Genomic DNA, 1153433 nt, shown 5'->3' on the forward strand with positions numbered 1-1153433 from the left:
AAGCAACGTGACAGGAGTCTGCTGCTGGCAGCAGGGTGGGGCCTCCCTGCACTCACCGCTTCCTGGCATTGCTTCCCACTGGCACCAGGCTTCTCAGTTATCCCCTGGGCTCTATCAGTGGGCTACAGTAGTGTGCTGATTGGGCCGCAAGCAGCCCATACTGGGCCGTAAGCAGCCCATAAGCCACAGGTTGAGAACCACTGTTATAAGTAGTTAGCACATATTCTATCTGTTCAAGGTTATATTTAGCTGTCGTGCTCTTCTTGAAGAAGTCTGTGAAAATCAAATCCTTGTGTGTCTCACCACTAAAATGTAATCCAAAAAAAAGATTACATCACCCAGCTTTTCTCTTTAATATCCGGGGATCGACCATTCTTATTATATATACATATATTTTAGCAATAACTGTTTTAATTCTGAGTATTCACGTTGGTCTTACAACTGTCGTAGACCCTTTTTGAATTAGGGATGTAAGCGAGTAATCAACTACTCGACTACGATAAACATAAACGTATCCAATAGTCAAGTGGAGTACTCATAGACTTTAAGGTCAGAAGGGACTATTATGATCATTTAGTCTGACCCCCTGCACAGTGCAGGCCACAGAATCTCACCCACCCCTCCTAGAATAATCCTCACACCTATATCTCAGATATTGAAGCCTTCAAATACTTTGAAGACCCCAAGATGCAGAGAATCTTTCAGCTGTGATCTGTACCCCATGCTACAGAGGAAGGCGAAAAACCTCCAGGGCCTCTGCCAATCTACCCTGGACGAAAATTCCTTCCCAACCCCAAATATGGCGATCAGCTAAACCCTGAGCATATGGGCAAGACTCATCAGCCAGACACCAAGAAAGTTCTCTAAAGTAACTCCTATCATCCCTCCATTGACCTATTTCCCACTAATAATGAACGGTCAATTAGTTCCCAAGATCATGTTATCTCATCAAACCATCCCCTTCATAAACCCATCTAGTTTAATCTTGAAACCAGATCGATCTTTTGCCCCCACTACTTCCCTTGGAAGGCCGTTCCAGAACCTCACTCCTCTAATGGTTAGAAACCTTCGTCTAATCTCAAGTCTAAACTTCCTACTAGCCAGTTTATATCCATTTGTTCTTGCGTCCACATTGGTATTAAGCTTAAATAATTCCTCTCCCTCCCTAGTATTGATCCCTCTAATATATTTAAAGAGAGCAATCATGTCACCCCTCAGCCTTCTTTTGGTTAAGGTAAACAAGCCAAGCTCCTTGAGTCTCCTTTCATAAGACAGGTTTTCCATTCCTCGGATCAACCTAGTGGCCCTTCTTTGTACCTGTTCCAGTTTGAATTCATCCTTCTTAAACATGGGAGACCAGAACTGCACACTGTATTCCAAATGGGGTCTCACCAATGCCTTGTATAATGGCACTTAACACCTCCTTATCCCTACTGGAAATACCTCGCCTAATACATCCCAAGACCGTATTAGCCTTTTCACAGCCATGTCACAATGGCGGTTCAAGTGGAGTACTCGACTACTCACTCTCCCTCCCCATTGCCTTGGTATGAGAGGCAGGAAGTGGAGGGCAGAGCCCAGTGCTGCCTCTCGGGATGGGAGGCAAAGGAGGCTGCTCTGGCCTCTCTGCAAACAGGAACTGCTGCTACAGAGCAATGCCTGTTCACAGCAGCCAGGCTGGCTGTGGGGAGGGGCTGCATCAGCATCAGTCCCTGTTTGTGCCCAGCTCCAGGCACCACAAAGAGGGGCTGCCAGGCCCGGCATGAACTGGGACTGAGCAGTTCCCGCTCATATGGGTGCAGGACCACTGTGCCTCTGCATTTTAAATGTAGTAAGAGCCGCCAAGCTCTTATTACCTTTAAAATGTAGAGGTGCAGTGGTCACAGAGAATGCCTCCCCTTATCGACTAATCGTGTATCCAATTGTATTGACTCCACACTTAGCAAACACCTGTTCCTTAACATCCTTATTTTGAATCTTGCTGATTTTCTGGCAACTCAGCAACTTCCTGTGGCATTGAATTCCATAGTCTAGTTGCATGTTGTGTGCAATAGTATTTCCTTTTATTTATTTTAAATAGGTAGCCTTTTAATGCCTGTCTCTTTGTTCCTGTACTATGAGATCGGGAGAGCAGAAGTGCCTGCTCTGCCTTTTTGCGCCCATTCATTATTCTATATACTTTTATTCTCTCCACTCTTATTCATCTCCTTTCTAAGGTAAATAATCCCAGTCTTTTCAATCTGTCTTCGCACGTGAGTTTTTCCATATTTCTAATCATTGTTGTATGCAGTGGTGTTGCAGCTGTATCAATCCCAGGATTATTAGAGAAACAAGATAGGTGAGGTAATATCTTTTACTGGGACTACTTCTCAAAATCTTGACTTTCTCACCAACAGATGTTGGTCCAGTAAAAGATATCGTCTAAGCCACTTTGCTCCCTAATCATTCTTGTCATCCTTCTTGCAACAAGATCAATTGCCAGGTTCTCATTCTTCTCATATCCTCTTTGGTATGGAGTGACCAGCAATACACACAGTATTCCAGGTGAGGTCACACTATTAAGGCATTATAATATTGTCTGTCTCATTCCCTATGTATCCTAACATCTTGTTTGGTGTTTTACTTCAACAGCATATTGATTATCTCCCCTAAGATGTCCACAATGATGGCCAAGTCCCCTTCCTGAGTTGATATACGCTATATGAGGTTCTAAATTAACTAAACAGTCTACATTTTTCTTCCACTATCTAGTACTTTTCAGTTATTGACATTGAATATCCTTTGTCATCATGTTGTCCATGCAACTTGCTTTTTTATACCTTTCTGAAATTCTCAGTTCCTGCTGGTCTTGACTAATCTAAATAACTTTGGATCATCAGCAACTTTTGCCATGTCACTACTCACTCACCCACAATAGAGGAACAAAGGGACAGGCATTAACAGGCTGTACATTCAAAATGAATAAAAGGAAATATTATTACACTCAGTGTGTAATTAGACTATGGAACTCATTGCCATTAGAATATCTTTTATTGAACCAATTTCAGTTGGCAAGAGAGAAACAGGGGAAGAAGTGATTAAGTTACAGCTACAAAGCATTTAGAGTTTTTTTTCTATCTACCAGCTTGATTTTTTTTTCCATGACAGAACTTTGCCTCTTGTTCCTTGATTACTTAGCTTCTAAAGTAGCCTCTTGATGAGCCATCCTGTCAGAGACCCTTTGAAAGTCTAAATTATCAGCCCGTTTCTCTTTTATACTCTACTTTATTGACACAAATAATTCTAATAAATTAATAGATCGGTGAAAAACAATTTTCTTTTGCACAAGCCACACTGGTTAGATCTTATCTCCCAGGTTTTTTTTAATTCTAATTTTAATGAGCATTTCAACTAATGAATAGACAACCTAAGTGTCTTGACAAGAGAAGGGATTGTTTCCCTCCTATGGGACATCTGTCAATAGCTATTATCTTTTAACCTTAATGACTTTCTGATTACATAGTCACTTCTTCTTGCAAAAGAAGGCATTTTGCAAGACCTGTTCAACTGCAGAGGTGGATCCACTACATGCATCCGGTGTTTACTACTCATGTTTTCGTCATTATTCAGTGAGTAGGTCACTTCTGTTTTTGTACAAGTCATGTCAGGAGTACATTGTGGCCATCTTCAAGAGAGAGAGTCAGTACTCTTCTTTGTTATCATTAGACATCTTTTATTTCTTGTGTCAGATTGACCCTCTGAATAGTTGTGATGTATGACCTTAATGTTGATGGTATAGCTCTTACACTGGTAAATCACCAGCCGGTTTCTGTTTGGAGTCTAATATCTCCCCTTTGCAACTGCACACTGTTTTTTTTTAATGTCCCATCTGTTCCAGCTTCCTGCTGCATACCTCTTGAAACTACTAAAGAGTTAATTGTCTTTGCCTCAAGAGTTTTGATGCTGGCACTAAAAAAATTATCCCACTGTGAATATGTTGCTGAAGTGGTGATTTCAATTCAAAAGCACTGTGAGCATATTATGATACTTTAATAATGCTAAATATGGATCTCTGGAATCTATCTGGATATTTTCCATCCCAACTCTTCACTAATTGATACGACTTTTCTGAAAACCTGTTTGCCCACATGTTGAAAAAAATGCCGAAGTGAGTCACTTATGATTTATGGGCCATCGTCAGTTATTAACTTTGTGGAATCTAATAGGGAGCAAATTGCAATTTACAATGTTACTATAGTGCTACTCACGTGTAGTGCAACAGTTCTATTTTTATAAAAGTGAGTAATCCCTTAATAAAAGATTTTTGTTTAACTAACAATATACCCGTGCCAACTTTAGATCAAGGGAAAATCAGGAATCTTACATGGTTTCAATAATTCTTTTGCATTCTGCTTCTTATATTTATTTTAGATTTCCACATGAAAACTTTATCTTCATTTACAGCATGTATGCCTGGTCTGAATAGAACAGACATCCTGGGCTCTGTTTACACATTTAATACCCAGATGGGCACTGTGTTTTATACTAAGCATTACAAACCTCCTGGTGTACAGCACTATGGTATGTGCTTTATGCAGAATCCCACTATATGCAGCAACTTAATCTTTATTGGCCTATTTTCATGTTTGGAAATACTTAGTCGGCTTTTCTGTTGGCCATTCAATTAGAATTACTCATTGACATAAGGGTGGATTATAATGCATTACCTATTTCAGTTTGTCAAATTTTGTTTTGGAAATAGGTAATAATACTTGAGTCATAGTCACTTCAAATCTCTTTTCCTACAGCTTGTTGCTGTCACAATACATGGGCATTCATAAAAGCATATATGCCATAGGTAGTTCTTTACTAGGCTTCACATTTCTATTTCAGAACAAGTATTTTTGCAAGTTCACAGTCCGAAGCATACGCTTTGCACAATAACAGAAAGACATTGTTAGGAACTCACTGAACTAGACCTGTAAGCAAAAGCTTTCATTCTGCATCATCTGGTCTAGTATGCAAGTGTCCTATTCTGACTAAAATGTCAACACAGGCACAGAAATTAAACGCCTAGGAAATATAAATAAAAAGTATTTTCATGAGAGAAAAATATGGGGGAGTAGGATAAAACCTGATTGGCGTGTACTGGCTTATCCATCTTGTGAAAGCAGAAAAATCAAGCTATAATGATTAGAATAATTGTTGCCAACTGGAAGGTCATGATGCATTTGTGAGTCACTTTTGAAGTGCTAGATGGGTTGCAAGCAAGTTGACATGTCTTAAAGTCTGTGCTATATAATGTAAGAAATACAATTTTATTTAATCCCGAGTCTAGTTTTAAAATGGATTGTAGTGTGTGGGAGGGAGAAATGGAAATGGCTACAGTCTCCTAAATGGAGGACTGATCAGGACATTAGGAATTAAGAGAACCTAAGTGCAGAGAGATCCTGTGGAGTGAGGGTGAGGAACGGGAAAAGGGAAGTGAAAGAAGTAAGAAAAAAGTCCAGAGAAACTATTAGCATAAATATACTACTCTTCTTTTTCTTTTTCTTCTTTGTCTTGGAAAGGAGAAGACACAGGAGACATGATAGCGGTTTTCAGGTATCTAAAAGGGTGTCACAAGGAGGAGGGAGAAAAATTGTTCTCCTTGGCCTCTGAGGATAGGACAAGAAGCAAGGGGGCTTAAACTGCAGCAAGGGAGGTTTAGGTTGGACATTAGGAAAAACTTCCTAACTGCCAAGGTGGCTAAACACTGGAATAAGTTGCCTAGGGAGATAGTGGAATCTCCATCTCTGGAGATATTTAAGAGCAGGTTAGACAGACACCTGTCAGGGATGGTCTGGAACAGTATTTCTTAAACTTTTTAAGACTGAGGAACACCGAACAATTTTTTTATGGGGAACACCAAACATTTTTGTTGAGCCAAAAAAAAAGTAAGCGTGCCATTTGAACTCTGTTCTCTCTGCATATGGTGACCATATTTTTGGAAACAAAATTAAGGACACATTATCTACATCCCCGACCTCTGTTTACTATGCCCCTGACTCTCAGGATCAAGATGGACACATGACCAGAAGTAAAAGTAACCCCCTCTAAGAACTTTTCCCACCATCCTCTCACCCATAGGGGATGAGTTTGGCCCCCACCTAACTCTCTCTCCTCTGGTGCTGGTCTCTCCCCTGAAGGTGTCTGCCCTTCTGCTTCACCCCTCAGAATCCTCTGGTACCTGCACCTTCCCTTACCACTGCACCCTCATGGTGCTTCCTCCTTCCCTCACTGCCCCTGCCCCCTTGCCCTCTTTCTCCCTGCTGCCCATCCCCTCACCACCTTCTGCCCCAGTTCCTCTAATGCCCCTCTGTGTCCTTACACATGACTTGTTCCATCCCCACCTTCCTCATGCCCACCCCTCCTTTCAACCCTTCTCCCAGCACCTTTCCCTCCCCTTCTTCCCTCTTGCCCCCAATGCTCCTCCCCTCCTCTCTCCCAGCATCACTCTGTCCCTTCCACCCTCTCTCCTCCTGCCCTTTTCCTCATTGTCTCCACTTGTCCCCCTGGCATTTGTCTCTCCTCCACCTTGTCACTTGGTGCCTTCCCCTTTCTTCTCCTGTCTTGCCCCCTCCCCTCAGCACAAGCCCCTTCCTCTCCCAACCTCCTTCCCCCTAGTTCTCTTCAAGTCCCTCCCCCACCTTTTGCCTTCCAGGGTATGTCTACACTACCCTCCTAATTCGAACTAGGAGGGTAATGTAGGCATACCGCACTTGCAAATGAAGCCCGGGATTTGAATTTCCCGGGCTTCATTTGCATGAAGCCGGCTGGCGCCATTTTTAAATGCCGGCAGTTCGAACCCCGTGCCGTGTGTAGCCGAGTTTTTGCATACCCTCAGTTTGCAAGGCTGGAGTCTATGGTTGGGACCCAGAAGTCCCCGCAGCCCTGGCCCCAGCTGCTTCCAAGGCAGGACTGCTTTCTGGTCCTGGAGCTGGGCCGCCTGCGGTGCTAATGTTAGTGCTGCATTCCAGTCCCCGCACCAGCATTGGCTCCCATTAGGACGAGGACGGGGGGAAGAGGGAGGGGAAGAGGAAAAAGCCCCCACCCTCCAGATCTGTTTGTGGAGCATGGCAGTGAGAGCGGGTCCGTGCACTGCCGCTCCCCCAGCGCATTGGGAAGGGGTGGGTAGACAAAGAGCCGTGCAGAGAGTGCACCAGCAGAGCCCAAATATTCCCTGCTCTGCAGCGCTCCAGCTGGGTTATGCGCGGTCTCTGTCGGGACTCCGGCAGCAGCTCCCAGGAGCAGCTCACTGGCTGCAGCCAGTGCCCCTTCCCCTCCGGCAGCGTTGGCGGCCGCCTCTGGATGGAGGAGGCCGGGCTGGAGGCGCACAGCAGAGGCAGTCCTGCAGCGGGAGGGAAGGACCACGCAGTGGGGGGAGGGGCTTGCTGGACAGCGGCGCTTGCTGCATGGGAGCTCTGAGCTCTGGACACTGTGCACCACCAGCAGCGGCCCTGGCTATCCACGTAAAACACCAAGGGAGCCACTTACATGCTGAGTGGAGGCGGGAAGTTGCTGTTGCGCCATGCTAGCACTGGGAGTCTTTAAATCCGGGACTGTCCCGGAAAAAAAGGGACGTATGAACACTATATCTCTGCAGCACACAGTCACGACACAGTTGGAGGTGTGCCGTGGAGCACAGTTTAAGAAATGCTGGTCTGGAAGGTACTGGGTCCTGCCGTGAGGGCAGGGGACTGGATTTGATGACCTCTTGAGGTCCCTTCCAGTTCTAGTGTTCTATGATTCTCCAGTGCACATATTTTCCCTACCACCCTCTGCTTTAGCAATCTGTCTCTAATGACACAGTGGAAGAGTTCCAGTACAATTTCTACCATCAGAGGGTCACAGAACTGAAAATATTGGGAACCATTGTACCAAAGGGCACCACTGTCCATGGGCCATTGGTGAAGGTAGTGCTGGGGAAGGCAACTCACCTGCCCTACTGCTTCTGCTGAGGCCTTTCCCCCATGGGGAGGCAGGGCAGTATGCATAACCACAGGGAAGGGAGCGGGTGGGTGCAAGCTCACCCCAGCCTCCCCAGCATGGGAGTACCAGGGAAGGAAGCAGGGCATGCTGCACAGCCCCAGCCTCCCCAGTCCTGGAGCACCAGGGGAGGGAGCAGGGCGTGCGGCATGACCTCAGCCCCAGAGCACCAGGAAGGAAGGAGGGTGCGCCACGAAGCCCTGGCTGCAGAGCACTGGGGAGGGAGGAGGGCACACACCTCACCAGCACCAGGCAGGTTAGGAGGGCACCTGGCTCCAGCCTCCCCACCCCAGAGCATGGGAAGGGTGGGTGCTGGGGGCAGCAACACTCTGCCCCCAGAACACCTACAGCAGGTGTTCTGGGGGTGGAGTGTGGGCAGAGCCATGCCTGGCGGTTTGGAAAGGCAAAGCCTTCCCCTGCCTAGGCTATTGGATGCCCATGACTGATGCTAGTCAAGCAGCCTAGAAAAGAAATTTACACATGTTCTTTTAAGCACACATCAGACTTCCTGTCACAGTCTGGACTGTGGTTTTCTGTCTAGTCTATTGTTCAGACGTCTGCCCATCACGACAGACATAAATGTGATAGTGCCTAACATGAGTTCGAGTCCTCCCATAGCATCTTGGTTTACAAGCTACTGAAACAAAGAGGCTGCATCTAGACTGGCAGCTGCTTTTGCGGAAAAACTTGCCAGCTGTCTACACTGGCCACTTGAATTTCTGCAAGAACACTGACGATCTCATGTAAGATTGTCAGTGTTCTTGCGGAAATACTATGCTGCTCCCTTTCGGGCAAAAGCCCTCTTGCTCAAATGCTTTTGCACAAGAGGGCCATTGTAGACAACGCGGTATTGTTTTGCGCAAAAAAGCCCCGATCGCGAAAATGGCTATCGGGGCTTTCTTGCGCAAAACTGCATCTAGATTGGCACGGACGCCTTTCCGCAAAAAGTGCTTTTGCAGAAAAGCATCCGTGCCAATCTAGACGCTCTTTTCCGCAAATGCTTTTAACGGAAAATCTTTTCCATTAAAAGCATTTGCGGAAAATCATGCCAGTCTAGATGTAGCCAGAATGTTTTAGAACACTGGCAAACTTCTATCCTCAGTTCCTGGAAAATAAAGTTACATGAATCCTTTTGGAAATCACTCTTGGTGGTTCCTACATGAAGAGTAAAGCGAGTAAAGGTAGTAAATGAAATATATAAGAACTGGTAAATAAGGACCAATTTATCAATTGTCTGTCTTAAGAAAACTCAGGATAAATGTAATTTCTGTAAAAACTGGTGCATTACAGCACCTATCTGGAAAAGAATAGGGGTATGTCTACACTACAACGTTAATTCGAACTAACTTAGTTCGAATTAGTTAATTCGAACTAAGCTAATTCGAACTAACGGATCTAGACTAAAAAACTAGTTCGAATTAGCGTTTTGCTAATTCGAACTAGCATGTCCACATTAAGTGGACCCTGAACCTGGCTTAAGGATGGCCGGAAACAGTGCTGGCAGGACATCAGAGGAGGACTTAGAGCGTGGAGATGCTGTCTCAGGCTAGCCGAGGGCTGCGCTTAAAGGGACCCGACCCCCACCCCGGACAGACAGTTCTCAGGGGTGCCCCACTTGCAAAGCAGTCCTGGCTTGGAGTGCCCGGAGTACCCACACTGGGCACATCACAGCACTCGGCCATCAGACCGGCTGCACTTGCCGCAGGCTGCCATCTGGGGAGAGGGGGCAATAGGGGGGCTGCAGGAGAGCTTCCACCCCCAGAAGCCCGCAGAGCCAGCCCAGTCCTCCCCATCAGGGAAGCATACCCCATTCCTCCCTCACCTCCTTCCACTTACCCCTCCCTAGCCCCTTTTCTTGATGTACAAAATAAAGGACAATTGTGTTCAAAAATGGAATCTGTCTGTATTGAACAAAACTGGGGGAGACTGGGAAAAGGAGGTGGGAGAGGGGAGGGCAACTAAAATGATCAGGGGTTGGGAACAGGTCCCATATGAAGAGAGGCTAAAGAGACTGGGACTTCTCAGCTTAGAAAAGAGGAGATGGAGGGGGGACAGGATAGAGGTCTCTAAAAGCAGGAGTTGGGTGGAGAGGGTGCATACAGAAAAGTTCTTCATTAGTTCCCATAAAGAAGGACTAGAGGACACCAAAGGAAAGGAATGGGTAGCAGGCTTCAAACTAGTAACAGAAAGTTGTTCTTCACAAAGCAAAGAGTCAACCTGTGGAACTCCTTGCTGCAGGAGGCTGTGAAGGCTAGAACTAGAACAGAGTTTAAAGGGAAGTGAGATCAAGTCATGGAGGCTGGGTCCATGGAGTGGTATTAGCCAGGGGGTAGGAGTGGTGTCCCTGCCCAAGGTTTGTGGAAGGCTGGAGAGGGATGGCACGAGACAAATGGCTTGGTCACTGTCTTCAGTCCATCCCCTCCAGGGTCCCTAGGGTTGGCCGCTGTCGGCAGACAGGCTACTGGGCTAGATGGACCTTTGGTCTGACCCAGTACGGCCATTGTAAGCTCAGGGCTCAGGGTCGGGGATCTCAGTGGACCACCTTGATTTTCATGCACACCTGTTCCTGGGTGGCCAGGCTGGCAGCTCCCCTGCCCTACACGGCCACTTTCCTGTGCCTAGTGCGGAGGTCGTGGACGAGGTCCACGATGTCCGCACTAGCCCAGGCGGGTGCCCACCTCTTGCGGTCCCGAGCAAGCTCCCGGGAGCCGCCAGCCTGGTCCCGGGAAGAGGGGGAGGGCTGGGGGGCATCAGGTGGGTGGCTCGATCCGTGCCAGGTGCAGGGTCTGCTGGCTAGGTGCTGGCAGGCTTGCACCTTGCATGGGCACCGTAGCCAGCCCGTGCCCCTTTAAGGGGTCCGGGGCCGGGAGGGGGGCAGACGAGTTTCCCTAGGGTTGGCCAGAGTGGTCACCAGGGAAACCTGGGGAGGGCTAGCCTCCCACTAGTTCGAATTAAGGGTCTACACAGCCGTTAATTCGAACTAGTAAATTCGAACTAGGCTTAATCCTCGTGGAATGAGGATTACCTAGTTTGAACTAAGCGCTCCGTTAGTTCGAATTAAATTCGAACTAACGGAGTGCTAGTGTAGCGCCTATGAAAGTTAGTTCGAACTAACGTCCGTTAGTTCGAACTAACTTTGTAGTATAGACATACCCTAGGTGATTTACTAGATTTTCAGAAGGTTGGGAGAATTATCTTTCAGTATTATTACATGGTTATTCTACACATTAAGTCTTGGATACAAGATATGCCCTTCTGAGGGCTCAGGAGAGGTCAGATGAAGAGCTGACAGTTTCAAGTTAACCACAAGGGAGACTTGGTAATTGAATGGGTTGAAGGCTCAGATCTCTAAAGGTACTTAAGCACTAACTTCCACTGATTGCAGAAGAAGTTAGGAGCCTAAATACCTTTGTGGGTCTGAGCCTAAGTGTTCAAGTTGTTTTTGAGATTTTACTGATGCTGAAAATATACTTTTTTAAAAAGCTGGAGGTAGCAAGATTTAGGGCTGCAGGCTTCCATAAATGTGCATCATGCTGACCCACTTCTTAAAAGCTAAATTAAAGTTTTTGGCAAAGATCCTGTACTTGCTACAAGTGATGTTATGAACCCAAGAATGTTGACGTGTCCAATTATTACCCTAATTCTTGTTATTGTTTTTATGAGAAGTAGGAAGACCCTGAGGGAAAGGAGGACTAGGAAGTGGGATGAGTAAGGCTAAAGAAATTGTTAGCTGCACATACATAGAGGGTTCATCATGGGTTTTTTTTCCTTTTACTGACCTGACTAGTATATAATTGATGTTTTATAAGAACAGGTTTTTTCTTCTTTCTATGTCTAGCAAACTTAAGAATGTATATATACCAGTCTCAGTGTAGAAATGGAATTTTAAAAAGAGATACTGAACTTGAAATCAAGCCAGTTGAAAAATAGTTCAAATAATTTTGAGGTAATACAGCTGCCTCCAAGTCTTATTGCTAATGTTTGTTGTACTACCAACAGCACATTCTCTTCCTTTCCCACTGCCCCTTCATATACCTTCTTGCTACGTGAGATAAACACTCCAAAAATCAGGAGGAAAACAACAGTGAAATCATGAAAAATGATTATACAGAAAGAGATCCAAAATAGTCTTCTGACCTTCAGGGACTGCTGCAAAATACACCAGCTTAGAAGAGCTGCTGAATTAATGAATATTGGTTGGAGCACTGTTTAGAGGAAAACACAGAATTTTTATATTATTATTATTTATTATTGTTTAGAATATTTTTACCCCACCTCTCTATTTTAAATATTCGAAGTGGCTTACAAAATTTCTAAAACTATATATATATATATATATATATATATAGAGAGAGAGAGAGAGAGAGAGAGAGAGAGAGAGAGTTATACACCCATGCATCATACATACACATACGTGTATATATATATATATATATATATATATATATATATATATATATATATATATATATATAAAAAAACCCAAAGGGGGGATGGGACGGACATAAAACCTGTTATTTAATACAATAATTAAATAACAAATAAATAGCTTATTATTTGTAATACTAAATAACCAGGAAGTATATTAAGAGATACCAGAAGGTACAGATAACCACCTCTTCTAGATGTATTTTGAGAGAGCTTGTGTGTCTGTGAGTCTCTTTGTTCAAGAACTCCTAAATGATAAGTGCTAGGCCTACCAAATGTAGTATGCAGCTTCCTCTTATAACTTAAAGCAAGATAAGGATTTAGTTTTGCCAGGACAATGGAATGTGCCTGGAATATGGCTGTTTCTCAGAAAATAGAAAGAGAGGAGTCTACTAGTAGGGACAGTTATACTGTACAATGACCACAGAGGACTAAGAAGAGGTCAAAGATGGGATCTGGGACAGCTAGAACTCCACTGGGGCAGCAGGGGGAAGAGATGGAGAAAAGGACAGCTATCTACTATATTTTTCAGAGAGTTTATGTGTCTGTCTATTTTCCAGCCAAGGGATAAGCACTCCTTCTCTGGCTGTGCCTGCTACAGTGACCGTGGAGAGGTGCTTCTCACCTGGCCTCCAGCTGCTCTGGTAACAGAGAGCTGGGGTTGTCCTCTCTCCCTGGGACAGCCTGCATATTAAACCTCTCCTCCCCAGCCCCACCCCAGAACAATTATTTAAATGAAGAAAAACAATAAAAAATTCAGTTCAAGGACCCGAGCAATGCTGGGTAATCCTCTAACTAAAAAAAGTAGAAATATGTTTCATAATCTCAATTATAATCTTAGGTAATACTTGCAACACCAGTAAACAAAAAAATCAAACAGAAGAATTATTTTGAAGGTAGTTTTTAAGATTAACTCCTTGGATCATATAATTTGATGAGTGTTCTAGCATGGAGAAAATAAGCAGTTTGGTCTGCCAGGTTACACCTACATTAACACTCACTGTTCAATCAGAGACCCAGTAGTAAAACTGTCTGAATGTTAGTCACACTACAGCTTTCATAATTGCTACCACCAGTGAAGTTGTATCAGTGACACCTTATGGGTAGAGTTCATTGTTGAAGACAAGACCTTCAGGCTCATGTTGACCTCCATTATGCTAAAGTTACATAGTACTGTCCTCCCATTTTTGAACTGAACATTTACAAAATATGGATTTTTATTCTACTGAAGGGCATTATCTTATGTTAAATACTGTACATCTTGAGGACTGAATTAGGGATGTTAAATTGTGGGTAACTGACTAATCGAATAGTCAATGCATTTTGCATCAACTATTTGACTAGTCGATAGGATGCCTCTGCCTTTGAAGTATAGAAACAGCCATAGGGCTACACTCCCCGCTGACCCTGGGCTCCATGCAGCGCTGCTGCTTTGAAGTGCTGGGGGAGCCCGCTTTCAGCGTTTCAAAGCAGCATCATGAGGTGGAACCCAGGATCAGCTAGGGAGTCCCTAGCTGATCCCAGGCTCCCTGAGGTGCTGCCGCTTTGAAACGCTACTGTAGGAGCCTAGCATCAGGCTCTTCCTGGGCCTCCTAGGCGCGGCTCCTGGGCTTCGTGGCTTTGGCCCCCTCCGGGGAAGGAGGCTTTTCTGGGGCCTCCTCAGGCCCCACACGGCAGCCGAGCACTGGGGAAAAGGGAGGAAGGGAGGATGCAGAGTGACGTCATGATGTTACACTGTCATCTTGCAGGAAAACCTTTTTTTTATTAGAGAGAAAAGCTGAGATTCTGACAATTACCTAACAGAAGGAGCTTTAAGAAAAATATGACATAGTATTCTCAAAATAAGATTACAAGAGTCAGCAACACTGAATTTGACCTGATAGTACCCTAATATCCACTAATTCATAAAGATTGCAAGTTGTGAGCAAGAGCCAATTTTTGACTGTGTTAAAATTATTTCCTTAAATTTTGTATTCTCAGTATTCTGTGAGAAAGGAAAAGTACAACTGTAAATCTTCTCACTCGGAAAGCATATGTATGTAATTTCAGTGTGCACTTTTAATTTTGGAGTTACCATATAATGATGACAGATACTGCAATCACATGCAATATCTTTGAGGACCATATTGTATTACAGTTGTGAATGATTTATAGCAGAGATAGGGAACCTTTTCTGGGTCGGGGGCCACTGACCAACAGAAAAATCAACTGGAGACCACACGCAAAAAAACCCCTCACTGAACATGGCCCCCAACTGAGAAGGAGAAAGACTCTCCCCACATTCCCCTTGCACACCAGAGCCTGGGGGAGCCCAGACTTGTGGATTTTGTGTGCTTCAGCCCTGCAGAGAAATGGCAGTGGGGCTAGAGCAGTGTTTCTCAACCTTTTTTTTATAAAGTATCCCTTAAAAAATTATAAGTACCCCCAGAGCCATGCACCCACAGTTCCCCCACTCTAACCCAATGCACCCAGCCCGCCCTGAGAGCCATGCACCCCAGCCCCTCCCCCCCGCTCTAACCCAGTGCCCTCCCCTCTCCCAGAGCCAGGCACTGAACGCATGGTAGCCTTTGAAGTGCCCGCTCCCACCTCCAAGCCCTGCCTGGGTGGCTTGACTTCAGGGAACAAGTGGCCCGCCAGCGCCAGGCTTGCCGCATGGGCTGTGCGCTCCCACCCCAGCCCGGCGCTGCCCTAGCATGGCACCCAGAGGCAACTATCCCGCTCCCCCCCACCATGGTACACCACTGATGCCGGGGTGTCCTTTGGAGCAAAGCATATTGTGCCACTTCACTATCTTTTAGCTCTTCTCCGCAGCGCAATGGGGAAGGGGCGATGGGGATGCATTGTACTGAGCTGCTGGCGGGGGCAGGGGGGGAATGAGTTTCTCCAGGTTCAGTCGCCTGCCCCACTGGAGCACCCTGGGGAGGGTGACGAAATGAACTAGGAGAGTCGGCTGTGGAAGTGATTTTTTTTCTCCCCGCCCAAACCCACCCCCCAACTTGGAACTGCCCTGGGTCTCACACGAACCGCCACAACCGGGTGAGGCGCATGCGCAGGTTGGCTGTTAATGTCTGGGCACACACCTCTGAACGTTCAATTTGACAGGCATATGCTGCCGCCCCCTCCCCAACCCCCTCTGCAGGGAAAAATCACTGACATTTTTTTCCAAATTTCACTTGCATTGAGGTGCACTCCAGACTTCTCTTGCATACCCCATAGGTACTCATACCCCTGGTTGAGAAACACTGGGCTAGAGCATGAGCACAAGCTCTCCAGTACTGGGGCCGGGGGAGCACTGAGTCTCGGGGGCTGGATCCAGGCAAGCTGGGGGCCACATCCAGCCCCCAGGCCTTACATTCCCCACCCCTGATTTAGAATCAGAAATGTTGGACTAGAAGGAATCTGGATCAGTCATCTAGTCCACTGCACTGGAGGTAGGACAAAAAATTGCCTAGACCATTCCTGACAGGTGTCTTGTCTAAATTGTTCTTAAAACTTCTGATGATGGAGATTCCACAGCCTTCTTAGCTAATTTATTCCTTTGCTTAACTACCCTTGCAGTTAGGAAGGGCTCACGCTAATCTCTATCCTAAATCTCCTTTGCTGCAATGTAAGACCATTATTTCTTGTCCTGTCCTCAGTGAACAAGGAGAATTTGTCACTCGTCTCTATATAGCAACCTTTTATGTATTTGAAAATTGTTTTCATATCCCCCTCCCACCTTCTCTTGTCCAGATTGAAAAACATTGATTTGTTTAATCTTACTTCATAGGTAATGTGTTCTAGACCTGCAGTCATTTTTGTTGCTCACCTCTGGATTCTCTCCAGTTTGTCCATAATTTTCCTGAAGCGTGTTGTCCAGAACTGGACACAGGACTCTAGTTGTAGCTTTATCAGCACTGAATAGAGTGGATGAATTACTCCTCGTGTCTTGCTTACCACACTGCTGCTAATATATCCCAGAATTATGTTTGCCTGGAGTTAGGGTTTTACATTGTTTACTCGTATTTAGTTAGTGACCCATCATAATCTCCAGATCCTCTTTTTCCTTCCTAGTTAGTCATTTGCCAGTTTGTATTTGTGCAGGCCTGCTGACATGGAAGGGCAAACAGGGCAACTTCCCCAGAGCCTGGTGATTCAAAAAAGCTCAGGGGGGTTTGGACGCTGCCACCACCGCAGTAGCAGTAGTAGCCAGGAGCCCCAGACCCTTTAAATTACCGTTGGAGCACTGTGCGGTGCTCCAGACAGTTCTGAGGGCTGCCTGGGGGGAGGCCATGATGTGGCTGGCTCCAGGCAGCACTGAGGGCTGACTGTCCTCAGTCCTGTCCCTTGCATTTGAGGCATCAACCCCTTCCGGGAGCATTGAGCCACCTCCCTCATCTTTCCCAGGGGACCATCAAGGCTTTGCATTTATCATTATTGAATTTCATAATACAAACTTTAAACCATTTCTCCAGTTTGTCAAGATCATTTTGAATTCTATCTTGTCCTTCAAAGTCCCCCCCCCCCCCGCCCTCAACTTGGTATCACCCACAATCTTTATAATTGTCTTTCTATGCCATTATTCAGATACTTTATAAAAATACTGAATGGAACCAGACCCAGGAAAGATCCCTGCAAGACTCTACATGACATCATAATCTAACTTGCCTGTGAACCATTCATTGACAGCTCCTTTGAACATGGTTTTCCAACCTGTTATGCACTTACCTTATAGTAGGTCCATCTAGGGCCTAGGCTATAATTCACGATTATGTGAGACAGTATCAGAAGCCTTACCAAAGTAGAAATATATTACATCTAGATCTGCCCTCTATCCACAAGGCTTGTTATCTGTCGAAGAAGGATATTAATTTTGTTTGACATTATTTGTTTTTGGCAAATCTACATTGAACTTATTTATCACCTCATTATCTTCTAGATAATGCAAATTGATTGTTTTAATCATGTGCTCCACTATTTTTTGGGTAACAAGCTAACTAGTATGCGGTTCTCCAGGTTGTCATTAATTTCCTTTTTATAAATAGGTACTATATTTGCCTTTTTTCCAGTCTCCTTGGATCTCTCCCATTTCTAAGAGTTCTCAAAGATAACTGCTAATGGTTCAGATCTCTTCAGCCAATTTCTTAAGTATTTTGGGCTTGATTTCATCAGGTCCTGCCAAATTGAAGACATTTAACTTGTCTAAGCAATTCTTATTTTTTCCCCATATTTTATCCTCAAATCCTAGCCTATTTACACTGATGTTCACTATATTAGTCATCCAATCTGCTAACTTTTTGATGAAAGCAGAAACAAAAATGACATTTATGACTTCAGTCATTGCTGCATTTTCTGTTATTGTCTTTTACTCCTTGGTGAGTAATGGTCATCATACCCTATCCTTGGTCTTCCTCTTGCTCCCAATGTATTTGTAAAAATGTGTCTTTGTTACCCTTTACAAGCCTACCTAGTTTAATCTTGTTTTGTGCCTTGACCTTTCTAATTTTGTCCCAACTTGCTTGTTCTATTTTTTTTAATGTTCATCTTTTGTAATTTGCTCTGGTTTCCACTTTATGTATGACTCTTTTTGGAGTTTCAGGTCACTGAAGATCTCCTGGCTAAGCCAGGGTGGGTCCTTACAATGTTTCCTATCTTTCCTATCCATTGGAATAGTTTGTTCTTGTGCCCTTTTAATGCCTCTCGTAAAAGCTGCCAAACTCTCCTGAACTCTTTTTTCCCCCTTAACCTTGTTTCCCATGGAGTCTTACCTACCAATTCTCTGAGTTTGCTGAAGTCTACCTTCTTGAAGACCACTGTCTTTGTTCTGTTTTCCCTCCTACCATATCTTAGAATCATGAACTCTATCATTTTGTGATTTTCACCCAATCTGTCTTCCACCTTCAAATTCTCAACCAGTTCCTTCTCATTCATCAAATATCAGATCTAGAACAGCCTCTCCACTAGTTGTTTTCTCTACTTTCTACAATACTTAAGGGATAACTTTTTATGATTGTGTTCTGATCCCATGGGAAGGTTGCCACCATGCTTCCAGGAACTAATGAACTTGGAGGGTGGGGGAAGAGGGTGACTAAGGTGAATCACAGACTAAACAGCTCTAGAGACATTCCATCTCCTGGGGAGATTTGCATGTACTGGACTGGTTCAGGGTAAGTTTTCCAGAGACTAGATAGAAGACAAATAAAGGGCTTTTAGTATAAAAAGATGATCCTGAACTGACACAAGCATTCTTTCTGATTCAGCAAACAGACGGGACTTTTGTCCAAAGATCTTTCCAACCCTTCCACATGTGTTCCCCCCATTGTCTGTTAAGGCTCCAAAAAACTACTGGGTTACTCCTGGCAAGCTTTTAGCATACATGTAGGAATTTTGGATTTTTAAAAATGTTTCCAATAATGTTTTTTTCTTTAATAAATATACTTGCTTAGAAAGAGCTGTGTGGTAACTTGTAACTGCTGGCATATGTTCTTCATAGCACTTATGGTATGTCTACACTACCACCCTAGTTCGAACTAGGGTGGTTAATGTAGGCAACTGAAGTTGCAAATGAAGCCTGGGATTTAACTATCCCGGGCTTCATTTGCATCTTACCGGGCGCCGCCATTTTTAAAGCCCCGGTAGTTCGGACTCCATGCCCGTGGCTACACGCGACACGGAGTAGGTAGTTCGGATTAGGCTCTCTAATCCGAACTACGGTTACTCCTCGTTCCACAGACACGGAGTCCGAACTACCAGGGCTTTAAAAATGGTGGCACCCGGTAAGATGCAAATGAAGCCCGGGATATTTAAATCCCGGGCTTTATTTGCAACTTTGGTTGCCTACATTAACCACCCTAGTTGGAACTAGGGTGGTAGTGTAGACATACCCTTAGGGAGGGAGCAAAGCACAGGCCTTTCGATAGACTGGCTTGCGGGGGATATCACAACATAAGGCAAGGAGCTATGCAGCCTTAAAACTCCCTAATCAGAAGGGAGTAGGGCAAGGGCCCCAGCCCAGACAGGTAACATAAGGAGACCTGATAGAGAACTCTGGGAGTGGACCACAGAAGAGCAATACAGGTGTAATGTCGCAGTTTCAGGTTAACTATTAGTATTTTTACTAATGGGTGTTTCATACCTAATTCCGCCATTTGACATTTTAGGCCCATGTTTCTTAAAGCTTTAATAAACAAGATTTTGTTTTTAAACTGAAGAGTACAAATAGTATATGTCCAAAACCCAACTTATTTAACAATTTAATATTGTCACTGATTTGTCACACTCAGTTTTTGGAAATTAATGGGCTTTTCTGATAAACTGTTTGTTTACTTAATCTTGGCAGTCTATTTAAAGTTAGGTATCTGAATATAAATTTACATGGGAGCCTGTCACTATTTGTTCTGGTGTACCTGCTATGTCATTGGGACATTTTTAAAAGGTATCAATGTCTCAAAAAGGTTTAGCAACTTTGCAGAAATCCTGTGACTATACATTCCTCTTTCACAGAATCTTCTAGCAACATGTATGTTCAGAGTAAATTCTAGAAAGTTGCAGCAGTTGAATATTTATTAAAATGTTAACTTTATTTTACATACTTTGTGGCATGGATTCCAGGATGTGTAGTTTATAAGGGTTTAAAAAAAACAAAACAATGTACGATACAATTTTATGTTCAAGGATATATAATGTATTTTTAGATGTAATTGTAACCCGGGTTACATAATCATTCAATATTGAGGGCCACTTTGCAATGTAAATCCAATTATTCACATCGTCTAAGGTATTTATATCATCTCATTTTTCATTTAAGGACAAAGATTTTTTTAAAGTCAGCTGGTTCTGCCTTCATTCAGTGCAGATTATGCCAACACAATCTGCCTGGATTCTTTGATCCAGTTCCATGCTTAAGTAATATAGATTTGGTTATTTAAAACGACAAAGGACAGACAGTAACTAAGTCATCTAAGTAGTGACTGATACAGTATAGATCTGTAGGAGGAAGGACTGCCTGCAGGAGACATTGGGATTTTGCTGGTGGAGGTGGCCTTTTTTAAAGCAAATCTAATCCAAACAATAAAGCCTGAATACCAAAGTGCTCCTAATGGTGTGGATACATGTTGGGTTACAAGCATGTTGTTGATAAAAGACAACATGATTACCATGCCACATTTCTGTGGAAAGCTTTTAAGCAAGAAGCAAAGTCTCCTTAGAATGGCAGGACTGGTGTCTGAATGCCAAGTTCTTTACCTGGGAAAGTAAGTTCAAAACCATCTAATTCTCATTTTTCAAAAAAGTGACTTTGGGCATTTAAAAAGCAAAAGTTCTATGGACTTTTATTGGGCTTCTAAATGACCACATAACTTCTGCAAATAGAATTTAGACTCAAACATTTTTCAAAATTTTATCTTCAGACAGAATGGTACTCAGGAAGGTCTGCAATTCTTATTTTTAGAAAAAGAAAATACTTCTATCTCTCCTTCATTATCCCATTCAGCCATTTCCAGTCTATAAAGTGCTACCAGACCATTTGTTGATTTTAAGTTTATTCCGGAATAGTTATTCCAAAATACCTGATTTTGAAATAGAATATCTATACTGCAGGGAAGCCTCAAACTTAGTTTGAGGCAGGCTTCCCTAATGTAGATGTGCTATCTTGATTTAAAGCCTCAGGAGACACTGGAGAGGAATAACTTAGAATGGCCCTGGCTATTTCAAAAAAGCAGCAGTGAATGTCTACACAAGCCTTATTTCAAAATAGCTATTTCGGACTAGGCATTATCCCCCAGAATGAGGTTTACAGATTTCAGAATAAGCTGTCTGTTATACTGAAATTATTTTGAAATAATGGAATGGCTGAGTAGATGCTCACATTGTTATTTCGAAAAAAACGCTAGTTATCTCAAAATAATGTTGCAGTGTAGATGCACCCCGAGATAGAGACGGGGAGATAAGATTGGGACAAAGAGAATGGTACTAAAATAAGGAGGAATGGTGGGGAATAGATAGCACTGAGACAAGAACAGGCTAGATTGGGGTGAATCTTTTTTAGGTTGGGGTTGAAAAGCAAAAAAAATAAAATCTTCACTGATGTGGCCCCCGATTGAGACGAAGAAAGACTCTCCCACATTCCCCTCAGATGCCAGAGCCTGGGGGGTCCAGGCTAGTAAACTCTGTGTGCCCCAGCCCTGTGGAGGAAGGCAGGGGAGCTGGGACACACAGGCTCAGGCTTCTTAATGATGCGTGGGAGCCTTGGGGACTAGATCCAGGCAAGCCAGGAACTGCACCCGGACCCTGGGCCTTAAGTCCCTCACCCCTGGGCTAGATGGACAAGTTAGAAGGGGGTCAAGCTAGGGTAGAAATGTCAGAAAAGTCTGTACTCACTAGGGATCTTTTCCCTCCAGAACCTGATTCCTACCTATCACCATTCCACTGATGTCAGCAAATATTTGTGAACCTGTATAGCAAAGACCCCCTTTAGAACTGCTCCATATAAAGGAAGATAATTTACTGCAGTTATCAGTTACTCAGAGGCTTGTGTGGGTATATAAAGGTTCCAATCCTGCTGCTGATCTGATGCCACAATATGATGGCACAGGATGGAATTTCTATTTTTTCAAGTTTCTTTTTTAAAAACCTAGGAAATTGTTCAAATTGCTCCTCTTCCTTTCGAGAGAGGAATGCAAATGCAGACAAACAAAATTGCAAATGAAGCATGCATTTGAATTTCCCACGCTTCATTTGCATAATCGCGGCCGGCTGCTTTTTCAAAATACCCTATTTCGAGATTAAAAAACACTGTTTAGATGTGGTTATTTCGAGAAATAACCCTTCTTTCGAAATAACCCTTAAACCTCATTTTATAAGAAGTAAGGGTTATTTTGAAAGAAGGGGTTTTTCTCTAAATAACTGTCTAAACAGTGTTTTTTATCTTGAAATAGGGTATTTCAAAAAAGCGGCCGGCCGCGATTATGCAAATGAAGCGCGGGAAATTCAAATCCGCGTTTCATTTGCAATTTTACTCGCCTGCATTTGCATTCCTCTCTCGAAAGAGGAATGCAGTGTAGACATAGCCTTAAAGAACATTATGGATGCAAAAAATAATCCCTCAATGATTAGTGAAGTGACAGAATTGTTTCCTGTGCCATACATTTAATAGCTACTTTATCAAAAAAAACCCACAGAATTGTCATCTGTATCTCAATGGTTGGCATTTTGCCAAATACCTCTCTTAAAAATAGGTTAATATAATGGCTGCTATATAAGATACAAAACATTTGTCTAGTTCTGTGAGATTTTATGAACAGATCATACTAGGATAGCAATACTTCAGATATCACTGAAGACCTACCATTTCCGTGAAGTATTATATCTATAAATGCTATGCCCCACTCCATGCACTTCTATAACATGTAATGTAGTGCTTTGTACCCTTTCATGTGAAATAAAAGCTTCTTGTAGGCAGGGATGCTTTGTTCGGCATATTTTACACACAGTACAGTTTCATGTACATCTGTGGAGTTATATAAAGAATGAACACTATTAATAGCAGAGGAGACAGCAACTAAGTGTTTATAATTCACCATGATGTATGTACCAGTTCAAGTGTTCCCCTTTGCTCCTCCTGCTACGCACCTTGAATGTCAATTCCTGTAAAAGGAAGTTTTTGCTTAAGTGGTAAATTGTTTCCTCCAGTATATCATTTCAAAATAGTATGGTCTTACATAAAGCAAAAATACTGTACAGTGTTTTCTGAAAAATGCAAGGAAAATGTAGTAAAATCAGACTTATAACTCAAAGAATATAGACATGATCACCAGAATTTTTCAACTTCTCATTGACTGCATACCCCCCTTATGTAGCAAATCAAAGACATAAACTCCGAGCCTCTCTGCAAAACAGAACCGATTCCAACAGAAAACAAAAAGCACGATTATTATTTGGGCAGTAATGCAGTAGCACTTGCAAGAAGAGCTATATATTAGTTACGTGTAATACCGAGTGTGTGAAGTTAGTTGATTTAAAACAGTAAGAGGCTGACCAATGCTTATTTGTTCTAACACTTATGTGTTACAGTTTGTTAATTAAATGATCCTGATTATCCAGAAATGTTCTCTTCCAGTTGTCTAAAATGTGATCAAAGATTCTTTAAAGAAAGATGCCAATTTGTTTGTAAGGCTTCCATAGGAGGAAACAAATGATGACATTGTTTAAAAGTGGGATTAGCCCTGCATTTTAAAAGTTGAGAATTTTGCAGGATGTTAATAATTGGAAAAACAAAAACAAAAAACAGAAAAAGGAAGTGTGGTACAATTAAAATATGGTAGCAAAATTTCCATCCAGTCAAGTGCTACAGGAGTCCCCTTTTATAGCCAAGTATTGCGTTTAGAGAGATGTTTTCAAGTCTAAGACCTTACATTTTGATTTTTTTAAAAGTGAGGTAACATTCCACATTCTTCAGGAGGCCTTTAATGCAATATACCATGTTTGAGTCCTCACCAGACCCACTAATGGGGGGAGGGAATGGTGCAAGTGCCCCAGGCCCCAGTAATTCAAAAGAGCCTAGGGCTCCTGGTTGCCATCGCCACTGCAGTACTGTAACAATGGCACCTAGAGCCCTGGGCCCTTTAAATTGCCACTGGAACACTGTGCAACATGCTTCAGGCAGAGCTGAGGTCTGGATGGGATGCACAGTGGTCTGGGCAGTGCTGAGGGCTGGCTGCTTCTGGCCCCACCCCTTCAAGGAGAGCAGAATCCACACATACACCTTGCCCAGAGGCCTGGTGAGGCTGTTGGCTCCCTTGGTTCATACCTTAAAGATATTTTAAGGATATTCTCTAAGGATGCATATATACTGGGCAAGTTGGCGGCAGCTCCATCAGAGCTTTCAACAGGAAAGGCTTCAGTGCAGTTAGGATGCATGTGTTTTTACTGCAGAAAAGGCAAAACCCTCGTTGGGACCCATGAGTGCATGAAGGCATGGGCAGCGAGTTATATGGGCTTGTGGTGCCCAGGCTCCAGCAATATTTAGAGCCGGGGGCCGTGCTCCACCAATATTTGGAGCTGGGTCTCTCCCCTGGCTCTGAATATTGCTCCCCTCCTCCCCCCCAGCCGCAGAGCATCTCCAGAGGAGAAAAGGATGCCTGCAGCCCCAATGTGATGGAGCACAGAGGCTCTGCCACTGGTCACGCCACAGCAAGCTGTTGCAGCAGGCTGGCTCCGCCCCCGTGCCCTTGTGGCGTATGCGCAGACTGCACACCAGACGGGGTGCCAGGATGCGGAGGCCTCGCCCCTGGGCGGTCACTGCAGCAAGTGGGCTTGGCGGGCCAACCCCGCCCCCCCGCACCCTTGCAGCGCATGCTCACGCCACGCCGGGTATTTTAAATGCTGGCAGCGTGGCAGGCAAGGGGGAGGGAGTCCACCCAGGCCCAGACCTGGTCCAGGGGCAGTGGGGTGAGGTCAGGGAGGTGCCCACTCTCCTGTGGCAGCCGGGACCCGGCAGGCAACCCCGCGGGGCGGACGCTCAGACTTCACAGCCCCAGAAGGAATGGGCAGCGGATGCCAGAGCAGCCTATGTTCCCTCGACGGACAGCGGGGTGGCAGGGCCTGATCGCAGACTCCAGCCCCGCTGCCCCACAAACTGGAAGGCAGAAGGGAGGGGAGAGGGAATAATAGGGGGAAGAGGTGGGAGAGGAAGGGGTTTGTGCTGAGGGGAGGGGGATAGGTCAGGAGAAGAAAGGGGAAGGCACCAAGAGACAGTGTGGAGAAGAGACAAATGCCAGGGGGCCAAGTGCAGACAATGAGGAAAAGGGCAGGAGTGGAGGTATCAGTGGAAGGGGGACAGGGTGATACTGGGAGAGGAGAAGGTAAGGATATTGGGGGCTAGAAGGGGGAGAGGGAGATGCTGGGAGAAGGTTTGAAAGAGGGGGTGGGCATGAAGAAGGGGAGGATGGAGCAAGTCATATACGGGGGCAGAGGTTGGTGAGGGGGTGGGCATCATGGAAAAATAGGACAAAGGGGGCAGGAGCAGTGAGGGAAGGGGGATGCACCAGAAGGGTGCAGGTGCCAGGGGATTCTGGGGGTGAAGCAGAAGGGCAGACACCTGCAGGGGAGGAACCAGCACCAGAGGAGAGAGGCAGGGCAGGTGTGTAGAGGGAGGTGTTAGGAGAGGGGATGAGGAGGGGTAGCTCACATGATCAGAGTGGGGCTACTGGAAGAGAGGGCACAGGGGGCAGAGAAGGGCTGATGGAGGGGGGCAGGTCTCAGGAGGGCTGAGGGCAGTGAGAAGGGAAGGAGACAGGACAGCACAGGAGGGTGATGGGTTGGGAGGGGGGCAGCAGGCACCAAGGGAGCTGATGGAACAAGGGGAGGAGACAGGGCAGCAGAGAGAAAAGGTAAAGGTTTAAAAATATGTATTAATAACTTGGATGCCACAGTGGCACATCCAAACAAGGTACATGAACTCAGTTCTGGTGCACAACACAAAATCCATTCTGTTCATGGGAGGAAACTCTTAGGCTATGTCTACACTGGCGGTTTCTTGCACAAGAACATCTTGCACAAGAACCCTTGTGCAAGAAGTCTTGCGCAAGAACATGTCCACACAGCCATGTGCGAGCTGTGTTTTTGCACAAGAGTATCCATGGCAGTGTGGATGCTCTCTTGCCCAAGAAAGCTCTGATGTCCATTTTAGCCATAGGGGTTTCTTGCGCAAGAAATCCCTGCTGACCGTCCACACTGCCCTTTTGCACAAGAGAGCTTACACCCGTTAGAAAAGAGCGTAGCTCTTGCGCAAGACGCCCTCTCTTACCATGTCGTACTGTAAATTTCCTTGCGCAAGAGCAGGCGGGCAGTGTGGTGTGAATGCTCTGTGGGTTCTTGCAAAAGAACGGCTGTACTTACACAAGAAGCCGCGAGTGTAGACATAGCCTCAGAGGGAACACTTCCCCCAGCCTCTCTGCCCCCAAGTTAATATCACACACATTGGGTTAATGCAACTGTAGGATAGTTGCATGCAGGGGGTTTGGAGGATGATGGGAAAAGCCCTTCGAGAGGGGTGACATGACACCTTTTACTTCTGGTCATCTGTTTATCTTGCCCTGAGCATGTTACCTCAGGAGGCGTGGCTAATGGGGCACCACCAAAAATTATACAAACCTGCCACCCATGCATGAAGGTGCTTTTCTAAGTACAGTAACTCCTGTTTGAATCTTCTTTTAGTATGCTTTTGGCTTCAAGCAAGAATTGCATACATTACTGAGAGGACCTTTCCAGTTCACTTACAATTTTTCTTTCAGCAGCTCTGAAATAGTAATTAAAACTTAGTGAGGCCTGATTCCATCAGCTATATTTTTCTTAAAATGGTTGAAAATTCTTAAGGTGGAAGAAAAATTCTTGAATTCACAATGGAAAAACAGTATACCTGAAAAGCCAAAATATGGAACACTGCCATTTAACTCCTATTCACATGGTATGTGGACAAAGAATAAGCCACTCCATAGGCCTAAAATGCTGCAAAAGAAAGCTTGACATAATCTTCAATAACACTGCTCTACAGCCAAAATGCTTCTGAAATAAATGTAGTCAAACTTTACTAATTCTGGGTCACTGAGAACGAAAATAATGCTTAAAATTGTTGATTGGCTCTAGTTTTCAAGATATGCTATTGGGTCAGTATATACAACCCTTGACTTGTGAATGGCGGAGGATAAGTGAGTTATAAAGGGAAGGGATCTCAATCTAAACCAGAAATGACTAAAATACATCTTTGACTGGATCTATGAATAAATCTATGACTGGGTTTGGACAGTACTTGCTTTTTAGGCAAAACAATGAATGATGCAATCTGAAGCTGGTATTGCGTCATACATGATATGAATTACATCATGTTATTCCTAGAAGTCATGGATGTTTTGCTGCATAATGGCAATGTTTTGCCATCAATTCCAGTTGGTCATACAGTCCATATGAAGGAAACCTATGACAACATGAAACAACTTTTGAGGTGCATAAACTATGACCAACATCAGTGGCAGCTTTGTGGCGATTTGAAGGTTGTTGCTCTCTTGCTTGGTCTGCAGACTGGATACACAAAGTACTGCTGTTTTCTCTGCGAATGGGATAGTCGTGCAAGAGATTCCCACTACATCAAGATAGATTGGCCACTCCGACAGTCATTGGAGCCTGGGAGGAAAAGTGTTCAGCATCCACCACTTGCTGAATCAAGGAAAATTTTGTTACCACCCTTACACATCAAACTGGGTCTGATGAAGAACTTTGTCAAGGCCATGGACAAAACACAAGCAGCTTTCAGGTACCTCCATGGAAAATTTCCAAGGTTAAATGAAGCTAAGATAAAAGAAGGTGTCTGTTGGACCTCAGATTCGTGAACTTCTTCAAGATGATGCATTTCATCATGCACTGCGTGGCAAGGAAAAGACAGCATGGAAAGCCTTCCAGTTAGTGGCAATAAATTTTCTCGGAAACAAGGCAGACAACTACAGGTTGTTGGTGGAAAACCTCCTCAAGGCATACGAAAGCCTTGGTTGCAACATGTCACTAAAGATACATTTTTTGCACTCTCATCTAGATTTTTTTTCCACCGAACTGCGGAGCAGTGAGCGACGAGCACGGCGAGCGATTTCACCAGGACATTGCAACAATGGAGAAACGCTATCAGGGCAAATGGAGCCCATCAATGCTTGCAGACTATTGCTGGATAGTGACAAGAGATGCTCCATTTAATGAATACAAGAGACAAGCCAAGAAGCGCCGAGTAGACACTGAATAGGACTAAACTATGTACATAATAGTTTTTTGCCTTTTGTTTCATAATAAATTTTATTTATATAACCCTTTTGCTGATTTTTAAAGTGTTACATAAACAGGACAGGTGAAATATTATCATGTAAAGCAACCATAAACACATGAAAAGACCTAGGTTTACAATTTATGATTAAAACTCTACTATCTACACAATATACATAGACGTAAAATGTAAAAACTTAAATATCTTGGAAACAATAGCCAATCAGTTGTTTTAATTGTCATATTTGAATTCAGCACATCAAAATACATAATAAATAGCACATTTTATCTCTGAAGCAGACGACTTCTAAAAAATTGTAGACCAGTGTAATTATTTGGTACTGTCTCCCTGCTTTGATCCTCATCCCTCTTACTAGTCACTTGACCAACAGACTCAATTATAAGAGACAAGAATACTGCAGAAACCAATCTGAATTTCTACCAAGAGTCACTAAAAACTACTGCTGTGTACAGACAGCACAGGGCACCATTCAAATGCTGGTATGATGAACTTCCCTGTATGTCAAGAATAGTTTTATTAGTCCTCAGCCTAATCTAGGTTATTTTCTTATCACATAATTTTTAAAACCTCAGAGAAGCATTTTACAAATACACTGCCTCTTACTATTTGTATGTCTTTTATTGGATTTCACCATGTATTACCACATTGTGGAAGGATGAATATCAAATCATCTTTCCTACAATTTACCTCTCTATTAAGCAAACATTGGCCTTTTTGGCCCACTCCCGAGTGAATGAACTGTGTGTTTTTAATTTTGTGTTCATATCTGCATCATGGATTAAGAGTAGCCTACTTCTAGAAATATTTTCTAGCAGAAGGAGCACAAAAGCATATAAAATCTGCACTTGGTGAGTTCCAACAAAAGGTTTTTCATAATTCTCTCTGTAACAGATTGGTGATAAGCAATTCAGCCCTATTGACTAAGACTTTATTGCACTCCATTATTTTTCAGTGCTGCCCAGAGATCCCAGTCAGAGCAGGGGATTCATTGGGCTAAGCACTGCATGGACACATAAGAGAATTCATGTCTCAAAGAGCTTATTGTTAACATAGACAAGCTGAAGCAAGTGGTTGTAAAAGCAGAGGAATGGGGAAGACAGAGAAGGGTCATTGTTTGGTCTCAAGGAAGAACTGGAAGATGTGGTTTCCTGCTTTACAGATCAGATTGGTTTGGGAAGAGCATCATGGAAGGAAGCACAAAGGTACTTTTGGGAGAGCTAGAAGCACTGCCAATGAGAACTATCCATACAGACAAGACAAAAAAAAAGTATCTACATCCCATAATCTCCTTAACTATCTAAATGAGGTTATTCTACCCAACCCACATGGAGTACTTTGAGCAAGCCAATCCATATTTAACTCATTCCACGTAGAGTTTCATATCAAGGACTCATATCAGTAATCCACAGCATGCATTACTCTACACCATTGCCATGGCAATAAAGAAAAGAGGGACTTGTTTTTAAGATGGACCTCAATTCATTCTCCAGCACTGTAAGTGCAAGTCATTGCACTTGCAATCACATCAATTTAGAAACCTAATTTAGGTGTACAAACAGGTGGTCAGCCTCCCACATGTGTGCAATGTGGTGGAAGCTTTTAGAAAAGTTTATTGGAATCTCCAGGCTTTAATAACAAGTTTTACTGAAGCTAGGCTTGCCACTTATCTGTCTTAAGAGCAGTTCTGTTGCTTTGTTTTAATGGTAAGAACTTTGAAGCTAAACAGAGGCAGAGTTCAATATTTACTTATAAATAAACTGTCTGTTATTAAAGTGGGTGCTTGGTAATTCTTGCCATTGTTAAAATAGTAAAAGACTTGATTCAACTATAACTCTTTTCATACACTGATTACTTTCTGAAAGTCATGCTACTCCCTTCCACATCTACTCCTACTGTGAAGCCTTCAAAAAGTTAGTCATCTAATAATTGCTAGATTGAGAGGCAGGCAGGGATAGCAAGAAATAGAAAATATTTTCTGAATAATGTAAGCTGGTTCTCTTCAGCTGAAAGAGGCAGGCGATGGAAACTTAACATGTAACTGGCATCCTTGTTTGGTTTGAAAAAAAAATAGTTTGGATATTATTATAAAAATCACTGATAGAAGCCTGTGCACTAAGCAAGTGCAACAGAAAGTTTCCTTATTTAGATTACAGTAGTGTATAGAAACCACAGTCAAGGAACATAGCCCAATTATGCTAGATAGTGGATGGAGGAGAGAGACACCCTGCCTCATGGAACACACAGCCTAGGATTATGATTAAATAATACAAGAGGTGGACAAGAGACATGAGGAGAAGAGGTCACAGGCACATGTTAACACAGAGCAATGTAAGTGTAAATAAAATCCATCCTCTTAAAATTCAAAACAAGGCATATACAAATGATTTAAGGTAAAAGGCTACAAAAGAAATGGAAGAAAATGGCAATAGAAAGGGAAACACTGGACCAAATTAAATGATCTACAACACATTAAATACAGGATTTTTTTAGACTGCAAATTTCTTGGGACAAGGACTCTGTTTTGTGCATGTCCCTTACACAGGGCCTGGCACACGATTGACACACAAAATAATCATCCATAGATTTTAAGACCGGAAGATATCTTTTATGATCTTTTTTTGGTTCAATGTCCTCTTTAACCCAAACCATAAATGGAATCTGTATGTTGTGACCGAGCTCAAGTAAATTATTTAGAAAGTCATTGAATCTTGATTTCAAGACTTCAAGTGACAGAGAGGTCATCACATCTTTTGGTAAGTCATTCCAGTGTTTGTTATCCTAAATAAAAGGTACAGACCATACCTCTAGCATCAGCTTCCAGCTACTGAATCCTATAAGACCTTTTGTTGACATGAGTCACAAATCTTCTCTCCATTAGATAACTTGTAATCAAGTCAGCTCTTAACCTTCTCTTTGATAAAATAAACAGATTGATCATCCTAAGTCTTTTACTATAGGGCAGATTTTTCATACCTAAATATGATTCTTGTGGCTCTTTCCCAGACACTTGCTTTGGACTTGTCTATGATACATGCTACATCAACAGAACTCATGTCACTCAAGGGTATAAACAAACCACACACTCTGCCCCCGAAGTGATGTTAGATACACTCAGGGAGCTGACAGCATTGCCAGGTCCTGGGCAATGTGAGGTGGGCACCAGCTCTTTGCTCCCGTAAGGGGCGAGGCCTTGGGTAGAAGGGGTGGGGATGGGACAGCCTGGCCCAAGTGCCCTCTTCCTGGTCCTCAGAGCCAGCTGGAGCACATGACACAGAACTCTGCAGTGTACCATGTGGCACTTCCACAGTGATTCTAAAGTGCCTGGGGCTCTAGCTGTTGCAGTAGTAGCAACAGCAGCTGGGAGCCCTGAGTCCTTTAGGACATCTGAGCAATTGTCCCTTTACTCCCGTCAGCACATCTGGATATATTAATGTAAGCACCAGTGTGGATACTACTGTATCTGTGGGAGAGCTTGTCCTACCGACATAGCTACTGCCTCATGGGGATCTGGTTTTATTATGCCGATGGGAAATCTCCATCCTGTTGGCAGAGAGCAACTTCACCAGACATGCTACAGCAGCACAGCTTCATTGGTGCAGGTGCACCGCTGCAGCATTTCTAGTAACACTATTTTGTCAACATCCTCTGAAGTACAGGCAGTTCCCGGGTTACGTACAAGATAGGGACTGTAGGTTTGTTCTTAAGTTGAATCTGTATGTAAGTCGGAACTGGCGTCAGCTGCTGCTGAAATTGATCAGTTTCAACCGCGGCTGAATCTGGATGCCAGTTCTGACTTACATACACACTCAACTTAAGAAACCCAGGCGTCCCCAAGTCAGCTGCTGCTGAAACTGATCAGCGGCTGATTCCAGGAAGCCTGGGGCAGAGCAACTCTGCCTCGGGCTTCCTGTAGTCAGCCCCTGGTCAGTTTCAGCAGCGGCTGACTTGGGGACGCCTGGGGCAGAGCAGCTGGGGTGCTGCTGGGTTGCTCCAGTAGCGCGGCTCCTAGGCGCTACTGGAGCAACCCAGCAGCACCCCAGCTGCTCTGCCACAGGCGTCCTGATTCAGCCACTGCTGAAACTGACCAGCAGCGGCTGAATCAGGACGCCAGGGGCAGAGCAGCTGGGTTGCTGCCGGGTTGGTCCGGAGCGGCGCTGCAGGACCAACCCGGCAGCCCCCAGCTGCTCTACCCCAGGGGTAGGCAAGAAAAACCTGGTCTGCTGGGGGGAGGGAGGCACTAGCTGCACCCCCCCCCCCCAGCAGACCAGGGGGACAGGAGCAAAGCCGCGGAGCACGCCAGCAGCGGGACAGCCCAAGCGCGCCTGGGCTGTCCCGCTGTGGGCGTGCTCCAAGGCTTTGCTCCCCGTCTCCCTGCAGACCGTCTCCCTTTGCTCCCCGTCTCCCTGCTGTCCCGCTGCGGGCGTGCTCCGCGGCTTTGCTCCTGTCCCCCTAGTCTGCTGGGGGGGGTCCAGCAAAGCCGCTGGACCCCCCCAGCAGACCAGGGACACCAGAGCAAAGCCACCGCCTGGGCGACTTTGCTCGTTTGCCCGGGAGCAAAGCCGCCCAGGCGGCGGCTTTGCTTGGGTGTCCCTGGTCTGCTGGGGGGGTCCAGCGGCTTTGCTGGACCCCCCCAGCAGACCAGGGGGACAGGAGCAAAGCCGCTCAGGTGGTGGGAGTCCCGCTGCCTGGGCGGCTTTGCTCCGGGGCAAATGAGCAAAGCCGCCCAGGCAGCGGGCCTCCCACCGTCTGGGCGGCTTTGCTCGGGTGTCCCTGGTCTGCTGGGGGGGTCCAGCGGCTTTGCTGGACCCCCCCCCAGCAGACCAGGGAGACCGGGAGAAGCTTTTCTCGCTCCGGAGGACACGGGTGGTGACTCGCCGCCCGTGAGCTCCAGGGCGAGAAAAGCCCCGTTCGTAAGTGCGGATCCGACGTAAGTCGGATCCACGTAAGTCGGGGACTGCCTGTACTGACATCAGAAATTGACATCATATCCCAGTGATAGTATCATCTGTGCCATACCGCCCAACTCCTAATAAATATTCCTTGCTTATAGGTCCAAGAATTGCACTCACAGCTTTAGTCACAGCATCACACTGGGAGCTCATGTTCAGTTGATTATCCCCCAGCAGATCTGTTCTCTCTCTGATTCATGTGATCCTATGATTCATCCAAAATTGTTTGCATCATTGCACCATTACAGGCATCAGTAGGCGAGGGAGAGAAATGAAGAAACAGCAAGTTAATCTTTAGTGGTAATGGTTAAGGCTCCTTGACTGCATCAATATGATGCCCAGTTAAGTGTTTGTTTAAGACCAAAAACATAACTTCTAAGAAAACTATGCACACACTTTTCTAGTCAAAAGAAAACCTTTTCCCAAGTGCACTGTATTGTCACTCTAAGTTTCATGTTAGTCTGAAACATCCAATTAACGTTACTGCAAAAGCTTATCTGCTTCAAGCTTTTATTTTGAATCAAGCATAGGAGGGGATAGGGTTGTTTTGTGCAGTTTATAGATATACAAATCTCTGCATGAATTAATAGAGTTTTTATGAATAGTATCTGTTAAACGGGGGAGGAGGGAAGGTTTCCCTAGCAACATTAATATACATGTTTTCAGCACTGTTTAAGTACAGCTACTCTTCCAAATATCGTTACTCTGTCATTTAAAGAAAGAAAAAACAAAACCAAAATAATGAAGAGATAGTCTTGTTGCATATGCTCCAGGCATTGTAGCACAATATCATACATAATTCAACTTAATGGAAAGTGTTTACTATTTGACAGGTTAGTTTCTAGTCTCTATAGTTCATGACAGTAGTTCTGTTCCTATTTTAACTTCCTTTGATGTTCCATTAAATGTCTTAACTCAAAAATATATTTGCAAGAGGCTAGACCATATAATCCTGACCTATTTTTTGTTTTTCTTGCATATACTGAGGTTGTGAGGGCAGGGTCCACAAACAAGATGAAAGGGCAGTGTTTAAAGACAGCAGGTTATTCAGTCCTGTGAGCAGACTGTTCAGATTTGGATTTAGCTGTTCTGCCAACAGAGAAAGCAGAAAAGAAACAGAACAGGGGAGGAATACAGAAAGGTTATGCTAAATAGGTGTAATGTCTTTGCAATCTGAAATGCAAAGAGCCAGAAGCCTTCTTTTGGCAAGCTCTGAAATCTAATATCCAAGATATACACTGGGCCCAACTTTTCTTTCTATCACATTGGTGAAAATTGAGCAAATCAGAGTTCGGAAGAGTTACTCCAGATTTACACTAGCATAAATGAGTGCAAAATTTGGCCTGGTATATATATATCTACGTACATGTCAATGATGAGAAAAAGCGGTATTGCCTAGGAATGAGCAAGGGGTATATCCTGTATCAGTATTACTCCAAATACAAAATAGAGAGAAATAAAGGTTAAATAATTCTCTCAGTCTCTCTTTCCCATTGTACTATCATCAGAAACCACTGCATTTACCTTGAGACTATTACATGCACACTGGTCAGTTTCCATCTGTGCCATCATTCCCTAACTATGTGCTTTATCATTTTTCTTCTAATAATCCATATGCATGTTTCTCAACTAAAATGGCATTTTACTTGTTTCAGTTTTCAAAGAATTCACCTACTTTCTTAAAGAAAAAACTGATTTCCAGTTGCCAACGTTAAGTTTTCCAGTTAAGAAATCATTTATCTATATGGTAGATTGTGCCTGCTGAGCTGAGCCATAGTAATAACCCAAAATGCAAATAATGGGCATGCCTCTCCTGACCCCAGCTTTGAAAGCTGCTTTTCCTTTCCCTGCTTTGCAGGCCAGACAAAGGGAAGACAGACAGTTGCTTAGAAGTCAGCAGGAAGGACTGGAACAATACACCTGCTTGTCTGCCAAGTGACCTGGATCCTCTATTTCATCCCACAAATATTAAGTGCTGCAGAGACAGAGAATCTGGCAAATCAATCCCAGGAGAGATTATGTCTGATGCCAATTAGTTTAATTAGAGTGTTCCACATTCTTTTCTCCCTGACTCTCCCTATTTCCCCCCAGCATCCTTTTTGCTCTCTCTCCCTTCCATCATCCCTGTCAGAGAAACAGCTTTCACATCTAAAGATTTGCTGCCAGCAGATTTTCAAACATGGGATCTCCAGTATACTTCAGAACAGCCAAATTTATTCTCAGAATAGAAAGAATGTTCAAAATATCTTTCCTACCCCTTGCTGGCAAACTCTCTCTTTTCTTCTCTGTGCAAAATTATCACTCTTCGGAAAAATCTGTTTAAGGTCTACCCTAACCTCCCGTCTTCCCTAGTGACTAACACTAGGTTTTCCCACTTGTTCCCCTCCATTAACAGCTCCACCAGCACCAGTGGCTCCATCTCTTCCTGGATGCTTGCCCCTAGTCTCATTCACTTCTTAGCCAGTCTTTCTTGGTTACTTGTTCCTCTGAGTACAAGAAGGCTCTAGTTTCTTCATTCTTGACCTACCCAATTGTCCAACTGCTGCTCTAACTCAAACATGACATTTACTTCTACTGACCCACAATTTATTTCCTGCTGTTCCCTAGATTCCTGTCAATCTGGTGTCTCTCCAGCAACACTGACAGGTGGGGGGCAAGTGTCCTGGAGTCTGCGATTTGGCAGTGGTGGCGGCCAGAGCCCCAAGCCCTTTAAATCACTGCAGGAGCCCCACACTGCATGCTATGTGCAGCTCTGAGGGCTGGGGGAGGAACACCATGCTCTGGGTGTTGAATAGGGCTGGCTGCCCTTGGCCTTGCCTCTTCCACTCAAAGCCTCACCCTCCCACCTTGTCCAGGGTCCTGAATAGGCTGTCAATTCCCCCGGATTCCAATCACCCCCTCTCTGAAGTACTGAAATTGCTCTCAGTTTCTAGTGACCTTTTCTTGGGCCTGTCATACATTCTTATCCTTCTTGGACACTCCTTCTGATTTTGGTACAGTAGGTCATGTTCCTTCTGAAAATCTCTTCCCTTAGCTTTCACAACTGCATCCTCACCTGGTTTTCCTCCTACCCTTTCAGTCATTCCTTCACTGTATTGGTGGGTCATCCTCTTCCTCTCTTTCAGTCACCTTGGGAGTCTCACAGTTCTTAATTGTCCCTTTCCTCTTCTCTGTCTACACATACTGGATGAAAATTTTTTACAGTCATCTGGCTCCAGCCTACTATTTCTATGTAGATGATTTGCCAATTTACCTCGAACTATTGGCCATCCAATGCCACATCTCCTGTAACTAACATCTCCTCAGGGATGTTCCACAGCAAATTTAAAACCAAACTCCTCATCCGTCCTACACCAAGCCCACTCCACACTTGAGAAACATGAGCTACAGGCTGTCACTCAAGCCTCTAACATGAAGGAGTCAAAGATTACCTGGATGTGCTGGGCAAGATAGATTTGGGAGGGGAGGAAGATCATGTCCAAATCTTGCAACTTCTTCCTCCATAATATCTACAATCTGACCTTTCTCCCTCATTCTCATTCAACACACAGTGGCATCATTGATTACTGCAGTCTCCTCTTTGGCTTCCCCAGTAACTACAATCCTGCCCTTAGCTGTCCCTTTTACCACATTAAGCTCAAGTTTTTTGTCTTATCTATCTCCTTCATAAACCTGTCCTCCTCTTCTGACATTCTTGCCTCTTATGTCACCTCCTGGCCTTCTTAGAGAATGACAGAGGCCCAAGCCACTTTGAGTTTAGAGGCCGCTGCCCAGCTCTAGCCCTAGACCTCCAATGTATCTAACTTCCCATCCACAGGGTCATACTAAAACCAAAAGAATATATGAAAATGAACACTTGAGACATTTATTTATTAACAAGTACATCATTATACCAATAGCATGTATACTAAAAATGTAACTTTAATTGAGAGTTTCCACTGTAAGCAAAACTCTTCATTTTAGAAATGCTTTTCTGGCTTTGTTGTATGCAAACTCGTTTATAATTAAAGAAAATCTAATTTATGTGCAACATCACTGTTAATATTAAGCATTGCGAGCCCATTCAAACGTTCTTATCCCATTGTAGAACGATGATGGTTCTTTACTTGTTTAACTTGTTGAATGTGCATTCACTTGAAGTCACTGATGCAGGGAGACTGACAAAAATACGTAATGCAGTTGTGATACTAGGAAATACAGTTGACAGGCTGAGATCAAATATTTCTTCAAGCAGTTCTTTTGGCTTGCAATCTGATTTAAAGTTGGTGGTATGTATACAATCTCGTCATAGAGATCTCTTGAAATTTCATTGTTATACCTTTGTTGAAACTGTTCGGCTGCAGAATATAGATCTCCATCACTTAGTTCTCTGAACTCCCAAAGGAATCCAAAAAGGGTACAAATTTGTCACAGTGACTCAAATCAAATGTTTAAGACCAGATTTGATGGAGTCAATAATAACAAAAAACCACATTGACTCGATAGTGCCTTTCTGCATCAGAATGAAATGTTAGGCTGCGATTGGTGGAAAACTCACATGAAATGTGAATTCCACTGTTGTTACACTGTGTCCTGTGCTAGTCATAAGCTCTTGTTCTTGCTGCACAGCATCTCCAAGGTCCTCATTTTCTGACAGCAGAGTCTCTAAATCAAGTGAATATACAATTAAAATTTTGTATAACCAATAGCCTTTAATGAATTGATTTATAGTGTGTTACTGTGTTTTAAAAGAACCCCTTTATAAAAATGAAGTGAAGATTTGAAAGTGGTACAAGTAAGAAATGGCGAAAGCAACACAGCGAAGCAGCAGTTAAGAGTTTAAAGACAATAACATCATTTTTCATAGAAAAGATGCCTCAGTCATTAGACAGGGACCATACTGACAGTGATCTTCCAATTTTGATGATGAAAATTTTGTACCCACAAATGTCATTTCAATGCCACTGCCTCAAAATGAGGAGGTCATTAAGACACAGAAATGCCAATACTGTAGTAGCAATAGATGCACTGCTTTTGTAGTTGGCTAGCCATTCACAGTCTTTGTTTAATCCTAAACTGATGGTGTCAAATTTGCAGATGAACTGAAGCTCAGCAGTTTCTCTTTGAAGTCTGGTCTTGAAGTTTTTTTGCTGCAGGATGGCTATCTTTAAATCTGCTACTGTGTATCCAGGGAGTTTGAAATGTTCTCCTACAGGCAGGAGCGGCTCGAGGAGAGCTGCCGGCAACTGGCGCCCCCGCCTCCATAGCCCTCAATGGTGTGACGTTATCATTGGGCGCCGCGTTAAACGCAGCACCCTAGGCAACTGCCAAGGTTGCCTACATCCACATGACCCAAAGACTAAATATGGTTACCTCCTTAGCACCCATAGGCCCTATTGCTTCAGAGGAAGAGATACCTGAATCCAGATGAAAAAGGGTTGTAAGGGAAACATGGCTACCTTCTCAATCATTTAAATGATGGTGATGTTATATTGATGGCTTTAGTAAACATTTCTAATGAGAACAAATATATATACTGACATTATATACAAAGGTAATTGGAAATACAACCAGAACAGTAATTTCTATATACTTCCACTACAACAGGATTGAAAAAAAAAGCGTATACTGTGTTATGTTAGATACACAATGGAAAGAGCCCAAAGAAATATATATGTCCTGGAGATCAGAACCATTGTCTATCAAGACTGGAATCCTCCTGGCAGTGGCCTCTGCCAGTTCTTTAGAGCAATATGAAAAATTCTCATTTTTCTTCCCATTGAAGAGGTAATGAGCGTTTAGCCATATTTGTCATTTCCTCTAGTTATATAGTTGATGAATAATTTCATTGAGCTGGACCATATGGTGGTTTGAAAAACAAGTGAAGAGACTACAAACAAATTAAGCCTCTTGGGATAGGATTCAAGTGCCACTGACGGAATGACTATCCAAGCGGGCTAGGGCTTGCCTATGATTGGCACACCATTCCTTGTTTTTATGTAGCCTAGGATCTGACGGAGGAAGATCCTTCAGCACCTACTATCAGAACAGAGGACTGAAGGGCCATATGCCATTCAATAGAGGCCCCATGTTGAGCTCCTCCATGTCTCTTGTACAGAACCTTCTGTGTAACCCACACACAGACAGACCTGTGCTGAGGTGGCAGGACTCTCTCTCCCACTCCATCCACTGCCCTGGTGGGGCTCATTTCTCCCTATATTCAGGCAGGCTGGAGTCTGCACTGGGAGGAGGCAGAATTTGGGCACTTACCACGCTGGTAGAGTGGGGACAGATCAAAGAGCACCTTTCAGCTTTGTACAGCTGGGCTTCCCAAACACTAAACTCAGCATGGGTGGAACTGGAAGGACTGTCTGATGGGTGTGGGGACACAGCAAAACAAGCAGCCTTTCCTCCTTACTCCCAGCTTTGGGTGGAGTAGAAACTACTGCAGCTCCTCCTTTTTATAAAGCAAACGCTTCACTCAGTAGGAAGCTCCTTGCTCTTTTCAGACTCTGTGATGCCGTAACAATGATCTCACTGGGTTATGTGATACCTGAGCTTAGGGTCCCAGGCACTTAATCCAGCCCAGCCATTATTTTATGCAGGCCAAAACTGCATTGCAAACTCTCATCTAATTTGCTGCTTGTTCCCTGTCACTCCTAGGTCTCCTAGCATTACTGATTGCTAGTTTTTCTCATCTCATTTGAATTTTTACCCTTCATGTCAGTTTGCACGGTTCTATGAAGAATCTAATTTTGTTATTTTCTGCTCGCATATCTAATCTCTCTTCATGGGTACTTGCAACTCTTAGTGATTTACTCTCTTTGGTGAGTTTCACCCCCATATTGCTTATTCCTAATACATCATTTATGATGATTAAGCACACCTCCCTTTCAGATATTGAGAGTTCATACAAAAAGTATAGTTTAGAGAGTCAATGCCTAAACACCTTACAATGCAATATGGAATGTACGATTTTAAAATAACAGAATTGGACAATTTTATAGTCCACCCAGAAAATAACCCATAGTTAACAAAACAAAATGGATGTTTAACAATTTCTGACAAACTATTGCCCTACTTAAAAAAGGAGTGGGCAGCCAGATGCAGTTCAAATGCATTTGTTAAAGTGTAGCTCTTTTTACTACTGCATGCCTTCAGGCTTATTCAAAGGGCAACCAGGGACACTGCATGCCACCACTCTCATACATGGACTCTGGATAAAACACACATAGCATTTTCCTCCACTTGCTACTATCTATGTAATCTAAACAAGTTGTTTAGAACTCACACAACATCATGGCTTTTTAAACACCCTTTAATGCTTTTCTCTCTCTATATATGTATGTCTATCCATATCTATGTTCTTGTCTTACTCAAATACTAGAGTGCATATAGCGTCTTGCTATTTTGGTGCACATTAATGTTTTAACCTTACATAACCTGCTGCTTGAAAGCTAGTTTAGTACAAAATCTCAAATGGATACCAGTCAGGAGATTGTAAAAGTTTCATCATCACACATCTATTCTATTGACTTGAGAGTTTAAGGATTTGTAAGACAGTGCCCCTGCATTAAAATCTTTTGTATTAAAATTACTTTGCTTGATCTTAAAAAAAATCTTAAAATGAAAGAAATTGCAACTTTCCCGGTGTTACCAATTCTCAGGTTTTCACTGTTTCAGTATAGATGGTGTTTTTCTTCATGTCACTCCTGAATTCCTGGGAATAGGTAACAATCTCATCTTTCATTTTTTAAAATATGTGGAGAAAAGCTTAAATATGAACCTTAAAAGTTCAAAAATCTAAAAAGAAATTAAAAGAACCCAAAAGATAGTAACGTCTTATGTTTTTGAGCTTGCTCATGATTTTATAATGCTTTCACAAGGTCAGCATTATTATACTTGAGGTCAGCATTATTATACTTTACACTGTATTGAATAAGATTACGGAAGTGCAGTTTTATTTTTTTTTTGTTCCTGTTGGAAAAATGTTTTATTCATAAATAAATATTGGCATGCATGAGAAAAGAGGTAGAGTCCTATGAGCATTTATCCCTCACAGACTGCATGCCTTTGCTTTGGCAGATGGCTATTGCCCAAGTTTTCTATATCAAACTAAATTAACTTCATTGAAAAAATAAAAATACATAACCACTGAGAACATCTTGTTATCCCAACCAAGTGTATAACTCTAAATATACTTAAGTATCTGCCAGTAGGTTAGGAAAAACCTAGTTGTCCAGCACCCCAGGGCAAAAACACACTTGATTTGATCAAGTGAAATTTATCTGCTTACTGCCTGCTGTTCACAGTTTAAAAAAAAACAACTACATGTGGACTGAGTGGTTAAAAGGCAAACATGAAGTGTACAACGGCTCCCCTTTGCCCCAAAGCCACCTTTCAAGATGTGTGACCATAACCACAGGCTCACTCAAATCTGAGCTGGAAAGAAACCAAGCAACAGCTTGGGTAATGTGCCACATATTGTACAGTAGAGATTAATTACACTGGAAGATATTACAACTTGATTTATTGTAAGAAATGTTTTCATTGGACAATAACAGCTTTATGGCTCTGACTGCAATACAGATGCAGTGTTTTAGAATAATACCGATGGGATGTCAGGATACTGCAAGGAATATTAACATAATTACGTGTTCTCTCTCAAAAATACAAAAGATGATTGAATAAGAGACAGTCTAATTACAAGCAAATTAGACACAACTTTTTATAAACACACTGGCTGTGTCTAGACTGGCAAGTTTTTCCGCAAAAGCAAGTGCTTTTGCGGAAAAACTTGCCAGCTGTCTACACTGGCCGCTTGAATTTCCGCAAGAACACTGACTTCCTACTGTCTGAAATCACTGCTTCTTGCGGAAATACTATGCTGCTCCCGTTCGGGCAAAAGTCCCTTTTGCGCAAAGCTTTTGTGCAAAAGGGCCAGTGTAGACAGCTCAGATTTGTTTTGCGTAAAAGCGCGTCTAGATTGGCACGGATGCTTTTCTGCAAAAAGTGCTTTTGCGGAAAAGTGTCTGTGCCAATGTAGATGCTCTTTTCCGCAAATGCTTTTAACGGAAAACTTTTCTGTTAAAAGCATTTGCGGAAAATCATGCCAGTCTAGACGTAGCCACAGACTTTCTCTTTCATATCTAGGCCCTGCACTCCAACCTCACCATTCCCCTCAGGGTTATGAAACCAAAGGCATGCTAGGGGCATGCACCCCCTGCTTGGTACACTCACCAACCCCCCCTCTTGTTTGGGGAGGGCCCAGACTGAAACTTCCCCAGCTGAGGCCACCCTGACTCTCCCTCCCTCGCCCCCAGCTGCTGGAGAGGCCCTGGCTCTTCCCCACCTCCATGGTCTCAGCTCTTGTCCCCCCCACCCCGGTTGGCCACTGCTCTTTGCCTCCCCCACTCCCACTGTCAGGCAGGGCCAGGGCCAGGACCACACTGACCTCGGCTCTCTCCCCCCCCGCCACCAGTCACCGGGAGAGGGACCGTGCCCAGGCCATGTCAGTCCCCATCCCTCTCTCTGGCTGCCAAGAGAGGGGCTGGGCCAACCCCAGTCTCTCTCCCTCTGGTCTCCTTCGCCACCAGGGAGGGCCAGGCTAAGGTCGCGGCAGCTTCGGCTCTTCTCCGCCCCCAGCCGCTGGGAAGGGCAGGGGAGGGCCAAGGCCACAGAAAGCCCCAGCTTCCAGCCTGCATGGGGGCCCCAGGAGGACCAGGCTGGGAGTAGGTGGGACTTGGCTCCTGTGGACATCCCAGAGGAAATTTTAAAAAAATATATAGAGAAAGATATCCAGCTGCAGGCCAAGCTAGGACTTGGCTTCTAAAGTGTGAAACGCATACAGGGATATTCTACACGTGCAGCTAAAATAGCTTTAAAGCCATGAAAACAAGTCTAAATTTGAGCTAGCAAGGGAAGTTCTTTTCAAGGCTGTGAATTGTACCTGTTTATCTATGACCACATGCTCTTTTGGTTTCCAGGCAAACCCCAGGCTTGAGTAGGGTGCTAGAAGTCTAGAATTTGAGGCAGCTCCCTAAACTCTGTCTAGGAAGGAATTCCATGTACAGTAGCAGTTTAGAAGGTCCCTCAGGCCCATGAGAGGTAGCCTTGACCAACAGTCTTTTTATAATCAAGCATAGAAAAACAAATAGCAGCTTTGGCCAACCCTACCTGCCTGCCTACCTCCCCGGGGCTCTGGCAGTCAGCAGTGTGTGTAGAGATCCTGGGTTCATCCTTTCCCTCAAAGAATGACACATAACAGAACCATTCTTCTGCCTAAAGATGCTCACTTCATGCACCTTTCCCAACTATCCCATGTTGATGTTGGTGAAATGACTCTTGTGAGCCACCACCATCTGCAACACCACTGAGAAGTGCTCCTGATTGTTTGTCAGGGGTGGGGAACCTTTTTAGTTCGGGGGTGGCTGACAGACAGAAAATGAGTCAGGGGCCGCACACAAGTGAGAAGCAACCCCCCCCCCAAAACAAAGTGGCCTCCAAATGAGAAAGACTCCCCATTTTCCCCTTGCACACCAGAGCCTAGAGAGCTCATTCTAGCAGATTTTGTGTGCTCTAGCACTGTGGTGAAGCAGCTGGGGGAGGAAGGGTTGAAACAACCAGCACGGGCTTCCCAATACTGGGGGAGCCCCTGAGCCTTGGGGGCCAGATCCAGGCAAGCCAGGGGCTGCATCCAGACCCTGGGCCTGAGATTCTTTGGCAAGGTGGTCTGGCACCAAGACAGGGATCTGTTCCATCTATCACCTCACCATAGCTAGGGGAGACTTTGCATAACTGGGTTCCCTATGTCCTCCAGAGTCACTATCCTTCCTAGCAGAAGGATACTGATTGCCCCGGATGCTTGAATCACATGGCAGCCCCCACTGTGGACTTACCCACTCTGCACTGATTCCTGACTGACCAGTAGCTGTCTGGCATAGCAAGCTATCATATGGCTATTGCCTCTCACTTCTCAACTGTCAGAAAAGGTCTAATTTTGGTATTGCTGCAATTCAGGGTGGGGGAAAACCAATTCACACAGTTCCATGAAAGTGGCATTACACATGTGTAAGTTTTGCATCATCTCATGGCTGCATAACTATGCAGTCCCATCACTCTTTGCTTGTTTCCCAGGACCAGAATCGGCATTCCATTATGCCAACATACCTCACGGGCGTCAGCATACAGTATAACAATTGCTCCATTCAGTATGTTCCTGCACATCTGGGAGTGTGGCTTCCTGGCTAGGCTTTGCACAAATCCCAGGATAATGTTTAAAATACTTGCCACAGCATTTTGCAGCTGAGCAGGGTCCATGCCCACTTGCTATGGCATCTGCACAGATAACCAGGAAAAAAGGAGGGCATGAAACGATTGCCATTGTCTTCAACCAAGATGGAGAGAGGAGGTAAGTGTATTATTGAAGGCTGACACATACCCAGAAACACCCACAACAATGTTTTTGTCTTATTAGGCATAGAGAGCTTAACCCAGAATTCAAATGGGCGGCAGGATCTGTGGGATGGCTACTCACATTGCATTGCTGTAAGAGTCGATGTTAGCTGTGGTAGTGGGAATGCTCTCCATTGACCATATATATATATATATGTGCTTAGTAAGGACACGTGCCTTCAACTTTATAAAATCTGATGCTAAAAGTCAACCTCAATAAATTTAACCTAATTTCATAGGGTATGTCTACACTGCCACCCTAGTTCAAACTAGGGTGGCTAATGTAGGCATTCGAAGTTGCAAATGAAGCCCGGGATTTAAATATCCCAGGCTTCATTTGCATCTTGCCGGGTGCCACCATTTTTAAATCCCCGTTAGTGCGGACTCCGTGCCCGCGGCTACACGCGGCACGGAGTAGGTAGTTCGAATTAGGCTCTCTAATTCGAACTACCAGTACACCTCGTTCCACGAGGAGTAACGGTAGTTCGAATTAGAGAGCCTAATTCGAACTACCTACTCCGTACCGCGTGTAGCTGCGGGCACGGAGTCCGCACTAACGGGGATTTAAAAATGGCGACGCCCGGCAAGATGCAAATGAAGCCCGGGATATTTAAATCCCGGGCTTCATTTGCAACTTCGAATGCCTACATTAGCCACCCTAGTTCGAACTAGGGTGGCAGTGTAGACATACCCATAGTGTAGACATAGCCCAACCTCAGACCAAACTTCCCATTTTCTCTAAAGCAGTAGCAGAGAACAATTAATAAAGACTACTGTAGACACACAGAAATCTGAATGCCCTATAGGGAATAAGACAACAATTATTTTTTAAAAAACTTCTGCTCAGGAACATAAAAGTCTTTTAAGTGGTACAGAAGCCATGTTACAAAAAATGGTAAATGTGATAAATGCTGCTAAAAAGTCTACACTAGTTTGGTGCTAAGAAGAATAAAATTCTCAATTATATTAGCTTTGATCAAATAGAAAAGTCATTTTGCCAGCATATATGTTTTTATTTTAGATTGCAATAAACATCAAATATTCCACATTTCATTGCAAAGGTCAGTTTTCTATTTATGCACTTAACATGAAAAGTTGATAATGTAATAGTTGCTCAAATGTAATGCACCTTTTGAATCTGTAAAAATATAAATTCAATAGCTGTACAGCTAAAAACATGATAAACACATTATGAAACCAACAAGTAATCAAGAAATACATTTATTTTTCAAATACAATTCCTGTTCCAGTATATTTATAAAAAGAAATCAGCGAATCTATTTTAAGAACTTTTTATTTATAATGCAGTTATATCACGATAGTGACTATATGTATTGTGCTGTTTCATGTTCAGTGTTTTCAAATAGAATTTGTTTAGTTTAGAAGTAAAAAGGATCCCTGTATTTGAGCCCTGAAAACTTCCACAGGATGTAAAAAGGTGAAATCCTGGCTCCACTGAAGTCAATAAAGGATTTTGCCATTGACTTCAGTCACCCAATGGATACGTATGTTAAATGAGAAAATGCTATTATTTATTGGTCATAATCACACTTTAAAACTTTGAATATACTAAAAAGATACTAAAACTTTTAGGGTGATATAATCCTGGTTATAATGATCATTCTAATATTTTGGTCAAATAGCAAGATCCAGGACAGTTATAACAGAAGCAAACAGTTGAAGAGACAAATAAAGTGTTAGTGACAAGACTGTGATGGCAGAGACGGAGGAATAGGTAATCTATATTTTTTCCTATGCCAGTGTATATAAAAATGGATGAAGAAAGAACAACATTCACCAATTACATCAGAGGAATGAAGGTATAAGTAGGTAAAAGCATGAGATTGCTTCTGGGGTGCTGTAGACAGATACACAGTACATGAAGGTAGATTGTATGCATAGAAAAATCAAACATTTCTAGTTAATGCAAAGAAAATATGTAGGTTTAATCAACTCCTCTTTCTCCGCTCATGATTTTAGCACATAAACCCTTAACACCAGTAATGTAGCTGTAAAGAAACAGAAACAGATACTTACTAAGGAAAGAGACCTTTTTTTGGTTACAGATTTTAATTAAAAAACAAAAATGTAAGCAAAATAAAAAACATGTAAGAACCCCAGTTTCAGTTTCTTTTCCTACTAGTATATTTACACGTAAAGTTTGTTTTGTGAGAGGTTCTCCATGATTCACATTTGCTCCCCAGAGCCCCAAGGTTTATTAATAGGATCAACCTGTATCTCTGGCAGAGGAAGACTGCAATACTCCTTCCCTAATCATACCCCCACCGCAAAAAACAACCTACCCCCTCATGATACCCTCTTGCAGAAGTCCAGGCTGGCCTAAAAGTCCTCAGAATCTGAACTCCCATATCTTGCCTAGCAGCATATTATGCTATTGACAGAAAGGTTGGCTGCCTCAAAAATGTCAAGATTGCAGTGACTGTTTTATAGAAAGACAAAAGCCTACCTAGCTACATCATACAATCACACCTAAACAGAGGTCTGCCAATACAAAGGTAAAATCTTGATATTTGATACAGAAATACATTTCAAAACCTGATGCGAAATAGGCTATAATACTAATGACATTATGCAGAATGGGCACAAAAAAGCAGCTTTTAGAGAAATTAATGAATGGAAAACGAATGACAGTAGAGTTGAGTTTCCCAGTTGATACCTGTAGTTAGCATTTGCTCTTCAGATCAAATCTTAAGTTCCAAAAACTAGTTTGTGTGTAAGGTGATATGTTTGCTCCTCATCTGAATCAGTAAGCTGGCTTTTGATTTTAAGGATCATATTGGAAGGGATTTATTTGAGCTTTTCAAACATAGGAGATTTTGCACTTTTAAAATTCCCAATGCAGGTAAATATTACATCTTGCATAAGTATGTCAGAAACCATGAAAACTGATCTGAAAAGGCTTTTAAATGCATAGCAAAAATGTATCATGTTCTTGATCAATGAAGGCTTTGCATCTATTCACACATCTGATTTAGAAAAATAATGGCCTTGAACACCATACCTGGAGTCTTTACAGGCTTGGAATACTGAATGTTTCCTATTATTTATGTTGCCTTTTTTCTGGATGCCACGTTAACTTTATTAATCTCAGTCTACTGCAAACATTGAGTGTGCTGTTTTTCCTTCAAGATCCATTTCTGGAGAAAAAAATAATATAATTTTGCTGCTTTATTTCACTGCTAAAGTCTCAGATTCCTTTAATAGAAGAATGTCACTTTTCAGAAGAATTCACTGTAAATTTGAAATTAAATATGAAAATTAAATTTGAAATTCACTAACATTTTAGTATTATGACATTTCATCAACTGCGTAGGCATCCAGATGATCAGAGATATTCTTGTTACATTAGACTGTACAGTTCCCACTATTTGCTTTTATACATAAAAGACTGAAGTATACATTGATCATCAGAAAGACCAATCGATTCTTTTTATCGAGTGATTAAAGTCAGATTATTATCAGTGTTACATTTTAATGATTATCCATTAGCCCTGTTGTGTACAACCAGTTCTGAGGAAGTAGCCACTATAGAGGTTACTGCTACAGTGAACTAGCCACTCTCAACTGGTCAAATAGCCACATGTGGCTAGCAGGCTAAACAACAGGGCATTAGTCTTTAGATCCAGGCTAGTCCTAACTTTTGCAAGATCCTTCTACCTCCATCTTGTCTAATCTCTGCCTTCATATAACAAATGATAGCCCCAACAGCTAAGAAAATTAAATTGCTAGTGGGACATATATACACAAGTTAGCCAGCCAACCAGGGAGCACAAGAATGGTACCCTGAAAGGGGAGAGGGAGAGGGAGAAAAAGAGAAAGACAAAACCTTAGGCTAATGAGGGTGATCAGACCTAGTAGCTGTCTGGTGATTGGCGCTGGGACACACTGGTCCTGTTTCCCTATAACCCGCCCCCCCCCACCTCCTGATTGGTGCCCTAGAAAAGGGCATTGATATTTTAACAACCATTTCATATGACCTTGTTCTGAACAAATTTAAACACACTTGTAGCTAGTCTATATTAGTGTTCCTACCATTGCTTCCATTAAAACAGCTGTACCATTTGTAGAACCAGTGGGAAACTTTTGGGGAAATGGTTAGTGTAGACATTCCCTTTTGATCATCACCCTAAGGCTGTCATGCTAGCAAGTCATGGCCAATTGCTTTTTCTTCCCTACAAGAGAAGTAATCAGCTTTAATTCTCCCCTCCAGAGTAGAAGATGCAATTCTCTTCTATCAATCAAACACTGACAGGGAAGTTTGTATCTCTACATGGGCTCACAGAGATATAATATAAGCTATTTGATCTCACTGCTCTTGAAACTTGTTTCAGCTTTAGTACAAACTTTACAATTAGCATATGCAATAAGTTTCAGAACTTTATCCATTCTTAATGTGAGTTCTTAACATGCTATGTAAAAAAACACAAGAAGGTCACAGAAATACTTTCATCATACTACTCTTTCATGAAACAGAAAAATGCTTGGTTGGACGGTAGTTTGGAAACCAAACCATGATGGAAACATTTTAAAAATTAGCATAAGAGATAGAAAAATATTTCTTTACAATATATGAACACATTTTATTAACAAAGAGGAAGTGTGTGGGATGTGCATTAATCCAGTAGTGTTTTTCTCCAAAGTTTAGGTCCAAAATTGCACTTAAGGTCACAAATTAAATATATTTGGAGATTTTAATTTTACAACCAAATTGTGTTCTGATACATACAACTGTTACTGCACATGCGCATCATAGCAGACTTTGGCATGTAACACTTAGTGGATTCTTTGCCACAACATACAGTCACTACACAATTTGGTACAACTGGCTGTCTGCTTAAATGAGGTGCTAAAACTACAATAGCAAATGGATGCTGCAGGTCAAGCCTTGAGGGGAATTGGCAGAGGTGTGTAGACAACCTCTGGCACAGACCAGGCATTATCTTCTCCCTATACTAAGATACATGAACTTACTCCCAGACACATTTTGGTTACATTCTCAATACAGAATTATTTTTAAAAAGAAATATAAATAAAATAGTATTGACTTGCTTTAAAGTGAAGACTGAATTCTTGAAGCTAGGAGAAAACATTCTTGATTTTCATAAGGCAAGAGAGCACAAGTCCTTTTATATACATACTTTATTACATCCACAGACGATAAAATCCCAGTGCTACAGTAAGACATGTAAATACTGAACCTGAAAGGAAAAACAAGAGTTAGTGGGGAAAATGAGAAAAGGTGAGAGTACATTGTTAGTTTTTTTATCACTCCCTCAGGAAGTAATATTCCAACAGTTAACTACAAATATAATTAACTGTTTCAAGTTATGGCTATATTACTTATTTTATATTTAAGAAAACAAGCTATTCATCTCCATAGTAAAAAGATAACTTCAAATGGGGGGGGGGGGGGGAGGGACCACAAAATGACAAGAGATGAAAGGAAGGAAAGAGGGAGTGAAGGGGAAAGCAGTCAGTAATACTGAATAATCCTATCATTGCTTACCATTCCAAATAAGTAAGAGCAACATAGCAAGTTATGGTTATGAAATGAGGAAATAAAGACAATATGAATATTAGCAGCAAAGTCCAATAACCGGCAAACACTATAGTTTTTAAATCTCAGTCAAAAAATAGATACGATCAGTTTAATTGGTTGAAAAGTTTATACTTTAACAAGTTTGCAATTCTATTTTTATGAGCCCTCACCTCTTTTTTTCCAAAAAGAAAAGATGGTTTTACTTTGACTTAATAAGAGCAGTTATGTAGTGCTAAATGATCTAGGGATGCAAAGAGTAGTCAAATAGTCGACTACCTGATAAGCCTAGTCTACTACTTGCATCGCCACCTCCACTTGTTGCCTCTATTTTATAGGTAGCAAGGGGGAGGGGAGGAGGAGCTGGTGCTGGGGGGACCCGGCTTAAAAGCAAGTCCCCCCCAACACAGTCTCTGCAGTGCAGAGGTGGAGTAGGTGAGGCAGAGAGGCACAGCAGCGCTGCGGCTCTGCCTTTTAAATGTAGTAAGAACCACCCCAACTAAATGTAGGAAGAGCCACCCCACCCCAGTGGGGCTCTTACTACATTTAAAAGGCAGAGCCTCAGCGGGATTAGCTCCCGGAGCAAACTGGAGCTGCTTAGTCCCAGCTCATGCCACCTCCGGGAGCTAACTCCACTGTGGCTCTGTAGTTTAAATGTAGAAATGTTCACCTGATTCCTACTACAGTTAAACTACAGAGCTGTAGCAGGGGTAGCGAGCATTCTCCCCCGCTCCCCATAGACTAATTGAGAAGCTGATGGAAATTCCATTAGCTACACTATTAGCTAATTAATTGCAATTTAACATCCCTAAAATGATCCTACAAACATAAAAACGACCAATGGTTCATCTAGCTAAGTATTCTTTCTTCAGGGACTGTTGCCAATTCCAAATGCTTTAGGAATTAACAGAACAGGGCAAATATCAAGTGAGCCATCCCTTATGGTCCAGCTTCTGACAGACAGAGGCTTTGGAATAAGTTCATTTCTCTTTTAATAGAGTAAATGTAAGCATTATTTAACAAATAAGCATGTGCCTAATTTTAAGCATATAAATATTCCCACTAAAGTTAATGAGTGTGCTTAAGTATCTTGCTGAATCAGGGCTTTTAACAAGAGAGTCAAATTCAACTCTAAAATGAGTGCATATTATTGCCAGGATTCCTTACCTGCTAAGTATTTAATATTATCAAGTTTGTGCGATTCCATCATTGTTTTCAGTCCTGCAACTTCTGTGTCTATTTTTCTATCTGTTTGAGTTAGAGCTCGGTCTTGTTTTGCATGCTAGAAACAAAGCAGAATATGAAGTTATTTGAACACAATTTAACTTTAAAATTGAATGGTTAAACACTAAATCTATTTCCTTTTTGAATTACTCTTTTGTGTGTCTCATTTCACTTTTGCAAATTCAGTACTAACAATGTATTAAAGAAGCTTCAGGGGGTTGCAGAGTTAGTCTGTACAGAAAAAAACAACAAATCGTCTGATAACACTTAATAGACTAACAAAACATGTAGATGGTATCATGAGCTTTTGTGGGCACAGCCCACTTCTTCAGATGACCGGAGTTCGCATTAAAGATTAAGGATAAGCCTTTCTTTGGAGTTATACTCCTTCCTTTAAGAAGCATCAAGTAATGTTATATTTCTTAAGAGGCCAGAAGTTTCCTTTACAGTACTGACAATTCATATTGCCACATTTAGGTGACCACAAGTATAAAAAAAGGACTGCTCCACTGCAGTGTTTTTTAAAAATGCTTATAAAAACATATATATTTCCTGATGGATTTATTACAGTTAGCTGCAGATTCCATCATAAAATCCTCATCAAAAGGATTGTAGTCTGTCTTTAAAAATTAATTATGACTATACTTTATCTACAGCTTTTGTTCCTGATCCTACAATCCTTACTCAAGCAAATTTCCAATAAAGTAAAACAGGAGTTTTACCAGAAGAAATGTAAGATCTGGCCTCATTTTTAATCTCACTCATCTGTACACTTCCTTATACCAGCACTACATTACAGTTAAGGATGCACCAATCATATTCCTTTCTTTTGTTGTTGGTGATGTGTAGCACAATTTGAAGAGGTTCAGATGTCCAAAGTGCTGAGAAACTGGCAATATAAATGAATGGTAGACATACTGAATGTGTATCAGTCTAGGAAAACAAAGGTGCCTGGGCTAGTATGGGATGATCTGGCTTTACTGAGGCTTGATCCAGTCTGATCACCTTGTTTATGAGGAGAAAAGGCATGCTCCTGGAAGCTCAGTCAGAGAAATGAGATGGTGTCCATTCTCCAGGCCTATATGGAGGCTAAATGTGAAGAACAAAATTCATTACTCCTGTTGTTTTAGTTTGTAAACATATCTATCATGGTAAAACCACCTTGATATAATCTAATCAGGTTTTTGTTTGGGTAGCTCCTACTGTTCTACCATTCAATTAAGACAACTGAACAAATCGATAATATTTGCTACAGATGTATGTGGCTCTGATGGACATAACCAGGTGAGACAATTATGGAAGAATTTTCTGGCCTCACTTTTTAGACTTTTACTTTCCGTCCAATCTTGTCAGTTGATATGAGCCTAGTAGTTCTGCTGTCACCTTCCAAGTGAATAGTTGCAGTTATCAGAAGGAGCTTTGGGAGGAAGCTGACTATTGTATTTCCTGCTTCCTACAGCTCCAAGAGGTTGATGCTGAGCTGGGATTCCTGGGGAGATATACCCAAAGTAGTCACTACAGAAAGGACTGGACATCTGAAGGGACTATTATCACATGGTCCATATCCTGAACCAGGTACTTCCATGCTGGATTGAAAAATTCTGAAGGAGATGAAAGTTGGAGGCACTTTTTCCTTCCTCACTGGTCTTTATCATATGGATCAGCTGAATGCACTCATGTATTAAGGAACTGCAGCTTGTATTAGGTCAAATTTCTCTTATTATGGTACTGCAAGACACAGGTTGTTTTAGAATTCCTAAGCTGGCATAAGTGAGCTCTTCTGGTGATTCACTCTGAATCTATTATGATCCAGGAATTAGACCATTTGGTGAACATGGCAAGCTCATGACTGCACCTTTGCTAACAGATCATCCAGAAAGTGATATAACCAGATGCCGTTTTATCTCAGAATAATACGCTTTGTGAACACCCCATGGCTGTTTAACAGACTGAAGTGCACTGTTTAAATATAATTTATTTCTGAACGTAAAATATAGGAGCCACCAGTGGCAGCAATGTATTGGAATGTGATTATTCTTGAGATCTGTGAAGCATAAAATAGAATTATTTCTTAAATCACAAGACTGCAAATCTTTAAATCTCCATCCTGAAGAGATGTTGAAGGAGGACAGAATTTAATTTAATTTCAGGAAGGGAAACTACACAAAAGTTAGGAGATTAGTTAAACAAAAATTAAAAAGTACAGGGTCAAAAGTAAAATCCCTGTAAACAACATGGAAACTTTTCAGATACAATAATAGAGGCTCAACATAAATGCAACTTAAACAATCAGTTTCTTGCATAAAAAATGAGTAGTGACTGTCTAGGAAAGAGAGCTGCAGAAAGGGATCTAGGCTTCACAGTGGATCACAAGCTAAATATAAGTCAGTATGATACTATTGCAAAAAAGCAAACATAGTTCTGGAATGCATTAATAGGAGTGTTGTGAGTAAGAAACAATAACTAATTCTTCTCCTCTACTCTGTGCTGAATAGGCCTCAACTGGAGTATTATGTCCCGTTTTGGGCACCATATTCCAGGAAAGATGTGGAGATATTGGAGAAGGTCCAGAGAAGAGTAACAAAAAATTATTCAAAGTCTAGAAAACATGACTTAGCAGGGAAGACTGAAAGAACTGTGGGGTTTTTTTTTTGGTTTGAAAAAGAGAAAACCGAGGGATGACATGATAGCAGCTTTTGAACATTTAGGAAACCTGAGACATATACATTTAAATAATATGCATGTTAAAATTGTCTGTGTCTGTTTAAAATATGCAAATACAATAAGCCTTATTTTATTACTCAACAATCTGTTCTTAAATTCTAAATTCTTACCATTGCTACTATTTCTGTCCTTATTTCCAGCAGTTTTCTTTCATTAACTGAATACTGAAGAAAAAAAGCAAACAAAAAAAGCATTACCCTCTCTTCTGAACTTCTTTCCAGCTAGAACTTTTTCTGAGTTTCCAACATCATTGTTATAATTCCTAAGATGGAATTCCATATTCTTCTGTGTTTGCCTACAATATTTAGAGTTACCATTGTCGAACAGATGTTGCTCTTTGTAAGAAAGCAGAGCTCAAAGCCAAATGTTTTAGCAAAACTTAGAGCTATAAGGGCAGCAGAGTCTGTTCTTTAATTATGGCAATGTTTGTTGACTGGCAATAGGGAAGGATTGCAGATTTCTATTTAAAAACACACCCAGATTTCAATTAACATTAGTTCCATAACTGAGGATAGATTTATATTCTGTTAGGGATGTTAGAATTAACAGGCTAATTGTTTTATCAGTAAGCTAATGCTTAACGGTTAATAGTGTACATTACCCTCAGACAGCTCCTACAGAGGATGCTTCACCACAGCAGCGAAGCTACCTCCCTGCAAACCGGGCGGGCAAGGGCTGGTGGCCCCACTCCTGGGGAGGCTTTGCTGTGGGCTCTGCAGTATAAAGCTTAAATAAAATTTATCCTGCAGAGTCCAGAGCATGTAACCGTGCTACTGGTGACATTTTTGGCTACACGGTTACTTATTTAATAAGTTACATAGCTACCTATTTAACAACTTTTAACATTCCTATAGTCTGTGTTTTCTTATGCATGATGTAAAGAGGACAAGGTCATCCTTTAGCCACTTTGCTCATCGTTCCTCCACATATGAAGTTTTAAAAGATAAATGCAGATTCTATTGTCATCTATAATTGTTTAATTAGGATTTGATTTGTTCTCTACTTTCTTTGAAACTTTGGAGTCAAGGGAAAGGGAAAGGGAAAGGGAAAGGGAAAGGGAAAGGGAAAGGGAAAGGGAAAAGAAAAGAAAAGAAAAGTAGCCCTTCTTTAAATCTGAAATTAACACTATTCAAATTATTGTGTTTTTCAAATATAAACCAGAATTCTGGGGGGGGGGGGGGGGGGGGGGGGGGGGGGGAGGAGACACGGGACAGTGCAATGTAAGTGGGGGCAGGAGTATGGTGCACAGCCCCAGCTGGGCTGGAGATGGGGAGGTCAGAGGGGGGTCACAGGTTCCATGACTTCTCGAGTGGCCCATGCAGCAGGCCTGGGGGCACCCTGAGCAATTCAGGCAACCCCCAGGCCAAGTACACTGGCTATTCCTGGGGCAGTGTCAGCCACCTCAGCACTAGGAGTTTGGGTGCAGGGTGGGAGGGGAGCACGGGTGGGTTGAGGGCTAGAGGCTGAGATGCAGGGCAGTGCTTACCTCCGAGCTCCATGTGCTGCCTCTGCCTGTAGACAATAAGAGCTGCAGAACCATGGTTTTGGGCAGAGTAGCAGCAGCATGTAGAGCTAGAAGCTGGGGTTGCCGTTTCCCAGGAGCTGGGTAGGGAGCCTGCCCCAGCCACACCAACCTTCCCCCACAGTCCTTCAGGGCCACCCCTACGAGTCTCCCTCCCCAAGTTTTAGTTAGGGGTATATAGTAAAAGTGATTTTTTGTTTGCTGCCTGATACCTATCCATGACTTTTACTCAAAATACCTGTGACTAAGTTTTAGCCTTATTTAACAGTAATTTCTCTTAAGGGCACATCTACCAGTTTTGAAAGAAAAAAGATGAACAGTATTTAAAGAAAATAAAGCTTACTTCCCAGAGTAACTGTTAATATTATTCCCTCACTACACATCTAGGAAATATAAATGTGAAATGTGATGGGTGACTAAGGAAAATAAAATCTGTAGAAAAAATGTCATTCAAAAAAGGCTGTTCAAGTCAGGCAATATAATTTTCTTTGACATGCTGAAATACATTTTGGTAAAAGCATTTACATATAATACTCTTAAACAGAGCAAAACCTTGCCAATTTACTGTAACCTCTATTATTTTAGCTTAAGCTCAAAGATAATTTAACAAAGCATTTAAACATAATTTGACTAGATAAATTTAGAAAAAAATTATTCTACCTACCTTCCTTATTAATCTTGATATTCAAAACCATGTCAAAATATACTAAAATATTAAAAATGAATGGTGTCACATTATACTACACCACCACTAAGATGAATAATTATGGTTCATTCCAGAAGATGGAGTGAACTACAATTACATTCTAGACTAAATAATTCCAAATGGTGTAGTAAGATGAGGGCCTGAAATAAAGGTCGATGTAGCACATGCCTGGTTTGAGGCCTGAGGCCTAGTTAACAATGGACAAAACTTATCTAATATAAAGCAAAGCTAAGCTGGGAGCAGGAAGCAGGCCTCTGCTCGCAGAACATGGCATGAACAGGGCAGAGAGTGCAAAACACGAATTGGTAACAGACCCATGTGTAGAACAGTAATTGGTACTGGTCATAAATTGAAAGCACATTCCAAAAGGATGGTATCACAAGCTTGTTAAAAAGACCTTGGTACCCACACTCCCCATCGATACCGACCCAGGTTCAGGAAAGGGTCTAAAATGACAGCATGATGGACAGAGGAGTTCTAACTGAACCATGAGGTGCAGAGTGATGGGTGGTATCTAAGTTGCATCAAAGGCAACCTGACACATCACGAGTGATGTGTAACTTATTTGTACCTGTATACAAAATGGTGTCTTGGAGGGGCTGTCTTTGTCCAGCCAAGGGGGCAGTGGGACCTCCTACTGACGGAGCTGACTCCATTGTTACAGGGTACACATGTGTAGTGGTTCGGTACAGTCTAGTGACAGCTATTACTGTACTTAGCTTAACAATAAATTTGGCTGTGCACTGCACTTTCAATCCTTAACTGATCTGTGGTCTTTGAGGGCTCTCTTAGAGTATGCTGTGTTAACTAATTGCACAAGTCAACACAACACACAACTGAGCACACACACAAGTAGCCTTCTGGTTATCATCACTGATGGAGGAGGAGACCTGCCAGGACATCACGACAGTAAATCCTGACCTATTACAAATGGTATTCATATTTTACACACTTTTAGAAGAAATTCATAAGACATACCAGCTCTTTTGCTCTGCTCTTTTCTAGATTGAAGTCTAATTTGTTATCTGCACGAACTTTGGTAACTTCATCCTAGAAAAAAATTATGCAAAACGAATCAAGAAACTGAAAAAGGAAAATGCTGTGTTTTTTAAAGTCACAAACAAAGTAACGGAACAAATATATTGTGCCTTCCAACTGAAAACCTCAATAAAAGGACTTTTCTCCTGATAGGCTACATCAGTTTCACAGCATGGACCTGTTTTGGCCCTTCAATCAATGGAAGGTACTCATGACCTATGGGATGAACAGGATTCCTGAGAGCTATGACAACTAGCAGCCGCTTTTGAGACTAAAACTCTGACACAGCAGATCCAGGACAATGCAACATGTCCATCCACAGAAGTGGAGAACATTTAATCTCCCAGGTACTATTAACTTAGATGTTTAGAGGCAAGGTCTAGGTATGTGTAAAATTTGATGTCTCAAACATACTACTTCTCTAATCCTCTCAAGACAGCATATAAAAATATGCTTGCAAAGATTACACTAGTGTGGTAATGGTCATCTCTCTAATAACTGTTTGCTTACAAGAAAAACTACAGATAACATGAGAGGTCAAGGAATATTTATTGGAAGTTATATAATAGACCTCTTGCATTTTTAAAACATTATGGAGTTATTTATCAGTGTTTTGATTGTACAATAGCAGTAAATGTTGCTTCTCAATGGCAGCTACCATTTTACTGCAATTTCCCAGAGGAATTCCAATCACCTGACTCTGGGTCATAGAGCAAGTTGTTAACCAAAATAATAAACAGGATAACAGTGAATGCTGATGAATGTTTCAGGAAATTCTACTATGTATCAGAGAATGCAAGCATTTTTCATAAAACATTATTAAGCTAATATAATTGCTTAATTATTGTATTATAAACACCACTTACAGACTGATTTCTGTTTTAGTACTTTTAATTCTGCTTAATAACAACTTTAAAATTAGTGACAGATATTTTACAATTATCAAATCTTAACTATAAAACGTTAAGTTACAATTTTAACAAACCTATCCCAAATACTGTTCATTTCTATTTGTTTTATTTAAGAATATATTATTCTAAACTTGATATACTATGACAAAGGAAAACTTTAACGAATTATGGTTACATTAAATCCCTATAAAACCAACTAATGAAAAGTACCAGTTTTAGGGAAAAAAATTTGGGATAGAGATATTAACATCTGTACAAAGGAAAAATATTAAATTAAACTAATTATGATAGAAAATTAGGGATTAATTAGAATAATTTTAAAACTATAGAGTTTTCAAAAGTGTACAATACAAATACAGAATATAACACTTATTTTAGACATGATGTAATATTATGGAAACCAAGACAACAGGAAGCGGATGGGGTGGTGAAGGACAATATTTACAAGATCATAGTCTAGGCATGTCAACATCTTGATAGTTCAGTGCAGCAGCATTAGGAGATCAACAACCTGAGAGTGGAAGGGTGTGCCCTCTCTCCAGATGAGAGGAGAAAAGTAGGGTGTGGAGTGGTAAACAGAAACTCCTACGGGACGTTTGGCTTCATTAACACTGGGAACAATGAGAAGTGGTATCCATTTTGAAAGAGACCACTTTAAGGACATCCTATAGCTTACTCCCATTGAAAATTGGAGATGGCAATCATTTGAAAGAAAGCAGGTAATAACTGAATTATCTAAAGGAAAAAAATGTTCATAGCATCTTCTAAAGCAGAAGATTTCAGTTAGGAATAGCACTAAAATGACAAATCCTAAAAAACCCTTTTAATGCAGTCAGTAAACTCCATTTCAGTAAAATTAAATATACGGGAAGTTTGAAGAGAGTTTTCATTTTTGTGCTATTACAATCATTTTTGGGGAAAAAACAGCACATGGGGCTAAATTTTGTACAGAACCCATTTTTAAATTAATTGCAACTCAAAAAATGTATTAGCAGATTCTTACAAAACCAATCCTGTGCCCAAAGATACAGTGCTGTAATTTTGGGGATGATACCACGCATTTTCATAGGAACTGTACCTGCATGACATGTGCATCACTGTTGACTACTCTGGCAGAGGGGAGGCATGTAGGATTTGGAATGGACATGAGCAACACATTCCAAAGAACAGCTCCAAGAGGCAGGTAACCATTTTTTCTTGAAGTGATTGCTCATGTCCATTCCATTTAGGTGACTACCAAGCTGAATGACTGGAGGAAGGGTTGGAAAGTATGTGGTTATGGACTGCAACATTATGCTACTGACGGCAGTGTCAGCCCTAGACTGCTGGGAGATTGCATGATGAGAGGTGAACTTATGATACAGGACCAGGTGTCTGTCCTACATATGTCCTGGATGGGCATTTACATCAGTCCTTGACTGCTATCTTCTTTTTACACAGCACTGGTGACTGACTACGGTGCTGCACATTAGCACTAGGCCTCGGTGTCTGATGGAGCTCTTTGAGAGTCCTTCTTTGGCACAGAGGCATCCCTGTAACTATGTTGGAGCACTGCTCACTAGAGATATGAATGAGTAGTTGACTAGCTGATTAACCGATTAACCATTAACCCTAGGCTTATCTAGTCGACTGCTCGTATTCCCTCCCCCGCTTGCTGCCTCGATATCAAAAGCAGCAGGTGGGGTGGGGTGGGGGCGTGGAGGGAGAGCAGGATCCGATGATGGGAGGAGCCAGCTTAAAAGCCAGTTCCCTCCAGTACCAGCTCTGCGGTGCTGCCTGCACACCCAGGCCTGCGCTTCTGCCTTTATCAGAGTCAGCAGCGTCAGGGAAGGGGGCTAGGACCAGCATCACCAAGGGGCTGGGACTGGCACCGCCACGACACCAGCAGAGGACTGGGACTGTCACCGTTGCAGACAGAGACTACTTTGCGGCAGCAGCCCCTGTCTGTGGCCAGCCTGGGCCGCCGCAGACAGAGGCTGCTTTGGAGAAGCCTCCCCTGACCCTTCCCCTCTAGCATCCTCTGTCCGTGGGGAGCACCAACCCCCTGTGGACAGGGGACTGTACCATGCCACGCTGCTACCTCTGTGTCAGAGGCAGCAGTGCAGGACGGCAGACAGCTGATCCACGAGGTGAACTGGTTTTTAAATTGGCTATTCTCACGGAGGCAGCAGTGAGGGCTGGCAGGGGGCTCCTTGGGATGGAGCTGGATTGCACTGGCTGCCAGCTCCACCTCCACGACTACAGGATAGTCAACTAACTGCTGAGAATTCATGCAGTTAGTTGACTATTCAATTAACTGATAGCTAACATCAAAGCTGAGCACGGAACTGCCAGAGCTGACTCCAATGTTACCTGTAGGCGAAGTACTGCCTCCATTAGGAGTTTCAGGCAAGAGTTCCTCTCTGTCTTCATCCCAGAGGTTTGAAGCCTCTGCAGATTTTACACTTGACTGCTTGATGACCCTTTCCAAGCCGCTTGAGGCAGGAGTCACGCAGGTCACCATGTGGCAGAGACTTCAGGTTCTTGTTGTAGGGCTTAAAGCCTGGGACTGAGGCATGCCCCACATATGAGGAAATGGGAATGGGGGAATCCTCCAGCTATAACACAGTAATAACTAGAGGAACTATATAAAAAGCTATGAAAAAAACTGCTAGGAAAGGCGTTTGCAAAACAAGGCCAAGATGGTCCAACAACCACCACTGGCACTAAGAAGGAACTGAGGGGGCAGCAAGAACCTATATACACGCCATCATGGAGGCACCATTCTAGGGGCTTCACAGCTGACCCGACAGATATTGCTAGGGGAAAAATCTTCCAACAATTGTGCACAATAGAATGGACATGAGCAATAACTTGAATAAATCTTATTTAAAAATTGATTTTTAGGTTTTAATCTTTTGAAGAATACCTATATGAAGCTGCCTTAGCTACAATGTCCAGTAGGAATTTAAAAGTTTAACCAGTTAACCAATAAGCTGATGCTTAATCATTTACCAAAACTGACATTGCAATGGGCTCCCAGAAGGCTTTGGGGGCCAGAGAAGCTGGGAGCCAAGGCCAAAGGGGAGTTTAACTATGTAACAGATTTAAATTGCAACCAGTTACACAGTTTATGGCTTTAGAAGTTATTTACAGTGATAGTTTCCAGGGAATTTTATTCCCCCATACCATGGTACCTGCAGAACAACAACTAAGTGCTTTGTGGCAGAGAAGTAAAAACCTTTGAAAAGTGAACAAGACAGATGCTGAAAATAGCTTTCTAAATTCTTCATGATCATTATAATCATTTTGCATCTAAGGAGTAATATAAACCATGTATCTTACCATTACTTGCTTCTTTAGCAGCAGGAATTCAAGTTTCAGTTTCTTAAAAAAAAAAAAAAAGTAGAAGGACATATGAATGTTCTAAGAGTGCTGGTGAGTCTGCATTACAGCTACTAGCACTGTACTATTGAGCAATAAACCATACATTAGGGATGCTAGCAAATATTTATTTTTGTAAATATGTAACCGGAGAAAGGGGCAGGTGGGAGCTGGCTCCTGCCTAACGCCCCTCACTGCTGCCTCTGTGGGAGAAAGCAAAGGGAGGGCGGGGGGGAGACAGGCCGCTCCGCGGGAGCCGGCATGTGCAGAGAGACAATTTTAAGAAGTCAGCTCCCTCTGCATATTGGCTCTCGTCTGCACCTCAGCACTGCTGCCTGTGATAGTCTGATAGCTGGCTTCTTACATGTACAGGCTCCTGCCTGATGCCCTCAACCCCAGTGCAGCTGCCTGTCTATCTAAGCCAGCTCCCGTCTCCCACCCTGCATTACTGCCTGTGGGAGGCAGCAGGGGAGAGGATGACTGCGAGAGCCAGTACACATCAGTACAGAGGCAGCAAGGGAGGAGTGCGTAGCCATTAGGATTGACTGCTGTGCCCATGGTTAATTGTGTAAACAATTACACACTAATATCCATTCTCTATACATATCTAGAAGCCTTGCATTTGATAGATTGTTTAGTCCTGAGTGGTATAATGTTTTCAAATAATAGCAGAAGTGAGACAGGTTACAGTATCAATTACAGGCAGTCCCCGGGTTACGTACAAGATAGGGACTGTAGGTTTGTTCTTAAGTTGAATCTGTATGTAAGTCGGAACTGGCGTCCAGATTCAGACACTGCTGAAACTGACCGCCAGTTCTGATTTACATACAGAATCAACTTAAGAACCCCAGGCGTCCCCAAGTCAGCTGCTGCTGAAACTGATCAGCAGCTGATTCCAGGAAGCCCGGGGCAGAGCAACTCTGCCTGGGGCTTCCTGTAGTCAGCGCTGGTCAGTTTCAGCAGAAGCTGACTTGGGGACGCCTGGGGCAGAGCAGCTGGGGTGCTGCTGGGTTGCTCCAGTAGCGCCGCTCCTGGGTGCTACTGGACCAACCTAGCAGCACCCCATCTGCTCTGCCCCAGGCGTCCTGATTCAGCCGCTGCTGAAACTGACCAGCAGCGGCTGAATCAGGACCTGGGGCAGAGCAGCTGGGGTGCTGCCGGGTTGGTCCAGTAGTGCCCAGAGCGGGCGCTGCAGGACCAATCGGCAGCGCCCCAGCTGCTCTGCCCCAGAGTCCAAAACAAAAGCCTGGTCTGCTGGGGGGGGGGGGGAAGCACACTAGCTGCCCCCCCCCCCAGCAGACCAGGGACACGGGGAGCAGAGCCTCTGAGGCTTTGCTCTAGCAAAGCCTCAGAGGCGAGGGACCCCGCCGCAGCTGCGGCTTCAGTCCGGGAGCCTGTGGTCTGCTGGGGACGGTCCCCAGCAGACCACAGGCTCCCGGACTGAAGCCGCAGCCGCGGGGGGGTCCCGCGCCTCTGAGGCTTTGCCAGAGCAAAGCCTCAGAGGCGCGGGGAACCGCCGCTGCTGCCGCTTCAATCTGGGTGCCTGTGGTCTGCTGGGGACCGTCCCCAGCAGACCACAGGCTCCCGGACTGAAGCCGCAGCCGCGGGGGGGTCCCGCGCCTCTGAGGCTTTGCCAGAGCAAAGAAATAACTACAGAAATAACTACAGGCAGTCTCCGACTTACGCGGATCCGACTTATGTCGGATCCGCACTTACGAACGGGGCTTTCTCGCCCCGGAAGTCGGGGCGCGAAAGCCCCGTTCGTAAGCTGCTCCGGTGCCCCTGGTCTGCTGGAGACCGTCTCCAGCAGACCAGGGGCACTGGGCGGGTTCCCGCGCTTCTGAGGCTTTGCCAGAGCAAAGCCTCAGAGGCGCGGGACCCCCCCCCCCCGCGGCTGCGGCTTCAGTCCGGGAGCCTGTGGTCTGCTGGGGACCGTCCCCAGCAGACCACAGGCACCCAGATTGAAGCGGCAGCAGCGGCGGTTCCCCGCGCCTCTGAGGCTTTGCTCTGGCAAAGCCTCAGAAGCGCGGGAACCCGCCCGGTGCCCCTGGTCTTCTGAAGACGGTCTCCAGCAGACCAGGGGCACCGGAGCAGCTTACGAACGGGGCTTTCTCGCCCCGACTTCCGGGGCGAGAAAGCCCCGTTCGTAAGTGCGGATCCGACATAAGTCGGATCCGCGTAAGTCGGGGACTGCCTGTAGTTATTTCTGCAAAAAACACTTTTTTAGAAGCATGTCTATCTACAGCTTCTTTCTGCTATTAAAATATTCCAGAATTTTTAAGGGTTCCGTTTTAATAAACCCAGGTCCCTGTATAGCAAAAGGATACCCTCAGCCTCTAGGAAGAGGAGCAATGACCATCTGACATGTGAGGGAGTGTTTTAATTCTGTTCCCAAACGAGCCTAAATCTTATAAGACATGGATTCAGCTATGGATTATATAACTACTACTGCATCAAGCTGTTTAATTATTAATTCTATTACATTACTACTTCTTCAGGTTATTGGGAGTTCTGCAAGGGGATTCCCCTACGTTTGGTTTTCCCTTGCCTCCTCCCAATACAGAGAAATTTTAAACCCAATAGTGAAGCTTGATTCATGGATTTCCTCTCTTTTATGTGTTCTCAAAATGGGGCTCATGATCACTGTCCCTTGCTTTGAGATTTTCCTCCCAGCTAGCCATAAAGTATTTTTCTGTTGCATCATGAAGCCATGGTATGCAAAAAGTTGCAAACCATTTCTCTATACTGTATACAAAAAATCTCCAGTGATGCAGTAGTTTGCATGTGGGTTTTTTACCTCATTTTCAGCTCGGAGTGCTGAAAATTCACTCTTTTCTAAAATAATCATATCCTTTTTCACACCACCAATGAGAGACATTATTTGCTGAAGAGTGATTTCCTTTGAAAGAAGAAAGAAAGACTCAGCTCATACAATAACAATTGCAACATCCTAAAAATTTCTCACGTGTACAAATACAGTTATTTGAAACACTATTATTTGAGTATCTGTGTCACTAAGAGACTTGGAATCCAACCATCTTAGACTGATCGATTTTCATCCTAGATATGGAACATGCATTTTTAAATGAATGTTGTAACAATTGACTAACTGAAGCTGAAAAGCTACCTAAATTAACCTAGAATACAAACAAGAACATGCAACTGTAGTTTTCCTCTGACAACACAAAGTAGTTCAAAAAAAGATGTTGCACAGAACAGCATATAAAGACAGCACTTCAGTAAAATGTTCTTGCCTGAACTAGGAAAGATGAAGATACCAGCTACAGGAATGCTTACTTAAATACGCAAAAAAATGTAATTTGAGAGTTGTAACTATTCAGAAGAACTCAACAGGTCCATTAGACACACCAATACAAAGCAATGCTAACTTGTGTTTTTATTTTTTTATTATTACAGCCAATAATGACTGTCAACTGTCTTTGGTTATGAAGACATGCCAATAGCAGTATTACTTCAAAGTTTAATCTAAATGAAATATTGAACAATGCTTAAATTCTGGTGTCTTCCCTGTGTTATTTTTAAATAAGCAGTATTAGCTTATACATGTTGAACTCCTCTAGTCTGGCACCCTTGGGACCTGACTGGTGCTACACTAGAGAATTTACCAGATCACAAGAGGTCAATACTGTCTAGCAGCACTACCAACAATTCCACTGCTTACTGGGCTCTTAGAAGACATTTGGGGTAAATTAGAGCTAAACAACAGCACAAAACACAGAGCCACAACTGGTAGCTGTAAACAAACTTTATGGCACCATGTGAAACTTAGCCACACCCATGGTAAGTGCACATCCAGCTACCTAAATCATGCCAGACCATGGATGTTGCCAGATCAAAATGTGGCAGGCTAGAGAGAGTTCAACCTGCATTATATTTTCAATTTTATGGAGGACAGCAAAGAGGGCAGAGAACACAAAGTGGAGAAAAATGTCTTGCCCCCACCTGTTTTACTCTATCTTTTGTCCTCTCCAGATCTCATCTGTGGCTTTCCCCTAGATCCATGTCTCTCAAACTGTGGGTTCCGACCCCCTGGGGGTCATGAGCAACTTAGAGGGGGGTCGCGAGCAACTCAGAGGGTGGTCGCAGTATCACAAAGTTTGAGAACCCCTGCCCTAGACAGTACCCCTTTCCATTGATACTCTGATGGCTGAACCCAATGGAAATGTCTAGTGCAGAAGATATAACACCGACAGTGACAGAGTGGGCACCCAGTGCCAGGCAAGCCTCTTGAACTGTGCAAACGACTGCACTGAAAGAATTAGCAATTCTCTTGCAACCTCAAATGCCTCAAGATGGCACAAGGAAGACATTCTACAGTACCGTGGTGCAATGAGATGCCAATGAAGATGCTTTGGGAACTGATATCTGCAGACTCATAATGGGCTTTGGAGTCAATAAACTCCTCTGTTTTAAAGGAATGCTCTAAGGAGATATCTAAGGATACTAAATATCGACTAATTGAGTAATCGAATAGCCAATGCATTTTGCATCAACTATTCGATTAGTCAATAGGGCGCCTCCGCCTTTGAAGTGGACTGTTGCTATACTTCAAAGGTGAAAGCATCGTGTGGAGTCTGTGGTCAGTGGGGGAACTCCCCCGCTGACCCCAGGCTTTGTGCAGTGCTGCCATTTTGAAACACTGTGGGGGGTTCCTCACGAGCGTTGGGTTCCTCACAGCATTTCAAAGTGGCAGTGCCACGTGGAGCCCGGGGATCAGCTAACTAACCCCGGACTCCATGCGGCGCTGCTGCTTTGAATCGCTGTGTTCAGCCTGACACCGGGCTCCCCGCGGTGTTTCAAAGCAACAGCGCCACACGGAGCCCAGAGTCAGCGGGGAGTCCTCAGCTGATCTCGGGCTCCCCACAGTGTTTCAAAGCAGCAGTGCTACATGGAGCCTGAGGTCAGTGGGGGAGTCCTCAGCTGATCTCGGGCTCCCCGCAGCGTTTCAAAGCGGCAGTGCTGCATGGAGCCTGGGGTCAGTGGGGGAGTCCTCAGCTGATCCCAGGCTCCATGCGGCACTACCACTTTGAAACATCATGTGCAGTCTGGGAACACCCCAGCTGGTTCCAGGCTGCACACAGAGTTTCCAAGTGGCAGCGCCATGTGGAGCGCAGGGTCTGGCAGGCTCCATGCAGCACTGCCACTTGGAAGTAAAGCAAGGGGGGTGGGGGAGAATGACTAGTCCACTAGCCTGTCGACCGTCGATAAGCATTTGGAGCTTCAGGGGGTAGCCGAGTTAGTCTGTTACAGAAAAAAACAACAAATGGCCTGGTAGCACTTTATAGACTAATGAAACATGTAGATGGTATCATGAGCTTTCATGGGCACAGCCCACTTCTTCAGATGACCGAGTTATGAGTTGGGAATATGAAAACTCAAAATAAACAGGAGAGGGGAAGAGGTGGTGGAAGACAGAGCATCATTAAGTATCTGGAGAATGGGTACTTAAACCTAAGCAGATAAAAATCAAAGTCAATAGATAGATTCCTAAAACAGGAAGGATACCACCCAGGGAGCTGTTAGCACCTTCAGTGGTTATTAAGTAGGTAGAATCCCCACCAGCCCATATAAAAATTGAGTCCATTAGCATGTGAATTGAATTTGTGGATGAACTGGGATTTCAGGGCTTCTCTGTGTATTTGGCTTATAGACCTGGTTTGTGACAAGACAGCTACTTGCAGGTCTGTCGGACTGTGGTTAGGCAAGCTGAAATGATCACTAACAGGCTTCTGTATATTCCCTTTACGTATATGCGATTTTTATCCATTGATTCTTTCCCGCTGAGACCGTCCAGTTTGTCAAATATACATAGCAGTGGGGCACTGCTGGCATTTGATGGCATAGATCAAATTACTGGATGTACAGTCAAACAACCCTTTGATTTTGTGGCTTATGTTGTTTGCTCCAGTGATGAATTCACCAGTGTAGATATATGGGCAGAGTTGGCATTTTTTTTGGTTGCAGGGCTGGGTTCCTGGAGGTTTATGATGTGGTTGTGCAGCATGGATATCAGAAAGAATACGTTTCAGGTTAGGGGATTGTCTGTAAGCAAGAATAGGTTTTTCTCCTAAGGACTCTGAGAGTGAGGGATCATTTTTCAAGATGGTTTGTAGATTGTGTATAATGAGTTGGAAGGGTCTGAGTTGTGAACTGTAAGTAACAACAAGAGGAGTTCAGTTATTTTCTCTTTTGGGTCTGTCTTGAAGTAGTTCATGTCTAGGTATTTTTTTGGCTCTGTCAATTTGTTTTTTCACTTCCCCAGGTGGGTATTTCAGTTTTAGGAATGCTCTGTAAAGATCCTGTAGGTGACTGTCTCTGTCTGTGAGGTTGGAGCAAATCCAGTTGTATTGTAGGGCTTGGCTGTATACAATCGACTGAAAAATATGTCTGGGATGGAAGCTGGAAGCATAAAGGTAAGTGTAGCCGTCAGTAGGTTTCCGATATAGGGTGGTGGAAATTTGTCCATTATTTAAGTGTACTGTAGTGTCCAGGAAATGGATTTCCCTTGTGGACTGGTCAGGCTGAGGTTGATAGGGTGGTCCTTCACATCTCTAACACAGCCCTGTCTTTAGAAGAGCTCGACCTCCTCACATCTTTCAAGGATTCTGGCATAGCATCTGATTTTTGAATGCCTCTTCCTCAGTACTTAGCACTGGTGTGCCAGAGGTGTGCTACTGACCAACAACAAGGCGCTTAATACTTGCACTGAATTAGACAGCTCAGATGTAGGATACAGGCAAATTCAAACAGCAAATATTTTAGTCTGGATGCCCTGCCTTTTTTAGAACGGAGCTTAAAGACTTGCACTATTCACTATACCTCATGTGACAGTCAATTTGTGTGTAAGGACAAATGGCTCACTTGTCACGGATGTGTGTTTCTCCCAAGTACGTAGGGAGGTTGGGATAAGTCTCACATTAGGCACTGCCTCATAATAAGAGTGGCAGGGCTTGAAACCCAGAGAACACGATATATCTCTGGTACCAAGGCAGGTAGCAAAACTGGGTATCAGAACTGCAAAAACAATTTTTTTTAAACTAATGACTACCTATTAAACTATACTAACTTCACAATGGGTTTTACAGGACATCTTCACTGTAATGCTCTTTATAATAACCTATCTGGTCCCTGAATCCCACCTCCATCCCAGCTGCAGGGTTGGAGGAGCTATCAGGTGCCCCACTCTCATTGGTGCTCTTTGCTTTAATGAACCTCTGGCTATAATAATGGCTTGAATCCTGACGGGTTTGTTATAGAGGGGATACTGTATTTAGGATTTGACTAAAACTTGAAGAAGCAAGGACAGGTAGTTCTAATAACCATTATGGACTTAGGAAGGTACTGAGCAGGAGGTCAGTGGAAACTTGACCTTTTTTGCCTGTGAAGCAACAGACCGGACTTGTGATACTGCAATGGATACCACTAAGGGAAAAATCTCTGACATCAGTGCACTTAAGTGCACGAATACCTACAGTGGACAAGTACAATCACTCAAAGAACTGAGGAAACTTTTCCTCTCCTGTGACAGAAAACAGGTTTGATCCTTTTGGAAAGACTTGCACTATTCACTATATCTCATGTGACAGTCAATTTGCATGTGTCATATACGTGATTTATTTCAGTCTCTTACCTAAAAATTCTTTAGTCGATTACCCTCATTTTTGGTTTGAAATTACACTAGAGCTTGGAACACCAGGATCTGGGCTGTGCACTGAATCACAACAGTTGAAATTCAAAATCCATAGCAACACTTGTTTGTGCATTTGAGTATAAGGGAAAAAAATCAGGCCTCAAAACTAAATATAATGCAAGTATCCAATTTGAAAACATGCAGAAGATATATAGCGATGCTTGATTGTATTTTTTAAATCAGAATGTCTTTGCTTTTGAAAATTTAAGGTATATCCCTTACTTCATTCCTTAAGCAACACGTTGTATGTTTTACTAGTAGAAACATTATCTTTTAAAAATCCAACACCTTCTTGTATCTAACCTGCTGCACTTTGGTGACCATGTCCTTGTAAATCACATCCATGTTGGTGTTCAGAATTTTCACTAACACAGATACAATGATCTCTGACTGCTGAGTTGTGAACCCTGAGCAAAACAAAATATAGCAAAACAACAAAATTATATCTGAACAATGTCTCTTTCAAATACTATTCACAAAGATTATTAATAAATTCAGGTCATGGCATAGGCTACATACTTATTCCTCCCCATATTCAGAACTAATAATAAAACACAATGTTATTGTCAAAGAATTAAAAAAACCATGAATATTCCATGTTCAACTGCAGTCTAGCTAATGGCAACTTCTACTGTTCAGAACTATCCCTCAATATAGGATGCTGGGATTTAATTTATTTATTAAATCAGATATGGGTACACATGGGAATGTTATATTCTCTCTCTCAAGTCTGTTTAGTTCTTTGTGAACAAGCAGGCTACTGAAAGTTATAACCTTGAACTACAAGAGCAGGAACACAATTTTAGTATTTTGCTTGTTCAGAAAAATGTAAAAGATATGAACAAGTCAATAAATAAGAACAAATCTAGTTGGCCTGTTTTAGATCTACCAGCCTTTGAAATTCTGTAAAATATAACTATGTAAAATTAAGTGTATTATGATTTAAGTCATTATTGCTGATTCCTGTAACAGTTGCAACATTCTACAAAGATACTTTGCAAAACAATACCCCAATACAAATACTTTCAACTTCTGCAGGTTCATAACAAAGAGAGTGATACCATATTATGAAACAGAATTAAAAATACAAAAGTAAAGGAAATACAAGGTATGCAAAAATTAATTCAGTGTTATACAGCAGACAGAGATGTTAACTAGCATGTAATTGTGCAAACGTGTAACCACTGAACATTTTAGCAGTTACATATTTAAATGCAGGGGAGGCAGGCAGCAAAGTTGATGCTTGTGGGGGGCTGGTTAAAAGCTCCCACATGCCTCTGATAAAGAGGCAACAGCAGATTGGGCAGGTGGCTCCCTGGGAGCCAATATGCATGGGAAGCTGGCTTGAAAGCCGCTTCACATGTGTACTGGCTCCCCCCAGAACGCTGGCTCCCTCCTGCCTGTCCCCCATCCCCGGGCTCTCATGTGTATGGCGGGGGAAGGGGAACAGGCTTAAAAGCTGGCTTCCTTTGCGTACTGCCTCCCATCTGCCCTCCCCTACACTGCTTCCTCTGTGGGAGGCAGCAGCGCAGGGAGCAGGCAGCTCCATGGGAGCCAGTGCTCGTGGGGAGCCCAAACTCTTATCTCCCCTCTCTAATACAGCAGCAGCAAGGGGGAAGGAGAATGCAGTCGTTAAGCCCACACTTAACGGGTTACTTGTAAACAACCACACACTGACATCCCTAATAGCAGGCCTAGCCGGTTTCTGGCCTCAGTTTCACCAATGTAAATCCAAAATAATAAAGACCAAATTTTGATCTTAATATCCTTTTAAAGTAAAAGAAGTCTCAGCAGATTTTTAAGGACCCTTTATAAAAGATTCCTCACTAAGAATAACACCTTTATTCTAAAATTAAGTGACACGAAGAAACAACTGAACAAGTTTAGTATTCTGAAATAATGAAATCATACAGCAGAAGTAAGTTCTACATCATTCTACACATTTGAATAAGTTGTAATACAAAACTTACCATTTTCTTCCAACAGGCACACTAGAGCATGGGTGTCAAAGAATAGCTTTCTACTCCCTGATAAGGAAAACTTCCCCTTGACACTATGAGTTTGTAAAGATGATACAGAAATGCTTAACTCTACAAAAAATACATACAAGGAATTGTGTCAATATGAAACTAAAGTACATTCTCAAAGACATTTTTATTCCTGTAAGAAGTTCACTACATGTTTCTAATAATCAAGAATTGGCATTAATGTACTATAATATTCAGTAATTGTCCCCAACATACATTATTGCAACATGCTCAGGATTCTCGAGTTAACTGGTTGCAAAGTAGGTGCTTTGCGCTCCCTTCAGTTGAGCTTTTTACAGAGCAGTGGTTCCCAACCTTTTCAAGCATTCAGACCCGTTTTCAATCTATTAAAATTTCACCCACTCCCGCCTTCAGAGGGGAGAAAAAAAAAAGAAAGAAAAAGAAAGGATTGAAACTTTCCATATTGTCACGGACAACCGGGAGTCTGAGGACTACAGGTTGGGAATCATTGTTACAGAGGAACCACCACATAGTATCTGAATACTTTTTAGTAGTATATTACCTTAGAGAAAGAGTAATCTCACTGAACTCAGTGGAACTACTCATGCATAAAGCTACACTACAAGTGTAGTGTAGACATTTACTACAATAGAGAACATACCCCCTCAAGATGCAGGAGCTAATGGAAGAATTCTTCCATGGACCTAACTGTGTGTACAGTGGGGCTTAGGTCAGCTTAACACAGTGGTGAGCAATCTGCGGCTCATGAACTACATGAGGCCCATTAGAGTACTATGTGTGCCTTGAGAGAAATGTTGTTTACCATTGTCCATGCTCAGGGCTACCAGATTCCACTAGTTTTTAATCTGTTTAGGCTTTTCCTAAGAGCGTTACTAAAGTGACACACGTGTAAAGCAAGGGTACGTGAAGTAGGATATATTGCACACAACAATGTCTGTGAAAGTTGGGCATTCCCTCTGAATCCAATCAAAGTGCTGCTATGGTTCAATTGGCACACCCTGTAAAATAAAAATTCACCAGCACAGTTAGCAAAACTACCCTATCCTGGGAGACAGTCTTGGTTACAACAGTTTTGTGGTCCACAGAGATGAAGGAGGGCTACTCATGCAGTCCATTCACGAGCCTAGGTTGCCCATCACTAGCTTAATTACATCTCTCACGGAGTGTGATTTTTTCACACTCTTAAGCGACAAAGTTAAGTCAATCTAAATTTTAGGTGCAGTAGAGGACTCATACATACAGATGTTTGCTGGATTAGGGTTTAAATAGTGATCTCGGCACTTACTCAAGTCAGTGGAAGGTGAAGGCACTCCGTATTTGAGGACTAGGTCCATAATCTTAAGCCAAATCTGAACTTTAAACTTGCATTGGTACCTGTCATTTGAAGAAGTGGGTTGTGCCCATGAAAGCTCATACCACCATCTACATGTTTTGTTAAACTAGTAGCACCTTAAAGACTATTTGTTGTTTTTAAAGTTTTGCCTGGTATAGCTATGTCACTAGAGGGTATAAAAAAATCCACATCCTTGAGCGACATAATTATATCCACCAAACCCATATGTAGACCAGCGCTATGCTAATGAGAGCACTTCTCCAGTCAACATAGCCACCACGTCTTACAGAGGTGATTATGCTGATGACAGACATTCTTCTATCAGCATAGCAGCATCTTCACTGAGGCTCTAGAATGGCACCATTGCACTGGTAGTTACATCACTGCAGTGCTTTAAGCATGGATCTGCCCATACTCCATTAGCAGTTACTTTCTAATATTTGATGAATTATTGTAGAACCTGAATTATGAACTGACATGTAAACCATACATCTCATTTGAAACTGTAAGTATGCAATCTGACAGCAGCTGGGGGAAGGAGAGGGAGAGAAAGGGAGAAGCAAATACCATACAGTACTGTGTTAAACAAACTACTAACATAAAGAGAGAGTTTAAGAACTGTGCTTGTGCACTTGTTTCATTTAAATAAATATGGTCAAAAGAAACATTTTGCATCTGTATCATGAATGGTAAAGATGAATTAATTTAATATTCAGTTGTAGACTTTTGAATGAACCATATTTTCCTCAGAATTACAAACACTTCAGAGTTATGCACAACTGTCATACCTAACTAACTGGGCTACCCCTCTGAAGCTTCATTCCTGAGATGATCATAACTCTGAAGTTCAACTGTACTTACTGATCCCCTTTAAACAGAAAATACTTATTCACAATATATTTACAATTGTAAAGAAAACATTTAAACACACACACACAAATGAGATGACAAGAAGTCCTTAAAGGCTAACAGGACTCATGGTTGGTTTTGCATGAACAGCCAAAGGTTAGGTCTACACTAAAGGGGAAGGTCAAATTAAGAGATGCAACTCCAGCTATGTTAATTACATAGCTGGAGGTGACATACCTTAATTTGAGTTCCCTCTATGTCACCACAGTGGAAGGCCAACAGGAGCAACAGCTTCCCTTACTCCTCACAGAAGCAGGAGTACCAGCTGCCAACAGGGGCACCCTAGAGTTCTATTTAGCAGGTCTTTACTAGACCCTCTAAATTGAACTCTGGGAGACCGATCATGGCAGTGTCAATCTTCCCAGGAATGAAGACATGGCCTCACCCATCTATCCCTCTGAGACCAGGTCTATATTAGCGGGCAATGTCAAACTAAGGTCTGCAACTCCAGCTACATGATTAGTATATTTGGAGTCAACATAATTCAAACTACAGTATTAAGGCATCTCTACTGCGGGGACGTTAATGGGAGAAACTCTCCTGTTTACGCCCCTTACTCTTCTCAAGCTGAGTACCAAAGGGAGTGTGATCAGTGGGTCTTTACAACAGCTGCTAAATCGAACCCCCAAGATATCAATCCCTATAGTGCGGATCCCCTGATAAGTGTAGACAAGATGTGAGAGATATGCTAGGAGGAGGATGAACACTACCATCAGGTATTATTGTGATTTGCTTTTTCTGAAGGGAGCGTGAGGAGACGGGATTGTTCTGGGATTATTTTTATAACCTTGTCCCTCCAAGATCAGGCATTACAGCAACCACCAGGTCAGCATTTATTAAGACCATCCCCTAGGTTGGTGGGTGGAAGGAAGGGGAGATAAGGTAGCCACAGCACTAACCTAAGAGTTATGATGTTGACTTGTGACAAAGCCCACACCAATTTTATTATATGCAACAACTCCCACCAAAGCCAGAGAAGATTAGTTATGTTCCATGTCAATCTCCCTTAGAAGTTTAATAGTGTTAATTAGCTGAATTAAAGAGAATTGAAGAAAAAAAACCCAAACACAACCCTTATTTCTTCAACTAGTAGAAAAGTACATTTCCCGTAAGAGGGTGCAACATCCGAAACCCTACAGACCAGGGCTGCGTCTATACGGGCATGATTTTCCGGAAATGCTTTTAACGGAAAGGTTTTCCATTAAAAGCATTTTCGGAACAGTGTGTCTAGATTGGCACAGACGCTTTTCCGCAAAAGCACTTTTGGCGGAAAAGCCTCCGTGCCAATCTAGACGTGCTTTTCCGCAAAAAAGCCCCGATTGCCATTTTGGCAATCGGGGCTTTTTTGCAGAAAACAAATCTGAGCTGTCTACACTGGCCCCTTTGCGCAAAAGGGACTTTTGCCTGAACGGGAGCAGAATAGTATTTCCGCAAGAAACACTGATTTCATACAGGAGGAAGTCAGTGCTTTTGTGGAAATTCAAGCAGCCAGTGTAGACAGCTGGCAAGTTTTTCCAGAAAAGCGGCTGATTTTCCAGAAAAACTGGCCAGTCTAGACACAGCGGAGGGCTCTGAAACCCGGCTTGTCACGACATGACCGGCAGGAGGAAGGCGCCTGCACAGCTGCCCTGTGGTGGGAAACAAGCAGAACTCCGGCTCCTGTCACAGGCCTCCCTCGCTAGAGCAGGGGCGGGCGCGCCAGGGCCACGCTGCCTGCGCGCGAGTGGGGAAGCCCCGGCTGCTGTCAGGGCGGCGGGCGGAACCGGCCGCAGGGGCCACTGGCAGAGTCGGGGCTGCGCGGGGCGACCCCTGCCCAGCCGGACCCCGCCCCCAGCTCTCACCCCGCTTCCCGCGCGGGCGGCGAGGACGCAGGCGGCCGGTTCCCGCGGCGGCGGCGGCGGCGGCGGCGCTGAGGCCTTTACTCCAGCGCATGGCGCCAGGGGCCCGCATCCCCGGCGTGCGCGCGCGGGCCGGAAGGACTCGTGAGAGGCAGCGGCGCGAGGAAGCCCGGCGGCAGCTAGTCTCCAGGGCGACGGAGGGGGCGGGAATGTCACGTGAGGCGGCTAGGCGCGGAAGCCTGGCCTTTGACCGGAGGGCATTGCATGCAGCGTCAGATGACGTCATGGGCGTAGGCGTGGCGGACTTCTGGGCCGTGGCTGGCCGGTGGCCAATGGGGAGGGTTGCAGGCGGAGGGCGGGCATGGAAGCGCTCGTGCCCGTGCTGCATTGGCTCAGCAGCCAAAGGGCGACGCGCGTGGCGCGGCCCTTTATGAGCTAATAGTCGGGGTGGGGGCGTTTTGGAGTAAGGGCAGTGGGCGTGCTCGGAGGAGCCAGCGTTAGCGCTTTGGCGCGGGCAGAAAGCTGGCCACAGACGTGGGGTGTCACCACGCACGCGTGCCGGTGAAGGCAGTTTAGTAACACTGTGACCAAGCACTCCGGGACGGGGGGGGGGGGGGGGGTGCTGAGAGCCATTGAACTAAACTGTGAAGCTTAAATGAGCTGGAAGCCTTTCCAAGGCAAGAGGGGCTACTGCACCATTCGTGCCTCCAGCACCAAAGCTGAGGGAAGGTTAACTGCGTTGAAGTAAGATGCATCTGATCCTGTGGCTTTCATAGATCTGTCTGTAGCTATGGTTCTCCCAGCTTTACCCCAGCATGGCAGGAAAGGGTTAAGGCTCTATATACACCATGCTGCCACCTGTTTTTTACTTAGATGGTTTCAGGAGTGGTGACTAGGGAGCTCTGCTAGGCTACGTCTATGCTATATAGGCTACGTCTACGCTGGCAGCTTCTTGTTCAAGAACAGGCGTTCTTGAGCAAAAACTTGCTTGCTGTCTACACTGCATGAGCGTTCTTGTGCAAGTAAATTTACAGTATAGTGTTGTAAAACAGGGCTTCTTCCAGAAGAAGCAAAATGCAGGACAATGTAGCAGTTTAAAGACTAACAAGATGGTTTATTAGATGATGAGCTTTCGTGGGCCAGACCCACTTCCTCAGATCAAATAGTGGAAGAAAGTAGTCACAACCATATATACCAAAGGATACAATTAAAAAAATGAACAAATATGAAAAGGACAAATCACATTATTCCTTTCCCCACTAGGAATGAGCCCTCTTACGCAAGAGTTCTTCCACAAGAGGGCAGTGTAGACAGGCAACATGAATTTCTTGCACAAGAAGCCACTATGACTAAAATGACCATCAGAGCTTTCTTGTGCAAGAGAGCATCCACACTGCCATGGATGCTCTTGCACAAAAGCACATCTGTTGCGCAAAAGGACATAGTAGTGTAGACACTGTCTTGTGGAAGAGTTTTTGCACAAGAACTCTTCAACAAAAGAGTTCTTGTGCAAGAAGCTGCCAGTGTAGACGTAGCCATTATGAGTTTTCTCACAGGTGTTTAACTGAGGTATAGACATGCCCATAATGATTCAGAAGTTTTATAAAAATAAGATTTGACAAAACGTAAGCTAAGTATAAGGGTAGCCAATGATAGCATGGATTCTAAAGAAAATGTATTTTAAACATTTCCCTGCAGTTTGTAACTTAAGCATTAGATACTAACATTGTGTGAAGGCATAAAAGTTGTATTGGCTGTAGCAAGTCTAACTGGCTTGTCCATCCATTTCACCATTGAAGCTGAAGACAGATACAAAAAGTAATCAAATAGGATGCAATGTATTTTTCACTATATTGACTGACCCAAAGTTATACAGCAAGATGATGGCAGAGCTGGGAATTGAATGCTGGTTTCTTGACCCCTCATCTAGTGCCCTGTACAATTGCAGCTTGGCTCAAAGATGATTATTTCCTTAGATCAATTAAAGCAGTGGCACAGACAAGTAGAGCTGATTAAGACTTTTTCCTGTGAATATTTTTCTGATGAAAAAATACCTCTTTTGCCAAACACATTTTCTTGCAGAAAATTTCAATTCTGCCCCAAAAAATGGCAAATGGAAAAAAAATCAAACTGATGACCTTTCTCTGGAAACCTCTTGTCCATTTCATTTTCTGCAAGTTTTCCTGGAGGTAGAAACCCTAGGCAGTCTGCATGTCCACAGCTGACGAGCCGAAGTACAGGAGTACTTTGCTTACTCCACAGCTCTGGGAGTTTTCAAGAATGTGGATTCATCCTGATTCTAAGCAAAATGCAGTTCTTAAATTGCAAAATTTCCAGCAAATCAGAAACCTCATATTTCAGCCAGCTCTATGGACATGCACTAGAAGAAATTAGTCTAAAAAACCTACCCTCGAAAGAGAGGATGCGTATTCTTAGGTTGAACGGACACCCCCTCCATCTCCTACATTTCCATACAATATACAGTTAAGGGACCAAATTTATCCCCTGTATAACTAATTACTGTAAGTCAATGAGAAATTAATTACCTAGTATTTTTAAAAGGGTATATTTTGCTAATTCTCCTTTGAATCCAAGTATCTTTTCTAGAATATCTTCATTGTTCCAATGCTGGGTGAGGACAGTTTTCTGAAAGATAAATTTATATTCTAAAGCAGCAGAATTGTCTGCTCCATTATGAGACTGACACAGACTTAGGGTGCGTCTACACTGCACCCTGAGCTCGAAATAAGCTACGCAATTTGAGCTATGCAAATTGCTTAGCTTCTTTTGAGTTAATTTAGAAATAGCTTATTTCATAATTTGGCGCTGTCTACACCACACCAGATTTTGAAATAAACCACTATTCTGAAACATCTCTTAATCCTTGTGGAATTAAGTTTACAGGGACATTGGAATAGCGAGCCCATTATATTTCAAAATAATGGGCTTATTTCAAAGACGTGGAATAGCTGTTTTGGGATACCAGAAGTATCCTGAAATAGTGCCACTATCTAGACCAGCGTTTCCTAAACTGTTTTGTGCCACGAGGCAGTCGAAGGTGTGCCATGGAGAAGATAGTCACCTTAAAAGGGGAATCCCCTTTTGTTCTTCTGTTCTGCCCTGCCGGATTTGTGCATGAGACACTCAGTACAGCCTGCAGCAACCGCGCGAGACTCCTCCCACTTATAGCCACCCAGCCCCGCCTCTGGGGTGTGCGCTCACCTCCTGCCTACCTCCTCCTCCCCCAGCAACTCTCTGTACCTTTGGGATGCACGCACTTCGCTGCATAGGCAGCCCGCATTGGTCCGGAGGCTCAAGGGGCGTGCCCAAAGGACCCGGAAAAATTAAAAAAAAAAAAAAAAGTGGGAGCTGTCCCTTGGCATTGGACCGCTCAGGTTTAAAATGAAAGCTGGGGCTAAGTTTGTGATTGGGGGAGGGTGGGGAAAGCACGAGGAGTGACGTCATTAACCCTGCCCCAGGCTGCTGTGAGTGATGCTAGCCCAGCCCCTGCCTGGGGAGAAGGTGGAAAAACTTGGGCCTCGCTTCAGAAGCTTCCACGATGGGGGCGGAGAGCCCTATGGCAGCCAGAGACTGTCCAGCCCTTTGCAAGGGATCCTGACTAGCAATGCGAGGCTGCATTGATCAGGAGGCTTTATCTTTTCTGCATTCTCTGCAGCTCCTACCCTCTTGCACAGACAAGGCCCTTCCCTTCAGTAACCTATGTCAAAAATAACAGAGCAAGGGGCCAGAATGATTGAAGGACAAAACATTAAGCAGCAAGGGACCCGCTCTGAATGGAGGGGAAAAGGCCCTCAGTGTCCCTAACGTTGGCTTGGCTGCTATGGCTGCTGTCAGTCAGCTGCTTGACATTATCCCACGCTTGATAATGTACTGAATTTATCATTTCCACCAATATGAGTAAAAAGAGAAAATTACATTTCCCTATAAAAAAGGCAGAAGTGAATAAAAATAGTACTGCTGAGGAACCAGTACCATCAACGAGTGAAATACACTAAACATTTCCATCTGTCAATGTAGCACATCTTCCCCAGAACCAAAAAGGAAGAAAACAGTATGTCAAAAATATAATCCTGCATACCTAGCGTTTGGATTCACATATAAAAACGATTGCCCCCAATACGTTATTTGCTTGGAGATTTTGGGTAATAGCATGATGGTTCCATCTAAACGTAAGAGCCATTTGGAAACAAAACACCAGCAATATCAGAACATGCCAATCAATTTTTTTAAAAGAAAGGAGAGCAATTTGAAAGCTCAGAAGAAACTGATTTGAATTATGGGAACTGGAAATGAAACTGCCCGTAAAGCATTTTTATATCACTTCGCATTACAAAATCAAGAAAAATTTCACAGTAGGGGAAGACTTAATTATGCCTTGATTTTTGGATACAAACCGTGCAATTTTGAGAGATGAAGTTACCAAAAAACTGAAAACAATTCCTTTTTCTAACAATACCGTTTCAAATTGCATAATTATGGTGAGCGAAAACGTTCATCGACAACTTTAAAAAAAATGTCAAAGATGTGTGCTGTTCACCTGGAAAAGTCGACTGATATTGTTGACAAAGTTATGCTACTTATCTGTGTGCGATATTTGGGCTGGGATGAAGAAGAAATTAAAAAAGAATTCATGAACAGCTTGGAAATGAAAAAACATACTACTGGCACTGAAATATTTTCAGCATTGTCAGATTATTTCTTAAGTACTGATTTAAGAATGTCACTTTCAATTGTGTTTCAATTTGTACTGATGGTGCACCTAATATGAGTGGTAGGCATGCAGGGTTAGTTGCAAAAATGAAACAAGTAGCGCCAAATATACAAGGCACACATTATACATCGAGAAATGTTAGCAAGTAAAAGTATAAGTGCCAAATTAAATCAAGTGCTAACAACAGCTGTCAAAACAGTCAATTTCATAAAATCCAGTGCTCTTAATTCACAACTGTTTGCAATCTTATGTGATGAAATGGGATCCACACATAGAACTTTATTACAGCATACGGACATTCACTGGCTATCGAGAGGCCGGATATTAAAAGAGACTGTGTGAACTTAAAGAAGAAATAATCATATTTCTCTCAAGTGAAAACTGTGACCTTGTTCAGTACTTCAAAGACATAGATTGGAATATGAAATTGTGTTATCTTGCAGACATATTCCAGCTTCTGAATGAGTTAAACTTGTCTCTTCAGGGACCACATGAAACTATTTGTAACACCTGTAATAAAATTGAAGGGCAAAAGAAAAAAAATAAACTGTGGCTCAAAGAATTGAAAACAACTGTTTTGATATATTTAGTGCCTTAAAGGATCTTATGAACGAGGCAAAAGAGAAGAATGAAGATTACAATTTTTCTCAGTTTAATCTGATTATTGTTAATCACTTGAAAATCACTTGTCACTCCAATTCAAGAAGTATTTCCCTTCAAACCAAGATCCAAGGGAAGATTTTTTTGTGGATTTTGGATCCATTCAATTTCACTAGCCAAACAAACACCCTATCTATGAATAAAAAGGAGATGTTGGCAGATCTATCCTCAGACATCATGTTGAAAAACTTGAAAAACAATTCATCGCTTGAAAAGTTTTTGACAAAAGTCCACAGCAAATACAACCTGTTAAGTGAAAAGGCATTGAGGGTCCTACTTCCTTTTCCTTCAACGTACCTTTGTGAAAGTGGATTTTCAGCAGTCACTGCAATCAAGACCAAATATCAAAATAGGTTAACTGTTACACCTACATTAAAACTTTCTTTATCAAATCTCATTCCAAACATGGATGAAATATGCCATCACATGCAAGCTCATCCATCCCATTAAGATTCATAATTACTGATGTATATGGTTAACAAATATTATTATAGTGTTTATTAAACTAAACTAAAATTATTGGCATAAAGTTTTGGTGTAATATACTAAATGTGTTATGTTATAAGATAATTGCTTTGTATAATTGCTATCTCTGCTCTTTATGTTTTTTTGTTGTTACACTTCCTTGATATAGTATATATTTGATGTTATTAAAACCAGATACAATGTTACTTCTTTGTTTTTGTTTTTCTGACAACTTTTTTTTATTGCCAGGTTTTGTTTGTGTATTTGTGTGTGTATTTGTTTATAGTGTCATCTGGTCAGGGTTCTTGGGGTTATGTGAAAGTGACAAGCCTTTTTTTTCTTTTTCTTTGCTCAACAAAAAACCCTTGGCATTCTTCATTAAAAAATATTATTTAGTGTTCTTCGATCTTAAAAAGTTTAAGAAACACTGGTCTAGACCTAGGTTATGTCTAGACTGGGAGGATGAGGGGCTTCGGGATACCAGAAGTATTCCCAAAAAAACTCTGCCACGTCCAGGGAATGTGTTTGCTCTTCTGCTTTTTCTTTCCAGAAGACCAGATGTGTTCTTTTGGAAGCCCTATCTTCCTCGTTCCACAAGAAAGAAAGGATCTTCTGAAAGAAGGGTTTTTTCCAAAATTTGGCCCAGTGTAGATGGGCCAAATTTCAGAATAGCCTCTTCTTTTAAAAAAAAAAAAAGGCAGAAAAATATACACAAAATGCGGAGTGCATTTTGTGTACCTTTTTCTGAAAAAAAAGGTGTAGTCTAGACATACCCATACCGTTAGTTACTAAAGGAAACAGGGAGTCACAACTATAACAGTTCTAATCTGGTAAACAGTATATCACTTGCAAACTTGGGTTGGGAATATACATCTCATTCTATTTTTAAATGTTCTGTTTTAAACATCAATGTAGTTATATATACAGAGAGAGCAAGAAATACAATCTGAGGGAACCTGTTAAATCCAGTGACATTTCATTGCTGCTGGCATTGTGTGTTTTATAATAGTCTTTTCAGTTGTACATATTTACACAGAAAAAAAGGTATTCAGCATCCTCTTAAAACTTCCAATTTTTATTAGCATTAACTAGTTGCAGTGTTTCCCAAATGGTGCTCCGCGGAACCCTGGGGTTCCGCGAAATGAACGTAAGGGTTCCGCGAGAACCCGAACGCTCCCCTCCCCCCGCCCATAAAGAGACAGAGGAGCCCGGCGCGCAAAGATGCTGGCTCCTTTCCCGCTCCCCTTTCAGACATCTCCCGCGTCCCCCGCTGCCGCTCTGCTTTTACCACCGGACCTAGCAGCAGCAACAGCTGCTTGTCCCGCTTCTGCCCGATCAACCCAAGATCCCTCTCCCGCGTCCCCCACTGCCGCTCTGCTTTTACCACCAACATAGGCCATGAATAAAAGATGAATCCCAAGTAGGTTGGGCAATGTCCTTTTCCCTTCAGGGTCTTAAGTCAAGCAACCCAAAAGTTCCCTTTACGTGGCCAAACTTCTTCTCCACTCCATGCACAGTTGCTGCCCTTGGTCAGTGCAGATCCAGAGTTCAAAGGTGCATCTACAGAGTTCACCTAGGGTGGTAAAGAGACATCTTACTTATCCCACTGGCCACTCATTGTGCCTCTCTGCATCACCCCACTGGCCGCTCATCACACCTCTCTGTCACCTCCTTGCTGGCTCTCAGCCACCGTCTCCTGCTACTCATTTCTCATGTCTGCACATCAGTCTCTTGTCTACACTGCCACCCTAGGACTAACTAGGGTGGCTAATGTAGGCAATCAAAGTTGCAAATGAAGCCCAGGATTTAAATATCCCAGGCTTCATTTGCATCTTGCCGGGCGCCGCCATTTTTAAATCCCCCTTAGTGCGGACTCCGTGCCCACGGCTACACGTGGCACGGAGTAGGTAGTTCAAATTAGGCTAATTCGAACTACCGTTACACCTCGTTCCATGAGGAGTAACGGTAGTTCGAATTAGAAAGCCTAATTTGAACTACCTACTCTGTGCCGCGTGTAGCCGCGGGCACGGAGTCCACACTAACAGGGATTTAAAAATGGTGGCGCCCGGCAAGATGCAAATGAAGCCCGGGATATTTAAATCCTGTGCTTCATTTGCAACGTCAATTGCCTACATTAGCCACCCTAGTTCGAACTAGGGTGGCAGTGTAGACATACCCCTCAGTAATTGTCAGGTATTATGCAGGCTGGACAGAAACACTGCCCTGTCTCAAGTGATGTCAGCTCGTAGGGTATGTCTACACTACAGCACTAATTTGAGCTAACTTATTTCGAATTAGTTAATTCGAATTAGTTAATTCGAAATAAGCTAATTCGAAATAACGCATGTAGACCCAAGAACTAATTCGAATTAGTGTTTTGCTAATTTTAAATAGCACGCCCACACTGATTGGATGCTGGGTCGCATTTAAGGGCAGCTGAAACCGGTTCCGGCAGAGCATCAGGTCAATAGTTGCTTTGTGTGGCTGCTGTCTGAGGCTCGTGCTTAAAGGGATCCCCCTGGACAACCGTTTCTCAGCTTTTTCACTTGCTTGCCTACCTCACTGAGGGACAGTAAAGCGTTTTCCTCTCCTCCTGCCTGTGTCAGTGGTACCCATTGGGGACGCCGCTGCAGTTGGCACCATGGAGCCAGAGCTCGCCCTTGACATGCTGCTCCAGTTTTTGGACTTGCTGCTGCAAGCCTGTCAGCAATGACTGGAGGCTGCCTGGCACCATCTGGGGGCCATGGAGGAGCCGTAGCAGCACCCGGATGCCAGCGTGCCCCACTGCATCTGGCGTCTAGACACCAGCAGCAACTGGTGGGCCCGCATTGTCCTGGAGCACTGGGGAGACCAACAGTGGACCCAGAACTTAAGGATGAAGAAGGACACCTTCCTGGAGCTCTGCGAGTGGCTCACCCCTGCTCTGCAGCAGCAGGACATTCGCATGAGGCCCGCCATCCCCCTCCAGAAGCGGGTGGCCATCGCCCTGTGGAAGCTCTCCACGCCGGACAGCTACCGATCCGTCGGGAACCAGTTCGGCGTGGGGAGATCCACCGTTGGAGCAGTGCTCATGCATGTACGGCACTCATCTGCCGCTGGGCCGGGGGGGAAGGGGGCTGCAAGGAGAGAATGGGCCGCCCCAGGCAATATGGGGGGGGGGGAGGAGGCGAAAGTGCCCCGCACGGGAGGATTCAGTCTGTCCCGGCTATACTACACGCCGCCCGTGGGGGTTGCTTCCAGGAGTGGGGCGCGGGGCAGTGCCAAGGAATGAACACTCCCAGCCACCCGGGCGCCCCAGTGATTCGCGGTTTGGTGTGTCTTTCTGCAGGTGGTCAAGGCCATCAACCGGGTGCTGCTCCACAGGGTGGTCCATCTCGCCGACCCAGACACGGTCATCCAGGGGTTCAGCGCCCTCGGCTTCCCCAACTGCAGAGGGGCCATCAACGGGACGCACATCCCCATTCGTGCCCCGGAACAGCAGGCCTCCCTCTACATTAACTGCAAGGGTTACTTCTCAGTGATCCTGCAGGCCGTGTCTGACCACCGGGGCCAGTTCACGGACATAAATTTGGGCTGGTCCGGCAAGGCACATGACGCCAGGGTGTTCCGCAGCTCCTCCATGTGCCAGAGGCTGCACGCCAGGATCTTCTTCCCTGACTGCCGGTGCGCAGCACATGTGCGGCCCCGCCCCCGCGAATTGGGCCCCACACTTGCTAAAGCCGGTCCTGCCCACATGAGGGTGCTTGAGTGACTAAAAAGGTGATAGAATAAGGGAGCTAACACCAAGTTATCATAAGCAAGCTGCCCCCATGCCTGAAGCAGAGGGAACCAGGTGACACATGGTTCTCTGGGTGCCCAGAACTGTCAACTTCCACCTTCCTCAAAAGAGCTATTTAGATAAAAATGTTGCCAGGAACCACAGAGAGGAAATGCAGGTGCAATATGCTAAAGTGTGATATTTTGCATTGTTCTCCCCTTCCTTTTTCATTGGAGAAACAGAAGTCAGCTCTTCCAATGTCTATTTTCCTATCATATTTATGTATGTATGATGTGGGTGTTTCTTGAATGAATAAATGCTGGGACATTTCTTAACAAAAAAAGGGTTTATTAGAGGGACAAGGTGGCTGAGATAATATCATTCATTGGACAATTTCTGTTAGAGAACCACAAGCTTTCAAGCCACACCAAGCTCTTCTTCAGGTAAAAGTACTCTGACATCACAGCTAAATACAAAGTGGGACAGATTGTTTAGAATAAGTAGTTAGCACCTCCCACAAGGGATCAGTCAAAGTAGTGTAGCCCCGTAACACCTCTGTAGTTATAAAATAAAGCGTTAGTGGGTTATAGATTGTTGTAACCCATAAATGCACTGTCACTGTTCAGTCCATGATTTATTTTAGTGTCTAGCACAGGAATGAATTTAAGCTCCCAGGCTTTTGAAAGCAGGTTTTGTTTGAAGATGAGGACTGATAGGACCATTCAAGGTAGAGTGGCCCCTTAGAATATTTGTTTAATATAGTAGTTAGTAATCTGTCTCCCCATCTTGCATTTGATGTGATACTCTTTCCCAGACCTGAAAAAGAGCTCGCCCATCTTGTCTCCCTGATGACTGGGGCAACAAGGCTACAACTATACTGCATACAGTTTTATGTAATTCTACCTGTAGATGGTAGTAACTGCTAATAGTGCTGAATATTTCTGCCATTTCAGTACAAGAACAGTCCTAATAGTCCATAAGGCCTTTTCAAAACAATAAGCCTGTTCCTTCAAGAGGCTAACAGCCCTCTGCTGGGCACCCAGGCTGTGTCTAGACTGGCCAGTTGTTCTGGAAAATCAGCCACTTTTCCAGAAAAACTTGCCAGCTGTCTACACTGGCCACTTGAATTTCCTACTGTATGAAATCAGTGTTTCTTGCGGAAATACTATTCTGCTCCCGTTCAGGCAAAAGTCCCTTTTGTGCAAAGCTTTTGCGCAAAAGGGCCAGTGTAGACAGCTCAGTTTTGTTTTCCGCAAAAGAGCTCCGATTGCGAAAATGGTGATCAGCGCTTTTTTGTGGAAAAGTGCGTCTAGATTGGCACGGACGCTTTTCCGCAAAAAGTGCTTTTGTGGAAAAGCATCCATGCCAATCTAGACGCTGTGTTCCAAAAATGCTTTTAACAGAAAACTTTTCCGTTTAAAGCATTTCCGGAAAATCATGCCAATCTAGACGCAGCCCCAGTGTGAGCCAGGGTGGTCAGCAACTTTCAGGAGCCAACCCGATGTTCGAGGAGGAAAAAATAATGCTAAACACAATAGACTGAATCAGTGGATGCTGTTTCAATCAAGCATTACCATTGCTATTTTCTACCCACCCCCCATATGTTTTGAGATTATAATGCAAGGCTATTTTAGGAGGGAGATTACAATATTGACATCTTTCTTCTTGCAGTGTTTTTAGAGCAGCTGTCGGCTGGAAACCATGCTCTGTAGGGGACATGCTGCCAAAAGTAAGGGTGGCAATACCATACCCATTTGTTGTATAGGTAAAAAAATTCCAGTCACCTCCCCCCTCTCAGGACACAAAAGGGCCTCTAGTGTGTTCTGGTTACCCTTTCGGATGCCACAACATAACATGGAGCCAGAGCTGCTGCAAAGCAGTGCCAGGCTCACAGGCTTCGTGCTGTGCCTCATGGTGCAGTACTTCCAAACTGCGTAATGTTCATTCAAGAGCTACAGTTAGATGGTAGATAAAGGAGAATACACGTTTTTGTTAGATTTTGATTGGTGACTGGAATTTTTTACCTATACAACAAATGGGTATGGTCTAACTTAGAGAGTCTCATCTCAAGACAAACATCCACACCGACTGACACCTTGCAAGACTTTTGTTCCACCAGACAAGAAATCTACTATACACACTTCTATTCCCTACAACAAAGAAAAGACAATAAACTTTCTAAACTGCTCCACACCACAGGCTACAACAGTAACTACCTCAACCCACCGGATAGTATTGTTAACCTCTCCAGCTACAAACTCAATCCAGCAGAAGAGTCTGTCTTGTCCCGGGGTCTCTCTTTCTGCCCCACATCCCCACAAACTGGATACAATTTTGTGGTGACCCTGAAGCTTTTTTACATTGAATAACTCTTCTGCACTTTAGTTATGTTGGAGAGTTACATAACTTCAAAATAACAACATCAAAAGTAAGTGTATAGAAAACAGAGTGCATTGTAGACACCCTTTTGTGCATATGAATCCAAATAAAGTTTTCCTTCCACATGAGATGTCAAAAACAAAGTCAAGAAAAAAGTCAGCTTAGCAGGATTTTTATAAGCAGCTCTATGAACTGCAAGCATTTCTGAGTTTAAGAAGAACAACAAATTCCTTCAACATTCCGTACCTTTAAACCAAATACGGATTAGTCAGATATGAAGAGCTAACTCTAATATTGAGAGGAGCCAATCAGCTCAGGTCTTTAATTTTGAATTCCTGACTATTCATCTTGTGTAAATATTTGTGATCATGCTTGACTGTGTAGAACCATTTGAAATTTCACATAGCTGCAGACCAAACATCTGCATACAGCTGGATGAAAGATTTAGAAAACAATACTAAGCTTGTTGCAAAATTGTGTTTTTGTTCCAGTGTTTGAGATCTCAGAAAAATCAAATAAAAATTATATTAAGTTAACAATATCAGTCTGTGTCTTCAATTAATACCAGTCGTGTGGCCATCTGCTGTTATAAACTCTTGCCGATTACTAAAGACTTAGCCTGGTCTACACTAAGGAGTTATTTCGAAATAATAAGTGGAACATCCACACTACCAAGCCCATTATTTTGAAATATTTTGAAATAGTTATTTGTGTGGATGCTCAGCTTCAGCTATTTTGAAATAACTACTCCCCAAAGTAGTTTGAAGTAATTATTCCCCAGGGCATCATGGTGCTGTAATTCAAGGTGGCGAGTTCACAATAATGAAACCTGCCTTGGAGGCTTCCCTGTAGTGTGGACAAGCTATTTCAACTTTGTTATTTCAGGAGTTATTTCAAATTTAGTTATTACAAAATAATTTCCTAATGTAGATATATGTCTTTACAGTCTTAGTATTGGGCTGATGGTAGCACGCTGATGGTATAAGGGAATAACATTATGCTCTACAAGGCAGCGGAACAGCTATGTCTTTACTGTTGCAGGTTCAGAACTTTAGGTTGCTGTGGCCCTCTTCAGGGGAGAAGCAGTTGGCCAGTGGAGCCACACAGTCATGTAATCACTAGCCGTACCAAATACTCCAAAACCCACCAAGTGTAGGGCAAAGAGAGACTCCATGAGCACAGTTCTGTGCTAAGCAAGGAAATATAGTTTCCTACTCAGGTTTGCACGTCTTCTCCAACCTATAGTTTCAATGGGTTCCTTTGGAAGAGAGGTAGGATTTGCATTGTATGAATATCCTTTTGCAACTGTAGTTCTTTTCTAACATCCATAAGCTCAATATAAAAGCACCACCATCGTGCTGCATCCTGTGATGAGTGCTGGGCTTGCCAGCGGTACCGCCTACGGATTAGTTCACTGAGTCCCAGCTCTCTCCAGTCTCTAGCATCCCTCACCAATCATCTAATCACTCCAACACTGTGACAGACCTTTAAATAGACAGCAATTCAGGCGTCCACCATTCATCTTTCCCCTGCTGAGTCACTTTTAGTTTTGCCATCTTCTGGGGTAATATAAATCAAACAACATATACAGGCAGTCCCCGGGTTACATACAAGATAGGGACTGTAGGTTTGTTCTTAAGTTGAATTTGTATGTAAGTCGGAACTGGTACATATTGTAGGGGAAACTCTAGCCAAACATTTCTCCAGAGCTCAGTTTTATTCTCCCACACCTCACTTCCCTCAGTCCTTTATTCTCAAGCTGAGATGTCTGCTGAGAGAAGCTGCTCCGCATCTCACAGGTCTGCTGGGGGGAGTGCTAGCTTCACGTCTCCCTGGTTTGCTGGGGGGGAAGCAGCTAGTGCGGGGTTGCCTCACCCCGTTTGTAAGTAGGGATCCGATGTAAGTCGGATCCATGTAACCCGGGGATTGCCTGTACACACTTCAGTGTTCCCACTGAAGAAAGGGTCATCAGACCTCTTCCAGGCCCCTGGAGGTGGGATGCCCTTGACTCAAGGACTTACAGTGGCTTTATCCTCTCATCTTCAAGAAGGAAGCTCAGGGGAAGAGGGATTTATGCCCCTTTCATAAGGAGAGTGGCTAGGAAGGGAGTTGGGCCCTTCTTCTCCACTGGACTTCAGCCCAGGATCCTACAAGAGTTCATGATAGCAAGCACCCTTGACTGCTGCGGCATCCTTGGATCTCTTCCTACTACTTGCTTCCCACAAGGTTTCAACGGCCTCCACTTAAAGTTTAACAAAAATATAAAAAACAACTGAATCTTCAGTGTAGCTGGTCTCAGGTGATAAGATACTTTTTTTGCAGGCTGGATTTAGGGGCAGGAGACCTAGGTGGCTGCCTGGAGATACTGGGCTTGGGGCCACTGAATTTGGGGTGCTGGTATTGTTAACAACAAAAGGAAAAATAGAATGTTTCATATAAACATGTTTCAGGTATTCTGTATGTGGATTCATTTTTCACTAACCTATTAGAATGTTCTAGACCTTTGTGGAATCACACAGAACTTTCCAGACTTTCTTAGAACTACCTTTTGCTCAAACCTCCTAGAATGTTGTCAGCCATCCCCTCGTAGGTATAAGAGGTGGAACATTGCCAGTCAGCCAGTGAGATATAAATACAGATTTACAGATCCTACCATGCACATTAACTCTATGACAGGGATAAACCGGGTATGCAAATCATGCTTCAGTCATTACATGGGCTACAAATGCAATACAAAATAAGGTATACAAAAGTTTAACTAACGAAGGAGGGATGCCGAAGATGCTCCTCACCTGGGCACCATTTGGCCTAGGGCTGGACCTGGCCTCAGCTACACATTGGGGCAAGTTTCTGGGCTGAATGACTCTTCCCCTGAACCTGGAGGATTTTATACACTCCCTTTATCCAGCATTAAAGGAAGGCTGCAGTCCTTAATCAGCCCCCTCCATCCACAATGAGGCTCAGGACTCAGCCTCCCAGGCTTTTCTCAGCCAAATTAAAAAAGCTCCTAGTTGCCTCTCACCTGGGTCTCCTTGCTGGATCTTCTTTTAAGGCCTAGGACAGCTGCTCCTTGCAGGCCCCTCCCATGCAATAAGCGCTTTTGCTGTGCTTTTACTCAGGGTCTCTCAGGATAGGTCAGTTCCCCCATCCTGTCTGCCTCTTTCTGAACTGCCTGGCTCCCTTTTAAGCTCCTCCTCTGGATGATGCAGGCTCTAAAGTTGCAATTGGGCAGAGTCACCAACCTGAGCCCAGAACTGCTTTGTAATCCTTTCTATTCCAAAGGCGAGGGGGCTTATATACCTCCTCACACACCTACACAAACAACACAAGTTCATTCTTAAATGGATGAACCTTCACTTTTGTAAACAGTTGTTTTTCCAAATATGATCAAAACCCATATTTGATTAGTGACCTTGTATTTTTTGCTCTGCCACAACTGCAATCTTTGAAGCATAACTATAAAGCCAAATTAAAAGGAACTAAATCTCAGATCAATGTGATGGATGCTCCCACTGGGAAGGCTCCATAGAAATAAAACTCAGTGAAACTTTGCTAATAGTCTTCTTCTTTTGTCAAATTCTCTGACACTTTCTGGTTTGCAAACAAACACCCAGAAGACATCATTATTGGATATTAATGATAACAGAAGGTTCGCTTATCCCATGAGGATTCTGGACGGGCATATCTGACATCACAGAAGGATGCACCTGAGGACATATTTGCCAAGTCAGAAAGTGCCTGGGAATTTTACAGAAAACACAGGGTTTTTTTTAAGCAAAATGTAGCTAGATCTTGCTTTTGTGATGACTGCTTCCCACAGCCTATTTAGTGATGAAACTACCTGAGCTATAATTCAGTGTCCAGCTGGAATATATCCAAGGCAGTGCTGGATCCACATTCCAATGTCTGTTACCATTACTTGCCAAATGACAGAGTACTTCCCATAAAAATGATTTCACAAAACTATTTTTCATATATATAGAAAATATACAATAATTATATTCTGCTGTTATAGACTTTTAAGGCCAGAAGGCACCATGAGATCATCCCAGTCTGACCTGCCATATATCACAGGCCATTCAATTGTGTCCGAATAGCCCTGTATTGGGCCCAGTACCTTGCATTTGTCTGAAGTATTTATTTCAGGAAGGCATCTAGTCTTGATTTGAAGTCACCACTTTCCTTGATAAGTTTAACCACTAGAATAATCACGCTCACTGTTCAGAATTTGTTACCTATTTCTAATTTGAATGTAGAATAATAAAATACTGGAACTAGACAGGACTTTGACAGGTCAGCAAGTCCAATTCTCTGCCCTCACAACAAGCCCAAACACCATCTAAAAAAATCATCCAATTTGTTTGGTTTCCGCTTCCAGTCAGTAGCTCTTGATTAGAAAGCCTCTTTGCACCTGTTTTTTTCTCCCAGTGAAGGTACATATCAAGTCATTCATCATTCTTCTTTGTGATAAACAAAACAGAATAAGCTCTTTGAGTTTCACATTTTACAGTACTTGTCTTAGCATTCAAATGGTTTTTGTGGAAGTTTTCTGCATCTTCTCCAGTTTTTCAAAACCCTTTCAAAATTTGCACATAAGTACTATACACAGTTTTCCAATATTGATCTCACTAAGGCTATATGCAGAAGTAATCATCTGCCTATTCCTGTTTGCTGCTTCCTTGTTTATACACCCAAGGATCTGTGTATTAGTCCTATTTGCCACAGCACTGGGAGCTCATGATGAGTTGCTTGTTCACAGTGGCCTCTAAACCTTTTTTAGAGTCACTGCTTTCCCTTATCCTGTATGTCTGCACTACATTCATTTTTAGTAGATATATGACCTTGCAGTTGATTGTGTTAAATCACATTGTTTGAATGGGCTGACTTTATCAAGCAACCCAGACCACATTGTATGACTGGTCTTTCCTCATGATTTATCAGTTTGGCAATCTTTGTGTCATCCACAAATTTTATCAGCAGTGATTTGTTATTTATTTCCAGCTGACCAATAAAAATGTTGAATATTATTGAACCAAAACACAGTGCCTATAGAACTCCACTAGAAAATCCCGAATAGGATGATGATTCTCCAGTGACAACTACTTTGTAAAATCTCTCAGTTAGCCAGTTCTTAAGCCATTTAATTTATGCTTTATTAAAAAGATATAATGCTAATTTTAAAATCAAAATGTTGTGTTGTGCTATGTTTTACTTCTTACAAAAGTCTAAGCATATTACATCTCTGCAGTTTCCTTTATTACCAAATATGAACTCTCATTAAAGAATAAAATCAGGTTAATTTGACTTATTTTCCATAAAAGTATGTTGACTGGGTTTAAATAGCCTTATTCTTTAATTCTTTATTAATTGAATCCATTTCAGCTTTTCCCTTATTTTGTCCAGCACTGATCCAGGCTAACCAGCCAGTAGTTACCCAAGTTATCCTATTTGTCATTTTGGCATAGTGGCACAACATTAGCAATCTTCCATTTTCCTGGAATGTCACTGGATTTAATCAGAGGTTTATTAAAAGTTAATACCAGCAGAACTTTTGGGTGCAACTGATTCTCTGGGCCTGCTGATTTAAAAAAATTTATCCCTATTTGATGGTCTTTAACATCCTTCTTAGTTACTAATGAGCTGGAAAGAACTTCACCATGCTTCCTCTTTTCAAATACAGAACAAAATATGTATGGAACACTTCTGCCTTTTCTGCATCACTATTAACTGTTAGTTATGAACCTTGAACATTGATAGGATTTCTTTTGTTACTAATATACATTTAAAATTGCTTTACTATTGCCATATTATTTTTAACTTTTTATTCATGTGAAATTGCATTACTCCCTGAATCTTACCTTATAGCAAAAGAAAAAAAGGTTTACTTGCACATGCTTAGAAGGGAGAACAGGCACTTTTTAATAATATATTGCATTAGACAAATGCACTATAAACCGTATACCTTTGCAAAAAGGAAAACACGCTCAAAGATTCTAAATACAGTAGCCTTTCTATTCCATAGAAAACTCCATGAGCACTGCTCCCTACATCCCCCTACATAACATGCAGCAACATAGTGTGAACCCTCACTGCTGTCTACCCCCATGCTGGGGCAAACTATAGCTGCACATGCATCGGCCTGTGAGAACTGCAAGATCAGACACAACTGACTACCCAGTAGTAAGAGAGTGTTCACTGTTTACTTTGTTACAGTGGTGCTAAACTGTTTTTACCTTCAGGGGGTTGCCGAGTTAGTCTGTACAGGATATATGAAGTGCTACCAGACCATTTGTTGTTTTTACCTTGTGTGTTTGTTTGGTCCTTGTTTTGTTGCCTATTTTTGTATACCATAACGTTCTATTTTTGGAAATTCAGAATATCTTTATTGATTTACACCAACCATTACAGAACTCGTAAATGGAGGCAATAACCCACCCACAGACACTATCTCATAATAGCTCCAAACAATAATAGTGTGTCTGACTATTATAATGGTCTTTTGAGGCCTCCCTGGGCCACATAGCTCCATGATTGGTTCTTCTCATAGACTCATACACTGAAAGGTCATAAGGGAACATCATGATCATTTAGTTTGACTTCCTGCATGTTGCAGGCAACAGAACCTCACCCTGCTATAGACCTATAACTTCTGGTTGAGTTACTGTAATCCTCAAATCATGAGTTAAAAATTTCAAGTTACAGAGAATCCACCATTTACACTAGTGTAAACCAGCAAGTGACTCCTGCATCATGCTGCAGAGGAAGGTGAAAAATCCATAAAATCTCTGACAAGATGGCCTGGGGGAAAATTTCTACCTGACCCTTAGTATGTGCAGGATCAACACAATAGGGGAAAACCCAGCCCCACTGATGTCAATGAAAGTTTGGCCATTGATTAGATGGGGTCTAGATTTCATCCAATGTCTGAGTGGACACACAGAAAATCCTTATGGGAGTGTTGGAAGAACAGGGCATTATTTCTAAATTATATTCAATTTGACAAGATGTACAATATTTTAAAAATGTTAATCATGTTGGCTTTTGTCAAAGACTTAAACTGAGACCTTGCAAAGAAAGAATGGGATAATATTGAGAAAATAATAAAGCCTACCTTACTATCCTATATCTATGGCAATTCAAGGTTAACTTCAGTATAGCAGCCTAGTGGTTGGAGCACCTGACTTTTAGCCCCTTGCCTCTCAGGCAGGGTGGTAGAGATGACTGTTCCTAATCTTAAAACAGATTTTCACCAACATCTGAATCCATGCCCCACAAATGGTGTGGTAGGAAGAAGTGGGCCCTCCTCCATGGGGGTCTCAGCCCACAGCCCTGCTCAAAACAGTTGGGGCTACCTCCTCTCTATAGATCCCTTCAGTTTAGAGCAGTGGTCTCCTACCTTTTTACACCCAAGATCACTTTTTAAATGTCAGGACAAGCCAAGATCTACCCCATTCCTTCCCCAAAACCCCACCCCTTCCTTGAGGCCCCACCCTCTCTGTTCCCCTTCTCTCTATCACTTGCTAGCCCCCACCCTTATACACTCTCAGGGTACGGCTACACTGCTGCTTGTTTTCGAACCTTCTGTTGGAAGAGAGTTTTCTGACATTTGGCCCATCTAGACTAGGCCAAATGTTGGGAAAACCCCTTCTTTTGGAAGCCCCCTTATTCCTTGTGGAACGAGGAATACAGGGGCTGCCAAAAAAGCGTGTTTGCCAGATAAACTCCTGTAGTCTAGCCATACCCTCCTTGGGTTGAGACAGGAGGTACGGGCTCTGGGGTGGGAATGAGGGATTTGAGTGTGGGAAAGGGTGAGAAGTGCAAGCTCTGGAAGGGAATTTGGATGCAGGATGATGTGGAGAAGGGGATGCTGGCTCAGGGAGGGGGCTCCAGGCTGGGGAGTGTTGGGCTCAGGTGGAGAGTTGGGGTGCTGAGCAAGACACAGGCTTGTGAATGTGAGGGTGCAGGAGTTTGGGTTGTAGTGTGTGAGGGGCTCAGGGCAGGGAGGTTGGGAGTATGATGGGCTCAGGACACAGATTTGCAGTGTGTGGATGGTGCAAGAGTGTTGTGGCAGAAGACTGAGGATGTGGGGGTGAGAGGCTCAGGGGGTGCAGGAGTTTGGGGGTGAGAGGCTCAGGACAGGGGGTTCCAGTGTTTGATAGGCTCAGATTTGGGGTCGGGTGGGGGGGTACAGAAGTGTTATGATGCTGTGGCCAGATGATGACTTGGCTCCAATTGGGGGCTTGTTGGCCAGGCTTCATTTTTAAATAAAATATTATGTCAAATACAAAAGGTTTCAGCATTGTCTTTATTTATGAGAGGGGCAGGGAACCTGTTTTCAGTCAGGGGTAACTGACCCACAGAAAAGTCAGTTGGGGCCACAGATGTGATACAAAAACACAACCCCGCAAGCCTCACTAATGAGGCCCCAACTGTGCTGGTGGGGTCAGAGGCCAGGGTGCTGTGGCAGGGAACAGGATGCCTGTGGGTGCTGGGGTAGGCGAGGAGCCCGAAAGCCTCATGATTGACTGGTCAAGCCCCCAGGATTGACCAGTCGGTGACCATGGGTTTAGAGCATGGTCCCTCTACTCCAATGGTGAGTCTCCTCACATCCCAAATAGTCCAAAGGAGCAGAACCCTTCTGGACCTTCAAGTTCTCAAAAGGGGAGAAGGTGGTTAAAGAAGGCTCTGCTAGGGGGCCTTCTCTGCTCTTAGGCAAACTGTGTTTTATTTGAATTACCACGAGGAGTACAGGTAATTCGGAATAGGAAGCCTAGTCCGAACTACCTAGTTCGTGCCGCGTGTAGCCGCGGGGCACGGAGTCCGAACTAGCGGACATTTAAAAATGGCGGCGCCCGGCAACATGCAAATGAAGCCCGGGAAATTCAAATCCTGGGCTTCATTTGCAACTCCGGTTGACTACATTACCACCCTAGTTTGAACTAGGGTGGTAGTGTAGACATACCCCTATAGAGCAGCATCCAAACCTATCCTACCTGCCAATGTCTGGTAATGTTAGAAAGTTCTGGAATGCTACACACAACTTTGTAAGAGGAAAATTTAGCACAATGTGTTCATGTTATCTTGCTTGCTATTTTATCATATATGTTTTACTGATTGTGCTATTCTTTCATTCACATTAGAGTCCAAAGTTTACTCTTATTTACTTACTAGGGATGTAAAAGTGCAGTCGATTAACCGATAAGCAAAAGCTTGTAGGTTAATGCTATAGACTACATGCATTTTCCTCCTGTCCCTCACTTGCCAGTAATGTTTTTAGCAGGCTGGCCCAGCTCAGTCCTGGCTTATGATGCATTTGGGACCTACCCCTGCTGTAGCTCTGCATTTAAAGTGTATTAGGAGCAGGGTGGGCAGACAGCCCAGTTCAGTTCTGGCTCACGCTGGGTCTGAGAGCTCACACCACCCCGTAGACAGGGGCTGCTGCCACTCTGTGCCACTGCCAATTTATCAGAGGCAGCAGCACAGGGCAAGAGGCAGCGGTCCACAAAGGGAACTGGTTTTTTAACTCCTTGTGGGCCAGCTCCCACCTGGCACCCCACACTACTTCCTCTGATATAGAGGCAGCAGTGCAGAGTGACAAGGGTCTTTTTGGGAGTGAAGCTGGAGTGCACTGGCTGGTGGCCCTGCCTGGGAACTATGGAATAGTCGAATAACTGATAAGAATTCATGAGATTACTTGACATTTAATTAACCGATATTTAACATCCCTATTACTTACTCTATTTTAGATTAAAAAAAAAAACCCCGCTACTGAACCGCAAACTGCAAACTGTCCTTAATCAAATAACTAGAGAATCCTATACTTGTGGCCTGACCAAAACCATTTTTTAAAGTAAATTCCACTCAGAGTTGTTGAGATAAAGAAAATAGAATGAGTCAAGAAACATCTGAAAAAAGTCTCTTAAAAAAATCAAACTAACAAAATGGTGGAACATTGATCAGCTAAATAGCCTTTTAGAATTTCCATGTTCTTTTAGGTATTCTTTTTCCCTCGCTCTTCATTTCTTAATGATCTATCATTTTGCATCTCCAAGAATAAGAAAAAAGACTTTTAAAAAGTTTAGATCTAAAAAGATCTCCTATCCTTTAAGCCCTATAATAACAAGCAAGCTATAATCCATCCATCTTTCTGGACAGATGAGAATCTAGACAGCCATCTTTTGTTCTGATCCTCACGTTCCATTAGTTGCAATCCATGTACCCAGACATATAAAAATTGATGTCACTGAAATCTATTAGAGTTGAATTAGACAATGCCAAGTGCTTTAGAAGTACCTGTATCTATCTTTAAAGGTCTTCACAGTGAACATTGGTGTATCAATGTGTTACAACTCTTCCCTTTTTCATCATCTGCATTAATAATGGACTGTGAGCGTATCTCCAGTTCTTGTCAAAAGCTTTTTGTTTCTACACATTCCACATAGCATTTGATGATGAAAAGTAAAAGTTAAATGAACTACAGCATAAACAGATGAGTTTGTTTTATTGGAACATTTTGACAGCTTACTTTATTCATTTATTTGTTGTTCTGTGAGGATTATATTGCTCTGTTACAGTCACGCAGCATAAGGCTGCTGCATGACAGTATTTAACACCTGTGAACTGTAGCTGTGCTTTGTATTGCTGATGTATTTAAAAGAAAAAGAAAAGTAAAGGAGATGATCTAAGAAAATCCCCTAAAGACTCATTAAGAAGCTTACTGTCTGCACATTTGTGTATTGTGCTAAATATATTTACTGATTTTGATGTCAACAGCAACTAACGCGTATGAAAAGCTTATGCAACAATAGCGAGGGTAGTAAAATAAAATAAAAACATTCAGTTTAAAGTGCTAGGTCAAACTAAACTATAATATACATTTCATCATTACAGACAGTTCCAAAGGCAACGAGGCAGTGACTGTGTTATGTACAGACACACCAATAATAAAGGCTCTAAAATAAGTGTCCTATTCTGGGGTGTAATCCAGGCCAGTGTGGTGTTGTGTCACTGCCTCTCCTGTAGCTAAGAGCCTTAACTGCTCTGCTGCTGTGACTCTTAGGCCTTGTTTACACTAAACTCCCCCATTGATCTAACCTATGAAACTTAGCTATGCAAATAGCATAGCTGAAGTCGATGTACTTACCAAGGTGTCTTCTGTGAGCAGGGAGCTGCTTTCTCATTGACTCTGGCTACTCTTCTCGTCCTTGTGGAATACCACAGTTGACAGGACAGCGCTCAGAGATTGATTGATTTCTTTTAATCAGATACAATAAATTGACCGCCGGTGGATGGATCGCTGCAGCATCGAGCTACCACATAGTGAAGACAAGCCCATAGCCTGGGCACAAGCAGCTAGCAGACAAACATGCAGGCCACACTCTGAGTGTCTGCATGCTATACATCACTGGATCAGAACTCTGATTTCTGTAGCCTGCCTACAGCACAACAGCCCCACCCCAGCTTCCGCTAGCCTTGGTTACTTCTTGCACTGTGACCGCTACATCTGAATTTCCCCATAACCATATGCCCTGAACTATCTAGCCTTCTCTTAGACAACTCAGAGAAATAACAAGGTTTGTTTGTTCCTTAAAGAGACAAAAGTACAGCCGCTCCCTGAGTTGCGAACAGTCGACTTACGACCGTTCACACTTACGACCAAAGCTCCCATGGAGCGGTCGTAAAGGCAGTCCCCGAGTTATGAACATGACCCGCGCTTACAAACAGCATGGTCGCGTGTAACTCAATGGGGTCTGAGTTACGAACAGTTCGAGTTACGGACCAAGTGTTGGTCCGTAACTTGTTCATAACTTGGAGAGTGGCTGTACACTGTAACTTCTTAACTGGGATAAATACACCTGGCCCTTCAAACACAGCATTGAGCTGGTTAATAGTAAAATAAAGTATGTTTATTAACAGTGGGACATAGATTACTTGATTTCAAGTAAAAGGCATAAAGGTAGAAAGGGTTACAAAGAAATTCATGTGAAAATGCATCTAAAAGTCTAAGATCTATTCGAGCAAGGTACAGACTTTGTTCCGGAAGGTTTCCCTCACCAATCATTCTTCTTCCTAATCCTGGCTGTCTTTCTTTCAATCTGGGCCTTCCGCAGAATTACAGGATTCTGGCTTCCTTGGCCTTCCTAATTGAAAGGTCTTTGCCTAAGCAATTTTTTTCACTTATTTTCAATTCCTAGAGGCATCAAGCCCTCCTATGTTTAAGCACTGACCCATATTTCTCAGCTTTTAAGAGCTCTGTCTCCTTGTGTCTGCCAAGGGATGTGTCTGCCAGATGGCTTCTCCTCCTTTTTTATATCCTCTCAAACTCACTATTTGTCCCAGACTCAGGATGACTTCCTGCTCTTTTCTCCTTTTTGTGGACTTCCCATCTCCACCAAGTATGCAAAATGGAGCTTCCATTATTTTTGGTCTACATCTTGCTTAATTTCATTGGAGACAGGTAGATAGCTGTGACAGTCCCTCCTGTGTGAGAGGGAACATGTTTCTCTCTATGAGTACATCTACACAGCAGTGTTATTTTGGAATCACTGGCATTATTTCGAAATAACAAAATGCGTGTCTACACAACAAACCATTATTTCCCAATAATGTCAGGCTGGAGGATGTCTTACTCAAATTCCTGTAACCCTCATTTTACAAGGAATAAGAAAAGTCAAAGGAAGAGTGTTCTTCCTTCAACTTCCTGATGTGTAGACAGCGCCAAAAGCCGAATTAAGTTATTTTGACTTCAGCTACACAATTGACATAGCTGAAGTTGTGTATCTTAATTTGACTTTTGCCCTGCTGTGTAGATGTACCCTATGTTTGGTCACAGACATTGAAGTCTAATATCACTGTTTCCATATTTCCTCCTATAGCATTAATACATACATTTCACAATGATAGTCATCATCAGTGTGTCATCTGCTTTCAGAAAAGACCTTACCTGATACACTTTTATAATACAGTAATATACTGTTGTGTACAATCAGTTGATTCAATTACTTATGAACTGCGGGTCAGACTCTTTATTTATATAGCAAAGAGTAAGTTTCTCTCTCCTGATGCAGCGCAGACATCATGCAGTCTTCTCTGCTGTCTGATGTATTTGTTTACCCAAATATGTAAACCGGGCCTGCACAACATAGGGCCTGAGGGCCGCATGGGCCCACATGGGCTCACTGTGCAGCCCGTGACAACTACAGGTGGCGCGGCCCCATCGGATCCACTGGTGTGCGAGCTAGAAGGTGGGCATGAGCCAGAGGGCGGGACGCCAGCAGACACCAGGACGCTGGCATGACATCGTGACATCACGGCCAGTGACCGCCGGATTCAAAAAGGCAGGAGCCAGGTAGGGGAGGGGAAGGGGCTTGTGCTGAAGGGAGGGGGCAGCTCAGGAGTAAGGGGAAGACACCAAGGGGCAGGGTAAAGGAGAGACAAATGCCAGGGGGCCAAGTGGAGACACGTGGTGGTTTTTTTTTTTCTCAACAAACATTTTTAGCCGTGTGTTTGGTATTTTTTGGGAGAGCATCCTTTGCAGCCCACAGCTGTTTTCCTTGGCCCTCGTCGCTTTCCGAGTTGTGCAGGCCTGATGTAAACAGACCTTTGTTCTCTCTACCTGATCACCAGCCTGGTCAGACAGCAAATATTCATTCTTTTGTTTAGGGTGGAGTGGGTTTATGGATTACTTGCCAAACACCTTTTAAGAATATAATTCTAGCACCTATCCATAACTGTTTGTACAAACCATGTACATACAGCATACACGAATATTAATGGTCAGTGAGTCATTGGTTTTCCAATGATATCTTACATGCCACCCTTTAGATACAGATCACGACAACAGTGTTTTGAGTATGCAAGCCTTGAGAAGAGATGCTGGCACAGAAAGGTGAAACACAAATGGGCCAACAGTTCACAAATAAGAACTGTTGGGCTGTGTCTAGACTGGCCACTTTTTCCGGAAAAGCAGCCGCTTTTCCAGAAAAACTTGCCAGCTGTCTACACTGGCTGCTTGAATTTCTGCAAAAGCACTGACGATCTCATGTAAGATTGTCAGTGTTTTTGCGGAAATACTATGCTGCTCCCGTTCGGGCAAAAGTCTTTTTCCGAAAAACTTTTGCGCAAAAGGACTAGTGTTGACAGCAGAGATTTGTTTTCCGCAAAAAAGCTCCGATCGCGAAAATGGCGATTGGGGCTTTTTTGCGGAAAAGTGCGTCTAGATTGGCCATGGACGCTTTTCCGCAAAAAGTGCTTCTGCAGAAAAGCATCCTGCCAATCTAGACGCTCTTTTCCGAAAATGCTTTTAATGGAAAACTTTTCCGTTAAAAGCATTTCCGGAAAATCATGCCAGTCTAGACGTAGCCTTGATGTGTATGTATATCTTTTCTATGGGTGGTTAAAAATACTTAAATAAACCTTCATGTAAAGGGCAAAGCAGGCTAAATTAATATTATCCACAAAGGCTCTGATCTAGGAAGGCACTTAAGTAGGTACTTATACCCATTACTGTCCAGGAAAGCATGAAAACATATCCTTAACTTTAGCATATGTTTAAGTCCCATTGACTTCAATGGGTTGTGAGTAGAGCTGGGTGAAATTTTTCAGTAGACTTTTTTTTCTTTGGCCACAAAATGCAGATTGGTGCTGATGAACATTTTGTATATTCTTATCAAATTTACAACTCTCCCCATCCCAGCTACTTCAGTTTGGCTTGCAGAATCCAGCAAAAGCAGAGGCAGAGGGGCATTTTGGCTGCCTGTTATTTCTCCACCATAGTAACCCTCATGTTCAGGCCGAGAAACTGCATGGAATTCCAGCAGCCTTGAGAATGTGTGATTTTCCAGCTGGGCTGCCAGGAGGTGTGATGAGGTTGCCAACTGTGTGAGTGACATGCAAGAAGCCTGATACTGTGACTTGTGTGAGCATTATAATTACAGATGAGTGAAAGTGCATTTATTTTCCCTTGTGAATAGTCATTCACAGTTAAAAATGAATCTACTTTGACCAGTTTGACCATACACTTATCATGTGTGCTGAAAGTAGATTCATTTTTAACTGTAAATGAATATTCACAATATTCTGTCACAGTAAGAACTAATGAACCTGTATGTAATGGGGAAAGCAGGGTAAATTAACATTATCCACAAAGCAGCTTCCACTATGCGTTATAAGGTCATTACTGATTCAGCCCAATCTCCAACACCATCTATATTGACAGTGATAATTGATGTTGATAATGAGGAACCTGAGGTACTGCAAGATCCTGAAGTGCTTTCTGAATCATCACAGAAAGATTAAATTATGTTCAGTAGGGTTTTAGTGTTAAGTGTATTTTTAGTGATCTGAGTGTATGCCGTACGCTGCCCATGGTGGTATGTAGTGTCATAAGCTAACCTACTGTACAGAAAAGTTTACCCATAGACACCTACATGTTCAAGAAACCACTCTGCAGTGCACTACTGCTCCTGGGTTGGTGAATAACTGTATACTATTTTATACTCTATTCACTTTATTGTGTCCTAATTCTTTGAAAAATTGGTATTCCATTGGTAAAGTATGACTCTCAGGGCATGTCTACACTAGGAAATTATTTCGAAATAACTAAATTTGACATCATAACGCTGGATTTAACAAAATCAAAATAGTGTGTCCCCACTATGAGGAAGCATCAAAATTAGTCAGAAGTATTTTGAAATAGCACGTCCACACTGATTGGAACCTGCCTCAGATTTAGAGCCCTAGAATCACTTTGGGGAGGGCACCAGGAGGGCAGAAACTTCCTGTGGCTGCTTGGTCAGGCAAGCTATAACGCATGCTTTCAACGGCTCCTCTCTATGGCCGCGTTTCACACGCCACTCCTCTGCTACCTCCTCCCTCACAGTACACAAAAGGGCCTCTAGTGTGTTCAGGTTACCCTTGCGGATGCCACAACATAACATGGAGCCAGAGCTGCTGCAAAGCAGTGCCAGGCTCACAGGCTTTGTGCTGTGCCTCATGGTGTAGTACTTCCAAACTGCTCGCATGCTGTTCCAGCAGGACGAGGACCAGCCTGGACTGCAGGCTCTGATCACCCAGGTCCTGGTGCTCTTGCTGCTGCACAAGACCCTCAAACCTCTAGAAACTGTGGAACACCACTTCTGGCGTTGGAAGACCAGTTTGGACTGGTGGGATTGCATTGTCCTGCAGCGATCGGATGACCAGCAGTGGCTGCAGAACTTCCGCATGTGAAAGGCCGCCTTCCTTGAACTCCGAGGACACAGGACACTTGCATGAGACTCACCGCCCTCCGGCGACAGGACACCTGCATGAGACTCACCATTCCCATGAAAAAGTGCGTCAGCATTGCACTCTGGAAGCTCCCCACACCGGACAGCTACCGCTACATCAGGAACCACTTTGGTGTGGGAAAATCCACAGTCGGGGCCGTGATCCAATCACGTGTTGCTATGGAGGATCATCAGTCTGGAGAATGTGGACACCAGCATTGATGGCTTTGCCACCATGAGCTTCCCCAAATGTGGTGGGGGGACAGGACATAGATGGCACATACATCCCCATCTTAGCCACTGTGTCTCAGACTACATAAACAGGAAGAGGTACTTCTCCAGGGTGCTGCAGGCTTTTGTGGGATACGTCACTGACATCAACATTGACTGGTTGAGGAAGGTGCATGATGCCCACATCTTTGAACTCCTGCCTCTTCTGAAAGCACTTTTTCCCCTGAGTGTACCATCAGAGTTGGACATGTCCATCATCATCCTGGACAATGCAGCCTACCCCTTGCTCCGTTGGCTTATGAAGCCTTAAGTGGGCAGCCTGCACCCCACCAAAGAGCACTTCAATGCCAGGCTCAGCAGGTGCCACATAGTTGTGGAGCATGCGTTCAGGCGTTTAAAGGGGAGTGTAAGCGGGTTGCGCTTGGGGAGGGGTGGTTCCCCCTCGTGGTCAGTGGGCATCCAGTCCGACCCACTACGTGTTACACTGTCAGTAGGGGAATTAGCGGTGGTTGAGGGCCCAAGCGTAGGTCCTCCCACCGGGTGAGCGACAGTCCAGAATCCAGAACCCAGCATTAGTCTATGGTGGGCAGCCACAAAAGTGTTCAATAGCCCAGCCTTGGTTTGGGATGTATCAGAGTAAATAGTTCAAACTCCTGGCCTCAGTTCAGGGCGTGGCGGCAGTTAACAGACAAACAATTCAGAGCTGAACCCTGGTTCAGGGCATGGCAGTAGGCAAATAAACAGCAGTTCAAGGCCATGTCCTTGCTCAGGGCATGGTGGTAGCAGTGGGGGTCGGCTGCAGTTCCAACACAACCAAGGTGGGGGGGGGGGAGTCTGCCATCCAAGAGTGGGTTGCAGGGGGGACGCAGGTCCACCCACTCCACTGTGTCCCAGCCCAGGGCCCTGGTAGCAGCAGAGCAGTCTGCTGCTGGGTCAGCGGGGATCCGCTCTGCAGCTCTGCCCTAGCTCTTTTTCAGCTAACGGGTAGTCATCTTTCCCTGGGCTACTTCCCGACCTCCCCTGAGACTGTACCTGGATTCCAGGCCAGTTCTTGAGGTCCCAGCGTGTCGGCAGCTCTGGCCAAGTAGCAAGTCTGTCCTGGTCATCTGGGAGCAGTAGGCCCGGTAGCTCAGGCCAGCTCTCTGCTTCCTGTGGAGGCATCTGGCCCTTTCCACCACCGAGCCCTCTCTGGCCTTCGTGGCAGGCCTTTTATCTCTCTGGCTCCTCCTCCTGATTGCTGGTCTGGTACTTTATCAGAGCCAGCTTATGCCCAGCGGGGAGCGGCAGCTCCCACTCATGGTCAATGGGCGTCCACTCTGACCCACTACAGGGAGGTTCAGGACTCTCCTCACCCACCTGGACCTCAGCAAACACAACATCCCTTCGTGGTGGTGGCCTGCTGTGCGCTCCACAATCTTTGTGAGAACAAGGGGGAGACTTTTCTGTCAGGGTTGAGGGCAGAGGCTGATCAGCTGGCCAGAGAATATGAACAACCAGATACCAGCAACATCAGGAGAGCCATCAACAGGCTGTGCTCATCACAGAGGCCTTAAAAGAGAATTTCATCCAAGGCAAGCTGTGAGACTCTCCCCCATGGCTCTCCAGAAGGGTCCCCTGCATTCCCTCTGTGTGCCTTTTCTCCCCCACCCCGTCCTTCCCCTATCCTTCCTTTCTACCTCCCACCTCTCCCCTGCAGAGCAAATAATAAAACCTTCTTTTTTGAAACAAGACTGCTTATTGGGGGGATATACAACAGGGAAGGCACTGGGTAAAGAATCTGGAATGTGGGAGGGAGAGGAGGGGGCAGGGGGCTCAGGTATGGGGCTGGGACTGGTGCCTGCCTCTGGTTAGTTGGGAGGTTTCAACTGCCTGAGAGATCCTACCACCATGTGTTCTGGGGTCCTGGCAACCTCTGGAGGTTTAGGGGGGAAGACATGGGGGCAGGGAGGTGGCTAGTAGCCTGCTCCACATACAAGGCCACGCGTTCCATCACCGAGATGTGCTGGCAGGCCAGTTGGTCCCAGGCGGCATTCCTCTGCTCCCAGTCAGTGGCCCGCTCCTGGCGCTCCTCCTTGAGCCCCCTGATGAGAGACTGCAGGCAGGCCATCTGATCCTTCATCAGGTCCTCACGGGTTCTCTTCTCCCTATGGATCCTGTGGAATTGGGTAGATGGTGTGGGAAGTGGAGGATGTGCCAATCTCATAGCTAGCCCAGCTATGAAAAAAGTTACAAGGGTAGTCATTTCTGTAGACACTGTGTATGAAGTCTAGCCCTAATCTCTGAGCTGACACCGAAGGTCTCGGTTCCAATGATGGCGACATGCTTCGAGCAAGGCCATCTGTTGCCTAGACAGCGGGCACTTTCCAGCAGGGATACAGATATCCCAGGAGAGCATTGCCACACCCATGGCCCGGGGACAAGCAGGCAGGAGGGGTAGAGGGGGAATCTCGACTCCTACTGTGTCCCACACACTCTGGGTCTGGCACTGGCAGTGTCCCACGGAGAGAGAATTTCTATCCCTGCCTGCTGCAGGAGGGAGCGGTGTGTTGGGGGAGGTGTGTGTGAATGGCAGACACCACTTGCCAGAGAGAGTGCTAATGGGTTCCTCTCCTCTTCCTTTCCCCTACAGGTTCCCATGCATGGGATCGGTCTGCACTGAATTCTTGATTGGGAGCAAATGCTGCCTGTGCTGTGTGCAGCAATGCTGTGTGGTTCCATGACCTCAGAATACTTAGTGATGATGTGTCATGGGAAGGTGATCCCATGACAGAGGCTGGAATAAGACAGGCCTCTCCAGGAACCTTGTGAGAAGGAGTGAGGGGTTCCTGTGTGAGAGCATCATGGGGCTGAATGCTCCAGACTGGCACTCCATGTGCACCCACATGCACAGGCTGTTGTGTGACCCCCAGGCTGAGTAGGCCAGGCAAGGAGTGCACAATCCCTCACAGCCCATCACCTGCCCCCATGTGTAGATAGGAAAGTTATAGACCTCACCTGAAGTGCCTTCCCCAGGTTCATCTGAAGCTTGGGAGACATCCTGGGAGTGGGGGACTTGCTCCAGGGTGAGTAGCAGGTCTTGGTTGGAGAGCATGGTTGCCTGGCTGGCCTCTTCCTCCTCCTCCTCATCTGCAACTCTGCCCTCCTGGAGGCTGACGCCAGGTATGTCCTGGCTAGACTCCATGATGACGATGAGGGAGATGGTGTGGGAGTGGCCCCGTCCTCCCAGGGTGGCATCCAGCTGGTCAAAGTAATGATGCCACCCCAGATCATCTGCTCTGCTTCCTGGACTTGTGGCACGCCTGCTGGAGCTCCTTAACTTTCATGCGGAGCCAGTCCAAGGTCCAGATATGACCTTTGTCAGCCAGGCTGGCAGCGATCCGGTCGTAGACATCCACGTTTTACTTTCTGGTGCAGATTCTAGAGGTTGATCTCCCTCCAGACCTCTACGAGGTCCAGGATTTCCGCACCAGTCCAGGCTGGAGCTCTCCTGTGTCCCTGGCCAGTGGTAGCCGCAGGAGCAACAGGATGAGATAGCACATCTACATTAGGAAAGCCTGCTTCAGACTAATTTTGAGCCTTCCCTGTAGTGTAGACATGCTATTTCGAAATAAGCTATTTCAGAATAACTATTCCAGAATAGCTTATTCTGAAAAAAACTGTGCAGTATAGACGTAGCCAAAGGGTTTCCACCATATGCAAAACTATATTTAATCTGGTGTTCTTCACTCCCCATATAAGAAGATTCCTGGAAACACCCTGGAAAAATACTGAAGTGGGAGAAGAGCTGGGCCCAGCCTAAAGTGATTTTTTACCTGTAAATGGAATACCTGGGGATTCCAAACTTCAAATAGGTGCGGTGTGTCCCTTAAAAATCTGGAGTATTCTTGTATCATCTCTTAGGGTATGTCTACACTAGCTCCCTAGTTCGAACTAGGGAGGTTAATGAGGGCGACCAAAACTGCAAATGAAGCACGGGAGTTAAATATCCCGTACTTCATTAGCATGTTCCTGGGCGGTCGCCATTTTGGAAATTGACTAGTCCGGAAGAACTGCCCGCATCTACACGTGGCAGAGAAGGGCGATTCCAAAATAAACCCCTTACTTTGAATTACCAGTTAAACCTCATTCCATGAAGTAAGGGGTTTATTTCGGAATCACCCTTCTCTGTTCTTCCGGGATAGTCAATTTCCAAAAATGGCAACCGCCCGGGATAATGCTAATGAATCGTGGGATATTTAAATCCTGCGCTTCATTTGCAATTTTGGTCGCCCTCATTAGCCTCCCTAGTTCAAACTAGGGGGCTAGTGTAGACATACCCTTAAGGATGAGAATCTGCTATCATATCCAATATATTTAGTACAATACATTTAGTTTGCATTTTTAATGTATTTGCTAGATAATCTACTTTGATCTGTTTACTATCATTTATAATCACTTAAAATCTATCTTTTGTAGTTAATAAACTTGTTTATGTTTTATCTAAATGAGTATGCAGGAATCATAACTCAGGGGCAAAAGACTATTGCATATTCCTCTCTGCATTAAGGGAGGGAGCAAATTTTATGAGCTAATGCTATACAATTCCCCATGCCATGCAAGACAGTGTAATTTGGGGTTTACACTCCAGGGGTATGTCTACACTACAGCGCTAATTCGAACTAACTTAATTCAAATTAGTTAATTTGAACTAAGCTAATTCGAACTAACGGATCCAGACTAAAAAACTAGTTCGAATTAGCGTTTTGGTAATTCGAACTAGCATGTCCACATTAAGTGGACCCTGAACCGGGGTAAGGATGGCTGGAAGCAGTGCCGGCAGGGCATCAGATGAGGACTTAGAGCGTGGAGCTGCTGCCTCAAGCTAGCCGAGGGCTGTGCTTAAAGGGACCCGACCCCCACCCCGGACAGACAGTTCTCAGGGGTTCCCCGCTTGCAAAGCAGTCCTGGCTTGGAGTGCCCTGAGTGCCCACACTAGGCACATCACAGCACTCAGCCATCAGAAGCCCACAGAGCCAGCCCAGTCCTCCCCATCGGGGACTCGTACCCCATTCCTCCCTCACCTCCTTCCACTTACCCTTCCCTAGCCCCGCTTCCTGATGTACAAAATAAAGAAAACATGTGGTCAAAAATAGAATCTCTCTTTATTGAACAAAACTCGGGGAGACCGGGAAAAGGAGGTGGCAGAGGGGAAGAGAGAGGGTGGGAGAGGGGAGGGCAACTAAAATGATCAGAGGTTTGGAACAGGTCCCATATGAAGAGAGGCTAAAGAGACTGGGACTTTTCTGTTTAGAAAAGAGGAGACTGAGGGGGGATAGGATATAGGTCTCTAAAAGCATGAGTGGGGTGGAGAGGGTGCATCAAGAAAAGTTCTTCATTAGTTCCCATAATAGAAGGACTAGAGGACACCAAAGGAAAGGAATGGGTAGCAGGCTTCAAACTAGTAACAGAAAGTTGTTCTTCACAAAGCAAAGAGTCAACCTGTGGAACTCCTTGCTGCAGGAGGCTGTGAAGGCTAGAACTAGAACAGAGTTTAAAGAGAAGTGAGATAAAGTGATGGAGGTTGGGTCCATGGAGTGCTATTAGCCAGGGGGTAGGAGTGGTGTCCCTGCCCAAAGTTTGTGGAAGGCTGGAGAGGGATGGCACGAGACAAATGGCTTGGTCACTGTCTTCGGTCCATCCCCTCCAGGGTCCCTAGTGTTGGCCGCTGTCAGCAGACAGGCTACTGGGCTAGATGGACCTTTGGTCTGACCCAGTACGGCCATTGTAAGCTCAGGGCTCAGGGTCGGGGGTCTCAGTGGACCACCTTGATTTTCATGCACACCTGCTCCTGGGTGGCCAGGCTGGCAGCTCTCCTGCCCGAGCCGGCCACTTTCCTGTGCCTAGTGCGGAGGTCGTAGACGAGGTCCACGATGTCCGCACTAGCCCAGGCGGGTGCCCGCCTCTTGCGGTCCCGGGCAAGCTCCCGGGAGCCGCCAGCCTGGTCCCGGGAAGAGGGGGAGGGCTGGGGGGCATCGGGTGGCTGGCTCGAGCCGTGCCAGATGCAGGGTCTGCTAGCTGGGTGCTGGCAGGCTTGCACCTGGCACAGGCACCGTAGCCAGCCCGTGCCCCTTTAAGGGGTCCGGGGCCGGGAGGGGGGCATAGAGTTTCCCTGGTGTTGGCCAGAATGGCCACCAGGGAAAGCTGGGGAGGGCTAGCCTCCCACTAGTTCTAATTAAGGGGCTACACACCCCTTAATTCGAACTAGTAAGTTCGAACTAGGCTTAGTCCTCGTACAATGAGGTTTACCTAGTTCGAACTAAGCGCTCCGCTTGTTCGAATTAAGTTTGAACTAGCGGAGCGCTAGTGTAGCGCCTATCAAAGTTCATTCGAACTAACATCCGTTAGTTCGAATTAACTTTGTAGTGTAGACATACCCCAGAGCAGGTGCAGGCCTAAGGAGCTGGGAGGCGTCCTAACTGTAGCCTTCCTATGCTGGGGCTCGTCAGAGAGCCTGCATATAACTGCAACTGGGTATGACCTTACCTGTGTATATGCTGGCAAAAGTGCAGGCTGGAGCTGGAGGGCTTGGCATCTTGTCACAGCAGCACAGTGTGAGAGGGAGCTCAGGCTGGTGCGTGGGGGCACCCTGAGGGAAACCCATCACACAGTGTCCATTCAGTTAGTGTGCAGCAGGCTAGTATGAGGTATATTTACACCCCAGCTTGCCACGAACAAATAGTTCCTCTGAAAAATAGCAAAGCGGAGTGGGAGCAGGAGATCAAAGAGAGACTGGAGGAGGGGAGATTCCAGTATCAGGACTCTCTTGTGTGTTTAGGTAGATGGTTGGAAAGGGCTGATGCTGAGTGCAGTTCTGTGTTGTCCTGAAGAATTTTTGTATCATTGTGATAGCTGTAACTAATGGAGTGAAGGAACACTGGTACCAGTGGGTACTGGAAACAGGAGAGAACCTCTGAACCATTGTAAGATTGTGCTCAGGTTTGGTTCTGCAGTTTCAAATATGCCATGTTGGGGTAATTAATTTCCTTGTTCTCTTGGCTCAGATTTCTGAACAGTAACCCATATCTCCTAACAATGCTAATTCTGAATTTACTCCCTGTAATTTATTTGCCTTCATGTTAGATACTTAGTATCCTCTGGACAGACTGGGTACTGGGTGGAATGACAATGAATTCTCCTCAGGCCACAAAGTGCATGCATTTCTTCGCAGGTGCTAAAGCAGCTCAGTGAATGGACATGCATCTCTAGCCCCTTATGTATTCCCCTAATGGGATGGAAGATGCTACAAGCTGCATAGCAGCAATGTATTATTACCCAGCCCATTTTACCCACTTCATTGCTACCTAATGGGATAAAACACATCTCCAGTCACACTCCATTGTATACAAGTAGAGCACAGATGCTTTCAGTCATGCTGTCAAATAATACTGCAGCACAAAAGAGACTATGAGAGAAAGACATAAGGAAATTTGTTTTGTATTTAATGGGCCAAATTATCTGTTGGCACAACTCCATTGTCTTCAATGAAAATTCACTGGTAGAACATTTGGAGCACTAACAGTAAGTGTTTCACCATGGAGAATGCATAATGCAATATAAAGTTACTGAAGATAGGGTAAATGCTCAGTGCAGTATGCCAGGAACACTGTTCCCATGAACATTAATTAAATAGGAACACAGGATTAATTCCCTAAGGGCATGTCTTCACTACCCTCAGGGATGGGCATTGATCGATCCAGTGGGGCTCAAATTATTGTGTCTAGTATAGGTGCAATAAATTGACTGCCAAGTGTTCTTCCATCGACTCCAGTATGTCACCAGAATGAGAAGAGTAAGAGGAATCAATGGAAGAGCACCAGCTGTTGATTTACTGTAGTGAAGATACCACAGTAAGTAGATCTAAGTATGTTGACTTCAGCTATGTTATTCATGTAGCTGAAGTTGCATAACTTAGATTGACAGCTTGCAGTAGTGAAGATTAGGCTTGAGCATTGTGCTGAAATCAGACTCCATAATGTCCATGCTGCTGTTCTACTTAAGTCATTAGAAGTTCTTCACACTTCTGGATTCAGCTTGCAAATAAACGTATTTTCTTAGGTAGGAAGATTAGTGTTTTGCTAGTGTTTTGCACCAAATGCATCAAATAGAACTCATTTGTCTGGGAAACAGCAATTTTTTACATTTGATATAAACACCTATAGCTGGCAGGTAGCATCTCTCTCAAAGTATTTCTAAGGGTATGTCTACACTACCAAGTTTTATCAACAAAACTTATGTTGATACCCAAAAGTCGACAAAACAAAAATCAACAGAAGGTGTTCACACTTGCTCCCTCTGTCAAGAGATCATGTCCACACTGGGGACATCATCATCATCATCCACAGTGAAAGCAATGCATGAGTAGCGCTTTGAGCTCTCCCTGCTGAGGAATGTCAAAGCAGCACAGTAGCCTGTCCCCGCCCTCCCTGCAGCAGCAGTCTGTCTGCTGCTGTGTTCCTAGTGCAGGGCAGAACAGGAGTAGACGAATGATTTCCTCTTTGTTTCTTCCCCAAACGGAGCTGCTCTCTCAGCTGTCAGGTAGCTTCCAGAGCTTTGAAAGGAGAGAGGCACATGCCTGCAGGCAGTAGAAATCAAAGCTGAGCAGAGTCATCAGGGCAGGCAGTATGTGATACTGGTGGAAACCAGATCTCTCCACAAAACAAACAGCAATGTCTACACTGGCTCTTTGGCTATGACTAGAGTACAACTTTTTTCAGAAAAAGGTATGCAAAATGTGCTCAAATTCCCACTCTTCTCAACCCTGGTGAGACCTCAGCTGGAGGACTGCATCCAATTCTGGGCACCACACTTTAGGAAAGATGTGAATAAATTGAGAAAGAGTCCAGAGGAGCGCAACAATAATGATGAAAGGTTTAGAAAACCTGACCTATGAGGAAAGGTTAAAAAAACTAAACATGTTTAATCTTGAGGAAGGATGACAAAGTGGGGGGTCTGGTATGTTAAGAGCTGTTATAAAGGCAACAGTGAGCAATTGTTCTCCAAGTCCATTGAAGGTAGGACAAGATGTTATGTGCTTAAGTTGTAGCAACTGAGATTTAGGTCAGCTATAAGAGAAAACCTTTCCAAGTATGAGGGTAGTTAAGCTCAGAAATAGACTTCCCAGGGAGATTGCTTAGGAAGAGGTTGGGTTTAGGTTGACTTGGTCCTGCCTCAGTATAGAGGCTGAACTTGATGACTTTTCAAGGCCCCTTCCAGACCTACATTGCTATAATGCATGGTATCTTTGATACCATAATCCTGACTCTCTCCATTGGTCCATAGGTTCTTTCAAGTTTTGCTTGCACACCAGAAAGAAGCAAAGAGGTCACAAATCCAGCCATCTTTTTTTTAGGTGAGGTCACTTATAAAGAGATAAAAGTCTGAACCAAAACTCTGGATCAAATACAGAGTATTTGGGATCAGGCTGTGATTTAGGGGAAAAAAATAGGACTGGGATTTTTGCTTTAAAAATAAGGGCACTACTATGCACATTATGTACACACACTTTGTTACATGAAGTAAAGCATTTACTGCTTTAAGATTGAAACTGCATCAATAGCCAAATTCTGGCCGATGCTGGAAAAGCCATGTTCTCACCCATTACCAAAGGGACACATATCAACTGCAAAAGCTGTGTTTATACACAATCCATATTCAGTCTGAAGCCAGCTGTATACACAATGCTCTCTCCTATCCAATTCCTGCTAGGAGATGCAATGATTTATGCTGAGGGACTGTACATAGGGACCATTGCCTCATTCAGGCAGCTGCATTTACCTATGTGCACATGCGTGTGTGGCTCACAACCACTTCCCCTGTGACATTGCACCGTCACTGCCCTCAGTCCCAGCAGACCTGCACATACTCTTCAAACTGTTTTCTGCAACTTTCTAAAGGAGGTAAAAATCAGTGGTATCAGCTTTCAGCGTGTTCTCCACATAATTTTACCACTAGCCTGTTTTTAGTTCCATGTTTTTAACTCTGCCATAAAAGATTAAATCCAGAACATGCAGTGCACATTTCCAGTACCTTGGATAAATCTCATATGCTCTGACTCGCATTTTGCTTCTCATGCTTCTTATATGTTTAAAATGTGAGGCTGTCTAATTCACATAAGAGGAGGTTTGTATACACTTCAGTTTTGTGTCCACGTAAATACACACAACATACTGTATATACTCATGTACTAAGAGCACCTATTTTGAGGCTTTTGGGATTAAGGTGGCTATCATAAGCAGCCTCTCAGGACTGAAATGTTTTGGTTTTACTATCCAATAAGCCCACAAATTTTATGGAGCTAATTTCTATATCCTCTATATTGTAGTTTAATAGTCCCAGGCAATATTCCCTCTATTTTGAGTCCATCCATATGTGGAATACATTTTGTTATGTGCAGCATGTCATGGGAGGATGTGTACCATCAGAAATACATACTGCCAGCTGTGCACAGATGTGGCACGGCAGTCAGAAGTTAATCCGAACTAAATCCTTAGTTTGGATTAACTGTTGCACCTCATTGCAGGAGGAGTAACAGTTGATCCGAACTAAGGACTTAGTTTGGATTAATTTCTGACTGCCGCGGGCAGTCAGTTCGAACTAAGGGGATTTAAAAATGGCGCCCGCCCGGGAACATGCATATGAAGGCCGGGATATTTAAATCCCGGGCTTCATTTGCAACTTCGAATGCCTACATTAGCCTCCCTAGTTCGAACTAGGGAGTAGTGTAGACATACCCTGAGTTACTGCTGATATGCGCTTATACCACTTCAAAAATAACTGGCTAATGAGTGGAGATCAGTACAGTCAATCTGAACTTTCCTCAGCCACTTTCTTCGGTCTTGTAATTTGAAATACACAAAGGATTATTCAGTGAATCATAATTACTTTGTCAATATATTATGTCCATTGAATCAGAGTTTTTACACATATCGGCATAAGCCATTGTACAGTGAAAGGTAATTCATTTGAGTTTTATTTCTTGTAGCGGTAAGAGACTTGCCAAGTGTGATCCATGTTTATTTATGGCTTGACTTATCAACAAAATTTGATTTCTATGCATTTCTATTAAAGTGACCCATTTTAAAATTATATCTTGGCAGTGTATTCAACATCTACTGGAGGCTCAAGAATATTGCCATGTAGGCCCTTGTGATGGCCTATCCCTTTCAGAATCACTTGGAATTTTTCACTTGTTAATCAGGACATGAGTGTCAGCAATGACTGGCAAATCCATTAATACACAGCAAAATTTCTCAAATATTAGCCTTGTACCAATAGTATTTCAATAACACAAATATACGAACTATTCAATCCCAATATGAAAAAGATAAATATGTCATATAAACACAGATTTCTTACAAGTTAAAAGGGTGTTCCAAGGGGATATAAACAGAATATAGGGATTGAATGAGCAAAGGAAAATATAGGCTGAGTATAAGGTAAAAAAATTTCCTAGCAACCATGTCTGTTAGACAGTGGAACAAGGGAAGGGGTGGAGGCCACATTGCTTGAATTATGTAAAACTAGACTAGATAAAGCACTCTCTGTATGCTGGAAGAAACAATGCTGAAGTGGCACAGGAAAGGGACAAAAGAGCCAAATAGGCTTTCTCCATATCTAATTTCTCTGATTCAATGGATTTTTATACAAACCAATTTGTATAATTTATGGAAGATGTTTAAATACAATAAATGGATTTCAGCTGTTGTGTTGCAAAACACAATATAGCATCATTTGAATTTCATACCAAATTAAATTTGTGCTAGCACTTCATACTGTGACATGATTTCCCTTTGTTTAAGGAATAATATCTAATGCTTTGTAGTACAGGATACATCAGTACAGAAAAGTCTGCTAAGATTGATTATTGGGTGAAATCATTGTTGTGCAATTGTTGTTGAAATATAAAAATTCAGCCACTAGAAAAATCCCACTGTTTATTCATTAAACTAAACAGCTGTACTTTCATGTATTGGCTAATATTTGACTGATTGAAACCCACAGCAAGTCTATTCTCTGTGCTACCATTTCTTAAACTGTGAGGCTCCAACTTTTTAATCAGAAAGCTGATGTAAAACCCCAGGGAAAATGGTATCAGGCAGAGAATAAAAGGAATATGTATGGTTTTTCTTACCGTTTGACAGAACAGAATCTTCAGTAATGAGTACTTACTAGTAGTACTTGAAAGATAATGCCTAATTTGCACATCTAAAAGTGGAAATGAAGAAAAAAATACAACAGGCTGCCTTATCTACTTTAGGTGTTTTAAAAATATAATTCCAAAATGTCCAATCCCCCCTTCCATTTCTCCAGTGAAATGCTATGTTCTACCCTCCACATTTAAAATAAATTACATGGAGGGGATCAAAGTATATTTTTGTAATAGGAGGGAAAATGCCTGTGACAAAATGTGAGAAACTCTGATATAGGCCAGTCTAAATGTATCTTTTAAATGGTAGTGCGTACCTGTCATTCATCTGCACCAACTCCATCCAAATGGAATGTTTAAACCTTCACCTCTCAAATAGAAATCAAGATATATTAGAAATAGAAATCAAGATATATATTAGAACAGAACTGTCACACAGCTTTGATTGATTTATATCTTATCACAGAGCGGTAGTCTATGGAAGATTTTGCATTCCAGGATGAACACCCTCCCACTGCCCATGCATACATATCCTCAGAGAAATTAGAGAAAGACTTACTTGCTTTGCGTGTCTTTGGGCTATCCGGAATGCTCTTCATCACCTGAAGAAAGTAAATATTAAGAGTCTTTTGAACCACTATAAACAATGGCTTGGTGCCCGGAAAGCAAGTGAAACAGAGATCCGTTCCTAAGAGACCACCAACTTTCCTTTCTCATGTCTCTTCTCAAATCATGGTCTTTGATCAGTCTTCTGGCTAAGAGTTGCACATCATCCTATATTTGCCTGTGTGATATTTGTCTGCTATGTTCTATATTGTTCTTGACTCATTTGTGCCTTTCAAGGATTATGATCTCTCAGCACAAGGACTCTGCTTTTTGTTGGAGACACTGAAATCTTGACTTCATTGAACTCAATGGCAAAACTCCCATTGCCATCAATGGAACCTAGATTTCTCCCATCATATCTATTTAACAGTAGCACACACACTTATTGATAAGACAGACTTGGACAGCTGCTATGTCAAAGACATCACTTTTCATTTTGGTCAATACTGTGGAAAGGTCTCTGTAATGCAACTGAGGCAATATTTTTAAAATATTAAAAATCTGATAGGAAATTAGTCTGAGCCTAAATATTTATTTTAATTTTACAATCAATTGCTTTATCATTAAGAAGTAAAAATAAAAAATAGTAGTGGCAGGGCCTGATCCTCCACTGCCTTGAACTTCATGTAGTTATTTTACACCAGTGCAAAGTGGGTGCAAAGAATTATCAAATCAGATTTCTCCATACATCTACTGGCAGCATCTTATAATCAAATTGCATAGCTACAAAAACTATGTAAGATGCAAGTCAGCAAACAATAAAGTCCACAACATTTGGGCAATCTAAAAGGACAGAGCAATATGGTAAACTGCATTGCTGGATGTGCTTTGACAATTAAGTATGTTTAATAACAGAACTGTATCGACAAATACAAAGACAAGTACGTGAACAAAAAAAACGCATTAACTTCAGCTCCTGCAGAAATTATTGTTCATGGAAAGTTTAATGTTCATGAAGTGAGATAAAATTGGGAGGTAAGGCTTGATTCTGTTCTCATTTACATTGATTTCACACCGATGTAACACTATTGACATCAATAGGGTTTCTTTTGCTTTACTCTAGTGTTTTCGGTTTTTAATAGTTCTCAGTCATTAAAATAGTATTTTAAATAATGGAGATTTAAATAATGAAAGTAAATTAAACAGATGGTATTTTTTTTAACTTTGATAACAGAGCAAGTAACTTCTCTCATTTTCTCAAAAAATAATTGAGCATTAGAACCTCCTAACAATTCTGACTGGGTACATTACAAGTCTTATGAGACCTCAGATATAATAATATGCTCCAACTGCATCTCAGTATATCTATTTAATCAGTTTCTGTGTACAGGCAGTCCCCGAGTTACGTGGATCCGACTTATGTCGGATCCCTACATATGAACGGGGCTTTTCTCGCCGCGGAGGACGCGGGCGGCAGGACCGCCCAGATGTGCTGTGGTCCCGCCACCCGTGTCCTCTGCAGCGAGAAAAGCCGCTCCGTCTCTCCCTGGTCTGCTGAGGGAGAGCCCCCAGCAGACTAGGGAGACACGGAGCAAAGCCGTGGAGGACGTGGGCGGCGGGACCGCGGCGCATCTTGGTGGTCCCGCCGCCCGCGTCTCCCTGGTCTGCTGGGGGGGGCGCAGCTAGTGCGCACCCCCAGCAGACTAGGCTTTTCTCGCTGCGGAGGACGCGGGTGGCAGGACCGCGGCACGTCTGGGCGGTCCCGCCGCCCGCATCCTTGGCGGCGAGAAAAGCTGCTCCGCGTCTCCCTGCTCTGCTGGGAGACACGGAGCAAAGCCACACAGGTAGTGTGCCCCCCCCAGCAGACCAGGCTTTTCTCGCCGACGCCTGGGGTAGAGCATCTGGGGCGCTGCCAGGTTGGTCCCTTAGCGCCGCACCTCGGCACTACTGGTCCAACCCGGCAACACCCCAGCTGCTCTGCCCCAGGCGTCCCCAAGTCAGCCGCTGCTGAAACTGACCAGCGGCTGACTACAGGAAGCCCGAGGCAGAGCTGCTCTGCCTCGGGCTTCCTGTAGTCAGCCGCTGGTCAGTTTCAGCAGTTGCTGACTTGGGAACACCTGGGGTAGAGCAGCTGGGTTGCTGCCGGGTTGGACCAGTAGTGCCGAGGTGCGGCGCTAAGGGACCAACCTGGCAGCGCCCCAGATGCTCTGTCCCAGGCGTCCAGATTCAGCCGCTGTTGAAACTGATCAGCGGCTGATTCCAGGAAGCCCGGGGCAGAGCTGCTCTGCTTCCGGCTTCCTGTAGTCAGCTGCTGGTCAGTTTCAACAGCGGCTGAATCTGGACGCCAGTTCCGAATTACATACAAATTCAACTTAAGAACAAACCTACAGTCCCTATCTTGTACGTAACCCGGGGACTGCCTGTATTCACACTTTTTTGAGTAGCCTAATATTAAAGAGTGATCTAGGATATTACTGTACCTTTAATTGGATGTCAGAGAAATCAAACCTGTAGATTCGTCAGAAATACAATTTAATTGCCATGCCATACTCTTTGTCACTGTTTGCAATATTACAGTCAGTGTATTTTTTGTTACTTGTAGAGCAGTAAGCAAAAGGTATTGTCATCTTCCATTTTATATTAAGTTATGCTTTAAACCCAAATAATAAAATATGGTGCTGGAGCTAAGATAACTCAAGAGTAACATTAAAACATTTAAAAATAAAAGACAGGGAAAGACACAAGATAGCACAGCAAAAACCTTGTATAGTAATACATACATACATGGCACACATCTGCAGAAATTTCTTCCTGAGTCAGCCATCTATTTATTAGAAATATTACACTCAGACAAATTGAACAGAAACTCTTATAAATATGTAAATCCCTGACACAGACACACACATTTTCCAAACATTATGTATATTCTAAAAAACATATTCTTTTTTTGGGGGTCAGGGGTTGCACATTTCTCACATTTGCTCTGTTTGGATTCTGAAGTTTATGGATTACTTATACCATGTGATTTACCTATGCTGAAGATGCCAGCTCATCTGACTACACATGCTTTACCACAAGCATTAAAAGTAGTAACTTAGTAATATCCCTTTCTAAGAAGTATGAAAATATTTTAATGCTAATTATTAGCAATGGATTACTGAAAAGACTAAAACATTTCCTTTAACCATTGAGTACATCGCTCTGTAATCTCATATATTTGAAAACTATACTCTGCTACATTTTTCTTCTTGTACATATGTATTATACACTTCCTTGGGATGAAGAAAAGTGGTAAAATTGTCACCTTTTTCTGTCTTTAATAGGAATGTAATGGTAGAAGTGATTTGAACCTTCTTCACAAACTGGGCTAATCCAATTTCAAATCACCTAGGGTGGCAACAAATCCACTTTATGCTTTCTTTGTTCTATCTCCATCTTGCATTATATGGATTTGCTTTGAGACCCTTGTTAGGCAGTGCATTCGGGCTTTGCATTACTTGCATCTTTCCCCTTTATACTGCACTAACCTTGCATGTAATCTCAAAACTATGCTTGTACTGATATATATCTTCTTTTCATTTTTGGCTCTGCTGTGCATAGGGGAACAGAGCCTTAGATATATTCTCATCTAGCATTATTTATACACTTGAACATTAACCATTCTTTTTTATTTTTATGACCTTCCATGAGTTTGAAAAACCAACCCAATATTATAGGGCCTGATTGGGTTTGCAGTTATGCTGGTAAATTATTTGTAACTACCAAAGGTAATGGAGTTCCAGTGCGTGGCAGAGCCTGAGACTTTGCGTTCCAGATTGCAGTCAACTTTATGTGAAATCATTGGAAGCTCAGCATTTTGAAGGATTGAGCTCTAAATGAAATTATTTATCAGGCCCACAGGATTTTCTGACAGTATTCATACTGTGAGTTTGGGAACCAGAAAGCAGATACACATATCAATCCTTGTTCTTGCATTTGAATCATTTATAAATTAGATGGCAGGTCTCTCAATGGAAGAGAAAGAAGGTCTGTCTTGTAGCTAAAGAAATTAAGAGGGGTTCTCTTGTGTATCTATCAGAAGCTGAGAATCCATAATGTTTATCAGGTGTCTTACTGGGGAGACTCATGGGCTTAAAATGTTTTAGAGGTGGAAATGCACATTCCACCTGTGGGCGAAGGATTAATGGAGCATGGTTAGAGCAGTTCACAGGAGAACTTGGAATCGATGAAGGGAAGTCCAAAGGGGTTGCGCCTCTCAGTAAGGTGTGAACATCTCAGCAAGCTGCTCATGAGGGCGTGTCTTAGGCTGGAGTCTCAAGGGGAGCTGCAAACACAAGGAGAAGTGCATACATGGTGGGAGTTTGAGGCGGGGTGGAGGAACATACAGAAGAAATTTTTCTACTAAGACAAGAAGATACCTTCCTCTCCTCGCTCCAGGATGCTACTGTCTTTTAAGTGGAGAAATGGAAGGCAGCAGCCAATTATCTCCCACAAAGTTTTCTGCTATAGACTGGTGGAACTTACAGTATCTTATCTGGTTCTTATGATAAACAACAAGAGACTGTCAGATAAAACACATGTGACAGAACAGAACATAATATGGGCTTTGCCTAATATGCCTAATAGTCTTCCAATGTCTTCCCAGATCCTGATCCTGCTGCTCTGACTCATGTGACCAACCCAGTTGAAAATAAGTGCTACTTATCTGAATAAGGGCAGCAGCATCAGGTCAGGCAATTTTGCTTTCCCCCCTATAGCTTAACCTTTAAAAATTGACATATAAATTGTATTTCTATTGGTTAGTATAATGAACAAGGAGAACAAAGCACAATGAATATCAAAGCAAAATTTACAAACTAAATACATGGACCATAAAACTGTGGCCACTGCTTCTGTTTAGTGTGATGAATAATAATAAAAATAAATAAAAATAGAGAGAAGTAATTATGCCAGAAACATGGCAGTGTCTTATTTCTTATTTCACTGTATTTGTTATCAAGAAGACATGCAGTCCAGAAATTCATGGCATACACACTGGCAAAAGCCATAAACCATGAGAATAACAAGGCTCGAAGGAACAAGGCTGACGAAGACGACCCCCAGGGTGACTTTCTTAGATACCAGTAAGTAGATCCCTAAAGGCAAGGAACTGAAGTACAGCAAACCTAGCAACCAAACTAGCACTCGAATTGAGGTCTGGAAGAGCAAGGATGTACAGTTCCACACTGTCCAGTTATGGGGTACAGTAGCAACAGAGTCAAAACTTGTGGGTCTGTAGAATTCCACCACCGGGGTGGAGTTCAGGATCTGGGGGCTCTCTCTCTGCACTTCCATGATGGTTATAACAAGGCAGTTGGAGGAAGCATGGGAAGGGCTAACAAGAGACGCCAACCTTTTGGGAGTTAGCAACAGTTCTGTAGGATTATCTGGTAGGCACTTCTTCCCCTTTCCCCCACAGGCCAAATTCACAAGGATGTTGTTGTCATCAGGAAGACTATTAACCTCATCATCAGGTAGGCATGTCTCAAACCTACAGAATGGGCACACTATGACTCCCTGAGGAGAATCCCCAAAGTCTATGATCTTGCAAAGGCATTTGGCACATACTCTGTGACAACACTCCAGCACTTTGGGTTTCCTCTGTTTCAGGTTATAGCGGTTGTAACAGATCTTGCACTCCAGCTCATCTAAGCCCTGGGGCTCAGCAGGATCTTCTGGGAGTTGACTGGTCATTTCTTCTAATGGTTTGTAGACTTGTGATGATGGGAGTCAAAAACAAATGCTTCAGTAAGGATGCTGTTAAGGCTCCTTTCTGACTACCACATCACCCATATCAGTCAGGGAAAAAAAGAGAGGAAAATGTCACAAGTACAAGTACCAGTGATCTTCATTCATTTTCAGCTTCTGTCAATGGCTTTGTACCATGTGTTCTTCACTCTGTGCCATGTATCCATGTAGGATGACAACTCAGAGTTTCTGTAGAGGAAAAAAAAGAGAGTCTAGCATTGTTAGCACTGAACTGGCAAGTGTTGTATAGCTTCATCTTCCCAATAACATTTATAAATCTCTCTAAAAGCATGCTTATAATAGTTTTTCTATGTCAGACAGAGACAGAAACATTGCTGATTTAAAAAATGTATACCACTCCAGATATTTATGTATCCTTAGTTTCACGTGTAGTCCCATTGCCTCTCTAAACCCATTAAATCCTCATTGGATCCTAGTTCTACAAGACGTGTTTCCAAATCTATAGGGCCCTACCAGCTTCTTGGCCACAAAAAAGTGTCACGGCCCATGAAATCTGGCTTCCCTAGTGAAATCTGGTCTTGTGTGTGCTTTTACTCTATAATATACAGTGTCATGTGGAAGACCAGTTTTTCTCAAATTGGTGGGTTTTGACCCAAAAGTGCAGCTGCGGAGGAGAGCGGGGGTGTCTAAAGGTTATTTTAGGGGCATTGTGATACTGCCACCCTAACTTCTGTGCTCCTGCAGGTGGTAATGCTGCTTTCAGAACTGGGTGATGGGAAAGTGGCAGCTGTTGGGCAGGTGCCCAGCTCTGAAGGCCGCACCACATCAACAGCATTGCAGAAGTAAGGGTGGCAATACCAAACCATGGCACCCTTACTTCTGCTCTGATGCTGATGGCAGCTCTCCCTTCAGAGCTGCGCGCCCAGCCAACAGCTGCTACTTTCTAGCTGCTCAGCTCTGAAGGAAGTGCTGCCACTTGCATCAATGCAGAAGTAAGGGCAGCAGTACCCCAACCCTCCCTACAATCGCCTTGTGAAATCCCCACACCCCAGACACAATTCCTTTTTGGGCAATGACTCCTACAATTGCACCATCATGAAATTTCAGATTTAAATAGCTGTAATAATGCAATTTGTGATTTTTAAAATCCTAGGAGGGTGAAATTGACCAAGACGGACCATAAATTTGGTAGGGCCCTAATTATCTAGGTCTCTTTTTTCTCCTCGCTCTTTACATAGTTGTCAGAGCACCTCTTTTTCATTATGTCTCAAAGCAAAACACCCAAGACAATGAGGTGTGGGCTTTTACTATCCAGTCAGTCCCACTTAAAAATATGTGTTGAGCCCAACCAGTACATCTCCCACGTGACCTTTCCCTTTTTCCTGGGGCTTCTGAAATTCTGTGCTGTGATGACTGGTTCTAGACTCCTCACTAGGAAGAGGTTTATAGGAAGCTTGCACTGCTGCACCCTCTGTACTGGTGGGATGTCTGCCATCAGGACCTGCAGCTAGAGTTGGGCTGGCATAAAAGTCCTGTTATGTAACAGATCTTGTGCTCGGAAGCCATAATATACGCATTACAGATATAAAAAACACAACATCAACCAATGCTGCTTACATGTCGTAACAATTCTTGTCAACCTCTATAAAGCAGTGCAATGTGCTAGAGGGCAAAAAAACCTTTCCATAATATTACTCCAAATTCATTCACATTTCTGGCCAAAAAGCTATGTTCCACAATGTGCTTTGAGACCCATCAAATTCCTGCTCAGGTAGAATACCAACGGCAGCATGTTCACAGCGAGCTTCTTGCCACTGGAAACACCCTGGGCCCCAATACTCAGATCTAGCTGAACGGTGCTCGGCAAATGACAGGGAGAAGGGTGGAAGTGCACAAAATGGTGTAATATCAATTTTACAGCTCCCCAGTTTGGAGCTGGACAGGGGTTATTTTGCCCCTTAGTGCCACTTAAAGCAGCTTAAAAGCTCTCTAAGTTGGGCCCAGCTGCCTATGGTTCCAAGCTCAGACTCAGGGGAATGGGCAGGCTTGTACTTGGGTGGTTAGCCTGGGCCGCTGCCTGAGCCACAATGGCAACACTGCTGTTTCCAGCACACTAGCTCAAGCAGAGCTAGCACATGTCTGGCTACTCAGGTTGGAAGACACATTTCCAGCTGCAGTGTGGCAATATCCTGACTGAAGGGGCTGTTCCGGCAGCTGGGAATTGCCAGAGTGAAGAATGCTCTGGCCATGCTCCCTTTTTCCCAACCATACCCTTGTGCTAAGGGGGGGAATAATGAGGAATAGAGCCATTACACCATGTCTACATCCCCTAGAGATTCTCCTTAACCTTGGAGGATCCTTAGTCACGCTGGTTTTATAACCCTTTTGAAATACTGGGGCAGTACAGATGGGCACTAGTGGAATCAAGGATCTGGCCCCCAACTCCAGTCCTGAGGAGTTTGTATTGTATTGGAATTGCCTTTTCTGTCATCAGGAAATTTCATTACATTGTTACTTCTGCTATTTGCAGGTAAAGTATACAGGGGCGGCTCTAGACTAGCTGCCAGCAACTGGTGCCCTAGGCGAACCATGCAATCGGCGCCCCCACCTCCAAACCCCTCAATGATATTGCACCACCATTTAGCGCCCCATTTAACTTGGCACCCTAGGCGACTGCCTAGTTCACCTATATGGACGGGCCACCCTTGAAAGTATACCAAACCTATTCTAACATTGATTCTTGCTGCACTCAGCAAGTCACCTTCCTTCATCCAAAACTTTTTGCAATCATGAGTTCCTTCTGTCTTTGTTATCCAGTTAAAGAATACTGTATCTACTTACTGAACAGAGAAGTTGTTTTGCCATTACTATATCAGAGGCTTTCCAGTGGTACAGTAGATAATATCCATGGCTTTACCAACTCACTTCATAACTTCTTCAATAAAATCTATTTTGTTCTCCTGTTATTGAACTATACCTGTCTAGTACTAATCAAAACTTAGATCTCTACATATATTTGCTATCTGTCCCTGATTAATGTTTCCAGTATAAGTTCCTGTATTTGTCTATCAATCTTCAATCTTTAATTTCTTGACCATTATTTTTTACAAGATCCTGATTTTTTGCCTCGGGAAATTTATGCATTCATCTTCCACTGAGAACACAGAGGCAGAAAATTCTCTCTTTTTAGCTTCTTCTGTCAATTAATTATACCAGTCATCCTTTCAGGTGCCCAAAAGTCTCCCTCATGTATCTCTTAGTCCTAATGTACTTGCATTTTGTATTATTTATCTTAACTTCCTGTGCAGTTTGGGTTCTATTCTCCAGTTCTTGGTTTTTAATATTGACTTTCAAAATGTTTACACAAGATAGAACCCTTTGAATGATATAGCAATGGAAAACAAGTGACAACAGTACAAACAAACATAATATACTCTTGTAAGAATTCATACCATGGATCCCGTCATTCATTTTCTTAACTTATTTTTACATCATCTCACTTCATTCTCTAATCATTACAAATATCCTTCACACCTTATCAACAAGTTGATTGTTATTTGTATTGTATTAGCATTGGAAGCATCATATTAGGTATTGTAAACACATAAAACAAACATCCTGTCTCTGCTGCCATCTTAACTATAAAAAGAGAGACAGAACTTACCATCTTAACTATAAAAAGAGAGACAACAGGTCATGTGACATATAAAATATCTCATCTATTATTTACCCCTGCTTGCTTTTTGCACTTCTTTATTCATGCACACTAGTTTTTTGGTTTTATTCTTAGTACTATCTCTAGATGACCTGTAGTTATATGTAAATGCCATGAGATGCTAATCCACCATGAATTTGGGAAAGCTACAAAATGGGCTCAACGAGGTGAAATTCCAGCTTTCAGGGCTCTCAAGACCCATAGAAAAAGCTTAAAAACTAGGGCTGTCAATTGATATGTGATTAACGCAGTCCAGGATTAACATGTTAAATTTTTTAATGTGTTAATGCTACCCTGCCCCTTTGAAGTGCTACTGCGGCACTTCAAAGGGGCAGCACAGCGTGGAGCCCGGGATCAGTTGGGGACTCCCCAGCTCCACTGCCCCTTTGAAATGCGCAGAGGTGGTGTTTCAAAGGGGCAGCCGCCTCACAGCTGAGCCTGTGCGGCGGCCGTCCCTTAGAAACACCACCTCCACATCTTTCAAAGGGGCAGTGGAGCCTGGGATTAGCTGGGGAATCACCAGCTGAACCCAGGCTCCGTGCGGCATTTCCCCAGAACCCAGGATCAGCTGGGGAGTCCCCAGTTGACCCTGGGTTCCATTGCTGTGCAGAGCCCAAGATCAGCTGGGCAGTCCCTAGCTGACCCCAGTCTCCATGGCAGCTGACCCTTTAAAACACCAGAGGCGGCATTTTAAAGGGGCTGCTGTGGACCCCAGGTTCAGCTGGGAACTCCCCAGCTGATCCCGAGCTCTGCACAGCATTTCCACAGAACCTGGGGTCAGCTGGGGAGCCCCCAGCTGACCTGGCTTCCACTGCTGTGTGGAGCCTAGGATAAGCTGGGAGCTCCCAGCTGACCCCAGGTTCTGGGGAAATGCCGTGCAGATGCCAGGATCAGCTGGGGAGTCCCCAGCTGATCCTGGGCTCCACAGCTGCCCCTTTGAAACACCACCTTGGGGTTTCAAAGTGGCAGCGCTGCACAGCTGTGCGGCACTGCCACTTTGAAATACTCCTCCCCCCTTTTGCTGCCTCTATTTAATAGAGGCAGCAAAGGAGGTGGGGGAGAGGGGAGAAATCGACTAGTCCACTAGTCGACTAATTATCCAATAAGCATTTGCTTGTCATATAGTCGACTAGTCTTTAACTTCCCTACTGGGGATCAGCTGGAGTGCCCAGCTGATCCCCGGCTCCGCGTTGTGCTGCCCCTTTGAAGAGCCACTCCGACACTTCAAAGGAGCAGCACATCATGGAGCCAGGGATCAGATGGGGACTCCAGCTGATCCTGGGGTCCGTGTTGCGCTGCCCCTTTGATGCACCCTCGTGGCGCTTCAAAGGGGCAATTCTGCATGGAGCCCGGGGTCAACTGGGGATTCTAGCTGATCCTGGGATCCATGCCGCACTGCCCCATTGAAACACCGCCGCGGTGTTTCAAAGAGGAGGTTCATGTGATTAATTGCGTGATTAATCGTAATTAAATTTTTTAATCGCATGATTAATCATGATTATATATTTTAATCGCTTGACAGCCCTATTAAAAAACAAACAAAATCCTGGGCCTTGGACTTATAAATCCTTAATTTTGTCTAATTTTTTGTACTGGGTGTGAAATAGCTAAAGGCTCAGATACCTCCTTTATCAGCTCCTTGAGTATCCTGGGATGCATTTCATCAGGACCTGGTGACTTGCTGACATCTAACTTTCCTAAGTGATTTTTAACTTGTTCTTTGTGTATCCTATCTTGTAAACTTACCCTCTTATATTTGCTTGTATACCATAAATATGTCTTGTATCCTAAAAATATCTGTGTAACAAAACTACTTTGTATTTTGTTCAGTTTTATTCCTTTTATTTGGCCAGATTCAGTACTACTATAAGAAATTAAAATTCCACTGAAGAACCGCATATTAAAGTACTAAACTTCACTCAATATGTTAGATTTCCTAAACCCCCTCTTTTGGCCTTCACATTACCCCCTCAGCTCATCATCAGAAACTAGCTCCCCACAGGCTAGGACTCACCAACTCAAAGCAGCCTCTACAACTTGCCAGAAAAAAAAACACAAAACCTGTAGACGTATCTCCACTGCATAGTACACACCTTTCATGATTCATGGGTCCAACAACTGCCTATTGCAACATGTGGTGTACCTCATCCAGCATACAAATGCCCCTTCTTACCAACCACCACAGGACATACCACACTAATACCAACCCTGGTACCTTCCCTTGCAACAAACCCCGTTGCCAGCTTTGTCCACATATTCATTCTGCTGATACCATTATTGGACCTAACCAAGTGAGTTATAAGATCAAGAACACATATTCCTGCGCATCCAGAAATATAATCTATGCTATCATGTGCCGAAAGTGTCCGTCTGCTATGTACATTGGCCAAACATCTCAGACACTTCGCCAAAGGATTAATGCCCACAAAACAGATATCAGACAAGATCACAAAGAAAAAACAGTTTCTTGCCACTTTAACCAGAAAGGACACTCTCTAAATGACTTAGCCACCTGCATTCTGCTACAAAGACCTTTTACATCTGCACTTGAAAGGGAATCCTCTGAACTGTCATTCATGTTAAAATTCGACACTTGCCAACAAGGACTTAACAAGAATTTGAACTATCTCACCCATTACCAAGACAGTTTCCCCAATTATCACCTGTAATACCATTAACTCACAAACATCCCACTCTCCCTACCTTTAATATCATCAATTCACAGACACTTACCTTCCTTCCTCCCCCTCCCCCCCCCGCATCCCCCTTCTGTTCTGCAATGTGATTTGTCCTTTTCATATTTGTTCATTTTTTTAATTGTATCCTTTGGTATATATGGTTGTGACTACTTTCTTCCACTATTTGATCTGAGGAAGTGGGTCTGGCCCACGAAAGCTCATCATCTAATAAACCATCTTGTTAGTCTTTAAAGTGCTACATTGTCCTGCATTTTGCTTCAACTACCCCAGACTAACACGGCTACATTTCTATCACTTTCCAACAAATATGTGGGTGAAACCACACAGCAAAACCAAACCAAACCAAAAAAAGGACAAATACACTGCATCACTTGAGAGTGAACACATGATCTTAGCCAAAAGGCCGAGAAGCGATTATCATAACGCAGTCATTCTGTATCTGACCTATCAGTTCTCATTGCAACAGAAATATACACAATGCATTCAAGATGAGTCTGGGAGCTTAAATTCATAACTTTGCTAGACACTAAAATTCATGATCTTAATAGAAATACTGGATTTATGGTTTGTTACAATAATGTGTAACCCACTGAATCCTCTTCTTGTCCTCAAAGCACCTCACCTTGATTGGTCCCTTAGACTAGGTGCCAACTACTTATGCTAAACTGTCTGCTCAACCCTGTATTGAGTTGTGAGATTTTTGCAGCATTTCTCAGAAGAGCTCTGTATAGCTCAAAAACTTTTCTCTCACACAAACAGAAGTTGTTCCAATAAGAGGTATTACTTCACCCACCTTTTCTCTCTAATAATCTGTGACCCACACAGCTACACCACTGCATTCAAAAAAAAGAGAGTCAGCCAGGAAGTTGAGGGTAGGTTTGTTTAGCAGCACCGATTCTTGTGTTTTTAGGAATAGTCTAGGCTAGGGCCATACACAAGCATAGCTGAAGAGAATGTCTGCTGTGTAGATAAACACAGGTTTCCATTCATCAGGGCTATCCAGCCAATGCTTTTCACATTTGTGTGTGTGTGAAAGTTTATTGTTATAGGCACATTATTTGCAAATAGTTGCATTAGCACAGCCCTTAATTTGCATAAAATATCACCTAAAGGTGTGCAAATCTTGGTAATTATAAAAAAAGGACACTGCAAGAGAATAACTAGACAAGGAGCAGGGAAAAGAGGTGCTAATTTGCTGTATGGAACCCATTTGAAGGAATTTTACTCCCCTTACTTGAACTTGCTTGCTTAATATAGACCCGCAGTGTTCATTTGAAAGCTGCTATTCTGCTGCACCCATTTGCTTGGAGGAGGTCTTGGTTGCTTGCAAGGGAGGCATTATGGTGATCATGAGGGGAAAGCAGGGTGATGCCAGGTGCTTAAACTAACTGGTTGAATCTCTTTCTGTGTCTCCAAGCTGTTATGAAGCAAAATGGGAGGCAGCCAAGTTGCTAGCTTCAGGAGCAGGTGGCCTGATGTTTCCCGGAGGGCTGGTAATCACCAGAGAAACCTCTGGTGTTTGGGACTATGCCACAAGAGCCACTGCACTCCACTGAACATGGAACAAATCTCTCTCTCTCTCTTTTTTAAATTTGTTTTGAGTTTAGAAGTGGGTGGTGAAGTCCTTTCATATTCCTTGATGGGACTGCAATACTGATAAGACTGGGAATCTATTGCTACTTTAGCAGACATCAAGCTTTCCCAAACTGCTTCCTTGAAGATCTTCTTTATTCCAACTGAAAAGCAAACAGGAGGGAACAGGAGAAAATGAACAGGGGGAATGGTAATAATTTTAATTCCCAGGGAAAGAATCCCATACAAAAGCTCACTTGTAAGGTGCAGAGGAAACATCTGCTCTCTTCCATGGTGCCAAGGCAAAATGTTTCAGCAATATGCCAGCAGGAGGAGCTTTCAGTTTAAAATAAAAAAGAAAAGAGGAAAATGGCATCATTTCACTGGTTTGGATGGAAATACTCTGATGTTATCGCTATAGTCAAGAGCAGTGCATCCATATTAGAGAAATCCTATTTACAAGAACGATTTAGGCTTCACTACAAAGGTCACACTATATACCATCCATATCAATATTATATATCAACAGCTCCTCCAGAAAAAGCTCTTTACAAACAACAATCCAGTCCAAAATTACAGAGATGAAACAGCTAAAGGCACACTACCCTTCAAAGGAAGACTTTAAAGATATCAAAATACTTTCCTTTAGCAGTCTCAGAGAAGCTCTTTGATCATGTCTAGCTTGCCCAACAAATTGCAACCTCTTCTTTGGTATTAATTGAAAACCATATCTCCTATAGACCAGTGCATTCATATTCATCCAGTTCCAACTGTATACTGTCTCACAGCAAGTGCTCATATCACTGGATTTTTCCAGCTTGTGCTACGCAATTCACTAAAATAAAAAAAAAAACCTGCTGTACTAATCCTAACATTTGTATACACTATATTCAGTGCTGTGACAGCTGTGGAGTGTTCAACCAGTATCATGCCACATTTTTGCTAGCATTGGACAGTTTTTAACAATGAGCATTTGCCTGTCAGCTCTAATCAATGTGTCACTTTGCATTAGTTACAGGATGTGGCTTATCGATCAGTTCTTAGTTTATAGTCAACTGTGTAACTACATTGAAAAGTGCCTCAGTGCATTCTTTACATGATAAAATGATTCTAAGGAGGCAAGGGAAGGGAAGTGTTCTTTTTTAAAATAAGACTTTCAAAGAAAACCCAGGAAATACTTTGCATGGAAAAGAAAATTTACATCATGTGCATGTTAAAGGTTTATTTTATTACTATTTTATAAGTATCTAATAACATATACAATCATTCTGAGTTAGGGAGTGTCTTTTTCCCAAAGGTTAGCAGAGCACTTAGCACAGTGCTAACTTATTCCCTGATTCAGGTCTCTAAGTATTGCTGTGACAAAAATAAAAACACTAAAATACAAAATATAGAAAACTGACATTCTGGTACCACACGGACGAAGCAAGTGAATAGCATATACAATTGTGTTATAGTTACAAAGAATATAAACACATGTTAAACTGTCACAAACCATGTGTCATTCTTCCTTGTACCAATAATATAGCTAAGATTTTTAGGATCCTCTTCTCCTTTAGCTCCAGACAGAGGCAGACAATGCAGATATAAATCGTGAAACAGACTATGACATAGACTGCTCCATCAGTGAGGTACATAGAAACTAGCTTTTCCAGAGAAAGATTTTATTTCTCATATATAATTATTAAAACATTTATACAGCAATATGCTGGTGGAATATTTTTATGGAAAATTTAAGTTATGCTTTATTTTATTTTAAGAATAAAATCAATAAAAGACAACAGGCCAGATTCTTCAAAGGACACCTTAGTGGATTAGTGCTAATTTACAACATTTAAAGATCTGGCCCCAAATTTGTGTTTGAAAGGGTTAAAAAAAATTGTAAAAAAATTATTCAACACTTCATTTTTTTTAAAAGCCACTTTTAATTACTTCATTTTCTGTTTACTTGGGCTTCCACTTCTTTTCTGTATTGGACAAACTGTTCGGTTACTTTTTCCTGCAACACCTTTCAACAGCAGATGGCTTTCCCTTTGTGACTCTGAAATCAAGAGAAATACCCTATGATAATATGAATACATACTGAAAATTGAAATCATATCCTTAAAAATATAATCATTATGCTATACAAAGAGATAATTACTTCATAGAGCAGGCACAGCAAAGATATATCACTCTCTTCCCTGGTAATATTTTTTTGTACTGGTTTGCTCAGTTAAGTAGATAATCTGGGGATCAGTTTTCCTTCTCCAGATTTTGTGTCCTTCAGAAACTCTGGGAATTACTGTACTTTCTGTAAGATACTGATTCTAGATGATTAATTGAAAAGCTATAAAATGAAAATAAATAACTAGATACATAAAAAGCTTTCTTATATTTCATTTTGTTGATTAATATTTAATTATGTGATCACAGATATGTAAACCATTTATCTTTATGCCTGGCATTAATAAAAAGCCAACATGTTATACTGGGTTTCAGAATGCCTGCCAATTAAAGATGATAACGTTGTGGAAGTTTGCCAGGCAGTTTGCTTGATACAATATACTTAAGTGTAACACATTAAAGTAAGTTAAGAAACATGGTTACAGAGGCTTTTTTGGATTTGGTTTTCCATTTTTAAAAGATTTATTGTCATACTAGAAAGTGTTGGTCAATACTTACAAAATTACACATCACTAAAATACTTCAGAATTGTTTCCCTTGGGACATTTTTTTTCTTTGAGTGTGGGACCAGATGAGAACAAATCACAGTTACTCAGGATTTCTTCAGTCAGGTGAAATTAGCATCTGTGCCAAGGGAACAAAAATGGCCTATGTACTGTAAATCCCACTTAAAGGTTTGAAATAGAGTTTAAATAGAAATTAAACCATGCATAGGCTTTGCATAGGTCTTCTGGACTAGAACTATAAATAATTATAGCACGGAGTCCAAGGGAAGTTGTAATTCTTCCTTTTTCTATTGCTATTATAACACAGCTTCCCTAACACTTCAACGCTGTACTTGGTACAGCTTGCCAATTAGCCAGTGAACTTCTTTATATGGAAAAGATACGTGTGAAAAAGCAGCCTCTCCATCCGGAAATGCTGCAATTTCAGGAAATTCAGGTCTGGTTCTACATTCAAACTCCACAGTCTGTGCCTTCCTCTAATATGTAAATTAAAGATGGGTTAAAATCAGGAAGTTTGGATACTTGGCAGTTTAGCTCTTTGAATTGTGATTCAGTCTGAGCACATGAAGTGAAATCCTAATGCCATTAAAGTCAATGAGATTTCTGCCACTGATTTTAATTGAGTCAAGATTTCACCCAGGAGATTTCCAATCCTCTTGTAAAACTTTCAGTATTTCCTGGTAGTCAGGCTGACAAATCCATAAAATCAGCCCATGTCCTGAGTGAAACCAGGAAGTCTAGAGCCATATGAAAATTAGAAAATGAACTACAGGCAGTCCCCGAGTTACGCAGATCCGACTTATGTCGGATCCGTACTTACGAATGGGGTTTTTCTCGCCCCGGAGGATGCGGGCGGTGGGACCGCCCAGACACGCTGCGGTCCCGCCGCCCGCATCCTCCGGGGTGAGAAAAGCTGCTCCGCGTCTCCCTGGTCTGCTGGGGGGGGGGCCCCCAGCAGACCAGGGAGACACGGAGCAAAGCTGCGGAGGACGCAGGTGACGGGACCGCCCAGACGCGCCGCAGTCCCGCCGCCCGCATCCTCCATGGTGAGAAAAGCCGCTCTGCGTCTCCCTGGTCTGCTGGGGGGGGGGGCAGCAGACCAGGGAGATGCGGAGCAAAGCCGCGGAGGATTTGGGTGGCGGGACTGCGGCGCATCTCAGCAGTCCCACCGCCCACGTCTCCCTGCACTAGCTGCGCCCCCCCCCCAAGCAGACCAGGCTTTTCTCGCCAACGCCTGTGGTAGAGCAGCAGGGGCGCTGCCGGGTTGGTCCCGCAGCGCCGCTCCTCGGTGCTACTGGACCAACCCGGCAGCATCCCAGCTGCTCTACCCCAGGTGTCCCCAAGTCAGCTGCTGCTGAAACTGATCAGCGGCTGATTCCAGGAAGCCCGGGGCAGAGCAGCTGGGGTGCTGCTGGGTTGGTCCAGTAGCGCCGAGGAGCGGTGCTACTGGACCAACCCAGCAGCACCCCTGCTGCTCTGCCCCAGGCGTCCCCAAGTCAGCTGCTGCTGAAACTGACCAGCGGCTGACTACAGGAAGCCCAAGGCAGAGTTGCTCTGCCCCGGGCTTCCTGGAATCAGCTGCTGATCAGTTTCAGCAGCAACTGACTTGGGGACACCTGGGGTAGAGCAGCTGGGGTGCTGCCAGATTGGTCCCCGCAGCACCGAGGTGCGGCGCTGCGGGGACCTACCCGGCAGCGTCCCAGCTGCTCTGTCCCAGGCGTCCAGATTCAGCCACTGTTGAAACTGATCAGCGGCTGATTCCAGGAAGCCCAGGGCAGAGAAACTCTGCCTCGGGCTTCCTGTAGTCAGCCGCTGGTCAGTTTCAGCAGTGGCTGAATCTGGATGCCAGTTCCGACTTACCTACAAATTCAACTTAAGAACAAACCTACAGTCCCTATCTTGTACATAACCCGGGGACTGCCTGTATGTTTTTTTAATCTCAGAAAAAAATCAATTCTAATTGGTTCAAATTTTAAGCAATGGGCTGTATAAAAATTCTCTCATGTTCTTATTGTATCTGAACAAATTGGCACAGCCACAATATAAAAGGAAAAAAAAACCCACATGAATTATATGTGATGCAGTGTTTATACTGAAGTTTACTTATATTTTGTATGTAAGTTTTATGTTTTATTCAGAATTGATATTCTGAATAAATAGAATAGAAAAGAAAGTGTATTCATAATGGCAGAACAACCTACTTCGCAGATGAACTTTCACACAAGAAGCAGCTCTCTCAATCCTTAACCTTCCATCAACAAGTCCTTCTGGAGAAAATCTGAACCAAACTCCATTCTGAATGACTGATATGCTAGGCAGTCACAATAGCTTTAGGAGTCACCTGAAGAACATATCACCAAACCCTGTCAGTATATTAACATGTGCGATCCAAACTTCAGTTTATTTGGAAAACATTTTTAAATAAGTGTTTCTGGGATTATATTATACAGGCAGTCCCCGGGTTACGTACAAGATAGGGACTGTAGGTTTGTTCTTAAGTTGAATTTGTATGTAAGTCGGAACTAGTACATATTGTAGGGGAAACTCTAGCCAAACATTTCTCCAGAGCTCAGTTTTATTCTCCCATACCTCACTTCCCTCAGTCCTTTATTCTCAAGCTGAGGTGTCTGCTGAGAAAAGCCGCTCTGCGTCTCCCTGGTCTGCTGGGGGGGGGGGGGGGGCGCTAGCTTCGCGTCTCCCTGGTCTGCTGGGGGGAAGCAGCTAGTGCGGGGTTGCCTCACCCCGTTTGTAAGTAGGGATCCGATGTAAGTCGGATCCATGTAACCCGGGGACTGCCTGTATATAGAAGATTTATCCAGATATACTAGAAGATTTATCCAGCATTGCTCAGGTCCTAACACAATCAATTGTTGTTTTTCTTCATTTAAATCATTACTCTGGGGCAGGGCAGGGCATGAGGGGCTCAGTATGCAGGCTGTCCCAGGAAGTGAGGACTACCCCAGCCCTTTCTCCCCACAGCACCTTAGGGACAAATAAGAAGCACCTCTCCCTGGCTACTACAGCTCCAGCAGGCACAGCCAAGGGAGGGTGGTGCATATCCCCTGGCTAGGGCAGGTCCAGGTTAGGCTGGGTGGCGGCCACAGAAGGACCACCTATCCCTTAGCAGTGGCAGTTCTGGGGCAGTTCTAGGTTGGGTGCCATGGCCTTGCCCCACCACAGAGTTGCCATGTCTGAGGGAGTGAGGCACCCCCTCCTATGGTTCCAGCACAGAGCTACCTCAGCTGGGGGGGGGGGGGGAGGCAAAGCCCCCCACCAGCCCAAAATGGAGCTGCTGCAGCAGCTGTGTGCTGAGGCCAGTGGGTAGAAGTGACACTCTATGTGCCCACTCTGAACCCCTGCCTTCCCTGAGCCTACCCTGAGTGCTCTTTCAGCATTTCCTCAATTATGTCAAGTTTGAGGAGTGTACTTGATTTGGTGATTCTGTCTCTTTTCTGTTTGGTTTTATGAAAAGTAATCCCATTCCAGGCACATCCTGTTTTCCTGGCACAACCAAACCCTGACCTTGCTTTAAATCAGAGTTTCTCAAAGCAGGCCATAGGAAAGCCACTAGTGAGCCCGCGCTGCTTTGTTTACTTATAGGCTGTGTCTACATTGACACCCTTTTCCGGAAAAGGGATGCTAATGAGACCAGTCGGAATTGCAAATGCCGCGGGGGATTTAAATATCCCCCGCGGCATTTGCATGAACATGGCTGCCGCTTTTTTCCGGCTCAGGGCTTTGCCGGAGAAAAGCGCCGGTCTAGACGGGATCTTTCAGAAAATAAAGCCTTTTCCGGAAGATCCTTTATTCCTGATTTTAAGAGGAATAAGGGATCTTCCGGAAAAGGCTTTATTTTCCGAAAGATCCCGTCTAGACTGGCGTTTTTCTCCAGCAAAGCCCCGAAAAAAGCAGCAGCCATGTTCATGCAAATGCCGCGTGGGATATTTAAATCCCCCGCGGCATTTGCAATTCCGACTTGTCTCATTAGCATCCCTTTTCTGGAAAAGGGTGCCAATGTAGACACAGCCATAGGGTATGTAGGCCAGAGCCTCGTGGCTCTCCTTGGCTGGGACAGTACACCCAGGACCCACCTTGAAGAATGCTGCATTAAATTATGATAAGAGGAAGCTGTATACCACATTTGATGGTCCTAGTTCTTACTGCTTAGGTGTTCTTGGACAGACATACAAACAGACTCTCTTAAATATATAGTAGATTTGTATAATATGCCAATATTTGGTTTACCAAAACTGTGGCATTCCCTTCTCGGGTAATTTTTCTGCACATGGGATTTTATTGATGGAACTAAAAGAGGGATCTGGTTTATAATTCTCACAAAAATGCTAAAAAGAACCCTGATAAATTAAAAATCCAAATGTTGATAAAAATAAAACATCATGCAATTCTGCTACTTACTGACCATGGGATGAAGCTAAGATGCGTGTCTCCATTGTGGTTCTTCTTGTGAGATCACCCAAACACCAGATGTAAAAACAGTGAAGAGGCACTAAGTTGGCCTATGAGGCTATGTCTAGACTGCAGGCTTCTTTCAGAAGAAACTTTTCTGGAAGAGATCTTCCAAAAAAGTTTCTTCTGAAAGACAGCATCCACACTGCCAAAGCACATTGAAAAAGTGATTTGCTTTTTCGAAAGATAGCGTCCACACTGATTGGATGCTGTCTCGCATATAAGGCCACCTGGAACCAGTTCAGGAAGGGCTTTAGGTCACCAGTTGCTTCCAAGCGCTGGTGCCGAAGCCTAGCTGAGACACGCGCTTGAAGGGACCCACCTGGACAGCCGTTTCTCTGCTTCTGCTGCATGCTTGCCTACCTCTTCAAGGGACAGCAAAGCTCTTGCAGCATCTTCTTTGGTTGCCCAGCTTTTATCTTTGTGCCATGGAGCCAGAGCTGCCCCACATGGCCATACTGCAGTCTCTGCAGCAGTTTGTGCAGGCTGCCTTTCTGGCCCTCCAAGAGCTCGAGTCTGAGCTCATTTTTTAGATCCTCTCCCTATGTGCGGGAGCAAGACCGGTACAACCACACACCACAGTGGAGAGGCAATTCTAGAGGCTGGACACCAATTCCGACTGGTGGGACTGGCTGGTCATGGAGCAATGGGACGACCAGCAGTGGTTCCAAAACTTCCGCATGCAGAAGGCCATCTTTTTGGAGCTGTGTGCCTGGCTCGCCCCTGCCCTCCAATGATGTGACACCAACCTGCGGCAAGCTATCTCCTGGAAAAGCGGGTCGCAATTGCCATCTGGAAGCTCGCTACCCCCAACAGTTACCAGTTGGTGGGCAATCAGTTTGGCATGGGGAAGACCACTGTCAGGGTCCTCCTCATGGAGGCAAGACACTCTTGGGTTGCAGTCCCTGCAGCAGGGGGGAATCATGGAAAAGGGGGACCCTCAGGAAATAGAGTATTAGAGGGTGGGGGAGCCTGAGGATGGGGGGAAGCCATCCCACCCTCACACAGCCATCCCACCCTCACACAGCCCACATAGGGGTGGCTTCTGGGGTGTTGGGGGAAGGGGAGGGAGGGGGGACCTCTCAAGGGCACAGGCACGCTCTCTCATTCTCTGTTCTGTGTGTTTTTTGGTCTCTTTCTGCAGGTTGTGAGGGCCATCAACTCCATCCTGCTGCTCAGGGTCATCCCCCTGGGAGACATGGACCCTATCATGGCAGGATTTGCTGCCCTGGGGTTCCCAAACTGTGGTGGAGCCATAGATGGGACCCACACCCTGATTCGAGCACCTCAACATCGAGTGGCCCAGTATCAACTGCAAGGGCTATTTTTCAATGGTGCTGCAGGCCCTGGTCGACCACTGTGGACATTTTACTGACATTTTTATCGGGGGGTTGGGCAGGGCACACGATGCCCGTATCTTTCGTAACTCGAGCCTCTGTGGCAAGCTGGAGGTGAGCACATTCTTACCCTGCTGTGATTTTGTGGTGGGGCTGTGCAGATGTCACTGTGCATTGTGGAGGACATGGACTACCCCCGGGTGCTGTAGCTGATGAAGCTGTACACCGGCCACTTGGACCCTAGCAAGGACCAGTTTAACACCCACCTCAGCTGGGCAAGGATTCAGGTGGAGTGCACCTTCAGTTACCTCAAGGCACATTTCAGGTGCCTCCTAACCTGCCTCAACGTTGGGGATCACAACATCCCTGAGATCGTTTCGTCATATTGTGTTCTCCACAACATTGTGCAGAGGAAGGGGGAGGCCTTCCTCCCGGGGTGAGGAGCAGAGGCTGGCCACGAGGGGAGACCCTTTTAGTAGCTGCAGAGAGCTGCTATCCGCCAGGCCCATCAGGCTGCAATGTGCTTCCAGGAGGCCCTGAGGAAGAGTTTCTCTCAAGGACCCCAGTAACTCTCCCCAGGGCCTCCTCACTAGGGGCCTCTGGCTTGTTCCACTATTCATTTCCCACCACAACCCCTCCCTTCCCCGACCTCGGAATAAACACACCTTTTTTGTATGGAAAAGGGCAAATATTGTGCCCATCTATAAAAAGGGGAATAAGAACAACCCAGGAAACTACAGACTTGTCAGTTTAACGTCTGTCCCAGGGAAGATAATGGAGCAGGTAATTAAGGAAATCATATGCAAACACTTGGAAGGTAATAAAGTGATAGGGAATAGCCAGCATGGGTTTGTGAAGAACAAGTCATGCCAAACTAATCTGATAGCTTTCTTTGATAAGATAACGAGCCTTGTGGATAAGGGAGAAGTGGTGGATGTCATATACCTAGACTTTAGTAAGGCATTTGATACGGTCTCGCATGATATTCTTATTGATAAACTAGGCAAATATAACTTAGATAGGGCCACGATAAGGTGGGTGCATAATTGGCTGGATAACCGTAGTCAGAGAGTTGTTGATAACGGTTCTAAATCCTGCTGGAAAGGGATAACAAGTGGAGTTCCTCAAGGGTCTGTTTTGGGACCCGTACTGTTCAATATCTTCATCAATGATGTGGATATTGGGATAGAGAGTACGCTTATTAAGTTTGCAGATGATACCAAACGGGGTGGGGTTGCAACTTCTTTGGAGGATAGGGACATAATTCAAAATGACCTTAGCAAGTTAGAGAAATGGTCAGAGGTAAACAGGATGAGGTTTAATAAAGAGAAATGCAAAGTGCTCCACTTAGGAAGGAACAATCAGTTCCATACATACAAGATGGGAAGCGACTGTCTAGGAAGGAGCATGGCGGAAAGGGATCTAGGGGTCATAGTGGACCACAAGTTGAATATGAGTCAACAGTGTGATGCTGTTGCAAAAAAAGCAAATATGATTCTTGGTTGTATCAACAGGTGTGTTGTAAGCAAAACTCGTGAAGTCATTCTGCCGCTCTACTCTGCACTAGTTAGGCCTCAGCTGGAGTACTGTGTCCAGTTCTGGGCGCCACATTTCAAGAAAGATGTGGAGAAATTGGAAAGGGTGCAGAGAAGAGCGACAAGAATGATTAAAGGTTTAGAGAACATGACCTATGAAGCCAGGCTTCATTAACTGGGCTTGTTTAGTTTGGAAAAAAGAAGATTAAGGGGGGACATGATAGCGGTTTTCAAATATCTAAAAGGGTGTCACAAGGAGGAAGGAGAAAATTTGTTCCTCTTGGTTTCTGAGGACAGGACAAGGAGTAATGGGCTTAAAGTGCAGCAGAGGAGGTTTATATTGGACATTAGGAAAAAATTCCTAACTGTCAGGGTGGTCAAATATTGGAATAAATTGCCAAGGGAGGTGGTGGAATCTCCCTCTCTGGAGATATTTAAGAACAGGTTAGATAGACATCTGTCAGGGATGGTGTAGACGGAGCTTGGTCCTGCCTTGAGGGCGGGGGGCTGGACTCGATGACCTCTCGAGGTCCCTTCCAGTCCTATGATTCTATGATTCTATGATTTTTTGATTTCAACACAACAAACTTGGTATTTGTCTTTAAAAAAAAACTGGGGGGGGGGAGGGAGAAGGAGGCTTATAACCTGGAGGAGGAGGGGAGCCCAGGGCTGGGAGTGGCACGGTGGATGGCTGGATGTTCCACCTCGGGTGCGGGGACCTTGTTGATCTTGGGGTTGGATGGTCCTAGGACCACAGGGGGATGGGCAGGAGAGATTTGGAGTGGGGTCAGGGATGGCAGGGGGGCATGGGGAGGAGGCATGGGTATCACTCGGGGAGGAAGCAAAGGCATCACTTGAGGGCCTGGGGGGGGGGAAATGGGCATAGCGGGGGGCAGGAGGGTGGGAGGCAAGAGCAAGGACAGCAGTCAGGTGTGCCATCATTTTCCGCATGATGGCACACATGTTATTGCCCTGATGCATGAGCTGGTCCCACATGTGGGTCCACCAGTCTACGTCCTTCCGGACCTTCTGCGCCAGGATCTGCTGCATGTTGTGCAGGATGCCCACATGCTGCCTCATCAGATCTTCCTGGACCCTGGAGTGCTTTCAGATCTCCCGGGGTCGAGCAGATGGCTCAGGTGGCGTGGCTTGCCCCTCAGTCCCGGCTAGTCCGGCTGTGGAGAATAAAGAGGGAGAGGTGGTCAGTCATCCATGCGGACACTGTCCCTGAGGCAACCAACAGTCCTTGAGCCAGAGGAGGGGGATGTCCCAGGATCAAGGCTTTGTGTGTCTTGCACAATAGGCCCTGCCTCACAGGGGTCCCGAGGTGCCCAGGGAACCATGCTGCTCGCTTCTCTGCCCCCCCATGGACAAGCAGACCTTCCCATGGAAAAGGGAAGTGTCTGGCCACAGTGGGATCCCATGGGTGGCAGAGGAACCAGGAGCAGCCTGGCCCTCCCTGGGGCCTGCACACACACCTGCACCTCGCAGCGCTGTCCGCTGGAGCGCGTGGTGCCTTGCACATGCAAGCTTGCCCGTGTGCTGTGTGCGGCACTCCTTGGTGCATATGGAGTTGTACCTGCGCCCTTGTGGCTAGCCTGCTTCCAGCTGTGGCAGTTGGTGGGAGGACATCCCCCTCCCCAGGGCCAGATGTGTGTGTGGCTTCCCCTGAGCCTGGGAGCAGGAGCCTGGGAGGGCTCAGGGGCTGCCTGCTGTGTCCGCACGGCACACAATAAAGCTGTACGTGGTTCCATGTGCATGGACTGCAGCGCAATGTCCAGCCTGAGCAGGCCAAGTGACGCTTGCACCCAACCCCTCTGCGCCCGCCTCCCCTATCCTGTGTGTGAGACAAACGGAGAGAACTCACCTGAAGATCTCTCCCTGACATCAGACAATGCTGGGGACATGTCCAGGCTCATGGTGACCGGCTCCAGGGACAGCATCAGAGTGGCCATGTTGTCCTCCTCCTCCTCCTGCCCCTGCTGTCCATCGTACTCCTCCTCTTCTGTGACATCCGGCTGGGTGACGACAGGCGTCTCCAGTCCGAAGTCCATGACAATGGATGGGGAAAGGGTTTCCCTATGCCCCAGAATCTGGTGCAGCTCTGCATAATAGGGGCAGGTGTGGGGTCCTGCCCTGGAGCACGAGCTGCACTCTCTGGCCCTTGTATATTCCTGGCAGAGCTCCTTCACCTTACTCCAGACCTGTTCTGAGGTCTGGGGCAGGTGTTTCCTCTCCGCCAGAGTCTTGGCCATCTGGCCATAAATGTCCATATTGCAGTGTTTGGAGTGGAGATCCTGTAGGGCCGTGGTCCCCAACACGGTGCCCGCGGGCGCCATGGCGCCCGTGGGGGCATTTCCATGCGCCCGCCAGGTGCTCGGGGCTGGCCTGGCACCGGGCGCATGGCAGGGGGAGCGCCGGCCCTGGGCGCGCGGCGCTGGGCAGGGGAAGCGCCGGCCCCGGGCGCGCGGCACATGGCGGGGGGAGCGCTGGCCCCGGGCATGCAGCTATGGGGGGGTCCGCCCCGGGCATGCGGCTATGGGGGGGGCCGCCCCCGGGGCGAAAGTGTCCCCGCCCCCTGGCGCCCGGCGGGCGAACGGCCACGCCCCCTGGCGCCCGGCAACCTTGACAGGTTGGGGACCACTGCTGTAGGGTCTCCTCCTCCCCCCACACTCGAGGAGGGACAGGATCTCCGCTCCAACCCACAAGGGTGCCCGCTGCTTGGTGTCCTTTGGTGGGTCCTGGGAGCTTGGTCGTGCTCCCTGTGAGGGACAGGGAGATCTTGGGGGGCTTGTGGCTGTGCCATGGATCAGCAGGCCTATGGCAGGGAGAGCTGCGCCATCAAGGTGCTGCTCCAGAGCCGGCTTCCTGCCACAAGGCTTGTTCAGGGTGCCTGCAGCTTTAAGCGGGGCCAAGAGACAGGAACTATAGAGTTGTGATTACTTTGGACAGAGTGGCCACCAGGGCACCAGTGTTATTTCCTGGAGGCCTCTTTTTTTAAAAACAAACCCTCTTCCCCATCCACACATGCCTTCTTCTGAAAGTGCTCTTTCGGAAAAGGCATTCTTCCTCATAGAAACAGATTTACCGCTGTTGGAAAAACCCCTCTGTTCTTTTGATTTTTTTTGAAAGAACGTAATTGCAGTGTGGACATAACTGACATCTTTTTGGAAAAATGGCTGTTTTTCTGAAAAAACTCTGCAGCGTAGACATACCCTAAGACAGCCATTGTGCAGATGTTTGGATTCCTATGGGAATGATTCATTTACCATGGTTTGTACACAATAGGAGGATAGCAAACACAGTAACAATCCAGTATGTTTGCTTTAATCTTCAAGTTTTTTTGATGGTCACTTAATTTGTGAGAGCAACAACAAGCTTCATTTTCCTCTGATTTTCAAAGGCGTATTTCCTTTGCCTTGACAAGTAATGAAATGGAAACATTCTGGATGTATTTTTACATAAAAGACGAGCTCATGAGAACCTGCGTCCTTCCTTAAACTAGGTGAATACTACAAGAAAGTACTTGTGAACATTCATTTGAATGTTTATTTATTTGAGCCTTTCATGACTGAACATAGACTACAAGGAGTACCATAGTGATTCCTGCTCTTTCTAGCAGTACTCCAGTTTTATAAACAGAGATCCAAATTGTTTCCACCAGCATCTGCCCATAGAGGGATCCTCCATGTGCAGACCTCTCTTTTTCTGCACAGAAGGGGCTCTATGGCCTTTCAGAAGCACTGTTTCCTACACTCCCCACCTTATCCCAGACCTTGCAGGACACTCTCTGCACAGTCTGGGATCCACACAAGAAAAGGGAGTGAACAGGGGAAATAAAGGGCTTGGGTAGGATGCTCATGCAGCTCTATGGAACTTGCATGGCAAAATTAATAAACCTCTAGGCTGCCTTAATATTTCCACAGTTTCCAACAGGGAGCCTGGATGCAGCTAGGGCCAGAGAGAATCTCTGCCAGTGCAGTTCCAATAGGAGCTGGGCTGGGGGCACTGGCCATTAAGGACCACAATCACTGTATGGGTACAAGGCTTTCACCATGAATAGGAGTGGCTTTTCCGAAACAGAAAAGACAACCAACTTCCCCATAGCAGGACAATGGGGGATAATTTCTGTGAAGGATTTCTTTTAGATTCTCCAATAAAACGTCCCCTACAATGGCTTTTCACACAGGTCCATAAGGAATAAAGTGAAGGGACATCATGCTCCATTTGTACAGAGCCTTGCACAATGGGGTCCTGGTCCATAACTAGGACTCCTAGGCCTTACAACAATACAAATAAACATAAATACCATAATAGCTAGCCAAGAATTCCACATACATGAAAAATGTTGTGATAATTTCTCAATTTAGATGCTAACTTTTCTACTGGTAAAACTTCTGAAGTCCACTCCTTTCATTCACTCATGTCCTGTAGGGACCTTTTCTGATTTCCATTGCTGGGCAATATAGAAATTTTAATTTTTCAGTGAATTTACATTAGTGGAGCTCATTCCCTTCATTTGTTTTATGTGAATACTGTAGTGTATGAGTTATTGGCAGGAATTATCACAGAAAATACAAATTTTAGGTGAATATTACAGAGTATTCACAGAAAGGGAAATGATAACATTAATAATAGAAACCTGTTTCTAAGAGGTTAATCCAGTCCTGGAACAGAAACATGTCATATGCTCTATGTTTTCAATCAAAACCACTTGGATTTCAGATACCAAATAAATCACTTGCAAACAAGCTACCGAAGACAAAATATTTGCAGAAATTATTCTATGAATAATTTTGAACAACAGATAAAGGAGACAAAACTGCAATCTGTTTGTAGAAATTAAAAAAAAAATGGTAAAAACCAGTTGAATATATTACATGGTATAAATGATTTTCCCGGCTGCAGTCTGTGCTTACCTCAAATATGCAATGGAATCTATCGCAATGGGACTTTTATATTGTAATGTGACTGGGAACTAAATGCAGGTTCCTTTTAGACTATAGGAATGTTAGGATTAGAAAAGCAGTTTTGGGACTTCCTTGTAACTGATACACGTTAATATGAAGCTGTCAAAGTGCTATAAAGTGCTGCATCACCAGTCCCAGTTCTGCAAGAATGTTGCTATGACTTGCTTAAATCAAATAAATGCCACAATAGTCTTGTCGGTTTTCAAGAAGACTGAAATTGCATTACTCACGATTAATATGGTACTTAGCAGTGAAATGTGCTGCTGTTGTCCCAGGAGCAAATTGTCAATGAAAGAGAATATTGTATTGACAGCAACTGGAAACAATCCTTTAACTTAAGCAGTAGAGTTATTAGAGTTATGATCTCTAGTGCAAGTGAAGGAGAGAACTGAAATTGTATGATAGTATTACATAGGCTACACATGATGGTGGGCTAAAAGACTTTCATACCATGTCAGAACATATAAATATACCGACTCTTTCCAGTTTATTACAAGTGGAATCAAGACTTTAGTGCTGCGGATGTTTAGATTCGGACTGGGCATGTGATATTCCTGTGAGAGTATTTAATTCTAGGGCTTCCCTGGCACTAGATGGGGGATGATCAAACTACGGATGGATCCTGGAAACCCTTATTCACCTAGGCTACGTCTATTCTGTAGCCTTTTTGCGGAAAAGCATATTCAAATGAAGCACGGCGTGGAATATTGCCAAGTTTTATTTGCATAAGCAATGAGCAGCCGTTTTTGAGCAAGAGGCTTTTGTACAAAAACAAGCAGTGTAGATGGCTCCTTTTTGCACAAAAACCCCCTCTTACTCAAGAGCCGTTCTTCCTCTGTGGTGGCTTCCCTTTGCTTCACCATCAGAAAATAATTTTTGTGTAGGAAAGCAAATAAATATTCAGGGGATATAAATACTGTGCAGGTACTGTGGCACAGAATCCACCCCACCCCCAAGTAAGATCTAAAATAGCTATGAAGAGACAATCAGTTGATTAATCTAGTGCAATCTATGTTCCAGGGTGAGATTAAAAATAGTTTAAAAGGACTATAATAGTGTTAAAATTGTTCACTCTTCTCAGTAACCTGGCTCAAATGAGGAAGATTAGAAATATGCTAGTAGTTGGCAACATTGATATAAAATGATGGCTTCTTAAAAAATGAACCTAACACTCATTTGTGAAAAAGTGGATCGTTGGCAAAGATTTCTTTCTGGAGGGAGGTGGTTCTCCCACAATGACAGAAAACCTTCTTCCATCACTGTGGGCAGTCCCTGCATCTATACTATAGCGTCACATCAGCATTGCTATGCTGCTATAGTTCTTGTAGCATAGACATGGCCTTAGGGAATATAAGTGGCTAAGAATTCCCCCAGGAGTAAGTTCTAAAATAGCCACGATGAGACCTGGGTCTGTTCGGAGGCAAGAGCTATATTCTGGGTGTGGGGGGGAGGAGGCTCTTGGGTTCCCTAGATTGTTATTAACCCAAAATAGTTCTACTAGTCAAGACTTTGTGTACTCTATGGAGTAGGTCTGAAAGTTTTCTTTGCCTTCACAGCCATAGTCCTTTTCCATCATTTGCATACTATTATACCTGAAATGGTAAACTATTTTTAAATATTTAAAGTGAATTTTACCACTTAAACATATTTAAAAACACAAAAGTCCCTGTCTCAGAAATTTCTCCATATGGCCTGCCTAGCAGTCTAACTAGAGAGTTTAGATATCGGGAACATAAAACAGTAATATAAAAGGATAGAAAGCAGGATCATATAAGAGATCTTACACTTGCTTACTTATCTGTTCTACCAGCTATTGTTTGAGACCTGTTATACTATTTGTCACATAGTACACCAGGTTTTAGTTAAATGTCTGGTTAATTGAATTCATGGTCAGACACTAAACAATGCAAGAAGACTATGAATTAGAACCATCACAAATTCTAGATATCACTCTAATATGGAATAAATCTCTTGAACAACATATTATTTTCTTAATAAGTTGTCCCAATAATGTCACTTTTCCTTTCACTGTGTCACAAAAGAACAGTTTGGTGGAGAAGTAAAGAATGAAACAGGATAATGCTTGCCTGGTCCAAGTCAGTTTGGCAGGGAAAGAAACATTTAAGATCATATGAACAGTATAATTAATATTTCTTTTACAATAATAAAACAAAACTACCTCTACTCTTGCTGCTCTGAGCTGTTAGATGGAATAGTCTGCTGAACACACCACTGCGTATGTTATCTTTTCCAAAAAGTGATGTGCGAATGATCAGCCAGCTAAGTGACTTGACTGACTAAACATTCCGGGATGATTTATATATTTCTTAATACACTCTCTTTCAATGTGCTGAATGCTTGCAATTTGCTATATTTGTAAGGTAAAATTAACCTCTCTGCAGTGTCAGGATGTTGATACACAGGGGTGCATTTCATCCATTATAAATCCATGCTTTCTTCACACATTTCCAGAACCTTGTGCACACAAGTTGTAGTGTATTAAAAGATATCCTTTTCCTGGGGTTTCATTGTATTGACAAAAGGAGCTCACAACAAAATAACATAAAATCCAGCTCAAGCTCTCTTTCTAGACTTGACTGCTTACAGTGAGGCTAATACAGGGCTTTTAAGCTGATACCCCCAACATTCCCTCTCAGAACAGCCACTTCCAGCTCTCTTCTATTTGGGTGGTTTTATGAGTCACTTGCTACAGAGAGAGGTTCAGCAAAAGTTATTTAACATTTTCCAGCAGATCATTACTGGCTTGCAAGCTGAGGTTTTGCTACAACCACTGCCAATGAGTTACACTTGTATTTTGCCTGTTTAGCACCAGATCTATAAGTAGTCTATGGTGTTACATGAGCCATGCAGAATTACAAAAGGGTGCTTTTTGAAAGCTGATAGAAGATACCTTAGAAGACAGTAGAAGTTTTATCTTTCACTCTACAAGTTTCCAAACCCGGATATGTCTCAAATTGACCTGGATGGCTCAGAGGATGAGTAATAATGTAAAATTGATACTGTCATCTCCAGAATCCATATATTCCAAAAGGTGAGGCAGTGACACTACATAGTAAATACAGCTTCATAACACAAGACAATTCAGATCTTTGCCCAAATGTTTATTCTCTTAGGTCCATATCTTCTACCGTGCAACATTGTGTCCCTCTCTGAAGACCCCTCTAGGGGTACATCTACACAGCAGTGTTATTTCAGAATAACTGAAGTTATTTCAAAATAACATAGTGCATGTCTACACAGCAAGCTGTTATTTCGAGATGGAGGACTTCTTACTCTGACTCCTGTAACCCTCATTTCACTAGGGCTACGTCTACACTGGCCCCTTTTCCGGAAGGGGCATGTAAATTTCACTAGTCGTCGTAGGGAAATCCGCAGGGGATTTAAATATCCCCCGCGGCATTTAAATAAAAATGTCCGCCGCTTTTTTCCGGCTTTTAAAAAAGCCGGAAAAGAGCGTCTAGACTGGCCCCGATCCTCCGGAAAAAGTGCCCTTTTCCGGAGGCTCTTATTCCTACTTCAAAGGGCACTTTTTCCGGAGGATCGGGGCCAGTCTAGATGCTCTTTTCCGGCTTTTTTAAAAGCCGGAAAAAAGCGGCGGACATTTTTATTTAAATGCCGCAGGGGATATTTAAATCCCCCGCGGATTTCCCTACGACGACTAGTGAAATTTACATGCCCCTTCCGGAAAAGGGGCCAGTGTAGACGTAGCCTAGGAGTAAGAGAAGTCGAAGGAAGAGTGTTCTTCCTTTGACTTCCTGCTGTGTAGATTGCGCCAAAAGCTGAATTAAGCTATTTCAACTTCAGCTACTCAATTCGACTTTTGCCCTGCTGTGTAGACATGCCCTAATAGAGGTAACAAAGTCTGCAAGCGGAAACTTCCAGTAATATTAACTTCCATTAATTTTTAACATTATTTCAGTCTCTTGCCCACTGCTGCATAAATGGGATGGAGATGGGACACAGGGGAGCTAAGGGAATGAGGAAGTACATGCAGCATCAGTGGATTTTATGTTATGTACAGTTACCAGCCATTGCTCCCTCCAGAGAAGCCTCCAGAGAGCAGTGGCCACAGTTTCCACCCACCAAATCAAAATACATGTGATCAGACAGGTGACTTTAATGAACACATGTTAACTCTTTTCTTCAATAAGGTTATCTTTTTAGAAAGTTTCCATAGTAAGGGGGATATCAAACAGATTTTTCTGGAGAAAAGACTCTTGTTGAAAATGCAAATAGTGCTATCTTTATGCAAAAACTGACTTACTGACACATTTCCAAGATTAAACTGTGTGTCAAATAGGATCTTAGCTCACGCATCCAGATGTGCAATGGCTACTCCTGTAATTCTCACTCAGGCAAAAGTCCCACTGGATCAAACAGGAAGTAGTCTGAGATCATCCACCTGGTGACATTCCTTCTCAATGACGATACCGGTTGAATTTTCAGACTTATTTGATTGAGTCTGTCCGAATGGAACCCATTTAATGAGGCATTCCTTCTCTATATCAAGAAGTGATTAGGTTTTAGCCAGAAGATATAATGCCACCTGGGACCAAACCTCTAGCTTCCAATTATCCCTGTCAAGTGGCACAAAATAAAAACAGCACTGAACACCACTTTTAGTGATGCAATTTATGGTATAATACATCTGTAAGTAATTCTTATATTACTGGGTAAAAAGGTGAAGTGGTTAAAAGAACTTAGAAATGGTTAGAAGTAGTAAAAATGGAACTGGGGCATAATGCAATGTCAACAGAACTGCTAGATATTGCAAGCCAGACCCTGGTCTCAGTTAGAAAAATGTAAATCCAGAATAATTCAGTTGAAACCAATGTAACTTTAATAAATGTCATGTTAGCAAACTTGCCTATTTTTGTCTCTAATAAACAGAATACCAGTAGTGCCATTAAAGTAAATAAATGTTATAATAATGTTGGAGTATCATGTTAATGGGTTTTTGTTGCCAGTCTCATAGATAGTTTGCATTTAAACAAGGTCTACTGGTTCCATTCTGTTGCTTTCATGATATTATTATATATTTCTAAAGGTATGTTAACAAATCTCATATTTAGGCATTCATAACATAGTTAATTTCATTTACATTCATTTGGAATGTGGCAAGAGAATGTTAATGTATGTGTATTTTCATTTTTTCAAAGGGCCCTTTCTGCTGATCATATTGAAGTAAACTCCACATTTACTTCCTGGGCAAGAGGGTCAGTGCCTTAAAGCCTGCAGGTTCAAACTCTAAGAAATACTGTAAACTTTTTTGTTTGTAGGAGAAAAGATATATTTTTGTAGTTTTAAAACTCCTGTTGGCTCATGTATTCAAAGCTGCAAAAGCCAAACCCGTAGGCCTCACTATGGGTATGTCTACACTAGAAAGTTAGTTCGAACTAACGGACGTTAGTTCGAACTAACTTTCCTATGCGCTACACTAGCGCTCCGCTAGTTCGAATTTGAATCGAACTAGCGGAGCGCTTAGTTCGAACTAGGTAAACCTCATTTTACGAGGACTAACGCCTAGTTCGAACTAGCTAGTTCGAACTAAGGGCTGTGTAGCCCTTTAGTTCGAACTAGTGGGAGGCTAGCCCTCCCCAGGTTTCCCTGGTGGCCACTCTGGCCAACACCAGGGAAACTCTATGCCCCCCTCCCGGCCCCGGACCCCTTAAAGGGGCACGGGCTGGCTACGGTGCCCGTGCCAGGTGCAAGCCTGCCAGCACCCAGCTAGCAGACCCTGCACCTGGCACGGCACAGAGCCACCCACCCGATGCCCCCCAGCCCACCCCCTCTTGCCGGGACCAGGCTGGCGGCTCCCGGGAGCTTGCCCTGGACCGCAAGAGGCGGGCACCTTCCTGGGCTAGTGCGGACATCGTGGACCTCGTCCACGATCTCCGCACTAGGCACAGGAAAGTGGCCGTCTAGGGCAGGAGAGCTGCCAGCCTGGCCACCCAGGACCAGGTGTGCATGAAAATCAAGGGGGTCCACTGAGACCCCCGACACTGAGCCCTGAGCTTACAATGGCCGTACTGGGTCAGACCAAAGGTCCATCTAGCCCAGTAGCCTGTCTGCCAACAGCGGCCAACCCTAGGGACCCTGGAGGGGATGGACCGAAGACAATGACCAAGCCATTTGTCTCGTGCCATCCCTCTCCAGCCTTCCACAAACTTTGGGCAGGGATACCACTCCTACCCTCTGGCTAATAGGACTCCATGGACCCAACCTCCATCACTTTATCTCACTTCCCTTTCAACTCTGTTCTAGTTCTAGCCTTCACAGCCTCCTGCAGCAAGGAGTTCCACAGGTTAACTATTTGCTTTGTCAACAACAACAACAACTTTCTCTTACTAGTTTCAAGCCTGCTACCCATTCCTTTCCTTTGGTGTCCTCTAGTCCTTCTTGATGGGAACTCAGGAAGAACTTTTCTGAATGCACCCTCTCCACCCAACCCCTGCTTTTAGAGACCTCTATCCTGTCCCCCCTCCGTCTCCTCTTTTCTAAGCTGAACAGTCCCAGTCTCTGTAGCCTCTCTTCATCTGGGACCTGTTCCCAACCCCTGATCATGTTAGTTGCCCTCCCCTCTCCCAGCCTTTCTCTTCCCCTCTCCCACCTCCTTTTCCCAGTCTCCCCCAGTTTTGTTCAATAAAGACAGAGTCAATGTTGGAAGAAACGTTATCTTTATTTTGTACATCAATAAGAAGGGGGGCTAGGGAAGGGCAAGTGGAAGGAGGTGAGGGAGGAATGGGGTACGAGCCCCCGATGGGGAGGACTGGGCTGGCTCTGCGGGCTTCTGGGGGTGGAAGCTCTCCTGCAGCCCCCCAATTACTCCCTCTCCCCAGATGGCAGCCTGCGGCAAGTGCAGCCGGGCTGATGGCCGAGTGGTGTGATGTGCCCAGTGTGGGCACTCAGGGCACTCCAAGCCAGAACTTCTTTGCAAGCGGGGCACCCCTTAGAACTGTGTGTCCGGGGTGGGGGTCGGGACCCTTTAAGCGCAGCCCTCGGCTAGCCTGAGACAGCATCTCCATGCTCTAAGTCCTCCTTTTATGCCCTGCCGGCACTGCTTCCGGCCATCATTAAGCCCTGTTCAGAGTCCACTCAATGTGGACTTACTAGTTCGAACTAGCAAAACGCTAGTTCGAACTAGTTTTTAGTTCTAGATGCGTTAGTTCGAACTAGCTTAGTTCGAATTAACTAATTCGAACTAAGTTAGTTCGAACTAGCGCTGTAGTGTAGACGTACCCTCATACAAATGTTGTTCTGGACTAAATGGGAGGCAATCAGAAAAACAAAGTAAAAAAATAAATCTTTTAACACATTTTTGCAATCTGTGGGGAATGATGCTCTGTTATTGAAATCCATTTTAAAATGGTCAAGTTATTAAAACTGGGCAGCAGGTGTCCTTGTATCTATATTCACTCTGTGAACATCATCATTAAGAAATGGCATATTAGTTATTACCCCATCATACAATGCTGCATGTACTTGCATGCCCAAAATGATACACTTGTTTTAATACCAGAAGAGACGCAAAAGGGGCAGACAGGATATCCATGGAAAGTGTTTATGAATGCATGAATTGTGGCAGATCTGTTGGCAGAGGATCAAGTCTAAAGGACTTACTGATTCAAGATGTGAATGAAGCATTTGATATTCTCACATTGACATTGTATCCTGTCCAAAAGAGCCATTATAGTATCAGTAGAAGTGTCTCATATATTCTATGAATGTATCATGTAAAATCCACAATAATATAATTGCTCTGTCGAATCTGACAGAGACCTAAGTACAAGGCAAGAGCAGGTTTTAAACATATTAGTTGATAATCTTTTGATTCAACTATTTAGAAAATGAAAATTAATACAATAAATGATTAAAACAAAATCAAATGAGAATTTTTTTTACTGGAAAAAAAATCAAGAGAATTCATAGCAAATGTTTTCAATCCATTTGCAATATCCTGTGGCAAATTCAGTCCTCAGTGGCACTCATTCAAGGCCACTTGAGCTCAGTCTCATTGAGTTGAATGAGCAGCATGCATGTAACCACAGACATTTTGTAAGATTCCCTTCTGAGACCCCTATAGTGTCTCAGCTAATAGTGGTATCATAGGCTGAAGTAAAAGCCTTATATATAAGTTTCTTTGTGTTTGTCAGCTTTAGTTATCGTACTAGTATTATTTTAGCTTACTTTTGTATTTCTCACACACTTTTTGGATCAGCATAAAAAAACCTAATTAACTTTACCCTCATTTTGGTGCACAATATTTCAACAGGCTTGGTAAACACAGACTACAGCTATATTTTTGTACATGATTATTATTAAGTTTTATGATGATGATGATGATGATGATGATTTGCTTTAGAGTGCCCAAAATATACTTAGACATTTACAAAAATATGTAAAAGGACAAAGCCCCTGCAAGTCTGATATTAAAGCTGGTGTAAGGAAAAGAGGACAAACAGGAGAGGATGTGGGGGAAGGAGGACAAGAGTTACAATTATGTGGTGGCTCAGTTTGGGCATATGTATACCTCAGGATTGTTTAATGAGTAATATGATTTTTTGAAAAGAACTCACTCATATGTTGAAGGTGCTGGCATAGAAATGACTTTGAAGGAGTGAGGCAAAGGATGAGAGTTTGGTGGATGGAATGAGGTTACAAATACGTGTTGGGGGAGTGATATGGAAGAAAGTACAGTAACTCCTCACTCAATGTTGCAGTTGTATTTCTGAAAAATGGTACTTTAAGCAAAACGATATTAAGTAAATCCAGTTTCCCCCCAAAATTAATGTAAAATGGAGGAAGGGAGTTCCAGGGAAATGTTTTTCGCCAGACAAAAGATATCATATACATACACTGTGTAAGTTTTAAATAATTTTAAATACTGATGATGATTGTGAAGCTTGGTTGAGACAGGGAGGCAGCAGGGTTGGGGTGCAGGGATTTGCCCCGGTCCTCCTGCCGCCTCGCCTATCTGGCATGCCGGGAGAGTAGGGTTGGGAGCTTGCCTGTTCACCGGCTGGAATGCCAGGCAGAGTGAGCTAAGAGCCCACACCCCAACTCTACTCCCCAGCTGGAATACCAGACAGGCAGAGCAGGGTGAGCCAAAGAACCTTATAATGGAACATTGTGTGATGTTAAATGAGTATGTTCTCTAATAGAACCACAACCTAATAACAAAACATGAACCAGGATGAGAGTTACTGTGTAGACATGGGTGTGGAAGAAGGAAATTGAGGGAAAGAAGCTTCAAGGCTGGTATTATTTGCAGAGTGGAGGGACTGGAGGCAGGATGAATTCAGTAGGAGACTGTCAAAGAAAGGGACAGATATAAGACCTTGAATATAAAAAAAAATAGTCTGACCTTTTGTGGAAGCCAGTCTATAGAATGAATGAAAGATGGAGGAGTGATGACAAGGTCTGTAAAATGGCTAAGGAAGATGTCAGGGTTTTGGAAGAAAGCAATGTGGATATCAAATCAGCAGGTGAGAAGTGTGTTACTAGATAAAAGGTGGATGGGAGTATAAAAGCATAGACAAAAGATGGAGACTGGACAGATAGGAAGCTGGTGAATTTTAGATATTCTGTGAAGGGAAAAAAAAGGAAGGATTTTATCTCAGCCTAGATGTAAGGAGAAAAGGAAAAGGAAACAAATATCCTTATGTTGCAGACATAAGTAAAAGGAATGACTTTGTTGTTGACAATAATAGAGAATGGTTGAGCAGAAGATGTTTTAGGAGGGAAAATTATGAGATGATTTTGGACAAGTCATAGAATCATAGAGCTGGAAGAGACTTGGGAGGTCATTGAGTCCAGCCCCCTGCCCACAGCATGACCAGCCCAATTAAATCATCCTAGCCAGGACTTTGTCAAGCCAGGACTTAAAAACCTCTAGGGATGGAGATTCTACCACCTACCTAGGTAATCCATTCCAGTGCTTCACCACCCTCCTAGTGACATAGTTTTCCCTCCTATCCAACCTAGACCTCCCCCACTGCAACTTGGGACCATGGCTTCTTGTTCTGTCTTCTGTCACTACTGAGACCAGCCTCTCTCCATCCTCTTTGGAACCTCCCTTCAGATAGCCAAAGGCTGCTATCAAACCCCCTCCCCCTCACTCTTCTATAATCATTTTGGTTGCCCTCCGTTGGACCCTCTCCAATGCGTCCACAACCTTTCTGTAGTGGGGAGCCCAGAACTGGACACAATACTCCAGATGTGACCTCACCAGTGCTGAATAAAGGGGAATTATAACTTTTCTAGAGCTGCTGGAAATGCTCCTTCTAATGCACCCTAATGTGCCATTAGCCTTCTTGGCTACAAGGGCACACTGTTCACTCATATCTAGCTTCTCATCCACTGTAATCCTCAGGTCCTTTTCTGCCGACTGCTACTTACAGTCGGCCCCCAGCCTGTAACAGTGCTTGGGATTCTTCCATCCCAAGTGCAGGATTCTGCACTTGTCCTTGTTGAACCTTATGAGATTTCTTTTGGCCCAATCCTCCAATTTGTCTAGGTCACTCTGGACCCTATCCTTAGCCTCCAACATATCTACCTCTCGCCCCCGCCTAGCTTAGTGTCATCTGCAAACTTGCTGGGGGTGCAATCCATCCCCTCATCCAGGTCATTAATAAAGATGTTGAATAAAACCAGCCCTAGAACCAATCTTTTAGGCACCCCGCTAGAAACCAACCACTAATCAGACATTGAGCCATTGATCACTACCTGTTGAGCCTGACAATCTAGCCAGATTTCTATCCACCTTACAGTCCATTTGTCCAATCCATATTTCCTTAACTTGCTGGCAAGAATTATTTGGGAGATTGTATCAAAAGCTTTGCTAAAGTCAAGGTATATCACATCCATTGACTTTCCCATATCCACAGAGCTTCTTTAAAATACTGCCAGCTGTCTTGGACTCCTTTCTCCCTCGTGTTAGATCTCAGGGGATGCTGCCATCATTTCTCTGAGGAAGTCAAAGTCTCTTTTCTGAAGTCCAGGGTGTGTATTTTGCTGCTCTCTTTTCTTCCTTTCATCAGTATCCTGAAATCAACCATCTCATGATCACTCCTTCCCTGGTTGCCACCCGCATCTACTAGTTCCTCCCTGTTTGTGAGAAACAGATCAAGCTGCGCATGGCCCCTGGTTGGTTCCTGTACCAAGAAGTTATCACCAACATTCTCTAAAAACTTCCTGGATTGTCTGTGTACTGCTGTATTGGTCTCCCAACAGATGTCAGGGTGATTGAAGTCCCCCATGAGAACCAGGGCCTGTGATCTGTAGGCTTCTCTTAATTGTCTGAAGAAAGCCTCATCTACCTCATCCACCTGATCTGGTGGCCTATAGGAGACACCAACCACAACGTCACCTTTGTTGCTCCCGCCTCTAAGCTAAACCCAAAGACTCTCAACAGGCTTTTCTCCCTCTATATACTGAAGCTTTAAGCAATCGTGCTGCTCTCTTCCATATAGTACAACTCCTCCACCTTTTCTCCCCCACCTGTTCATTCTAAGCAGTTTATACCCTTCCATGACAGTGCTCCAATCATGCGAGTCATCCCACCAACTCTCCGTTATTCCAATCAAATCATAGTTCTTTGACTGTGCCAGGACTTCTAATCTTTCTTGCTTGATCCCCAGGTTTCCTGTGTTCGCGTACAGACACCTTAGATAACTAGCTGCTTGCCCTACATTCTCCATAGGGAATCAGGGGTCCTTCTCTGTTGCACCTTCCTCCTTGTGTTTCTTCCCGGTATCCCACTTCCCTACTTACCTCAGGTCTTAGGTCACCGTCCCCCAACAAACCTAGTTTAAAGCCCTTCTCACTAGCTTTGCAAGTCTGCCCACAAAGATGTTCTACCCGCTCTTTGTTTTAGCTGGATCCCATCTCTTCCTAGCAATCCTTGTGCCCTGAACAGCATCCCATAGTAGAAGAAATCAAAGCCTTTTCTCTGACACCACCTGAGCAAGCATGCATTTACTTCCAAAATTTAACCATCCCTGCCTGGACCTTTTCCTTCAATAGGGAGTCAGTGAACCATCCTAGATCAGGGTTCCTTCTAATTTTCTCCATCCATGGATGGAATCAATTTTGACATGTGCACTGAGGCATGTGTGGATGTGCACCACCAGCTGAAACATATAATGCCAGCTGTAAGTGCTGTGGGTGATCTGCTAATCAGCTGGGCAATACCCGCATCTCTCCTGGGCACCTGTCCAATCGCTCAGCTTACAGGGAATACTGGCCTACATGAAATATTAATGAATGTAGGACAAAGAAGGTAATTCTCTTTCCTCTCACTAGCAAGAGGGTTCAATTTCCTGGCATACTTAATGGCACCTATGAAAACAAATGAGATGTTTTAGGTACATGAGGTCATTCCCTTAGGTTATAGACCACCAAACTGACAAATGGCTTGGTTCCTCTCATAGAAAATACAGAAAACAAAAAATGGATAGCCATGGATATGATTTATGGCAACACCTTTAACATTTGTGAGGAAATCATATTTCCTCAAACAAAACTCATTGGGTTTGTAGTGGAATTGACAGGCATTGCATGATTTAGAGATATGATTTGATTCTGTGTATGGCTGGATTACTACAGCCTTGAATAAAAGATACTGTGTGTGGCTCCAACCCCACAGGGTTAGTCTAATACAGCTTTCCCCACTCTCCCTAGGTGACTCTCACAACATAGGAGCTGTTTTCTAACAGGGAGAATGGAGATGAGGCAGAGCAGACCCTTAGACTGCTGCACCAGGGGCTGTAAATTGCAGTTCATCAGGGCATCACTTCTGCACACCTGAGAATCACAAGAGGCATTTCGGATCACATCCTGTGCTCAGCTAAGGCTGCTTTGTGCTGCTCTGGAGAAATGCCAACAATCCCTCACTACCAGGAACTCCTTGGAGCCACAGATGGTTGACTTAACAGAAAGCAACCCAGAAACTGCTCTGATTTACCCTGGGATTTGGAGAGATGTAAAGCTGGCTTTATGACACCTCCTCAGCTGTACTGAATATACCTCGGTCACAGCTCAGAAACCAGGAGGCCCCTGTTTTTCTAAGGCAAACTACCTCCTGGTGCTCCCTCAGGAAGGGCACTACTCTCCACTATCCCCAACATAGGACCATTCCTACAAGATACAAGTGAGCTCTACATTTTTTTAAACACATCACTGTGCAGTATTTGTATATGCCAGTAGTTATCCTGGGAGCCAGGGGCCATATGTGGCCCAATTAGCTCTCACTGCAGCCCAGCTGTGTGCTAACATATGTACCACCCTGCGCAGCTGGGACTGGAGTTCGCTTTGTGGAGAGATCTCTGGGTGGAACTGGGTAGATGGATCTGTGGGGGGACTTAGGGAACACTGTGGTTCTCTATCTGCAGCCCACAATGATAAATAGGTTGAGAACCACTGGTATATGCCTACCTTCAGCCATGGTCTTTATTTCCATAGGTATTCCTACAATCATATTATAACAAATGTATTTGGGGCAGAGAAACTCATCTCCTACTATCTTCAATGGGAGTTGATATTGGAGACATTTATTTCCTTAGGCAACAGACTTGCACACCTTGTTGGAACTTTTTCAGGGTATGTCTACACTACCCCGCTAGTTCGAACTAGCGGGGTAATGTATGCATACCGCACTTGCTAATGAAGCCCGGGGTTTGAATTTCCCGGGCTTCATTAGCATAAGCGGGGAGCCGCCATTTTTAAATCCCCGCTGCTTCGAACCCCGTGCAGCGCGGCTACACGGGGCTCCAACTAGGTAGTTCGGACTAGGTTCCTATTCCGAACTACCGTTACTCCTCGTGAAATGAGGTGTACCGGTAGTTCGGAATAGGCACCCTAGTCCGAACTACCTAGTTCGAGCCCCGTGTAGCTGCGCTGCACGGGGTTCGAAACAGCGGGGATTTAAAAATGGCGGCTCCCCGCTTATGCTAATGAAGCCCGGGAAATTCAAATCCCAGGCTTCATTAGCAAGTGCGGTATGCATACATTACCCCGCTAGTTCGAACTAGCGGGGTAGTGTAGACATACCCTCAGATATAAAAATGTGATACTTCATAGTAGAAGCTGAAATTATGATCTCACATTGAAAGAGGGCACTGGAAAAGAAGATTTTATCTTGTAAGGTATATTCCTATAAAGGAAAGAAAAAAATAATCTTGACCTCAGATACTGTTGTCCAACCAAGATGGAGCATCTAATATATTTGATGCTGCTCTTAGGAAAGCATACTGGAGAAGCAGTGAGAACCATGATGAATTTATCTGACTATCATGTTGATAAGTTTAACTAGGTTTTAGTCTATGAGTAGTGTGTGCCTACAATACTACTGGCTATTGCATTTCACATGATATATTGGGAACCATTTTCTCATGTTTATTCCACAATCAATATCCCAAAGGAGAAAAACTCCCCTTGTCACCTGCAAGAAAAACCATCGCATTCAGAGGAGACTGAATGTCTACACATTAAGATTAGGACACATGATGCTAAAAGCAGAAAAAAATCTCATTTAATGTAATGTCATCTCCTTGCAACTTGCCCCAAGAATGATGGCAATACAGGCTTAGATCTCCCACCGTTTGTTCTTGGGGGAGGGAGAGAGCAAAAGTGGCTTTAAATCATTTGAATGGTCCCCTAATCTTTGAATCAGTTGAGAATGGGTCTGGTCTCTGTGTAAGTTAAGTTAGAGCAGCCCTAACCTATATCTGCCTGTTCAGGGGATCCATTCTAGCAGCTAGGCATTAGAATGTTCCAGCAACACCTTTTACTCCTGGAAACTCTCCTTATAATGGGGTGGCATAAGAGCTGTAACAGTGTCTCTATGCCACCCAAGGATTTCTTCACTGCAGAAATCAGCTATGTCAGCGGGGTTCCAAACACGATGCTTGTGTGAAAGCAGGAGTGGCAAAAACAGACATCTGGAATAGAATCTAGGAACCAACGCAGGGTATACTGGCACAGATCCCTGCTCATTTCCTTACCAGTTCAGTTACTGGAGAAATTATTCCCATATTGGAAGGCAGTAGTGGTAGGATGGTTACTGTTTGCTGCATGGCTCATCTAGTTTCCTGTTACCTACGGGTGTATGGCCATGCATATTTCTCGCATTCATATTGTTGGAGACGTGCCAGGAGATTTGTAGGACAGTTGCTTACTACATGTGGCCTGTATATACATGGCCTAATGTGTCAGCATGGATGAGCGATGCTTTGGATGAACTTAAAAAACAACAAATGGTCTGGTAAGCACTTTATAGACTAACAAACATGTAGATGGTATCATAAGCTTTCATGGGCACAGCAGACTTATAATTCCTTCTCCTGAAAACAATATGATCTTGGAGCATGTGGGTTCCTTTTGAGTTCACATGCATGTCTTTCAGGCCTAGCCCAATACCTGGGATTGCATGTTCCCCCTCAGTCATTTCCTGTGCACCAGATCCTGTGCTGTCAGTCCTTTGCCTCTCCCATGTATTCTACAGAAAATTGGACCCATGTACCACAGAGTGTACAATTAGCTCCAAGCCAACACTTTTGAAGACTATCCTGTACAGTGAATGTCCTCCTATTTTGCATTGTGTCTTTTGTATAGCACCAAGCCCATGTCTGGCATGTAAATAATAAACACCAATAAGCCTGATCTACCAACTAAACACAAATATCTAGACAATCCATAGGCCAGAATTGAAGGAGTAGGCACGTATTAAAAAGGACTTACCATTTTGAACAATATTTTTTTGCCCAGGAGCAAACTTCTCTTTTAGCATTATGTCATGTTTCCTTTTGTTCTTCATCACCACTCTGATTAAAATTGCTAATCTGTGAACAACAGTGTAAAACTTGCTGGAATTTTGATTAGTGAAGTACCTTTTAAAAATCAGTATGCTAGTAATTTTCAAAGTCCTACAGTCATATGGAAGAGATCACAAGTGGAAAGAGACACCACAAGAACAGGTTACAGAGGGCAGAGAGATTCAGCATGGAGGTACAGAATGCAGCTGGAGAAGAGACAGCACAGAAGAGGGCTAGAAACATATATTGTATATTGGTTCATTGTTTGTTATAGTTTATGATTTCATGGTGAGGTAGTGGAAGTATTTTTATTTTTGATTTCTGTATTTAAATTAGTGGTTCTCCACTTATTTACCATTGTGGGTCACATATGCAGCTCTTGTGTTATATGGGCCACATCCACACACTATATATACTACCTGCATAGTCCTGAGGATGTCACATGTGCCATAGCTGTGTGATGATTGGGTGGCGGATTGAAAACCACTGATTGAAATACACTTATTACATTACTTTCTTATTAACTGAAGTTACCTGTCTGCCTGGAGTGATAATAGGCATTTAAAAGGTGAAAAGGATTAATTGATTTAGCAGGTGTGTGCATATTTCTGATTGTAAATTTTACTTCCAGTCTGCCTGATAAATAGATACATTTTTATTTAAAATACCATAACTGTCTTGAGAAAGTCTTGTAGACTTTGTGCAAACTAAAAATCTCTTGCTATATATAGTATTGTAATGATTATATTAATTATATTATATTATAATCATAATTATATTAATATGATTATTTGTATTTATAAGGGTATAGAGCATATACTATTATCAATTCCTAACATGAATAATTTGAATGTATTATGATTGAAATGAAAAATGTACAAAAAAGGACTAATTTGAAACATGATCTGAAGATTTAAAGGCCCTCCTCAAACACACAGACCAGCTTTTTAACAAGAATGAAAAAAAGCAATTCAACAAGTCTCTTTATATGCATTACTGTAAAACAAAAAAAGTTGAATATAATTTTAATTTTAAAGGAGTACAATATTAATGCATATTAATAGAAACCACAATTTTAATTCTGACAAATTGCCCTCAGTTCTCAAACACACATTTCAACTTGAAATAACTGCGTTTGGTTGTATTACTGTAAATCTCCTAAAAAGAGATGCTATGATGAAAATGTGGTCAGATTCTTAACCACAGAAAAATACAAAGGGATAAATTCTGTTTGCAGTTTACATATACCCAATACCATTGAGCTCAATGGGCTCCCATACCATTACTCATAACTAGAGCCCTGCATGGATACAAAATGTTGCATCTACCTCTGTATCTGCAAAAGTGAGCCGCAGATCTGCGGCTATCTGCATTCACTTGCGCGGATGTGGATACCTGTGGATAAAAAGCTGATATCCATGCATTTCTGGGGCTCTACTTAAAACATATTTTAATTTATCAGCAGGACTTATGAATGGTGGACAGTCACTTTAAGGCAGGTTCATTCATGCCTTTTGAAGAGATTTCAGAGTATTTCAACAGGCAATTGTTCTACCTATCTGAGAATTTTCACTTAGGAGTCTCACAGGGGTTAATCTTGTCAATTCTCTTTTTCAATGTATACATGTTGTAAAGCCACTAGGCTAGTGTGCCATCCATACTCTGATGAGTCTCACTTATGTCTCCCTCTTACAGTCTGGAGAGAGTTGTTTCCATCATCCCCTTCCAGACATTAAATAAGCACATTCTTAATTTTAAGTGCATGTTTAAATCCCCCTGATATTAAGCATAACTACACTCACGTTGTCTGAAAAAGATGGTTTATATATCAGTACTTATTTGGTTTATGTTTAGTCCAGAAAACACAAATGTGATGATTGGGAAAGTATTCATGAGCGCTTCTAGGGACACCTATCTGTCAACTGTCAAACCGGTTTACAACGTTGGGCTCTATTTATCCATCCATCCATTCCAATAGCATGTGAGTGACTGTTATGAAAATAAATAGATTCATTGTTGATATGTTCTCTCTCTCCCTCAGCTCCCACCCCTTTGTCTTGTAGTGATGAGGATAATTTATCAGCGATTAAGGTGTTTATGTTTTACACTGAGGAAAAGTTAGAGCATCAAGATTAGTTACTTCATCTTCTTGGAGTCATACGAGCTCCTAGATAGAAGAGTTGGTTGGAAAGAATAAAAATAATAATACCTAGCTCTTATATAGCATGTTTCATTAGTAGATCTCAAAGTGCTTAACAAATGTTATAATCCCCATATTACATAGTCAATCTTCATTTTGGCAATTCCTACCTTTTGAGTAGCTGACTTTTCAGCCTAAACATTTTTAATGCAATTTTGGGTAGGTAATTTCTTAGGTGTTTAAAACAGCATACTAGGGGAAGAAAATAGACATCTCATCATGTGGGGACCATACTGACTTATCAACATAGTTAGGACATTTAATGATATCCACAGCACAGACCTCTGCCACTGGAACAATCAGAGTAGTTAATGTGGGCCAACCAGTTACAGGAAACAAAGCACACATTTTCCATCTGGGTTGCACAAATAGCTGGTGAACAATAGCCCAGAAATATTGAAACTCAGGTTCCAGTCTAAATTCTTAGGGAAGTACATTCCAGTGATTACAGACCCTTCTGTCCCTAGCTCCTCCAGCCTATTCTTTTCTAAGTCTTTTCCCTCCACCCCTTTGTCTCATTGTCCCAACACGTCCCTCTTCAGCTCTTCAGCTCAGTCTCTTCTCCTCTCCCTTTGCCTCAATTTTCCTCCTCTCTACCCTCTAGGACCAGCTCTTTGCATTTTGCTCCTCTGCCTTCTCCTCCTCCTCATTGCCTGGGTGCCAGTTGGGCCTGAGGGGACTGAGAAAATGGAGAAACAGTCTTCCTGCTCTTGGTTCCTGTGCATGGCACCTCAGCTGTCCCTGGCTGCCATGAGGAGCAATTGCAGTGAAAGTCATGCTCAACTCCACAGCTCTGATATGAAGCATGCTCAGCAGGGATGGAATCTTCAGAGAATTTAGTTACAAATCAAGCCTTTACTGAGCCCTAGTGTGAATAAACTGAGATTTACAGAACCTTATAAGTGGGCCAAATTTGGGCAGAATTTCATGATACAGTCCCCGACACAGGTGATCATCCTAAATTTCAAGTCCCTCCCAGAAGCATGGAAGCACTAGAGCATCTCAACAAAATGGCTGTAAGCATTTTTTTTTAACCTGGAGGAAAACAATCTCATTTCCCCTAACCTTGTTCTGAGAAATTACTGGATAGTTTTTGTTGAATTTTCAAAATAGTCAGTCTGAGGCAGAAATCTGTTATGGAAAATTGAAGCCCAAATGGTTAAAATTTGGTAAAGATATAAGCGACTGAAAATGGGATCTTACAATGGAAAATGTTGAGCAGCTACTATGGATAGGCACATTCAAACTTTACCTCCATTTTAGCATTTTTTGGTCTATGAATTAATAGGTGGAAAACTGAGCCAATTTCCCTATAATAAATAAGAGATATATTTTCTTTTTTGGGGGAGGGTGCAGAAAATTAGTGAAAAAGGTACAGATGCATAATTATCATATTTTTATTGTGCCTAAGTTGCTGTGTCTCATGCCATCCAATCTGTGGGAAAAACAAGTTATAAGAAAACATACATACAGGATGTGGCTTTGAAAAGCCAATTTAGTGGTTTAAAAGCCATAGTTTATGTGCTAGAGAAGATGCATAGAATTATACATTTTTATGTGTGCCTGCAAATGGAACTAAAGTTCAAGGTATGTGGAGTATAACATGAAGCTACGCAATCTACCATTTTCAAGTTGCTTTTTTACGCTTGGAAATCCACTGTCATGTTTATTGTATATTATGCCACACTATGCTGCAGAGGTCTGCCAATAGCATGTTATTTCTGGAACATTAATTTACAATGTGTAGGTACAGCAACACTTCAGTAACTGTGTAAAGGCCACATGAGAATTTCCTGAACCTCCTACACAGTTAGATCCCACAGCACTCCATAGCAACAATACTGGGAGGGCTGAAATCACAATCTCCAGGGTGCAAAAGCTATGTACTGTATGTCTCTGTATGTGTGAAACTGCTGCTGGTATGTACCAACACCTATGGAGACCCTGCCTCACTACTAGCAGTTCCTTGTAATGGCTTCCTGCATGACTTCTTGAGCCCTGTCCCTGCTCCCTCACATAGTATTTGGAATAAAATGGCTTACTCTAGAAGGTCCTGATGTGGTAAAACTTCTACATCTGCACCTATTTACATAGCAGGTTATGCTACACCCATATTCTCTGTGGTGAATTACTTTGTTCTTTCAGGGGACAATGTTGTACTTTGGCTTTTCTCTTCTGCCCACTTTCACATGTCATCTAACACCATTCCCATTTTTGGACTTCGCAGATATTCTGCAAGGAACCATTTCTGTAATGTAATTTGATAGGCAACATAACCAATAAGAGATTTGGGGCTTCACTTGTGCTTTTAAGGTAGGATTTGTGTTAAGTTCCAATGTTTTTCTCGCCCTGTGCCATGCAAGTAAAGGGAGAAGAAACTCCCTTGTCTTTAATGTACATATCTGACCTTTTACTACCTGATAGTAGGTGCATTCACTTTCATATAGCCTGGAGGAAGGTCTAGAAATGCCATTTCCCTTTGTGCTAACTAACCTCAGGTTGCTATTCCTATGCATTTATTAAATGTAGATTGGCTTTTTGATGTTCTGTAAAAGCAAAGGGCATTGAGAAGGATTTGTCTTTTTCAACACATGGACATTTAAGAAAGGCAAACACCTTTTGTTAGTATTGAGTAAACCTTTGCATATAGACTATGTAAGCTAGTCTAGTGAGACTTTGGGGTTTCTTTACTTGATATTTCTAAGGTCTATTCATGCAAGGTTTAAGTGAAGAATACTATAGTGATCTACACCTTAGAAATGTTTCAGATATTTAAAATTATCAGGTAGTTTGTTCCTTACAAAAGATGAAAATTGCAGCTTTATACAAAGCCTCTGCTGCTTTTGCTCACTGCTGCTAAAAAAGTTGCACCTTGAGGTCACCATTTCTTCTTTATATTTCCTAGCACAATAATCTCAAGACTCTATCAGTGAAATGAAATTGGTAGGTTAATTGTTTAATTTAAAAATAAAAATGCCTATCTCCACCTCACAGACTCATCAGAGGGTAGGCTACAATTAGCTAATGAGGGTATTGAAATACCCCAAAATGAATATTATATTTTTTTCTGTGTCTTAAATCTTCATACTATAATTGTACTCAGAATATCCCATACCACTTTAAGATCCCATCTTTAACTGCCAATCAGTATCTCTACTGCCACATCTTCCTCTGAATATGGTTCTTTCATACACAATCTGCCATCTATTTCTGTTCACATCAAGACCACGTTTTGAGTACTTGAGAAACAGCACACATGTACTGCTATAATTTCACTCTACAATATAACACTGCTAGTGAATTACTTAGGACCTGATCCTGCAAGATCAGTCTGTAATCATTGGGAGTTGTTTTCATTTAGAGAGGTCTTCTAGTAAAATACATTTACTTACAAAGCAAATAGGTGGCAGTGCTGAAAAAATAACACTATTTTGAACTCACTACAAATAGAATATAGGTGGTCAACTGTATTGCAAACTTCTACAGACTGCCTTGTCAATGACCTTCCTATTGCTCCTGTTTGGCACTAATTCACTTTTTACTATTCCAACTCTCCTAGCTGCTCACTCTGAACTAAACTTGGTTGCTATAGTTAACCACATTTCTGCTAGAGGTTACAAAAAAAAATCACTTTCTAGTAATGGTTGAATTTGAGAGCAACAAACTCATTTCACCTATAACCAAGCCAGAACTTACTCCCAAGAGTGTGCAGCAATCTCTTAATTGATTAATCCTAGCCCCAATGCTTTAACATTTTTTGTTTTTCTCAAGCAATACATTTCAAAATCATCATACGCAGGCTTTTCATAAAAACGAGAATCAGAATATAGTAAGACGTAATAGAACTCCAAAGGGAATTTTTTCTTTTGCTCATTGATGAGCAAGCAAATTATTTTAAATATATAAATACCATCCCCACTAGAAATGAAATACCAAGTCCACCAGTTGCAGATCAGGGAATTAAAATGGAATGAAACTTGAAAGTATCATTTCTCTGTAAGCTTATCTTTCAAGTTGTTGCCAGGACAGTAAGTCAACCTGTCAGACTAACAGAAGAAAGTGACCTCAACAAGCACCATCAACTCTGGAGCTGCACAATTAAATTGAACCATTTTTATTCCTCCCACATTGGAGGCAAAGTCATAAAACTGTCTGTTTTTCACTAAGCCTTTTGTCCCTCTTCCTTTCAGAGGAGTCTTCAGCACTGACACTGAGTTTCTAGTGCACTTCAGAAAAATGAAGCAAAAATAAGGGATTTGACAAAAATCTCAACTTCCCTTCTTTTGCCTTTTATCACAATATCTACGTATCTGCTATTCTCCCCTCACTATATCAATGTGTGTGTATTAATCTTCCCTTTCCCCTCTTTTATTCTTTAATGTGTTTTTCTTCACAATGGCAGAGTTTAGCTCCCTGACTCCCTCCATCACACCCCTTTCCTCATCCCCTCCCCAAATAATCCTGAGAGAGGGCAGGGGCGTGCAGGGGGCTTTGCGTCAGACTCTTTGGTGAATGAGCTGCCTCAGGCGGGGCTGCTGCTCGCTCCTTCAAGGGGAGAAACTGGTGCAGTAATAAACTGTCAGCAAGTCATTAAATCCCACTGATGCTTTGTGAGCCCCAATCCCACAATGCCACCCAGAGACATAGTCAGCCCCCCAGTGCAGGGGATGGGGAACGGGGTGAGGGGTACAGTGAAGGGTGAGGTGGTTGTAGATAGAACTGGATGTCTCTCTGTACCTGTTTTGAGTGCTGCAGGCAGGGTTTCTTCAACAGACGGTGCCCTCCTCCTCCCTCAGCCTCAGCAGCAGCGAGTGTCTGAGAGCAGGGAACTGGCTTTGTTACTACTCTGGAGCCCTGGATCAGTGCCGTCGCTATAGAAACTGGCTGCAGCCTGAAGTGACACTGACAAGTGGCAGGGGGACTGAGCTGTTCATTCAGAATATCCTGGTCTCCTCCTACTGCAGCCAAGCCCAGGGAGGGAAAGGGTCTGACACCCCCTCCCCCAGTTACACTTTGCCTCTAGGGGGCCCAACCCAAAGATGCTTCTCCCCATTCTCCCTCCTCTTCTAGGGGGCAGTCAAGCACAGAGCATTACTCCCCTCCCACATCCCTTCCTCATGTCTGATGTGCTGGAGGGCACAGTTTGAGGGGAGAGTCCTTTGTTCACTTTTTGCTATCAAACTGAAGGGAAAGTTGGAATTCTCTCTGTGCTACAGAGGAACTCACTCCTTTCTGTGTGCTGCCAGAGACAGCTGATCTTGGGGGGGCTCACAAAAGAGAAAATGTTGGACTTGTAGAAGGAACAGGGTGCACAAAATGGTGGGTATTTACTAATACTCCTCAGAGGTGAAACACCTTAAAATCCAGCAATGCATTTTAAACCCTTACCCCTTCATATTATTCAGGGTGAACAAGGCACTATACTATCCATTGGTTACAGGGTTTTTCAGAACCACAGTATAAAGATGTCCAACACAGGCTGTGTTAGCTAATTGGGAGGCCTTAAGCAGGAATATTTTGGGCCCTCCCACTCAACACAATAAAAAAGCAAGTAGGGGATTTCCTTGAGCTGCTCAGGACCCTAAGCAATTGCTTAGTCTTCTTATGCCTAGCACCAGCTCTGATTTCCAGCAGCAGCAATTAATACAAGTGGATATATTTTTGCTTAAATGGCCTAATGAATCATTCACCCATCCCTTCACCTCTCCTGGAGGCAAGTGTGAGCAGATATGGATGGACACACACAGTACATGAGGTTTGTCACATTGTGGGGAATTCTTTTGTGGGAGTAGATCTTTATTCTCGAGGGGAGCCCAGCAAAGGGTATCACTCATTTGTTATTTTTAATAATAATCATGTTCATTAGGATAATGACTAAGGACTAACCAAGAAGTGGGCCCCATTGTGCTAGATGCTGAACAAACATAGACTAGTAAATGCTCCCTGCCTCAAAGTGCTTACAATCTAAATAGCTCAGGCAGACAGAATAGAGAAAGCACAGACCAGCTGCAGAGTGAACTATGTGATGGCAGCAAGTGTTGTATTAGTTCCACTATTTATATTTTTAGGAGAAGGGTTTTTAGTATCAGTAAGGAGGCTAGGTTAAATGGAAAGGGGGTAAGGAAGCTGGTGTGGAGTGAAGCTGAGTTGAAGAGACTGAGGGAGGAGGAGGTTTGGAACATACAGCCAATCAGCGTTGGGCAGAGAAAGTTCAGTCAAAACTGGAAAGTTCTCTGAATATCCAAAGATCCCTGCTCTGGCTGTTTAGGCAGTTGCTGCTACTGGCTGGGGTCTTTGGCTGGTTCCTTCCAGCAGTTTTGACTTCAAGGCCCTATGGGTGTATCTCTCAACATTACAGGTGGCTGCAGAGGAGTTTCCCAATGTCAGCAGAGCAGTTCCTCAGCATAGAGGCTGCTGAGTCTAGCCCAGGGGCAGCTGGGAAAATCCCAGGCATCACTGCCAATCAGGGGTGGCCCAAGATGAGCTGCTGGCAACTGATGCCCCAGGCAGAATGTGCGATCAGCACCCCCGACTCCAAGACAAGCTGCCGGCAACTGGAGCCCTAGGCAGAATGCGTGATCGGCGCCCCCGCATCGAAAGCCCTCAATGGCAGTACGTCATCATTGGGCGCCCCGTTTAATTCGGCGCCCTAGGCAACTGCCAAGTCTGTCTGTATGCACGGTCCACTCCTGCTGCCAATCCCTGCAGAATCATCAAGGATGCAGTGACTGGATCTAGTGGCTGTCCTGTTGGGTCTATTCTGCCATGCTCAGCCCCTGCCTTCAATTCAGGCAGTATCACTCTCCATCCCTGATCTCCATTAAAGCCACTGAGCTGCCTAGGGGAGTTGAGCATTTCCAGGAACAGTTGAAGCCCGGGCCCTCCCTCGCCACCAATATTACACACTGCATGTGAGGTGTGTAAGGCTGTGTGTGTCACAGAATCTGGGAAATATTCTGTGTCAACCAGGCCAGAGGGTTTGGGGAGTCACAGTAAGATAGTGCTGTATAACCTGGGACTAGAGGTGGAAGTATGAATGGGGGTGGTGTATGCAGGGGAGGCACTATCTATACCCTAGTGCCTTCAAAGTGGATGGGGATCTCCCCTGCACAGTTCTGCGGCTAGAGATGTGATCTGAGGGAGAAGTAGCTCCAGTTACTCTCTTCCCTTCCCAGTTCAGCAGTTGCCTTGCTGCATGTTGGTGGTATTAGATGCTTCCATCACATGTTTGGTGATAGCAATGCCCAGTAATCTCTCCTTCCTGCCAAACTTCTGGCTGACTCCTATCTGCTCTTCCCACACCTCCCCAAGATCACAATGTGGGAAAGGCCCTACCTGGGTCCTACTGTCCCCAAAATGAGGAATGCCTCTTCACCCTTTTGGGTCTGGTGTGTTCACATGTGTATGCCCGGGGCAGAGGGTTACATTTCCATGGGAGCCTACAGTCTATGTGAGGGGTCACTCACCACCACAGAGCAGTGCAATGAGAGCCAAAGGGAAGTCAAGGGAAATTCCTATTCTTCCTCCTGTGCATCCTCCTCCTCTTCCTCCACAAATCATTCAATCCAGTCCTGACTCCAGTTTATGGAGCATGCTCTCTCCTTTTATTTTCCCCTTTGAAAAGATCTTTTCTTCTCTCCCTCTTCTCCCAAGCAAATGGAAGTTGATAATCATCCTTCTTGAATGAAAGATGGACTTTCTTTTCTCTTTTCTCTTTCCTTAGTTTATATTGATTAACTGCTCTCCTAAGTTTGCCAAATATAAGAAACCTAACACACAAGATACAACTCTCAAGCTATATTATCAATCTTAGCTGCTGTCACTGCTAAACTACTGGTGATGACTACTAAGTATCAGCCTTGCAAGTCACTGTGAGTGGATGACTCTGTGCCAAGAGGTGCCTGCTCATTTCAGCCCATGCTCCTCAGAAAAAGTTTGGCAAAGACAAGAAAGCTCTTCCTCTCCCTCATGACTTCCTCACAAAACATGGGGCAAAGCAGAACTTCTGACAGATTATAAAACAATAACAGCAGGAGGAAAGAAGGAGAGTGGGGCAGAGTTGCTATGAAGGATTGGGGTTGCCATCTACCTACCTACCTAGTATGCCTTTTGAATACAAACCTAGAGTGAGACAAATTCATCTGATCAGAGGCTGAATGGAGTTGCTTTTTTACATTAAAGAACTACTCTGAACTGAAGTTCAAAGTATAAGGTAAGAAAATGAGGGGCATGTTGATCCTCACAGCATAGGTGATATTTTGCTTATTAATTCCCCATTTGCTGCAGTATTTTTACATACATTTTGGTCATTTGCAATTTAACTATATTTTTTAATTAGAAAGTTAAAATGCAATTCGTTTCAGATTAACACAGTAAAATGTTAAGAATGTGAATATTGGTTTGTAATAACCAGGTCAATTAGTCTAAAGGAAGAAACTTGATATCAGAAATAGGATACCTGTTCATTTCAGTTGTAAAAGAACCTGCCAAACAGTCTACAGCCACTCTCCAAGTTACGAACAAGTTATGGACCAACACTTGGTCCGTAACTCAAACTGTTTGTAACTTGGACCCCATTGAGTTACACGCGACGGTGCTGTTCGTAAGCACGTGTCGCGTTCGTAACTCGGGGGCCGCCTTTACGACCACTCCATGGGAGCTTTGGTCGTAAGTGTGAATGGTCGTAACTCGACCGTTTGCAACTCGGGGAGCGGCTGTATTGGGAATGTGATTGTATCTAATGATTTTAACCCATATGATTTTCTCCATTTGCCCATAGGAGTTAGAATTTGTTAACCATTGCCACATTTCCCTCTTTTACATATGAACAGGAAGGGCTAGAAAAAATTATAGAAAAGAGAACACCCTTGAATCCAATACAGTATTTGGGCACCGATAACACCTCAAAAGTAGCATTTTCAATCTTAAATCTTTACTTTAAAAAGACCGGGTCTGTTCAGCTTGGAAAAGATAAGGGGTGATATGTTAGAGGTCTATAAAATCATGAATAAGGTGGAGAAAGTGAATAAGGAAATGCTATTTACATATCCTTCACATAACATATGAACCACGGCCACCTAATTAAATTAATAGGCAGCAAGGTTATAACATACAAAAGGAAGTACTTCACACAATGCACAGTCAACCTATGGAACTCACTGTCAGGGGATGTTGTGAAGGCCAGATCTATAACTGGATTAAAAGAAAAAAATTAGATAGGCTCATGGAAGATAGCCATGCATGGACCCTATTAGCCAAGATGTAAGGGATGCAACTGCATTCTCTGGGAATCTCTAGGGGCTTGTCTCCACTACCGGTGGGATTGACGTACAATGATCGACTCTCCAGGAGTTGATTTAGTGGGCCTACTGAAGACTCACTAAATTGACTGATGATTGCTCTTCCATCAACTCCAGTACTCCGTTGCATTGAGAAGAGTAATGGAGTCGATGGGAGAGTTTCTCCCATTGACCCAGCACCGTGTGAACCTGACAGTAAGCTAAGCTGTGTTGACTAGACTTATGCTACTAATGTAATTCAAATTGCTTAGATTAGATCATCTTTTCCCTGTAATGCAGACCAGTGTTCCCTGTAAACTATGTGCTTGAGCAGCCAGCCAGGAGTGATTCAAATGCTGCCCAGTTCATTAGCAGAGCACCCCAGAACTCACAGCTGGGAGAATGTGTTTCTACTGGTGTTACACATCTGCACATGCCTTGGTGCACATAACAAAATGTATTCTCCACATGGATGGAAAAAATAGAAGGAATGTTGGTGCAAGCCTGCTCTTAAAGGCCTGCTCTGACTGCCAGATGAAAGGTATAGATAACAAAGAAAGATCAGTTGATGATCGTCTTCCTCTCTTTATTCCCTTTGAAGCATCTGGCACTGGCCACACACAGAAGACAGGATACTGGGGTAGATGTATTATTGGTCTGACCCAGCGTGATAGTCTATATGATCACCATTTTTGCAGAATATAAGTAATGTCACACTCAGTGCAGCCATTCTTATGTTCTAAATGTTAACTATTTAATTTGTTGTCACCCAATGAGGTAAATTTGCATATAGGGAAACTGAGGAACAGCACTTAGGTGACTTATCAAATAGCACAGGAGTCATCCAAATCAAGATTAAAACTCAGATGCTTCTCATCCTCAGTAGTTTGCATATTTCTTCAAAGCTAGGATGTTGTTTTATGAGAAAGGGGGTTCAACCCATGTGTATATACATCACCTGGGTCTTAACTATTTGGCTCTTCTGGTTCATATACACATGTTCCATTTTTAAGCTTTTATTTTAACTGTATTTAATTTTAGCTATCTAAGTGTCATTTAGAGTCTTTTTACTTCTACCATCTATAACAGTGTTAGGAGGCAATTCACTTTAATCCCTAACATGCCAAGTTGATTGCACACTGTTTGAAATTGCTGGTGTTGAAATGCTGACATTTCAGTTATGTAATTTTTAATATTGGTCTCAAAGTTTGCAGCATTTTAAGAACCCAGTTATTTTATTATTTTTGTTCTGCAACATCCTCCCCTTCTAACTCTGCAGAAACCTTTCCAGATGTAAGGGGATCATACTTTTAAAATCAAGAGCTGCCTCAGTTATGGTAGCATTGTTTAGGCTCACAAAATATTCAGTCAAAAAATGAAGAACATTTAAAAAATAAAAGTATTCTGGGGTTCCCATTGCCATATTCTGACTAAGCAACATATGTGTGTATTTCTTGGTGTAAAGGATTTTTCTCAAGTAACTTAGCGTTCTCAGTGACTTCATTATCAAACATTGAACAAGTGTAGTTAACATTCTATTTGAGCAAAACAGCAGTTTTGAAAGTGTTCACATTCTTCCGATTTTTGTCCCCACTCCAAATACTATTATTCACAACAAACACTTATTCAACTGATTGCTTGTTCCTGGCAAACACAGAACAAATCTTAGTACAGCAATACATCTTAAACATTTTGCATTTAAAAAAATAACCAAATCAAACAATTTGACTACAGAAATGAAAAATTCTGATATTTTCAGGAATCCTGAAAGAAATTCTCATGCTACCATGTACAAAACTGGTGCTGCCCTGATATTCATTATCTTGATTTGGACTGCAGTATGCCTACAGTCTGCATTCTAATTGTGCTAGGCACTGCACACACACAACAAAAACAGTCTCCCCCAAAGAACTTACATTTTTAAATAAGCAGCTTTTTAATGTGGTAACTGTTATTTGCTATATACTTGTACAGTGCCTAGGTTAGTGTGTACTTAAGGTGCTACCACACTATAAATGATCAATAGTAATAACTGTATAGACTCTTTATTCAGGTGGATTGGGTCTTGCCAGTTTTATGGGGACAGAACTGAAACAAGTGCCTATCACTATGTTGTACCTATTTTTAAAAAAGATGCTTGCAGTAATCCTGGGAATTAGGGATTAGTCAGCCTTATTTCCATACCAGGAATATTGATTAAAAATGACAAGAAAGAAAGCACCTACATAATAGAATAGGGGCAAACAAACACAGCTTCTGTAAAGGAAACGTGCCTTTCCATTCTACTTCAATTATTTGAGTTTATTAACACAATAGTGGATAAAGAAGATCAGATAGATATAATGTATTTGGTATTTCAGTGAGCCATTTAACAAAGTCATTCACAAAAGTCTATTAAGGAAATTAAATAGTTTTGGGGCAATAGTGTCGGTTCACTGTGTTATCTGTTTTATTATAGCGGCGTATCCCATACAAGTCTGGGACAATTTGAACAGAGGTCCTGGTCGAGAAATCCCTTCCAGGTCCTGCCGTGGTCGCCAATTATGTTACCAGCAAAGGCGCACTAGTAAACTAATTTAGACTGGCTCTGCTAACTAGATGGTAAATGCCTTTGTCCCAGCAGGAGATCCGGCCTGGAACCTTCTGTATCTATCACCAGCGGATTTCTCAGATGGAAATAAACACAGACTCTGATTTCAGATTTAAAAGATGTAAAAGTGTATTGAATACAACAGGTAACCAATAAACTTGAATAAACACAACACAACACTGTAAAACCAACCCTACACCATTTTAAAATAATGAGGTGTTATGCGGTGTGTAAAGGAAATTATACTCAGTCTGTCCGGAGATGGTAACCGACAGCCGAGGCTCAGGACCTGTAACCCTTTAGCTCCGATAGCCTCGGGGGAGGAACACTGAGGAGTCCTTGTTGTTGTTATTCTGTCGATGGTGTGACAGACAGTTGGTAAGTGGCACACACAATATGGTCTTCCCAGCTCCGGAGTAGAGGGCATTCACCACAGCAATCGGAGTTGGGCAGTGTGTCCGGTTCATCAGGACAGGTAGCTAGAGTCCACTAGCACTGGGCTTTCGCCACAGTGGTGGGCTGAAGCACCCTGCTAGATGCTGGTCTGTTATCAGGATAGGTCCCGGCCTTCACCACGGTCCTGAAGATAGCAAGCTAGGTGACCGACGAACTCACGAGAAATCAGGAACTCGGGAATCCAGGAACCCAAGAACCCGAACTCTCTCAGGGTCCAAGCTTATAAATGCCTCTGGGCAGGAAAGCAGCTGGAGTGCCAAGTGCAGAGAATGGTGCTACGTGCAGACAGACTGGTGCGGTATGCCTGGACACGTGCCGTGTGCAGAGGGTGTTTTTGGCGGCAAAAGTCCTTTCACTCTGTTGGGTTCCATGTTAAAATCCCATCATGCACCACAACTCCATCTTGGATTGTCCCTTTAGTTACGGACTCAATTTTGGTTTCAGTGCATTTCTATTAACAATAGATTCCTACTAACAAGAGATTAAGTGTTATGGATTAAAAACTGGCTAAGAGGAAAGCAAAGAGCAGGAATGAATTTTCAATTTTCAACATGGCAAAAGGCTATCGGTTGGGCATCCCAAGGGTCTGTATTGGGATTGGCATATATTTATAATTGAGGAAAATGAGGTAGCAAAATGTGAGATGACACAGTATTGTTTAGTGAACAAACACTAGTAAGAGCTAGGAATATCTCAACTAAGTGTGGTGAGTGGACAACACAATGGCCAATGAAATTCAGTGATGAAAAAACGAAGGCAATACACACTGAAAAGAATAAATTAAACTGCTGGGTTCTAACTTAAATGTAACCATCCAGGAAGAAGATACAAACATCATTCAACCCACAATCGCAGTCAAAAAGCAGACCAGATGACAGGATGGCCAAGAATGGGATAGAAAAATTATAGTGAAAATATTATAATCTTTTATAAATCAACTAACTACTTTCATCTGGAATACTTTATTTAGTTCTGACAATGCCACTTCAAAAAAGAAAGGTGATAGAATGATTAGAGGTTTGGAGAGAGAGTTCTGTTTGTAGAGAGACTGAAAAAGATTAGGGCTGTCTACAGAAGCGATGAATAAGAGAGGACATGACAGAGGCTTATAAGTAATTCATGGCATTGAGAAAATAAATCCTGTGTTCCTAGTCAGCATTTTTCATAACACAAGAACAAGGGGACTTCCAGTGAAGTTGAAAGGGAACAAATTTAAAAGTGATAAAAGGGAATATTGAAATGAGAGAATATGGTTATATTAGATAGGGTTGAAAGCAGTGATACTCATAAAGATGCTCAAGAGCCACAAGTGGCTCCTTAATGTGTCTCTTGCGGCTCTTTGCAGCACATGATATTAAAACTGTGTGATTTAATTATTAACTGGTTTGTGTTATTAACCAATCAGAATGCTTTTCGTTAGTTATTAACAAATTGCAGAATATTTGGTCTGTCAGAAAATGAATTTAAATGAAACAATTCAAATGCACCACTGTTCGTCTTTTGGGTAATGTTGTTTGCTAATTTAGTTCCTGAAACACTGAATTCCAAGGATCACTTAAAAAAAGGATTAGATGACATAAAACATTTGTAGAAGCGTATAAACCCTGATATTATGGAGCATACTCCAACCACTATCAGATGATCATGGTGGTTATAGAGAAGAAACTGCCCTGTGGGCAGGTGTGATGGCGCACAACACTCATTGCTAGCTTGGCACCCCCATTGGTCATTCTGTGAATTAGGCACTCAAGGTCAACACATGGTTGCATGCCATCAGACCATTTGTCTCCCAGGTCTGCAGCTCCTCTCTCGTCCAGAAATCAGTGTCCTCTTTGTGACTCAGACCTCTTGCCAGGTCACTCAGCATTTCCCTCCTTCTAGGGTACAGTCCTTCGATTTCCCGTGAGTCCCACACTGACTCAAGCAGTCTTCCAGTTCACTGGCCTGCCTCAGAGGCTGCAGGGGGACTCAGAGGCTGCAGGGGGATTCAGGCCTGCCCTGTACTCTGGGTTCCAGTCTAGAATACCTCAGCCCAATAGTTCTGGGCTTTCCTCTCACTGCTCCCTCCCTGGACTGCTTCCTACAACTCCAGGTGGCCATCTTTGCCCTGTGTATACTAGCTTCAAATCCTCCTCTCTCATCTCAGGGAGTTGCTGCCCTATCCTAGCAGCAGTTTTTGTCAGTTGCCTGCATCCTGGCTTTAGGGGCACAGCTGAACCTGCTTGCAATCAATTCCCTGTCCCTGGCTCTCCCTCCAGGTGGAGTTAGTAGGCCTTCCAGGCCACCTTAACCCCTTCCAGTTCTGTGCAGGTGAACACAAACCACAGAAGGTGATTTCATAATGGAATTTTCTCCACCTGCTTCTGAAGCATTTGGTATTGATCATTCCTGCAGAAAAGAGGGGACTGGACAGCCACTGGTGTGATCTTGTATGGAAATTTCTCCCTTCCTCAGATGTATGAATACCCACTCGGATATCCGTGAATGATGTCTGAAGCAGGATTAACTCATACTCCCGACCCATAACTCCCTTGAGAATATTTTGTGTGTAAGACAAGATGTTTGACCAATGGTGTGGAGGTGGGGAGGGGACGAGGAGAACAGAACAAAGTGCCAGCTTCTCACCAGAATATTTTCCATTCCCATAGAGCACCAAGACCAGCAGGCCATTCCCCATTCCTTTTTATGGGTCCCCAATGCACTTCCCTCTGAGGCAGAGAAATCCCACAAAGGCCCCCCGCTCCTCCTTATCCCCACTGGAGATTTTGGCCTGTATTCTTCATTCATATAAATACTTGAGGTAGGTTACAGACAGGCTGTAAATGTGACGAGCATTTCAGATTGTTAAAGGGCTGACAGACCAACTTTTTCTGGGGCATTGTAGCACTCAGTCATGGGCAGCTGGTGAAGGTAGGGCTGGAGCCCTTCCACTGAGGCCTCGCCCCCATGGGAGCCAAGCCGCCTCCTGCCCTCCACTGGGAGGCAGGGCAGCATGCCACAAACCACACGAAGGTCGGAGAGTGGGTGGGTATGTGCACCGCTGCCTTCCTGACCCCGGAGCACGACAAGGGCAGGTGTTGGGTTCAGCAACACTCTGCCCCCAGAATGCCTACAGTGGGTGTTCTGGGGGTGGAGTGTGGGCGGAGCCAGGCTGGTGGTTTCAGAAGGTAGAGCCTAGGCTACCGGATGCCCATGCATTCAGTCTTTGGCCGCATGTCTGACAACAATCAAAGGCATTTAGGTTTCTGAGACTAAACCTATACCATCAGGAGTTATTGCTGTTCCAAATGCCACTTTAAAAACACCAAGTACAGATTGAAATTTAATATACTACTGGGAAAACATTCATGAAAATACAAAGTAGAATATATACACTTTCTTTAAAACCATAAATTCCAATACTAATTTGAATAAAAACAAAAACAAAAATATTTGACCAAGAGTTGAACATTCAGAAGTGCCTAAGGAAACTAATGACCCTAAGTCACGTAGGCTACATTTACACCTAAACATCACAGTGGTACAGCTGTAGCGCTTCTATGTAGCCACTCACTTCAGCAGCGGGAGGGGTTCTCTTGTCACTGTAGTCAATTCTCTTCTCTTACAGTGATAACTAGAGCTGTCTCCACTGGAGGTTAGCTCAGTGTAACTATGTCATCCAGGGATATGGACTTTTTGCACCTCGTGAGTGACATAACTGGGTCAACTCAACTTCTTAGACCCTCAAAGGTATTTAGGTGCCTAACTCCCACTGAAATTTCACCTCAAAATTCTCTAATCCTTCCTCGGGCAAAATCCTTACTGAAGCCTATACATTTTTGATGGGATGAGATTCAGCATAAGAAGACAGTAACTTTAGGTTGCACAAGAAAGCAGGAGCTCTGTATAGCTTGGGAAAAAGATGTTAGTATAGCAAGATGACATATTTGAAGATACTCAGTAGAAAAATTACCCTCCCACAGTCATTACTATATATAAATTTGTGTTATACTTTAAATGTAATGTCAAATAACAGTACTTTCACTTTATACTATTGCATATATCACTTTCATAATATAGTACAAGTTACATGAACCAAACTAGTCCTGATGCGATTATCTCTGGTCAGTGCACAAGGATCATAATTTTTTCCATGTTATTTGTACTTAAAAAAAAATCCCTGAGATTTTAGAGGATATTGAACCAATCTGTCCTGCCCTTTGAGAGATACAAATGTGCCCATCTTTTTAGATATAAAATCCAATTACTGGCTCACAGCTGGGGTCTGTTGAGTACTTCAGTACCAGCCGTCACTGTTTTGTGTTCCCCTCCCACATCAAAAAAAGATGATGGCACAGCAACAACAGCAATGAAAAAAGAAAAGTGTAACAAACCCACCCTGTGAATCCCTTGCTGTCACCATTGCACACCATCTGGTATAATGTTTGGGTCAATATTTTTCTTAAAAGCACAAACCCAGATTGATTTCAGTAAAAATGTGCATGCATCTTTTAAAAACAGGGAAAAATATGAAAATGTATATAGTTTAAATAGCAGCTCAGCATTTCTCAGGATCTGACCCCATATTTATCAGTGATGTCAAAACTGGTAGAATTCACATTACACTTTATTATATTGCCTTTCTTTAGGTATTCTGGTTCCCAGTGGGATATGTGTATGTGATGCAGAGGGATTGCTAGGGTAATATTAATTATTCATTGTTAATGAATAACAAGAAAATAAAATGAACTTTCTTTCTATAACTACTGTTGTTATTTTATTTTTTGCATTTAAATAGAGGTTCTCGCTTTTATTGTTCTGCTTCCTCTTATTTCTTTTCTTGGTCATTGACTAGGTACATGAGATGCTAGCTCATTGCATACAGGAAGACAGCCTTTGCAAACAGAGTGAATGTCCCTGCTTTAGAGTGATCAGAATATACGGGATAGTAATTCCTCTGTCTGAACTGATAGCACTCGCTGACTCCAGCAGTTAACAATTACAGTTCTAAGAACAGCATTGTAATATAATACTTTGAATTTTTATATGGTGTTTGTTTTACGAAATACCACAAAATGTCTTATAGAACAAATCTGTCAGAGGGCTACAGTGAAAAAGGAAGGGGATTCAGACAAGCTTTTAAAGAGAGGAAATGATTCAGTGGTTTGAGGAGAAGTTGGGGGTGGGAAGAAAGTATGTCAGATCGATGGATCAGAAAAATGAAAAGGCAACTCTGAAGGTGGGTTTTAGATGAGGCTGACGTCATGTATTTTAGATTTAATATTGACCTTTGATTTATTTTTGTATTAAGTATATGATGATTTACTAGATAAGCACAGAACATAAAGTCACACCTTTCCACATGACTAATAAGAAGCCATTTAAAGTTTTAGGTGGGTGTTTCCGCGTCTTCCCACAATTAATTGGTAGCGTATGTATATAGCCAATGACTATCAGTGATTCTCAAAATTCATTGCACCGTGACCTCCTTCTGATAAAAATTACTACACAATCCCCAGAGGGGGGGACCAAACCTCTGAGCCCTCCTGTGCCATGCAGCCCTGGGCGTACGGGGTGGGGGCAAAGATGTAGCCCAAAGGCTTTAATCCTGGGCAAGAACCTTTAATCTGAACCTTGCTGCCCAAAGCTGAAGCTGAAGACTGAGGCTAGACTATGGGGATTTTTACTCTTCAGCTCATCTTTAAGAGCCAGAGTTGGGTTTAGCTAATTAATCAATCTGACAACCTATGTGTATTTCTCTCAGTTTTTGTTTCAGTTGCTGACGTCAGAAGTTGAAGAGTTTTTTGTGACTAGTACCAGATACTCCTGTGGATCAATAAATACTGAACAAAAAGGCAAGTGTTACAGAAGTTATTTTCTTGTAATGGATGATTGATGTGTCATAGATACTTTTTAAACTAACTGTCATTTTGAAATAAATAAGACTTTGGCTATTGGATGACTGATAATCAATGGTCCCTGAAGGATTTTCTTTCTTTTTTTTCGCTTTTCCCCTCTGAGGAAGACACAGCCTATTCATCTGCAGCTAGTGGGAGTAAGGGTATGTCTACACTACCCCGCTAGTTCGAACTAGCGGGGTAGTGCAGACATACCCTAAGAGTCTTTATAAAGCTCAGAGATTACTTAACAATTAATTGAACTCTTTCCGTATTTACACTACAAGTGCTACCATAGCATTAGCTGCAGCACCTTAGCTATGCAGCTACAGGCTTGCAGGGGTTGAAGGGGGGTGGGGGCGGAAGCACAAAGGGGACAACTGTCCTGGGGCCTGGTGATCCAAAAGAACCTACAGTTCCCAGATGCTATTGCTGCTGCTGCTGAGGCAGTGGCCAAAGCTCTGAGTCCTTAAAATCACTGCCAAAGCATTGTGCTCCAGGTAACTCTGAGGGCTTCCAGAGGAGAGAGAGGGCACAGCATGTTCTAGGCAGTACCGAGGGCTGGCTGACCCAGCCCCTCCCCTTCCACCCAAGACCCTCCCCCATGCTCTATCACAATAGTGTAGCTACAGACTACAGCAACAACAGGAGGTGTTCCTATAGCAACAGAAAAACATCTCCCTAACAGCTGATAGCTAGCTAGGCTAAAGGAAAAATGCTTCCATTAACCTAGCTACATCTACACCCTGGACACCGTGACTATGTTGACCTTGTAACTGTTGACCAGGCTGTAGTCAAATAAATTGATGGAGAGTTAACTTATTTAAACAAAAGCAGGAAGTGACCATTACCCATATGTGACAGGTTTGCTCACCTCCATGTTGCCTCCTGCTAGTCAATCCAGGAGCTAGCTCTTCCAGAGGGTATCTTGCCTGCTGTTGCCTGTCTTTTTCTCAGCTCTCAACCATGTCATATCAGGCCACACATTCCGCCAAAACTACGGTGCCTCCCACCCAATTATTACCCCACAGCAGTGCCCACACTCTTGGGTGCTGCCCTCCCAGGGAACCTCGTTACCCCAAGCCACTATTTGCCTCAGTGACCCATTGCTGTTAATCATCTAATCCCTTCCCTCAGAGGCAAACTGCAGTCTGAACTGGCCACTTCAAACTCTGTCCCCCCAGGACCTTCCTGAGCCACTGTTGCTGAGTCTGAACACAGGGTTTATTCAGACTTGAGCTCCCCTAGCTCACCCTGACTTTCCCTGGCACTGCTGTGTCCAAAGTACTTCTGATTACAGTTACCTAGGTCCATCTCCCTCCAAAGCAGGAGTAAGACCAAGTTTCCTCTACTCTTGCAGCCCTTTTTATAGGACCTGGCCTACCCCTGATTGGCTTTCTCATGCCCTCTCTGGATTAGTCCTCGAGATAGCCCTCTCTCAGGGTTGTTTTAACACTTTATGTAACAGTGCAGGGCAACCACCTCGTTAAACTACCTAAAGGACCAGGAGCACAGCTGGCAGCATGGGAAAAAGAGATGCAAGTTAAATGCAACTCAATGGCATTTTTCTCTTTGGCTGTAACTCGATAACATCTGAATGACACATGTGACCAGTTCCAAAATGTCATGCAACATTCTGACATCAGTGGGGAGAGTCTTACCAGTTTTGATGAAAACTAGGAAAAACGGGAGATCCTGAGAGCCAGAAGTAGTGAAAGTGCCTTAAAATAATTGGGACCACTGGTCCCCGAGCCATGGCCCTGCCCCTGCCCCCTATGCTGCTGTTTCCTTTGAAGACCTTCCCTTGGGGCACTCCTCCACCCCAGCCCCAAGCTCCTCCCCAAACCCATGACACGACTTCTCCGTGAGGCCCTGTGCTCATGCTGCCCTTTCTCCCTAAACCCTTCTCCTTGCATTCCTGTACTGCCTTCACCCATTCCTGTCTGCTCACTTACCTCTGTTGCTGGCCTTTATGACTGATAAAAAGTGATGGGGTCATGACCCCCTGACCACCATCCCACCATTACGGTGCCCCATATAGAGCCCTAGCATCTGGTTAACAGAACCAACAATTTCAGTTACATTTGTAGCTCTCTTTAGATCAAAGAACTGACTGATAGCAGAAAATAACACATTCCAGAAGAACATTAGTTTTCATCATAGTCCTGCCAATGTCCCAACTGAGTTTAAAATGTTAATATTCTGAATAAAAAGACAGGAACTAGTAGAAAAATTTTGGAACTTTATGGGTTACTGAATTCTGTTACCTGGTCTAAAAATGATTCTAAGCCCCATGGGAGTTTTATTGTGAGATATTTTTCAAGAACGCTTGGATTCTCCAAAAGCTTTTGGGTACCATAGCCAGTTTCTGATGACCCCCCTATTCTCTTGGACAGACATCTGAGCACTGATCCACATATCTGTGACTTCCACATTTGATTACTACAGCAAATTTTATCTAGAAAATAATCCACACACAGAGTGCTGCAGCTGCTAGTCTGGCCAGCAGGAAGTGCTACTACCAACCACAGGAAGTATCAAGAGTGTTGGAGATGCTGTAAATATATGATGTAATTAGGCTTACAAACTGGAAAAAAAAAAGCCTTTTATATCCAAAAACTGCAATATGATGGCTTCTTTACATCAATGAAAAGTAAAAAAATTGACATCTTTTTCTTTTTAATCTTTCAAGGCTTTGTTTTGAACACATCAATGAAGATTCAAATATTGTATTGAAAGTCAGTGCAATTGATTTATGAAAAAATGTCAGAATCCCTCCATAAAAATGACTTTATATGCCTTCTAAGGGTTCATTTTTCTACTTCCAAACCTAATGTGCTGTATAGAAAATAGTTCACGAGAGAGAGAATATGGTATTACCTTAGAAAACTTGTTGCAAATTGAACACCATATTACCAGATTACAATTTATTTCAACTGTTTATTCTCTGTTTCCAATTACTTACCCATCAGAGGTCCATTGGTGACAGACCCGGCCGAGTCTGGGCACCGCTGAGGGTATCAGCTCAGGTCGAATTGCTCAAAACCAGGGCTACTTACAGCCCTCAACTGCAGACCTATCCCAAATAGGCCACAAACCAGTCACACAGAGCGCTTCAGCTGCCAGTCTGCCTAGCAGGAAGCCTCACAAGCAAAACCCCTCAGACATCCCAGTTCTCCCTGTGCCACAATCAGCCCCGGACCTTACACACAGGTGAGAGGTTATAAAACCCGATCTCACCAACTCTGAAAAGATCCTACCGATCCCAAAGAACCCGCCACATTCCTAGGCCAATTTACACTTTAGATCTGACCCACAAGAGCACTCTGGGACAATCCTTTAGCATCTAAAATCTAAAGGTTTATTAATAAAAGAAAGAAAAGTTTGAGAGTAAGGTTGTTAAGGAGAATACATTACATACATCAATCACCAATTTCTTGATGCAGGCTTTTAGCAGAGATGTTATAAACTGCTAGCTTAAAAGTTTCTGGTGTACATCCTGTACCAGGATGGGTCAGCAGTCCTTCCCGGATCTCTGTCCCTAGCAAGATGCATCTGGAATCAGGAGCAAGATTAAAGACAAGATGGAGACGGCCTCATGGGATTTTTATATTCCTGATGTCTCCTAAACTGGAGCTGCATGTGAAACCTGTCTGTGTTTCACATGCAAGTAGCCATGAGGCATGGGCTGGTTTGCAGACTTCCAGATGAATTCCTCAGGTGTATATTGGCCACTCTGAGAGCCATTGTCCATGGAGCAGTGCTAATTAACACAGCCATTCACTGAACAATCCTTTCTCACAATAGGCAGTCCAGGCCCATTTCTCTCTCCCAGACAAAGAATGTTTACAGTACAAGAACAGAGCCCATATTCATAACTTCAACACCCCCCCTCCCCCTCCATGGGTGCAACAGTCATCTGTCTGCTCACTTTAAAATCCAATAACGTGACACCATCCCATTCAGGACAGCTTACTTTGCTTAAGAGTCTTTCGTGAATGACCTTGTGAAAGTCCAAGTACATAGCTGGATCGCCCTTATATCCATTTGTTGACCCATGGCCGTCCTTACAATTTATGGAGCCCAATGTTATATTATTAAACTGGGGCCCACTATGCCCAATGGCAGCTGGGAGGAGAAGGATTTTTTAGTGATGAGATTTTATAATCTTCAGCAACATACTAATGAAATATTTTTAAAACAAATTTTAAACCAAGGTTCTGTACACTAATATAGTATTTACTTATTCCTACAATATAAGAACTAGAGGTCGCCAAATGAAATTAATAGGCAGCAGGTTTAAAACAAATAAAAGGATTTTTTTCTTCACTCAGCACACAGTCAACCTCTGGAACTCCTTGCCAGATGATGTTATGAAGATCGGGACTTTAACAGGATTAAAAAAAGAGCTAGATAAATTCATGGAGGTTAGGTCCATCAATCGCTATTAGCCAGGATGTGTAGGAATGGTGTCCCTAGCCTCTGTTTCTCTGGAGGTGGGTGACAGGGGAGGGATCATGTGAAGATTGCCTGTTGCGTTCCCTCACTCTGGGGCATCTGGTATTGGCAGACAGTATACTGGGCTGGATGGACCGTTGGTCTGACCTAGTTTGGCCATTCTTATGTTCTTATAGTAAATTCAGGAACTGAAAGAATATGCCTGGGGTTGGCAAATGCCTGTTAAATGGCTTTGTAACCATTTGAATGGCTCTTTTACAGTTTCCATGTTCTGTTAATAGGCCTGGCAGGCTTTTTCACTTTTAAGTTAATTAGATCCTCTCCAGAGGAAGCAGAGGCACAGAATAGGGATAGGACATTATCCAGCTGTGCCCCAAATTTTTGGGTGCTATACACAGCTAAATATTCTGCATATGGGTAAGGATTGCTCTGTGTTGACACTCTCAAAGAATTCTAATAGATAAGTGAGGCATAATTTCACTTTACAAAAGCAGTGTTGACTCGCCCCTAACATGCCATGTTCATATATATCTCTGATAATTCTGTTCTTTACTAGAGTTGCAACCAATTTGACTGTAACTGAAATTAGGCTTATTATTCTGTAATTGCCAGAATTGCCTCTGGAGTCCTTCAAAAAATTGCGTTGTATTAGCTATTTTCCAGTCATCTGGTACAGAAACTGATTTAAAGGATAAATAACTTATCAGCTTATAGTTTTACAATTTCATATTTAAGTTCCTTCAGAATTCTTGGTCGCATTAACTGTTCTTTTAGTTGGCTGGGTTATACATTGGCTTAAACATTGAGGCTGTGTCTACACTGGGCCACTTATTCCGGAAAATCAGCCGCTTTTCCGGAATAAGCTGTGAGCTGTCTACACTGGCCCTTGAATTTCCGGAAAAGCAACAACGCTCTACTGTACAAAATCAGCTGCTATTCCGGAAAAACTATTCTGCTCCTGCTCGGGCATAAGTCCTTATTCCAGAACACTGTTCCGGAAAAGGGCCAGTGTAGACAGCCCAGTAGTCTTTTCCAGAAAAAAGCCCCGATCGCGAAGATGGCAATCGGGGCTCTTTTCCGGAAAAGCGTGTCTACATTGGCCACAGACGCTTTTCCGGAAAAAGGGCTTTTCCGGAAAAGCAGCCTGCCAATGTAGACGCTCCTTTTCCGGAAAAACTGAAAACTGAATAGTATTCCATTTTAAGCAGTTCCGGAAATTCATGCCAGTGTAGACACAGCCCGAGGCTATGTCCACATTGGCACCCTTTTCCGGAAAAGGGAAGCTAATGAGACCAGTCGGAATTGCAAATGCCGCAGGGGATTTAAATATCCCCCGAGGCATTTGCATGAACATGGCTGCCGCTTTTTTCCGGATCAGGGTTTTGCCGGAGAAAAGCGCCAGTCTAGACGGGATCTTGCGGAAAATAAACCCTTTTCCGGGTTGAAGTAGGAATAAGGGATCTTCCGGAAAAGGGTTTATTTTCCGCAAGATCCTGTCTAGACTGGCGCTTTTCTCCGGTAAAACCCCGAGCCGGAAAAAAGTGGCAGCCATGTTCATGCAAATGCCGCGGGGGATATTTAAATCCCCTGCGGCATTTGCAATTCCGACTGGTCTCATTAGCATCCCTTTTCCGGAAAAGGGTGCCAATGTAGACACAGCCTGTGAGAATGATTCAGAAACACTGCAGCATGGAACTGCACACATTCACAGGCACAATTTGAGCAATTACTATTATCATTTATGCAGTTATTATGATCGCATACACAACTTAGGTAGTTATGTGTGCAAATCCTCATTACAGCATTTGGCTATTTTTTGTTTGCTCCGCGTCAAGGATTGTGCATGCAAATGAAACACATAAGTGTGTATCTAAACTGTTTGATAATCAAGCATTTTATGGATTATCTTTTCAATGTACGGTATCAGAGGACACTAACAATCTAGGAGTGAATCTTGCCCTGAATGCTTTTGGCAGCTTGTGGCTGGTTAGAGCACCTGGAAAATTTGCTTGGAGCATTACCCAAAATTATGTTATTTTTTGCCTATGTATATGCAATATTAAACATCATTTTTCCATGTTCTACCCAGATTATGGTCAGATAGTGTACTGATGCCATCTAGAGTTGGCTTGTCAAAACATATTTTTGTTAAGTGAAAATAACTATACTAATCCTTCAGCTTCCTTAGCTTGTTGTCACTTACTGTCCACTCCTACTGGACAAAACATAACATTAAGTAAGGAGAAAGTCAGATCTTCTCAGTATGTGGAAGAAAGTTAAATCAGCATTTGTAAAATATTGTGCAATACAAGACAGCAGAAGAAATTTAATAGAAAACCAAACCCCTGCCAAAATATGAGTTTGTGGATGGTAAGGCAACTCGTGATGCTATGAATTTCCTGTAGCTAATTATTCCTTCCATATTAAAGTTGGGATTTTGCTAGAAAAGTATTTCCTACCATACCACTGCTTTTTGACATGTATTGACTTACCATTCAAAGTAATGTAGCATCATTGATATCTGGGTATACCAACCAAAGTATGAAGGTACTGCTTTAACAGTCAGCAACTAAAATTTTGTTGCTCCTGCAAAATCTGAAAGTATGGCTATGTCTACACTGCAGAGCTTTTTCTGGGATACCGGTGTGTAGACAGGCCAAATTTCAGAAAAGCCTCTTTTTCTGGAAAAAAAAGCGGAAAAAGATATTCAAATTGGGGTTCACAATTTGCGTATCTTTTTCTGATATAACCCTCAGTCTAGATGTAGCCTGTGTCGAGTATATTGCTCTGTACTATAATGGTTATGATTTTTTTCTACATTCTGTACTTTTAAATGCCTAGTATCAGCTGCTTACTGAAGCCAGTGCCATTTTGTTAGGCAGAGTTGGTGCAGCATGTTACAGAAGGCATACACTATAGTCTCTCATGGTGATTTGATTATTTCCCCTTGATTTGTTGTTTTCTATCACCTAAAATAAGTAATTCACAAAGAAAGCATATAGAAAACAACAATATGATGAACCTGGTATTCTTAGAGGAATATTACCTTTCTCCCTTCATCCTTCAAAAATAGCTTGGTTCTTTCCCATGATGAGCAAAAGATAAATTCAGAGTCTGAGCTATAGACTTTAAAACATTGAGCTATAGACTTTAAAACATTGCCCTAAACCAAAGCTCAAAAGACAAATGTCATGTTCTACCTCATTTGTATGGCTTTGACGTTTTGCGCTCAGATTCATGTGACTCCAGTTTCTCTTCTGCTTTAGTTATACGTGGGCTAAATGACACGGCTAATAATACCATATTCAGGGAGATTTCTACAGGGGATTTCTCATCCAACAAAAACCACAGTTGGATGAGATTCTACAGGATCTACAGTTTTGCTTACTAGCCACAAATGGAAAGGAAAGGCCACAGATTTTTCCTGCCCACCATGTTCTCGCCACTCTGCATGGGGGCCAGACTGAGGATAATTGGGAAAATTGGGGGAAGATTCTTTGGGACATACTCCAAGTTAACTAACCCAAGAACAGATACCATATGTGTTTGCGGTCACCCAGCCTCCTACTGAAGAACTGGAGTGTACCAGTATTTGTGCATAAGTGCCATTATTCTGAGGGTATGTCTACACTAGCCCCCTAGATCGATCTAGGGAGGCTAATGAGGGTGACCAGAATTGCAAATAAAGCCCGGGATTTAAATATCCCGCGCTTGATTTGCATGTTCCCAGCCAGTTGCCATTTTAAAAATTGACTAGCCTGAAGTAACTGCCCGTGTCTACACGCGGCAGTGAAACAGGATTCTGATTTAAAGCCCCTAATTTGAATTAGCTGGTAAACCTCATTGCAGAAGGAATACCAGCTAATTCGAGTTAGGACTCTAAATCGGAATCCCGTTTCACTGCTGCATGTAGATGCGGGCAGTTACTTCGGGCTAGTCAATTTCTAAAATGGCGATCGGCTGGGAACATGAAAATCAAGTGCGGCATATTTAAATCCCAGGCTTGATTTGAAATTCCGGTCACCCTCATTAGCCTCCCTAGATCTATCTAGGGGGCTAGTGTAAACGTACCCTAAGATCAATGGGACTACCATTTGTGAAGTAAGGTACTGTGCAATGTTAAGAAAGGAAACAGATGTAGAGTCAGCCATTTCAGAGTTTAATTTAGAAGAAGTTTAAAATCACATAAATACAACTTTCAGAAAAGGAAATGTTCTTGTTATTGATATTGGAGACCACTCAAATATTAACTGTTTTTATTGGAAATACTTGACTATTTTCCAAAATAAATTTTAAATACTACTCTCTGTAGGAATCAAGATGTTTAGCTGCTGCACACAGTTGAAGCAAAGCATTCCCAAAGAGCTATATAAAGGTTTCATAAAAGTTTAAGCCGAAATCAAAAACAGGTTTCCAACAGTCAGGCTCTTTGACCTTCATGACCTACAATGTTAGAAGAGATAGAGAAATGATAAAAGAATTTATAAGTAGCTGGTCTGACCAGAGAGGATGACCTTTGGATCAAGATACTCTCCAGATTTTACTTAACCCATGTCATATGAAATGTGCAAGAAGCATCTGTTCTTTTCCAAGTAGAGACACACAAGTCCAACCAAACATGTAGATCCTCTTGTATTTTAAACAGGAGCAACTGAAAAGAGTAATATGTGATCTATTATTTGTGATACAGGAGGGCTGGCAGACTTGCCATGGAAAAGGTGAGGGGTGTGTGGCTCTGTGCTCCCAGAAGGGGTGGGGACTCAGGCAGAAGGGGTGGGGCTGGGGCAGTGAGTCCTCAGCACTGCCTGGAACACACCATGCCCTCCTCCCCCCGCCCCAACCAGCCCTTAGCACTGTCTAGAGCAGTGGTTCCCAAACTTTTTGGCATCATGCCCCCCCTTTTTGATTTTTGAAAAACCCTCATGCCCCCCCCTCAAAATAGCAGCAAAACTTGTTGAGCAAAAAAAAAAAAAAAAAAAAAGGAAAAAAGGAACTGAATAGGGCAGCAAAACTGGATGGGGAGGTAGGCTGGGTCGTTTTGCACCCCCCCCCCCGGAATTTCTTCACTCCCCCCAGGGGGGCATGCCCCCCAGTTTGGGAACCCATGGTCTAGAGCATGATGAGCAGCACTCCAGCAGGGATTTAAAGGCAACTGCCCCCTTTGTCCCATAAAGTTCAATATTTACCATGGAGCCTAATATATATCCTCTACAGCAAGTTAGTACCATTATTTATTTATTGTTAGGGTTACTTTCTCTTTTTTTAAAAATGTAATGTAGTCCCTGCATTTTATACAATCTAGAAATGTTACCCTTAGATTAACTGTGTCTGTCAGTAACCCTAGCCAAAGCTTTCCATTTTTCATTTCTCCATTTTTTACTGCTGAGCCGCCCACCACCTGTTTCCTTCACCTCCCACTCAAAAATCAGTGCTTCCTCTTTCCAGCTGTCATTTGCATCACAGAATTTTTCTGATGCTACCACAGACTGAGCCAGTCCAAGGTGGGGAGGGAGGCTGCACGGTGAAGTGAGCCCCTAAATTATGGGTCCATTCCAGGAAGTGGGGGGGACGACACGTACAGATGCTCTATTTACTTTTGTAGTTGCTCCTTATGGTGCTCCGTTCTCAGTGAAGTTAGGGCCTTGTTATAAACAACCCCCGGAAAGGGGAAGATGCTTCAGTTGAATCTTATCTGGAGAAGTCCACTGTAGGGCTAGGGGTCCCATAGTCTTGGGCTAAAGGGTTTGATTCATTAGAGAAGCTGGGTGTTTTCTCCCTCTATCATTGGATACCCCAGATGTTGCTATCTTCCCAGGAAAGTTTAGCACCATTATAGGATACTTACTGGGGAGTGGGGGTATTCCAGCCCCATGTGGTCTGGAGAAAGTCACTGAGGGGTCAGGTTCCCCATAGTCGTTGGGAGACCTTGTTGCTCTCTGCACTGTCATTGTCTTCTCATACTACTTTGAACCTTGTTACATTCCCCATTTGGGAAGCTGGCTGCAGGGCTTTTTGTCTTATTTGACTTGAGAGGCAGTGGGAAAAGGGGAAAGTTATCAGTATATTAAAATAATGTAAAAGCTAAAAACAACAAACAAAAAAACCCAACCCTCAACAGTCCTTTGAGGTGAGATTGTTCTGCTCTTTCACGTCTATAGAAGTGATGGGTATCCAGAGTACTAGAAAGGCAACTTTCCATAAAATATTATTCTGTCTTGGTAAGAATAATCCAAAATAAACATGAAAAGGAATCCACACTTTCTCTTTCTTACTTGGCAGAATGTGAATTCAAATTACAGTTTCCATTCGCATTATTAATCTTGTGGTTTTCTCTCTCAGTTTAGGTAAGCCGTTCAACAAATATAGAAAAAGAAAGACAAAGTATTACTGTGACGAAAGTAGGAGGTGCAAATGGCCAGCAACATGGACTCTGTAGCTAAACAGGGTGATATAGATAGAGCCGGGCCTACTTGTGCTCCTGCTCTTGTTGAAGTCAGAGGCTACACTCTTAGAATAACATTTTCAAAAGTGGTCTTCAATTATGGGTACCTCAATTTTGGAATAACACCTTGAGTCAAATTTTCAGAGATGCTGTACAAATACAGTTTAAGTCAATCAACACTTTTGAAAATCAGGCAAAACGTGTCTCAAGATGGGCTCTAAAAAAAGTAGGCATCACAAATCAGTGGTCAATTAAAAAAAAACCACTTTGGTATAGTTGACTTCATTAGTAATAGATACACATTATTATGGCAAACTTTTCTCCAAGCCACATGGTAGATTTTAATTCCAGTGTTCTATTCTTTCAACATGCACAGATTCCTACAGATTTAATAGGCTATCCAGGCATGTGAGAAAAGCAGAATATAAATCAGCATTTGCCATACACGCATAGAGAAAAGTTTGCCCTTAAACTTGTGCAGACCTAGATTATTACTAGCTGGGCAGATTTCAATTTTAATTGTTTTATAGTTTCATTGGATAAAGTTACTCTTTGCATTAAGCATTTTATTTAAAAATCAATTTAAATGTTTGCAGTGATGCAAAATTATGGGTTATAAGCTTTTTCAAATTGTATTTATTTAAAATTTTCAGCTGTGTCGGACAAAGAGGGTCAGACAATTATTTAATGGCAGTGTGAAAGATGAAAACAGTTAAAGCTTTACAACCATTAAGAGACACGTTTTTGACATAGCATGTCAAAATGTACAGTGTAACTATAGTTAAATCAAATCTAAAGCATTTTTCTTACTTTCCCTATGTGTACATTTTGATGATAATCGATGGAAGTATTCATTAGTTTGACTACAAATTGGAAAATCAACATTTACTGATATTTACTCTCAAACATTTAATCCGTTCAAGACTAATTATGAGTAATCTATATGCACTGTGTTAGTTACAGCCTGGCAACCTTCACTGACCTATAGGTGTTGGTATGGCTTGCCTCAGGGGCCTTCTGTGATTAAATGGAAGCCCAGTGACTCTAACTTTGGAAATTCCCAGAAAATACAGCAAAACTGTTCATCTTAGCTGTTGTGGATTTCTGTAACTTGTTAGAGACATTCATTTAACTGACAAATGCAAGTGCTGGTGTGCTTTATCACTTAACATAATAAATTTTAAAGAAGCAGTCACTTATTGCAACATAACAAAAACCTAGAGGGACAACACGGAGCTGTTCCTTTAGAAACAGCTTCTCTTTCCTGTTCAAGGGTTTTATAATTATCCATACTCTCCTACAGCAGACAAAGAGACTATGGATAAAACTACTGTCTAAACTGCTTCATTTCTAATCCCAGCACAGAGTACAGCAGCATGGTGTATTTGTCAAGATGTATTTACTAAGGATAGAAACTGGAGCTACTTCAGGGATCCTAAAATATGAATAAAAAGAGAAGGGTGCCAAGATAAGAACACAATATTGTAAAAACTTAAACAACAACAAATAGTCTAGTAGCACCTTAAAGACTAACAAAAACACCTTTGGATATGCCCGTGCAGCTCCTACAGGGTACGTCTACACTACAGCGCTAATTCGAACTAACTTAGTTCGAATTAGTTAATTCGAACTAAGCTAATTCGAACTAACGCGTCTAGAACTAAAAACTAGTTCGAATTAGCGTTTTGCTAATTCGAACTAGCATGTCCACATTGAGTGGACCCTGAAGTGGGGTTAAGGATGGCCGGAAGCAGTGCCGGCAGGGCATCAGAGGAGGACTTAGAGCGTGCAGATGCTGTCTCAGGCTAGCCGAGGGCTGTGCTTAAAGGGACCCGACCCCCACCCCGGACAAACAGTTCTCAGGGGTGCCCCGCTTGCAAAGCAGTCCTGGCTTGGAGTGCCCGGAGTACCCACACTGGGCACATCACACCACTCGGCCATCAGCCCGGCTGCACTTGCTGCAGGCTGCCATCTGGGGAGAGGGGGCAATTGGGGGGCTGCAGGAGAGCTTCCACACCCAGAAGCCCGCAAAGCCAGCCCAGTCCTCCCCATCAGGGGCTCGTGCCCCATTCCTCCCTCACCTCCTTCCACTTACCCCTCCCTAGCCCCTCTTCCTGATGTACAAAATAAAGGACAATTGTGTTCAAAAATGGAATCTGTCTTTATTGAACAAAACTGGGGGAGACTGGGAAAAGGAGGTGGGAGAGGGGAAGAGAGAGGGTGGGAGAGGGGAGGGCAACTACAATGATCAGGGGTTGGGAACAGGTCCCATATGAAGAGAGGCTAAAGAAACTGGGACTTTTCAGCTTAGAAAAGAGGAGACGGAGGGGGGACAGGATAGAGGTCTCTAAAAGCAGGAGTTGGGTGGAGAGGGTGCATACAGAAAAGTTCTTCATTAGTTCCCATAAAGAAGGACTAGAGGACACCAAAGGAAAGGAATGGGTAGCAGGCTTCAAACTAGTAACAGAAAGTTGTTCTTCACAAAGCAAAGAGTCAACCTGTGGAACTCCTTGCTGCAGGAGGCTGTGAAGGCTAGAACTAGAACAGAGTTTAAAGAGAAGTGAGATAAAGTGATGGAGGTTGGGTCCATGGAGTGGTATTAGCCAGGGAGTAGGAGTGGTGTCCCTGCCCAAAGTTTGTGGAAGGCTGGAGAGGGATGGCACGAGACAAATGGCTTGGTCACTGTCTTCGGTCCATCCCCTCCAGGGTCCCTAGGGTTGGCTGCTGTCAGCAGACAGGCTACTGGGCTAGATGGACCTTTGGTCTGACCCAGTACGGCCATTGTAAGCTCAGGGCTCAGGGTCGGGGGTCTCAGTGGACCCCCTTGATTTTCATACACACCTGCTCCTGGGTGGCCAGGCTGGCAGCTCTCCTGCCCAAGCCGTCCACTTTCCTGTGCCTAGTGCGGAGGTCGTGGACGAGGTCCACGATGTCCGCACTAGACCAGGCGGGTGCCCGCCTCTTGCGGTCCCGGGCCAGCTCCCGGGAGCCGCCAGCCTGGTCCTGGGAAGAGGGGGAGGGCTGGGGGGCATCGGGTGGGTGCTGGCAGGCTTGCACCTGGCACGGGCACCGTAGCCAGCCCATGCCCTTTTAAGGGGTCCGGGGCCAGGAGGGGGGCAGATGAGTTTCCCTGGTGTTGGCCAGAGTGGCCACCAGGGAAACCTGGGGAGGGCTAGCCTCCCACTAGTTCGAATTAAGGGTCTACACAGCCCTTAATTCGAACTAGTAAATTTGAACTAGGCTTAATCCTCGTGGAATGAGGATTACCTAGTTTGAACTAAGCGCTCCGTTAGTTCAAATTAAGTTCAAACTAGCGGAGCGCTAGTGTAGCGCCTATGAAAGTTAGTTCGAACTAACATCCGTTAGTTCGAACTAACTTTGTAGTGTAGACATACCCACAGTTAGTTAGAGCCCTGCAAAGATGTGGATTTACTTCTCTCACAGATTGATAAAAGTAATAATTTTCACTAATTTCCCACCTAAACTAGTCCAACTAAGCTCTAGCAAAATGCAGGACAATGTAGCACTTTAAAGACTAACAAGATGGTCTTTAAAGTGCTACATTGTCCTGCATTTTGCTTCAGCTACCCCAGACTAACACGGCTACATTTCTACAACTAAGCTCTGTTTGCTTTCTCTGTACCTATGTGGAAATGAAACTCATAAGGATTAGAGTGATAAAGAATCACTAATCACAAACATAAAAGAGAGTGCCCAGGACTGGAAAGTACAGTCAGATTCAAAGTTTCCCCAAGGGAAAATCCCAGCAAGGGAAATTTTAGAAGCAGAATGCTCGAGTCTTCCACAGTCAAAGCAAAGAAAATTTCACTTTCTTTTTCCATATTTTGCTTGGCTGCTATCATGGCCCCTACAGGCTTTCTGTATATTTTTTTGGTGTGAGAATGACAGACAGTTGAATTTACAAATATTTGTGGAAGAAAATGAGAGAAGGATTATTTTGTCTGAGACTATAGCTATTGTAGGGAAATATCATATTTTAAAATGGGTTAACTAGCTAGCTATTAAACATAAATTAACAACTTAGTCTAGCTAGGACTAAGTCATGTTTTAAAACATTTTAACTAATGTTTTTTAAATGACAGACCCAGGCTGTGTCCAGACTCCATGCCTCCGTCGACGGAGGCATGTAGATTAGCCAGATCGGAAGAGGGAAATGAAGCCGCGATTAAAATAATCGCGGCTTCATTTAAATTTAAATGGCTGCCCCGATCTGCCGATCAGCTGTTTGTCGGCAGATCGGGAGAGTCTGGACGCGATGCCCCGACAAAGAAGCCTTTCTTCATCGACACAGGTAAGCCTCGTGAAACCAGGTTTACCTGTGTCGATGAAGAAAGGCTTCTTTGTCGGGGCATCGCGTCCAGACTCTCCCGATCTGCCGACAAACAGCTGATCGGCAGATCGGGGCAGCCATTTAAATTTAAATGAAGCCGCGATTATTTTAATCGCGGCTTCATTTCCCTCTTCCGATCTGGCTAATCTACATGCCTCCGTCGACGGAGGCATGGAGTCTGGACACAGCCCCAGTGTATACTAAGGGAAAGTCTTGCTTAATGTGATGTTAGTTAAAATGTGTTAATTAAAACATTTCCAAATGTAATGTTTTTCCTCATATAGACAAGAGCTAAGTGGGAAACTTTTTTTTCCAGCAGTAGCGACAAGGAACGCTCTGATACATTTATATCAACTCTTCTGCCTTTAGCAAGGATGTTATGATTATTTACAGAAACATCTCAAAGAAAAGTTATAAATACATTCCCAGATAAAAACTGTGTTAAGAAAAAGGATTTGAACATATTTCGCTGTCAGACACTGTTAATAGCAATTATAATTTAAACTTAATAACAACTATTGCTTTTCATCCATGTATCTCCAAGTATAGGGTGACCAGATATCCTGTTTTTAAATGAACGGTCCTGTATTTAAGCCCTCCTGCAGGTGTCTCTACTTTGCCTTACAAATACAGGACAACTGGCAAATTGTCCTGTATTTTCTGTCTCACTGTCAGTACTGGTGGGTCCTACTGCTGGCCAGATTCTTTCTCACCAGCCACCCAGCCACCAGTGGTGGGTGGTGGGAGTACAGTGGCTGATGATGGGTATGCATTTGCAAGGGTGGTGGTTGGGGAAAGATGCAGTGTGTTGGACTGGCCACTCCCCTTTCTAGTCCACTTGTGCGTCGCCTCTGCTGCCCACCCATCGGCCCATTATATGACCCCCTCTCACTGTCCTCTCTCTGCTGTGCACCTTCACTCCCTTTGCCCCGCTGCTCCTCCATACCTTCCTCTCACATTTCCAGCACTGTAGAGAAGCATCTGGTTGGATCATTCAGCTAAATAACAGCCTGGATGGCAGGCTCCTTCATTCCCCCACTGTCTCCAGCTGGGCTGGCAGCCATGGAATGCTGAAGATCCCGTGGCCCGGGGATGCTGGCCAGGAGGAGCCAAGCCCCGCATGTGCCAAAGCCCCACACAGTGCTGGCACAGGGAAGCATCTCCACCCCTCACTTCAGCTCTGGAGCGGTGGGGAGCCTATTCACACCCCATTCCTGCAGGCTCCACAGCAACCCCTTGAGTGGGGGTATTTAGCACCTTCTTCATACATGCTCCCCCACCCTAGGTCCTGCCCCCAGGAAGTGTGGGGCTGCTCTGTCTCTTAGGCACCCTCTCCTGGAGAGCCACCTGTATGGCCACATTTGCTGTGGCTGCTGCAGTCAGGTTCCCTGGGCCCTGGTGCACAAGGCATCCTTATGGCTTAACTCCTTTGCTGCCCATGCTGTAGCCAGGGGACAAGAGGTGTCTGGGTTATGTTGGTAGGAACAAGTTGCTTCTAGCCCAGAGGTGGGCAATAATTTTTGAAGTGGTCATGAGCAGCCCCGGAAGGGGCGGAGCCTTTAAATAGCAGGAACTGAAAGGGCTCACGCCTCCCCTGTTATTCCCAGGGCCTGTCTACATTTTACTGGAATAATGGGAATTATTCTGGAAAATAAAAACAATACTAGCGTCCACACAGAAATTTTCAAAAGAAAATCAAAATAACGGAGGGCTTTTTCTGAGGAATAATGCCTCTTCTGAAAAAGCTCTTCCAGAAGAGGATGTGTGTGGATGCTCTACTGCTTTTATGTCGAAATAGCTCCTCACCAGGGCCAATCTAAGGTTATTCCTTCTCAGTACCTGGTGCTCTAAATCGAGCGCATCCACATAAGATATCTTCCAGAATAGTGTTTTCCTAAATAAGCTTGCAGTGTAGATGTATCCCTAGGAATGATGTTAGCTGGAGACAGGAGCTGCCAACCCTTTTAATTCCTGCTATTTAAAGGGCTTGCTGGTCCCAGCCTCACTGCTAGTGTGTTGCCTGGGAGCCAGGCACACAGGATCCCTTTCAAGTGCTTCTATTTAAAGGGCTCGTGCCTTCCCTGAGGCTGTTGCCTGCCAGCTACGGGGAAGGAGTGAGCGCTTTCAACAGAAGCAGTTGAAAGGGCTCACGAGTCCCTGGCTCTCAGGCAACAGGCTAGCGTTGCTCTTTTAGCTGCTTCTAAAATGCTTGCACCTGACAGGTGGCTGCCAGGCAACGCAGCCACCCAGAAGATGCGAGCCATTAAAATAGAAACAGTTAAAAGGGCTCGCAGCTCCAGCACTGCTAGCGCATTGCTTGGGAGCCAGAGATGCACTAGCTCTTTCAACTGCTTCTATTGGGTGCCTGACAGGCACGGAGGAGGTATGAGCCCTTTAAATAGAAGCAGTTGAAAGGGCTTGAGTGGCAACTGCTTCCAGGCAATGCTCTAGGGGGCAGGGTCTGGAACAGCTGCGTGGACTGGATGAAAGACTTGGCAAGTCAGATCTGGCCCACTGAGTGGCTTTTGCCCACCCCTGTTCTAGCCACAGAGAAGAAGGGGTGGGGGAGTGGGTGGAAAGGGGGAAGAGATGACCTCTGCAAAGACACAGGCCACGTCATCTCTGCTTCCCACCTCCACCCCCCTGTGGCTGGAAGCCTTTCCCTCCTGCACAGTTTTGAAAGGTTGCTGCTGGCCTATGACCATGCCCCCCACATACTGCCTCAAAAAGATGCAGCTTCAAGTATTAGGAGAGGCAAGTCCAGCCTGGGGGCCCAGCCAGGCATGGAGTGCACTAGGCAGGGAGAGTTGGGACAGATTGGTCAGTCACCCCCCACCTTTATATGAGAGAGGAGTGTGTGTGTGTCACATATCCCTGTGTCACCCCCCCCACACACACACACTTCTCTCAAAGTACCCTAAGGGTACTCGTACCACTGGTTGAGAAACACTGCTCTATACAAGTATAATGCAAAGGTGATTAGGAATCATGATCTCCATTATTCATTTAAAAATAAAAGCTCAGGTAATGTACAGTAAAGTTTATAATATTACTAGACATCTTGCAGAAATGATAATGCACAGAGATTAAAAATATCTATCTATCTATCTATCTATCTATCTATCTATCTATCTTATTCAACTAAGTAAAAACATGGTAAAATAGCCCTAGCAGGGCTCGCTTCCCCAGTACTAAATATACAAAATCATAAGCTGCTTTTGAAAATCTTGGCCTCAGTGCATAAAACAATTATGAAGGTTTTTCGGTAAATCCCTTGAGTTCTGAGTGGACAAAAAGAACCTGAACCATTTTCAGAAAGATAATTGTCAGCATCTTTTAAAGCATTATGATTCATAAATATTTTGTGATTAATCTCAGACTTCCCCAAAAAGTCTTCCCTGAGAAGGGGTTATACAATTTGTAAGGAAATAACTTAGCCAGAAGGTTCGAGGGGAGTATTAGAACGGGGCTTATGACAGAAACCATCTTAGCGTGTCTATGTGGGGAAATTTACGGGGAAAAGTTTCCTGGTATAATTATCTTGCTGTAGTTGTAATGCCGCATGTGAATACTCATTTTCTGGAATAGGAGTGACATTTTCTAGTTTATGTTGCAAAGCAACAAAAACTAAACAAGAAAAACAGGCATATAAGTGTCCGCATGGTGAATTTTACCAGTACCACCACAGCAATCTAATTATACTACTCTCATTTATGCCAGTAAATTTCCCCATATAGACATGCACTTAAAGCCAGAACTATGGAGTCACTCTGCTATTGCAATCTGAGGATTTAATTATGGTTTCTGAAAAGGCTTGTCCTTGGCTTCACTTGCACTTTACCATATGCAGCACCTGTTGCTGACACCTACTGTCATCAGTGAGTAATTTTATTTTCCTGTTCAGTTCAGTTAAGGAGAGGGACAGTACAGCATACGTCATCAGCAAAGACAATATGAGGAAGTGGGGCAACCCTAGCAGAGTTAACAGAGGAGGAGCCTTCACACTCCCACTCAGGGATTTTCCCTGTGTCTAGGGGACTTCAAACAAACTCAAACTATTTTTCTGGGCACACCACTAGAGCTATTTGTCGAGGGCTGGAAACAACAACTGCTTCATCTCTGTTCACACAGCTCCTCTGCAATTCAAGGCAGCAGCAAGCCATGCTTTTGACATACTACACTCGGCTTGTCATCCTGAGCAATGGTAAACATGACACTTTCATTTTTAATTTTACCACACTTGTTTCTGTGGGTGTGTTTTGTCAGTAAGTCTTCTGCTGGCAGGAACATTTAGGCTTCTCTTTATAAACATGTTTTGTGTGTACCTGTGCCTTGCAGTATGGTGTTTCCTTCGTGGGACTTCTGTGGCCATTCGAGAGGTTGCAGTGAGGTGTACAGAAGAAGCGCTGCTGCCCTGTGAAGCTCCTCAGGATCCACAAGTCATCTATGAGGCAGTGTCCTGGTATAAAGTAAGGAAATGTTACTGTGTTTTGTAGAAACTGTGTTTTTTTGTTTTGCTTCCCCACCTGCTTCTAACTTTCCTCATAGGAAATGCTTGGGTGGTTTATGAAGAAGCATCTTTGTGTCAGAGTAGTGGAGGCATGGATGTAGCCTAGGAATTGCCTGGCATGACTTGAGTCACATGCCATAGGCTATTTACGCACTGTTCTACGTAGACTTGAGCATGAATCTTAGGTGTCCCTTGCCTGTTTTCAGACATCACCAGCCTCCACTGTGCCAGAGTTCTGAGGATGCCCACGGGGGTCTTCTAGAGAAGGCTGCATCTGTAATGTTGCCCTAGCAACCAATGTTCAATCCATGCATTTACATAGGCCACCTCATCTCAGCGCCTCCCCCTCATACACACATCAGAAAAAACCAAGCCCCCAATCTGAGTGGTGTTGCAACCCTAAGCACCACTTCGCTACCCCACTCATTCCTGTTTGGCCCAGCTGCTTCTTCCATGACAAAAGAAAGTCTGGGCCAAACCTGAGAAGTGCAGGGCCATGTGAGTTTAGGGTGAGTGATTGGGAGCAAACAGTTTGGTGGCTGGGACTGGGAGGAGCCACTGTTCCAGGAGAAGAACAGTGGGTGAGTGTCACTGGTGAATGGCCAGGAATGGGGAGAAAGGGAGATGGGCTGGGGACAAGTTGTGAGGGGCTATGCAGTGAATGGGTAGTGTTGGGGAGCTGTGTGGTGAGGGACTGGGATATGGGGGGCTGTGACCAATGGCGCTAAGGAGGAGGTATTTCAGGATGCCTGAGAGGTTGGTGGGGGCTGGTGGAGGGTTGTTGGGATACATGTACCGTGGAAGGGGCATTGTGGGAGCTGTGGGGCTTTAAGAAATGCGGGGGAGGCCATTTCTCCATTTTCTGTACTCCTTTATAGGACAAAATGTGATGTTGTGACTTCCGAACACAGTGACGTTGCATCACATTTGATTCCAAAAATAGGGACTGGCACTTTTTTTCTTAAAAGTCTAAATTAGCTATTGCTGTCCTTTTAAAAAAAATTCCGAGAGGAGTGGAGAACACAGTGGAGAGCATGAAGCTGGGAAGATATGAGTGATCCCCCTGTCATCTTGTAAAAGGCAAATATTAGCCTCCCTGTTTCAGTATTTCCAGCTGTAAAATAGGAGGGCTACTGCTTGCCAGCCTACTTTCAGAAGTGCTGTGAGGAATGTATGTAAAGCACCTTGAAAATGAAATTGTTACAGAAAGAGAGGCAATATTGGTCAGGGGCTTCTCATGCAACTGTTTGACATTTCTTTGGGCCTGGTTTCCTTATCAAGTAAGCAGGGAATACAGTACTGCCAATTTCTCAGTTCTGTTAAGCATTTGGTGATGATCCTCTCATGAAAAATATAGAGCTATATAAAGTCTGGTATTATTTAAGTGCTATTGTATTAGGTTCTCTGTCCTGCTTCTAATTTAGATCCCACCCATAACAAAGAGATGCCTACATTAGTCAGAATTGTTCAGAGTTGCTCTACTTGTCCATCAATAAATCTAAAGCTTTTCTAACTTCACTTTCACCCCTGAGAGGCTGGGTTGAGTAGAAATGAGTGCTCAGAAGGGAATGTCTTCAACTTGATGGGTTTGGAGAGTTTCAGTTATGGAGAAAGGGGCAACTTGACCCTTTGTTGCTATCTGCTTTTAAACACCAAATAAGCCTATATTTTATGTATAAATATTTACTAAGCAATTAATACCCCATGTTCTATCTGTCTCTATGCACTGGGAGCCTGTACAATGGGGAAAATCCAACTATGTGATCTGCTTCCCTTGATTCCCACCCTGGAGACAAATCTCCACAAGGCTTGATCTTGTTCAGGTTTGTGGGCCTGAAGAAAATGGACAGAGGCAGGCTAAGGGTGGAAGAGAATGGGTGGAGAGACTGGCTCCCAAATCTGCATAGGAAAATCAACGGAAGTGAAAAGAGACTGAACTCTACTTGGTATTGCAGCTTCTCACATGGACAGGAACCCACCTATACCGGGTGAAGATCAGGAAATCAGCTATAGTCAGTGGAGCACATGGAAGCACAAATATTGCCTGAGCTGTGCTTTCCAGAGCAGTGGCTGGTAGAGCCACACAATAGAACAAAGTTGAGAGCCATCTCTGTGAGAGAAGAATTCTTGAGGAAAATTTGTAGGACTGATTCACTGTTTCCTATGGCTCTTATACCTTTCTGGTGGCACTAAGTAAAATCTGGTTCTTGATGAATATTGCTGTATGCTTTCCTTTGGTTAACTGAGTGTTACTCTCACCATCCAGACCACTTTATGGAGAACAAATGGCAAAGTGCAGCTAGGCAACCACATGTAGAATTAATCAGTTGTTTAAAAAACAGCTACCAAAGGATTAATCAATGAACAACACATACAGCCCCCAAAGGGCTAATTAAAAAGTAATTCCAATAAACAGTATGAAATTTCAGACTGTAGAGTTCAAACAGCTGTTAGGCTAAATCTTTTGTACGAGGTCACTTTGAACTGAGCTGAAACTGTGAGCAATTAATCTTTGGCTTCGGCTGTTTTTTTAAAAATGATGTTGATGCTGATAATGTGCCTCTTCCGTTTGTGCTGCCATTTGTGGGGAATTAATGATTAGATAACACACCTCCTAGGACATCATTGCCTTTTCTTAACAATTATTGGAGCACTTTTAGATCTTTTCTGTATGATGCTTTAAAGAAGATATTTTGGAATGTCAGGGTTTTCAAATGTTATCTTAATAAACCCATATTTAAAAAGTGGTGTAAGAAAAGGTTGAACTTTTCTAGTCTGGCACTCTCTGGTCTGAGTACGTCCTTGGTCCAGCATGATTTTGGTTAGCTGGATGTCCACTTATCAAGGATATGGGCAAGTTTCCCACGGTCCCACAAAGTTTATTTATAGCCACCAGTCCTGGCTCTCAGTACTCTGTGTTTTTATTTAGTTCTCATTTACTCCTAAATGTCTTCTAAGAGCCCAGTAAGCGGTGGAAGTGTTGGTAATGCTGCTAGACAATATTGACCTCCCATGGTCTGGCAAATTCTCTGGTTTGGCCCTGGTCAGGTCCCAAGGATGCCAGACTAGAGAGGTTCAATCTTTAAAGTCAATAGAACTACTCATGTGCACAAAGTTATACATGTGTGTAAGTGTTCATAAGCTCACGGTATAAGTGAGTTAACTCAAGTGCAAAGGTTTTTATTAAAAAATACAGTAATGAAGCCTAGTGGATCAGGCACTAGGTAGAGTCCTTGATGTTATTCCTGGCACTGACACAGATTTATTAGGTGGTGTTGGGTAAATTACTGAGACTATGCTTGTCATAAATGGGGAGCCCTAAAAAGGGGCTTGCATAAGGGTGATCTGATTTTCCTGGGATACTGAGCACCTACAAAAGCATTCAAGTCCCTACGATGGAAGATATGGGTGGTCAGCATCTGAACAATCAGGGTATTTTGATTTAAATGCCTCAAACTTTAGGGGACCAAGAATGGAAATTTTGCTTTTGATCTCTCAGTGTCTCATCTATAAAACAATAGTGTGGATAATAAAACGTTATTTACCTACCCTGTAAGGGTTCTGGGAGGCTCTTGTTTGTATAGAAATTTGAAAATGTGAAGTATTTTGTAATGGCTAAGAGACATTCTTTTACTTTCAGTTAATTTTAAACAGGACATGAAGGTATGCTAATTGAAATCCAGTAGATATTTGTCTATTTTATTTGTGCTTTCATTAGAAAAAACCTGATCTAAAAACAAGTTTTGGTAAAGGGGAAATGCTTTTATTTAGCTATGAGAAACAATCTTATGACGCATCTCTTTCTTGGAAAATGTCAAAAGGAAGTAAATTGCTTGGATGAGTATCCAAAATACATATCTGATAACATATTTAAATTAATTTTGTCTGATGATTTTAAATAAACACAAAGTCAGCAGTTATCCCCACTGATGGCCCAATTAGAGCCGAGCAAAAAATTTCTATCACAATCTTGGGAAAATGCTTTTTTGATTACAAGAAGTGGTTTTTTTTCTTGAAAAAAGGGTTTTCCTGGAAAAATTCTGAAAGAACATATTCAAACTCTTTCAAAGAATTTAATTGCAGTGGGAAAAAACACACACACACTTTATTTAAAAAAAATATGTCCCACTGGATAAAGGAGAAAAAAAGGGTAAGAGAAAATGTTTTTTTCCCTCCCAATAAAAGGAAATATTTCAAAATGTCAAAAAATATAAAAGATTTAATAGCAAATTTCAAATTAAATACAAATTTTTGTTTTAGAACGGAGTTAAAGTTTCACAAAATAGACTTAGCTTTTTGGATGAGGTCACGATTCAGTTGTGCCATGTGGGCATGACCATGCATTGGAGGAGGGGCGATGGAGAAGAGTACAGTGAAAGCAGTGGGGGGCATGTGCAAAGAGTAACTTACCTTCTCCACATCCAGGCAATGTGTGTGGATGGGCAAGAACAATGGTTCCATCTCATCCCAGTGCCTTTTATGTGCTTTGAACATAGGGATGGAGAAATCCTTGTGTTTCCGAAAGATGTGGGGGATGATTCCATTCTTTTCATCCTCACTCCACATACACACTGAGCACCATCGCAAGGCCTTGTCATGCTAGGTAAAGATAGTAAATTCAGAGTCCTACACAATAGTTCTCTTCACTAAGAATTAAATTATGCAAGGGGCAAGGAGCAGAATTCTCCAATGTATTTTAAAGTACTTTCATGGATTGGGTCCAGAGTACACAGCACCTTACAGAATAAAGTTTCATGGGCCAGAATCTGTGAGCAATGCTCGTGCTGAATTATATTTCAAAATCGTGGGGAAATAAATTCCTCCTCATAATTTTTATATTACAATCAACAGTTTATTTTAACTTCCCAAAAGTCAAGTTTGTCTGTTATTCATAATGAATTTTTAAGGGAAACCATTGTCTCAAATCATCCCACCTTCAGAAAAATATTAAGTTAAGAGTAATATATCCACCTTCATTATGACATAACTCTTGAAGCCATTCCATTTTGCATGTAATAAAAAGCTGTTTTTATGAGGAAAGGGGATTATATTGTCAAATTAATGTAGCGAGGAGCCAAGGTATCACCTAACTTAGGGAGAGTGCTATGAAAGAAAGCCATTTGATGAGTCCGGAGTGTGTATGTTACTTGAATAGCCATTTTCTTTCAAACATACTAGATAAAAATAAGTTTAGTTGATTATTTTTGCCAAAGTACAAGGAGTTGAGTGTAGATATTTTACACTGGATGAGCTTCACTCATGGTTAGTGTCAATGAAGAGTTTGTTTTCTAAAGAACAGCTAAAAAAACCCCTATTTTTTCAATGTGATCTAAAGAACAATTCTTGTCCCACACTGAGCTTGTTTGCTTTGCTGAAAGAAGGTCCATTACAAAATATTTGCTGAAAGTTAATTTAAAATTTAGAATCACAATTATTTTCCCCTGATTTCAAGAATTACATTCATCCAGTCAGAGAACAGAAACACATTATGTAACCTATATGTGCAAACAAGACTGACAAATGTTGGATATCAAATATTCACAAACAAGCCCCCGTAAACAAGTTACAGATCAAGAGCTATTTGTACAAATTATTTGTATACCCCAATTTAATAGTGTATACATTCGAGAATATGGACATCTGTATGGAAGATTCACTGATAGAAAAAAGACAACATTTATTTAGCAAATTATGCATTACAAATTATTTACCCAGATCTATTAATCAGGGGCGAAAGTAACTTAATTTTTTTACAAGTACTGTTGTATTGCCTTTTGTTGGGTGGGTGGGGCTCAGGACAGGGGGTTGGAGGGTGCAATACAGCAGTACCTGCAAGGGCAGGGTGTGTGTGTGTGTCTGCGCGTGCGCGCAGGCGCTTAGGACACGAAGTAGAGATGTGGGAAGTGCAGAAGTCAGGGCTGTATGTGGGGGATGTATGAGTCAGGGTTTGGGGTGTGAAGAGAAGCTCAGGGTAGGGGATGGGGATAGCGCAGGAGTCAGGGTTGGGATGTTTGAAGAGAAAATCAGGACAAGAGGCTAGGAGTGGTGCAGGAGTCAGGGTTGAAGGGTGAGGAAGGACTCAGGGAAGAGAGCTGAGGTGTGTGTGGAACAGTACAGAAATCGGGGCTAGAGGTATGGGGGAGTCAGGGCAGAGGGTTGGGGTGTGTGTGGGGTGCAGGAATGGGGGGCAAGGACACCCTTTAGAGAGGATGGAGGGCTGAAGCCCCCTTCCCCATTCCTAATGACACTGCCTGTTGCTTGCTCTTCTCTTTCCATTTCTCTCAGGAGTGAGAGGAAAGCACCCATGGTGGGTCACTCCCTCCTCTGACCTCACCAGTCAGGAGGGATAGGAATGCAGGGTTGCTGTGTGCTTTCCTCTCGCTCCCTGACAATGATGGCAGGGGAACTGCAAGCAACAAGAAGCATTGGTAAGAACTGGAGAAGGGAGGGGGGCTTCTCCAGGGAGGCATTGGGGCTTGGGCAGTTCCAAACCAGCGTAGCACAGCAGCCTACAGGAAAGCCCTGGGAGCTCAGCTGAGAGCACGTCACCTCCTCCTGTAGCCGAGTATCCCACCTAGCTCTTACTGGAGGAGCACACTTGGGTACGCCAACGTTCACCTCTGCTATTAACTACAAATTACAGTAAGGGCCTAATTTTTGGAGAAAAGTACTCTTTAGCTTATGATTTCTTTTCTTGCCTATCTCCAGAGAAAATAAATGTTCTCAAATTTTTCTTTCGGTTAAACTGGTGTAACTCCTGAATAATTCCACCAACATAATGGAATTAGTAAGGATTTACACCAGTGTAAGAGAGTAAATATTTGCCCTAGAGAATTATTTTAAAGAGGTAAGAAGTTGCAGCTCTTAGGCACTATGCCAGCTTCCCAGTTATGTTTAAGAACAGTTTTAAATTCAGTTCTTATTAAACAGTGCTTAAACATAGTATAAATGGTGCCAAGATATATGATAAACCATTTGAAAAAAACCTGATCTAGTTTAGAACATCTAAAGATGGTTTTAAGAGCATTCAAACATAACAGTAGACAACCTAATAGACCCAGTACAGAGAGAGGCCCAAATCCAATGCACTGGAGTACCAATAACCTAATTCTAAAATGACTGCAGAAACAAAATTAAAGTCAATAAAGTTTGATATGTGCATTGGGGAAAGAACATTCTTTCCTTTTCATAAGTCATTGATTTATATTTATGTGCTGATTCAAGTTGTAATTGGGTTGATTTAGCAGTATTTGCTATTTCTCCACTTGAAAAAAAGTTATATTTTGTTAGGACTAAAATTTGGAATAAATGCACCCAGCTTCATGGGTGAAGCCCCATGTATTGATTGCCTCTTGTTTTGGCATTTAGAGCAGTGCATTTTTCTTCATCACCATGAAGGAGATGAAAAACCACAAAGAGAAAGCTGTCCGGATAACTCTGAAAAGTTGGAAGCCTGTCAGAAATGTTGCCCACAGGCCAAAGTAAACATGACAATAAAAATAAACTCAAAATTCTTTTGTTGTTTAATTTTTAATGGGTTATTTCATGCAGATAGGCAAAAGAACACTCCAGCAGGGCCCTGTTTCCCAGCAAAATTCTTGCCTCAGTAATTCTCAGCAGTCAGCCTGCAAATGAGTCAATTTTTATGTAAATACGCTCAACATTATATATTTCTACAGGTTCCTGCACAATTCATAATGTGCCTTTTGAAACCCAGTAAAGGAAATAAAAGTGGTGTAGGTAAAGCCTAACTCCCTTTCATGACCCTAAGGATTTATGAAGAACATTCAATGAAATGTAGCTCTAGCGCTATCTCTACAACATGGTAATTGAAAAATAAACCTTGGCAGAAAACATTTTGAGGGTGATAAAGGAAAAAAGAACAGGATGGTTTGTAAGTATGTAGACTGCAGCCAAACTGACCTCATGTCAAATTAATTAGCTAAACCCTATGTCATCCACCTTATGCTGTGCAGTTGTAGCATCACCTGGAGGAAATTTGGCATGAATTAACATTGGATTATCATGGGAACCTGATACGTTAAATATTCTGTTTGGCAAAAGTCTGCTAAGCAGTATTCTCTGTAAGCTGTGTGTGTGGGTGGCCACCCAGGTGTCACCCAGCTGATTAATAGAGCACCTACAGTAATAGCATGTGTTTCTACTGGTGGTGCACCTCATCACATGCCTCGATGCACGTAAAGTTTATTCTGCACATGGATGGAAAAATTAGAGGGAACATTGCTTCTGAGTATCATTGGAGGAGGCAAAAGATAACTTCAGTTATGTTTAGGAAAATAAGTTAGTGATATCATAGACATAGCACAATTGCTGCATTCACTCTGAATATTTTGCTGACTTGAGTTCTACAGTCATTTTTAAAGACTGTAGGCTACACAGAGAGCCTATGCAAATATTTACATTCCTTCGGATGTTTTTCTGCTAATCTTACAATTAAAGAGGTTTTTAACATATACATAAAATAAAGACTGCAAGGAGAAACAATTCAGTTAAAGCATCAAAGGAAAACAAAAATTGCTGATGAAATCTATGGATGAATGTGGTGTCTTTTTATGCAAAGGCCTTAAAACTACCACCAGATGTCCCTGTAGCCTAAAACATGCAGTGATGCTGCTATCATGTACAATCAAATGTGAGTGACACCGAGAATTGTATTTTCCAGTATTGAAAAGGAGATCTCATGGAAATAAAGGAAATACAAACTTAATAAGTATAATGTAGAGATGGGCCCAAACTGGAAACATTTATGTGAATATTTCTTTCTCCCAAAATTTAGAGATTTGGATAAAACAAGACCTGGATCCAAATCACTATCAGAGTTTCCACAAATGAGGGAAGAACTGTAGGTGGTTAAGCTACCTGTTTTTGTTTTTTTAAGTATATTATGTATGTACAGACCATACATAGGGTATATCTTCACTGCAAACTAAACCTGCATCTATGAGACTGATTTTGTAGATCTGTCTGGTGTTTCCAAACCTGTGCTTGAGCATCCACACGTTTTGTTAGTGTTTAAGGCGCTGCTAGACGATTCATTGTTTTTATGTTTTTCCAGTTACAGACTAAGTCGGCTACCCATCTGAAGCTTCTGAGCTTATAGTTGCTGAACCAGGTTTCACAGTTGTGCTAATGCAGCCATACTGCTTTATGCAGATCTTCTGATATGGGTCTGCGGCTTCACCTGCATCCACACGGCAAAATAATGAGGCTTGGAGCCAGGTGACAGCAGGACTTGGACTCTGACTCACCTCCTTAGGACATGGGTTCCAGAAACCTGCTGAAGGCTTGCTGACCCAACTCAGACTTATTTGTGTACAGATGGAAGAGAGATTTGGCCTAAATCTAAGTCAGGGCTCAGGTTTAGTGTACAGTGTAGACATACTCCATGTGCTTCGGTAGATGTAAATGGAAGCTCTCTCTCTCCTGCTCGCTCTAGTGATAATTCTATTGTTTTTGAGTTCTACAGTCATGTCTTACACCTGACCATCTCAAAGACCGTTAGAGCCAAAAGTAAATTCCACCTCATGCTGTGAAGCAGAAAACATGATTATCAACATTTTATAGAGAGGAGGAGAGAGACATGGCAAAATCATTGGCTTAAGGTCATACTGAAATTTAGTGTCAGGTCAAGACTAGAACTCATGGGCCTTGCTTAGTTCTCATTTGCACCAGCTTTTGGTTAGCATAATTCCACTGACTTCAGTGACAGTACCCCTAATTGACACCAGCATGGGAAAAGAATCAAGCATTGTATCTCCTGGTTCCTCGTCCTGTGCCTTAATCACGAGACTTTCCAATCTTTCCATTCACTGTCGACTGTCAGAGAATTCACCAATTTACAACATGTCATATGGAAGCCTAGATAATGATCTGTAACTTAAATGTAAAATTTTAAAAGGAGTATCCTGGCTGGGTTTCTGAGATTCTGTGAGAATAGGACTTTTATTTTAGGGCAGAGATTGTCAGCTCGAGCGACTTTCTGTATTGCATTATGGATAATTTTGCATTTCATTAGAGAGCAAAGACCAAATGCAGACTTGATGGAAACCTGCCAATTCCATTTATTATACTGAAGTTGACCCACTCCCACCAGATCTGTATTTATTTCTGTACTAGAAGTATAGACCCCGATTCTCATATACTCCTCTCTGGCAGTAATAAAAGGCCTTAAAATACTTACGCTCGTGTAACATGGTGAAGAGCCTATAGCCTGTAAGGGTATGTCTACACTACCACCCTAGTTCGAACTAGGGTGGTTAATGTAGGCAAATGGAGTTGCAAATGAAGCCCGGGATTTGAATTTCATTCCACGAGGAGTAACGATAGTTCGGAATAGGAAGCCTAATTCGAACTACCTATTCTGTGCCGCGTGTAGCTGTGGGCAGGGAGTCCGAACTAGCGGACATTTAAAAATGGTGGCGCCCGGCAATATGCAAATGAAGCCCGGGAAATTCAAATCCCGGGCTTCATTTGCAACTCTGGTTGCCTACATTAACCACCCTAGTTCGAACTAGGGTGGTAGTGTAGACATACCCTAAAAGATTAGTTGGTCCTCCTTTTCTTAGAACTGCTTGGGTGGAGTGTAACAGGAAGGGGAAGATGAGTCAAAGGAGAATTAGGGAGAAGGGGGTGCCTTCTTCCCTACTGCTGTTCAAATGGGGAAGCCCTTAGGAATTTTTGAAGAGTATTTTTCAGATGATTTCCTCTTTCATTTGTGGAAAATAAACTCTGAAGAAGGGGACTTAAAAGGACTGAGGTTTAGAGCTATTTCCATTCCCTGGTTGGTGAAGCTGTTCACAAACTGACAGCCCACTTAAGGTTCATTTACATCACCAGTGTATTGTAAAGGGACTATAAGTGTAAGTGAGGATCTCACCTATAGTCTTCTATGAATGTATGCAAAGCTCCCATATGTAAATGCATCCAAGGAAGACTAGATCCCTGTAGTCCCAGTATCATCATATTAATTTAATTTTAATAACCCAGAGTGTAATCCTGATGTTGCAGCATTAAATATAAAAATAAGCATCAATGCGTAATCCAGAAAGTGCCAGTTAGAAAAGTCATGGTTTAGATTAGTCATAGGTAGCAGGACTGAAAATCTGAGTTTTGAACTGAGCTCTGAAGGCTAATAAACTTTGGTTCTGACAGAGCCCACAGTGATTGATTTTCTTAACCAGGTTTCTTCATTGAGTACAACCTGCCTCCAGTCCCAAAAAGTGAACATCAAAGAAACAAATAACATAGTAGCTAATACAAGCCTTACATAATATTTCAGACTACATTAGCAATTGTCTGTCTTGCAGTTCCAAACCAATTTGCCATTGTCAATGAATTTTAGTTCACCCTATTGGCAGACTGCAAACTGGTTCTGGAATGCACAACATTCCTCAGGAAGGCTCTCAAACAATAGTGCTGTGTACATCTAACAAATGCAGCATTAATTAGGCTGTCAAAGTGCAACAAAATCTGCTTTTGACCTTCATGCAACCAAATCCAAAGACGTCAAATTGATTTTTGTATGTTAGTCACTACAATGAGTCGGGAGGAAAACACGTCTCTCAAGAGAAAAGAGAGTGTTGAAGGGTGAATATCACTGAAACTGGCACAAGGAGGTATACATTCCATCTCAGTGCCAGCAAGGTCCTCTCTGCTTGAAGGCGATTTCATGGCAATGGAGATCAATTTTTGTTGCCACCACTAATATTCCTCTTGTTGTCTGCATGAGAGGGCAGCTTTAATGTCCACCAGAGACTCCCAGAAATTCTGCTATTAGGAATCACTTTGGAAGGTACGAAATCTACTCAATGGCTATGCCTCCTTCTTGGCCAGTGTCACACTCCTGGTTGGAGAACTCCTACAACTCCCAAACACAAGGAAGTCTAGCTGCCACAGGCCTCCCCTCCCTCAATGAAGGACCTCTATTAAATCTCTATTAGCTTTATAGAGGGTGAATTTATCCCACAGCTTTCTCATACTGTAATTCCACTGGATATATGTCCAGATCAAGCAGATTAAGAAATCATGTTAAATAGTTGCATGTTTGTGTATATGCATGCACACATATTCTTAACCACTGGAAATACAGTTAAAACTCAGGTTGGGCAGGATCACTTCATTTGCAGGCAGAAAAAGATGATATATCATCTTCCTGGATTTTTTTCCCCTTCAAATATATTGTGCCTTTTATAAACAAAGCTTGTGTATGTATAAAACATGATTCCCCTAAAACTGAGGAGAACCAACAGACTATGTTCAGTGTAGCCCTATCAGTAAAATATGTTGGTGTCTTTCAGATTGTTGGAAATGGTGAAGAACTGGCAGAAATGGTACGGAAGAACCCTGAGAATGGTGTGGAATATTTCTATTCCAAAGAATTTAATGGATCCTTGCAGCTCTCCAGTGATACCTCCTATTCCTTGAGAATCACAAACACTACTAGGCACAACAGTGGGACATACAGCTGTAACTTGTGGGCACAAGATGGAAAATACAACCAAAGTGGCACAATCATATTAAAAGTAACAGGTACAGTAGGACCATTTGACCTTTTCATGTTTCCTATAGTAATTGAGGGTTACGGGGTTCGCACTAGCCAGCTTTTAAAAATGGCGGCGCCGGCTTTATGCTAATGAAGCCCGGGAAATTCAAATCCCGGGCTTCATTAGCAAGTTCGGGATGCATACATTACCCCCCTAGTTCGAACTAGAGGGGTAGTGTAGACATACCCTTAGAGATTAAACATGTGTTTTACTTTGAGATGAAGGGAGGTACCAATATATCTTTAAAACACTTGATTTATTTTATATTTCAGGTTGCACTGAACAATTAGATGAAAAAATTAAAAAATACAGAGCAGAACTTTTACTACTATCCTGCCTTGGGATCTTTTATTTGCTACTCATCTTTTTTACTTGTGTAAGTAATGTTTTCTACATGTTTGTCTTTGCCTTAAAAAAAATTCACTTACCAATAGAAGCTGATTTTCATATCTAATTTATGGCCAAATTCTGAACTACTTGGATATTCAAAACTTCTGTCAAAGTCACTGAGAGATTTAGTTGCACAAAGAATGTAGGATTGAATCCCTGATAGATAAAATATTTATTCACTCCATATACCTGTTTTACTCACTACATATTGTCCTTCTGCTACACCAAAGCTCTTATTTCTGTTCCCTGTTATGCCAAGTATCCATTCAGAGGCACATACCTACAGGATATCTGCACATTAAAATTCTGATACTTCCTCACTGAAATCCTTGAGATTTTTGCCTCGGTTTCCTTATCTGTAACATGGAGATAATACTTCAGAGGGATGCTGTGAGTCTTAACAGTTGCCATTATATATGTCTATAAAGCATTTTGAGATCATTGGATGTGAAGAAAAATAGAATATCACATACCAAACATAACAAAATCAGTGGTTTGCAACTGACCATGATTTACAATAATTTGAAAGCAAAATATAAATCCCTAGTCTTTGACCTGGCTATATACAAGACTACCACATGTAATCCCAACCCCAGACGAAAAAAACAAAAACAAAAAACTTGCACCAAAACCGCCCAAACCTGAAAAAACACAAGAATACTATGCAATGTAATTTTGGTCCTTTCTATTAGGAGTGAAGAGTGAGAGTGAAATATATTTTTCTCTGAACACTTAACTTTGAGATGGTTATTGGAAATGGAGAGAGAAGGCATGTAAGAAGCTGTTAAACAGGAATAGGACGAAACCTTATTTATGATACCAGTGAAGTCATTCCCTATGGCAGAAAAAACAGGAAGTCCATAGTTCATCACTTTAAGTTGGCAAGTGCCTCATGTTTTAAATGCTAATTGGATTTTTCAATAAGGGTTCCATATCCCCTACCCGCTTTGGGACTCTTTCGTGAGAGCTTTGGTGTGTTTTACTGAAACCCCTAAACCCTCCACCATTCACTTTTAAAGTTTTCTTAGTTAAATTTTATTGGTGTTACTGTCATGTTCAATGACACAAATCATAAATGCTATCTGATTGGAGAATTAGTGGCAACTAAAAGTAGCTTTTTATATATCTTCAGGGAGCAATTAAACTCATCTCTCTCTGTTTTTTTTAGATTGACAATCTCTGCCAGTAATTTGTGCCATTCAGAATAAATTTTGACAAGATAAATCTTGTAGAAATTTGCTAAGATGAAAGTATGAAACCAATTATATCATCATTAAAAAAAGGTGCCCCCATTCTGTTCAGTGTCTCAAATGTGACTCATGCAATAGTAGGGAGCTTTGCCTCCCCACATATAATAACTGTAAATTCTATTTGCAGTTGAAGTGGAGGGGGACCATCTTGATGAAAAATTACATGTGACACTCCTCTAGTATGGGAACCCAATCTCAGAGACACTAAATCAGCTTTTCTCAATGCCTTAATCTCAGCAAAGAACTTTACTATTTAATATGTCTGTTAAATTCTTATAAGCCTCATTATTCCTGTGCACATAATATCCATTGACCTCAATGGCAATTTTGTGTGTGGATCGATGGCAGGATGGGGACTTTTATAAGCTTTATAGTTGACGAGTTGAAGAAGATATTTCAGAGTTTAACTGGTATACAAGTTAGGTGAGAACAAGTTGTGATCTAGCACTAGACTGTCACTTTTCAAGAAGACCATCTACTTGAGGCCCATTTTAATCAAACTGGCATATTTAAAATAAGGTTCTATATTTCCCTATGGTAGCTAGGTCTTACTACTATGTACTGCTTTAGATGAGTGGGTAAAGCAAGATGGTTGAAAACTTTCCTTTTATTGGAGAGCCACAATTGGGTGAGAATGAACAAAAAAGGTGTTCCAATTAATTGTGGTTAACAATGAGCATGTATAAACTCTTCAGAGTAATTTTAATGTATAACCCTTACTTAGTTTGGGTTTTTTTTAAATACATTTTAACTCAAATGATCTTTGTCTTTGCTTTTTTTAGACATGTCTAAACAAAGAGAACAATATTTCAGATTACCATAAGCACAGAAGAGAACAAAAACTCACACTTATCCTTGACAATGTGCAAGAAAAGAAGATTTTCCAGTATTTAGGCAGCAACAGCACTTGCAAAAATGGACCTAATTTGAGTTCTGGCCAAGCTGATATAGTTTAAGAAACCATGAGCACATTAATAAATATGTCATGATCATGGATGGTTGGGCAGAACAAAGAAGAAATTCAAGCTAACATACTGCCTCTTCAGAGTAGCTGGATAGCTTGGGTAATCTGTCAAATACCTGCTTGCGCTAGACAAGTCTTCAAAGAACATCTTCATACACTACAATAATTGTTGGATTTAAAGTGACTAACAAACACCAGTGCCACCAGTGCTTTGTTGCAAGGCTACTATAATGTCGGCATGTGCTCCATTTTAATCCATTATACTTTAATCCATTATTCCGAGAGAGGCTAACTATCTCTACCATCTGAGTACTATGTTACAGAGAGAATTTGACAGTGTTAATTTAGGGGATTAAGTTATCGACTGAACTAATATCTCAGTTCTTTTAACCACCATGCACGACTGCTATTGCAGTATAGTTTTCCAGAAAGCTAAGCATGTGTTCTGGCCAAGCTGAGACTGAGAGCTCTGGACTGATTTTTGATAGCATTCTCCGCCATGATCGAGAAGAATGGCTACATGATATCTTGGAGATTCACCAAATCTGGCTAAATTCGTTTGTTTGTTTGTTTGTTTAATCTCAGTGTGATTGATGGACAGGGGTGTAAGAGAGCTAGACACTATCCTGGAAATCTTTCCCTAGTGTGCAGTCCCTCCCAATACTGCCAAAGAAGCGGGAGTGCAGAGGAATAAGTGGCCTGTCAGTGATTTCCCAAGAGCCTCTTTACTTCAAGGAACATTTATATATATATACTGCTAGAAAATTATTATGCTTTTTATACATACCACATCCGTGGAGAAGCATGTGCTAGTCAAAAGACTTTTCAACAGATGGATTTTTTTCCTATGGTTTTATAAAACACATAAGAGCAAATTTGTCTCTGGTTTAAATCAGTGGAGTTACACTAGGCAAATAGGGCCCATGGCTTATGAAATCAGTTATTTGTGTGTGCAGGAGGGGAGGGGGGGTTAACCTGTCTTTGGCATATACTGAGAAAGCCAAGAGACATGAACGGTGGAATAACTGAGCACCTGCTTTTGGCTGTTCATGGTATATACTGAGTATAGAAAATGAGGGTATGAGGAAAGCTAAGTTCAGGTTTCTTTAGGGCAAGAAGACATGTCACCTTGAACCAAAGGGAGCAAGGGACGTTCCAGACCTTGGATTACAGAATCTAAGCTAAAAGGGTTTCCCTCAATAGCTTGCCTGCATGCAAGTTCGAGTCAGAAGACAGTTTAGAGGGACTTTAGAGGTTTGTGCTAGAGATTAAAATCCATGACAAGAGAAGCATATCAGGGTAGATTTGCAATTGGTTAACAATACCATGACAATAATTTTATACAAACTGGATTGAATAATTTAAAAGCTAAGTGATTAAGTTTTTTAAAAAGGAGTTGTAATTCTAAACTGTGTAAAGACTTTCTTTTGACTGCATTGGAGGCTTGATGGGAAGAAAACACTTTGCATCACTCATCAATGTGCCTTTTGACCAATTAAAGCTCTGTACCAATAAAGTTTTAAGGGAATTCTGTCCAGATGTTGGCCAGAAAGACAGCAGGGGTGCAGGACTGAATGCGTTATTTATTTGGTACATGCTAGATTACTACCACAGGTTTGCTTTTTGGCATTCAATTTTACATATAAATGTATGTACTGTAAGTGAAATTAAATTAAGAGGTAACCTACGTACCTGTATTCCTGTGTACCATGTACTAGAAATAAAACTAGAAATTCTCCATAACAGTTGTGTCTTATTCTACATCTGAACAATTAACACATTTAGATGCCTGACCTAGTCTTTTGGGTATGTGTATGTGACTGATTATTTTGTGTATTTCTAAGTGGTTACAATGATTTGTTGTCTCTCAAAGTTCAATTTTAGATACATGAAATCTGTTCTATTGTATTCCCCCTATTTTTACTCTACCAGTGCCCACTTTTAAAACACAGGGCACCAGTAAAAGTGATGTGAATGTGTAGGAGATAGAGTGGATTGGACATGAATACATACAGATAAAAGAAACTGTTTAAACTTTCACTCTATTACCATTCCAGCTGGGGCTAGTTGCAAGCAGACCATGATATCAAATAAAGCCTCTTTACTGACCTTTCTAATTGCCTCAGGTTCCATACTTGGTGAACAAGAATGGTGACCAGAAGAGACCCAATGAGATATCCTTTAGGGTGGAACAGCAATTGCCCCACTGGACCTCTGAGAAAAAAAGAAAGCGTTATTCCATCTCTCCTGGCAAGGGCCAGCACACATGTCAACAAAACTCCACATTTCAAAGACACATGGTAGATCTAAAAGAATCAGTATGGACAATTGATCATCATCCCTCCTCAAGAATCAATAATAAATCAGCCCAGTTGATCATACTCTTCTTGAAATCTTGTCCACCTTTGGCTTCCATGTCTCTGTTCTCTCTTAGTTTCCCTCCTACATTTCTAATTGTTCCTTCAGCATGTCTTTGGAGGAGCCTCCTCATTCACCCTTCAACTTTCTGGGGCAGTTCAACAAGGCTCTGGCTGTGTCTACTTTGGCAAGATTTTGTACAAAAACTACCGCTTTTGCACAAAATCTTGCCACCTGTCTACACTGGCCACGAGTATTTGCGCAAGAACACTGACATTGTAATGTACAAAATCAGTGCTTCTTGCGCAAATACTTTGATGCTCCCGCTCAGGGATAAGTCCTCTTGTGCAAGTGTTTGTGTGGAAGAAGCCAGTGTAGACGGGTAACATCAATTTCTTGCGCAAGGAAGCCCGATGGCTAAAATGGCCATTGGAGCTTTCTTGCACAAGAGAGCGTCTACACTGTCACGGATGCTTTTGCACAAAGGCACATGCCAGTATAGACGCTCTCTTGCGCAAATACTTTTAACAGAAAAACTCTTCCGTTAAAAGTATTTGCACAAAATCATGCCAGTGTAGACGCAGTCTCTATGTTTAGTCTCCTTCTTTTCTCTCTCTACCCATTTGTGACGGGGTGGAGCAACCCCGCCACTCGGGCGAGACAGACGGGGCCGCCGCGGAGCCGGCAATCAGCGCGGCAGGCCCGAGTGGGGGCAGAGGGACGCGTCATCACGCGGCGCCGGGGCACGCCAGTGATGACGTCGGGGGAGCGACGCCAGGGACGGCAAGGGGAGGGGGGATAAAAGGAGCCGGGGAGGCCAGGGTAAAGGGGGCGGAACCGGCGGGACGGGCGGGACCGGTGGGACCAGCGGACCCGGCTGGGCCAGGAGGACCGGAGCCAGCGGCGGCGGGGCAGGAGCCGGCGGCGGCGGGACCAGGGACGCCAGAGTCAGCGGTGCTGAGACCAGCGGCAGCCGAGCCAACCGGAGCAGGGGCCCAGGCGAGGGAGGAACGAGCCGCGGGAGCCAGGCAAGGAGGCAGCGAAGGCGGCGGGGAGCCCGCAGAGACCAGCGGGTAACCAACACAGTGAGGGCCGGCGGAGTGGAGCGAGACCCAGGGCGGGCTGTGGAACCCGAGAGCGGGGGTGTTTTGGGGTACCAGCCCCCCCCCGCTACCACTGAGAGGGTGCCTCTCAGTGTCAGGGCCCTGGGTCGGGGTCCGGAGAGAGGGCGGGCCCGGACCCCCCACTCCGCCCGGCAGTCCAGAATCAAGGGGTACCTTGAGCGCGGCCTAGGGGCAAACAGGAGAGGCGGCGGCCCGGACGGGCGGCCTCATGACACCATTACATTTGGGTAACCTCACCTACAAACACAAATTCAGCCTAATATAAGCACTAATAATACCTACAATCTCAATGCTGATGTCTCATAGATTTACTTCTCTGCCTCTAAAATCTCAGCTTGTCTTTCTGGCATCTCTTCATGGATGTCTAATCATCAGCTCAAGCTAAATGTGGCTAACCTACAACTCTTAATCCCCTCTCCCCTGCCCTCTCCTCCCCTTCCCCACCCCCTGCCTTCTCTGGCTACTTTCTTTCCTGATCACTGTCTACAATGCAACCATCCTGTTTACCAGTCAGTTTGTAAGTTGGGCATCAGACCTCTCTCTAGAGCCTCACATCCAGGCCATATTTAATTATGCTGATTCTTTTTACATAATATTGCTAAGAAATAGCTATTCTCAGCCGTCCACAGATCTAAAGCTCTCAGGTTCTCAGCATCTCACATCTCTTTACTGACACATATCTTTCCTCTGGACTTGACAAATGCTATCATACCCTGCTTGTGTCCATTCAGAATGCGACTGCAAGGCTCATTCTTTGAGTTTTTTTGCTTTGCCCATGTCATCCCTCTCTTTGAATCCTTCCACTGTATGGGTAAGTCTGCACTACAGCATTAATTCGAGTTAACTTAATTCGAAATAGTTAATTCGAATTAAGCTAATTCGAAATAACACATCTATACACAAATTAGGGTCTACAAACTTTGAAATAGCATGTCTACACGGAGTGGATCGTGAACCAAAGTTAAGGCTGGCCAGAACCAGTGCCGGAAGAGCATCAGATTAGGACTTAGTGTGTGGGGCTACTGCCTGAGGCTATCTGAGCTCCGTGCTTAAAGGGACCCTACCCCCACCCCGGCCAGACAGTTCTCAGGGTTCCCCGCTTGCTTGTCTACCTTGATGAGGGACAGCAAAGCAGTCCTGTCTTGGAGTGCCCTGAGTGCCCGCACTTGGGACACCACAGCACTCGGCCACATGGAGCCAGAACTGCCCCTGGGCACACCTGTGCATCTTGTGGGGTCGTTGCCATCAGCCCGGTTGCACTTGCCGCAGGCTGCCATCCGGAAGGTCCATTGGGGGGCTGTCAGGATCCAGGAGACCCTGCGGGAGAGCATCCACCCCAAGGAGCCCTCAGAGCCACCCCGGCCCTCCCCACCAGGGGCTTGTGCCCCATTCCTCCCTCACATCCTTCCACTTACCTCACCCTAACCCACCCTTCCTGATGTCAAACAAAAGACACGTATGTTCAAAAATAGAAACTGCATTTATTGAACCAAACTGGGGGGGATGAACTTCTGGGGAGACTGGGAAAAGGAGGTGGGAAAGGGGAGGGGGAAACCTGGGAGGAGGGAGCTGGAAGGAGGAAGCAAGGGGAAGAAGGGGGAGGGGAAGCTCAGGGCCCAGGGTTGGGGGTCTTGCCGGACCAACAGCTTCTGGGTTCACATGTGGCCTTTGGTGGCCAGGCTGGCAGCTATCCTGCCATAGACGGCCATGTTCCTCTATCTAGTACGGAGATCGTGGATGTTGGGGGCATCCCCCCAAACCTGAATAAGGTCCATGATCTCCACCCTGGACCAGGAAGCCACTCACCTTCTCCAGCCCCTGTCAGGCTCCTGGGAGCTGGCAGACTGTGCCTGGGGAGTGGTGAAGGGCTGGCTGCCAGTGGCTTGCTGGCTCATGTTTTGGAGCCGCTGGGTCAGGGGCCTCAGGGGCCACTGCTGGCTCTGGGCTGGCAGGCTTGGAACTGGCACAGGCACTGTGGCCAGGGTCTACCCCTTTAATGGCTCCGGGACTGGGGGAGAGGAAAGTAAGTTTTCCTGGTTGTGCTCAGAGTGGCCACCAGGGCTCCCTGGGAAGGGCTGAAGGCCCCCTATTTCGAATTAAGTGTCTACACAGCACTTAATTCGAAATAGGTATTTCGAATTTGGCGTTTCTCCTCATAGAATGAGGTTTACCAAATTCGAAATAAGGGCTCCGCTATTTTGAATTAAATTCGAAATAGCGGTTTGCATGTATAGATGCTATTAAAGTTAATTCGAAATAACGGCTGTTATTTCAAATTAACTTTGCAGTGTAGACATACCCTATCAAACTAAGCTGCTTGTGTTCATGGTAAAGGTCACTGCCCTCTCCCAACATGTATCTCTCCTTCACTATTGTCTCCTGCCACCAATCAGCCCATGAGGCCAGCCTGAATCATCCACTTGATACATTTTCAAACAAGCATTTCTGTACTTTTTCTCAGGCTCCTCTTGACACTTGGGGGGTGCGGCCCTTAAACAGCGCAAAGGTGCTTCATCACCCTCAAATTCCTCCTCAAAACTCTCCTTTCCAATAATACCTACAAGAAACTTGACAGCACTTAGGTTGCTGGTGTGCAGAGGCCACTGCCCAGCATGCTGACCAATTGTTTCCTTGTTGTCTCTTGTGAACTTAGATTGTAAACTCTTAGAGGCAGAGACTGTCTTTATGATCTGTGTTTGTACCAAGTATGATGAAATCCTGGCACATGACTGGGGCTCCTACCCCCAAAATGACACTGTAAAAACTACTTAGCCCATTTTCTTTATTTTCTGGAGCAGCTTGTTTGGCATAGAAAAGTTTAGATCAGAGACAGTATTTGAGGCAAATCACATTTCAAACTCAACTTCAAGTCTGGTTGATTCTGGCGTTTTGGTTCAAGCCCTACTATAGTTTATGAGACATTATTTTCCAAAAGCCCTCTCATGTTTTTGCAGAGTTTAGAAGAGGCAAGGGGGGGGGGGGGAGGAGGGAGAAAACTTTATGCTAAAATATTTGATTGTCTGAAAGACCCACAAAGCAGGTAATACATTAGTAACAATTTGAAACTGAATGAATGTACCAGTGCATCCAAGACATATACATGCACGCATGTATCTGAAAGGATAAAACAACAATAAAGGAGATCACAGCATAGGAGCCTAAAACTTGTCAAGCTACTAAGACTGAGGGCCAGGCAGACTCACAACCAAAACATATGAACAAAGATGGCAACGAGACTCAGAAAGATATTTTAAGGTCTCATCCGAAAGCCCCTCTTCCAGTTATCTACATAGTATTTGGTGTATGAATTTCAGAAGATTAAAGAACTGCGATCATTCTGCCGCAATTTGCAACTATGGCTTGAAAGGGGACAGTTATTTCAAACCAATGACAAGATCACTAATTCAGACAGTTGTGTGTATGTGTAAAAGAGGAATTTAACATATATAGCCTAGATGGTTGTGTGTTTTAGCATTGCATAGTCTCATAAGTGTACTTGTTTTGTGGGAACAGTTACTCAGTTGGGTATATTTTTTCCTCCTTTCCCCCAGGCTTCTTGGTTTGGATTATTTTAGCCCTGTGAGATAACAGTGGAGACATAGGAGTGTATGTATATAGCTACACTGCACTTATTATGCCTTTCACCAGAAGATTTCAAAGTATTTTACAAATATTAATGCATTTAATCTCAACACCCATGTGAAGTAGGGAAATAATATAATCCCCACTCTACAGATAGGAAACTGGACCACATGGAGATTAAGTAACTTGCCCTAATTACTAAGAAATCTGTGTCAGAACCAGGAAGAGAGCCCATAATACATGACTCTTCCATGTCTGCCTTTACCACAAGCACATCCTTGTTAATATTTTTAAATAGTGGTCTTTATTTTTCCATTGTGTTGTCCGAGTGTGAAATGGGTGCATCCAATGATGACAATTGTATTTTTTTCCCATTTCACATATAGGTATATATGTAGATGGAGCTTGTTCATCTTTGATCAAAATCATAGTACAGGAAAACACTGTCCCACACACAGAAATGTCTCTAGCAAGAAATTTCCATAATCATATGCTCACTGAAACTAAATGAATATGCAAAATTGCAAGCAGAGGAAGCTAAAAGAAATAATCTCTGAAATGCTGAGTGTATGAATTATAGCCCTTAGCTAAGCCTGATTTGGGTAACCAGCATTTATGCAGCAGATAACCCAGGCTGACAACGACCCTTGGCATTATTGCCACATTAATATTTTCAGTAAAAGGCTGAACTATTCTTGACCAGTTTCTCCTGAGTAATAGCTATAAACATGCTTGTATTCAACATAATGCACCAAATTCAGCCCTGATGTAACTATGAATGATAGTGGGGAAGAATTTGGCTGCACTGACATGGATTGTTTTCCTTTTTTCTATCCCCTATCTTTTACAATATCTGAGCACTATGGACAATGTGTGAAATGCCATTCTTTCACTTGTGTATGAGTCCTCGTAGATCCCTCTTACAGGAGAGCAGAGACAGGCTCTTTTCCCAAGTCCATTTCACAACTGCTAGAATTTAATGTCCTTCTGCACCAATAAGTCTGCCCTTTCGGGAGTTGAAATTGATTTTCCTTACCTCTGTACATGAGGACAACACCTTTACAGCGTGTTATAGATGCTGAGGGCTGCTATGCATTTCAATATGCTCTGAAGCACATTTTTTTCTTTTGTACATACGAAAAGCTATGCAAGATGTCTAGGTATTAACAGAGTGTATGTGGAGATTTAAAGAGTTACAGGCAGTCCCCAGGTTACGTACAAGATAGGGACTGTAGATTTGTTCTTAAGTTGAATCTGTATGTAAGTCGGAACTGGCGTCCAGATTCAGCCGCTGCTGAAACTGATCAGTTTCAACAGCGGCTGAATCTGGACGCCAGTTCCGACTTACATACAGATTCAACTTAAGAACCCCAAGCATCCCCAAGTCAGCTGCTGCTGAAACTGATCAGTGGCTGATTCCAGGAAGCCCGGGGCAGGGGCTTCCTGTAGTCAGCCACTGGTCAGTTTCAGCAGTGGCTGACTTGGGATGCCTGGGGCAGAGCAGCTGGGGTGCTGCCGGGTTGGTCCAGTAGTGCCCAGAGCGGCGCTACGGGACCAACCGGCAGCGCCCCAGCTGCTGTACCACAGGCGTCCAGAGCAAAGCCGCGGAGCACGGGGGCAGCGGGACAGCCCAGATGCGCCATGGCTGTCCTGCTGCCCTCGGGCTCCGCGGCTTTGCTCTGCTTTGCTCCCCTTCTCCCTGGCCTGCAGACCAGGGAGACGGGGAGCAAAGCAGAGCAAAGCCATGGAGCACGCGGGCAGCAGACAGCCCAGACGCATCTGGGCTGTCCGCTGCCCGCGTGTTCCGCCGCTTTGCTCCCCGTCCCCCTGGTCTGCAAACCAGGGAGATGGGGAGCAAAGCAGAGCAAAGCCAAGGAGCACGCGGGCAGCAGACAGCCCAGATGCTCCACCGCTTTGCTTCCTCTCCCTGGTCTGCTGGAGACCAGGGAGACGGGCCTCGTTCGTAACTGCGGATCCGACATAAGTCGGATCCGCGTAACTCGGGGACTGCCTGTACAAACAAATACACTGCAAAACAAAATTGCCAGGGCCTTTACTTAGCTACCAAGTTGTGGGCAGCAGTGGGAGGAGGCTGTGTCTCCTACCCGGCCCTTCAGTTAACCTTTTACATCCTTCTTTCAAACCAGCACCTTGGACTCAGCCAGGAAACTTTTTAAAAGTCAGCCTGAACATTTGTGTTAGTCACTTTCTGCGTGACATACCACGCAGCAAGTAGGTAGCTGCATTAGTTTGCATTTCCAAGCTCTCCGGGCAGTGTCCTCACCCAACCCAGAGCACACTACAGCAGCACAGGACAAATGTGTGCATGACAGCACAACAGCCCACACGAGAGAGAAAATGTTACACTCTTCCGGGCAGACATAAGTGCAGAAATTGCGCTTGTCAATTCTTCTGGTTTCTTTCGCCCACTCTTCCTCACTACTTTGATCTTCCCTAATTATGACTCAGCCAGTTCATGCTCATTCTCTGGCTTCACAATGACATCATGTTGCTCATATTCATTTTACTGCACCATATGAATCTGTATGTCACCAGCTTGCTAACTACACTGCTGTTCACTAACTCTCCTGGTGGCTTTAGATATGTATTGAATCTAAGAGTGGCATAACTGACCTCATGATGGAAGAGCAATTGCTCAAAACCACCCTTTGAGACATCTCACATAAGAATGAATAGAGCTACTTGGGAACCATCGGCCCTCAGCCAGTAATGAACAAATTTGTGTCACCAATATCTTGTGGACAATGGCATCAAAGACAAATGACAGATGTTAATGAAATCAACATGAAAACTTAATCCTTGTCCATTGCAAAGAAAAGATCATTAAACAATACAGTCTAGTTTACAGCAAACCTGACTACTCCCTTCCTATTGGACTGATCTCTTAGCCAGATGATTCATACTGCATGACACCATCACAACTACCTCTCCTAGCTTTTCATCATATTTAGCCTTTCTGTTAGTTGCCAAATATACCCATAGACTGGAACATTCTTGTTTCCGTGTTTCTGAAATACTTGTATCACACCATTTAATAAAGGTACTGCTTTGCATGTATGTATCCATAGATCTGAAAGCACGTTACACTGAAATGTTTGTGGACAAAGGTCCAGACCCTCAAAAGTATTTAGGTTCCTAACACCCATTGAATTCAATATGAGTTAGGCACCTAACTACCTTTGAGGATCTGCCCCAAAGTAACTTGCCCAAATGCATGCTTGTTTTCTACAGCCATTTTGCACTCACTGTGAGATACTTGTCTTTAAGTGGCTAGGGTTAATGTACTTGAAGTGCAACATTATGAAAAGAGTCATCACGGTTGTGAATAAGTCAATGATGGTTGTCCCACACTGGGAGAAACTACTTGGCCTTTGTCCATACAGCTCCTATACTCCAGAACTGAATTGTTGCCTTACCAAACATTTTAACGGCAGTGATATTCTTTATCAACTTTTCTAGGCTTCTACATAGCAGAGGTGTCTGTATGTATCAGTAGGTATAAATCACGCTGGAGTACAAATTAATAGACTTAATTTCCAGAAACTAATAGAGACATTTAGCAAGGTTCTACAGAATTTCATTTAATGACCTGACAGAATTTAACACAAAACAAAATATTTTCTATAAATTTTGTACTCATCTATAAAATTCTATAGCTAGAATATTGTTTTCGGTTAAATGCTACAGGATGATTGGAAAAGTCTGCAGAAAGGCCATTGCCTGCTATTAAACGCTACAAGAGGGACTCTCATTGGATACTCCCAATCCACTTTATCTCTGTATCACGTCAGGTTCTTCTTCTCTTCCAGGGGTGGGCAAGAGGGCCTCCGCAGGCCAGATTTGGCCCATCAATTGGGTAGAGCTAGACTGCAGCCACCTTGCTGCTCCCCCGCCCCTCGGCCAATTAGGGCCTGGGGAGCACGTGAAGTCTCCTCCATTGCCAGGGGCATTTGGTTCTTAGAGGGAACTGCCAGCTGTTCTGAACAGCTGGCGGTTCCCTCTGGCGTGGGCAAAGACTTCACGCGCTTCCCCACCCCAGGCCACACAGGATCTGTGGGCAGGGGAGCATGAAAGTGTCCTGGTCCTGCCCTTTTCATCTGAGGCCCTGCCCCTTCTAGGGTGGCCCAGGGCCACTTCAAAAATTTGTGAAGTGGCTCCCCCAAATTATTGCCCACCCCTGTTCTATTAACCAGGCCTGACCCCAGGGCAAGGTGAGCAAGGAAGTTGCCTTGGGCCCCATGCCTTCAGGGTCCCACGCTGCCTGGCACCCACCCAGCTGCTTGCTCACTGCCCTGGCTAGGAGTTGCCCAGCTGCACAGAGCAGCCAACCACAGCGTGCTGCTTTTGGCCCCCACAAAGTCTTTGGCTTGGTTTGCTCTTAGCCCTTTCTTGACACGCCACACATACTTCTCTTGGCCTGTGAGCTTCTCATTTCCACTCATCATATAGGATTTGTCCTTACACAGCTTCCTTACAGATGGTCCACATGATTTAAAATGGAAACTAAGTGCATCATGTACTACATTTCATAAGCTGCTAACTACTGGCTCCTCTTCCATTGCCAAAACCAAACACGAGCCACATGATGGTTAAAGTCCTGATGCATCAATGAGCCCTACACAAGAAGGGCCCTGTATGGATCCCACTGATTTCAAATGCTTCACAGAGAACCAGGTTTCCTGCTCATTGCACGACACAGTTAGCATTATGTGTTAGAAGTTTCCCATTAGGGGCCTACACTGACCAGTATTTAAAGGGATAGCACAGATTTAAATTTTAAAAATTCAGATTTAAATTAAAAATGTATAACTGTTCATACCACCAATGTTATGAGACAATTTGTGAAATAATTTACCTGTCAGTGTTTTAAGGATTTATATTAACTGTGAATTTCCCAAGGTGAAACAGTGATATTAGACTCATCAATTTTATTTGCTGATTCTGAAGCACTAGCAAAATGTTAGTGTTTGCTTTTCCAGCAATGCCCGTGAATGTTTCGTAATTCTTTAAAACTATAACTCTTTTTCAGTTAATTTCTGTATACATTTTATAACGTATTTGTGTTTATATTTAGAGTCATAAATTAAATCTAAATTAGTGACAAAACCTATGGTTTGGGCCTCAGGCATATGACAATACTCAATTTGAGATAGTGTTAGTATGGAAGGTGCAGCATAAAAATAAATTCTATTATGCTGTAATTAGATTTTAAAAGGAAATGTAGTGCCTTTACCCAAAGATATTGTGAGTAATTGCATACATACAAAGCTTTATTTGGCATTAGAGAAGTCATTACTCACGAATTTCAATGGCATTATATCATAGCTTTATCTGACAACCAAGATGTTGAACAGAAATAAAACCTATGTAATCACATACAATTCTATGTTAAACTGCAGAGTATATCTTAAAACAATTTGGGGACTGGTGCACATAGCAGGATGCACACATTGCAAGCTGTAAGCAGGGGCAAAAATCTCCACCCCACTCCCAACTCTGTTTGCCATCAATCCCCCAGAGGGATAGGAACTGGAAGGGCATAGAATCATAGGATCAAAGAACTGGAAGTGATCTCAAGAGGTCATCTAGTCCAGTCCCCTGCACTCAGGACCAAGCACCATCTAGATCATCCCTGACAGGTGTCTGTCTAACCTGCTCTTAAAATCTCCAATGATGGAGATTCTTCAGTCTCCCTAGGCAATTTATTCCGGTGCTTAACTACCCTGACAGTTAGGAAGGTTTTTCCTAATGTCCAACCTCAATCACACACGTTGTAAGTTAAGCCCAGTGCTTCTTGTCCTATAATTAAAGGTTAAGGAGAACAATTTTTCTCTTTCATCTTTGTAGCAACCTTTATTGTACTTGAAAACTGTCCTCTCTCAGTCTTCTCTTCTCCAGACGAAACAACCCTATTTATTTTTTCAATCTTCTCTCACAGGTCATGTTTTCTAGACCTTTAATCATTCTAGCTGCACTTCCCTGGGCTTTCTCCAATTTGTCCACATCTTTCTTGAAATGTGGTGCCCAAAACTGGATACAATACCACAGCAGAGGCCTAATCAGTGTGGAATAGAGCAGAAAATTTGCTGTGTGTGTCTCATTTACATCACTACTGCTGATACAGCCCAGAACGATGTTTGCTTTTTTTTGTTTTGCAATAATGTTACAATGTTCGCTCATATTTTGCTTGTGATCCACTATAACACCCCAAATCCCTTTCCACAGTTCTTCTTCCTGAGCATTCTTGTGTAGGGACCAGGAATTGTGATCTTATGTTTTAGGTTAATCTGTACCACGTGACCAGATAATTCCTTTCAGGAAGAATATGCATGTGGTGGGCATGTAGCTCTGGAGAGCCACACTACAGGTTCAGAAAAGAATGGTTCAGTGGTTATGGTGCTTGCCTACAGGGGGACGGACAGACTTGCCAGGCCCCAGCGCAAAGCGGGCGCTCCATGCTCCCAGAAGGGGTGGGGCTGGGGGCTAGCATCTCCATGCTAGGTGTTCAGTGATGCCTGTGGCTCCAGCAATGATTTAAAGGGCCCAGGCTCTTGTCACTGCCTCAGTAGTGGCAGTCAGGAGCCCTGGCCCATTTTGCTCAGGAAAGCCAGGTTCAGTTCCCTGCCCTATCACAGACTTTCTGTCTGACCTATGGCAAGTCAGAGGTGTGATTCCCAACTCATAGGCACAGCTGTGTGAGCTCTCATTTGAGCTAGTATTCTAAAAACAGTAGGGTAGCTGCAATGGCAGAGGCTAGTTGCCCTGAGTACAAACTTGCCTACAACCTGTGGGTATGCACTCGGGGCTGCTAGCACAAGGCTGTGCTGCCTTTTTTTTTTTTTTAATTGTGCTACTTCAAACGAAAGCTGGCAAGAGTATGTGAGCTAGAAATGACACCCCGAGCTCACCATGCAGACAAACGTTTAGTCTCTCTGGGCCCACTTTCCCATTTGTGAATTGAGAGTAATAGTACTTTCTTAATCTCACCAGGGTGTTGCGAGGATAAATGCATTAGGCATATATGTATGATGGATGGAGGCAGCTTGGTGCCATGGCAGAACTGAAAGCTTTGAATACTATATTATTCGTAAACAATTATCTTGGAGCAGCACCTACAAGGCAAACTAGGTTGAGACCCCATTGTGCTAGACTCTGAGCCAGCATACAGTCTGGTGAAGCCTAAGACTGGTTCTTAGCAGCTAAAAAGCTTCTTCTCTAAAACGTTCTTGCAACATTTCCTGGACTTTCTAAACAAAATTATTTGGTAAAAACCTCAACAGACCCAGAACAAGCAATGCCAAACTTTAAAAATATATCTCCTGTCACCTACACCGGTATCAAACCTCCCGAGTTTGTCATCTCACAATTTCTTTCCATTATACTCCATCTTAACAGCTGTAAATGACTTTGACAAATTGTGCTTGTACGTTCCCACTAACATTAGCAAAAATTATGTCAACTGCACTGACAACAAATTGTCGGCATACAAAGATCCTAATCTTTATACAGCATAAAGAACACAAGTCTGCACTACTTCTTCAGTGCATATCATACTGGTATTTCTACAACGCCCCTCCTCTGTTCTCAACTGCCCCTTCTCCAATCAATCAGCTTAATGCAAAACAATTCTATTCTTACATTAATATGTGCACATCACTGTATTCCCTGTCTTCCCAATTTGTGTGGGAAGCAGTGAACCATTTCCCTTCCTACAAACCCCTTAGCAAATAAATTTAGCTTGGTTTGCTGCCATCCTATACTGCCTAGGTGTTGCCTTTATGAGTGGCTGGGGAGTGCTCAACCCAAGGCCTCCCCCACTCCATACCAAATCCTCACCCCCTCCTCTTCTTTCTCTTTCCCATTCCTCGCCTCCCCAGAGTGTGCCCCACGTTCGCCCTTCCCTTCCTCCCCCCCAGCATGCTATTGAACAGCTGACCCATTGAGGTGCTGCAAGGGAGAGGGGATGAACACACTGGGGGGCTACTGGTGGATGCTGAGCACCCACTATTGTTTTCTGTGTGCATGCCAGCCCCGGAGCACCCACAAAGTCAGCCCCTATGCCACACTGAATGTCCTAGGTAACACAAAATAGTGTTGCATTCTATTTGCAGAAATACTGACATTCATGTGAACACAGACAAGCTGTCTTGACTGGAAGTACTCTTGGGTATGTCCGAAGGCACTGAAACTTAATCAATATTAAACACTAACACACTTGAACACACAGGAGGCCTCACTCAATGTATACTTTTCATCATATCTAATGTCGTTGAAAGTGTTAAATCTTTCTCTCTCTGTGTATATATATATCTATATATTAAATTAGCACATTTAAAACGATTTCACTTGGGAGCAATTTTGGTAATTTTTTACAAAATGTATTATAAAACTCCCATAGGAAAGCAGTTTTTTATGATCAGTCACACTGGAAAAAAAAATGCATCAACACGTGGCAAAATTGCTTCATCCATAAATGTAAACATTCCTGCAATGCAGCTGGATTTTTCTTTTACAAAAGAGCATATGGAGGCAATTACCTGAATGTAAATGTGATAAAGAATGGATGAAATGTGAACTAAATGATGCCGTGTTACTTAATATAAAGAGACTGGTCTGTGAGATCAAAGTTCTATAACACAGAATATAATGGACACAACTAGAGAGAAATGTTGCTGAACTTTTGGTTTAAAACATGGCTACATTTTGATGAAATATTATGTAGACAAAACTGGGACGTGCTTAAGAGCTAGCCAGAACCAAACCTGATATGCATTAATATCTAAGCCCCACACCCAGAAGAGCAATTTCCAGATGCAGAGGGTTAGTAACAAGAAACTTCTCTCTGAGCAGAGATCCAGAAATCATGGCTACAGGATGGGAACACACTTTACTCTCACCTTTAAGAGAATGTCAGAAGTAATGTCTATTTTTCCCACTCTAAATCCATTAATCTATACTGTGCAACTTTTGCATCCTGTCATGCAGATTGTGAGAATTCTGGGGTAGGGCCTGGCTGTCATCTTTGATACATGTCTGTAAAGAACCTAGCACTTGATCAATGTACTGGGTGTTACTATAATTCAAATCAACAAACAAGAATCTCTGTAAAAGAGAGTGACTCAATGTCAGAGTAGCAAGCACTATTTTATTAAAAAAAATGTATTAAGAAAAGAAAATTGGGTCTTGAGTTCCTGAAAGGATTTTTAAAAGATCTGCTTTTTAAAAGATCACACTGAGAATTAATTTTGTGTACTTTCTACAGCACTGTCTTCTTGATGGGAATATCAATATGCAAAACTCCTCATTTCAGTTTTTGTTTTTTCATTCTTTTATTTTTCAATTACATTTGATAATATGGAACATTTTTTAAATTAGTCTGAATCTGATGTCTGTGGCAGAACACTTGAATGAATAAGATACATCAGCCTGTAATGAAAACAAAAAAAAGGGAGGGAGGGGAGAAAACTTCCTAAACAAATACAATAAAACAAGACACAATACCTTCATCACCAGCAAAAAATTAAGTATAATTTACTGAAATTACATTTTTATGTATTATTTATGCAATGTGCAAAGTGTTCTATATGGCTAACAGAGTCCCATCCCTGATTGTTTAGGAAGATTCTGATCCTGCAGACACGTACTATTTGGTTTCAAGGGGATTATTCCCTCTTCTGACACCTTGTGTCTGGTCCTTCAAGGATAAACCATGCCTCAGCTACATCTAATCCACTGTTTGATGATCGCTCATGGCCCTGTTTGGACAACTCCTTTAAAGAATCTTAATGTTACTTCCAGATGGCCAACTTCATGGGCACGAACAAGCTTCAAACATCACCCAGTGCCTATCTCATGACAAATCCAGTTGACCATTCCCTTGGTTTTGACCTTCTGTGCCATCTGTGGGCAATGCTCCATTATTTCAGATGTAGAGTGACTAGATAAATGCAAATAACTACAAGTGGAGCCTACGTGACTCTCTCTTTTCCCCACTATAGCCCATTAAAAGATGTAGATCATATACTTGCCAGCTCTATCCATCAGCAAGAGCTTCCTGGTTCCCCCAGGGCTTTGTGCAATTCCTTTCCCTCAGCTATTGAGCGGTTAAGACATTTAGATTAACACGCTTGACTTGAACATCTATGCAAATGCAATAAAAAATAAAATGGAATATTCCCAGAAGCAGATGCTAGCATGACATTAAGTGACCAGACAACAACCTCAGACACAAACATTACAAGTTATAAGGCAAAAAGGGTGTGTGGGGAAGAGATGGGATTCGAAGAATAAGGGTAGTAAAGATGATGCCGTTTTCTTAGGTTAGTTCCATACTCATTCTGCATGCTGGTTTCCCTTGCTCTGATTTCCTTTCCCCTCCATCTTCCTTCCGTCTTCTGCCCCCCTTGCCTGGCAACGTTAAAGAGGGCAAAGACAGGGCTGTATGCAAAGGGGGTGCAAAGGATGCAAACGCATCCTCTCATTGCCCCCAAGTAAGCATGAGGGGGCTCCATTAGGGCAGTGGATCTGCAGCTTGAACTCAGCACCCCCCCCTTTCCTTATGCAGCAAGGAGCCCATGCTGGTGCTCCAGCCTTGTCCCCCTTCCTGCCCATGAGATGGGAGCGACAACTTTGGCTTCTTGCTTGTGGGGGCGGAGAAAGTCACAAACCTTGCTGCACAATCTGGCTTGCACGGAAGAAGCCCTCTCCCTCCCACTCCCCCAGCTGGGGGAACAGTAGCACACAGGCATCCTGCCTGGTGGTTTTCCCTGCTTCTCCCATTGGCCAGAATCAGGGCAATGGGAGCAGTGCGAGGCAGTGCCTGGGTCCAGCGCAGGACACAAAGGCAAATAAGTGCCCCCTATCTCCTTGTGCCCAGACCCCCACACTCCCAGGCCCCTCAAACACACCTGGTGAGACCATGCACTCCCAACCTGCTCTTGTACCATCCTCTCTGGCCAGACACCTACCCCCACCCTGCTCCTGGATCCTCCTTTGCTCCTGCACCCTCCCTCCTGGACACACACTGCACCTTCCCTTACTCTTGCCCCCTCCCACTGGCCAGACACTCTACCCCCAGCTAGGACTGGCCTGAGCCATTCTTGCGCCCCGGGCAGTGTGTGCGCGGCATATGCATGGCCCTGCCCCGGGCGCGCAGCACCTGATTGACAACTGCTGCTGCTATAAATGAAGAAGCTGGCTCCAGCCTTTACTCCAAGGTTGGATAAAGGATGATTTGCAGACTGGATCCGGCCACAAAAGCCTCAGACAGCTCCCTGCCTGCCCTGCACCTGGTCAGCACTCCAGAGAGCTGGGTGCAGGGTCATATGTGTTTTTGTGAAAGCTGAGAGCCTGGAGGGAGGGGGCAAGAGGCTTCACATGCTCTCCCACCCCTAGTAGCTCCCATTGGCTGATTTTGGCCAATAGCAACTACCTGATTGCAGGACAGGCAGCATCTGAAGTGCCCCTCCTCTCTCAGGTTCATAGCTTTCAATTCAGAGCAGTAAACATGGCTCCTGCAACTCCCTGAGCACATACAGGGCTGGAAGGCAGAGACTCTGGCTAATGAACCTGCTCAGCTGATGACTGGGAGCCACGTAAGATCTCCTAGCCAGAGCCTCTCTCCAGCACCCCAGCCCTGCCCTCCCTCTGCCCCCCCACCCCATGCATCCCAAACCTTGTACACCCTTGGTCCAGCCCCACTGCATCCTACACCTCTCTTTGGGTCACAACCCCCTCTCAGACCTTGCATCCCAATCCACTATGCCTGGTCACGGCCCAAATACCTGTCACCCCCTCCTGCACTACTCCAGGTCACAACCCACTCCCAGGCCCTGCATCCCTTCTCACCCCAGTCTGTTGCCCCAGGTCATAATCCCCTACTTCTCCCAAACTCCCTCCTAAATCCCACACCCCAACCCCTTACCCCAAGCTCCATTCTGCATCCAAACTCCATCCCAGACCTCTGCATCTCCTCCATTAATATAATAGAAAAGAGTGGCCCTTGACCACTTACCAAATTCTTGGAGTGGCCCCCCCACCAGAAATTATTGCCTACTCCTTGTTAATGGTTTATGGTAAGAAAGAAAAAGATTCCTTTAACAGAATTTTTTTGTGTTGCAGATATCTTAAATTCTGATCTTAATGATTTTTTTAAAATCCCGTGTTACTAATTAATACATGGCAAACTGTACTGCATTAAGGCCAGATCTTTGCTATGTGTTAGAGTTCTGGCTCTTATGAGTCAGAAATAGCAAGTACTAGGTGTGATGTTAGATGTTTTGTAGGGTGAAACCTTATTTGCAAGATCTTTGAAACATGCATTTGTCTCTTAGGAAGGATGATGATACATGTACTCCAAGGTCTCAGGGGGTAGCTGTGTTAGTCTGTAACTAAAAAAATCTTAAAAGACAACAATGGTCCTATAGCACATTAGGCTAACAAAAATATATACAGCCACTCCCCGAGTTGCAAACGGTCGAGTTACGACCGTTCGCACTTATGACCAGAGCTCCCATGGAGTGGTCGTAAAGGCGGTCCCCGAGTTACGAACGCGACCCGCGCTTACGAACAGCACCGTCACGTGTAACTCAATGGGGTCCAAGTTACGAACAGATCGAGTTACGGCCAAGTGTTTGGTCCATTACTCATTCGTAACTCAGAGAAAGGCTGCAAATAGTATCATGAGCTTTCATGGGGGCAGCCCACTTCTTTAGCCAAGTGTAGCGTTAATTTTCTTTTTATTTGATTTCATATTAAATAATCATAAGCATTGCTCCTTGTTAATTATCTCTTATTTTAATATATTTTCTTCCATACCTACAGACTATTTAAAATATATATATATCTATGGGTTTTGTCTGTATGATGGGTGTACATCTGCACACAACCTCAATATTGGTGTTGCACATAAGAAATTTCAACCTGCCCAAATAAAAATTCAACCTGGCCAAGGATGGAAAATTCTAGAGGGAACACTGATGGGAGGGGCTGGTAGCAGTATGGCAGAGTCAAGGGAATGGTGCCCCCCTGCTCCATGAGGAGCAACCTGGACCCAGCACCGCTGGCTGGTAACGCTGCATGCACTCTCCCAGCACTGGCCTCACTGAGCAGGTAGAGCAGCAGCAGGTAGAGGTGTCTGGGGGGGGAGAAAGGGGCCCTGGTGGCCACGCTGCCCACCATAATCCCAGAAGGTAATTTCTATAAAACCTTTAATACTGTATAAATGTTTAGTATGTTACAACAACGTCATTTTACCAATCACTGTTTCCACTCACATTTTTCATTAACGTCTCTTATGCGCACTCATTGCAGGACTATTTTGAATTCCTTTTTATTTAAAAAAATTGCAGTCCACATTTATAAACAAAGCACCTCTCCCTCCTTCTCCTCCCCCTCCCCAAATTCCTGTGTATGGGCCTGAAAGAGGAGGAGGATGAAGGCCAGGAGCATGGGTAAATTGGCAACAGAAATGGAACAATCAATGGTAATGGCAATGCAAGAGGAGCAACTGCCAATAGCAACATCCCTTTGTATAAGCTGTAGCTCAGAGTTTGAAACTTGTGACCTTTATATTTCCATCGGATCATTTTTAATGTTCGCTATCAAATTCAGCTCAAAAACTGAACAAATGAAGGGTTAGAGACTTCTCCCATTGAAGTTAATAGGCATTTTGCCATTCTCTTTAATGGGGGCTGTTTCAGGCCTTAAACTTCCTACTTACAATAACTCTCATCATCTTCATTTGCTCACATGCCAGGGCTAATGGTCAGGTCAAAATAACTAGATGTCATGTGGGTCAGATCATTTGGTGCTCATTGTGTGCACCCCAGTGGACTGTCAGTTTAATACTTCATCAAGTGCTATCTCTTTAGAAAGCAACTTTAAATAATCACCGCCATCCTTGAGCTAACTTTAAAAAGCTATGTCACATTCACAAGGTATCATGAGATCAGCCCCATGTTATTGTGGAACCAATCTATTTCTACACTGTAGCTCTATTTAGAGAGCGAGAGTGTTTTCAATGAGGCGTCTGTCTTGGGAGCTTTCACGAGGTGTTGATCTCTCAGAATCTGAGGCTGTTAAGTTGCAGTTTGCTCTGCACAGTTTATCTGTTCTTTCAGGACTTTTCTGGGGGAGGGCTAGAAGGGAGCCATTAGTGGATGGAGGGAAGGGTTTGAGATTATTCTGTGTAGAAAGGTTTTGAGCCATGGCTGGAATACATTATGGATTTTTATTAATATAGATGACATGTACACACAGAGTCTGAGGCCAGTCTTGCAGGCAAAATTTCCACTAGCTTCTCAGTGGCACCAATGTATCTTTTTTCCAAGATTAACTCACCGCTTTGAGCTCATAGAGCCAGTTTGGGCTCTGTTATACATTTGTAAATCCAAGTAAAAATTCTGACTTCCCCCAAGTGTAACTATGAGCAGACTCTCACGCTCATCTTTGAATTTCAGCAGGATTGTCAGTAACCATCAATATCAAACTGGAGAAAAATTGAATTAAGCACACATCTGCCACATATGTGCTTTAGATAATATGTTAATCAATCAACTAAAAGATTTAGGCCTAAACTGTAAACATGTGTAATGATCCCAGTTGCCTCCATTTTTGTTGCCTAACTTCAGACATCTTCACGCATCTGAGGTTTAAAAGTGGATTATTCTGAATGTTCAGAAAAAAACAGATCCCTAATTGTCTATTTTACACTGCAATAGTGCTTAGAAACACTGAGGGGATGGGGGCCCGGTGTTCTAGGTACTATATGCACATACATACACAAAAAAGATGATCCCTGCCTCCAAAGAACTCATGATGTAAGTAAAATTTAAGCGGTCTTAATTGGCAATGCCTTAATTTAAGCATCCAAAATTATTAGTCACGTTTGAAAATATGGGACTTCAAGTACAGCTGTACATTGAAAAATGATTAGTAAATATAACACAGCAGAGGTGTTCATATGTGTTTCATAGTGTCTCAGTGACTCCAGACCAGCTTTTAATCTTAAAAGAGCATGCATATTCCTCCTTGCTCTGCTAGCAAAATTCTTCCCTTCTCCTCCCGGTCCATTCTCCACCCAGCTGCAGATGTTCAGCCCCGGAGGGTACTGTCTCTGGTGCAGCCCAACCAGGGGACAGCAACTCAATTGATTGCAAATGGGTAAAATTTCCATGGGGCAGCTTCTTTCTACTGGAAATTTGTAGGGGGTGGGGTATGGGAGACAAACAATTTGTTACTATACTATTAGTTAGCAATTCAGTTGATTGTATGTGAACCAAAATAGATTCAATCTCTTGTAGTGTCTGTATTGTCTCTGCAGGGCTAGCAGGAGTGAAAATCAGTAAACACTTTGGTCAGTAAAATAAATAGCTAGGACTATCAATGCACACAGGGAATAGAGTAGCCAAGTTAGAAGATACCCCATACAGAGACACATTTTCAGAGCAGAATCACACTTCAGAATGTCTAAGTGTATTATACGAGTTAATTAGCACTCAAGGTGCCTGCTGTGTTCTTACTGGCTAGATGTTGTGGGAACAGCTCAGAGAGGATACTAATGGACTAGTCAACACCCATGCTTAATTAGTTTGCCTAGAATCAGAGCAGGGCTGACTGGAATGCATGCTGGCTTCTAAACTAGTTAGATTGTCACATTGCTCTGTAGAAAGGCTTTGGTTTTTCCTTTCTTTCTGTTCTGTGTTAAATAAAAGTAAAGCAATAGTCTCTTAAGGCTATCCCAGAAAATGCCTTGTGTGCCTTTGTTACACAATACTTATTTTCAGTTACTCTTAGCTTCTTCACGAAAAGGGCCCACATATTAGAGCCAATGGTCAAGACAAAATAATTGAACGTAGAGTTAAGATCTGAAACTCAATGAAGTACATGCCATGAGGGTATTTATCCTTTCACATAACACAAAACCATGGGGGTTAACCAATGAAATGAATAAGCAGTAGGTTTAAAATAAACAGAAGGAAGTACTTCTTCACACAGTACAGAGTCAACCTGCAGAACTCACTGCATGGGGATGTTGTGACGGTCAAAGTATAACTGGGTTCAACACAAAAGTAGGTAAATTCATAGAGAATAGGTCTATCAGGAGCTATTAACCAAAATGATCAGGGATTCAATCCCACGGTCTGGGTGTGCTTAAGCCTCTGATTGTCAAATGTTGGGACTGGACGACAGAGAATGGATCATTTGAGAATTGCCCTGCTCTGTTCTTTCTTTCTGAAGCAGCTAACACCAGCCATTGTCAGACGACAGGATATAGAACTAGATGGACCACTGGTCTACCAGTATGGCTATTCTTATGTTCTTACTGTAATATCATTCCTCTCTAGGATTAGAAGTGAAATTAGAAAAAAAAAAGCCCTCCCTCTCCTTTTCAAGCATTGCTTCATGCAGAGTTAATCCTTATTCACTCGGAAAGTCACAATTTTATCTCTTTCTGAATTGATTCTAAGTGCTAGTTTCTTTGGAAATAAAATAAATCAGCAAATATTTGATTTTGAGAGGAAAACAAATACCCCAGAGAAATGTGAGCTAACAGTCTGAGTGCAAGCCAGAGAGCCAGGAGCTCACATGTTCTTTCTTTGGCTCTAGCATTGGCCTGTTCTGTGGCCTACACAAAGAAAAAATTGCCACCTACATTTTCCATATGTTTTTAATTCTTTTTAATACTCATGATTTATATATAAGCACTTTTCATCTTGAAGGATCTCTCAGTGCTTAACAAAACAGTATAAATAATAAAATAAAGTAGAAAATACCTGCACTGTAAAACACAGTCATGACAATTACATACAACACATACTGCTAACCTACTGAATTACTCAAAGATCCTATTATCCTGATTCACTTTTATTGCTCAATTTTATGACCAAGTTATTTGGGCATAAGTAGAGGTTTTCCCTTTTTTAAGCAGCTCCCTACTGCCTAATTCATTCAGTGATGGCATAACCTTGTGTTTGTGACATTGTGGTCATTTCCATGATGAATTGGATTTGTCAGACCCTGGACTGTGGTCTCATAATGTGCCATATCAGTGCATTTGTTTGCATTAAGGCTCCAGTTAACTGAATAACCTCCTTGTATTTTATTGGAAAGAGTCCACAGCTTTATTAAGTTACATAATTTACAGCCAATAGTATAATCAATACAATTTTAACAAACATGTAACCTTAGACAAACCTTGTATATTGATTTATTTAAATATCGTAGAAGGTCTGCCTCTAGCTTGAAATATAGTCCCAGCAACAGCAGCTAATCTCAAAGACACACAGTGTAGGATAGAAAAAAAAAATCTATTTGGGGACACCTCAACCATCCTTTAAATTCCTCAGCTGTATGCCTAATTGTCATCTCCTAGAACTTCAAAGGTCCAAATAGTAATTAAAGTTTTCTGCTCTCCCCAAACCTAATTTCAATGTACACCTCCTAATTTCATCACTCCCACAAATTTCAGAGACTCTCCCTGACTTTCTTTTTCTATCTTTGAGGATGGGAATATCTGGGATTCCAAGGACACATAAGGAAATTCATTTTAGTTCAAGTGTAGCCTTTGACTTTGGAAAAGGTCTGATGCTCTCACCCTGGCCTTTTCTCCACTGGGAAAATAGATTGTAAGAGAAAACGTATTAACTAACATGAAATTAAATATGCATTTACTCTTAGCATGCACAAGGGACAGTCATATTTCAAAATGTGTTAGCTGGTCATGATTAATTCTGAGGGCAAGAGGGTTAGACTCTAGACTTAATTAAAATCAGCTAACACATTTTAAAACAAGACTTGTCTCTGTCTCTACCAAGCCACGCTGTATTACCCCACCAGGCAACCTTGGGTGCCTTGCTGCAATAGTTTTCCCCTGGGCCACTCTCAGACAGACTTCCAGCATGGAAGCCACACCTGGAGTGCCTGGTGTAACTTCAATCTGACAGCCACACTTGGGTTACACTCTGACTTTTACCAGCCAGGTTTACATCTGCAGGGTGACATCAACATACTCCCAAGCCTGGACTACCCTCTCCCCGCAAAGATATGTTGTGTTCTACCTATCTCTCTCAAGCAATCCTAATATATTGAATCCATTGTTCCTTTAAGGGAATTATATACACTGACTTATCACCTTAAATAGAATTATGCAGAGACAATGTGGGTGAGGTAGTATCTTTTATTGGACCAACGTCTGTTGATAAGTGTGACCAACTTCCGATCCTCACAGAGCTTTTTTTTTTAAATCTGGGAAAGGTACATCTCGCATCACAGCAAAATGCTATAATTGCACTTTACACATAGGATTACCCAGACACTTTAACTCAAATAATAAACAATAACACAAGATCATTAATTACAAAGAGATCAATAGTATAGTAGCACTTTAAAGACTAACAAAACGTAGATGGTCTCATGAACTTTCGTGGGCACAGTCCACTTCTTCAGATGACCGGCTGTGCCCATGAAAGCTCATGAGACCATCTACATGTTTTGTTAGTCTTTTAAATGCTACCAGACTATTTATTGTTTTTTAAGTTTTTACTGTTACAGACTAACTTGGCTACCCCTCTGAAACAAAGCTACATCTATACTGCACCTCTCTTGTGCAAAAGCTTATGCAAATGAAGCACAGATTAGCATACTGCCATGCTTCATTTGCATAATTAATTACGGGCCGCTTTTGCTCAAGAGGCTTTGGCGCAAAAACCCCCTCTTGTGCAAAAACTGTTCTTCCTCATTTTTTCAGGAAGAACAGCTCTTGCACAAGAGGGGGTTTCTGCGCAAAAAGGAGCCGTCTACAAAGCTTTTGCGCAAAAGCGGCCCCTAATTAATTATGCAAATGAAGTGCAGCAATCTGCTCATCCGCACTTTATTTACATAAGGTTTTGTGCAAGAGAGATAGCTGTTAAGGGAAAACAAGCAATGAGGCATAAGAGTAAGAAACAGATACAAGAAAAATAAAGATAAAATGCTTTCTGGTGCCTAATATAACAAAATTTGAAGCAATGTTTCTCGCCCCATGCTTCCAACAGGACTACTGACAAACCTCTAGGTCAAGATCCCTCCTCCAGAGTCTAGGAGCTGCTTCTTTTGTCTTAAGTGCAAAGAGTCAGATTTATAGGGAGAAATAAGAGGGGTGTCTGAGGTAAATGCCCCTCCTTTTTTATAGCTCCTTTCCTCCTCTTAAAAACCTTTCCAGCAGAGAATCAGCAGAAAAAGGATCTGTGTGGAAAGATGTTCCTTTTTCAAATTTTTCACGTGTGTATGCTCACATGCAGGTTTCCTTTTGTTTCTTCTCTTTCCCCTTCCTTCTTGAGGACTCTGTTTACTGATTAAATGCAAATTAAAGCAAACACACACTCCTTTCTTCAAGACAGGTTTGTTTGACCAGTTTGGTGCTATGTGAGGCTGACCATGCATTTTTAACATCTTACAGGATAAATTTAATATATAATTCTGCTACACACATTGTACCATGATATTACCAATGGGCAAATTATGAGTTTTGATATACCTCACAAGTCATATCTTCTACAGAGATTATTACAATAGCATGTAGGGGATGAAAACAGGGATGTTTTCCATCAGAGCAGGTAAGACTTTTCTAACATGATGTATCATATTCAATTTATTTTCCCAGGATACAAAAGGCCTCTGCTGTCCTGTGACACGAGTTTAGTGGATGGTATCTGTATGAATGCAGTTATGGAATTGATACAACGTAGAAAGCTAGTATTTTATTATCTCTAATTCCAAGTTTATGAAAAACCCCAATAGATAGTGTCTTCTAGGGAATCTACCTACATGATAGCAAGAGAGTGCTGTGTCAATGAGAATTTCACAAGTAATTTATATCTGGATAAGCCAGAGCACTAGAGAAAGCAATCTACATCCCACACTAGCATTATGCAGAGTAGATTATTTTATAAGTCTTTTCCTACTTCAATCTGAGTGGTTCTGTGAGTATTACTTGGGTGACATAAAATATTAGGAATCATTAAGATGAAGATGATTAATGTTGTTGGAAGCCATATAATATTTTATAACCATTTATTTAAAAAACTGATATAGAGTTTCCTTATAGAATATCACATTCATTGCTAAATGCTTTGAAAGGATTCATTTTCAGAAGAGATGCATGAGAGATGCTGGACCACAGCTTCCCAGGAAATGTTGGGGGTTAGTGTTCAAAGTTCCCATGGACCCTTTGTAGACTATTGTTCAATGGCCAAAACTACTACTTATTAGATCAGTATAAGACAAGTGCTTGGAGGGAGTCAGAAATGAATTGAATTCTTTAGATGTAAATGATTGTGTGGGACCATTTTGGTTTAATAGATACCCTGGAGAGGTATCCTAGTGGAACATGGGAACTTTATTATAAGAATAATTGTTTAGCTAGAGATTTTTATCTCGTTAAATTAATGATTCACTAGGGGCTTATGCTGGAAAACAAAGGGAAATTTTAGATTATTAGATAAAATGTTTTAATGGAGCCATGTACTGAGATGGTCAACAAAGATTTATAGGCTAGGGAGGTTAAATTGTTTAATATGAAAATTGCCATTGCTCTTTAGAGACAGGGCTGCCAGCAAGCTCAGAATCAGACCCCTTGAGTATCTCAATACTGCAGCTGGGAGTGAGCAGACCAGCCTAGGTAGACAGACTCACACTAGCTCAAATTGAGCTGGCTAAAAATAGCAGTGTGGACATGGGCAGAAACTCAGATTCGCAAGCTCACCTGACCCACTACTTTTAAGCTCAGGTGGCTAGTCCGAGCCTCTGCTGGAGCCACAATGTCCACCAAGCTCCTTGTAGCCTGCTAGATGGAGTGAAGCTAGCGCATATCAGTCTACCTGGGCTGGGAAGGCACATTCCCAGCTGCAATGCACTGCTACATGTCCTGCTGTTCAGCACTGTCTCCAATATGTACTTAAATGCAAATCACACTGTAACACTGAGAGTTTAGAGGCTGCACCCAGCTTTACACTGAAGAATATCCCTAGAGACAGATAATTCATATAATAGTGAATTGCAAGGAAAATATGAAAGTTATTAAATTTGGTAATATAGGCTAAATTCAATAGGCAGGCTCATTTTTTGCACTTTGTTAACAAGTATGTATCTCTTTTCCTTTTACAGAAGTCTCTTATCACATTGGTCAGCACCACTTTTCCTTACAAAATATCCCAGAATGCATCATTTTTGTGACCCTACACATACCATGGACTCTGCTAGTCCATGGAGCCAGCATAGTGAGGATCTGTTACCTCTTGGATTTCTTTTAGAGCTGTTGATTAATCGCAGTTAACTCAGATGATCAGATCATAAAAATTAATCACGATTAACCACAGCGTTAATTGCACTGTTAAACAATAAACTATCAATTGATTACAAATATTTGCACTGTAAAATTAGAAACAAAACAAACAGTATTTTTCAGTTCACCTCATACAAGTATTCTAGTGAAATGTCTTTATTGTGAAACTCACAAATGTGGATTTTTCTTGTTACATAATTGCACTGAAAAATACAACAACGTAAAACTGTAGAGTCTAAAAGTCCACTTAGTTCTGCTTCTTGTTTAGCTGATCACTAAGACAAACAAGATTATTTACATTTATGGGAAATAATCCTGCCCACTTCTTACTTACAATGACAACAGAAAGTGAGAACAGGTGTTCACCTAGGACTTTTATAGTTGACATTGCAAAATATAATTGACATTGGATGGAATTGTTGTGTATAAAACTGGCCCTGTTTTTTCCTTAGGTTGTGGAACATACACACCCAAGGTTTTTAGGGTTGCACAAGAATCTTTTAACATTTGCAACAATGTGTCAGTGCTCTCAGCAAAAGGTTTTAGGCCCTCAAAAGGTAAATCTTCAACAGTATTTTATATTTCCTTAGGGAACCCTGAGATCTGGAGCCAGGATGTTTGGTGCATAACAACAGCCATTGCCAATAATCAAACTGCTGTATTTGTGAGTCAAGTGAAGCTTGTAACACTGTCTTGGCTAAGAGGGAGCCCTTTACCACACTGGATTTTATTTTTCTCTCATGTCTGGCATTTGTTCAACATATGATGACATTTTATCAAACAAGTTGTAGGTGTATTTTGCCTGGAGTGCAGAGTACAGGTTGCACTCTAGAAACTGGAACTCTCTGGTCTGGATCCATGGTCCAGAAGGACCACAGATGTTCCATGCTCAGAGACTCCTGGCATGCTGTGGGAAAGGGAGGGGGTTGGGAGCCTGACATTATGTGGGAGAGGGGGGACTCATGACCCAGCTGGGCTGTGGTGAGGGAGGCGAGAGCTAGTGTACAGCTCAGCTGTGGGAAGGAGGGAGGGGGCAATGAAGTCCATGGGAGGGAGCAGAGTGGGGGGAGCTGGCAGTAGGGGGGGCAGAAATGACCTCCCCTGGTTCAGAAAAATCCCTTATCCGGGACCAGTCAGGTCCCTAGGATGCCAGACTAGGGAGATCCAACCTGTAGTTCACATTGTGGAATTGTAATGAGGCTGACGAGTACTCTCCAGGCAAATTTTCCAAACTTTTCCAGTCTTTACTATACAAAGTAGCTTTATACTAGGTCTGCTTTCCCTGATAATCTAATGTCTCCTCTAGTAAAGAGTTTGGCATTGGCTGTGCGATTAGGAACTCTGCTCCTTTGGCCAAGACAGAATACTTTCTCTCTGAGCATTTGCATGACGGTAGAATAGTGGTCTAGTAACTACCCTATTACTTTAGTCATGTCCATGGCAGTAGAATTGATTGGTAGGGTGATTTTGGCCAAGGGGGATGCCTGCAGTGTGTCAGTTTATGCTGAGTCTCTGGTAATTCTGCTAGAGAGATATTCAAAGAGTCTGCCACCCTCTTAAATAGGTCCTGAATGGACTTAAAGTTGTCACCCGGGGAGGCTGGTGGTGGTATGATCATCTAATCTGGAAATGATGATGAGTGTGGGTATTAGAGTGTCACCCACCTCAGCCTCTCCAAGTTCCTCTAACTCATCCTGTTGAGTTTCAGACAGCAGTGGAACAGGGTGAAGGAGGGAGGCTGTGTATCTGTATGGGCCACTGGAATTTTGAAGAGCATCATGTTTTGGCCTCAGTAGAGTGTCCAGGGATCTCAACATGGTACATAGGAAGCTCTGCCATTGGGGGTAGCATCCGAGGATTGCCAGATGTGTGCCAGTACTGATGGTGGTTGCTAAGGGTGTTTTAGTTTCGGAGAGGAATGACAAGGGGTTGTCAGCCGACGGTCAGGGCAGTGAGTCCCTTATGACCGGCTGAAGTTCTTTAAATTGTGCTTGGTTCTGTTACAGCAACTGAAGGAGTCAGGTTAAAGCTTAAACAGTTACTATTTATTGTTACAGGGTAAACTTAGTTGTTAAATGCTACTACTGTGTTACAGATAACACAGACACTACAAAGGACAGGACAGAAATTACACTAATAAGTCACTTACAGGTACCATGAAACCCTTTTGGTTCTCTGAGCTCTTATTAAATGCATGCAAAATAGACACATAGCAGGTATATATTCTCACCCCTGCGTTCCAGACTTGGCGTGGCCAGCGTCTTTCTCTCAATCCCTCGGGAAGAAGTAGGGCGAGGTTGGGCGTCCCACAGACCTCGGGAGACAATCAATACCTGCCAGCAGGTATAGATGATTGGAGCTCAAATAGGGTGGGCTGCTGAACCTCTTTTATACCCCTTGGGTCATGTAGGCTTCTTCCTGGGCTCAAGTGGCCATTAAGGAAAAATGGCTTTGAATGCCAAGTTTCCCATGAAGGGTGCAAAGCATAATTCACACCTGGGAAAATGCAGACAATGGGCACCTCTGGTATGTGATGGGCGAAGATTCCTCTCTGGGACAGTGCAGGCGTGTCAATTACTGGTACTAGCCATCAGGGCGACGGGAGGCCCCGGGTCGTCAGCTAGCCCATTTACTGTCTGGTTTCTGTTTATGGTAGAGTCAGGGACAGGCAGCAAACCTGTGTTCCCAGGGCATCAAAGGCTGACTGCCTTTCTCTTGCTCTCTGGGGGGGGGGGGGGGAAACAAGATGGGGCTCGTGGAAAAACAAGATGGGGTTTTGTGTCTGGCTACATTCCACCCCCTTGACACGCCTCACTATGTCCCAGAACGCAAGATGGCGGTGATGCCAGCACCCTTTGCCCTCCTTGGAGGAAGCTAAAATCGCCCTATCAGCAGGGTCTGATCAGATAATTTGGATCAAGGGATTGATTAGGATCGCTTCCCAACGCCATATACCAGATTTGTGCAGAGGAGGTAGTAGTGTACACAAAATGCCTAACAATACATAGAAGCATGCAGCAAGCAATTACAACAAGTAAAATGGTTAATATAGTATTTACAATAGAGTGAAGGAAGGGAGTTAACGAAGGCCTAGGTGTTGGGCTAGACAATCTAGCCATGAGGCTTTACATTTTTAGTTACAGCATGTCTTATCCCATACCGTTTGTTGCCACTTCCCTTGCCTCCCCCCTTGACCTCCCCCCAGAGTTATTTAGAGGATTGCGGTAGTCGCTGTCATTGAACCATACCGGTCCCCATCTGAAGATGTCACTTTGTTTCACCAGTCATTTGGGCTGAGAGGGACAAACTCGATTCCCAGTCCAGTGGAGGAGTCAAGTAAGGTGTTCTGGTACAGCAGTAGCAGTTGGGATGAGGAAGAAGACCATGGCGAGTTGGAGTGCCATGTCTCATTTCAATAGTCTGTAACTAACAACAGTGGTTGCAAGCGCTACAACAGCAAGCGGTATATATATACAAAAGTTCATGGTGGTTTCCCGGATCCACACCAGCACTGGGAGGGATCCATCCCACTAGAGCACTGTTCAGGGCTATTGCCTCAGTTTCCTGTAATAAAACATAAGGTTTGCTGGTCTTGGATACAAAATCCAAGCCTCAGTAATGGTTATTGGTGTTAGCCCAGCATCTGCAGTTGTTCAGACTCCTTTTCCCTTATAGGAGTGCAGTACGTGGGTTTGTGTTCCCAAACTGGGGTGTTGGGACAAGGGCTATTAAGTGGTTTAGTCCCATGATCGTAGACAACCCTGTTGTCCATCGGGTTGGGTAAGCAAAACCAATTTTTGAAACAATTTTTACTCCAGTTAAAACGTACTCCCACCCTTGCTTACTGCTGGGCGGTGGACCAATATACTCTACTTGCCAGGTTGCCTATAGCATTTTTCCATCTCTTAGCCTGGCAAATCATTGCCTTTCTGTTATATGTTTCTGATTTCAGCACATAGGGTGCAAGCTTGTACCAGAGCTCTGGCTTGTTTGTGGGTGATAGGCCACCCCCTGGCATGTGCCTGCCGCACCAGCTTATCACTAGTGTAGATGGTACTGGCCCCTGCCTCACAAGCTAATTGATTGCTGCCAGCTCTGCAAGCTGAGCTGTTCCTTCTATGTTTGTGGACAGGGGTGCAGTGGATGTGTCTGCTGAAACAGCAACAGCCTTCCCTGTCCACTTTCCTTTGAAATAACCAGGCAGCCTGTATTCACATATAATGTTGAATTTAAAAGCAAGCCAAAAGTGTTATCAACTCAGCCTTGAAAGAGACAGTTAAGTTTTAAAGCTTGAGTTTTTAAACTAATAAGTTGGTTTCTAGAAAGTTAAATGTCCTTAAAAGTTGAATGCCCAACACAAGCACTAACTAATTTGTGCCTTGTCTGTTTGCAATTTTAAGCAAGAGGACATTATCCAAAACAAAATAAAACTAGTTCATTTGAAACCCACAAAATAGGGTTACAATATATAGAGCTCATTCTTTATGCAGTTAACCAATTAAGTTTCAGTAGAATCCTTAATTTTCCTTTGCAGATTTAACAAAGGTGTCCATAGACAAAATGTTTACATTTGATTGTTTCTTTGCCTACATGATTTGCACAGTGCTTAAGGAAGAGGCTGCAAAGAAACAAGGTGTCATTTTAAAACAAGATTTCCCTTTACATATTACAACCACCACTTAGTTCCTTCCACACTCCCATGGAGTCCACCTTTATCTTCACATTCCCTCAAATCACTTGCTTTGTCCTTTCAAAGAAAATGTTTCTCATTCCTAGTAACTTTCCAATGTTTGCTCTACTTTCCTTATTCCTTCAACTATGCCCATAGGGCTCCAAACTTTTTGCTTTCCCCTTCTTATGGTCCATCCTAATTCCTGCTAAATGACTTTTTACAATGACACATGTTTGTCTACTATTAATTTGGTAAGGAGGGTGAGCTTGTTTACTAAGCCTCATACCTCCTGGTCCTTTTCTTAAACATATTCCTGAGGGAAGAAAAAAAAATAAATCTGAGAGTTGCTTTAACTCTCAGCACCCATCCTTAAGGGAATCTAGCTCTGTCTGGGTACTGAGAGACATGCATTTCTACCTCTCCACTTCTGCAGCAGAGGGTTTTTACATTTTTGCAGTTTTTACTCATTCTATAGTGTACATGGCATGTTACAGGAAAGTGTGCAATCTTTGTTTACAACACTACTTAGCCACATTAAACTTTGCATAGAGTGTAACTCTTTCTTTATGCTTACAGTTTTTTTGTACCTTCATTAAACAACTTGGACTAAAATGGTCTTACTGAAAATAAACCAAACCAATTTGTTTTAAACCTACAAACAAACAAGATTACTGGACCTTAAAACTTCATTTATTTACACTATATATATATATATATATATATATCTACACAGTTACACATACATTCTCTCTGAACCTTTCTTACACTACTTCTACATAGCTGTACAACAATTACATTCCCTTTTTATTCATTGGGGTAGTTCAGTTCCAATAGAACCCCCTCCCTTTAGAGTTCTTTTAGCAGTCTCTCTAATCAAATGTTCAGATTTGAGTCAAATTTGCCTGGGTTATTTACAGACATTCCTTTGGAAAAAGGGCCCATTTTTCCTTCAGAATGACTGTAAAGAAACCACAGTTTTCTATCTACACCATTTTAGCATTTGCACAACTGCTCAATTCTCTCCATTCTCTGCAGAGTTTAAATTTTCTGTTTCTCTTTTCTTAAAACACTTTCTTATCTCTAAAATAAAAACTGGCCTTGTTTCAGATATTACACTTGTAAGTATGTTTTAAGGATTTAGATTTCCAGTACTTACAGCCTTTTTCTCAGTTCTCCACAAGGCTTTCAATCTTATCTGTTACCTGCCTGCTTGTCTGGGCCTGATCCTGTTTTCCTTTTCTGCCTGCTTGCCTGGGCCTGATCCTGTTTTCCATTTCTGCCTGCTTGTCTGGGCCTGATCCTGTTTTTCTTGCTAAATGGAAAGTGGCTCCTTTCCACAGACTCAGGCTTTGTCCCATTCTTTAGCTTGCAGGCAGTTCTATACTTACAGAACTGCACCCACAACTCCTCAGAATTTCCCCAATCCTCTTCTAACATTTCTCTATCCCATTTTGGGTTGCCCCAACCTTCCTGGGCAAACCCTTTCTCTATACCACTAAAATCCATGTTTATCATGACAGGCTTCATGTTGCTGTATGTGAACCAGTAGCACAATCCTGCCGACTACGCCAATTCTGTCAGCCGACGGTCAGGGCAGTGAGTCCCTTATGACCGGCTGAAGTTCTTTAAATTGTGCTTGGTTCTGTTACAGCAACTGAAGGAGTCAGGTTAAAGCTTAAACAGTTACTATTTATTGTTACAGGGTAAACTTAGTTGTTAAATGCTACTACTGTGTTACAGATAACACAGACACTACAAAGGACAGGACAGAAATTACACTAATAAGTCACTTACAGGTACCATGAAACCCTTTTGGTTCTCTGAGCTCTTATTAAATGCATGCAAAATAGACACATAGCAGGTATATATTCTCACCCCTGCGTTCCAGACTTGGCGTGGCCAGCGTCTTTCTCTCAATCCCTCGGGAAGAAGTAGGGCGAGGTTGGGCGTCCCACAGACCTCGGGAGACAATCAATACCTGCCAGCAGGTATAGATGATTGGAGCTCAAATAGGGTGGGCTGCTGAACCTCTTTTATACCCCTTGGGTCATGTAGGCTTCTTCCTGGGCTCAAGTGGCCATTAAGGAAAAATGGCTTTGAATGCCAAGTTTCCCATGAAGGGTGCAAAGCATAATTCACACCTGGGAAAATGCAGACAATGGGCACCTCTGGTATGTGATGGGCGAAGATTCCTCTCTGGGACAGTGCAGGCGTGTCAATTACTGGTACTAGCCATCAGGGCGACGGGAGGCCCCGGGTCGTCAGCTAGCCCATTTACTGTCTGGTTTCTGTTTATGGTAGAGTCAGGGACAGGCAGCAAACCTGTGTTCCCAGGGCATCAAAGGCTGACTGCCTTTCTCTTGCTCTCTGGGGGGGGGGGGGGGGAAACAAGATGGGGCTCGTGGAAAAACAAGATGGGGTTTTGTGTCTGGCTACAGGGGTATAGAAACTCACGTCCTCCCCTTCCTCCTCATCACTGGATAGTGGTGATGCTGAGCTCGCCGGAGTGGCTAACTGACTCAGCACTAAACAGCGGAGTTCCTCGTAGGGACAAAAGAGCTAGGTCCACACAAGTGGTAAGTTGCTGTGGTAACAGGAAGCTTGGTGCTGTGATGAGGCAATGTTTAAAGCCGGGGGAACCCAGCATTTTGATGGGTTTCAGTCCTGAGATGAGGAGGCTGAAGTAGAATAAAAATTAATAGATTATTTTTAAATGGAAGGGAAATAAAACTGGCCCAATTACAGATGGGGTAGAGGAAAAAGAAGTTTAGGTAAGGAAAAATATGCTTATCTATTGATGAAAGGAAGATACGGGCACTGCTGTTCATTCTGAGCTAACTGTAAGGCAGTAGAGAAGAAACTAAGGGATGGTTGGTGGTGTGCACCAGGTAACTGCTCAGAGTGGTGCAAGACAGCTGCCATGCATGTGCTGCCAGCCAATGCTACCACAAATCTCCAACTATAGGTGCAAGGCACCAAGATACCTAAAGCAGAGCAGCCATAGGGACACTCCTAGAAGAAGTATCTGAATCACCATCCAAAATTTGAGAGGGACGAGGGGTGGAGCAAACTTTCAGAAATCTTAAAAGAGCAACACTCTGATGTGGAAACTATAAAACCCAAACCACCAAAAGAGAAAAATCAATCTTCAGCTGTTGGCATCTGACTCAGATGCTGAAAATGAACGTGTGTCAGTCTGCTTTGCATTGGCTTATTATTGAGCAGAGCGAGCCCACCATCAGTGTGGACACATGTCCTTTGGAATAGTGGTTGAAGCATGAAGGGACATAATCACCTGACAGCCCTAATATCCTTCAAAGTGTTTCTACATTTTTGCCATTTATTAAGTTACCATAGGCCAAAAAATCCTTCCATTTACCTGAGTATGTGCACATCACAAACAAGTTCAGGCCATCATTTTTAATGGTAAGAGAATAATCTAGCAGAATACAATGTAGCGCATTAGATGAATGCAAAAATAAGGATGAACTCATTTTACAAGCATCTAGATTAGCATTTTTTGGCACAAATGAAAGTCAACACCAACTGAAAGTCAACAGACAGTGTGTGGCCCTCATGCCCCTCTGTGCCTTTGACAATCTCCCCTTAGAAGTGTAAAGTAAGTAAAAGACAGGATGCAAACACAGACTTCTTCACTTGGGGTGTGTCTAAACTACACCCCTCTGCTGACATGGGGATGTAGATTAGGCACATTGCTATTGCAAATGAAGCGGGGATTTAAATATCCCATGCGTTATTTGAATAGAAATGGCCGCCACTTTTTGCCGATGTGGCACTTTCCTGGCAAAAAGCGGCAGTCTAGACGGGGATCGGTCGACAAGGAAAGCCTTTTACGACCGATCCCTTATGCCTCATGCAATGAGGTTTAAATCCCCACTTCACTTGCTATAGCCATGTGCCTAATCTACATCCCTCTGTCAGCAGAGGGCTGTAGTTTAGACACACCCTCGGATAGCAAGGTGCTACATCTCTTATTAGGCTTTGAAGATAACTTACCGGCAGAACGTGGCAGGACAAAGAAAAATATTTAAGGTTGTATTAAGAGTCCTAGTGCTCAAGCTATACTGGAGGGGGTGGGAGATCTCACTCCTCTGCTGCCTGGCTGTAGCTGCAGAGATGCTTGTAGAAGTTAGGAGCAGGCAAAAAAGCATCCAGGCATTCTATGCTGACTTGCTTGCTAACACTCTCCCTTTGTAAAGGTGCAGGATGTATTCTGGTCTCTCTGATGCTGGTCTCTCCAGTGCTCCTAGCAGAATTAATGTCGGTCAATTCCTTGCTTTCAGGATTTTATAGGCAGCCAAATAATGGATATTTCAATGGAATAAAAGGGTATCTCCTGTGTTTTCTTCTTCCTTTGCACACCTGTATTGAGGCAGACATCATTTGGTACTAGGCTTTAAAGGAATCTAGTCTGTTTTATTGTGAATGAGATGATCAGGCTAAATATCATGTCCCGCTATTGTACAGCTTCTACAATCAGCGTAATTAATCCACGTCCATGAGATAGAATGTAATGTAATGAATGCTCCTGTTGACATGGTGCTATCTACACCTGCAGTTAGGTTGGCCTAACTGCACCATGCACGGGTATGGATATTTCATATCCCTCAGTGAGGTAGTTATTATTCGGTAGGGTAGACCTGGCCTAAGAGATGGTATCTGCAATGCCTATTTTGGTCTGAATGGAAACTGAAGGTGCTCCGTATCTCTTGGGATCAGGCCTATTGTAAGTGACAGATAAACTGGATCAAACTCCAGCTCAGATCCTATGAAGACGTAAAAAGCTCATTGCGAGGAGTACAATACACACTTCACTTACTTTAGCTTCAGAAATAATGTCAGAAGAAGCAAATTTAAATTCCTCTAAATGCAATTAGAGTTGACAAGATTTCTCATGGTGAGAGACTGGGTTAAAACAAAAGCTAAAAGTTCCCATCCAGTTCATAAAGCCTTAGGTAGCTATTGGCAATATGAATTAAATTAATCAAAATGGGTAAAAGCTAATGATCCACTTGGGAACAAAATTAGCTCCTTAATGAAAGAAATGGAGTTAAGAAATTATAATAGAATATTAACAGATGTGCCCCTTGGAAATTATAAATTTGCAAAATCCCTTTATGTATATATTAGTTTGAGTCAAATTATCACTAAATCTGACCCTGGAGATGTGATATGAATTTATGCATTAGAATCTGTTCAGAGGAATGTGAATAACCTCCCTCAGGTGTTTTGACTGAAATAGGAAGGGTGTCAAAGAACATTTTCCTGAGTGAGAGTCTGAATATGGTTAAAAATATCTAACTTGTAATTGTATTTTGCCAAATTCTTTTAAATGATCCTTGATCTCTTCTTGTTGGATCCTTCAGAGTAATATTCCTACAATTCAAGCAGTTCAGATTTGAGCAAACCATAGAAGGCCGATCCTACTTCAAGTTTATGGAATCTTGCTGTTGATTTTAGCAGGATCTTATCTCCAGAAACTGAAGTGTAAAGATAATTTATCTATATGGATTAATTTAGTGAGGAACTACAGATTCCTCACAGATTAGAGAAATGTCATTGTTAATTATGATGAAAAATGCAATAAGATTCCTCAAGTTGTGTGAGTACAAAGAATTTATTTAAAAAATGTTATTGTTTCCAGACAAGAACTTTTCTCAGTCATTTATGGAAAACACAAAAGCCACTGGGAATTGCATGGGATAAGAATTAGATCCAAGACCTGCTTACACATGCTGCTCACATCAGTATACAGCTGTTTTTTGGCATTATGAGTCTGTGAAACTTTTAAGCCATTTATATATAACAGCATGTGATTTGTATGAAAAATAGCAAAGAATTTATTTTTATTTAAAAAAGTTACTTTTGCATACAGGCATCCAAAGGCCAAACTGGATATCTACATGCTTATTAGAGAAACAAAACGGGCGAGGCCATATCTTTTATTAGACTGACTTCTGTTGGTGAGAGACAAGCTTTTCAGCTTACACAGCACTCTTCTTTAGGTCTGGGAAACGTACTCTGGGGTATGCTTACTTTGCACTTAGATACCTGCAGCTGGCTTGCAAGGCTCAGGCTACAGAGCTGTTTAACTGAAGTACAGACGTTTGTTTCTGGGCCGCAGCCTGAGTTCTGGGACCCACCCACCTCACAGGATCCTACAGCCTGGCTCCAGCCTAAGCCCAAACATGTACAACCCCAAACAGCCCTTTAGCACGAGTGAGGTGGCATAGGCCTGCCATGGGTTTTTAATGGTAGTGAAGACACAGGCCAGGTCTCCAATATGTCAGTATAATTACATCTACATGAAAAATCCACACCCCTGAGTGTCACCGTTCTACTGACCTAGCCCACATAAGATAGTGCTATGTTGGCAGAGAGCCATCTCCCCAGATTTTGGGGAGGCGGATTAACTGTGCGGATAGGTGAAGCTCCATCAGTGTAGCTGTGCTGCTGAAGCTCTGTACAAGTAGCCAAGCCCACATCCTGAGTGTCACAGCGAATAACTAATGAACATATTTTGAGGGACCATTCATGGTAAAGTCATAGGGAGGAAAGAAAGGGAGGGAGCAGGAAAGGCAGCCGAAGGGTGTGTGTGTGAGAGGCGGGGGGAGGGGAGAGTGGTTATTGGGTTACAGATTGTTGTAATAAGTTATAAAGCCAGTATCTCTAATAAGTCCATGATTTTCAGTTTCTAGTAAAGTTATAAATCCAAGCTCCCAGGCTTGTCTTTTGGAAGTGTTGTGAAGGTTTCCTTTGAAGATGAGAACTGAGAGATCAGATACAGAATAATTGCTTTGTGAAAAGTATTTGCTTATGGCTTTTTAGGCTTTTATCATTGCCCGGTGTTAGTTCATTCGAGAGCATAGCGATTGTCTGGTTTCACTCACACAGCTATTACTTGGGTATTTAGTACACTGCATGAGGTATACCACATGTTGTGATAGGTATGTGTAGGACCCATGGATTTTGAAAGGTGTTTTGGGGGGCGAGGGGTTGATGATCAATGGAGTAGTGGGGATGTGTCTGCAGATTTGCAACTGGTGTGGTGGCAGGGTGTGACTCTCCTTTGAGATGGTATATCCTGGTCTGCGGAGAGCTTGCTTCTGATGATGAGCTTAGAGAAGTTGATGGGTTGGTTTTTCAAAGGGCAGAAGTGGAGGTTCAGGAAAGATTTCTGTCAGGATGTGGCCCCCATTGAGTATGGGTTGTAACTGTTTGACTCCAGCATGAGGTAGTAGGTGACAACTAAGGGTGTGCAGTCAGAGAGGTTTTTATCTCTGTATTGAAGCAGGTTCTCGAGGGGTATTGGGGCAGCTTGTACCATGATGGGATCTACTTTTCTGGTTGAGTGCCCTCATTTCTCCTTAGAACAGTCTGTGGTACAAGAGTACCTTGCTGTAGATAACAGGTTTCTTGGTGTGTTTAAGGTGAATATTGGCATGCCAATAGCTTGTGATATTTCACAGAAGTCCTGATGCTTAGAAGCAAGCCAAAAGAGAAATTCAGTCCAGTGTAGAAGTATTATGCATACTACATCCCCCCCCCCCCCCCACAAGACACACATTTTGAGACTAAATGTTACATAGCCCAGCAAATGAGGCTTTTCTTCCATGTATGAGCTGTAGTCACGGCACAGGTCAGAGCACTGCAAGCTTCCTCACACTGCCTTGCCAGTGTACTTCATCCTTGTTAGACCTGCGAGAAGTCTCCAAACAACATTCAACAGACCGCCAACCATTATACAAGGATTTGATACAAGGAAAATTTGCCTTCAGGGCAAATGATTTCACTTCATACCAATTTGCATGAATCAAAAACAACGAACATAAGCTGAATAAATACAAACGGGAGGAGATAAAGCATGTCAAAGATAAACCGAGCAAAATAAAAAGGCCTCCCTTTGCACCTTAAAAACAGTGGAACTTCTCTGGGAAAGAGATATGATGACATCAAAGGCTGGCCAGGGACTGAGATACTGTAATAATGGGCAGTATATGATCTACTTGTCCAGGGAGGGTAGCCCTGGCTCCGCCCCTTCCGTCTCAGGCCCTGTCTGTCTCTCACCCCTTCCACTCCCTCTTCCCTGCTAGAGCCCTGAGCCCCTCAATGTAGCCAGAGGAGCCCATCCCAGCTGCCCCAGATTGGCTGCCCAGAGTGCCCCCCAGCCCCAGGCTGGCCAGCTGGAATGCCCCTCACCCGTGGGTGGCCCCAGCACCAACCTTCCCACCCCAAAGCGGCAGGTGGCCTGAGATCCAGGTGACTCCAACTACCCCGAGTCCGAGTCCCACCCTAGCTCCACCCCCAGAATGCTTCAGGGAAAGAGGAGCTGCCTAGGCTGGAGTCATGGGGGGGAAGAGGGGACCCTGGAGTGGTGCATGGGTGGGACCACCTTGCTTTTGGGGAGGCTACAGTACTCCCTGCCCATGATGACCATAATCTTAGAATTAATATACAGTAATTAGTGCTTTTTGTAGATAGATCTCACAGATCTTTATAAACATGACTCAATATTATAATCCTCATGTTATAGATGGGGAGACTCGGGCACAGAGTGGTAAAGAGACTAGTCCAAAGTCACAGAACAATTCAGCAAGAAAGCCAGGATTAGTGGTGCTTGGGGACTGGAAATTCTGTTTTGCAAAGGATTTTTGAAATTTGGATTCATTCTGAACCAGAAAGAAAACTGAAAATGTAGAAAGTCTTCAAAAAGGATAATTCTGAAAAGATTTAGCTTCAGGTTGACTGAAACATTGCTTGACATATTCAAAATGGTTCATTTCATTTTGACTCTTTAAACATGTTATATATGAATTATAATATGAAATAAAAAAATTCAAAATAAACAATTGTTTCAAAATTTAAAACAAATCAAAATGGTACTTGTCAATATTGTCTGAAATTTCCCCTACTTTTCTGTCAAAATTTAATTCCAGTGAAGTCAACTTGATTTCATAAAGCCTTTTTGATTTTCAAGGAATCATATATTCCAATGTCATATGATTCATTCTTAATTTCTCTGACCAGCTCTATCAGGAATATGACTGAGTGAATGTGGATTAAAAAGTATGGTAATATATTTCTGAGTGACAGCTGCCTTAGATATATAGAAATATACAAAGAAGTTCATTTTCATGCCATCACTAAACTATAATTGTCCAATTCATGGTTACCTCCAATATTAAAATGTACTGAATTATAAATACAGGATCTGATTATTTAAATTTAATACCTGGATTATTTTAGCCTAATTTTGTAACAGGTACATCTGCAACAAGCCATAGAGTTAATAATTGCAGTTAAATTTTTCTGTCATTTATTGAAATAATTATTCTGTCTTCATGAAATGAGAAGGGATACATGCACCATTACTTTATTAACTCATACTTTATTCTCTTCATTCTTAATATGGAACTACCTTCTAGTCCTTATGTGTAAAATAAGAATGATAGTACTTTCCTACTTCATAGGTGTGTTTAAGAACGGATACATTAATATTTTTGAGGCATTCAGATACTAATGTGATGTGCACCATATCATTAAGTACCTATAGTAGAGAAAGAGTTTTTCTGAATTTGACTGCTACAAGGCATGTGTTTTCTTTGGCATTCTTCTTATCACAAAAATCCTCATTTGTTTATTGAATATGGAGCCTATTCACTCAAATGTAAGGACTAATATACTTATGAAAATAGATTTAGAACTATTACTAAAGTATTTCCACTCAATAATGAAACTCAGCATTCAAGACAAATTCATGCATAGCAGGGCGGAGTGAGCCTCATGGTATACTGTACAATGTTTTATTATTCTTACAAACTGCCTTTAGGGAATGTTAGAGTTTACAAAACTTAGTTTGAATTTTAGGTTTTACATAATGGTGTCCCTGCCATTTAAATACATGGAGTTGTGATTGAGGTGTACACAGATCAGAAGAGCTAGCTACACACACAGTTTAAGGCAGCAGTCCCCAAATTTTTTGAGGTTCATTCCTCCCCTTAACTGTCTGCACTCCCTGCTTTCCCTAAAGCCAGGGCTGGGCTGTGGCTTGGGGGAAGAGTGGGGAAGACATGGACAAGAATAAGGGGGCCAAAGCTGGAGGTGTGTCCGGGGCTGGGAGCAAGAATGCTGTCAGGGGCTGAGGCTGGGGGTGGAACCCAGTGTTCTCTATAAGCAGCCAGAAGAGGTTCAGGAGCTATCCAGATGACTGGCAGAGTGTCCACAGGTGGCAGTATGTGTTTCTACTGATGGTGCCCATCTGCATATAACTCAGTGCACATAAAATTTATTTTGCACACAGATGGGAAATAAATGTTGAGACTACTCATGGGGGTCATGAACGGGGGTTCTGCTCCTGGCCTTGCCCCCAGCTGTGGCCCACGACAGGAATGGAGCTGCAGCCAGCAGTTAAGTTTGGGGATGGGACAGGACCATAACTTCAGTACTTACAAGTGTCACTTGCTCTAAGGAGCACTAATGGTCTGTTATAAGCACTGAGTCCACTAGCACTTAAGGTCTGACATTGAGTTGCAAGGCCACCTGGGGGCTGTTTTCCCCAGCATCCTTTGTGAGGGGGACCCCAAAACCTAGTGACATCGTAATCTGGCCTTCTCTCAGTGTTTATACCCCTAGGTTCATGATTTCTCAGGGTATTCTCAAACTTTCAGTCTTCAACTTTTGTTAGAAAGGAGAGGGAGGGCTCAGTTTCAGAATTTGCCCCAGGTCCCCAAAGACCTCCATGCCACACTACTGGGCAGGACAAAGACAGTTAGAAAAACTCATTTGGATTGGGAAACATGTTGTTGTCTGTTCTCATTAAAACAATCTTTTTTTTTCGGGGGGGGGGGGAGGTTAAAAGGGCAGATAACTTACAGATGCACAAAAGATAATCCATTCATGCCATTCTGTTCATTTGGGTACCCTCTGGGCAAAAAGAATCAAGGATAACAAGCACATTAAATACTAATTGGCACAATCTTAAAAAGTGACATGCATGATTAAAATATTTTTCAAAGCACTTTTTACATTTTATTAATAAAAGTCTCCTTATGAATACCAAAAGGCTATTTTTCATATAAAAAGGCAAAAATAAATGACATCTTGGCCTTATTTCTGGTGACCATGTGAGAGTTCTAACACCTGACCTCTATCTTTTAAATGCTAGTGATATATTTCAATGATTTTGACAAGAATATCAAATGTAAAATATCAGCATTAGCTGATAGTACCAGAATTGGAGAGAGACAGAATAACGAGCAACTAATGTAACTGGATATAGAGTGATGTGGATCTTTTAAGGAACTGGGCCAGTCAATAGAAAATGTAATTTAAATAAGGCAAATGTTACATAATAAATCTAGAAGCAATGAACCAAGACAGAGAGAGTACATTTTAAGTGGAACAGTAATTCAGAATGAGTTGACCAGAATAAGAATTTACTCTCGGGGTTATTTTAGTAAAAACCCTTCAAGTCATTAGGCCAGCAAATGGCTCAAGCACAAAAGGCAAATGGAATACTGGGGTGAATCAGGGAATAGAATATAAATCAAAAGAAGTGATATTATTATTGCACAAGGCACTGCACTTCATTTGGAACCCTGTGTTCAGTCATCTTTTCAAATGAAAAGAGCATTGTTACCCTGGGGTGGGTGTAACCTAGGACAACCAGAATGACTGCAGGTTTGGGGAAGATTTCCTATTAGGGAAAGAAACTACAAATGTGGAACTTATTCTCCAGAGGAGAAGAATAAGGCTGTTCCTACTAATACACAAACTATGCAGCTGCAAAGAGCACTATAAAATTTGGGACACCAAATTGCCCTAAATTCTATGGTGCCCTAGGCACATGCTTACCTTGTATGGGGTGATGCTGGGTCTGGCAGCCAGTCCCAACCCCACCTCGCCCCGCTGCTGGCTGCACCCACCAGCACTGTCCTTAGAGGAGTGTGGAGCCTGGGACACTCCCCCAGCTCCACCAGCCCTGCACCTAAGTTCCTGTCTCTGCTTTGACCCTTCCCACAAGTCCCCTCCCTGGAGTGACATGTCCCAGACCCAGAGAATTACAGTGGTTCTACTGCTGGCAGCAGGGCTTGGGCCCAGTTAGGGTTGCTAGATGGTTTCAACAAACATAGCAGACACACTTGATAAAAATTTGTCGACCAAAAAATATATATACATGATATGGGAAGTTTATTGATGACAATCTACATTACATCTTATATTTTATATTAGATTATGCGGCTTTTATCAATTTTTCAAAAACTCATCATTTGCTTCCAAACAAGCGAAAGGTATATTAAAAAACTCACAAAGTTGACTTCTTACTGATTCAACACTCAATCTGTTGCGTTCATCGGTCCATAGATTACCCATGACACTAAAAATTCTTTCCACACCGGCATTTGACACAGGAATTGAAACAAAATACTGAACCTGTTTTAATAAATTTGGAGCAGCAGGTTCTTTGCTGAAAAAATATTTCCACTTATCAAGAGATGTTGTTCCCTCAAGGGAAGTGAACATCATGTCCAAGGCACCAGCTTCCTCATAAAGAGAATTTGGAGGGAGCTCTTTTTACTACAGTGACAACATCCAGATTTGAATTACTTCATCCAAAGAATAAGATTTCTCATGATTAGCCAAACTCAGAGCATGATAAGGTGAATTTTCAAAAGGAAACGACTTCTCCAGATATTTGAGGGCTCTTGTGTACACATTCAGTGCTTCAGAGGTAAATTTATTGACTATATGAACTGGTAAATAGTCCTTTCGCAATGCTGCAGTCTTGAGCAAGAAAAGAAATGTGATGCCTCACTCCATGGTAAATGTGAGTCAACTCAGCAACAGTTACGTGTTCACTTTGTGAACTGTCTTTGATGACGAAGAAAGAGCTCATTCTCTGGGAAGCAGCAGCAGCTTGCAGTTTTCACATGTTTACAAGAGTCAGTGTGTTGTGTTAATGCAATCATATGCTAAAAGAAAGGATGCATTGCATTTTTTACATCTGGCTTTAGCTTTATCGTTGTGATCCATGACAACCCAAGAAAATTGGTTTTCCCAGTTTGAATTGTACTGGCATATTCTTCTTCTTTTCTTAGGTGTTGCACTTGAGGTTGAAGGTGTTGGTGTCTCGTTTATTTTCCTGTTGATTCTTGATTTAAGGCAGCCAGACTTTTTTGATAAAGATAACAAATATTCCTTACCTTAAAAGAGCACTGCGAGATATGAGAAAGATGAAAGCTAGACAAAGGACAACACTGTCACAAATCGTACATTTATAAAAGGGCAATATTCAGCACTACTGCATAGTTGCATACTGCCTGGCTGGTAGACACGCTCACGCTTACTACGTACTGATACTCGTATCCAAGCGGCAAATTGACATAGTAGTGCATAGGCACAGGTCTAGAGAGTGAGCGAGGATGCTCACACACAAGTCACGTCATAACATGATAATAATAAAACTTAATTAGAAAATACCGGACATATAAATTGGGAAAATAACAAATTTTCTCAATTTGTTTCCTGGACAGAAAGCTCAAATACCGGACTGTCCGGTTCAAAACTGGACACCTGACAACCCTAGGCCGAGCCCTGCACTCACCGTTGGCAATGGGAAGCGGACCCAGGCTACTCCGTTCCACCAGCTCCCAGCTGTGATGCTCCACTTTCTGCCATTGGTGAATTCAGAGGGCTATTCCATCCCTTCCACAAGCCCTCCCCCCCAGGCAATGCTGGGAGCCAGGGAAGTGGACTGAACTGGCGTTGGGTTGCTCCAGTTCTCCTTACCCCCCAGTGAGTGGAGGGGTTGGACCGGACCCCTACTGCCTCCCTGCAGCTCTGGGCCTGCCCCCCACAGCTCCTGCCCCTGCAGTCCTCCCCTACAAAGTGCCAAAACTTCAAGGGGCAGCTTAAGAAACCTCAGCTTGCTCCCATTGTCAAAAGCATTTTCTGCATGGGGTTACAGAAGGCTACCAACATCCTACCCCATAAGCAGATTTAAAATGGGGGAAAGTCCCTCATTTTGTGATAATCTCTCCTTATTGTACTACCTTAGGTGTGGTGGGATCAAAACTTCAGAGTTTTTTAAAGATTTTGTTAATACATTTAATATAAACATCTGAGAAACCCTTGGGAGAAAAGAGGCCTTTGTTAAAGAACCAATATATTCAGTTAAGAGCTGAAATTGCTCACAACTCACATCTGAGATCTCTAACAAGTCCAGGCAATGTAAAGAAATCTTTAAAAAGAAATCAAACTAGCCTCAGGCCCAGGCCTTCTTTATACTTGATGAAGAGGCATAAATCAATGTTTTCCTTTACCGGTCACCTTTAACTTTGCGTGTTGTACAATGTTGACACCTAACAACAATACAAGTGTTATGCGTTCCACTCGCCTACTTTCAGTGAAACAGCAATGGAATTATAATCAGAGAACTAATTAAGATTTTAGGACATACCCACCAGTTTCTCAGACTCTTCTTCCCTGAAGTACATTAGTGTGAGAGTCACAAAGACCAAGGATTTATATTAGACCGTGGCCACACTAGGAAATGAGGGTGGAATAATTATGTTGCTCAGGATGTGAAAAATCCACCCCTCCTCCTCCCCTGAATAATGCTGTTAGACCTAACCTCTGAGGGGTATAGACAGTGCTAAGTTGACAGGAGAATTCTCCTATTGACCAAACTACTACCTCCCAGGTAGATGGATTTAGTATACTGTAGCCCATTGTGGGGGCTCATGGAGGGGTTCCTCCCACTCTGAATCAGTGGTCAGCCCCTCCACCCATGTCCACAGCGCCCGTGAGTCCTAGGCCCCAGGCCAACAGTCTGTTTGGACCGGTGCTTGAGTCCCAAGCCTTAACTCAGGTTGGAACGGCAAGCAAATAGAAAGTCTCTATTTAAGCAATCTCTGACCCAGCCTTGGGGGTAGGCAGGCTGTAGGCAACTAAGCAGTCTCTGACCCAGCCTTGGAATGGGGGTGGCGGGGAGAGAGAGGGGACAGCAGGTAAATAACCAGTCTCTGGCCCAGCCTTACTGCAGGGAGGGGAAGTAGTCAAAGCTGCCGGACCTTCACAAGTAAGTACTGGCAACGGGGGGAGGTCTCCTTGTTCAGGCAGCTCTCCTGAGGTGAGATTGAGAGGGTGGCTGCCACCCCCTAGGCAAGGGCCCATCCTACTCTACCACTCCCTAGCCCAGGGCCCTAACCTCAGCAGTGCAATCCGCTGCTGAGCCAGCAGGGATCCCTACTGTTACACACTGGCCTCTAGCCGAGCTTCCCCTACACTGGGGCCACTTCCATCTCCCCCTTTCAGTCTATGTGGGGAGCTTATGTCAACTTAAATATATCTTTGGGGCATGGATTTTTCAGACCTCTGACTGACACAGATGCATCAGTCCCATTTTCTAGTATAGAGCAACCCTGAGTATGAGAGGATCTAGCAAGCTCTTTATAGCTGCTAGTGCTACCCACCCCAAGCAGAACATGGTGGGGAAGTTAGAACTGGTCACAAGACTTGATTCTAATCCTTCTAATTCACTGGCTTGCAGAGTTGGGCCGTGGGGAAAGTCGGGCAGTAAATAACTACAACCTGGAGCAAGAAGGGGAAAAGGGAAGGAACTATGGGTACGTCTAGACTACATGCCTCTGTCGCGAGAGGCATGTAGATTAGGCTACCAGACATAGGAAAATGAAGCGGCGATTTAAATAATCGCCGCTTCATTTAAATTCACATGGCTGCCGCACTGAACCGACAAACAGCTGATCAGCTGTTTGTCGGCTCAGCGCGATAGTCTGGACGCGCAGGTGGCGACATCAAAGGTATTTGTCGACCACCCAGGGATACCTCATCCCAGGAGGCATACCTGGGTGGTCGACAAATACCTTTGATGTCGACACCCGCGCGTCCAGACTATCGCGCTGAGCCGACAAACAGCTGATCAGCTGTTTGTCGGCTCAGCGCGGCAGCCATGTAAATTTAAATGAAGCGGCAATTATTTAAATCGCCGCTTCATTTTCCTATGTCTGGTAGCCTAATCTACATGCCTCTGGTGACAGAGGCATGTAGTCTAGACGTACCCAAGACTCAGACTGTTCCTTTCCAGCAATCCAAATGGGAACATGTTGCTTCATGCCTCCCCATATTCAGTGATAATCGTAAGCTCTTGATCTAACCCTTTGTTTTTTTCAACATTAGTTACCCTTATGGACAAGTCCTATAGGATATAACAACATATAACCATTCAATGGGTTTTAATAGAGAATTCTGTCTTTGTTGAAGAATTCTTTTGGATGCTTCCAGTAACATATAGACATATTCTAATATCTATTAATGTCTATAGGTTTTAAAAGAACTCTGTTGATTCATTCTCTGAGGTTTTGCAAGAAAACCCAATTTATTCTGAGGGTGCACACAGCTTGGTCATTTAACCTTTTTCCCTCAAAATAATACTGGCTAATCTGGACTCCACAACTTTATTATTTATTAATATTATGTACTTTTAAATTAATATTGATTAATTATTATTCATTTTTCCTTTCTTCCTTTCCACCAAAGTGACTGTCCCTAATTCAGGATTCTGACACAAAAAAAATACAAAGCACCATGATGCTGTTAGTATGGGCTAGAAGCCAAAACATTTTGTGCAGGTTAGCTCTCTTCCTAGGCAGAGGACATATGCAGTTCAGACATATGTTTTAACAGACAGCTACCTTGCCTTTCCCTTCCCAGTTTCCCTCCCCCACGATTCCTCCCACTCAAGCCTTCATGATCAGTCCAACTTGATTAAAATGTTTCTGTCATTTAAAAAAAGTCTCTTTCCTCACAGCAGCTTCCTCTGTCAGATGGCCAATTGTTTTTATACTGTTCCTGATAGGAAGCAGCAGTACTTTCTGGCTTTTCTTTAGTCTCTTCTGTTAAGAGCGCCTACACAGAGATGTTTCCACTCCATAGCTCTTCAGGAAAAATGTCCTCAAGCATGCTCTGTGCGAGTCCCTGACAACATCTTTTCTAACTGGCTGCTGCCTGTTGCTAACACACGTGACCCATTTTCAGAGCACATGATCTTACTGAGTTCCTGTTGTTACTAGCCTGCAAGTTTCTAGGCTCTTAGGCAGACTCAAACAGAGGGAAGTCAGACATTTGTTTCAATTATAAATCAGATTTGGTTCATCCCTACAAAATTACACTGCCGTGAAGTAGCTATACTACTGGCAGACACAAGATGGCAATGTAATTCTGTTTGTTTATTACAAAGGCCAAGCACACACAATACTCTAATCTCTCTCATACTTATCTGAAGAAGAGCTCTTTGAACTGTAGCTTGAAAGCTTGTCTTTCACCAATAAAAGTTGGTCCAACAGATATTACTTCACCCACCTTGTCTCTAATATCCTGAGGCCAATATGCCTGCAACAACATTATAAACACATTTTTCTGATTAGTTTAGAAATAGGCATGAATGAACATTGCAAGTCAGAACGCCCATGAACTTTGAGAGTTTGTTTGAAATTTGAACGTGAATTAAAATGTGAAATACAGCTGGCATCTATCCCTAAAAGAGGTCCTACTCCTAAACCTTGACCCACACACTTCTGAACTTTGGGGGAGAGGGAAAGATCGAAATTCTACAGCTTAAGCCATCTGTATTTAAATTATAATGAACCCAAGTAAGTGATTCAGTTCATTGTCTTTTAGATTGATAATTCATTATTTGGTAACAACTCATATGTCAACCATCTAAACTCAGACAGGGGCTTCTATTTGATTAAGGCATGCAAAATATTGCATATTTATAAAAGATATAATTTTTTCCTACCAAGAAGAAAAAACAAACCAATGAAAGATTTGGGTTACCTTATCCAGGAAGCAGACATTGATTTTGGTTGCCTCAGAGACAATGGCACTGACCTCTTTTGAAAGTGTTGTTGTTGCTGCCCAAGGTCCTGTCTCTACTACAAAAGAATTATGTTTAACAACAATACTGACTCACAGCTTACATTTCACTTAGGTCCTGCTTGCACTTCAATAATAACTGAATGAGAGGATCTGCTAAGCTCTAAGGCCATGTCTACACTACAAAATTATATTGACCTATCTTATGTCAGCACACAGCCACCACAGTTGCTTGTATACATGTGCCAGGCCAGATTAAGAAAGGGGTTTTAGGAGGTACAGCACTGGGGCCCAGACTGAGGGGGTTCCGCAAAAAGATCTCTGGGACACCAAAAGTCACAATCCTTTTGTGAGGTTCCCTTAGTTTAGGGCCCTGGTCTGTAGGCACTAAAGCCCCTATTCATTATTCAGCCCTACTTGGCTGGGAGGACATAGAAAAAAGTGACTCCACTCTCTGCCATTCCTCTTCTACCCCAGGCTAGAATTGCTTCACTGTGAGCATCAGGGGGAGGCTCTGTTTGGTCCTGCCCTCACCTGCGAGCTCCAGCACTGCAGTTCCCATTGGCCAGGAATTGTGGCCAATAGGAGCTACCGGGGTGGGCAGAGAGGGGCAGTGCCTGTAGGCGAGCTCAGGGCAGCTTAGCCCATGTGTGGCTCAGTGACCTGCACCCCAACCCCCTGCCCAAGCCTTGATCCCCCTGCTGTGCTTCAGAAGAGTTAATTGAGCCCCGTGCATGCAAACTTGACTCTTCCTGTCAGCAGTGTGCATCCTCACCAGGAAACTTGTATTGATTATATTGACAATGTGGACCATTGTGTGACGGCTCCTGAAAGCCAGTAACAGTTGACATAAACAATGCAATATCTACACTGACACTGGATTGACCTAATTACATAAACTATGACTATATGCCCCTCGGAGAGGTGATGTTGCTAAATCAGCATACAGAGGCACTTATATTGGTGGGAGTCATATTTAAGTGAAGACACTGCCACAGCTAGGTAAACTCAAGGCAGTTTACATTGATTTGTGTTGAGTAAATCAAGCCTAAGTCATCAAATTCTCCCGCCATTGTAATATAAATGGAGCCTTAAATAACAGCACCAGGCTCTCTGAACATAAGTCAACTCTCTTTCCTTCAACTCTACACATAGAAAAGATGTGTCTACACAGCAGGGCTTAACTCGAAATAACCTACACAAACTGAGCTACATCAATTGCGTAGCTTATTTTGAAATAGCTATTTAGAAATTGGGAGTGTCTACACAGCACTTATTTCGAAATAGAGCACTCTTCCTCCGACTTTCCTTACTCCTTGTACAATGAGGGTTACAGGAGTTGGAGTAAGAAGTCCTCCAGTTTGACAGTATTTTAAAATAACTGCCTGCTGTGTAGGCGTGGGCAAGTTACTTTGAAATAATGTTGCTGTGTAGATGTACCCTAAAGCAGGTATCAATGTAATCTCTGTTTCCTATTAGTGGATGATCACATTCTTGAATGCAGTTGCAGCATAGTTCTGAGCCTGGATAGACAGGACATATGCATGCTCTTTCTCACCATCTCTTTATTATTTGTGTCTCAGCCCTTTCTGACTTTTATCCCTCTAAACTTCAAGGACCTGGTCTCCCTGACTATATTGGACAGAGTTACTTAGGAATTTTGTAAGACAGAGAATCCCAGTTATATCCCAACACATGTTTAACAACAAGTTTAGGAGCAATTATTGCAGTATTGCTAGTATTATTGTAGCATATATGACCTACATTTTAAATGATTAGCAGTTTTGTTTGCCTGGTTTAAGAAACCCTAAATGGGGCCAGATTTTCAGTGACTGGGTGCTTTTTACTTTTTGAGGAATCCAGCTGCATGTAAGGTTTAGGCTACCAAAAAAATGGAGTCACTTAAAACCACTACAGACATTTGAAAATTTAGGTTAAAGGATTCTGTAGATTAGAAAGGACAGATTACAAAAGAATTGAGTCACTGAAGCCATCTTAACCAAAATAAAATCTTGAATTTTACTTTATTAATCTACTTAACTAAATACCCATTCTAGCGCTATTTAAATCATGTGCAGAGCTGGTCAAAATTTGGGATGTTTGTTCCCTTGGCAAAATGTAACATTTCAAAATTTGTTTTTGTTCCAAATGAAAATAACAAACAAATCAAAAACAAACTAAAAACTGAATATTCCTATGAAACAATTCCAAACAAAATATTTAACTTTGGGTCTATTGAAATGTTGTGTCTTGATGAAAGCAATATGTTTGAGTCCAATTTTGACTTTAAACATTTCAAAACAAAAAGTATCAAAGCATTCAATTGTGTTTATTTGAAGAGGAACATTTGAACACCATTTAAGCACTTTTCCTCCATTGGGTTTTTTTTTTCCCCCAAAATAAATTTAGTCAAACTCTACACAGCCTCACAAAACATTTGGGCTACGTCTACACTGGCCCCTTTTCCGGAAGGGGCATGTAAATTTCACTAGTCGTCGTAGGGAAATCCGCGGGGGATTTAAATATCCCCCGCGGCATTTAAATAAAAATGTCCGCCGCTTTTTTCCGGCTTTTAAAAAAGCCGGAAAAGAGCGTCTAGACTGGCCCCGATCCTCCGGAAAAAGTGCCCTTTTCCGGAGGCTCTTATTCTTCAAAGTAAGAATAAGAGCCTCCGGAAAAGTAAGAATAAGAGCCTCCGGAAAAGGGCACTTTTTCCGGAGGATCGGGGCCAGTCTAGACGCTCTTTTCCGGCTTTTTTAAAAGCCGGAAAAAAGCGGCGGACATTTTTATTTAAATGCCGCGGGGGATATTTAAATCCCCCGCGGATTTCCCTACGACGACTAGTGAAATTTACATGCCCCTTCCGGAAAAGGGGCCAGTGTAGACGTAGCCTTGGATTTTGAAGAAATGGCATTTTCTGGTGGAAAATTAATTCCATCTGAAAATTTGTGACCAGCTCTAATTATATACACCTGGGTTAGGGAAAGAACACATGTATCCAAGCTGACAGATAGATGGCCAAACTTCATGCTACTAAGACAGTGGTCACCAACCAATAGATTGGGATCTCAGGGCTGGCCTTACCATGAGGCGGCCGCCTGAGGTGTCAGACTGGGGAGAGGGGGCGCCACTAGAACCCAGAGAATTGAGACCTTTCAAAGTTTTGGCCCAAACGAGGGGGCATAGGGGCATCATTTGAACTCCCTGCCTCAGGTGCCACATTGTTGTGGTCCGGCCCCGTGGGATCTACTGATAGATCTTGGAGCCTTTGCCAGGTGGATCCTGACAGGTTTGACCGGGAGGCTGTCAAGTGCTGGCACTTTATCAGCACTGTTGTGCTGCTCCTGCCCTCTGCCTTGGAGCTGCTCCCCACCCCAGGAGCACAGGAAGAAGAGGGAGGGGTGCTGATGTCAGTGTGCCCCTCCTCTCACCCTGTACCCCATCTCCACAGAGCAGGGGGGGGGGGCAGAAGGGCAGGGATGGAGAGAGTTTGCTGGCTGCTTTTGGGAGTGGTGCAAGGCTAGCATAGGGATAAGCCTGCCTTAGTCCCCTCCACCACTACCCAGAAGCCACCTGTGCCCAGCTGGAGCCCACATTCCAAACCCTGGCCCCAGACCTGAACCCTTCTACACCGCAAAGCCCTGCCCTAGCCCTGAGTCGCCCTGCACCCAACCTCCCTCCCAGAGCCTGCACTCTGAACCTACACCTCAACTCTCTGCCCCAGGCTCAGCTCAGCTCAGAACCCCTCCCACAGCTAAATTCTTTAGCCCAAGAGCAGAGTCTGCCTCTCCCTCCCTGTCCCCCGCATCCTAGCTCTCTGTCCCCAGCCTGATAAACGTGAGTGAGGATGAGGGTGGGAGGGAGGATGGAGTGAGCAGGGCAGGACCTCAGAAAAGGGGTGGAAAGGAGGCAAGGCAAGAGTGTTTGGGTATGAGGTAGATCCTGGATTGCATTTAAATTTAAAAAGTGATTTCATGCTTAGAAAGGTTGGAAACCACCATACTAGGATATAAAATGATTGATATATGACCTCCTGGAAAAGGGCGAATGGAAATACCAACTGACCCATTTCAGTGACACAGTGATGCTAGAATTACAGAAATTAATACCGATTAGAGGATGGATTTGTTCAAAGAATATTTGCATTGCACACTAATCTCTGGATATCCTGTGCGGGAAATCCTTTGACTCCAGTACCTAATCAATAAATCTGGCAAATGAAAAAACACTCCACAAACCTATTATTGAAATGTTATGCACCTGTTAAGAGAATACTGCTGTGCATTAGCTTGTGTGGTGCCATATCCTTTTTAAACTGATATTTGATATTGAAGTGAGCAAACCTGATACAGGAAACATGCAGCCTTCTTTATGTTACTTTGAGTGTGGTGTGACAATCTGTGACTTCCTATGAACCTTGATTCTTAACAGATTCTGAACATGTTGGGCCTGATTCACCACTGTGTTACTCTAGTTTTATGTCACCAAAACTTTAGTTCCTTTTAACTGCTCTGGGAGGCAAAGTAGTTTCACCCACTGCCTTCTGGATACACAGTCATTCTGAGACTTTTACTTACACCAAATTTTCCCTAGTGTAACTCCACTAACTTCAGTGAAGTTACTTTAGATTATATCAGTAGAAGAATAGAATTTGAAACAAGGTATGGAACTAGATGATTATGCAGGTGCCACTTGTTAGAATGTAAATCAAATAACCTGAATCAGTGTGGTCTAGAGGATCAGCCATCAATCTGCTCTATGACTTTGGGTAAGGCACTTCCCTACCCATCTCTAGAAAATAAGGGGGGATAAAAATATTGTATTGATTATATTGACAATGTGGACCATTGTGTGACGGCTCCTGAAAGCCGGTAACAGTTGACATAAACAATGCTCTTTGAGATCTACCAATTAAAAGTACTGTATGAGAATTAGGTATTATTATCACCAATAAAGCAAGACAAGAAAGTTCACTGGAAGGAGCTACTTCTATGTGAACCGTAGAGAATATTAATGGAAACGGAACATGGTTTGTAAAATGGAATGTGTGCCCTGGAAATGTAAATCTAAGAGTAATTTGTGTAATCAAGAAAGAATACCAAATTTAAAAAAAAGATCTCAAATTTCAAACTGCTTGTGAACAATCTACAGACCAAGAATTAGTCAAAGTACATTCTTTTCACCAAGTAACAAATGAATAAAAGAAAATCATAAACTGCTCATGGGCATCTCTTAAAAGAGAGGTCAAATTCATTGAATAAATTATTTAATATAAATCATTCACTCTGCTCCAATTAACAAGCATTATGTACTCAGCTTATCTGCAGCATCTTAACAATCTGCCCCTGAGGGTCAGTGTCCCTGAGAAATCCATCCTTTTACAGTAAACTTCCAATAATACGGCACCTTTAGGACCCAGAGGGTGTTGGATTATCAGATATGCCGGACTATCAGAAGGGGGGGCTATGAGGGGTCTGGAGTGGGGTGGGGGAATGTCACCCCAAACCCCTCATAGCCCCCCCTTCCAATAGTCCGGCTCTGCCCCAGGCATCCCTGATTCAGCTGCTGCTGGTCAGTTTCAGCAGCGGCTGAATCAAGGACGCCTGCGGCAGAGCAGCTGGGGTGCTGCCGGGTTGGTCTGGTAGTGCTGCTCCTCGGCGCTGTGAGACCAACCCGGCAGCACCCCAGCTGCTCTTGGGGACACCTGGGACAGAGCAGCCGGGGTGCTGCCGGGTTGGTCCTGCAGCGCCGAGGGGCGGCGCTACGGGACCAACCCACCAGCACCCTAGCTGCTCTGCCACAGGTGCCCCTATTCAGCCGCTGCTGAAACTGACCAGCGGCTGATTCGGGGAAGCCTGGAGCAGACCAACCCGGCAGCACTCTGGCTGCTCTGCTCCAGGCGTCTGTCCCCAAGAGCAGCTGGGGTGCTGCCGGGTTGGTCCTGTAGCTCCAAGGGGCGGCACTACGGGACCAACCCAGCAGCACCCCAGCTTCTCTGCCCCCGGCTTCCCCGATTCAGCTGCTGGTCAGTTTCAGCAGCAGCTGAATCGGGGAAGCCAGGCGCAGAGCAGCTCCAATTGTCTGGCTGCCTCGAGCACTTCCAGGTTCCTGATGGTGCGTAAGAGGAATAAGGGTTATTTCGAGAGAAGGGTTTTGTCTCAAAATAACCATGTCTTAACAGCATCTGTTATTTTGAAATAGCGCCATAATGTGAATATGCAAATGAGGCACAGGATATTTAAATCCCAGCTTCATTTGCTATTTCGAATGTCTTCATTTACATCCCTCTCTTGAAAGAGAGTGCAAGTGTAGACATACCCTAAGGGAGTGAGGGGAAAGTGCTTGCATTCTATGCATGCGTTTTACACCTGGCTGGTGTGTGAGAGGCATGCACAGAATGCAAGCACTTTCCCCTCACTCCCTTAGCATCCGGGGAATGGAATGAAAAGCTAGCCACGTCCTGAAGCTCACAGCTGCTGCCTCTTCTATCCTCCCAAAATTCCACCCTTGTGCCATATCTTCTATGGATGGGCAGGGGACGGAGAGGGTGGAGCTGAGGAAGCAGTGTGGGCCAAGGGATCAATTAACATGCTGGAATTTTGACTTTTCTAAATCATGTTTGTCCATCCTTATGGGAATCCCTATGGCATTTCTCAATTCATTGTTGTTAATTATTTGTATTATAGCAGTGCCTACAGGTCATAACCACATCTCAAAGTCCCATTGTGCTGGGCATACAGTAAGAGACTGAATAGTTTGCAAACTAATTAGACAAGACAGGCAAAAGGTTGGCGAAACAGATAGCCAAGGTCACAGAAGATCAGTGGTAGAACCAGGAACAGACAACTTGTGTCTCTTCACTTCAGGTCCCATGCTCTATCCATTGTATCTATTAGATCACTCTGTCCATATTTTCAGCAATGTTTAGATGCATATACATTAGCATACGTAGCTACCCAACCATCATTTAATTCTCTGTACAAATAGGCACTGTGATTGTACATGCATTTCTCTCTCTCTCTTTTTTTCACCGTGAAGGTGGACAGTTGTATTCTTTGACCTCTTTGCCTGCAGCTTGATAATACACTCACAGGTTCTCTCTTTCTTGTGCCATTTTTAACGTGGTGGAATTTCTTTCATTTTCATTGACCAAAGAGAGTGAGAAAGTCTGGCTGAGATTTAATAAAAGTTCATACAGCTAGATCATTTTCTCCTATACAATTACTCTGGAAACTAAATAAATGTCAGAATCTATTGGACAGAATAAAAAAAAACATTTGAAAGAATATTCTCTGAGAAAAAGGCACCCTTCTACACAGTAGTCAAGCTAAGGTCAAAACTATTCACATTAAAGTGACCATGTAATAGGATGTATAGAATCCAGTTAGATACAGATATCATTATACAAATACTTTCAGGTGAGGCACACAAAATTGTAGCTATGTAATTCTGCACTAGTGTCCCTGCTAATATATATGATTAACTCATCTGGACGAGTATAAAGTATAAGTATCAAATCTTTTTGCCCTCTTACACCAGGGTAATTCTATTTACTATAGTGACATTATTGGGCAGTCACACCAGTATGAAAAGAGAATCAGGCCATACATTATGCAATTTATAGATCTACACAAACTCATATTTTATATGTAATTATTATTATTTAGTATTTATACTGCAATCATACCCAATGACCCGTGTCAGGACCATTGTGCTGAGTGCAATACATACATTTAAAATGACATGCTGACTGTCCAAAGGGTTTTATCATTTAATTTGAGTATGTTGTCATAAATAAATGGATAGAGGGAGTCAGTGGGGCATGCAAAATTTCCTCCTTTCAGGTGGACTGAAAGGCTGATTTTTTTTCTGTTACCGATGTGAAAGATAACGTGGGAAGAAAGATGTAGTCCGGGCCAAAATTGTCCCTGATTCAACCTTGCTGAAGGTACAAACCTAATCACAAGGATGATTTTAGCCCTATCATTTGTAAATGTGATCTTATTCCCATCTTGACAGCTCACTATATAGTCAGTTTTTCAATTTCCCCCATACAAGCTAAAGCTGATACTGTAGCTTGTATTCACATGAGTAATCCCAATGTAGCTGAAGAGACGGCTCAGTCATTGATAGACTCACACAAAGAGGCATGACTGGGCCCTGCATCTGTCAAAGATGTTACCTAAAATTTTGGATGTATATTTTCTTGTGAAACTGAAGCGGAGGGATTGCCAAAATCATGTAGTATCTGGACATATTCCTAGCTTGTGTTACAAGTGACACTTTAAGAGAGATTTGTTAGCAATGGAGAATTGTTCAGAAGGGAGGAGGGTTGAATCTTTTAAGTGACAAGCTTATTGGAGGTGGGTTGTCTTTAACTGTATTGCCACACTTAGGATATATTTTAAGTGATAAAAAGGGCACGTAGAATATAGGGACTGATGTGCCTTCCCTTTAACATGTCTATAAAATGAACTCGCTAATTAAATAAAAATTACTAAGACAAAGAATTTTATAAACTTTTCATTATTTTTGGTATTTGGTTACTTTTGCATTTCATGGTGTAAATTTGACTGGCTTGTGTTTCTTACTGCCCATTTTCTCTTCTTGTGGTTCTCATGTGCTAATAAATATACTATGGTATACACATACCTACCACTTTCCAACCTCTGTATAGTACTCAAGTTAAATATAAAATTCATGTAAACATTTTTAATTCACATTAGGCTTTGGAAAATTCACATTAGCTCTTTATTAAATTTTACTAATATATACTAATGGCTTAATCCAGAAGATCATCCCTATTTAGGAACTCATTTAAGCTGGTGCTAAAAATTAAGCAGCATGCTCAAGTGCCTTCCTGAAGGAATGGACTTAAGTATGTGCTTAAGTGTTTTCTTAGGACCCATGTGTATTAAAATGAGGATGATGACATCCTTCCTATTTTTAAAAAGCATCTCTTCACTGCTTTCTTCAGACTGGGAAATGGCAGTTCTTTCCTGAAGAAAAATTCTATTTTGTTCAGATCTAGAATGCCTATTTTTGAGTTTAGTCGTTAACTGTTTTCCAGTCCAAAGAAAGAAAGGAGTACAGATCAGTGATAGTACCAGAAGAGCTGGAATGCCATTCCAGCTTCCAAAAACATTTTAGAACAGCATTCCAGAGTGTTCTGGCAGGACTTGAACCATAGCTGTCAAATTCAAATGGGAGGGCTTCATTGCTTGTTCACAAACTTTAATGATTACTCTTGACATTCTAAAGAAAGAACTTCACAATATTAGGTATAGATAATTTGGAGAGTTCAAGTCATGACTTCTGTACATGTATTAATATGAATCTCCTTACCTTTTATTTCATCAGCTTGTTAAATATGTGGCCTTCATTATTCTATGTGATTTTGCATTCAGGCATATATGTTTTTAATATTGGCCACATTATAAAAAACTACAGTGTTAATAAAATTGTCTGGAAATAGACTCTACTCAAACTTTCATCTCAAATTCATAGGCGGAGGCAAATCTGCCCCTCCCCCTAGGGAATATTATCCAAAGTTAACACAGCTCAGTGACTGCTCAACAATTTCACTGCCCTTCTTTATATCATGATACTTGCCACAAATAAACATCCATTTATTGTTAGGCATCAAGATTATTAACTTGACTCTCAAAATAATAACACATGATTTTTAAAAAAATCAATTGTTCAGCTATGAACAATTTTTTTTTTTAAATCTTCTTGACAAGATGGTCCATTTGGATAAGAAAATGAAACTACAGAGTTGTATAATCTAGTTTTGTATGTTTTGGCCCAGAGTCAATCCCACGCTGAGATCTGCTCTATGTAATGGCAGGAAAAGAGACATCAGGGAACCAGTTTAGGCTCCCCTGATGCTGACCATTGCGAAGGTTAGATCAGTCGTGGGTGTAGCCTGGGGGTGAAGAATAATATAATTTATATGTGTATGACACACCAGTCTGACTAGAAGGTTCCAGGTCAGTCCTCCTACTTTAGGTCACAGAAGTTATGGGCTATAAAGCTCTATTTCTGGAGGTACATCTGGGGGCCCACAATAGCAGTCACGCTTACAATGAGAATATTACCAAATTAAAACACTTTTTATTATGACTGGTATTAAGATGGCGAACAAATACAAAACACATAGCATGTTTGTGTTTCAAAGTGGCAGCACTGCACAGCTGCGGCGCTGCCACTTTGAAGTACCCCTTTCTCCCTTATAGAGGCAGTGGTGGTGGTGGGGGGAGGGAAATCGACTAGTCGACTAGTCAAAAGACTGTCTGATAAGCAAATGCTTATTGGATAGTCGACTAGTCTTTAACATCCCTAGTCTATACTGTGCTGTTTCAACGGGAAATGCTCTCCTATGGACTTACCTTACTCTTCTCATACCAGTATAATATCAGAATCAGCTGAGAATGCTCTGCCATCAATTTAATGGGTCTTCACTAGATCCATCAAATTGCAGTAGTGTAGACATGGTCATAGAGTGGCCACATGGGAGACCTTACAGCAGTGCAGCTGCATCAGTACAGTTGTGTTGCTGTAAGATATCTAGTGTAGATATAGCTTTAGGTAATAAAATCTGTCGCAGTATGTTCTCAGCTTTATAGAACCAATCCTGCTTTTAGTTTCATGAAAAACAAAATGTGAAGAAAATATGTGTCAAAAACATCAGCATGAATTCCTTAAGACATGGTTAATTTGGTATTTTGAAAAAATTATTTAAGAAAAGTTGCCAGAAAGACTGCGGACAATTATTTGAAATTGTATAAACTGTTACACAGATTTACAATTACTGTTACTTTTTACTAGAAATGCAGACATTTTTGCACTGCTCTCAGTCATATCCTGCAGTAGACAATTACAAAATTACAATTACAAAATATGGTCAACATATATGAAACCATCTACTTGTTTTTGCTTTGTTTTGCTTAAAAAATCACATTAATATTGTACCTGTATACCTCAACACTGGAAGAGAAAATAATGGGACCCTGCAATATAGTGACTAGCACACAGGACACAGCAAAGCTGGTAAAATGGAGAGTTGTGCCCTCCGGTGGAAATCTCACAGCTTGTAAAGAAAACATCTGTAATCTCTACTCTATAGATGTAGTCTATATTTATAAAACAGATCTGCCCTTAATGTGTAATGCATCTAGTTCTGAAGAAATGCTGACATTCAGAGTATGATGGCAATGAAAAGTGGATAGATTGCTGTTTATTTAAAACTGCAGTTTCTATATAAACTTAATGAGAAGTGGATATGATGAAGTGGAATGGATCATAGCTGGTATTCTTCACTGTGAAATTCACCAAGCCTGAACAAAAGGGCTTTGTATGGAGATCTACAGGGTGGAACAGTAATCACAGCCTGTCTGCACCCCTACATTGTTATTTCTGGCTTCTAGATCCTCAGAGATGCCCACCTCATTGAATCCACTCTGAGTCAAGCTATTCAAAACCTGAGGCTCTGCTTTGGAACTTAAGTGGCCCCAATGGCTTTAAAATGGACCCTCTCTGTTTGAGTTTCACCCCTTGCAAGCAAGTAAGCTTTTTACAGTGATGCATTTCGCCATCCTAACTGCTCTAAATTCTTGTGATGGAACCCTGACTTTTCTATACAGAAAAGCAAGCTGTAATGTACAACTCCCAATTAATTTTCTCCTGCTTCTGTGGAACGTTTACATTGAAACTAAAGCTGAATAATTAATTTTCCTTTGTATTCTTGCATATTGCTCAGACCTGGTGCAACAAGTAAACCATAAGACCGTCTTCCATCAAGTCGCCAACGTAGTGTCGACATAGTGGCAATGTGCTGCTATTTTTCTCCACCTTCCCCTTTGCAATCCACTTTTCTGTTTAATCTGTCCTCGTATTATGGCAATTTATGTGAAACTGTGAAAGATGATTGCATTGTGAATCTTAGCTGCTAAAACTCTTCTGGATCTGAAACAAGAACTGATTCTTGTTGATTTGCTGAATGTTCTAACAAGCAGCAAATACTCGAAAGGGGGAGTTGTGATTGCAAAATATGAAATGGTGAATCTAATACATGTTGGCACTAAGCAAAATTAAAAGGGGGAATTACTGCTGATAAACATAAAATTGAGGCTGTGCACAGATGGCCTACAGTTCAGGCATTCACAAATGTGCAGAGTTTTCTAGGACTCTGCAGCTGTTGCAGAAGGTTTTTTATATGACAAAACCACTGCGTAAGTTGGGAGAGAAAAGGAAAATGTGTCAGTGGTCAGCAAAGCGTAATTTAGCACTTTCAGACTTGAAAAAGGCTCTTGTGACTGCTCCTGTCTTGGCCTATCTACTTCTAACCCCTTCTATACTGAACACAGGCGCTAATAAAAGAAGAAAAGTCTAGCAGCACGTTAAAGACTAACAAAACATGTGGATGGTATCATGACCTTTTGTGGGTACAACCCACTTCTTCAGATAAATGGAACATTAAAAGTCCAGCTCCAAGAATAAATAAGGGAAGGGGGAGGAAGGGAGAAGAAGAAAAAGTGAATTAGAGTGTTCAAGTTACAAGAAACTGATAAGAACAATTTGCACTTTGTCTAAGTACCCAGTGTTTAGTTGGTTAAGTCATTAGGATGTGGAAGATAGTGTGCTAGCCAGCCAATGTCTTTATTCAGGTGAAGCAAAATACAGGACTATGTAGCACTTTAAAGACTAACAAGATGGTTTATTAGATGATTAGCTTTCCTGGGCCAGACCCACTTCCTCAGGTGCTAATGTTTAGCATTTTGGGGACAGAATTTCACCTTGGCTATGGTGAGAATGTAGCTATAAAGTTGAGGTGTTACACAGGTGAATTCCCTAAGTTAACAAACTAGGCAGGGCCCGCCTCAATCAGCTGATACCTGAGACATTTTTAAGGGTTGCTTGAAAGGGACCCCTCCTGTGCTGATTAAAAGTCCATCAAAGGGTGGAAAAACCCAGTCTTGGATGGGACTAAAAGTCAATTTGGGTTGGTTATGTGTAAACATCTTGACAGAAGGACACTGTACATTTGCAGATAGCTGACACTCTTTCTTTTTATGTTATTACTTTTTTCTGTTTGGGTTGGGTTATGGGGATGAGGAGCAACCCTAAGTTGGAGTGATGTGCTAGGTTAAACTTTGTTATGGTTTAAATTCATAGATCTTTATGATTGATGGGTGTGAATGCACCCTTTAATTAACATAACTGTAAGGATAAATTATTGACAAGCCCCCACTTTAGTCAAAAGGGGTATATGAAGCTGTCCAGGAGTTCTGAACCTACTCTGTGGGTGAACTTTTTTTTTTTTTGTTCATTTGGGGTTTTTTTGGCACTGAATATAGTTTTTGGAAAGAGGGGGAGGGAGAAAAGGAGAACACATGGAACATGACAGACATGGGAGAAAAACTGAAAAAACCCAAGCAAGCATGGTATGTCCCCAGAAGGCGCTAAAGACAGACCTTTTGGATCTTCTGCTGGCTAAGGAGGGTTAGGGCTGTAAGCTAAGAAATCACTTTTTCCCCCTTTTGGTTCTTCCTATGTTTTCAGAAGCAGAACTTGGTACATTCCCTGTAAAAAAAACCAGACTCCACCACAAATTTCTGCTCCCATCTAGAACATCTCCAGGGCTTCCCACTTTTGACTAGCCATTTGGGACAAAAGAGGCAACAATGATTCATGAAAGTAGTGGTCCCAGTTGTGGGACATTGAGATACACAACCTTTCCCACCTCCCCTGGTGAAGCCTGTATTACTTAAACTCATTTGAAGCCCATGTTTTTGCAGTAAATTTTCCCGAAGTGTCTATGTTTCCATCTCTGGGAGTGAGCACTTCTCTCTCACTCCAGGCTTATAGACACTTTCTTCCAGCCTAAGCCCCAGAGTGATTCACCTTCATTCTTAAACAGAAAGTAAGTTTCTAGCCCTCATGCAGGGGGGCCAACAGCTACACCGGGGCCCTCGAGCAAGGGAGGGACTCTATATGTTCCCCAAAAGGGTGGGACCTTTGGCAGAAGGGGTGAGACAGCAAGCCACCCCACGCCACCCTCCCCCCAGCTCTCAGCACCACGCAGAGCATGGCACATCCCCCAGTGCTTAGAGATGGATCTCTGGGCTTTTTAGAATCACCAAGCCCCGAAGCAATTGCACCCTTTACCTTCCCCCCATCAGCATCCTTGTGGCTATGAGAAAAGCTTCAAGTATGACCCCAGTGGACCCTAAAGGATCAAAAATCAGAAGACAAAGAAGAAGAACACACAATCTATTATTTTATATAGTCTCATGATCTGAAAGCCAAACTCATTATTTGGGGTGAGCCTGACATGTATTTTGATGACCATACTGCACCTCTCAAGAGAGTGGGCGCTAACTATTGAGCTGTGGGATAGTCTGCTCTGTACCTAAACTAGAGGGCTCCCTGAGTAGCATCCTGGCTTTTTGTGAATTAGAGTCTAAGGGACCTCTCTTCAGAGAATAGGGAGCCAAAGTACCTAAGTCAGGTTTGGTGAATTGCAGTGATTTTCTAGGTGCCTAAAAGTTAGATGCAGTGACACTCAGCTTCACAATGCCTAATTCGTTTATGGGTCCAGGCTTTTGATACTAAAGGAGTTGGGGCCATATGAGTGCCTAAGAGAGAAAACTCATTCCTTATATACAATCATATGGATTATTAGCCATTCTGATAGCCCTGGCAGCCTATTGACAGCTAAAACACAGCATAGACATTACCAGATTCACGTCCAATAGCAGCTGGATGTTAGCAGTGCACTGCAGGGCTGGATGGCTGATGGTAACAAGGTGATCCCTCAGAGTTATTAGTCAATGATTAAAGCAACCAACAGGAAAGACAGATAATGAAACAGGGATTTGAAATATGCAGTTGCTGGCTGCAGGCACTTTACCTCATAATGCGGTCAATTGATGCTGGAAACATTCTAAATTGACAGAGTGAACTTGTGTCCGTTGGAAGTATTCTATTTTGGGCTGCTTACCGTGATGGTGGGAATTGGCTTTAAAGCTCAGGTAATCAGTCACGAAATTGGGAAAGTAACCGAAATACTTCTCTGATGGACTGTTTTTATTGAGAGACAACCAATCCTACACACTCAATTACTGAGGGACAATTTACACTCATTTCTTTATTTGCTTTGTATAACTAACTCTCTGTATAGCTTTTCATGAATGATGTACCTGAATATTTGGATGCTAGTATCTAAGCTGTATTGTTCAATTTATTAATCTAAATTTAGGTTATTGCTGATTATATATTATATCTATTGTATGACTTTTCAATCAACCTTTGCCCTTTTGGATAATTTAACACTATACCTACATGTGCAGACCCTACCTCCTTAACCTGTTTATAATGTTAACATTAGCTTTAATACAGTTTGTTACTATATTTTTGTCAGTGTGCACCCACCAACTCAAAGTAGGTTACAAAGGTAACCCGAGGTTACCGCTAAAAATAACACGCTATTAACTTGTGGCAGAGGCTAAAGGAAGTAGCATTATCCCCTCTTGAGTACCAACCACATATACTGGTTGTATGTGTATGAATTTTGATGGCAGTCATGACAGTTTGCATAAGATACATCACACACAATTCTATACAATTGTACTGGATTGTGTAAGAATGAGAGAAGGCCAGAGTGTTACATAGCAAATTATACCTGCCAGATGTTTTCTTGTAATATTTAAGAAAAGTATCGTGGCCAGTTGGTTGCATGCTGTTCTTCCCTGAAAGGCAGAGAAAAATGCCATAAATCAAAAACAATAAAGTTGATTATAAAAACAAAACAAACCACTCAAAACCAACAATCCCCTCGCCCAACCAAAACTTTCTCACATCAGCTCTGAAACAAGATGTTTCCAATCATGTAATGTCATCAACACACATGTACATAAGTCATTTAGTTAACTGTATGATATATGATATAAACCAGGGGTAGTCTCAGCTGGTGGGCTCCAAACCAAATCTGGACCACCAGATGCTTTTGAATGGCCCGCGAAACCTTTTTCTTTACTTATCATTACTATTATTTTTTTATTTTCTTTGAAGTCTAGCCCTTGACTATACCTTGAGAAAAAATAATTGACTGCCCCTGAAGTAAACTTTCCAAGCATTGTCTGCAGAGGCATCCATCTTACAATGACACAGACATTTCTTGCTACTTTCAATACAGACAAAGCTATTGAAGCTTCAGTTTGAAAATGGGGAAATGGGAAAAGATGCTTTTTGGCATAAAGTTTATTTAAAGTGTTTATGTTATAACAAATGAAGCCCAAGACATTTCCAAAGATTAATGACCAGCTGAGAGTTGATGATTCTAAGTAACCCTAAGCAGTCACTAATTCTTCTAAGTACCTCTGGAGGGAAAGATTAAAGGGGGAGAGGGAGCTTTGAAAGTATCTTTTCTCTGGCCATATGCTGTATTTTGCTAGATGTGCATGACTTGTGTGGTTTGACTTTCCCATTTCTGAAGAATTACCGCACAGTCTACTGGCCAATCATGTCTGGTGGATGCATTTCTAAACATTCCAGTTAACTTGTAACCTTATTTATTGCAGTTTGGAAACAGTAAAAGTTCCTACTAATGTATTTTCAGTAATGTAAATGCTATTTTGTGAAAAGCCAATTTTTGATATTTTTGGATAAGCTGCTAATAGAGTTAGAAGAAAACTGCACTGCTTTCTAACAAACAGTTGAAGTAGTGTTTATAGTGGAGATATGCTCAAGTGGACAGTATACTGGTCTGGCAGCCAGAATATCTGGATTATATTTTCAGCTCCACCACCAACCTATGTTATGACCTTGGACATGTAACTTTAAATGACTCTGTTTCCCCATCTATAAAATAGGAATAAAGATATATACACACCTTTACAAACCCCTGAGATTTATAAATGAAAGGCACTAAATATGTGCATGGTATTCTAATTTATATAAACATATAGATTAAAATATTTTTGTCAAAACAGCTTTTCGATACATATCACAGCTTCTAATTGTTCATAATTGTTAATGGTGCTAGTATCACTTAGGGGTTGCCTGCACTACAGTATTTTGTCAGCAAAAGTCAGCTTTCACCAACAAACCAGTGTTCCATCCTCTAACAAAATTTACTGGCTTGCCAACAAAAGAAAGCCACCTTAAGGAGAGGGGCACAGTGGTCTTTGAGGTAAAGTTATATTGACAAAGTGTCAGCGAAGACACTGCGCTTGTTATGTCATGCTGAATAGCTTCCAGAATGTGCCCCATAATAAACCTCATGACTGCTTTGGTCAGTCAAACTCCTCTGATCTTCACCCCATTACAAAGGCTTCTGCCCCCTCTCTCCTTTTTAAAGGCATGGGAATCATTGAAATTCTATTTCAGATTTGCTCCGTGTGGAGATCTCACATCACATCTTCCCAGGTGACCATGACGGCTCCATGCAACAAATGGTCTCCCACTTTGAGAATCCCTGAGTTATTAGATCTGCTGGCACTGTGGAGAAAGGAGACTGTGCAATTCCAGCTTTTAAAGGAATCCTCCAGAGACATCTCTAGACAATTTCCTGGAGGTACTCGCCAATCTTCTGCAGTAGGATTCTTTGTTCCTTTCCCCATTGTAGGAAACTTTCCTGCACCAATTGGCATCACTTATTTCAAGTTTATGGATAGTGGTGGCAGAGTCAAATACAGATGGGGAAAAATGCACGTCTGGCCATCAGTGCTATGTGGAAACCCAGGAGCACCCCCAGACTACAAATGTCTGACAAAAAGTGATGCAACCATTCAAATAGAGTGAGCTGAAATAATCCCCAACACAAACTCCAGATGCTTTCTTCAGCCTCCCTGAATCACTTCTATCTTGTTTGGATTTTGCTTTCATAACCCATTACTGTGTCGTGGCCATATAATAGGAAAGCTGAAAGACTGCACCATCCATAAGTGAGACAAAGAATCAGAGAGGAACATATTTGCAAATGAATGACTCCATAGAATTATTTATTTCAGTCTTGAGCGAGAAGGCTCATATATAGCCCATGTTGTCTAGGAAGAAAGACTGAACTGCACCTTGCATGAGACACTGCTTATGAGCTTAAATGACTCAACAGCACTATTTGCAGACTCTGTGATAGCCAATACTATCCTGCCCACCCAAGCCAAAGTCTTCTGACAAGTCAGGAAAAATCCATATTTAATAGATTCAAATACAGCTGAATAAAGGAATCAGCATGTAACCAGTGTTCACTGTAAGCTGAGCACTTGGGCCGCCACCCAGAAAAGAGTCAAATGCTGCCCAGCTGATTAGCAGAGTGCCAACAGCTCACAGAACCGGCAGCTTCTACAGGTGGTGCACAGAGCAAAATTTATTCTGAACATGGATGGAAAAAATTAGAGAAAACTCTGCATGTAGCCAGCCAATGTAGGGTAATTTTCACTGTGTACCAAAATCTAAATTCCAGATTTAAAGGAATCAGAGTGGTGCCAAAGTTGCTTCACCACAAACTTCTCAATGACCTTTCCCAAAAAATGAAGGTAAATGAAAAAACAACTGTTGGTGGCATTGTTGACAGAAGGAGATGATTTATTGAGTTTGGGCCTCACTCTATAGGGATGATGAGAGGGGAAAGTAAGCCAGTGCACTGTGGTTCGGCACTCCGGCAAGAAGCCAGCCAGCTGGGGCAGTTGGCTGCAGTGGGAGAGGCGGCACACTCCCAGCCTGGCTCCCGGGCTTCCTGCAGGTTTCTGTGCTAATCAGCAGGCAGCCAACCAAGTTAAAGGGGCTGGTTGGGGGTGTACCCCTCGCCATTGGATACTGTCCCAGCCCCAAGCCTCCCACCCTCTAGGAGCCCTTTAGGGAAAGTGTGTGTGTGGGAAGGGTGCTGCAGCTGAGCATGCTGTGAACTTTTCCCTCACTCCCTGATAGGGAAGGGGGAAGAAGAGCAACAGCAACCCAGTATGTGCAGATGCAGCCCCCACTCCCAAAATGGCATCTTGCGCTCCCCCCACTCACCCTACATACATGCAGCCCCCTGTCCTGACTTCTGAATCCCCCAATTGCCACTCTTTCCTTGACTCCTCAAACCTTCTGTCCTGAGCCCCCCTCACATCCCCAACCCTGACTGCACTCCACATCCCCCATCCCTCTGTCCTGACTCAAATTTGTTTACTATATTATTATAAATATGGGTCACTTTATATTAAGCCTTTGCAATTACAGAGTTAATATTTTATTTGTCAATTGTTATGGACTATTGTAGAGTCTAATGGGTCCAAAAAGCATGGCTTATAACCATCTAAGGGTATGTCTACACTACCCTCCTAGTTCGAACTAGCGGGGTAATGTAGGCATACCGCACTTGCAAATGAAGCCCGGGATTTGAATTTCCTGGGCTTCATTCGCATAAGCGGGGAGCCGCCATTTTTAAAACCCCGCTGGTTCGAACCCCGTGCAGCGCGGCTACACGGGGCTCGAACTAGGTAGTTCGGACTAGGATTCCTATTCCGAACTACCGGTACACCTCATTCCACGTTCCACGAGGTGTACCGGTAGTTCGGAATAGGAATCCTAGTCCGAACTACCTAGTTCGAGCCCCGTGTAGCCGCGCTGCACGGGGTTTGAACCAGCGGGGTTTTAAAAATGGCGGCTCCCCGCTTATGCAAATGAAGCCCGGGAAATTCAAATCCCGGGCTTCATTTGCAAGTGCGGTATGCCTACATTACCCCGCTAGTTCGAACTAGGAGGGTAGTGTAGACATACCCTATGATACCTACGTAGGTCTGCAATATGATTATGTATAGCCATTAATCATTTACTAACTCTTTCTAAACGTAACCTCAGGATAAAGTGTGCCTCAAATAGTAACAACAGTAAGGGGGAGAGAGACAGACTATGAGAAGGGTCCCCATCTCACACAGATGTGTTGATAACATAATCAGAAATGTCACATGATGGAAAGGGCTTTGGAATGTTTAAAACAAGTTGAAATTGCCTGATATACTAATAGTGGTGTCTTATGCTAATTTAGAAACCCAGGAGAGAAAAGGATGATGATCTTTTCTAAGTATTTCTTACAATGTCTATTTTACAGGAACACCCTGACACACTATGGGGATATTATTATGTTAGTTGAATACTGGAAGTCACTCTGACTTCAGACTTGTTCTTTATAACATTCTTTAGGCAACAACTATTGTCCTTTAGAGGGCTTGAGCTCTGCACCACTGTAAAATACAAGAGTGGTTTGGTTTTCTTTAAGAGTAACTTAAATTCATATGAAGTTTATTTTAATTTTACCTTTAAAACTAACAATCTGCACGGGCCCCATGCCATAACATATTAATTTTAAAATACTACTACAGCAGTTACCCCAAATGCTGCAGTTACATTATTGTATTGCTGAAAACTGGTGTAAAACAAAACTATGCCTCCTTAATCATCCATAGAAAAAGCTAATCGGTGCTACACAAGGTGTCCTGTTCTTGCCAAGGAACACAAGCAGAAAACCCCACATCAAACTGACATCTCCCATTTTGCAGCACAGACCATTACTAATAAGCTGGCTCCAGAAGTTTACATTTTAAAATTAATTTTCTTCTCCCCAGGAGGTGCCACCAGTCTTAATGAGCTGCTCTTTTGTGTATTTAATTCAGACCATGGTAACTATAAAACATGCATAGGACATACCTAAGTAACTGCAAATGTGTACTTGTAACCCCTCCCGGTCCCCTCCTTTTCACCTCCTTCTTATTAGTTTCCCTCAGTTGATGCTTAAGGAGGTTGTGGAATCTCCATCATTTGAGATTTTTAAAAGCAGGTTGGACAAACACCTGTCAGGGATGGTATAGGTGAACATAAGAATGGCTGTACTGGGTCAGACCAAAGGTCCATCTAGCCCAATAGCTTATCTGCCGACAGTGCCCAGTACCAGGTGCCCCAGAGAGGGTAAACCAAAGACAATGATCAAGCGATTTGTCTCCTGCCATCCTTCTCCAGCCTCTGACGAACAGAGGCCAGGGACACCATTTCTATCCCCTGGCTATTAGCCTTTTATGGACCTAACCTCCATGAAATTATCTAGCTTCTCTTTAAACTCTGTTATAGTCCTAGCCTCCTCTGGCAAGGAGTTCCTCAGGTTGACTACACGCTGTGTGAAGAAGAACTTTCTTTTATTAGTTTTAAACCTGCTACCCATTAATTTCATTTGGTGTCCTCTAGTCTTTCTATTATGGGAACTAATAAATAACTTTGCTTTATCTGCCCTCTCCATACCACTCTATCATATCCCCCCTCAGTCTCCTCTTTTCTAAACTGAAAAGTCCCAGTCACTTTAACCTCTCTTTATATGGGACCCGTTCCAAACCCCTAATCATTTTAGTTGCCCTTTTCTGAACCCTTTCCAAAGCCAAAATATCTTTTTTGAGGTGAGGAGACCACATCTGTACACAGTATTCAAGATGTGGGCGTACCATAGTTTTATACAGGGGCAGTAAGATATTCTGGGTCTTATTTTCTATCCCTTTCTTAATAATTCCTAGCATCCTATTTGCCTTTTTGACCGCCGCTGCACACCGTGGAAGTTTTCAGAGAACTATCCACTATAACTCCAAGATCTCTTTCCTGATTTGTCGTAGCCAAATTAGCCCCCATCATACTGTACGTATAGTTGGGGTTATTTTTCCCGATGTGCATTACTTTACACTTATCCACATTAAATTTCTTTTGCCATTTTGTTGCCCAATCACTCAGTTTGGTGAGATCTTGTTGGAGTCCCTCACAGTCTGCTTCTGTCTTGACGATCCTAAACAGTTTGGTATCATCCGCAAACTTTACCACCTCACTGCTTACCCCTTTCTCCAGATCATTTATGAATAAGTTGAAAAGGATTGGTCCCAGGACTGACCCTTGGGGGACACCATTAGGTGGTGCTTGGTCCTGCCATGAATACAAGCTATTGGACTCGATGACCTCTCAAGCTCCCTTCCAGTTCTAGTATTCTATGATGCTATGATATTTCTTCTCTTATATTTAGATCAAAAGTTCTTATGGGTAGGAAACAGGTTTATTCTGTCTGTGAAACACCAACTACAATTTTGGAGGGCTCCAAACAATAAATAACAACACAGTACTACTTCTGCTACATCATAATAATGGAGATTAATCCTCCTGTAGCCAGGCAGAACAGGACATGGCTGTCTTTGGAGCCACACAACACTACTTCTGAGCAGTTAAAAGGAGGGAAGGTGTAATGTAGTGATCAATGTGAGATACCCCTACCTCCTAGATCTAGTAGAATAGTAATAGAGATGTAGCTGTGTTAGTCTGGTATTGCTGAAACAAAAGAGAAGATTATGCAGCACTTTAACCATCTTGTTAGTCTTTAATTAGGTGATGAGCTTTCGTGGGCCAGACCCACTTCCTCAGATCAAATTATGGAAGAAAATTGTCATGCCAATTTTCTGCCACAATTTGATCTGAGGAAGTGGGTCTGGCCCACGAAAGCTCATCACCTAATAAACCATCTTGTTAGTCTTTAAAGTGCTGCATAGTCCCGTCTTTTGTTCCTAGATCTAGTTGTTGTACTTGTCACTATAGTGGCCAGGATGGTGACACCTTGGTTTGGTTCCCGATCTGGAAACATCGATTAGCTGAGAAGTTCATGGACAAGTGGTGGGAGGCAGAAGATCAGGCAAAATTCTCAACTGATCCATTTCAGATTAAATTTTCATTGTGAGTTTAGGGCTCCTTAGAACATGCTGTGTCCTTGTCAGTCACCCCGCCTGCACTCCCATCCATCAGTGACAGAAAGCCTGGTGCCCTAACTCAATGCTGTACAGTAATTGACAGCTGACCTACCAGTGACCTCTCCTATCTTTAATGGTGTCTCTTTGGTATCTTTGAGAAAGCAACCTGTCTGGAGGAAACTGGAACACAATGCAACCTGAGAATTTAAATCCTTTCAGTCTTACAAAAATCTGCATTAAGTACTGTCAGGGCAGTTGTTAATCGGAAGGATATTAATACTATCATTATTCATAAAACTATAACCTGACTATATAACTACAACTATATCAAAGCTAGACTTGACTGTATGTAAAATACAATTCTCAAGTCAATTTATATTTTAAAAAACCCCAAATCCTATTATAGGAATGTCTGCAAGACAAAATCTCAAATGATTTTTTAGTGGTAGACATAACCCTACAATGAGGAATATCTTTTCAGTGCCAGGAATTTGTAGAAAGAAGACTATACCAGTGATAGGGAAATCTTTCAAGGACACACACCTACCTCTTACCCCCAGTATTATTTTTCTTCAATGAGCTTTCACGTTCTTATTTAAAAAATAATGTAGCTGTAGGCGGGCCTGGAGTTTTATGGCCTAGAAATATACATGAAAAGTCAAGAAAGTTTTCTCGTCTCACAGCTACATGATCTGAATCCAACCTCCCAGAACCAAACTGTTAGAAAACTACAACCAACTCGTGAAAGTGACAACATGATTTGCATACTCTTATTTGAGAACTGGTATTGGTATTAGTGTGCTACCAGTTGAATCTTAAGTATTTGTTGATTTTTCTATAGTGACAATCTGTATCCATGTGTCAATTTTCTCTGCAGACAGAGCCAATTATTTTAAATAATATACTTAACACTCTCTGTTCACTCCTGAATAATCTCATACATTTAATTTTATCTCATGCTTTTTTAAATTGCCACTGATAAGAATATTTTTGGCAACTGTGTTGTCAGGCCTCATGCTAAGACTTCAGAAAAGTAATGGATGCTGCAGTTTGACAAAATGAGGCACAATAGCTTTAACTAGGCCTTGCAAATGAAGAAACACAGAGCTTTTTTAAAGTTCCATGACAGAATGATGAAAACACAGGTGATGGCCTGTTCTGAATCACATGTCACTCAGCAGACTTAACTATATAACAACTGCCAGAGAAGCCCTTAAAGATGGCCTCCCTTCTCAGAAACTCTGCTCTAGCTCCTCTCACAACTGTTTCCTTCTTCCTAAGAGGCTTCTATGTGTACATAGACAAATTTCTGAAGCCTTCCCCATCTCACATTACCATTTAGTTCTCAGTTTTGTGACAGAAGATTTCCTCAGATTTTAAGTGTCAGCAATCCATTTCCCAAAGTACACCAGTGCATTTATTTAGCTACCAAAAATAGGACCAGAGAAAGTGACATTTCTTAAACTCAGTTCAAAACAATAATGCATAGCAGTGGCTTTCAACCAGGGGTATGCATAGATCTTCCAGCAGGTACCGCTACTCATTTATATATTTGCCTCATTTTACAACAGGCTACATAAAAAGCATTACCCAAGTCAGTACAAACTAAAATTTCATACAATGACTTGTTTATACTGCTCTGTACACTGCAAATTATTTTATAATTATATGGTAAAAAAGAGAAAGTAAGTGATTTTTCATTAATAGTATGTTGTGACACTTTTATGTTTTTATGTCTGATTTTGTAAGCAAATAGTTTTTAAAGTTAGATGAAGCTTGGAGGGTACTCAAGACAAATCAGATGCCTGAAAATGGTACAGTAGTCTGGAAAGGGTAAGAATCACTGATATATAGTAATGAGAAATTCTACTCACCACTCCTGTTTTTCTATTGTTTTGAAGGCCTATTTTGTTGCCCGTTGTTCTTCAAACTGCTCATACTTCATTAACCTTAACCTTCTATAGCTTCAACAATGTCTATATCAATATAATTGTAAGAATGTATTTCATGTTTAGACTTTATGAAATGCTTGTACTACACTGATTAATCTTACTTATAACATCTGTATCCCATGTTATAAGGCAATATTAAGTGTTTTCTCTACTCTAAATCTGTTAAACTCCTATAACCAGGAAAGCAGCATTACCAAGTACCAGCTAACCATAAGAGTGCATAGAGGTGCAGGAAAATAAGACCTAGAAACCAGACAAATCATTGTGGAATATCAGTGAACAAAAGTCGTTGATTGTTTTCTCTACACCCATGACGTAGGATGTCCACAAACACTTGTCTCATCACAACTTGAACCCTCAGGGAAGGGAATAAAAATTCCTGCCAAGAAGAAATTGTCATTGCCATGTTGCTTGCAATTTGTAGGGGGGGCATAGTTCTAAGCACAAGGTAGGGGGTTTACCTTGGGTTAACTCTAAAGAACATACAGCATTTGCACATGACAGCAGCATCCCCTGTTCCCTCTAAGCTGTGTGCTTAGACAGCCTCCCAGGAGAGATTCAGATGCCACCCAGCTGATTAGCAGAGTGTCCACAGCTGCCCACAGCCCTCAGCATGTGTTGCTATTGGTGGTGCACATGTGCACATGCCTCAGTGCATATTACAAAATTTATTCTGCACATAGATGGAAACAATTAGAGGGAACATTAGCAGCTTCTATTACTTTTTGAAATCTAAGGCTTTGTCTACGCTGCCAGTTGAGTGACAAAACTTTTGTCATTTACAGGTGCTTAAAAAAGCCTTCCCTTTCCTCCCTCCTCCCGCTATAAAGAGAAAAAGTTCCATTAGGGGCAAGTGGCTGTACGAATGGCTCTGTTAGCAGGAGCACTCTCCTGTTGACAACATAAATCCCACTCATACATGGTGGAAGTATTTTGCCGACAAACAGAGATCATACTGTCAAGACTTTAGTGAGACAGACATGTTGACGAGGAATGTAAATAGCCAACAAAATAGTTAACTGCTTAAACGATTAAAATTATATTGTTTAACTAAGTAGCTATTGGTGGGCACTGGGGAATTAGGGTTATGGGTCTTACTGGGCTTTGGTGGGGCCATGTCTGAAGCTGTTACAGCACAACTGGGGCCACTGCAGCATGACTGGGTCCCATTGGGGCCACTGCAGCATGGCCAGGGCCACCCGGGGCATAGCCAGTGTCCTGTCTGCCTTGCTGCAGCATGGCCGGTGGCTGGGTCCCTACCGGGCTGTCACAGCGTGGCTAGGGTTCCCTCCCATGTATTTTACTTAACACAGTTGCCAACCTCTCTGAGCTTGGAAAGAGTTAATTTTGTTTAACTAAGGGAAAAGGGAGAGAAACAAAAGAGATCACTGAGTGGAGCAGAACTCCAAGCACTAAAGCAGTTAAGATCAATAATACCGTTTACATTCAGTTCATTAAAAAAACAACAACAACAGATCTTCCAAGTATTTTCCATGGCCTTGTCTAATCTGAGCAAGGTGCTCTTGTGTTTGGTCACACTTGTATAAAAAGGGAGAGCTAGAGAGCAAGCAGGAACCTCACCCTGAAAAGGATTACAGCACGTGTAGCTTTATTTCATGGTCTGCCAAATGCTCCTTGCTGTGTCTCTGAATGGAAAATAGGATAGAAGAATGAACTGGAATTTACAGCGCTTTTGAATAGCAACTGGTGTCAGCATGTGCTCCAAATACGCCAAGTACTTCTTTCAATAGGGGGAGGCCTCTTCTGGCTTTTACAAGCCACATGACATTAGGCAGAAGACAACAAATATTATGCTGCCGTGACCCCTGCAGAGAGAGACAGAAATCTTCCCACATTCCACCTTCATTTCAAACTGCGGTAAAAATGATAATGGGTATGTTTGTATAATATGTGTGTATGTGTCACAGCAATGTTTTGGAATCCATCTCTTTTGTATTTTCTAAGACGCCTATTAAATTAAAAAATAATAATACAATTTGGGCTCTTTCCCTTTGCCTGTTGTTTTCTTAAGGTGCATGTGGGTTGTAAGGGACTATTAGCCCCATCAACACTGGCAGGAGCTGGCAACATTGCTGCTATTGATTACAACACGGTCAGGTTATGAGCTATATGGAGACTGACTTCAATTGGATTACACAGATGGAACTGAGGGTACAATTTGCCTGAGAGGCTTTAAAGCAGTGAACAGTTAAACATAAACAACATACAGTTCCCAGTGGAATACAAAAATTAATTCAATCAAAATGTCGAACTGTGATATCAGGAAGCTGTTGTGTGGCTGATGAACAGCAATGGAATTTGGATTGAATTATGCCTGATGAATTCATGGTGGGTCTGTACATAGTTACTCCTCCTCTGTACAATCTTTTTATAATTTTTGAATTATGATAATGAGAACAAAAATTTGAATTTAAAAAACAACTGGATATAGAAAGAAAATGTGCTAATGAAAGATTTGTGCTAATATGAAATAGATCGCTGGAAAACACAAATATCTATTACTGATGGCCTGATCCTGGAAGCTCTTGTGTAACTTTACTCATATGAATAGTTCCATGACTTTAATAAATAGTTCCATGACTTTAAGCATAGGCTTACAAGGATTAGATATTTATCAGTAAACATTGATTTCACCATATACAGAAACCAACAAAAATATTTTTATCAATATTAACAGAAAATTACAGATCAGCAAGAAAAATGTACCTTGAGAAGTTAGTTTGATTTAAGGATATTTACTGTGTATGTTCTGGCACTGAAGTTTACAGTTTGTGTTTTAGCAGTTGTAAAGTTTTAACTTTTTTAATCTTAACTTCTGTTGCCACTAATTATTATTTGAACACCTGCATATAATGACCCATATCTGTGAAAATTCAAAATGATAAAAAGAAAAAGGAAATGCTTAAATTCCATAACTTTGCCTACTTGTGAAAATTTAAATAAGAAAGAAAGAAAGAAAGAAAGAAAATTTAAAAACATTGATGTTATTTGTCAAAACTACAGAAAAAATGAATTCCATCAAATGTGCATATATGGTGAATGCCCTGAAACTGAGATTAGTTACTGTAGTTTTAAAAAATTGTGAATGTACAATTTCTTTAATTTTTGGTATTGACACTTACACCATCAGTATTGCACTAATTTGTGTGCTTGAAAGGTATGTGCGTGCTTTAAAAAGGGCCAGGGGGGGGGGGGGGGGGATAACAAGAAAAATCCTAGTTGTAGCCTATGAAGTTGTAGCCCTGTGTGTTTTTACAAGATATTATATAATTATGCATTTTCTGTGGTTCTTCAATTATAAATAGGGTTGGCAGAATTCAATTTTTTAAAAATAATGTTAATGGTTAGTTCAGATTTTTTTCTGTTTTTATAGATTTAAATTTTTACTGTTGCAGGAAAATAGAGGATTTAGACAATTATTTAAAGACATGAGATGTTGAAATTCAAACCATTAAAACAAAACTTGTCAGGATCACATGTCAAAATATGACAAGCAACTGTCTTAAATCAAACTCTAATAAGTTCTTAAGAAGCATTTTACTTATTTCATCTATGTTAGGCCCCACATATTCAAAATTTAGGTTTGTGGAGGGTCCTGAGAGTCATCACACTCCAATCCATCATCTGGCAGCTTCCAGTCAAGACCCTGACTCATGAAGCTAAACTGTGGTACAAATCCCACCCCTATACTATAATTGGGAAAGCTTCAAGGCTCCTGATTGCACTGCTGCCTCTATGTAAATCAGAGGGCCAGACAAGACCTTGTCTGAATAACAGCCATGGACTGCTTGGACTTCTCTGGTGTTACCTGTTCCTGCCTTCTGATCCTGACCTCTGACTCAGCCTGACTCTTGGTAACTGCCTCCTAGCTCCTGTTCCCTTTAAACAGTTGCCTGCTTGTGACCTCCTGGTAACCTGCCTCTGCCTGCCTCCTGACATTTGTTTCTAACCCTGCAGCCTGGCCAGCTAAACTCTGGCCCTGATAGTTTGGATGACTGCAGCCTGCAGGAGTGGGTTCAATATCAGAAAAATGAGCTCACAACGTAGACACTGCCACCAGGAGCACTGGAGTTCCCCAAACGGGCCACCCACTTTCAGGCAACAGCTCAAACCCTCAGGATCGGGCCACACAGCTGGCCACAGGGAGCCAGCTACTTCGGAGATGAGTAAACCAGCTGCATGAAGATAATGGCAAAGTCATTTCAGCCATGACTTACACTGCCCTGCCCTAATCAGGGGCATATGACTCCTCCGATGAAACATTTTCATAAGCCCTGCCAGTGGTTTACAGGACTTATGTAAAGCTTGCCAGGGCTTTACAAACCAGTGTTGCCATCTGTTCCTGACATGCCCCAGATCTATGCCTCAGATCAGTCCAAAGTGAGCACCATAGTCAGACTGCTAATAGGAGATGCCTAAGCCTGAGGCTCCCCCCTGCTGAAGGACAATAGCCTGGTACAGTTGAATTGGAAAACTTTCCTCTGGTCTGTTTCAGATGACCTGCACCAGTCTTGAACAGCTGAAGCTGCTTTGAGAAGACTGTAGCCCAGGCTGACTGTAGCGGCTACCTAAATACCAAGTATTTAGAGTTCTAGCATGCGCACGGGGCTCTTTTTCATTTGATTGTTTCTCTTTAATTTCTACCTGTCCCCTATCAACTTCTGTACTCTCGTCTTTACTAGGATATAGATAATCCCTGTTAATAGATCCTCCCTCTACAAGTGTCTCTGTCCAAATTGTGTGCTCTTCTGCACCTTTTGGCCTCCCCTCAGCCTACAGTTTAAAAATCTATGCCAAACTAGAGAAGTGTGCATTTGGCCTGTCTTCTACAGAACTTCTGGGTTTTATCCTGACCCTCCAAGGAATCCAGATGAACCCCAGGCTGTCCATCGCTGGTCAATCCACCACACGATCTCTCAGCAATGCTTCTTAGGATTTGCCAATTTTATGTCAGCAGATCCTTCTACATTTCTCCAAACACGTTGAACCCTTACCTCTGCTCTCAAAAAAATGCTGGCTCTCTGAAAACCAGGTCTCATTCGATAAGCTGAAACTTACCTTTACCTTGGCACCCGTACAGACCCACCCATATGCCATGCAAACCTTGCTTGTAGAAGCCAATGCATCCAGCATGGCAATCAGGGCTGTATTCTCCCAGCAACATGGTCCTGAACAAAGACTACTCCTGTCAACTTATTATTCATGAAAGCTTACCCCCACTGAAAAGAACTGTGGGTATGTCTACACTACTGTGGAACGAGGTATACAGGTAGTTCGGAATAGGAAGCCTAGTCCGAACTACCTAGTTCGAGCCCCGTGTAGCCGCGCTGCACGGGGTTCGAACCAGCGGGGTTTTAAAAATGGCAGCTCCCCGCTTATGCAAATGAAGCCCGGGAAATTCAAATCCCGGGCTTCATTTGCAAGTGCGGTATGCCTACATTACCCCGCTAGTTCGAACTAGGAGGGTAGTGTAGACATACCCTCAGATATCCTGGATCAGGGACTCCTCACTATTAATGAGTCCTTTTGAAGAGTGATGACGTTATTTGGAAGTGGCACACCATCTGGTACCAGTATAACCTGACCACCACGATTTGGAGAACCTGCACAGGGCAAAGTTGTTAAAGCAACAGCAGCTTCACTAGACTCTCTTTATGGTGATTCAATTTCACTAGCACATATTGGCCTGGAACCAGAAACAGACAAGATGAGACCTTGTCCTATAGCCTTTTTACTGAACCCCACAGCCAGGAAATCACAACCTCAAGCCTCACAACGTCCTGAATGCTGGTCTTCACCGGGATCTATTTGTACTGATCTGTTCCATCTCTGCCTCAGAAATTCTGCCCCATGAACTAGCTGTCATTGATAAGGAATCGTACAACATTCAGGAGGGGATCAGATTTGGGAAAAACCATATTTGTGTTTCCTCAGATAAGGTGATTATGGCAGCCATGAATCCCCACTGGCAGGACATATGAAGACTTAGCAACTGATGTCCCGTCTTCTCTGGTGGCCCCAAATGCTCCACCTCCTAGCATCCCTTCCTAGCATCTTGTGATGTGTGTACTCAAGCCAAGCCACCATGCCATCAACCCTATGGACTGCTTCAACCTTTAGACATTGTCTTGGGCCACTATTGAATTATACTTTATTATGGAACTCCTAGGAGTCCAATGGATTTATGGTGATCATCACAGAGACAGACCACTTTAACAAAATGGCTTACTTTAATCCCCAAACTGGTCTACTCTTTCCTGAAGAAACAACAAATATTTCTGCAGCACTTTAGAGACTAACAAAAATGTATGTGGCACCAGGGGCGGCCCGTGAGCCTAGGCGAACTAGGTAGTTGCCTACAGCGCCGCTGGCCCGGGTGCCCAATGATGAAGTCACGGGGTGCCAGGGCGCCCTGTGATGACGTCACCACCATTGATGGCTGTGCGGGGAGGCGGGGGGGCCAATTGCGCTGCCCGCCTGGGGCGCCAGCTGCCACAGCTGGCCTCGGGCCACTCCTGGATTTCACAACCCACTTCTTCAGATGAATGGAGTAAGGGGTTCAGGGTACCAATAGCAGAGAAAGAGAGGAGATGGGGAGGGAAAGAAAAGGAAAAAATAGGAAAAAAACCACTGTCAATTAGAGTGTCTGTGCTAAATGAGGCTAATAGAGTGAACTGTAAGTACCCGGTGCTTAGCTTTTGATATCATTAGGGTGTGGAATGTAGCAGTCCATCTTTGTTCAAACCTTGATTCAAACTTTGTTCAAACACCTGTTCAAACAGGTGTCAGACTTGTAAATGAAACCAAGTTCTGCAGCTTCTCTATACAGCTGGTTTTTAAAATTGCTTTGTAATAGTATAGTCACTTTTAGATCCATTAGTGAGTACTGGGCCATGTTAAAATGTTTTTCAGTGTTACCATTTTGAATACCTGATTTGTGTCCATTAGTCCTTTGTTGTAGAGACTATCTAGTTTGGCCAATACACATGGCAGAGATTTTGCTGAAGAGACAGCTCAGCTATGAATACTTTCCCATATTACTCAGTCCTATATCTCCTTTGTCCTATGACGGCAGAGGTGTTAACAGCCCACTTTTTCACCTTGGTTTGTTGCAGCATGTGTTAACCCCTTCTGTTTAACAATCTGTTCCACCTTGTATTTAGCTGTGACACTGTGGTTACCTTTCCTAGACCTATATTAAAAAAAGCTCTGTGGAACTTGGAAGCTTGTCTCTTTCACCAACAGAGGTTGTTCCAATAAAAGATATTACATTACTCATCTAGCCTCTCTTCTAATTTTCTATGATTTATATTATTAAAATTACATTGTAAGTTCTCAAAAAATAACCCTTTTTCTGTCAGATTCACATCTGGGCTTAAAAGCTCTGCCTTACTGAGAGGTGTTCTGTAGTATGGAATTGATGCAGTAGCCATGTTGTTATAACCGGTGGCATAGCAAGAACGTGCAGGGGGGCGGTTGCCCCCTGGTGCCACGTTAGGCTGGCACCAACTTAGCTGCCAAAAGTTATGTTGTTAACTTTTTTATGATTATTTCCTATTTTGTATATATTCCAACAGTAGACTGTGAAAAGGTTTCAGCGAAACCTTCAAACAGTAAATAGGAAGTAGTTATGTTATACTGAAAGCGCTGGGGGGCCCGCAAATTTTGCCTTTTCCCCTCAGGCGCATAACACCCTCGCTACGCCACTGATTATAACTAGAAATAAATAAGACTAAAAATGGAGCTAAAGGGGATCACATTTCACTTGGAAAATCTTTTAACTGTAAAGAAATTTGAAACTGCATAAATGTGCCAGGGTTATAATGTAAAGGATAGTGTGAAAGTGCAGAAAAGATAGATTCTTTGAAACAATTATAGCAAATCTTTGAAAATAACATGTCCTAACTACAACGATTCTTATTCCTGAAGCATCTCTATATGCCTGAACATATTACATATCAAAACGTATCTAATATAATATCTCTCTCACGCTATATAAAACATTTTTTGAAAACATGAGATCCATTCATATGTGTATAATTGCTATGACAAAATATCAATATTAATACATCATTTCTTTGAAATATGGAATGTAAGCAGACAACATTTCAAATAAACACAAATGAGAGAGAGGAGGGGGGCACTCAAATCTAGACTTCTGCAGACAAATACTGCAAAACCTTTCGAACTTTAAGTCTCTTATATTCCATGGTTGCTATCTAACGTTTACATAAACTCATCCACATTTATATCTAGCTTGAGTAGCACATGTCATAGTGTGTGTATTTATCTATCTATTACTACATATTCTTCAGAGATATTCCTAAACACTCACTCACATATATCCTATTACATGTTAATTGTACACATTATTTCCATAATTTGCTATTCTATAAAGTAAAACTCAAGGAAATGCCAATAACATGATGGTGCAATCCCTAAGAGAAATATATTTCCTCTTGCAGACAAGCTTTTGCTCTTTTCTTAATTAATCCTTAAAACTTTCAGGCCTTAAAGAGAATAATTAGATCTGACAGTTCTGAGCTTAGCGTATGGCTACAAACAACAAAATCTGTGTTCAGTTTATATGCTTCCTAGAGCCTGTTGAAAGACTAGTCTAATGTTATTTACAACAGTTTCTGTTAGGGTCCGGAAGCAAGGCTTGGACTTTAAATGTGTCTGAAGTTCCCCAAGGACAGCACTTCCATGCAGTGTGTTACTATAGTCCCTCCTTTGTGACTTTTGCTCCTTAACAAGCCATGGTCTAGACAGGACTAGGCTAGAAATTCCCATATTACCACTTCAGCCAGACTACATTTATCATCACCTTGAATGCATCGCTAGCTTGAAACCTCCAGGACTCTGAGTTTCAAATAATAAATTGAGGCAGCTAAACCTCTATTGAGAGCCTGCTGCACTTCAGTCAGTGTATGTCAGCTTCTGGAAAGACCTCATTTTATAGAATAGAATTCATTGGTCAACAGAGAAATAAAGTTTAAACTTTAAGCTGCATCAGGCAGGGCTCTTGAGGGGGGATGCTGAGCACTGTGTAGGAGCCTAGGTGACATATGTACACCCTCCCTCCCCCCCCCCCCGGCTTCAGGGAGGCTAGTCTCCCAGCCCTGCCCCTTTCACCCAACAGTCCCCCTTCTGCTCCAGTGGGAAGAGACTCAGCCAAGTTGTCCCAAACACCAGCAGTACTGCCAGCAGCCCAGCCTACCTGTACCTGCCAGTAGAACCCCCTGGGCTGGCCCAAGCCACTGGCCAGCTGAGCTCTGAGCTCCAGGTCACTGGCCTGAGCTGAGGCCCAATCACCTTCAGGGCAGAAGAGGAGCACAAGTGAGGAATCAGATCACAATGTGGGTGGAGTCACAGCAGGGGTTTAGCCTCCCTTGTTCTATTATATCCACCATCCTTGTGTAAGATGAATCCCTACCTTTAGCTGAATATGGCTTGATTCTTATCCCTTTTGTTATGATCTTATAGCTACCAATCTAACGTGGGAGCATGCACATTTCACATCAGTTGATTATGCATTCTTGCGAGGGCACATCTTAAATGGGAAAGAAATAAAAAGCAGATTAGCCTAATTTATGTACAAAATGGCTAATATCATTTGTAGAAGCACCAGCTCTTCTTCAGAAAACAGGATTTCCTTTCCTCCTAAAGGATTGTGTTTCTTGTATTCATCAGAAAAGTGCTGACCAGCTCAGTCACTTCATCCATAAGAAGCACATTCACATACTCCAGGCTAAGAATAGTGTTTTACCATCCCGGGGGAACTATTCTGACTTGAAAACCTCTGCTGAAAGACAAAATTTTGACCAGCTTGATATAACAAGTGGGAGTCCAAATGATGGGCATTTTCTTCTATTCACTTTTCTTTGTGGAGACTTCCAAAATACAGCAATTACTGTATAATTCTGTGAGGCTCTGATATACAATAATTGTGATAATGCTAGCTTGTATTAAGCATTGACACCTCCTTAGTGACCAGGCCACACTGAGGCTGCAGAATAGAAGCAAAACAGTAAATCCAATAAACAGTTTAGGTTTTTATCAGCTTCATAAGTATTCCCCATAAACCTAAAGTCTCTCTTGGCACTAAAATAAGGCCTCATTATGTGAAGCCTGGAAGTCAATGGGAGCTGAGGGTATTTAGCATCTTACTCTATTGGACTCCTCTGGTAAAATCCTGACCTTCCTGTAGTTAGCTGGGGCTTTGCTATTAACTTTAGTAGTGTTCAGATTTCACCCCTAATCTCCATCACAGTCAGAGGCAGAACCTGGTGACGTTAGATTGCATTTGGAAATAAACCAAAACTCAGAATGCATTATCCTTCACAAATCAAAGGGAGAAAGAGGAAAAACAAAATAAAACAAAACTAGAAAACAGGAACCCTGGCCTCTTTAACGGCAGCAGAACACAGTATTTTTGTTTTAAAATTTCAATCAAGTACTTAAAATAGACTTCAAAGGGCATTTAAGATGACAGTTTTATTTTCTCAGTGAGCAGGACGAAAGATGGATAGCGCAAAGCCAGATCATTCTCAAGATAATTGCATCCTTGACATATCTAAATTTATTTGAAAAAAATACAGTGGCAGTGGATCTTATTAATTAGAGATGTACCAGAATTGTAATATTCTGTTATTCATAGGCTGCCTGCAGCTACTAAAATAAAATTAACCACTTCTCCAGGAAACCAGAATTTACTTCCCCAACCCTCTCTTAAAAAAATAAAATACTGTGTTTGCTTTTGGGGGGAAGAGGGAAGGAGGACAGGTAAGAGCTCTGTTTGTTTCATTTTTTTAAAAGTCTTCTGTGTGTTTTTCCCTTTTCTGTTTCACTGAGTTTGATAGATTGCACTGCCTCCTATAGAACAGGTTCATGTTACAAATGAATAAAAAAACAAGTATCTTGAAAAAAATATGTTTTGTAACATTATTTGTTAGTCCTTATGATTTTATTAGTGACAAGAAAAGGGAAATGGCAGTAGGTACTGGTTAGAGTTTCAATGCTTGTTTTTCCTTTTCCCCCTTCAGATCACATTTCCTTTATTATTATTATTAAGGGTCCTCTGTGCTAAGCACTCTACAAACTCATAATGACAGAAGGAATTTACAATCCAAATAGACAAGAGAGAGAAAGAGTGGGAGAGGAAACAGTGGCACCGTGTTGACTTGCCGATGCCCAAGGTCATCCAGTAAATCAGTGGCAGGGTCACTGACTGCCATGGCAGTGATCTACCCACTGGCCCTTGCCAGTAATTAATCTTTAAATGGAAGACAGTGATTGTTGATAAGTGCAGTTCTGTTCAGCAGGGGCAACATTTGGGTTGGCTGAATTTAAGCTTTATATGCATCTTCCTAGGCAAGCCCACTATCTTCTCACATCTTTAGATTTCCCAAGAGACCAAGTGAAAGTACTACATTAAGATCAAAATCATCAAGCGGCCATCAGATTTGAGTGATCAATGTGAACATGGCCAGTTGCCTGGTTTTTCACTGGAAAGTCCAGTCAAAAAGGAGACCTGACAGCGTCCAGTCAGATCTACTAACTGGACACCCAATGTCTGGTTACTACAGATGGGGAGGTGCCGGATCACTGGCTCCAGCTTATGTCTGCAATACCAGTGTACAAAGGTATTGTTTATTTAGGAAGGGCAGGCAAGATAAAAACGGAGGAGGTGTATTATACATCAAGAATATATACACTTGTTCTCAGGTCCAGAAGAAAGTGAGACAAGTTAAAGTCTCTGAGTAAAGATAAGAGGTACAAATAGGGGTAATGTCATGGTAGAAGCCTATTATAAATCACCAAATCTAGATGAGGGTGTGGATGAGGCATTTCTAATACAAATAACAGAAATATCTAAAACACGAGACATGGTAGTAATATAGGGGATTTTAATTCCCCAGACACATGGTGACAAAGTATTATGGCAAAACTCAAAATATCCAGTAAGTTATTGGACTGTACAAGGGACAACTGTTTCAGAAAATGGAGGGAGTGGGGGTTAGGAAAGGCGCAGCCATTTTAACTTTGATTCTGACCAACAGAGAGGAATTGGTAGGAAAGCTGAAGGACTGATGTGATCACAAAATGATATATTTCATAATTCTATAGAAAGGAAGGAGTGGGAGCAGCAGAATAAGGACAACAGACAAATAGATGTTAACAAACTCCAAGAACTTGTAGCAGCGGTCCCATGGGAAGAAACGTCTTAGGAATAAAGGAGTTTAGGAGAGCTGGCAGATTCTCAATAAGACAATATTACAGGCATATGTGCAGACTATCTTAATGCAATGGAAAGTGAGAAAGAATAGTAAGAAGCCAGTATGGCTACATCAGGAACTCTTTCATGACCTGAAAATCAAAAACAGTCTCCAAAAAGTAGAAACATGGATAAATTGCTATGAAAGAGTACAAAAGAATAGAGAAAGTATATGGGGATATAACCAGAAAGACACAAAGTCGGTTACACTTAGCAAGCCACAAAAAGATCCTCTAGTTCAATGGTTCCCAACTTTTCCAGATGGGGATCCATTCTGACAGTTTAGGAAGACTTGATGACCCAAGGCAATTCAAAAACAGGGGGAGGGGGGAGGAGACAGGAGGGGCAGAGCCATCTGGGGAGACACTTGGCGACCTTTTTGAAGTGTAATGGCGACCCATATTTGGGTCCCGACCCATAAGTTGGGAAACCCTGCTCTAGTTATTGCCTTTTAAATAGCTTAGGAGTAAGAGAAAGACAAGCAAAGAAGGAAAGTCAAATAACGGGTGGCATTAAGGAGGCTAACTTGTTCAATGCCTATTTTGCATCTTTTGCCCACACAATGTAGGTTGATGCCTTTGCACATCATTTTTGGGCAGAGGGATAAGAATTCTAGCAGCTTGATGTTGAACTGCAGTCCAAGGAAAGTTCTGAAAGAGCTTTGTTTTTGATTTACATTAAATAGGTAAAATTAACTACCTCTTTCAAATGTACTGAACCCATCACATTATCTCACACTCCTAAGTAACAAAAATTTGAATCAGGCACCTATGTATCTTCTTTTTCCTGCACAAGTTTTCTACGTTTCATCTTTAATACCCAAATTGTAACTTATTTGTGACCTTTTCTGTTTGGTTAAATGGTCAGCATAAATTTGCTGGTAAGAGCTTATCTAGCCATTTGTTGACTTTCTCTGTATCCTCCCTAAAATTCCCCAGAACCTGGGTGCCTCTCCTTTACAACCTCGGTGGTTATCACTCTTGGTAGGGACATTCCTGAGGTGGGGATGCTTTATCAACAGCAGAGCATTCACTTTTGTTTATTTCAGTTTTACTGGTTAACTCCCTGAGTTTCACCCTGAGGCTGGTTTAATATATGGAGAGAGGTGATCAGTCCCAGGCCTGCACATCACTTCTCTGAAAAGGTTAATGATGAATAGACACTCAATACACTTAATATTAACAAGGGAGGGAAGGAACACAAGCAAAAATAGGGAAAGACTAGGTTAATGAATATTTGGGTATGTTAGATGTATTCACAGGAGCAGGGCCTGATGAAATTCATCCTATGGTACTTAAGGAACTAGGTAAAGCAATCTTGGAACCATTAACAATTATTTACAAGAACCCATAGAGGACAGATGAGGTCTCAAAGCTTCTGATCTGGCCTGTCACAATCCTCTGGGCCACCAACATAGCGGGGCCCAACAGGACCCTCAGGTCGGCTCCTTGCCTGCTGTGCCCTGCCTGCCATTCAAAGCAGCGCTGTTTCTGTGCCATGTGCCCAGAAACTAGCCAATGGGAACTGCCTGAGCCATGCTTGCAAAGCAAGGCAGTGCATGGAATCCTCACGCCCCAACTAGGGACATGCAGCACAGAAACGCACATAGCCCCAGCACTTGAGCCTGGGAATTATAGCCCAGCAAGCCTAACTTCAATACCTGGAAAGATACTGTAATATATTATTAAACAATCATTTAATAGGCACCAGACAATAAAAGACGTATAAGGAATAGCGAGCATGGATTTTTCAGCAACAAATTATGCCAAAGCAATTTCACTTTCTTCTTTGACAGAGTTACTGGCCTAGTGGGCGGGGAGAAATAGTTGACATGATAGATCTTGATTTTAGTAACACTATTGACACAATGTCCCATGAAATTCAAATAAGCAAACCAGAAAAATGTGGTCTAGATGAAATTATTATAAAGTGCATGCACAACTGGTTGAAAGGCTGTATTCAAAAAGTGGTTATCAATGGAAAGTAAATGTTAAACTGGGAGCGAGTATCTAGCAGGTTTCCTCAGAGGTCAATCATGGGTCTGGGTCTAGTCAATATTTTCATTAATGATTTGGATAATAGAGTGGAGTATGTGTGTGAAAGTTATGGAGGACACCAACCTGGGAGTGGATGCAAGCATTTTGAACATCTTTGAGATATTGGATAAATGTCTGGATCTATCAAGAAGAAGTACTATAATAAGTGGAAATTATTTCATTTAAGAAGGAAAAGTCAAATGTTCTACAAAATAGGGAATAACTGGCTAAGTGGTAGCACTGTTACAGGGATCAGAAATGTTATAGTGAATTATAGATTTAATATGGGTAAACAATTTGATGCAGTTGTAAAAAAACCCCTCACATTCTGATGTGTGTTTTCAGGAAAACTGCAGGTAAATTATAGGAGATAACTGCATCATTCTACATGGAACTTGTGAGGCCTCAACTGGAGTAGTTTGTCTAATGCTGGGTGTTGTGCTTTAGGAAAGATGTGGACAAACTGGAGAGAGTCCAGAGGAGAGCAACAAAAATAAAAGAAGATTTAGAAAACTTCATCTATGAGGAAAGAAAAAACTGGGTGCATTTTGTTTTGATAAAAGAAGACTGAGTAACAAACTGATAGTACATTAAGGGCTGTTTTAAAGAGGAGAGTGATTAATTGTTCCCCATGTCCACTAAAGGTAGGACAAGAAGAAATGGGCTTAATCTGCAGCAAAGGAGATGTAGTTTAGATATTAGAAAAACTTTCTAATTATAAGGAGAGTTAAGCTCTGGGAATAGGCCCCCAAAGGCAGTGATGGAAACACATCACAGGTGGCTTTTAAGAAGAGCTGGGACAAACATCTGTCCTGAATAGTTTAGGTTTTTACTAGGTCCTTCCTCAGTGCTGGGGGCTGAGCTCAATGACTTCTCGGGATCCTTTCCAGCCTTACACTTCTGTGATAACGCAGTCCTTCACCCATGATTAATGGCTAATAATACAGGGACCAAAGGGGAAAAAAAAGGTATGTAGGGAGTGACATAAGATTCCATCCCCTTTGTGAAAACATGCTTATGATATGAATATGACACAAATGAAATAGGCTTTATGCAAGATTTTTCATGTAAGGTATCATTAGAAGGGTAATGACTTATTGAATATGATTATCCCATTTGGATGCATGTATCATTTTTGTATTTGAAGTTGGGACTCTCTATGTATCTGTATTTCATATCTGCTATTTTGGGTGATTCCCACTGCTGATACTTTAAGAACCACAATGGAAAAGCCACAGAGGACTAATGGCCCATCAGCAAGGATAATGGAGCTTGGCCTTCTAATGGTTGCTCCATGCTGTTACTGACTCATAGATACTACAGAGTCAGGTGACCCAGTCACCTGGTACTAACCACCACCTTGGTCTGTTGCACTTCTCCACCGAGGCGTGGAGGTATCAAACAAAGGGTTCCACCTCATACAAGGGCAGGGGAGGAAAACAATGATTGTCTTCAGTTTGTTTCACCTCTGTCTCCCCACCCAGAGAAATACGTGAAAATAGATGGAAATGAAAGGACTGTAACTGAAGGGAGGCAGGAGCGAGAGGGAGATAGAACTGCTGGACACAAGCTAGAAGAACACTTCTAGCCTGTGCAGGACTATCTAAAACAATATCTAGGATGAGGAATTATTATTTGTAACTGGTTTCTTTAGTGAATCTAGCTTAATTTGCATGTTTTGTGTTATTTTCTTAGTAATCTGTTTTGTTGTGTTTGCTACCCCTTAAGCCACTTAAAATACACGTTTAGTAGCTAATAACACAGTGGATATAATTTCTAAATTGGGGGGAGAGCTGTGCATATCCTTGTCCACAACAAGGGAGGAGACAAATTTCATATACTTTTGGATTTGCACTCAAAAGGTGGTGATCACCTGGGTGTGACAAATCTACTTCCCCATGGCTTCTGCCACCATGGGAAACGGGGGGGCCCAACTGTTGCTGCCATGCCAGGCCCCCCGGTAATCTCTGAGGCTGCGTCTCTCAAGGAACAGGGTACTATTGGGCCAGAGAAGAGCAAGGCAGGGAGAGGTGGTGGGAAGGGAAGGGAAGAAAAGGGGCAGGTTGAGGCTTGGGGGCTGAGAATGGAGATGGCCTGAGGTCCAGGAGTGAGACCCTGATCTACTGTTTGGCTTCACACATTTATATAGGTTTTGCAAAAGGTGGGAATTCTTTGTCTTCGTTTAAGCTTTTTTCTCACTTTCAGTGGAAAAACACAGCATCCGAGACAAATTCCAGAATCAGGTGACATGGTCACATGTAGAACCCACCCTAGCTCCATAGCCCCTCCTCCCAGGTTTACAGGAAAAACAAGTCTTTTGTCCTGATATAGTGAGGTGGCTGCTCTTCTCTGGCTGGAAGGGGTTAAAGCAGGCTGGAGGGAGCCTGTGCAGAGCCCTGGGGAATCAGAGAGAGACTTATAAGTAGCCAATGAGAAGGCGGCTTGCTGAAGTGGCCCTGCTATAAGGAGCTACTCAGCAGAGCAGCGGGCAGTTGGGTCCTGACCAGCGAGGGTGAAGGACTGGCTCCCAGGTAAGGAGAAGCACCTTGGACAGAGGAGTGCTGGGCAAGCTTAGGGGAGATAGAGAGAAGCTCCAGCCTGATACACCTCTGGCTGTGGCCTTGATACACAGGCTAAGAAGGTGAAGTGGCCCAAAGAACAACAAGAGACAGTTAAAGGGGAGTGAAGGAGGGCAGGACAAGGCTGCCACCAGAAAGTCCCTGGGTTGGGATCCAGAGTAGTGAGAAGGCTTGGGTCTCCCCATTTCCCCAGCACTGCACCTAGCCACACTGCTGACTGACCTTTATAGACTGTGGCTTACCCTTGAGGTGAGAGGCTAGACACTGGCTGCAGTTGGCCACAGTGGCAGGCAGAAGACTAAGGACTGCTGATACCCCTGGAAGGGGGCAAGAGATCAGAGTGGTGGGCACTGTTGAAGGACAGTGTCCTGAAGAGGTTGCCAGGTCCAGAGCTAGAGTGTGGGGAAAGTGCAGAGCAATGATGGGTGAGACACACCAGCCAGAAGTGGGTGCCTTGCTGAGGACTGAGCTAACTCCCAGAGTGACCAGTAGGAGTTGCTGTAGCATTGAGTTAAACCCCGCTTCACCTGAGTATTGGGCCATTAAGTTCCTTGTGTATTACTAATGGCCCTCACTTAGCAAGACTACACTAACAACACAGATTTATACTTCATATTTCTAACTTTAAGTAAAGGAATGCACATGCATACAAATGGGATTATTATATTCAGTAAATTACAACCTTTCCAATGATCTCACATGCAGTATCTCACATAAAGCATAGTCCAGTCATGTCATATTCATCGGCATAGTCCCATAAAGAATATGGAATGCCCGGTCTCTGTGGGGCTGAGGCAAATCACATAAATAGAGTCTTCCCGGATCTGATCTCAAGTGTCTATATCATTCTGCAGCAGGGATGTTGCCCTGTCTGTGAGCTGGGCTGGAAGAGGCTTGTGAGCCTGGCCCAGTAAGATCGGGTAGGGGGGACCTAGATTGGCAGAGTAGGCTGACTCAGTGGTTTCTCAGCTCAACAGGTGGCATCCCAGGAGGTCTAACCAGTCACATCAGGGTTGTTTTGGTTTTGATAAGCATGCAATCATTCTTTCCTTTGGAGCACAGACCGAAAACACTAGAGTACAGATTACACACTTTAGCAGCTAAGGTGAGAATTCAGGTTTCCTTCTTTTTCTAGAAGTCGGGCAGCAGGAAACTAACTGTTCTAGCCATCAGATGACATATGTCAGCAAGACAGAGAATAAACAGATAGGGCAAAGTGCAAATCCTTTGAGAAAGAAGGTGCACATTTAAGATTGAGGTACTTCTCTTTGCAAGTAGCACAAGAACTTTTCATCTGAATTTGTATTTGTTAGTCTCTAAGGTGCTACAGGACTACACTTTTTTTAAAGTTACAGACTAAAACAACTACCCCTCTGAGAACAGAATAGGAAATAGCTAATGGTCTGTGTATTGGGATTGGGGTTATCTTCGCTTTATTGAAATATTTAGGATTAGAGCTGTTACAAAACACTCCTTATGAACAAACTCACATTGTTTTCTATTTCAATTTGATTTTTAATGAAAAAGGTAACTCTGAAGCTCAAATGCTATCAAGCACCAGCTCTCCTGGATTTTGCAGTAGCCTTGTACTGTTGGCCTGATCTATCAGGAATTTAGCATGGGCCTATTAAAGGAAAAAGACAAAACATCAAAACCATCAACCCTCTTCAAGAGCAAGCTGGCTTTTTCCTAGTTCTGTTGAGTTGGGTCCTAAAAAGGCTCCCAAAATGGGGTCAGAGATCGTAGAATCATAGAGCTGGAAGAGACCTCAAAAGGTCATCAAGTCCAGCCCCCTGCTCTAGGCGGGACCAATCCCAACTAAATCAACCCGGCCAGGGCTTTGTCAAGTTGAGACTTAAACACCTCTAGGGATGGAGACTCCACTACTTCTCTAGGTAACCCATTCCAGTGCTTCACTACCCCCCTAGTGAAATAGTTTTTCCTAATATCCAACCTGGACCTCTCCCACCACAACTTGAGACCATTGCTCCTTGTTCTGCCATCTGTCACTACTGAGAACAGCCTCTCTCCATCCTCTTTGGAACCTCCCTTCAGAAAGTTGAAGGCTGCTATCAAATCCCCCCTAATCATTTTGGTTGCCCTCTGCTGGACCCTCTCCAATGCATCCACATCCTTTTTGTAGTGGGGGGCCCAGAATTGGACACAATACTCCAGATGTGGCCTCACCAAAGCCGAATAAAGGGGAATAATGACATCTCTGGATCTGCTGGCAATGCTCCTCTTAATGCAACCTAATATGCCATTAGCCTTCTTGGCTACAAGGGCACACTGTTGATTCATATCCAGCTTCTCATCCACTGTAACCCCCAGGTCCTTTTCTGCAGAACTACTACTTAACTGGTTGGTCCCCAGCTTGTAACTATGCTTGGGATTCTTCTGTCCCAAGTACAGGTCTCTGCACTTGTCCTTGTTGAACCTCATCAGATTTCTTGTGGCCCAATCCTCCAATTTGTCTAAGTCACTCTGGACCCTTTCTCCGCCCTCAAGCGTATCTACCTCTCCCCTTAGCTTAGTGTCATCCGCAAACTTGCTGAGGGTGCAATCCCTCCCCTCATCCAGGTCATTAATAAAGATATTGAACAAAACTGGTCCTAGAACCAAACCTTGGGGCACTCTGCTAGAAACTGACCATTGATCACTACTCGCTGGGCCCGGCCACAGAGCCAGTTACCTAATAGAAGCTAATCAGATTGGTGAGATGTATGTTTACTTTTCTAGTAAAAAGCACCACAAACCTCAGAGAATGTTGTAGTTGAAGAAGATCTTTTGAAGAGAAAATCCAGCCTGTTTTCTCTTCGGGCTAAGGGAGCAATGGACTCCATCAGATATGCTGGTGATGTTTTTGCTGGAAACAACAGTATAGTATCTTCTCCTGGTGCTTTTAACAGTATTGTTTCTGTGATTACAGTAACAGAGGTCATTTGGTATGTGCAAGTCTAGCTTTCCCATCAGGACCAGGAAAATCCAAACATGGCTCATAGAAGTAACAAGACAAGAGGTCAACTTTGTTGCACAATGACACTGCTTTCTGTTGCATTCCCTCCCTCAGTTTATTTGCATGTTGTCACTATAGGCCATAATTCAGGTAAACATTGAAGCATGTACTTAAATCCATCCATGTAAGAATGTGCTTGGGAGCCAGGACCTTAGACTATAAGCTCTTTAAGATCATGTTATTCTTGTCTGTACAGGTTGAAATTCTGAAATCTGGTACTCTGGTCCGGGAACATCCGTGGTCCGGCAGGTATTGCTGGACCAGAGAGCCCAGCTGGGAGTGAGGATGGCTAGAGTCAGAAGCACAACCTAGCCTGGAAGCAGAGGGGCTGGCAGCAAGGAGTACAACCTCGGCCAGGACCAGGAGCGGGACTGCTGGCTAGGAGGGGAGCTTTGACCTCCCCTGGTCCAAAATACTCCATGGTTCAGGACTACTCAGGTTTCCAGGGTTCTGGACCAGGGAGGTCCAACCTGCAAAAGTGCCTAGCTGAATTTTAGCACTCTATAAACACTTGATTTCAGGTAATGCCACTGAGCTATATAATGCAATTCCACATAATGACAATTTGTCCTTTTTCTGATTTTGTTCAAATAATGCAATAAAAGGCTCATATAAACAAACAGCAGAGTCATCTTCCAAATCAGTCACTGCTAACATGGCTTCATTTCAAGATTCGTTTGATCTCTGAAGCCACGCTTACTTACAGCTTTTATATATTGTATTTGTTTGGGGGGGGAACTAAAATTAAAACAAAAAATTGATTTGCCCATGTAAAAAAAAAGATGAACTGATAACCTCTTCCTCCCTGCAGAACTTTTCTGCCATAAAAATTCTGCTGAAAAGTATTGCATGGGGCTTTAAAAATTATGTTAATTGTGTGTGACCTACTGCACCTGTAAGGTCTAGAATGTTCTGTGCAGCAGTGTTCAAAAGACCTGTCTGGAATTGCCTTGAGGACTGAAGTCAAGAATGAAATGATGAATAATATAGCCTGGAAACAGGGACCTACTAGTGTTTTTCCCCTGGTATCATATGAAGGTGCGGTTTTGCTATGATACCGAATCTCCAAATAAGTAGATCAACCATGATGGGTCTGATTTTGGAAATGCTGAGAACCTCACACAATGATCTGAATGCATTCTCCGTGTTCATTGACATCAATGGGAGTGGAAGTCACACAATATTTCACAAGAGGTGCTTGACACCTTGCACAGTTAGATCCAATAAGGCCCATTTGCACAGTCCTGTTGTCTGGTGCAACAGCAAGAACAGATGTTATGGTGCAGTTTATATTCATTTGCGATTTACATTCAGAAATATCTTGTTATCTCATGAGTGAACCAGGATTCAAGCTCATATTCTATCACTGTTGAAGTGAGTGATGGTAATGCCATTCTGAAGCTATTCAGATAAAAGGTCAACAGTGAAATAGGATCTGTGGGTATTAACATACTTGTCAAGTCCTTCTTCATCAGTCACAATGAAGAGCTTCAGAATCAAAACTGTTCCCCCTCCCTTCCCTTCTCCTTTACTGACATAATTGAGCTACATCCCACTAAGGAAAGCTGGCTTACATCAGAAATTAAAAACATTAAACTTGAAGGATGTGCTCATTGTAAAGGAACCTCCAAGCCTTTCTAGAGTGCAACCTGTTCATTGAGGATATCACAAGACCAATGTCTCCTTGGCAATAGAATCAGTCACCATGGTAACTTCAAGATTGCCTACATCAACAGATTTTAAAATGTTGACAGTTTAGAAAGTGACTATTTAGGAATTTAAATTAGGGTCGATATTTACACATTGAAAGATACCAAACAGTTTAAAATAATCTAACACAGTGACTTTAAGCAATGCAAGAGTAGAAACTGAGCCCTAAATATAGAGGCCTGTTTAAAAAAATGGCATCAAAATGTCAGACAAAAGGGCAATTAATAATACTGAAACCCTATTTTTAAAAAGGAACTAATTCCCATACCATCATCCAATAAATTATACAAGCTTTCAATGGAATCATGAAGGGGGGTCAGATTATGGCAGATGTACTAGTCAGAAAAACATAAGCAAGACCCACATACTAAACAGTAAGATGGACCTAAATCCTTATGGATTCTGTGGTAATTTAAGATGTATTAAAAATGTAGGTTGTTAATTAAATATGAAATTAAATACAAGCATTTCAGTGGCTTCTGTAATTTTTTTGTTATTAAATACAATATGCCACAGATTTTCAATAAGCCATAAATATTGGTAGTGACACTGCACTACTGCATTAGAAATTGCCAGGGGAAAGATGGAGAATTTTGACAGCTAAGTACTAGCAGTTGGGGGTTTTATCACCTGGGGTGACATGGGAAGCCATTTGGGAGTGTGGAACAAACATACTAGCTGGAGTAGTCTGCAAATGGAATAGATAACAAAAAGCTGACATTCAAATGCTATCTCTAGGTTTTCAGATTTAACAATCCATTGAGCTGAATGAGGCAGTTTATACCTCGCAGAATTATAGTTTCAGGCTGTCTGAAGTCTCAGGAAGATAATACTGTCTCTTTACACTTAATTCAAGTTTTCAAGGTTTTTAGTTGCAATCATAAGAGCTAGAAATATATAATAGAAAGCCTGGCTGACTACCACCCAACTTCTCCCTCCTCCATGGAAGCTTGGCTCCTGGAGCACACTTTTGTTACAAATGTTGAATTTTGTGGCAAATTCTGTGCCTGTTAGTACATGTGGGCTCTTCCCGTAAGTAGGAAAATGAATAGGCACATGCACACTTGTTGCAAATATTATAAAAAAATTGTAACACATTCAAATGTAAACAAATCATATCAATGAGATCCTAAACACTGAACCAGGTGAACAACACCACTCAAAAAACAAAGTGAAAAGGCTAAAGGTCGTGGTTAATTTGGAGGCCTTGTCTTCCTTAGAAGAGAAACCCATGGTTTATAGAAATTTCACCACAGAACCAAGATGTACTCTAGTTTTCTCTTTTCAATAAGAATGTCTGAAGGACTGAAAAACATGCCTTATAGTGATAGACTCAAGGAGCACCATCAGTGTTGAAGGTTCGGGGTGACTTGATCACAGTCTATAAATATTTGCATGGGTCACATATTTCATAACAGAGGTTTCTTCAATCTAGTGAACACAGGTGTAACAAAATCCAATGACTGGAAGGTGAAGCTAGACAAATTCAAATGGGAAATAAAGTGTATATTTTTAATGATAAAGGTAATTAATGCTGGGAACAATCTATGAAGGGTTCTGGTTGATTCTCCATCATTGCTAATTTTGAACACTAATACTGGAATTTTTTTATTTTATTTTTTTAAAGATAGGTACTAATGCAAAAAGTTTTATTGCCATGTTACACAGGAGAGCAGACTAGATTATCACAATGCTCTCTTATGGATTTGGAATTATGGGGGACTCTGGATAAACTTGGAAATAAGATAATCCCAATGCAAAGTTCACTCTACTGTGCTTGAGAACTGTCATACTACAGCTGTACAGTCTGCTTATTCAAGGCAGCAGTCTTTACTCTTTATTCCAAGCACCACTTACTCACTGCTTGCCATTGTCAATAGGATTAAACAGAAAATAAATCATACACTGAAAGCTTGACTTGTACTTATGCACATGGCTATCAGCAAGATTGGAAGACACATTTACAGCCAAGTGAACCTAGTGTTTACACTACATACTTAACAGCATGAACACATTAGAAACACTTCAAATCTATGCTTTTTAATCACAGACATATTGCCCCATCTTTTATTCAGCTAACGTCAATCAGATTCAGCTACAAGCAAATCAGGGACACAAAACAGAGAAACCTTTCTGAAAACCTGCAAAAAATTGTCCTCTCAATTAACAATTACACAGCCTTTAGAATACAAGGCTATTCTGTGTTCCAAGAAAAAGAAACACAATGAAAAGTGAGTGCCTTTATCTACACACAGTACTCCATTCATTGGTCAGGAGAGCTCACTACAAAAGTAAATGGTCAACAAACTACTTATTAGTCAATTAAACAACCCTTGCCAATGAATCATGACGCATGCAAATTTGTAGAGGTCTTCTTAAGCACTAACCTCTCATTTATTACACATCATTTTATTAGGCATCTCTTTATAGCATCTCTGAAAAGAATATCTTATTTCTATGCATATATATACAGTTCTTACACATTTCCCCATGGACACATCATGAAAATACCTTTAGTGTCTTGTGCAGTAAGACCATGTTTGCAGAATATTTTAGAAATGTCCCGTGCAATTTCCAAAACCTTGACAACCTTATGTCTGCTGGTGAAGTTGGAAAATTGTATCGGCAACTATATCTAATGTTTCAACTAGGATACATTTTAACAAGAAAACATATTAGGTGATAGTAGACATGGTAAATTGTATTGTAACGTGTTAGCTAATTGAAGGGAATTATAGGACTTATGATGTCCATATATGCCCACGCCAACCCGCATACACACACAAACACCCCCTCAAACTTTCCAGAACTGTCATAGTGGTTTGGCTCAGGAGAAAGCTCATGTTCCAAAAATCAGTCTCTCTTGACCATCACAGCTACTACCATTATTCCCATCTCCACATACTCCTATCAGTGTTCCATCCAGTCCCAAGCCAGTACTGTCTCCATTTCCCATATTTTACCCCCGAAATCCTTCACTTATTGTCATCTTTATTTGCTTATTTGAATGTTGCCATACCTTTGTTTGACCTCCCCACACAACTCCCATTGACACCGATGGAAAGCATATAGCTCATGCGGTATGCTTCTTCCTAAAATTAATTCAATTATCCAGTGACTGTAATAATAGGAAAGAGATCCATTCTTAGCTAAGAATATCAGCTTCTTATTTCAAGCACAGATGCGTAGTAACTGCCATACTGAATCAACCTTTTGGTCTCTCTATTTAGGAACCTATCTCTGACAATGGCTAGAATCAGATTCTTTAAACACTTAGGCTACGTCTAGATTGCAAGCTTCATTTGAAAGAGGCTTTTTTGAAAGATAATTTTGAAAAAGCCAGGCAGTCTGGATGCTCTGTTTCGAAAAAGCACAGTTTGCATTACATAGCGCCTTTTTTCAAAAAAAGGTATTATTCCTCGTAAAATGAGGTTTTCCACGATCAAAAAAACTGCCACATTCTTTCCATTTACTTTTGAAAGAACGTGGCAGCAGTCTAGACGCAGGGGAAGTTTTTTCGAAAAAAGGCCACTTTTTTCGAAAAAACTCTGTAGCCTAAACTACACCCCTCGGTCGGCAGAGGGATGGAAATAAGATGTATTGAAAGTGCAAATTAAGCTGGGATTTAAATATCCCATGCTTCATTTGCATAATGGCGGCCGCCGCTTTTTTTCAAAACAGTGATTTTTGAAAAAACCCAGCAGTTTAGATGTGGCATTTTCAACAGAAATGCCCCATTTTGAAAGATCCTGTACTCCTAAAATAATGAGGAGCACAGGATCTTTCAATGGGGCATTTCTGTCGAAAATGCCCCATCTAAACTGCTGGGTTTTTTTAAAAGCCCCGTTTCGAAAAAAAGCAGCGGTCGCCAATATGCAAATGAAGTGCGGGATATTTAAATCCCAGCTTCATTTGTACTTTCGATGTGTTTAATTTCCATCCCTCTGATGTAGCCATATTCAAGGATCCCCCCACAATAGGGTCAATTGGCATACTTGTAGTTTGAGATTGGTTTGAAACCCTAAAATAAGGTTTTATAGTCCCTTCCAAAAATTTTGTTCACATTTTACGCTGGATAGCTTTCTTATCCATACAAATATGCAATCCCTCTTTGCCTCTTGCTAAATTCTTGACTTTAGCAAGTTCCTGTGGCAATGAGTTCCACCGTCTAATTACATGTTTTTGACAAAATTATTTCCTTTTCTCCATTTTTTATTTTCCACCTTTCAATTTCATTGAACATTGTATTATGAGACAGGGAGAACTGAAGCTACCAATCTACCTTCCCTACACTCTTATTTTACATATACATTATATATATATACACACACACACACACACACACACACACAGGCCTCAACAAATAATGTAATCTACTTGCCCATGGTGAGGAGTAGATTACAACCCGGAAGAGCCAGTGCAGAGTGATCTGCACATGCGCAGAGCGCAGAACTGCACAGCTGGTGAGCAGGGCTCGCCAACAATTGGCGAGCCGTGTGTGTGTGTGTATATAAGTGTGTGTGTCTGTTTGTGAATCCATTTAATCAAAAACTCCTCCTAAACTGTAAGATCTAGGGCCACCAAATTTGGTAGGCAGCTTCCTCTTACCCTAACTTAAAGCAAGGCTGGGGTTTGTTTGTGTCAAGAGAACCGGAAACCCTGGGAAAAGGACAGTTTTCCATAACATGAAAAGGGAGGGGCTGCTATTCGGAGGGACATGATATTAGTGGCCACTGGGGCAGTGAGCCCTCTGGGGATAACTATACTGCACAGTGTCCACTGGGAGCAGCCGTATCACAATGCGCAAGCCCCTTACCCCAGGTCAGGGGCAAAAAGATGAGCTGGGCCGGGGAGAGAATGAGCCCTGGACTAGTGGCCCTTGGGGACAAGCTGGCAGGTGGGGAGTGACGTCTCCATTGCCCTGATCATCCCCAAGGAAAAAACAGTGGCCACTCCTACCACCTATCCTGAGCCTCTCCTCACTCCCTGCCCTGATCCCTGCACCCCCATCCCTTGCCCTGAGCCCCTCCTCATCCGCCCCAGCCATCACTCTTGCACCCTCCCATGCCCCTGGCCTCCTACCCTGAGCTCCCCATATCCCCAAAACCCTGCCCTGACTCCTGCACCTCCCGTACCACCAAGACCCTGCACTGAAGTCTTCTCTAGGACTTTTAGAAACTGCCCTTTTATTCTAAAGTACACATTTCCAATCTATCATCAATTCAAGCACTTATTGTTATGACATACAACGTAATATGATTAGCATCATAACACCAGATACCTAAGAGATACTCTGGATGAAATAATATCTTTTCTTGGACTATCTTCTGTTGGTGAAAGAGACAAGCTTTTGAGATTACACAGAATAATATCCTAGGACCAATAGAACTATAACAACACTGCATCCAGATACTTGGCACACAGGAAATATGAAAAAGAACCCTGATTTTGAGCTCACAGCTTGCATTATCTGCCATAAATTGTAAGAAGTCAATTAAAAAGTTCTTTAGCTGGTATCAGTAATGTGTAATGGGAGCATTTAACTGATTGATAATGGCTGGGTTTACATGATGTCTCACAGCATCAGTTGTGAGGTTTGGAAGCAGCACAACATGAGGATCATGATTATCACTATAAATTAAATTTATGTTGATATAATTAGCAGTTACAAACTAATATAATATTTTTATTGACAGTAGTAAAATCAATGCCATACGAATGAAAACATACTCCGAAAGTTTATACAATGGCTCTGTAAAGTGATTCCAGATGTTTCCATGTCCCCAAACAATTCTCCTCTCTCCTGTAAAAACAAGCAAACAAAATTCCAAAACACCCAACAGTTAAGATTAGGCTATGGGGTTTTAGAGGAATAAAATCTGTTTTCTTGTATGAAATATCTTTGTGTGTTCCTGACAAAGGTTTTGGGAATAAATGAAGAACAGCAATCTTTATGAAGAATCATCCTGGTTTTACACAACAGAGGTGCAAGTGTTGGAACATAATATTTGTGTTTGTGGAGTTCTTTTCTGATGCATGCTTTTAGTCCTAGGTAATTATCTCTTAGTCTATTGTACATGGATTAATTAGACCCCCAGGAGAGCCTGTTATGTTCTCATTGGCTAGAAGTGTTTGGGGATAGGGAAAAGATGGCACACACTGTTGCAGCTAGCTTGCACCTGTGTTTAATTAATTTTCTCACCAGAGGGCTGTTTCCTGAAAAAGGATAGTTTGAGCTTTTATTGCTATAACTCCTGGAAAACATTTTCTGTAATAAAGCTTAAGTATTTTTAAGGCAATCCAAATGGGTGATTTGTTATTCTCCAAAACACAGTTAGACATTCACTATCTTTACTAATATTGGCAGGGCTGTACACTAAGTCTTGGTTTAATTACAGGATGAAATATTATTAATTAACATGTATATCTTCGGGGTTCCTTGAGGTCCCCATCAAGTCAGTGCCCCATTGTTTCCAGATCTGTACACACATTGGGCAAATGACAGTCCCAGCATCATAAAGCTTACTATCTAAAATGCTAGTTATCTGGCATACAAAACTTCACATGCCTGCACTAGGGATGTTAGAGGTCTCAAGTTAAATTTTTATCAGTCTCTGCCCAACAGACGTCTGATGCCTGGTGAGTAGCTGCTGTGCTCATAAAGCCTCCCAACAGAGTGTGTAAGAGTGGATGGAACAAAGTGCTCTTGCAAGAACCAGCTATAGGGTTGTGCTGTTGGCTCACATCCTCAGAGGTACCAAAGTCTCTCTGAAATCCTTCTGGGGATCTGTGTCCTTATACTTCTAATAGGCAGAGTACACCCATGCTGCATTACAGTATGCCCCAGCAACAGATCATTAAATCACCTGACTACCAGCACTAATTCCATCACTTACAGATGCAAACATTCTAATTTACAACTGACTAACCTAGGTGAGGGTTTGCAGCAGTATAAGATTTGTCATCTCCTTGTTAGAAATAGCATGCCATGCACCCCCACAATCCCTCCACACACATTATACATTATATTAAAAAATAATGCAATATTAATCAATTATATTAAAGCAATCACAATCGGGAGAAGAAGGCCTGAGTAACACCTAAAAACCAGGGAGCTAAATTTTCTGCTGGCATAAATCCATAGGGGTCAATGTTATTCCAAGAGAGGATTTGGCTAAGGATCTCCAAACAGCAAAAGCAACAGTTCTTTACCTAAGTGAAAGCACAGCTATCTCGCTTATACACACCATTATTCCAGCTTCAGACCCTTCCTCTAGGTGAGCCCAAGTCCTCTCAAGAATTCACGACAACCCTAAATATCGGTGTTAATCTCTGATTCCTCAATCGATCAAATTAACGGGGCCAGCAAAGGAAATGGCATGCAACCAGAAAATAATTCAGTGAAAGAGAGTGTAGTCTCATTATTATATATGTAGCCCTTCTGCCGGATAGGCCTGGCAGGAACCAGGGCTGGGTTCAATATCTTGGGGTCAATCTCACAAAGAACCGGCTCGAGCCCCCACCCAGTGATCTGGGAAATTCACGCACCCCTGGGCGCCTCTGAGAGGCAATGCTTCCCCACTCGCAAGCACTGAGTCTGAGTGTAGGAAAAGAACATTTAATGAAACAGAGGAAGAATTGATACGGCATTAGCTTGGGGGAAAACACCACAAACAGAGTTCATAACCCAAACATGAGCCCCCACCCCGGCCAAGATTCGCTCGAAGTCCACCGACTCCCCAAAAGTCTCTGTCCCCACAAGTCTCTGTGCCACCCAGAGTCCCAAAGTTCACCCACAGGGTTTCACCTCCCAACCTGGGTAGAAATGGGGGTGGGGAGATAGGTAGGGGGCACCTTATACGAAACTCCGCTACGCTTCACCAGCTGTCTCGTCCCACACCTCTGGACGCTCCGCTGGGCACCTGTCGCCGCTTCTCGCCTGCTGCCGCTCCACGCCACGCCACTGGTCGCCGCTCCTCACCTGCCACCGCTCCATGCCACGCCGCTAATGGCCGCTCCTCGCCTGCCGCCGCTCCACGCCACGCTGCTAATGGCCCTCCTCGCCTGCCGCCGCTCCACGCCACGCCGCTGATGGCCGCTCCTCACCTGCCGCCGCTCCACGCCATGCCGCTAGTCGCCGCTCCTTGCCTGCTGCCACTCTACTGGCTGCAGTAGGTCTGGCTTTCAGCTTAGTGATTTCAACTCTCAGCCAAACCAGTGATTTCAGCTCTCAAATGAATCCAGCTTTCACTGGACTAGCAAACAAAAAGACTCCTCAGGGAGTCTGCTTTAGGTCTGTCCTTAAAACAAAGGGGGAAAGGTGCAGGCTGGGCCAGTCTTATAGCTCACACCTGGTAGGTGTGAAGCAGGCTGACTCAAGTCCTTTAACCCTTTCCCCCAGCTCTGACGACTCAACTCTGGAAGGGGGGAGGCTTGTTCTTCCGAGACCTCTTACCATGATGGTGGTGTCTCTCCTGCAAGCACTGGTGGCATGTTTGACAGTTCCCACATTTAGGGGTAGCATGATTAGTGACCCCCACAACAGTCCCAAATTATATACAATTCTCCACATTCCATTCCAACACTGACCCTCCATCAGCCCTGGCTGAATGGGATTTACATAGCCACACCTTGGATTCTCTCCTGAGCAGTATTTACATGTCAACAGTTAACAGTTAACAACCTTGTAGAGCTAAACAACTGTAGTGGGCACACCCACCCCTCCTTTCAGCTGGCTGACAGCAAGCAGCAGTTCAGCCCCTGCTTACATCCTCCCCCCAGTCAAAAATTTGCCGTCCCGGCAAAATATGTTCCTGATTATACCAGCAACGTGAGTTCTCTTCAAAGGGTCTAAGGAACCCCACTATGGCCTCTACCAGCCTGTGTGCCAGGTGTATCACATCCTCACTAACCACTCCTGGTGCATTGTAAGTTAGCCTGTTCACTGGTTTTATAACCCTGTCACGTACTTTAAGAAGTCTCTCTTCATGCTCTTCCAAGGTCCTTCCAAATACAATCAGATCATCCAAATAGACCAAGACTTGCAGTAAGTTCATATCCCCTACAACTTTCTCCATGAGGCGCTGGAATGTGGCGGGGGCCCCAGAGATCCCTTGAGGCATGCGTTCAAACTGATAAAACCCCAATGGGCAGATGAAGGCGGTCTTCTCCTTGTCCTCTGCTCCCAAGGGGATCTGGTAGTATCCACTTCGAAGATCCAATACTGAGAACCACTGGCTTCCCAATAAACAATCTAATGCATCTTCTACTCGGGGCATTGTGTACTGGTCAACCACAGTACGGCGGTTCAGGGTGCGGTAGTCAATACACATCCGAATTTTCCCATTCTTTTTTCGGACTACCACAATGGGTGAAGCATAGGGGCTGTGGGACTCGGAAATGATGCCAGTTGCAGCCAGTTCCTGAAGGTGATGTCGCACATCATCCATCTCTGAAAGTGCAATTTTTCTAGATCTCTCCCTGAAAGGTCGGGGATCATGTAGTCTGATGTTATGCTCAACCCCTTTGGCACACCCCACATCCCACTCATGCAGTGAGAATACCTTGGGTCTTTCAGAGAGCTTCTTCCTCAGGCGATCCTTCCACTCTTCGTCCAAGGGTGAATCTCCAAAGTCAAACCTTGATGGATCTATAGTCTGAACGTGCGGTTCACACTGGGGACTCACAATCGATTCAGTCTCGAAAAGATCTGCTATCTTTTGCCCTTGATTCACAATAATATCACGACTTGTTTCATTCGCAATCAGTACTGTGACTGTGTCCTGGGATGCTGCTGGTAAAGTTATAACTCCACAGGGGACCAGGACCCCATCAGGAAGCTCTCCCTCAGTTGGTTGTTCTACCATGGCGAACACTCGTTTATTGCCTTTCAGCCAGGTGCTCATGACGAGCACTTCCTGCTCTGTCCTTGCAGGCACTACTAAAGGGTTTGCGCCTGCATACCTTAGAGTACCCATTGGTAGCTCAGACATCTCCTGTTTAGCATCTTCAATCTTCCTATAGGCTTCAGCACAAAGGGTATGGATCATCAGGGTATCCAGATATTGGTCCCCAGCCCGTCGTCTGCAGTATTCTGCGAGCACCTTGAAGAGACTGGAGTTGGTCCCTATCAGTACTGACACATCAGGGACCCCTTTAGGGTCAGGGCATATCAAGGCTACTGTGTCCACCTCTTCTCTTACCCCTGCCACCTCCTCAGGGAATTCCAAATGCACTATGACATACCCTTTGTAGGGATATTCGTTCATGCTGAGACCACACAGGCCAAGGCCAGTCAATGGCTGGATAGGCAGGTGCCTGAGCACCTGTTGGTAGAATGACTGGAATATAATTGTCACCTGAGATCCGGTATCAAGCACTGCTTTGCACTCCACCCCTTCAATCCTTACAGTGACCTCTGCTCGAGGCCCTATCAGTCCTGAAGGGATCCTAGCTGAGTGGTCTTTTCTGGGGAATCCGTCAAATCCTGGGGGCCTGGGTGGTCCCTGTCCCCCGACCGTCTCATGACTGATTCTCAGCTTTCCATAAACTAAACTGGGGTTTTCCTCATTTGGGCAATGTGCAGCCCTGTGCCCATCTTGACCACACCGGTAGCAGAAGAATGAACCTCTCCTCTTTTGGCTGGGTGGGATGGCAGCTCCAGGCGCTGACTTATCCATCAACACAGCCTGAGGTTCCTCATCCCTGCAAATCCGCGCTTGGTCAATGGCTCTCTGCAACTCAGCAATCCGTTCTGTCAGGACCTGAACTTGCTGGGCAATGTCTCCTCTGGTGTTCACCATGAGCACACCGGCTGTTTGTCGGGGTGCAGCGCTGGTTGGCTTAGGCCTCTGGGCCTCCCAAAGCCCACTGGTAGCCTGCCTTTCTTCCTCCTCTCTGACCTCCTTTATCAGTTGGGAGTACGCAGGGGGGTGTTCCAGTCGTTCTCTTAGCCGGAGGTGTAGTAGAATCGGGCTGTAATATGGAGTTCCTCTTACAATTTGAGCCAATCTGGTCTGGTCCATCTGCTCAGCAGTCACGGCTCCCCTAATGACAGCTCTCTGCAGCAACTTCTCCAACCTCTGTACATAGGCTGAGAGCTTCTCTCCTCGGTGCTGCTTAGCATTGAGAAAGTTACAAAAACTGTCTTCAGGACCCTCCATGCTCCCAAAGGTGTGTGTGAGGGCCTCTAGGCAGTCCTTTACACTGACCTCAGGGTTAGTGAGCTTCAAGGTGCGAATCACATCTAAAGCTGGGCCCCGGAGACTGTCTACTAAACATCTTCGTTTTTCTCTGTCTGGCACAGCCCAATGCTCTAGCATTTCAGTGGTGTGTTCCAGCCAGGGTTCAAACTCCTCTTCCCCAGGGAATAATCTTAACTTACAATAGGAACTTGCCATAGCATGGGATAGCACACATTTCTCCAAGATTTGCCCCAGGGCTTTTGCCCAATCATCTGCTGAGGTTGCTGCCTCTGAGCTAGAGGCTTCTGGGCCAGGGCCCAACAAACCTGACAGACAAGCCATGATACAAACAGTAATGCCCTCAAATACAAATCACAATTATTTCCCACAACAGCAACTCACTCAACATGTGCTTGCGAGGGGTACTGACCCAGTAAATCCCGGACGAGCCCCCAAAATGTAGCCCTTCTGCCGGATAGGCCTGGCAGGAACCAGGGCTGGGTTCAATATCTTGGGGTCAATCTCACAAAGAACCGGCTCGAGCCCCCACCCAGTGATCTGGGAAATTCACGCACCCCTGGGCGCCTCTGAGAGGCAATGCTTCCCCACTCGCAAGCACTGAGTCTGAGTGTAGGAAAAGAACATTTAATGAAACAGAGGAAGAATTGATACGGCATTAGCTTGGGGGAAAACACCACAAACAGAGTTCATAACCCAAACATGAGCCCCCACCCCGGCCAAGATTCGCTCGAAGTCCACCGACTCCCCAAAAGTCTCTGTCCCCACAAGTCTCTGTGCCACCCAGAGTCCCAAAGTTCACCCACAGGGTTTCACCTCCCAACCTGGGTAGAAATGGGGGTGGGGAGATAGGTAGGGGGCACCTTATACGAAACTCCGCTACGCTTCACCAGCTGTCTCGTCCCACACCTCTGGACGCTCCGCTGGGCACCTGTCGCCGCTTCTCGCCTGCTGCCGCTCCACGCCACGCCACTGGTCGCCGCTCCTCACCTGCCACCGCTCCATGCCACGCCGCTAATGGCCGCTCCTCGCCTGCCGCCGCTCCACGCCACGCTGCTAATGGCCCTCCTCGCCTGCCGCCGCTCCACGCCACGCCGCTGATGGCCGCTCCTCACCTGCCGCCGCTCCACGCCATGCCGCTAGTCGCCGCTCCTTGCCTGCTGCCACTCTACTGGCTGCAGTAGGTCTGGCTTTCAGCTTAGTGATTTCAACTCTCAGCCAAACCAGTGATTTCAGCTCTCAAATGAATCCAGCTTTCACTGGACTAGCAAACAAAAAGACTCCTCAGGGAGTCTGCTTTAGGTCTGTCCTTAAAACAAAGGGGGAAAGGTGCAGGCTGGGCCAGTCTTATAGCTCACACCTGGTAGGTGTGAAGCAGGCTGACTCAAGTCCTTTAACCCTTTCCCCCAGCTCTGTTGACTCAACTCTGGAAGGGGGGAGGCTTGTTCTTCCGAGACCTCTTACCATGATGGTGGTGTCTCTCCTGCAAGCACTGGTGGCATGTTTGACAGTTCCCACATTTAGGGGTAGCATGATTAGTGACCCCCACAACAGTCCCAAATTATATACAATTCTCCACATTCCATTCCAACACTGACCCTCCATCAGCCCTGGCTGAATGGGATTTACATAGCCACACCTTGGATTCTCTCCTGAGCAGTATTTACATGTCAACAGTTAACAGTTAACAACCTTGTAGAGCTAAACAACTGTAGTGGGCACACCCACCCCTCCTTTCAGCTGGCTGACAGCAAGCAGCAGTTCAGCCCCTGCTTACATATATACAAAAACACTGACATTACAGGGCCATACAACCTTTCCATCTGTCACTATTATATGAATAGCTGAAAGGGAATGGTATGGATTAATGGATATCTTCCACATTTGCTTATTTCCAGAACAATCACATTTTCCATTAGAATCTAATCCTTCACAAAAAGTGTAATAAAAATAATTTCCATGTTCCAAATTGCATTACACAATCTATACAATGAAGGATTTTTGCATGCATCTGCTTTTTCTCATGGGTAATAAATCTATTGTTTTTCTGTTATATTGCATTTTGGAGAGTTCTGGTTTTGTTCAGGTGTTTGGGGCTGTGCTGAGTATAGCATAACTGTTTTATGGGTTGGAACTGTTGTCGTTAATGGATGTGACCATTAAAAACATGCCTGTTTTGTGCAGCACCCCCTTACACTGTGCTTTGCTAATTTAAGATGATAAAAAGCAGTAAGGTATAATTTTCAATGCATGGACCTGAGAGCCAGGAGAGCGTCTATTCCCTACTCTGCCAACAACTAGCCATGTGACCATAACAAAGTTACTTAACCTTTCCAGGGTAGACTGAGTGGGTGAGAAGAAGGGGCCTCAAACCAAGGGTCTTATAGCTCCTTCTACTTACTCACTCACAGTCTGTTGCATGTAACTCATGCCAGGGCCTGTCACAGCTCAGCCCCTGAGCTCAGGCAAGTGCAGGGTTTGCTTGTCTACACTGCAATCACAGCATAACTGCTGTTTGGGATAGGCATATCCCCCACACTAGCTTTAATCTAGCTAGTACGGCTAAAAATAGCAGTGAAAAGACAGCTTGGGCAGCAGCACAAACTGACAAAAGTGCGAACTATCTAGTGTTCCAGACTGGCTTGTGCAGCCCATGGTGGGATCCAGGCCGACTCATCTTCACTGCTACTTTCAGCCATGCTATCTAAATTAAAGATTGGGTACCCAAATTGTATTCACGCCTCTTATTGAAGTGCAACATGCACTGCGGCTATGGCTATGCTAGAGAAATTACAGTGGGACAGGGAGCAACAGAAGCTATGTTGGCAGGAGAAGCTCTCTCACTGACATGGTGCTGTGCACCCCAGTGCTTAGGTCGGTGTAACTTACGTCACTCAGTGGGGGGACTTATTCACACCCCTGAGCAACTTAAATTATACTGTCATAAGTAGTGGTTTAGACACAGCCTCATGGAAAAGAAGAATGGCTGTAGTCCCACCCCTCCACCTAACCTCCTTCTCCTCCATGGAACAGGCCAACTGTCACCCTGTGCAGAGTCGCTACGGGAAAACAGTTGTATTTGTGGTCAGCATGCTAATTATATTCCCAGACTTTTCAAAACAACTAGCGTGTTAATAATATTAGGAATTTACTGGTTCATGATCCAGAGCATTTTACTTTTGCTCTTACAATGTAATCAGAGGAGCAATTCTGAGGCCTGTTAATCAGAAGGGGCCTTGTAAAGTGTCATGCTGTCAATAGGCAGCGGTGTGTCAGTGGAGTACTGTCAATATACAACTTTACCAAATTGTATTCCAAATGTCAGCTTAAGCCAGCTAACACACTGAACAATATTTTAAGCACAGTTTGGATTTTTTCCTCATTAGTGGAAGTGAGATAAATAACTCATGGCTGTCAAAGCTCAGGGTATCATTTTAGAAGAACTGGGGGAGGAAGGGTGTGGCAAAGTTGTAAGTTTTTAGAACATTAGATGGGATTATACTGTACTAGAAGATGTTGCTTGGGTCCTTAACAAAATAGTTTTTATTTTTCTTTAATTGAATCATTGCTCAGAGCACACTGAGAGGCGCACCCACACCTCTCCAGGCAGCTGTACACACTGCCTGGAGTGCACCACATAGTGCTTTGGTGGCCTTTTAAAGGGTTCTGGGCACCTTTGAATCACCAGACCCCTGGGCAATTGCCCCCTTTTCCCCTCTGTTGGCAGGCCTGGCTGCCCACCAGAGAAGGCTTGTCTGTCTACCTGTGTGTTCTCTCCTGTGCCCAGCTCATTTTGACTGGATGTCCCCTCTCTCAGGGCTGGATTACCCAATAGGCAGACTAAGCACATGCTTAGGGCACCAGCAAAGCAGGGGCACAAAAAAAAAAGAGAGATTTTTTTGGGGGAGGGGGGGAATTTGATATTTCAAAAAAAGCATCAAAGTAATCATCATGGGAAAAATCAGAACTCCGCAGAACACTCTTTTTTTCAGCTGAAAAGAATAAAACCCCCTCAGAGAACAACAATGTGTCAGTACAGACTTGATTCACTTTCCCTATTGTGTATGGAAGTGGACGTGCTTCGTCGAGTCAGCTTCGATGAACTTATCCAGAATGTTGCAATCAGAACATCTAGAAAGAAGCTATTTTAATTTCAGCAGACATGTAAGTTTTGTGACATTTCGAAAAATAAAATTTTCTTTACAGTATACAGGCAGTCCCCGGGTTACATGGATCCGACTTACATCGGATCCCTACTTACAAATGGGGTGAGGTAACCCCGCACTAGCTGCTTCCCCCCAGCAGTCCAGGGAGACGCGAAGCTAGCGCCCCCCCTCAGCAGACCAGGGAGACGTGGAGCGGCTTTTCTCAGCAGACACCTCAGCTTGAGAATAAAGGACTGAGGGAAGTGAGGTGTGGGAGAATAAAACTGAGCTCTGGAGAAATGTTTGGCTAGAGTTTCCCCTGCAATATGTACCAGTTCCGACTTACATACAAATTCAACTTAAGAACAAACCTACAGTCCCTATCTTGTACGTAACCCGGGGACTGCCTGTAGTATTCTTTTTATTTTGAATTACATATGGGGGGCACCATAATCTTTTCAGTGCTGAGGGCCTCTAAAGGTCTTAATCCGGCCCTGCCTCTGGTCCTCTTCTGCCCTTCGCCCCGACCCTTCTGGGAGCACTGAGCCACCTCCCAGACCTTGCCCAGGGGCCCAGTTTGACTGTCAGCTCTCCTGTGTGCAGCAATGCAGCGGGAGGATTGCCAGAAGCAGAATAGTTCATTTTGAATGGTAATGTGTCCACATTTACATTGAGCATATTCACTTCTAAAGTGGATTGATTAATGCCGATTGAGAGGCAAAATAATACAAAGAAAAAGAAACCCTTGTGGATGCAGATGTTTATCCCTCCAAAATGAAAGTTAATTCAAAAATGTTTCAAGCACAAACAAGCCTTTAGACACTTTCACAAAAGGTCTTTGCACAGAAACACACCACTGATGATTCAGAGAATCAACCACCATGTGACTCAGCAGGTAGCCAGTTTTTGCTGTGGGCTGTAGTCTGCAGCACTCACTGCTCCCCATTTTTAAATGACACTTTGAACAGCTTGTTCCCACCCTCTGCTTATAACCAGAAAAGTACCATGACATCATGTATCATCTTTCAGAATATGGAACAGGACTAGTCATCATTATATCACATACAACTCCCCTCCTGTCTCTCGTATCTAGTAGCTACAGATACAGAGATCTGAACTGTGTATCTTAATTTACTGGATGAAGCCGCAAGTAATAAGATTAATATGACTGTCCTGACATATGGTGCATCATGTGTACATTTTTATATTATGACTATAATATTTAGTCATATTACTGAAGGTATGTCTACACTACAGCACTATTTCGAATTAACTTATTTCGAATTAATGCGAAATAAGCTAATTCGAAATAACACATCTAGACACAAAAACTAATTCAAAATAGCATTTTTCTAATTCGAAATAGTGCATCCACATTGAGTAGACCCCGAATCAAAGGTAAGGCTGGCCGGAACCAGTGCCAAAGGGGCATCAGGATCGGACTTAGTGTGTGGGGCTGCTGCCTCAGGCTAGCCGAGGGCTGTGCTTAAAGGGTCCCGACTCCCATCCCGGACAGACAGTTCTCAGGTTTTTCTGCTTGCTGGTCCACCTCGCTGAGGGACAGCAAAGCATTTGTGTCTCGGATGCTCTGGTTGCCCTCACTCGGGACACCACGGTACTCTGCAACATGGAACCAGACCTGCCCCATGGGACTCCGCTGCATCTCGTGGACACATTGCCAGCAGCAGCTATAGAGAAAGAAAAGAAGTGGTCAGTTGTCCCTGGGGACACAGTGGATGATGCCCAGCCCCAGTCCCCCCCCCCACCACCACTCCCCCTTGCACAGAGGCCATGGTCAGGATGTCTGGCTCTCTCCAGGACTGGGAGCTGCCCCAAGACCGCACCCATGCCCCTGTGCCGTCTATAGTGTGGCCGGGGCGGGGAGGAGATGTCCCCTGCCTCTGTGTAGAGGGGGCGTGTGAAGGGAGAGCATCCTGCTGGGTCCCACCCCAGGATCGGGAGCATGTCAGGTCTCTTCACACATGCATGTGCCTATTGGGCCACGGCCCCTGGGTGTCACGCAGCTGGAGCCACCTGCCCAAGGGTGGCACGGCATGTGCTCGCACGTGCACAGGTGGCTACGTGATCCATGGGAGGCGTGGCCCACGTGCACAGTCCCTGGTCTCCCTCTCCGCCTCCCCCCTGGGTAGGGGACAGTGCTGGCACTTACCTGGTATGGCCTCCCTGGACGAACCTGCCGATTCCGGTGCTGGGACAGCTGGCAGTGGCCCCTCTTGTGTGCCCAGGTCAGGGCTCTCCAGTCCTGGCTCGCTGCCTCCTGGGCTGGTGTGGACCACCCCGCCCCCCAGGAGTCGGTCAAGGGCGGGGAAGTAGGGACAGGTGTCAGCCTCTGCTGCGGCTCCACCCTTGGTGGCCCTGGCGTTTGCCTGCCGCAGCTCTTTCACCTTCAGGTGCACCTGCTCTTGGGTGTGCCTGTGGCCTTTCCTGGCCATGGTGGCCGCTATGCGGCCGTAGACGGCCACGTTCCTCCACCTAGTGCGGAGATCATGGAAGTTGGGGGCCTCCTCCCAAACCTCAATGAGGTCCATGATCTCCGCACTACTGCATGAGGGTGCACGCCGTCTACCGCCACTGGCTGGCCCCTGGGTGCTGGGGGACTGGGTGGGGGAGAGCTGGCTTGTACTGGCTGCCTGGCTCATCCTGGGGCCACTGGGTCAGGGGCAGAGACTGCTGACAGGCCTGGCTCTGGCAAGTGCCATCTGGCCAGAGTCTACCCCTTTAAGGGGCCTGGGGCTGGGGGAGAGGAGAGGAGTTTTCCTGGTTTGGCCCAGAGTGGGAAGGGCTGGAGGCCCCCTAATTCGAAATAAGTGTCTACACAGCACTTATTTCAAATTAGCTATTTCGAATTAGGTGTTATTCCTCGTAGAATGAGGTTTACCTAATTTGAAATAAGGGCTCCACTATTTCGAATTTATTTCTAAATAGCGGTTTGTATGTGTAGACAGCTATTAAAGTTAATTCAAAATAACATCTGTTTTTTCGAATTAACTCTGTAGTGTAGACATACCCTAAATTAGTAAGAAAAAGCTGTAATGAACCCTGTTGCCCTTATATAACATCTGTAATACCCTTTCTATAGATTTCTGTCACGTTTGTGAAACTGCCCACGCTCCCTCTGACGGCTAATTCAATACTAAGCAGTCTGGTTTACTTTGGCATCAAGGAGCCGAGAACAGTGGTTCTCAACCTTTCCAAACTGCTGTACCCCTTTCAGGAGTCTGATTCATCTTGCATACCCCCAAGCTAAGTTGTTTTTCTCACTTAAAATCTTGCTTGCAAAAATCAGACATAAAATTGCATTAGGACTGAAAAATTGCCAACTTTCTCACTTTTTATCATATAAATATACAATAAATCATTTGGAATATAAACATTGTATTTGCATTTCCGTACATAATATATAGGTGGGGAAACTATTTTGGATTGGGGGTTGCTGACCCACAGAAAGATCAGTCAGGGGGCCACGCACAAGTGAGAAGTAAAGCAAGAAGCCCCTGACTGAGAAGGAGAAAGACAGTCCCCACATTACCCTTGCACACCAGAGCCCACGGGGGCCCAGGCTAGTAGCTTTTGTGTGCACCAGCCCCACAGGTGTGTGGCGGGGGGCCACCGCAGGCTCCCCATTGCTGAGCCTTGGGGGCTGGATCCAGGCAAGCTGGGGGCCACATCCAGCCCCCAGGCCTGAGGTTCCCCACCCCTGATATATACAGCAGTATAAACAAGTCACAGTATGAAATTTGTAATCTGTACTGACTTTTCTAATGGTTCTTATGTAGCCTGTTGTAAAACTAGGCAATAACTAGACAGAGTTGATATTCCTGCTGAAAGAGTTGTGTGCCCCCAGGTACAAACATACTTCCGGCTAAGCACTGCTGCCTTAGAAACTCAGGAAAGTGACAGTAATACAGCAGACCTTGGGACTGATTCTTTTCTATTGCTATTGTGTTGCACTCTCTTCAGTGGGCCAGATTCTCAGCTGTCGTAAATCAGCATAACTTCACTGAAGTCACTGGATTTATATCAGCTCAAAACCCAGCTGACTATATTCAAGTACAGTATTAATATCTGGTTATGTCATAAATTCTAGTCAGTTATTTTTTTCTTAAACCAATCTAGTGTTATCTAATCCAGAACAGTTAACACACAGAAAAAGCTAAATTGGAGGGTAGGGAGGGGAGGAAGTTTACAGGTGTGATATGTACAACAAGAGCCAAGTCAGAAAAGTGTTAACCATTAAAATAGCCAAGTTAAACATGCCACAATTAAAGCAACAGCTTCCCTATAATCTCCCCAGGAGTTCCAAGAAATCTCAGGGGACCAAGTTAGCCCTAATTGTGTCTTGTTTAACTTGGCCAATTAAACAACAGACTCTTTTCTCAATTGGCTCTTTTTGCACATATCACACCTTGCTTACAGCTGACTCTTATTCACCTTTTGGCACCCATACAGCATATATTTTTATTAGACCTAGGGACATTTTTTTTAAAATCCCATTGGTCAATACTGATCACCTTCACATGAATAGTTTTTTAATGTCTGCTTCCCCCTTGCAACTGCAGTGACTAGCACATGGAGTTGTGATATCCTCATGCACAGACCATTTGAGGAGATGGCATTGACTGCTTTGGCAACAGGAGAGAGTCACACCTCTGAAAGGAGACAGCATCTGCAACAGTGGCTAGAACTGGCTCTGCGGCAGAAGGGAGATACTGGGAAGTGATGGGAAGAGAGACAAAACAGGCACTGCAGAGTGGCAAGGGCTAGCACCAAGGGGAGAAAGGCTAGAGCTTCAAGTTCCTCTGGAAGTGGGAGTGGGGGGGAGGCAATAAGGAAGGTGATACAGCTGTTTAGCCTGATAGATCAGCTGGAGCATTGAAAGGAGGGGATTTAAGGAAAAGTTTGTGTTTTAAATAATTGACGTTACATAAAAATCCCACTGATATCATTTTTCTCCTTGATTGTGGGGTGCTATTTTCAGACTTGCCCCTTGGATGATGAACTAAAGTCTCAGAAATTAGTTTTTCTTTCACTCAAAATTTTGCTACTGTTTCCCCCCTACCCCGCAACTAAAAATCACCCAGTAGATAAGGGGCAGAGCCACGAACAGAAAACAGCTCTTTTGTGTCCCACTCAATTGCTATCTCCACTGGATAATATTCCCATTTCAGGGCCCCTTTCTGCCACCAGAGCACTAGACACAGTGATATCCACACAGGGCCGCAATCAGAATGCAGTGCAGTCTGATGGAATAAGCCCGGAAATGGGACTCAGGGCAGCCTGAGTTTTCTCCCAGCTGTGCTCCAGACTTAGGGCCAACTCTACGCTACAAACTTACATCAGTATAATTTCATTACTGGGAGGTGAGAAAATCCACACCCTGAGTGACACAGTTATACCCACCTAGCCCCACTGTAGACAGCACTGTGTCAGTGGGAAGCCTTCTCTTGTAGACTTCACTATGCCAACGGATGGAAGTTTCTCTCATGGGCAAAGTAGTATGTTCACTAAAGTGCTACAGCAGCACCATTGCAGCTTTTAAGTGTAGACTTAGTGTTACTGACAAGCCACTTCGCATCTTTGTGTCAGTTCTCCGTCAGTACATGGGGATAATAATATTTCTTTAACTTGTAGGGGAATATTGGGATGAACATTTGTATCGAACTTTGAATAAATCAGATGTTATGCAACTTTTTTTGAGTTATTACTGGATAATAAAAGCAGACAAGTTAGTTTCGTTTTCAGTTCTCATGAACAGCTGAGAGCCCTCAACCCAATGCCCAGCACTGGTAGGATCAGAGCCACAATGAATTATGATGGATTAAGAAGCTCTCTCTTAGCAATGGCTTGCTCTCCATTTCCTAAAAAGCAGATAGAGTGATAGGCTTGTTTGTGAGAATATTTAGAAAATGTTTTGATCCCTATTTGTTAAAATCTCCCTTTGTATTAAAGTGCTAAAGAGTTCAAATGCCAAACAGAACAAGATGTATATAATTTAAGTCACCTTGATCTATCGATCCTTCTACCCTCATATAGTTTGCACTGATTACAACACATCTTTCATTCTTCTTATATCCTAGCCTTCCTTCTCTATGTACAGCCATGCCTTTTTGCAATAAAAGCTTCCCATCCCTTTGGAGGTCGGCTGAGTGGTCATTTCAGTTCTTGTGGGTGACAGCTGTAATCTGTTGATTGTCAGTGAGACTTACATTTTACAGTATCTGCTTTCAGCAACAACGTCCTGCATTCTACTCTGCTGTCTGGTTACTTCACTGGAGATTTAATTGTGGACTGAAATTCCTAGAGTTTTCTTTCCATTGCCCTCTCCATGACAGACAGTTGTTGCTCCTCTATCTTTGTGACTGCTTTACTAAATTGCTGTCTTACTAAATTGCCAGCAATGCTGTTGAACTGAATAGATTGGCACGTGTTGCCTTTTTTCCCCCATTGGAGGACATTTTGATAGAATTAAATGCATGCATGCCAAACCAGATCTGCACAATCCTACCTCAATGCCTCAAAGCAATGCAGAGATGACCCAGGCTTCTCTGGCAGCGATGGAAGCAGAATGTATTCTCCAGTAGGTCCTACCATGCTATGAAGGTATAAGACTGCCAACCAAGGGAAGGGACAGTTATCCTCCAGTTTGAGGTTGGGTAATAACTAAATTGAGAAGGTATACATGTCACTGATAGCATAGACCAGTGGTGCTCAACTTTTCATTTTTGTTGAGCAAAAAAATAATCCTCATCCAGGAAAAAAAAATGTGCCGAATTTGCATATCTTCTTTCGGAAGCTGCGTGTTGTCTAGATGTGCCCTGTGTAACCACTTGATCAACAATCTAATGGAGGAGAAGATAGGGACATCCTTGTTCATGGCACAATATGACAAAGAAAGGAGATGGAAGCAAAAATGGAGAGATGGAAGCACCATCATGCTGAGAAAAGAAGGTATGAGAACTGTTGGAGGATTTTATCATCATCAAGGAATGGTCTTCAAAAATTATGTCCTGCAAGTTCAAGTCATCACACTTTGCAGTGCTGCACCTTCAATCAAACAAGACTAGCATCCTCAAGATTATCCAGATCGTTGCTTCTACAAGTGCAAGATGAAAGAATTCTATCAGGAACATGAAGAAACTCTTGCTCAAAAATCCACATATATGCTTGAAATAGGAGACTTCAACACCAAGGTTGAAGAAGAGGGAAAGAAAGCTAAAAATTCATTTGAAGGTATGGCATCAGCACATAGAATTCACAAGGAGAGCGACTGGTGACATTGACTGAGGCAAAAGAAATATTCATCGGTAACACCTGGTTTAAGAAAAAGGCCATAAAAATGTAAACAAGAACAAGAATGAGATCAACTCTATTCTGGTCGATAGTTGGTGCACTGTACAATACATCTCAGTAATGCCGTCATTCAAATAGTTTAAATAACCAAAAATTAAATACTCTCTAACACAATGCTAAGTAAAATAATAATGTGTACTTCTATATTTCCTAAAGAAATATATATTTTGGGGGGCGAGGGGGTTCACCAGGTACTTCCATTACACATAATTTTCAATTTTTTTCTTAGCATACAAGCATTGTTCAATTTTTTGAAGAAATGCAGCATTGATAGTTTTGTGACACAGTTGTTTTTTGGGGAAGCTGTATCAAGCAGCTGGAGCGTTTGCTCTATGCCTTAACCTAACTAGAGTCAGTCCTTTGGGATGAACCAGTCCTTAGAAACCAAGCTCTGGTGTTCTGGCAAAGGATATTTTGAATGAGAGAACTGCCTATCGGCTGTTTGACCATCTCTGCACAATCAACATTAAATAAGTACTCAGACTCCCAAGTCACTGAATAACTCTTCAACAAAAACTGACTTGCAAGCCCTCCATATCGGCTATTTAGGGTTGCCAACTCCATTTGCATCTATTTCCAGGATGTTTCATCTCCTGATATAATGGCATTGATGACTGACCTATTATTCTCTAAATCTCATTCACTACAGAGCCATTATTTTGCCTTAGGTGGAAATAATGAGAATCAGATGAATCACCATTTCACATTTTAAGCACATTGCACAAGTAAATAATATTGCAAAATCTCCACTTGTAATGTGAATCTTATCTTTAAATAGCAAGTACAGGTTTAGGTTACTTTGCTTGTTAATTCACGTTTAAATGTCTGTGTGTCTGTTTGTAATTAATTCCATTATTTGAAAATACAGAAAATAAAATAGCATACTATTAGAAAAGGACAGATACAGCAAAAGCTCGTTGATTAGACTTATTGAGTGGAAAATGCTGGACAACACAAAATGCATTCTGCTGTAAAATCACTGACTTTGCAAAGCCATTTTTAGTGTCAAGGGTCTTTACACATTCATCATTGTAATAACAAAAGTACTGTTTTCCTTTTTATGATACCTTTGGAGCCGCTATGCTTTGAAGAGCCCTTCTAGTGTGTGGTGTTTTGTTTTGTTTTTTAAGTTCAAGGCAGTTGCTGTGTAGCATTTACTAAAGGGACAACACTAAGGTGCCTGTGCGTGCATGTATATCAGTTATGATTCAAAGACTTTACATCATGGCAAAGTTGCAGCCACATAACGTAAAAGGATGCATGCACAGTGTGCAACTGGTGGGCAGGCAAATGCACATTACCATGGCAGTTTAAATACTGGCTGGAGGGACTACTGTATAAATTGGATTCAACATTCAATATTCATTTTCAGCATGCCCAATAATTTATCTCCCAAGCTGCTCTCAGCACACTCCTGGAAATTTATATTTAATTCCTGGAGACTCAAGGGCAATCTTGGAGGGTTGGCAACCCTGCTGCTACTACCTGCAGTGAGGTGATATATCTATTTATCCATCTATACTAAAAATGGGATGAACTGAGGCACAGAGACTTTTCCAAAGTCATGCAATGAATCAGCTGCAGAGTAAAGGCAATGTGAGGAATAGAAACCAGGAGATTCTCTAACAAATAACAAAAGTATCTTATTCCCATCTCAGCTGTTAACACCTACATATTCTAATAATAAATTACTCATTTTTTGAGTGAGAGCTCCAACTATGATTTATAATCACAGTTCCAGTAAATATAAAAGAGCTGCCAAATCTGCCTATATAATTGGCAATGATCCCATATTTTGTAATCAGATGTTTTAGAAAAAAAATAGAGGTCTCTTTTTTTATGCCTTGCTAATGTGGCATATTAGCAAAATGCTCTATTTTGAATTCTGCTGGAAGAGCAAGCATTTCAGACTCACATGTCTAACTAACCGTAATTAATATCAATGAAGAATTAAAGGAGATTTATAGAGAAAAAATATGTACACATCTGGAATTAAACAACAATTTGGCCTTATTACAATAGGCTTTTGCTTACTACTAATTTTATTCTTGGTTGCAAAGGTCAGCATTTGTTTGAACAAAGACGAAAAAGTAGCTGTTAACATAGTGCAAACGAGAGCGCAAATTGGAAGGACAATTATGTTAATGAGTATTTGAATGTTGCATAGTACCCAAATGCAATGAAAAAATACTATTGAAGACCTAATGATTATTTGGCAAGCAAATTAAGGCCCTGGTTCTGCAATCTGCTTTGCATTGTAGGGTTGTTTGCAGGATTGGGGCCTATGTAAGAACACTTTTTATACAGAATGTCATGCGCCTCACCCTGCCCTACCTGGACAAAACCAGGTCATTTCTATAAATCAAAGTTCTCTGAAAATCCTTTTCAAGTACCCAGTATTAAGCCAATGAAGCTTGAGTGTCCTACTTTCCCACTACCAAGTGCTTGGTCTCATAAGAGGAGAGAGAAGTTTTGTCCCCATGACAGTGAATTAAAGAGCCAAAAAAATTTTCTTCTGGGATCTATCCTTTAGAATAAAAAACTCCTAAATGGGACATGCAGCAGTAAGATGAACTATAAAGAGCTACTACACATAGGAAGCCATTTGCCATGTACAGCAGCAGATGTTATTGTTCCTACAAGAACTAGGAACTCTTTTACATGTTCTTGAGTTCTGTCCACTGACACAGTCTATATCTATGAAAACAATTAATAGAGATATAGATATAGATGTAGATATAGTTATAGACATTCTCATAACTAGGAGCAGCTCAGTCCTCTAGATTTCAGTGGTGCATGACAAGGAAAGTGGCTATCAATAAAGAAAATATGAAAGATCAATTTGCAGATAATGGATTAAATTCACAAAGCTGGTGAAGGAAAAAATTATGCAGATGTTAAAAGTTGCCCTAGGCACCTCTGTTACATAATACAATCAAAACAAACTAAAACAGTAAAAAAAACAACCACCCACCCCTCGTCAGCCTCCATAAAACAAAGGAGGGAGAAGGGCACAAGGAAAAATCTGTGATAACATCAGTCCAATTTATATTAAACACATAAGAGAGAATAGCAATGTCTATATCAGCTAAAATAGAGAAACAAGTCTCAAATATCTGGTCTATCTGGCTGCAGTGGAGTGTGCCCAAAATACTTACCTGATACAGAACAGGAAACCCAAACTCTCCGGTACCCAATAAAGGTAGGTTTACATTATATACACCTCAGATACAGGCTTTGAGCAAGGGTGCAGCTCTGTGGGCGGAATGCTATAATGCAGGGCTATTCAACATGCGACCCGCAGCCTGCTTGTTTGCGGCCCGCGGTGCAGTTTGAGTTTACACAAGGCTAACATGCGGCCCGCAGATGGGAGCCAAAACAAAAAAATAGTCAATATAATGGTCTTCTGTTGATATGTGTTTTAGTAGTTAAATTCCTGAACTGTCATTGCTCATTGCAAGTGCTGTCACATGGGTGGAAATCGGGTAGTTATTGCATTTTATTAATATCAGCAGAAATTATTTAAATGGGTCCTGTGTGTTGTGTAGTTTTGCCTTAATCTTTGTATTCATGCCCACCAGTGTGAAAAAAGCTATTTGTATATATTTGCATATATATTTGCATGTATAAGCAACCACACTTAAGTTGCAGCCCTCGGCATGTGCTGTGAGTATCATTGAGTGGCCCCCAGAGCTTCCAAAGTTGAGTAGCCCTGGTATAATGGAAACTGGTGGAAGCTTTAGCTTAATCAAAAGCCAAACATGTGAAAGGTCCCTTGGATTTGGTGTGTCTCAATCTGGGCGCACAAAAATTGAGGCATGCCAAAATCAGAGCACTTATGAAAATTCAGATAATGATGTTTTGGAAGCCATTTAAGTTCATTTAGGGCACGTCTACACCTCAAGCTGGACATGTAAAATTCCAGCTGGAGGAGTTAATCTCATGCTAGTTCTGATGGAAGTAACACACTAAAAATAGAGTATAGTTGTGATGGTGTGATGAATGGTAGGGACTAGCCATCCTGAGTACATCCCAAGTTGAGATACTATTGAGTGTGTAATCAGGGCAACTAATCTCTTCTGCCACGTGGACCATTGAAACCATCCTCTATTTTTTAGCACACTAACATGATCAGAGCTACTACAGGTAAGACTGCGTCTAGACAGCATCCAAGGAACGCATCCGCTTTTCCGAAAAAAATGTCGGGAAAGCAGACACTTTTTTCGGCATCCCTGTAAACCTTGTTTTCCAAGGAAGAGAGGATGCTTCGAAAGAGGGTTTTTTTCTGAAATTTGGCCCTATGTAGACAGGCCAAATTTCAGAAAAGCCTCTTTTGGAAGTAAATTGGAAAAAGATACACAATTTGCGTACTGCACATTGCATTTCTTTTTCCAATTTATCATTGTAGTCTAGACATAGCCTAAGTCCCTGAGTGCTGGAATTTACAGCACCAGCTCAAAGTGTAGATGTTCCCTCAGATTCTGACCAAACTGGGATCAGAATCATAGAAGCCACATTGAAACACAAGGGCAACTTCTGTAGGCATTAACTGTACTAACTTCAATCTAACCAGCTTAGGTACCAGAGAAGCAACGCTGTTCCAGCACATGCTTCAACACAGGTGGTCCAAGGCTGTCGGCACCTCTGGGAAATTACTCACATGGATGAAGCATGCAGTGGCACTCAAACTAGTTAGAGTAAAGTTAGCTCAAGTACGTCTACAGATGCTGTAACCACCCCTGTCATTGCAGCATCGACACATCTAGCTTTACCTTCTAGTACAGATGCAACTGAACTGTATTTTAACCCTGTTCCAAAGTGTAGCAAAATTTGAATTCAAGTCTTGAAGAGAGAATAGGACAAAGCTAACAATGCCATGTGGAAGCAAGTCACTCTGGGATATAAGTGAGAGCTCTAATTCAATACTAACTAAGCTTTGTACCCACCGAGCCATGCATTCCTTCGCATTCCTGCAGATGAGTTTATTTGTATGCTTAGTTTACATGTTTCTATTTCTGTCAAATTGCCAATAAAATGTTCTTGTTTTTGCAACACGCTCAATTGGGAACGGATTGGTTAGAGGGGACAGTCTCTGACACCTGCTTAGGGGAGAGAAACAGAACTCTGAGCTGTAGGAGGCAGAGACAGGAGCAGCTAAAAGCTTGGATTCCGGGTCTGAAATGTTGAAGTCCCTGACTGCACTGCAGGGATAACACATGCATGTTTACGCCCACCCGCTGCAGCCTACACAGGGCTGCTTTCCGTGTCCTCCCCAAATTCCTCCCACACATTCTTTGCATCTTCCTGGGCTGTCACAGTCCCACCATTTGCTGCCCCCTCTCCCCTTTTCACAGCTTACAAAATGATAGTGGGAGTTAAATACAGCTACGAAGTCTCCTTCACGAGACTACCCTTTTCACCAAGTGTTTTCTGTGTGGTGTTAATTGGTATTTAATAAAAACACACACTCTGAAAGATAATCAATCTTTATTTGTCTCTTACACATGGTGGTTGCTGCCAGAGTTAATATACAGTGGCAACTGGAACATTTGCGGGCTACAAATCACAGTCAGGAAGCAATCCTCAAAATTTTCATGCAAGGTGGCAAGTTAACAAAACATGCCAGAGTGATTTATAGAAAGACATATTAATGGTGCTCATTGTCAAAATGGTGCTTCAAATCCTTCCTGATTTAATCCCCTACCCCTGTTGTGCGCTGGGTACCTGTCTACTCAAAATCAGCTGCCAGATGATCCACCTCCCATGCTCCACTCCAACTTCTTACCTTTAGCCTCACAAATATATGCTATAACCATGGGAGTATTTTCCTCAGTTAGGACTAACCTGCCATAAAAGCAGTGCCAACATGCTTGTAATCTGCCACAGGCACATTTTACAGTCATTCTGTGCCTGCTCAGCCTATTGTTGAAGTGCTTCTTGCTGCTACCCACGTTTCTCGGGTAGGGCTTCATGAGCCATGGGAGTAGGGGCACGTTGGTCTCCCAGCATCACTATAGGCATTTCAATATTCCCCCACAGGAATCTTCTGGTCCGTAAGAAAATCCCTGCTGGCTGCTTTCTGTACAGGCTAGTGTTCCTGAAGATGTAGTCGTCATGCATCTTCCCTGAGCACCCTACTTTCATGTCAGTGAAACAACCACGGTGAACTACAACCACCTGCAAAACCATAGAGAAATATCCCCTTTTATCGGAATACTCCATCACAAGATGGTCCGGGACAAAAATTGGAATGTGCACGCCATCTATTGCCCTGCCATAGGTAGGGAATCCCATTCCTGCAAAGCAATCCACTATTTCACACACGTTGCCAAGAGCCACAATCTTTCATAGCAAGATGCAATGAACAGCCCTGTATTAACGCAACCCAACAACGGACTTCCTGACTCCAAACTGTTTTGTGACTGACCAGTAGCAGTCTTGTGTTGTCAGCTTCCACTTCTTCTCCAAGAAGGCATCTCTCATTTTGGTGTCCTTGTGCTGCAGTGCTCAGGCCAGCTCCACATACACTTCCTGGAAGGTCACTTTTCACATCTGACATTTCTGAAGCCACTGCTCATCATCAAAACCCTGCATAACAATGTGATCCCACCATTCAATGCTTGTTTAACGAGCTCACCAGCTATTCCGTGAATGCCAAAAGTGATCTACTGTTGTTTCTTTCCATGGCAGACAACAGATCTGGCACCTCTAATTCCTGTTCAGATTGGGAGTTCATGATACACTGCATGACCAACCACAATGTGTTAGTAACAGTGGCCACAGTAGCAGAGAGCAGTGCGAGACCATCCTTTCACACAGAGGTGACAGGTGCATAGTAGAGAGGGTAAAATGCATTTGGACACCTTGGAATGATGGAACAGAAAAAATGGATCTTGGGATGTTGCGCCCTCCGCCGTGATGCAGAGATCGATTCTACCTTTTCCACATCTCCTAGCTGCAGAAGGTGGTGTGCAGCCCAGTGGGATAGCTACACACAGTGCACTGCTCTCACTGCCAGTGCTAGAGCAGTATTTCTTAAAGTGTTCCATGGAATCACTCTCAGAAACCCATTAACTGGCCTCCGCGGAGCCAATGGAAGCCGTGAGGCGCCGTGGCCATGGTGCCAGTAAATAAATAAACCGGGGCGGCCAGTTAATGTGCTTCTGAGAGTGATTCTGTGGAACACTTTGAGAAACACAGTGCTAGAGCACCAACTGGGGACATACTCTGCTGTCAGAAGGAGCACTGTGAACATGCAGAAGCGATGTCATTATAGTGTTTTTACTGTCGGTGTAGCTTGCTATAGTAAAGTCAAGACATTCATTTCTCAGCAGTTCTGTCCATGTAGCACAAAGAGTACAGCCTTTTCAGGTGATGTGCAAAGGGAAAAGGTAACCATGTCGCTGTGCTAAGTACCATGTATAAATCAGGATGCATAGGACTGTAAAGGTGTTTTAACTCACCTTTAAAATCACTTCTCTCTCTTCTCTGTGATATTATCATTAACTATTTGTATTCCTGAGAGGCCCCAGACAAGATCAAAACCATATTGTGCTAAGTTTTGTACAAAAAAACATTAGCAGCCATGATCTCTGCCCTGAATATCCTGCAGTCTAAAACCACCCAAGAAGGAAGAAAAGAGCAGAAAGAGGTAGAACAGAAACCAGAATGATGCTAGCCATGCATCTTATACATTCCATTTTTTTGTAGTAAGCCAACTGTCTCCAACTTCTGCTCAGCAAAGTTATGGCTAGTTTTATTATAATTTTCCTAAAGATTAACTATTACTCCAACTTAAATTGCAGTGGGACTTCTGATATATGTGATGTCTCAGTCACTGAACTAGGAAGGACCAAGAGGATTCTACAGAAGAATATGAAAATAAATAAATAAAATGGTTTTCCAAAAGCCAGTACAAATTTATTGCTATGCTCAATACTTTATCTGAAGCTCATCAGAAGAAGTGGGTTTTGCCCACGAAAGCTCACGATACTATATAATTGTTAGCCTCTAAGCTGCCACAGAACTACTTGTTTTTAAAGTTACAGACTAACACAACTACCCCTCTGAGACTCTCTCAGAGAGATTTGCAGCGTTGGATATTCATAATAGAAATCTAGGTTTAACTTCAGTTTTGCTCTGTAGTTCATCTTTGACAGTCGTTAGATGTCAACACATGAATCGTTCTTAGAGCTGAATCAGTACAAATGTCTCATAAGCAGAATGTAAGTCCCACATTAGGCTCATTGGGAAGCAACCATAGTATCAGTTGTGCAATTTTATGAAAGGGCAAGTCGGGCTACTTACAAAGTTTATATGAAATTATCAAGGAAGTAAACAAAAGGAAAGAGGGATGATAACATTCTCTTCAGATGTGCTTTCTTATAAAAGCTTATAGGAGACATCCTCAACATGTATTTATTTACTTATTTGGCTTAAAATATTTATACTTTTTCACAAGCAATTTAACAACAGATGAGATTCCCTTTTTAACATTTGCATGTCAGGCAGGCTTTAGCTTTATTTCCAGATGACAGGCTAGGTCTGGCCAGGGGCCAAATCAGAAGTAATGCAACATTGTTAGTGTTACTAAATTGTCCCAAGGAAAGTTTGAGTAGGTTTGTCTTTAAAGTATTAATTTCTAATAACTTGGCAACAAATCTTATTCGTGTCCTTGACTGCCTGCTCCCCTTGCTTCCTGTTAACCTCACTTGTTACAGGCTCCCTGTTGATTTACAACAGAACTTTGACATTTGATCTGTTACTTAATAAGGTCTTAGGCCCTTGCTCGTCTGAGAAAAAGGGGACTACAATTATGTGGACTAAAATAATATAGCTCTGTTAGAGTGGAGAGAGCAGAAACGCATTTCAAAGTCCAACAAGAAAAATGACACCATCAGAAGACTCTTTGTATTCAACAGGCATAAATCTCCTTTCTGTGATTCCTTATACCACTTCTAATTATTGGAAGCCCATGTATCATATGAACTTCAAAATGTTAGAACCAAAGCAAAGAAATACAGAAGAGGTGAGGAAGAAAAGGAGGGGCTTATCACAATAGTACGAAAGGAGCGCACATGCTGCGGGTCATTCCGCTGATCCTTTTAAAGCAGAGCGCTTATATTTAGTTATCCTTGTATAGCTGTTTCCGCCCTACATAAATCCTATAGTCCATGGTACAGCAAATCCTTTAGCTTTGTATTACAATTGCACCCATGTCCTTGAATAGTGAATCAGAAATGTGAAGTTAAAAAAAATGCACTCAAGAAAGAGAATCCAAAATGAAATAAATATTTCTCCACATCAGACTTACAATTCTCCCTGAAGCCCCAATGCAGAACATAAACCAACCTAAACTCTATATTCCCCAAATGAGAAGTGGGTAAACTCCATTTACTCATGTCTGCCCTTGACTACTATGTTTATGTCTCACTGAAATTAAGGGGAATAAATATGAGCTGAAGCACTTTCCTGAATGAGATGGTTATAAGCACACACTTAAGTGCATTGCTGCACTGGGACCTTAGGAATGTAATGGCTGAAAATATTTGTAGAAACTTTCCTAAGGGGCCAAATTCTGCTCTGATGGACAACCCATTGTCTTCAGTAGGATAGGAGGTATTTACAAGTATAGGCAGAATATAGTCCTTGGTTTTCATTTTGGGTTGTATTCTATTCACCTAATGAGTTATTTTTAAAGCAAGAATCAACATAATATCCAGGCAGTAATTCTTTCACTCCCTTTATGCTCTGTTACTTTCTTTTTTCCTCTGCATTCCCTATAATATATTAAAACAAGTGTGCCTCTCTGATTTAGCAGAGTTTTTTAATTGTGTCAACAAATAATGGCTAAAGAAGAATAGGATAAGTCTTTATTTAGACTTTCAAAATTCCTTTGACTTTAAACAAAAGTTCTTCCCAAAAGACTGTTAAGGAAAATAAGTCTTCAGGGTGGAGGGGAAAGAAATGTCATGGATTTCTTAAACACTGACCAAGAAACAAAAAACACAGAGTGCGAATAAATGTCCCATTTTCTACCTGGCAAATGTTAACAGAGGGGCTATGTCTACACTGCAGGGCTTTTCCAGGATACTGGAGGTATTCCAAAAAAGCACTGCTGCATCCAAGGAATGCATCTGCTTTTCAAAAAAAAAATCAGAAAAGCAGACGTGTTTTTTCGGCATCCCTGTATATCTCATTCTACAAGGAAAAAGGGATGTTCCGAAAGAGAGGTTTTTTCTGACATTTGGCCCCGTGTAGACAGGCCAAATGTCGGAAAAGCCTCTTTCGGAAGAAAAGTGGAAAAAGATACGCAAATTGCGGTTTGCAATTTGCGTATCTTTTTCCAACTTTTCCCTGCGGCGTAGACATAGCCTAGGTGACTAGGACCAGTTTAATCTAATAAACTAATCTATGATCTGGAAAGGGGGATGAACAGTGAGTTGGTAAAACTAGCAGACGACCACGTGTTATTTAGGTCTAATCAAAGGCTGGAGAAGATAATAAGGAACTTGATGGGGGCTGCCAAACTTGGGAAGGCCAACAGGAAACAGGGCTGGTCGTGGGGGGGGGGGGGGGTCAGGTGGAACGGGGCTGGCCGCGGGATATCGGGGGGGGTTCAGGGCTGGCCGGGAGGGCAGGAAGCACAGTGGGGATTTTGGGGCCGCAAGGGTGGCCAGAAGGAGGTGGGGCAGCAAGCAGAGCTGGCGGGGGGGCAGCTGCGCTGGTTGGGGAGATCAGGAAGAGGAATGGCCCACGAAGGTGGCCGGGAGGAAGGGGGAGCAGGAAGCACAGCTGCCGGGGGAGAGGAGTGCGGCGCAGCGGCGCAGGCCGGAAGGAAGAGGGGGCTGGAAGCAGAGCTGGTGAGAGTGGGGAGAGGTGCAGCAGTGCTGGCCAGGGAGACAAGGAAGAGGAACGGGCCAGCAGGAAGCAGAGCTGGGGGGTGGTGCAGAGGGTCTGGCCAGGGAAAATCAGGAGTGGAAGTGGGGGAGAACTGGATGGCCAGGAAGGGGGGGAGTGAGCAAATTGGCCGGCGGGGAACAGGACTGACCTGGCACTTGCTGCCTGTCCCGTGCAGGCTCCCGGCGATGCAGGAGCAAGGAGGAGGCTTCCCCTCCTCACACTCAACCGACTGAGGGCTCCTGCAGCAATTGCAGCCCCGCCTCCCAGCTGGGACTCCCAGCCGCTCCCCCCACAGATGACAGGCTTCCGTCCAGTGCGCAGCCGGAAAAATCAGAAAATACCGGACATTGCACATGTCCAGTATTTTCTGATATTTTTTTTTACCGGACAGAGCGTGCAAATACCGGACTGTCCAGTACAATGCCAGACACCAGGCAACCCTACCCACTCCTCCTCCCCCGCGGTGGCCCGGCTGAGCGCGCAACACTAAGCCAAGTTGCCACGGAGGGAGGGGAAGGGGGCAGGGTGGTGATGTACATGGCCAGGGGTGGGGCTATGTACATCACCGCCCCCCCTTCTCCTCTGCTGTGGCGCTCAGCTAAGTGCTGGCCCCTCAGCCGGGCCGCCGTGGGGGAGCATCAGCACAAGGGGCCATTTGGGCTCCCACGCGGTGGGAGGGGAAGGGGGGATTGGGCGGTGACGTACATGGCCTCGCCCCCTGGCCGTGTACATCAGCACCCCTCCCCTCTCCCTAGTGGTGGCCCGGCTGAGCAGGCAGCACTCAGCCGAGCGCCATGGCGGGAGAGGAAGGGGAAGGGGGAGTGGGGAGAGACTGAGGGGAGGGAGAGGCAGGAGGAGGAGGAGAAGAGAAAGGGAGAGTGAGAGGCAGGAGGGAGAGCAAAGAAAGAAAGAGACAGCGAGAGGGGCATAAGGCGAGAGAGGCAGGAGGCGGAGGAGAGCTGAGAGAGAGAGGGGAGGCAGTAGGAGGACAGAGAGAGAGAGAGAGACGGCGCGAGAGACCGGAGGCTTAGGAGAGAAGACCAAAGTGGAGGAGAGACCTGAAAATCCCGTCTTATGACGGGCTAATTGGCTAGTTTGAAATAATGGCGAGCTGCTGGAAGACTTCTTACTCCAACTCCTGTAACCCTCATTTCACGAGGAGTAAGGGAAGCCAAAGGAAGAGTGTTCTTCCTTCAACCTCCTGCTGTGTAGATAGTACCAAAAGTCGAATGAAGCTATTTCAACTTAAGCTGTGCAATTGACATAGCTGAAGTTGCGTAGCTTAATTCGACTTCAGCCCTGCCGTGTAGACATGCAGTGAAAATCTCTCCTTAATGTGTAGTATCAGCAAGAAAGAAAAAACAAACAAAAATGGTCAGTTGTATAAGACAGGAATGGTGATGAATATAGAAAAATACTATAGAGCTCTATTATATAAATCAATGATACACTCTCACAGCAGAGCTCCAGGCTGTACATTTCCTTGAGACCCTCTCAGCATTTTGATCTCTCCTCCCTCCCACCCCATTTTTAAGGTTCCCAGGTTCACTCCTTTCCCCCACTCTAGCTTCAGCTTCTATCTTCTGTCCCCAGCCTCCCTCTCCACTTCCCTGAGCTCTCTTTGCTCCTTTCCATCCTAGCACCATGAAATGACCTGTGAGCTAAAAATAATACTTCATGGAATAGGCCAGTCTGGCTAGGCTCTTACAAGAGACACTGTGGTCTTGCATCTGGGGATTAAAAATGTCACGTTTTATAAAAAGTTTCTCACGACTAATTTCAACAGCAAGCCATAGGGTCTCTTCACTTTTACACTTATAATTAAATGGCCATTTTTTCCCTTTAAACTACCTGGGTCCCAACAAAAGCAACAAAGGAAATCACAGCTCTTCGGCTACAAAACAGCTCGTTAAAGAAAAGCACAGAGTTATGCAATTAACCCCACAAAACCAGGAATTTCACAGTTATGTCTAGCACTCTGGTTGACAAGGACTGGCTTTAAATTGCACTTCTGTTTATTGGCCCATCAGTATCAGTTAAGGTCAGGGTGTCACACCAGATTTAAGCCATAACCTTCTATTTCCTTGTTTTTGTGAGCTGAAAGTCGGCTCCGTATTGTGATTTAAATTGGTCCATTGGGTGCTTTGGGATGCAAGTTCCATTAAGCTGAAACAAAGAATATGATTGCTTTCAAGCGCAAATGTCTGCATATTTCCCTCTGTATTGTAAGTAATTCTGCAAGAGCTTTCAATAATGTTCTGCTGAATGTGCTATTGACACATGCATTTTATAGCTTCATTTGAAGTTCTCATATGCCAATGGCTCTTTTATTCTTGCATTGCAAATGATAGCTGCATGTTCACTCAAGACTTTTTCTTCTGATGAGGTTCTCTTACTTTGCTTTACTTTGCTTTGCATGTTGTACCAGAAATATCTGCCATGTTTATGGAATTTTGCAATATAATTCCAGCAAGTCCAGCACATAAAACAAAATTTCTTACAGCGAATGTAGTGCTAATCTAGACCAGAGCTGACATTAACAATTTCCACTCCCCCCTCCCCCCCACACACACAAAGTGGATGAGCAGGGTGCTTGCAACACCACTCTTCTCCAAGTCCTTGAATTACCAAGGATTTTTAGCACAAGTAGTCTTATTTAAGTAAAGGTCATAGGAAAGTGTAATTAGGAGGAATCCAGAGAGAGGGCATTTTCAGGCATATGCCTTGTTCCAGTGAACTTAACATGGGTATGTATTCACTGCAGAGTTCTTTATTTAGGCCAGGGCTACACTATAAACTTACATCGGCATAACAAGGTCATTCAGGGGTGTAATATCCTAACCACGCCTCGAAGCAATGTAGTTATACTAAACCTAACCACATATAGATGCATAGTGCTATGTTGAACGGGAAGGTTTCTCCTGTCAACCCAGGTACTGAAGTACCACCAACCAGAGAGGATTTAGGGCCTCCTGTTGCCATAGTTAGTGTCTTCACTGAAGTATTACAGAGGATCTAAGTGCCCTTTTACACTCAAATTGCTCCTCTCAGGTTAGCACAGCTCAAGCGAGAGGGGCCAGATTATCAAATAACACTTATGCTACTCTGTTTACACAGGTGCCACCGTGCACTCACTCAGGAGTGACCTAAGATTCTTGGGGCTACAACCCATGGCTATTTGTGCTGCAATCAGATGAAACACCCCTATTCTTTCCCAGTAAATTCTGGAAGAATGTAGCTGTCCTTTCTGTGCACGCAGGAGGAATTGTGGGAAGGACTTGGGGGACATTTGGCACCTGAGTGATGTAAACCTATGTTCACACTACAAAGTGGCTGTGTTAGCCGCTGAAAAATTGTGCTCACGTGGGTTGTAGCCTAAAGGCTATAGCCCCGATGGGACAGCCAACTTGATTTACAAGCACACCACATTCAAGTGGTAGGGTTTTATGTGAAGATGGGACTTTGAATTGGGGCAACACCACAGCTATAAGTTGAGTTATTTCTGCAGGGAAGACAAACCCTGAGATTTCATAGCTAGACACCTACTCATTCACTTTTATTTGGCCATCAGTATCCCTGACGCTTTCTGAGGACAGTCTGCTGGCAGGGCTCTCTAATCAGCAAATGGATCCTCTCCAAATAGTTGGGGGAAGCCAGCCATAGAATGAGGGACAGGGCAGTGTAGAAATTTAGTAGTAGATGCTCCCCAGTGCTTGTCTAAGTAATACATTCCATGCATTGATTGGGTTCTCTGAAGTAGCAGATGCTTCACAGGGAAAATGATATTTTAACACCCCTAATTCTGGCAAGGGATTGGACAGAACTGTAATGTAATTGCACAAAATGATACAGAACACAATTTCTAAAACTTGATCACCTAGCTGAGGGTGCCTATTTTTACATTTGAGCACTCAGATTGGCACTTACGTGCTTAAAATGGGCATTCAAGTGCCTAACTGCCTATTTGAGCATTCAAATTTAGAACTGGGTGCCTTACTTCAGGCAATCAAGTTTGAAAACTGGACTGAAAAATGACCTAGGTGTCTATCATTTAGAGTACAGGTTTCCGAGGAATATTTCTGTTGCTTACCAAATTGCTTTACAATTGAAAACCAGACAATGACCAGAATTTTAAAGGTGGAAGAAAACTATATGGTGCAGGACAATTTTCTTGATAAGATGAGCCACTAGGTGATAATTTGCATAATAATATTGTGGATTGAACATGTGCATGCTGTTTTTTAATTTTCTGTCTTTGGAATGCTTAATATTTATCTGTACCTTTGGGCTGATGCCAGGAAGCTCATCATCCATTAAGCTAACGAGGGGCTTCCTAAATTATTGTTATCTGCAGACCAGGGGGACGGGGAGCAAAGCGGCAGAACACGCGGGCAGCGGGACAGCCCAGACGCGCCGTGGCTATCCTGCTGCCCTCGGGCTCCACGGCTCTGCTCTGCTCTGCTCCCCCTCCCCCTGGTCTGTAGACCAGGGGGAGGGGGAGCAGAGCAGAGCAGAGCAAAGCGGCGGAACACGCGGCCAGCTGACAGCCCAGATGCGTCTGGGCTGTCCGCTGCCCGCGTGTTCCGCCGCTTTGCTTCCTCTCCCTGGTCTGCTGGAGACCAGGAAGAGGAAGGGCCCCGTTCGTAACTGCGGATCCGACATAAGTCGGATCCGCGTAACTCGGGGACTGCCTGTACATGGCAGAAAAGCATGGACAAAAAGTAGTGGATGGGTCCCCTCCAGGGAGGGAAACTGGAGTTTTTCTTACTCCTCCAAAATAGTGAAGTAAATATTTTAGACTTATACTCGCTAAAACACAGGAACATCTCTGATAGGGAAAAAGCAATAAGGAATCTCTGTGGCTTTCAAACCATGAAGAGCCAGGCAGTCTGTTCTCCATGAGACGGAGCTATGGCAACGTGAAGGGAAGAGGCACAGATGGGTCATGGCATTATGAACTATTAATAACTGTAGAGCCCAAGTTGCCAGTGCACTTTTGCTTTCAAATCTGTGTTGTCATAATGGGGGACACACACAGCTACCATTAGCAGCATTAATTTCCTCGCTTTTTATTAGGTTCAGTCATTCAGTCAAAGGGGGAGCTAGCAATGCAAATGGCTGTTGTTACCTGTTTCTGACTCTCTTTTTCACCTTTCCCCAGACCCATCAAGCTCCCAATCAGAGAACAAGTGCATGAAGGAACAGATTGTTGGTGTGGGGTGAGCATGCCACACACTGGCTCTGCTTCTCCCTAAGTCCAGGCCACGTATATGGAGAGAAGCCTACCTTAAGCATTAAATAGGAGACAGTGGCCAGAGAGCTCCTTCAGGTAATCCACATAGATTACTTCTGAGCACTGCAGAAGCAATGCTGCTCACTCTTATGATTTGTCAGGACTCATGATAATTATTGTTATCCTTAAAGCCCCAGCTCCTGGAGTCAAGTGGATGTGTGGTGATTTCTATCTTCGTTCTTAAAGAAAAAATGAATTTCTAGCCCTTGTGACTGAGGGAGAAACACAATGTGACCCCAGTGCACTCTAAGGGTATGTCTACACTAGCTCGGTAGTTCGAGCTAGGTAGGCAAATGAGGGCAACCGGAGTTGCAAATGAAGCCCGGGATTTAAATATCCCGGGCTTCATTTGCATCTTCCTGGGCACCGCCATTTTTAAATCCCCCTTAGTCCAAACTCTGTGCCTGCGGCTACACACGGCACGGAGTAGGTAGTTCGAATTAGGATCTCTAATTCGAACTACCATTACTCCTCGTGGAACTCCTCGTGGAACGGAGTTCAGACTAAGGGGGATTTAAAAATGGTGGTGCCTGGGAAGATGCAAATGAAGCCCGGAATATTTAAATCCCGGGCTTCATTTGCAACTCCGGTTGCCCTCATTTGCCTACCTAGCTCGAACTACCGAGCTAGTGTAGACATACCCTAAAGGATCAAAATTGAGAAAGCAAATAAAAGAATGCTCAATGTATTATTTTTCATAATCTCATTATTTGAAAGCCAGTCTCATGATTTCTGGCAAGCCCATCTTTTGGTTTTTGAACTTGTGGGGTTGGCAATACTGCAGCAGTCACTACTCTAAGGGCAAGGTGAGCAGCATTTCTTTTGTAATGGCTCCCATTTGGTGGAATGTCTAATTCAGTTATGCTAAAAGAAATCTCACTTGTCTTAAATGTGGAATACAGGAAAGTCACAGTCACAGAATTGACATTGCTACAAAAATTGGACTGACCGTTTTTAAAGGCATACCATGGAATTCAGTTTATGTAGCATTCATATATATCAATACAGCTCAAAACACATTTGATTTAAGCAGCTACAACGGTCATTAATAGTCCATAATATAAAAGATAATATAATTACTGCGCACCATGATGGAAATGTACTCAAGAATACAGTAAGTGTGCACGGGTACTTAAAGTTAGGTGAAATTGATTTAGCAAGTAGACTTGTAAATGGGCCCCAAAGCACCTGCGTATCTACTTTCACATCTAAATATGATTTTAGGAATCCAACTCTGTGCTCCCAGCTTTGAAAATCGATCTTTCCCAATTAGTTGAGAAATAGAAAGCAATGTGTTAATACATTCATCTTTCTATTCTAAAGATCCGGGTTGAATTCTGACCTCAGTCACACACACACAAGATCAAGTAGTCCTGGGGCACGTTAGAGACGAACAAAAATATAGATAGTATCATGAGCTTTGATGGGTAAAATCCACTTCATCAGATGAGCTGGACATAGAAAGAGATGAGTGGCCTGATCCTACTTTCTTGTGGCCAAAAACTTCACACACAAACCGCTATTCACTTTAGAACAGCTGGAGGCTTTCAGGAGATCTCTATAGCCATCAAAAGGGAGCTGCAGGTCAGGAATGAGGTGAATTGGCAGACCTTTGCACAAAATAATAGAAATTAGTGGCTAGTGCAAAGACAAATCAGGCACATGTCTTCCATGTAAAATTTTCACCAGAAAACTGAAATAACTGAGTCATATTTTTCATTGAATCAATTCTAACACTTTGATCTTCATATTGATTGTCTCCTGCATCCTCGGGTCCTTCTATGAAGGACACTTTATAAATGTAAATTTGATGGATGGGTGGGTACATTTATATTCATGAGAACTTAGCAGGAGCTAAGCAGGTTAGTGTTAGTTTACACTCCAGTTTTGTCAATAATAATCAGTAAGAGGAGGGATTAATCAGAAACAGGCAAATAGATGCGGTGTTATAATCTAATCATATACATGCTGTCCACTAACTCAGACAACATGGAATACATACTTTAAGACAGAGCCACAGCTGTAATATTTTTTTCAAATCCACAGCTAGCGTTTTGGTGATGTTTCCTGTGCATACATTCTTCACCTAGGTTTTGCCACACACATCTTTAAATAAAGCAGCACACATGTTTTTAGTTTAAAGGGGACAATGGAACTAAAACATTTGCATTGATCTTGTTGATTTGAACAAAAAAATAAACAAACTAGCTATGTGAAACAATAGTCCCTGATTTTGTATTACAGCAGAGATTTTCTTCTTCCATGGATGAATGATAAACTTTCTTACAATAGACACAAGTAAAATCAGAGAACAAACTGTAATGAATCCGGGCATAGGTACATTGTGGACATTACAGTGGGACAGGTATGACTACGGTAACCATATTTTCTGAACCAAAAATGAGGACATATTGGCCACGCCTACTTACCCCATTAACCATGCCGCAGACTCCTTATGCCACATCAACCTGCCACAGGAAACCCCACTGCTGGGAGTAGTACTTCTGGGGTCAAAATGGACCTTGATTGGACATTAAGAGTGTCATGTGATCCCTCTAATTGCTCCTCTCACCATCCTCTACCAATAGGAATGGATTTGGACCCCATAGGACCCTCCCCCATGCAACCATACTGCAATTACATTATCTCAGGCCCCAGACCTAGGGTCCCATGATAGTGTAGCACGAGGAGTCCAACCTTGATTCAAGATAAGATCCAGGATCCAAGACCTATTACTTTGCAGTGTAGATGCAGTGCTCTTTGATTCAGGGTTTGGGAGTCATCCAGAATTATCCCACAATTACATGGGACAATTTCCTTAGTCCTCTTAATGGATGATGCTTACCAGTTCCAATTAACTGGTAATCAGAGGGGGCTGGAGCAGCTCCTCACCTGCTGTGAGCAGTGGGCTGTTCCAGCTCAGCAAAGGGCACGCTGCAGAAAGGGGTTGGTCTCGTCTGGAGCAGTCCCCACTTCTGTGGGAACCTGGGGACTGCACCAGTGTCTGGAGCAGCCTCTCTCGGTGGGGGGTCCAGCTTGCTGTGGACACGGCCTGCTCCAGAGGGGGCTGGGAGCCAGAGGCAGCCCCAGTGTGACCTAACATTAACCACTTAACTGATGAATGGGAATTTACATCCCTAATGAGATGGACTGCAACTGCATTTTTTGAAGTTACTGCAAAACTATCCAGTGGCCTCAGTTTGCACAAGCCAGAATGACAATACTGAATTAACGATGACCATTACAGGATGGAAAAGACAATGTCACTGACCCTTACCAGCACTGCTTGAAAGGTACATTTCCCATGGAGGTCAATGGGGTTCAGTAAAGTTACTGAAAAATGCATATCTCAATTCCATGATGGCAATGCTTTTATTATGTAAATAATAGCTAATAATAATTGCCAAATGAGACCACTTCCCAGCCTGCTTACAAAGGCCTGATCCAATTTAAACTTTAAGCTAGGATTGAGCTCAGGGCAATCTGTTGACATTATTAAAAAAGATCCAGTTAACATTTAGTCACCCTTCAAAAATATCAGGGACCAATGAGTAAAAGCCCCAGTGCCCAATAGAAGCGATCTTTGAAGAAAATTGGAGAGTCTTTGAATTAACTTATTCTGACAGCAGCAGTTTCTCTCACTGGTCTTGGGATCCTTGGCACAGGTTTCACTTTGTGTATGAAAATAACTCAGAAATGCGTTTCCACAGCTAACTCCATTCAGATCTAGGCAATATGCAGTCCAAAGACAAAAAGACAAATCCCTTTAAACTGGAAGTAAGAACATCTCACCTCTTCACAGAGCTTACAAAAGGCTTGTTTACACATAAGTCATGACAACCTTCTCTGGAAAGAGATGACACCCTGCCTTTCTGTGGCTGCGCCAAGTGTTTTCACATGGCATTTTATCATGCTGTTTTAATCTCAACTGATTTGTTGAAGAAGACTCACAAAAAGTCTGTCCATTATCCACACCGGAGAGGCACAGTGATTTTACCACCGTGGTAACAGACCCAGTCTCTCTCTGGGCTGTTGTGGAGCAGAGAGGAGCCTAGGGCAGTCTCTAAGCTGGGGGGAGGGAGGGCTTCTGTTTCAGTGGTTCTCAAACTTTTTAACCCATGGACCACCAGGCTCAATGTAAACCTTTCTGCGGACCACCAGTTGCTAATGAAAACTCACTATTAATTACACAATTACGCCCAAGCCATTTTGCTAGTGCTGCGGCGAGGGAGAATGGTTAAATTTAAATTATTAAACAGATTAAACATTTTAACTTTCTCCTGTTAGTTTATCAAACTTTAAGTAAAGTAAAGTATTAATGTATGTCCAACACAAAAAGGTTTCAATGTTTTCTTTATTTATGGCAGGGGTGGGCAACCTTTTTTGGATCAGGGGCCACTGATCCACAGAAAAATCAGTTGGGGACCACACAAGTAAGAAACAAAAAAACTCCTCCCCAAACCTCTGACCCTCACTGACGTGGCCCCCAACGGAAACACCTCACTCATCTGGCACTCCACAGGGCAAGCGGAAGGGTCAAGGAGGACTGAGGTTAACGTCTTCCTAATGGCCAGATTTGCTTTTCTGGTGGATTTTATGGACCCTCTCAGGTTCTGGGGTGGGGACAAAAATGAGGGGTTCAGTGTGTGGGACAGGATGGGAGGGAGATGGGGTGCAGAAGGGGGAGAGGTTGAGAGGGCTGGGTGGGAAGTAGGGTGCAGAAGCAGGCTGGGAGTAGGGCTGGGTGGGAGGTAGGGTGCAGAAGCAGGCTGGGAGTAGGGCTGGGTGGGAGGTAGGGTGTCGGGCCAGGGGGAGGGAGCAGGAGTAAGGAAGGGTGCAGTGTGCGACCAGGAGGGAGGGTGCAGGAACAATGGTGGATGCAGGAGCAGGATGAGGGTAAGGTGTCTGGCCAAGGGGGAGGGTGCAAGAGCAGACTTGGCAGAGGAGTTGAATCTCCCTGGTTCAGCACCCTCGGGACCTGATTGGTCCTGAATGAGGGATTTTTCCAGACCAGAGGAGATCATTTCAGTCCCCCTGCTGCCGCCCCCTACCCCACAGCCCAGCTGAGCCACGCATCAATTCCCTGTGCCCTCTCCCTCCCCCGCCCCTGCAAGCCAGCTGAGCTGCACATCTGTTTCCTCACCTCCCCTGCAGCCCAGCGTAAGTACCTCTCTCTCAAGTGTGAAGTTGCATGATGCAGTCCAACTTAAGTTTTAGGCATAGACCAGGCCTCAGTTTGTACATGAAGTTAGATTCACTGAGTAATAACTGTAGAGAAAGAACCCCAGATTGAACAGTTTAACTGATTTCACACATTGACCACAAGGTTCAGTGTTTTTGGAATGACAAGTATCACAGTGGCTGGATCTGCCCTAAACTTTGCTGGAAAACCTTCCACAAGCCATGGCCACTATTACTTCTCCACTGGTGATAACACCCTTACGAGTATAGAGTAAGCAAGTACACTGACGTTTTCATCACCTAGTTGTCTAACCTTGCTTAGCACAAGTCTAAAGAATGTGGCGACAATTAGGTGATTGCTGTAACAGTAGAAGAGATCTCAAATAAGTCTAGTCTAGGCAAAGTTATTGGAGCATTGTAAATGACAATCCAGTTTTCAGGCAATTTACTCTCCTCCGCACAGATGTTTATCCATCCAACACGTTTATTTTCAAAATTAATTTGGAGCCTAATTCTACACTTGCCTTCAGACAATGGCAGAAATGCCATTAGCTTAACTGGCAGTAGAACGGGCCCCTTTGTTTTAAAAATAGCTTTAATCCTGTTCTTGTTTGATCTCTGCAGGCCTCTCATTGTGAAGATTTAATCAAGTTCTTGCTGTCGGAAACCAGCAAACTGATTCATAAAGTAACCCCCCTCCAAAGACTGGGCATTAACTTTCTACTATGGTTTAGCCGCTTTCTTTTATTTGCAAGGAAATATTACAGCCATGGTGCTAGCCTTGCAAAGAAAAGTGTGGGCCCGTTTTGTGAGGATTCCAGATTTGCTTCACTCACAAGCAAAAGGCAAAAATGGTAATGCCCTGTTTTCACAAGCACTCCCATAGTTACTACCACTCATGGAGACAGACCACAGGCAGTGGAATGAAGGGAAAATTAAAAATAGCTCTAGTGCAGATACAACCTAAAGTGACCTTAGCAAGCACGGTCTGTGACACAATCATCCTTGTACAGTTGCAGCTGTTCTGAACTGTTATATGCTGTGAAGGCAGACATAATTTTCCAGCAACACTCAAGCTAAATGAGCGGCTACCGTACTACATTAGCATTCCCAGATGCCCTGCCTTAGCTCAAGAAGCCTGGGGGTAAAAAGACAAGAAGCTCTGGGATGCTCTTAGGTTTCTGAGAACCACAGTGCAAATCACCCTAATTGTTTGTTAGATGAACAATAATCACTCTAACCTTCTAACTGACATTGTTAAAATTTGTTAAAAGGAAATTTAACAATATCTTAATTAGAAAGAATTTCTAATTTGTGATGTAGACTATGGTAAACAAACAAGATACCATTCTCCCTTTGTTTTTCAGCTCTGCAACCAGAAAGACTACATGATATGGTAGAACATATTCTGCATTTGCCATTTATCATTCTACATCCTTTACACACTTGTGCTGTATAATTAGTGCCTTAGCTAATTTTACCTGTTATTGTTTGCCCTGTAATTTGGAGAGAAGAGGCAATGTTGATGCTATGTGATTTAGTCTGGGGCGATCAGCTGGCTCTTTGCCATAGAACTGCTGCATACATGTGACTGCAATGAAGTATATTCACTGTAAAATAAAGAGAACCATTCAGTGTCTTAATGTAGTTAATTATATGCTATGAGATTAGCAGCTTTCTTCAATTATTTTTTCCTAAATACAATACATGGGCATCTATCCCTTTCAGGGTTCTGTTCTACTTCAAAGCCATTGTACATCAGTGGAAAGAAAACCACCCTCCCATTATCTATTACTTAATTATTAAAAAGTGTCTACTCTGTTTTTATAAATTATCTATGTATCCCAGTTGTTGGCATATGAGAGAGAGAGAGAGGGAAAGACCCAGACTTAGGAAGGTTACAAAGCCAATTATTCCAGACTGGAGAAAAAAAATCAAGAGTCTAAAGGGATCTAAAAAATAGTCTACAAGAATCATTTAAAAAAATAGTATTGGGAGTTTCATTATGAAAGGTCTTTAAAAGTAACACAGTGAAATCAGCACACTTGTCATTGTTGGCATTTTGCCTAGCAGAAGATTCCAAGCAACCTTTGAATAGAGCATATTTATATCATATTGCAAAAGCATATTTACTAGAGAGCAACATGAGATACTGATTACAAAGGGCTGTACCGATCTTTTTGGTGGCACTGACCTCTGTGCATTGATGGTTCCACACCAGGTCATGTGCCTTGATTATAATGAAATATGCCATCTTCCAATTTAAACTCTTATTTTATGCATATGAGTTTAAAGATTACCTGCTTTTGGTTTAGTCAGCATATAACTGGTCAAGTATCACATTTAAGATGTTGTATCGAGATTGCCCTACTGGATAAGGAATGACCTACTCTTTGCCTCTGATTCAAGTCCCTCTCAGACCTTTTCATCACACAACTATCTTGGGACTCCATTATATACCACCTTTTAGTCCTGACCATTTTATTCTTCTATAGAATCCCAAGAAAGAATCCAGTGTCTTTTCAATATAATTTTCTGTTTCAATGTTATTTCTAACCTTTCCTTCTTTATTTCTGGAGTAGGGGACTTCAAACCCCTCCTCGTTCTACCCCATCCCAACAATCTTAGTTTTGACTATCTTTTTTTCTCCACTTATCTCCTTTTCCCATATGTCCCACTGCTACATCTCTCAGTCTCATATACAACATCCACGATTGCCATGGACTGGAGAAGAAGCTAATATTCATATTTGGATGGTATTTATATTCAAGGGCAAAGTCAAACCCCTCTCCTCCATATTGCATATAGCAAAATTTTTGACCTGATATTCACCAGAAAAGTCAGGGAATGAGAGAGAAACTACCCCTCTCAGTTTACCTGCATGGACACTGTCTACCACATTTAGCTTCATGAGGGGCTTGGCAAGATAGGGTCTGACACTTCACAAAACCCCAGAAAAGTTTTTCAAAGAAACAGATGTCCCTCCCCTACTATCCTGCACATCCTTGCAGCAGTGATACCGAATACTCCTGTCTGGGAAGCCTATAATCTTTAAATCCACCTACATTGCAGGGGAAGTTTTTCAGTTGTTCATTCCCCAGACAGGCCATGCTGCCATTTTGGATTGCCTCAGGTAGCTGTTTGAATCCATATCAGCTCTTCTTCTTTATTCACGTTTTGGCGCCTTTTTCATGCAGTGGCAGGAACAAGTTAGTCACATAATAGACTAACCAGCAAACAAGACTATTTAAGGCCTCCTCCCCAGTCACTCAGGGCTGTCTGATCTAGAAGCAACAGTGAAGCCTGTCCATCCCTGCCCACACAGGGGTAGCTGCTCCCTGACAATCTTGTGGAGGCTGTGGAGGCTGTGAAGGCTAGGACTATAATAGAGTTTAAAGAGAAGCTAGATAATTTCATGGAGGTTAGGTCCATAAAAGGCTATTAGCCAGGGGATAAAATGGTGTCCTTGGCCTCTGTTTGTCAGAGGCTGGAGAGGGATGGCAGGAGACAAATCGCTTGATCATTGTCTTCGGTCCACCCTCTCTGGGGCACCTGGTGCTGGCCACTGTCGGTAGACAGGATACTGGGCTAGATGGACCTTTGGTCTGACCCAGTATGGCCGTTCTTATGTTCTTATGTGCTTAAAGTTGTGCATCTCAGCTGCACATTAATGGGAGGTGTATCTTACTCACATGCATGGGATAGCAGCCCCTTGGCTATCCATCCCTGCTCAGACTTGCAGTCAAGATTACAAAGGAAGGAAGAGAAAAAGAAAAACAATTTACCTGAGAAGTTATCAATCCAGGATCCAGCCCTTTACCTGCCTGTCTGTGTTTGGCCTTGCCAAAGAGGTGCTTCATACCTGCCAATGGGAGATGGTATGGTGAGAATCCATCACACTTAATTTTTACCTAGCTTACTATCTGAGGGCCTGGGCTTCTGGCCCCCAAATTACTTAGTAGCCAAAGTATTTCTCCCCTCTTGTTCACTGGTATAGGGTGTTGTAAATTTATCTTTTGCTTTGTCAATAAATGTTAATCTGTTAGCCACATTCAATTTGTATGTGTTTTATTCAGGGTATTAAATCCCAATGGTACATGTGGGTTGAAGGGGAAACAGAGTCCCCTGTAAGATTACGACATAGGTTGGAGGCTTAACAATATGAAAACGATAATCTGTTTTGTCTTCCTGATGATTTTACCAGCAGTTAGTTAAAATATCTGGCCATGGAAAGAATAGAAAAAGGTGGAGTCCCCTGACCTTAATTTTCTCAGCAACAGGAGAGCACGTAAGAGATGTAATCACGTCCTTCACGGCTCTTTCACCACTCTGAGGTGCTGAAGCAACAGCTTAATTGCAACCCCTTCAGGCAGCTTTGCATACAGTAAATGGCTTTGCATAAAATACATTCCATTCGGTCTAGATCTGTCAAGCTCTGCGAGCCAGTTTTTTGCTCTAGTCCCCCGGAAGACCTGGAGATGCTATTGCAATGGACACCTGGTGTGGCACTCTAATTGCAGTTATGATGGAACACAACAAACAAACAAAAAATCAAAAGGAGGAGGGTGAAACAAAGACTGAGTACAAAGAAAGGAATCTATGGCAAAAGTGAAAAGACAGTTCTGACTCCTGTTAATCTGAGTGTAGCAGAGTGCTCACCTCACTCAGGGGAAATAAGGATTAAAAACCCAGGAAGAGGGTTGGGACTGTGGGCAAATCAGAAAAGGGCTAGAGACAGCCAATCAGAGCCTGGCTAGCCCTATAAGAAGGGCTTCTAGGAGGAAGAACCAGGGGAGTTGACAGTATTGCCTGGCACCTGGGTAACGTGTGTGTGGGGCGCCTCCACACTCCCAGAAGGGGTGGGGCCTTGAGCAGAAGGGGCAGGGCTAGGCATCCAGCCTCTAGTGCTCCCCAGACAACCCACTCCCACCAGCCCAAGATCATGGTGTGGGGCTCTGGTGCACCAGGTGCGCCAGTGGCTATTCTGAAAGGTCTGATGCTGCTGTTGCAATAGCAGCAATGATGACTGTGAGCCCTCAGCCCTTTAGAATCACCAGGCCCTGGTGATTGCCCCACCCCCATCAGTGGGCCTGGGGGGAATACACACACACTTGCTCCAGCTGTGGAGCCAGAAGGACTTGGCTGCCTGTGAAGCTAGAGAGGCTACTTGAGGCAGGGCAGTGCTGAGGAAGAGCAGGCAGTTCTGTGGAGCTCTAACTGGGCAAAATCCAAGGTTGAGGCCTTGCTTACAAGGCCTGAGGGGTACTAGGGCTGCAGGAAGGCAGCCAGAGCAAGAGAAGGCACAACAGGTTTACACCCCATTGCCAATGAAGAATGGCCATTTCAGACTGCAGTTTGCCTCTGAGGCAGGAGCTAGATGATGACTGGCAATAGGTCACTGAGACAAGGTAATATAGGAAATTGGAGTTCCCTGGGAGGAGAGAACTCCAGAATGTGGAGGAACTGCTGAAGGGCAGTTCCCTGAGGGAAGAGTGCCGGGGTATGGAAGGGACACAGGGCCTAACGAGTGGTATAGACATTAACAGAAGACAGGTAAATGAGGATCAGACCCCAGCCAACAAGGCTGGAAGAGCTAATTCCTGGATAAACCAGCAGGAGGTGCGATGACCCCTTACACCAGGGGTGGGCAACAATTTTGGAAGGGGGGCCATTTCACAAATTTTGGAAGTGGCTGCGAGCCACCTAGAAGGGGTGTGGTCTTGGGTGGAAGGGATGGGGCCTCAGGTGGAAGAGGTGGGATTGAGAACGACCCTGCTGGGTACAGTGACCTTAGTTTCTGAACCAGCCTCAGCGAGTCAGAATGGTTTAGTTATGAAACAGATGAAGCGTTTTAACTTTCTCATGTTAGTTTATCAAACTTCATTTAAATAAAGTAAAATATTATGTCCAACACAAAAGGTTTCAGTGTTTTCTTTATTTATGGCAGGTGTGGGGCCAGGGGTCACTCATCCACAAAAAAATCAGTTGGGTACCACATAAGTGAGAAGCAAAAAAACTCCTCCAAACCTCCCCAATGCTCACTGATGTTGCCTCAATTGAGACACCTCACCCCTCTGGTGCCTCAGCCTCACAAAGTGAGGAGTGAAAAAGGGGGGGGGGGGACTGAGGTTTAAGGCTTCCTATAGATCAGATTTACTTTTCTGGGGTTCATGCGTTAGTGGATTTCCTTAGGTTCTGGAGTAGGGACAAAAATGAGGGGTACAGTGCATGAGACAGGGCTGCCAGCAAGTAAGATAGGGATGGGGTGCAGGATCTGGGAGGGAGCTGGGGTGCAGAAGCAGGCTGGGAGTAGGGTGTCTGGACAGGTGGAGGGAGCAGGAACAAGGGAGGGTGTCGTTTGTGGCCAGGAGAGAGCGTGCAAGAAGTAGTGAGGGTGTCAGAGCAAACTGGGAATGCCAGATCTTGGGAGGAAGGGAAGTGAGGGGATTGGGGGGGGGGTGCCATGAGAGGGAACCTTAATTGGCTTTGTGCCCCCTTCCAGCAACAGCTGCAGACATGCTGTCCCAGCTGCCCCAGAGGGAGGCCCTGCTGTTATAGGAGCCATGCAGTCCAGGGATGGCCCCAATGTTCAGAGGCACTGCAGGCCAGGCAACCCCAGAGGCACCACTGCCGCAGTCACGCAGCTGTGGGTCAGCCCCGGAGGCGCCACAGCTACAGCCACACAACCTAGGACCAGAGGTGCCACTGCCATGGCCATGCGGCCCCAGGCGGCCCTGGAGGCCGGGAGACACCTGCTGCTGTGACCACATATCCCCGGGCCAGTCCTAGATGCTGGAGATGTCGCTGCCATGACCATGCGGCCCTGTCCTGTCCTCAGAAGCCAGATATGCCACTGCCACAGCCACGTGGTCCCAGGTCAGCCCCTCAGTCCAGAGATGATGCTGCTACAGCCATGTGGTCTGGGGCTGGCCCTAGAGCTGCCACTACCATGGCCACAGGCTGCCCTGGAGGACGGAGGCGCTGCTGCCACAGCCACGTGGCCTGGTGTCGGTCCCAACAGCCCCAGGCTGCCCCAGAGGCTGGAGGCACTGAGGCCTGGGGCTGGCCCTGGAGGTGCCGCTGCCATGGCCACACAGCCTGGGGCTGGCCCCGGAGGCACCACGGCCACACAGCCCCAGGCTGCCCTAGAGACCTGAGGTGCCACGAGCCAGGGCAGGGCCCAGAAGCAGCACTGCCATGGCCACACAGCCTGGGGCCAGCCTCCAGGACTGGCCCCAGACCACGTGGCTGCGGAGGCACCACTGATATGGCTATGCAACCTGGAGCTGGCCCCGGAGGCGCCACCCCAGAGACTGGAGGGGCTGTGACCCAGGGCCGGCACTGGAGGCACCTCTGCTATAGCCACGCGGCCTGGGGCTGGCCCCGGACCACATGGCCACAGTAGCGGCACCACCAGCCTCCAGGCGGCTGCGTGAGGGGAGGAGTGGCGGGGATGAGCTCCTTCTCCCACGGCACATGTGCCACACGTTGCACATGCCCTTTGGGGGGCAGGGCCTGGAACCGCCTCATGGGCCAGATCCGGCACCCTGAGAGGCTTTTGCCCACCCCTGCCTTACACTGAGGGTAACATTTCTCTGAAACAAAGAACAAGCTCTTTAGAGTTCACCAGCAGTATGAGCCACCCTTTCTCTTAAGCTATATAGGGATAATAAGAGCGCATACATGTAATATAAGCTACTATCATTCGGCATTTTGGTAACAAGTAAGTTTCCACTGAAGTAAATGAGAGCTATTCCTGAACATCTTCTATGTAGATCAAGTTTAGTCAACTGAAACTGATTTCTAAATGATGGGAAGAAGTGAGCGTTGAAAGACAGAAGTCCTTGAGGTTTGGTGAAGTATTTATGGCTACCTAACCCCTCAAAAGTACTTCCAAAATAATCATTTTCTAAAGATGCAGGAACATTTTCACAGGCAATAATATATAGGCGCTGTTTCAGAAAAAAATACCCAACATCATCAAAATGTGGAAGAAATATTACTTAGAAAAATAATACATACTGTGCAGTTTACATATTGAAAAGGTTCGACTGTAAATCCCATTTTTGACATTCATCCCAGAGCTACTTTAAAGGCAATACACAGACTCAACAGGGAGACAGTAAATACTAAATCATAATTACCTTATAAAAGGGGAGCCTGTTTCTCTGACTGCTTGAGATCTGGGTTTGTTGCTCAAAAATATCATATATCTACCAGATTCTCTCTTGTTTTATTTAAAGCCAATTAGTGTTTGTATTTTAAAACTAAATTAAACCAAAAAAAATTCCTTTCAAAGTTTGTCTTTAGTATAGTTCTGAAACACTGATTTGTCTGCTCTCATTAGAGTTGTTCATTAGAGGACAGCACGTACTGTGAACCCGAAGTCTTATATTTAACAGCGAATTATGGAAAATCTCTCCCATTTGGCAGCTTTTGCATTAACATTTCTTCAGCAATGGGATTTCTATTTAATGCTGTCTAGTGCTCCACACGTTACTGTGCAGTAAAAGAAAATATTTTTCAACACCATCTCAACTTGGTTTTAATATCCCACAGGGTGACATCTGACACTACACTGAGAGGAATAACGCCTCTCTGGGTAATCTTTCCAACAGAGCCTGAAAATGAACAGTCTGTGCCATTAATATGGCCAGTGTAATTAGCAGGAACAATATGACTGATGTTTAAAAAAAATACACCCACACTTCCTGAAGCTATTTCTGCAACCCAAGTTACTCTAACCATTGCAGTCAGCAAAAGCTACACTTACTAGTGAGCCCAAATGGGTCACAGATTTGAAACACAGGTTGACAGTGTCAAAGATATTACAGACACACAAAAATGGGTGAGATAATATCCTTTTCTGGACCAGCTTTTGAGCTATGCCGAAGTCTTCTTCAGGTCTGGGGCCAACATGGCTACAACATTGCAAACATCAAAAGGTATAACAATGTCTGTCTGCCTTGGACACTGTTTCTGATTAAAGCTTTATTTTTTATCCAATAATAAAGGAGATTTGTAAAAGTACTACTTATGTTAAAAAGAGGCTTCCCAGTGATATCAGAGTGAAGGTTGCAATTAATTGTATAATATGTGGCCTGCATAGGAGTTCTTTGAAAGTCCCATGGGTGCAAGGATGAGAAGAAAAAAATTATCAGATAGCTAAAAGGCAAGATAGTCACATGGGTGCTCAATTTAGCACCAAGTATGCAGCTAGGTTCCGGAATTAAAGCACAAGAAAACAAATTCCTAAGATTATCATCCATCTATCTTCTGTACATTAAAGTGGCCTTAAGTCATTTGTCTAGTCTCTAAATGCCATTTTAGATGTCCAAACACAGATAAACATACACTTTTAAAATCTATCAAAACACACACATATAGCTCAAGTAAAAATTATAGGTTCTAAAATATTTTGCAAAGAAAAATGGCCTTTTTGAATGAAAACCAAGAAATGAAAATAATTGGCTTTTTTAATTAAAAAAGCAAGTTCTAGGACAAAATGAAAGCATTTTGTTACTTTCTATGTTCATGTAAAATATTTACCATTTTATGATCAGCTCCAACATGCACACACACTTGATATATTTGTCCTGCTATAATCAAGGTAACCAATTATATGAGTCGGAGACTTTTTTGTGTATTTAAAATTTTCATCAGCACGTCTGGGGACACAGGTCACTTTACATTCAAAATGTAGCCAGTTTCTCCTGCTAAAATAGCCGAACTTTCCATTGTAAGGCATAAACGGAAAGTTCATGAAAAAGGAATGTTGTTATATTAATTGTCCTCTAATAGAACAATACCCCCAGATGCACATAAACACCTGTGAAAACAAAAAGGAGTGCCAGGAAATAATAAGATGGAGGGTCTGACATGGGAATATGTGCAAAGTTTATGTGGATATATCTGGCCTATGACGGGATTTCTTGGCAACATGAGAGTGAGTTCATTACCCAGTACTGAAAAGCAATCAGATTATGATGCTGAGTGCCAGCAGGTGATGAGGTGTATGTGCATGCTGCCTGGTCTACCCTGCTAGGATCAAAAAGAATAGGAACACTCTACTCTGAATCAGGCAGAGCAGACACTTAAACTTGGGTGTCCCCCACCCCAGTTCAATACCCTAACCACCTGCCGACACACACCAATTTTATCCCAAAACAGTCACTATGATATGATTCTGTTTTGGGGGAAACAACTGAAAGAAAGGTTTTGTCTTCCTTCTAGTGTGGGGGAAAACAACAATTTTGAAACCTCGAAAGATGCCACAAAATAGAATTGTCCTCCAGTTTGCTCTCATATTTGCTAGTCTGTGGGCCAATGGGCATCTCATAGTATCTTTTGTTAGGTACTCACAACACAATGTTGGCATGCTCTTTCACTCGCTCACATTTGGTACGTTAATTTAGTAGCACAAGAGAGTCAAGATTCCTGGCATGATGCCCACTGATAGCAATGAACAGATTAAAGTCTTCAGCCTCCAGGAGTTCACAATCAATAGGCTGTCAGTCTTATTAAGGGGGAGATGTTTGGATTTGGACAGGTTTTAGGTGGTGGGGTAGATGAGTGAACAGTAGAAGAATTTGCTCTATGCCTAGGTCTCTGATTAGAGTAGTTTCTTGAGACAGAATATCTCCCTGGGAACAGGGTACTGGACAGAGATTTCCTAAATAAGGGATTGTCTAAAAAAATATGCTATTTGACCATCATGTTTCAGGAATGGTGCATATACATAAAGAGAGCAGGTTATACTTGAAACACGTCAAAGCCCATGTCACTGATTTCTCCTTCAACAGAAATCATCCAGCAATGCCCAAGAATTCTGCTATCACTAGGCAGAGAGACAACACTGGTGTCGGAGAAGGGGCAACACTGCTCACTTTCCTCACAGTTATAAATCTTCAGTTAATGTTTGTAACATACTTTGAGAATGAAAAGTACAGCCACATACTCAAATCACTAACATGTGAGAATGTGTAAAAGATACATGAATTGGATAACTTTTTATCTATATAATTTCTTTATGGAACAATATCAGTATATTAGGAAGTACTATTCGTAAATTTGCTATGTAAGGGGAAAAAGCGATGCACAAATACGGATTCAGTACTTGGCCAGAAAAATTTATCAAGCCAATTATGTGCTCTCTTCTACTCATTGATCTATGGAGATAACTGAATGATGAAAAATGTGTTAGCAAATTAGTTGTTCAATAAAAATACCAAAACTCTTAACAAATTCACCTTTAATTTGACCTGTTCTACCCACTATGATATAATTGTCAGTAATACAAGGCTCTGCATACAAGCAGGTGTTCAATACCTACCACAAAATGAAATGCACAGGGGAAAATATTCACAACATTAGCTAATGGGCATAGAGCAGTAGCAGTTTTCAGGTAGATTTAAGTTGATTACTTAGAATGTAAATCCTTGGGGAAGAAACCATCTTTTTTGTCTTGGGTTTGCACATCACCCAGCACAATGGTGTCCTGTCCACAATGAGGGCTCCTGGACAGAAACTGCTCCACACAAAAAATTAACAAAGTAATTAATTAGTTGCAGGAGCAAGTCCTTATCTTGTTAGCAGATGGTTCTTGAAATGACCATTTTCATTCATATTTAACTGTGAATTTTGACAGTGAACATTGGAGCTTAATGGCCAGAAAAAAAGTTTCCATTGTCTTTCTGAGGATGTAAACTTAGAAGAGTTTCATCTTTCAAATATAATGTACCTGCCAGGCTGCTTTCCTGGGTCAGAATTAAAATGAGAAACAATAGCTCTAGCCCTCTGAACTGCCCTCACTTGATTTCACTGAGGCATAAATTCTGAAGCATAGTTACAATTCAGTTGCCCAGATTTTTAGTTATTTCACTGCTGATCATTTCAGCAAAAACATCCAGCTAATATGCTTATCCATTCTGGCTGAATATCATGGGAACTAAAGCTGGAAAAGAACTACTAGTTCATCTACATCATATTTTCCAGAGTTTTGTCCAGTCCAGTTGTAGAGTATTTCAGTGATTGAGCTTTACACTACTTCCCATAGGAGACCATTCCAGAGTCTGACCAATTATTATGTATTTTGTGTTAGTACCTCAGTGAGGACTGCAGCAGGGATCCTCCATTGATGGCATTACTTAGCTATGCTGCTAGTGAGTCTTAAGTTTTGAGCATCCTCCCTTCCAAACTATTATTTCTCTTTGCATAGACTCCTCATCCACCCTTAGCCACACTACATACACAAAGGCATCTGAAACAAGCGTGGCTACATACTGAGCACAGCTAAGCTGTGCCTCCCCTGCTGCTACTGCAGTAACCCGCTGCTGCTTATACTCACACTAGCTCAATGAGAGCTAGCACAAGCACGTGTATGCAAGCAAAGAAATCACACTCTTAGTTCATGCTATCGATGTAACCGAAGATAGCATGATTCTTTTACAACATGGAACCTAGCTCTAGAAGTAGCTTGTGCCCACGAAAGCTCATGAAAGCTACCTCTATTTTTTGTTAGTCTCTAAGGCTATGTCTAGACTGCAGGCTTCTTTCGAAAGAGCCTCTTTCGAAAGATCGCGTCTAGACTGCAGGCGGATCTTTCGAAAGAGCAATCCGCTTTTTCGAAAGAGAGCACCCAGCAAGTCTGGATGCTCTCTTTTGAAGAAGCCCTATTTACATTGAAGAACGCCTTCTTTCGAAAGAGGAACTTTCGAAAGAAGGCGTTCTTCCTCGTGAAATGAGGTTTACCGCCATCGAAAGAAAAGCCGCATTCTTTCAAAATAATTTTGAAAGAACGCGGCTTGAGTCTGGACGCAGGGGAAGTTTTTTCGGGAAAAGGCTACTTTTCCCGAAAAAAACCCTGAGTCTGGACACAGCCTAAGGTGCTACAGGACCATTCATTGTTTTTTAGGAGAAGAGGGGTTGTTACAGACTAACATGGCTACCCCTTTGAGACTGTTTAAGGACAGGTATTGTACAACTACAGGAAAGTTGCAGCTGGGGGAAGTCTGACAACTATCCCAATGTTCTTTCAGATCAGGAGAAAACCATTACCATAGTTTTGACAGATGTCTGGCACTCACTAGGGAGGTGAGAGAGAGAGAACAAGAGGAAACTGAATGCATGTCATACCTATTCAAACACAGGATTTTTTTTTTTTAAGTCAGGAAATTCAGGTGGGGAAAATATTTTATACTGACATAACATTTATCAAAATATACTTTTCACTTTAACCTCGGCTATATTTCCCTCTCTCTGCCTCACACCATGTTTCCATTATTGTCGGCAGAATGAGCTTCATGCATGCCAATCAGGTCATTCATAAATATAGAACTAACGTCTGTCATGACAGATTTACTACTCTGACCACAGCATATCCCTTCTGTCTGTAAAAGCTTGATCCATTAGCGGGTGAGCTCCCAGAGTGCTAGGCCTTTACCTTAGCAGATTGGAGGTACAAAGCACAAACCTTTGTGTGTGTTCAATATTTATGGTATGATTTGCACTATGAAAGTGCAGGATTTGTCAGTCAATTCTCCTATAAAACTCAACTTTCTTAGGTACAAATGTGAAGGAAAAGGAAAACTTGGTGAACTTCTACTACAGTTCTGTGTAAGTAGAATTACTGCACCCAGGAGCACTTTGCCTTTGGTTCTCAATCCTGCACTTTAGTCACTGGATCATCCCTTACCTCAAAGCTGTCACACTATCAGCTTACTATTTTAGATCAGTGTTTCTCAACCAGTGGTACGAGTACCCTTAGGGGTACTCAAGAGATATCTGGGAGGGAGTATGTCAATACAACTGAAATTTGAAGAAAACTGAATTTTTGTTTTAAATTTTACAGCACTTTATTATTTTTGTTTTTTTTACACCCAAAAATTTCATTGCCCGCCTGACTACAATTAAGTTGTTTAAACAAATGTACTGCAATGGTATGAGAGTGAAAAATGATCTAAAAAAAAAAAGGGTGAGAAACATTGTTTTAGATCATTCTTCACTCTCATTGTTGAACTTCAAAACAGCTTCATCTGTTTAGATGGAGTTGTACAGAGTGTTGTTCCAAAATACAGGATTGTAAAACACCAGCATTACTGGATCGCTCAGTTTAAAGCATAACCTCAGTGCTTCAAATAACTGATTTGAATACAATACCAAAGTGACAGTCAAGTATGACTTAAATCCTTGTGAGAAAATGAACACTGCCATTTTTCTCAGTAGTGCACAGGACCTGAACTCTACAGGCAAAAGGCAGTAGTGCCTTGACCCTTGGAACTTAATTCCGTGTGCGTGAATTTCAACCCTCCCCAGTTCCACAGTGTTTCTGTGTGGAACTATGCTGAGGAGTCAGTATGCAGCCCATCTGCCTAGTGCATACCTGTCAATCTTAGAGACCCGCATGGCAGTCTCCCTTTCCCTCTTATCGTTGTATTTAACCACTTTACACTCTTTAAAAGATATTTTATCGTCACAACACCCCTTTGAAGTAAAAACATTGCCATCCCCATTTATACATAGGAATATGAGGTGCAGAGAGATTAAGTGATGGGCCCCAGATTACACAGGAAGCCTATGGCAGACCAAATGCCCTAGCCTAGAGTGTGCCCTAACTATTAGACAATTCTCCCATTCTGCACACACCTCTCCTTGCTGTAGTGCTGTGGCATGGAGTACTGGCTTTATGTTTTCGTGCACAACTGATTACTGTAACATCACATACAAAAAGATTATTTTAGCAGGTGCTCTAATTAGAGAGAAATGTCTGGCTAAAGTGTAGGGAAAGTCTTGTTTTATCAAAGAAAAAAAGAACAGGAAGAAAATGAAATCTGATTTGCATGAAAATCTGTATTCCTGCACTAGAGAACACATTTTGAGCTCCATTATTTTAACTTGCAATTCCCAAAAGGCTTGTTTGCCACCATGGAGAGCAATGCAGACTCTCCAGGGGACAAAACCAATAGCCTTAGATTGTCACAAATGCAATTAGCTGTAATGTTTACAGCACCGTGGAGATAAAGCATCTGGGTTATATATTCAGGGTATCAAGGTCAAACCTTTGTGGGGTTTCACTTATTTGAGATATTTAAGGGTTTTATCATTTGAAAACTACATAAAGCCCAGCTGAAGTGTGTGACGTGATGATGCTGAGCCAGATTATACTCAAGACACAAAACTAGGACAAACCCTGCCACAAAACATTTGTGATCTAAGACTATGCCTACTCTTGCAGAGTTTTTGTGCTGCCAGTTTCACTGCTGGTTCGTGTTCTTACTTCCATTGGCATCAGAACGATGCAGGTTCACATTTGCAGTACTTCCATCACTGACGAAAGCAGTGCCCTGAATACAGCGTAACACTTCTATTTTGAGGATAAGTTGGGAGGGAGTAATTGTGAGGCATCCTGGGTCCCTGCACAATCCCCTTGTCCCAAACACTGCTCGGCTCCAGTAGCTCAACATTGCTTCAAGCAGGGGATGGTTCAAGCATTGTCACCTGGCCAGATAAGTGAGCACTTGCCAAGAAAACAGGAATGGGAGTTTCAGAGTTCCCAGGGCTTTATAGTGAGATGGGCAGACATCTTTTTACCTGGCACAAGAGCAGCAGAGCTTCTGACCAGAGTAGTCACTAGACACTTTGGGATATTGTCCAGACGCTAAAAGCTGTGTCTTCACTTGCACATCAGTGCAAAAGCATCACTGGTAAGAACTTGATTGCCTCTCATGGCAGTAGTTTTCTGTTTGTGGTGAAACTTGTGAGTTTCACTGCAAAAAGTCATTGGCAAGTGCAGACAGTCCTATGGTTTTTGCCCAAAAAAATGGACATTTTGCGCTCTGAACGGCAAGTATAGACATACCCTAATAGGCAGCAGGGGTGGAGAAAACACCATCCTGAAGTGTCTAGAAGACTCGGTCTAGGAGGATTTGATTATTTTCTTGTGGAAATGCCAGAAGCAGTACACTCTTCAATATGACTGTGAAAGAAGGAAGGATAATGGCTTGGCAAAGTGGGAGGGAGAAAATAGCCCATGGGGAGAGGGTGGTATGGAAAAAAGCATGGAGACAGCCTCTCTAGTGACCTGATAGCAGAAACAAATACTATGATGCACGGCATAGCCTGAAGAACAGACTTGATTTTCTTACTCCCCTTTAGTTCCTAGATGTTAGGAATTGCAGTCTGTATTGTGCTGTGGTCAATGGGAAGACATCCCTTGGCACTAAGATCTCCATAGTCAGCCAATTCACAGAGCAGCAGTTAGAGTTACATGATAGCAAACTGTTAGTATGGCCTCACAGATTCTATACCACAGTTATGTCCATCAAGGATGGCGCTTCATGGGAGTTTATCTTCTACTTGTGTCCTTTCACCCCCATCATAGGATTCTCTAGCATGGGGCGCATAACATGGCCGACTCTGTAGCCCTGCTGAGCTCATGCATGGTTCCTCCAAGAGGCAGCAGATGATCCATGGTTTGTGTTCCACCACAATCACATCTGTTTGGGTTGTGGGAATAGACCCATTGGCTATGTCTACACTGGCCCCTTTTCCGGAAGGGGCATGTAAATTTCAGCAGTCGTCGTAGGGAAATCCGCGGGGGATTTAAATATCCCCCGCGGCATTTAAATAAAAATGTCCGCCGCTTTTTTCCGGCTTTTAAAAAAGCCGGAAAAGAGCGTCTAGACTGGCCCCGATCCTCTGGAAAAAGCGCCCTTTTCCGGAGGCTCTTCAAAGTACTTTGAAGTAGGAATAAGAGCCTCCGGAAAAGGGCGCTTTTTCCAGAGGATCGGGGCCAGTCTAGACGCTCTTTTCCGGCTTTTTTAAAAGCCGGAAAAAAGCGGCGGACATTTTTATTTAAATGCCGCGGGGGATATTTAAATCCCCCGCGGATTTCCCTACGACGACTGCTGAAATTTACATGCCCCTTCCGGAAAAGGGGCCAGTGTAGACGAGCCCATTTTGCATATTGACTTTTGACAGCAAATTTTTGTTTAGAGACAATTTAAATATCAAGTTGTCTCTGCTCCATAGTATGAACAGTCACGTCGTGGCCTCCGTCAGATTCTAAGGATCTGTGAACTCTACTGACTACCTATCACTACAATGTAACAATTTAGATGGAGTTAAATGCTTAGTTTTCTGTGAGAATGGAGGGGGAAGTTGAGAACAGGTCTCATCTGGATGTATTGGCCTCAAGGTGAACTAGCATCCTGGCTGCCAGGGAAGGAGGAGGGGTGAGAAATACCATTACTACAAAGGCCTCCAGGAAATGAAACACAAAATAACTATTTAAAAATAGCAAAGATATGCAATGAGCCAACCAAAGCTGAGCAAATCAAAGGCTACTCTCAGTGTTTCAAAAGGAGAGAAGAAGGAGTGAAGGACAGAATCTTTCAATGCCATAACATTATCTGTGAATGTTTTGAAAATTATGTAACCTTTTTATGTTCATTTGTTATCAGCATTCCTCCTTTGAAGTATACTAAACACCACTCAGAAGAAAGTTTAATTAAATGAGCTCATTTTTACCTTTCTAGGACTGGTATATATTTAGGATCCTGGATGGATCTGATGGTTACAGGATTGACTATAGCAGAGGGTTCCAGGCTGTGGTCTGTGGACCTCCAGGGTTCCGTGGACTATTTTTAAGAGGTCCATGAAAGACTTAAACTGAAAAAAGACTGAAAAGAATTCAAAACTGTAGATAGCCAGATTTCGAAAGGGAGCTGAACCTCTATTTGAAAAATTTTAGGTGTTTGCAAATGAAAACCATTAGACTATGGAATTTATTTCACCAAGACAGAATTGGATACTGCCATGAATTGATGTCCCAGTGAAGTATCTTGGCTCAGATAACTCTGGAGCAGTATAGGACCATCTCACGATTATGACACCCTCGGGCCCTGCTGATGGGGAGGGGAGGCAATTACCCCAGAGCCTGGTGATTCAAAAGGGCTCAGGACTCTTGGCCCTTTAAATCACTGCTGGAGCCCTACACAGTGTGCTCCAGGCTGTGCTGACAGCTGTTGTGTCTGCGGGGGGGAGGGCAGGGAGAGATGGACATGGCGTGGTCCAGGCAGCACTGAGAATTGGCTGCCCCTGCCCCTTCCGGAAGCATGAAACCCCCCTCCCCCCCACACACATACTTTACGTAGCAAGACTGTCAAGCCCCCCTGCCAACCATTGTACTAGATAACATCTGGAGTCTTATGGAAGACAGATTCTTACAACCAGGGCTTGACAAACGGCGGTGAAAGCTGCTCGGCAGCCCCGCACTGCGCATGCACAAGAGCCTCATTGCGCATGCACGCGCCGCCAGTAAACGGGGCGCACGGCTGAAGTCTACTTGTCATGGGCGAGTAGATTCTATAGTTTGTCGAGCCCTGCTTATAACCATAGTCTGATTCAGCTGAATCTTTTTGTCACAAATAATCATTGTTATCTAACTTTGTATTCTGATTTAAAGGGATTTCCATTTCAGAGATAGCCATGATGGTCTGTTTCAGCAAAAAAACAACAAAGAGTCTGATGGTACCTCAGTGCTACATTTCCTTCTTATTCAGGATAACGAAAAATCCTAAGATCCACATCTAAAAAGAAAGAAAACAAAGTGTGAAAAATTACACAAAAGCCTCATTTTGGACACCTGTGTTATTTAATGGCAGACACTTATGCCTATGTACATCTCTAGTCTAGCTAGATCTGCCATCCTTTGCTGCATCCCACAGTAATGCATTTCTGTTTCATGTTTTAAACATTTTGATAGCAACTTTGGCTCTGGCAAAAGGCATGAAGTGAGAAGGGGGCAGCCTTCTGAAAACACAAGGCCTCCATGTAGCCACACTGTCCCACCAATGTGCCTCACTGTTGCAACCTGCCTGACCATGTCTAGGAGTGAGAGAGAAGTTTCCTGTTAAGTGCTCCACTAGGGTGCCATTTAAAGACAGCTGAGATCTTTTTTATGATGTGGGAACATTTGCCCAGAAGGAATTGGAGTGAGAATTACCAACTAATTTCAGATGCTAATGACTTTCAGCCAGCCTCAGCCACTATTAGCCTAGGTCAGAGATGAGCCTCTGACCTTGAGGTAAAAGACTGTTACCCATTTTCAATCCCCTGAGCCTTTTAATCCCCTGTCATTTCTGAAACAGCTCCAATGGAGCATAACAGGCAGTAGAATGGACAGAAGTTATCAAATGCTAATGGTTCTATGGCTAGCAGGCCTCTCCATGTCTTAGCAATGGTAAGGGTCTAATAATACTTGCATCCAACCCCTGCATCCTGAAAGAACATACATTCAGCTAAATGTGTAAATATGCATATGTACACACATGTCTATTCAATGTGGGAGAAAAGGCTTAATGTTCTCAAGATTTCTGAGACAATTAATTTATACCTTTGTTGCAAGAGTGCTACTAACTAATGGGTTTGTTTGAACTTGATTCTAGCTGGAATTAAAAACAAGAAAAAGAAAATTGTGGTAAGCAGCCGGATGAGGCTCCACGAGAGAATTCAAGCCTGACAGATTTATGGAAACCTTGTTTCCATATGTATCAGTTTGTCTCCAGAGCTCTAGTCACAGCAATCAGTGAAAACAATGCTAGCTCCAGCCGATATCTGAATGTTTTAAAAAATGTTTTTCTATAGAGGCTAAATAAATATAAGAACAGAACTCCAGTGGATTCTTTGCTTGCCTGCCACTACAGACATCCCACTCTAGGGTATACAAGACTCAGATGTACAGCTGCACTAGTGGACGGCATAATGATCTGATTTAGAAGTGACATACTGGCATGAATTAGTGGTGATCTGGAAAAGACATGCATGAAATAGAAGAGATCATTTGAAAGAAACTGATTTACATCATAATTTCAGTAAAATGGATTACACAGAGGGTTGGGGGAACTCTTGTCATTCCATTGTATAACTATGTAGCAGCCTGTAGGGGCAGCCTATTCAAACACCTGGTAGCAATTGAAGTCATTAAAACACACTCCTGTCTCTGTTACAGTCAGTGTGTGTGTGTGTGTGTGTGTGTGTATTATTGATCTTCAGCAAATGTAAACCATGATGGAACAAAATTCAGCTGTGGTGTAAAGTCTACTGAAGTCAATGACATTACACTATGGATGAAGCCTATTTGAAAAGAAGATCTGTTTTGTTCTTCTGTGCTGTACATATTGGACAAATTACAGACAAAAATGGGCATGGCTGCATCCCTCACCCTCTGCTAAACATTTGACCTCATCTGAATCCAGCAGCTGCAAGCTTCAGAGGGGAAGGAAATTGCATTTCGATTGGCTAAGCTTCCAAGTAAGAAGGGAAATCTGCAACAGAAGCAGAGTATTTTTAAAAGGGTAGACGTGAGCTTTACCACATCACAACTGAGCATAAGGAAATCAAATTGAGGGAAAATGTACAACTTATATTGGGAAAAGATCTCAGCTGACAGAGAGAGGTGCACCCTTCCGCCTATATATAGCTGTATGATCAGGTTCCCCTCCCTACTCTTGGCATGTGCTCATGTCTTGTATAAACAGAAGTGCTGGGTCTTCCAATAACACTTCTTCCTTCTGATAAATTCAGTAAATTAACATGGCCCGCCACTTTCCTTTGAGAGTGTCTCACACAAGAGCTGTTGAGCCAGACTCTCTTTTGTACAAACAGTGACCCCCAAAGCTTTTCAACACAATGTTGTGGTAGAACACTCCTACATTGGGTCTGGCAAGCTGGGGAATCTGTAAATAAGAAAAGCAAAAGAAATAGTGTTCATAATGTATTGTAATTCCAGAGATATAATATATCGTGGATACACACAAGCTTACATTAATGTTATATAGTGCTATGAAGATGTAAAGAACTATATACTACAAATACTAACTAGTTATTACAGGTGGTTAGGAAATTATTTTTGCTCCTACAACACATTTAGACAAAAAAAATTGTTTTCATTCAAATTTTTCAGGTTTTCCTGGAAAAAACCCAAATGGAGACTTTTTGGTTATTAAGTTTGAATTCTTGAAGGAACTCCCCAAAATTACTTTAAAATGGACATTTTTAAAAAGGGTATTGTTTTGTTGAACAAATAAGCAAAATGTTTCAATCACCTAATTATATTTTCCTGATCTTCACACTCCGTGTTTTTACTCAAATCTGTGGAGAAGTGGGAACTCATGACTGATCTCTTGCCCCATACCAGTGCCCCACACTCAATAGGTAAGAGGGTCATAGTGAAAGAGTGACATTAACTGGCATCCTTTCTGGTAGCCCTATTCTCTTATTACAGAAGACAAATAACTTCCAGTATCTACGATAGGAATTACTTGGATCCTACAGAGGGGAGACAGCCTAAAGCTAACTTGACATCCAGTGTATGATTTGCTACAATTGAAGTAAGTCTAAACCATTTTATACAAGTCTCTGGATCAATTCTGTTTGGCAGTGAGAAGAAGGACAGTGAGTTCAATGGTTAGAGGCACTGGCTTGGAGACAGTTGGGTTCAGTCTCTTGGATGAGGGACAAGCCACATAGTCTCTCTATGTCTCAGGTCTCCATCTGTAAAATGGGGATCAGAGCATTATCTTATATCACACAGCATTATAGCGAGGACAAAATGAACTGAAGGACTGCGAGGTGCTCCGATGCTGCAGGGCCAGATAAGTACCAAAGACAGACAGGATGCAAACCAGTGTTATTTCTTTTACTCGAATATATTTGATCCATGAGGGGCTATGAGCATGAATAACTTAAGAACTCTCCACTGTCACGTTACACAAAAAGGAAATCATGCAGTATGCTTTTCCCACTGTAACTTATCTGAATTCAGTCTTCATCTTCAATACATGCCTCTCATATACTGTTATGGGGTCAATGCCGTTCCCATCGTCACACAGAATCCTGCTTGTTTTACTGCCACAAGTGATCTCAGTGAAAGCAAAGAAACTAGGCATATGCAGCTGCTTAGGCAGGGATGAAAGTAGATGCTGGGATTTAATGATGCTTCCTCACTGGGCCTAGTGTCCTTAGCAAGGGGGGGCAGGACTCCCCACCAATTCTTCGTGATTGGCCATCAGGAGCCCCAGTGCTGCAGAGGTGAAAGCTGGGAACCCCTGTGGTGATTTGAAGGGGCCAAGCTCACCCAGCTGTTGCCACTCGGGCCTGCAGTTCATGCTGCTTCCTGCCTGGCACCTCTCACCTGCTCCCCCCTCCAGCCTCCCTCCCCTGTTCCTGCCTCAACAGCACTGGGTCTACCCTACACAGATACTGCCCCAATGACCTCTGCCTGCCCCTCTTTCCCCCCCACTCCAGGATGTGTGTGCAGGTGCTCAGGGCAACAGGAATCATAGGGCCAGCCCTGCCAAAAGAATCTTTGTTAAAAGTAAGATTTGTTCTGTATTTGGGAGAATATTACCAAAGTGATCTGAGTCAACCATATCACAATAAAAGATGGGATGAGACCAATATCTCAGCTCCGAACTTTGTGGAAGTTGGAAACCAGCTCTTAATGTTACACATTGGTGCCCACCCTAATCAGAATATTATTGGCACTTTAAAGGAACAGAGCCAATTGGAGAAACTTTAATGGAATCATATTTCATCAGAATATGCAGTTTCATTGAAATTGAAATACTTTGTGAAATGGTATCAATTTTACTGGAACTTCATGTCAGAAGAAAACCGTGAAAAATGGTTCAACATTATCAGGCTGGTTCAACATTTTCCTATTGAAACATGCAATATTTTGTTTTAAAATTCCTTTTAATTTTGAAAGTTTTGAAAGTTGCTAGTATCTAACAACATAATACAAAATTAAAAATCAAAACTGAAACCAGATATTTCGATTGACCTTAATGGACTTCTTTTCAGAATGTTCTTTCACAAAGAATTTCAAAATAGTCAGGTTTTGTTCTGATTTGGATGGAAGTCAAATTTTAAATCTCAAAATTCTGTCAGATTGAACTTCTATCCTATACATAACTCTAAAATCAAAATAAAAAAGCTTCACAACAATTTGTACATATGTCCTATGTGAGTGCGCATGAGTATCTACACCTACATCTATATCTAGCTCAAAAATCATTTTCAAAAGTTTCTGGGACACAAAGTAAAAGATAAAACCAGCTTATGATGAAATCTCGTTAGATCTGAATGCAGAATGTTTGTACTTCTCTGAAGAAAGTAAGAAGTTTCATGTAGTTTTGTACACTGCACCGGCCCATCCACTCCAACTGCCCCAAGTACTGATCTGCTGGCTGGCCAGCCTACCTCCACTAATTCCCACTGATTTCAAGGGAGAAGTGAAGAAAAATCAGGAAGGGGAGTAGTGTATGAAGGGCGGGATATGGGAGTAGGGCCTCAGGAGTGGAATGCAGGAAGAGCCACAACCTGGCTGTTTTGAGAAGGTTTGGCCTCTACTGTCCAACTATATCAACCACCTTGAGAATTGTACTCAAATGTTATATCATATGCTCATTAAACAGAACGTATGTTAAATTTAAGGCAGAGGTAATTGGGCTTCTTAAGGCAATATTCAGAATATCAGTGTGGTATTCCAGATATCCCCTTCTATTTACTCTTCATAACCCAGTATGATTAAATGCGGTATATCACAGCATATTAGGATACTTTCAGTATAGGTCACAGAATACATGCAGAACCTGTTCAGCATAGAATCATAGAACACTAGAACTGGAAGGGATCTTGAGAGGTCAAGTCCAGTCCCCTGCCCTCATGGCAGGACCAAGCACCATCTAGATCATCCCTGATAGATGTCTATACAACCTGCTCTTAAATATCTCCAGTGGTGGAGATTCCACACCCTCCTTAGGCAATTTAGTCGAGTTTTTAAGCTGCAATTTAAGCCCATTGTTTCTTGTCCTATCATCAGAGGCCAAGGAGAACAAGTTCTCTCCATCCTCCTTGTAAAACCCTTTTAAATATTTGAAAACTGCTATCATGTGTCCCCTCAGTCTTCTCTTTTCTAAACTCTACAAGCCCAGTTCTTTCAATCTTCCCTCATAGGTCATGTTTATTAGATCGTTAATCATTTTTGTTGCTCTTCTCTGGACTTTCTCCAATTTCTCCACATCTTTCTGGAAATGTGGTGCCCAGAACTGGACATAGTACTCCAATCTGAGGCCTAATCAGTGCAAAGTAGAGCAGAAAAATTCACTCTTGTGTATACATGAGAAAAGCTAGTTTGTGAATGAATGAACACACTCTAACACAGACCCTCATCTGATGTGAAATGGAATCACTGCATTTTACTTCCCCAAAGCTACACCAGATTAAAAGATTCAGAGATTTTAAGACACACCAGTAGGAATAAAGTTCACAAGAGCAAATGTGAGTGAGTTCTCAAGGCTGCATAATGGGGAGCTGATTCTAATTTATATTGGAGGAGTTGAATAAAAATTGGTAAGTTTAATCAACCTTGTAAAATTCCATTCACCTCCCTGCCTGGGGCAAATTAAAAGCTTCTGCAGAAGCAAAGTTTTCATTTAAAACAAATTAAGGGCTTACTCTACTCTAACTCACTCTAACTCCTTATTGGCTGAAATAGAGCTCCACAGAATCAGAGTCAATGCAGGCATTGCCCTTAGGTTTGTAGCTCTTAAAACTATGAAGATCATCTTCAAAACACAAACCAAGTCTAAGAGATGTTACAACTGCTGGGCAATATGAGAACTAAGCTGAGGCTGCAACATTGGCTGGCTTTTAAAAGGAGCTCCACTTAGAGCTCACCAGCAGAGCAGCTACAACGGCATCTGATCAATTCGTTGGGTGTCCACTGCTTGGATACCTACCACACTCAGTTTCAGGGGTGTCAGTAGTGAAGATCAGCATCTCCCTCTCTCTGAGGCCAGGTCTGTTCCATTTTCAACCCCCTGCGGGCTGAGCTTATGTTTAGGACACTGCTGACTTTTGTGACCCTAAAGCCTCCTGCCATGGTTCACCCCAACAGTTTTCTCCAGGCCTAACACAGCTCCTCAGGCTGGGACCAAAGAGTCTAACAGGTTTGAATGTCAGAAGGTAGAGCAGAACTACAGGGAGTGGAAAAGAGGAAATACAAGTGGAGAAACCAGTAGAAAAGTTGAGGTGCCTTCCACAACGGGAACACTTGAGGTCTGATTGTGGGATAGATACTGATGTGGTCAGAGCTGCGGGGGTGAGAACAAAAATGACTGGTGAAGACTTGGAAACCTGCCTTCTCATCACAGTGATAGATCTGATTGGGCACAGAAAAGAAAGGATATATTTTGGAAGTGGGGAGTAAAGGGGTGGGAGACAAAGAGAGTGGAGAAATTTGGTGCAGTGCAGAGAGAATTGATGAATTAGGAATATGACCAGTTCATATTTGGAAGAGTGATAAGATAGAGAGCTGCAGGGAGTGGGCGCTAAGGAGCAAGTTAATGACAGAGAAATTTGTGAGAGAGAGTCTGGAGGGGAGGCAGGCAGGCAAAGAACATGTGCTGAGGTGTGTGTGGCTGCGAGGGAGTGTGGACCTGTGTGGGAGTGTATCTGTGGAGAGGAGTTGTGTGTATGCATGATTATGATAAAGGAGAGCTAATAACTTTATTGAGAATTTTGCAAGACTGTTTCAGCCTTATTGTGTGTGATGGAATTTCTCAGTGATAGAAGAATTCTGGCGACAAATACCATTATTCTAATGTATTTTACGCCCAAAAGCATCACTGGCACTAACTCTGCTGGAAACTGTCAACATCTTGGACACACACTTTTTGATTCCTTTACACCATTTACCTTCAGCATTCCTATTCATCTTCTTGTCAACTACGTGGTGATTACCTCAGAGTGGAAACCACAGAACATCATTGTGACTGATAAATCGTGTGTCATATGACATAAGACTTTGAACACAGTTACACTGGTGTAAGACCAGAGTATAACCATAGGTTCCTAGATACCATATGATTAGCATACTTGAGAGCAAATAAATTAAATTACAGACTTCAGCGTAATTAGTTCTAATTTGTACGTTTTAATGAAATCAGAATTTGGCCTATGGTCTATGGAAAAATGTATCTAATAAAGGAAAATGTATATACATGGAAATATATCTATTCTTAATTAAGTACATGGAAAATAAATTAGCCAGTTTCTCTCCATAGTAGCATCTCTGATGCATAAAACCTGTAACATTGTTCAAGAATCACTAGTATCACTGAATCTGTGCAGTGTCTTGGAAAAATCTCTAAGATTATTTTTTTCCCCTTTCCTGCATTAATAAAAAGGACAGCTTCATCCAAGTTGCTTACCAAGTGAAAATAACGGCTGTCAACAACAGTCGAATATGGTTTCATTACAAACCAGCGACAAACGTCACTCCTTACATTTATCTGCACAGTAGCTTGATGAATGAAATTCTGAGTAGCAGACCATTGATGGCTGTGAATACCCATGGATTCCACAGCTATTGTGAGATTTGGCCTGGAATGTGAAGATAACAAAAATATTTTGCTCTGCCTTTTAATCACACGTGAGTACCTGATCATGAAATACAGAGGTAAGAAAGCAGACAGAATCACAATGCTTGCTCCTGCGTTGGCAGAGAAATGAAACAGATGGATTGAAAATATCTTTACCATTCCCTCACTCCTGTGATTCTCTGCTCAGCTGCAGCTGGCCTTTAATGTCCATGAGGCATGGTCATGCACCCCTCTTTATTTAGAGGATCTCAAATGTCCAGGCCCCTTTTTAGCTTTCTTTTTAAACAAACATGTTTTCAGCCTTTTCCTTTTTGGACACAACCTTGAGAGCACATGTACTATAATGAAAAGTTTGTCATCATGATTTTTACCAAAGGTTATAGGATATCTTGCGGGAACACTCTAACTCCCATATTCCTCATCTGTTTATGTGATACTGCAAATAAAGCATGCCATGTGAGGTATCAGGGAAAGCTTATGATCTGCTGAAAGTAATTTCTCTATCCATATATGTTTATCATTAACACATATGAAGTTATGAGAATTAAGTTGTATGGTTGACACAAAATTGGCAACAGAGACAACAGCAAGGAAAGTAACAACACAGGGGTGGAGTGTAAAAGAACCCATCAATAGTCATTGTCCAGCGAGGGAGTTACAATTCGGTGACTCACCTGCATGTGGCCACATGAGGGGAATTGCTTAGCCTGCCCTGGAGAGCAAGGCCCCCAAACATGCCAGGCCTTGCGCTCCCCAAGCACATGGGAGTAAAATCAAACACAATGGCCACATGCTGGACCTTTCTCCTTCATCTACCTACACTGCATGCAGCCAAACACAGAGAAGGCTGAAGATTCCAACTGAGGGAGACTATCACAGATTTCAATGGGAAAAATCAGTGGCTACGTCTAGACTGTCATGATTTTCCAGAAATGCTTTTAACGGAAAAGTTTTCCGTTAAAAGCATTTTCGGAAAAGAGCATCTAGATTGGCACGGACACTTTTCCGCAAAAGCACTTTTTACGGAAAAGCGTCCGTGGCCAATCTAGACGCACTTTTGCGCAAAAAAGCCCCGATCGCCATTTTCGCGATCAAGGCTTTTTTGAGGAAAACAAATCTCAGCTGTCTACACTAGCCCTTTTGCGCAAAAGCGGCTGATTTTCCGGAAAAACTGGCCAGTCTAGACACAGCCAGTGTGTATGGACTGCAATAGTCAGTGGGGTGAGAAAAATTGCTTGGTCTCATTGCTAAACAGTCTAATAGGGTTGAGAGTTTTGGCTGTGTTTATGTTTTATTTTCTTTTGGTAACTACTCTGACTTTTTGCCTATCACTTCATAGCACTTAAAATCCATCTTTTAGTGTCAATAAACTTGTTTTACAGTTTATCTTTACCAGTAAATTTGCCTGAAGTGTTTGGAAAATCAGCTCAGGTTTCTCAAGGGATGTCTATGTCCACTTTTCATTGATAAAGTGGTGAATCAATTAATAAATGAGATGGTATATTCTTGAGGTACAATGCTGGGATCTGGAGGGATTTGGCTGGTGCCTTTCTCTGTGTGATTCATGAGTGGCTCTGGGTACATTCATGCAATCTAGCTGGTTGTGGTCGCCACATGCCCTTATACTGAGTGGCAACAGCACCTGGAGGGCTTGCTGCTGGTCACTAGCAAGGCTTGTGAGAGACCAGCCCAGGCTGGAGACAGCTCAGGGTGTATAGTCGTCCCATAGTGCACCCCACGGGTATCCCATCACTGAGGCTGTGTCTACACTGGATCACTTATTCCGGAAAAGCAGCCGCTTTTCTGGAATAAGCTACGAGCTGTCTACACTGGCCCCTTGAATTTCCGGAAAAGCAGTGACGATTTACTGTAAGAAATCAGCTGCTTTTCCGGAAAAACTATGCTGCTCCCACTCAGGCAAAAGTCCTTTTTCCGGAAAACTGTTCCGGAAAAGGGCCAGTGTAGACAGCACAGTAGTCTTTTCCGGAAAAAAGCCCCGATCGCAAAAATGACGATCGGGGCTTTTTTCCGGAAAAGCGCGTCTACATTGACCACAGACGCTTTTCCGGGAAAAGGGCTTTTCTGGAAAAGCATCCTGCCAATGTAGACGCTCTTTTTCTGGAAATACTTATAACGGAAAACTGTTCCGTTTTAAGCATTTCCAGAAAAAGGTGCAAGTGTAGACACAGCCTGAGTGTTTCTTTCTATAAACTGAGTTTGAGGATGTGGATAGGTACAGTCTGTCAGCAAGGGTTATTGCTGACAGACTGTACCTCAAAGCAGCACTCTGCAATCTCCATAGTCACCACTATTCTATGAGTATGATGGGGTTTGTATAAAGCATGCTTTGAGAAGTGTCATTTAAGAAGTCTTGATTTGTTGAACCGTAATAGCCTCTTGAATTGTATGAACTATAGTTGTATATCAAGTCAGGACCTTTTGTTTACGTGTGTTACTGAAATACGTTGTGCAGTTGGGAAATGCCCACAGCCAGCCTTTCCGTTGCAACAAAGGACAGCCAGCCATCTCTGATAGTCCCCCAAAAAGAATCCACTATCCCAGAGGCTTCTCAGAGAACTAAAGGCATATATGCTGGGGAGGGAGGGTGTCAGCTAACCTACATCACAGCAAGGATTTTTCTAGCAGCTGGAAGAAGATATAAAGAGAAAGACAGTAACATCATCACCCCTCTTCTCCCAAACACACACCTCGACACCTGGAAGATCAACTGGAACACAAAGACTGAGACAAAATGCAGGACAATGTAGCACTTTAAAGACTAACAAGATGGTTTATTAGATGATGAGCTTTCGTGGGCCAGACCCACTTCCTCAGATCAAATAGTGGAAGAAAGTAGTCACAACCATATATACCAAAGGATACAATTAAAAAAATGAACAAATATGAAAAGGACAAATCACATCTTGTATAAAATACTTATCAGGTGGTTTCTTAAGAGCGTTCAGGCTATGAACAGAAGAAATGTATTCTGTCTGTACCATCTGTTAGGGTGGAACTCTTTGATTCAAATGTGGCTTACTCAGAGTTAGATTTCAGAATGTGAATTTATTTTTATTTCTAATGTAACCCACTTTGATCTCTCTGCCTGATACTTATAATTACTTACAATCTATCTTTCTATAGTTAATCAATCTGTTTTATATTTTACCTAACACAGTGCGGCTTTGTTTGAAGTGCTTGAAGAATCTCAACTCAAATTACAAAGGCTGCTGCATGTTCACTTTTCTATGAAGGAATGACAAACTTATTAATGAGTTTAGAGTGTCCAAGGGGATCATGAGCAGTATCAGGCAGTATATTTCTGGGGTGCAAGATTGGGAAGCTGGTGAAAATTAGTTGAAGTCTCTTTATTGATGGTTCATGAGCAGCTTGGAGACCATTCATGTAATTCAATTAGGCATGTCCCTGCCTGTGGATGGCTGTGTAAGTGCAGTGTCTGACAGAGGCCTGTAGCTTGACATAAGCATCAAAATGAGAGGGACAGCTCAGGTTGGCTAAGTCTGGAGTATTCAACCATCCCACAATACAGATGGCACCCTAGGGACCCTCTCACACCTTCTACATGACAAATAGCAGGGATATTCTCTTTTGAAACTCATTGTGAGGATGCTGATATGATTTGGAAGGGTTATTGCAGTGACTAGGTTGCATTAAACTCTGGCTATGGCAATGGTGGGGATCATTTTATGATGTCTGTCTTTTTGTTCTACAGTCTTAGTCTGGCTTCTGTGAAAGTCCCGTCCCCTGCAGATGTGAGTCTTCTGTTTGTCAATTGCTTAATTTTTCCAGTGGAATGAAGCTGTCATGTGAGGTCACCATTGCAGAAGGAGAGGCAATCTCTCAGGTGACTATGGCCAATACCACTCAGGGTTAGACAGACAATCATCTGTTCATCTTGTCTCATCTGGGATCTAATCTCAGGAGTAGAAGGCACTAAGTTAGCCTAGACATGGTCTTTCAGTTCATGTTACTTAATGCAAGGTCAGTGGGGCATAACATTGCTATCATCCATGTTTTAATTATAGATGAACCGCCCAGATTCGCATATAAGCACATTGTGGCTGAATGAGGCAGCTGGTCCTTTGTTTGTTCAGCTCTCCCCAGATGGGTATGTGGCAAGGCATAAGGCAAAAAAACCCAAACAACAACAACAACAAAACAGAAATCTTAGCTGTTTGCACATAATTTTAAATGTAGAAAACTCTCTTCCCCATACTCAGATGTATGGGTGCATTCAGCTTGCATTTGAGTTAATGCTGGGAATAGCTGTCATACACAAGTTGTATCCCTGAATTTCTAGCTAAGCTGATTGAGGTGTATTGTCTGTCCAGGCATTGAGGTTACCAGTGTTTATTGTTCTGAGTATCTAATGCCCAATGAGACAAGATCTCTTCTGGGGCAACTTTGGAGCTCCAAAATTGGCTTATTGCAAGCGGGTACAGGTATGCATGAGATCTGGAACAGAGTCAGATTGGTGATTGGCTATAAGTGACTTTATGCTGGTCACACCAGTTCCTCCTACGATTTGGCGACACGCATGCTTTGCTTAAGGTGGTGAACCTACGTAATGGTTCCCCCAAGAAGACTGATGTATCTAAGTGGGTTTCAGAATTCTCCCAGGGAAAACATGCTGCATGCATCCCATAACTGACATTGCTCCCGACCCTGGATGCATTAACCACTAAGAACTCAGCCAAGCACATGTGCTCACAGCTCTCCTTAGTGCAGAGATAACATCAGGAAAAAAAATTGCTCCTATTGACACTATGGCTACCATGTTAAAGGACCATATCAAAATACTATCCATGGATGCAATTAACACACAGTTTATTCTTTCTGTGCACACTGCAGTGTACCATGTTTTATCCATACATCCAGACCATACTGACTTTGGCAGATCTCTGCCATGGACCAGGAATACATTTAAAATCTGGTTTGGTCTTGTGCTACTGTGTAACACCAAACTACATTTTAACCGTGTCATAGAAATACCATGTTTCAAACTAGTCACCATACATCAGGGGTGGGCAATAATTTTCATAGGGGAGCCACTTCATGAATTTTGGTCATGGGCTGGCTCCAGGTCCCTTGGAAGGGGTGGAGCCTGAGGCAGAAGCAGTGGGGCAGAGGCACTACGGAGAGAAATAAAGTGTGTGTAAGTGTGAAAGTAAAACACTGTGTGAGAGACAAACTTTGTGACACATACTGAGTGTGTCTGGTGCAGAGACTGGGAAAGTGTGTGTGACAATGTGTGTGTGACGCAAAGAGTGTGTGTGCTGGTTGCTGCTGGCTAAGTTTCTGAGAGAAGCCATGTGCTGTCTCTAAGGCAGGGAAAGCTGTCCTGCTCTGTTGTCTCCCCCGTTCCCTGCTCTGCAGAGATGACATATGGTTGGTGTGTGTGTGTGTGTGTGTGTGTGTGTGTGTGTGTGTGTGTGTGTGTGTGTGTGTGTGTGTGTGTGTTCAAGAGAGAGAGAGAGAGAGAGAGAGAGAGCAGGAGCACTGAAATCTTGAAAACAGTGCACTGCCTATCAAGACAGGCTCTCCTATGAGAGCCACTTCCCATCCATGCTTCAGATTGGAGCAGCTACTCTCTGCAGAGGTGGGGACAGGAGCAGGGTGACACCCTGACTTCAGCACTCTGCTTTCCCCTCCCCTCTGTACAGTTAGCAGAAGAATCCTGGGAACAGCTCAGCTGCAGGATGAAATAAGGTTGTGGAGGGACAGCTGAAGACACCTGAAAGTATGCACCCTCTGCTAACCAGCTGGGCAGGCCAGAGACAAATGCTCAGCGGGCTGGATCCAACCCTCAGGCCTGATTTTACCCACCCCTGCCATACATGTTTTTTTCATGGTTATTTATGCAGTGTAGGTGGAAACTCAGAACATGGTAGTGAGAATGGGCTAATAATACGCAACCAATCCAATAGCTGTATTATTTCATCCAAAAGACCAAACATTGCAAATAATTCCATCATAAGATCTGCCTCGTTAATCACATGTTACAAACTACCATAATTAGCTCAGATGTCCAGGACTTGTAGCACAATGAAGCTTTGGAAAAATATAGTGGTGAGATCCCAATTCAAGTCACTTAAAACTAAAATGGAGGGGGAAAAACTGGAAAATACACTTCACTGGCAGGGGATGGACAAGATGCCCTTAAACAATATGGCTCTCTATTGCAATTTCCATGAAGGTAATTTACATCTGTGAAACATGTGTGAACAGTTTCAGTTTTCAATTCACAGGCAATCTCATCTGGAGAAACCAAATAAGAGGTAGTATCTACTACTACCAAATAGGTAATCCAAATGTAGTTGCCTGGTGCTTGGCTATTTATTTCATTAGGATGTGGAATGTAGCGGGTAATCCTGTTCTGGTCTTTGTATAAAGCTCTATTGCAGTTATCAAACTTGTAAAAGAAATTAAGCTCTGCAGCTTCCCTTTCAAGCTGTTTTTTTAAATTGGCTTGTAATAATATGGTAAATTTGAAATCCAATAATGAGTGCCTGGGCATCTTAAAATGTTCCCCAGAAGGTTTCTATGTGTTGCCTTTTCGGATATCTGATTTGTGTCCATTAATTAATTAACCGGGTACTTAGAACCCACTCTATCAACTTCATTTAGCATGAACATTCTTCCTCATAACCTCCCACCCTCCTTCTCCCACCCCCAAGCTTCAGCAATAGAAGCACATCTGACAACTATTGGATAAATGGTAAGATGGCTAGTCAGTATAAAGTGTAAACTCAGGTTGCCCACTTACTGCTTTTGCTGGGAAATGTCAAGCTTCTGTTCAGAGAGAATTGACCTCTTCTGTCCTCTGATATAAAAGGGATAAAAATCCTCAAAGGAGTAGCCATTTTATATATCTATACACACATACCAGCTTCTCTCTCTCTCTCTCTCTCTCTCTCTCTCTCATTCACTCACTCTCACACTCTTTTTGTGGCCAAAACAGCTCGTCTGAAGAAGTGGATTTTGGCCTGCATCTCTGTAAACAATGTTAAGCGCAGAATAGTGAAAGTATATTGAGCCATTTAATAAAAGGATGTTTACAATAATAAAACAAAAAAATCTCCATTTGCACAGGAAACAGCTAATTGTACTCAGGAAAATAACCATCCAGTCTGGTTCTCACTAGAAAATTAATGGCGGATAAATTTAGATCAAATAAGAGGAAATAGTAACTTTAGCACAGCATGTGGTTAACCTGTGAAATTCAGCATCTCAGAGAGAAGTGCAGGCACCGTTTCATTACAGTGAGTTTCAGATACATTTGAATAGTCTTTTGTTTCTTTCCTTTAAAGAGACAGGCCTGGGCTGTGAAGTCTGCATCTGTACCTGGATTTAATCAAGCTCTTCACTCAGTCACCCAAAGTTTGGGGTGTCTAGATTGAGGCTTTCACTTTGGAACATCAGAAAATGGGGCCAGCTGTAAAATTCAGAGCTGTGTCTAGATTCTGAATCTTCCCAAAGTTTTGGTGAGGGGATTTATGACTGTATGACTTATAACTGAAAATGACCCACTGGGAAAAAAACTCATTTTGTATTTCTTTCTTCGTGTTGTTATAGATTGCTTAAATTCAAGGCAAAAGACAGGATTATTATTTAAAGGGCCTAGTTTCGGAAAATATTAATTGATGTTCCTCAGTGCGAGTTTTCCTGATTAAGGCATAGTAAATTACGGCTTTAATATACAAGTGTATATGTTGCATTTATTTATATTTTGTATTACATCAAAAGTCTTTCACTCCAGCATTTATTTAAAAACAAATTTGAAATATTGCACTTGGAATTCAGAAGGTCAAAAATAAGATTCTATGTGGGACAATGAGGCTGAACAATTTTTAAGCTTATCAACTTTGATGGGATTCTTTTCAGACAGGAAAATGGTCAGTCAGGGTCCAATCCTTCTGGCCTTCCCTGCCTGTTCTAATCTAGCTAATCTGCGTGAACAATCAACCACTCATTCATCCGAAGAAGTGGGTTGTACCCACCAAAGCTCATGATACCATCTTACATGTTTTGTTAGCCTTTAAGGTGCTGCTAGAGTGGGCAGGCAAAAGCCTCTGGGCAAGCCGGATCCGGCCCACCTAGGTTTATGAGCTGGCCAGCAAGGCAGTTCCAGGCCCCGCCCCCTAGGGCAGGGATGGACAACTTTTGGCAAATGTGCCACGTGTACTGATTTTCAGGAGTGTGGAGGAGGGCGCTCAGCCCCACCCCTCCTCCCCCCGCCTCAGCTGCCGGAGAGCGCTTCCTCCTCCCTGCAACAAGTTAGGCTGCAGTAGGAGGTGGCACAGCGCTGGGGCTGAGGCTCCTCAGCAGCGCCTCGGCAGGGACCAGGGCGCTGCAGTCACACGGTCTGGGGCCACATGCTGTCCTCTGGGTTCAGCCCAGGACCACATGGCTGCAGCAGCAGTGCCTCCAGCTCTGGGGCTGGCTCCAGGGCTGCGTGGCTGCCATGGCAGCGGGGCCTCCCTTTGGGGCAGCTAGAACAGTGTGGCTTGCAGCCTTTGCTACAAGGGGACATGAAGCCAGGTAAGGTCTCCCTTCATGCCCAGACATCCCCGCACACACCCAAATCCCTTCATTTCCCTCCCCCCCATGACTAGGGTTGCCAGGTGTCCAGTATTGTACCGGAGAGTTGGGTATTTGCACTCCGTCTGGTAAAAAAAATTCGGAAAACACCGAACATGTTCAATGTCCAGTATTTTCTGATTTTTCTGGCTGCGCACCGGATGGAAGCCTGGCGTGGGTGGGGAGAGCGGCTGGGAGTCCCAGCTGGGAGGTGGGGCCGCGATTGCTGATGGAAGCATTAAATTGGTTGAGTGTGAGGAGGAAGGGAAGCCTCTTTGCTCATGCATTGCTGGGAGCCTGCGCGGGACAGGCAGCAAGTGCCCAGGTCAGTCCCGCTCTCCGCCGGCCTATTTGCTCACCCCCCGCTTCCCGGCCAGCCGGTTCTCCCCCACTTCCCCTCCTGATCTTCCCTGGCCAGACCCTCTGCACTGCCCCCCAGCTCTGCTTCCCGCCAGCCCGTTCCTCTTCCTGATCTCCCCTGGCCAGCATCGCTGCACCTCTCCCTGCCCCCACCAGCTCTGCTTCCCATCCCCCCTTACTCCCGGCTAGCCCTGCCCCCTTCTGGCCGGTCCCCCCTCCACCGATATCCCGTGGCCAGCCCTGTTCCACCCGACCCCCCCCCACGACCAACCCTGCTTCCCGTTGCACCCCCATCTACCCCAGCCAGCCTCATTGCTGCCCCCCCCCGTTAGCTGTTTCCAGCCCCCCCCCTTCCCTGCCAGCACCGCTCCCTTCCTGGCCGGGCTCCTCCCCCACCCCTCCAAAGAAGCGTGTTCGGGGTGGTGTGTGGGTTTGTCTTTTTGTTTTGTTTTTTAAATGATTACCTGGTAACCACTAGCAGTGATCCAGTTTCTCGGAGGTTGTTGTTTGTTTTTTGTTTGTTTTTTTTTCCTCAACAACTTTGGTCCCCCCCCCCCCTTTTTTTCCCTTCAACAAAATTTTTTCCCGGTGTTTTTTTATGCAGGGGGGAGGCGGGAGGGGATGTTCGGTATTTTTCTTTCAGCCATCTGGCAACCCTACCCATGACCTGGCACCCCCAGCTAGCTCTGACACCCTCCCTTATTCCTGCACCCTCTCTCCTGGCCAGACACTGCGCAATCCCTTGGCCCTGCTCCCTCCACCTGGCCAGATACCCTAATCCCAGCCTGCTTCTGCACCCTACTTCCCTCCTAGATCCTGCACCTCACACCATCTTACTTGCTGGCAGCCCTGTCTTGTGCACTATACCCCTCATTTTTGTCCCTACCCCAGAGCCTAAGGAGGTCCATAAAATCCACTAACTCTGGAACTCCAGAAAAGTAAATCTGGTCTATGGGAAGACCTGAACCTTAGTCTCCCCTTCCCTTCCCCTTACCCCGTGTGGCTGAGGCACCAGAGGAGTGAGGTATCTTAGGCTATGTCTAGACTGCAGGCTTCTTTCAGAAGAACCTTTTTTCGGAAGAGATCTTCTGAAAAAACTTCTTCTGAAAGAGAACATCCACACACAAAGGCACATAGAAAAAGTGATCTGCTTTTTTGAAAGACAGTGTCCACACTGAATGGATGCTATCTCACATTTAAGTTGTGATTACTATGGATGGAGTGGCCATTGGGGCACCTGTGCTTTTTCCTCTTTCCTCGTCTTCTGAAAGAACTTCCTCTTCCCCATCCACACACGCCTATTTCTGAAAGAGCTCTTTGGGAAAAAGGCTTCTTCCTCATAGAAAGAGGCTTGCCAATGCCAGAAAACCTCCTCTGTTCTTTAGATTTTTTTTTTCCAAAAGAACGTGATTGCAGTGTGGACGTAATTGAAGGGTTTTTTTTTGGAAAAATGGCTGTTTTTCCAAAAAATTTCTATAGCATAGACAAACCCTCCATTGGGGCCATATCAGTGAGCACTGAGGTTTTTTGGAGGAGTTTTTTGCTTCTAACTTGTGTGGTCCCCAACTGACTTTTCTGTGGGTCAGCGGCCCCCAACCCAAAAAGGGGTCCCCATTCCTGCCAAAAATAAAGAAAACATTGAAACTTTTTGTGTTGGACATACTGTTTTACTTTATTTAAAATGAAGTTTGATAAACTAACATGAGAAAGATAAAATGCTTAATCTGTTTCATAATTTAAATCTGCCTCCTCTCCCCACTTCTTCCCCTGGCACATGGATCCGCAATTACATTAAATCTAAGAACACCACTTCTGAGAGGTTGCTGGCCCCTGCACTGAAAGGTAAGATCTGCATCTTAATTTATTTATTAATGAAGCTGCTGTAAGGAGGACTATTATTGACTTTAAAAAGTATCACTGGCACTCAGACCCATAAATAGAAGCTAATAAGTCAAATCTTGGCACTCCACCTCTGAAAGGTGCTGGCCGCTGCCCTAAAGCGTTGCCTGGGAGCTGGAGACACGCGAGCGCTTTCAACGGTTTCTATTTAAAGGGCTTATGCTTGCTGGGAGGCTGTGTTGCCTGGCAGCTGCCTGGCACATGCAAGCTCTTTAAACAGAAGCAATTGAAAGGGCTCGCAGCTCTCGGTCCCACCGGCCCGTGGCCTGGGAGCTGCCTGGGAGGCGCGAGTCCTTTCAACTGCTTCTATTCAAAGGGCTTGTGCCTGCCGGGTGGCTGCCAGGCAACAGGTTAGCAGCGGGGCCCGGAGCTGCCAGCCATGTTATGTGAATTCTAAGCCTCCACTCCGGACAACTCTGGGAGGAGGCACCCTCCCCTCTGCCCCAGGTCCCTTCCATTGGCCAGAAGTGAGGGGGCAGGGACCTCAGGCCAAGCAAAGCTACCGACGGGGTAGTTCTCAACCTCGCCCCCTTCCGCCTGGGGCCCTGCCCTTACGGGTTGGCCCACGGCCACTTCCGAAATTTGTGAAGTAGCCCCCTTCCAAAATGATTGCCCAACTCTGTGCTAGACTATCTGTTGTTTTTGACGTTTTACCTCAGATGGAGTAAATCAGCAAGCTCAATTGACTTCAAAGGAATAATGCCAATTCCCAGCTATGAATCTGACTCTTTATCTAACACACATACAAGATAGAGTGATGCCAATTTACAGCAATACAAATCTGACTATTTAACACACATACACAGGCTGACACTGGGACCATGATTCTTTAGCTCCAAAATACAAGTCTCTTCCACTAGAGTAAAAGGGGAACTTCTCTTGCCTAGCAATAGAGTGGGTTCTCTACTCTGCAGAGCACACATAAAGGGCAATTTATGCACACACACCAAGCCAGCACATTACAGTGAAATCAATGGGAGTCTTCAGTGTGCAATTATTGCAAGACTGAGTCCTTACTGAGAACAACAATGTATATAAAATAGCATAGCTAATTCACTATTTTTTTAAGTCAGCACTTTGCCACTTTTCTTTTTCTTCTTCCTTTTTCTAAAAACAGTGGAATTTCAATACTGGAGGAGAAGCTGAATATGAGGCTTCCTGGCACCCAAGCTACTCACAAGCAGCATGAAAAGGCAGGTGCACACTTGTTCCAAATGTAGTTTGTATAGGACATTTAGAATGAAAGATCTGTTGCTAGCAGCAAAACCTTCAAAAGTCTGTGATTTGGCATGCCTGGAGCTGTGAAGTAGACGTGATGCAGGCAAAAAAGCTGCAGAAGTTATGGGGAAGGAAAATGAAGGGTGCTAATTGCCATCTGCCAATGCCTGGAAATAAGTCTTTGTGATAGACTTTCAGTATGGGAAAATATAACAACAGCAACAAAGTATTTGGAAGAACACCACATTTAACAAAGTAAAGAATATTGAGATTTAAGAGACACTTGGCAGTGGGAAAAAATGTTTCTATACTTTAAATCCACCATCAAGGCGTCTGTTCTCATGTGCTGTTACTTTTTATTCTTGGGAATCTGGTGATTAGAGGCTCCCTTTCTGAAACAAGACTGGTGATATAATAAAAGGGTAGGCTGCATATAACATATTTCCCATTCTTCTATCATTTACTTTAAAACAGCATTTTCAGCAAGTAAACAGATCTAACATAAGAATGGCTATATTGGGTCAGACCAAAGGTCCATCTATCCCACAATTCTGGCTTCTGACAGTGGCCAAAACCAGGTGTCCCAGAGGGAATGAATAGAACCGGTAATCATCAACTGATCCATCCCCTGTCGCCCATTCACAGCTTCTGACAAACAGAGTCTAGGGACACCATTCCTGCCCATTCTGGCTAATAGCCATTGATGGACCTAACCTCCATGAATTTATCTAGTTCTTTTTTTAACCCTGTTATAGTGCTGTCCTTCACGATGTTCTCTGGTGAGGAATTCAAGAAGTTGACTAACTGTTGTGTAAAGAAGTACAGGTCCTTCCTGCTGTTTGTTTTAAACCTGCTACATATTAATTGAATTTGGTGACTCCTAGTTCTTGTGCTCTGGGACAGAGTAAATAATTATTTATTCACTTTCTCCACACCAATCATAATTTTATAGGCCTCTATTATATTCCCCCCTTTGTTGTCTTTTTTCCAAGATGAAAACTCCAAGTCTTATTAATCTCTCCTCATATGGCAGCTGTTCCATATTCCTAATCATTTTTGTTGCCCTTTTCTGAATTTTTTCCAATGCCAAGATATCTTTTTTGAAATGAAGTGACCACATCTATACACAGTATTCAAATGGGTGTATCGTGGATTTATACAGAGGCAATAAGATATCCTCGATCCCTTTCTTAATGATTCCCAACACGTATCCATTTATCCACATTAAAATTCATCTGCCATTTTGTTGCCCAGTCACCTACTTTTGTGAGATCCTTATGAAGCTATTCTCATTACGCTTTGGGTTTAACCATCTTGAGCAGTTTTGTGTCAACTGCAAATTTTGCCACTTCACTGTTTACCCCTTTCTCCACATCATTTATGGATATGCTGACTAGGATTGTCCCCCATATAAGCTTCTGTGTGTCATCACCTATCTCCATTTTGAAAACTGACCATTACACCTACTCTTGTTTCCCCACTTTTAACTAGCTATCAGTCCACGAGAGGACCTTCCCTCTTATCCTACAACAACTTTGCTTACAAGCCTTTGGTCAGAGACCTTGTGAAAGGCTTTCTGGACATCTAATTATACTATATCCACTGGATCCCCCTTGCCCACATGCTTGTTGACTGCCTCAAATGAATCTAGAAGATCAGTGAGGTGTGATTTCCCTTTACAAAACCCATGTTGACTCTTCCCCAATCAATTAAGTTCATTTATGTGTCTGACAATTTGTTCTTTACTGCAGAATGCCACCTGGCCCTAGTGGGTTATTACTGTTTAGTTTATCAGTTTGTTCCAAAACCTCCTCTAATGACAATTCAATCAGGGACAGTTCCTCAGAATTGTCACCAAAAGGAATGGCTCAGGTTTGAGAATCTCCCTCCCATCCTCAGCCATGAAGACTGATGCAAAGAATTCATTTAGTTTCTCCCCATTTACCTTATCATCCTTGAGTGCTCATTTAGCATCTTGATTGTCCAGTGGCCCCACTGGCTACTTAGCAGGCTTCCTGCTTCTGATGTACTTTAAAAAATTGCCATTACTTTTTGAGCTTTTGACTATCTGTTCTTCAAATTCTTTTTTGGCCTTCCTAATTATATTTTTATACTTCATTTGCCAGAATTTATGTTCCCTTTCTTTACTAGGTTTTAACTTCCACTTTTTAAACAATGCCTTTTTATCTCACTGATTCTTTTACTTGGTTGTTAAACCATTGTGGCACTTTTTTTTTGTTCTCTTGCTAAGTTTTTTTTTTTTTTATTTGGGGTATACGTTTTAGTTGAAAATCTATTATTGTGTCTTTGAAAAGTTTCTATGCAACTTTCAGGGATCTCATGTTAGCACTGTACCTTTTAATTTCTGTTTAACTAACCTCCTCATTTTTGTGTAGTTCCCCTTTCTGAAAGTAAATGCCACAGTGTTAGGCTGCTCCGGTGCTTTTTCTGCCACCGGGATGCTTAATTTAATTATATTAAGGTCATTCTTTCCAAGTGGTCCAGCTCTATTCAACTCTTGCATCACAGAGTGAGTCATACACACAATATGTATGGCATAGTCCAGTTCTGATACTGTACTATAATGAACTGGCTCGGGTGCATGTGAACCACTGACCTTACAGGTTGGAATCAGAACTGCTGACCTGTGCGTCATAGGCCCCCTGCTTCTGCTAACAATGATTTGTCTTTAATACAGGTGGAAAAGATTGTGCGTTTGGAGCAAGAGGCTCCAAGGGATTTCTGTGCATAACAAACCTGCATCCATATAGTTACAGATATTGCTGGGTTAATGCTGCTATAGAACTTCAACTCAAAAAGTACATGACCCTGCTTTGAGTGTCAGATAAGTATAATTGCTGGGACCAGACACTAGAGGAAGACATTACCTCATGCACTAAATTAGTGTTATACAGAAACTCATCTTGTTTTTATAAAGTTCTCTCAAATAGCCGAGGTCTACAGGAGTTGAAGCCCTTTCCCAAGTGCCTTTCACTAACAAAGAAAAACATATGGCTACATACGTATGGACTCATGCAGAATCAAAACTACGACTTCCATCATCAACAGCACAAGCCTAAAGCCTCTACCAATGGAGCATCTGTCCAGGCCAGCCACTAGAGGGAGACATGATCACACACTTCTTGTCAATGGAGGCCACAATATGTTTACAGGAGGCCACAGTATGCAGTAGAGTATATGCATGAAGTCTTAGCTGGACATAAATTTGTTTCTGTATGGATAAGAATTTGCCAGTGTAGCAGCCCCAAGAAGGAATATGTTACACAGTCTAGTCTACTACTATACCACTCACAGGGATAACCTGTGTAATGTAAGAACTTGTCCAAATGAACCGGGTGACACAAACAGATGCTTTTTTCCTGGACCCAGCCAAGAGAGTATCTTTCATAGTCAAGCTGCAGGACAGGCTGATTACATTGGGATTATCTGGCAAAGCCGGATTTGTCTGTCTTATCTAGTGTTCATTCCAGGTTTTCTTGGTTGAGGGAATGGGACACAGGGGGCAAGAGAGGAAAAAAGCTGTTGAGATGCTCAGATGTGCATGGTATAAGAGCTCAGATAAATCAGATAAGATAAAATAGGGCAGATCAGAAAGCCACCGAAGAAGAGAGAGGAGCTGAACAAAGACTGGGAAATTAAATTCTTACCTTGGTTAAAGGAAAACAGCAATGTAATATATCTACACAGAAGACTAAGTCACTATGAAAAAATGCAAGTATCTTAAATATGTGAAAGAGTAGTAATTTACAGTCAAACCGGAACAAATCTTGGCAGTCTAAAGGAAATGCACCCAGCACCTGCATGCTTAAGACTTTAAAATCTGATGTAAATCAAAAACGGCCCAAGCTAAAGCCTGCCATTCAAACATTCCCAGCCCCCTCTTGAACTCTGAGTGAATTCTGATACAGAACCAACTTTCATGGTCGGTATATGGGACCTATGCTACTAATGGGATGAACTGGCGATTCTCCCCAGAATGATACAAACAATTGCCACTGTGATAACTGAGCTTCTGAAAGTTGGAAAAATTCATATCTGGAGCCAGACTACATGGTTTTGGCCCATCTTGAGTTATAAAGTCAATTCTATGTTTTAAAATATCAGAGAGGGGCCAAAGATTGAGTATCAGAGGGTACGTCTATACTGCATGCTTATTCTGAAATAAGCTATTCTGGAATAGTTATTCTGAAATAGTTTATTTTGAAATAGCACGACTACACTAGAGGGAAGCCTCAAAACTGGCCTGAGGCAGGCTTCCCTAATGTGGATGTGCTACCTCAATTTAGAACCCCAGGAGGCACTGGGGAGGAATAACTTAGTCCCTCACCAGGACCATTCTATTTCAAAATAGTAGCAGTGGAGCGTCTATACACGCCTTATTTCAAAATAGCTATTTCGGAATAGGCATTATTCCTTGTAGAATGAGGTTTACAGATTTCGGAATTAGCCAGCTGTTATTTTGAAATTATTTCGAAGTAACAGAATGGCTGTGTAGACGCTCGCATTATTTCAAGATAACGCTAGTTATCTCAAAATAACGGTGCAGTGTAGACACACCCTAAGGTCCTAAGAAGACTGAACTGCCTTCTCTTCCTCCATTTCAGAAACCAATTGTATTAGTCAATCTACTTCTCGTGGTGAGCAACAACATGCACATAATTGCAGATTCCTTTACATCTACCAGTGGTCTGTGAGAACATTGTCCACAATGTTTGGTGTGGAATATCTATAGCCCCTACAAGGTCCATTTTACTTTGGAGTAGCTTCCCCTATTTTTTTTTTCCTGAAAGACTCACAGATTTTGAGGCAAGAGGAAACATTAGATCCTCTAGTCTGAACTCTTTTGTAATAAAAGCAAAAGAATTTCACCCAGTTACCCCTGTACTGAGCTAATAACTTGTTTTGACTAAAGCACATCTTCTGGAAAGGCATCCAGTCTTGATCTGAAGATCAGAGGGAAGAGCTAAGCAATTGCTTATCTCCCCCAGGGGCTCTCTGAATTGGGATGCGCAAGATTTTTGACATCCTCCTGTTCCGTGGTAGGCTGTTAGGAAGGATTAGTGAGAGGACATAGATTGCACTCCTGCAGTCAAGAGACACTTGAATTAAAGCCCACTGAAAGTAGAAGAAATAATCAGCTTAACTTGAAGCAAGGGAGATTTGGCTTGGATATTAGGAAAAACTTTCTATCTACAAGGGTAGTTAAGCAGTGAAATAGGCTTCCCAGGGGAATTGTGGTGTCCCCATTACTGGAGATTTCTAAGAACAGGTTGAGGTCTTGCATTGGTGCAGTAGGCTGGACTAGATGCCCTCTTGATGTCCCTTGCAGTCCAACATTTCTATGACTCTAGGGCCTGAGCTTACAAACTAAAACAGGAATGGCAGACCAAAGGTAGAACGGACAGATGCCTTGTTATCTTTGCTTTACCGAGGAGAAACTGAAGCAGAGAGAATAAATGGCACTAACATATTTTGTAAAATTCCAGAGATTGGCACTGCTGTCATCACCACATAAATTTGCAAAGCAGAAGCTGGAGCTTTCCCTCACCTTCCGCTCTGCACATCCATTTGGAACCTTCTCCACAATCAATTTGAGGCTGAACTTACTGCTGCTTCGTTAACTCAAATAATATAGAAGCAGATTTCTTTTACATTTGATCTGCTTTTCTGTCCATTTGTTATACTTAAACCATTAAGCACATTTGTTAACTTGACTGGCATTTTAAAAATCACAATCCCATCAATGAAATGAGTTATCCCATACATTAGTTGCTCGTCAATCATTTAATTGGAACGTCTTTCTTTGTCTCCACCCAGATGTTGCCTTTTGGCTGATACTATTGTGTTTTAAAACTTTGGATAATTATAGTCCTGTAAATGCAGAGTGCAAGATTTGTTGGCTGCTGCCAGCTCCTCCCTCTGTATGTAATGGCTTTATTGTCTAGTAATTGTCTATCCATAATGGGAAGGGGAAGGGATCCATGTCCAATGGGACATTGATTCAATGTCATACCCCTCTGCTATGTAAACAACAGTGGAAGTATTGCTGATAACAAAGCCACGCAAGGTTACTGAACTGTGCAGCTAAATTTAACTTTGCTTTCCCTTCTTCCTCCTTCTCCCAAACGGGCCATATGAAACAGGAAGCAAGGTACCGAGGCTGTAAGCTTGTTCTCTAAACTGATTTATAGCATGGTTAAATCCTGTCTACACTGGACAGGAATACTTTGTCAGCAGTCTTTTAATAAAAACAGTGTTATCTGGGGACTTGCCTACACTGGCAAAAACAGAACCTGCAATTTCACCTCTCTTACACTCTATACAGGGTAGCACTGGTGAAAAATGCAGTGTAGATGGAAATTGGGCATTTTTACCACAATCCCACTCAGATCAGCTGGCTTCTCCTCTCCACTGTCCCATCATCATTAACTCTGTACTATGCAGCCCAAGCCTTGCTCACAGGAACTAGAACAGGTCTGTTGTATTTAGGCTTTTCTGCTCTCATCAGATGGTCAGCAGGTGTCAGCACCTTGCCCTTAGAGCTGTTTCACTTGGCAGCATACAGAGTCTTCATCCCCTCTCATGCAGCATAGCTGTAAAAACTCTGAAGTACAAAATCTAATGTTAAACTGAAAAATTCGCCTCTGCTGAATTTGACAGAGCCAGTGAAAAGTACTGAGACATCATATGATCACTTAAAATCAGAGAGTTCATGCACACAAGTTAAACTATTTCTATTTAGATTTCTCAGCACCTTAAGAATTGACAGAGCACCCCAAGTAGTTTATCTTTAAGCCTTTAATTGCTTAAGGATATCTCAGTTAAAGGGAACCTATAAAGAAAAAAATTGTCTTTCTCATTGCATTAAAAAAATACATCTATAACTATTAACTTGAAAAATTAAAAATTAAAAAGTTACTTGGGGGTTTGTGTCTTTATTGCCTCTTAGTTTTCTGAAGAATTTCAAAAAGATTTTTTATGATATTAGTAATTCACATGTTGTTTCCTGATTTCCTGGAAGAGTCTATAGATGACTGGAGAAATGGTTGTTGACATCAGCTATACCATGCAAGTGAAATGAGAAGTGATTTTTATTCAGATTCTTAGTTTTTGTTAACTATTTAACATAAACACTAAATTCTTCAGAGAAATGACATCCATGTTAATGATTTAATGCTGCCATTGCACTTTCAGATATGGAATGAGAAACATCACAATTAACCATTAAGACCTCCAAGTAAATACTAAAGAAGATCTGAATTGACATTCATGGTATCTCTAAGGTTAAAAAAAATGGAAACACCCTATAAACCACCTCCCTTTTATTTTGTCTTTTGAAAAACAAAACTTACAGGCCATGTTCAGACCTTACAAATAATGTTACAAAAACACAACTCGGTTTTTCCTTTGCTTCTTAAAATAGAGATGCCTCAGTAAAGGGCTGGTTTAGATGCTTTGGCTATACAGTTGCCAACTTTGTAATATTTAAAAACCAAACATTTCAGTAGAAGTGCCAGAACTTGCCCTGCCTCCTCCCCCCAAGACCTCCAACCCTGTTTGCTCCTCTTCCCCTTCCCCTCTCTCCACCACCCGTCACTTGCTACTATTCCTGTTTATCTCCTGCAGAGGTTGGGAGGGACTTGCCTGTAGAGCTGGAGCTGGGACCTGTGGCCAGCAGACACAGGAAGGAGGCAGCCCAGGCTGAGTAGAGGCTCACATGGGTTGAAAACTGGCCACCAGACCACCTAATAGTGTAATCTAAATTGCTTTATACCGGTGCTGAAGCACTATCACTGTTCAGCAGCATTTTTTTTCTTTAACAAAGAAAATTGAGTATGAAAAATAACTGCTAGGGCAACTGTCAGTTTTAGACAGTCAGCACAAGTCATGAGATTCAAAAATTAAGCCACTGATCCACAAAGACTTAAACGTGTAACTTTACAGAGATGAGTAGCCCCATTAAAATCAGTAGGACTACTCATGCATGTAAAGTAATGGAGGTGATTAAGGCTTTGCAGAATCAAAGCTTTTTTAAGGAGTCTTCAACCTAACTTGCACAAACCTACTTTGCATAGCTTGTGCTCACAACTCATGGCAGTAGGTCATACTGGCTATCCTGCCTTGGATCAATTCAAACACCAAGCAAAACCTTGACTTCTGAATGTGGGGATTTGAGTGTGCTGTTCTGTTCAGGTTCATATATCACTCTCATCAGCATATATCTAAACGCCATCCAGTAGTGCATTAAGCAAGATGACTAACATCTGTCACATGTTTGTTCTCTCTTCTTCTCCCCAAGGGAAGAAGCATGTGCACTGGAGTGTTTTGTTTCAGATTATATATATAAACATACACCCTGCTATATGTTTATTAGAGAAGGCAAAGTCAAAGAAATGTGCCTCAACTCTGAGCAAAATGTGATGAGATTTTTGATTTCTCAACTTTAATGTTGTTTTTGTATGAGTTTTTGCCTTTAGTGTGTATGTGTATATATATATTTTTTTTCTATCAATCATTTTTTATATATTTTGTACTGTATTTTTATTCTGGATCTGTATTAATTATTTATACCTACAGTAGAAGAAAGAGAGAAAGAGAGAAAATGAGAGCAAGAGATCTTCGTTCATTGCTCCTGATTAAATCATTTGTTTGCATAATATGGAAGAACTGTAACAAAATCACTTACAGGGAAAATCCAAGCTGCTCCAAAACTGGAATAATTGCCTTTCAACTTAATCTCAGGAACTGCATTTAATTTAGTTGATTTAAATGGATTTACTTTGCCAGGAGTAATGTAGTGGATCATGTTCATGGCACATTTAGATAAAAGCACAAATGGGTTCCCTGTAGAAATAAAAAAAAATTGTTTATCTAAAAACAGTGCTTTATTATTGTTGCTTGATTAGTTTAAACAGCAACACAAATGAGTTAAATACAGTAACCTAACAACATTACACATTGCTTGCTACTTCTAAAATGTTAAAGTTTGTACGAACAAATGAATAAAATCAAAAGCTCCATGTTCTCTCAATAATCACCAATATACACAGGGCATTCTCTCTTAATGACTGAATTGTTCTATAACCAATTTAAATGTTATTATATTTTGAACATAGTAATGCTAGAATAATAATGTCAGTAATTAACAGCAGCAATCCAGGGCATTGGAAGCTGCAATAAAATTATAAATACATTTTTAATACATCAGGGTTTTTTTTTAAATAAAAAGCCATCTTATGTTTTATTTAACCTAATTTTTGACTGGGTTATGTTGCCCATTGAAAGTACAAAAAAAATTAATTGAGGTTATCATACACCATCATTTCTAGGTTTAAAGTACAGTCATAGACTGCCATTTCTCACACACCACTAAAACATGGGGCTTATTTCCTGCAGGATGAGATGTTTCTTCTTTGGTTATAATTATTTTAAAGGGATATAGTTCTTACACTGTATCTGATTGGGAATCAAAGCAAAACAAGATGATCCCAAGATACCAGTGCAGGAAACATCTCCGAAATGAAAGAGAAGATAATTTGCAGCCTCTAGCAAATGTGTGATTTTCCAGAGCAAACAAACAAGCTATAATATCCTTAATTAATAAGCAACTGTTTATTATCTAGAAGGAGAGGGATGGGGATTGCTGTTTCTTATCACCATTCCCAATGTGACGAACTCAGCACCATATAGGTTCATTATTTTGCGCAGAGCCGTCCCGTCCTTAGGACAATTTGGAGTGGTCACACCAACCCCATGCTTCTGGGGCCCCCCACGGAGGTTGTTCAACTGTCCTATGGGTAGGAGGGAGCCTGGCACTGCAGCAGCAGGGGTTCCCCCCACTCATCCTGTAGGCGGTGGGAGCTGCAGAAGACCAGCAGCCTGCTCCATCCCGCCACGCTGCCCTCTTGTAGCCTGCTGTGCTCAGCTTCTCTGCGGCCGTGGGAAGCAGAGTCCCCAGAGTGGTCTGCTTCCTGCTGCCATGGAGAAGCTGGGTGCAGCAGGCCGGGAGAGGGTGGTGCAAGGGGGTGTAGGGTTGCCAGATGGTTTCAGAAAAAATACCGAACCAAAACAAAAAACAAACAAACAAAAAAAAAAGACCCCAAGAGTTGTTAAGCAAAAAAGACCCCAAACAAACAAAAACAAAAAAAAACCCATTGTGGCCCCTTTAAGAAATGCGTGGTGAGGATTTTTGGCCCTAAAAGGCTGCCGGTAGCCGCCCACCATCTTGCCTCCCATTGCTGGGCTGGACAGCTCCGCTGCAGAACCCCCTGAGCACTAGGGTTGCCAGGCTGCCTCCGTATTGAGCCGGACAGCCCAGGATTTTGCCTCCTGGCCAGGAAAAAAATCAGGAAGTACCCAACATTTTAGGTGTCTGGTATTTTCTGAATTTTTTTTTACCCGACAAGAGACAAAAATACCGATATGTCCAGTTCAATACCAGACACCTGGAAACCCTAGGGGGGCAGAGTAGGTGGCTGGGCTGTTCTGGCTCCCTCCACTCATGTAGTAAGGGGGGTCCCTGCCGTTGCTATGACAGAACCCTCATAATCTCCCAGGCTGAATTTCTCATCGGAGGGGGCCTGGCCCACCAATGGGGGGGAGGAGCAAAGGTGGCAATTGCACTGGGGCCTGATGTTTCAAAGGGGCCAGGAGCTCCCAGTCACCACTGCTGCTACTGCCAATCTAATCTAGCACACAGACACAATGCCTCCTAGCTGCATTGCTCAGGTGCTTCCTTACTGTTGCTTCCATCTGCCCCAATACAGCTCATCCCCACAGGAGACATAACTGCTTCCTAATAATCAATGCCATAGAAATGAACAAACCTCAGAAAGTCTAGATGCTGTTTAGATAAGTCCCAAGGGCCCAGAAGTTCAGAAACTGGCCCAGAAATACATGAAGAACAGGTTTTCTTAGGAGATTTCCAATGCATCTTCGGTGGGGCAGGGTTGTAAACTATTCAAAAATAGCCCCAGTTCCCCCTTTGTGCTGTGTGTTTCCCATCCAGTCTAAAACGGAGAGTGTCACGGAAATGAAACAAACAAACAAAAATACACACACAGGCCTGTTTCTCTACTCTCTCACACCTCATGTGGTCACTTATACCTGCTGGGCAAAGCAGGTATAAAATACTACCAAGTTACAGTTTCCCACTCATGCAGATGGCAGCACATTACACCCATCACGCTTGGGTCAAAGAGTTACAAAATACGAAGCACAAAGAATCAGGCCCAATATTTTTTGCGGTTCAGATTTTGAATGTAAGCTTCATTTAAACTGATTCGTATCTTACTCAAACTGTCCATTTTGAGTATGTCTCCACTATGCAGTTTTTAGAGGCAAGGCTGTGTCAACACAGCTCTGTCACTAAAACTCAGTGTTTGTGAATGTCATTTGTCGGCATTTTTGCAGACTAGATACTTTTACTCCCAATGAGCTGGTTTCACTTTGTTGGCAGGAGAGGGCTCCTGCTGACAAAGCAGCATTCACACATCCTGCCACTAAATTGGTTGTTGGCAGGAGTGAGGGGGAGGGGGAAGCTGGGGCTAAGCATCAGTGAATGACAAAACTTTTGTGGAGCAAGTGCAAGTGTAGACACAGCCCTTAGCTCTGCATTTGGAACATCTCCTTCCCCTGCAGTTCAGTGGTGTGTGTGTCACAGTCCCACAGCAAACTGCCCCTTCTGAGATCCTTTTCCAATACTCTAAATGCACCTTTTTTGAGTAGCAGGCCTGTGCTACTACATCTTTTCAGGGGTGATCCTGAAATCCAACCTTTCTCTGAGGCTTATACTAGTAGCTGCTGTTTTTCTAATGCTGAATCCGGTAAGTAGGTTGACTGAAGAGTTCTTCCACGAACCCCGTGATATCCAGGCCCACAACTGGGGAGCACGTGGGGGGGAGGGGAATAGAAGGGGGCAAAGAGGGCACTTGCCCAGAGGCCCAGCTATTTGATCAGTGTCACTGTTTAATCCATCGTTCGTTGTTTAACAACCCCTCTTTATAGGCCCCTTTGGGAATGGACCCAGGAGACCAAGTCATGCATAATATTCTTCAGAAATAATACAGACATTTTCCCAATTTGTCACAGTCTTGATCCGGGGTTTGAGTTGACTCATCTCTAATATTTACTGATAGTGTTCTGGCTGAGACACCATGCTTCTCTCTTTGGGCAGACCCACATTTAAAAGGCTTCTTAAGCGCAGCTGTAAGAAAGGCAGTAGCTATATCAATGGAAGAAGCCCACCCATCAATACAGTGCTGTCTCCATTAGGCCAGTGTAATTTTCAGAGGTGTGGATTTCACACCCCTAAGCGACATACTTACACCAATAAGTCTGCAGTATTGACCTGGCCTTATATTGTTAAGGGCAGATTTCCAACTCTCTCCTATCATCCCCATGAAGTACTAGCTCTTTATTAGCGACATGGGAAATGAAACAAGACCTGTCTGATATCAGATTTCTTTGCATACCCCCACATTCCAGAGTTGCTGAGGGCTGCGAACCTCATTGTGATCTCGGGCCACGTTGCCCGCAGGACAATTTATGGTTTTGGATGGAAATCATGCACAACTCAGTGCATTTGGCAGAGCTTTGCTGGGAGTTTTGAGTTCACTTGAACGCAAAGCCTGGGAAGTATGAACCCTGGTGAACTGATAAGAGGGAACATGCACGATCCCATTAATGAGAACCATGGCAGTTTCCACTGCCATAGCCACGATTCCAGCTGTGCAATAATAAATATAAAGGGATAGCGACAACTTGCAAAAGACTGATGGCTGAGGCTTCAGGGAAACCTGAGCCAGAACTTTGCCTTGATGTAAGTTGCCATAGGCCAGAACTTTGCCATAGGTCTGGTGGCTTCTGAGATTTATGCCAGGCATCGATGTGCACAGATTTCTCAACCCTATTTTTTTTTCTATTTTTCAAAACATCCAGAACTTTTAGACCTTGTTTACATTGTGATCTGTTTAACGTCAGCAACCCCTCAAGGTCAAGGATGCTCTCTTTCACAAAAGGGGGGATAGCAGCCTTTTGCCCATATCCCCACCCTCTCAGACCCCCCCTCTCCTGCCCAGGACAGGTGGAAGGATCCAGGCTCACTGCTGGTACCCACACGGCTCTCCCTGACCCAGCTCTGGCAAGAGTGCAGGGGCTCAGTGCCATAGGCCAGCCATGGTGGTAACTACACGGGAAGCCACGTGTGGCACAGGACCTCCTCCTACACACAGTGGGGGATGGGATGCTGAGAACAGCCTCTAGCTCATGTTCCTGCACCCTAGGCCTTCTTACGAGGGCACATGGAGGGTCCATGGGACCCCACAGCTACCCACAGCACATCTCTTTATCATGACCAAGCTGAGGCTCCACCCTCTTTTTCAGGCTTTTTCAGAGCAAGGTCAGGCACAGAAGCTCCACCTGCCTTCGGATGGGTGAAGAGCCCAGGGTGCTCTCAGCTCCCCTGCACAGCTCCCACAACTGCAGGGCCTCAGAGGAAAGAGGAGAGGAAGGAGGTGGGGTGGTCTGCCTCAGTGAAGAGCGGACAAGCCAGGCCAGTTTATTTTTAAAAAGTGGGAGGGCCGTGGCCCACCCTTGGTTCCAGCATCATTGCCAGGAGCCACTGGCTTGTTGCAGGTGGTGTTGGAAGTCCGGGTTGGGCTGTGATTGCCGTGTAACGGGTGTCTTTCCGTTCTTTTATGGCATTTTTCTGCAACCAGGGCAAGGTGGATGTTCCCACCTGGCAAGCTACTGTCTTCCAGGATGTGGTGCTGATGCCACATCTCTTGATGTTTATCCTGAGTATGTCTTTAAAGCGCTGGTTATAACAGAGCCTCAAACAGTGTGTGACGATATTCCCTGAGCCAGGGCTGGCTACAGACTTAGCCAAGTGCTGGGCAATGTGGGGGAGGGTTAGGGTCAGGCCCCCTGGAAGGGGCAGGGCATCAGGCATAAGGGGCAGGGCTAGGAACACCCATCCCTCAGCACCACACAGACTGCATTATGCCCCGCCCCCCGTGCCCCGCACGCCTCTTGTGCCACCTGGAGCTTGCTGTGCAATGCTCCAATGGCATTTTAAAGGGCCCACAGCTCCAGCCATTGCTGTGGTAGTGGCAGCTATGGCCTAGAGCCTTGGGCCCTTTTAAATCGCTGGACTCCAGGGCAACTTCCCCCTTTGCCCTCTCCTGTCAGCAGTCCTACCCTGAGCATGTTAAAGCCTTGGATTTAACACAACTCCAGGTCAGATTCAGGAATGCAGTTATCATGCAGCTTGGTTCTGCCCACACAGCGAGAGAGACTGGTGTTTTGAGTAAGTCAAAGAGTCCTTTTCATAATCACACCCCCATCCTGCTAATGTTGATATTTTTATTCAATGAATTTACTATCTCCTTATCCCCACCTAACACCACAAACCTTGAAAGGGTCTTACAAAACTATATGTGAAATGATAAAATGTCGCTTGCAATGGGGTTGGGTAGTTCTTATGTAGGAAAACACTCCCCCATTCTAATCTATTACACCCTTTCCACAGAGGAAATCAGTCAGCATCTCTGCTTCACAGACGTACTCCGTTATTCTCAAGTTCACATAAAAGGCAACCACAAGCAAGTTTTCAGTTCATATGCCCATTCTCAGCTCTGCTAGTCCTTGTACTGAATTGAAAAACTTGGGCTAAAGCTATTAGCTTTCGGTTTTGTCTGGCAAGTCATTTTATTTGTTTCCTCCAGTGACATTTGAGTGGTTTGCATGTGTACATATGTGCATGTGCCTCTGCTGCAGTTTGCCAGGAAACAGAGCTGATGTTCACATTCACAAGGTGTCATCTCCTCTGGGGCTGCTAGCTCCCCACAAGAAGTGGCTCACTACTTTCATCAGCCCATGCATCAGGAGAAACCTCCTTTGTAACAACAGGCAGAGATCCTAATCTCATTTCACAAGCAGCCTCTAGAAGACTATTTCTCTGAAAGCGAGCACTCAAGTTTAGAGATGTTGTCAAGAAGAACTTGTGGTGAAGTTATTTATAGTTACAGTAGCTTTTGTTATAGTAACTAGAAGAAGTGGCAACATGAAACCAAGCTAAGCAAAATTATTTTTCATTGACAAGTACAAGCCAGCTTTATTGTATTATAGAAAACGAAAGGACTTTGACAAGAAGCTCAAGAAGTGGTCGGTTTTAAAACTAGATAATCTCTGGCTAGAATGCCTACATCTACTTTTGGCACTTAAATAAAAGTGGCCTGATTTCCCAAGATACTTTATGTCTCTGTTCCCATAATCAAGTGAGAATATCCGAGACACCTCAGAATTTGGAAGTGGTTGGGTCAAAATCCAGATGTAAGTCCAAATGTTGCCATTAGACCCTCTCTCTAAAATGTGTGAAATTCTAGCCCTGAACATGGCCATCCCTGGATGATGGAGATTTCAAAATGTTGTGAGACAGTCCTTTCTCTGATATTGTAGAGATTGGACTGGTATGAACATATGCCATTGCTTTCCAGTGGGTGCACTTAATATTTTCAATGGCATGTCATAGGTGCTCTACTGCTAACGAGTCAAGGAGATTGTTTAGCTCATGCAGCAGTGATCTGTTCTTTTGGAGCAGACTGACTGCAGTTCCAGTCCAGCTGCCTCCACAATATCATCAAAAAACAACAAACAATTCAAAATGCTCAGCTTTTTATTTATGGAGTATGGCTTGTTTTACTTTCCTGCCACATGCTAATGGCAGTTAGCAACAACAAAACATAGGAAATGTAGCTACATTTTGCAAAGATGGCTGACAAATTCATAAAAACTGTATATTTGTTCAAACTGATTTTAAGCTAGTGGGGCTACAAACATAAGATTGCAGGCTGTTAGCATCAGCTAATACATTATTAAACATCATTGTCTTGGCATTTAATAATTGATCATTTAAAGATGTTAACTCATATGTTTAAAGCAATGCACATTTTCCCAATCAAGACAAAGCTTTGAAAAGTTTTCTTCGCCACCACAAGGACTAGAAGCATACTTTTAAACGGAAGCATAGATTCTGCACTGTCTAAATGCACCCTACAGACCACAAATATAGAGCATGACCACCAGCCACAGTAGGTTATAGAGTGTAGTTGACACCCTTATTCCAGAGTGTTTTCTAGTGTAATTCACTGAGAGAAAGTGAAGAACATAATTAGTAGATATTTAGTTCTGAAAATGGTGAAGTACAAAATCATTCTTCTCGCTTATGAATTATTTTCATAGTTTAGGCCAGGTTTACATTAGAGGAGGTTTTTGCTAGGATAGTTTATACCATTTCCGTGAATGAAATAAGCTATCCCTACAAAAGACTTCTTTGCCCAGAAAACTGCACTTACCCTAGGAGTTTTGCCAGTATAAAGATATCTTTAAAAAAACTCACACCACTAACAGACATCATTAAACTGGCAAAAATTTCCAGTGTACACCTGACCTAAGTCCAGATCTGGAGATAATTCTCTCTTTTATACTTTAAGGCCAGCAGGGTCTATAGACTCACCAGGCCCCTGGACAGGCAGCAGGTTCGGGAGGGGTGGGGGAGAATCTGCTCCGCACCCCCAGAAGGGGTGGGTCCTCAGGCAGAAGGGACAAGGTTAGTGCTAGGCAGCAATTAGCACTGCACAGAGAGCACATGCTGTGCTTGGGCAGCGATGTAAAGGGCCTGGGGCTCTGGCTGGGACTGTGGCTGGGAACTTAGGCCCTTTTGTATTGCCGGGTCCCAGGGCAACTGCTTCCTTTGCCCTGCCCCCTTTGGTGCACCTGTTTAAGGCTTCCCCCATTCATTCAACAGCCATTGAAGCAATAGTTCACCTCAGGGAGGGAGGGAAGGAAGTGTCCCATGTAATACAACAAACAATCCCTCTAGCTGAGTAAGCAGTGGACATCTCCCCTCCCCTCCCTGGGAAATGTTGGACATTATGTAATGATGGGGATTCGACAATGAGAAAGCTCAGAAAACTAGGAGGCTCTTTGGGGATCCAATATGGAACCCATGCTTGGGATGGAACAGGGTCAATGCAACTGAACAATGGCTATTCAAGGACTCCCTTCTGCAGTGGGAGAAAGGATCTTAGAGGAAGAGGGAGGTTTCAGAGTGATGATAGTACAAAGAGATCCAGCAAAAAGAGACAGAATGAGAGTCTGGCACACTGGGCTCTTACTCCTGACTCTGCCACTGACCTGGGGTGTGACCGCGAATAATCAACTTCTTTTTTTAACCTCTAGTTCCTCTTCCAAAAGATAAGGCTAATGACATTTATCTGTCTTTGAAGAGTTCTTTGACATCTATGACCAGGTTATATTTGAAAGGGCTCACTATGCCTAAATGTAAGGGATATAACATTTAGGACCAAATTACGTTTTTTTCTGTCTCCACATCAAGACCACATTATGGGAACCGTGTTCTACACCTGTACACTTTATTGAATTGGGTGGAATGTTTCCCCAGTACTTGCCATCTTCTCAGCCTCACTCACACCCTCCTCCAGCCCTAAGAGCAGTCCTTCACAACTCCTGAAAGGAAACAGAGACTGAGAGCTTGCCCATAAGAGGAAAATGTAAGTACAGAATTTAAGAAGACTTCTGGGCTATTCAGTTAATATATTTTCATATTATGTCATGTGCTCTGAGGTGAACAAATATACACCGGGGAAGAGAGCTACTAACAAGAACCCCAGGAACAGTGTCAATCTCCTTGGCTAATTTCAGCAGCAGAGATTATGATCATGTAATGGGTCCTCATAAATGCATTTGTTCCCTTCTTTGCCTTTACCCTTCCCTTGGGTAAGTCTTCACTGTATAGTGAATTAGCCTTGAGACTAGGAACCAGGGCTGAGCACCTAGACCAACCTACCTAAGGCCTGAACAGTCACACTGTAAAACACAATCCAAGAGACCTTGTTCTCAGAGCTGCTCTACTCAACTGCGTGTATTGGTAGAACTTCTGGGGCATATCCCATGGTTCCTTGTGCTGCAGTAATCTGAGCAGCTCTACAATTGATTCACAGTGAGTAGTGGGAAAACATCTCCTTCTGGACACACAAGGGAACCATGGGAAGGCATTGGAGGACAATCAGAGTTCAAGTGGTTTAAACCAGTAGTTTTCAAACTTTTTTTTCTCATTACCTAGTTGAAGGAAATTGTTGATGCCCACAACCCAACATAATTTGACTAGAGTGTGGGCTCTGGGGTGGAGCTGAGGATGAGAGTTTTGGAGAATAGGAGGGGGCGCTTCCTTCAGTGGATATTGGGGGGGCAGGAGGAGCTTACCTTGAGTGGCTTGCAGTCAGCGGTGCCGTAGAGATACTAAGGGAGCCTTCCTGCCTCTCCTGGCACCACAGACCAGAGGCCGCGCAGGCTGCTGGATACACCGCAGGCTGCTTCTGTGGCACAGTGCAGCCTGTGGTGCCAGGACAGGTAGGTAGCCTGCCTTTGCACCCCCACTGGTCACCTGATACCCCTGCAGCAATGAGACCCAGTGCCTGACCCTCTACGAAACAGTATGAGTTGCCACCTGGAGTCTGAAAACCACAGGTTTAAACTGCATCATCAGAGCAAAGCGGGTGGGTAACCAGCTTGAGTAAAGCAGAACTGGCTCTAATCCATACCTTCAGCCATGTAAACTAAAAGATTACAGATCATCTTTTTGAAAGTGTCAGGTGATTGACTGGTAATTGTGGACCTTTCTGGGTTTGGGAGGTTTTAATGAGACCCAATTCATAGGAAGTGCGTTTATCTACCCTTTAAAAAAAATCAGACTTCTTGAAGGGATCTCAGGTTGGACAACCAAAAACTGAAACACCCAAAGTAACATGAAATTTTTTCAACTTTGTTGTTTGCAACAACTTTGTTGTTTTAATCAGAACACCATCCTTCCTCCTAAAGGTCCAAGGGGGTAGGAAGAACATGGACCATGACATGGTCAGGACCAAGCATAAGCAAATCCTCAATGAATCAGTAATAAATCATCCACAGCAGTCCATCATCTAATATGAAGACATGGGAAATAATATTTGGAATTGTGGGTCCTCTGCCTTCTCCAAAAATACAGGCTTCTACCACTTTAGTTATAGGAAAATGTCTATTAATTGCAACCACTTTTAAAGGTTTTTCTGTTTTTTTCAATCAGCTGCCCAGAGGGTGAGAGAGTCACAAAAGTTCATGCAGTTTGATTTCATCCAGGGGGAGGCAATGGTACAGAGCTACAGTCACCGGTGCATTGCAGTGTCCCAGGTTCTCTGGTAGTCTAGGGCAGTGTTTCTCAGCCAGTAGTATGAGTACCCTTAGGGGTACTCGAGAGAAGTCTGGGAGGTACGTCAACACAATTGAAATTTGGAGAAAACTGAATTTTTGTTTTAAGTTTTACAGCACTTTATTATTTTTGTACTTTTTACACCCAAAAATTTCATCGCCCGCCCGGCTATGATTAAGTTGTTTAAAGAAATGTGTTGCAATGGTAGAAAAAAAAATTGTGTATCTGAAAACTGTAAGTAGTGGGGGTACTTATAATTTTTTTTAAAGGGGGTACTTTATAAAAAAAAAAGGTTGAGAAACACTGGTCTAGGGGAGCTGGCTGATCACATTGTGCAATCTACTCCCTATTTCCTGATGCTAATTTGCATTCAACAATTAGAATCATTTTCTAAGGTTACCTTTCCATGAAAGTGATTATTGCAGTTGTTACAGGAATATTGTATAATAAAATGGAGAGGTGGTCTGGGAAACAATCTTAAAAGGTTTGTGAATCTCTAATCAACAACATTTATTATCTATCACACATCCTGTGAAAATGGTGAATTCTGATGGGAGAAATCCCTTTAAGTAGAAAATGTAACTATTTCCTGTTTAGATAGCTATGAAACAACTTCTCCCACTATAAAATTATCCTCCTTTTCTGCAGTTCTAGTAGCTTTCATTTATTAAATCACATTTGTCCTCCAAGCAGCTGTGTTTTCACAGCAGGTAAGAAGTTTGTTTGAATTACTGATTTGCACTTCCATCAAACATCTAGCATAGTGAGTACAGTTTATGGTCTCATGAACTGAACTATGGTTGATGATGGAGTACCCACCACTGGAAGCATATTGGAGCTCATTCTAGGTTTTTTCTAGATGATGAGTCATAATGGATTATGTAAAAAGAGATGTGGGTTACAATGAAGCAACATAGAAATTGTTACATCTCTTGACTAGAAAAAATGTTATACATCACTGTTATAATCGGCTGTCCCATTAATCTTGCAAGTTTGTGTTCTTCACAGACGGGCATAGGAGACCCTTGGGATCACTTTAGAATCCCAAGTTCCTTCATCCTTGGGTTATGACAGATGAGGTGAGCTGTAAAAGCAGCCCCTTGAATGGGCCTCTGCAGTGACTGCTTTGGCTGATGTAAGAGCAGCTTAAATGACCCCTGAATAATGCTGGGTGGGAAAAGATTTTCCTGGCTCCTGAGACTTATCACAATTGTAATTAGTGTTCCTGTCCTGAAGCAAGACAAAAAGTCAAAGTCTCAAATACTATTGCAAATGGAAAATCCCCTCAAATATTTCAGACCAGGGTTCATACTGTTGTGTTCCAATTTTTTACTTTAAACAACATTTCAACATGATAACTGGTTCCAAACCAACTCACGGTACTTTTTGGTTCTGAAAATGTGGAAACGGAGTATTCCGACAATTCTGAAACTGTATTCAAAAAATGTTAATACTGGAAATTTTTTTAAACCAACTCTTCCTGCAAGCAGTTTCGGTCTCAGTGAATCAGCATTTTCCGATAAAAAACATTGTGTCAAAAAATTTCCAGCCAACTCTACCTCTGAACAGACCCAATGTAATGCTCTGTCTGAAGATGCATGTGATGTTGTCATTTAACGGCTGGTCTGCAGAGAGCCTATGGCAATCTACCATTGTTAGCTAAAGTTCTGTTTGTTTCTTTGGCAGAGGTTTGTGTTTTTAGAAATGAAGGACACCAAGGGTCCAGTCTGAATTTTCCAGCTGTATGAAAAGTTTATACCGTACATACAACAAAGTTTGGCCACTTCCTACACGTTTTAGTTACTGAATAATTCCAGTACTTACTTGTATGAGTAAGGAAAACAGGACAGGACCAATTATCTGTTGTCTGCCCATGAATTCATTACACAACAGCCAGCTCATCTCTGCGTAAGGATGGTTTCTACGATGTGGGGAGGCTTAATGAGAGGACAGCATAAGATAAGGAAAGGATATTTTGGCTGGGGAATCCCTTATTCCCAGCCAAATACTCTCTATTATTATTTGAATTGTGGTAGCACATAGAGGGCCCTGCCTCTGTGACTCAGCTTTTTGCAGCAGTCATCCAACCTAAAAATTGTTATAATCAGGTGGGAAATGTTCTCTAGCTTGTGCTTATCAGTTTAAATCAATATAATTGATATTTTTATGGAAACCTCTACAATCCTGCCTGCTTTCACATTAGCAGCAGCAGCAAATTTACAAGTACTAATCCCAGAGCTGTGAACATGTTACTGTGAACACCATCAATAATTTACAAGGAATTAAACAAAAAGCAGCCCATGAGCCCAAGCAGGTTGGCCTTGGACACAAAAGCACAAGATAAAACATACATGTTTGCTCAGTGTGTGTGTGTGTGTGTGTGTGTGTGTGTGTGTGTGTGTGTGTGTGTTGGGGGGGAGCAGACAAAAAAGTGACCATGTGAAACTGTAAATTTTACATGGATTTTCATAAATCATCCCTTGCTCACTCAAAAGGTTCATGATCCTTCTTATCAAACCTTTCAGTGAACTATGTCTGAGTTTTGAGTTTGTAAAGAAATCTGAAATGAAGCAAGTTTCAAGTAATCTCATGTTTTGCTGTGAACATTTTGCTTAGCTCTGGTCAGTTTGCTCAGGAGTTTAGGCAAGTATGACCAAGTATGCAAAAATCTTTTACAAATCAAATATACTATAAAAGAATAAAATTACAAATGGTCTTTCCCTGAATCTGTACTGACCTCCTGCTTTGTGTCTATTATATCATATTTGCAGTACCAAGAGTTATAGTTAAGGTTATAATTCAATTTTCATTTAAACACTTTTATCTGCTCATGATTTTCTCACTCTGGGATCTTTCTATGCTTGCTTTCAATACAAATATGAATTTTAAGTGAGTGCAATGATTTCAGCCATTTATAAAGACAGGCAAATGTAGGGGAAAACTTAAATTTTCCCATTACAAAAAATATTGAAGATTTTCTTAGCATTTGGAGAACTGAAATTGCCTTATTGTTTCCTTGTGCTCCCCAATCTTTCTGTGTCCACCTATTCTCTCTTGGTTTATACTTAGATTGTAATCTCCTTAGGGCGAGGATGGTATGCTTGTCCCGTGTTTGTACAATGCCTAACATGGTATCTTAATCCGTGCCTAGGACTCCTAAGCACTATGACAATAGAGATTAAAAAGAAAACAAAAACCAACCATCCACATTTGAACTTTCATGGGACACCACTCCGTCAATCTAAGCTAAAATAAGAGCTAAATTTTCAAAAGTGTTTTTGGTCACCTGATTTCAGGTGCCTTAAATGGAACTGATTTTGATACATGAGTTCGGAAAGCCAAAACAACAAGAAGTCCTGTGGCACCTTAGGAATGTAGTCTAGACGCACCTGTTAGAGAAAAGAAACTGCCCCCCAGTAAAAAAGTTTGGCCAGGCCGCTCTTGAGTCCTTGAGAGAAACCGGCCGCACTCTTCCTGCATACCATTGCCTTTAGAAAAGGGGAAGGTGTGAAAAGGGGAAAATAGCCTGACTCTCCTACCCGTCACCTTGGCATGAGAACTGGGGGGCTTACCTGGTTGCATGAAACCTGCACAGTTTCGGCCCTACCCCTGGGATACAGACCCCCCCACTTGGTGACCATTGGGCCATATATGGTAATATGCAAGCGCGGGAAAGCGATGTGCAGATTTGGGGATAAATACCCATCGCACAGTTCGCTCTAGGAGGTCTTCGCAACACACGTACCACCGTGCATGTGCCTTCTCGTATACTTCAAAGTGCTGCTGGCCTGATCAACCGACCAGCCACCTCCCCCAACTCTCGGGCGTAACCAAGGCCTTCGCAACCGAACCGATATCTGTGAAATGTTCCGTGTGCTGTGTAAGTTGGTATGTATGATTTGATTTTTTCTTGTTGTATAAGCTTAGTGTTGTAGTTGTTTTGGGTAGTACATACAGTTTGTAGTTATCACTGTTATTTAATTAGTGTAGCTGGATATTTTAAGATTAGAGACTATTCCCCTTGCCATTCCCATCCTTATATCTGACATGTTTAACTAGAAATCATAGAATAAATATTATAAATACTGTAAATTCATTATTAACACGGTCTATTAAAAATCTTAGAATAAATACTATAAATTCACCACTGTCATAAATAAATATTTTTTATTTGATAAAACTGTCCACCTGGTTCTGTCCTTCCCCCCTTGGGTATTCATTATCGGACCTGTGATTCTCGCGACAGCACCTTTAGAGACTAACAGATTTATTAGGATATATGTTTTTGTGGGTGAGGCTTATGCTGTAATAAATCTGTTAGTCTCTAAGGGTATATCTACATAGCAGAGTTATTTCGAAATAACAAAATGCGCATTTACACAGCAAGCCATTATTTCGAAATAATGTCAAGCTGGAGGACTACTTACTCCAACTCCTGTAACCCTAATTTCATGAGGAGTAAGGGAAGTTGGAGGAAGAGTGTTCTTCCTTCAACATCCTGCTGTGTAGGCAGCGCCAAAAGCCAAATTAAATGATTTCGACTTCAGCGACGCAATTTATGTAGCTGAAGTTGTGTAGCTTAATTCGACTTTTGCCCTGCTGTATAGACGTGCCCTAAGGTGCCACAGGACTCCTCATTATTGCATATGCAGACTAACATGGCTATCAGACTATCTGAATGCCTGGTCTCTTTACGATGTCTGAAGTTGGGCCCCCCAAGATAACACGTTGTTTTGTATGAGGTAGGCTTTACGTAGTACAAAATTCCATGTTTTTTAAGAAGAATTTTAAAGGTAGCAATGTATTTTAAAAATCTTTGGGAATTTGCCTGAATAGGATCTGTATAAAACCTGAGTAAGAACCTCAGGATTTGCTTTCTTAGGATTAAATACACACACACATACAAAAGCCTATGTTAATGCAGCATTATGGTTAGACATTTAACCAACAGAGTGAGGGAGATTCAGAAGTTATGCTTCTAACAGCAATATTCCAAGTCTAGATTTCAATGACCACATTGTACATGCTACATATACATTTTACCAGCACATGCACATACTTACAGTATCAATTATGTGCCTCAGTTAATATGGCTGATGAAATTTAAACAGTCACTTCCTGAATTTTTGCTCTGTTTATGTATCAATTGCCTTAACATTGCACTAGTGTACACTATGTTTTTTGCATATATTATTGGCAAGTGCCCCCTAAATGCTTCTTTCTGAAATTTTAATGTGTTTTCACAAGCTACTGGAGTGGCATCAACTACATTAAAATCACAGTGCCCCTTGGAATTCCCAAACACTTTATAGTTCCAGAAACGGGATGGCCGGGAAGACCTGAACAACATTCTGTATCAATAAAGAAGTAAAACCATGAGATGCTTTGGAGTTCAACCTAGCCCAGGAAAGGGTTATACCACCATGTGCACTACAACTCTATGCGTCTTAAAGGCTCTATTGCTGTTGCTCAGAGCTGACACCAACAGCCAGCAGACAAACATGCCAGTCATTCACTGGCTGCTACGGCCCAATGACTTTTTACAGAATGATCCCAACACCCTCCCAGTCCTGAATTTCCCCAATACCATCTGCCAATGTGACAATGCCATGAGGTTCCCAGAATTGTGTTACCCTCCTCAGAGTCAGCAAGTGAGAGTTTTGCTGCTGCTAGGTTGTTTGACTGCTCCTTGACTTACTAACTTGTCTGCCTATTCCAGCAAACCCTTCAGGACTCTGACAGTCCAAACCTCATCTTATAGGTACCAAACAATGAAGCCTACCTCTGAGCTCCCCAGAGACATCTCCCTGTCTCGCCCAGCCTTCTCCTGGAATGCTCACAGAAGTTATTGGTTGTTGCTCCTTTAAACAGACAATTCACAACAGCTCATACACTTTACTAGGGTTTGACCAACTCTTATTCTAGTCACAGCACTGAATTTGTTTTCAATAAAAGTAAAACAAGTTTATTAATCAAAAAGTCACAGGTCTGAGTGCTCCAAAGTGTAAGGAATAAAGATAGAAAAAGTTATAAACAAAAATAAATAAATAAAACACATTTCTAAAATTGAAACTTAATTTCAGCAATTTACAGTCATTGCCTAAGCAGCCTTCATCACCCGTGTTCCATTCCCAGAGGCACCAATCCCTCTGGCGGAAGGACCCAATGTTCTGGAGTTTCAAGAGCTCTGGCTCCTTGACTCCCTCATGTAATGGACAACTGAGGGGTGTTCTCCCCTTTCATTTTATGGTCCAGTAACCCTTTGTAATGTATTCTTTGAAAACTAACACCAAAGCTTCACTCTCCGGCTGGAGTGCAGATGCCAGGCTGCCTTCCTAAAATTCACTGACCATGTTTCAAGGGGCAGGATGCCTTCCTGCTGTTCTTCCTGCTGAATTCCTATTCCCCTCATAATTCGTATGTAAATAGGGCTTCCATCATTCGATTCTATAATGCTGAATTTACATTGGAGATAGTTAAATAGCTCCCTTTCCCCTGTCTGGGAGAAAATTGGTTTCTCTCTGGCCTCAGACTTTAAAGCGGCCAATCTCAAATGGTAAGTTGGGACTCCAAAGAGGCGAGTTTTAATGGGGTCACCGGTGTTGTCTTAGACTTGCTGGGGCGGGGCCAGAGTCGAAGGCTGAACACCTCCTCTTGGGGCCAAAGCCCAAGGGCTTCCACCCTGGGCTATACTACTAAGGTTACAAGCTCTTTGCTATGGCTCCATCCCTTGGGCTTTGTCTTCTGGCCCCCCTGCGTAGGACAGTAGGACTTGGACTCTACTCCCCACCAGCCAAGGTTGGGGAGCCCAAGCTTTGGTCACACAATAACTTTTGTTGCCAGAAGGGGGTTGCAGTGCAATGAAGTTTGAGAACCCCTGTTTTAAAGCATACGAACAGTAAGCATCCCTCACTCCTCAGGTAGTGGTAATGCCCACATATATTAGTGATGTTAATCGCTATAGTGTCTCAGATGTTCATAAAAGACCTTACTTAATACACTTGTATAGTACAGTCATATTGCATACCATCAATTCATTTCCATTACTTATCATTTGAACTTTAGCTCTCCTATCTTTAAAGTTAAAATAGAGTCACGCATAGATATCAACCAGAGTTAGCAACCTTTGGCTCTTGGCATATCAGGGTAATCTGCTGACAGGTTATGGGCCATTTTGCTAATGTGGACTATCCATAGGCATGGCTCCCTGCAGCTCCCAGTGGCCATGGTTCATTGTTCCTACAAAGAACCTGAGCCACTAGGAGCTGTCAGGGGTCATGCCAACCCCAGATGAGCGGCTACCAGGGGCCACAGGGAGCTGCGGGGAGCCATGCCAATCCTGGATGTAAAGCAACTGCCTACAAGGTGATATTTTAGAGGAGCAGTCTTTTGGGAACTTTCCACTAAACCCTACCTGGCTCCCTGTTGAGGCTCAGAAATAGTCAAAACAATGTGAGTAAGTATGTGGATTTAAGAGCAATTAGAAGAACTGTCTGTTAAACAATGAGCAAGACACATCCTCAACTTTAGCGAAGCTGGTAGTCTCCAATAATATTGAGTTGCAAAATCAGATATCTGCAGTGCACAAGAGGTTGCATTGGTTCTGCAAGGCCAAGGATATGCTGCATTTTCTTGAGTGACACCTTCTGGCACCTTACCCGTTTAACTACATATATTCAGACAGATTTCTCCTACAATAGATACTGAGTCCTGCTATTTAACAGAAATATAATCTTTTATAACCCTGTCTGATTTCATGTGCCTGGGGCCAGAAATAAACAACAGGCTCTTACCCGCATTCCTGTGTGCGCTACCACACCTATAACACACTGCTGGAATCAGAACATGAAAATTCAACAGGAAAAAAATAATTTATCTATTGCAAAAAAGAAAAAAAAAAGAAAAAGTGGTGGGGGAATTCTTAGGGGAGGAGGAAGTGTTTAAACTATTCATGTGTCCTCTGCTGCAGTCTGCACATTAGGGTTCATAACTTGACAATTATCTATAATAATCTCTTCAACCCTTTTACTGCAGTGGCAAGGATTTTTGTAATAGAATACTATAGTAATTGAAAAATATTCTTCTTTGACAGTGCAAAAATACCTTTTTTGAGGTAAATATCAAATTCCAAAGCTTAGGGGTCCTATGAAATGGGGAAAGGATGCCAAAGAAGAAGCTGCATCATTTGTTAAAGCAAAGTAAAAGTATAGGTGATTGAAGTGGGGGGAGGGAGACAACTGGAAAGAAGTCTTCTGTTAGTCATTCACCAGTTAAACCTACCAGCACTAATTAATTCTTTTCCTTTCCCTTCTTCCCCACGTATATAGTCCTCCTCTCTCACATATCACATCCCTTCAAATTAGAAACCATTCCCTATACCTAGGGCAAGAAAAGTGACAACTACCCAGTTGAAAGTTCAGCCTCTTTGCTCCTGTATGATTCAATGATATCACACATTCTTCTGTTCATTTCCTACCACTCAGCAATAAACTTCTAGCAGGATTCTGTTCCTCTAATGGCTGAAGTGGTAACATTTGCAACATGCCAAACTGTAGCTGTTTTAGCTGACCTCCCCTCCTGATATAAATCAAGTTTTTCAGTATTTATAAAGAAGAGAAACTCAGTGGATTTGAATAGGCTGCCTACAGGTACCATAACAAAAGGGGATGAAACAAAAAACAGGACTATGCAGCACTTTAAAGACTAACAAGATGGTTTATTAGGTGATGAGCTTTCATGGGCCAGACCCACATCCTCAGATCAAACAGTGGAAGAAAATTGTCACAACCATATGTACCAAAGGATACAATTAAAAAAATGAACACATATGAAAAGGACAAATCAAGAGGGGATGGAGAGAGAGAGTGGGGAGAAACAGGCAGAAGAAGTTGGAGAAATCTTCTGAAAACATTTTTGACAACACTGAAAATGATCCTCTGTCCATCCATCCATCTTTCAATATCTCCGCCAAGATAACACTCGAAGATGCTATGTGCAATGTTGGGTAAGTTTACCCACATCTCCTTGTATGTTAAGTTTGCAGAACTTCTTTCTTAGTTCAGAATATAAAAGCAGAATTTGAAAGCAGAAGCCAAGTCTGTACGGTGAGATAAAGGCAAGAGAGTTTGACAAAGTGGGAGAATGGAGGAGAAGAGGCAAAGAGGTAGAAGGGGAAAGGAAAGAAGCTCACAGACAACCTTCTGCTGGTACAGGTCATAAAAGAAAGATGCAAACAAGATCAAGAAACCATTTCCAAATGTTTTAAGACTGAATTTGCTATATGCTGCGCACCAACTGCAGAACAGAGTATAATAGCACACTCCCAAGGAGCATTACATTATATGGAGGAAAAAAGCTAGAAGATGAACTCAGACTATATTTTTACTATGAAGTAAAAATATTTTACATGATATCTAGCCAACCCCAAGTGGAGGACCCTGTCATTAAAGAATTTAAAAGTCCCCATGATTGCCACATTTTCTACTCCTATTTCCCACACGGTCACCTTTGCCTACATAGAAAGCGCAGAGATTCTGCCATCATCCACTCTCCTAGAGCCCTGCTAGCTGCCAATCTCAGACTCAGATGTCACACAACATAGTGAGAAATGCTGCAAAACAACAAGCCAAACACCTGGCAGATTTGAAAACCGGGATCTCTCTCTCCATCCTTAAAAATAAACTTTCCACAAGCCCGAGTAATAACACTTTAATTTATCCACACAAACGGCCTGATTCTCATTTTACAATTTACACAAAGACCCATTTACACTACCAAAGAAGCAAAGTGGCTGAAAACTTAATTTATTCCCATTTATTGCTAGAGATGAGATGGGAATTCAGTTTCCATGCTCAATCAATCCTTGACCTGACCTCCCTGCTGCAACTCCTGATAAGCATGCCACTTCGTATCAGTGATGGTGCCAGTTTTTATGAATTTGATGTGGGCACCTGCCAGCGATGAACAGGATTGAGACCTCCAGATTATAACAATTTTCATACACTACTATCATAGGCATTGATTTGACCATGCAACCTGGATGCACAACAGGTCAACTTACTAGCCAGCCAGCTAAATTAAGGAGGGGAGGGAGGTTTGCTGGCAAACAATCTCCTATATATGGTACCCCTTCGCTGCTTTAGCCCTGACATATTACAATACTGTGTCAGTTTTCTCCAGGGATCTGCTAAAAGCAGATGAAATATTGGGGACTGGAATGAGGCCGACTGGCCCATTGGGTCTCTTTTTTTCTAATACCTTCATTCTATCAAAATTACACCTAATCACATTTTGGAACTATTGTTTCTAAATAAACGTACATCACTTCTCCCTTAGCAACTCCATCTGGTCAGTAACATTCTTCATACTGACTGCACTTGGGATAAAAACATGCCCACGGGGGCCTATTTTGAATTATTGTTCTTATTTCCTCCAAGCCCATGCTCAGCTCTGTAGCATCCCTGACTGGTCAGAAAAAATTAAAGCCCTCTCACCCTACCACTCTACTAATTTCCCTGAGGTACCTAGACATATCTATTTATTTCAGGATTTCCCAACCTACAGGTTGGGACCCAAATATGGGTCGCCATTACATTTCAAAAGGGTCACCAAGTGTCTCCCCAGGTGGCTCTGCCACCCTTCCTGCCCCCGTTTTTTAATTGCCTTGGGTCACCAAGTCTTCCTGAATTGTCAAAATGGGTCCCTATCTGGAAAAGGTTGGGAACCGCTGCTTTATTTTAGATTTTTAAATCTTACATTCTAGGAATACCCAGTCTCACATTCCCAATATCCCTTCCAATCACTAAAACAATTGATTATTAAGTTGCAATGAACCACAGAAATCCACTACTAACCACCCATATAATCACTGTACATCCCCACTCTAAATTGTTTGATATGGTTAAGTAATATATTAACACACCCTCTAATTCCACCCCTCAAATGGCTGCCAAAATAAACCAGCCTTATAGGGTGCCCTGAAGATTAAATCACCAGATCACAAGGAGCACGTTCAAGGTTAAGGTGCTCTAACTTTGCCAGTAGCCACTTCTCTTCTATAGCAAAGGAGTCCAGCTTAAGTACCTCCACTGGTCAAGACTAGCAGTATGGTTTGAGGAAAGAGGCATTCTCAGGCAATATGGATCCAAATAATTTCATCCTAAATCCTGGAGTGAAAAAAAGCATGCCCCCTATCACCTTTTGGGTTCTCCCATTAAAATAAAACCAGAGAAGCCACTTCAAAATGGTTCCCCTATTCATTTCTCCTAGAGACACAGGCAAGTTAATGGCAGCTTCTGGTCAAAGACACCTGAGGAAGTTGTTCTCATCAAAATCCGGGAATGACACTCAAGCAAGGCTACTGGCACAGTCAACAGTCCCATATCCAATACTACTGTAAAGGCTGAGGCCAGCTAAGATGTTGGCTTCACAGTGGGGCACAAAGCGATCTGCATGTTTAGGGCCTAAAATGAAAACCCTCCTATCCTGGAGAAGTTGAGAGAAAGTGTGTTCATGGAAATAAGCTCCTAACCTCCCATGCTCTCTTGTCCTATAACCTTTCCCCTTCTCTTTCCTTGGCCATTGCCAGTGGAAGTCCCGATATGCCCAGAAGGTGAAAGATACAATTCTTTCTTGGATCCCAACAAGGGAGTAGGATCACCTCATAACTACAAATCTTGACCTCTAGGGAAAAGCTACCAACAATATCCATACACTTTTTTTTAAATTATTTTTAATTACCCTTTATGCTCTCTCCCCCAGGCAAATGTAGATTTTTAACAACAGTTAAATTGCTTGGAAAACTGCAGCTCTTAAGCCATTTTTGCTTTGCCCAACTTGTGTTTCTTTGTGTGTACCTGTCAATATTTACAGGCACCACCATTTCTTGGGTTATTTCTTTTCCCTGGCCTATTTCACTGACTGAATAATTTCTCTAGCATGAGAGCTGACAGTTTGTTGCTGATATCAGTCTTCATTAAGTTCACTGCTGAAAATATATAAGATGATGCTCGAATATGGGGAGAAAATACTCCTAGAATAGCTTGTTGTTTTCAGTGTCACTTTTTTATGGATTTTACTGACAGTCACTTTTCACTATTTTTTTTAAACACTAACAGTCAGTAAATTTACTAACAGTTGGCAACAGAGCTCCTGCCCCTGACACCAGGGAAGCAGCCCTACCCCTCTCCTTTCTGTTCACTCTTCTGTTCAGGACTGTGACAGGGAGGACTTTGGCCTAGAGGATTCCCTCGTCTTGTTCCTGGCTGATTTCCAAAACAGAGATGTCTGACTGGCTGCAGCAATGTCTCTGAGCCTCTTTTAAAGGTAACCAGCAAAGGGAAACAATTATTTCTTCTTTAGAAAAAAATGCTAGTGAGAATTTAAATTTTCAACATTGTTAACTACAGGTTGAAACTCTCAAATCTGGGACTGTCTGATCCAGCAACATCCGTGGTCCGGAAGGAAGCACGAGCTAGCTCGGAGTCCCATGGGTACTGGGGAACCCCAGCTGGGCTGGCAGGGGCTGGTCCTGTGGTTGCTGGGGAATCCAGCTCTGGGGAGCCCTTATGGCAGCTGAAAGGAATCCCCAGCTCCAGCCGAGAGGAATCCCCAGCCCTGGATAGGAATCCAGGCACCAGCTGAGCCAGCGGCAGGTGTAGGGAATCCCCAGACAGGATCCCCAGTGGGAGCAGGCTGGTGGTGGCCAGAAGGAATCCCCAGCTTGGAACCCTAGTGCCAGCGGAGACACTGGGAGGCCCCAGCCCAGCAAGGAACCCCAGCGGAGAGGATCCAGCAGTGGCTGGGGGGAATCTCAGCCCAAGGAGTCTGACCCTGAGAGCCCCGGCATGGGGCCAGCAGCAGGGAGGGAAACCAAGGCTCTGGGGATGCCCATAGCTCAGAGAGGAGCCTTGACCTCCCCAGTCCAGCAAACTCCATGGTTTGGGACCACTCAAGTCCCGAGGGTGCTGGACCAGGGAGGTCCAACCTGTACTGCATTCATGAAAAAGACGGATGATTATATTATGAAGGGCTATTCATACTCATTTAAGCAAGGTAACTTTTTGGTGTCGTGTGTACCAGACCAAATCAAACCTCACCTCATCTAACTCCTGGACTGGAGAACTAGGCATATGCCAAAATTGCCAGGCATACGACATGTGATTTATCAAGAGGGGAACAAATTACTGTTCTCTGTTTCAGATAGTGACATGCTGCTAACAAAGGGCATCCTCAAAACTTTGCCATCTCAGTCAGTGATGCCTGCAACATAACCTGGGAAAAAAATCTTCTTTTTCTGCCTTCCCAAAAGTATTCATGAAGTGCTAAGTTCTTTTGCTCTCCTCAACCTATCGGTTTTGCTGCTCCTCAACATCTTGGCGCACACTATACTTCCCATTAGGAGGCATTCCTAACTTGCTCACAAGCCATGTCTCTATGACCTCCAACTAGAGGTCCAGCAAAACTAAGAAAGCTCAGAGTTCATAGCCTTACTATTTCTAAGATAAGAAAAGCAGCGAAAACACACCTTTAAAAACACCATTCATTGATAGATCACTGGTCAGAAAAAAGGACGCTTTCCCATCCCGCTCCCCACTCCCTTTTGCAGTTCACCTTTCTTTCCTTATTGGACAGTGTTTGATCCTTGATCACAAACCCTCATTTGCCGTATGTGACTCTGGTTATTGTGACCATTAGAGAACATCCTTTCATAGTCTCTCTGTTCACTGACAGCTGTAGATCAGATGCTCTATCAGTTTATGTGTTACTCCTCCTTAACAGTGTCAATGAGTACTATGAGAGCAGGGGGGCCTACAGACTTGCTGGGCCCCTGGGCAAGGTGGGGGCCAGAAGCCAGGCTCTGTGCTCCCAGAAGAGGGGTGCCTCAATCTGAAGGGGTTAGACTGGGGGCCAACCAGCCCTCAGCACCACCTGCAGTGCACTGTGCCTGAGCTCCTCAGGCAGCCCTGGGAGCCACACAGAGCACACGGTGTGGCTCTCCAGTAGTGATTTAAAGGGTCCGGAGATCAAGCTGAAACTTTCTCCCACCTCCCCCGTCAGTAGGCCTCTATGGGTACATCTACACAGCAATACTATTAGTCCGCGTCCACAAAGCAGGCAGTTATTTCAAAATAATGTTGAAATACTGTCAAGCAGGATGACTTCTTACTCTGAATCCTGTAACCCTCATTGTAAGAGAAGTAAGGGAAGGCAGGGGAGGAGCCCTCTACTGCGAAATACGTGCTGTGTCAATGCTCCCTATTTTGAAATAAGCTACGCAATTGACATATCTCAATTTGCATAGTTTATTTCGAGTTAAGCCCTACCGTGTAGATGTACCCTATGGGAGTCTGAAAGCTGGTGGGCCTGCCCTGGCTTCCTTTTTTTGAAGCCCTGTAGTCACAATACAACTTGTTTGTTTCCAGTTTGGTACACTCTCAATCCAAAGTTATTTCCAAATTTTCTCTCTAGCCACATCTGCCGGCCTTAGATTAATTTTGTCTGGAGCAGAAGATTTGTTGCCTTTGAATCACTTGGGTTCATTTATCTTCTCTGCTTATTGAACTCTAGTTCAGATGGTATTTAGCTAACATCTACTTTTCAGTGCACTTGAGAGCATTCAGATAGGTCTCACTATCACATCAGCATCTATATAATTTGCTTCTAAATTAAATGTCAAGGCCAAATCATAACTTGTTATTTATCAGCTGAGCACTTTCTGAGGCCAAATTCTTTCTAGTCATATACTGGATTATCACTGTGTAATCTGAGTTCCCAACCCCCAAATCGATTTGGTTCTATCAATGTAAAAGAGTTTGTTGTAACTTCGTTGTATCTTTTCTGTCACACATTTTTTTCTGTTACTGGAGACAGAAAAAAAAACCTACAGCCCAATATCTTGAGCAAAATTTTTTAAAAAGAGTAAGAAGTAGGGGGAGCCAACAGATTTTAAGTACTTTCATGGACACAAGGAGAAGAAATATTGTCCTGTGTCAAGAGGACTCTTTGGCAATGTTGGAAGAGTTGACAAAACCCAGGAAACTAATAATAATAAGAAAAAAAAGAGAACAATGACGAGAACACCCTGATCTCTCAATTTTTCTATTTCCTTTGCACAAAATCATTTGGGGTTACAGAGAAAATAAGCAAAGAGAAAAAGAAAAGAAACGAAAAGAAAAGAAAAAGCAAGCACGTAATTCTAGATTTTACAACCCTCTAAATCAAAAGAGACTGTGAAATTCCAGCTGGACATGCTAACAGTGAGATTAAGTGGATTAGTCTACTGTACAGGAATCCAAGGAATGCAGTCCGCATGTGCTTTGTTGTGGATTACTCAGCAGCAACATTATGATTTAACATCTCCCAGAAACATATGGGCATCTGTACTTATGCGAACCAACAAGAAACAACAGTTCGCTGTCATGTCTGATTTCAGCAGATACAGGATACTGTGTTTTCAGAGAGAGCACATGCATAGCTAAATACTATTGCCATATCTGTTAAAAATAAAATGGTAAAATTATTCATGAGAACTACACACACACACATACACATATATATATATGGATGTGCTTAATTTCCACCTGATCATCAACTATCCACCTTGGGTTGACAAACCCAAACCAAAATTCCTGCATCAGACAGCCCAAAACTTTTGGGAAGTTTGGATTCTGATCTGAATTTTGCAGCTGAGACCCAGAGAGAGAGAGAGAGAACACAGATTATACACACAATAAATAACACAATAAATCTATGGAGAAAAAACAACCCAAAGCAGACCAAGAAAATAAACCAGTGACTGGTAGATAAACAAACAATTACTAGCAAGAGTTAACAGTTTGTATTAGAAGCCAGGAATAAATAATATAGTGCAGGACATATAAAGTCACTGACATGATTTGTCTTGTTTGGCTCTAAATGGAACTCTAGATAACCTACTTTGAACAGTAATGTGTTCACAGTATGGGGGAATTAACTGCTCAATATAATAAGTACTATTGAATTTCACATCTCTGTACAGATAAAGGGCAACTGCCACCAAAATACAAAGTAATAACAGTAACTCAATGACAAAAAAAGCACACAAACCTGTTTTTCATTACATCCTTAAAATATTATAGGTTAAAGTAATCTTAAAGGGCTTAAAAAACAGCAATTAAGTCTTTCCATTTCAGTTTTCCAAGACTGCAGCTGAGAAAACGAAAGAGGCCTAAGTGCCACACCATGCTAGCCTTGCTAATAACTCTCTGTGAAAAATCTCATTAATTCAGTCTGGCTCTTCAGATCAGCCGCTAAGACCTTGTATTGTCAGTCATCCTCTGGCCTTTTCAGGATTTCCATAGCCTAACTAGCAGTGTCTCCATGGAAACCAAGCAGTCATGCTTTGCACATCCCCTGAACTTTTTGTTCCTGACAAAGCTTGAAAAATCACATGCAGCAAGGAGAGTTTAACATAGTGAACTAAATCCTGACCCACGCTTATAAATGATAAACCCCAGCAAACCAGCTTTATTATAAATTATTTCCTTACAAGATACTTAACCATGCCAGCAAAATGCTGAACCAGACAACTTACTGGAAACACAGCTCTAAAAAGGGAAAATAAATAAATCAGACAAAGCTGAGATGCAGTTTCAGACTATCTCAGCATCCGTCAAAAGCACTAAAAATATGGAAAAAAATACACCTGAGCAGGCATATGTTTAAAGTCTCATTTCCCTGAAAGTGTCATCACTTTATCCCTCTAAAGTGAGTTTAGTCATCTCTCCTGGATCGTACATCATGCTGGCACCAAGTTAGTTCTCTGGAACAGAGGCTGCTAACATACCGCCAGGACTGGCGGGAAAGAAAATTAAAGTGAACACAGGACTGGGAGCCAGGATTTCCCATGTTACTGCCTCTGACATTGAGATCTTAGGTGGTTAACTGAAAGATGTGATTTTAACCTAGTTTAGTTTTAAGCTGGTGCAAAAGGCTGCATGGATACTTATTTCAGTTTAAATTGGGCAACTTCCATTCAGCTTATTTCTATGTAAGTTAAACTATCTGAGTGGCCACTCCTATTTTGGCTGATTTTGGTTTAACTAAACAGTGAAAATGAGTGTACTGACGCACAGGGGTGATTTGGGCACATGATTGATCCATCTCTCTGACTTAAAGTATCTCCATCTTTAGAAGGCTCATAAGAAATAGTTACGCACTTCAAACAGCTCTTAGGAGAATAAGTTGTTGGCAGGTTGTTTCAAGAAAAGAACACCACTGTCTGAGACTGAGCAGCCCTGAGCACACACATCCCCTTGAAGTCAATGGAAGTTACAGGTGCTCAGCAAAGAGTTCACACTAGTCAGAGATTAGTGTCTATAGAAAGCAACGTATTACCGTATTTTCCGGCATATAAGGCGACTGGGCGTATAAGACGACCCCCTAATTTTCTAGTTAAAAGATAGGTTTTCATCTTATACTCGCCATATAAGACTACCTCCACTTAAGAGGCCAACCGGCAGCGCCCCAGCACCCCTCCGCCTCCCCGGCCTTGCTCCCGGTGTCCCTGGTCTGCTGGAGACGGTCCCCAGCAGACCAGAGGCACCAGGAGCAAAGCTGCAGCCATGGCGGGGTCCCGCGCCTCTGAGGCTTTGCCAGAGCAAAGCCTCAGAAGCGCAGCACCCCGCTGCCACTTCGACTTTGCTCCCGGTGCCTCTGGTCTGCTGGGGACCGTCTCCAGCAGACCAGGGACACCAGGAGCAAAGCCTCTGAGGACGCCGGCAGCGGGGCAGTCCAGGCGCGCCTGGGCTGCCCCGCTGCCAGAGCCCCGACGTGGAGCAGCTTTTCTCGCCCCGGAGTACACGGGCGGTGGGACTGCGAGGTCCCGCAGTCTGTGTCCTCCAGGGCGAGAAAAGCCCCGGCATATAAGACGACCCCCGATTTTTGGGGGATGTTTTTTAGCATAAAAAGTTGTCTTATACGCCGGAAAATAGGGTATTCTAAATGAGGAACTCTACTTACTGGCTGTTAAACACATGTGGAGAATAGGGTAATAGTCATGTGTGCAGTCAGTGGTGGAAGACCCTTGGAGATCACCAACAGTTTGTAAGGAGTTGTGAATGAAACCTGTTCCTCCTGGAGATTGTATTGCTGTGACCAGATACCACAGCCAGTAGTAAACATGCCTCCCTGCTACTTTTCCAAGAAACCAAAACTCTTGGTAAATCACTGAACAGCATTGCCCACTCAACCCTTGAAGGTTATGATCAGCTCTAAAAGAGAGTGAGCCACCGGCTGTTGCCCTTATTGTTGGATGCAGCTAACATGTACATTGCAGACACATATCCCTTTGGATAGCTTGCAGATCTATGGAAACTACAGCAATGATTTTTGGAGAGGGGTGAAATGAAAAGCTTAGCTTAGAACATCCAGACATTTGGGAACTGGCAAAGTAAGTGTAAAAATATCTACTTCTACCCCCTAAGACTGCATTCCCACCTCCCACCCACTCTTCTCTATCTCTCCCCATCACTCACCCTTACAGGCAGTAACAGGTGGGGCAGGAGGACATGTTCCCTCAGCTTCTCAATTCCATCACCCCCGCCTCATAGCACTGAAAACTCTCTGGGCTAATCCGGTGTTGCATTGACACAGGTTGGAGAGATCACCATCCTTTTGGCTGAAGAAAGGTAGATCATGAAGTGAATTGAGAGAACTGAGGAAAAAATGGGTGGGGGGATGGAAGAGAAGGAAGAATTCATTCCTCGGGGCTGGGGCGGGGGAGAAATAGAAAGGAAGTGTGTTCTCATAGCACACCAGAAAGCAGGTTTCTTGTGTAATTCAACACTCCGCTACGTCTAACAATGAAACAGACATGCAGGTTCCTGCATACCAAAACATAGCTGGAAGATCTAATTTTAGATCTAATCTCAGTCATGTTAGAGTCCCTATAACAAGGGAGGGTGTTGGGATTTTCAAATTTACACTCCAGCATACCCTGCAGTTTCTGTAGAGAGTTGCTCCTGTAATTAGGGCAAGGTGCCACCAAGTGTGCCTGGCATCCTAAAATAGGGTACTCAGATCAATACAGGATCACAGGGCTGGTCTTAGGATAAGTCTGCACTATTAAACTATGTCGACCTAAGAACATTGACATACAACCATTGCAGTAATGGAATCGCTTATTCATTCCTTGTGTCAGCATGGCGTGACCTCATCAGGAGTGTGAGGCAGCGTGGGACAGCTTCTGAAAGCCAGCAGTCCTCAATGTAAGACACACAGTCTCTACACTGACACTGCATCCACCTCACATTAACCTAAGCACTACAGCTCTTGCGGTGGTGGTGGAGATTGTAAGCTGACATAGCTGGTGAGTTACATGGGTTGGAGTGACATTCTGGTGTAGATGCTTACAGAGCTCGGTTAACCTAACTCCGTGGTGTACACCAAGGCTTAGTCACAACATAGTTCTCATATTTATAATCTCATGACACATCTTGCACACAATAGCTATTCCTCAGCAGCTCCTCAAAATAGAGTGGTGGGGGGGAAATCAGCATGCAGCTGCTGAGTTTGAAAAGGTTTTTATGGATTACTTACAGCAACATCATGACAAAGTTTCTCTTACCTAGCTCTAGGTGAGATTTCGGGAACCAAAGAGTTAAGTGTGTGTCTATATGTAGGGCTTGAATTCAGAGAAGTGCAGTAACCTTGTTAAACTAAATGTAGCGTGTTTAAGATACAAGAGAAGAGTTAGAAGGGGAAAGATGTTTTTCCTTGTTAGAATAAAAATTTGCCAGTCAGACTCTATTTGTACTACGGTCTTGCAGCTGGGCGGAGGTGGTTTTGCAAATCCAAAACCAGGAGTGATTTGGATTTGGGTTCCATTTTAAATGACCTAAAAAAAATTGAGCAAGTCAGGGCGGGTTTCTGCCAAAGCTGTTGGTTTGGCCTGATGTTTATATTGAGCAAACTGGACTAGGTTCTCTCGTTCTGGGTTTGCAAAACCTCCTGGCAACTAGAATCACCATGGGAGGAATGGAATGATAATTATTTTATGTGACCCAAAAGTTCATATGGGTGGGGAAAGTGATTGAGGTAACAGGCTCCAGTTTTTGCCGCTCTCTAATTTGCATATTTATGAAATTTCCTGCTCCTGCCACTTTTTCCTTTATTTTCCATTTGTGGTCCTGATTCTTAATTATGTCTCCAGGATACTGCAGCCCTTGGAATTCTGGGTCCTGTCCAGGTTCTCCAGCCCATTGGCAAAATTTAGACCTGTTTTAAGTTACAGGTTCACTGGATGGCCATCTGTCAGCTGATCTAGTTCAGAGTAACCAGGCTAGAATGCACTCCAGCTAGAATCCAGCGTGCTCTGAGCCTCTACTCTATACTGAGAGGGGCTATACCAATGTATTGCCTTGCATAAAGGCAGTGAGCCAAATTCTGCTCCTGCTCTTGTCCATCAGGAGTCACTCCACTACAGTCAGTAGAGTTACAGCAGCATGACACTGCTGAGATATAAGCATTAGACTGAACAACACACCAACCAGCAATGACTAAGAACACTGAACATTATACAGCCGAGGTGGATAAAACACTGTTCCAAGATTGTCTTTGCGCAGTACATATTAAGGACAGAGACTTGAAAGGATTGATTTTTGTCCTGAATGATTCATCTGCATATTGTGGAAACAGGATAAAGAGAAGGCTTGATGTATAGCTGCATCACTAAGTCCAGCTCAGGGTTGTTTTAAAATGCATGCATCAGACACTTCTCTAGTCTGTTCTCACTCTGCTAGGTACTAACTTGCTTGACTCTAAAGATCATCTCAAATATCTCATTCCTTCTCTTTTTATTTTCCAGAGGCATCTATCCCATCCTTTACGTAAGAAACCGACTGGATAATTTATGGAAACAAAAATAGTCTGCAACACTGACATAAAACACTTCAATAGATGGTATCAGGAATGAATGAAATAAAGTCTGTCATTACAGAGACATTCTCTAAAATTTTACAAAGCTTGTGTGTACATTCAGAGCAAACAGAAACATGAATGCCACAAGATAACAACAAATAATAAAAAAACACCCTGAGATTTGCCATATACTCCTGGGAGGCTGCAAGATCAAGCAACGTCTTCATCCTGTACAATGTAACATTTCCTAATTCAGTTCTAATAAACAGGAGCCTTCACGTAACAGTCTGTGTCTGCAGGTTAAATAATTCTTAAAATAGTCTGCAGGATGTGCTTTAATAAAAGCTGTATTTCAGCTCTGTTTTCAGCAAACTTTTTTTTTTAAGTTGAGGAATGATTTAATGCTGCTTTTTAGCAGCTGGGATCATCAATCTCACAATTTTCCAGATATAGCAGCAAACATTGAAAAGTATCTTATTCTTTCCATCTCCCCTGAGGAGCAATCTTCCGTATTTGAGCCAGCTTGCAAGTTTAGAAGTTCAAAGGGAGTGCCAAGACAGGCGTGTGTGAGGATCTTTTTCTATTAATGAGCTGTTCACTAACTGCTCTTCAAGTCAAACTGATTTTAAGGCTTATAAATATTTTAAATTGAGAGTTTAAACCAATCCAAGCTACTGTGACCTTTCTGAGCATCATGGTCTAGCCATAATAGAACCACAAAACAGATTGTTAACAAATTGTGTGGAATAAGGACGTCTGAATCAGTTTAAAACAAAGCCAGGTCCCATATTCAGATACAGATTTTGAGCACCCAAAGTCTGAGGTGTTACGATCAAACCCATTGTAAATATAGGGGTCCCAAATAAGGATCCATGTTTTGATTTTGGCAAGCTTCAGTGTGAGGATACTGAGCATAATATCCAGTGAGGATATTAAGCAAAACTCCAGTCATTTGACGAAGTGGGCTGTGGTCACAAAAGCTCATGATCCCATCTACATGTTTTGTTAGTCTATAAAGTGCTACCAGGCCCTTTGTTGTTTTTTAAGTTTATAATTATACAAGTATGTCAGCTTTGTCTAAAAGACAGGCACACCAGACAGACATAGTCACTATTGTGAACTGGGCCCATTGCAGAAATACTCCTTTAAAATGCCTGCCTTTGGCAGGATTGTTCATTTCTGGGCATAAGCAAAGTCTATCTTTATTCAGGCTGTAGAACACTTAAGGAAATTTTCTCATTAACTTCCATGGAACTACTCACTCAAGCAAATGTGCAGCAACAGAAGTTAAAATTTACACCAGCAGCCCTGAATGAGTAACTTTCAGAACACAATTGTAACCCTTCTGCCAGGTAGGCCTGGCAGTAACCAGGGTTCAATATCTTGGGGTCCATCTCACACAGAACCAGCTTGAGCCCCCACCCACTAATCTGGGAAATTCACACACCCCTGGGTGATTCTGAGAGGCAATGCTTCCCCACTCACAAGCACTGAGTTTGAGTGTAGGAAAGAAACATTTAATGAAACAGAGAGAGAAGTCATACGGCATTAACTTGGGGAAAACACAAACAGAGTTCATAACCCAAACATGAGCTAAGCCCCGCCCCCAGTCAAGAATTGCCTGAAGTCCAAAGAGTCCAACACCCCAAAAGTCTCTGTCCCTGATCTGTGCCACCCAAAGTCTCAAAGTTCACCTGCCAGGTTTCACCTCCCAACCTGGGTAGAAATGGGGGTGGGAGGATAGATAGGGGGCACCTTACGACACTCCGCCATGCTCCACCAGCTGTCTCATCCCACACCACCGGACACTCCACTATTCGCCTGCCATCGCTGGTTGCCCTCCTCGCCTGCCACCACTGGTCACCGCTCCTACCAGCCACATTATTCCACCAGCCAGTGATTCCCACCAGCCACTCTGCTGGTCGCTGCCACTTTACTGGCTGCAATGGGTTTGGCTCTCAGCCAAACCAGTGATTTCAGCTCTCAGTGATTTCAACTCTTTAGCCACCAGCTTCCACTGAGCTAGCAAAAGAAGAGACTCCTCAGGGAGTCTGCTTTAGGTCTGTCCTTAAAACAAAGGGGGCAGGTTGGGCCAGACCTACAGCTCACACCTGGCAGGTGTGAAGCAGGCTGACTCAAACCCTTTAACCCTCTCCCCCCCCCCAGCTCAGTTCACTCAACTCTGGAAGGGGGGAGGCTTGTTCCTCCGAGACCTCTTACCATGACGGTGGTGTCTCTCCTGCAAGCACTGGTGGCATGTTTTACAGTTCCCACATTTAGGGGTAGCATGCTTAGTGACCCCCACAACAGTCCCAAATTATTTACAATATACCACATTCCATTCCAACACTGACCCTCCATCAGCCCTGGCTGAATGGGATTTACATAGCCACACCTTATATTCTCTCCTGAGCTGTATTTACATATCAATAATTAACAGTTAATTACCTTGCAAAGCTAAGCAATTGTAGTGGGCACACCCACCCCTTCTTTTAGCTGACTGATAGCAAGCAGCAGTTCAGCCCCATCTTACACAACATTAATGCAAACATTTTAATGTTACTGGCTAACAGATCAAAATCTCTCAGGGAGGACAAGGATATCCAGAGCCTTATGCATTCCATGATTTTGCCACAAAAAATCCACCCTTAGCAGCAGAATTGTGCCCCACTTTCATGTTATGTTTATAAAATAAATCTTTCAAATATGAACTGAGTGTAAACTCATGAGTGATTTGCACCCAATATTCTTCATGGATATATGCTTATGAATGTGTCATACCTTGAAGATGTTTTATGCAAAATGCTTCATGTAGTGTATCATTAAACAAGTTATAATATGCTGAATTATAATTTCTGTCCATATCGTTCACATATTTGAAGTTAGAAATATGAAGCAGAAACCTGTTTTACTACTCTAGACATGCTAAGTGAGGGCCATTAGCAGCACTCAAGGAAATTAATGGCCCAGTACTCGGGATAAAGATCTGTGAATAGTCTGGCTTTTCCTGTAAACCTGGACTATGGTTGGTCTTGCTAAGACATGTGGCCAGCTCACCTGATGCTGGAACCCATTTTGGATGCTGTACTTTTCCACTGGAAGTATGAAAAGTTTAAACTTAACACAAAGGATTCCTGTACTTGGCAAAAGAGATATAAAGATGGGAAACCAAACAATAGGGGCTGCAGCTAGACTCCAGGGCACCTCTGTTTATCATCTAGGATGTCTGCTGCAAATAACTGGAACTGTCAGAGTTGCCAGGTGTTCTACTGGACAGTCCGGTTTTTTGCGCCCTCTGTCCTATAACAAAAATTCAGAAAATACCAGACATGGATGTAAGCATGAATGAACTGCTGCTTGCTATCAACTAGCTAAAAGGAGAGAGCTGCCCTGGGCGTGGATGTGCCCACTACAATTGTTTAGCTCTGCAAGATAATTAACTGTTAACTGTTGATATGTAAATACAGCTCATGCCAGGAGGAGGAAGGGAATCCGAGGTGTGTCTATGTAAATCCAAATCAGCCAGGGCTGATGGAGGATCAGTGTTGGAATGGAATGTGGTGAATTGTAAATAATTTGGGGCTGTTGTGGGTGTCATGGTTGAGTGAACTGAGCTGGGGTGAGGGGAAGGTTAAAGGGCTTGAGTCAGCCTGCTTCACACCTGCCAGGTGAGAGCTGTAAGACTGGCCCAACCTGCCCCCTTTTCTCCCTTTGTTTTAAAGACAGACCTAAAGCTGACTCCATGAGGAGTCTTTTTGCTAGTCCAGTGGAAGCTGGAATTCTTTGCCAGTCTAGGTGGTGGCTAAAGAGTTGAAATCACTAAGAGCTGAAATCACTGGTTTGGCTGGGAGCCAGACCCGTTGCAGTCAGTGAAGTGGCGGCAGCAGGCGAGGAGTGGCAACCAGCGGTGTGGCGCAGCTGGTAGGAGCGGTGGCAGGTGAGGAGCAGTGGCAGGCAACCAGTGGTACGGCGCGGCTGGTAGGAGTGGCAGCAGGTGACCAGCGGAGCGTCCGGTGGAGTGGAACGAGACAGCTGGTGGAGCGTGGGGGAGTGGCTTTTGTTAAAGACTGCAGCAGCACCCTACGGAGAGGTGACCACGTAAGGTGCCCCTAGCTATCCCCTCGCTCCCATTTCTACCAAGGTTGGGAGGTAAAACCCTGCAGGTGAACTTTTGGACTCTCGGCAGCACTTTTGGGGTGTTGGACTTTGGGACTTCGGGTGATTTTTGGCTGGGGGGTGGGGAGCTTAGCTCATGTTTGGGCTACGAACTCTGTTTGTGGTATTTTCCCAAATTAATGCCGTATGACTTCTCTCTCTGTTTCATTAAATGTTTCTTTCCTACACTGAGAGGCTGTGTCTAGACTGGCCAGTTTTTCTGGAAAATCAGATGCTTTTCCGGAAAAATTTGCCAGCTGTCTACACTGGCCGCTTGAATTTCTGCAAAAGCACTGACGATCTCATGTAAGATTGTCAATGTTCTTGTGGAATTACTATGCTGCTCCCGTTCGTACAAAAGTCCTTTTGCGCAAAACTTTTGCGCAAAAGGGCCAGTGTAGACAGCTCAGATTTGTTTTCCGCAAAAAAGCCCCGATCGCGAAAATGGCGATCGGGGCTTTTTTGCGGAAAAGCATGTCTAGATTGGCACGGACGCTCTTCTGCAAAAAGTGCTTTTGCGGAAAAGCGTCCATGCCAATCTAGATGCTCTTTTCCGAAAATGCTTTTAACGGAAAACTTTTCCGTTAAAAGCATTTCCGGAAAATCATGTCAGTCTAGACGTAGCCAGACTCAGTGCTTGCGAGTGGGGAAGCATTGCCTCTCAAAGGCACCTAGTAGTCTGTGAATTTCCCAGGTTACTGGGTGGGGGCTCAAACCGGTTCTGTGTGAGATGGACCCCTAGATATTGAACCGGGCCCTGGTTGCTGCCAGGCCTACCCAGCAGAAAGGTTACATGTGCAATGTCTGGTATTTTCTGTTTTTCCAGCTGAGTGCCAGACGGAAGCCTGGCAGGGGCGTGAGGAGTGGCTGGGAGGCGGGGGCCATGATCGGCAGTGGGAGCCTCTGGTTGTGTGCAGAAGCCAGGTTGGATGGGGGTGAGTGGCTGGGAGGCGGGCGCAATCAGTGCTGGGAGCCCTCAGCTGATTGCATCTGAGGAGGAGGGACGCCTTGGGGAGGAGGAGAAGCCCTGTCCCTGAGCGCTGTTCAAGCGCATTGTGGCACCAGGAGAGAAGCCTGCAGGTGCTTTGTAGTTGTGTTTAGGCGCCTTCCATGGGCTCTCAGCCAAAACTGACTGGGGTGGAATTTCTGCTTTTTCCCACTGGGACACCGGAAGACCTGGCTATGGGGGAGTCACCTTCCTACCCATGGTCACCTCCTCTTCCCTGCCCCGCCATTGTGTTGCCCCGGGGTCTGCCTCTCTCTGCTTTAGGTAGCAGGCGGCTGCTTTGCCGAGCAGGCTCTGCTGCCTCCCCCTTTGTTCCCAGCTTGGTGGCTCCTGCTAGTAGCCACACAGGATGTGTGTTTGGTGTGGGTGGTTTGTGTTTTTTCGTTTGTTTTTTTTGCTCAACAAATTTCTAGCCCGTGTGTTCGATATTTTTCGGGAGGCCATCTGGCAACCCTAGGAACTGAACATTAAGAAGGATTGAGCCCAGACTGGGAAGGCTACACATTCTGTGAAATAAACTGATTAGAAGAACTTGAGGGTGATATTTTATATGTAATTAATTTCTTAGTATATTAAAGCTTAGTTGGCATGGTCTGTTTCATTTTGCTTAGTAACTTACTTTGATGTCTGCTATTACTTGTGACCATTTAAATCCTACTTTTTGCACTTAATGAAATCACTTTAGTTTATTGATAAACCCAGTGTAAACAAGAGGGAAACAGCTGTGCATAGCTCTCTTTCATTGATAAAGGAGGTAACAGATTTTATGAGTTTGCGCTGTGTAAAACTTTAAAAAGAGTAAGATGGATTTATCTGGGGTTCTGGTCCCATTGGATCTGTGGACCTAGGTGCTATGTCAGGCCCCTGTGATTGAGCCTTCCTAGACCTGAGTTGCTCTCAGAGTCTGTATTACTCTTCTGTAGGCTGTGACCCTAACTCTATGCCAATACTGGAGGAGATTGGAGGGTCTCATTCAGCAGGACAGGGTAGTGCAGCGTCCCAAAGGGCAGGCAGGCAGGCAGGCAGGCTCAGTGGTATTTCCAGCACATTAAGTGACAGTCCCAAGGGGAGCTCTGTGACCAAACCCGTCACACCATGAAAAATCTGCCTGAGTCTTCAAACAGCCTAAAACAATAGACATATGACCTATTCCATTCATATCAATAGGGTTTCAGCTTTGGAGCCTGGTGACAATCATTTAAATTTCAACACTGTAAACTAATTCACCAGTGATCATTTAAGCAGAAATATCCAGCTTGTATGTCATCACAAAGTCCCAAATCATTTCTTCTAGGTACTAGACATCTCAGCAGTAGCCTTCCCAACTGCCAAAATCTCTCACTTCACATGGGGCTCTCCTACATTGCTGTTATCTATTTGCAATTAAAAGTCTGCAACACAATGAAAATTTAAAATTTTAAAGTAGCATAAAACTTATGTCAAATAAACCAACAAAGAAAACCTGCATTGATTATATTATTCACTTCCATGTTAATTCAGTAAAACCCGCCTTTTAAGAGCATGGACAGATTTTACAACTTATTTTGCTAGGTATGCCACGGCATGCAGGCTGCCACAGTGCATGCAGAGTCTTTTAGCCTAGAGAGATCAGTGTGGGGGAGAGAGGAGGAGGAAGATTTTGGACATGTCAATAGGATTTCTCTCCCAAATCAGTATTTTCTCTAAATAAAATTTCCTATCCTGCTTTCCTGGGTAACGGTTCCAATCTTTTTTATAACTCATAGAAAACATACATCAAATATTTATTTTCTTATTAAATCAAACTAGCTTTGTTTCTGTTGGATCAAATGTTATAGAACGTCCTTGAAACCATGGGACCTGGACTGTAGCAAAATTTGCAGCTGATGGCAATGTAAACATTATGCCATCATTTTTGTAAAGGCCAATAGCAAATGCATCCACTTCTTATTAAAAAATATGATTGAATTACTGAGTATTTATATCAATTTAAATTTTGCAGTCTTATACTTAAGCACAAGAATGGAACATCAGACAGCTATAGATAAACCACGCCAAAATGGATAAGTACATTAGTCAGATGTTCTTAGTACAATGGTCAGCAATGAAGTGGTTAATAGTGACGGGAAATAAATGTTCATAGATAGGTATTAAAGTTAAAAACCCATTACTGCAAACAGAGGAAGTTCATAATTTTCTTGGTACTGTTCCATGTCCACTTATGAACTCAAAGGAGGAAAAAAGTGCTTTCTATCAAGTTAGGATAGTAAAGGTGTTAAACTGTGGCTATGCTAGGAGCTTAAGAGATGTTGACTTAACCCAATTTTAAAAAGCACCCATTTTCCAAGTCTTGATAAGGCCAGAAAGATAGCACTTATATATAAGGTATAATCCTAGGAAGAAAGACTTATTTTCAGTATTATATTCTGGAGAACATAGCAAAAACATCAGGAAGTCAGTGCATACAGATATGAAACCAAAGGAATTCTGGGAGTTGAACATAAGAAGAAAATGGTTCAAGCTGCAAAATTTGGGTCTAGATTTTTGGACACCTTGCTTTGTTTGGGGAAAGGAGTGGCTGGATCCAGATTTTTGGTTCAGCCTAATGTAAACCATGTGCAAAATTTGAATTTGCTTAAACACTTCTGATATGTATGCCTCATGGAATTTGGGAGACATAAGATCCAACGTTTGAGTTCAGACTCATCTCTAGCATGAAAGTACTTTGCAAAGGGGTAGAAAATTTGTGTTTGAAACTTTTGGGTTTCTTATGATCAGCACAAATAGTGGAGAGAAATAAGTTTGTTTTCTCTGATTTGCTTTTTACATTAAAAAAAATCAGGTCAAATGTTTCCTGGTTTCACTGGCGGTGCCCTTGGATAAGTATTGGACTGGTTGACAGTTGTGTGTCAAACCTATTCTTTGATGGAAAAATTAGGTTTTCTGTTGAACAGAAGTTTAATAGAAACCTAAGCATTTTTACTTGGAAATGCTGCCATGGTGCTTCATGAGAGTTGTAGTTCAGTTACCCTGTTCAACTGGACTACAGCTACCATAATGCGACATGTCCAGCGACTCCCTGATAGAATCTCTGCTCCTCAAGTGGGGAAGAGTATTAAGCATCGTAAAAGATGTGGCCTGTGGTAAGAGCCAATAATAGAACAAGTGCATGAAGCAGCATGCAGCATTTCTGAATGAAATTTTTTCTGTATTTTGGCTGAATTTTTTTTCTATTTTTGAATTTCCTCTGGGAAAAAAAATGCAAATTTTCCCCAGGAAAAAAAAATCCTTTTACCAGCTCCCTAGGCTGCCCCGGTAGTCACCTTGACTAGCTCACACACAGAAAAGCTACAATCGGCCTTGTCCACATAAGATTTCACATTGTGTTACATGAAAATAGTCCCAAACCCGCCATGCTATCCCACCGTTGGGGCCTCCTCATCCTGCGACCTATGCTGCTTACACGAGCTGCCTTTCCTGCTAGCTGTTCTGACCTACAGGCCAGAAAGCAGCAGGAGGGAGGAAAGAAGGTCACAGTGGAAGCTCAGATTGTGGTTTGAAGATTCATTTGGAGATGAAAGTAGGCAAATAGATCAGATGGCAGGGAAAGAGTAGGGAGGAGAAGGGGATCCGCTCCAGGGGAGAGAATGCACTCCTTTGTTGTGGGAAGGACAGGACGGACTTGAAGCTTATGTGTTGAAAGAAAAAGGGACAGCAATGGGATGGAAGTCTGAAGGGGTCACTCTTAGGAGAAGGGAGAGGAGAGGATTGTGCCGACAGTTCCTGAGTGTGGAAGACAGGGGACATGTTGGTACACCTCTTGTAAGAGGTAATACAGCTATCAAAAGACAACACTTCATGTTGTAAAAGCTACTATGAACAAAACATCAAGAGCACACACCAGTGCTAGCATGAACTCCAAAGAATGGGAGGAATAATATATTGTAAAGTATAAAATGATTAGGGTTGATGATCTACAGCTTCCATATTTTTCACACTTTTAAGTTGTTTATATAACAGGCTATTCCTGAGAGACAACTCTGAAACACAAGGAGTTTTCCGCCAACTCAAGAGGCTGAAGGTAATGGATGCAATGAGAGCAGGAAGTGAAATTAGAGCAAACACTAGGCAGTCTACTATTACAACTGTCTGCATTTCTATTGATCTGAAGGTTTAGTCTGCATTCTGGCTTTATCTGCCAGTAGTATCATAACTGCCATCTATTCTCTCTCATCCTCCTAGCCTGGAAAGAACTTCTGAAGTCACTGAGAGACAGTTATCAAAGATCCAATGCCTAAAAAAAGAACAACATGCCTCAGACGAAACAGCTGCCTGGCACCTTTGAAGAAAGTTTCCTGACATTTTTTTTTCTATTTAATTAAAAAAAAAAAAAACCAAACCTCAGAGTGTGCAGGATGTTTTCCCTTACAGAGCATTTCAGAACTGTTTCTGACAGTGGCGGATTATAATGAATCTCTTATCAAGATGTTAACAGCACAAGACAGACAATGTGTGTGCATATGCACATGTGGGCACGCGCACAGACTCCAGTCTTGTTAACATCAGAGACTGAAAGGGACGTGTGGGAAGATTTATTTCAGGGAATTATCCAGACGTAAAAAACAACACAAAAACAGTTGGAAATAGCCACCATGGAAAGGATTCAAATTGGCTTATAAACCCGAAGTACTGACCCAATTTGGTGGTGGTGGGGGAGGATAACACCTGCAAAGATCTCTTTACCTTTTGCATCTTTTCAATTGATTATTTGTTTTGTATAGTCATTTTACAGCAGCAGCAACAACAAAAGGCACCATCAACAGTACCACAGGGTATGTCTACACTACCCTCCTAATTCGAAGTAGGAGGGTAATGTAGGCATACCGCACTTGCAAATGAAGCCCGGGATTTGAATTTCCCAGGCTTCATTTGCATAAAGCCGTCCGGTGCCATTTTTAAATGCCGGCAGTTCGAACCCCGTGCCGCGTGGCTACACGGCGGCTAGTTCGGATTAGGCTTCCAAACTTAACTCCTCTCAGGATGTCATAAATTCAAGCTATGAAGTCCTAACGACCAAAAGATTCTTTTGCCCTTCAGGGCTTTTCTTTAGCCAACCCTCTGGTGCCTGTTCCTAGCCCATAGACCAGGACCCATTCTCTGTGGTTTCTCTCCACTCTGGTATAGAGCACTAGTTCCCCAAACTGGATTCCCCTAGACTATCTAGTCTCCTGAAATGCTAGTTAGTTCAAGGCCTTCCACAGGAATCGACCTGATCCCTGGGGTTCCAACACCAAACTGATCTCACTCTCTCATCCACTTTATAAAGTCCAGCTGTTTACTAATCTATCACCTGATTCACCTTATCTCCCTGCCCCCACCCAAGGCTGGAAAATATCTAAGTATTACATCTTCCCTCAGAGAGGCTAGTCACCCTGTGATACCTGCGCCAGAGCTTAAATTCCACCAGAGCTGCCAGGAGCAGATCTCCGGTAAATATTTTCAAACCCAAGAAGCCCAGAGTCTCTGGGCAGAAGCCCCAAGCCCTGGGGATCCGGGGAATACTCTGTGAGAATTGTAAGCCATGCCTGTGTCCCACCACTGCTCTGCTGGGCAGACCTGGCTAACTGTATTGCACATAGCAGCTTGAGAACAGCCGCCTCATGACTCACAGTACATATCTATAGCAACATGTTACCCACATGTACATCTGTTTTAAAAATGGATAAATAACCATCAAAATAGAAAAAACACAAAAACTGAATTGAAACAAATTTATATTAGCTATATGAAGCCTTAAAATGTATTACTCCAAGCAAAATTTGAATTATGGCAGGAGACCTAGAAAGGACCTAAAAATGCTGGGCAAGGAGTAAAGTTCAAGTATTTATAAATACAAACACAAATCACACTCAATTGAGTGGCTCCTATAAACACGAATGGCACAACTTACCATTATCTGAACTAACTCACTCAAGCAGGATTTGGTGCACATGAAAAATGCCTTTGTGTACAAATACTGGAATATTTCACATCTCTCACATTCTTCTGTCTAAGGTTCCTCTGTTGGACTCTATGAGGTGTATGAGCTACATAGCTTTTGCACAGACCTTTATATGCTCAAAATGCTTTCCAAATATTATTGAGTTCATCCTCGCACCACTTCTGAAGTGGAGAAATTTCATATTCTCCATATTTACGGCACAGGAAACTAAGCAGATTGTTTCTCAACCTCTTCCCAGATAGTGCCAGAGCTGGGATCAGAATTCAGGAGAAGACTAGGGGGGGACATGAGAACAGCTTTCAAGTACGTAAAAGGGTGTTACAGGAAAGAGGAAGAAAAATTGTTCTCCTTAACCACTGAGGATAGGACAAGAAGCAATGGGCTTAAACTGCAGCAAGGGAAACTTAGTTGGACATTGGGAAACAATTCCTGTCTGGGTGATTAGGCTCTGGAATAAATTGTCTAGCAAGGTTATGGAATCTCCATCACTGGAATTTTTAATAGCAGGTTAGACAAACACCTGTCAGGGATAGTCTAGAATAGATATACTTGGTCCTGCCATGAGGGCAGGGGACTGCACTTAATGACCTCTAGAGGTTTCTTTCAGTTCTAGTATTCAATGATCCTGAGGTTTACAGGTTTGCTCTGAACTACCAGTTTATAATCAGCATAACTACATCACTCAGAATCCTCACCCTGAGAAACACAATTATATCAACCTAACCTCTGATGTAGACTGCACTATGTCCACAGGAGGGCTTCTCCTATAGACATAGCTACTGCCTCTTGGGGAGATGGAGTATGTATGAAGGAGCTGTCCTATCAGCATAGGTAGCATCTTTACTAAATTTTTCTAGCAGCACATCTGACCTGGTACTCCACTTTACAAGATCATCCAGATCTCCTTGTATGATATTCCAGTCCTCCACCATATTGGCTATACCTCCCAACTATATGTCATCTGCAAATTTTATTAACACACACTGACTTTATATGCCAAAGTAAGTAATAAAAATGTCAAAAAAGATTGGTCCCAAGACCATTTCCTGAGGAGTTCCAATAGTAAACTCTCTCAAACTTGGCACTTCTCTCTCCATTCAGTATGACTTGTAATCTCACTTTTGACCCGTTCATATTAACCCTCATCTTCTCCAATCTAATAATTTCCCATGTGAAAACATATCACATGCCTTACTTGCACCCAAGTACTGTATATTTACTGCATTTCTTTTATATAAAAAAATTAAAAATTATATAAAAATTATATAAAAAAGATTAGGTTGCTCTGGCACAAACTACCTTTTGTATTGTATTTTGTTGTATTTTATCCAAATTATCATTCACCTCTATGTCCTTAGCTACTCTCTCTTTCAAAATCTGTTCCAAGACCTTGTAATACAATTGAGGTCAAACTAACAGGCCTGTAATTTTCCAGATCAGTTTTTCCCCTTTTTAAAATATTGGAAATATATTAGCAATTTTCCAGCCATAGGTAGACCCCTGTGTGGATACAAAATTTGTATCCTCATCCACATTCATATCCTCAAAAATGAGTTGCAGATATCTGTATCCATATCTGCGTATGCAGATATCCACAGATATAAAGCAGATATCTGCATATTTGCAGAGCAATAGTCATAGGGTATAACCACCATGTTTAGAAACTCATTAGAAATCCTTGCTATTGGGTTTCCAATGTCACATGTCAGTTCTTTTAATATTCTTGAATGGAAATTATCTGAGACTCCTGATTTAGTCCTATCAAACTGTTTAAATTTGACTTGCACCTTGTCTGTGCTAATTTCTACCTCCATATCCTTGTTGCCATTAGCCTTCTTGACATTACCCCCTCTCCCACCTCTTCACTAGCCTTCTTAAAAACTGAGGCAAAGTACTTGTTTAGATATTGGGTCATGCCAGGATAATCTTTAATCTCTTCCCCAACCTCAGGGGTCCTACTGCTTGTCTTATTTTTGTTTATATGGCTATAGAACCTTTTATTACTGGTTCTAATTCCCTTTGCAAGATCCAACTCTGCTTGTCTTTTGACAGTTCTCACCTTGTGCCTACCCTTTCTGGCTTCCAAGAGGTAGTTTTCTTTGTTGATCCATCCCATTTCCCATTCCTTGTAGGCTCTCTGCTTTCTCCTAATCACATGTTTGAGATACTTTCTCATCCAGCTTTGTCAGCAGACTGCAACCCTTCCCTAAGTTCCCTCCATTTTGTTACCCAGGCTCCTTGCATCTGTGCTTAATTGTTGCTGCTGGTCTTAGCCCACATTCCTGATCCAAGTGGGTACAGTGATTCTACTGCCAATATTGCCTCACTGTTTAGCTTCAATGGTATCAATATTATTTTCCCTCTTAATGTTCCTTCTCCTGCCCATTGCTGGTTCTTTCTCTGTTGCTGGGTCTTCTCTCATTTGATTGTCCCTTTTCCAAATGTTAGCCGCCTTGAATATTTTAAATAGAAAGGTGGGGTAAAAATATTTAAATAAATAAATTAAATAAAATCAGGCACAGAGATTACATGAATATCTCCCAACTATTTCCCGAGTTCCTCCTTTAAAGTTAATTTGATCAGTTGTACCAAATTTTGATCCCAGAAATCTATTGCCCTCCTTACTCAGGGTAGTGGATAAATGTGTTTCTTCTCATCAGTGAACATGGAGGCTGCATTTTTCTGTATGTTGACTATTGACACTAAGATAATCACACATAAGTGGGTGGCTTCTCCTTTGGGTGGGGAAAAATCAGAAAGTAGGCCAAAAACAAAGTGATTTATATATTAATTTAAAATCTCTTCTATTTTTTGATGTCTGATCCATGATTTTTGATGCATGAGGTAGGCGATGTTGCTTCTATTAAAGGATCTCAAAACCTCTTACAAAGATTAATTAAATTAGTATCATAACACTTTATGAGGTAAACAATATTACATTCACATTACATTTGGGGAACCGAGGCGAGGGAAAGAGAAGTCAAGTGACTTGCTCAAGATTACACTGGATTTCTGTTGAAAAGATGATTAATATTTGAACAATATCTCCCACATTAGGGATCTCTATTTTGAATCTGGGTCAGTGAGGGCTTGTTTGCTAGTGTGTGCCTTCTCTCTCCCCTCCCTGCCCCTCAAATCCCCCCCCCCCCCCCATTCACTTTTGGCTCTCAATTAATCATGAGAGATACCTGGGCTTGAAAGAGTCGCTGAGAAACAAATCACTGACTGTCCTTTAGCACGATGGGGGAGAGGGCATGAGTATTGTGGCAGATTCAAAGGAACAGCTTGAAAGCAGCTGGAGAGCTTGCAAAAAAACCCACGGAGAGCAGCTGCATGGAGAATGCTATGCACAATATTAATTATACCCATGTTATGGAGGGAAAATATTAAACATTGCTCATGCAAAGAGTACAGTTTGGGGACAGTCAGTGACACTATTTCACACTCCTCAACATACCTCCACTAGGGTGAGATTTCACCTAAGATTTCAGGGCTGTCAAACTGTGACAGCTTGAATAAGTGAGATTTGAAATCTGTCACTGAAACACACACTACAAAATCCTTTGTCACAAGCAAGGGAGACTTTAAAAAAGCTGCATTACGAAATGAATAATAAAATTAAGGGAGTGTCCCTAAAATAAATGAAACAAAATACAGGACTATGTTGCACTTTAAAGACAAGTCCTGCTACATAGTCCTGTATTTTGTTTCAGCTACACCAGACTAACACGGCTACATTTCTATCCCTAAAATAAATGAAATTTGGGAGGCTCTGATTCCATGGGAAATTCATTTTCCCCACCTCTTCTGAGTGAGATTCCTCAGCCATTGCCACTCTTACTGATCTTGCTGAGCAGATAGCCAATCTGTGTTTCATTTACATTATTCTTTCTGGTCTCTGAACTATCACTTTTTAAAAATAGCATTTCAGTTGAGACTGTAGTGAAATGACATTCATTTTACATATTTAAATGAAAAAGCAAAAATAAGACAGAAGGTAGATAGCAAGGGTCAAATTTGCTACATTATATATATATATATATATATATATATATATATATATATATATATATATATATATATATATATATATATATACACACACACACACACACACACACACACACACACCCCCACACACCCCTAAGTGGAACATTTAATACTCATTTTGCTTTGTGGCTTGTTTCTAGATTTTTTTCCTAAACTACACCAGATTTAATCAGAAACTGTATGCATCATGTACCTTTTTGGGGCAAGGCATGCTGGCATTGCTTCAGGTTGTATTGGTCAATATCTCCTATATATTCTTAAGGCAGAGGACTAATGACTTGTGCTCTGTCATTGGTCTTCTGTGTGACTTTGGCCATCTTTCCATGCCTTGGTTTATTCATCTAAAAACCAGATATTTATAAAGGAATTAAGCTTCATTTTTCATATCTAGCATTTCAAACATACCAAAGTGTTAAAAGGCTGGATCTGGTCATTTGGTTCAGCTCATTATAGAAAGAGGGTAGTTTTATGAATATCCAGATCAGATCAATTTTTGAGTGGAGCTGAAAGAGAAATTTTTGTAAGTATTCAAACCAATACTACCAATTTTTGTAAGTATTCAAGCCTGATATTTTCATTTCATTTCATTCTCAGGTGATATATGCATACTTTACAAAGGCAGTCTGTCCATTTTAATTGTTTGTATTATGCTTAGAGATTCTTCGATGACAGAAGTAAAAAGTGTTGTTGTTTAAATGTACCCTCTTATAATTCAATGCAACTCACATCAGACCAAGGAGATAAGGACTGGGAGCTGACTATTTTAAGCGATTGATTTTACTGTGCAAACATCAATAAAGCAAGTGCACAGGGAGCATGGACATTCACAATTGTAACTGTGTTCAGCTGGTGCAAAATAAAAAGTATGTCTTCATATGCATTAAGAAAAGCCATACCTTTGTTATACAAATCAGCATAATGCACCTAAAAAGCCATCACTGAAAAAATTAATACCATGGGTTCCTGATTCTCTGTTGCCTTGCCCTACACATGTTGCTCTTTACCCATCTGACACAGCTACGGAACACTGCCATTCTTATCGGGTAGTGTTTTATGTTCACTTGGCAAAAGTATAAGTGATTAGAGATGATGTGCAGTTGTGGAGCATCCAGCCCTAAGATAAAGATAAGCCTGTGCAATCAAAAAATGTACTCCGATGTGCCAGCCAGTTACTTAGCAAGGACTCCAAGAGTCACATGTGCTGCCCAATTTTCATAAAGACTCCCTAGCATACCTTTAATATCAATGTTGCATTAAATACCATACACCAACTAGGTATTGGACTCTAGGCAGATCAACAGGCTAACCGATCAAAAAAGCACAACATAGCTTTTAGCACAGGTATCAGGAAGCCTTTCACAACAGTAAACTTGCGGCTAGCTTTCACCCATCACCATTCTCTCTTTTTTTAAAGCCCCTACACACTGTTGTTGCCTTATGGTGATTATTTTTGTTGCCAGCAGAGCCCTTTGCATATTAGCAGCCATTAATCCCATTGCATCAGATGGCTTAATTGGACTAGGCGGCTCTGATTCCCAACCTCTGTTTCTTTTTCCCTACCCCCTCTCCGTGATGTTTAAGGGATATACCAAATCTATAGTGTTTCTATATTTGAATGGAGCACATAAAGGCTACTTGGTCAGGTTTGGTTAATTGGGGAGACTCATGGTTTAGAGGTAAGGAACAGGCCTAATCAGGGATAGAGAAGGAAGCTGGGGAGGGAGGGGGGTGAGGACCCTTTTTTAATGAAAAAGTGGACCTCCCCACAGTAATTCCCCTTCAGCTGCTGCCTCACAGATGGACCTTTTAATTGAATTTTCTTACAGGCCTGAGGGAGGGAGTTCATTTCAGGTCAGGTGAGGCAATTGAATTGAATCTAATGGCTGTCATTTCTTTTCACTGGAAGCACAGAGAAGTGTGGTTTTGTTTTTTTCTCTTTCAGCTCCACTAAAAAGTTTCAATTAAAAACTGAAACACACATGGCGATTTCCAAGGGTTTGTTGTCTTCATTTCACCGCAAGCAGCAGCCAGGTCAGCAGAGGGAGAGATTTGAATCAGTTTGTATCCTGTTTTGGTGGTGTTCCCGTAGTAGTAAGGATGCAGCAAACACTATGTGCAATTAAATGTTTAAGTGAACGTAGGTGAAGCAGGACCCTAGGAATTTTTTTTTTTATAACTCTTCAAACCTGTTCATTTTGGATTACGAGTTATGCATATCTGTAGTATTCTAGTTATTACTTTTACAGCATTATAGATATGCATGGCATTTTACAGGCCCAGAGACAAATCCTCATCCTGAATACAGTACCAGCCTACATCCAAGGGTTTTGAGCATCCCATGTGAACTATGACTTTTGGCACCCTTCCCTCGCCCCCACATTCAATATGAAGAAAAATGAGAGTCTAGAATGAGTTTTTACATTTATTTACTTGGTATTCAAGATAATATAAAAATAATTATTTTATTGATTTGTTCCACTTTTCATTAATCCTAACACAATTACAGTGTATAGAGTAAACTGCCCAGTAGCTAACGCTTTACAGTTTTAACCGTTTTGAGGTGTACACAGTCTTTCTGGTCAGTGCTATAAAGAGCTGCATTTTAAGTTGCAACTATCTTCCTTCCAAAGAAACTGATTTTGGGGAAGCTACAAAAATCTTTAGTCCTTGATACTGAATTAAGTCTGTTTCAGATGGTTTCTTTTTATCTGACATGGTGTTAATTTTCTGAAAAATCTGCAGCAATTGCTTCAACTAAATTATCAAAATAGAGAATAAGGATAGTGAAGTAGAATACTATTTACATTACACTAAAATATAAATTAATCAACGTTAGTAAGAATGATCAAATGTGGAGTAAGTAACACAGGGAAAGAAAAAAATGATGAATTTGAAATGCCACAGGACCATAGAGCATGTAGCTTCCAGAATGAAGCCCCACAGGAGAGGAAGATCCTGCATGGGTCTGAAAGGAAACATTCATATCTTGTGAGCATTTGGGCTGAGACAAGCATAGATTAAAGCTACACTGTACAAGGCAGATACACCCACTTCCATCCTTCTCCTCACACATTTATGAAGAACCATTTCGAGTCTTTTTCTGGGGAAATGACGCTTGGCATTTTGCTGTTTTACTGGTTCATCCTGCACCATCCTCCCTTCAAGTGCTGTGTTATTTCCAAGCCCTGTCTATGGAACAACCCAGCACTAAAACACCTGACAACCACACAACAGAAGCCTTATTATTATTAACTTTACACAACCCTATTTCAGGGCCCCAAATGGAAACAAGCCAAGAGAGCAAAGCCAGCAGCATCCTGCTGTGAGCAGAGAGAAGAGGACCATGGGGCGGGCAGAGGATAGATGCAATCATCCATGTCACAGCCGAGTGCGAGGGGCTAAAAGCACTGGTTTAGGGCCAGATGCTGTCCTCAGGAAGAAAGGGAGATAAATGTGCCTGAGATGAGAATTTCAGCTGCATTCTGTGCTATAAGCACAGCAGAGTTTAGGCCAGATCCTCGCCTTTCAAAAGCACACAGCAGGGGTGTGTGGCTATGGGAATAGAACTGAAGAGCCACACTAGAAGGAGGCAGGCAGTGTTCAACTTTAGAGCCCTCTATCTGGGGCTAGCTTTAATTGTTTCTTTTGTTCTTATCCGATGCCTCATTGTGATTTCAAAACATACAGCAGGCTTCCTGATAATTTCCTTGTCTTCAGGTACACTGACTGTGGCCCTAAGTGGGACTGCTCTTGTATAAAACATACTTAATATTCAACCTAAAAAACACAGGATTGAATGGATAACCAGAAAGATTTTTACCACAAAATAGTTTGTCCTGAAAAGCCTTCCATGAATCTGTCTCATACAACAGTGCAGGTGCAAGATATGCGCACAGTGCTCTGCACCAAGCAGCCTAATATTCTTGTAACATTAATAGCAATATATTTTAGGATGCTTTAACATTACACCAAATGTGATATGCCAGCAGTATATGCAAGGAGTATATTTATTTCTACAGTATTATTTTTATCTGCACCATTCACCAATACGATATGTGCTTATTCAAAGGTTACAAACACAATTCAAATATACCACCTTTGTCTTCAACACATTTTTCCCCTGCTAAAATCTGTAGCTTGATCCTAATTCTTATGCATGCAAATAACTTTACTCAAGCATACGATGGATATGCACACTTCAGAGAGTAATATACTCATTTTGTTCATTTGAGAAGTTTTAAAAGCTTATGCCTAATTTACTGTCATTGTTTCTTTTCCTTGCAGCAATGCTGTTTATAGATACAAAGAATTATAGGAAACATTGCTGACAATTAGGGAAATGTTGTTTATGAAAGCTTGTAAAATGTTTAACTTGAACACCAGGACCTACACATGCAACTTATAGTTATGCATGACAGAATACTGTAATTGTACCTGCGGCGCAACAACAGCATCAGCTCACAAGTGTGGTAAAGCAATCAGGAAGGAAGGGGAACATCCCAAGCTCGTTGTTTATAGCAAACTGATTTCAAGTGAACATCCATGGTCCAGCCATGAGAAAATAGTGGACTATTAAAGTTAATAGAGAAACACTGAAACAACTTGACACTGAAAAAAACCTCACCTTGGAAAATTAGGAAAGGAGCACATTCTCCTTACTTGAATAACCGAGGCCATATCTATACTAGTGAGCTTAGAGCTACACAGCTATACCGCTGTGCCTCTGTAATATCGCTCTTGTAGAAGCTCTGTGCTGATGGGAGAGAATTCTCCCATAGATATAATTAAACCACCCCCAACAAGCAGTGGTCACTACGGCAGCAAGGACTGTTGGTGTCATCCTGCAAGGGGTAGGAGGCTGGTAGTAGCCAAGATGAGACATTCATACTTTTCAGTTAGCTACTGATGTCAGAGTGTGACATGGTAGGTTATGCCCTGACACCCCTTGCTGGAGGCTTGAAGGCCTTGCCACACCCTGCCCCAGGAAAGAGTGATAGAGAAGTCTTCCAAGCTCCATGGAGTGACTGTGGAAGAAGCAGCCAATCAGAGGAGAGCAAGCTAGCATAAAGAAAGATGCTGGGCTAGAGCCAGTTCAGTTTCTTGCTGGAGCTATAAGAGTGTGGCTAGCTGGCTGGCAGAGTCTCAGACCGGGCAATACTAAAAGAAGTCGGTCAAAGTGAGGAGAGAGCCCTGAGCTGGTTGCTCGGACTCCATTTGGACGAGGCCCTGAGGTAAGCATGAAGATGGTGCAGGGCTATGGGGAAGTGGCCCAAGGAATTAAAGCAGCAGTAGAACTTAAATGAATGGACAAAGCAGACAGCTGCTGCTATCTACAGGGTCCCTGGGCTGAGACCCAGAGTAATGGACAGGTTTGAATCCCTCTCCCCCACCCCCATTAGCCACATGTAGGGAAGTGGCCTGGACTTGGTGGCACTCCAGAAGACAAACCGAATTATAGCATCCCAGCTGGAGAGCTGTGGTTAGAAAGGTCCTTAGAGGGCAAAGACATTGCCATTGCTTCCAGGGAAGGAGCCCTGGGGCACTGCTATATTCCAGGGACAAACTGAGACAGTAGAGGGCACTAAAAAAGACCCCTGTTGGACTTGTACCCCAGAAGCGACTTGCTTTAGCTTTCCTCACAGACAGACTCAGCCAGAGCTGAGAGAGAGAATATGAGTGTGACCCAGTTACACATAGCATTAAAGTACCTAAGAATACTGGGATGGTGGTGACAGAACACCTTACTGGTCTGAGCAATCTCAAACCATCACATTAATATTCACAAAAATCACTTAAGATTCAAAATCATTAATAAAGTAGAAAACAGGAATCTACAAGACTGAAATTTCAGCAGGAAAGAATCCCCTACTGCAAGAGATTCAGAGTTGTGGGTTGAGAAAAATGGGTAGCAGTTTCCCTTTACATGACAAGAACAATAATAGAGCAGGATTATATGTCATCTGTGAAAATAGTGTATTTATATCTCATTGTAATCCAGTCACTGGTTTATGGATCTGAAGTCTCCCGGGAGCATCACAAATCCACATAATGTCACTGAGTGCTGGATTTTGCATTAAGATCTTTGACGTAGCTGACAAATGTATAAAATCACATGCAACCAGATGAGTCCCTAAAGGCAGTAGATGCTAAAGAGAGAAAGTTATTCCACAGCTCAGGTAAGAGAAGTCCAAGTATTAGTTCACACCCAAAGTTTGTCTTCCATAATCTTTACCTATTTATGATGGCATAAATACTATTAAACAGAGTTCTGCTGGTTACACAGACCTTTGAGGAAAACATCCTATTTTAGAACCCCTTCTAGTGCAAAAGTGATGACACATAGATCTGAAAGTCCATCCTGTTAGACAGATAGGAGCTGATGCTTATCTGGGAAAACCTCCAAAACTCAGTCACGTCCCTCCTACTTGTACATAATGCAATCACCTAAAATTAAGTAACAATTTTAAATGTCATAACCAGGTTTATTTACACTTGGATATTCATTTCTCAGTATCTACATGTATACATGTACGTTTTAGGGTTTCCTTGAAATCTTTCTATAGTAATTATTTGGCTAGCTGATCATCTATCTTAGCTGATCATCAATCTGTTCCATCTAAGCAGCTTGAAATCTATAGTTTGCTTATATCCTCAACAACCCTGTGAGGTACTGAAGTGCTATTTTTCCTGTTTTTGTGGTGGAGAACTAGAGATTAAGTGACTTGCCTAGGGTCATACTGAGCATGAAATTGAACTTGGCTAGTAAAAGTTCCCAGCAAGCATCCTAACCACTGGACCATCCTTCTTGTCTTCAAACACAGATGTGCACTACTGCCTACCTGGGGCATGGAGAGAGGCATCTCTCCCCACTGCAGCTCTGATCCCCTGCACAGAGCTTAATAAGCAGCTGTGCACTGCACTGAGCACCATGTTAAGTACAAGGCATGCTACTCAACAGGACAATATAGAAAGACAAACACTCACCGTGTTGTGAAGATCTAACACTGTAAGCCAGCAAACAGAGCAAATAGACACAAAGGGTATTGCAAGAGATGAACAGACGAAAGCACAGTGAGGAGGAAACAGCACAGCATTTTTCTTCAACTGACACCGCTCGTGGTAAAGGTGCTGCACCTTGGCCTGCCCTTCTAAAGGCAATTCCTTTTGAGGCTAATAATGGAGGTAGTCCCCTCTACAGCCTGGGTCCTCTGTCTAAACTAAAGACCACTTCTGGCTAGAAGCATTCAGCTTAAGTGGGGGATTAAAGGAGGAAAGAACTAAGGTGGGTAGAGGACAGGGAAATGTCCTCAAAGTTAAACAGAAGAATAGCAAGATCCCAAGGGGGCATTGCCAATGAGATAAATAACAATTACATTAGGTAACTAAACAATAAATGGTCTGGTAGCACTTTACAGACTAACAAATCATGTTTTGTTAGTATATAAAGTGCTACCAGACCATTTGTTGTGTTCTTCTGTAAGCATATGTCTACACTACAATGTTATTTCAAAATATCTTATTTCGAAATGACGCGTCTACACACAAAATGCATTTCAAAATAGCTTTTTGCTATTTCGAAATAGTGCATCCACACTGAGTGGACGTTCAATCACATTTAAGGCTGGCTGGAACCAGGTCCGGCAGGGCATCAGGTCAGGAGTTACTTTGTGTGGCTGCTGCCTGAGGCTATCTGAGGCCTGTGCTTAAAGGGACCCCCCCCCCCCACACCCCTGGACAGCCAGTTCTCAGGTTTCCCTGCTTGCTTGCCCACCTTGATGAGGGACAGCAAAGCATTTTGTCTCTGTATGCTCTGGTTGCCCTCACTTGGGACACCACAGCACTCTGCAACATGGAACCAGAGCTGCCCCTGGGCACTCTGGTGCTTCTCATGGACATGTTGCTGCGAGCCTGGCTGCACTTTCTGCAGGCTACCATCTGGCAAGTCCATCAGGGGGGCTGTCAGTATCCAGGAGGCCCTGTGGGAGAGCTTCCACCCTGAGGAGCACTAAGAGCCTCCCTGGTCTGCCCCACTGGGGGCTTGTGCCTCATTCCTCTCTCACATCCTTCCACTTACTCCTCCTTAACCCGCCTTCCTGATGTCAAATAAAATATATGTATTTTCATTAACACAAACTCTATTTATCAAAACTGGGAGGGTGGAATGAAAATCTGGTGAGACTGGGGAAAGGAGGAGGGAGAGAGGAACGGAGAACCTGGGAGGAGGGAGCTGGAAGGGGGAAGCAAGGGGAAGAAGGGGGAGGGGAAGCTCAGGGCTCAGGGTTGGGGGTCTCGCTGGACCAACTTGATTTTCATGCAAACCTGCTCCTGGGTTCACATGTGGCCTTTGGTGGCCAGGCTGACGGCCGCATTCCTCCATCTAGTGCAGAGATCATGGACGTTGGGGGCATCCCCCCCAAACCTGAAAAAGGTCCATGATCTCCACCCTGGACCAGGAAGGCACCCGCCTTCTCCTGGCCCTGGCAGGCTCCTGGGAGCTGGCAGACTGCTCCTGGGGAGCGGTGGAGGGCTGGCTGCCAGTGGCTTGCTGGATCATGTTTTGGAGCCACTGGGTTGGGGCAGTGACTGCTGGCTCTGGGCTGGCAGGCTTGGAGCTGGCGCTGGCACAGGCACTGTGGCCAGAGTCTACCTTTCTAAGGGCTCCAGGGAGGGGGGAGGGAGAGGAGTGTTCTTGGTTGAGGCTGGAGTGGCCACCAGGGCATCCTGGGAAAGTTGGAGGCCCCCTATTTCAATATAAGTGTCTAGAGAGCACTTATTTCAAAATAGCTATTTTAAATTTGGTGTTATTCCTCGTGGAATGAGGTTTACCAAATTCGAAATAAGTGCTCCACTATTTCGAATTAATTTTGAAATAGCGGTTTGGCTGTGTAGACGCTAGTAAAGTTATTTCAAAATAACAGCTGTTATTTCGAAATAACTTTGCTGTGTAGACATATCCTAACAGACTAACTCGGCTACCCCCTGAAGATTTAGTAACTAGTCTCCTAAAATAGTTTTTTTCTGAGATTGAGGTGTTAAACCAGAAGTTTTTGAGTAAAAACTCAGGAACTATCCAAAGACAATATTTGTCTGCTATTGCCCTTAGACATAGCCAGGAATGCATTCAGGTACTGTAAAAGCAGAGATGTCGTCTACATGGCATCTCAATGACGCCCCACTCTCCACTTTAGTTTGGAGTTATCTGCACCAAAAAGATATCTGGTTGCTTCTGATTCGTAGTGTGGAGTTTTGTGCTAGAAATCACACTGGGAGTGTGTTTGGTTGCCCTGACTAACAGGGTTGAATTTGGATTTGAGAAGTGTAATGCTCTCTAAGCAGTGTTTGCTGCTCATAATTGCAATATGAGCAACAGTACATAAAAGAGAGAAGGAAGCAGGCTAGCATGACTGACCTCCTAATTAGGGAGATAACCTCAGCCCTGATCACGACATGCAAGAAAAAAAAGGTTATTTGGTGTCAGTGTAGTGTATTATATTTTCTCCTGATAGTGAAACCACGTACTCCCTAGTCACAGTCAAACATAGGCAGTGCAAAAGTCAGCAATAACATTGCATAATCACTTAGTGAACTGTCTCTAACAACCTACAGAAAGCAGACACTGAAGCAGAAATGTATCTATCTGTGACTAGTCACACTATCTGGATATATAATCCAAACACATATCACAAAGTAAAAGTTGCCATTACATTTGCCTTCCCCAACAAAGAAATAATCTACAAATGGCATAGCCACGTGTAAGTTAGTCATCTTTTTCCCTGTGAAGTAGTCCCACCAGACCTAGATCATCAAATTCTGTGTAAAATTAAGGGTGGCTAGGGATTAAGGGACCAGACTGAACCCAGAGATTTCAACTCCTGACCTTGCCACAGAATTTCTCTGTGGCCTCGGAAGAGTCATATAATCACATTGCGGCTGGGTTCCCCATCTGTAAAATGGAGACAAGCACTTCCCCCTTCTTCCATCCTAGTTTATTAGTTTGTAAGCCACTAAGGACTGGGACATTCTTTCTCTGTGTGCCTAGCAGAGTGGGGTCCCCTAGTTCTATTATAACTATGAATCCCATTTTTTCCATCTGTAAAATGGGGATAATAAAGCTCAACTCATTTGAAGAGACTTTACGTTCTGCTGACGAAGAGGAACTGTTATTAATAAATACTAATGGGACATAGTTCATCACCGTCATTGTGTACAGAATGCCAACATGTGACAACCATTTGCAGGAGCACAGCATTCTGTGATGAGCACATTATGTGAGGACTTTGTAAAAAGGTTGCCCCAGTAAATGATTAACTAGAGTTATAAAGAGATGAAGGAAGTTGTTCAGGTTGCATTACAGAGCCTTTAACCCTCTGAAGCTCATGGGAGTCTTACCCTCCCCGCCTCCCCCAGGTTCCCATATTTTGAAAATAGTTTGTCACATTACCTAAAAGACACAATTAAAGTGAAGTTGTTGGGAACTGATCTCCGAAGGGCAATTGTAGGAAAGTAATTAAATACTTCTTTCACTCTGTGTGTGTAGATACTTGATTAGTCAATATAAACACTGCAGTAACAAACGCTATTGGCTGTAATTTATTATACAGCCAGCAGCATGAGCCTATCATGTTAAAAATCACATTACCTTTATTGTGCTGTAACTGAATGGACTCAAATGAAAAACAACAAGACAAAACCAAATACAATCTGTGATGCTGAAGAGATCATGCCTGCAGCATGCTTTTTTGGTCAAAAGTAAAATAAACCTCTCTACTATGATAAAGTAAAGCAACCCATACAATTGTTGGTATTTCTACTACCCATTTTTGTTCAGAAACAGCAAATCTCTGTCCGTGCAGCCCAACTAGGAATAACTCGCTGTGCAGATTGATAGATGAAGCATTTGACTTTTACCTTGGGATTAAGATTCAACTCTGCTATCATATCCCAAAGGCCCGAAGGGCAATGTGCTTTCAGCTCATTGTCCAGTTATTTACATCACAAAACTAGCATAGCCCCAGGCCTGGTCTATACTATCAGGGGCCACTGATCTAAGTCAGAAGTGGGAAAAATACAGCCATACCACTGGATCTGGCCCTCCAAAGTCCTGTGGCCCAGCAGGAGCTTCAGGCAGGCTCCCTAACTGTCACAGCCCCACACACCACTCAAAGCAGTTGGCTACAGGGGTCATGTGCATCTCTGCATGTCACATGCCGGGGGGAGAGGGGAAAGGAGATCTTTGCATGCTGCCCTGCCTCCAACACAATCTCGGAGCTCCCATTGGCTAGAAACCAGCCAATGGGAGCTGCCTGGTCCATTCTGGTATAACCCACACACACTTCTGAGTATGGTGTACTGTCCCATGTAGTGGCACTTAGACCACTTACAGAGAGAAAGAATATGTGTGCTCTACAGCCTTAGCAGAGAGCCAGCTGCCTTTTAGCTCAAGCAGTAGAGGCTCATGCACTAAGCTCCAGAGGTCCCAAGTTCAGTTTTGCCTGTCAGCATTACACTAGCAACACAGACAGCATATGAAACACACTCCCCAACCCATCAAGAGATGCACAGCATGTATAAAGCACAGACAGGGAACTGCCTGAGGGTCCCAGTGGGCTGGGGGGTTAGGAGATGCCTAAGGTAAGCACCTCCCAACCAGAGCCTGCACCTGGCATATCACCCCCTCACACACTGCCAACACCCTGCCCCAGATCTCAACCCAAACCCCCTGTACTCCCACTCGTGCACTCATAATGCTCCCAGATCCTGCACCCCCATCCCCTGCCCCAGATCACAACCCCCTCCTTCACCTAAACTCCCTTCCATACCCCACAACTTCTCCTGCACCCCAATCCCCTAGCTAAGCATCCTTCTGCACTCAACTTCCATTCCAGACCCTGCACCTTCTCCATTATATTGCAGAAGAGTGCGGCTCTTGACCACTTAACCAATTCTTGGAGTGGCACCCCCATCAAAAATTATTGCCCTACCCAGATGTAAGGTAAACAACTTCAGCTATGTGAATAACTGTGGTGTCTTCACTGCAGTAAGTCGACAGCTGGTGCTCTCACATCAATGCCACCAGCATTTTTCATTCCAGTGGAGTATCAGAATCGACAGGAGAAAACTTGGCGGTCAATTTATCATGTCTATACAAGAAACAATAAATCAACTCCTACTGAATGAAATGCTGCCCATCTGGGAGTATTGTAGACATAGAGGGTGTTACCTCCAGCTGTCTTGATAAATCCTCTGATCGACAGCTGTACCCACACCTGTGGTTTGAAAATAAAAGTCTTCAAGCTTCCATAATTGCCAGGAGATCCTTAACAAGAGGGTCCTCCACAGCATGTTACTGAGGGTATGTCTACACTACAAAGTTAATTCGAACTAACAGCCATTCGAGGGCGCCGAACCCCTGGATGACCGTGTCCGGGTCGGTGAGGCAGACCACCCTGCGGAGCAGCACCCGGTTGATAGCCTTGACCACCTGCAGAGAGACACACCAAACCGCGAATCACTGGGGCGCCCGGGTGGCTGGGAGTGTTCGTTCCCTGGCACTGCCCCTCGCCCCACTCCAGAAGCAACCTCCCGCGGGCGCTGTGTAGTACGGCCGGGACAGACCAAATCCTCCTGTGCGGGGCACTTTCGCCTCCTCCACCCCGTTTTCCCTGGGGCGGCCCATCCCCTCCTTGCAGCCCCCCCGGCCCAGTGGCCAGTGAGGCTGTACCTGCATGAGCACTGCTCTGATGGTCGATTTCCCCACACCGAACTGGTTCCCGACGGATCGGTAGCTGTCCGGCGTGGAGAGCTTCTACAGGGCGATGGCCACATGCTTCTGGAGGGGGATGGTGGGCCTCATGCGAGTGTCCCGTCGCTGCAGAGCAGGGGCGAGCCACTCGCAGAGCTCCAGGAAGGTGTCCCTCCTTCATCCTGAAGTTCTGGGTCCACTATTGGTCTCCCCAGCGCTCCAGGATGATGCAGTCCCACCAGTCGCTGCTGGTGTCCAGATGCCAGATGCGGCAGGGCACGCTGGTATCCAGGCACTGCTGCGGCTCCTCCATGACCCTCAGGGAGGCCAGGGGTAGAGGCAGGGGGCTGACGTGCACCAGATGGTGCCAGGCAGCCTCCAGCCATGAGTGGCAGGCTTGCAGCAGCAAGTCCAAAAACTGGAGCAGCATGCCCAGGGCGAGCTCTGGATCCATGGTGCCAACTGCGGCGGCGTCCCCAATGGGAACCACTGACACAGGCAGGCGGAGAGGAAAACGCTTTGCTGTCCCTCGGTGAGGTTGGCAAGCAAGCAGGAAAAGCTGAGAACCGGCTGTCTAGGGAGGTCCCTTTAAGCACGAGTCTCAGATAGCCTCAGACAGCAGCCATACAAAGCAACTACTGACCTGATGCCCTGCCAGAACCGGTTTCAACTGCCCTTAAATGCAATCCAGCGTCCAATCAGTGTGGACGCGCTATTTCGAATTAGCAAAACGCTAATTCGAATTAGTTTTTGGGTCTAGATGCGTTATTTCGAATTAGCTTATTTCGAATTAACTAATTTGAAATAAGTTAGTTCGAATTAGTGCTGTAGTGTAGACATACCCTAAGATATGTTTTCTTTTCAGAGTAGAACCACAATGTAAAATTGACTCTCTACTCTTAACTTATTACTTGTGGGAAAGAAAAAGAGAAGCAACAACTAGGGTTTGTTTGAATTCCCCAGCTTTTTTATTTATTCTCCAACCTAACTGTTTTCAAGTGAATTTAGTGCTTGTAAGGGTGGTAGACTGGCAACCTGCCAGTCTGAAGTCATCTAGCCACATTACACAGATGTCTGCCTACGTTTAGTCTTAATTCTACCATTTCACATAGGCCGCTCAATAGCCTTCAGACGATACATGTTACTACTTACAGACTAGTAGCTGGACACTGGAACCTGGGGATGGATGAGGGGTGCAAATGAGTTTGCTCAAATAGATAGTACCAGGAAGTTGTTACGATCAGATGCCCATTTAGTGACTTTTGTGACATGAGTTCAGTGTCTCAGCATACTTCCCGGTGGGTGTCCACACCACAAAGCAAGCTGCCCCTCTGTGTGCAGGGAGTCTTCCTAGTGAAACAGAGGACTGAGTGGGTATAAAATTAATTATCTATTCGTGTGGAGATGGTGCTTGCAGGAAAGGACTGAGGCACTGTGGCAGCATGCTATAGAGCACTTCTGTTCTGAAACCACCAATGCAAAGCCACTGTTCAGATCTTAGAGGACTTCAGTTACCAACGTGTCATCCCAGCACCTTCCACAGTAATTAAACTCACTAATTAACACAATGGGCCAATCCTGCCAGCCAATTTGGGCAAAATTCACACAAAGAAGAACTGCCTGTCCTGAGCTGGATTTAAACTGGCATTTTAGGCACTTTACTGCCACTTACCCATACCCCGGTTATGCAGTTTCCCTTGTTAAAACCTCAGCACCAACTCAAAAAGTTCTAAACATTTAACTTGGGGGGGAGGGAGGGAGAGGGAGTGAGCACAAAGCTATAAAACACAAGGCACCATTATCCTTCCAGGATTTTGGGCAGGGATTTAGACTCAAGTATAATAAATACTTAGTTATGCCTTAATTAAACCCTACAGAACCAGCATCAGCTAGACTATTACCCTCTCATTTTGGACCAGAGCTGTAAACTACTCTGAGCAACTGATGAGAAGAACCACAAACACACAGGGGCTCCTTCACAACAATAGTTTGATCTGAAATCAGCTTTCTTGCCACCCTCTGACATCTGCCTCACCTTTTCTTTTCTCCTTTCATCCCTGCTAATGAATTTTCAAATTCCTTCCCCCTAACATCCTCAGACCCCTCCTGGACTCCAACCCCTCATCCAAACCTCTTCCACCCCACTCCCAAATCTTCTATCCCAACCATAACAAACGCCAAGACCTGAACCCTTCTGCTGCTGAAATCACCCCTTGATCCAGTTTCTCTCCTGTTCTTCTGTTGATTTGCACTCAAACTACAATACAGTCTCCCTCCCAATCACACTCACTCTTTCACTGCTGACCAACACACATCATTCATGAGTGACTTTTAAACCTTCTGCTCAAGGCCTGCTGTGGAACACTCACTGCTCCTGACCCCAGTGATGAGCATCTCACTCCCAGAATTCCCAGTGTCTACATGTGAGATCCACCTGGAAATGGGCATTTTAAGGGATAGCAAGTGGAGCATTTCCACCCAGAAGTCTGTACTGGCTCCTTTGAAGCCATCAGTCTATTGTATAAATCCTTCCCCTAGTTTTGAGGATTACAGACCAATTACATTGTAATGACTCTGTAGCAGCCTATGGGGCCACCTTGGCTGCACTCTCTCATGCAATATGTCCCAAGTGACAACAGCCCAATCCCACTAAATGCATCTTTAAAATATGCTGTGTGCCAGTGAAATATCCAGATTCTTAATCTCAGGAAATTTAGCATTGGCTGGTTTATTTCTACAATACCCCAAAGCACTCAGATCACATTCTGGCTTAAAAATTGAGCTGATTTGAAGTTCAGATACCAAACTTGGAAGGGAAAATATTCAATCTATCGGTAAAACCTCACCCGTCTGTATCACTTCCATTAAGGATCTATCTTCGGGATAGATCATTTGTATAGATGAAACTCAGTTCAGAGAAACTATCTTCTTTGCATCTAAACACAGAACACAAGTGACGTTGGCAGGGAACATATTGCTGGACGATGAGCTGGCAGGATTCTTGCCATCTGACACCCTCTCTGGGGTTGTCAGAATAACAATGACATGCACTTGAGGGAAGATTTAATAAAAGTATTTCTGTTTTGTTTGTGAATGTTTAAGCCACAGCCATGATTTCTCACACTTCCTTGTGCTACGACTCCCTTCTGTCAACCAAAATTACTATATGACCCTGGAAAAGGGGACTGAAGCCTGAGCCTCATTACCCCATAACTTGAGGGCTTCACCCTGGGCAGCAAGGCTCAGACTTTGGCTTCAGCCCTGAGCGCCAGCAAGTCTAACGCATGTCTTGGAAACCCCGCTAAAATGGGTTCCTGATCTACTTTGGGGTCCTGATCCACAGTCTGAGGACCACTGAGCTAAACATTCAGATTACAAAGTCTAAATGGATCAAGTTGTTAGCATGCCAATATATAAATAAAACACCACATGTGAATTATTCCCAGCTGCTAAGGAACTTCCTGAAAATCTCCCTGAGCTCTGACTGGCTCTGGTTCTTTAGTTTTTAAGCAGAACTGCAGGGATATGAGAAGCTTATGGAGGCTAATTAATTTCATCCACAACTCAGCATGCTCCATCTTACTTGAGCCACCTGTTATATGAATGTAGATGGAACAAATTGACTAAAGGTGTTAACATAACCCAGTCACTGTCTAACAATGAACAGAATTAAGCAAGATTCTCAGTTTGGTATACAGAGACCTCAGCCTGCTTATTACCATGGCGCAAACACCAGTCAAAATCCTTTTAACCTTCTATGATCAACACAGAAAAAAAGAAGAAACAACTGAAACATTTGAAACAAAGTATTAAGGAAAGTGTTCACTTTAACAACATTTCTTGTTCCCTTTTGCTGTAGCTGAAGAGAGTTTTAGAAAGAAAAAAATCCCTTTGTTTGACAATCTCTTAGACAGTATTAAAGATGAGATGGTAAAATAATGATCCTTTCAGAGGAAAGAAAAGGAGTTACTTGAGCTGGTTCCTCTACTCCACTGATGATTAAAGCCAGAGTGTTCCAATATATGATGGGGGGTGGCAGCCATGATGAAGCTTGCTCCAGTAGTCTCTATCTGTTTTAATCTCCCCCCACCAAAATTCTCTTTCTTTAAGAACCCAGAAGAGAGTGATGAGTAGAATACTCCATCCCCTCATTTTGTCCACCAATTAGGCCTAGTTTCCAACAAGCCAATTTGATTAATTAATTCCTAGTTCTACATCATGGCTGTGTCTACACTGAACCCCTTTTCCGGAAAAGGGATGCAGATTAGACACTTTGAAATAGGCAAATCCGCGGGGGATTTAAATATCTTTCAAGTAGGAATAAGAGATTCTCCGGAAAAGGGTTTATTTTCCAGAGAATCCCGTCTAGACTGGCGCTTTTCTCCAGCTTATCCCCAAGCCGGAAAAAAGCGGCAGCCATGTTAATGCAAATGCCGCGGGGGATATTTAAATCCCCTGCGGATTTACCTATTCCAAAGTGCTACATTAGCATCCCTTTTCCGGAAGGGATGCCAGTGTAGACACAGCCCTTCTGTTTTCACCAAGCATGATTTCTACATAGTCCTTGAATCGTGTCAAGGTGGCCTTCTTTTGTTTGGATTAATTTAGATTCTCTGATTTTCTTGAATCTGTTAATAACATTCATTATTAAAAGCAACTTGACCTCCTGTCAGGGCTGTTGCCCACTCTGGAAGTTGGAGTGCAGAAGGTGGGGGCCCACAGAAGACCTTAAAAATATCTTTCCTCTATAGGTTTCTGCTTAAAAGCTCCCAAAGATCACAGATTCCCTGGCCTTGGGAGGTGGCTGCCACCATCAAGTGATTTAATCCCTGAAAACCAGGAAGAAACACTTGAATTTCTTCCCAATGGGGTTCCCCAAGCTTTTTTGCTACAAGAGAGCTTGAAAAAAACAAACACACACACACACACACACACACACACACACACAGAGGAAACAAACTGCAGTTCGGATAGCTGGCTCTTCAGTCTAGGCAGGCACCCACACAGAGCTCCTGTTACCTTCCAAGACACAAATCAAATCAAATCATTGCCTTAAAAAAGGTAATTTTATTACCAAAACAAAAAGATAGACTTGATAAAGCATACTTGGTTGCTAGGTGTTACAGAACAACTAAGAAAAGATCAGATTAAAACATAGAGGAAAAAATGTTATCTCTGGGCACAGGTTGGGGTATAGTGGATTTCACACAGAGCAGTTTTAGCAAACAGCAAAATAAAAGAAAAATAACCTGATTGTGACTAAATATGTATATATATATAAAATAACCTGATCACAACTAAATCATTTTGCCTCTACTCACAATCCATATTGACCCAAACTTCAAGGCCCAGTCTATTGCCATGCCAATATTTCTTGAAGGCATGGAAATTCTAGTTGATTATTTCATCTTGTTCCTCCAGCTGCTAATTTAGAACTCACACAAAGAGAAAAGGCCGCAGGATTTAAATTTCAGCACTGTATCCCATAGGTTCTTCTGGCCCCCCGACAACACTCTTAGCTACCTGAGTTTAACCCTCTTATCCATCACACCTCTTATCCATCACACCTTCTTTCAATTGATCTTTGTTATTGTGAGTTATTGTAAAATTATATGAATATTCATATCCTTTTAACAATTAAGCTTAAAATTAAGGAAAATGTGTAGGTCCACTTATAGCATCAGTTTCTCCACCTTTTGTAGCCTTGAGTGAAAAGGTGAGAGGAAGACCAAAATACAATGTACATGCTGCAGTATTATTTGAAATAAAAAAGTTACATATGTGGATATTAACTAGCGATGGTTGAAAGTATATATCAAATACAAAATTTTCTATGGCAACTTTTATTAGGTTTTTTTTTTCTGTGATGGGGGTCAGTTTTGAGAGAGTTCATTATCAAATGATTGCTTAGCTTAGTCATATTTAGAGGCTTTCAAAATTGAGTACTTATTTCTAAAGATTTTCAATTTCATACCAGAAAAGGTTAATTTGGGAAAATCTAGATTTTCAAGGGGAAGTCTGTCTTAAAAAAATGTGCAGAGAATTTGGAAAAATGAAAAGTTGGTCCATTTAAAAAACCAACATAAAGAAACCATATTCAAAATTACATACAAACTCTTACTGATGCTTGTACTAGTTCCAGTGTTCACACAAACAGTGGAAGGTGTCTCTGTAGTCAAATATGAAGATTAATCTAAAATAGCACATTGCCACCACAGATCATCTATAAATTAAAACCTGGACAATTTCAGCACTAACCTAAATGTGAAAAAAGTATCTTAAACCATTACATTTCAATTTTCTTTGTAATACGTAATTCTTTTCTTCCTTCCATCTTCCTTCCAGCTTTCTGTTCGGGAAACAAATTGAGAAAATATAAATGAGAAAATGTAAATCTCCGGTATTTTCGAAATAAGATGTAATGTAGATTGTGATGTAATGTCAAGTGTGTCCGGCATTTTTGTTGAAACCATCTGGCAACCCTACTTTTGATTAAAGAGTTCAATATTTTTTGTTTTTTGCAGTAATAGCTCAAAGGTCTTTTCCCCCCTCTTCTGTGTCTATTACAGGAATGACTGAATGATGGCAGCAAAGATAATACACCACAACTTTTTCTGGGCAGGGTTTGGATTTTTTTTCCTTTTTTACATTTTCCATAAGTCTGTGCCCATGGCTCTCTTTGTGGCCCAGAGTAGGAAACCATGTCCACACTAGAAGCTTCATCACAGTTCATGGCAACTGCAACCTGCTCCTACCTCAATGGTCCAAAAGACCATCTTGGGCTTCTGGCTCCCTCAGCTGTCACCTCTCTGGGGTGACATCATGTGTCTCACTTCCTCCTGATCAGGGCATTTCCAAACTGCATCAGTCCCTGCCTGCATGGTACATTCCCCAGCAAATCAGGTTGCCTAAGCAGGCCTTGTTCTCCTCAGAATCTATGGAGAGTGTAAGTATTCACCATCTGATAACATACCATGCAGCTTTCCTAGGGAACCACATTTATGCTTAAGGTGAAAGCACAACAGAGAAAACAAATTGAAACAATAGAAGACTCTATACACACACATGCTAATAAGGTTACCAGACATCATCCCAATGCCAAGAATTCCTATGGTAGACCTCAGTTCTTCAAGCCCTACCAACAGGGGGTTTTGTGGTTACAAGTTCATAAACGCCTTGGCCAAGAACAAGCCCTGCTCCCCCCCCGCCATGCATCTGAGATTCATTTATACAGTTTGGGCCTCTCATCTTGTCTTCGTGTAACAGGTGATCGGCAAACAAAGCACACTCCCCAAGGCCAGGCTTCCAAAGGCTGAACTCTAGCATAACGGGAAGGGGCATATTTGTAGACATCTTGTCCTAGGGATTTCCTGAGAAGACCACTTAGCTTTAAGAGCTCAGTCTTGGTACATTGTTTCAGATAGTCCTTGAAAGCTCACATTTCCCAGGCTATAAATGAGCCCTGTCTCCATCCTAGAAACATTACATACAATCCCACAAGAATACATAAATATTTGCATTTGTAAACAACAAATTACTCAGATACTTAAACTTAATTCAATAAGCTTTATCCAGGGTATTGCAGGAAATTGCCACATCTGTCGCAACAGTCTCCTACAATAACCTGTTGTTATTCAGATCTAGGGCTATGTCTATACTCGCGTCTTCTTGCGCGAGTAATATGCAAATGAGGCTAAGCGGTGAATATCGCCGAGCCTCATTTGCATAACTAATGAGCCGCCATTTTGCAGAAGAGGTTCTTGCGCCAGACGGAGCTGTCTACACTGCCCCTTCTTGTGCAAGAAAAACCCTCTTGCGCAATGCCGTTACACCTATTACTTGAGAGGAAGAACGGCATTGCGCAAGAAGGTTTTTCTTGCACAAGAAGGGGCAGTGTAGATGCTCCTTCTTGCACAAGAGCCTCTTCTGAAAAAAATGGCGGCTCATTAGTTATGCAAATGAGGCTCAGCGATATTCACCGCTTAGCCTCATTTGCATATTACTCGCGCAAGAAGACGCGAGTGTAGACATAGCCTAGGAGTTCCTATAACAGGTGAAGCTCTTTCCAAACACAAAAGAATGCATCTCTCTTGTCTAAAGATCTGAGACCTGCCTCTTACACTGTTATAACAATTTTAATTAGGTATTAATTGGTACCGATAGTAACCCAGTAGTGTGACCACAATTATACCAATATAAAGCAATTTTCTATCAATACAGTTTATTCCTCATAGCTATACTGATAAGGCACTTTTATACTGATCTAATTGTGTCCACAAGGGTTACAAGGCTTTAAAACTTTACTGCTCTATTACAATGGTCATCATAACCATAAATTGTGCCATATTCCATACCAATAAAACCATTTTGTTATTTTTCTGCAGGGTGGGATAGTTTTATTGAATAACTTCAAGTTCCACAATCTAGCTATCACCAACCAATTTTCTATAAGAATTCCAATTGAAATGAGCCTTTCGGGAGAAATTGAATGTGAAAAGGGGTCACTCAGGAAGAATGTTCTGCATGTAGGGGATGAGCTATGTTAAGGTGTGACATTTTGGGGATCACTCAGACAGGTCAGCCATCACCTGCCCTGTAAAAACTTATTTAGAGTAGCCTTTCATATGAAAACAGGGTCTGAATAAATGTTTCCCAGAGAGCTAGCTGGCAGGGAAGAGACTTTGGGTGCATTTATGTCAATACAATTTGCTCTTGCGCTGCCTTACATATTCATCAGATAGAGCAGGATCAAAGGGTATATCTACACTTGCACCCTAGTTCGAACTAGGGATGCAAATGCAGGCATTCAAAATTACTAATGAAGCAGGGATTTAAATATCCCATGCTTTATTGGCATGATCTCGCCAGCGTGCTAGTTCGAATCACAGCTGATTCGAACCAGGATGTACGTGCCGGGGCGCGTTAGTTCAAACCAAAGTCCTAGGTTTGAACTAACGTTACTCCTCAAAAAATGAGGAGTAACGTTAGTTCGAACCAAGGGGGTACAAATCTTACCCAATGGTCTTTCTTGCTGTGGTTAACCTGTTTCCCCTTGCTGTTCAAAGAAAGAACTAAATAGGCTTCATTAGGAGCCTCTTTATGTTATATCAAATGTTCAAATCACAGTTGAACCATGTTGTGATAGGACTGTGTTCCCGCTAAGAGCTAAAAATCACAGAGTGGAAATCAGTTGAGCTGGTGCACTGTGTCTGCCCAGCCTGCAAAGAACTGAACATTCCTAAGAGAATGACGTGCAGAGGTCACATTAAAGGGCAGATGGCAGCAAAAGGTGACTGACAGCTGGTGAACAAGTCGCTAGAGAGGCAGAGACACAACAAGCAGCCAGTAGGGCTGCCATGGAGAAGTGTGATGAGTGGCTGGAGGAGATGCACGGTGAGCAGGCAGCCAGCAGGGCAGCTGGTGGAGAAGCACAGTGAGCAGGAAGGAGGGTGGCGGATGGAGATGTGTGGCAAGAGCAGCAAGCAGCCATCCATTTGGAACAGTGAGCAGGCCACCCATAGGAACAGCCAGCAAGGTGGCTGGTAGGGAGGGGCAGCAAGAAGCCCAGTAGCAGAGCAAGAAAGGTGCATCTTCTCTCCACCTCCACTAAGGATGGGAGGTGAACTCTGCAGAAGCATCTCGGAACTCTGGATCTGCACTAAGGAAGGGCAGCAACTGTAAGTGGGTGCAGAGAAGGGTCAGACACATGAAAGGGCATGGGCACACCGTGGCTTAGGGGGTGGGGAAGGCTTTGTGTTCCCAAACCACCAGTCTGGCCCCGCCCACACTCCCCCCTCAGAACACCTGCTGTAGGCATTCTGGGGGCGGAGTGTTGTTGCCCCCAGCACCTGCCCCCCTGTGCTCCGGGGCTGAGGAGACTGGAACCATGTGGCCTTCTCCCTCCCTCCCTCTGTCCTCCGGGGAAGCAGGGGAGCCATGCTGCATGCACGCCCTCCCTCGCCTCTCTTCCCCTCCCCCGCTGCTCCGGGGAGGTGGGCACACACACCCCCCTCTTCCCCTTCCTAGTGCTCCAGGGAGACTGGGGGACACTCAGCATGCTGCCCCGCCTCCTCCCCTCCCTGTGGGGGGCGGAGCTAAGGGCCTGCTTCCCCAACTCCAGCTGCACCAACTGCCCACGTGAAAGGGACTTTGGATTGCTGGACTTAAGAACTGGAGATGAAAAGGACACTGTCCAACCTATTTGGGGGTGGGTCTTTTACTTGTGGTTTCTGTTTATGAGCCCTGTTTGTGGTGTTTTCCCAAATTAATACCAAATTGCTCCCCTCATTATATTAAAAGTTTCTTTTCTATGCTCAGACCCTGTGCATGAGAGTGGGGAAGCATTGCTTCTCAGAGGCACCTAGGAGTGGTGTGTAAATTTCCCAGGTTACTGGGTGAGGGCTTGATCTGATTCTGTGTTGTATCAATGGAAAAGGATTCCTAGACACTGAACCCAGCCCTCGTTGCTGCTGGCTCCAGCTGGCAGAAGGATTACACATAGTAAAATCCCACTTCTACCAGCTAACAGCAGTTCCCATCACCATCACACTCCAGCCAAAGCAAGGTATGAAATGAAAGTTCAGAACAGGTCATAATCAAGGCTCAACAAATCCGTTTATCTACTCGCCCGTAGCGAGTAGATTTCAGCTGGTCGCCCCGTTCACTGGTGGTGCACACATGTGCAGTGCGGGTATAGCGCACGCACAGTGCGGGGCTGGCAAGTGGATTTCGCTGTAGTTTGTCAAGCCCTGGTCATAATAATACCCACATGATGCTGTATTTACCTTCACTGATTGGGGTTGCCTCTTCACTCATAACAACTGCCAGGTCCAGGGGACGACAAGAGAATAGAAAACATGGCTACTCGCACCAAATGCAAATACATTCCATTTCCTCTGCATTGCACTGGAATGGGTTACCTGGGGAAGAAGTGGAGTCTCTATCCCTAGAGGTGTTTAAGTCCTGGCATGACAAAACCCTGGCTGGGTTGATTTAATTGGGATTGGTCCTGCCTTGGGCAGGGGGCTGGACTTGATGGCCTTCTAAGGTCTCTTCCAGCTCTATGATTCTATGATTGTTATTACATGTTTGACTCAAATGGTTCTTACTATTCATTCAAATGGTTCTGGCTCCTAGCAGCTGCCCTTTTTAGGTTCTCACTCTTAAGGCTCTCCAGCCTCGTCTTTCTTTGCGTCCCTCCAGTTTCGCCAGCTCACTGCTGCCTCTTCTGAACCTGGTTCTCTCTATACCCTTCTCTTCTGTCCCTGTCTGCACTGGCCATAATTCTCTTCCCTGGTCCCCAATCTCTCTCCCCTTCCTGCTCCTCCCCCCAAAAGTTGCTCTTCCTGCACTGTGCCAAGAAGCAAATTAGTTTAAAAGTGAATGGCATTTGTGCATGGAGAAGAGTTTGCTATTCTCCCTACGTGCCTGTCGGCTGCCTGCGTATCTCCAGATATCCTGTGTGACCTAAGGAGTTTTATACTTCATATATTTCCTTTTGCCCCAGTGCATTCACAGCAAGTGGCACCTCAATCTCCAACAGAGCTGCCACTGCGAACACGTCAGTTTCATGATTTTCACATTTTTTGACTTGTGCATGTTTTCAAATCCAAGCAAAATCCCTAATCTCCTCAGCTCCCTGCCAAAGGCCACTAGGCTGGAACAAAGAAGCCCCCCAAATGTCAAACATGATGAAAACAGTGAGGGGGGAATTGCCATGGAGACATCTGATCACATTCACGGCTCTGGGTTCCGTGCTCTGGGAATAAGACAATTCCCCTGCTCTTAATATTTCCCTCCCTTTTGAAAGATTTCTGCAAGTTCAGAACAGGAGATACCAGTAGAACCCTCACTCTCTTTCTAACAGGTAGAAGTGTTTAAGTGTTCCAGTGTAAAAGGGCCTGCTTCTGTTCTGTCACTTTTGTGAGAGGTCCCCTCTTTCCTTTACCTAGGGCTTCTGTTCCTTTCATTTCACACACTGTTTCTGAGCAATCTCACCAGCTCACACAGATCCAGGTACCATGTGCATTGCTGGTGATGGCTGACAAATCCAGGGCTGTTCACCACTGACCTGCCTCTTTCCATCCTATCTCATATTCTCAGCCTCGTTCTCACATCTCTTGGATGTCTTGTCTCCAGCTTCAACCAAAGGCCCACCAGCACCATCTTCAAAGCTCACTATAACCCACTAAACCCTGCCTCTCCTACTTATCCTCCCTTGTCAAGTGTCATGTTCCCCCTCTCCTCACCCTTCCACCAGTGTTGCTGTCCTTGACCACCCACTTGACAGCTTCTTGCCTTTGTGCTTCCAAGCCTCCTCCTACACAGCCCACTATGTATGGTACAACCTCCCTGAGCTCCACAGATCCCCCTACCCTACCCACACTAAAATGTCTCAACAGCCCACTGCAGTCCCACTGCTCACAGTCAGTCTAGTTGATATATCTCTATCTGTCATTCCCTTAACCCTCTAATTGTGGGTCCGCACATAGATTGCTGCTTCCTCAAGGCAAGGCCTGTCCTTTCTTCAATGCCAAGAAAGCATTTAGCAAGTAATGGTTGCTACTACACAGAAATTAATGCCACTCCTATTGGCACACATTAGCTGGTAGATTGCCCATCAAAGGAAAACCAAGAGAACGTAAGTGCCAGCTTTTCAAATTACTGCACATGTATGCTCAAATCAACCTACTGATTTAAGTGAATCCCTGGAGCAGTGAGTATTTTGGAGGTCCATGACAACTGATGAGGTTCACATATGTGCCTGAAGAATGCCATGTCTCAGTGCTAACTGTCAACCTGAGAAAAGCAGTCATACTACTGAATACCATCCATAGTGTCAGTGGCAAGCCTCATTCTCTCTCCTTCACTGAGCAAACTGCTACAAGGCGTAGAGGAGCTGTTGCAGTGATAACAATTGTGAAAGTATTTGCGGTATGTGCAACACTTAGTGGTGGCAACAGTTCTTGGCGACATTTCAGAGGCAGTCTGATAGTCAACAGAATCAAGCCACAAATTGCTTGGTTTGTATATGTATATTCTTTCTCTGTGTTTCAGAGAAAAATGAAAAAGCAGAAGGATCCCACATACCCCTAGTCATGTGAGCAGTCATTAGAACTAGCCATGTAAGAAAGAGTTCTCAGAATCAGGCTATATGATTGCTAAAATACACACCCATTACAGAATCATGGTGAAGAATAGGAGAATGAAAAGAAATTGAATGACTCATTGCCTGTAACAAATTAACTGATGTACTAGAGAAAATGGGTTGAGCTAGTTAAGAGTAAAACATTGATAAGACTTTTTGAGCCATGCATACTACATCATATCGGGCCTTATCTTTGTATTTGACACCCTCACATCTAGTGCTTATGTGAGAAATTAACTTGTAGTGTCAGCAATTCTGCTGGTCTAATAAAATCAGGAGCTCATATGTCTTATGAAATGGTTAGTGAAAATACATTTCATCAACACTGGTTCAAATGTTCCTGTTATTGACTAATCTCTTCCAAAATGTGGCTTTAAATATTAAAGCGTTTCTAATGTATTGGCAAAATAAATCATTGTATACTGCTTATTTTTTATGTTTTTTATGTGTGTCACTCAAAAATAAGTGGTCTTCATATTTTATTAAAGAAAATACCTTGTGTTAAGTGTAGGTGTGGTTTTCGGTTTGTTAGCTTGTTTTGGTTTTTTTATGGCTAAGTTTCAACCTACCAAAAATATTTATAGCCAATTCCTAAGCTTTTGAAAACAGGATGTTATTAAAGGAAATGGTGAAGAATGTCTTCTTATTGGTAATGTTAACACCACTTTTTATGGGTGGCATTGCACCATCATGGGAGGCAGACAGAGTTCACTAAGGGTGGTTTCAGAAGTGAATAGCTGCTGATTACATTTTCCATCTCCTCTCTTCCTCTCCAGCAGTTCAGTTAAGAAACATGCTTTGCTTCTCGTATCTCTCCTATTTTAATCTCCTTTCCTCTTCTTTTGCAGCAGAGGGGGACATTCTCATCCCTTACAAAGACAAACAATTCTGACACAACAGGAGTTACCTTAATTCCTCACCTGGCCAGTTTTGGCAGTAATTCCTCCATTTACTCAACTCCATGGCCCCATTTTTTCAGGTATCTGACAGACATCATGATCCTATTACTCACTCATGGTAACTATGGGTGCATGAACAAGTTGGTTATTTCAATACCCACCCACATCCGATGATAAGGAGGACAATTAGATTAGCTTACTGGAGGCAAAATCAATACCAAACATCTGTGGGGCAGATTAGCCATTGCTAATTAGAGCTTTTAGACATTAATCAAATCAAATGTCTGAAGCTAATCAACCAATGTGGAAAAAAAATCCATAATGTCCTAAATCTACCCTTGGTTTTCCAACCTGGTTCACCTTGAGACTGGTAATGCAATTATATGACCCCAAAGTAGAAGCAAAATTTACTACATTGGGAAATGAAGTATATTCACATATGGCTAGTCACTCCTTTATCAGATCAAAGGCGTTGCCATATTAGCCAGTATTATTATCATTAAAACCGAGCACTATTAGCTCCTAGATATGGAGCAAGACCTTGAAAGTACTTTGGAATTTACTTGAATAAGGATGACAGAATGAGGCCCATATAGCAAATATATTTACAGATTAATGAATTATATTAACTGTTATAGCTACTCATTTTATGTGTGTGTAAACAGTTATATAAAATTTGTTTTTTAATTAACAGATGCATGTATATATGAATATTGCTCATATTAGTCATTTGTTTATATCCACTTAAATAGTTCTTTAAAATGCAACAGTAATAGGACTATATAATATTTTGCAGCTATAAATACATAGTCCGTATATAAACTCTCAGACTGTACATTTTATCACTTTAACCTAATCCTTTCAGAATAGGTTTGAGCATATTATAGGTTGAACCTCCCAAATCCAGGACTCTCTGGTCCAGCAATATCTGTGGTCCAGTAAGGTCATGGATGTTGCTGGACCAAAGAGCCCCAGGAAACCAAGGTCTGCAGAGTCCCAGTTGGGCCAGCAGCAGCTAAGCAGAGCAACCCTGGAGTCAGTGTCTGGGAACCGCCACCCTGGCCGGGGAACCCCCTGCATCAGTGGGGTCAGGCGGCTGGGGAGTTCCTGGCCGGAGAACGCTGAGAAATCCCTGGTAGCAGTGGGACCACACAGTGGCTTGGGAGCCAGAATAATTTTTGTTGTTATTTTTCCACAGTTCAGCACGACTGTTCTGAAATTTCATTCAAATTTTTTTTAAAACCACTTGGTGCCAAAAAAATGTTCATTTTGGGGTCAAACTAAACATTTTGTTTCATCTAGAACTTTTTTTTCTACAACATTTCAATTTGCCAAAAATGCTTTAAAACGTTTGGTTCTGGTTCAAGCCAAAACAATTCATTTTTAATTTATGGCATTGCCAGCAAACCAAAACGCCTGTATCTCACACAGCTTTTGTTAACGGTTATCTATAAGTATTATCATGAGAGTGAGAACACTGAAAATTAAATATTTCTGGGCCCACCTGCCCCAGCTAACTCCCTTTGTTTTTCATACAGAAGCATCCAAGGGAAATTTTGGAAGTAGAAGCATGCATTTGACTGTCAGTCTGGAACACTGCCAACATGGAAAAGGTTAATGCTTCAGTAAAACTGCCAGATTTCTAACTGAAAGGGGATCTTTCAGTCCTTGTTTTTTTTCATTCATTGATCAAGGTGATGATGGGTCTCTACTGTAATTTAACTACTATTATTATTAACTAATTACAAATGGGGCAACCACTGGCCATCCGGCCATTGTTAAGTATGGCTAAAATACAGAACTTCCTGGGGTGACTTGCATCATGTAGTTCAGTCAGTTCCCATTATTCTTTTGTCCCTCATATGTCTGACATGTGGATGAAACCCTCTCCATTGTGCCTTTCCTTTCTCTGAGAACAAAGAGAAATTGAGAATGAAGTGTCTGCCAGCCCATTGCCACAGTCCATATACTCTCACAGCTGTCACTACGTAATCAAAGCAGCCTTACCCAAAGAAAAGAATAAATGGCCTATCTGAGAACAAATGATTTGACTAGAAAAGTTATATCATATGTATGGTGTGTTTTTAAAAACCCCTATAGCTGCACTTTTGTTACAAGGTCTGAAAAGATTCTCTTATGTTTCTTTTCCAAGAACAATTTTTAGCAGACACTTAACCCCTCACCTGAAGAAAAAAATATGCAGCTCTTCCACTGCGTAGATTTATTGATTTATTAAATTAGAAAAGACTCATCCGGCTGAAGGCCATCAAATTGCTGCAGCAGAATACTTGTTTGCAGAAAGTGGAGGTTGTTAGAGATATTGAACATTCCAATGTAATGTAAAGGCAAATACTGTGATGCAATGAAATCATACCACACAATTCAGTTGCTGGAAATACGCAGTGAAGCAGCCAGGCCCCTGCTGTGGTAATGCTGCACATAGCTATGTGACAATCTGAGCTCAAGATCAACAAGCTCCACTAAGGTCCCCTCTTAAGCCCACCCGTCCTGCCCATCAATAAAGAGTGGCCAATAAAGAGTGTCCAAGCTGTGGATTCATTGTGTCTGGTCTCCTGGCAGGTGAGAAGTGGTGGAAGACATGCAACAGGAGTATCAGTAAATAATAAGCAGTACAGAGTGAAATCCCAGACTATACTTGTGACAAAATTGGTCACATGACCTTACAGGTAGATAATGGCAACTCGGTCAAAGAGATGTAGATTGCATGTTAAATTATTTTATGGGAGAGGAAGAGATATTGTGCTATACACATTGGATATGGACTCTAGAGATCCAGCTTGAATTCTTGATTTTGCATATACTGTCTGTGCGACCTTGGTCAAATCACTTAATCACCGTGTTTCAGTTTCTCATCTTGAAAATGGGGATAATATTTCTTTGTCTGTCTTGCCTCTTCTAAGCTCTTTAGGATCAGACATTGACTTTTAGAAATTGTATGTATGGTCCCCATCACCTTAGGATCACAGTCTCTGTTGGGCCATAGGTGCTATTGAAATACAAACAATCAACACCAACAACAAAAAACAAGGGGCTGGGTTATTTTATGGCTGCAAATGACATTTATAGCTAGGCAAGTTCAGAAAATGATAAAAGTAATAAAGTCATTACAGCATAAAATCAATTCACATGATGCTCAGGAAGGAAATTTTCCATGTAGAGGCCTATGCAAATTATCAAGTAAATTCTGAACAAGGGTGGCGAAGATGCCTTCTTTGAAAGCATCTGGTATGTCGTGTTGACCAATCTCAGTAACAGATTAGAGAATATGGGCAAAAAAAATTGATTAAATCATCTTACCTGACAGCCTTTTACAACACCGGTCATTTTACAGAGTTATCTCTGTATTGAGCCCTGTAAACTTTTGTCTTGCATTCGGGATCCCCTCTTAAATGGGTCATTTATTTAATCTATTAGATAATGTCCCTATATAAAGGGATAAAAATGCACTTACAATTATATTACAGACCATATTAAGCAGCCATCTGGGTTAAAATAAATTAGGCTAGAATATGAACCACACTTATCTTTATCCCATAACTTAAATTTGCAGGTAAGTATGAACTTCAATTAAACATTTTCTTTTGCTTTTATTTCAGTGTAGCTCTGCTCTTTCTACTTTGTTAGGCCAGGAAGGACTAAATTACCACAAATCGGGATTTAGATGTACCCTGATACAGGTATTTCCAGCCTGGGCCAAATGGAGAGGTACTGTAGCTTTTCTGAGCAAAACCTCATCTGGCCAAGGCTTCTAGCAAACAAAGACCCAGCCAACAACAATTAGAGTAACTATTGCCTGTTAGGGTGCTTATTTTAACTTCAGTCCAGGTCTTTTGTGGTACACCCACCACTATAATTATGGAGTGAGGCTAAGGAAACTAACATCCACTTTAATTAATTTAACACAACTTTTCTAAGTGTAAGCCTCTTGTTGAACGGGCTACGAAAGCAGCATTATGTGCTGAGATTCAGTTCTTTGACTGGCAACCCAACCCACTTCCATAATTATGCACCCATCGCTGCTCCTTCTTACCAAACCACTCACTTCCTCTCTATCTAGCCATGAGTTCACCTTTGCCCAAGACCCCTCTGTGGCACCTCACAAGGTACAGCTCTGGGGCTTCCTGTTTTCCCTTCCATTCTCCTTTTTTGGTACTTTGGCAATCAATTTACACACTTGCTGAAGATCTGGCCTCTTATTTCTATACAGGCCCGATCAGAGAGGGAACCAGGAGGGTCATTTGACCCAGGCCTCAGGAGACAAAGGGCCTCAAATTTTGTCATTTCTCTACCAAGTAATTTCCATTTATTATATACCTTGCAGTTAGAGACAACAGAAGCTATATATACAGCTGCAAAAAATTGATTTAAATCATTGTGGGACCTTGGGCCTTCGCCAATTTTTCAGTCACATCCAAGTTTTCATCTGTGTGACTGGAGATGGAGTAGCTTCTGTGATTAGTGATTCTACGTTATAAAACACTGTTTACAGTCTTTGCATAGTTTAGAGGTTTTGAAAGTCGTAATGAATTCTGCTACTGTAAAGTGATTTTGCTTGGTCTGAGGGTGAGTTTAACCTTTAAATTAGATGTTTATCTCTCCATAGGAGATTTTTGTATTCCTGTTTTTTCTAATGCATCTCTGTTTACAATAATCATATCAGACTTAGCTGTAAGCTACCTATTGGTCCAGTTTTAGATTCACCTTTAAAGGCATTTTTTGTGTAATAAACTTTTAATTCTAGTTGTTTAATAAACTTTATATCTAATCTGGCTATCACCCCATATTCATATTGATAATAATGCACCAGTTATTAGAGGAATTTATTAGCTGGAACATGTTAGCAGACCAAATTTCACGACTTTGAAATAAAGCTCTAAAGGTTGTGGTAAATAACACCCCCAAACAATTATTATATAGTATTCATTGTGAAGTACATACAATTAAAAATTTGTATAACCAATAGCCTTTAGCCAATTAATGTATTGTGTGTTCCTGTGTTTTAATAGAACCCCTTTATAAAAATGAAATGAAGATCTGAAAGTGGTGCAAGTACAAGATAGTGAAAGCAACAGAGTGAAGCAGCAGTTAAAAGTGTAAAGCCAAAAACCTAATTTCTCGTAGAAATGACACATTAGCCATTAGACAGTGACTATACTAACAGTGACACTTCTGAAGAAAACTTTGTATCCACAATTGACATTTTAATGCCACTGTCTCAGAATGAGGAGGTCATTAATTAAGACACAGAAATGCCAACTATAGCGATACAGAACCTACACTTGATTTAGAGCCTGTGAAGGCAGAAACTGAGTACCTCGGAGATGCTGCACAGCAAGAGCAAGAATTTATGACTAGCACAGGATACAGCACAACAACAGTGGCATCAGAACCTGATATTGGACTTCTTGATAAGAACAATGTTGCTCGAATGTAATTGTTTCTCAAAGTTAGTGATTTTCAGATTCCAAGCAATATACCAAAAGATGCTGAAAATCACGTTTTTCCCACTCGTTTGCTGACGAAAACTCTTCCAAATGGAGAGACCTACACAAGAGACTGGCTCTGCTAAAGCATGGGAAAGCGGGCTCTGTACACTGTGTACCTTGTTTTATTTTTAACAATAATACTTCAAATGATCCATCTGGCTGGAGCATCAGTACAGGTTGGAGTAAGCTGAAAGATCAAATACCTTCACATGAAACTTCAGTATCGCATAAAGATAACTGTTACATGGAAATCAGCTAGAAGAGCAGCACTAGCTGACAGTTCAATTGAAAACTTACTCCTGAGTGAAATGAACACAGAAACTGATAACTGGAAAAAATTCCTTAAGTGCATATTGAATATCACTTTTTCTTTCTGAATAGCGATTGACTTTGTTTGGTTCCAGTCAATGTATTGGTGACTCTACAAACTGAGACTTTCTTGGTATACTTGAGTTTCTTAGCAAGTATGACCCACTTTTATCAGGACATGTTAAGCATGTTCATAAATCATAAGAGAGCAGAAAACACATGCAAATCCATTATCTGTCTACCAGAATACAAAATGAGTTTATTGAGCTGTGTGGGACATTTGTGCAAACAATCCTTGAAGAGATACAATATGCAAAGTACTTTTCAATTACTGTTGATACAACTCCAGACTGTAATTTCATTACAAAACTGGAAAAGAATTCGCCACTCATGTTAGAAATTCTGGAAGGCTTCAAATTAAATTTTAATGTCTGCATTGGCCAAGCCTATGACAATGGATCCAATATGGCTGGGAAGTACAACAGAGTCCGAGCAGTCCTTCTTGAGCAAAAGCCAAACTATATTTTCTACAGTTGTGGCAACCACATACTAAAACCTGTCGGCATTGATTACACTCAGTCATGCAAGGAAGTAATCACAGACTTTGGAACAATTCAGCAATTGTATAACCTCTTCAGTAGTAGTTCTTGAAAGTTGGAAATTCTGAAGCAGAATCTGCCTGTTTCCCTTTATGGCATGTTGACAATGAGATGGTCAGCATAAACTGATGGCGTTAAACCAGTTGCACAGCATTTAGACTCTGTGAGAAAGGCTTTACATGATCTTGAATCTCTTGCTCTCACAGCACAGGGTCACACTGAGCTTAAGTCAATTCAGAGGTATACATCCAAATTTGAATGCATTTTAATGTCATCCATGTAGATGAAGCTGCAAAAAATGATCCACGGAACTAATCTTGTAATTGAAGTATGCAATGCTATATTAGATGTCGAGAGGGATAACATGGAATGACTTCTTAAAGATATTCAAAAGGTTTGTGATTAATGGGATGCAATCTTTTCTGAGTCCAAATCAGTAGCACAGGGTATAGACATTTCATCTGAGTTTTCCACCAATCGCAGCCTAACTTCTCAATCTGATGCAGAAAGGCACTATTGAGTCAATTGTTTTTGTTATTGTTGACTTCATCAAATCTGGTCTTGAACATCGATTTGAGTCACTGTGACAAATGTATACACATTTTGGATTCCTTTGGGAGTTCAGAGAAATAAGCAGTGAAGTTCAATATTCAGCAGCTGATCAGTTTCAATGAAGGTACTACAACAAAATTTCAAGAGATCTCTGTGACAAGGTGGTCTTTCTGAAACATATACATTCCACCAACAGAACTGCTTCAAGAAATATTCAATCTCGGCCTATCAACTGTATTTCCTAATATCACAATTGCATTACGTAATTTCGTCGGTCTCCCTGCATCAATGGCTTCAGGTGAATGCATATTCAATGTGTTAAAACAAGTAAAGAACCATCATACTTCTATAATGGGACAAGAACATTTGAATGGGCTCGCTATGCTTAACATTATCAGCAATGTTGCATCTAAATTAGATTTGTCTTTAATTATAATCGAGTTTGCACACAACAAAGCCAGAAAAGCATTCCTAAAATGAAGAGTTTTGCTTGCAGTGGAAATTCACAATTAAAGTTGCATTTTTAATATACATGCTGTTGGTATAATGACTTAATTTTTAATAAATAAATGTCTCAAGTGTTCATTTTCAAAATTCTTTTGGTTTTAGTATGACCCAGTGGATAAGATGTTATGACAGTGCTGTTGCATCAATAAGCCAAAGGAAAAGCTTTCATTCCTTATCACATGTTATTTAATATCAGTTGAAACAGGAAACCCTCTGTGTAAGAATGTTATCCTAGCCTCCCCAAGCCCAGACCAAAACAGAAGCACAGACACAGAAACCCTCACCAGCCCTCATCTCCTGCAAAATATTGGGGGGAGGGGAGGAAAAAAATGTACATGTTCAGAAGGAATTGGAGGCTTAATTTGTTGTAAGCAACATGAGTGGCTTTGTGAGATACCTGTGGGGGGGGGGGGGGCGGGGAGAGGGAATCACTAGCAGTATGAATTTTAAACCAGGTTAAATGCCTCTGCTCTAAAGCTTTAAAAACCACACATCTAAATGCATAGTGACATTGTTGGTTGTGAGATTGCTTCCAAAGAGCCTTAGCAGGCCACTGGGTTAAAAAAACAAAAATAAACAACCTTACTGATTGGAGCTATGCCAACTTACTCCAGCAATAAAGTATATTTATAAGATAGACAGCACTAATACAGTTTACTGGCTTGCATCATTTGTACAATGCATTTACAGTCCACAAGTTGATGAGTTCAGAATGGTGCTTCATTTGCAGCCTTGATCTGAATCCCTGGGCTTGTCACCAGCGGCTATGTTTTCAGTAACATGCATAACAGATATGACTCTCAGCTGGCATCAAGAAAAAATAAAAGTTGTGGAAATGTCCAATGAAACTAGCATGATGCAACTTCTAAGGAGCAAAATCAGGAAAAAAAGAAAACATTTATAGGATTCTTTCATTTTCTGGCCCCAGGTTGGTTGTTTTTAAAGCTGTGCTTTATAAGCCTGGAGTTTTAAACATCCACAGAGGTCAAACAAATTGTTTGCATTTTTTACAACAAAAGGGTTACGGTGTAGGGGAAAAAAAGATGGTAAACTGGTTGCTGAGAAACAGAGCTTGAACTTTTTCAATAATGTTTCTCCCTTAACCCACAGCCAATAAAACTGCAATTCTGTGGCAGGTCTTTTAGTGGTCAGATCAAACTAACAACATAAAAACAAACCTCACCAGGAGCCACACAGGGTGAGAAATTATTCCCCAATAAAACTACAGAAAGAAGAACAATTGCTGAGCAGTGGTGACAAGGACTGTCGTCTGGTATCGAAATCGCTTTATAAGCCTGCTCAAAGAACAGAGCTGCAATTGGTCTTTGATGTCCTTGTTCAAAGAACTTTTCACACAGCTCCCACCAGCAATAAGAGAGGGGAAGGGTAGGAGAGAGGTGAAAAGAAATATCTTGTGGCACCCTTTTATTTCCTAAAATACTACCAAAAAGGTACCACAGCTAACAAATCACAGTTCAAATGTCAAACTATGAGAACAGGTGCAGCAGACTGCAATTAAGTTTGAGGTAGGCTCTTCAGATCTGGAATTTCTTGACATCACCCAGCAACTTTCCAAGAGGAAAAGTAATGAAAGGGAGGTGTAATGCTGCAGAGTTAATTCCAATGATCAGCATTTGGAGTTAGCCTAGTCAACCCAGGTGTGAGCAGTCCCATTGCCAAGTCCTATCCATATTGCTGTGTCTTCATGTATGTATGAGTACACCACCAATATCACTAGGGCAACTCCTAAGGTTCTTTGTGTTGCAGCAACCTTTCTGATTCTTTCCCGTTGAACTGTGAGAGAATTTCTCTCTCCTTCTGGGTACATGAGGGAACTGTGGAAAGACAATGGAGAACTATCAACACTCAACTGTCACTAATGTCTGTGTCCTCAACTCCAAAGAGGAGTTACCAGCCTGAGTGAAAGTAATACCCAGGTTTAGAGCCACATCCTCAGCCAAACCAGCAAGCCCAGATTTCAAGCACCACTCAGCTAAGGTAAAACAATTGTGTGCGGACAGGAAGGGAGTTAGAGACAATACCCAAGCAACAGGTTGGATTAATTCTGTAGTGAAATCATATCCAGGATGGATGAATGTGAAAAATAAGTATATAACGTGATCCCAGTGAGGTTCAGTTTGGGTAAAGGATTGAATAACATCTCTCGGACTTTGTGAAAAAGAGTCCACACCTTTATGGAGAGGATGACAGTGCATCCAATTAAAACAATCAGATCGTGGATAAAATTTTCTAAAGTGCCTACATGTCCTATTTTCAAACTTTATTTAGAAATTTAAGTGGCCTAGTCACAGAAAATTGTATCTCATACCACACACACCAGAAACATCTGGAAAATGCAGTGCAATACACCAAAAATATTGCTGAGTTGGAATTTGTACCACTGTAGGGTAGGAACATGCATCTGCTCACATGAATTCATGATCAAGTAGAGAAGAACAAGTCATGTTTACCATCATGCCCACTAGTGCTGGTTAAGCACCATTTAACCAGAACATGGGTTTAAACTGTATTTAAGTGAAGTAACATAGGCAAGTTGAAAGTCTGTTATTCTTGCTTATATGCTCTGAGCTTGATTAGACAACACAGAAGTAATAAAGCCAGAGTGAAACTCCAATTGTCCAGCATCCAGTGGTCCAGCACTCCCGATAGTCCAGGTTCCAGTTGGTGCCGGAAGTGCTCTGGCCAGCTGGACAATTGGAGCTGCTCTGCGCCACTTCCCCAAGTCCGCCGCTGCCGCTGCTGAAACTGATGAGCAGCGGACTTGGGGAAGCGGCACACAGCAGAGCAGCTGGGGTGCTGCTAGGTTGGTCCCGCAGCGCCGCCCCTCACCCCACTGCTCAGCGCCCAGCAGCACCCCAGCTGCTCTGCTCCACGTCACTTCCCCAAGTCCACCACTGTTGCTGCTGAAACTAACGAGCGGCGGACTTGGGGAAGCTGCAGAGCAGAGCAGCTGGGGTAATGCTGGATTGGTCCCACAGCACTGCCTCTCTCCCCCCTACTCAGGGATAACTACTGCAGTCTTGGGAGTGGAGAGCCCACTCCCCTCCCGGAAACTCTCAGCAGCAGTGCGGGGCTTCCCCCGCCTTCCTGCAAAATGGCAGAGGGTTCGCCCCTCGCCGCACTGTTCCCGCCCAGCCCCCGGACTCAGTGCGGGTCCGGCAGACCCGTCAGAGCCCCCCCACCAGAGTACCTCCCGATACCCCAGCATATCTGATAATCCGGCACCACCTAGGTCCCAAAGGTGCCGGATTATCGGAAGTCTACTGTAACTGGAAGCAAAAGTGGAGCTGTATAAGAGTCAGGAGGCTTCTGACCTAGTACTGTGAGAATTAAGGATTTTTCCAAGTCCTACAAAACTGTCTGAGTAGCCAACAGAGTCAATTAAAATGAAATTAATACCTATATAAAACCACCCTCAAAGCCCTGTTCAAAATCATTGTGAAGATGTTGCCAAAACACTACCACTTGAATCCAAACAACCTGCATGAATCTTGGAGAAATAAGGTTTACAGGCACTGCCCTAATTAAAGGGGGACCCCTTTTACTCCTAAACTCAAATTCAGTCAATCTGTTACTAAAATCTTCAGAGGGGTAAGCAGAGTTCGTCTGTAACAGGAAAAACTGAAAACTTAACAAATAGACTAGTAGCACCTGAAAGACTAACAAAACATGTAGATGATACTATGAGCTTTCGTGGACACGACCCACTTCTTTCGATGACTGGAGTGTAAATAAGCATTCTTGGATCTGGACTTCTAACACTCCAGTCATCTGAAGAAGTGGGTTGCGCCCACGAAAGCTCATGATACCATCTACATGTTTTGTTAGTTTTTAAGGTGCTACTAGTCTAGTTGTTGTTTTTTAAGTTTTTCCTGTTAATAAAAAAAAAATTAAAAACAAAACCTTCGGTAAAGCTGTAAAATTCTGCACTTCCTAAACAATGTCTAGGTACAGCAAACGCTCAATGACTCTGAAGAGGGAAACATACTATTTACTACATCTACCACAAGTATTGTTGGGGCCCTGCCCAAAACAATTTGTTCACAAACAGAGCACAAGATTACTTTATTCTTAATGACGACAGACGTTGCAAAGCTTTTGCTTATTCCACATTTTTCTCCCCCTGTTCAAGGCACTGAGAAGGAACCGTCATTCTCTTGAAAGTCAGTCTCCCTCTCTTCAGTCAGTTGTGAGTCTCACATGGTCAGATATGCACTGCAGATCGTGTTAGTTTTATGATTAGAGCTGTCTGCTGCGAGACACATTTTAAAATTCATGACCTTTCCTGTCAGGGTTCAAAACCAGACCATCCTGAAGATGAAAGCCTAGCTTTGTCTCCTGCTGCAAGCAGCGTTCCTCTTCCATCCTGCTCTCCATCTTTTCCCCTGCACATTTACTTCCAATTATTTTACAGTTTGTTTTGCCTCAGCGGTGGTTTTAAAATCACTAATGAATTGAGGTAAATTAAAGTTCATCGGTATCTGAACCAAACATGTGTTTCAACTTTACAGACATGCCTGGCTATCAAAGGTATCTTCCTTTGTCAGGTAGAAGATGCTCTGGTGAGGCTGCAGCTGGGTAAAAGAGATAGAGCAGAGTTTTGAAGAGAAAGAAAACAAGAGGGAGTGGGGGGTGGGGGAGGGAAGGGGACTGATATATTTCCTGGAGAACAAACATTTGCTGAAGGAGGCGATAGCTATAAAACCATTTGGGGAGGAGGGGAGCAGGACACCAGACATAGCACACTTGCTGGCACCAGCACAGCAATGCAGACGCTGCCAATGGAAATTAAAAAGGAATGTGTTGCTCCTTACCACAACAAAAAACAGCAACAGCAAAATCCCTCCTCTCAGTGGGACTGTTGTCAGGCATTTTATTGTATCATCTTCCTATATTCCTGGCGTTGGCCTTCTCTCAAGGAAATGCATGAGAATAAACACATATATTCCTAATTTATACTTATAGTCCAGGATGTTTCTGCCCTTTCCCAAGGCCCTGTCAGGATGGCAGGAAAATAACAATTCTGCTTCATAAAACATTTTGAGGTTTTGGAATGTGTTTTCATTCAGGTGTGAAACAAGAATGAGACTTATTGAAAGAGAGAGATGCTTTTCTCTCTCTCACTATGGCACGGTTATTAAAGATGGCCTGGTAGGCATTTGGGAAACGCAAGTTTGAGGTCCTTCTCCAAATCAGGCAACCGCCATATGATGTAAGTCTGAGATAGGATGGACCAGATTAATCAGTGATGTAAATAGTGAGATGTGTTACATGCCTGGTATAAACTGCTTACAAGATGAACATTGGTGGCAAAACAGTGCAAACACCATTCCCCTTTGGCATTTGGTGAGTGTGCAAATGAGTGTACTCTTATCAATTTAGCATTCCATGTGCACCTAGATCACGACCTATCATAAGCAGGAATAGCTCCACCTGAAGTCAATAGGATTGCAGATATTTGTCCTAGGACTCTGGAGATTTTTGCACTGTAAATCCAAGTAAAGGGGCCCCAATAACATTACGCCCTCTTATGATTTGCTTTCCTGCTACTACCCAAATGAAAATGTCCTAGAGAGAATGTAATGGAGAATGACTACTATGCTCTAGATATTTGAAAACAACCTATAGAGAATTTGATCCTTGCAACAGAACTCTATTCTCTAGTATTCTTCAGGGTAGTTTAAACTTTCTATAAGAAATGATCTTATACCCTACTCTATAGGATTAATAACTATTTTCATGGAACCCTGCTACAACCTCTCACTAGCTTCATCCCTGTTATGTCATACAAGTACCCAAAATCCCAGGCTGTTGCATGGGTGTGGCTGTTAGGCAAAGTAACCCACCATCTGTGCAGACACCAATGAAATTCTTGCATAGAAATTAGCTACAGAGAAAGAAGCAGCAAGGACAGTGCACTGGCAAGGCAGTTTTCCCTTTTCTTGTGTGTGCTGAGTTCCAGATGCCTCATGTAAAGCACTCTGGAGTCTAATGCTCTCTATCCACAGAACAGATGTTGCATAAGGCAGCTAACAGCAATACAAGCTTCCCTGTTCTGCCCCGGCAAGATAGTTCAGTCCGTTCCTGGAGGGACCTCTACTAAGGATCAAAAAGTGGTCAGACACCTCCGCCCTTTCAATCCTTGGACAGTCTGCTGAGCTGGCCAAGGATGCCAGTGAGTGCCAGTTGTTGTGATGTTTTCCGTGCTAGAGACACATCTGTTGGGGATGGGACAAAGATAAGTGCTTAGATCAAGTGGCAAGAGGCAACATTTCATCTTCTCCTTGTGCGAGATAAGGATCTGAAAATCAATGGACTCTGAAAAGCAAGAGGAAAAAGCTATAAAAAAACTAAAAATATATGTTATGTTCCGTATTCTGCCCCATATTAGACAATACATTGAAATCTAATGCAATAAATATATAGGTTATGCATCTATGCATGCGTGTCTTGTCTCTTCCATTTCTTCTTCTAATGGATCGTGAAATGTTGTTTACTTCATCTTATATCTCTTTCACCACCAGAGACTCAATTTGGGTATCTCAGACATCACTAGCAATTGCTTTCCAGGGGAACATCTTTCCTGTTCTTTTTCCTCTGCTGGTCAGAGATTTATCCCAAGTTGCACATTGATCACTTGCATAGGCTTGTTTTTCTTGTTTGTATTGTGAAACTAAGCACAGCCTGTGCCTCATACAAAAAAAGGAAAGAAAAGGCTGCCTAAATTTAGCACGTTTGGTTTATTATCACCTTGTCTTCCCTTCTCAGTGTAACCCTCTATACCTCACCTTCTTAGAGCTGGCTAAATAATGCAAATACGTTTAATTGAATAACTTATTTGATAAATTAAGGCAAATGTTGGCAAATATGTTATAGATGGGATAATATTAAACCAGTTCCACTCATCCTTCAGAAACTTAAATGTCTCAAATTCATTTATATTTTTTGGCTTAAACTGCATCCCCCAGTAATTTATTAATATGACAGTAGCACTTAGCCCCAACTGTGCTCAGGGTCCCATTGTGGTAGATGCTATACAAACACAGAGAGAAGGCAGCACAACCCTAGCCATAAAAAGCTCAGACTCCAATGCCTTGTCTACATTTAAAAGTCTCTGTCACTATTGATATATTGCTGGAGATATACTAGCAAATTCCCCTAACAGAGATGCTAACTCATAGCAGCAAAAGGGTACATCAGTGTAGTTTAAACCAGTTCACTGAAAGGAATAAGCTATACAGAGGCAAAAGTTCTTTTGCCTATATAACTCTGTTTGTATTTGGGCTTTTGCCAGCACATTATATTGGTTTATTATTTTTTCACAGTGGGAACCCATAAAATTATTATGTAAGCAAAACTTGACTGTAAGCTAGCCCTAAAACAAGCAAAAGGCAGCAGGAGTAATGGCTTGATTGCCCAGTGTAACATAACTGGTCACAGGCAATGCTGGGAAGAGCAAACAGATCTTCCGGGTCTCAGTGCTGTGCCCTACCCACTGCCTCTACTGTTACTCCATATCCTTATTATTCCTTCAGGTTTTGTCTAGGCTGCAAGCTATGGGTGTGATTCACCTGCTTTGTATAAGTAATCCTGCTAGCTGGCATCAGGTCTACGGGCGGGGGGGGGGGGGGGGGACGAGATGCCAGCCTTTCTGGGCTCTGGGCTAAGGGGGGCCCAGGCTCTGCACTACCAGAAGGGGCAGGGCCAGCAGCAGTCAGCCTTCAATGCTGGCAGGAGCATGCTGCACCTTCTCCACCCCAGCTAGTCCTTTGCGCGCCAGCAGCAGCTCCAACGGTCTGGGACTTCAGCTGCCACAGCAGCAGCAGCTGGGAGCCCCAGGTCCTTTTAAATTACCAAGGCCTGGAGCAACTGCCCCTGTGCTCTCCCCCTCCCCTCCCCTCCCCCCCTCTCTCCTCCACACACACACACACACACACACACGTACACACGTTGGTGGGCCTGTTTGCAAGAGTATAAATAGCTATTCCTGGGGGAATTCTGTGCCAAAAATTCTGAGCAGAATATTTTACAATTCTGCATATTTTATGTGTCAACATACAATATAATCACTCCACATTCAATTATTCTGGTCATTTATTTCAAAATACCTGTCAGCAAGTATGTCTGTAACAATACAGACAACAAAAAAGACTCTCAGGTGTTTTTTTTTTTAAATAGATTACTTGCTGGGCATATTAATACAGAACTTTGAATAACTCCGTTGAAGTACAATACAGAACCATATTTGCCAGACGCCTCAGAGGCAGCAGCGCAAAGGGTCAGGCAAGTTGTAGGTAATGGAGAAGCTGAGAGAGAAGGAAGTAATTGGTGGGCAGGAGACTAGGAGCGAACCTGGAGAGGAGTTGCGTGAGAGTGGCAGAAGTATGAAAGAAGTTTGTGGGGTTTTTGTGGAGGAGGGATTCTTAGGGAATTCGGGAGCCTCCACATGCAGAACCTGGCTGACCCTTAGTCTATCCCTTTCAGTCAGGCATATCTGCTCCTGTCCCCATGTGTCTATGTACTCCTCCTATCCCATCCATCCCTGCACCTCCACTCAGCCACCCTCCAGCCCACCCCCATGTGTCCCTGAACTCTCTGCCCCCCTCCCCGTTTCCCTGTGCCTCTGCACCCCACTCCCATTTAGCCCCTCACTCAATGCTGTCACCTAGCTCCTGTACAGAGGCAACACTTATGGAGGGCATGTGGAGTCAAGTGTTCCCACCCCAAGATTGGCCTGCTGGAGATTCAGGGAAAGGGGATCCCTTTTCAAATTGCATCTGCCCCACTGCACACACATCCCATCCCCAGCGTATGCGCTGGACAGGGAGTAAAGGGAGAAGTGGCTGCCTGAGAGATCCTGGCTGGGGAAGCAATGGCAGCAGGCTGCCTCTTGTCCTACCCCACAGATAGGAACAAAGTGCACTAGAATGCTCCTGTCCCTGTCCCCAGCACCATTGCGGCTCACTTGGCCCTATCTCCTGCAGGGGAGAGGACTGCTGCCACGAGGCTCTCTCGAGCAGCTGCTGCACTGCCGAGCAACTAGCTTGAGCCATGTGAAAAGTGGCCCTGTCCCGCTCTCCCCCCAAACTCAACTACCAGAGAGAGCAGCTCAACATGCTGGGGAGAGGAAGGATGCAGTGAGAGGAGAACAGAGCCACGACCCACAGGTAATAGGTGGTGGTCCCTGGCTCAGTGCAGGGCTGGGTATTTGGGCAGAGAAAACATGTGGGGCATGTATATCCTCCCCTTTAGACTGTGAATCATCCATGTCTGTACCCCACCTCAATCTGTCCCGCCACTAGCCTTTCTGAACCCCGGTCTATGTGACCTCTGTCTCGCAAGGCTATGAGTCCTGTTGCTGTCTATCCCCCCCCCCATATGCTTTGCCTCCCACAGGCAGCATAGGAAGGCAGCCTCTGCCCCCACCTCTGCTGCAGCTGGCTGCTCTGGCCCTTAATTGGCTGCCCTCTCTTCTAGCACCATATAGCTCTTGGAGGGCAAAAGGTGTAATTGCAGTGCCTCCCCCAGCAGAATCTATTTTCTGCAGGGAAAAAATCTGCAAGGGCCATGAATACTGTGCATGTGCAGTGGTGCAGAATTCCCCAGAAGTAAACAGTAACCACAAAAGCACAGGCAGTGGTGGCAGCTGTACAGCTGAGTTGTGCCAATTACCTACCATGGCTACAGTGATATTTACATTCACACAAGCTGGATGAGCACTAGCATGAGCATGTAAACATGAGCAGAAGGATCCTATGCCTACTTCAAAATGTAGATGTAGCCTTAAACGTCAGTTATGCTAGCCCTATCTGGGTATCCAGTAAGGGTCAGATCCATGGGTGAAGGGTATCAGAAGCAGGGGAAGGCAATGTCTCCCCAAACTGCCAGCCTGGCCCTGCCTACATTCTGCCTCAGCCCTGCCCTCTTTCAGCATCTCTCCCCCAGTCTGCTGAGCCTGTCTGGACTTCAGCCCTGCAGAGGCTGGAGCTGTGCTGCCGGCTTTCTGGGGACTGGGGAGGCTGCAGCCAGGACTGGCCATGCTCCAGAACCAGGGGCTACCCTCCCCCCATACTCTGGGGAAGGCTGGGGCTGCATGTCACCTACCTTCTCTCCCTGTGTTCCCACCAACCACACACCAGCCTGCCTCCTTTCCCTGTGTGCTCCAGCCAGGGCCTGGGAAGGCTGGGGCCACACATAGCGTGCCCTCTCCCCTGCTCCTGCCAGGGCTGGGGAAGGTTGGAGCCACACACAGACCGCCCTCCCCTACCCTGGAGCCACCTTGGCCTACCCTTCTTGCTCCTGCTAGGGACAAGAAATCTGGCCTCCTTCCCTCCCCTCCTCCATGCTTCTAGGATGGCGCTGCAGTGGTCTGCCCCTACAGTAGAGGGAGGATGCTCGGCTCCCACAGGGCTCTGAGAAGCAGGGTGGGGCCTCAGGCAGCAGGGGTAGAGCTTCACCCACCACCCATGGACAGGCCGTAGCGAGCTTCTTTTCTGGGGCACGGTTGCAATCCTCGCACTCAGCAAAGCAGATGCTGCACCCTGACAGACCGTAGCCAAGGGACAGCATTCCCCGTGTACTCCCAGGAGCATACTGCCTGCAGGAGCACAGTGGAGCAGCACAACTCTGCAGGGCTCCATACCCTAGTGCTTGTACCCAAAATGGCACAAATGCAGCCCTTTCGATGAAGTTTCTCTGCTCCACTGCACATTTACACCTAGTTTCCTCGTTTTGACTTTATGCCTGACATAATACGAGAATGCTGTCTATCAGTCTCAGTGAGCCTATTAGAAAAAAACAAACCACCACTCCCTACATTCCCCGCCCATACCAGAGTCTGGGGGCCAGACGAGTCCTTTGGGGGGGACCAGTAGGGGGTCTGGAGTGCTAGCACAGGCTCCCTAATGCTAGGGGTGGGGTGGGCCTTGAGGCAACCCGGGCAGCTACATTCGGCCCCCAGGCCTGAGGTTCCTCACCCCTGTGTTAGAAAAAGTCCCCTTCCCCTCTACATGCTTATGTGAGTCTCTTGCATAAATGGTCAGAAAGTGACAGTCAGCACTTTAGAGTCCTCAAAGGAACTCTCAGATTGCTGTCTAATGCCTAGTCTACAGTACGGCAGGTCATCGATCTATGTTATATCATTTCAGCCATGTGAGTAAGTCAACATACATAGAACTACTTACCGGGGTGTAGTCAATGGCAGATGCTCTCCTGTTGATTCCGCCTACGTTTCTCATTTAGATAGAGTAACAGAGTCAAAGGTAGAGTTCTCAATGATCAATTTAGATTAGATGCAATAAATTGACCCCTACTGGATTGATCACTGCCCATCGAATCAACAGGTAATGTAAACATGTCCTAAGAACACTACTTCCTGCCCTTTTTGAGAGGAAGGATTACCAACTTATGCATATGCTGAGATGACAGGTAACATTAATTGCTAGAAATTCTTCTAGATGTTGCACTATAGAGATCTTAATTATGTGATCTGTGGGGTCTAGTACAATGTGCTTAGCTGCATCAAAATTGAAAATGAATAGGAAATAGATCTTGCTGCTAAAATGTGTCAAAAATCTTTAAAGAGCATTAAATTATGGTAATAAAGGAGAACAGAACTAACATTACAAATTAAGGCCTAATAAATGTCTGCAAATTCATACATAACTTTTTTCAACAAAAATAACTGAAGAAAAGAGAGTAAGAGCTTAAACTTGAATTAACCAGAATCTAAATGAAATGCTACCTCCATGTAAATATTAAATAATAATATTATTTTAGAAAAATAAAAGCCAATTGCCATGAATAGTCACAGAACTCTTGGGAGTTACAGGTCCTATGGAATAGCCACTACTTAATATATATCTGCATGGCTAGTATGGATGAATGGATGGATGGATAGATGGATAGATAGATAATTTGTAGCATCATGCGGACAAAGTAAACTATAACTTCCAAATTGACTATTTTCTGGGAGTGGGGCAGAAATCTAATTGTACTGATTCAAGCTCTTGGGATGAAACCTACTGAATCTCCTGTATAAGGTAGATCAATTTATGTAATTACTTATCTCAAAAAGACCCCACCACATAGGGGTCTGGTGTGGGGAGTCCTGCTTGTGTACACATACTACAAACAGCAATGTAGTCCAGCTAAGCTGTGCTGACTACAAACCTGCCAGAAAACAAGTGAGGAGGTACTCAGCATGGCTAAGCTGTGCACATTCTTGTTTATTCTTGCACTAGCTTCTGAAGTGCTATCCAAGTTGGACAACAACTTGTGTAGGTATATCCACACGACTAGTATTAAAAATAGCATGCAGATGTGTCAGCATTGGTTGCAGCTACATGAATAGATACCCAGAGTCCCAGGGAGACTTGTACAGCCCGTGCTGACGCCTGTGGCATCTCATCTATGCTGCTATTTTTTGCTGTGCTAATATGGGTAAAACTAGTGCACAAGTATGTCTACCTGAGCTGTAATCACACCCTGGGCTGCAGCAGACACACCCAAAACACACTTTCCTCTACATAGAAACAATTCAGACTTGGGGGAGAAAGGCAAAAAGAATGATAGACTTGGCATAACAAAGATTAATAGAAAGTTTAAGACCAGATTTGAACAACAAGACAGATTCATATGCAGAGGGTAGCAAGCTTTTCCGAACACGGAAGCAGCATGAAAAGGTGGTCCAGAGCCAAAAAACAAAAAAACTCAAACAACAATAAAAAAAACAAAGGGCCTAGTATGCTAAGAAAGTATAACTGACAGCTATATTTTCAAATACTGGTGTCTATGTTGTTGCACTCATGAAATATATGCAAGAATATTGCAAAACCTGTTCTCAAAATACACATTTAAACAAAAACGGGCAACATTAATCGATGGTCACAGGTACAAATATCTAACACTGACTAATTCATGCCTCACAAATACATATTTTGTTGCTGCATCCTTGGTTATGAGGTCTAAAAATCTGGCACAGAGACTCTTATACCACACATTTGTATATATAATGGAGATTGCCTATCTTGTAGAACTGGAAGGGACCTTGAAAGGTCATTGAGTCCAGTCCCCTGCCTTTACAGCAAGACCAAGTACCATCCCTGATGAATTTTTGCCCCAAATTCCTAAATGGCCTCTACAAGGATTGAACTCACAACCCTGGGTTTAGCAGGCCAATGCTCAAACCACTGAGCTATCCCTCCCCCTGCAAGCATTCTTCCACAGCTTTTCATGAATCTGAATGTGTACAATATTTTAGGACATGTCAGACTCTAGGTTTACCTGAAATGCAACACTAGTATCACAGTAAAGTTTATTGTGACAATGTGACTAATAAATCTATTTCAAAACAGTGAACCTTGGCTTTATTGTAAATGATTTAGATTAGAAAGCTGTACGTAGCTACGTTAATATGCAATCAAACAGCAAAATGCTACAGACAGGGCTGGTAGCACAAACTCTTTTTAAGGTAACCCAACACCTCCCATTTTCAATTGCTTATAACTTTGCACAATTTTAATCTTTCTGAGTCACTGACCCATTTACCATGCTGGGTGTCTGCTTCAGGCTGGATTTCATCTGAAGAATCTCAGCCAATATGGTTCAGTTATTTCAAAAAAATGAGGGCAGGGGAAATGCATTGTTTTCCCCCACAATAAATTCTGGCAACCTTTTCTTCAAGAAGCTCTGGTGTTCCTCTGTGCTTTGGACTGGGTTTGTAATTTGTGCCTTTTATGCCTGTAAAAATCCACTCATGTTTGACCTAGTTATAAGTCTTTGAAAAATCACCAATTGCACATGCGCAACAGACACTTGCTAGAGCTTCACAACTTATATTCCTTTAGAAGATTCAGTTTGTATTGAGCCTGGTCCAGCCTGGGGCTGAGAAAAAAAATTCCCTGCAGTTCCAGTCCCTAACTGCTCCTCAGGGCTGTGCTGGCTCTAGGGACTCTCTCACCCAGGACAAAACTCATTCCAATGCAGATGGGACAAGAGCCAATCTGAAGAGGAGGAGGATGAAGATTGGAAATGGAGGCTGGCAGTGGGCAGGGGAGAAAGGGAAGCTGGGAACTAAGGTAACAGGGACACCAGGGAGCCAAGGGGACTTGGGAAAGGAGGCGGGGTGAGTAGAGAAACCTCTAACAAAGGTCGTGTATAGGAGAACTGGGATCAGGTGTGGAAAGAGCATATTAGGGAGCATTAAGAGGAGCATTGCCAGCAGATCTAGAAAAAGAGATTATTCCCCTTTGGTCAGCATTGGTGAGGTCACATATGGAGTATTGCATCCAGTTCTGGGTCCCCCACTTAGGGCCGGTCCAAGCCCCTTTAGTGCCCCGGCACACAGCGCCGCCCCTGGGTGCACAGCGTATGTGTGGGCCCGCCCATGGCCAGGGTGTGCAGGCCTGCCCCCGGGGCACACGGCACATGCACGGGCCGGCCATGGCCACTGGCACGCAGCCCAGAGCCCGCCCCCGGGGTGCAAGGCGCATGCGCTGCCCAGCCTGGCCCAGGCAGCGTTGCTGGCGCACGCGCCGGGCCATACAGGGCCCCGCAGCCGTGGGGGGAAGGGCGCTGCTGGCCGGCACCACGGGGCTAGTGCTGCGGGAGCCAGGCTCCTGATGGCAGCTGTAAGGGACACTGCTCACCCCTTACAGCTACCATCAGGTGCCCCCCATTGGTTGGCACCCTGGGCAGCTGCCCGGCTCGCCCATGCCTCTGTCCGGCCCTGCCCCCACTACAGAAAGGATGTGGACGCATTGGAGAGAGTCCAGCAGAAGGCAACAAAAATGATTAGGAGGATAGAGCACATGACCTACGAGAAGAGGCTGAGGGATTTGGGCTTGTTTAGCCTACAGAAGAGAAGAGTGAGGGGGGATTTGATAGCAGCCTTCAACTTTCTGAAGGGAGGTTCCAAAGAGGATGGAGGGAGGCTGTTCTCAGTGGTGACAGATGGCAGAACGAGGCACCATGGTCTCAAGTTACAGTGGGTGAAGGGCGTGCAGGTTGGATATTAGGAAAAACTACATCACTAGGAGGCTGGTGAAGCACTGGAATGGGTTACCTAGGGAGGTGGTAGAATCTTCAACCAGAGAGGTTTTTAAGTCCCAGCTTGACAAAGCCCTGGCTGAGATGATTTAGTTGGGGTTTGGGCAGGGGGCTGGACTTGGTAACTTCCTGACGTTTCTTCCAGACCTAGGATTCTAAGAGACTAGGACAAGGAGTCAGGTAGAGGGGATGGATGTGGAGATTGGACCACAAGCCTGTGCGGAGAAACTAGGCCTGGGAGCTAGTTAGGACATGAAAGGTGGGTAAGGGGGTCATGAGTTGAGATTGCACAGGTGTGGGAGGAGAGACAGATTGGAGTGATACTGCATAATGTGGACTACAGACTGCTTTCTGAGAGGATTAGTTACGTGATCACGTCTGTTCCATGAGACACCTACCTCATTCAGTGCACAGAATATACCTGCTCTGCAGGTGAATGCCCCCCGTCCCACATCCCTCTGCAACAGGGTCGACCTGGTACCCCTATCGGACTTAGAAAAAAGTCTGCCCTGTTCCCCTCCCTGGGGTTGACCTTGTGCCCAATCCATCCCAAGGGTTTACCTCATGTGCCAAAATGGACTTAAAAAATATTCCTCATTCCTCCCCACCACTATGTGTATCTGGTACCCTGAATAGACTTAAAAACATTTCTGCCCTGCTGCCCCCTCCCCACACCCACACACTCCTCCCCAGGGTTAATCTGGTGTCCCAGGTATCTGCTTCATTTGCTGCATAAGATGAACTGTAGTGAATCAGGCACGGGATTAGAGAATGAGAAATCCTGGGGGACTGGATTCTATCCCTGTCTCTGCCACTCTGTCCCTGTGTAATGCTGGGACAAGCCAATTAACCAAACTTAACCTTCATTTTATGAGGGCACTTCTAACGCAGCAGGGCTAAAGCCGAAATAAGTTACGCAAATTGCGCTATGTCAATTGCGTAGCTTAAGTCAAACTAGCTTATTTCAGCTTTTGGTGCTGTCTACCCAGCAGGAAGTCCAAGAAAGAGCACTCTTCCTCCGACTTCCCTTACTTCTCATACAATGAGAGTTACAGGAGTCGGAGTGAGAAGCCCTCCAGCTCGACATTATGTCGAAATAACTGCTTGTAGTGTAGATGCGGATTATGTTACTTTGGAATAATATCAGTTATTCTGAAATAACGCTGCTGTGTAGACATAGCCTAAGTCCCTGGCTTCTTACCCTACGAGTCTGACTGGAAAAGTGCTGAACAGTTTCAGCTACCACTGGAGATGGTGTCTGGAACATACAAATGAAAGAACGGCCAAGCCAATGGTCCACCCAGCTCTATATCCTGTCTTCCAACAGTGGCCAGTGACAAGTGCCTCAGAGGGAATCTACAGAATGAGGCAATTATCAAGCAGTCCTTGCCCCACTTGTCCACTCAGCTTCTGGCAGTCAGAGGGTTAGGGATATCCAGAGGATAGGGGTCATGCCCCTGACCATCTTGACTTATAGCCATTGATGGACCCTCTCCCCCTATGGACTTATCCAAAATAAAGCACTGGAGAATGCTAAATTCTCTGAAAAATTAGATCCTAGTTGTCTCAAACTGGGTATTCCAAATGGGTGTACACTTTTGACCTTAATGTGCCTTTGCCTCAGTTACCAACTATAAAATGGGAATAATAAAACCCCTTCCTCTCACTGGGGTGTTGGAAAAATTTATTCATTCATGTTCATGAAGCTTTCAGATACTATAGTGATGAGTGCCATAGACAGTCCCATGAGGAAATTAATAATTCTGTCTGCAGAGCAGGATTTGATCAGCGTGCAGTAAATAAGGCCATGGGACACATACTGAACAAAGAGAAGAAAGCAAAATATTGAATAGCTGCTCATTAAGTGATAGAAGCAGGACTCCTGTGGGAAAAAACAATGTGAGATCAGGAAATAAAAGCCTGTCTCAGGGCATATGCACAAGGGTCTGAATTAAGGTTAAACAGGAACCTTAATTCTGGCATTAGCTAACCTTTGAGAACTGAACCTTAATAATGTTCTTCTAATATGAGGGTGGGTGAGGCGATTAATAGAAAGAAGTGAACTTCACTAGCATTATAACAAACAATGACTTGCCATCCATTGCTTATCACGTGATTTTAAATTTATGCCGGTTGGGTGGTTGGTTAAGACCAGTGCAACATTGTTTATCCCAGATTTTTTATGAAGTTTAATTATTTGAGTTTGAAAAACTGTCAAGAAATGAGAGCAGTTTACGCTCAATCCTAAAATCCATATGAAATCTCAACCAGGTTAAAAAGGGAGGAAGATGGTGGGGGTATCTATGAGAGGCTGGCTGCAGGACTCTCAACACAGGATTGAGAGCTAGGGTCTCTTTTCCTACCTCTGTCACTGACAGTATATAAATATTAGAAATATCTGGTGACACTTCATAAGACTACTACTACCGTGCATAAAAATGAGACACTTGGGGCTAAAATCTCCTCCCAATTACACCAGTGCACATCCATTGACTTAAAATGATCACAGGCATAACCACCGTTATGGCTTCTTTTTCTCCTCTAAAGCAAGGGCACAAGATTATGGGAAATTTCAAATTGCAGAAAAATATTTTTTCACCCATCCCTTAATCCAACTATTCAATATAGACTATGCCCACTCTCCCCCACATACACCCTGACACATACATCTTACATCACTGAGCCATCCTGACCTCAAATCTGCACATGTTCAAGTATATTAATTACTACCAATATAATAAGCATTTATATGACACTATGGAGAAAACCTCAGCCCCATTTAAATCAATGGCAAAACTCCCATTGACTTCAATACGGCAGGATTTCTTCCAATAGGTTTTCATATATTGAAAGAGATGTTCATTGCTCTGGCAAGCTTATGGTCTAAGACAAAACGCTCACAAAAGATAAGACATAGGGCAACAGTTCAGGAGGGGGGAAGGTGAAGAAGTGAAACAGGATTGCTCAAAGAAGTTGGCTCTACGGAGGGATTTCAAGGAGAAGGGAAGAGGTTGCTTGGCAGATGAAGATGGATGGTCTGGGCAGATGAGGACAGTGAGAAAAAGGTGCATTCAGGTGGAAGGACAAAAGAGCTAGGCAGGGAGACAGAGGGAAATGAGATCTGAGCTGTAGGTAGAGGCAAAATCTCATAGGGCTCGCAGGGTAGAACAGAGCTCGTGAATTTGATGCAGTCAGTGTCAGACAGGACACAATGTGAGGATAGGGGAGAGTCCATGCAAAGCAGAGAATCAAGAGGATAGCTATCAGAACCACTTCAGACATGCTGAAGTGATGAGAGCCTGTGAGATCAGAGACATTTTCCTTTAATGGGAAATAGATTCCTTATAAAACAATCAGAATGAAACCAGTAAGTTCCTAAGGAAATGTCTTTAAAGGCCTACAAAGTTTGAGAGAGAATGGGATTCTTTGTAGATATTTAAATAATTCCAAAAAATAGAAAATTACATCCCTGCTATTAAATGTCATAGACTGGTTTCTGAAATCCTACAGAAAGTTTATTAGTAAGGACTTCTTAAAGTACTGTAGTCATAGTGAAACATAACCAGGTGCCAAACAAAGACTGAATCAGGCTAAACTCTTCTCATAGATGGAAAGACAGAGCTTTGGTGAACATAACTTTGTTATGAGTGTTGTGAATGGTGCCCCTCAATTATATTACAGCATTTGCAAACTTGATGATTAGTCAGCTGATCAACTTTATTGGATGCAACAAATCCTGCATCTTGACAGAGGATTCAACTAGAAGACTCTTGCTGACCCTTCTAACACTATGTTTCTATGCTCATTCACAACAGCCTCAACTCCTTCTTAAATTGTCCCCAAAGGCAGCAAGGTTTCTCCCAAGCCTTAACCTTTTGCATGACAGTGCAAAGAGCTTTTATCTAACCCAGCAGGTGTGGGACAATGAATTAGCATCAGGCAAAGAGGAAGTAAAGCACTAGAAATTAGCACTAGTCATAAATAAATCATCCCAAAGCAAACAAACCCCAGGCCACATTTCCCCCAAACCTAAAACAGATAACTATTAACATGGAAAGAGTTGCTTTGTGTTTTCCTGTTAACATGTTCAAGTTTTAAATGCAGATATCAATGTTCAAGTTTTAAATGCAGCTTTCAATAAATGCCCATGCTTTCTAGGATGTGCACTTTAATTGAGGTGATTGTTACTCTTTGCAAATGACTAGGGAATTAATTAATGTAAAGCCAACTGGGTTATAAATGGCTAGCATTGGGAGCAGCTGGAGGATCATGTGGAGAGTGGTTCATGTGCACAGAGCGACATTCAGTGTTATATGCCAAAGACAGATATTTATCATCACAGCTGGTCCCTTTCCTAAAGTTTGCAAGTGCTGTAATATAATTGAGGAGAATCATTCACACCAGGAAGTGAAGTCAGTGCCCTGTTTCTTCAGGGTTTATTCTAAATCCTAATTTAAAAAAATCCAAAACTGTCTGAAGCTTCTAAAATGAGATTTCAAAACAGGAGCATGTTTTCTTCCAAACCTAGGTCTTAGCCCCAAAACAATTTTTTAAATAAATCAATTGTTTTTTACTGTATCTTCCCTGATTGCTAAAGCTTACCTCTCACATTACAGCTAATTACAGAAAACAGGTGCAGCATGGGCCTATCAAATAAGATTATAACCTATACATATCTGTGAGTGCTTGCCACCTCTGAAACCCAGGACTGATTTAAAAACAACAACAAAACACAAATGGTCTGGTAGCACTTTATAGACTAACAAAACATGTAGACGGTATCATGAGCTTTCGTGGGCACAGCCCACTTCTTCAGATGACCGGAGTTATGAAGACATGGGCTGTGCCCACGAAAGCTCATGATACCGTCTACATGTTTTGTTAGTCTATAAAGAGCTACCAGACCATTTGTTGTTTTTTCCTGTACAGACTAACTCGGCTACCCCTGAAGCTTAAAAACATCAGTGAGACTGTTAGCTCCTAGAAAACTACCCAATCATGGAGGGACTTAAATAAATCCCAGTTTTGGTTCCACAAAACTCCTGTCAAATCTAGTAGGCCCCTAAATTCACATAGCACATCAATTGCAGGATAAAAGCTCCCTAGATGCCCACGTTTCTGCCTTTGAGAAGAGACACTGTTGCCTCCTTCTTGGTGCTTGGACAGCCATCTCCTACCTCAGTCCCAGAGCGATTCCTGAACTAAGGGAGGATGAACCAAGTTTAATCTGAAGAAGTGGGTTGTATCCACAAAAGCGCATGATACCATCTACTGGTTTTGTTAGTCTTTAAGGTGCTGCAAGACTATTCATTGCTTTTAAAGTTTTTTCAAGGGAAGATAGGCATTCTCCTGTGTAAGCGACATGTAGTGCCCGATCTAGTGGGTGACCTCTGAGCATTCAAATCTGTTGTGCCCACCTTCCAACTTTTAGTCCAGTGGTTACAACACTCACCTGCAATATGGGAGACTTGGGTTCCATTCACCCCCCTGCCTGAGGGAGAGGATCTCCTGCCTCTTAAACAAGCACTTTAATGACCGAGCTCTGGGATATTCTGATGTGAGGCTCCCTTACTCTCATCTGTTGATGCTGGATAATTAAGGATTGATTGCAGCAGGGGATCTGCAGCATGGATCTCCCAATTCCCAGGTGGCTGCTGAGTTATTCCCACTTTCTCTCTCATCCAAAGACTGTTGCACTGTGGAAACATACTTCAGTAGTCATTGGGCCACAGTGAGAGAGGCTGTATTGCCAGGATCCTGAGTCATGAACTGACTTCACCTAGCAACTCTCCCCCAACTCAGAGTTGCTCACCCTCAGTCCTGCCTGGCTCTAGCAAATGGGGAGACTGATGCACATCTCTCTCCAAGAGCCAAGTGGCCATGGTGGAGAGGAAAGGTGTCAGGGCACTGCAGTGCTGCAAGAAATGGGTGGCTATCACACATCCATCAGGTACTTCTATAACCCCTGTTTCTATAGTATCTGTGCACCTCACCATCTTCCTCAGAACGCCCGTGCTAGCATGATCATTTTCCAGTGGCAACTGAGACGTGAAATAGAAGTGATTTTTGCATCACCACACAAAGTTCAGAATTGAACCTGCATCTCATGAGTGCAGGCTGGAGCCCTAGCCACAAGGCCAGCTTTGCTTGTGGGTCTAGAAAGCAGGAGAGAGGAATGCCTTCACTGGTGGGCTGGGTTACCAGATTAAGGCCTGCACAGGTTACTTTGCATAGGGCTCCGCAAAACCATTGGGGTCAGCCCTCAAAATCAACAAACCCCTCTGGAGCAAAGGTTTCCTACATTACTCATGAACACAAACCTTTGCTTCAGGTTGGTAAATGGGGGCAAAGTCCAACCAGCACTTAAAAAAAATTCCAAGAGCTATTTAACTGCAGTATTATCAGAGATTTAGGAGTGTTAGAAGCCAGCTCAGCTGTGCCCTTGCTAACAGGTGTCCACAGCAGTGAAATACAGTTTATATAGAGGAGGTTACTAAGACAGGAAGAAGGGGGGGAGGCAGATAGGTCAGCCAAAACAAAAAAGCACATTAAAAGTAGTGGCTCATTTACAGCTAGCAGCTTGAGGAAATTTGGATACAAATAGGAACCATTCAGGGTCTAGCTGCATTTGCTACATGGCTTAATAATAAAAATTAAGCTTCTCACATTGTAGTGGTGCTGACATGTCAGTGATACCCTGCCTAGGAGCCAGTTAAACAAAAAAGCCCCAAACCAATGTGTGACATTTTTCTCATTCCTTTTTCTTATCTGAATGTTCTGGTCTTCTCTTTCCTTCCCTTCCCTTCCTTTTGATCTAGTTCTCAAGAGAAGAGCCAATCGTACTAATCTCAAAAGCACAACAGCAGTGGGAGGCCCATTAAATTTCATTTTCAGCTTGTCCTGAGAAACTGAGAGGAGGGAGCAGGCAAACAAGAGAATAGTCAGCATGACAGGTACCATAAATAAGAGAAAATAGAGGGCAGATCAAAAGTGAAGAGGTTATCAAAGAAGCATCAGTCCCAAGACAGAGATTATTAAAAAGGGAGAAAGGAGAGAGAACGCAATTGGTTTTCTCTGTATAGCAAATGTTTGTGATGATGGAAGTATGAATTGAAGGCCACAAGCTATACTAATGTAACGTCAAGGTTATAAATATGACTGCAAAGAGTTAGGAAACGCAAAATTAAGATCCCTCTAGAAAGAGTAATCCACCTTATTGCACATCTTGCATATAAAGATCAAAGTTGGACCAGAACGGGAATCTTGAATCCAAACCCCTTCAACTTTTCTGGTGGCTCAGAGGTTCACTTCTGAACCCAACCCTTCAGCAGTTTTAGTTCTCCAAAAACTAAAAGCTCAAAGCTGCCTTTACTCTGGCTTGGATTCAGATATGGCCAATCTCTATGAACCATTAAATTCTGTTCATGAAGCAGCTAAAGGGAGAGATGGGAAAAGGGTTTTATAGATTAAAAAGACTACACACGTTGCTCCTGGTCTTCAAGGCAAGTCTGGAGCACAACTGACCGACACATCTAGGGATGAACAATCCTAAAAGGGATTATGACTCTGTACATAACTCTGGCTAGTACATGTCTGAAAAAAAAGCATGATTGAGGCCAGATCAGCACTTCCTGTTCTCTCAAAGCTTCCAAGGCAGCTGATAGGATTTAGCAAATTCTAGTCATTAAAAAAACAGGTGGAACAACATAACACTATGACTCTGGAATTTAGCAGGTTTATTGTCCTGTGGGTCCTTCTAGACTGAGAGTCACACACTTTCCCTTTCATATCCCTAGTGTAAAATTCATTTTGTGCTACAGGAACTGAGAGTTTGACAGAGCAAAAATGTCACCCAAACTTACTAATTCATAAAAGAAAAAGCACAGTTGGTGAATTTAATCATGTCCACCAGTTTAGTGAGAACACGTTAACTGAACAAAAACAGTGTAAACCATATATAAAACTGGAAGATTAAAGTAACTAATAGAAAACACATAAATAACACAATACTGAAATACACGAGGTTAGTAGAGAGAAGGTATACAAGCCAGATATAACTTGGCTTGGTTCCAGTTAACTATATACAAAAAACTGGCAGTTTTATGCGTCATAATTTAGTCAGTATTGGCTTTGATCAAAGTGGCAAGAGAGAAACATTTTTTTCACACATTTGTCTGCACAACTTTTTTTCTCCCACTGATTGGCCTTCAGACAAACAGCATTGAGACAGGTTGTGTTTAATTGGAAGTGACTGGTTGTTACTGATATGCCTATATGAACTTCGGTTCTGACATGACAATCTTTTTGCCCTGTCCTATCCAACAGCAGATAACAAGTACCCAATCTCCATTTCCAATTCAACTCTCAGACATGCTATAAAAGGATTTGGATAAATAGAGGACTTCATTGTCCAGGACTGAAAGATAGAGTGATCTTGAAGTTCTGACACTGGCCTTAGATCAGTGGTCACCGACTAGTAGATCGGGATCTATTGGTAGATCTTGGAGCCTTTGCCAGGTGATCCTGACAGGTTTGGCTGGGAGACTGTCAAGTTCTGGCACTTCATCTGCCCCTCCAAGCACTGCTGTGCTATTCCTGCTCTCTGCCTTGGAGCCGCCCCCCTCCATCCCCAGGAGCCTCTTGCTTGCTGTGCAGGGCACAGGAGGAAGAGAAGGGGGTGCTGATGTCAGGTTGTCCCTTCCTCCACCCTGTACCCCAACTCTACAGAGCAGAGGTGGGGGCAGGGATGGAGGGAGTTTGCTGGCTGCTTTTGGAAGTGGTGCAGGGCCAGGGGATTAGTGAGCTTGCCTTAGTCCACCTCCCCCTCCACACCACCACCTAGCAGCCACCAGTGGTATAAGATGCCCAGCTGGAGGCTGCATCCCAAACCCCGGCCCCAGTCCTGAACCCCTCCTGCACCCCAAACTCCTGCCCTAGCCCGAGTCCCCCTGCATCCAAACTCCCTCCCAGAGCCTGTACCCTGCAGCCATCCTGAACCTCAACTCCCTGTCCCAGGCTCAGCTCAGAATCCCTGCCACACTCCAGATCCTTTAGCCCAAGAGCAGGGACTGCATCCCCCTCCCTCACACCCCAGCCCTCTATCCCCAGCCTGATAAAAGTGAGGGAGGATGAGGGAGGGAGGGAGGATGGAGCGAGCAGGGGTGGGGCCTTGGAGAAGGGGCAGGAAGAAGGTGGGGCAAGAGTGTTTTGGTTTGAGGTGGAGCCTCGACTACACTTACATTCAAAAAGTGATCTCATGCTTAAAAAGGATGGAGATCACTGACTTAGATATAAGAGACTTGGGTTGGATTCCTAGTTATGTCACCCACTTCCTAAGTTATCTTGAGCAAACCATTTAGTGTCTCTGTGCCCCAATCCCCCACCTGTTAAATGGGGATCACACCACTTTTCCCCAAGCTTTATCTGCCTTTTCTGTTTACACTGCACAGTCTTCAAGATAGGAGCTATGTGTTTCTACATAAATGAGCCCCAGACTCCTTCGGGACCTCTACTGTGCAGCTAGTGTATTTTGTTGCAGAGTTCCAAGTTGCACTGTGTATTTCACAGATGCATATTATTAGTCTGTGTGAGTTTGCCCTTTTAAGGGCAATAGTGCAAGCCACTTTCCAGGGTATGAACCTAAACACAAATGCTTAATCTTAGTTGTTGTTCTGGGCTTCCCAAGACTACAACTTCAGGGGGTATGTCCCAGAAGCTGAGGTGCGATTGGTTTCCCATTGGAGCTGGGATGGAATTAAATCATGAAATGAGACAGAGTGGGGCTGGTTTTCCAATCTACCATTAGTGGGAAGATGCCCTTTCCTGCAGGCAAGATATCAATATACCTTCTCTGACATTTATATTATTCCTGTCCTGTGCCAACAAGAGTTTAATAAATCAAAACCACCAATCTCTTCAAACAGTGTTTGAAGACGTGACCTAATCAGACCTAAACTCAAGCTCTCAAGAGTAGAGATTCCATCAAGTCCACTAAGGGACTTCATTGTGATTGGCTACATTCAGAAGGTGATCTGACATGACAGTGAGGGTTAGCAGTACAAAATCCTAAGAGGGGAAAAAACAACAAAAGGTCTGGTAGCACTTTATAGACTAACAAAACATGTAGATGGTATCATGAGCTTTCATGGCACAGCCCACTTCTTCAGATGACCGGTGTTAGAGTGGGCTGAAGAAGTGGACTGTGCCCACGAAAGCTCATGATACCATCTACATGTTTTGTTAGTCTATAAAGTGCTACCAGACCATTTGTTGTTTTTTTTCTGTAACAGACTAACTCGGCTACCCCTGAAGCTCCTAAAAAGAGGAAAGACACACAGAGAGAAACTGATTGTGGCACACTCATCAGGATGTGACATTGAGTGATCTGGCTTGGCCTTGGCAAATTTGCCGCAGTACTAGAAATACGGGAGCCAAGTGATGATACCAGCAGTTACCGTCAAATATTATCAATACCTCTTTGTCTTTCAGTTCTATCTTGTTAGGTTACATTTAATAAAGTTGTGGTGTCATGACTCCACGAATGGATACCCCCTTCCTCCCTCTGAGAGTCAGAGGTCCCTGCTCACAGCAAAGGCTGGTATGGCAATTCTGTTTCAAGCCTCTATTTGTCAGATCCTGCTCATGCTCCACAGAAAAACACACACCTACGCACACACTCCCATACACCAGAACTCTGATTATAGCTGTACTACCAGATGTATTTGCATTTAACAAGCCAAGCACAGCTGAACCCCACCCCCGCAAAAGTGTAAGCATTGACTGGCAGTTCTGTCCAAAGAAACAGTCAGAAATTGGTTACCAGAGAGAGTGGAGAACAGACTCATTGGCTGTGGGGGCTCTTTAGTTTGCTCCCTCTTGTTTCTCTTGGCCAACAGAGGAGCAGGACTACCAGGGCATCCTGACTGCTGGACAGCTTTTATGCCTTTTGTATGTCACAGGTATTTATAAGAAGCACAAATTATAGCTCATTTCAAAATCCTATGATAGGTTACTAAAACTGCCCAAGGTCAAAAACACAACCTAGCAAGGCCCAAAGAGTAACTGTCAGAAGGAAACTTAAAATTATCTACCTAAATATAGATATGAGAGAAACCAGACATTAAATAAGCATAAATTGTTGTCATAAATATTTGAGTAAGATACAAAGTGAGACAGTCTCTTTAGTCCGTTGGCTATAAAAATGCTGTTAAACATCCAAATCTTGCTCTCTCACTCTCTCTACTCATGGTTCTTTGCTCCCTGTGGCTTTTACCACACAGCCTTTACATAGAGCCTATAGTTACTGATGTTTAAAGCTCTTCCTAATTTGCAATAAAAACAAATGCAAATTAAGCCTCCCATTTTTAGTACTTGGAGATAAAAGTTAAGGTTGAAAGTTTACATACATACAGCAGCAGAGAGAAATGCCCTGTCAAAGCTACTAGCTATCATGTTTGGTGCAAATGATTTGGAGATGGCTCAATGAAAGAGGCTTCAATGTACAACCACTTCTCCCGGTCTTACTCATGATTGTTTTGCATACATACACCCATACCTTCTAGGTGTAAAGTCCATAGTATACAAGAGCCATGCAAATATGTTAGAGCAATGCACGGAACAAGTCACTTAACATTTTTATACAAAATGAAACTCAATTTAGTTGATGTAAGCTAGTTTCCAGGGAAGCCCTATTTTCATGAAAGAGCTGCTGCTTTTGTGCCTCCTTAAATCAGCTTGACAAAAGGACAAACACAGAAACATTATTACAACCACTAACGAAAAACATCAGAGACAAATTCAGTAAATAAACGTCAAACACATCTTGCCCACCCCAAAATATAGTGTCTGCAAGTTGCTATTTCTGGTAGGGACAAGAAGGAGAAAGTGTGAACTTGCTCAATTAAGTTGGAAACTAACTCAAACTTTCAGCATTTTCCCCAAATGAGAACTAGGAACACTAAAAAAGCACCTCAGCCTAAAACACAGCAGTAGAAACATCAGTAAGGATAGGTGTAAGAAAGTGTCACAGTGATTACTTATGAGAAGACCAAAATATGGACATCACTAAGGCCGTGTCTACAACTGCACTTTCTTCAGTAAAACTTTTGTCAATGAGGGCTGTAAAAACACACACACACACCCCACCTGAAAGTGTTTCCAATAAAAAAGTGCTGATGCGGGCAGCACTTAGTTTGTGGAAGACACTCTCCCACCAGCAAAGCTGCAGCCCTTCACTAGGGGCGGTTTTATTTTGTCAGCAGGAGAGTTCTCTCCTATAAAGAGCAGCTATGCTGCTTATCTTACAGCAGCACTGCCCTAGTGGCACAGTTATTCCCATAAAAGGTGCACAGAATAGTCATATCCTATGTTAATGCCTGTGTCAAGCCTCTGACCATGCCCACTGTGAACTAAATGTTTCCAGAAATCTAAGCAGATTCATTCTCAGCAGGATGCTTGTACAGCTAACAAAGTCATTGCACCTTCTCTCCCGTCCTAAGGAGCCAGGTCCCAAACCATTTACAGCTTTATAGGTTAACACCAAAACTCTGAATACCAGCCAGAAATTTATTGGCAACTACTGCAGATCTAGCCCATCAATTTAGCCTGCTCCCAGCATGGAACTCTCTTAATAAGTTGATCACTGTGTTCTGCATTGGCTTCAGTTTCTGAAGAGTCTCAAGGTACGGCCCCATGTACAGCATATCACGGTAATGTAATCTCAGGGTGACAAAAACATGCATAATTGCAGCAAGGTCTGTATTGAAGAGAAAATGCAACCTTTTTCTCACCAGGTGGGGGGTGGGGGAGGTATTAAACTTCTGACAGCCACAGTCATTATCTGTGCACACGGAAACTGTCCAATTGTGCTATAAACATTGCTCTGTCAGCTACTTGTGACTATCATGCTTTAAATCACAGAAGTCCTCTGGGGTTATCCCCTGGTGTGCTGATCATGTCACTGATGTCCCATTCCTGTTCTCTGGGGGTACGTCTACACAGCAAAGTTATTTCAGAATAACGGATGTTATTCCGAAATAACTATGCAAGTGTCTACACAGCCATTTCATTATTTCCAAATTATTTTTTGAAATAACAGGCAGCTTATTCCAAAATCTGAAAACCCCATTCTATGAGGAATGAGGCCTATTCCAAAATAGCTATTTCAAAATAAGGCGTGTAGTAGACGCTCCACTGCTGCTATGTCAAAAAAGCTGCTCACCACGGCCAGCCTAAGGGTACATCTAGACTATAAGCCTCTTTCGAAAGAGATCGTCTAGACCTCCACAAGACTTTCGAAAAAGTGATTTGCTTTTTTGAAAGAGAACACCCAGGCAATCTGGACTCTTTCTTTTGAAAAAGCCCTGTTTGCATTCAAGAATGCCTTTTTTAAAAGAGCTCTTTCAAAAAAAAAAAAGGCATTCTTCCTCGTAAAATGAGGTTTACTGCTGTCAAAAAAACTGCCACATTCTTTCGATTTAATTTCGAAAGAACACGATAGTAGTCTTCGCCAGGCAGGTGAAGTTTTTTTAAACTGTGTAGTCTAGACCATAGTCTAAGTTATTCCTCCCCAGTGCCTCCTGGAACTCTTAATCAAGCACATCTACATTAGGTAAGCCTTCCTCAGACTAATTTTGAGGCTTCCTTGCAGGGTAAACATGCTATCTTGAAATAAGCTATTTCAGAATAACTATTCCGGAATAGCTTATTTCAAAATTAATGTGCAGTGTAGACATACCCTGAGGCTCCCCATCATCTTGTCCCACTAGGCCAGATTCTTTGCTCTTCCCCAGCCAAGCACAGAGTTTAAGTTAATGCCCCCATGCAGAGCAACACCAACACTGAACCAGTTCAGCTTTGGGAGTGTTTAGCTATAAGGACTCAGCACCCAGGAAACCAACCCCCAAAAAAGACCAAAACTCCAAATAAATCCATCTTACTCTGTATAAAACTTTTACACTGTGAAAGCTCATAAGGTCATCCCACTTTAACAATGAGAGAGATGCACAGTGATTGCTTCCCACTGACAATTATTTACACTGGGCTTGATAATAAACAAAAGTGTTTTCATTGAGTATAAAAGTAGGATTTAAGTGGTTGTAAGTGACAACAGTCAGATCAAAGTAAGTTACTAAATTAAAATGAATAAAAACACTTAGCTAGTTCTAATCCACTAAAGCGTGTTAAATGCAAATTCTTACCCTAAACATCTGTTCTTATCTCAGGTAAGGAGTTTCAAGTTGGAGTTGATCTTTACTCTGGCCTGGATCAATAGCTTTTCAGAGTTCTTCCTTGTCAAGTATCCTCACTGAGTAGGCCAGGCAATTTCAAAGGCTAGCTGAAGACAAAGCACTATTGACTTCCCATTGCTTAAACAGGCTTTCCTCCAGGCTGGGAACCATTTGATCAGCACCCCAACTCCATGAAAAAATACCAGGATCAAGATGGATTTCAGTGTCATGTGGCATAGTTACATGTCTTTCTAGACCAACCACAATTCAGACTTATAGAACAAACACGGCCATTCACAAGTCATTGATTTGTGTAGTGAATCATTACATACCTGAAGTACCACTAATGGCACTTATTAGCACATTTAGAATTATAAACAGATCCACACTTTCATATTTCTGACTTCACATACAAGAATTATACATGTACAAAAATAGGATATACATATTCAGCAGATTCTAAAATTAAAATTAGTAGGTATTTTGTCTAAAATGTCTTTGAATTGTGCATATACATTAGCCACTTTTCATAAAGCATGGGTATGGGGAGTGACAGTGACAATATGAATTCCTCCAATATTTCCGGCTGCTACCAACCAGCATAATCTTCATCTTGCCCAGATTTAACTACAAACAGCTAGCCCTCAACCAAGTTCCAATTCACGGGAGGAGCAGATGAAGATCTATAGGCATCACTTCAGAAGTGTGTTTTCAAGGAGTGACTTGAGGAGGAGAAGATGAAAGTGTGATGACGAGTTTCAAGAAAAAAGGGTTCCAGGGATGGGGTGCTGCAAAGGGCAAGGCATTGAAGGGTGTGGGAGAATGCCAGGAAGGAAACAAATAGTCATGAAACTTGAAGGATGAAGGCAGAAAGAGATGAAAATTTAGAGGTCAATTTTGCAGGTTAGGGCAAGGACCTGAAATTTGAGGCTGATGGCAAGAAGCAACCAGTGAACAATGAAAGAAAGGAGAGATGTGATCAGAAGTCTGGGCAAAGAGGATGATTTCTAAAGGCTGCATTTTGGATGAACAGAAGTCAGCGTGAGGGAGAGGAAATGGAAATGAGAGAGAAGAGAATGCTTTAGAACAGGAGTCGGCAAACGGACTTCCATGGACCAGATTCAACTCACCAAGCAGGTTCATCTGGCCCATGGAAGCCCTGCCACTCTTCTGCCCCTGGGCCAATTAGGGCCTGGAGGTGGGGGGGAAGGCACACAAAGTTTCCTCCACCCTGCCAGGAGCACGCAGCGCTTTGAAGTGCGACATGCTCCTGGCAGGGTGGGAGGAGGCTTCATGTGCTCCCCCGCCCCCAGGCTCTGATTGGCCTGGGGGTGGCAGAGCACAGGAAGTATCCTCCTACCACCAGGGGCATGGTGCTTAGTGGGAAGAAGGACAAAGGGGCTTCCCCATCCCCAAACCAATCATGGTCTGTGGGTGGGGAAGCCCACAGCATCCTAGCCCTGCCCCTTCCGGTGCAGCCCAGGGCCACTTCAAAAAATTTTTAAGTGGCCCCCTGCAAAAAATTATTGCCCACTCCTACTTTAGAATGCGGTGGCACTTTTTTGGAGCTTCTCTAAAACATCTGAGAGGTTTGCATATCACACAGACTGTTTTCCCATACTAGAGAACCAGTCGCGGTAGGTGCCACATGTTTAGTGTTCTCAATGTAAACTTTCCATGTGCAAAAGTAAACTTTCCACATGTATAATGGCATATTTGAATAGACCCTATAGAGTCTGACCTGCGGCTCTGTGACTAGCCATCTGAGATGGAAATTAAATTTTCTTGTGTATATTCTTGCATTTTAGCACTCTGGAGTTACTAATTGTGAAGTGAGTAATTAACTACTGCTCTAACATTTTTTAAAATATAAGCTAGGTGTCATGGGGCTTTCTATATTTTTATGGGACTTTGTTTATTAATATTAACATGACATAACTGGACAATGCTTTATGTGAGATATTTCAGGTGAGATATCATTAGAAAGGTTGTAATCTACTGAATATGATTATCCTATTTGCATGCATGTATCATTCCTGTATTTGAAGTTAGAAATATGAAGTGTAAATCTGTTATTAATGTAGTCATTCTAAGTGAGGGCCATTAATAATACTCAAGGAACTTAATGGCCCAATACTTAAGACAATGATCTGTGAATAGTCCTGTTTTTCCTGTAAGTCTGGAGGAGCAGCTATTGTGTGTCCTACCAAAACATATGGCCACGTCACCTGGGATCCATCTTGGATGCTGTATTCTTCCACAAGAGCAGAGGGAAAGCTTACAATGAACACAAAGGATTCCCGCCTTTTGAAAAAAAACTACTGAAAGTTGGAGAGTGAGGTAATCCAGGTCATCAGTTCTCTCCTGGAATCCCCACTGAAGACTCCTGCTAGAAACAAACAATATTGAATGCTGGAAGGCTTTCCAGTCTATGAAAGAAGCTTATTAGAACAACTTCAAGTGTGAAATCTTATGTGATAGAGATGTAGCCGTGTTAGTCTGGGGTAGCTGAAGCAAAATGCAGGACAATGTAGCACTTTAAAGACTAACAAGATGGTTTATTAGTTAAATCCTACCTTTTATCCTTAATAAAATCACTTTTGTTTATTAATAAACCCAGTGTCAATTATTGTTACCGAGGGAAGGGGCAAGGTGTCTGTGCATCTCTCTCTTGACACTGAGAAAGAGGGCAAATTTCATGAGCCTAACTGTACTGATCTCTATATAGCATAAGAAAGATTTATCTAGGGCTCAGCTCCCTGGAGGGCTATGTACTTGAGTACTGAGAAAAGATCTTATAATGTGCTGCTTACAGAGTATGTCTGCAGACTTGGGGGTGTGGCCCTGTCCCTGCATCTGTGCTGACACAGTCCAGAGATCTGGGCTCAAGAAAAAAGGGTTACAGGCTGCTCAAGCTGCCAGGAAAAGCAGGCTCAGTGTGGTTTTGACACATTACGTAATAGTCCCAAAGGAGTCTCAATCCAGCATGCTAGGTTTGCAATAAAAACCTGAAATCCATTTGTTTTGAATGACAATCATTATTTGTAGATGTTTCAGTCCACTCAGCCTAGAAAGTTAAATGTGTAGGCTATTCATAGCTAAGGAGTGCCTCCCCTCCAGTCTTCTCAGTGCTGGACAGCTATAGCCTTGTGTCAATATTATTACAATAAAGTCTTTCATTACATGATCACTTGATTGTGGGCTGTGTCACATACCAGTTGGTAAACACATTGTGATGCATTAAAAAGGATATAATTCCTGGCTATACAAGTATGATGGCAGTTGTTATGAAGTGGGATTTTTTCTTGCCCACATCAAGAGTGGATCTGAGTTTTTCTGGACCCATACAGTATGGCTGTCTCTAGCCAGTGATTAGTAATCTTGGGCAGAGAAGAATTAATAGGGCTGCCCCTTCCAATTCTGGTGCCCTACACAGCCTGGGCACTTGTACACATCCTTCCATGGTAGGGGACACAATCAAAAGCTGTGGGACTATGAAGGCTGAATCTGTGGACGGCAGGCCCAAAGCTGCAGGAGCAGGGCAGAAGTAAGGCAGGGAGACTGGCTGACCTGACGGCCAGGGCAAGTGGCTTGAGCACTGTGCAGTGTTTCTCCTTCTGCCAGAAGGGGAAACAGCTGGTGAGCAGTGGCTGAGCAGCCCACAGGAGGCAGGGGAAATGGGACAGTGTGGGGGATAGGGCTGTTGGTCAGAGCCAGTACCAGTGTGCAGCACAGAACTGGCTAAGACATCACAAAATTTGGGGCAATTTGGTCCCCCAAACTTCATGGTGCCCTACACAGCTGCGTATTTTGCATATTGGAAGGGATGGCTGAGGGAATTAAATCTTGCAATGTGAAAGGCCTCTGACCCAAATGCAGATAGTTGGTGGACAACATGGTAGAGACGATATTGAGGAGCATTGTGCTAGAAATGTATCTGAGGCTTACCTGACTTTAGATTTTAAAATCTCAACCATACGGTTGTAATAGCGCGTCTTCTCAACCATAACTTTGTATCAATAATTGACTGTTACCCTGCACTGTAGTACGACACTGGTTTTCAAATATTTAACTAATTTCTATTTTACCCCATAAATAACAGACAACCTGTGACCAAATTGAAATTTTCTTTGCAAGTTTCCTCCCATTGTTGCTTCCCCATGCTGAGCAATAGTTGTTCAGTATATTAGTACAAAGTCTATGTAAAAATTAAAGCTTCCATGAAGAAACTCCTTCTTTCCCTCCTTTGAGTTTGCTTTTCTACTTAGCTGTGCTAGCCTCCCAGACAGAAGCATCTGGAACTTGCTGATAACATTGGGTTTTAGTGGGTAGCCCAATAAACCAAAAGCTTACTGCCCATCTTACCAGGGAGTTGTTTAATTTAAAAGAGTAGGAGCCAGAGTGATATAATAAAATCAAAACAGATATTTAAAACAACATTTTCAACTATTTTGGAATTCAAAGATAACTCACTTGATTTGATTTAAAAATCTGACTTCCAAGTGTCTTCAAGAATGAACAACAGACTGGTAACTTGGTCTTTGGGACAATCAGGGCTATAAAAACATAACAGATAGTCATTGTAGTTAGGTTGTGTCATGGTGCAAATGATCATTATCCATTTAGTTCATATGGTCAAGTTTTCTGTATCAGATACCATTAAAAGATAAAGGAATGATCTATTGTATATGTACTACATTAGGCTCTTCATTAAAAGCAAGGCTAACCAATTTATGGAATTCATGAAGCAGTAAAATTATTACTATAACGATTAATGGTAAATTAACATACAAGAGTGCACTGACCCTCCTATCCATCTTCAGTAGCTGCAATTCATGCATATCTAAAGACAGACTGTGGTGGACAAGGACACTGGTCTCTAACTATTCATTGTATTTCAACTCAACTCAACTACAGTAATTAGTTCAGTTTAATGCAGGGTATGAATTTACTTTGTAATGAGGAACTGTACTGTCAACTCTAAGATTCCCCTGTAGTATGTGTAGGTAAATTAATACGTCTGTTAGGCATATAGATGAAAACAAGACACAAAATTAAGATTTTTTTTCAAACACAAAGATGTTTTGCAGATGCAGGGGTATGGTTTGGCCCATTGCAAAGAAATGGGTCAATTGCAAAATTCTGATTCTGACCAGTCTGAGATTTCAAAACCGATCAAAGTTTGAAGATGCTGGGAGCCAAGATTTTCATTTGGACCCAAGTTCAGTTAAAAATCAAAACAGAGTGAGCCATGAAGTATGATTATCATTAAAGTTCCAGTGATGGATTGTGCACAACACACAAGTCTCCTGGTTCTGTGGATGAAATCCATTTGAATTATACAAGTCTGCATATTTTATATTTGTTTAGCAGTTCCTCACCATGACTGCAACAATAAAACCAGAGAATCTGGGCTGAAGAAAATCTAAAAAGAGACTATCATTCTCTATGTAATTTCCCAGAACTTTTCCACAAGAGCTCTTTACCGTCTATTACTCTTTTCTCTACTCATTACTGTACTCCTGGCCTAAAATCTGTATGACAACAAGAGAAAGGAAGTGGAAAAATAGGTTAAAATGCATACCTATGGAAAGCATTGCACTTTGGAAAATAAATTTACTCTACTTCAAAGGTTAACTTCTTAGGTTTTATTATAAGAAAAATATCAAAACACTGTTCACTTAGTGTAGTAACCTCCTGCTTGCTGCTCTGTTTCTGGGTCATGTAAGTGTCACAGAGGATCAGCTCTACATTGCTTACAAGCCCAACTTGCTTAATCTGCAATCTTTTAAACATTTATGTAGCCGTTAAGCATTGTTACACAAAATGTCTTCAAAATTAACAAGGTCCACATAGGTTAGTTATAAGCACTAAGACAAAAGCATCTCAGTCTCACTCCACAGTATCCACTGCAATTATCCTCCTTTCTATAGCACCCAATTCCTGCCTAGTACAAAAGGAAAACAGTGTTCTCAAATGAAAACAAAATGGCATTCAAGAGGCAACTAAAGCTGCACGAAAGTATTTCTAAGCTTGTTAGCTTGGCTCTTTAATTTGGAAATTGGGCTAGAAATCTCACAAGAGATGAACCTGTTCAAATGACAGTATTGAAAGCTGTTCATATACAGCATCTACTCTTAACCCTCTTGATAAATATATTCTCTTCACTGTAAACCTAATCTTCACCATCCATTTTCGACTACTGGCTCTATAATCAAATGCTAGTAAATGAGGCATTAAATAGGTTGAACAGCAATATCCAGCTGTTTGACAAACCAGAAGTAATGCATCAAAAGCTATACGTTCTTACTGCATTACAAACAGGTGCTAGTTAAGGACATTCTTTCTCCCCTCTCCACCACTTCCTCCACACTTCTTGATGTGTCCGAGTTATTAAAAACACATGCACAGTTGTATTTTTAAAATCAAGTTTAGCAATAATTAGCACTCTCCAACTCTTCTACTTCCTGCATTTAAATTTACCTTTATCTCACACAGATTAGTGCTATGTTGTACATTATCTATAGCAGAAATTTTAATTATATTGGCATATAAATACAGTTTTTAAAAAGAATCATTGACTTTTAATATAGTAAAGGCTCAATCCTGTGAGATGCAGAGTCCTCATCTCTCATTGAAATGAGTGGGTGTGTTGGTCTCTCAGCACCTCTAGCTCAGAGCACTGAGTGGTAACTCCCCACAGGTAATTGTGGTAATGCCAAAAACTGTACAATGATTAAAAAGCATCTGCTACTTCATATTGACAGTGGACAGTAAGTCTGAAGGGAATTGTCAACTCTAGGAGCACAGCAGATATTTGTGAATTACTCCATACTGTGGTGAGTTTCATCAATACTACTTTAAATAATAATGCTTATTAGGATAGAAACTGCACTTGTGGGGGGGGGGGGAGAGGTTATATTTAGATGCTTGCTCATCACTTCTCAGATAAAGTAGGTGCCAAGAGTTAGAACAAGGAATTTGGAATCAGAATTCAATTTCAGGTTCTGTTCTTAGAGTTTTACCATTGTAGCCACTTCCACACAAAACCAGTTGCAACAGTGAAGTTCCTAGCCGACTTCGTGGAGTTTCTGGCATACTCTGAGTCTCAAACTGACTCCACTTGATCTCAGACACATCCCTTAATGAACCTGTGCCAGTTTCTCCACCTGCATAACACTTCCCTACCTGAAAACAGCAGGCTTTGAGGTTATCAGATGAGCGGCGCTGGGATAAAAGTCAAAGTAGTTGTACAAAAAGAAACCTGCCTGCATTAAGCTTTTTCCTAGGAAAAACAGCAGCTCTACTGTGCTAGTGCTTGTGTAGACAGGACAAATGACTGCTACCAGCATTTTAAACTTTGCATTGAGAGCAACTCTGAGTAGGATTAAACACCCCACTGCCTGTGTCTTCTCTGCACTAGCTTTTCTACCTCAGCTACTCCCTGTAGAACTGGAGGGGGCACAGAGCTCTTGCTTGGGAAGCTTCATGAGCAACACAGGATCAGAGGAATTTATTCTTCAGACATCCTACTGTCAGTAAGGAATAGAGTCCTCTTAGGCCAACAGTGCCAAGCAGCGATCTCACCCATAATCTGGGCCAAGGTCTGCTTTGGATGAAGCAAAATGCAGGACAATGTAGCACTTTAAAGACTAACAAGATGGTTTATTAGATGATGAGCTTTCGTGGGCCAGACCCACTTCCTCAGATCAAATAGTGGAAGAAAGTGCTTTGGATGAGATACTTCCAGGCTGAAGGGCATGGTGCGGATGATAAATCTGTACTACAAAAAGAAATTTTGGCAGTGAATGTCAGAGCCCAGATCTGAGATCCCCTGTCACCCATTCCCAGTTTCTCACCGAGGCTAAGGATACCATTCCTGCCCATCTCAGCTAATAGCCATTGATGGACCTATCCTATTCCACTTGGCACAAAACCTACTCAGATAATTCTCCTCATCTTAACTCCCCAGCACACCTTTCCCTTACCTCAGAGACTCATAAATACTCAGCTGATCAATTAAGTAAATTCCCCTTTGGGAAGTCTGACATGCACTTTGGAATCTTTGAATATAATTTACTATACAGATATCGGCTGAGTCTTTTGTACATATGATTAATTATCAAAAATTACAGATGTTGGTGTCAGGCCTCGGAAACTGAGGACTAGATTGAAATGAAAAAGGAAAGGTATTTATGAAACAGGATTGCTGCTTCAGTATACCTCTCCACCATCACTTATCCTGACCAGCAATTCCACTTTATAGAATGCTTCCCCATCCCACACGGGACTGACAGTCCCTCACTTTTTTGTGGAAGGAAAGCATTAATATCCTCCCTGTAATTAAATCTGAACCTAGGACTTTAAACATCTTCCTTTGAACATAAGAAGTGGTTACCATTGTTTGGCTGTTTGCAATACCTATGTTTCCACATTTGGGCAATTTGATTCTCTTAGTCTGAAAGCGAATAAACCATATTTCTCCGTCGATAATCTATTGAGAGGCTCAAAGTGATTGCAGAAATTCCAAAAACTGAAAAGCGGGCAGCCTCAGGGCAATAGCACAGTGACAAATCCCCCATGGGTAGGATAAAAGTCTCAGAGAAAAGAAAAACAAGAAACAATAGATTCTGAAGTGGATCCAAACAATGATAGAAATATAGGCAGATACGTTTTTTTGTAAAATTGGTACCAGAATTTTAGAGTGTATAGAGATACTATAAGTACACACACACTTCCAAATCCATCTCAAAATTGCTGTACGTTGCAAACTGCCTCCCAAGGCTTAATAATAAAAAAAAGGCTGCAGTATTTTATATTTCTCTGGATCTGTCCTCCATCACCAATATTTCACATCAACTGCCCAGAAAAATCAAATAAAAGGGATGAATTCTGCTTAGTCCCTCAGGCATTTGTTTTTAGATTTGTTTGGCTGGGGGGGGGGGGAGGGGGGCTTGGTCACTACTAAAAAAAGAGCAAAAATGTTTTCATTCAAGCAATCAAATAACACTCACATCCTATTTATTTCAACTGCTATGATGGACTGCCAGCATTACCCTGTGGCAACACCAAAGTATAGAAACCATACATAAGCATAAGAACCTATTGGCTTAGCATTTCCTCTTATCGTCTTACTTCTCAGAAACTCATATACGTGGACAAAGGTTATACTACTCCTTCACATGCTAGCCCGAACATGCTTTTATTGCTTCCTGTGCCTATGAAAACGTGAACCGAAGTGCACTAGCGTTCAACCACTTCCTTGTTATATAGCACAAACTTGCATGGAACTGATTATCCCAGCCTCTTTTATGTTGTTTCTCTACAGACACGCTTTACAGGGCCATGCCGAGAGTTCTCATTTTTCTTTGCACAATGGGTCATCAAAACAGCTTTTCAGTTTGTCAGCAGATGCTGTGCATGTTTCATAACCAATGGACTGTACCTGTCAGACAGGGGAAAACACGGAAAAGATAAGATCAGTTTTCCTAGTAAAAAATGGCCCTGTCACAGAAAGCAATCACACCGATTAACTTAGAGGCTTGGGCCAGCAAACCATGAATGCAGACTCCTCCTCCTTACTATTTGCATCTTCTCCTTGCTTTTCTATCAAATATCTCACTAATCATAATAAGGTACAATGGAAACCTCTTCAAGGATATAGATTAAACATGAAGTGGTTACTTTTTGTAATGACAACAACTGTACATTTATTGACCTAATATTTTTACACCTCTTCCCAATTTTAAGTTTTGTATGTAATTTGTTTCCATAAGCATAGGGTTAAGTTTCTGACACATCTCAAGGTAGCTAGAGAGGTTACATGAGATCTGAAACTTTGAGCAATGAAGAATATTTTGTTTTTTGAAACCTTACTCTTTCCACAAAGCCATAGTGGCTTGATTTAGAAATTTCAGATGCGTTTTATTTACGAACCCTGAACAAAATCCAATGGACAACACTGCCTCTGATAATGCGGGATGTTTTTAGAGCACTTCTGAAAGGCCCATCAGGAAGACAGTGGTGTTTATAAAGATTGACAAAAATGACTGACTTTATAATCAGTACTGGTGGCCATCCTCACTAGCATAATTTGTAAGCACAGCCAGTCAAGCTGCTTAGATTTATTGGGCTTCAAGCTACTTGCAGCAGGTCTGAGATATCTCAGTACAGAGCGTTAGAGTGATTAGGGCTGTCCAGAGGTTCCACAGCATAGTGGGTCTGTGTTCAAGGGAAGGCTTTCAATCTCCACTCCAGTTCCTGTATAGATATGCTCTTTCCCAAAACTAGCTTTGATAGATATCACAACACTTTATTTTAATTAAAATGCAATAACCAGACAGATATTTCAGAAGGAAATGTTCCCAACAATAACAAACATCCAGCAGACTTCACTTGGGTCAGCTGTCAACCTCCAGTACAGTAATTCCTCATTTAACACTATAGATATGTTTCAGAAAATGATCGTGTTAAGTGAAAACGTGTTCTGTGGGGTCAATTTTCCCACTGAAAATAATGGAAAAGGTGGGGGTTGTGTTTCAGGTGGTGGTGTCTGTTGGAACATAAGGTTGGGGGAGAAAGGGGACTGGATTACAGCAGGGAGGGGAGGTGTTTGGCTCTGGGAAAGGGAAGGGAAGGAGAGGGAGGCGGATTGAGTTGGGAGTATGCCCCTGTGACGGGTCTGCTGGGACCCGCACTGCGTCCGGCGAGGGGGGTTCGGCAGAACAGTGCGGTGAGCGGCACACCCTCCGCCGCTTTGCAGGGAGGCGGGGGAAGCCCCACACAGCCGCTAGCGATGGGTCGGCTGGGGAAACCCAGCCGCCGGCCTGCAAGCGAGGGCCGGGAAGAGGGAGCAAGGCGTCAGGCAAGGAGGAGTCAGCGGGGAACGGCACAGCAAGTGGTGAACTCAGCACAGCCACTGGCAATGGGCCGGCTGTGGAAATCGTGTTATTCCGGGGACGGTCATGTAATTCAAAAAACGTTCCCTAAAAAAAAATCGTGCAATCGTGAAAACGTGTTAAGCGGTCACGTGTTAAATGAGGAATTACTGTACTAAACTTTTTTTGGGAGGGACAAAGGAGACACATTGGCAGGCAGGAGTTTATATGATCTCCAAAATTTCTCTTAGAATTCACCTTCTTCTTCACTCTTCCCTGAGCCTGCTGCTTTTTTTTTTTTTTTTTTTTTTTTAAACAGAACTATGACCCATTTTTGACCTGAGTAATTAGCTGATGTTTGGAGTCTAGCAGATTGTTGCCATTTGGAGAAGAAATTGATGGACTCAGGTATATGTTTGATGCAATCCTGTTTATTTACAAAGACTGGACATAAAGTCTCATGTCCCTAAACAGAACACAGAAAAGATGCTTTTCTCTCCAAGCAGAAAGACTTCTTTCCTCTCCCTTCCAAGACTCTCAGACAGCACTATGCCCAAAATCTCTCTGGCCCTCTCAGAGCCACACTCCCAGTGTTTTTACATACCCCACAGTGAATTTTTTCTGTCCACATATCTTGGATTTCTGATCAGCATTTCATGTGGCTTGTATTTTGGGTGGTAACTTTTATATTGTTTCAGCTATCTCATTCCATATAGAAGCTTAATTGCTTTTTTACATTTATCCTGAATAAATAACAGCTGTTACATCCATAATTTTTAAAGAAATTTCACTCAATCCCCACCATAACTAGATTACAAAATATGTACAGTACCTATATTTGAAGATAAAATATAGTGTGAAAAGTATCTGAAAGACCTCTCTTTGGTCGTTATTATATGGCTGCTAATCAGTGTGTTTTCTGAATGTATATTTCCTAATGAACACCACTTCACAGTATAAAAAGACAAAAATAAAATAATTCACACAAGAAACTGATTGGATCAAGCCCTCTCCCGCTTCACACAAGTGTGGTATTAAGCAAAGACAACATCAGACTTGCTGGAGAAAAAAATATAATGGCCAATGTACTTCTGAACTTGTTGCTTCCTGCTTGAAGTCATGCAAATATCACTGATATATTTTACAGATGTGCAAGTTATGTTTGGATCAAGGCTCCAGTATCTCACAGCTTTCAGCCATACATAGAGCTACAAAGTCAGAGCCAAAATAGTTCTTCTAGTTTCCCACAGCACTGATGTCATTCACCCTAGCACTGGTGGTCAGAGTTTCTCAATTCCCAAGTATCAAAAGGGCTCTGAAGTTTGTGTGCAATATCCCCAGTGATTAGGCCACATGTGGAAGAAGCATTTTACAAAATCTTGTAAGTTTAGGGAGTTGTCCAGCTTTTCTAAATATATTCCACAGTCAGGCTAAATTCCTTTGTCTTTCCTTATACCTGAAATAAACTATTAACATTCTAAGAGGCATTATCATAACTTCATTCAGAAAGCTTGCTTGTTTTCAGCTACCGTAGTTCCTCCACATTAACAAAGCGTAAAGCATATATTTATCTACATCTTCTACAATAAATATGTACACAAAACACCCTGACACAGCAATACAAAACAAGGGAAGACTAAACAAAATTAGATTCGATTTTCTTATGCACTTCATAGGCAATGGCCAGATTTATCAACAACTGGAAGAGGTGGGGATAGGAGCAATGGGATGGGAGGATTTAAAGAATCCCTCATTTCAATGTCTCCCTCCTTTTTGGTTTCTGTGATCTCCATCACACAGTCAACCAAAACTCCAAAGAGGCCTCCCTCCACCCAGCCTTGTCCTCTCCCGGTGCTGTCCCCTATTAGCACACTGACTCTTTACACAGCCAGCGTGTGTCTACACTGGACCCTTACCTCGAAATAAGCCATGCAATTTGCACTATGTAAATTGCGTAGCTTATTTTGAAGTAATTTCAAAATAGCTTATTTTGAAATTTGGTGCTATAAAAACAGCTCCAAATTTTGAAATAAAGAGCTATTCCAAAACGTCCCTTAACCCTCGTAGAATGAGGGTTACAGGGATGCTGGAACAACACATCTGTTATTGCATAGGTTTTTTGAAATAACAGGCGCGTTTAAAGACGCAGAATAGCTATTTCGGGATACTTCCCAATATCCCAAAATAGAGCCGTGGTCTAGACATAGCCCCAAAGAGCTGCTAACCAAAAAAATGCCTTTTTGAATAAAAAAGCTTGAAGTGCAAAGGCAGACCTTGGTTTGAGAAGGGCTAAGGAGAGGAGTTACTCCTCCTTGGGACATGTTCTCCTCTCAGGCTACGGCTAGACTGCCGCTTTTTTTCAGAAAAAGGTACATAAATTGCATACCCTTTTCGAATTGTTTTTTCGAAGAGACTTTTCTGAAATTTGGCCCATCTACATGGGGCCAATTTTTGGAAAAACCTCCTCTTTCAGAAGAGCCCTTATTCCTCATAAAATGAGGAATACGGGGCTTCCAAAAGAGCATGTTTGCTCTTCCGCAAAAAAAATGTCAGAATAGCAGATGCCTTCCCTGGACGTGGTGAAGTATCCTGGAAAAACTCTGTAATCTAGACATAGCCTCAGTCGTGCTGTGGTTGCATCAGAGGAAAAGAACCGAATTTGGCCCCTTGAGTGAATGCAATTACTGATGTCTTTAAAAGAGAAAGTAAGGGGTCATATCACAGGTTTTCTGAAGCAGTCTAATATACCATACAATCTCCTTGTCTCAGATGACAAAAGACAGGCTTTAGGTATAATTAAGCTTTGAGAGATACCTAACTTGAAATCTGGCCCTGTTAAAATGGGACACCCGGCACTGGCCACTGTTGGCAGACAGGATGCTGGGCCAGATGGACCTTTGGTTTAAGCCAGATGCTACGTTCTTATGGGAATACCATTGGTTCCAGCTGACCTCTCTTGCTCCAGTAATACCTCTGTAGATGAATAAACTTTTTAAATATGCCTGCTATAGTTAATTGAGAATGCAATTCCCTCCTTTAAGTCTGCAAAGGCTATGAAGGATCGGTGGATATCTCCATGGACTCTTGAGGCCTCCTGGCATCTTTGCCACAAAGGATGGGCTTAAAACAGCTCAAATAGTGAATGAAGTGAAACCACTGCCCATCCAGAACACTACTTTCATGAAAGTAGCACTGTTTCTATAATTGATTCTGCATGCAAGCACGGAAGCTGGCTGGTGGTTCTCCTTTCTAGCCTGATCCTCTTTAACCACTGCCTCAGTGGAGTCAAGATAAACCAGAACTTGCAGCAAGCTTGAGGAATCTAAAGAGTCTGCAGATCAAATCAGCCAATAGTGTCAGCTGCACTCATGAGCACTGAGCAAGCTGATATCACATGGCTCTGATATTAAATGAACTGAACTTAATTTATATTAAGCTGTATCTGTTTCTGCGTAGATGGGTTTCTGCCTTGGTCTGATTATCATTTAAAGAAAAGGAGCGAGAATACAAGCTGAAGCCATGGTGAAAGTGAGAAAAGATGGCCCTCAGTGATCAATGCAGCTGAGTGGGAGGAGATTGAGATTTTATCACTTTAATTTTATCTCCGAGTTGGCTGCTGCAAACTGAAGTGCGCCTATTCTGTCAATTGCACTGTAAGAGAGGCCTCATTTCTTACTCTTTGCCTGCTGAAAATCCTGCACATAGATCACATCAAATGAGCTGCGGTAACATTCCAATATCCTTAAAGTGAAAACAAAAACCTTAATTCAATTGCTTACCACCAACAGAGTTGCATCCACTTGAGAGAGTATGTTTGTCTGTCTGTCCAAGAACTCCTCCTAACTGGTTAGAGGTACGACCACCAAATTCAGTATACAATGCAGCTTCCTCTTATAACAAACAAGGTCAGAGTCTGGTTGTGCCAAGACAATGGGATGTACCTGGAGTGGGATTGCTTCTCATAAAAACAAACAGAAGACAGACAGACTCACCAAGAAGGTAAAAAGGGCTAGCTGAGACCCCCTATCTGGGACTTCCCAAGCCACCTACGCCCCAGGCACCCTTTAGGGAAGATGAGGGGGCTGAGGCTCTCCCCCGAAATTCATACAGGGCCATTGCTGACTGTTCCCCTTTGTCAGGAAGTGAGGGGAAAGTGCGCAGTTTTTTGCATTCCTCACTCTGGCAGGGGAGTACAGGGGGCGAACGAGCTGTGCATTTTGCTCTGGCTCCCTGTCAGGAACAGGACAGGGAAGAACAAGCAGCCTTGGTACAAAACTTGGGGGTAGGAAGTGTGCCTTCCGCACACACACCCCTACACACACAGAACCTCCTGCCCGTAGCCCCTCCTCATTCCCAACCCAGACTCCTGCACCCCCCACAACTTCAAGTCCCGGCCCTGGCTCTTGCATCTTCCAGATCCCCACCCCTGCCTTGAGCCTCCTGCACTCCACCTTATCACAAACTAAGGATGTTAAGAAGCAGGTAACTGACTAATTGTGTACTTGATACGATTTGTATCGACTACACAATTAGTTGATAAGCGTCACCTTTGCAGTTTAAATGTAGTAGGAGCCAGTTCCGCAGGCAGCCCCGCTCCTATTACATTTAAACTGCAGAGCTGCAGCGGGAGTAGGTTCGGGAACTGGTGCGAGCCAGGACGCAGCAGTCCTTGCTCACGCTGGTTCCTAGACAGCTGTGGCTCTGCCTTTTAAAATGTAATAAGAGGCTTTTACTACATTTAAAAAGCAGAGCCGAAGTGGTCCCACAGGCGCCAGGTCCCCCGCTGCGGCTCTGCTGCCCCTGCCCCCGCTGAGACGGTGCAGGGGGGAACCTACTTTTAAGCTGGCTCACACCCCTGTCTTGCTGCCTCTGATACAACGGGGGTAGAGGTGAAGCGAGTAGTTGAGTAGTGATTTGACTACCTGATAACCCTAAGCTTATCGAGTAGTCAGCTACCTGAGTAGTGGCTTACATCGCTTTCACAAACCCCCAAACTCCTGCACAGAGGGTCCCCTTGGAGGTGGGGGTACAATAAGACAGCATCTGTAAGAAATATAAGTTACTTTCACCCCTGGATTGAACCAAGATGAGTCAGAAAAATAGGATGAACCTGGAATAGGATTGCTTCTCAATAAACCTTACAGAAAAGAGATATAACAGATATTTGGAGCAGTGCTCTATTTTGGCACAGCCAAATCAATACTTTCAGTTTAAAAACTAGATGAAAATGTTATTGCAAACCACAGTGATTATAGCCCTTTTTTGTTAAAACATGGCAAATGATAACAGTTTCTAGCAGGGTTTTTTTGGGTTGGGGGCTATTGAGCCACAGAAAAATCAATTGGGGCCCACACAGAAGTGAGAAGCAACCAAACCCTCACTAACATGGCCCTTGGGGCAGGGGATAGAGGGGCTCCAAGCCTTAGGGGCTGGATCCAGGCAAGCTGGGGGCTGCATCCAGCCCCCCAGGCCTTAGTTTCCCCACCCCTGATTTATAGGGATCAAGAAAAAATACACTTGATGAAATTCCCAGTTAAAAATAATTCACTAAAAAACAATTAAACAGAAAAATTTTAACAATCCCCTTTTTTAAGCAATCCTAAATAAAAGTTAATTTCATAAAAATAACCTGGTATTTTTGAAAAACACAAACATTTAAATAAAACGTACATTTTCCTTTTATTTAAAAAACATAACTAATTAAGTTAAGGACCTGAGCAACGCCCTGTAATAGTGCCAGTGAAACCCACTCATGAAATCTGAAAAATAAAAATAAATTATTTTAGTCTACCCTTCAATTTCAGAACTATGGTCCCAAGTCAGCATGTGTTTAAGTCCATATCTATATTTAGCACAGCTCTTAAGTATGTATTTAATTATAAGCACATGCTTAACTCCCATTGACTTTAATGGAATTTAAGCACATGATTCAAGCTAATAAGTATGTGATTAAGTACTATGTTGAATAAGAATTGTCTGTTGAAACAGGACCTCTCCTGGGAAATGAAAAAAGCAAACAGAGATAAATTGATAAGAGTAGAGGGGAGCTGCCCAATCTCTGATGAATAAGGGGTTAACTTCAGCTCAGCTTCTCTCTCCTCATTGCTCAGATGACCAATAGATGTGATTCCTGTGCCTACCTACAGGAAGGAGAAGGCTTTGGTGAGTGTAGTCCCCTTACTAAAGTGATAGAAATGTAGCCGTGTTAGTCTAAAGGGGCCTCTGTTTTACTAAAGGGGCCTCTGTTTTATTCTAAAAGACCCTGTGTGCTACAATCCAGACTACAATCCAGACTACAATTCCCATGAGCCCTTGGAAAGAAACAGGAAGGGAGGACTCTGGGGGGAGAGAGGACTGCTCTCTCCATGTGCTTGAAGAAGAGGCCTAGCAGTCTGGGACTCTGCCTTGGAGTTTGGACCCAGAGGGGTAGCCAGGCTGCTGCCAAGGACATTAACCCAGTGCAGGGGCTGTTGGAGTGCAGCTACTAGATACCTGTTGGAACTAGGAGCTAGCAGGCTGCTTCCTATAGGCACAGCATGAGGCAGTAAGTTTGGGGCCTTGTTGGAAAAGTGCTGCCTGGGACAGAGCTGCTGTTTAGCCTGGACCAAATCCTCACTACAGCTGCAACATCAGCGCGCCAATGCAAGCACGTGTCTGGGACTGAGTCTAGGGGTGTGCACACTCTGGGGTGGAGTCACTGTTGTCTAGCTATATAAGCTTCCACTATGGTTATGTGTTTTGTTAATGCTATTCCTTGCTATTCTGTTAATCCCTGTTTAGTTAAGTAAAGATTGTTTATTTTAAAGTATTCTATTAGATCCAGCTTTATGTTGGAATGAGTATATTCCTGGATGCTCTCAAGGCACACCAGTGAGTGTGTACAAGGCCAGCCAGGTGGAGGCACCGCCAGCAAGGGACTGCAGCAAGGGGGTGGATAGGGCTTTCCCCAACTAAACACCATCACCAGTGGGGTGCTCAGGATCTCTTTTAGGTTAAAACATCTGGCGCCCAGGCACACCTGTGAATGTGACCTGCGCCCCAGTAACCCGGGAGGAAAAAGGGGGTTACATGAGTATATTCAGTTACAGGGCTCAGCTGAACCCCAAGCTAGAGGCATGGTTCAGTGTTTTTGCTCATGTAATTTATTTTGATTTCATATTTTAAACTGTTTGTTTTACAGTAAAGATCTTGCTAATGTGACTTTTTCTCTGCATCATTCCATCAGTTTACATACATGACTTTTTATCCCCTAAAACTCACTAATCACAAGGAGTAAAGTGGGACAAACTTTTTTGAGATTAGACCCTCTGTCCTAATCCTACTGATTTTTCTGTCTGATCTCAACAATAAACAAACCAGCAGTAGAATAAGATACAACCACTGCAAATGAAGAAATCTCTCCAGCAAACCATCTGAGGCCACAGGGAATGTAAACCCTGGTTTATAGGAATGACATAGTCTGAGTGCTGTTCACAAGGCTGAAACAGTTAAAAGCAATTACCACCTCAGAAGGCAGCAGTTCTAGTGAGACCTGAGAAGTTCTTCATTTTAATACAGGATAGTGCTACAAATGACCTAGCAAAAGAAAATATTGTATTCACCCTGCATTAGGTACACAGGAATGGAAGAAGACTAGCAAAAATATATGGAGACTGGGTTTACAGGAATTTATAATTGAGCACTAGGGAGAAATCTTGCAGAGCTCTGCATGTAGTGCCTGCACTGACATTTATTGTAAGTAAGGATCAGAGCCCAATAGAGACTGTTCTGAGTGAGTTTCAGTAGCATTCATTTACAAAGACCTAAAGCAGTTCCTAAAGCAGAGCCCCCTGCTCAGAACCCAAACACCACAGTTGTGCATTCACACAGCAGCCAAGCGGAATGCTGCAGACATAGAAATGTCTGATAGGGCCAGAAACACTATCACATCACTTACATTTTCCACTAAACCACACACACATTTTGTTTCCCTGGCTGAGCCCAGATTTCATAGACTGACCAACATCTGAAAGAAGAGGAGGAACAGAACAAGAGTACTTAACCCAGGAAAAGAAATATTCAAAAGAAAGAAGCAAACAACATATTCTCAGGACCAAACAGCTTGTATGAGAAAACTCAACCATCACTAAGGCTACGTCTACGCTGCAAGGTTTTTGTGCAAAAACAAATGTTTTTGCGCAAAAACCTGAGCAGTGTCCACACCTCAAATGAGCATTTGCACAAGTAAATCAGCAGTTAAACGACAGAACAGAGGACTTTTGCTGGTGTAGGTAAACCTCCTTTTATGAGGCATAACTTCCCTTTTGCGCTACAGCTATTGCGCAAAAAGGCAAATGTGGACGCTCTAGGGCTTTTTTGCGCAAGAAATCCCTATGGGAAAAAACACAGGTGCTCTGATGGCCATTCTATGAATGGCCATCAGAGCTTCTTGCACAAGAGCCTCAATGCAGAGTGGATGCTCTATTGCGCAAAAGCACATCGCTTTTGCAATGTGCGTTGAGGTGTGGATGTGCTCTTGCGCAAGAAGTTTTTGCGCAAAAACTCTTGCGCAAAAGACTTCTTGCACAAGAAGCATGTAGTGTAGATGTAGTCTAAATCTGACACAGATGGAGAGAGGTTTGCACTCTGATCTTACTTTTCACCTGTTCCTATAAACATGCACATTGACCTGATTCGACCATGGGATGAGACAGTGGGAGGGAGACAGAGAAATGCCATTTTCATATTAATTAAAAAAATCTGCATCATGAGCTTGTAGAAGGCAAGTGCAGCACAGTAACACAGCATGGTGATGTGATGTGGTATCAGCATGCAGAAGTCTGAGGCAGTAACCTAAACCTGGGAGGAGCCCTGAAACAAATTATCAGGTGAGCCTTCAGAGAGGAAGGGTACAGTCTTGTTACCAGTAGATCAAAGGGAGTTTTGGAGTTGCCATTGTTGGGAATAGAATTTGGTCTTGTTGACACTAACCACTGTGCGCATACGTGGCCATCAATCTAAGCTGTAATAGTGTAGCTGAAGTTGACAGAGTCAGCACAGTGTCTTTCACACAATAAGGTTGGGGGAAGGGGCTGCTTTCCCGTTGGTTCCAGCTACTTTTCTCGTCCTGGTGGAGTACTGGAGTCAACAGGAGAGTGCTCGGAGATCAATCTATCGCATCTAAACAGACACGATAAATCACCCACTGGAGGATGAATCATTGCAGCATCAATCCATCATCTAATGGAAACGAGCCCCAACGTACCCGCAGAGTTGACAGGTTCAGTGTCCAGCTCAGGGAAGGTATAAAACAAAGCACAAATGTAGAGGTCAGAGAGAAAATGAGGGGCCTCCTTCAACAAGTTCATATTTGGCGAGAGGGTCAGTTAAGCATCAGAAGGATGAGATGCTTATGGAAATGACTCAGACTGTGAGAACCATACACATTTGAGTAACTGTACTGGAACTCTCAGGAGAAAGCCCTTTCTCATGAAACTTCAGGCATTTCTAGTTCCAGCTTGGCAAGAAGTAACATGAGAGCAGCCTCCCTCCTGGAATTTTGTATTTCTGGTTCCAGTCTAAGCCAGCAAAACAAAGTGGAAAATGGATTTGAGTAGAGACCCTTTACATTATCTGAGTGTAATAAACATCTGAATTTATTTCCATTTTTCTGACAACATGGCTTCCAGTATTTCAGACCACAGAGGCAGTAGTTTTCATCAATGTGAGTAGATTCTAGAGGTGACCCGATATGCCAATTTTATAGAGACAGTCTCAATATCCTAATATAGCTGCCAATTACCACCTGATTTTTCACACTTGCTAGCTTTTCACCCTAGTAAATTCACATAATGTACATTTTAAAATCTAGCAGCTGAGCATGGAAATGCCACGAAAATATGTATTTTATAAATCATGAGATAAATATCACATGGACAAAAGATTCTCAGAAAACTTTACTGTAGAAAACCCTTCTTACTGGTGTTAATGGAGACACATTATTGGGAGATATAGCCGACATCTTTGGAAATCCCTCACCTTTAACAGTAGGAGGGATACCTAGCATAGATGTGGAGCAAATACCAGGATTTTAATAATCACAGCAGATCTAGATAACAGTATAAAAAGCTTGGGTGACCAGCCCATCTAGAGTAGTCTGCCCAATCATTCCTGCCCCTAGTGAAGCAGCAATGGTGAGAGATTTCAGGAAAAAAAAAGTCTAGTGTGGACAGAGTTCAGGAAGAGGTTAATACACTCCATCCTACTTGCTAGAAGAAAGAGCTATTATTGGGAATAGGAAGGAGGGGGAAACAAATAAAGTAAATCAACGGTTTCTGGAATGTAAGGCAGGATTTTACCTGGAGTCTGATTTCTGAAGAGACCCACAGTGGCTCAACAGGATAATTTTACAGTAACTCATATTATACTCACACACTTTTCCCATATTGCTAAAAGCAATTCACTCTATCAGCAGTTGACCATCGCCAAATTTTCCTCCTTTGTATCGGTCTTCCTCTTGGGGAGTAGCAAATAAAGGGCACGCAGCTCATAACTTTTATTTTTTTTAACCAATGACATTCTTATAAAAAGGAAATAAAACTCAGAATTTAATAGCCATTAACTGTTCCCAGCACAGCTATTGTGATCAGGAGACATAAAAAAATCCCTCCATGGCCATAGGGCAGATTCTCTAGTATTAAACGACTATGGCGTGATTCCAGGTGCAGAAAGAATCATTGAGGTTGGTTCTTTCTTGTTGTCAGCTACTCCTCTCGTGCTTTCAGATCCACTGCTCCACCTCATGCCAGCAACACAGTTCCAAATAAGTTGCCCATCTGCCCAAACTCAGGTTCTGAACCCCGCTGTGCCAAGTGGCCTTGTCGCGTACGTTCACAATGACGCAGAAGCACACTACCATCTCACCCTCAATATGGACGTTCCAAGAAAACCAATATTAAAAACTGTGCCTGTGACTGTTACATCTGAGACCATATTTCTGCTATGCCTGCTTCTCAGATGGCTTTCCCTGCGCTCCCTCTGCTAGCATTCAACATCTAGGTGAAACCTCATAGGCACCTACTTCAGCCTGGCCTTGCAGGGCACACAAGCGCTGACTTTTCTTCTTCCAGCTGGGTGTGCCGTTCCCAGACTCTGCCCACCCCAGACTCTGCCCACTCCACCTCTTCCAGCCCCATTCTGCTTCCTTCCCTCGGGCTCTCCAACCTCCCGCCAGCCACCACTACACTATTTTTTTCTGTGGGTACTTAAGCCCTGCAGCACCCACAGAGTCAGCCACTATACAGGTATGCTCCATTTCCCATTCACAAGAGCTCCTCCCTTGCCTCAAAACAATTTCAGACCCATCAGTCTCATTAAAATCAGGATTCATTAAGAATAAAGTGAGAAAAATGGATTAAAACAATAAACAAACGGATTGCATAACACATCTTGTGGGCAACTATGCCAAAGGACAGCTAGGTATGTACAATTTGCATTAATACTGTAGAAAATCACCTTACACTTAAAAGAACCCATCCTGTATGGTCAACAGGTCCTTGCCTTCTTGACCCTACTTCCTCAGCGAGAGACACTCTCTCCTCTAAGTAGCTGTTATATTTCTCTCACTAGAATAATTGTATTTTCCCCACCTACATGCCCTTGCAGATTCAATGGACTAGATATCCTTCATTTCCTTTCAAATTGTTATATCATGTTATTGTGCACTAGCAGCTTGTTGTATTAAGCTGCTACTGTATTCTACTACAAAGGAAGCTGCATTTCACTGTTGGGTGAAGTGATTACAAACTATAGAGAATATTCAGGACAGTGAGTTAGGGTCTTTTAGGATTAGAGGAGTGATGAAAATGTAACACATTTGTAGCTTTAGCTAGAGAGCTACCTCCTATCAGACAGCATAACTTTATAACTGTCGATATAAAGACCCTGAAATAGTCTACCAATATAGTCATTGTCACATACTAGAGATATATGAAGAGATTAACTACAGTCGGGGGAGGGGAGGGGAAGGACAGGGGACCTTCAACTACTGGGTAGACATATTAAAATGTAAAAGATAAAATGCCCTTATCAAAACCAGCATAATGGTTTTTCAGATCCTAATATTTTGATTTCTCAACATATTGCCTCATTCTGAAGTAGCCAAGATATGAAAGCTGTATAAAACTGGAGGTGGAGAAGACAGTGGGTTTTTCTCATGAACAATCCAAACGTTGCCAGTGACTTTCCCAATCATTCATTTATTTCCTTAGTTGTCCAGGATGCCCTTTCAAAAAGTTCTATTTCTGGAAGGGACACTGAAACACTGTGCCAAGAGAATGGAAGTCCTGATGTGCCATTCAAAGTCCCTGAAATATCACATGATTAATTTGTCAAGGACTTCACCTGAGCAAAATACTAACTTTTTTCATAATCTGCAGAGATTCTCAAATAATTGACTGATAACTACTCAGCAGTGATTATTGCTATGCTACATTACTTTCTAAGAACAGCATCACAAGGCAGCTGCTTGTTACGTCTATGGCAGTTTTATGGATAATATCCACAAATGAAGAATAACTATTTTCTATTATTACGAGCCACTTATTTATAAGTCATGAAGGCTGAAGAAGCCTAGTGGAGGATTGATACATTCACCCTTCACTTCTTAGTTTAGCATGCTCTTTGTGACAATTAATTTTGGTTCAAATCACAGAATCAGTTCTCTGTAATATGACACAGTTAGGACACACTGGCAGCCCAAAACTAGAATAGCATGAGATGCCGCAAATCAGGATTCAGGTGCTTTGGCAGAGCTGTTTCAAAAGTATGCATCAAGCCTGACTACACTAGTTCTGACTGTAGCTAGAGTTCATCTCCTGCACGTGTGGGAAGACAAACATTTAGGGTATGTCTACATTGCTATTTCGGGATACCTGTGGTATCCCGAAATAGCTACCCTGTGTCTACACAAGCCTAAACAAGCCACCCATTATTTCAAAATATTTTCCAAAACAACAGGTGCACTATTTCAGCCTCCCAGTAACTCTTGTTCCATGAGGGTTAAGGGATGTCTCAAAATAGCACGTTATTTTGAAATTTGGCACGGTCTAGATGTGCCAAATTTCAAAATAAGCTATTTCAAAATAGATTCACAATAAGATACGTAATTTGTATAACACAAATTGCGTATCTTATTTTGAGTTTAAGGTGCCGTGTGGACGCACTCTTAGACACCAAATCACCGTGACCCAAATCACAGAAACAGCAAATCTTGAGATTATGTGAAGGAGTCACTTAGCAGCAGCGGGATCAATTTAATACTTCAGAGAGAAGCAATCAGTTAATTCAGTACATATGTCTCTCCCTTCTCTTCTTCTTTCATATATGTCTGGTTCTCCTATCTGTTGCTTTTAGTCTTTTCTGAGTGAAACATATTAGGTGCCATTCTATAGTCATGTGTCCCGGGTCTGTCTGTCTGTCTCTCTCTCTCTCTCTCTTTTTTTTTTTTATTATTAAGTAAACTGTTTTATCTCCTTTGGTGACTTTTTATTGAATACATCTTTGAATACTTTTGGAGGCCATACCAAAAATGCACATATGGACCAGAATGAAAATGGATGTTCATATTTTAATACAAATATTTTCCTTATATTCACAAGGCCTTGAGTATCCCCTTCATCAGCTTTTTCTCTAGTCCCACCCTCCTCTTTAATCCAATTCCCTACAGACACACAACATACTGTCACAATTGTACCCTCCTGTCTTTGCCCATATGCTTAGACAGCTACTAATGTCACTTAGGGGACAAGGAAGTAAGGAAGTGCTCCAAAAACAGTGCAGGCAGAACCTCCCTTTCTCTTGAGCCAAGTGTATCGTTCTGCCAACACATCTGTTTCCCCACCAAGCCAGCAGAGTGTGAAGGTCATCCCTGAACCTGCACATGTACCAAATGGCAGTGCAGAATGCTAGGGGAGAGAATTGCAACAAGGACGAAGCTCCCCCCACTGACACCCCCATTGATTAGAAAATGAGATCACGCTATCTTAGAGAAATTCCACAGCAGGAGGCAAAATTCCCCCCGAAGATGGAGGCAAATTTCTTATCTTCCAAGGAAACCCATGTTTTTGAGGAAACATGAGGTCTTACTACATATGAACTCCCGGCCTGTTAAAATGCAGCACACATATACCATACAGATTTATTACAAAGGACAATGAAAAAGGAGAGTGTTTTCTATTCATAAAGCCTTCTTTCCACAGGAATTTTCCCGGGGGATCTGAACAAGGGATAGCATGCATAACAGGATGAGGCAACTCTCAAAATACATTCTCAAAAAAATTAGGTATATTTGCATACAGACAGGGGGCCAACAGACCTTCCAGGTCCCTCGGCAAGGTGTGGGGTAGCCAGCTCTGCCTCAGGCAGAAGGGGCGGGGCTGGAGGCAGCCAACCTTCAGTGCTGCCCGGAGCTAACCATGCCATGCCTGCCTCCCCCGGGAGCCCTCAGAGTCACCCAGACCGCACCAGGTGGCACTCCGGTGGCAATTTAAAGGGCTCTGGGCTCCAGCCACTGCTGCTACCGCAGTGGCCAAAAATCCCTGAGTCCTCTTATAGTGCTGGGCTCCTGACAGTTGACCGCTTTGCCTCCCCGTGTCAGCAGGCCTGCATATGGGGTCCCATTGATTCTCTTTGGGAGTAACCTCAATAATCTAAAGTGACTTCAAAGCTGAAATTGGGTTCTTCAAAGTTTATAAGCCACATCCTGAGGGCACACGAATGGTCATACTGGGTCAGTCCATCTAGCCCAGTATCCTGTCTGCCAACAGCGGCTAATGCTAGATACCCCAGAGGCAGGGAACATAACAGGGAATCCTCCGTGATCCAGCCCGTCACCCATTTGTCCTTCATTTGTTTTTCTTTTCCTTAATTTGTCTTTACTCAGGCAACAATCCAATGAAAAAAATGAGTGGCATTTTAGTCACAGCATTCATTGGTCAGATTTATGGCAATGTGAACAGTGTCAGTTAAAGATGGTTAGGGTGGGCTGACAGAATACAATTACAATTTCCTATAATGGGGCAAGTTAAACAGACAAGCTCTCCTATCCTGAGGAGACAGAGACAAGAGGTCAGTCCGGAGGGCTTTGAACATAAATGCCTCTTCCCATCCCACCCCTTTTCACATGTGGCACCATAACAGTAGCAGACAGATGCTACACAAAGACAGACACACCTGATTAACCATGAATACAGCAGCTGTCATTTCCCCATTGCCACCACTGCTCACACCCCAGTCATTTCCGTTTTGGTTTTCCTTTTCATTCTGCTTTCACGAGGAAAGTAAAACCTACCATTAAAATCCAAGTGAGTGGAGGCGTAGCAGCGTCATGGGCCTTTGTTTCTTTCCTTGCAGACACGTAATAGGTACCTTCTGATTCGTCCTTTCATCAGAGGAAGGGGAGGCCTACTGCTGAGAACACAATCAATGCTTAACCTGAAGCATGAAAAAGGACAGCAGTGGGTGAGAGCTGGAGTTAGTCAAGTGAGAAGGAAAAATAAAGTTCACCAGGAGCAACATATTTTTGGGGCATGGAGGAGCACCTGGATCTCATAATGGACTCTCCCCCTCTTAAAGCCTGAAAAACCTATTCAAAACACTCACACTTTTGCTTTATTACTACTACTGTAATTTATTTGCCCAGGGAAAAATCAGCTGAGATGCAGCATCTGGTTTTCTGTGAGGTCCTGCTAATATGTGACCCCCTTTTCCAGCTGGGACAAAAAGAGTTATTGAATTATTCTGCCATGGTGGAGGTCCTGGGGTGGGGAACTCATGCTCCCAACACGTGTTTTTTGGCCTGTATGTATTATTGCAAGGGGGAAAGTTTCCCATTCCCTTTCCATTGAGAAGCGAGCTGCCTGGTTAAGGTGTAAATGATGTGTAATTAACATGATTATAGCTAAGTTTGGGTTGCACAAACTTTTAATGAGATTCCTCCAGTTCATCAGTTTAGATGAAGAAACATTATGATGCATTATTAGACGTACCCCCCCCCCACTCCCAAAGTGCTCCGACTATGAGCTGTTTGCTGACAATGGCCCAAATCCTCCAACTATACTTGATGAGGCTCCACATGAGCACAACAGTCACCCAGACTGGAGTATATCTGATTGCCAGATCAGGACTAAATACACACAGGTCATTTTATCACTGACATGCGGCCCCCCCCTCTGGGGTGGAAAGCAGCAGTCTGAAACAAAGCACATACAACACTTTTCCAGACAGGAAGTGAAGACTTTCAAATTCAATTAGACTTACAGGAGACTATTTAGTTTTATTTTCAAAGAAGGCAGAACCTCACTGCACACGCAGCAGCAGCCCTGGCCAGCAGCGTATGCCGAGCATTTCACAACTGCCCAGCTCAGCCAGTGCTCGGCGCTGATCTCGCTCCCTGGCCAGCCCATGGCATGGACTGGGCTGGGCTCACCCACCAGGATCAGGGCTCTTCTGCCTTCTACCATTCTAGGAGCAGCACCCGGGAGCCCCTCACGTCCTGCAGCCTTCTGTGTCCGGGAAAAGACCCTGCCCCTGCTCAGTGCTCATTGGCTGAGTGGCAGGGCAGGACACGCCTCTCCCAACATCTGCGGTGAGCAGGGAGACACTGGGCAGTATATCCCTGCCCTGGCCCCCCAGAGCCACTGCAGCCTGCGGTTCGCAGCCCAGCACTGGTACACGGACCGGTGGTTGGGAACTGCTGCTGTAGCTTAATCTATGAGCGGCTTTTCAACTGGACTCTTATTCTTGATTTTGGAATCGAATTAAAACAATTCAGAATAAGACACAGGGAATTCATCTGGAATAGTTAATCTGCTTTAAATTCACACCCTGCCTTATTCTGGACAAACCCTCCCTTATTAGAAGGCTGAAAGGATTAAGATCATTCAGAATAAGGCACTCTTTGGCAGTTAATCAGGAATGGCTATTCCGGAATAACCCCCTCTATAGACAAGCTCCTGCCAGTTGGCCTACCAAGTGATAACTGCATCTAATTGGCTGAGAACTCTGCACAACTAGTGTTCGAAAGCATCAAAAGTATCTTTCACCCCTGCCTACTTGTTGATCTCATCCACTTGTTATGTTTTGTTTGTTTGAATTGTAAATTCCTTCAAAAAGAGATTGTTATGCAATGTACATTTGTACAGTACCACCTACAATGGGACCCATTCTGATTGATGCCTCTTGGAGCTACCCCCATATAAATACTGAAGAACAATATTTGCCTCTTATTTTCTACTAGCAAAAGCATATTTTTCACATTAAAAATGACAACATTCCCATGCTGGAATGAATCTTGGAATTTTTTTTTAAACACATTTACACAAAGCAGTTTTTCACTTGAGAAAATTTGCTATTAAATTTTTTTTTTTTTTTTGAGAAAGAGCCAAATAACTGATATGAAAAACATTTCGGCTTTTAAAAAAAACAGCAGCATGTAACAGGAAAAATTACAGCAGATGAAGTGGCCAAGGAACTTAGATGGTCTCTCATTAGGGACTGGGGGAGCGGCACAACCCCCAAGCATGAAAAAAATCAGACAGACAACACTACTGAGTCTCTTCATGCATTATGTCCTGCTGAATAACTACCACAAGGGAGACAAGGTCACTCCACCTCAGATAATGTGCCAATACACTAAACCCTATGGAAATTTAGGTTGGTTTGGGTTATTTAAAATGCCAACTCATTTCAGTAAAAGTCTCAATATGCAGAAAAATGTTTCCTTTGGCTACTCTTTTCCAGTCACAGATAGTTTTCTCAAGTACAAAGACAGAGGTAGGGGAAGGAGAGAAAGAGAGAAACAGACACTTTTGGGTGAATAATGCTCTGTGACTAATAGCTGTGGTTTGACCTGTCTGAAATAGCTTCATGTATCCCTAACCTTCTGAAGTGCCGTGCGCTAGAAACTAACCAAAAAGGCAACGTGTAATATGAATTCTCACAGTCCAGCTTATCAAATGGGCATTAGAATGAATAAAATGACAAAATAAATAAACAGACTTAATCTGAGGAGCAATCAACTAATATGCAGCAGTGGTTTGGCTGTAAGTTTGAAGCATACTGACTGCAGATTTACAAAGGAACTGCACTGACTTCATTTGAAATGACAACTTCTCATTAATCACACACAAATACTACATGTTGTTCCACTGCTCACAACAAATAGGAACGGCACTTAAGTTATGACCAAATTGCCAAGCCCTCTATATATCTCATTACATGATTTCACTAAGAGGAAGGGAAAGTACTTAGCCAATCACTGTAAACACCACATCCTTTGTTATCAACCTACATAACTTTACACAGAACACTCCCCGCAATGAAATGTAAACATCTTTAGATATATTGTGTTCTCCAAAAGCAATGCTGTAGTAAACTTCATTTTTTAAAATTTTTACGCCTCTTCTGTGAATAAATACCACCCCACCTATCCTCTCACGCTGAGATCTTATCAGATCTTACAAGCCTAGCAAAAGTAGATTAATAACCATATGCAGCTCATATGTAATGCTGCTCCATCCTAAAAGACATTAGTATCATTAATGCCACTTTACCTTTGGGGAAACTGAGACATGGTACAATGTGACTTGCCCAAGTTCACACAACAGATGAGCTGGGAATAGAATCTGGATCTCTCAAGTTCCAGGCCTGAGCTCTAACCACTAGGAACACTGACTCCCAGAGATAATCGCTCTTTAGGTGAGAGGACCTGTACCCGAGGGAAATACACAACAGTACAGGGGAGTTTGCAGTGATTTGGTACAGATGTTGATCTTGGTGTCTTGACCATTCTGCAACAAAGCCAGTTACATTTTGCTAATCTAAATTCCTCCAGTAGTTATAACCAGGGCTCGACAAATAATGCAATCTACTCGCCCGGGGCATGCGCAGAACGATCTGCAGATGCGCAGATCACCGGAAAATGCAGCTGGCAAGCGGGGCTTGCCACGTTTCGGCGAGCCCTGGTTATAACCAATATAGTAAGTTTCATTATCAGTTCATGTGTTCCTTAAATTCCCACCAGTTTCCTGTGAAGAGAGTATTCTCCTTCTACCTGCAAGAAGTGTGCTTAGCTCCTAGAATGTCTGATATCAAATTGCAGGTAGAGATGACATATTCCATTAAACTAGGGATGGAGAACCTAAGGCCCATGAGCCAGACACAGACCTTGGCTTGCCTGGATGCAGCCCCCAAGGCTCAGGTCTCTTCCCACAGCATTGGGGAGCCTGCACTGGTGCTCCAGTCCTCCACCAGGCTGGAGCACACAAAATCTACTAGCATAGATCCCCTCCTCCCCCCCACAGGCTCTGGTGTGTGAGGGGAATGTGTGGACTGTCTTTCTCCTTCTCAATTGGGAGCCATGAGGACATCCTGGCTTTCCAGGTAAGGCTCGCTGAGTTCATGGTCCTGGCCAGAGAGACCATGGGCAGAGCCCAAGGGAAGTGGAAGGGCTGGTACGACCACAGAGAGTGATCCTTTCAAAACTTTTTACTCTGAATTAAAAATGCACAACCTGCATTTCAACTTTGTCATCAAGTTGTAACGGGTCAGATATTTTCCTGGCTTTTTATTTCTATTTCCTGACTAGACAAGTGCACGTGCCATGCATTTCTGATGTAAATATTGAAATTCATTTAAACATTTATTGTCTCCAATATATCAATTCAGAAATCTGTGATTTGTTCCATGCGTAACACAAAGTTCCTACCAGTTAAGGGTATGTGCACTTTATATTTTAAAAGGTACATTATTACATAGCTGGCAAAATACACCAAGTTCCCATGAATTAGTTGTAAAGAACACTTGTGAGATTCAAAAGAAAGTGCCCAAACCACTAGGAACCTCTGAAAATCAGGCTGCTTTTATTTAGAGGACTAATTATTATTTAAATAGTACTTCAGTTAAAAATTATGGTCTAGAATAAAAAATAGTTGGGTTGGAACGAAAACTTACTATGTAAACACCACTAAAAACAATACAAAAGTCTGCAGCTGAATCCAAAATTTGTGCCTAGTCCCTATGTTTATAAAGGGAAACTCTGAAACCTTGAAACAAACCATTTAAGTTTAGGGGAAATTCCAATGCAGATATCAGATCATTCTACTAAAACCAAACTTATTTACATTTGTGATCAAACCTCACATTCACACAACAGGGCAAAACAAAGAAAAAGTTAGGGCATCCATACCATCAACAGAGGGATCATATAGCAATGAAGTAGAACTTGGAGTTATGACTTGAGGACCAGTACCAAACATCAAGGTCATGATGGCCCTGAGAAAGGTTTAACCACTTAAAACGTGAATAAACATAAAACCGTGCAGTTAAAACCATGTATAAATTGGGAAACTTTCCCCTCAGTGGAGATGGGCAAACTGGAGACTAGAAACTGTGAATGAGAACAGAACAAGTGTGATGCAAAAAAAAAGGGGGGGGGGCAGTTGCTTAAGGAAACACATTCACAACTCCAAAGTTGAGAGGTGACAGGGAAGATTCTGAGGATGGAAGCTGAGTAAACAGAAGAGTTCCACATAACACAGCTGACAGACAGAAACTGTTTGGATTTTAAATGAGCTCAGTGGACAGAGAAGGGGAAAGATCGTTGAACTGTTACCCATGAATGACAAGGATAAGAGCGGAGCTCTGCGAAAGAGAAGACATCCAGTAAATTTGGCAGCAGTAGCTTTAGGAAGGTCTTGAACACGGACATCGCAGCAACTGATACTGCTCGGTCGTGACACATATCAAAGATGATGGAGAGGATAAATGGGAAAGTGTCTGACTCAGGAAGAGAGATGGAGAAGCAACAAGCACCAGAAGTCAAACAAGGCAGAAGAGGACCATAAAAGCCTGCTGATGAAGTGTTTATAATAATGATGAGGTGGTGAAGGAATCTCATCATGTCATTTCAACAGACCAGAGGCGCAGAAAAAAGCATGTCAGGATTGGAAGGTAGCAGAACAATCAGCAGAGCAGTAAGCATGATTAAGGGACTTGCTATAGGTACAGCGCTCTCAAGCAGGATACAAGGAAGCATGAATGCAAGTTATAGCAAACTCCATGGCTCTGCAGAACAAACCACTTTTAAGCAAAAATCTGCAAATGCTATTTCTCAGAACCAGATCAGTCCCTTAGTATAAGCTTGATCTTGTAAATATTTCTGTCCATAGTGAGTGGCAAGGAAAGCTGGGAGGATAAAAGGGATCATAAGACAACCTGCTCTGTTCCTCAAAACTCCTGCTACTGCACGGAGGGATGGGGACAGATTTCAAATATGGAGCACCATGAAAGCCCATCTATACAGAGGTTGTCTACACTAGCAATTGAATTCGAAAACTTATGTTGATCAGAGGTATTAGCTGCCCCCAAAAGAGACAAAAATTTCGCCACAGCAAGTGCTGCGGTGAACAAAGCATTGTCAGCAGAAGTGCTCTCCTGCCAACAACGCGAGCGCCTCTCCTGGGTGCAGTATTTCATCCGTAAAAGAGCAGACGAACAATGGCTACACTGCCCGAATTTTAGTGGCACAGCAAAGACCTTTGTTCAGATCAGATGGTGCCACCTTGCAACAAGAGAACTAATCTCTTTTCCCTGTTAGCCATCTCCATCTTCTTAGATATTTTTACACCCCTTCTAAGAAACTTAAGGGAAATGCAAAAGGCCAGGGGTGCTGGAACAACATTTGTAGTGGTGGTGCTGATTGACAGACATTGAACCAAACTGTAGACCCTGCATATAATGCAAACCACTACAACAGAGGAGGTGCCACAGCACTGCCAGCACCTATGCCAACAACCAAACATGTTGTTGGCTCTCTAGGAGGCAACAGTTGACAGGACAATCTAAAAAAGTTCTCAAAAATTCTAGTGTCCCACTGTTTGCTTCTGTTTAAGTGGGATGTAAACAAATCTTTTGCCTCAGTGGGAAAAATTCTTCACCCTTTTTGTGAATTTTGAGTTGCTTTTCAGTTGGACCATTTCATACCCCTTTTTGTTATGTATGTCTGTTTGTCTTAGTCCCCCATTTATTGCTAACTTCTCCATTTTAAGATGCAGGTATTCGGTCTTTCAACTTCCTCCAACCTCTACTGATGCTCCAAATGGATGGATCAGATAGTGCTGATGCATTTGAAGTATTTCTGTTAAAAATGAAACAGGGTACACAGTACAGAGCCTGCTTTCCCATGCTCCAGCAGAGCCAGTCTCTTGTGAAGATTTCTCCATTTTGAACAGTTTTTGTCAGCAGACAAGTGGGAAAAGCATGATTGTCAGCCTCTTTTGGTATGTTACTTGGAATCTGAAAACCACTAACTTTGAGGAATGACTACATTTGAGCAACACTGTTCTTATCAAGAAGTCCAATATCAGGTTCTGACACCACTGTTGTTGCACTGTGTCCTGTGCTAGTCATAAGTTCTTGCTCTTGCTGTGCAGCATCCCCGAGGTCCTCGGTTTCTGCCTTCACAGTCTCTAACTCAAATGTAGATTCTTCATCTATTGCTACTGCTGGCATTTCTGTGGCTTGATTAATGACCTCCTCATTTTGAGGCAGTGGCAATGAAATGTCATTTGTGGGTACAAAGTTTTCATCATCAGAACTAGAAGTGCCACTGTCAGTATAGTCACCATCTAATGGCTGAGGTGTCTTTTATATGAGAAATTATGTTATTTGCTTTAAACTCTTAACTGTTGCTTCACTCTGTTGCTTTTGCTATCTCTTACTTGCACCACTTTCAGATCTTCACTTCATTTTTATAAAGGGGTTCTTTCAAAACACGGTAACATATAATAAATTAATTCTCTAAAGGCTATTGGCTATACAAAAATTGAATTGTATATACTTTGCAATGAATATTATATAACAATGGTTTGGGGATGTAATTTACTATGCTCTTATGGGTCTTATAGCCTTATTTCAAAGTCTTGACATTTCATCTATTAACATGTTCCCATTATTAAATTCCTGTAACAACTGTTACGTTATTATGAATATGAACATGGGGTGATTGCCAGATTAGATATAAAGTCTATTAAACAACTAGAATAAAAATTTATTATCACAAAAAAAGCCTTTGAAAGTGAATCTAAAACTAGACCAAGAGGGTAGCTTACAGCTGAGTCTGATATGGATATTGTAAACAAAGACACATAAGAAAAAACAGGAATACAAAAATCTCCTATGCAGAGATAAACATCTAATTTAAAGGTTAAACTGAATATCAGACCAGCAAAATTATTCTGCCTTAACAGAATTAATTACAACTTTCAAAACTTCTAAACTATGCAAAAACTGTAAACAGCATCTCATAACGTAGAATCACTAATCACAAAAGCTACTCCAGTCATGCAGATGAAAACTCTGATGTGAACAAAAGCCTGGCGAAAGCCCGAGATCCCACAATGATTTAAATCAATTTTTTGCAGGTCTATGTAGCTTCGTTTGTTATCTCTGTTATAAGCGCAACGTGTCAAAATGTGAGGCCCCTTTGTCTCCTGAGGCCTGGACCAAATGGCCATCCTGGCCGCTCTGCTGATAGGGCCTGCTTCCTGTTAGGTCAGCTTTAAGTCTCTTTTTCCAGTTGGAGTAAAAGCCAAGTTACTAAACCTTTCTTTTATAAGTATATTGTATAATTTTAGATTCTTAAGGGCTGGTATCATCTTTGCTCCTCCAGCTCCAATCTCACAGCAACTATTTCATGCCTCATATCATAAACACCAACCTCGTAAAGATAGATATTGAGGCCAAGTTAGTTTATTGTCTATATTTAAGTGACTAAACACACAACTGCAAACCTAAATTTAGGCTCCCAACTTTGAAAAACTTGGCCTAACGTACAATTGGAACATTTGGGCAAAAAGAATGCTGTAATATTTTTGTAATCATGACACTGCTAATGTCTCTTTCAAACTGCTAAACATGTTTTTTGAGCTAGCAGTTTTCAGAAGCATGAGGAGACACTATCTGAGCAGAGTGTAGTTAATAGAAATGACTAACAAACCTGCCCCAGTACTTGGTACAACATTATACAGGTTGAACCACTATAGTCTGGCACTCTTGGGACCTGACCAGTGCCAAACCAGAGTATTTTCCAGACTATGGGAGGTTAACAATTCCACTACTTATTTAGCTCTTAGAAGACATTACAAGTAAATTAGAGTTAAACAACAGCACAGAATACTGAGAGCCAGGACTGGTGGCTGTAAGCAAACTTTATGGGACAACGGGAAACTTGGCCACACCCATGATAAGTGGACATCTGGCTAACTAAAATAAAGCCAGACCACAGATGTTGCCAGGCCAGAGTTCACCACACTAAAGAGGTTCAACCTGTACTTTGCGTCAAACAAAAGAGTTGAACATCTCTCTCCAGAGGCAGTCCAGAAGGCTTGCTAGAAACAGTGTACTTCCTTCCCTCTCCAAGGAGCTGCACCACAACGCACACAGCATGCAAGTCAATACACCTTTTTTTCCCTTTTAATGACGTCTCTTAGCTTTATAAAGATTAAGCACCCTGTATGAAGAGCACTGGGAAAATGCAAGATGGTACTGTATCGTATTAATGTCACTTAATGGTAATTGTCAATGCTAGTGATGGAATAAATATGGAAAAGGAAATTATTGTAATTGATTGACATTCTGGAAGCTTCCACATACAGTCTAATGAGAGAGACTACAGCTATGAAGGCTATTAATGCAAATCATATGCACCATGCCTGCTCTCTGAATTATGCAATGCCATGTGAATGTCTAATCCGTTTCACCAGGCTTGTCTTTATCCAGAAGAAATATTCCACTGACATGCTGATTGGTATATTAAGAGAGTTTTAGAAGTTTGGCGCTAAAGTGGGTGCCATCGCAGCATTATTATTTTATTTGAGAAAAAGACAAACAGCTCTGTGCAGCCATCAAAATCACTACATAAGTCTACAAGATAACTTTGTCAAGGCTGATGGGATTTTACAGGAAAGCCTTGTGATATGTGGTAGGAATTAGAAAATATAGAAGGAGGATATCAATTTTCAAGGCAATAGTTGTTGAGGTCTTAGGAATGGTATAGAATGAGAGACCTACTAAGATTCTTGGAAACTCTTTCTGATGATATTTTATAGGTATTTCCAGAAAGAATATTGTGAGAATTTATAACAGAAAAGGAAGGGAAACTTGAGGGAGCAATTGGCATATTTATATTGTGGTAATGCCTCAACTATGCTTGGCTCTTTTTCCAGCTTGGAAAAGAGATGACTAAGGGGGATATATTAGAGGACTACAAAATCAAAATTGGTGTGGAGAAAGTAAAGAAAGCTGTATTATGTACTCCCTCTCATAACACACGAACTGGGAGTCACCAAATGCAATTAATAGGCAGCAGGTTTAAAATAAACTAAAGGGAGTAATTTTTTTTAATTATGCACAGTCAATCTGTGGAACTCTTTGCCAAAGAATGTTGTGAAGAACTAGACTATAATAGGGTTAAAAAAAACCCAACAAACTCATGGATGGCTACAGGTTGAACCACGAATGAATGGCTACTATGGATGGCTACTATGGTTAGGGGTGGTGTCCCTAGCCTCTGTTTTGTCAGAAGCTGGGAATGGGTGATGAGGAATGGATCACTTGATGATTACTTGTTCTGCTCATTCCCTCTGGGGCACCTGGAATTGGCCACTGTCAAAAAACAGGATACTAGGCTAGATGTACCTTTGGTCTGACCCACCACAGCAGTTCTTATCTTCTTACCAACCTGCATAAACACATAGGAAGATTGTGCCTGTTACAAAGAGCTTATAGAGTTAATGCAATTGTCTTTCAACTCTGAAAACCTAGCGTCAAAGCCTAATTAGGTTACTGATTAAAGTGATTTTGATGAGCTAATTCTAGTCCCTGGTGGGCATTTGAACACCTCACACAATTAGCACCCCAGTATCAGCTAAACGGAGGTACAGACTAGAATAAGCATGGGTTATAACAGCTCAGGATTAAGTTCAGGTATGTGAATGAAGTGGGCGTAAAACCTGCATTTGCTGTGTCTGGCTCAAACCAAACCATTTCTGCCACTCCCTCATTTTCTTGAAGAGAAAAGACACTCTTGGTTATAAAATGAAATCATCATCATCATAGGAGACCGTGGCATTTGCAGCTTTGTGCCAGATTTCTAAAACAGTCCTTTAACATATTTGAAACTTGGTATCAAATACCCAAGCACCCAAAGGCTAAACACTTGTCATTTATCCAGTATTCAATGAATGCCTAGAAATAGAGCAATTATTTTGTCACAAGCCTTTTTTTTAAAACATAAGTCAATAACTAACCATAGCAAAAAGGGACAAATAGCTCAAATGTATGAAGTAGCAAAAATGAAAAATGTCTTGAGTACTGCTTTGTGATCAATATTTGTTTGTAGTGTAGTTGTAGTTAGTCCCACGATATTAGAGAGTGTAGGTGGGTGAGGTAGTATCTGTTATTGGACCAACATCTCTTGGTGAAAAAGACAAGCTTTAGATCTACAGAAAGACCTTCCTTCAGGACTTGAAATATGTTAATTACATTATTTGGGGGCCAAAGGGCTAGAAGAGGTAAGGTCAATGGAAAGAAAATCAGCTCAGGGCAAAGAAAGTCCAGTCAAAACTGCAGAAAGTTATTTGAATGTTCAGAGGTCTTAAGGTCCCTTTTTTGTCTGCCTCTGCTCCTTCTATCTGAAGTCTGCAGTTTTCTCACAAGGACACACCACAGTGGGGCTAGGAGGCACTATCTGGTTGCTAAGTGACTCCAACGTAAGGCGGATGAGCTCCATTTTACCCTCACCCCATCGTGTGCTGTTCCTTACCAGGACCAATGCCAGTTTTAGAAGTGGACCAGTGCTCAAGTAAAAGAATGACACAATATAAGACAATGGTTTACTTCTGAAAAGCACATTGTACATTCCTGCATTTAATGAATTAATCTTGTCACTCCCCAAAACACCTGCAAACCTTGAGAATGGGTATGTTGCAGAAGTGCTATTAAATTGCTCTGTAAAACATACACGAGTATGGAGAGTTCCAAGGATCCATATTTGATCAGGACTATCCATCATTACATTTGAAAATTGTTTCAGCGGTTTGACATCAAGCTCTTGATTTTTCTGATTTTTTTTTTATGTGTATAATGGTTACTCGTGGGGGGATTCTAAATCACTGCACATGAGCAGAATTCATGTCCCCCACAATGTTCTTTGTTTCCCTGCAGAAAAATGAATTCTGACGGGGAAGCAAAGAGAAGCTCCACCATGACACTGCAATTTAAATAAATTACCCACATAGTTGGAACCAGTCTGTTTGTATTGCAGAATTTTAAAATATTGTGCACAGAATTTTTTGGAGCAGAATTTTTTAAAATGTTGCCACAGAATCCCCCAGGAGTAAATGATTGTGCTGATCGGGATCCCAGTGCCGTAGACACAGTGCACACATGAAATACAAATGGGGGGGGGGGGGAGAATTGCTAGGTCAGAGTTTGCCTTTTGGACAGACCAGCAACCCCCTCTTGCAGTACAAATACAAGGCCTGCCAATAGGTAGGGGAAAAGGGTTGAAATTGCACTGGGGTCCAAGGCTCCAGCTGCCACTGCGCGTTCCGAACAGCTGTGCGGGCTGCAAGGGAAGGGAGGCGCAGTGCGGCATGTTCTGGGTAGTGCTGAGGGCTGGCTCATCCAGGAGCGCACAGCAGCCCTCCCCTTCTCCCCCTCCCCCCCCCCCCCCCCCCCCCCCGCATCTTGCCCAGTGGCCTGGCGAGGCGGTTAGCCCTGCTGACAGGTGTCATAACTTTAGGTGTCTTAAAAATGAAGTTGGGAATGGCAAGGCTTCTGTGGCTTCTTATGATTAATGTAGACTTCTGTACCAGCTGTCTGACTTTGACAGTATAAACAGCTCCCACGATCAATACGTTGTTGGGAGGCCTTGAGTCTCTTTTTATAACATTTTTGGAAGTGTGTGTTTAAAACCCTTCATAGTCATTTAGGGAAGAGATATATGTCGGACTGTGCACCTTCAATACTGCAATTTTTCGCCTGTTAAACCAATTCTGGGATCTTCAGCTCTCTATATAGCTGTATCCTCAAAGGGTTAAACAGCAGTGAGTATGCTAGTATAGCACATTCACATGCTCACTGGCATGCACTCCCTGCCCCAAGGTTTGTCTAGGGAGCCAAAGACTGTTGATGTTACAAGGAGACTCGTGTTGTTAAGCAAGGAATGTACCTTTAGTGGTTTGGCTTTCAAATGTTTTGAATTCACACCACAGAAGTTTATTAAAGTTTCATGGGGATTTGGAGTTCATTTGGAGTGGATGTGAGCTTTGTGCAGTTGGGTAGAAGGGTTCTGTGGGGCTCATAACAAACTGAGAAATATTCTTTGGCTTAGGAGGAATTGTTTGTTTGCAGCATTCGCGGTTGGGAAGGGGGTGTCAGGGCTCAGAGACTTGAGAAGATTGATGTTTAGAAACATTAATGGTTTCTACTCTACAATGAAGCATTTCCCAGGTGTTCGGCTTCCAAGACTTAGATTCTCTCCGTGTAAAATGGATTCATTTTGTGCATGCTTATTTAACAGGAAGTTTACTCTGAAACAGGACAAACCAGGAGCACAACATTTGGATCCAGATTTCAAATGCTTCCAAATTTCAGGCATATTGGGATTTAAACCCTTGTATACATAGAAGCCAGCTGTGAACCATCATATCTCCTCCAAAGATTTGTGGTGTTCAACTTTAGTGTTTTTGCTCTATTTCTGTAATCAAATTCCAGGAACACAGCTAGTATATGGTCTTGCACTTTGTACCAATGTGCAACTTTACTACACAGAGCCTTTTAAAGAAGGTGTGCTCTATTAACATTCCAATCAAAACAATAAAGAAGAGAAGAACTAGTATGTATATCTGGCGTCAACTCCATTTAGGGGGAACAGTAGCCACAGATGAGAAATAAGAAGCATCTGTATGGGAAAGCATATTTAGCTTTGATGCTGGTGTGGGAATATTGGCTTAGTCCTTATTTTCCCCAAGTGTTATGTCATCTCCTGTGTAATGTTGACACTTACAGAGATTACTTGTTAAATAATTCCTTTGCAAACAACAGGGAATAATTCTGGCTTTTGATATAGACAGATTACAATCTTGCAAAGATACTATAAAGATTTTATGTTCATATGAACAGGCTAAGCAGATTCTGAAACACAGAAGAAAATATACAAATGCAAATGATGGAAAAGAAACCAAAAATCCTCCCAATATAGCACAATTTTCACTTGGAAAACAGAAGATACCACAGAGTAAGTCATGCTGCATCAGTCTCAAATTTAGCAAAATATGAATTTTATGCCAGTCTCAACTTTAAAGGCTGATTTTAATTTAAACCTTCAATCTGAGTAAGGTCTTCAGAAAAGCAGAGGGTGTAAATATGGCCAAGCAGATATTTGTTTACTTGACTGCATCCCCAAATCAGGTAACAGCCCTACACAGGTAAACTGCATGCACAGTTGATAATCTGCCCTACCATTTTGTGGGCGCAGAGACCTCTTTAAAAATCAAGTTCCTGAGCAACCTGATCCCCTAAGTATCTCCTACCCCCCAAAAATAAAATAAATACAAAAATTCAAATCTCTTGACATTCACGTTACATTCACTGATGGTCAAAATAGCACAACATGAAAGAGAACACACTCATCTGTTTAAATCTAAGGCCTGCTCTTCATGTAAATAGACTTGCACAAGCCCCTGCAATTTGGAGGGCCCTATTGCTCTGAATATGTGCCTAGGATCATCTGACCTGCACTCCAGGGATACCACTCCTGAGAATGCACAGAGAAGGGTGAGGTTCTTCAATCAGTTGGCAAACTGCAGCTGGGCCCACAACCAATGCTCAGAAAGCTAGCATCTCAAACTGTGCATTTTCTTAAAAAGGTGTCTCGGGAAGTTTTAGGGAGTCTATCCTTGAAGCACCACAGTGGCACAGCTTCATGTCTGATGAAGATGCTTTGTGTGGACAGAACTCTCTCATTGGTATAATAAAATCACCTTTGTGGAAGGCAGTAGCCACATGGGCGGGAGAAACTCTCCTGCTGACACAGCACTGTCCACACCAGCACTTAGGAAGGTGTAACTTCCATTTCTCAGAGGGGTGGCTTATTCACACACTGAGCAATGTAAGTAATGCTGAAGTAAGTGGTAGTGTAGAACCTACGCTTTCACCCGTGCAGAATTAAGTATCTGATTTCCCTGTCCTGTTTGTGCTTGCATCTTCCTTAAGCAACAGTAATACTGTACCTTGTTGATCAAGCGACCAGCAATTGCAAGCATAGTACAGGCAGTCCCCGACTTACGCGGATTCGACTTACGTCGGATCCGCACTTACGAACGGGGCTTTCTCGCCCCGGAAGTCGGGGCGAGAAAGCCTCGTTCGTAAGCTGCTCCGGTGCCCCTGGTCTGCTGGAGACCGTCTCCAGCAGACCAGGGGCACCGGGTGGGTTCCCGCGCTTCTGAGGCTTTGCCAGAGCAAAGCCTCAGAGGCGCGGGGAACCGCCGCTGCTGCCGCTTCAATCTGGGTGCCTGTGGTCTGCTGGGGACCGTCCCCAGCAGACCACAGGCTCCCGGACTGAAGCCGCAGCCGCGGCGGGGTCCCTCGCCTCTGAGGCTTTGCCAGAGCAAAGCCTCAGAGGCTCTGCTCCCCGTGTCCCTGGTCTGCTGGGGAGGGGGGGGAGGCAGCTAGTGTGCTCCCCCCCCCCCCCCCAGCAGACCAGGCTTTTGTTTTGGACTCTGGGGCAGAGCAGCTGGGGCGCTGCCGATTGGTCCTGCAGCGCCCGCTCTGGGCACTACTGGACCAACCCAGCAGCACCCCAGCTGCTCTGCCCCAGGTCCTGATTCAGCCGCTGCTGGTCAGTTTCAGCAGAGGCTGAATCAGGACGCCTGGGGCAGAGCAGATGGGGTGCTGCTAGGTTGGTCCAGTAGCACCCAGGAGCGGCGCTACTGGAGCAACCCAGCAGCACCCCAGCTGCTCTGCCCCAGGCGTCCCCAAGTCAGCTTCTGCTGAAACTGACCAGCGCTGACTACAGGAAGCCCCAGGCAGAGTTGCTCTGCCCCGGGCTTCCTGGAATCAGCTGCTGATCAGTTTCAGCAGCAGCTGACTTGGGGACCCTGGGGTTCTTAAGTTGATTCTGTATGTAAGTCAGAACTGGCGGTCAGTTTCAGCAGTGTCTGAATCTGGACGCCAGTTCCGACTTACATACAGATTCAACTTAAGAACAAACCTACAGTCCCTATCTTATACGTAACCCGGGGACTGCCTGTACAGCTGATCAGCTTTATCCTCACCCTGAAGTCACTGGGAGAAAGCATCAAGGCTACAAGCTACATTTTAAGTGCTTCTGAGTTGTCTTCATCCCTGAGGTCACATTTAATAGACAGCTCCTAGTCCAATGATTATTGTGAGCTCTATAGCGCAGTAATACAATAAAACAGGACATACACTTCTTAGAAGTGCTTCATATAGACATAAGCTTGAGCGGCAGAAGTTAGAACCAAACTTCCCCAACGGGAGTGTTTGGATTCACTGACCACATTAGGACTGAAGCCAAACTTACTCAGAGTTTGGGGAGTTCAGATCCAGTGAGTGCTGTGCTTCCAGTCTCCCTCTGCGTTCATAGAAAGCTTGTGGAGAGATAAGGACTTTATGCTCTTATAATATTTTACAGCACATTTGGCAATTTTTCCTCCCGCAGTTCTGAATGCGCGAACATAAAGGGACAAATGGATCCCTGGCGTATATTCTCTTGACTTCAGTTAAATTACACCAGGAATTAATTTGGCACCAGCATTTTACTTTACTGTCCCTTTCACGGAGACATGTTTCCAATCTGTCTCCATCTGAGCATCTGTTATAAATGGATTCAGGGTGAATGACTGTTTTAAAAAAAATTGCACAAAAAAAGGAAACAGCGTTAATTTAATTTGTTTTCAGAAACTGCAAATCCTGTATATGCTGAGAGCAAATGAGGCATTAAAGCTGTGGAAATGCATTGAGGCCCTTCTACAGTATTTCCTTAAGTAGAAGGAGAATGGAAAAAGCCCCTTTCATACTGTCACATTGTCTTTTAAAACTGTTAGGTTTCTGGCCCTGGAGTTCTAACTCTTGGCACAGTATGGGGTTACTGAGGGCACTTGGCTACAAACAATTTAAAACTTTTACATAAATCTAAAAAACAAAGAGGCTTTTTATCTGGCTAGTGAAAAGAGTAAACTGGCAGTGCCTCTCCTCCCCACCTCCAAAGCCTACTGCAGGGCAGTGAGCGAGGTAATCAAGCTGATTGTCTGATGGCACCACTGGCAGGGGCAGGAATTAAAAATCAGTAAGAGAGATTTCCCTACCTATCTTGCCATAATGCAAAGAGAGGCACTGTTCCCTTCACAATACCACCCTGCTCTTCTCCACACACGCTGGCTGTTACTCCAAAGTCAAAGGACACTTCCAGATTTTCACGGCTGTAACTGAGAGCAGAATTTGGCCCCTACTTAGCCCACTCACTGAGCCCTTAACCTCACTATGTATTTAAAATAAAGCAAGCTAATAAAAAAATACTCAGAGAGGATCAAGCAGCAAAGCAAAGACAGAAGCAATTTTCCAAACTACAGGGTGCTTTGGGGGAGAGGGACTTACACGGCTGAAAGTCTGTAGACTGTTTTATAAAACAGTTATTTTCCCCCCAACAATGCTACTCTGTCCCTGACATGAATCAAAAATGTCACGAGGCAGTTTGGTGTCGCTGTGGATGTGAATGCTGGGTATTGAGCTGCCGCAGCTGCAGGCAGACTTTGTGGTTAACCCTGTGAGACTTTCACTGCTCCAGCTGGCTTCAACTGTGTCACTGCATCCGTGCAGCCTCTCATTCTGACTGTGTGCTGCTGCTAAATTTAATCAGGGCCTTATCTGTATAGCGTCTTCACTTCCTTCCACCTAATCGTCAGTGGGCTGGCTGAAAGGTGAACTGGATTTCAAATAAAGAAATACAAGAAAAAAAACCTTTCCAAGGTCTTATCTACTAACCACTGCAGAATATTTATAGTAGATATAATTCTAAAAGCTTATTGTCCAAGTGACCTGGACCTGTTCAGGTTTCTGCCTCTCTCCAGCAAGAGTCAATTCACATAATAAATTCTTAAGTGCTTTGAGGAACAACTTTCTTGGCTCTACTTTCAGAGCTTCTCTCCACCAACAATTGGAAAGAAATAGCCATTCTTGCCTTTCCAACACAGACATCAGCAGTGCCATTTTTACCACTATGTAATCCAGTTCTGCACTGGTACCTCAGCAGTAGCAGGTGATTTTTCTAAAAACATCAGTATAAATGAAGCCACAGATAACCTCAACAGAGGTGGGACAGACACAGAAAGTATGTTGATCAAAAGGTATTAGGAACAATATTTTTCCCAAACATTTTCATTAATAGTTTTGAAATTTTCCAAATTTTGATCTAACCCCAAATATTTTCAGTTTTTAAGGGTTTCTTTTCCACCTTCTGTCTTCCTTCCCTACCCTCTTTCTCAGTGGACAGAAAAAGAAAAAAGGGGAGAAATAAGAGCAAGGGACAGAAAAAAGTTTGAACAATATCAAAATCAATTTTTCCATTTCTGAGAAAACTCTTTTTTATTAAAAAGACCTCCAAACAATGACCTGCTTGATCTACCAGCTCCTTCATGAGAAACGTGGAACTCTGAATGGAAGCTTTATCTACTATGGAAAACTTGCACCTGTGTCACTACATTGACTCAAAATAAATGTAATGACACTGCTGTAAACTTCTAATAGAGACACTCTTAAAGCAGTTTAAATCAGGGTTGAAGAAACGTAGCTTAAAGCCATTGGTTGCCTGCAAGGACTTAAGGGGTTGTTTGGCATTAGTGTAATTACATCCAGGGTAACAGATTAGATCGGTGTTTCTCAAAGTGGGCCACGGGCCTACTTTGGGAAAGCTGCAAATGGGCCCAGGCCATTTTGTTTACCAATAGGTTCCATAGCCACAGAACCTCACAGCACCCATTGGTTCTGGTTCTCCTTTTCCAACCAAGGGAGCTGCTGGAAGTAGCAGCCCAGGTCATGCCACTTCCTGTGGCTCCCCTTAGCTAGAAATGGTGAACCTCCTTCCTCTTCTGGTATGCCTGCTGGAATTCCTTCATCTTGGCTCTCCATTGGGGGGTGTCTTGCTCCTTCTCACACAGGGCTCGAGAAATGGGACCGTACACGTCCCAGTTCCTACAGGTCAGATGCAGCTGTGACTGCACTGATTTGTCACCCCACACACTGATGAGATGCAAAAGCCCTGCATTACTCCAAGCAAGAGAGCATTGTGAGCAATACCCATCCCTGGTGCCCTGAGAAGATGCCACAAAGACCACTACACAATGAACCAGGAGCACTTCTACACAAGGAGCCAGGTATAAGGACATTCATTTTTAAAGTTCCCGGGGTTTGCCAGTGGAAGGGGCACATCTGCAGCAGAGTTCAAAGTGCTGCACAAAGTGGCTAATTGGGCATTGTGGGAAACACGCTGGAGTTCAATAAACTCTAGAAAAGAACCTGCTGCAGTGCATGCTGCATGACTGTCGACAGTAACAGCAAGTGAAGACACAAAAGTCTCCTGCAAAGGGGAAAGGTTTTTTGTTTGTTTGTTTGTTTTTTAACAAAACTTATATTTGTCACAACTTTTGTCACATTGCAATGCGAACACTTTCTGGCTTTTGACACCAAAAAGGGGGTTGGGGCAACAGAACTTGCAGGTGTAGACAAGGTCTTATTGCAACTATCATCTTTCCAGAACGTGCACAATGGCTGACTCTCATAAACATCCTCCTGAAGTCTCACATCAGCATAAATCAAAGGGGATTTTAGATGGGCCTCTCAGTCATTGAGGTTTTTACTCTTAGAACATACCCTCTTTTTGTTCTTCAACTGCACTGTTTTTAAAAAAGCGGCAAGAGGACTATACAGGCCACATTCACTTATACTGCTGGCAGGAGAACTCTGTGTGGGTTGGCATGACAGGCAGGAATGCAATAAAGGGCAGGGTATGATTCTCCTATCCATCATCACCCCCTATCCACTGCCCTGACAATATTTTAGCCTGGAGCATACCTAAGGGCTACAGCGCAAGCTGCCCAAGAGGGAAAAAGCCACATCAAAGGCATTATTTCATCATTAGGCCACAATTTGTGCTAATCTCCCCAAACTCTATGGGAGAATATGAGCATCTAGAAAAGAGGCTGCCTTTGAAGAGGAAAAATCAGGGTTGGAATTAGACCACCTGGTCATCATCTTTCTCTCTTCCCACCCTCATTTCCCTAGCCCCAAACACTGGCAAAAAATAAAGCTCCTTCCCTGATTCTACTGCCAGCCTCCGAATGACAGCAGCAGGCATGTTTTAATGAGCCCGCAAAGACTGCCAATTTGTGTTCACACACAAGACAAAACATAAAATCAAATCAAAAGAGAGGGAAAGAATGAAAGAAAGAGGAACTCTGGCTTGTGCGTGAATGGGCTGAATGGGAAGGTGGAACGTGGTACTATTGTCAAGTGCGCGGATCTGTCCTGAACAGTCAAAACAAACACAAAGTGCCGCCACGTGGGACTTCGGAGAGCCAGCCAGGAATCTGTAAACACCACTAAGCGAGACAGGAACGTCCATTTTCAGACAGAATGATTGGAAGGCGGGGGGGACACTCCGGAAAAAAAAAGAGAGAGAGAGCTACGTGCTTCACCGGAAGGATTTTAAGTGTGAAAGAAGGCTTACAAACCTGTTTAGGGGAAGGGTTGGAGAGCCTGGCACTATTAGTCACACAATTCTTCCCCAAACCCCCACAATGAGAAAGGAAGCCAGGACATCTGGCAGCATTCCAGGTCAAACCCATATCTGCCAAGTGAGTGTTTGGAGCAGAATGCAAAGGGAATACCAGGCAATGACACAGAAATCAACTTTTTTCCCCCCCTGTTCCTAATGATGGCCTGGCAAAGGCCACTTCACAGTTTATAAACAGTTCCAGAGACATGCTTTTGTGCTCTGGGGAGGTGTCAGCCTTCAGATAAGGGGCAAAGCAGAGAGGTTCTGGCTACTTGTGCGTTTAAAATATCCCACAACATTTTCAAAAAAGAGCATGGATGATGATGATGGCCAAATTCCAGTTTGGGTAATTTGCTTTTTGCCACCTAAATTCTCCCTGCCATTTCAATTGAATACTTTATTCTACTTTGCTTTCTCACCAACTCTGTTCTGTTTCTCTACGCTTTAAAGCAGCTGGTATATCCCACTGCAGAGATGCAAAGTAGGGAGGGAAGGAGGGAAAGGGGGTGTTCTTTGGTAAAATTCCATAGAATCCCACACCTCAGTCAGTGTGCAAAAGCAAACACACTTATACTCATAAGAATACTTAAGAATATATTATTAATCATTAAGCACAGCAGGGATATTATGTTATCAGCAGAGCCCTGAAAGAGCTTCCTGCAGAGAAGGAAAAAGTGAACAAGTGCCATTTTAAGTGATACTGTTTGGTCCAATTGTTAGTATCCACTCTGCCTCTCAGCACAAGACTTTCTTGTCAGCTACCACAGAAATAATTCGATTGTAGAATATTTCTAAACATGCATTATTTTATTTGTCAATGAGATGAGGGCTTCAGAAAGGAGAAAGATGCTTGCAGACATGAAAAGATCATCTTTTTTGATCAGCAATTTATTATCATCACTGTTCTTTATGTCTATTCTACACTACAAAAGGTTTGCCATTATAGCTATACTAGCAACCCCCTAACACACTTTGTAGGTAGGGTGGGGGCAGGGCTTGGAAAAGTGGTAGAACGGAGACAAGGGTGGGAGCTTGGAGAAAGGGGTGGAGTAGGGGGTCGAGCACCCTGCACAGCTAGAGGGGAAGTGAGCACCTACGTACAAAAGTATGACCACTGTCATCTATGTGGTTTTGCAAAACAAACTCAGGTCTTGGCAGGTAAAACACTTTTCACAGTTTGCTTTAGAGAGTAAGTATGTAATCAGGAAACTGCTTGTGAGAGTGGACATAATCATAAGCTCTGTTACAGGGAACAGAGGGTTCCTAAATGCTGTCACAATACAAATAAGTAAATCAATAACAACAACAACAACAATAATAAGTATTATAGCCTCCGTTGAAGTCAATGATAAAACTCACATTGATGTTAAGAGTCAGGATTTCACTCCAACTGTTTGTTAAAAATCCTAATAAAGTACTCCTTTTTCACTTAAGAAGCTTGCTGAATTCTAGGGATAATACAACAGGCAACATTTCCTACACTACTGGTGATCACTAAATCATTTTTAAAGGTTGGGTTTGTGCCCTTTTTTGTTAAGGCCCAAAAGATGTTTTTCAAAGGAAAAAAAAGTTTCTACTCCTTTTTTACCTTAGGAACGTCAAGCTTAGGCTTGGTCTTAGGTGTCCATTATAGACTTTCATACCTTAACTGAAGGAACACAAGGACTGCACTTTCTGCTTCTCTGCCAGAAACTAAACTTGCTTGGAGAGAGGAGATTCAAAATGGAGGATGGGGTTTTTATAGAGTAACTCCTCTCTCCACTAGGATTAAGCTAATTAGGTCCCACTGCTGGTAATTAGGGTATAATTTCAAACTCAAGTACTGTTAGTGTTTGGATAATTGACTATAAATATATCTTAGTTGTGAGCACCCCTTTGAAAAGTGAGTGAAAGTTCATAAAGTGTCATCAAACCATCTTGTTAGTCTTTAAAGTGCTACACAGTCCTGTTTTTTGTTTGAGGTGCAACAGGTAGTCAGAAAGACAGAGTATAACCAAAAAGACCTACTGACATAATTCAAAAACTATCTTGAGATAATGGGTAGCAAGGAAGTCAGGTTCTAGAAATCAATGAACTAAAACTGGTGTTGGAAATTAGACCTAATTGGTGGACTAAACAGTGAAGAGATGGACTTATTCCATGATTCCAGGAATCCTTTTTGGTGTTCTTAAAAAGAAGATACTTTTAAAGGAAAATTGGTAGCGATGTAGCAAAGGGGGACAATTTTGGACTGAAAAAGAGGGAAGGAATACATTTCACTGTCATAGCTATAATTTCCACAGTCTCCTGGACTGGACAATAACATCACTGAGTATTGTTGTGATCCTGAGAGATGTCCATCAGGGTTAGGGAAACTCAGATGACATTGCAAACTTTACTGGTTCTGTCTGAATTCCATATCCCACCTGGAATGTGAGACTTTGTCACGTGCATATCTATCAGTGTCCGATTCCTATCTTGTTTTTCTTTTCTTTCCTTTTCCTTTTCCCTCCTGAAAAGAGTCTGGCTTAGCCATCCAAGACTGCATACTTTGCAACATTGCTATAAGCCTGTGACCAGAACCCCAACTAAAAACAATTTTCTATACAGCATAATGTTGGTTTGAGTTTTCCAAGCCTTAGAGTAGCTAATAAGATAAAAGTATCACACCAGTGTTTTTCCAGCCGTGAGGTTGCAAGTAAGAAATGGAAGCTGCCATGCTGTTCTTTTCCTTTCCCTTCTTGGGTATGCTTGTCTTGTTTTGGTTTTTTGGCAACAAGATTGAGCTTGAACAAAAATAACAGCTCCAGTCCAGTGTCAAATACAGAGCTAACAACCACTGCTATCTCCCATTCCAAGCACAGTCCAGGAATGGGGCAGGACTGGAACTGGAATAAAGGGAACGTAGTATAGAGGCCCTGGTGCTGCATCAGCCCTCATCTGCACTTTCAGATCTATAAGGTTATTGCATCCTGACAAAAGTTGGAACAGCCATGAGGCTGCACTAATACAGCTCAGAAAGCTTGGCCTGCACAGAGTAGCACCAGGACAACCTTTTTACTTAAACACACATGCCCGAGCTCTGTGAATTTCAGCCAAACACCAGGCTCTATACTTTCAAAGCATTTTACAAACATGTAACAATTGTAAACCTCACAACACATCAGCAAGCCAGAGAGCCATTATCCACATTTTATAAAAGGTAGTGTGGGGCTGAGACACATACAACTGCAACGATTTGTCCAAAGTTGGTTGGAGGAAAGCTGGAAACAGAACCCAGATCTCCTGCCACTTCAGGGTTTGGTTTAGCCACAGTAACATCATTGCCTTCCTATACTGTATGCTAGCCCCCCGGGGGGCCCAAACAGAACCAGAGTTCTATTGTGCTAGGCAGTTTACAAGGGCTTGTTAAAACTCTGCATCCACCTTAAACAGCTTCTGTGGCTGTGTGTTTGCACAGAAGAAACAAACAAACGAAACAACAAAAAAGCAACCTGGATATAGGAACTGGCTGCACGGTAGCGCCTCACAACTGGCAAGACCTGAACAGTGTCTACACTGATATCACTAAACAACAAGAAGTCCCTTGGCACCTTATAGACCAACAGATTTATTGGAGCATAAGCTTTTGTGGGCAAAGACCCACTTCGTCAGATGCCACTAGTGTCCAAGATAGCAGAAAGAATCATCTTAATCCCAGCATCATTGATTCTCTCGTCTCAGTCATGTCAGGGAAGTCACACAACTCTGGACTCCAGTAAGTAAAGGAGGAATTCACTTGCAAGCATTTTGATTTCCTTGTACACATATTTGTAAATGTGGGGTTTATACAGGCAATATTGCTTCTCAGGGGGTGCTCTGTACATCTATTCCAGGGGTCTCCAAACTACGGTCCGCGGGCCGGATGCGGCCCGCGAGGCCCTCTCATCCGGCCCGTGGAGACCTTTTTGTCTACGGAAACAATTTTGGCATCCAGGAAACAATTTCACCATTCACACTAATACAGGTGTTCATGTGTAGTGTATCAATGTGTTATTAAATAATAACTGAATAAAATAATATTAAATAAATAATTAAAAACAACATCCATGTTTTGATTGTTTTTTATTTGGACCTCAAGTGTGTAGTCGGCCCCCGAACTGCTGTTTGATAGTTAATGCGGCCCTCGGGCTGAAAAGTTTGGAGACCCCTGATCTATTCCATTGGAGATGAGGGTGTTCAATACCTGGTAGGAGCGAGAACTAGAGTCTAGAGAGTTTTACTATTTAATTACTTACCCAGGGGTACTTACCAAAGGACAGAATACAGGCCCCATTTTACCAGGTCTCTGAGGCTACATCTACACTGCAGCGCTATTTCGGAATACTAGAGGTATCCCAAAAGAGCTATTTGGCATCTTTTGAGTGCGCCCATTATTTCAAAATATGACAGGCTTGCTATTCCGATGTCCCACTAAGCCTTATTCCACAAGGAGTAAGGGACATTTGAGAATAGCAGGTTATTTCAAAATTTGGTGCTGTGAAGACAGCACCAAATTATAAAATAAGCTATTTTGAAATTGACTTGAAATAAGCTATGCAATTGGCGTAACTCAGATTGCATAGCTTATTTCGAGCTATAGGTGCAGTGTAGACTGTCTACACTGCGGTGTTTTTTGTTTTTGTTTTTTGCGGAAGAGGATATGCAAATGGAGCACTCATTTGCATATCTTCTTCTGATTCTTTTTGCGGAAGAGGTTTTGCCGCTAAAAAGCCCCATGTAGATGGGGCCATTTGTCAGAAAAAAACCCTTTTGTACAAGATCCCTTATTCCTCAAAAATCGAGGTTTACAGGATCTTGCAAAAAAGGGTTTTTTTTCCGACAAATGGCCCCATCTACACGGGGCTTTTTAGCAGCAAAACCTCTTCCGCAAAAAGAATCAGAAGAAGATATGCAAATTAGCATGCCATTTGCATATCCTCTTCTACAAAAAAACTGCAGTGTAGACATAGCCTTAGTGTTGTAAGTAAACTACCTCCATGAGGAGCAGCTAACAGCACCAGCAGGAGTGCGGCTCCCAGCACGGAGAGCCTGTTTACACTGGCGCTTTACAGCACTGTAACTTGCTGTGCGTGGGAGAGCGGGTGTATTTTTATACCCCTGAGCAAGAAAGTTGCAGCACAGTTAAGTGGTAGTGTGGCCAAGCCCTTTGTTCCAACAGAGTGAAGGGAGCTCGACATCTGGGGGTGTGTCTAGACTACATGGCTCCATCGACGGAGCCATGTAAATTAGTTTATTCAGCATAGTCAAAGAAGCAGGGATTTAAATAATCCCTGCTTCATTAAAATAAATATGGCCGCCGTGCTGTGCAGACAGTCAGCTGATCCGACACAGCGCAGCAGTCTGGACGCAGTGCGGTCGACAAAGGAAACCTTTGTCGACTGCTCCAGTATGCCTCGTGAATCCCCACTTCTTTCACTATGCTGAATAAACTAATTTACATGGCTCCATCGATGGAGCCATGTAGTCTAGACACACTCTGGGTGGGGAGGGAAGAGTCTCAATTTCTACCCTGGGCTGGGAGTCAGGGGCTCTCACAATTGTTACCCCCCCCCTCAAATCCAGACAGCTCCCACCACTTCTCCCTTTTTCATTTTTCAAGACTGTGGCTTGGCGTTAAGAAGCACATTTCTGCAATCACCCCCATTTCCTACCCTCTTGCTCTGTGTTCTCTCCCAACCATCTCTCCCATTTTGCTCTGCCCTGATGCAGAGAGCAGGCTGGCTGATGCCTGTCAATAGGTTTCCTCACATTTCTTCCACATGCTGCAATCCCAGAACCTTTTTGGTTTCCTTCACCACACGCTGCAGTATTTACATCAGGGTCCCAGCAGCGGCAGAAGCGCATCCCTCTGATGACCAGCCCAGTCCCAGCACGTTTTACCACTCATTGTCCCCCTGTCATTGTCCTGGTTTTATTTCTGCTGAATGATCACAACAGCACTTTTCATCCTTTAAATGCTCCACACAAATGGGAGCACAAGTCAAACAAAAGCGGCAACTGCTCTGTTTACTAGAAAAAAGATCAATGGGCTTAAATGAAAGGACAGGAAGCTGATGTTTTCACTGTAATTTGTTAGTAAGATAGTGAATAGACCAATCCAAGCTGACAAAGGCTTTCCTTTTTAAAGGAATCTGATGTAGAGGGAAAGAGTAAAGTTATCAACAGGCCATGAAATGGGGGACCTCAGCAAGTTTTATTCACTTCCTTTGTTTTTTGAAGTAGAGTCAAGCTGAAACCTAACGAAACCTTTCCACCTCATCCATGAAAACAGAGATCCCACTAGGAAAAACAGGTGGGAGTGCAAGTTTGATAGATTTCCAGTGACATTTATTCAATATCCTTATAGCGATTTATTTTTGATTAAAGTTTAGGCATGTGGAATATCTCTGGGTTGAAAAGAGAGGTGCAACTAATGTGCACCTTTTGCTAATAGGAAGCAGCAGGGGGTAGTAAATTGGAGAGCTGACTAAAAAATCTCAGAAGGGTCACAGTGTTAGTCTGTAACTTCACAAACGAGTAGTCCTGTAGCACCTTAAAGACTATCCAAAATATATAGAATCATGAGCTTTTATGGGCAAAACCCACTTCATCAGATGAATTGGAGTGGAAATAACAGAAATAGATAGATAGATAGATAGATAGATAGATAGATAGATAGATAGATAGATAGATAGATAGATAGATAGATAGATAGATCAGCAGAGGTACCTGTCAATTGGAGCACCCATGTCAATGAGGCTAATTACACTGCTCTACAGTCAAAATGCTTCTGAAATAAATGTAGTCAAACTTTACTAATTCTGGGTCACTGAGAACGAAAATGATACTTAAAATTGTTGATTGGCTCTAGTTTTCAAGATATGCTATTGGGTCAGTATATACGACCCTTGACTTGCAAATGGCGGAGGATAAGTGAGTTATAAAGGGAAGGAATCTCAATTTAAACCAGAAATGACTAAAATACATCTTTGACTGGATCTATGAATAAATCTATGACTGGGTTTGGACAGTACTTGCTTTTTAGGCAAAACAATGAATGATGCAATCTGAAGCTGGTATTGCATCATACATGATATGAATTGCATCATGTTATTCCTAGAAGTCATGGATGGAACACTTTATCTCTGAAGCAGACGACTTCTAAAAAATTGTAGACCAGTGTTATGTAATGTGTCCCATACAAAGTTTTTTATGTGGAAATGCAAAGGTTAATGGCAGGAATTTTTGTCCACCAAAGCTGATGATTGTATATATTTTGGTTAGTCTCTAAGATGCCACAGAGACTACTTGCTGTTTTCAGAGAGCCGACTGCAACTCACTGGGGGGGAATAGGAAGGAAGTTGTTTCACCTCTTCTCTGGTATGTCAGCATTGCAGCTAGGAGGTTCCCAGCACAGGTAGACAGATTTATGCTAGCTCAGCTCAGACGAGTGCTCTAGAGTAGACCTTACAGCATGGGCAGCCTGACCTTGGATGCGGAGGGTCAGGCAGGTTCAGGCTCAGACTCAGGTGGCTAGCCTGGGCTGCTACCTACACAACAAGATCTAGTTGGTGTGCTAGTTGGAGCCAACATGAGTCGGCCTACTCGTACTGGGGATCATGCCATCCAGCTGCAGTATAAACATACCCTTCTAGTGACACTGCAGCCTGGCCTATACCTGACAACTAGATCCAACCAGCTACACCACAGCATTGTACAAAATGCAATGCCCTGTGTAACATTGTTAGGTCAACCTAACCCCTGCCGTAGCTACTGCAAGTGACCTGGTTATCTCCTCTCAAGGGGGTGGGTTTATTACAGCGCAGGACTAAGCCCTTCCGTTCCTGTAACAAGTGTCTAAGCTTTGTAGTGCAAACATGGACTGGGAGCCTGGCAAATGAGACAGGGGAGTGGTGTCGAGACGTCTCCCTTCTTTCTCAGGCCCACCGGTCAAGTAGCTAGAGTCTTGGTTCCTAACCTTTCATATGCCATGCACTGCTAAACCCATTCACACATGTTTGGTAAAATTTTATTTGCATATTTGTGTATTCATTATGCAAACAATGAATATGCAAACATGCAAATAAAATGTTACCCGTCTGCCAAAATATGAACCCCAGGCAGGGCCAGCCTTAGAGAAAATAGTACCCTGGGTAAAATTCTATGTTGATGCCTTTGTCCCCCTACCCCAGGCATGGTGCCCCCCATTTCTCTTGGCTCCCATTGGGTAACCCACCCCTGGATCTCCATCCTGTACCCCCTTTGCCATTAACTCCTGCCTCTCCTGCATCTTAACTCCTACACTGTACCCCTAACCCCAACATTTTGTCACCTTCACCCCAACCTTGGCACTTCCCTCCCACCTGCAATCCCAGCTCCAGCGTTGCCAGTGTACCTACCACATGGCCTCCCTGCCCAGTATCATCCAACACCTTATGCCAGTGGCTCTCAAACTTTTTGGCCCGTTCTCCACCTGGCTCAATGCAAACCTTTCCTTGGACCCCCAGTTACTAATGGAAATTTGCTATTAATGACATAATTACGACCAAGCCATTTTGCCAGTGCTGCAGCTAGTGAGAACGGTTTAATTTAACCAGTAGTAAGGAAATATTAATTTAAATGATTTAACAGATGAAGCGTTTTAACTTTCTCATGTTAGTTTATCAAACTTCAACACAAAAGGTTCCCATGTTTTGGCAGGGGTGAGGAAACTTTTTTGGATCAGGGGCCACTGACCCAGAGAAAAATCAGTCAGGAACCACACAAGTGAGAAGCAATCCCCCCCCCCCCAAAACAAAACCCCAAGCTTCACGGATGTGGCCCCTAAATGAGACATGTCGCTCTCTGGTGCTCCAGCCCCTCCAGGAAAGGAGGAAGGACAGGGAAGTTTCCATAGTCCAGATTTACTCTTCTGGGATTCCTGGGTTACCGGATTTTGTGGACTCCCCCTAGGCTCTGGGATTGGGACAAAAATGGGTGGGTTTAGTGTGCAGGACAGGAATGGGAGCAAGAGGAATGGGAGTGCAGAATCTGGGCAGGAGGTGGGGTTCAGGAGCGGGTGAGATCTGGATGGGAGAAAGGGCACAGAAGCAGGCTGGGAGTAGGGTGTCTCGCCGGGGGGGGAGGCTGCAGGAGTAAGGGAAGAAGGAGGGAGGGCGCAGGAGCAAGGGAGGGTTCAAGAGCAGGTTGGGGGTAGGGTGTCTGGCCGGGATGAGGGTGCAGGAGCAAGGGAGGCTGCAGAAACAGGCTGGGGTTAAGGTGTCTAAAAATCAGGTGTCTTCAAGTGGATGCCCAAATTCGCCTGTTGCCCCCATCCCTCCCTGCCTCAGTTTCCCCCATGGAGGTGACAATGGGTGATGTCTGGCTCAGGGATGGGGTGAGGATTGAAAGGGGTTAATGGTTGTAAATCAAGGCTTTAAAACATGTACATGGGTTGTCTGACTTCCCCACCCCTACCAACTACTATAACTGCTAGGTTTGTCTTGGGGCAGGGGACACAGCAGAGACATCTGTACAGCTGTCATGGGACTCCAGTGCCTATCTGTAGTGCACTAATTCCCTGCTTCTCTGGTTACCTAGCTATCTCGTTTGTACTTGCAATCCCTTGTGCCCTGTTAGGTCCTTACATCTTCTCTGGTCTGCCTGTCCTTACGCCACACCCAGGAAGAAGTGCTGTGACCCCAGCTGGACATACAGGGAACTCAGGAGCAGACTAGGGAGTCAAGATTATCAGAAACAACTCAAACCCAGCTGGTGGAGCAGCTACATTAGCAGCTGGAGTAGGGACCTTCAGACCCCAGTAACATCAGGAGCCTCCCACTCTACCCCCCATGGTTGGAGCACCAATGCTGGCTTCCCACTGTGGGGTGGAGAGAAAGCCCCAAGCCTTGCTCCACGATCCAGGTCCTGGGGAAGAAGCGCTGTCCTCTTCTCCAGTCGGGATAGGGGGAGGAGCAGCACTTCTTCCCCATGAGCTGGATTGTGGAGCAAGGAAGGCTCCAGGCTTTCTCTTCCACCAACCCCTGCAGCAGGAGGCCAATGTTGGTGCTCCAACCACATGGGGGTGGGAGGGCAGGTGGGAGGATAAGGCTGCAGTGCCCTGGAAACAGGCTGCTATGCGGCAGCTAAGGGGCCAGGGTGTACCCCACCCATGGCCCCGAGAGCTGCCGCAAACAGCCGGCTTCAGCTTTGGCAGCCCCTGCAGCCTGTCAGCCAGCGGTTCGCGGACCAGCACAGGTCCACGGACCATCAGTAAAGAACCACTGAGTTAGAGTACCCAGGAGCAGTCCTTGCCCTTCTTGACACAGATGCAGCTGCAATCTCAGCAGCCTTTATTGGCCCAGCAGTGAAATACATGGGGCATTACTCCTCCTTATCTGCTACATGGCTGAGTAAGAGCTGTGACAATGTAGCTCTCAGGGCCCAGTGAGAAACACTACACCTGCTAGTAAGAGTTTGCACAATCAGGCCCTTTCTCATAGATGCTTAGAGCACTTGGATACTGTGTATATAAAGATGTATGTGCACATAATGTTTTACACCTGACCTTACTATTCACATAGGCCCATAAAATGTGCACTGGGCTTTGCAGAACATAGACTGAGATACCTACACCATCGATGCTCAAAACAGCTAGATCTTTAGCTACAAATGTGCTCACTTGCTCTCTTCCATCTCCTCCTCTCTCTCTCTCTCAGATTTTTGGTGGAGAAATTAGCAGCAATATTTTTGAACAATTTATCATTTTAAAGGATTATTAATATGAGATCTATCAGCATTTGCTATTGATTTCAGTAGAAATAGGCCATGTATTATGTAATAAGTTACATGAACACAAAGTATATAGTATATCTGTGTTTTTGGCTTCAGTGTTACATAGGGTATACCCACATATATCAATGTATTGCATGCTGTATATATATCATGTATTATATAACTCTGCTGGTAGAAGTTATAATGCTGTCATTACAAATAAATCATAGGGTTTTGCAAGAAACTAAAATCTTTTGGTCTCCCTTACTATGTCCTATGCATGAAATTTGAGATTTCACATCAAATGTGAAGCCTAACACAGGGGAAATTGTGATATTTTCCTAGAAGGCTCAAAAGAAAATTCAGGATTATGTTAGACATGAAGTGAGTTATTAGTAAAGCTGATCTTCAAAGGACCATAGGAACCGAGAGAACCAATGTCATGGGAAATCCCAGTAATTGGTTAAAAAAAAAATTAAGAATTAACCCTTTCTTTTTCCGCTGTTCAAGAGGAATAGAAGTGCTGTAATAAAGACCTTCTTCCTGTTCGCTTTGGGATTTAAACATGCTTCATAATGCTCAGTACTTGCAGTGATTCTGATTTTGCTCCCACTGGAATGCTGATATAAAGCTATTGAAAAGAACAGCACAGTAAGCCTCCTGAAGCCAATGCAAGATGTGCCAGCTAACTAAACATGGCATTACATACAGACTAGATCTTAAGATCTCTTGCTAACCTTTATTATAAATATAAGATAATTTTCCTACTTTCCATATCTGGGAACTTGCTTGTTTATATTTTTCTCACTATGAGCATATTTGCTAACATTTCTGGTATTCGCTTAAATCAGGGGTGAACAATAACACAACGACAGTTCACCAGGGTTAGCCCTGGTGGGCTGCTGCAACTATATTTACTTCCACAGCCCCAGGTATGGGCAACCACAGCTCCTGTTGGCCGCGGATCACCGTTCCCAGCCATCAGGAGCAGCGGAGAGCAGCACAGACCAGGATACCACTTCCTGAACTTCCCATTGGCTGGGAATGGTGATCCATGGCCAACAAGAGCTGAAATCACCCATACCTGCAGCCATGCAGGTAAATATAGGAGTGTGGGGGCCACCAAGAGCTAACCCTGTGGAACCAGACCTGGCCTGTAGGCTGATATTTGCCCACCCCTGACAAAAATTCTATGGGCAAAATGTGGACATGTGCCCTTTGGCCAAAATCGGAGCATACTTTAAAGCTGGAAAGGCAGTTTCACTATATGGTAGAATTCTGTGCAGCCTCATGGACAGCATCCATGCATGAATGATTCCCACTAGCAATGTGAGTACCATGATCTGAGATGTACAGTTTGGGGCTATAAACATACAACTGTGAGGTCCTCATGCCCAGGGCTGGCTTTAGGAAGCGCGGGGCCCAACTCGAACAATTTCGATGGGGCTCCACTGCAATTTTGGTTGAGGAAAAAAAACGCACACAAAAGTTTCAACGGGGGGGGGACCAGACATTTTTTTGATAGAGCAAAATAAAAAAACAAAAAAATTCCCAGCAAAGCCCTTGAGGTAGCTAACACCCTCCACCCCCACTCCTGCGGCGCAGGGAAACCCTGCGCTCAATTCACACCTCCTGCGGCGCAGGCAGCCACTGCACTCCTCCTCCACAGCTGACATCCCCTCCTGCAGCACACCCGGCATACTTCCAGGTTCAGGGTGCAGGGCCCCTTTAGGCGCAGGGCCTAATTCAGGGGAATCAGACGAATCAGCCTAAGGCCAGTCCTGCTCATGCCCACACTCAGCACGTCCTTCTTTGGTACCTATGTTAGAGTCCTTCTGGAGTGCCTTTGCAAAGATGGTAGGCAAGCCAGAATTGAAGTACACAAAGCCTGCCCCATCCTCCCCTGCAGGCTTTACAGCATATGCCCATACCCATGATCAGCCAAAATTTGGTCTTATGCCTAGTCATCCTTTTAATAAGAATTGACAAGCTACTGCCTCATTCTAATAGAGTGACTTGCTCCCATATGAGAGAATGTGTAAATCACACCGACTAAGACACACAGGACCCTTTTATGTTCCTTGTAATAAAAAGGGTTGCTTCTGCAAGTCATTAATTGCAACTTCCATAGTCACTGGATGTGGTCCTGGTAATACAGCACTTGAGGTTTTTCACTAAATATTTTCATAAACCAAAATGATTATTGTGAGTTATTTCACTGTGGCTATACTTGAGACTAATTTTTATTAGGACATGTGAGTGAATTACTGAATCTGGCTGTAATAGGTTGCTGAATTGGTAACAAATGTGTTATTCCTATAAGTAATCATGTTTCTTAAACCAAACCCATGCCTAAGTTGTTTAGTTTAGAGTCTGTACCTGGATTAATTTGGGGTAAAGACTTAGAATGTCAATATCAATACAAGAATGACTGCACATTTGCAACAGTGTAGGAGAACCATAACTGACTTAAAGATAATGTGTATACAAAAAATATGTTCAGAATTTAAAGAATGCCAGCCAATTTTAGGGCTAGAGTGTGACTTTATAATCCTCGAATAAGGACAAAAGCCAAGCAGGAAAATAACTGTTTCTCTAAAGAAACTGAAGAGCATGTGTAAGATTCTCTGATCTCTTCCCACATTACTTTTAGGGCAGCCCTTTATAAGTTACTAGCAGATTTACCCAGCATTGCTCAGGCCCTTAGCTCACCTGGGTTTTTTTTTTTTAATAAAAGGAAAATGTAAATTTTTGCTGAAATGATTGTATTTTTTAAAAAAATACAGTGTTATTTTTATGAAGTTAATTTTAGTAATTTTTTAAAATGGGAATTCCATCATGTTTATTTTTTTTCTTTATCCCTGTGATGGGGTATACCAACCCCACACAGACCTGGAGTGAGGAGGGTGTTAATCAGGCTCCCTGGGCTGAGAAGGCCCCTCCTCCATAGCCCTGCTGGGCATGGTCCAACTGCAGGCCTAGTATAAAAGCCAGAGGAGCAGCTCAGTCAGGGTTGACCATGGTGGAGGAAGGCGCTCCTGCCTGAATACAGGAACAACTACTTCCATTTTCACCTTCTCAATAGCTACCGTGGCAAGTGGATGACCGGGAGAGCAACTAACCTGGAGAATGCAGGTGGGGAATATGCCGGGTGGCTGGTGGGCTGGGGTAGGAAGTAGCCCAGGGTGGGGATCTGGAAATCTCCTGGCAAACTCAGCATGTTTTGGGTGGATTTCCTGCTGAGCCAGTGGTGGGATACACCTACCATTGACAGGGCCCTGAGGTGGGGCCTGGTGGAGAGGGAGGGTCCAGGCCCCCTTGCCCCTGCCATTCTTGATCTGCAGAGAGGGGCGAATCTATCATAATATAGACTGGGCCTAATTGCCTCACAGACTGGGGTCCCATAGCCATGGCCACTGGGCTTTACTGACTGAGGGTATTACAGACTAAGCCACTGAAACCTAATGCCTGGTCAACTGAGGCTACAGCCAGGGCCAGATTACGGGGTGAGGCACTCCACCCGGTCTCCCAAGGGGGTTGGGCTACCCACCCTGTGACAATCCCTATAAGCCCTTATCATTTGTTATGTTTTAACAAATATGGGCTATAGTCAATTTGACTTCCAATATTTTTTCTAATTTTCAAACCTGAAGTATTGATTAACTGTGCCAAAACAGAGCACTGCTCCAAATTTCTCCATTTTATCCCTTTTCTGTAAGGTTTATTGAGAAGCAATCCTAGTCCAGGGTCATCCAATTTTTCTGGCTCATTTTGGTTCAGTCTCTTTCAACATTTGCTCAGTTATATCAATTTTGAAAACTGTGCTTGCTTTGGCGATTGTCTCTTTTCTGTTTGGTTTTATAAGAAGCATCACATTCTAGGCACATTCTGTTTTCCTGGCACAACCAAACCCTTACCCTTGCTTTAAGTTATGATAAGAGGAAGCTGTATGCTAAATTTGGTGCTCTTAGTATTTAGGAGTTCTTGACAAATAGACAAACTCTCTAAAATATATAGTAGGTGACAGAAATTAAGAGCTTAAGGGAGTAGGCACCCAACTAACACTGAAATTCAGGTTCCTCTGAAAATCCAAGCTGACTGACTTGCCCATGGGAGAATGTTAGGCACCTCTTTGGATGGCCTTAGAATAACTTTTGTGAGACTATCTCTCAGAGGCTATGTCTAGACTACACTGATCTGTCGGAAAAAGGTACGCAAATTACGCTCCGCATATTGCTGCCCCATAGTGTAGACCTTTTTCCGATAGTTTTGTTGGAAGAAGATTTTCCAAAATGTGGCCTGTCTACAGTAGGCCAAATTCCAAAAGAGGCGGCTTTTCTGAAAGAACCCTTCTTCCTCGTGGGAGGAGGAAGACAGGGCTTCTGAAAGAGCGCGTCTGCTCCTCCGCAAAAAAAAACAAATGAAAAGCAGACGTGTTTCTGGACATGGTGGAGTTTTTCTGGGATACCTCTGGTATCCCAGGAAAACCACATCGTATAGACATAGCCTGAGACTTCTTGGAGAGAGTAAAGTTTGATACTGACCATATAAAACTAAATGTCATATGGTTTGTAGGATAGTTTATTGGAAGCATATATTAGTACTCCTCCTTCACAAGTAACATTAAAGTTTGGGTTAATTTCATGTATGAAAATAGCTGGTGCTCCAGCATTTGATGCAGAAGTCTGCATGTGGTCTTGTTACACCAGACACTAGCAATTGAATCATTTCCCTGTTTAGCTTCATCTCTGAAAAAATCATTAACAAGTGAAGGGATTAAAAAAAGCTTTAGACCAAAAGAATTTTCACCCATGTTAATTGTTTTATTAACATATATTAAAGCTATTAAGTCTGCTTTTTGAAGAGAGTGCAGCACTTCTCGGTTCCTTGCAGTATAAGAATGTCTTAGATGCCTACAGGTAATGTCTACACAGCAATTAAAAATCTCCAGTGACCCAGGCCAGCTGTCTCAGGCTGTCTCAGGGATTTTCACTGCAGTGTAGACTTCTGGTTTTGGGTTGGAGCCTGAGCTCTAAGATCCTGCATGATGGGATGTCCCAGAACAGAGGCTGCAGCCCATACCCAGAAGTGTACACACCAGATAAACAGCCCTGAAAGTCTAACTGGTGAGCAGACCTACTCTAAATCCCATTTAAACCTAGGACAATGGTGAAAATGGGACAGTCAAAGATAGTGCTCGCAGATCATGCCCCACCACATTTCTCTGGGATTTTTGGCTCAGTTGTTGCATTTATTCACTTTACCCCTTCCATCCCTTCTTCATGAGGCAGTGACACAGATCATTAGCACCAACGGACAAAGGGTTCCCCGTTTATTACAAGCAAATCCTGTCTCTGCCCCAGCAAACTCACTACACCTACTAAACCACTTGGCTGTGTCTACACTGGGCCACTTATTCCGGAAAATCAGCCGCTTTTCCGGAATAAGCTGCAAGCTGACTACACTGGCCCTTGAATTTCCGGAAAAGCAACGATGCTCTACTGTACAAAATCAGCCGCTATTCCGGAAAAACTATACTGCTCCCGCTCGGGCATAAGTCCTTATTCCGGAACACTATCAATAGAAAACCATCAAAAATTTTCAATCGACATTGAAACCACATGGAAATAAAAAGGAACAACATGGCTTCAGGAGTAACTCACTACCCCCACCCTTCTGACCCCCAAAGAAGCTTGCTGCCCCCACTCCCCAATTAGCCACAACCCAAAGCTCCGTGGACTGTGACTCTCTCTGCACCACATCCCTGGAACTGAGGGAGTACTGCATCCCTCGCTGAATATTGTGTGTGGAGGGGGGGGGGCTGTGCTCCTACTTGCGTTCCCCCTTGTGCATGCCCCGGGCACTATGTGAGATACCGGAGCAGGGTGGTAAGGTAAAACTGGTAAATGGGGTGTCCTGTTCCTTTGGGAACCAAGGATGTGGGATTTCTGTGAATAGCCAGGGATCAGGGGCTGGATACCACACAAGGGGACACTACGGACTGACTCCGAGGCCAGAGTGCATCTGCTGGCCGCCAGCAGGGCTGGCATAGACTAAAGAGGAGTGATTGAGGGGCTGACTGGCCGGTTGCTCTAAGGCAGTTAACACAGAGCTGACAGGTAAAACTCCTCAAGTTGGAGGCAGGTGGCAACAAGGTGATTCCCGGCTGTGGGCGCCCCAAGAAGCATCAGAGAGGATCTGGCTAAAGTGGCATGTTAGGAATCATCCATGTCTCCTGCATAGTGGGTTCAACACTAGGCCCTAACAGGCCTGGTATTCTGTGGCCTATCATGGTGGGCCGGAAGGAAAAGCGACTACACCTGTGATTAGGATGATCCTCCAGCTCAAAATCTTTCCATACTGGGAACACAGATTAGAACAGGGTCCGCAACTCTGCACCCTGCCAGGGGCTACTACAACAATTGAATTCGCTGCTCAGCACAGTTATGTGACTTAGGATTTAGGTGGCAAAGGGTGAATATAAATATCATACAGATCTATCTTATCAGGGATAACTCAAAATGAGGCCTTTTAAATTAATTTTCTCTTGGTGTATTGCCCTTCTAGGACATCTCAATCTTCCCCCCTCCTTTTCACTGCCACCAATACAACCCTGAAGTATTTATTCCAAAGGACTGTAATAAAGATTTATTTTCCTTTTCCAATATAATTTTGTTATCAGGACTGCAATAAACCAGGGATAGTATCAATAAAGTGGCATATTCCACACATGAGCACAGAAAATTGTCAGCATGGGTGTTGATTCTGTAAGGTTGACAGGCATTACCCATGCAGCAGAGTGAGATGTTCATTTCTCTTGTACTCCCCACCCCTCAAAAGTCCTCTCTCCTCTAATCTGCTCTTAAATGATGTGTTAACTTCCTGGTGCAAATGTCCCCTCGATGTTAAGCTTGTACAATCTCAGCATAACAAGGGATTTTATTTTATTTTTATTTTATTTGCAAACTGATGCGAAGCAACCAAGTCTAAATGTGCCCAGAAATTACTCTCTCGTTCACAAAATATGACACTACACCCGCTGTGCACATAAACCACTAACTTCCTGTTCCCAGTGCTGTTCCTAAGCCCAGAGAAAGACGTTTGGGTGACACAGATGATTTACAGGGATGACTTGCGAGGCTAACGTTGACCCTTGGAAGAAAAGGCCATAACAGTTTCTGCAATTTCATCTGAACTGGCAGTTTCATCTTCTGCTTATCATGGAACCATCATGTTCAGGATTCATCCAAATCTTCTTCTGCATTCAAAGGAGTCAGATTTCATGATGAAGATTCTTCCATAAGCCAGAGACCATAAGCCATAAGCCAGTGAGAAGCTCTTGGAAAAAATGACTGTCCTGGCCACAGAACTGGAAAGACTGAATGTTGATTTATGTGGCACAAAGGAGACATGGTGGAATTTGAACATCAAAAGTACAGCTCTGATTCACAGTTTAATTGTTGCATGCCTGTGATGCATCTAATAGGCACACTGGCATTGCTCTGGTTTGTCCCCAAGACTGCAGTCTGCACAACTGACTTGGTAGGTTTATTCTCCAGGCTTAATTGCTGCCATTTTCAATTTGAAGACTGGAAATATGGTAGTTATTAGTGCATATGGCTCCACATGATGAAGTACCTAATGCAGAAAGATGTCTTTTATGCCCCCTTTTTACACAATATTGAGTGTCTGCATGATACTATCTTACCTAGAGAGACAATTCACCGACTATAGCTAATTCTAGGAGAGCTGTAAAATACAACAGAATCTATGCAATTTAAGATCAATGGTGGTAAAACCAAAATTACGCATGCCTGGAGATGGCAATGATATTGTATGGGTGAATGGTTTTATCTATCCAGGTAGGGTTATCAGCGAGCGGCTCTATGACCAAAAGACACAATTGGGATTGGTGTTGTGTCAAGGGCATTTGCACATCTTCAAAAGACATCTGTGAGATAACGAAGATATGAATGGTCAACACAGCATGGCTGACAACTGTTATATGGAACAGAAACAAGGTAATTAAGAACAGCTGAGGAGAGGAAACTAAATAGTTTTCAATGTTAAAAGGTGTGGCATATTCTTAATGTACATTGATTTGATTTTTGTCACAAACAAGATGATACTTCTATGATCCCAGCAAGCTGAGGTCTTACATAAGTTGAGAACAAGATGACTGCAATAGTGGGGTCATGCCCATGGTGCAGAAGGAGATGCGCTTTTACAGAAGGCTGATAGAGCTGAGGTTGAAGGAAGTAAAGCATGAGGCCAACTACAAAAGAGGTTGGGTTTAAGAAGCCTTTATCCTCCCATGCTGACTTTTGCTGAAGGAAGAAGAGTCGCAAGGGAGCACTCAAGATGGAAGTCCATTCTAAACGCCACCATGACTACATCATTGCCACGTGAATCTGCTGTGCACAGAGCTTCATGAATATATGAAGGTTTTACCCCAAACAACTTGTTCTGGAATCTGCCAATGCTCTGAAAGTTGCAATTAATTGACCACAGCTGTTCTCTCCGCTCAGTGACTAGTCTAGCAAATGTGTGAGCTGTAAGGATGGGGATCTCAGTACAATGAAGCATAACGCATGATATATTGGTTTCTGAAATTTTTGTTTACTGAACTCAACATAGAGCTCAATGCATACAAATTCTTCTGTTTGTGTGCGCAAGTTCCTTTGTTCATAAGTCACAATGGCTGCATCTAGACTGGCAGGTTTTTCCGCAAAAGCAGCTGCTTTTGCGGAAAAACTTGCTAGCTGTCTAGACTGGCCGCTTGAATTTCCGCAAGAACACTGACGATCTCATGTAAGATTGTCAGTGTTCTTGTGGAAATACTATGCTGCTCCCGTTCCGGCAAAAGCCCTCTTGCGCAAAAGCATTTGCGCAAGAGGGCCAGTGTAGACAACGCGGTATTGTTTTACACAAAAAAGCCCCGATCGTGAAAATGGCGATCAGGGCTTTCTTGCGCAAAACCGCGTCTAGATTGGCACAGACACTTTTCCGCAAAAAGTGCTTTTGCAGAAAAGCGTCCGTGCCAATCTAGACGCTCTTTTCTGCAAATGCTTTTAACAGAAAACTTTTCCGTTAAAAGCATTTGTGGAAAATCATGCCAGTCTAGACGTAGCCAATAGGTTTATGAGAGAGGGTGGTGTCGGCATCTCAGACTGATTTGCATGGTAGGAATACTTCAGGATTGTCTGCCATGATGTAGGGCAGACAGGGATTCTCTTTATTGTCCCAGGAGAGTGCCTTGAGACAATCACAAGTTTTAGCAGTGGCAGTCCCAAGACTAGGTACTGTAGTTATAGTGGCCCTGATTACTCTGCTAATATTTTAGCACAATAAGTAGGGCGATCCCTACCAGTGTCGATGCTCTACGCAGCCCAGCACCGGCAAACCCTTCCCCGCCTCTCAAGGCAGAGCTGCCATTTTGCAGGAGGGGGCAATGGGAGCAGATACATGCAGCAAATGATGTCTGGTCCAGGAGAGTTGACAACCCTGCTGCAGGGTAGGGAGGGAGGAGGCTGCGCTGCCAGCTGCAGAGAGTCAGTGCTTTGAAGGAGAAACCATCACTTCTCTCTTGCTACCAGCTGCACCCTGTGCTTCTGAGTCTGCTGACCCATGCTCACACCACTTGCCACTGCCTGGTGAGCAGGGCACTGGGCACAGAGCCTGGGAGGGGAAGGGAATGGGGCTACTGACTGCCAGAGCCAGCACTGAACCCATGGGGGTGGGCATCAGAAGGAGTGGGGGCTTCTGGAGCCCTGGTGCTGAGCCCTGGAGGGGCAGGGCATACACAGCATAGAGCACCAGGTGCCCCACATTTAATGGTGTCCTACACCACTGCATGTGTCTAAATTCACCTGTTAGCTCACTAGTTAGATCCTGCTAGGAGTCCTGTGCTAGAGGACACAGGAGCAAGTACAGAATCCCCCTGACTTTTGTGGATCTCTGCACAGGTGCAGGGAGCTGCCTGCATGGAGCTCCTTGGGGCCTAGCAATATTCACTGTAGTACCTGCGTTAGGGCTGGAGCTGGAGCCTGCTGAAGGACATGCTGCCCTTCAGAGGCTATCCATGCACAGATGGAGATGCTGGGAGGCAGGCTGCTGAATAGCTTGCCCAGGGTCACCCAGTGAGCCTGTGGCATTGGCAGTGTGGTAATCAGGTATCACGGCGATGAGCACAGTATAAATATCACAGCACAGGGCCAAGTCTCCTGATTCACAGTCCCCTATTGTAGTTACTAGACAACAGTTCTCCTTACGGCCATAAAGGACCCTCCCTCAAATCACTACCTCTCTCTTCTTTAGTGCAGTTGTGTCACCATCAGGCAGGGCTTTGTCCCTTTATCTCCTGGAACGCAGCAAAACCTTCTGAGCCACAATGAAAAACTCTGCTCACTCTGCTGCAACAGAAGCTGTTGCAATTAATCCTGTCACTCTGCGTGAACAGCACACAACAGAGGAATCGCAATAAGCACAAGGAGAAACAAAGCCGCCATATAAGGCTGCTCTTGCAAGCCAAACTTTTTTTTCTTTTCCACATGCTGGAGGTGTGAGGTTCAAAATCTGCTCAAATGTACTCTGGAAGCAGCAAAAAGAGCCAGTGCATCAAAGGGGAATTTGGACAGAGATTAGTTTATTGTAAAGATGTTAAAAACTAGTCAAATATCCAGTAAGCAAATGCTTATCAGATAGTCAACTATTCTGTTGACTAGTCACTTCCCCGCCCCCCAGGGCCTCTATCAGAGGAGTCCCCAGCTGATCCTGGGCTCCGTGCAGCACTTCCTCTTTGAAATGCCACAGCGATGTTTCAAAGGGGGCAGCGCTGCTCTATCAACCAACCAAATAGTTAATGCAAAAATGCTTGACTATTTGATTAGTGAATTACTCGATATTTAACATCCTTAGTTTATTGCAACGATTTTTAAAAAAAATAAATGGATGTAATGACATCGGATAAGGGTTTTTTTGTTTTGTTTTTTTTCCTGGATTGTCCACCTTCTAGCCAATCAGCTTGAAGCATATTGCCTGCCCTTGGATTAATGTGTTCTAACACATGAGCACACATGCAGATGGGACATATGGCTCCCATACTTGCCATGGTTCAATAGAATAAAACATTGCACATTCTGAGTGCCTCTCTGATATTTGTGCACAGCACACGTACAAAGCAAGGCTCTACTCCTTTTGGCCAGAAGACAGAAATGGCCCTTTTACATTTACATGCCTCCTAAATATAGCACACAAGGGCCTTTAATGCAGACAATGCCAGTTAGTGGTTCTGGGGAGTACAGCTGTAGCTGACGTAGGGCGCCTGCTGTGCAGTAAATCTGAATTCCAGTGCAGGATGCTGCTGGGTGTTCAATTCTTTCAAGCTACTGAATAATGTGCACAGAGCTGATTCCCTGGCAGCAGCCCAAGAAAGCCATGCTGACATTACCGATTAGAACCTTCCCTCGCCTTATGTAACTGCCAGCATCATCTGGCTGTGTGCTGAGCTCCAGTGCCTAGAAGGGACGGTGCACAGACAAGATACAAACTTCCCTAATTTATCCAAGCAGAATTCATTAACTCGGGCTCAGTTGCATTGGTGGGGTTCAGTGATGTGCAAAGAGCACTCTCGGAATTCACACCGTAGGAGTCACGGCCACTGCTCAACATGTGATTGAATTTTCTCTTTGCGACATGTGCGAGTGCAAAAGATTTAAAGGCCCAGGGTAAATCCTTACCTAACTGTACCATGCAACCTATAGATCAACAGCTGGCTTGGATCACTTTATAGTTCACAGAGAGGAAGGGTGGAGAATAGCATCATCAATACAAGTCAGTCATTAAAAAAGTTGTGCAGACTTAGAGCTAAAGATTTTATTGTGGCTTATAAGCCTGGGCAGAACTCTGCCCTGAGTTACACCCTGCAGTTACACCCTCTCAGTTCCCCAGAGAGATGTCTGGGAAGCAGCCACTAGGCAGGCACAATACTCCTCAAAGACCACCATGGGGTAAGGCAACTCTGCACCATCCTTAAAGGGAAATTAGGCTGTAACAGCACAAATCTGGCCCAATACCTTTTTGTTCATTTCCTCGGTGTTAACTGACAAGCCCAGGCCTATGTTCTAAAGAGCAGAAGTCAAAGTTCTAAGGTCAGGGTTTAGGGCTCTAGGAACTTCATAAGGGTTTGCAGCAATTTTTTTTCTGAACACTAAAACTTGCATTGGTTCTGCAAGGTGGACCATACACTGGTGTACACTGGCTTATTTCCTGTGGGTACGTGTACTCTGTGGCGCTATTTCGGGATACTTCTGGTATCCTGAAATAGCTATTCCGTGTCTTTGAAACAAGCCTGTTATTTCAAAATAGCTTTTGAAATAACAGACTCACTATTCTGATGTTCCTGTAAACCTTGTTTCATGAGGATTAAGTAGCAGTTTAGAATAGCGCTCTATTTCAAAATCGGGCGCTGTGTAGACAGTGCCAAATTACAACATAAGCTATTTCAAAATTACCTCCAAATAAGCTATGCAATTTGCATAGCTCGAATTGTGTAGCTTATTTTGAGCTAACGGTGCAGTGTAGATGCACCCATTGTGGGCTATAACATTTTACACCAGCTAATATTTTATTAATAGCTGACATCCTTCAGATCATTTTCTTGAGAAGTACAGAGGGTCCTCACTATAAGTCCAAGATACGTTACAAAAAACTTGGAAACAACTTAAAGTTTCAACTTTAAGTGAAACAACTTAAAGTGGGGACTTTTTTTCCCGCAGCTGACTTCCATTTAAGCAAATTTGGGGGGAGTGTTTCGCATGACTTATAGCAGAGAATGGGAGAACTTATAACGCATCAGTTTCTACAAACATCAAGGACTTTAGTATGGAATTGATGTATACTGGGGCGACTTATAGCAGAGACCCTGGGTGAATAAAAGGATGAGAGGGTGGTAGAAGTGAGGGAAAAACAAATTGTGTTCAAAGGCCTAGAAAAAAGAAGGTGTCTGTAGTGTTCTTGTAGCAGTGCTGCTCAGACCTGAAGAAATGCTCTATGGAAGCTCAAAAGCAGGTCTCCCTCACTGACAGAGATTGGTCCAATAAGATATTGCCTCCCGCACTTTGTGTCTAGAAAAGACATATTCCAGGTGAATGTTTATCCTAATATCTTTCTGTAGCATTCACTGCAAGCACTTGGGGTGTGGTGGTTTCCCTTTTGTGCTGCAATAGCATTGGATTCTGATCCTAAAGCCTGCACAGCTGGCCAGGGGGAAATCACAAAAGTGGAGAGAGATCATACTGCAGCCAAGAGACAGGTCACTTTCTCCCACACTGCTTCCTCCTTGCTGCTCGTGTGGATGCACAGCCAAGATGAATGGTTGTGGGGGAGGTTGTGTTAGAGGTCCCCCATCCCACACTGATTCCAAACTGCTGTATTGGGCCCTCGGGACCACTGGCAACCAGGGTAGTGTCATAGATTGCTCCAAGCTATGTCATGGGACTGATCCAGAAACTAGCCAACCCAACCAAGATCCAGGGAGTGCAAAGGCTTGTTTTGCATATGTTCTACTGTTCTATCTGCTTGACTATAGCCAGGGATCCAAGTCTTCCTTCTTGGTGGGAGTTTCAATTTCTTCTGCAGGCACACAGAGTGCTTACAGTGTTATCGATTGTACCATATGCAAGTTTATCTCTAATGAACCACAGTTCAGACGATGTAATTCAAACAGTTTTTGTTCTTGACTCCAGGGAACAAGCCTACATTACCAAAACAATCCCATCTCTATTACTATCCTCACTGGCAGTCTTAGCAGGAAGATCAAGGACTGAAAAAGCCACAGGCAATGGACTTGCTTCTCACTCCTGGAAATATGGCCTTCAAATCCAGGTTGAGGCTTATTAACAAGGTACCATGGGCAGCTTGTCTATACAGGACACACAGGCATATAGAGCAGATTTCAGTCTGGTGGGCTGTCAGTCTGGTACACAGTGGTTGTTTTTTAATTGTCTGTCCCAGAGTTAAACAGGATCATCTCACTAGTCATCTGCAACAACACATCGACTGGAAACACAATGTTCCCTCATTGAAGACGGACGATTACATCATACAACGATTGATATGAAACACTCCTTGCAGCTGCCACAACCGGCCTCACCCTCCAGTCACACACACCAGCCCACACAAATATAATTGTAACAATAAGGGATCTATAATGTCATATGTTCTGCCAAAACCATATTGCTGCAACCTGAAGCAAAATGTCATACATGTGTGTATTTTCAGTACTGTAATATTTAGGAAGCCAAATAAGCTGGATAGCCCCAGGAAAAAGAAACGGTTTATCCAGCCTTTTGCCTCTAGGTCAGTAGCCTGAATCTGACCTGCCCCATAGATCCCACATGCTTTTACCACAGAATAGCTTTTTGATTGCCAAGATTTGAGGGTCTCAGTCCAGTTCCTTGTTAATAGTTGTCCAGCTAAATAAAACCTCATGGGCCTCCTTGTTGGTTATCTTAAACAGGCTAAGGATTAAATAGACAAGGAGATTCAAGTATCCATTGGCCAACCTAGGTGGTCTATCCAGATCAAGTTGGAGGCATGTTAATGGAGAAGCTTGCCCTGTTCTGCATCTAGTCTCCTGGGCTATAAGTCTGGCCCTTGTTATTGAGCAGCCTCAGTAAAACAATCCTTAAACGTGAAAAAAAATGTCCTGTAACATAACATCTGTTGAATAGTCCAAGCTGGAATGTCATTCAGTTGATCAGGCTAGTCAGAAATTCAGTTGTGTTTTTTTTTTTAAGACCAGTGCGTGTGAAAAATGATAAAGCTTTGGACAGCAAAAGCTATTTAGACACAGAGCAAAGCAGCAAGTTTTCCTCAGTGCTACCATGGAGAGAGCCCTAGTTTGCATTAGAGAGTTATTTCAAAATAACCTCCCTTATTTTGAAATAATAAGCAGAGCATCCATGCTATCAACCCATTTTTTCAAGCTGCCCCGCCCCACATCCTTCCTGCAGGCTCTGGCCTGGCCAGCACCTTCCCATGCCGGCTTGCCCCTGAGCTATGGATGTAGTGATGCTTCTCTGGGACAGCTGTGCCCCTGCAAGAAAGTGCCCGCTGTCTAGGCAACATACGGCCTTGCTCAAAGCACAAAGCAAACAGGTGGAACGGAACCTGGGACCGCTGGAGCTTAGTGCATGAGCCTCTACAACAGTGGTCCCCAACCATTTGACGCTACCAGGTGCCAGGGGGCCATTTGCCTGCCGGGCACCAGAGGGCAGAGACACTCACGCACCCGGGAGCGGGGCCGTACATACGCCATACCCCCATGAGCCACGTTCCTGGGGCCAGGAACCCTATGCACCATGTGGCTGCCTATTTGCAGCAAGCCTGGGGCCAGCATCCTGCAGAGCCATGCGCCCAGGGCCAGCACCCCCCCACAGCCACGCGCCCAAAGCCAGCACCTCCCCCCCCCCATAGCTGCATGTCCGGGGGTGGGGATGCCAATTTGCCACGCTCCCGGAGCCGGCACCCCCCATAGCCGTGCACCCGGGGGCCGGGGAGGCCAATTCACCATGTTCCTGGGGCCGGTGCCCTCATAGCCGCGTGCCAGGGGGCTGAGGCAGCCAATTTGCCGCGCTCCCGGGGCCGGCGCTCCCCATAGCTGCGCGCCCGGGGCATCTAATTTGCCATGCGCCCGGGGCCGGTGCTCCCCATGTGCAGCGCCCCGGGACACAGGTGGCCACTTCGCCGTGCTCCCGGGGCTGGCACCCCCCATAGCTGCGCTCCTGGGGCTGGCGCCCCCCATAGCCGCGCACCCGGGAGCTGGGGTGGCCAATTTGCTGCGCTCCTGGGGCCGGCGCCCCCCATAGCCGTGCACCCGGGGCCGGCGCTCCCTGTGCGTCATGCGCCCAGGGCCGGCTACAGCACCGCACATGCGCCATGCGCCCAGGGCGGGGCCAGCCCTGAGCATTTGGTGGGCACACACAAATTCCCCGTGTTGGGGACCACTGCTCTACACCTTGAGCTAAAAGACAGCTGGCTCTCAGCAAAGGCTGTAGAGCAAACTTATTAGGTCTCTCTGTAAGTGGTCGAAGTGCCACTACATGGGGCAGCGAACTACACATGGGACAGCAGGTGTGCGGGTTCCATCCATATTGTTCCATTGTCTCACAAAGAGCACTGAAAGATCAGAAGAAGGTTGGAAGCATTCTTGTGACTGCAACATGAGGTTTCACGTGTCAGCAGAGAATCCACAACAGTTATACAGTAGAGTCCAGATTATCCTACTTTCAGTAATCCGACATTCTGCTTTATCTGACCCTGCAGCTCCCAGGGACAAAGCGGCACCGTCAGGAGTGGCATCAGCGGCTCCTGGGTGCAGGCCAGTAGAATGGCCCCGCTCACTGCCCTGTCACTCTCCTGGAGCCGCTGATGCCACTCCTGCTAGCTCCCCTTCGTCCCCGGGAGCTGCAGGCATCAGCGGCTCCAAGGCGCAGGCCGGGAGAGCTGCCCCATCACTCTCCTGGAGCCTCTGATGCCGCTCCTGCCAGCGCTGCTTCGTCCCCTCCCTGCAGCACCCGGGGACGAAGCGGTGCCGGCAGGAGCAGCATCAGCAGCTCCAGGAGAGCCATGGGGCAGCAAGTGGGGCCGGGCGCCTGGAAGCTGCAGGGAGGGAAGGAGCCAGGGCCAGGCAGGGATGGGGACCAAGTGGTGCCGGCTACAGTAGAGTCCCTATCAGCCAACATTTTCAGTAATCCAACCACCTGTCGGTCCCGTTTAGGTCGGATAATCAGGGCTCTGCTGTATTGTTCATGACATGCATCATGCCTATAAGCACTAGAAAATTCCCTTTGAGTTATTTGCTCAGGAAAATATTTCAAAGTTATAAAATCCCAGCATGTTCTTTTTGGATCTCTCACTTGTTGTTCCATTTTCTCTATCAACATAGGCTCAAGCACATCCTGGTCCTTCCGATCTGAAATTTCTCCTCTCCCACAATGGAATCAATCTTCTTGTCATGCTGCAGGGCAGCATGCCAAACATGAATGTGGTTCACCTTCCCACGCTCCATATGCTCTGATTCTCCACTTAGTCCAGACATCACATCCACAACCCCAAACTTCTCAGTAATCAGCTACTTCTTCATGTGAGCCTCACTGTTAGCAACCTTCACATCAATTTGCACATCCGAGTACCCTCTAGTTTTAGAGGGAAAACTAGGGAATCAAAGGGTACCTAAATATCCTATAGCAGATTCTCACATGTTCAGTAACAAACCCAGACATATCATGCATCACATACATGTAGATTTGAGTTGCTGGAAGTTCTAGGCAGTGATGTTTGAATGTAGAATAACGTGAATTTGTGAAGGGGACAAGTCACAGCAGCTGCATAGGACACTTGAGTGATAGGTATGAATGCACACGGAATTGTACAATAGACTTGAGCCTGTGTATTCATTCTGAAAATGCTACCACACTAGGGGTATGTCTCCACAGCAGCGTTATTTCGGAACCTTAAAGTTAAAGGCATGTGAGGTTGCTTTAGGTTAGACTTTGTTAGTAGGCCTATACTTTTGCTATTGAAAGGACCATAGAGAGCAGCTCTACTATTATTTGAAGACTGCAGAGACTAAGGAAGAATCACACTAATAAAGAGAGGAAGGAAGATGAGCTCAGACTAATGGAGACAAGAAGGTGTACAAAGGCATCAGGCTGAAACATAACTGTAGTCTTCATATTCTGAAACCAAAAATGGCATAAAATAGATTTATAATTAATGACCTCCATGTCCATGTCCCAGCAGCATTCACCAACATAACAGAAACAGGGTCAGGAATAGTCCTTGTAAGTATATACATAGCTAGATTAACAAGTGAAACAATAAGAACTATTAAATTGATCACTCCCATTACAACACTAGCCAACGTTTTTGAACAGATTATTGTTACTTGACTGGACAAATAAGGGAAAAATAGAGCTTGAGGGCCCTTTCTGAACCACAAGCAGATTGTTGTTTGCCAGGGTGTATAAAGTGAACAGTAAATATAAGGCCTGAAATACGTGCACTCTCTTATTCATTATAGTCAGTAAAATGTTAGAGCAATAAACAAATTGTACTCTGCATCTGGAAAGAAAAAACATGAATATTTTGCTGACAGTTCCATAACCAGTCAGACTAGTGATTTGGGCATTTAATAGCCCATGTTTGTAGTCAGATTTGTAATATTTACAAGCTCAACTATGGCATAAGAGTCCCAGTGAGCTAGGAAAGGAGATAGAGACACTGCCATACCTGAAGAGCATCATCCTATATGAGTAAATTGACACACTTGACAGTTCTTTAGGAAGGCATTAAGACACTAATCTTGTTACCACTGAAGTGAAATGCAAAGCTCCTATTGTGTGCAGGATTGGGTCCCAGTTACTATAGTCTTATAGTTTGAAGGTGGTTTGATCTAGCCCCACAGATGAGACTAACCCATTTTGAATTACGTCGGGGGAGGGGGAGACTACTGTGTTATATCATGATGCTCGTCAGGGTAAAAACAGCATGTGCTCAGCTCCTGTAGCTATTGTTTCCGGCTATACTGCATTGCTTCACATTTGAAAGGTTTTCTTCATGTCCATACAAGCTTGGGGTACCACAGAATTTGGAGCAATTTTGGTACCCCAAATTTCGTGGTACCCTATGCAGTTGTGTATTGTGTTTATTGATAGAGACAGCCTTGGGTATTTTATTTTCCCCTGAGAGGCATTTTGCATAAAGACAAAGTTTTGATTAATGTTGATTTAAGAAAGATAGTTACTACCAAGATTTCAGTTCAATTCAGTGAGGATCTCATGGTATGGTAAGATGCACAAATGTTGGCAAATGTCAAAATAAAGAGGTAAGCCATGTCCAAGAGTTTATTCTCAGTGTCCATTTGTCATCATTGTCCATTCCTGACACATTGCTACACACAAATCTGGTCACAAATACATATGAGTGTATGGCTTTGCTTCTGAAAAGTCAAAAAAGCAAACAGAATGTTAGGAATCATTTAAAAAGGGATAAAGAATAAGACAGAGACTCTCTTATTGCCTCTATAGAAATCCACGGTATGCCCACATCTTGAATACCACAGACAGATATGCTCACTTCATCTCAAAAAAGATACACTGGCTTTGGAAAAGGTTCAGAAAAGGGAAACAAAGATGATTAGGGGTATGGAACGGGTGTCATAAGAAATTAAAAAGACTGGGACTTTTCAACTTAGAAAAGAGAAGACTATATCTACATTGCAACACAATTTTGGGATATAGGAGTATCCCGAAATAGCTATCCCGCATCTTCACAGCAACCCGGTTATTTCAGGCTTGCTATTCCGACATCCCTGTAAACCTCATTCTATGAGGAGTAACGGACATAACGGAATATCGCTTTATTTCAAAATTTGGTGCTGTGTAGACAGCGCCAAATGACAAAATAAGCTATTTCAAAATAGCATCGAAATAAGATACGCAATTTACGTAGCTCAAATTGCATATCTTATTTCGAGTTATGGTGCAGTGTAGATGCACCCTAAGAAGGGATATGATAGAGATCTATAAAATCATGACAGGTATGGAGAAAGTGAATAAGGAAAAGTTATGTACTTGTTCTCCCAACATAAGAACTATGGGTTCACCAAATGAAATTAATAAGTAGCAAGTTTAAAACAAACAAAAGCAAGTTTTTCTTCATGCAGCAGAGTCAACCTGAGGAACTCCTTGCCAAAGGATGTTGTGAAGAGCAGAACTTTAACAGGATTCAAAAAACTGGGTAAATTCATGGAGGTTAGGTCCATCAGTACTTATTAACCAGAATGGGTAGGAATGGTGTCCCCAGCCTCTGTTTGTCAGGGGCTGGAAATGGATGACAGGAGAGGGATCACTGAATGATTACCTGTTTCCGTTAACTCCCTCTGGGACACCTGACATTGGCCACTGTTGGACAACAAGATACTGGTCTAGATGGACCTTTGGTCTGACCCAGTATGGCCCTTCTTATGCTCTTATAAAGAAATAAGATCTAGATCCAGCTTCCATGAAAATCGATGGCAAAAGCCCCATTGATTTCATTTGGGACCTTCATAGCAGTTCAAATACCATTATTGTTAAATCAGCGCATTTACTTGTCAACTGTAATATCTATGAGAATTTTTAAATGGAGCATTTTATCAGTTTTCCCTCTTACATTTGCACTGCCTCAGACACTTGCCACCTTTTTTTTATTTAATTAGCATCACAATTGTATTAACACCACATTTTTTATTTTTAATTATGCTCCGGCAGTATCCCAGCTACATCAGCTTGTTTTGTGTAATTAGCTCTCTACTATAATACAAATTAATCTCACCAGAGAATGTCACCAGCCATAGAAAAAAAGAAGAGACCTAATTTAATGGAAATAACACCAAACAATGACACACATATCTATCCTTCGCATGCTGTTAAGCAGACAAGGTGGATGAGGTAATATCTTTTACTGGACCAACTGCTGTTGGTAAAAAAAAAAAAAACTTCTACATGAGCGCCTCTTCTCCAATAAAAGATTATTTCACCAGACTTGTCTCTCTGAAATCCTGGAACAGACATGGCTACAATATGCAAACACCATGCTTACGACATGCAAACACCATGTTGTTAAACATGTAGTTTTGGGGTCTGGTTCTGTAAGACATCCCATCAATTTACTTACATGAGAAAAACCTGCAGAACTGGATTTTTTTTAGTAACTTTATAATATCATGATTATTTCTCAATGAAACAGTCCAAAGAGTCAGCTTTGTCTCTTGCCATATCAGTCAATATAATCTGAAGAGAATGGAAGGAAAATTGGTTGGGGTAATAGGTAAGCATTCTTTTCACCATGCAGTTTAGGAGTACATGTAATAGGCCTTCCTCACTTTGGCTATGTCAACACTGCAGGTTTTTTTGCGAAAGAGGATATGCAAATGGCATGCTCATTTGCATATCTTTCTTCGATTCTTTTTGCGGAAGAGGTTTTGCTGCTAAAAAGCCCCATGTAGACAGGGCCATTTGTTGGAAAATCCCCCTTTTTCACAAGATCCCTTATTCCTTTACAGGATCTTGCAAAAAAAGGTTTTTTTTCCTGACAAATGGCCCTGTCTACACGGGGCTTTTTAGCAGCAAAACCTCTTCCACAAAAAGAATCGGAAGAAAATATGTAAATGAGCATGCTATTTGCATATCATCTTCCGCAACAAAAAATGGGAGTGTAAACATAGCCTTTAACTACAGTCACAGGGAGTTTAAGGAGCATTTATATTATTTGAAGTGACTGGGTATGCAATCTTTATGATGTTCTGTTCAACTCCAGGATTTGTTTAGTGTTTCTCTCTTCTCCACATAAAAGGCAATGAACCACAAAAAAGTTAGTGAACTTTTTTCTCCGGTTTGCTCATGGGAAATGCAGCTAATTCCTGAAGGTGAGAAAAAAACAACTTTGCTTGTAATCCTTATTTGAGTCATGTACTTAGAAGTGAGCAATAATACAAATAAATGCACCCTTCTTTTGCAGATATATTTGAATGAGTTTTACCAGAGAAAATGTTTGTGGATAGAAAGGATGAAAGCTAGACACACAAGTGTTATAACGTGAAGTGGTTTCACATTCACCAAATCACAAAATAAAGAGACAATGTGGTAAGATTTATCTGACCATTCATTGTTAAATAAAACATCTTGATTTTTTAATAGTGGGCATTCCAGATTGCAAACATTATAACAAGGTATCTGTTGAATACATTAGAGACTATTATGGTCTACCTGCCTATCCCACAAGCAGAAAAATATGGCTCAACCTGCTGAATAAGTTATTCACTGGATTCTATTTAAAATCAGTCATTAGAAATAAAAAAGACTATTGAGTTATACACTTATTCTCTATCAAACCAGGAACATAACCTTGTTCCAAGTGCATTCTTGTATATTTAACTAGTGCTAACAGTGTGAGATTCTTACCATTGCCTTTTGGATACTGTTCTGCAACACAATAGACCTCTTCACTCACCCTAAATTTTCCTTTGTTCAGTTTCACCCCCGCATATTTCTTAGTTTAGTCCACTACTATTACCCTCAACCAGCCAATCTCAAATTTGATCCACCAACCTTTTCCTGGTAGACCTCAAAGGAAAAACAAACAGGGGAAACTGGGCATTTAGAAGAGGAAGGAGTCCTTGGAGGCATTCTATCTTGTATGAAGTTGTCCTAATGAAAGAGCTGGAAAACCACTGTGGTAAATAACAATTTGTGACAGCCAAACCTCAGAAAGTTCAGAAGTTCAGTTCAGATATTAATCTAAACTTCTTTGTTCTGCAGAATCATACTAGAAATTCTGTGACAACAAAATCTGAAGTGCTTCCTGCCCGAGCAGCAAGAACAGTTTTTCTTCTGCTATTGTTTTGTCATTTCCGGTTCTGGTTCTAAGTCACAGCCTGGAACATGGGAAACAAAACATGGAAAATAAAGGGGAATAAACAGAAAAGTTTAATCTATAATTGAAAAAAACGTTCTATAGCAGTACAGCTGGGCAAGTAATTTCTTTTTGTTTGGTGGCCAAGATCTAAATAGTTGCACTTCAGGTCCCATCAAAAGTAACTTCTTTTTTTTAAAAGCTACCTACATTTCTAAACAAAACATAATTTTAGAAAGAAAACAAATGAAAACCTTTAGGAAATGTAAAAAGAAAACATTTCCACTTTTAGAGTATTTTTTCTCCCTTTTCTTCCCCCATCCAAAACTATTTATTCACAAATGTGGTTTGAATTTTGCAGTTTCTGTTGACGTGAAGCTGCATGTTTTCAGCAAGCAAATTCTTTTCACTCATCTCCATATAGCAGATAACAAAGCCCAGACTGATGACAAACAGGAATGCAAGAGGTTAAAAAATCAGATAGACCAATTAAAAATACAGGTGAATAATATTAGTCCATAATCTCACAACCATCTGGAGAATTCTGCAGGGTAAAAAAAAAAATCAATCCAGAGTTAATACACATATGCAAATTGTTTATATTTCAGCTGGCAACCAAAATGCCTCCAAGCCTTTACTCACAAGCCAATCAGTTTGAATTTATTGGGCATTTGACAACAAACTTTCCCTTGTACAGACACAAAGTCAAAAAAAAAAGTCAAAGAACTACCAAACACCAGGCTTTCCCTGACATTTTCAGGGTTTGGAGATAGTTAAACATGGTAAACTAGATTAGGAAGTAATCTTGTCATACCCCATAGGCACCATGACAAAGACAGCAGTTCTAGAGAAGAATTGACAAACTGTATTTAATTTAGTGAGTGATGGGTAAGCCTCAGAAGCTTCAGAGATTCAGTTCAGTGTGGAAAAGTACCTCAAAAGATGTTCAGTGGACAGCTTCAGCCATTAATTCTGCTGCCAGATATTGCCCTGAAGACACTTAGGAGCTGTTAGCAGCTGCTAAGGACTAGTGGAGAATTCCCCAGCACAGGCATCTCACTGGGCCACCACAAGTGTCCATATGCCAAGTTCTGGCATGGAGAATGTGCAGCCAGGAGGAGCACAGCTGTAATACACTCGAATGTGTCCATGCTAGCTTGTGCCACAAGCCATAGATGGTAGGGGAGAGGGTTCTATCATTCAGAGCAGTGCCACTAGGCTAAAGATGTAATACTCTGAGCTGGGGGAGAGGTTCTTCCTTTAGGCTATGTCTACACTACAAGGTTCTTGCACACAAAAAACGGCGGAGCGTCCACACCTCAAGCACGTTTTTGTGCAAAAAAAAAAAAAAATTCAGTAAAGTGACAGGACAAAGGACTTTTGCTGGTAGAGTTAGTCCTCTCCCCATGAGGAATAACTCCTTTTTGTGCTATAGCTCTTGTGCAAAAAGGTGTGTGTGGATGCTCCTGAGGGGTTTCTTGAGCAAAAAGAGCCTATCAGAAAAAGCACAGGTGCTCTGATGGCCATTCACATCCATGAAGTGTGGACGCTCTCTTGTGCTTTTGCAATGCACTTTTGAGGTCTGGACGCACTTTTGGGCAAGAAGTTTTTGCGGAAGATCTAGGTTGTGAAGGTCCCACAGCAGCTCCCAACAAGACTTGGGGATCCAGCCTGGATCCTGGCCCCTGAGTCCCCGTGAGCAGAAGCTGTGAGTCACATCCTGCTGCTGGGCCTGTCCCAGTGATCGCTTGCCCCAGCTCCTGCTGCAGCTGGGAGCTAGCACGACACTTCCATGCTGCATCTCTTTCCCAGAGGCCCTGCCAGCTGCTGCTGGGTCATCGCGCTACATCCCCGCAGCAGCCCGTCAGCCAGTGGTTCAAGGCCTGACACTGGTTCATGGACCAGCAATTGGGAACCACTGATTTAAGCTGCAAAGCTATCAGTCTCTTTGTCTTTGGATAGTGTGACACACCCAAAAGGATAGCCCATATCCAGGTCAGAGTAAAAGATCTTTTCTGACTTGAAGGCTTGCCTGAAAGTGGGCTGTGCCCATGAAAGCTCATGATCCCATGTACATGTTTTGTTAGTCTATAAAATGCTACCAGACCATTTGTTGTTTTTTATACAGACTAACTCGGCTACCCCGTGAAGTTGTGGGTAAGTTTGCAATAAGCTTTAGTGTATTGGAACTAGCTGTTACCTGGTAGAAACAATCAGTGTATACATTCTCCTTTCATTGTTAAAGGGGGCTTACCTAAATGAGCTTTCAATGTGCGAAACTCTCACTCAGTGAAAGACAATTTGGGGTTTTGATCCCATCTGGGATCTCATGCTGTGCCCTTGAACTACATTCCCCCAGAGCTGAAGTGATTCAGTGTTTGCAGTGCTCTTCAGGGGGCTGTCATCTCAGCTTTTTGCCTTGTCTCGGGGAGACCAGGGGGACAGGTTGAGGAGGAGCCCCACAGTGCAAGGCGAGTGTCAGTGGCTTTATGAGCACACTAGGAAACAGCCCCAAGAGGCCTTCTGTGACTGCACCCCGTCACAACTCCATTTTAAAGATTTCTTTTTAGTACGTTAAAAGCATTCTGAGCTAAAATACCACTTAACACTCTTGTGATGGGGTGCCCCAACCCCACAATAACCGCACCCCCCCCAGGAGGCCAGGGAGATGTGGGGCGGCTTTCCCCACCACGAGGGAAGCGGCGGCGGAGGTGGCAGGGACATGCTGCCCGACTGGCGGCTTGGCCGGTGCTCCCCCGGACGCATCCGGAGAGGCTTTTCCCGCACCGGGAGAGACGGCGGCAGCGGCGGATACGCGCCACACAGGCAACATCAGAGCCAGTGCCCCGACTGACGCCCCAGGGGAAACCCCAACGCCTGCTGATGTCGGCACTGGGGAGGACGCTGGGGGGGGCAGGGGCAGCAGGAAAGGGGGAGGAGCCGCCCGTGGGACGCCGGCGTCTCCACAAGGTAAAGCCGACAAAGACATTGGGACCAGAGAGGCCAGGGAGAGCGCCAGATGAAGGGGCTCAGGCCCTCGAGGAAGCAGTGTGAGAAACACCCTGGTGAGCGGGGGTGAGGAAGCAGCCCAGGGCGGGTGCAGACAGCGGCCTGCGGGCTGATGAGTTGCGGCACGTAGCCCCATCAGCCAGGCGAGGGGAGAGAGGATATTCTCCCCTGCCTTAAGGCCCTGGGCTGGGGTCTGGAGAGAAGGAGGTCCCGGACCCCCCTCACCTCCCTGCTTGGGGGATTGTCGGGACGACCAGAGAGAGCAACGGAACCTCTCGATCCGGCGGGACAGGAGGAAAGCCGGAGCAGAGAAAGGGGCTGGGGAACATGACCAGAGAGGTCCGTGTCAGAGCCCCCTGACAACTCTCTACAGAGAAAATGATCACTTCAGTAACAGCCTGAGTTACTTTAGAGATTAATGATATAGGCTTCGTCTTCACTGCAAGGAGGTTTAACGGTAGTTCGAATTAGGAGCTTTAATTCGAACTACCTAGTCTGTGCCATGTGTAGCTGTGGGCAGGTAGTTCGAACTATGGGGCATTTAAAAATGGCAGCGCCCGGGAACATGCAAATGAAGACCAGGATATTTAAATCCCAGGCTTCATTTGCAAGTTCGAATGCCTACATTAGCCACCCTAGTTCGAACTAGGGTGGCAGTGTAGACATACCCTGAGAGTCTGTTTGTTCAAGATCTCCTAAAAAGTAAGAGGTAGTACCACCACATTTGCCATGCAGCTTCCTCTTATCATAACTTCAAGCAAGGTCTGGGTTTGGTTGTGCCAGGACAATAGGATGTGCCTAGAATCTGATTGTTTCTCATGAAACATAAAGGGAAGGCTCTGATTGCAGGAACAGTTATACCCCTGTAAGTACCCCATCCCAGGGAAGCAGCCACCGGCCAGGTGGCACAGCACTCACCTCCCTGTGCCAGCCCCGGGGAGCAGTCATTGACTGGCCAGCGTGGCCCTCATTGCTCTAGCCCAGGACTGATTCCTGCAACCCCCACACCCCCAATTCCCTGCCCTAAGTCCCTCATCACCCTCCAACCTTGATTCCTGCATCCTCTATACCACTAGCCCCCTCCACTCTCCCAGCCCCCTGCCCTAAAGGACCCAAGCAACACTAGGTAAATCTAGTAATAAATATGGGAAAGAAACCTATTCTTCAGAACATGGCTGCAGGAGATAAAGTTAGAATGACATGCAGAGGCATTCAGCAAGACTTTCTGCATAATCTGCATAAATGTACAAATCACAATACAAATTATGTAGTCAAGAAATTAATAGATGCTTTGCCACTGACTTTAAAGGAAGTGGGATCAGGCCCTGCCAGAACTAAGCTGTTGAAGAACTTCTATTACCAGAGGTGAACTGTGCACTGCGGGGGAGAGGTGTCAGGGGAGGAGGGGGCAGAGTGAGTTCACCCGACTTCAGCAATTAAAATCTAGGAAGATACATGACCTCATGCTCCCTTACATGTCACCGATGTGACTAAACAGGACATTCTGAAATTTCTACATTTGCTAATCAAAACAAAAACATTTTAAATTTCCTGGAAAACAAAAACCTTTTTCAAACACAGCCTTTTAGGTCAAAATTCTGCATTCAATAAAATCAAAATATTTTATTTCAGTTGCAACATTATTTAATGTTATAATTTGGAATACAACATTTCAAAATGAAAATAGGTTTCAAAACAATCATGAGGTTCCATTCCAACAATATTTTTACCTTATCAGAGCACTTCATTTTAATTTATTTTCCAAAACAAAATGTAATCAAAATTGACATCTTCCACAGACCATTTTGATTTTGACAGATCAGCATTTTCTAATAGAAAAATGTCGCATTGGAAAATTTTTAACCGTCCCTAATTATGACATATTAAGGTCATCCTTTATATAATATATTTATATTAGCCTTTACAAAAAAGAATTAACAAGTGATTAATGGATGTTATAAGCATGTTACAGACATGAATAGTGTGTTTTATAGATGGTTAAACACATATAAATAGGAGGTCTTATGGATAGTATAAGCAGCTTATTGACAGCTCAGACTTTACAGTAACTATTTAAACTTAGTCTATTTGTAAATGTATCCTAAATATAAAGTATGACCACTTACATTTTATTTCCATAGTGTCACAAACTTGTAATAAACAAATAAAAGCCTAACTCCAGAGGTATCACAGAAAAACTCTGCAGTGTAGACATAGCCACAATGACCAGAGAGGGAGAAAAGTAGGGTCCTACCAGATTCACAGCCATGAAAAACATGTCACATGCCATGAAATCTGGTTGTTTGTGCGCTTTTACCCTATACAGATTTCATGGAGAGAGACCCGAGTTTCTCAGATTGGGTATTCTGACCGAAAAGGGAGTTGCAGGAGTGTCACAAGGTTATTTTAGGGGGGTCGTGGTATTGCCATCCTTACTTCTGCACTGCCATCAGAGTTTGGTGGCTGGAGAGCAGCAGCTGGTAGCCAGAAAGCAGCAGTTAGGGGCCTGCCATCCAGCTCTGAAGGCAGCACCTTGCCAGCAGGATTGCAGAAGTAAGGATGGCAACATTATACCATGCCACCCTTACTTCTGTACTGCTGCTTTCAAAGCTGGGCATCCAGAGAGTGGTGGCTGCTGACAGTGGCCTAGACCTGCAGGCAGCATTGCAGAATGAAGGGTAGCAATACCATACCATGCTTACTGCTGCTGGCAGCAGCTGTGCCTTCAGATCTGAGCTCCCAGCCAGTAGATGCTGATCTCCAGCTGCCCTGCTTTGAAAGTAAAGCTGCCTCCTGCAGCAGCCCAGAAGTAAGGGCAGCAGTACTGCAACGCCCACCCCTCCACACCATAACCTTGCAACCTCCCCCACTCCTGTTTGGGTCAGGACCCCTATAATTACAACACCATGACATTTCAGAATTTGAACAGCTGAAATCATGAAATTTATTATTTTTAAAAATCTGATGACCATGAAATTGACCAAAATGGACCATGAAATTGGTAAGATCCTAGATATAAGTGTCAGTCATCCCCTTTCTGAGAGGAACTTGTCTGAGACATGCCATCTCCTGGTTACCTGCCTTAAGAATATAATTTTCAGTAAAAGTAATGTCTTAAATATTATCTGCACATACATTGTGTGATGATTATGATGACCGGTGGGTAGAGAGACCTCTTGTGCTCTTTTAATGAATTATTAAGCATACATCTGAACCAAGGGAGCCCTGTAAAACACTTGTGCCCTCTGCCAGTTGGCACCAAGGGTCTGTAGATCACTGGAGAGACATAAGTACATTTTTTTAAAAGCAAAAAATATAAAAAGCAGTGAGCATGCAAACTTATGCACATCAGCTTGATTCAGATGGGCCAACACTAAGAAAGTAAAGCAATTCGGAATCTATGTTTATTTCAGTCTATGGATATGTCCTTACCAGAGTATCAATGAGTACCAGTGATGCTGGCAGCTTTTGTAATGTGGACACTATTAAAACTGAGACCATTAAATTTCATGTAGGTCTCTCAACAGCCAGCAGATGTCTGGGATTTTAATTTCTACCAAAGTAAGGTCTGATCATGAAAACCGCACACAAGTGGTCTTTGCTTACACAAGCTGGCCAATTGACTTCTGGGGCATGTGAACTGCAGGACTGGGCTTAAGATTTAAATTGCAACCAAGGCCCTTACAGGTGAACTGAGCTGTTTCCCCTTAACCAGTGCCTCAGCCGTCCAGACACCTTTTTTGAACCCTGACTTTGTTAACAGATTTCAGAACGCACAACAATGCTGTGTCCAATGTAAGATGCCGTATAACAGAATATAGGGAAGCTCTTCAGAAACTCCAGTGCTGCATGTGTAAGGGGACTGTTAGCCCCTTACTAAAACTCTGTGGGAGTTTTTGGTTCACCAGCTCCCAGTATCAAAAGGGGAAGGGTCCATGAGACTGACAGACCCCAGAGACAATGGAAAGCAGCCAACACTCCAGCTCAGCCTGATTGACAGGTTGGACAGGCCAGTGAGGAAAGTGAGAGGCCAGGCCCTGTCCTCCCTGTGAGCTGGGATTTTTCTGGGTATCTCTGAGCAAGAAGAGAACTGAGAGACAGCTAAGAGGAGCAAGCTGTGCTGAGGGGCAGTTTTGCAGCAACAGAGCCAGGCACACACAGCTCAAGAGCGCAGACCCTGTGTTGAGCAGCAGACTGGCAGTGCTCAGAGAGCCAAAAGGGACAGAGAAGCAACGCAATGAGCCGGAGACTGGCAAAGCAGAACAGCCTGCAGCTGGGTGTGGTGAGCAGCTGGGACCAGCAAAGTGTGGGGAGAGGCTCTGGGCAGAGAGATATCACCAGCCAAGAGGCCCAGCAGGCCAGACTGGGAGAGGGGTCTGGCCACTTAGAGCTTGAGGCTGTGTGGTCACTGCCAGAGCAAGCGTGTCCAGCCTGCAGCCCCCCTGCAGCACATCCACGGCCTCTACAGGGCCTATAAGGAAGAGACTGTGAACTGTCCTTACACTCTGCAGACTGCTGTTTTGATGTCCCTGTGCTACAGAGCAGGACTGCGTGTTCTCATTTTACCATTTTCATTTTTTCTTATTCTTTTCTCTTTAATCAGTTGGGCTGTGTCTACATTGGCATCCCTTTCCGGAAAAGGAATGCTAATGAGACACTTCGGAATTGCAAATCCGTGGGGGATTTAAGTATCCCCTATGGCATTTGCATTTACATGGCTGCCGCTTTTTTCTGGCTCAGGGTTTTTGTCGGAGAAAAGCGCCAGTGTAGACGCGATTCTCCGGAAAATAAGCCCTTTTCCGGAGGATCCCTTATTCCTACTTTCAAAGAGAGCTGAGAGACAGCTAAGAGGAGCAAGCTGTGCTAAGGGGCAGTCCTGCAGCAAGAGAGCCAGGCACATTAGCTTTCAAAGTAGGAATAAGGGATCCTCCGGAAAAGGGCTTATTTTCCGGAGAATCGCGTCTACACTGGCGCTTTTCTCCGGCAAGAACCCCGAGCCGGAAAAAAGTGGCAGCCATGTAAATGCAAATGCCGTGGGGGATACTTAAATCCCCCGCGGATTTGCAATTCCGAAGTGTCTCATTAGCATTCCTTTTCCGGAAAGGGATGCCAATGTAGACACAGCCTTGATGTTTAATAAATTGTATTTGCTTTGAACCTTATGAAATGATCACTGGGCCAAGAAAACATGCAGTGTAAAGAGAGCACCTCGGAGTGGGGACACCCTAACTCCTGCCCCTAGTGACTACAAGGTCGGGGGTTAAGCCCCAGGAAACCTGGGCCCAGCCTTGTTGAGGTTTCGAGGACTCTGCTACTCAGGAGAGTGGAGATGGAGCCCTCAGGATCAGGAAGCCATGGGGTAAAGGAAGTAGGAGCGGGGACTCAGATCCTTTCACTGGTCCATTTTACCGGGGTGGTATAGAAGCCAGGAAAGTTCCCCACAATAGCGGGACCATTCCCCCGCTTATACATGTACTGGGTTAACGTCTTTTATTCATTAACATATACTGTGTTAACTTCTTTTATTAGATTTAGAGCGCCAGTAATATCCTCAAACATTTATGTATTTCTAATATGGAGCGCAAGCTCCCTTCTATCCCACTTTCAAATTTCCTATCATAATAGTGAAAACAGAATATCACTCTCTGCATAGCGGTGACTGTGATTTGAGCTGTAAAGCTTTGGAGACCGCAGAGGCTCAGTTGTTAAGAACACCAATTTCCTACTCAGGAATACGATGCAGAAAGAATGAAAGATAACCTACAGCACAATTTATTGCCCCAGAACAACCTTCTCAACTCCAGGCACAACTATAATTATTGGTAAGAAAGGCACTGTCTGTTAGCAGCATAATAATGATTTACAATGCCGTCCCCGTCACGATGCAAGGCCTCTTAGCAGTCATAAATACAGGGTGCATATATTCTGAAGTAAAGCTTGTAAGAACACAAGCAAGTTAAAGGGATGTTTCACAACAAGAAGTATGTTCTCTTCCATTATATTTATACTGTTCAGTCACAACACAAAGATTTTGATGCACATCAGGTTTAAAAACACCCATGGTTATGATAACGAGAAAGAAAAGAGTACATCAGAGTAGAAGTTTTATCATTGGCGATATCCCAATAATAGGATATAAGATAATAGGTATTTCTGGTTTACAGAATGAGAGAGGACTTTTCTGTATCAGCAATGTTTGATTTAACTAAATCAATTGATTTAAAGTAGGTCTTGTTGGTGAAAGCGGAGCTAATCCCAAAAGTAGACACATTTAAACTGATTCAAATCTTGCTTAAAATGGTTTAAGTTAGCAAGGCTAAATTAACAAATTTAGCAACACCAATTTAAGCAAAGGTTATAGCAGTTTAAGTGCATCTACACTGTGAGTTTGCTCCAGCTTGAAATTGCTTTATTTAAACAGTGTAATTTTTTTATATATAGACAGGGCCAGATTTTATAAAAGTGACTTCCTTATAAATCCCATTTCAAAACTGCCTGAGACATTTGAAACTCAGAGAGTTCTATTTACTGCTACAGATGTACAGGTTGTAAGAGTTTGTCACACTTTAAAGCAAGAACACCACTGTAGTATGGGCTGGTATCATAATAAAGAGGGATTGCATATTACATGAGATGCAAAACTAAAGCAAGAGGTATAGAGAAAATGTGTAGGGAATGGGGTCTGTGTTGTGACAGAGCACCCACATAGAGTTCCAAGTGAAACTGGATTCTATATTCCCATGTCTTGTCTATTTTAGTCCCCAGTCCTATAATTCGTCCATATAGGTGGACCCTGATATCTATGCTGGGCTCTGCTTACTTTAATGTGGCTTTGCACTGATCTGTCCACACTGATCCAGTTGTAGGATCAGGGTCAGAGTGCCAGTTTCTTTTTCTTTAAAGCACAGTATTAATGTAAAGCACCATAATAGTTATTTCTGGTAATAGTGTTCCATAGGCAGGGCTCGACAAATAATGCAATCTATTCGCCCGTGGCGAGTAGATTGCAACCCGGAAGAGATGGGTTCGGGCAATCTGCGCATGCGCAGAACGATCTGCGTATGCGCAGATCGCCAGACAACTTGGCGAGCCCTGTCCATAGGGATATCTAAGGGAACTTTAATCCATTGGCCCTACTTACAAAAATGGTAGTTAAAGTGAGGAACAGATGGAGGACACCACAAGTGGTCAAAATATATTCCTATAAGCCAGCTAGGAAAGAAACATCTGTCAGGAGAGCTACCCAGTCCTTCCCCAGAAGCCCCCACAATCCTGAAACTCTAATTTTGAGGCTCCCTCCTCCTTGCTCCAACCCAAGTAATCTCAGAAGGGCTAGGATCCATCCATGGCCCGAGGACAAGTAGGCATTGGAAGGTGCTGGCCAGGCCAGGAGCCTGTGAGCGGGAGGGGGCAACTCAACTTCCTACTGTGTCCCACACATGCTGAGTCCGGCACTGGTGTCCCACAGAGAGAACGTCTATCCCTGCCCCCTGGAAGGGGGCATTTTGGGGGAGGTGTGTGTGAGCAGCAGATGCCACTTGCCAGAGAGTGTGCTACTGGGGTCCTCTCTTCTTCCTCCCCCTGGTAGGTTCCCATGCACAGGATCAGTCTCCTCTGCATCACCACTCTTGATGGAGAGTGAATGTTGCCTGAAGGCAGGTGTGAGCCTGTGCCATGTGTGGCACTGCTGTGTCATTCCATGACTCCAGACTCCTTAGTGGTGGCTTGTTGTGGAAGGTGTCCCACCACGGGGGCTGAAGTAAGGCAGGCCTCTGCAAGAACTTTGTGAGAAGGACCAAGGGGTTCCTGTGTGAGAGTGACATAGAGCTGAGCGCTCTGGACTGGTGCTCCATGTGCACACGTGCACAGGCTGTTGTGCGGCTCCCAGGCTGAGTAGGCTGAGGGCTCCCTTGGCAGCCCATTACCTTCCCCTGCATGTAGATAGGGAAAGTTATAGAACTCACCTGAAATGCCTTCCTCAAGTTCCTCTGAAGCCTGGGAGACATCCTGGGAGGGAGAAACTGGCTCCAGGATGAGGAGCAGGTCCTGGCTGGTGGGTATGGTCACCTGGCTGGCCTCCTCCCCCTCATCATCACTGTTCCTCCACCCCACTCTTCTGAAGGCTGACACTGGGCATATCCTGGCCGGACTCCATGACAATGGTGGGGAACGTGAACGCTCCCGCACCTCCCAGAATGACATCCAGCTGGTCATAATAGTGACAGCTGTGTGGTGCCACCCCAGAGCATCCGCTCTGCTCCCTGGCTTTGTGGTAGGCCTTTCAGAACTCTTCTATTTTCATCCAGCACTGGGCCAGTGTCGAGTGTGGCCTTTGTCGGCCAGGCTGGCAGCAATTTGGCCATAGACTTTGGCATTCTCTTTCTGGTGTGGAAATCATGGAGGCTGGTCTCTTCCCCCCCGGAATTTGATGATATCCAGGATGTCTGCACCAGTCCAGGCCGGAGCTTTCTTGTGTCCCTGGCCAGTGGCAACCTAGGGAGCAGCAGGAGTGCTGGCAGCCGTGGGAGGGTCTGCTGGAGCATTGGGGTCACTCATGGCTGCCTCAGTAGCTGCTGTATAGTATGAGGCTTTCACAGCTGGACATGTGGAACAAGCCCTTCTCCTGCTGCCAGGACTCTTAAGCTCCGCAGGAGGAAGGGAGATGTGGAAATGCCAGGTGTGGTCAGAGCTGCAGCTGCGAGAGGCCTCTGGGTGCCAATTATTTCAAATTAGCAGCACTGGAGCATCCACACTAATGCTATTTTAAAATAGCATTTTTTTTAATAGGTCTCGTCTAGCCCTAGAATTCTATGATACTATGAAATAACTATTTCAAAATTAGCATTATTCCCCAAGGAAAGCAGGAGTACTGATTTCAAAATAAGCAGCCTGTTATTTTGAAGTAACAGGCTTGGTAGTGTGGATGCTCCACTTGTAAATTCGACCTAAGAGGGGTTATTTTGACATAACACCCTAGTGTAGACCAGGACTGAAAGGGTATAGAAAAAAAATAATCCAGTTTACTGGTCACTTTAAACATTTCCAGTTCCAGGGTATCTGTTGCTAAAAGCTGTTCAATATTACTGTAGGGCTTGAGAAACTCCTTAGAGCACACCCTTTTGATAATCCTTTAGGGCATGTTTACACTAGGAAATTATTTCAAAATAACTTATTTTGGAATAATGATTCCACACTACAGGGAAGCCTCAAAATTAGTCTGAGATAGGCTCCCTTAATGTGGGATGCACAACCTCAACTTAGAGCCCCAGGAAGTTCTGGGGAGTAATTACTTCATTACTTCGAATGACTCTGGGGAGTAGTTATTTCAAAATAGTAGCAGTGGAGTGTCCACTCTACCGCTATTCTGAAATAACCATTTGAAATAAGCATTATTCCTTGTGGAAAGCAGGAGTTATTATTTTGAAATTACCAGCCCCTTATTACGGAGTAACAGGCTCCATAATGTGGACACTCCACTTGTTATTTTGAAATAAGGGGAGTTATTTCTAAATAACTCCCTAGTGTAGACCAGGGTTAAGAGATTAAGTAACTCCAGACACATTTCCCTTAGGGCTGGGTTCCCTTTCAGTTTGGCACTGAGAACAGGAAGCTGCATTATTTCTCTGCTAAGAGAAAGAGTGTTAACCATCTCCCTGCTAGAAATTGCATGAGGCCCCAAGACATCCTTTCACAATGCATTAGGGGTCTACATTTAAAAATTAGATCAACGGAGTTATATTCTTCAGGACTATGAAAGGATTTGACACCGAGAGGACTGTAATTAGCCCAGCCTAATCCCTGGTGTGGATGCAGTCAGGTCAATAGAAGGATTATTCCATCAGCCTAGCTACTGCTTCTCAGAATGACTACCCACATTAATGGGGAAAAAAAACCTTTGATGGAGAAGGTGTCTAAAAATCAATGAGTTTAGCAAGTAGGTCTCTCAGTAAAAAGGCTGGCTATGCTTAGAAAGTTCTGCCAGCACAGTTATGTTGGCTAGGAACATGAAATACTCCGCCCTTCACCCCCTGGAGACATAGCTATGCCGGAAGAACTCCTAGCACTGAGGCAACAAAACCAATAGAAGAGTACTTCTGTCAGCATAACTGATATCTTTCAAAGAGGTAGTGTAGATATGTGAAGGAGTTCTTCCAGCAGCATATACAGCAGATGTATCTACACTAGGGGGCTATGCTGGCATAAACTCTGTTGTGTAGACATGGCCAAAGAAAGCTTTGTTGCATCTGCTATGCAGTTTTACTGTGGAAAACATGAAGTCGTGATATATCTCCTTTTGCAGTCATTAAAGGCAACAAGGCACCTTCCATGATGGGTGCTAGAACTAGAGATATTGGGGAGTGCTGCCTCACCTCCTAACTGGAAGGGGGTCCCACTATATATAGAATTGATTGTTTGGTTCAGTGACTCTCAGCATGTCCACTATACAAATTGTTCCAGCACTCCTGCTTCAGGGACGACAAGAGAAACCAAAACATCGAGAAAATGGTCCCTGTACTCTCTGAAAGCGATATCACAAGCTTGGGGAGGGATAACCGGAACGTTTTGTAACAAACTGTATAGGCTCACTTGCCTTCATTAATGGATGCTCCAGTAGTATCCTTCAGTTGCCCTCTATTAGTTTTCTATTGGTTTCTGTTGGTTCCACCTGGAGAACCATTAGCTCTAGGGAATAGCAGATCAATAAACTTAGGAAGTTTTTTCATACAGAAATTTACCCATAGTAACACCCAGGTTACTGCTTTGTTTATCCTACAGAATATAGTGACTATTCTTAAGACTCTCTTTTGAGCTACCACTGAGTTCTTTGTTACAGGACGGCCTAGGTCTTTTAAGGTCAATTGTGCAAGCTTCAATCAATAATTTTCCTCTTTCTTGGTACCACTCCTATGGATTTAGATATGAGTTCTGGATATCAGCTAAGGTACCTTTAAAGCATCTTTGACTTAAATCAGCAGACAACTTGCTCTAACCCTCCTCAATTCTTTGGTAACTAGCTGTCAGACAAACCAGTCTGCAGATTTTATGAGGAAAAGCAGGAAGAAGCCGATGCAGCATGGAAAGGAGATCTGAGAGAACCAGTCTATTATGGGTGGTGTCCAAAGCAAAAGCTTTGTATATAACACTCACTCCAAAACTTGTCTCTGGCATATTCTAGGGCAAGAGAAGCATCTGCAACCATTTCAGAAATACGACCTGATCAACTCATAGCCATAATGAGCATCTGAAAGATGTGGCACTGAGACATTCCAGAAATAGTATGTTCTGTTACCAATAAAAAGTGAGGTCTGGTGTTTGCAGCAGCTAAGTTTAGTTTTTGCAGGTTAAACGAGATTTGAGTATTTGCTATGACGAACCAATCTGGTAGAGTTCTCAACGTTCACATTACTGCAAGTGGTGTGCAACCAGTGTCTTTAAACTTATGATTAACAAAAGCTGAATTAGTCTGTGAATGATTTTTGTATTATGATTAAGAGGAGATATATCACAGCTGAAATAAGGAAAATATGTACATGGAGCCTATATGTTTCCAGGATTGTCACTCAGTAGCTTATGTCTGTTGAGTCCATATGAAGTGATGAAAACAGCATGGCTGAGGTGGTTTTCTTCAGAATATCACAGCTGGGATCATCACTGGGATTAGCTGCCTGTATGACTATCAAGTTTTTAAATTCGCAACCATTTTTTAATGTAAATACATGCGAGTTTATGAATTACACCCATGCAATAGTGCAGGCTTTCAGATACTAGTTGTATATAAAGTTTATCTCTACCACTGTTATATCAGAGTATTTTCTAATTAATTTACATGACTAATATATGTCACATGGGATTCATTCTTTCTCTCATCTTCTTTTCAGGGAGAGAAATGTAATGTTTCGCTTTGGTACGGTTTTTGTATGTGCATGCTGCTCAATATTTATTATACGTCACACAAGGTAATTAAGAATGAATAATATATATGAATATCAACCTTGTTTATTAGCATTAGCCTGGCATGGGTGCATATTTCTGTTGCAATACATGGTATCTTGTATACTTCAGATTTATAGGAAGAAATGAAACCATCCAATTTAGAACAAACACAGCCAAGATACCTTTTCCTTCATGTTTTACAAACATAGTTACCCATATCTCTGAATAATGAAAATAAGATTATTTTAAATAAAACATTAAGCTTGGATTTGTCTTCATTCTATGCAGGATATGAATACTCCTGTTGAAGGCAGTGAGTTAGTCATATGCTACAGTAGAAACATATGGCCCTTGGCTTGTTGATTAGAAAATGAATACCGTATATACTCGAGTATAAGCCGACCCGAATATAAGCCGAGGCACCTAATTTTACCACAAAGAACTGGGAAAAAATATTGACTCGAGTATAAGCCTAGGGTAGGAAATGAGGCAGCTACTGGTAAATGTAAAAAATGAAGATAGATACCAATAAAATTTCTGGACATCTACTAGTAGGCCCAAATGAGAATGGCTCTGAAAGGATCAGTTATGGTTTGTTGTGACTGTGACACATACTGCTTAACCATTTTTTCCATAGACTGTGAAAGGTAAGAGTGTGATTACTCAATAATTCTAACAAAAAGCTAGCAGCTGTCTACCCAGCAAACATTAGGTAAAGTATCTGCAAGATACTTATGTGTAAAAGTTGGACAACGGTACCCAATATCACATGCACTGTTGAAATTCCTGAAATTCTGAAATTCATGGTGGTGAAAAATATCAAATAGTTACAAATGAATATGCTAGTAATGATGTTTCAGTTATATCATCCATCCAACCTGGAGATACCATATTTAAATAGACTACACTTAGGCTGATATTTTCGCCAATACAGAAGGCCAGCACAAGGTCCAAGTGCTTAAGGTTGAAATGATTCTCAAGTCCTTGAAAACCCAAGGAGTGAAATGAGTCCATAGGCCTTCTGCTGGTCCTGTGCAATAGAGTGAGTTTCATTCCATTTAGACTACAGATGCTTCAAGCATGGCAAGGACCATTATACTAAATGTATTGTCACGCTGGAGAGACTCAAATAGAGGGAGCAAAATCAAATGGTTCCCCAAAGGATTCTAGAGACTTCTGTGGAAAGCACTACCTTATCAAGATTTTCCTGTATCTATGCTTAAAATATAACATCCTTAAGTCAGGATTTTATAGCAGATAAATGGATGGGGAGAGCCTTAGTCTTTTGAAGAGAAATGGGAAGCTGACTGGCCTGACCAAATTTCCCAGAAGTGTCACAGTAGCAGTCAGTCAGGGAAGGATTTATTGCAGGAGGAGCCATTTTGAAAGCTAGGCCTGGTCTCCACTTACCGAGAGATTGAGAACGATCTCCCAAGGGGGTCGATTTAGCCGGTCTAGCAAGGATCTGATAAATCGACTGCTGATCATGCTTCTATAGACTCCAGTACTCCTCTGGGTCATGAGGAGCAAGGGAAGTCAATGAGAGAGTTTCTCCTGTTGACCCCCCTCCCCCCCCCCCCCCCCACACACACAACAGGGACTCCACAGAAATTTGAACTAGAAATTTGAACTAGAGCTACATGATTCATGTAGCTAGAGTGGTGTATTTTATTTAACTTTGCCCCCTGGTGTAGATCTGGCCCTGGAGTGTCACATTCTAGCTGGTTCCTTTAATGGTGTTAGTATATTTGTCCTGTTTTTACAAACTTAACACAGGAAAAAGTCCATTTTCTTCAGAAATACAATTGTGATATTTTGTGGCAAAGGGGTTTTTTTTTTTCATTTCTCAATGCTTCATTTGTTCCATCATCTCACAGTACTTGTTAAAGTGACAGTCACTAAATTTAGCCACCAATTCCACCCCACTTGATAAAGCCTGTGTCTTTTCTCATATAAGAACTATGACAGCAGCTATGCCTGTGGCTAGCACAGTACGTTTGTGTATACTCCCTTAACTGGCCATGAGCTTAGCCAACAAGTATTCCTGTCTGGCTCACACTTTCCCAAGTCCCCTCCAATATTAACATGTTGAGAGAGAGGAATTATGTGGAGAGAATGAATGGGAAAAGCCCACTTCACACCCCTCCAGCTGTTCTACACTAGCAGCAGGCAGCGGTGTAATAATAACACACTGACTGTAACTTTGAATCTTGATTGTGCATTGTTTGTGCACATGAAATTTTCATTTAAGCCAATGTAAATTTGAGGTCCATGAGGAATATAGACTGGGACCTTAACAACTATGTTTTCAAATGCAAGAGTCAAATTGCAGTAGCTGAGTTTAAGCCAAACCAGTTTGTACACTACAATATAAAAGACACTTGCAAAATTTTGCTCTCTACATTACAGTAATATTTGTTTTGCATTAAAACAAGTACAATATTGTCATCCTTTAATTAACTGGGGAGAGGATAAACTCTCAAAACCAAGAACACAATGTATCTTAATTCATGTTAAAGAGTGTTTTAAACTATAATATGTTGAAACAGCCCTACACATAGAATTATACATATTTGAAATTTGGAAAAAACATAGGAGATGCTCAAGCATTTTCAGCTCAGTAAATTAATAAAATATTAGTCCATGGATGAACTTCAAAAACTTTGGAAGCTCCATTTCAGATAAGCAGCCAAAATATGCTATGAAGTATCCTGTGTCTGTAACCCACACACCTAGGCTATGTCTACACTCACGGCTTCTTGCGTGAGTAATATGCAAATGAGGCTAAGCGTGGAATATCGCCGAGCCTCATTTGCATACCTAATGAGCTGCCATTTTTTTCAGAAGACGCTCTTGCACAAGAAGGAGCATCTACACTGCCCCTTCTTGTGCATGAAAAACCCTCTTGCGCAATGCCGTTCTTCCTGAAAAGTAATAGGTGTAACGGCATTGCGCAAGAAGGGGCAGTGTAGACGCTCCTTCTTGCACAAGAGCCTCTTCTGAAAAAAATGGTGGCTCACTAGGCATGCAAATGAGGCTCGGCAATATTCCACGCTTAGCATCATTTGCATATTACTCGCGCAGGAAGCCGCGAGTGTAGAAATAGCCCTACTGTGATTCACTGTCCCATGTAGTGGCACTTAAGACTACTTACAGGGAGCCATAAGAACAAGGAAGCTCTACAGCCTAAGCTGAAAGCCAACTGTCTTTATAGCTCAAGCGATAGAGGCTCCTACACTGAGGTCCCACGTTCAAATCTGCCTGGTGGCAGTTATACTAACTTGTTATGAAATAGGATGTGAAGGACTAGTTGACTATCTATGCTTATCGGATAGTCAACAGGATAGTCAACTAGTCACTTCCCCCCCCCCCTCTGCTACCTCTAGCAGAAAGAGACAGCAAGGGGGTAAGCGGAGGGGGTACTTCAAAGCTGCAGCGTCGCATGGAGCCTGGGTCCAGACCCCAGGCTCCTTGCGGTGCTACCCCTTTGAAACACTGTGGGGAGCCCAGGGTCAAGCTCCTCACGGCATTTCAAAGTGGCAGCGCTGCACAGAGCTGGGGTCAGCAGGGAGTCCCTCACTGACCCCAGGCTCCACATGGCGGTTTCATCTCTAAAGTGTAGCCCTAGGGCTGTTTCTACACTTCAAAGGCGGAGATGCCCTATCGACTAGTCGAATAGTCAATTACTTGCAATTTAACATCCCTACTATGAAACATCCAACTAACCACCCCTGTTGGTCAAATCAGACTTGAAACATGTGAACAATCTGTATTGTTAGAAATCTGTCTTTCCACCTGTACTACTAAAATGCCTGTGTTGGTCCAGTAATTCCTTCTTCCAAAAGATGGATCTAGGACCAGAGCTTTGACAGGGTCTGATGCAGCAAGGAGTGAATGAGGAATCAGGACTAAATACACCCTTTCTGTTAGTGGATGCAACTTCATTAGTCCCCAGTGAGTTGTGTTCACTTATCCCAGGGCTGAATTTGGCCAAGGGCTATCTGAAGAGGTAGACAAGAAGCCCATGTGGACAAGTGGGGCAAGGGGGAGAAGTTAATGCCCTGAGAAAGGACTGTGCCATGTTAAACAATTGTTCCACTGAATCCTCATCCACTGGCTTTCTACTTCACAGACACATAAGATCTCAGCTGGAGAAGGGAAAGGATTATAAGAAAGCAAGAGCATATTGCACAGCTGCCTCACCTCTCAAGATGGCAGGACTTGGGATTTCTAGTCCAGCCCCTTTCCATACTGTGTAAAACAAGGAGGTGATCCTAACTCCAGATACTTATCAAATCCCATCTCAGGGACTGATAATGAGAGACAACACCTTTTATTTCAAGTCATGAGTTCAAATCCCTTCAGCCATTACTGTATGATGGCTATTTGGAGCCCTGTAGAAGCCAATGTGCCCTTTCATCCTGATAGACATTCCCTTCATACCACAGTCAAAGCATTGTAGAGGAAGAGTAGAAAAGTATGGAGAAGCTTCCACTGACTGTCAACCATTCGATAGATGAATGCAATGAGATTCTGTAGCACAGTTAACAAGTAAGAGGGTGTGTGTGTGTGTGTGTTTAATCCCAGTTCATCAGTAATAGACAGATGGAATCCTTGCATTTCAGGTCAATTTAACACTCCCAGCATTCAAAGGTCCAAGTCAGCATTGCAGAATTTAATGAGGAGCAGTAACAATGTCTCAGCATTATTGAACTAATTACTAGTTTCCCAAAAGAAAAGAAAAAAGAAAATTCTCTGAACCGATAAAACTTTAATTAAGATGTTACTTATTATGGAACAAATGCCACTACAAAGTGGAAAATAGCCTCTAGGAGGAGAATAGATCTAATGAAAGGTGCAGGAGTGAATTTTAGTATTAACTTGCTTCACATATGTGGCTTTAAGCCTTTAAAATACTCAGACTTCAACGCAACAGCCAACACTAATCCTCATGATACTAAGTTTCTGTTTTTACACAGTAGACAATTTAGGAGGGTCATGCCCCTGCATTGTTCAGTAGCAGGTGGGTAAGGTAGCCCAGTTTGCTGCAATATGCATTTTCATTTCAGAATTGTGCACAGTGGGCAGTTTTGACAGCAAAACTCCAGCTTTACAGTTAAAATGATTATAAATGTGGTTGGCTTCTCAGATGCAAGAATCAGATATAACCTTGTCAGAAAAAAAAAATTAAGGGGGAAGATTCTGCTCTGAATTATAGTGTGTAACTCTTCTGAAATCAATGGAATTGCCTCATGGTTATACCTGTGTAATTAATGTCAGAATTCATCCCCAAATAAATGAACTAAATGTAAAGCTCTTGTCTGGAAATTAGCTCTTTCTCAATAAAACTCTCTCACACACACATACACGCACCCGCAAATATATAAGAAGGTCCATAACCTTCAGACTTTTTTCCTATAAGCTGAGAAGATTTATTGCTATTTCTATTTTTACATGCTTGGAAACCTCTCAATTATTACAGTCATGAGAGGCCAAGTAAATTCCCACAAACTGGATTAGATAACAATGAGCTCTGTGCATGCTTCCCCATCCTGTATATGAGGAGAACTCCATTAAACTATTCAGCCCTGTCTACATTAAGAAAATTCATATTGGTGTAACTACACCGATAGTTATGCCAATGCAAAACCCCCATGCTGATATGCTGGAGCAACACCATGCAGGATTTAAACCACCAGTGCAGTTTAATCTGGTAACACACTGAAGTAAACTGCACTGGTATGAGCGAATTGGGACATTGTAAACACATCTACATTAAGCATTTGCACTGGTGCATCCACATCTGTGCAGGAATATTCTGAGTGAATTTCAATGTAGACAAGGTTGTAGCAGGCTAATAACACTGGTCTACAATTTTTTAGAAGTTGTCTGCTTCAGAGATAAAATGTGCTATTTATTATGTATTTTGATGTGCTGAATTCAAATATGACAATTAAAAAAACTGATTGGCTACTGTTTCCAAGATATTTAAGTTTTTACATTTTACGTCTAGGTATATTGTGTAGATAGTAGAGTTTTAATCTTAAATTGTAAACCTAGGTCTTTTCATGTGTTTATGGTTGCTTTACATGATAATATTTCATCTGTCCTGTTTATGTAACACTTTAAAAATCAGCAAAAGGGTTATATAAATAAAATTTATTATGAAACAAAAGGCAAAAAACTATTATGTACATAGTTTAATCCTATTCAGTGTCTACTCGGCGCTTCTTGGCTTGTCTCTTGTATTCATTAAATGGAGCATCTCTTGTCACTTTCCAGCAATAGTCTGCAAGCATTGATGGGTGCCATTTGCCCTGATAGTGTTTCTCCATTGTTGCAATGTCCTGGTGAAATCGCTCGCCATGCTCGTCGCTCACTGCTCCACAGTTCGGTGGAAAAAAATCTAGATGAGAGTGCAAAAAATTTATCTTTAGTGACATGTTGCAACCAAGGCTTTTGTATGCCTTGAGGAGGTTTTCCACCAACAACCTGTAGCTGTCTGCCTTGTTGTTTCCGAGAAAATTTATTGCCACTAACTGGAAGGCTTTCCATGCTGTCTTCCTTGCCACGCAGTGCATGATCAAATGCATCATCTCGAAGAAGTTCATGAATCTGAGGACCAACAAAGACACCTTCCTTTATCTTAGCTTCACTTAACCTTGGAAATTTTCCACGGAGGTACTTGAAAGCTGCTAGTGTTTTGTCCTTGGCCTTGACAAAGTTCTTCATCAGACCCAGCTTGATGTGTAAGGGTGGTAACAAAATCTTCCTTGATTCAACAAGTGGTGGATGCTGAACACTTTTCCTCCCAGGCTCCAATGACTGTCAGAGTGGCCAATCTATCTTGATGTAGTGGGAATCTCTTGCACGACTATCCCATTCGCAGAGAAAACAGCAGTACTTTGTGTATCCAGTCTGCAGACCAAGCAAGAGAGCAACAACCTTCAAATCGCCACAAAGCTGTCACTGATGTTGGTCATAGTTTATGCATCTCAAAAGTTGTTTCATGTTGTCATAGGTTTCCTTCATATGGACTGCATGACCATCTGGAATTGATGGCAAAACATTCCCATTATGCAGCAAAACAGCTTTAAGACTCGTCTTCGATGAATCAATGAACAGTCTCCACTCATCTGGATCGTGAATGATGTTGAGGGCTGCCATCACACCATCGATGTTGTTGCAGGCTACAAGATCACCTTCCATGAAGAAGAATGGGACAAGATCCTTTTGATGGTCACGGAACATGGAAACCCTAACATCACCTGCCTGCCAGGAGATTCCACTGCTGTAGTCTGGAGCCCATCAGCTCTGCTTACTCTTGGGTAGTTCCAAATCTCTGACAAGGTCATTCAGTTCACCTTGTGTTATGAGGTGTGGTTCAGAGGAGGAGGATGGGAGAAAATGTGGGTCCTGTGACATTGATGGTTCAGGACCAGAAGTTTCATCCTCTTCCTCTTCCTCGTCTGACTCAAGTGAGAATGATTCTGGTGCATCAGGAACCAGCAGTCCTTCTCCGTGGGGTACTGGGCATATAGCTGATGGAATGTTTGGATAATGCACAGTCCACTTTTTTTTCTTTGACACGCCTTTCCCAACTGGAGGCACCATGCAGAAGTAACAATTGCTGGTATGATCTGTTGGCTCTCTCCAAATCATTGGCACTGCAAAAGGCATAGATTTCCTTTTCTTGTTCAACCACTGGTGAAGTTTTGTTGCACAAGTGTTGCAGCATATGTGTGGGGCCCACCTCTTGTCCTGATCTCCAATTTTGCAGCCAAAATAAAGGTGATAGGCTTTCTTAACCATAGTGGTTATACTGCGATTTTGTGATGCAAAAGTCACTTCACCACAAACATAGAAGAAGTTATCTGCACTGTTCACACAAGTATGAGGCATCTCTGCTCACTTTGGCTAAACAGAAATGTGTCCCTTTGCAAAATCAAACAATGACAAATAAGAGAGCACGACACTGTATGATTTCTAGAGCTGATATAGGACAATTTGTTCAGCAGAGTGATGTAAGCTTCGTTATGATTGCATCATCCATGACTTCGAGGAATAACATGATGCAATTCATACCATGTATGACGCAATACCAGCTTCAGATTGCATCATTCATTGTTTTGCCTAAAAAGCAAGTACTGTCCAAACCTAGTCATAGATTTATTCATAGATCCAGTCAAAGATGTATTTTAGTCATTTCTGGTTTAAATTGAGATCCCTTCCCTTTATAACTCACTTATCCTCCGCCCTTCGCAAGTCAAGGGTCGTATATACTGACCCAATAGCATATCTTGAAAACTAGAGCCAATCAAAAATTTTAAGCATTATTTTCGTTCTCAGTGACCCAGAATTAGTAAAGTTTGACTACATTTATTTCAGAAGCATTTTGGCTGTAGAGCAGTGTAATCTCAGCGCTAATGCAATCTTGCTAAAATCTGCAAGTCAAATCCTGCACTTACCTATTCCCCATTTGTTGAGCATAGATGTGGGTAAAGATCAACCCAATCAGATTGCTTGGGGCATAAATCAGCTGTGAATCTGGCCTGTCATACACTTGATACTTAAAGGAAGAAACTCTTAAAGTAATGAGTCATAGTCTTTGCCAATAAAATATAATTAACCTAAAGATGGGGATTGGAGGAAGCTATTCCCTCCACTCTTGAAAAGCTTTCCATCTCAGTGCTCATCTTTCCAATTAAAGTAGTTTGCTCTGGGAACAAAATAGAAAGCATTGTGCTGCCCATGCAAAAACGCAACAGCCTCCATGGATCAGAGCTACCCGGAATGCTGCTAAATTACAGCCATGGCTATCAGATGGACTCCAAATAAGATGATGTCATTGGAAGGCTGTATCAGTGAACTCTCCAAGGCAGCCTCAACTTAAGGATGTTAAGGACTAGTCGACTAGTCGATTCCCCCTCCCTTGCTTCCTCTATTAAATAGAGGTAGCAAAGGAGGGAGAAGAGGGGGAACTTCAAAGTGGCAGCACCACATGGAGTCCCCAGCTGACCCGGCTCCGCGTGGCATTTCAAAGAGGCAGCGCAGCATGGAGCCCAGGGTCAGCAGGGAACTCTGAGTGCCCTGCTGACCCTTGGCTCCATGAGAGCCCTTCCGCTTTGAAATATATAAGAGCCCCTGCTGGGGACTCTTGTACATTTCAAAGCTGGCACCCGTGCGCAGCCTGGAGTCAGCAGGACTTCCTGCTGGCCCCGGGCTGCACACAGAGTTCCGCACTCCTCCTTTGAAACGTACAAAAGCCCCAGCAGGGCTCTCATACATTTCAAAGGAGGAATGCGGAAGTGCCTATAGACTAGTCGAATAGTCGATGGAAATTCCATTGACTACTCAATTGGTAAATTACTCAATATTTAACATCCTTACCTCAGCTCTCTCAACAGCCAGAGCTGAAAACAGTTTCTGGGGGAAGTGGTTCATGCTATAATAGACATCGGGCAATGAAGGTGTTGTTGCAGAGAGAAGCCTGTAGATGTCATGTCTAAAAACAATGCCTGATGTAGAGTCTGCGAAGGAGCATGATCAGTAGGGTGGTGTTTCAGTGCATTCATTCAACAGTCTCTCTCAGTAAAAACCTGGACCAAAAACTACAGTTGGTTTCATAATGGAAAACTAAAACCCTGAGAGCAGTGGCACCCGCACTGCTTTCACTTTTGGGGGGATGAATCACCCATACGGAGCAGGGAGACAAGCTGGTACACGGAACAGCGATGCACAGCTCTTTGCACTGGCTTTGTTGTACCAGGTGTGTCTACCTTCAAAGGTAACCCATGCTATTTCCCCACTAAAAGCACAGGTTATGAGTTCAAAAACAGTCCCAGAGAGCAGATTCAGCAATTTAACTGGTCAGTATCCACGTAATTGCAGCCTACCTTCATAGTTCAGTTAGCAGCCCATACCCCATTTCTACTTCAATATTTAAAAAACCTACAACATTAAAAAGATACAACAAGCTGGCATGTTTACCACACAAAGGATTTCCATGCTTCCTTGAGAGACCCAGTGCAGGGACAGCCCTGGCCTCTCAGCATCCAGCTGATGTAACCTGAACATATTCCCCAGAAGAAATAGCTTTCTCCAGATTAAAAAAAATAACAATCTTGGCAACACTGTCTGAGCAGCCATTCAACAGCAACTTCAGCTAACGGGAAGCAAACAAGAAGACAGGTAAACCTAGGCTATACAACAGGACAAATAAAAAGCAAGAGGCTACTCTACACTAAGTTGCAACTTCCATTCTCATACCCATTTCTCCTTTCATAATCTCACATGAAGATTTGTATTGGCATTAGTGTGCATGTCTGGTTTATATGTATATACGTAGTGGAGAAAGCAAAATATGTGACTGGTCTCCTCTTAATTGAACATGTTATTATCAGGATTAAAGCACGATAAAATTATTATTAATCAGATTCATGCTATAAAATACTGATCCAGACCTCTCTGGCACAAAGCCTCAGTAGGGTTTGGTTCTAGATTTGCAGTCTTTGCAAAATTTGGACTTGTATCCAGGCTCTCATTTCAAACATCCCCAAAATTCAGGGATATTCAGATCTGCAACTGTTTGGATTTACATCCAGTATGCATTTCTTAAATTAATATATCTCTTACTATACAGAGAGAGGAAGAGGAGCAGGAAAGGCCTTATGAAGTAGATCAGAGAGATTTCTACACCCTGATTTACTTCAAATCCCTGAAATTATTTTACTGAAGTTACAAGAGCAACAATAAGAATAAAACCACTAAGTGTGGTCAGGGACAAAAAGCATTAGAGGGCAGGCTTTTCAAACAACCTATCACTCCTTGTGTGTTATTTGAGGATCCCCTTGTAAACTAGGATCCTGGCTCTGTTTTACCATCTGTCCTCTCCACTCCTGCCTAGAAATCCTTAAAGGATATTGTATATTCAGGTTCAATGAGACCCACTTTTGTAAACAAATACTCCATAAAATATGGTAGGGCCTGCTCTTTGAAGAATGTCTGTATTTATCGTAATAACCTATCAAAGCAAATATGTAATCTGGGAATAAACCTGGTAAATGAACAAAAAGTCCCATAGAGTAAAGCATAATGATTAGCAGATCCATTCAGCAAAAGGAAACATCTGCTATCTTCCAGTTTGCATCAGTGCAGTTCTCCATAACAATCCTTTTTAAAGCAGACACCAGTAATATTGGGGGGAAGTACAACCTAAAAGGTGCGAAGACTTCTACTGCATGTCACTTGTTTTTGAAACATTTCTTAAGCCCATGTCCTATTACCTGCCAGACATAAACAATGTTATTTACAGCATGTATTGGTGATAGCTTACAGTCACGCAGTTAAAATTTTAAAAACTGTCAAAAAACCAACAAAAGTGACTGAAGCCCAGCATGGCATGCTGAAGCAAAGGTTAGAGTGAAGAACTTAAACTCAACACATGTGCACACAGGCACAGAGAAACATGTTTTGCTTTAAGCCAATTGATTAAGGTATAAAAGTGGAATGTATATAAAAGTAATGAGAGATACATCCGGTACAGAAATAATCATGGTGTATAATTAATGTATTTATTAGTATACGGTACAACCTTCTAAAATGTAGGGATTACTATTCTGTTTACCTTCTTGTTAACCATAGGTTTCCTTTATACATATAATATACAATTGTAACTAACTATATACACACTCTCCTCCTCAAGGGTCTAGGAAGTAATCACGGGGGGCAGGGGAGGAGGTTTCCACACTCTCCTCCTATTAGTAATATTTTCTCCCATATTTTCCAGTGTTGGTTGCCCAACCTTCCCCATGGAATTGTTAATTAAAACTTCAGTCCCCACAGAAAGCGCTGGCAAAAGTTCCCACAACTGATGCAACTTTGGAAAGTATTGTACCAAGCACTGATGTAACCCCCTTGAGAGACCCAGAGTTACTCCCAGAGAGTATGTGCAATGGGAGAGGCTATCTTCTTTCAATCTGATTCCTGACTTCTTTTAATGAAACAAATACATAAGGCCAACATCTTATCAGGCCTTGTCTTTGCAGCTAAAAAAACCCTGATGTTTAAAAACAAGCAAACAAAGAAATACCACTCATGTAACTAATGTGCATGAGCTATCTCAAAGTTAAAAAACATAGCAAAGTCCCGGCACTTTAAGTTTACCACAAGATCAACTTAACAATGTCAGCCCTATCCCCAAAGAGGGCTGTCCTTGTGGTAAAACTGAAGTGCCTGGCCTTTATTGTGTTTTTACCTCAGAATAGCTCAAGTGTGTTAGTTATCCCCAGGGGGAAATTATTATAGTGAAGACAAGGCCTCTGTGTCCACTGGAAAACTAAAAGATAGGCATCCCATCTTGTTTCACATCCCCAGTCACAGCATAAAATACTGCACACTACTGCACTATTTGTGTGCTAATTGGCAAAACATGCATAGTAATTTGCTTCAACGTGTGCATTGAAACTGATATGTATCTTTTGCAAATTATTACCAGCAGAGACTTGCTGACTTGTATGCGTATGACACATATATAAAAGTTTAATGTATTCATATTGCTGCACTTACTGACACTGCCTGATGACATTTTAGTGTTTTTTATTGCTTTTTCATAGTTGACATGATTCTGATGGTACATAATTAAATATTAGACAAAGATTGGGTCTAATCCAACATCCTCTACTCACATGAATAATCCCATCAGTTTCAATAGCACTACTCACATGAATAGCAGTGGTAGGATTGGGTTTGTATTTTCCACGAAAGTAATTTTTTCCAATTTTCTATTGGGAGGTTTGATAGACTTGCCATAAAAATGTGTCACAATCCTTCATCATTATTTTATGCACTCATCTCTCCACCCCCATCTACTATAAAAATGCAAGTACACTGGTGTGGCGGTTATATTCTGGCAAAGGGAGGAAAGAAGTAGCAGTTTGTGTTTTGTCGGGGACTGAAAGACATACGGCATTTTCCCCAGTCTATATCTTACTGTGGTTTCCTGAAATGATGAAGGGTCTGAAGTGGGGAAAATTTTTCAAGAGTTTATTACTCACTTAAAAATGTTACAAATACATAAAATATTGATCTTACACATTTCTTCTAGTTACATATAAAATGGGTCACTATCATAAGCTGTCATCAAGCTGGGTTCTAACATACTAAAGCAATCTTCTCCATGCAAATGTGCATGCACTATTTCCAGTTGAATTGACACATTTACATTTTCACAGGGATCTTTCTTTCAACAGACATTGGAGATGCAATTACAGATCTGGATCAGCGTGTGAGACCGTTGTGAGTTGAACCCATTATAAAGCAAGGCTCTAAATTCAGATTCAGGTGCAAGCCTACATCTACACCTACATCTACACTACCCAGGCCCACTGACGGGGTGGCAAAGGGGGCAGTTGCCTTGGGACCTGGGGCTCTTGGCTACCGTTGTTGTTGCTGCAGTAGCATCAGCAGCAGCCAGAGCCCGAGCCCTTTAAATCACCACTGGAGCACCACACTGCACACTCTGTGCAGTTTTGAGGGCGGGGGCGCATGGGGCAGCATGGAGACCTGATTGCCCCTGACCCCGCCCCTTCCAGGAGCATGGAGCCAGGCCTCCCTCACCTTGCCCACGGGCACGTAAAGGCTGTCCGCACCCCCCTGTCTACTCTAGAGTGTGTTGCAATCTCCACTTTACATTTGGTCCCCTCTACTGAAACTCCCACAGCTCAGAGGAATTTGGGTTTGGGCCCTATTTTAAATAAAAGTGTGTTCAATCCCTTACTTTATTTCTCCAAAACAAAACTGAAAAAAAGCCAAGGGAAGCTAAGTCAAGATTTACCCCACTCCCCAAAACTCCAGTCACATCCCATGCAGCTTCCTTTCCTGGGATCCTTCCATCTCTGCTCTGACTCTTTTACATCCTAATGTAGCATTCCTCCCCATTCTCCCTAGCAAGGGATGGATTCACTCCCTGAACTCAGCCAATGAGACTTTGTGCCCAGGCTACACACAGCTCCTTTTACACTTTATTCACTTCAAAGCCAGGGAAAATCCCATCCTCTGTATTCAGATAATAGGAGACAGAACTTTCTTATTGACCCTGACTCCAGTCAACCCAGCTGCAATGTCTGTGGCGATGAACTCAGACCAATCAGAGTTTAGACAAAACACTGGCCTTTAAAATGAAGGCCTAATGCACCATTAACACTATATGAAAAATGAGACATTACAAGCATACACCTAACCCAAAACTGTGAAAAACTAAATGTGTTCATGACATTCCACCTCCATAAAGGTAGACAGCAGGAGAAGGAGAGTGGAAATGACTTATTTTGGATTGTCAGGGCACTCCCCTCAACTAGTAACTTTAAGAGTCACTAAATCAACACAAACCATAACATGAGATGAAAACTTTTCAGCAGACCAAGGGCAGAACAATTTTGGTACCCCTGACAACCATACAAAGCCCTCTCCCATTCCTGTTTACTCAGCAGGGGTCACATCACAGGGTAATCTCATTACATTTCAGCTGCTGCATGTTTGCAGTGATTTACTGCACTACAGTGGAGTTGTTTTAAAAGGAGTTAAACCCAAATATAAACTCCACTCACAGCAGCAATTGCAATTTGTGTGTGACCCACATTGAAGGGAAAAAGAAAAACAGTTGCTGAAAACTGATCTGTTAGCCTTACTATAAGTCTGTAAGGGAAGGCCAGAATCTGTTAGTTGTGTTTCATCTCTCTGGATGCTAATGCTTAAGCAGGCTCAGAAGTGCCATGTTGGACATGGGATGTGCCTTTCTAGAGTAATCACCACAATGCAGCTGTGTTCTCTTTGCCCTGACAAAGATTTTTTAGGATCCAGTTAGAACAGATTTGTGAAAGGCATTATCAGTCCATTTCTAGTTTGTCTCTATAATCTCTTCCTTCAATCAACTGAACTGACTAGTTTGAGAATGTGTGTGTTAAAATGAGACACCCATTTTATTCTCCCCACACTAAGCTTTAGCCAATTTTTAGAATTACTTTAATTACTTTTTAAAGGTTCTCAGATGTTTGCATAATTTCTTTGTTGAGCTGTTTGGTGCTGTTTGGTTGCATTCAAACTGTTTGGTTGCATTCAAGCCCAAATCTAGAAGTGCTAAAATGATAGCGGGTAAGGACAACTCATAAACCAAGATCTTTTGTAAGCAAACACTGTACTGTAATTTCTAGCCCTATGTGAAGATGTAAGACTTTAAATAATGTTAAGCTAAGAATCCAGACATACAGGTATTTTATCTGTAATAAAGCCAAACTCTGAACATTTTAGTTTTGCCCAGCACTGATTTTGAGTCTGTATAATATGACAGTATCACAAATGAAGATGAAGATTTTTCCCTCTCTTTGTATCCAGATAGGGTATTATTCATTTCGTTACAGCTGTTATCCAATGTCCCTATTTCATCGTTTGTAACATATGCATTAAAGCACAATGACACATCTATGATCATACACAAAGATAAAAAGCACATTCGCTTTTTTAACTTATTTGTGTTTAAATTTAACTCTACTTTAAAAAATAAGAGAGAAGAACTTAACCTTTTATGTGCTTGGGAACAGATAAAACTGAAACTTCTACTTTCAGTGATCTTCTTTAAGTACATTCCAATCAGACACTGACACTCAGCTCAAATTCATTTTCTAAATCCAGAACACTACCCTGACTCTTATCCATTTTATTCTAACGATCTCTCCTCGCTTCTTTTCTAGAACATATTGTTATGTGGCTATCCATATTCTTTAGGAAAAATGTTAATTAATATGAATATGATATAACTGGAATATACTTTATGCAAAATACATCTTGTAAAGTATCATTAGAAAAGTTATAATCTGCTGAATATATTTCCCATTTGCACGTGTGCATCATTTCTGTATCTGAAATTAGGCACACTGACTAGAATCACAGACTCCAAGATAAGGAGAGAAGCCTTTCTGCAACCAATTACTAAGAAAAGAGATGGGCAAAAGTAAAGTCTGGAAAACAGACATGTGACAAATCCTTCCCCAGGACTGGCTACACTATAGCCCATGTTCCAAGGATGCAGTCTTGCTAACCATGGCCTGTGTGCTGAAGTGACTATGCAGTACTTTTCCATTGCTTGCATTTCTCCCCCAGTTTCTCAATAGTTGTTCATTGGAAGGGGTTTGTAAAAGATAGGAACAGTAAGACTTATCTTCTGCCTTTAAGTCATGTTAGGAAACAAGTTTTAAAACCATTTTACAAGAAAGTATTATTCATCATGGAGGTTCCAGCAATGTGCAAATTACAGAGTTAAAGAGATTTTCAGAATCCATTCAAGACTTGGTCCCCATTAGCTTATTTTTCACCTAACTTTACTCTTCATAAATCAATCAATTTGAAAGCACCTAGAGGATAAAAGGATTATAAGGACTATCCAGCATGGATTTGTCAAGAACAAATCATGCTAACTTAATTTCCTTCTATTACAGAGTTACTGTCCTGGTGGAAAGGGAAGAACTAGCCGATGTGATATATTTTGATTTTAATGAGGCTTTGGACACTGTCTGATATGATATTCTCATAAAGAAATGTAATCTGGATGAAATTACTGTAAAGTGGGTGTACAGCCTATTGAAGATTGTACTAAAAAGTAGTTATTGATGGTTCACTGTCAAACTAGAACAGTGTATTTAGCAGGTCCCGCATGGTCAGTCCTGGGTTCAGTATTATTCAGTATTTTCATTAATGCCTCAGCTAATGGAGGAGAGAATGTGCTTATAACATTTGCAGATGACACCAAGTCAGGAGGGGTTGCAAGCACTTTGCAGGACTGGATTAGAATCCAAAAGGACCTTGTTACATTAGAGTTGGTCTGAAACCAAAAAGATCAAATCCAATAAGGATTAGTGAACAGTATTACATTTAGGGGCAAAAAATTTAAAAAATCAAATGCACAACTACAAATTGAGGAATAACTGGCTAGGTAGTAGTACTGACGAAAGGATGTGGGAGCTATCGGGCATCACAAACATAATGTGACTCAACAGTGTGATGCAGCTGCAAAAAACCCTACTATTATTCTGGGGTGTATTTAAAGAAGTGCCATATGTAAGATATGGGAGGTAACTGCTCCACTCTATTAGGCACCCATGAGGCCTCAGCTGGAGTAGTGTGTCCAATTCTCGATGCCACACTTTATAGGAAATAAGTAGATAAATTGGATAGAGACCAAAGGAGAGCAACAAAATGATAAGAGGTTTAGAAAGCCTGACCTATATGGACAGGATAAAAAAAAACTAAGCATGCTTAGTATTGAGAAAAGGAAACTATTTTCAGGTGCCTCCCTTTTCAATCCTCAAATCTGTTAAGAGCAGTTACAAAAGGGATGGTGATCAATTGTTGTCCATTTCCATTGAAGGTAGGACAAGAAATTATGGACTTAATCGACATCAAAGGAGATTTAGCTTGGATGTTAGGAAAAGCTTTCTAACGATAAGGGTTGTTAAGATCTGGAATAGGCTTCCAAAGGAGATTGTTTTAAGAACAGGTTGGACAAACACCTATCAGAGATGGTATCCTCAATCCTGTCTTAGCTCAGAGGGCTGGACTTTTGGTCCCTTGAGGTCCCTTCCAACTCTACTTTCCTAGGTTTCTCCCTGTTCTTGCCTTTCTTTTGTACCTTTTTCATTCTCCCATATCTCATTTGTTTCTGATCCCTCCATTTTTCTTCCAAATTAGGAAATATTTAAACATGGCCTCAGTATTGAATGCATTGTATGACTCATCTATTTTACAATTTGACACTTTAAACTGGGGGGTGGGAAACCTTTTTGGGTCAGGGGCTGCTGACCCACAGAAAAATCAGTGGAGGGGCCGTACACAAGTGAGGGGAAAAAAAGGCCTCACTGATGTGGCTCCTGATAGGAGGAGAAGAAAGACACTCCCCAAATTACACTAGCACACCAGAACCTATTGGGCCCAGGCTAGTAGGTTTTGTGTGCTCCAGCCGCATTGTGGGGTGATGGGGTAGGGGGGACTGGAGCGCCAGCACAAACTCTCCAATGTTGGGGAGGCAGCCCTGAATCTTGGGGGCTGAATCCAGGCAAGCCAAGGACCACATCCGGCCCCTGGGCCTGAGGTTTCCCACCCCTGCTTTAAAAGTTTGTTTAACTTAAGTAACAATAATCCTTGTTTCCTGCCCCCTTCTCTTTTTCCTCTCCCCTCCCCCCCTATTTATTTTGGGTCTGCACATCCTAAACTCATAACTCCGGTCATCTGAAGAAGTGGGTTGTACTCACAAAAGCTCATGATACCATCCACATGGTTTGTTAGTCTATAAAGTGCTACCAGACCTTTTGTTGTTTTTTAAGTTTATCCAGTATCACTGATCTCTCTTATACATGGTTAATTGTTCTTTTTTTGGAGTCAGCACACAGCTGGAAGAGTGACTTTTGACAAGTGATTTGAATTCACTGGGCCTCATAGTGTTCTTTGCTAATTTACTGCTTTGTGCACTATGAGTGAGTCATAATTAAGCGTGGAGACCGTGTGTTCTGCTGGACAAAGTACTGACTGGGATTCAGGAGACTTGGATTCTAATGCTGGCTACATGATGCAAGTCACTTCACTTCTATATCCCACCTCTCTTGTCTATTTAGACCAGAGATCTGAAACACTTGGCCCATGGGCCAGACTCTAGCCAGAGTCTAATCCAGCTCAGGATTCCTGGCAAAACTGGGTACAGGTGGGGAGTTGTCCATTACTGGCCTCCAAATCCCACCCCTTACCACTCTCTCCCTGTCTCACAGCACCCATCCTTGAGGATGCGAATTTTGGGGGTCACTGGTAGGGAGGAGCCTGGCTCTGCATTGTGGCACTAGTCATGCCCCTACGCTCACCCAGTGTACCCAACTTCCCCATGGCTCCTGCTACCATTGGAATGCAGGGGTGGGGCACAACCCCAGCTACCATGCCATGCCAGGACCCCCTCCCCCTGGTGATCCCCAAAGCTGCTAACTTCGTAAACTTTTTGGGGGCAATGTCTCTCAATGTAATAGTACAGAGCCTGGGGGCCTTTATCTTGATTGGGGTCCTGAGGAGCTACTGTCATATAAATAAATAAATAAATAAATAAATAGCGGTAGCAGCAACAGGCTAGGCATTGACTCAGCTTACAAAGGCCCCCGTTTTGTGAGTAACTCTGCTCACTTGCAGGACTGACACCCTAAATCACAGCCCACCTTACTGCAGACTCTGTTTTCCTACCAAAAATGGATCAGGTCCATCGCTGTTAAGCTTGTGAAATAAGATCAAAGCTGATGGTAAAAGCTTCCTCAGTTTTAAAACTTCCTGTGAAATCCTTCCTCAGTGTTTTCATTTGTGAATTAGTGTCTGGCTCCTAATCTTATGTCCACTGATTTCAGTGGGATTAGGAGTTGCTCCTCAGTGAAGGAAGAGGCTTCATAGGGATCCCAGCTGTAAAACTCTGAAAAACAAAGTAAGATTTGATCCGAGGAGGGGTTTTTTTTCCACCATTTTTCATCAAAGTTTTGTTTTCATGGACATTTCTGACCAGCTCTCCTGAAAATAATTAATAGAGGAAAAGATCAAGAAATGTAATTAAAAGGGAAACAAACAGAAAACAAAGAGAATGAATGGGCATGGGTCCTGGGGTCAGGAAAGAGAGAAGCAGCTGGTGGAACTGATGAGGGAAATGTAATGAACTGAGATTGATGTGACATAACCAAGGAGAAGGTATCTAATCCTAACTTTGCATCTGTACACATATGGCCTTACAATAACAAATGGGTGCCAGCATGGTAATCAATCCCTCAGCACTATATTTCAGATAAGGTGGGTAGGAAGGAAGGAACCAGGTTTTCTTTTCCGCCAAATTAACCTAAATCTATTTGCTTGTATCCATTTCAGCACTGTTTGAGTTAGTGTCTGTCATCTCTCAGCCTCACTGACACCACAATCAGAAGGTCTCTTTACGTACCAGCTCTGGAATTTAAGGTACTGATTCTATAGCATATCCCAGGTTCAGTGATTTCCAAGTTGTGATTGCAAGAATGAGCATTCAAGATGCATGTTGAGTTTTAATCAAATGCACATCACAGATTGTTTTATCCTACTCCAGAATACTGAATCTGCAGAACTGCCAAAAAAGAGCATCCCTATGGATTCCTGTCTCTTTCCATTGTATCATTTTAGCCCTCACTTGCTCATCGTAGAAGCACTGCAATTATATTCAGAGCTTTGTCTGTTATTTAACTGTTTAAACCAAGGGGGAAGTTAACTTGATTTTCTAAGCTTGTACTAAAGATGGATGATTTTATAATGGCTCACTAAATCTTTCTCTATATGGTTACAATACTAAGGCCCTGACGCTGCAGAGAGATCATTATGGTTGAACACTTCCCATGCAACTTGTACCAGGAGTCTGTCTACAGAGCAGTCTTTGCAGGATCAGGGCAACATTTGGGAGAAGATTACTCCAAGCTGCAAATAAAGGCCTACACTGTGGGTTTTTTCCAAGATACCAGGAACATGTTTGCAAACATGCTCTTTTGGGGAGCCCTGTATACCTCGTTCTATGAGGAATAAGGGCTCCTCTGAAAGAGGAGGTTTTCCCGCCATTTAGCCCCGTCTAAGCGGAAAAGCCTCTTCTGGAAAAGCAATTGGAAAAAGCCTATAGTATAGACCTAGCCCAAGAGTTTTTATCTTGTACAGAGCCAAGCACATCTGTAATAAAAATGTTGTAACAAAACATTTTAAATGATCAACTTGTGGACAACACACAAGATTGTGAGTCGGGAGAGGTGGTTTCTGTTCCCAGTTCTGGCACAGACTGCACATCGTTTGAGAGATCTATACATCAGTTTCTCCCATCTGTAAAAAAGCTGAATGAGTCTGGCCTAGCTTACAGGCATGTCCAGTGAGTCAATTCAAGCACTTAACAAAATGTGATGGTGATCCTCAAATGGAAGGTGCTATCCAAAAGCTAAATGTTATTATTACCATTTATTGATATTGCAGTTACACTTGATACAAAAAACACAAATTTGTGACACCAGCATCATGTCTGTCCTCTTCCATGGAACAGACCCATGGAAATCCACAACAACTGATAAGAAGATCAACTCATTCAAAAGTAAATTCCTGAAGAGGATTTGCAGAGTGCATTGGAAAGAGCTCATTACAACATCAGACATGATGAGGAAGACAACAATGGACATATTTAGGACATACTTTAAAAGATGCCACTAACATAAGTTCTGCATCAAGTGATAACAGGGACTCCAACTGGATAAAGAAAAAAAAACGGGTGACAGAGAAGCATGACATACAGCAACAAAGATGCTAATCTACCAACATGCTGGTCAAAGCCTGAACAGACCAGCACAAGATTGAAATAAATAGCAGAAACTGGTGACCATCCTATGCATAAGAGGATTAAAACAAAACAATTCCCCCACACACACCTCTTGAGGCGCCATCATGGACTAGGCCCCCATTATGACAGGTACTGTACTAATATAGAACAAAAACCATACCTGCCTCAAAAAGCTAATGCTCTAAATTGCTAATCTCTGAAAAAACAGGTTAAGAATTGGCTGTGGGGTCTACTAACTGGAGGCAGCAGCACTCCGAGGGAAATAAAAAATAGAACCTCCTCCTGCCCACAGCAGAATAAACCATGTTAAATCTGTCTCATTTGGAAATCATCATTGGCATGTCACACAGCCCATTTCAGAGTTAGGCTAATCCCAAATCTGTAGAGATGTCTGGCAGCAGCTTTTCAATGAAAAGAACCTGGTTACTAGAACAAAAGTATTTCTGCCACAGCTACTATTTGAATAATGCATTTGCCAATTAAAATAATTCAAACAAATCTCTTGTATCTCGAGGAAAGGGCAGACAGAAAAGAAGAGTGTGTAGGCTTTACCCCCATCAAATCAAACCAGGGAGAACAAAGGAAAAAATTAAAACCATGTAATTATAGCAGAAGTTAAATTACTCTTGCTATTTATGGCTGTACTTGAGGAGTACAAGCTTCATCCAGTACACCTGTAAGTTTAAACATACATTTTCCTGTTTGTTGTGAGCAGTATGCACTTGTAGATTGATAACTCTCAAAATCCAAGTCCTCAAATTTCAATGAGCATTATCGGAATGGTTCAGGTGGGTACTCCAGACAAGCCACCTAACTAATTCTCTGCCTGCTTCGAACCACCCACAGTGACTGTTTCACCAGAGAGTTAACTCCTCCTTCTGGACAGGGACCAGCAAAGGTAAATTGACCAATGGCCATGGAATTATATTTCAGGCCCTAATGTGACTGCATCCAAAACCTTAGGAACAAAGTCTGGCAGCTATTGCTACTACACTGTTATTTGTAGCATGCTGGCTCAATGAGAGCTAGTATGGGTACTGTGTGAGCTTGAAATTATACCTCCAACTTCAATCATGTCAGAGAGATAGCACAGCTCAGCAGATAAAGCCCTAGCCTATATTTTAGAAGAACTGGGTTCTAGTCCTAACTTCTCATTCACTTGAAGTGTGACCTTAGACATTAATGACTATTTAGATGGTATGTTCTTTGGGTCTGGGACCGTCTCTATGTCTTTTTACAGTCCTAGCTCAATGGAATGAATCAGTCCCACTGGGTGCTTCTAGGTACCATTGTAATACAAAACAACCACCATTGCCCCACTGAGTCTATTGGCAGGGTAGAGTGGGGTAGGATAGGAAATTTGTACAGCTGTTTATCATGTATACTTGTTCTTTGGAAAAATAGAGAATGCCTTTCTCCGAGGCTGTAAGCATGGCACTTTTCATGAGGCCTAAATTTATAGTGAGAAAGAAAAACAGGTCTATACAAATGGAATCAATTCCTACTACAGTCCCACTCTTGCTCCATTTGTCTTTAATCCTTTAGGCCATTTTAAATCTCTGTCAGATGTAGTCACTGTAGTACTGCCTCTTCCCGACTTACGAACCAGTTACGGACCAAGCAATTGGTCGTAACTCGGTTTGTTCATAAGTCGGACCCCATAGAGTTACACGCGACTGCGCTGTTCATTACGCAGATCACATTCATAACTCGGGGTCCGCCATTTACAACAGCTTTGGTCGTAACTGCAAACGGTCGTAAATCAACCGTTCGTAACTCGGGGACCAGCTGTACTTGATTCAAAAGAAGTACAAAGAGATGGGCCCTTCTTTTTCCCTGTGATGATTTGAAGACAGACCAAGGTATTTCAGTGCGGTAAGTACATAGTAGGAGGAGATTCTATGGTGATGTTCTGGGGGAGTATTGACTTGTACAGACACAACCAGCTGTCGCCTGTTTGTATGGGTAGTTTATAATTTTCACACGCAGGCACACACACTTAACAGGTTTATCATCATCTCCTTTATCTTCTCTGATGTGTAGCCTTTAAATACAACTTCTTTCTAACAATCCACTGACCACCACCCCTGCGCTCTCTTGTTATCCCTATGGGATAAATATAGTGTCATGATTCCCATGGATCACATAGCCCTTCTCATGGTTCCTCACCCCTCCACTAATCACCCCACAAAACAACAACAACAACAACAAAGAGGACAACAAAAAGGAACACATTTCTACAATATCTATCAGAGGAATAAAGCATTTATATGAAGTGCTACTGTCTGATGGTTGCTTTTGCTGTTTCTCACTCTTAGTTCTTTGTAATGGTCTATATAACATATATTCAATGGAGATTGGACCTGGGACCTCCAGCAGCTAAAGGAATAGATCTTTAGTGGCTAACACTAAAGGACTCCCTTCTATGTGGGCCAGCCACTACACGTGATCTTGAAATACTTAAGATGTGATACTGACCCACTTAAGTCAAGCGTTTTATTGAGTTCTATGGCAGCAGCACATGCATTAGCCAACATTACATTTTTCTATACTGCTTACCTCTAAGGTATCTCAGCTCTGACTGTTGCTTCTCCCCATTCCCTTCTCTGCCAACTCCTGAGTCATAGTGAGATCTCAGTGTGAATGCAAGTCTTTCAATTCAGTAGTTCCATCAGACCCTCGGAGATACTGATATTTTCTACTCACTCTTTGCACTCATCATGAAGAGCAAGCCCACTAGAAGGGCACATCAAGTTTCCCTAACTTCTACAGGACTTGGTTTGTGTTATCTGCATGGCCTCTGGAGTAGATGGGACCAGGCTCATAAATTCATTGGTTATGGCTCACTATAGGCAGATGCTGTTACACCACCACCAAAGGGGACAGCTCCCCCAGGCCCACTGAACCATGTTTTGTGCTGAGAGGTATCAGGTGTCACCACCAATAACCAGGTTGGAACTTTACATACAGATCAGAGCACTGTATTACCTACCTGCTCCTGCTGCTTGGGAAGGCAAAGAACAGAATTCCTGGAAGGCCATTCAGGGTTGTTTTGTGGAATATATGTCTGTCGGTAACCACTCCAGAATCCTCCCATTCCTCCTGCTAGCAAAGAGTTTGTGTAAGATTAAACATGCCAAGCAGATCTCTTTCATGTTTACTTTTCAGTGGGACCCGGAGATGGAGCATATGAACAATAAACAGGGAAGGGACTATGTGTCGACATTGGGGGGGGGGAGGCTGAGACCTCAGATCAACAGACTTGGTCTGGTGGGACTCACACTACAGGGCTAAAACTAGCAATGTAGAGCTTCCTACGCATTTTGGAGCCCGGGCTCTGACACCTAGCCCAGCCTATGCGGGGCCATCAACATTGCTATTTATAGCCTGTCACACCAGCCCAAGTCAGCTGACCCACACTTGTTTTAAAGCACCAGACATATCCCATGAAACCAGGAAGATAAGACATATAATCAGATTTTGACTTTAAATATTCAGGCCTTTCTCCTCTACTTTTCACCTACAAAAATCTGGCTCCAAGCCACAGAATTAGATATAGTAGTGGGGGAAAGAAGGGAATAAGGCTTAACTTTTATTTATTTTAGTACAGTACTGTCATTAGGATTATGTTGAGGGGGAAAGCATTGATGCATAATCTTTTCCCTATGCTACACAACACTAGCTGCTTTTAATTTGGAATTAAATTGAAATACTCCATTTGGAGCAGCTTTGAACAGCAGCCAAGGCATTTTCTTTCACTGGGTTAACAGCCAGCTAGCCCCTCCCCTGCATCTGCAGTGCCTTTTTCAGGCTAGTGGTAAAAGTCGGTCACTGCATTGAATGCTCTTGTCACACTTCCAGAACATCACACCTCTCCTTATCATCAAGCTGACGTGCCAATGGACTCAGAACACAGGTGAACTGAAGGGCTGGCCTGCAGAAATGTGTTTGGAGTCCCCAAATTGCACTCCAGCAAATAAAACTCCAAAGACACCAGCCAATACTTCTGCACTGATGGGAATACTGGATGAGGAGCATAAACTTTTACATTTATAAACAAAGGCAGGGACACGTTAAAAAGCATATGAAAGACTAAATAGTACCTTTTTTGACAGTGTGAGTATTTTATTATGGCTTGTTGCAAATGATCAGACAAGTTTAGACAAGGGGAATACAGTTTGTAAAGAGATACAAACAGGCCAAACTAGGTTGGGTGGGGCAAAGACTAATCCTATTAAATGAATGGATGATCCTGCTTTGATCATACTATGAGCCTGTTTCACAGGGTACTTACAAAACAGCTGAAGATGCCTCTGTCTCTCTCTCTTCACTTTACTACATATAAACACTAAATTTTTCTAAGGCTAAAGAATCCACCACAGCCTCCAGTCTTTTTCCTAATTATTAGCATTTACTAAAAGAAAGGGTGAGGGGGAATTGCCATTTTTTCAATGTGAATGTGAAGGGAGAGCTGCTTATCACAACAGGTGCAGAGGCCACTCACAAAAACAGAAGCAGCACAACACTGAAAGGCTAAGAAATTACTTGTTCTCTTTGTCAGCTGCTCACAGAAGCAGTGTTAAGCCTACTTGGGAGGAGATAGTGTGTCCCTGTAAAGGCACAGGGTGGGGGGAGGGACACAAAAGACAGAGCCTGCATGTTTTCAGACGAATTTTGAAGATACGTGCCAGAAAAATGAGACAAAAATACATCTTCTAGAAGCACAGAGGTGACCGCTACCAGTAGGTTAAATAAACTTAAATGATCTAGCATTTAATTTGAATGGTCACCAGTACAATAACTGATGAAAGCAAAACATTCCAGTTGCAGTGCCCTCGTAAAGAGGACCTATACAGGCCTTTCTGATGTCTCCCTCCCTCTAATTACGCTTTCTTGTGTATGGCAGTTCACAACCAGTTCCTAGTGTGTACTTGTTCCTTGTCAGACAATCGATCTGTACAACACACTTATCCAGTCAAAGTATTTTGTTGTGGGGCTTTTTCTCCCCTCCCTCCTTTATTAAGAAATGTCCCCTAGTGAGGAGCCTGGGTTTTGCAGGATTCTGTTTAGTTTTGTTTGGGTTTTTCCCACTCACTTCCCCTTTCAAGATAAAACATCAGAGTGGCTGAAACTAAGATCTCACTTATAACACCCCTTTGCTAATCCCTAGATCTCTCTCAAGTGCTGCATAAATTTCAGTCTGCCTTTCCCTCAGCCTGAATTTGCTTGACATCTGGTGCATTTTATTTTTCTGGAGAAGGATGGTTCTGTTTATTTTAACCAGGCACAGAATGATGTGCAAACCAGTTGCGCCTGTTAGACACTGATTACTCCCAGAACCAGATGGTCAAACCCTCCTCTTTAAAGATAGCTGACTCAGAGCCATAAAAGAAAAACACCAAAAATGAAAACAATCAGCAACATCAAAAACGCACCCTGTGGTGGTGAAAAAAGGTTGTCCTGCTGGCGCTGAGCAGAAAACCTTGGAATAAAGATTGCCCTTGGTCTCCAGACAAGAGAGGCCCACAGTGTGCTAGAAGAATTCTCTCATCAGGAAGTTTCATCAGTTTCAAACTAAAGGAATCTCCTAGCCTTGTGGAGGATGTTTTAGTGCATTCTGCTTTGCTGCCAGATGTAGTCTTTCAAATAAAATGTGTAACCAACATTGTGACCTCTTTAGAAGATCCCCATGCAAGAATTAAAGTGTTAGCCTCACTAAACTGTTTATATTTCAATACTCCTCCATTTACTTTGGAAGTACAGTACTCTCTTTCCGCCTCTATTACTCAGAATCAGTAATCCCATCTGTAATTCCTCCCATTATTGTTGGCAATCCTTTGAGGTCGAGGATGCTCTCTTTCACAGGTTATATTTTTTAGTAGTCCAATCCTGAAGCCATTGGCATATTGGCAGATGTTGCAGCTAGTGTTGGAAGTTAGTGATTTGTTCTGTGACAGTTGTTTTTCCTTCCTTTTCTGGTATTTCTCTGTGACCAGGGCAAAGTGATTTTCCTCAAACGTGGATGTTCCTTTGCTAACAAGTCTTTGCCCGTTATCCCTATCCTAGTTATCCATGCCTCCCACTACACTAGGAATTGAATGTCAAGTAAGAGTACTAGTAAAACATAGCTATGTCAGTTGTTGCCCCCAGTCTTAGGCTCTCTATTATTTACCAGTTTCTCTTAGTAAGGGGTATAATGATTTAGGCCCCTGTCCAAAGTACTTAAACGTAACTTTAATCATATAAGTAATGAGTAATCACCTTGCTTAAAATTAAGCACATGCTTATGTGCTTTGCTGGACTATGACCTACCTTTGTGGCAATCCTTCCTCTAAGGCCTTTTTCTTCATACTAGTTTAAGGAAACCACTTCAGTCTCTCTGTGATACGTGCTTAGGTATTAGCTGCACAAAAACATGCACCAATATAACCAATGGTGTGATTAACAAACAGGTTACAATGGTTGGGCAAAGGGGACAGGCTAAACTGCTACAAGGCAGATTTAAATCAAGAGTGTGTCCACTTGCACAGTTTTAACTAACCAGGTGCAGAACAGGTCTACAGTTAAACAAATCCAACATCTGTGTGGAAGAAAGCCTGTTTTAGAGTTAAGAGCCACTTATTGGAATTGAGTTTCAACCTATTCCTAGTTTACTTGATCTAAACTAAAGTAAGAGTAACAACACAGCCATTTTCTCTAGTTTATGTAAATTGGTTTAATAATCATTCCTTAAGTTACACTGGCCTTAAGATAATAACAGTCCAGGGCCCCATAATATACTGTGCTACCAGAGGTAACCTTTCAAATAAAATGTACAGCCAAGATTGTGACCACTAGAAGTTCCTGCAGCAAGAATAAGGGTATGTCTACACTTGCACCCTCTTTCGAGAGAGGGATGCAAATGAAGACATTCGAAATTGCAAATGAAGCCGGGATTTAAAGATCCCAAGCTTCATTTGCATATTTGTGTTATGGTGCTATTTCAAAAAGCACTATTTTGAAATAACAAATGCTGTTAAGACGCAGTTATTTCGAGAGATAACCCTTATTCCTCATACAATGAGGTTTACCAGTTATTTCAAGAGAAGGGTTTTCTCTCGAAATAACCACGTCTTAACAGCATCTGTTATTTTGAAATAGCTCTATTTCAAAATAGTGCCATAACGCAAATATGCAAATGAAGCGTGGGATATTTAAATCCTGGCTTCATTTGCAATTTCGAGTGTCTTCATTTGCATCCCTCTCTCGAAAGAGAGTGCAAGTGTAGACATACCCTAAGAGTGTTAGCCTCACTCCTCTGTTTGAATTCCAGCCCGAGAAAATAGCATGTATGTACAATTGCTCCTGCAATTACTGTAGCCACTTCCTGTTCTGTAGTGTTGCTATGAACTATTAAACAGCTGTTATGTCCTTTCATTCTAGACGGGACTGCATTTCAGCAGTTGGTGAAGTGATAAGTTTGCAAATCAATTTGTAAAGTACTTCGAGATCTTTGGACAGAAGTCACTATGTAAAAGATTATTTATTAATATTACCCAGCAAATTCTTTCATTCACCTCACAGTACAGAATCACCCTGTCCAGCACATGGCTTCTTTTCAAGATACTGGTGCCACTGAGTCATTCTTTCTTAACTTCAGGTCAGCTTCCTCTCCTTTGAGCTTGGCTGGTCCCAGAGTTAAATAGGATCTCTCCAACATGAAAGCATGCCCAAAGCTTCCTGTTCCCTGCTCTGTAAGTCCCTCATCTTTCTATGTTTCACCATGGGCAGCTGGTTCCTCTGTTTTGCTGTGGTGAATTCTTCACTCTTCAAACTCTAAGCCCTTTACCAGGGGTTGAGAGAACTGGTTTCCTCTTTTGTTCTCCCCAGGTAAGTTCTATTCAAGTGCTCATAATAGTCCTTAGCGGTCTGCTTAGCCATGTATAAAAATGCCTATTACCACCCATCCCGTTTAGCACCAGGAGCATGGGGCACTGAACAGTGTTTCATAGGACACAAGGAAACAATTCATAAAGTCAAACGGGAGTTCATAAATTGTACTCCCAGTCATCATAGGGAGTCTGTCCCTTTACTTCAATAATAATGCTGTTGGGATCCACTTCTATGCATAGTGAGGGCACCAGAGACAATCAGAAACTACCTCAGCTCAGCCCCTCTTCTGCACAGAAACATATAAGAGAATGAGAGAATAATTATGCATCTTAATTAACTATTTCGATGTGTTAGGATAATTTAAAAATAATTAACATTAATACATATGAAATACATTATCGCAGCATGCAAACAAGAGAAAAGCATGTAATGATGTTGACCAACTTTTTATAAATGTCTAGTGAAAACTGCAGTGCTTTACACGCTGTTTGGAACAGGAACTTTATTTACAATAGATTTGCACAGTACATAGGACAATAGGGCCCCAGCCTGCTTGAGACCTGTGCATAAAAATGCCTATTGCCACCCATCCCGTTTAGAGATATAATATAGATGTTAGAGAATAACTGCTTGCTCGGTATACACAGTATTGAAACTTCAGTGTCTTGAATGCTGTTAAATGTTTTCTCTCCTAATTAGCAATAACAGCAGTTATTCACTGTAGAATAGCTCTTTTACAGACTTCATTAAAAAGCACTTAGCCATATTTGTATCAGACAAAATGCAAAACGCATTTGTTCCCCTTTGCCTTCAGAGGACAAATCTCACTGGAGAGTTAGAGTAGCTTCAGTAAAACAACGTGTGAAAGGGTCAGGCACTCCCTCCTGAGCAGAGACACTGCCTGCCAAACTTTACCTTCTTTACTTCTGAGCCATTCCCTTGAAAACAAGGGAGTTGTTGTAAATAAAATCTTGGGTTTAGGAGGCGCTTAAGCTTGTGCCCATGAGCGGCCAATAATATTGACAAGGGAAGGCACAGCCTTCCCAAAACTGCCTATATGCCCAACTGCCTCAGGCTGGGGCTACTGCCGCGGAAGGCTAGGGTCACGGCCCGGCAACCCAGTTCCCCCAGCCACCAGGGAAGGCAGCCCCGCTCAGTGGGAGAGGGATGGGGCCATGGCACAGCAGCCCAGCTCCCCCTGGCCACCAGGAAAAGCCGTGACTATGGCACGGCAGCAAGGCTCTGCCTGGCTACCAGGGAGGGATGGGGCTGCAGTGCAGCAGCCTCGCTTCCCCAACCGCCAGCGAGAGCTAGGGCTGCAGCATGGCAGCCCCAGCTCTCTACATGGCCAAGATGGAATAGGCTGGGAATAGGCAGGGCTTGGCTCCAGGGGCAGGGCTGGGCCTTGCCTTCCCTAGCTGGGCTTTCACCTGACGCACATGCTTGTGCCTAACTCAAAGCATACTTCCAATTAGACAAACACTTAAATACGTCACTGCAAATGTTCCTAAAGGATTAAAACACAATTAATGATTGTGTTACCATAATGCTGCCGCAAATATATAGGAGGGTATATAAAGATGAAGATCCTGAGGAGCTGAAGTGGGGCAAATGCCCCACTCTGGAATAGAAAAGGTTAAAGCAGGCCATAGGGAGCCTGCACAAACCCCAGCCAATCAGGAATGAGCGTATTAGGAGCCAATCAAAAGGCCACTTGCTGGAGCAGCCCTGATATAAGGGAGTGCTCAGCAGAGCAAAAATGAGTATCTCCCAGAATGGCTAGGGAGAAGGACTGGCTGCCTTAGGAGCACTCAGAACAGACAGTGTTGGGCAAAGTCGGGAGAGGCAGATGGTGCTCTAGCCTGATAACAGCCAGATTGGGCTCCTGATATAAAGGACAGAGAGGGTGTATGGGCTACAGGGAAAAGAGGGAGTAGAGGGGAGTGGAAGAGGGCAGTTGGTGGCTCCACACAAGTGTCCCTGAGCTAGGGTCAAAGTTTTAAGGGGCCTGGGTCCCTTCCCTCTGCCCCACTGGCTGCTTAAGGCAAGGGCTACAGTTTGCCCCTGAGGGAGAGGCTAGACTACTTGCTGCAGTTAACCACGCTAGCGCAGGGCCGAATTGATAACTAATGGTTCCCCTGGAATGGTGGGGGGTCATCAGGATTGGGACAATGCGAGTCCAGAGAATCGAGGTAACTAAAACAAGAGTGATGACAGGTGAGACAATCCCAGAAAAAGGCACATGGTTGGACAAGTGGGCTAATTCCTAGAAGGACCAGCAGGAGGTGCTATGGGGGTGACTCTGTTACTCCATTACAGGAGCATATTTTGAGAAACAAGAGAGTATGCATAATTACTAACACACATTGAGTAGTATAAGCATCTTTAACAAGATGGCAGTTTTCATATCTTCAGTCACCTATTCTAATGATTGTTTCCAATGACTTTAACCCATTGGTTATTATGGTAAAAGTCTAGAGCCTCCCATGTCTGCCTTCCTACCATTTTGATCAGGTTGCCCCCACATGGTATTTGTATCTTTTCCATGAACAGTGACTGCCAAAAGAACATTGTGGAACGAGGACATATCTATTATCTCCCTCCCTGCTGCAGCACAGTGTGTGCATAGGGTACATTTGGGGGCCATGTTTTTATCAGCATTTTTTTTTCCCTCTTTCCCCTCTCCTTCTTTAATGAAACTTTCATTCAGAACAAAACCACAAACTTTTAGCACTTCCTTTATGAGATAGGGACTCATCTAGAGCACATGAGGGAGTATGATTTTCTCTTTTGTTTGTTTGTTGGGAGAGCACGAAAACCAAGCAACATACTGTTCTGTAAAGTATGACAATATGCTCACTATGATGTGCTGCAACTGGCTGAACATTCACTATGAGCTGATTTTTCAATCATTATACTGGTGTTACGTCCCCAGTAACCCCTGCTGAAGGCAACACAGTCACTCCTGATTTACACCCATGCATATCAGTGCAGATTTTGGTTATTCATTAGTCCTTTCAGCATCAGTCTCACCTCTCAACCCACCGAGCCATATTGCATACAATAGTACAGTGCAGCCCCATTACTCCCATTGCGCAAACAACCATATGAGTCCACCCACCACACCGTCATAGAAGCAATGTTTCACTAACAACATATGCCACCTTTCCTGGAACACAAAGTAATGGGGGGGGCAGTCCTGATGAGTTCCCAGAGCTCTGTACTTAAGATAAAGATAAAAAATTAACACTCCTGAAGCCTCTGAGCATGCTTTGATTTTTTGTTGATGTTTCTCGTTTTGTTTCTATTTCCTTATAAAATAAATATATCTTTAGAATCCCCATGGCTGACACTAAATGCTTACAGGAGACCAGATGTTTGAGTTGGTCCACTTAAAAAGGCCAAATTCTCTGCTGGTGTTAAGAAGTGCAGCTTCACTGACTTTAGTTGAACTATGCCAACAAAAAAATTGACCTGATATCTATATCTAGACCAAGAAAATACATAAATACTTTGGCAGCAGAAGCTGTTTTAATAATATGACATTTCTGCTTTTCAAAGAGATTTTGTGAGGAAGGGTTAATGTCTTCTCCTTTGAAAGATGATGTTACAGCTGCGGATGACATCAGATTTTCTGCCATACTGGGTTGTATCAACACACAGGCAGCATCAAGGGAAGGCCAAGCACAGTTTGGAGCTATAATGAAAAGGATGGACAGAAATATCAAAATAAATGACATCATGAGAGATTTCCCCATCATATGGTTGTATTTAAAAATAGGAATATCTTCAGAGATTATTTAGAGAAGTGTAACAAGAGCACATGCTTTAAAACAGATTGAAAGAACAAAAAGTCCAACACCCTCTAAGCCAAATTGTAACCTCAATTATATGTAACTCTCTTAACATCAATTGAGGGCACAATCTAGGACTTTGGTTGTAAATGAGGTCTCTCTATCTTTATATTTTATCCTACAAAGCAAACCCAAAGAGAAATAGGTTCATTAACAGAGAAGCCATGTGTACATTTTCATTTTCTGTTGCATGTACACAAGGCTATTTAGTCTCACCAAATGTTACTATTAATTATTATAGAAAGAGTGACAAATAGCAATTTAGGAAAATTTATCTGCTCTTTTTCTGTGAACACAGAAATCCTGAGGTAATTTAAATTAGGCTCTTGAGTTGCAACTTGAACAAAATAAATTGGTTTCAACTCAGCATAACAATAAAAGATTATCATTGTCTATTTTAAGCCAGAACATTAGAGAAGGAGTATTGATGAGTTATTTTTCCAAGCAGAGACAAGAATACTTTTCAGTTAGCAATATTCCCGTTTGATCTCATTCAGTTAATTACCTGGAAGCCTGTTTTATTAACTCTCAGGGGGGCTTGCTTGATGCAAACTTTACCTTGCTTGCAACAGCTGCTTGCAAAACACATACCTGTTGCAGAGTTAGCACTAAGAAGTTGGCTTCAATCCTAACTAAGTAGTGTCATCCAATGCAAAATCTGGATTGATTAAGCAGCAGCAACTCCTACAAAAGTCTGTGGGCCAACAGTGACATAAAGGGAATGAAATTTGATTAAAAAAAACAGATGAAAATGGTAAAGTAATATCTCTTGAGATATTTGGGGGCTATGCAAAATGAATATAGATTTACATGCTGAAGGGCAGAAGATGGAGAGTAGCAGGATAAGCCACAATACCCCTCCTCTCATGCCTGCTTATATTAGGGGTTGTCTTCAATGTTAACAATGCTGTGTTTTTAACCTCATGGTAATCACCATACATAAGCTATCCTGAGGTAAAAAACCACAGTGAAGTCCAAGCACTTTAGTTTTGCCACCAAGGTCAGGCCAATATCCTTGCCCCTGTTGTTTTTCCGAATAATTAACCCCACCCTTTCATGCTTTCTGGTAGGGACATCATTTGCTATAAGGTGAAAGGGAGCAGTTGTGCCCCTTCCCCTGACCTTGGTTTGCTCTCCCTTCCCCGGCAGATTTTTCATAAGTTTATATGCTTCCATGCTCCATTATGTCTTCGGCTATGTCCACACTACAAAGAAAAGTCGGAAAATTATATGCAAATTGCAAATCACAATTTGCGTATCTTTTTCCACTTTTCTTTCGAAAGAGGCTTTTCTGAAATTTGGCGCATCTACACGGTGCCAAATTTCAGAAAAACCTCCTCTTTTGACAAATCCCTTCTTCCTTGTAAAAAGAGGTTTACAGGGATGGCGAAAGAGCACATCTGCTTTTCCAAAAAATTTTTTGGAAAAGCAGACGCGTTCTTTGGATGCAGCATAGCTTTTCCGGGATACCTAAAGAGCTGCAGTCTAGACATAGCCTTCCACTCCCCAACTGACCCTCACAAATGTTTCTGCTATGACACACCTGCCTTCTGATAATATAAACTAACTTCATTTTGCATAATCCCTGAATAGCACAAATGATAGTACATAATCGCGATACCAGTTTTCTCCCACCAAATATTTAACTCACAGCACCTTTATATCATGGCTAAACTTGGCCCACATTGTGGAGGGAAATGCTGTTTTGTATCTGTTTCTGCTCCACAGGAAATCAGCAGTCGCCATTGACTTCAGTGGCAGCAGGATCAGGCTCTTATGCAGGAAATAAAGTCTGTTCATTGTACTTTTGACATCGTTTCCATTAAACAGATGTTGGAATTTACTGTTATTCTACTTTATATATATTATAGCAAGGACAGATCTGTGAGTCTGAACAATTAGAGAAACAAGGTGGGTCAGGCAATATCTTTCATTGGACCAGCTTCTGATGGTGAAAGAAACAGGCTTCCAAGTTCACATGGGGAGGAAGAAGAGCTCTCTGTAGCTTGAAGGCATATCTCACTCACTAATAGAAGCTGGCTCAATAAAAGATATTATCTCACTAATATCCTGAGACCAGCATGGCTGCGTTCCACAACACTACATGAAACAATACTCGAAACAATCAGGATTTAATTTTTTTAGTAGAGAAAAGTACATCAATGCGCTAACTATAATTCCAACCCTTTAGAACTGAGATGGCAACTATGGCCCATGGGCCACATCCCACCCATCAGACCCTTTAGACCAGCTCCTGCCAGAAGCCGGCCTAAATCCCAGGTAGCTCAGCAAGCATGGGTGGCTAGCCTCTGGCCCCTCTTCTTCTGCCCCCCCATGCCTCATAACCTCAGCTCCCAATGCGTGGGCAGCACACTCACTGCGCCACCAGCCCCACTGCTGCAGGTGGTACTGCTGGGTGGGTGGTCAGGAGGTGGGGAGCAGTGAAGTTGGATGGGGGCTGTCAGGGGTGAAGAGCAGGAGAGGTTGGATAGGGGGCAGAGGTCAAACAGGTGGGGGGGTGGAGGGATTAGATGGCAGGGAGACTGGACAATGCCTGGCTGTTTGAGGAGGCACAGTCTCCTCCAGCCTTCCCTACCCAGCCCTCCATGCAATTTCCAAACATGAGGTGCCCGTCAAGTCAAAAAATGTGTCCACCCCTGCTCCAGAAAAACGGTGTAGCCACTGTGGAAGTATATCATCGATTAGTGGCCTTTTCCCCCACCCTCACAGCATGGACTATGAACCAATGTCCTGAGAATTTACTTCTAAATCTTCAGAGTAGTTAGTGCATGAAAGGGTTTGTCATGCAGCTCCCATTAATGTCAATGGGGGAATCAGCTGCTAAATCTTCACACCCACTTTGAAAATGTCACCCATTACTACTGACCTGACAGTTCCAATTTGCAGAGTTTTTTTGGAGCTCTTAGAGCCCATTAGGCAAATAGAGAACATTTGCTTCGACTACAACATTTTTTTTCAACCTCAAGAGCAAGCTGATGAATACTTACTATTATTATTAGAGCATCACAGGCATTTATGGTACTTTTCAGACAAACTGAAAAAGGAGTAAAGCTAATTCCTGGCCCCAAGGAACTCTGAGAGCCCAATCACACTCTCACTAAATTCAATGGCAGAGTTCCAGGTGAGTACAATGGGAACTGGATTAGCTATCAATCCAGTAAATAAAGAGTGGGAGTAGGGGGTATGGGAGGAGTAGGATTACAACTGCAGAAGATCATGCAATGTTTTTTTGTTCTTACATAAATATCTCGGCCCTTTCTCTTTGTTTTTTAATTAACACTGAGGATGCTTCCCCAGGATGAAGGCTGGGGTGAAGATTGGCAATAGAACTGCCACTTTTGTAGTGGCATTAAGAAATCAGGCCTTCAGCTGGTTTTTGTATAGCTCCACTGATTTACACCAGCTAAAGGGCTTCCCCAAACAGCCAGGCATGGCCCAGTCCCTGCCCCCATGCAATCCCTCCACCCCCTAATTCCTGGGACCTCGGCTCCCTATCCAACCTCTTTTGCTCTTCACCTCTGACAGCCCCCCAAGCATATAGCCTTTTCCTATACTATAAAATGTTTCTCTTATTAACCTCTCTCTCGTGCTATACCACAGACATCACATACCCTTTGGACAGAAGTAAAGTTCACTCTTCTCTTTAATACTCCATTTCTTTGCACTCCCTTTCTGAGATATCCGGTAGGATAAGCATGGAGCCAGGAAGTTCTGAACTCCAAGCCCAGCTCTGCTACCACTGACTAGGACAAGTAACTCACATTGCTCAATTCTCCATTTGTAAAATAGGGAAAACACACCCCTCCCTCACATGTGTCTCATGAGGATTATGCAGTGTAGTTGTAGCCATGTTGCTTCCAGGACATTAGAAAGATAAAATGGGTGAGGTAATATCTTTTATTGGCCAAACTTCTGGCAAGAATTACTTAGCTATTGTTTATAAAGCATTTTGAAAATGTCATAGGATCACTGTTATCATAATATCAGAACAGTCACTTCCAGCTGTCCATGGTTTTTAATTTTTCTAATAAAAGAACTAACCACACCCACTACAGAACCTTTATTTTCAGGGCTGACAAAGGGCCCATGGAGCCATGGGCATGGGCATGGGCATGGGCATGTATCTGGTGCAGTTCATGAACTCCCTGGCACATGTCCTTTCTGTGGCAAGAGGGAGACTCTGGTACACATCTGTGTAGGATCCATCAAGTTTCAGGTCCTCTTCTGGATTCTTATCTGCACGTCTCCCCATAACTCCTCATTTATGCATATTCCATTCATGGCTTCACAAAGTCACAAGACCTCCTTGACAACCTCCTTCTGGCACTGGCAAGGTGGAAATCCTGGTGTGCACCAGGAGGAGGACACTGGATGGGAGGGTGCTCTGAGATTGTGTGGCCTATTTCCGATCCGTTGTTCAGTCACACTTCTAAGTGACATTCCTCTGGGAGGTGTTCACTGACTCCTTAGGTGCCTCTGAGGAACAGTAGACGTTGTTGGGAGATTCTCTGCTTGAGAACTTTCTGGTTCCCTGATTTTTAATAATTCGCCTTCACTCCCTTCCCTGTATTTTACTTGTGTTCTGTGTTTAATGACCTCTCCCCTTAGTTGAGAGGGAAGGGTTTGGGTGGGCTTATGCCCCTAGTCTCCTAGCAACCAAAATAGATACAGAGGGCCCACACAATACACCCCTTAAGCCTGTGGTTCTCAACTGGTGGTCCATGGTGACTTTTTTGGTGGTCCACAGGAACATTGTCCAAAGTTACACAGTGTGTGATCTGTTAGTAAGAAATAAATTTCAAACCAAAAGGTTCGTTGTCTGCTCTTTTTTATCATGTCTCAAAAAGGAGGTGGTCCACGAAAATTTTTTGATTGGCCTAGTGGTCCATGGACTGAAACGAGTTGAGAACCACTGCTTAAGCCCTTAAAGAGCACATAAGGCCTTAGTCAGCCCTCATTTTTCCATAAAGTGAAGCACTCCCAGTCTCAACACATTTGTCACACACACAGCTGCTCATATACATTAGTCTTTGCTCATCTGCACCATCCACGGGGCAAGTCAGCCAACCACATTTTAATGCAAGAGGATTTTTGTGAGGCAAACCATAGAAAAATGATCAAGGAGCTGTTCTGAGGTATATAACAATGACATCTACTTTCATTAAATGTATTTGAAAACTAAAACATTCTTGGATTTGAAGGAATCCTTTCACTACTGAAATGATACTAGAACAATTTGTTTTAGCTTCAGGGGGAAACTCCCCATGTAAGCACAGTGATACGAGTTCCACTGCAGTATGGAGTAGACTAACACAGCAAAAATTCAACTCCAGTGACCCCTCAATTATTGAAGGAAGGCGAACAGATCAAAAGCCACAGAAACCCTTTTCTCTCTGAGACTCACATGTCTCACAGCTGGTCACAGAAGGTCACGAGTGGATGGGACATAGCCAAATGAAGGGGATGTAGATACTTTACATTACAATCATCTTCCATCAAACCCTGGAGAAATTCCTGCAGGGATTAGTCCTGACCCTGCGTCAGCATTAACATCTGCAGAGTTCCACTCTGTACCTTTCACTTCCTCTCAAGAGAAAGAGTCTCATTCCCAGGGCCCATCAAGGAAGTGTTGGCTGTATGGACACTATGGACATTAAATCAAAATGGAGTCTATAGACTAAGCTGAAATCAAAATGGAACCTAAGAAGACCTGAGAGACTTTTGCCACCAAAACCATCAGTTGCACACAGTACTATCATGCTGCACACGGCACAAAGTCTGCACAAGGACTTCTAATTTTGCACTCAGGACGCTATTCCTTTGCAGTAGAGACGTTTGGTGTTTTCCCACGTAGGGAGCTTTAAAAGAAAGGACCCCGAGAGGATCAGGTTGGTTCGTGTTCCTGTTCATTGGCAGTTTCCATCTGGAGGAGATTTGCTGTGCTGTTATCGGAGACAGTGGTGAAGGCCGGGACCAGCTTCATGACAAACCAGACCCCAACTCCACCACTGCCAACAGGGTGCTCCGGTTCACTGCTGTAGCGATTCCTCGGTGCTGTGGACCTTAGCTACCTGCCAGACCAAAGCCCACCACCCAGTCAGTCCTTCTCCAGTTATTGTGGTGAAGGCCCGCTCCGGAGACAAGAACTGTTCACCATCATGGTGTGTGTGTGCAACTTACCATCAGCTGTTGTCATAACATCGGCAGATCATTACTGGACTCCTCAGTGTTCCTCCCCTGAGGCTACCCCAAGCCAACGGGCAGAAGGTCCTGAGTCTTGTGCAGTCATCAGACATACTGAGTATAGAGTCGTCCTGTTTATTTTGCTGTTCTATCGTCTATTATATCTGGGGTGAGGGGCTGGTTTTATGCAGTGTTATAGCCTATGGTTATTGTTTGTTGTGCTATCTGTTGTATGCTACAATATATTCTTAAATTCTTACATGTCTCTGTGTTTATTCGGGCTGGAAAAATCCGCTGGTGATAGATATGGTGATTTCCAGGTCGGACCACCTTCTGGGACAAAGGCATTTTACACCAATTCAGATCAGGCCCCACTAAATTTAGCTTGCTAGTGTGCCTTTGCTAGTAACAGAAGCGATAGCAGCACAGCACTGTGCTTCTAGTTCCATAGAACAGTGCAGAAGGACCAACTTTCCCTGTGGATGCTCCAACATCCACAGTATTTCCCTGTCAGCCAGATGTCAGGACATCCGTGCAGCCACATTCCTGCCCTGTCTGCAAGATGTCAAACTCCTTCCATCCTGACATCACACAAGTACGAGATCACAGAGCTCCCCATATTTCTCTTTTCTCACCCCACTTTCTTCCCAAGAAAAGGTAATGATATAATCAGTATACTTCATAGCAGGCATTAGAGCTTTGAATTTGGCCTTGCACCTTCTAAGGTCAGTGGGAGATGTGCCAATGATTTTAATGGAACTAGCAGGCCATTTTTTGGTTCTCAAGTACTCTCTGCAAAATCATAGATCTAGCTTGCAATTAGTGCTGATTTACAGCTCGAGACAGACCAGTATTGGTCGGGCTGCCACAATTCATACTTGAGATTTGCCAGTAAAGGCAACAATTCCTTTGATCTTCCTAATAGAGAGAATGGTAGAGACACAATTAGCTTTCCATCTAATGGTTCTGATAAGTCTGAAAGGGGACTGATAGGACAGGAGAGAGAGAAAAGCTCTAGGCTTTGAACAGAAGGGTCCCTCAAATCTTGCTTGCCTCACACCATCAAAATATTTAAACTCTCCTGGTTCTGCTCCTAAACATGCTAAACATACATTGAGGCAGGCAGACCTTGATATAAGGCTGAACGAGTCCCTTCTTTGGAATGGATGGAGGCATACGATGAATAGACTTTTTTTTTTTTTTTTTTTTTGGACTGAGAAACAGCTTGACTTTCTATCGGATGCTTAGAGAGACAAGGTGGATGAGGTGATATCTTTTATTGAACTGAAGCTGGTCCAATAAAATACATTTCCTCATCCACCTTTTCCCTCTAATATCCTGGGACTCAGATGGCTACAACAACACTGCATACATAGGTAGTTTGTGCGTCCTTAGGTCAGTGATTAGAAGAACATCTCAAGCAAAGGGGCCCGCTGGCCAAATATGACTCTATCATGAAAGGCTGTGTCTACTAGGTTCCCATCTGATTTGTAAAAAACAACAAATGGTCTGGTAGCACTTTATAGATTTTACAGTCTATAAAGTGCTACCAGACCATTTGTTGTTTTTTTCTGTAACAGACCTACTCGGCTATCCCCTGAAGCATCTGATTTTTAGTTCCTCTTGTATCTGCTCCCCAACATGGTTAAAACAGGGTTTGGTTTTGTGATGACTGAACCATGCTTGGCTTATAGGCTACCACCCCAAAGCATACAAGGTAGCTAGGGATGGAGAGTGCAAAGGTGGCCTTTGTGCTGCCTTGAGCTTGGGCCCACTGTGTGCTGATTTGGTCCTTCGGTGTAACTCAAGGTACATTTACACTGCAGACTAAAGTTGAGTTAAGATACACAACTTCAGCTACGTTAACTGTGTAACTGAAGTTGAAGTTCCTTAATTTGGCTTTTGGCACTGTCTACACAGCAGGAAGTCGAAAGAAGAACACTTCCTTCAGCTTCCCTTACTCCTCATGAAATGAGGGTTACAGAAGTCAGAGTAAGAAGCCTGTTATTTCGAAATTATTTTGAAATAACGGGCTTGCTGTGCACTCTGTTATTTCAAAATAACATATGAGTTTTTTAGAAATAGGTGTGCAGTGTAGACATAGCCTCAGAGCAGTGCAATATGATTAAAAGATGCCAGCTACCAATTGCCTCATGGGACTGATAATGCAGCCACAGCTCAGCAGGGTGTAAAGAAGCTCCAAAACGCACTAGTTCCGGAACCTCCTTGACTTTCAGCAGCAGGATTGCTATGCTGGCATCCCCAGAAAGTGAGGATTTTTCTATAGTTTGCTAGACTATAGTTAAGCAGGGAAAAATTAATGACTGGCATCAAGAGGGTCTTTGAACTATAGACAATCACAGAACTAGTTAAAAGCTGTTGGGTGTCCTAAGCATCTGATTTGCAGGTTCAATTGAAGGAGCAATTAAGTCCCTTATGGCAAGGCCTAATTGGAAACTAAGGCCACTAAACTAAGGTCTACACTATGTGGAACATCGAATTAAGATATGCAACTTCAGCGACATTAATTACGATGCTGGAATCGATGTATCTTGTTTCGAGTTTCCTGTCTGCACAGCGGGAGGCCAACAGGAACAAACGTTCCCATCAGTTCCCTTACTCCTCACAGAAGCAGGAGTACCAAATCCCAATTGGGTCACCCTCTGAGTTCGATTTATGGAGTCTGAAATGTAAATGTGCCCTATCTTATTACTCTTTAATCATTAATCTAGGTTAGGACAAATTCACACAGCAGAGAGTATATTTACATTACTACATACAAAGCCTATTCAATCCTGTTGAGAACTGAAAAGATATATCAAAAAGGTAAACAAATGAATCTGTTCTCTCATTTAAAAAAAACACAAAAAAAATCCAAATTCCAGTTTGTTTTAGTTATAATAATCTAGGCATAACATTTATATGAGAACATAACTATAACATACAGCTATAAGTAAAACAATATGTGTATTCTTGAATTATAGAGAAATAGCTTGCCAATAAGGATATATTTTAACCTAATGAAAGATGACCTGAAATTGACTTTGTAGTTACAACTCGATTACTTATAAAAATAGGAGGTGGGTGGTGGGAAGGCAAGAGAGGGGAAGCAGTGGTTGGGAATAGCTTATATCATGTGTCATATTGATGTATTTACTTTGAAAAGTTTTTTTTTCCTTTTGATGAATAATAAAAAACAATACAGTAACAACTACTTTCATGCCAAGAAAGAAGATTATCTAGGGATTTTGGATCTCATATTCCTCTGTTCTCCAAGCCTTGCAGTGTTGGAAAGCCACATTTTAAACTGGTGAAACTAAAACAAATAGATTGAAAAAAGAACTGCTTTTAATTAAAAAAGAAAGGCACCTCGGAAAAGAAGTGCAGTTATAACAGAACATTGATTAGCTCTAAGGCCGTAAGGCGGTGCATCATGCAGAAGGCAGGTTACTTCTGTGCTCACCATCAGAGCTAAATCATCTCTGAATAGACATTTTAACCATCTTCTCCATTTATTTATTTTAATTATTAAATTGAATTCAGTGTTCATGAAGGACTAATAGCCTTGTCGGTTGAAGTGATCTATTTGTTACATTGGGCAAGTCACAACCTCCATGCCTCAGGTTCCCCTCCTGTGAAACATAGGAGGAGATGCCTCACTACTTTGTTGTGAGAATTTGTTCTGAATGTTTGCCAAATACTTGGAGGTGTCTGATGGAATATGATTTAAAAACATGCAACAGGGAAGTGGCAATGCATGTTTTCCCTGCATCACCCTGCCAGCTTGCGCCAGCTGCCCCAGAGACACTAGCTCTAGGATTGAGACTCGTTTGCTCACTGAGTTCTTGCTCTTTGTTGAGACTGCCAATTGATGCTTAACAAGATGGTGTTTTCTGTGCAAGTTCATTCATCTAATCGGAAATAGACTGAAACCAAGAACTCATTTCACTGCAGCTTCTAAATGCCTTCAAAGTTATCCTGATGATTCACAAATATCTCCTTGGATTCTGACTTCACATTCCCCATCTAATTACCATTCTAATTTTGGCCTCTTCCCTGCCGTGGCTCCAAGAAATTTCTACATGTGTACAGGAGAACAGGAGAATTCTTCCCTTAGTTCTCACATCCTCTGAAACTTACCTTATCCTATTTCCCAATCATTTCTCTCTTTTCAAATCTCAGTGCAAAAGATTCTCATTAGAGTATGGCTGGTTTGGTGACTGACTGGCTGACTGTCTCTCAAGGATGCTGCATTTCTGCCTTTTCCATGTATGCTAGGGCACTTCCTTGAAAAAATACCCCAGCCAAATACTTTCATGGTTATGAGGCAGCCAGCTCATGGCTTGTCCTGGTTTCCAGTTAATCTTGAGACTTTTAGAAAAGCTCCCCGTGATATACAATGAAATATTTATTATACGAATTCGAGCAACATTTCATACCTTGAAAAAACAAGATTGATGTTTATGCAGTGCTTTCTTTCCAATATTCTTCTGCCACACAGTGTTTGTAATGGCATCCTGACAGCATAGACCCAAGTTCTTGCTTAACTTTCTCAGCTGGACCTGTTCACAGCATATCTCAGGACTAAGATTTACAGAACTCAAAGCAGCACTTTGTTGCTTGCTTTTCTTAACTAACTCAACGAAGTCAAACAGTGAGGAGAGAAAGGAAGGACATATACAAAGCTAATACATGGAATCAAGCCTGATTATATAAGATTTGTTTATAGTTATTACTTTTATTGGAGAAAATGAGGTTTAAAAACTAAGATGAAGCTGCCAATGCAGTGTTGGCTAAATGTGGAATGTAATCAGCCTCCATCTTTAATAGAGAGAACTGTGTGCACTGAGAATGCAATGAGCCATGCAGAAGGCCACCCTTATCAAGATGGAGGCTTGCATTACTTGTTCGCTAGATTCACGTCTCATATAACTGCCTAAACATAACCCTCTCATCTTTCCGAGCTCATGTCCCTGTCCTTGTTTTGACTTAGATTAGACTTTTGGGGGCAGGAAATTCCTCTTCAATTTTATTATAATAATATGTGGTATGTACACATGATGTAAGTAATAACTAGCAATAATCACATGCTGAGACCTCATTCTGCTATTAAAAATGAAGACAGCTGCAATTTGTTCCACGTTGTAAACTGGGTATGGTCATCAGGAACCATATTTTTGACAATGATTTTCACTGGTACTTACATGCTTTGTTTTCAAAAACATTTTTGTTTTAAGATCACAGACCACATCTATTCACTCCATTTAATCATATGCTATTTTTACTGTATTTTCTTTTATAGGGAATGTTGGATTTCCTTATAATCTATTCCAGAAGCTAGTTCAGGCCTTCTAAGAGGGAAAGCAATAAGAAAACTCAATAAATTTCAGTTGTCTTCAGGCTATGTGCAGCTCCAACAGAACAAACCACTTCAGATTATAAACGCAATTTTCTTTGTTTTACCTCACAGTGGATCTCATGTAGGAAATCTGTTTAGGGGGAGCATGCCAAATACTCCAGTGTTACGGTGCAGTTGAGATTAAGTAGGCTGTGAGTTGATACTTTGGTCTTTCAATGGAAGAGGATGATCTTGGCAAATTTCTTTGTGAATAACAGATCTCAGAGCAGTCTGAAAACCCTATAATCCCAAGTGAAAGGAATTTCTGGTTGGACAATAATACATAGTGGGCAGTGTTCTCTCTAAGATTTTCCATCTGTGAGTGGAGTGAGTTTTGTCTTGTGCACCAAAAGTGATGTCTTGTGCACTTGTTTGAATGTGTGCCACCGTGGCACCCACTAGTTACGAACAAATATATATGTAACCCTTCTGCCGGGTAGGCCTGGCAGTAACCAGGGCTGGGTTCAATATCTTGGGGTCCATCTCACATAGAACCGGCTCGAGCCCCCACCCAGTAATCTGGGAAATTCACGCACCCCTGGGTGCCTCTGGGAGGCAATGCTTCCCCACTCGCAAGCACTGAGTCTGAGTGTAGGAAAGAAACATTTAATGAAACAGAGAGAGAAGTCATACGGCATTAACTTGGGGAAAACACCACAAACAGAGTTCATAACCCAAACATGAGCCAAGCCCCCCCCCCCAGCCAAGAATGGCCCGAAGTCCAAAGAGTCCGACCCCCCAAAAGTCTCTGTCCCTGGTCCACACCACCCAGAGTCCCAAAGTTCACCCGCAGGGTTTCACCTCCCAACCTGGGTAGAAATGGGGGTGGAGGGATATATAGGTGTCACCTTATATGAAACTCCGCCACGCTCCACCAGCTGTCTCGTCCCACGCCACTGAATGCTCCGCTGGGCGCCTGCCGCTGCTCCTCATCTGCTGCTGCTGCTGGTCGCCGCTCCTCGCCTGCTGCCGCTCCACGCCACGCCGCTGGTCACTGCTCCTCGCCTGCTGCCGCTCCACGCCACGCCGCTGGTCACTGCTCCTCGCCTGCCACATCTCCACACCACAGTACGGGTGGCCACTCCTCACCTGTTGCCACTCCATGCCACGCCACTGGTCGCCGCCACTTTACTGGCTGCAATAGGCCTGGCTCTCAGCCAAACCAGTGATTTCAGCTCTCAGTGATTTCAACTCTTTAGCCACCAGCTGGACTGGCAAATGAATCCAGCTTTCACTGGACTAGCAAAAGAAAAGTCTCCTCAGGGAGTCTGCTTTAAGTCTGTCCTTAAAACAAAGGGGGAAAGGTGCAGGCTGGGCCAGTTTTATAGCTCACACCTGGCAGGTGTGAAGCAGGCTAACTCAAGCCCTTTAACCCTTCCCCCCAGCTCAATTCACTCAACTCTGGAAGTGGGGAGGCTTGTTCTTCGAGACCTCTTACCATGATGGTGGTGTCTCTCCTGCATGCACTGGTGGCATGTTTTACAGTTCCCACATTTAGGGGTAGCATGCTTAGTGACCCCCACAACAGTCCCAAATTATTTACAACTCTCCACATTCCATTCCAACACTGACCTTCCATCAGCCCTGGCTGAATGTGATTTACATAGACACACATCGGATTCTCTACTGAGCTGTATTTAAATAACAGTTAACAGTTAATAACCTTGCAGAGCTAAACAATTGTAGTGGGCACACCCACCCCTCCTTTTAGCTGGCTGATAGCAAGCAGCAGTTCAGCCCCTGCTTACATATAGTTATGGAAGAAAAAATACTAAAACAAGGAATAATTAACAAGGATCATGACCCTGCACACACACCCCTAATAACCTATCTTGGCATCCAGTCTTGCTCCCACCCAGCCTTGCTCCCACCATTCCTGCATCCATGGGCTCCCCAACCCCTGTACCCTCATCCTGTGCACCTTTTACCACTACCATCACTATTCATTGCTGGGCATCTTGAAATGGCATGTAGAAACAAACCTGGAAGGAAAACCTCTCACAATCTCTCTCTCAACTTCCTCTAAAACTCTAGTATGAACTGCTCTCTGTTCAGGGCTCTTGAGTTTGCCTTGAAAGTGAACGAGTCTCCCCACTCTGCCCCACACCACCAGGGAGCAATTAACCACTCAGATTTCAAACTAGGCCGATCAAAGCTTCAAGGGTTGGAATCTCGTGACCTTTACGACAGCCTCAAGCAACAGATCCATGTCAGCTGCTTACCTAGATACCTATAACTCAGCTGTGCAGACACTATACAGAAAGCAAAGTCAAAGAACCAATAGCTAGATCAAATGCACCACACATCATGCTCTGCTGCTACCTCCAAGCAGAGATTCCACAGGGATACCCTCGGGAACACCTGCTAACTGTCTCTGTTCAGGTGACAAAGAAATACTCTATCTGCTCAGTGAACAATCACATTAGGTACCTTTGACAGAACAAGTGGCTTGGGATAGGTGGGCATGAGAGGAATCTCTGCATGGGATCCCCACTCAGAGCACCTGGGAAATGCGACTGGGTGGATAGCACACGGGTAGAGCCCTGCAAATCCTCGGATATCCACCTTAAATCTGTGGGTATCCACAGATATGGATGTGGATATCTGTGGCTCATTTTTGCAGATATGGATGTGCATATAAATGTTGCATTTAGAGCTCTACATATTTGCAGATAGCCACAGGCTTCCACATCTGTGGGAGCAGAGATCTGTGGCTCATTTTTGTGGATACAAATTTTATATCTGCTCAGGGCTGTTCACATGGGTGCAAATGAAAGCATTTTTTCTAGAGAATCCTTGCCTGCACAGATGGGGAACAAAAGGGGGGCCAAAGAGAGGGAGGTGGGGTGAGTTCAGTAAGTCACTCCCCACAGGAGCAGAAGAAAAAGGTGAAGGGGTGAGCAGGGGCAAGTGCAGTCTCTCTCAGGCCACCCCACTGGCATCTGGGAATGAAATCCCCACTCTCATCCCCTCGCCCTGGACTCCCCAAATCCCTGCCTCTAGCTGAGGCAACACACGCCCCTTGCCCTGGGCCAGGCGGCCATTACGGTCTTTGGGAATCGAGCTCAGCTACACCAGCATTCCACCGCTGAGATCTGAAATACCCGCTCCCTTCCCGCACAGAACGTCCCACCCCACTAAACAATGACCGAGGTCTGCACACGCCCCTCCACTCCGCCTATGCAGAGGGTGGCTCCCCTCTCACAAGGACCGAAGATTAACCCGCAGTTAGTGATGGCACATCTAGAGGAAACCTGGAGAACTGCAGCTCCTGCCCTGCCCAGGGTGCTGTGGGGCAGTGTGTTGGCCCAGCTGTGTAGCACCAAAACCTACCCCCACCTCCCAGCTTACCATGTATCCCACACACACATAGAGGAAGTTCCCATCCACCACAGCCCAGTGGCCACTCCATTCCTCAGCCACACAGCACTGTTGAAGAGGAGGAGGAGAACCCTTTGCCATGTTATGAAAGGGGGGGGGCTTAGGAGGTAGCTGCTCCGGTGACTGTCCCCTGTCATCACGTTCTGGAGCACCACCTGCTTGCTGCCACTCAGTCACCCTCTGGCAGATGGAAAGCAGAGAGGGTTCAAAGTGTGGGGAGTCGTGAAAGAAATAGCACAGCAGTGCTCCCTGCTCCCTCTCCCAGCCCAAATCAGGCAATTTCTGTGTGCTCACATGGGAGGGAAAGAAGGGGGGCTGTGGGGTTAGTGCGGAGGACCGGCATGAGGTACAGAGCTGGGGGGCTCAGCTCTATCCAGCTGGGTGTAGTTTGAGCTTCCTATGCAGGCCACATAGTGGCTGCCCAGCTACTCTTGGGGCAGGGCAGCTGTTACCCGCACAAATTTCTCTGTCCCTTCCACACTTTAGGGACACACCCCTTTACCCAGTTCCTAGGGCTCAAGGTGCAGCCCTGTTCATTTACACACCCACCCTTACCCAATTCCTAGGGCTCAGGGCGTAACTTCCTTCGTGTTTGAGGGATCTTTTGCCACTGAAAGAGCCTTACACAGTAATATTCTTATCCTCCATTTATTGACAATTCCCAAACAACTAGAATACCCATGCTAACCACACAGTGTCATGCTCACCAATCCTGGTAAAAGCAGGCAGACTTCCCTTGTTGGCCAGGCAAGGTCAGTCTCTCTGGATCTTTGGGTACATCTAGACTACAGGGTTTTGTCGACAGAAGTTTTGTCGACAGATACTGTCGACAAAGCTTCCGTCAACAAAGAGCGTCTAGACTACATTCAATTCTGTCGACAAAGCAAGCTGCTTTGTTGACAAAACCCTGTAGTCTAGACACAACCCTACATGCAATAACACCTTCTGTCGACAGAACTCTGTCGACAGAAGGCGTTATGCCTCGTAAAATGAGGTTTACCAGCGTCGACAAAACTGCTGAGTTCTGTCAACATTATGTCGACAGAACTCAGCGGTAGTGTAGACACAGGTATAGTTTTGTCGACAAAAGTCCACTTTTGTCGACAAAACTCTGTAGTCTAGACACACCCTTAGCTGCTGCACGTCACAGTCATGCAGAGGAGGTTGTGACTTGGAGGTGAGTTAATTCCTTCCTTCCTTCCTTCCTTTCCCTTTTGCTCTTCTTGCTGGTCTCCTTCTTGGACCCCTGTTTATATAGTATAGTGAAACTTGAGTCCTGCTTAGCTATACCGTAACCAATTATTTTAATATAATTTTACTAACCAATCATAACATACTGTAACAGAATTACCTAACCAATCATACCCCGCCACCTTAGTTGATTTACACCTAGCAAAATTAATTATACTGCAGACAGAAACAGTTACAAACCAGGCAGAGATCACACTAACAAACAATAGGAAAGTGAGGACAATAATCATAGAATGAGGATTCCACAACCTCAACTATTGATAAGCAGTTTCTTACCAGACGAAATGCTGTTAACTAAGTTTTCTCTATCCATCTTGATATCTGTTTCTTTATGTGGTGACAGTGGGTGCCATTAGGACAAGGTCACCTTCTCACAGCCTACAGTGACACTATTTTAATGCAATTTAGATGGAATGTGAGTATGACACTGCAGGCTTTACAGTTAATGGCTGCTGCTCTTCAGTCTGGCTGCAGAAGAAGGCTTTAATTTAGGCCTACCAATATGGCTACAGGCCTTCCATCATGATTACAGAAAAATCATATTGTTACAGTGGACACTCAGCTCATAGTGCTCATCGTGGAGTAGAAGTCGGCTTTAGTTTAGGCTCTCCAATATGGCTACAGAAAAAACATATTGTTACACAGCTATCTGCCACACGGCCCCACTCCCAGGAGCAACTGGGGTGTAGCTACATGGCTTTGCTGAGGAGGTTGGTGGGACATACATTTTTGGTGTACATCCACACAGGCACAAACCTTAGAGGGAACCCTGATCGTGGGTGTTGTTGATGGTAGATTCGTTATCTCTCTGTCAACAATGAAAATTAAACCATTTCCATCGTGATGCAAAGTGGTAGGCTAGATGATTGGCTAGAAGTTTCTTTCAACTCAAATGATTCTGCAATAAAGATTGCAGAAGTGACAGTTGCTACAAGGGGGAAAAAGGGATATTGGGTGTTATGTAGAAAAGAGGAAGATGAAAGATGGTGGCTCTAGAGTGAAGAGATGAGCAATAGCCAACCATTGAATGTGCTGGGAGGAGACTGACACAAAAAGAGGAATAGGGCTTTTTATAGCAACTCTAATTTGATACAATTTCCTTCCTGCAGTAGGCTCTCTGGCCTATTTTGCAAGTACACAACACCATGAATGAACTTTCTTTCGTAATTTTTGGCATTCATGTTTAAACATTTTGTTCACTGTTATGTCTTTGCCTTCCAATGGTGTCACAACGCAACCACTCGCTTTTCTCTGCTCTATTTAAGCCTGTGAGGTTATGGCCAATACATTCTTCTTTTCCTGAGTCAGCATCTGTTTACTCTGGATGCTTTAATCGGGTTTGCTCTTTTGGCTGCAAATCTTTCTCTGTCCATTTCCTACGCCTGTCAATAATAATACCTCAGGAACTGGGCATCAATTATAGCTATCAGAGCTATGTCAAAAGATATCTGACTCTTCATTAGAGTTACTGCATTTTCATATCTGTTCATACTGTATTTCTTTAACTATCTACAGATTTGGGAGCATGTTAGTTCTAGAGAGCTAGCAGAGGGAAATGATCTTAAATATACTATGCAGCATATTGCTTGCTCCCTTTTAGCCATTGTTTAGTAACATTTTTCCATTAAAAATACATCTGTCTTTATCACACACATTGTTGCTTCATTGTGACAGATGTATACCCATATGAGGGAACCATTTACAACTGTGGTTATGAAAAGGCTTCAAACCCAATCCATTTCTCATAAAGATCCTTGGGATAAAAGGAGGATTAATGTTCAAAAGTAAGTTAAATGAAAAACCGAGGCTGCTCAGAGGGAGATGTTAAAGACTGACTGGCACAAAAAAGTTCTTTCTGGCAAACCTCTGGAAGTTCTAAAAGAAAGGGGTCAAGCGTCATCTGCTTAAGTAATGGTCTCCAAGGCAAAGTATTGGCTGGCCAATCTTATTATTACAATGAACTATTATATGTATGTTCTATAGGCCGAATGCATCAATTATACTGATCATGTGGTTTCTTAAAAATGCTTAACTTGCTTTTTCCTCCTATGCAGCATGATAAGATATATTATAAATTAACACAATGACATACATGAACATATTTTACACCTTCTCACCTCCTTTATTTTAGGCTTCAAGGTTTAATGATTTAATTAAGAATGATTTACAAGGAAACCTTTCAGATCTGAGGGAGCGCATGCCTTTCTCTCAGAGAGGTGCTAGTCACCAAACACAGTTATGCAGAGCTGAGAAAAAGGCATTATCAGTCAATACAAAAATAATAATTCATCTTAGACTAGGAACTAAGAATCTCAGTGCAATGATACTTTTAATAATAATGCATTTTTAAACCACCAACATTTATTGCATGATGTAAATCAGAAAGTTGAAAATGGTTTAGGTTCTAGTACCACTATCATATTATTGGCCAGGAATGTTTTGCTGATAATAATAATTAGAAGCAATGTTCTTTTATGGTGAATAACTTTTAACTGTAGTTCACGTGAATGTTCTGACAGACCAAAGTATTTATCCCTGTCTGATTATTTCCTCAGAGCCAGGAGATAATTGATGAGTATTTGGAGACCTTATTCCAGGATGACCTCAGCACAGAATCCCACATCTTCACCTATATTTACAACTGGATCCAACGTTATTGTAATTACTGCTTGAACACTAACAAAGTGTCTTCTTTCCATTTTCAAATCTAAGAGTGACATCCACCTTGCCTCAGATACATATGGTCTCATTGCTTTAAAAGATAAAGCTGTAGTACAGGCACCCACAAGTGCAATAGCAACAGAGCTTAACTGGAGAGTAGGGTTAAAGCCATAATGTTTCTGAACAACCCTGCTATACTAGTGGTGCTGCTCTGTACTCACCACTTCTGTCTCTTCCTGGGCTGCTTTTCTCCCCTTTGGCTCTTGCACAAGTGCGCAGAGGTTGTAGGACAAGAAGTTCTCTCCTCCCTGCATTGCATGTTGCGTGCCCTACTGGAATGGAACGAATAATCATTTAAGAACTTAATGCAATGAGGCTATCAGATTTAAAACAGAACATCATTACATTGTTTTACTCAGCAATACTCAGGTTCCTTGCTGGGAGGGACAAAGTACCCAGATTTCCCATGTGTCTTCTGTCCATTCCAGGAGGAGATGGTTTGCATTTGGAAGCTACTGCAATAGTAGAAGATAGGGGGAAACTGGTAGGGGGTTTTTTAAACTCCAAATGGTTGTGAAAACTAAGAAAAGCAAAGAATTATTGACTTTTTTTGCTACAGTGAAAGACTCCAGCAACAGGAGAGGGCTGAGGCAGCAAGGAAAAGCTCCAGCAGCTTTCAACTGCTGGAGTCTTTCCCTGCCAAAGGCAGCTACACACTGTTTGTGTACCCACTGCAGTATGAGCACAGCCTGGTTTTCACTGTGGCATGTGGCTATACATACCCTGTATGGTACCGCCAAGCTTAGGGTATGTTTAAACTGCAGCTGTGAGTGAGCCCAAGTAGACAGACAAGATTCGTTCCAGTTTGAGCTAGTGAGCTAAAGTTAGCAATGTGCACACTGCAGCCTGGCTCAGGCGAGCTGCCCAAATTTGGATCCACGGGCTCAGGCTGACTTGGACCTGTGTATCTAGCCAGAGCTGCTGCCCACGCTGCAACATACATAGAGCCCTATGCAGATACAAAATTTGTATCCGCATCTGTATCCACAAAAATGAGCTGCAGATACCTGCATTGACATCCATGCATGTGGATGCCCACGGATATAAAGTGGATAGCCGCATGGATTTGCAGGGCTCTAAACATACGCACAGCAGTGAGGCTCACTACCTGGGCTGCAATGTAGACATGCTCTAAGTTGCTGTGCCATTATCTGTATCATGGAGATAACAGTACTTCTCTACCTCACAGGGGTGTTATGAGGGGTTCAGATGAGAGCCAGATAAGTGCCTGCATTAGGGATGTTAAGAAATGAGTAATTCATTAATCATGTAGTCGACAAAATTTTTGTCAACTACAAAATTAGTCAATAAGGGGTAGCATTGCTACCAGTCTATCCCAGCTCCTGCTGCATCCGGCAACTACCTCTCCTGCGGCTCTGCACTACATGCACTTATACTGCAGAGTGACAGCAGGGTTTGATATAGGGTCCTGGCATGAACCAGGACTGAACCATCCTCCCTGTGTGACAGCTCAAAAATTCACTAGCGGGGGGAAGGAGGGTAGTGTTGCATGTAGTTGATAACGCTAACCGATAAGCACCCGCTTATTTGTTAAGCGTTTAGTTGAGTACACTGTTACATCCTATCTGCAATATGCATTAAGATTATGAGGTTTACTTGTGTTTTAGCTCAGCATGTCACAAAACATATCCCATGAAATCTCTTGTTGTGGTTTTGTTATTCCACTTATAATAGAATTGACAAGGGTGGCAAAGGCAGCCATTGGCAGATATCTAGGTCCTGTGTTCAAAAAGGACCTCTGAATTTGGGTGCAAGTCTCCAAGAATCCATCACAAGGAGTCTGGGAACAGCATAAAACTTTGGGAGCCAGTTCCCCTGATGAGAAAACAGGTTGGCCCTTGTCTCTCTCTGCCTCAGAACAGGCCCAAGGCACTGAACACTGAGCTGCAAGCTGAGCTGAAAGATACCACAGAACTGTGTCACTGCTGTGCCTTCTCCCACGCAGCCTGGAAGGCATAAAAAGGAGCTGCTGCTTTGATTCAGGAGCAGAAAGAAGATGCTGAAATACTCCCTCTCAAGTGGGAAATAAAGGAGACAAACCCTTACTAACACTTGAGGTGGAGGATCCCCTGCACCAAGAGATGAATATGGATAGAGACTCTCCTAGGTCATGTCTTCACTTGCCATGCTAAAGATTGCACTAGCACTGCCACTGAAATTATTCCTCCTCCTAGCAACCTATTCAATTTATTATTTCAATTAGTCCCCGCAGTGGAGCAATTACAATTAAACATACATGAGTTGGTGGCAAAAAAAAAAAAAAGCCAAAAAGGCTTGCTACCTATAGCTCATCTTATCCAACAACAAATGCAAGTAGAAAGTGTGCAAAAGGAAGTGGAAACACCTTGGTGGACAATCCCAGAGGATGTTACCCTACACCCAGTAGTCAAAAAACTTAGTTTAATTCTCATGGCAATACAAGCCATAACAATAATTGCAGTAATGGGAAACAATGTTCCTTCTAATCTTTTTCATCTATGTGCAGAATAATTTTATGTGCACCAAGGCATGTGCAAATGTGCACTACCAGGAGAAACAAAAATCCTAGCAGTGGACGCTCTGCTAATCAGCCTGGCAGCATTTGAATCTCTCCTGAGTGGTTGTACAAGCTCTCAACCTTCAGGGAACACTGATGGGAATGTGTTGCTACATGCAATGTCGAACCAAAAAAGCCAAATTACAACACCAGGTTAAAAAAAATAAAACTAGCTATCGACACTGCCACTGTAATAAATAATCATTATAAAAATACTTATTAAAGTTTTAAAAGCAATTGTTTTTACTTAAATAGTTTGTAAGGGCTTTTGGACAGCTTTATTCCTTAAAATGCTGTAAGATGTGTCAAACCAAATGTGTCATGAAACAAGTGTTTAAGGTATGAACATATACACGTGTGTATAGTTATAACCCTGATCAAATGCTAGCTCATGGACCATTTAAGTATAAAGGCCTCCTTGTGTCACGCACAGGTTATAAAGCACAAGTCTACACTCCAGTGGTGCTGGAAAAAAAATTAGGGTGTGGATGGTGAGCTACGCTCTCTCACCCACCTGCTTTACCTCGTCCACACCCCTCGCCCTCCTGGGCTGAGGCAAGATTGGGGATGGCTGCAGAGTCCTGGACACAGAGCCAATGGTAAGGACGCAGGGGCCTGAAATATAGCTGCTGGGTCTCTAGGCAGCAGTGCAGCCCCCACAGTGGATCCTGTGGGCCAGTGACCAATACAATCCCTGAGGCACCAGGGCCAGCAACCAGGACTCCATGGAGGTGGCAGCTGGGACTTCAGGTGGCAGTGGGCCTTTAAGCACAGGCTGCTGCTTACTCTCACAAGGAGAGGGAAGAAAAGTGTTGAACCCTCCCCCCTAATTCTCATAAACACTTTAAATAAGAAATGCTTATAGACGCGTTAGATTTGGAGTGCTTCACACAGCATTGTGGTGAGTAATAGGACTAAAAGTAGTAGGGAGGATTTTCTGTTGCACGAGGCAGTAACTTCTCAGTTCCTAGGGTCTGAAAATAGGGTGATGGTACTGAATATTAATAGAGATGTAGCCATGTTAGTCTGATCTTGCTAATACAAAAGAGAGGACTATGCAGCACTTTGATCTGAGGAAGTGGGTCTGGCCCACGAAAGCTCATCACTTAATAAACCATCTTGTCAGTCTTTAAAGTGCTGCATTGTCCTCTCTTTTGTTTCGGCACTGAATATAGTAACTGTTTCTTACAGGGTAGCAAAGGCACTGAGCACACAGTGGCTACTGGCAACCCACAGCTACGTGGGCCTGTATGCCACCAGCCTGTTTAGTGCCAGCTGAATCATCAGAGTGGCATGGGAAAGTGTCCTACTACAGAGGAAGAAATAAGGCATCCCTGCCTAGAAACTTTTGGGAGAGCACTGCTGACTGTCTCCACATGTTTTACTCAGCTCTCAGGAGGATAAAAGTGCCACCTCTCCCACAGTACACCTGACAGGCAACTGAAAAAAAGATGCCAACCCTATCTCTGTTGTATCTCCACCTCATCTCATGTGAGTAAAACACCTTATAGTCAACACATATCTCTTGTTAACATGAAGATGGGCTGGGTGCCATCTTTAAAGTTAAACATTATTAGGGAAAAACAGATGCACATGCTTACCTCAGGTCCCCCTTCATCAGCCTCATCTGTGCTTGCCTGGTGGGACAGTTGAGGCTGTGGAGGAGCCTCAAAGAGGTCCTGGTATGGCTGGATACCCTGCCTCTGAGGCTCCCAGTCTCTGTGACTCCGGGACAGTGGGGTTTACAACTGTAACTAGAGCTGTCACTGTAGCATGGCATGGGGCTAGAGAACTGTTAGGGTAGACACAGCTCACCCAGTGTCTACACTTGCACTGCATCAATCTCAGTAAGTTAATCACAGCTTTTCAGGGAGGTTATGGTGCTGCTTTGCAGTAATGGGGCACTTACATCAGCCAGAGACAAATCAGAGCACAGAAACGGGCAGAAATAGGCCAATGTAAGAGAAAGTCCAAAGCACCATCCGGCTTCCAGCAGTTAGGAAGAAAAGTTGGTAGGGGTGTTTGAGAATATGTCTAGACGGCGTTGTTATTTCAGGATACCAGAAGTATCCTGAAATAGCAACAGCGCATCTTGTAAAAGCACTCGCTATTTCCCGAAACAGTGGGTGCACTATTCCAGAATCCCTGTAACCCTCATTCAATTTGCGTAGTGCAAATTGCGAAGCTTATTCCGACAGAAGGGTGCCGTCTAGACGCACCCTGAGACTGCTTTTGAGGATGACTGCAATATTTTGACAGGTTAAAACTAAATTTAGGCTGTGTCTACACTGCAAAGAAAAGTCAGAAAAAGATATGCAAATTGCGAACCGCAATTTTAGTATCTTTTTCTGCTTTTCTTCCGAAAGAGGCTTTTCCGACATTTGGCCCATCTACATGGGGCCAAATGTCAGAAAGAAAAAAAAACCTCCTTGGACGCAGCAGAGCTTTTCTGGGAGACCTCCGGTGCCCTGGAAAAGTGCTGCAGTTTAGACGTACCCTTACTTTGAGCTATTCCAGATTGTTGCTACATTTACACTGCAAGGGACACCTTCAGAATGGCACAGTCGACAACTCTGAGCAGTAAGCTGAATGTGACCCTAAGAGCGCCCCAAAGCCCAATGGCACCCTATTGTCATGATATATAGCCAAAAGGTGGCATGTAATATATCACTGGAAAACTGTTAACTGAGTGACCATTAATATTCTTGAAGAACATATGTACAGCAAACCCACAAAGGACTTTATAGCTACATGCCGGAGATATGTTTTTCAAATGTATTTGGCAAGCAATGGCTAAGCAACACCTGTTCCATACAAAGGGAATGTAGTCCCCACCTGCTAGAAAGTGTTTTCAATGTAAATTAAGAAGATGTGACACAGATAAAGAAAGGCACATTTATATGCAAGGTGAACAAAGCCATCAGGAGAGCAAGCGGGAACAGGTGATCACTTAACAGTCTTGACAAGGATGGAGATTGCACCAGAAGCCTTCTTGCCGCTTGAGACAGGGTAGCTGAATTTTGGAAAGACTGCAGAACATCTACGAGCCCAGCAAGAGAGATGCTTTGTTTGGGCTCACTTCTCAAAGAATACATTTCAAAGGTTTATTTGGCAAAGTATAAAATGAAAGGGGAGACAAAACCCAAGACTTATCCGTCTCTTGATAGATCAAAGAAACCAGCACTTTGCTTCCTTTAAGAGTGGATCCTGGCTAGAACAGTCATGTTGGAGAAGTTGCTGTAAGTAGGGAAACTATCTTGAACAAGAACTTTAGCTGATTAAGTTAAATTTTAGTCTCGGATAATTTTTTTTTTTTTACTTTTGTTAGTTTATAACCATTTTCTTTCCATTCTTTGTGCTTGACCTCAATTAAACGTATGTCCTTTTGTTAAAAAATCTTGTTTTACTTTTTCCCTAAGCCAACCCAGTGCTTTGAATGAAATAGAGAATTTATCAATCCCAGTTATGTTAATAAGCTGCAGTGTGCTGTCTCTTTAAAGGAGCAGCAAATTTAACTTCTGCAAGTACAAGAGGACTGGACACTACAGGGCAGACAGTTTTGAAAACATTTGGGACTATGAGGATGTTGGGGTAATTCTGCAAAAAGTAACTAGGCCATGAAGTAAGGGTATGGCCTGCCTGCTTGTCTGCCAGCTGTTGGTGTCAGGGTTATAAGCCACCATTTAAGAAAGCCAGTTTCAGGGCATGCAGTGACATTACCCCTTTTGGGGCTAGGTTGAACCCTAAAGTATCACAGCGGGTAACCCAGAGCATTGCCCATACAGTGAGGATTCTTAGAAATCATCTAAAAAATGAAGCCAAACAGATACAATACCAAATCACTGAGAAGTAACACAACACTCGGGTATGCTAATTGATTATTGTGCATTGCAAGTGAGTCAGCCTATCTACATGACTTTCAAATGACAAAAGTCACATCTTTAATAGCCACTTTAAGGTTCTGGATTCACACAACAAAACTAGTTTTATTATTTGCAGTGGAAAAACTAAAATCTCTGTAATTTAAGAAAGAATCTTACCCATGAAATGGCAAAACTTAAAATAAGGAACTAATCAATGCTATCAAAATGGCTTCAACCTTCTTTGAAAGCTCTAATCTTTTCCATATGTTAACATGAGGATTGGATGTGTCTGGCAGCAGTTCTTATCAAGGTCTGCTTACAACAGCTACAATAAAACAATTGGTTATGCAGCATTGGCCAAAATGTGGTCTGTGGAGATTTGCAGTTTTCGCTGATCAAGATGAAACATTGTAAAACTACTTCAACTTCTGATGAAGGTTGCAAAAGAAGGCTGCAGCCATGAAAGTGATTTCTAAACTATGACAGAATTAGAGCTAATTAGAAAATTTTTGTTGGAAGTTTTGTTAGAAAATGCCATCTTGACAAAACCAAACACTCATGTAGAAAAACAGGGAAAACACGTTTTGAATTATCTTGTTTCAACATTTTGGAAATTATGTTTCGGTTTTTCGTTTAAAAATCACTGTATTTAGAAATGTACTTTACTTTACATATTAACAAATTAAAAGGTTGAAATTGAAATGAAACATTTTGATTGACCCAACAGTTTTCCCCTTTTCTTGTTGTGAAAAATGTCACAATTTTGGCTTTTATCTTGATGTGGGATGAAAATATTCTGAAATTTCAAAATTTTTGGTCAGACAGAAAATCTGTTCTTCAACCTGTTTTACCTCTGCTATATCACAAATTCAAGCAACTACCAGTACAAGAAAAGTATCCATAGTTTGACTTCATGTTGAAGATATGTTGAACACATCTGCAATTACCTTCAATGCCCATGAACTGGCAAATGTCACCAAAACATTTGTGTTTCTATGCAGCCTTACTTGTTCCCTGGCCCTTAAGCTACTTTTTCATTGCACAAAATGTTAATGGTACCTAAGGAATCAGCAATTTCATTGCAACAATTCTACTTGAAGAGTTGTAAGAAAATAGCACAATTTGTTACTCATTATTTGTGTGGTCAGATACATGATTCCACCCCATCCTCCAGTCTGGGGCTTCTTACACTTCCACAGAGCTCTGTCTCCTCTGGCTCTGGACAACTGCAGCCTTACTGGGAAATAGTGCTGAGAGTTCTGCTCCTTTCCCCACTGGGAGGGGCAGCAACGTGCAGGAAAAGGAGCAGAACGCTGGCAGCTCTTCCAGCTGCTGTACCACTTCCAGCTCCCCTGGCCCTGTTCTCCTGAGAGGCAACTCCATGGAGTGGCTAGAACAATACCTTTCTAGTACGCTGTACTGGCTATAAATAGCTTGCTGAACTGTACTAGCCACTTTAATTCCAGCACATCGTACCGGCCCATACTGGCTTACTTTCACCTCTGCCTAGAACCTGATTTTTGTCACATTTCTGCCCTAGAACCTGAAACCACCACATGCAACTCACCCAGTTTCATCACAAACTCAAGACTCAGCCCTAAAGTGACAAAACTTTTGAGAGAACCTGGTTGCTTTGTTGTTTCATGTTACAACATGAAGAGCTTGTTGGCTTTGATTCAAAACCAGATGAAATTCTGTTTGGATTCACTTGAGATTCTGGAAATTCAAAGTGCAACTCAAGACATACCCCCATTTGAACAGAAAAAGCTTCGCAAAGTCCCTGAAAACACTTAATTTCAAATAAAACTAAAGTACATCCACGCTACGTCCATGCTAAAACTGTGGGCCTTATACTTTTGAGGGCACTGCCACTTTCAGTATGAGGGATAAATAGGAGATTATACCAAAAATATATCATCATCTGGTATAAACTGGCCAAGATATAAAACAGTAATGGAGGTTTGGTGTCTTGAACAGGATACTGGGACTGAGAAATCTTGGTTTCAGTATACTAGCTGTCACTGACACCATGTAGATCATGGAAAAAACTCTGTGCCTTGGTTTATCTATCTGTACAACAGACAGAATATTTACATAGAGTACCTTGCTTATGTATTCTATGTATTAATGAGCATTACCGAAGTTCTTTCAGATCCTTGGATGAAAAATCTGTAGTAAGTGAAATTTATACTTTTCACATAGTACAACACCTCCCTATTTGGTATGCATTGCGCCTATTGTCTCAGCAATTACTAATTCTTCTGTTTTCAGATCAGAGACTTCCAGAGACTTTATCACAAACCAAACTAAACTAAACTAAACAGAGAATGGCATTCTGTGAATTCACTGTTAACACACCAAGGGTATGACTACACTGCAATGTGAGCACAAGGTTAGTAGAACCTGAGTTAGCAGACCTTGTGTTTGTTAATCTATGGCTTCAGGACCTATATTTATTTGTATCTCCAGGTTAGGAAATGATGAACCAACCTGGAGCTGTAGCATCTACCCAACATTATACACAGACCCAAGGCTACCAAGCCCCATCACAAAATGTGGCCCTTTGTTCGTGATGCAGTATAGGAAAACTTGACTGTCCAGAGAACAAAGAAATTAGCCACTGGGCGCATGAGTCCAATGGGGCTGTGTCTATAATGGAAAGCAATAGGGCTTGAACCGTAGGTCCCAGCTTGACTCAGGTTCAGATCCTCCACCCACACAGGATTCTGGGATCTTGGGTCTGTCTGATCCCTTAATGTGATTTTTGTGTAGACAGAAGGGAGGGTTAGGCTTGTCCCTGAACTCGAACCTTGGGCTTACATTGCTGTGTAAACATGCCTTTATACCACATGTCTGCACTGAAATAAAACACCTGCAGCTGGCCCAGGTTAGCTGACTTGGGCTTACTGGGTTACAAAATTCTAGTGGAGGGGCTCAGGCTGATCCTCCCCGCTTGCAGGGTCTCGTCCCAACAGGGGTCCCAACATACTACTATAATATATACTTACTTAACAACAATATAATAATCATCCTTATCAGCTAGCACTGGAAAAAGTAAATAAATTAAATACATCTTGTTCAGGGCGCATCTCACAAAATCCCTAATGTGGCTGGTATTAAGTGGAACCTACTTGGCAGTCTCCGCACAAAAAATAAGGATGGGTATTGAATTTCCTTCTTACTCTTACAGGTGGCTCCAGGACAGATTAGAAGATCACTGGCAAGGTGACATGGAAAAGATAGCAACATTACTCCCAAGCTGCTCATGTTTTGGGGACAGATAAAGGTATATATTCTTTAGGACTCTCAAACTTTCTTTCACACTGAACAGTCAACTGTGTTTGCACCTTGATCATATGACACTGAAAAGATGAAAGCTTACTTAAACCCTATAGCAAAGAAAGGAAAGACCCTACCAACCAAACCCCAACAGGGTGTAGGTCTGGGAAAGGAATCAGGACTCTTTGTCAAAGGGACTTTCTGAAAGTGAAACAAACAACATTTTATTTAAAAATCAGTAGCCTGTTATTGCAGTCACACTATGCACTGAAGATCCATTGTCATTTTAAGGTCAGAGCAGCTGAAGAAACTGCCACCCAAGTATGCATGTGCGGAAATCCTATTATGATGAGCGTTAGTGTGCATTGCTATGAAGGCTGAAGAGTGGATTAATTAATGGAATTGGATTTGGAAGGACAAACAAAACTGACATTCCCCTACGATTGATGTTCATTGATCTGACGCTAATTAGTAATTTTAAAAAATCTCTTAAAACACTTAGGGTATGTCTACACTACCCCGCTAGTTCGAACTAGCGGGGTAATGTATGCATACCGCACTTGCTAATGAAGCCCGGGATTTGAATTTCCCGGGCTTCATTAGCATAAGCGGGGAGCCGCCATTTTTAAATCCCCGCTGCTTCGAACCCCGTGTAGCGCGGCTACACGGGGCTCGAACTAGGTAGTTCGGACTAGGGTGCCTATTCCGAACTACCGGTACACCTCGTTTCACGAGGAGTACCGGTAGTTCGGAATAGGACCCTAGTCCGAACTACCTAGTTCGAGCCCCGTGTAGCCGCGCTACACGGGGTTCGAAGCAGCGGGGATTTAAAAATGGCGGCTCCCCGCTTATGCTAATGAAGCCCGGGAAATTCAAATCCCGGGCTTCATTAGCAAGTGCGGTATGCATACATTACCCTCCTAGTTCGAACTAGGAGGGTAGTGTAGACATACCCTTAAGTACTTATGTTTTCTTGGTTAGTCATGCTATTTCAGCATCAGTTGCCTCACATATTCAACTCCAATCCTCCCAAAACATTTAATTTTTAAATTGTTTTATGTATTCACTTTTCCATCGTAGAAGTTAAATATCTGAGCAAAATTAACTTCTTCCCTTGGCTTTGTTTTATTTTGTACAATGCATTGCATAATGGGACTTCATCCTGGGTATTAGGAAAATATACATATTTGACAACAACAGCAACCTACTTGTAGGATAAATTTCTTTTCTAAACCCATAAATTAGGGTCTTGCTTACGTATTTGGAGCAGGAAATTAATAGTCTTAATATTTTATCTTCTCTCATGTAACCATATATAACTTTTCATATAAATGTCTAAACTTTTTTGAATCCAACTAAGCTCCTGAAGATTACTGGAGTTCCATAGGTCAATTATTCACTTTGTAAAAAGTATTTCTTTTTATAAATTTTCAAATGTCACTGTCTTTTAATTTCATTGCATATCCTATTTTTATATTTAAGAAAGGGTAAATAGAGCACCAGATTAACCATCTGTACCACATTCATTATTTCACATCTATCTATGACCTCCCCACTCATTCATCTCATCTGTTAAACAGTCCCGGTCTTTTCAATCTGCTATTGAAACGGTCAGCTCCAGTTCTTAGCTTTCTTCCACAGTCATGTAAATACTGCTCTACAGAGCCACTCTAGAAAGATTCTGGCAACACACTTCAGAGCCAAAGGAAATTGTCTATCCATTTTAGCTTATTGAGATTGTGATTTGTCCCAATGTATGGCATTCAAGAGCAATCAGAATACAGATTTAGACAAGTACTGCCATCATACTGCAGTCCAAATTTAGCCTTAAGCTAACTGAATGTATTGGTTGTTCTTAAAAGAAATACACAAGAATAGTTAACAGTCAAGATAGTGACTTCAGACCTATCAGATAAGTAGTAGATATTGTTCCTAACTATATAAACACAAATGTGCTGCAGAATCTGCAGCTTTGCCCTGAAAAAATTAAACAGTGGAATTTTCTTTTGTAAATTACTCTAGCAGTGATGTTGCATTAGTGACTTGTGGCATCCAGTGCCCCTCATGTACCCTTTCAAAGCAGGTATAAAATAATTACATTTTTCTGGCTTTTTGGAACTTGTCTACTTTGAAAGCTTAGCAGAATTGGATACAATTCTGCCATGGAGTCTGGTAAAGACCTGTGATTATTTGGATTCCCTTAAATGATAAAATGAAGATACTATGCTTAGTTATGAGTTCAAATCCCTGTGCTATATACAAGGAACACTTGATTTGGTTCCTGTGGTGCAAAACAAGATGAAAGAACCTCAAGAGCAAGTTGAAGAACAGTGAGGGGTAATGCTGGTAATAACTGGTCTATATAATTACACTTGGTAATACTATGTACTTTGTTAAGCTTCGAATAGCACGGGATGAGCTGCTATACTGCATTGTATACTTAAAAGGATGCCTGTTTAAAGCAGCTTTAATTTTTTTAATTGTTTTCTATTTATTCCCTCCTCCTTCAAAAGAGAGTTTAAAATCTGGTAGTACTGATTTCTTCCCCTTTAAGTCTGAAATGAATGAATTATTTTTCTTCCATCCTTTTTCCCCTTCCCCTCTCCTATTTATTTTGGGTGTACACATCGTAAACTCATAACTCTGGTCATCTGAAGAAGTGGGCTGTGCCCACGAAAGCTCATGATACCATCTACATGTTTTGTTAGTCTATAAAGTGCTACCAGACCATTTGTTGTTTTTTTTCCCTGTAACAGATTAACTCAGCTACCCCCTGAAACTAATACTATACTCAGTAGTCTGGAAATGTAATGAGTTTGCATTGTGATGCTACTGATCTGTAGTGAAATTCGCCAGTTGGCTGACATAGAATTTATGTCATTGACCTGGAATGAGTTTTGGCTATCTTAACTTGACAGTCCTGCCTGAAACTTTTGTGGAGAAAAAAGCTTCATGGTTTTTTAAACTGTATTTAATGACTCCTGCTTTTATCATACAAAACTTAATCATTTTGCTGTTACTTCATCTTTCATCCTGTTTGCTGTTACTTCATGTACTCGCATCTGTCATAATTCAGGACAGTAATAATCTCTTTGTGTTGCATATTGCCTTTGTCCAAAATCCTGGGCAGTACATAGCACAATGGGGTTCTGTCCGGGTCTCCTCAGCTCTGTTTCAATATAAATTATACTAATGACTCCTTGGACCAACATTCAAGATAACTTTAGTTACATGACATTGTATCACATGTACTGTGTGAGTGTAGGGTACATGCCAAGGGGAAGGAAAGGCAAGGGTGTAGCAGGAAGAGCCACAAGAGAGTGATTACAGTGTATTATATAGCAAGTCCCTTACTTTTTATGCTTCTGCAGTTCCTTTTTCCGTAACAACCATGCCCTTCCCCTTCCCAGGCTGTGAAGCCCTGCCCCATCTAACAGGGTATTTTTTGAGTTTCCTACCCTTACCAGGAGAGTCAGCTTCATCAGTCTTAGCAGCATGGCGTGAATGAACTGTTATTTGTGACTACTGTTTTCAGCCCTGCTCAGAGGAAATATGGCTAACACTGCGTTGATGAACTGGTGTTAGCAAACAGCAGACAATTTTTGGGAAAGTGCCCTTAGTGTAAACAAGGCCTATGCTACACTATCATAGCACTGTGTCTTCCTAAATAGGGCCATTTAAAATCTCCACTGGTCTGTTTTAATACAATAAACATCTCAGCTCTCTACAATTGACCTATTCTTTTTCTAACTATTTTTTTTTTTTGCACATTGTGTAGCTGATTAAATATATACTATACAATGGTGTTCAGGTGTCAGATTTAGATTTATTGCTACAGTGGACTGTACAATTTGCCAGCAGTCTAGGACAGATTATATAATGTCTGAGAGCTTAATCCTTTAGTGGGAGAGGAATCAAGCCTTTTGTGTGTTATAAAACTTAAAACTATTCTTCAATGACATAAACATTTGATAATGTCAATTGAGCTAGGCAATGGGCTAAATAAAATAAAATAGCACAGAAATTCCCTACTCCTTTCCCCAAATGAACTCCTGGTTTTGTACATCTAGTGGAGAGAAACTACAAACTATGAGTTACTTTTAGATATTGATCAGTCCAGAAAGTTTTGATAATTTAGTGCCATTCATTGTTAGGAGATTACAAATGTGATAGACCAGATCTCCAATTGTTACAAATCATAAATTGCATATGATGTAAATACACCACTGAGGCCTGGCCTTCATATTTCAGGTTTGACTTACAGGAACTATTGCTAACATGTTGTTGGATAGTGGCTAAACGCACATTCTTTTAATCAGTAAGACTGTTGCATCTTGGGGCATGCCTGCACAGGGGAGTTATTTCAAAATAACTCCCTTTATTTTGAAATAACAAGGCGAGTATCCACACTACCAAGCCCATTATTTCCAAATAAGCTTTGGAATAAGCTTATTTTGAAATAGATATTTTGGGAGTTATATTTCAAAATAACCTGGGAGGGTAGACATAGCCTTGGTGAATGTCGATTTCTTTGGTCTTGCACAATTGAGAAGGTAAAGGACAAGTAGATGGAGGGAGTATACTTTTTATTTTCTCTGAACTTCACCCCATTTCTCTCCATATTTCTTTGTGATAGTGTTTACAAGGGCTGTAATTGCTATCAGTTTCAACATCAGTAAAATATATCATTATTTAGGAGAGATGCATCAAATCAAGAACATTTACAGGTATAAGAGGTCCCTCTGGCCTTTCTGTGGCAGCTCCATGGAGTGAATCCTCTTTTCCTTGCTCATTAGGACTCAACTATATAAAAAACCTAATGAAAATGAAATATGCATGTCCTGCATAACAGGGAAAGAATCAACTGCTAAGAAAACAAAACAGGTGTGAAATTACAGTGAAAGTGTGAGTGTGAGAGAGATGAGCCTTAGTTTCTCTGGAGAGAATTTGAAAGTGTATGAATATTTCCATTCACAAACTGCATTCATTGTAGGAATTTTTTTAGGGGAAGAGGTTACTAGAAGGGTGATAGAACATTTACATGTGAAACTAATATTGCTGGCATTAAAAATTTTTATGGAGTAGACAGGGCAGGAGGTTTGTGTCTATAAACTCAGCCCCTGTGTAAGCAGATGTTGCTCTGGTTGGAGTAAATATGAGTTGTTCCTGCTTAAACAAAGTCTGGCTCTTACTCCTGGTCTTTTCTTTCTGAAGAACTGAATTCATCCTGCTTGAGTCACAAGCAGAAATGAGTGGGTGTAATTTTTCATTCCAGTCCCTCCTGTCCATCTCAAGATCATGGAACAATTAAGTGCAGAGTCACATGAGGAGGAAAATGGCTGGATCATGTCTGACTGTGGTAGATGATCTCAATTTCTCACTCTCAAGAGAATCTAATTTATTTTTAAAGAGCATTTTAGTATAGCATAACAATATTACCACACATCTTGCTCAAGCAAAGACTTTTTCCAATCTGTACTCCTTGCCAGATAGAGAGACTGCAAAATGAGTTAGCTACTGTACCTTAACACTCTGCCTTGGCTGTAGTGACAGGAAGTTAATTAGACAAACTCCAATGGTGTCTTCCAGACCTCAATTCACATTACTTGAAAGGAAGAGAATTATCTGCTATGTCAGAGTTAATGCTTTTGGAACTTGTTCAATGAACAAGAAATAATGGGTGAAGTAGCAAAGACCACAGTCACGCTAGAGTTCAAATCAAGTTAAGGAACAGACTAGTGTTTAAACTCTGTTCCAGCAAAACCACTTTCCAACAGTCAGGAAACATGCAGAAAAATCAAGTTAGAAATATGTGTAAAACACATGCTAGACCAGAACCATGTGTAAAAATAACATTTCTAACATAGTTTGATTAATCTGAATTAGTGGAGTGGAAACATGTTTAAGAGTGGGGATGCTGATATCACCCCCTTTTCTCCTGTCCTCCCCACCCCTGAGACGAGGAGCAAAGCCATGGAGTGCAGTGCCAGAAGCCAGGACCCTGAGCACGGGGCTTGCAGTATATCCTCTGGAGCATGGGGAGACATCTGGGACCCTGGACACTAGGCAGAGAGGTTGGGGTGCTGCAGAATCCCCAAATCTCCAGTTCTCATGCCTATGATCTATACTATTCCTAAATTCCTCAAGCTAGATGGCACCAGCCCTGAATCGATATTGTGATCTTAGCTTAACTGATGACGCTTTTCAATAATTTACACTGATAGCACCCTATTCACATTTCTCAAGCTTGATTGACAGTAACAAATCATATTGTGATCTGAACCTTTGTACATATCAGGCTTCTCCAGGCCACAAAGCAAAATTTTGAAGTATGTGGTTTCCATTTTTATGTTTTGGGAGGTGCAACCTGTATAAATGTCCTTGCTATCATACCCCTCTCTTTCCATTTGATGAGAAACAATCGCATTCCAGGCACATCCCATTGTCCTGGCACAACCAAACCCTGACCTCGCTTTAAGTTACGATAAGAGGAAGCTGCCTACCAAATTTGGTGATCCTAGCTCTTACCGTTTAGGATGAGTTCTTGAACAAGCAAACTCATGGACAGACAGACACACTCACAGAGGCAAATGCACAAAACTCTTTCAAATATATAGTAGCCTATTTGGGTGGGATAGATAACATTTAAAAGGAACATAGTTTTCAAAACTGTTTCCCTAGATACAAAGGTCCAGGGCTTTTGCTGATTACTGGTGTGTAATGGGATTGTGAGGAGCTTGAACCAAGACTTCTGTATCCCTAAAGGGGTGGCCCTGCCTCTAAGCCACTGCAGAACGTACCCTACCTGCCTAGTTTGAGAGTGTCCCTTATCCTGCCTTCTTATACTGGAGTCAGCTGTATACTTGGTGCCACCTGGAAGGTAATGGGAGGTCTGTGTGTGTGCCTGCCTAGCCTGAGGGGTCAGCTATCAGAGACACAGTTAGGTGTTTGTTTCTCTTTTCTCAAGCTCTCTTGTGGCAAAAGGGCTTGGGATATCCCTTCAAAGAAATTCACGTGTTTCTTCCTGTTTTTCAGGGATTAAATCACTTGATGGTGGCAGCTGCCTCCCAAAGTCAGTGAATCTGTGATTCTGGGGAGTTTTTGTAAGCAGTGAAAAAAGTGTATGTGGTTGCGGAAGAGGGAGTTCTTTCGGAAAAAAGAAGCCTCCAGAAAATAACACAGGTGCTCTGCTGACCACACTGTCCACATTCATCACAACTTTATAGTTCCTGCCTCCTGGCAGCTCTGAAAGCAGCAGACACTGGGAACAGGGCTTGAGGCAGGAAGCAGGCCCAGAGAGCTTTCAGACACCATGCATCTGCCAGTGCCTGATGTCTGGCCACCAATGTCCCAGCCACATAGCCTTAGTGAACAGTGCATACGCCTAGACTAAGTAACCACATCAATCTATAATCTTTGTCCTTCATTACTCTCTCACTCCTATTCTATTTGTTATCCTTACTCATCACATTATGTGTAAAAGTAGACTGTAAACTCTTCCAATGAAAGGCCTAGACTTTTCATTTATTCTGTGACATACACACCATGGTTTGAGCAATGTGAGATGATAATAATCAGGGCTCAACAAATCTGTGTATCTACTCGCCCGTGGCGAGTAGATTTCAGCCGGTCGCTCTGTTCACCGGTGGCACGCGCATGCACAGTGCGGGTCTGGCACATGCACGGTGCAGGGCTAGCGAGTGGATTTCGCCATGGTTTGTCGAGCCCTGATAATAATCACATTAAAACATTAAGGTAAATATCTTCCAACAAAACAGCCAACCTACCAAGCCCTGGTGCTATATTCTGCAGCTTGTAATAATCAGATTATCAGGATGACCCTGGTTGATACACACAGAGGCTACTGCAGAACGACATACTGCCGATTGAATATGGAAGTAGGTGCAATACATCGCACGGTGATTATCTAGATTTGCAGATCACCAAAGAGATATACGCACTAATCTAACAGGCTTCTTGTATCCATCTGACTCTGAATCTTAAATAAGCCCTTTCTAATCTAAAAGAAAAAAAAAGTGTTTTTTAAAACACTCTATTGGAGATTTATAAATAATACAGCACGTAGGTTTATACAGAGGAGCAAGGATATATATAGTTTAATGGGACTCTTCACTTCTGTTTCTCCACTGGGCTAAATGGACTTGACCGTCAGTTTCAAACGCTAAGCAATTCTTCCTCACAGGCTTGTAAACTACAAGCTTAAAATGAGGAAGCTGGAGCATATAATAAAGATAGAATCCAAAGCCCTCCAAACACTGCTCTGCTTCTCCTCTTTTGAGAGAGCAGATGCAGGGACAAAGTTTAGCACAGCGTACTCCCCAAAATAAAAGTATGCAGTCCCACACTCTGCAGGCACTAAATACCACAGCCATACTGCACACTTCTGTTTCTATAGGGAAGGTGGGGGAGGGAGCTCCTTCACAGTTCAGCAGTCAAGGCTGGAAGCTATTTGGATTGGATGAGGAATTTCAAGTGGAAACCATCTGAGTATGTGTGTGCCTGTGTGAAGCTAAACTATATTTAAAGAGAACAAATGACTTATTATAGTGCCTCCACAAGGTCTTATTTGAAAGGGGCATAAGTAAGCCTCATTTTTCTTACCATTATAACCTTAAAAAGGATACAAGCTCTTTTTTATCCTCTTCTGAAAAGTGGTTTGTGCTAATCAGTGGCCAAACCCATGAAAGCAACAGTATGAATAAACTCACAAGATACACTGTAAATAACGTTGATGTTAAACAAAAAAAGGACATTATGTTGTAGGTCTTCTAATATCTGCCATCTTCCTCACACCCTTAAGATATTACAGGAACAATTTAAATGGATATCAAAAGAGTTAAAACAAAATACAGGACTATGTAGCACTTTAAAGACTAACAAGATGGTTTATTAGATGATATTATTAGTCTTTAAAGTGCTACATAGTCCTGTATTTTGTTTCAGCTACACCAGACTAACACAGCTACATTTCTATCACTATCAAAAGAGTTAGTCACTGTCAAGTCTTTTCTGACTGAAAACGTAGCGGTAGCCTCCACCTGCAGTCAAAACCACTCAGGGTGTTTCATCATTCCATTCCATTCAAATTTGCAACCCAACTGGACAAACGTTAACAGCAATTCCTGGGGTGTAATTTTCACAAGAGATTATTGGTCATAACAGAAGGGTTGGCAAGCTCATCTCACCTCACTGAATTTTGTTCATGAAGAGAGGGCAGACACAAGACCTTTTGAACCATCTTAAATACCACCTTAGAGCTGTTTGAGGAGCTAACACGGAAAGTCAGGATGGGGAAGCTGCAATTTCAGTACGAAAATAAAACCACCCTGTCAGGGGGTACGCCCCCGTCAAGGGGCTCGGCCCCCTCCGACCGGGCCTGTACAGCACCCCAAAGTCTCAATGCAAAAGTCCCGGCCCTTCTATCAGGGCATATACAGTATGAGAGGCCTAGCCGCTCTGAGAAGCCTCTCCTGGCCCAGGGAAGGGAAAAATGGGTGGTAGGGGGACCCGGGCCCTCCCTCTCCACCGGGTCCCAGCCCAGGGCCCTTTAGGCAGGGTCTGTGGCTCCTGCCGGCTCGGCGGGGGATCCGGCCGATACAGGCCGAGCCAAACTTTGTCTCCCCTGCCCTGGGCTGCTTCCTACCACGCCCTGGTTGCCCCCGGGCCCCTTCGCCTCTCAGGCAGGACCTGTCGGGGTTGTGGGCGCGCTCTTGCCGCCCTGGGTCAGCGGCTGCTTCCTCCGTGTCAAGGTCCAGTGCGGGCGGCGACTCTGGTCCCAGCGGCTGCAAGAACACTGGCCCGGCCTGGTCTCCTCCTTCACCCTGGGGCCTCCCTGACTGCCGGGCTCCTTCTGCCTTTATACCCGGCCGCTGTTGGGAGCATGCCCAGCAGGGTCGGAGGGGCGGGGCCTTCTCTGCCAGCTGGGCCTGGGCTATCCCCTGCTCATCAGTGCGGGGCCTGTCCGCCCCGTCACACACCCCAATGAGAGTCTTTTTCCACCGATGTAGCAGTGAAGACTCTTATTTGCTTTTATCAGTCTAACTGCCCTCCAGAGCTATCTCACAATGCAGAGCAGAAGTGGCTGCTCTTTGAAATTCAACAGTCCTGTCTTCAGGTATATGCTCCTCCCCTTATGCTCTGTTCTGAGGGCCAGTGCTGTCACTGTACTGGGAGACAAATCATTATTGTGGAATGCTCCTGCTGCCTCTCACACTGCGAACAGAGGCCAGCAGAGAGAATGTGCTGTGCAGAGTCAAGAAGAGAGGCAAGAGATGAGCTCCGGGTGTCCCCCATCCTCGCCTGTGACTGGTTGCATCTGACACCGGTCACACACACATCCACTTCTGGCACAATAATGATTTGCTTTATGTCCCTGAATGACACAAGTACTGCGCATATGTAAATATGCCCTGACAACTGTGGAAAACAATGTCAACACAAACCAGTGCTTTTTTATCATTGACAAAACTGTCCGCGAAAAAGCTCTGCAAAGAGGCAGCGGAAGGACCATTCATACTTATGGGAATCTGTGGCCCACACACACTACACAAGAGCATGGGTCAGGAGGAAACTGTATAAAGTCAGGGGACTCCTGTATATCAGTTGGAGACTGTATTTAGTAGCATCCCTTCCTTCTCAGCACTTTGCCCACAGAAATCAATTACCTGGTCTGTGTGGGAATGGAGTACATTTTGTAGCTTGAAACTGACAGGAATAGACTCACATTTCACTCTGCCAAAAACATTATTTTCTATAGAACTGAAATCCAGATATTGTTCTACGTCCATAGTGTTCTTCCATGCAAATGTTCATTTGGAGACCTTCACATTGGAGGTCTGTAAAAATATGTGGTATTCAGGCCAAATACCATTCCCCAAAATGGAAAAATAATTCTATTCTTATAATTATGTCCAGAGGTTGCAACAGGTACATTTTATGATATAAAAATGTAAGTTAACTTTCACATGAACTAGCCAGTGCCAGGATAGAAGACACTTTTGTAATGATGTAATGTTCTGAGATTTTTGCCTCCAGATTCCCAATCAAAACTTGAAAATCAATCAAAGAGTTTTTCCCCACAAAAAATACACCATGAATTTTACCCTAGTACATGCTGTGGTACTGTATTAGTAGTGGAATATGAGTATTCTCATAGCATGCATAATCAGTGGAGCCATGCTCATTAAAGCTTACAGTTCTCCTCACTCAAGCCTTGGTGCTTGATTTAAGGAGCTCATCATTACCTAGCACATAAACATACTGTACTTAAAATGCTCATCTTTGGCAAACCATGTTTCCTTTTGGGAATCCATTAGCTCCAAAATGAATTTGATCTAAAAAGGTAGTCAGTATTGAGAAAAATCTTTAAATTCCCAACTATGCATTTCAGACTCTAAAATGGGTAGGGAACCTCGGGCGTACTAGCCACCAGCATTCCCTCTAAGCTAAGCAGCAGCACAGCCCCGTAGGTAACTAGGGGATGTGTCCCTACAGGTGGGAGACACTCGCTGCTCTATCCTCAGTAGGGAGCTGCTGCTGTTGCTGACGGAGAAATGCCTCTTCCCACAGCCAGGCAGCTCCGTGCATGGGTCCTGAGCCCCTAGCTAGGCGGGTCTAATTGAGCAGCTGAGGGGCTGTGCACCTATGCAGTTTAGAGCTGCAGGGCCCGGTTTATGCTCATGTTTATGCTCAGGTAAACAAACCATCTGGCAGCCTGGCCATATGTGGTTCTTCAGGGTTAGCCATTGGCCAGGCTGCCAGATGGTTTGTTTACCTGAGCATAAACATGAGCATAAACTGGGCCCTGCAGCTCCCAATGGCCAAGATTTGCCATTCCCAGCCAATGGGAACTTCAAGAAGCAAGCTAGAGGCTCCCCACCCCTGCCCTAAAATATTTATGTTAAGTTTCTTGAGAGCTTATCTGAGCTTTGCCCTGCAAGGGTGATAGCAGACATTTGCCCCTTAGTATTGAACATAATCATTGTTGGGCTTTTTGTTATCATTTTGTAAAATTAGCATTGTGGATCTATTTGTTAGGTGCCTCAATATTATGCAGTATCACGCTGCAGAGTATATCAGTGGTTACCATCTGGTAGTACAATCTCCCTGGCTCACCACAGATGAGAAGAGAGTTCTAATATGTTCTTGAGTTTGTTTTTCATGTGTTCTCGTAACTGTCCAGCTAGTGGTATCAAAACAATTTTCTTTGCATAGGGATGTTTTTCTGTTCAGTAATATACTTCCAAGAGGACCCACTTGTGAATATGAAGTTAGATAAAGTATTTGTGAATTCAATAGCAACTATGATGCAACATTCAATAGGAATCAGGAAAAGAAAATTGAAAACTACATTACTTAAATGCATCTTTAATCCATCTCTGCATCTTTTTTTCTTTTCTTTTCAGCATCTGAGGAAGTGAGTTGTAGCTCACAAATGCTTATGCCCTAATACCCTAACAAATTTGTTAGTCTTTAAAGTACCACTAAACTCCTTGATGCTTTTGTAAGAACTATCTAATAGTTTTGATCATTCTGTTGGTAACTTTTGGAGAGAAGAAGAAGAAACAAACTACCATTCTATAAAAGCAAGGTGGGTGAGATTGATAACATCTTTTATTGGACCAACTCTGTTGTCAAGAGAAAACTTTGAGTTTACACAGAACTCTCCTGAGAAGTGGAATTGCCACTTCTACTTCTGAGAAGAGATCTGTGTAAGCTCAAAAGCTTCTCTCTCAACAAACAGAAGTTGGTCCAATAAAATATTTTACCTCACACCCACCTTGTCTCTCTAATATCCCAGGATCAACATGGCTACAATATCACCGCAAATATTCTTAGAAGTCACAGTCCAACTGCTTTATCAACCATTGCGAACCCACAGAACTGTCTTTTGTTGTGAGGTGTATTTATCTCTTCAGTTCAGTTCAGTTCTCCTTTCCTTTCTCTAGAGAACTGAAAATTTGGTCTAGCCAACCCAGCTGGTTCCTTTAATTTTGAAAACTCACTCCTTTAGCATCGACAAGTACAGATTAACCATTTTAACTGTCAAGTCATGTCCTTGAGCTATTTCATTCTAGTTCCCACTTATCAAGTGGCAGATTCTCTATCCTCAGAAATTCAAAGAATATATATGTTAATACCCAACACCCTCCACCAAGCAGCTTCTTCAAAAGAAGCTAAACTTGAGCAATTAAGGCCTATATAGACCCTCCTCTCACTTCCTTGTTCAAAGCCATTGTGGAGATGCAGCTGAAACCTATTAAATTCAATTGAGCCCAAATGGCCCATAAGTCATGTGAAAACTTCTTTTAAATTCCAGGAGTAGATTAAATCTCTTTAGCTATCATAAAATAATTTAAAATGAGGAAAAAAAAACATGTATAGGGTTAAAAACGCATAGGGACAAATATGAAAGAACACACCCTGCACCGTGAAGAACTTAATTTACATTACATTCTTATATTAATGTACTACATTCAATCATGCCAACCTTTTTTAAAAGCCTTGATAAGAAAAGAAGATTAATCAAATATTACCTCAGACAAGGTCAGAAATTGCTAGTGTCTCTCCATAATCAAAAATGCAGAAAAGGTTGTTGTTGTATGGAAAACATCAGGATCTGAAGAAAGAAAATAATCAAGGCTTGTTATTTTACTATTCATTTGTTCCATTTTTTCAAGCTATTTGTAAATTTAATTTCATGTTGGAACTTTTAATTGATGCTATATTTAGGATCAATTTATTCACCATATGATCACAAAACATAAGACTCAAAACACTGGAAAGTAAGACTGGTTTTGAATAATCATTAAGCTAACCTATTCCATAATACGGGCTTTATGCTCTTTAATGATTATAGTCACTCCCGAAGAGCAGAGTGTCAGGTGAAGGCAGAGGTGGGCAAAAGGGCCTTCACAGGCCGGGTTCGGCCTGCCAAGCAGGTTGATCCAGCCTGCAGAGGCCCTGCCGCTTCCCCAACCCCAGGCCAATCAGGGCCTAGAGACCAGGGAGTGTGCGGCGCTTAGAGTCAACCCTGGCAGTTGACTAAGCGCTGTACGCTCAAAGGCAGGGAGTGAGAGACTTTGTGCACTCTCCTATCCCCAGGCTCTGATTGGCTTGGGGGCGGAGGGAGCGTGCAAAGTCTCCTCCCGCTTTGAAATGAGCGAGGCGCTCCTAACCGCTGCGCGCTCCTTGCAGGACAGGAGCAGGGTGGGAGGAGACTTGGCCTGATTGGCGAGTATGCGGGGGAGGAGTGTGCAAAGTCTCCTCTCACAGCCAGGGACAGACACACCTAGAGAGAACCGCCAGCTGTTCAAAACAGCTGATGGTTCTTCCTGGGGGAGAGGTGGGGACAAAGACTTCATCTGCTCCCGCACCACCAGAGCAATCAGGGTCTGTGGGTGGGGGAAGTACAGAAGTGCCCTGGTCCTTCTCCTTCCGCATGAGGCCCCACCCCTTTCGAGGTGGCCCCCGGTCAAAAATTATTGCCCATCCCTGTCTTAGGCCAATATCACACTGAATTCCCATATATTCCTTATTTTGGGGTGTTAAATGACACATCAGTGCTACACAGGCTTTGTGCTGAGCCTCTGTTCAGAGATGCTTTTCACCCGAAAGGTTTGGAATAACAAGAGGCCAAGAACTTTGGGGCTGCACATTTTTTTTTTAATTTTATGATTTTGTATCTAAATTTTTAGGTTTTTTTTTAAATAAAAGCTTGTATTAAAAATATCCTGCATGATTTTGTATCTTTGACATCATAGTAAGGAATCCTAGGAATTATTTGACAATGAAATATACTTTGTAATTACCAACTAATTCTTGATAAAAAGCAAACCATAGAATAAGTTACCTGAAATCTTGCATATCAAACACATGCCATCAAGAAACTAATTGCAATATTAAACAACTAATTACATTTTAAAAGAACTCTCCAGAAAACTCACACTTAATGTGGTTCCACTCTGAAAAGTGCTTCTGTAAACATGGCATGCTGCATGGAGTTCCATATGTCTCTCTCATTCATATTCATTCAAGTGGGCTCACTTTACATGTTATAAAAGGGCTTGTTGTTGTTAGTTGTGTTTTCCCCCTTAAACGTGAGCTCTGCAAATTCACTCTGGGAACTATAAGAAGTTGGATTCGTCCTCCATAATTAAACGTCTGCAGGCCAAAGTCAACATTTGGTGATACTTGTGTTACCCCACTCCCAATACTACACTTCTTTCCGCTTCGGCTCCTTGAATTGACAAGAGGCTAGAAAAAGCGCAACAATGATTTTTTCCCCCATTCTGGAAAGGTGTAGGTTAAATATGCCTTGGAATAATAACTTTTCCTAAAGGCACCAGGTTAGTGAGGCAGGCTCATCTTGCGCACATGTACATTCCATATAGCTGGGTTACCATGCTGTGACAGGGTGCAGTCACAGCACTCCAGTGCTTCTGAGAGTGCTGACAAAGCCATTGACACTTGCCTCCTTGTTCTCTAGGGCTTCTCACCACCCTGTTCTGCTGGGCCAGATCTTCTGGTCTCCTCCAGCCAAGCCACAAAGCTGAGATCACCACCACCTCCCCAAGAGCAATACAGACACTGAGTCTTTTTAGGTCTGAGGAGAATGTAGTTTCAGGCCCAGCTTCCAGAAAACTGACTCCCCAAATGGGATCAGAACTCCAAATAAATCATTCAGGTAAGTTACCTTTAACAATGAAAGGAGGATGTACACACTGATTGCTCCCCCAGGTAACAATTATTTGCACTGGGCTTGACAGTAAATAAAAATGATTTTATTAAGTGCAAACAGTAGGATTTAAGTGGTTGCAAGTGAGAACAGGCAGAGCAAAGTAGATCACAAATTTAAAATAACAGAAAATGCATAGCTCGTTCTAACATATTGAAGCTTATAACAAACTTACCCTAAAAATCTTCTTATTTCTGCTAAACCTCCAAGCCAGGGAAATTCTGCTTTTTGCCCTTGGGTCTCTGGGGCTATGTCTACACTGCAGGCTTCTTGTGAAAGAAGTTTTTTGCAGAAGAGATCTTCCACAAAAGCTTCTTGCGCAAGAGCACACCCACACTGCAATGCGCTTTTGTAGAAGAGAGCATCCAGACTTCATGGACACTCTCTCAAAAGAAAGCTCTGATTGCTATTCACAGAATAGCTACCAGAGCAACTGTGTTTTTTTCGATTGGCTCTTTTTGTGCAAAAACTCCGTTGCCTATCCACACACACCTTTTTGCACAAGAACTCTTGCACAAAAAGGAGTTATTCCTCACAGAAAGAGGAATACCTATACTGCAAAAACCCCTCTGTTCTTTTGATTTACTATAAATTTACTTGTGCAAAAATGCACTTGAGATGTGGACGCTCTGCGGGTTTTTGCACAAAAAACAACTAACCCTGTAGTGTAGACTTAGCCTGGTTCATTCTCTTGGGAGTGACATGCCAGCCAAAGACCAAGAGACTGCTAGCTTCCCACTATTTTATAGATTACATTTTTTGGGGGGGGGGGGGGAATTCTCTCCCCTACTTTCTATGGAAAATTACCTGGCCAGACACTAGTTGGGATGGTCACATGTATTCCTAAGACCAACCACTGCTTAGGCTCAAAGGACAAGAGAGGCTGTTTACAGGTGATTACCCAGACAGACATTGAGGAAACACCCTTGATGGCTTTCATTTTCACATTTAAAACCATAAACCATTCCATACCCCGTACGTCTAACTTTACATGCAAAAATAATACATACACCAAAATAAGATGTATAGATCCAGCAGACTGAGACATTAAAATTGATAGGTTACATGAGATATTTTTTCCAAAGCATCTTCTAGTTATGCATATTGGTATCCATAAGTTAATTTCATAAAGTCGGGGAGAGGGGGCGAGGGATCATACATACATCCAGACATTGTCTCTTTTTTGATCCTCTGCCCTCTGTCCAGGAGGATTTTTCCAATAAGAGATAATGTTCAGTGTTTTTTTGTGTGGAGTAGATAGAAAGAGGAACAACTGATCTGGTTCCTAATTGGTTCTCATCTGACTGGTCCAGTGCAGGTCCTTGCTCCTACACATCCAGGCGCCTGCCCTCCAGCAGTGTCCTCTTTTTGGGAACCTGCAACAAGGTAACTCTAATTCTAGCAGGATATTAAACTGAAAAAATAACAGTATACATTCTCCAAAACCCACCTCATTTTCAACAAGTCCTTATTCTATTTTGGTGGTCAGGTGGATCCAGCCCTTCCACACTGAGTTAGTCAACACTAGGGGCTTCTCTACGGCCCTGCAGTATGGACTGTGGGCATGTGAATAGCAGTGTGCACCAAAAAGATTATCTGGAATTCCTCTCTCGTGACAGTGCTGGTGAAGATTTAAAACTCCTAGTTCACATTGATGTAGTCCTCTTTAAACAAGATTATATTAATGCGAACTAGGAACTCTTAAATTCATCCTGGTAATGTCCATCGAGTGAATTGCAGTGCAGCACTTTCATACACAACACTTTTTACAGGCAGCAGAGAGGTAGCCTAGGAAAAGTGCTCAAGATGAAAGTAAAATGTATTAATCTGTATCTAGGCTAATGAGAAGGAGTAGGTTAATTGGAATTAGCTAACATTTGTTAGCTAACAGCGATCTAACTTTGACCTCTTAGCCTAGTCTAAACAAACCTGCTGATATTCAGGATCTCACTCCAGAAAAGATGGACAGGAAAGTTTTAAAAAGCTTAAGGCTGGGCAAGTCTGAAGATTTTAAATAGACAATAAAATTCATAATTGTTGAGGGAGTTTGACAACGCTTGTCAAAATTGCCAACCTGTGTTTCAGAGAGTCTCCTTTATTCTCCTGTTTCTAATTCAAAAGTGGGGAAATTTCTTGGATTATTTTAGTCATTCTGGGACAAGAACTAAAACGGAGGAGGAAAGAGAGAGGCTGAAACACTTACTTGGAAGAGCCATGTGTCTGTTTATAAAAATGTCAGTATTAAGTTAAAATAGGTATTAGACTGCAGTAGCCTGCAAAAGTACATATAGGTTGCATTGCAACTCAAATAATAGGGGGAGAAGGAAGGAAAAATCTCTTTTTTTATTCTGATTCCCCACTACCAGGCAGCAGAGAAGTAAAATGGTCTGAGAAATTAAGCATGCTGTAATCATCCTTCTGAGAGATAAAAGTTATCTGAGGACAGATACATCCCTGTGGCCGTTTACACTCACTCCCTCAGCTTCCGAGCCCTTCAAGTGGCAAGAATTAAATTCAAAACAACAGTAAACTATATTCTTGCTCTATAAAAGAAAATGCATCAGCATTATTTAGTCACTGCCACTTAAGTAGTAAGAAATTTAACATACCATTAAAGCTGCAAGATATAGCTATTGTCTAGGGAGCCGGCCAACATCAAGTCTGCCTAGATCCATTTTATTATGGGGGTGAAGTGTGTGACCACTGGAGTAATAACTCTGAGATGCTGGCCTCAGGCACTGGCTCTCTGCAAGTGCTGCCACAATGCCCTCTGTCACACATTGCAGCTGCCTCACTGCTGCTTTTCAAAAGCACTGTCTTTCTAAGCGAGAGTGCTGGCTTCCATTTTGAGAAAAGAACTTGGAAAAGAGCTGATTTCTGGGAATTGACAGGAGTTTCCAAAAAGTTCTGAAAGTTCAAATTCTCTTCCCACAAGTCCCCTGAGATTCCAGAAAATGCCACTGCTTTCGCAAACTGTACCACGAACTATGAGGTAAATATCCAGAAGCAGAGTGCCAGTTTGGATGCAAAGCAAATCTGCATTCAAAACAGCATGACTAATGTGGACAAACTGATATTTACTGCTGATGCTATTCGACTAGTTCAGTTATTAATTCTTCAATGCTCTTAGTGCAGACATAGCTGATGTTACCTTAAAAAAGAATTAACCCTAATTTAATTTTATACATGCTGTTAACTGAGAGGTTCCTGGAAGAAAGAAAACTATACCTCGGTACTAAAGAGAAAAAAGAAACAAGGAGGAAGAGGGATGTTCCCTTCGGTGGAAAATGTTGGGAAAGTTTTGAAGCTAAAGCCAGATATCTTGAGGACACAAATATCTCTTGTTTTAAACTCAATTCAGTTTTGTATTAATTCTAGTTTAGACCATAAAGTTATCATGTTTACAGAAAATGGTATTTTTAAAAGAACAACAGGATTTTATCATGGATGATGCTGTTACAGGGACTAACCTTCCAAGTTTTATTTTAGTACTGACCCTGAAGCAGTAGGGAAAAGAAAAGGTAGTCACTCTTGTGTGGTTTAGAAAGGGCAATAGAAGATACAGATACTTTTAGATTTCTAATTACTTTACTGTGTAATTCATCCTAACTTAGCAATTAGTGATAAAGCTCAAAACACTCATGCATTATCCTGATCCTGACAACACTTAATTATGACATTAGATACAGTACACTTCATGAGATATACAGCTTAATGAGTAATAAGATATTTGCACATAAGGACAATATGTGGTAAATGACAGCACAATAAAAGTAAGGAACAACATGAATTTCTCAAGCTGCCATAAAAATGAAGCAACCAATGAATTTTATGTAATTTTTGTTATACCAAGATGCTGAAAGAACACAATGCTGACTCATTTGGAAAACTGAGAAATCTTAAAAAATTCTGAAGTTCTGTTATTACATATTGGTTTCCTGATTTTAAAATATTGTTTAGTTTTTAGGCAGTATTCATGTGCATTACATTAATAATTTAAGAGTAGTTCAACTCTAATTTATTTGTGTGGAATTGTGTTGCTTCCAATCTAAATACTCTATCTGAATATGACAAAATAGGAAAGTCACACTTTTGCTCTGATTACCGTAAGCATTTGGTTGTGCCAGGAAAATGGGATGTTCCTGGAATGGGATTACTTCTCATAGAACCAGCAGAAACAAGACAAAATCACCAAAGCAAGTGCACTCATGAAAATGGACATTAATTGAGTGAATGTTGAAAGACTGAACCAAGATGAAGCAGAAAAATAGGATGAAACTGGAATAGGATTGCTTTTTAATAAATCTTACAGAAAAGCTGTTTTTCCCAGGGGCTGTAGCTCAGGAACACCTTTGTGAAATGGCTTGGATTACTGACTATATCCCTTGCCCCCATGAGGCACATCAAATTTCAAGGCAATCTGAGTAACCACATGAATTTTAGAGCACTTAGAACAGTTGAGATTTAAACAAAACAAGTCTTAACTAAAGCAAAGTAAAACTCAACATGCTTTTCAAGAACTATCACTAAATATTTTGCATGCATTATCTTGTCCCCCATGCAGCTTCATGAAAAACTTGAGTAAAAGTTTATTTTTCTAATTTGAAAGAGCAAAGTTCAACACCTATGAACTCCCTGAGCCTTACACTTATTTTTACTACTACATAAAAACAAATTGATGTTTGAGATAAACTTAAAGGAGGGAATTTGAAAAGTAAAAAAAAGTTATGCATGTTCTTCAGTGGAATCAAGGCACATTCCATTTATTTACTATGAACTGTTTTATTATAAAAAATGAGCATATCCCTGTTCTGTATATTTTTGTAATACTTGAGAGTTAATCTTTTGGGCTGTGTCTAGACTGGCAAGTTTTTCCGCAAAATCATCTGCTTTTACAGAAAAACTTGCCAGCTGTCTACACTGGCCGCTTGAATTTCCGCAAAAGCACTGACGATCTCATGTAAGATTGTCAGTGCTTTTGCGGAAATACTATGCTGCTCCCATTTGGGCAAAAGTCTTTTTCCGAAAAACTTTTGCGCAAAAGGGCCAGTGTAACAGCAGAGATTTGTTTTCTGCAAAAAAGCCCCGATTGTGAAAATGGCAATTGGGGCTTTTTTGCGGAAAAGCGCGTCCAGATTGGCCACGGACACTTTTCCGCAAAAAGTGCTTTTTTTCCGCAAAAAAACTTTTCCGTTAAAAGCATTTCTGGAAATTCATGCCAGTGCACCTCATTCCTGACAAGTGTTCCTTGATACATAAACTTAATACATAACTTTTAATCAGGAGAAGGTTGTGTAAAAAAATGCTGGTATTTTTAATGGAAACAAGGCTGAGACCTGCAACAAATTTATGGTGCCTGTGACCAAGAGTCTTATTTAAAGCCTAACTTCCAACTTTTTAAAAACTACTTTTTAAAACATTTTCCACAGATTTTTATTTTAAAAAAATCTCTCTTCGAAAAAATAATACCAACCAAAATCCTCAGTGGCAGATATCATTAGCTATGTAAGGCTAATCTACTATGTCCCATTTGATACATACAATTAATCAAGGATGGGCAATAAAAAAACGGCAGCCCACAGAGTTAGTCCCTGGAGGGCCACTGCTATTATATTTACTTACACCTCTGCAGATTTTCATTCGTGGCCAATGCAGGACCAGGATGCTGCTTCCCGACCACTCACATTGGTCACGAACAGTGATTTGCAGCCAATCGGAGCTGCAATCCTCTGATACCTGAGGAAGTACAGATAAAGATGCAGGTGGAGGCCATATAGGGATTAACCCTGCGGACTGGATTTGGCCTGCAGGCTGGAATTTGCCCACCCCTGCAATTAATACAGCATGTCAATAAATGCAATTCAAATCCAGTAACTTGATAAGGCATCAGAGTGGAAGGCAAGAGATCTAGGTTCTAATTCAAATTTTGTCATCCACTTACAGTGATGCTCTGGGCAAATCACTATATGTTAGTTTCCCCATTTACAAACCTTTACTCACCTTTGCTAAGCTCCTTGAGATCTATTATTTAAGTGCTAATTGTTACTGCAGTTAATAGTAAATAGACACTATTCTTTTGCAAGTCATAAAGGGTACAGCTAGACTATGATCTTTTTTAGAAAGGAGATATGCAAATTTGGCACTAATTTGCATATCTTCCAATCGCTTTTCTGAAAGTGTTTTTTTTTTTTTTAAATGAAAGCAGTTCAGAAGGTTTTTTTTTAAAAGAACCCCCCTTTTTCAAAAGAATCCTGTACACCTCATTTTTTAAGGAAGAAGGGTTCTTCTGAAAAGGGGGGGTTCTTTAAAAAGAGATCGGAAGAAGATATGCAAATTAGTGCCAAATTAGTGCGAAAAAAGAATGTAGCCTAGATGTACCCAAAGAGAGATATGGAGAAAACCTATTAGACAAATATTTTCCAACGACTAATAACAACAGTCTGAATGGTATTTATGTTAAGAGTGGAGGAAGGTGTATTTTCTCATCCTTTAAAAAATAAAATGCATATAAAATAGATTACAATATGCCCCCCATTAAGTAGTGTGTTGCATTTATTACTATTTTACATGACACCTTGCTTCTCCTGGCAGGATATTGATTGAGCTGCCTAAAATGTCATGTACAGAAAGCTTTTTCTGTGGTGATGTTTCTATCACACTGAAATTCCTCTCTCCTTATCCAAGGAGAAAAATTGTTTTGAAGAAAAAACAGCAAGTTGTTCAGTGAATTAAGGAAAAGGATTTGACATTCCTTTCCTTTAATGCAGTTATTTCATTTTTGAGAATTTGATTGCCTATGTTATAACTAGAGAGAGCTCTAAATAATTCTATATAGTATATATACATATACAACTGCATTGAAAACATTAAGGTTACAAAATCAAGCTTTCGAAGATTAGGATTGCCTAAGGTTGCCCATGCGACTTTAATTCAGTTTTCTTCTGCATATGCATTATATGTTCACATACTGACTCCTCCCCCCCCCCCCCCCCCCCAGGATCTCTGCTTCATTCAACTCAGGATGGGCAGTACTCACTCAGGGCACATGTACACAGCAGGGCTAAAGCCAAAATAAGCTATGCAACTTGGGCTATGTCCATTGCGTAGGTGAAGTCAAAATAGCTTAATTTGGCTTTTGGTGCTGACTACACAGCAGGAAGTCCAAGAAAGAGCACTCTTCCTTCAACTTCCCTTACTCCTTGTACAATGAGGGTTACAGGAGTCAGAGTAAGACGTCCTCCAGCTCGACATGTCGAAATAACTGCTTGTTGTGTAGACACGTGTAGCAAAATGTATATTTTAGTATTGGGTATAAGACTGTAAGAGTGATGCATAATGAATTCATGTATAATGCCTTGCTTATACATTCAATATGCTTTTATTTCTCTCTCTGTCTCTCATAAGTAAATAATGTTTACTGTAAGACCTTGCTCCCTGTTAGCATTACAAATTAAGTTGTACCTCATGTCTGAAACACAAACTAAGTTTTCTTCTAGTAACTATTGATCTTGTCTGAAACTTTTACAATTGTGTGGTGTGAGTGGAGGGTGTGTGTGAGTGTAAAAGCCATCACAGATGCCCAGGTGATTAAGCACAAGTGGAAACTTCGAAGATAAGGAGGAAACATGCATTGTGTCTTGAGGCTGAATTAAATTGAGAGCATTGAAAACCCTGGAGACAGGCAGAGACCCTCCCGACAGTGAGAGACAACAATGGGCAGCCTGACAATCACCATCCAAGGATAACTCCCAAAAACACAGATTAACACCTCCTAAGGGTGGGTGATTGCAGCATGACAATATCCATAGACCCAAATGGAAACTTACATGTATAAGAAGAGAATCTCTTGCCATGGGATTCTGGGTTCAGTCCTGCAAGCCAAGCCTCAAAGGAGTCTCAGAGGAACCCCGACTCCTTGCTCAGTCAGCCTTGCCTGGTCAGTAAAACTGACTTGAGCTACCATGGATTGGTAACTGCACCATCTACAGGACCTGTGTGTGTGTCAGGGGTGGGAGGGAGGGTTGTCTTTATAAAGCATATGCTAACTGCTTCTTTACTGTATTCTCAATAAATACAGTGTATTGCCTTTTCCCGTGAAAAAGATCCCGTGTGCTTCTTATAAGCATAACACATGTATTTTGGAATAATGTCAGTTATTCCGAAATATAGCTGCTGTGAAGACATAGCCTTAATAAGCAGTTCTTCAGAATTTTATCTTCACTGCTCAATATGTGACCCCATATCTTACTTACTACACACTATTGAAACTCTGCTCTGAATGTAATTATTAATTTCCCCATGGGCTTTTTTACAGTGCTCATCACTATATTATCTGAGAACTTCACAACCACTGATTAATCAATCTTTACATCACCCCTGTAAGACTGAGGAGGAAGGTGTATATGTCCATTTCACAGGATGCAGAACAAAGGCACACGGAAATTAGATTAAAAGTAGTCATTCATTTTCCTTAGCTTAGCACCACTATTACAAGTGCCCTACTAAATTCATGATCCATTTTGGTCAATTTCATGCTCATCAGATTTTTTAAAACGGTAAATGTCACTAGTTCAGATATTAAAAGCTGAAATTTCACATAACTGTAGGGGTCCTGACCCAAAAAGGAGTTTTGTGGAGGGGTTGTGGTATTGCTGCCCTTACTTCTGTGCAGTTGCTGGCAGCAGCATTGCCTTCAGAGTTGGGCAGCTGGACAGCAGTGGCTGCTGGCCAGGAATCCAGCTCTGAAGGCAGAGCTGCCACCAACAACAGCACAGATGGAAGGATGGAATGGCATGGTATTGCCACCCTTACATCTGTGCTGCTGCCTGCAGAACTGGGCCTTTAGTCAGCAGCCATCGCTCACTGGCCACCCAGCTCTGAAAGCAGCAGCACAGAAGTAAGGGCAACATGGGTATGGTATTGCCACCCCAATCTGAAAAATGCTGATGTCCCCTGTGGCGGGGTGAAGTAACCCCGCCCCTGCCATGAGTCAGCAGAGGCGCAGGACATTAAAAACACCGGCACCCGCCCAGAGCAAAAAGCGGCGGGACCGGCTTTGAAAACCCCAAGTAGGGGAAGGGGAGGAACTGCGCAGGGAGTCTGTACCCCGGGGGAAGCCGCCGACACGGCACAGGGGAATGAAGTCACGCGTCTGGGAGACATGACGTCAGACCAGCGCCGGGGAACCTACGAGGGGGAGAGGACCGACACCGGGGGAAGGGTGACATCTCCTGGCGTGGCTGGAGACGGGGATAAAATGGAAGAAGTGCAGGGAGGAAAGGGAGAGGAGAAGGAGAAGGAGAGAAGGAGGCTAGTGCCAGAGGTGTCATTGGGGACTGAGTTCAGGGCCTCGGGGTAAGTACCCCGACAGCCGAGTTAGGAAGTGGCCCAAGGTGGGGTTGCAAAGCCCGTGAGCAGGCGTGTTTAGGGGCAACACCCCCATCTGCTATAAAGGGAGTCTAACTCCCTACATCAGGGCCCTGGGCTGGGCCCGGGAGAGTGGGTGTGCCCGGGTCCCCCTCTCCACCGTCGAAATGCTCCGGCCAGGACATTTATTCGTCACATGTGGCAACATAACCGTATTCCAGTTGCCAAAGTAGACTAATTGGGAGTAAGGGGTGCACAATCAATAAAGGGGTGGAATTTATATAAGACATGAGTGTGGACTCGTTACATCGTCCATGAAATGTGTATAGCAAAGGTAAAAGCACACAAAAAGCCAGTTTTCATGGTAGGACACCAGATTTCATGGTCCATGGTGCATTTTGCATGGCTGTGAATTCGGTAGGGCCCTACCTATAATTAATATCTCCTATGACAGGATTGTCTGTTTCTCAGTGTGACGGGGTGGGGCCCCGAAGCAGGCCCACCCCGCACGGACCCTGCGATCATGCTCTCGCCGTTGGGGACAGCAAAGCGGGAGCTGAGGAGCTGCGAGCAGTGCAGCGCCGCCTGCATCAGCTGAGCAGCGGGACAGCTGGCATTGCTAAGCAACGTGCCCCGCGCGCGGGGAGAATCATGGCGACCGGAAGTGACACCGAAGGAGGGGGGAAAGGAGTGACGTCAGACGCCCGGGGGGGGAGTCGGGGTAGTATAAAGCCCCCCCCGAGAGCACTGGGGGGGGGAAGGCGATTTGGGATAAGGAGCAAGGAGCACGGGACGAGGGATAGGGGGAACGAGAGCAGGTAGGGTGGAAGTAGCCCAGGGCAGGGCACGGAGCCGGCGCACCGGTGGTTAAGGGGCTAAACCCCTCCGGTGGGACAGGTCCGAGAGACTCTGTCCTTAGGGCCCTGGGCTGGGGTCTGGGAGCGAGGGTGGGCCCAGATCCCCCACCCTGCGCACCCGAAGCGCAGAGGAATTGAGAAACGGTTAACCACTCTCGGCACGCAGTTCAGGAGGGCTGCAAAAAGGGAAGGGGGGGCATCGGGACCCCCACACTCAGGAAGAGGAGAGCCAATACAACAATTCTGTGGATACATACCACAAAATAGCCAATCAGCACAGCATTAAGAGGTCCCATTCAAATTCAAGGCCTTTGATGACATGAAACAACAGGAATCAAATTATTTAAACCATATCATAAGTGTTCAAAACCAAAGCAGCATACCTAATGCAGCACAGAAACAAAAATAAAATGCCTAACATGTAAAGGAAATAAAACAGATCAATAACATCTTCCTTTCCACAATCCAGCATACAGACAACCTCACTTGTAAATGATTCCTTCCTTTTACCCGGTTTGCTAGCTCAAATGTGACCATAGCAAAACTACCTGTTGTCTTGGCAAGTGGTTGCCAGATATGTCCCTATAACCGTGGTCACCAACAGGTCGATCGCAATCTACTGGTCGATCGCAAGGCCTCGACCAGTCGCTCGCGAGGCGTCCTGTCTACCCCGCCCCCATTTCCCTCCCACCCTCAAGACGCCCAACTACTTACCTCAAGGAGGGGTGAGTCAGCTCTGCGGGAGGCGCACAGGGGGTTTCCCGGTGCGCGTGTGGGGGGGGGCGGTTGGCCTCGGGGAAGGCGTGCACGTGGGGCTTCCCTGCACGGGGGGGGTTTGGTGCTGGGACAAGCGCGTGCGGGGCTTCCCTGCGCGGGGAGGGGGGTCGGCCCCCTGGGCAGGCGCACGCGTGGGGCTTCCCTGCGCGGGGTTTCGGCCCCCTGGGCAGGCGTGCACGGGGTTTCCCTGCACCGGAGGGGAGGGGGGTCGGCCCCCCTCACAGGCATGCGCGGGGTTTCCCTGCGCAGGTGGGGGGGTTAGCCCCTGAGCAGGCGCACACAGGGCTTCCCTATGTGGGGGAGGCGTCGGCCCCGGGGCAGGCGCGTTCGGGGCTTCCCTGCGCCGCGTGGGGTCGGCCCCGGGGCAGGCATGGGCTGGTTTCCCTGGGGGGAGGGGAGAATCCTGGGAGGAGGGAGATGCAGGGGACTCTCCGCCTCCACTGGCACCCCACTCCCCAGCCCCCACTCTCCAGCCCCAGAACGCTGTCCCCACTCCCCTGGCCCCAGCCACAGAACTCTGTCCCCATTCCTGTCCCCACTCCCTGAACTCTGTCCCCACTGGCACTCTGTCCCCAGCTGCAGAACCCTGTCCTCTGCCCTCCCAGCACCCTGTTCCCTGTTCTCCTGTTCTGAGATTTAAAAAGTGATCTTGGGTGTAAAAAGGTTGGAGACCGCTGCCCTAGAACATTGCCAGCAGTAACTCCCAAACACATCTTCCTGTGGCTGTCATTCGTGTGGTAGTCACACTAAAATCTTTCCTTCACAGGAGGACCATGCAGTTGTCCATGCTACAAGGCAGTGTGACACATAAGAGCATGACTGCTATTCTGCACCTTCTGCTTACCCCAAATTATATCCCCCTTTTTCGCAGCGCTGATGTGACTGACAACTGATTTATCTCAACATCAGCCTCATGGACGTCGAGTGAAAGTCCAGCTGGGGAAGACAAGACCCAGCCCCACCCCTTCTCCCCGAGGCACAGCCCCTGGAGCCAAGCTCCCCTCACCCCAGCCCAATTCTGCCTGGCCAGATGGTGAGTCAGGGCTATTGTGATGCCCTGGCCCTCCCCAGCAGCAGGGGGAAGCTGCACTGCCCCCCCGTGGCTCCATCACAACTGGTGGCCCACGGCCGGGGAGAACCGGGCTGCTACGCTGCATTTCCAGCCTTCCCTAGCGGCAGCCCCAGAATTAGCAGCTGGTCATATAGGCTCTACCTTCCCTTGCCTATATTACCGACCGCCTATGATCAGCCTTTATTGGTCTTTGTACCATATGTGTACATTTGTGTGTGTAAATGAATGTTCCATTCGGGTGCCTTTATTCAATACATTAGAATGTAGTCAGAGGTGTCAACAGCCTCAGGAGGCCTCCAAGCAAGGTTGGGGAGCAGCTCTGTGCTCCTGGAAGGGGTGTGGCCTCAGGTAGAAGGGGTGGGGAGGGTCAGCCAGCCTTCCACACTATGCTGGCCCTCCATCTGCCCTCAGAGCTGCCTGAAGCGTGCAGGCCTATGCTCCAGTGTCAATTTAAAGGACCTGAGGCTCTGGCCACTGCTACTGCCACAGTAGCAGTGGTGGCCCCATGTCCCTTTGAATCACTGGACCCTGGGGTAGCTGCCCCGCCCATATATATATATATATATATAATCTCACACACACACACACACACACACACGCCTGAATTTAATAGTATCACAACCTTCTTAAGAATTCTAGAGACGTTGAAAGTCTGTAATATGCAGTGCTTTTACATGTAGCAGGGCTATAAAATACTTTAGTTAATAATTACTTTATTTTTCCTTGTGGTAACTGCAGGAAGCACATAAACAGTTAATTATTTTTATGGAAATTAAAACCAAAACACTACACTTTTTAAGGTTTTTCTACCCTCCTTTTTAAACTCAAAAAAATATTTTTCAGCACTCATGGTTTCAACAATGTTCTGACATCTGTTCTTAAAAGCACAGTAAAAGGGATGCTTTTAATCACAAACACAGATAAAATAGAGTAACTCTCTTGTTTCTGTTCTAAGGAACTGCTAAGTAAGGAATTTGCATGACCACCTTCTGTTAAGCTGACACATGCAAACTTAGGAACAATCATTCATTCTACTCTGAAAACATTTAAAAGAGAAACACTATCTATCTTCTAGGATAGATGAACACTATCATTCAACCGTATCAATTAGAAAACAGATATTTAATGTTGTGTTCTCAAACGAGATGTTTGGTAGCAACTTTAGTATGTGAACAAAAGGACAGTGAGGCCTTGACTATGGGTTTTTCAGACAACTCCCTCGAATCCTTCTATACACTTCTCCCCAGACCAGAATACTCTCCTGCACCCATGCCCCCGCAACCTTGTACCCCAAACACCTGTCCCAGATCACAACCCCCTTTTCCCCAAACTCCCTCTCAGTCCCCACACTGTCTCCTGCACCCCAGTCTCCTACCCCAAGCTCCCTTCTGCACCCAACCTTGATCCCAGACCTTGCACCCCCTCCACAGAAGTGCAGCCCTTGACCACTTACCAAAATCTTGGAGTTGCTTCCCCATTAAAAATTATTGCCCATCCCTGGTCTAGGCTCTCCATTAAGAAATAAACAAGCACTTTTATCCCGACAGTTAATAAAAAGTATTTTTCATTGATAATACTCATTGCCAAACTTTTTTGCAGTTGGGTATCTATTGTCATCATGCAGCTAGCCTGCCAGCTTCCACGGTGTGATACGACAAATAAGGTGGATAACTGATGGTCTACTAGAGTGTTTCTCTAAGTGGTCCGCAAAACCACTTTGAGAAACCAGCTAACTAGCTGCCTCAGTGTACTTATCTACCGGCTTCCTGGTCACAGAGCCTTGTAGCTCCCATTGGCTCCATTTCACCATTTGCAACCAACGGGAGCCATGGAAGCGGCGGCCTGGCCCATACCACTTCCTATGGTTCCCTTCGACTGCAAACAGCGAGCTGGAGCGAATGGGAAGCCGCGAGGCTCCATGGCTGCAGAGTTGGTAAATAAACACATGGGAGCGGCCAGTTAGCAGGTTTCTCAAAGTGGTTTCATAGATCACTATGAGATACACTGGTCTGCTATATATTTGAAAGAGTTTGTCTGTCCGTCCATCTGTAAGTTCGCTTGTTCAAATACTCCTCCTAAACAGTAAGAGGTAGGACCACCAAATTTGGTAGGCAGCTTCCTCTTATAACTTAAAGCAAGGTAAGAGTGTGGTTGTGCCAAGACAATGGGATGTGCCTGGAATGTGATTGTTTCCCATAATAGAAAGGAAGAGGTCTGCTAGCAGGGACATTTTACAGTATAATGACCACAGGCAGGCAGCAAGGGGCCAAAGATGGGGACCAGTATAGCTATAACCCCATTGAGGCAATAGGGAGCAGTGACAGAGAAAGGGATAACTATCTACTATATATTTGAGAGAGAGAGAGAGAGAGAGAGAGAGAGATTGTGTCTGACAGCTGTTAGACATGCTCCCCAGCTGTGCCAGCTGCAGCTACAGTAGGCATGGACAGGTGCTTCTCACCTGGCCCCAAGCTGCTGCGGTGACAGAGTTGGCGTTGCTCTGTCTCCCTGGATTAGCCTACATACTGAACCCCTTATCCCCAACCCCACCGCAGAGCAACAATTTAAATGAAGAAAAACAAAAATGATTTCAGTTAGAGACCCGAGCAATTCCAGATAAATCTTCTAGTCGTATATACAGAGCACTTTTAGTTATAGGCAAAGACTGCCTCTGCAGTTTTGTACGAAAGGGAATTCATCTTTATTGCTGGAGTAACTTTGCTGAAGACAGTGGTACCTCAGGAATTAATTTGGGCAAAGGAGAAACAGTGTATAGTAGGTTACCCAGTTAACAACCATCCAGATACATGAATCTTTCCAGACACTGAACAAATGGTGCCCAGGGGCAACTGCTATCAGTAGAGGGATAAGAGGTTAAAAGTGAAGGAAAAAATCTGCTAGAATGAGGAGGTGAAATCATAGGTGACTCCTCAAAAATACTATGGTTGAATATGCAGTTTCATGATCATTTTAAGTTTCCCTTCTCTTCAGCATATTGAGTGTTGCTCTGGTACTGAGAAGTAAGAATTTTCTTAAACCTTATCAACAGTCAGAAAACCAATTGTCCACTCTTCAGGTAAATCCTTCCCTCAGAATAGGCATATGCTATTAGCCCCTTGGCAATAAGTGGTCCAATTATCAGTGTAGTTTGTATTGATCTTTGTCCTGAGAAATCCAGACATGTGCCCATGAGGAAATCAAATGCATAAGAAAAAAAAAATCTTCCTCTAGCTTAATGGCTTGGTAACGTACTCTCTTACAACTTAACATTTAATAAATCATTTGTGAGTGTTGCAATGCAGCATTCTTTTGATCTTCCTATTGGGAGCACAGAGTGGTGGTGAGATCTTATGCACAAGATCCCATCATCTTACCATACTGGGAAGACTAAACTTAAGTAGCTCCTTCCAAAGCGTCCTACTACTGTGAAGCTGTTTTGCCTGTTTAAATTTGATATGTATTCTCATGCTCTTACCAACTAAACCTGCAAGAAAAATGAAAGTTGAAACTACAGCTAAATAAGCTCTAATAGTCCTAAGCAGAACAACATTGAAAAAATTCTACAATGTAATTAAGAATTACAGCTGCTTGGCTGCTTGTAACATCGGACATACAGTGAACAAACGTAGGCCTTTAACTCACAGTTCTTTACTGTTAATCACTGAAGAAGTAGTCTTGCCATTTCAGAAATGCAAGGTAGGACTGATTAAAAATATGTACTGACTATTGCAAAGCAAACAGTTTTAAAAGACTTCCTTTTTGAAAATTTGCAGTTTCTTCTCATACGTGTGGATTTCTGTGTCTAAAACTTGGCCCACCAAACTCCATACTTCACATACACATTCTGATACCATCTCAGGTATAAACCATGTTTGTAATTTCATTGTGTTTAGTTAAGTTGAACTATGCAAAGCTTAGCTAATGGAACTGCTCACTAGCTACTGCCATGTTGTGAAACTGCCAAACTATTTCCTTTTCTCACTAGCTTTGCACCATACAGAGAGCCTAAGGAACCAAGACGACAGGATAAAGAGTGGGGGTGGATTCTGGGGAGAGATGGAGCTCTTAAGTCTCACCGAGGATTGTGGGATGAGCAGGTATATGGATCGGCACAGGCACAGTAAGTAGAAGTTCGGTGGCTGGGTTCAGCAGATCTGAGGAGAGAGAGTGAGATGCTTACAAGAAAAGTGGGAAATGGCAAAGGCATTTGTAAAAAGAAGTCCTAAGGTAGGAGAGCACGTGGCTGTTTGAGGGGGATGAAGTGAGGGAAACCCTGCCTAGTGTCTCCTATCTGAGACCTGTTGTCTCCCCTCCCCCACCTCCAGCACTGTGGCCTAGGGCTAGGAAGGGGGGGAAGGGTTTGGGGCAAGGGGGCTACTTACTGGTCTGCTGGCAGGTAAGATGGCAGAGCCTTAGCCCTGCTGGCCACTCCCTTGGTGGTGTGGCTGCCCCCAGGGGCCACTCTCCAGGATAGCTCCTCTGTGGGTTTACCGCCCCCAGTGGCTATTCTTATATATGGGCATGTATAGACTTGTTTTCACTTTCGAAAGATGATATGCAAATTTGCTCCAAATTTGCATATCTTCTTCCGATCGTTTTTTTGAAAGAGGTTTTTTTCGAAAAAGCAATCTAAATGCGATTCTTTTTTTAAAAAAAAACCTTTTCAAAAGAATGCTGTAAAACTCATTTTTTGAGGAAGAAAGGTTCTTTCAAAAAAAAAATTTTTTTTTGGAAAGACCCATGTCTAGACTGCTTGCTTTTTCGAAAAAACCTCATTTGAAAAAGCAGTCAGAAGATATGCAAATTTGGCACAAATTTGCATATCTTCTTTAGAAAGAAAAACGTGGTCTAGACATGCCCATATTGTGTCCCTCTAAAAGCAGCCTCTCTCTCTGCATGTTATGGAAAACTGTCCTTTTCCTGGGGCTTCTGGTTCTCATGATACAACCAAACCCTGACCTTGCTTTAAGTTAGGAGACGAGAAAACTGCATACTAACTTTGGTGGCCCTAGCTCTTACTGTTTAGGAGAAGTTCTTGAACAAATGGATTCAAAGACAGACACACAGATGCACTCTAAAATACACAGAGAGAGATGAACAAAAATCAGGAAACCTATTGTTAGCCATCTAATATGTTAAAAAGCAGAGCTCTGAGGGAGTTCCTGTATTAGTTTTGGTAGAGTTCCAACAGGTTAAAGATTATAATATGGACCTGGTATACATTGGATCCATTCCAGTATCAGCCCTGGCAATCCTGTATAACATGCAGTGTCCCTGACAAAGAATCCTTAATGACTAGTTCTTTTGACTCCATCCATGCTGAATTTTCTGTTTAAACTTATTTCTCAAAGAAAGTACTAATAGTTGAAAAATCTAGCATAGATGGAGGCCTTAAATAACAAGTTTCGACACAGCACACAAAAGAGGCTATGGTTATAGCAGGTGGCATGTTTACACAGACCAATTACTCCCATGGGAGTGCCTGATCATTCAGGAAATGTAATCACCAGGAAAAAAAAAGTCATGTGATATAAGACTAAATTGTATGTCTATGCTGCAATTAAACACCTTTGGCTGGCCTATGTCAGCTGACTCAAGTTCCTGGGGCTCAGTGTGGCCATTCCCATTGTGAATACCTCCAGCAAATGGAATGGGGTTAAAGAAGGAATGAAATTTACATAAAATAAAGTTGTGAGGGTACACATTTTTGAAGAGTCATAGATAACATGTTCAGTCACTATCCAACATTCTAACCCTTACATTTCTCTCTATCACTGTACTTTTTCCCCTGCCCAAGCTTGCACCTTTTGTTTTCCACCTTCTTTTAGCTGTTCCTCTTTCCCTTACCAATTCCCCTCCCCTTCCAATAAGAAAGGCCGAAGAAACATCTAAGCCAGATTCATCTATGCAAGTATCGTCTCTGTCATTCATATATAGGGAATCTCCCTGTACCAAAATCTGAAAAGAACACCTTTTCCATTTATCTGTTTAACAAATTATTGTGGTTCTTATACCAACACATGCAAAGTTTCTGTTATGTCAAAGGGAGCATCTACACTGCACCATTTTTCTGGAATAACAGCCTTTATTCTGGAAAAACAATACTAGCGACCACCCAGCAATTGTGTTATTTCGAAAGAAAAATCAAAATACCGGAGGGCTTTTTCTGACGTTGGTAAACCTCATTCCATGAGGAATAAGGCCTCTTCTGAAAAAGCTCTCTCGGAAGAGGGAGTGTGTGGACGTCCACTGCTGTTATGTCGAAATAGCTCCTCCCCAGGGCCATTCTAAAGTTATTCCTCTCCACTGCCTCCTGGTGCTCTAAATCAAGATAGCACGTCTACATTAGGGGAACCTGTCTCGGACTAATTTTGAGGTTTCCCTGTAGTGTGGATGCTCTATTTCAAAATAAGCTATTCCAGATGATATCTTCCGGAATAGCTTTTTCTGAAATAAGATTGCAGTGTAGATGTACCATATATAGACAGACACATAGGAAAAACTGCAGGATATAGCATTCTATGTTCTATCAATGATAACTAACTACAACTTTGTCAAGTGACTACAAAAGTTCTTATAAACTGCCCTCTAACACAATACTGATAAATTCAAAATACTGATCCAAAATAAAGTACTGGAAGAGCACATGCAACTCCAATAAAATCAAAAGAATTGTATCCATTAATACCAGATCTGAATTGGACTCAGTTTTAAAATATACTTTCAGTTAACTTACATCATGTGAACTCTCGAAGGATCTCTCTTGGTTCTCCTTACATTTTAAAGTACTTTACTTGCAATTTAGATTTAGGTCACGTCTGCATTAAGGAAATTTATACTAGTGTAACCACACAGATGCAGTTTCACCAACACAGACTCTTAATAAGATGCAATACATTAAGGAGGAGTTTACATCAATGCAATATATGTCAATCAGATTAAGTTGCACCTATACAAGACATTTTTTCAGCCAATGCTGTACATCCACATTAAAAATTTACTACTGTAGCAGAACCAAACCTGGGACCTCTGGGGCTTAGTGCATGAGCCTTTTGAGCTAAAATGTTGACCTCACCTAGCTAAAACTTCAGGTATTATGACTTCACTTGAATGTGGAATTACAAAACATGCGTTATCCTGATGTAAAAATAAATCAGATTTCTGCAGTGATGACAAAGCCACTGATGTAGCTACACTGGTGATAATTTGCCTAACGTAATTTCTTATCTGAACACCTCGAATGCACAGTTCTGGTGCTGGAGGGAAAAAGCATTGGGACAGCATAACTCACTGAATGATTCTTAATCAGCACCAATATTAGGTGTTAATAACTAATAAAGGGGCTACTTAACCTGACTGCTAACACAAAGATATATCTGCCAGAGCTATTATTTAAACAATACATTTGACAATTACATTACTTAAAAATAATCCCTTGAAGGCCAACCAAAACACAGAAATCTATGTGAAAAATAAAATGTCTAGACTCACCCCACCACCCAAAATCATATTAAAGAACAAGTGGAAGTACGGTTATCCTTAATTTTTTTTTTTTAAAGTGAATTTTTTTTAAATCAGAAATTAAACTCTTCTGGAACACTGAAATCTTGAATTTGTTGGTTGTATACATTTGGGTCTAATCGATCCTGTCACTGTATACTAAATAGTACAATGTTTTAATAAGCCAGATGCAAAAACAAACTACAGGACCACAGAGTCATAGTAAAGACATGGGATATCACAATTATTTATTTAGATGACAGACTATTGCCCAGGATTAGAATGTTTTAACTGAAAGCAGAACAGTTGGTAAACCGCCTAGATATGTTAGAAGAATTTTTGTCTCTCTCTGAAAGAGAGTTTAAAGAAATCTTACCTATAAATATTTTAGGCTGTAAAAAGGTATATTTTTATTGGGCAGCAAAAAGTTTTCAGCCACACAACTCCATCCTAGTTAAATTGGAGGAGACTGGTTAAAACCACATACCCTGATTTTAAAAATTTAACCTTTCACGTTGTAGAGATAGCAACAGAATTTTTAATTCTTGCCTTGCAAATGGTCCCTAACACACACAAAAATAAATAAAATGAGAAAGTAACATAATTTGTATCTTTAAGTACAAAATGGTTCACCCCATAAGTGTTTTATTTAACAAACTCACTATTTCCAAGTTAACTCCCCACTCCACTCCTTTCTGAAGGGTGGGAATGGAATGGAAGTATCTCTGAAACACATCGCCAGCACTAGGGACATGAACTTAGGCTCTGATCCTGTACTCAGATCTGATAATGCTTGGCACAGGGATCTGCGCTATTTAGATCAGACCCTCCTGTGGGCATGCCTACATGGCAGTAAAACACTTGCAGGTGGCCCATGTCAACTGATGGAGACTCACAGGTCTGGAACTGCAGAGCTATAAAATTGCAATATAGTTGCCTGGGCTTGGGCTAGAATTCAGGCTGTGGGGCTCTCCCCCCTTGCAAGCTGTTTTATTGCAGTGTAGAAACACCTGATGGGCCTCAGGGCCTTGGTCTGTTCGAACAGCAGTTTTGAGAAGTGACCCAACAGCCTGATCGGAGGGAGCAACTTGTACATCCCCATTACCCTTCCATGGAAGGAGAGACATTAAATAAGCATCAAAGGTTGCTATGTTAAAGTAAGTTTGACAAAAGGAGAGCTTTAGACCAAGTGTCCATTTCAGGGAGGGGAGAAATCAAATGGAAATAATTTCACTAAATACTCATAACACTTAGGCTATGTCTAGACTGCTTCCTCTCGCGCGAAAAAAATATGCAAATGAGGCAAAGCGTGGAATATTGCTGTGCCTCATTTTCATAGTTAATGAGGCTCCGTTTTTGCGCAAGAGGCTTTTGAGCAAGAGCTGTTCTTCCTCTTTTTTTCAGAAGGGGGGGGTTGTGCAAAAAGGAGCCGTGTAGATGGCTCCTTTTTGCACAAAAGCCTCTTGCGCAAAAACGGAGCCTAATTAATTATGTAGATGAGACGGCAATATTCCATGCTTTGCCTCATTTGCATTTTTTTTGCACAAGCAGGGACAATGTAGACATAGACATGGTGTTTAAATATACTGCTTCACTGCATGGAGCACTTGTCTTTAAACTACATACCAGAACCTAGTTGTGTCTACATATACAATAAAAACTTTGGAGCCAAACTGCATAACTGATTAAAATGATGTAAGCATTATTGTTACTAAAGCTGGAACCATTTACAACTAAGTCTGAATCTGAATCATGCATTTAGTAGGGAATGTAGGAATTTTTTTTCTTTTTGTGGGTTTAAAGCCGTCCTTAAACATTCTCTTAATGAAGTTTTGTTAAGTGAATTATTTATTAACCAGATACTCCCATTGATCAACATGCAAAATTCCCACTGAAGTCAATGGGACTTCTGAGTGCAAATCAATAGCAGCATGTAAAGAGATAGTCTTCCTTTGATGCATGTATGTAACTTACATTAAGGAGTTACACAAGTAATGTTCTAAAAAAGAGATGGTATAATTTGGGGGGAGAAGGGAGAGGATTTAAAATAGGTTAGGGAATTTATGATGGTTTCTTTCTTGTAGTTAAGCCAGTTCCTCTGTGCTTGCCTTGGGTAACAAACTGGAGATGCTTTGCAATATAACCTTCTGAATCCTTTACTGAATCATGACATTTCATGAAGAAACTATTGAGGGAAAACTGCTTCTTCATAAGACTGATTAAAAAATAATGGAATCTTCCTTACTAATTCCCAACATTCCCCATCTGCTTCTGTATGTCACAAAATTGAATTATGCATTGGGAATCTATTAGATAGGGTTAGAAATGAAAGCATGTGTGCTTTCATTGACACTTGTATACATGAAAGAGACTAAGGCCTGGTCTATACTACAGGCAGTCCCCGGGTTACATACAAGATAGGGACTGTAGGTTTGTTCTTAAGTTGAATCTGTATGTAAGTCGGAACTGGCGTCCAGATTCAGCCGCTGCTGAAACTGACCGCCAGTTCTGACTTACATACAGATTCAACTTAAGAACCCCAAGTCGGCTGCTGCTGAAACTGATCAGCCGCTGATTCCAGGAAGCCCGGGGCAGAGCAACTGTGCCTCGGGCTTCCTGTAGTCAGCGCTGGTCAGTTTCAGCAACAGCTGACTTGGGGACCCCTGAGGCAGAGCAGCTGGGGTGCTGCTGGGTTGCTCCAGTAGCGCCGCTCCTCAGCGCTACTGGACCAACCCAGCAGCACCCCAGCTGCTCTGCCCCAGGCGTCCTGATTCAGCCGCTGCTGAATCTGACCAGCAGTGGCTGAATCAGGACGCCTGGGGCAGAGCAGCTGGGGTGCTGCCGGGTTGGTCCAGTAGTGCCCAGAGCGGCGCTGCGGGACCAACTGGCAGCGCCCCAGCTGCTCTGCTCCAGGGTCCACAACAAAAGCCTGGTCTGCTGGGGGGGGGGGCACACTAGGTGTGCCCTGCCCCCCCCCCAGCAGACCAGGGACACGGGGAGCAAAGCCACAGCGGCGGGGTGCCTCGCCTCTGAGGCTTTGCTCTGGCACGGGACCCGCTTTGCTCGCGGTGTCCCTGGTCTGCTGGAGACGGTCCCCAGCAGACCAGGGGCACCGGGAGCAAAGCCGCAGCCACGGCGGGGTCCCGCGCTTCTGAGGCTTTGCCAGAGCTTTGCCAGAGCAAAGCCTCAGAAGCGCGGGACCCTGCCACGGCTGCGGCTTTGCTCGCGGTGCCCCTGGTCTGCTGGGGACCGTCTCCAGCAGACCAGGGACACCACGAGCAAAGCCGCAGCCACGTCCCGCGCTTCTGAGGCTTTTGCCAGAGCTTTGCTCAGAAGCGCGGGACCCCGCCGAGGCTGCGGCTTTGCTCCCAATGCCCCTGGTCTGCTGGAGACGGTCCCCAGCACACCAGGGGCACCGGGAGCAGCTTTTCTCGCCCTGGAGGTCGAGGTGGCTGACCACTGCCTGCGAGCTCCGGGGCGAGAAAGCCCCGTTCGTAAGTGCGGATCCAACATAAGTCGGATCCGCGTAGGTCAAGGACTGCCTGTACTAAGTTAGGTTGACAAACTACCCTATGTCAGCCCAGTTGTGCATGTGTCTATCCTAAACATTTCTCCCACTGGATATACATGTCCCATTATAGCAACAAAGTAACACCTCCTTCCTCAATGATGTAGAGCCATGGGTTGCTGTGTTTAGCATAGTTGCTGCATTACTCACATCAACCCTAACCATCCTCCAGCAGCTGTCCCGAACGCAGGCTGCCCACAGCTGCCCAGAAGGCTCTCTATGACTCCGCTCCAAATGGGGGGCAGGGCCTCTGAGCTGCTGCACACCCATGGTAGCATGGACACTTCACTAGCCTGCAGTGCAGGGGTCCCAAAGAAAGCAGCCCCTGGCCCACGTCCTTACCTCCTCAGTCCCACCAACTGCAGGTGAAGGGTCCGCACGGCTCCCTGTACCTGACTTTGGCTGGGCTACAGCTCTGAGGCCCCAAACCCTCCAACTGGAGCCAGGTCAGAGGGAGCCAAACAAGCAACTGTGGGGAGCCAGTGTGAACAGCGAGGAGCTGCTGGGATGGGCGGGGAGCCCTGGAGGGCAGGGATACAGGCTAGTGGCTGTTCTCAGTCCCCTACACACTGTGGGCTCTATGCTGGCCTGACTGGGGGTGGGGCCTCGAGGGGAATAGGAGGGGAAGAGGAAAATGGCTGCCCTGGTAAGTGGGAGGGCCCTGCCTCCCTAGGTTCCAGCACCATGTAAAGAGGAGAAAAAGGAGATGTGAGGATGAAATATTTGATGAGATTCTGCAAGCCAGTGCTGCATCAGATCATGAGCACAGGCCCTGGAGGGTGAATATTTCAGACTGTATGGAGAAGGAAAAGGTGGACCGGGGAATAGGCCAGGAGTCTCAGCAGGAAAAGGTGGACAGGGGAATAGGCCAGGAGTCTCAGCAGGAAAAGGTGGACAGGGGAATAGGCCAGGAGTCTCAGCAGGAAAAGGAGAGGGAGAAGTATGAGGATATAATGGGGCTTCTTCAGCAGCAAACAGATGCTGGAGACTCTTGTGGATCTATAGGTTCAACCATCACTGGCCTGAGAGAGCTACGGTTGTACATGTAGCCCAAATGGATACACATGTTCTTTTCCTTTGTTAAGTTCTATTCCATTTGGCTGTGTCTAGACTGGCCAATTTTTCCGGAAAAGCAGCAGCTTTTCTGGAAAAACCTGCCAGCTGTCTACACTGGCCACTTGAATTTCCGCAAAAGCACTGACGATCTCATGTAAGATTGTCAGTGTTTTTGCAGAAATACTGTGCTGCTCCTGTTCGGGTAAAAGTCTTTTTCCAAAAAATTTTTGCACCAAAGGGCCAGTGTAGACAGCTGTGATTTGTTTTCCGCAAAAAAGCCCCGATCACGAAAATGGTGATCAGGGCTTTTTTTGCGGAAAAGCGTCCTGCCAATCTAGACGCTCTTTTCCAAAAATGCTTTTAACGGAAAACTTTTCCGTTAAAAGCATTTCCGGAAAATCATGCCAGTCTAGACATAGCCTTCATGTAATAAGTTTTTAATAAATTTGTTCTTAATTGCACAGGTTTTTCTTTTCACTGGTTTTGTTGCATTGTAAAAATCTATTCTATGAATATAATTTATCGTTATTAGTTCACAGTATAAGTTGTAGAATGCCTAGTGGTAGTAAAAGCCACCCCTTTCTTGGTATTATACAATGTGACAACTCACAGTATCAGTGCCAAAAAGTGTAAATAATTATAAGATGTACAGAAAGACCACTAAATTAATAGGTGCCTTGGCAGTATTATATTCATAGATGCATACCAAGCACCACACAATTTACTGTGCTTGGATCCTACAGCTCTCCTTTGAGCACTTCTACTAGTCCTTGAGTCAGGCTCTTTGAAGTTAGTATAGAGCTGCTCCACCTCTGCCCTCCACCCAGGTGTCAGTTTTACCTGACAGACATTATACAGGGCACAGCAGCTAGCTATAACCATTACAATGTTTTTCCTCACAGAGATCCAATTTTGTGATCAAACCAATGCCACTGTCTCATCTGTCTACCAAAGCACACTACACAGTTATTCTGCACCTGTGGAGCCAATAGTTGAATCTCTCCATGGTGCTCTCAAGACATCTGGTGTATGGTTCCATGAGCTAGGAGAGCAAAGGGTGGTCCTCCAGGATCACTTCTGGCATTTCAACATCACCAACAATAATTTGCTGGTCAGGAAAGAAAGGCCTTCTCTGTAGCTTTCTGAATAGTCCTGTGTTCTTAAAAAGAGATGTGTGTCAGGCACTCATCTTGATCAAACAACACTGATGTCAGTTAAGTGTCCCTGAAGATCTACAGGTTGGACCTCTCTTGCCTGGCACCCTCAGGACCTGACTGGTTCCGGATGAGGGAATTTGCTGGACAACAGGAGGTCTCTTGATACCAGCTCCGCAGCCCACTGCCCCTCCCCACTGTCGGTTCTGCCAGCCTTGTGGGGCAGTTTGCAAGCTAACCCCAGCCTCAGCTCTGCTGCTAGCCAGGCAGCTCCAGCCCCACTGCTGAATGGTATGTCGCTTGATCAGGCTGCTGCAGCCCCAACCCCGCTGCCTAGCCGTGGCCAGCTTCCCGTCCTGGGCTGCCACAGCCGGAGCGTGGCAGGAAGCCCCAAACATGCTGCTGCTGCCACCTAGGCTGTTACAGCCCCGCCACCTCCCAGCCAAGCTTTCCCTCTTGGACTGCTGTGGTCCTAGCCCCATTGTGGGGTGGCAAACAACCCAGATCGTGCTCCGTCCGTGATGCTGCGGCCCCGCTGTTAGCAGACTTGCGGGGCTTCATGGGGTTTCTAGCTGTTGGTCCTCCTGGGAAGGGACTCTCTCATCCAGGAACATCTGTGGTCATGCCACTTGCATAAACATGGAAGAGAAGCCCCTCCTGTTGATGTACTTTGGGGGCTAGCATAAGGAAAACCCACAGCCAGAACAAGGCTGATCACTGTGAAGCCAGGACTCACCCATCCAATACAACCTGCAATCACTCAGCTCTCAGGCATGCAGCAGCATCTTATCCCTGAGCAGGGCCCGAATCAGATGACCACCAGGTACAAGTATATAATCAGAGATGCAAGTTAGTCCTGTTGCACACACTTCTTAGCCACAAACTACTCCTGCTGCCTTACAGTGTCACAGATTCCCTATGCTTCCAGCCTGTTTTTGCTCTGGTTTCTGTTCCAGCCCACTCCAGCCTTGTCCATGCCCAGCTCTGACCCGCTCTAGCTCTGCATCCGACTCCTGACCCTCAGACTCTCAAACTAACCCCAACCTGGTTTCAAACTTTGGCCTACATCTGGACTATGATAATGGCAGTGGTTTGGCTCTGTCTAGACTCTGATATTGGTACTTAGCCACAGCCTGTCCCTGGACCCCAGTTTTAGTGCTCCCCTTGACATTATCCCAAGCCCACCTCCAGCTTTGACCACTGCTCCAACCACCAGGCCTGATTGCCTGGAACCAGAGCCCAATAGCTGGTGCCAATATAGGTATATGCATGCCATCTACCATGCCACTGAAACTTGGGAATTCTGTTGCTACCAAGCGATCCAGTATGTTCTGCTCATTGCTAAGAATCACCGTCTCATGTAGCAAGCAACAATGAATTACCCTGCACGACATGGCCCTCACAGTGGATTTTCAACTCCAAACTGATTTCCTGCTGATTGGTGGTAACCCAGTATTGCAAGTTTTCACCATGCAATTGACAGTTCCTTCTTCACTGTCAGTGCAGCTGTTGTTCTGGTGCCCATGTGCTAGAGAGCTGGAGCACACTGAGCACAGAGATCTAGGAAAGTTCTGCAGCCATTGTTTGGTTTCCCATGCCTACATTATGATGTGATCACACCGAGGGCGCCATTTTGCTAAGGGATGCTGCTTCCTCTTCCCCTCATGATCAGGGAGAAAGAGAAAAGCACACAGCTTGTGTCATTTACTCCTCTGCCCCCTCCCCTCAGCAGCTGAGAATGAGAGGAGTGCACACAAGCTATGTGCTTTCCCGTTACTCTCTGATCATGAGTGGAAGGGAAGAGCTAGCAGTGTCTCAATACCCATGGCTGTAGCGCCCCTCCTGAAATGGCTCCCTTGAAATACACTGATTACTGTTTGTTTCTTGGGCCCAAAGGCAGTGCTCCACAGTCCGCAGCTACAGAATTGTTTTTTGCTATATCCCACAGCACTTTGTCCATGAAATTGTCATGTTCCCTGCTGATTCTGTTCTTCTTATAGCTTTGCAAATACTGGAGGATTGCATACCCCATGCCTGTAAAGCTCATGACAATAACAAGTGCAGAGCTATGCAGGTTCCATGCTTCCATCAGAGATACTGGACAGCAAGAAGGGCAGTGTGAGTTTGTGGTATTTTTAAACAAGGTGCAAAAATTAGGGGTTAAAAAGGACATTATAGGATGGAGGCAATTGAATGCTGGGAATTTGACCCTTTGCTCCCAGTCACTCCTGCACAACTTGTTTCTGACCCACAATATGCTGCTAAAACTTCCAAAAAGATTGTGTGGTGACAAGATGCATTCTGGGAGACCTTCCCATGGTGCACTGCACCACACGGTCACATCAGCACTCCTGGGGCATGTCTACACTAGGGAGTTATTTCAAAATAACTCCCAAAATAACAATTTTGAAATAGCCCTATTCCTCTTCACAAGCAGGAGTTATTTTGAAATAACAAGCCCTTTATTTCGAAATAGCATGTTGGTAGCGTGGATGCTCCGTTTCTTATTTCAAAACAACAACTCTGCACCCATAGCTCGAAGTAAGCTATGCAAATTGAGCCAAGTATATTGCACAGCTTATTTCAAGTTAATTTTGAAATAGAGCGTGATTCCAAAATGTCCTATACGCCTTCTGGAACAAGGTTTAGAGGGATGTCGGAATGGCAAGTTCGTTATATTTCGAAATAATGGGCTTGCTCAAAAGACATGGAATAGCTATTTTGGAATACTTCCCGTTTCCTGAAATAGCTCCTCAATGTAGATATAGCCAAAATAACTCTCCAGTGTAGACACGCCCCTTGTGACTATACGCAGCATGGACACACAGAACCAAGCATGGATGCACAATATAATAATTGCAGCAATTTTATATAGATGTAACTTGTGTTAATATAGTATAGATATGACTTATGAAAGTTAGCTGGGTTAAGCTGGATGTTACCTGTTATTTAGCAAGGGGAAATACCACAGTGACAGCTGAAGACTAGCTGCATTTCTGACCTCTTTCTGGTCTCTCTGAGGTCACACGTACATGTCTGGCTTTGTAACTTTATCTTATCCAGAATGGAATACTGCAATTCTCTCAACTTTTAGACAAAGCACTGGGTTAAAGTAGTATCCTGAAGGTCAGCTGGGTTTTTTCAGCAGATCTGAGTTCAGGTATATAAGGTTCCTCCCTTCTGGAGTGTGACCAGTGATGTACAGTAGAGATCACCAAGAATTTTCTGTCAGAAAGATTTTCCTTCAGAAACATATTCTTAGCTCCCCGGCAACCTCTTAGGCAGGTTTCTGCATGGCTAGAGCTTCCAGAGTCCCAACTCTTTGGGAGCCAGTCAGGTGGGCAGCTGAGAATTCTGGGGAGTGCATTTAATCTTAGAAACACCAAGATGTTCCTCCCTGCAGAAACATTTTCATATTTCCATGACAAATTAAATTGCTGGTTTCCCTGAAAATTTTTTTTGTGGAAATGAAATTTTGCTTCCCTATCAGCTATAGGGTACCATGATAAGGCAGCATTCTCAAAAATAAAAACATTGTTTTCAATATTTGGAACAAAGCATTTAGAGAAAACAATATTTAAAATAGTCTGCACACTCGACTATTTTACAGAAAGGCTTACTATCCCCAATGATAAGCTGGACAGGCCAAACAACTTCAGATACGTCAGTGAATGCTTGCCTTAGTCTGGACCTCCTAAAGAACTCCCCCACCTCTTGAGACAGGGACCTTTTAAATCCTACCAGAATTTGAGAACTGTCAGGCTTCCACCCTTCTCTTCCAAATTAGTGCTGTAGGCTCAGGGGGAAATCAAGGCAGCATTCTCAGAGTCAGGGGTCCAGACACTGTCTCTTAACAACTCTCAAGTGTTTGCTGAGGAGTGGCGTATCTTGAAGTTATTTTCCATTTTTCTTGTTTGTCCTGACGGCCCCTTATTAAATGAAACCATTATACCCATAAAGCAAACCTCCCATTAGCCTGGTCAACATGCAATGCTCCCAAAATTATTACAGAGCCGCTTCATTTCTGTCACAACCTCCTATGTCAAAAATATTAAATCACCAGGGAATTGCAAAGGTTTTATTACTCCCATATTAACTAGAATAATTTCAGACAAGGCCAAGTTTAGTTTGACATTTTTATGTCTTTAAAGAAAACATTACTTGGAAGCTGGTTAGATTCCAACAGCATTAATGTTAATGACTGGTTCAAGTAACAAAATAAGAAATGTATATGCTAAGCTGAAACTCCATTGTTCATCTATTAAGTTAATATTATCTTTATATGGCAGTACATATGCCATTCAAGAGGATCTGAAATCTAATTGCTTCCCCTATCCAAGTACAATGGAGTCAATTAAGAATATTTCATCTTTCAATTCAGAATTGTCTTGCTTTTGTAGGCTAGCATCAGACCCCTACAGCTGTAGGACATGGTGATCATGGCTTCATAATCTAAGATGATTGGGTCTGAAATATCTATACTCCCTGGAACCGTAAGTTCAAACATGGAATGGCTAATACAGCTACTGAGATAAAATATATTACAGTTCATGCAGTTTGAGTATTTTGGCTTAGATCTTAAGAACTGAAGTTTTATCTGTTCCACTTGGATGCTAAAGACTTGATTTTCCCGTAGCTAGAGCCTTAACTTTATGCACAAAGACAATATTTACATTAGAAAGTCATTCTCATAAACCTGTTATGGTACTTCTCATAAGGTTGCAACACTGACCTGGGCTGAACATCAGAGGTGCCTACAGGAAGCTGCATGTTAGTGGAGCTGCATGTATATTTTTTGTGAAGTGTTTTAGAACCCTAACCTGTATTGTCTCATGCTTTGATTATTAAATTTCTTCAGTGAAAGAGAAGTGTTTATGACTAACTTAGCAAAGCAAAATAATATAAAATATTGAAACAAAATGTATATATTTTCTGACCGTATGGATAACTCTCTTCTAAGAAGAAACTTCTGATTTTTCAGTCTGAACATTAATCAATTTAGTATCAGATCCTGTGTTATTTCCAGCTAAACTTTGTATTGCTGATGATAGGAAGACATATTTAAGGATATACTGACAAAAAAACTTATTGTAACAATGTTTATTTTATTACAAGAGCAAAAAAAAAAAAAAAAAAAAGATATAACAAAGGAATATATGAATTTTTCAAATTTAAATGAAGATTTATTATTATTCAGGAATAATCTGAATTTTGTTTTCTTTCTAAGACACTGGATTTTCACAAGTGCTTTGCAAAATCTGGGTAGGTGTGTCTCTTTTTCCTCTATAATTGTTTCACACAAAGTGCTATCAGGTAAGTAGATTCATCCTATTGTGATAAGTACTGTAGTATATAGCTCAACAGAAAAATTGCCCACAGTGGGTGTTTCTTGGTCAAAAATAATTTTGCTTTGACAATTGTTCTAACCATGTGTTATATTGTGTCATCTAACTTTGATTTGTCAGTTTGCTAGTATTTTACTATTGATGCTGTTGCTTGAAAATCTAAATATAATATTTAAAAAAAATCTGTGTTCAAAAACAAAATCTATAACTTCTCATACTGTGGTTAAACTATGAATGCAAATATTAGCCCTGGGTGAATTTTTAGAGCTTTGTTTAATCACGCTGAGAAAGGGGATGAGTCTCTTGTACAGTGCTACCAGCCCACATTACATAATGGACCTAAACTGTATGACAAATGTGCATCAATGCAGTTCTCAGCTGAATTGACTCTTACTTAGCTGTTAAGCAGGGAAAACAAGGATACTGCAGAACACAATAAAGAATCATGTAAACAGTCCCAACACCAACAACTGGGGTAGAAGCAGCTTATAAAATCAGTTTGGTCTAACCAAATGCCCATTATGTCATGACTCTCCTGACCACCGCAATGACCTTCAACTAAGGAGAGAACAACAGTTGGAAGCAGCAGACTGACTGTTTTATTTGTGAATATCAAATGTTTTATTTTTACCATTAAACATTTTCTTTTAAGTCTGTGATTAAATTGCTGTACAGTGCCATGCTACTACATTTAAGTAAACTACATTTTCAACTGTTCAGAGAGTTTCTCTATCCTGTGTTTAAGAAGGGTTTAAGAGACTTCTTAGTAGAAAATTGAAATTTCCCTCTTCCCCCATGTTGCGGCAATGGCACCATGTCATCTATACAGACTATTGGGAGCTTCTTGGTTTGACTGGCAAGAGAGGCTTCGCTGTGACCTGCAATTGGGTTAAACCAGGAAGCTGCCAGGTATCAGGCAAAGAATACCCAAGTCTGCCACTATAAAAGAAGGATGGTTCAGTACTTAAGGCACAAATCTAGGATTTAGGAGACATGGATTAAATTCCCTGCTCTGCAACAGACTTCTTGGGTGAGACTGGTCTCAAAGGTGCTAAAAGGTTTCTATGCCTCAGTTACCCATCTGTAAACCTTGCAGGACAGTGATAGAAAAAAATACAGTGAAGAGTATGAGGTGCTCAGATACTAAAGTAATGGAGGCTTTAATAATGTACCTAAAATAGACACTAACAGACCAGGTCGCCGCTGCCAGAAGCAGATGGGACAATCCAGATCCACCTGTAGAAGCATGAGTGGGTGGGCGGGATGGGGAGACCCCTCTATTAAGGTATGTCTACATAGCAGGGCTAAAGTCGAATTAAGATAAGTAACTTCAGCTGTGACAATTGCATAGCTTAAGTTGAAATAGCTTAACTCAGCTTTTGGTGCGGTATACACAGCAGGAAGTTGAAGGAAGAAAACTCTTCCTCTGACTTCCCTTACTCCTCATGAAATGAGGGTTACTGTGAGTCAGAGTAAGAAGTCCTCCAGCTCAACATCATTTTGAAATAAAAACGTGTAGAGTAGACACATTCTTCGTTATTTCAGAGTAACGGTAGTTATTCCGAAATAACGCTGCTCTGTAGATGTACCCTAAGAGACCAACCTTGAGCTGTTTTATAAAACAATGTTTGTGCAGGAAAGTAGGCTGAGTCAAGTGACAACAATGTTCTCCTGAACAAACTGCAGGTGCAGAGGAGAGGACGGCGAAACCGGATGGGGGAACAGTACTGATGAAAACATAATTACAAAGTGGCAAAAAGCAGGGGAATATTTAAGTGATTAGAAACAATGGGTTCTGTAGAAATATAGACATAAGATAGGGAGTGTAAAGGAAAGACAAATATTTCCCACTGGAGAATGGAGCAGCGGAAGCAAATATTAGGAAAAAAATATAATTTTAAATTCTGAATTGTGGGGTCATGCGAGGTTTTTGGGGGTCATAATAAGTATAATTTTGAAGAGTATCAGGTCCAAAGGTTTAGAATATGTCTCAAGAACTAGTAGCAGCACAACTGCTGAAATCTACTACATTTTCCTTGTAAATAAAACTGTTTGGCTTATTCCCAAACAGCCAATTGTTTATTAGTAATTATTTTATTTTATTTTATTACCAGTCATCTGTGGTAATATAAAGCTGAAGAGGCTGTAGGGTTAACACCAATTGCTCTGTTCAAGAGATAATCAAGTGGCCAAAACATAGTCCCTTCACAACATAGCAGAAAAATCATGACACACTATAAAAGGGATGTGCTATATGTGCATTTCTCCCAAGGGCATAATCTAACTTTTGAGGAAGCTAAAGGCCTTTCCCACACTAACATTCATTTTATTTCTTCTTTTACACTGATTCTCAATAATAATTATAAAGACTTCCTCCCTCTGCCAGTTTCAAATGCCTTAAGTTTTCAGAAGTTTTTTTTAAATTGAATCATGATTAATAATAGCCCCAGGCTAGTCATACCCCAAAGACAAGTTCTCACACTCTGAAATGATAAAGCATTTCATCAGTTTTTTTGGGGAAAAAAACCTACTACCCACAGAGTTGCAACATCACATTATTCGTGCGTTGCTGAATGTTTAAAATCCCACCGCATCCCCAACAATGATGTGTTACACAAAACAACATTAGAAGTCATTGAAGTGTCAGATAGTGATTTCATCGTGTGTCAGGCCTCCTACGAAAAAATGATTCATCTTTTAAGTACTGACACCTCAAAGAGTTATTAAGGCAGAAAAGAAATTCACAAACTTTAAACTGAGAAGTGTTTTAGTGTTACTTTACTCCCAGATAAAGAAAAGGCTTATGCAGGTACTGAGAATGCAGTGGAATCCTCACAGTATTAACCATTCATTCTTTTAAAATGTAGGTCTAACTTTGAAAAGTGACTTTATAAAAGCAGTATCATGGGGTTTCATGTTTATTACATCTCAGTGGCTTCCAAATCAATTGTGCTCAATTTACATCTAAAGATATGTTTTTTCTTACCACCAGCCTTGAAACTCAAATTGGAATGGGAGAATCAGGCTGTGTTTTCTGGTTTGTACACTACTACCAGTCCCAAAGATTATGTAGGTCAAAGTAAGTTGGCCCTTAAAATCTATTCCTTGATTACAATCCAACCCCCACAAAAGGCAATGGGAGCCATACTGACTATTTTAATGGAAACTGGACAGGGAAAGAATTTGACCTCCTTATACGAAATTACATAATCTTTCTCCGGTATTGCATGAGCCAGAATAGAATGCAGCTCTTCTATATCTCCCATAAATAATACTTTTTAGTCTTGTTAACCCTGCAGAGTGAATAAGCCAAACTCATTTTTGTTGCAAAAAATGGGCCTGGAAACATACAGAGGAAAGATGTATTTAACAAGATGGTACCATTTTTACCTAGTCACCTTTTCTTATCATAACTGCACTTTACAGCAAACACTGATCACTCATTTATAAAATACTTTCAAGCTATAATGTTATCATACTTTACCATCACTGGGGCCTAAGAGTGACACACATAAAGACAATTTTATCTCAACTATGAAAAATCCTTAGGGTGGTAATCTTCCTCCAACACTGATCATGCTGGATGTGTCTACCCTGCACCGTAGCTAGAAATAAGATACGCAATTTGAGCTATGCAAATTGTGTATCTTATTTCAATCTTATTTCAAAATAGCTTATTTCATAATAGTGTATGTCTAAACAGCACCAAATTTCAAAATAACCCGCTATTCGGAAACGTCCTTTACTCCTCATGGAATGAGGTTTAGAGGGACGTCAGAATAGCGAGCCCATTATATTTCAAAATAGCAGACTTGCTGCGAAGACATGGGATAGCTATTTTGGGATACTCTGGTATCCCAAAACAGCATTGCAATGTAGATGTAGCCTCTATCAGAAATTACTGAGATAGCCTGAAAACTTCTGTAGCAAATATAAGCCCCAAACCCACACGGTCCTAAGCAGGTAATTAGCATGCTTGTACCTTGCTTTGAATAAGAATTCCAGAGGTAATATTGTGTTGAATTTAAAAGTTAAAGAAAATAAAACACACAAAAAACCCACCTAAATTCATATAATAAACCTATCTGTTCATATTGCATTCTTCCACACAATTTCAAAAGTATTACTTGGCTAATCTTGAGTATAAATGAGGTCCAATCTCTTCATAATTTCTGATTTAGCTTGACCTTTTCTCTAGGAGCAGTGAAATATAAGTTGTATTGTAACCCTTCCACCAGGTTACACCAGCAGCAGCCAGGTGTGGGTTCAATATATACGGGTTCTTCTCTATCCATCCATCCATCCATCCATCCACCCCAGAACTGTCTCAAGCCCCCACCCAGTAACCTGGGAAATTCACACCCTTGGGTGCCTCTGTGATGCAACGCTTCTCCACTCGCAGGCACAGAGTCTGAGTGTGGAAAAGAAACTTTTAATAAAAGGGGAAAGAAGTAACCTGACATTAATTTGGGAAAACATCACAACCAAAGTTCATAACCAAAAGCACAAGTAAACATTCCAGCTCAAGTAGGCTAGGCAATGTCCTTTTCCCCTCAAACTCTTAAGTCCAGCAATGTAAATGTCTCCTTCACATGCCCAACTCTTCTCTGAACCCCACTCACAGTCGCTTCCCTTGGTCAGGGCGGACCAGAGGTTATCTGCAGAGTTCATCTCCTATCTTAAGTCGGGGGAAGTAGGAGGCATTTTACTCACCCTGCTGATCACTCACCATCCACCTGCTCGCTGCTTTCTTGCGCCATTCTGTTGGCCATTCGTCATCCCTTGCTGCCGCTGCTTTGCTGGCTGTTCATCACGCCTCTCCATTGCCACCCTGCTAGCTGCTCATCACATCTTCTGCTGGCTTGTGGTGGATTTGGCTCTGGTGCAAACCTAGTGATTTCAATTCTCAGCTCAAAGCACAGTCCAGCCACAAGAGATCCAGCATTCACTGACGTAAATTTACATACAAATTTATGGAGCTTTTCTTTAACTCTATCATTGAAATACTAGAGAGAAACCCATTGAACCAGTCTCATAGCACAGGCCTGGAGGACATGCAGTCTGCTGACTCACCTTCCTCCCCAGCTTAAACTATAGGGCTCTGGAAGATGAGTCTCTGTCCTTCCAAGTATATTTACACTGACAGGGCCTCTCCTTTGAACTGAGTTAAACACAGTCTGACTTTTCTGCGTTCTCCCAATAACTGCAAGCATTGGTGGTCATATCTTACATTTCCTGCACTTAGTATTAACTCAGTTTGTGACTCCAAAACAGCCAAATTGGTTACAATGGGCAAAACACCTTCTCACAGATGAATATCTACCATGCCTAAGTGAACTGAGTGAGCTATATTTACATAAAATCATATTCTCTTTTCCTTACATTAAATTAGGTAGAAAAGTATGGTAACGTTAAAGCTTGAATCAAATTTAAATAAATTATTTTTTGTAAACATTACATCATTAAATGCATCATTTGCCCCTCCCCAGCCCAGTCCTAAATTATACTCCAATATATCTGGATAAGAAAAAGTGTGTATAAATGTTTATTAAACATGATAATTTCTTTTTAACTACATTAAAAGCTAAAATGTTATGTTGCAACAGTTGGTAAAAAAAGTTATGAAATAATCATGGGAATTTGCACAGCAAACATAATTCTTAGCGAGTTATTTCTTTACAAGCTACCTGCAACATTTTATTGAGCATTTAGGGGTTAGAATACTGTATGTCTCTCCAATGCTCTAGAAAGCATGGCACTGTTCTTGCAATTGTTTATACACATATAATCCAATGACGTATCAGGCCTCCTTTACACAGTACAACTATACTTTCATAATAGGTATGTGCCACTTTCATCTGACTAAATGTCAAAATACGTTTGATTTGTATCCACTTCCTCTGGATAATTATCACAGCCAGGTATATCTGTGTTTATTTGTACACATTTACTATGCATCCAGAACCAGGTTTGTATCAGTGTGTTTTAGTAAAATCTAGGTTAGCTAACCCACAGTGGCTCATCAGAGGATACAATTATTGGAAGACATGCATACACACCTGAAGCATGTGGGACAATGAATTCTGGGATGATCCCCCCCATTTCTCCCCCTGGCCCATGAAGAGAGCTCTGGGAGGAAAATACGACAAACTGGTTACAGAATAAGGGGTTCTGTCTACATTGCCAAAAACCCACCTCCAAAAACCACAATGCAACAAATTGGTTATCATGACTACCATGTACTAGCCTGGGCCACTAGCAAGGGAGAATCACAGACAGATGCCAAAAATAACTAGCCAAGGATTAATCACATTGCATGTGCAAAGAAGCTGCTTTTAGAATCAGCCATGATATTATTAACTGGTTACAAAACCCGTTAAATATTTTTGTGAAATATGTTCAGTTTCCATTGTAGGTACTTTAGACTCCATATACAAATTGCAGAATTAACGCTCTTTTTTGCTTCTTCATTTGTGGGACAGTATCTGGTAGTATCCACTTTCTCTTCCTCTACAATCAATAATTTTTTTTTCCTAAAAAGAAACAAGAGACTGCTTGAAGCAGCCAAAGCTACCTCTGCCATTTAGAAATCTCAGAGGGGTAGCCATATTAGTCTATAACTTTAAAAAGAATGAGTGGTCCTGTAGTACTTAGAGACTAACCAAAATATATAGAATCGTGAGCTTTTGTGGGCAAAACCCACTTCATCAGATGAACTGAAGCGATGAAGTGGGTTTTGCCCATGGAAGCCCACGATTCTACATATTTTGATTTGTCTGTAAGGTGCCACAGGACCAGTCATTGTTTCTGCTAATAAGATTAACAAGTCTGATTTCTCAAGGTTTTAACAAAGGAAAAGCGGTGATGGTACTTCTTTGCCAGACTGTATCCAGCAGTAGTCAGCAACCTGCAGCCCACTGGCCAGATGTGACTCATTGAGATTCTGTGTGTGGCCTGTGAGTCGTTTTGTTTACCATTCCCCACATGCAGGGTTGCCAGATGCTGCTGGTTTCCATCCGGGTAGTTTTTTTCCTACCAGTATTATTAAAGTGACACGTGTGTAAAACAATGGCACATAAAATGAGGTGCATGGTGATTGCATACAACATTGACTGTAAGAGTCTTGTGCTTCCTCTGCAGCCTATCAAACTGCTGCTACAGTTCAACAGACACTCCCCACAAATTCTAGGTACACAAGTGCAGTCAGCAAAACTAGGGATATGAAGGTTTAACCAGTGAGCCTCACACTTAAGGGACACTGCCGGGGTGCTCCAGCCCTGCCTGGGCTGGAGTGGCCCTCCTGCCTGCGGCCCTTTTATCAGTTAAATATAATGTTTAACTACCTTATCCCAGGAGGCCATCCTGGTTACAGTCTTGCAACCCACTGAGATGGAGGGCCACTCATGTACAGGCTTATGTTTATTTATAAAACTGATAATATATTTTAAAAAAACAAGCTCATGACCTCCACTGCATTAGGCATTAATTATAGCCTATTGTACATAAGCTTGTCCTTCAAAACAATTTAACTTTAGATATAAAGGCATTATAAAGTCTAATGTAGGCTACCACCGGATTGGATATGGTGCTAGCAGCAGTTCCAAGTAGACTTTATTTCAGCAAAGAAGTCTCCCTCATTTTACAGTCAGTAATTATTATTCTGTTGCATTTGAACTACTATCCCTAGATGAATTATCTAGTCATAAGGAAGAAAATTAAGTTTGAGGGCTTCATTGCATAGCATATACTATATATCTTGGAAAACATGATTACCGCTATAAGCCATTAGGCAGGAGGAAAGTAGAACTTCCTTGCATCAGTCAGTTCTTATAAGGATATCAGGTATACAATACTAATAACCAGTTATAGTTTAGTGGCTTTTGCCATAACTTTTTTGCTTTATAGTATGTAAAATATATGTAGTATGGTTATAAAGATTATGTAACAAACACTTTATATGCATACATATTACACACAGAAAATTATACTGAAAGCACGTTAAAGTTGCAAGGTCAGACTCTCAAAAGTTAGGAAATGTCAATTTAGTTTGCTTGGGCAACCTTAATTTGCCTCCTTTGTGCATCTGCATTATGACACTCTTTAACTGCATGATCACATACTATTTTTCTCCTCAGAACCTTACTCATTCGCTGCACAAGAAGGCTGTGCTCTAGAGAAGAAACTGGGTCATACAGTGAAAGACACTGTAGTCTCCAGGACAAAATTCACCTGCTTTAACCATGAGACCATGCTATTCTTTCTGTAGTCCTCAGCCTCATTCAGTCCATGCCTTGCAGTTTCTATAAGTGAGACAAGTTTTAATTTGATGCTCCGATGCCTGGTGACACAGTACCCAAAATCAGAATGTTCACAGAGACTTGCTCAGAAATGATGACGGGTATAAATTAAAACCAACGTAGTTATATTGGTGTAAGTTTCTGTATATATAAAGCCCACATGGAGAGTTTCATGACTTCAAAAGTCCTTCATTCTCCCCTTTAGAAGTCTCCTCAAAGGTCCGCCTTTCTTCCCTGTTGAAGTCTGAACAGTTAGTTGACTCTTTGAAAATGCAGTTCTACTTTATCCTTTTTTGGTTCCTCAAGACAGAAGGACTTCAGGGACAAAATATACTATCAGGTTATGTCCACACTCTAGACGACAAACTCAAATGAGATGTTAAAGTAAGGAAAGAAAATTCTAAAGTTATAGAAGGCTACTGCATATAAAGATAAAAACTAACAAAACATGTAAATGGTATTACGAGCTTTCGTGGGCACAGCCTACTTCTGAGAGGAAGCCATTAAAAATAATTTTTCTATGTATAAGGTCACAGTTTTCCTATATGGTGTTTTGGGACCTCCCTGGATTAGAAGTGAAAGCTGTGCCCCAGTGGGAATCTGAAAAAAAAAAATCACATTTTTCAATTACATAAAAGTTATTTCTAGTCTTACAGAAGCTTAAGATGTTAGACTCAAGTCATATCTATTTTAAAAAATGAGTTCTGTGGCACTTTAGGGCATCTACACTGTGGAGTTATTTTGAAAAACTCCCCTTATCTCAAAATAACAAGGCAAGCGTCCACACTACCAAGCCTGTTATTTCCAAATAATGGGGTTACTTTGAAATAACTCCTGCTTATGAAGAGGAATAAGCTTATTTCAAAAGTTATTTCAGGAGTTATTTCAAAATAACCTGGTAGTGTAGACATAGCCTTAGAGACTAGCAGATTTATTAGAACATAAAACCCACTTTATTAGATGAATTGGTGTAAAATAGGTGTATCTACTTTAGGTATAGAAAACTAATTTATTTTGGGCAGGCATAATTTGGGGGAATATATGCTACATTTGAGGATAGGTATCCAGAGGTCATTTGTATGAAGTGGTAATCGGCCATCTGTTCACATACAATCACAGATTACCCTGGATACAAGGTTCCTTTTATGGTTAGGAAAATTTGGCATCATGCCCTTTGTTTGCAGGCTGTTATCACATAAATTCAGTCCATGTACTTTCTGCCTCTCCTGTACGGGTTATACCAGTTTTCTGTTGTGAGAGAAACCAGAAAATGACTAATTTGGTCTGTAGATCATCTCACTGTGTTACTAGATATACCCTGACCCTACTCATTGGCTTCCTGAAAAATCTTGCCCCAGAAGAACTTTAAAAGTCACCAGTAAAAATTATGCCTGAATATTTGCCTTCCAAGTTCAAAGGCACATCAGAGCACATGTCCCTCCTTGGCTGTGGTGGGGGAAAGAAAAAGAAATGAAGCACTTCCATAAATATCAGCTATGAATACTTCTCTTTTGGAAAGAGACACCAGTCCATGGATCTTTTTCCAGTGTTTCTGAAACAGATTTTGTCCATGCCAGGGCTGCCTTCAGTCATCAACTGGCTACAGAATACCATGCAGAATTCCTACTTCACAAAGAAAGAATCTACTCAGTTTTCAATAGGATCCTTGGTATAATACTGCCCTATATGAGAATTAAAATATTTCACTATGGAAGAAAAAGTTACATCTGCCTTAAAGGTAATCAGATTATATTGGTTTTGCTTTACATTATAAAAATACGTTGCTTGCCAACTCAAAGCACTTAGATCTTGTAGGAAATTCCCATTTAGATTTGGTTGGATTTTCCAGTACCAAGCTGAGAGGAGTACCTTGACCTAGTTTTCACCCAGAAAGAAAATATTTTCTTGTTTTTCTCTCTTGCTCTGGGAACTTGTCAAATGGAATGTCCAAGACTGAAAGTACCATGTAAGCATTGTCTCAAAACAGTGTAGCGCAAATAGCTCATCTTGCCTTGCCTCCCTTGGGCTCCAGTTCAGAAAGCTGTTCTTCCTACAAAGAGGACTCAAAACTCATAATGTTTCCTGTATTTTGCATGCTCTTCTCTCCCTCCCCCCCAAGTCAAAGCTATTGTACCTGGAATTATTCATTACAGAAGAATCCAAAGAGCATAAGAGTCTTCTCCTTTTGTATCTTGTCTTTCCAGAGACTAGTGCCATTTAAAAGTCATATCCTTCAGAAAGCAGATCTTATGCCTTGCCTGTGATTGACAGGTCTGGTTCTGCCACCAAGGTGGCAAGCAACAACAGAATATACTGATCTTACTGACGCAGAAACTCAACTTCACTTTCAGATTTCTGTCTGGAAGACAGAACAGCACTTTTGATAAAATGAACAGATTTGATCTAGAAATCAATGACACACAAACACGGGACTCCACAATGCCATTTTTGTCACTTTTCAAACATGTCCAAGGTGGAATAAGTTGATGATAGCTAAAACTAAGCTCACTATTAAGTTAAGGTAGCCATAGGAGCCCCAATCAAATTCAGTGGCAACCACTGATGTCAACAGCAGTTAAACCAAATACATGATATTGACTACATAATCACAGTACCAGTGTTTAATAAATCATTTATGTAAAACAATCTATCTTAAGTCAGACAACATAGTACTGAGGCAGTGAAACATAGTGGGATAAGGGCAGGATTCCAGAACAACCATGGATGTGTAACTTCTCCCACAACAGCTTGTGAGAACATAACATAGTCTTCAGCAACAACTGCTCAAATCTCTACCAACTGAGCTAAAAGAGAAACCACAATAGCACTCTCTTATCTGTTATGTGGAACAGACACTAGCTGGAAACATGACACCTTGCGCCAAAGCCAAACACTAAAATTTCAGGGGTTAGCCAAGTTAGTCTGTACAGGAAAAAACAACAACAAATGGTCTGCTAGCACTTCATAGACTAACAAAACATGTAGATGGTATTATGAGCTTTCGTGGGCACAGCCCACTTCTTCAGATGACCGGAGTTCATATGAAACTTATTATTAAATTTAAATTGAGTTCATATGAAACTCCGGTCATCTGAAGAAGTGGGCTGTGCCCACGAAAGCTCATGAAAACATGTAGATGGCATGTTAGTCTATGAAGTGCTACCAGACCATTTGTTGTTTTTTTTCCCTTGCCTAAAAAGCAATCTGAAGGTGGAAAAATGGGTTAAACCTTCTATTTTTTTTGGCTTTTTCATGTTGTACCACAGAAAACCGGATAGATTTGTTTTAAAATGTTTTGATTTTTGATAACTTAGAAATATCAGGAATGTCTAGCCCGATTTAGCTGGAGGTCTCCTTGGAGGATGAAACATTATATGGAATAGGACCTTTTACAGTCCTTCAAGAGGCAGAATACTTTATCTTTGAAAAGTGTTTTTTCTTAAGTCTTTAAGTTGAATAAAAACCTTAATATAACCAACGGAAAAGTAAACAGTGTATAGAGAAATTACTTGTACATTAGTTAGATTGCAATTCCTTGTTTCCGATAATGCAATAATTCTACTATTTTTCAGTTTTCAATAGAACCCTACCAGAAAAAAAAAGTAGTTGAGATCTGAATTTGTGAAGTAAAGCACAGAAAAAGAGACTTTTATTTAAAAAAATAATAATAAAGCCTAACCCGACTTGTACGCCCACTGTATACGTCATGAAGAACCAAAAAGCAGGCGTTTTAGCCCACTTCTAGCATAAGAACATTCTATTCAAGTGATGAGTAACAAGCCAGCTTATGAGTATATTTCTAATTTAGGATGAAGCGTGCTAAAATGAAGCCATCACTCCATTTGTGTATATAAATGCTATAAATAATCCTATGTGGCTTTCTATAGCTATTTGCAATGGAACTTAAAATGTATTTTTATTATGATTACAGTTTTTAACAGAGTTTATGTTGCATAAAGATAATTTTAAACTTTATGAAACTGAGAACCAGAACTTAAAAAAATTAAAAAGTGGCAGATTAGAGGAAACCCTGATATAAATAGCAACAAATATGGAAAAAGATTAAGGGAAAATTAGGATATTAAAAAGTAACCGTTTTACATTTAACATAATAAACGCAGTTTGTGAATTAATTCTACAGGATGTGAGTAGATGTTCTCTTTTTAAGGGAGGAAGGATGGTTTTGTGGGTAAAGCATATGATTAGAGATCATAAGCTCTGGGTTCTATTACTGGCTCTTCTCCAGACTTTATGTGACATTGAGTAAAATCACTTAACCTCTTTGTACCTAAATTTCCATATCTGTAAAGTGAAAATATTATTACCTCAGAGGAATGATGTAAGACTAGATTACTATTCAGGAAGTGTGCTAAGAGCCTCACTTAGGAGATGTTATAAAGTATATTATTTGGTTGCATGGAAAGGGAGAAACAGCCAATGGTCTGAATACAAAATTAGTAACTAGAAACATCAAAGTCTTTCACAGACTTATAACATTAGCATAAAGTCACTCAAATTTCTCTATTCCTGTCACTGTTTCTCATCTGAAAACAGAAATAATTCTCTGCCTCTTAAGACCTAACTAAGGTGTTATGTTTGAAAACGTAAGCTTTCTTATCACTGTTTTCTCTCCACTACTCTTTCATAAAGAAATTAATGTATTTGAGCAATCCCCAACCACACACGCATTTAAAATGTGGTTTTAATAATAAATTTCCTAGCTTGTATACACTGCTATGTCCATTTATTTACATAATTAAATCAGGTGACCATTTGATTTTTGCTTACAAACAAGGGGAACCCACCCCCTTCAAACATTCTGGAAAAAGCAAAAGGCACAATAATTTAATGAAGACTCAGGAGATTAAAACATCATATACAATGAACTACAGTAACTGCTGCATTTACAAGAGTGTGTTTGTTTTCATTCCTGGGAAATTTACCTTGATCAAACATTACAAATCTTCCCTTTTGCAACACACCTTGGCACCAGCAAAACTAGGGAGGTTTTTAAAATCTTTCAAACTATAGGATTATTATGTGTGTTATTTTACTAGTCCTGCTGTTGCTGCCTACAAGCTCTGGCTCTTCAGACTAATCCAGTGCAGCAGCAGGGATTTTGCAGCATTACAGGAGGAGGGACAGCAGGGGAGGGAGGAGTAGTGACCTCAGAGTACCTTGAGCAAGTTTTATATAAACCAGGTAAGCTGTCCTGAGGTGACACTCACTGAAAAGCTAAGAAGCAGACTCCCAATAACTAAAAGGAAAGCAAGAGGTCCCTTTAGATAATATAGGTAACTTTCATTTTTTACTGCAGTTTCCTAGCCCAATCCAGGCACACTAATCCTCATTCCACCGCAAAGGAAAACCGCCCTGCTCTCCCCATTGCGCCTGCTTCATCCCCACCCCCCACTTTTGTAGCTTGCCAAGAAAGCCCCATTTCTCCTTCCTCTAGCATATGGCTCCCCTGCCTGCTATAGCCTACCAAGGAAAGGTAGTACCTGCCTCCCCCAATAGCCTTCCTTTCCTCCCATCTCCACTAACGGTATCCCTCTCCCACTGGCTCTTAATTAAACAACCCCCCAGCATTTCCTCCTCCCTTCCAAGGTCTCCCAATTAAGGGCATTTTGGAGTTTTCCCTCCTCCCCAGTTCTCCAATGACAGGAAGAGCCCAGAAGGGCTTGAATGCAACCTTGCACCACTGCAGTCTCCCCGTAACAGATGCCATGCACCTTCTTTCCCCACAGGCTCGTGCATAGCGGGGCCCCCACTTCCTCCAGCCTCTGCTGCGCCTTCTTCCCCCCCCCCCCCGTTTCCGAGCATTGCAGTTCCCTTCGCCCTCAACAGGATCCCACCCCTGGAGCCTCCCAGTCAGAAACCCCCGCTCCCCGCAGGCATCTGCAAGCGACAGCCCCGCGCCGGCCAACATTCCACGGCTCGCGCCCCGGCTTCCGCGCTCCAGTCTCTATCGAACGTCCGCCGCCCGCGGGCAGGAGAGAGTCAGGGATGAGGAGGGGGGAAACGTTCCACACGGAGCATCCTCCCTCCCAGGCAAGGCAACCAATCAAACAGCCCCGGCGCCTTAGGAGAGGAGGGGGGGCGGGGCGGAGGCGGCTGAGAGAACGCGACGGCAGCGGCACGTTCCTGCCCGCGCGCGGCAGACTGGGAAGTGTAGTTTCTCCTCTCCCAGCCGTAGCCATTTTGTGGTGAAGGGAACTACAACTTTCCCAGCGCTCCGGGAGCGTTCCAAGGGGGCACGCGGAAAACCCGCGGCGCGCTGGCCGGCGAGGCCCGGTGCTGGTGGCCCGGCGCGTGGGAATGTGACGGGGCGAGCGGCTCGCGGGGCCGGAGGATCATTCAAGAGCTTTGCAGACAGGCCGGGAGGGGGGCAGGCGAGGGGGCGACTGAGCGTGCCGCGCTAGGGATCATCGCCCAATTCCCCGCTTCGCTCCCTCGCAGTGGCCGCGGCGGCGGCTCGCCCGAGGCCAGCTTTGAATGCGAAAAGGGGGGCCGAGGTGTTTGACGTTTGCCCTGCACGAGGCTGTGCTGGGCTGGCTGCGGCTGCTGCATGCGGCTTGGCGGGGGCTTGCGGCCAGGGCCTGGGTGAGAATTGAGGCCAAGCCCTAACTGAGAGATTAAAAAAAAGCCCAGGTCCATTTAAAGTTGCTGTCGGAGCGCTGCTCTCATTGGTTAGGGGAGAGCTGGAAGAGCAGGGACACACACAGTGCGTGCAGCCTTCACTGCTGCTAGAGGAGCTGCTGCTGCTGGAGTTGTCTCTGTTGCTTTCCCTTGCTGCAGCAGCATAAACGTGACTTCCAACATTTTTATTTATCTTCTCTTTTCCACCCCTTCCCTTTTGCAAGATGTAACTACAGCTCAGACACTAAGGACCTACAGATCGTGGAGGTGGCTTGGGAAAGAGAAAGGGGGATTTCAAGGGCGTCGTTTTTGTGTTAGGGAGAAAATTTCCATTATGAGTGTTTCTCTAAAGTGATTTTTTTTTTGTTTGCTTCGCATTCGTCTCTGGTTTTCCCCATTCCCCATATATCGGATTTATGGCAAGGAAAATCACATTGTGAGGAAAGAAAGTCGGATTACAAGATACTACTACAAACAAAAACTGGATTTTTGGGGGTATTTGAACAAAAAAATTGTTTCGGCTTTACTTCATGAAGCAAGTGTCCCCTTTTGCAATCAGAATTTGGATACCAGAATGAGTAAAGAAAGACCCAAGAGGAATATAATTCAAAAGAAATACGTAAGTGGTCATAACATATATCATTTGACTCCCAGTTTTAGGAAATGGCAGTGAATGTCAAGTTTATAGCTAATCTCGCAGCTATAAAGGTTTGGAACAAATGTTTAGTAATGCTGATTTTTATTGTGCTCAAGTGTGGGGGAGTTTTTTTTAAACCCTTTTAAATAGCAAAACCTGCTGACCAGTTTAGCTATAAAGCCAGATTTGTGTAGCGATACCTCAAGTGAATAAATGTATTGACCTCAAATGACACAATCATAATCTAGTTTTAGATGAAAGGCTGGGGCGGGGGGAGGGAGAGACACTGCTGCGATGTTACTAAACTCTATTTTCAAATGGATTTATTAATAATGCACTTTACATGCAAAATAATATTTTATAGATGTATATTTATAGTTCTGTTTAGTGAGGACACTATGGTTGTTGAAAGCCCTTTAAGTTGAAATCGAATGTCTGGTTATGGCGAGCTTGTTTCTTGCACTACCACATCAAATGTAATATGTGATCGTTTGCTTATCTGACTTGCAATAGAAACCAAACCAGTTGGGGGTCATCTTACAGGGAATGTGTTTCTTCTTAGGATTGACTCTAATAATGGGGAAATGGCTTGGTTTAGTTTAAAAATGCATGATGGTGTCTCGAAATGCTGGAAGAATATGGTATAGTTCAGGCTGTACACCTACCTCTGTTCTTATTCAACTGCTTGTAACCAGATCCTTGTAATAGTCTAATCCTTTAAATATATACATTTGCAAGGATAGTTGGGTTTTGGTCCTGCTTCAGCTATGTTTTGATTGGCATAGGGGCGTCTTTAAGTTTGGAAAAACTGAGGGGATTCGTCAGATATGCTGCAGAACTAATTATTTTTATCTGCGCGTTTAAAAATAAAATATATTTCACTTTGTTCAGAAAATGCTTCAAGATATATTAGATGCAACACTCAAAAGTTGTATTATATATGTATTATATCTGGCTTTTTTCCGTGGGGGGCATATAGATGTATTTCCTTAGGGTGATGACCTTCGGGACCCTTTGCCTTGTTTTTAAATAGATTTAATAAAAGATAAAATAAGGCTTAAGAATCCTGTTTCTGTTGATGCTTGTCTCTTTAAAATATAATTTAGAGAAACGAGAGGCTAGGAAAATATTAAAAACGTAAAGGGTATTCTGCACCGAATTTACGAATTAAAAATACATCCGCATTGCAGAGGAATTGGGAGTCTGAAGCGGACTAGTTTAAAGTATTGTATCGAAACAGGAACATTGTCTAGAAAGTCTAACGAAACATGTAAGACGTGCACGTTTACCAGGCAGTGAAACAAAGCGGAATGGGGGACGCATTTGCTGTGTTTAATTAATAAAGTAACCTATTATTTTTAAAGCGACTCCACGTCTGGACGAGTGAACAATGGTACCTTCCTCTGGTTTTGCCTATAGTGCTCGTTAAAGAATTAATAAAACTACTGTCACCCCTCCCCCCTTTAACCCGAGAGGAAAGGTATGAGAGACACATGTGAGCGTGGTAGGGAGACAATGTATCCTGTGTTCACAAGTGTAACTCAGTGGAATGGAGGGAAATCGCTTTTTTGGGGGGGGGGGGGGGGAGGAGTGCAGCTTACTGTGTTCCTCAGTGTGTGTGTGGGGGGGGTGAACGTGGGTTGCTGCACTATTGCAGTAACTGGCACAGACGCAAGCATGGCTGCTGCTGCTGCTGCTGCTGCTGTGGGCCGGCCTGGTCGTTTTCCCATGCATCCTTTAGAACTGCGGCAACAGGTTAAGCGGAATGTCAGAACAAGCCCCCGGGTTCCCGGCCACTCAGCCCAGTCGGGGCCAGGTTCTTGTTGTTCTTGTGACGTCACAAAGGGAAGGGCCTGGGCTCAGTGGAATCTTCGTCTCATCGATGTTGTGATTTCCCCTCCCCCTCCTGTGACGTCAAAAGTGAGGCGGGCCGTTTGGCTGGGGGAAAGGGGGAGTCACCAGGGCACTAGCTGCTGCTACTGGGGAGGAGACAGTTCTGGCACCTAGCACTGTTTTCTCCAGGTGAGCAGGTGTACCAAGCATGGTGTACACAGCAACTTCTCTCAAATCCTTCTTCCTCTCCCCCATCCTATTAAGTGGAGTCTAAGCCTATTTAATTTGGTTCAGAGCAGGGAGCTAATCACCTCATCTTTGGGTAGGAGGCATATTTCCCTGATGCCCTTTAAGAAGAAATGGTTAGTCATTCTGCTTTTCCTGCATGGTATAACTTGATATGGAAAGGTAGAGGCACTCCTGTGTGTGTTGGTGACACAGGGTTGATGTTGTACCCACAGACCGTGGCACCTTTCTTTTTTTTTCTGATGTATTGCAGTCTCACAGTAAAGCATCCTTTAACATGCAAAAGTGTGCACCCACTCAAGTCTTTTTTGTCAGCATGTTTCAGATTCAGGCACAATCACTCACACCCCACATTTCAACCACAACTTTCAGAATGGGCCTCCTGCTCCTAGCCTCTCGTAAAGGTAGTTTTGCCTTTGTGCAAACTATTTTTTTCCCCATTAGCTAATTTCTTCATTTTCACGTAGTTTGGCTACCTGAACTTCCTGCCTCAGAGGGATGCAGTTTTATTTCATGCACAATTTTTCAAGCATTTCACAAATTGTAAGTCTGATCCACAATCCAGATGCTTTGGAGGTTTTTCTATTTTAGTGGAACTGGAAAATTTGTGTGTTGTACCTTAATAGGCGCTCATCAGTCACTACGCATTTTGCTGTGCTAAGCAATCTCCTGATCTCGCTCTATAGAAAAGCTGGTTTGTAAGGGATTGTGTGGCATTCCTGGACTAGAGTATAACAATGATCCTCCTAGTGTCATAAATTGCCTGTATTGCTGGCTACATATGATGCTTTACTGTAAGATAAGATGTTCCTACACCACCAGTCTGTGACACAAGGAGGCAAAGGTCAACTAATTGCCCAGTCAGTAACCAAAAAAAAAATATATATATAAAAAATAACCCCCCACCTGATCAGTAGACTACCAAGCTCTGGTCTTCACCACAAAGACTGTCACACTGCAACCAGAGCCTTTTGATGCATGCTGATAATTGTCTAAAATGTACTCTAAAAACAAAGAGACTCTGAGAACAGTGTTAAGGCTATTGCCTTGAGGCTTAACTTGATGTTATGCAAATAATCATCATTACCAAAAGTTTATTTAAACTTATGATGTACTACACTGGGAGTTGTTAATCCATGAAAAAGGAAACTTGTAACTTATTTTTAAAATGTTTTCTCTTAGATTTGTATGAGTTAGTCATGATTTTTGAAAATTGTATCTATCTTCTCTCTCCTCCTTCTCAAACATCTTTAAATATCAAATTAGTTTTTTGGCTCAAACCTCAGAAAACTGACAACATTGTAAAGCATCAGCTGTTAAGCCAGACTCTGTTCGCTATGTGGTTGGAATTAATAGTTCTTAAAAGCTTTGATGTCTTTAAATATAATTTCATAGGTGTGTTTTTTTTTCTATCCCCTTTTTGTGCTGTTAGAGCAAATCCAATGGTCATTGTGGTTTACTTTTTGCAGTAACCTTTATAACTGTAATGAAGTACACGCGTAGTTCTGCCTGGGTAACAGATGGCGAAATACAATTAAGTAGTAATGACACCACAGCATCCTTGTGTGATTTGTTTCTCTGTCCTTGCTGGGGTAAAAGTGCTGCAGCTTGCCATAAGGTGACACACTCCATATAACAGCCTATGTTTGTCAGGTCAGGGATTTAAGGCCTGTGGAAAATTAGTACTTGCTAGAAATCTGAAAAGACATTGATGTTTTTGAGTAATGCTTTGGATGATGTAATCCCACAATATCCTTGTGACATCAGTAGCAAAAAAAAAAATTTGCTTCATACATCATAAACATAGTCTTCTCTGGGATGGAACATGGCAATTGTGTCATAATGCACAACAATATACTGTGGCTTGGGAAGTATGGCATACTGGAGCCAACTGAAACTGCAGGGAGAATTTATTTAGGAATAATGTAGCTGTGCTGGATTTTGGCAAGTCAATAAGCATTACCAGTCCTGCACTCAAGTACTATGAGACTTCTAACTTTCTCAGTTGGGTGTGTCCTCTTGGGTAAGATACAGTACAGGATATTTGATTTGTCACTGATGTGGAGGACAGCGCTACCTTCTAAATTACTGGAACCATATCCTTCCAATGAAAGGAAGTACAGAATTGGATGAGCCCTGTAGTCTTGGGGGGATAGCTTTCACAAATACGGTGGGTTTTGTTGCCTTATTCCTTATTAGCTCCATCAATGCTCTGCAGATAGTCGGGCATGAAAAAACACGGACTTTTTTTTTTTTTTTTAAATAGTTCTTACAACAATTTGTCTACCTCTTGAAACAACTCTGTCAGCCCTGAGTGGGCCCTGGGCTAGCATTGTGGAAAAAAGTGCTATTCAGTACAGTACCTAGTGCTGCAGCTACAGGTATTCCACTCTCCCTGCTGGGTCCTCTTTGTCTAAGAGGCCTCGTATCTTGGCCAGGAAAAAAAAATCACAGTATCTTTCTGCACAGAATAACACTTGTGAAGAGTTGTAGCTTCAGTTGTAAGGGTGTAACCCCAATGAAAAAATCTTTCACTCTTCAGGGGATCAGGTTGAGACCAGGCTCTGTTCTGAGCACTGTTAGGTCCCTGGAAACTCCTAATATAAGCCTCTGCTCTTCTAGGTTTGCAGACTTTCTTTTTGCTCACATTTGCACTTCTTACGCTCTGTTTAGACCTCTTTCTCAGATCCCTGGGAGCAAGGAGAGGATGGATCATAGGGCACACTGTTAGCATGCCTCCATGAGTTAGGGAGACATCACCTAGTTTACAGTCAACACTGGTTGTACACCTGTATTTAAGAAATGACTAGAAATCTGATGTCTTGCAAGTGACAGAGCTAATTTCTTATCATTACTCAGTGGGAGCACTTGCCTCTGTCCTCTGGCACAGCCCTCAACCGGCCCTGGGAGCACTCGCGCTGTGCTGGATGGAAGCCCACTCTGGACATTTTTTTGCTTGACAAAACCATCGGGCAATCTTAGTACTGGCACCTTTATTACAAAAAAAGCACTGGGAGGAAGTATTTAAGGAGATCCCTCTTATACTCTGGAGCAAAAGGGACTGTAGGTTTAAAACTTTGATTTTTGACATAAGAACATAAGCAGGGCTGTACTGGGTCAGTCCAAAGGTCCATCTAGCCCAGTAACCTGTCTTCGCAACAGTGGCCAATGCTGGATGTTCCAGAGGGAGTGAATAGAAAAGGTAATCACATGTGATCCCTCTCCTGTCATCCATTTCCAGCCTCTAACAAACAGGCTAGGACACCATTCCTACCCATCCTGGCATTTTATGTGTACATGTTGCTAATACCACCCAATTTATAAAACACTAAATGTGCTGGAAGGATATTTATTTAGTGTTATTTATATGGCTACTTTTTATTTCATTCAGCTTGGATGCTGAAAAGATAGTATAAAATACTAGTCACTTTCAGCTCTTATGCACTGAACAATTGTTCAGTATTTGATTTGCTATAATACGGAGAGAAACATGTTTTTGCTTCTTTATGATCAGGAGACTGTGTCTTGTGACTGTGCAGATGTGGAAAATAAATGCATTGCAGCAGAATCTAATTTTGCATTTAAAACTAGTATTTTTGTTCTAGGCCTTATGGCTGTGGAAAAAAATCCACATGTACACAGAGTTTAACTCTCTGCATGAGTGTTCAGGCAGCCTGAAACATAGCTCTGCTGGATTTGATTACTTTTCTTAATCTAAAGGGGATGTTAACTTTCCAGTCTAATAATGCAAATGTCTGTGTTGTTTTGCCTGAAATGCCTCCACATATTCCCAGAGATCAAGAGCCCCAAATATCTCTAGCCAACTACCCAAACCTTCATCGTTTCTGAAAATTGATTCACCTATACATTTTCAACACACAGTTCTGCAGCACATAAAACTTAAAATTTAGAGATTGTGTAAGATGAAATTAATATCAATTGATTAAACACCAGGGATCAGTGTACTTATCTCACACTTTCAAATTTAATTTGATTAAAAACAATAAAAATGATCTGAAACTGCCTCAGTTTGTATGAAATGTTCAAATTGCCTTTGGTAAAACTTAGTCCAGTTTTCTGTTTAGTAGTGCTTAGTGCTTAGTGTAAGGTGTATATAAAGAAGGTGTATAAAATATCTGGGGTTCCCTTTAGGAATACTGAATACTCTCTTGCCTGTTTTTTTTTTTAAGAGAACTGGAGAACATTATTGAGAGCTTTCTTGGCTCACATTTCAGAAGACAAATGTACAGTATTTCAATCTTTCATAGAAGTGTTTTTTCTTAAGCATTTGTAGGTGCAAATTAGTTTTAAACTATCTGATTGAAAAGCTCTTCTTTCAGTTGCTCAGGTTTCACTTTTTCCTTTCTTGTAATGATGTTCTACTAGTTCACGTTCAGGGTTTTCGTGTAAAAATAGAGCAGATGACACGTATTTCCCAGTGTGAGGATAGGAGGGGGGAGAGGAGGGGAGTGGAGTGGAATAAAACTTTTTAAATCTTATTTTCAGGATACTTATTCTAAAAGCTTGAAAACATTTTCTTCTTGTTCCTCACTTTAATATGCAGCTAAAGAGTCTGAGTTAGACCTCTGTTATGTCTGCATATAGCCACTTCAGTTACTAAAGTGTGTGTGTGTGTGTGTGTGTGTGTGTGTGTGTGTGTGTGTGTGTTGACTTAAGCAACACAATATGTAAAGTCTAGACTGATGTGTCAACCCAGTTACATTGGCCATGACTCTGTGGTTCTTGGGTAGGTGATGTTACTAAATCGGCATAGAGAGGTGCTTATGTGGGTGGAAGCCACATTTAAGTGAGGATGCTTCTACAGCTAGCTCAAAGCAAGGCTGTTTGTTGGCCATAAACCAGGCCTGAATAACTAAGAGTTCATACCTGTGTGTAGTGGCAGTCTGCCTTTTAAAAATACAGAAGGGAACCTCAGGGAATTGAAATGCAGCACTGTAATGAACCTCACATGACATTCAATTATTTTTGACAGCACTACTTCTTCTTTCAAATGTTAGGAGTCTGTTAATCTTGGACACAAGTTAGCTTAGCATTCAAACCTATGAAATGTTTGTAATAATTTTTCAGTGGTTTTCATATCTGCTATCTTAACTCTTAATGTTCTGTTTTGTCCAAAGAAGCTGTTGTTCTAGAAGTTGCATTTGGGTTTCAAAAATTGCTGTGACTTAAACCAGCTTATATTATATATTAGTGTCTTTTGGTAAGAGAGTGTGTATATATTCAATGCATTACTTTCAGTTTCTTCCAGCATTTCTTCTCTTCTCTTCCTCCCCCCCCCCCAACACATTAATGTTGTAAACCAAAGCTCAAGCTCTCCATAATACAAGTTTCCAGGCATGCTTGTCTACCAGATCAATTAACTCTTAGCACAGCTAGATGTTGAATAGAATTGCATATGCTTCTGCTTCAAGGTTACAACAGGCAGACCAAACTTGGAGTTTGCCAAGCTTTAAGCCAAATGAAGAGAGTATTTTCTGTTGTTGATTGTAAAGCTGTCCACTGGTCAGGCACATTCTTGACTGCAGTTCTTCTTTGATAGAGGAACAATACCAAACTAAGGGTGCTGAAGTGAATTTTCACTAAAGATAAAGATAGTATAGATATGAGTTGAAAGGGAGTGTGTATGTATTTCTTGCCTCCCCACTCCCCATGGTTATGAAACTCTCATGGCTCATTACAGACATCTGGGATTCATCTTGGGTGATTAAAATATAAAGCAGAAGTTAACATGTTTGATTAATAATCATTTTAATAAATGATTGAAAGAAGAAAGAGTGTCTACTATTGACATCATTATCTTAGATTTGAAAAGCTTTTATCACAGTGCATTGTTTGCTTATTGTTAATTAATATAATGGGTAGGATCTGAAGAAGTGGGTCTGGCCCATGAAAGCTCATCACCTAGTAAACCATCTTGTTAGTCTTTAAAGACTACATAGTTTTCCCTTTTGTTTTAGCAAGATCAAACTAACATGGCTAGCTTTCTATTACTATTCATAATGGGCATCTGATATTTATAAGAGAAAAGGCTTTGTACCACTTTAAACCTGGAGATGGTTCTTCTAGATGTGATGTCCGCTTATCTGATTAACATTTATTTCTTCCATTGTAACAAATCATATATTGATTATTGTCACTGGTAAGTAATTCTGAACTTGTCTTTTCCTTACTTCAAGTATTTACCTATAGCATGGTATCTTCATTTATCTGGCTACGGCTTTAATTAGGAGAGACAGACATCTTTTTAAATATAAAAAGGACTTTAAATAGTTGGAGAAAGATATGTCAAAGAGTGTGTGGCTCTAGGAATTTTTCTGCCCAGCTGGGTTTCAGTATGTGAGACTTGTTGTCTCCACTGCAGATAAAACACTCTTGGCTGGCCCATGTCCTCTGACTGGACTTGAGGCTCAGTCTTTGGGGCTATATAATTGAAATGTGGACATTTTGGCTTGGACTGGAATCTGCTTGTATGTGTGAGAGAGGAATAGTTATTGTGACAGTTTTAGCATCAAGATTCTCAAGTAATAGGATGAAAGGAAAGGAAGAATGACTTTGTGGCAAAGGCCCAGAAATAGGAGTTGGAAAATTGTGTTAGCCAGTAAATGGAAGCCGATCTCCTGCTGATCCAATTTTATATTATTTGCCTTGATGTTAACTATTTCTTACTCATGCTAGTGCTATTTTGGAGGGAACTAGCTGTTTTGCAGTCTTCCCTATTCACTTGTCCCTCTTTCTCCCTTGCAGAGGGTATACTGCAGCACCTGCTTTCTTTTTTCTGCCGGCTTTCAAAGAAAGGCAGGGAACAGGGCCTTGGACTCATCTTTAGAGGCACTGCCACTATGAAACACATAGCTAAAGGAGAAAGCAGAACGTTTTATTTGCATTCCTGTCCTTCAGATGTGGCTCCAGATGTGATTCCAGAATTGCAAAGTGATAATATAATTTCCCCACGACTTGCATCCTTGCGGGATACCATTTAGAATTAAGTGAATGCTGCTAAGTTCTTTGGTCAATCCTTGTTCACTTAAAAAAATGGATTTGCTGTGGCCATGGTCACCCTTTTCATATTCATTTTATGAACACTACAGTAAAGTACCTTGGATATGAATGATTAGAGAAACTGAATTTCATAGACACGTAACTCGGGTTTTGCATTTTTTTTTAGATACACATATCAAAGTATTGATTTATGCATCCATCGAGTCAGGAAACAAATAATAATCCTGTGAATTAACAATTCCAAGTGCGAGGATAGTTATGATGAATGGACTTGGAATAAGAAAGTCAATAAACAGTGGACAATAAAATCCACTAAAAGCTGAACATGGTTTTTAAGGACAAATTTAAGGAAACTGTGGCCTAGTTGTGGATATTTTACCAGCAGAAAGGTTAAATTATTGGAGACAAATATAACTCCAGAGATGAATGGACGCGTTTTAATATTTGATGCATACCTCAGGTATGCTTATCTGAGGCTGCCAGCATATTAGGGCTGTTAAATTGCATATAATCAGCTAATCAAGTAGTCAGTGGAATTTCTATTGACTACTCGATTAATGGATAAGGGGGAAACTGTAGTGCCGTAGCAGGAGATAACAGTAGGCTCTTAATACATTTAAAAAGCAGAGGCACAGCATCTGGGACCTGGCGCGAGTCGGGAATCAGCTTGTGCCAGGTTCCCTCTCTACACACCTGCCTCTTTTGGTGCCCCCCCCCTGGTGTTGGGGGGGAACTGGCTTTTAAGTTGGCTTCCTCCCCCCTCCCCCCCCACTGATTTCTGCTTCCCCTTCCTTGCTGCCTGTCTCTTGATAGAGGCAGCAAGGGCGGCAGGGGGAGGGGGAAGCGACTAGTCCAGTCACTGCTGGATTATCGGATAAGCATATGCTTATTGGAATCGGGTAGTTGACTAGTTGCTTACATCTCTGCTGCATACTGGTATTTAGAAACATAGATCTCTTCAGGCAGGACTTTCCAGTTAGGTGCTTTTTCTGTTGAAAGAAGTCATTTGTCAAAAGCAGATATTCAGTCTTCTGGCAAACTGCCACAAACTGATTTGTAAAATAAAAGGTAGTTGTTAGTGTTTGTTTTTGTTGTTGTTGATGTCCTTAGCCCCCCCCCCAAAAAAAACCTGCATATAGTATGTATTTAATTTAACCTTTCTTTCATGTTACTGAAATTTTAAACTGAAACTAGCAAATGTGTTATGTAACAAACTTAAGTCTGGTTTTATCTGTGTTAAGCCCATGATGTAGTATTTATTAAAGCATTGTGGTTTTTTTGAGGTCAAATAGTTTATATCATTACTGCTTAAGGGTCTCGTGATATGCATGATACAAACGTAAAGAGCCTGTGCTTAAGTAGAAGATGGAGAACAACGTACAGAGAGTGACTGACCTTGTCCGGGGGTCACGTACAGTATGTCTGTGCTGCATTACGAAACCTGCGGCAGTGAATGTCCAAGACTGGGTCTGCAATCTCTGGCTTCCCTAATGGTCCTAAAAACAGGTATGTAAACGTTCCTACTCAGACTCTGAATCCCATCCTTCTTACCAGGCTTCAAAACCTGAGCTCTCCTACTCAGCCCAAATGTCTACACAGCTGTTTTTAGTGCTGTAGCATGAGCCCAAGTATGAAGACCCGGGCTCTGAGACTTGCTGTTGTGGTTTTAAAATACAGTGTAGGTATACATATTACTGAGATGTGAATAAAACCAAGGTTTACAATGCTCTGTCCAGTGCCCTCTCCGCTAAACTGTCTTGGCTGCCAGTGAGTTTATTTTACATGATTCTCCTGTCCGGTAATTTAGAACAGGTTTAGTAGGAAAGCGAACAATTAATTGCATGCAAAAGTTAGGTAACTTTCTTTTTTAAAAAGCATATTAAAACATTCAGTTACATTTCTCTCTTATGGAACTTGTCCTACTGCTCTGAAAATAGGATGGCAGCTGATCCCTGGTTTTCATGTAAGGATATAAGAACTGGGGATGTAAAATCCTGTTTAATTGGTTAACTGGTTAAATGGAGGGGGAGGGAGGAGAAGAGAGAATGCCTCAGCCTGACTGGGCTGGAGCGGCCACTCCTTCCAACTGTGGCCAGGTGGAGCGCGCCCTGCCACAGACGGGAGCTGCTCCAGCCTAGCCAGAGCAATCTCTGCCTATGGTGGAGGACTAGTCCAGCCTGGGGGAGCAGGTAGGCTGCAGGTTCCTGGCCCCACGTGGCAGGCTGTGGGTAGGGGGCTACTCCTGGGTACCAGTTACCTGGTAAGCATCACCCTAGTAGGTGATTCTTATCAGGTACTGGTTAACTGGCTACCCATTCATGTTCCTAATAAGACCATCTCTTAGTTCACTGTTTATGAACCGTGTTTGTTTTTCCACATGTGCACCCCAAGTTTCAGGTTGTGTCACTAGTGCAGTCTCTCTCCCTGCCCCCATGGAACCTTCCAGAACTTTGGGCACTTGTGAGTCTAAAATGTGCTGGATAAGGTGTGGTTTTTTTTTTAACTTTTTGATACTTTTATCTTATTGTTAACAAAGGGCATTATGTGCAACAAAGGAAATATTACCAGTAGCTAGTGAACAGAATTGTTTCTGTTCTTCATGTCTTTTTCAGAGCTTGTAGAGTTTATCCTCTCGTGCTTAGCTTTTATTAATAGATTTGAAGAACAATCTTTCCTGCTTCAGCTCCCCATTTTTAAAAACAACTTTTCATAAACAAGTATTGAATTACTTTAATTCACTGAGAGATTTTCTCTGCACCTGTAGAAGAAGCTACTGCTGTCAAAAATGATTTTGCAGTTCAACAAATGTTGGTTCCAAATTCTTAGCCAGTTATTTCCACTATTTTCACTTTTTAAAAATATGGCAGCAAACAGCTGCTGCTAAATATGATTTTTGTTAAGCTTCAAATGATTTTAATAGTGAGCTTTTAATATAACAAGTTTATTTATTTATTTAACATGTTAATTTATTGCTAATCAGTATATGTAATTAAAACTAAGGATGTGACAGTGTACACGTTTAAATGGTTAACCGATGAGCCTGGGCTCATGGGTTAACTTTCAGTTACATGCAAAGGCCTCCGCCCCCATCCTCTTTGCTGTTGCCTCTGCTGCAAAGGCAGCAGCCTAGGGCAGGGGAGGCAGGTAGGAGCAGGTACACACGGGGGAGCCGGCTTTAAAAACCAGTCCTGTGCTTACGGGCTCCTGTGGAGCCACCTCTTCACCCCTCCTCCCCTCCTCCCCCCGACCCCCATATGTAAATGTGTAACCACTGAAAAATTCAAAAGTTACATGTTTACCAACATCTGCATTTTAACATCCCTAATTACTTTTTTTTTTAAATAATTTTAATATTTAATGTGCCCTGCTGTTGGGATCTGCTTGCTTATTCCAACAGGGAATTAGCAACAGCTTTGTTGAATTCCTGTATTTTTGTATCCTGCTGCCCCTTCTGGAATATTGTAGAATTGACTGTGTGGATCATAAATCAGTGCCCCTGTTGCAGAAATCAGAAGTATGCTTTCTTTGGAGAGCTTTTTTCCTATAATCATGTTCTTTTTCTCTTGCCTCACCGGCCGCATGTACTTGGGCAATATTGTATCCTGGTTCAATGGGTGTAATAAAGGGTGTCCTACAGGAACTAAAGTCTCTGTGGGGGTAATTAATGCAAATCCCCATGGCAGGTAACAAGTCTGTGAAAGTTCCGTCCCCTGGGGAAATAGAGCATAGTGGTTTGACCTGTCCTCAAGAGACCTGTCAAACAGACAACTTGAAATGGTATTGAGTGATTGTCCTGACATAGGAAGTGGAATGCAAGAAGTGACATGAAACTGTGAGAGAGGCCCTGTGTGAAGGTCCTGCAGTACTTTATTCCGATCACGGTCTCCATGTGGATATGGGTGATAGCTGGTAAGCTGTACATCTGCATATAAACTTAACAAATGGTTTGGTAGTACTTTATAAACTAACAAAACATGTAGATGGTATCATGAGCTTTCGTGGACGTAGTCCACTTCTTCAAATGACCTTAGATTTGCTTATTGCTTTGCTGTATGAAAGTGAGGTGATCACTAGTTAACCCTGTCAGTATCTTCTTGTGAGACCAGGTCTGTAGGTGTTGAACTCAAGTCAGATCTGCTGAGGTAATCCTAGATTGCAGAGCCCTGACATTCGAAGTTCCTGGTCTGGAGGAAGAGGATTATGGGATATAAAGGTGACCGCTAGAGGCCTGATACCGAAGTGGAACACTCTTTGAGGCACAACAAATGAGTCAGAGGTGTAATTAATTCTCTAAATAGGAAAAACTTTCTTTCACATCTCTTGAAAGAGAAGTTATCCTTGTATATAAATCCTAGGTTTATAATCTTGTCGACTACACATATTTGCTTCTCCACCTCTTGCTGCATCTTTGTCAGAGGTGCAGGAGCTGGTGCTTGGGGGAGCTGGCTTACAAGCCGGTTCCCCCCCAGCACCGGCTCCACAGTTCCGCCTTCCCCATCACGCCCACACTGCTGCCTCTATATCGGGGGCAAGGGAGGTTGCTGTGATGCAGCCTCTGCCCATGGCAGTCCTGAGCACTCTGCAGAACATCCTCTGTCTGTGGGGAGCTTGGACCCCCCCCATGGACAGGGGCTGCTGCCACTCCATGGTGTTCCCTTTGATACAGAGGCAGAAGCACATGGTGGCAGGACAGCTCCCCAGGAGTGGGGCCTGGAGTTCACTGGCTGCCTGTCCTGCCCCCCTGGGACTACTGAATTTTTGTGTAACCACTAAGATTTCATCAGGGTTTCAAACTGTTAAAAGATGAAATAAAAGCTCCCTGAAAGGGGGGTTTGAATCTCTCCCTCTTTGTCAGTGTTACTATGATTTGCATGGTTAAGGCTGTTGCTGTTCTTTGTTCAGCCTGTTTTGCTATCTGTTCATGCAAGGAAGTGTATGTAGAGAGCTAGAGAACGATTCCATAGTGGCATGACCTTTACATTCAGGAAGATACGGATTTTAGCCTTCTTGAGATATAGCGCAAGTTTGGAGCTGTGTGTTTTTGCATTTACATGCTTTGGGTTTACTTCAAGCCGTAGTATAGGGAAAACCCTTGCTCACACAAGTGGAGCTAGGGTTGCCAGGTGTCCGGTTTTGAACCAGACTGTCCAGTATTTGAGCTTTCTGTTCAGGGAAACAAACTGAGAAAATATAAATATGAGAATATAAATGGCTGGTATTTTCTAAATAAGATGTAATGTAGATCGTAATGTCAAGTGTGTCCGATATTTTTGTTGAAACCATCTGGCATCCCTAAGTGGAGCCTGAACTTAATGATACGAGGCCTCATTAGGTCACCCTTTCAACTGATGGCTAATGTCTTTTTATTTTATGTCTATTTAAAGGTAAGCTTTCTCTTATCAAGTATCTTTGTGAGGCGATCAAATTGTTTAGACATGGTTTCACTACAACATCTTCATTTACAGTTCTTTCTGGATAAGGTAGTATAAAGATCTATTCCTGTTCCATACCAAAAACCCAACCCCATCAGGCTTCACCCAAACCAGCCCCATGTTCTTGACATAATTTTTTTCCTAGTTCTAAATGTCCCCTGGAAACACTAAATGCTCTGCAGGTTGAAACTTAATAATCTATCTTTGGCCATGGAAAACACTTACTGTTTCTTTCCTTTTCTATGAGAGTCACAAGAAGGAATATAATAAGATTGGCTGCTTATTGGGTTATGTCAACCATCTTTTGGGCTTAAATGACAGTTAGGATAAACCCTCTGAAGGCCACCCTACTGCTCACTTCAAGAGGTGCTGCCATATTCAGTGCTGAATTGTAACTTCTGTATAACAAGATTTATAGTAGTAGTGGGGTGTCCATTCATTTCTTCACCAACAATTATAAAATTGACAGCTTAGCATGAGAGAGCCCAGCACTCAAAAGCTGCTAGTCTGCTTTTATTTCATAGTAGTTGAGCAAAGTGTATGTCAGAGTAGGGAAAGGGAGAGGTTCCAAATCTTATTTTTTCTTCTGTTTTATTTCCCTTCAAACGCTTCCACTTCTGCCACCCCTCTATTCAGCCCTGAGTTTTTTGGTACTTTTATAAGCAATGGCCTGTGATCCAAAAATGTCATGTTTGAAAGTAATTTTAAGAAGTCTTAACCGTAACTTTGGTTTCACCTAATATGACTTTCACTTCTCTGGCCAAATCCTGCATTGAGGAGAAATAAACATTTTTTTAAGATGAAAAATGCAAGGCTCTTTCTTTCCCTTTCTTTATTTCCAGTAGATATGGTTTTTCTCTCTCAAATTAATCACTTGTTTTCAAACTGTCTCTTGTGGGTTCTTTCCTAATATTTTTTCATCAGTTGTCTATATATAGGTCTTCTAGACTCTCATCCTTGCAAGCTATCATATGACAGATCCATGCAGTTAGTTCAGTAACATGCCAGGATGAGGGAAATAAAGGTATGATTGAGAAAAGGTGCCTTTGGACCATGTGAAATGGGTAAGCAGATTGTAGCTTTAATGCGAAGAACAATTGTTGCTGTGCAATTGGAAATCATGATTACATATTTTAAAAAATTCAAAAACTAGTTTTCAATGTCAGTGTGACTACACCTTTAATTCTTCTTGCAGTTTTATCCACCCCATTTTTGAGCATGCATAATTACATATTCATGCCCAATTACATTTTTGCGTAGCACTTTCAGTCTTTGAAAACCTGTACAAATATTCATTTGCATAGTGCTCCTGTAAGCAAGCTAAATAGCCTCCTATTTATAGATGGAGAAAACTGCATGCAGAGGTTAATTGAATTGCACATAGTCACAGTGAGTCCCTGGTAGACTTTCAAGTAAAATGCAAAATTCCTGACTCCCAGGCAGATGCTCCATTCTAATAGAACCTTGTGTGGATAGCTTCTATTAGATCTCTCAAACTTTGTTTTAAGAATTTTGTTTGGTAATATGAAAGAATAGGCTACTTTTACCCAAGTTACTGTTAATTTTTAAACAGTAAATATTTCACATGAGAACTTGTTCTTTACATAATTCTTAACCCATCTCTCATCACACACGTGCACTATCTACTGGTCGACTGTGAAAAATCTATTCCAGTCAATATCTTGCTGATTGTTACCATTTTAATGCTGTTGTAAGCCCTGTGGCTTAATGCCAAAAGAATCTCCTAACAATGGTGCTAATCGGGGCTCACATACTTTTGGTTACTTACAAGAGTCTCCATTCCAAACTGCTTCTGGTCACAGGGTCAGTAATTCTGAGGGTCCAATAGACAATATTAAACATTTTGTTTTCTTTATGAACTTGTTGAGAGAGTTTTTTTGTTCATGAAACATTTTAGCAAGGTTATTTTGTAACTTTTTTCAGTTACACCATGTATTGCAATTATCCATTTACCTAAGCAAGCTGTCTATTAGCAATCAACATGGCATCCATATTTTTAAATGTTATGTCATAAAATTGCTTTTAGAGCTAATTTTAAAGGGCATTTCTATCTCAGTTATTTAATGTCATGCAGAATATTTTACAATAATGCCTAGGTTAACAATGATCGTCTTGCGGTATTGTGCAGAAAAAAGGCTTCTGTTCAGACCCAGCTGGGTTTCAGGCTTAATTCATTGCTCTATGGTGGGATCACCACAGCTGCTGTGGGGCCTTTACAAATGCAAAAAAGCTGTCAGTGTTTGTTTCATCAGATGCATACGTGATGAGGCTAAGTTGAGGAATCCATTCCGATGTGCATGTTTTAGACATTGTTTACAGAATTAATGTATTAGAGTTTTAAAATATTTGGCACATACCTCAACTTAAAGCAAACAGATCTTTAGGAATAGGACTGGTTTAAGGTTAGTCTAGCTTAGACTTTTCAACAAGACTTAACTTGAGTTTATAAAAATGCTATGGTGTACCCAGCTTTTGCTACCAAGTAATGTAGTTCCCCCTTCCTACCCACCTCCCAAAAGAAAAATCTGTTTGGATTTTAATTGTTGCAAGCAAGCACAAGATTAAATTAGCTAAAAAGTTTTAATTTAGATTTTTTTTTAACCATAGTCTGGACAAGATGCTCTATAAGTCATACAATCAATCTCTCTCTAGGGCCCCAGAAGTCACTGCTACCTTTTTTCCTTTTGGCAGACAGAGCTCCTTCTAGCCAATTAAGGAGTAATGTTGGTTAATTGGCTTCAGAGGTTGCTGTTTAACATGGCAAGGCATGCCCCCATGCCTAGGGGCTCATTGTACTGCCTCTGCGCCACTTCCATTTTCATTTGGTTGAGACAGTAGGACTATAGCCCAGAATAGACTTCATGCTTTGCACTAGGCTAGCATGGCATGTTTTTCAGTCTTAAATTCTTTCTCACTCTGTGCTCATCTGATCTTTTAATCCTACTGGAGTGTACTGACTGTGCATACACCACTTCTTTCTTTCTGTGCAACATGGCTTGCAGTTGTGTAGACCATAAGAAGGTATTTTAACCACTATGTAGTTTAAGCTCATATCAAGGTGACTAAGACCCTTTCTATAGTGGAGCTAGTTGAACGCTGAACAGTAGTTTTTCCCAATTATTATACAAACTGAATGCAAGTACTGGGCAGTGGAAAGTAGATCTTCAAACTGTATTAAATTATCTTTAGATTTGGAATAAAGTGTGTTAAATGATATGTCAGCTTGGTTCAAAAATGCTCCTTGCAGCTTTTTGAGAGTTCTGGCATAGAAATATGTATCCAATTAACAGTGAAGCATATTTGTAGAGCCATCCAAAAACCTGCTTGTGGATAGTGCTAGCCAGTGCTTTGATGGTGTAAACAGAGGTTAACATGCACTTAGCATGTCTTAATCTGATTTGCATACAACTTCATTTATGAAATTTATGCTGGTTTAAGACTGATGCACCCTAACTAGATTAAAACTTGATGCCTTAGCCCATGTTGGGGAGACCCATTGAGGGGAAAGGTAAGAAAAGATGCCTGCTATGACTTCGACTACACTATACAGTTCTGTGGATGACCTTGTGTTGATTTAGTTGTGCATGTGTCCATACTTAGATTTGTGGGAGACAAATGTAAGTGTGCTGTTACAGTGACTCTGTAATACCACTTTCCCAAGTGACATTGAGCTACGGTCAAAGTACTGAGGTTGACACAGCTTGAGTGGAGACACCGTATAATTAGGCCAACCCTAACAGTCATCTAGCAGCTGACTGATGTAGATTGCTTTGGTTACAGTTGTGAACACCATTGGTCCCCATGATCTCTAGGCAGAAGGCTCCCCTGCCATTCAAACATCTAGGAATGTTTTAAGTGCCTCTTCCTGATTCTCCAGCTTGGCAAACAAACCTAGCAACTTTCCCCTAGCAACTCTCCCTTGTTGTGTGCAACTGCCCAGCAGGCCATGCCAGCTACACACTTCACATGCTCTTTGGGTTGAAGTACACTTTAGGTATTGGATTTCCTGGGCCAGTGGGGAGAAGAGGCTGTACAAGCACAGCTATGGACCAGTTGTAGAAACATGAACATGTATGAGCAGATTGCACAAGGGATGTAGTAGGCGGAGTATGACCGGGATCAGCTGCAGTGCTGTGTGAAGGGGAAGGAACTGTGTCAGGCATATGAGAAGGCCAGGAAGGAGAACAGGTGATTTGTTGTTGATGTAAAAGAGCCCCATGTTACTTGGCAGACAGTCATGGATATCTCTGAGGAACCAAAACTACAAGCCCCTGGTGTGAACATCCAGGATGAGATGGAGGAGAAAGAGGGGTCAGATGGGAGACATATGACAGGGTGGTTCAGCTGGGTCATGATCCGGGATCTGTTTGAAGCTCCATGGCAATCCAGTCAGTCTCAGCAGTCAAGCATGGGGGAACCTAAGGTAGGGGAAGGAACTTGAAGTGTTAAGTATGAAAAGGGGCTCCACTGGCAGCAAAAACAGACGCTGGAGACGCTTGTGGTCCTACAGGTTCAACAGTCATGAGCTCTCCCTTCACATTCGAAGGCAGACTTCATTAAAGCACTACCCTGCACTGACCCTTCACCATCCCACGAGGCATCAGGGCTGCATCTCTGCACCTTTCCCTACCGCTGCATACCAGAGGACTAAGGACAACCACAGCTTAACATACAGCGACTATGGTTTCCATAGGTCATCGTCTGTGTAGCTAGAAAGGACAAGGATGTTCTTTCCCTTGTTAAGTTCTGTTCCATTAATTCATTTTTATATACTTTTAATTTATACATATTTGTTCAATAAAATTCTATTTGAAAAATAATTCATCTTTATTAAGTCATGTCACATACTCATAGACCTTAAGGTCAGAAGGGTCCACCGTGATCATCTAGTCTTACCTCCTCCTGTAATAGACCTCTAATCTCTGGCTGGGTTAATGAAGTCCTCAAATCACAGTTTTAAAGACTTCAAGTTAGAGAGGATTTACTATTTATGCTAGTTTAAATTGGCAAGTGCCCCATGCTGCAGAGGAAGGAGAATAACACACACAGTCTGCGGAGTGCCTAGCAATTTTGAAAGCACCCACTTCCTTGTTACTGTACAGGTGATGCAAGTCATAGAATCAGTGATGCTCTGTGTAATCAGAAAGGTACAGCAGGCACCCCAAAAATAGGTGCAGTGATGTATGTCAAGTACCACTCAGTTTCTAACAGGCCCCAAAACAGTGCATTTCTGTGGTTCATTTTTAAAGTGCTCTTTCAAAGCCTCCCTGAGATGTATAGTTCCACATTGAGCTTTTCTAATGGCCCTCTTCAAACTCATCAGACTGATGCTCCACCTCTGCTTTCCACCCAGATGGCACATTTCTTTCACAAATATGATTCAGGACACAGTAGGGATGTAAATGGTGTTTTAAAAAGTAACCATTCGGTTACACATTTAATGGTTAATGTGTTTATAATGCATCTACTCTCTCTCTGTGTGTCTATATAGAATGTCAAATGCCTTTAACAACAAAAAAGGCAGTCTCACCTAAAACCCCTTGTTTAATTTTTTTATATAATATCGCTGAGCCATCCAAAAACATAGGAAGTCCAATTAGGATTTCAACTCTACTGGTGATTTTTATTAAGAATGAATGCATATGTTTACATGCTCTGGTGTCAGTCTTGTGTGCAGCCAATTAACAGTAAGGCCAGCGTTCTGCAGGCACAGATGATCCTGCAACACACAGGTAATGCTTTGCATGGCTTGGAAAAATGGCAAAGTGTTGGGCATTGATCTACCCCCATTGCAATGGACTGCATTCCAATGGAGGACAAGGATCCCTGAAGTAATTTTCCAGTACATTTTCTCCTTTTTGGTATAATCTCTGCCTAAAAGTCTTGTACTCTCCCTCCTTCCTTTCTTCCTCTTCTCTCCCCTTGGTGCTGGCTCTGTGAGATCATCCAGTTCAGAGTGTCTCAGTTCAGCTCTGGCCCTCGGAAGTTCTTTTCTTTCTAACAGTGATGCACGTTTCAGAAGCTTTGATTTACCAGCGATCTGGACAACAAGCAAAAGAAACTGCATGTGTGTTATGGCATGCAGGAGGGAGTAAGTGCAGGTTTGATTATTATGGCAGGATAGCCGGGTTTCATGCAATGCTCAATAGAGGGATGAACAGCAGCTTTGAAATCATCAACTTCTCCATTTTCAACTGGAGGGTCACTTCTAAGGTGAATTTGGAGAAAACTCTTGCAAACTGGAAAAATATTATACAGTCCTGACAGTTGTTGCACACACAGGGTATGTCTAGAGTACATGCCTCTGCCGACAGAGGCATGTAAAATAGGCTACCTGACATAGTCAATGAAGCAGGGGTTTAAATATCCCCGGCTTCATTAAAATAAAAATGGCCGCTGTGCTGTGCTGGCTCAGCTGATAGTCAGCACAGTGTGCGAGTCAAGACGTGGATCGGTCGACAGGGGAAGCCTTTGTCGACTGCTCTCTTATGCTTCGTTCCACAACAGAGGCATGTAATCTAGACATACCCACAGTGGAAGCATTTGGGCATCAGATAGCTCTATAACAAAAATAATCTGAAAGTTCAGCTGTTGTAACCCACCTTTGCTTACTGAGTCTTTCTCAAAAATGTCACATACCAAATTCCAGTGAGTTTTACATAACTAGATCAGATAGTGTTACCTCACCTGAAGCTGTGTTTTGGTTCCCTCCCCCCCCCCCCCTTTTTGGGTGCTTTTGCAGCCATAGTGCTGTTGTGAAAGTGTGCAGCTAGTCCACTTGCAGCTCCAAGAGCATAATCCATACTACTTGATGAAAACTCATCACTATGACTAGCTGCAAAATATGGGCAAAACAATTGACAGATTCCTGTGTAACATATCTCAGTGTGTTGACAAGAGCAGTTTTGCTTGCGTTGTTGTATACGCATGCCAAGAGACAGTCTCCTAGACCCCATCTTTTCACTGTAGTGTTAAGTTATTCAGCAAGGTTTTCCACTTTATGTAGTTCTGCCATAGTTCGAGTTTGTAAGACTGTGGATCAAAGCTCCTAATTTTCAATATAATGGCAAGTGAGCGTAATATAGCTTTCAGTAGTTAATGCTGACCAACAATCAGCTCTGAAAGCTACTTTAACAGTGTTTTCCAATTTTTCCAAGACAGACTTCACATAGTCTTCATAGCACTTCTCTAGTAATGAGGTTCTTGTGGGACAGACTATATACAGGTTCTACAAAACTCATCAATGCACAAAAACCTATGCCCTCAACAACACTTGCAGACAGCACATCTGTAGTGATCATGGTGCCTAATTCCGTTTTGTGTCACATTGTATATTGCATTTTCTTTACTTGCCAAAAACACTATCAGCATTTTGATTTTTGCCACATTTCTCACATAACACAGAGGGATGTTTCAGCTTCATATGATTCCACAATGCTGCAGTGCTGTTTGCTTACCTTGGCTCTGTCTAACACAGTTTACATTTAAAGGCATCTTCTGTTGGTTTTTGTGAAATGATTCTAGGCATTGCTCCTTTTTGATCGCTTCATCTTCACTTTGGTACAGTAGTTACCAAAAACTTGATAAACCTACATAATGTTGTAAGAGTCACAAGAATATCTGTGTGTGTGTGTGTATATATATAACAAAATGTATGCATATGTATGAAACCTATTGTATTAAAGCAAAAGCCTTAGAATGCATTATTACCAAGACGCGCACACACTTCCCCAAAAAACCAAAACTCCAACTCTCCTGTAAAGATGGCATCAAGCTCAGCTTAAGGTAAGCCAACTCCAGGTACATTTATTTAGGCTTGGGAACCTAGGATATCCCTGATGGCAGTGGGACTGGATTGGGCAGCCCTGACCGTGGAACATGGGCTGGCAGAGGCGGGCAGCACTTCTGGAGAAGCCCAGGGAGTTCCCAGCCGCTGGTATGGCTCTAGCAGCAGCACGATGTGCCTGGGTGATCCCGGCCATGGAACCCCTGGTAGCAGTGGGGCTGGTGGTGGCTGGGTGGCCCCAACCCAGAAACCCTGAGGAACACTGTGAGACAGCTTGGCTGGCAGTGGCCAGGTTGTCCTGTCCGGGAACTCCAGGAGACGTTTGGGCAGTGTGTGGGCAACAGGATGGGGAGCCTGTGCCAGGCCAGCGTTAGCAAGGCCAAAGGCAGGGCAGGTAGCCTGAGGGGGAGGAGCCCGGGAGTGGAGCATCCAGCAGGGGAGCACTGACCTTCCCGTATCTGGCAAATTCTCTGGTTTGGGATTGCTCAGGTCCAGAGTGTGCTGGACCAGGGAGGTCCACCCTGTGTTTCAGTAAGGTTCTATCTAGGTATTCATTTCATGCTTATCACAGTAGTACAGTATTGGATGGCTGCTTTTGCTCACAATATTTAAAAACCTGAGGTGAAATTCTGGCTCTGATGCAGTAAATAACAAACCTCCAGCTGACTTCTGAGTCTGGATTTTATCCCTAAATAGTTTTACCACCTACGGTATGATCCACTGCCTATTCAAGTTAAAGGCAGATGTCCTTAACTTCAGAGGGTTTCAGATCAGGCTCTTAGAACAGTTGATACAGCTTAATAAAGGCCTGCATAGGTTTTACTTCTGGTGTCTTAAATATTTTTCTGATTCAATCTTTTTATAATATTCTATCAGAGCAACTTGTGGCTCCGTGCAATCTGTAATTTAAACCTGTAAAAAAATGTTGTGGTTTTTAGCTTTCTAACCTGTAGAAATGCTTAATTATTTCAGGTTTTAATGTGGTGTTGGGAGTTATGAAACTGAAATTGAGAATAGCCATAACATTTTAGGGTAATGCAGGGATGGTAGAGATATTGACTACACTGTTTTGGTAGTGTAACAGAATGAAGAAGCTTGGTTATTCTACCCACCTTAGAAAAGAGCAATAAAATATAAATATACCTAACTGGTTCCCCCCCCCCCCCCCCAAACAACTGTAATCATTTTGAGTTCGTTGGTCTGTCTAATTCCTGACCTTTTATATGGCTCCACCGTGATAAAGTAGGTCATTTACCAGCTGAGGCTCACTTAACCCTGTCTGTATCAGAGAATTAAAAATCCTGGTACTATGGTATTAACTAATACAGTGGTAAAAATGCTGGAGCCTTGTCTACTTTAGAAGCCAAGGTTTCACTTATGCAATACTTTGTAAATTTCACCGATTAAACACAGTTGAATTTTCTCTATAGGGGTTTTCCTTATAGGAGGGGTGGGCAATCATTTCTGCAAGGGAGCCACTTCACGAAGTTTGGTTCATAGTTGTGGGGCGGGGCTTCGGTCAGAAGGGGCTGTTCCCTCTAGGTGTCACACACCCCTGGCGGGGGGAGAGAGCTACCAGCTGCTTTAAACAGCAGATGACTTTGTGCACTCCTCAACCCCCAGGTCTTGATTAGCCTGAGGTGGGAGAGCAGCAAGGTGGGCCACGGGCCAAAATATATGGCTTGGCTGGCCGGATGCTTTGCGTTACAGGTTTCTAGGAATCCAGATGAAACTCTGTTTATCACTCTTGGGTTAAATTTTCATGTTCTTATAATTCCTTGTTACAACCCACCTTCAGTGACTGATTTAAAGCTGAAGGTAAAAAAAAAAATCTTAACCTGCTTATTGTTACCACATCAAAATTGAGCACATAGTCAAAGAAATTAGACTGATCTCTTTGTTTCTGGTTCCCATGAGCTTACATAACGCTACAATATTTAAATTACATTACCATATAGGAATATTTTAAGAAAGTCCAAATTATTTTCTAATAATTGCTTTAAAACTTTGTTTTATAAAACCTTATTTTATAAAAACATAAATTGTTAGCCATAATCAATCTGACAGTTTGCTTAGTAGCCCTTCAACTACCAGTGTTTTTCAGAAGGAGGCTAATGAAGAAAACACAAGTTGCATATAATCTTCGGTGTAAATTATGTTAAATATTTAGTAGTAATATTTTGGCCATAAGCAACTTATTATTATTAATACTTTAACAAAAGTAAAGTGTTTTAAACTCTTAATGAGAAGGAGCCTTCATTTTCATTAAGACGGCAGCTTTAGATTTGTAAATACCTGCAGGGCTTAGCTTTCTGGAGGCATCCAAGAAAATTAATACAAATTCATTTTGGAAATGAATTAAACTGAACAAAATTAAGACTGTATTAATTGTGAGTGAGGGTGTTCACACAGGGGTGCAATTCATTTTAACATTAGTTAAAATGGTTAACCAGCGACCTCCGGTGGTGGCCAGCCTTACCAGCTTGGGGCCACCCCAGCTGTGGAAGTGCCAGTGGGCCTGGAGGCGGGATCCTGCAGTCGTGAAGCCGGGTAACGGGTTGGGCAGTGAACCCAGAGTTAAAACCATTAAATGAGTAACTTTTTTAACATCCCTACTTCAAATTCATGTGTCTAGATAATTTGGATTAATTTTCCTGGCTGTACTTGTGTAGACAAGCCTTCATTATCAAATTTAACACTGTCCGCATTAAACACTGAAGCACATTAAGAAATATTGTATCATGAGTACATTGGTGTGTTCACCTTATTAAGTGTCGCTTAATACAGTAAAACCTGTGTTATCCGGCATGCTCAGGGATTAGGGTGTTCCAGTGATCTAAAAACTCTAGTTAACTGAAGGTACCATCAACCTAGGAAAAACCAATGGATGATAATAGTAAAACTCAAGTTTTTAATATTGGTATTTCTGTAGTGTGAGGCAGTTGGTCTCATGTTTGTATTTTGAGTTAAAGATGATTAGTACTTCTTAATTTTTTATTTAAGCCAATCATGGTAAACCATGCCAGGCCTGTGCACCTGAAGATGTGACAGTATTGTGGCTTGGGAGCAATGCCGGTTAACAAAGTTTTCTGGCTGACAGAGTGTCGGATAACAAAGATTTCACTGTAAATGAGATGGCCATTGCTTAACAGAGGGCTCAGAAAAACCAATTTTAATTTAATTTGAAAATACAGCTCCCTTTCAATCATAGGTGTGCTACTTAACCACTGGGCCTCTGGCAGAGGTGGAGCAAAATGTGTGAAGTTCTCTTTTTAAACTTTACTACTACTTCAGTATTTATTGGGTAAATAGGAGGTGGTAGTGGGGGAAACCTGCAATATGTTTTGTGTATGGAACTAAAGAAACGTTGCTCCAAAAAGCAGGTGTCTAGTTATTAATGTTACATTGCATAGTTCTGTTGGAAGGATGGATTCCAGTTTATGGATGCTATGGTAATGAGGTGCCAGTACAAGAAATTCAATAAGGAGATGGAGGCGACATATTGAGCTTAGAGGGTGAGCACGGCATGAAGCATATGAAACAACTTGTATTTCTTTCCTTGGCATACATCTGCCTTTCCTTTCTTCCACCCTCATCTGCTTGCTCAGTTCTCCATTATGTAATTTTAACATAGGAGATTGTCTTTCTGTGCTTTAGTTGGCAGAAAGTTCATTCACATGCAACTGCAAAATTGGTGTTTCTTTTTCACAGCTTTTCTCACTTTAAAGACCTTGAGAACCACAAAAATTTCTGAACATGGAGATTTTTCAGAACTTGAAGTGTAATTTATTTATTTATTTATTTAGAGGAAGTTGAGGTTAGAGTCTCTTTGTTCGCTGGATCATCTTACTCAAATGGGTAACATAACCAGTTAGACTGCAACATGGAAAATGCAAGTGATTGTGTCTACATTAAGAAAATTTAATTTTTCATCTGTATTATGTTGAATATTCCTCCAGGCTGTTTGAATGAAGTCCATCTAGAGGTGTGCAGAGGTACATCTTATCACTTGACAGCCAGCAAGACGGTATGCTATGACTGGCAGACATATCTTGCCTTGTGTAACTGTCTGATCTTGTCATATGATGACAAATGGAGTGATGAGTGTATTAAACAGAAAAGTTCAAAGTAGCAGAAAGGGTCTGAATAAATCCACAAAATCAAAGAGATTCTCACTTGACAGCATGTCAGAATGTTGTTTTTATTTTGTTTGAATTAATGCTGTTTTAGGAAAAAAATAAAAATGTACAACTGTATAAAGTTAGAGTCGGTCTGTTGATCAGAATTTTTAGCTTAATTCTGAATTTACTTACAGTTGAGGGAACCAAGTCCCTTCAAATGTTCTTAAGAACTGAAGTGCAGTCTGAGTTTTTTAACATCACCCAGAGCCATATGTCCCAAAGGTTGGTAACTACGGTATATTTGTGCAAATCAGACTTTAGCAGCTAAGAGCTTATTTTGAAAAAGCGATGTCACAAGGAGGAAGGTACAGGTTGAACGTCGCTAGTCTGGCTTAGGGATGTGAGAGTAGTTGAGTACCCAATAAGGTTATTGGGTAGTTGAGTCATACTTGAATAGTTGCTCCCTCCGCCCCCCACACTTCCTCTATCTGAGGCAGCTAGAGTGGGAGCAGGAGCCGGTGCTGGGGGGAGCTGGCTTAAAAGCTGGTTGAGCACCATCTTCACGTGAGAAGGGAAGGGAGGGAGCAGGGGAGGCAGAAGCCCACAGCTCTTGCTACATTTCTAAAGCAGAGGTCCAGCAGGGATAGTGAATAGTTGATATGGGGGGGAGGGGGGAGAAGCACTCGAGTAGTCAAACATGAATTACCCTTTTAATCAAAATTTAATATCTCTAGTCTGGCACCCTTTGGACCAGACCAGTGCCGAACCAGAGAATTTTCCAGACTACGGGAGGTTAGTATTTTTCTAGCAGCATTACTAACACTTCCATTGCTTACAGGACTCTTAGAAGACATTTGGGGTAAATTAGAGCTAAATAATAGCACAGAATACTAAGAGCCAGGACTGGTATCTAGAAACAAATTTCACGGGATGGCGGGAAACTTGCCCACACCCATGCAAAGTGGACATCTGGCTAACTAAAATCATGCCGGACCACGGCTGTTGCAGCACTAGAGAGTGCTGGTATAGAGAGGTTCAATCTGTATTCGGAGGGGGAAAAAAATGAGAGCAGGGCTGAGCATAGCATTGATTTTTGAGGCAAATATGTGTGAAAATAATTTGCTTTATTTTTTGTGTATACTTGAACTGTTACCAAAGAGAATTCTTTTTTGAGAGTCTGAAAACTTTTTTTTTTTTTTTTTTTTTTTTGGTAACATCTGGAACTAAATGCAGTATAGCGATAGTTTGGAGGTTTAATTCAGCGCTGTGTTGCATCAAAACAGCTGCAAAGTATAGGCCAAAAGCTGAATTTTTCACAGGAATTGAGGCTGCTCATGAGTATGGTTAGCACTTAACCATGGGGGGGAAAAAAAAGAGTCTCAAACTTCTTCACACCTTTTGTTGCCTGCAGTACCGCCAGTCTGCATTTGGTCATTTGGGGGCCCTTACTGTAAAGGAATTGCTGTGAAAAATGCTGCAGACAGTGCTAATTTAAACTTCCATTCTTTTCAGTCTTTATATCTTGAGATAGAAGACCGGATTTTCAGCAGATAATGACCATCTGTGCTGCAGTTTGGGGACAATACAGAAGCCATTCCTTTGCACTTTTCATCCATAGGCTCTCTGGGGAATTGCCTCAATCCTGGGTTCTTCTGTTGGCTATCTAGTTTCTACACTTTAAATACTACTGGTGTATTCTGAAGAGAAGCTAACACTTTTAGAGCGGCTGCCCTGGAACTTAGAAATGCTGGGGGGGGATGTGTGTGTGTGTGTGTGTGTGTGTGTGTGTGTGTGTGTGTGTGTTTGGCAATATACAAACACAGTGGGATGTCGAGAGTTCACATTTCAAAAGTTAACTGACACTGTGACTTTGCTTTTCCTAATGCTGAAGCACTCCTCCTATTGCTGGTTCCTTCCCCCCATCCCCCCGGTGTGTAATATGAAATGGTAAAAGCTGCTTGTAATTTTAGTCTCTGATTTAATTTTTTTTTTTTTTTAGGCAGTTGGGTTTTTTAGTTGTGACAGTGGTTTTGTCATTGATGCAACTAGTGGAAAAATTGCATTTTGCATGGATCTGTTTCATTAGGTGGATATAGCGGGGACTATGATTTTCAGTGAAAATGGATTAATGCGAAGTCCTAGTCAGAAAAGTGACTGTAAGAATGGCACTGCTATATTTCCTGAACGTCAGCCTCTACTTAATCAGTTGCATCTATTTAACTGCAGTAATTATGGTACATTTTTATTCCTCTTGGCACTTTGAAGCCAGCACAACTAAGGCCATGCAACGCTGGCAAAATGTTAGAAAACTTGTTAATTATTGTGTTAAACATAGCTTAGTTCCTGTCCATGCTAGGCACTATGACCAGCTGATATCTTTTTGAATAAGGACATGTTTGTCCACAGAAAGGGTGAAATTGTACCTGACTCTCTTTAAATGTCCTCTCTTCTCCCCAACATTTTTAGGAATAGAAGTCTGATTATAAAAGGCTTGAGGATAGCTCTGTGCCAAAATGCATTTAGTGAATGTCTCCAATTGCTGATGTTTTTTGTTTTTTTTTGGTAATTGAATTCCATCTTAATTGTAGCAGAAAACTCCATCTTAATAGAATTGGGTAGTATTTGGTAACTACATCAGGACACAAAAGAAGGAAAACCTTTTAAAGACCCAGCTGTTACAAGCAGTAGACAAGCCTAATATAATGTTACTGCATCTCCTTGTGGTGTTAATCTGTGAGATGACAGTGATTTGTGGTCTTGATGGATGGTTCACTTTTAAAAGGTGTGAAGAGAGACTGTTTTATTTTTATATATGGAAAGCTCAATGTCTGTGCCAATGGTCCATCTATACTAGGGCTATCTGTACAAGAGGAGCTGTATCTGTCAGTTACACCACCAGGTCTGTCAGCATGACCAAGTTGCACTGGTAGAACTTCATATATATGTGAAGTAAACAATGCAAAATGCTATGTGAACACACTCTTACTTTGGCACAAGGCCTGGTCTACACTAAAAATTTACAGCAGCATAGTTTTGGCATATGGACTATATATGAAAATGTCACGTATGTGAGCGCTGTTAGTTATTCCAACCTCATTTCTGATGCAGACATGGTTAGGCTGGTGGAAGAATGCTTCTGTCAACCTAGCTACTGCTGTGTGGGAAGGTGGAGCTCCTTCAGTGACATACAAGCTGCAGTGCTATAGCACCATAATTGTGCTTCTGTAGCACCTGTAGTGTAGACACTGCCTAAAAGTGGCTTATTTCAGTGATGTTAAACTAGTTGCTAATCCATGTGTCTTATCTTAAAGTAAGCCAAGATTGTCAGAATAAAAGCATCTGCTATGCCTCTTGTTCTTGTTTGACTAGATCTGTTTTAAAGTTGATGTATGTTATCGGTACAACTCTTCCATGTAAACAAGCTCTGCATATCCCCCTGTACAGATAAGCCCTAATTTATTGTGATAAGGTAAATCCTCAGGTTTAAGTGCTTCACTGGTTAATGATAAATACCTTTTCTAGACATTAAAGGCATCAGAAGTGCCTGGTAAATTTAAAAGATTGTATTGGATTAAAGATTATTGAAATAAGGCAAGGCAAATGGACTAAGGCTTGTATTCTCACATGCTCAGTTTTCAAAACTTAAAACAAACGTGTCTGATTAAGAAACTTTAAAATGTGGACTTAAATATCAAAAGCCTAATCATTCCATTAGTGGAATGTGAGCTTTCCCCATTGAAACTGATGGCTATGATTGCAACACAGGGGGTTAGTTTAAATTGCCCCTTTTTATTAATGTGGTGGAACATTGTGAAACAGAGAAACTGGACTGAATTTCTCTCCTTTCCTTTCCAAGAAAAGTGTGCTATCAGTTTAATCTTGTCATACTATTATTTGAATTACAGTTGTTGTGTCTAGAGCCCTAGTTATGGACCAAGAGCCCATTGTGCTAGGTGCTGCCCAAACAGAGACCAATAAGATGGTCCCTGCCTCAAAGAGCTTATCTAAATATTAGAAAAGAGATGACAATTGGGTATGAACAGGGGAGCACAATGGAGGGATTGAAAGAAAGGGTGACATAATCAAAGGGGCAGGATAGGAGATTAATTGTGCAATCCAGGCTATGTCTAAATCTTGTCGATAATTTCTGTGTGGCATCTGCGTGGCATATACAGCCTTTCTTATCTGTACACGCAGCTAGAATTATCCTGTCCAAGCTCTCATTTTATTGAGTCTCAAATGTATCATTGTGTTGTTGGGCCTTTAACAGATGCAGTCTTCCCCACCTACTTCCTATTCAGAAAGCTTTTGAGAAGAGACTTTCTTAGCCTGCCACTCAGGCCACATCATCCTTTCTCTGGTTTCACCTTCAGGTCTCAGAGTAACTATAAAGCAGGACTTCTTGGCTGTGTGCTAAAGCCATTAGACAGCATTACCTTTATTTATAATTAAGACCGTGTCTAGAGACTCCAAATGCTTCTATGAGAAAGTGCTTACATGCATGACTCCAAACTAATTTTCTTCTCCAACATACTGATTCATGCTAGTTTCGCAGCATATTCCAAGCTGCTGTGGATATGATTGACAGTTCATGTGGGCATTCAAGCACTTGCTCTGCTTGAGTTAGTGCACTAAAAATACAGGCAGTCCCCGGGTTACGTACAAGATCGGGACTGTAGGTTTGTTCTTAAGTTGAATCTGTATGTAAGTCGGAACTGGCGTCCAGATTCAGCCGCTGCTGAAACTGACCGCCAGTTCTGACTTACATACAGATTCAACTTAAGAACCCCAAGCGTCCCCAAGTCAGCTGCTGCTGAAACTGATCAGCGCTGATTCCAGGAAGCCTGGGGCAGAGCAACTCTGCCTCGGGCTTCCTGTAGTCAGCGCTGGTCAGTTTCAGCAGCGGCTGACTTGGGGAGCCTGGGGCAGAGCAGCTGGGGGGGTGCTGGGTTGCTCCAGTAGCACTGCTCCTCGGCGCTACTGGACCAACCCAGCAGCACCCGAGCTGCTCTGCCCCAGGCGTCCTGATTCAGCCGCTGCTGAAACTGACCAGCAGCGGCTGAATCAGGATGCCTGGGGCAGAGCAGCTGGGGTGCTGCCGGGTTGGTCCAGTAGTGCCCAGAGCGGCGCTGCGGGACCAATCGGCAGCGCCCCAGCTGCTCTGCCCCAGGGTCCGGCAACAAAAGCCTGGTCTGCTGGGGGGGGGGGGAGCACACTAGCTGCCTCCCCCCCCCAGCAGACCAGGGACACGGGGAGCAAAGCCGCAGTGGCAGCCGGGTGCTGCGCCTCTGAGGCTTTGCTCTGGCAAAGCCTCAGCGGCGCGGTACCGCGCCGCTGCTGCGGCTTCGCTCCGGTGCCCCTGGTCTGCTGGGGACCGTCTCCAGCAGACCAGGGACACCGGGAGCAGCTTTTCTCGCCCTGGAGGTCGAGGTGGCGGATCGCTGCCTGTGAGCTCCGGGGCGAGAGAGCCCTGTTCGTAAGTGCGGATCCGACATAAGTCGGATCCGCGTAAGTCGGAGACTACCTGTAGCAGAGTGGCTGTGAGGGAATAAACAGGGGCCTGAGCTACCCACCTGAGCTACTCCACTCTTACTCTACCTGTGGATTTATACTCAAGTAGCTATTCTAAGTCATTGCTTGTGCGCCAATAGCCACAGTACTGTTTTAGCATGCTCTCCCACTGAACCTGGGTCTATCTCTGTGTGTCCAAAGTAGTTTACATAGAATTTGTTGCTTCTGGTCATAATTCTCCACTTAATGGCTGATAAATAGAAGTTTCTCTGGCATTTTTGTCTAGTTTGACATCAAGATGCTGGATTGATAGAGTAGGGGGAATAAAATTCAATGTGTGGTGGCTGTGCTGCTCTACCGAAGGTGTATGTGCTCCCTTGTCTAGTAAAACGTTACTGTGTACCTTGTAAGGAAGAATGAAGTGAGTATAAACATACTGTTTTTCATGTTGCAGCACTTCAGTAGAATTAAAGAGAAGGGGTGGGAGAGGGAAGAAACTTCAAGGAGTCTGCCTATAGTCTGTCAAAGAAAATGTTGGCTCAGTATCAAGTTGTGGTAATATAGTGTTTCTCTAATTTTGTTTGAGTTAAACTAAAGCCAAGTAGAGAGAGAAATTTCTCCATCTCCAGTTCCAAAACACTTCAGTTTCCCTCAGTTTTCCTCTCCCCTTTAATATTAAAAAGCATCGAATGAAACTGGCTGGTGGAAATTGCCTAGGCTCCATCAAACACTTGTGGCAAAAAGATTTCTATTGAGCTTGTCAGTGGTGTAGTAAGTAGTGGTGTCTGAGCAGAAGGATTTTGTAGTTGTATATGGGATCTGCTAATATTGTGGTAAGGTAACAGTTTAATGCATATTATTTGGTGTGAAGAATGTGTGCTGGCATTAGTATCTGCCTCACTGATATTCCACATCTGGATTTACTTCTGGATTTGCAGGCATGAATTCAAAATGTCTGGATTTATGGCTTGGAGGCTCCACTGCTTTTAAAAATACATATAAATATGGAAACTGTTAATAGGCAGCTTCTGATACACATTGGGCAACTATTTTAATGAAGATGCTTTGCTCTTAAATGTGTGAAAGTGCATGCATAAGCTTAATTTCCTTTGTCAGTTTTGGAATAGGAGGGAGAAGAATCTCTTCACCAATTAAAAGAAATTAAAGGTTTTTAGAGAGATTCTTACAGATGAAGGTGGTGTGTTCTTTTTAATAAACTATCTTTAAAACATCAGCCCTATTCCTATTCCTCTTCTCTTCAGCCAGTTTAAAATAGTGCTTAGAGTGAGTGGCTTGACAAACTCTGACAATCCTGTTCCACTACCATTTTCACAGCTCATTATGGCTAAACTGGATGGGTTAGGGACTTGGGTGTAGGGAAAAAGGCAGAGACTAACCCAACAAGAGAACGTCAGAGCAAGAACTACAATTGTGGGTTGTTTTTGTTTTTTAGTTTTGTTTTGTTACAATGCAATTAATAATACTCACTTAATTAGACTGGAACACCAGACATAGAAACACACTTAATTCCTGTGTCTGGCCCACGAAAGCTCATCACCTAATAAACCATCTTGTTAGTCTTTAAAGTGCTACATAGTCCTGTATTCTTTCACCCTCTGTGGCAGGAGTGAAGATGAAGACACATTTCATCCATGTTTTTGAAAAATGAAAACATGATTCAGGTGTCTAAACATGGATGTAGAAGCGTAATAGAAGGTTGTGGCTTTGGTCTTCATGATGAGAGAGAGCTTCTTGTAAAAATGGACTCTCTTAAACCTGTTCTTGCTAATATTCTTGCCAGTGCTGCTAATTACACCTGCCTACCTAAGCTTTCTCTAATTTCATTTGGCTTTAGGGCCAGCTTTTCAAATAGTGTAAACTGGCAATTGGAGTCTAGCACTAACATGCCAGATTACATCTGTTGAGGACACGGGCTGTGACTCCAGTGGTGCTCTGGACTGAGCACCCATGAGGAAAAATTAGCAGGTTCAGAGAACCTGTTAGAGAAAAAACTGCCCCCCTTCCCCCCCCCCAGTAAAAAGTTTGGCCAGGCCGCTTTTGCTATAGTGGGCTGCAGTACTCCTTGGGAGAAACCGACCACACCCTTCCTGCATACCATTGCCTTTAGAAAAAGGGAAGGTGTGAAAAGGGGGAAAATAGCCTCACACTCTCCCACCCGTCACCTTGGCGTGAGAACTGCGGGGCTTACCTGTTCGCATGAAACCTGCACAGTTTTGGCCCAACCCCTGGGACACAGACCCCCCCCCCCCCCCCCCCACTTGGTGACCATTGGGCCATATATGGTAATATGCAAGCGTGGGAAATCCATGTGCAGATTTGGGGATAAATACCCATCGCACAGTTCGTGCGAGGCGGTCTTCACAACAGACATACCACCATGCGTGTGCCTTCCCGTATACTCCAAAGCGCTGCTGGCCTGATCAACCGACCAGCCACCTCCCCCGACTCTCAGGTGTAACCAAGGCCTTTGCAACCAAACCAGTATCTTTGAAATGTTCCGCGTGCTGTGTAAGTTGGTATGTATGATTTGATTTTTTTTTCTTGTTGTATAAACTTAGTGTTGTAGTTGTTTTGGGTAGTACATAGTTTGTAGTTATTGTTATTTAATTAGTGTAGGTGGATATTTTTAGAATAGAGACTATTCCCCTTGCCATTCCCATCCTTATATCTCTGACACGTTTAACTAGAAATTGTAGAATAAATATAATAAATACTGTAAATTCATTATTAACTCAGTCTATTAAAAATCTTGAATAAAAACTATAAATTCATCACTGTCATAAATAAATATCTTTAATTTACTAAAATGGTCCACCTGGTTCTGTCCTTCCCCCCCTTGGGTATACATCATCGGACCTGTGGTTCTCGTGATAGAACCCACCAGCAGCCTTGCCTCCCTACTCCCTATTCTTCTCTCCCACAGGTAGTTGTGCTGGTCAGTTCCCCTCCCCCTCCCCCTCCCCCTCCCCCTCGGCTTTCAGAATACTGCTGACAGCTGATTTGCTGTGCTTAGGAAGCTCCGGGTGGGAAGGGGAGGAAGAGCAGGGACAGGGCACACAAGGGGGAGGTGAGGCAGGGTGGAGTGGGAGAGAAGGGATGGGGTGGAATGGGGGGGTGTTGGCACCTATGATCTTCACTTTGTCGTTAATATATCAAGTATTGGCACTATGTAGTTAAAGACCCCTTAAATGTAGCAGCTTTTTGAGTGATTTATGGGTGTATAAAAAGTTTGCTAAGCACTTTTGGGATTGGTTATGATGAAGTATAGTATAAATTAATTTTACTGAAACTTTTAGCTCCGCATTAGTAAAACATTACTGTTTAAAAATCAATTAAGTGTAGCATGGAGGATTACCAGTAGTAGTTGGGTTTTCTCTTCTGTAGTGTTGGTAAATTTATGTGCTCCTTCCCAGTAAAACATGCCTATTCCATGTCTGTTGGTTTGGTCTTCTGCATCTGGGTACTCTGATTGGAGACAGGATTAGTTTTGGGAACCTCTGTTTTCCACATGTCACTCCACCATTCATGAAAAAGCAATCACTGTAACTCATAAATATGTACTCTATATCTCTAAAGACATGTAAAACATATTTAAACTAGAAGGCTATATAAACATCAAGCAATTCTGATGATGACATGCAAACCACAAGGGAGGAGGTTGGCTTGATCTCTTCAGAACCTAAAAATGTTTGCATAGTCTTGTTGTTCACCCTTTTCTCTCTCTCTCTCCATCTCATGAAAGAATTATACATGAGAATCCCATTCCTGAGTTGTGTAATAAAAGAGCCTCCGGCCTTGTGATCTCTCTCAGTGGGTTAAGAGACCCTTTGTCCAGTTTCTTGGGTTACTGTTTGATTCTCCACAGTTTTTCACTTTGTGTGATCATTTACATGTGTGCAAAGTGGATGTAAAAATGACTTGGGGTGCAAGGGACATCGCAAATGCCTTCTGGTGAATTTTAGTGCTCCTGAGTTGGAGCTTGGTTGTGCTGGAAATAAACATTGGCTTGTTTTGCACTGCTTGTATTTGTTTTGGAAAACAAGTAGTTAGTCCCTTTTTAAAAAAAGGGTTTATCTCACCAAAAATAGCAATGTTACACGGCATGTGAAATGACAGGTGGATACTTTTTAAACAAAAATAAATAATTTGTGTTACAAACAAGACCAAAAGGCATTACAAGAGAAAATAAAAAAACCCTTAAAGAATAAAAAAGTTTATGCTAATTGTTGACTGAGCTTGGACAACAAAAATGGACAAGATTAGTTGTACTTGTGTGTCTAATCTTTTTCAGGCTGTTGTACGCTAACACAATGCTGTATTATTTCAATTGAAAACAGCACAGGATAATTTTTGGGAACCTTCAGCTGAAGCAGGGCAAGCCCTCTTTCCTGATACTCATTTTGATCATCATGGAAACCATCAATCAGCATTTGTCAAGTCCAAATGTTGTCTTTTTAAGGCAGCTCCTACCTACATTATCATTAGACTGGCTTTAAATATCCATAATTTTGCTGTTTTTCCATATGAATTATCTGACTCTTGAGGCACTCGTGATGCACTTGGGTCATTTTCTTCTCCCCTGGCCAATCCCCTCTTTAATTGGTTAACCAGTTCAGTGGATTTTTACTTTCCTAGTTCTGAGGGTACATTGCTTTCCAGGTAGCCTGAGTAAGGCAGGATCTTACCTGAGGTGTTCTATCTGTAGGACGTTTGGGGCAAACACTCTGGGGCTGGCGCTTTGTGTCCCCTCACATTTTAGGGGGACACAGAAGAGTGGAGACAAGGTAACCTGGGAGATTAGCTAGTGGGCCTGGTGCGAGCACCAGGGGGTTGGGCTAGACCCTGCACTCAGTGGTGGCAGCAGGAAGTGGAGAAACCTGGCCTCAACCCACTCTGGTAGCTGTTAGAGATTGTTCCCTCAATCTGTAACATAAAACTTAAATTTATGATTTTTTTGAACCATAATTTGCTAGAAGAAAAATTTGCTTGCAAGTACACTAATTTGGATATAAAAATGCACCTATTGTTTTTTCTCTTCCTGTTTGTAGCCATGTTCTTTCTCTGATGAAATGCAAACAAATCCTAGATAAAATTTTGTGGGAGTGTATGTTAGGGATATCAGCCCATGGTTGACTACACAATTAACTGACGAGCCCAAGCTTATTGGTTAATCTTGTCCACTACATGCGCTCTTCCCCTTCTCCCTGCTGCCTCAGAAGCAGGAAGGTCACGGGAGCAGCAGCTGGTGCCCCTGAGGAAACAGACCCATGTTCCTTTGCCCCTCCCACCTGAGGGAGGCAGGCTGGAGCTGATAAGTGTGAAGAGCTGGCTTTCAAGCAGGTTCTCCACATGTGCCGGCTCCACGAACCCAACTGCCCCCCACTCCCTTCCTGCCTCCTACAGAGGCAGTAAGCAGGGAGCAGGCAGGATCTAGTGCTGTGGGGGGAATTGGCTTAAAAGCCAGTTCTTCCCCAGCACCAGCTCTAGGGAGCCACCTCCTTTCCCCCCGCGCTGCTACCTATATCGGACTGGGTTCACCACAAACAGAGACTGGTCTGTGATATCAACCCCTATCTGCAGGGGGTCTGAGCTCCCTGCAGAGAGAGACTGCTGCCACAGACCAGCCTCTGTCCACGGGGAGCTTGGGCCCCCACGGACAGGGGCTGCTGCCACCCCACGCTGCTGCCTCTGTATGAGAGGCAGCAGCGCAGCCAGTGCACTCCTGGATCCACTCCTGGGGAGCCCCTGTCAGCCCACACTACTGCCTCTGTATGAGAGGCAGCAACACAGGGTGGCTGGCAGCTGGTCCACAAGGGGAGCTGGATTTTTGAATTGGCTTCTTTGACAGACCAGCTCCATCCTGTCACCCTGCATTGCTGCCTCTCATACAGAGGCAGCAGTGTGGCTGGCAGGGGGCTCCCTGGGGTGGGGCCAGGAGTGCACTGACTGACGGCCCTGCCCATGGGGACTGTCAAATAATTGTCTAACAGCTAAGAATCCGTGTGGTTACACCACTATTCAATTACACTATATGTAACATCCTTAGTATATGTTGCTGAATATCATGCTCCATAAATCCAGTCTACAGAGAAAAGCAATTAAAGCAAATAGTAAATATAAAAGCTTTAAGGAACTAAAAATACTCAGTACCTTCTGACTGAAGTTTTTTTACCTTGTAATACAAAGGGGCAAATTACTATCGACTCCTTGAACAGAAGCAAAGCTTTTTTTGGTTTTGGCATTAAATGAGGAAGGTGCAATCAAGAGGAAGTGGCTACTGAAAGATGAGTGGTGAATGTGCAGAAGGTGACTGGCTGTACTGCTATTTTCAGCTTATTCTATGCACTCAGTTTTCCTTTTTATTAAACATTCAAGACATTTTCAGTGATCATGAAGGTTGTTCTCTGGCAGTTCCATGCTTAAGTAATAGGGGTTGGTGATGAAACATGAGTGCTATCTATCTCACTGTTGTTGTTGTTCTTTTCCCCAGCCAGAACATACAGGGTGTGTCTGGTGTTCTGAGAGCTCCAAAGTGACAAATCTTAAGAACTATTCCAGACTGAGTAGGTTTTGGAACAAATTGATAAACTAACTAGTAATAAGCCAATAGGAACTGATGACAATGTGAAATTTCAGAATTACTGACTATGGTTTGTTACTTATCCTTTAAATGAACTTCTGTACTAAATGACTCGAGGCCAGATAACATGATCCCAGTTTTTAAAAAGAGCTCCAGAGGTGATCCTGGCAATTACAGGCTAGTAAATATAACTTCAGTACCAGACAAACTTGTTGGAAACTTACTGTAAAAAATAGAATTGTCAGGCAGATGCACATAATTAATTTGAGTGTCAATGTGGTTTTAATACAGGAAATCATGTCTCACCAGTGTGCTAGAATTCTTTGAAGGGGTCATAAAACATGTGGACAAGGAGATAAATTCTGATCAGAGGACATTGTGAAGGCCAATACTATATTAAGGTTAAAAAAAATAACCAGATGAAGTCATGAAGTTTAATAAGTCCATTAATGGCAATTGGCTAGGATGGGCAGGGATAGTGTCCCTAACCTGTGTTTGTCAGAAGTTAGGAATCGGTGACAGGATCAATCTCTTTATGATTAATTACCTGGTCTCTTCATTCCCTCTGGGGCACCTGATATTGGCCACTGTTGGAAGACAAAATAAATGGGATGGATGGGGCTTAGATCTGACCCACTATAGCCCTTCTTATGTTCTTACATATTTTTGAAATTCATGTCCAACATGGCGAAGCAACATCTATTTGGCTTTTTCTGTTAAGGGAAGAGTTGTTTTTTGTGGGAAGCATGAGTGAGTAAAAATAAGTGAATCAAAATACTGATGAAGGGGAAGAATTTGTAGGGAGTTGCTTGAGGAAAATGTATTGTAGTCAAGTGTTGAGTAAGCTTCACTACACACATTCTTTGTAGACTCTCTTACCTCTGATTTTCAGCATTCCAGATAAGCTGTACTAAGTATCATTTTGATTAGAAATTGAGCATACTCCATTTCTACAACTTTTTATGTATCTTTGTCCTCTTGGATTTTAATCTTTTGAAGACAAGGTGATCTATTCCTCCTTTTTAGAAAGTATTTGACATATTTTGGGCACTTTTCTATTTCTAAATAATTTATAGTAAGATTATTTCAAACAACTTTTTAAATACTTAGTCAAAGAACATCCTTTTCCTGCTTAAGTAAAGATACAGCCAAACTCTATAAGCTGATTTACTCCTTGCAGCAGATGAGGTATTCATGGAACCTTAATCCTCCATAATTGAGTAATATACTTTCAATGATGTCCTCAAAAGACTCTCTTTTCCATAAATGGAACATGTGCAATTTAGTGGCTGAATGTGTTTGACTCCCTTCCCACAATTGAATATCAAGAAGCAAAACCAACAGCCATAACATGCATTAGGGAACAGTTAGTGTGCACCAACAGGGTCTGTGTGGCCCAAATAATGTGCAATGTGTTTTGTGTACTGTGAACATTTTATGTCTGTAGTGCACATTATCCCACTGTAGAGACAAGTTCTCAGCTGTATTTCCTTCTGAGTGCTTATCCCACAGTTTTGAGCGTAGGTCTCAGACTGACTCTGGAGAGTCTAAAAGGTCAGTTGTACGTTGTGGGACAAGAGTGGAAGTACTGTTACATAAGAGACCTCCGTGAGTTCTGATAGCTAAACGGAGTTTTGGTATGCACCTGTATAACTTGGGCATCTATTGTGTGTGGATCACATGCATTTTTAAGCCTGTTCGGAGTCTGTTCTTAGAACATTAAATTTCTCTAAAAAATGTCTTATGTCATTCAGCTAGTGATACACATACCTTTGGGAGTATGTAGAAGTCTTCTGAGGGTACATCAACTCATCTAGATGTTTGCCTAATTTTACAACAAGCTACATAAAAAGCATTAGTGAAATCCGTGCAAACTAAAATTTCATATAATGAAGTTGATTAAACTGCTCTATATAATGCACACCGAAATGTAAATACAATATTTATATTCCAATTGATTGATCAATTTTATAATTGTATTGTAAAAGTAACACAATGATTTTCAGCAATAGTGTGCTGTGGTGCTTCTGTATTTTTTTGTCTGATTTTTTATTTTATTTTTTTATTTAAGCGAACAGTTTTTGAATGAGGTGAAACTTAGGAAGATGAATCAGACTCCTAAAGGGTGTCTGGAAAAGTTGAGAGCCAATGAACTAGAGCTCAGTTTGGCCTTCTCCAATGCCTAGCTAACAAAAGTCAACTTTTTTCTCTTTTAACTCCCTCTTTTCTTCCCTCTCCCCCCACAGACTTTCTGTTTGATAGCCTTCTGTTTCCTTGGTTTATGTTCTAGCAAGACAAAATAGTGTAAGTGTTTTCTTAAGATATCATCCACTGAGTAGGTAAATCTCTTCTCATGAAGTTGCTTCCTGGGCCTAAAGCTTGAAAGAATACGAACAACAAAACTCCTTTCACCTTGAATTGTACAGGCGCTGCGGGCAGGCACATAAGAACTTGCTGTGGCTATGTAAGAAATGCATTTGTTTTTCTCTTTAAGGAAGCACACGAATGAAGTGGCTGAATATGAATTGGCTGGCTTTTCTTCAACTTGAACTAGAATTCTGCAGTTTATGGTGAAACTGAAGCTTAACTGAAATCTGCTTCAGAGCCTTTAAAATCTCTGTTGTGCCTCTAAACTTAGGGAAAAAAGTTACAGACCAAAATGTGTCCATATTAATGGACTATTAGTCTGTGTTATGTGTTGGTTAAATATTAAATACTGTATCTTCAAAACTGGACTTTCCATGACCTCCTACGCACATCTTCATTCCTCAGTAGATATTCCTCAGTGTGCATGTGGTGAAATCTTGAACTCAGTGTCTTTTGTCATTAATTTGTAAAACCTACTGCAGGTGGGCATTTTACTAGTTGTTTAATTGTTCAAGAGTGGAGGACTAATTTAATGTTCAATATATCATTTAAAATAAACATTAAGCCTTGCTCTGAAATGAAGTTTGCTCCCCCCTCCCCCCCCCCCAACATTTTCTCTATTCCCATTTTGGAATGAACTTGACAATCGTGGTCAGAAATTTTTGTTGTTTTTTTTACTAGTATTCAGTTGGAACACACACAGAAATGCAAGGAACTCTAATTATCTAGAAACACTTTATGTATCCACAGGGCTTGACAAGCGGCGGCGAGCCCCGCTCACCAGCCATGCAGTTTGGCATGCTGCATGTGTTCAGGCTGTGCATGTGCTGATTGCACTGTGGCGCCGTGCCGGGCTAAAATCTACTCACCATGGGCGAGTAGATTGCCCTAATTGTTGAGCCCCGTGTATCCACATCTGCCATTTGGTCAATAGATCAACTAGCTTTAGTGTGTGTCTCTCAAAATTTTCCTTCGGATTGACAGAATGACATCACTATGTCATCATCATCAGCATCCACAGGCTCCCTGCTCCAGATACTGTTCAGGGCCCGGCAAAGCCGACTGGCAGACTCATCTGGGCAGGTTCTGCCTCCCAAGGGTCCTGTCCGCTCAGCTCTGGCTGTGGCTTTTTGGGCAGCCTGTCTCCCGGCCCAGGGGCTGCTTTGGCTGGTGTGAGGCCTGGGATGTGGCCCACTCACGCTGGGAACAGAGGCAGACTCCCAGTTGCCCTTTGGCTCTGTCATACACAGCCCCAGCAAGGGAACCGCTAAGGGTGTCTCAAAGGAGACCCGAGCCCAAACTAGCTCCCTCCTGCCCAGGCATGTTTAGGGCTGTAGCAGTGAGTGGTGCTTCTGCAATGTAGGCAAGGAGACACTTGGCAGCACTGACCTGAGTAGCCTGGGTCCCCTTTGCGGGTGCTTGGCTCATGCTCTGGGGCGGAGGAGACACAGGCACAGTGGTTGCTGCTGGTCGTGTACTGGGCCCTTGCACCCCACTCCTCAGCCTGAGTGGCCTGGCTGGCCTCTGGCTGCCTGAGTCTCCGCTCCAGCACCATTGGTTCAGGGGATGGAACTTGCAGGCAGCCATTGTTCCTGTGTGATGTGTGGAGTGGAAATAGGGGGAGAGATGTGAAGGAGTCCAGGCCCTGGCTTGGCAGCAGGTCTTTAACAGGGCCGTGCATACGGGAGAAAGGGTTGACTGTACATGGGAGCAGTTTTAGCAACACTGGTTGCAGGACCCAAAGGGAAACCCGAGTGGGTTCTGTTTCTTTGCTGGTTACGTTGCCTGTTCATACAAGGGGACCGGGTGTGAGTGGGCAGGGGGGAGAGTAGGGTGTGTATGTGGATGGGTGGTGCGGTGAGGGGGCTATAGGAATGGAGGCAGGGGGATTGGCAGTGTGGGGATGTGGAGTGGGAAGAGTTAGGGAAGGATGGGAGTGTGGAGTGTAGGCAGTGTGGGGAGGGGTTAGAGAGGAGGGGTGGATGTAGAAGTGGAGAATGGAGGTAGGGGTAGGGATAGAAGGAAGTGGGTGGGCTGTGGGCTATGGAGCTCTAGGATAAGGATTTGCAGTCCAGGTTATTCCACGAGGCTCTCTTTCTGCATGACCCAAATCTCAGTACGGGGAAGGTGCGAAAAGCTGGTGGCTCCCCCATGGTTCCATTTCTTTCCATTGCGCCCTGTCCGCATGGAGCATGACCCAGCCTCGTGGTGGGAGCTTGCTTGCCAGCTGGAAGGGCACATCTGGCTCACTGCCACCCTACAAAGAAGGGTAGTAACTGGGTGTGGAGAGTGGGGAATTTTCTCCCCACCTGGCCACTCGCACGTAACCTCGCTCCTGCCCCTTGCCAGCAAGCCGGATGCCCAGGAGCACCCAGAACAAAGGGGATTCATTTGGCATTGGGCCCCATTTTACTGATTTTTGTTTGGTTTTCATTTACAGGTCAGGCCCACAGAGCACAGCCTTCCTAACAGGTCATTCCTCTGTAGCCCCATGTTAGCTGCCAGGAGAGGCTCCAAACTGTGCACATGAATGAACTATTTTATTGTTAGGTGGGGCAGAAGCAGGAATGGGGGCTGGCTGGCAGTTGAAGAGCGTGAGTAGGCAGGATGGGCAGAGAGCGTTTGGATAGAAGGGCCTGTCTGGGGTGTGGTGGGGCAGGCGCAGAGAAGGGTGCGAGTGACTTGGAGCCATGGAGAGGGTAGCCAGACTCACTGCAAGTTTAACAGTCTCTCTGGCCACAAAACTGGCCAGCGAGAAGGCAGTTGGCGAAAGTAGCAAGCAGGAGGCACAGCCCCCTAGGTTTTTTTTATTATTATTAGTCTATATGTGACTATATGGTAGCTTTTCAACTTCTCTTCCTTTATTTCTTCCACCCAGTCTTTATTTCTTTCTAATAATGAAAGCTGCTTTTGTGTGTGTACTGAGTGATGTGAAGACCAGGCATGGTATGGAATTCCACTTAATGATACTGCTCTTTTGTGCCAGCAATGCCCCTCTGCCATATATATTGGCCAAACTGGACATTCCCTACATAAAAGAATCAACGGACGCAAATCAGATATCAGGAATGGTAACATACAAAAACCTGTAGGAGAACACGTCAATCTCCCTGGACACACATTAGCAGATTTAAAAATAGTCATCCTGCAACAAAAAAATTTCAAAAACAGATTTCAAAGAGAAACTGCAGAGCTACAATTCATTTGCAAATTTGACACTATCAATTTAGGATTAAACAAAGACTGTGAATGGCTAACCAACTACAAAAGCAGTTTCTCCTCTCTTGGTGTTCACACCTCCACATCAGCTGGTAGAAGTGGGCCGCATCCTCCCTGACTGAATTGACCTCATTATCTCTGGCCTGCCTCTTGACTGGCACGTCTTTCTTTTCATGTGCCTGTATATTTATACCTGCCTCTGGAATTTCCACTACATGGCTCTGATGAAGTGGGTCTTTGCCCACAAAAGCTTATGCTCCAATAAATCTGTTAGTCTATAAGGTGCCACAGAACTTCTCTCGTTGTTTATGCAGATTCAGACTAACAGACTAAAAAGTACCCCTCTGGTACTTGCTCTTTTGTGCGTGCGTGTGTGTAATTATATAATATATGTAATATAATCAGTGCCCGTGAGATAATTGTTCCAATCCACTTCGCAAGAATTTGCATGGGGAGGCTTTTATAGGAGGGGTATGGCTTACCATAGTAATTTAAATCCAAGTCTGTCTTCACCCTCTGTCAGTCTTCATTAACTGATGATTGATCAAGGAATCCTGTGTTTGCAAATCCTATTTGGAGAGATCGTAGTTGTACTTGACTCCATATGAGCTATAAAATATGCCACTAATTCAGTGACACCCCACATGGTTCCTTTTAAATGCTTGCAGCCAGGATACCAATGATAACATTTAAAAATACATAATAGTTCATTGCACGTTATGAATGAAATGTGTGAACCAGTCATAGGATAGCTGAGAGTTTGAAAGGCTAAGTAGCCCCATGTTCTCTCTGACTTGGTCATGAGCTTGTAACTGTGAGATGAATCTTGAAGATATGAGGCGGGGGTATGGTTGAGATCAGAGTAGTCTTTTAGCATAGATTGAACACTGAACTCTTAATTTTGTTGTTCCAAATAAGAATTCTGTATTATTTTTGTTTAAGTGGGTTTGGTGGTGGTGGTGGTTGTGAGGTGCTAGTACAGAAATATATTGTAATGCTGGTAAATTCCTCCAGTTGAGACATCTGACAAGACATTGAGATATTAAGTGAAAGGGACTTCACAGGGGACATCTTCAGCTGCAGTGACTTTACATTTATAGTTAGAAGTTTCTCATTTCAATATTTATAATACTGTTCATCAGGGCTTGTCAAGTTGCAGTGAGCCCCGCTCGCCAGCCGCGCGGTTCAGCACGCTGCGCATGCGCTGACCGCACTGCATGGCTGTGCCGGCTTGTAATCTACTCGCCATGGGCGAGTAGATTACATTAATTGTCGAGCCCTGCTGATGATTATCAAGATTTAAGTTTCTGTATGTTGGGAATCATGATCCTAAAGAATGACAAAAAACTGGCATAGTATGCAACAGGGGTAGGGAATAAAATGGCGACCCGTCACCAGGATTAGCCCCTTATGGGCCACTACTGCTATATGTACCTGCATCTCCACAGGTACAGACAGTTATCTCTACAACTCCATTGGTAGGGAACTGTGATCTGTGGCCAACAGGAACTGCAATCCCCTGTACTTGCAGAGGTGCAGGTAAATACGGTGGTGTGGGTGTCCTTCGATGGCTAGCCCGGGCAGACTGGATTCGGCCTGCATGCTGGTGTTGTCCACCCCAGTAGAGAATGAAGCTGAAATAAGCCAGAGAATTGCAGAATGCTGAGGGTGTGGTGCAATTGAGGGATAGTTACTTCTAGTGAGAGAGAAAAAGTTAAGATTGGGGGGTAAGTGGCAGTGTTCCCTGGAAGCTGAGCACTTGGCAGCCACCCAGGAGAGTTTCAAATGCTGTCTAGGTGGTTAGCAGAGCGCCCGCAGCTGGCAGCATGTGTTTTTACTGGTAGTGCACATCCACGCGTGCCTTGGTGCCCCATATTAATTCCACGTGTGGATGGAAAAAATTAGAGGGAACACTGGTGGGTGGGTGCTTGTTTTTTTCCCTTCTAAAGATTTTTAGAAATGATCACATTGTGGCTTAGCCTTCACTGCTAGAAAGGGTAGGTATGTTTATACATTGGGGTAACAACTGCCTTTATAGCTTTTGTGAGATAAAAGACCTGGTGCTTCAGTTTTTCCATGATGTAAACTCAGTGAGGACCAGATGGGGAATAGGACTATTTTACCTCACAGTATAACTAAATGCTTGGTCTTCACTGCATCCTTTCACTGCATCCTTTACCTCAGGATAGCTATGAGTGGTTAGTTACCCTGAGGTAAACAACAGCCTTTCTAAGATGTAAAGAGAAGGCACTACATTGCAAACCTTCACTAAATACCCATTTCCAGTTCCTCATCAAGCCTTTCCCTGCTGTCTCTGACATATTTATAATGTCCTTGTAAGAAAACATAGTATCGTGTTCTCCTGAGTGTTTCATTTAAGGCTTACTCAGAATTTTCTTCATTTATAAGATCAGGCAATTCCAGGTTTAAAATGAGGGCATTAAAAAAATGCAACCTAAATTCTGTAGCCCTGTGCTAAACTAGTAGCAGATGGGTTGACCGATGACTAACTGGGTTTCCCCTCTGTTCTTTACAGCACTTTATAAATGCTGATTTTTTTTTTTCAGGCTGGAATTTGTTTTAACATTATTGAATTTTATTCATGCATTTTTGAATGCTTAAAATTGTGGCACATCTCCCTCCCCCTAATTTAGTTTACAATGTGGGAGAATATCATTCTCATCAGATGTAATATTTTCAATAGTGTGCACATGATAGTCAAAGATATTAAAAAAAATCAAATGGGAAGCTGCAGACAAAGGTTTCATGTAAATATTGTTACTCAGTTATTCTGTTACTAGTCCTTTATGAATCTTGATCAGTTGGATCTTTCAGGCAAATGCCTGACTGGCCTCTGTTTGGCTTAGTGATAACTAGAAAGCATTTGCAGATCAATCTTAGAACACAGAACATGCGTGATGGTTGTGCTTAACAAATCCCAGCTGAATATTTGGTCACCTTGTGACCATTTCTGTGTGAGGGGAGAACAGTGATCATTTTGTTGTTCCCATGTCTATCCCTCTCAGCTGATGAATATTCAGCTGGGATTTGTTAAGCACAATTTTAGTTTTTTTGCATAGCACTTGTGAATTTTAGACGTACTTTCAGAGTTTGCTTAAAATCTTTTTTTTTTTAAATGTTCTTGCACATAACTTTTCACCTTCTGTTCTGCCTTTTATCAGTATGTCTCTTCTGTTACCCTAATTTGACACCCCTTACCACTCCACTACATCCTCTTTCCCAGTTTGGGCTGACACGCTGTTACTAATTTGATCTGTTCATAGACAAGTATCCTGTTTCTAATTGTTGTTAACCTTGTTGATGCTTTTCTGCCGAGTAGGGATGTTAAAAAGAATGTCATTCATTAATCATGTAGTTGACACATTTTGTCGACTTCACGATTAATCAGTAAGGGATAGCACTTAGTCCTGGCTCCTGCCAGGTCTGGCAAATACCCCCACTGTGCCGCTGAACTGAAAGTAATTTAGAAGCCGGGTGGGCAGGCCGGCTTAATCCTGGCTTGCGCTGGTCCTGGGAGTTCGGCTCGGTAAAAAAAGTAATTTAGGAGCCAGGCTCCCTGCCTGCCTGGGTCCTAAATGACTTTTTTTGCAGAGCTGCAGCAGGGTTTGCTCCTTAGACCTGACGTGAGCCGGGACTGAGTAAGGCTGCCTGCCTGGCTCCTAAATTACTTACCCCTCTGTAGCTCTGCAGGGAATCTCCTGGGACCCAGCACTAGCTGGGACTGAGCCATGCTGCTGGCCAGCTCTCTAAAAAAATTTACTGGAGGGGTAGAGGGGTAGTGTAGTCGATCGCATTAATCGATAAGCTCTTGCGCTATTACATCCCTACTGCAGAGTGCAAAAATGAACACCATTTTGGAAGTGCTTTTTCTTTCACTTCTCTTAAGCGAACTAAATTTCGCTTAAATCGGAGAGAGACTGGTCTTTTTTCACTAACGTAACTAATGACAGTATCTGATACTGTTCTAGATATATTACATTTGTAATATGTACAAACTCCGTGGTGCAGATGGAGAAAATGCATGAAAGCTTTTGCTATTCTTGTGGTATTTGTATGGAGTGGATAATAGATAGGGTTTGCTTCCTACATTTTTCTAGTAGTTTGTGCATAAGTTAAATGTATTTATACTTGGCCTCTTGTGGCGTGCAATTCCTCCAGTCTAGGTGGTCTTATAGGTTTTTTTCAGGAAAAACTGCGGTGTACATACTCAGTTCTTACAATTATCCTTCTGTAGGAATGAACAGTAACAATAAGGCAGTTGCACCTGTTCACATGTCCACTGTCTTTCAATATCTTGATGAGGAAAGAAAACAGTTGTGCTGGAAAAATGTCTTCTAAAATACATGGTGGTTTTTCCTGCTGGGTAGATTAATCTAGATATTTCTAAATATATTAAAGATGATGCTGGTGTTTTCTGAATCCTAAACAGAGCTTTTGTCGATTCTGAAAACTTAATTGTTGGATGAATTTCCATAAATGGTCTGTACGTTGGAATGGAAATATTATCCCTACTAATAGAAATTGCATGAAGCATTAGAAGAATAGGCTAACTTCCAGGATTTAGGATGAAGTTCAGGAAATACTTTAGGTTGGTTGCTGGTAGGTCATGCTTCTGTAAAAGAAATTACACCAAATTTCCAGCCTTGCCATGACCTTTTGGGGAAGCAGAAATTCACTTGGGAATTGCTCTAGTGCAGAGATATATTAAAATATATTTATCAGTCTGGACAGAGCCATGATTTTATAGTGTAATGAGACCATGAGAGTCTCTAGTGAAATGAATCGAAGATGCCTAGCAAAGGAAGTTCAACTCTATTAGTAAATTTCCAGTCTACCCACAGCCTCAGTCGTATAACCCCAGATTAGAGCATCTCCATTCCTTTTGGGCTATAGTCAGCTTTTGGTGCATGGGAAAGCTGCTTTGGAGGCCCAAAAGATAAATTTCACTTCCCTGTTTGCTTCCCAACTGAGAAGTGTTCATGGTGCAGAGTTGGTCCTTTCACTGTACTGCTGCTTTTGTGTGCATTGGTGGGGGAGTGAAGGCCCCTCCCCCACCCATAAGAAGACTAGTTTCTTAAGAGTTGCTAGCAGCAGAGGGTGAGCAGATGAAACATGAAGGAAGAAGTAAGCTTATTTTGTCTGCCCATATGAAAGGGTATGAAAGACAATAGTAATACCTAGCTTTTATATTATGCTTTTCATCAGCAGACCTCAAAGGAGTTGAGTATCCATTACCCCCACTTCACAGATGAGGAAATGGAGGAACACAGAGAAGGTGGTCAGTCAGAATTGCTGCATAGAACCAGAAATAGAACTCAGATCTTCTGAGCTCCAGTCCAGTGCTCTGTACACTAAGACTTGTCATATATCTCTGTGCATAAAATTTTAAAATTTAGTTAAGTCAACTGATCTGAGAGTAAAACAACTGTCCCTCCCCCTCTTCATTTAGTAATTGGCAAAAGGAGGAAAGTAGTTGTTGCCTGAGAATAAACAGATTTAAAGCATTATGAGACTGGGAAACTTGCTTAGCTTTCCAAAATCAGTTTCCCTGGTGCTCTGCTAAAAACATAATTGGCTGACGTTTTGCATGTGAGAGATTTATTCTGCTGGCCCAAATTCAGTTACTTTGTGTAAATGTTTTTGTGGGGTTTATAAATTACCTCTTCAGACCATGTATGTGTGTGTAAACTCTGGAACATTTCTTGTGAGAGAGTAATAACTAGTCTTGTGGCTTTGGCATAGAGAAAGATTTAATGAGGAATTCAGTTTACACTTTTAGTTAACCAACACAATCCTTCATGAGGTTAAAAATTAAATATCTACTTTTTCTGTCGAATAGCTGTAACAAGGAGCTTGGCTTCCCCATGATTCAGAAAGGGGATGCATGCTTTATTATGTGTTTGAAATCACGATGGCAACTTTTCTTAACAATTGCAGTAGTGTTCAGATTCTGTGGTGATAGATTTTGCATAGGTAATCAGATTTAATTAAAAAGTGTAATGGTTAATTTTCATATCTGAGCATTCAACAACTGCATTAGCACTAGATACATAATTTTATGTGTTGCTTTTAGTTTTGAATACCACCTTTGCCCCCATTTGGGTTCATTCATGACACCGGACAAACATTTCTGAAGAGCCCAAGGCCCATTTTCAGAAGTTAATTGTCAAAATCCATCAAACTTCAGTTAGACTAATGGCCAGATTTTTAAAGAGATTTACGTACCTAGCTGGATTTTAAGAATTACCTATGTCCCTAATGCCCATTGAAACCAATTCATTTTAGATATTTATGTGCTTTTAAAGGTCCCATTACTCACCTAAATATCTTTAAAAATCTGGTTTTTAAGTGCTTAAATCAATTTTGAAAATATAACTTCATCTCCTAAATCACATTGCTAATTTTTTTCAAAATGCCTAAATCTATTCTAGATTATATTTGTATTTATCAGTAAATAGTACAGCATTTTGAATATTACTACACATCCCAGCTATAACTGGATGAAACATTTTGCACATGGATATTACAGGTAAATATAATACTGTGTATTTCTGAACCAGTGAGCAGGAATGATGGGGTAGATTAGAATAGGGGAGGAAAACCAATAAACTTAGCTAGTATAATGTTTTTTCTTAGGCTTTTTGGCCACTTGTAGAAGCATGTGAATTGGTTCTCACTAGGGGTGTAGTAGTATCGTTGATTAAACGCTAAACAAAAGCTTATAGGTTAATGCTATAGACTATAGGCATTTCCCTCCCCCCACCCTTGCCAGTACCTTTTATTTAGCAGGCTGACCAGCAGCCCAGCTTAGTTCTAGCTTGCACCAGGTCCAGAACCTATTCCTGCTGAGGCTCTGCATTTAAAGTGTATTCTGAGCATGGCTGCCTGGCTCCCTTCTGGCTTACGCTGTGTCCAGGAGCTCAGACCCACCTTAGACAGGGGCTGCTGCCACCCCACTGTGCTGCCTCTTTATCAAAGGCAGCAGCACTGGGCAACAAGCAGCTGGTCCCCAAGGGGAGCTGGGTGTTAAACTGGCTCCTCTCATGGACCAACTTCTGCCTGACACCCTGCACTGCTGCCTCTGATACAGTGGCTGCTGGCCCCGCCCTGGGACTATACAACAGTCGACTAACCAATAAGAATTAATGAGGTTACTCGATTATTATTCAGTGAATGAATATTCAACATGCCTAGTTCTCACTGCTTAATAGAAAGGAAGATCGGAACTTAAGTATTAATGGAATGTAGATAATTTCCATTCAGTTGTGGTTGTCTAAAGTATATTTCCTTGTTCTGTTCTTAGTATATGGCAATTAGCATTTTCATTCAAGCTTTAATATTCCTTGGACCTATGCCTAGGAAAGGACTGTGTACATTTAACCAGGTGCTGTAAAAAGTTCCACATCATAGTAACCAGGAAATTTGCAGGTCTGCTTTTGAATTTGAAGATCTGTATAACTTACCAGTCAGTATGTATTCTTTTATTTAATGTTAGTTTTCTTTCCTCAAGCTCTTTGTGCAAATTGCCATATACTATCAGACAGGAATCTGTTTTGTACTACCACATGGATTTAATAATGTGAACAGGTACCAATTTTTTTAAGGTGCGCTCTCTTGTTGCTAATAAGTGGGATATATTTTCATGAATATATGTATGAAATTATGTTGTTAGAACTTCTACATTCAAGATCTTTATAAAACTGATGTTTTATTTGAGTAACGTAGACTTTCTTTTTATTTGAGTAACGTAGTAACACATCTCCAATGATTAAAAGAATGCTTAAAGCAGTGCTTTCTGGTAGTCACGAAAGCTTATACTCCAATACATCTGTTAGTCTATAAGGTGCCACAGGACTCCTCATCGCTTTTTCAGTAACTTAATAATTTTCTGAATTTGCTTGTTGCTACCCTGAACGAACATTTTATGTAGTTTTTTGTTTTTTAATGTCTAAATATTTCAAATTGATTAGGGTAGTAGCAGAGGGCTATGCTTTTTCTAGTACAGCTTAGCAGGTGGTCTGAACCAGTGGTTATAGTGGTCACCAACCAATGCAGGTACCACTCCTGCAGCTCCCACTGATCAATAATGGAACCGTGGCCAGTAGAAGCTGTGGGCTCAGTGCTTGTAGATGGAGGGGCAGCACATGGCGCCATTGCCGTACATACCAGCTGCTTTCAGGAGTAGTGCAGGGCCGGGGTAGGAACCTGCCTTAACCTTACTGCTCCACCATCCAGAAGCCATCTCAGTTAAACAGTGTCCATCCAGAATCTGTATCCTGAACCCCTATCCCAGCCCAGAACCACCTCTTGTGCTCAACTTCCAGCCCCAGACGTGAGTTCCCCTGCACCCAAACTCATTCCCAGAGCTTGAACCCTGAAACCCTTCCTTGACCCCAATCTCCCACCCTAAGCTAAGCCCAGAGCCCCTCCCACATGCCAAATTCCTTGGACCAAGACCAGAGTCTGTACCCCAACCCGCTACCCCAGCTGGTAAAAGTGAGTGAGGATGGGGGAAGGAGGGGAATGGAGTGAGCAGGGTGAGGCCTTCAAGAAGGGGTGAAGCAGGGGCAGGGCCTCAAAGAAGGGGTGGGAAGAAAGTGGGGTCCAAGGGTATTTGGGTTTGAAGTAGATCTTACATTGCACTTAAATTGAAAAAGTGATCTTGTGGTTAAAGAAGTTGAAGATGACTACTCTGAACAGTTTCTGCTTGTTGTGTGTGCGCATGTGAGAATTTACGCATATAGGGGTGTTATATGATGGATTGCTGTAACACCCTCCATCAGTGGACCTTGAAATGTTTTGCAAACATGAATTAATTCTTACAACATTCTGGTCAGGCAGGAAAGACTGTTATCTTATTTTTGTAGATAATGAATCGGACACAGAGGGTATTGATCCCAGTCTCATACAGTCTGTGGAAGAGCACCAGAGTACTTTCAAGCTTTCTGATTCTCAGGTCCTGAGCTTTTATTACAAGATCCTCTTTCCAGCAGTAGTTTAGCCTTATCAAACATGTATTCCATATTCAGTAATTTCAGGGGGTAGCTGAGTTAGTCTGTACAGGATAAACTTAAAAAACCATCAGTCTGGTAGCCCTTTAAAGACCAACAAAACATGTAGATGGTTTCATGAGCTTTTGTGGGCACATTTGAAGAAGCAGGCTGTACCCACTAAAGTTTATGATACCATCTACAAGTTTTATTGGTCTTTAAAGTGCTATCAGACTATTTGTTGTTGGTTTTTTTTTAAGTATATTTTAAAATGTCATTCCAGCCGCACAGTGTTGTTGTAGAAAGTGCTATTATGGGAAAGTCAGTCGTACTTCTGTACTGTGATGTATTTAAAGTTAAGGCGGGGAGCTATGTAAAACACAGAATGGCTTTTTGCAAGATTGTGTGGTAACATTGCAAATAACAAATATGTCATTAAAGACAAAATTTGCTTTCCCCACCCTTTTTTTCAACATGTGTAAACATAAAAGGGAGTCAGGTTAAGAAATGGTTGTGCCTGAATAAAATGCCAGCATTTCACACAGATTGTCAGCTATTGACACTGGAACTTGTTGGGTTAGCAAATTTGCATGTGTCAGTGTTCTCTCTCTCCCCTCCTCCCTTGCCAAACTCCCCCCCTCATGTTTCTGAAATGCAGGGTGAATAGTATCAATAGTCTCTTGTTTTGAATTATGGTGATTCGGCATTGAACAGAAAGTGTTATGAGCAGGCCTACTCTGAGATGTTGTGGGAAGCAATAAAAAGAAGTTGCATGGCTTCACTTTATTTCTTGCAGAACCTTTTTTTAAAATGATTAAAAGCACTAAAAATAGCGACATCTTCTCTTTAAAATCTGCTGTCAAAACAGAAATAAAACATAGGATTCAAAGAAAACCAAATTCTGTTTATGTAACAATGACCTGCCTAAGTTGTCCACAGTGTGTGGTCTATGGACTGGATGTAGCTTCTGTTTAATTTAGAATATGCACAAACTCTGCAGAGTGCACTTTTTTAAAGGGGAGGGGAGGGGAGAGAAAAGCCCCATAGAAGGAGGAGGATTAGAAGCAAACTGACAGTGTATTTATTACACAGTGTGTAACTTACCAAATGGCTTCATTTTTCATACTGTTCCAGACTTGTCACTTCCATTTGGCAATCCTGATAGTAAAAAGTTTGAAAGCAGCTGTTATTGGCTAACCTCTGACCTCTGCTCAATTTTTACATAAATTTGGTGTCAGTTCTTTGTTCACATTTCAGAAAAACATCAAATATGGCCAGTCCCTAATTAAAACAATATTTATTTGTTACCTCAATAATAGCGTGCAGTACAGGATTTCCGTGTGTGTGTGTGTGTGTGTGTGTGTGTGTGTGTGTGTGTGTGTACATGCATATATGGCAGGGGTGTCCAAACTTTTTTCAACGAGGGCCAGATTTGATGACGTGAACATGTGTGAGGGCCGACCATTTTGCCTGACATTCTTTGAACCATTAAAATTAAATGCAAATTAACTATTTTATGCAAAGTTTATTGCAAACGGCATACTTTTCATTTCATCACATGGATGACAAATCTAAACAGGTGTTAAATCACTCTGCCTTTCATATCTGAAGGCCAGATGAAAAAAAAAAATCCAGGAAGCTGAAATATATGTCAGGAACATTGTAAAGTACATTACATATTATTGGTAATAAAGGTTGTCTGTCAACTTTTAAGTTCAAAAAATACGAACAGGAACATAACACCAAGTATACATGTTGTGTCCAAATATATTTATAACTGATTTAGACCAACTGACATTAACTGAGATTTTACAATGTATTCATCTCAATACATATGGATTCGTTGGGGGCCATAAAAGATAGATATTGCCAAATTACCTGGGGGGCCGTATTAAACCGGAACACGGGCCGCAATTGGCCCGCGGGCCGGACTTTGGACATGCCTGATATATGGAGAGAGAGAACATAACTTTGCCTCAGATGTTTAAAGCACTTTTCTTATTCAGTACCTCTTTTTATTCTACAACGAGGGTTGCAACAACTAATGGCGGACCAGTTATGTAGAAGGAAACTTTTCAATCTGAAAAATTGAGTGTAATGGTGATGGAAGTGAACAAGAATTACAATTAAATTCTGGGACTTTCCCGATTGAGACTAATCACTCCAGAGAGCAGTTAAAACCATGTTACAATATTTTCATAGTTGGATATCGCCTGTTAGGGTTCCTTCACAGCTGGTAGAATTCTCCTCAGTTTGGTAGTCGAAATTGCTCTGTTGAATTTCCCTCCGTCTGCTCACTCATTTACAGGATATTCTGTTTTGATGAAAGATGACCACTGCATAACGCCACAGTCCTGGTTCCCAAAGGCTTGTCTAGCAAGTCTAGTGTACTGGAGCAAGAAAGTAGCAAACTATTCTGTTAATTTTCCTATTCTTGAGAGCTATTTGATCTCCTGCCCTCCTTCATTCAAGTTCTGAGAAAGAAGGTCCTTCCTTTTCTGCTTACAGGCATAATTATTTTGGGCTCACTTTGCAGCAGGCAGGGCACCCTGTCATTTTGAAGGTGTGTGGGTTTGGTTTTTTCAAGTGCTATGCACTGAGCAGTACCAGTCGAAGCATGAGGGAAACCTGCTGTGTACTTGATTCACGACATTAGCTCCTGAACGCCTGTCAGTCTGTCTGCCTTCAGAGCTGAATCTCCTAACCAAAAGCAGTACATTGTAGCTCACAGTCATTCTTGACACTTGCACTTGTCTTAAAAATATGGTGAGAGGTGTATGTGTGGAATCAGATACACATACCTACTGGGGTTTATCACATTGTGTACTGATGGTTAGCTTCTTTTTCCTTCATTCAGCCATCTGGCCCCAGGAATCCTAGTGTCTTGGTGCCCTTTCCTGACCACTTTCCCTTCACCCCTGCATAAAGGGTACTCTTCCCTATTCTCAGGCATGCAGTCCCATGCTCTGGATGTTCCTGTACTTTGAATTGCCAGAAGCTGGCCTTGGATGACCGCAGAGGTCACTCAAAATGGCTCTCTTTTGAAGTATCTGGCAGAGTGAACTGTCAGAAGACAGGAAATTGGAGTAGGTCGACTACAGGTCTCACCCAGTATGACACTTCTTATGTTCCCTTTTACGCATCTGAGACACAGGCTCCTGATACGCCAGTGGCTAAGTGTCAGCCATGTGGGCTCTGGAAGACCCAAATTTGTCTGATATATTTTTAAAAAATCTGCGGTTTGACTTTTCTATTAGATTATAAGGGGGTTAAGATTTCCATTTCCACCCCATCCCACTCTGGGACTTGCTCTGATAGAAAACTTCCTGTATCAATGATGATTTGCACAGGTGAATTGCATACTCCCATAAGAGGTCAAATTTTGTGTTGCATATATTGTACCCCCTACAGCCTGAAAGATCGAGGACCTTTCTTTTTTCTGTGGAAAGACTTAGATATATATTCTTTGCTTCCCTTCCTTTTACTACCAAGATAGTTAAGTAGGAAACTCAGAGTTTCCTATGTATTAATCATTTACCGTTCCTTTCTTTTAGCCATTGGTTCCCTGATTGTAATGAAGAGTCCAGTTGCAACTTGTGGGCCCTTCAGTACTCAAAGGTCTCCTATGCAAGGTCCTTAGCTCCCTCGGGAGCTTCAGACACTTCATTTAATGGCACAGAACTTGATCAGGAGTCTCTTGAGCTGGCAAACATACCGAAGTCTAGGAAAGCCTTTACTTAAAGAATGCAGTGAAAAACATTGAAAGGCTGATTTTTTTGGTGTGTAGTCATAGACTTAGATCCACGAGGATGACAATAAACATTCTAGTTTGTCTTAAGAGCCTTCTTTGAGGCCTGATTTATTCAAATATATTGGCACTATGCGCTGTTAACCTGTGACTTTTCTTTATCCATTTTGCTCCTCCATTCTCCCACTACATCATTCTTTGAAGGTAAAGAGCAGAAAACATTTTTTTAAAATTGGGCTTCTGCCCTGTTTGCTTCAACATCATGAAGAGACTTGTACTTTTTTCTGCCCTCTCATTTTTCCTAAAACCTTTCTTCTTGGGTGTCCTATTTGTTTCTGCTTTTTTAAATAACCAGACATATTAGCAATGTCAAGCTGATTCTTCATCAGTTTTGTGGCAAGTGCTCATGGAAGGGTTCTGTGCTGAAGAATGCCCATACTTTTTATTGACTGAATAATGGTGCTGAATCATTAACCAAGACCTCTTTATTCCCAAGTTGTCATTAAGCATTGCAGTTCAATAAGTGTAAACAAAAGAGAGCATGGAGAGTTTTAACAGCCTATCTAAAACTCACCTTATTTCCCCTAATATATTTTTAGTCTGCCCTGTGATACCCTTTTAATAAGTATTTCATCACGTTTACTTGGTAAAGATGACCTGAAATTCTAATATGAAAACCCCCAAAATCCAGAATGTTTTGTAACCAGATTTCTTTCCAAACTATAAATAAAGGACACAAACCCAACTCAGTTGTCAAGAAGAGCCCTTCAGGGAAGTGATCTGTGCCTTCAGTTATTTCAGGGCAAAACAGTTCTCTGTCCAGCTCCTGGGTTTATCCTTACAAGAGCACAGACTTTCATTAGACCCAAAACATCTGTGCCCTAATTTTAAGCAAGCTGTCCTCCTGTTTAAGGCAGGGTTTATATAATCTGATTGTTAAAAGCTGTTCTACTAAATTTGTATAACTTCAGATAGTGGAAAAATACTGTTCTTTACACTATTTTGGGACGGAAATCATTTATAAAATCTGCATTATTTTAATACACTGCTAGCTTGCTTTGTAGGTATCTGGTCTATTTGCCATTAGTGTGTGTCGAAGATTGTTTCTCTCTGCAGATTGTTTCTGTGTGTGTGTGTGTGTGTGTGTGTGTGTGAAGGTTTAGTATGAAGAGGTTATAATATTGAGGTGGGGAGCAGTTTTGGTTTCTCCCAATGATAATGCTTATTGATAGGTGTGATGGGCCAGTATCCTCTTGGGACTTCTACCTGATGTGCTGTGACCCCGCTTTTCTTGATAGCCTGGGCACCCTGTAATCCTGTCCTGCTGATCCCAGCTCTCCAGCCTGTGTCACCACAGTCAGGGACAGGGCTGCACCCTGAAGACACACTGTAAGCAGCACATTGAGACCTTTCCCAGTGTCATGTGTTCAAGATCTTGGATACAAAAGGAGCCAGTAGACACCAAGGACAAGCTCTACCTCTGCACAAAATAGTGAAGAAAAGCAATGCAAAGTTGCATATCTCTAGTCCAATAAATGGGATAGTTGGTACAGACAATATAATAACACCTATACCTAGGACACTACACAAGATATTCAACTTTAAGGATATGGATATACATGTACTTACTTCTATAAATCACGCACAGTCCAACCTTAGCAAACCTGCAACTGTCCGCCGGGAGATCGCGGCCTCTGTCTTTTCCCATGAAGAAAGGTGCCCACAGGTCCGACTTCTAGTTGCAGCAGACAAGGTACGTGGGGATACCTTGCCCAGTCTCTCACACTGATATCTTTTTTTACACCTATATTTATACTAGTTTGGACTTTGTTGTCCATGACTATGATTAACACTCGTTGTTTAGAACAACTTTTTTTTTCATTCTACACCACTGATCAACTTATCCATCACTGTTTTTATTTATGATACACTACTTTTGTAAATTGTTTACTTCTTCATGACTAACCGTTTTAGGACCGCCAGGTCATATTTTGTACTTCTGCTTATCTTTTAAAATGTTCCGATCTAGTTCATTGTGTTTGCTCGCTGTGGTCATGCTCTACCCAACTCCCTTAAAGCACAGGAAGCCATATTCTCACATGCGTGCTGCAGGCCTTGCCTGTGTGCACATATGCACCAGACTTTATCCAGGCCTAAGCTTACCTGATCACATAACTGTTCTTCAGTCAAGACAGGCCTATGCAGGCTTCCCCACATCCAGCACTCAAGCAACAGCCCTAGCCACACTGCTTCTTGTGGCTCCTCTTGGCTAGAAATGGTGAACCGGAGCCAATGGAAGCCACAAGGCTCTGTGGCTGCGGAGCTTTTAGATAAACAAAGTGGACCAGCCCATTTAGCAGCTTTTTTCATACTGTGACTATAGCCCACTTTGAGAGAAACTGCCTAGATAAATCTGTCTTATGCTATATAGAGATCTATAGAGTTAATCTCATGAAATTCACCCTCTTTCTCAATGTAAAGAGAGAGATGCACAGAATGTTGCCCCTCCCCCATAACAATTATTTATACTGAGTTTATTAATTAACTAAAATGATTATATTAACTATAAAAGGTAGAATTTAGTGGTCACTTTGCATGACTACATTAGTAACACAGGTTTATACCTCATTTCTATCTTAAAATACAGGAGTGGTTTATGCACACAAATGGGATAATCATATTCAGTAGATTACAATGTTTCCAGTGATATCTCACATGAAGCATAGTTCAGTTATGTCATAGTTATAAGAATATTCCAATAAGGTATATGGAATGCCCTGTCACAATGTGGATGCATTCTTAAGTTGTACAGTGACTAAAGGCTTGCCTGCACTACAGATTATGTTGGTATAACACATAGTGTAATCTACTCGCCCGTGGCGAGTAGATTACACCCCGGAAGAGCCCGCGTGGATTGATCTGCGCATGCGCAGAACGATCTGCACATGTGCAGAGCACAGAACTGCACAGCTGGCAAGTGGGGCATGCCGCCGCTCGGCGAGCCCTGGGTATAACTATGTCTCAACCCTGTGAGCGATGTGACTTACACAGACTTAAATGCTGGTGTAGCCAGTGCAGTGTCAGCAGGAGAATAACTGGTAGGTAAGAAAATGGGGAAAAAAATGTGACTCCTATGGGTTAAAGAGCAGGAGCTCGTCTATAGAAATACTCAATTTCTAGCTTGCCCAGATCATACAGTGGACATACCAGTTCCCTTAACCTGTAGAAATACAAAAGCTGATGTGGCGCAATAGTTTAATATAGGGCCAGATTGTACTGTTGGACTGATGTAAATCTGTTTTTTTAAAAAAGTCTCACAAGTCAGTAGTGTTATTTCACTTTTAAGCTGCTGTAACAGAGAAGAAACTTGTCCAGAATGTTTGGCACAATATGAAACTGGAGTTCCTTGAAAGAAATTACTTTTCCAGTCATGCATCATCAAATCCTAACTTTAATACTTGCGGTAGCAACAATAAGCCTAGAACTTGTTGCTCTCATAATAAGTATAAATGGTAAGTTCACTTAGAAGTGATTGTAGGTAAATTTACAAAGTTTTTGAATTTAGATTTTACAAGAGGCTGGAATGAGAGGAATGTGAGTGTTGACAGTTTGCAGTAGCATTGCATTTGTCACAATGTGAGACAGTCAGTCACCTCCTCTGGTTGTGAGGTGTCTGAGCAGCCAAATTGCTAGTTCCATGCTGATGGCAGTGTTGCATGTGACATCAGTAGGAAGTAGTATCTGAAGGGTCATTCTAACTAGATGTATTTTCACTACTTGGTGAGTGAACTCACCAAAGTAAAATATTTGAAAGAAGTTATCCATAACCTCATCCCAAAATGGGACTTTGTTGTGGTGTTGCTCTTAGAAAGCTTTCAGTCCCATTTCTGGCGTGGGAATTGGGATTTTATTTCAAATTTGTCAGACCTGCCTGGTGTCCTAGACATGCTAGTCTTGAATGAATTAGAACAATTTATTTAAAATAAAACCCTGAAAATTAAAAAAGGAATATACATTATGGCCCACATGCAGGTTTTGAGTTTTGTTAAATTTGTCATTTTGAAATTTTTTACCAAAATATTATTTTTAAAAATTCACAAAAATGTTTTAACTTCTGTGGAAATTCTTTTGCAGAAAATAATTACCATTTTCTGACCAGTTCCTCTTAGCATTTCTTCAAATCTTGAGAATGATTTACAGATTTCTCAATCTACCAATGCGAGGCATGAAAATAGTGTTAATCTTGGAGGGAGGGAGGGAGAATATATATATGTGTGTGTGTGTGTGTCCATTGCCAATCAGTAGCGGAATCAAGTTTAAAACTGTATGGTTTCTGCCTTGCTGTCTTGTATGGAATCCCAGGCTGCCTTGCTCGCAATAGAAAATAACACTTTGGTCATATATAGCATATCTTCATGACTACTGCTGGTGGAAAAATGGGGATGGAGGGAAACCAATATATTTCCTTTAGGAAAAAGCTGTATAAAAATATCAGTATTTTCAACCATGTCTAATTTTGATTTAGTTTTCATTTTCAGTGGCTTATAATAACTTGTTTAATATATCTGAAGGAATTTGTTTGCTTCTCTTCCTTCTTGAAGATTAAAGCAATGGTAAGTTTAAAGCCAAACCAGTCTTTGAAAAAAAAAATGGAGTTATCCAAATGCAAAGAGGACTTCATTTTAAAAATAGCAATACAAAATGGTTTTCACATTCAGACAGTTGCTAACTTCAACACTGACAGAAACCTCAGCCTGAAAGGAAAAGGTCTTTTTATTTAAAGTCACCACGTGAGGGAATATAAATAAGGCTTTAGGTTGGAAACCTCTTTCATCCAGTGTCGGGAGTGGTTGGGATGACATTTATTCATGTCATGGCATTGCTGAGTTTGTGGCTCAAATTCCTTTGGATTTGAGAGCACAAATTAACTGAAACATAGTAGTTAAGGTACACCAGCACAATTTATATTTATAGATATTTTTTTCCTTTTCGAGGGGTATTTAACCAACAAGCCCCTAATTTTAAACAAAATTATTGCTATTCATCTCTTTAAACTGTGCTCCAGAAAACATTTTAGTTCTAGTATTATTAGAATTGGAAGAAGCTTTTATATATATATATATAAAATTTATATTTTTTCCAGTACTGTATGTAGTTTGTTAAACACTTTTTTTTCCAACTGTAAAAGACTTGTCCCTCTCTCTGAGGGATAAAATATGACATTTGTGATGAAAGCAAAAACTTTAGAAGCCTATGTAATTTGGCTTTTAATTAAATTTTAAAATATCGTTGACTTTGAATTTTATGTGCTTTTTATACATCAAAGCACAAAACTTACTAGGTTGTGTCTGAAGGTTTGGATTCATAAAACTATTGGCCTAATTAGAAGGGGAAGTTAGGGCAGGCCTACACTGACAGCCAAAGGTCAGCTTAAGGGATACAATTCCAACGACATAAATAACATAGCTAGTTGAGCTTTGGTGCCGTCCTCAAAATGCAAGGTTGATGGGAGAAATGCTGAGCCAGTCTTTTTAGGTGACACATCCAAGGAATTGTCCCTGATTGAGGTGGCATTAGAGGAGGTTTTGGAACAAATTGATAAACTTAAAAATAGCAAGTCACCGGGACCAGATGGCATTCACCCAAGAGTTCTGAAAGAACTCAAATGAAATTGCAGAACTATTAACTGTGGTTTGTAACCTATCCTTTAAATAAGCTTCTGTATCTAATGACTGGAAGATAGATAATGTGATACCAGTATTTAAAAAGGGTTCTAGAGGTGATCCTAGCAATTACAGACGGGTAAATCTAACATCAGTACCCTGCAAATTAGTCAAAACTATAGTAAAGAATAAAATTGTCAGACACAGAGATTAACATAATTTGTTGGGGAAACGTCAAGATGGTCTCTGTAAAGGGAAATCATGTTTCACTAGTCTACTAGAGTTCTTTGAGGGGGGGGGGGTCAACAAATATGTGGACAAGGGGGATCGAGTAGATACAGTATATTTAGATTTCCAGAAAGCCTTTGACAAGGTGCCTTGCCAAAGGCTCTTAAGTAAAGTAAGTTGCCATGGGATAAGAGTGATGGTCCTCTCATGGACTGATAACTGGTTAAAAGACAGGAAACAAAGGGTATTAATAAATGGTAAGTTTTCTGAGTGGAGAGAGGTAACTAGTGGTGTCCCCCAAGGGTATGTCCCGGGACCAATCCTATTCAACTTATTTATAAATGGTCTGGAGAAAGGGGTAAACAGTGAGGTGGCAGAATTTGCAGATGATACTAAACTGTTCAAGATAGTTAAGACCAAAGCAGACCGTGAAGATTTTCAAAAAGTTCTCCTCAAACTAAATGATTGGGCAATAAAATGGCAAACAAAATTTAATATTGATAAATGTAAAGTAATGCACATTGGAAACAAATAATCCAAACTATATGTACAATATGATGGGGACTAATTTAGCTATCACTACTCTAGAGAGATATCTTGGTGTCATTGTGGATAGCTCTCTGAAAACATCCACTCGGTGTATAGAGGCAGTCAAAAAAGCAAAGAGAATGTTAGGAATAATTTAAAAAGGGATAGAGAATAAGACGGAGACTATCTTATTGCCTCTTCATAAAACTATGGTACACCCACATCTTGAATACTGCATACCGATGTGGTTAACTTATTTCAAAAAAGATATATTGAAACTGGAAAAGATTCAGAAAAGGGCAACAGAAATGATTAGGGGTTTGGAACAGGTCCCATCTGAAGAGAGATTAAAAAGACTTGGACTTTTCAGCTTAGAAAAGAGGAGACTATGAGGCGATATGATAGAGGTCTATAAAATCATGATTGGTGTGGAAAAAGTGAATAAGGAAAAGTTATTTACTTATTCCCATAATATAAGAACTAGGGATCACTAAATGAAATGAATAGGCAGCAGGTTTAAAACAAAAGAAAGTTTTCTTCATGCAGCACACAGTCAACCTGTGGGACTCCTTACTAGAGGATGTTGTGAAAACTAGGACTTAAGCAAGATTCAAAAAAGAGCAAGAGAATTCCATGGAGGGTAGGTCCATCAATGGCTATTAGCCAGAATGGATAGGAATGGTGTCCCTAGCCTCTTGTTGTCTGGAAATGGATAACAGGAGAGGGATCGTGTAATAATTACCTGTTGTGTTCACTCCCTCTGGGGCATTGGGCATAGGCCGCTGTTGGCAGACAGGATACTGGGCTAGATGGACCTTTGGTCTGACCCAATATGGCCGTTTTTATGGCTTTTCTTGCGACCGCAAGGGGTACTGGTGCTGACTGGGGGAGCCCTAATTGTTTGATTTAGTGGGTCCATACTAGACTCACTAAATTGAATGCCAGAAGATCAATCTCCGGAGCATCGATCTTTTTGCAAGTATAGATATGCCCTTACAGAAAGAAATTACTGTGGCAAAAATGAAAATACTTTTTTTTTTTTCCTGGGCATTGTCTAGGTCAGCAACGGGCCACCTACGCTAGCAAGTGGGCCACATAAATGACACTCCTTCATTCGAGTGGGCTGCAAGATTGTTGTCACTAGTCTCCCAGGTTAGGGTAGTTTTGCTAGCTGCATGTGTGTATTTAGAATTTGAGGGGTATGCTATTTGAACCATGGAAGTGTTTTGGGATGCAGAATGATGAGTGCATGGTTCTCAGTCAATATTGTGTGCAACCACATGCACCTCACTTTACGTGCTCTTGCTTTGTGAGTGAGTGTGTGTTAATTTTGTAATATTGGCAGGAAAACAACTATGCAGATGGAAACCAGTGGAATTTGGCAACCCTGAGCATGGGTAACAGTAAATAAAATGTCTTGTGGGCCGCACACAATCATGATGGGCTGCAGGTTGCCCATGATGGATTTAGGTATTGACAGTAGACTTAGGGCAAGAATAAGAATTACTGTTGAAGTAGAACTCTGTGGAACCCCAGGAATGTAGGGGCCAATGTTTACAAAAATTTGACATTGTATGGAAGCTACACTGTTATTGGTGTTCTCTAGAATAGTGGTTCCCTGCAGTCTGTGGACCTCTGGCTGCCAGGTTGCGGTGGCTCTGGGGGACAGGGCTGGGGTACACCACTCCCACCCCAGCTGTTGGGCAGGGGCGGGATCTTCTTCCAGACACAAAAGAGCGTATTGCTGCGTGACAGGAGGGTTGTGTGGAGCCTGCCATGGCAGCCTTAGAGCAGCTGTGACCCAGGCAACAGTGCTCAACTGGCAGTCCGGAGACTGTGCAGGGCTAGGGGAGGGGAGCGGGGTAGGCACTGGGGGCTCCGGGAGAGGGGCTAGTGCTGGGGGACTGTGGGGGTAGGGTTCTCTAAGAGGCAGGGGCTGACACTGTGGGGCTCTGGGGATGAAACTAATACTGGGGAGCTCAAAGGGAGGGGCTAAAATAGGGAGCTTTAAGGTGGGAGGCTGACACTGGGGGGCATTGGGATGTCTGGGTGGGGAGCTGGTACTTGGGGGAATCTTAGGGCAGAGCTAGCAATAGGGTGGGGAGTGCACTGAGGGGGTTGAGTGCAATGGAGCTCTGGGAACAGGAGGCTGGCACTGGGAGGGAGGGGAGTCTGGTAGTGGGAGTCTCTAGAAATTAGGGCTGGCACTGGGTGGCTTTGGGAGCCAGGGCTTTGCATATTCATTATTGGCATAACAACAAGGTTGGGAACCACTGTTCTAGAGGGGTAATACTGGTATAATGGTGTCCACATCTACTCTATGGCACTATAGCCTCATCGTAGGCTGCTGTAATCATCTAGTGTAGGTACAGACTAGTGGAATGGAAGGGGTTTTTCTGTTGCTATAGGAACTGCACTTCCTGGAGCAACAGTACGATGTTAACAGAGGCATTCCAGCTGCACCTCTACTGGGGGTTAGGTCAGTACAGTGTGTGCTAAAGCAGTGTTTCTCAACCTGTTTTAAAAAGTACCCCTTTAAAAAAATTATAAGTACCCCCAGTACCTACAGTTTTCAGACACACAACTTTTTTTTTTCTACCGTTGCACCACATTTGTTTAAACAACTTGATCAAAGCCAGGCAGGCGATGACATTTTTGGGTGTAAAAGTACAAAAATACAGTAAACTCCACTTGTTTGGCATCCAGTGTTCCGGCACTCCTGATAGTCGGGCACCAACTGGAACCTGAAAGTGCTCTAGCCAGCTGGACAATTGGAGCTGCTCTGCCCCTGGCTTCCCCAAGTCCGCCGCTGGTCAGTTTCACCAACGGCAGATTTTTGGGAAGCCGGGGGCAGAGCAGCTGGGGTGCTGCCGGGTTGGTCCCACAGCGCTGCCCCTCATCTGAGCGGCACTGTGGGACCAACCCGGCAGCACCCCAGCTGCTCTGCCCTCGGCTTCCCCAAGTCTGCCGCTGCTGAAACTGACCAGTGGCGGACTTGGGGAAGCCGGAGGCAGAGCAGCTGGAGTGCTGCCCACACTGCGCAGTTCCCCACCGACCCCCCGCCCCGCCTTCCCCCCATGCCCAGACCCCTCATAGCCCCCCTTCTGGTACTCCGGCATATCCAATAATCCGTCACCCCCTGGGTCCCAAAGGTGCCGAATTATCAGAAGTTTACTGTAATACAGCGTTGTGAAACTTAAAACAAAAATTCAGTTTCCTCCAAATTTCAATTGTGTTGATGTACTTTGCAGGCTTCTCAGGTATCACTGGTTGATAACCATTGTGCTAAAGCATGTGGCTTTTTCACCTCTCCAGTGCTGTAGCTATGCCAATCTAAGTTATAGGTGTAGACCCCAGGTCTGTGTCAATCAGGAGTGTATTTGTTGTTTGATTGCTAGAAGTTCCAGTTGAAGTAGATTAAGTTTTATACTGGGGTGGTGCTGGTATATTCTGGTATAGTTTACTCTGCTTTCCAAACCAAAATATGCCATACAAGTCAGTATAAATTTATGTTGGTATAACTATTTATCCACTATGGTATATAGCTAAAGCAGCAAAACTAACTAGCATCTAAAAGCCCTTCCATACAGGTTTGAGGTTAAAATTTAGAAGAGGAAAGAACCTGAATTATCTTGAATTACGTATGTAAGAGATGGAAATAATGCTGTGTAATATCTTCTGTCCCTTTTTTTATTTTTTAAAAATACCCTCAGATGTGTGAGATAACAGTGAAGAATAATAGGATAGGAAACATTGCTGAAATTAGAAGAAGTTAAAAACCTAATTGTCATCTTTGGTCTCAATTATAAGCTTTGATTTAGAGAAAAAGAGTATTACATGTGTGACTGCATAAAACCTGCTCAGTGGTTTTCGGTGAAACAATGAGATGAACTTAATATGTTTCTGACAAGTTATATGTGCTGTAATTTATTCCATGGAATTGAAATAAAAGGTGTTGATGAATGACATAAATGAAAGTGGACAAAGGCTTGTAAAATCTTCAGTGTAGAAAATGTGGAGACAAAATATACACAGAGCAGATTCTTAGAACATCCTGTGTTTTTTAGCAAGTGTTGGCATTTAAAGGGATAGTTGGAGGTGAGGGGGAGGCACTGTAATGACAAAGTGACTTAAAATGAGAGTTGCTGCTTTAGTATTATGCACCATCAAGTAACAAATGCTGTTGCTGGGAAATGAAGACAGACTGAGAAATGACACTCTCATGAATCTTTCACATTTGTAAATTAAAAACCCAAAACAAATTTTGATTTTTTTTATGCGACACTTCACATGTAGTAACTTTAAAAGGGAGACAGTTGACCTTATTTCTCTTTAAATCCTCCTGTAGCAAGTTGGCCTCATGATGATTATAAACTCATAAAGTATACCAGCTTCATTAAAAACAATCTGTTTTAAAAGAGATCTGGGCAGGAGGTAGGAAGCAATGCCTAGTGAGATTCCTAAATTGCTCAGGATGTTGTAAACACAAATGCCTTCTTTTGATCTTGTGAGGGGTCAGTGAGATGCAGTAGTTTGACCCAAGGATGTTAGAGGCAAGTGGCAAAAATCACATAGTTTCCGTTCTGCTTCCCATTTCACCCACATTTCCATTTATTTTTGCTTGCGGCTGGCATGAAGAATGTGTAAGGAAGCAGCCCAGACGAGCTTTCCTTTTGGCTTTTATCAGTAGCGAATTAGAAAATTTATTTGTACTTTTGGTCTGTTTTACCAGATGACGTGGGGTCATCTTGTTGCTTGTTGGCTAGCTTATGTCTCTTTAAATACAATATGTCTATTGAGGAAGGGAAAAAAACCCACATGAATAACAGGAGAAGCTGAAAGAGGAGATAATACTTCAAGATTGACATTTTTGTATGTGTGTCAGGAAGAAATGTATTCTAGTTACTTTATCCGCATAGCTGAGATAGGGAAACCTGACATCTCGGAGGTATGTGTATGTACCTAAGATAAAGATCTAACACATGTATATGCAGCATTTTTTAAAAAATTTGTGTGTTGGCTCCCTGTTTCCTTTCTCTTCCTTCCAAATTCTTTGAGAAGACAAACATTTGGGGTTTAAATTAGGTTGAAACAGAAGAGGGATGTTTGCTTCACCTATGCTGATGATTTTTGCTGAAGCTTTGTAAACCTGATAACTTTTTCTCTTCTTTCACATCACCCAAAACCTAAACATGTTCTTACAGTATGTCTACACTACTCAGCTTTTAGCGACAAGGCTGTGTCAATATTGCCGTGTCGCTAAAAGCCATCTTTGGTGAACATTGTTCTTTGGCACTAGAGATGTTAAAAAGTGGCTAATTAGGTAATCATTTTTTTAAAAAGTTTTTTTTAAAAAAAGGTTGCTCTTTACATTCTGTACACCCATCGAATTCACTGTTACATGCAGTTCGCTTTCCCCTGCACTCCCCTGCCTGTACAAGTGTAACCAGTGAATTTTTTTTAGCAGTTACACGTTTACCTAAATGAATGCATTTTAACATCCCTAACTCCTACTGTATGTATGTACTGTATCTATATGTATTTATAACAAACCATGGGAAATACCATTCACATGTGTATACCTATATACAATGGAAATATTTTCACATTTGCTTAGGTTTTGTAAATTCTGAAAAAAATGCTGTTTGCTTAATCTGTGTGCCTGAAAGGATGGGAGCAAAGGCTAGAAAAATGCTCTAGATAATTTACTAAGAAAAAATTATACATATAGTGATACAAAGCCAATGTTTTGAAGAAAGTTTGGTTTTGAAGGCTACTGTACTTTTAACTGTCTGGTGTGCATTATGGTGTGGCTGCTCAGCAACATGAAACTATGTCGCCAGTGACATGAAATGTTTCCTACTTTGATCTAATCAGAGGTCTGTTTTGAGCTGCTGGTTTAGATCTTCATCAGAAAATAGTATAGGAAACAAGGACTTAGTGTTTCTCTTTGGCAGTTAGCCTCATGAGCTCCATTATTACTTTTTCTATGGATCAAATGAGGTCAAGGGAAAGAGCTTCCTGCAAGAAGTCTAAGAAGTCAAAGTTAATGTCTCTGTTTATAGCTCTCTAATATGAAAATGAACATGGAAGGTAATCTAGAACCTGGGTAGAGAGTGGGGTATGAAAAGCAATAGCATGATTGCTTTAATCTTGCATATTAAATGAAACAGTTGTCTAGATTCCTTTGAACTAAAATACATGTTAGTGGCATTCTCAAGATTTGTGATCATGTTATAATATGCAAACTAGAGACCTATGAGCTGATTTGATTATTTCAAAATGATAAAAGTGGCAGCAATCTCAAATTTGAGCTAGTTTTGTGTTGTGATGTGATTTTTTGAGGATAAAACAGAAATTTGATAAGAAAAAATTTATAACTAGGAGGGTGCAAGAGCGAGATGCAATTTTCTCTATTATCTGAATTTATACTAGCTTGCATTGTTAGGCTTTATAAAGCTATGTTGCAGGAGACAATATGATTCTCATTCTCTCTCTCTCTCTCTCTCTCTCTCTCTCTCTCATTTGCATCTTTAAAAATAGCTATTTTTAAAGTCAGCTAAACGTGATCATCCAGGTCAGTTGCAAAGCTGCTGTGGTACAGTGTCAGAATGATGAAATTAAGATATTTTATGGGTTTTAGTTTTGAGTTCACATTCATTTCGGAACAGGTGACCATCTTCCATGAAACCTGGTGAACTTGAAGAAAGCCCCCATACAAAAAAGTGTTTTGTATGAAACCTGAAATCTGATTGTTTGTGTCACTGTAGTGTCTGTACATCAAAGTTAGGGAAGCGCTCAAGCTAGCTGAAGGAAGGACTTGGGTAAAGTGGGAGGGAAGAAGCCTCTATAATCTGAAACTAGCAGATAGCAGTCAGTGTAGGTTGTCCTAATATGAGGCCTTTTATTTACAGAGGTGGGAAGAACTGGAAGAAATTGGCATGCTGGTGTTGCCAGCTCCCATGATATTAGGTGATTTTCTTATCACCCCAGCTTCTGGAGTTGTGTTTGTCATGTGAAAATCTTTTTTTTTTTTTTTTTTTTTTTTTTTTTTTTAAAGTTGGCTTCTAATCTTTGAGCATTTTTTATCTTCTCTTTTTCACAACCGCAAAATCCAGAAGACAAAAAGACATTACCAACCTATTTTTTTCCTCTCTGACTTTCTTTAAATAAATCTTCTTTTGGGCAGGAGGAGGGAGTTATGTGAAGAAAGCTTATGTTTTTGGTATGTTTAAATTTGGCAAAACTGGTGTAAATAACATAAAATATGAATTGGAGATCCAATAGAAAAGAGAAGAACACAATATGTTATCATGGTATCAGAATAAAAATCATTTTAATCTTGTATTTCCTTAAAGATAGCCTAGCACTTGCTGCTAAGGATTGTGGTTTTCTGATTAGCTGATCTTTAAGAAATAAGGACACAAAATACTAGGAGGATATTGTCTTCTGTCTCTGAATGGAAAGAAACTATTACTTTCATATGCACTGGTATAAATGTTAATTAAACTCAAGCAAAAAAAGCAGTGCTGACTAGACTAAAGCAAAATGCAGAAAGAAGCAGAAGAGTGGAGTGGGAGGGAATGGTGCGTGTGGAAGATAAGGAAACAATACTATTCATGTCTGTGGTTTAAATGTTTATATTCTGAAATTCTTCAGTAAAACCCAGTTTTAATGGGAGTGTAAATTTCAATGATTTACAATGTCAAGAAGTCAAAAGGTGGAAAGGAAATAAAATCAATATGGTGAGGAAAATATCCGGTAATGAAGGAAAGGAGAATTGTAACCACGGCTATCATGCTGTATTTTTCTCCACTAGTTCGGATGACTGGCTTAGGAGACATGTGCAAGCAAATGTTCTTTAATTTTTGTTTTGGTAATTCCTTCTCCACACCCCTGGCTTTCTGTCATATGTGGCTCCAACCTCTGATTTATATGCATGGCTGCTTGCAATTACTGCTTGCAGGGGGGCTAGAGAAGTCTCCGGGAGGCACATCAGCTGGCAGTGACCATGCACAATGCAGCAAATGATGTAGTGTGGGAGCTGTCTGAGGCTTGGTGCGTCTGCAGATATGCTTTAGAGGGATAATTGACAGCATGCCTTATTCAGTACAAAGAACAATGTTTAAGCATGATTGCAGTGATGTGCTGAAATAAACTCTGTTATGATTATGCTGCTACATTCTTGGCAGGCTTATTGTAAACCACAGTGTGTGTGTTGGTGTGTACGTGGCTTTTTTTCTTCTTTCGGGTAAGCAGATTAGTTGATGTCTGCCTTTCATGAGCAGAAGCTTTCATTATTAATACTAGGGTAAAACTGAATTCAAGCTGTCTATATTCTATGAAGGTCAAACTACCATTTTGATTTCATCGTCTTGCATTAGGAGCTTGTACTAGAGTTCATAGCAATATGGCTAAATGTGTTCTTTCCCTTACTCTGTTTCAGTCACAGCTATTTTAATGTGTTTGGCATTTGTGTAAGAGGGCTTGGCATTGCCTCTGCTGCCCCCCATTTAGAAGTGTTAATACTTATGTGCATCTTATTACATATTCAGCTCTGAAATGAGCAAAGCAGACTTCTCTCCTGTCCCTCCTTAGAATACCGTGCCTCGATTTTAATGAGTAACGAAATCCTGCCTATCAGACCTTAGCGAAATGGAATGTAGTGAAATTTCATCTCCAATAGCCTCTTACCTGAGGCCTGATGTTCTAAAGGAGAATTCTAATGAGTGTTCCAAGAATTAAATATGCTGTGTGACAAATAGACAGCCTTTTTCTTTTCTGCCCCCTACCCTCTTTTAATAGGGCTGCTTTCATGTTATCCACTAAATGAACCATTTTCAGACTGGTTTAACATTCACCATATGGTTCCAGAACCAAATTAGAACAGGGCATTGTTTTAATTATTTTCTACTTGTGTGGTCAGGAGGTTATTTGGTCTGGTGAGCTATATACTTCAGGCCTTTTTTCTCATTAATACCACCTTGTGCACATCCTGTGCAAGTGCAGGAATGGATAGGTTATCCACTTGGGTGGCCAGCTCCTGATATGACATAATGGCCAGTATTTACAGTTGCAAAAAGAAACTTATGTGACTTACTCAGTATTTTTTCTAATAATGCTCATTATTTTATTTTTTCACTCACCTGTAAGGAAAAGGTTTTGCTAAAATATATGTTGAAAGATTCCGTTATCAGAAACTAAATTTTGGTTGTTTGAGTTTATGAATGGTATTTATTAAAGAACCTGTTTTCTCATTCCAAGGAAGGCAACTCCTTGTTGGCTCTGAAAACTGATAGGCTTACAAAAACACAGAACTTGATGGGGGTAGAATCTACATATATTATATCAAGTACTGCCGTATCGGTGTTTGAGGATGAAAAGCCAGTTTTCACTCTAACATGATGCAGGCACTTGAGTGTTGAAAAATGGAAACTGGAGATACTGAAACTAGACCTTTCATGTGACTTGAAGTTTAATGCGCACAGTTGCACTGATGAGGAAAGCAAATCAACTAATGACATCCAGTTGGAACTCCTACTAGTTTATTTGAATATATTGCAGCTTTAAAAAATTTTCTCCTTCATGTTAGGTAGTGATGTAATTGCTAATTGTTGACAAAAGCCCATCAACAGTCACCAGTCGGACTGGCCTCAAGGCAGTACAGAAATCTGGACAGAGCATTGTTTTCTTAGAGTTTTTTTCCTCCCTCAACCTTCAAAAGTACAGAAAACAAACCCTGAGGGAATATTAGTAGAAGAAAACTGCATGGTAACCTAGGACACAGCATTTGCAACTTTGACTGGGATTATGAAGCTGTGTCTGCTTCAAGACACTGCTGTAGAAGTAGCAGTCACCTTAAACAGCTTGTGTGTATCTTTAGAGATATAGCAGAACTGAAATGTTGACAGGGACGTTATACAAGGATGAAAGGAATTTACATTGGGTCTTAGGAAGAGACATATATTGCATCTGAGAGCAAGAACAGCAATTCTTGGCATTTGTATGAAATTGATTTGCCTCCCAGGTCACCACAGAACTTCCCAAGTGTCACTATATAGAGAGTGAATATACTGTGGTGGTCATTTGAAAATTAATAATTCCTTCAAGTATTTCTTTAGCGCTGCCAAACCTAGTATTACATTTCACAGAATTTTGTATGTCTATAAACTAAGCAATATCAGTTATCGGGATGCCGTTACTTTCTAAAGATGAGAGCTTTACTCTTATTAATAGGTATATTCCTAGAAAAGTAGTAGTATTTGTTTCTATTGCCACAGTGCGTGGGAGGGTAGGCATGGACCTGGACCTAATTATGCTAGGTGCTGTATAAACACATAACATGCAGTCCCTGTTCTATGGAGTTTATAATCTTAACCACAGCTCCGAAGCATTATCCATATTGGAAATATGGAAGAAAAAAGACAAAGAATCCAAAAATCAGCAGCACAGAATATAAAAAAACCCTCAAACTGAGTAACTTCTGTGTCTTGGACAAGTGTCAGAGTCCTCTTAAGGTCCTAGATTATTGACCTCTGTAACTGTTAGCTGAACAAGAAATGGTGCAGTCTTCTATATATTTAATTCCTGGTCAAGGTTGTGCAGTTTGGTAATATAGTGCTACTTTGTACTCAGATATGAAAGGGTTTGACAGACAGACATCTCCTCCTCCTCCACCCCCCCATCTTCTTAAAACTGAGATTGTTCTTGATTTTTTTTGATGTGTTGAGAGGGTTTTCTAAATAATTCAGTATACTTCCATAAATAGCTTTACCAAATTACTTTGTAGTCTCATCACTGATTTTTTTATGGGGGATTAGAGAGTTTTTGTTGAAACGAGCCAATGTCATAATGCAGGCTGCCCCCATACTGTGCCTTCTTGTGGTCATGTGTGAGACCACTGTTGAGGGCTACCTTGATTTCCCTTCATCTGTCATATTAAAAAAAGGGTCCTACCAAATCCATGGTCCATTTTGGTCAATTTCACAGTCATAGGATTTAAAACATAACAAATTTCATTATTTCAGTTAGTTATTTAAACCTGAAATTTCATGATACAAGCAGTCCCTGGGTCACGTACAAGATAGGGACTATAGGTTTGTTCTTAAGTTGAATTTGTACGTAACTCGAACTGGCTCCAGATTCAGCCGCTGCTGCTGAAACTGATCAGGGGCTGGCTACAGGAAGCCTGAGGCAGAGTTGCTCTGCCCCCAGCTTCCTGGAATCAGCCACTGATCAGTTTCAACAGCGGCTGAATCTGGAGCCTGGGACAGAACAGCTGGGGCGCTGCTGGGTAGGTTCCCCCCCCCCCCCCCCCCCAGGACCAACCCGGCAGCATCCCAGCTGTTCTACCCCAGGCGTCCACAACAAAAGCCTGGTCTGCTGGGGGGGGGGGGGGGGGCGGGGGGAAGGGGCAAATTATCTGCGCCCCCCCCCCCCCCCAGCAGACCAGGGAGACCCAGAGCAAAGCCGCAGAGGCGCGGGACCCCGCCACCTCCAAGGCTTTGCTCCTGGTGTCCCTGGTCTGCTGGGGACCCCCCAGCAGACCAGGGACACCCGGAGCAGCTTTTCTCGCCCCGGAGGACGCGGTGGTGGGACCACTGCGCGTCTGGGTGGTCCTGCCGCCCGCAAGTTCCGGGGCGAGAAAAGCCCCGTTCGTAAGTGCGGATCCGACATAAGTCGGATCCGTGTAACTCGGGGACTGCCTGTATTATAACTGTAGAGTTCCTAACCAAAAAAGGAGTTGCGTTTGCAGGTTAAGGATGTAACCAATAGTATTTCTAACGGTTAACTGCTGGCCTGCCGTGGCTCCCTGCCCTACAGGTCTGGCAGCAAGTTTAACTGATGCCAATAAGCATAAGCTTATTGGTTAACCAGTTAACCGATTAAATACTCACATCCCAAGTGTGGGTTCAGAGGTTATTGTAGGGAGAGTTAAAGTACTGCTACCTGTACTTCTGTGCTGCTGGGGATGGTGTTGTCTTCAGAGCTGGACAGCAGGAGAGTGGTGGCTACTGTCCAGGAGTCCAGCTCTGAAGGTAGAGCCATTGCCAGCAGCAGCACAGAAGCATGCTATGGTTTTGCCACACTTACTTCTGCGCTGCTTCTTTCTGAGGTAGGTGCCCAGCCAGTAGATGCCACTCTCCAGCCACTCAGCTGTGAAGGCAGTGCAGAAGTAAGGGTGGCAATACATGTGCAACCGCCATTGTAAATCTCCTTGCCTCCCCCCCGCAACTCCTCCTTTTTTTGGGTCTTGAGCAGTGTTCCCGCTAAGATTTTTCCATCCGTGAGCAGAGTAAGTTTTGTCTTGTGCACCAATATTGACATCACGAGTGCCTGTTTGTGTGAGCACCACTGTGGCACCTGCCAGTTACTAATAAAATTACACACACTTGCATGTGCACACATATGCACTATATATAGTAACAATAATAACAATATTAATAACAAATAATAATAGCGGTGTACGTGCGTGCATGTGCACGCACGCATGTGTCGGTGCGTGTAATTTTGTTAGCAAGAAAAAATACTAAAACATCAGCTAATTAACAAGGTGCATGACCCTGCATCCCCCCCCCCCCCATCCTGAAAACCACCCAGCTTGCTGGTCCCTGCCCCCAACACACACTGTGTGTGCCCCACTGCCTGTTCCCCATCAGGATCACATACAGCCAGCTGGTGCCTGTATAGGCCTGGCTAACTGACCCCTACCCCCATACCCTATAGTTGTGCCCAGCCTTGAAATCTGCTCCCCCCCCCATATGCATATATATATATATATATATATGCCAGGGCCTGGGCCTCAGGCCCACAACTCAAGCACCACTGCCCACAGACCTGTGCCCAGCCCCACATCTCACCTGCCTCTCGCCCATTGCCCAGAGACCTGTGTCCAACTCTGCACCTTGCCCTTCCCCCTCCCACTGTGGAATTTATCTGTGCCTGATAGATACCTCCCACCACCACCACAGACAGCTGGTGTCTTTGCTTCTCACCCGGCCAACTTCTGTGCCGGATCTCCGTTGTCCTTAGCCCCTTTGCCTCCACTGCTGGTACGACGCTGTTACGGGCTTCACTGTTCTTCCATCCAGGCTCCCTCATGTCTCCACCAGCCCTGGCTGCCACTGCAGTCTCCTGCCGCCTATCACGCGGCTGCGCAGCTCTGCATAGGAGGTGGGTGGGGTGGAAATGTAGAGGGGACCCTGGTCATGACCCCCAACTGGAGAAACACTGATCTCCCCCATGAAATCTGTATAGTATAGGGTAAAACCACACAAGACTAGATTTCATGGTCCATGACCTATTTTTCATGGCTCTGAATTTGGTAGGGCCCTACATATAAAGAAGTCCATGTAGGCTTCTAGTATTAAGGAGCTCCCACTTTGGCAGGTTTCATTTACTTGACAAACATTCACCACAAAGCACAAATGAAATCTTCATCCAGTTTCCTGTCTGAGAGAATGACTTTGTCCCCATCTGTTCCCAATCGTATCCACTATTTCCTGTCCTGTTCCAGACTCCGAGTTTGTGGAGCTCTGTCAAGGGCAGCTCTTGGATAGCTTGTAGTTCATGGCAGGCCAGGAGTTTTGCCACTATTTGGCCTGCTGAGGCCAAGTGCTGTTAGACATCTCCCAACTAGTAACTGAATTTCAGCTCTTTCTCTGGATTTGTCCTGTCTTTAAGAGCTGCCCATGCATTTATACCATTGAATTCAATGATAAAAGATCTTCTGGGATGTTTTGACCAGTTATAAGTTTTGTGCTTTCCTTGGTGACCAGGTCAGCAAGACATAAGCTAATAGCTTACTACAGAAATAATTTTTAGAACCAATTCTGTTTGATATTTACACCCAATTTTTCCCCGAACATGTGGATGGAAATGTATCTATGCAGATGACATGGTTCTGATAACAAACCACAGGATTTGCAATCCTAAAGGAGGACTCTCAAAAAGTAAGAATATTTACAGCTGAAACTAAACCCCACCATCAATGTGGGCAGACTGGGGCCCTAATTCCTTGTACAAGGCCAGTTGTCCTGTGACATACAAATTTTGGTTTATTACAATCTCTTTGTTTGCTTGCAAAGTAGACACTGCCTCACTAATAGAGCCCATGGTTAGCAGGGAGATTGATACATATACCTTTATTAGACTGTAAGGCTTGATTTTTCTGTTTGAGTTATTGATTCACTTGGAATCATTTACATAACTGAGAGGTTTCTGTATTTTTTTGTTGTTGTTGTTGTTTTTTAAGATCTGTTTGAGTCATACCTGCATGTTCCTATTACCAGGGCTTGCCAAACCGCAGTGAGCCCTGCTCGCCAGCCACGCTGTCTGGCGATCTGCGCATGCACAGATCGTTCTGCACATGCACAGATCGCCCGAACCCGGCTCTTCCAGGTTACAATCTACTAGCCCCGGGCGAGTAGATTGTATTATTTGTCGAGCCTTGCCTATTACTCCATTCCACCAAAATTCTAATTTTGCATCTTGAGTGAACAGTGCCAGCACAAAGGTTTCCCAATGAGTTTAGCTTTGGTTGTGAGAGCCTTTATTGAGTTTGTTTATCCTTGCAGTAGCATACAGAAATGAAGTATTTATCAATCCCTGGCTCAATAAGTGGCCGTGACAGAATGTCTACAAATGCACAGGGAAGCTTTGCAGCCGTTCTCTCTCTCCCCCCATTCCCCATGCACTGTTACGTACAAACTGACTATTCACAATTACGCCAAACAATTTTCTTTTGCCACCCCAACTTTGATTTGCTGTTTGAACCCAAGTTTCACCACATATGACTAGTTATAAAATCAGACAAAAAAATACGTAAGTGTAACAGCACACTATTACTGCAAAATTGCTCATTCTCATTTTTACCATATAATTGTAAAATAAATTAATTGGAATATAAATATTGTACTTACATTTCAGAATATAGTATCTAGAGCGGTATGAAATTTTAGTTTGTACTGACGTGGCTAGTGCTTTTTATGTAGCTGTTGTAAAACTAGGCAAATACCTAGATGAGCTAACGTACCCCCAGAAGGCCTCTGCATACCCCACAGGGCTACAGATGCCCCTGGTTGAGAACCCCTGTAGTGTAGCATGAGTGAGTGTGTACATGTGTAGATAGAGCCCTGCAAATCTGCAGATATGAATGTGAATATCCGGGACTTGTTTTGATGGATACAATTGTCAATACAAATTTTATATTGAAAACCCTACACATTTATATCCAAGGATATGGATATGAATGTCTACAGTTCATTTATGTATCAGTTTAGGGTTCTAAATATAGTGTGTATAATACAGGTTGTGGCTCCAAAATCCGGGACTCTCTGGTCCAGCAACATCCAAGGTCCTGCTGGAGCAGAGAGCCCCAGAGCCTAAGGGCGGGAGGGCCAGCGGGGTGGGACATTAGAGTGAGCAGCTTGGCTGGGGGCAGCCTGGCACTGGGGCTGGAGCCCTCCAGCAGCCCCCAGGAGTGCAAGGCTGGAGCCCTGCAGATCCCCCTAGCTGTGCGGTGCCCCAATGTCGGAGCCCTGCGGCTGGGGCTAGGGCTGGGGCTGTGCAGGGCTGGAGTCAGAGCCCCAGCCCCAGGGCTGCTCTTGGCTGCACAAGAATGGAGCCCTGCAGCAGGAGCCAGGTTGGGGGGGGGAGGGAGAAGGCAAGGGATGGTGAGGCAGGGTTGCCTGCTGAGGCAGCTTGCCAGGAGAAGATGACAGGCCTGGGGGCCAGTGGCAGGAGACTTCCCCTGTCCACCAAATTCTCTTGTTTGGGACCGCTCAGGTCCCAATGATGCCGGACCAGAGAGGTCCAACCTGGGTAGGTCAGTATTAGAAATTACAACCTGTGCTCTCAGTTCTAAAGCATTTAAAAAAAATCATTGGCTGCACTGCTAATAACTCAGAATACCAAACCAGATCACTTGGAAAATCTTACTTGCAACTTGCAGTATTTCTGGTTACTTTCTGTGTTTCATGCAGGTGGTCAATGAAATATTCCATTTCATTTTGTCATCAGAGTCTTTTTCCTGTTGTCCAACACTAGGACAATTTTCATTCACTATGATTGGTCTACCAACACAGCACAGGAATGCTGTTTAAACGCAATCTAACAAAAAGCCCCCCTCCTTCCCCAGTTTTTATTGGTTTTAAATACTGTAACATCTTAATCCCCTCCCCTCAGAACTAAAATTTTGAGGTCAAATTTGAACTGAACTTTTAAAATTAATATTACAGATTTAACTACACAATTTTGGCATTTTTAAAAGAAATAGTTAAGGACTATAAACTTGAAGCATTCAAAAAAGTTAAACTACAAAGATTTTGTTCTTGTAGGTATAACCTGAACTAAATTTGCTTTTGACCTGAAATACTATGTAAGAAATTCAGCCTAAACATTTCCCCTCATCCCCAGTAGAGATCATAAAGCCTTCAAAATGCAACTTCTTATGAGGGCAATGCTGGCACAGTGCTAACTTTATTGCTACTACTGGCTAATCTGCTGTAGCATTAAAAAAATCCTGTTTGCCCTGTTGCTTTGTTTGCTTTGTAAATACAGCCTTGCTCAGAGTGCTTGAAGATTGACCCTTGATGCCCTTTGCAATTGGGTTCTTAAAGAGTAGAAGCACACACACATCTTGCTTTGGCTTTTTTCTTTTATGCAAAAGAATAGGAACAGGTGCCTTTGTCTAAGATTGGAAGTGAAAAATATTGTTTTTGTCTACATAGTTTTCCATTGCCTAAATCTCTGGATTTTTTTGGGGCATGTAGTAAAATTTGATTTACGAGCTTTTGTAGTCTTTGCAGTCAATAGAATTTAAAAAAATGTTTTGATTTATTTTCCAAATAATGTGTCCTCTCATGCACATTTATGCAAATGTATAAATTGACAAGCCAGTTTCAGAGAGAGCAACTGTTTTTTTCCTAACAATTGTGCAATTGTTGTGAAGTCTTTTATAATGCTCCATAAAATAGAAGAGTAAATAAAAATGTTTTACTTTCTTTTTAAGCATGTGCGTGTGACTGCTCTAGTGATGTTGACCATAGGGAAATTTCAAGATTTTTGGGCTCCTTTCTTTCATCTCTCTCTCCCCTCTGATTACAAGTGTGTTCTGTTATAGGATTCATTTAGTCTGAGATCAAGACTAGATCTTATCTTTTAAGTCTGTTACCCTTTCCCTTCAGGGCAAAGCCAAATCATTCACCTTACAAATCCTCTAAATCTTCTGAGGTGTTTTGTTTGTCTTAGTTTCTTAAATGGTTTGAGTAATCTCAGTAAGAGATGTCTGATAACCCAGAAAACCTTGTTTTGTTTGTGGTGTTTGGCTAAACTCTTTTGCCTCTGACTTGAGATCTTAGCCTAGGACAGTGTTTTTCAAACTGCGAGACATCTCCAGGGGCTCCACGAGGTTGACAAACTGGAAACATCGATAGGTACGACACATACAATCAGTGGAATGCTGGGGCTCCACATAAACTTTTACGCATGTAAAGGGCTCCCGAGTCCAAAAAGTTTGAGAACCGCTGGCTTTGGTAGATCCAAGAACTCACTGTTTTAGGCTTTGTCTACACTTGCAATTGAGGGACAGAATTTTTGTCTCAACGGAAGAACTTTTTTTGTCCTTCACAATTGTTAATTCCTTCTGCCCTCCCTATCCCTAAATAACATTTGGGGTGGAAATATGTTGTCCGTACAAGTGCGGACAGATAACATTTGTTACCTGACTTTTAGAGACATGACTGTAATGCTAAAAACTATGTAGTGTTAACAAAACCATAGTCTTATTTTTGTTGGCTTGTTTTTTGTTTTTTGTTTTAAATTCACTGGACTGTGCAATGGCTGTGACAGCTGTATCTGCAGGAATACTGAGATACAGTGGCTGAGTGTTTAATGTGCTTGACTATAGTTGTAAAGATTGTGGGTTTGAGTCTTTCTCGATCTATCACTGAAAAACAAACTGCAGTTCACCTAGCTGCAAAAAGGGTTACCTGATCCATCGGGATAGGAAAGCCAAAGGTAATAGGTATTGATGCTGGTCACATTGCTCCCATGCGAACTGTTGACTATGGAAGCGACCTGCCTTCACGGTATCTGTTGGCTAGGGGGAACTTTGACTTCAAGTGAATAAAAAATAGTTTTGACAAGACCGTTTAACAACATGAGCAAAACTGCCTAAAAAGTGTCATTTATGTCTAATTGCTTTGAGAGGGGCAATCTCTCAACCCTTTTTAGATACTCTCCTCAAAATACATAACCATCTAGTCTGCAGTCCTATAATTCTTCTTATAGGGCATTGGCTGCTCTTTATGTTTAATTCTAATATTGAGTAGCATTCTAAAAGAATGCTTTGAAACTTATGGTCTAAACTGACCTCTTGCTTTCCTTCCTTTCTGTTCCTATTGATAGCACCAGCCTCAGCCCAGTCATTCATTTGATCCTTGTTATCTGTGTCTTGTGTTAGCCTTCAACAGCCAGGCTATAGCAGCTTCTTCCTCCATATCATCCTTGAAATCTGGTTTTGTTCTCTGTCCAGGCCCTCACTTCACTTCTGTGGCCTTCCTGAAACTCATCTTGCCCCTTTCAAGTCTATTCTGTAACAATGCTGCTAAGATCTTCCCTTTCACTCCATTACACCTTTGTTCATATTGACAGTGTCCTCGAGCCCCTGCTCCTTATTCAAGTCTCTCCCTGGTTTCCTACTCTTCTAACACATCAAATTCCTTGTTGTCACCTTTTTAAGGCTCTATTTTTAGTCCTCCTGCTTATCTGAATATATAAATTATTATGGCAATCTGAGGCCCTAGGCACACCTCAATTTAGTGTAACTCAAATTGTCATAGATTAGATCTATGTATCGTGGGATCCACACCGTGCTATGTTGACTGAAGAAACTCTCCTGTTGACTTCCCTTACCCATCTAGCTTTGATGGCATACCAGAGTTGAAGGGATAGTGATTGGTGGTGTAGATGTGATAAATCTACCCCTTCTGGATTTATTGATGCCCTGTCAGTCAGCCAGTAGTGAAGACGTGCTCTCAGAGAAACAGGGGAGGTGACACGAGGATCCTTTTCCCCTTCCTTTGAGTTGAAGGAACCCCCAGAGTAGTGGCTCTTGGGCAGTGGTCTCCAACCTTTTTACACCCAAGATCACTTTTTCAATGACAGACCAAGCCAAGATCTACCGCCCCGCCCCCCTTGAAGCTCCGCCCCTTCCTTGAAGCCCCGCCCTCTCTATTCTCCTCCTCTCCATCACTTGCTATCCCCAATCCTTATACTGCTGCTTTTTTAAAAAGGGTTTTCCAACATTTGGAAGAGGTTTTTCAACATTTGGAAGTGGTACTCAGCCAGGGTGCACCACGCTCCACGTGGGCTGGTGCAGAGAAGAAGCTGCCTGGCCAGTTGGCTGTGGCCTTCAGCCCGGAGGAGGCTGAACCGCACTCCAGCTGATCGGGCGGCTTCCCCTCTGCGCCTGCCCACGTGGAGCTTGGTGCACGCTGGCTGAGCGCCATGGCCAGCTGGCCGGGAAGCTGCTTCTCCTTGCTCCTGCCCGGCTGCCCTGCGCTCAGCCCGGGAAGCTTGTTCCAGCACAGCTGGAGCTAGACTCAGCCTCTCTGGGCTGAGCGCAGCGCAGCCGGGCGGGAGCGAAGAGAAGCAGCTGCCCGGCCAGCTGGCCATGGTGCTCAGCCAGGGTGCACCAAGCTCCATGTGGGCAGGCACAGAAGAGAAGCCGCTGATCAGCTGGAGCGCGGGGCAGCCTCTTTCAGCTGAAAGCCACAGTCACTGGCTGGGGTGTTTCAGCCCTCCCGACTTCCCAGCTTCCACCATTACTCACAGCTACTCGCCTGTGTTATTGCTCGGTGAGTAGCTGCTCCTCAAATGAGGAAGTCTAATGTAAATGTACTGTGCAGGCGCGCAGTTCAGAGAGGGCTCGAGCTACTCTTAGAGCCCTTGAGATCTACCGGTAGATCGCGATCTACTGGTTGGTTACCATGGCTCTTGGGGATAACATACCATGGATGCATGAGGCTGTTCACACTTTTCGGAGCTCTTCTCTCAGTTTCTGTGGACTCAGGCAGACGTCACTATGGATTATGCTGGCTTTACATTCAAGACTTTTCCTTCACTACCATGAAGGCTCACAACTTTATTTTTAATTGAAAACAGACACTAGGGTCATCATGTGATGCCAGGACACTCGATCTGTGACTTAACCTGATCTCTATCTTCTGTGCTCTTCCAGAGACATTAGTTGTCAAACTTCAGTAAATCAAATCTTACTACAAAACTCTTAGTGTATGGTAGCTGTATTCACATGGCCATGGAATGAGAGAGCTGGTGCGCTGTATATTATTCTAGTGTTTAGTTATCCTCACTACTAAAAATTTAATCCATATTTTTGGTCTGAATTTGTCTAGCTTCAACTCCAGCCACTGGGTCATATGATATCTTTCTCTGCTAAACTGAAGAGCTCATTGTTAAATATTCCCCATGTTAGCTAGATACAGCCTGTAATCGAGTCACCCCGTAACCCTTTCTTTGTTAGACTCAGAAATCTGTCTCTTTAGTTTACAAGGCATATTTTCATGCTTCTCCTCTGAACCCTCTCCAATTTATCGACATCCTTGTTCAATTACAGGCACCAGAGCTGGATAAAGTATTCTAGCTGTGGTCATACTAGTGCCAAATATAGAGGTGAAATATCCTCTATTTTGTACTCAGTATTCCCTTGTATATGCATCCCAGGATGACGTTCACTCTTTTGGCTGTAGTGTCACATTGGGAGTTCAGCAGATTATCCACCACAACCACCACATTTTTTTCCAGTGCTACTTTCTTCTTGGGGTGGAATCCTTCATCCTGTTGGTATGGACTATATTCTTTATTCCTAGCTTAGATTGTAAGCTCTTTGGGAGTAAGGACTCTTTCTTCCTACATATTCATACAGTACCCAGCGCATTAGGGCTCCAGTCATTATTTGGGTTCTGGGCTGTATTGTAATAAAAAATGTCTATCCTGATCACCATTCTAAATAGGTTTTCAAGTGAAGATGAATTTTATTCCTTTGCTTCTAAGCATGATTATTTTGCTAACTGGATATTATCTCATAAGCTTCCAAGTGTTTCTGTATTAGGTGGGTGTCTAGTAGCTTGTAAAAGAAAGTGTAAAGCTCATTTCTGTAAGTGTTGGGTTAAAATGACACTTTCACCTCTCTGATGATGTCTGTCAAAGAGTTCTGTAGTGTCTGAAAGAGGTGCTTGGCCTGTATGGAGGGAGAAACCACTGAAGTGACTAACTCGAGTGACGTTATAAATTACAGCTGCAGTAGTATCTACATTAAAACTGTTTTCAGCAACATATAACTTCCCTCAATATAAGTTCTTGAGGCTCAGTTGTTTTTCTTCGGAGTTCAGTCTCAAAGGAAGTCAGTTCAATCATTTTTAAGCTTGAAGTATGAAAACAGTGATTCACCTACTAAGAGAATTATTCACACTTTCTGTGTTCATAGCTCACTAAGTTTGCATTTAAAATCTTAAGCTTGGCAGGTGCTTAATATTCAGTAAGGAATCTGTACTTTGGAAAAATTTGCTAACACAAGTTATGAATGACTGAAAATTATACATAGTTAAAGTATTTCCCCTTAATTTCAAGTGTTCAGGGAGGACAGATCTATCTGTGTATATACAGATGTGTGCACAGAAATCTTCATCTTAAGGACTCTTCTATGTGACGCACTATTTTAGAAGCAGAGGAGAAATTATATCCATTTTGAGTAGCTTGGATTTTTTGATTCCCCGTTATTGCCACCACCCCAACACAGAAGGAATGGACTATCATTCAGTGTAAAGAGATGTAGGAATGATCACATAAGCTTATCTTTGGTATTCCTGGTCTCCTAAGATAGTCTTTCCAAAAATAAGTAGGAAAGTAACTTGATTCAAAGCAGCATTTGAACACAGCAAATCCTACTTTCCTTCCCCTGAAATATTGCACAGGTGTAAACTACAATTTTTCTAGGGTCTTCTCTCCTAGAACTCTTTGTTTTACAATATGAACTGGTGGTAAGTATTGGAGCTAGTATAGGGCTACTGATTCAAAATGTTTTAGTCGTCGGAAGACTTCAGAGCAATCCATGGAAATCTAATAGTGCCCTGACTTTGTCAGTATTGAATTCTGAAGCAATGCAACTCATTCTACTATGGACTGAATATAGCAATGTATATTGGGACATCATGCTGTAATTATTCTTATAATTCTCCCCAAGTTTGACGCACTTAGCTTGAGCCACATTCTCCTAGCTGCTGAGGGAGAGGAGATTTTGGTGATTCTGATTCTCCCCTGAGAGAGCAGAGCAGCTCATAGTGATGTGTTGTTGCTGCCCAGATTTGTTCGCTATGTTCCTGATAATTTTATGTGGGTAGAAGCCATATAAGGTATGCTGGTTTTGCTCTTTCTGAGATGAACGAAGAACAAGGATAACCAACGGGTTCAGTGGATCCCTGGTGTGGGTGTGGGTGGTTTGAGAGCTTTGAATTGAGCACCATGGGTATAGCTTGTCAGAAACACTACTATACCCCCTCTTCTACTTGTGCCAGTCCCACAAATTGAGATTCATAGAATTCTCTCTGCTATAAACTCACTCATTATGAGGTAGGATATCTTGTGGTGAGAGAACATTCTGAAAATGTCTTGTTTTCAACTTTGTTATCATGCTGTGACATCGTTGAGCTATGAAATAGTACCTAGTATGAAGCAGGGATCCATTTGGCAGCATCTTGTTTCAATCTGGATAGTGTTTTTGATTATGTTGAACACAAATTATGCACAGGCAACCAACGTTTTCCTTTTGCAGCTAGATAATTGTTTTTTTCCATTGAGTACAGAGTGTCTGCTAGAATCACCTTTAAGTGAGTAAACAAGTTTTAAATGATGCACAACAATCTGCTTTTCATGATACAGAGTACATTGACTCAAAAAAACCCTATTCATCTCAAATAAAACCCTCCATCCTCAACCGATCCCAGAATATCTGGATAAAAGATGTTCATTACCAAGAGTTGGGAAAACCAACATCTGACTGAAATTTGCTTCCTTCAATTGATGGGGCAGAGTTGAGCACTTTGCATGGAAAATGTGTTGCACCCAGAGCCAGATGTGGAAGCCTAGGAAAGGATTCTCAGCTTGAGTAGTTGATGAAGATTGTCGTTTTCAGGGCCCAAACCTTGAAGTGCCTTTAAGATTAAAACCAGCATTGTGGACTGCACCTGGCAAGAAATGGAAATCTGTATGATTTATGCAGCACATGGTTACCATATTTCCTGTACCAATAACTCTAAGCAGATAGTTAGTTCCTTTTTGCACAACCTGAAGGTTTCAGAGTTAAAATTTTCCCCTTCAACCGCTGTTATACGAGCACTTGTAAAACACTGTTGCAAACAATGAATAAATGTGTTGCGTCCAGACTCCTGTTAAGTTTGCCCAGGAGTATTTGGGAATGTGCATGTGAGCAGCTAAATGCACTACTATTAAATGGCTAAAAGAAAAAAGCTTTGATGTTAGAAAAGTATCTCCAAGATGGCTTGTTTGTATTCACATTGCAGCCAGCTAGGGGTTTTTATTTCAGTTCATGTTATCTAGAGGACCAGGTGATACAGAGAAAGCGAGAGAGCTATAATCTAGGTGTGTGTAACCTACTCACTGGTAAGATCCCTTGAGATTGAGTTTAATGTGGTATTAGGGAGGTAAAATGAGGTTACCTTTGTATATTAGTCTTGTAACAAGTGAGAGTCTATTGTCATTTTAAATACTGACATACTGGATTTTAACTTTTATGCCTTGTCACTTGGCCCTCCAGTATTTAGCAGATACTTTCTGAGTTGTTATTGCTCCTCAGTTATCTTTGACAGTAGCAGAGTCTGTTTAACATCTGAGGTTTAGACTAATGTCCATTGATCTTGCCAGACTGAACACGGACTTCCTGAGCTTAGTAGGCAACACAGGCCTCCAAATTGTTGCATTAACAAACCAATTAATTAATAAGGAGGAAATTGATGTAACCCCTGAGGCAGTAGTCAGGATACTGTTTGCTTATGTTTTAAAAATAGATGCTGCTTTTATACATAACATAAAGTACTCTGCATGTGGGCAAAGTCTGAATCCAGAAATGATTTTTCTTTTGTGATAAAATCAGGGTCTGAGCTAGTTGTCACTGGTGAAGATGTGGGAGAGAGAATGTGGTAGGGGGAAAGAGCTGTTTCTGGGCAAGTACCCATAGGCTGTGTCTACATTGGTGTGATCTTGCGCCAAAGTGGCCGCTTTTGCACAAAAACATGCTGCCTGTCTACACTGGCTGCGAGATCTTGCGCAAGAAAACTAATGTATGAAATCAGTGCTGCTTGCGCAAGAACTATGATGCTCCCGCTCAGGAATAAGTCCTCTTGCACAACTGTTCTTGCGCAAGAGGCCAGTGTAGACAGGCAACATGAATTTCTTGTGCAAGAAAGCCTGATGGTTAAAATGGCCATCAGAGCTTTCTTGCCCAAGAGAGCGTCTACACTGGCACGGACAGCTCTTGCACAAAGGCACATGCCAGAGTAGACGCTCTCTTGCGCAAATACTTTAACGCAAGAACTCTTGCGTTAAAGAGTATTTGCGCAAGATCATGCCAATGTAAACGTAGCCATAGTGTTTCTCTGATTATTACAGGAAGTAGTTTCACAGATAGGGCAGTTTGTACTGCCTCAATAGAAACTGAATTGTTGCATTGTTTTTCTGCAACTTCACTGGTTGCAAAGCTGTTGTCACTTTTAATTTGCTTTCTTATGTTAAGCCATGACTTTGAAAACACAGCAGATAACTATCATACGAAAGGGGATATAGATATATGGGAAAGAGGCCATCAGTGAAGGGTAGCATCTTGTGAAGTGTAGCATGATTTTTCTTCCTCATTCTCCATAAGTTTCTGGGAGAGAAATAGTGGTTTAATTCCAAACAGGGCTCTGCCTTTGGATTCTACTTGGTGGTTAAATTTTTCATTTTCTGCTTAAAGCTAGTAGGTGGCTGATAAACTTAAAAATAATACCCTTCACTCTCTCTATCTTTCCAACTGCTGGAGGGCATTCAGACTTTCAGTCTGACTGTGTACATTCAGTCAGATCCCTCTCATTTTGGAGGTAGGGAGTATTTGGGTGGGACAGCAGACAACATCAGGCACAGGTTTAGTATCAGATTTCCCCCTCTTGTGGTGTTTTTGCAACTCTGAACTGCTTGGGATTGGTCTGATCATTGTTGGATCTTACTCCATGATCCAAGAACCTCTAAATATTCCATGTCTTTTTATGAGGTATGGGCATCTCCTCCTTGTAAATTGGAAAAACAGATGAAGAGGTGGTTGTTAACATGACCTGAGGAAATTTCATCTGTATCCTTAGAGAGAATTTCTAACCACTAAGAGGCTTACAAGGGAAGGAGGGAAACCAGATAAGCTTATAGTTTAGTTTCCTTTCCTGCATCCCTGAACTTATTTTATTTGTAGTAACTACATAAAGTCCAGTGGTTAATTTCTACTGCTTACCTATTTCATCTATAGATCTAGATCTATCTCAAGGGAGGGCAAATACCGGCCTGTGGGCTGGATTCAGTCTGCCAGGGTTAGCCCCTGGTGGGCCCTCACACCTCTGTATTTACCTGTGTCTCCGCTCTGGGCCAGTGAGAGCTGCGATTGCCTGTACCCGTGAATGTGCAAATAAATATAGCAGCATCAGCCCACCAGGGGCTAACCCTGGTGGTGAACTGCTACCATTTTATTGCCCACCCCAAATATGTATAAATAGGTGAGCAGAAGAAGTCATTCACATATATATATGACACACACACACAAATTAGGCTGGCTTTTGTTTGTAATTTAGAATTTTGAGAGATTTTTGTAGTGCCTAAGCTCATTTTACCCCCACAATGAACTTAATTAGTAAGTCAGGTATTACACCTTTAAAGAGAGACTGTTTAGATTTATGGCTCTGGTTACATACTTATTTTTTTCTTTGTATAACCTGACCCAGAAGAATAGAAGTGTTGGAGAAGGAAGAGTACAAGTTATGTTTGCTTCTATAGCAATTTAATGACCACAAATACAGGTGTGTATGTTTGTAGAGTAAATTTCTCAACCAAGATTAAATTTAGGAGCCACTGATGCCTTTGTTTGAACTGTTTAGGGAAATGCTGCAAAACCTTCTTCAAGAGAGCCTTTACTTTGTAAGAATGACAGCTGTAACAATGACACCTTCCCTTTCTAACCACTCAAATCACTACCAAAACAAAAACCAAAGAATCTATTCCCAGGGGTAGGGTGACCATATTTTCCTATGCTAAATACAGACAGTTGGTAAAATTATTTATATTCAAGTGAGTTTAATAGCAATCAGTCAGAACTGTGTGGTACAAACATTCAAATTAACATGAAGTTGGCTGAGCCATCATTAAAAAGGAAATGCTGTGTAGTTGAACTCCATACCCCTTCTTCCCCGCTTTCTCATACATACCTCTCCTCCAGCCTTGGCTGGAAGCAGTTTGTCTATTCCTTCCTGCATAGTGTCAAAAGGCAGCTGGCACCTCCAGGCGGCTTCTGGCCACCGACATAACCCAGCTGCCTCTTGTCCTCTGGTTACAGCATGGGCACAGGGAACCTAACTTCAGGAGCTTCAGTGACCACAGAGCTCAGCCAGAAAGGTGGCTCAGCAGGGAAGAGTACTAGGGGTGACAGAGAAACCTTGCATTCCCAGGGGGTAGGACCCAAGGATGTGCATGTGTGAGAGGTGATTGAAGATGGTGCAAAGCCCCTGCCTGGGGAGTTTTGAGGGGAAAACAGGCTTTACTTCCCCTCCCACTCCCAAAGCGTAGCTGAGGGGTTAGTGCCTTGCTTTTGCCAGTGCTGTGCACATGCAGGGCTTGGGTCCTTCTGTCCAGGACCTAGGGCCTAAAAGTCTCAGGTTTTCCCAAGGCACCACTTTAGCTAGAGGCAGTGGGGGAAAGATCAGGCTGCTAGCGAGCTGAACACTCTGTCTAGAGTCTGATTCTCTGCACAGTGCTGGGAATGGGATATGCCCCACTGGCGAAGAAGGGATATGGAGGAGCAGCAGGGCTGAGGAGGGCAAAGGAGGAGAGGAAAGACAGTAAGAGGGGGAGCATGTAAAGGGCCTACCGGTGAGCAGCTTAGGTGACTCAATTGACTGGCGCCTGCCCACGTTCACTGCTTGCTGCAGCTTGCATTGCACAGCCAGTGCTCTCTGAAAATGGGATGGGAGGAGGGGCCTTACTGGTAGAGAGCCTCATACCCTGGGGTCTGGGCTGATGGACCAGTACAGGGAGTGGCAAAGCCCTGCACACTGCAGTTTTGCCCCACCAGCCAATGGGAGCTCTGGAGCCAAGGGTGGGAGCAGCACGTGGCATAGAGATTTGGTGGGGGTCAGATGAAATGAAGTGATGGCCTGGACATTCCCCACCCTTGCTCCAGGGATTTCATTAGTGCTAATGAGTTTATGGAAGTCATTATGGTGATGGGTGGCAACATAAAACCCTTTGTAAGAATCATTTGCAACACACTTCAGTCTTGGTGTATAGATTGCAACTACATTAGAAAAGTCTGGATGAGGAGGAGGGAAAGATCTTGATGGGGGGCGGGGGAGGAGGCCCTGTGGGTGTACTGAGAGAGACAATAACAGAGTACAGAAAACTTGGTTGGGAAGATGAATGGTGAAATGGCCTCTGTACTCTTCTCTTTTCCTCCATTCCACCTCCAGTTGTGTCTGTAATTGATGACTTAGCACTGGGCTAGGAGAGCTTTGTCTTAAACAGCTAGCATCTGAAAAGGAAAGTCAGTAGTATTACAACAGAGACGTTTAAAATACGAGGAGGCTTGCAGAACTTAATTTAGAAAAAGTTGGAATAGGATTTCATACACTGCCTAAATAAGGGGGCCATTTACAGTTCACACTAGTGATAAATGTTTGACTGTTTTGTATTAATGCTCTAATCTGATTTCGCCCCATTAATTTTAAACTAGCAGTGGAGGTCGTTAAATCACAAGTCTCTCTCTCTCTTTTTGTGTGGTGGTGGTGGTTCTAAATGCTTGCATCTCCATGTTCTTTTAGCTTTCAGAGATTCTGGCTCTAATTAGAGTGGTGATGTGGTTCATGGCTTGTCAAGCAGATTAATGTGCATTTAAAATTTGTTTTCTTCTTCCCCCTCAGTCCTTTGCTTGTCTTCCTGGCTTTTTTGGTTGTTGCTGCACCTGTATACAAAGTGGTGTGAAAAGGTTTTAGCTCCCACTGTGCAGGCTTGGGTGAAGTGTAAAGAGAGGGGAACAAGAGGGAATCTAACACAAATCTCTTACTTCACAGAATGTCACATAAATTCCAGTTTCTCTCTGAATTTGCATCCCTCGAGTGACAGGTGCATGCTTTTCTTGTGTTTTTAGTCATTGTAGCTATGAAAGGTTTTAAAAACTGATAATTTAAAAATCAATTTTTATCAGAAAAATACAGAGATTAATTTGCTAATTCTTATTGCAGTGGTGCATAACTTTTGCAGAACCAGGGACTGGGTTGGCAATTTGCCAGGTGGCCTGTGGGCTGCTATTTACATGTCAATTTGCATAGGATTTTAATTGGAGATAAATGATTTTTTTTTAATTTATAGAGCACTGTAAATGTAGGCAGTGCTTTTTACACGCACGCGCACATACACGCTCTCTCTCCCCCCATTTTGAGCAGTGCTTGATGATTATTAAATGGAATGTTGATCCAGTCCAGACAAAAGACACCAGCATATCAATTCTGTCCTCCTTTACTCCTGGATGCAAACTGAGTCCATGAGTCTCTTGCTGGTGCGGGTATACAGATGCTGTCTTGATTCATCTTTGCTTGTGATGGGATGTAGCTTGTGATGGGATGTAGTTTATTCCTACTATCTGTAGGAATAAACTGTTGCTTCTCTGACACCAGTTTCACATTGAAGTGGCCACACACAACAGCTGTTTTGTTGTTGGCCTTCAACATTTTTAGCACCCACGCCCAAGCGCCTTACTTCCCACCTGAACACAGCTATGCTGCTTTGGTGACATTTGGAAGCTCCATGTTATAGATTGGAGACCAACTAAATCTTTTCCTGGATGTCATCTGTGATATGCAGCCATAATGAGCTGGGTGGGAGCCCTTTGGGAATTGTTGAATAATGTAAGGTAATGCATACTGGAAGTGATAATCTGAGCAAGGCATATAGATGGGCTGGTTAAGAAGTTAACTGTAACCACTCAGGAAACAGCTCACTGAAAACCTCTGTGCATCAGCAGTCAAAAATCAAAATGTTGGATGAATGCACAAGGGAATGGAGAACAACACTGAAGATATTCTGATGGCATCCTATAAAGCAATTGTGTGCCCTTATTTAGAAAACGGTGTTCAATTTTGTCCAAATTGTGGTGTCAAAAAAAGATTTTGCAGAAATAAAAAGGGTCCAGAAATGAATGGTGAAAATGAACAGAAGAGTGGAGTGAAAAATCCTTATATATGATGAAAGACTGAACAGATTAGGACCACGAGCAGCTAAGTCTCTCCCCCCCCCCCCCCCCACAAGCACCTAAGTCTCTCTCCCCCACAAGCACCTAAGAGACACACACACTCCCTACCTTGTTCCCCAGGCAGAAATAACATTATTCTGTGTATGGGAGGAAGGGATAAACTTGCATGGTTAAAAACGTATAATGCTATCGCTGGAGATGGATATGTGTGAAACCAGTTACAAAAAACATTGTGTTTCATATTTTCTATGCCATCTCTACCCTGTGAATATATAGTATTTGCTCTGAATTTCAGATGCCTAAGGCTGCAGCTTTCAAGTATCCCTTTTAAAGTCTAGTTTCTCTCCAGCATGTATCTAAGGCCTGGTGTAATTCTGGTAGAAATCTGAGATCCTACGGAGGCTTGTGAACTGGTCATATTCAGCCCAATTTCTACACAATTCCTGGTTTTGTCAAAGTTAATAGCCAGTCTGAAAAAAAACACTAACATTTTGATGGCATGTGCTGGTGTTCCTATTTCAGAGGTGAATAAATATTGAAATAAGGTGACTTGCATTGTAGGGCTGTTCAATATCGGTTAATTGAATAGTCGAATAAACTCGTGAATTCTTACTCGTTACTCACTCCCAAAGAGTCCCCTGTCACTCTACTCTGCTGCCTCTGTATCAGAGGCAGTAGCTTAGGGTGCTAGGTGGGAGCTGGTCCACGAGGACCAGTTGAAAAACCAGCGTCCCTTACGGAGTGGCTGCCTGTTGCCCAGTGCTGCTGCCTTTGATAAAGAGGCAGCAGTGTGGGGTGGCAGCAGCCCCTGTCTAAGGGGGTCTGAGCTCCTGGAACCTGGTGAAAGCCGGGAGCTGAGCCGGGCTGCCTGCCCGCCTGGCTCTTAATACAGTTTAAATGCAGAGCCACAGCAGGAGTAGGTCCTGGACCCATTGCAAGCCAGGACTGATGGCTGTTAGCTTCAGCAGGTGTAAGATCAAGGTTGTAGAATTACTAGAACCTTCACTGGAAATCCACTTAAGAAACTAAATGTACTGATAATGCGGATTGTTTCTTTGCTTTTGACCTTTCTGGGCACAGTGAGACAAATCCAATCCTTTGAACATGGATACGAGGGCTGGAATATTTGAATATGGGGTACATTGAGATCTATTTCCATCTGTCACCTGGAATTCATTCTACTAAATTTGCTTTAGCACTAAAGAAAGTAATTTCATTTTAATTTGACCTTATTCTTTAATTTGGATTTCACTTTTTGATGCAATATGTAATGTGATTCTCAACCATTGTTTTACTGAAAACTGCCTTTAATTCTTACAGTATTGAATAGTATACAGCATTTTTCTTTTCAAGGCAGCTGGATAAGTAAATAGGTACTTATCAGCATGAAACTTGTAGAATACTATGTACCTCTTTGTTTTCAGAGATTTTTCTTCTCCTGCTTGTGTAATACTTTTGTTTGCTAGACTGTGAGATGTCCATATGCTGTCAGATGCCTTTTTGTTCTATTTAGTGAAATACTGACAGGTTTTTTTAAATTGAGCTTTTATTACCATTAATAGAAAATATGGTTGATTAAAGATTCACAACATGTTGCTCATCTGTGTGTGATGTTTTTTTAGTTATGTTGGTGTTGTGTTGGGCTAGGCAGCAATACCTATCTGAAAGGACTTCTAATCTGAGAGTGAAGTGTTTTTTTTTTTCTTTGACTCTTGGAAAATGTGTGTAGTTTCTTTAATGTAGTAATTTTATTGAACAGTTTTATACAGAGTTCATACATGTGTATTATATGTGCACACTTGTGAAACAAAATTGTATTCCTTTCCAGAAGGGGAAAGAAATAGCTAGGAAACACATTCAAGTTGAAATACTATTTTCCTTGGGGACTTTCATAGCCACTGATGTAATTCTTTCTCAATGTTTTGTGTCTAGTACATCTGTCTCTTTTTTTTTTCTTTTTTCTTTAAAGGCAGATAGTTTCCATTATGTTCTGCATTTTTAAAGCCTGATCCTGACGTGTGTGTTAAGCTAAATATCCCAAACCTTCTGAACACTTGCTTGTTTCAACTACCTTGGTTATTTAGCCTTTTCTAACTTGTCTGTGTGTTTTCTCATTGTTCTTTAGCAACTTAATAAAGACAGTGGTAAATATTCCATTATTTGAAGACTTTAAATGGAGACTGGCTAATTTTCTACAAGCTATGCTATGAATGTGAGTTTATTTGCATGAGGCAGGGATGACTGGGTGAAATCCATGGCCTAGTATGTTATGTCAAAAGGCCAGACTAGGGGTACGTCTACACTACATGCCTCTGTCGCCAGAGGCATGTAGATTAGGCTACCAGACATAGGAAAATGAAGCGGCGATTTAAATAATCGCCGCTTCATTTAAATTTACATGGCTGCCGCGCTGAGCCGACAAACAGCTGATCAGCTGTTTGTCGGCTCAGCGCGATAGTCTGGACGCGCGGGTGGCGACATCAAAGGTATTTGTCGACCACCCAGGTATGCCTCCTGGAATGAGGTTTACCTGGGTGGTCGACAAATACCTTTGATGTCAACACCCGCGCGTCCAGACTATCGCGCTGAGCCGACAAACAGCTAATCAGCTGTTTGTCCGCTCAGCGCGGCAGCCATGTAAATTTAAATGAAGCAGCTATTATTTAAATCGCCGCTTCATTTTCCTATGTCTGGTAGCCTAATCTACATGCCTCTGGCGACAGAGGCATGTAGTCTAGACGTACCCTACGTGATCAGAACAGTCCCTTCTGGACTTAAATTCTATGGGAGTATGAACCTCTGTGGAGCAAACTGTGGTATTTCACCATGAATCTACTTTTGGGAAGAAAAATAAAAATATCAAATCTGGCAGATTCTTTATACTTTTATTTAAAAAAAGTTTTGTTTTTAAAAATTCTGAGCTCTTCCAGACTTCAGCAGCATGTTGCAGAAGAAAGTGAAGCTGAATAGAGATGAGAAGCAGCTGTAGTAGAAGTGGGATGGAAAATCTAGCCTTGCTAATGATAGTATCTTCACCGCTGAGGTCTAGATTTAAGGGACATTTACCATCACTTTCAAGTAAATGTAAACAAAACATATGTTGTATACATCTTTGGGGAGTGGAAGATAAAAACTCCATAGCTGACAAATGTGGGATGCAAATGTTGGGTATTGCTTTAAAAAGTGATTATTTAAGAATTCAGGTTTTTTTTAAAATTCTTGCTTCTAATAGCATTTGCTATTAAAACTGAGTATCCTCTTTTTTTTCCCTTCTTTTTTTTTTTTAAACTTCGTTTCCCTTTATTTGGATAATGAAAATGATAATGGTCCTTTTTCAGTTCTCATTTAGTTCATAACGCCGTAACATCTTATTTAAATGTGTTACAGGAGAATGTTTTTAAAGCCATGTCATCACAGCAGCCTATATTTCCTAGAACAAAAAGTATAATGAAAATGTTCTGAGACAGTTCACAAAAAATAATTAAAATCTAAGATTTGAGCGTAAAATATCTAGCTATGTATCCCATGACCCAGTGAAAGAAACCAAGTGGGTATGTACTGTATGGTTGCATTTGCAAATTAGTCCAGATTTACTAATTAATAGGTCTTCAGAAGGTGGGTGGGGGAAGTCGGGGGAGAGAGAGAGAGAAAACAAACATAGGATTTCTCCAATGTCTTAGTATAACCTGATTTAGGAGACTGCAGGTTAAACCTCTGTAAACCATGACTTTCTGGTCCAGGAACATGTTGAGTCCCTGTTGAGGACTGGCAACTGGGTGCCCCACAGTGGGACTGCTGGGTGTAGCAGGGAAAGAGGGCGGGGGGAGACTGGCAGGGCAACAGGACTGGCAGGGGAGGGAGCTGGCCGGGAGGCTGGTGGCTGGTTCAGGGCTAGGGGGTGAGGTGTTAGCAGGGGGGCCATATATGACTTCCCCATGTCTGGCAAAATCCCTCATTCAGGACCGATCAGGTCCTGAGGATGCTGGATCAGGGAGGTCCAACATGTACTGCAGCTTCACTTTTCTGTTTTGACCTTGTAGTTTGTGTTGCTTCAACATGAACACTCCAAGAAACTACCCTTATACTATGATTTTTGGCTTAGAGACTCTGCAGCATTGTAGCCCAGTTGATTTATTGACAACAAAAAAGTTTGAAACTGGAGTCTCTGGTGACCTAAGCAGAATCGTGCCATTGCAGAAAAAGTAAGATGGAAGGTGAGGAAATGTAAGGATTGGTTTTCAGTACTTTTTAGATACTAGCATCTGGAGGTGTACTGAACTAGAAAAAATTGATAAATTCATCTCACTTTGAGAAGAAAGTTGGTACAAACTCCAGATGTCTTTACTTTTAATCCTTTCTTTTACCTAGTCTAGCAAGCCATGCTTTTCTGCTCAATTCCTTGTAAAAGCAGAACAGCCGGGTCAACCAGAGGGAATTTGGAGCTAAATAATTTTATTCATTGAAAAATATTCCTTTTCTATTTCTAGCAAGCTATTTAATCTAGTGGTAAAGCAAAAATGTAGAAGTAAGTCTGAATTCTGGCATTGCAAGCTTTAAAAATGTAGTTTTGGCCAAAGTTAGTTGATATGTTCTGGCTTGCAGACATGAGAGTAGCTCCTGGAGAACAGCTGAATGAAGGGAAGGATACCATAAAGGGAAATTAAACTTGTGAAGAAAATGCCAACATTTTATTCTTTAAACTGCAGTTCTGTATCAACTAAACAGTGGAAAAAATCAAGTATCTGAAAAAGCAATTTTCATTGTGGAGCTCTGGTTTTAATCTTTAAACATCCTTCTGTGTGGTGTTATTTTTTTTGCCAACTGCTAAGGATGACAAGTATGTGCAGAGTTTCCAGTGATTGTAATTCTATTTTTACAAAGCTTTATTGATGGGATGATGCTATTCACCAAGACGAAAACCATAAATAGCTTTCTTTGTACTGAGCCCTCTCCTCCTCTTCACTCCCACATGCACTTCCCAAGGGGCAAAGGAACTGGTACGTTTGGATATGAAAATGTGATGTCATGGCATAGCTTTATGTAATGCCACCAAGCATCAGTGGGAGCAATTAAGGCGCACAGTATGTTGTGAGCAGTGAATCTTAACCAGATGCATTCACAACACCGTGTTCCTTGCTTCATCTTCCTGTTGGTAGTCATGCTTCTGGTTAGAGAACAAAATTGTCATCTCTAAAATGTAATTTTTGTTCTCTTAACGTCATACTTGTCATTTTGGGGGGGAAAAAAGTAATACCGAGTAGCAGACTTATTAGAAATTAGAAAAAATACTGTTACTTTGCTCTTTCTGCTTCCTTTTGAACTACAGTCTTTTTCAACCCACACTAATCTATTTCTGCTAAAGTGTAGAAGCAGTGCACAGTATTACAAATACTAAACATTCAAAAATCATGTCAAGCCCCCAAAAGTGCAAGATTAGCTTTAATATCATGCCGGGGGAAGAGGGAAACCTGGCCCTATTGAATGAATGAGAATTTTGCCATGGACCTTAAATCGGGAGGTATTTCATCCTATGAAATTACAGTACTAAATGTATTTTTAAAATGGCAGAATTATTTTGATTTACCTTCTGATTTTTAAATGTCTTTGGGTTCTAGTTTTACTCTTTCCCCCCTTTTTAAAAGCCTGCTCCCTGTGTGCACTGGCTCTCTGGGAGCCATCTGTTATCCCACATGTAACCATGTAACTGCTGAAATTTTCGATGGTTATATGGTTACTTAATTTAACTCATTTTAACATCCCTAGTAAGCAGAAGAAGTGTAGAGGACTAAGAATACTTCAAATTATTCAGGTGATAGTTCCTATCTGCATTAAACTTACAAGGCAAAGATTGGGTATGGTAGAACATTCCTTTAATCTAGATTGGTATGAGTGAGGTAGGAGAAACAACATCACTGCTAGGCGCAAGAATTTTTGTGGGTTTTTTAAAATTATTATTTTAGAAACAGGACGTCTATATTGCTGTGTAACTATAAGAGTACTTTCTTTTAGGGTGGCAAATCTGTTTTAGGTTTTAATATTTATCAATAAAGAAAATTGCCATATCGCTTTTAGAAATAGGTTTTTTCCCCCTTAATTCGCACAGCTTCCTTTCAGGAAGCAGCAGAAAAACATCTGTTTTTGGCAGTTGTTACTTGGCTTTAAATCCCGGTCTTCCTTGCTGTCCCTTTTCTTGCCCTTCACTTCCTCCTGGAAGAATCACCTATATTACTATCCCAAAAATTGTGTAAGAAGTAGCAAAGCTAGTACTAATCACTGATTGTTCAGCTCTGCTTCTCCACATACAGCCCCAACAGGAATGGCAGAATTAAACCAGCCAGTAAGTTGCTGGTTTCGTTTTATAGCTGCATGGGGGAAACATTATATGGTCAAGAGTGAAAGATGGTGGAAAGAGTAATGGGTAAGAAGGAGCATCTTTAATAAAAGATGTGAGATGAAAAACACATACCTTTTCCTTTAGAATACAGCCTGTCTCATTTTCCTCTTGGCTATTATTTTAAAGTTGTAATTAATTGATTTGGTAACCAGAAATTCAAATATCTCTTTACCAAGTGTGAAATGAGTGCATTTTAAAAAAAAAAAAAAGACATATTCATTAAAACTGTGCAACAGTTAGGGTTGCTAGATGGTTTAAAAAAAATACTGAAACACCCCCTTCCCCTTCCCTCTCCCTCCCAAAAAAACCCAGGAAAAAATTCTGTTGGGGGAGGAGGGGAGGGAAAGCCACAACAACAACAATAATAATAATAATTAAACACACGCAACCCAGCAAAAGCAGTTGAGGGGGATGGGGAAAAAAGGGCGGGGGGACTGACCAGGGCGGAAATATAGTCACAGCCCCTTCAATTCTGAGCCTGCTCCATCCTCCCCCAGCCCGAGCTGCACTGCGTCTTCCAACCGCCCTTCCGTTGGATGCCCGAGCCGGAAAAAACAGTATTTTCTGATTTTTTTTTTTTTTTTAATTGGACCGAAGGCACAAATACCCAGTTGTGTGGTTCAATCCTGGATACCTAGCAATAGTCCAATGTCAAATCTATTTTTACACAGCGGATAATAAGAAACATGTTATGGTCTGGACACTGATCACTGTGGCTTTCAGTTAGTTGGTTGTAAAATGAAAATCTACTTTTAAACAAATTTTTAAAATTTTTTTAGAGTGTTTGAAACTTTCCAGGCTCTGTTTTTATAAAGTGTATTGCAATATTAAAAAGTATTGCAGAAATGAATGCAAAAGTTATTGTTTTTGAAAACAGTTTTTTGGTGGGGAAGAAAAGCGTAGCACTTCTTGGTTAAAAAAAAAAAATTATTTCCATAAAAGTTTCATTTTCAAAACCAGATCATTTTTTGTTGAGAAACTTCACCCAATTCTGCTTTCAGTGCTTCAATTAGAGGTATGAAATTCTATAAATCAGCATAGAAAAGGAACCTCCCACTGTTTTGAATAGGTTTTAAGTTACTTGGAAAACTTCTGTGTTCTGAGAGAGGGTGAGTAAATGCAAACACCACCCTTGCTCTTTCTAAATTGTTCTTCCAACTGTTTGGCTGCAGTCAGAGTTCTGATTTCACTATAATGACCCAGACCTGTTAAAATGAGCCTACAAGTTGTTTGGGGGAAGACAATAAACATGAGCTCCACCACTTTCTCTGAAAACTTGAGACTTATTTGTAAATGGGCAATAATATGCCTAGGTCCTTTCAACAAAGAGCTGTTTAGTAGACAGGACTTCATGTTCGACCATAGCTAAATATTACTACCTTCCTTCCTGTATAATGTTTCTAAGTTCTGTCTTTTCTTCTTTGTCCTCACTAATAAAACTCTGTTCATGTCCTTCATGTTTACATTTGACTCCTAGTTCTTGTGTTATGGGAAGGAGTATATAACTCTTTCTTACTCATTTTATCTATAGCAGTCATGATTTTATAGACCTTAATCATATACTCCCCTCCCCTTAGTTGTCTCTTTTTTCTAAGCTGTAAAAGTCCAGTCTTATTAATCTCTCCTCATATGGCAGCTGTTCCAAATCCATAATATTTGCCCTTTTCTGAACCTTTTCAAATTCCAATACCTATTTTTTGAGGTAACCAGACCTGCACACAGTATTCAAGATGTGGGCACACCACAGATTTATACATAGGAAATATGATATTCTCTGCCTTACTATGTATTTCTTTCTTAATTATTCCCACCATTCTGTTTGCAGTTTTCAGAGAAATATCCATAATGACTCCAAGATCTATTTTTTGAGTGGTAACAGCTAATTTTATATATATAATTGGGGTTATATTTTCCAGTATGCATGACTTTGCATTTATTAACATTAACATTCATCTTCTATTTTATTGCCTAGTTGCCCATTTTTAAGACAGCCTTTTGAAGCTCTTTGCAGTCTGCTTTGGTCTTAACTATCTGAGCAGTTTTTTTCATTTGCAAATTTTGCCACCTCATTCTTTACCTCTTTCTTCAGATCATTTATGAATATGTTGAATAGAATTATCCCAGTAGGGATGCTTGGGGGACACCACTAGTATTCTCTCCATCTTTTGTTTTCTTTTAACCAGTTACCAATCCATTAGAAGACCTTCTCTCTTATCCCATGACACCTTACTTTGCTTAAAATCCTTTGAAAGACTTTGTCAAAGACCTTCTGAAAATCTAAGTATACTATGCACTTGATCCCTCGTCCACGTGCCTGATGACCCCCACAAAGAATTCTAGTTGATTGGTGAGGCGTCATTTCCTTTACCAAAACCATGTTGACTCTTCACCAACAAATGATGTACATATGTGTGTCTGACAATTCTGTTCTTTATAATAAGTTTCCAATAAGTTTGCCTGGTACTGAAGTGAGAGTTACTGGCCGGCAATTGCCAGGATTACCTCTGGTGCTCTTTTTAAAAACTGGCATCACGTTAGCTGGCCTCGAGTCAATTGATAGCAAAGCTCATTTAAAGGATGTGTCACAAACCATGGTTAGTAGTTCTGCAATTTCGCATTTGAGTTTTTTGAAAACACTTGGGTGAATGTCATCAGATCCTAGTGACTTGTTACTGTTTAGTTTATCAATTTGTTCCCCCATCTTCTGCTCATGGATGTTTTATTCCAACAAGCTCCAAAGTCTTTTTTTAAAGCAGATCTTACATCAGCAAGGAAACGAACACATAGCAGATCCAGGATTAGGTAACAATGGAAAGGTTTTATGAAAGTAAAAGACTGATAGAAGGAAATACTGGGTCATCTGAGGTGGGTTCTTCTTCCCCATCCCGTCCTCAAGTCCTCACCCGTATGTGAAGCTGGAAGCCACCAGAGTGGGCTGATGCTAGGTTGCTCTTCTTACCACTGCCACTGGCAAGTGTAGGAGTTAACCCAACCCATGGTGTTGGTGCCAGGCTTCCTTGCTAATCTCCCAGGTTATATGTCGTTCCACACTTCTGTGTCCCCCTGAAGCATGGGGACTCCCAAAGTGCGGGCTAGGGATGTAATAGTGTAGTCAATTAACCAATGAGCAAAAGCTTATAAGGTTAATGCTGTAGACTACACACATCCCCCTCCCTGCCAGTAAATTTTTTAGCAAGCTGGCCAGCAGCCTGGCTCAGTCCTGGCTCACACTGGCTCTGCATTTAAAGTGTATTAGGAGCCAAGCAGGCAGCCCAGCTGAGTTCTGACTCATGCCAGGTCCGGGAGCTCTCTCCCCTCCCCTGGACAGGGGCTGCTGCCACCCCGCGCTGCTGCCTCTGTATCAGAGGCAACAGTGTGAGGCGACAGGCAGCCATTCCATGAGGGGAACTGTTTTTTTCAAACAGGCGGCCCCCCTTGCAGACCAGCTCCCACCTAGCACCCTGCTCTGCTGCCTCTGATTCAGAGGCAGCAGCGCAGAGTGGCAGGGAGCTCCTCGGTAGTGGAGTTGGAATGCACTAGCTGCTGGTCCTACCACCAGGGATTATACTATAGTCAAGTAACCGATAAGAATTCATGAGGTTAATCAACTATTCAATTAACTGTTATTTAAGATCTCTGGTGCAGGCTCCAGGCAGTTGTCCCAAACAGTCCTGCTGAAAGGCACCTCTGAGGAAAGATCCTGCCTTATGCAGCCTGACCAGAAAGCAATGTACACTCAGAACCTACTTAGGAAGCACAGGGGAAGGTCACAAAGGAATCAGACACTATTCAGGAGATAGCTATCCCAAAAAGTGTTACGGCCTTTCACTACAACTTCCCCTTTACAACTCCTGCTAGACTGTTAACTAGTTTGCTGATTTTCACTGCTATTTACCTATATGCATTCCACCCCCCATTTTCACAGATTAGAAATTACCAATACAATAAAACTCAGAAGAAAGTCCTTTCTTTCAGCTACCAAATCAAGCATGTGTGATGCACACGAGGGGACTCCTTTAAAATATGAATATGGAATCCATTTACGAAATGTTTGTCAGGTGATGAACTAAGCTGCTCTCTTCAAAGGGCAGATCCTATTCTCAACAGTAAAGGAGATTTGAACTGATTTATTGTTCCTAACAGCATAATACAATACAGTAGTTGGAAAATTGTCCAGACTCTTGTAATAATCTGGTGGAAGACTAAAGTCAATGCGGTTCAAATGCACTCCAATTGAATCTGACTTTTTTTTTAAGACAATATATAAACACCATGCTCATATAATCAGCTAAAGTGCTGAATTAGTTTAGAAAGGCAATGGGGAGGAGGGAGGGTAAAATGTTGAAATAATTTCTGTCAGTTTCTCTGATAGTTGTGGTCACGAGAGTTCAAGATTCAGTCACACTTTTCAGCACAAAAGGACAGGCAGGCCAAATGTTGCCCCATATTCACATTGTGAAAGAATATACGATATGTGCATGCGGAGTACTTATATATGCATGAATATGTATGTTTCTAGTCCTCATGATTGCAGAGGAAAGCTTGAAACTGTAACCCAAGTGATTCACAATGTGACTACTGCTGTCTACTTTCTGGCCGTTTTAAATGCCATCTTACTCCCTTTTAAAGCAATTCAAAACCCAGATACAAAGATAAATGTCCTGACTCATTTCCCCAGTTATGCTTTCTATTGTATCTCCCCCCCCCCCCTCCATTCTCTGCTATCCACTTTATCAAGTTTGAACCGTGTCTTCATTTATAAGGTCTTCTTTCATATCCCCATTCTACCTACTACACTTACATGCTATCAAATTGTGCCTGTGGCCCTTCCCTGCATCATTTATCAATGGTTGATTGAGTTTTTCAAGAAAAAGATTTTCTCCCATGATGACCATTCCAGTCCTTACACCAAACAGAAGCTTTCTGTAAAGATCAGCACCATGTTATCCTCCTTTGAAATTGCCTCTGGAAACTCACCTTTGTTGTGATACCCATAAAACACTTGGAGTGCAGTGATCACTGCTAATTACACTGATCATAGTTATCTTACTGATACATGATACTCCCTACTTCTATCAATTGTATCTGTCCTCTATTTCAAGTGTATGCTTTTAGGGGCACTGACCTCTGTAGTTGTTTCCCTGGGGAAAGGTCTTAAATGTTAAGCCTAACCTGGGCTCAGGCCTACTGGACCTGAGGCCAAGAAGGTTGAGTCGTTTTCTGACCAAACATTGTCCCGTTGTCCCCTCCCCCCCAAACCTGAGCCATCACTGCTGTCTCCTGCTGTGTTGGCATCTCATCTCCCCTCCTCTCCCAGCCCTGGGTTGCAAGTACAATTTGTGTGCACTTTGAAAGCCCCACCCTAGAATGCTAACCAAGGATGTTATTTTATATTTTTATATTCTGGCTACACAGGAGGAGAGGACAAAATGTTAAAGTTAGGAAATGTTTATTTAAGGTAACTAGCTTGTTGGCATGTGTCTCCAATAAATTGTTTGAAATTGAACAACACAACACTGCAAGCCTGTCAGTGTGTCAGTTTGACTTCTTGAGAAATCCCTCTCCTTTCTTATGTCAACAGAACAGCATCAGTTTAGATATTAGAAAACATTTCTTTACGTTTACAAAGATGTGAAATTCTGGTTATGTTATGAAGGCATTCAACATTTCCATAATGTGGTGAAGCCTCCTGTAAATATAAATGGTTTTCTTTGTACCTCAGAGAGCATATGATGAGTTCTGACATACAAATCCTGCACCCATTTGCCACTTTTTTTGGTTCAGTACATTGAAATTGAACAAGAGTCCCCATCCCCTCCACAGGGAAAACACTTTATATAAAGAAAATTGGTTAAGATTTCTTTAATGTCTCTGACACTCTATGTATTTGTGTGGGGGATATGGTGCAATTTGCAGTTTTGAAAAGAGAGTGCCTAATAACTGCAGTTATGAAATCTTGGACAACTTGTAATAGAGATGGTGGTCTCTAAGGATGCGTCTACAGAGCAGAGCTAAAGTCAAATTAAGTTATGCAACTTAAGCTATGTCAATTGCATGGCTGAAGTTGAAATAGCTGAACTTGGCTTTTAGCGCTGTCTACACAGTAGGCAGTCGAAGGAAGAAAACTCTTTCTTTGACTTCCCTTACTTGTGAAATGAGGGCTACTGTGAATCAAAGTAAAAAGTCCTCCAGCTCAACATTATTTTGAAATAAAGGCTTGTAATGTAGACACGCTCTATATTATTTCAGAATAACATCAGCTGCTCTGTAGATGTACCGTAAGAGTCAAGCTAATCTTACTCCTATACACTGTTTATATGCAATATCTCTCTGGCACACTGAGTCAATTTTCTATTTCTATCTGGACTTCAGAGTATTATGCAAAAGCTATTTATTTGACCTTTAATCTTTCCTGCCCATTTCCACTCTCCCAAAACTGCATCTTTTAATTTTTTTCTTAACTCCCCACAAATAAACATGTAAAATATACCTCAGCAGTCACTGCTGACAACGAGCGGGAGAAGAGCTAAAAATATGTGTGCGCGCATTCTTTATAATTTTGGGGTGTGTTCAGACACAGTGATGACTATGGCTTACAGGAAATCTAGGGTGTTGTTTTACACAAGTTTTGTATAGGAAACATATCTTCATGTGGAAAGAAGGATCTTGTTTGGAAGAGAGAATCTTAAGATATGTAAACTACATTCAAAGGCATTTGGATTCTATGGTGATGAACAGGATTCAAAACTTAGCTGTGCTTGCTCTATTCTTCATGAAGGAGAAAACACTGGACTAGGGCTAATCAATAGGAGGACTCTGGGCCAAATCTGGATTGCTAGATGCTTTATTTAGTGTGGATCCCACCATCTTATTACTTACTTACCATTATTATGGTTTATTATTTTCTCTGGAAGCTGGGTCTTGACTATCCCACGACCAGGAAATCTGGACCTTGACAAAAAATAAGTGACTATCCTCTCCGGGACTGTACATACGCTGGAAGACGGCAAGGGTGTTAATAGGTAACGAGTTAGATATGAGGCTGTTAGTAATGTTTGCAGCAAAAAAGGAAGCTGCAGTTTTGGTGTTACAAATATGGAGGTATCACAAATATGGAGGTATTAAATTGCAAGAGTAGGTCTACAAATATTCATAACTATACAGCATTTAGGAATATGAGAGGTCAAAATGTGAAGACAGGAGGAGAATGGTGCGTATTGCTAAGAGTGGTATGGCGAAAGGGAAAATTCCAAACGCATGTTGGAAAAATATTCAGCATTCAGATTGATAAGGGCGTGGTATGGTTTCCCAAACGGAAATAGAGGAAGCCCCTTTTATCTGGAGTATTTTATAAAACAAGACAATGTACTACAGAGAACAATTTTATGCTCACAGGGGGATGAACAAAATGATCTAAAGTCTCCTCTCTTCCCTAATTTTTGTGATTCTGCAAGCTCTCCTCCCACGTTCTCCCTGTGCCTGGTGTTTGCAACAATTATGCAGGCATGCTGTTGTGCATTTGTGCATCAAGAAGAATGATGAATGCTGCCATTGGCGAAGATGTAGCTGCTTATGGCTTCCTTAAAGTTTGTCCACTGTGGGAACTGAGATGCTTGCCATTGCTCCAGAGCTTGATTTACGTGGCATTTGTAACTGGGTCCTTCGTGCTCTGCTGAGAAGAGAGAAAGTTGGTACATTTCAGGACTAAATTAAGGTGATTTAACCTGTCCTCAGGGGCATGAGGCAGAATTGGGGTAAGGCAGGTAGTAAGAGGTGGAGGAAAGGGGGATAATTGGCTGCTGCTGAATGCAGTGTGTAAGATTAAAGCGTTCTAACACATGATACCTAATTCTTTTTATTAGGTCACAGTGTATGAACGCTGTGTAAAATACATCTTTTATTAGTCTCTCACATGATGATATAGCAACCACAGAAACCATTACCAATTCGTCACATATATTGAATGCTATTTCTTTTAGCAAGTGGAAGGAAAAAAATACACACAGTTTTCCAGGGGAATGTATGAACCTGTTTCCAGTAAACCAGTAAGTAAGTAAATAGCCTCCATTTTTATTGCTCAAATGCAACAGCTAGCCACCAATGAAACAACTGGCATAAATGGGAAGAGAGGGAGAGACATATAGTGGCTCTCAACCTTTCCAGATTAATGTATGCCTTTTGGGAGTCTGATTTATCTTGCTAATCCCCATGTTTTAAAAACGACTTGTTTACTAACTCTGATATAAAAATACAAAAAGTGTCACCGCAAACTATTTATGAGAAAAATTGCTTGCTTTCTCATATTTACCATATAATTGTAAAATAAATCATTTGTAATATAAATATTGTACTTACATTTCAGAGTGGCGTATATAGAACTGTATAAACAAATCATTGTATGAAACTTTGGTTTGTACTGACTTTGCTAGTGCTTTTTATGTAGCCTGCTGTACAACTAGGCAGATATCTAGATGATCTCATTTACCTCCTGGAAGACCTCTGTGTATCCGCAGGGATATGCATACCTCTGCTTGAGAATCCCTGCTTTAGGGAGCCAAAGCAGTCTCAGAGGGAATCCCATTATGTTACAGATAGTGGCAGTCTCAGGCTAATGCTGAATGTTTTCTTTGTCCCTTAGGAATTAATGCTTATTCCACCAGGAGGCTTCTAAGATAACGAGCGTTGGCTGTTATGCTATCTTTTAAATAGTACAAGCCTACTAGTCACAGCTCTTCCCCATATGTCCACCTCATCACCCTTCCAGAAAACCAGCACGTGGCTGATAAAATGGTTACTTCACAGGTTATATCCGGTCAAATATTGTGTAAATCTCTGTAAAGCTGCTTTTTGGCTTCTTTTTGTGGCTTTTGCTAAGCACTATAAATTAAATATTTTGGTGTCTGTGAAAGCTTCTCATGATAGGAGATGTACCACAGTCTGTAATGTCTGAATCAGTTTCCTGAGAGCTTCTCTAGTTTTTTCTCATTGCTTCTCTCCATTAATCTTATCCTCTCTGTTCTTTGCTCTGGACACTTTCCTCAATCATTGTATTCACATCTTTCACTTAACGGTTCTGTATATGCTAAGAAAGGCAATATCAAAATGTTCAACAATAGAAGTAGTTCCTAAGATTGTGGTATTTTGCATAAAACAAAAGACTTGTAGCCAGGGGTGAAAACAACTTAAGTTTCATACAAGTACGGTCCTGTTGCATCCCTTCAGGGCAGGGGGATGGGAGAGGTTGTGATCTGACAGTACTCTTATGAAGTTTTACGGCAGGGGAGGGTGGGCTCAGAGGAGGTGGGGATGTATCAGGAGTCACAGCTGGAACTTGGGGTTGAGGAGGACCTAAGGGCAGCGGTTTGAGGATGTGTGGGGTGTAGGAATCAGAGTTGGGGGTATGAGGAAAGGCTCAGGGCAGAGGTTTGGGGTGGAGAGTCAGGCAATAAGCTGCAGGAGTCAGGGCTCAGGGCAGGCACCTGGGTGAGTGCAGGGGGGGCCAAAGGGACATTTTGGGGGGCTGCAGCTGCACATACCTGGTCTCTGTTGCTTTTTTTTTTTCATTCCCTGAACTGTAAGAGAGTGAAGAGAAAGTGCACAGCACATTCCTCTTGCTCCTTGCTGCCCAGGGAAGGGACAGAGGAGAGTGCACAGCCTGCTGTGTTTTTTCTCCTCACTCCTGACCGTCTGGGGGTAGGGATGATGGGGTACAGTTGAATAAATGATTAACCGATAAGCCTTGGCTTATCAATTAATCCTATTGACTACATGCACTCTTCCCCTCTCCCCCCCCCTTGAGGAGCTGGCTTTAATTAGGCTCCCCATGAGCACCAGATCCGCCTGCTTCTCCACTCCCCTCCCCCCCCCCCCCCCCCCATAGCAGTGTGGAGGGTGAGGGGGAAGGCGGGAGCAAATAAGCGCAGGGAGCCAGCTTTCAAGCCATCTCCTCGTGGGTATCGGCTCCTGTGGACCCGCCTGCCCCCCACCCCTGCTACCTCCTACCGAGGCAGCGAGCGGTGCTGGGGGGAGCCAGATTGAAAGCTGGATCCCCCAGCACTGGCTCTGTGGTGCCACCTGGTCCCCTGCACTGCTGCCTCTATCAGAAGCAGCAGCATGGGGGGAGGGGAAGGGAGGAGAGGCTGCTACAAAGCAGCCTCTGTCCATTGGGATCCAAGCTCCCAGTGGACAGAAGCTGCTCCACATCCCGTGGTTCAGAACCCAGTGGACAAGAGCTGCTGCTGTCGTCCCCTGTATCAGCAGCAGCAGCGTGGGGTGGCAGGCAGCCGGTCTGTGAGGGGAGCAGCTCCCCTCATGGACAAGGTCCCACCTGCCACCCCATGCTGCTACCTCTGATAAGAGGCAGCAGCGTGGAGTGGCAGGAGGCTCCCTGGAAGTTGGGCTGGATTGCACTGGCTGCCGGTCCTGCCACCAGGGACTATAGAATAGTTGTGTAACCGATAATGTTTTATGTGGTTACGCAGTTATTCACTTATATGATATTTAACATCCCTAGTCTGGGGAAGGAGAAGAAAAGCAACAGGGACCCCGTCCTCCTGGAATTGCACATGGGGTGAGAGGCTTGGGACTGGGGCAGTTCCAGACAGGGTGGAGGGAGCTGCCTCCAGTCAGGCCTTTTCAGCTGCCTGCTGCTTAGTGCAGCAGCCTGCAGGAAACCCTGGGAGCTTGGCTGGGAGTTTGCTGCCCCTTTCACGGCAGCTCCAGCGGGCCAGCTTCTTGCTGGAGCACTGCACCAAGGCGTGCTGGCTTACTTTCACCTCTGCTCACAGCAGACATTCCCCTTCTTTGCTATTTTCCTCAGTCGTATTCAGGTTTTGGTCTTATTTGTATTCTTTTCTTATCTGTGTGAGGCAAGAGATGCTCTTTTCACAGTATTAGCAATTTTTAGGGGGGAGAGAGAGAACAATTTCTAGGATCCCTTTTAGAGCCCCCAACCTTTATGGCTTGGCCTTTCTTTTGACCACTGGTCTCTGTAAGCTGAGCGATTGGGCAGTCGCTCAGAAGAGATTGAAATGCCGCCTAGAGCTAGCTTTTTTTCCTACTGGTGGTGCACATTCATACATACCTCGATGCACATAGAAAACAATTATTCTACACATGGATGGAAAGGATTAAAAGGAACATTGCTTTGTACTCTTCCTGTTTTCCCTTTTATTTTGCAGAAGTAGCTTTCAGAATGATAAAGGTCAAGGAGCCCTCTGTAACATGGGTAGACTAGGGCAGGCTCTGAAACTGCTCCCTCTTCTTCAAATCTGTGGCCTGGACCTATTTCACGCCATAGTCTGCTGCTTTGGATAGTGATTACAGAAGGGAACTTTTCAGTGTCCACCCCACAAAGGAGGAAAGCAAAGAAGACTGTAGTTACCAGACTTTGTGTAGACCTCTTCTTGCTGTTCATGTTGAAGTCTGTGGTGACATTTGTCACATCCTGTTCCTTCTATTTGCACGTGCTATTGCCTGTTTGTAAGGTCATAGAAAACATTTAGTTGTGATCTTGGAACTCATTAAAACCAAAGAGGTTTAGTGTAAAAATTGTGTGTGTGTGTGTGTGTGTGTGTGTGTGTGATTCTTACGTCTAGTTGAAAAACAAGGAAGGCCATTCACTACTTGTTTTTGTTTGTTTGTTTGTTGATTTTTTCCAATCAAAATACAAAATTTTCTAAACTGTAGAAATTAATTTTGATCACTTTACATGTTGACATTTTATCACCTCGGCCGGCTGAATGGTGATCTAGAAAATGTGGATTTGTGTCCTTCAGCATGTGAATTAGATATAGCGTTTTTTTTGTCTTTAGACACCTGATGCAGGTTACAATTTTGTACTTTTTAAGCTGTCCAAAAGTGGATAAAAATGTTAAGCAACACGAGAGGAAAAAGATATGAGAGCACTTTTTCAGTAAGCTTTCAGGAGAGTTTGGGGGGAAGGGTTTGGCAGTTCTTCTTGATAGCAAAGCCAGAAGAAGCTCTGGGAGAGTGAACATCCAGGGAAGAAAGTAACCAATACACCATTAAAAATTAATTTCTGGGAAGTAACATTTACTAATGGGAAATATAGATTGTTCTGTGGTGGCAGAGTGCTTGCTGTCATTCAAGGCTTTTATTGTCCATACATATAAATTATCAGTGCATTGGTGAACTTTAAAAGAAAACTTTTGGTGGTCAGGGGAGAAAGACAAAACACGGTGCTGTTGTGAGACAAGTTGTTCTGAGTGAGCAAACTATTTGTGACTGTTCAGAGCCCTATTAATTTTTTCAGGAAGACCATGTGTGGATGTAAGACACTGGAAGCCTCGTTAGCTGCAATGACTAATGGATACAAGACTGTGTGGAAGTGCCCTGTATTGAACAGTCTGTTACTTGCTTTTCTTTTTAGTTGGGGCCCAGGGAAGAGCATATGGTGCCTTGCAACAGAAAAGTCAGATATCCTGAGTGAGCAAGTTTTTTTTTTTTTTTTTTTTTTTTTTTGAGTAACAAAGAATATTTGTAGGAGCTTTTTATTTCCTGGTATAATACTATTCATATTTATAATCAGAGGGATCTTCTGGCTAACTTCTATTTGTACTTTGTTGTCTAACTTCCCAGATGTTTTAAAAAACAGTCAAGCTATAAATTGGTATGTAAGGTTAAAAGCTTGTTACCAAATGAGGAGGATGGCTGTAAAAGGAAAATGTTTAATCTTTCATCCTTACCATTTTTTAAACTTGAAGAAGTTAAGTGAATTTCTATTAAGAAGCTTACTTTGCTCTCTTATCACGTACTGAGCAGACAATTGATGGCATATTTCCAGCTGGCAGAGCTGTTGAAAGGTAGCATGCAACTTCAACTCTGTCTTTTCAAACGTATGATTGTGCAAGTCTGACTAAACTCGCTGGAGAGTAAATATTCATTCAGTACACAAAAAGAAGAGTAAATCTGCAAATTGGATTGAGAGAGTAAACAGTGTCACACTACAGTTTTTTTTTTTTAAACACAGCAACAGGTGCAGTGGGCTTACAAATTTTCAAAGCTGATGTGATGTTCACCTAAGGTACTGACTATTTGTTAAATGAAGTTACTTTTCACCTTTTTCATTGTAACTCAGTAGATGCAGCTGATCCATTTTCTGACGCCGAGATGGAAAAATATTTAAATTCATTTTGATTGTGTTCATTTTTATAAGCAGAGGAAAACAGGATTTGCTACGTATTAGTGGTTTTGTCTGATAATATTTTGCACTTACACAGCATTTTACATATTGATATTTTGCATGTAGAGATATTAGCTACTTCTCACAATATTCCTCTGAGGTAGGTAAGGAAATAATAGAGTGATGAGTCTAACCCTGTGAAGTCATTGGCAAAAATGCCAGTTGATTTTCAGTAGAAACAGAATTTCATGCACTCCTCTTAAACTAGGGCAAATTCTGATCCCAGTTATATCTATGAAACTCCATTTTGCTCAGTGAGATTCAACACTTGTCACTGCAAACAGAATTTGGATTATTATGGATGGATGAGGCAACCATTAAATGAATTGCTATGTTTCAAGTTTGGGTTTAGATATTTAAAGTTCCTGGCTTCGCCATCGTAGGATGTACTATTGGGAATGCCCTACGTCGCCCGCAAACTTTTGACATATTGGGAAAGTTCAAGAAGGGTAAAACAGAGGTAAAGTAACAGAACATTGGTAGCACAGTGAAGTCATTCATGTCATTTGACCTTAAATTATGGAATTGCTAATTATGGGCTCTGGCACTTGCCTTGTAACTGATTCCACATGGATGGATGTGTTTTCACATGGAACACTATTTAAGTTAATGGTGCTCCATGCTGCAGAATTGGGGCCAAAAGGCCTATTTTTAAAGATTAAAGGTTACATATGTTGCTCATTTGTCTTGTATACTCTGCTGCTGTTCATGTTCAAGTGCACTAATAGATTATTGCAAAATATGCTATTATATATATTTATATCTAAGGAAGGAACATTTAAAGGGAAAGTAACTTCAGAAGTGCATTTCATCACAGAATTTTGTATATGCTGTACTCTTGGTGGGTAAAAGTACGGTGTGACTGAGCAGGGAAGATACACCTCAGAGAGATGACAATGTACAGTTCACAGTGGTGATGCAACTGTGTAAGTCTGACTCATGCAAGAGCAGGTGGTATTGAGACTTGCTGAGATGGGATGCAATTCTATGGATACTTCAGATGCTTGTGCAAGGTTAGAAGCAATCTTGATATAAGCTAGCAGTTTTATGATTATGCACTCTGCTTTTATGATTATAATCTGACATTGAACTCCTGCTTTAGGAGTTGAAAAGCTTTGAGGAACACAGGAGCATGGGCATAGCAGTAAATCTCCTTTGAGTAGTGTGCTAGTTAATTTGAATTATATACATCTTGGATGCTTCACTGACATTGTTGGATTCATTTGTGTGAGAAGCAATCTATTTTCCGTTCACATTGTCACAGAGCAGAACTAATATTTAATCTTCATTATAGTATTTGAAGCATAGAGGGGAAACATTCAATACAACTTCAATAGAAAAGGTGCTTTGTCTGTTCAAAGGGGGGGGGACATGGATATTTGAACTACAGAGAGTATACACTATGTAGTATGATGTCATCACTTGGATCCTAAAAACGAGTCTCTATTTCCACTGTAGTTACAAAAACATAGTGGTTTTGTGTGTGGGGGGAGTTTGAGGGGGAGTTAGGTTTCGCTACTCCATAATTTAATCAAACACCTTTCTATGATAGGGTGGAACAGGCATTTGCCTTAGACCTATGGTAACTAGCTGCAGCAGCCACCCAGGGTCAGTGGCTGGGGAAACCAGTGAGAATTTGATTTCCAGAAGTGGAAGGGCTAGAAGCAGGCCAAAGCCATTTGGGGTTGAGCAGGTGAAATAACAAGGGTGAAGCTGGCACAGGGGGAAGGATCTCCCTTATCTTAATCTAGGAGGCCTAGTCTGATTAAGGCTCTACCTCTGAACTGCACTGTTTTGGTTGATCCAGGAAAGGATTGTTGTTTTATGTTACATAATTAAAGCCTCTTGTGGCAAAACTGATATTTAACTCAGGTTGCAGCTGTACAGTTAAGGCAAGTTGACTTTTCGATATATTCCAGTGGGTCAAGCAAACTTGACAACTTCCTAAATACTAGAACCTGAATGCTCAATTAATGGCTTCGTTCCTGTGTGCCTTCATTGTGGTCGGTTTTTTTTTGAAGGGGGGAGGAGGTCCTGAGGTGATGGCTCTAGGTGACAGAAATTTTCCTGACTGAAGGCACATCAAAATCCTTCAGTGGCTACCTTTAGCATATGATACGAGTCCTATTTCATTTAAGCTGGCCTTTATTTTTTTCATGTCCTCCACTATAGTATCTTAGAGCATACTAAATAGGAATGCATCCAAGGGAGGGTGGGACTTTCCAGGCATACTGGGTTTGCCATGTTTAATAGTTTTTGTTTCTGTCAGGCTGTGTATTGTATTTGCCTGCTGTTGGATCCTCAGTGTTTTTTATTTGATTTCTGCCGCACAGCATATAAACGCTGTCCAAAAGACATGTTTTGTGCTGAGATTCTATGGGTGTAAGAAAGACGAGAAAACCGTAACATAGATCTAAACATGAATTAAGTAGTTAAAACCCATATTTTAATGTATTTTTAACTCCCTGTTCTAAATACCAAGTTTGAATATGTTTTGTTCTAACAGAAAAAGAATACAAGTGTATAAATACCTAATTGTAATAGAGTAACTGGATCCCAATCTGCAGTAGTTATTCAATGGAAGAGCTCCTCTGAACTTGGAAGGGCTAATTAGGCGATTATGGCTATGATTGGGTCCTCATAGATTATGTATTACACATCGGTGTCCAAAGACTGGAATTTTATGTATCTGAGATAACCGTATTGTGCTCAGTTATTATGACGAGAGTAATTTGGATCTTATGATGATGGGCACAATAGGCAAACCTAAAATAGACTCAACTCAATTTTCCTGGTGTTTTATTTTGACTTATAAAGCCAGACAGACCAACTAACGAACCAAGCAAGGAAATGAACCTGTAGGTTATTAACATTTTTTTCCACATTGCTCTATATGGTTCACAATATACGGGAGGACTGTTAAATAATGAAAATAGCAGAGCATAGCTTGCAGTTTGACGTTTGGCAGCAGCTGCATAATTCATTGAATTTTAGGAGCTTGAGAATTATAGCTATGATGCTGTTTGCAACTTTTATGGAAAAGCTGTTAAGTTTGTGAAATGTGTCTTACATTTTTGAAGTACATTATATTTTGTAGTTTGACATAATCTGAAATCCTCTCACTGAGAGAATATTTTGAAAATAACCCTCCCTTTAAAATGTGGAGAATTCCAACAGGAGTTGAAGCAAGTTTCTTCTTAAATTGAACAATAAAGCATAAAGATGGATATAAAAGGGATTTGTAAGTGACAAAATATCCGCCAATACACTTAAATGTGGGGATGTAATAGGATAACCATTTACATGGTTACATGCAAGCTTCCACCCCGGTCTTGGGTAACAGGCTGCAGCCTCACACTGCTGGCTCTGTATCAGAGCCTGCAGCATGGATGGGCAGCTGGCTCCGTATGAGTGGGGTGGGAGCCAGCTTTTAATATGGCTCCTGGTGTATAGCGGTTCTTGGGGAGCAGCCTGCAGGTGCATGTAACTGCTGAAATTTTCAGCAGTTACACAGTTACCCAGTAGCATCCAACATTCCTACTAAAAGCTTAGTGGTTGTCATTAATGTGCTTTTCATAACTTTTTATCAGACGGGGAAAGGGAGAGCGTAAGAATGATAATTAATCAATTCTTGTCAGCCTGAGCAATTTATTTTGCATTTTGTGGTCTTAACAAAAGCAGGATAGGAAATATTTTCTTCAGACATATTGTGTTAGATGCAGGTTCTCTTTTAGTCTTCAATTTCCCAAATAGCAGAGTTGGTTTGAAAAATGCATTTTTTTAAAATAAAATTCATTGACATTTTAAATGTTCCAGAAAGCATGCCTAGGTCCCAAAGCTTGTTGAAAAACATGAAAAAAATCTTCATAGGAAAGTAAAAAAAATAAAATAGTTACCTCTACCAAATAGCCATTTTTTTAATGAACTATCTATGCACTAAACTGTCTTTCCAGGCAGATAGAAGAACCTATTCCCCACAAGTTCCATGTATGCTGTTTCGTGTTTTTTTTTTTTTTTTTTTTTTTTTTTTTAAAGAAAACTAGGGGGCACATCCCCCTGCTTGCTAAGCTCACCAGCCCAGCCCTCTCTGTGGGTAGGCAGCCCTGGCTTGCCACCAGGCCATTGGGGAGGGCCAGGCTGAGGCGTGGCAGCCCTGGCCTCCCCCCACCCTTTTGGCCGCTGGTCCGAAGCCAGCCCAACCCCGGTTCCCCACCCCTCCACTGCTGAGGAGGGCAAAAGCTGTACCAGCACTGGCTCTTTCCCTGTCCGCCAGCTGGGGAGGGAGAGACAGACTGAGGCCTCGCCAGGTCCTGCATTCTCCCCCCACCTGGTGGGGAGGGAAGCCCAAGACAGCGGCACAGCAGCCCCGACTCTTGAGCACTGGGGAGGGACAAAAGAGGTGGTAGGCGGGATGCAGAGTGACGTGATGACATCACTTTGTCGTCCCGCAGGACATTTTTTTTCCTATATATAGAGAGAGATTCGTCATCACTCATCTCACCACTTCAGCTGCCTCAGTGATGCCTGTGGCTAGCAGCTGCTCCTGCTACCATTGTTTCTAAAATATATTTTTATCATTGCAGATCACATATGACACTCTCTAGTGTTGAGGAAATGCATATGCATTCATCAGCTTTTCAGACATCCAAATGTATGGCCATATACCTCAGCATTTCAAAGTACTTTAGCTACAGCATACCTAGTATGCTGCCGTAAGTGCAGTGCTAGGTATGTACCATGATAACATTTTAGGCCAAATTAATTCAAATAGATTCCCTGCCGTTAGTCTTGAAAGTTACTGAATAGATTCAGGAAATAGTAAGCAACAAAAAAGAAATTCTTCCATGGTTCGTTTAGTTATTCGTTTTCCTAGAGCACTGGATAATGGTGGTTTGTCTTTTGGGAAGTTATTGGATGTCAAAACACAACTTTGAAAGTAGAGACACTGCCACTTTGCTGTTGGTGGGTGCAAGCCCTCATTGCCCGAAAGACAGTAAGGGGGTGTGTGACAGTTGGGAAAAAAACCCACATTTAGTTGCAGAACCTGGGTCAACTGACTTGGGCTCATGGTGCTTGAACTGCAGAGTTCTAAACAGCAGTATAGGTCATCGCTGGGTTTCAGAGGCTAGGGTCAGCCCAAATGTTTACATAGTTGTTTATAAAGATGCAGCGCAAGGTTCTCCAGCCAGAATCGCTTGACCCAGGCTCCACCCTGTTGGGTTTTTTTTTTATGTTTTTCTTTGCTGTGTAGGCAGACCCCTTCCCAGCTCCATATACAAGGCATGGTCTTCATACAGAAGTGCTTTCAACTAAATAGTTTAAATATTTTAGCCCACTTTATGTAGCTGGTCTGAAATTGGTTTGAGTAGTTCATGTTGATTTAACTTGGGTTGTTACTAGCCCTACATTCAGTCATCTTCTCCAGTGTGTTTTCAAAGGCATTTGGATACCTAGGAACATGGAGAAGGCAATAGATTTTTAAACTCAAGAAATCAGTTTACTAAATTAACTAAATATTAACACTCTCTCTCAAACCAGTGTAAGCATGTCCACATAAGGAAGCTGCATGACTTCAACTAAATCAGTTTAGAAAACAGTTTAGTTATATTAGTGAAAATTTGGAGTGTAGACAGGCCTCAAAATCTTAAGAAGGGAGATACATCAGAAGTAGTCTTGGAATGGTTTAGTTAACCCCCTGTAATTACCGTATTTTCCGGCGTATAGGGCGACTGGGCGTATAAGACGACCCCCTATCTTTTTAATTAAAAGATAGGGTTTCATCTTATACCCCAGCGCCCCTCCGCCTCCTTTGCTCCCGGTGTCCCTGGTCTGCTGGAGCTGGTCCCCAGCAGACCAGAGGCACCGGGAGCAAAGCCGCCAGGAGCGCCAGGAGCGCCTGGGCTCCCCCCCCCCCCCCCCCGCCGCCGGAGCCCCTCCGCGGCTTTGAAAGCCTCGGGGGAAGCCGGCGGGGGGGCATCCCAGGCGTGCATGGGCTGCCCCCCCCGCCAGAGCCCCTCCGCGGCTTTGAAAGCCCTGGGGGAAGCCGGCGGGGGGGCATCCCAGGCGCGCATGGGCTGCCCGCCCGCCGGAGCCCCTCCGCGGCTTTGAAAGCCTCGGGGGAAGCCGGCGGCGGGGCATCCCAGGCGCGCATGGGCTGCCCGCCCGCCGGAGCCCCTCCGCGGCTTTCAAAGCCTCGGGGGAAGCCGGCGGCGGGGCATCCCATGCGCCCCTGGGATGCCCCGCCGCCGGCTTCCCCCGAGGCTTTCAAAGCCGCGGAGGGGCTCCGGCGGCGGGGCATCCGGCGTACAAGACGACCCCCGATTTTTGGGGGATGTTTTTTAACTTCAGAGGTCGTCTTGTACGCCGGAATATACGGTACCTATAGTAGGAGAGAAAGAAACAGTAATCTTAATTTTGGGGATTGGATGAAAAAGATCCCATGGACTAATTGGAAGGCAAGAAGCCTAATCAAACATTTCTAGGCCAACGGAAGGAATTTCTTGTGGCTGATGTAGGCCTGGTGTACAGAAGTTTTGTTGGCATAGCTGTCTTGGTGAAGGGTGTGAAAAAACATGCTTTTTTAAACAAGCCAGTTTTTAAAATTCAAATGAATGCCAGATTTGTAAAATGAAAACCCTGCTGTGGTTCTAGGCCTTTTATGGTGTAATAAAAATTGTTGCCTCAACAGCTGTAGGAGGTTTTTACCTCTGTGCTTAATGGCTTGCACTGCTTTATTCTTGGATTTTATTCTTCCCTTTAAACATAAAGGTGAGTAGAGCTGTGGATGTCACAGCAAATGTGGATGCCTTGACTACTGTCTCATACACCTCAAATTCCTCAGCTTCTAAGAGCTGAACTGGAAGCTCCCCAGCAGATTTTTATAAAGACACGCTAGGTGGTCAGAGATTCAGGCTGTCAGAGCTGTTACACAATAAATTATTTTTCAGCAAATGATCATAATCTGATTTCAGATGTAACATTTTAATAGGCTGTAATCAAAGATAAAGTATGCATTATTTGATGGTGTTTTGTAGAAGTTAAATGTGCTGTGTAGAAGTCCCCATTATCAGTTTTATTTTAAACTGAACACTCTATATTGGAACTGTTCCTTTTCCAGAGGGAGGGAAGGAGAGAGGGAGGGACGGAAGAAAAGAGTCTGTCCGTCCATCACAAATGACCCATAACCAAAATTCAGTAAGGAACTATTACAGAGCTTTTGATAAAATATCAAATAATTTCCAGAAATAAGCCTGTAAGATACTATACATTGTGCTAAACACGATTTTTTTTATATGACTAGCATTTTGGGGTAGTATCCTTGGTTACAAATTTTAAAAGTTCTCACTTTATATTTATTGTAAATTTGCCTAATTCAGCCACATTTTCTGAAGCTGTATCAACATTACCACGGCGCTGTTACAGTCATTCAGCTAAGCTGCTATAACAATGCAGTATAGATGCTTTCTGCCTTGGTGGAAGGGGGCTTTCCATGGATGTAATTAATCCGCCTCTTTAAGAGATTTTAGTTGGTTTCACAGAAAAATCTTTCTGTCAGCCTTTTGTGAAGGATTCTTCTGTGAAACCAACTATCATCTCTTAAAGTGAATTAATTACATCAATGTCTATGCTAGAGATTAGATCAACTTTACTACAAGCATTCAGGCCACAACATTTTTCACTGCCCTGAGTGACCAAATTAGTTCAATCTAATTTTCATTAAAGAGCAGGACCAAGAGTGTAGGTTTCTAGGAATCGTAACACTAATAAAAAAAAGATGTGAAATGGTGTTTCCTTAGGCTCAGGTGGGCAGACAGAAAGAAAGATTTCCCCCCCCTTTTCCCTCCCTCTTCAGCAATCATGAAAAGATGATTTTCCTCCAGATAAACCCTATAACTACTAACCCAACAGGAGCCTCATACCATAAGTTCCTAAAGGAAAAACTGATGCATTTTTTTCCCCCCGAGAAAATTTCCTGTCTAAATACCTAAAGCACTAAATGCTAATCATACCTATAAGGAGAAATCTACTCTCCCCCCCCCCCCATGTTAGCCAACACTTATTTAAAAATGGCTTTGCACCTAACATAAACATGGTTTAACACCTTTTCAACAATGTCAGTTGGTCATGAATGACTCTAGCTGTTAGTTTATTGAATACATAAGCCATTTTTAATGTCAGACTGTTAGGTCCAAAATCATATTTGATTGTGTGCTAGGTGACATTAAAAATGTTAGTTATTTTCCTACATTAGAAAAGCTGTTAGGTTTCTCAACAGACCAAAATCTGAACCCATAAAGATAATTCTCATCAATTTAACTCCTTCCCAAGGTTTTACTTTCTGCATTGTATTTATATAAAACTTAGTTTTAAATGAATAACTGTTGCATCCTCTAGATAGATAAACTCACTGAAAAGGTTAACTCCCCCCCCCCCCACCTGCACCAAGACAGTACTGGGGAGAATTGGCTTTTAAGCTGGCTCCCCCCAGCACTGACTCCTACTCTCACCCTTGCTGCCTCTGTTTGATAGAGACAGCAAGGGGAGGGGGAGGCAACTCGTCGAGTCACTAGTTGACTATCCGATAAGTATTTGCCTATTGGATAGTCGACTAGTCGCTTACATCCTTTAATGCATAATAGTAAAATAGTGCACTCTCCCATTATATTCTTATTGCTGTTGAAGATTACTGAATTAAGGCTCACAAACACCTGCATATAAGCATTATAATCCCATTACACAGATCAAAAATCTGAAGCACAATGAAAACTACTCAACTTGCCCAAAGTTGAAAATTTGTGGCAGCATTGGTAATAGAAGCAAACCATTAGACTGTCCTTCTCCTCTTGTCTTTCAAATGTGTATTTGTTGTCTTCACTGAGTCTATTGAAGGGTTCCATTTATTTAGTCAACAAATAATTCTGTTTTAGCCCAACTATGGTGGTGGATGGGAGGGAGTGGTTGACAACCAGCTGTTCTCCGAAAAATTTCACTGCACTAATCATGCAGAAGGAAGAGTCTTTCTTTCTCAATAAAACTGTCTTTTAAATAGTTCTTCTTTTAAAATATCTCCAGAAAAGGACTAAAATGCATGGCTTATTTTTCCTATTGCTTCAGACTGACCTTCTTACCTCTGTGGGGTGACCCCCTTGGGGCTGCTAAACCATGAATGCATATTCATTTAATGCAATGGCTGCCATGGTAATCTTTACCAACTGCTGGCTCCTGTGCTGGGCTTTGTTTATTTGTTTTTGTTTGGTTTTTTTGATTGGATTTGTTTTGTTGAAGTTTTGCTGATTGCAACTTGGCATGAGAAGTGAGGTCAAGAAGTGCTTGCTGGGGAAAGACCCAAGAGAACTGGAAATGTGCCAGATGTATTGAATCATAACATACGTGCTTATAGCTATCTTTGTACCCTATGAACTCTTTAAATAAAGTCATTCTTGCTGTAAAGCTATTTACAGAAAGCAAAACACATATCCTTTTGTGTTACATGCATTTGCCCTTGCTTCAGCTGCTGCTTTACCCTGTGAACTATTTGCTAAAGGCTACACCAAGCTTAAGAATGTAGTAGCAGTTGATGAATGAATGTAGAAGCAAAAGTAACCTTGATTTTTGGTGTGGGGTTTTTTCCCTCCAAATCAGCAGCATTCAAAGAGTGGGTGAAATTTAATCCTTGAGAGGGCCAATTCATCACTTTATATTTTTTGAAAAGGTGTTTAAGTGGGTGCATAGTCCTTCTGCACGCTCTTTGAGCACGGTTGAATTTCAACCACGGTGAGCAAGTTGTAAGCAGTGGTTGGGTTGTAAGGTGCAAAGTGGCACAGGTAAAAACAACTTAACATAAAACCACTTCAACCTTAATTGTGACATTAGCTTGTCACTTAGCTCAAAAAAGTTAGTACAAAATTTTACAAATACAGAAAAAAATTACAAACCAGTTTAGCTTTGAATGGTTTTGTCCCTGCTGCGTTTAGCAGAGCGCAGTGTTCTATAGAAGCTTAATAATCATTGCTGGCGGATAGAGGGTTGTGTGCCAAATTATAGGAAATGGCGTGTGTGGTTTTTTTTTTTTCAGACTGTATCCAGCAATCTGTCACTAGCATGCACTTTGGTATCTGATGTTTAGATACTAAATGTGTGATGTAAAGTTCCCTCAAACTGTTTAGCATACAAAAAATGTTTGTAACGATTTTAAAAGAAATATTGCAATTAACATTTTTTAACTCCTGTGATCTGTTGGGATTTCTCCAGATTTTTACTTCTGCTACTTGAATAATAAGTAAAATTAATTCATAGATTATAAAATCAGAAGGAACCATTGTAATAATCTAATCTGACCTTTTTAACACAAGTGATAGAATTTACACTGATTTAATTTTTGTTTGAAATGGAGCAATTTATTTTAGAACAACATTTAGACTTAATTTTAACATGTCCAATATCACAATGCTTTGTAAGTTGTTGTAATGGTTAGCTACCCACCTTGTTAAAAATGTTCCCCTTATTTCTAGTCTAAATATGACTAGGTTCAATGTCCATCCATTGCATTTTGTTGTACATTTTTCACTTCTAGATCTATTGTAGCATTTCTGTTTTTGTTACTATTAGACTAGGATCAAGTCACCCCTTAGCCATCACTTTACTAGATTGAGCTCCTTGAGTCTTTCACTATAAGTCATTCCAAAATAGTGCATTAAAAACTCTTTTATCAGGTGAGCTAATTTAACTGAATTGATTGGAGGCATATCTTTCACTGACACTTTGAGGCAAAAAAGTTGTGAGCTATGCAGTTGTAATTAAATATGTCAAGAATTGGAACTTATCTGAAAGAATGAAGTTGAGCTCCAAATCACTGCTTTTACAGTGGATGCCTGAGGGGAAATGCAGCTTAAGGTGATGCTATATGTTTATTACTTTTTAGATATGGATATGTGCAACCTGGTTATTGGCAATGACTTTGTCCCTTCTTTTGTTGTTACTTAAAGACTGTATATTGGAGATATTGAAGTGGGGTGACTGCTTTGTTATGGCCTGCTCATACTTCATTGTGGGTAGGACTCTAGGCAAGTGGAAGTTTTGGTTGTGAAGAGAACGTCCTTCTGGGACGTATCAATTGCAAGTGCTGTTATGGTGTGAAGATTAAGCCAGTGTGATTTGTCTTGGTTCTGCAGTTACACAGAGGAAAAGATGGCTCTGTAATAGTGTGAAATGTAATCTTACACCTGTAGTGGTTTCAGAGAGTTATCTTTGTAGCTTGTTTTTGGAACCCATTTGTTCACTGATGCAGCTCTTGCTCCTGCTTTAAAAGGAGTAAAGTAGATTAGACCTGTCCCTCCATTTACGATTTTTCTTTACTAGTTCCTCTTGACTGGGGTCAGTAACTCAGATGTTCCAGAGAATATACTACAGGTTGAACCTCCCAGATCCGGGACTCTTTGGTCCGGCAACGTCTGTGGCCTAGAAGGAAGGACCATGGATGTTGCTGGAGAAGCGAACTCCAGAGGTGAGGAGAACAACTCAGCTGGGAGTCCCACAGATGCTGGGGAGCCCCAGGTGGGCTGGCAGGGGCTGGTCCTACGGGTCGTGGGAAGTCCAGCCCTCAGGAGCCCCTGCGGTGTCTGAAAGGAATCACCAGTCCCAGCCAGGAACCCTGGCAGCAATGGGGCCAGTCCTGACTGGGTGGAATCCCAGGTCCCGGCTGGGAACCCAGGCAGACACTGAGCAGTGGGTGCAGGGGGGAAATCCCCAGCTGAGAACCCCGATTGAAGCAGGGCCAGCAGTGGCCGGAGGAGTGGGGGAAGAGTAGGAATCCCTGGTGGGAGTGGTGGGACCAGCAGGAAGCCCCTGCCTGGCTGGAAGCCAAAGTGGAGAGGGACCCGAGGAGGCTGACCCTGGGAGCCCCAGCATGAGCCCAGCCTTGGGGTAGGAAGCCCAAGCTCCAGGGTCGCCCACAGCCCAGGGAGAAGCTTTGATCTCCCCTGGTCGGGCAAACTCTGTGATTCAGGACCAATCAGGTCCCCAGGCTGCCAAACCAGGGAGGTCCAAGCTATATACATTTCATAGGTTACTAACTCAGGTGTAATCTGCTTATTCATCAATGTGTGCCAAGAACATTTTCAAGAAAAGTGTCAGCAGATTTCACTCGAATGGGCATTCAAACAAAGGATGCTGCCAAGTCCTTTCGATAGCAGTCAGCTTCCGTAGCATGTTTAAGTGCATTTCAGTAGGATTTCTTTAATTTAAACAAGCTGCGTTCTTAGCAGCCAGGATTAGTATAGGCCCTTATTGGAGTTTTCTGGTAAATTTCAGGTCTTTGGAGGCATGGAGTGTCTGTTCCAATTGCTTGGGAGAGGAAAAAGGTGTGAAGTAGGAGCCAAGCGATTTTTACGAGTGGTTTCTCTGTTAGGGTCGGTGGATCTAAAACAGAAAAATGTCACGGAGTTTCTTGACTTAATTATATAGTTGTATTTGTTTCATACCAGTAGTTGAAACAAAATATGTAACTGTGTAGGGCAGTGGTCTCCAACCTTCTTAGCCGTAAGATCACTTTTTGAATTTAAGTGCAATGTAAGATCTACCTCAAACCCCAATACTCTTGCTCCACTTCCTTTCTGCCCCTTCTCTGGGGCCCTGCCTCTGCTCTGCCCCTTCTCCGAGGCCTCACCCTGCCCACTCCATCCTCCTTCCTCCCCATCCTCACTCACTTTTACCAGGCTGGGGGAGGCGGTTGGGGAGCAGGCTCTGGTCTTGGGCCAAGGGGTTTGGAGTGTGAGAGGGGCTCTGGGCTTAGCCTAGGGTGGGGGATTGGGGTCCAGAAGGGGCTTCAGGGTACAATCTCTGGGAAGGCAGTTGGATGCAGGAGGAGGTTCAGGGCTGGGACAGAGGTTCAGGATGCAGGCTCTGGCTGGGCACTGTTTAACTGAGACTGCTTCTGGGTGGTGGAGCAGTGGAGTTAAGGGAGTCTTACTCCTGTCCTGGCCCTGTTCCACTCCTGAAAGCAGCTGGCATGTACAGCAATGGCTCCATGGTGCTATGTGCTGCCCCTCATTTACAGGCACTGAGCCCACAGTTTCTACTGGCCACAGTTTCCTGTTATTGATCAATGGGAGCTGCAGGAGCATTGCTGTTTTTTTCAGGGGCTGCAGGGACATGCCAGCCACTTCCAGGAGCAGCATTTAGCATGGGGATAATGACTCCAGCCACAACAGGTTAGGCATTTTAGAACTCACTACTCAAAGAATTAAATTTAAGCATAAAAGAGAAATGAAAATGATGAAATGCACAGACCAGTCAGAAACAAAAAAATAACACACTTGGCGAGCAGTAAAAAGTAACAACAGCCCCCCACATGTGTGTTTGCTATGATGGAAGTTGCTATTTTAAAAAAAAAAAAAAGGTTAGTTTAGCTAATCCTTATGGTTTGTTTAATTAGTTAACCAAATTTTGATTCTGTCACCCAAGTATGAAATGCAAACAGCTTCAACAAGAGAAATGTAGAGTTGCCAGTTGCCACCGAGTGTCTCTTCTTATTTTGTATTGTGTAATACATGCCTCTTAGTTTGGAACATCATGGTCACAGCCCACAATGGTGATCCCCATAAGTCTGTTCCCTATTTTACTTCATGCATAAATCAGCTTTTCCAAAGAAATCCACTTCTATACTTTTTTTCAACAGAGCTTAAGTGGTTATTACCCACGAAAGCTTATGCCCAAATAAATTTGTTAGTCTTTAAGGTGCCACAGAACTCCATGTTTTTTCCAAAATTAAGTGCACCGTAAACAGAGTCAAGCTCTTTTTGGTAACTTGGAATTGGAGTTGCATCAAAATGACAGTGGGAGTGGGGAAGATAAGAGCTAATTGTAGAAGTTTTAGGGACATCATACATGTAGTGCTCTGAGGACTTGTCTGTTAGAATTAAAATTTGTAAATTTAAAAAAAAAGTCATCTGGCAATTCAGGAGATGCTGCAATTGCAAATGTGAAACATTCATGTAACATTTAAGATTTAGCTTAATAAAATAAGTGGTGTTGTGTTTGTGTGTGATTTAGTTCTTAGTATTCCTAATACAGTGCTGCTGAACCTGCAGTTTGATGCAGGTAATGAGCATTATGTACCATTTCTGAAATTAATAAAAATCAAGTTATCTAAAAATACACAAAGCATACCATTTTAGATGTTGTAAAATGCTTTTCTGAATTGTAAGTTAACATGTTTTAGTAATCAGATTTGCACCGTTGTTTGAAGAAATATGTGAGGGAGTATCACTAGGAAACTTGATTTAAAACAATTATTTTTATGGTGATTTCGATTGTGATTTAAAACCGTAATTTAAATCCGTCCACCCTGATTGGCAGCGAAATGGCAAACTGAAATTCAATTTGTGTGAACATCTGTTGCCAGCGTTCAGATCACCGTTCTCTTTAAAGTACTTGCCTAGAGAATATTTCCATTAATGTTTCAGTTCAATTACAAAGTCGGCTTTTTTGTCTTGAACTTACATATATTTATTCCAAAGCTATCTGCACATAGTTCTGTGTGTGTTTGTGTTATAGTAGTATGTCCCTAGTGTGAAAGGAACATCCTGCTGTCATTGCCAGGATACAAACTTTTGTTTGGCCTTCATGTATCTATGTATTTTTGGTCAGGTAATCAGTAACACAAATGGGTGGAAGAGATATGTGTAGTGTTCAACAGCCTCCCCTCAGCCTCAAATATCACACTGGAGTAGGTAGGAAAAGGTGTTGATAGTCACCGTAAAATAAGTTTATTTTTAAAAAGTTAATGTTATTGGTCACTTCTCTCATACAATGTAAACCGTTTTGCCCTCTGGAGTGGCTCATTGATAGTGGTGTTTTGGTTTCTCAGTGAAGTGTGACAGCGCAGAGGGGTATGCTTACCTAAACAAGGGCTGTCCAGAAAACTCTAATCTTCTCACTTGGCAGCGACACAGCCCTTGAGGAATGCTAGGGCTAGAAACCATAAATAATGATGGTAAGAATCCTGAAACGACAACAAGGAAACTAGAGCATAAGAAAATGAGATGTAAAAAGACTTACCTTACTCCCACATGCACCCTTAGAACAATTTCCTAACTATACTTACTTGAATGCTAAAAGCTTTAGGGAAATAATTTTACAGGGAACTAATCTTTTACGTAAAGCAACTACCAAGTATTATCTATTCTATTATTCCTTTTTGCAGTATAATACATGTGTTTGTCTCCTAGAAGTAGCAAAGAAAACAGTATGCTCCACGGGAGAAATTCCATGTTTGCTTTTCTCTGATATTAAACCACGGTATTTTTATTGTAGTCAAATATATTGTATTACTAAATCCAGGTACGCTACTATACCAGAGAGCAGATGATATTGCTTCAGTATATAAAAATCTTAAGGAAATCTCAAGACACAAAAATGCCAACATGTTATGTTAGTACAGTGTATTTACTTAAATGTTTTCTGCTGCTTGGTTCAGTGTTATTTCTACTTTAACCAGGTTCTGAGCTTGGGGGAATATTTCCCAACTGTGATAAATTTCTCTATGCAGTAGGGTTCATTATAGGGATTTATAGACAAATTTTACTACTTCTGTAGTACCCAATATTGGCTCTTGCTAGGTGCAGAATAATGGGATTAGATCAGCTAGTGGTCTGATTTTTGTGATCCTGTCATGTGTTGATACCTCTGATGTTCAAATTATATAAGGTTTGCATGCTACTCAGCTTTTATTCTTTACCATTTCTTAGTCTTGGTATAAGGTATCTTTTGAACTCCGGATTTGTTTAGATCCTTCCGATAAATGTTTCCTTTCCATTATCCTTTTCTCTAGGATGACAGTGATGGAATCCCATGGTCAGAGGAGAGGGTGGTACGAAAGGTCCTTTATTTATCTCTAAAGGAGTTCAAAAATGCACAGAAGAGGCAGCATGGTGATGGCATCACTGGGAGTCTCAAGACTGTGAATGGTAAGTCTTTCTTTTCTCTGGTACAGCTGGAAGAGTTCTGTCATTTTAAGTGTAATGCTAGGTTGGAGAAGCAAACAGACAATGTGCATACTGGCAAACACGTTATCTTTTTGATATGCACAGTTCAGGAGAACATGGTTTTTGAATACTTAACCTGTACTGACTCATTTTCCCCCACAAACTGTGTTGACCCAGGGTGCAGTGAAAGTAGGATACTGGGGCCAAGCCTACACTACAAACTTTGGCTGACACAAGTTAAGTTAGTGTATAGCTGCCAAAGACAGCATATTGCTGATGTGCATGTGTGGTTGGCTGCTTGTGCCAGTGCTTCATGTACTTGCAGGAATGTCAATACGAAGTGTGGTGTCCTGTAGTTAGGTAACCCAGTGTGCCATGTGCCACCGACTGTCACAATGCCTTTTGGGAAACATTAGCAATTTGTCATGGGACAGAAATGAATGACGCAAGGATCTCTTTGAGCCAGGGATCATGTTCTCATCTCGCAACTTTCTGCACCCTATAACGGAGGCAACTGGGCAGGAAAGGGATGGGGAAGAGGGGAAAATAGAGAAGTGTTGCTGAGATTGGAAAGTTTATTTTTTCATCTTCATTCAGCCCTTTAGCCAATGAAGGAATGGTTTCACAGTCTCGCTGTACTCTTGCTCTTTGAGTAAGAAAAACGTGATTCTAAAATGTAGCTCTTTTGGACTCCTTCATTGACAGATGACACTTCTGCAAATAGCCGTTATCATTCTGGGTGGGAAATGAGGGACAATAATTAGGTTTCTGGGCAAGTTGTGTTTTTCTCTTCACTGACAAAAGCTGATGGCTGTCTTTGTAGAGACTTAGTGCAGATGTTTGTCAGCATATGAATAGCTGTTCATGTGCTAATACATTAAAGCAACAACTGGCTGCTTACTTGGTAGATTATTCATATTTTTATGCAGCTTGCATTTTTGACATGGTGTGTCAAATTTCACTGCAGTCTCTGTGAAGCTGACTTATTCTCGAGGAGGCAGACACTAGTGGAATGCCTGGATGCATGGCTATAGATAGTTACAGACTGTGTAAATCTATATTATTGCATCTGATACACAACTTTAGCCTCTCCAGTGTGATTAAGGAATACCCTCTGACTTCTGAGTTTGGCAATAATATCAAATACTAATCTGGAGGGAAGGGTCACTCTAGCTTTAACCACAAGCCACTAATAAGCTTGAAGGTGTATGCAAAACAGCATTGCTTTCTTTTTCTTGAGCACCTCTCCAACATTTATCATTTGTCAAGTGTTGTGTGTGTGTGTTTTTTTTTTTTTTTTTTTTTTTTTTTTGCAAATTTCTTATTCCATTGTGGAGGAGTTTTCTTTAGTTAAAGAAAAAAAACTATAGGCGTGAAGCACAATAATTGTGTTAGAAAGCTTTGATAGTGTGCCAAGTTACAGGATGACTGAGGTTTTTATGGTGTCTGGTTTCTCCAAAGGCAGCCTAGATGAAAACTCAGTTGGCTGGGAATGCTGTGTCAATGCAGGCACCAGACATGGAACATGCCATAATCTTCTCTGGCAACGACATGGCCTATGTCCTAAGCATATGCCTCACTAATTTGGTATTTCATAATATTATCCCTTCCCTCTACACACATGGGTGACTAAGGACATGTCTATACGGTAGCTGGAGTTGTAAGCGCTGCTTAGATAAATGTGTGTATTGTAGCTTTGATTGAGCTAGCTTGCTAAAAAGAGCAGTGTAGCTACAGTGGTGAAGGTGGTAGCAGGAGCTAGCTAAACCTAGGATCTTGGGAAAGTGTTGTACTCTAGTGACTAGCCCATACTGCCACCCATGTCATTGTGGCTGCACTGCTATTTTTAGTGTTCTAGTTTGATCAAAGATAGTGAAGGTACGTCTGTTGGAGTTGGAAATTAAAACTTCAGCTGAAGTATAGACATGCTCTTCTTTTTTTCTGAGCCAGAAGAGTTCCCTTTTTAATTCTTTCTGACCATGAAATGTTTCACAAGGTGCCCAGCTGTAGAACGGGTTGAATTTTAAGGAAGACCACTGTCTTTTATGTGATATGTTTAATCAGCACAATTTAAAAGAAGGCTGGAGTTTGGTGGAAGGGAGAAATGATCTCATATGGAGGAAAAGATATTTAAGAAAACATTCATAACATTTGTTTTTAAAAATATGGCCACATTAATTAAATTTAAATCTCTTACAATGTGGGAAATAAGGAAATTCAGATCATACTTAATTTTCACCAGGTTGCTATGCGTTGGGGAAAAAAATGGTGTAACTGCATTGGAGAGAAAAAGCCTTAGACATCTTTGAGAGTTAATTGGGGTTGTTCAAGAGTTGTGTGGCATAAGTCCTATATGGGACAGAATTTGATGTAATTTTTTTTATATGGATGAGACAGAAATTTCAATCTTAAGGACTGTAAATTGGGGACCTAAATGAGGTGCTGATTTTACAAAGATGTCGAACCCTATCAACACTCAGTGACTTCAGAGGGAGTTAGACATGTTCAGTGTTTAAAGAAAGGAGCCCCCCTTATTAAGTACTTAAACATTGTTTTATGTACTTAAATTCTGGGATGCGTGTTACACGTTTTAGCCATGACTTATGTGCTGCATTCCAGAAGTGGGCACATTCGAGGGAGACAGCTTTTGCTTCTGCATAATAAAATCATATTGCTCTTACCAGATGTTGCAGGCAGTGGAGAGCATCCTCCAGCAAACTGCAAAACTCATGTTTTTGAAAGTGGAAAGTGACACTTATACTGTAAGCTCAAGCTCTCAGCTCACTGTAGAGCAACAGATTATCATCAAGCACTTCTAGGTCTTCTGATTTCCATCCCATGTGGAGAACCCCAAGTTAGATTTGCATACCAGTGGTTTCAGTGTCCAGGTTGCCAGGAGATATCTCACTATTTCCTTTTTTTTTTTAGAAATAGGGTATGTATGGTGGAGGAAGAAGCAAATGAAACGTTCAATAACTTCATGAAGCCACTGTTTCTAAAACTTTTTTTTAATGGGTTACAAATAGTTAGTCACAAACAAATCCTCAAAAAGTATTAAAACCAGCTTGAGCTGTAGTGTATGTAATGTTTTGGCAGCTGGAACCATTTTAGCTTACTGTGTGAGAAGCAGATCCAGTGGAAATGGCTCCATCTATGGGAGCCTATCACTGCAGTAGGACTTCTACTGGTTCTGTCTAGAGGAAACAAACAGAAAATTAACTTGGCTTTGCAAGTATAATAGAAGACTCTTAAATGAATACATTGATGTAAAATTGTATGTTTAAAATAGTCTTCAAAATACTGAAAGTTGAATTATATTAACTCTCTATCCTGCCCCTACATCACTGGTAAAAAAAAATTCTTGGTGGATAGTTATTCCTAAAACAACCCTAGCGTTTTCATTTTGTTGCGTAATAGTGATGTTTGTCTGCTCCTGGGCAGTGTTCAGTAGTCTCTTTGAGGACTTCCTTGCTTTTCATACTGTTTTCTTTTGGCCATGTAATGTGCTACTAACAAGTAATTTGTTAAAAATATTTTGTGTGCTCAGTGTTTGCCTTCATGCACTTCCTATAATACTCCCATCCCCTGGTATTTAACCAGTGAGCTTTCTGAGGGAAGGATATAGGAAGCTAATTCAACATAGCCGCTGTATCAGTATGTTTGAGGACTCTCTAGATATTCAGAGTATATAGCATGTCCCACTGTCATTTTGGTACAATATGCCTTTGTTCAAGACGTTGTCCTCCAACACATGGGAACAAAAATTTAGAATGGGATGTTTCAATAAATTGTCAGGACACCCTTTGTAGAACTAAATAGGATAATTTATATCAGATTACGGTAACCAGTTTGCATGCTGGAAAACCCAAAGAAGACCTGTACTGTGATTTTGATGATGATTGCCTTTCATTTGGATTAAGATTATAATGATAGAGACTGGTGTGGATTGAGACACAAATTTTCAGTAGTCCCCTTACAAGAGGAAAGCTAATTCTCATTGAAATTAGTTTTTTTTATGTAGCCTTAAATGTGAAATATGGCTGTAAAAGAAAAAAACAATGCAATTATTGCTTGCATTGTGTTTACAAGAGTAAATTTAGAACCCTCAAAAGAGCAGCTCATGAAGCAAGCTTTTATTCTGTTTTACAAACTTTCTTTTTTAGATTTATGGTAGCATTATCTTCATAAACTATAAAAATGGCAAATTTTTTACTGTTAATCTTAAGATGATCAGTATTAGTCTATATATACATTTTAGAATGCATCTGTCTGTCTCTGTGATTGTCTGTCTATGAGTCCGTTTGTTGAAGAACTGTTCCTAAATGGTAAGAGTTAGGACCACCAAATTTGGTATGTAGCTTCCTTTCCTAACTTAAATCAAGGTCAGGATTTGGTTGTGCCAGGAAAACGGGAAGGGCCTGGAAAGGGATTGTTCTCTATAACATGTAAAGGGGCTGATCGGAGGGAGAGCTATATGCAGAGTGGTCACTGTGGGCAAGTGCCGGGGACAGCTTCACTGCACAGTGATAATTGGAGGCAGTCACACCAGCAGGGAGTAGGCGGATGGGGCTTCCCATGTTGCTATTTCTGGAGCCAGCCAGTGTAGCCCAGCCCGTAACCAGGAGATGCCAGGATCAGGAATGGTGGCCAAGCTGCAGATCAGCTGCAGGCCCTTTCATCCCCTCCCCCTCCAAGCAGCTGCGGGAGTGGAGTGAGTGAGGGAGCTAGTGGCTGGGGCTGGCCACAGGCCAGCTGAAAGGGATGTGTGTCTGTGGGGGAGGAAAAGAGGCTGGAGGCCAGAGCCAGCTGCCAGAGCCCTCCAGACAAGTTCCAGGGAGGAGGCTGGGGCAGGGGGCAGCTTCAGCCAGAGACTGACACACACCCTAGGAGCTGCTGGCCTGGGAGCACAGCCCCAGGAGAAACCACCCTGCCACCACCTGCCCTCACTGCAGCACACTCAATCCCCTTTCTTAAGCCCCCCACCTCCCAAACCCTTGCCCCTCCCCACGAGCACCAGCTCTGCCTGTCCCAGTGCCTATGCTGTTAGAGCTGCTTCCCCCTCTTCTCCCCCTCCTTCCCCCGGCATGTAAACGTGTAACCACTGATAGTTTCAGCGGTTACACATTTACAAAAATCCCTGCTTTTTAACATTCCTAATTTCAACAACATTGGCCTTTATTTCTTGGAACACTGAAATCTTTGGCTAGGAGGTGTCAAATGAGCCTGCAGCCATATGTTATTACAGGGCTTTGGAAGCCTTGGGGGCCACAATGAAGCTCACAGCACATGTCGAGGGCCACAATTTAAGTATGGTTGCATATATATGCAAATAGCTTCTGTCATACTGATGGGCATGAATACAAAGCACTTCCCACAATGCCCTGGCGCTCCCGGCACCTTCTCCCTGAGGGCTCGACACCCTGTACCCATCTGTTCCAGCCCACCTGTCCGCTTGCATCTTTCGGTGCTCATCCCACCTGGGGGAGATACTCCACAATGATGAGGTATTTCCAGTGGAGGTAATGTTCAAGGATCCCAGACACAGGCCACGTGTTGAGCCCTGTGTAAACCCAAACTGCACTGCAGGCCGCAAACAGGCCATGGGACACATGTGACCCGTGGGCTGCATGTTGAGTAGCCCTGTGTTATTAGCTTGGGACTTTCTTCTTAATTTTCTTCTTATCTTGGATACATTTGTGGCACCGTCTGTGACCAACCTTCATACTAGACATTTGAATTTTGTTGTCACTGTTTTAGCTTTTACTGCTGCTACTTGTAAGTATTCTTCTGTGTGTGCACTTTCTGAGGTATTGATCATTTCTGTAAGGAAGACATTCCCTTCTTCTGTTGTCACACAAGTACACAGGATCCTTGAGGACATTGCTCCACCCATCTGGTTAACAATTTTACTATTTAGAGCTTTTGCACACTGCTCGGTTTCTCTTTCATACACGTTATCCAGCAATTTGTCTGCGACATCTGCTCTGTTGGGTTGAATGTATCCTGGTCTTAATGACAGAACCATGTTAATAAAGTGTGGGTTCTCAATCACTTGGAAAGGAGAGTTTGTTACATAAACAAACTGGGCAATTTTTTCCACCAATTACCTCTTCTTGTAATCTTCTGCTTCTTATCACAAACTTATCTATGGTTGTTTCTGGATGATGGGATTTTTTTTCTTTTTTCTGAAGTTGAGGTGCTGTGACTTACATGATGTGACTGAAACCCTACCATTGGAAGATAACTATGAAACTATAGTAAATTATGGTGATTTTGAAGGTGATAGTCTTCTGAATCCTGTGCGTGGAGGATGGATTTTCCTAAACAAAATAAGTCAACACAGTTTATTTAATTATTATTACCGTTTTGCTCATTTAATATTACTCCTTGCATTATTGACACCCAGTACTACTTTAAAGGTGAAATTGTGAAATAGAGATCTGCCTATTTCAGCAATTTATTTTTTTATCACAACTGTATCAACTGTACCATAGAGCCATAACTGTTTTTTTTGCTCAAACATGAGAATTCAAGAACAGTCCAGAAGGAAGACCGACAGTCCTTAAGAAAGAAGTATGAAATATAAAAGTTTACCAACCTGAAGATCCTGCACATTCAGACATGTTCCTTTCATCATCTTCAATGCAACTTCCTTCTCAGAAGGAACACTTCTCATGATGTTGTTTCATTCAGGCAAACAGGCCTTGCATTTCTTTGTTGTGGTGTTCGCATTTTGCACGCGGCCCTGTCTTACCTAGAGTAAATATTCCCAAATTGGGTCTCTTATGGCCTGCTGCCATTATTAGTTTTCCCTTCTAGTGAGAGAATGGTGTGGTAGATCTCAAATCAATCAGACAAACTTCACGTCTTATGGAATATGCTGCTTAAGCAGTTTCACTTGTGTGTCTACTTCCTGTCCCACCCTTCTCGCATTTATCTCCAGTTCTTATCCTTGTCCGGATCTATTCCTCCTACAACAATCTTCTGTTCATTGAACTTTTTGCAACTTTAAACTTTTAGAGAGAAGTAAGAGATTGACTCTGTATGCAACTTTGCAGAGGGACAGTAGGATGAAGGTCTGTTTTTTCTTGACACTCTATATTTATTTATTTAAAATATTTTGTATGTTAACACGCATGTTATCTCTAGAGAGACAAATCCATAGTTTGAGAACTGCAAAACTAAGCATCTGTGATGGTATCTTCTAAACTAAGCACTGAGTCCCATTGAGTAAAAGAAAGATTAACCTAAATAGTTGATAGAGAAGGTTCTGGAACCCCATGAGATTGGCTCCCTAATCCATGAACTATTGGAACTCATTTGCAAAACTTTTTTTAAACATTACATGAATATATTGTCTCATAGTATAGAATTAAAATTTATAATCCTTGTTCCATGAGTTGTCTTTTAGCTATAATGTATCTTAATCAAAATGATCTTTAGATGGTTTTTTTAATCAAATGCTTTCGAAGGGGGGGGGGGGGGGAAGAAAAAAACCTCGATTTTTAAATTAAAAAATGTGATTGTTTTGACTTTTTTCAAAAAGTAATTGATTTTTATCCACCTTGCCTCCCTGTTGGCCTCAGCAGAGAGCTGCAGTGGCTGAGAGCTTTGTGCAAGGCCAGTGGGAAAAGGTGCCTCCCCGCCAGCCGCTGCAGCTCCATGCTGGAGGGTCCCTTTTCCCCCCTACTGGTGCAGCTCTTTGCTGGTTGCATTGGGAAGTGGCTATTGCAGCAGGGGGACCAAAGGGCTCCATGTGCTGCAGAGCCTCATGGCCTCTCTTCCTCCTGGAGCTGGGTCTGCTGGCTGCTTCCAGGGTGCAGTGTGACGTCTCAAGATAGGCAGGCACCAGAGACCGCCTGCCTTAGCGCCGCGGACCAGGAGCCATCCCAGTAAGCCCAAGACCCAACCCACTGCCGCACCCTGAGCCTCCTCAGCCCAGAGCCATCTCCTGCATCCAAACACCTCATCCCCATGCCCATCCCAGAGCCCTCACAAACACTCCTGTACCTCAGCCTCCTGCCTCAACCCACAGGCCCCTCCTGCATTCTGAATTCCTCTGCTGCACCCTGAGTCTGGAATCTCCTCATGCACCCCAAATCATTCAACCCCAGAGCCCCTGTACCCCAACATTCTGTCCCACCCTAGAGCCTACACCCCTCAGCAGAACCCCAAGCCTGAGACTCCTCCCACACTCAGAATCCTATGGCCTTGCTCTGGTCATATGAATTTTGTTACGTGACCAATATGAGGGTGATGTGTTGAACATTACTTCCACATTGCTGCGCATAACAAAATTCATTCTGCTTTGGGATGGGAAAATTTAGGGAGAACAGTGGTGCTGGGGCACAGTCTGAGTCTAGTACAACATGAAATGTATGGCAGAATGTAGTATGGGTAAAATAGAATAGGAGACATACAATTCTTCCTCAGGAGTTTAGTCAGAAATTTTAATTAACATATTTTATTAATGAGAGTCATCAGCATAAAAGTATGTCCTCTGGAGGGTGGCAGAAAGACGAAGGGTTATACGAATGTTTAGCATATATAGCACATAAATACCTTGCAGTGACAGCTACAAAAGTGCAATTCAAACTCATATTTTCATTTTCAGATGATGATGTAAATAAGAAACAAGCGGGGTTCTCTCGTGTAAATGTAAACAAACTTGTTTCTATAAGCAATTTAGGGCATTTTGTAATTGAAAACAATATGTTTGAAAATGTAGAAAAACATCCAAAGTATTTAATAAATTTCAATTGATATTCTGTTTTAAACAATGATTACAGCTGTGATTAATCAGTTTTGATTTTTTTAGAATTATGATTAATATTTTGGTTAACTGCGACTAATTGACAGCCCTAGAGCAAACGTTGACCTATTTGATGGAATTTGTGATCATGAGAATGAGTTCTGGTTGATGCTGGGTTGGGAGATTCAAAACCTTCATGTATTTTTTGTTTTAAATTTTCAGTCTGTTTTTTTGATTCACTAATATAGTATGCCTGCTGTTATGTTGGAATATTCATTTGTCCCCTTTATATTAATGGTTGTTAGACAAGCTGTGCCCCAAAGAGCTTGTTATACGTGCACGTGCATTTGTACATCACCCAATATAAAGAGGTCCTAGTCCCGATGACCTTCTAGGTGCTACAGTAATATAAATAGTAAGAATAAACATTTAAATAAAAATACAACATTATTAATGCCCAAACTTAACAGAAGTGCATTGGTACAATTCAGTGTAATTCACTGTCAACCAACAAGACTAGGGATGTGAGTAGTCAAGTTGCTCTCTCAGCCCCCCTGCTGCCTCTATATCAGAGGCGGGAAGGTGGGGGGAAACAGGAGCTCTGGTGCTGGGGGGGAGTCAGATTAAAAGCCGGTTTCCCCCCAGCACTGTCTCCATGGTGCCATCTGCCTCACCCCGGTACTGCTGCCTCTATCAGTGGGTGGGAGGTGGGTGAGAGGAGGCTGCTGCAAAGCAGTCTCTGGCCGCGACCAGCGGCTAGGGCTGGCTGCCAACAGGAAATACTGACAGAGCGGACTCTGTTTGTGGCAGCTGAGGCTGGCCTCGGACAGGGGTTGCTAGATCCGGGGTGACCCAGAATGGAGCAAGCCTGGTTTAGTCCCAGCTCATGCCAGTCCAGGACTGCTGCAGCTCTGCATTTTAAATGTAGTAAGATTTACTACATTGAAAATGCAATTGCAGCGGTCCTTGCTCTGTCGTGGCTCACCCCAGTCTGGAACCTAGCCCTGCTGTGCCTCTGCAATTTAAATGTACTAGGAGCCAACTACTAATTGTATTGATTACACAGTTAGTCAATTTACCCCCCTTCTTAACGTCCTTAAATGAGACTATGAAGCCTAGAATATTATGTGTTTTCTGCCTACATATATAGCCCTCGTGTCGGGTCCAAGAATCAGGATACACAAATAGTTTAGTGTTACAAATAATTTGGGATTCATTTATTTCTGATAATTTTTTTCATGTAGACTCTATGTATGCAAACTCTGCATAATAAAAGTGAAGCACAAACATATTCTGTTTATACTAGGATTCTTTCGGGGGCAGAATACTGCCTAATAAGGATGATCTCTTTTACTGGTTTCTTAATAAACTATGTATATTTTAAGTGATAATTACTATTAAGAAATGCATTATAGTAACTTTGTATTTCAAAATCCCTTCCTAATGAATAATAGTTACTGTGCAGTTCTATTTTGAACAGTTTGGGTTTTTTTAATTTTTAACAAATAATGTTGGTTCCCATCTTTGTCACACTAATTTAATATCACATCTGCTCAGTTTTTAAAGGTGCAATTATTGTTCTAACTGCCAAGCTCTGTACACTTAATTAGGTTCTGAGAATCTAGATGGGTTCTTCCTGTGTATCCATTGTCACCAATTATGAAGATCCTCTGGGCTAAACCATGATGTCCAACACACTAGTCACATGTGGCTATTTAGCCAGTTGAGTGTGGATAGTTTGCTGTAGCAGTAGCCACTATAGTGGCTACTCCTTCAGAACTGGTTGGACTGGGTAGGACTAAACTAGGCCCTTAATGGCATTGTGGAGGTGTCACTGTATTCAAATATTTCCCCTGCTGCAATTTCATTTTTATGAGTTGTGGCTATGTAAGGAAATGATACTTTTAAAAAATATCCTCTGCTAATCCCCCACCCATTTCATTCTCCCTTCCACACCTAAAAGGCAGAGAATACCGAAATTCCATAGCTCATCTCTTTCTAATCTTGAAACCTTGCATAGAACTTAGAAAGCTAGCTGCTGTTTTACTTCAGTGTGTTTATAGTCAGTGATGCTAAAAATATCACTTTACTGCAGCTACCTACTCCCCAGAAGGGGGATCAAACCCATCAGAAGTTGGGCCTTTGAGAAGAGGCCTCTCCATGTAACTGGGTAATCTTGGAGGAGTCCTTTGTGGCTTCTCAAGGTGTACCCGCTCCCAGTTATGCACTTAGCATTTCTGTAATGAAGCAACAGTGACACTCGGGGAATGGGATGTTAGTGTATAGTTGTGTAAACAATTAACTGATAAGGTTGGGCGTATGGGTTAATTCTAACAACTACACATACTCCCTCTCCCTTTAGTCTCTAATACAGAGGCAGCAAGGGCTGGGGAGGTGAGAGCCTGTGCCCATGGGGAGCTGGCTTTTAAGTTGGTCTCTTTTAGAAGCATGGAGGGTGGGGATTATGGTGTATAAATTTTAAAGGTCTAGCACAGTGGATGGGGCCCTAAATTAATAAATAATATATCTTTCAAAAAATGTGGGAGAGGCAGAAAAGAGACCAAAGGATAAGGAAGAATAATACACCACGTTTCTGTTTTGGGATGGCACTGCCTTGAAGAGGAAGACAAAAATAAAGAGCTGCTAACTGGGTAACAGGAAAGTGGCCCAGGGCTGAATCTCCATAACCCAGATGTTGTTTAGATGGAGGGTGTCTGCATTGTAGTGTCACTGAAGGGATGAGTGAGAAAATAAGGGATGGGAAAGCAGGAACCTTACAAGACAAAGGGCTTTAAATAAAAAGTTTGGGATTTTTACATAGATATCTGTGCGCTGAAGAAAGAGAAATATGTGAAAACAAAGGAGAGGATAATTAATAAAAAATAAAATAGCAACCTTCAATGAGGGTGGAAAGCTAAAGGTATAGAGGAGAGAGCTACCCAGAACAGTTACATAAAGAATGTCAATTTGCTTAATTTTTAGGCTTCAGAAACTTTAATTTTTCTCTAATGGTACTAGTTAATTGATTATCAAATGTTATACAAATGAATCTTCCCTGCCCACAAATGGCAGAGCAAAATCTACTATTTCAATTTTCAGTTTTTTAAAAAGTGATTATAAAAAACACATTTAAATTAGATTTACAAAAAAGCCTATTTAAATTTAAACATTTATGGTAATCTGTTAGCCCTAAACCCCCACTATAGTTTATTAAAATGGTTTAATTTAAACAATTAAGCTGTTCCGGTCTAGTTGCCAAATTTTAAAGAAAGTCAGACCACTGAATTGGTGGGAAACCACTTGGAACCAGAGTTAGTTGAAGTGCTAAATCAGCTTTTTGATAGCAATAGCCTCTTTTGCAGGAGCAGAGCCAGCATTTTCTTCGTTTCAGTTTATTCAACTAGTTCATTTCAGAACTGGTTGATGGGAGTTGGAAGAAGCAGGAAAGTTTGTTTTTCTTGCAACCTATGAATTAAAAAAGGTAAGAGAGGATAAGAGCTACTATTTCAAAGATCTTGAGGTAAAGGTAACCAGAAATAATCAGTTCAGTTCACTGACTGTAGATAATATTTTCTTTGTCTATTAAATCAACTAGTTTAAATGTAAAACATATTTTGGTAAAGCTTTTCTTATATATTGTACACATTGAAGGTAGTTTAATTATTTTAAAAGGTAGGTGGTTCATTGTTACTTGAATTTTAAAAATCACCATTTGGTAAAATAAGAAATGGCACCATTAACTATTTTCTAACATAGTAAAACAATTACAAATTTAGAAACTGCTAAATGTAAATAAAGTTACATAATTTATAAAATCAAATGTGTGTTAGGCACAGTATATTCTGTTCTCCTGTTTGATAAAAGAAGCACCACGTTTAATGTAAAGCTGATCTTTAGGTGCAAATCAGTGTTTTTTTCAAGATTACCAACTAATGAGATTCAGCCTTTCTTTAGGAAAATAACTGGAAAGTACAAATGTAAAAACAGATTAACATGGATGATTTAAATCAAGGTTTCCTGCTTGTTGATTTAAATCAGGATTAAAATTGGTGATTTAAGTTGCTTGGATTTAAATCAATCCACCATTGCACACAGCAGAAAACAAAAGTATGTTCTTGATTCAGGTTAATATGTGCTTCAGTTTACTGCCTAAGACATTTTTGTCTGATGCTGTCAGCTGCGCAGGACGCTGTAGTCTAGGGAAAAGCAAATTATATTCCGTTCTGCCTCCTGTAACAATAAAATTGCCAGGTAAATTCAGATTGTGGAATCTTTTTATAGCTGATGTATGCAGGAGGAAAAACACACCTTACATTTTCATCTATTTGGCAGAGCTTGCAGTGGTGTCAGAAATCTTATTCTCCATCAATTTCTGTATATTATGAGCTTGTTTTAGAATCAAAACAAGATATCACTCCTCCTGTAGATTTTCTTTTCTGATTACTGTCCTGCTGTCCATTTAGCTCTGTATCTAGATATAGATACATCCCCTCTATTAATAGATATAGATAAACCCCCCTCAATTAATCATACAAAGACATTTTACCATAGGTAATTACTAGATAATCTGACTAGTTAACTTCCTAATATATTGGTCTGGAGAACACCCATTCTTCTGGATGCAGATAGCTCTGTTTTATACAGTTTGTGGGTGACTGGGTTCCATTAGAATATTGACATTTAAAAGGACTTGCTTAGAGCAGTGATTCCCAACCTTTTTCCAATGGAGGAACCCCTAAAATAATTTTTCATATCCTGAGGAACCCCTACCTATAAAAATGTTTGCTTGGCCAGAAAAAGTTGACAGAGGGGAGCGCAATTCAATTACTGTTAAATTATTGTCAAGAAAATGTATTTGTAAAGAGTGTGAGTGTGTGTGTGTGTGTGTGTGTGTGTGTGTGTGTGTGTGTTTGTTTACATTGTAAGAAAAAAAATTATTTATATGTTCCACAATTTCTTGCAGAACCCCTGACAATGGTCTGTGGAAGCCCAGGGTTCCATGGAACCCTGGTTGGGAAACACTGGCTTAGAGCATTAGTCTTCAGTTTTTGACAATTTGGGATCTATGGAATGCTTTCTGGTAAAGTGTAAAGCACTTGGACAGTCTCATGATGCTGGCAGTTTTTCTTTTATTCCCAGGTGCTAAATTGCATTAAGAGAAACCAAATTTACTTGCTGCTCATCTGTTCCTTCTTCTAAAGAAGTGTAAACATTTATTCACATATCTGTTTTATCACTGTTGCAGATTTACAGCTATGTGAGAGCAGAATTAGTCCTACTCAAAACTGAATAAATGCAGATTTTGCTCTCACTTTATCTGATTCTCTTTTCTACCCATCCCCAATGTCTGAGTCATGCAGGCCCGGCCCAGGAGCAGCAACCCTCCCCGCCTGCCACAGGGTCCCCGTCCCCCCCGCCATGCAGTCCCAACCTCCGGCGGCAGCGACTCGCCGTCACGCAGTCCCAACCCCCTACGGCAGCCGCCTGCCTTGCCATGCGGCTTCGGCCCTGGTGACAGCTGGCTGCCAATGCAGCCCAGCCACCAGAGCAGCATCTCCCCATGGCAGCCCTGGGCCCATCCCCGCCAGCCACATCACTCACCTTTAGGGTTGCCAGATGGTTTAAACAAAAATACTGACACACACACCCCCCCCCAGGGAAAAAATTCCGTTCAAGGGGGAAAAAAAGGAGAGGGGGAGACCAATGTTGTTTTTGGCAGGGGGCGGGGGAGAAGGACTCCAAGTAAGCCAAAAAATAAAGCAGCATTAAAACAGCATGTCCCCTTTAAGAGTTAGTGCGGGGGTAGTAATGGGGGAGCGGTTGAGCACTAAGACCCAGGGTCTTCCCCTGGGTCTTTTGGCTGGCAGCCAGTTTGTGCCGGCAGCCTTGGGGAACCAGGTAAGCATGGGAGCTGGAGGGGTTCGAAGGCGGGGAGGGGGAAGCCGGGAGCCGAGTGTTTGTAGGGTTGCCAGGTACCCGGCATTTTTGCCTCCTGGCCAGAGAAAAATTCAGAAAATACTGGACACTTTAGGTGTCCAGTATTTGCTGATTTTTTTTTTACTGGGCAGTAGCTGAAAATACCGAACTGTCCGGGTGAATACTGGACACCTGGCAACCCTACTCATCTTCCAGATCCAACAGGAAGGTGAGTGGTGCCTCGCAGTTCTGAGAAGTAGGTGGGCGGGCTTAGAATTTTTTGTGAGTCCATGCAGGTGCACACCTTAGAGGGAACATGGTTGTGCAGTCTAAGGCATATGCACACAGAAAGTCCTGCCCCCTAGGACACAGGAATCAAATCATAATCTCAAAAAGGTGATTTTTTTTTAAACAACAACAAAAAACGAAACACACTTGGTGAAACATTACTTGCTTGCTAGATGTTACAGAGCAACTAAAAAAGAGAGAGAGAGAGAGAGAGAGAGAGAATTAAAACACAGAGAATTACTTCCCTGATGTTTCAGTTTGGAAAAATGTAGTAGAAGAGGATAGTTATGTGTGTTCAGCACAGAGAAGTCCAACAAACCTGACCACATCTGACTAAATATTCCCTGTTCTACTCACATGTCTGTTGTTCTAAGATTTAGTCCTTACTAGGCATGAATATTACTGGGTACTCCATGCTTGGCTTCCTGACTAAATTCATGTCTCCCAGGCTCTCCTCTGGTCGCACTAACAGGAACAGGAAGGTCACTGCTTCCAGTCCAAAAGCCAGCACTTTGTTTCCATTGGCTCTCCTGGCCTCCTGCCAACGCGCTTCCTGCTTCCCTAACATTCTTCACTAGGACTCTCTAAAACTCATTGTTTATAGTTTTAACTCTTACAGGAAAGACAATTATGCCTGGATTCCAAGAGTTAACTGCTGGGATAGACCTGAGTTAACTGAATGGCTGGAATGTCCAGAAAAGGATATTACCACTCTTATTCATCACGCCATCCATGACAGTGTTCCAGTCATGTGAGTTACCCCAACAAGACTCTGTTGTTCCTAACATGTCCTAGTTCCTTGACAATGCTGGGATTTCCAGATCTTTCTTTTTGTTTCCCGGGCTTCTTACGTTCGTGTACAGGCACCTGAGATAACTAGCCAAGTGTCCTACTTTCTCAGTGTGAATGAGGAGGCTTTCCTTGTTGCACTCTCCTCCTTGTGTTTCCTCTCAGTATTTCACTTCCCCACTTACCATAAGACTTAGGTTCTCCAAGGGATGGTGACCCAATTTAAAACCCTTATCACTATGTTAGCAAGCCTGCCTGTGAAGATGCTCTTCCCTCTCTTTGTTAGGTGAATCCTATCTGTTCCTAGCATTTCTTCCTAGAACAGTATCCCATGGTGAAAGAATACAAAGCCCCTTCTCTGACACCATGGGTATGTCTAGACTACATGCCTCTGTCGGCAGAGGCATGTAATCTAGACATACCCCATCTGTTCAACTACACATCTACCTCTACAATTTGATGGTCTTTACCTAGGCCTTTTCCTTCAACAGGGAGGATGGACAATTACATGACTTGCACCTCAAACTCCTTTATCCTTCTTTGCAGAAGCACAAGGTTTGCGTTTTTGCTATTCCTGTTCAATCTCCTCTCTTTCTAAGTTTTGGCCTGTCTCCTCCATGCATTGACTATATTCCCTTTCCTCCTTAAACTTATGGTCTGCTTAGTGAAATTGCCCAAAATTTGTGTGTAGGTCCAGCCTACCTGGGATACAGCATTGCTGGTCATAGGCCTTTCTGCAAATTCTTTAATCATCCTGCCTAGGGTAAGAACAGACTGGTCTTAAAATTTGGAAAGCGTCTATAGTAAGAACTGGTAGCATGTTGGCAAGAAGCATTAACATTCTTTATGCACTCAGCCACAGCATTGACTCTACATTAAATCTCTGGTTTGCAATGTTTCTATATTAGTTCCTTATAGAAAATAAAATTTATTATAAAATACTACTTATTTTAGAAATATCAAAAAATACAAGACAGTAAAAGCTTCATCCTATTACGCTTTTACCCTTCAGAAGCACTCCCTATCGCAACACCCCGATCTACATTCTCTTTGCCTTTTCCAAGAGACAATGTGTGGATTTCAAGTTCCAGAGGGGGGAGAACATTTTTTTTGCATGTATTAATGCATGAAGTTTGGGGTAAGGTAATATAGCCTTTATGTCTCCAATAATTATGCACTTTACTTCTTTAAAATATTTCTCTATTGTTTACAAGGAAGAGTTAATATTGGGAAAAAATTAAATTTAAAAAACGGATTTTTCACTCTCATTCCCTGGCAAATGTACTACTTTATTGTAGGTGTTTGCTGAGCAGTTCTGCTGCTGGTCCTGAATTCCCTTCCCACTAACATCCTGCTTTCTAGCTGGGATCCGGTAATTCTTTTCTTTCCCCCTGTCCTGCTTTAGTGGCAGGCACTTGGCACTCTGAGTGTTTGCTTTTTGTGTTTGATTCAAAAAGTAAGCTTAGTGTTCACATTCATTATTGCAGTTTTTGTAACCACATTTTTCCTAAAGTCCTTGTACACACTGCCCAGTTTAAAGGTTTGTCTTTAATTCTTACCTAACCCACAAGGATTGATTTTGCTGATTGATACCACCACAGCAGTCAGGGTCATGACCTGGTTTCCCATCACCGTATATCTTCCCCAAGCTATTTAGCACATGCTGGCTGTGGAAATATGTTATTTCAAAACATACTGTGGGCCAGGTATGGTGTAGCTTCCAACCTGATCCATCCTCCCCTCTGCCTGAAGGATGGCTCTGGTAACTACTGCATCTCGTGGACCCCTGTATCTTCTTCATCCTACCACGTGTGAGTCTAGCTCAGGGTGAGCAATAATTTTGAGAAGGGACCACTTAAGAAATTTCTGAAGTGGCCCCTGGCCACTCGGAAAGAGGACTTCCTAGGGGCCCCGGGTGGAAGGGGCGGGGCCAGGAGACTCCTTGTGCTCCCCCCCCCCCCCCGACAGACACATACATCCTGATTGGCCTGGGGTAGGAGAGTGTGAGAAGTCTTCTCCCTTCCTTCCCCAGCCCGGTCCCTAGAGAGAAACACCAGCAGTTTTTAAAACAGATGGCAGTTCTTAGGAGCCTAGCGGGAGCAGACCTCACATGCTCTCCCTGCCCACAGGCCAATCAGGGCCTGGGAGTGGGGGAGTGCATGAAGTTTCCTTGCCCCCGCAAGAGCATGCAGCAGTTAGAGATGCTCTGGGTGTTTTAAAACAGCCAGCATGTATCTTTAGCTCCTGTGCACCCCTGGCAGGTCAGGGACAGGATGTGAGAGACTTCGCGTGCTGTCTGCCTCCTCCCCCCTCCCTCCCCCCCGTGCTTCCTGGAGCACGGTGCCCTTGCCTCCCTAGGCAACCCTAAGAGCTGCTCAAAATGCAGCGCTCTAGCGGCGATTTAAAGAGCTTGGGGCTCTGAGTATCACTGTACCTGGAGCAGCGGCCAGAGCCATAGGCCCCTTTGGCTGTGTCTACACTGCGGGGTTTTTCCGGGATACCAGAGGTATCCCGGAAAAACTCTGCCACATCCAAGAAGCATGTTTGCTCTTCTGCCTTTTTTGTGGAAGAGCAAATGGACTCTTTTGGGTGGGGAGCCCTGTATGTCTCCATTCCACGAGGGATAAGGTCTCTGCCGAAAGAGGAGGCTTTTCCGTCATTTGGCTGCGTTGAGACCAAAGCCTCTTCTGGAAAAGCTATCGGAAAAAGCTATGCAAATTGTGGAGCGCAATTTGCATAGCTTTTTCCAACAAGGGACTGTAGTGTAGACCTAGTCTCTGAGTCACTAGGCCCCAGGGCAGTTGCCCCCTATGCCCACTATCCCCATGGCTCGCCCACCCACATTGGTGGGTCTAGCAGTGTTTATAACTCCATTTTGGTCCATGGGATAGTGCTTTGAGGTTACACAGGGATTGCATTGTGGTACATTAAAATGGGAACTTTATGGGGTCAAAGGCAGTTTGTCTTGACTGATTATTCCCCCTGAGCAGCCCCTGCCTTCCTGTTTCGTTAACTGACTTAAAATATGCAGAAGACCTCCAGTTTTTGTTTTTCCATTTTTTTCTTTCATTGTAATTTCCTAAAACAGTTGAGTTTAATGGGCTTACCTGAATACCAGCTACATACAGTTAAGCCTAAATCCATTGTTTCAAAAGCAACAATAAAAAGGCAAAATTTGACCCACACAGAAGCTTTTGAATGTATTTTAATGTTTCATTTATTGTTTACATTCTGCATTTCCACAAAAAAAAATTGAACTGAGTGGTATATGCTGTAATTTACAGTGTGTTGCATGAAAGGGAGATACATTCTGCTGAAAGTCCTTTTATGTAAACCTTGCCCTTTTCAGTTTTATTGGTTTTAAGAATATATGCACCAACGTTTAAATGGCAACTGATAGTATGTTACCTAATTTGTTTAATTAAAAAGGCAGAATCTTTAAATATACATTACTGAATCTGTTGGCAAGTTATGTCTATTTACTAAGCAAGTGTTTTGATTTAATGTGTATTACCTCCCTATCTCTCCTGAAAACAAGTGCACAAAAAAGCTTTTTTTTTTTTTTTTTTTTTTTTTTTTTTTAAATGTCAGTGGGTTTTCTTTAAATCCTCAGGCCAGGGTAAATCTCCTCAGAACTCCCTTCTCTAGTGTCAGGTTTTAAAATCATTGGCCTCCTGCTCCTTCCCCATATATGTTCCCTTTATGATTCATCTATGGCGCTCTCGCTAAAGGAGCGGTGAGAGTAAGGTTAAGCAGTTAGCCACAACTTCTACAAATAGAGATGAAAATTGCTTGGCAAAGGCTTCCTTCAAAAGTGGTGAATCAATGGAAGGGCATTTGCTTTTATTTCAGAGGATTTTATCAATCTACATAGGAATAAGTCAGATCTACTAAATAAACTTGGAATACTCTGTACACGTGTTCTTTTTTAGCTCTGGAGCAGTCTGCTGCAGTTTATATTTTTATTATCCAAAGCCTTTCCCTTTAAGCACGTCACTCTTGAGTCGACCTATTCTTGATTCCCGTGATGAGACTCTCAAAGATTAACTGACCACTGAGCCTGGGCTTCTCTTTCTTTGTTTCCTCATCTGCTCTCAAATCACCAAACACATTATTGTCAACTGATACTGCAGTGCTGAAGCCAACACTGGACCTCCCAGCTATAAATTTATTTCTTGATGTGTTCTTTGAATTGCACGTGCCCTGTAGGTAGACAGCAGCTCTGGATCAAAAAGACATCAGACACAAGCCCCTCCCACTGATGTCAACATTTAGCTGTGGATCTCTGGAGTTTTATGGATGTTCATTACCATAATAAATATACTTTTATCAGTTTACTTTTTTGTAACTTATGAGACAAAGGATATCCTTGAATGGCTCTGTTACTTATACCCTTCTTAAAATTAAGGATAGTCTTTATTTTGGAAGCTGGGGACAAGCTGGAAATAATGCACTTGAAGGTAACTCAAGTCTAGCACTGGCGCTATTTAAACAGAAGTTTTTCTGTAGTTGAGGAACAGTTGCTTCCTCTGAAGAAGGAAAACTAAAGCCTCTGCACTGGATAGTTATTTCCGCCAAATGGAAATGTTCACCTTCTGTGAAAGAGCCACTGTTACATTTGTCATGAAAAAAGCTGCCCTTACACCCTAGGAAGGCAGAATAAATGTAATATTATAGACAAAGGATTGGCATAATACTTGAAGAAATTAGAAATTTAAAAGCTTTATTGGAAAATGGACATGAAACACTCAGGGTACATCTGGACTGCCAGGCGGTATCCTGAAATAGCTACCCTGCATCCAAGGAACGTGTCCACTATTTCAGAATAATTTTTGAAATAATGAACGCATTATTTTGGCATCCCTGTAAACCTCATTCCACGAGGAATAAGGGATGTCTTGAAATAGTTCCTTATTTTGAAATTTGGTGCTGTGTAGATGTCAAATTTTGAAATACTTGATTTTATTTCAAAATAGGCTATCTTGAAATAAAGTTGCGTATCTTTTATTTCAATTTTAGAGTGCAGTCTAGATGTACCCTCAGTGTCCTTCATGTCTTCACCCCTGTTGGGTAGGAGTATTTTGCATGCTGGCCAAGAGTCTAGTGGCAGCACTTCATTGAGGTTCAAAACTGATGTTTGCGGTCCCACTGTGGCAGGGAATTAGAAACTTTGCATCATGCGTCACACATCCATTGGTGTGTGTGTAGGGAGCCAAGTGTCTGGCAGTGAGCCTTTCTTCTCCCCACCAAATGCAAGCAGTTATGTTTATTGTTGAGTTCCAGAGGAAGCCACATCCCACATGGTTGAGACAGAAACGTGGGATCATTGTTGCAGAATCTTCACAGTTTTTGGAAAGGAGGTTAATCTGACCTGGAGGTCCTTTTCTAGGTGAGGAATGAAGGGGAATTCTTGTCTCTTGTGCATCTCTTGTTTTCTCTACTTGTTTTCTCTACATCTCTTTCTCTCTGCATTTTAAGGTTCCTATTTACAAGTATATTAACTTAGTAATAAGTGTTATAGAATTACTATAGCTTGATTTATAAGGTTGGCGAGAAGTCTAGTAAAAAACATTGTTTTAAAGTAAAAAAGCGGTAAACATCATTGGGTTCATAATTCAAACATTTGGTGAAAAGTGTAAGATGAAGAAGAATAACACACCATATTTCCAAAAAACGTTTTAATTAGCTAAAAAGGTTTGATGGATAGACCTTGTATCTTATCAACAAGTTTAAGGATGTTAAGGACTAGTTGACTATCTGATAAGCAAATCAGATAGAGGGAGCAAAAAGGGGTGGGGGAGAGAAGGGGTGCTTCAGAGCAGCAGCACTGCACAGTTGAGCTGGGGATCAGCTATGAGGTGCTGCCCCTATGAACACCGTCTTAGGCTGCACACGGAGCAGGGGCTCTTGTACATTTCAAAGGAGGAATGCTGAAGAGCCTATCAACTAGTTCAGTAAATTAACCGAGTAAATTGAGTAAATTTAACATCCTTAAACAGGTTACCTCAAGACTATGTAGGGATAGTTCACTTTTAAAAAAAACTTTGAGTGAAATAAATTAGAACGGTTCCCGTCAAATCTTAGTTATATTTATTGGCTGCAATTTGAGTGTTCTTTTGTGGATCATTTAGCCCAACAGTTTCTAGGATGGAGTAGAATTTCTATGCAAACCTCCCTCCCTCCTCTTTAACTGAAAGCCAATATAACTACATATGCAATTAAAAGGGCTTAAATCAATATTCATACATTCATTGTGTGGGCGGGTCAGAACTACATTACCGGGTCATGTGTAACTACAGTAAGGGTGATCTTCAAAGTGTGCACCACATTGGAAAAACATTTCTTCAGTCTTTCTGGAGGGCTGCCCATGCTCCTGGCAAAAAACATGAAAGACAAACCCTCAATGAATCACATTACAATATCAAATGAGGCTATACAATTGGAAATATGTCATTCAGCATTTGCCTTTCATGGCTTCTCTTTTTTGTCTCACACAGGCAGAATTATAGTCAATTAAATAGAGAGTAACCTCCTCAAAAGGTCGTTCTGACACCTTTGCCCTCTTTTTCAAAGTGTATTCTATTGCTAGGATTCTTTCTCATCCTTAGCTGGTGCTTTGCTCGCTTTCTTCCTTCTCCCTAAACGTCTGTAACTATATCTATATCCTCTTGTGTTCTGTAATTAATGCAGCTGGACATACTTAATGAAATATGTAATTCTGAATACCTTTTCTTGACACATACAGATGATTCCCTTCCACAGAGGGGAAAAATGTGCACTAATTTGTGCTTCGTCATATTGTATGGGCACCTAATTTTACTTTTGGAGTATTGAAATATTGGGTCCTCTCTGCCAGCTCATGTTTGCTTCTGTTAGGGATCTAATGGAATCTCTCTCAGGCCTTCACTTCTTGATATTTAAATCACTTCTTCACTTCTTGATATTTAAATCCCCCGTGGATTTCCCTACTACGATAGCTGAAATTAACATGCCCCTTTCGGAAAAGGGGCCAGTGTAGACGAGCCCCAAATGTTCTGTCCCTTCTCCCCCCTTGCCAGTATCTTCCCCCCCAGCTCCCAAGGCTCAGGCCTAACATGCATACTAGGTAGCTGGAATATTTTTTCTGAGCATTGGTTGCCGAGGCCCATGAATGAATGATACTAATACTCAGATGCTGTTGAATTTAACACTCAAAAAATCCCAGACAAATATTTGTTTTAATGATGAAATGCTCTTAATTTCACTCAGACACACCTGTTGGCACCATTTATGCTCATGTGCAAAATATAACACATAATATGCAACATCCCATATAATTAAATCACATGAATGCTTTTGTTGGGTTGCTCAATCTTGTAGCCGTCTTGGCTGGAGGTAAACAGCTTCCCTCAACTTGCATTGTTAACCTAATTCTCTTTGGTGAGCTCTTCTTTTGACAGGCTGACAAAAACATCTTATGCTGTAATGTCATTCATGCTTGGCTTCCATCGTAATGATGTATATCTACATATAAAAGCACTGTTCTTTTCATTTATGAAGACCGTAAAAGCTATTTGCTAACAGTTTTTGGCACAACAATACCACTGCGTACATATGCTCTGCTATGTCCCATAATCAACTTAATGTCCAGTGGTTTATTATCTGAAAAATCTGAGTACCATTAGGGAATCTTATGGTGGCAACACAGAACCTGGGGTGGCATAGATGCTGACTTTAAGTAAAAACCTTCAAAATCAGGCATAATTTCAAGATACTGTTGTAGCTTTAGATGCTCACTAGAGGCTGGAAGTGCATTTTGTTCACTATGAAGTCGATGATAAATACACAAGGATGGGATTTTGTCCCAGAGAAAAATGTTTTTAAAATTATGCTTATTTGAAAGCAGGGTTTTTTCAATCTCTAAGGCAACTGTGGGCCTTACTTTTACAGCTTGCTGTCTAATACATGATATGATACTGTTGTCATAAGGCGATTGATAGCATTTGCACAATAAAACTAAATTATGATCTGTGCATAGGTATACAACAGCTAAATAAACTATCTCTGTACAATACTTATTAAGACTTACAAGTATTTTAGAAACATTAGAATGTTTTAACTTGACATTAAAGGATTCACAATTTTTAACATGCCTACCAGATGTATGGTAATGTGCACATAGCACAATTTTTTTGTAGCCGTGTCACAATTCAGTTTACATCTGTTTGTCTTCTACTAATGGAACAGGGAAGAGGTCTGTAAGATAAAGATAACTAACAGCAAGTAAACTTGTGGATGAAACTGTCTCATAATACACTGATAAGTGAACTGTGTCTCGGGCTGAAAAAGCAAAGGCAAATAATTTAAACTCCATAATTTGTTTGACTGGTCTTTAATTTCATTTTTGAGGGAAATGTCACCTTGAATGTAAATATAGCATATATTATATAAAATGCTTATTTTTAATCTTTACGTGATATTAGTAAAACTATTGAAGTTTTATTGTTACCTTGTTTTTCTACATTGTGTATATATAGGAGTCATTTTTGGCCTCCTACAATGCAATTCCTATATAAGTTAGTTGCACTTGTATATACCCACAATAATCTCAGGTCAGAAATGGGTCAACTGGGATACACTTAAGAGTTTAACTTGTGAGTGTATTTTATTTTCAAATGGACGTGGTTATGGGATAACAGTAATTTGTGTACTGTATTTATTGACTTGAATGTTCACATTTGTAGCATTACTGTCACACTAAGCTTTTATATGCAGATTTGTTATAAGTAATAATGAAAAGAGAATGAAGTAAATTACTCTTCTTTCCAAGTAACTTGACTGTATACTTCCAAAATCTCACAACTAAAATCCTGGACAGCTATTGTATCCACACGTCAATAGGAGCCCTGAGCTGTGCCCACATAGTCAAAATTGGCTGTTGTGTATTTAGAATTACGACACTGTTATAGGACTGTGGAATAATGTAATGTGGTGAGAATATTGCATTGTATGTAAACCATCCCCCTCCCAAATATTTGTAACTCTGATATTTAATTAAAAATTACATCGGAAACAAGGCATCATGTCAACCTAGGTTGTTTTCAGTTTGTAATGTTCAGTTAACGCACAAAAATGGCTCAAATTGGCTTTATAAGACAGAGTATATGTGCTTGTGAGAGCAAGAAATATGAGGGCACTATTTATAATTTTTCATATTCTAGTGCACAGCTAAACAGCAGAAGATATGTAATCTCTTCTCTTCTTTCCAGCATGTTAACTATTCACTCCACATTGAAGATTATGAATATAATTGTGACAAAATTTTCCTGTGTCACTATTGTTTAGGTCTATTTATGCTCTTAATATATTTGGCTTGTGTTCTACATTGTTGACTATTATTAATGCTATATCACAATCACTCTTGTCAGCTGCTTGTGACCGCAGGCACTGGGCTGGAAACACAAATGCATCTATTTCAACCTTCCAGGCTTTCTCAGTGCAATGAAGTGAAGTGTGCACAGAAATCTTTACTATGTCACTGTCCTGTTTCAAGAAGGAATTGGGAACTTTAATTCCAGATGCCTTATTAGTTTTAGGATGAGAAATGCATGTAGTGAGTTACAGAAACATTATACAAATCCCGTTTCAAACATTTTTATTATTTTTTTGGCTAATATTCTGCCATTATGATCTATTTGGATATTTTCATGGCTGCTTCAGTGCCCAATCACTTTTTTGTAATGAAAAATAAATGAAAGATTATACTCTTAAATGAACTTTGAAAACAAAACCCAAACTTTTCCAACAGCTTTTCCCTGTCTCCCATTGTTGTCACTGTACTGTTTTCACTCCTAATCTTCAATCCTTCCAATCTGATAATTCTTGTGTAGAGTCCATATATAATTGTAGCTTGGCTATACTAGAAAAGTCCAATGGTTTAATTCAGGGATAGGGAATCTCTTTTGGGTCAGAGGCCGCTGACCCGCAGAAAAATCAGTCAGGAGCCAAACACAAATGAGAAGCAAAAAAACAAATCCTCAATGACATGCCCCTGGACTGAGAAGGAGAAAGATACTGCCTACATTCCACTCGCACACCAGATCCTAGTGGGGCCCAGGCTAGTGGATTTTGTATACTCCAGCCCCGCGAGCTCCCCAATGCTTGGGCGGGGGAAGTCCTGAGACTTGGTGGGCTGGATCCAGGCAAGCCAGGGGCCTTAGGTTACCCACCTCTGTTTTAACAGGATTGATTTTTAAAAATTCATCTAGTTAAAATGGTACAAATCTCTAGTGTAGACTCACTTAAGCTGATTTAACCCTTGCTTACTCTCAGAGCTAAAACAGGGTATGGTGGTTAGTGTGTATAGGTCAATGAAGACCTCAACTCAAGATGTGACTGGTTCAAACATCAAACAATGTTAGAATGCTTCCGGGGTGGGATAGAGAATACTATGGACAATATTAGATCACTATATAAACTCATAGTGTGGCCTCAACTAGAAAATTGCTTGCAGTACTGGTCACCTATTTAAAAAAAATATATTGCAGATTTAATAAGAGTTCAGAGAGAGGCTGTAAACAATTAGGGACATGAACAAATGTTCATGAAAAGAAACTGAAAAATTTAGAATATTATAAAATATATAACTATGAATGCTGCAGAAAAGGTAGGTTGGGATTTTTGGTCTCCCTGTTTGAGGAAGAAAGAATGAGGTGTTCAGTATACCGTATATACTCGAGTATAAGCCGAGTTTTTCAGCACATTTTTGTGCTGAAAAATGCCCCCCTCGGCTTATACTCGAGTCAGCCTCCTGGTCGCGGGCGGGCTCAGCGCGTCTCTGCCGCCGGCCGGGTCTAGCTGCGTGAGCCCGGAGCTCCGGCCCCGGTAACCGAGGCGCTCGGGGCGGGGGGTGCTGCCGGGAGCGGGCTGGGCTCCGTGTGTCGGGGGCCGTCACTGCGCGGGGCGCTCGGAGCCTCTGCCGGCCGCTTGGGTTGCAGGTGCGCCCGCAGGTGCTGCTCGGAGCCAGCGGCCTTGCCCCGGGGCCACCGGCAGGGAGGCTCGGGGAGCAGCCGAGAGGGGCTCTGGCCTGGGAAAGGTCCGGGCGGGGGCTGAGCTGGTTGGGCCGAGTGTCCGAACGTCTGTTCCCGTGTGTGACTGGTGCTGGCGCTGGGCGCTTTCTTGCAGGCGGCCCTTCAGGGGCTCATTGGATTGGCGGGAGGACTTTGAGCGGGAGTTACGGTATTTTTGATACCATATTGTTTTTGTTGACCCCCTTTTTCACTTACAGAGCTAGGTTATTGTTTTTCTTTGAAATAAATATTCATGTAATTTTATTGGTATCTATCTTCATTTTTTACATTTACCAGTAGCTGCCTCATTTCCTACCCTAGGCTTAAACTCAAGTCAATATTTTTTCCCAGTTCTTTGTGGTAAAATTAGGAGCCTCGGCTTATATTCGGGTCAGCTTATACTAGAGTATATACGGTAATGAAAATGGCAGTGGTAAATCCATTTCACTCATGTATTTGGAATGTGTCACTCATTGCCCCAAAATTATTTTGTGCCCATGAAATTAGAAAGATTCAAAGAGGCTACCTTAAGTTCTTGGATGGAGCATTATTAAGCCTCATTATTTCAGGATTTAAGTCTGTCCCTAGTTGCTAGATATTAGGATGCTGCTTTGAATTTTCTTTGAAGCAAGTGCTGTCAGAGAGAGGATGCTGGATGAGATGGGCCCTAGGTCTTATCCAGTACAGCAATTCTTGTGTTCTGTGTTCCTAACTTAAAGGGTAAGTTATCAATAAATGGTGATTTTAATAATTTTTAATTGATTTAGTTAACTGGTGCATGTGTCTAGTATAGATAAGGCCTTTAACAGTATAGATAAGGCCTTGCCTTATTTTTGGAGCAATAAATTGCCATCCACCATTCTACCACTATAGGAAAGGCAGAGAAACTTGTTTTTGGGTCAGAGGTTCCCAAAAAAGGAACGTGCACCAATGCATATTGCTTCATTGCCAGCCCCGACGCTGCTGTATGTATGTCATATTTTCTAACTTGAATGATAAACAATAAAGTTACTGCTTTGTATTTCTGCTAGCTATTCAGATCACAGTACATCTGATTGTAGATGATCTGCATTCTATTCCTTTTTCTGCTCCAATGGAATTGTTAACTAAGGCTGTATCTTCACTACACTCCTTACAGGGGCACAATTGTACCTCTGTAAGGTATCTGGTGTAGATGCTCTATGCCATTGGGAGAGAGTTCTCCTGCTGGCATAATTAAATTACCCTCAAGGAACAGCAGGTGAAGCACTGTCTACACTGGCAGGTAAATCAGTATAGCTGCATTGTTTGCGGTGTGGATTTTCCACACCTCTGAGTGATGTAGTTTTTACCAGTGTAGGTTACTAGTGTAGGCCAAGCCTAAATTTCAGTTTACTTCTGTACAAACTCACTAAAGGCAAAGGGATTAGACAGGTGACCCTGAGGATATTGTCTGAAGAAACTGAGATGACATAGGTGTTACGGGGGCCACATTTGGTCTGCAGCACTTCTTATTGATGTTGCTTTATGTAAATGATGCAGGCTTGTGTCTGAGGGACCAGGCTGAGATTGGAGGGCTGGCAGTTAGGAGGAAAATGTGTATCCTTATTGTTTGTAAACTTATTCAGAAATAACAAGTGGCAATAAACTCCACAATGCCGCCGTTAATTTATCAATCCGAATCTTATTTGAGTGTTGTTTTCCGTTTGCACTTTGCAAGGAATATATGATTTTTCCTGACAACTGTCTACTGTGGACAGCAGTCATCTATGTCTTTTGTCATTTTTGGACCAGATTTTATAGTACAACATATACTTCAAGAGATGCGGAAACTGATGGTAAGTTTATTTAGCAGTTTTATACTGGAGCTGGAGCTGATCTGGCTTTGATTCATTTCAGGTTTTAATTTAAGGTGTTTCATTTACTTTTGCTAGCATTGGTTATCTGATGTATTGAGTTTTTTATGATAAAGAACTTAGTATAAATGGGGTTTGTTGGAATAGTAATAGAGCCAATATTTTTTCTAGGAGGGAAACATATCATACTCACCTTCCAAATACAATAATGGTTTGGCAGGTTAGAAGGATGAATGGAAATCACTTTCCAAATGCAAGTGGGTTGACAGCCCAGGAGGTGATTTTCTTGACTCCAACACTTCAAGTTCCTGGTAGTGACATATGGCATCTCTCCAGGATAAATATTAGTTTTGGAAAAACTAGTTGAATTCTTTCATAATGGTTAACTTACTGAAAATCTGGCCCCAAATAATATGTTTAATTCAGACTTCTCTGGAGTTTACAGACTGTAAATTTTATCATTAGCATTTTAAAGTTAAAATGCAAAGTGAAAATTGAAACGGAATTAAAGCCACATTTCTGTGCTGAATGTCTCCAGTGAGGATATTCTGCATGTAAATATAATCTAATTTAAGGTTTTAAAATATTTTCTCCTCCGTGTGACGTCCTTTAGAAAGAAAGATGCCAAGTTCTGTATCGCTCTACCAGCCTCCTCCCCAGCAGTGCTTGCTGCAGGATCTGCCAACAGTAAACTGAAGTTTCTGAGGTTATGCAAAAACTTTATAAATATGTAATTTGTGTCTCAATAATTTGCATGCCCTGTCTCATGCAGAGGCACAGAAAATTTGGCAGCTGTGTTTGAATCTTGCTGAAGGGAGCCCAAAATGCATAATTTTTTACATAAAAAATGCTATAGGTTGCATACATTGCAATAAGATTGTTATTTGTTGATGTTGCAATTTAAAACCTATGGCCCAGAAAATATTAAAGGGATTTAGTAACAAAGGGAAGTGAATATTTAAGCATAGTTACTTAACTTATTTCTGTGCTGTATCTACCTTGAAGACTATCTAATGAGAACATTAAGCATATAAATCTTAAGTGTAACTCAATTTACTTGTGCAGTTTCTCTTCACAAAAAATCAGAGTATCCGTCTTAATTAATTTTCCCCAGAGTAGAATTCAGGCTTCTGTTTTTATAAGGGATGTTCAAAAGTAGTGTTTAAAAATATCACATACACACAACTGCAGCTCTCCAGCTGTAGCCACCATGTATATGCTTTTGATCCCATGAAAAATGTAGTGTGATCTAAAATGTAATGACTAAGTGTAGGCTTTGGAAAAAAAAGGCAGGTGGCAGTATGAGGGAGCCCTTGAATTAAGTTATTTTTGAAAGGGCCAGCTATAGCTGCTAGTGTGGAGTCAAACATCCCAAAATATTTGAGAGTCTAATAAGAGATGTCATACCAGCTCACAATGTCAATGTGAACACTGAATAAAAAGTGCGCAGGAGAGTAAAGGGCCTTTTGTCCCCTTTCCCATCTTAATGCCTGTTCATATACAGCAGGTTGAGTGGGGATGAAAGTTCCTTCCTGACAAGCTATTTACAATCAGAAGCTGCTTTGAAGATGTGCAGAGTTGAAAACTAAGCAGTGGGACTATTGTATATTAGTAGTTCAGCACTATGCTATCTTGGTAATGGCAGTTTTAAATGGATTATTACCATATAATGTTTGTGATTAGTTTTGAAGTGTTGCTGTTGAGGTAATCACCAGTGCTGCTACATGGTATGCAGAATGCTGCTGCTACCTGCTGCTTGACATATCTTCAAGGGGGACAGATTGAAGTAGGAGGCTAAAATGACAATGGGGAAGGGTTGTTAGATTGAGGGAAGAGTGCCGATAGTTGCATAGTGGAGACAAATATCTGGAACAAAACTGTTTTTGCCACAGGAGTATATTGTTGGCTCGCAAAAAAGCGGAAGCATTCTTCCAGTCAAAACTGGAATTTCTATAGTGATCAGTTCTTAAAACCTTAAATAAATACTGACCTGGTAGCATCATAATTTTTCCAAGTTCTTTTGAAAGGTATCTGTCACTGTTCTACTGCTCCTTCTCAGCATCAAGCTTCTCAGCATGCTCTTATGTGAGTGAGAAGCAAAATTTGATAGTTAATCTACATATTTGGCCCCTTCTCCACATACATAGCTCTGCTGTGTAGGACGCTCTTGAAATGGAGATACGAAGTCACAGAGGGGAAAGGCAGTTGTGGTGTATTCACCATGTCCTTGTGTAGCTTTCTCTCCTTTTCTACAGCTGTTGTAGTTAAGTGGAACTTGGAAGTCAAAGGAAACAAACAGTATGTTACCACACCTTTGGGACTTACCAGTGCTTAACACATCATAAATTGCAATGATTGGAAACAGCAGAATGAAGAGGAGAAATAGAAATTTTTCATATAACTTATTTTTACATCGATGCAGAAGTGTATACAAATTATTCCTGTTAATGCCAAATACAGAATTTATACGAATAATTGAGATTATGCCAATAAAATTATACTTTTTTTTTAAAAGGATGGGAAAAGATTTTTCAGTGTGAACCAAATACTTTTCTTTACCGATTGTTGTACATCGATTTGGAATGTGTTTGCTGTTGGTATCCTGTGTGAATGTTCTCTTGGCCTATTCAGTATTTGTAATACACATTTAAAATACTCTATGCTGTCTTTGTCTACCCTTTGCAGGACTTCTCACTAATGGCCCATCAAAGGGATTGGGACCAGGATCGGAGCAGTCAGAGAATGAGAAGGATGATGCATCCCAAGTGTCCTCAACTAGCAATGATGTTAGTTCTTCAGATTTTGAAGAAGGGCCATCAAGGAAAAGGTTAGTGGTGGTTTAGAACTCAAGCTTTCAAGAGTAGCATTGTTGCCCTACGTAAATTATAATTAAGTCAATTAATAATGCTTGATGGTGCCAAAATTTCCCGTAGTATAAACAGATTTTCAAGTGTAGAGTGTTTCAAGCAGCTGTAAAAAGTATATGCTTGCATTTTGGGTTCACTTTGACAAAGTGGGTGCTCTAAGTTTGCCAGTTTTGGTTGGACATATTCTTGGAGGTTCAATGAACAATCTTTAATTAAAGTTCTTTAATCTCAAGGGTAGTCCCAGAGGGGTGGTAAATCTAGGTAGTTTTTTAGTTTAGTGGCAGAAAACATGGCAATCTCACTGTCATTTTGTTGTGGTTGGTTGATTGTTAAATTAAATATTTACTCAGTATTTTGGGGGGCTGTCAATGCAACATAACAAAATTTCAACAAACAGGTTTTAATAGTGTAATTAAATTAGAATTACTTTTAGATTTATTTTGAATATTAAAATTGCTGCATGTTCTATACTAACATGATTTTAAAATACATAGCACCTCTGAGAATAGTGGAATTGTGAGCCTCACTATGAAGATGCGGGTTATTGTCTGTGAAGACTGCTCTGAGATAATGCTCCGGCAATCTGGCTCCTATTCCTTAGCAGGCAGTTATGAAATCCCTGTTGAACTCTGCTACGATGCCGGCCAAATTCTAAATGTGTAAAATGTAGGTTAAAATTGCAGGATTTCTTTTTTTGGTAACAAAAATAAAGAAAGTACAGGCAAAGGTCGGTTTTTTCCCCCTCTCTTGTATAAAATAAGAACTAAAATTAACTGTTTCAGAAATGTCTTATAAATAGGCTTGTGGTAAAATTTGATTTTTGTATTTTGTGCTATCATTGGATAATATTAATTTGTATTGTTGGGTTTTATTTTCCTCGGTTGTGTGAAATTATGGGTTTTAAGTACTTTATTTTTTTAATTGATTTGAATTTTCATGGTTTTGGTAAATTAAAGGGGATCATTGGGTAAGGTAACACTGACTGGGCTCTCAGCGCTTCTGAGTGCAAGGTGTAACAGTAGCTGAGGTCCTGGCTTGGCAAAAAGAGACCCCTAGATAGGGTGACTGGGGAAGGATGAATCGTTGAATGCAGGTGAAGTTATCCTTCTGCTGAATGGCTCCTGCCCAGGGATAGCTCCCAGCTATTGAGTGAGAGAGTAGGACTGTGATAAGGGGCTGAAGAGCTCTCTGAATTGCATTGTGGCTGGCAATGACCCTGGATTCCTGCAGTCACTAAGGCTATGTCTACACTACAAGGTTTTTGCACAAAACCAGGCGTTTTTGCGCAAAAACTGGTGGTGCGTCCACACCGCAAGCATGTTTTTGCACAAGAAAATTGACAGAATAGAAGGCGTTTGCCAGTAGAGTTATTCCTCTCCCCACGAGGAATAACTCCTTTTTGTGCTACATCTCTTGCGCAAAAAGACAGGTGTGTACGCTCCGAAGGGGTTTTTGCACAAGAAACCCCCATCAGAAAAATCACAGGTGCTCTGATGGCCATTCTGTACAGTGTGGATGGTATCTTGCGCAAAAGCACATTGCTTTTGTGATACTCTTTGAGGTCTGGACATACTTTTGCTCAAGAAGTTTTTGCGTAAGAACTCTTCCGCAAAAGGATTCTTGCAGAAAAACCCTGCAGTGTAGGCTAAGCCTCAGAGTAGGGGAAGCAGCTTTTTCTGCCTGTTACATATTTTTTTTGTCTTTTTCTACATGTTAGGTGAAATCAACATTTACCAAGGACTAATTATTTAAATTTATAATCCTTCATAGAAATCACCCCCCCCAATCCAGAATAATCTCCTATTAACACATTCCTATTAACACAATCCCCTTAACATTTGTTTGGGGATTTCTTGGGTAGTCTGAGAAAAGCAGAAAAGAGAATGGTCCCCTCTAAAATTAAATGAGCAAAGTTTGGATATGTATATATGCTTCTGAATGTTCCATGACAAAATTAACATTTATTATTTTGCATTGATAGAAATGTTGCCAAGGCAGGTTGCACCGTAGAAGGAGACCTGCAAAAGAGAAATACAGGCAGTCCCCGACTTAAGCGGATCCGACTTATGTCGGATCCGCAGTTACGAACGGGGCTGCCCCGGATCCGACTTATGTCGGATCCGCAGTTACGAACGGGGCTGCCCCGGAGTACACGGACTGCGGGACCTCGCGGTCCCGCCGCCCGTGTACTCCGAGCAGGAAAAGCTGCTCCGTGTCTCCCTGGTCTGCAGACCAGGAAGACACGGAGCAAAGCCCCGGAGGGGCTCGGGCAGCGGGGCAGCCCAGGCGCGCCTCGGCTGCTCCGCTGCCGGCTTCCCCGAGGCTTTGCAAAGCCGCAGGTGGGGGAGGGAGGGACAATGGGGCAGCCCAGGCGCGCCTGGGGTGCCCCGCTGCCGGCTTCCCCGAGGCTTTGCAAAGCCGCGGGGGAAGCCGGCAGCGGACAGCCCAGACGCCCAGCGGCTGTCCCGCTGCCGGCGTCCTCAGAGGCTTTGCTCCCCGTCTCCCTGGTCTGCTGGTCTCCAGGTGGCGGGACCGCGGTGCGTCTTGGTCCGCCGCTCGCGTCTTCCTGGTCTGCGGGGGGGGGCGCAGCTAGTACGCCCCCCCCCCCCCCCCCCCCCCCCCCCCCCCCCCCGAGCAGACTAGGCTTTTCTCCGGACGCCTGTGGCAGAGCAGCTGGGGCGCTGCCGGTTGGTCCCGCAGCGCCGCTCTGGGCGCTACTGGACCAACCCAGCAGCACCCCAGCTGCTCTGGTCCTGATTCAGCCGCTGCTGAAACTGACCAGCACTGACTACAGGAAGCCCGAGGCAGAGTTGCTCTGCCCCGGGCTTCCTGGAATCAGCTGCTGATCAGTTTCAGCAGCAGCTGACTTGGGGACGCTTGGGGTTCTTACGTTGATTCTGTATGTAAGTCAGAACTGGCGGTCAGTTTCAGCAGCGGCTGAATCTGGACGCCAGTTCCGACTTACATAGAGATTCAACTTAAGAACAAACCTACAGTCCCTATCTTGTACGTAACCCGGGGACTGCCTGTATGCCTTTTATTTCCACATTGTTTTAATGTGAGGTATAAAGAAGGCTGCTTAGAAATTTTTGTATCATATTTTTCCTGGGAGACTCAGCGTGAGATTCAAGAACCAGTTGGATTGTGACATGACAAGTACTAAGGTAGTAAAACTGGACAATTGAGAGGATTTTAGAAATATTAAAAACTTTTTTCCAAATACCTATTTAATGCAAACACCTGATACATCATTGGGAGGAGAGCTTTGTGAATGGTTCAACAGCACCACTATTTCCACATCCCTTAAAAAGGGATGTGGAAACCCCCACTCCAAATTTTTGGGTCTCCAAGGAACAAGAATAAGCAACTTGAGATCTTTGAAACTTCTATCTCTGTAAAAAAAAAAAAAAAAAAGTCAAGCTGAAAAATCCCTAATTTTTTGCTTTTATGGAAGTGAAAGAAACATTTCTGTTTTACTTTACATATCACAGAGAAGTAAACCTCCACACCAAAAACCCCCCAAAAACCAAACAACCCTACACAATCTTTTTTTGTCTATAGAATTGGCCTTTATATAGAACTTGACTGTTTTTGTCTTTTACATACCCTTTTTTAAAAAATCGACTTTCCTCATCTCCTGACTCTCTCTCCTCACATTATATGTCTACCTGATTTTACTCTTCTGCTCTTTGTGCTTCTGTCCCCTACCTCCAACTAACAACATTTCCTTTTTTCCATTCAGTGTTATATCTGGTGCCATTTTGTTCCTGTGTTTCTGAGCTCATGACCCTTTAGGAAATTCTACCCCGCGCGGGCCAAACTTCTCAATGTTCCTTTTCAGCTTTTAAACTTGACTGATGGTCCTTGTCATCTGTAATACCCATTTAAACGATCAACATGCCAATGCTAGACTACCCACAGTTTTCTCACTCCCATAATTAGAATGTGCATTGTTCCTGGTCCTCAAAAAATGCCATGCATTATCACTAGCCAAATACACATAGGGGAAGACATTTAAAAGTTTGTATAGATAGAAAAGTATACACCTTTGAAATCTGTGCTATTTAATAATGTAAGCTTCGTGTGTGTGTTGAACTATGTATGTATGCAAATCACAATTTACCCCTCTGTAGATGTGTTGCAGAGGAGGGAGGTTTCAGGAAGCTTCATCCATCTGCTATTCAGTGAGGGGTCACTTGTACACGGCTGTTGTCTTGTAGCATTTAAGTAGAGAAGAGAATGCTAGTTGGCTATTGAAATTAATATGGACACCTGCTGTAAGATTTTCTGGTTATATAGTTTAGTAATCTAAGAAGTCTTTCTATATGAATTTCAATTCAAATTTGTTTCTTAAAAGATTTCCTCTTTTCCCAACCCCCTATCTGAGTATTCTTACAATTCTATTGTTTATTTTGCGTTTCTTATTGAAGTTGAAATAGTCTTTGTTACCTGAACTGCACTGCACTTGCTGATAGTTCAGGGTATATTTGGCAATGCTTTGTATTCCAGCTGGTGTTTATACATAAGGTATAAGCAGGAGACTAACTGTTTAGAAAAGGAAATGCTGTTTCACTTGCCCAACCGCATATTTTTTGGGGATTTTCTGAGGACTTCCTCAAAAGTGTGCAGAAGCTGTGGTCATGAAAGCATAACATGAATGGAGATGCAGTATCTGGATTTGATTGATGATCATAAGTGTCGTCATAATGAAGGTCTGGAAGTGACTTTTGGAAGTCATCTAGTTCATCTCCTGACAGGTGTGAGTTTCACCTTTTCTTAAAAACTTTTGGTGAAAATTGCACAGCTTGCTTTGAAAGCCTAGTACTTAACAATCCCTATTCAGCATTTCCCCTAATATTTTAAACTGAATTTCCCTTTTTGCGAATTATTATTTGTGTGATATTCAGTAGATGCAGACAACAGTTGATTACTGTTCTTTTTATAACAGCCATAACATATTTGAAGACTGTTACTAGATTCCTCTTCCTTTCTCAAGACTAAGGTGGCACAGTTTTTTAAACTTGCCCCATAGGTCAGGTTTTCTAAGTCTTTTATCTCTTTGTCCATATTTTTCCTTCAGTGTCTGACCGAGAACACAGTACTCTGGCGAGGCCTCAGCCTGTGTGGAGTAGAGGGGAATAGTTATTTCCCATATTGTGCGTACAAGGCTCCTGTTAATACACCACAGGCTGATATTGGGCTTTTCACAACTGTACCACTTAGTGTGCCTAAGGCACTGAGCCACCTTATTAGGTGGAAGACTTTCTTGTGGTAGCTGGGTGTTGCTGCCTGTAACACCAGCCTGTCAACAACTTAAGCATTCTCCTCAGGATTCTGGTGGTCCTACTTTGCGTTGCAGATTAATATTAGGTGCATCACAATCTTTGATACCCATTGAAGAGTGTTTTCCTGTACAGGCAGTCCCTGGGTTACCTACAAGATAGGGACTGTAGGTTTGTTCTTAATTGAATTTGTATGTAAGTCGGAACTGGTGTCCCCGATTCAGCCGCTGCTGAAACTGACCAGCGGCTGACTACAGGAAGCCCAAGGCAGAGCTGCTTTGCCCCTGGCTTCCTGGAATCAGCCGCTGATCAGTTTCAGCAGCAGCTGACTTGGGGACACCTGGGGTAGAGAGGCTGGGGTGCTGCCAGGTTGGTCCCCGCAGCGCCGAGGTGCGGCGCTGCGGGGACCCAACCCGGCAACGTCCCAGCTGCTCTGTCCCAGGCATCCAGATTCAGCCGCTGTTGAAACTGACCAGCAGCGGCTGAATCGGACACGCATGGGGCAGAGCAGCTGGAGTGCTGCTGGGTTGGTCTGGTAGCGCCGACCCTTGGCATGGCAGGACCAACCCGGCAGCACCCCAGCAGCTCTACTCCAGGTGTCGCCAAGTCAGTTTCTGCTGAAACTGATCAGCGGCTGATTCCAGGAATCCCGGGGCAGAGCAGCTCTGCCTTGGGCTTCCTGTAGTCAGCCGCTGGTCAGTTTCAGCAGCGGCTGACTTGGGGACGCCTGGGGCAGAGCAGCTGGGGTGCTGCTGGGTTGGTCCAGTAGCACCGCACCTCGGCACTGTGGGACCATCCCAGCAGCCCCCCAGCTGCTGTACCCCAGGTGTCCTGATTCAGCCGCTGCTGAAACTGACCAGTGGCGAGAAAAGCCTGGTCTGCGGGGGTGCACTAGCTGCACCCCACCTCCCCAGCATACCAGGGAGACGTGGGTGGCGGCACTGCCGAGACGTGCCGCAGTCCCGCTGCCTGCGTCCTCCGTGTCTCCCTGGTCTGCTGGGGGTCCCCCCCAGCAGAGCAGGGAGACGCGGAGCAGCTTTTCTCGCCGCGGAGGATGCAGGCGACAGGACCGCCCAGACGCACCGCAGTCCCGCTGCCCTCGTCTTCGGCGGCTTTGCTCCGTGTCTCCTTAGTCTGCTGGGGGGCCCTCCCCCCAGCAGAATTGGGAGACGCGGCGCAGCTTTTCTCGCTCTGGAGGACGCGGCGCGTCTGGGCGGTCCCGCCGCCCGTGTCCTCCGCGGCGAGAAAAGCTCTGTTCGTAAGTCAGATCCGTGTAACCCGGGGATTGCCTGTAATATCCAGCCCCTGTCATTGGGCGCACTCAGAAATTATCAGGCAAGCTGCTTCTTTAAGAGATGGTGAACATGCAGTTTGAAGGTTACAACTTGGGTTTCCTACTTTGCCTTATACTAGAGCACTGAGATGTATTCCTAATAAAACAAGAATGTAATTAACAAAGGTAGGAATTTAAGAGAGAATGAGTGATGATAATGGAAACAGAAATTGTTACCAATAGAACGAAAGTATCACAGTCCTTGTCTAAAGCATTCTTATCTCACCTAAACGTTCTCTTGCAGTGTTTCATCTGAGCTTGGTTGAGATCCTGTTTCCACACTGCCTGGTTGCTTCCCCCCCCCCCCCCCACCAATACAGGATAACAAGGCATCAAAACTCCTCTTGTACCCCCCAAATCCACCATTTTTTGACCCAGGATGACTCCTTGGGATTCCGATTCCGATGTGCTTTTCCCTATTGAGTTTACATCCTCTTGTCTACCTTTTTTACATAGAAATGGGGCTTACTTTGTGTTGGATTTACAATACTTAATTTATATGGGAGACAAGGTCTATAGGACATTCTATGTCCCTTTGACTGGTAAAACCTGTTTGTCTACCCTGCATGGGACATAGATTCTAAAAGTGTGTTTTCAATACATAAATACAACTTCTTAAACATCACCCATACACAGATCCCACTTATTTGAGTACTTATTTCTCCAACCCATTGTGCATCCACTTTATATCAATTTAACCTTGTCTGTATCTTCCTAGTTTGTTTGTTAGAATATTATGGGAGTTTGTCAAAAAGTTTACTGAAGCCAAGATAAATCCATTCTGGAGTTTCTTACTTGACCACTGGGCCAGTAACACTATTCAAGAAAGAAATTAGGTATGTTTGATATGATTTATTCTTGACAAAACCACACTGGCCATTATTTATCACTCACTTGTCCTCTAGGTGCTTACAAAATGGCTGGTTAATAATTTGTTCTAGTGTCTTTCTAGGTATTCGACTTACGTTTCGGTACCTTTTTAAAAGTAGGCGTTATGTTTGCCGCTGACCTCAAGTGCTCACCAGAAGATAATTGCTAATGGTTACAAGATTGGTTCAGCTAGTTCTTTAACTGTCCAAGGACCAATTTATCAGACCCTGCCAACTTGAATACATATAACTTCTGTAATTTTTAAAACTTGTTCTTTCCCTGTTTTGACTTGTGGTCCTTCCCTTTGTTAATATTCTGTTAAGCATCTGGTCACCATTAACCTTTTTAGTGATGACTAATGCAAAGTAGATATTAAACAGATTAGCCTTCTTGATGTCATCCTTTATTAGCTTTCCTACACAGCTAAGTAATGGGCATACATTTTCTTCCATTTTTTTCTTATTCCTAATGTTTTTCTAAAACCTCTTTTTATTGTCCTCTGTGACCGTTACTGAGTGTAGCACATTTTGTGCTGTGGATTTTGTGATTTTATGCAATTCTTTTGTGTTCATCCTTAGGAATTTTTCCATGTTCCCACTTTTTGTAGGATTCCTTTTAATTTTTTTAATCATTAAGAAGATTGGTTTCTTCTTATTCTTTCTATCTTTCCTTCACATTGGGATAGTTGTCTCTTTTGCCATAAATACTGTCTCCGAGAAGCTCCTAGCTCTCATGAACTCCATCTCTCAAATTTCCCTCCCATGGTATCTAACCTATTAGTTCTCAGTTTGTTAAAGTCTGCTTTTTGTGGAAGTCTGTTGTCCATATTCTTCTGTTCTCACTTCCTCTTTTCCTTAGAATCATAAACCCTTACATTTCACAATGACTTTCATTTAAAATTATCAATATTTTTCAGATTGCACAGGGAGAACCTTGCATGAGTGTGTCCAAGGCCTGCTTTTCATTGTCTAGCTGTAATAAGTGGGTTACCAGCATTTCCCAGCAGTTATTCTTACACTGTACTCATATAGTGGAAGTGCAGATTTTTGGGGGGCAGGGGGAAGATTGGGAAATCGATTTTTTTCCAAAAGGATGAATAGGAGAAAAGGCTAATCACGTTGCTGCCAAGATGGCATGACAAAATTTTGCTTTAAAGAACTAGTGAGTTGCTCATACTCCAGGGCAAAAATGAAAGAGGGAAATCATAAAGGGTGTCTAAAACAGAGACTCCAGCTAAGCATTTTTTAGGCCTTGTCTACGCAGTAAAGTTCCGCAAGTTATAGTAGTAACACTGCTCTTTTCCCCACCAATGTGGACACTCTCTAGTTCTTGTTTAAGGGAGGCTCCAGCCTACCTGCCTATCTTAAATCTTTTCCCAAGCAATACAAACAAAAAAGTCTCATGGAGTGGAGGGGAAATTTAGCAATTATCCAGGTTTAAACTCAATTGATGTTCCTCAGCAATATTACCCCAATTAACCTTTGAAGTTATTGCCTCAGTAAGGTAACTAATATCTTTGCTGCAGATTGGATGGAGAGTTTTCTATATAGCTAGATTAACCGGGAAACAAAGAAATTTGTCTTTACTGCGCGCGCGCACACAGTTGGAACTGTTTTGTGTCTGTTCTGAGGAATATTGCAGAAATTGTAGGAAAAGGACAAAAATGTAGACCTTTGAATTTTTTAATGCTACAATTTTTCACTGTTTCAACTTGGTGTTAGGAAAGGAAGGAAATCAATGTAAAGCTCAGGGCTTATAAAAATCTGTTTTAAAATGAGGAATTCTTTATATCACATTTTTATTTCAATTACATTTTTAATTTGCATTATATATTTTGTATTTAAAAATATGCATTTTAAAATTAAATTTCAAATGTTAAGGCCTCCAATTATTATCCCCTAAAACAATTTAAAGTAAATTCTCAAAATAATATTAAGCAATACATGTTTTCTGCCATGTTCAAACCACTGAATTGGTGGAAATCACTGGCTAGGAACTGTGAAACCAGTTTTTGAATAAACTGAAATGAAGAAAATGTTCTCTTTGCACCTGCAATAAAGACTAGTATTGTTAAAAACTGGTTTATTAATTTAACAGCATCTTTAGATCAATGATAAGTTCCCTCAAAATTAATAAACCAGATAAGTTGAAAAAGAAGTGAAACTTGTTTTCTTCTAATTTCTGAATAAAAATGATGTATGTGACAATGAAGTCTATTCATTCTAAACTCCTGACAAATGTGGTAACTAGAAACAATCTGTTCAGTGCACTAACTACAGATAGTACTTTCTTTTCTTAGTGATTCAATTTGTTATAATGCAAAAATTTCCTCCTATGTTTACAGCACATTTCAGGTATTTTTATTTTAAATAAACATAAAATAAAATGCTGGATGTGAATATTTTCATTGAATTTCAGTTTCAGTCTGTATAAAGCCTAAAAAATATACAGTAGTCTTGGTTGTCTGACCTAAACGGGACCGGAGGACGGTCGGATAACCGGAAATGTCGAATAATAGGGACGGCAGCAGCGGCAGTTGGGGGGGTGGGGGGGAAGCCTCCCAAGCGGGCTCCGCTTTTTGTCTCGGGGACGGTTGGTGCATGTGCTGCCCCCTCCCTGGAGGCAGCGGCGGATTTGGGGCAGGGTGAGCGGGGCGGCTGTCCTGGGCCCCACGCTTCCCGAGGCCCCGCGCATACGCCATGTCAAATTTCGCTGCCCAGGGCCCTGTGGCGCATTTATCCGCCCCTGCCTGGTGGATTCCGGACGCCGTGTCGTCGTCCTCCCCTGGGCCGCCTGGACATGCCCAAGGCCCCGGGGCTCCTGCCTCTCCTCAGCCCAGTAGCGGCCCCTCCCCTCGCTACCCCCTGCCCCTCCTTTCCCTTCCTGCCTCGGCCCAGACTTCGGGCCGCCTGTACATGTCCAAGGCCCCGGCGCTCTTGCCTCCCCTCGTCCCCCTCCCTTTCCCTTCCTGTCTCGGCTGGGACTCCCTGCCTGCTCCGGCCGGGTCCAGGCCCGTTCCAAAAAACAGAGCCGCTAACGCAGCAGGACAGCCAGGATTGGGCCTCAAGCAAGACATGGGCCCAGCATACCTGAGCACCGGGTGAGTCTGCAGCACGGGCGTGAGCTGCCCTAGGCGTGGGGTGGGGAAGTAGGGTTGCCGAGCCTGCGCTGCGTGCCATTGTGGTATGAAGTGTCCTTGGAGCCCTGTGCCATCATGTGACCGACGGCACTGTCTGATAAAAGGGAAGGTCGGATTAGTGAAAGTCGGATAACCGAGACTTTACTGTAAATACAAAAGTAACCATCATCCATTATATAGGAAATACACGAGTTACTATTTTTTATAAAAATTTAAAAAATAAAAAATCTGAATAAATGTAAACTAAACTATATAAGTTCTTAAATAAATGTTAATTCATCTAGTGGGTCCTCCTGATTAGCAAGAAGCAGCGCTACATTTCTCTCCCCGTGTAGGAACGTTTTTTTCCTGCAGGATGATAGTGATGTCATCACGTTACTCTGCATCTCTACAGCCCACCTCTGTCCTCAGCTACTGGCTATGGCCAGCGGCCCCAGCTCCCACTTCGTGCCTCTGGTCCCTCTGCCTTCCGAGCCTGACATCCCTGCCCCTGGGTCGTGCCTCGCCCTGTCCCCTCCACCCATCTGAACCCAATCAGTGGTGAGGGTGGGGAGGAGTGCTGGGGCTAGCGCGGCCTCTGTCTGGTGGCGGGGTAAAAACTGGGGCTGGCGCGGCCTTGGCCTGGCCCTGCCCAGTGGCCAGGGGGAGAGCCAGGGCTGGCGTGGCCAGGCCCCTACAGTGGCTGTGGGAGGATGGGGGGGAGAGCGCAAGTGGCTCAGCCATTCCCAATGGCTGGAAAGGGGGGGGGGGAGGAAGAGCCCAGTTGGTCAGAGGTGGGAAGAGAGAGCTGGGGCAGCCCCAGCCTCCTTACTCATACGCTGCTCCCAAGCCAAGACCCCACATCCCCAGCCCCCTCACTCACCATCTTCCTCAGACCTTGCACCTCCAGCCCCCTCACTCACCACCCTGCTGAGACCTTGCACCCCTAAGCCCCTCACATACACTCTCCCCCAAGACCCTGCACGCCCAGCCCCTTCACTCACCCCTTTCCATTGACACGCTGCACCCGGGGGGGGGGGGGGGGTGTTGGCGAGCGTAGAAAGCAGGAATCAGAGCCCCCAGTCGTATATGGATATTTAGTTGCAAAGAGGCATGTTTTCATGTTTACCTCCTAATGTGAATCAACCTTTCTTTAGAAAAATAATTAAAAAGTATAAATGCGAAACACAGTTAAGGTAGGTTATTTAAATCAAGGTTTCCTTCTTGCTGATTTCAATAATGATCAAAACCAGTGATTTATAGCACCTCAATTTTTAAATCTACTCACCCTGGTAGAACTTTACTCATAAGGAATTTAGACCAATTTCATAATTGGAAATTAATTTATAGCAGAATAAGAACATGGGATCATACTTTTAAAATATGGTAACTTGTGCATGTGGTGATCACTCCAGTTTACTTGAGAGTGCCTGTGTGTTTGTATGTTACATTTGCTAAACCTCATCATTTTTGCCTCCTGCCTGAAAATGTATAGAAGTAGCTGAGTTTTGTGTGCCAAGAGAGGCTGGGCTGAGTCCATTTTGAAAAGCATGACCCATCTTGTATTCCTAGGTACTTAGAAGTTTTTATTATCTTCAATTTTGTGACATCTGGCTAAATTACAAAGTTTTTGTTGGTCTTGCCAACAAATGTATAGTTGGTTTCTTGAATGGGTTATTAAAGGGACCACCTGCATGTGGATATTTTGGTTTACTTTTGGTAATAACTATGTCACTTTCCAAATGTATATGAATAAATAGGTATTGAAAATATTATAATATTTTGGCAGCAAAAATATGTCAATGAAGTATTGCTTTTGTCCTTGTATGTGTTAGGATTTTTGTTAAACGTTTCAAAATGCTGCGTTAAAACACTACTTCTATTGTTTACTGGGTTGCATTCCAGTTCCCATGTAAGCAGAGGCAATTTTGGCCTCTTTCATTCTGTTGGTGGAGATGGTCTGAAACCCTGGCAAATGACTAAAGGACAGCAAAATACTGAGACTCTTCATCTGTTGTGCAGGACCATCCTCACAGACTCAGACCTAGAAGTCTTAAGAAAGCTGCTTCTTATCACCAAGGGAGAAGAAAGATAACTTGCATGAGGTTTTGAATCCTGTTACATGGACGAGTGTCTTAATTTCAGGCAATATTGTAGTTCTCAGTTGAGGAGGTTATCGAGTATTGTTCAAAGTAGTATGACCAGTCATGTCGTGGCAGATGATGATGTCTTCATCAGATAATTTAAAAGTAGCTTTAGGAATTCATGGGCTCTCAGTGCATAGCAATGCCCAATGGTGACTGTACACTTTCTAGTAACAGTAGCTCTATTTAATTAAAAAGGGAAATATGTAGAGGAAGTTTGCAATGAACGGCACATCAATCCTCTGGGTCTTGGCCTTGTTTTATGTTAGTAATCAGGTGGTTATTCATTTACTTGGCCTAAGCAAAACACATTTGTCGAAAATTGCCAAATGTATTCATGCATTTATTTTTTGTGCAGCACTATTTATAAAATTAATCCACATGTTTAGTAGACGTTTGCAAGATTTTTAATTTTTCTTTCAAATACTTACATAAAAGACATTGTTTCTTTCTTTCTTTTAGAACAAATACAGTCTTGTTTGTGGGGAGAGGGAAGAAAAGTATTATGAAAGTTTAAGCTAAAATTCTGGGGAGGAGAACTAAAAGCATTCAGCAGTCACTAATTTCATGCCCCATTGCATTTCCAGTAGGAAATGCACTTTTTGTGTATATTAAGCTGTTCAAGTTGCACTCTTCAAGCAGTGCTTGCAATTTTATTTGACATGGCAGAAATGATTGTGCATGCTGGTTTATGAGCGGGACAATCTGACTAGCCAACATATTTAATGTTAAAATGAATCACAGGAAGAGTAGAGTAGCTAGTGCACTGGACCATGTTTGAGTGCATTCTGAGTTTCCTGTGTGCAGATGTAATATCATTGGACTGTCCGAGTTGTATTTGTCGAATTGAAATGAAATTGTGGTTGAGGGCTCTGGAGGGAAGGGAAGGGGTTTATGTGTGTAACACAATTGCACAAGTAGTCAACCTGGTGGTCTTCATTTCTTTGGGACTTACAAAGCTTTTTACTTACACAGAACCTTTTCTCTGACAGATGCAAAGCACTTTACAGTTAATAGATCTGGTGATGGTAGGTAAGCATGTAGGCATTGTTCTCCCAATTTATAAGGTTTTATTTTCTTTTAGCGGCTGATTGATTTGTATTTAAATACTTAGCTTGTTGTGAGAAACAGTTCAATTTAACAAAGTAATATCCATGAGCGTTTGGGATGAACTGTGTTCCTAGTTAAGGATAAATAGTTTCATTAGTGCGTTGCTATTAACACCACACACACAAACCATAAATGAGGGTTAATCTCTTCAAGTGTCTGTCATTATTGATATGGAATGTAGACAATAATAAATAATGGGCAGCGATGCAATGGATCTCAGTACGAAAGGGAGGGAAAATTCATAATACCTCAGGTTTTCTCTTTTTTGGACAGAATAATTCATTCACTAGTGAAAGCAAAAATACAAGATATTTTTGTTCACCTTTTGCTCATTGCAGCGTACTGTAATTCTTTTTATAGATCCAGGTGCCTTTGATTCTGAGTTATGCAAAGTTGTTTGCTTAGGTCATTTATCCATGGGAGAAAGAGGAATGGAGACTAAAATCTCTAGATACTCCCCCTCCCCCCCCCCCACTCCGGAAATCTTGAAATGGGTAGAATTTATTTAATGTAGTTCTGTGACGGCGTGTTGGGGTCCCCCATCTCCTGCACCCCGAAATGGCACGAACACACTCCACCAGCCAGTAGAATGGAGATAGTTTATTGCTTCTCCAGGATATAGCACAGCACAGATGTAATCTGGTTACAGGAACTGGGGCTAAGAGGCCTCAGTGCCCCCCTTGAGATAGGGGAGTCCCAGCCCCCCTCCCCAGCTCCTTCTCCCCTGCTTTCCAGACAGGAACTAACTCACTTTCCTCCAGCCCTGCACCCCAGCCAAGGCAGCCTTCCACCTTCCTTTATTCCTCTCCATGGGGGTTAGCTGGTCGGACCGGTTGAGAGATCCCTTTGCATAATGACCCATCCCTGTCCTTCTGGGCTGTGGTACCGGCGGCAGCCAGTGGGGTTACCACAGACCCATAGAAACCAGCAGGTTCCCCCCCACTACGTCACAAGTTCATATATATTAAAATAACAAATTGTATAAATAAAACAATTGGCTGTTGGGCTGGATTTCCATGAGGATGATTAAAGGAGTAAAGAACGTGCCTTTTGGTAATGAGCTCAAGGGGCTCCATCTATTTAACTTCACAAAGCGAAAGTGAAGGGGTGACTTGATCTCAGTCTGTAAGTGCCTTCATGAGAGGCAAATATTTAATAATAGAGAGCTCTTCAATCTAAGACAAAGACATAATGACATCTAATAGTTGGAAATTGGAACTAGACAAATTCAAGAGCAGAAATAAGGGTCAATTTTTGTTTAACAGTGAGGAAAATAACCATTGGAACAGTTTCAGCTCTGTGGTGAGTTCTCCGTCACTAGCAGTTATTTTTAAAATTAAGATGGGATGTTTTTGTGATATCTGTGCTCTAGTGCAAGCAGGATACTTTCAGGGAAGTTCCGTGTCCTGTTTTGCAGGAGGTCAGACTAGAATGGTCTCTTCTGGGTTAAAAATAAATGGACCTATGATTCACAGGATATAAAACCTGTAACTGCCAGCTCATTTGAATTTGCTTACTCCTCCTCCGTCCATTTTCTCTGCAAAAGCCTGAGAGAACAGACAATTTTTTTAAGAGTGTCTGAAATGTTGCCATCTTGCACTCATCCAGATCAAACTTGGGTAGTTGGGAAAAGGAGCCAGAGGTGTTTCTCCAAATATGTGTCATTGTGGATCCCACTACAGAAATGTGTGCATCTCATGCTCTTGAGATCAGAACCTTATTAACAGCTGTATGTGTTGCTCTGTGCCTGAGCATAAAGAACAGACCCATGTCCAACTTGCTACCGTCTCAAGTGCTTCAACAAATGTGTTTTCACAAAGAGTGTAGATCATAATTACAGGATGGGGAATTCTCTGCTTGTGGTTGTGGTGGATAGTCAACTGTACATGAACTCCTAATGTGACACTGTGGCCAATATATCTAATGTGATCTTAGAATGCATAAACTTGGGAATCTTGAGTAGGAGGAGAGAAGTTATGTTACCTGTGTATTTGGCAGTAGCGTGACTGCTGCTGGAATACTGTGTCCAGTTCTGGAGTCTACAGTTTAAAAAGAGTGTTGATTACCTGGAGAGGGTATAGAGAAGAGCCAGGAGATAGACAAAAGGATTAGAACACATGCTTTATAGACTCAAAGAGCTCAGGTGTTGAGTTTAACAAAATGAAGGTTAAGGGAAACTTAATTACAGTCTGTAGGACTGGGGAAGAAATTTTTAATAATGGGCTTTTCAGTCGAGCAGCGAAAGATGTAGCACTGTCCAACGGATGGAAGTTGAAACTTAGCAATTCAAACTATAAATAAGGCATACACTTTTTAAAGAGAGGGTAATTAACCCTTGGAACAATTTACCAAGGGTCAAGGTGGATTCTCCATGACTAAGAACTTCTAAATTAAGACTGGATTTCTTCTAATAGATCAGCTATAGAAATTGTTTTGGGGAATTCTATGGCCTGTGTTATTCAGGGTTGGGGTTGATGCCAAGGATCATGGCTAGCCCAGCCAGGCTGAATTACCCCCTGCCCATGGGGAGCCCCCTGAGGCTGGAGCAGCCCTCTGCTTGCGGCAGGTAGGGAACTGCTCCAGGCCCCACCGGTTAACTGGAACCAGTAAGTTTCACTTGTTAAGGGTGAAGCTTACCAGTTAATCATTCACATCCCTATTTCAGACTCATGGGGTTTTCATCTGAGCCCCTTTGACAATGGTCCTTACTTACCTTACTCTGAAGACTGCCACCCTAATTGCTATCGCTTCAGCCAGGGACAACATGGTATTGAAACTTTATCCCAAGTTCATCCCTGCTAAAGTGTATTAGGGATGTAAGCAACTAGTCAACTACCCAGTAAGCAGAAGCTTATTGGATAGTCGACTAGTGATGCGACTAGTCGCTCCGCCCCCTCCCCCCATGCTTGCTGCCTCTATCAGACTGCTTGAGTCCCCTCTTGCCTTGTGTTTCCCGCTGCGCTTCTGCCTCTTAAATGTACTAAGAGCTGCAGGCAGCTCTTACTGCATCTAAAAGGCAGAGGTGCAGCCGAGATAGTGAGCATCCCACCTCTCCCTTATTGACTAATCGAAATGTAACATCCCTAGGATGCATACCGACTAATACACCTCAAAGGAACACAGGTGACTTTAGGGTAAATAATAGTTCTTTTAGAATAAGCTTGTGACTGGGGTCCCAAGAGAACCACACAGTGGTTACTTAATTGGGGAAAACTGCAAAGAATGGGGCAGACAATCCCCAAAGCTGGTGGATATTCCAATACTTAGATTTACCAAGCTGTCACAAAACAGCATCTATATCTTACTGGTTACTCAGATGCCAGCAACATGGTCCCTTTAAAGCTGTCGTGTCTTATGCAGGATGTGTGTGCGTGAGCCTGGGGGGCAGATCCAGGCAAGCGGGGGCTACATCTGGCCCCTCGCCTTAGGTTCCTCATCTCTGTTTTAGATCTTACCTAAATACGAAACTGCCAATTCTTACCAACTAACTTTCATTTTAAAAGAAGAGAGTACCTGTTTAAAGATCAGAATTCATGCCGACATGAGTACAGTTCTTAGATTAGATTCATAGCAGAGATTGTGAGCTTTGTAATTGCAAAGACTTCTTACAGAATTAGTCCAGAGAATATAGTCCATTGCCCATATGCAGGGTGTTCCAGATGGAACAAGAGATCTAAGCTTCTCCTGCATGAAGCATCAGGCAGATTTGAGATGAAAGGATCAAGACAGATCCAGAAAGGATCAAGACAGTTCCTACTCTTGACAGCTCAGAGTTCTTAGGCGAGCCACAGGTAATCATGGTGTCTGTGAAGCAGACTTATTTCCTAATCAGTTGCCCATTTTCCGCCATTCACAGGTGATTTCCTATACACTTCGAAAGGAGATGAACGCAATATAAACAAAAAGTGTTTGATTACATGGTTAACCTTTAACAATATGTGTGTAAACACACAACCAAAAACATAACCTACCAGTATGTCCCTATAGGATGAATTTGGGTCGTTTATTCTGCAGGATGCTTATCACTTTCTAGACATGTGTCACAATGTCTGCATTGCAATAAAAATCCTGTGGCACCAAGTCTGAGTTCAGGTCAGCAGCTGTGAAGCTGTAAAACAGGGGTGGGGAACCTTTATTGGGCTGGGGGCTGCTGACACACAGAAAAATCTGTCGGGGACCACATATAAGTGAGAAGCAAAAAAATCGAAAACAAACCCAAAATCTACATAGCCCTCACTGAATGTGGTTCCTGACTGAGAAGGAGAAAGACACTCCCCACATTTCCCTCACACATCAGAGCCTCTCGGGCCTGGGCTAATAGATTTTGTGTTCTCCAACCCTGAGAGCCTTAGGTTCACAACCCCTATTGTAAAACGTGTGTAGATGTTCCCGCTAGGGCTGGAGCCAGGCACAGGGACCCTCCTCCCTCATGGTGCGAGCCTAAATGACTACACAGGAGTTTGAGTCCTGCCAGACCATCCCCGTCAGACCAAGTCAGCTGACCTGTGCCCCATGTCTTTTATTCTAATGTAGATATACCCTAAGAGTCTTCACTGTTAGCATGGGGGGGGGGGGGGGGGGAGAAGAACACATAGAAGAGCTGCATGACTACAGGTAGATAAGGTTCATAGCCAGCTTTCCTCCCACAAAAATAAAAGAAGAATGAAAGGTGAAAGAAGAATGAAAGGATTTGCTCATTCACTCTTCCCTTCCCAGTCTGCTGAAAGTCAAATAAATGAGTGGTCAAAGAGAAAAAAAATCCCCATGGAAATTGTATCACACACCCAAGATAGTCATTATAATATGCACGTTTCCAATATGTTTAAAAGGAAGGAGATTAAATACTGACTTGTTGAAATTGAACACAACCCTCGTAAGGATTTTTCATTACCGTATCTTCTTCTTACTTAGGGGAGGAAGAGGACATGTAAGAAAGAAATCCTTGTTACACCCTAAGCATAGATCTAGCTGTCATAATTCATCCAAATTCATTCCATTTTCTAAAGGTGATCGTTATAAAAGCGGCACATTTTTATTGTTCCATAAAAATAAGTCTGGCGGAATGCTGAAATCCCTATTAAAACAAAACAAACAACCTCCCCTCCCCCCCCCCCCCAAAAAACCCTATCCGAGATTTCACTCAAGCAACACTTACTTGGCTATAAGAGGTAAAGGAAAGCCAGTTATTAACAGAAGTCTTAAGCGTTAGGAAATATAGAGGGGGATATGACGTAGGAGCGTCAGACATTGGGTATTTTCTTCTCTCTGGCAGTTCTGAGGAAAAGGATGGTCCAATGGTTAGAGAAACTGGTCAGGATGCAGGGGGCTGAGGAGTCAATCTCCTTCTTTATCATAGGCTTCCCATGTGATTATGGGCAAATTACTTAACAGCTCTATACTGCCATTCCCTATGTGTAAAATTAGGGTCCAGGAAAGAAGACAGTCAGCGCTGGGATAAATTATGGTCCTATGACTGAGTCAGTCACAAGACATGGACACATACGCACCTGTGCATCCTCAACTTCCCTCCCCCAATATTGGAATTTTTAACTCTGTCTGGCAGTTAGGAGGTAAAGTCAATTAGGCTTCATCAAGGTTCCCAGTAAGCTGTGTGCCTGTGTAGGAGTGCAGCCCTTTTCTGACCCCTGCACAGAGGTTCAGAGCTCCCCGCACAGGCAGGGAACTCAGCTGATGGGCTGGGAAAGTGCAGGGGTGGAGTGCTGGCTCTCTGAGGAGCTGAAGCATTAACAGCTGCTGCTGCTGCCTGCTATAAATGAAGAAGCTGGCTGCAGCCTCTAATCCAGGGCTGGGCAAAAGATGATCTGCAGGCTGGATATGGCTATGAGAGCATCATATAGCTCCCTTCCTGCCCTTACACCCAGCAGTCCGGAAATCCGGGTACAGGGCCACGTGTGGCTATGTGAAACTGGAGAGAAGTGGCGAGAGGCTTCTCATGCTACCCCCACCCCTAGTAGCTCCTCTTGGCCCATTTCCACTAGTAGCAGCTGCCTGTTTGCAGGACAGGCAGCATGTGAAGTGCCCTTCCTCTGCAGCTCCCCTGAGCATGTACGGGGGCTGGAAGGCAGGGACCCTGGCTAAGGAATCTGCTGGGCTGATCTTCCAGCCAGAGCCTCTCTCTGGCACCCCAGCCCCTCTCTCCCTCAACCCTCTGCCCCAATTCTTCCCTCCTACAGCTGCCACCTAAACCTTCTGAACCGCTGCTCCAGCCCCCATACACCTTCCCAGACACTGCATCCCCTCCTCAGGTCACAACACCCTCTCAGACCTTGCACCCCAATCTGCTGTCTCCGGATACAGCCCAAAACCCTGCACCCCCTCCTGCACTCCTTCTCCATGTCTCAACCTCCTCCCAGTCCCTGCACCCCTCCTCACCCCAGTCCGTTGCCTCAGGTCATGATCCCTTGTTTCACCCAAACTCCCTTCCAAATCCCACACCCCAAGCTCCCTTCTGCACCCAACTTCCACCCCAGACCCCTGCATCTCCTCCATTAATATAATGGAAGAGTGCAGCCCTGGACCACTTAAGAATTCTTGCAGTAGCCTGCCATCAACAATTATTGCCCACCCCTGTGTTAATGGCTTAAGAAAAGAAAGAAAAATATAATTTTAAGAGATTTTTTTGAGTGTTGCAGATATCTAAAACTCTGATCTTAATTTTTTTTTTAAATCCTGTGTTACTAATTAATACATGGTAAATTGTATTGCATTAAGGCAAGATCTTTGTTGTCTGGTAGAGTTCTGGCTCTTAAGAGTCAGAAGTAGCAAGTCCTAGGTGTGATGCTAGCTGTTTTGTAGGGTGAAACCTTATTTGCAAGATCTTTGAAATATGCATCTTTTAGAAAGGATGATGATACATGGTCTCAGAAGAGTAGCCATGTTAGTCTGTAACTAAAATAAACTTAAACAACAACGGTCCTGTAGCACACTAGGCTAACAAAAATAGTATCCTGAGCATTCATGGGCGCAGCCCACTTTTCAGCCACAGGTAGTTTTAATTTTCTTTTTATTTGATTTCACATTAAATAAATAGAAGCATTGTTCCTTGTTGCTATACCCTGTTTTAATATATTTTCTTCCACACCTATTTAAAAGATATATTTATAGCAACGGTTTTAGTTCTTATCGGTGGGTGCACATCCACACAACCTCAATATTGGTGTTACACATAAGAAATTTCAACTTGCCCAAAGAAAATTCAACCTGCCCAAGGATGGAAAATCTTAGAGGGACCACTGGGCTGCATGTAATTTGGTAGGCTGCATGTATTCATGCTCTGTATTTTTTTTGGCAAGTAAGCCATCGCAAGCTATGATTTCTGAAGATCTTATAAGCTAATTAGGGTAAGACCTGATCAGTACTTGGCTGAGACAGCTGGAGCAGGGGTGGCCAACGTAAATTTGAGAAGGAGCCAGAATTTACTAATGCACATTGCCAAAGAGCAGTAGTTCTGTGTCTCCAGGCCCGATCATCTTCCCACCACCACTCTTAGTACATCCCTGAAGAGCCACATGTGGCTCTGGAGCCACAGGTTGGCCACCCCTGAGCTAGAGAGTAAAACCAACCACTAGAGGATTTAGTTTAGTAGGTAGAACTTGTTTTGTGAATTAGTAGTAGGCCAGTGTCCCAATGAGGGATGTTGGGTTTAATCACGTAAGTATGTAACTACTGAAATTTTACACATCGGGAAGGGGGGCAAGTGGCTCCCTGGGAGCTGGTGTGTGCCAGGAGTCGGCTTTTAAGCTGGCTCCCGCATATACTGGCAGCCTGTGTGAAACTATGAAGGCTAACTGATGAGCCCAGGCAAAGGTGAAGACAAGAGACTTGCATGGGCAGTAGGTTAGTATAATTTTTGGTGGTGCCCCTGTTAGCCATGCCCCCTGGCCCATTAGTCATGCCCCCTGATAACTCCCTCCCCCCTCCCCGGTTAGCCACACCTCTGGAGGTAACACGCTTTGGGCAAGATGGACACATGACCAGAAGTAAAAGGTGTCATGTCACCCCTCTCGAAGGGCTTTTCCCACCATCCTCCTACCAACAGGGATTAGTTTGGCCCCCACCAACCCCTCCTTCCCCGCATGCAGCTATCCTGCAGTTGCATTAATCCAATGTGTGTGACATTAACTCGGGGGCAGAGAGCCGGGGGGAAGTGTTCTCTCTAAGGCTATGTCTACACTCGCAGCTTCTTGTGCAAGTACAGCGGTTCCTGTGCATGAACCCACAGAGCATCCACACTGCCCGCCTGCTCTTGCGCAAGGAAATTTACAGTACAGCGTGGTAAGAGAGGGCGTCTTGCGCAAGAGCTACGCTTATTTTCTAACAGGTGTAGCTCTCTTGCACAAGCCTGTGCACCACGAGCCCATATAACTCACCGCCCATGGAGACTTGGTGTAATATAATAGGGGGAAAGCTCAGGAAGGAAGGGAGACAGTGATGATTGGAACAGCTGGTAGGATCAAGGCTGATGTGTTTCGTGGTAGTGAAGAGCAGGGCATAGTTCTAATTTGAGGAGACTAGACTAAAAAAGGAGCGTAAGGTTGAGGAAGAGGATGAGGACTGAGGTATATTTGGGTTAGGACAGAGAAAGGTTCCCCAGTTTACTAAGTTAACCAGCTAAAAGTTATGCAAAACTGATATTTAACTTGCTAACTGATTAACCAGGATTTTACATCCCGAGCCAAAGAGTATTCAGTTTTTATTTTTTGTGGCTGGTTTCGAAGCTACTCAGTATTTGTGTGAACAATTATGTAGCTGGCATGTACTTTCAGTTTGAAAGCAGGGATGTGAAATTTTGCTGAGTCAAGAAAATAGCTTTAGTTAGTTAGCCTTTTAGTACCCTACAACAATTAAGAAGTAACACTACAAATTTTGAATTGAAGGAGGTTGAAACGGGGGGGAGGTGATCTCAAATTACTTGATTGGATAACGTAGAGGGGGACAGGGTCGTGGCCATATTAGTGATTTTTGGATCCATCAACACAAACACTAGGGGGATTTTTCTATTTTTTAAATTCTGATTCAGAGCCAGAATGATGATATAAATGTCCATTGTGGAATCTAATCAGGTTTTAAATCACAGGTGTCTGATATTAACATAAAATAATTTTGGAGCTGAAAATAAATGTCCTAACCTCAGCTGGTGTAATGATTCTGTTTACAAATCTGTTGGGAGGCTGCCTAATGGTTTATGTCTAGGAACACTATTTCCTAATAGAAGCTTAGTGAAGATTTTGCCATTTTACTGTGAACGCCTTTCCCTACTTTATGGTAGGTTTATTGATAAATCATTTATGCCATCAGTGGTTGTGCTTTGTATTGTTGTCTTCACTGTGTGTTTTACTTCATCACCTTCTCTCCATTTATGCTTTAGTTTGATTTAAATAAGCTGAGACTTTGGGGAATCATTGCCTGTGTGGCCTCCAATTTACCACCCTCTGCTGGTATTTTATGTTGTGGATCAGCCTCTGCCCTGCAAGTTCTGCCTTGTATCCTTAACTGTTACCATGGAGACTGCTAGCCACTATTCTCCCTCCTCCTCCTCTTTCCTCTACCACCAGAGCTCCTTCAGCAGTTATCTCCCTTTTCATTAATGTCATCATTTTTGTACAAATCTTGTTTTCCACTGTCCCTTCAATTGAAAAAAAATGTTTGTGGCCACACTTTACTAAGTTTATATTTCTGAAATGGTATAGATGTACATTTTGGTAGCACGCAATTTTTGTTTCTGATTATGAGGTCGGAAGTCCTTAAGTGGAGGGATATTTTCTAAACTATTCTCTGGTTTTCATTTATATTCATGGCTGAGTTACTTACAAGACTTATGTTTTTTTGTAATTTCAATTGACCTGTGCATTTACCAAAAGAAATCAAATACGAGTGTGTTCGAACCCAAAATAGCCCTAGAATTGAGATTGGTGATGTGTTTGGATTAATTATATCAACTTTTGAAATTTTGTTTAAATATGCCCTTGTGCAAATCAAATTTTTCATCCAAAGAGATGAAAAAGAGCCAAATCTGTTTTATCCTTTTAAAATCTGAGGTAGACTTCTTTCACAGTGCACACCATTTAGATAGCTCCTTGTACACGGTTTTTTAATTTCAAACATTTTGGCATGTGGCCGCTGTCTTGGTTGCCTGCCTTCCTGACCTGAATAGAGTAGTTTAACTTGTGTGTACCCATCACCTGTGTATCCATTTTATTTCCTGTTTTGGGGAAATGGTGCCCTAATTGATGAAGTTAGCACTTGATCTAATGATGGTTGGAGGGACAGCCTCAGAAACTCACTCAGGATATCCACACTAGCTGTGTCTGAGTAAAATAATCTAAGATTTTCTTCATTATAGTAAATGGAGATGAAGCTGGTGGATGTTGTTACCTTATTTTATTAGGAGCTTCATATGGGAGCAGTTGCACTGTTTCTTTAAGTACTAGTGATTCCAGTGTGGATGCATCTTGAGAATTTTGCCTTTGCAATCACTGGGGGAACAGGATTGTGCCCTACATGACTGACTGACTTGAATCTCTACTTGTACTTGGCTCACAGAGCAATATATCATTGTAATTTTTCTAGAATCTAGAGCTTGTGGTTTGCCTTCTGTGTGTGCATGAATATCTCATCCAGGGCTATTTGTTGCCTTTCCGTCTATTAGAAAGCTGTTTCATCAGAGATGTTACACAAATATTTCAAAATATTACCCTGCTCCTCCTTTTCCTACTGTAAAATGAATGGGTATTCACACTTAAGCCAAAACAAAAATCTTCTCGTCAAACAGTTGTTCAAATATTTACTTTATCTGCAAAGCTGCATTGGCATTGATTTAAAAACATTATTAGTTAATCCTGAGTCCCCTGAAGTCATTGGCAAAACTCCTATTGATTTCTGTGGATCCAGTTTCACTGTAGGTGTTTAATGTCTTACGTGAGTATATGCCATGTTAGAGCAGCGCTGCCTGATCTGGCAGTAATGATCGTGATTTCTCTTTCTATCTTCCAGATTCACCAATGAAGATAAGTTGATGATTGTTTCCTGTCAGTGTCTGTCTTTGTTGCCCCTGCCTGTTGCAATGTGAATGTGGGTTCCCCATTGGGACTGGAACTTTTGTCCACTAAAAGCCATAATGAAGGATTTGCCCAATCATGTGGTACCTGAGGGATTTCCATACAAATCTGTTTTCTCTTATGCCTGGTTTTTACATTCATTGATGCTGGTTAATAATATTGGAGAGAAAGCAAGTCTGGCTACCCATATGGCTTTCAGCTTTCTTGGTAGCTGTTGAGACAGCCATAGCATTGCCTTTTGAGGCTACGTCTACACTGTAGCATTTTGTTGGGAGAGGCAATGCAAATGAAGCACTCATTAGCATTTCTCGAACTCTCATTTGCATAATTTGTTCTGATCCGTTCTGCAAAAGAGGTTTTTGCGGGGAAAAAAGCAGTGTAGACGGGGCCATTTTGCGCAAAAAAACCCCCTTTTGCGTAAAATCCCTTATCCCTCATCCCTCAAAAAAGGAGGTTTACAGTATCTTGCACAAAAGGTTTTTTTTGGCTCAGAATGGCCCCGTTTATGCTGCATTTTTTTCTGCAAAAACCTCTTCCACAAAATGAATCGGAAGAGACTATGAAAACGAGTGTGAGAAATGCTAATGAGCGCTTCATTTGCATTTTCTCTGCCGACAAAATGCTACAGTGTAGATGTAGCCTGAGACACATTCCTCACATGCTTGTATAAAGTGTGTGTCAGTCCTTTCCAAACTTTGATTGTGTCCCGATCGCGTTATCCTTATTGAAGTTATTGTGCCTTACAGGGATGTTAATGATTAACTGTTTAACTGGTAAGCCTCACCCTTAATGAGCAGCCCCTTGTCTATGGTGGAACTGACTTGCTGCAGGGGGAGGGCTCCAGGCCAGCTGGACTGTAGCAGTTCCCCTTCCCCACCCTGCTCACCCTCATCTAATTGGTTAACTAATTAAATGGGATTCTAACTCCCTAGTGCCTTACTCTGCGTACAGGCCCCCTGGGATCAGTGGGAATATAAGTGGAGTAAGGCCCTGCTCAGCCTGAGTTAGGGTAGCAGAATTTGTCCCTTTGTCTTTTACTTCGTGCTACAGTGTAATTCGAACAGTTTAGTTTTCTAAAGGGTAGTGGTAGATCTCAAGAGCAATTGCAGATATATTGGGTTTCTGTTTCCCACATTAGAACTACATAGTGGAACTTTTTTTTTCATCTCTTGGTTCATTTCTTTTGCTTTTTACTCTTTACTCATGTCTCATTGGATTTTGTATTCCCCCGCTCCCCCCCACAACCTGTTTGTCTTAAGAAATATAACGGCTCTCATTATTTCTAGCTTCTCTCACTCTGGTGGTGGTGTGCAAGATCTTCAGACTTCAAACCTTTGGCCTGACAGCTAACATAGCTTATCTGTTTGTGGTGTTACATACTGCTAATGCAAGAAGAGTTCAGCCCAGTTTGTGTGCTTGGTTATGCATCTGCATGCTAATCACCCAACCTACACTAAACATTCCCAGGTCAAAAGCCTGAAGAGTCATCTTACAGGCCACCAGGGAGTGAGGGAGTGTGCTGGGCTTGGGGAGAGGGAGCAGGATAGTGAATGGCCCTTAGCTCTGGTTTACGTCCATATTCTTTTTTCCCCCCAAGGCTGAGCTGTCATGTTTGAAAACTCCACTTTGTTACAACAGTTCGTAAAATTCCAGATTGCAAGTGGATTTGTCACGAAGAGCTAATTTTCTAGCCTTCTAGTAGAAAGTGTTAACATATGATACAGTCCATTTTCATAAACCACATGTTTATATGCTGACATTTAAAAGCATTTTCAGGTTTTAGGTGAGGCATTTCAATAGGGCAGGCAGCTCTACTTCTAGATCTGGGCAGGTTTACAGAACTTGGTGCCTGGTTGGTGTTCGTGTCTTCTCTGCCCCAAGCAAATGCTTTCATGCAAGACCCTTGTGGTTTCTGTTCCTGTGCTAAACAACATGTCCTCTAGGTTTGTTGGATGGAGTGCTGAAGCAACAAAATTATTGAAATGGTAGCTGGAGGAGGCATATTTTCCACAACAGCCTCTTTTCAGGAAGTGGAATGTTTGATAGACTGATGCAACTTTTTGTGTGGAAACTCAGGGGAAGTGTTTCTATTAATATAATTGCCAGAAGGTAAGTCCATTCCCCTACCTAGCTGGTGGTGGTATTATTTAGTGTTTGAGGAAGGTAGCCATCTCAAATGGATTTATTACAGAATGAAAGTTTCCCAGTTTTAAAAAAAAATAGTGGGCGAGAAAATATTCCCTTGTTTTGGGCCTTGGATTTTTTTCAGGGTTGGCTGTGATAGAGAGAAGACCCTTTTATTTCCCCCTACCTCTGTGTGAGCACTCTATGGGTTCAGGTTTCCATGCTTAGTATAATGGGAATGATGGTAGAAAGTTACCCCTAGCTTTATATCCTCTGGCTACAGCTGTGCTACAGAGGGCTCAATGCTCTGAGATCCATCCTCCGGTGGTCAGTTTAGTGTGTCTAGAGCAGGGGTAGGGAACCTTTTTTGTGTTGCGGGGCTACTGACCCACAAAAAAATAATTTGAGGGCCACACACAATGACAAGTGTGGGGGGGAAGCCTTTACTGTGGCCCTTGACTAAGAAGGGAAGGACACTCCCCACATTCACCTCACACACCTATGGGGACCCAGCCTAGCAGATTTTGTTCACTCTTGCCCCTAGATTTTGTAGATCACTCTGGAGAAGGTGACCCTGTACTCTGGTCCCAATGAGAAGAGTAAGTGAAGTCAACGTGAGAGTGTCCCCCTCTGACTCCTGAGATGTAGTCCTCACAATAACTCTACTTATGCTACATCAACTCCAGCAATGTTATTCACGTAGCTGGAGTTGCATACCTTAGGGTGACATTCTGCAGTAGTATCGACGTAAGTTCACTTTCTTGGGGCTGGGATTGTAATTTGTCTTTTATTTTTAATTACTGGTGTGTTGTTGTGGCTTTGGACCATCTGGACCATTATACTTAGTTTTTTTTTAAAACTGGGTCCTTGTGGGGAAGAATCTGTTTTGTTTTCCAATATTTGCCTTAATTCATCCAATAAAAAAATAGAAATTGTGGAATTTCCTGGGTTTCGGATCAGCTTTTTAGTTTGGTTAGAAAGGACTTGGGAGTAGGGAGGATAGAAGAAGAAATGCACTTGTCTTTACCTGTCTGATGCTATTGCCAGTGAAGGATTCTATAACTACATTTAGTTTGATGAATTTGGTGCGCCACATTTTCGAGGCATATGAGAGCTCTTTATCCTTAGAACGCTCTGGTTTATTCCACTAGTTAACCTCCTCCCAAATTTCCTTATCTCTCACACTAATAAATAGCTACTAACTCCATACTCAAAGTACTAATTTAGAAGGTTCTGAGTCATGTATACGATAGAACTCTTTAAAGGGTAGAGGTGGGGAAACCCACGCATAAAAAATCATGCTAACTTGAGCCCCCTAATTATTTTAATGATTGTAATAATACAAATAAAAAAACTCCCAAATGCTGCAGGGAAAAGCACCGTGCCACAGCAGCTACTCTTCAGATTTGGGGGGAGGAGGGATTTATGTGAATATTTCAGATAAATTAGCAAGGTTGATGAAACATGAAGAGTCCCACGAACTGGTTGTATTCAACAACAGATCTCACTAGCTGTAACAGCTCTTGAGAATTATTTCATATCTAAATCAGTTGTATGTTGCTGATGCAGTAAAAAACCTGTAATTACAGTTTTCACCTGCACTCCACCAACTTGATAGGCTGATGTTTGAGTTTCATATCATGGGTCAGCACAAATGCTTATCCGGAGAATGGATTATGCACTAATGCTCATGAGGATTTTAGGAGTTATTGGGGTGTCGGGAAGTGCCAACCTTTCCAAATGTATGTAGTATTCTGATCATCATTAATTCTTTCTATAAGACATCCACAAGTTAGTTGGATCTGTGTTATAGCCACCATAAAAGATGCTGCTGAATGCGTAGTGACAGGTTGCATGCTATCATTGCATTACAGAAATGTAATCTGTTCATTGCTCTGGAAATGTCATTATGCAATACAACATGGTATTTCACATTCTCTGTGCATGTAGCGTCATTCTGGTTTGAAAAAAGGGTACAGCACTAAGTTGGATATTTTAGAATAAACTCTGCATTGTTTAATAACGACACTTGATAAATTCAGTAAAATGTCCCATCACTTCATCTGTTTAGTTTTTCTGGCCTCATACAATGAACATCTCCAGGGATAAGCTTCATTCTTCAAAACCCATTACTATATACACCTATAAATATAGACAATATTAACAGAAAAATAATACTTAAGCTTGAGAAATGCCATGCCGGAAAAGTTAGGACTTTTGCATATTGCAGGAAATACCAAGCATATGAAAACTGGGAATGTTCCTATCAATTTATAGCATTAAGAAAAACCAATATCCAGCTAATGTGTGTGTCCATGGTAGGGATGTTAAATTTTGTTTATTCGTCTACTCGATTAGTTGATAAGTGGGGGAGCTGCAGTGGAGGAGACCCAGTGCGAGCCAGGAATCAGCTATCCCATCTTGGGCTGGGTCCCCCCAGCTGTGCTTCTGATCTTTAAATATATTAAGAGCCAGTAGGCTCTTAATACATTTAAAAAGCATAGGCGCAGTGTCTGGGATTGGGCGCAAGCTGGGAATCAGCTGTGCCCGGTCCCCGCTATCCCCCTGTGGAGATGGTGCTGGGGGGAACCGGCTTTTAAGTTGTCTCCTGTTTGTCTCCTTGCTGCCTCTCCTAGAGGCAGCGGGGGAAGGGGGAGTGACTAGTTGAGGAGCTAGTCAACTGTCCAATAAGCTCTTGCTTATTGGATAGTCATCTAGTTTCTTACATCCCTAGTCCCCAATTTGAGGCATGATGGTCTTCATGCTTCACATGACAGACAGAATTTTTGGTCCTCAGATTCCTCTTTCTATTACAATTCTGACCATTTCTTCAGGCTCTTTTACAGGTGGTCAGTTAATGTGGGGATAGTTTACTTAAGATAAAAGGAATCAAAGAAATGGCTACCTCTTTTTTAGAGTTGGGGTGATGCAGAGTTTGGGACACTCGTACTGTATAGATGAAAAGTTCTGTTCTAAGCACTGAAGAAGGCCTGATTATGTTACCCAGCAATACAAGCGGCGGGATCTCCCTATGCTATACAGGCTCTATACCTCCAGCATAGAGACTATGGCTGAGGAAAAATTGACATAGGAAGTGTTGTTTTTTAGCCTTTCCTTTCTTGGCTGCTGAAATGGTCCCTTTGTGTCAGTAGGCAGACAAGTTAAAGTTAGAGCAGCCCTGTCACATTTTCCAAGGGGACTTGAGGTGGGTCAGTGAATCAGGCACCTTGTCTGTGGTGTGGTAGACTTCCATGTGGTAATGGAGGCTACTTTAAAATGGAATGCTGCAAGTAAACTAGGACTCTCTGGCTGTGTCCAGACTCAGGGTTTTTTTCGAAAAAAGTAGCCTTTTTTCAAAAAAACTTCACCTGCGTCTAGACTGTAGCCGCGTTCTTTCGAAATTAAATGGAAAGAATGCGGCTTTTCTTTCGACGGTGGTAAACCTAATTCCACGAGGAAGAACGCCTTCTTTCGAAAGTGCTCTTTCGAAAGAAGGCGTTCTTGAAAGCAAACAGGCTTTTTAGAAAGAGAGCATCCAGACTCACTGGGTGCTTTCTTTCGAAAAAGCGGCTTGCTTTTTCGAAATTCCGCGTGCAGTCTAGACGCTCTCTTTCGAAAGAGGCTTGCAGTCTAGACATAGCCTCTGTAAACTGGGACTCTTTGGTTCGGCAACATCCGTGATCTGGCAAGACCACGAATGTTGCAGGGTTAGTGTGTCCTGGTGCATTGTGGGGGCTGGGTGGATCCTGGAGCCCAGTGCAGGGGAGGTAGGAGCCCACTGGGGCTGCATGTGTGTTTGGGGGGGGTGGGTGGAAGCCAGTGCATGGCTCAGCTTGGGGAAGAGCGGAGGGACAAGGAAGGCTGGTGCCTGGCCCAGCTCGGCTGCCAGAGGGTTGGGAAGCCCAGTGGCTTGGTAAGGCAGGGGTGGGGCTGGCAGCAGAGGGAACTCAAATGTCCTCCCTGTCTGGCAAAATCCCTTATCTGGGACCACTCAGTTCCCGAGGGTGCTGGACCAGGGAAATCCAACCTGTAGTGCATAAATGCATACACTGAACTTACTGAGGCATAGTGTTACTTCCATATGCTTTTGAAATAATAAAATTATACAGTTTAACAACTTAATTGAAGCAAATCCCCCACTAAGAGGAGACCATTGGGACATTTATAATGTCCCTACTGCTATATACTGTGGTATATAATTTGCTGGTCCAGTTGGACTCTCTCGTTCCTGGGCCATTGAAATGGTAGGAAAAAAATCATCCCTCGAACTAACATACGTCACAGAAAGGAGTAATGGGAAGTTTTGGGCACTCAAGTTGTGTGCTGATGGGTGGGAGAGTGTGCTGGCTGAGAGCTGGTACAGGGTTGAAAAATTAGGTAACAGTCTTATAGAGACTGGGAATAGGGCTGTGTTTGGTGCTGGTTGAGGCTGGCTGAGGCAGTTGCTTCTCTTTTTCCATCCTCCCTTTCCTACGGAATGCGCTGTGAGAAGGAGGAGGTGAGGAGAGGGAAGGCTCTGTTATCGCTTTGGGTTGAGGCAGGAGAGGGCAGAGAAGGTTCAGTGGGAAATTGATGTCTTTCCCACCCCACCTCTGCCCTCACATTTGACTTAGCCCACCCTCTGCTGTGATAGAGGTGAGATCTGAGTGGTCCCCCAACCCCATGCGGTCATTTCCAATAGCTGGGGGCGTCCCGGAGAAGGCAGTGCTATACATGTGCACTGAGTACAGATTAGTCAGTCTGGGCCTGAGCAAGAGTGGAGAAGGAATGAATTGCAGCTTCTTTTCTTTCCCTACTTTATACCAACAAACACAGGATTTTTTTTTATTTTTGTCTAGTGGAGGTAGTGTGACCTGCTGAGAGCACCCTTGCGACTTACCTGAGCATCTCATTCCAGGAACGGAGAAACTCTGGGTCTATTTTCTCTGGAGGTGGTGGGTAACAAGGGGAGGGATCATGTGAGGATTACATGTTGTGATCTCTCCCTCTGGGGCATCTGGTATTGGCCACTGTGGGCAGACAGGATACTGGGCTAGATGGACTTTTGGGTTTGACCCAGTATTGCCATTCTTATGGTCTTATTCCTTTGGCTGGCTATTTCTAATATTATGAAACTTTGTCTAGCCTACATTTTCTTTATTTAGCTTCTGTCTTTGTTCAGCTGTGTTCCGAGACCGAATGGATAATTCTGTCTCCATTTGTATTATTACCTTGAAGTTAATTATAGACTGATAATATCTCTCCCTGAATCTTCTTTTCTAAAGTCTGTAAATTTAGTTCCCATAGTTTCTTTTCACATGTCTTATCTAGGAATGTGACACATCTGAGGGCTGAGGGTCAGGAGGGAGGAAGGTAGTACAGCGTTTATTTAAGTTCTAGATTTTCTTCTCTGTTTTTGAGGAATGGAAGATATTTAATTGCGATCATTTTTAATATTGGTGGATCCCAGGGTTGGGTTTGGTTTTTTGTTTTGTTTTATATCTATCCTGATCCATTCCACAAAGCAGTTATTTAGCTCAATCTAATGTACTAACAGACTAATGTTCTGCTCTAGTGCTAATCCAAAGAGGGCATATTCTGCTTTATTAATTTACATCTGACGGTGGTGAGCACTGGTGCTGCGTTAACTTGCTAAAGGACCTGGAGAATCCCCTATCATTAGCTGTGGAGGGGAAATTTCAGCATTGAGAACCAGCCTGACTACTTGACCACAGTGTCTTGAAAAATTTGACACCCAGTAGCAGAAGGGTGAAAATACCTAGAGATGTAGGTACAGAAAAAAGGATGGGACTTCAGCAGTGGGGTCCACTTATGACTTGATGAGATGCCCAAGTTGTATTCCTTCACCGCACAACACCCTCAGCAGCTGACAAGAGCTTCAGTTTCTGCCAGTATGCTATCTCTGGACCCTGTTTACTTTGCTGTATAGGAGGAACCTCAGGCGAATCTGTTAGCTAAAGAAGGCCAATGTGTTTGTACATGTGACGGTCCACAGGGAAGAAGCTCTGTCTGTGAGAGCCCCTGGCCACTATGAAGTTGGGAGATTGACCATTCTCTTTCTAATTCGCTTTTCTGCTGACTGACAAAGCTATGAGCGCCGAGGAGCCGCGCTACTGGAGCAACCCAGCAGCACCCCAGCTGCTCTGCCCCAGGTGTCCCCAAGTCAGCCGCTGCTGAAACTGACCAGCGGCTGACTACAGGAAGCCTGAGGCAGAGTTGCTCTGCCCCAGGCTTCCTGGAATCAGCCGCTGATCAGTTTCAGCAGCAGCTGACTTGGGGACGCCTGGGTTTCTTAAGTTGAATCTGTATGTAAGTCAGAACTGCCGTCCAGATTCAGCCACAGTTGAAACTGATCAGTTTCAGCAGTGGCTGACGCCAGTTCCGACTTACATACAGATTCAACTTAAGAACAAACCTACAGTCCCTATCATGTAAGTAACTTGGGGACTGCCTGTATATATAAGGAAGTTGCTTGTGCTAATGAAGTTAATCAAGGCAGGATTTAAGTGGGTCACTCACAGCATTTGGTCTGAAGAAGTGAATATTCAGAGAGGGGAAATTGCCTTTGTAATGCTTCAACCAGTTGAGATCTTTATTCAGTCCTAAATTGATAGTGTTGAATTTGTAAATGAATTCCAGTTCAGCTGTCTACCTTTATAAGTGGTTTTTTAGATTCTTTTGTAGAAGGATGGCTACTTTTAAATCAAAAAGTCCAGGGAGGTTAAAGTATTCTCTTAAAAGTTAGTGTTTGTTCCTGTTGTCTGATTCGTGTCCATTTATCCTTTGACATAGAGAATGTCCGGTTTGGCCAAGATGCATAGGAGAGGAGCACTGTTGGCACTTGCTGGCACAAGTCAAGTATCACATTAGCGGTTGTGCAGGGTGATGTGCTTAAGTCCTGTGATGGTGTTGCTTGTGTAGTAGATGTGTGGACAGAGTTGGCAATGGGTTTGTTTCAGGGATAGGTTCTTAGGTGAAGGTTTCTTGGGTGTGTTGTGTGTGTGGGGGGAGGCTGTCTGTAGGTGAGGACAGGCCTGTTTTCCAAGGTCTATGAGAGAGAGGGATCATTTTCCAGGATAGGTTGTAGATTGTCAATGATGTACTGGTAGGGTTTAATGTAAGTTGTAGGTAATGACCAGTGGTATTTTGTTGGGCCTGTCCTGAAGCAGGTGACTTCTATTTGTTTGTCTGGCTCTGTCAGTCTGTTTCTTCATTTCCCCAGGTGTGTTATTTAAGTTCTAAGAATGCTATGTTGAAGAGTAGTTATGAGTTACTTTTTTAAGCTTGTAGGCCTTGCTGGTAGTAGAGAAAGAATATAGGGATATACGAATGTAGAATTACTTGACTTAATACTGAAATGTGTATTCAGGATTCTGGTATCCTGTGGAAATCAGCTATTTTTGCTGTCTCTTTTTGCACTCTGATAGCTACTGTTATGTATTGCCAAGTTTGTCTCTATCCTTCTGAAACTCTGGGGACCAGAACTGTACACTCTGTTCTACCTGTGATTGCGCTATAGCTATAAAGAACATTTCTGTTACTGCCCTACTTTCTTTCCAGTGCATCTTGTCTGGACTTGTAGATTTATGTAAGAAGGCCATCTAGGTGTTGAAGAATGTAGCTGCCTGCCTCCTAAGTGGGGAGGGTGTTTGAGTGACGATGGAAGTCATCTAGGGATGTAAAAACTCCTAAAAAATGTAACCACATAACCAATTAAAATTAAATTGGTTACATGGTTAAACAAGACAGGCAGACTGCCAGCCTTGGGTGCTCCTGGCCCCGTGGGCGTTGAACCATTAACTAGAACAGATAAGCATTAGCTTATCTGTTAACCAGTTAAATTTTTTCATCTGCAAAATTTAGATCTAGATATTGAACCCTTTGCAAAGTTGGTACAGGTTTTTAATATGGATCTTTAGGGCCATTGATATATTTGTATCCAGATTTGAACTCTTAATCAACACCTTCTCCAGAATACAGGAGTAGTCATATCTGGAATTTAGAGTCAGGCCCATAACTAACGTAAAACCCATGTTCAGCTCTCTGTACTGAGAGAACAGTTATCTGAGATCGTTAACTGCTGGTGTATAGGAATTCTGGGATGCAGGAAGTTTCTGCAGTTAATTCTGGATTTAATGGTCCAGGATCTTGGCTAGGCAGGGTTTCGCGGGGCTTGTCAGTGCATATAGTTGCATCAGTTTAATTGAAGATGTGCTTTTTAAAGCAACTTATGTAAACCAATGCTACAGGCTGTGTGGACATTATATTTTGGATTAGTTTAAGCTGACTAGAAAAACAGGTTTAAGGAGTGTCAAAATATTACTCAAATGAAAATAAGAGTATCCACACAAGCATTTCCACTTGTTTAATTTATTTAATTTAATTGGTGCATGCTTAAGTGCGGACAAGGCCTAGAGAAAAGCCTTTCCTTCTCTGATTTTTGATCCTTCATTCCCTTGGCAGGATGAAAGAAAATTGTTTTTATTTTTATTTTCGTTGACTGTTTACAGTATTCATCCCCTCTGATAATTAACATCTGAGTGCAACTAATAGCTGTCACTCAATGTTGCTCATTTTGGTTTGCCTCTAGACTAGGGAAGTTAGCCTTTAGTTGTTTAAATGATTAACTGATAAACCTAGGCTTATCGGTTAATCCAGATGGAGCAGGATCTCCCCTTGAGGACCGGCTTGCCTGCCACTCTGCGCTGCTGCCTCTGCTACAGAGGCAGCAGTGCTGGATAGCAGGGGGCTCCCCAGGAGTGGGGCCTGGAGTACATGGGCTGCCAGTGCTGTCTCTAGGGAGCATTTTAGTAACCATGTAATCCAGGGGCGAGGAACCTTTTTGGGGTTAGGGGCTGCTGACCCACAGAAAAATCATTTGGGGACTGCACACCACACAAGTGAGAAGCAAAACCAAAAAACCCCTCACTGCCATGCCCTCCCCAACTGAAAAGGAGAAAGACACTCCCCACATTTCCCTCCCATGTTAGAGCCTGAGGGTGGCCCAGGATAGTAGATTTTTGTGTGCTCCAGCTCCACGGTGGGGCAGAGAGGACCTGGAGCACTAGCGCACACTCCCCATGCTGAGGGGGAATGCGGGGGGCTTTAGCCTTGGGGGCGAGATCCAAGCAAGCTGGTGGTCACATCTAACCCCCAGTCCCGAGGTTCCCCACCCCTGGTATAACCGATTAAATTTTTCATGGCTACATGATTACTAAAATAAACATTATCTAACATCCCTATTATAGGCAGTACTCCATTTTTTTTTTTTTGAGCGATACCATCTTTGCTTACCCTTTCTCAGGGTTTCCCCTGTGGTTGGCTAATTTACCTTCTTTCTTAACAAGGCTTCTGTATTGTTTCAGTATTCTCTTATTGGAAAACTGTATGCAACTGTTGGCCATTTTGGAAATTTCATGTAGTCTGTTTGCGCCTATAGTGCTTCTATTTTTTTTAAGCATCTTCTCCTTTGGTGATTATATTCGTAGAACTTTTAAATTTAATTTTTCACTTATGAGCATTTCTTTACTTTATCATTTTGCCCAGGTTCATGACAGCTTAGTTTATAATGGGTGGGGAACGTCAGGTCCAGGGGCCAGATACTGCCCCAGGCCTGTCTGGATCCAGTACCCAATACTCAGAACCCCCTCCAGCATTGGGGAGCCCAGCTGGTGCTCCAACTCCCCCCACACTTCCACCCCTTGCCCCACGGCAGGGCTGGAGCACACAGACTCTACTAGTCTGCCCTCCTTCCCCCCCATAGCTCTGGTGTGTGAGGGGAATATGGGGAGTGTCTTTCTCCTTCCCAGTTGTGGGCCACATCAGTGAGGGGTGGGTTTTTTGCTTCTCCCTTGTGTGCGGCCTCCAACTGATGTTTCTCTGGGTCAGTGGCTCCTGGCCCCAAAAGGTTCCCAGCCCCTAGTTTATAACATCATTCCAGTTTCCTCTGTTTTTCATTTTCAGACTAGTTCTTTGTTGCAAACAAATTTCACAAATTTTTGTTTTTTAGCTGCATGAGTTTTTAAGTTTGTGTTAACCTAAGATTTTACCCTAAAGCTCTAACCTTATTTCTTTGGATGAAAAACACTTGAACTTGTGCAAATAGTGACTCATATTGCTATTAGGACCTTACTGTTGTGGGCTATTTAGGGTACTTAATATGAAGTGGTCTGCACTATTACAAGCAATAGTTGTCGCATTTGTGCTGACTCAAGCAGACCATAAGGGAGCATGGCGGAAAGGGATCTAGGGGTCATAGTGGACCACAAGTTGAATATGAGTCAACAGTGTGATGCTGTTGCCAAAAAAGCAAATATGATTCTAGCTTGTATCAACAGGTGTGTTGTAAGCAAAACTCGTGAAGTCATTCTGCCGCTCTACTCTGCACTAGTTAGGCCTCAGCTGGAGTACTGTGTCCAGTTCTGGGCGCCACATTTCAAGAAAGATGTGGAGAAATTGGAAAGGGTACAGAGAAGAGCGACAAGAATGATTAAAGGTCTAGAGAACATGACCTATGAAGCCAGGCTTCATGAACTGGGCTTGTTTAGTTTGGAAAAAAGAAGATTAAGGGGGGACATGATAGCGGTTTTCAAATATCTAAAAGGGTGTCACAAGGAGGAAGGAGAAAATTTGTTCCTCTTGGTTTCTGAGGACAGGACAAGGAGTAATGGGCTTAAAGTGCAGCAGGGGAGGTTTAGATTGGACATTAGGAAAAAATTCCTAACTGTCAGGGTGGTCAAATATTGGAATAAATTGCCAAGGGAGGTGGTGGAATCTCCCTCTCTGGAGATATTTAAGAACAGGTTAGATAGACATCTGTCAAGGATGGTGTAGGTGGAGCTTGGTCCTGCCTTGAGGGCGGGGGGCTGGACTCGATGACCTCTTGAGGTCCCTTCCAGTCCTATTATTCTATGATTCTATGATAACAATAGCAGTTATATAGTACTTTTTCTGTTCAAAATACCGTACTGACATTAACTAATGAACTCACAAACATCACTCAGAGAGGTTGGTAGGGGTTACTATTTTACATATGGGGAAAACAGACAAATAGGTGAAGTGATTTGCTCAGAGACACTGCAGATTAGAAATGAGGCCTTCCTGGTTTTCAGGCTTGGCTACCGCACACAGAAAACATTCTGTGTATTGGAGAGAAGCAAAGAATTCAACAGTAGGCACCAAAGGGTCATTGTATCCATTGGGGAAACAGGATGTTTCTGTTGATCTCTTCTTCCTTCCCCCCCATTAGCAGCAAAAAAATTTGCTGACTGCCTAGTGCAGGTGCAGGTTGTCAACTCCATCAGGATTTGAGCATTGGGCATGACCATCTGGTCAGAAAGAATTAAGGACTGGACAGGAGCTGTTGCAGGGAAACTTGATAGATACACAAGCTTGTGGAGAAAGTGTAGGCTGGGCTTCATATTTGTTATTGACTTATCTCCTTTTGGTTTTGTTTTATTGATACATTTGAATTTATACAGTGTGTAGTAAACTGTTTAGATTAGGGGATGCCGCTTGCTTGTGAGGCCTTAACGTAGTGCTTTGGTGGAATATCTTTCTGTGCAAGAATAATTGATTTTTTGGAGCAGGGAGAACAGCAGTGTATGTATAGAGTGACTGTGGGGTGTGAGGTAAGAATACGGTGAGCTTTTGCTGATCCGATCTAGTGCTGGGCCTATGTTGTTCCTGAAGATGGATTTCTCTTAGGCTATGTCTACACTGCAGGGTTTTTGCGCAAGAAATCTTTTGCCAAAGAGTTCTTGTGCAAAAACTTCTTGTGCAAAAGCACGTCCACACCTCAAAGGGCATCGCTTTTGCAATGTGCTTTTGCACAAGAGAGCATCCACATTGCATGGACACTCTTGTGCAAGAAAGCTCTGATGGCCATGTGCTTTTTCAGATAGATTCTGTTTGCGCAAGAAACCCCTGTGGAGTGTCCACACATGCCTTTTTGCGCAAGAGCTGTAGTGCAAAAAAGAGTTATGCCTCGTTGAAAGAAGTTTACCTACACTGCAAAAAGCCCTCTGTTCTGATGTTTTACTGTTGATTTACTTGTGCAAAAGTGCGCTTGAGGTGTGGACGCTCTGCGGGTTTTTGCACAAAAACCCTGCAGTGTAGACGTAGCCTTTGAGTATGTTTAGAGTAGCGGAGTCACGGCAAGTTACCCTAACATGGGGCTGCATGTCCTTGAAAAGTAGAAATGCCACTGTTGCAGTTCAGTGTTTCTCAACCAGTGGTACGAATACCCTCGGGGTACTCGAGAGGAGTCTGGGGGGGTACATCAACACAACTGAAATTTGGAGAAAACTGAATTTTGGCTTTGTTTTACAGCACTTTATTCTTTTTGTACTGTGTACATCCAAAAATTTCATCACCAGCCCAACTACGATGAAGTTGTTTAAACAAATGTGTTGCAATGGTAGAAAAAAAATTGGTGTGTCTGAAAAATATATAGGTACTGGGGGTACACACACACACACACACACACACACACACACACACACATATATATATATATTTAAAAAAAGGGGGGTACTTTATAAAAAAAAGTTGAGAGACACTGTTGTAGTTACTCATTTGAGCTGGTGAAATTGATAGCAGGCTAACTGAGCACAGCTGTATGCTATGGACCACTCCGAATGGGCCTGTTGCTTGCTGGTACCTTGTCGTCTCCTGCTCAGTTGAATATTTCGCTATGCGTAGGAAGTACCTGCATCAGTGACTAGACTTTTCCTTAGTCATTTTGCCTGAGAAGTGAGAATTTATTTATAACTGGGCACAGAATGATGGTGTGTGTGTGGGGGTGTGTGTGTGTGTGGGGTGTGTGTGTGTGTGTGTGTGTGTGTGTGTGTGTGTGTGAATCTGTTTCTGGGGTGAAAGAGGAGAAACCAAGGACACAGCCTTTGTCTTTCCTGCCCCGCAAAAGTGTGGTTTTTTTTTTTTTTAAAACCTTGGGATAACTAATACACAGTAGCTATACTGCTGTTAAATCCTAGTGGAGACAAGGCATATTAATTTTCCTATTGTTTAAAAGCCCCCTCTTTGCAGTGAATTATGTAGGCTAAGAGTAAATATTGGGAAGGTGGATTGGTGCCTTTTTACCCCAGCTGACATAATTTCCCTGTCCACAGATCTCCCCAAAGACACTCACTTTTGCCATTTCGCTGTTATTTCTTTTTACTTTGAAGAATCTAGTCGCCATAAGTGGTTCCCTCCCACATACGGTGCTTTACACACACATTTCAATATCATCTTGTCAGAATTTCTGCATATTAAGCAGAATGGAGGCTTGCTTCAAGGAAGAAAAACATCCTGAGCTTACTGTTGCAGGTAAGGAAAGCGAGTCTGCGGAATGACTGTGGATGGCGATGGCATAGGATAGGTTGCCATAGTTTCCATACATATCATTAGTTTCTGACTGCTTTATCCAGCAGTCAGGGAGAGCAGGAGGAGAGCCTGCTCAGTCAACCTAGCCATCCTCTTCGTAGAGCTTAATGTGTCTCAAAAGGGAGGTGTGTACAGGGGGAATGGCCTTTTTTCTTTCCAGGATAGTTTGGTTGGTGTTGGGTTATGACACAGCTTGAAAAGAAAGTTAATTTGACAATTGACTGGCTGCCTGGATTGATTCACAAGAATAGGGTGTTGTCTGAGGACGGAAATGAGGAAAAGGTAGCAGTCCCAAGAAAAGGTTTAATAAAAGTGATTACTCTAGTTTAAGAAAAGAAGGGTGACCGACCATAGCATGTGACAACTGCTTAAAGGTGGCGTCTCATATCAGATTTGTACAAGGAATAATGCGGGTTTATTTGTTGATGCTGATTTCATAGCCCATGTGTGGGGTTTTTGTTTGTTTGTAATCTTTTTTGGCAAAATTGTGAATGTGGTTGGTTGGCCTTGTATGCAAAATAGATCATTTTGCTGCTTATCAGAACATAAACATGCAGCCCATACAGTGTGTTTTGTGTCTGTCTTTAGCTTTCTTTTACTGCAGCATTAGCCATTTTAGTTTCATAAAAGACTGTCAAGCAAGTGTTGGCAGCCAGATGGTAGCGAAGCTTTCAAAAGGCACAATGAGTGATGCAGGTTTCTGGTTTCTAGTGTGCTTAGGCTGTAAGCAGCAACCTTCATGAGGTTAAACTGCCCTGACCCAGACTGACATTGCGACTTTTATCACTTCCTGACAACAGAGAGAGAAAATTTTACTCAAAACAGTTGGGATTAATTAATGAAGAAGCTAATTAAATAGGAAGTATTTCATATCTTTAGATGGTGGCTGAAATGAACTATCCACGGGGCACCATTCTTACTTTTTATCTCTGGCATCCTGGCTTATGTTTGGTTGATTTGGGGGTGTCATGGTAAAAGAGGTGTTTGGGATTTGCATCTCTTTAATGAAGAAGAAAGCAAGTAACTATTCAAGGGATAGTCATCTGGGTGAATGGAAAAGTCAGCTCAGGAAATAAGAGAACTTGGTTTTTTTTAGTCCCAGTGTTCTGGTCATGCACCCTCTGCTTCGTTAGCAACAATCCAAATTGTTAGGGTGTGATAGCTATTGCCCTAGTGTGAGGTGCTTCCGATATCATCTGTGTTACCTTGCATCTCATATGAATATCTGCAACCATCCTGGAGAGGACATGTGATCTCAGATGGCACTGAATCTGTACTTGCAATTTTACATTCCAGGAAGAATGCTGAAGCCATGTAGTCTTATGATATGAAATGCTTGAGAACAGTGTCTGACAGCCCAAACCATTTTAGTTTTGTTTAATTTCTTCTGGTTAAGAGGAAACTGCCTTCAGCCTGCAGGTGTTCCAAAAAAATCCATCACACATGTGAGAGTGCTGAAAATGACAACAGAAGAGTGGCTCAGTAAAAAAGTGTTTGCGCAAAGATTAGCGTGTTGGCCTTGACAGTAATTAAATGGAAAAAAAAAAGTGAAGTAATTTTTCATAAAATTGATAGCCGTGCTTTTCTAGGCTGAAATATTATTTCCTGAGCGGTCAATCATATGAGTATTTTTAAGTCCTCCTCTTATACCAGTGCATACAGTAGGCCATTGCCAATACCTTGCCAGTAGATGGGAGACAGGGCAAGTGATCTTTTCAGTGAAATCTTCCTTCTCCTAAAGATGGGACTTGCCAGTTCAGAATCTTCCATTGTGTATTTCCAACAGGTGGAATGATGCGGTGTTTGAAAAAGAAATACATACCTGTAATTTTTCTACAGCAGAAGGGCCCCCAGAACGTAAAATTAATTGAGGTCTCCATAAGATATTATTTTAAAAAAAAGCCCCAAAACAAAAACCCCTAAAACAAAACCGTGCAGTACCCCAGCCCCCAGGTTTTCCCCAAAGAGAAAACTCACATTCTGTGGATGTGACAGTGTCTGATTCTCTCGCTTTATTAATGATGAGGGGATGAGTGGTTATGTGTTCGTTTTTTTTTTTTTTTTTTAATTCTTGCTGGTCTCACTGACTGATGGGGTGGGTGTGAGAGAATGTAGGGAGGCATGAATGTAGCATTTTTTTCACTTAATACTGAAATGATTAGTATTCAGGGTTTTTGGTATCCTGTGCAAATCAGATATTTACCATCTCCTTTTGTACTGTGTTAGCTACTGTTTATGTATTGACAAGTATGTCTGAATCCTTCTGAAATTCTGGGGGCCACAAGCCAGGACAGAGCATCTTTCCTTATTGACTAATCATGTAGTTTGATACAAGTTGTATCAACTACACCCGTGGTCACCAACCAGTTGATCACGAGGCGTTCAGGCAACCCCATCCCTGAGAAGCCCCACTACCTACCTCTAGTGAAGTGCCGGTTTCCCGCGGGGTGGACAGAAGTCCTGTCTGAAGCCTGTGTCACTTCTGGGGGTTCTGGAAATGGGCGGGCTGCTCCCCTCCCACAGCTCTGTTGCGTGCTGGGGGAGGGGGTGTTGGCCCTGACGGAGAAGTGAGAAGGCTTCCCTGCGCCGCCGGCACCAGAGGGGTGAGTTGAGCGCAGGGGTTTCCCTGCGCCGCAGGAGCGGGGGTCAGCCCCGGGGTTTGGCTGCACTGTGGTAGGGAAGGGAGTTGGCTGGGCCACGCCGCGCCGCGGAAGCGGGGTTTGGGCCCGGGGTAGGCGCACGCGGGGGTTGACCGTGCTGCGGCGGGGTTGGCCAGGCCATGCTGTGCCGTGGGAGGCGGGTTTGACTCCAGGGTGGACGCCTGCAGGGGTTGGCCATGCTGCAGGAGGGGGTTGGCTGCGCTGCGGGAGGAGAGGGAAACGGGGGGATGGGCTGGGCCCCACCGCGAGGGGGGGGGGTTTCTCTGGGGTAGGCTCCCACGGGGTTTCCCTGTGCTGGGGAGGAGGGGTTGGGCCCGGGCCTGGAGGAGGCATGTGCTGGCTTCACTTGGGGGGTGGGGGAAGAATCCTGGGAGGAGGCAGATGCAGGGGACTCTCGGCTGCCACTGGCACCCTGTCCCTCTGTCCTCACTCCCCGCTGCTCAGACCCCACTCCCCTGTCCCCAGCTACAGAACTCTGTCCCCACAAAATGTATAATTATAAATGCTTCATTTTAGATTTAAATCGCATGAATAATAAACAGACCATTTATTTCATAACTATAAACACGTGATTTTAACTTTATATATCACATAATTTAAAAATAAACTGTTTATCAGTGTGTGTAAGTAAGAGCTGGGGATAGCAAGTGATGGACAGGAGGAGAATAGAGAGGGCGGGGCTTCAAGGAAGGGGCGGGGCGGTAGATTTTCGCCTGTTCTGGGATTTAAAAAGTCATCTTCGGTGTAAAAAGGTTGGAGACCGCTGAACTACACGATTAGCTAATTACCCGCCTCTTTACATCCTTAGATAGGCATCATCTGCAGAATTCAGGTCTAGATATTGAACTTAAGTGAATCTTTTGCAGCTCTAGAGCTTCCATTCTTGAGTGGTATGAGGCTGTTCTAATGGGTGCCCCAACATGGTAGATCCAACAGGCCAAAGGCAACTTCTAGAAGATGTGCCCACTATACAGTAGGACTATAAAGGGGTAACTTTTTTTGCTCAATGACACTTTTTCCCCTGCCATGTTCAGGATTTTTGGTGGAAGTATCTGGCAACCCTACAGTTAACTGATAAACATAGTTTAACTGATTAACATTTTAAATGGCATTTTACATCCCTACTATACAGCCCTTAGATTAGTGGTTAACCATTTACTTACATTGAGACAGGAACACAGACCTAGATATATATTGGGGGAGGGGAAAAGAGTAACTTCATTTAGAAAGGGCTCAGGAGTGGACCAGTGCAGTCACTCCTACTGTAGTGTTATCTCAGCTTTCCTGGATTGTATTGTCAGCCTTGTGCTCTGCTGATATCACAAGCTAGTGCTAAAGCCACTTGTGGTAGATTCATGATAAACTTCTTGATATTTAGGTGACAAGAGGACTGTGACCGCAGATGCTTACCATGCACTTAAGAGTCCTCTCCAGAACTGCATAAATAGACTCATATGCAATTAAGAACTAAAACAACTTCTTGTCCCTCCCTTCTGGGTTAGAACTTCTGGTAAGTTTCTTAGCTCAAAAGAGTCTACTACAAAGTAGGACGATTCTAGGAATTGTCAGAGAACAATGAAGGCTCCGTACCCCTTCCCATGATGTTCAGAAGGATCTCTTCTGCCATCTGTTGTTGTTTACAGGTCAGCACAGGTCCTTATGGAGGAAAGAGAATTACTCTCTAATTCCAGTTTCTAGGAAATTGGAGAGTTTAGATTTTAAAAATATTTTGGGGACATAACTCTTGAACAAATGCACTTCTGATCTTTCCGCTACTTATGTCAAACATGCTTTAAATTTTCCCTTTTTATATATTGCTGAATCTTAATCCTGCAATCTCCAAAGAGATCTGATACTGGATAAATTGGTGTAGTTTGAATGCTATAGTGTCTACCTTTTTGTGGCCAACAAATTTTGCTCAGAAGTCTGTAATTTAATCCCAGGAGTTATGGGAGTCACATTTAGTGTTTAGTACATATGTACAAGTATTCAGTTGTGGTTTTAATTTATCAGATGGGGGTAAGATCAGTTACTTTCATTTGATCTAATTTTCAGACACATTTTTTTTCCATAATTTTATCCCGAAGAGAATTTTACAGACTTGTGCTAATAGTGATTTCTCTTTAAAAGTAAAATTAAACATGACTCTTTTTATGTTTGAAGGTTTAGAGCAAAAAATAGAATTAAATAAGCATTCATTTAAAAATGAAGGCTGTTTGCATTGTGCAACCAATTAGATTATGTGTACTAACTTAAGAGAAAAGGCTTATGGTGAAGCAGAGGAAGGATACTTGGATAACAAAAAGCTGCAGGGATAGTCGGGAGGAGGAGAAGTAAGAATTTCAGAATTGGTTTCCTGTTAAATTTTACTTGAAGGTTTTAAGTACTTTAAATCAGTGTAAACTTGTATTCCAACATACAATAAAATTATTTTTGTCAGTAATATATGTTGAAAATACCATGCTTTGTTTTACATGGCTATTATGAGGCGAGATTGTGATCCAGGATATTTTGTCTATGTGGGCTATCTTCATCTTGAATGTGCAGGTGCATTGAATTAAGTTGGGTTCATGCCCTCTTACTTCCTCTCCTGAGTAAGTAGATGGGGAGGGACAGGAAATGGTTAGAACTTTGAGGGTTTTTTTCACCTTCTACTTGCTGACCCTAGATGATGATGATAGAAAAGGATGTAATGCTGGTATAGGCAGGTAATTAATTGTTATCCATTGGAAGCAAGAAGGATGCAGGAGAGAAAATGCGACTCAGAGGAACGCTTCAAGGTTGTGTTCACTGCTTTAAAGTTCATTCCCCCCCCCCCCCCCCTTCATGGTGACCAATGTGCATGAGTTATCCCAAGGTGAATAACATAAGTGAAGACAAGGCATTTGAGTTTTAGCATGAGATAAACTTGCTGACTTTGGCCTTTTTCCCCCACCTAGGGATGACTTGAGTTTACCTCGCAGTGAAAATGAAGAGAATTGTCTTTATTGTGTTTTTACCTCATGTGGTTCATGCACATTAGTTATCCTGAGGTAAAAAATAGCTTTTTAGCAGTGAAGAAAAGCCCTGAAATTATCCAGACTGCCCTGGGGAGAGAGGACTTGGGGCCAGGTGAGAGGTACTTCTCCAAGGCTCTGGCAACTCTAGCAGGCTCAGCTGGGGGAGGAGCACCTATTCCCAAGCTGCTGCAGGTGCAGCCATTTTGTATGTATGTTAAACAAGATTTTTTTTTTTCAGATAGTCTTAAAACAGAAGGTTTATCCTCATGAATTAGTAATTTTTACGTATTCTGTGTGTCTTTTACATTATCATTAACAGCAGTGAAGATTTATTTTGATAGGATTCGCTGCCATTCTAAACCCCTGCTTTCATGTGCTGATAATGTTCTGAAAAAAAATTACCCTTTAGGCTGAGGATTCCATGGTTGTTCTCAGAAAGGGGTGAATATTTTTGGAATATGTGATAAAATTCCATACAGCCACATTTGTGTGTGAAAGGCCGAAAGAAATCTTCTAGTTGTCCTGTGAAGAATGATACCTCCACTGGCATGTTTATTGCACTTGCCATGGTCTTGGCCCACAACGGCTGAAGTAAGTAGAAAATAAGTACTTGAAATAAAATGTGAAGTGGTGGATTATTTGAAACCATTTTACACCATGTTCAGAGGCTCTAGATATATTCAGGTGTCATTATGAAATGCCTGAAGAATCTCACTGGCAGGTGCACTTATTGCAATAAGTGACCTTGTGTACATTAGTGGTTTTTTGTATAAATGAATATTCTGCACTAGTGTGACACTCACATTCTATGTTGAAACAAACTTGAGGTTTGTGTCACATTTGATGGGCTTGAAGGACAATGCAATTTCTGCTTGTACTGGAGCAGCAACAGTTAAAGATCAGTGTAGGATCTTTTACGTAGTCAACAAACGGTTAGATTAAGGAAAGAAATAGCAACAGGCAGGCACATGGACAAAAATTGATATTAAACTTTTTTTTATATAAGGTCAAAACGAGGTGAACTAGAATTCTTGGCTGTTGAAGAAACACTTGATACAATAAGCATTATTGAAACATGTTGGAATAACAAAAATCAATGGGATATTTTAATGCTTGGCTATAAATATAGATTATACATTACACAGGAATGACAGATTAGGATTAAGAGGTTGACAGGTGGTGGTAGATTTAAGATTCCATATAGAATCTAGTGAGATGACACAGTTGAATCTGTATGGCTGCAAATTGCAGGCTGTAATAATGCAAGTGTGCTTTTAGGTTTAAACTACTACCCTCTAGTTTTTTTAAAAAAAAATATTGTGTGTGTAATACTGAGAGAGATCAAAGAGACAGCAAAGTCTAACCAAGCTGTAATGACAAGGGAACTCAACTATCTACACATAAACTTGTCAAATACCACAATGGAACAAAGTATGGGGGAAGCAATTTCTTGACACCTTAAATGATTGCTTCTTGTAACAGCTACACTAAGAACGCACAAGAGGAGAGGCTTTGCTTTATTTAATCCTAAATAACAACACAGGAGTTAGTTCAAGAAATAACAGCAGCCTACTCACTAAGCAATGGTGACTATAATGTAATACCTTTAAATATTTCAAAATCCAATGTTTACAACAATATACAGGAGGGAAGAAAGGTAACAAAAACTAACTCAGTGACACTATACTTCAAAAAGCCAGAGAAGAAAAATCCATAGATTTGGCATGATTGTTTTTACACACAATCTTGACCCAGTAACAGAATTTCAGAAAAAAATAAGAATTATGCCAGTGTGGCTAAATGGGATAGTTCAAGATGTTGTCTGAGCCAAACAAAGAACCTTCAAATTTTGGAAATCCTAACTAATCCCAGCAAAGTCAATAGTAAGGAGCATAAATTATAGTGGAAAAAGGCAAGAAGGAAATTAGGAGGGCTAAAACTGAATTCAAAGAGCAAGTAGCTAAAGTATAAAAACCAACAGCAAGAGACTATATACATATGTATATCTCACATTTCCTGTTTCAGAAAGAATAGGTGAGTCCTCTGGGTCAGTGGTTCCCTTTTTTTATGCCACAGACCGGCAAACCCATTCACGAACTTGGGGGGGGGGGGGGGGGGGAGAGGGGGGTTGGTAACATTATTTGCATATTCATTATGCAAACAAAATGTTGCTGCCCACCTTGCCCCTTGCTTCCCAGTGCCTAACACTCTTTGACCCCCGCCCTTACAGGCCATGCCAACATCCTCTTGCCCGGTGACCCCACCACACTCTCACCCAACGCCCTTTTGCCCCCACCCCACCCTCGTGCAGGGTGAGGCTGCCCCCTCTAGGGAGCATGGCTATTATTGCCGTGTGGGCAGCAGGAGTGGACCTCCTCATTCACACCTCCTCCCTTCCCAAGTGCGTCTTGCACCCTCAGGGTGGGAGGGGAGCATGGAACCCTGGTCAGGCCGCCTTACCAAGGAGGGAGGGATGCGCCTCCTGCTTCGCCGCCTCCTGCTGATTATTTCATGGTTGTATTTTTTTTAAAGCAATCTGGGTAGTAGTAATTGCTAATTTGCATGTTTCTAGTTGCATACATTTTATACAGTGCCTATTTGTATTTTTGACGATTTTCCCTTTCTTCACCCAGTGAAATATTTTTGAGAGTATTTTTCCAGCTCTGTAATGTATCTATTTTGGCCTATAGTGGAAAGGGTAATTATTTTGGAAATAGAAATGGCATTTTGTTTCTTTAAATTGACCTTTTAGGAAATTGGCAATTATCAGGAATTTGCTCTTCTAACTATTCAAAGAGGGGCAACCTTGTTGGTCATTTGGTTTTTACCAAATGCAAAATAAAATGTCTTGCTCTGAAGTGAGCAGACCACTCATTCTGTCTTTGTTTAGAATTGGTTTATAATCTAAATAATTGGATTTACTACTTTATAATTTTTCATATTAGAAAGTAAAGTTAATAAGATTAAATACATTAATGAAATTAAATCAATAAGGAGCCAGCTTCATGTTATCAGTGCTTTGGCTTGTATTGTACATTTTGGTTTTCCCTGGGCCATATTCTGAAACTTTGTCCTTTTGGTAATCTGTGAAATTTAGGAAGGAACCTGATTTTAAACATTTAATCTAGAATCTGTAATTCCCACAATATTAAAACTGCATGACATACAGATATTAGTCCCTATCTGCCATATGTTGACCTAGTCATATACTCTCACACCATGGTCCCCAACCCAGTGCCCGCGGGCGCCATGGCGCCTGCCGGGCCCTTTACGTGCGCCCGCGGAGCAATCTGGTCTGGCCCTGGCCCGGGCCCCGGGATTGCGGCACATGCCGGTGCCGGCTTCGGGTGTGCGGCGCATGCTTGGCCCCGCCCCCAGTCACGTGGCCTGTGAGCGGCCCCGCCCCCGTACACGCAGTGCGTGAGCAGCCCCGCCCCCAAGCGCCCGGCAGCCCCAAAACGTTGGGGACCACTGCTCTCACATATCAAAACTGATGCCTCTGGAACCCAGGCCAGCTCATAGATAGTTACAGGCAGTCCCCGACTTACGTGGATCCGACTTATGTCGGATCCGCACTTACGAACGGGGCTTTTCTCGCCCCGGAGCTCACGGGCGGCGGGTCGCCACCCGTGTCCTCCGGGGCGAGAAAGCTTCTCCCGGTCTCCCTGGTCTGCTGGGAGGGTCCAGCGGCTTTGCTGGACCCCCCCCCAGCAGACCAGGGAGACAGGAGCAAAGCCACACGGGCGGCATCCCGCCGCCTATGCGGCTTTGCTCGGGGACAAAGGAGCAAAGCCACACGGGCGGCGGGGTCCCTCCGCCTGTGTGGCTTTGCTCGGGTCTCCCTGGTCTGCTGGGGGGGGGAGGGAGCGCAGCTAGTGCGCCCCCCCAGCAGACCAGGCTTTTGTTGCGGGACGCCTCGGGTAGAGCAGCTGGGGTGTTGCCGGGTTGGTCCTGTGGGAACCTACCGGGCAGCGCCCCAGCTGTTCTGTCCCAGGCTCCAGATTCAGCAGCTGTTGAAACTGATCAGGCTGATTGCAGGAAGCTGGGGGCAGAGCAACTCTGCCTCTGGCTTCCTGTAGTCTGCCCCTGGTCAGTTTCAGTGGCAGCAGCTGAATCTGGAGCCAGTTCTGACTTACATACAAATTCAACTTAAGAACAAACCTATAGTCCCTATCTTGTACGTAACCCGGGGACTGCCTGTACTTTGGAAGCCCCACCAGGTACCAGGGTAAAAAAAGCTGTGGGCTTCTTTGTTTTAATTCACTGAATTGGTCTGGCTTTTAGTTAATAAAACTTGACCTTTTGGACATTGATTGTCTGGTTCCCTGGCCAAGAGGTGGTGCACGACAGGACTGAGAACAAAGCAAGAGAGAACAGGGAATGCCTCAGAAGTAGTGCTAAATTCTGCATATCAGGAAGAGAAGGAATGAAGGAAGAGTGGTCATTGAGATTTTGTCACTGTATGATCAAGTGTGCCATCTCACCTCCTCTGGTAATAACAATGATGTCTTCCAAATGGACTGGCGGAAGAATTTCAGCTCTAAATTTCATAATAGATAGAAGTGTTCTGCTGGGGTTGGGCTGTTGTGGGGTAGAGTTGCCAACTATCTGGTTTTCAGCTGGATCAGTGCAGCTCCTGGAAGTGGCCAACATGTCTTCTGGCTGCTAGGTGCAGAGGTGGCCACAGGGGCTCTGTCCACCGTCTCCACTCTGTGTACCAGCTCCACAGCTCCCATTGGCTGGGAACCGTGGCCAGTGAAAGCTGTGGGGTGGCACTGGTGAATGGGGTGGCATATGGAGCCTCAAGATTCTTCTGTACTTAGGAGCCAGAGGGACATAGCTGCTGCTTCTGGAAACTGCCTGAAGTAAGCGCTGCCCAGAACCTGTACCCTGAACCACATCCCCTAGCTGTGAGCCCCCCTCCTCCCACACTCCAAACCCCCAAGTCCCAGCCCTGAGCACCTTTTTTCACCTCAAACCCCTCATTCCTGGTTCCTCCCACACCATGATCCTTTCATTTCTGGCCCTCTGGACCCCGCACTGCCAGTTGGAGCCCTCACCACCTCATACTCCAACCTCCTTAGCCCAGTACCCCTCCCACATTCTCCATCTCCCAGCCTGGAGCCCCCTCCTGCAACCCAAACCTCTCATCCCTGGCCCTGCCCCACAGGAGCCCTCACCTTCTGCACCCAAACCACCCGCTTCAGACTGGTGAGAATGCGTGAGCGAGGGAGGATGGGAGAGAACGAGCGATGGGGTGATGGAGTTGAGAAGGGGCAGGACTTTGGAGAAGAAACAGAATAGGGGCAAGGCTCAAGGGTATTTGGTTTTCTGCGGTCCAAAAGTTGGCAACCTTCAGGGTGGAGCGATGATGTTACTACCTGGTGACTGGGTGAGACTGGAGAAATGTAGTACCCAAGTCAGAATATGGGGAAAGTGTGTGCACTGGAATGGAACAAGGACGGGACAAAAAGCCCAAAATATAAATGTCAACACATTTTGAAATGTACTTGTACTTTACTAATTCAATAGGCATTCGTTTTTAATATAAATATTTATATTTATATTATAAACAATATAAATATTTAATATAAATATACTGGGTATCCACCACTCCCTCGTCAGCACCTCACATGCTGAAAATATTATTTTGCTCCTGGGATGGGAAATATTGAGTAGGGACACTCTGACTCATATGATGGTAGATTGTGCTGTAAATAACCAGATGAGCAGTCCTTAATGTAAAGGGTTAACATTAAATCTTAGCACAGGTTTCAAATGTGCATTTCTTGTATTTCTGTTCAGGTGCCCTTAGTGTGGCTTTTTATCTGAATCTCTGGTTGGGGGGAGATGTGAATAGGTAAATTCAACAAGCATTTGCCCAATTTAGTGACTAGATCAGGGTTGGGGAGCCTAAGGCCTGGGGGCCAGATGCAGCTCCTGGCTTACTTGGATCCAGCCGCGAAGGCTCAGGGCTCCCCTCTAGCACTGGGGACCCCATACTGGTGCTGCAGCCCTCCTGCCATCGCCCCTGTAGGACTGGAGCACACAAAATCTACTCTCCTGGGCCCCCCCTACGCTCTGGTGTGTGATGGGAGTGTGGGGCACGTCTTTATCCTTCTCAGTCGGAGGCCATGCCAGTGAGGCCCTGATCTGAAAAAGGTTCCTTACCCTTGGACTAGATTATTTTCAACCGTATGCTTGAAAGATTGAGTACATCCTTTCAGGGCAGTCACTCTGTGTTACAGAAGCAAGCAAGGTTTTTATCCCACGTAACCTTAGTAGTCTGTTTTTAGAGAGCGTACATTTTGTGCAAAACAGAATCCATAATGAAAAATTACTTGTGGCTGCATATGTGCTTTTGGTGATGATAATATAACCAGTTGAAATTAAAATCACATTTATCTTCTGCAAGAGCTCTCCAATCTGTGTGTGTGTGGGGGGGAGCACTTTGCATTATAAACTGATTTTTTGTATAGCTGGATTGGTGTATAGAAGTGGTTGTGTTTTTTTTCTGAAGGAGCGTTGTTCCTAGATAAAAGAAATGTATATGTTAAATTAGCCTGTTTCAGTTCAGAATCATAAGCACCACTGTGTAATAACCCATATATGAGTCCCTTAGGAGGTGGAAATAAGCAAGCAATATATGCCTATCAGGAGAGTCTTTTGATCACGAAGAAATATAATTGCCCATTGGAAAATTGTGAAAGAATTAGAGACAACAAATTTAGAGAAATTGTTAAACAATTCGTTTCAATCATTATGGAGGACAATTGTAATGCTGCTATTTTTTCAGTGTTTTAGCCAGGCAACACCTAGCTAGATGCTTGATAAAATGTATATTGTGCATAGAATCCATCACAAAGCTTTTGAAGATAAAACCATGAAGTATGTGGACGATATTCTACAGCTCTCTGAATGCGTATGTGTTTGGCGAGCAGGTTAAACTCTGAAATGTCTTGGCTTTGAAATTAAGGGAGATCTTAAAGTTCTTGGGGGGTGGGTGGAGGTGGGGACTTCCCCAAGGTTGTCTTTGTAGAACTGGTAGATCATGAGTGTAGAACTGGACCGGCGGTTTGCTTCCTGTGCCTTGATGTTAGGCGTTTTACAGCTCCTTCTCTTTGACTCGGTACTGCAGTGTATCCTGGTCATGGCCTTTTTCAATCAGGCATCTTGAGATCTGTCCATACGTATCATAATTCCTATGACTCGAGTACAGCTGGGACTGGACAGCCTCCTCTCCCCAAACACTGATTAGGTCCAGCACCTCGGCATGGCTCCAAGCAAGGTTATCTCCTGGTGCATAGAGCAGGCGCGGCCAGTTGGAGAGATGTGCTGAGGGCACACCACACATCACTGATCAAACAGGAAGGAGACTTTCAGATTTGAAAAAGAATGCAGAGGGTGGGTCTGAGGGTCGGTCACCTGAGAGCAGGGCAGTAGAGTTCCAACAGATGACCAGAAAAGCAAGACTAGACATTGTGGGAAGGATACCAGAGGCTACTCAGAAATCAGTACTAAATCATGAAGTCCACACTGGTTTGTATCTAGAGTGTAGAAAGCTCCACGCTTCTCGTCAAGCTGGTTTACCTAGAGCACAGCAACTGCGGATCTAGTGCAATGCTAGTGAACGTTAAGTACCTTGCTAGTATTGAACATTTCAGAAATTACAGCGGGGGGGGGGGGGTGAAAAGAGGAGGGAGTGCTTCAAAGTGGCAGCACTGTATGGAGCCCTGGGGCCAGACACCGGGCTCCATGTGGCACTGCTACTTTGAAATGCTGCTTGCTGCTCTGGGCCAGCATGTGGCATTTCAAAGTGGCAGCACCACGTGGAGCCTGGGGTCAGCTGAGGACTCAGAGTACCCTGCTGGCCCCGTGTGCCCCACAGCGCTTTCTCCTTTCTCCAACCCCAGGGCTGTTGCTACACTTCAAAGGCGGAGGTGCCCTTATTGACTAACTGAAATTTTACGACCCTATACTGAACCCGCTTTGGATCTCACCTACTTTAGCTCCAACATTTTTAGTGAACTGGAATAAGTTAGAACCTTCAATTTAAAAATGCTCGATTATAAAGTAAGTACGGTGTTAACTAGGGTAGAACCAAAGTAAACAAAAGTCTTTGTGCCTTTCTAAGGGTATGTCTACACTACCCCGCTAGTTCGAACTAGGAGGGAAATGTAGGCATACCGCACTTGCAAATGAAGCCCGGGATTTGAATTTCCCGGGCTTCATTTGCATAAGCGGGGAGCCGCCATTTTTAAATCCCCGCTGCTTCGAACCCCGTGCAGCGCGGCTACACGGGGCTCGAACTAGGTAGTTCGGACTAGGTTCCTATTCCGAACTACCGTTACTCCTCGTGAAATGAGGTGTATTGGTAGTTCGGAATAGGCACCCTAGTCCGAACTACCTAGTTCGAGCCCCGTGTAGCCGCGCTGCACAGGGTTTGAAGCAGCGGGGATTTAAAAATGGCGGCTCCCCGCTTATGCAAATGAAGCCCGGGAAATTCAAATCCCGGGCTTCATTTGCAAGTGCGGTATGCCTACATTTCCCTCCTAGTTCGAACTAGCGGGGTAGTGTAGACATACCCTAAGAGAGTTTTTCATAAAGGAAAAATAGCAGATATTATTACGTGGTATAATTTAATTATATGGAATGTGTGAAAATGATTTGAACATATAACATGATAGCCACACTTATGGATGAAAATGTTCCTGTTTGCTATACTGATTTGCTGTAAGCAAGGTAAAAATCACCTAGAAATACTTAAGATTTCAACAGATACGTTAAGATAACTGGTACAACAAATTTTCTCTTAAACCTAATGCATTATAATTTTTATACTTCAAAAATACTTTGCAGACTAGGAACAACTAAGGAGGATGTTATTAGTATTTGATTGATCCCTCTCTTCTCTCAGTGAATTGTTAAATTTTACGTCTCTATTCTTGGTTCTGCCTAATATGCTTGTGGTGTTCTCTTGTTTTCACAGGCCAAGGCTGCAAGCACAAAGGAAGTTTGCTCAATCCCAGCCAAACAGTCCCAGCACAACTCCAATAAAGATAGTGGAGCCATTGTTACCCCCTCCAGCAACTCAGATTTCTGACCTCTCCAAAAGGAAGCCCAAGACAGAAGATTTCCTTACGTTTCTCTGCCTTCGAGGTAGGACTCTTATAGCAGCCTGAGGGAACAATCTCTGTAGTTCAGTGAACAGGCTGCAGTACCGCACAGTACAGCCTACCTGAACACAGTGGTGTTGCACTTGAACATATTGTACACATTTCCTACTCAGTAGCCTGACTGTATACACAAAAAAAGTCTCGGAAGGGTAGCCGTGTTAGTCTGTAACTTTAAAAATGAGTAGTCCTGTGGCACCATGAGAGTAGCTAAATGCTCGTGTTTCATGTGCCAGAATGGTAGCTCTTACCATTGCCCTTTCCTTCCTGTAGCTTTGTTGAAGGATTGTGCCTTCATTACAGATAGTCCCTGCCCTGCTGGCAGACTCCTTACGTGAAGAGCTAATCCCCTGAGCTTTGCTTACTTTTGCCTTACAACTACCACTTTGCAGATTCCTGTTGCTTTTCTTAGGGTAGAGTTCCCTCACTTGGAAGTGAGCTGACCAGTATCAGTCCTAGCTGCCTGGCTTGGTTTTCTCCTCACAGTACAGCATGGTTGATTTTTTTTTTTTCCTCTTCTTATTTACTCTGCTGCTAATGGCTCAAAACCAGGCTGCCAAGTTCTCTGTTTTGACTCTCATCCAATATGTAAAGTTCTTATGTAATGGGTAGATAGGGATGGGAGGTTCAATTTTTTATATAGATTGTGAAAAGTAGTATCCAATGGAGACTAAAATGCAGATTCAATCCCTGGCTACATTTCTGTGCATTAGATCTAATTTGCTGAGTGGCAAATTGCTCTGTATGTTGGCAGCATGCTGCCAGAGTGCTCGGGCCAACTGATGCATTTTGTTTGTGGGAAAATTCAGTGTGTGCATATGGGTGTATTCGTAGAGCTATATTTTCTGTATCATACATGTGTTTTTAAATATCTCAAGACCACCACACCTATGGAGAAGTGACTTGAGAAGGGGTGTAAACCCTCCTTCCTCACAATCTGGCTTGACTAAAACAATATGAGATACAGGCATCTTCTCCTGACCCAATGCTTCATGCAACAAGATTTTTTCTCTTAATAGTGAACATTTGCATGTTTTGTATCTATAATTTTCTTTCTATAGATATTCTGCTGTAAAGTAATAGAAGTTTTGTAAAATTCTTGAAGGTCTGCAATCAATTCTGAAGTTCTTCAAGATTCAGAAATGTAGGGTTTTTTTTCAAATAATACACCCATGTAAACAGAAGATTCTTCTTCAAGTGATGTCTCTGTGGATGCTTCACTGTTGATGTCAGGGTCGATCTGGCATCACAGATTGGAGTTTTTCCTAGCAGTATCTGGTCAGGTCGCACATGTGCAGTAGGGGCACGTGTTGTTTGCGCCTTTGCAGTTCGCATTCATGGCCTGACTCCTCTCAGTTCCTTCGTTACCACCCTTGATTGCAGATGGAGCTCAATCCCTCTCCTCCTCTTCATTTACCTTTAGATATGAAATTGAGTTAGTTTTAAAAATGGTCTACTGTTGTTCATCGTCTATTAGTCGTTAGTTAAAAAAACCAACCTGTTCTCAGTATAGGTAATTAGTTAGTTTTAAAGGTTCCTGAGGGACAGCGCTCCATGGGCATAGGCCAGGCTGTGTGTCCTTCGGGCATCTAGTTCGTTTTTAAAAAACGAACAAACCAAAAAACCACAAAACAGGGAGAGGATAGTGGAGGATAAAAAGCCAGCAGCGGCAACAAATGGCAAGACAGAGACCATAAAAAAGCCTCAGGCGTGGCGGAGCAGTAAGCTTAAAAAAAAAAAAAAAAAAAAAAAAAAAAAGACAGACAGACAACAAAGTACTCAACTCCCTTGGTTTTAAGAAATGTGACAAATGTCACAACCCGATGCCTGCCTCAAATGGCCATGGGTCTTGTATTAAATGCCTTGGTGAGGCACATGTTCCTCAGAAACGTGTGCACTGTCATAGCCTCATGGCCAGGAGGCTCTTAATAAGTTTAAGAACCAACTCTCTTTTAATACATTTAAAGGCTGGTGCACAGAGGGGGGACCCAGTATGAGTTGGGAATCAGCTGTCCCGGCTTGTGCTGCGTACCTCCTACTGTGCTTTAGCCTTTTAAATGTATTAAGGGCAAGGACCTTGCGTGAGCTGGGAATCAGCTGTCTTGGGTAGTGCCGGATCCCCCCTGCTGTGCTTCTGATTTTTAAATGTATTAAGAATCACCAGGCTCTTAATACATTTAAAATGCAGAGGCACAGCATCTGGGACTGGGCATGAGTCGGGAATCAGCTTATTCCCGGCTCGCACCTGGTCCTGCTACTCCCCTGCCTGCTGCGGGTGCTGGGGGGGGAAACCAACTTTTAACCCAGGTTCCCCCAGCACCGGCTCCTGCTCCCCAAGTGCAAAGGCGGGGGAAGCGACTAGTCGAGGGACTAGTTGGCTATCTGATAAGCTTTTGCTTATTGGAGAGTTAACTAGTTGCTTATATCCCTAATCAGATGTCTCTCCGACCTCCTTACCCACTTCTGAACCACCCAGATCTCGTCAGAACGGAGGCACCTTACTCCATCCTCAACCATAAATGCCACATCTGATGGCGTAGCTTCTCTATGGTTCTCAGAAGTGGAGAAAATATGCTCACAAGTAAACAATATCTTACTCCAGAGTAGAGGACAGGCCACTTGTAATACTTACTTTTATAAATGGAAGCACTTTAGAGCCTGGTGTGTGAGTAGCAGGATCCAACCATTTACCGCCCTCTTCATATGATCCTCATCTACATCATACATCTGAAACAACAAGGTCTGTCAGTTACCTCTCTGAGTACACTGAGCTGCGTTGGCAGTGTTTTCATCCCCCGATTGATGGGTTCTTGGCATTTGCACACACTATTTTCAAGAAGTTCTTCAAAGAGCTACATAACCATAATCCTCTGTGTAGACCTCTAGTCCCCCACGTGGTATTAGGAGTTTAGTACTCAACACATTAACTGGGCCACCATTTGAGCCCTTGGCTTGCTTTATTAACAGCAAAAATAGTGTTTTTAACACATCAGCAAGGTGAGTTAGTGAGAGTACCACTCTCACAGCATCTTAGCCCTATGCTGTATTTCATAAAGACAAGGTTGTCCTGCGACCCCATCCCTCTTTTTTTTTCCTAGAGTCTGCACAGACTTCCACATTGAGCCAATCATCCTCTCTGCCTTTTATCCAAAGTCTCATGCTTCTCAGAAGGCGGCTACTCTACATACCTTGGATGTCCTAATGGCATTATCATTCTATATTGACCGCACATGACCCTTCCGGAAATCACAGCCATTATTTGTTTCAGTTACTGAGTGGTCTCGGAACGCCACTTTCGTCGCAACATATTTCCGAGTTGATAACATCTTTCATCATCCAATGCTTCTCCATTCAAAGTAGCCCACTCCCTGTGCCCCCCAGGGTGTACTCCATAGAAGCTGTAGCTGCATCAACCACTTTTCTGAAGGGAGTCCCACTTGAGGATGTCTGCTACGCAGCCATTTGGTCATCCAACCACACTTTCATGAGACATTCTGCAATCTCCACATGACAGGATCAGCTGTTGCCAATGCAGTCCTTTCATCCATGCATAAGCGCTAATCCGAAGTCAACCTACCAGTTTTGGGGTACCACTATGTAGTCACCAACAGTGAAGCACCCACGAGGACATCACCTGAAGAAAAGGAAGATATTCACTTTGTGCAGTAACATGGTTCTTCGAGATGTGCATCTATGTGGGTGCTCCACAACCCTCCCTTCCTCCCCTCTTCTTCAGATTGACTTTTACGCAATAGGGCGTACATGAAGAAACTGAGGGGGAGTTGGGCTGCAAGTGTGAACATCAAAGGCACAAACTGCACACACCCCCTACTGCGCATGTGTTGCCCGACCAGATACTGCTAGAAAAACTCCAATCTGTGGTAATGGGATGATCCTGACACCAACAGTAGAGCATTCGTGGGGACATACACCTTGAAGAACGGTCATTACTGCACAAAGTGGGTAACTTCCTTTTATATATAGATCTCACTCTACCTAATCCTGGAACTACTAGGATAAAAATACAGTATTAGGATTTAAAAAAAAAAAAAAAAACCAGTACACAGCTCCACTGCTACTTTATAGGGTCTGAGAACAACACACAGGGACTCGAGAGGGTGAATTCGTTTGGCAAAGGCATCGCCTTGGATTGTCTTCAACAGGAACATGTCAGGGGTAGTAGTCTAAGGCAGAAAGGGACCATAATGTGTGTCACTATGTCCATTCTGGCTTGTGCTTCAAGCCAGAGGGAGCACCAGGAGTATGCCATAAATTAGAGGATCCAATCTCCTTTGAATTATGCTGGGCCCATTTCAGTGCAGATTCTGTGTATCTGGGAGACAACAGGACTTAGGGAGATTGAGCATCAAATCTGGCCCTTAATGCATGTTTTACACCTTCATTTTCATGAGATTTTTTTTGTGTGCATTGATTTTTTTAATTTATTTTTTACACCTATAATATTAAAAGTTACAGAGAGAAGAGATTTGACAAACACTTGGTTAACCTCCAGTGGAGAGTTAGAAAACTTAGATTAGTTATCTCAGAGGGGTAAGCATGTTAGTCTGTATCTGCAAAAACAATGAGGAGTCCTGTGGCACCTTAAAGACTAACAGATAACTATTATGAGCAAATGAATTCATTCTCTAAGGTGAATTCATTCTCATTGTTTAAACTAGTTGGTGATTATACTTGTGTTTTTCCCCCCCTAATAAAATCTTTCCTAAAGTGACAATGATGGGTTACAATTTTTACCTTTTAAAAAAAATTCTTACTTGTGTCACTAATAACCAGAGATCCTAGTTTTCTGTGATTAATCCCCCTCCAGCTTATCTGCTTTAAAAATAATAAAAATCCGTGTTTTTCTTCAATTGGAATGAAACGCTGAACTTTAGTTTCCCTCACCATAATTAAGGCAACTTTTCAGTGTCAGATATTTTTAATAAAAGTCATGGACAGGTTATGAGCAGTAAATAAAAATTCACAGCCCGTGGTCTGTCCTTGCCTTCTAATATACATCCCTAACTGCAACTTGAACTGTGAGTGTTCTCTGGGGAACGCAGCGGGGGGGCCCTCAGGTACTCTCTGGGGCGGGATGGAAAGGGCCTATGATCTTTGCTGATGCTTTAGAAGTGGGGAGGGGGTAGCAGCAGTACATGGCCTGAGATCTACACTGGTGCTGAGTCAGGGAGGGAGAAGGAAGATTGGTTGAGCTGTCCTGCTTTGTACAGCTCCCTGAAAGTGGCTAGCATGTCCCTGCAGCTCCCGGGGGAGGGAAGACTGGGGGGGGAGGGGGGGGAAGAGGAGGGGCTCCTCTGCACAGGCTACCTCTGCCATGACTTCCAGCTTGGCAGTTTCCATGGGCTCCTAACAGGAACTATGGAGGCAGAACTTGTGGTTGGGGGCAGCATTTCAGAGGATCCCTCCCCCCTGGAACTTCAGAGATGTGTTGGCCACTTCTGGGGAGCTCCCCTGAAGTAAGCACCATCCTACACTGCAACCCCCTTCTCTAACCCTGAGGTTTCCCTCAACCCTGGTGCAGCTGGCCCAGGAGCTACCTGATCTGCTTGGGCAACCTTGGAGCCAACCACACTGGTTGCTGCAAAAGTCATGGAATCTGTGATGTCCATGGCAGACAGACATTTTGGCTACACTCTATGTAGGCTTCATTTGAACATGTTTTATTGGTATATTGACAGTATTTAAGCAAGTCCAAAACCTGCCAGTGCCATGATCTATAATAATAATAATAATAATAATAATAATCAAATGTATAGAATGATCCAATCACAGTGCATAGGTTCTTTCTTCTTGTCTTGTTCCTCTTCATCCAGTTTATGTAGCGCACTCTATTTGTTCTACAGATGTCTGTCTTCAAACGTAATCTACGGAACCAACAGCAGGTTACCATCAACATGAAATTTGTCCTTGCTAAATTCAGAGACATAGTCTTTAGGGAGATAATGTGTAAAGTTTTCTGTGTCTTTTTTCATAACTTTAATTATTCAGTGAGGCTGAAGTGACCTTTGAGATGTCTTAAAACATCTACCTTTGCATGCTATTGAGTGATTTCTATTTATGACTGAAGTAGTTCACTGGAATATGTTTAGCTAAGTAACTTTAAAGCATATTTAAAAAGTCTACCACAAGAGGGCGAAGTTGCATGCATTGAATAAGTGACGCTAGTACTTTAAATTCAATCTAGCTAATAGTTAATATATGTATTTATTTGTTTAACAAAATGTAGAAACTACGTATTCTCAGTAAAATCACAAATTCTGCATTTTTCCATGTTTTTAGAGGCAAACAAATTGCAAGGAGCCTTGCTTACTAACAATGATTATTGAATCTAAAATCATTTTAAAAATATTACTTGCTTACCTTTCTCATTTTATGTAGTCTTGTATATTTACTTTTTAGACAACACGGACAATAATGACATAATGGAAGTAAAATTGAAATCCACCTGTCAATTTCTGAGTAGCTCTCATAATGCCTGTAAGAGTTAAACCTAGAGACAGTGGATCTTAGAGGGTCTCCAGGGAGTGTTGGCAGGGAGCCAGGAGAGTCAATGAGAATAGTGTAAGTGTTGAATTGAAGCAGGACCTTTCTACTGCAGTTCTTGTGTGATCAGAGCAAGAGTTAGGAGAGATGAGTTAATCCAGGAACAAGGCATGGAATTTCCAGTGATACCCTGCTTAAGGAAAGACTAAACCTTGGAACAACAGATATGTATGTAGAACAGGGAATGTGTAGTCAGATGCGATCAGGTTATTTTCTTGGGTTTGGTCAACTCTCCTGCCCCCGTACACTGTTACTTTTAAACTGAATTCCAGTAAAGCAATTATCTGTGTTTTTTAATCTACCTTTTTTCAGTTGCTCTGGAACACCTAGCAACCAAATATGCTTTACCAAGTATATCTTTTGTTAATAAAAATCACTTTTTAAAGACTATGATCCAGTTCCTGTGTCCTAGAAGGGAGGAGGTTCTGTGTGCACGTGGCTGAGACTTGAAAGGTCAGCTATTAAGAAATTACAGTCTGTTTTCAAATGCTCTCCAGAGGGAGGATTAAAGAGTGTGACAATACCCCTGCAGGAAGAAGTTCCCATGTGTCTTCCTGAGTTCTTAAAGGGGTTTTGCATTTAGATGGTGGCAGCATACCACCCAAGGTCAGGGAATCTGTGACCTCGAAGTTTTTAAGCAGAAGCCTTTAGTGGCAGGGTATTTTAAAGTTTCTTTCTGGCCCTCTCCTGCACTCGCACAGCCAGAGTGGGGAACTGCCGTGACAATGCCAGATTACAGTATTCTGAAAATGAGAAAGTGTTGCAAGATAATTTTCTTTGTTTAAAAATAACTTTTCTTCATTTTCTTTTAAATTTCTAGCCAGTCTTGTTGAAAACATGTTGTAGAAAACCTCATTCTTAAGCCATCATGTAATATCCTCTTAACATTTGGTAACCACAGTTTTCAAAAAGTTTAAGAAATGGACAATTTCCCAACATACTACAGTTGTGATCCACAATGTTTTCCCTATGAAACAGTTGAAGGTTAAGGTTGGCATACATTTGTAACACTATTTCCCTTCAACGTTTTTCTAAATAAAATTGAGTTGAACATCATTTTTCAACTAAAGTTTCAGAAATATTAAGGTTTGATATGATGTAATAGTTGATAACATAGTACCACGAGAGGCTTAAACATTTATTCAGGTCTTTTGAAAACTGTGCAATGGATCAGCTAATGACTCAGTCCTGCACGTTGATCCAATTGAGTAGATCCATGAGCATGTACATAGTTCTGTTGATTTCAGTGGGACTTTTGTCACTTTGCAGGACTAGGAACTAGTTTGGCTAATAAGTAAGCAGTATGGGTATGTCTACACTACCCCGCTAGTTCGAACTAGCGGGGTAATGTATGCATACCGAACGTGCAAATGAAGCCCGGGATTTGAATTTCCCAGGCTTCATTTGCATAAGCCGGCCGGCGCCATTTTTAAATGCCGGCTTGTTCGAACCCCGTGCCCCGGCTACACGCGGCACGGGCTAGATAGTTCAAACTAGCAAGCCATTCCGAACTATCTGTACACCTCGTTCCAACTAGCGGGGTAGTGTAGACATACCCTATGAGCTTTGTTGGCTCAGTGATGCAGTCTGCTCCATGATTGCTTGACCCTTACAGTGGGATACTAAGAATGTATGGCACTCTGTAAATGTTTGATATGTAGGTCGCAGCAATCCCTCATTCTGAGAGAGGTTTACCACTTGAACTAAATTAGACCAGATTCACAGCAGTGGAGTTTTACACACTTCTGGCATGCCTCGAAGTGTTGCTGTTCTGTGGGCTGGAAAGTGTATTTAGAATAAATTGTATGCTATGTCTCATCTATTTCATAAGACAGCGGGGAAAGGAACCCTATTGGGTTTCCTACTCAAATTCCTTTTACAGATGGAATATCGAACATTGATGTTAAATTCCAAGAGGATCTAAACTACAGATTTGTGTCCCTTCACACGTCTTACAGTCCTTTAAAGTATTGAACAAATGTTCGTATAAAGTGAATGTTCCCTGACAATAGACGCTAATGAGCTAGTTTTATTTCTCCATGAAGCTGATCTTTTTCTCTCTCTGAATCACTTTGGGAAGATGCATTGAGCTTTGTAAACTTACTGCTATTTATACTTAATCCTATTTATACTTTATGAAATGAACATTTATGCCACAATTTCCCCTTTAAGTACAGTCATTTAAAAGTTACAACAACAGCAAGAACTTTACTCTTTCTCTGTGAGGATGGGAGGTTTTTCTTTATGACTTTTAACATTCAAAAATATAGCTGGAAAGTCTAATTGAATTCCAAGAACATGGAATATTAGATACAGGCCATTGGTGGAAGACAGTGGGACTCCACAAAGGGAGAAGCAGCCCATGCTTTGAAATCCCTTTGTAGTTATTCCTTATTTCTCTGAAAGTTTATAGACTCATAGACTCCAAGGTCAGAAGGGACCATTATGATCATCTAGTCTGACCCTCTGCACAGTGCAGGCCACAAAATCTCACCCACCCCTCCTAGAATAATCCTCTCACCTATATCTCAGATATTGAAGCCTTCAAATACTTTGAAGACCCCAAGATGCAGAGATCCTCTAGCTGTGATCTGTACCCCATGCTACAGAGGAAGGCGAAAAACCTCCAGGGCCTCTGCCAATCTACCCTGGAGGAAAATTCCTTCCCGACCCCAAATATGGCGATCAGCTGAACCCTGAGCATGTGGGCAAGACTCACCAGCCAGACACCCAGAAAGTTCTCTATAGTAACTCCTATCATCCCTCCATTGACCTATTTCCCACTGATAATGAATGGTCAACTAGATACCAAGATCCTGTTATCTCATCAAACCATCCCCTTCATAAACCCATCTAGTTTAATCTTGAAACCAGATCGATCTTTTGCCCCCACTACTTCCCTTGGAAGGCCGTTCCAGAACTTCACTCCTCTAATGGTTAGAAACCTTCATCTAATCTCAAGTCTAAACTTCCTACTAGCCAGCTTATATCCATTTGTTCTTGTGTCCACATTGGTATTAAACTTAAATAATTCCTCTCCCTCCCTGGTATTTATCCCTCTAATATATTTAAAAAGTGCAATCATGTCCCCCCTCAGCCTTCTTTTGGTTAAAGTAAACAAGCCAAGCTCCTTGAGTCTCCTTTCATAAGACAGGTTTTCCATTCCTCGGATCATCCTAGTGGCCCTTCTTTGTACCTGTTCCAGTTTGAATTCATCCTTCTTAAACATGGGAGACCAGAACTGCACACAGTATTCCAAATGGGGTCTCACCAGTGCCTTGTATAATGGCACTAACACCTCCTTATCCCTACTGGAAATACCTCGCCTAATACATCCCAAGATCGTATTAGCCTTTTTCACGGCCATATCACAATGGCGGCTCATAGTCATTCTATAATCAACCAGGACTCCGAGGTCCTTCTCCTCCTCCGTTACTTCCAACTGATGTGTCCCTAGCTTATAACTAAAATGCTTGTTATTAATCCCTAAATGCATAACCTTACACTTCTCACTATTAAATTTCATCCTATTGCTATCACTCCAATTTACAAGATCATCCAGATCTTCCTGTATGATATCCCGATCCTTTTCTGAATTGGCAATAGCTCCCAACTTTGTGTCATCTGCAAATTTTATTAGGACACTTCCACTTTTGGTGCCAAGATCAGCAATAAAAAGATTAAATAAAATTGGCCCCAAAACTGATCCCTGAGGAACTCAGCTAGTAACCTTCCTCCAACCTGACAGTTCACCTTTCAGTATGACCCGCTGTAGTCTCCCCTTTAACCAGTTGCTTATCCACCTCTCAACTTTCATATTAATCCCTATCTTTTCCAATTTGACCAATAATTCCCCATGTGGTACTGTATCAAATGCCTTACTAAAGTCGAGGTAGATTAGATCCACTGCATTTCCTTTATCTAAAAAATCTGTTACTTTCTCAAAAAAGGAGATCAGATTGGTTTGGCACGATCTACCTTTTGTAAAACCATGTTGTAATTTGTCCCAATTGCCATTAGCCTCAATGTCTCTAACTACTTTCTCCTTCAAAATTTTTTCCAGGATCTTACATACTACAGATGTCAAACTAACAGGCCTATAGTTACCCGGGTCGCTTTTTTTCCCTTTCTTAAAAATCGGAACTATATTAGCAATTCTCCAGGCAGATGGTACAACCCCTGAGTTCAGAGATTTATTAAAAATGTTTGCTAATGGACTTGCAAGTTCATGTGCCAGTTCCTTTAATATTCTTGGATGAAGATCATCTGGGCCCCCCGATTTACTCCCATTAAGCTGTTCAAGTTTGGCTTTCACCTCGGATATGGTAATATCTACCTCCTTATCCTCAGTCCCATTTGTTAACTTACCATTATCCCTAAGCTCTTCATTAGCCTCATTAAAGACTGAAGCAAAGTATTTGTTCAAATATTGGGCCATTCCTAGATTATCCTTAACCTCCACTCCATCCTTAGTAATTAGTGGTCCTACTTCTTCTTTTTTTGTTTTTTTCCTATTTATATGGCTATAAAACCTTTTGCTATTGGTTTTAATTCCCTTTGCAAGGTCCAACTCAACCTGACTTTTAGCCTTTCTCACTTTATCCCTACATGCTCTAACCTCAATAAGGTAGCTTTCTTTACTGATCCCTCCCATTTTCCACTCCTTATATGCTTTCTGCTTTTTCTTAATCACCTCTCTAAGATGCTTGCTCATCCAGCTTGGTCTAACACACCTGCCTATAAATTTTTTCCCTTTTCTAGGGATACAGGCTTCTGACAGCTTCTGCAACTTTAACTTAAAATAATTCCAGGCCTCCTCCACTTTAAGATCCATAATTTCTTTAGTCCAATCAACTTCCCTAACAAATTTCCTTAATTTACTAAACTTAGCCCTTTTGAAATCAAAAACCCTAGTCTCAGATTTATTTTTGTTTATCCTTCCATTTAATTTAAACTCAATTAGCTCATGATCACTCGAGCCAAGGTTGTCTCCTACAACCATTTCATCTATGAGGTCCTCGCTACTCACCAAAACCAAATCTAAAATAGCATCCCCCTTGTTGGTTCAGCAACTACTTGATGAAGGAATTCATCAGCTATCACATCTAGGAAAATCTGAGCCCTTTTACTATTACTAGCACTTGTTCTCCAGTCTATATCTGGAAAGTTGAAATCTTTCATGATTACACAGTTTCCATGAGTATTTACTTCATTAAAAACATTAAAGAGGTCTCTATCCATATCCAAATTGGATCCTGGTGGTCTATAACACACCCCAAGCAGTATCCCAGGGGAGGATCTGATAGTTTTCTTCCCCAATGTGATTTTTGCCCAAACGGACTCTGTCTTTTCCATTCCATCACTTTTTATTTCTTTACAATCTACCTCATCTTTGATATACAATGCGACTCCACCACCTTTACCCTTATTTCTGTCTTTCCTAAACAACACATACCCTTCAATACCTGTACTCCAGTCATGCCTAGTATTCCGCCATGTTTCTGTTATTCCTATAATATCTGGCTTCACTTCCTGGACCAATAGCTCTAGTTCCTCCTTTTTGTTACCTAGGCTCCTTGCATGGGTGTACAAACATCTTAATTTTTGCTGTTTGGCCTCATTCACATTCTTTACCCAATTTGGCACAGACGTTATACCTCCAATATGACCTATTAGACTAGTATCCACCCCACCCTTCCTCATGTTCATTCTCCTATCCCCAGCTATACCCTTTCTTACTTCGTTTTCCTCCCTCTCAGTGTTAAAATCTGGCGTAGAGATTACCTTGGCATCTCCCAATCATCTCCCCCAAATTCCTAGTTTAAAGCTCTCTTAATAAGTTGAGCCAGCCTCCATCCTAGAAGTCTATTTCCCTCCCTACTTAGGTGAAGTCCATCTCTAAAGAACAGTCCTCTGTCCATAAATGCCTCCCAGTGACCATACATCCCAAAGCCCTCCTTATAGCACCACTGCCTAAGCCATCTATTGATCATCATAATCCTGTCACATCTTTACTGTTCTTTTTAACCATATTCTAAGAATTTACCTATTCCTACTTCCTTTTGTTATGACCAGTTGTGAGGGATATTTTTGAAACTAGTATTCATTTCTTTTTTTCCAAACTTTTCACTTGAAAATGAGTATTAATGGACATTTTACATTTTTTTTAATCTAGCTAAGATGAAAAAAAAAAAAGCCCTCTAAACAAGTGTGTGTTTTCAAGGTATTTAGAATACAGGATTGACCAGGGTTGGCAGAATTCCCATTCACTTATTTTTGGTTTTTAAATCATGCCCCACAATTTCCAACATGAGAAGGAATGCAGATACATCTGAAATGTTTGCCTGCAGTGCTCTTATCTTTAAATAGATTCTTTGAAGGAGCCCTTGTGTCCTTTTCTAGAGGCATAATTAGTATCTTTCAGAAGTGCATGTAGAGAGGAATGTGTCATCTTCATGCTGTAGTACAATGGCCTGTACTTTTACTGTATTTTCTGTGAGTGAGCTCACATTATTCTTAATAGCTGCTGTTTAAGTTTTCTTTACCTCTCCCTACAATTATTTACAGGTTAAAAATGTTACAAGTGAAGCAATAAAAGTTAGAGAGATGGTTTTCTCTCCACTCTTCCTCCATCCTTTAGATGAGATGAGTTCTTCAGGGAGTGTAATTGCAGCAAAGTCTATGATTAGTAGCCAACATTAGAAAACTTTCCCAGGGTCCAATGTCAAAATAAGCTGGAAGTCTGGGAACAATGTTCTGTTGACTTTTTTTTCCTTAAGGATTCCTCAATAGAAGCATCTCAATAATTAAGGCCTCAGCTTTCAGGCGGTGCTAACTTTTGCCTTCTCGTAACACAAAACTCTTCCAGGTGATTTAACAATTTCACCAATTTTATGGTGTAGCAGTGTTGCAAAAATGTGTGCAAACAGCACCTCTACCTCTGTGATTTCCCCTTCATGCATCTGGCTAAGTGTTTTTACTCACAAAAGCTTATGTCCAAATAAATCTGTTAGTTTTTACAGTGCTACAGGACTCCTCGTTGTTTCAGTAGTGTCCACTGTCACTACAGCAAATGTGCCTATGTGTCCAAATTTTGGCACCTTTGCAGTGATCCAGTTCTTCAGAGATGACCTGCACCTGCTGATAGTGGGGTGGGACATCATTTAAAGATTCAGCTTGAGTCGCTCCTGCCTCCTCCCCAACCTCACCTTCAGTCTCTGATTTTGAACCTAAACTTGTTGCCAGTCAGTTTACAGCCATTGGTTCTTGTATGCACATTGGAGATTAACTTAAATAACTCCTCCGCTTCCCTGGTATTTGGATCTCTGATGTATTTATAGAGAGCAATCCTATCACTTTATAGTCTTCTTTTGGCTAGGTTAAACAAGCAGAGGTCTTGAGTCTCGTCTAATAACAAATAAGGTAGGTTTTCCATTACTTGGATCATTCTAGAAGCCTTTCTGTGCACCTGTTCCAGTTAGAATTTAATTTCTTAAACGTGAGAGACCAGAATTGCACACAGTATTCCAGATAAGGTCACACCATTGTACAGTAAACTTCCGATAATCCGGCACCTTTGGGACCCAGGGGGTGCCGGATTATCAGATTTGCCGGACTATCAGAAGGGGGGGCTATGAGGGGTCTGGGTGGGAGGGGGATGCCACCCCAGACCCCTCGTAGCCCCCCCTTCCGATAGTCCGGCTCTGCCCCAGGCGCCCCTGATTCAGCCGCTGCTGGTCAGTTTCAGCAGCGGCTGAATCAGGGACGCCTGCAGCAGAGCAGCTGGAGTGCTGCTGGGTTGGTCTGGTAGCTGCTCTTGGGGGCGCGTGGGGCAGAGCAGCTGGGGTGCTGCCGGGTTGGTCCCGCAGCGCTGCTCCTCGGCGCTACTAGACCAACCCGGCAGCCCACCAGCTTCTCTGCCCCAGGTGTCCCCAAGTCAGCTGCTGCTGAAACTGATCAGCGGCTGACTCCAGGAAGCCTGGGGCAGAGCAGCTCTGCCTTGGGCTTCCTGGAGTCAGCCGCTGGTCAGTTTCAGCAGCGGCTGAATCGGGGACAGCAGGAGTGTTGCCGGGTTAGTCCTGCAGCCCCGAGGGGCAGCGCTATGGGACCAACCCGGCAGCGCCCCAGCTGCTCTGCCCTGGCTTCCCCGATTCTGCCACTGGTCAGTTTTAGCAGCGGCTGAATCGGGGAAGCTGGGGGCAGAGCAGCTCCAATGGTCCAGCTGCCTGGAGCACTTCCGGGTTCCTGGTGGTGCAGGACCATCAGGAGTGCCGAACCATCAGATGCCGGACCATTGGAGTTTTACTGTATAATGGCAGTAGTTGTTTCTCTTGGAAATACCTCGCCTGATGCATTCTATGACCACGTTAGCCTTTTTTTCCACAGCTGCATCACATTGGTGATTCAGAGCCCTACTATGATCAACTAGTGCTCCCAGGTCCTTCTCTTCCTCTGTCACTTCCAAGTTCAGCCTTTGAGTGACTACATAAGAACTATAGAGACAGGTTAAAGAAAGCCAAAATAAGATCATTCCAATCAAATGACAGGTTTACCAATATAGTTATGAAAGAAGGGCATTAAAATGGTGACACTTTGGGAAAAGAAGTTTTTTAATTGCTTCATATTCTTGATTAGTTTAATTCTAAAATACAAGGAATTGCAACATGAAGACTTGAAGTGGTTTTAAAAAACTGGAAAGCGATTTTCATAGCTGGTTTGCAGTACAAAATGGTTAGGACATTTGAAATTGGGCATTTGGCATGACAAGAAATAGTAAGAATTAATCCTGTATCCTTTGTGTAAGCTTTGAAGTGAACAGATTTAAATTGCTTGAACTATTCCATTAGTGATTTTAAACTTGTATGTGACAACCTTTCATCCCAGGAAATCCTTATGTAGTATAAAAAATAAATGTATGTCGTATATATGCGATCACTTCATCCACCGGTGAAATACAGTGCTATACACTGTTAACAGAGGTTTAAGACAGGAAGTAACGAATAAAGAATTGATTTATGCTGTAATGGTAGAAGTGTAAAAATGTACAAAGCACGCATAAGCCAGAAGAACATATACAAGATAATGGTGGAAACTATAAAAGTGAGGTATGAATGATGAAAATCTACTGGCCTTCCTCCTTCTGCAGGTGATGGATCTTCTGCTAGGATGCTGCCCTTGAATCTGGTTTACAGACCTCTGTCTTCCATACCAACCTCTGACTAGTAGATGTTTGATAAACTGGTAATAGAGCTAGAAGGAAGAAAGCACTTTTCTATTTTTTTTTTCTTCTACTTTATAGCCTCCCGAGTACTGCAGAGGAGTCAAGATTCTCCCATGCACTACTCCCCATTCTGCCCTCCAGTGCCTGTTTCTATGGCTGTTACTATATTGCTGCAGCAGGATGAAATTGACTTCATTCTATTAACAATAGGGGGCTGGTCTTCTAGCTCTTCTCCTGTCTGTACCATTGATTCCCTGTGAGACTCTAGGCCCACCAATTAGGCTTTCAGTACCTATTTGTAAAATGGGGATAATATTTCACTACTTTATAGTGGCATTGATATCACTGTGGTTTCGACCTTGGGAAGCCCATATCTGAGAGCCCTTGGAATTTTTTTTTTTTTTTTTTTTTTTTGTAATTCTAGAAGTTTTATGACTATTTTTTACTTTCACTTGAAAGAAACAAAAATGTCGCTCCCATCATGCGATGACAGACCTGAAAATGCAAACCGGGCTCTAGGGTTTGATGTCTATTGTCAGTGTGAAAATGTTAGAAAATACAGCAGTGCCATGTGTGCTGCTATTAATGGTGCTAGGGCTAATACAGATTTACTCCTTCTGCCATCTTGATGCTGGAAATAGCTTTTCTGCTGAGCAGCAAAAAGGAGCCTCTGACCCCAAAGGGAAATAGTTTAGTCACATAAAAATATGGCCTGGTGAATAAGCACAAGAATGAGTTTTAATTCTAAACTAATCCGAGTTCTTAGACTTGTTCCCTCTGTTGCTTTGGTATGATCAAGTCACTTACTCCTTCTGCCTTCGTATCCCTGTTTTTAAAATGGGGACAGGGGCTAATGCACCTGCATGGATTCTGTGATGAGTAGCTAGTAATAGTTTGTAGAACAGAGAGGAAATACTTTGGGAAGGCAAGGGGAAGTTGTAGAAAGAGAGTGCAGGAAATAAAGGGGAGAAAGTACAAGAAAGGAGAGCAAAGACAAGATAAGATATGAATGGGGAACAAGTGGAAGAGCTGGCTGACTATAGGGTGAGTTGTTTCATCTCTGAAGAGTGGCAGTGCTGGTGTATACCAGGAGCTGACAGCATTTTATCTCCATGCTGTGGAAGGGAAGCACTAGGAGAAAATTTGATGCTATTTTTCAGAGACGGAGAACAGTAAATAGAAATGAGAAAAGTTATGGTACATTATACCAGCAAAGTTCTTGCTGCTTAACTGTGGCAAGTGTGGCATGGGTTACAATATGTCCATGCATGTTGCTGTCTGTACGATAAGTCCTTGTTTGAGATTGTACTCCCTGAGTTTTGAGGACACTCATATTATTAAGGTAACGAACACATGATTTTATTGAAAATAGAGCATGTGCTCCTCCCTACTCCCTTTGGGTATGTCTATACTACCCTGCTAGTTCGAACTAGTGGGGGTAATGTAGTCATCCGCACTTGCAAATGAAACCCGGGATTTGAATTTCCCAGGCTTCATTTGAATGAAGCCGGCTGGCGCCATTTTTAAATGCCGGCTAGTTCGAACCCCGTGCCGCGCGGCTACACGCGGCACGGAGTAGCTAGTTCAGATCAGGCTTCCTAATCCGAACTAGCTGTACAGCTCATTCCACAAGGCGTACAGCTAGTTTGGATTAGAAACCTAATCCGAACTAGCTACTCCGTGCCGCGTGTAGCCGCGCGGCACGGGGTTCGAACTAGCGGCATTTAAAAATGGCGCCGGCAGGCTTCATGCAAATGAAGCCCGGGAAATTCAAATCCCGGGCTTCATTTGCAAGTGCAGATGACTACATTACCCCCGCTAGTTCAAACTAGCGGGGTAGTGTAGACATACCCTAAGTTATATAGTCAAGGCCTATGTATAAGACAACCCATGATTATAGTGCTGTCAGCTGAGGGTTGCCAGGTGTCCGACATTCAACTGGGCAAAAAGAGACACTGGTGGTATCCGGTTGCCTGCAGTAACCAGCCTTTGCCACTGTGGGAGAAAAGAGCTGCAGCTGCAGTATGGAAGAGGAGTGGAGCACTCAGTAACGGCTCCAGCAGAGAGGTCTTAGTGGTTCCACTGTCCTGCTTCGAGCACGGCTCTCCCTGCCCCACTCAACCTTCTGCCCCACCCTTGAATGTGACTCTGTCTTGCCTCTCTCTGCCCCACTCACCCCAACCCCTTTGAGGCATGGCTTTCCCTTCCAAGCCCCGTCCCAGTTACCCCCTGAGGACAGCGCTCTCTCCAACAAACTGCCCAGTCACCACACCACCTCTAGAGCCCTGATTGGCTGGCAGAGAAAGGGGGTGGAGATGCTGGCAAGTGACAGTGGGGGTGGGGAGGAAGGCGTGAGGGTCAGGATCTTGAGGGAAAGAGGTAGAGGAAGGGATGGAGCCTCGGGGGAAGGCATGGACGAGGAGTCCGGGGAGGTTCTGGCACTCAGCAGCCGTTTCCTCACAAATTAGAGCAAACATATGCCAGGTCCTTGTGTACGCTTGCATTCCCACTCTGCCAGGGTGGAGCTGAAACAATGGCAACAATGACGGGAACATTTTAGGGGTTGGGAAAAAGCAAGTGTGGAGAGAACCTGGGCAGACAACCTGAAAAGCTTAAAAAAAAATCCTTCCTACATTATAACAAAGCAAAAGAAGACACAAGCTTAGTTTGTTTCACTGATAGGTCACCTGTACCACTGGCTGTTCTGGAGTCACTAGTTAAATAAATAACCTCCTGTTCATGAGAGAGTATCCCTTCTGGTAACAGAGGATCCAGTAAATCATCAGAATCCCAACATTGTTGAATTGTACCTTGGAGGGGAAAATGTTGGCAACGGTGCATGATTTTGAACCAGGCACAAGCAGCTGCTATGCACCTTTGCCGTGAGAGAGGCTGGTGACAGAACAAAGATGCCTCCTGTATAAAAGGAGTCTGTTAATATTTGTGTAAGTCTGAAGGAGAACAATCTTTGTGGTATTGTAACTGAAATCCAAATCTTGTTCATCGTGAACTGATCATGGTAGGAGTGTTAAGTTGTGAATGTGTGCATGAGATTGCTCAACACTGGAGCAGAATTGCTCCAATTGCTTTGAAAGCCTCAGACACAAAATCTTATATAATAAGTCCCCCTATTTGTTTTTACCATCCAGTCAGTATCTTATTGCCTACCCTGTGTCTGTGTGTCTCTCATCTACCAGAAAGATGAAAATTATTTTTGTTCTGAAAACTCCCATTGATCGCCAGCTTTCCCTTCTCCTTCCCCCAAAGGATAAACAATTGTCCCATGCTCTGCTGCTTTCACAAGCTGCTTTAAAAGGAAAAAAGAAGAAATTGGGCTGTATGTCATAGCTGTAGCACCAGGCAGTTCATGGTCCGATGATGATGGAAGGAGTATGATTTGAAGGGCAGTGTGTATGTGTGCTCCTTGCTTTGCTTGCGTACTTTGGATATACACTTCTCCAAGTTATTCAAGCACCAGAGAACTCTGTCCCATATGATTATTCCGCCATGTGGAGTTAAATAAATGAAATATAGTTGCTCTCTCCATTAGATCTTACCTATCTGATTCTCAATAAGGTTCCATTATGCCACTCTCACAGTGTAAAGGGGCCATGAAATAGGGGTATAAATTAAGTTTACTCCCTTTTCAAGGATCATTTACAGTGCCTGCCAGAGCAGAATAAAGGGGCCTTATTGTAAATGAGAATTGGGCCCTGTATTTTTAGCACAGAGGTGCAGGCATGTCATTCCTATTTAGAAGGCAAGATTTTCCACCTGTATGCAGCCCCAAAAGGGGGCTTTATGTCAAAGGCAGGGAAAAACCAAAGGCTCCACAAAAGGCTAGTAGTGAAGTATTTGGCGTGCCACATATTTATTGAGTAAGACTTAAGGCGCACATACCTTGACCTCCCTCATTCTTAAATCACTGTGACAGCTTAAATTGTTTTAGTGTTTTTCAAAAGCACAGCTGGGCTATGTTTAATTGTTTGAAGAAATAAGAGAAGGGGTTAAGGGGGAGTCTGTGTAAATAATTCAGGAAGAAGAATCCAATTTTATAGAAACCGCAGCCCGAATTAAAGAGAAAGTTGTTGGATTGAAATGATTTCTGTTGTGGTTATAACATACCACAATTTGATTTCTGTCCAGATGAAAACATTTGGTTTCCACTTCAGTAAACATTGCAGAAACACTGCCAACTAATTCTGAACAGTAACAAAATACTGCTTTTGGCAAAACACAGACTCTTTCCATACTCCTGACTCCATAGTTCTGACCCAAATTCATGGGGGTTCACTTTGTTAATGGTCTTGTCTAATTTGAGATGAAAAATGCTTATAATTTCAGAAGAAACAGTCTCTCATTTTTTTGGGGGGGGGGAGAGGCGGAAAGGAAGGTGACGAACTAAACCTTTGGCAGATCAAAAATATTAATCCTCGCGTTGTCCACTAAACTTGCCAAAAAGAGAATCATTTTATTTTATTGTATCAGTCACTTTCTTCTGAGCTTGCAGCGTTGGTGTATTCAAGTAGTGTAGGCGGTAGTTGCCTGAGTTGAAAACCCCATACATCACCCGTATACTGCATTATATGCAAGTCTAAGTTTTGCACATGAAAAACTCACATTTTTTTCTGAGATGATTATTAAAGGAAATCCATCAATTTAACAACTCACCTCAATCTAACTTTATTCCTATTATTATACAAATAACACTTAAGATGACTAACTGAAGAAGATTAAATAACATTTAGCTTTATGCATTAGGCAGCATTTTGTGTGTAGTCAGTTTCGTTTGGTAGATCTTTTTCACAATATCAGAGAAGAGGAAAACACAAGAAAGACAAATTTAATTGTGAAACCACAGATGTTGATGGGAGGTTACCTGAAAATATGCTTAGCTGATATTTAATAAAAGAAACAGAAGAGATGGATTCTCAATTATCTGTTCCCTGTCAAGAAAGAGTCACTGTAAAAAAGTCACCTTAGAGCACAGTGGTGGTCAAAAATGCTCACAAAATGCTACTTCTTATCTGTGTACAATCTTGCACATAGATAAACTGTTTTCCTTAAATTAGTGCAAACTTTGGTGTGGGCATTATTTCGTTATAAAAGTGGTTTATCTCAATGCAGTTTAAGCTGATTCCTAATACACCCAAATAAAGTAAACCTAATTTAAATTTGAATAAGGGTGGTGGAACAGCCATTTGTATCTGTTTAAGTAAACTGATTTAAAATCACACCTTCAGTCAAACCAGGACAACCTTAGATGTAGTAGAGTCCATGTTTTCTAGGCTATACAGTACTTGAAGGTTTAATGTAAACAGAAAGCAGGGAAAAAACCCAACCCTTCCTAAATTTAAAAATAAAAATCACAATCAGCCTTCTCTATGTATATTTAAAAGTGCATAAGGTCTTCCTCCTTTTTTTGAAAGGCACCTTAATAAGTCTCTGGTAAAAGGTGGAGGGGGCACTAGATTTTCTGTGATGCATTATACTCCTGACTCGTTAGATTAGTGAAGTGAGAATTAGTGCAATTCTACCGCATGATTTGGAAGCTGCTAGTCTAATTTCCCTGAACTGGAAATATACTCCCCCACCAGTTCCAGCTGTCAGAGGAATGTGGTTTAACCCTTATTGTTCATAGTTTGCAACTGAAAATAATTTAAAAAGTATTCCGACGAGAGATGGCATGTTTCTGGGATGAATGCGGCCAAGAAAGGTGGCTGGCTGTTGCTGTGCCTTCCACTGGGTTAGCCCCTCCATTCTTTTTTGAGCAAATTTATACTGTACTATAACATGCTCTGAGCTAAAGTGTGTGTCTGTCTGTCTCAGCTTGGTTTGGCCTGCTGTGCCACAGCTTGGTACACTCCAGCCCAGGCAAGTATGATGCACTGTGACCTGGCCTAACTTGAGTCACCCCTGTCTGCAGCAGGCTCGACCCAGCATGGCTGGAGCAGCCTGTGCTGTAACATTTAACTGGTTAATTGATTAAACGGGATTTTATATCCCTAATTGCTTGCTTGAGACAGTTACTGCAGAAGAGATGGGCCAGTCCAAAAAGAATAATTTATTTTCCACCCAGCTTGGGTGAAGAGATGCCCCGATTTTATAGGAACAGCTGTGATATATTTGGGAGGTTGTCTTACATACCACCTATCCTGGTTTTTCATATGTGATGTCAGCTCACCCTACTCCTAAGCAGTTCTTCCCTTCCTCAATGATTGCGTATGGCGTGACACAAGTTTCTCTCCTGCAGAAAAATGCCCTGTTCCTTTTTTGTTAGCTGGTTCCATTTTCATGCCTTGAGGCACATCTGAAATCCTGTTCTTGTTGATCCTCATTCTGTAGAAATGCGATGGTCAGCGTTTGTAATAGACCAATGTAGGTGTTTGCGTGTGTGTGTATAACATATTATAATTTAGCAAAGAAAAGCACCATCCTGTGTTGGGTGTTGCTGGTCCTATCTACACCGTGCTGATGGTATCAGGGGACAGCACTGGCTGCCACTAGGTAGAGCTTTAGCTCTTGCTTCTAATGGCAGCCTCAGCCTTAAGGAAGACGTGGCCTCACCTACGTGGTCTCTAGTCTAGCAGATAATTGCCATGCCTGCCGGAATAGATGCAAAGCTGCGTATGTAATAGTGATGAAGTGGAGAGGAGATGGGAGTATAGGGGGAATGATGGGAGTATAGGGGGAGTGAGAAACTGAACCCATTTAACTGCTTCTGCCTGTATGGTCCTATGGAGTAGCCTTTGACCTGAGGTTCTTCACTTGGCTACAGGTCTTTACACACTGCAGGAGGGTTCCCTCGCTGTCTCTCTTTTTCTTGTGTTAGGGGTGAGTGTGCGGGAGAGGAAAAGAGGTAGCTGCTTGTTGCTCTCCCACAGCAGACCCAAAGGTTGCTGAAGAAGCAGAGGACAGAGACTACTACATGTGGTTAGAACCCAGGTGTCTTCAGTGCCCTACTTGAGAGCCTCACGTTCTCCACCTGTTCCCCACGTGAGCAGCTACTCCCTGCCCCTTAGCTCCTTATCTGTTTGGGGGAGAAGGCTGGTTCTTCTTCAGTTTGTCAGAAATATTTTTGGGGGGGATACGGTTGGCAGGCCCCCTACAGCTCTTCTTAGGGCTACTGGAGCTATTGAAATCAGGTGTGTCTTGCTGCTATAGCTAACCCAGATGACAAGGCCCAGGAGGGGAAATAGGGTTTCTTCTTAGAAAACAACTTGCCTTCAGGATCGCAAAGCAGCCAGCTCCCCAAAATTGTTTTGTTTTGTTTTTTGTTTAGTTTTATTTTGTTTTTACTTCTGAGGAGACCAGGGTTCAAATGCTAATCACAGTGACCCTCACTGTGAGGTTCATATTCTAGCCACTATTCCAAAGGGGTATCAGATAATATGTATAGGTTCATTACCCTCTGCCAGCATATTTTTGTGGTGAGAAACACTTTTCTGATGTCCAGTTGAACCAGGAAACATTTAAACTCAAGGATTAATTCAAACTGTAAGGCTACATCTATACTGCACCTCTCTTGTGCAAAAGCCTATGCAAATGAAGCACAGATTAGCATATTGTCATGTTTCATTTGCATAATTGATTAGGGGCTGTTTTTGCACAACAGGCTTTGGCGCAAAAAGGAGCTGCGTCAAGGGCTCCTTTTTGCACAAAACCCCCTTCTCGTGCAAGAGCCGTTCTTCCTGAAAAAGAGGAAGAACGGCTCTTGTGCAAGAGGGGGGTTTTGCGCAAAAAGGAGCCATCTACACAGCTCCTTTTTGCGCAAAAGCCTCTTGTGCAAAAAGGCCCCTAATTAATTATGCAAATGAAGCATGGCAATATGTTAATCTGTGCTTCATTTGCATAGGTTTTGCGCAAGAGAGGTGCAGTGTAGATGTCGCCTTTGTCTTTATAACAATGCATCATTTCTATAGTGCAGAAACTGTAGGGGTAGCAACACACAGCAAGTCACAGCAAGTGAACACTAAGGCACCAGAAACATTAAACAAGTGTAATAGCTGCTCCAAAGAGTTTACAGTTAAAAAGGTTTGCAGCGAAGCTCTCATACCAAATGGCAAACTCCTTTTTGAAGCTCTGTAGACCTCCCAGTCTTGATTAGCAATAGGACAGTAGTGTATTAACAAGCCCCATTTCCAGGAAGATATATTTTTTTTGAACATCAATAAACCGTTCTGTGTATTAAAGATGTTAAATGGCATTTAATCAGCTAATTAAGTAGTGGATGGAATTTCCATTGACTACTTGATTAGTTGATGAGAAAGGGGTGCTTGCCGTGGCTCTGCAATTTAAATGTAGTAGGAGCTGGGTGCGCAGCAGCCTGGTCCTACTACATTTAAACTGCGGAGCTGCTGTGGGGATGGCTCCCGGGGATGCTAAGTAGTCCCAGCTCACGCTAACGTCACTGCGGCTCTGCCTTTTAAATGTAGTAAGAGCCCAGGGGCCCCCCCGAACATCGACTTTTGCTCCTCCCTCTCTCTCCTCCCCCGACAAAGAAGCAGAAAGGTAAAGGGCAAGCAAGTAGTTGACTCAACTACTCGATAAGCATATGCTTATCAGGTGGTCGACTATATCCTTACAGCCTCAGTGTGTATACCTTCCTAGAATAGTCTTTGGGTATCTGTCCCTGATGGGATCAAACAGAACACTCTCTTGACTAATACTCATACCTTTAACGCATGAGACAGAAGATTGTTCTTCAGGTGTCACTAATATTTGCCTTTTACTAGAGTGAGATGATGTATCCTTGAGAAGTACAGGAAAACCCATGCACTCACATTAACAAGGAAAGGAATGTGCCAGGATTTTAAATTTTAATATTGGCTTATTATTCACTGCACAGCTTTTGGTTTCTCATATGCCCCTAACTGAATTGTGCATTTAAAAATACTTGTCATTTTGTGTGCAAGTTAGATGAGATGGCACATCTTATTACATAAAGGAGATCTGGGAGGGGGCATGTCTAGAGGACTGGGCACTGGACAGGGAATCAGGACACCTTGATTCTGTTCTACCCTCTACCACTGATCTTCTGGGTGAACTTAGGCAAGTTACTTAGAACTTTGTGCCTAATTTTTTGTTCTTCTTTTGTAATGGCGACATTAATCCATCTGTGTAAAGTGCTTTGAGATCTGTGGCGGGAAAGCACTACAAATACTAAGTATTATTACTTTAAGATGTTTCTGGTTTGTAGGTTAGCTTATTCATACTCTGTTTGGCCCCAGTTCAGCAAAACATTTAAGCACATGCCTAAGACCACCACTGTCCAGCAAATCACTTAGACATGTTCAGTTTTAGGCATGTGCTTAAATGTCTTGTTGAATAAGTAGGACTGCTAGTCAGGGCTTCTAGGAAGATTTTTTTTTGTTTTGTTTAACTTAGTAATAGAGTCTGGAAGTGTGGCCTTTGTATACATCCCTTTTGTAATAGCATTACTGAAACTGAAGGCATGCATTAGTCTGACCTCTCTTTCTGCTATGTTTAACACTAAATTAGGTTGTGATTAATGCTGGTAGCGCAAAAGAATAATGGAATGACATTAATGAGCCTTTCTTCATAATGATCAGGTTCTCCAGCTCTGCCCAGCAACATGGTATATTTTGGAAGCTCTCAGGATGAGGAGGAGGATGAAGAAGAGGATGAGGAGACAGAGGATACAAAGGCAACCACAAACAATGCTTCATCTTCATGCCAGTCAACCCCCAGGAAAGGAAAAACACATAAGCACGTTCCAAATGGGCATGGTAGGTTCTAAATCATTCTGTCTGTCTTCCAGCAGTGTACAGTTGAGAAGAGAGGGTGGGGGATGCGGGGGACGCTGCCTGCTAAAGAATTCTAAGAAGTGAATTATATTCTCAGCCCTGCAGAGACTTCACATCTGTGAGAAAACTGATACTGTCCATACTAGGAAAATGGTTAGCATCTTCCCTTTTATCCAGCAGCGTCTGTCTAGAGGCGGCAATTCTTTTTGTTTATGGGAGAAATACAAACGAACAACTAAGAAGATGGTTAGAGCGACATAGTGAAAATGGTTTTCCTAATCCCTAATGCCATTGTTTGGCATTTCCTAGCTGCCTTGTCTTAGCTATTTAATATGGAATGATTTAATGTTGTTGAAGTTAACTATAAAACACAAAATAATCAATAAATGTCACCAAAATATATCCAGGACGGAGCATTTTAATTTCTGATGTGAGATATTGCTAGCATATTGGCCAGTGAGTTTCTAAGCTGCAGTTTTAGCCTTGTCTGTAGCATAGGACTCCACCCCTACATATGATGTTTTTGTGCAGATCATCAGAGCTTCATTATTTGCAACCTGTCTTATTCATATGGTCTTCGTATCATATCCAAATAAATTAATCAGTGTGTGTCACCACACCATTTACTCAACACTTACTAACCTCGAGATCTTACTAGCCAGGGTAAAGAGAACCTGAGTCTCCATGTCCCGTTACCACCAAAAAACATAAGGGATAATTGACATCAACATCGTCAAAATCAGGGGTGTTCACTTCAATAACCAAATTCTGTGTTCCCCTTATCCTTCCACAATATCTCTTTGCTGTTAAGAGCTGCATCTGCAATGTCTGCCAGATCCTGTCCCCTCCTTTCTTCAGGAGGGTACAGACTCTTTGTCATAACCAGCTTTCCATGGAAGATGGAAGTGGCTTTGCTGTCTGCACCTGAGTTTTTTGCTGTTTCTTTCTTCTAAGGAAAACACGAGGAGATCCAGGCTTCTCCACTGTCTCTTGCCTCGTTTACATTTTGCACAAGTGTTTTCATTATGTGGAACGGTTTGTAGTATCATTGCCCCTTTTTGACGCAAGCAAGCAGTCACAGTTTAGGACTCGGAGGAGATTCTATTTGGAAGTAGAAGTCGATGGAGTCTGGTACTTTGATGCAATTTGATTTATTTATAAGGAATATACAAAATTCTGCTTCTCCAAACATAGGAGGAACCAAGTAGAAAAGGAACAATTTTGTAACTTGCCACCCAAGCCTCTTTAGCCAACATCACACCCTAAAATGTTTGGTTTTTTTCCTAGCTCTCTTTTCTGCTTTGCCACTGTCTCTCTTTTCTGTGTATTCTCAGTTTCTGTTTCTTCTGACTCTCCTCACGTATACATCCACCCGCCTGGTCACAATACTCAGTCAAATCTCAACTCCCATAAGGCACTCGTTTCTGGGTAAACTCTATGAAGTCTTTTATTATGTGTGTCATTTAAGGTGTTTCTTACATGACAGTGCATATTTATTTCTTTGTTTTGGGTGCCAGTTGCAGAGAAATAGAACGGAAGAGGATACCTGGCAATACTATAGTTCAAGGCCTGAATCTTAACATCGTTGATTAACTTGAATCAAAGTCTAGAATTTACAAGTACAGAATTATGTGTCGCACAAATGAGACTCTTGGCTTCGTAAGATTCAGGGCTCTGAATGCATGCTGCGTATGTTGTGCCTAAAGGGTTACTGTACATTAGTACATTTTCTTTGAGAATGCCCTGAAGTGCAGTCATGTTGAAATTAGCTTGAAACTAGACACACCTGAATCCTCAATTGGGGGTAAAGTGTTAATTATTTTCACCCTTAATAATGACTTGATATGCTTCATCACTAATCAGAGTCAATATAAGTGAGGCTTATGCATTAGCAGTTATGCTGAAGACCTTTATACAGTACATGAGGGATTAGGTGAAATGCTTTGTCAAAGGTGATGAAACAGAATCTCCCGCAGAAGGTGCTTTGGGCTTTAAAAACTATCCTGCTTGAGAGTACCTTAGATTTCCCAATGTCTGTCATATTTGTTGGCAGCCAGTAATGTTTTTGATTCCTGTTGCGTAAAGCAGGTTCTGGTTTGTGTGTGTCTGTTTTAATGAGACCACATTCAAAAGCAGACAGGGATGGCTGCTCCAATTAAGCTTAATCTAGCATGAGAGTCAATTTTTAATGGACCAAAGTCTTTTTATTTTTACAGTACTATGTGTTGACAAACACTATGGGCCGGAAAATGTTAAATATTTGCTATAACATAAAACAACAAAGGTTCAAAGCTTGATCAGTGTCATTAGATAACGTCAAATTGCTTCCTCATAAATACAGGAAGACGTGTTACATTTCCAGGATGGCATGAACATTTACCAGGATGATGGCACTGGCCTATAGCAAGTAATATGATGTGCTGTTGGAGTACCCCATTCTTACATGCTTTTTGTGACCTCTTGAGCCTTTTGTTTGGTGGTTGCCTAACTAGAAAATAGACACACATTAGAAACTTTTATACATTTGAATTAGAGATATAAAATTCCATGTAAATTGTTAACCGGTACAACTATACATTTAACTGGTTAACTACCTGCCACGCCGCGGATAGAGAATGCTGGAGCTTGGGAGGGGGCAATAATGTTCCTGCACAGATGGGTTGGAGCATGCTAGGCATGGCGGGCCCAGCTGGGCTGGACAGGGTCTGCTGCACTGCGTGCCATGGGCGCGGGTGGGAGGGCTGTGCTGGTTAACAGTTTACCCAGTAAGCACGATGATAAGGCAATGCTTACTGGTTAACCAGTTAAACTTTTACATCCCTAATTTTAATTAGCTGCACTTATATAAGAGAAATGAGTGAATTGACTTCTCTCCTCCTGCCCTGCTGTATTCTCAAAGATAATTACAGCATTGCACTATTACACATATCGTTATATTCCCACGTCCTTGGTATTTCCAGCATGCCGTGAGTATCTATGTACAATATAGAGTAGGAGAATGTAAAGGGAAATAACTATTTCTCCCCCCCGCCCCCCAAAAAAAACACCTCTCATGCTAGAGTGGTAAAAGAAATATGCAGTGGTGTGGTAGGCATTGTCCCTGACGCAATATCAAAGTTCAGGCAGCAATAATTTTGTGGTTAAACTGTTTTCTGAGAGATTGCTGCAGTTGCCATGAAGGAAAATGGTGGAGCTCTACTTTTAAAAATTGGTGCCATATTGCAATCACTGCCATATTGCAGTTCATTAGTGGATAATGTAGCAGAGTTAAATGAGTTAAAATGAGTTTGCAGTAGCCCCTGTTAAAGGCTTGGATGATCTTAATGAAATCTTTTCCAGGCTTTTTGTCTTGGTCAGACATTAACATTTGGTTGAAAAAAAAAATTAATATCTACATCCTTTGTACACTGTTTAAGGTTTATCTTGTAATGTGTCGCCATACACACCAGATCTAGCTTGTTTTAGATTTGTTCATGGGAACTTCAAATAATTTTGCTTTCTAAATTATTTTCAAATGTGTAGGAGGCAAGATGAGCCAGATAAGAAAGCAAGCTGGTTAAAATGAACTTAGCAGCATTTCTTCTAAAGGAAAGTATTTGTAGCTAGCTGCTTGTGAACAGTACCATAGAATAAAAGTGATAATTCTTGTATCTAGCATGGTCATGGACTAAAGCACAGACAACAACAAAATTCCAAAGACTTTTCCCCCTTCATTGTGTGAATCTTTCAGGGGAAGGGAAAGATGAGTAACCCCTAAAGCTAAATGTGGCATTGAGCTCTAAGAGTGATTTTAATTGCTTAAGGATTCATACCAAGGTTAAAATGGTGAAGCTAGAAGCTAATCAATAGAATCCCTTGGTTTCCACTCTGCAGCTGACTTCAAAGGCTATCTTACTAGCTAAGAGGCGATATGAATCTTTAGTAAGAATATAAAAAAAATCTCTCTTGCTGTTATAGTATTTTAAAACTGTTTAAATAGATTTATAGAACATGCATCAGGCATCTCTCTATTCTTTTAAAAGCATGTGATTGCCTTTTAACTTCAAGTTTCCTGCTACATGTTATAAAAAGTTTGTGGTGAATTTCAGCATTAATTTATGGAAAACAGAGCACACTCTGTGTTGCACGAGTTAGAACAGAAGTTCTGGAGGCTGGATTTTAATCTCAAGTGAACCATTCACTCATTTTGACCTTGAGCACATACCTCCATAATTGCCAGTGCCTAGATGTGCATTGCATTTAAAATGTCTGCCAACTCCCCCAAATGGGAGAACCATGTCAATTAGATTGTGGCAGACTAAGAAGCTTAAATGATTGGCTAATTTCTTATAACATGAAGGTTTCAGGTTCCCACATTTTTTTTTACAAGGAGGTAAAATCCTATTTAAAAAATTAACCAGTTAAATGGGGTCCTGTGGCTGGGGAGCCGCTTCAACCCTGCTGGGCTGGAGCAGGCCCGCATCGTGGCAGGCCTGGTGGGGCTGGAGCAGTGCCCTGCCCACAGTTGGCTGGACTGGTCTAGCCAGGCTGGAGCAGACCCCATCCATGGTGCAACACAATGAGCCTGGCCGGGCTGATCTCACCAAATGGCGGTTGGGGGCTGCTCCAGCCCACCCGGACCCTTCTGCACCATGGGCTGCTCTGATCAGGCTGGGCTGAGCCTGGTGCACCACAGGCACCATGGGCTGCTCTGCTCATGCTGGGCCCACTGCACTGTGGGCAGCAGCTGTTCCGATTGGGCCTGGCGTAGTTGGTCCAACTGGGCTGAAGCACCCAACTGCTTGCCCGGTAAGCATCTCAGTGTGCTTCAACCATCCCAGGTAGTTTTTATGGAGAATAAAAGTCTATTTCTTTTGCTAGTGCAGATTGAGGCTAACCGCATCAGAGATCATTATAAACTATTTTTTCTGAAAGATGTTCTCTAGAAGGTGGTTTGTCAAGCTTCTGCTGTTAGGACTTTTGCCTCTAGTAGGCAGAAGGAAAGAAAAAAACCTGTTATTGTAATGGCAACATTTAAAAACATTTCTGGCAAATACATTTTTACTCTAACGTAGAGCAAGCCTTCGGATAAAGCAAGGAGACATCACAGCAAATACTATATTGGATTTTAGTGCAGCCTGCTCTTAGAAAAATAAAAAGTGAGGAAAGAAAAACACTGAAGAACACTTCAGGTCTCAATTTGCAATGGGTAATTTAGCAAAATGATTCTCAGTACATACACAGAGTTGTAGAAACAAATTCCTTGTGAGAGCTCGGGGGTGGCTATTATTCTTCGTTTCAGTGTATTGGTCATGTGTGCTATGCCATAAGTAGAATCACTTATGCATATCAGTGTTTCTGAATGTTTGCATGGGAATCTGGAATGTATGATTGAAGCAAATTATGCTACTCAGTTTTATTTTGCATTGAGTTTGATATTTTGGGATATATGCATGAGGTACAACTGTCACATCAAACTGGATTTGTCTTGGCAAGGAAAAAAACACAAAAGCGTATCTGCTGTCCCCAGCTACAATGTAGAACAAGAATATTTTAGAGGGCATGGTGCTAGCCTAGAAAGTAAGTTGCCAATTATGTCTGTGATATGCAGCCTTTTGTTGAAATATCATAAAACCAGTAATTGTTGCAATAAACATATTTTTGCATGTGTAACTGTTCTGCAAAAATATTGATAACATGAAAATTACCCATTCTGCAGTAATTTGCATATCCTAAATACAAATTAGACAACACATTTTGGAACTCTTGAGGATTTTCTGTAGCTGAGATACCTGACCTGAGGAACGGAGTAGAGGAGCCTGAAACCGAAAAAGAATGGAACTGAAATTAGAGTAAAAGACTTATTACTTCACATGGGCTAGTTTTATATGGACTGACTGCTCTGTGAAAGACCTTGCTTACAATAGGTGCCAGAATAGGACAAAACTCTGCATTTTAGCTTTGAAGGCTTGCAAAACAAAAATATTTTAAACCCATAATATTCCTCGTCTCTCACAATACATACTTGTTTACCCATAGTTTTAAACTACCGGTTGAACCTTGATAGTCCAGCATTCTCTGGTCCGGCAACATCCATGATTTATTTAACTGGATGTCCATTTATCATGGGTGTGACCAAGTTTCCCACAGTCCCATAAAGTTTGTTTACAGCCACCAGTCCTGGCTCTCAGTGTTTTATACTGTTATTTAGCGCTAATTTACCCCTAACTGTCTTCTGAGAGCCCAGTAAGCAGTGGAAGTGTTGATAATGCTAATAGTCCATATTGACCTCCCGTCCTGAGGGTGCCAGACTAAAGAGGTTCAACCTGTACATAATTGGTTGCAAGAAACTTACAGCATAAACCACTGTAACTGCTGTCTAGCCCACAGAATGGACCAAGAAATTATGTACCTATAACATCAGCCAGTGTAGGCAAAGCCTTAGTAAGCAAACTGCTATACGAAAAGCAGAAATTTGACTAGCGGGCTGATGAGAGTATTTCTGAGAATGCAGACACTGTCACTATAATGACCAAACATGTATATTCGAGTTTTGTTGAGATCAGCTATAAATGTGTGACCTTCCTACTTTCTTAAACAGTCATAGCTTAAGTATTGAAGTGCTAGTAGGCATGAAGGGAAGTGGAATTCACTGCATATGAGCAAACCACAGGAATTAGTAGCTGTTTGTTTTAAATCAGATTTAGTCTTAGTTTTATTTCAGTTTTCTTTCCCATAGGCAAGTGCGTATTGCTTTCTTTTAGCCAAAGACTCTTTGGCATTTTGATTTTTCCCTTAATTTTTTGCTCATCTGGTGAGACATTTACCATTTCCTTTTGTCTTCAGGCCTGAATCTTATTTCACTTACACCAATTTACACTAGTGTAACTGCATTACTTTAAATGCATTTACTTCTCACTTTCATTAGATGAAATCAGAATCAGGATTTTTATGTTTACTGTAAATGTTTGATTTTCTGTAGCGTTAAAGCCCAATGTAACTGAGAGGTTTGTATACAAATACGTGTATTTTCTTGTATTCATTATTATAGCAGTGTTTTATATATGGGCATAATATGAGTTCTAAGTGTTGTTCCAAGTAATGAATAGTGATCTTTAAAGAGGCTGATACCAATTATTGTTTTAATTAGGGCTGGTGTGACTAGGACTGCTTTGCATCTAGTTTTCTCTCTCTTTCTTTTATGTTTTCAGGGTTTAAGCTTTTCCTGTGAGACTGAATACATTTTTCCTCTTCTACTTCTCCCTTTCCCACTTTCAAGAATCTTACAAATTAAGACAAAAGATAATTACTCAGAAGGGTAAAACTGGCAGGGTTCCCACGACACTTAAAATTAATGAGCCATTGAGTACAAAATATACCTTCTCTCTTGCTCACACACACAGTTACATATATACGTATAGCATTTGACTTTTTGGCTATGTTTTTGTTTATATCTGCAAAAACATATATATAAAGTGGCAACTGGATCCAGAATATATATCCTCTGACTTATGGTCTGTGCATGCAGATCTATTTATGCAGTGAACCCAATTACCCAGTTTCCCACTGACTAAAAATGCACTTATATCCAGTGATAAAATATGTTTTTAACAAAGGTGTCACTCATCATTTAACTATAGTGCATCTTATTTTAAAAAACAGTATTTTTGCACATTCATCCTCAGTTAATAACATAGCATTTTTATTGTGCCGACTGTGTGATCTTAGTATTTCATTACAAGTAAAAATAAATTTATCCTTCTGATGCCTCTTAAGACATAGCGATATATTATCACTCCCACTTAACAAATAGGGAGACTGAGGTACAGACTCGAGTGGATTTGCCCAAAGTCATACAGGAAGTTTGTGGCAGAACTGGGATTAGAAATTGGGTGAAATCTTGGCTCCATTAAAGTCAGGACAAAACTTGCAGTAATTTTGTGGCAGTCTAGATTTCATCTCAGTCCTTGTACATCTCGCTCTAATGCTGTTAATCCTGAGATCATCCTTTCAGGGTTTTCTAGCATAAGAGTAGCTTCCACTTGCTCTGTGCACCAGGAAATGGGAGGTGCAGGAGATGTAAGAGTAAAGTTACGCAACTCATCTCAAAGTTTTACAGTCATCTTCTTCACCATTACCGCACAACTCAACTTGATAAATAATCCAAATAACCACTCCATGCTTGATGTTTTGAACAAATGCTGGGAGGGGGCGTAGAAGAGGGGAGAGCGAGCAGTCAGCATTGAGGCAGTCTCTAGGGGTGTGTCTGATCTACAAGGTTATTTTTGAAAAAAGTGGCCTTTTTTTTGAAAAAACTTCCCCTGCATCTAGACTTCCGCCGTGTTCTTTCGAAATTAAATTGAAAGAATGCGGCATTTTTTTTTATTTTGGTAAACCTCATTTTATGAGGAAGACTGCCTTTTTTCAAAAGTGCTCTTTCGAAAAAAGGCGCTATGTAATGCAAACAGGGCTTTTTCGAAAGAGAGCATCCAGACCGTGCTGGATCTAACAGAAAGCATGGCAAGCATGTGTGCCATGTTAACAGAGTAGAAGCATTTCATTTAATTCACCTAGACAAGTTTTTCAAACAGGCATCACTCCTAGTAGTTATGGATGTATACCTAGAGTGTGTTATAAACCAAATTCAAAATAACATCTTTGCGAAGTAATTCATTTTCTCGTGTCAATAGTAGGGAGGTAAAATCCTGTTTAATCAGTTAACCGATTAAGCATTAGGTTAGACTGGTTAACCAATTAAACAAGATCCCGGGTGGGGAACTGCTCCAGCCTGCCTGGAACAAGTTCCTAGTCCACAGGGATGCCGGCTCCTGGCCCCTCGTGGGGCAGCCGGCTCTGCCAGCCCCATGGTGGGTGATACTTATTAGGTAATTGGTTAACTGATTGCCCCTTAACATCCCTAGTCAATAGTATTTTTTTTCTTTCTTAAGGCATCTTTTTCTATTTGCAGCATATGATTGCTTTAAGAAAACACATTAAAAGAAAGTTGTTGAACCCATTTGGGTTAACAGGTTATTTTTGTTGTTTTTGTTACTAGAATGTTCTCCAAAGAAACCCTCCCACAATTTTTAAAAATTGCGGTGGAAACGGTTCTTTTTAAACCAGCGCTATTCTCTTGCTTGTCTCCCCAACAGCGGAACTCCAGAAAACAGATTAGAAATTTACTTTAAACAAACATGAAATTGGTGGGTCTGTATTTATTCAAACAATGAAAACAGGAATATACCTAAGGGACGTTAATTTAAATGTTAAACTCTCTTTGTTTTGGTAATCTCTAAGATTCTAGCTGTTTCCAGGAAGTCTGTTTTGATAGGTAGACAAAATGTAACCTGACAGTCCTGCTAGTGTTTCTATTTCTCTTTATGCTGATTTGTATATAATGAGGTACCTACTAAACACCAAGTGCTGACAGTAGCTTGCATTTTGTGTAATCTTTTTCAATGAAGAAGCTAGTTTTAAATATATTTTGGGTTTTTCTTTCTCGCACCCAACCCATCTCTCCCCTGCTTGCCCTTCTCAATTCCCAGTCTTCAGCGGGTCCAGCAAATCGTCGAAGGAGAAAGAGCCTACCCAGAAACACAGAAACAAAGAGACCACACCAGGAAAGGAAAGGAACAATGAACACAGGGCTGAGAGCCGAAAAGACCAGGCTGCTGCTAATCACCATCATACTACAAATACTGGCTCCTCAACGAAAGGGCTTACTGCTAACAACCACCACACTCTTCATAAATCGGCTCAGGACTTAAGGAAACAGGTAATGTGTTGTACTCTCGTTTGGGCACACACAAGGCGTGTGCTCAAAGTGCTAAACCGATTATGCTCCCTCCCCACTGAGTTAACTTTTGGAATCTTTAATGTGTGATATGAAGAAAGCAGAGAGTTGACTTTGAGAGAGAGAGATAAGTGAGAGAGAGGGGAAAAAAAACATTATATAAAAGGACAGACCTCCCCCCCATTACAATGTAGTACACGTTATTACTACAGCTTTGGATCGCACAAGGGTAAAGTTGCAACATGCAGAAATTCACATTTAGTTTTATGAAAACTTGCACCCTTTTGGCCTCTCTGTTGATATTGCCAAGGTTGGCTGATCATAGACGCATGATCTTCTTTCTACAGATGGCCCTTTCAGGTTATGTTTGGGAGTCTTCGACATTGTAGGGAAGTTTGTGTGTTTTCATTGAGTTTACTGGCCAGTAGAAACTCAAGAATCTGGTAGATTCCTTGGAGCTCTTGGAAAATTATCTCCCCCTTTCCTCCATCCAAATATGACATTCCAGACTGTCCCTATGCACAATAGTGGTACGACCATGCTCTTCCTATGGCAGCAGGCTTCCTGGCTTTCACGCTGGAGACGTTTTAAAGGACCAGTGGCCTGGTAGTTGTCACTTGTCATTGACTAGCATTCATTTTTGGCAGTTGGAGAGGAGACCCTAAAACAGCAATTTTCAAGTAATGTCATTTCAAAACCTGGCTCAGTGCCCTTTTGAATCCTCCCATTGGTTGCTGCATGTAAATCAGTCTAGTCTTAAATAGGGATGTGAATGTTTAACCGGTTAACCAGAAAAAGCTTCGCCTCTAACAGGTGAGGTTTACTGGTTAAAGTTAACTGGTGAGGGCTGGAACTTGGGAGGTTGGAGCGGGGGCCCCACTGCCGACATAGGTAGTTCTGGCCCACCTAGAGCAGTCCCTGCCTATGGAGCACCCTGGCCAGTCAGTGTTGCCCCTGCCTGTGGGGGGGGGGGGGGAACGGTGGGGGAAGGAGACCTGTTCCGAGTGGCGCCTGCCACCCCTTTTAATCAGTTAACTGGTTAAACAATATGTTTAACTGGTTAACCCATTAAATGGGATTTTACGTTCCTAGTCTTAAGGACTGCTGAAGGTAGAGCATGGGCTGAGAGTTGTGAAGCACAAAGAATTTGCAGCTCCTACGGCTTAGTTTCTTTTTTCTCTATGGGTTCCCCATTTCAGGGACAAAGTATGTTTGTTGGTGTTTCCAGGTTTATTCCGCTGGTTAGACTGGTCTCCTGTAGAGCTACAATCTGGGTCTTGCATGGCCCTGAGACCTTGGATGGGCACCTGCTAGATTGGGCTATTAGTGTTTTGCCTTCTATTGTTTCTGGTATCTGTGCCAAGAAAATACCTTCTTGGCGAAATGCTATGTTCCAGTGCCTCTTAAAATAGCTCAACCAGTTCCCTATTGCCTCCTGAATCAAATTCAGATTCCCCATTATTGCTTTCGAGGCTCTTCACAATGTATGTCCCTTCTAGCTCTGCTCCTGTTCCTCCCCTCCTCCCCTTACATGTTTTTGCTCATCAAGTGCTTCTTGACTGAATGCCCTCTTCTTCCTTTGCCTTCTTCCGTGTAGCTATCTATTACCTCTCTGTACTCAGACACCTATGTTCCTTTCAAAGCTTATTGCTTTGAGGCATAAATTGTGTGTCTATGACTCCATCTGCCTTTGTAACCCTTTAGATATTTGAGCTAGGCTGCAAACCAGTTGTATGATCATTTTGTGTTTCCCTCCTCTTCCTACTCATACCGCCCTCCCTACACACATACACCACGTCTCTGCTGCCATGGTCTCTTATTTTTACATTAATTTAGCTAATAAATTCTTTGGGGGCAGGCTTAGTCGTTATCTTTCTGCTAGCATTATGAATATCTAATGCTATATACAAGTAATAAAAGCTACAAGTTGCTCTCAATGTCCTGCATATGATACATATTTCTATTTTTAAGGTTTGATTTTTACTTGTTCTGAATGAACACTTCGCATATTTACACTTATTATCAAAACTTGATAATAGCAATACGAACCAGATGCATACTGACATACTATTTAATCTTTGTACAGTACAAACATCTAATTCGTATTCTTTAATTTCATTATAGTAAACTTTTTATATTATATGAATAGCATTTGTTTTGAACCACAATAATTGTAACTAAAATCAGATTTTTATAGTGCAGAGTTTGAGCCCAATATGATTGACCCAATATGATTTTAACCACAATAGGGATTTTGACATAGATAATGGTGAAATACTTTAAACTGCAGTATAAAACAAAATTAACAGTAGCATCAGTGTCATTCCTAAAGTACACTATTATTACTGAGGAAAGTAACTCTGATTCTGAGATTGCCAAACAGCACACAATGTACACAGACAGTAAAAAGTGAAATACAAATGTGTCCTATACTACTATGAGAAATAACTTCCTCCAGTATTCAGTATATTTTTATTTGAATTGAGTAGTTGTATGCATTCAAAATAAATGACACTTTGTCATGCTAAATAAGGAAGACACACATGCTAAAAATAATTTATTCCTCCAATGTTCATAGTGCTATGCAAACATAATGTAAACTGCCTCAAATATAGTGATTACATTAAAATTCAAGAAAACACAAGTGGCTCAAAGTTGAGGGGTTTTTGTGAGTTTAAAATTAAATAAATAAAAAAAACCTTAATTTTCATTCCACATCCTAAAATTAGAAAACACTTGGCTCCCTGTTTTTATGAATGTTGGCAACTTAACTGTTACTTTGGGTACGTCTAGACTACATGCCTCTGGTGACAGAGGCATGTAGATTAGGGTACCGGACATAGGAAAATGAAGCGGCGATTTAAATAATCGCCGCTTCATTTAAATTTACATGGCTGCCGCGCTGAGCCGACAAACAAAGAGCTGATCAGCTGTTTGTCGGCTCAGCGCGATAGTCTGGACGCTCCCCTGCCGACATCAAAGATATTTGTCGACCACCCAGGGTAGGCATACCAGGGTGGTCGACAAATACCTTTTATGTCAGCAGGGGAGCGTCCAGACTATCGCGCTGAGCCGACAAACAGCTGATCAGCTGTTTGTCGGCTCAGCGCGGCAGCCATGTAAATTTAAATGAAGCGGCGATTATTTAAATCGCCGCTTCATTTTACTATGTCCGGTACCCTAATCTACATGCCTCTGTCACCAGAGGCATGTAGTCTAGACGTACCCTAAGTGAGCTATTGTAATAGAGCTGGTTATTCTGTATAGCATATACAGTGATTGGGCCTCTTGCAAAACATTGACCTTGCCAGTTAGCAGGGACAGCATTAAATTTCTGCTTCTGATGAATCTTGGTTGAATTCTTTAGTGTTTTGCCAAAAAAAAAAAAAAAAAAAAAAAAGAGAGGAGAGTTAGTTCATTAGGTGCCAGTTACAGGGCCATTCTATTTTCAGCATGGTTTTGCTGGTGGTGACAGCGGAGGTTTGTGATAGGGTTAGTTGTCCTCTAAGAAACAAAGGTAGAGAGCATTATAGGCACACAGATGTTTCTCTTTCTCTCTCTCTCTCTTTCTCTGATGTTCAGTTGAACTCTCACTGCCTTGTTGTCTTCCCCCAACCTCCTCCTCCTCCCCCAACTCAAAAGAAATTGTGGGGAGAAGACATGTAGTTTAATAGGGCCCTCTGTTGGTCTAATAGGGTAAGTTAGCTCAGCAAGACTTCAACTCTGCCAGTGGCAATAAATGCATAAACAAATAATAAAGCTTGACATGTTATGGAATTCACACAATTAAAATTTTTTCTAATAAGCTTTTTTAAGAGTGTGTGTGTGTGTGTGTGTGTGTGTGTGTGTGAGAGAGCGAGAGATTATAATAAGCTTTTTTTAAGAGAGTGTGGGTGTGAGGGAGATTCTAACACTTTTTTGTGTGTGTGTGTGTGTGAAAAAAATATTAATGGAAATCTAACAAACAGTCTTGAAGGAATACTTACACTCTTTGCTCTTTTATTTATTTTTTTTAAGAGAGGCCCTGTGGAATCCTGAAGGATTCTGCATCCATTGATGGCTCCTCTGATAACTAAATGATATTGCTGCAAGACTGTGTGATGGCCCTGTACAGTTAAACATTAAAAGAGCTAACAAAATTTCATGTGGTAGGAGAGTTCTTTGTCAGTACTGTGAACAAGAATGGTGTGAGGAATAATTATATCGATCTCAAATAAAACTTAGAAGGTAGCTGAAAACTAGAGACAAGTATATTGGTATGCCTGGTTTCACTGTAAGCACAAAACTTTTAACGAGTGATGAAGGCTAATGTCAATCACTTTGTTACTATCTGAATTAAATTGACTTCTTTCTTATGTGCTCAGTGTAAGCACTGCCTCGGGACGGAGCTGTGTCACTAGACCTCATATGGTGAACCTGAGCAGCTGGGAGCGCGGTCAATTTATTAGGCTGACTCTCAGTGTGTGTATTTTTGATTTGGCGGTTATTGGGGGGAGACATATCACCTGTAGAAAGGTAAGAAAATGCCTACCACAATTATTTTGTTTTCTTTGGTACCAATCATCTGTTGGATCCTGAGAGACAAATACAGGCAAAGGAAGTTTAGGTGGGTGCTAGCTGGACAGAATTTCACATCTGCCTGTGTGAAATCCTGAATCCACCAAACACTCTGTTGATGACCATGACCACGTTCTTTGTTCCATGTGTTCCCACTTGAAAGAAGCTTGTTGCAGCCTAATACAGTTTAAAGTGTGGTCTGTTCTGGTCCATAAATATTTCTGTATGTACATACACACAGTGCATGGCTTTTCTTCACACGGGAGGGAGCTGTGAGCTTCTTGGGAGGGAGGACAAAAGAGTAAATGAAGCATCTCAGAACCATAAAATTGTAGCTAATGTAAAAAGGTGACAGTTTAGAGGAAGTTCTCTTTAGTTTCATAGGGTTGGCTTAGTGCTGGGGAATCTAGAAGATATATGCATTTTCAAATGTAGAAGACACTGGTATAATATTAAAAGCAGCCTGAATCCTCTTTGAAATAACTTTGTTGGGTGAAGCGGGATTTAAAGTGTTGTGCACAGATGTAAGGTGGAAGGTTAGATAGCATTAGGTGTATGAATCTCCTCAGCTTCATAGCTGGCTCTGACAGATCTATGCTTTTGCTATGCTGAGGTATTATAATGGCACTAACTGGTTACAGAACATTTCAGTTTTCATGGTAAACACAAATTTCCAGGGATTTATATCTTGGTAGTTTTAATTCTGGCCTAAAACTCATAAAGGGGTTCAAGGTTTTTGTACCCCAGGGAAGGGGGATGGCTTATCAAAGTTGTCAGGGCCCGTCCATTCTCCTTCCATATGTTTTTCTGAGACTACATGTCTCGGCTGCCCTCCTAAATGATTGCCTAGGATTTTCTTTGGAGATGCTACTGTTTATAAAGCTAAAAGAGACACTCGAGGTACATCCTGACCATAAGGGGTGCCTTGGAAGCTCTCCCAGCCACAGCTGCTCCAGAGAGTGAGAAAAGAATTGTACCCAGGATTCACTTTCAGCACTTCCCAGGTCACAGGGCAGGCTTGCAAATGCATGTTTAATTGTAAGGGGTTAGTTTTTATACATAGTATAAACCCCCATTTATGTAGAATGCTCACAGAGAAGCCTGAAACCATTAGGTAAGTGGGTTTTCCATAGAAGAGGCTGGTGTTTGGTTTCTCTAATTGCTGGGGCCATGTGAAGAGGAGAATGCCGGCAGGTTTTAAAAGGGCACCATTCCAGCTCCAGACTCTGGAGAACAGTAGGGAAACTGTGGAGTGTGAGTGTGAGTGTGAGTGCGCGCACGTACAGTAAAACTCCATTAGTCCGGCATCCAATGCTCCGGGACTCCTGATGGTCCGGCACCATCAGGAACCCAGAAGTGCTGGGGCAGCTGGACAGGCTTCCCCCATTTAGCTGCTGCTGAAACTGACCAGCAGCTGAATCGGGGAAGCCAGGAGCAGAGCAGCTGGGGTGCTGCCGGGTTGGTCCCAGCGCCAAAGGACGGTGCTGTGGGACCAATCCGGCAGGACCCCAGCTGCTCTGCCCCGGGGTCCCCGATTCAGCCGCTGCTGAAACAGATCAGCGGCTGATTCCAGGAAGCCCGGGGCAGAGCTGCCCCGGGGTCCCCGATTCAGCCGCTGCTGAAACAGATCAGCGGCTGATTCCAGGAAGCCCGGGGCAGCGTCAGTTTCACCAGCAGGCTGAATCCAGACGCCTGGGGCAGAGCAGCTGGGGTGCTGCGGGGTTGGTCCCGCAGCCCCCAGGGGCAGCCCTACGGGACCAACCGGGCAGTACCCCAGCTGCTCTGTCCCAGGCGTCCCCAAGAGCAGCTGGAGTGCTGCTGGGTTGGTGCCGTAGCGCCGCCCCTTGGCGCTGCGGGACCAACCCAGCAGCACCCCAGCTGCTCTATTGTAGGCATCCCCGATTCAGCTGCTGCTGAAACTGACCAGCAGCAGCTGAATCAGGGACGCCTGGGGCAGAGCCAGACTATCGTAAGGGGGGGGGGGGCTATGAGGGGTCTGCGGTGCCATCCCCTCCCACCCCACTCCAGACCCCTCCTAGCTCCCCCCCTTCTGATAGTCCGGCATACTGGAAGCTTTCTGTGTCTCTGTATATTCAGTAGTCAAGTAGAGATAGTACTTGTCTTTATTACAGAAGAATTATAAAGTTTAAATATTTAAAAATAGTTTAGAAATCCTTGGAAGAAGTACACGATAGGCTATGTCTAATCTACATTCCTCTTCCAAAAGAGGAATATAAATGAGCCCTATTGAAAACGCAAATGAAGAGCAGATTTACAAATCTCATGCTTCATTTGCATAATTGCGCGAGAGTGCTTTTTCAAAAAGGGTTTTTCGAAAAAGAGACCGCAGTCTAGAAGGGGTTCTTTCGGGGGGGAAAAACCCCTTTTTTGAAAGAACTGTACACCTCATTTTTTTCTGGAGTATGGGTACTTTGGAAAAGGGTTTTTTTTTCCCATTAGAAGCCAATGATTGCTGCTGTTTAAGCTGTTATTTTTAATTTCCTAACTGGGTGTAAATGCACAACTTAAAGCACTTGAGTTGGATAATATGATGCAATTAAATATCCTGTATAGAAGTAAAACTGCCCAGATATAAAACTCAAAAAAAGTATCTTTGCATCTCAGAACTACTGTACAAACTTGTAATCTGTATCAACAATTTTAATAGAGTGCCTCCAAGAACTCAGTATACATGGTAGACTGGATCCTTCATGGCCATCCTGAACTGTCGGGTATATAAAGGGTTTCAGATACATAGATAGACAATAAATATGAGATTTGTAGATTTATAAATCTCAGGTCAGTGAAGAGGGGAGTTGGGTGGGTATTCTGTGCACCTTCCAGTGAGATTAATCAGCCATGTCCGTCTCACTAGGTATAGTAGATACAATACAGTGGTTAATTCTTTTTTTGTTACAAACTCAAGCATCTGTCTTCATGATGCTGTCAGGGACTTGAGGGTAGATAAGAAATGGAGTAACGTTCTTAACTAGAGCTGCATGAGCTGGGTGACCCTCTCCTTAGGGCAAAGGCACCTGTCTTATACTCCATGAGAGCAGACTTGACTATTTGTTTTCAGTTCTGGCTTTATTTTAAAAAGTGTCCAGATCCTGCTCTTTGGGTGAAACCCATGATATGGAGATTGCCCTCAGGGGACCATATCCTGCAGCCTTGCTTAGGAGTCAGGACTGCATGATTTGGTTCTTTGTGTGTGTCTCTATTCAAAAACTTTTATTAATTTACTTTTTCTGTTTTCTATTTTCTTCCTTCTGCTTCCTCTACAACACTTCCGGCTTCCCAGGTTTCTAAGGTCAACGGAATCACTCGAATGTCATCTCCAGGTGCAAATGCAGCCAGTGCCAAAAAGATGAGAGAAGTCAGACCTTCACCATCCAAAACTGTGAAGTACACTGCAACAGTGACAAAGGGAACCGTCACATACACCAAAGCCAAGAAAGAACTGGTTAAGGAAACCAAACTAAATCACCACAAACCCAGTTCACCTGTTAACCATACAATCTCAGGGAAAACAGAAAGTAGCAATGCAAAAACCCGCAAACAGGTGCTATCCCTTGGAGCGTCCAAGTCTAACAATATTGCTGTTAATGGTGTCAAGGTCAATGGCAAGTTGAACCAAAAGGCATGCACTAAGGAGGTGGGGAGACAGTTAAGGGAGGGGCTGCGCAATTCTAAGAGGAGGCTGGAAGAGACTAATCATATAGACAAAACACAGTCACCCACCAAGAAAATGAAAGGGGCGGTCAGCTTGACGGAAGGTGCAAGCAAAAAGGCAGCTGTGGAAAAGCCTTTGCTGAATGGACATGTGAAAAAGGAAGTGCCAGAGAAGATTCTGGAAAGAAATAGGCCGAAAAGAGCCACTGCTGGAAAGAATACGCCAGGGAAACAAGCACACGGCAAAACTGAAAATGCCTCCTGTGAAAATCATTCTACCTCTCAAACAGAGTCCTTGCACAAGCCACATGACTCAACAGGAAAGCACGAAAAGGGTAGTAGTAGTTGTAATAGTAGTAGCAGTAGTAGTAGTAGCAGCAGCAGCAGCAACAACAGCAGCAGCAGCAGCAAGTCTGGGTGGGCAATGATGGATGAGATTCCCATCCTTCGGCCCTCCGCGAAGGAGTTCCATGACCCATTGATATACATTGAGTCAGTCCGAGCTCAGGTAGAGAAGTATGGGATGTGTAGGGTGATCCCTCCTGCAGACTGGAGGCCTGAGTGCAAGCTGAATGATGAAATGCGGTTTGTGACACAGATTCAGCACATACACAAGCTCAGCAGGCGCTGGGGACCCAACGTACAGCGACTGGCCTGCATCAAGAAGCACCTCAAATCTCAGGGCATTACCATGGAGGAGCTCCCTCTCATCGGTAAGGGCTATGGTTCCTGTTGGTCTTTTGCTTCAGTTTGTAAGCATTGTGCAGTAAGCGTTGTACTTCCTTTGATGTTGTGATTAATTGTATCCCTGTGAAACTGCAGGATGCTGGATTGTCCTCTGTTTATGCATTGACCAGGTGCCAGGCAGGTGGGTGCAGTGCAGGCTTCTCCATGCTGATTCACTTAAGTACATCAATTCTGCCTGATTCTTCTTTGATTTTTACCTAAGGCAAAAGGCTACATAGAGCTCTGTACTCAAATTTCAAGATCCCATCTGCTTTCCCTCCCACTTACTTGTAAAATAATAAATATAAATATTATGATTCTTGGTCTAACGTTACACTGGAAGCTTTTAGGGGTTTTCAAAAGAGATATTCTGTTACAATTTATGTAGTGCTGCTAAACTAGTAAATGAATCTTTCTTTTCCCATCTCCAGGATTCCTTCTTTCAAAAGGGTTTAAGCAAAACAAAACAAAAAATCAACCAGCCAAACAAAAAAGGTCTTCTGTTTGGATCACCAGACACTTAAGATCACAATTTTCTAGTAACCTGCAGACATTTAACAACCATTAAGTGTCAAGAATAGGCAGTAAAATGTGGTTCATTGCAAAATAGTAGTTTCATTATTTCTCCCAGCAGGTAGCTGCCATGGCTAATGCCTGAGTGAGAGTCGGTTATTTAAAAGAATTCTTGGTTTATGATCTGTTGTCAGATATGACACAAGTAATAGAAATGAGACAGTGGTTTGTAAAGAACATACATACTAGTTAAGAGAAACATTTTAATCATTAGGAAAATTATCTAAGAATACTAGAAAATAATAAATGTATCTTGATGGCTTCAAAGGTTTATTCAACACTTTTTTAGGAAATACTAACCAAGTTAAAATTTAGAGATCTTTAACATTACAATTTGAGGCTCCTTTCTTTCAGTCTAAAGGGGGCTATGATAGAGGTCTATAAAATCATGACCGGTATGGAGAGAGTGAATAAGGAAAAGTTATTGTTTCTATAACATAATAACTAGGGGTTATCAAATGAAATTAATAGGTAGCAGGTTTTAAACAAACAAAAGAAAGTTTTTCTTCACGCAGTGCACACTTAGCCTGTGGAAATCCTTGCCACAGGATGCTGTGAAGATCAGGACTTTAATAGGGTTCAAAGAGAAATAGATAAATTCATGGAGGTTAGGTCCATCCATATTTATTAGCCAGGATAGGTAGGAATGGTATCCCTAGCCTCTGTTTGTTAGAGGCTGGAAATGGATGACAGGAGAGGGATCACTTGATGATTACCTATTCTGTTCACTCCCTTTGGTGCATCTGGTATTGGCCATTGTCCGAAGACAGGATACTAGGCTAAATGGACCTTTGCTCTGACCCAGGATAGCCAATCTTATGTTAATCAAAAGTGTGCACAACATACTTTCTACATTAAAACTTTTATTTCAGTTTTCACAACATAAATACTTGAAAATGTAAGAAAACAATGGATTCACAGGTGTTGCAAACTCCATAATTAAATGAGCTCTTCTGCAACGTGCAATACAATATACCAACAGGATTTCAGAAAAAGAATAATGATTAGTATTCTGAAGTATACTGCCTGAAGAAAAATCAAGCTGCTGTACAACTTAATTTGTGAGATCAAATACAGGTTGAACCTCTCTAGTTCAGCACCCTCAAGACCTGGCTGCTGCTGAACCAGAGAATTTGCCAAACTACTTGAGGTCAGTATTCACTAATAGCATTACCAACACTTCTGCTTCTTACTGAGCTCTTTAGAAGACATTTAGGAGTAAATTAGAACTCAATAAAAGCAAGAACACTGAGAGACAAGACTAGTGGCTATAAACAAACTTTATAGGGCCATTGAAAAATTGGCCACACCCAGGATAAGTGAACACATTCAGCTAACTAAAATCATTCTGGACCACGGATGTTGCCAGACAAGAAAGAGAATGCTGGATTAGAGAGGTCCAACCTGTACCCAAAAGTTAAGGGAATTCCAAAAGGTAAGATTTCTCTAGCAGCATTAAATTGACTTTTTGGTATTTCCGATAGCTGTATGTTAAGTAGAAGTATTATATTCATGTTTACATTGTCAAGGGAAAGAGGAAGATCATACATATGTGCAATATGGCAGAGTTAATAATCTGCTGATACAATGTTAACTTTTTATGACATTTTCTGGTTTTTGTGTACCTGGTCTCAGCTTTAAGATTGTTACTCTTAGGAAATTAAATGGGTAAAGATTATGTATGTTAAGTTTAAAATTAAAACAGAGTTGAGGGGAAGATGAATCTTAAATCCTAGTGCATGGATTAGAGACTTTACATTCTTTGAGCTAACAAGTGACACACGTGCATCCTGCTCTCAGGATCAAATCCCATTTCCACTGGAGATCATTCATTATGAGTGTTGCTGTTGACTTCAGTGGGGCCAGGATTTAGCCTTAAATGCTAACCTGAAGATTTTTTTCCACAAAATTTGCTCAGTGTGCAATTTTCAAATAATCCCAACACTGTCACATTGTCAGCCATTTGCTTTGATCCCTTTTTTAAAAGAATAAAGGGTTAACATTTTTTCATAACATTTAAAATATATATTAACCGGCAGGCAGAGACCAACCTTTGAAAGTTTCACCCTAAAATGAGAGCTTCAGAAAGTTATGACCCATATGAAATGGGGTTGTAATTGAAACCATTTAACACTCTCTAATGAGGGCAGGTGTTCTGGAGCACCAGCTGTAATATAGCATACTTACTGGGTGAAGGAACTTGAGCTCTGACATTCCAAAGTAACTTCCATCTTATGCTCGAGAACATTAACAATTTTAAGTGTGTGATAAAATGTTTTGAGATTGGTGATTTAAACTGAGCATGCAGATATTTGTTGTATTACAAAACTATTTAATACGAAACTGAGCCATTAACAGTCTTTCAGAGTTGGAGGGTTGTTACTCATGCAGACCACATACCTTCCATTTGTTTGTCAGCTGTGTGCATGAGTAAAAAAGCTGTGTATTGCTGGAGTGCTGTTTTATATGAAACATTAAAGGTAGCAAAACTTAAGCTACCTCTCAGATTTGTTTCCTTTCTCCTGTTGTGCTGCTCTCACCATCCCTGTCCTCTGGGCTGGAAGTTGTACTATTTCAACTAAGAATGATTGCTATATAGGACAGACTTTTTCTGCACTTTGACCTACCCTAGGGCATTTGTGAAACACTTGGAAAATTGTTACCTGTTGTTTCAGCACCAGTACAAACTCTTCTGCAGTCTAGGGAGAGGCATTTTTATCTTCTAACCAGTGATGCACTATTCACATTTTAATAAGGGACTCTCCCCAAAATTGCAGCATTGTTGAAAAATTGCACAAACTTTCCATGTGCCTCCAGGTATCTGAGCCTCATTACTGAGTTTGCCTCAGTAGAAGGTGCTGAAGTTTTGCAGTGGGGGGAAGACTCTAAAGGAAGAGAATGGAGGAGATCAGAAATCTGAAAGTGGCTATGAAATACTGCAAGACAGTATGATTTATTTGCAGGGGATGTACACATCCAGCCACCTGCCATTTCTCAGATGCTGTACTATTTCCAAGCTGTATTAAATTAACATTAAGAAACTTCTAATCTTTAATGTTTCCATGACTTTCTTAGGATGGAAAGAAGAGATAAGGGTGACTTTGGAACAGTGCTGATGACAATAGTGTTGTGGGGCTTTTTCCCTATAGCAGTGTCCTCCCTATTTATAAGCAGTTTTTGGTCAGTTTGTTTACCTTTTCTGTTGATAATTAATTCTGGCCTTTGACTAAGCATGATACTGAGATTTTCTTTAAACATTTTTTTTATTTTTGAATTGAAAGTTTATCATTAATTTGACTCTTTATGCTGCCATTTAAGTTTGTATAGTCTTCATTTTTTTTTTGACTAAAGTTTTTCAGAGTGTAATGTGTAATTCTCCTGGTAATTTTAGAAACTGTAAGATTAACACACAGTGTAAAGTGCAAAAGAGCATCTTAAAGGGTTATTAAATTACTAGAAGATGCCACTCTCTGATCTAAAGTAAAAAGCTTTAGATGGGCCCAAACAAATGAAATGTGTGACTGAGTTGACAGAAACATATTTGTGATGCTGATGGAAATGTGAATCACCATTTTCCTCATTTTTACCTCCTAGTTTTCTCCTTGTGTTTGTTTACTACTGTAGAAAAATGGTTAATGTTAATAGTAATATTTAGCTCTTATATGTTTTATATTTTGAAAGTTTTATATAGACGTCAAACTCTGCACTACATCTATAAAAGGTGGTTAGGAATTTGACACAACTGATTGGGTTTGTGTCGGTGTAAAAAATGCTGATTTTTTTTTCAAAACCAAAATGTTTTGTGGAAACTAATTTTTGACTAAAAATTCACTGGGAAGGTTTCTCAGGTTCAGGAATGAAATTTCAGGGAGGCTGGGAATGGGACAAAGAGAGAGATTGGGAGGCATGCTTTCAGAATAGCTGAATACCCATTAGGATACCCATCTGGAATATGGGAGACCTAGATTCAACTCCTTGCTTTTAATAAGGTAGAGGTGGGACTCAGACTTGTCAAGTGACAACAGATGGCAACCAAACCTATAACAGAGGCAAAAAGTACATGTGGGGAAGGTTAATGTGAAAATCAAAATAAGATCTCCTTTATTAATAATCTTAGCAATTCAGTTGTATCTTAACTTGAGCAATACTTGGGTTACTTTTAAAATGGAAATACTGAATATATGACTGGTCTATTGTTTTACGTATTTGCATTATTGGGGATATTGTGAGAACGGAATGTCCCAACTGAACAGAATCTGGTATTGTACGAGTATTGAAGAAATGTTCAATGCAGTCTGCCAACAATTTTCCTAACGGCTCCCTGTGTTTCCCTCTTTCCTCCCCACCCTCCTCCACACATGGACTCCAGGAGGCTGTGAACTAGATTTGGCCTGCTTTTTCCAGCTGATCAATGAAATGGGCGGCATGCAGCAAGTAACTGACCTCAAGAAATGGAACAAACTGGCAGATATGCTGCGCATCCCCAAAACCGCACAGGACAGGCTAGCAAAGCTGCAGGAAGCCTACTGCCAGTACTTGCTCTCCTATGACTCCCTCTCCTCGGACGAGCACAAGAAACTTGAGAAGGAAGTCTTGCTGGAAAAGGAGATCTTGGAGAAGAGGAAAGGTCCTTTGGAGGGACATTCAGAAAATGCCTATAAGTTCCATTCCTTGCCCCGGTTTGAGCCCAAAAATGGACTCATCAATGGTGTGGTTCACAAAAATGGCTTCCGTAACAAGTTGAAAGAAGTTGATATCCCGTTGAAAACGGGCAGGCGGCGACTCTTTGCTCAGGAAAAAGAGATTGAGAAGGAGGAGGAGCAGAAGAAGGGAGTGCTTAGCGACTTACACAAGTGTATATACAAGGTAGTAAAGACCACTTCTGCTGATTTATTTTTATTTTTTTCTTCTGTGAAAGCATTGAAGCAGATGTTCTCTGAGCTGCATGTGCCAGTCAATGGGCCACAGTGTTATACCCATATTAATTGCTGCAGGTACTTTGATGAGGAGGTATTAACTCCCTCCCGATCTTACTGGGGCTTGACAAATTGGAAACTGTTAGTTTTGTGGATGTACTACCGTGGAGTTGGCTCTTTGTAAGCAATATACTAAGCAATTACCCTAGCAGACACAATGTTTATTTTCATTTTTAGTGAAAATGTAATTTTTTTTTTTTTTAGTTTATAGTAACATACCACTCTTTCATGTTTGTTTCTTGCCAGTTGCTCAATGCGCAGACAATTGCTCCCCTGATAGACCCATCAAAACAAATGTAGCTGAAAATATACAAGGTTTAGAAAGTGCAAATTGAAATGCAAATATTTTCAACTGTGGTGCCAAATTTTGCTAAAGACAAATAGTCATAATTTTGTTCCTCCAAACTTTAATCGTATCCATTGACAAAGCATTGTCGTCTTTTTTTTTCATTGTAGTTTATTCGCAGCCTCCCACTTTTGAGCAAGAATTGGTGCAACAACTTGCAGTGCATTTTTTATTTAGATTGAATTGTTTAGCAGTGCTGAGGGAGAAATACAGTACTTACTATTTATGCCTAGTAATCTGTTATACCTCTCTTCCCTGCCCATTTTCACTACTGTCATTGTGAAACGGATAATAATACTCCCAGTGTTACTATCCAAAGTAATGTTTGTTAATCTGTTTAGAGACTCACTTAAAGTCATGAATTTCATTTCAGAAAGTTAATTCACATTTCTTCTACACAGCAAGGCATTTGAATTCGTCAGCTGAAGAGCTTTCAGTTCTGGGGCATCTCTGTTAAAAAAATCTGTTAATGGTGTTTTTGTTCCACAAAAGATTACAGGCCCATATCTAATGGCAGGTACACTAACGATACTCCCTGTACATAGCTAAAAGGCCTTTTTTGTATTTAATATACTGAGTTTAATAATAAATGAAACCTGAATAGAACATACTGAGCTGCACATATAACCTTAAGAAAAGGGAGAAAACACCTCCACACTAGCATAAAGTCCCCAAGTTACATTGTAGAGGGAGATGAAAGACAATACAGAAAAAAAGTGAGTCTATTAAGAGAAATGTTCTAACCAGCCATTAGAATTAGGAGAAGTCCAGGAACAAACGCTCTAATAATGAGCCTGAACCTGCTAAGTTCAGAGTGCCTCCAGCAAAGTGCTAAATCCTTTGAAATGCTCATTGATGCACTTTCAGTACCTTGTGGAAAGCTTTAACTACTTTGCACTATCAGACCCAGTATAGAATCTAAGAAACCTAGGACTTGAATGGTTCTTGAAAAGGAATTAAATCCAGTTCCCAAAACTGGCAGGGCCACATACAGGTCCGATGAAGTTCAATAAATGTACTTTACAATATACACATGCTATTTAGCATGTATATTGTTAAATATTAGTGAATTTCAGGGCTGACATTATTCACACGATCTCCATCTAGGAAAGGCAGCCAAACTGTAAGACCCAAACTAGACCATGAAGCCTTGAATGATAGGGTGATACCATAAGCAACATTGCAGTGTGTTTTCTGCTTACAATCAAACTTGCAAGCTTCCTTAAAATCTCAGTCAAACCTATGTGAAAATTAGTAAGGGTCGGGGTAGAATATATGGTGCACATTTGGGAATATGGGAAGGAAGCATGCAGTGAGAACTGTTGTCTAGCACTGAGAACAAGCTCTGTAAGTTAACTTTTTTTTTAAGGTTATATTTTGTTCTTAACTGCAGAATGAACAATTAAGAGTCAATTGTAGCTCCCAGTTAAAGTGTACAGATTCCTTAGCTGAGCTGTGTTATTCATAGATTAGAGCTAAAGTTGTGTGCAGGTCTCCTGACTTGCATAAGAATGATTGTTTGAGAGTAAGGGGAGGGTGGCATTTCTTGTCACGCTAACGTTCTTTTGAGGATATGTGAGAAGACCTGAAGTGAATAATTCATATTTGAGTTTTGAAGTCCTACGTTCCAGAGGTGTATAGGAAAGATCCTATTATGTGACAGCAACCTTAGCTCCATGTTAAGAGAGGTTTTTTTCCCCTAAGGGTACGTATAGACAGCAACCTTCTGTCAGAATAAGCTACGCAGATTGTGCTACACGTAGCACAAATTGCGTAGCTTATTCCGAGTTTAAATTGAAAGAGCTTATATAGAAATTTGGCGTTGTCTACATAGTGCCAGATTTCAAAATAAGGCACTATTCCAACAAATCCCTTAACTGAAGGTTACAGGGATGCCGGAATAGCACTCCTACTATTTTGGGAAATAGTGGGTGCTTTTAAAGATGTGGCGTTGCTATTTTGGGATACTTTCAGTATCCCAAAAGAGCAACGCAGTCTAGATGGTACCCTAAGTAGTCAGAAAGGATCAGTGTGTTCATGTCCTTGCCAATGTTATGCAGGTCACAGAATTTCACTCAGTAATTCCTGCATTGAATATATTATCTTGTGGTGGTATTGAGGCCTATTTTTAGGAAGAGACCACCAGTTTTCCAGTACAGTTCTCACCAGTGCCATATACAAAAATAATAAAATATTTTGATAAAATACTTGAGTAGTCATTGGGCCAGGGAGAGAACATGTGTGACTTGTGGCCTGGTAGCGCATTCACCTGAGAGGTGGGAAAGGCCAGGGTTCGACTCCATGCTCCAATTGCTAATTGTTTATACAAAGTGAAACTGCTTCAGCAAGAGATATTGGTACCACCTCCTCCCATCCCAGAATAGACAACAGTCATCTGGTGGTTAGAGTACTCATCTGAGAGGGGGAGACTGGGTTCCAGTCCCTGCTGGGTTTCCCACACCACCGCTATCTTTACATGTCTAAATCCCCTGGTGAGTGTACCATGGAAAAAAAAAATCTGGATTGTGTGTGTGTGTGTGTGTGTGTGTGTGTGTGTGTGTGTGTGTGTGTGTTTAAAGAATGAAAAAACAGTTCATTTAAATCAAATCAGTTCACCCAAAATGGCACAAATTCATTAAATGTTTGGCTGACCTGGATTTGTCAGTTTTTATCTGAAAAAATTCTGATTTTTCTGAGTTGGTCTGAAAAATTTCATCTAGCCCTAATCTTGACACTCCTGACCTGAGTTCACTTTCAGTTTTTTCAGAACTCTTGGATTACTGACCTTTCCCTTTTTTCTCCCTAAGAGTAGAGTGAAGTATCATGATATAAATTTCCCATTCACTCTTCTTCTGTAAAGGCTCTCAAAAATTCTGCTTCATATTTCTAAGTTTCTAGAGAAGGCTTAGTATAATTGTTCAGATCTTCTCAGTGGGCCTCAAAAGATGTTTTACACTTCTGTGGTAATTTTGTATTGTGAGCCTGTTTCCAGCCAGCTCCATTTCAGAGCACAGAGCCTTAAAATAGTTTTGCTCAATGATCTAGAAAAAGAAAACCATGTCAAATTTTTCATGTAGAAATCTCTTCAGCCCTTCTGACCTTCAGGCATAGACTGAAAGATGTAACCTTTTTTATTGAGAAAATCAAGAACTTTAGATTTGCAATGGTTCTGTCTACTGATGTACAGAGATGTCTTCCCTATGAGAGGGCCACCCATCTCAGAATTTGGAGGGCATAGTTAATTTTGGAGGATCAGCCCTGAATTCCATTCTCTTTTGTATGACAAAGTGGCAGGCACGCCATCTGAAGAATCATTACAGAGCATTTGTTAGCAGCTGGCTATCAGGAAGGTGTATGTACAAATTTGAAGGCTGTTGGTAGGAAGCAGAACAATTTAAGGATTTGTTTTAACAGCCTACCTCAATAAAAGATTCAGAAGGGCAGTAAAAATGAAGGAAATTGCTCATTGTATCACACAGCAGCCAACTCTGACATTTGAATGCCTAAGGCCGTGACCATTTTACAAACTTCTTGTAGCAGCTAATTGCCCTGCATTCAGTTTAAAACAAAAACAAAATGTTAGGACCCTAGTTTACTCTTGGGTAGAGTTCTTGCTAAAAATAAGCATAAACACAGTCTATTTAGATGATCATGTTTCACCATTTAAAAAAAAAGATAAACAAAATTCTCCAACTAATTAAGTGTTCTTTTTCCAGCAGTTTAGATCCTACGGTGCTGGGTTTTAGGTTTTTATTTTTGAGGGGGAAAGAGTTGGCAAATGTGAAGGAAGATAGTTTGGTGTCAAGAGGAAAGAGAGATAGATATGGGGACAAAGGATAAACTTAATGAAGTTTTGTATATGGCCTGGCCTATTAAAATCTCTGTATACCACCTCTTGCATGGTTTGATGGCAAAAAGGCTGTCATCCTTCACATCCCTTAGCTTTTCAAGGTTATTTTGTCTAGAGTGATGGAAGAACTTGAAGCATCTAAATGTAGGCTGCATTTTCACCAGAGAATACAGGCAGGTTCCCATGTCCCCAACCTCCGAGCCTTAAAAGGCCATGTTTCCTGTCTCCATACAGTCTCTTTTCCTCTGAGCCTTTAATTTGGCCTCAAATAATAGTATCATAACGATACTTTAAGACTGTTTTCCAAATTTCCAGCTTTGGGTCATATGCAGAGAACTTGACCACCACATTTTACTAAGATCTTTGGCAACTTGGTTGCAGATACATGAAGGGCCTGTGCTGTCATCTTCTGGGTCGTTGCGTTTGTGTTGTTGTTTTATGCGTGTAAGCGCATCTAATAATAGAAGAATAATATACACATGCAAGAGACTATTCAAAAGTTTGCTACGTGCGATATAGAAACAAAATAAGATGGTTACTTGTCCCATCCAGCTTACAATGTAAAGGACATTATGCAAACAAGGTAGTTGGAGGGCTGAATCAACATATATTTTACTATTTTTGCTTTTGTAAACACCGTCAATACCAATCCCTGGCCTTAATGTTGTTATGGTTTTTTTGTTGTAATATACACAGTTACTGAATATAAAGTATAATATAGCTCCAGCTCATCCTTTTTGTGTCCTCCATATAATGCATGTTCTCTTCTGGACAGCATGTTTTCCTAAGCTAATTTAATCTATTTTTCTATGCAAAGTATTTTCACAAGTAAGGCCATAAAAATGAAACAAACTTGGCGCAAGTTTTAAAATGTAATTGGGTCAAAGAACTTTGTTGTCCCTATTGTTAGAGAACATTCTGTCCGTTCCCCTCTCCCCATCTTGGGCTGAGGAAGGTAAGGGTACGACTAGACTACATGCCTCTGACGACAGAGGCATATAGATTAGACTACCCGGCATAGGAAAATGAAGTGGCGATTTAAATAATCGCCGCTTCATTTAAATTTACATGGCTGCCGCACTGAGCTGATCATCTGTTTGTCGGCTCAGCGCGGTAGTCTGGACTCTCCGCAGTCGACATCAAAGGCATTTGTCGACCTAAATGAAGCGGCGATTATTTAAATCGCCGCTTCATTTTCCTATGCTAGGTAGTCCAATCTACATGCCTCTGTCGCCAGAGGCATGTAGTCTATACGTACCCTTAGGTTTGCACAGTGAATAACAAACACTAGGAGCAAGGGGTGTGGTTACCAGTTTTATTTTAGTCCTGGGGGAGTTCTATGCTAACTAATTTTACACCAAAAAATGAAAAATTCTGTACATGATATTTTAAAATTCTGCATATTATTATTTTTACTATAGTGCAATGAAATCATACTGGTGTCAGTTATTTTGGTAATTGTATTTAAATTACAGTACAGTGGATGGAGAATGGAGTTGGGGAGCATTAGAAGAAATCATAGAATCATAGAATAATAGGACTGGAAGGGACCTCGAGAGGTCATCGAGTCCAGCCCCCCGCCCTCAAGGCAGGATCAAGCTCCGTCTACACCATCCCTGACAGATGTCTATCTAACCTGTTCTTAAATATCTCCAGAGAGGGAGATTCCACCACCTCCCTTGGCAATTTATTCCAATATTTGACCACCCAGACAGTTAGGAATTTTTTCCTAATGTCCAATCTAAACCTCCCCTGCTGCACTTTAAGCCCATTACTCCTTGTCCTGTCCTCAGAAACCAAGAGGAACAAATTTTCTCCTTCCTCCTTGTGACACCCTTTTAGATATTTGAAAACCGCTATCATGTCCCCCCTTAATCTTCTTTTTTCCAAACTATCCCTAAACCCCCTTCTCTCTAGAAGTAATGTAGTTAGTGCTGACCCTTTATTTCTAGTTATTAGTCAGCACATCTGTGCAGCCATGTGCTCAGTGCTACACCATTGGCAATGGGAGAGCAAGTGAGGAGTGGGGACTCAAAACTCACAATTTATACTGGCTACTGACCATCTCCAGAAAGGTCAGTGTCAGATAGTTAATGGACCCCATTTTGATAGGAAATATTTTCAGTCAAAAAATTTAGACTAATTCTAATGACTATAATGTACCATAAGTATTTATAAGGGCATGCTGTCCTTTAAAGTAAGGCTCCTTTACACCACTCTGGTAATGTAAAGGAGCCTTAAAATATTTATATCTGTTTCATACTCCTAGGGAAATTCACTAAGATTAATGAGAACTATTCACTAAGCAGGCAGGCTTAGTGCTCTGCCTGAGGGGACAGAGCCTGCCCCAACACCTCCTCAGAAACACCACAAAGCTCTACCCCTCCATGCCAAGCATGCTGTGAGCGTACACCCGTGGCCTGTCCCAACTCCCCAGCATGATATTACGTCTTCACCAACTGCTCTGGGTGTCCAGATTGTGCTACTGGGGAGTGACCGGTGACCGATCTTTTGGCTTTCCTTTATTTGCTTGTCAGAAATATAAATATATATATATTTATTTATTTATTTATTTATTTATGGGGAAGCAAAGAAATCTGCAGGGGCCATGAATTCTGCAAACATACAGTGACGCAAAATTCACCTAGGAGTATTATTTTCATGGGTTAATTGTGCTCTTATCTTTCACAGGGTAGGTCTGTTTCTTTAACAACCTTTTACCGGACGGCAAGAAACATCATGAACATGTGCTTCAATAAGGAGCCTTCAGTAGCCGAAATAGAGGTGAGGAGCAAGGGAGCACGTAGGCATGCAAAATCTTTTCATATGGAGAATTTTGGGATGGCTCTGCAAAGTTAAATCGCAACACAGTACAGTAGACTGTTTGAAAGTATCTGGAGCAAGAAGAGAATGAAGATGTTTTCAGGTTTTCTTTCAGACATTACTTAATATCTTCAATAAAGGCACTGACTAGTTAAAGACAAGCAGGAGGGTTTAGCTGAAGCACCAGCATGGAGTCAGGGGAGCCGAGCTCTTTTCTAGTCTCTGCCAGAGTCTTCCTGTGTGAAGACTTTCCATCTGTGAAATGGAAATAAAGTGTCTTCAAAAAGGGATGTTGGTCTTAATTCACTGTTATTTTTAAAGTTCTGTATACCCATCTCTAAAAGGAGGTGTTTTGTTGGAGCGTAATAGTGCACCAGAGGACTGTAATCTTCTGTTGATTAGTGTTCATTTAAAGGAAATTTCTCAATCTGTTCATTGGAACAAAAAATTTACAACTGCCTTCTTCTGCTATAGCAAGAGTACTGGAGGTTAGTGGAACAGAAAGATTGCCATGTAGCAGTGCACTGTGGGAAAGTGGACACCAACACACATGGGAGTGGCTTTCCTGTGGGAAAATCTGAACCATTCTCAAGGTAAAGTTACAAAAATTATGAGGATTTTATAGAATTTTGCATGTTATGCAATAGTTATTCTGTTCAGTGCAGAATCAATACAAAACTATAGGTCAAAACAAGGACTACAAATGTTTAGATGTGGAGCAACTGTAAGACCAGTTTGCTTTTAATGTTGACCCATAACAATGTTAAATTTCATTCAACAGGCATGGGTGGAACCTTACAGTCCTTCCTAATAATACAGGATCCATCCTGCGACATCTTGGTGCTGTGCCTGGTAAGCAGTTAATTTTTTTTCAGCGTTGTGTGTGGTATTAGCAGTCAATAGTTTTGGCAGTGCCTGAAGAGGCCACAATGCATGGTCAACTGTGAACTCTTTGCCAGAGGACATTGTGAAGCTCAAGACTATAACAAGGTTTAAAAAAAGGACTAAATAAATTCATGTTTGTCAGAAACTAGGAATGGGCAACTGGATGGATCGCTTGATGATTACTTATTTTGGTCATTCCCTCTGAGGCACCTGGCAGTGGCCACAAGAACAAATACTGGGCTAGATGGAGCTTTGATCTGATCCAGTTTGGCCGTTCTTAGTCCAGTCTGTCTAGATTCATATTTCCTGATTTCACATAACTCTGGACTATCTGTGAGCATGTTAAGGGGTTATGTAGCAACCATCTCAACTCTCTACTGCAAGATGTTTCTACATTCTCACACCCCAGATTTGTATGAAAGTTGGAGAACCTCCCCCTCCTTGGGGGGGTTAAATATTGTTCTCACAGGATTAATAGCTCATTTCTTGGATATTTTGCCATGTGTTCTTTTTCATCTTTTCATAAAAACAGCCCTCCTGGTAATGAGAACATCAGCCAGAAGAGAGAGGGAGATACAAGCATTCATGTTAGGGCCCCAGCATATTTTTCATAAAGACACAGGGTATTATTGAGACTTCACCTTAAGTTTTTACCGAAAGTAATCTTTCATTTAAATCACATTATTCTCTTGCTGGCATTTTTGTCCTATCCAAAATACATTAAAGTGAAGGTGAGGTAAAGCTTCACACTCTAGCTGTCCTAAGAGTTTTCATTCTCTATAACCTAAGCCATTTTGGGTATATCCCCTAGATTTTTCATAACCAATGAAGACAGAACTAAAGGATAAGTCATTTCAAACAAAGACTTCCATACACATTTCTATAGATTGGTAAATATAGCTCCATCAAGGAAGGTCACAAGCTCACTTAAGTAAAGCACAGGTAATCTCAGTTGCTTCTTTGAGAAACATTCCCATCCTAGATGTTTTATAGGGCAGCTATTTTGGGAGTTCAGTGCGTACATTTATCCAGTGTTATTCTATTACAAGAATTTTGACAGAGTTATTCTACACTGATTTTTTTCAGGTAGAATGAAGTTATCAACAGTACAGAATATACGGAACTGCATGCAGTTGGTTTAATTATAGTAATTGCTTCTTTGAGATGTGTTTTCCATATATAATTCCTCACGGTCTTTGTTTCCTGTTGCTACAATGTCTGATAATATCTGAATTGTGTATAGATGAAGGAACTGCAGGGTAGTATGACTGCCTTGTCTGTTCTGCTCTTGGTGGAAGGCACAAAGACATTAAGGGTGCAGCATGGCCCCTACAAACATAGTTGGCCAGAATAATACAGACTCAGAATGCACTCAGTGTACCAAGAGTAGATTATATGTGGACAAAACACCTTGAAGAACTATAGTTAATGTAATGTTAGTGACCAAGTCATTTAAAACTCCTGGATCAGCTCAATGGAGAAGCAGGCTTTTGGATGAAAGGTGCTCTAAAATTGTCATTTATTTATTTATAATTCATAGTAAAATTATTTCCTTATAATCCATTAACATTTATTTCTAATTCCTATATTTTAGGAGTGACAATTCCTTGGCTAAATATTGGCATGGTCTTTTCTACCTCATGCTGGTCTCGAGACCAAAATCACCTTCCATACATTGACTACTTACACACTGGTGCTGATTGCATTTGGTGAGTATCCCAGTGGTTTGTCCCATTACTCTGAGCTCCATTGGCTCTAGGTAGGAGGTTGGAAGCTATTGCAATGTGGCTACTGCATTTTGCCCAAATCAGTCACATCAGGAAATGGAGTTTCTGTGATTACGAATTTATGGGGAAATCCATCACATTTCATGACAAGTGGAATAGTATAAACTTAAGTGAAAAATCTATTCTAAAGGAAAAGTGTTTAATGTTTCTTCCATTCTTTTTTAGGCTATTTAGTAGCAAACCATTTCTGTCTTGTGTAGATTTCACTCTGCAGAATGTTTCTGAGCACCCAGCATCTAAATGACAGCTAGTCAAGGCAGATTTCCTTAGACTGATGGTGTAGAGAGATTTTTTTTCTAGACAGCTCCATAGTCTCATTCCTTAGGTGATTGTTCCCATCCTTCTGCTAAATTGTCCCTAATCTTCTACTTCAATATTTTGAGACTCTGTAGATATCAAACCACATACATAATTTAATTTGTACCCAGTGATGCTTGCCTTTGAAACCACAGCCTTCTAACCTTTTGCTGTGGATGGTTTAGAGTCTGCTCCTTATTGTTGTCATCACACAGGACTGCTCAGATTGTTGTGGAAGAACAAAAGCTGATAGTGGAATCACAGGAAGCAGATGCTGCCAGCGTTTAATATACTTACACACCACTGTGTTCTTCTGAAAGGATCTGCTCTCCAATAAGAACAGTAACAAACAGCTAAATTGTAGCCCTTGATTAAACAAAAATGTAATAAAGTAATTAAGAAACCCCCCTTGATTATAAAATTTCCACGCATGGAGGCTGAATTAGAATAGCCAATGATACTTGCACATACCATACATAGTTCTTTTAAAATGCTTTATATGATTTCAAGAAAACCAAACATACAAAGTTACCCTCTGAATTACTTATTAACATTATTTAAACTCTTTATCATTTTTAATGCAGCTAAACTTGAGGTGAATTTTGTCATACCTAAATGTCCCTATCAGGATCAAAGTCCCACTGACCTAGGTACAAACTTAGAATAAGAGGCTGTGGGATGAAGAGTTACAGTCTATGACAAGTCAGATCCATAACTGGGGAAAGAAACCGTATACAAAGCAGTGTCAATTGTAGTGTCTTGCAATTCATGTTAATTCCATTTTTAAAACCTGTTTTAAGGGGTGAAGGGTGAGAGGAAAAAAGGATTTGGTTTTTTTTTTAATCATTTTATTGTAGGCAGGGCAGGTGACACGCTCTCTACAGTTAAAGTGGCCTAAGATACTATTTTGTGTATAACTTTTATAGTTTTAACTGTTTGGCCTGATATTTTCGATGCTGACTGTCTGCCACAAGGTAAATGTATTTGAAAGGTTTCAGCAAAAGCCACAAAGATGCTCCTGAGAGTGAGATTAGGGGAAAAATACATTGTTTAGTACATTTTTTAAAATGTTACAATTTCTTATTTTGGAGAAGCGTTAGCACCTCCCCGCTGCTTTTGACCAGGGATTTTATATTTGGCAGGGCATAATCCTGATGTTGGGGACATGCCTGTTGCTGTTCCCTTGAAAAACCACCTACCTTGGCTGAGTTGTAAGCCTCTGAAAACTGCTATTTGTACATGCTTAAGCTGTGAGGGGCTGCAGCTGCTCAGGAGGATAGGGTCATAATTCAAAATGATCTGGACAAACTGGAGAAATGGTCTAAGGTAAACCAGATGAAGTTTAATAAGGACAAATGCAAAGTGCTCCACTTAGGAAGGAACAATCACTTTCACACACAGAGAATGGGAAGCGACTGTGTAGGAAGGAATACTGCAGAAAGTACAAGCTAAATATGAATCAGTGTGACGCTGTTGCACCCCCCAAAAAAACTCCACCGCAAACATGATTATGGGATGCATTAGCAGAGTGTAGTGAGCAAGACATGAGAATTTTATCTACACAGAACAAACTCCAGGCCTAGACTGAGGACTTGATGATCACCCTGTTCTATTCATTCCGTTAGAAGCATCTGGCATTGGCCACTGTTAGAAGAATGGTATTGAGTTAGATGGCTATTGGTCTGATTCTATAGCTAAGCCTTGTGTTCTTATAAGACCCATAACTTACACCAAAGACTGTTCTGTACAGAAGAAATTGGAGAGTATGTAGCTGTAATTTCACAGCTTTTCTTCCCCTCTGAAGGTACTCCAATGAAGGAAGCATTTGGATCTTTTAAAAATCATCCATTCTGAACTTGTCATCTTCACCAGAGGTGTTTCAACTTTTTGCATTTATGAAAATGTCATTGATCACATTTCCTGCATCTCTCTTAGGGCTTTAATTTCAATTTTGCCTGTGAAGTTTTTTGGGGTAGGGGGATTAGGTATTCCTTATGCCTACTCAGGCAACAGGAAAGCCACACTTCTTTTGAGGAGGAACAGGGAAGAATGGGTTGCCGCAGACAGGGCTTGGAAAATTTCTATACAGGTGTGCCAAGACCACAGTTTATTATACCAAACATAGTTTTCACTATTTCTTTATCCCTCTTCCTGTTTGTTTTACACCTGTTATTTCATTGTGATACACTAAGATTGTAAACTCTTTGAGGTAGGAGGTGGCCTTTTATTGTATGCATATACAGGCAGTCCCCGACTTACGTGGATCCGACTTATGTCGGATCCGCACTTACGAACGGGGCTTTTCTCGCCCCGGAGCTCTCGGGTGGCGGATCGCCACCCGTGTTCTCCGGGGCGAGAAAAGCTTCTCCCGGCCTCCCTGGTCTTCTGGGGGGGTCCAGCAAAGCCGCTGGACCCCCCCCAGCAGACCAGGGACACCCGAGCAAAGCCGCCCAGGCGGCGGGAGTCCCGCTGCCTGGGCGGCTTTGCTCTTTTCCCCGGAGCAAAGCTGCCCAGGCAGCGGGACTCCCCCCGCCTGGGCAGCTTTGCTCCTGTCCCCCTGGTCTGCTGGGAGGGGTCCAGCGGCTTTGCTGGACCCCCCCAGCAGACCAGGGAGACAAGAGCAAAGCCACACAGGCGGCATCCCGCCGCCTGTGCGGCTTTGCTCGGAGGCAAAGGAGCAAAGCCGCACGGGCAGCGGGGTCCCTCCGCCTGTGCGGCTTTGCTCGGGTCTCCCTGGTCTGCTGAGGGGGAGGGGGCGCAGCTAGTGCGCCCCCTCCGCCCCCAGCAGACCAGGCTTTTGTTGCGGGACGCTTCGGGTAGAGCAGCTGGGGTGCTGCCGGGTTGGTCCTGTGGGAACCTACCGGGCAGCGCCCCAGCTGTTCCGTCCCAGGCTCCAGATTCAGCAGCTGTTGAAACTGATCAGGCTGATTCCAGGAAGCTGGGGGCAGAGCAACTCTGCCTCTGGCTTCCTGTAGTCAGCCCCTGGTCAGTTTCAGTGGCAGCAGCTGAATCTGGAGCCAGTTCCGACTTACATACAAATTCAACTTAAGAACAAACCTATAGTCCCTATCTTGTACGTAACCCGGGGACTGCCTGTAGTATCTAGCATGATGAGACATTGATTGGGGACCCCGAGTGGTGCGTGCTACTTCAATATAATAACAATCATGATAATATCGATGTTTCTTTGCTGCACTTCTTTCCCCTTTCCCTGTATGGTGAATGTGTCTTTACTCCTTCCCCTTCAGTCTTTATCCAGCTCACACCTATACATCTTGTACAGTGCCAGTTCCCCAGCTTTATAAAACTAAAATAAGGTATCAGTTTCATACCACTTCTGCTGGGGAAAGCACTAATGGCCATGAGCACAGATGGGACTGTGCATAACTTTTCTACTTTGGTGGCTAGCAAAATATGGGAGGATGTGAGAGATTATGGGATGCCTGTAATTCTGCACCCAGTATAAACCTCTCTTCCTGCGCTGCCTGCTGTGTTTTAGGCATTTGTGATGGCTTCTGTTGCAGGGAAAAGGAGAAAAGGTGGACTTAAGACTCGTCAAGTAAGTGAAGGAAGAAGATCTTGGAATATTTTGTTTTTATTAATCAAATATTGCTAATGTAAGTGCCAAGATCTGTATTCTGTTGCTGATTTGGGGCCTCAGACATCTGTTTTTATTAAAGAAAAAATGTGGCTTACCGATGCTTAAACCAGCGTAATATGTAACAAACGTTGTCATTTAAAGTAAGGATTAGTGTGGCTTTATGTAGTGTAGGGTCTGAGAAGATGGAAACCTCTGATTGCTGATGTTCTTGGTACTGTAGATATCAAGCTGTTGTTAATTCTTTTTCTGATTTTGTAGACTAGTGAGTAGTTACATGTTCTGACTTAGGAATAGCTTGTCATCATTTCAACTTTCTTTTCCTGTGACTGTGGTAAATACTGTAGGTTTTGAGTCGAAATAAATAACTCCATGAATCTGAAGTACTTTGCCAAAATAGCTGGGGGTGGAGGGTGAGGTAGGCATGGGGGCCTTTTTATTTTTTTCCCACTTGTGTGTTGCTTTGGAGCGGATTTGCTCAGCCCTTCTCTTTGCTGCACAAATTGGAGGAACACCATTTACTACCTAGTAAGCACGCTATTTTCTCTTTCAAACAAACAGGTATTGCATTCCTGCTGCAGAGGAGAACAAACTTGATGATGTGGTACATACCCTGCTGCAAGCCAATGGCACTCCAGGGCTGGAAATGCTTGAAAGCAATGTAATGGTGAGTTGAATTTTGTTTTGTATCTGATTAGCACTGCATTCTCACAGAAGGGTGTTCTATTGCTTTTGATTTTAAAAAATAAAAACAGTACCAGTAAAGTCTGGACTCTTCCTTTGTGCAGGAGCATTTACCACATACTATTTCCAGTATTTTCCAATTGTGTAGAATGCGAAAATGCTGAAATAAAGGTGAACCCTGCAGTGCAGTAGATGTCCATTCTTAACAAAAGCATCCACAATCCCTTTAAAACATGTAACACATACATATGCCTAACATGTTTAGTAATGAAATCTGTCATGGCAGATGAGTTCCTGTTGTTTTTTACGACTGGAGTCCTGGATATGAGAAATTAGAGGTGAACATGGCTGAAACAATTGGTAAAAGTGACCATACGTTTTAACATCCCTGTGGAGAAGATTATACCCAAAAATCACACCAGAGTAGCATTACATTTCAGAAAGGGGAACTACACAAACATGAGGAAGGTAGTTAAACAGAAATGGAAAGATACAGTCCCAAAAGTGAAGTGTCTACAAGCTGCAAGGAAACTCTTTAAAAACACCATAGTAGAGGCTCATATTAAATGTATACCCTAAATTTATAATAATTTGAAGAGACACCAAGTTGTAGGATCACAGACAGAGATGTTCATAGCATGTTGGAGATGATTTGATTGGTTCAAGAGGCGCTTTCACTTGCAGAATATCAAGATGTCTGATGAGTCTGCTAGTGCTTATATTGTAGCAGCTAAAAATTCCCGACCATCTCAAGAAAATAACTGAAGAAGGCAGCTGTTCACCTAAGAAAGTCTTAGATGCAAATGAAATGGGCCTCTACTTTGGAGGAGGATGCCAGAACAGACTTATATATCCCAAGAGGAGAAAACAGCACATGGATTTAAAGTAGTTAAGGACCACCTAACCTTGCTTCTAGGTGGTAATGCTGCCAGAGATATGAAGATGAAGCATGATAGTGTATCAATCCAACACATGAACTCTCAAGGGATTTTCAAAGGAACATGTTCCAGTCACTGGGGGATCCAATAAGAAGATAACTGGAACTATTTTTTACACTATGGCTGGCTCTCCGTGCCATCTCTGCATGGAAGCAATACTACTACAAGGAAAATCTTAATTTCAAGATTTTATTGCTTATTGATAATGCATCGATTTATCCAATCATCCTGGGAGACCTGTGAGAAAATGTCAAAATTGTGTGTCTGCCACCTGACACCACATCACTCATCTAATGCATGAACGCTGGAGCCATTGCTGAATAGAAGGTGTATTACTTGGATCTTATTTTCAACCACCTCATCAGATGTACTGATGGAGAAGGCAAGCACATGTTTTGGCAATATTGGTGTGACAACAACATCCTCAAGTGCATCAATAATACTGGAGAGTCCTAGAGTTCAGTTACTCATAAGAACATCATACTCGATGAATGAATGGTCTGTAGGGGAAGTTGTATCCTGAATGTGTCAATAATTGAAAAGGAATTAAAGATGTCCCTGCTATGAAGAAAGACATCCTCAGCTTGGCCACGAAAGCAGGTTTAGATGAGATGGAAGAAAGTGACGTTACATAACTTCTGCAGTCACACAGAGAGACGAGCTAAAAACGATGATCTGATGCAAGTGAAGGTGATGAGAGCCATGGAGGAAGATGGCCAAGAAGTACAAGGAGAACCAGCTCATTGAAATGGGATGGCCAAATGTTTATCTGAAGCTTTCCAAATGATTGAAGCTGGCTTGCAAATCCTTAGTTATGCTACTCTTAACAAGGAACTCAGCTCCAAAGTGATTAGGGAAATTGGTCATGAAATGAACTGCTATAAAGAAATTTACCAAAGGGGTGGGGAGCAAAACAACAATCCCTAGATTTGTTTTTTTTTTTAGTTGGAAAAGTTCAGCAAGAGGAGTAGCCTGATAACCCATCCTCTGACTCTACAACCACAACCAAGCTTCACAATCCTTGCTGAGCACAATATTAAACTGCTTGTTCAAAATTGTTTAAAACTTATACTTAGTCTTTTAAAATTTATCCTGTATATGTATATAATATCTTTTGTCTGGTTGTTAAAAAATCTTGGGAACCTACCCTTCTCCCATTTACATTAATTGTTATGGGGAAATTGGATTCACTTAACATTGTTTCACATTTTCCAAGAACATAACTACAACATTCAGTGAGGAGTTACTTATATATTCAGCATACATATAAATGATCTTGAGAGAGAACAGTGAAGTGCCAAAATTTGGAGATGATACAAAATTACTCAAGATAGTTAAGTTCAAAGCTGGTTATGAAGTGTTAAGGGATCTCACAGGTGTGTTATTTTGGGGGCCTTGTTTGTTGAAACCAGGAATTCTGTGTAATATTAAATTCCTTAACTCAGGGGTTCTCAAACTTTGTGATATCGCAACCCCCCTCTAAGTTGCTCGCGACCAAGCAGGGGACCCATAGTTTGAGAAACGCGGCTTTAACTCTTTCCTAGCTTCCAGCATTTAACATGTCTGTCTTAGCACATATATAATATCAAAGGCTTTTAGATGCTAAATACGTATTATATATAAAATAGATCTGCTTAACCTTTAAAAGGCAGATTTATTAGCTGACAGTCTTTAGAATGGCTTACATATTTCAAGAAAGGCAATTGTATTTTTGTAAAGAAAAGCTAGTCACATGAAGTGCCAAACTTGCTAGTTAAATCTCAGCATGTTTTCATGTCATATGGCTGAAGCTGTTGGCAAGTGGTATTTTAAAGTGGTTACACCAGTGAGGGCTTTATGTGAAAGTACTTCACCTCCACCCCAATGCTTGACATTCAGTGCATTGGCAATTCAGTGTTTCATATTGGGCATGATGGAGGAGGTAAAATTAATGAAGTATCAGTATTTTATGTGATCACCCTTCTATAGCAAATACTGCGTGGCGGTGCCTAACAAAGAGGAGATCTAACTGCAAGAAGGATTCAAACTTTTCCTATTTTTATTCTCTCTAGATCTCCCCAGAGGTCTTGTGCAAGGAGGGGATCAAGGTGCACCGTACTGTACAGCAGAGTGGGCAGTTTGTCGTCTGTTTTCCAGGATCTTTTGTGTCTAAAGTATGTTGTGGCTACAGTGTTTCTGAAACTGTGCACTTTGCTACCACCCAGTGGACAAGTATGGGTTTTAAAACTGCCAAGGTAAGTCAGAGGAGTAGCCGTGTTAGTGGGTAACTGAAAAAACTTTAAAAAAAACAATGAATTAATGGCCCTGTAGCACCTTAGAGACTTCAAACAAACAAACAAAAAAAAAAAAAGTAGATGGTATCATGAACTTTTGTGGGCACAGCCCACTTCTTCAGATGAATGGAGTAAGAGATCCAGAGTACAAATAAATAACAGAGCGAGAGGGGATAGGGAGGGAAAGAGAATGGGAAAAAAAATAGGAAAAAACATTGTCAATTAGAGTGTCAGTTAGCCTCATTTAGCACAGACACTCTAATTGACAATGTCTTTTCCTATTTTTTTTCCTTTTCTTTCCCTCCCCATCCCTTCTCTTTCTCTGCTATTTTGTATCGTGGACCCCTTACTCCATTCATCTGAAGAAGTGGGTTGTGCCCATGAAAGCTCATACCACCATCTACATTTTTCGTTAGTCTCTAAGATGCTGCAGGACCATTCATTGTGAAAAATGGGTTTAAAAGAGTTCATAATCGTATCAGTATCCAAACCAAGCATTCCAGCATGTACTGTGCACAACGATACAGTTCTAGAGGATTTGCAGATTATTTTAAGACCTCTATTTCTGAAATGTATGTGATACTAAAACTGTATCATCATTCCAGAAAAGAATCCAAAATTAATTCGTAGTAACCAAAGACTATGTAGGTCTGAAAGTGGCATAAGATTAGTTTAGAGGTAGAATTGTAATAATTCACAAGGATACTTTGGAAAATTCCTAAAGAGCTGTCAACACTATATTCTATCACGCTTATTAGATCTGTTTAAAACAACTTGTCCAAGGACAAATTTGACTCAAATATAAATGATAAAATATGGCTAATTTGGGGGTTGAGGAGCAGGCAAAATCAATTAGTTTTTACAGTTACGTTATGATGCTTGTTACGTCTGTTTGACCCAAACTTAAAATTCCTAGGGACACTGACCAACACATCTGAACTGAGACTGAAAATAAAAATGGCTTCTTGTGTCCTGTTCATATCTCTGAGTGACATGCCATTGAACTGCGGAAACAAATGGTCAATGTGTATGCCCCGCATGCTGTTTAGCTAAATTTCTCTTTGGCCTTCACATCATCAGTTTTTGGGAATGAGAATGTTTTTACTAATTCTGTCCTTTCCTGAAATGCAGTATGGATTACCTATGTATTTTGATAGTATTTACAGAGAAGCCGAGACACATCTTCATTTTCAGTTTCAAGTCAAATGGTCAGGGTACTCATGCTTTTCAGAACAGCAACATGATTATCAGACAGTACATTTCATTTGTCCAGAACAGACTTTAATTCTTTTGTGGTCTCAGTAAGTAGCATTCTTGTCAGTCTGTTTTACATTAAATAGATTATTAAAGTAACCTTTGAAAGTAACATAGTGGTATGATGAAAGCCATCTCGCATTTTTTTTATGTGAATGGAATCGGATCCTGATATAACCAGTTAGTGACTGGAACAACATCAAGTGTGCATTGACTGTCAGTTGTGAAAAAGACAGTGCCCTAAGGGATAGAGATTGTTACTTAGGGATGTTTGAAAATCTCTGCTTGGTGTCTCCAAATCTGAAGATTGGTTTCTTTTGATTAGTGAGCTTGGCATTGGATGAATTTAACTTGATTGAAAATTCAGCAGATTCTAACTGTGATAACCTACCTTGGAATCTGATGATATGCCTTTCACAAGCTTTAAAAGAATCTAGATATATAGTATTATCAAAATAACCTTGGAAACCTACTTTTTGTTCCCTCAAACCATGCTACCTTTTCAACTCCTTTTAAAGCCCTGGAAATTCCTCCTTGATTCTTTCACAGTGAGGAGACATACTTTGCCACTTTCAAAGACCAACATGGTGCTTTTCAGAGGTCTGTTATGTAGGTATCAAAATTTCCCCTTCAGATTGTTTAATGAACTGACTGACAGCTATATGCATATCTAGTCATCTTACAACTCTGGACAATAACACTGATAGTTTGTCATCTCCTTTGATTATTTTTTACTTTGCTTTTATTATTAACTGTGATTTTATTTGATATATATTGCACTGAATAGCATTGGTAGCTTGTTCCACATTCTGTTTTGGCTTAATTCCTCAGAAATTTCGAAGGGATTAGATTGTGATCTTTGACTAATCTACCAGTTGTTGTGAAGCTGAGAGAACCAAAATCAGCATCCTTCTCTGAACTAGCAGATTTCATTTAAGGGAATCTGGCATTGAGAGAGAAGAATCTGCTTGAAATTTTTGTCAGCTGGTCTGACAAAGGATTTAGAAGTCCAGTCCTTCATCTTGTAACGGTCCTGTGTCGCAAACCACACACTGTAGGACTGATACTTCAGCAACAATCTATGGAACTGTCATTCCATCAATTGCAGATCAGTCACAACATATGACGACTCTATCTTCCTGTTCTCCTCTTTCCAATTCAAATATGGCCTCTTCTTTTCAATCAAATATGTTTCACAAGGTGGACCAGTAACTGAATAACAAAACATGTAATACTTTCCCCTCCAACTTCCAGCTGAAAAATATCTGCCATACCTCACAATAAAGAGGAACTCAATCGCTTCACTAACAGTATGTCTACACTACATGAGCTACAGTGGCACAGCTGCAGCATTATATCAATGTCACTGTAGCACAGACACTTAATAATGGAAGAGGTTCTTCACTCACTCTAAAGCACATGGATTTACTAGAGATGGTAACTAGGTTGATGGAAAAATTCTTCTATTAATATAGCTGTATTTACAGTGGGGTCAACCTAATTGAATCATACAGGATGCAAAATTTGCCACGGCCATGAGCTATGGCTCAACTTGTGGAGCTCCTTGCCAAAGGATGTTGTGAAGACCAGGAATTTAACAGGGTTCAAAAAAGATCTAGGTAAATTCATGGAGGTTAGGTCCATCAATAGTTATTAACCAGGATGGGTAGGAACCGTGTCCCTAGCCTCTATTTGTCAGTTAGAGCCTGGAATGGATGACAGAAGAGGGATCATGTGAGGATTACCTGTCCTGTTCACTCCCTCTGGAGCATCTGGCATTTGCCACAGTTGGAAGACAGGATACTGGGCTAGAGGAACCTTTGGTCTGACCAAGTATGGCCGTTCTTATGTAGATCAGCCTAAGACGCTGTTTCTCAAAGTAGGCCATGGGCCCGCTTTAGGAAAGCTGCTAGTGTTCCCATGCCACTTTGTTTACCTTAAAGATCTTTAGCCATGGAGCAGTGTGACTCACAGTGTCTCCAGTTTGCCATTTCCATCCAAGGGGAGCTGTGGGAAGCGGCGTGGCCGGGCTGCCATTGCCTGCAGCTCCTATCGCTAGAAACGGCAAACCGGAGCCAATGGGAGTCGCAAGGTTCTGTGGCTACGAACCGTTCAGGTAAGCAAAGTGTCATGAGCCTGCTAACAGCTTTCCCAAAGTTGGCCCATGGCCCATTTTGAGGAAAACTGGCCACAGAAGAATGGCCTATATGCCATTCCTACCAACATGCTCATCCCAGCTATACTCTGACTCCAGCATAGAGAATCTGGTTTAACAGGTATTTTTCTCATTGCTTGAATTGAGTGAATTTTAGTGTTTCCATGCTCACTGAAATTATCCCAGATAGTGTCATTACTCATATGAGAAGTCTCACTTGAACCATGCAATCTGCAATATTTGTTCTGCATTTTGGGGTAATTTCAGTGAGAGAGCACCAAGAGCATTTGCTTTAGGGTAGGGTAGGAGAAGGAAGAATTATTAAAATTAAATTAACTTGTATTTTTTTATTGCCCCATAGATAGGGTAGTGATGACATTCAGCAACCAAACCCGGGTTTAATTCTTTTTCCATTTTTGTTTTGCAGTCAGCCTGTAAGCTATTCCTTATTGGCCTAAATCAGAGGTTTTCAAAGTTTGGGTCGTGGCTTGTAAGGGTAAGCTGCTAACTGGCCATGAGACACTTTGTTTACCTCAGAATCCACAGGTATGGCTGCTCTCAGCTCCCAGTGGCTGTGGTTCATCATTCCTGGCCAATAAGGGCTGTAGGAAGTACCGTACTGCTTCCTGCAGCTGCCATTGGCTGGGAATGATGTACTGTTCCCACTAGGAGCTGCAAGTGGCCATGCCTGCAGATGCTTAAGATTTAAAAAAAGAAGCATCTTGTGTCAGCTAGTGACTTACCCTTACAGGCTGTGACCCCAAGTTTGAAACCCCCTGGCCTAGATGATGCCAGTTTTGTTACTCTGTATCTTAAAAATGTTGTTCTGTCACAATCCTGTATTGTATGAGATTCTCTTAAGATCCCAAACATTCCCTTTCTGCAAAAGGAAAAAGGAATAAGCCTGCACTGAGATATGAAAAAGTTTCAGCTATCAAATGGCGACTTTGTTAGCCTCCTGATCACAAGAATCAATGCAAGACACTCTCATATACAATAGTATCAAAATTCCTATTTTGTGATTTGACTTACCGCTCCTCTTTGCTCATCATTCTCTCCTTTCATTCTGTTACTTACCTGAATTCCCATTCATTGTTTTGTATTTATTATTACATGCTTGATAGTACGAAACTCAAACTAATTTGGGTCCTGCCCAAGACGACAAGAAATGGGGAATATTGACCATACTAGGGAGCTCAAAGGAAGGAATATTTGAATGATACAGTTTGGGTTCTTGCTAGTGGCCACTGCAGAACAAATGTATCTTTAGGAAAGGGTGTTCATTTAATGACCCAAGATGGATTTTATATTATTCTGTGCATAGGGGTCCGAATCCAGATCCTAGTAAGGTCAATAAAAAGATTCCCATTGACTTCAGGAGGTAATACTGTGATTTCAGTGTCTCTGGCCTTCTTTTTCTCAGTTTGTTGACATCTATATCCACTCTTCTTCCTGCTAATTTCTTATAATTTTCTGTATCTAATAAGATGTGTGCTTGAAATGTGGGAAAAGCCAGTTGGCACTGGAGTATCTGCCAAATACTTTAAATATTTTATTTCTTTGAATAAATTTATCCTGGATGGATTTTGTCTAACTTAATGGCTTCTGTATTAAATTTGAATCCTTTATCATTAAATCTAAGAGGAAAAATAAGTAATAAAAAAACCCAACAAACTTAAGACTGAAGACTTAGTGGTAAAGAGCATTATGTTTTACAGACACATTCCTTACCTTGTATTAGTCATCATTAGTTTCAAGGTATATAAAATTCAACCACTAGGATTTCTCTGGAGGGAACACCACTCTATGATACCTTTTTTTTGTAGCCTTAACCTGGTTTAGGCTTTAGTGTTTTGTTCTGTGGCATTGCTTAACCTAGAGCAGGTACAGGAAGTCTTCATTCACAATCCATAGAAAACCTATAGCCTTAGAAACAACCAAAGAAAAATGTAACTTTGTTTTGAATCAAATTTATCCAGATTTTTTTTTCAATTTAGTTTTATTCAAGAACTAACTTGGAAATCTTTTAACTCAGGAAATGAAGCGGCGACATATAGCCAAACCATTTTCAATGGAAAAGTTGCTTTACCAGATTGCAACGGCAGAAGCAAAAAAGGAAAATGGACCGACTCTCAGTACAATATCAGCACTTCTTGGAGAGCTCAGGTAACAGAAAAAGGAGCCTGTTTCATGTATCTTGTGTTTCACAGAGAAACTCTGAAGATGATGGTTTAAGTAACAATCTGAGTCAATTCTAGCTGTTGCCGATCCCACAAACCTGTTTGAGTACAGCCATGTGTTGAAGAAACAACTTCCTTGGTTGTCTTCAGTGTCAGAGTGCCAGTGGTTAAGGAATCTTGCTGTAAAATATTTCCTACTTCTGGCACCAACCAGGATTTTAAAAAACGAATTTTAATCTTTTATGTACGTATGTATGTATGAATGTATGTATGATTCTTGTTGCTGAGAGTTGAAGGCATCCTGACGTGCTAATTAATGTAAGATGCGCCTGGTGTCAAAGGGTTAAGCCTGTCTTTTAAAGTACTTTTAATATCTTGGCACCAATAACCTTTGTCAATCCATTAATGGATTTTGCATCAGGAAGTCCCTCTTGTAGCATCAAGGGGTTTATATATACAGCTGTAAAATATGCCATTGGGCAAACTCTTTTTACCATTGGATAAATCAGGAGCTTGTGTACTCATCGCAATGTGTTGTGCACTAACAGTTGGATGGGAATAACTACACACTCCTTAACCTTTTTTCTCCCTACAGTGATTAAGAACCATATTTAGGGTTTCTCTTGAGGTAGGAAGGTTTAAGAAGGGGGGAAAAGGAAACATGATACGATGTCACCTGGCTTCCTATGTAATGATCTTCTCTTTTGTTCCCTACCATGTAGTGTCGCTACCTATCTTTCAAGTATGACAACTGGGTAGTACTGGTCGTAGTACATCGAGTACTCAAGATGTCCATAGAAAGCTTTGATGTCTGGAATCTACAAATTGTATTTAACAAACTAATATTAATAATGTCACTGGAAATTTTTCCAAATTAAGGGGTGAAAATCCCCATACACAGTTACTTGTACTAGTGTTCAGAGTGAACTGCAAAAGGGAAATTTATTTTCAGGTGTGCTAGACATGCCTCCTGAAGCCTGTTCCCCTGTGGGAATAATAGTATCCACATGCATTTTTTTTTCCTTGAAGGGAAGAAAGTCTGCAATTGTGCAATGGGGAATAAAAATGTTAGTGCTTGCTGTTGAAATGCCATGTTGATCTTTATCAGAGTGGTTCTCAAACTTGTGCATATTCTGGATAACTTCTTAAGGTCAGGATCCTTTGGAGGATCTTTGTCATTTCTGTATCTGCTTATGTGAAAAAACAAACCCAACCCTAGCGGCTATGTTTACTCTACTGCTGGGAGTGAGTTTCCCAGCCTGCGCAAACAGACTTAGCCCTAATTCTGCTTGAGGTGTAACATGCTAAAAATAGCAGTGTAGATGGTTTGACTCTGACAGCAGCTTGGGCTCTCAAGCCCATTTGACCCTTCTGGGTCTGTACTTGGGTTACTAGACTGTGTCTTCACTGGAGTTGCAACATCTCCAGTGCTGTTCATAGCATGCTAGCTCAAGTGAAACTCGTGCAAATCTGTCTACCCGGGCTGCGAGGCTTGTTCCGAGCTCCAACCCAGAAATACCCAGGGTCTCCTGTTTGTCCTGGTTCTGGGTTTCTTGTTGCTCCATTCTCCTGATTGCTCAATCTTCCCATTGGTTTAGCTTAGCTCTAACCTACCAAATAGCGTAGCTGTCTCTGTACCTGTGCATAGTTTCTTCCTCTGATCACTCCACACCTCCTCTTCTCACTCAAACACAGCTCGGACCACCTCAGTGCTGCACAGTTCCGCATAGGAGGTGTTGCATACCTTTTTACAGTGCCTTCATTATAAATGCTAGTCACTTTCTCTTTCCCCTGGGTGTACAGCAAGATCTTTATCTTTCAGCACAAGCAGTGGGCCTGCTCTCCCTTTCCTGCCTGAAAGGCTGCAACTCCCTGACTCATCTCCACCTCCTGTTGAAGGCAGCTATGCTATTCCCCCTGGCAGTTGTGGCTCCTCCTTATGGTGGCTCTTGGCAACTTTAGGAAGCCACTGCTCCTGACTTTTCCTGTGAACTTGCAGCTCCTGACCAGACTTTCAGGCAGTGTTGTACCGTCCCAAGTTTCTGTGTATCAATTTGAGAACCACTGAGCTGATACAATGATTGCTGTTAAAATCTCTGGAGCTGCTTTTGCAATTAGCCATTCTGTGATGTTGGCTGCATTTCCCATACCAGGTACAGGGAATAGCACCAACACTGAGATGACGCAAACGGTTTGGCTGTGTGTGCAAGGTTTCAATGGTGATCATTGTTAGAGATCCGAGACTAGCTTTGCAGGATCACGTAGGAGATGCCAGCTTGCTAACTTCATAAAATATTCACAGGGACACAGAACTGAGACAACGGCGGCAGCTTTATGAGGCAGGCCTCCATTCTTCAGCCCGCTATGGGAGCCACGACAGCAGTAGTTCGGGGATGGATGGAAAGAAAAAGCCTCGAAAGTGGTTGCAGTTAGAGACGTCGGAGAGGAGGTGTCAGATTTGCCAGCACCTATGTTACCTTTCTATGGTGAGGAAACACCCTTAGTATGCCTATAGCACAACTGCCTCGGTAAACATTGCTTCATCTTCAACCTGGGTTCTATTATACTGTAAGCCTTAGACAAACAGACACAATGGGCTTCTCCTCATGGTCCAGTGAAAGGATGCAAATTTTAGTGCGTACTATCATGTTGCATGCAAACTGGTCCATGAGGACCCTGCTGGTGTGCATTAAAAGTTCCCTTCTGTACATTAATATAGTCCTGTTGCAAACAGTACTCTGATAACATGTATTAGGGAACTTTTAGTGCTCACCAGCAGCTTCAACATAAGACTGCTAATGCATAATTTACTAGTGTGCCATAGAATTTATATTCCTTGGGTGTGGACTAACACTCCATATAGCCGAGTCCAACAGCTACTAAATACCAAAAAGAATACTGCAATACCAATAGCCACGTCCAAAGAAGATCTAAATTTAATTTTTCCTAGAAAGTATTTGAAACCAGGGTTGCTAACTTAATCTCTAATGAACAGTGCATTAGCCTCAGCTCACTTCCTCCTCCCAGTAAAGGGCTGTAATTGGACTGAGTATGCAAGAGAGGGTGACTATCTCTGTTAGGATAACATTCAGTATTGTCAATGCAGGTATTAAAAAATAATTTGATTGGCTAAAACATTAGGTTGTTAAAAATAAATTTAGGAGTCTGGAGCCCTCAGGGTGCAGTCATGTCACATTCTCAAGCTTTATCCCTCCTGGAGGTGAAGAGAAAACTTGTAGTGATAGTTGTTAAATTGAGCTACGTTTCTCATGTAATCCTGTGACTACAGGAGCTAAGACTTAACAATGCCAAAGTCCCAGGCAAGGTCAGAGGTGAGGCAGAACCCAGAAATGAGGAAGTTGGTTCTCCTTTCTTGTTTGGTTTTGTTTCTTTGAAGGAAACAAAACAGTCTGTTGCTATTTAAAAATAAGGTTTCTTAAGCTGAACATGTTGGGGTTTTTAAACTCCCTGGCTGCGTCTAACCTGGCATGATTTTGCGGAAATACTTTTAACGGAAAAGTTTTTCCGTTAAAAGTATTTCTGCAAAAGCACGTCTAGATTGGCAAGTGCCTTTGCGCAAAAGATTTGCTTTTGCGCAAAAACATCCGTGGCCAGTCTAGACGCAATTTTGTGCAAGAAAGCCCCGATCACCATTTTAGCCATCGGGGCTTTTTTGCGCAAAACAATTCTTCCCTGTCTACACTGGCTCCCTTGAGCAAGTATTCTTGTACAAGAGGGTTTTTTCCCAAGCGGGAGCGGGAAAGTATTTGCGCAAGAAGCACTGATTTTGTACATTACGAAGTCAGTGCTCTTGCACAAATTCAAGTGGCTAGTGTAGACAGCTGGCAAGTTTTTGCGCAAAAGAGCGCAAAATCTTGCCAGTCTAGCCGCACCCCCTCTGTACAAGGACAGGGTTGTTGTTGGGCTAAATCGTGTTTAAGGAGAGTTAGCCTGAACTAGCTTTGAAGAGCAATTTGCTCTGAAAAATTACTGTGTAAAAATAATACTCTTTCTTAGCAGATTTCCCAGTACATATTCTATCATAGCAATTCAGTTAGAACAACAGAAATGCATTTTCTTCTGGTAGCACCTGGATAGCCAGTAGATCTGAGACAGTCAACTCTAGTTCAGGGAGCAGCAACAAAATATTTAAGAACTAAGTTCCAGTTACAGGCCCAAATTCTTTCTTCATTTAGACTTGTCCAACCTCACTGAAGTCAGTGAGGTTACGTAAGCATATGTGAGGGAAGAATTCATTTTGCAGAATTTTTATTAATTTAAGCAAGAACCCAGCTGATTCTCAACTGCAAGGCTGACTTTGAAAATACAATGATGGTTTTATAACTGCTAGCCCTGCAAACTGAGCAGCTTTTATCTGAACTCAGTGAGGCACACTAAATAGGAAACCCTCTGATGCTGTTTTTAGTTATTTTTTTTTCAGAGCAGAACTACAGCTTAACATTGTGTTTAAAAGTAATGCCTCTTTTTACCCCCATTGAAGAGATGGTTTGAATTAATGGCTGAACTACCGTTCGAAGGAGCTGCCCTGCAAGAAATCATGAGGATTAAATGCAAAATGCTGATAGAACTTTATTACTCATATTGTAGCGTCTGTCTGTTCATTATTACTGCTGTTTTATTATTATTTAGATTGCTAATGGTACCCAAAATGCAATAGGCACTTTTCCCTTCATCTGTAGCTCATCCCATCCTTTATATTATCTATTACTATCCTGCATACCAATGGCAGAAGGGTAAGCAACAAAGAGCTACTTTGTCAGGAGCTGAGCTGTCTTGACAAAGCTCTAAGAGTATCTTATAATTCTGTAGCACTTTCCATCCAGAGATCCCACAGCATCTTGCAACTCAAGCCTGTATTCAGAAATATACCTCTGGACCGAATACATCAATAGTTTAATACTAGGAAACATTAGAATGCTAAAGTGAACACTGTTCTTTCCTATTGAAACGGTAGGGAGAATTTAAGTAGATTCAATGTAAACAAACACCAGAGTTTGTAAAGAATTTCCCTTGGGAAAAGGGCTCTAATAGAACTCTCTCAGGAGGACCAGGTCTTACGTTATGCTTCCTCCCAACGACTGATTCCTGCCATAGAACAGTATCCATTAATGGGATACTGGGGGTTCAGGACATCTGAAGTGGAAATGCTGAGCTCTGACCCACATGGTGGTGAGCATTTTGGACAGCCCACTTACTCTGTCACTTAAGGCATGTTCTTATAGTCTCCCTCTCTCCATTTGATCTTAAACTAAGACTGTCTCATGAAGAATGTATACAAAATACAAATTCATAATTCTTAATTTTCTCCTGGTCACCCCAAAGGTTTTTTTTTCTGTGGTGGGGGGAGCATTGTTTTTTCCTTATCTCTTTTTTCTTCAGTTGCTTTCTACCCCTATGTGTCAGGTTTAGTCAATGGCAGAAGAATATATTTGTAGAGGGATCACAGTCTTAAATCTTTTTCAAGTTCAGACATTATGGATCACAGTGAATTATTCCACATGTGACTGTGATTTAACTGAGATTAATATTTTCTATCTGTATTTTTGTTAGGTCGTACAGGAGAATGAAAATGTTGTCTTCTGCCTGGAATGTGCCCTACGGCATGTGGAAAAACAGAAGACTTGTCGGGGACTGAAAATGATGTATCGTTATGACGAGGTCTGTACAATATAATTTGCATTCTTGAGGTTGATGATGCCAAATGCCCTCCAGAGTTGGGTATTTGAACCTAGACTTGGCTTAGTACCTGGAGCGTCTGTGAGACGACGTAGGAGCCAGGAACTAAGAGAGTTTATTTGTATGCAATTTTTGTAGAGTGGGAGATTGTTTGCTGCTGGTATGTTGGCCATCAAAACACTATAAATAAAAAGAGAAAATACAGGATCATATAAAGAGAGAGCTGTAATTCATCATCTATAAAGCTGATCATTTGCAGGGGAGGTATTTTGGGGGGTTGGGATGCTTGTAAATTATGATATACAGTAAAACTCCAGTGGTCTGGCATCATCTGGAACCCGGAAGTGCTCTGGACAGCCGGACAATTGGAGCTGCTCTGCCCCTGGCTTCCCTGATTCAGCCGCTGCTGAAACTGACCAGCGGCTGACTCGGGGAAGCCAGGGGCAGAGCAGCTGGGGTGCTTCCAGGTTGGTCCCGCAGCGCTGAGGGGTGCATCTCCCCCATTCCACCCCAGATCCCTCATAGCCCCCCCTTTCCGATAGTCCGGCATATCTGATAATCTTGCGCCCCTTGGGCCCTAGAGGGGCCAGATAATCGGAAGTTTACTGTACTTTAATTTAGTGAGCACTTCTCCTGAAGTTACTGTAAATTGACAAACAAAAGTAAATTTTGACTTACCCTATTTCCAATCTGAAACTTTATTAGGGTAATTCTGTAGTGTGGGTGGACAGAATCACAGTAGTGATTTGAGGCAAATTAGAAATCAGGTCAACTCAACACAGTGCAATTCAGCAGTTAAAATTACAGAACAATATCCACAAATGGTGCTTTCTGAAATCCCCCGTTTGTTCCTGGAAACTAACAGTGGCAGCAGCAGAGTGGACTGCTGGGATAGTAAGGATATTAAATATCGACTATTTCACTGGAGCCCGGGATCAGCTGGGGACTCCATGTGGCTGGCTATCAACTAATCGAATAGTCGATGCAAAATGCTTTCTAATAGATGCAGCAAGGGGGGGAGGGGAAGTGACTAGTCAACTATCCGATAAACATTTGCTTATAGGATAGTCAACTAGTCCTTCACATCCCTACTGGATAGAGGGAGAAGTGGAAACTGTACTCGGTCATACATCAGGAGGAAGCAGTTTGTTAGCAAGACCTGTGGGTTGGCAGTAGCAGCTGCAGGAGCAACTTGTGTAATCCATCTTGAGCCCAAAATGCTTGGAACACTATCTAGACTATGCGGAAGATTCAAAAGAGGATATGCAAATTCTGTGGTAGAAAGTAGTAAAGACGCGAGGTTTTTTGGCAACCCCACCCTTTTTAGAAAAGCCACTTTTCCTCAAAAAAATGAGGTTTATGTGGCTTTTCGAAAAAGGGGGAGGGGTTGCTGAAAAAGTGTCGACTACTTTCACTTTCAAAAGCGAGATCAGAAGAAGATATGCAGAATCCTGCGGAATTTGCACATCCTCTTTAGAATCTTCTGCATAGTCTAGATGAGCCCTTTGAGAGGTAGCTTTGAGCTGTTTCTAGTTCATTGTTAGGGCAGCATGTTTGGCACAGTCATGAAAATATCATAGGTAGCGTGACTACATTTTTGAGTCCGCTGGAGAGGGAGCTTGCAGTGGTGGCTCCTGTCCTGAGTCTGGGCCTGGCTCTCTATTTCAGGCATTTGTGCCCCTGTGCACCAGGGTCTGTGTCACTCATTTGGCCAAACTGGGACCAATAAAGAAACTGACAAGTACTGAGGTTTCCTCTCTCAGCTCATGTCTCTTTACTTTGTTGCCAGATTCTCGACAATCTACACGCTGTATTAATAGCTTGAAATTTTGCGCAATCTCGCCTTTTTCATCTCTAAGATTGTCTTTAAGTCTGAGGAGGTGCTAAGACACCAATAAAACTGTTTGAGAACCTTCTGAACCCTCAGTTTTAAGATAACAGAACCTTGGCAGAGATGTTAGATTCATTGTTAGGATTGCTTTTAGAACTTCTCTCTTAGGCAGTTAGGGGAAAAAGAGATAAGATGATAACTTTGTTGTTTTTCCCTCCCTGAACAGGAACAAATAATCAGTCTAGTCAGTGTCTGTGGGAAAGTCTCTGGTAAAAATGGCAGCATCGAGAACTGTATCAGCAAGCCTACACCAAAAAGAGGACCTCGTAAGAGAGCAACAGTCGACGTGCCATCATCTAGGCTTTCATCCTCCAGTTCATCCAAAAGTGCTTCAAGTTAATCCTGAAGATGCCAACACTCATTTTGTCGATTTATATATATTTTTTTGTAATTATTATACCATAGTTTGAAGTACTTGCTGTAGAATACAAGCTGTCTTTGCACTAGCTCTAAAGAAGATTTTCTTCTGGTTTTAGAGAACTAATTTTGTTTTAGCATTAAACTGTTGAATTTTTTTTTTTGTACTTAGGATAGTTATATACAGCAGTCAAATTTTTTTAAACTGCCGTATGTTCACTGTTTTAAAATCGGCAAGGGGCTGATAAAATATTAATTTGTATTGTCCCTATGGCTGAAAAAAAGCCTTTTTTGATAATGGTGAAAAAAGGCTTTTAACCCATTTTTGAATAGGTTACAGTTTGATGTGTTTTATAATTTGTTCTCCAGTCATGTGAGCAGATTTTCTAGAGAGAAAAGGGATAGGAGACAAAACTTGAAAGAAATTGCTTTACTTTGGCTGTCTTTTATTCTGTCACAGGCAAGATAAGTTTTGTAATTTTTTAAATTGGAGAATACAAACTTTCTTTGGGAGGTTATGGCAGCTGAAGATGGACTTTGTTTCCTAACCATAAGCAAAATGAGGAGATTTGGAGTAAATATGTTCTCTTTTACCAGCACATCACTATGCATCTGTTTGAGGGAGGGGTTGTGGGTGGGGGGGATGGGAAGGAGAGATGGAAAAGAAAGACTGCCTGCCTTGAGGGAGTCAAATGAGGGAAAACTGTGCCTGATTTCATTAGGAAATCCATTCTGTTATTTTTTGGTGCTGTTGGCTACTTTATCAAAAACCCTTCAATAGCATCCTTTAAAAAAATAAAAAAAAGTGATTGAAGCCATAAGTGCTTCTTTGTCATAGACGTGCAATCTTTCTAACATTCCATTTCCATTCCACTGCTGTTTTTCACATCTCCACACAGTCAGCATTAAGTTTTGTTTTGAATTTTTCATTATATGATCACATTTAGAGCCACTAGCAGGTCTGCATATTTCTTTTGAATGTGAAAATGCATTTGCTCTCATCTTGTCTATTTTTTCCTCTTCATATTGTAACAAAAAAAAATCACATCTTTTGTACATATGCCTGTAAATTGTTTTAAATACTTGAGCCTTTTCTTGGGGTGGGAGGGGTGGGGTGGTATAGAGACAAGATGAAGAAAAGCCTTACGTTTCACTTTCTTCATCGGTTGGATTGGATGCTTACAGGGTTTTTCTTGTAACATTTATAAGTGCTGCTTACATCACTGAACAACAACAAAAAATAATAATGGAGTAGCTGTTGCCCTTTTCTGGTTGTGTGTACAGTATGTGTGGAATAAAAAAGGGAAAATGTTTTCACAAACTGTTTTGTTTCATAATTGAATTCAACAATACCGTAGCTACCCATATTGCACTGAGCTTGCCAGTGGTGACTGTCAGGAAAGTCCTATAATACAATTTGTTGGTTGTTGTTGCAGAAGACTGAAACTGTTTTGGAATATTTAACAATAACATAAACAAAGTCAAGTGTTTTTTAAATGTGGTTGTCTGGTTTTTATGGCCTTGCTGTGTACTTTTCCCTCTTGACAGTAAACTTCTGACAATGGCTTACAGTTTGACATTTAATTTATTAGCGCTGCTCTGCTCTCTTTCCTTGTAAGGAAAGACTTCATGTTGTTTATTGCCAGTTTTTGTTTACTTTTCAGGTTTGTACTACAAGGTTTAATAAAAACAAAACTTTTTTTGGACATTTTGTCTGTCTTCTGGGAGGTGAGTTTAAAAGCCAAAAGAAATAGCTTATTTATCTCAAACTCATGAAACTGACAGTTTACCAGGCAGAAGATTATTTCCAAATTTAATTTCACTGAGGAACTGTTCTATGAAAAGCAAGCAAAAAAACAGCTGAATCCTTGGGAAACAGGGCAGCAACCAGCTGGCTGGATGTGGGATCTACCCCAGTCCAAGCCCCCTCACCGCCTTTTAAAGGTAACTTCTGTCTGTTCCCAATCTCCTTTTTCTCTTGCCAGGCTAGATTTCCCTGTCCCTCAATGCAGGCACAGCTCTTCTGTGGTAAGCAAAGTGAAGTTCTTCAGCTCTTTTTGTTAGGAGGGCAGACACATTCAGATGTTTAGCGTGCTCCTTCCATGACTTTAGAGAAGTCACTTTCTCCCTACAATCTTCAGTTTGACCACATCTTGATAACGGAAGTGACATAAGTACATAAGACTAAGCAACAAAGCAAAAGCTGCATGATTTGGGAGAATCATTAAGGGATTAGAAAACCTAAACAAAATGGAATCGCAAAAATGTTTTGATATAAACAGGAAGACAAGGCTGGGGTAGAAATACTTTATTAAAAGAAAGGAGCATGCTTCAAGTACTACCATGGCTGCTCCAGCAGAAAGGTAAGATTTCAATATGCAGGGCCCACCTCCTGGAAAATATCTGTTATTTGTAATCAATGCTACCCGGAATAAATTCAAAACATTAGGAAAGTAGACGATGCTGCATCAGTGTCTTAGGTAGCATGTAAGGTTTTGTTTGAATCTTCTAAATATAGCTCAAACATGCAGATAAGGAACATTGTAACATCAGTTTTAAAGAATTTCAAATAAGGAATTTAAAGGTTAGTCAAAGTATCCAATCTCCTTGTTAGTTTTATACACAGTATATACAAAGCTTGACTGCTCCAAAAAACCCCAATACTTTATTATTAAAGTGTGTAGTTTAGGCAATTAAAAAAAATCAATGACCGGCAACACTGTAAAATGTTATAACCTAATAAAATGATCTGGCTTGCATGATTAGTTAAACTAATTCCTACAACACGGGTGAGATTCATTCAAAAGTCAAACATTCATAGAGGATAGGCTGGCAGGATTCAAATAGTCTGAGAGTCACTTTCATCACTGACATCTGAAGTACCTTTTCTTTCAGTATTTGCAGCAGCAGCCAGGGCCATGTCCACTTGAACTTCTTCCTCATCAGACTGGATGACAGGGGACTCTCCCACTTCAGTGGCCTCCTGGTTGGCAGAGTCAGTCCAGGTTGATGATAATGAAGACAATTTTTGCCTCAATTCAGACTGGCTTGGAACTTGAAGGCTTATTTCATTCTGACAGGTTTTGGATTCAGGCCCTTCAAATAGAAAGAAAAATAAAACATTAAATCCATCTGTTGAGCCATAGTTTGTATGATCTTGATTGAGGCGGCTTATACTGCTTTTAAGGTTAAAATGGATCACTATTCAGCAGAGTGGTTAACATGTTAGCTGTGGACCACCTCTTAACTAAGCTGGTCAGTAATTGCAATAATGTCTCTGTACTCGTACATCCAGGCTAAGGCATTTTACACATCCATGCTATAGCCCGAAGTCTCCATCCTAAATGACACCTAATAAAGTGCTGACTCATAACAGCTTCAGAGACTATTTCTTCCCATCTGAATTGTGCAGATAAGTTAAATCAAGTGTCACAGATGAATCTTTGTTTTGCCTGCTAAGCTAACTGTACTCCTTTAATTTTCCCTGTAATGATTAGTGATTCCAGTATTTACTTTGATATTAGGGCTGTCAAGTGATTATACTATTTTGGATGTTTTCTATATTTTCAAATACTGATTTCATTCAATTGGAACTGAAAGTGGTGGTGCTCACTTTTTATGGTGCAAATATTTGTAATAAAGTATTTTTCAAGCCACATCATAGAAGTACTTCTCTTTATTGTGAAACTTACAAATGTAGATTTTTGTGTTCTGTAATTGGACTAAAAAAATAAACAATGCAAAACTTTAAAGTCTACAGATCCACTCAGTCCTATTTGGCAAATTGCACGAGATAAAATGCTTCCTGCTTCTTGTTAATGTCACCTGAAAATGGCATTTGCAGGGCACTAAGGATGTTAATTTAGTTTAATCAACTCATCGACTGGCTCTTAATACATTTAAAAGTCAGGGGGAGAGGGAGGTTGGAGATCAGGCGCAAGCTGGGAATCAGCTGTCCTGGCTCATGCCAGGTTCCTCTGCTGCACTTCTAATTTTTAAATGCGTAAAAGCTGAAAGATTCTTAATACATTTAAAAAGCAGAGGCACAGTTCCTGGTCCCTACTGTCCCCTACCTCCTGCGGAGACCGTGCTGGGGGGAAATCAGCTTTTAAGCCAGCTTCCCCCAGCACTGGCTCCTGCTCTCCCCTCTTGCTGCCTGTGTGGGGGAAGCGTCTAGTTGAGGGACTAGTCGACTATCCGATAAAGTTTTGCTTATCGGATAGTCGACTAGTAGCTAGCATCACAAGGTTTTACATGCCAGATGCACTGAAGATTCATGTCCCTTCATACTTCAACCACTATTCCAAGGGGGATGCATCATGCTGATGGCAGGCTCTGCTTGACCGTATCAGAGTGTCTGCTTTAAGAATTTTGAAAGTATGCTTCATATCCCTCAGACTTAGGAATCTGAAGGGTTTTCCAAAATGGTGGGTTGAATGTTGTAGCAATCTTTAGATATCTCGCATTTAATAAGGTACCAATCTGCAATGAAAGTGTTCTTAACATGTAGAGAGTTATCATCCAAGGTTACTATAACATGAAATATGGCAGAATACAGGAAAAAGGAAGCAGGAGACATAGAATTCCTCCTCCACAGAGTTCAGTCACAAATTTAATTAACTAGTATTTTATTAACGAGCATCACCAGCCTGGAAGCATGCCCTCTGGGATGATTGCGCAAGGAAGAGGTTTATCATATCTAGCGCGTAAATATAAATACCTGCAATGTTGGCTACAAGAGTCCAATGTGAACACCTGCTCTCACTTTCTGGTGACATTGTAAATAAGTGGGCAGCATTATTGCCCATAAACAAACTTGTGTCTCTTCGCAACTGGCTGAACAAGTAGTAAAACAGAGTGAACTAATAGGCTGTCAGGTTTTGCATTGTTTTGGAGTGCATCTACATTTGTAAGTTGCACTTTCACAGTAGGGATTATATCGTAATTGCAGACAACACTGAGCTCGGCACCATCTCCACAGCAGGAGGTCAATGGGAGAAAACACTCCCATCAACTTCCCTTACTCCTCGTGAGTCAAAGAGTACCAGCATCGGCTCAGGGTGCCCTCAGCGTTCTCTTTGGCAGGTCCTTACTAAACCTGCTAAATGAAACACCAGAAGATCAATCTCCAGTGTGTTATAGACTTGGCCTTGCTGTCTCAAACTAATCTCACAGAATTAGCACAACCAAAAAATGAGAAAATACATTTTACAGTATCACCTGGAAGTTGCAACAGAGAAGTGGAGGCCATTTTGCCAGGGACTAGGGCAGGAATTGTGTGTCTGTACAGAAAGCCTGTACTCCAAACTGACAAGACAAAGGATAGGAAGAGAAATGGTGGCACAAACCGTGGAAGTGATTTATCAAACAGCATGTCACTGATGAACCCAGAGCTGCATACTCCTCTGCCAATATATCCTATTCCTTAGACCACACTGCTTCTTCACACACTGAATTTTTGCTTATTTGTTTGAACACAAGCTGACTTAGATAGTAGCTGGAAAAATTACACGCAGCATGCATGATGTTCTGGAACAGGCTCCCAACAGAACTTAAGGGTTCCTTTGCTTTTGGTTTGTCTAATAATAGGTGGCTGGTTGTTGTTGTTATGCTCCAAATCTAAATGATTCAGAGTCAGGAAGGAATTCCTCTCACCCCCCTGGTCAGACTAGCAGATACAGGGTGTTTTCCATCTTCTGTAGCATCTGGGTATGGGGTCACTTGCCAGGATCATCTCGTTTTTTAGTGCTTTCTCATGTCCATTCCCATGTTGGTGTGTGTGCACCATGTCCATAGTTGCCAGAATATTTTTCCCCTCAGTGGTATCTGTCAGGCCAGCTCCGATGGAGTCACAATCTCATGGTGCTATACATAAGGGCCCGCTGCCTTCTCCCCCCAGTTCCTTCTACTTGTGACGGTTGCTGGAACTCCTTGCTCTTGCTCTCAGTCCATCTAGAGGCTTCCTATCATTTGGGGATACAGAACATGTTAGTGGATCATCTCAGCAGATCCGTCTTCAAACCACAAATGGTCCACTTGCCTAGATATAGTGAGGGACATTTTCCAGAGGTGGGGAACTCCCCAGATAAACTTGTCAGTGACAGAGTACAACAGGAAGAGTGCAGTTCTGCTCCATCTTTTCTTTGTATTTCCATTTCACTCGTAAACAAACTCTTGTATGGCAACAGGTTGAATGTGTGATCCTCATTTCAGATAACCCTGAGAATCTCCAACAAGTGCTTGATGTCACCAACCAGGCTGCCAACTAGATGGGGCTCTATTCAATGCCAGGAAAATGTGCATCTCTACATATCAAATGCAGTAAAGGGTACTGAATCCAGGTGATGCTGTTCCAGATCGGAGGGGAACCCATGATCTTCGAGGTTGGACAAGCATGCTAACATCTTGGCATATTCACAGGTTTCCACATCCAGTAGACACCTCAGGATACCATTGTCAAGGTCCTGTGAGACATGGCCAAGATTGCCTGTTCCCTATTGGCTCTGTGGCAGAAGATCGACATCTTCAACACTTCCCAATCCCCAGTATTTTACTTTATCCTGAGGGGTCCTGCCATGGCAAAGATACCCTCTTATTAAGGAAGCCATCACCAGACAGCTAGTGAAGAAGTGGATGTTTCTTACCCAAAGAGCCAGCAATGAACTGGTGTATATCTTGCAAAGGCAGGGTGGCACTAATGTCCCTTGAATGGGTGATCTGTGTGATGTTGCAGTGATCACTTAGGCCTTTTGATGTGCCCAGATGATGTGGTGAGGAACATCATGAAGAGTGCTATGCATGATGGCATTAGGAAGCAAATCACCAGGACGCCTCCAACCAAGACGTTACAACCTATGTGAGTGGTTCCCTGGAAGACAAATTTGGAAGAGGTAGGAGAGACTTTGCTTCACTCTGGACTCCTGCCACGTCAATCCCTGTGCCTGGGACCCCAGTGATGAGTAAGTGTTGCAAGAATGCAGAACTGATCAGCAATAGCCTTGGTTGATGTGGCAACTCACATTGTTCGATATCCCTCAAGCACCTAATGGCATCTATCCAAAACACATTGGCTATGTACAGTGCAATCAGGAGAGAAGAACTGGAGTGTCATCAAGAAGTTAAGTTGGAAGTGTATCTGTTACTTTCCCCGATGGATTGTATTTTCTAAGGGACAAGCAATCCTAAATTCTCAAATACTTTAGATAGTCTTTACTTATAGCTATATTTACATCCTTCAAGGTACATTTAGGATATCCTTTATGAGTGAGGTATCCAAATAATTAGATGCTAATATTTTAATTGCATCACAAATTATTAACCTTGATTTGGGATATTGCAGATTACATTCTATATGTATTTTATGAGTTTCAAACCAACCTTTTTACTTTTGGATAATTTACTCAGCTTTACAAACACTCTTCCCTTAATCTGCACATTATATAATCTTAACTTTAATTTTAATAAAAAAAAGTGTAAATCTGTAAGTACTGTCTCTACTAACCATGATTAAATGTAAATAAATACACTAAGGATGTTAAGGGGGATACTTCAAAGTAGCAGCACCACACAGAGCTGACCCAAGGCTCCATGCAGCACTGCCCCTTTGAAATGCCACTGCACCATTTCAAAGCAGCAGCACTGCATGGAGCCTAGGGTCAGCTGGGGACTCTGCAGCTGATCCCGGGCTCCAGCGCAGCATTTCAAAGCACACAGAGCCCCGGGTCAGGTGGGGACTCCCCAGCTGACCCCGGGCTTTGCATGGCATTTCAAAGCAGCAGTGCAGCATAGAGCCTGGAGTCAATGGGGAACTGAGTCCCCTACGAACCCCAGGCTCCATGAGGGCGCTTACCCTTTGAAATGCACAAGAACCCCCACTGGGGACTCTTGTACATTTCAAAGCTTGCACGCCCCATGTAACCTGGGGCCAGCAGGAAGTCCCCAGAGGGGCTCTTGTGCATTTCAAAGAGTAAGTGCCCTCATGGAGCCTGCAATCAGCGGGACTTCAACCCGTGCTGCACGTGAAGTTCCATATTCCTCCTTTGAAATATACATTTCAAAGGAGGAATGCGGAAGTGCCTATCAATTACTCAACTAGTAAATTAGTCATTAGTTAACATCCTTAAAATGCACAGATTAGATGATGCTTTATAACAGGACCCTGTGAATTAAGTTTTAGCAATAAGAATTCAGATTCTTCATACTAAGTAACCCTGTTATAAGTAAGTATTTTTCATATCCAAGGCACAGCTAATCTTGATAATTAACCCTAGCAAATTTTATTTTATCCTCCTTCCCCCACCCACACACTCTGGTTTGTGACAACTTATACTCAGATAGAGGATGGTTTCAAACAATCTTTTACTATCAATGCATTAAGTAAAACACCTACTTTCCTCTGAAGATGCAGTTTGAATATCATTAGGTTTAAAGACAGTTATTCTTGACACCACTTTTCTTAAGAAAATTCTAACTGATTTCTTTTGTGAAATGCATCTTGGTATAAGAACAAAGATTTTTTTACATTTTAGAATAAAATTTTACTATAGAGCAACCAAATATCAATAGTCTCCTAAAACCAACAGCTTGACTGCACAGACATGTTACTATTTGTCAAAAATCTAAGTTGGGGTTTGTTGATCACAAAACTTGAATTAAGTTATCAGATATTCCCAACAATAACAAATATCAGATTTAGTAAGAGGTCCCAGTATATCTCCGTATGTCAAAATATATTGAGAGTATATTAAATAATACTAACAAATTTCAGAAAGTATATAAAGTAATGTAGTTGCTTAAGAATACCAAGTTAGTGCCTGAAAAGCAAAGAGAAATTGAGTTTTGATTTAAAAGTAGGAATGACAGCATTCCTCAGTAGTTTTTAAAGAAAAGTTTATAGCACTACCTGTAAGATGGCTCAGATCAACATGGATCAAAGAACTATATTTTATAAACTACTTAACTCTCTGAATAAAAATTGAGTACAAGTTGAAGAGTACCAGATCATGAAAAACAATTCTGAATGTCTCTGTCTTAATGTAAATTATTTTCTTCAATTAATAAAGTAATATACCTGAATACACCAAGGTACAGAAACTCTAGAAAGGCAATACTGAGTTCCAGCCCAACCCTCTTCCTGTGAGTTTTGACAAACACACTACATCTTTGAGCAGATTCTGTGATGCAAGTGGTCATAGCTTGCTTTTACATGCCAAATTGAAAGCGAAATATGGGGAAAGTAACTAAAGCTGCTATTGCTGAGCTCTCTGCGTGTATACATATGTACATATAAATATTATATACTAGCAGAAATACCAGGCGTAGCCCAGGGAATATATAATAAAAGGTGTGATGAATGAACTACGTCAATTACATTAACATAGCATATTTTATTGGAAATACTTTTCTTATATATTACAGTAAAACTCCATTAGTCCAGCATCCAATGCTCCGGGACTCCTGATGGTCCGGCACCATCAGGAACCTGGAAGTGTTGGAGCAGCCGGACAGGCTTCCCCCATTCAGCTGCTGCTGAAACTGACCAGCAGCTGAATCGGGGAAGCCAGGAGCAGAGCAGCTGGGGTGCTGCCGGGTTGGTCTCGTAGCACTGCCCCTCGGGGCTGCGGGACCAACCCAGCAGCACCCCAGCTGCTCTTGGGGACGCCTGGGACAGAGCAGCTGGAGTGCTGCCGGGTTGGTCCCGCAGCGCCAAAGGACAGCGCTGCAGGACCAACCCGGCAGGACCCCAGCTGCTCTGCTCCAGGGGTCCCCGATTCAGCCGCTGCTGAAACAGATCAGTGGCTGATTCCAGAAAGCCCGGGGCAGAGCTGCTCTGCCCGGGGCTTCCTGGAATCAGCCGCTGATCTGTTTCAGCAGTGGCTGACTTGGGGACCCCTGGGGCAGAGCAGCTGGGGTCCTGACGGGTTGGTCCTGCAGCGCCGAGGGGCGGCGCTACGAGACCAACCCAGCAGCATCCCAGCAGCTCTATTGCATGCATCCCCGATTCAGCTGCTGCTGAAACTAACCAGCAGCGGCTGAATCAGGGACCCCTGGGGCAGAGCCCGACTATCGTAAGGGGGGGCTATGAGGGGTCTGGAGTGGCATCCCCTCCCATCCTACTCCAGACCCCTCATAGCCCCCCCTTCTGATAGTCCGGCATATCTGATAATCTGGCACCCCCTGGGTCCTAAAGGTGCTGGATTATCGGAAGTTTACTGTACTTTAAGAAATTAACATAGCTAGTGATGTGCTTACAACACACATTTACATTTAACTCATTTCTTGATAATAAAAGGTGTGGAGAATGAACTATGTAAATTACTTTAACAACATTTAAGTAGAATTTTTTTCTTTTATCATAGGGAAAGAATCTCCCAACATGACTGAGATTCTGTAAAACATGCTAACTTTTAGAGAACAGATTAGTAAAAATTATAAATCTATACACAGTGTGAAACAATATACATTATATATTAAAATAATCCTGTGTTATATTAGTGAAAGTACAACTATATAATTTGAAAGGCATTCTCTAACTGTTCATTTCATACCCAATAGGGGAGATAGCATACTATCGTCCTCTCCTCCTGAGTTCAAGAAGACATCTAATGCTTCTTGGTCAGACATGTCCATCAGGTCCATTTGTTCCAGCATGTCCACATTCACCTCCATGGAAGACATACTTCCTATTGGCTCTGCAGCAATAAAATATGAACGAATTGACAATACAGTACATATGCTAGGCAAAGTCCATCAACTTTGTAATGTTATTGCAAAGACTTCCACAATTACCACATTACTATATTGCATCTTTGAATAATAAACAGCTCTTCACAAAATGTAAATGTTGAATATACTGTTAAACAAGGAAACTTGACTATTGATAGGAAACAGCTTTAGTAGTCGCATAGGCTACATCTACACAGCGATCTATTCCAGCATCGCAAAATAGCTATTTTGCGTCTTAAGTGCTCACTGTTCCAAAATCCCTGTAAACCTCATTGCATGAGGTATAAGGGACAGTCTGGAAAAGAGCCTTATTTCAAACGAATATCGAAATAAGCTACACAATTTGCGTAGTGCAAATTGCATAAGTTTATTTCGAGGTAAGGGTGCTGGATAGACACACCCTTAGAAACAAAACAAGGTATAATCTTGATAAAGCAATATCAGTTATATATATAACTTTTTTATATTAACTCTACCACTTTTGATGAACATAGGAAGAGGTCTACCACTTGATCATAAAATACCTTCTCAAAGGCAGTCTCAGAACCTACAAAAGCAGAAAAGAGTTTTCTTGCTCATTGTTTGGGAACGGGCTGCTTTCATTATCTTTGCAAAAAGGTATTTTATCAGCAGTAATATTTGTATTGCAGTAGCTCCCAAAGCTGGGGAGACAAGGATCAGCATTCACATTACACTCTCCCTCAATATCTGCCCATGCAAGGGAAGCTAATGAGTCAAACAGCAGACCAAACTCTGTGATGAATCCTGGTCACATGCCACCTGAAGGATGTTGCGCATATGCTAAGATGACGAAGCCACAATGGAGATCAGAACCCTGTCATCTGGGTACTATAGAAATTCCTATGAAGAGACAGACCCTGTCCAAAGGTGCTTACTATGCAATTTTTCCCCTCCCTGTCACAACTCTATTCCCCACCTCCACAAACAAAAATCTCAAGAAAGAAAAAGTACATGACCAGACAACATATAAGTATCAACGATTATACTTGTGGAGTTGTGAAAGTTGTGAAAACACAAGGAAGAGTTGTAATTCATAGAAGGCAGGTGTTCTTTCTTCCCCCTCAGCCCACCACTATGATCAATGGTAGCAGACAACAGTGCATAGGTGGTGGCCAAAATTACCGACCCTCTGAGTCACATACGGCGATCTTCAGAAGATCAAGAGCACGGCAAGCAGGGCTTGGGGCATCAGCCCTTTGACAGATACCTGCTAGGGCTCAAGGCATCAGCTCTGTGGGTAGAGGGGTCTCCGGGCTTTAGCTCCACTCCTACTGAAGCCCTGAACCTGAAGCAGGTACACGTTGTGGTCATGTGCCAACCCACAGTTTTTGCCAGGTGTGCTGGTCACATTCAGGCACTGGGTCCCCTTCCTGCATGGCAGCTGCTGAGGCTGGCAAGGAAGGAGCTGTAGCCCAGTCAAGGCAAACAGCTGGGAGCTGCAAGGAGAGCCACTGCCACAGCTGCTGCCTCTCCCTGTGGAGCTAACGCAGTGGCCCCTCCCTGTGGTTCCCTTTACATGTGGCACTAACACCTGGGAACTGCAGGGAGGGGCCACTCGGGTAAGGGGAAGGTGTGACTCAAGCTGTTGGGGGCAGGAAACCTTTAAATTGTGTCCTCCAACTCTCAGGAGGAACCAGTTGTCTCTGTCAGAAGACCCTATCCTCACCATATAACCACTGCCTCCCCTCTCCCCCGTAGGTGGACAAAAAGGAAGGGGAAGCCCTGCAAGTCACACTTAAACTGTAAAAGAGCTGTTTAGCCATCCTGACCTAGACAAATGTCCAATGTATTGCCCCATATGGAAATATTAAAGGAAAGTACAAACTTTTTATCAGAATCAGTATAATGCCAACAGTTAACGATGGCACCAAATTTTCAAAGAAACATCTTTCTTTTAACAACATTTTAAAATGTTCAGGTACTCTCAGCTGCCCCCAAAAGAAGTTTGTGCTTTAACTCTGCCTCAATAATAATACCTCAAATAGCATCAAATGTTAGTAATGACTAACATTATCATTTTATAGCTTCATATGAAATCTTATTTACTCTTTGTTTTGCAATAAAACTCAAGACTACCTGAAGTATGCATATTACTACAGTCTCAAACAATACTGATGTTATTAGGAGGGATGTTAAGGACTAGTCGACAATCCGATAAGCAAATGCTTATCGGATAGTAAATCGACTAGTTGATCCTCCCTCCCCTCCCCCCCCGCTGTCTCTTATCGTATAAAGGAAGGAATGGTAAGGGGGGGAAGAAGGAGTACTTCAAAGCCTCAGCGGTTCAAAGGGGCAGCGCTGCACAGCTGAGCCCGGGATCAGCTATGTGGCTGTCACACATGGAGCCCAGGATCAACTGGGGACTCCCCAGCTGATCCCGGGCTCCAGTGAGGCACCCAGCTGACCCCAGGTTCTGGGGAAATGTTGCATGGAAACTGCAGTCATCTGGGGAGTCCCCAGCTGATCCTGGGTTCCGCTGAAATGCCACAAAGAGCCCGGGATCTGCTGGGGAATCCCCCACTGACCCTGGACTCCATGCTGCGCTGCCACTTTGAAATACACAAGAGCCCCCCTAGGGACTCTTGTACATTTCAAGGGGGAATGCAGAATTGCCTATCTACTAGTCACTGGAAATTCCAATGACTACTTGACTAGTAAATTAACCATTACTTAACATCCTTAGTTAGTATGTGAATGGAAATGCAACCTTACTCCTTCCTTTGATCAATTTGTTTTCCAAGTACAGCATATATACCCATCTTTCACATCTGCAGCACAGTAAGATACTGTACTCAGCAATAATTATGTTGTTCCTTGACTAGCGTTGGTACTGCATTAGAAAACAAAGAACAAAAAGATATGCCCATTTCGCTCGCCTAATACATTGCATTGCAACATTTACTTACCATGCACTTTACCAATAACAGTGTCAAAATAAAACCAAGTGCCAAAGAAAACAGAAACAATCCTCTTGCTACTCTTCTAGTTGTGGGTCTATGGATTAAGTGGGGGCATTTCAAAACTTGCCTCGTCTATCTGCTATCTGCAGGTATCCTGTAGAAAGGTATTGCTCCATGTCCTGCTGGAAGGCTTCTTCAAAGAACTTCTGACGCTCCTTTAGCTTCATCTGTTGGGTATGCTCCATATCCAAAACCTTCTGGGCATGCTCAGCATCTAGCTCAGCTGAAGACAAAGAAAAAAGAGATACACCATTAATAATGTAGAAACTTTTGTAAGTGTGTCTCTTTTCAGAACTACCTGGACATATATTGTGTAAATACGTCTTCTGAATCATACAGAGTCATATTTAAGAGAGTGTGACTATACAATAAAGGTATCTCCTCACCTTGAAACATTTTCTCTAACTTTCTAGGCAATTTGTAAAGTACACATTTCTTATTCAATTCAACAGTTCAAATTAAATTTACCTTATCTGCCACACAACTGATCACTCATCATCATAGTCATTGAATTGTGAGACCTACAGGTTACACAGGTTTGAATCTTGATATACAGTAATTTATAAGGGCAATAATGACAAGATGTTATAGCATCATTTCTGCACTTCCTGAGTATTTGAGAGGCTGTTTTCAAAATCATAACTCATCATCTACATAAGTCAGATATGCTATGCTACAAGGTACTACAACCAAATGCCCTTTACTAAATTGACAGTATCACTTCAGATTTCTTAAAATGAATAAAGCGCAAGAATTATTGAGTACAGACTTCAAGTAATGACAGTGTCAGAGTACTGCTGAGAAAAAAAAATCAGCAATGATGGCGGCATTATGCATATTTATTAAACAAATTAATGCCAGGATGTTATAGTCATAATTTTTGTGTCTGCAGAGTGGATACAGCTGTACCCACTTTGAAACTTCAAGGTAATCATGCTCACATGAAAAAATAACCCATCCGCTTACTCCCCATTGTAACAGGATAAGGAGGTACTCTTATTATAATTCTCGTAACAAGAACTTAGCTCAAATATTGATGGATGAGATGACATAACTTAAAATATCAGTAGAAAGTAATATAATTACAAAGAAAATTTAAAGGTTTAAAGACTGAGCACTTTTCACACCAAACTTAGAGAAATCTTATAGGAAGTCTAGAAAATTAATACTACTTGTCACCAGTGCTCTACGTGTGCTCAAGACTTGGAGCAAATGGAAGAGAGATGCTTAAAACATCCCAAATTTCCAAACATATAGGTACTTTGAAAGATATGTCTAAGAAAGATATGCATGTGACACACCATGCAAAAAGGCAGTTTAATGTGCCCATCAGAAAACAAACAACCTCTTACTGTACAACTATGGAGAACCTTCATGTAGCAAATCCCATTTTTCCACTACACACAGAGTGGATAAGAATAGGAAGAACCTATGAAGATGTACAGACCTGGTGTACTTTGGAGCCAAACTATATGAAGGCTGAGAGTTACAATGCATTGTGTATTTGGACACAAAAGGTAAGGGAATTACATAGCATGGAGCCTTTCCCCTACTCATGTTGAGTCCAAGTGATTCACAGTCCATCCTACGGCTGAAGTAGCAACTACAGAGTTCAACTGAACCAATGAATGGTCAACTGCAAATGTGGAAAAAGTCTGTTACATTCTGACCGCTACGTACAAAGTATCTGAGAATTCACACCTCAGTTGTTTCAAGTTGCCTGTTTGCAGTGCAGGCTCGGGGGGGGGGGGGGGGGGGAAGGGAAGGGAATGACATATTTGTGAATAATCTCTTAAATGTAAGGACTGGAAAAATAATCTTACTATACCTATAAAAAAGTTTTTCCTGCAGGATGACAGAGTGACATCATCTTGTCACTCTGGCATCCTATCCCTCCCCTTTCCCCAATGCTGGCTGCACACCATGCCTCCCTACTCCCCTGTAGTTGGTAGCTGGGAGGAGAGTGTGAGGCACAAAAGGCTTCAGAGCAGCTCCCCCTCTGACAGCCGAGAGGAGAGCACGGGGCATGCGAGACCTCAGAACAGCTCCCAAGCCCCCGGGGGTTAGAGGCAGAGCAGAGCCTGAGGTGGCCTTGGCCTGGAGAGGGAGGGTTAAGATTAGCCTACAGCAGGGTGGGGGGAGGAGAAAGGGTGTGGGATAGTGTAGCTGAGGGAGACTGGGGAGGGAGGGGGAGAGAAAGGGCACTGGGCAGTGCAGTGGGAGGTGGTGATGGGGGAAGGAGAAGGGGCCTGGGTTGGTGCGGCCAGCCCAGCCCTCCTTGGTGGCAGGGGGGAGAGCATGGGGCCTGACAAGGCCTTGGAGCAGCCCCTCTCCTGCTCCCTCCAAGGCTAGAAGGAGAGAGCCAGAGTAGCACAGCCCTGGCAGCCAGGAGAGGGGGGAGAATGAGAGGCCAGGGCTACTGCAACTGCCAACCCTCTCCCTGCCTACTGGTGAGCATAGTGAGCAGTGGGCACTGCCCCATAGTGTGTTAATTAAAAAACTGGATTCAGCAGAAACTGTTGGGTAAGCTCCCTATTTTTCAGGAAATTTTTCTATTTATTAGTAGAATCATAGAGCTGGAAGAGACCTCAGGAGGTCAAGTCCAGCCCCCTGACCAAGGCAGGACCAATCCCAACTAATCAACCCAGCCAAGGCTTTTTAAATCTCGGCTTGACAAACCTCTAGGGATGGAGATTCCACCACCTCCCTAGGTAACCCATTCCAGTGCTTTCCTAATATCCAACCTAGACCTCCCCCACTGTAACTTGAGACCGTTGCTCCTGGTTCTGCCATACGTCACTCCTGTGAACAGCCTTTCTCCATCCTCTTTGGAACCTCCCTTCAGGAAGTTGAAGGCTGCTATCAAATCCCCCCTCAGCCTTCTCTTCTGCAGATTAAATAAACCCAAATCCCTCAGTCTCTCCTCAAAGGTCATATGCTCCAGCCCCCTTATCATTTTGGTTGCCCTCCGCTGGACCCTCTCCATATCCTTTCTATAGTGGGGGGGGGCCTAGAACTGGACACAATACTCCAGATGTGGGCTCACCAGAGCTGAATAAAGGGGAATAATCACTTGTTTAGATCTGCTGGCAATGCTCCTCCTAATGCAACCTAATACGCCATTAGCCTTCTTGGCTACAAGGGCACACTGTCGGCTCATATCCAGCTTCTCGTGCATTGTAATCCCTGGGTCCTACTTAGCCAGTCGGTCCCCAGCCTGTAACAATGCTTGGGATTCTTCCATCCTAAGTGCAGGTCTCTACACATGTCCTTGTTGAACCTCATCAGATTTCTTATGGCGGCTGGCCCAATCCTCTAATTTGTCTAGGTCACTCTGGAACCTATCCCTGCCCTCCAGTGTATCTACCTCTCCCCCTAGCTTAGTGTCATCTGCAAACTTGCAGAGAGTGCAATCCATCCCCTCATCCTGGTCATTAATAAAGATGTTGAACAAAACTGGCCCTTGAACTAATCCTTGGGGCACTCTGCTAGAAACCGAACGCCAACCTGACATCAAGCAGCTGATCACTACTCATTGGGCCCAACAGTCTAGCCCAGCGTTTCCCAAAAAATGCCGGGCCTCAGCGTACCTGGTGGCTGCCGCCCTTAGGCCGATTGACCCATCTGGTCAAATCGGGCCCCGCGCCCCTGCACCCGGAAGTGCCGGCGAGTTAAGAGCCGGGCCCTGCTCCAGCGCTATGTGGAGCTGGGTCTCTCCCCAGCTCTGCCTGGAGTGGGCCCCGCCCCCAGAGCGTCCCCTCGGCCCCGGATGTCTCTGCCACGCGCGGCTCCTCCTCGCCGCCCATGCGTGGCGTTGCACGTAGGCGGGGAGGACGTGACGTCACGGCCTGGGGTTTTGAAACCCGCGCGAGGCATGTGGCGGGGCCTGACTGGCTCCGGGTTCGGCCTCCGGGGCCTGAGCGCGGACCCCGGCCCCGCAACGGGGAAAGAGAAGGTGGGAACCGGCTCGTGCGGCGGCAAGGAAAGGAGAAGGGTGGGGAGAGGGGCGGAAGGAGAAGGGGCTTGGGAGGGAAAGGCACCAAGGGACAGGGGTGCGGGAGAGAGACACAAATGCCAGGGGGCCAAGTGCAGACCATGAGGGAAAGGGCAGGAGGGGCGGTGTCAGTGGGAGAGGGGACATGGTGATGCTGGGAGAGGAGAGGGGAAGGGCACTGGGGGCTGGAGGGGGAGGTGCTGGGAGGAGGCTTGAGAGAAGGGATGGGCATGAGGAAAGTCAGGATGGAACAAATTTTGTGTGAGGGCACAGAGGGGCAGGAGGGGAATGGGGCAGAGACTGGTGAGGGGGTGGGTATTAGGGGGAAAAGGAGGCACCAGGAGGGTGCAGGGCTATGGGAAGGTGCAGGTGCCAGGGGATTCTGGGGTGAGGAGGAGGAGAGAGCTGGCCACCGGAAGCAGAACTGGACGGGGGAATCAGGGCAGGCTGGGGATATTGAAGGGCCGGTGGAAGCAGGGCTGCCGGGGGGTGTGAGGTTGGGGGCAGGGAGCTGGCCAGGTAAGATGTGGGCGGGGTGGGAGAAGTGGCCGCTGGAAGGAGGGCTGGACGCAGGCAGCGGGGCTGGCCAAGGGGGATTGGGAGGAAAAGCTGGGGAGAACTGGCTGCCAGGGAGGGGGTTGGGGGAAGTGGGGCTGGCCAGAGGCGCAGCAAGGGGAGCAGGGGGGAGGAATGAATCAGCCTGCAGGGAGTGGGACTGACCGACCCCGTTCACCCCCCCCCCCCCCACCCACAAAGCACGAGTTAGTCTGGCACAGGGATTCTACTGTCGTCCCCGTCCGTCCCCCCCCCCCCACACACACACACACAAACCCCTCGAGTAGTTGTGAACTATTTGGCTGGTAGACACACTCATGCAGCCTGAGCACATTTACCAGCCAGGCAGTTTGAAACTACAAACTGATACATCTAGTAATAATACAACTTACCTACTGAGAAAATACCAGACATGTTATATGTCTGGTATTTTCTTAGTTTGTTTTTCATGTGTTTATATTTTTGGGCTGCAAAAAGCAGAACTGAAAAAAAGGTTTCCAATTAAAGTAAAAAGTTTGAGAAACCCTGGTCTAACCAGCTTTCTGTCTGTCTTACAGCCCATTTATCCAATCCATATTCCTTAACTTGCTGGCAAGAATATTGTGGGTGACCATATCAAAAGCTTTGCTAAAGCTGGCACTGGGAGATTTGGGAGAACCAGAAGCAACTTATTTGAATATTCATAATTTGATTAATGAATATGCAAATATGCAAATGAACATTGCTGGTCCTCCAAAAGTTTGTGAATGGATTTACTGGTCCCCGTGTCAAAAAGTTTGGGAACCCCTGGTCTAGCCAGCTTTAAGTCCATCTTACAGTCCATTTATCCAATCCATACTCCCTTAACTTGCTGGCAAGAATATTGTGGGAGTCTGTATCAAAAGCTTTGCTGAAGTCAAGGTATATCACATCCACTGACTTCCCCATATTCACAGAGCCAGTTACCTCATCATAGAAGGTAATCAGATTGGTCGGGCATGACTTGCCCTTCGTGAATACATGAAGGTCAAGTCTGAGTTGCCATAACAAAAACCATGGGGTGTCTAACATCTGTTAGGAGGGTGCTTGAAAATACAGTGGGATAGCTATCTTGCAGCATGATTATGGATGAGGAAAAGGTGCTCCCCAGATTGTACAGAACCAAAACAGAAATTTGTAATTTACCTAACATTAGTGAGAGGGATCTAAGCAAAGGATCAAATACTAGTTCCAGATGTATTAGATGGGGTTTGGTTTAGTAACAGCAGTTTGTAAGCTAATATGTAAAGTTTTATCAGGGTCAGTTGGTGTCTGATCTGCTTAAAAAGTAAAAGACGACAACAAAGTTGTCAAGGAAATCTTTAAAATTATAAGTAAAGCTATGTGGAGATAAAAGGGCAGAGGTGAAGTGCACGCAGGAAAAAATTACAAGGTAGCTTTGAATTTTCATTTAAGTTTAAACAAAAGACAACATTACACTGTCATTTTGTATGATAAATATCACTCAAGCTAGATTCTTTGTCTTGACATTTCTTCTCTTTCAAACAGAAGATTCTGCTGGCAAAGGGTGTCAATTCAGTGAGTTAAACGTGATAGCACTGATGCTGTTAAACCAGGTGCCAGCTCTTGCCCAGTCTGTAGGGGTAAGCTGAGTACTAACAAACTCAAAGATAGAAACCAAACCAGCTCTCTTATAGGTTAGTTTTGTTCAGAACAGGCATTAGTCTTATAAAACAGTATTTAATGTTTAAACTCTATGCAATGCTCGTAAATTGCTCCATGCATTAATCCCACTTCTCATATCCATATTCCATGCAAAAAAAAAAAAAAAAATTTGCATTGCAGCTTTGAAAACATTTGCTTCAAACTTCTGAACCCAGACAAAAATTATTTGTGCCCCCATCCATTCAGGAGACCTATGGAGATTAAACAGCTCATTAAGGAACATCATCATGATACAAAGGATTGGTGAGTGACCCTATCACACTTTTGGAATGCTTCAGGCAAAGGAGTTATGAAACCTTTTGCTTAAGTGATCTGCCAAACTGTCCTGGGCTTTTAGTTCGATTCGGTGAATCAACAGAAATGACAGAATCATCATTCCACAGATTGCTTCTTGACATATAGGAGAAGGTCTTACACCCTCCCCCTCAGCTTATATAATGCATCGGTATTATATTTTAAAATCTGGGTATTGGTGTCCAAAAGCATGGACTGGAATGCCTTACAGGCTAAACACATAGCTTTTAATTCAAACCTATCTATGTATAACCAAGACTCCATCCAAGATCACATGCCCTGAATCCAGACAACCCATAATATTTTCTGACATTTTTTACTCTAATGGTAATGCAGGGTTTCATTTTGTACTTAAAATAGAGAAGTATCCAAGCAATAAATGACATTTACGCAACCTCTAATGATTTCAACTTTCCAGTTTTTCCTCTTTGCCTGAACTGCACTTCTGCTGTTTAAATCAACACTGATCAAAGCTAACAGTCACATGCAGCAGTGACTTAATTCTAATATTTTTCCCCAAAAGGGAAGAATAAAATCAGAACATTTTAGTTGAAGTACTATAATAAGCCTGTTCTCTAAGCCCAATTACTGAGAGTTCACTGTAAAACCTTCTGATGTGATTTCACACTTCTGCCAGTTACAATAAAATTCACCTAGGCTAAGCAAAAGGAAACTGCTGCACCAAAGATTTGTTTGTTTTCAATAATACTAGTGATGCATGAAAACATTCAGCAAATGTGGAACAGAAAACACATGCATTGTTCCCTTTCCAAAACCATTTTGAATCCAGTTTGCATCTTATGGGCTGTACAAAAGCAATTTATAAAAGAGCTGAGTGGAGCTGACATTCACCTTTCAAATTCTTATATAAAGAAAAATATGGGTCATATATTGCCATAGATCCATACATGAACTCCCACTGATGTTTAACTCATGCTTCTTTAGAGATTATGGCTTCTTTTTCTCCACCATAAAAAAAGAACAGTACTTTAGCATTATAATTCCCAGCAATACTTCCATGTACAGAGAAACAAGATGGTACAAACAAAATACTACCTTGTAATTAGATCCAGGCCTGCAGAAACCGTAAGTTTAGAACAAAGGCAAACAATTACCAGTGCAATTGTATTACCTAGTATGAGACACTGTTTATGATTCTTTTTAATTTGCATTTCTAATATCCTTTAGGATTCTGAACATATGGTTTCACTTTCACTATAAAGTTAAAATCTTTGCAACCAAGGCTTTCAAGACTATTTTCTGTTTCATGCTATTAAAAGCTTTCCTTACAATTGAGCTCCATTCCTAAAAAGTATAATATATATCCCGTGCTTTGAAGAGTTCATGATTGAAATGGGAAGCAGCAACTACAAACATTCCACACAGCTGCTTATCCATCTAGCAGGAGATCAAATGCATCTTTATGATACCATATCTCTGATTAAGAAAAGTTAGTTCTATTTCCAAATTTCCAACATGGCAGCCCAGTGTTCTATGAAACTAATAAATGGCTTTAATATTTCTGACTTCAATTTGTAAAAAACAAAACAAAAAATGTTTGACGTGAACACCTCTGAGAGCATCCTGTTCTCAAGGTTGTCAATATGCTTCCTCTTATCCCTATTAGGGAAGTGAAAAAATATCAAGCTACCAAAATAGTAGAATTTCTACAATGCAGAAAAAGACAAAAGTGTTTAATAAATATTTCTGTTCTATATTGGGAAAAAAACAAGATGATATTTCATCATACAGTGGTAGGTAACACACTTTCCATTCCATGAGTATCTCCAGAGGATGCTAAACAGAAGCTACTAAGTTGGACATATTAAAATCAGCAGATCAAGATACTGGCATCCAAGCATTTTAAAAGAGCAGGCTGAGGAGCTTGCTGGACTATTAATGTTGACTCTCAATAAGTTGTGCAGCACTGGGGAAGTTCCAGAAGATTAGAAGGCAGAGTTACTTAAGGCATTGTTTAAAGATGGAGAGATAATACAGGCAGTCCCCGGGTTACGTACAAGATAGGGACTGTAGGTTTGTTCTTAAGTTGAATTTGTATGTAAGTCGGAACTGGTACATATTGTAGGGGAAACTCTAGCCAAACATTTTTTTTAGTTTTGGATAGCATAGGGAAAGGTTAACTCCCCTCTAATGTTTGTTTTGCTGTCTGTTCCCCTGTTCAGAAGATTTCACATCTATTTCTGTCCCTGTGACAAACTCAGGACTAAAGGAGTAACTCATCAAATACCAAACAGCTCTGCACCATGCTTTGAGCTAATAGCTTTATTTCCACACACCACCCAGGGTTCTAGGAGGAGGGTCCTTTTTTTGCTAACACAATGAGGCCAGCACTTTGTTTGTTTTGGTGGAGTCTTTGTTTGCCCAGGGAGCCCAGCATGTATACGGGGAGGAGGGGAAAGGTGGGAATAATAGGGGGCGGAGAGGCTGCTTTTGTCCGCTGATTTGGCAGCCTGTTGCCGGGGGCAGCCAGGTTGCTGGGGGGAGGGAGGCAGCTTGTTAGTTGGGGGAGGAGGGCACCTTGTTGCTGGGGGAAGGAGGGCATGCAGGCTGCGAGGCCGCAGCAGGCATGGGGAGGCACTTTTCCTCCGCTGGCAGCTCTGCGGGACACCTTTCCCAGTGGCCAGTTGCTGCTGCAGGCAGAAGCCAGAGCCGGAGGAGCCAGCCAGAGGAGGAGGAGGTGGATCCTAGGATCCAGGTGAGTGAGCCTCTGGGATGTATAGAGGGGGGGTGGAGAGGGAAGAAGGGGGGTGGAGGGGGAAGACGGGCTGAGGCTGGCCAGCGACGGCCGGGGGGGGGGGGGGGGGCAGGCTGCGAGACCGCGGCTGGCAGCGGACTTGGGGAGGCGCGTTTCCTCCGCTTTGCAGGACCCCATTCCCTACGGCCAGTTGCTGCTGCTGCACCTAGGCTCCACGTGTGAGCGAGCCCCGGCATGTATAGAGCGGTGGAGGGGGAAGAAGGGGGGTGGAGGGGGAAGACGGGCTGAAGCTGGCCGGCGACCGGGGAGCAGGCTGCGAGACCGTGGCTGGCAGCGGACTTGGGGAGGCACGTTTCCTCCGCCCAGCAGCTCTGCGGGACCCCATTCCCTAGGCCAGCTGCTGCTGCAGGCGGAGACCAGTCAGAGCCGGCAGGAGGAGGAGATGGATCCCAGGATCCACGTGAGCGAGCCCCGGGGATGCTGCTGCGCATGTGCGGCAGTTGCCTCACCCCCGTTCGTATCTAGGGATCCGACGTAAGTCGGATCCACGTAAGTCGGGGACTGCCTGTATATAGCAAAGGGAGGAGGCAGCATAGAAAGGAACAGTGGAGTGTACTGGAAAGAAAAAGGGTAGACATTATTTAGTACACACACAGCTTCCTAGATTCCCCCATTCTTTTGCCACAGATAAACTGTCTTGGATTCTGGATGTGGAAGAGATCCTATCTAGGAATATTTTGAAGACATTCTTTCCCTGGGTAAAAAAGAAAAACGTGTCAAGTGTAAACAGTGCAAGATGATGATGCAGAGGCTACCTGCAAGAATGATCCATCATAAGAGAAACTACTTATTTAAAGTAAATGATGTGCATGATGATGCAGATGTGTCAGGAGAACAACATAGATCAACTTAGCAGTGTATCACTCTTCAAGACACTCTTTATGCCTGTGGTCACCAACCTGTAGAACACGATAGACTGGTCAATTTTGGGGGTACAACTAGTTGATCACGAGGTGTTCCAGCCCCCCCCCCCCCATTTCCTCCAAAAAGGAGCCTGTGCTGGCGCTACCTCCTGGGAAAATGGAGGTAGCACTGGCTTCCTGCAGCACAGGGGGGGAGCGGGGTAGGAGGAGGAGGTCGTCCCTGGCTGCACGCCAGATCCAGCGTCTTAGCAAGTGCGCATGCTGCTCCTCCTCACCCCAAAACAGCCGGCACACTTCCTAAAAAGCCGGATCTGGCATACAGCTGGGGACTTCCTTCCCCATACTGCCTGCCTGCCTGCACCAGGGGGAGGATAAGTCTCTGGCTGCGCGCCAGCTCTGACTTCTCAGGAAGCGCACTGGCTGTTTTAGGGAGGAGAGGAGCACTCGCGCATGCCACAGGATCCCCAGGTACTGGCCAAGCTCTCCCTGCCCCCTTCCTGTGGCCAGACCCCGCAACAGCACCCTGCCCCAACCCTCACGAGTACCCTTCACAGGCCCCCACCAGCAACCTGAACCTTACCCCCTGCCCAAACCCCCACCAGCACCTTGACCCTTGGCCAGACACACACCAGCACCCTGATCCTGCCCCCTCCCTCCTGGACAGACACCTACCCCCATGCTTGCCGCTGTACCCTATTTTTCCACCCAGATTCTGCACCCCACATCCCTATCCCACTAACTAGCAGCTCTGTCCTGCACACTGGATCCCTCATTTTGGCCCTACCTCAGAGTGTAGAGAGGGCCCACAAATTCCACTAACCTTGGAACTCCTGAAGAGTTAATCTGGCCTGAAACTCAGCCCTACCTACCCTACCTACAGGACTGAAGTGCCAGGAGAGTGAGGTGTCTCAGTTGGGGCCACATCAGTGAGGCTTTGGGGGTTTTGGGTTTTTTTTGCATCTCACTTGTGTGGTCCCTGACTGATTTTTCTGTGGGTCAGTGACCTCTGACACTAAACAGGTTCCCTGGCCCTCTCATAAATAAAGACAATGCTGAAACATCGTGTGTCTGACATACTATTTTATTTAAAAATGAAGCCTGTCCAATAAGCCCCCATCTGGCCATAGCATCTTAATACTCCTGCACACATACCCAGACTCTGAGCCTACCATACACCAGAACCCCCTGTCCTGAGCCTCTCACACCCCCAAACTTCTGCACCCCCACATCCCCAGTCTTCGGCCACAACACTCCTGCACCATCCACAATTGCAAATCTGTCTCCTGAGCCCATCATACTCCCAACATCCCTGCCATGAGCCCCTCAGATCCCCCCAACACAAACTCCTACACCCTCACATCCACAAGCCTGTGACTTGCTCAGTACCCCAACCTTCCACTTGAGCCCAACACTCTCCAGCCTGGAGCCCCCTCCCTGAGCCAGCATTCCCTTCTCCACTTCCTCCTCTACCCAAATTCCCTTCCAGAGCTTGCACCTCTCACCCCTTCCCACACCCAAATCCCTCATTCCCACCCCAGAGCCCACACCTCCTGTCAACCTAGTGAGAGTGAGTAAGGGCTAGGCACAGCAAATGATAGAGAGGAGGGAGACAGAGAGGGTGGGGCCTCAAGGAAGGGATGGGGTAGATCTTGGCTTCCCCTGACATTTAAAAAGTGATCTTGGGTGTAAAAAGGTTGGAGACCACTTCTCTAAGCCTTTTAGTATAAGTGTAATTTAATAAGTAAATTCCCAAGCTATTTGCTATTTTGGATGTTGCTACAAAAAAAAAGTTTAGCTTAGCTAATTCTTATGGCTTCTTTAATTATTTAACTAGATTTAGAATCTATCACTCAAGTGTACAGTACAGAAAGCTGCAGTAAGAGAAATCTAGAGTTACCAGTTGCCACTCAGTGTCATTTTCTTATTTTATATTACAAAATACATGCTGCTTATTTTGGAACATCATAGCCACAGACCGTAATAATGATGCCGTAAGTCTATTCCCTATTTTACTTCAAGCACAACTCAGCTTTCCCAAGAGAACCCCATCCTACACTTGTTTTCAGTTGGGCTTACTTGAAAATTAAGTGCATTCTAATCACAATCTTAGCTTTTTTGGCAACTTGGAATCATATCTGCATCAAAATGACAGTGGGATTGGGAAGATAAGAGCTAATTATATACGTTTTAAGGACATAGTACATTTAGTCCTGGTCTATGCTAGGAGTTTAGGTCGAATTACGCCACATAAGATCAATTTTCTAAACAATGAGTCCACGCTACCAAGCCTATTCGGTTGACATTAAAGGCCGCTAAAGTCTATTTCAGTACTCCTGATTTTTTGAGAAATTAAGCTAAATTCGACCTTGTATGGTCAACTTTATGGGAATATGGACCAGTGTGGCAAAAGTCAACATTCTCAGCCTCCAGGAGACATCTCAGTGCCCCACTGTAATTGCTCTGGCGAGGACTTGTGACTCTACTGCTCTCCAGGTGAATAGGAAAAGCCCCAGGAAAATGTAAATTTCACTTCCTGTGCATGTAACCGTGTAGCTTTAGACAATGTAATGTGCTTCAGTGTACCTTACCAGCTATCCTTTCTGACTTGCAGAAAGGTACAGCCTTGTGTTGCTGGTAAAGATGCATTAAGAAGGCTGTTTGTGTGGGTTTTTTTTTATTAATATTAAACCAGAAATAGACCAAAAGGGTCTATTTGTCACTATTGTCACTCTTTTACCATTAGGCTGGTTTTCTTTTTTTAATGTAAGAATAGGTTTTGTACTAGACCTGTTTTTACAAAAGCAACAATGTAATTTTTATTTGTGTGAGTGCAGAATGAGAGCCGTATGTTAAAAGATAAGTGTGGAGGCTATCACTGGACCAGATGTTTAAAGGAGGAGTCAAGGACAGACAAAGGATCCAGAAGATTGTTGTATATGCGTAGTGAGATGCAGATGAAGGGCAGATTGATAACTATAAAAGATAAGGTAAGCACCTATCAATTGGGACAAGATAGCCATGATATAAGACCATCTTAAGAAAACAAGCACTCATCAAATGGTGATTGATTACAGCATGATGATGTAAAACTTACTGATCCCAAAGAAGGAAAACTGCTATAAAAAGGGGATGCTTTGCCAGTTTTTGTGTCACATCCTGCCGAGACTGGAGCATCGATCCAAACTAATAGAGCCCCTCTCCTTCCTATCTGCGATCAACCTAGTTGGCCATCCGGACTGTAAACTGGTAAATATAACATCAGTTGGTGGGATAGCATGAGCATCCGTCTGTGTAACCATATGCTAGCTGCTTTACTATTGCATTCTTAATAAACACAGTGTATTGCCTTTTCCCCTAAAAAGGATCCCGTCTTATATATATAACATGTCAGCAGCATGGAAATTACACCTCAGAGCAGACAGCACACCTGACCATGAGTTCAAGTTCTGTTAGCTCATGGGCTCCATGGCCTAGGTTCATAGACATTCACCAGCATGTAGCGTGTAGGAGACCCTGAACTTCACTGGTGTGTGGGGAGGGGAATCTGTTCTCATGGAGCTAGGAATCAGGAAAAAAAAAGTGAAAAGTGGACATTTATTCCAAGATTGCAAAAGGTGTGTTAGAGAAAGGATACATAAGGGATGCCCAGCAGTGCCACATTAAAATAAAGAAGCGGAGGCAGTCCTACCAAAAGGCAAAGGAAGTTAACAGACAGTCTGGAGATTCACCATGAACATGCTGCTTCTATGACTAGCTATATGAGATCTAAGTGGGGGGGACTTGATCATGCTCCCAAGCCAGACCATGGATTGCTCCCAAGATGCTCCACCAGCTGCAGTGTGGAGAAGAACATAGATGAGGAAGAGAAGAATCTGCTGGTGACTGGGGCAACCGATTTCTCTGGGAGCCAAGAATTTCTCATAACTTTGGAGACAAACCCCTCCTCCCAGAACGTGTCTCAACAATTGGGCATTGATCCCAGAGATAGCACATCTGGTGAGTTCATGTTTGTACAAGAAGGTTAAGGAAAATGGGTGTGAGGAGGTGATCAAGACCCTCTCTTGCCTGCAGAAAAGTGCTCTGGCATGTCCCTTATCACCTCTGCCAACAAATCGAGTCCAACTGCTCCCCTAAGAACTTTGTTGTGTACCTGCTGCACAGTGGTCACTTAAAGGCATAACTGTGGTCTTGCACAGAATACATCCCCATTGTCTTTAAAGAGGCCCTCACTGTATGTTAACAGAGCAAGTTTTACGCTCCACAATGTATCTCCTGAAAACTCTGCTGTTCACTTTGTTACAGTGGAAACAGCAGGGAGTTTGCTGCACACTCCCCTCTGCTCCGCCCGCTAGCTGTCTGGCACAAATCTGCAAGTGAAAATGGACAAAGGATGAAATGCTCAAAAACCAGGTGCAATCCAGCTGCATGGACAGGGAGTGATTAGGAGAATAGAGGAACACACTCCTGGAGGAGAAGCGCACTGAACATGAGGACAGGGGAGTATGCAGGGACCGGGAACTGATAAGCCAGAAGAGACTGATACTGTTCACAGTGTATGTAATGGACAGCATGGCAGCTTTCCAGGATGCATTCCTGCAGAGACCTCCCCGCCTCCAGCCCTGGCAGAGCAACATTCCCTCATCACCAGGGTCCATACATTTCTCTCCCAGGGGCCCAAGAACACAGGGTGGGAAGTGGAATGTGAGGGCAAAAACAACCTCAACTCACTGTGTTTTACTGTACCACTCATTCCTCCTCACCCCACTCCTGCCCGGAATTACTTTTCTATTTGTGTTCCCAAAATAAAAATGCATAATTACGAAACAACGGTATCTTTATTGCCTTTTTTTGAGCTGGGGGAGACAGGATGAAAATGCAAGCACACTGAACGCTGCGGTATCTCATTAAGAGCAACCTGCATGACACTCAAAATCTGGCCACTCAAAGCCATCTTTCAGCGTAGCTCTAATTACCATTGTTCCTTGCTAAACTCTCCTTCTTGCCCTGGTGTTTAGTTGCTCAAAATCTCTGGCTAGGTGCTCTTCCTCAACCCCCCACATTCATAAATTTCCCCCTCGCACTCACAAATATTATGGAGCACACAGCAGGCTGCCACCACAATGGGAATTTTGTTTTCACTGAATTATAACCTAATCAATAGACTGCAGCACTTTCCCTTTAACATCCTAAATCACATTCTACCATCATTCTGCACTTGCTCAGCCTGTAGCTGAACTGCTTCTTGCTGTGGTCCTGGCTGCCCATGTACGGCTTCATGAGTCACAGGAACAAGGGGCAGGCTGGATCTCCCAGGATCACTACCGGCATTTCAATGCCCCCAATGTTAATTTTCTGGTCTGGAAAGAAAGTTCCAGTTTGTTCCTTTGAACAGAGAGGAATTCCTAAAGATGTACGTGTCATGCATCTTTCCTGACCATCCCTTGTAGATATCTGGTGAAATGGCCCTAGTGATCCACCAGTGCCTGCAACACAATTAAGTACCATCATATGCAGTGTATGTACAATTTGGCAAGGTGAACAGGAACCAAGGTAGGGATGTGCGTTCCAGCTATTGTCTCACTGCAGTTGGGGAATTCCAGCTCGGCAAAGCCCTGTACTATGTCTTCCACGTTTCCAAGGATCATTACCCTCAATAGCAGGAGAGTATTGACTGCCTTGGCCAATTGGATCATGACAGCCCCCACTGTATATTTCCACACTAGGAACGGATTTCCAACTGACCGGTACCTGTCTGGTGTTGCAAGCTTCCAGGAGGAAATTGCCACATGCTTCCCCTTCAGGTCTCATTCTGGCTTTCTTGTGCTTCAGGGCAGAAGAAAACAATTTGCAAAGTACCATGAAAGTGGACTTATGCATGTGGAAGTTTTGCAGCCACCACTGTTCATCTCATACCTGCATTACAATGTGATCCCCCAAGTCTGTGCTTGTCTGATGGCAGCAGAAACAGCGTTCCACTGTGTTCAAAGGATCAAATACCTGAGGCATTTGCAAGTCGCTTAACTCAAGTGCTTTGCATTGGAACATTGATGCACTCTGGATATACTCCAACATAAAGTACATGATGCTTACCATCGTTATCACAATGCTTTGCAGCAAAGCACATTCCACTGTGAGGTCCATGCTTGTCCTGCTATGGTGTCTGCATGGATAGGCAGATAAAGAAAAGGCACTAAAAGAATGTTTGCCATTATAATAAAGCAGGAGTGGGTTGTGTAGGTGAGTGCATTATGGGACTCTGACAACATATACCCCTAACCACCCACCACATGGTTTTGGTCCCAGTGTCCACCGGGAACTTAACTCAGAATGCAAAGAGGCACAGGCACTGTGGGATAGCTACCCACAATGCATCACTCTCAAAGTTGACGGTAGCCTCCAAACTGAGGATGTGCTACTTTGAATAGCACTGAATTCTCTTGCGCAGTGGGGACACACACCTTCGACTTAACAAAACTGGGTGGTAAGACACTGACAAATAAATTCAATCTAATGTCATAGTGTAGATATGATCTTAGTGTTCTCTAACAGACAAGTCCTCAGATAATAAAATCTGAAAATAATTTTAAAAAATTTCAGGGACAATCATCAGCTGGAAGCTCAGAGGACTGCTACAATTGCAAATGTGAAATATTTTTGTAACATTTAAAATTTAGTTTAATAAAATACGAGTGTGTGAGTGTATGATTTAGTTTTTACCATTCCTAATGTACTGATGCTGCATCTGCAGCTTGACACAGGTATAGTATGTTGCGTTTCCTAAATTAATAAAATCTAGTTACCTAAAAATTACACAAAGTAAAAGTACTCTGTCATGTTATAAAATGCTCTGAGTTGTAAGTGAGGTCTTAGCGATCAGATTTTCACTATTGTTTGAGGAAATGTGTGAAGTAGTATCAGTAGGAAATTTGATTTAAATCAATGATTTTTTTTGTTGATTTAAATCGCCTTGATTTAAATCAATCTACCCAGTTACAATATATTTATAGAACTATACATGACCCGATTCATAGCACATTTCATTTGCATCACTGAACCATTCATGGGTTCTTTTAACTCCTAATTCAAAAGCACTTGTCATCACAGCAAAACAAAATCATGTATTCAGGAAAGCAACTATTTCATTTAAATATCTTGTCCTGAAATGACATGGTAACAATCATGTAGAACAGGAGAAATGTCTTCATTCACAGCATTTTTCAAGACAACTTTGGAGCATCTCTCCCCCCGAGTCTCTTTTCTGTTATGCAGTACAATGGCCATAAAGTAGAATGAGAAAAGAACTTGCAGTATGATTTAAATTTCAGAGGGGTAACCCTGTTAGCCTGTATCTGAAAAGACAATGAGGAGTCCCGTGGCACCATAGAGACTAACAAATTTATTACGGCATAAGCTTTTTGAGAACTTATACCCTAATAAATCTGTTAGTCTCTAACATGCTAGAGGACTACTCAATGTTTTAAGTTGTTCATCTTCCATTTGCAAAGAGATGTATTTGTGGCTTTTTCTACCAAAAGTGGAACACACAAAAATGAAGAGGGAAAGATAATCATTCACAGGTAGTCTATAAAATGTTGCAGAGGAATCAATATGATCTGAACAACTGGCATCAAGTAGGTAAGTGGTTCTTAATCAGGTTGTAAATTGGGGTTAAATTTTAAACTCTTATCTTTTAGTACAGAAGCTACCAAATAAGTACTTGATTCTGTATGCCAAAAAGTGCATGCATTGGCCAAAGAGAGAACTGGTACTGATCAAGCCTAATCATAATCTATATTGTATAGCATTCACCATACAAATCCACAGAAGTAGATTATGGCCTGCACTAGCTTTGTGTTGGGGGAATTTACTTGTGAAACACATACATGGAGAATCCTCCTCCTGATTTCCTTGGAATTCAATCCATAATACCCAGTCATACTCCTAATCCCCCTTCCATGCGAGCATCCTTCCCACTGCTTTTCCTGTTTTCCACTGGACCCAGACTCAAGATGGTCTGGATTGATAAAGGGGACACTGGAAAGTATACATATAATAAGGTTTATAGTTTTAGGAGAAGTCCTACCCAAGACTAGCCACTGCACAGCTTCCAAGCTATTTTTATAAATAAAATCTCAAAAGGTCCACTGACTTTTTCTTCATTTAAAAAAAAAAGCAAGAGAGGCCTCAAATTAAAGCAATGCTTGAAAAAAATCACTGAATTGAAGTTAACAATGTAAATACACACACACACAGGAACATAACTTTAAATCAGTACATTTTAGGCATGTTTTTTACATCTAACTGAAATACAGGTAATTCACAGTTATGGTCATACTCTCAAAATTCAAAAGTAATGAAATACAAAGTTAGTGTACCCCAAAACACCATCTCTCTCCTCTTACAATGTAAAGCACTTAATTTACAAATATAAAAATAAGATGAACTATAAAACATCAGTTTTTAAACTGACAAATGCCTTTCATTTAATAGAGTCCATAATCCAACTGAGGATCTCTATAGTTGGAAACAAATGATAGGCAAGTGTACCAGACAAAAAACTCTGAGGTCACAGAAGGCATATTCAGAAATGCGTAATTTCTTTAGTAAATGCTCACAGTTAGTGAATCATAGACAACAGTCAGTATGAGCAAATTGAGAGAAGACTGAATTATACAGCACAGTTGAAGTAACAGATGTTAAGGCTTGGTCTATACCTAAAACTTACGTCAATCTAGGTTACATTTGTCTGGGATTTGAAAGATTCTTACCCCTCTCTGAGAAACACAGTTAAGCCAACTTAATCCATAGTATAGACACTGCATGTTCTATGGAAGAATTTTTCTGTCATCCTATCTACCGACTCACAAGGGATTAACAGACGGAAACTTTTTCTGTTGCTGTAGCAACTGCCTACACTACAGTGGCATAACTGCAGTGATTACATATTCACAGGCTATGTCTACACTTAAAACACTGTTGCAGCTCACGAGCACTCCAGTGCAAACACTCAACTACTGCAATGGGAGGGGTTCTCTCACTGCTGTAGTTAATCCACCTGCCCATGAGGTGGCAAAGCTAGGTAAATAGAAGAGTTCCATTCACCTAACACTATCTATACCAGGTGCTGGATCAAAAGAGCTACATTACTCAGGGGATGTGTTTTTTTCATAACCCTGATAGACATATGAATAACTATGTTAATTTTCAGTGCAGACCAGCTCTAAGTCTCAAACTGGATCATTTTGTCAGTTGCACTGTGCTACACCACAGTGAGAATGTTTGATCTTTGAACTAGGAACCCATCTGAGAGTTGTGATGAATGTCTTCACTGTTGGGGAATTTATAGTAGTAACACTCACACATTTTGTTTGCAAAAGAAACAAGATGCAGATAATTTAACTGAAATCAAAGCAAAGGTTTAAAAATACCTTTCACCTTTTCTAGGATCCATCTGCTTTTTGTATGTCTGTTATGATAGGACTAATAGGACCAGGGAAATTAGGACCAGGGAATACTTGAAAGAGGAGAAAAATTTAAACTAAAACCACTATGCCTTTCCTGTAATTTGTGTTTCTCTTAATGTTAGTAAAGATATCTGGGTTTGAGTAAAAGCTTTCTTCCATACAAGCTAGCTTTCCAATAGAACAGAATTATGGCAGTCAGTCACATATCTGTAGCCAGCTATTCTAGAAATAATTGAAAGACACACAAATCAAAATGATTAATTCTTTAAGCTCAAACAGAAGAACTAAGAAATTCTCTTCCTAACAGTCCCCTCTTTGATACAATAAAAGCTCACAAATTTGTACTTATAACTGGAAGACTCATGGATTACCCAAATTTTAAGAGGTAGCAAGTAAGCAAACATTACAAACAATCTAGAAGAGTATACATGAACATATATTATGAAAAATATATGCTTAGTTTCATGTAGTTATATTTGATGGTATACTATCAAGTATACTGGGGTACGTTTTGAAAAAAGTAAATCTCAGTAACAGGAAACCTCACATAGCAATGTTCTGTTGTATCTTCGCTAGGAAGTAGGTTGAAAAATAAAAAAGTTTCAAATTTATGTTCAAGTGTTTAAACACTGGTACAGTAAAACCTGCACTATCCGGAACTCAAGCATCCGGAAAACTGTATAAACTGGCAAATTTCTGACACCGGAAAAAGCAAAAAGGAAACTGGCCCTTTAAGTGCCAGGCCACTTCTCAGAGGAGCATGCAGCACATATCTGGGGGAGGGGCTAACAGCAACTGGAAGCAAGCAGCAAACATATTGGCTCCCCCCGCAGCTCCTGGCACCCCCAGCAAGCCAGCACCCCCCCCTCCCCCCCCCCGCAACTCTCCTTCCCCTCCAGCAGGCCGCCCCCACCATCTCTGCTACCTGGCTACATCCTGTCCCCCCACCCCCTCTGCAGCTCGTGGTCCCCCCCCTCTCCAAGCAGGCCACATCCCAGCCCCCGCATGGCTCCCATGCCCCCCCCACCCCTATAGACCCTGGACGGCTTCCGACCCCCCTCAGATAACCAGAATTTTTAGTTTACTAACACGCCATAATCCCAGGAGGTGCTGGATAACACAGGTTTTACTGTATTCCGTTCTACTCAAATGTCAGCTTCCTTGCCAAAGGAAAAACACTGATGACAGGCAGAGCCATTTGTATAGAAAAAACTATATGCAAATTAGAAGTATATTGCATGAGCACTTTAAAAGGCCTCAAATTTCCATCCAGGTGAAAAGTTATTCTACCATTTCACAAGCAAATCTCAATTACTGATTACCTGACCAATTTCTTTTAAAAACAGTTAAAATATAAAGTACAGTGAAACTAGAGTTCCTATATTTACTTCTAGTCTTCGGAGATGCTTATTAGTGCAGAATTATGCCCTTAATTATCAAGACTGGAGAAAAACAACATGATACCCTCCTCCTTCCCATTCTTCCCAGCTAGTATCCAAAGCAATAATTCTTAATAAAAATCTTCTTACTATACAAGCTAAAATTATCTTGCAATTGTGATGCTATTAACATAGGCAAAACCAAAGGGAAAAGAAATTAAAAGTGGAAAATAATAGTGCAGCAAAGATACTGATCAGCTGCATAGAGACACTCAAAATTACCAGGCCAGCAACACAAAGAAATTCACTTACCTTGAGAACATTGCTTAAAGAAATATTCTGTTCAGAGGATGTGTTTGCTAGTGATGATAACTAATCTAACCAAGTCACAGAACACACACCTGAAAACAACTGATTTTTTTTTCTATTAAGATTTAAAATTTTGCAGCTGGAGGAAAAGCTGCTTCCTAATGAACCACAGGAAATACAGTGTTAAGAGTCACATGGAACCCTTTTTTCTGGCTTTTTCACAATTGACTTGCAGGAAGTTTAGAATTTAGAGACACTAAAGATATGCTCTGCAGAACAGCAAACATCTGAACTAGGTATTAAAAGACCAAAATCTCACACAAAAATCAAGACAAGCTTTAAAAAAACCAACAACCTATATTTCCTTTTGGATCTTGCTGAGACACAGCACACTGGTCTACCACTGTACATGACAGAAAAGCATCTTACGTGCAGATTGATGGTTAGCAGCTGCTGTCTGCTCCCAGAACCTTAAGGACACTTCTGATGGTTAGTATAAAAGCTATAAGGCAACTGTACATACAAGAACTGTCACAAGCCAACAGTAAACAGTCTTGAGATTTCCTTTTCCTATGCCTTGGCCAAATGCAGTTTGTTGTTTCTGCAACAAATCAGGTAGAAAATATTATAGAAAAATACCACTAACACAGCATGTATTAAGGATGTTAAGGACTAGTTGACAATTCGATAAGCAAATGCTTATTGGATACAGGCAGTCCCCGGGTTACGTACAAGATAGGGACTGTAGGTTTGTTCTTAAGTTGAATCTGTATGTAAGTCGGAACTGGCGTCCAGATTCAGCCGCTGCTGAAACTGATCAGTTTCAACAGCGGCTGAATCTGGACGCCAGTTCTGACTTACATACAGATTCAACTTAAGAACCCCAGGCATCCCCAAGTCAGCTGCTGCTGAAACTGATCAGCGGCTGATTCCAGGAAGCCCGGGGCAGGGGCTTCCTGTAGTCAGCCACTGGTCAGTTTCAGCAGCGGCTGACTTGGGGACGCCTGGGGCAGAGCAGCTGGGGTGGTCCAGTAGCGCCGCCGCTCCTCGGCGCTACTGGACCAACCCAGCAGCACCCAAGCTGCTCTGCCCCAGGCGCCCTGATTCAGCCGCTGCTGAATCTGACCAGCAGTGGCTGAATCAGGACGCCTGGGGCAGAACAGCTGGGGTGCTGCCCGGTTGGTCCAGTAGCGCCCAGAGCGGCGCTACGGGACCAACTGGCAGCGCCCCAGCTGCTGTACCACAGGTGTCCGGAGCAAAGCCACGGAGCACAGGGGCAGCGAGACAGCCCAGACGCGCCGTGGCTGTCCTGCTGCCCTCGGGCTCCGTGGCTTTGCTCTGCTTTGCTCCCCGTCCCCCTGGTCTGCAGACCAGGGGGACGGTGAGCAAAGCGGCGGAACACGCGGGCAGCGGACAGCCCAGACGCGTCTGGGCTGTCCGCTGCCCGCGTGCTCCGCGGCTTGGCTCTGCTTTGCCCCCCCGTCCCTCTGGTCTGCAGACCAGGGGGACGGTGAGCAAAGCGGCGGAACACGCGGGCAGCGGACAGCCCAGACGCGTCTGGGCTGTCCGCTGCCCGCGTGCTCCGCGGCTTGGCTCTGCTTTGCCCCCCCGTCCCCCTGGTCTGCAGACCAGGGGGAGGGGGGGGCAAAAGCAGAGCCAAGCCGCGGAGCGCGCGATCAGCTGACAGCCCAGACGCGTCTGGGCTGTCAGCTGGCCGGGCGCTCCGCGGCTTGGCTCTGTTTTGCCCCCCCCCCCCGTCCCCCTGGTCTGCAGACCAGGGGGATGGGGGGAGTGCGCAAAGCAGAGCCAAGCCTCGGAGCGTGTGGGCAGCGGACAGCCCTGTCCGCTGCCCATGTGTTCTGCCGCTTTGCTTCCTCTCCCTGGTCTGCTGGAGACCAGGGAGAGGAACGGCCCCGTTCGTAACTGCGGATCCGACGTAAGTCGGATCCACGTAACTCGGGGACTGCCTGTATTCAAGTCAACTAGTTGATTCCCCCTGCCTTGTTGCCTCTATAGACAGAAGCAGCAAAAGGGGGAGGTGGAGGGGAGGTAGAGGGAGAGAGTTTCAATGGGGCAGTGCTACACAGAATTATGTAACAACTTTTCAAATCCTTACTCAGAAAAGTTACACCAGTTTAACTAAATCTATTTTAAATTAGACGGCTAACCCAGTGCAAAGCACTCATGTAGACACACTTTTAAATCAATGTAACTCTGGCTTAAATTGGTTTAGCTTGTGTTAGCACTGAATTAAAATTAAACCAATTTATCAAGTCAAAGTCGGTTTAAGTGTAGCTACAGTAGTCATCTGCACCAGTTTAACTAGACTGATGTAAATTGGATTTAGCTAAAACCATGAACCTTTTCTATTGTAAATAAGCCTCAGATTTTGATAACTTGAGAAAACAGCATTGTGCAAATCTCACAGTGAAGCAATTAAATGTGTTCATAGGTCATAATGAATATGCAAATAAAATGTTACTGGTCTGTCATAGACTCATAGACTTTAAGGTCAGAAGGGACCATTATGATCTTCTAGCCTGACCCCCTGCACAGTGCAGGCCACAGAATCTCACCCACCCCCTCCTAGAATAATCCTCTCATCTATATCTCACATATTGAAGCCTTCAAATACTTTGAAGACCCCAAGATGCAGAGAATCCTCCAGCTGTGATCTGTGCCCCATGCTACAGAGGAAGGCGAAAAACCTCCAGGGCCTCTGCCAATCTACCCTGGAGGAAAATTCCTTCTCGACCCCAAATATGGCGATCAGCTAAACCCTGAGCATATGGGCAAGACTCACCAGCCAGACACCCAGAAAGTTCTCTATAGTAACTATCATCATCCCTCTGTTGACTTATTTACCACTGATAATGAATGGTCAATTAGTTACCAAGATCATGTTATCTCATCAAACCATCCCCTTCATAAACCCATCTAGTTTAATCTTGAAGTTTGTGAATGGGTTTGCTGGTCTGTGGTAAAAAAAAAAAGTTGGGAACCACTGACCTAAAGGATCCGCAGCTACAATTGCCACTCCCATTGACCCAGGCCACACCATTTTCCACGGTTCCCCTTGGCTGTAAACAGTGAACTGGAGCCAATGGGAGCCACAAAGCTCCACAAGCAAACAAAGTGGCGTGGGTCCGCTAGTGGATTTTCCAAAGCAAGGCCAATGGTCCACTTTGAGAAACACTGCCCTTCGGCACTAAACGCTGTGTGAAATTCACGAAGAGCTATCACAGTCCTAGTGAATGCCACACTGCTAGCAGAACTGTGGGACAATTACTACTGTGAAAAAATATGGGGAGATGGTACAAACAGCATATTTTCTCCTTAAGTTGTTGGAGCATCTCCGCAACAAGAAATGCAAAGGAAGATATAAATAGAAAAGAAATGGTGAAACAGGAAGGAGGCTGGAAACTAAGGAGAGAAAAGGGTTATTGACAACTCAGATCAGATGTTGAAAGAACTTGTAAATAAAATATGCCTCTGCTATTCTGGATTTCTCCAGTATAAGATTAAGGCTCTGAGCAAGATATCATGTTTAACCTAAGGAAAACAATGTACTGGTCTCTATGGTCTGATGTTATCTCATGGAACACTTCAAATCATTTTGACATCGTAAAGCTAAACACTGAAAAAACAATTCTTAAATTCACTAGCAAATAAGATTGAAAGCTATTGAGAAAATATATACCACTAAAAATACTGAACTGCACTAGAAAAAAAACTGTGGGAACAATTACAGAGCTATCTGATGAGAAAAGATATGAGTGAGAAAACATATTATATTGAATGACTGGTAATGTACACTATGCCTTCTGTGAAAAGGACCAGACAACTTCTGGCTATTATGCAATATCCGTTATCTTCCTTTTCTCCTGCAGAGCTTGTATGCTTCAAAATAAGAAGTGGGAATGGGTGGGGGACAGAAATTTAAGAAGCTGAAATTGTTTTAGTATTTCGTATTGGAAGTAATGTAATTAGGAATGTGGCTCTAAAGACTTATCAGGTCATTCTTTCAACTGACTTCATTTTAAAAAATCTACTATTTTTTAAATTTGTCTTTATAGCACTAAATTGGAAGACCTAGCTTCAGGTTTTATTTAAAGCCCTCTTTCTGGAAAATCATCCCAAAGGGTACTTGGGTTTCTGATGCGGTCTACCTCTTAAGGATCACACTTTCGTGTCTTAGGTCAGCATTCAATCATGTTTTTTGTGGTGGATTCTGGGATGTTGCATTCACTCCTCCCCCAGCATCTGGGTAAGCCAATTTCAACACATTTTTAAATAGTTCAAACATTTTTCCTCAAGCATTTTAGCTGGATTAATGTTAAGACCATGTATAATCTCTTCCTTTTTCGTTTCATGTGTTTAGATCCCTCTAATTTTCTCCTTTAGATTTTACCTTTTTATGTATATTACTGTTAAGTATTTTGGCATCAAATAGTCCACGGTATCAAACCCAACAATATGCATTTGGCTTTGCTGACAAAGAAAGATAGGGTATGAAACAAATCTTAAGTTAAACAACTGCTTAACTGATTGCTCATACCACCTTTCTTAGAATACTTTTAAATTTGATTGCTTCACTAACATAAAGGACTTAAGAGATTATATTAGCTTTATAAAATTTTACTAAATATCCTTAACAGAATCAACTAATGGTATATATCTATAAATATTAGAGTGTATCCATCCATCTGTGAGAGTCCTTTTGTTCAAAAACTCCTCCTAAACAGTACCAACTAGAGCCACCAAATTTAGTATGCAGGTTCCTCTTCTCCTAACTTAAAGCAAGGTCAGAGTTTGGTTGTGCCAGGACAACTGGAGTCCCCAGAGAAAGAACAGTTTTCCACAATATGCAAAGGGAAGGGCTACTGTTTGGAGGGACATGATGTGAGTGCGCCCATCGGGGAGGGGGGGGAAGAGGGGAGGCACAGTGAGCCCCCACAGAGAATGGGGGAGAATAGGCTCCTGGCAGATGAGGGAGGGCCTGGGAGAGAGAGAGAACGAATAGGTGCCTGGCAGGAGGCTGGGGGGATGAGAGAGAACAGGCCCCTGGCCTCATGCACATTCCTAAGGCCCTACCCTGAAAGACCCAGGCAACACTGGGTAATTCTGCTAGTAAGATATAAAAGGACCAACACTCCCTTCTCCCATTCCTCAGTATTGGATAATGATTTGATTAACAAACTAGAAAAATTATCACTCTCTCTCAGAATCACATCACACAACCAAAACAGAAAATACTTATCCTCAATCAGTACCTTGTGAAGGTGACTGGATTTTTGAAAATCATTATCAACTGCATTGTTTCACACACAACAGAGGGAGGGAATAAAGCTAAAGCATAACACAAGTTGGTCAACTACTTACATGCCAATTCACCAACATCTCCTTCCAAATGAACATACTGTAATAGTCAACCTTTCTAACCTACTTTTCCACAAATTATATTATCCCTGGATTCAACTACCAGTCCTATGACAAACTGTATAGGTTTAGCACAGTTCAATAGGCTTTTATAGTAGGGTCCATTTTATGTTTGTATGCATATAGAACTTGAAATACAACACAAAACCATTTACTATGGTAGATACTGTTATTAGAAAAGATTGTAGAAAGTTACTTATAACTTGGTCCAAAGCTACTTTACAACAATCTTGAGTGGAATCTCTTACAAAACACACACTAAGTTTGTGACAATATTTAAAGCCCATACACAAGCAAGTACATTTCCATTCTAATTAAGTACCCAGCTCAAGGAAGTGGTCTATTGACTGATCTAGGTCATCACTCAAGAGAAAAAATTCACAATGTAAATACAGGTGGCGTGAAGGATAGACAATAGTGTTCTCTGAAAGCAGACAGGCCAAATTGCTGGAAAACAGAAAAACAGTTAAAGGTGACTCTCTGAGATATGTATTTGATGCCATAATCCCCCAAGGCAGTCAGTCCAGGACCTCAGTCTCTTCTCTTCTGGATCTCTTTGGCTTTCAGAAAGCAATGTGCTGAAGGAGACAGGCCACATGATTCCATTTCTGCAAAGTGGACCCACCTGGTTTCTCTTCTGCGACATGCAGGCAGGACCAATCAGATGGTGATTTATGATTCTAATGAAGATTCAAAATGTCCAATCATAATGAAAATAGTTCCATCCAATCAGGGAACTAAGCATCACTTCTGAATTCTTGCAGCTGGGGCTGAAATTTTCCAGTCTTCCTTTGCAACGTATTTTACAACAAAATCTGTAATACAATCTACACCACAGCTGGTGGTACAACCATCTTGGAACCTACCTTGAACACTGACCATATAGTTTGCTCCAGTCAGCCATTTGACTTTACAGATTGTTTTCTGTGGGCCCTTTTGCAACACATCCCTTGGCCAATTTTGCAATTATGATTGCTCAGGTTACAGTTTCTCCATCAACATTCTGCTAGCTGCTGAAATGTCCAATTTAAAGTTCATTTAATTTATACAAAGTCCATCCATATTCTTTGATGCTCTTTAAATTTATCAAAGTACAATGCTAAATTATGTCAAGCACTGCTTTTCTCCAACAGACCAGAACGGCTGTGTAAATCTTTCTTTTCTGTCCTCGTTTTAATAACAATGGTGGCACCTTGCTACGTAGTTTGTACATTATTAATCAAAGTTACACTTTTGTTGTGCCACTCTGATCAAATGTCTTTATAGATCCACTATTTGGTTTCAGTTTCATTTCGTTACTTCCTCTGTCATCACAGATATATTTCACTAACCCGATAGCATAAGTATGCTTGAATGCGAATACTAGCCTTACTTCTTCACTTTGTAACTTAAAAAAAAAAACCCTAATATAAATGTACCCCTCCCTGCTTTTTGTTTGTTTGTCTAACAGGACTGCCTACGATGTAAACCCCATCTTTAAAGTTTACAATATCTTGTTCAAAGCTTTATCACTTACAATTGACTTATTTTATGCATAAGGTTGGACTTAATTACAGGTTGGACCTCCCTGATCTGGCACTTTTGGGATGGATTTGGCCAGACCAGAAGAAGTAGTCATATCTAGCTCCCCTGCAACCAGCTCCCCCCAAGGCCTGGACCAGCCACCGGCCTCCTAGCTGACTCCGCCTTGCCACCAGCCTTGTCCTGCCAGTCCCCTCATCTCTTTCCCTGCTATGCAGGGCAGCCCAGCTCCCTGTACACGGGGCTCCTTACCCCTCCAAGCAGACCCGCTACAGCACACCTGGATATTCTCCTTGTTGGAAACAATGCTCATTGGGAGAAAAGAAATAAAGTAAACTTTTTTTAAGGGAAAAGAAACAGCAACAGAAACCTACCACCTAAGAAGAAAATGTGAACAAAAACACTAAGAATTATTATGATACCGGATTTCTAAAGTCTCCGTGAAAAGACTGCATAGGAGAGGTTGAGAAGGACTTGAGGATGGTTCACTCCCACAGTACTACTTAGCCTCCAGAAAGGTGGGGGAGGGGAATAGAAGACAGCGCATGTTGTAGTTGAACAGACACTGCTATCAAAGATGTCCAATCAGAAGCACCGAGACACACGAAAATCTACAGTGGAACTCCCAGAGGGACTCTTTTCAAAGAAAAATCTTCAGTTGCTCAATATTTCTGTGATGAGCCTAACTAAGTCAACAGGTCACAACTATTATACGTTTCAGGAGAAGTGCTTTCTGCCACACTGAATTGTACACAGAATAGGAATGGTAAATTTTGATTAATCTGCTACTCTGATAAGGAGGGCACTTGCTATTCAGCTGCGCTGCCTGCACATTTTAAAGGAAGAGGCGCAGTGGGGAACCTATATGAGCAGGGACTGCTTTGGTCCCCACTCGTTCTGTTTCCCCCACTGCACCTATGCCTGCCCTGCCACCCCACAGAGACTCCTGCTCCCCTCCCCTTAGTGCCTCTGATATAGAGGCAGCAGAGAGGGCGGGGGAAGAGCGACTAGTCAAGTAGTGACTCAACTACCTAATAAGCCTAGGTTTATCGGGTAGTCAGCTAGTCACTTCTAACATCCCTAATGCAGAACTAAACTGAAAGAGTCTCTTTCACCATGTTTCACTCACTCCTCCAAGTTCTCCTGCCTCTACTTCGCTCTCTCTTTATAGGATCTCTCAGATTTCTTGAGAGAAATTTGATAAAATACGTGACCATCCCTCTCTCTCTGCTTGTCTGTCCTTCCCACTTCCTCTCCAACAACCCTCTTGCTCTTTCTCCTCTGTCACAGATACACAAGTTTCAAATCTGCTCACCTGCACCAATTCCTCCACTTGTTCCAGTGATTTCATCCTAACTCCTCTTTGAGGCAGTGTGGCCTAGTGGACAGAACACTACACCGATACTCAGAAGATCTGTGTTCTATTCCTGCATCTCTCACTATCCTGCTGGGTGACCATTCTGTGCCCTCAGTTTCCCAATGAAAATGGTGACAATGCCACTAAACTCCTTTGTAATCTATTAATGAAAAACATTATATAATAGCTGGGTATTCTCTCTTCCATACTCTCACCTTTACTCTTCTCCAATTTTTCCCTCAACATAAAATGCTGTTGTTACCCTCACCTTAAAAAGCCTGCCCTTTGGAGGCTACCTGTCTCTTCAACTACCATCCCATCTCTTGCTTCCCTGAGCTTCCCTGAGCTCACTATTTACAATCACTCTCCAAAGTTCCTCTCCTCCAATTTCATCCTACACTAGAAATGCAAAGATAATTTTAAAAACTGTTTAAATGATTACAAATATTTTGTTTAAACAGTTAACCAATTAGAGAAAGGGTTTGGCTAGGGTTCAGCCAGCCAATGGGGCCAGGTCCACTCTGGACAGTGAGCTGGCTAGAATGAGACTGTTGGGATTGGTAGGCCGGCCAGCTTGCATGCTGTGAAACAGCTGATCTGTGACTGGTGGAAGACACTGGGAGAGATGGAGGAGCTAATCAGCAGAGCTGCTGGCAGGCGGGAAGTGGTGGGAGGAGGGGAGTAGCTTACTGCTAGTAGGTGCTAAGCACCCATTGAGTCGGTGTGTATGCTTTGGAGGATTCTCCTCCATCTCTGCCTAACAATGTGGTGTTACACAAGATTTTGTTCCCCATTCTTCGCTTTACTGTTGGATAATCTCATCTTCAAGCACAAATTCAAATACTGTCTCTATGCTGATGACTAGGGATGTGAACGTGTACACAGTTAACCAATGAGCCTGGGCTCAATGGTTAATCCTCAAGGCTACATACAGCACACATACCCTGCCCCCGCTACCTCTGTATCAGAGGCAGTAGAAGCTGAGGAGCCCATGCATGTGGGGAGCTGACTCCCAAAGGCCGCACCCCCCCATGCCTCTGCCTCTAACACAATTATGCTTTTTGGAATAAGACAGAGTAAATAAAAGATCTAAATTAAGGAAGAATATTTAAGGTAATCCTAATAAGATAAACATACATTTGCACATCTATACAATAAGCATAAACACACCTGTAACATTGTAAGTTACAGCTTTTATATGCAGAGCCAATTACATAAAGTATTATTTCAAGGGCTATTAGAAACTGGTATTTGTTTGGCTGAAGTATTTTTCAAAACACCATTTTCTACCTGTAACTTGAAACAGGGTATTTTTTTATATTACGTGTTAAAAAACCAGGAAGTGTTATTGTTTTTATCAGGAATTGAAATTAGAAGTAGTATTTGAATATATACAGGATACAGGACATGATCACAATACATAAAGAAAAAGTCTGAAAACAGTTAAAGATACCAATGGAACTTTAGCTAAATTTTCTGATTTTTAAAAAACTCAATATAAAATTATGATTACATAAATGCATTTTTATATTAAATATACATCATATATAAACACAGATTATTACATATTACACATAAAAAGAGCAATGAAGAAGATATACACAACAGAAATGTCTGCCTTTCAAATCTAATGGGAACAGAGATTTAGATTCAGTGCCCTATATGCTCTGAGACAAGGTGAATATAATATTTTGTAGCAAGACCCCTTGTTTCTAGGGCATATTAATATTGCATCGAGCTAAGCTTAAAAGAGAATTTAAAATAAGTCATTAACTGAATTAAATATGAAAATGAACATTTGATCCAATGATCATTTTTATATTAAAAAACTTTATATTGTCCTCAAATCTTTATTTTAAAAAGGCTGTCAAATTGTATATTTATAATGTACAACTGCACTATTGAATTTGTCAGAGGAGAAGCTAGCTCGTTTGACAGCTGGAAAAGGAGTATTTGTAATCTAAGATGACATGTACAATCATTTTGTTTTTTGGTACTCAAGAGGTTGCCAATTCTTGTTAAGATCACAAATCTTCCTTTTTCTTGACCCTTCTAAGTGACCTGTAATGTTTGGGACCTTACATTCTGAGTTCTGTACAGCTAACTCTGACAGCAGCCTACTTGTCATGTTGCCCTCCACACCCGTATCAGCTATTACATCAAATAATGATGGGCAAAGCACATTAAATGAATATTTCTGTTAAAATGAGCAAGTAGTGAGGAGTAAGTAAAGCTGAAAGGTATGTAAATATCTTCAGATTTAAGAGCATACCATTTGAGATAAATGGAGGACATGTTATGCTTCACCTCTGAGCTATGATTTCAGGCTGTCTGAAGATATACAAAGAACTGTGAATTCAGAAGGCTTTCACAAGAATAAGCTAGAAAAGAATTCTTTTCCCCATCTGTAAAAACAGCTTTTTACAAGAGTGGCTCCCCCTACAGCCACAGAGGCTGATGACAAGAGATGACAAATCAGAAGAAACAATAATTTCCCATGATAAATGATCACTGTTACTAATCCACACGGGAACTAAGGAAGCCTCTTCACTAGAATTAACACTATAACAACAGGTCAAATAAACAGTATAAAATAACCAGATAAGCATACTGATTATTTATGCTACTTTAACAAACCAATTGTACTGGTAGAGAAAATACAGCAAGTAGCTCAAAGAACAGTACCAATCTACCTAACACAACCTCATGGCTTTTTATACAGCATCTTTATTACATAAGAAAAGCTCTTGGAATGCAACAAGCTGAAAGCTGCTTCCCATAATTTGGGTAGTTATTTTCACCTTTAGGGGTTTAAAATTGCTGATTCTAAATTATAGTAGTGCTGAAAAATAACTATTTGAAGCCAAACAAGTCTAATAATTTCTAATCATCATGAGGGGTTGATCTATATGGTGAAGCTTGTTTTTTTGTTGTTGACCTTATCAGTGACCAAGGAGGCCATGTGTATACAGGAACTCTGACCCTTAGCAGGAACACAGTACTTCTTATCCACTCTTTTGCAGGTGGGGGTATGGTAGTTAGTGTAGTACAAAGAAAACCTGAGATCTAAGCCCTTGCATGAGGCAGGATCTGCTCACAGAACCTGGCAGGAACAGGGCCAGTATTGTAGAAATACATTTTGATATTAAGTGGAACTAGAATATTCCAATATTAAGGCTGGTACAAAAACATTTTTCTAAAATAATGGAAACACACAATCTTTTTAAAAGATAAGGTCAGAATGACAATACATAATAGAGATGTATGATTGAAACGACGAGTACAAGGCAACGTTAAGAGGCAGCAACTGTGTCAGAGGGGCAGTACTAATTCATTTGTATTGCATATAAAAATGTACCTCAGAGGAAGCATTTTTGTCCACCTGCCATTGACTGTGTGCATGGTCATGGGCATACACGTTCTAGTATCCTCATAGTGTCAGTCAAGTGCCATTACCGGGCTTCCTTGACAAACATGGCCCGGTGCAATCCTTCATGAAGAGATCTTGTGGTCACTGGGTGGTTTGCTCAAGGTCTTCAATACCAGCTGTCTGTGCAGAACTGGGGAGAGCACACAGAAGGAACACACTTGCAGTCTAACATGTATCATCATCTCACCACCATGATGGCACTTGCAGGTTCAAGTGAAGTCTCAACTATAAGCAGGGTTACCCTCCCAGAGATGGCAACTTAAGTGTCAGCCCTCAGAGCTACCTGGAGCAAGCTGCATGGGGCTCAGGCAGCCATTTAAAGGGACCAGGCTCCAGCTGCTGCCACAGTGGAAGTTTTCCCTTTTGCTCTATCAGCAGGTCTAAAGATAAGGGGAGGCACCCATGAATGTTTAGACCAAAAGAAGCGTAGAATGACCAATCCATCTGAGGATTACCTTATGGACAAGGTTTTGATAGATGCAGCATGGATTCATAACTAGGCAAGTCTTGAACACAGATCTAGGAGTCAGAGAACAGCATTCATCATAGTTGGGGGTGAGGGAGAGAAGATGATGGTGCAGCTGAAATAAGTAGTTTGTCCATACGAATGGATACCCAAGAGCATGTCCATGCTGGAAATCACTAGTTACAGATTAGAACCAATGTTCCACTATTGTCAGCTTTTCAGCATCCATCAGTAAAGATGATTTTGACTTCTCCAAAGCCTTTCCCCTCCCCCGGCCAATCTTTGAAAAATCTAAAAGCCTCCAATATCAGGTAAATCCATGCAGGAACCTGGTGAGGTATAGGACTTGCAGGGTAGTGGTACGGTATTGACTCTGACCTTGACCAGGCTGGACCGTTGTGGTACAGTTTGGGATATTGCTGGTAGTGCAGGAGTCAAGGACACTGAAGGCAGTCTAATCAATGAAGAGTGCTTAGAATGTCTAGCATCATAAACCTGCTTGGAAGGTACTGATCCTAGCTTATACAGGCAGTCCCCGAGTTACGCAGATCCGACTTATGTCGGATCCGCAGTTACAAACGGGGCTTTTCTCGCCCCGGAAGATGCGAGCGGCGGGACACCCAGATGTGCTACGGTCCCGCCGCCCGCGTCCTCCGGGGCGAGAAAAGCTGCTCCATGTCTCCCTAGTCTGCTGGGGGGGAGCCCCCCCAGCAGACCAGGGAGACGGGGAGCAAAGCCTCAGAGGACGCCGGCAGCGGGACAGCCGCAGTGCGTCTGGGCTGTCCCGCTGCCCACATGCTCCAAGGCTTTGCTCCGCGGCTCCCTGGTCTGCTGGGGGGAGCCCCCCCCCCCCAGCAGACCAGGAAGATGCAGAGCAAAGCCAAGGAGGATGCGGGCGGGACTGCGGCGCGTCTTGGCGGTGCCACCACCCGCGTCTCCCAGGTCTGCTGGGGGGGGGGGCGCGCAGCTAGTGCACCCCCCCCACAGCAGACCAGGCTTTTCCTCGCCGACGATGCCTGGGGTAGAGCAGCTGAGGCGCTGCCGGGTTGGTCCCGCAGCGCCGCTCCTCGGCGCTACTGGACTAACCCAGCAGCTCTCCAGCTGCTCTGCCCCAGGCGTCCCCAAGTTAGCCGCTGCTGAAACTGACCAGCGGCTGACTACAGGAAGCCCGAGGCAGAGTTGCTCTGCCCTGGGTTTCCTGGAATCAGCCGCTGATCAGTTTCAACAGCGGCTGAATTTGGACGCCTGAGACAGAGCAGCTGGGGCGCTGCTGGGTAGGTCCCTGCAGCGCCGTACCTCAGCGCTGCGGGGACCTACCCGGCAGCACCCCAGCTGCTCTACCCCAGGTGTCCCCAAGTCAGCCGCTGTTGAAACTGATCAGCGGCTGATTCTAAAAACTGCTAATTTTAAAACTTACAGTTGTACTGAATACTTACATTAATAAAACAGAAGGTTTATGTTACAGCAAACAAAAGATCGAGTCTTAGTTGGGGTTTGCAAGCTGCAATTCCTAGGCCACCAGTGGGCCATGAGCTCGTCAAAACAGCTATATGTAAAAGCAAAGCATACAGCAGAGTTATCATTGCCATCACAACCAAATTTGGTTGATCAAAAAATAAAAATAAAAATAAAAAAAAGCATCCCCTTTAATTGTTAGGTTGCTCTCCTGCCACTCTCACATCCCTGCCGCATATACATCAGGTGCTGAGCTGGGAAGCCACGGAAAGCGGCCAACCGGACCCAAGCACTGCCACTCCCCAGGAAAGGGTTGCGCACTAATGATCTATACTACCTTAAGATAAAATCTACTGAACTCTACTTCAAAAAAAAAAAAAAAAAAAAAACAGACATAATGGAAGCAAGGACTTCTACTAGTTAAAATGATCATCAGTTAATTTTATTCAGCATTACAATCTCCCATTATAATATTTTTATATATGTATTTTACAGTAAAAATCATATAATTCAGACATATCTATAATTCAGCAGTCATGCACATTATAGGGTGAAATTTCTAAAGTGTACTAACTTGTTGCGCATTAATCGATCTGCTAGACCCAGCTGGTACACACTAAAATTCCCTAGTACACTTTAATATAGCACAGTTTTAAAAAGCATTATATTAAAGCACATTTGGAAATTTTAGTGTGAAACAGCAGTGCCTACACAGTCCAATCACACCCGATACTGTGCAAAGGTGTACTGTAATGCACAGGGCTCGCCAGCCGTGCTGTCCGGCGATCTGTGCATGCACAGATCACTCTGCGCACGTGCAGATCGCCAGAACCCAGCTCTTCCGGGTTACATGCAAATCCTTGGGGGGGGGGGGGAGAGAGAGAGAGAGAGAGAGAGAGAGAATTACAGTACAGAATCTTTTTGTGACTGACTTTTTAAAACTACATCACTAGTTTTGAAGTATTTCATTTTTAAAGGCATTCAAATTCACTCTTCTGGAGATTAAGCTTTTGCTGTGATCATTTGTGCAACTATTCTCTACAGATTAACAAACACTATGTATCATGCTAACCAAGCTCTTCTATCTAGAGACTGTATTTGTACATATATTTGAAACTTAAATAAGTAGTAATATTTGAACATTTAAGACCATGTATCAAGACAATTAAAGCTGTCCTTAAATCCATCTAACTATTGTTCTTATCTATGTCCAGTTAGCTAGAAGACGGGAAGCATATATCTACTACCTATTTTGAGGTCATGCTATATGAAAAGAGTAATTCATTTCTAAGAACTACTACTGAAATATTTAAGAAACACACAGTACTTCTATCTCTGTGATGCAGGCATAAGAACTATACTGTATTTTTTTTTATGGTGCTACTATGAATATATCAGTCACCATCCTTGAGCTGATAATTAAAATATACATTTATCTATAAGTTCACCGTTGCTCTCTGGAGGTCCGCTATATATTCATTCATATGTTTAACTTTCTAAAATCAATTAAGTAAGCAAACCAATAAAAATAATATTGCATTAGTTAATTATAATGGTTAAAATGAATTTTAAATATTTTTTTTACACAATGGGCTCACAGTCATTTACAATCACCTATAATTTCATGTATTTCAGCCTTGCAAAATGTTACTTGCAAATCGTACCATAGATAAAAATATTCCTCTACCCCCATTAACTTCTAGCTGTTAAATTACATGCCTATCACAAGTGGTAGGCTAGTCATTTTCATGAATATATAGCAGCCCCATCTCAGTTTTGCAAAAGGTCATGTACTTCAATTTTTGCAATATAATTTGGAAAAAAAATCAAGTAAGCACCCCTTACATACAACAGGTATGCTCAAATTTGGTTTCCAAAATAAATACAATACAGCTAGAAAGGGGGTTCTATTTCCTTTTCTGAGGTAGTTGTGGAAGAATTTGATAATACTTGGGACTGCATATCAGTAAATGCATTGAGATTTCATGTTCTAGTCCTTGGAGACTCCAACTTAGTTTCCAGTTGTTTAGACCACATAGGTATGAATAAGATAGCAATCCTGAGTTTCAGGATACTATTATCTAGGATGGAAAGAGTTTCAGGAAGACTGAAATTAGAATTGGGGGTGAGGGAGAGCTTATGATACATTTCAATCCAATCCAACAAAATAAGATGAGGTATTTTTGAAGGATTAGAGGAAAAAGAAAGGTGTTGTAAACTGGATTACACATACAGTAAGTACATATGCTTTTGTTAACCTGGCACAATGTTGATTGCAATGCTGCTATCATAAGAAACTCATGTAATGACACATGGGATAAATTCTGCCATCTTGAAACAAGTAAACAGTCAACTCATCTTTTAAGTTTAGAGGAAAGCAACGTATCCCACAGAGCAAAATATCTGCTGTCAACCTGAATTTGTACAAATTTCCCTCTGCCACATTAACAGTTTAAGGACAAAATTTTCTATAGCAAGTTTAGCAGTCATGTAGTGTATATATCAAACCAATTTTACTGGTTATATTTACAGTAGGAATCTGATTAAAGCATATCCTTTTGTCGAACAAGTGTCATTTTTAAAATGGCAGTTTGATGCCTAGGGCTGAAAGACTGGAAAACTAAAAAGGGGGAAAAAAAGGAAAAATTCCAACTGTACAAAATAAAATCCAGTCAGCAGCAGATTAAAAGAATCAATAGCATGAAAGTAATGAGTGCAGATATTTGGTTTGTTTTAATTTTCAAATTGCTAACGTACAAATCGCACCAACTTAGTTAAAACTACTCAGTGACATAAAATGACTAGTCACGATTTACAGTGCAATTTCATATGGTACACAAATAGCTCACATTAGACTGCTTTAATTTAAAAAAATGTAACTGAACTAAAGAAGAGTAAATGTTAGCATTACAAACCTGCATCCAGAGAAACTAATTCATTACTAATACTCTTAGCACTATCTTTTCATAATACATCTCTCTTTCTCTGTAGGAATGTTTTAATATTAGAGAGAAAGGTCTGTGATTAATTTAATCCACCGAGTGGTAATATGGACTCTCATAACAGTGAAAGCCCTTATGTATCCGTGCATTTGTGCTCTTTCATTAGTCTTGATTCACGAATGCTACCTCATGAATATTACTTAGTTAATAATACAAAGGATCAAACAACACTCCTGTGAAAACTGACATTCTTTCTGACCCCATTTCATTCTGTTTTGCCAAATCAAGTCGATATCTAACACCTTATTCATAGCAGAAACAGTACAAGACAAGCTATGGTACTTCAATGCAAATTATTAATCGATTTAACTTTAATTTTGTTTTGTATTTGAGTTAGCGTTCAAAATGAGCTTGACTGATGATAAAAATAAAATAAAGCAGCACCTACAAGAACTCCTTTGATTATTCTCGGTGGCTCCTGGAGATGACATGGCAGTGAAAAATTAGCAAGTAAACAGAAGCACAATGCTGGTCAAGTGAGACATCCAGTTATGAAGCAGCTCCACTGATGTGTATCTTCAATGATGCAGAACAAAGCGTTGTTATAAGCCCGTTTCTTCAAAGGAATAATACCGAGCCTGCCAATTTTCAGTTTGGTCACTCATACATAGATACACAGACATTGACACTAACTCACTGCCTTTCCAAAATCTTAATGCAAGCTGTCAGGAGCCATGGTGTACCAGGATGCGATCATGTATTTGGGAACATACCACATGCTGTTCAAGAAAGGGGTGGTAAGAACAGTGTGACACTACAGATTTTTTCAACCCAATAACTCAATTTACACTATACATTTCTTTGACAGAGGATCACATTTTGAAGCAAGACGGTGCTTAAAAGGATTTCTGCTATGTCTCTGATCAAACATTTATATAGTTCTACCCTTCATATTTTTGCTTAATGTATCAGCTCAAAAATCCTACACACCAGATTATATACAATAATTTTAATTCAGAACTAAAATAGTAATACTTCAATATGATTTTTGAACAAATGAGAATGAAACTATTATTAATTATGAAACTACAATAATGTATTTATGCATTACAAATCCAAATTACTATTAGACTGCATGTATATTAAAAATAATGCTAATGTTTCTCCCTATTCCTAACTACACAGCAAATTTACAAAGAAATGAACCTTTTTACACTGCCCACCAAAAATGCTGCACAACCTAAAATTTTCAGGATATTTTTTAAAAAACATATTTAAAAACTTCATTTTAAAGGCTTTTATTGTAAACAAACATTTAAGATAATTTCATTCTTTATTTTGAATACAGCATACAATTACTGTCTCAGTTTAAGAGTGCGGGAGTACTTAATGATACCATGAATCAAAACAGCAATAACCACTTAAAAACTCCCTAAACATATTGTAGGCTTCGATAAAGAGTTCTGATATTTTCTAAAAACCTGTTACAGTTAAGTAAAGTCACAATTTTAAAAGAAAAATATATTTAAATACTGCATGTTTTAAAAAGCCTCAATAGTTGTGTAACTCCTTTGGCATATGAATTTTTATTTTTAATTAAGTGGTGCGAGCTAGGTCACCACTTCCTGCAGCTCCCACTGGCCAGGAACGGCAAACCGCAGCCAGTGAGAGCAGCAAGTGCCCATGCCTATGGACATGTAGATAAATAAAGCGACTGATGACCTGCCATGGGCAACCCTGATGAACTGTGTCTGGACTGCAGACTGCATATTGCCCACCTCTTCTCTCGATACTCAAACACACTTACAACTGCTAAAATAAGATCCGTAAATGCTTTAACACAAAATAATGACAAAATGTAGAAAGTATTTCCTAAGCAGGGGCGGGGAGCCTCAGGATGCGGCCCCTAGCTTGCCTGGATCTGGCCCCCAAGGCTAAGTGATACCATCTCCACCAGGACTGGGGAGCCCATCCTAGTGCTCCAGCCTTCCCACCATCCCACCATGGGCTGGAGCACACAATCTACTAGGCTGGGTCCCCCTCGGCTCCGGTGTGGGAGGAGAATGTGGGGAGTATCTTTTTCTTTCTCAGTCAGGGGCCACGTCAGTGAAGGATTTTGTTTGTTTATTTTTCTTCTCAATTGTGTGCAGCCCCCAACTAATTTTTCTGTGGGTCAGTGGCCCCTGGCCCAAAAAAGGTTCCCCACACCTGTTCTAAAGGCAGAAATCCTTTGTTTATCAAAATGGAACTGGGGGAGGGGAGGAGAGGGGGAAGCATAGCAATTCCAAAATTCCTTAATGTTGTCAGATATAGAGTTTCTATTCCTCATTAAACATGTCACTTGGAAAGTCTAGTATGCATCAAATAATAAATCTATGTCTAGAGGTCTTGAGGACCTTGAAAATAAAAGTATACTCATGTGACTATTATATACAGGCAGTCCCCGGGTTACGTACAAGATAGGGACTGTAGGTTTGTTCTTAAGTTGAATCTGTATGTAAGTCGGAACTGGCGTCCAGATTCAGCCGCTGCTGAAACTGATCAGTTTCAACAGCGGCTGAATCTGGACGCCAGTTCTGACTTACATACAGATTCAACTTAAGAACCCCAGGCATCCCCAAGTCAGCTGCTGCTGAAACTGATCAGTGGCTGATTCCAGGAAGCCCGGGGCAGGGGCTTCCTGTAGTCAGCCACTGGTCAGTTTCAGCAGCGGCTGACTTGGGGATGCCTGGGGCAGAGCAGCTGGGTGCTGCTGGGTTGGTCCAGTAGCGCCGCCGCTCCTCGGCGCTACTGGACCAACCCAGCAGCACCCAAGCTGCTCTGCCCCAGGCGTCCTGATTCAGCCGCTGCTGAATCTGACCAGCAGTGACTGAATCAGGACGCCTGGGGCAGAACAGCTGGGGTGCTGCCCGGTTGGTCCAGTAGCGCCCAGAGCGGCGCTACGGGACCAACTGGCAGCACCCCAGCTGCTGTACCACAGGTGTCTGGAGCAAAGCCACGGAGCACGGGGGCAGCGGGACAGCGCAGACGCGCCGTGGCTGTCCGCTGCCCGCGTGCTCCGCAGCTTTGCTCTGCTTTGCCCCCCCCCCGTCCTCCTGGTCTGCATACCAGTGGGACGGGGGGGGGGGGGGGGGGGGGGACAAAGCAGAGCCAAGCAGAGCCAAGCCGCGGAGCGCGCGATCAGCTGACAGCCCAGACGCTCTGGGCTGTCAGCTGGCCGGGCGCTCCGCGGCTTGGCTCTGCTTTGCCCCCCCCCCCGTCCCCCTGGTCTGCAGACCAGGGGGACGGGGGGGGAGGGGGCGCAAAGCCGAGCCAAGCCTCGGAGCGCGTGGGCAGCAGACAGCCCTGTCCGCTGCCCACGTGTTCCGCCGCTTTGCTTCCTCTCCCTGGTCTGCTGGAGACCAGGGAGAGGAACCCCGTTCGTAACTGCGGATCCGACATAAGTCGGATCCGCGTAACTCGGGGACTGCCTGTAGTTACTGTTCTAATCCTCCAGACAATTATAATATTTGATCTACCACAATACTCTTTTGGTACTGCCTCAAGCCTTATCAAACTTATTTCTGAATTACAACAAATATTTTGTACAAAACCATGCTTTCATGCTATCTTTGCTTTTATTTAAGCAACATCAGTTTCCCAACTCTATTCTGTGAGATGCCAGACTAAGAGCTGCCTCCTCAGATCTGTACTCTAAGGTTAAAAAAGAATGACTCATGTTGGATCTCACTTGCTTAAAGCATTTAAATAAAAATAATTCAGAAAACTCAAAGGAGTATTAACGGCTGAATAAACTCAATTGCATAACAAAAACTAGTAAATAACCAGGCAAATACAGACTAAATTTGACGCTTGTTACAGAATCTATGGAGAAACAGACGGCATAATTCATGAACCCATTTACAGTACCACACAAACCTTAGATTTAATATTAATATTGTGTCTTGCACCCATAAGGTGAACTACAAGCTTATCGAACTTTACAGTTAGATACTGAATTCCATGACACTTGGTAAACCGCATTTCAGGACACTAAATTTAAAAATATAGTTAGTGTTTCAAATCTCCAAATAAACAAAAGTGATCATTGGCTACTCTATTACAGCTCCATAGTGTACAAGTAGGTATTAGTACACAGTCAGCCAGCGATGTCACAACTACTGAACATTAAGGATGTTAAATTTAGATTCATCAACTAATTGAATAGTTGATGGAATTTCCATCGATTACTCAATTAGCCGATAATGGCCCCTCTGCCTTTGAAATGTACAAGAGCTCCGTGGGGCAAAACATTCAGGGAGCACAGGGCCAGCAGGAGACTGCTTGACTCCCTCTCTCGTCCCGTGTTCCCTGCAGCACTTCTGCTTTTGAAATGCAGCAAGAGCCCCGCTTTTGCTATACAGGCAGTCCCCAGGTTACATGGATCCGACTTACATCGGATCCCTACTTACAAACGGGGTGAGGCAAACCCGCATTAGCTGCTTCCCCCCCAGCAGACCAGGGAAACGCAAAGCTAGTGCCCTCCCAGCAGACCAGGGAGACGCAGAGCGGCTTTTCTCAGCAGACCCCTCAGCTTGAGAATAAAGGACTGAGGGAAGTGAGGTCTGGGAGAAGAAAACTGAGTTCTGGAGAAATGTTTGGCTAGAGCTTCCCCTACAATATGTACCAGTTCCGACTTACATACAAATTCAACTTAAGAACAAACCTACAGTCCCTATCTCGTACGTAACCCGGGGACTGCCTGTATTTTGAAGGCGGAAGCACCGCCCGTTCCCTGCTGCGTGTCTGCCCCCTCCCCTAAGGAGACGGTGCTGGATGGAATCAGCTTTTAAGTCGGCTCCCCCCAGCACCAGCTCCTGCCCTCTCCCTCTCCTGTGCTGCCTCTCTCTGATGGAAGCAGCAAGTCAGGGGAAGCCACAAGTTGACTATCTTATAAGCATATGCTTATCAGATAGTTGACTAGTTGCTTACATCCCTACTGAACATTACTAGAGTTTGGAGACTTAGGGATGTAAAAAATTGTTTAAAAATGTAATTGTGTAACTGCTAAAAATCTAGTGGCTACACATGCTGCAGACTGTGCAGCATAAAGTTTACAAAGCTGGGAGTGGGGCCGGCAGACGGGAACCAGTGTACACTAGGAGCCAGTTTATAAGCCAGCTCCTAGCCCTGCTTCTAAGCAGCTGGCTTTGCTGTGAGCTCTGCAGTATGAGACTCCTAAAACACATTGGCTCCTGTATACCGGCCCCACTCCCAGCTTTATAAGCTTTATATTGCATAGACTGCAGCATATGTAATTGCTAGGATTGTTAGCAGTTACACGATTACATTTCTAAACTATTTTTTACATTCTTACTGCTGAGGTGATCTGCTAGCATATTCTTGACACCAAGGAGATTCCAAGCTTCCAAATGGATGCTGTAGCAGTGCAGTCAATGCAGAAGTCCCAGAGACAGAGTACATCATGGCAGAGAGCCAACAAACATGCTCCTCTTGCTTCTTGATGTAGAGCACCAAGGCTGTGTTGCTTATGAAGACACTGACCACTTTATCTGACAGATGAGGCAGGAAGACCTCACATGCCAGGTAGGACGCGCTGAGTTCTCTGATGGTTGTGTGTAATGTCTACTCCAGGGACAACATCCCTTGGATCTGGAGACCTTCGATATGAACACACCAGCCAAAGTTCAAGGCATCTGACACCAATTCTATGGAGGAAGAGGCATTGACAAATGGAACTCCCTCCAGGACCTTCTCAGGATCCATTCACCATTTCAGGAAGGCATGTACTACCAGGGGCACAGTGACAATTTTTCCCAGCAGATCCCTGGACTGGGAATAAGTCCATGCCAGCCATCGTGAGGGCAGGGAGGAGATGGTTTGCGATAGGGCATTATTAATTTTCAATACCCCTTCATGCAGGGACAAAGCCATCATGGTAAGCTGATGTGCTCAGAGCAGCCAATGGTTCCTCCAGTTCCTCTGCTTGCAGCCCTAGCTTAAAGATGACCTATTTCAGGAGTTCTTTATTTATCTTTCTGTCACTTTGTAGAACTGGGTGAGGGGTACCCATAATAGCCTTGTTCGGTGCCAAAGAGGAGGCCAGGGCTGCGAGCTCTGCCCCTTCCTCCTGCAGGGTGACAGGCTGCTCTTCTGGAGCCACCTGAATCTGGGGGTTCTTTTCCTCAGTGGCTTGCACCTGCTGGGGAAGATGGGACACTGAAGCTGATGGCCTTTCTGAAGCTTTTGAAACCAACCAGGTGACTTGGGATGACTGAATGAAACCTCAGGGATTCTATGGATATCAGGAGACTGGACACTGCACATGCGGCCAGGAAGGAAACTACTGAGACAAAGTTGAGGATGATCCCGGTATCCATGCCTGCCCCATTGGCAGGGAGTTTAGGCTCAGTGCTGGCCGCCATACACTGGCATGCTCACTGTATGATGATCAGGAATTGGACTGGGCTCGGTAGGTGGACCTGCATGAAGGAGACAGTGACAGCTTGACAGTGAAGTCAGCAACCATGCTCGAATGGTCTCTCAAGCAATGCTGAGGCCACCTGAAAAGAAAGAGTTGCCTCTAACCAGGGGCTGCATGTGGAGGAACTTGAGACGAGCTTAAGGAACTTGAGGTGTGAGCCTCGACAGGTCTGTGCCCAGATTCCAGCAAGCTGTATCCTAAGTCTCACTTTTGGTGCCTTGAGTCCAGGGACTGAAAGGGCGCCCACGAAGCCTGCATCCCAATGTCCGAGTTATGGACACTTCGCTCAGGGAACTGCTGGTGGAAAGGCCCCGTATAAGGGGAGCAGGGTCTCTGGGGAGGAGATGCCTGAAAGGAGCAATGTGGGCTCGTCACAGCACCATGACACTGCCTGGGCCCGCGAGGCTGGTAATGGCAAAGACAAGATGTCCTGCACCAACCACATGGCCTTGGAGATTGAAGGCACCTCTAAGTGCTGGAGGCCTTCATCACTGCCTAGCATGGGAAGGGCTGGACTGCTAGGTGTGAGCTGGGACCTAACACAGAGATGATGATGAGCTGCCCACCATAGGTTTTGGCTCTCCTGCTCTCCTTTCCATCTGACATCTTTCTTTCATTGATCCCTTTGGCTTCTTGGTCACAGCCGGAGTGGGGGGAATGGTGTTGGCTTGAAGCCAGCACCAGCAGAGCAGTCTGCACTGATGTTCTAATGCTTGGGGCTGAGTTCAACCTCTGCTCCGGAGCAGAGGGGTTAGTGCAGATTCCATTAGAAGTGCCCTGAGGTGAATGTCCTTCCTTCTTTGTCTAGGGTTTAAAAGACTTGCAAATGCAACACTTTAAGTAATGTGCCCCTCATCAAGACCCCTCAGGCAACTATTGTGCAAAGTTATTAATTGACATAGGCCACTTGCATGAGTCACAAGACTTGAAGTCTGGGTATTTCGGCATGCCATCCTAGGCTCAGTACCATGCAGGACAACTAGCAAATTTACAGACTAATAATTACTATGCTCAGGTAACTATAAAACTGTGCACCCTATGAAAGACTTCCATTCTTAGAAAACAAGAGAACAAAATTGGCCAAACCCACAGAAATCCATGCAGCACCACTGGCAACAATAAGGAAGTAGGGGGAGGAGAGGAGAAGCCACTCCAGAGAGTTGCCAGAGCCTATGGACACTGATGAGAGAAAAATTTCTGGCACCTGTTCTTATGGCACCCTGCTAAGCAAGGGTGTGAACTAAACTTCAAGGACCAGCTTTACAAATCTCTGAAACTGGGACATCTCAGAGATTCAGCAGATGCTGCCTGGATAGAATGAGCCCCAACTTGCTAAGGCAGGTCTAAGTGGGACAGCTCATAACATGTCTTAATACAGTCAGACTCATTTTGACAGTTTCTGAATAGAAATAAGTTGTCTCTTCATTCTGTTAGCAAATTCCGGGAAGAGCCTTGGAGAATGCCTGAGCAGCTTCATTATGCTCAGATAGCACGAGGTGCACCTAACATCATCCAGAGTATAAAGCCTAGCTTCTCTCTGAGTAGTGAGAGACTCAGGGAAGGACAAGGTAGGCGAATTCTGATCTGATTAAGAAAGTCAAGAATCTCATGAAAGGCCTCAGCCATCTTGGCCTTGTGCAATACTATGTAGCGAATAGTGCTAAATAAACATTACTCAAAAATATTATTTTGATCATCCTGAAATCACTGATAAACTCAACAGAAATTCACCAACAGTTTCAAATGAACTGAAAAATAAAAAAATGTTTAGCAAATGCTGAATCTGAACAGTATGATTCAACATTTCCAAAACAATTGAATTTTTGGACTACACATTGACAAAACAGGTAGAAGGGGGAAGTGGTACCCTCCTTATATAATGTAACTCACTAATTAAGGCACTCTCTTGGAATGTGAGAGACTTGGGTTCTATACCTCCTCTACCTAATGTGGAAAAGGGATGGATGTGAAGTTAGACTTCCCACATTGCAGAAGGGTGGGCTGGACACTGGCTACGGGATAATCTGGCTTGGGTCTTAACACCTTTAGCAGGGGCTATTCCACTCTTCATCAATAAATTGTCACTGGAGTCAGGGACTTGAATTTGGGTCCTAGCTGAGTGCTCTAGACATCATGCCAAAAAGTCATCCTCAGTCTCCATGGCCTAATGATTGTTCATTATTATTCACAGGGAAAATTCATAATCACTGAATGGTATATGTTCAGCACCTCTGAAAGTTATGCCTTTAGTGACTGAAGAAAATGACTTATAAAAATTATGTGAATTTTCCAAGTGGTACAATGACCTAATGTTTGGCAACATCTGATCTTCATGAATTAGAGTTGTTATGAATTAGCCCATCTAAACCATTTAGAACTTTTGCCTTTTGTTTTTCTTCTTTGATTACTATTGCCTTCACTTTGTGATATAAACTTTTCCCTGCCACCTTTTGTTACATACTGACAAGTAAAAAGGCCAAATTATGATGTAAACAAAATGTCTTATTAAACACAGTAAACTACTATCTGAGAAACCAAGGCCTGAACTCCATTAGATCCACTCTTAATAGGATCCAGGATTATGAATGGATCATTGTTATTAAATTAGCCAGTGTGCCTTACATCCACAAACACCCCTAGCAGCCAAGATACAGTAGAGCGAGAGACTTGAGGTTATATATTAATGCATGTAGGCATGTGAGTGCTTTGTTAAAAGCTTTTAAACGCAAACAAACACCACCTATTAATTATTTCGTACTGCCAGAGAAGACTCAGGAAATACCAGGTTTCACTGCAGCTGAATGAGGCAAAAAGCCATTGGCAACAACTATAGTGGAGTTGTGCTTTCTAGAGCAAGATTATTTTCCCCTCAAGTCACTATCAATAACAATGCTTCTGTGACTCAAATGGCTGCAAACGTTTTAGTCAAAATATAAAAATATATAGCTAAATGAATGAACTGTTTTAAAAGAATTATTCAGCTTAATACTTGGAATCTTTGAGCTCTTTTAGTCATGAGCAGGATTGTTCTGCATGGGATCTGTGAAGATGGAAAGAAGACAGTTTTAGGGACTGTAGTTTTATAAGAATGCACAGAAACAAAGGGGGAAAAGCCACTCTTCCAAGTCAAATGAATATACAATGTTTAATACCAGTAAGAATAAAGATAAGGACAGACCATGTTTCAATTGGCTCAAACTTTTAAAAGCAATTATGCAAGTTGAGGAGTCATTCCTATGATAGTTTCCAGTCAACTCACAAGCCAGGTACTGACCTAGTGACTCTTTGGATAGGTTTATAAACAGCACAGGAGGAACAGCAACTCAGTCTAATCAACTCATCATTCCAGAGTTTGGAAATCTCTCATGTCTGAAATCAGCAACAGAATCCCTAAATCTAAGCCAGCTCCTTACTTGCTCTTGCTCCTGTCCTGTTCTTAGTCCCACTCCAATTCTATTCTGGACTCCCGATTCTGGCTCTGACTCTTACATCTGGCTGCCACATCTCCAATCATTAGACACAATCATCCCCATAACAATTTGACACCTGCTTATTTATTTAACTGAAGGTATTACCTTCAGTAAGTTGGAAATGCTAGTGGATTCAACTGACTTTTCAATATTGCAAAAAAAAAAATCAAAACGGTGTTCAAATTCCTTCCTTATGACATTTGGTAAACTATGGAAAATATGTATAATGGATAAATAAATTATTGCTCAGCACTTTGATAAAATAAAAACTGTTCTGATTAAATTCTTTACATTAGCTATAAGAATGTTTGCGGATTAGGATTTCCATAATGTTTTATTTGTCTTTACTTAATGTTCTTAATAGAGGGACATATGGAATAGGTTTCAGAGCATAAGCATTTGTTCTAATGAGCTATACATTGCTCTCAAGTGCCAGCAATGCCCCTCTGTCATGTATATTGGCCAAAGCAGAGAGTCTCTGCAACAAAGTCAATAGACAAAAGTCAGACATCAGGAATGGTAACACAAACCTGTATGGGAATACTTTAACCTACCTCAACATTCAATAATGGATTTGAAAGTATCCATTCATCTGGCACCAATGTTGGCATTATTTCAGCACCAGGCCAACGCCACCCTTTTTACTCACTTGGACTCTAATAAAGATATATGGTTGTGACAATTTTGGTATATATGGTTGTGACAATTTTCTTCCACTATTTGATCTGAGGAAGTGGGTCTGGCCCATGAAAGCTCATCACCTAATAAACCATCTTATTAGTCTTTAAAGTGCTACATAGTCCTGTTTTTTGTTTCATCTACACCAGACTAACACGGCTACATTTCTATCACTATTCTAATAAAGATATTAACTGGTTAACTCACTACAAAGGCAGTTTCCTCCACCTTTGATATTTGCATTTCCACATTGCATGCTATGAACGGGACACATCCAGCCTGTCTTAACTTCATTAACACTGGCCCTGCAACTGATGGGTAACTGCTTTTGCTGTTATATATACCCTGGATTCTGTAATTTCCACTCCAACTCATCCGATGAAGTGGTTTCACCCACAAAAACTCACGATCTAACATACTGATTGGCCTCTAAGGTTCCTTAGGACTACTCTTTGGTTTTATAGTTATATAAAAAGTTAAGGATGAGTCCAAATTCAGCATCTGTCCTCTTTTACATGAGAACTCGTGAATTAAGGAAATCAGAAATTACATACATGCACTTAAAAAAGACATTAGTGCATACATGCATGCAGGATCAATGAAAAGTCACCTTATTACAAGGTGCCAACAGACAAGACTCCTGCCAGTTTTGATCTTACTCACAATTTTTAGGATAAAGAGGATGGGCAGGGATGATATATTACATTGCATGACATCATACTTGATGCTTTTTTTTATTCATGCGTGTGGCAGGCTACTCTCGCCTGGCCCTTCCGCAGGACCTCTTAAGGTCAAGGCCCTCCAGCCTGAGTCCAAAACACAGTTCAGGGTTGTGGCGGGGACGCACCCTAGGTAGGGGGACCTGGGCCCACCCTACTCCACCAGGTCCAGGCCCAGGGCCCTGTGAGTGACCAGATAGCGTGTCACTCCCTCAGCGAGGCAATCTCGCCAAAACGCGCTGAGGGGCGGCATCTGCTCCTACGCTGGGCCACTTCCTACCTGGTTTGCTGGTGTTCCTTCCCACGTACTCGTCCAGCCTGCTGCACTCTCTGGGCTGCACCAGCTCGCCTCCACGTCCCCACCTGCATCTGAGTCTCTGGTGGCAGCTGTGCAGGAGCTCCCACCACAGCTCCTCCTCCTCCTCCAGCTGCCACCTGACTGAGTCCTTCCCCAGGCTTTTATAGTGGAGCTACAGCCTGGGAATGTTCAGTAGGGCTGTGGGAGAGGGGCCTCTGCAGCCAGGTAACCCTGGCTGGGCCCTGCAGGCTCAGTGCGGGGCTGCCTCGCCCCATCACAATGTGCCATCATTATACAAGGAAGCAATAATGTTATGTAACTATGTCACCATATATTTAAATAATTCTTTTGAACAGACTAAAATGGTATCTTGATTATATGGCATGATCTTTCGACACCAAGTTAGTTTGAAATCAGTAGAAAAATTAGGCCTCTAGTTTTAGGACAAGATTTTAAAAAACCATTCATATTTACAATGAATTGTGTCAAGTATTTTTACTCATCTATCAGGGTGGGGTTTTTTTTTTTTTTAAGGGAAAATTACGAATTGTTTTCAAATATAAAATTGTTCATTTATAGGAATCAAAACACACAAAAACAGAGCAACATGTTTTTAAAAAGCATAAATACAGATCTTAAAAACCTTTTAATTTATGGTGTTCTTCTTCAGCTACTGTCCATTCACTCTTGGAAGCTCCATGAGCTTGTAATCTTTAGCATGCAGTATAAACTTGGGTAAGGTATTCACCTTCACCCCTACACAATGTGCTCTAGACAAGGGCATGGCTCCCAACCACTCCTCCTTTCTTTCCAACTCCTAAAGGAGTGGTCCCCAACATGGCACCCACTGGGGCATTTATGTGTGCCCACCGAGTGACCAGGGCCGGCCCAAGCCATTCTTGCGCCCCGGGCTCTAGGCATGCGGCGCATGCACGGCCCCGCCCCTGGGCACCCAGCAGCCCCAAAAGGTTGGTGACCACTGTCCTAAAGTAAAAACCTCAGATCAACTAGTGGTACACCTTAGCAACTTCTGTCAGTTTTTAGTCTTTGTTTAGCTAGCTTTACATTTATCATTTGACATCATATCTCACACAAAAAACAAAAAACAAACTTTCTTGTACTTCACAACTGAGTTTTGACAACTGACATCCAGTTGGGATGTCCCACTCTCTCTTAGTAACGCCGACTGCAGATACGTTTTGCATTCTATATTATTTTGGCCTGAATGCAGAAATATCAAAATATTTTTAAACCCCTGTAAATTGTGGCCATACTGTCCATTAAAAAAACAAATACAGTGCACTCCTTTTATAAGAATCATATGCATCCTAGATTATTCAATTCTTATAAGAGGTTGATTCTTACAAGCTGAGCATAGAAATGATTTTGATCACTATGTGGTCATATAATCTGTGATTCTTACAAATGGAGTGCACTGTACAAAGTATCTGAATGAAGGGCACAGTATGGAGAGTTTTTACACATCTTTCCTTCACTGTCATGATGCAGAAAAAACCTGAGAGAGAAGCCCCAAATTCCTGTATACTGAAGAGGATTTCTAGTGTCCCGTCAACCAATACAATTGTAAAGCATCTAGAGTCATCAATACAAAAGGGTACAGAGATGCTGAAAGTTAATGGTGAACACCCAAAGTAATACACCAAAATCTTATCAGAGGCTTTATTAGGGGATTTTAATAATGCAGAGACACAGAGTGGGTAGTTGCCAGGACCTGGCTCGAACTGGGTCTGAGCCACCTGTGCATCAATTCTCAAAATGCTTCTAATGCAGAACTGCAGCAGGAGTAGTTGGTGGGCCTGGCTTGAGCCAAGACCGAGTGCTTTCAATGCTACCCCTTATCAATTAATCAGGTAGTCAACAAAATTTTTGTCGACTACGTGATTAACAAATTACACACTTCTTAACATCCCTACTTCCAAATCTGAAATGATGTACACTGATTGCTCAAGCTGGTGTAGTTTGGTTTGTATATGCATTGCCTTGTGAGTTCTCAATGAGAAGTAAGTACACACCTCAAGCTTATTATGGAAATGACTTTCCTTAGACAGAAAAGGCATCAATTATGCCCCTTGACTAGGGAAATGAGCATGTGCATGCCAGACAGGCTTTAAATCTGGAAGGCATGGGTGAAGGGGAAGAAGGTGGAAGGGAGTCTTAAACTTGTCTCTCGCCCTATGTTTTTTTTTGCATGTCAATTTTAAAAATGGCATAAATAAGTTGATGAAAAGATTAAAGAAAGAGTTCTTAAAAGAACAAGTATGGAAGATGAGTTTGAAACTTAAGAAAAACAACAGGTCACACACTTGACAGGTTGCATCAATTCAGGAAGAAGAAACTGAAGACAGGCTGAGGTCACTGCATTCTTTACACTCCCACACAAGAAGGTACAGAACTCAAACTTACCAAAACAAATCCAATTTTGTACATTAGGCACATGTCCAGTTGAAGTGGGATCCATATTGACACATTCAAAGAAAAAAATTCACCTCTGGTTATATTTGAATTAGTTCAGGATTGATTATATTGCTGAAAAATATCCTTTACATAATTGGTAACATTTATATATCACTTTCAAAATATAAAGTTTATTTCACAAACTGATCAAAGAATCTCTATTTTACAGACTGCAAAGCAAAGAGGTAAACTGATGTATCCAGGACTACACAGCAAATCTCTCAAAAAGAGCTTAGAACCTTCTGGAATTCATTCCTTCATGGTACAGGTTGGACATCTCTTATCCAGCATCCGGACCCGACTGATCCCAATCCAAGGAATTTGCTGGATTAGAGATGGGAGGGTGGAGGGAAAGAGGTGGAGAGATGCCCTCCAGCCCTTGCGGGGCTGCCTGCTGGGTTGCAGACCCTGCTGCTGCTGCCCCAGCTGGAATGCCTGCCGGGCTCCAGTAGCCCGCTGCCATATGCTCCAGCCCTGCGCTGTCATGGGCTGCTGGTGCTGGCTATGGCCCTGGTCAGGCTGTCCGGGACTCTGGCCTCACACTGTCATGGGCTGCTGTGGCTTTCTCCAGCCCTGGACTCGGGTCCCTCTGCCGAGGGTGTGGGCTCCTGCCCTGTGGCAGCCCACAGGCTCTAGTTCCTCTTCCAAGGGCTGTTCGTGGTTCCCAACCCCAGCACAGGTCCTGCTTCCACAGGTTGCTCAAGGCTCTGGCATTGGCCCTGTGCTGACATGGGCTGTCGCTGGCCTGATCTTGCCCCAACCAGGTCCCATTGTCGCAAGCTATTGGAGGCTGCCACTAGCTCCTGCCCTGTCCTGCTGCTTCAACCCGACCCCTCCTGGATTGTCCTCCTGCCACTAGGCTACCAGGGCTCTCTGATCAAGAAACATCTGTAGTCCTGCCAGACCACGGATGTGGTCAGACCAGAGAATTCCAATTTTGGGAGGTGCAACCTGTATTCTGTTTTACATAAGCATGCTAGAGTTGGTTTGAAAACAAGTTCTTACCCCTTACTTAGAACAAACTAGATACTACTAAAAATCATTACACAAAGGATACAAAGAGTAGCACTCATACTGCTTGTGACTGAAAAAGCACTAAGGGTATAACATATATACTGATATGGACAGTAACATTACATAAAGTTTATCAAAAGGCATTTAGAGCTGTTCAAGACATAACAGAAGCTGATCCTGCCTGTTTTCCATATCTAAATGAGGGCTCACAGAAACAGAGATAAAGACACTTTATGCTGTTTCAATTACCAAATCAGAACTAACGTAAGCTGTAGTAGTTAGTCAGGTCAAAAACTTTTTCATTATCTACAGTAAACATGAGCTAAGAAAAATAAGAATCATGCTGTCACGTAGTGGGAACTGTTTTCACTTACGTGCTGGGTGATTCCTATTGCCCTGTATTGTTCTGTTGTAACTATGTGTGTGTGCCTCAGTTTCCCTGGGCACTGCACTGGCTGGCGATGGGAATGTTGGGTGTGGTTCTCACTGAGGGGAAGGCTGCCCCAGACTCCCCATCTTAGCACATACACAATAACAGCTCAGGCTGTCTGGTAACTTGAGCCTGGGTGGGGGGAGCAACCAGGTGACACCTTGCCCGGAAATCTGAACAAATGAGGAGGCAGGGCTGTCTAGAGAGGTAGGACCAGTTTCTGGGTGCATGAGTTAGTAGTTTTTCGGATGGCTTAGGGAGAAGGGAGTCTAGCTGGCTTAGGGAACCTATCTCCATGATGGATAGTACATAATGTTCCTGCTTACTGTAACAAGAAGTCTATGCTATGCTGTGTCCCTGCAAACCAATACAACTTCTGTTCTATACTTGATGGCTGAGAGTAACATTTGACTGTGAATGGGGCTGCAGAGTCCGGTGACTCCCCACACTACATAACACATGCCTTAGTATCAAAATGAAAAATTATTCAAAGTTAATTTTTTGTGTCTGCATCTGCCTTTTAACTAGGTGCATACAGCTAACGAGTCTGAAGAGTAATAATAGATGCAATGGTAAATATGAATGTCTCAGAATTTAATCAGTTAAATCTTTTGCACTCTATGCACCTGAAAGCACTAGAAAACTTCCAAGACCACATGGCAAACCTAAGCAACCATCTCACTGATTCAATGTTTACAAAATAACTCCAGAAATCACTTCAGCATCAACACAAATAAAGAGAATTGTGTTTTTCAGCCTTTATGTGAAAACATGGTATCATAAAACTAACTGTGCTGCCTTGGAACAGAATCAATTTGGCATTGTCTGGCTATCTACTGAGTCAGTCTGCGCTTAAAGCTGTCAAACCAATGAAAAGAACTGTAGTATAGCACTGCAGAAGAGGTGACACTTTACATAATCTGTGTCACTTGTTGTCTGGTAATTTTAACTTGATTGTGGTTTTTTTTTTCCACATTATATAATAAAATAAGCTGAGAACAAAATAGGCAAAGAGTGCATTCTGCAGAAACTTTCAAACATACTTTAAACCACAGAAGACAACTAACTTGTATGACTCAATAAACTTAACTAATAGCTTACCACTTGTATTTTACCAAGATCAAAAAGGTATAGGTAATTTTAAAACTGACCACACATTTAAGATTCTTAAATAATAAATAATAAGTCCCATGAACACCAAAATCCTCTGCCAGCTTACTACAATGATAAAGCACTGTCACACTATGTGAAGTTCCCAACCCCTTTGTATTATGTTGGATTGACATATAGTACAATTTTGTTGCAAAACAAACCTAACTGGGAGTAAGGGGAAAAAAATAAGCTGTCAGCCATCGCAGTCTTCTCTCTGATATAGTGGAATATAGTGAAAACTGTCACAATTCTGCATAGCTGTTTCGAGATAAAGTGTTCATGGAACATGTCAAAACACAATACAATTTGAAAAAGACATCTTAACTACCCCATGACATGAAATCTTTCACTTTTAGATAACCCTCCAGAAGAGAGAGTCAGACTAGGTTTGGAAGCTTTGAAATTTAGCATTTCCCTCAATACTTTCAGAAGAAAGTCTCATCTGTGTTTCTAAGATAACAGGAAATGAAGTAAAGAAGTTAGTAGCAGAAGCAGTTCAAGTAACGGAGTAACAAATCTGTGTTAGTCACATAAGATGAATATTATCCAAAATAAAATACAAAACCTTTACCACTTTCACTATTAATATAATAACTGAGAAAATGACAGCAACTTTGAAGTATAAAATTAAATAGAGAAATTACCTTTGAAGGTTTCAAGTTCCTTCCTGTAGGAGAGAAAGCAAAATAGAGTCTCAGATTAAAAACAGATATGTTGCATACATTCAAACTGCAACTGGGATGGTCATGTTTTGTAATGGTTTAAAATGCAAGAAAAGTTGACCTGCAAAGGATTTTTGAGTATTGTGATATTTTTAGGAACTTGGTTAATGGAAGCTTCTATATAAATATATAGAGCTTGAAAAATTGCTTTTAGTGGAGCAAGTGAGTGATAGTTCAGTTCCAAAGAAATCAATATCATTTTACAAATATACATTACAGATTTATGTATATTCTCATTCTGTATTGATCTCATTGCAAAGATAATATGAATATGAACCAAGTACAATCAATTAATAAATGAAAGCTTCTTAAATCCACTGTCAGACAGTAAGACATCCCTGCTGCCTCAAAGCTTTGTCAAGCTGTAAGAGTGAAAACTGAATACTGTCTTGCCAGGTTTCAGGACTGACATTCAAAACCCTATAGTTAGCAGTGAAACAGACAAAAATCTGGTAAAATTCACTGTGCTGCTTGAGAAATCTCCAAAGGCACAAGCTAGATTTTAGAGCTATACCCTGAAGCAAGAGGATTCAAAAATATGGAACGAACAGTGACATTCCAAAACTCTGCAACCTGGAAGAAGACAGATTGAGCAGCAAAGAACACTCACTCATCCTCTCATACACATACGCTTCTCTTTGAGAGGGGAGTAACAATAATCTAACATTTTCTTCCTTCTAGCTACTGAGGTATATGGGGGGGATTTAAAGGAGTTGTGTCTTAGAATTATTAACTGATTAATTATTTCATCTTAGGTCCTGCCTCCTGACCTGCTGAAATGATGGCATAAGAGGAGAAAAAGTAAATAGGGCCTGCAAAATATTATTCAATGAGTATTTTAGATTAATTTCAACTATATTCATAGGATAATTTGACAAATATTTTTATATGTTCTGTATCTGGTCAAATACTACAACAAACATATTATTCAGTACCAGTGGTATTTAATGAACATATTCAAATATTTTCCTATTGACCAGCCCAAATACAGTAGACTTCCGATAATCTGGAACCTTTGGGACCTAGGTGGTGCCAGATTATCGGATATGATGGACTATCAGATGGGGTTTTTATTTATTTTATATATACATATACATATACATATACATATACATATACATATACACACACACACACACTATATAAAGTGTTTTTAACCCCTTTTATTGTAGCACAAGCACTGTCCAGCATTACACAATGCCAGTTGCAGACTGACTCGGTCCCGTCCAGTTTCGCTCAGTTCACCTGCTGCCTTATGACTCGTTTTTTGCAAAAGCTCACTCACAAGGCTCTTGCCATTTTGATGCCGGACTATTGGGAGTGCCGTACAATTGGATGACAGACTATTGGAGTTTTACTGTAGTAAGTTATAATTTTAAGACTTAAATAAAAAAATATTAGAGACAAGAATATTACACAATATAAAAATATATTTGACAATGTCACAATTAGATACAGCATACAAGTGTTATTTCTTTAAACTGTCGGACTGTAGCAACATAGGCATTTAGTCTGTCTGGTAAGCTTATTTGAGTCTAATATATTATGTGTAAGCTTTAAATCTGCATTTTAGTTTTTATGAATAAAAACATCTTCATGCTATTTTTTAAAAACAATTAAGAAACCTATTTGAAAACCAGGGCGTACTTCTCATAAGCTCCGTGATATCACCCTTGTTCTTCCCCTATAAGTGATGGGGAGGAGGAGGGAAACGTGATTCAGCAGTAGGAACTCAGGTTACTTATTCATATACAAGTGATATATTATTAAATTCGGTTTCCTCAGTTACATAGTAAGAGAAAGCGAGTCAGAAATGTAAAGTTTCAAATGATAAATAAAATACAAAGCAAAGGTCACTTGCATTTTCAATAGGACAATTAGGATTTGATTAAGGAATGCTTCTTGCATTTCTTTTAAAATATCTCAAATAAGTAAAAATTATTTTCAGTTTCTAAACCTTTCATCCACAGAGCTACTGGAATCATTTTAATTGTCATGTAGTACATTACTTCTTTTGTAGGAATTGCAGTCATCAATTACAAACAATTAATTATATAAAAATTATCTACAGACCAATAAGAATGTCCTTCCATCATGAAATGGTTACAGAAGAGGTGAAAACCCAACATGAAAAGTTGATTACAAAGCCTTTTTTACCCTCTAAAGTACCAGGTCTAAAGACATTTCTGGTTCTCTAAAGGTATGTCTACAATACAGTGTTATTTATTTCGAATTAGCTTATTTTGAAATAATGCATCTATACACAAAATGCATTTCGAAATAGCTTTTTGCTATTTCGAAATAGCGCATCCACATTGAGTGGATGCTGAATCGCATTTAAGGCCGGCCGGAACCAGTTCCAGCAGGGCACCAGGTCAGGACTAACGCATCTACACACAAAATGCATTTCAAAATAGCTTTTTGCTATTTCGAAATAGTGCATCCACACTGAGTGGATGCTGAATCGCATTTAAGGCCGGCCGGAACCAGTTCCAGCAGGGCACCAGGTCAGGACTTACTATGTGGGGCTGCTGCCTGAGGATATCTGAGATCTGTGCTTAAAGGGCCCTCTCCCTCCCCCGACAACTAGTTCTCAGGTCTCCCTGCTTACTTGTCTACCTCAATGAGGGACAGCAAAACATTTTTGTCTCTGCGTGCTCTGGTTGGCCTCACTCGGGACACCACAGCACTCTGCAACATGGAGCCAGAGCTGCCCCTGGGCACTCTGGTGCTTCTCTTGGACACGTCGCTGTGAGCCTGGCTGCACTTTCTGCAGGCTGCCATCCGGGAGGTCCATCAGGGGGCTATCAGTATCCAGGAGGCCCTGCGGAAGAGCTTCCATCCTGAGGAACACAAGAGCCTCCCTGGTCTGCCTCACTGGGGGCTTGTGCCTCATTCCTCCCTCACGTACTTCCACTTACCCCTCCCTAACACCTCTTCCTGATATAAAATAAAATACACATTTTAATGAACACAAACTCTCTTTATTTAACAAAACTGGGGGGAAAGGAATGAAACTCTGGTGAGACTGGGGAAAGGAGGCGGGAGAGGGGAAAGAGAGGGTGGGAGAGGGGAGGTGGAAACCTGGGAGAAGGAAGCTGGAAGGGGGAAGCAAACCTGCTCCTGGGTGGCCAGGCTGGCAGCTATCCTGCCATAGACGGCCGCGTTCCTCCGACTAGTGCAGAGGTCATGGACATTGGGGGCATCCCCCCCAAACCTGAATGAGGTCCATGATCTCCACCCTGGACCAGGAAGGTGCCCGCATTCTCTGGGCCCTGGCAGGCTCCTAGGAGCTGGCAGACTGCTCCTGGGGAGCAGTGGAGGGCTGGCTGCCAGTGGCTTGCTGGCTCTTGTTTTGGGGCCACTGGGTGAGGGGCAGTGACTGCTGGCTCTGGGCTGGCAGGCTTAGAGCTGGCACAGGCACTGTGGCCACAGTCTACCTCTAAGGGTTTCAGGGAGGAGGGGAGGAAGAGAAGTGTTCTTGGTTGAGGCTGGAGTGGCCACCAGGGCACCCTGGGAAGACTGGAGGCCCCCTATTTCGAAATAAGTGTCTACACAGCACTTATTTCGAAATAGCTATTTCAAATTTGGTGTTATTCATCATAGAATGAGGTTTATCAAATTCGAAAGAAGCGCTCTGCTATTTATTTCAAAATAGTGGTTTGGCTGTGTAGACGCTAGGAAAGTTATTTTGAAATAAGGGCTGTTATTCTGAAATAACTTTGCTGAGTAGATATACCTTAAGAGTGTGTCTACACAGCAGGGCTTAATTCGAAATAAGCTACACAAATTGAGCTCTGTCAATGGAGTAGCTTATTTCAAAATAGCTTATTTCGAAATTGGGAGCGCCTACACAGCACTTATTTCAAAATAGAGCACTCTTCCTCTGACTTCCCTTACTCCAACTCCTGTAACCCTCATTGTATAAGGAGTAAGAAGTCCTCTAGCTTGACAGCATTTTGACATTATTTCAAAATAACTACCTTCCGTGTAGACGCGGACGAAGTTATTTCGTAATAATGCTTGTTCTTTTGAAATAATGTTGCTGTGTAGTTGTACCCTCAAACAGTAAGCCTGCTCTCCCCAGAAAGCAGTTTTTGAAGCTTGATTTGTAAAGGAAGCCAGTGTCATCAATGTATCTTAAACTGAATATAATGCAAGTCTCTGCTTGTTCATCTTGTGAAAGCCAGGAATTTCAATGTCAATCAAGAATTTGAATCTTGCCTCAGGAAGAACAGAGCTGGAGGAACACAGACATTAATGTAAAGTAAAACTGCATTTTGGAATCAATATAAAAAAATAACCAGAACTAGCAAGCAATCAGCAACTCTTTAACAAGAACAAATATTGAATATGGATGGAAGTGAGAAGGATATGCTATAACTGATAGAATCATGGTGTTATCTAAAAAACATGCACTCACTATCCACAAACTAACGTCAGTGTCTTGATTCTCCCCCCATATACACCATTTAAGTATAAGCTATCCTGCAAGATTTCTTCAGCTTCTAAACAAATGACTGATTGGTGAATTCATTCTTGCACGAAGTACTGCAAATTCCTTTATATTTGAATGAATATAGAAAGCAGTCCTATAATGAAGGTCAGAGAACACACCCAAGTTCCATGGCCAGTCCTAAAACTATTTTGTCCACATACAGCAATGCAACTGTGCCACCAAATGAGAGACCTGGATTTCCAAATATTCTAAACAAATTCAGAAACACTCCCTCAACATTACCACAGGCAGTGAATTCCGTAATACTATGTGATTTAAAACACAATTAACAGGAAAGGAAACAAACATTTTCCAAAGACAGAAATAAACCTATGCAGAGGAAACATCTTGTAAAGAATTTTTCCTCTTATTTTTCCACACTAGCTGCTCCTAAAATTAGGAGCATGGATATTGCAGATGTCCAAAAGGAAAGCAGCTAATAGCTGATGATGGCTATAGTTGGATGGATGTGGAGGCAAAGCAGGATACCTTTTCTTGGAAACACCACTCACTCTTGTCTAACACCTGAAAGTATTACTCACTTAATCCACCAACTCTTCTAGTTGGTCCACGAAAAATTGTGTCTGTTTCCAATATGAATTAGAATAGTTTCAACTTCCAGTCATAGGTTCTTATCACATCTTTCTCAGACTGAAAAGTAATGTATTATCAAAGTACTTTCCCACATATAGGTAGCTATAGTCAGAAAGTCACTCTTAACCTTCTCAATACACTGCACTCCTTAATTCCCTCTCCATAAGGTAGACTACCCAATTTTGTAATCATTCTCAGTTCTTTTCAGAACCCTCTCCATTTTATCAATATACTTAAGTGACGGCACACAGTATTCCAATAGCAGATGTACTAATTGCAAATACAGGCAATATAATCCTCCTATTATTAATCAGTGTTCCCCTACTTCAAGGATCACTGTAACCATGCCTTCATGGATAGCTGAGAAAGCAAAATTCAGATCACACTGCTTAGAAACAGAGTACAGCTATTACAAAATGCTAGTGGTTACTACACATAACATAAAACAAAACAGCCACAAAGAGCTACCACAACCAAGCTTTGCATGGGGTAACCTTTCCTCCAGGAAAAGGTTTTTTAAGGTACTTTTGGCAGTGCAGGGAGAAGCGGCTTCCCGGGGGAAGAGGCGGGGACAGTCACTCACTAAGGCTAGCGGTGGAGGTACAAGGGGAGGGGCAGCGCTCCGAGCAGCAGCTGCCGCACTCACCTCTACCAGGCTGTTCCACTGCACAGGTACATCCGGGGCAGGGGAGCCCCCTCCTCCCTGCCACCCATGATGTCACTCGGCCTGGGCCCCTCTCCTCCAGCAGCAGCCGAAGGTTGCCGAGTGGCGGGCTGGAGCTGGCGGCCGCCACTAGGGGGCAGTTGCAGGCGAAGCAAGGCGAGCCCAGCAGGGAGGCAGCAGTGCTGGGAGAGGCCTTGGCTCTGGTGCAGCTTCCTGTTCACGTGGCGGAGATCCTGGCACCTGCTCACTGTGGCCCACAGGAGAGGGGAGCCCACGGCATAGCCCCATGGTGCGGAAGGTAGCGGGGCGAAACTTTTGGGGTGGATGGTGGGGTCATTATCCCCCACGACACCTGCAGCACCAGGTGCAAGCTGGGCCACCCCCGCCCACTATAGGTCCCGTGCTCGCCCCCTCCCGCTCCTCACACGGGGCATCCCCAGCAAGACCCCACCTCCCGCCCCGAGAAACTCCAGCAAGAGAGAGAGAGAGAATGAATATGAAAGAAATGTGCATGTTGAAATTGGTTATAGGAATCAAATACATACAGACATAAGTTAAGCTTTACGAGAAGATTCACAGAGTTATTGAGCTTTGCAGTTGCAGACAGATTTTTCCACATTATTCCAGAGTTATTAGGTCAATGTCCATTATAGGAGCACCAGGATATTCTAGGATCTCATTCTTTATAGCTTGCAGCTTTCCCCATGAACATCCAAGCAGATATGTGATGAAAAAGATCATGTCCAAAGGGACTTTGTATTTTATTTCCAGCAGCCTCTTAGCTTGGGAGAACAATAGGCTTTCGATGCAACCTTCTGTCTCCCAATCACCATGACAGTTAGAATAGGATAATTTATCCATTAAACAGTTCGTATACAAGTTACCACAACTTTCAAAAAGAAAGACTACTAGCTACTTCAATCAAGTTTTATCATAAATGTTAATATTCCTTTTTGATCTTCACTCAAAGCTATATACAATAGACAAGAACTGATTATTGACATCACAAAACCTGAGAAAACACCTACCACTGCAATGGTCTGACCCATGCAGGTTTGCATTTCAAAGATCTACTCTAACAATGTAATAACCCAACTAACACTTACGTATCTTCCTAATGACTCTCGAGGTCCCTTCCAGTCCTATTATTCTATGATTTGCATTAACATGGCTGCCGCTTTTTTCCGGCTTGGAGATAAGCCGGAGAAAAGCGCCAGTCTAGACGTGATTCTCCGGAAAATAAAGCCTTTTCCGGAGGATCTCTTATTCCTACTTGAAGTCACTTGAAGTAGGAATAAGAGATCCTCCGGAAAAGGCTTTATTTTCCGGAGAATCACGTCTAGACTGGCGCTTTTCTCCGGCTTATCTCCAAGCCAGAAAAAAGCGGCAGCCATGTTAATGCAAATACCGCGGGGAATATTTAAATCCCCCGCAGATTTGCCTATTCCAAAGTGCTACATTAGCATCCCTTTTCCGAAATGGAGGCCAGTGTAGACACAGCCTGGCTACGTCTACACTGGCATGAATTTCTGGAACTGCTTAAAACGGAATAGTATTCCGTTTTCAGTTTTTCCGGAAAAGGAGCGTCTACATTGGCAGGCTGCTTTTCCGGAAAAACCCTTTTTCTGGAAAAGCGTCCGTGGCCAATGTAGACGCGCTTTTCCGGAAAAGAGCCCCGATCGCCATTTTCGCGATCGGGGCTTTTTTCCGGAAAAGACTACTGGACTGTCTACACTGGCACTTTTCTGGAACAGTATTCCGGAATAAGGACTTATGCCCGAGCGGGAGCAGAATAGTTTTTCAGGAATAGCGGCTGATTTTGTACAGTAGAGCATCGTTGCTATTCCGGAAATTCAAGGGCCAGTGTAGACAGCTCGCAGCTTATTCCAGAAAAGCGGCTGATTTTCCGGAGTAAGTGGCCCAGTATAGACACAGCCCCCTATGAGTACAGCTACACTGCAGCTCAGAGTGTAATTCTCTGCTCAGGAGACAGACAAGTACTAACTCTGCTTGAGCAGATCCACTAAAAATAGCAACATAGCTAGGCATAGCTCAGGGAAAACATCCGAGTACAAACCCACCTGCATCTCCTGAATACATATTCGGGCTGCTCTTCTGAGCCACCACACAAGCTACCTCCAGCTATGCTGCTATTTGTAGCATGCTAGCTCAATGCAACATAGTGTAACAACTTATTGCCCAGCATGCTTGAACCCTTTCCCATGTAGCCACACCCAGACAGGGAGCGGGCCAACACTGTCTCCCAACCCGGCTCTCAGGTATAAGTGGCTCCATCCTGTTCCCTGCTTAGCTGCCAGGGAGAATGGCCAAATGTCACTGAGAGAGAGGGGCATGCACACATAGGAAGATAAGGACAGAAAGCTTCCCCCCCCTTTAAAATAATGTGGGGTGGGGAGAGTGCTGCAGCCCCAGGCTTGGTGGAGGGCAAGAGTCATCATTTGGCAGAGTAGAGGAACTGGGAGAAAAATACAGAGCCTGCCACCCTCCCTACCCCCCGAAAGGCCAATGGAAAGTATTTCTTTCCTCTGCCCCCTCTCCCCCCATGTCCCACCTACAAGTCACCTGTGATTTGTTATATCAAAATCCTTTTATCTGGCCATTCATTTTTACTGATCAACTAGTTTTGCTGTTAAAACTTTTCCACAATTTTCCATATCTGGTCCACAGCTCAGTCACAATTATTTGACCATCATCCCACAATTCAAGTAGGGCTTTGTTATTCTTAACAACTCTATAGTTGGACATTTCCCATAACTTACAGTTGTGATTTCAATTTCAACTCTACTTGATCCATAAGTTCTATTATATCTGTCACAGGATGAAGAAAAGAGGGCATTTGATTCTTTACCCACTCCTTAGCATAACTAATTAATGCAAATACACGGAGAACTGGAGGTCTGCTTTAATCTTAAGATCTTTCCCTTGGAATGAATTCTTGAAGTACAGCTCATCTTGCCTGTCTAGGGAAACCTGGAAGGTGGAAATAGTGTAAACTTGACATACTTGTGCTGAGCACTTAATAGGCTTCATATTTAAATTAAAATATACATAAAATGTTCATAAGCTAAATACATGCTTGAGATGTGTAATTTTTTGGAACTTCAACTCAAACATCCCTTTTAAAATTATACAGTTCTTTTAACTTGGATTCCAAAAGCAATGAGAATAATCACTTCATTATATTTGATGCAAGAGTTCAGTGTGAAATGGTATGTAGCTGTAGCACTTCCAAGGATTAAAGTACTGCAAGCAAGCATAAATTTTACTATTCAACAACTACATTGCTAGGAAGCAAGGCTGTATTGGAAAGACCTATTAAACTGATATTTTTGTGCTAAATTTTCAAAGATTTCCTCTGTAGACTAGCTCATTATGTAAATAAGACAAGAGAAAGCTGACTTCTTTAATGGGATATATCAGTCACCAGAGGAATAATATTAAATGGAAGAAAAAGCAAAATCCCTGTTCATGTTGCAGAAACACAACCTGGTATTCTGGCCAACATCACAAAGATGGCAGAAACATAAAAAAAAATTACAGAAACGCTTTGGAAAACTTCTGGGTCTATTTTTATAGCATAAGTCATAACTGAGTTCTCCAAAATGAAAATATCTACTTACTCTGAAAAAATGTTCTTCCCTTTCCCTCAAAGACTACCAAAATACTTTGGAAAAGATCCCAGTACATTTTATGAAAAATGCAGTGTCCTATGAGATTCACTTCATATTCATATTTATTGCTTCAAAAGCATTCATGTATTGTCCAAATTAAAAGCCTGCAGTTTTTTAAGTAGAACAGGTCACCAATTAAGTCCCCTGTCTACTAACTTACTAGGCCTACACTCTTACTGTCTTTGGTAAATATATCACTATTTTGTTTGCTTTCTTAGCATCTGCAGTATTACAAAATTTCAGCCAAACAATTCTGAATGTCCTGAAATATTCCTCATGTTGAGAGGGCTGGAGAGAAATGCACTTTTCTTAAAAACGGACAAAACTTTGAATTCATCTCTTTTGTTGTCCATGATTTACTTCCACATTTTTTCTGTCAGCTTGATGCAATGAAATGTGATGGAGTCTCCATAATTTTCTCTGTATCCTTGAATGACAATATTTGCAATGTGGAGCACCACTCTGCAAGGTTTTATTCCAGATCTAGAAAAAAAGAACTGAATAGAAATACATTTTCCCCCCTATATCCGTACTTATCATTCTGAGGTGAACTTCCATGTTCAACTGACCATCTTTGTTTCTTTTCGTTCTTGTTTTAATTTTCCCCCTTCCTAAAATGTAACACAGTTGAAATCTGGAAGAATACATGGAAGGCAAAATTGTTCAATCATCTTTAAATTGCTAAATTGAAGGGAATACTATAATTTCATGTAACAATTTTATTAGCAGTAGAACTCTGTGTAAAAAATAAAAATTGTTCCTGAATTAACTGATGTTGCAAGCTACTGAAAAGATGGTATAGGGACTTTAGAATTATTTATGTATATGTTTTGAATATCCATAAAAATAAAAGATTTCTCCTCCCTTGTAGGCTCATTAATCTCCTATCTTCTACTTCACCAGACAAAAGGTTCTACATTTGATCTTGAAGAATCAAAACAACTATTTTCTGCATCCTTTGGGAGAAGAGATTAACATGAACCCTTTTCTGCTACATACATCTCGATTTTTGAAGTTTACTTTGGAGAATTCTTTTAATTACGTCAGTCGATTCCATCTCATTTACAGTATTTATGTAAGTACTTCAAAGTGTCATTTGAGCTAAAAAGAAAATTAGACCCCACGGGGGAAAAAAGAGCCCACTGTGATCTTCTTCGAGGAAAAAAACAAAATATTTTTTCACAATCCTGTCAAATATTTCCCTCCACTGAAGAATCCTGGTTGGCAAAATACTTTTAGAAAGAAAGGATGGATGATAGTCATGGAATATGAATATAGAAAACACATCTCAAAGAACTCCAGCTACTAAACAGATAAGTAACCTTTCTTTCTTTGAGTGATTCCCAATTCCACTTCCAGTGTCGCCCAAGAAATGGACCATTGCAATGAAGATGGAAGCTCAACAAAACAGGGAATGCAGAACAACCTTCATAAATACAGCTTCTGATCTGTAGGCTTCAATGATAGCACCACACTTTGTGGAAAGAACTAGGGGTGTAAGAGTATAACCATTTAAAAAGTTAGATAAACCTTGGCTTATCGGTTACCGTTAACAGTTACATGTGAACACCCACCTTGCTCCTGAGGAGCCAGCTGCCAACCTGCAGTACTACCTCTGTATTTAAGGATATTATGGTATACTCGTCATAAAAAAATAAATAAAGCAGGAAAATGAGAAAAAATAGAATGGTAAATAACAAGGTAAAAACGTATTCAAACCGAAAGAAATCCTTCAGAAACTGAAAATCCAACGCTCCTGAAATCAATGAAAGTATAATTTACTGTGCAAAATATAAGATGGCTATTAGGATATAGAGGAGGGAGTCTGGCAGACAAATAGCCAAAATAAAAAACAAACAAAAAATTGTTTAAGTATATTAGTATATTTTGTGACAAATACAAATCTAACTTGAAAACAAATTTCAGTTTTCAAATGTATTATTTTTAAAGCTATTTTCCCCTTAGCTAAATGGACTTGTCTCTTTAAATGTCTGAAGACCAACAATAAGTTATTCTACCAAAGATTTCTATAATCTTAAATGTCCAGCTCCTAAAAAGATCCCTCTACCAACAATAAAACTAGAATTTTAGATTTGTTCTAATCAAGAATAGCCTCCTTTCTTCATCTTTTTGCTGGCTCTGTTCCTGTGACACTATATTTAATTGTATGTGTTACATTAGCCCCACCTGATTTTGGAAAAAAGCTAGGAAGCGATCATAAAATTTTTTAAAGAGAAATGTGCAAATGTATGTAGTGTGTGGTGGTTATATATTTATATAAGTACTTCAAAGTGTCATTCGAACTAAAAAGAAAATTAGACCCCAACCTCTGGAACTTCTAATAGAAAATTAATGTCAGCAAAACCTTTGAAATTTTCTTATTCCTGGCATTGCTACTGACTTGTCACCTAAATTTTACCTGATTTCACCAGTGATCAAAATTGTGCGTTTTTCTGTATGGTTATTTCTGGTTATTTTATTGCATTACTATTTTATGCCTTGAACTTGCAGCTTGTTGCATGTAGGTATATTCCTATGCCTACATGGAATCAACTGCAGGATCAGGGCCTAAACAGACAAAATAGTTATCCATTAGAATGAAAACTTCAGAGAGCAGTGCTCTGATAAACTAATCAGGCTCTGAAATGCATTATAACATAACATTTAAGCATCTTGCTGGAGTAGTGAACTTTGAAACAGTTACTCAACACACAATGGCAAAACATAAGCCATTTGTTTGGCATGGACTACATTTGCTCTATGAAAGAAGTCTATTTATGAGACCATTCCCCCATAATTACAGTTAAATTAATTTTAATTATCTAAAGCATTGCGTCTTTCCATTCTAAATGTTATATTACAGTGGAATCTTCCGAAAACATACATTGTGCATAATGCAACTCATCATTTAAAAATTGACTATATCACTCATCAGGTATAATCTACGGTGTTAGTTTTTTTCATTTTGGCTACAACTGACCAAATAACTAACTTCATTTAATCATCTAATATTAGCAAACTAACCAACTTTGGCATCTGATGAAGTGGGTCTTTGCCCACGAAAGCTTATGCTCCAATAAATCTGTTAGTCTATAAGGTGCCACAGGACGCCTCGTCGCTTTTGCGGATTCAGACTAACACGGCTACTCCTCTGATACTTGACACCATGCAAAGCAAGTTAAGCAATTTATAGAATTAATTGATGGCTGCTTAGAAAACTTGATATTTAAAACACCTATCAAAATTAATGACTTCCAAGGAAACTTCTTTGAAAAATACTTGGATGCGTCAACATACACACTGAATAAAATACTACCTGAATGCTTCTGAAGAAGAAATACACTTAACTGGAATCAATAATCTACTCCTTTATATACAAGATTTTGAATAGCTGTGTGCTAAATTAATTCGTATCTGGGAATTATTAAAGACTGACACTATTCGGCACTATACCTGTGCCAAGCAGAATGCTGATAAAAAATATTGAGTATGCAATGGACAATATGGTTCCAACAGAGAAAAATGTAGGGCTGTAAATTAAAAACAGTAACTCCATTAATTAATGCAAACCAAATTAAAAAAATTACTCACAATTATTTGCCGTTTTAATTTCACAAATAATAATAGAACACCAATTTGAAATTATCCATTTTTGGAACTTTTCTACATTTCTCAAAAACAAAAAAGTCACCTAAAAGTGAGAACAAGTATTTGCATGGCACTATGTACCTGGGGTTGCAAAGTATATGAAAGCTAGATACCCTAATCATATTCCCCTTCATCCTTCAACCACCATTCCAGAAGACATGCTTCCACGCTGATAACACGTGCCAAAAAAATGCATTAATTAAATTTATGACTGATATTGCAGGTAAGGATGTGAAGGACTAGTCAACTAGCTGCTTACAGCCCAGGGCCAGCTGGGGTGTCCCCAGGCTGCATGCAGTGTTTCAAAGCAGCAGTGTGCATCGAACCTGGGATCAGCAGGGGTCTTCCCCACCGGTCCCCAATTCCGTGTGGTGTGCTGTTTTGAAACGCCGCATGGAGCCTGATGCTGGAGGCACCCTATCAGCTAATTGTACAGTTGATGCAAAATGCATTGGCTATTGGATGAATTACTTGCATTTAACATCCCTCATCTCCTGCTCCGTGGTTTTTACCCACATTCTGACATATATTTCATGATATGATAGTCCTGGATGATAAACCAGCATATGTTATTCGATTTCCATTGCAGATTTGAAAAAACAAAACAAAAAAAGATACCAATATGAGATTTCTAAAAATAAATACAGTCTTAAATCTCAGTGTGATTAATCTGAAGTGACTTCCAAAACCTGAGATGGACGAAGTGTGAAACATACCAGCAGAAGTTTTAAAAGAACACTACTCTCATGTGTAAAGTATAAATGTGAACCACCTCAAAAAAAACCAACAAAACACACAGTATATTGGTGTCATCTTACTCAGATAATGAAAATGAACATGCATCAGTGCACACCATATTAGATAACTATGAGCAGAACCCACCTTAACATGGAAGCATGTCCTCTGGAATGGTGGTTGAAGTGTTACATTGTTTTGGTTTTGAGTGTAATTATGTTAAAAATAACTATATTTGTTAGTTGCAATTTCAGATAAAGATACTGCACTACAGTACTTGTATGGGGTAACTGAAATATACTAATTCTTTTATTCTTTTTATATGAAAGGAGATTGTTAAAATGTCCATTTAATTTTTATCAGTATTTTTTTAAATGGGAATTCCATCATCTCTCTCATCATTTTCAGCTTTGTCCACATAGTCACTCTGCTGATACCATTATTAGACCTAACCAAGTGAATTATAAGATCAGGAACACATATTCCTGCGCATCCAGAAATATAATTTATGCAATCATGTGCCAAAAGTGTCCGGTCTGCTATGTACATTGGACAAACGTCTCAGACACTTCACCAAAGGATCAATGCCCACAAAACAGGTACTAGACAGGATCACAAAGAAAAAACAGTTTCTTGCCATTTCAACCAGAAAGGACATTGTCTCAACGACTTGATTATCTGCATCCTGCTTCAAAAGCCTTTCAAGACTGCACTTGAAAGAGAATCCTCTGAACTCTCATTCATGCTTAAATTTGACACTTTACGCTTAGGTTTGAACAAAGAATCTAATTACCTTACCCATTACAAAGACAGCTTCCCCAATTATCACCTCTAATATCATTAGCTCACAGACATTTACCTTCTCCCCCTCCCCCATCTGTTCTGAAATTTGATTTGTCCTTTTCATGTGTGTTCATTTTTTTAAATTGTATCCTTTGGTATATATGGTTGTGACAATTTTCTTCCACTATTTGATCTGAAGAAGCGGGTCTTGCCCACGAAAGCTCATCACCTAATAAACCATCTTGTTAGTCTTTAAAGTGCTACATAGTCCTGCTTTTTGTTTCATCATTTACAATGTTTTTATCAAAAAAGGAATACTATCAAGTGGTTTCCAATAACATTGTCTTCTATTTTTCAAACCCTGAGCATTGATTTAGCTGTGACAAAACAGAACTGTGCTCCAAATTTCTCTGTTTAATCTCTTTTCTGTAAGGTTTATTGAGAAGCAATCCTATTCCAGGTTCATTCTATGTTTCTGGCTCATGTTGACTCAGTCTCTTTCAACATTTACTCAGTTATGTCAGTTTTGAGGACTGCACTTGATCTGGTAATTCTGTCCGTTTCCTGTTTGGTTTTATGAAGAGCAATCACATTTTAGGCATATCCTGTTTTCCTGGAACAACCAAACCCTTATCTTGCTTTAAGTTATGATAAGGTTGTTTTCATGTTTAAATAGACTTTTTAGATGCTCACTTGAAAAGACACAAACACCAAGAAAGAAATTAGTCCATTTCTAATGGGTTTCTGTTGTTGTTAAGACTCTGCACACTCTTAATGCTGCAAGTGTAAGTCTATAGCTGGGGTTCTCAAACTTTGTGATACAACGACTCTTCCCCCCCCCCCCCCCGTTGCTCGTGACCCCCCGGGGAGTTGGGACCCATAGTTTGAGAAACGCGGGTCTATAGGACTCTGAATAGTCTTGTGGCACTTTAGAGACTAACAAAATATATAGAATCATGAGTTTTTGTGGGTAAAACTGACTTCATCAGATGAACTAGAGTGGAAATAACAGAAACACACACAAAGTCCCCCGCCTTCTCCTGCCCCCTCCCACACCACACCAGAAGTACCTGTCAACAGTCTCATTAACACAGGTCCTATAATTGATAGGTACTACTTCTGCTCTATATCAGATGAATTGGACTGGAAACAACAGAAACCAGGATAAAGTGGGTTTTACCCACAAAAGCACAATGATTCTATATATTTTTGCTAGTCTCTAAGGTGTCACAGGACTACTTGTTTTTAAAGTTACAGAGTAACATGGCTAACTTTTGAGACTCTCTAGGACAGTCAATGTAAAACAGTGATAAGTGAATAGTGGTATCAGCAATATCCAATTTGGAAGAATATTTATTAAAGGCAGAGATGGAAGAAGGATAGGAAGAAAAAAACAGTCTCTGCTTTGTATGAGCAATACAAGTATGGGATAAAAACCAAGAACTTTTTTTAAAATGACAGTTAATTGAATGTTTTCTTATGCAGCCTTTATTCTTACTGTGTATGGCAAACAACTGAAATTCAGAGGTATCATTTTACCCACATCTAAACACTAATTATACACTGTATGCAGAATATAATTATGCATACTCTGCATTTGTCACTAACAGCAAAATGGACCACATTGTAGATAAAGGAAAAGCACCAGGATCATTTTACAAGAAGAATTAATTTATAAATGAATGACTTTACAGCTATTTTTGTGTTTTTATTCAAATCATTTGTATTTTAATTACCTTTTTGTTTTCTTATAGTTTTCCAGCTGCAGTATGTGCATACGTTTGTACCTTTCCAGCTCACACTGTCCACATAGGTGTTCAAGATGCAACAGATGATTTTCCATTTCCTTAAAGTTCACCTCTAGTTGGGCTGTAAGAAAAACAAACATATATGAAGCTTGGTTAATTATGAAACATATACAACATTTTTCCCAGAGACAGTGAACCAGTTGCAAATATAAACGTTTAGTAATATGGTAAAATTATGCATGAATTTGATTTTATCATCCTTTTCTGGGTTAAATTCCACTTCAGGTAAACAAAAGAGGCACAATGAACGAATTAATAGATATTACAGACATGATTAAGTTGCTCCTTGTGGTCAAGATGCCAGGCTGCTACATTGGATTTAACCTTTGGATTCCATGTATTTTAAACCCAATTTCCTAAGCGTACTACAAGGGTCCAAATTGTTGACCGTGTCCCGGGACCCGTGCTGTTCTAACAAAGATTTCCCAGTAGTGTAACACCGTGCCCTCAACCGCATGGACATTTCTATTTACAGTTTAATTCACTGTGGACCTTGTGACAGCTAAACCAAATGGAATACGCAGACTTTTCAAAGAAACTTCTAAAACCACAGTTTACTTATTAGACAAAGCAAAAAAAATACAAATCTAATCTAAAAACATCTGCACATAATATCCATCTTCTCCTCTGTCCTCACCATTCAAAGACCTTGTTGGGTTTTGGTTAGTGTTCTTTCAGGGGTTCCAGGACCTTCCTGCATCCCACACACCTATTTAATCTTCTCTTTCTGTTCAACAGATGGCCCATGACAGCCACACACTCAAGAAGCTCGGCCCCTTGAAATTCTGGACACTTTTTTCAGGTGACTTTCCAGGCAATTTCAAAACCTCAGCCTTGGGTTCCAAAATGAGAGAACTAACTCCCCTGAACTCCAGCAAGCCTAATGTAATAGGGTGGACACATTTGAATGAAGGATGACCAAGGTTGAGGGCTCTTGCTGACTTTCCCATTGTCATTCTCTGTGAGGGGAAGGGATTTCTTCCATAACCTCCTGGGTGCTCCAGCCCAGGAGAAAAGCTACACTGCAGAAGAGAGGGTAACTCACCTTGTGCAGCAGCTGAGGTTCCTCATAATGGTTGTCCCTGTGCATGCTCTACCTTAGGTGTTTTCGGCACCTCTACACCTTTAGTCAGTGATTTACGATAGCAGTGCCTCTGTAGGCTGCACACATAGGTAGCCGGCATGTGCAGTTTGAAATAGCTACTGTGTGTGCACAGCCAACTGACCCCCTTAGTTGCTTCTCTGCCCAGAAACAAAGGAGTTCTGAAGCAGAAGGGAGGAAAAGTGGGTGGTGGAGCACCCATAGGGACAACCATCTCAAAGAACATCAGTTACTGCACAAGGAGAGTAACCCCCTCTTCTTCTTTGAGACGTCTTCCTGTGGGTGCTCCATCTTAGGTGATTATGAAGCAGTATTTTTGTCTGATGGAGGGACCTCTGGTAAGTCTGTATGTACTATGGACAATATAGTATGTCCAAACTGGGTGTCAGTAGCTGTATAAGAGTCTATGGCATAATGCTGCGTAAAGGTGTGGACAGAGGCCCATGTGGCAACTCTGTAGATGTCTCTCAGAGGTACATTTTTGAGGAATGCAGTAGAAGCTGCCATTGCTCTGGTAGAACATGCCCTTATATTTGTTCGGGGCTCACGGTTAAGTAAAGAATATGAAAGGCAGATCCAACCAGATATCCATTTGGATAACCTCTGTTTGGAGATGGCCATGTGCTTTGATCTTTCTGTAACAAAATATAAAAAGTCTGAGAGTCTTCTAAAAAGGTTTGGTTCTTTGTAGGTAAAAGGCTAATGCCCCACAGACATTCAAGGTGTGAAGCATGGTTTCACTGTTGTTGGAAGCTTGGGAAAGAAGACTGGTAAGTATATGGACTAGTTGCAGTGGAAAGAGGTAGGTACTTTGGGGAGAAATGTAGGGAGTAGGCAGAGGACAACCGTGTCGTTATGGAATATAGTGTATGGGGGCTCTTTCATCAGGGTGTGCATGCTGAAGGAATACCTACTAAAAATGGCACCTTCATGGGTAAGTGCAATAAGGAGGATCTGGCCATGGGTTAGAAGGGCTTCCCCATTAGTGCTCTTCGCACCAGGTCAAAGGCTGGAGTTGGAACTTTAATTAGAGGGTACGTATTTTCTAGTCTCTTCATAAAATGTTTAACTGTGGAGTGTGCAAATACAGAGAATTAGTTGATTGTTGGCTGTAACGCTGTAATTGCCATAAGAGGCACTGTTCTAGAGCTGAAGGAGAGCCCTGTGTCCTTGAGTGATGATAAATATTGTAGAATTTCAGGCAGGCTGGCTAGCGAGGACAAAATGATGTGCAAATCACACTACAGAGTGAATCTATGCAACTTATAGATGTATGTTTTTCTTGTTTTCTGGTTTATGAAGATTTAGTAGAATCTCCTGTACAGGGGCTGAACATGTTGATTCTAAGGGTGTTAGCCAGCAATGAGCAATGTTTGTAGGTGAAGGTTCTGGATACTGGGATGGAGAAGCTTGCCCCCATCCTGTGAGGAGACTGGAGACCAGAGGAAAACACCACAGAGGAGCCTGAATCATCTGAAGCATGTAAGGGAACCAAGCCTGTGTGGGCCAGTTGGGAGCTGTCAGGATAACCCTGGGTCTGTCCTGCTTTATATTGAGAATTACTTTGTGAAGCAGGGGCAGTGGTGGGAAAAAGCATACATCACTGTGTCCCACTTTATAATGAACACGTCTCCTGGGGATTGGAGGCTGAATTCTGCTCGGAAACAGTACTTGATGCGTTTGTTATTTGAGCAGTTTGCAAACAGGTCTATAGTGGGGTATCCCCATTGTTTAAATGCCAGTTTCAACATACTTGGGTTGATCTCCCATTAATGGTTTAGAGTAGGCCTGGGCAAAATACAGCCCGCGGGCTAGATTCAGCCCACCAAGCCACCAGATCTGGCCGACAGACATTGCAGGGAGCCCCAGGTAGGCTCCCCACTTGCCTCGCCCCACCCACATGCTGCTCAGACACGCAGCTGAGAGAAGGGTTTTCTTTAAAAACTGTGAATCTAGAAGGGAAGGGGGAAAGCTTTAGGAGTTGCTCCCATATCCAGCACAATCCCATTCTTTCCAGAAACTGGCCAAACTGGCCAATGAGAGCTGCCTGTTTCAATAATAGGCAGCCACGAAGCACAAGGGCTCCAGAGCACATGGCTGCAGAACTGTGCAGGGGCAGGGCAGGCAGCAGTGTTCCCTGTAAGCTGCGGGGCAGCACAGCTTCACAGGTGATTAATCAGCCCCTCCCAGTCAGAGACTCAGGGCTTTGTGCATGGAGCTGACTGACTGGGTAGGGTTGATTGTGATGCTGTGCTGCCATGCAGCTTAGAAGGAACATGGGCGGGCAGGCAGGGATGCTGATTCAGGAACAGTTGCTAGCTGGTAAGTCTCCCAGTCAGAGCCTGCCTCTGGCACTCCAACCCCTCCCTTCTCCAACCCTCTGTCCCCAACTCCACATAGCCAAATCCTCTGCTCCCTCCTGTGCCCATATCCCCTCTCATATCTGGCACCCCAATCCCCTGCCCCAGATCACAACCCAAATCTCTGCACCCCAGACCTGTGCCCCAGGTCACAACAGCCTCCTTCACCCCAAACTCCCGCCCTTACCCCAAGCTCCCTTCTGTACCCAACCTTCATCTCAGACCCTGCACTTCCTCCATTAATATCATGGAAGAGTGCAGCCCTCGACCACTTTCCAAATTTTTGGAGAGCCATCCCCACCCCATCAAAAATTATTGCCCACCCCTGGTTTAGAGTGAAGTAAACAGCCTGCTGAAGTTGTCTGCCAGGACATTGTCCTTGCCTGGGACATAAGATGCCTTGAGGGTGATGTTTCAGGAATGCAGCACTCAGATGGACTGCTTCTCAACATAGTGAATAAGATCAGGTTTTGCACTGGCGGTTGATGTAAAACGTTGTTGTCAAGTTGTCTAAGTATGTGTACTGATTTGTTGTGGATGAGATTGGCAAATTGGTAGCAGGCATCGTGAACCACTCCAAGTTCCAAGAGGTTGATGTGAAGTTTGGACTCCTCTGGTGACCACCGACCTTGAATGACTTGGTGACTGATGTGAGCTCCCCACCCTAGTAGTGACACATCCATGGTTACTGTCATCGACAGCGGTATGTGATGGAAGGGAACTCCTTTGCAGATGCTGTCCAACTCCGTCCACTAGCAGAGGGATTCTTTCACTATAGGTTGGCGTGGATAGACATTTGTTCACGTGTGGTAAACATGTGGCTTGTAGACAGTGTGGAGCCATGCTTGTAATGGCCTCATGTGGAGGCGAGCGTGTGGTACTACAAATGTAGCTACCTCCATATATCTCAGGAGCTGGAGACAAAGTTTTGCTGAGAACCTTGGGCTGTGTTGAGCCTTGCTTATCAAGCCTGTGAGCACTGTCGCTCTGACCAAAGGTAGTGACGCCACAGCAGTTGTACAGTTGAAGTGGACCCTTATGAACTTGGAGTCAGCGAGTACTTTTGAAGGTTGAGTTGCAGACCCAGTTTGTGGAATAGTGCTCTCGTTAATTGACACTACCCATTGTGCATCCTGAAAGAGAACCCTCTCAGTAGGCAGGCAAAGTATGGAAAAATGGTAACTCCCTGTTGAAAGGTGGCACACTCACCCGTCCTCCAGGGGGAGCCTGTCGAGTCCCTGGGATTTTGAAATCACGCCGCAAACCCACGTGTACTGTAACTCAACTGCTGTTCTAAATAGTGATGCAAGTGACTAGTCGGGTAGTCAACTACCAGATAAACCTAGGCTTATCAGGTAGTCAAGTCCACTACTCGCATTCCCTCTCCCCACCCTTGCTGCCTGTGTATCAGAGGCGTGTGCAGGGGCGGGAGGGGGAGGGGGAAGAGGGGAGAGAAACAGGAGCCAGTGCTGGGGGGAGCCAGCTTAAAAGCCGGTTCCTCCCAGCACCATCTCTGCGGTACCGCCTGTGCCCCATCCCACGCTGCTGCCTTTAGGCAGTAGCACAAGGGGAGGCTGCTGCAAAGTAGTAACCCCCAATCAACAATAAGAAGCAAGGAAGAGGAAAGAGAAGTGGTTCAAAGGCAAAATCTCCCTGTGTTTTTGGATGCTCAGGCAAAAGAACCATCAGACTGAAAATGCATCCCTATCTTCTTGTTTGGCTGTCAGCTTCATTTCGGCTGTATTAAGCTGGGAACTATCTTGGGATATACAAGCTTTTCAATTTTCCTGGCTGTCACTCAGGCAGAAATTGAAGGTCCCAATGCCCACTAGCAGAGCCAGAAGCTACCATTTCACAAGCAACTCACATGCATGCCATTTATGGCAGTCAGACTCTCATGTTCAGCATAGCTTCTGCCCCGACAAAGGAGTACGAGAGGGCAGTCACTGGCTCTGCTCAGCAATCTCTGAGGAAATCACAGGATTCAGAGCTACTGAAATGTTCTGCACTGCTGCTGTTACTAGCATTAGGAATTGATAACTTGTGAAAGAAAGCCATTTTCTTTACACTATATGTTTGTATGTACATTTTTAAAATCTTGCTTCATTAGGAAGACAATTGTTACAATTGGAAACCTTCATTCTAAAAAAACTATATTGTTGAACATTTATCTGTCCACCATACAATATGCTAATATTAGGGATGTCAATGCATATCTGTGCACACAGTTAACAAATGAGTCTCTGTATCAGAGGCATGGCGGGGCAGGGGGAACAGGCAGGAGTCTGTACACAGGGGGAACTGTTTAAGCCAGCTCCCATGGAGCCCTGTCTCCCATGCCACATGGAAGAGGAGAACAAGAGCCAGTATGTGCGGGGAGCCGGCTTTTAAGCTGGCTCCCCACAAGCACTGCTCCTGCCTCCTATGCCCCATGTAAACTCTGAAAGTGTCAGCCATTACTTGTTCACAAAAATAAACACATTTTAACATCCCTGACTAATACATCCCTATGCTTCACAAAGTATATGGCATGTATATATGGTGCATGTGTTCAAACTAAGTAGCCTGAAAACCTATTTGTGCATCTGCAGGCTCCAATAAGCTTTGACAGTAATATGCGTCAAAATAAAAAATAGAAAATATACACAGTATTTATGTAGGGCATTATTTTCTGAAGCATGCAGTATATCACTTTGCAGTGGCACCCTGGGAACAAAAGCAAAGGAGGGGACTGTATACTGACCTCTCATTTGTTCTCTGGAGTCTCAGCTTCCATTTCTCATACACACACACAAATCGGTCTCTAGTTCTTATGGTTGCAAATAATAAAATGAAATAAAACCACCCCATATCAAACATAACCCAAGGAGTGTTCCCTCTAAACTATGGGACAGCACAGCTTCACAGGTGCCTCTGACAGGGCGGGGCTGATTAATCACCTGGGAAGCTGTATCACTGATATCTGTCTCAGTTTGCAAACAGCCATTCCAAAACCAGTTCTGAAGTGTCAAAGTAGTGGGGAAGGTAGGAGGATCACAGCATGTACAGGCAGTCCCTGGGTTACGTACAAGATAGGGACTATAGGTTTGTTCTTAAGTTGAATCTGTATGTAAGTTGGAACTGGCGTCCAGATTCAGCCGCTGCTGAAACTGACCAGCGGCTGACTATAGGAAGCCCGAGGCAGAGCAACTCTGCCTTGGGCTTCCTGTAGTCAGCGCTGGTCAGTTTCAGCAGCGGCTGACTTGGGGACGCCTGGGGCAGAGCAGCTGGGGTGCTGCTGAGTTGCTCCAGTAGCACCGCTCCTCGGCGCTACTGGACCAACCCAGCAGCACCCCAACTGCTCTGTCCCAGGTGTCCTGATTCAGCCGCTGCTGAAACTGACCAGCAGTGGCTGAATCAGAACGCCTGGGGCAGAGCAGCTGGGGTTCTGCCGGGTTGGTCCAGTAGCGCCCAGAGCGGCGCTGCGGGACCAACTGGCAGTGCCCCAGCTGCTCTACCACAGGCGTCCGGAGAAAAGCCTGGTCTGCTGGGGGGAAGGGGGGGCGCACTAGTTGCGCCTCCCTCCCCCCCCCCAGCAGACCAGGGAAACGTGGGCGGCAGACCGAGACGCACTGCAGTCCCGCAACCCGGGTCCTCCGCGGCTTTGCTCCGCGTCTCCCTGGTCTGCTGGTGACCAGCACGCGGAGCACGCGGGCAGCGGGACAGCCCAGATGCACCGCGGCTGTCCTGCTGCCGGCGTCCTCCGAGGCTTTGCTCCCCGTCTCCCTGGTCTGCTGGTCTCCAGCAGACCAGGGAGACGGGGAGCAAAGCCTCGGAGGACGCCAGCAGCAGGACAGCCGCGGACCAGGGAGACGCGGAGCAGCTTTTCTCGCCCTAGAGGACGCGGGCGGCGGGACTGCGGCGCATCTGGGCATCCCACCGCTCCCATCCTCCAGGGCGAGAAAAACCCCGTTCGTAACTGCAGATCCGACATAAGTCGGATCCACGTAACTCGGGGACTGCCTGTATATGTAGAGGCTGCCCTGATAGAATAGGCTGTTACCCTTGAATGAGAACAGACCTTTGCTACATCATAACTAAGCTAAGACCAAACAAAAAACAAATGGTCACTGCTTGTCCTGTTACCTCAGTTGTTTCTATGGAATGCATTTTTGGCTCAGAGCCTGACACCAGCAGCATGTTCGCAGCATAATGACATCACCCTGACTTCACATCGCAAAGAACAGTTACTGTACAGGTAAACAACCTCCCTTAACCTTCAGATGACACTGCACAAATATAGTCTGCGTTAAACTCTCACCAATAGTTTCCCTGCAGGTGGTGGTGGGGGTGGGACGACTATAAATTATTTGAAGGACAATAGTATAGACTTGCCAAAGTTCCCTTTTTCCCAGGATACTTTTCTAATTGCATAGCATCTGAAGAAGGTTTGCACCAAGCTAGTCCTTTGCAAATGTCCACAACAGGTATTTTGCCAAAAAGCCTGCCCACGTAGAATAAGCTATCATCCTTGGGTGAGAAAAGACCTTTAATACATCACAGCTTAGCCTGATCCAGTCAAAAATATGCTGAGCTGTAATAGGTGGCTCTTTAATCCTTTATGAATAGACTACAATGAAGTCCAGGAGAAAATCTGAAAGACTTCATATGGTCTTGGTTAAATGATAGAGCCCTTCAAACATCCTAAGTAGGAAAAAGTGTTCGGCCTTGCTAGAAAGAGCACTGGAAGATGGTTGGTTTAATTGAAGTTGGATACCAAAATAACCTACAGCACAAACTAAGGGTGTGGCTTAAAAGAGACCTGGTCTTTGTAGAAAATCATTGGTTTGGCCAGGCAGAAGCTATAAGGATTAAGATTGCCTTGTCTCTTGGCTTCCTAATTAACCTCAGAAGAGAACTAAAGCGAATGTATATAGTAGGTTACTCAACTAGGGAAGAAATGAGCATTTATCAAGGAGCCAGGGCTGTGACCTGCCCTGAAGCAGAACTTTGGGCATATGTTGTTCAGGATAGCTGCAGAATAGATCTACTACCCGTTATCTTCAGAGAAAAAAAATCTTGGCAGAATTTCCTCCTTTTTCCGACGACTGATGTTCTACAGAGTGCCTGCTGAGGGAGTCCGTTATACAGTTTATCACTCGTGAGAGGTGAAATGCCTTTTGTGATGTGTTGTCCTTTTATACAAAAGTTCAACTCATTTTTGCCATGAAGTGATCCACTGTTGACCCTGTGCCTCCTTGCTTGTTCTGATAAAACACAGCAGTCTGTCTTCAGTAAAAACTTGAATCACCCGATTCCCAACGATAGAATGAACTCTCACAGGCCTAATGAATGGCTCAAAGACCAAACATATGTTCACAGTCTATGACCCTAAAAACTTGCCACAGATGGGCAGCCTACCACCCAGTGGATGGATCTGTTACAAGAGTAATTGCTGGCTCTGGTAGCAAGAGCCCGTTTGCAGATGTTTCAAGGATCTATCCACCAATTAAGGAACTGAAGCACTTGTGCAGGTGAGCAAACTAGCATGCCCAGACAGCATGTGCTTGGATGGTACATCAAGTGAAGCTCAGCCTGTGGATACCTGAGGTAAAATCTGAAACCTTAACATGGAGACATCCAAGGCCATATGGCCCCCAAAAGCTGAGAACAAGAATGCACTGTTTTTGGGTCAACTTTAAGATTTCACACAGGAAGCCTGAAATCTGGCTGTTGAAAGGAAAACCACCATCAGCACGGTGTCAAGTTATCAGTTTTTCCGCATTCAACTTTAGCCACTGATGAGAATAAATTTTTGGGAAGGATGCTGTTTTGAATATTTGCATTTGACATTCCTTGTTCTAATTATTCATCCAGTCAGGAAAATATGTGCACTCCAAAATGATACATATGGGCTGCTACTAGGGATGTAAAATCCTGGTTAGTCAGTTAACCAGTTAAACCTTAGGTTTAACCAGTTAACCAATTAAGCTAGCAGCCCCATACACTGGAGGAGGGGGGGGGGAGCTTAGCTTCTGCTTCCAGCACCACATGTGTGAGGTTCCTGGCTACCACTACCCCCCAGCATGCAAGGCTCAAGAGGGGTGGAGGAGGGGGGGGAGAAGCAGGAGCCTGCAGCCACACATGTGGAGACTGGTTCCTGCTCCTGGCCTCACCACATGGCTGGAGCCACGGGCAGGGGACTGATCCCGGGTACTGGTTAACCAGCACCCATTATCTGTTCACATCCCTAGCTGCTACTACTGTCATATGCTTGGTGAACATTTTCAGTGTTGAGGACAGACCACTGGGTAGCACTATGTATAGCCAGTGCATATTTTGAACTAGAAATCAAACACTTTTTGTGGCTTGGATATACTGTCAAGTAATTCACTGAAAACGGCAGGAGAAGAGGAGGGAAATAACCTAGGTGAGGTAATCCCTCCTTTTTGGTGCTGAGCACCCATTGTTCAGACTCCAACCTTTGTAAAAGAAATAAATGCCATAACAATTTGGCGTTCATCCAGATAAATGAAAAGGATAGTCACAGCCTGTCCTGTAACCTCAGGTGTTTCTGTGGGGTACAGCTTTAACTCAATAGCCTTACACCAGCAGCATATTCCCAGCACAAAGGTATCACCCTGACTTCACTATCTTGGTTACTTCCTGCCAGGTGACACTAACAGCCATTTCCATCTCAAAACCATCCAATCCCTCCTCACTGAATCCTCACAAAAGTCATCAAGTTTACTGCCTTCGAAGAGACAGAACAGAATGCACATCAGATTTGTAGTTTACCTCAAGATTGTACCCCGTAGTTCAATATACAGAAATAAAATGATTTTGTAAAAGTAACACAAGTTTATCAACAACAGTATCTAGATTTCTATAACACCAAGTAGAAAGAATAGGGATAGAAATGATTACAAACAAAAGTAAAAATATGATTCAAAGACTAAAATACAACTGGAGCCTTTTGTTCCAAGTAGTCTGCTAACTACAGTCATTGTTCCAGCGTGGCTGGCCAGTCTTTAGAATCAGTCATAGGGCTAGAAGGACAACAAGGGCCATCTAATCTAAGCCACTATCAAGATTCAGGAGGTTTTTTTTTAGCCAGGATACACCACAGAACCTAGTGCTTGAAGTGTCTTGTTGTCTCAGGTGACATCGGCCAATAGATTTATCCCAAAGTTAATTTGTGACCATGTATATTGAATCAAGTTACATCAGCAAATAACGCTGCAGTTAGAACATTGTCTATATTTGGCCTCTGGTGCTGTGGGTGCATAAGCTCACCAGGAGGGCTTGTGTCATTGCGCAGCGCTGTATCCCATGAGTAGGTATCTCACTCCATCCAGCACACTGTTTTATGGGGATTTTGGCAATGCATGATGTGGCTGAAACAAGTCATGGGGGCAGGTGACTTGTCTCCATATTATAATGTTATCTGCATACCACTTTTTTCTTCCCCAAAACTTTTGTAGCCATCTTCACTGCCCATGATGTCCAACAAAAGCAAGGAGCCTACACAACTCCACACTATTGTCATGAGCATTGCAAGCACAGTGCATAATATCAGGAGCATTGGCAGAGTCATAGAAAAATCACCAAATGAGTGGAAAACACGATTCCTTGGAGGACATAGAACTATGGAACATAAGTACCAAATGAAGGTTACTTGATGGCATTCATGGACCTGCTGCAAATGGTAGAGAAGTATTTCTGGATCCAAGAAACAAGCACTGACTGGTGGGATTGCATCGTAATGCAGTCTGGTATGACAAGCAATGGCTGCAGAACTTTCAGGTTTGCAAGGCCACATTCTAGAATCTGTATCAGCACACCCTAGCCCTTCAGTACAGGTACACCAAAATGAGAACTGCACTGACAGCAGAGAAGCAAGTGGCAATTACACTGTGTAAATTTACAATGCCAGATTGCTACTAGACAGTCAGGAATCAATTTGGAGTCAGGAAATCCACTGCAGGAGCCATTGTGATACAAGTGTGCAGGGCTCTTAATCACCTCCTGCTATGCATAACTATGACTCTTGGCAACATGAAATACATAGCAGATGGATTTGCAGCAACAGGGTTCCCAAACTGCAGAAAAGAGACTGACAACTCATATCTGTTTTGGCACAAGAGCACCTTGCCACTAAATATATCAACAGAAAAGGCTACTTTTTCTATGCTTATACTAGTGGATCACCAAGGATGCCTACTGACATCAATGTGCACTGGGTAGGGAGGGTAGGGTGCCTGATAAAAAACAGGATTATTTAGAAAGTTGCAAGAAAGGATTTTCCTTCCCAAGTGGCAGATTACTATAGGGAATGCTAAAATGCCAGTAGTTACCAATGGCAATCCAGCCTACCCCTTGCTCGCCTGGTTTATGAACACATATACACCTGCCACATCAACAGCACCAAGGAATGTGTCTTGCACCTGCTCAATGGATGCAAAATGACAGCAAATGTGTCATTTGAAGCGATACCAGAATTATTTACTCACAAGACTGGACTTCAGTGAGAAAATACCCCAATAGTTATAGCTCCTGCTGTGTGCTGCAAAAGGTAGTATTGTAATATTTCTGTGAAGCAAAGGGAGAGATGGACTCTTCTAGGATGTGTCTACCTAGCAGTGCTTAACTCAAAATAAGCTATGCAAATTGAGCTACGTCAATTGCATAGCTTGTTTTGAAATAACTTATTTCGAAATTGGGAGTGTCTATACAGCACTTATTTCGAAATAGAGCACTCTTCCTCTGACTTCCCTTACTCCTCATACAATGAGGGTTACAGGAGTCGTAGTAAGAAGTCCTCCAGCTTGACAATATTTTGACATTATTTCGAAATAACTGCCTGCTGTGTAGATTCGGACTAAGTTATTTCATAATAATGCTAGCTATTTCAAAATAATGTTGCAGTGTAGATGTACCCCTATAGGACTATACATATATACATCTCTAAAAGCTTCACAAGAAGAGGCACTCTATTTTACAAACTTGGGAAAACAGAGTTTTTTCCCAATGAATTGCCCAAAGTCACACAACAGGCCAGAAGCAAAGTATTTATTTATATTAAAAATATTATATTTTATTTTATCTTATTGTAACATTATCCTCCCTTTCTCTTCCACCTCCATCCTCTATTTGTTTCAACCCACCCCTTATATCTTACTTTTTAGAAAATAAGCTATTTGAGGCAGGAGTGTCTCTTACCTAATGTCTGTACAACAGCTAGTAAAACAGATCCTATCGTGGCTGGATAGCACTAAGGAACATCTTCAGTAAAATGCTTCTCGGATTACAAAGTTTTGCCTGTGAATATAAAACTATTCACAGCAGTTTGAGGAGTTCCTAGAGGTGCCCGAAACGGAAACACTCCCACATTATATTAGGTAGTACTTAGTGTGGTCAGGAAAAAGGGATGGTAACAATAAGCATTCATGTATAAATATGGAACTTCCAAAGGTTCTCTGGTGTTTGAGACAATAATTAGGTATCTGAAGGATTTAGAAGATTGAACTTATTGAGACAAGCACAACCAAGATAGTCTGAGGACACCGTTTCAAGATTCAAGTATTTTTTGGTCATTTTTAAAATCAAGAGACACTTTTCAGGTACATCTGAAGGCTGGTACATTAGGAGGCAGCACAACCATGTCTCAGATCTGTTATGATTGTTGTTCCAGTAGCGAAATAATGTTGTTTCTTGCTATATGCAAAGAAATTACAGTGATGGGATTAGAAATGTAACCGGTTAACCAGTTACCAGTAAGCATCATCCTTGCCGTGTGATAACCAGTTAACTGTCGGCTTGGTTTACATATAGGGATGTAAAATGCCATTTAATCAGTTAACCATTTCATTTAATCACGTAACTATTTAACTGGGATCCCGTGGTGAGGGACAGCTTCGGCCTGGTCCAGGCCCCTGTCCGCAGGATCCCAGTTAAGAGGTTAACTGATTAAATGTAAGGGTTAACTGATTGAACGGGATTTTACATCCCTATACTGGATTATCTGAAAGGTTATTCTTCCATTTCAACACAGGACCGAAAGACTTAAATTAACAATTTTGTTTTTTTAATGTAAAAGGTTATTTCAGTCTTCTATGATTGAAGCACGCTATACTGAAAGTTATTTATATCAAATGATTTGTTATTTACTTGTAAAGACCACAGCAATTATGCTTGAAATTTAAGTTGTTATATTCTACTGCATTCTTCAGTGAAATTGAACTCATTAGGTCTCGTTGTTAGAATTCAATTATTTGCAATACTATACAGGCAGTCCCCGGGTTACGTACAAGATAGGGACTGTAGGTTTGTTCTTAAGTTGAATCTGTATGTAAGTCGGAACTGGCGTCCAGATTCAGCCGCTGCTGAAACTGACCGCCAGTTCTGACTTACATACAGAATCAACTTAAGAACCCCAAGCGTCCCCAAGTCAGGTGCTGCTGAAACTGATCAGCGGCTGATTCCAGGAAGCCTGGGGCAGAGGCTTCCTGTAGTCAGCCACTGGTCAGTTTCAGCAGCAGCTGACTTGGGGACGCCTGGGGCAGAGCAGCTGGGGTGCTGCCGGGTTGGTCCAGTAGCGCCCAGAGCAGCGCTACGGGACCAACCGGCAGCGCCCCAGCTGCTGTACCACAGGCATCCGGAGCAAAGCCGCGGAGCACGGGGGCAGCGGGACAGCCCAGATGCGCCTTGGCTGTCCTGCTGCCCTCGGGCTCCGCGGCTTTGCTCTGCTTTGCTACCTGTCTCCCTGGCCTGCAGACCAGGGGGACGGGGAGCAAAGCGGCGGAACAATATATGTAATCAACAACTTATTTACTTGAGTAAAGAATAGTGATTTTATTCTTAATCTTTTAAATCCCAATTAGAGCTCTTTAGAGGACAACAATTCAGTTTTGCAGCAACTTTCAAGGCTTTAAAATTTGTATACATGACACACTAAAAGTAAAGCAAAAGCTTTTGACCTTTTTTACAAAATCATAATTAGGAGGAGAAAAATTCTATTGTTGAATGGTTAGGGCACTGATCTGGGATTAGAGCTGTCTGGGAATTTTTCAACCATGAGTTTTATCACATGTCAAATTCTGAAACCGCTTTTGTGAAAATTATGTTCTCAGGTCCAAGAGGGAAGGAGAGGGAAAGACAGCGAAAAAATTTCACTGACCTACCCCAGAATAGCCAATGAATAGCCTGGTGGTTAGGACACTCATCTACAATGGAGGAGACCCTGATTAAAGTTCCTACTTTGCCTGATTGGGAGCAGTTATTAATCATGGATCAGAACTAGGCACTAACCATCAGGGTAAGGCATCAGAGTTTCTGGGTATGTCCACACTGCAATCAAAAACCACCACAAATGTTGCAAAAGTGTCAGAGCTGGTTTAACTCATTCAGACTTATACTATGGGCCTAAAATCAAGAAGTGTAGATATTTCCACTCGGGCTGAAGACAGAGCTTTGAGATCCATTCCTCCAGCCCCCAATCCTCAGGTTTCAAATCCTGGGCAAACATCTACAATTCCCATTTTGCAGTCTGTTATCCCAAGTCAGTTGGCCTGGGTTCAGCTCTGCCGATTTTGTTTGTTTGTTTGGTTGGTTACATAGATGTACTCTCTCCCTTTCATAAGCAAGCAACCAAGCACATGCAGACCCTGAACCAAAAACATTCAAAAAAAAGTATAAATTGTTAACATTTTATTTTAGTGAAAATATTGCAAAACAGCTCTAATTCTTATCCGCAGGGTTGCCAGATAGTTTCACAAAAAGAGAGTCACGTCCCCTTTAAATCCTCACACGCTCCCACACTCCCACCACCCCATCAGACACAGCGGGGGAAGAATGTCCTATGCAGCCTTCCGTCCAAGAAAAACAGAAAATACCGGACATTTTACATGTATTTTCTGGGTTTTTTTTACCGGACACATGTCTCAAATATCGGACACCTGGCAACCCTACTTATCCACCGTAAATTCTAGTAAATCCATTTTGCAGTCACAGATACCAAACAGTTAATGTTCTCTTTGCAGTGCAATATTCTATAGACCCGAAATATAAATACTAGGGATGTGATAGTGTACACATGTGCATGATTAACTGATGAGCCTTGGTTAACCTTCACGGTTACACACCCGGACCCCTGCCCCTGTACTGTGCCTCTGTATCAGAGGCTGCAGCATGAGCGGGGGAGGGGAAGGCGGGAACCAGTGTACGCAGGAAGCTGGTTTTTAAACTTGCTTCCCATGTACCAGCTCCCAGGGAGCCACCAATCACATGTAAATGTGTAACTGCTGAAAAGTTCAGTGGTTACACATTTACATAATACACACATTTTAACATCCCTAATTAACACCCAACTCTCGCGATCCTTTTAGTTGGCTCCATACCTCCAAATGCTCTATTTGCAGTTGGGCTCAGAAGAGGAAGAAAAGAAGGGTCACTGAGTCTCCATTGATAGAATACAATCTAAGAACAAGAGCTACTGATGAAAAGTAAACCCTTTTTCTTTCTTGCCTTCACCAAGTCTTACTGTCAGCAATGAGGTGCAGCTTACCAGAGGAGATAAATAAGGAACTTTTCAAAAAAAAAAAAAAAAAAGGGTTGAAATAGTACCTATGATGTAGTGTAAAAGAATACTGAATCATAAAGGTGCAAGCTAGATCATCATACAGCATCTCTACAAACTACACAAAAGGTCAGTGCACGTACATGCTATTAAGGTTGCTCAGACATATCAGCTGGTTCCTAATTGAGATGGTTTATTGTTTAGGTATTTGACCAAAAGCCATAAATAAATCTCACATTTGAAACTGAAAGGGTTATAATTGTTCATACCTCAAAACTCAGGCCATGTATCTTACCTCACATAGTTCAGTGGTTCTGAAATTTTTTGGCCCACTTGGTTCAATGCAAACCTTTCCATGGGCCACCAGCTGCTAATGGAAACTCGCTGTTAATGACAATTACCCCTGAGCCATTATGCTAGTGCTGCATCTAGGGAGAATGGTTTAATTTAACCAGTAAGAAAGAAATATTGATTTAAATCATTTAACAGATTAAGCACTAACTTTCTCATGTCAGTTTATCAAACTTAATTTTAAATAAAGGAGATATTTTTGTAGCATTTTCAAGCATGTCAGCACAGAATTTGCCCATGTGCCAGCAGGTAGCAGGAATTTGAGTGCCCACATCTGGTTAGGAGTTTTGAGGAGAAAAACTTGAAGACAATGAAGAAACAAAGTTAATTTTTTACAAATCTTCTAAAGGCTCTCTTACAAAGGGAGACTTATCTGTCACCTGTGCCATTTCAATGCAAAGAATTCAGAAGCATTCTTCCTGAGGAACAGTCTATGCTCAGAGCACAGCTTTAGTCTGCCTCCCTATGGAAATGGGGAATGCCCACTGTGAAAACTGACATGGAGGATACTGAGAATGAGTTAGTTCTAAACACCTATAAACTTTGAAATACACGACAGTGGTAAGTAATGCTTGCTCAAATTTACAATATGAAAGAAATACTGTACAAACCCCTAGGAGGCAGAAGAGTTGCATTTATGACCTGCATTCTATATTTGCCTTAAATTCGGAAACGAAATAGACAAGAAAACTGTGGCAAAACTAAATTCGGTATACTATTTAAAAGAAGAATGCTCTCTATATTAAAGATGTTACATATCAGGTAATAAAATAGTCGAGTAACCACATGAATTCTTATCAGTTACTCAACTATTCTACAAAAGCAGCAAGGAGTCCTGTGGCACCTTATAGACTAACTCAAGTGTTGGAGCATAAGCTTTCGTGGGCAAAGACCCACTTCGTCAGATGCACGAAAGACCCACGAAAGCTTATGCTCCAACACTTCAGTTAGTCTATAAGGTGCCACAGGACTCCTCGCCGCTTTTGCAGATTCAGACTAACACGGCTACCCCTCTGATACTCAACTATTCTATAGTCCCTGGGGGCAAGGTCGGCAGCCAGTGCACTCTGGCCCCAGGGAGTCCCCTGCCACCCCACACTGCTGCCTCTGTATCAGGGGCAGCAGCAGCAGGGGGTGGCACATAAGAGCTGGTCCGTGAGGGGAGCCAGATTAAAAGAGCTTCCCACAGACAGAGGCTGCTGGGAGGTAAGGGGGAAGCTGCCGTGGAGCAGCTTGTGTCTGCGGGGAGCTCAGACCTGTCCCAGACAGGGGCTACTTTGCAGCAGGCTACCCTGCCCCGCTGTACCTCTGATAAGAGGCAGCAACACAGGGGGGCAGGCAGCACTGTGGAGTTGGTGTCAGGGAGGGGTGGGGGGGGGGGAAAACCGGCTTCTGATAGAGGCAAGGGAGAAATGCAAATAGTCTACAAGATTTATCGATAAGCCAAGGCTTATTGGTTAATTGTCTAGTCAACTACTCATTGACATTCCTACTCTATATTGTATTGTTTATTTCCTAAGACTCTTCTAATTCTCCCTTTACTGCAAGCAGTTTATCAGATGTCCTTTACAAGGCATTAATTAGAAAGCTGAAGCACAAACAAGTTTTTCAAAAATATCAGTCTTCAATGTTGATTTTTCTTTTCTAAAACACCAAAGATCATAACTCTCTGAGAAACAAATACAGACCACATATATTCCAGTACAGGGCTACTCAACACGTAGGCCATGGCCTGTTTGTTTGCAGCCCGTGGCACAGTTTGGGTTGATATGTGTTTTAGTAGTTAAAGTCCTGGACTGTTCTGAAGCCAAAACAAAAAAAATAGTCAATATAATGGTCTTCTGTTGATATGCGTTTTAGTAGTTAAATTCCTCGACTGTCATTGCTCATTAAAAGTGCTGTCACATGGGTAGAAATTGGGTAAATATTGCATTTTATTCATATAAACAGAAGTGACTTAAATGGGCCCTGTGTGTTGTGTAGTCTTGTCTTAATTTTTGTATTCATGCCTGTAGGTGTGAAAGAGTCATTTGTATATATATCTGCATGTATATGCCACCACACTTAAATTGCGGCCCTCAGCATGTACTGTGAGTATCATTGTAACCTGCAAAGCTTCCAAAGTTGAGAAGCCCTGTTTTAGTACATAGTTATTTTCTGAATTAGTGAGAGTACACTCTAGTGGGCACAGAATTCTGCCCATTTCACACTGCCCAGTCTTCCTGTGTCCTCCACAACCCATCCCTGTCTTGCTCCTGTCTATTCCTGATCCTGGGATTCTCATCCCAATCTCAGTCTCCATTCCCCAGTTTCTGTCCAGAAATCCTAATTTTACTCACCCGGTTGTTCCAATTCCCCCTCCAAATCCCATTGTTCAAACCTCAGTTCTCCATCCCCATCTCTTTATCCAATCTGTGACTCCACCACCATTATGATATGTTTCCCATACCTCTGACTCCCAGTCCTAATCTCCCACCTCAAATTCCCTTGTATCTCAGTTCCAGCATCCACAGTCCCAGTGTATCCCCTAGTTACGTGTCCCAGTCTCTTTGCCCAGCCAGTCTCATTTCTTCACCCCACCCCAGAACTTGTTGTCAGATGCATTTCTCTGCTCACCCACTGGTCCTCAGTAGCGATGTGAAGGACTAGTCAACTATCCAATAAGTAAATGCTTATCGGCTAGTCGACAGGATAGTTAACTAGTTGCTTCCCCCTCCTTGCTGCCTCTATCAAATAGAGGTAGCAAGGAGGGTACTTCAAAGCAGCAACTCTGCACAAAGCCCAGCATCAGCTGCTCTGTGAGGTGCTGCCGCTTTGAATGCTGTGGGAAGCCTGGTGTCAGGCTCCTCATGGCATTTCGAAGAGGCAGCGCCACATAGAGCCCGTGATCAGGTGGGGACTCTCCAACTGATTACGGGCTCCACTTGGTGCTGCTGCTTTGAAATACTGCAGGGAACCCAGCTTCGGGCTCCTCACGGCATTTCAAAGCAGCAGCGATGCAGAGAGCCTGAGAGATCCCAGGCTCCGTGTGGCACTGCCACTTTGAAACGCCGCCACCCTAGGGTTGTTGTTACACTTCAAAGATGGAGGCGCCCCATCAACTAATCGAATAGTCGATGCAGAAATGCATTGACTATTTGATTAGTCAATTACCCAATACTTAACATCCTTAGTCCTCAGTACCACTCTCTCTCCACACCCTCATCTCATCTCTCAGTCTCCATCCCTCTAATACACACCTATTTGGTCCTATCCCACCCTCACACCATTTCTTTCTCTGGCTCCCAATCCTTGCCCAGCCACCACCACCACCCCACCAAGTGCACAAAGTCATTCGCTGTTCAAAGCACCTGGACGCTCCATCCTCCCACCGGGGTACAAGATGCCTAAAGGGAACCACCAGCCATTCTGAACAGTCAATGATTTCATGCACTTCCCTGCCCCAACATCCCAATTGGGCTGGGGGCGGGAGAGCACATGAAATCTCCTCCCACATGAGGGGCACGCAGCACCTAGAAGGAACTGCCAGCTGTTCAAAATGGCTGGCGGTTCCCTCTCAGCGCTGCATGCCCCTGGCAGGGCGCGGGTGAGTGGGGCAAGAGACTTCACATGCTCCCCCATGTCCCAGTTGCCCAGGGGCGGGGGAGTGCACAAAGTCTCCTCCCCTTCCAGGGGCTCACACCAAAGGGAACCGTCCCTTCTGGGGACCAGAACCGACACACAACCCATGCACCAAAGTTTGTGAAGTGCCCCCCCCCCCAACAGATTGTGCGCCCCTGCAAAACTATTGCCTCTTCTGCATTTGAACCAGGCAGTTTCCTCCTCCACATCGCCTACTTACCAACAGGAATGTCACTGACATGACAGAAAAAGAGTTTTCCTGCTCTCACTTGTGTTGCCCAGACAAACTTGGGCCACAGAAGCCCCAAGCTGCAATTGCTGAAAGTCCTGCTTTGTTTTAGGCTGCAGCATGCCCAGTACAAACAGAATCTTTTGGGGAATTTAGTTGATAAAACGTATTAAGTCTCTATTGAGCATGTACAAACTGTACTTTTTCTAAATGCTTATAAACTTGACTGAACTTCAGCAGATTTTAAGGAGGACAACGTAAAGGCACATCACTGAATCAAAAGCTACTCTCCTCCTAAATTTCAATGCCTGGGAACACAAGAGTTTTTTTAAAGAAAAAATTACCAGACTTTTTTAACTTGATCAAAATTTATTTTTCCCTAGTTATATGCCTGGAAACGGGTGAACGACTTTGTCTGCCACATGCTGAATATCTTGAAAAAAAATGAGCTAGTCACAGAAAACTTCTATGCAAAAGGTTACTGTTTTGAAAAGTTGTAAGAAGCTGAAAAACAGATAAAAGGGCATTGTTGGACAACCTTAATGATAGGCAGGGCTGGAAACACGGCTTATGATAAAACCAACACCTTTCAAGAAAGCCATCCCTACACTCCCTAAGTGTCTTAGCTACTGAAACTAAACCCACAAATTTTGTAGCTATAGCAACCAACAACAACGTACAATTAAAAATACTCCTGCTTTTATTTTAGCTATCAACTGAAGTGTTCCAAATTAGGGAAGTCTTTCAGAAATGCAATTTACAGATAACACAAATTCTCTAAGAGTATACAGATTCAGTATTCAAATATACTCAAATTATATATGGTTAGTTAGTTAGTTTTCAGGCAACCGTTACAAATGTGTAAGGATTTAAGCAATAGAGACCGTCAATAAAACAGTGAAATCATTTTAGTAGAGAGTAAAAATAGCTTTATAATTACAATTCTCAGAACAGCTGAACTCTAAAAAAATTAGTCAGTAACAAAACACTGTTTTTTACTCCTGTTAAAAAGAAATATCACACACAGCTTACCTATATTTGCTGTCATGGACTCCAGATCTGCCAAAAACCCTGGAACTTGCTGGAGCTGTTCCTGCAGCTCTATTAGACTATTCCTCTTCTTCTCCCAGTGTGCAGAAAGCATCACAACTTCACTATCCACTAGCTGTAATATTTACAATGAAGGACAAAACATACTTTATGTTTACTTGCAAAAGTGATTATTAACTTATGAACTTCAGCCTTATGCATCCACAAAGTCTATGACTAGACCAATGAAGTTTCAGTGTTGAGAGAGAAGATGTTCAAAGTATGCTTTAGTAAAGGTTATGGGTTTTTTTAATGTTTAAGTTCAATATGCACTAACAAGAAGTTGCCATAAAATGTATCTTTTGCCATTTAAAATCAAATATTTATTTCTACTTATTTCAGGAATAAAAATTTACAAAACATCTTCTCTGTGACAATTCTGGCCCTCTTCTCCTCCAGTTTACAATCTTTTAAGATTCTTAATACCCTGTCCTTAAGGGCAGAATGATTTAAATAGAAGATTTTAAACCAGTATTTAAACCGGCATTTTATATTAGGGATGTAAGAGTGTAGCCATTTAAACAGGTTACCCAAAAGGCTACATGATGCCAACTTCCTGGTCCAACTTCCAACTTCTTGGAAGCCACCTGCGCCACATGCTGCTGCCTCGCGCCAAATCTGCATATCTTCTTTTGGAAGTCGAGGGTAGTCTAGATGTGCCCTGATACAGAGATAGCAGCGCGGGGCAGCAGGCAGGAGCCAGTAGACATGGGGAACTGGCTCAAAAGCCAGCTCTCCACATGTACTAGCTCATAGGGAGTCACCTTCCAGGGAACTGGCTGCCACCCCGCATGTAACTGCTGGAATTTTCAGTGGTTACACGGTTAATCAATTACACGCATTTTAACATCCCTATTTTATATATGTACTTTATTTTTCTCTCACTGATTGGTAACCATTAAAATAAGTTGATTTGCAACTAAATATAGCCTTTACACTAAATTGTGTTTCATTTTTCTTAACCAAGAGAATATGCTTTATCTATACAGATTGATTTAAGCAATTATATAGCTCAACATACATTTATTCAGATTCATACTTTTCCTGATAGAAAAAGGTGAATGATGCATTTTTTATTTGAGTATGTCAAGGGCTACTTCAATGAAATTTCAAGTTCAATTAAAATGGACAAAAACAGCATTTAAAAACTTGTATTATTTTACTCAGAAAAATTCTGCACCATTGAGCACACACAAAAACATGCCCCACCCCCACACAGATTCTCTTTGCCTTCTGTACAGAAAAAAGATTTATGTGGGGGAAGCAAAGAAATGCTATACCAATGCTCATTCACCCCTCCTCAGTAGAGATGGCACATCTCTTTGGATACCCGGAGCAGCCAGGGGAAAGGTAAGTCACCATAGAGGTAAGTCTGGGCATGTCCCTGCCACTTAGAAGCATTAGTCCAGCTGGAGGAGAAATACAAAAATAACTGAAAATGGTTGTAATTATTTCAAAATACTTGTCAGGAAATAATTGAAATGATTTAATTATATTGTTTTATTTTGCCAAAAATATTCAGAATTTTTATTTCTTGATGCAGAATTCTCTCAGGAGTATTAAATTAAATAAAGCTACCCTAAATGGCCTTAACAAATAAGAAAAGGTTTATCAAAACAAGTTCTTCTTTTTAAACGAGCTGATTTATTAATCAAAAGGGAGAAATATCCATAGTAAATGAACTGAACAAAATGTTTCCAGACACTACATCCTTCAAAATTTTATAACCAGCTGATCTCATTCTCCTACACTCTATACATAGATTGGAAGCAGAAAAGGATTCCCTGCTTTTTCAACTGCAACCGGTTACTTAACTCTGAATGAACTAGCTGAGTAAACCAAAATAAGAAAAATTTTCTTCTGTGGGTCTTCAAAAGCTAGCACTTAAATTTTGATTTCAGATACTTAGCCAGTGATTTCCCTGAGTGCAATGATAGACTCTTTAAAACCTGGCAACAAACATTTGCTACTTAGTATTTTTATTTAGTTTACATTATAATGTATGGCTTTAATTTAACTGTAATAATTTCACTTTTTAAAATCTGGATTTAATTTAAATTTTAAAAAACTGGATAATTTTTATTTATTTTTTTAAAACAGTAATTTTTATTTGCCCTGCTGCCCTTGCAATAAAGAGCTAAAAGCTCCCAATTCACATCTCTGGATCCTCCAAAGAAGTTCTTAAGGAAAGATAAACTTGAGATTCCAGACATTTATAAAGTTAAAAATTATGCTGCTCTAAGGGGGGGAAAATTTTTAAGTCTTTCAGAACTCTGTAAATATTGTAAAGGAAAAGAGGGCACAAAATTATCACCAACTGACCCATATCATCTTTAAAATATAAAGAATAAAATGTTGCATGAACACAAATATTGGAATTAATATTTGAAATTAATACTAATATGGGAAACTACTGAACATTAAATTATTCACAGATTACTTTATTAACATTCAAAGGCCAAATGGTTCTTATATAGGAGTCAGGGATGTAAAAAAATCACCCAGAATGTTTAAATGATTTGCTTAACTGGTTAACCACTGACTGCAGGCAACAAGGGTTGCCCCAATTCAATTGTGACTGCACCATGGGCAGCAAGGACTACTCCTTCCCACCACACTGCCACCAGCAGTGGGAGCTGCTCCTTCCGCACCGCCGGGCCCACTGCGGCCCTGTTGGTTGATCCACCGGAGAAGGGAAAGGCTCTGGTTAAATGTAGCAGAACCTCATAGTTATGAACACCACAGTTATGAACTGACCAGTCAACCACACGCCTCATTTGGAACTGGAAGTGCACAAACAGGCAGCAGAGACACAGAAATAGCAGACACAGTATTGTTTTAAACTACTAAAAACAATAAAGGGAAAACAGCATTTTTCTTCTGAATAGTAAAATTTCAAAGCTGTATGAAGTCAATACTCAGTTATAAACTTTCAAAAGAACAACCCTAATATTTTGTGCAGAGTTACAAACAGCCTCCATTCCAGAAGTATTCTTAATCTCTGAGATGTCACTGTATCGGATTAAACCAAGTAAAAATAGTCGAGTCCAATTTAACAATTACCCAACTGTAATGTAATTTGAGTATTTTTTCAAAATACTTATATATATATTAAAATTTTTGCAAGTTTTGCACAGTTCTTCAGTTATTTTAACTGATGTAATTTTTTCTTACCTCTCCAGCTTTTGCACATTCCTTAGCTCCTCTGTGAAGGGCTGCCCAAGAGTCTTCATACCTCAAAAGAATAAAAAAAAAAAATTTGTGGTTATGATTACCATAAATTCAGCTCCCAATTCAAAACAAAGATTATGAATGCTGGTGTTTCATCTTATCTGTATATATCTAAATGTAAGTTCCACATTAGTAGAATATTGTCCCAGATGAAAACTATGCATTTGCCGTTTAGTGCTTCATGGCTTTCCTAAATTGCTAATTAACGTGGCTAGAAAACACAGCCAAGTAAAACTGTACAAAGAGACAACTAAAACATACTATTGGAAATAATAATCCCAGGAAGAAAGCAATAAAACACTAACATTACAGCTCTTAGAATTGTATATAACACAAATAGCATTCAGAATAGAATTTTTAAACAAAGTATTTGGGCATATGGCATCTTGCCCTTAAAATACACATATCCACATAAACTCTTACTGGAATATTCAGTAAGACCACTGACCCCAGAATTTTCTAAGTTCTTCATATCCATACAGTGAGTGTTAATTAAAATGCCAGGTGCACTTCCAGATGCTGCAAGCTATTATTTTTTATTAATTTATTTAGAATAGCATCTAAAGACCCTTAGAGGACTGAGGCCCTACTATAGTAAATTCTTTTGGATCGAGATACCTAAGATATACAAGTAGGTGTAAAACAAATCAGAAGACATTATGGAGGTACAATATACCTTTGCATAGTGCAGGGTGGACTGATTTATATCCAAGTGATTTAAAGCACCAATTTTAATCATGATTTAAATCACAGAAAATCTTGATTTATATCAATTTGTATTTTAGTTATTTACTTACGAGATCAATTCTCATTGGTTGGTAGCCATTAAGCCATGTTGACTTACAGCTAAATACAGTATTGCCTTTACCTAAATTTGGTTCTTTGCTAACCTGGAGGATACATTATATCTATACACATTTATTTAAGCAGCTATATAGCTCGTGTTAGAAATGGTGAATTATGCATATTTCTTATGAATTCTTTGGAATTCATACACACACACTTGTCAGTTCTGTGAAGCTGCAACTGGATGAGATTTAGATTAAAATGCATAAACACAGCATTTTCTAATAATTAAATTTAACCAAACTAAGTTAGATATGCTAGACACATATGAAAAAAGAAGTTGATCAAAATATGTTCTGCATTTAAAACTAATCAATTTATTAAACAAAGGGAGTATCTGTAGTAATGAACTGAACTGATTTTTTCTAGTCTCTGCCCAAACGCAGAGAGAGACTTAAAGTACCTCAGTGTGGGTTTAGTGCACCTCTGTGACTCTCAGAACTCTTGCCTAACCTCTATTGGTGACTAAACTCACAAACACAGATGTTAAATATCAGTTAATTGAATAGTCGATTAACCTCATGAATTTTTATCTATTACTCAACTATTCTATAGTCCCCGGGGTGTGGCCAGCAGCCAGTGTGCGCCAGTCCCACTCCTGAAGAGTCCCCTGTCACTCTGCACTGTTGCCTCTGTATCAGAGGCAGTAGTGCAGAGTGGCAGCAGCCCCTATACCGGGAGGTGGGAGTGGGGAGACGCGGAGCAAGCTGAGCTCCCAGACCTGGCATGAGCCAGAACTGAGCCAGGCTGCCTGCCAATACACTTTAAATGCAGAGCTGCAGTGGTAGGTCCCAGACCTCGTGAAAGCCAGAACTGAGTCAGGCTGCTGGTCAGCCTGCTAAAAAATTTACTGGTGGGGGAGGGAGGTGGGGAATGCATGTAGTCTATAGCCGTGGTCACCAACAAGTCGATTGCGATTGATCTGTCGATTGTGAGGCCTCGAACCGTGGCGCGGCGAGACCTACCCGGCAGCACCCCAGCTGCTCTTGGGGACGCCTGGGGCAGAGCAGCTGGGGTGCTGCTGGGTTGGTCCCACAACGCCGCTCCTCGGTGCTACTGGACCAACGCAACAGCACCCCAGCTGCTCTGCCCCAGGTGTCCCCAAGTCAGACACTGCTGATACTGATCAGCGGCCGATTCCAGGAAGCTCGAGGCAGAGCTGCTCTGCCCCAGGTTTCCTGGAGTCAGCCGCTGGTCAGTTTCAGCAGTGGCTGAATCGGGGACACCTGGGGTGCTGTCCAGTTAGTCCCACAGCCCGAAGGGGCAGTGCTAGGGGACTTATCCAGCAGCTCCCCAGCTGCTCTGCCCCCGGCTTCCCCGATTCAGCTGCTGGTCAGTTTTAGCAGCAGCTGAATCGGGGAAGCTGGAGGCAGAGCAGCTCCAATGGTCTGGCTGCCCGGAGCACTTCCGGGTTCCTGATGGTGCCGGACCATCAGGAGTGCCGGACCGTCAGATGCCGGACCATTGGAGTTTTACTATAGCAATGCTTTTGAAAGAAGCCTGTGTCAGATATATACATTCAGAAACAAAGGTGTACAAACATAAAACTTTTCATACACTAACAACTACTTCTATTTTAAGAGATAAAACATTGTCACATTTGGACTACTTAAACATAGACCAGATGAATGCAGTGTCCTTTTCATCCCAATTTCAAAAACTATGCAGACCAATGTTGACGTACAGTTTATGTTTGGCATTTACTAGACACAATCTCAAAGTATATCAAACAAAACTCTGGGGAAATAAACAGCTGAACAAAGAACACTAGGCAATTTATGATTTTGGCAACAGCTTCCAAAAATACAACATGAGCAAGAACAACAACAATCATTTTCAGCAGTTACACATTTACTTAATAAAATTAATGTTAACATCCCTAGTTTATACCAGGCCAAAGAGTAAGACTCCCAGGAAGGTATGCAGTGTACCTGCACAACTGCCATGCCAAAATGAGGCTCAGTCAGACCTGGATTCCAAACTGATATTAGTACTGAATAAAATACATGCACAGAACTCCAGCTAGTATAAATCTCCAAAAGTACAAATCTCCAAATTAGAGATGTAATAGAAACACACCAATGAAACTGCCTTACTTAGCAGAATGACCTTCAAAACCCTTAATTACTGTCATCCTACCCAAAAAAATTCTCAATCAACATCTGAATAGTTGTATAACAAATAGTAGTCCCTCTATTTTCATAGAGCGGAAAGTTACAAAAACAGTTGATGAACTTTATAAAAATCATAGCCTAGTTTTTAAAAAAAGGAAACGGTAGGGGTTTGGTATCCCCCGCTGCCTCCAAACACACACACACCCAGGACGTATGGAACATCTCTTCTTCAAAGACAGATTTGGGGAAAGAGTAAGAAATTAATGGCTTACTTAAGAATAAACTTAGTTACCACTTACTGAGACAAGATTTCAGAATCACTTCATACTAAAAGGAAGGAAAGTGACTTGAGATACTGTAGGTTAATTTAAAGCTTTCAACTAAAAACTTTTTACTTTCAAAGCAAACTCCTTTTATAGGGATTTCTGGAGCAGCTTCTAATAAACTGGTTTTGAAAGGTGGCATGGAAGCCTGATTTGGGGGGGGGGGGAGAGGAGCTGTCCCTTAAATAACTGGGACCCAAAGAATTAGATTGAGGGGATATTAATTGGATCATTGTATAACTATTGCCATCTAATTCATGGAACCTAAGTATATATTTACACAGAGATAGGTTAGAAGAACTGTTGGATTTGAAATATAGTAGAATGAATATTTGCTCTTGCAACCTTAAATTAGGAAATGCTAAAATTAAGGTTGCCTGGGCAATCGAATTTTATGAGATTCTTATTTAACATAATTATATGATCACATAGCATTCCCCCACCTCACAATATTCCTGCTTCATTCAGTGCACAGGATGATCTGTGTTTGAGGCACCTGTCCCATGTATCTGTCCTCACTATTCAATTAGAAGCACATACATACTTGCTGTATTTACTATATATCATTCAGAACCTGCAATCAATACAGAGTTTTCATTTTCTTATTATCTTATTTACTACTTGTTCCTTCTGTAATATTTTGACTGGAGAAAGAAACCAACTGAAAAATACATTAGATTAAAAATCAAAGGACATACCTGCTGAGCAATTCCAATCCAGCAGAAAACTTTGGCAAATACTGAACACTTCTGTAAATAGAATCATACAATTACACAAGTTAAAAATGGAAGAGAAAAAGGTCATCCAATCCATCTCCTTGTCAGTGCAGGATTAATCACTGCCTATTTGCTACCATTTGGTCTAGCCTAGTTCAAAACATACTAAGCAATCTACTTTACAAGAACATAAAAAAACAAAACTACAAAATTTCACTGCCAAGCTGATATCGATCCAACATTTTCCTTTTTTCCCCCACTCATTATTGCATTATACAAGGTGGTAAGTTAAACTAGGCATCTGTTTATAGAGTGGCTGTTTATAAGGTGCACAGCATTCACTGTTCAAGGCACTTAAAGTTTAAGTGGCATTCTGGGAGCTCATCTCCTGTGTAAGATGTTCTGAACACACTGCAAAACTATGCTTCCTGGGAAAGATCGATGTATTTACTCTTTCCTTTCTATACTGTTAATACCTTGTCTTTTGACAAAAAAAAAAATCTGACTTAGCTTGGTTATTAGATTTCTTAAAGATTTTTAATATTGAATCACAAGTATAGTCAATTAGTTGGCTATAACTTTTAGCCAATAGCTTAAGTATATTTTATCAGCAAGAATAAGCTTAATATGAAAACAATGATAGTTACAATGCTTCTAACACATACTAAATATTAGCAAGACCACACTTTGTAACTGCATTGTACTACATCACAGCTTTCCTCACTTCAGATCCTGAGATTCTCAGAATGGACTGAAACAGCAGTTATACGTTTGAATGATGGCATATGTGATGTAAATAATATGACAACAGTTGCTTATTAGTTAGACTCAGAGACCAAGCTGATTAGATTTGCTTCAGAATCTGGCCAATAGGGAGAAAGCAGATGCGGTTTAAAGTCATATTTGTGTTCACCTGGCGAGAGACTAATAGAGCTTTAAGATTGCTCTAACCCAGGGGTGAGCAAAAGGGCCTCTGTGGGCCAGATCCGGCCCGCCAAGCAGGTTGATTCAGTCCATGGAGGCCATGCCACTCCCTCACCCCCAGGCCAATTAGGGCCTGGGGGTGGGGGAGCATGCAAAGCTTCCTCCTGCCCTGAAGGACCATACAGCACTTTGAAGCGCCATATGCTGCTCCCGGACAGGAGGAGACATCACATGCTCCCCTGCCCTCAGGCCCTGACTGGCCTGGGGACAGGGGGAATGTGTGAAGCCTCCTCCTGCCCTGCGAGGAGCATGTGGCACTTTGAAGTGCCGCGGGCTCCTGGGGGTGGAGGGAGGGGAGAAAGGGAGGCTTCTCTGCCCCCAAACCCTGATTGCCCTGGGGGTGGGGGAGCATGCAAAGCCTCTTCCCACTCTGCCAGGGGCATGGGTGCCTAGTGGAAAGGAGGGGCAACGGGGACGTGGAAGCCCAGAAGCATCCTGGCTCTGCCCCTTCCAGTTTAGGCCTTGCCCCTATCAGGCAGCTCAGGGCCACTTCAAAAAATTTTGCCCATCCCTGCTCTAACCCAATGTTTCTGAAAAAGTGAGACCTGATCTTATGTCATAGCAAGTACTAAAAGACTTAGCCAGCATTGCCTGGGTCCTTCAGGGCAAGGGTCTGGCGGCATAAGTGGTACAGAAGTCAGATCAGGCCCCTGGGGATATGGGAGGCTCCACTGCACTCCACTCTTGGCTAGGAGGCTCCACTCCTGGCTCCGCTCTCGGCTGCTAGCCCCACGGGCTGCCCCCTGCCAGATCAGCTCCACTCACAGCCTAGAAACTCTGCAGGTAGGACTCTCTGGTCCTACCTGACCATAGGTGTTGCTGGAACAGAGAGGTTCAACTTGTATTTGTACCACTATAGCACTTACAAACAGAAGGGAGTTTCCTAAAATTACTAACTGAACCTTCCTCCAACAACATATTTTAGCCTTGGCCGACATTATGGATAACTAACTTGCAAATTTTTAGTTATAAAAAAACAGATGTTCCAAATGTTAACTTCTGAATTGCAAGAATGCAACAATTAATTTAATTGGTTTAAAAGTCCTCTGTTTGGGTTTTTAAAGGAAATTTGTAACACTCCTCCCTGAACGAAATACAACCAAATTATATTTGAGATGTTATTAACTATAAAGCAAATTATATTTTTCTTTAGTTGAATATTGTACAAATATGCCATTTGTTCACACTGAAAACAGTGACATTTTAAAATGCTGACTTGAGAAACATAATTGAAGTTATTTTCAACTATACTGCAGAATGATTTATGATTTCTCTTCAGCAATTATCATCCCTTTGTTATTTTTTTAAGCAACCAAAGACTCTTACTTCTGTTCTTATACTTCAAAACATAATATAGGAAGAACAATTGTGGTACTTGGCATTCACATATAGAAAGATAATAAATTGAATATAAATGTTTTGGCCACTGATACTGTATAATTTACTATATTATAAAGGACAATATAATTTAGGCACAGCAAACATCAATCTTTATACTGAGTTTTGAGAACCAAAAATAGCTACTTTATAAAAATGGGAACAAGAGAGTTCTATGAAACTATAGGTTTTGGATAGTCCTCTTGTCAATTAGAGCAGCAGTATAGTCTCCATTAAATGTCTGTGTTATGTAAAACAACACTGAAATAACGTATCACATGAACAGTTTTGCCAAAGTATATTAGCTATATTTAAACAATGGTTTTTTATAAATAAAATTATGACAAAGCTGTATATTTGAGCATACAGAAATACCTTTGTTTGCTTATTTTTGCATCCCTTGATTTGTCGCCCAAAGTCTTCAACCTATAATTCAAAACAAAACTATCAGGCCTTTGCTAACTATCACAACTTTACCAGAAAAACAGCTTGACACAGTAGGTGTTTAGGGTGCATCCAGTGGTTTATAACGGTCAATTCTGATTCTGTTCCTTTTGGAAGTGAAAACTGTCTCTCCATGTATTGTATGTTTCAAAACTATTATTCAAAGTGATTTTTCTATGGATTTTATTCCTCCGTTCCTTGTCTCCCACAGTGCTGTACAAACAGCTGCATATGGGATTTTCAATTGCACCTGATATGATTTAGAGGTTCAAGTCCCAATAATGCCTTTACGGTGGGACTTATGCTCCTGAGTCACTTGCATCTTTTCTACACAGGAAAGTTTCACCTAATTGTACTTGTATAACTAGAGTCCTGTGCAGACACAAAATTTGTATTCACATCCGCAAAAGTATGCCACTGATCCCTGCATCTACATTCATGGATGCAGATACCTGAAGATACAAAGCAGATATCTACAGATTTGCAGGGCTCTACGTATAACTCTTGTGTGGAAAGTCTTATATAAATAAGCATGATTTTTTTTTTTGGTTTAGCTTAAACTCTTTCTAAGTATAGGTAAAACCAAACAAATTCACTAAATCATAAGGGGAGGGGGATGTTACCAAATGGAATTAATACACAACAGGTTTAAAAACAAAGAAAAGAATGGTTCAGTATCTGTATTGATGCTAGCTTGACCTAATTACATTGATTGTGATTCAGTGCCACTTGTACAGACACTGAAGTCAGGGGGAGCCAAATTTAAGTGAAGACATATTTATAGGTAGATCGAAGCAAGGCAGCTTATGCTGGCCTAACCATATAGTATAGACCAGATCATTGTCTTCACTTAAATTTGGCTCCCACTGACTTCAATGTCTCTGTACAAGTGGCACTGAATCACAATCAATGTAATTAGGTCAATTTAGCATCAATACAGATACTGAACCATTTATATCAACTGATACTGCCTATCAAGAGCTGTTCCACAATTTCCCACATTGACAATACAATCAACACAAGCACTCTTGGTAAGTATGTACACCCTGCAATTTAACAACTGAAGTGGCTATACGTGAACTTAAGTCAGATTGACATAATTTTGTAGCATAGGCGTGGCCTGCGCTATTGAAGATCCTCCCGCTATAGTCATATCAGCATAGCTCCTCTCGTGTACATGCAGAATAAAGTATGTTAAGGACTGACCCCGTGCTCCGCATGGCATTTCAGATGAACCCCAGATGAGCTGGGGAGTTTGTTGGGGCTCTCCATGCAGTGCAGCATGGAGCCCGGGGCCAGCAGGGGACTCTGAGTCCCCCGCTGACCCCAGGCTTCATGGCTTTGAAATGCACAAGAGCTGGCACTGGCGAACTCTTGTACATTTCAAAGCAGGCACCCACATGCAGCCCATTCCTCCTTTGAAATATACAAGAGCCCCAGCAAACTGGGATAGTCAATTAACTGCAATTTAACATCCTAAATGCAGAAGGGCTTTTTTCCTTATCAAGTTAGGATCACAATCTCTCCAAATGATGACATACCTATGTCTACATGAAATGTCACCTCAGCACAGCTATGTCATCAGGGTTTTGGGGGGGTTCTTTCAAGTGTAGGCCAACCTTTTTGCTCCTACATCCCACAGACGTTCAATGAGATTCATTTATCAGACCGCGAAGCGGCTGGGTAAGTCCACAAGATGTAGCCATAAGTGAGGAACCACGGTGAATTATAAAATTCTGCTAGGAAGTGGGGTCTTTCTTCAGTAAAGACGATGCAGGGCAGATTGAAGTGCTCCGCTTTCTATTTTTGGTTTTCCTTTCCCACTCCTTAACGCACAGTTGGAGCCCTTCCTTCCTCCCCCAGGACAGTCACAACTGCTCCGCCCAGAGACGGCTCGCAAGCATTTAGTGAGCTGGGTAAGCTACGGGGCCACTCAGGAAAAGAGTCACCTTCGACTTTGGTCCGGCAAGTTCTGCGGGGCGGGGCGGGGCAGGGCGGGGCAGGGCAGGGCTGCCACCCCGCCTCCCCCGCCTGCCAGCGCGTCTCCCTCCCCATCTCCCCCGCACCCCACGACATGAGCACGAGCGGCACCCCGCCCCCACAGCGCCTCCCGCCTCTCGCAGCAGCGGGGCAGAGACCGGAGCTCGCTCTGCACCCGCCCCGGGGAGGGGCCGCGAGTCCCGCCCGGCTCCCCCAGCCCGGCCTCGCTCGCCCCGCTCCTCGGAAATGACTTGGCGGAACTTTCTCTCTCCCCCCCCCCCCCCGGCTCCGCGCGCGCACGGAGGGCGACACCGGCCCCACCCACCCCGTGGTGAGGTCCTGCTGCACGCTCAGGAGCCGCTCGCGCAGAGTCTCCAACATCTTCCCCCTGCCGGCCGGGCACCGCGTCTCTTGCGCGCGCGCGCGCTGCTTCCCCCCCACCCCGCGGCACGAGCGCGGGGCCGTGCTGGGGGGCGGGGCCGCGCGCAGAGTGAGGCGGCGGTAGGGGCTAGGTGGGTGGAGCGGGAGGATACAAGCGTCTCGCGTACGGCTGGGAGGGATAGTTACTTCCCCCTTCCGACTTTCAGGCTGTCAACGGAAATCCCGCCCCAAGGAGCGGGGGGGGGCACTGAGAGTCCCGCCCCTTCCGCCTGCGTCGCTGGCCGCGCAACGGTGTTATGACGTAGGCGGAGGAGCGCGGGGAGGCCGTTGCCAACGGGCTTCTGCTTGTGTCGCTGCGGTCGCGCGTGCGGCCTTCCCGAGGGGGGGGGGGAGGACGCAGCGTCACGCGCGGGGCTCGGGGGGGGGATTGTCTGGCCTGGCGATGCCTTGTGGCCTTAAGCGCGGTTCCGTGATTGGCCGCTGAGAGGCGCAGGGTCTGGTCTGTGCCCCGCCTTATCCGCCCCTGGGATCTGGCCGGTTCATCGGCCCGGGTCGTCTCCTCTGTTGGGAAACCGCCAAAGAGCAGCATGTTGCGGGGGGAGGGGTGGTCCCCTCTCTCGGCGCGCTCCCCAGGAAGCTGGGAACAGGTGGCATTTTAAAGCACCTGGGGCATCAGTGAGGTGCTTGCACTTTGGGGGTGTCATTCAGAACTGAGGAACTGGCCGGATTCCTTCTGAAGGAGCAAGAAAAGCAAGAGGAGAATGAGAATGGGGAAATGAGACAGATGGTACAACCTGGGCCTGCTGTGCTGCCATAACGCTCCAATCTGGACTGTGGCCCTTCAGAGGTCAGCGAGTGACAAGCAGCAAACCCCTCCAGGTGCTGTGATCTGTCAGTCAGCAACATGCAGGGACATACCCAGCTAAATTGTATGCATGCCCTGCCACTCATGAACTCTGCAGAAGAAGCACATCCTGTCACTCTGGCATCCCAGAAATGAATCCTCTTACACTGCTCAAGACCTTCTCTTCCACAAGACAAGTTAACTGATGAAGTGGTGAACTAATTAAAGGTGGACATGTAGCAGGCTTTGTAATCTGAGCAGATTTCCCAAAAGCTTTGCTATGTCTACACTCGCGGCTTCTTGCAGAAGAAATATGCAAATGAGGCTGAGCATGGAATATTGCTAAGCCTCATTTGCATACCTAACAAGCTGCCATTTTTGCAGAAGAGGCTCTTGCACCAGAAGAAGCTGTCTACACTGCCCCTTCTTGCGCAAGAAAAACCCTCTTGCGCAATGCCATTACACCAATTATTTTCAGGAAGAACGGCATTTTCAGGAAGATAGCTTCCCCAATTATCATCCCTAATGTCATTACCTCACAGACATTAACCTTCCCCCCTCGCTCCCACTCTGTCCTAAAATTTGATTTGTCAATTTCATATGTGTTCATTTTTTTGATTGTATCACTTTGGTATATATGGTTGTGCCAATTTTCTTCCACAAATTGATCTGAGGAAGTGGGTCTGGCCCACAAAAGTTCATCACCTAATAAACCATCTTGTTAGATAGAAGAAAAAAGAGGCCCTGGTCTGATGTCATAGACTCCAGTTTATAAAGCCCAAACCATAGGCATGGAAAGATATCGTCTTAAACATACTTGGTGTCGCATGCTCTATGTGCCCTGTTGAGACTCTGGAACTCCACTGTCTGTGCTTTGGGAAGGATCTCCTAGGAGAGTGGATTCTGCAGGTGAGTCCTGAACCACACGGCTCTCCTGGGAACTGCAGCAGTTACAAGAGCAAAATGTGGGGCCACCAGGTGGCTTCATGCTGGCAGCTCCTCCAGCATAACTGTTTCAGTACCACCCTGACCCCACTCCAGCCCTGTCTTCCAGCAGGGCTGTACAGATATCAGGAGACATAGCTGCATATAAGGGCTGGAGGAGATACAGTCATGCAGGATGAGCTGCTACCAGCCCCGTGTTCTCCTTTTGCATTTGTGTGCTGAATATTCCCCTGCCCCCAGCATCGCAGGAGGGGATGTGGACCTTCTTGCCCCTCCCATGTGTTGTCTGGAAGAGTTTTCTAGCTGGCATTTTTTTTTGTTTGTTTTTATGTTTTTGCTCAGTAATGAAGCCTGGAGATCTGAAGAAGGTTGGTGTTCCAAAATCACTTGAGCTGACCAGTTGGTGTTTTTTTGCTTTTGCAATAGCAAAAACAAGATGTGACATAGAGCCTGAAATTACCATAAAATCTTAAGTGAAGTGAAAAGGGCTTCTAGTAGTTCACAGAATTTATAACTTGCGTTGGCTTGTTTACTTAGAATGAAGCCAAAAAGATTTTTGCCATTGTGCCATATTTAATTTAGTGTCTATGGATGACAGAACAATGTCTCAGCTTGCTTGCAGCAACTGTTGTCAACCTGAGCAAAATAGAGCATTACATTGCTCTAATTTAAATACATGCTCTTGTTTTACAATGAAGGCATAAGCTTAAAACAGAAAGACCAAAATTATTTTAATTTAGGAAAATAAGGTTGGAAATCTAAATATATATTTGGTCACATGTAAATGTAACTTGATCTCTAGAGAGAGCAGCCACAATATGGACTGATTTTAGAAATTATTTAGGAAAAGCGGTCAGTGTGTGCTTTTCATTACACTCAACATTGGTGCGATTCACACTTGCATCTTACACTAACCAGTCACCTGCAAGATTCTGATATCAGTCCTTTAAGCTATTATGAAATCTTTGATACTAGAGTATACCTTGGGCAATTCATTTCACCATTTACTGTCTCTATTTCCCCATCTTTAAAACAGAGATGATAATATAGATTTCCTTTTAAAGTGTTTGAGATCTACAAAAGAAAAATGCTACATAGGAGCTGTGTTTTATTATTTATAGACTTCTGATATATGCTTAATAAATATTGTGCATGACTTCTGCATGAACTTTCCCTCGCTTTTCTTAATATTATCTTTGCCTGCACCAACACTATAGAATTATGTCTGCGGTTTTGAAAACAGCCTGAGGGATTTGGGTGTTTACCTGCCTTAGGCTCTTTTGAAAATTATAGCCTAAACCATAAGTAATTGAACAGCAACCTACTTGGTGTAAAGATAAACAAAAAGTTCACTTAATAAAAAAACACGGATTCACAGATAAAATAGTAAGGAAAAACAAATATAAGTTACACAGAAAATAAAGAGACAGATGCAGCATCAGACTTTACACTTCGGGTACATCTACACAGCAAGTCAAAACTTGAATTAAGCTATGCAACTTGAGCTTTGTCAATTGTGTATCTTAAGTCGAAATAGCTTATTTCAGCTTTTGGCAGTGTCTACACAGCAGGAAGTCCAAGAGAGTACTCTTTCTCTGACTTCCCTTACTCCTCGTAAACTGAGAGTTACAGGAGTCAGGGTAAGAAGTCCTCCAGCTCAATATTATTTTGACATTATGTCGAAATAAACTGCTTGTAGTATGGACAAGGAAATACTCCGAAATAACACTGCTGTGTAGTAGGGATGTAAGTGACTAGTCAACTTATTGGGTAGTCGAGGTAGGTACTCCACTAGTTGCTTCCCTCCCCCCTTGCTGCCTCTATCAGAAAGAGGCAGCAGGGGGAAAAGGGGTATGAGCTTAAAAGGTGGTTCCCCTCCAGTACCCTGTCCGCAGAGGGCAGCAGGGAAACAGGGCGAGTGGGGATTGAAACAGTCCCACTCTTACCAGTTCTACTGCTGCTCCTCTCTCTTTGAAATGTACAAGAGCCACTTGTGACTCTTGTACATTTCAAAGGAAGAGGCACAGAGGGGAACCTACCAAGTAGGAACTGTTTCATCCTGCTGGCACAGGTTCCCATTGCCTCTCTCCCTTTGAAATATACAAGAGCCTCAGGCAGCTCTTGCACATTTCAAAGTGAGAGGCCGGG

At 42.6% G+C, this 1153433-nt stretch overlaps 5 protein-coding genes and 1 long non-coding RNA gene across 11 annotated transcripts; 2 read left to right on the forward strand and 4 right to left on the reverse strand.

The window, feature by feature from the left end:
* Nucleotides 1-45611: 45611 nt before the first annotated feature.
* On the reverse strand, nucleotides 45612-75797 carry MCUR1 (mitochondrial calcium uniporter regulator 1). Of its 5 annotated transcripts, none has more exons than XR_012901635.1 (10): nucleotides 75468-75778; nucleotides 71346-71465; nucleotides 69679-69782; nucleotides 64462-64563; nucleotides 61626-61667; nucleotides 57331-57402; nucleotides 54235-54288; nucleotides 51344-51458; nucleotides 49690-49838; nucleotides 45612-47777 (listed from the first exon to the last, which is right to left on the reverse strand). XR_012901635.1 is itself a non-coding variant. In XM_075921197.1 (10 exons), the coding sequence occupies exons 1-9, from the start codon at nucleotides 75748-75750 to the stop codon at nucleotides 49783-49785; spliced, it is 948 nt and encodes a 315-aa protein (XP_075777312.1). In that variant the 5' UTR covers nucleotides 75751-75784; the 3' UTR covers nucleotides 45612-47777; nucleotides 49779-49782. The 5 variants fall into 5 exon arrangements, 3 of the variants coding, with proteins under 3 accessions (XP_075777312.1, XP_075777313.1, XP_075777311.1); XM_075921197.1 differs by having other exon boundaries at nucleotides 49779-49838; nucleotides 75468-75784; XM_075921198.1 differs by adding an exon at nucleotides 72187-72382 and having other exon boundaries at nucleotides 45612-49838; nucleotides 75468-75601.
* A 43222-nt stretch (nucleotides 75798-119019) lies between these two features.
* On the reverse strand, nucleotides 119020-169973 carry RNF182 (ring finger protein 182). The gene is made up of 2 exons (XM_006121807.4): nucleotides 168169-169973; nucleotides 119020-122659 (listed from the first exon to the last, which is right to left on the reverse strand). The coding sequence occupies exon 2, from the start codon at nucleotides 122414-122416 to the stop codon at nucleotides 121679-121681; it is 738 nt and encodes a 245-aa protein (XP_006121869.2). The 5' UTR covers nucleotides 122417-122659; nucleotides 168169-169973; the 3' UTR covers nucleotides 119020-121678.
* Nucleotides 169974-200953: 30980 nt separating this feature from the next.
* CD83 (CD83 molecule) lies at nucleotides 200954-219102 on the forward strand. The gene is made up of 5 exons (XM_075921201.1): nucleotides 200954-201086; nucleotides 201221-201351; nucleotides 213710-213941; nucleotides 214228-214331; nucleotides 216378-219102. Exons 1-5 carry the CDS (start codon nucleotides 201044-201046, stop codon nucleotides 216549-216551), a joined length of 684 nt encoding a protein of 227 aa, XP_075777316.1. The 5' UTR covers nucleotides 200954-201043; the 3' UTR covers nucleotides 216552-219102.
* On the reverse strand, nucleotides 201207-729930 carry LOC112545567 (uncharacterized). Of its 2 annotated transcripts, XR_012901638.1 has the most exons (15): nucleotides 726829-729930; nucleotides 723313-724728; nucleotides 689068-689280; nucleotides 685704-685786; nucleotides 662610-662720; nucleotides 634760-634872; nucleotides 541653-541795; nucleotides 519921-520003; nucleotides 405219-405376; nucleotides 361772-361848; nucleotides 359468-359596; nucleotides 283240-283306; nucleotides 218669-218773; nucleotides 205803-205991; nucleotides 201207-201341 (listed from the first exon to the last, which is right to left on the reverse strand). It is a non-coding gene; the product is annotated as an uncharacterized LOC112545567 (long non-coding RNA). The 2 variants fall into 2 exon arrangements; XR_012901639.1 differs by lacking the exons at nucleotides 201207-201341; nucleotides 205803-205991; nucleotides 218669-218773; ... (3 more) ...; nucleotides 405219-405376; nucleotides 726829-729930 and adding an exon at nucleotides 484260-487985 and having other exon boundaries at nucleotides 723313-725291.
* A 3158-nt stretch (nucleotides 729931-733088) lies between these two features.
* On the forward strand, nucleotides 733089-1031980 carry JARID2 (jumonji and AT-rich interaction domain containing 2). The gene is made up of 18 exons (XM_075921199.1): nucleotides 733089-734154; nucleotides 862507-862642; nucleotides 893974-894115; nucleotides 949249-949418; nucleotides 974789-974965; nucleotides 984508-984737; nucleotides 992614-993697; nucleotides 998653-999149; nucleotides 1006147-1006239; nucleotides 1006753-1006871; nucleotides 1007060-1007130; nucleotides 1008758-1008872; nucleotides 1013407-1013512; nucleotides 1016519-1016701; nucleotides 1022185-1022315; nucleotides 1024632-1024815; nucleotides 1027901-1028008; nucleotides 1030084-1031980. Exons 1-18 carry the CDS (start codon nucleotides 734110-734112, stop codon nucleotides 1030255-1030257), a joined length of 3765 nt encoding a protein of 1254 aa, XP_075777314.1. The 5' UTR covers nucleotides 733089-734109; the 3' UTR covers nucleotides 1030258-1031980.
* A 587-nt stretch (nucleotides 1031981-1032567) lies between these two features.
* Nucleotides 1032568-1149709, reverse strand: DTNBP1 (dystrobrevin binding protein 1). Its single transcript, XM_075921200.1, has 10 exons — nucleotides 1149441-1149709; nucleotides 1147067-1147117; nucleotides 1144313-1144363; nucleotides 1140275-1140335; nucleotides 1137044-1137176; nucleotides 1115721-1115853; nucleotides 1099293-1099315; nucleotides 1044048-1044203; nucleotides 1040822-1040965; nucleotides 1032568-1033370 (listed from the first exon to the last, which is right to left on the reverse strand). The coding sequence occupies exons 1-10, from the start codon at nucleotides 1149494-1149496 to the stop codon at nucleotides 1033114-1033116; spliced, it is 1065 nt and encodes a 354-aa protein (XP_075777315.1). The 5' UTR covers nucleotides 1149497-1149709; the 3' UTR covers nucleotides 1032568-1033113.
* Between the last annotated feature and the right edge of the window lie 3724 nt (nucleotides 1149710-1153433).

This window comes from Pelodiscus sinensis, chromosome 2 (genome assembly GCF_049634645.1).
Source record: "Pelodiscus sinensis isolate JC-2024 chromosome 2, ASM4963464v1, whole genome shotgun sequence".
In the NCBI taxonomy this organism is placed as follows: domain Eukaryota; kingdom Metazoa; phylum Chordata; order Testudines; family Trionychidae; genus Pelodiscus; species Pelodiscus sinensis.

What these genes read in the sequence shown, in the direction of transcription:
- DTNBP1 (XM_075921200.1), bottom strand. Translation starts at nt 1,149,496, where the DNA reads ATGTTGGAGACTCTGCGCGAGCGGCTCCTGAGCGTGCAGCAGGACCTC. An exon ending in GGATTGGAATTGCTCAGCAG is followed by an intron (nt 1,140,336 to 1,144,312) that starts GTATGTCCTTTG and finishes TATTCTTTTGAG; the next exon opens with GTATGAAGACTCTTGGGCAG. An exon ending in GGAACTTGAAACCTTCAAAG is followed by an intron (nt 1,044,204 to 1,099,292) that starts GTAATTTCTCTA and finishes CTTTGTCTTCAG; the next exon opens with CTGAGCTAGATGCTGAGCAT.
- MCUR1 (XM_075921197.1), bottom strand. Translation starts at nt 75,750, where the DNA reads ATGACGTCATCTGACGCTGCATGCAATGCCCTCCGGTCAAAGGCCAGG. An exon ending in CCGCCCGCGCGGGAAGCGGG is followed by an intron (nt 71,466 to 75,467) that starts GTGAGAGCTGGG and finishes TATTTTTTGTAG; the next exon opens with AGTTAAGCATTTCTGTATCA. An exon ending in TAATATTAAATACTTAGCAG is followed by an intron (nt 49,839 to 51,343) that starts GTAAGGAATCCT and finishes TTTTCCTTTCAG; the next exon opens with GTTCAGTATTTACATGTCTT.
- CD83 (XM_075921201.1), top strand. Translation starts at nt 201,044, where the DNA reads ATGCTTTTGACATACTACACTCGGCTTGTCATCCTGAGCAATG. An exon ending in GCTTGTCATCCTGAGCAATG is followed by an intron (nt 201,087 to 201,220) that starts GTAAACATGACA and finishes TGTGCCTTGCAG; the next exon opens with TATGGTGTTTCCTTCGTGGG. An exon ending in AGGCAGTGTCCTGGTATAAA is followed by an intron (nt 201,352 to 213,709) that starts GTAAGGAAATGT and finishes GGTGTCTTTCAG; the next exon opens with ATTGTTGGAAATGGTGAAGA.
- JARID2 (XM_075921199.1), top strand. Translation starts at nt 734,110, where the DNA reads ATGAGTAAAGAAAGACCCAAGAGGAATATAATTCAAAAGAAATAC. An exon ending in AAATCTGAACCATTCTCAAG is followed by an intron (nt 1,006,872 to 1,007,059) that starts GTAAAGTTACAA and finishes TTCATTCAACAG; the next exon opens with GCATGGGTGGAACCTTACAG. An exon ending in ACATCTTGGTGCTGTGCCTG is followed by an intron (nt 1,007,131 to 1,008,757) that starts GTAAGCAGTTAA and finishes CCTATATTTTAG; the next exon opens with GAGTGACAATTCCTTGGCTA.
- RNF182 (XM_006121807.4), bottom strand. Translation starts at nt 122,416, where the DNA reads ATGACCAGTCAACTCCCAGAAGATCCTGCTGAGCCCCAGGGCTTAGAT.